General features: G+C 39.1%; 10 protein-coding genes and 2 long non-coding RNA genes across 20 annotated transcripts; 3 read left to right on the plus strand and 9 right to left on the minus strand.

Annotated features, from left to right (window-relative positions):
• Positions 1 to 26,127: 26,127 nt before the first annotated feature.
• On the minus strand, positions 26,128 to 45,937 carry LOC146319388 (14-3-3 protein epsilon). 2 transcript variants are annotated; one of them, XM_084729995.1, is made up of 7 exons: positions 45,731 to 45,937; positions 38,154 to 38,353; positions 34,342 to 34,448; positions 32,591 to 32,797; positions 30,686 to 30,822; positions 29,691 to 29,745; positions 26,128 to 27,308 (listed from the first exon to the last, which is right to left on the minus strand). In XM_084729995.1, exons 1-6 carry the CDS (start codon positions 45,792 to 45,794, stop codon positions 29,738 to 29,740), a joined length of 723 nt encoding a protein of 240 aa, XP_084586121.1. In that variant the 5' UTR covers positions 45,795 to 45,937; the 3' UTR covers positions 26,128 to 27,308; positions 29,691 to 29,737. The 2 variants fall into 2 exon arrangements, with proteins under 2 accessions (XP_084586121.1, XP_084586120.1); XM_084729994.1 differs by lacking the exon at positions 29,691 to 29,745.
• Positions 45,938 to 54,827: 8,890 nt separating this feature from the next.
• Positions 54,828 to 64,090, minus strand: LOC146319389 (adapter molecule crk-like). Its single transcript, XM_084729996.1, has 3 exons — positions 63,471 to 64,090; positions 58,700 to 59,301; positions 54,828 to 55,251 (listed from the first exon to the last, which is right to left on the minus strand). Exons 1-3 carry the CDS (start codon positions 63,688 to 63,690, stop codon positions 55,117 to 55,119), a joined length of 957 nt encoding a protein of 318 aa, XP_084586122.1. The 5' UTR covers positions 63,691 to 64,090; the 3' UTR covers positions 54,828 to 55,116.
• Positions 64,091 to 67,459: 3,369 nt separating this feature from the next.
• On the minus strand, positions 67,460 to 80,788 carry LOC146319390 (uncharacterized). The gene is made up of 13 exons (XM_084729997.1): positions 80,630 to 80,788; positions 79,669 to 80,490; positions 72,406 to 72,466; positions 72,132 to 72,321; positions 71,707 to 71,951; positions 71,411 to 71,629; positions 71,127 to 71,279; positions 70,408 to 70,470; positions 70,257 to 70,314; positions 70,001 to 70,126; positions 69,803 to 69,917; positions 68,625 to 68,776; positions 67,460 to 68,093 (listed from the first exon to the last, which is right to left on the minus strand). The coding sequence occupies exons 2-13, from the start codon at positions 80,176 to 80,178 to the stop codon at positions 67,967 to 67,969; spliced, it is 2,019 nt and encodes a 672-aa protein (XP_084586123.1). The 5' UTR covers positions 80,179 to 80,490; positions 80,630 to 80,788; the 3' UTR covers positions 67,460 to 67,966.
• An 11,448-nt stretch (positions 80,789 to 92,236) lies between these two features.
• Positions 92,237 to 123,907, minus strand: tlcd3a (TLC domain containing 3A). The gene is made up of 5 exons (XM_084729999.1): positions 123,585 to 123,907; positions 110,125 to 110,211; positions 104,691 to 104,910; positions 97,120 to 97,215; positions 92,237 to 93,897 (listed from the first exon to the last, which is right to left on the minus strand). The coding sequence occupies exons 1-5, from the start codon at positions 123,704 to 123,706 to the stop codon at positions 93,592 to 93,594; spliced, it is 831 nt and encodes a 276-aa protein (XP_084586125.1). The 5' UTR covers positions 123,707 to 123,907; the 3' UTR covers positions 92,237 to 93,591.
• A 10,658-nt stretch (positions 123,908 to 134,565) lies between these two features.
• LOC146319392 (uncharacterized) lies at positions 134,566 to 138,274 on the plus strand. The gene is made up of 3 exons (XR_014771565.1): positions 134,566 to 134,920; positions 135,600 to 135,726; positions 138,226 to 138,274. It is a non-coding gene; the product is annotated as an uncharacterized LOC146319392 (long non-coding RNA).
• A 108-nt stretch (positions 138,275 to 138,382) lies between these two features.
• Positions 138,383 to 140,637, plus strand: LOC146319393 (uncharacterized). Its single transcript, XR_014771566.1, has 2 exons — positions 138,383 to 138,585; positions 139,889 to 140,637. It is a non-coding gene; the product is annotated as an uncharacterized LOC146319393 (long non-coding RNA).
• A 9,061-nt stretch (positions 140,638 to 149,698) lies between these two features.
• Positions 149,699 to 164,017, minus strand: LOC146319394 (ubiquitin carboxyl-terminal hydrolase 2-like). The gene is made up of 12 exons (XM_084730000.1): positions 163,655 to 164,017; positions 157,651 to 157,698; positions 157,416 to 157,539; positions 156,101 to 156,212; positions 155,355 to 155,465; positions 154,870 to 154,934; positions 153,874 to 153,977; positions 152,993 to 153,073; positions 152,827 to 152,905; positions 152,482 to 152,589; positions 152,250 to 152,370; positions 149,699 to 150,624 (listed from the first exon to the last, which is right to left on the minus strand). Exons 1-12 carry the CDS (start codon positions 163,808 to 163,810, stop codon positions 150,519 to 150,521), a joined length of 1,215 nt encoding a protein of 404 aa, XP_084586126.1. The 5' UTR covers positions 163,811 to 164,017; the 3' UTR covers positions 149,699 to 150,518.
• Positions 164,018 to 174,817: 10,800 nt separating this feature from the next.
• tecta (tectorin alpha) lies at positions 174,818 to 208,351 on the minus strand. The gene is made up of 25 exons (XM_084730660.1): positions 208,157 to 208,351; positions 205,906 to 206,018; positions 200,712 to 200,776; positions 199,620 to 199,759; positions 199,213 to 199,500; positions 198,950 to 199,087; positions 198,667 to 198,832; positions 197,637 to 198,049; positions 196,118 to 196,688; positions 194,305 to 194,915; positions 192,938 to 193,508; positions 191,429 to 192,060; positions 186,824 to 187,481; positions 184,281 to 184,480; positions 183,578 to 183,958; positions 181,536 to 181,822; positions 179,800 to 180,080; positions 179,375 to 179,485; positions 177,900 to 178,102; positions 177,382 to 177,545; positions 177,036 to 177,284; positions 176,547 to 176,709; positions 176,365 to 176,449; positions 176,119 to 176,238; positions 174,818 to 175,889 (listed from the first exon to the last, which is right to left on the minus strand). The coding sequence occupies exons 1-25, from the start codon at positions 208,349 to 208,351 to the stop codon at positions 175,789 to 175,791; spliced, it is 6,906 nt and encodes a 2,301-aa protein (XP_084586786.1). The 3' UTR covers positions 174,818 to 175,788.
• Positions 208,352 to 218,113: 9,762 nt separating this feature from the next.
• LOC146319396 (tubulin-specific chaperone cofactor E-like protein) lies at positions 218,114 to 246,153 on the minus strand. 4 transcript variants are annotated; one of them, XM_084730001.1, is made up of 8 exons: positions 246,015 to 246,153; positions 227,772 to 227,914; positions 227,477 to 227,616; positions 226,110 to 226,291; positions 223,807 to 224,063; positions 223,595 to 223,721; positions 223,390 to 223,506; positions 218,114 to 218,642 (listed from the first exon to the last, which is right to left on the minus strand). In XM_084730001.1, the coding sequence occupies exons 1-8, from the start codon at positions 246,146 to 246,148 to the stop codon at positions 218,297 to 218,299; spliced, it is 1,446 nt and encodes a 481-aa protein (XP_084586127.1). In that variant the 5' UTR covers positions 246,149 to 246,153; the 3' UTR covers positions 218,114 to 218,296. The 4 variants fall into 4 exon arrangements, with proteins under 4 accessions (XP_084586127.1, XP_084586128.1, XP_084586129.1 ...); XM_084730002.1 differs by lacking the exon at positions 246,015 to 246,153 and adding an exon at positions 234,284 to 234,388; XM_084730003.1 differs by lacking the exon at positions 246,015 to 246,153 and adding an exon at positions 234,155 to 234,293.
• plekhb1 (pleckstrin homology domain containing B1) lies at positions 239,259 to 248,853 on the plus strand. The gene is made up of 6 exons (XM_084730005.1): positions 239,259 to 239,407; positions 241,269 to 241,421; positions 244,384 to 244,486; positions 244,565 to 244,604; positions 244,713 to 244,803; positions 248,297 to 248,853. Exons 1-6 carry the CDS (start codon positions 239,371 to 239,373, stop codon positions 248,428 to 248,430), a joined length of 558 nt encoding a protein of 185 aa, XP_084586131.1. The 5' UTR covers positions 239,259 to 239,370; the 3' UTR covers positions 248,431 to 248,853.
• A 2,306-nt stretch (positions 248,854 to 251,159) lies between these two features.
• On the minus strand, positions 251,160 to 257,883 carry sc5d (sterol-C5-desaturase). Its single transcript, XM_084730379.1, has 5 exons — positions 257,709 to 257,883; positions 256,425 to 256,642; positions 254,180 to 254,312; positions 253,990 to 254,090; positions 251,160 to 252,163 (listed from the first exon to the last, which is right to left on the minus strand). The coding sequence occupies exons 1-5, from the start codon at positions 257,845 to 257,847 to the stop codon at positions 251,714 to 251,716; spliced, it is 1,041 nt and encodes a 346-aa protein (XP_084586505.1). The 5' UTR covers positions 257,848 to 257,883; the 3' UTR covers positions 251,160 to 251,713.
• A 48,284-nt stretch (positions 257,884 to 306,167) lies between these two features.
• On the minus strand, positions 306,168 to 877,132 carry cadm1a (cell adhesion molecule 1a). Of its 5 annotated transcripts, XM_084730381.1 has the most exons (12): positions 877,023 to 877,117; positions 487,819 to 487,836; positions 448,244 to 448,390; positions 426,009 to 426,161; positions 424,780 to 424,917; positions 409,609 to 409,767; positions 399,455 to 399,551; positions 388,601 to 388,773; positions 373,343 to 373,432; positions 355,930 to 355,962; positions 311,922 to 312,050; positions 306,168 to 306,342 (listed from the first exon to the last, which is right to left on the minus strand). In XM_084730381.1, exons 1-12 carry the CDS (start codon positions 877,093 to 877,095, stop codon positions 306,224 to 306,226), a joined length of 1,329 nt encoding a protein of 442 aa, XP_084586507.1. In that variant the 5' UTR covers positions 877,096 to 877,117; the 3' UTR covers positions 306,168 to 306,223. The 5 variants fall into 5 exon arrangements, with proteins under 5 accessions (XP_084586507.1, XP_084586508.1, XP_084586510.1 ...); XM_084730382.1 differs by lacking the exon at positions 487,819 to 487,836 and having other exon boundaries at positions 877,023 to 877,132; XM_084730384.1 differs by lacking the exon at positions 373,343 to 373,432.
• Between the last annotated feature and the right edge of the window lie 182,213 nt (positions 877,133 to 1,059,345).

Below are 1,059,345 nucleotides of genomic sequence, written 5' to 3' on the forward strand. Positions count from 1 at the left end.
TGTAATTAAGTCATTTTTAAGGTATTTTTGAGTATCTTTTTTCAATACTGTACTTGTACTCTAAGTCAGTATGAATTACATTTTATAATCTACTTAGTTGCTCTTAAAATTAATTCACAAAAGAGTACGCCTACAATTTTAATTAATGTTTAAACCTGTAATCTTCATTCTGATAGCCAATATAGGCTTTTCCTTGGATGTTTTCGGGACAAACGTGGCAAAAACTGGAGAACGTGGCATGCATGGTGTACACAGGGTGCTTAAAAGACAAGAATCAAGAATTGATAGACAATAAAAGAGTCCATAGGGATTTAAATTCTATACCAAGAGGGAACAAGATTGTGAAGAATAATATAATCTTTGGCACATGAATCAACATAAAAACACTCATTTGCAGATTTTTCTCTGCACATTTCACTCTTCTTGCTTCATATTTTTTTTAAATAAAAGAGCACAGAGCCTGATAGAAAAGTGAAGAGAACAATGACAAAGGAAAATAGCTTTCCAGTGTGAGCGATGCACAGGTATCAACAGGTGGGTCAAAATGTTTAACTTTGATATACAATATTAAAAGTCCCATATCATGCAAAATGCACTTTTTCACTGTTTTCCAGTGAAAATGTGTCCACTCCCTCTCTTGCTTGCCCCACCTGTTAGTGAACCGAGGCCAAAACGCCTCCTTCAGTTTTGCCTCCTCCATGTGACGTCAGAGGGGGAGAAGCGTCTCCCCCAGGCAGTTGACACGCCCCCTGCTCCGTGTCTGTGCCGCCCACTGAATCCCTGGGAGTCCACCTGGCGGTCGCCATGTTTTTTCCTCGCTAACGCTGCTCGGCTAAAACATGTCGAAAGTTCGAGCAAAACACACCAACTGTTCTGTTGTTGACTGCAGGAAGGAGTACAAAAGTCTTCATCTATTCTCCTCGTCTGACCCTGAGGATTTATTTTATTTTTGAGAGAAATGTTCCCACAACACTCGGTAAAGTGCATGCTAGCCATTTTACTTGGGTTAGCTTCCGCAACGAGGGTCAGTACGAAGCAGGATTCACTTCAAAACTGAAACCCAAGGATGGATCAGTACCGACTGTCTGTGACCCAACTTCAGCCATGGGAGTGGTGAGTTTTACCACGTTTATGCTGCTTTACTGTGTGTTTAGGTCATATAGCGTTAGCATTCGCGGCTAACATGGGTAGCATTTGTTTGTTTGCTCACACGCTGGAGTGTGTAATGCTGAGGGAGGGAGAGTCAAGATAATCTGTGTGAACATGAAGCCTCACATTAAGCTAATTAAGTAAACAGAATAGTAAATTTGATACCAGTAGCTGTTTTTCATGTGGCTTTTTGTGTGACTTCATGCTGCTAGCTTTCTGCTGTCGGCTCTGTTGTAATGGAGATCTCCTCTCTCCTCTGCCTAGCAATGCTGCGCAATTTAGATTAGCAACAAGATGCTAGTTAAGTGTTTTTTTTAAATACCTGAAATGTGCAGAGACCTGCTGCAAAATCAAGCCGAGAAACTTAGCTATATTCAGACTAAATCGGGCGTTGTGATCAGCGCAGGTATGTGGTTGTTTATTTGTGCTTAGACCGTAATCACTGAAATGATCAGTAAAAATATTTGATTTCACCGGTTCAACGGCTTTCTCGCCAACACCAACACCACCCCCTCCTCTAATCAATGTGAAATAATCAGAGAATATTCCTCTATTCAGTGTTTACATTTCTCCCCCACTGTTTCGCAGGCGTTAAAACACAACAGTATGCTAACAGTAGCCTTGCATTACATTGCAAACAACACAGTGGGGGGTGCAGGACATGCAGGAGGAGGAGAGGGACTCGTCCATAATGATGATTGTTATGCACTGATAACAATACAGTTCATAAAATCATGTAACTACATGGGCTATCAGTTTTTAATTATAAAAAGTGCATTGTAGCAATGACCAGGTCACTCATAGCAGTTTATAGGGGCGCAACGGATCAAAAAAACTCACGGTTCGGATCATATCATGGTTTTGAGTCACGGATCGGATCATTTGTCGGATCAGCAAAAAAGAAAAAAAGTGGTGGGATTAGGGTTAAATTATTTTAAAAATGCGCTTGTCTTTGATCTTTGTCTGTAATTATCACTATAGTTATGTAATGTAATAGTAATGATAATGGTAATAATATTAAAAACTTCAAACTTATACAGTGCTGTACTATGTGCATGTACTATCTGCATTGAGATTTCGGGTATTATAACTCAGGGATAATAAGGCAAAAATATCATATCACGATTTTTTTATTAGAAAATCACGATTTCGATTTTATCATGATCTTACATGTATTTATATTATGTATTATGCTATGTATTTAGATTTACATTTACTGTTTTTACTTTACTTTCTACTTTTTTTTCAAGCACAAAGGTAAAAGTAAAGGTAGTAATATCTGCAAAAACCACAAACAGAAGATGTTACTAACTCTTTTAACTGAAACAGTCACCAGAATGTTTTGTTAACATGTTAAAATCACAACATTTTTCTTCTGGAGCAGGACAGACGCTCCCAGACCCCCAACAGGGGACTGGTTTACCAACATGACACCTTTTTCTCCTCTTATGAGTTTGCAGGTCTGTATTTAGTCATCAAAAAATACCAACAAGAATACCATTAAAGTACAACAACAGCATTAAAAATGTCGATTTTTCAAAAAAGGAAACAATAACGTGCAAGGTTTTTAAATTGTAATTAAGTAAAAACACTAATACCACAATGTAAAAATGCCTAAGTAAAGAATCTGAGTATTTTTTTCATCACAGCAGGTCAGTGATCAGTGTTTCAGTGACTCTCTGTGGATCAGTGAATAGTTTTATTTATGGCAGCCTGCCACATTAAAAACATCGACACCACGACATGATTTTCTATTTTTGGAGCTGCGCACCTTTTTCGGTCGTGTCTAGAAGGTAACTCTTTATTTGCGCAACTCTCGCGAGATTTGTGTCCGTTATTTCTACTAAAATAATCAAACTCACGCGATCTTTCGCAGGTCTAGGGTTCCTTTCTAGACACGACCCTCTGTCTCTGTCAAACTAATGACAGCAGACTGTCTCTAAACAGCACGGTGTTACACTCTGAAGTGTTTCACACAAAGACTTTATTTGTGTGGACATCCAGGTTTGGTTTGTCACCAACTTTGGCATTTTTATGTTTTTTAATCAGTCCGAGAGGACGACGGCATCCGCGATTGATTAGTGATCAGTCTGCCCTCCTCTCCTCCCTCACCTGTTCACTCTGCTGTGAGAAGGTCTGAAAGTTTCTCACAGAGAAACACAGACTCTCCTGTTTTACGTATAGACAATTGTTTAATTTTATAAGAGCATCTGGTTGATGTCGATGTCATTAACCATCACGTTAGTTTCGACTGTTGTAATAAACTCCGTCATTAACAACAGTCTCCTCCACACGCAGCTTCTCTGCAGTTGGTCTGTGCGTTTCCTGATCAGCTAAACCAGCGCCGGAAAGACTAGAAAAGTTGCGCCAGTTAAAATAGAAGCGTCCCGTCAAAATTTAAAATCTCTTAATAGTTTATTGGTTATAGGTCCGGGTCCGTATAGGACGGCGTGTGGGTCCGCCTGTTAGGGACCCCTGAACGATCCATACGATCTCCTCACTTTGGCAGATCGTCTACACGTTCCAATCCTTCACGATCTAATATCGTCATATCGCACACCCCTATTATAACTTATACAAAAGTAACAGTGACAGTAAAATATGATGCTCACATGTGGTCTGCGGATCACATGCATGCCGAACCGTACAGGACACGGATCAACTGCGATCCGTTGCACCCCTAGCACTGTATGATTGCTCATAATGTGTCAGTAGCATGAAAGATGCTTGGTGTTGTTACAATTACAGTAAAATGTATAGGATACTTAATACTTACTGGTTTTGAAATGCCACACTGAAATGCACCCCATTTATCTTTCATTTAGGTTTTGTCAAGAAAACTGGAGATCAGTAAGGAGGACTGTGAGAAGATACAGAAGTGGACGTGGAGCATCAGAAACCACATCTACCGCACTGCAGCCTCATCAACCACCAGGCCAGAGAGAGTGGTGAAATGGACCTTCATCCTGAACCATGTGCAGGACATCCATACACATGAAGACCCCCTTTTCCCCCAGTGCACACAGACTGCCTCAGACGTCAGGTGTGTTACTCATATACAGACCAAAACCTTACTACATCTCCTCTTTTTATAAGTAGTCATCAGAAATATTCTATAAAGATAATCACATTGACTGATTCAGTTAATTAGATTTATAAATTCATCAGACATAGTGTCATTAATAATTTAATATATTGTAAACATTTTTATCCTTTTTTAGCAGCTCCTGCCCTCTACAAGCTGGAGAAGTTGCTGACCAACAAAATGACTGTTGGAAAACTGAGGCCCTCCACCAGGCTTCATCTGTGGAGGTTTTCAACAGCGCCGTCCTTCGTTTTACACCAGAGAACGTTGTTTCAATTTCTTGGAATGCTGTGCAGGTAAATGAAATTGTGGTTACTTTGAACTTGTGAAAATGTGAACAGTTTGTCATTATTTTTACATCTCTGATTTTCTCTGTGCTGCTTTACTTCCAGACTACCTGGCTGCCATGTATTACAATGAAAATGCTGACAAACATCTGGTGGAGACCAACTCTTCAGAGTGCGTTTTCCAAAGGCCATGAGAGGAGGATGCACAACAAAACCAGCGAAGACTGAGCCAACATTTGGTGAGTGTTACATTCTTTTATTTGTCACAGTGCAACAGTAAATACAACATGTACATGACTTGTATTTAGTGTTACAATGCAACAGTAGTTCCAAAAAAAAAAAAAAAGACAAATAATAAATTATATAAATACACATAAACAAAATCTTTGTGTAATATTGTACAGGATATGAGTAAGTTTCGTAAGTGTTACCTTCTTTTATTTTTCACTAAAAACATAAGTTATGTACATGTTGTATTTACTGTTGCACTGTAACAGTTGTTAAAAAAAAACAAAAATAATGAAATAGAAAATAATAAATTAGATAAATATATACACTCATAAACATAAGTTTTAATTAATTCATCCTGAAAGTTTTTTCTTTTACAATACTGACCTGCTCACTGTACATTATCCCACTTAATATACAATGACTTACCATGATAAGTAAATTTGATGCAAAATACTGATTTCAAAATAATTTTACAGCTCATCCAGAGTCTATTTCTATGATCTGTCATGAGCACCTGACAGATTTCAACAAAATATATAAGGCCTATGAAACTCAAACCTGAAAGATATTAGGCAAGCTGTGGTGGATGAGCAGGGAGCTTTACCAAATTTCAAATACATAATATTGGAGATCTGTTACTGGAAAATTGTTGCATGTTATATGGAGACGGAGCACAGTGTAGTTTACAAACACTGCACAGCCTCGACTTCTGAAAACTGATGATGAAAGGGTAATAAATCATGATACTGACAAATTTTATGTATACCAAAACAAGTTCAGCATTATGTAAATAAAACATGGCTACATAAAGGACACAGTTTTGATGGGCATCTCTGCTGAGTATATTGCAAAACAAGAAGATAATTAATTGTCTGCAAGCATCAAAATATGTTACTAATTAGGACACTAAACACCCGTAGCGGTCCTCTGTCCATAGAGAACAAACATGTCTCATTGGAGGTATGACAGTTAACTATATTCAGAGACTACAGTGTCACTTATTCACTAAACTTTCCCTCAATAATGCTACATTTTAGCACTGTACCAACATATACATCAAGTAACTGTGAAATCCCAAGATACACAGAATTGTTGACTTACCATTCAGAAATGTCCTGCTGCATCTGCAGCGTTTGAAGGTCTGCAGGAGCCTCTCTGTCTGGATCAAAATTGGACATTTGAATTCCAGTGATACCAACCACATCTGTGTTAGCATTCAGTGTAAACATAGCAGCACGCCCCGGATGCTTCAAGCCACACCTACCTCCTGAGAGGGGTGCCACGATTTTATAGGTCTCAGAAACTGTTATGTTTTGAGGACCTTTTTCTTAAAACACCATTTGGATCATGCAGTTCAGCACGCCTCTATACGTTGAACGCTAACACAGACGTGGCTGGTACTAGACTTATGACCCAGAATCTGATCCAGAATGAGGCTCCTGCAGATGTTCAAACACTGCGAACGCGGCAGGACGTTTCTGAATGGTAAGTCAACAAGTTAATGTATCTTGGTATGTCACAGTTAGTCAATGTGTATGGTGGTACAGCACTAAAATGTAGCTAATGCTAACTGTACCTCACTCTTTTCTCATTTGTGAATATAGTTAACCATCATGCCTCCAGTGAGACACGTTAGTACTCTGTGGACAAAGGACCTCTACAGGTGTAACATATTTTGATGATTGCTGACAGTAATCAGCAGAGATGCCCATCAAAACAGCATCCTTTATGTAGCTATATTTTATTTACATAATACTGAACTCGTTTTGGTATACATAAAATTTGTCAGTCTGTCAGTATCATGATTTATTATCGTTTTATCATCAGTTTTCAGAAGTTGAGGCTGTGCAGTGGTTTGTAAACTATGCTGTGCTCCGTCTCCACATAACGTGCAACAATTTACCTGTTACAAAGTTCGAAATTTAGTAAAGCTCCCTGCTCATCCACCACAACTTGTTTATTACAGTAGTCATTGTATACTAATGCAGGATCATGTGCAGTGAGCAGGTCAGTATTGTCAAATAAACCTCTTCAGGATGAATTAAGACCCCTCTGCTTTGTGTCACGGTTTATTTCTGAACACTGACAGAAAAGACTTTCACAACACATTGTTACAGTTGTATTTATGAAGACAAATATGCAGTTAGTGTTACATTACTAAACATGAATTCACAACAGCATTTATTGAATCACATATAGATCACAACATAACATGACAAATGATGTATTTATTGTGTAATTGAATTCATATGAACAAAAGGTTTGGCACACCAAGGACTGATGTTTGCAAGACTGCACTGTTAATTGGACATCTTTTCCACTTGTTTCAGGCATCAGCCTATCGGAGCGTTGTGAGCTGGTGCTGGGGCTTCCTCATCGCAGGCTGTCTGGTTCTTCAGATACGCACCATGTTTCCTGTCCCCTAGGGCCGCTATACTGGATTCAGACCTCCGCTTAGTTCAGTGGTGCCCAACCCTGGTCCTCAAGGACCCCTGTCCTGCATGTTTTAGATGTTTCTCTGCTCCAACACACCTGATCCAAATGATCAGGTTGTTGTCAGGCTTCTGCAGAAGCTTGATGATGAGCTGATCATTTGAATCAGGTGTGTTGGAGCAGGGAAACATCTAAAACATGCAGGACGGGTCCTTGAGGACCAGGGTTGGGCACCACTGCCTTAGTTGAACCAGGACACACAGCTGATGACAACCTTCTCCTTGTCTGGCTCCTCATACTGTGCACTCGGGTCCTCTGGAACAGAGATCTTCCTCCACGTATGGTGCAGAGTCCAGAACAACCTTCTCAAAGATGAGGTCCATCAAGTCAGCCACATACCCTGTGCAATATTACAAAGATTTTGTGTGTATTTATATAATTTATTATTTTTCTATTTGTTTTGTTGGAACTTTTACAATGACAGTGTAACAGTAAATACAAGATGTATATGACTTAATTTTAGTGACAAATAAAAGAATGTAACACTCACCAAATAGTGGCTCAGTCTTCGCTGGTTTTGTTGTGCATCCTCCTCTCATGGCCTTTGGGAAATTCACTCTGAAGAGTTGGTCTCCACCAGATGTGATGTGTGGTTTGTCAGCATTTTCATTGTAATACATGGCAGCCAGGTAGTCTGGAAGTAAAACAGTACAGAGAAAATCAAAGATGTAAATAATGGCAAACTGTTCACATTTTCACGAGTTCAAAGTAACCACAATTTCATTTACCTGCACAGCATTCCAAGGAATTGAAACAACGTTCTCTGGTGTAAAACGAAGGACAGCGCTGTTGAAAGCCTCCACAGATGAAGCCTGGTGGAGGGCCTCAGTAACTTCTCCAGCTTCTAGAGGGCAGGAGCTGCTAAAAAAGGATAAAAATGTTTACAATATATTAAATTACTAATGACAGTATGTCTGATGAATTTATAAATCTAATTAACTGAATCAGTCAATGTGATTATCTTTATAGAATATTTCTGATGACTACTTATAGAAAGAGGAGATGTAGTAAGGTTTTTGTCTGTATATGAGTAACACACCTGACGTCTGAAGTAGTCTGTGCACTGGGGTGGAAAGGAGGTCTTCATGTGTATAGATGTCCTGCACATGGTTCAGGATGAAGGTCCATTTCACCACTCTGGCCTGGTGGTTGATGAGGCTGCAGTGTGACATTTTAAAACCAGTAAGTATTAAGTATCCTCTGCATTTTACTGTAATTGTAACATACCAGGTGTTGTTTTTGCTCATAAATGCATAAACACACATACATACCAAGTATTGTTTTTATCCATACATACATACCAAGTGTTGTTTTTTTTACCCATACATACCAAGTGTTATTTTTTCCATGCATACATACATACCAAGTGTTTTTTTTGCCCATACATGCATACCTACATACATACCAAGTGTTGTTTTTGCTGATACATGCATACATACATACCAAGTGTTATTTTTGCCATCCATACATACATACATACCAAGTGTTATTTTTGCCATCCATCCATACATACATACCAAGTGCTTTTTTTGCTGATACATGCATACATACATACAAAGTGTTGTTTTTACCCATACATGCATGCATACATACATACATACCAAGTGTTATTTTTGCCACCGATCCATCCATACATACCAAGTGTTGTTTTTTACCCATACATACACACATACATACATACATACATACTTACATACCAAGTGGTTTTTTTGGTCATACATACATACATACATACATACATACATACCTACCAAGTGTTGTTTTTGCCCATACATACATACCTACATACATACATACCGAGTGTTATTTTTGCCATCCATCCATACATACATACCAAGTGTTTTTTTTTCTGATACATGCATACATACATACATACATACATACATAACAAGTGTTATTTTTGCCATCCATCCATCCATACATACCAAGTGTTGTTTTTGCTGATACATGCATACATACATACATACCAAGTGTTTTTTTTGCTGATACATGCATACATACATATATACATACATACCAAGTGTTATTTTTGCCATCGATCCATACATACATACCAAGTGTTGTTTTTGCTGATACATGCATACATACATACCAAGTGTTGTTTTTTACCCATACATACACACATACATACATACATACATACATACATACATACATACATACATACATACATACATACATACCAAGTGTTTTTTTTGGTCATACATACATACATACCAAGTGTTGTTTTTGGCCATGCATACATACATACATACATACATACATACATACATACATACATACATACCAAGTGTTGTTTTTGCCCATGCATACATACATACATACATACATACATACATACATACATACATACATACCAAGTGTTGTTTTTTACCCATACATACACACATACATACATACATACATACATACATACTTACATACCAAGTGGTTTTTTTGGTCATACATACATACATACATACATACATACATACCAAGTGTTGTTTTTGCCCATGCATACATACATACATACATACATACCAAGTGTTATTTTTGCCATACATACATACCTACATACATACATACCGAGTGTTATTTTTGCCATCCATCCATACATACATACCAAGTGTTTTTTTTTCTGATACATGCATACATACATACATACATACATACATAACAAGTGTTATTTTTGCCATCCATCCATCCATACATACCAAGTGTTGTTTTTGCTGATACATGCATACATACATACCAAGTGTTTTTTTTGCTGATACATGCATACATACATATATACATACATACCAAGTGTTATTTTTTCCATCGATCCATACATACATACCAAGTGTTGTTTTTGCTGATACATGCATACATACATACCAAGTGTTGTTTTTTACCCATACATACACACATACATACATACATACATACATACATACATACATACATACATACATACCAAGTGTTTTTTTTGGTCATACATACATACATACATACATACCAAGTGTTTTTTTTGGTCATACATACATACATACATACATACATACATACATACATACATACATACATACCAAGTGTTGTTTTTGCCCATGCATACATACATACATACATACATACATACATACCAAGTGTTATTTTTGCCATCCATACATACATACATACCAAGTGTTTTTTTTTGCTGATACATGCATACATACATACCAAGTGTTGTTTTTGCCCATACATACATGCATACATACATACATACTTACATACCAAGTGTTATTTTTGCCATACATACATACCTACATACATACATAACAAGTGTTATTTTTGCCATCCATCCATCCATACATACCAAGTGTTGTTTTTGCTGATACATGCATACATACATACCAAGTGGTTTTTTTTGCTGATACATGCATACATACATATATACATACATACCAAGTGTTATTTTTGCCATCGATCCATACATACATACCAAGTGTTGTTTTTGCTGATACATGCATACATACATACCAAGTGTTGTTTTTTACCCATACATACACACATACATACATTCATGAATACATACCAAGTGTTTTTTTTGGTCATACATACATACATACATACATACCAAGTGTTGTTTTTGCTGATACATGCATACATACATACCAAGTGTTATTTTTGCCATCCATACATACATACATACCAAGTGTTATTTTTGCCATCCATCCATACATACATACCAAGTGCTTTTTTTGCTGATACATGCATACATACATACAAAGTGTTGTTTTTACCCATACATGCATGCATACATACATACATACCAAGTGTTATTTTTGCCACCGATCCATCCATACATACCAAGTGTTGTTTTTTACCCATACATACACACATACATACATACATACATACTTACATACCAAGTGGTTTTTTTGGTCATACATACATACATACATACATACATACATACCTACCAAGTGTTGTTTTTGCCCATACATACATACCTACATACATAAATACCGAGTGTTATTTTTGCCATCCATCCATACATACATACCAAGTGTTTTTTTTTCTGATACATGCATACATACATACATACATACATACATAACAAGTGTTATTTTTGCCATCCATCCATCCATACATACCAAGTGTTGTTTTTGCTGATACATGCATACATACATACCAAGTGTTTTTTTTGCTGATACATGCATACATACATATATACATACATACCAAGTGTTATTTTTGCCATCGATCCATACATACATACCAAGTGTTGTTTTTGCTGATACATGCATACATACATACCAAGTGTTGTTTTTTACCCATACATACACACATACATACATACATACATACATACATACATACATACATACATACATACCAAGTGTTTTTTTTGGTCATACATACATACATACCAAGTGTTGTTTTTGGCCATGCATACATACATACATACATACATACATACATACATACATACATACCAAGTGTTGTTTTTGCCCATGCATACATACATACATACATACATACATACATACATACATACATACATACCAAGTGTTGTTTTTTACCCATACATACACACATACATACATACATACATACATACATACTTACATACCAAGTGGTTTTTTTGGTCATACATACATACATACATACATACATACATACCAAGTGTTGTTTTTGCCCATGCATACATACATACATACATACATACCAAGTGTTATTTTTGCCATACATACATACCTACATACATACATACCGAGTGTTATTTTTGCCATCCATCCATACATACATACCAAGTGTTTTTTTTTCTGATACATGCATACATACATACATACATACATAACAAGTGTTATTTTTGCCATCCATCCATCCATACATACCAAGTGTTGTTTTTGCTGATACATGCATACATACATACCAAGTGTTTTTTTTGCTGATACATGCATACATACATATATACATACATACCAAGTGTTATTTTTTCCATCGATCCATACATACATACCAAGTGTTGTTTTTGCTGATACATGCATACATACATACCAAGTGTTGTTTTTTACCCATACATACACACATACATACATACATACATACATACATACATACATACATACATACCAAGTGTTTTTTTTGGTCATACATACATACATACATACATACCAAGTGTTTTTTTTGGTCATACATACATACATACATACATACATACATACATACATACATACATACATACCAAGTGTTGTTTTTGCCCATGCATACATACATACATACATACATACATACATACCAAGTGTTATTTTTGCCATCCATACATACATACATACCAAGTGTTTTTTTTTGCTGATACATGCATACATACATACCAAGTGTTGTTTTTGCCCATACATACATGCATACATACATACATACTTACATACCAAGGGTTATTTTTGCCATACATACATACCTACATACATACATACCGAGTGTTATTTTTGCCATCCATCCATACATACATACCAAGTGTTTTTTTTTCTGATACATGCATACATACATACATACATACATAACAAGTGTTATTTTTGCCATCCATCCATCCATACATACCAAGTGTTGTTTTTGCTGATACATGCATACATACATACCAAGTGGTTTTTTTTTGCTGATACATGCATACATACATATATACATACATACCAAGTGTTATTTTTGCCATCGATCCATACATACATACCAAGTGTTGTTTTTGCTGATACATGCATACATACATACCAAGTGTTGTTTTTTACCCATACATACACACATACATACATTCATGAATACATACCAAGTGTTTTTTTTGGTCATACATACATACATACATACATACCAAGTGTTGTTTTTGGCCATGCATACATACATACATACATACATACCAAGTGTTGTTTTTGCCCATACATACATACATACATACATACATACATACATACATACATACATACATACCAAGTGTTTTTTTTTTTCTGGTACATGCATACATACATACATACATACATACATACATACATACATACATACCAAGTGTTATTTTTGCCATCCATCCATCCATACATACCAAGTGTTGTTTTTGCTGATACATGCATACATACATACCAAGTGTTTTTTTTGCTGATACATGCATACATACATATATACATACATACATACCAAGTGTTATTTTTGCCATCGATCCATCCATACATACCAAGTGTTGTTTTTGCTGATGCATGCATACATACATACCAAGTGTTGTTTTTTACCCATACATACACACACACATACATACATACATACATACATACATACATACATACATACATACATACATACATACATACATACATACATACCAAGTGTTTTTTTTGGTAATACATACATACATACATACCAAGTGTTGTTTTTGCCCATGCATACATACATACATACATACATACATACATACATACATACATACATACATACCAAGTGTTATTTTTGCCATCCATACATACATACATACCAAGTGTTGTTTTTGCTGATACATGCATACATACATACCAAGTGTTTTTTTGGCTGATACATGCATACATACATACATATATACATACATACCAAGTGTTATTTTTTCCATCGATCCATACATACATACCAAGTGTTGTTTTTGCTGATACATGCATACATACATACCAAGTGTTGTTTTTTACCCATACATACACACATACATACATACATACATACATACATACATACATACATGCATACATACCAAGTGTTTTTTTTGGTCATACATACATACATACATACATACATACCAAGTGTTGTTTTTGCCCATGCATACATACATACATACATACATACATACCAAGTGTTGTTTTTGCCCATGCATACATACATACATACATACATACATACATACCAAGTATTATTTTTGCCATCCATACATACATACATACCAAGTGTTTTTTTTGCTGATACATGCATACATACATACCAAGTGTTGTTTTTGCCCATACATACATACATACATACATACTTACATACCGAGTGTTATTTTTGCCATCCATCCATACATACATACCAAGTGTTTTTTTTGCTGATACATGCATACATACATACCAAGTGTTGTTTTTGCCCATACATACATACATACATACATACTTACATACCGAGTGTTATTTTTGCCATCCATCCATCTATACATACCAAGTGTTGTTTTTGCTGATACATGCATACATACATACCAAGTGTTTTTTTTTGCTGTTACATGCATACATACATACCAAGTGTTGTTTTTGCCCATGCATACATACATACATACTTACATACCAAGTGTTATGTTTGCCATACATACATACCTACATACATACATACCGAGTGTTATTTTTGCCATCCATCCATACATACATACCAAGTGTTTTTTTTTCTGATACATGCATACATACATACATACATACATAACAAGTGTTATTTTTGCCATCCATCCATCCATACATACCAAGTGTTGTTTTTGCTGATACATGCATACATACATACAAAGTGTTTTTTTTGCTGATACAGCATACATACATATATACATACATACCAAGTGTTATTTTTACCATCGATCCATACATACATACCAAGTGTTGTTTTTGCTGATACATGCATACATACATACCAAGTGTTGTTTTTTACCCATACATACACACATACATACATACATACATACATGCATACATACCAAGTGTTTTTTTTGGTCATACATACATACATACATACATACATACATACATACATACATACATACCAAGTGTTGTTTTTGCCCATGCATACATACGTACATACATACATACATACATACATACATACATACCAAGTGTTATTTTTGCCATCCATACATACATACATACCAAGTGTTGTTTTTGCCCATGCATACATACATACATACATACATACATACATACATACATACATACATACATACATACATACATACATACCAAGTGTTATTTTTGCCATCCATACATACATACATACCAAGTGCTTTTTTTGCTGATACATGCATACATACATACATACATACATACCAAGTGTTATTTTTGCCATCCATCCATCCATACATACCAAGTGTTGTTTTTGCTGATACATGCATACATACATACAAAGTGTTGTTTTTACCCATACATGCATGCATACATACATACATACATACATACATACATACATACCAAGTGTTATTTTTGCCATCGATCCATACATACATACCAAGTGTTGTTTTTGCCCATGCATACATACGTACATACATACATACATACATACATACATACATACCAAGTGTTATTTTTGCCATCCATACATACATACATACCAAGTGTTGTTTTTGCCCATGCATACATACATACATACATACATACATACATACATACATACATACATACATACATACATACCAAGTGTTATTTTTGCCATCCATACATACATACATACCAAGTGCTTTTTTTGCTGATACATGCATACATACATACATACATACATACCAAGTGTTATTTTTGCCATCCATCCATCCATACATACCAAGTGTTGTTTTTGCTGATACATGCATACATACATACAAAGTGTTGTTTTTACCCATACATGCATGCATACATACATACATACATACATACATACATACATACCAAGTGTTATTTTTGCCATCGATCCATCCATACATACCAAGTGTTGTTTTTTACCCATACATGCACACATACATACATACATACATACATACATGCATACATACCAAGTGTTTTTTTTGCTCATACATACATACATACATACATACATACATACATACATACATACCAAGTGTTGTTTTTGTCCATGCATACATACATACATACATACATACATACATACATACATACATACCAAGTGTTGTTTTTTACCCATACATACACACATACATATATTCATACATACATACATGCATACATACCAAGTGTTTTTTTTGGTCATACATACATACATACATACCAAGTGTTGTTTTTGCCCATGCATACATACATACATACATACATACCAAGTGTTGTTTTTGCCCATGCATACATACATACATACATACATACATACCAAGTGTTATTTTTGCCATCCATACATACATACATACCAAGTGTTTTTTTTTTGCTGTTACATGCATACATACATACCAAGTGTTGTTTTTGCCCATGCATACATACATAAATACTTACATACCAAGTGTTATTTTTGCCATACATACATACCTACATACATACATACCGAGTGTTATTTTTGCCATCCATCCATGCATACATACATACCAAGTGTTTTTTTTTTCTGATACATGCATACATACATACATACATACATACATACATAACAAGTGTTATTTTTGCCATCCATCCATCCATACATACCAAGTGTTGTTTTTGCTGATACATGCATACATACATACCAAGTGTTTTTTTTGCTGATACATGCATACATACATATATACATACATACCAAGTGTTATTTTTTCCATCGATCCATACATACATACCAAGTGTTGTTTTTGCTGATACATGCATACATACATACCAAGTGTTGTTTTTTACCCATACACACACACATACATACATACATACATACATACATACATACATACATACATACATACCAAGTGTTGTTTTTTACCCATACATACACACATACATACATACATACATACATACATACATGCATACATACCAAGTGTTTTTTTTGGTCATACATACATACATACATACCAAGTGTTGTTTTTGCCCATGCATACATACATACATACATACCAAGTGTTGTTTTTGCCCATGCATACATACATACATACATACATACATACATACATACATACATACCAAGTGTTATTTTTGCCATCCATACATACATACATACCAAGTGTTTTTTTTTTGCTGTTACATGCATACATACATACCAAGTGTTGTTTTTGCCCATGCATACATACATACATACTTACATACCAAGTGTTATTTTTGCCATACATACATACCTACATACATACATACCGAGTGTTATTTTTGCCATCCATCCATACATACATACCAAGTGTTGTTTTTTCTGATACATGCATACATACATACATACATACATACATAACAAGTGTTATTTTTGCCATCCATCCATCCATACATACCAAGTGTTGTTTTTGCTGATACATGCATACATACATACCAAGTGTTTTTTTTGCTGATACATGCATACATACATATATACATACATACCAAGTGTTATTTTTTCCATCGATCCATACATACATACCAAGTGTTGTTTTTGCTGATACATGCATACATACATACCAAGTGTTGTTTTTTACCCATACATACACACATACATACATACATACATACATACATACATACATACATACCAAGTGTTGTTTTTGGCCATGCATACATACATACCTACATACATACCAAGTGTTATTTTTGCCATACATACATACATACATACATACATACATACATACATACCAAGTGTTATTTTTGCCATCCATACATACATACCAAGTGTTTTTTTTTTGCTGATACATGCATACATACATACCAAGTGTTGTTTTTGCCCATGCATACATACATACATACATACATACCAAGTGTTATTTTTGCCATACAAACATACATACATACCAAGTGTTGTTTTTGCACATACATACATACATACATACCAAGTGTTGTTTTTTTCCATGCATGCATACATACATACCAAGTGTTGTTTTTCCCATGCATACATACATACATACCAAGTGTTATTTTTGCCATACATACATACATACATACATACCTACATACATACATACCAAGTGTTATTTTTGCCATCCATACATACATACCAAGTGTTGTTTTTGCCTATACATACATACCAATTGTTGTTTTTGCCCATACATGCATACATACATACATACCAAGTGTTGTTTTTGCCCATGCATACATACATACATACATACATACATACATACATACCAAGTGTTGTTTTTGCCCATGCATACATACATACATGCATACATACCAAGTGTTGTTTTTGCTCATACACACATACCAAGTGTTGTTTTTACCCATACATACATACCAAGTGTTGTTTTTACCCATACATACATTCATACCAAGTGTTGTTTTTGCCCATGCATATACACATACATACATACATACATACATACCAAGTGTTGTTTTTGCCCATGCATACATACATACATACATACATACCAAGTGTTATTTTTGCCCTACATACATACCTACATACATACATACATACCAAGCGGCTTTTTTGCCGATACATACATACATACATACATACATACATACATACCAAGTGTTATTTTTGCCATGCATACATACATACATACCAAGTGTTTTTTTTTTGCTGATACATGCATACATACATACCAAGTGTTAGTTTTGCCATCCATCCATCCATACATACCAAGTGTGTTTTTTGCTGATACATGCATACATACATACCAAGTGTTAGTTTTGCCATCCATCCATACATACATACCAAGTGTTGTTTTTACCTATACATGCATACATACATACAAAAATACATACATACATACATACCAAGTGTTGTTTTTGCTCATACATAAATACATACATACATACATACATACATACATACATACATACATACATACCAAGTGTTATTTTTACCCATACATACATACATACCAAGTGTTGTTTTTGCCCATGCATACATACATACATACATACATACCAACTGTTGTTTTTACCCACGCATACATACATATATACATACCAAGTGTTGTTTTTGCTCATACATACATACCAAGTGTTATTTTTGCCATACATACATACATACCAAGTGTTGTTTTTTACCCATACATACATACCAAGTGTTGTTTTTACCCATACATACATTCATACCAAGTGTTGTTTTTGCCCATGCATACACACATACATACATACATACATACATACATACATACATACGTACATACATACATACATACATACCAAGTGTTGTTTTTGCCCATACATGCATGCATGCATACATACATACATACATACATACATACATACATACCAAGTGTTGTTTTTGCCCATGCATACATACATACATACATACATACATACCAACTGTTGTTGCTCCACTTCTTCTCACAGTCCTTACGGATCTCCTCCAGTTTTCTTGACAAAGCCTAAATGAAAGATAAATGAGATGTATTGCAGTGTGACATTTCAAAACCAGTAAGTATTAAGTATCCTATGCATTTTACTGTAATTGTAACATACCAGGTGTTGTTTTTGCTCATAAATACATACACACATACATACCAAGTATTATTTTTGCCATACATACATACCAAGTATTGTTTTTATCCATACATACATACCAAGTGTTATTTTTGCCCATACATACATACATACATACATACATACATACATACATACGTACATACATACATACATACCAAGTGTTGTTTTTGCCCATACATGCATGCATGCATGCATACATACATACATACATACATACATACCAAGTGTTGTTTTTTGCCCATGCATACATACATACATACATACATACCAAGTGTTGTTTTTACCCATACATACATACATACATAACAAGTGGTTTTTTTGCCCATACATACATACCAAGTGTTGTTTTTACCCATACATACATACCAAGTGTTGTTTTTGCTCATACATACATACACACACATACTTACATACATACCTACATACATACCAAGTGTTGTTTTTGCTAATACATACATACACACACATACTTACATACATACATACATACTTAGATACATACATACATACATACCAAGTATTGTTTTACTCATACATACATACATACCAAGTGTTGTTTTTGCCCATGCATACATACATACATACATACATGCCAAGTGTTGTTTTTACCCATACATACATACGTACATACATACATACATACCAAGTGTTGTTTTTACCCATACATACATACATACCAAGTGTTGTTTTTGCCCATACATACATACATACATACATACATACATACATACATACCAAGTGTTGTTTTTGCCCATACATACATACATACATACCAAGTGTTGTTTTTGCCCATACATACATACATACATACATACATACTTACATACATACATACATACATACATACCAAGTGTTATTTTTGCCATACATACATACCAAGTGTTGTTTTTGCCCATATATACATACTTACATACATACATACCAAGTGTTGTTTTTACCCATACATACATACCAAGTGTTGTTTTTGCTCATATATACATACATACTTACATACATACATACATACATACATACATACCAAGTGTTATTTTTGCCATACATACATACCAAGTGTTGTTTTTGCCCATATATACATACATACTTACATACATACCAAGTGTTGTTTTTGCTCATACATACATACCTACATACCAAGTGTTATTTTTGCTATACATACATACCAAGTGTTGTTTTTGCTCATACATGCATGCATACATACATACATACGAAGTGTTGTTTTTGCTCATACATATATACATGCATACATACCAAGTGTTGTTTTTGCCCATACATACATACATACATACATACATGCATGCATGCATACATACATACATACATACATACATACATACATACATACATACATACATACATACATACCAACTGTTGTTGCTCCACTTCTTCTCACAGTCCTTACGGATCTCCTCTAGTTTTCTTGACAAAGCCTAAATGAAAGATAAATGAGATGTATTGCAGTGTGACATTTCAAAACCAGTAAGTATTAAGTATCCTATGCATTTTACTGTAATTGTAACATACCAGGTGTTGTTTTTGCTCATAAATACATACACACATACATACATATATACATACCAAGTGTTGTTTTTGCTCATACATACATACTTACATATATACCTACATACATACATACCAAGTATTATTTTTGCCATACATACATACCAAGTATTGTTTTTATCCATACATACATACCAAGTGTTATTTTTGCCCATACATACATACATACATACATACATACATACCAAGTGTTGTTTTTGCCCATGCATACATGCATACATACCAAGTGTTGTTTTTGCCCATGCATACATACATACATACATACATACCAAGTGTTATTTTTTCTGATACATACATACATACCAAGTGTTGTTTTTACCCATACATACATTCATACCAAGTGTTGTTTTTGCCCATGCATACATACATACATACCAAGTGTTGTTTTTACCCATACATACATACCAAGTGTTGTTTTTGCCCATACATGCATGCATACATACATACATACCAAGTGTTGTTTTTGCCCATACATACATATATACATACATACATACATACATACCAAGTGTTGTTTTTGCTCATACATACATATATACATACATACATACATACATGCCAAGTCTTGTTTTTGCCCATGCATACATACCAAGTGTTGTTTTTGCTCATACATACATACATACATACATACCAAGTGTTGTTTTTGCTCATACATACATACCAAGTGTTATTTTTGCCATACATACATACCAAGTGTTGTTTTTGCCCAAACATACATACATACATACCAAGTGTTGTTTTTGCCCAAACATACATACATACATACCAAGTGTTGTTTTTGCCCAAACATACATACATACATACTTACATACATACCAAGTGTTGTTTTTGCTCATACATACATACATACATACATACCAAGTGTTATTTTTGCCCAAACATACATACATACATACATCAGTGTTTCCTCTAGGATTTTTTTCAGCAGCGGGGGCAGGCGTTCCGTTTCTCTTCTTAGAGAAATATTTAAATAAACTCATCTGAAAAATGCAGTCAGTTGTTACATAATGGTGTCTAGATATTAACGTTAGGCTAATACTATCAATTAGTTTACTCACGTTAACGACACTGAGTTGGCACCGGGCCAAATTAACTTAAACTACCGATAAGTTACGTAACGTTAGCTGGTCATCAACATATTGTGAACGTCTGTTTAACTTGTAAAATCTATGTCGAGTTATCTCAAGCTAATAACTTATGTCTACCTCCGGCCGGCAATTCGCTGCTTTATTGTTTATTTGTAATTCGGGAATTCGCTCCTCTGACTCTGCCCTGTCGCCTAGGTGCTTGACGACCGCGCCCCCCAAACAACGCTAGCATCATGCAAATGAGCACGCGCAAGTATATTTCCATACTGAGCAAGATAGTTATCTGCAGTTTACCTTAGTGCTCGCAAGTACCCGACAGGAGTCTGTTTTGAAGGTGGAGAGATGCGGCGGTGGTGTATTTGCGTCAACAATAAAAAAAAAAAAAAAGAAATTTGAAGGAGTGGCAGCTAGGATTTAGGAGTGGCGGGCCGCCACCCCTGAATGAATGTAGAGGAAACACTGCATGCATACATACATACATACGTACCAAGTGTTGTTTTTGTCCAAACATACATACACACACACATACATACATACCAAGTGTTGTTTTTGCTGATACATACATACATGCATACATACATACTTTAATTACAGTTGTGCCAAACATGATCATCTGCCAAGACTGATTTCCTTTGCACACAGAAGCAGTTCGCCTTAGTGGCCTTGTGCCAATAGCCCTTTCTGGCAGAAATCTTGCTATTATCACCAAAAATATGATTTGTTTCCCCCCTCTAAACCTACACAAGAAGGGCTTTTAAAATGTTAAAAAGAGATCGGATTGTTATAATTTACACAGCAATTTACACAGAGCAGGTATAATAATGCAGAGGATAAGCAAGAATATACAACCAAACATAAACAACAGGACATGACGTCATGTTTATTGCAGGTTACGACTGTCTGATCCAGATAAATACAGCTGTTATGATATATGTGTAGAGACTGGGTGATTCAGTTTTTGGCGGAATAACGTTATCACTTTTTGGCACGACATAAGTCAGCATCAGCACCTACAGTCCCAAAATGTTTTCCAGTAGTAGTTGTACAGTACAGTAGTAGCACGAGTAGCAGTACTGACAGGTTACTGACGTGTTAGCAAGCTAACAAACCTTAACTTCAGCTTAATGGATTTCTGTGTATTTCGGCAAACGTTAGCGGTTCGTCTTCGTACCTGCAGGCGTTTCTTTAAGTTGGACATAGAGTCCCTGAATGATGACAGTACTTTGACAGCTGGGAGACATAATGTGACGTTGTTCCCCTTTATTTAAACTCAAAATGATGCCGGAGTTTCCATCCAGTAAAAGCATTTCTCTCCCCAGCAATGGCCAAAATGGTGATAGCTTACATTATGTTTACACACGGATCGAGGCTACGCGGTGGTCGTTTCACGTGTTGATTTGTTGCGTCATATAGTGTCTAACATGTGCGTACTGTGCATGTGTCTGCTGCATTGTAGTATATCCCGTTTGACTTCAAAATGTAATCCTGCTATGTAACCCCCGTTTTTATCAAATATACCGGTTAGTCTGATTATTTATTTTTTTCGGTACTGTAACGGACTACCGTTACCTATTTTGTATCTTTTACGTAACGCCATTACATGTAACCTGTTACTCCCCAAGCCTGATTACAACAGACCTGACTAAACAAAAAAAAAAAAAAAAAGTGACATGAAATACAGCTACCAGCATCTAACTTACTATTCTGTTTAGTTAACTGGCTTCATATGAGGCTTAATGTTAACACAGATTTGCTTAACTCTCCCTCAATATTATACTCCAGCGCGTGAACACACAACAGATGCTACCCGTATTAGCCGCGATGCTAACGCTAGGATGAAACGGCTAAATACACAGTAAAGCAGCATAAACAGGACAAAACTCACCACTCCAATGCTTGAAGTTGGGCCACAGACAGTCGGTACTGATGCATCCTTGAGCTTCAGGTTTGAAATGAGTCCTGCTTCGTCCTGACCCTGGTTGAGGAAGCTAACCCAGGTAAAATGGCTAGCACGCACACATACACTCAATATGGAGTGTTGTTGGACATTTCCCTCAAAAATAAAATAAATCCACTGGGTCTTCTCTGGGTCAGATGAGGAGAATAGATGAAGACTTCTGTGCTCGTTCCTTCAGCCAACAACAGAGCAGTTCCTGTGTTTAGCACGAAATGTAGACATGTTTGTTTGTTTAGTCGAGCAGCGTTAGCAAGGAAAAAACATGGCGACCGCCAGGTGGACTCACAGGGACACAGTGGGCGGCACAGACACGGAGCAGGGGGGAGTGTCAACTGCCTGGAGGAGGCGTTTCTCCTTTTGACGTCACATGGGGGCAGGCAAAACTGAAGGAGGCGTTTTGGCCTGACTTTTAAAGTTACAGAAACAGCCTGTTTCAAAGAGGCTGAAATAGAGGCATATAGAGGCACACTGAACTGCATGATCCGAGTGGTGTTTTAAGAAAGAAACTTTAAAAGGCATGTTTTGAGGATCTCTGATACATAAAAACTTATCAGAAAGGGGCAAAATAAAGGACCTTTAAGGTACTTTGAGTATGTTTTTTCAACTTTCAGTATGAATTGCATTTTCTATTCTACTTAGTTACTCCTAAAATTAATTCCCAAATGAGGCCTACAATTTTAATTAATATTCAAACTTGTGATCTTAATTTTTGTAGCCAATATACAGTTTTCTGTGGATGGACAAAGGACAAACTTGCATGCACAGTGTACAGAGGGTGCTTAAAAGACAAAAATCATGATATGACAGATGATAGAAATTTAAATTCTATATCAAGAGGGATCAAAAATCAATCTTTGGGACATGAATCAACATAAAAACACTCAGTTGCAGATTTTACTCTGCACATTTCACTCTTCTTGCTTTTTTTTTAAATACAAGAGAACAATGACGAAGGAAAAGAGCTTTTCAATGTGAGCAGTGCACAGGTACCAGCAGCTGAGTCAAAAATGCTGAATTTTAATATAAAATATGAAGCACTATAATCAAACACAAAAATGTGATTTATTTGTCCACCATAATATTTTGTACTGATTTGGAGTCATTGAATTGCAAGCTACTGAAATTTTGCAATTATTTCTACTCAAATATTTCTGTAAAGTGATTTAATAACACATTAGCAATCAAAATAGGTTGCTTATGTGTAATTAATTGAGACCAATTCACTGAATTTTTTTTAATCCCAAATTTATACTAACACAAGAAAGTCAGTACAAAGCTATTACTGTAGAAGTCTTTGCTTTTTTGTCATAACTTTCAGTAAAGGTGGCAGCCAATAAAACATAAGTGGCCCAACTTTAAGGTGGTTAGCTTGTTGGTGCTGCCTTTTTCAAAGTGACTGTATTCCTTAGGAGACTGAAACTTCATAAATTTATAAAGACTTGCCATCAAACACAAACTAAATTATGACCCATCCAAAATGATAGTAGCAGAGTAAATGACTATTATCTACTGTTTAACACAAGTGAGTGTCAGAAAACTCATGAAAAACATGGTGTTTGCTGCCCTCTACTGGAGGTGATGTCTAACAACTACACATGACAGAATACTGCTGTTTTCACAAGCTACCTGGCTGCTTATTCCAGCAAAATCTGAGTCTGTCTGGTTGAGTTTTGGCCAAACTGAAGTCCCAGCTGTAGTAGTCACAGTTCACCAGGTGTCGGGGGGTGTGGGGTGGGGTGTAAAGGGCAGGGACTATTTGTTTTGAAACCTTGAATACCAAACAAAAGCAACTTTAGGGCTGTATGTAAACCATTTAACAAGGTATTTGAAATTATTTTGTAGAAAAGACAATTTATTACTTCATCCAGAGCATTTTAAATAGTTTAAAACATGACTGGATGTGAACCAAGCATTTTTAACAGTAGATTTACTTGTAGTTGAGTAATATTTCAGTAACAGTACTTCTACTTGAGTACAGATCTTCACGACTGTTTCCATGTCCGCAGATCAGAAACATGTCAAACCAAAACCACTTACAGAAGGAAAGGAAAAGATCTGACACTTTTTAATTGAACATTTTTTCAATTTGAAGTTTAATGTTAATTCCATGCTGTGTTTCAGTAAGAATACAGATGGTACTTGTGGCTCCGGTGAGAACATCCAGTAGTACAAATCAGATTCACGTTACACATACTGAACAGAAGGAAGAGAGGAGGAACAGAGAGGAAAGAGACAGAGTCGAGACGAGGAAAAACCTGAAAGAGTCAGGGGAGTAAAGATACAGCAGGCCTCTATTTCCCAAACTTTTTTTTTGTTTATATAGTGCCAATGCAAAACTGCATTACGTTACAATCAAAAGAGTGTTGAGCATTCCCCTCCCACGCACACACACACAGTTTGTCTGCTAAAAAGCCATTACCTAACTATCTGCCATTAGCAAAAGCGCTACAGCCTCGCAGCACAATACTTGGTCCGAGAGTGGACAAGAATAGAGGTCAGAGTGATGCTCGGAGACGGGGGGACATTCTGCTGTTTGTCATTATAAAAAAGAAAAAAAACAAAAAAGAAACCTATTGATGTGTTGAAGGAGCAGGGTTGGTAACCACAAAGTAAAGAGGGCACTTAAGTTCTTCCTAAAAGCTTTAACGCATCCCTTTTAAACCTTCCAACACTGCGATGTTTCCTCAAAATGTTTCAAAACCTACTGACTTGACAGAAGCATGGACAGTATCTTGATCATAAACACACATATACAGGAAAAAACAGCAAAATATCGTCTTTAAATAAACTCTTGCATATGTGTGTTACAAATACAGGCAAGCGTACTTGGCAACAGATGATAACAGCAATGTAAAGCAAAATAAAAACGGTAAAAGAGGACTTATTAAAGGGTACAGGCTTGCAAAAATGAGACATCAAAAATAAGGTAAAACCCCGGAGGAGTGGAACTGAGGAGCCGAGCGGCGCCCTGAGGGGGTCGGGAGATGACGTGCATACGAGGAGAAAAAGGTGAGACAGATGGGTAAGAAATGGAGGAAAAGGTAGAGAAAGAGTGTGGGCTGCAGTATAAACCCAGCTGAAAACTGTGGCTGGGGACAGGAGCTAGTGCTGGGAGGAGAGAAAGAAGGGAGGAGGAGGAGGAGGAGGAAGAAGAGGAGGAGGCGGAGGGCTTGTCTCGTGTTGTTCAGTCTCACTGGGTCTCTTCCTCCGCATCTTGCAGTGCTTCTTGTTTCTGTTCTTCACCTGAGAGAATGACAGAACAAGAACAGTCACGTTATCTCTGCACGCTCGTTAAGACGTTTTCAAAACGGAGCGGAATGTGGCCGTTAGAGGATGAAGACGCTGGTGTGAGCATCCGGCCAGAGAGAGTCTGGTTCAAGATTTTAAATGAAAATTTATCCATTTCTCTTGCTGTTACTGGTATTGGGGCTCAACACCATTATTAGGCAATGTGCAATGTTAGGTGCTATTATGTTTAATGTTATATGTTTATATCATATACAATCTTACCTTCCATCATGTACAAGAGTGCTTTCCTATAATGTTTAATAAACACTTTTTAAACCATTGTAAAATGTTACTTTTGTTCTTACTTTTGTTATGTTCATCATCATGTGAAATAATGGGTTAAATATCACGGGCTACTCAATTTGCAACTATCTAACTTTTAGAAATGAGTGGGATCAGGTCAGAAATATCAGAAATCAGTTAATCATGCTACAAATAACCCAAACATTCAGAAGTATAAATGCAGTGGTTGTGTCTACATGCAGCCCAGTGAGTGTGTGTTAATCCACAGCACCTTCAGAACGAGCCACAGTCAGATTTACTGAGGGGGTAAAATGCCTTGTGAACCTGTCCGAATGGTTGCTTAGAAAGGTTACCATAGAGACAGCACAGCCATCCGTGTAATGAAGAATTAAGAGGCACAAATAACAAAGGCTCGAGAATCCATCATGATTAAAATAGAAACCGTAACAGCGCTCATTAGCACCAGAGCTAACTGGGATGTGAGAAAACCACAGGAGATGGAGCAGCAGCTTTACTCACATGCTGTTTGTCCATTATATCACACTTCAACAAGCTGCGTTCACACCTTTACAAACTCTGCAGTGAAACGCCCCGGTGGGCCGTGTTCAGTGGTGCTAACGTGCACGGTGAAGGACCAGGGTGTCCACAAGTTTTATCAGTCTAAAGCCGAGGCTGGAATCACTGCTGGATTCAAATGTTTATCCATCAGGGTGGAAAGTTAACTCATGTTTATGCAAACATTTCACAATTAAATGTGAAGACACTTTTTATTAAAGCCTCTGGAAACTTTGATACAACAAATCCATTTTTACTATTTCAAGGCAAGTTTCTCATTAAGCATTCGTCTGAGTGACAAACCTTCATAACTATTAGAACATCAGATCACACTATATTGACAGCTGCCTTAAATATATTCGAAAAATGATCCAAACCTTGACTCAAAACCGTGATACGATCCGAACCAGTTTTTTGATCCGTTGCACCCCTATTTGTCAGAAAGCATTTTCCAACAGGAGATTGATTCGTAAAGATCAGCAGATCATTGGTTTTATGTTCTCACAACTGTCATTTACATCAGACTTTTCTTTTAAAAAGTAGTCTATATCAGTCATTCCCAAAGGCTGGTTCAGGACCCACAGGCGGGTCAACAGGAGATTTTTGTTTTGGGTCGCCAAATAATAAAAGATGGAATGGAAGAAATTCTGTAAATTTAAGATTTAAAATGTGTAATTACTCCTGATTGCACTTCTTTCATCTCATTAATGAATTAGGATAAAATGTTCTATATCGAGTCCCTCCAGGAAGTTGTGACCGCAGTAATTCACACAAATTCAACCTGTGAATGCTGCATGGCCTTGCAGTTTTATCAAAAAATAAATAAATAAATAGTGAGACACTCTACAGGGTGTCAACCTACACTGCGTCATCTTTACAGCATTGCTTATTTCCTCTGACACGTGCCGGATACTGCAAATAAGGGGTGTGGAGTCAAAACCCCCCACTAATATTCAAACGATTATTGAAACTGAAAGCTCACTTCATCAATTTTCAATTACGTATTGACATTGTGATAAACTTAAAGTTTCACATATCTGTTTCAGATGCAGCATTGTTGAGGGCACCATGTGACACTGCAGACTGATAAAAGAAAAATCTCAATAAATAAATAAATAAGTTACACAAGCCAGTGGAGCAGCCGCTAGCTGGAGGTGAAATCAGGACTTCACCTCTCTATTGGAGAGTTACGTATTAACCTGATGTCCTGGAGAGATTTAAACACAACCCAGTACGGTTTAGACTTAATGACTTGCAGACACCCTTTAAGACACTAAAACGCACAGCACTCAAGTTCAACTCGTGCAGAAAAAGGTGAAGAACAAGTGAAAAACATCACATAGTACATATACACATTTTAAATAATTGCAGCTCTGTAATCCTTCCATCGTCCATCATCTCCTCTAAACCCCGAAAACATTCAACAAGGCTGAACTTTGTAGTGTGAGGAGGTTAGTGAAGGTGGCAGATGTTAAGGTGGTGAGACAGGAGTCACAGCTGAAGGTGAAAAAGCCAAAGACAGGAGGAGGAATGACTTACAAAATATACTTCTATAATGGAGGAAGAGTGAAGGAAGAGGGCTGTCCTTAAGGCTCTACAGAAGAGCGAGGGAGAGATGAGAGATGATTAGAGATGTGTGTGAGTACTGAGGGGGAAAAGAGGGAGAGAAACCGCTGTGCTGAGGGGAAAGGTTAGAGGAAAAGTTAACATTGTTCTTCCAGGTTTTCTTGATGCCCTTGCTGGCCCCACACTAGAGAATAATTGGGCAGATTTGGTGACCGATCAGAGGCTGAACAGATTATCTTTCTGTGTGATCCTGTTTGAGGGGTTTACACCTTAACTTTATTAACTGGATCAGAGTCTCCCTGATTTTTGAGTCTTGTAGTCTGAAGTGGAACAGCACTGGAATATTTGTCAGTGTTTTTCTCAAGTCACATTTACTCATGCACTTTTTGTGAAATCCCTGGAATCACCAGTCCAAATCATTTAGCATAAATGCCAAGTGTGCAGTCCTGTGTCTTGACTGAATTATACTAGGGGTGACATGATTCCCCAAATCCATGATACAATTTGACTTTTTGAGGTCACACTTAAATTCAAGTAGATATTCCAGGTGGCAAAGAAAAACAACAAAGGCTGAACTTTATTGCCTTGTTTGAGCCTTCAGACTAAAATATTTAAAATTAGTTAAATCTGTTGTTACATCTGTGGTCTTCTATGTTTTTTAGCTGAGATTTGAAAACCTTGGACCATGCATGAGCACTTGAATAATGTTTCAAAAACTTTCTTGGCAAACGTAAAGAAAATCATTCAATGCTTTTAGTTTAATTTCTGTTCTAATGTTAAGAGGCTTCAGCCAAAGGACATCATCAGGGGCTTGAAGTAACAAATCAGTTTTAAAATTTGTCAAAAGGGAAGCAATGGTGGTGGCAGCGAGGAATCAGTCAATAATCACCCAGAGGTGAACAAGTTGAAATCAGAGGAGTTTCAAGCTACTATAACTAATGTCCTGAGAAGAAAGGAATGGTTCTCACCATCTCCCTGCACGTCTGAGGTCCATAGTGTCAAGTTGTCACGTAGCAACTGCATGATAAGTGTTGAGTCCTTATAGCTTTCCTCGCTCAGCGTATCCAGTTCTGCAATGGCATCGTCAAACGCTTGCTTCGCCAACCTGTCAGCAGAGAGGACACGAGACAACACAGTGACACATGTAAACAGGTGGCAGAACGCACAGGTACCATCTGTATTTATACTATTTTTTCTCCATCGACGGTCTGTTTTTGATTCTATTAACAGCTCCTCTGAAGAGGCAGTGGGGTTAAGTGCAAGGATGGAAATTAAATCTGTTCCGTGTCAGGACTGTTTTCAAGTAGCATAGTTCCTGAGAATCATTTAGCAAACATCCTGGAGCATCAGCAGCCAACAGCTGGAACACAGTTTCTTTTCATGTGGAATTTTAGCCACATCTACAAGGAAAGATTAAAGAGAAAACACGTGGATGTAATTTACCAGACTGGACAGAAATGGCAAACAGTTAGGGTATTTTCTGATATACTGAAAGGTGCACTCGAGGATTTTTGGCATCCAGAGGGCAGAAAAAAAAATCTTAAAATATTATTAGAAAAATATCCTCATTTTAGCTCCAGTTTGGCCCCAACCAGCTGATTGTTCACCTGCCACTGGATGACTTTTTATCTCTGATATCTGGCACTGGGAAGTAGTACACAGTGGCTTTATCAGAGTTTTTCTACTTACAATTCCAGGTTGTTAGTGAATTTTCAGAACATGAAACCAAAACAAAGAGGCTAAAAAGTTCAGTAAAGCTGCAGCAAAGCTCCATTTCTATTAGGGATGTTCCTGTTGACTAAACACAAATTTTAATTTAGATAATAATAATAATTATCTTAAACACTGTACAAATACTGCATGTTGTAAGAGTGGTTTGAAGCCATCAGTCACAATCTACAAATCGCCATATTGTGTTTTAAACACCGCTGAATTTCACATTAACCAACAAAACATGAGACCAACTCACTAAAGGCTTCATCTTTTTGGACCGAAAAGGATCACAGTGTCTGGGGGTTAGCAACATTATTTACCAGACGCTTAGCTGCCAGCCTGACACACAGTGTGGCGAACATTAACAGTGCTAGCAGCAGCAGCCTGCTCTACTCTCTCCAGTCTAGTGGTTCTATATTTTAGTTTATTCTGACACAGCCTGAATTCAACCCAATTTTCATTTTCTGGATCAAAACACTGCCAAACCATGCAGGTTTAACAAGCTGTCCTCTGTCTGACTTTGCTGATAACAAAATCCAAGGTTGGGTGGGCTTTTGAGGCACCAACGCTGGGCGAGAGGGGCTGCAGCCCCGACTAGTGGTGGGCAGCTGCATAACACCTTAGAGGCAGCAGTTAAATGCCACTGTACATGAAAAAAACACTGACAAATAGTTTAACCAACTAGTATTTGTGGTGATGATGTTTAACCATATCACTGACTAATCCTGCACACCCCTAGTTTCTATCACTCTTCTCTGCTTCCATCACAGTTAGTATTGTGGTTTGTGGTGATCTAGAGACTCTGAAGTTTACACCCTCTACAACGACGCAGCTAAAAACACAAGTCGAAACTTGTTTAACAGCCACACCTTTCACCTTCTCTCATCAGTTAACCACAAAAATGTTGTCACCAGCATTTTTTAATAAGTGTCCCAGCTAAAACTATACAGATATATATATAGTGATGATTCCAATCTTAAATTTTCTGGGCCCTAAAACATTTTATGTAGTTTTTATGTCCTTTCCGAAAACACTAACAACACTATGAATCTCAGTGGGCAATTCCAATCAGATCAATATAACAATAAGAAATGGAGTTTAAGTGAATTCACATCTTTTAAAGTCGGATGTACCAGACAACACGAAATGATCACACGTACCTGCAAGCACGGTCTGGCGAGTTGAGGATTTCATAATAGAAAACTGAAAAGTTAAGGGCCAGTCCCAGACGAATTGGGTGCGTTGGAGGGAGTTCGATCAGGGCGATGTCGTTAGCAGCTTTGTACGCAACCAAACTGTTTTCTGCTGCCTCCTTCCTGTCGTTGCCTGTGGCAAACTCTGCCAGGTACCTGTGGTAATCTCCCTTCCTGAACACAGGGAACAGCACAGTCAGATTTCACACATGTGCATTATGAAAAAACATATATAACAATTAAGACCCCAGAGCACTGACAAGTTTGACAAATGCATTCAAAAATCAGCAATAGTTGCAGCATATAACACAGAGCTCCCCAACAAAGAGCTGTGGTTTTCCAACAATTATTAAAGCTTGGTTAACAACCACTATTTTTTTTTAACACCTTTCACAAATTGTCACACTCTTGTCACAGCATATCCCATTTAAATACTGACTCACAGTGGGAGTTACTACAGTCCTTTTTGTAACTTGCGGCAAATATTGACTATATTATTATGGTCTTTGTATTACTGTCTCTCTTGCTGGTGTTTTAACATAAAAGAGAACTGTGATTTTTAGGGTGTATGCATGTATAATTCAGGCTGGAGAGTCAGAATCCTATTCAAGTGAAGCAGGACTGAGCTAAAGAGCAGCAACATATATCAAGCTAACAGCTTTAAGATACAGATCAGTATCTGCTGTCTAGATAGTACTGAGCCGAGTGAATAAAGACCCCTCTTGTGGTTAGAAGTGCAATCAAAAGGCCGCTGCAAGCTCGAGGGTAGAGTATAGCAGTTCATAAAATTTAATAGAAAAAACAAGTCTGAACAATTAGCATGCATTTCACTATTGCAGACTGAACGTCGGATAATCTTAGTTTTATATCTACAATAATTAATCGATTAGGTCTAGTTGTCAGCTATTAAATTAACTGCAAAATATTTTGATAATCGCTTAATTGGTCTGATTTATTAGTTAAAAAAAAAGGCAAAATTCTGATTCCAGCTTTTTAAATGCGTCTCAAATTATATAAAAAAAACTAGGGATGGCTCTGTACCAGTTTTTTTATGACTGATACTGGTATTGAAACCATGATTATCAGCTGATGCCAGATTGGTTCCTTAGGTTTATGACATCATATACGCAGCCTGACTGAATGTTTTTTTTTTTTTTAAGACTGCTCTTGCTCACTGCATTTTCAAAGCTAGAAATACTCTGATGAGGTGTTTACTGCTCATTTCTCTCCTGATAACCTGACAAGGTTAAAAATGTGATTTTCACTGGAGGCAGTCAGTAATATATAACACATTCGTATGGATGCATTTTGCTTAACTTAGCCATCTAAAAACTACCAAGGTAAAACTGTGAAACATATTCTACGACTCTGAATTTACAATAACTTGCACAATAACTCGCAGTGCAATATATCCAAAATCATTATTACACCGTTATGATTGTAGTTTGTTGCACATTTTTTGAAATAATTCCTACATGCATTCTCATATTTCTATTCATCTTATATTTTCTATATACTGCAGTTTTACATTTATATATTGCTGTAATATTCTAGATAAGGCACATGCATCTTTATACATCTTACTGTATAGATTTGTTATTATACCTGATACCCTTATACCTGATATCAAGTTCAACTGTACAGGTGCATGACCTTATTTTATAAATTGTTATAATGAACTTGCGTGACAGAAAAAGACACTTATATTAGATACATACATTTTGTAGTAGAAAACCTTAGACTCTCCCGTGGTTGCAGCTAAGATGAGGTGCTTGTCCAGTACATCCAGAATGTCGTTGCAGATTGATTTCAGCTCTTTCTCAACCTGTAGACCAAAACACACAAACACTGCTGTCAACAATCTGTGGGGTCACACAAAAACTCACAGGTGTTAGATACAAATTTCCTTTGAATTTAAAAAGGAAAATCCATCTGCAATTTAAAGCCTATTTGATTAAACTCTGCTGAGATTCATTGTCAAACAATATGTAAACATATTCACGTCTATGGGTAGTGACTAGAAGTAACTCATTTAAAAAATAAGTTACTCAATCAATTTTTATTTTAAGTACTGAGTGCAAACTTTCTAGAGCTTCAATGATTAGTCCATTCATTGCCAACTATTTTGATAATCCATCAATGATTTCAGTATTTTTTAAGGCAAAAATGTTGAACATTGTCTGGTTTAAGCTTCTTTTTTTCAACAAGACTTAAGTTAATGTTTAATCTAGTCTAATTTTATAGTTTTCAGACATTTTATAAAGTCCAAGGTGATTTCTTTAAATGTCTCCTTTTGTCAGTCTAAAACCCAAAGATATTCAATTTAATATGATAAACAGAGAAAAGCAGGAAATCACCATATTTGAGAGGCTAACGACAGCATTTTCTGCCATTTTGCGTGAAAAATTACTTTAACAAATAATCGATTATCAAAATAGTTAGACTTTTGTCAGATTTACCTGCCCAACATGGCATTTTATTTGCCCTAGGAGAGCGGCCAACTCTTACTGTTGAGCCCCGAATTAAGTACAGAATTATGTCTGAGCTGCAACATTTAGAGAATTAGTTGCCAACTATTTTGATAACTGATTAGTCATTTTAGCAGTTTACTGCAATGTAAGGATTTGAGGATTTTCTGCTTTTCTTTGTCATTTATGACAAGTTACTGAAGAGTCTTTGGGTTTTGGACTGTTGGACAAAGAAAGCAATTTGAAGGCAACAATTTGGTCTATGGAAATTGTGACAGGCATTTTTCATTTTTCTTTGACATTTTATTGACGAAATGATGAATCATTAATGAAAGTTATCATTAATTGAAGCCATAAAAATTTCCAAAATTCTATCCACCACCACACCAGCAGTAGCTGAAGTGGGCAGAGATACGTGGGGCAGCTTTGGGGGCCGTCCCCATGGAGGCATATGTCAGAAACAAGCTGCCTGGGTATTGTGTGACTCAGGTCAAGGGTCAGTGTCAGCCATCTAAATCTGACATTTAACATCACTGTACGGCAACATGTCCTTGCAAACAAAACAATTCTTTCTTTGGATATGGCCTCAACCCGTTTGAAGAACATGGTGAGTGAATTTTAGACAACTAATTGTTGCAATTATTGCTTTTGTCACCATATTTTTCACTGCTAAATAAGCGGTTCAACAGGTCCACCATTGAAGAAATGCAACATATAATGGCAGAGGCATCACCTTAAAAGTCACAAGACCATATGAATTTTGCTAATTTGACGTTTAAGTCCCATTATCATCACTGATCAAATGTGTGGTGCAAGTTCTGCGACAAAAACGCAGCTTTCTCAGATTTGAACGCGGGTGAAATTAATTATCCTGTAAAATCTTTTTCTCCAGTCACTACATGACTGGAAGATTGTGGTGCTGCATTGCACTCAGTGGTGCCACCAGTGACTGGGAGGTTCTCTGCAGCAGAAAAAGTGATTTACAGTTGATTTATGGTCACTGCTTACCTCATTATTTCACTCAGACAAGTGTTGTTGGGCTGTGAAATCACACCATTTCCTCTCAAAGTGAAGAGGCCTGTCGAGGAGAGCTTAAAGAGTCTGGCCAAGAAGGCTAAAGCGTCTCTGGCATCTCGCCAACTCGGTATGGAAATTCGATTACCTGAGAGTGCACCAACTACACTTATCTCCAGGAAATAAAGATAGGAAGCTATTTCAAATTAGTTCTCCTTGAATCCACTGGGTTTGTACTGACCCTACTCAAGACCCTCCTCTGAAGGGCAGCAACCGTAACTAGGCACCACAACCTTTGCATTCGTCGACATGTTGAAGTGGTATACATGGGGCTCCAAGCGGAACTAGCAAAACTCAGCATCTCCTGAGTTTGGAAGGTGGTGTCTTTTTTGTAGTCTTTCAAAAACATAAAACACAAAAACAAACATGTGAGGAAGGGGTTAAACTTCTTCCTTCTTTCGTCTTTATCAGCTCTGCTGTAAGCTGTTAACTTCCGCATGTCCGGCTAACTAGCTTACGAACTGCAGCAATGTTAGCTCCAGTTAGACTTCTGTTAGACACCACTGCACTGGCTAAAATCCACGGTCATAAGCTTGAAATGAGACGCCTGCGTCCCTGTGGAATTGAAGACCTCGGGTTTCAACAATTACTCTCAATTTCAATGTTAAACCTGCCACCATTATCACTGTAAACTGAATATGTGCAGCGTGAGAGAGGAAAACTTGACAGGAGTAGCAACAGTAACTGAAACAGGGTGTGGTGTTGTGAAGTGTCAATTCAGGACACCGAGCATTAAAAGCCAGAGATATTTGCGCTACTAACTAGTGGAAGAGAACTTGAGACTGCAACAGGGCCAACGGTGACTAATTTTTCTCCAGCTTCCCGCCAAAGCTTACCAAATCAGTGTGCTGCATAAAGCTTCACAGAGGACTGTTAATGTTTAGTTGGAATCTGTTGCAGACATGAGCACAGACAGATTTCAACTGTGTGATTTTGTCTCACCAAAACTTCTACCTACAACTTTCAACAAAAGGATGGAATAAAAAACCCCAAAAACACTGCTTACAGATATGTGCATTTCATCCATTTTTCTGTGTTGTTTGGGTCAAAGTTTGGCTCTATATTTGTTTATCTAGAATGTCTTCAATGAAAGAAATATGTTGAAGCCTTGCCTAAGCAGGGTGTCTACATGTCTAAGCAAGTTAAATCTAGGGCTTTAAGATTTTCCACAATTAAATTTAAGGCCAATTTTCCAATAAAACCAAACAACAAAAGTGAAAATAGATGTGTACTCTTCTGAGTAATGTTTTAATTTCATTTTTTGCTTGTGTAGATTTGATTGTGATTTTTTTTTCATTTAGTTATTTGTTTATTCTAATGATTGTTACTATTTTCTTGTTTTATGTATTTTGTTTTTGCGTACCACAAATTTATTTTTGCTTGAACTTCTCCATTCCTATGCTGCACCAGTGGACATTTGATTTAATTTTTCTGACAAATGGCCACAATAACATATATTCTTAGTTCAAAATAGTGATGATAAATGAAAAAAAATAAATAAATGGGACAAAGTGACATTAACTTGAGTTAAAAAGAAAATTTAGGTGGCACAGAAATGAATGAGACTTGCTCTGAAATACTGGAGACCAAGAGTTAAATGGAAACTTCAGTGTTTACAGGATAGCTAACTAGCTAGGCTCCACCCAGACACTATGGTGGTCACCAGGAGAGAAAGTTTGCAAACATGAATAGAAAAAACTACAGATTGTAACAGGATAAAAGAGGTATTCACCTCTGTTGATTTTGCTGTGAAATTTAGACCATTATAGCATTTGAATAATACATATTTAAGACCTTCCCAAACAGATTTTAGGCTATTTTCTATGGCCTACTATTAGTAAATGTGCATTTTATACATTAAGACTGTAGCTACCCTGATAAATTCCTGAATTATTATAATCAAAATCACTGAGAAACCTGTAAGGATACAATCTCACACCATTTATAATCAGTGAAAGTAATCAGTCGGGTTTAAAAGCGTGTCTGACCGTTTTCCTGTATTCTCGGATCATCTTTAGTTTGTCTTCTCCGCCTTTGTTTTCTTCTTTCTGTTCGAGGCTGCTGATTATCCTCCAGGAAGCTCTTCTGGCTCCGATCACGTTCTTATATGCTACTGACAGCAGGTTCCTCTCCTCCACCGTCAGTTCCACGTCCATACTGGCCACCTTCTTCATCGACTCAACCATTTCTGCGGAGAGACATTGAAGCACATGGCATAAGGCATGGTCTTGTTTGCGTCTTGTACAATTGTCAATCTGAATGTTTTCCCCATATTAATCATTAATTCACTCACAAGAAAACACAAGACACAAGTGAGAATTGTCCTCTAACTGCCCTTTTTCTTGGCTTTGACAGCGTTTTTGCCAGGACAGGCTTGTTTAATGGTTACTATGAATACATTAGCATGACTAATATTGCCATTTTTAGCTGATCATTGATATACTGATACTAGCATACAGATCCGCCAGTATGCAACATGAAATTGCAGCACAGAAATGCTTTCTCTATGTCTCTCTCTCTTTCGATTTAGGTCTGTCCGGTCTGCCACTTATTGGATCGAGTCTAATTATCCCTCAATTTATTCCAAACCAAGTCTGACTGTCCCTAGGTCCCGTTTGGATTGGATCACTTTTTCAAAAAAAAATGAATCCACAAAACTATTGGTCCTGTGACGACCTCTGTCAGAGAGAACCGAGTTTATTTTTAACTCAGTATAGCACATTTATCATTACAGATTGTGAAATGTGCCGAATGTTGGGTGAGCATTCCTGTGACAGTCCAGTACTGGTGTTAAAAGACATTTTGACCTATCATCAGGCTCTGTAGTGGGGTTCAGGCTGTACTGTCATAAATTTACTGAGCCCTCTGACAGGTGACACCATTCTTTAACCCTGATCTAATGCAGCTTTTAACTACCTGTGAGTCCGACTGTCGCCCAAGCAAAGAGCAGACACTTGACTGGGATTTAGATTGGAATTGTATCTGCTTAGGCTAAAACATTAGCTGGTCCCACTTGATAGGTAGCTTTTTCCATGGCCTGCTCTGTTGTACAGCCATCAACACTATCTAGTTCTGCTAGTCTCTCAAAGAGCCACTTATTATTTGCTAATTGGGCAGAGTACTGTCCACGTAAAGAAACCAAAAGATATTCACATTCATGAAGCAGAAATCAGAGATTTTACAAAATAGCTGCCGACTGATAATCAATCATCGCATCGTTAGTAATAATGTATATTGCATTTTGCAACTAGGGCTGCAACTAACAATATTCGCCTATAAAACATCAGAAAACTGTAAATAAATAAATTAATATTGGTCAATGCTCTCCAAAGCCCAAGAGGACAACTCAAAGATATTCAGTTTACTGTCAGGTTTTCTTAGAAATTTACTCAAAAACATTAATAAGCAATTTTTCAATTAATCATTGCAGCTCTAGTAACAACAGTTTGACCAACATTAGCCTACTGCTTTGCATAAACAAGTAACTACAGCAGGGGTTGGTGTTTACGTACATTTAGAAGACAACATTAGGATAAAAAGACTGTTTTTTTGGTTCATTAATCATTAATAGAGACCTCATTTTCCAAGAAAAACTGTGCCCAGTGGCAGACAATGAAAGCGAGGCTTACAGGGAACCAACCTAAATGCAGATGGTTTCATTATTCTGCAGCCATTACAGTATGTAATAAACTTCTACTACTTCATAATGATCAGTGAAAGTAGACCAAAAAGTTGACTATTTCCATTTTAAAATATTGACTTTGCAAAAGAGACATCAACCAATCCTCAGTAAAATGCTTCACGTGGCTGTGTGTTTAGGTTAGAAAAGGTATATTGGCCGACATAATTTTCAAATGTTTCAAATATGGATGTGGGCAACAAAATCCTAGTGCCAGCCCAGCTCAACTTGTAGTCATTGACATGGCATTTCATGCTAATGTTTGTGAGTTCTGTCAGAGAAGCTTTCAAAGTGCCACTATATGGGCTCTGGAAAACATAGTTTAATATTTTGACATTTTGTCACCACCATCAGGTCTCCTGTCACATCACCATTATGTAGATGATCAAATTATGCACAGTCTATTACAAGATGATGTGGTGTGTTTTTGATGAAACACAAATCAAGACTATCTAGTCGTTTACTTTAATGCAGCTTAGATTTAAAATGCTTAAAATTTTAAATGGAACAATGACTGGGACGTTTTAAATGCTGACTTTCAGCTTTTAAGATGGTCCTTAGGTATAATGGTTTCACTGAGGCTCATTCCTACTTAAACTGTCATGATTAAAACTGCTGACAGTGTATTCTGTGGATTTTCCAAAGAAACTGAGATGTCACTGACAAATTTTCTAATGTTTTGAAGACCACCAAAGATCTGGAGCATGGCTTAATGACACTAGAGGTAAATGTGAAAACAGTTTTTGTAAACTGAGGTAATATTTAAAACCATTTCCTCCATTATAATTATCAACATTTCGGGGTAAAGAAACATTGATTTCCCTGATTGAAAATAAGCACATCCTCCTTCCATTAACAAAGAGTTTAACACACACTGCAGAACCTTGAAAGGTTTCTGTCATCCTCAGTATTTTATTAATGGAGTGCCTGGGACACTGCCCAAGTATAAACGCCTCTAATGCAGAGATTCAGCACCTATGAGCACGTACTGTGGGAACGGCGTCGGGGCGAAGAACCTGAGAGCTATACGCATTGTCATTCTTGTATTTTTACATTCCACATCTTCAAGGTGAGTCAGTAGGGTATGGTGTGAAAATGTAGAATCCAGAGACGAAATGGCAATGAAAGCAATTTGACACTCCCATCTGAAGGAGCAACTAATCAGCACAACAAGCCGTTTCCCTGGGGATTAACATAAAACAGACACAATAAGGGGCTCTTCAATCAAATAACCAGAAGCAGTTCAAGAAGGACTCACAGGAATTTAAACGCCTAAATAAATTAAACTGACTGATTAAACTGCCTCTGATATAGTTTACGTCATTACTGGATAAACCTGAGACTATTTTAAACAATAGATTGTACTATTATGGGTAATGTGGAAATGGTTCCCATGCTAAACATGCTACCCTGGAGGTAATAGCAGCGTGTCAATCATTTGGCTTTCAGCTTCACAGACAGGGTGTTATCTGCAGAAGCCAATAGCAGGGCTCTGTGCAGCATGCTGGAGAAACCTGATACATGATGGTTGCAGGCCAGGAGGAGAACTATGCTGCTTTGATCACTTTACCCTCCAGCCCAGCCTGCACTCAAACAAACTGAGTGACCTCTCAGTGCTTTTTTAAACATTTTCTCAGCATTACAAGCTACACAGATCTACGGCCACAGGATGAGACAATGTGGGCTTCAGTGGAGTTGGGGGAGAAAGTGTGTTCCCTCCATTGTACAGTGCGAAAGGTCGTATCTAAAGCCAGCGTTTTTTTTTGTCCATTCTGGGCTGCTGTAGAAACATGGCAGTTCAACACGGCAGACGCTGTAAAAGCAGACCCACCCTAGATTTACAGGGCTATTTCTAGGGTAACAAACACACCAATTCTTATTCTCAGATGAGTATGCAATAATTACAGCAAACTTCCTGCCATATATTCCGTTTCTGCCATATTGTGCTTACAGATACAGATAAATCTTACAGACTGAACCTTTACCCATTATCTTTAGCTTCCACCCACGGTTCGCAGTGCACGTCACAGATTTTTGAATGATCCTTAAAATGCACCTTTGGAGTCATACTTAAAAGTTTACCTTAGACTTTTTATGAAAGAAACAGAACTGAGTTCTTAACCTGATGATTTAACTGGGGGAGTTCAATGCTGATCTAAGCTGCAGAAGTGCTTCAACTGTGAGTCATGTAAAATTTGTCTATGGGAAAAATGAATGGGACTTTTACTTCCAACAACAGGGTGCTCAAAATAGCTCCTCCCACTTCACAACTCTCCAGCCCTCATTTGGACACCAACTTCCAGGGTTGCTATAAAAGGAAATTACAGTTCATCTTCAAAGCTGTAGTTTGTGAAGTCTACAGTATGCTATAAGAAGCTTCGTTCTTCAGTGAGACACTTAAGGTTGTCAAAAGAATTGAAATATCAGTACTTTTTCAATGCCATGTCTAAAAACAATACAATGCTAGCATTTCATGGTATCAAAAGTACCAAAGCTATAAAAGAAAATATCGAAGTGCTCATTCAAGACCTCAGTTCAACTTTTACTGTCCTGCCTGAAATTTGGCTTGCAGCAAAACCAGACAGTGTTCACTGACAGTTTGTTTATTTTTCTCTTTTCAACTGAAAACTTCAGATTATGTAAGGCTTAATTACAAACTGCAATACATCGAAATCACACTATGACCAAGTGCAAAATCCAAATTGCAGGGCCAAAATGAATTTTTTTGAAAAAGGAAAACAGTGTGTGAAAACAGCATTATAATAAAATTCAATAATATAATGCCTTGGCCTAAAAATGTTGTTCTTGAGATGAAAGAAAACATGTCTGTTTGGTACAGACACCACCAAATGTCACATCATCATGATTTTACTATTTTTTTCAGTAAAAATGAAAATTTTGACACAAATGTGATCATTCCCACTAATCATATTGCAATCATGATTTCATTAATTTGATTCATTTTCATGACGATAATCAATATAACTTTTTTTTTTTTACCGTATCATGCAGCCCTACTATTATGTAAAAGAAATACCACAGAAAAAGAAATGTTTTTGGAAATGAAAAACACTAACTGGTCTGTTTTAATTTATACAATCATTTTCTGTGTAAAAGGTACAAACAGGCATAGCGGGCATTCACCATATTCACACAGTGGGCATTTTCCACTGATGTCACCCTCAGGGTGGGAAGCTCAAATGTCGTACTACTGTGTTCCAGGTTACAAGTAATATTTAAGTAGAGAATCTGACAAACTGTTATGATTTCACCGCTTCCTAACTGATCAGGAACTGAAAAGACAAAGGATAGTGAAAATGTTGAGGGACATTGGTCAATATTTTTGTGCTAATATTACATATTTGATTATTCATTAGCTACCATTATACATTACATGTTAGCATTCAACCACTTCCTAGCTAAAAATCACTAATGGTGTGAAACGATACGATAGGAAAGGGGTAAATTAATTAATTCTGAAATATTAACACACATTTGACAGTTTTTTTTAACCTGGAAATAAAACACACTGGATGTAATCAAGCTTACAATGTGATGTTAACTGCCATTCTGTCTTTTTTTTAACGACTCTCACCAACTTTCTTTATTTACGACAAAGCTTTTTACTGTAATTCTTGTTTTGTTACACTAATGCACTAGTTACCAGTGCATTAGAGTGTAACAAAACAACAATGTGATCTCAAGTTTTTGCTTATTGTACTTTTGTGTTGGATGTAATCTACATGGAAGTATGCATTCCAGTGAGCATAAGCTCACATGTTGCTGACTTAACCAGAACATTAACGATAGTCTACATTACAAGCTTGAAGACATCCAGTGTGTTTTACCTCTGGCCTTAGCATTAAATTCATGTGTCCATGATGTGCGTTGATATTTCAGAATTAATTTATGCCTCTGCTGTCATATCATCTATAGCTAGGAAGTGGCTGAATGCTAACATTAGCTGTTGTGCTATAGACGATAACAAGTTGATCAAATATGTTATTTCAAGCTTGAAATGTGGGCTGATGTCCATTGAGATTTTCACTATCCACGGACTTTTCAGTTGCTGATGAATCAGGAGGTAGTGTCATGATGATTTGTCCGATTCTCTACTTGGATACAACTTGCAACCTGGAGCGCAGCAGTATGACATTTAAGGTTCACACCCTAGTTGTGGCGTTGTGAATTGTTGTTGAACTTCTGTGGAAAAAGGGTGGGACAGCAGAACAGGTCATAAAGCTATTGTGTTACAAGCTCACTGCTGTTTGTGAATGTGTCTTTAAAATTAGGCAATTATTCCACATGATTTGTCACCTGTCTCTTAACACAGATTGAGTGCAGGAGAAGAGGACAGACACAGACACACACGCCATACCAGCACTTTAAGAATTTCCCAGTTTGGGATCAATAAAGTTCTCTGTCTGACTGTCCACACAGAAGCATTTATCTTGTGAATGTAAGAAGAATGAATATAAGATGATATATATACCATCATCATCCAATTTTTAGACCAAACAGCTGATCAATTATAATCAACAGATTAATTGACCAAGAAAATAATTGTTAGTTGCAGACTTATTCTATAAATTTATTAACAAAAAGCTAAAGAATAATTTTAAGGTAAGTAAACTTTACTTTGGTAAGAGGACTTCCAGTCAATTTACTGCAAAGAAAAGTTAGCTCAAGCTAAACTTCTGGCTGACATTGTTGCTCAGCCACCTATCACATAGTAGCAATAGTCTCTACCCCGCCTACTCCTGCACACTATTGGTGCAATGGCTCATCTATCAATCAATGCACGAGCCCCCCCACACAGTCGCACAGCAATGCTGGGCTCTTTACAGCAGCAGACGGAATGCCAGCCCTAGTTATCACAAACACACATACAGTTTCTAACTTTAATTGATGCTGCTTAGACAGCGTCTAGCAAATTCATCTGGTAGAGCATAAATCAATACCTTAAAAGAGCTGTTAAAAAAATAATCTCACGGCCTCCGCCCAACACAGCATGATGAATTTACTTAATTTTAAGTTTTCAGCCCTAACGTGTGTTTTTTTTTTTTTTTTTTCCAAGTTGGAGCAGGTTTCTCTTCACAAAAACACTTCGTAGCTACGGGCGAAATGTTAGTATTGACTGTAATTTTCTGATATATTTTACTTCTGAAGCAGCAGCAGCTTTTTGTTGGATCAGACACTGCGGATTCAAATAAAGCACAAGTCATGTTTGATGGGGTGTGGACGTTTGCTGCACTGTCTTTCTGACGGAGTTCGGCATGACGCGTGTCGGGGCTGAGGGTCGCGTCAAGAAGGGAGCCCTTGATTTGAGATACTCTCGCGAGATTTGCAGAAGTTGATTCATCATTGCACGAACTAATATTATTTAATGTTTTGAGAACACTGAGATTGAAATCTGGTCATATTTATGGACACAACCCACTCAGTGTGCGTCTAGGAAAATCATGGTTTGAGATAGAACGATCGCTCTCGCGAGCTCTTGCGCGGGTCTGGGGTTCCCTTCTGGGCACGACCGGGCTGATGAAAGGCTAGCCAGCTAGTTAGCAATGTAGATGGCTAGTGCTAACTATCGGCAGCGGACTAGCTTGGCTCACCAATTAACATAGCTAATGGTACATCTTAAACCAGACACCAGGGAACTCGACAGGGCAGGTCAATGCGCTTCACCACTGAGCAGAGACAGTTAATTTAAACGTTTACTGATTCATTCTGCTGAAGAAATCTCCGCCATTTTGTCTCTCGCCCAACAAATCCATGTGAACTGCTTTACCTGCGTCTCCGAGCCCCCTGCGCAGGGAGACAGAGGGGGAAGAGGGGCCAGGCATTCTGCAATGGCTGTTGGTTAACTACTTGTATTCTGTGACTTACCGTCATATCTCTCCGCCTGCTCGGCCAGTTTCGCCTGGTAAACTTGGTTCTCTCTATCGGCCATGGTGCTCGGGCGTTGGGACCGTTCGTAACGTCCCGGTGGAAAGGGAGGATTATCGGCTGCTCGGCGATTCCTGGTGGTGGATCAGCAACAGCACTGCCGCTCCGCTGAGTCGAAGACCCACCGGTAGCACTGGCGTAAAGATGGCGTCGCTAGTCCATCCGGGAAACACACGCAGCAGCAGCAGTCTTCATCAACGCCCACAGCCCCCGCCGTGCCAAGACCCCTTTTTCTTATTGTGGACATGCTGATGAAATATCTGTCCATTTTAGACAATATTAAATAAATACATAAGCGAGGCTGTGAAATAGATCCTGAAACAAATAAACGAGGCAATAAATATATTAATAAATGTAAAAATAAATATACAATTAAGTAGGTTTTATTTTACTACATTAAACGACTACATTTATGTATGGGGGGTTCATTTCTCGTGTTGCCATGATTACTTATATGCAGGGGTGGAAGTAACTAATTACAAATTCTCAAGTTACTGCAATTAAGAAGTTTTTTATTTGTGCAATTTGAATTACAAACAGAAAACTAAACACTGCAGCAGCACAGATTTGGAGTAAGAATGTTCATCATTAATCATTTATCAATTAATCACCATGTATTCATGAGTTTTTCAGTCAGTTGTGTCAAAATTGCAGCAACAGCATCTGCCTTTGGCATTGTTTTGACTGGCGGAGCAATTTGTTGAATAAGGAAACATAAACTTAAAATGAGAAAAATGGCAAAAAGTATAAATTATTAATGATTAATTAGTTGCGAGTATTTTCAACTATGAAATGCACAAAATCTGGAGAGGTGACTGTGATCACTGAGCAGAACAGAGAAGAGGAAAGATTCAGACTGAAGATTCAAAGAAACAGAAACCCTTTGAATGCTGATATAAATAATACATTAAATATCAAAGGTTACAACGTAACTAATACTCTGTGTACTTTTTGAGATTAATAGTTTGTACTCTTACTTCAGTATTTTTCTAATGCCAGTACTTGTACTTGTAAATGAGTAATATTTTAGTAACAGTACTTGTACTTGAATGTTGTGTCACTTATGTTACGACTCTCTGTTGTACTCTTAAATATATAATATGTAATTATGACAAGATAATAAAAATCTCTAAACTATGTTTTGTTATTATTGGGAAAATTCTCTATTCATAAACAGATGATTTTTAGTTCACAATCCTCTTAACCTCTTTGTTTTGATTAATTTGATGCTTACTGTAATTCTCTTGCTATTAGAAAACAATAAAAAAAAAAAAGCAACACATTTTTAGAATATTACAATCACGTTTGATGAAACCCCCCGAAGTCAAATGAATTGATCTTTTCTGGTGTCTGTCATATTCATTTAAAGATTATTTAGTTTTGTATTATTTAATTTTCATCTTCCAACTGTTGAATATTTGTCTCTCATTACACTGACTTTTGTTTTCATCCCTTATTTTTTAATATGTATTTTAATCTTTTTGTTGTTGTTATCAGCTATCTATATAATGTGTAAGTTGAGTCTGACATAATATCTTCCTTTTACTCAAAAAAGTTTTTTTCTTCATCAATAAGCATCATCATCTTCATGCTTCATCAATAAGCAAAATTATGTTGAATTTTCATTTTTGGGTGAACTATCCCTTTAATTAGGCTGAGAGTCTCGACATTAAAAAGCTGCGATCACTAAACATCACATGCAGGACTGAAGTGAAAAGCTGGATCAGCGCTTTGCAAACTATTCAACATTAACACTAGAGCTGCACAATTAATCGAAATTTTATTGAAATCACGATGTGGCTTTCTGCAATTGTGAAATCTCAGGAGGTGCGATACTTGTTAAAGGCAAAATGTGTCAAAAAAACTTTTAAATTAATGAATGTCATGAAACAGAGCTGTCCGGTCAAACAAATCAGATTCTACAGACTTAAAAAACATATTTGGTGCAGATGCCTGCAGAAAATTAACACCGGTCATTTTTAACACGTTTATCAATCAAAATAACGATAATGATGTAATAAATAATATCGCAAATCATATCGCGATTGTAATGCCAGTCAAAATAATTGCAATTTAATATTTTTTTGAAGTTGTTCAGCCCTAATTAACACAGAATTTAATTAACTGGAATAATTTCAAAGCATATGGAGCCACAGTGACGTAAAGCCCAAACTGACAATCTGGTACATTTTTATTGACTAGGTATATTAACACATTACATGCTACAGAAAATAAAAAGAAGTAAAATTTAACTTCAAATAATATATTTTCATAACACTTTGACACATTTAAAAAAAAATCCTATTTTTGTTCTTTCCGGTCCTCTTCAAAGTCAGGCTGAAATGGCACAAAAAGCGAAAAATACGTGATCGCTGCGAAAAAACTAAAAGAAAAATGACAGATCATTTGACATGAAGAGGCATTTTTTTTTCTTGAGCTGTAGAGGAGATAAGGTGCACGTTGAGGATAATCAGTGGTATTGTCTAAAAAAAAAGAAAACACTTTTTTTTTTTTGAACGCGTTCATTGGTCTTCAACTAACTGCTGTGGTACAGCTGCACAGTTACAATAATGTCACGATGATGAAGTGAGAATATTTTCTCTCAAAGGCAACAATCAGTGGGAGCTCAGTTCCATGCATCTGAATGCAATACCCAAATTTAACACTTTGCATAAAGGTATTACAACAAATACAACAATAAGATTAAAACAAATGTAAAAAAAATTAAGCGGTACCACAACAGAATGGATCAATCAATGGAAACATCATCTTTTTGATATCCAATTGATGCAAATTCATGCAAAATAAAAACCCTACATTTGGCATTTTCACTTTAGTTTTTGTCATTACAAATTATACAATAGATTATTTAAAATTTCTAAAACAATATGTGACATGATGTTGTGTTTTGGGACACATCTCACACCAGATTTTCTTTTTTTTTTTATAGCATCCTTCCCAAAACCACATTTAGTAATTTAGTGTTAATTGGTCACTTCTCTACCCATGTAAGCTTAATTATTATCTGACTTTTATCAGCGCATTAACCTATGAATATTTCTGATGAACTCACATATTTACCCTCACAAAGAAACATAAAATACGGGGGCTACTGCTGATTTTTTTTTATTAATATATACAGGGATGTATATGACCCACAGGTGTGGCTCAAAATTCTTAATAAACATATCATGGTAATAAAAATAAAATATGGCATTAATGTGGCATACAAAAAAATATTTTTCTTAAATTTGAGTCTCAATAACAAAAAAAATGGAGGGAAAATATCACAATTTACAAACACTGTAAACTCAAGACTATGTTTCAGGATATCAGGAGCCAAATGCACATAAAGTCCGTGTAGGTTAAATCACACAAATGGAAAAATATGCACCTGCGCTGTTTAGCTTTAACTGGACACAAATGCATTTAACCGTTTGCAAATCACCACGTCTGTTTGCTTCCACCAGTCTTAAGACATCGCATCGAAATGAACCGCAAAAATAATACGATCTAACCAAATATCTGTTGTTTTTGTAAAGTCCTCCATGCAGCTGGGATCATTCAAAGCACACAGGAGACACCAGAGGAGTTTAAGTGGATAAATGTGCCTTTGATTCGATTTAGAACACAGATACAGACGGTGCTCAGGCCTACGCTTGTTTTCTCATTTAATTTTCTATACCGTATCACACCCCTCCTGCAGAAAACCATGCCAATGCTATTTTGAAGTATGTGCAAATGTACACCCTCTCACCATACTGTCGCTATCATAAATATTATAAAAACTCTGGGAGGTGACATGTTAATGTAGGGCTGCAACTAACAATCATTTTTGATTTATCGGCGAAGTATTTTCTCAATTAAGTAGCTGTTTTCTGCAGATAATGATGAAAAATGTCCTTCACTCCTTCCCAAAGCTTAACACGATGTCCCCAAAAGTCCTGATTTGTCCACACCTCAAAGATATCCAACGTATTCATGTGAGAGCTATGGAAACCATTTGGCTGTGTGTTCATTTTCAAATATCAAAATCAAACTAAAGTACTGACTCACTGATCGAGGCTTCAGGCCAGTTAAGTTCGTGCTAACACTCCTCGTCTTTTCCAACAGCAAACATGAAGCAAAGAGGATGCGATTCTGCTGATCCTCCCCGGTGATGTGGTTTGTCACTCGCCACATTTTTACTGTGGTTTAACAAGGACAGGACACAAGAAGCCCCCATAGAATCTATAGGTTACAGGAAGGCGACACATATTGTAAGTTCAAATACAGTCAAAATCGATTTAAAAAGGGACAGTTCATTCCCAAATCAAAAATATAATTCCCCCCTTGCCTGTAGTGCTGTTTATCCATCTAAATAGTTTTGGCGTCAGCTGCAGGGTTTTGTATACATCAACCAGAGAGATATCTGTTTTCTCTCCAATAAAATGTACATTTGCAAAATTCTAAGCAATGTCTCTGCAGAAATCACGAGCCCGTTACTCCCAGCGTTTTTTAATCACATATGTATTGATCTATAAGTTGCAATGACAGAAAAGTAATTATTCTAGGGTATTTTTTAATGGTGTTTCAGAGTTTGCCTTTTCCTGAAAAATTATTTTAAACTGTTGATGACTTTATCCTGCACGTGGGGGTGTTGCTAAATTTGGGTTCCTTGAAATGCTGGAGTGCTTCTGGGTGTCTGTGCAAAAGTTGTGTACAAAAGCACAATTTTATGACTTTAGTCACTGATTTGGGTAAAACTAGATATTTATTCTTCCTCTCTGATGTGCTGCCCTTGGAGAGCTCTCCTCTACACTCCAGTTTCGCCCAAATCGGTGAACAAAGTTATAAAGTTGTGTTGTTGTACAGAGATTTCCCCAGAAACACTGCAGTCCGATACGCTCTTCCATACTCGGCTGTTTCCTAACTAAAACAGCTGACTGTTTTGTTTTTTTCAGTGAAGACGTTCTAACCCGCTCCGTGCGTCAGCAAACAGGCTGAGTGACGTGTGGCCTGTTGGAAAAAAAAAAAAGAAACACTGGCCCTGGTTCTATTTTAGCAAAGTTCAAAATCGACGCTGACGTCCTTGAAGTTTCTGTTTCCCCTATTCAAAGCAGTCGACAGGGAGGACGCGAGACTAATTAAGGTTGAGGAGCGTCACATCTTATAAGATCCGCAGCAGACTTTTTATGGGAAAATCGTCAAAAAAGATGAGGCTTGGAAGGAAAACAGGAGCTGTTGGGAGTCACAGGTAATTAAAGTGTCCTCAAACCATATAGTAACAAGGCTGACTCAGGGTAATTACATTAGTTTTGAATAAATAACTTAGACGCACATCTTAGACGTCTGCAGAGGGAGAAATCACAAGCTGCTGCTGCGACATCAGTCATATTATATCAGGACAATTTTTCACCCCCCATCCGCTGGAGTTCGGTCGCTCGCTTCCAGGTAGAAAGTGATGTCATGTGCGAGAAAGCATTTCATTTGATGCAAATTTAGTTCCAAAGAAAAGGCAAACTCTGAAACACCACTAAAAATAGAGCTGCACCTAAGACATATTTTCAGTCGATTAAACAGATTATAATTTTCGATGAATCGAATAATGAAAAATGACGTTTAGCGTTTCCCAAAGCCTAAGATTACACCCTCAAATGTTATTTTACTCACAACTAGGACTGAACAATTAATCGTAATTGCAATTTTCAAATCGCAGGATGCACAATATTTGTTTAAGGCGAAATATGTGTCAAAATAACATTTTAAATTAAATATTGTGGTGCTGTAGAGGCGTCCTGGCCAACGCATCTACAGATCCCTGAAAAAAAAGAGGGACCATAATCATTTTAATGTGTTTTTCAATGAAAATGAGAATAATGATGCAAAAATGATCCTTTCCTCTAATTTCTCAAATCACATTACAATTGCTGTATCAGTCAAAATAACTGCATTTCTTCAAAATCATTCAGCTACAATCGCAACCCGAAGATATTCAGTTTACTAGAGGAGTAAAGAAAACAAAACAGTTACATTTAGGAAGATGAAATCAGAGAATAGACTTTTTTCTTTGAAAATGGCTCAAACCAATTCATTGATTATCAAAATAGTCGGCAATTAATTTAATAATCGATTAATCATTGCAGCCCTAATTAAAAATGCCCGAGAATATCTATAAAATGTCTTTTTTGGTCATTGTTGGACCCAACACTAGCATGTAAGTGAGGTATAGATCAATATATATGTGATAAAAACACTTAAACATTAGTGTTACACCAGTCTGATCACCGTTTACTACCTTTTACAATCATCTGAAAGCCACACAGTTAGTGTTGACAATGCTGAATGGAGAAACAGTGGGCATCCTTGCCTGTTTCTGAGGGTGTATCCTGAAACAGGGTGTTGAAAAATGATATTTAGCCACAGGAGAGAAACAAATCCTACAGTAAAACACCATTTATGGTTTCTCTTCATATTGACATACTGCTCAGTGGGCCTGTGTGTGTTTACAAAGCTTTATGCGTAATAATAACATGTATTCAATGTATAAAGAGCTGACGAGAAACAATAAACCTACAGAAAATGACACATCATAAAGTGACATAATGTCACCAGTTATACATAAAAATGCGATGGCATTAGTGTTTTAGAGTGGATTTTTATCTGAAAAAGCATCTCCAGATGACAGTGTCATAAAAAGCCTGCTGGAAGACAAAAATAAAATCCCACAACCTTTTCTCCTCTCATCTTCTAAAACAGCCTCAGGGGAGCTCGTCTTTCTCCTTGAAAGGGTGCTTATTCTGTTCATCACACTGCTGCGTCTGAAGTCATCCGTGTTGGCGCTGAATAGTGTTTCAAAAGAGGAGCATAAAATAATGGGCGTACAGTCTCTGGTAACAAAAAGTAAAAGAAAATCAAATATAAAGGAAGGAAAATGTTTACAGTATTTAGCATGTAAGGTGTGTGTATATATATAGTCAATTCTATCATAATATTTTCCACTTTTAGTACAAAAAAAGAGGACTTGGTTTGTAGTGTGGGATGTAATAAGTTGGTGAAGTCGTCTTGGCGAGGAGGAGCGTTCTTCTCCACCAGACGGAGTCATCAGGAAAAGTCTTTGCTCGTTTCACTCCGAGGTTCACAGTCTGGCACTTAAAAAAAAAAAAAAAAAAGAAAGAAAAAAAAAAACTCACTGATTCATGATTCTGTGAGAGAAGCCGAGTGTTTCGTCTCCTGTGTGCAATCGATTCGTTTCCCTTCTGTGTATGAATGAAATGTAGTGGGCGGGGATACACAGACACCACAGGAAGGGAAGAGTAGGTCGACTTCAATACTGGGCTGGAGGTGTGTAAACTAGGGCTCGACTGATATCGGTTACCGGTTTATGGACTGACATGGTCTCTTTTCCAATGTTTAAACTTGACAATTTGTGTTCCTTTGCCACTGACAGACACGTTTTGGATTGAAACAGCCTTTTGCCAACATTTAAACATGAAGGTTAGTAGCTTTTGTTGAGATACTGTGTGCACTTACTGCCTTGACTGTTTGTTTATCAAGAAATATTTCCGTCTAACTGCCTGGAAAGACACTTTCACACCTGTAATTTGGTTCCTTTGACATGGAAAAATGACATATATAAAGGTGGACAACATGGGAGCTAATGGTTGGCTGCAGTATAGGTCATAAACCCCGCCCCCCTCCATGTCAGCAGATGGGACGTGGACCAAACGAAAAAAAAAAATCAAAGTACATGTCAAATAAATTCTTCTCAGTGGTGTTTTCTGTCATTTTAGGTCCCCAAGAAGGGAAATTAGATTTCAGTGACTAAAAACAAGTAAAGCAGCACTGAATTTGGATGCAAAAGAACTCAAGAAATACATTATTATATTATAAACATTATTAGACTGCAGCTGGACCATATGTGAGAGATAAGGCCTAGAAACAGAATGAAAAAAGAGCCGTCTTGTGCTGTAACATTACAGCAGGATATTTACTGTGGTTGCTGAATTTCGTTCACTTATAGGTGAAGAAATCCTAAAATACACGTAGGACACAAGCAACAACACACCTGTGATTTAGCTTTTTGAAGAAGATCCCTGTCCTCATCTAATCAGAAAAACGAAAGAGTTCCCAACTGTAAAAATTCACAAGCGCCCCCTCAAGTTTAAAAGTCTGCAAAAATTTTGGTGCATGAGTTACTGAGTTGTTGTCCGTTGACCTAATACATGCAGAAACATGGTGGACAAAAGTAAAAGTTTGGATTTCATGTACTGCATATAAAAATTTGGCTCATGTGTAATTTCTAATAACCGTTAGTTGCTGTCCACATAGACTGACCTAGAGTTGTTAGAAAGTTATTTATTAAAATTAACGTTGATAGAAAGTAATATATAAAGCACTGTAAAGCCAAATTTAGTGGTTTAAGGGACTGTAGTGATGCAGCATCCTCAAAATTATGACCTGAAAGCTCACGAACACACCGAAGTCAGAAGAATCATCCAAGGAGCACATGAATGCAGCATCACGTGCTACCATGGTTACCCAATTATCTTGCTTGATTATATATCACTTATGAGATAATAGTAACAGCTCCCCATCAGCAGATGGACTTACTAATTTAGCATTTGAATTCACAATAAAATCCTGACAACTGTTGCAAAATCTTGTGGTTTGTCTGCTTTGTTTTCACACAACAAACAAATGGCACCAGGCTTTTCAAAGCAGTCTATGCACGAGCTCGATTAACAGCTTTAACACCAGACAAAAATGAGCCAAATAAATGCAACAGAGTTTGTTTGAACCAACAGGTCGAGTGTGAAAGTGCCCTAAAACAGTGTCTCACTTCTATGTCTGTTCAGTAATAGTATAAGGCTACCTGTTCACACCTGCTTTCAGTCGTGGAGTTAAACTAGGCTAAACACACCTCTCTCTGTACTTGTGTGTTCCTTTAAAATAGCATTAATAAATATTAAGCCAATACATTCTGCTGTCTATCTGAATGTACATTTAATTGCAGGATTTGGAGGTTTTTTATGAGGCTACAGTCGAGGAGGAGTGGTGGTGAGTAATGCCATGTTTAAAAAAATAAGCTAACAGAGTCGAACCGATATCAGTCTGACCTTAGTGTAAACTCTTCAACATGACATTAGGTTAAGATCACCCGACACGTCTTTCATTGGCAGCGTCAGGAGTGCCTGACCGGTTGAGCTCATAGGTTCATATTCTTGTGTGCTTTTATAAATCTTTTTTTTTTTTTCTTTCTGTTCCGAGCATGACAAAGTGACCGAAGGAGAAGAATGGATGTGCTGGACTCTTGTCGAGGTGACGTCGAGGAGCGCTTGTGTTCCTCAGCTCTCGTCATCGGGATGGTGTTGTTCCAACAGTCGAACGTGGGTGAAGGGGAAGTGGCCTCGTTTGCCCTTGCACTCACCCTCCCACTGGCCGTTCACGTTGATCTTGGTCACTTTTACCATGTCTCCCACCTGGAAAATGAACAATGAAAAAAAAAAAAACAGAAGATAAATGCAAGGATACAATACAAACAAACACACTTGCTTCCATAAGAACTGGCAGGATCAGTTGATGCAAGTCATACCGTGGTCAGGGAACATTTGGGAGTCATAAGAAAGTAAACTGTCCTCCAACTACAAAGACACAAGGCTGATTTAAGAAAATTATGTTAGCTCTACATAAATAACTCAGACACCTTATTTATTTATTTATTTATTTATTTGCTCACTCACATCGCTGCTAATTAAGAAGAGACGCTACTCGTTATTAACTGTTGTTGGTCGTAAAAGGGACTAGAATTATCTGTTGTCATGACAACAGTAATCTCTTTTTTCATAACTTTCCATTTTGAGTGCAAAACTTTCATCAAAAACAATATCTGCAAATGCTTTTAGTCCATATTGTTGGCAAACAACCATGGTGAAAGCAGGACAATCAATGAGTAGGTGTGCGTTAAACAGTTCGTGTCGTGTAGTTCTTCGCGCCCACATTGTGCCTTCAAACCATTTAACGCACACCAACTCGTTCATTATCCCTCATTTAAACCAGGGCTGCCCCTTAACAGTCAACTAAATAGTTATGAGAGGAGTCTTAGTTGACCAAGTTCTCATTAGTGCGTTATCGCAGAAAAAAACTTCTCAAACTTCACTGGGGAGCTGCACCTTGTCATCAGACCCTGATAGGGCTGGATATCAATCAACTACTTACAAAACCAGTAAAAACACCTTGACTTTGCCTTTTTAACAATGCATTTTAAGTTAAAATTTTTGAGTCCTTCTTACACACTCAATGTAGATCTATTTACCACAATGTGGTTAAACTTAATTTGTTCATTTGAACTTTTTAGTTCTATGTTTCAGCACCCTGGCATTTTTCCACTCCAAGCAGTTTTACAACATAAAAAATAAACCACAACTTGGAGATTTACTCCTAAGGTATCAGATTTTAGTATCAAATGACAAAGCGTTTTTAAAGACTTGATAGTATTTAGGGCTTAACGATTTGAAAAAATATCTAATTGCGATTATTTTGCCTGATACTGCTATTGCAATATGATTTGTGATTTTAGTAGGAAGGCTTATTTTTACATCACTATTCTCATTTTCATTCAAAACATATCATTATGGTGTCACTTCTGCAAGGAAAGCATAATAGAGGAAATTTAATTTCAAAAGTCTGTATGTGCACACAACATTAATGCAGATGTGTGTTTAATTTTACAGCTAAAATAAATATAATCAATCTACACGTTCTTCCTTTGGACAAGTGCTGATTTTGTACAAACTTTCAACACAACCAGCTCTTAAATCCCTCAGCTGTCATGTTGTTCTCTGCGCAGGCCGGTTTATTTAAATCTTCTCAAGAAACACAGGCACCACCATTTTGTTTGCAATAGCAAGAGTGGAAGACTGTGTATGTGCGCTTCTGTGTGAGATAAAGCAGACTAGATGTCATTACAGTGTGTGCGAACCTCTGCCGCTGTTAAAATAGGTCACAATATATTTGTGCAGCCTGCCAAAGTATAGACTGTGTAGGAAACAGTGAAGAGAAGATTCATGGTGCTGTACACAAGGCTCTCACTGTAGATAAGGACTAGCAATTATTCTGTCATTTTCAGCTGTGTTATTTTGGAATTAAATCCTATTTAAAGTGTGTTGCCTGCAACATCCTATGAGTTTGAACCACTTGCTGTAATTTACTTCTTCTGTACATCTACCTTATGAGTTTTAAGTTTATAACACAGAAAACACTAAACTAAAAACTACTACAGTCAGACCAAAAATACATGTAAAAAGCACTGCAATGAGGACTTGACATGCCATTCTGTTAATCATTTATTAATGACTTTACTATACTTTGCTATTATTGTAATTATGAGTCTAATGAGAAAAGAGGACGAGAAAGGAGACATAAGCCACTGTCTATTCCATGTTGACCTCCTAAGTCTCAGAGTAACGCTGACGAGCAAGTTTTGAGCAGCTGTAAGCACGTAGGGACGGTCGAGCTCATCGCAGCCTCGTGTTTGTCGGACAATATTTGTGAAGAAAGAGCAGAAATTACCCCTTGTGAGTAGAGATGCGCCGATTGCAATTTTTATTTAATTTAGCACAATTTAATTTAGGCAAGTCGACTAGTCTAATGGTAAGAAAACACTCAGAAAGGAGTTAAAATTGAGCACAGCTTATAAATTGATAATCTTAAACACTGTCCAACAAAATACTATGAATTAAGAGCCATTTGAAGCTGTTAACCACAGTCTACAATCGCCAAATCGTATTTTAAATGCTGATGACAGGTGAGGCACTTTGTGCCGTGCAAAACAAACACTGCACATTAATCCAACAAACATGACAACAACTTAGTAAATGCTTCAATTTCTCAGACCTAAAAGGATCACAGTGTCTGTGGGTGAATGACATCGTTCACCTAGAGCTGATGTTAGCTGCCAGCCTGCCACAAAGTGTGGCTAACGTTAGCAGCGCTAGCAGCAGTAGCCTGCTCTCCTTGCAGGTTAATGTCTGTGTCTGTGCTGAGTGTGGTTACACATTACTCCAGCTGAGTGTTTAAATACCACTGCATTCTGGCACAGTCTACATTCAACCTTATTTTCATTTTCTACATCAAAACACTGCCAAACCACTCAGGTTTTACAAGCTGTCATCTGTCCCACTTTGCTGCAAACAACATCCGGGTATTTATGCCGGGTGAGAGGTACATGAATACTAGTAAGCGTGGTTTGTATACTCGGCTGATCGTGCATATCCCTAATCTGGATGAGAAAATGTTTAGGGAGACGCGGTCAACAGGGTTGTTTATTCTTTAAAAAAAAAAAAAATTGGGGGTGAGATTTTAACTGGCATTTCTAACTTCCACCCCCTACTTCCACTCTTCAAAAAAAATAAGAAAACAAGCCAAAACAAAAACTGCCCCACAGCATTCGAATACAGATTTGGTCGTCGAAGCGCTGGGGTCGGCAGAATGGACGTCAAACTGTCCTAATTAACCTGCAACATTGTCTGCATTTTATTTACTCATCTGAAGGCTGTTTATCTATCTGTTAGACAGCTGAAAACATCGTGCCTTGTTTCACTGAGCTGCACTGGTAATGAATGTACAATGTAACACTCACATTAATCCAATGAGCCACAATGAGTACATAAAGAGAGGCCACTGTAAAGGATCTGTGTCGTCTTTCTCTATAGAGCCATCTCCACTGTGAGTGTCTTCATGTGCGCTGTCAGCCTGCGTTCATAAAGACACTTTGTGTGGATGCTCACATGCATGAGTAAGCCATTAACAATGAGGACAATCTACGCCGCCTCAGCTGAGACCCAAAGAAAAACACAGAGAGGCAGAAGAGGTTATCATTGAATAGATGGAGAAGGCTTGGATAAAATGAATGGTGGGTGGGATTTCTACCTCCAGAGCAAGCGCCGTCTTGTCGTAGGCGTTGGGCACCCTCTTCTGAATGGCTCGGGCATAGACGGGCCCATTCTGTAGGTTAGGGAGCTGGGCGTTGACCACTGGCTGGGCGTACTGGCCCGGGTCCCCCAGAGGGTTGGCCTGAGGGGCCCCTGTTCCGTCTGTGCAGCCCGCTACCCCTCCAACAAGCCCCCCCTGTCCGGTCCCCACAGCAGGGGGACCCAGGCCGGCAGCGGTAGGCGAGGCGGGCCGGTACTTCTCCACGTAGGGCACAGGGATCATCCCGGCTCGGCCCTCCTGGTTAGCGGCGTTCCACCACTGCTCCTCCGGCTTCTCCAGCACACGCAGGATGTCGCCTTTGCGGAAGGGGAGGTCCTCCTCATCGTTGCCAGGGAAGTCGAATAGCGCCCGTACGAACTCCGCCTCCTCGGGCTGCTGTGGGACGCCAACAGTGGAGCTGATGAACCCTGTGTGTTTGGCCTTGCTTATGGGCTCTATGAGCGTGGTGGTGTCCAGATAGTGGATCTTATAAAACTCTAGCAGGGCCGGCAGCGCCTCAAACTCCTGGTCCCCGATCCGAAACCGAGGAGGAGCCAAACCTGGCAGAGGAAGAGTGACTCTGTTAGTTTGCTGAAAGTAAAATTAATTGAAACAATCAAATCAACAAATAAATAATAATGTCTTTGGACAGATCAACAAGGGAAATAATTACTGGCAGCAGTGACCAGGTTGCTCCAACTTTGTATTCACACTGCAAACTGGAAGATTAACAAGTCACTGAGAGGTCAAACCACATCCTATAGACTGGTGGATTTGGGGACTATGGGTGAAATTCCACCAAAAGTAGAACTTTTAGTACCAGGGGAAGTCTTTTCCAGGGGCCCTTTGTTGTCTGCATTTCCACAGCAGTCTAAATATCCGTGACAATTCTGCAAATTAGTCCAATAACGTATGAAAAAGCAATACAAGTAACTGTACTAGAGTTCAGTTCAGAGTTCAGTGATTGGCAGTAAGAAGATGAAGACAATACAACAACAACGATGACGCCGTATAAAGTGATGGACAGGCAGGCATCATCATTTGTGTGATACAGTTAGCCTGTTAGCGTGGAGGAGATTTATGGTGCGATGCTGTTTATTGCGATTTATTCCTTTGCAAATGGGATCATTGAATCAACTCTGAAGAGGGGAGGATCACTAGTAGCAAAGTAGGGCTGCACAATTAATCGCAATAAAATTGCAGTCTGGCCAAATGCAATATCTTAACTACAGAACCAGACCGCAAATTTTTGAAAATGGAAAAATGTATGAGAAAACCATATTATAATGAGGTACTGTAGTACTGCGTAGATGACCAGGCCTCAAAATCTTGTTCTCTAGATGAAAGAAAAGATGTGTGTTTACAGACCTCAATAAATATCACATCATCAAGATTTTAAGTTTTTTTTTCAGTGAACATGAAAATTGTGAAGCAAAACTGATCATTTCCACTAATCTTATCACATTTCACAATGTCAGTCAAAAACAATCACAATATGACTTTTTTACCCAATTGTGCAGCCCTGTAGCAAAGCAAATTCAAGACACCTAAAATGCAGGACTTTAAGCAAGAAGACAGATTTTACAGAGTTCAACCGTGAGCTGACTGAGACGTATCACATCAACAGGATGATGAGGCTCCAGTATACAGTCTCAAATAGAGGTGATGTACTTCTATATAACCAGATAGTAAACTAATTCCTCTGGAAATCCAAATAAGAAATCATTTATAAACACAATAACTGATGCAATGATTAATTGTCTTGACTGTTTGAGAATTTGGACATTTTTTCTTAAAAAAAAAAAAAAAGTCTACAATTTCTCAAATGTGAATATTTTCTGGTTTCTCAATATTATATTAATATCAATACATCAGCCAGTATTCTACTTGTGAGAAAGATATGTAATGGAGGAAGGATATTTGACAGTTTAACAATGAACAAAATAATATCAGGGACCTTAAACAGTAAACTTTCACTGGTATTTTTAATTAATTAATTATTATTATGAATAAGCACAACACAAATAGAGCAAGATATATGTATATATTACACCTGAATATAGACATAATGCCTCCTATTAAGCTAACAAATTCAAACAACAACAAAAAGTTAGAGTGATGCAGCTGTGATAGGAAAGGCTCTAGTTCTATATGACAGGAAACTGTCTATCTTTGGGTTGTTGTGACAAAGCAAGACATTTGAGGACATCATCTTGGGCTTTGGGAGACACTGATCCAACATTTTTCTGGACCAAATAACTAATCGATTGCTCGAGAAAATTATTTAACTGATAATGAAAATAATGGTTGGTTGCTGTCCTAAACCCATTAAAAGCAGAATTTCTACGTGTTGACAAATCAACAGAATAAATATCACCCAAACTTATCAACATGTATAAGATAAGATATTCCTTTATTAGTTCCACAGTGGGGAAATTTACAGTGTCACAGCAGCAAAGTGGATAGCAAAAATATAAAAAAAAGCATCAATAAAACATAAAAATATAAGCAACAGGAGAAAAAAAAAAAAAAAAGACCAAATTCAAAGGAAAATCTCAAGCAGTGAGCAAGAGCTGCTGAAACAAGCTGCCACTAGCACGGCACCATCTTAAACTAGACGTAGCAACATGGAGTGACATTAGCCCACAACATTTTGTGTCAACATTGGGTATTTCTTGACAACATGTTCAGACAGGAAATAAGGCAAACATTATTTGAGTCATTTTAAGTGGGTGCCCTTACTTAGGCAGAGAAATGCAGTTGTACTAGCAGCCTTTGCTAAAAGCCGTTTTCTGTCACTGGTGTGTTCGTCACATCACACTGGTTCTTTCTTCTTATTGTTGGCTCTATACTTTATTATAGTTCAAAAAACAGCTCAAACTGGGTGCTGTTCCCACACATCAGCCTCTTAAACGCTTGTAAGTTCAACTGACTGTGACGTGAAACAGTTTTGGAAACTCAGATTTTAAAAGGACCAGTGCGCGTGGAATTTCATGACATCTAGCAGTAGGCCCTGCAGATTGCAAACACCTCGTCTCACCGCCACTACACTACATAAAATGGCCCAATCTAGAGCCAGTATTTGGTTTGTCCATTCTGGGCTACTGTAGAAACATGGCGGTTCAACATGGAGGACTCTGTGGAAGAGAAGCCGCACCCTCCGTAGATATAAAAGACTCATTCTAAGGTAACAAAAACAAATTATTCTTATTTTCAGGTGATTATACATTAGTGAACACATATTACGCGGCTTTGGAGCATACTATATTCTGACTGTCAATTACAGTATTCTACAGTCTGTTATTTCTGAATATGGATGCTGGGGCTAATAATAATAATAATAATAATAATAATATTCAATTCATTTTTGCAGCTCTAATAGACACAGATCTGATCTTAGACTCTGGACGACTTAGCAGAAGCAATAAAGCCTTTTTTTAAAATAAGTAAAATTATTTTTAGTGATTTAAAAATAACTTGGAGCTAAGCGATTACATTTTTTAGTATAAATAACCATGTAATAAGCGAAATAATGCATACTGGGGAAGCAATTATGGCAAAATGAACCCCTTCAGAATGAATCAAGACTGGCATTGAGGTTTATTTCGCCATAATGACCCACTCACTGTACATTATCCTTTATATATTACATTTCTGCCATAATCCGCCAATAAATTCAAGTAAATTTTACACACTGGACCTTCTTTCCATAAATTATCTAACAGACTGGGTTACCATAATGGCCCAGCAATTGATGATTTACTGTGAGGGGACAGAAATAAAAGTGACCCAGTGCCAAGGAAACCCAGAAAGGACAAAGAGCTACAAGCACAGCGGCAGACCTGTAAACAGGGCTATGTATGAGCAACAGGGCAGGATCACAGACATTCCTGAAACGCCAATCTGATCAGTCATCCTCCAGTTGTGACAGCCCAGCCTGCCCAGCTCCATTCAATCCCTGCAGCAGCAGCAGCAGCAGCTGCCCAGCCCACCTCACTAACCTACAGCCGGCTGCTGGGCCACCGTCCTGCTGCTGCCAACACAAGGACAAAACACCACCTCAACACTCAGCCAGGAAAGATTAATGAATTATCCCAAGTCCGGTGGATGAATAAATAAAGTTTGACTGTGAGGTTGTTGATAGCTAGCTAGCTCCACACCAAATTCCATTTAAAAAGTAGCCCACTTAACTTCGTGATGCTCATCCAAAAAACACACAATTTATTCATTAGTGTTAACTCCCTCGTGATCTATTTAAGGTCCAACTAATAGATCTGACATACGAGGATTAGCCCCAATACAGAACAAGTCTGCTCATTTTAGTCAAAATTGTTAACACTTCAGACTGACTTGTAGTAGCTAGCCAGTTAGCTAGCTAAAGCTACACGCTCCAAAATACAGTGGGCGGTAGCGACCAGTGCACGTAAAAGTTTTCATTTTCGTACAAAACAGTGATTATTGTTACATTATATATATGCCGAATTTGAGAGCACCTTCCGAAACACAGCAAATACTTAAATTTATGTGATATGACTCATGTATAATTTCAGATTTACTCTAATAAAGTTAAATTGGAGCATTCCTAAGTGGGGGTTTGGCGTGGCTTCCCGAGAAAATCACAGCAAACCAGAGTTGAAATGTAAATACGTGTTGTAACGTTCATATTAAGTAAAAATGAGTGATCGGCTCAGTCCTGTTCATATCTAGGTGACAAACAGTTGAACGTTACCTGAGCCAGACTGCCGGTTGTTGCTGATGCTGTTGATTATATAATGGGACACTTTGGAGTTCTCTGAGACGGACAGCACGTAGTCTCCCGGGCTGGTGATTGAGTCCCTCACCAGGAAAACGCCGTGTCTCTGTCCCTGTAGGAGAGAAACTGCCTCCTGGCGGCTTAGCCTCCCCCAGTACCAGCTAGCACGGTCTTCGGCATCAAAATTACCGGCCATGGTTGTGAAATCCTGTCCGAGGCTTGAGGCCTCTCCCTATCCGCAACTCATACAAAAACTTTGGTTGACTAACGCTGCTCCGGAAAAAAGGGTACAATACCGCTATTATAGCAACTTCCACTAGTAAATGTCGAGGCTTTTAAGTTCACTGAACTTCTGTTGCTCCACAAAACCCTACAGTCAACAGCGTAAGCTTTAAAATGACATTAATAAAAATCTAAACTAATGTGCAACAAGAAACTCCGGGACTGAAATGGCGGATCTGGGGAAAAGTTGACCTCATCTACCGGAAGGGATGCCTGGTCAATGGGAAGCGCTGCATTCACGCCCCTTAAAAACACCGTAGATACGACACTTTTATTTCTTTGAGAGATCACAGCACCTTTTCCAGCTGCCGTCCAATGTTTATCGAGCACGTATCTTTATCATATCCTTTATTTTATCATCAATAAATATTTCAATCCAAAGGGATAGATCAGAATGATGCGGTAGCTCAAAGCGAACAATGGAATTTGTCTCAGTTTGTGTTCTAAAAAAAAAATTGAAGCCATAAACGCATCATCATTAAACTTTTCTGCAGATTTTGGTTGCTCCTAATCAGCTTAGTGGTGTAAACTCATTTCCGCCAGTGTGATTAAAAAAGATTTTGCAAGTCATTATAATGAGAAACTTTCTCGAAATAATGACTTAAAAATAATGAGAGTTACTCAATATATTACTCAGCATCTAAAATTAATGATACTTTCTCAATATAATGGCTTAATATCTCAAAATATTGAGAAATGTTCTTGATGCTTCATTATCTTGAGAAAGCTTACTGCATTCACTTGAGGAAAAAATGCTCTATTTTTCTGAATTAATAAGATGTTTTTTCAAGTAAAAATGGCTTGTTTTCCTAAATTGAGGACATGATTAGTCATTTTTGAAAAATCTGTTCTTTTTACATGAAAAAAATATCTCAGAATTTCAGAAAAACAGAGGTGATGTATTTATTGTTTTTATTGAAAATGTTCTCATTAATTCAGAAAAACTGCATTTTTTTCTCAAGTAAATGAAATAAGCTTTAGTGGTATCTCAAAATAATGATAAACATTCTTGAAATAATGACTTGGTATCTTTAAAAACTTTCTTAATATGACGTTTTATCTTGCAAAAACTGCTCTGTTTATCTGATTTATTGACTAATTTTTTATGTAAAAAATTTGCCTTGGTTTTCTGAATTAATGATATAAATTTTAAGTCTTAAAATTTGGCTCTGTTGTTCTTAATTAATGAAATAATTTGTCACAAAAATCTCTGACTGATATAAATACTCTGACAGAGCTGATTTATTTATTTTTTATGAATAAATATCTCAATCAGAAAAACAGAGCTGTTTTGTAATTAAAAATCATCTAATTCATTCAGAAAGACAGAGATGATTTTTACAAACCTGCAGTTAATGTTTTTGTTTTATAGTTATAAAAGAACTGAACCAAATTATGATCTCAAAAAATTGTCAAAGCCATTTTAAAGTTAACTTAACAGTGATGTGAACAATACGACTGTACTGTGGCATTACACATGGAAACTGAGTTATTATTGCATCATTTTAGCCAGTGGTTCTCAAATAGGGGGCTCAGGGGTCCGTGGAACTCTGACGAGTTTACAACATCTTTATTTTCTAAGTACAGAATTTTTCAGGTTTCTAAAACTATTTATTACATTGGAATACTGAAATAGTAAAGATAAAAGACTGTTTTGAAAATGGTGTTTTAGGTCAGTGGGCTTTTGCCCTACATTTATTCTACCAGTAGATGGCAATGTAACCTGCATCCAATGAAGATTCCTGAAACAGTTTGCAGGAAAACCTACATTTTTAAAGACCAAAGAGCTGCGTATAAAATCCATCCAAGATTTTCACCATAAGTTCTCCAACTGAGTGTATCACAATATGGACCCTTGAACTTTTTTTGCATCGCTCACACGAAATAAGAAGTTTCCAGTAGATTTAGACAGATATTTGGAGAGTAAAAAAATAATAGTTTGTAGTAATGGAGAAAGTATTCATGTACTTCAAAAGTACACCTCACTTTATAAATATACATTTAAGCAAAAGTGAAATCAAGAAAATGTGGGCTAAAGTATCAAAAGTAAAAGTACTCAATGCAGAAAATGTGTTATTGGTAATTACAATATTACACATGCATTAAGGTAAAAGTAAAATCTTGTTGTTGTAGTTGGTTGAGGTAGAGCTTATTTTTAACTATTTTGTATTGGACTGCAACTAATGATCATTTTCATTATGGATTGATCTGATCGATCTGATTAATCTAATTATTTTCTCTATTAACTGATTGATTGTTTGATTTGTAAAAATTCTGAAAAAAGCTGCCACAGTTACCCAGAGACCAAAATGGCACCTTCACAATGTTTGTTTTGTCGAACAATACAAACCTCAAAATTCTTTAAAATACATTTAAATAATTTAAAGGAAAATCAGCAAATTCTCACATTTAAGATGGAAACGATTTTCAGAATAGTTGCCAATTAAGTTTCTGACTTAAGATGTAATTGTTGGGTCATTAAATTTATAACAAAACGTCATATTTCATAAGCTTTGTATATTTTGTGTGCTACAAACTACAGTAAAGCAGTCTAGTGGCTCAAATCACACTGAAAGGACAGAAGCTTTTTTGTTTCCTTTGGGAACTTTACCTCAGCAGTGACTTCCTTGACTTGTGGTGTCCCTCAAGGATCAATCTGCAGCCCTTTATTACTCAATCTTGGACAGATCATCAAGGACAATTAACTTTCCTTTTAAAACTACGCAGACGATACCCAGATTTCCCTCTCACCTCATGACTCCAGTCCTCTCTGGTCTCTTTACGAATGCATTGACCAAACTAAGGCCTGGATGTCTCACAACTTTCTTAAACTGAATGCAGACAAAACAGAAATAATATTTGAGAAAAAAAGAAGAGAGACAGAATTGCCACCCATCTTTTTGCTAACTGATCGATCAATCTTTAATCATTCTTTGTTGCTGTTGTTCTAAGGGCCATTTCAAGGTGTATGTGTTCGTATGCAGGACACTAAGTTGTCAGCTGGGCGTCACCATTGTGCTTTGAGTCACATGTCTACTTAGGTGTTGACAGGTGTTGCTGAACGGAGGAGCACAGACAGTTTTTATCTGGTTGATGCCCGTGTTGTTGTATTTCTGAATGTTGTATTTATGGATCTTGAAGGACACTGATTTTGGACTCTTGCATGCAACACAATGAAGTCCAGTAACGGTGAGCAATAAATTATCCGTAAAAATCAACAACGACAAAGAGGGACTTTGTTATTTCACAAGACACAACGAAGCATTGCACAGCGAGTGCGTCAGCTAAGTTATTAGCCTGTTAAGTCTTAAATTGCTGTAGTTTATTTTGCTAAACTGTGAAGCACTTTGAGTTGCTCCTGTATTGTGATATATAAATAAAATTACCTTTCCTTGTAAAAATTGCAGCCAAAAAGTATAGGAAAACACAAAAAGCCCCTCAAAATATAACAAAAATAATTAAAACACAGTCAATCTCGGCTCGTTTCATGCCAACTAAAATGACTATTATCTTAATCTGGCTCCTGATAATCACATCTTGTACCAGTGAAAGAATGACACCCAGTGCACATTTAATGAGTTAAATTATTTACAGAATTGCACTTCCACTCCGCCTCTTTATCTTTGCACTGCGATTAACCCCATCAGTGAAAAAAAAAAAACATTCACATTAAAAATGAAAAATATTAGAAAAGTGCTTTATTTTTCCACATGACAAGACTCAGCTCAGGTTATTGTTACTGAAGCTTTTCTATGCTGGTTCATAACTCTTTGGTTTGTAGAATTGCTCATGTTCCCAAACACTGATCACAGCTATTACAAACTATTATTATTCATTAAACTGAGAGGTAATCTTCTCGTCTGTGATTACAGCATTGAACTACACAAAATCAGCCTCCAGTCTGTAAATACAGCAACATTAGAGCCACACACATCATGATACAAGTCATAAGAAACTGCATGTTAAGAGTCAGTGTGCTATAAATCCTCAAGGAAACTGGTGACTACACACATACAGTATAAAACTGCATCATATTTGGGATTTGGCAGAGAAAAACATTTGTTTCAGTGTTTTTTTTTTTATCAGTTTGTTTGTCAGAGGCTGATTTTGGGCTCCGCTCATTCAAAGTGTTGAGGACACGCTGTGGTTATTAGTAACACCTGTGCTGTGTGATCTACTCTGATACAGAGTTATTCAAACTTCTTCAGGTGGTTGTAGAGGGACTGGACGTACGTAAACACGCACATGGGGTCTGGCTTGTCCCCCATGTCCAACATGTCCTCCACCTCGATCAGACGGAGACAGTCAGCCTGCTCCCTGAAACACACGAGCAAAATAAAGTATAAAACAGAGCAAATGAAGTATCCGTTTCCACTAAAAGAAAAAAAAGAAACGCTGACAAAAAAAGTTGCAGCCATCCAAAGCACATCCAAACGCGGCTACAGTTTGAACACTGCAGGTCTGAATATCTGCTCTGTTTCAGGGCATGATGTCATATTGGACTCTTGATTTTACGCTTCGTCAGAGTTTGTTTGATTTTACCTGAACATCTCAGCTGCCTTTTGTTTGTTTGCCTGCAGTAAGGACATTCATTCACACTGCGTTTTAGGGTTCTCCTTTTGGGTCGACCTGAACACCGATACATAATCTTAGCTTAGCACAAAGTCTGGAAACAGGGGGAAGAAGCTTGCCTGGCTCTGTTCAACCTTCTAAAGCTCCCTGATTAACACTGCATATCTTCTTGTAACTGTAGCACCTTACCTGGAATTTTAGCACAAATGTACTTCGGTATAATCAAACTGCATGCAAACCCTCACAGCCGCACTCGGTCCGTTCTCTCCAGCTTACTCTGCGGTGGTGAAGGCCAGCTGAAGGTTGTGCTTTCTGTTTGCAGGATCCAGCGTGTTGTAATCAAACTCCAGAGGGAAGAAAGAGTGAACCAGAGCACAGAAAGCCATCCCATCACTCCAGCTGGACGAGAAGTTCTGGATATCTATGTTCTGAGAGAACAGAGGTAAAGGCATCAGGTTAAATTTCTCTTGTATTTAAATTTATTCTCTCATTCCAACAAACCATCAGCTCTGTATGGTGGTAAGTTCCTTCACAATTTCCACTACATACATTATATGAGTCTGGATGGACATGAATGTAAATTGCAACTTGACTGGTTGGTGGAGACAAACAACTGTGAGGCAGTAATTCTATTTTTCGACTGCTCTGTTTTATAAGACTGTTGACAGCTGACTTCTTACTCTTCTTACCCGGCCACCAGGGGCCACAAGTGAATAGCAGTTGCTCCGGTTCAACATCTTGTTTATGCTTGGAAACATGCATGTGGGGGTCACACTGATATCAGCAGAACTTTGCAAATCTCTGCCGGTTGCGTCTGGCAGCTGTGGTGGCATTGCAGTAGGTGCTTCACCATCCGTTGCCCGGTGGGGATCTGCACTCCACTGAGTGACCTCTTCTAGTATCAAATGTGTCTTTACTTAATAACAGTATTTCAGAAATTGAATAGTAAAGCTCTATCGTGGTTACTTTGGCAACATTTACAGCAGATGAAAAGACTTTTCAGGCATTCTGGCACAATAATTTCTTTAAAGTGACTAATTTATAATTAAGCTACTTGTTGGGCACATGGTGAATAATAGAATTTTTTTTTTACTCCCAAAAAAGTCCTGGCAAATAATTACAATACTTTGTGCAGTCTAGTATTTCCCAAACTTTTCTTTCAAACTATCGCAACCCAGTTCACTACAGGTCTTATCAATAAATCTTTGGAAGAGTTAATTTGCACATAAATTAACATTCCTAACCATTTTTACTACCACATCACCTTACATTATTTTGACATGTGTTATTGAAAACATGTACACATGTTAAATAAATGCCTTTAGGCTGAGTTAACAGGCCATATTATTGTTCATAAATGAGACAAAATAAGTCGACTCAACTTTTAAGAATTATTCTGAAAACAATACATCTTTGACAACAAGCATTTCAAAGAATATAACCCGTTGACATACCTGGTAGCCAATAGTTTTTGAGCGGCACCACTCCAAGAGGATCTGTTTGATACCGCTGGCACTGGACACTCCAAAACTCTGAGAGCGCTTCAGTTTAGGTTTGGAATCCTTCGGTCTGTTAAAGATAAATAAACTCACTGTATTTGCGATTGAAGGTATTGATCAGGATGAAATGGAAAATCGTTTGCGGACACTTACTTTATAGGCTCTGAGTTCATTCTCTCAAACATAGCCCGTTTGGCCTGAGCTCCATTGGAGCGTGGAAGCGTTTGTGATTTCATCACATCCTGCTTAAACTCGACTCCCCCTGACTTTGTCACTTTCCTGAGGAGAAACAGATAGAAATACATGTGGACAGAAGCTAATAAGAGGCCGTTTTAATGGATAAAACACCACATTAATCTACCAATAATCAACTTCATGTTACAAAACATGATTCATGATGGTGACTCACTTGTCCAAACTAGGTGAGAAACCAGATTTTATGATTGATTTGGAGGGAAGTAATTTTTCTGCAGAAACACAAAGAGACATTACAGAAAAATGCTTTGTGCAAACTGTGTGAACTGCTATAAACAGGTCAGTGAGTGTTTATAATATTTTACCTGCAGGCTGAGGAAAGCTCACACTTCTCTTCAGACTGGGACTGGGTGTCTTGAGAACTGGTACTGAAGTGATAAGATGAGACAAAAGTGGACAATGTTGGGAAAGAGAAACTAAGGAAAACAAGATAATGTATTTGACACTCCAGTTGATTTATTAAAACAGTCTGTCAGTTGCTGCCTGGCTGTCTCTTTTGTCTTTACTGTCCTGTTGATCGTTCTTTAATCTTCTATTATTGGGTCATGTTCCTTCATTAAAAAGTTTTTCTCAAAGAGGAGAAATTGCAGTTTTACTGTCAGCCCATCAAGAGTAGGCTAACTGGTGGATTTTGTGTACATTTTAGCTAGTTAGCTAGCTAGCTTGCAAACAATGTAACATTGAGTTAACGTTTTGGCTAGTTAGCAAACAATGTAACTTTTTTTGTTTTTACTTTTTAGCTAGCTAGCAAACAATGTAAAAAACATTGTAACTTATTAACCAACAAACAAACAATATTATGTATTGTAAACTTTTTAGCTAACTACCAACCATTGTAATGTTTTGTTAACTTTTTAGCTAGCTAGCAAACAATGTAATGTTAAAACTGGGTTTTGTTAAACTACTCTCAGATTAAACTAATCTGTGTTAGTGAAACACAGTCCAAGTGAAGAGGAATGGAGAAATACAGTAGAAAACACAGATCTTAATTTTAGAGACAGATACCATTCTTGGATGAACTCACCCCGCTTAAAGGGATATTCCCCAGGTTTCACTGCAGATTCCTGTAATCCTGAAAGAGTTGGAGACTGAGTTGTTGTTGCAGCAGACGATGAAGACTCTGTGTTGGGTGTGGTCATGGCAGTGAGAGGCAAGTGTGGCTTAGGTTGAGTGGCATCTAAAGAGGACAGAAACACATGACAGAAACACCTTTACTAAAAAAAATCACTGTACATACATGAAATAAACATTCACACTTATATTTCAAGAAAAAACTAGTATCTCAAAACAAATGAATATTGTACTCACCGCGTCTAAATGGATATTCTCCCCTCCTTACTGTTGGGGACTCTGGCATTGGAGGATTCGGTGCAGAAGCCGGAGTCTGTTCAGATTTGGGTGCAGCAGAAGTCTCAGAGGTGTTTTTTGTCACAGCTGTGAGAGGAAGATGGGCCAAAGTCTGAGATGCAGAGCCAGACTGCTCCTGAGACACCTGCTGGGACCTCGACTCCTTCACCCCAGACGTACCTGCACGCACAAACCAGAACCTTCAAGAAAATGAACTTAGCTTGGTAATTTGCAGGTGAAATATGACTCTAACTGACCTCTCATGAAAGGATATTCTCCTGCTTCCACTGCTGGAGCTTCTGCAGCTGCTTTAGGCACCAGTGCTGGAGACTGTGCGGGTTTGGTGGCAGTCAGACCCTCTGGAGCGGGTTTGGTTGTCATGGCAGTGACGGGGAGATGAGGCTGGGGTTCACCAGCATCTGGAAAAGAGAGAATCTGAATAAAGAATGACGTCAACATGTGATAAAAACACTCAAAATGTCTTGCGTTTGAGCATCTATCTCTATGAAGATTCCCCACCTGAGAAACAGCAGAATCAAGGAGCAGCTGAGATTCTTAAATTTCATTATCAATTAATCTTTTCTCGATTAATCGATTAGTTGTTTGGTCCGTAAAATGTCAGAAAATGGTGAAAAATATTGATCAGATGTTTCCCAAAGCCTAAAATGATGTCCTCAAAAACAAAAACAAAGCCGGAAAATATTTAATGATAAAAAAAAGAGTCAACTGACCAGGTGTGTCTGGAGTTTCCACTGCCGACTGAACAGTGTTGGTTACGGCTGCAGACTCTGTGGCTGGTTTCATGGTGGCAGTGAGAGGCCCATGTGATTGTGGAGCAGATTCAGAAGTTTGAGCTGCATCAGATGAGTTTTCTGAGGAGATAAAACCGAACAGAATCAAAGGTGAGCTCAGCTCATCAGGATACCTGTGTGGAACCTCTCGGATCGTCCGCCTACCTTGGTTTCCATTCTCTTGTGCAGTCGTTGCAACACTTTTCTCTCCTTTTGCATCAGTGCCCTGTTTAGAAAAGAGAAAAGGGACAAAACATGCAAATATTTTGTCTTTTCATGAATAAAATTATGACATAAACAAACTGTTTGTGTTATTCATAGCCTCAAAGGAGCATTGCAAGTCAGTGAAGGCCTGATGTGATAAGAAAACAACATCATCCACCTGTGAAGAGGAAGATGATCCCTCAATAGCATCAACACAGTCTAACAGAAGTCCATACTTATACTATTAACATATTCCTGGTGGTTAATATCTTAGTAGTCTTAAGGTGGATTTTGCAGTCATAGTTGTTTTTTCATTTAAGTACTTTAATGATGTTGTCAACTTTTTACTGTAGTGAAATCATATAATTAAGAACAAAGTCTTGTGAAACGCTCTTTGCTGTTATGTCACAACCTGAAAAAATAATCATATTGAGCACCTAAAACTTCTGCATGTCATTTTATCTCATTTGTACCTCAGTTGCCTCTAACTGATGTGGGCATCCAGAGATGCACAGCAAATCTGCTTTGATTCATTTGTCTGCAAAGGCAATGGCATTTCATTGAATACGAAGCTGTGAAAAGCACAGGTTGATTGGTAACAGGTGACAGGATTATGACTGAGTATTAAAGGGGCGTCCTTAGTTGTTCCCAAGCATGGATGGGGTGAGCTTCACCACTTTGTGAAAAACTACAAATAGTCCAACAGTTTAAGACCAATGTTTTTCAAGACGCACAGCAGGAATTTAGAGACTTCACCATCTACAATCCATATAAATTAAAAACTCCATTAAAACTCATATAATTGTACAAAGGCTACTCAGAAACACTTTGGAAAACCACTGTCAGTAAACACAGTTTGTCGCTGCATCTACAAGTTAAGACTCCACCATGCAAAGAGAAAGACATATATGGACAACATGCAGACTCGCTGCAGACTTCTCTGGGCCTGAGCTCCTCTGAGATGGACTGACACAAAGTGGGAAACTGTACTGTGGTCTGACGAGTCCACATTTCAGACTGTTTTCACAAATCATGGATGTTGTGTCCTCCGGGCTAAAGAGGAAAAGGAACATCCAGATTGTTACCATTGCTAACTTCAAAAGACAACCATCTGTCAGAAACTCCCAAACTAGTTTTATTAGTTTTAAGAAGATTCATAAAACGGAACAAACCTGAATGAAGAATCTTACAAGGAATCACATTTCCTTTGCTGGCCTTCACCTCAGGAGCGTGTATGAGTTATGTAAGACGTGGCTCACTGTGTCTGTTTCTATTTGTACAACATCACTCATCAGGTTCAGCATCGATTTGCCCACAACAAACAAAGATATTTCTCTTGTCTTTCAGACGGCTGCAGGCTGTGGAGCTAAAAATAACTTTAGGCCTTTATCATCTGAGATAAATCTGTCTCTGTGTGTGTGTGTTTGTGTGTGTGTGTTTGTGTGTGTGTGTGCTCCCACACTCCTCTAAATGTGTGATCTTCAGCTGTTAACAGCTGAAAACCTTTCCTTTAATGACAGCTGTGGCCAACAAACTCATGTTCCCACTGAGAGCCTATTTTAGATTTTGCAATCAGTCGCTTTGCAAGAGTTTCCGCTGCACTCTTCTTACATCCCAATATAGCCCCAAATGGTCGCTCTGGAAATCAGGGTGTTAGCCTGAGCAGTTCCAACAGCCCCTAAGTATATCACAGCCTGAATCCTGGCCTGTATTTGCCCCCTCTCTCACGCTTTCCAGAGACACGCGGTGGGCTGGCAGCAACGTAATAGAGCCATTTCATCCAGTCCGTCAACTGGTCGTCAGGAGGGAGATTAGCACGGCGGGGATCTGTGGGCTCCACGGTAGCTCCTGTAGGATATCACAGTCTGACTGTCTGACCCTGTTAATCCCTCCAAGCTCAGCCTGAGTTTACCTCCACATCACTGAGGCTCTGACATAGAAACATGTAAACATATAGTTTGGTTGGAGATGAACAAACAAACACAAACATGTGCTTTTTGCAAATGTCAAACATTTTACAAGTTTTTGTTACAACCCAAAGATATTCAGTTTACTGTCAGAGTACAGAAATAAAAAAAAGTTCACATTTAAGAAGCTGGAATCAGAGAATTTTGACTTTTTTTTCTTAAAAATTACTCAAACTGCTCAATCAGTTATCAAAATAGTTGTCAAGTAATCTCAAAATTGATTAATAATGGTTGCAGCTCTACTGGTGACAATTTAATGTCTTTTTGGGGTAGAAGTATTTATTGTAGAATGATGCTTATGATGATACTTGCTTTTTTTAAGTTTTTTGACTTGCAGGTTATGTAAGGTTACTAAGTATTTAAGATTTATTGTGATTTCTTTTCATCTCTGTTGTCTGGCTGATGATGCATTAAGCAGTTTCAGCAGTCCTCTGATTGGCTGATTAAAAACTGAGGCAGTCAGTCTATGTCTGTATACATGTGGAATTGTTTAGATGACCTGATGAAAGTTGTTTAGACCAAAACGCTGATATTTAATGAATATGTCAGCAGAAAACAAGACGGTGTGTGGGAGTTTCTCTCATTGTCTCACTGAATGGTTTAAAAGTAAATAAGCACTGTATAACCCGACCAGATAACTGAAGCAGACACCCTAACACACCTGTCAATCACACACTTGGACCAAACTGATCAATATTTTTATAGTAACATTGGTGACATACACTGTTAAAGGTGTTGCTCATAGTGACAAACCCACAGAGAACGTTCTCATGACTGTAATACCCTCCAGACAGTTTAAGCATCTTTCAGCTCATTGCTCTGGTTATACGGAGCGCAGCTTCACGGTTTGGCTTAGTCTCTCCGCTCTGGCTCAGCACCACACACACACACACACAGTTAGATCAAGCACATATTTCCAGTAATATTATTTCTGTCTACCAACTGTGCTGCACCATTAAAGAGGTTTCAAGTGTCTGAAAATTGTTTTCTGACGAATTCTGGAACGAATGCAACGTCAGTCTCCAAAATAACACAGCCTGTTACAGATCCTCTGCTACGCTGCGAGAAAGGTGTCGCCTTTAGACTACAAAACAAGACAGCCAAGGCCTCTAAGAAGGCCTTGGGTGATGATTTTTGGTCCCACCTACTGTAAATCAAAATGTGTGTTCATCTGTCATCGTCTAAACAAACACACACGCTGAGGCCTTCTTTCCCGAAATCTAGACTTACCATTGCAAGCTGCCATCATGGAAAAAATGAGCTCAACAGATTTTTAGAAGTACTGAAGGAGGGAAGATGTTGTCAACTTTGAAAATGATGGCGCAGAGTATTAACTGATGAATCAGAGGGCTATCTTAGCGCTGGGAAGGTTGAGCTGTGGTACGTCAGAGCGGAGGGCCGACGGGTGGGAAAAGACCGGCTGATTTCAGGGCAGAGGAATGTTGGCAGGGTGTGCGTTTCGACAGGACAGCTGGTCGTCCCTCTCAGGGTGTGGGCTGGAGGTATTATTGACAGGGATGTAGATGCACTTCAACTTTCCATTCGGAGATTTGAGACTCGGACTGGCTGGGAAGCGACATTCCTGCGTGGTTAGGGGACAGGGATTTATTTATACATGTGTCTTCAGAGGGTCCGTGTGAGTTACGTCATAAAAATGCAACACGGCATGTGTCCTGTAGGCACCGTTAGAGGCATGCGGTGTACTGTTCCAGTTTGTCAGCTAGTCCACTACATCCCCGACTCTGAGGTCACTCCCACAAGTTTAGGACTTTATTATCAATGCAGATATCGATTAAGAACCGATCATTTAGACTTCAAATCCATGAATCTGTATCATTCATGTGTGCAGACAGTGGGTGTCTAATGTAAAGAAGGAAAACACTCCAGGGCTGTTGAAGTTAATGTAGACTCTTAGGTTTCCAAAATGTTTCTTCCCAACCCTTCAGGGGTTCAGCGGTTCTGTGCAAGACTAAGGGTTCCACTGAGAACCCTTTTTTGGAAGAAAGAGTTCTTTAAGTATTGTTGAAGACACAAGTGTTACAAGATCTTCCTCAAATATTCAAATGTTTATCCATAAAAAAGACTATTTTAAAACATAGATGTATCTGGAATCCCCTCTTCGATTAATCTGTCGTGTGTTCTTGTGTTTTTGTCCAACCTGTAGAATATCATTTGGTTCTTTGTAGAACCCTCAGGAGAAAGGAGGGTTATAGGTGAAAACCTTATAAAAAAAAGGGTCCCCCTTTGGTGGGTTCTGGATGAAAACCCTTGGAATTTAAAAGGGTTCTTGGTAGAGCCTCCACTATGCGTTCTAGATGAAACCTTTGGTATATAAAGGTGTTATTGTTAGAGCCCCTTGGTAAGTTCTACACAAAACTCTTGGAATATAAAAAGGTTATAGATTAAACCCTTAGAATATGAAAGGTTTCTTAGCAGAACCCCCTTGGTGGATTTGAGATGAAACCGTTAGAATATTAAAGGGTTCTTGGTAGATGCCCCTTGGTGGGTTCTGGATGAAACCTTGGAATATAAGAGGGTTCTCTGTAGAACCCAACGCTTAGTATATAAAAGTGTTCTTGGTAGAACCTCCTTGCTATGTTCTACATGAAACCCTTGGAATATAAAACGATTCTAGATGAAACCTTTCAAATATTGGTGGGTTCTATATGAAACCCTTGGTATATAAAAGAGCTCTTGACAGAACCCCTTTGTCGGGTTCTCGATGAAACCCTTGGAATATAAAGGGGTTCTCAGTAGAACCCCCTTGGTGGGCTCCAGATATATGGACCATTACACTATAAAACCACAGAAATTCTCCTAAGGGGTTCTAGGTGAACCCTTTTATGTTGAGCTCCAGGTAGAACCCCATGAAAGGGTTCCAAAAAGAGGCCAAAGAACCCAATATGGTTCTGATTAGAACCTTCATTTCTCAGAGTGTAGAGCATTCAGATGCTCCAAAGGGTTGCAGCTCAGTCCGAAATCACAGAACCCAAAAATACCAGTGCCCTTTGGAGGACCTGCTGTTATAAAAGAGGCTCAGGGGGCTGAGGTGGGGGGCAGGGAGGGTTCTCAGTGTGGAAGTGTTTGTGTATGGTGGAACTGTTCATTTGGGACAGTGTAAAGATCTCTCATCTCTGTAATGATAACGACCATAATTTGAATTTTGAGGGTTAATAATGCTGGAAGTTATTATAATTGTTCTGCAATAGAACATAATGATAATGATGATCTAACATAACAAATGGCAGCTGATGCTGAGCCTATAGCCGACAGCAGCGTCGTTACCGCGGCTCTGCAGATAAATGTGTGAAGCTGCAGTCAGAGGTTAAATATATATGATGGACAAACATACTGCAGAATCTTAAAATTCTAGTTGATCCCTGCGGCACGAAGTCAAATCCTGACTCTGATCCACGTCCTCACATGGGGGTTTTTATGGATCAGGTCAGATCAGTTCATAAGCATGTCTGATATTTTGAACATACCACCATGTTCCAATGAACAGGGTCGATCCGGGTTGGATGATGCACTGATCTATTCAGTGACATTTGGACAGAACATACAGTGCGTTTATGTTCCTTTGCACCTGTTTGTATCTGTTTGGAACATTCAACAGGTAAGCAAGTTAACTGTGAGCCGGTGACATTATTGTGATTGAGTATTAAAGAGGCATCCTTGAAAGGCTCAGTCGTTCACAAGCACAGATGTTGTACGGTTCACCACTTTGTAAAAAACTGTGTGGGCAATAGTCCAACAGATTTCACCTTCTATAATCCATATCATCATTAAAAGATTCAGAAAATCCAGAGGAATCTCTGCAGGTAAGAGGCAAGGTCTGAAAACAAACATTACATGTCTGTGACCTTTGACCCCTCAGGCAGCACTGCAATAAAAACAGAATTAAAGACCCACATAATTGCACAAACGATACTGCATGGGCTCAGGAAAAACCAAACACAGTTTGTCGCTGCATCTACAAATGCAAGTTAAGACTCTACCACGCAAAGAGAATGGACTCACAGTTTAAGAGCCACACAGTGAGGTAGCTCCAACACCGAAATTGGCTTCACGCGCCAATGAGCAGCTCTCATAGAACAGAGGCTCACCTCAAATGCTGTATCCATTTCTCCATAACACATCCATGGTGAGAACCCATGACTATGATTTAACTTAATTTAAAAAAATATATATATATATTTATATGCAGGTATCTGTTTATACAGACTGTAAACAATGACCAGCATACAGAAGAGGAAGTCTTGACTCAAATATCTGTTATCCAGATGTCCACTGGCTACACCGGAACCCCAAAAACACTGTAAGATTGCAAGATCGCCAACTTAGGATCAAATCAGGAACTAAGTAATCAATAAATAGCTAAGAAGCCATTCCTGAACAATTCTGAATTAATGATAACTCAGTAGATAATGAAAGGTAATGATGTAGTGTCTCATGATATTGGTTTAGATTCATATTAGCGACTATTTTTGTGCCTTTCCAAGTAAAATGGAGCATCACACTGAGCTGTTATTTCTGATTAACTTCCTACTATTATACATTTTTGTGTTGTCCCAAATACAGAAAAGCAGTGTTTCCCAAACTTAGGTTTCAGACCCAAAAATTAGTTGCGAACCAGTTTTTATTGGGTCTTTTGGGTTGCTACCAACATAAACCACCATGTTCTGGACAGGACATGGTAGTATTTTTATTTTGGAATGTGAAACAGCAAACTTAACAAACTATTTAGTCCGGGCATGATGGGAATGTTGACCATCACTTTACTATCTAGTACAAAGCCTTGTTTTGATCCTCTCATGTTTGTTAAATTGGCTTAATTACTCTTTTAATACAGGCTCAACAATTCCTGTATCAGTTTCAAATGAAAAAATCCTGTCGTTTCAGTGGACAGTACATACATTTGAAATTCCATGGTTTGTTGTAGTGTGTGTTGCGGTCTTTATCAGGCTATTCAAGATGTATTTTTGTAATTCTGGGTCCCAAGGGCAAACCAAAATTCTTGTTTGGGTCTCAAGCTGAAAATGTTTGGGTATCCCTGCAGCAGAGCATCACTCAGTTGGTGGATGGAAAATAAAAGGAAGTCCTTCTCAGGTGAAACCGTGTGCATCATTTTTTGGCCTTACAACACACTACACCTCTTGTTGACCCATATCACTTATGTTGGTATGGCGTTGTTGCAATCCAGAGGCATTTATTCTGTAAACTGTACGATCTGTAGAAAAACAGAAAGAGTACTCACGTTGACTTCAGCTTGTCTCTTTGCTCTCCATGGAGGAGGCACCCGGCTGTAGCGGGGAGCAGCAGCTGCAGCATAAGTTGATCCTTCACTTAACCCTGATGGATCAGAGTATGTGGTAGTGAACTGGTTTGACTGGCTGCTCTCTGAGTCAACCAGACCTCTCTGCTCCTCCTGGGTCTTGGACTGTATCTCTGCATGTCCATTTTCTAGACTCTCCTCCTTCACTTCAGTGGGACTCCTCTCTACTTTTACCCCGGCGAGACCCTCCACCAGGCGGCTGAGGGCGTCCAGCTTCGCCCTGAGCTGAACGTTCTCCTCCTGCAGCCTGGTCACCGCCTCGGCCAAGGGTCCGTTGGAGACGCACAGCTCCTCGATCCTCTGCTCCATGCGCTGCTTGAAGGCACTTACGTCCACATGCACCTCCCTGACGGCAGCTTCCAACGTTGCTTTGAACTGGACCAGAGCCTCGCTTACCATCACCTCCTGAACACTCTCTGTAGCTACATCCATGGCTTCTTCAGGGACCTTCACCACCAAACCAAACTTTCCGATCTTTCTTGTCTTTCCTACAGTTCGTTCTTGGATTCACGTCCTTAGAATGAAAACTAGTTCTTGACCAAGCAATTTTCCCACTGATTCCTTCCTTCTGAACAGCTTTCAAAGATATCTGCTGTGCTCCATGTCACTTTTTTGGCAAAACTGAGGATGCAAAAGGGTTTTAAAGGATGACCGGGGTTGCAGGAAGATTCCCTCCTTGGCAGCAGCTCATTAAAGTCCCATCAAGCTCCATGGAGGACCTCTCTCAATGCTCTCCCCTCTCATCTGGTCAAAGTAAGAGCAGTTGTTATTTATAAGCCATGGAAAACTCATGCACAATGTCGTCTTGGGAAAAGAGATTACGCACTGCACCGACAGATCAGGTTCTAAGTGCGTGCAGGAGCTGACGAATGATCAAACTAACCTTTCAGAGGGATCCAGTTGACGTGGCCGGTGGCGATTTTGTTTGGTCTTCCTCTTTGGTCGTTCATCCACTGTGTGTTTCCTAGATGTCAACCCCTGCTGCCCCAGTCCCAGTGTGCTGTCTGAACTATCTGTGGCTCCTAAGCTTAGGAGCAACAGGTTCGCCTCAGTATTTTGGGACATAAAGGGGGCGGGAAAAGATCAAATGGGGAGGAGGGGCCAGAATTATTCAAATGTTTTTGACTCTCTTTGCTCCTTGTAAAACTGTGGGACTAGACAGGGTGATTACAGTTTACAGGGGGTCAATTTCAAGACTTTTTCTACACCTTTTTCAAAGTGAAGATCAAATTAAGACCAATGGATCATTTCACATGTTCAAGGAGTTTGATCCAACGAGTCTCCAGTGAATGCATTCACCTACTGATTCAAGATAAACAAATAAACAAACAAACAAAAAACTCTTTGTCGGCACCTTCTGGCACCAGTATGAAATTGTAGCTTTGTATTTTAGATAACAGCTCTGATTCTCATCCAAACTTTATACTGAAGCATCTTACTAAGGTAGCCGTTAGTCTGTTAGTCACATGTTCACTGAAATGTAAACAAACATTGCCTCGCTGATGTTTGTTTGCTGAAAAAGTTACCAACCGTGCATGAAGCCCATGATGATAATCTCCTTCTGAATCCTCCAAAAGACCATTTTTCTTTTTCATTATTTTGGTCATTTTGGTGATAAACAGTTGACGAGTTGAAACAGTTAAAATTAGTTTGAATGACACCGTTTGATGTCACCATCCGACACATTTTCAATGTTTTGATTGTTTTTTGCTTGAAATTAGTTTCACAAAATTGAGACTTTTGCAACTGTTGCAGCTGAGTTTCAAGTGTTGCAGAGTGATTTACATTATGCAACTCAATTGCTATTTAATTTAATCAAAGTTTCAACCAACTTTTGTGAACATTTCACAGTGTAAAGTCAGACAGTGTTACTGGTCAGATTGTTAAATCTAAAATAATCATCTTTAGCTCATTTTCACTCTGTAATTGTGAATTTCTTTACTTATTTATTGTCAAAGTTGTGAATGTGTCTTTTAATTTACTTGAATTTATTTGTGCAATTTTTCTTTAACTGCAACATATCTTAATGTTCTTGTATTTTGTCCATTTTCGTGTTTTCTTAAGTAGCAAAGTGTTGAATTCTCGTGGTCGCCGCACATTTCACCTGAATATAGGAGGAAATATCCCTCACTGAAGCTCTCCTGCTTTTTGATTACTTGTCATTAGAACTGCAACGAATAGTAGTTGTTTAATCGATCAGCCCACTGAAAGAAAATTAGTTGCCAACTATTTTTCTGTAATTCATTAATCATTTTAGTCATTTTCAAGTGAAAATGTGAAACACTGTCTGGTTCCAACTTCTTAAATGTGAGGATCTGCTGCTTTTCTTTGTAATTTATGACAATGAATGAAAAGTCCTTGGGTTTTGGACTGTTTGTTGAACAGAGTAAGTGATTTGTCACTTTGGGATGAGAACTTTTCACAATGTTTTAACATGTTTTTTTTACCAACAGATTTAAGCTTCATTAGTCGTTATATATATTCAGTGTCAAATGAAGAAATGACCTTCACCAGACCGCCACCGCTGTCTCTCTGTAGGAGATGATCTTCACTCCAGCGGCTCAGCCTCAGATTGTCAGATTGAACCAGCAGCGCCTCTGAGTGGTCATGACTTCACATTACATCTGAAATATGACCTAAAGACGCCATGACCAGGCAAAGACACTGTACAAACTGAATAAATAAATGAGAGGAAATGTATTTTTATGTTTTGTATTCTGTCACGGTTATTGAAAAGAAGATTATTAACATTTATCAATGCTCTGTGCACTTACAATCTATAATTTTGTGCTGTTTTGTCTGAGTTTGAGCTCCAGAAAGATTTTGCTTCTTTGTGTAATACCCCCCAGGTGCACTTCTTCATTTACAAATAAACCATATTGTGTTAAAATGTTTGTAATCCTGAGCCTTTTAGGTAACATTACTTAGACAATCAGACCAGAGTGTGGTTTTACTTTCCCTGGAACTTTTGATTTTTAATGAATTCTACAAAAAAAATTTGACTTGTTCCTGAAATTCCAGCACTAAAAATGCCTGTAACATACTGTATTGTAACATCACATTTTTTAGAAAAGCTGCTGAAATCAGTAGAGCTGCCACAATTCATCGATTTTTAATTTATTATAAAATTAATCACCAACTGTTTTGATAATCGATTAGTAAATTTTTAAGAAAAAAGTCAAAATTCTCAGATTCCAGCTCTTAAATTGAATATTTTTTGGATTCTTTAATCCTCTATGACAGTAAACTGAATATTGTTTGGTTGTGAGAAAAACAAGAAATTTGAGGATGTGATCTTGGGATCTGGGAAACATTGACTGACATTTTTCAACATTTTCGGACATTTTAAAACAACTATTAATTGATTGTTTAATTGACTATGAAAGTAATTGTTAGTTGCAACCCTAGAAATAAGGGAATTTAAGCTGCAACAACCACAAATAATCCAAAAATGAAAAAAGAGGTTTACTTTACAGACAAATACTTGAGATTTGAAGCCAAGTTTTCAGGGGCTTTGACATGAAACTTTGGTGAAAACTCTCTTCTAATTTGTGTTGATGATGCACACAAAAAGGTAACAAGACAAGGAAAACAAAACCAGTTCAAAACAGTCTATCAAATCATATTTATTGAATTTTAAAGGGGTGCTCTGAATTCACAAGTTGCAGCTACAGTACATAACTCCTCTCGTATCAATTCTCTTCAGCTACTTCATAAATCAGTCCAGTCTCTTTTCAGATAGGAAATCTTCCTCAGAAAAGGTCACGCTACAAAAAAGGACAGATGCATCAAATCTTGATATATATGTATGAAAAATTCCAACGCTATCAAAAATAATGTGGGGCAGGAAGTGTTAAAGGTTGTGAAGGTGCTGCATTTAAGTCAGTTACACACCCATGAGTGATATATGGACAGCAGGTCAAGATTAAAATCTCCAAAACATCCGATAAACTGACAGATGAAAGGTCTAAAACAACAGAAACACGGCAAACAAATTCAAGAAGATTACAGTCTATCTATTCTTTAAAGTGTTTCAAACTCAAATGATGCATATCCATTCGTAAAAACAACATTATGGGATTCACTTGATAATTTCAAAATATAGATTAAATGCTACAAAATGTGAAATACTAAAAAATATTAATATAAAGGCCTTAATTTCAACAGAATTAAATGTCAACTTTTGCTCTCATTCTAACAGTAAATGCATAGCAGTTTGTTTCAACCAGTTAAAATATGAATTATATGATTTTTCTAAACAAACAATGACACTTTTCTTGATGACTGAAACAGTAATTCTCCTTTAGGATATGTTGTTGATGATGATGATGATTGATGATAATAAACAGGATAAATACAGCCACAACCTGTAAACACTGCCTGCCATCTTAGCTCTTTCACACCGAGTTTTGTGGTTATCACAAATAGATTTTTCACAAGGCACTGGAGACCAAATTTGGTTCACTGTCCACAGATCAAAATCAGTCCCAGCAACACAATCTTTCTTTTTCTTTTTTCTTTTTTGCAGCGTTTTAAATCCAAGCTTGCCACTGAAATCTGTACTTCTCAAACTTATTTTTGTGCAGTTCATCAGCCTAAAGCCGTGTTCACATCATATCAGAAGAATAAAGAAAACAGAATATAATATAAACTCTTTTTTTTTTGTGTATTTTCTGCTCTTTCATCATTTTGGTGATGACAAACCCTACAAAAAGTTACTACTAATCTTGGGATCAGACTACACTTTATTCACGCCTTTTGAGATTCAGCAGCCGTACGATTTTAATGCCAAAATTAGCAAATATATGCAGAGTCTGTGTTTAGCTCTCACTACTTTTGTAGCTTCTAACTGAATCTCCGTGTGTCTGCTGCTGGTTTTGCCTGGATTGGCTCTCACACTTGGCTGAGTCCATTGGCGGTCGTTTTTTTTTTTGGTGTTTCTTTGGGTTTATTTCGAGCTTAATTTTGTTTAACAATGAGTTAACAAGTCGCTTAAGCTCTTCTTAGTTGGTGAAAGAGAGCAACTTGGGATACAGCAGTTGCACAGCTAAGAATATTTTCTTTTGCAGGATTTTGTTTTATTTATTGGACGTAGTATAGACACATAGCGTACGTAAAGTAACGAACTCGGGGTGGTGGGGGGGAATAGGGAGCACACACCTGCGCAAATATATCGGCAGGTGCTGGTTGATGGGCTGACGGTGGCCAGTTGTGCACATCGCCTAATCAATATTTGTTGTCAGTTGATATGTAAAGTTCAGGTATCTGAATCAGTATCGTGAAGGAAAAAAAGGTGAAATTAGGTGATTTTTGTGGACGAGGCCATTGACAGGTCGTCGTTGTGTAGTAAGATCCCAGCATTAGATGATGTCAAAGTTATTTCTGCCCAACATGACATGAACGTGGCATTAGACAGCGATTTTTTAGATCCTGTTCCAACTTTAAAAACTTTATGCAGCCTTCATTAAAATCCACTGTCAAATAAGTCAGTGGGAATGCATTAAACCCACCGTCAAACCCACCTCCAGTCCCCAGGAAAGAGGGACCAACCCTGAATCGATGCTTCAGACATGAGCACGACCTTAGCATGTCATATCGAATGATGGGAACAAAGACACCAAAATTTGCCATGACTATTTCCGTGTGTTAACATGAAGCTTATTTTGCCTCAATAGTGCAAGATAAAGCGTTCACATGGACTCATGGATAAGTGTGTGGTTTTAAGTGTTAGCATGTCCTTAACCAGTAAATATTTAACTCTGTATGGTAAAGAGTTAGCATTAGAAATTAAGATAGCAAGAGGCCAAGTATTGTGCTAAAATATTAGCATCAAACCTGCAAATAACAGCGAGAGATGAGGTGCAGGCTTGAAACAACCATTCAAAATAAATAAAGTGTTAGCAAGATAAATCGTAGCATGGTGCTTGCCTGCACTTCATAGATAAAATATTAGCATATCTGTGATCTGTAAACATACAACTCTGGGTACTACGGTTAGTATAAACAGCACTCTCACTCAGAATTTTGTTAGCAAGGAGCAAAATTTTGTGCTAAGATGTTAGCAATGAGCTATAACTTAGTAGAATGAGATGAGGTGTTTGATTGGAACAACCACTCAACATAAATTAAGTGTTCGCTTGGTGCTCACTAGCACTCAAAAGTTAAAGTGTTAGCATATCTGCAACCACTAAACATATCATTATTTGTGCTAAACAGTTAGCATGGAGTGACCTTTTTCTCAAAACAGCGTTAGCAAGATGCTAACTTGCTCATTGTAATGTATGCCTGTGTTATAGTTTTAATGAACCACGGTTCAACATTCAGTGTTAGCTTGGAACGTGATATGACTCAACAATGTTAGCATGAACTCTACAACCATTCAACATAAAGATGATGCATAGAGAGCACTCTCACTCAAAATGATGTTAGCAAGAGGCTCGGAACAAACACTCAACATAAAGTTTTAGCTCTGTGCTTGCTTGCACTCAAAAGATTAAGTTTGCCACCACTAAACACCACACAAACAAATCTGTGCTAAAGTGATAGCATGGAGTAAAGTCTTGCATTAGTGAGAGGCTAACTAATAGTTGTGTGTAGATCTGTGCTAAAGTTTACAGTCAACCAAATGTTAGCTTGAGGCTTGGTATGATTCAGCCATGCAAGATAAAGTACTAGCGTGAACTCAACAACCATTCAACATGAAGATAATGCTAAAGTGTTAGCATGGAGGGAACCATCACAAAACAGGCTAACTATCGCTCCAGACAGTGTAGGCCAATGCTAAACAGTGTTAGTGTGGTGCAGCAGTGGTAATTTTGGTGTCCATGTTCAAATTTACCAGGTGTTACCTTGTACATACAAGGAATACAACTCATATATTTTTTCACTTTAATGACTTTTATCAGTATAATTATGTATTTTCACAGCCAATGTGCTAAAATTATCCTCAGAGGAAACATCCATCACAAAACCCAGTTAAGTTGGTCACTCTCTGGGCCTCAAAGACAGAGGATAAGACTGGAGGGTGTTGATGTTTTTAAATGAGAAGTGGGTCACAGCATTGATAAAATCAAATGGCTCTCTCTTCACATCACTACAGTCACTGTGATGAACTGAAGTGCCAGACAGTCTTTGGTTTACCAACCCTTAGAGAAGTTAAAGTATTACAACTAGCCATGTGAGGAAGCATAAATAGAAGAAAAATCTATAAGGAAAAAAAAACTGCTTAAAAAAAAAAACATCATATAGAAAAGAAACAGCATACCATTCTAGATGTGATCACATCTTCAGAATCAGTCTCACAGTTTCATCATCTTACAATAAACCTCTATACACACACACATTATGTTAACTTCATCAAACCCTGAGCAAAGAGGATGAACTTAAGACTTCCTACATTAAGAATCTATCATGTGACAAAGGATACCGGTTAGGATATGTGTACTCTGCATGCCTTGAACCTTTCACCTTTACAAATATATAATTTTCCTTTCTTAAATTACCAGAGGGACACAAAGAAAAGAAAGAATGAAATGATTAAATAAAGAGGAGTTGCAATCAAATAAAAAAATTAAAAGGAAAAAAAAAGTTAATTTTGGTGATTATGATCTATTGTGGAATGTCATATTTTCTATATTTATTCCATTATTTCAAATAAGCCTGAAGCTTTTCAGATCTTAAAGGGTTAGTCTGGATTATTTGAAGTGGGGTTGTATGACGTATTTATTGATAGTGACTGTAGTACCTACAGTAGATGGTGGTCGACACGATCCCAGTTTGGAGAAGCAGAGAGGAGTACCATGAGATGTTTGCCACTTTAAACAGGCCTCCATAAAAAGATCAATATCAGTTAACGTGTACGCTCTATTTAGAATATTTCTGCAGTTCTTTCTTGAAGTCAGGCAGCCTTTTCTGACAGGAAACTGCAATTATATGAGCCAAGTATTACTCTCTCCTCGATTGGTTGGTTGGTTTGTTTGTGTTAGTTGTGTGACTTTGGTGCGTTAAAAGGTTAGTTTGGATTCACCAAAGTCTCACGACAACACAAACACACTAACAGATCGAGGCAGCGGTAGACCTGCAACTCCCGTGTTCTGTGAGGTAAAATAACGGATTTCGCCTTCGGAGTTTGGATGGTTTGGAAAGAGCGACACTTGACTTCTAGAAAAGGCATTCTGACAGCAGGGTATAGCAGTGAAAATATTCTAAATGTAGCACACACTTAAACCGATACTGACTTTTTTGGTAGACCTTTGCTTAAATATGTTTTGTTGCTTGTCCATAGCAGTTCATTGCTTAGCTTATGTGATGCTTCTCCAAAACTGGAGGCATGTCGACCATCTACTGTAGGCTATTCACTGATTATGGGAAAGTACTTCATGCAACCCAATATTAAATAATCCAAACTATCCATTTAATAGTCAAATTACATCTCTTTTGTTGGTCCATCTAACAGTTCCCATGACTATCTGTAAAATGTGACAAAACTTGACGGTTCACACAACTGTCAAATGGACCTTTTAAAATCAGAGTCCTGGGCGACTTTCTGGACATCTAGAACGCAAGTCTAGTAAAACTGAAGAGGAGCCATGTTCGTGTTCTGTAAACTGTCACAACAGGCTTGACTTTAGTGTTAATGAAGCACAACTACACCTCAGAAAGTTTTGTGTCATGTCATAATTGATGTTTCTCCCAACCATTAATCTAATCTGTGTCATTCTTTAGAAAACATTAAATGAAACCACATTAAACCACAGCCATATGTCACTTTTGTCACTGTATTTAGTGGAGGGCGGGGTCACGGGGGTTAAAAACTGAGATATATGTTTCTAAAGGAGGAGTTTTAATATGAAATGCCCGTCTGGCTCTACTAATCCCAGCCTGTAAACTGCTGAGTGGACAAGCAGATAATCCTGACGACAGATGGCAGCAGAGAGAAGGGAGGGCTCTCTCTGCTCTCAGCAACTTTCTATCACTGCAGAGCACGTCAGCAAAGAGGCAGCGAGGAGTTAAAATGAAAGACATGAGCAGGAATGATGGGAGGATGGAGGCCAGAGGGGGTCTGCAGCTTTTAAATACAAATATGAAAAGAAAGAAAGTGGAGCGGAGACTTTTTTGAGTAAAACCGACCAATTACGCCATATCTGGGGACAAGAAGATGCACGGTAAGAGTTAAGGGTGTGTAGGGCTATAAAGGAAAAGAAAAGAGTTTGGCTGAAATCAGGACAAAGAGCCTGGGATGTTTCCAGTAAGAGTGGCCTGGTCAGCACTGGACAAAAGAGGCCTGCCCTCTGATGGGCTGCAGCCAAACCAGACAAACAAGCCCATCATTCAGCAGCTCGGCTCTTCTTACTGTCTCATCCTCACGCTGCCCGTCAGCAAACAGTCTGTCCACCAACAACAAGACTCATCACCTTTCCCCTGCACTGCTCTTCCAACCAGACATGGAGACTGGAGAGGAATGATTTTGAAAAAAATAGCTGATTACGGCGTGATTTTTGCAGGGATATGCACCAACCAAAGATTTTATCTTAAGTCTGCATATCACGATGGGTCTGCAGCACAATAATATCTGATTTAAAAGGGTTTTTTTTGGCACACATTTTGCAATTTTGATTTATTTTCAATTAATTGTTCACACACCATAATTACTGCACACCCCACAATGCAACAGCAGCACACTGGCCTTGATGCTTGAGAGCTGAAACTCTGGACTTCTTTCAGAGAAAAAAAAATCTGAGAATCAAAAGAGCGGTGATGGGATTGTTAATCAAAAATTCAAACTGCAACAATTGCTTAATTAGTTGTCTGTCAACTATTAAATTTTGATACTCGATTAATCAATCTGAGTAATTTTTTAAAGAAAAAAAAAAAAAAAGCCAAAATTCTGTTTACAGCTTCTCAAATGTGAATATTTTCTGGTCCTTTACTCTTTTATGACAATAAACTGAATATCTTTTGTTTGTATACAAAACCAGATATCTGAGGACGTCACTTTGGGCTTTGGGAAACATTTTATGGACCAATCAACTAATCGATTAATTGAGAAAATGATCAACAGATTAACCAATGATGGAAATAATCATTTTTGCAGCCCTATTAGAAATCTGAAGCACCATTTGAAGATGGGGAAAAGAAAGGTAAATATCTGATCTGTAATGATTTGTCAGATTTCAAAATTCACAGTAAAATGAACCCTCATGTTGAACCCATTTGTAAGCTAGACAGTTTTTCTCTTTGTTCAAGTGACACTAGGTAACTTATGAAAGAGAAATAGCACAAGCTTCCTCATACAACGAAAAAATGAATTTGTAAGCAATAAAATGCACCCTCGCTTATAATGGCTACTCTTAGTTAATGTTACAAAGCTTCGGGTTGATATTGAGTCAGTTTTATGACTTTTCTCCTCTCATAGCTGCAACAATTAGCTGAAAGAAAATTAATCTGCCAATTGTTTCACTCATTTTTCAAGCAAAAATGTCAAATATGAATGTGAGGATTTTCTGCTTTTCTTTGTCATTTCTGATAGTAAATGGAGAGTCTTTGGGTTTTGGAGTGATAATTGGACAAAAGACATTTGAAGACGTCACTTTGGGCTCTGCAAAATTGTGATGACAAGTTTTTATTTTTCTGACATTTTTATAGACTAAATAATTCATTGATAAATTATGAAAGTAATATGCAGATTAATTGATTAAAAAACAATCCTGAGTTGCAGCCCTACATGCGCTTCTGTTACGCTGCACCAATTTTTGCATTCATTTTCACAATAATGCCACAACTGCCACTTGATTCAGAGTGGCTGCTGTTCAGCGAAAGTCACATATGGCTCGTTTTAAAGCAAAATGGAAGAAACCACTGATCATGACACAAAACCATCTGAGAAAGTCATGTGTGACAACATTTTGGATTTTAATCCAAACATACATAAAATGTGGTTAAAGGAGGCTTTAAAAAATGTAGTTATCTGTCTTACAGTAACATTACCGTGACCAGCAAGCCTGTAAGCTACGTCAGTTCTACAGCAGTTAAAGATTAGACTAAGTGAGTTTCATTCAAATTGTTTCAGAAGTTCAAACGTGACTTTTTTTTTGAAAAAGTGACAGCCCTGTCAAGTCAGCATCCAAACAGGGAAACTCGGTCCGATTTGTAAACTGAGCTGCAGTTGTAAACTTGTCAGTGTATGCTACAAAAAACTGTTAATAATGATCAATATACAGTTGTTTTTCAGCACTATATGAGCTTGAATTAATCAAAACATCTGTGAGGTAAATTTTAAAGACTGGCAAAGATTGAAATGCAACGTGAGACCAAGTGTTTGTGGTGTTAAGTCCCAGTAGAAATGCACAGTAGAAATAAATGAATGGTCCCAAAATATTTGAAAAGAACGTAACATAGTGAAGCGTGGATGAATTCGATATGACTTGACATTAGTGTTGTACGCATGCACCGCAGCAGCCTCTTATTTTTTTGCATAGATTGAATTTGCAGGACATTAAAAAAGGCCATTAATGCATATTTAATCAGTTAGTTCACTATAAAGCTTGAATGACCAAGAATATTATCCATTAGGAGTTAAATTAACCTCAGGGTCTAGATTGTGTATGAAACTAACCCTGCAGCATTCATTTAAAAATAACATCCTCTATTTACTCTTTGATATGAAGAAATAATATTCTCAAGATCAAAAGTGAAGCTTTGATTTTCTCTCAAAAGATAAATGTCTTTATGCAACTGTGAATCCAACACAAAATAATAACTGCTCCGCATGATAAAAATGGTCCTCTCAGGTCTAGATATAGGTTTAAAACTATTCTTTTTGTGTGTGATGAAACTAAAACGATGTAAATCTCTAAAAACATGACGTATATAAAGCCCTGTGTGAAGTGCTCAATGCAACATTGGATACACAAGTGCATATAAATCTCTGGAACCTCAGGGAAACCAAACACTTACTGGATATCATCTCTTAAATACGTTATAGATCTGTTTCAGGAGACATCTCTCCTGATGCACTTGATGTTTTGTGGCAAGATGTTCATAAATTTCAAACCTCTGTTTCAGTTCTCCCTGCTCACCTTATTGCTCTGACCTCGGCCCTGAGTTCACCCCAAAACATCGTGTCCCATCACCCCCTCAGGCAGATCTGAGTGACTTTTTACAGAAGAAAACAAATCTGTAACGGCCTCAGCATTTGACTAGAAGTGACCCTATTATTATTTCGACACTGACAGCAGCTTGATTTGTAATTTTCTGAGGGTGATTCGTTTGAGATCTTGACCGAACTTTGCAGTATTGAGCTAAAAGAAAATAAAAATCCAGCATGGAGTTGTTTTATGCTATGCATTTTATGAGAAATTACTTACAGTGATAGTTTGGATTATTTGATGTGGGGTTGTATGAGGTACTTATCAATAGTCAGTGTATTAACTATAGCAGATAGCTGTCAGCACGCCCCAACTATGGAGAATCAGAGAGCAGTACCAGCAACGTAATGCCACTTTAAAATGGTCCACCTAAAAAAAAAGTGAACTCTATAGTTGGAATATTTTCACTGCTTTACCTAGCTGTCAGGCCAAATATCACTCGCTGCAAACCAACCAAACTCCAGAGGTGAAATCAGTGATTTTACTTCACAGAACACAGGAGTTTCTGGTCCACCGCCGCCTCCATCTTTTAGTTAGTTTGTGTTATTGAGTGACTTTGATGAATCCAAACTAGCCTCTTAAAACACACAAACTAAAATATTGTGGCAGCAGCTTGGAAAATATTCCAAATATAATGCCCACTTTAAAAGAAGTCCACCTGAAAACATCAATATCAGTTTAAGTGGATAAATAACTTTTGTTGCTGACCACGTCTACACCACACTTCAAATAATCCAAACTATTACTTCAATCAAAAATGAAAAATGGTTCCTACAACTCTGATATTGGTGGATATTTGTTAAAATGCAAGTTCCCCAGCGTTGCTTCTTGAGGATACACTACGCAGACAGAGCTAGCACCCTGTTGAAGGACAAGGCTTCAGAAAACAGAAGATTCAGGAACATAAAAGTGTGCTAAGAGAGGAACAAACCGATGCCATGCTGACACGCTGTATGGGAAACTACAAACAAAATGAACAGGGGGTAAAAAGTGGAAACCTATCACATTAATGGGAAATAAGCAAACGTAGCTGTTTTTAGCTCTGAAATGTGGATGAGGTGACACGTATTCCTCACAGTTATTCCTGCTAATACTGCCTGGATTTGCATCCCACCCACCACTTCTCCTAATCCTTCTTGTCAGTGTGATTAGTGAATGGATGGGAGAGGAAACGCAACTATCCGACACATTACAGCAAAACCATAAAAATAAATACATCCCGTCTCACACACACGCTGTAACAGACCTTCCAAATCAGCAGAGGCTGTAAACACAGTAGGAGTAAGAGATAAGATAATGTCTCTCCACAGAGGCTCTTCTTCAGTTTCTAGTGCTTTTACTCCACGTTTTACTCGCAGCGGGGCAAACATGAGCTTTCTTCAGTGTTGTAAATGTTAACAGACGCAGTGTAGCACTTCAACAAGATCCAGGCAAGAGCCAAATCCAAAAAAAGAAATCATCAAACTTCAGTAGTAGAGTTGGATCGGTGGAGAGGTCCACGTAGGCAGCAGATTTGTAACAGAGGAGTTAAAGTGTGCGGAAAATGCCCAGGAGTTGTGGGACGAGAGCAGGCAGTCCTGGTGTACTACAGTACGATGGTGGGGTTTCAAATGTGTAAGTCAAACTAGTGCCTTTGCAGAAGTAGTTGCGTTAGTAGCTGAGTGTGCGGCTTGAGCGAGCAGTTGTGAACCAGATATCATCAATCATCCTTAGAACTGTCAGTGACCGTGGCCGCAGGAGGCGAGTCTGACATGCGGCTGCGCCGGTACAGACGGTAGCCCTTTCGGCAGAGCAGGACGAACCAGTAGACCTGCGGCGCCAGGATGCACGAGTTGCCCAGGTTGGCGGACAGCGGCAGGTGGAAGGGCACGCTATAGAGCGGGATGCCGTAGTGCTGGCCGTACACCCAGTACATGTAGGGGAAGAGGGCGATGCGGCACATAAAGAAGGTGAGCAACACCATGCCGCCGTTAACCTTGTGCAGCCAGCAGTCCTGGAGGCTGAGCTGGTGGAGGAGACAAAAAGAGGAGGAGGGGGCGGAGAGAGGATTTTAAAGTAGCACTTAAAGACACAATGGAATAAAAAATATGTTTAAATATTTATCTATATATTTTTCATTAATTGCAAAACAAAAGGATATTGACAAGTCAGTAAAGACAAAACAAAACAGGAAACACAGGACAGGACAGTTGGCCAAGAAGCAAGAGAGCAAAACATCATCCGTCGTCTGGTGCTGAATTGGTTTTGTGTGTGTTTCCGTTTGCGTGTGCAGATGAGGAATAAGCGTATGAAGTTTACAGGGAAGAGAAAAAGGGGGTGGGGGAAGAAAAGGTGAGTGTGGGGGGCAAAAACGGATGAATAAGGATAAAATAATGGCAGTAATGACTAATAACTAACCACGTGTGTAAAAAAGAAAAAAAAAAGGGCCACAATTGACCAAACAGTACTACTACTGTTTTTACTTTATTACTTCCACTACTATTACAAATGATAATAACTATGAAGTCAGGGAGGGTGGGAGCAGCACACCCGGCCAAGTCTCCCAGAGTGAAAAGGGGATGGGGCCCCAACCAGGGGCTCCAGGGCAAGCTGACAGGGCAGACATGTAACACTACTGTTTTTTTGTTTTGTTTGTCCTTTTTTTCTTCTCTTTTTTCTCTGCTCCTCCCTTCCTTTTGTTTTTTTTTTATTGCAAGTTCCAATCCTGTTTCTCGGTATTAATTGTTAAGTTACGTTGCATCTATTGGAGGTCGACATTTTCGGGGATCCCGTGAGTCACAAAGTTCCCATTTTCACCAACAATCAAAGGACTGGGACTGGACAGGAGTTTATTTTTGGTAGTAGCAGGATGAGACAGGGGTGAAAATCCACTCCCATGTCACCCTCTAGCATCTAGTTAAACTTTAGCCAAATCTGCCATGCAAATATGTGTCGTTCATCAACAGCAAGTGGTCTTAAATTCTGAACTTTGAGATGATCACGCCATCGTATCAGCACCACACTGAATACTTGTGCAAGGGGCTGCAATTGATTCTGGCATAGTTCTGCCATTCAGTGTTGCATCCTGCCTCCCTCACAGGGTGTTTAGTATATACAGTATATAGTTTTTGCTAAAATACAACCATTTTAAAGTCAAAGTATGGTATTGCTGTATTTTCTACCTGGCAACACAGTTATTTTCCCAGGGAAAGGGACTAAATTCCTGTTCAACATACCTCTTATACCAGTCTTTATAGAGTCATACTGAATAACAATAATTGTACATGATTCTATGATCTTATTTTTGATGTAAAACAGAGTGGGAACCTCTGGTCTGCACAACAGAATCAATGTGAATTAACTGAGAGCAATAAAACTGTCAGGCAGTGTTTCTGTTAGTGCTGATCCAGTCCAAAGGAGGGCAGCGTGTTTAAAAGACAGAGAGCAGCAGAGGAGCTTCGCTTTGCTCTTTTTCTCTGCTGACACCAGATGTCAGCAAAGACCTGAAATACCACGGTCCACTGACTTCACTGGGATACACAGCAGGACTCTTCTATTCTTAGATATAAGGCTTTCTCAAACACGCAGCCCCTGACTGTACAGCTCATACAGTATGGGATGTAACGCCCACTGCGTGAGTGAAGCCAGTGAAGACATGAACTGCTGTGCGTGGGTTCAGAGGAAGAACGAACAGTGACGTGGCTTCTTGGCTGAATGCTACTGACTGACTGTTTTTTTTTTTTTTTTGGTGAGTGGTGAGCCATGCGCCTTAATTATTGATAGTACAGTGATAAGCAACATCCCAAATGAAATGGAGATACTCTGGTTTTTTGATGATGCATGGAGCCACACATCACCTGAGTGCAAAAGAAAAAGGATGAATGACTTTCTAGAGAGTCGTAGCACTGATGCTAGATGGCTTAAGGTCACATCATATATGCATATATACCCTTATATATTTCATATATGCATACAGTTAATCCTCACATCCCTAATGTGCAATTATCCTGCGCAATATTTGCTACCATGTGTGTATTTATATGTATGCATTTATCCTGCACAGTTATCCATAAATCTCTCCTAATAGCCATATATTTTTTGATATGCAAGTACAAATAAAAGGCCTATATAGTGTATATACTCTGTGTCTGCGTCTATTCTTTTTATATTTTTACTTGATCTTTATTGTATTCCTCACCAACTCCTTTCTCTACCTGTACTTTTTGAGCTGCTGTAACAAGCAAATTTCCCTATTTGTCTTATCTTACAGTATATATGCAAAATATGGTTCACGTCAGTGCCACTGTATTCCTATAATTTGCATTGATGGTTTTAAATAAATCTGAGGTGACAGACCGCATTACTGAAAATCTTTTCGTATTTCACACAATATACTTAGAAAGCTGAGGTCTTTATTTTATTGTGAAAGTATTGTGTCGAACCCAAAGCAAGCAGCTGTTTTTCTTGACAGTCATGTAATTATGGACCAGGCTATATTTTGCAAAGGTTGCTCTTCATTGCTTATTATCAGTATTTGGTTTTCCGCTACAACCCAAGGAAATGATAATTTTTGCATCACAATTTTCATTTTTATCGAAAGAAAGACTGTTAACATTGTGATTATGTTATTGACAAACTTTGAGTGTTTGATGAATGCAATGCTACCTAGGATAACTAATTTGGTTGAGGTTGCTGAAGCGTTATAACTTCCCCAAATGCAGCAGACCAGAGCTTCTGACCTTATCTTGAACACTGATACACAAGTATCCAGGAACGGCTTCCACAAAATGGGAAAACATTATACAATGAACAAGCAAACCGTGACTGTGGCTTTTTTCAGCACAATCTGACTCCCCACAAACTAATGTAGGTAATGATATGATGCTTGGCCTTGAACGTAAGGCTCAGTTACTGCTATAAAGCCAGACATGAGCACATTTGCAGATCATGTGTGTTTTTGGATTTGGATGGCTAGAAAAACTTCTTTACTTAAGTATCATTCTTACCAGAGCCCCATGCATACATGGAGAACACACATTTGGAAGCAATCCAAAGCTTTACAGGCCTCGGATAATCACTGCTTGTTTAGCAAATGATTGCCAAACTTGGCTGCCTGGTAGTTGATTTGTCTGTGTTGAAACGGGGGCCAGTCTTATAGATAAAAAGGACAGTGTCCAGTACATGACAGATGTATGACTTCCCAGTTTGTGTCTGGTGGATGCACGTGTGTGCATGCCGCCTGTCTCACCTGAATAAGTATCTTCCCCAGGGAGACGAAGGGTGTGCTGAGCTCTGTTAGAAACAAGCAGCCGATAAAGAAATCCCCCTGGTCCCTTCTGAAGAACTGTGGAACAGACACAGAGTGAGCAAACAAACATTAGCATGGAAAAAAACACAGCTGACAGTCAAGGACAATTCCTGAGAAAGTCTCACTGGAGATCCGCTTAAAGAGGCTTCAGAGGACAATACATGGTTTTCAACACAAGTGTCTATAAAGGTTGATTCTAACAAATATGGACTGGAAGGTCTGTGAGTAAATACATCATGTAGATGTTATATGTCACAGCCACAACAGCGCTGGACACAACCACACGCACTCAGACACATGCTTGCATGAAGTTGCCGTTAGCGATGGATTCCAAGAACAGGATAAAGAGAAGACAGACAGTCTACAAGGAGACAGAGCAGCTGAGCAGCTGACGGTGTCGCCCAACAACAATAAACATTCAGCTCTTCAGGCTAATATTCTGCACTCGCTTCATTGTTGGTCACTGATTAGTTACTACAATACAAATATGCGGTAAACCTGAAGTGGTCGTGTGATATTGCCCAACTTTACGAGCTGAGGAGGACCCTCTGAAATTTCCAGCTAACAAGAGACCAGTTTATAACAGAGACTCCAGTTGATTAACATGGGCTGCCGTTGTGTTGTGATGTTTATGGTCCAGAGATGCAGACTTTGGAGTCTCTGTAACTGCAAACTTGATCGTTACCTATCTCATCAAGTTGGCTGACTTCCATGCTAGAAAGCGCTAAGCTTTGATATGTATATTTCACTTTATTTTCCAATAAATGCTTCGAAACTGTACTCTGTTCCACATGCAGAGATGTACTGAGCATATTTAAGACCTAAATTAGATTTGGGTGGAGTGACACCCAGAGTCTGTTGAGTAAAAACCTTCAGCTGATACTGGTAAGACGATCTCTACATTTTTTTGGTAAATGCCACAACCACAAAGGAAGATGTTTTATTCTACCAGAATAAATAACGAGGGTAAGATGGCAGGAGGAGGCGAGCGGGGCCAGAGGATGGAGTGATGTCCTGTACATAAGTAATGAATGAAGCTTTCAAATATTGACCAGCGGCACAGTGCTGTGCAGTTGGAGAGGCCATCCTAGAATAGGTGAGTCAGTCTAGATGGATAAAGAGACTCCAGACAAAAGACAAGCGCTGTCTGGTAGCCTAACTCGCTGCGTGCTGATGATGAATAAAGCATGAGCAGCTCCAGACGTGGCTCTGCCATCTGCCCATGAAAGAATGACTGAGACCACAGCAGGGAACTTTACACGACACCTAACGGACTACCTGGATACCTCATTCCACCCCCACCTGCCATGAGCGTGTGTTACCTGTGTTTGTTTAACTTCATCCTGCACATATTTTACCTCTCAAAAACATTTTAGGGTAAATGTCCCTGTTAGGCCCACATACCATAAGTCAACTTGCAGATTCTGTGTCAAATCTAAAAAATGCTTTGTTTCTTCCAATGAAGATTTGTTAATACTGAGATATCAAGAAGAAGCAGCAAAAACCTCTGGTACGGCTGCAACTAATAATTATTTTCATAGCCGATCAATTGGTCTATTATTTTCTCGATTAACTGATTAACAGTTGTTTGCCTATAAACGTCAGAAAATGTAGATCTGTGTTTCCCAAAGTCCAACATGACGTCCTCAAATGTCTCATTGTACTCATAACCCAAAGATATTCACTTTACTATCAGAGAGGACTAAAAAAAGCAGAAAATATTCACGTATAAGAGGCTGAAAACCAACTAATTTTGGCTTATTTTTCTTAAAAAATGACTCAAACGGATTAATTGATTATCAAAATAGATGCCAATTAATTTAACAAACTGTAAAAGGCGTCATATTTTAAAACTTCCCGTTTCACAAATTTGCTGCCTTAATCGATTTCATATCATTTTCTGTTCAATATTTGAGAGGTTTTAGACTGTTGGTCGAACAAAAGAAGTAATTTTCAGCCTCTATGGAGCCCATAAACTGACAAAATGCAATAAAAAGCTATCAGACAAAAATATAAATGAATTTAATATGTGGATAAATAATTATTAATACTGTTAATACTGTTACTGGCTCACTTCAGTTACTCTGCATCCTTTTGCTCGGCTGACACAACATTTACAGTATTACAATACGTCGATTTCACTGCCGCAGCCTGACAGCCTTTGTTTTTTTGGTAACATCTCTTCAGTTCTTGGGCGTGTGACAGAGCATTTGCACACAGCACAACATCTGCTCTTATATAATCTTTAGTGGGGGGCTGCTTACGCTAGTAAACAATTGTCCACACCCCTCCAATTTATGATCAAGTGTGCATCATGATCTGATCTCAACACTGAGCTGCTCATCCTTTCTCTAAAGGTCAAAAATCTTGTGAATGACGCATGTTTCGGTAGCATTCACATTTCTTTAGTCACGCCCAGAGCTTGTGACTGGGGATGTAATGATTCAACTTTTTCTTTCCAAGTACTAGAGTTGTCACAACTTCTATTTTTTTTTTTTTACCAACACGCACACAGTGCTGGTACAGAAAAACTCACTGAACATTGTCTGATTTTGCTGCAAGACAAATTTCAGGCAGGAATAATAAACTGAACTGAGGTCTTGAATTTAATTCAGTTTTATTTGAACAGTGCCAAATCATAACAAAGTTATCTCAGGGCACTTTTCAAATAGAGCAGGTCTAGACTGTTCTGTTTAAGAAGGAGCACTTGGATCATTTTTATAGTCAGTACTTTAAATAATATAATTAACATACTTTATATCATTTTAAACATATGGTATTGAAAAAGTATCAAAGCATCAATACTTGAGATTTTGACAACCTTACCTGGTACCAGTTCTGATACTTCAACTCAATACAGAGTACTGATCCAAAACCTGTGCTTTTTTTTGCCTTAATTGATATAGGACTGACAGGAAATGGGGGAGAGAGGGGGACGTAAGAAGATATGCAGCAAAGGGCCACAGGCTAGAATTGAACCCATGGCAGCGGCTGAGGACTTGGCCTCTGTACATGGGGTGCAGGTTCTACCAAGTGAGCTACCAGGGCGACCCTACTTTATAACAAATCACATTTTTTGTAATGCAATTTATTACATTACTAAGTACACAAATTGCCATGTAATTTGTATTGAATGAGTGACTACATTTCATTTCATTACAAAGTAATTTGATCCAATCCTGGCTACAGGAGATGGTGGTCGACACGCCCTCAGAGAAAAGTAGCAGCATGGAAGCTAAGCTTCAGTGAGTCTAATGCAATGTACTGCTGTGAACGAGGTCAGCAACAAAAGGTATTTAAGACAACAATTGGTATAACTGTACGCTATATTGTATGTTATATTTAGAATGTTTTCACTGCTTTAATTTGCCATCAGACAGACTTTTCTGATGGGAAACTGGTGTTTGATCAGCCAAATATCACTTTCTCTCTCTCAACCAAACTCCACAGGCGAAATCAGTCATTTTAACTCGCAGAACACAGGAGCTGCCTCGATCTGTTGGTTTGTTGTCAGCTGTGCCTTTCCTATTGTGTCATGTCAAATTATCTGCTGAGAAAAAATGCCTATTGTTTAGAGTACTCCATTAGTTTAGATGATATCCAGCTAAAGGTTCAGTCTTCTTTTCTTTCTCCTGCATGTCACTGCCCCTTAATGGCTGGATAACTGTACCAGCTCATGTGTTACACAGTCGAGCGAGAGCGACATAAAGCTGATGAGTGAATGAAGAGAGGAGGGACACAGGGAGGGGTGGTGAGTTTAGAGAAAAGACAGGATGACTGCAGCTGGAGCTGAATAATGTAGGGTAATGTGATCTCATATTGAGACCGACTGCCACTGCAAACAAAAGGGCCGGGTTTCCACTGCACCTGGCCTGCTAACCTGCCATACTAGCCTATTTGGAGGGAGACAGTGGCTGTGTTGCATGTTTTGTAAACTCTTGAAAATTCAAAGCGCGTGATAAAACATAGATTTTCTACACAGAACAAAAGGCTCTGGGTGAATCTCATTTATCAGAACATGGAGAACTATTATAAAGTTTGGACGGACTTCACTTTACTGCTCAAAAGTCATTAACACCGAATTCAGTTTGAACAGTTCAGTAGGTTTTCAATTTGCCGGTCATACCTGCTCTCCTCTCCTCTTTTGTTGCCTGCCTCCTCCCTTCCCCTCATGTAATATCTGACTGCATATTCATACATTCAAGCTGTTTTTTCCGTGCTTTGAGGTTTTTCATGTACATTGAAATCTTAACGTGGCTTCCATTTGATCTCAGCAGAAAACAATCTGCACCTTTCATTCTGTCTTCCTGTCCATTCTTACAGCACCTGTCCGTCTGCAACACTTACAATTCAAGGACGTAAAAGAAAACAATAAAGAATCATTTATTGGAACACGGTAATCAATATTTACTGACTTGCTGTTCTCTTTTCTTTCCTGCTGTTTACAACCTTGAAGCCTGAACACTTACACTGATTCTTTTGAACTGACCAAGTTTGACAAAGTACTGCACTCTACTGCAAAAAACTTGATGGTTAAGAGTTTGATCTTGGCTTCTGCAGGTTTCAAGAAGACTGCTATGATCTTTTTGAATGAAGTTTGTATCTATACTGTCAGAAAGTATGAAGCATACGAAGAAAAATCAGAATCCCAGAATTACAACATTCAACTTAACATGACAACACAGAACTGTGTGTATGCAAGAGCGAGAGTTGATGATTATTTTCTCAATTAATCTGTTAATAGTTGCTTGTTTTAAAATGTCAGAATAGTGAAAGATGTTTCCCCAAAGCCCTAAATGACGTCCTCAAACACTCACAACCCAAAGATATTCAGTTTACTGTCATAAAGGAGAAAATAAACCAAAAAATATTCATAGTTAGGAAACTGAAATCAGATCATTTAAACTTTTTTCTTTAAAAAACATTACTAAAACCTATATACCAATTGTCAGAACAGTCGGTGATTAATTTAATAATAGATTAATAATTGATTAATCGTTGCAGCTCTAGTTCAATTTTGTAGTATTGATAAATACAATTTTGTCCAGATTAGAAGGTGAAACTTAAGTTTAATGCAACTTTATAACTTTACAAACATTAACTTCATAATCCAATCAATTTTTTCAGACATGTGGAAAATGTTTTTATAGTTTTTAAAAGGACCAGCTTTTAAGTACTTTGATTTTAGTTATAAAATGCAAACTGGCTCATCAGTGTAGTCCACCTCTGATATAACCAAGAACATTAAGGCTTGGAAAACAAAAGTGATAAATCTCAGTTAGTCATTCAAATAGGAATGCTGGTGCATGTTTTCAGACAATCTTTCCTCGAAGGTATTCATCAAGTTGCAGATATGCAAAGTTTTTTTTTTTTTAAGGTTATTTTTTTGGCATTTTTGCCTTTATTGATAGTGACAGCTGAAGATATGACAGGAAAGGGGGGTGAAGAGACAGGGGATGACATGCAGTAAATGAGCCGCAGGCGGGATTCGAACCAGCGGCCGCTGCAGAGGACTAACAGCCTCAATACATGGTGCGCACGCCCTACCGACTAAGCTATAGGGGCGCCCCGCAGATATGCAAAGTTATTTGTGAAGAATAGAAAACAGAGAGCTTGAGAGAAAGAATCAAACCCCCGTCTTCTACTTTCACACGTCTGCACACCTGACCAATCGCCGTATCAAGGTGCCGCGATTGCAGCAGTGTTTCTTTCCGATGGGCTTCCAGGGAACTTTAAATGTTTCTTCATGAGCCGCAACGTAATTTGGAAAGTTTTAGTCTCACTTGATGGTTTAAATTCTGTCATAAAGGATATTCCATCCTGGCAGAAACAACAGCTTATTGTAAAGATGTTTTTTTCATAGCTAAGCGATTGCATTGCTGTTCAAATACACTTCAGTGCATACAAGAGAAAGTGAACTTGTGCAGACTTTTCTTTAGCTCTGTCTGTGTCTGGTTCAAACTGCTCTTGTTCAGTTCATTAGAATAACAGGCCTGTAAAACCGCTGTGTAAAAGGTTAATGGCTCAGCAGCTGCTTGTTTGTAACAGTTCATCTCGTCATGACTGTTTCTGTGGTTTTCGTGGCCTTTCAAGCTTCTAAACAGGAAGAAATGAACTGAGAGTCCCAGCTGACCTGATAATAATGCTTTCAGCATTCAGTGAGGAAGAGAACTCCAACTGAAAAAGACCACTGATTCAGTCGGCAACAACAATGATTCAGTGCAGTCAGTTCAGTTTGAAGGTTCAGTGTTAGAGACAAGTTCATACACGCACTGGAGGCCACTAATTACTGTGTTATATAAGCACACAAGCAGCTTCAAACCACCTGTACTCAATGTTGTTGACGTGATCTGGTTGTGTGTAATTTTAACTGAGACATTTTGTCTTTTCTCTAAATTCCAAGCAGCCTCACAGTCCATTTGTATCAGTGCAGGTTTACCTTGCAGAGTCATGAAAATCACTTGATAGATAATCCATAACAATAAGCATTATGTCTATTTTGTGCTGCCACTTAAATAATCATTAGGAGATAATGCAGCTTAAAGGCTGGATTGATTTGAAAACAATGCACTACATTACAATATGCATTAATAAAGCATTACTGGCAGTGTACAGTAGAAAAAGAACACATGACTTAACTTTTCAGAAGTGAGTTTCCGGTACCGAATTCCACGTACCTTTATCAGTGCTGTGTGTGTTCAAGTGTGAATGGTACCCAACCCACACTGACCAACAAAAAAATCCCCCAAATATCAATTTTACTATCATGAACAAGAAAAAAAGGCAACAAATTCACATTTTATTTCGTGGGGTGTATCTGACAGCCCCTCTGCTGGTTTCACACAAGTTGGACTTAGTGAAACTGAGAAGTTTGGACTTCACAGTCTCAGTAAGTCATACCACAGAAAAAACATTTTTAGTTCAAAAAAAAGATACTGTAGGGTGCTACTAATGAAATCTAGGTACCAGTATCAGTATTGTATTGTTGGAAAAATTCCTTGTTTGGTCGAGCCAACAGTACCAAACCTTCCCCAAATAGCCTAAAATATTCAGTTTACTACCACGGAAAAAAAAAAAAAAAAAAAAAAAAAAAAAGCAAAACTTGACATGCTATAATCTCAAAAAAGTTTCTTCTTCTAATTTTTGGTTGTAAAGTTACTTTAACTAGTCTTTACCAAAATCATCAGAAACTAGCTTTCTGTTGACTGACATACTGTTTAATCAACTTATTATTTCAGCTCTAAAATTATGTAAATAAGTAGTGAAAATTAATAACACCATCACACACTGAATAACCTCATGAGGTACATGACAGTTGTAGTGAACAGCCAGTAATCCCAGAGTGTAGATGAATGACGTGCTCGTCGTTTTAGCACAAACACTGCAGCTCAGTGATTTCTACCAGCAGCCAATGTCACTGCTGCCTGCATTACATTCAATCTTTTAATCACTGGCTGTGACTACTGACAATAAGACCTCATGAATGCTTCCTCAGCCCCCTCCCTCCTCACCAGTGTGACGGGCAGCAGGATGGTGAGCAGGGCGATGTGATGCAGCACCAATAGGAACTCTCTGCGGACGAAGGAGTTTACGGTCCTCAGCGAATGCTGCTTGTAGTCCTCGTGCCCTTTGACGCGGAAGCGGTGGTAGTGACTGAGGTACATGGCAAAGATGTCGTATGTCATGTAGGGCACGCCGTACCAGATGACAAAGTAAGTGGCCAGCCAGTGCCTGAGGAAGAAAAATAAACAAAATCCACATAAATACTCCAGACATCACATTAAGATTGTTTTCTCAATTCATGCTTCTGCCTAATTTTCACATGACAATGATTTTCTGTGTTTACATTAGCAGGGACATCAGTTATACAATATTTCACTTGAAAGCCTTTATCTGCCAATACTGTTGACATGCCGAAAATATCGTGTGTCCCTCATGATTTTTGTACGGATGCACCGATCGACCAGCCAGAGACCGGAACTGGCCGGGTTTCAGCATGACCAGCAAGTCAGTGTCATATATCCAATTCTGTACGGGTCAAATTCACACCTATGCTCCACACAATGGTCACGTCATGCACACAGCGACACAGCCAGAACCGACCAGTTTAAACCAGCAGAAAGTATGTCTTTTGGAGAAACTCAACAGTTTTAAGAACATTTTAGGGAAGAGTTTAAGAACACAAAAACAACCTGAAAAAGAAAGAAAACGCTGTGACAGTAAACACTGTTAATCCCACCGAACACTGAGAAGAACAGATGTTCTAAAAAGATACAAAAATATGGAACAAGACGCACAGAAATCTTTGACTATTTTTGTTCAGTCATAATTGTCACAAAAAAACAATCTAATTGGGTTAATATCTTGTGAAAGCACCAATAGTCAACCCTACAATATTGTCACAATATCAAGGTATTTGGTCAAAAATATTGTGATTTTTACTCATTTTATCACTTTAGCTACTTCCACCTCTTGGAAGACACAACATGTAATCAGTCACAACCTACATGATCAATAATTATCAATACTGACCGACACGAAGCTTCACTATCATGATACGTGTTTCAGCTATATCACCAAGGCCTAGGTAAGGTGTCTAATTTTTTTTGGCTTACAGTTAGGCCATTTCACAAAAATTAGGACTGACTAACAATAGACTGAGCAACATTAAGACCAGTCAAACACTCCAGACTAGTCTAAAATATCTTTGTAAGACCAGCCAACAGTCCCAAAACAGTCAAGTTAACATCATTAATAACCTCATCACGAACAGTCTGTGTTTTCTGCGAAACTGCGTTTCCTTGACGAACACATGGAACTGAATCAGACACCAAACCTTGGAGAAGGAAAAACAAAACTAGTTTGCATTACAGGGGATCATCTTTTATGTAAACAGTCTCCCTCCATAACTGAACTAGGCCTCAGAGTTTTAGGGCAAAGGTTACATCTGGCTGGATGTGAACTGTGCATTAGTTACATTTTTATCCTTTTTTAGTGACACCCAGGAAATGTTTGTTCAAAGGTGCTCTGACAAGACACTTATTGGATTGTTCTTCAATTTATTCAAGTTGTCTGACCTTTACCAGAATTATCAAATTGTTTGATCCGTCTGCATGAAGACTAGGGCTGCAACTAACGGCTATTTTCATTTAGTCGTTTGCCTACAACATGTCAGAAAATGGTGAAGTATCTTGATCAGTGTTTCCCAAAGCCCAAGCTCGCATCCTCAAATGTCTTCTTCTGCCCACAACTCAAAAACATGCAGTTTACTGATTAACCGATCAATCGCTGCAGCTCTAATGAAGACAAAAGTGCTGTCCTCTTGAATCATGTAAAAGTTATCTAAATTTTAACTGAGACAAATGTTGATTCTTCAGGGAAAGCAGGCCAAACAGGCCATCTCACAGGCCACGGGTTAAAAATTTCCACAGTATTCAGCACCAGTAGATGGTAAACTGAATGACCTTTAGTTTCAGTAAAAGTAAACACACATAGACAGACCCTCATTTAACCTATATGCCGTGCCTTTCTAACATAAGCATGCGGGGGCTTTAAGGCAGGCTTATGTAAGTACAGTATAATAAACAGCTTGGATGGCAGCAGCACTCTAATGAGCAGCGATTACAGTGATGGTTAATTATGTGGACAGAACGGAGTGTAGCTGCAGGGCAGAGCTGAGCTACTGACCTCTGACCTCCGGCTGGGTTCTTTAGCTCTTAAGGTCAGTGGATGGAGATTAGGAGCAGGAAGGCACAACAAACAGCTCAGGGTTGAACAAAGCCTACCTGAGTCTGCGTTTGCTGTCATCAGAGACGGGCAGAATTTCAGTTAAGAGTATTTAAAATATGTATTTAATTCCATTAGAGTATTCTTCAGATTGTATTTTACTGGAGAATTTACTGCAACTGAAACTCAAAATACACCACTGAATATGTCTGTTGCTAGTAAGGGAAAAATACATGAACTGGTTCTGTACGCGAACACAGACTCTGGTCTTTCCCCTGTAAATGAACAAATATACCAGCCATACACATATACACATAGGGGTGGGAATCTCTTGGTACCTCATGATTCGATTCAAGTCAATTCAGAGGGCTGCGTTTTGATAATAAAATGATTCTTGATGCATTAAAATTTAAATGCTTTTAAGTGCCAGGGGTGCCAGTTGGTTCTGTTCACGTGTGCCTCTTGTCCCATCTGGTTTCTTTGTTGTGATCTTACTGCTTTCCCAGATCTCAGTTATTACCCTGCTGAGTACAATATTGTTATATCTGACATGAAATGATGGAGAAACTGGGAATAAAAGGGCCCAAGTTGTAATAAACAAGAATTTTCCTTTAAAAAAAAGTATACACTTTTTTTTTGACACTGGGTATTGGTCAGTTTGACTGTTCAATAATGAGAAAACACACAAAAATCATGTTTGTGTTGCATTTGGTGTAACGTGCTCCATGCTAACACACACAGCATACTGCAAAGCTAAAGCGTCAGGATGGAGCTGCATAAACCTCCCACTGTGTTTCCTCAGTGTTGGAGGTTTTTCCACTATAAAACCTTACCAAAGTTACTGCAGGCACTAAGGGCTAAATAAAGTGACAGATTGTGATGGAGCATTAGAGTATTCATGGTCTGACTGTGGAGCATGTGTCTGATAAGCTGCAGGCCTTGTGCACGTCACAGGACAGCAGAACTGAGCAGCGTTGTGGAGGAATTAAGCCCTGCGGGTGAAGGGGAGGGGCGGCGGAGATTAGCAGCCTGAAACTGGGCCTGCCCGCTCGCCCGCCCGCCCGCCCGGCTCTGGCCGCTGACTCAGGAGGATTAAAAAAGAGCTAGCATTAGCTTAGCGTCACACTTTCCTAAACTGCATGGGGGAAGCTAATGCTATGCTAACACTAGCTTGCGCCAGGTGGCTGGTGTTAAGGCAGGGCTTGAATGACAGCAGCTGAGTAACGGCTGAGTGGACTGTCCTTGGAAAGAAAATGGAGGAAGAAATGTATTTTTGTAGAAATAAGAAGGAAATGCTCACTTTATTTTTAACCAAAGCTGCACATTAGAAAACAGCTGCTGAAGCACTGAGCAACTCTCAGCTACAGATATATCAGGGTGGTACAACAGTTTTTTTCCTCCAGGATATTTAGGGCAGCCTAAATCTTGGCCCATCCAAGTTTAGGTACACATGTAACCCTTGTTTCCACTCTAGTACAGTCATCATAGAGACAAGGCTACTTGAAACAGTTGCAAATATACAAGAAAACCTGTCTCTTGACGCCTTTTTTTATTCAAATTCACAAGTGAATGTGTAGTAGCATAAACAGAAATAAATCTGTGTATTGTTGGAGTCCTGGAATATGTGCATTTCACCACCTCCAAGAGGAAAAAAGTGAGCAGAAATGCATTATAAACAAACATGTGACACAGAACTATGGTGAAGCCAGACCGGATGATGCTAACGTTCACACATACAGACACAAAGAGGCAGGCTGTTTCTTGTCTCTCATGAGCCTGAAGCTTACAGATATGTACGCTGAGCGTGTAATTTACAGACTTGGACTGGGTTATTTTCTCATGTTGCCGCAATTCTGAAGCATGACAAAGCAGTCCATCCTCAGAGTGACGTGCTTTAATGCACGGTTTTGTAATCCAGGTCCTCGTAGCTTGTTAAAGCCACGGTTTATCACAGAGTACTGGGAAGACACTGATGGCTTTTCTTCCATTTTGTTTGAAGTATTTTTAGGTGGTTCAGTGGAAAACAAACAGTTTTTTTCTGTCTCCAGAAGTGGCGATGACAAACAGGATTTGGTTGTTGGCTGCTACAATGTGTCAGAAGACATTTGCATACAGTTGAACCTGTCTCGCGAGTCTTTGATCTTATGGACACTGTACAAACAGTCAACAATTCTCGTCTCACACCCTTTGGCACGGCCTTGATGGGTGCAGGTATACGCTGAGTTCACGCTAAAGCTGCAGCGATTAATCGATTATTAATCAATTATTAAATTAATCACCAAGTATTTTGATAGTCAATTACTTGGTTTGGCTATTTAAAAAAAAAAGAGTCAAAATTTCAGCTTGTGGACAACACAAAACACTTGAAGATATGACGTTGGGGTTTGGGAAACACTGATTCTCATTTTCCCCCATTTTCAGACACTTTATAGACCAAACAACTAATCAAATGATCGAGAAAATAATCAACAGATTAATCGATGATAAAAAATAATACCTAGTTGCAGTCATAGTTCACACTACAGGATTTTGGCCCTGATTTTCGCTATGTGTGAACTCTTAAAAGATGAGATCCAGAGTTCAGCAACAGCTTGCCATTGTCTTGCAGACACCCAAAAAATATCAGGCAAGTCGGGGACGGCTCGGGGAGCCACGCAACAACTACAGCTGCAGACCCGGGTTGTGGGAGGAGAGGAGTCCAGAAGAAGAGACAGAAAAGGGGAGCACACTGGAGCAACAACCATAAAGGGCCAAAAAAACAAGCAAAAATGTGTTATAGAGTAGTTCAATTTCCATATTTGAGAGGCTAAAAACAGCATCTCCTGCCATTTATGCATGAAAAAGTACTGTAAGAAAGCCTGTTTTACAGTGCAAGTGGCAAGCTTTATTGTTGAGCCCTGTCTTTTTTTCCCCAAATGTTTGGAGACCCGACAGACTCGTAGGGAATTCCTCGGTCGAAAGATCTTGTAATGAGAGACCTCCTGTCTCTGTGAATCTTGAGGTCACTGTGGTTTGAACAGTACATGACTGATCAATTTCAAAACAGAAATTTGAGCAGTGTGAACGCCTCAGCAATCAGGCTTCCCTGAAACTCATGTAGAGGGAACAAGGCATTAGAAAGTGTAATGACTGAGTGGAAAATCAGGTGATTTAGAGGTGCACGGGATACCACGAGTAACCACCGTTTGATGAAGCGGATTAAATGATGTGAAGTCTAACCTGTCGTTAATGACGTTGCCCCGGCATGATGACACAACGATGACTCCTGCCGTGGTTGCCATGATGGCATGGATGGAGGACACAAGTCTGAGGAAGAGACAGACAGAGACAAACATTGAGACAGAGAGGTCAAATACAGAGTCTGAGCCAAGACATAAATAAACATTCATTAATCACACTCACAGGTCACAGCACCTAAGATAAAAATCAGAGTTATGTCTTCTGTTGTTAGTCGTGTTAGCCATCGCATTATGAATTTGGCGGTCCACCACTTCCGTCTAGACTGAAATATCTCAATAACTAATACATGGATTCCGAAAAAATTTTGTACAGACATTCATGACTCTCAAAGAATGAAGCCTAATGACTCTGGTGGTCCAGTGACTTTCTTTCTAGCGCCACCTGGAGGTGAAATATCTTGACAGCTCTGGAATGGACTGTAATAATATAAACATTCATGCTCTAAACAGGATGAATTTTAATAAATTTGATGATCTCTTAACTTGTCAAGCACCATCATCACATCACTAATGGCATTCCCATCAGCCTTAGCTGTACTTGTGCTAATTAGCAAACGTCAGCATGCCAACAGTCTAAACTAAGACGGAGAAAATGGTAAACATGCCAGCTAAACATCACATTAGCATAGCCTCAGAGCCACTGGCAAGGTTGTACAATCTGAGTCTTGTTTTATTTCTTGTAAAACATTGTGACATGTTGTTATCTCTGGTTTTACATATGAATATTTATATATTATGGTTTTGAAGGCAGCAAGTGTTTACATCAGGGTTGGAATACTGTAACTGGTTCAGTTAGTTCTGTAACGTACTGCAAGTCTACACAGGCCTTCACTTTCAACCTCAGTGACAACAGAAAACAAGATGCACGATGCAGCCTCAGATTTTTGCTTTGCCATGAGAGCAAACATCGGGTATTCCTGACAAAACCTTGATCTATAAATTATAGGGCTGCTCCCACACAGTGCTAAAACAATATATGGAGATCTGGCTTTGTGAGACTAATGTTAACTTTACTTTGTGACTACAAACCACAAAACTAACTGTGATAGAAAAAGCACAAAAGTGTGAAAGCAATTGAGGGCAGCGTGTTGCTGGGCAGCACTTTGCCAGCTGCAACAATTTATAAACCGGTGTGTTTTTTGGGCAAGCAGAGCAGTGCAGAGATGAAATGATGCACATTGAAGAGGCAAGTAATGTAAATTTTACCTGTATAGTGCCAAATCATACCAGAAGAGCACTCAGAGCACTTTGCATATAGATCAGGTCTACCCCGTACTCTTTATATTATTATTTAGTGAGAGAAACAATAGTTCCCACTCGGCTTGGGCAGTACAAAGATATTACAGTATACCAAGGTATCAAGAAATCCTGACAGTATGATTGTCAATACCATCCTAAATACTGGACACTCCTCTTTCTATTAGTAGAAAGTAGTAGTGCAAAGCACATGCAAGCAGGGGTCAGTCTGAGGAGACAAACATGGCTTTCATAAGAACTTTTATATTGCTTTTAGGTTGCCGACTTTACATCTGGCCAAGGACTACAGATGAAAACTAGCGTTTTGGGTAATTCTAGGATATTTACAGTAATGTTTATTAATATGCACTGTCCCTGAGAAACAAACACATAAATAAAAATAAATTAGAAACAAGGCATTTGGGAGAAAGTTACGGGACCAACTAGTGAAAAAAATAAGAAAAATGCCTCTGAGGGTATGACGGTATGAAAAAATAGATACCGCCAAAGCCTAGTTCAAGCACTAAAGAGACCAAGCCAAGAAAAAACTCCCTTTTAACTGGCAGAAACCTCGAGCTGATCCAGACTCTATGGTCAGCAGCCATCCACCATGAACAGAGAAGAAAAGTACAGGGACTGCTAGCACTCAAGAGTTGAGTGACCCTCAGCTGTAATGGTACCATTATAGTGAAAGAAGAAGGATGTCTATAGTTTATTCCATGTAGAAATATGTCTATTAACACTATCTTGCCAGTGTTGTTTGTAGCAAATAATTCACAAAATATCCTGTGAAGCCCATGAGCCCCCACTGATTTTCGTATTTAGCCCAGTTGCTACTGAAGCTGGAGAGTTCTGGTCTAACCTAAGAACTGGAATTTGATTTGCTGGTATGTCCACGTGATCAACAGTTCTCCGAACGTGGTAGAATCTGATTAATGTAGGTCACTTCAGGTGAACCACTACAGCAGTCAGACCCACAAGTTCAGTGTACCATCATGGGATTAGCAGTGCTGCCCGGCCTCGACTTTCCTCATCTATAAACAGACCTGTGACATAGGAGAACTTGGCACATCTCTATTTGTCACTGCGTGAGGCGGCGTAAGGCATACCTAACATTCATGGGCGTTGCATCTTCAGAGTATACTCACAAGTCATGAATTTATGACCTGACTGACTGTGATGTTCTGTGGCTGTGCTGAAGAAATCTTGATGAATGGTCAGTTTGCAGCCAGACAGATGCAGATTTTTGTCCCTAATGGCTCAACAGAGTTAATTTTATGGCCATTTTAAACAGGACGCTGGATTATATCACCAATTTGTTCAAACTATGAATGGCCGCTTTTGCTCAGACAAGCTCTCTGCCTGGCTGTCCTCCAACTTGGCAGCAGTGACAGTAAGCTGCTTTGAAATCAGAAAACATGTAATTCATTCCCCAACACTCACTGCAGCCATCAGAGAGAGGCGTCCCTTTAACGCACCGCTGCATTTAAATGCTTCAACTTTTCTTTTGGGTCTGGTTTACATCACCGCACACTCATCAACACCTACGACAATGAACGGAGACAAACACGCATTACCTTGTGAAACTGCATCCAGTGCAACAATTACTCAGCCCTTGTTTTTTTGTTTGTTTGGTTTTTTTTTGGTTTTTTTTTACAGATGAGAGGTTTGTGTGGGCTGGAGAGAAAACTAAATCTGAATTTATACATTTTCTTGTGCTTTGTAGGCGTTGTTTAGGATTAATACTGCACAAGGACAGTACTAAACAGATTTGAGCCGAGGACTATGAATTCATTTTACCACCAGAAATGAATCATATTTGCATAAATATCCCAAATAGGACTGCATTCAGGAGCTACACTTTTACAAACAGGAAAGGGATGATGGAAGGAATCACAGGGTTTGAGTCAAAAGTCAGCAGTATGGACTAATCATTTACTTAAGGCTTTTTATTCAGAAAGATTCTGGTTGCAAGGTAATGTCAGTCAGCTAGTCTGTTCATATTTATTTTGGAAATATTTAATATTTCAAAAATCTATGGGTCAAATTGCTGTGAAATTTGGGTGGATAATTTGTAATAAGACTCATCCTCTACAGTCATCGGGCCAGAATTTGTCCAGAATTTGGCTAATAACCGAACAGTGAGGCAATGTCAACTGAATTAGTGAAGTATCAGTATTGAAATCCCTGTCGGGCAAGTGTCGATCACACACCCTCGTGCCAGGTTTAAAATCATCTTCATCTCTGCATGTTAGCATGCTAGCTATACTGACAAAGCTAAGCTAAGAAAACAGTAGCTCAAAAAACAACAACGTCACAATTGAAAGAAACAAACTAACAGCAGCCCACAGAAAAGAAACACCGCTGCCACAAATGTAACCCAAACTCCTGCCCTATAGCAAATCTGCTGGGACATACTACCGCAATTACTGAAGGCTTTTGAATCACGATGATAAGATGGTAGAGGGCTCAGTGGCTGATGAATTGTCAGAAGATGATCGGTCCAACCCTATGGCTAACTTTACCTGAATTGTCAAAATGACCTGTTTGTCTTATGTTTGGGTCCTCCACAGTCTTTCAGTGAGTATAGTCTTTTCAAGTGGCCTTGTCCCTAAAAAGCAAACCCTCATGGATCCACTCGGGTTCTGGACATTATGTCACAAAGCTCAGGACTCTAAGAAATACACCTGGACCCTGACCTGATCTGACTGGAGTGAGTACCATTTGGACCAAACCTGACTCAGGTCCTGGGTCAGGTCTCAGTTGGTAGGAACAGACAGGACCTGTGAATTCCTCCTGCGAAATAAAAAGCTTAAGACTTTCAGTCCCGTTGTAAATAATGACTACTTTACAAGGCCAATAAAGCCCGCTTTCCTTCTCTTTTAACAAGTTATAGTGTGTTGCAAATGGCACGATAGAGAAACAAAGAGTGTATTTGTGTGGTTTCCTGCTTGAACCTGCTGCCACCTCACACCAATCTCCATGGGAATGCGGCCATGACACCAGCATCGGCAAGGCAACGCAGGCCACATGACCAGCGACTACAAAACGACAGGCCTGCACTGGAAAAGACTAACTGGCCTCTCTCTGTCTGTCTCTCTCCTTCCCCTACGAACTCTACTCCCCCCGAACACACATTTTACCCCCACGCCTCGCTGCCTTCTAGGGCTGTATGGCCGCATACTCCATCACAAGACCCAGATTTCACACAGCCCATCCATTGTGTGTCCGGCAGTAACCCCCTCTCCCTCTGCTGATGAAAGGTTGAGGTTGACGGGGTGAGGAGCGTGCGGAGGGGAAAAAGGGAAGAATGCCTCACTGCCTTGTTCGGCAATGTTGTCTTTTCTTTTCCTGCTGTGTCAGGCCGGTGAGCAACCTCAGCTTCCCTTTCACTACGACCGAGTCTTCCTCCTGACTGTTTCACTGTTAAACACGGACCACTTGCTCTTTCATGTTCTGTCACACACACAGTGTCTGACAGTCAGGAGAGGTGGAGGGGGTTTTTCTTTTGCTCCTACAGTAAGTGGGCTACGTAATGTGTGGTTCCACTGGCGCTGCAGCAGAGCAAAAGAAAAAGTGACAGCAGAGGCAAAAAAAAAGAAAACAGGGTGAAGTGCATTTCATGGCAAGAAGGAGCTTTCACATTCCCTGTCACGACCTCTCAGTCGCACAAATGGATGCAGCTGCATCACCGACTGCACTGCTCCTTAACCACTCTGACGGTCATGAATAAACAGTTAATCAACTAGACAATCAAAAGAAAATCAACTTGATACATTTACCAATTGATTCATTGTTTTAATGCAACTATAACTGCAAATACAACTTTCTAAATCTGTGAAACTGATTTGTATTTCTTTTATGTCATTTTAATTAAAAAATTCTAGATAAAGTTGCCACACTAAAGGGGATAAACTATTGCCTCTCTACTTGAGTGGTAGACATAAATAAAGTTAATCAATCAGACAATCAAGAGATAATTATTGTGATACTTTTGCTAATTGATTCATTGTTTAAACACATCTGTTTCCTAGCTCCCCAAATATAACAATGTCTTAAATTTGCTTTCTGCTATACCATTATAAATTCAAAAATTTAGAAACTGGCAATTTCTGTGATTATTTAAATAAAAAAATCAATCAATTAAGCTGCAGCCCTAAAAGTGAATGAACTATTGCCTCTAATTACTGAGTTAAAAAGAATTAAATTAAAAAGGACAGGTCAGTTCACAAATATAGCAGTTATTTTTTGTTTGTTTTTTAAGTCGATTAAGTCCATTATATGTTCCTTGATAAATAAAGTGGTTAAATTTGAAATGAAGAGGTTAAATTAAACCTTTTTTCCTGCCTACATCACCCAGTCCTAAGAAAAAAAAATAACATACGTTTAGAAAAGCATCAATTCATCTGATAAAATCTGATAATGATAAATATTACTTCTGACAAACTTACCTCGCCATCTCAGCGAGACAAGCATGTCATGACCTGAGTGAAAAATGTATCTGCAGATGTATTTTTCACTCGCACCCAACAGAAACAATCTCATTTTTATCAGTGCAGCTGTCTGTACCAGCTTCACGTGATTTGCGTCCCAGTTGCGTCTGATTGGCGTAAACACGAGCTGAAGCATTTATTTAGACCTCAAGTCTATTTTTTCCACAATTCAAGCGTAAACGCCAGGCTGGTGCCCAGTAAAAGGCACTGAAAACATATTTTATCCACATTTTGTTACACAGGTCATGCAGATTGTCCTCCACAGCCTGAGATCAGCTGACTCTGCTCCAGTTTAACCCCTCAGTCTCTCCCTTCACTTCACCCAGCAGCTGCTAAGCAGCACACAGAACCTTACTGAACTTTTTCTGCGGTGTTTATTCAGCAACTGAACATTTACTGCCACTAGACAACTTGCACTGTTAAACTGTAATCCCACTGCTGTGATCGCAGCCACCACCACTCTTTTCTCTCTTTTGCTTATCCACATCCACTGCACACACACATTGCAGTGCTTATGGTGGCACAATTATATGCATCATGTTGACGGAAAAAGAGATCGGAAATATTCACACATATCGAAAGAAAACTGCACAGAAAGTTTGGCTGTTCATTTGCTGCTGGACGCTTTGAAATGTGCAAACAAGACGCACAGACACATATGAACCCTGTCATCATGCAAGGGTGGTGCTGCGGCCTCGACAAGGGGGCTTAAAGTTCAGATTTTCAGAGGCACTGATTTCTATTGCTCTAGGTCAGGGTCAGCTACAGCATGTGGCTCTTTCCCTCTTTCCAGTGGGTCCCTGTGGCTTTGACAAAGAATTATATGTACATGAATTTAATAACAGCTCTTTTTTTAATATTTCATTTATCACTGGTGCAGTTTAAAGTGGTTCTTTTATCCTTTATTTATATAATCTGTGGCCTGAAATAAAAAAATAAATTAAAAAGTTTTTATATTTTGGCAACTAAAATGTGTGTCATAGCCTTTCTCAAGGGCAAAGCACCTTCTCCTCTAAATTTTGCCAGTTTGCTAGTTTTGAGTCTCTCTTGGCTAGCTACAGATGCCAAATCACAAAAAAAGAGAATTGATTCTGAGGAAAATAGAGGATTTAATAGCTGCAGCTCCAGACAGTTTTTTTGGTGGCAGATGGTACAGGCAACAGACCCCTGCTCTAGAACATGGGTTTTCGACAGAAGGTCCTGGGTTCTCAGAGTTAATTCACTGTTTGATAAGTTTTGAAACTTTTTTCTTTCAAAAATTTAAACATATCTGAAAAGACACATTGATGGGAATCCAACACAGCGATGAAAAACCATTTAATTTGCAAGACAAAAACAAAAAAATCATTTCATTTGCCCAGCAGTGACAAAAGGATACCCATGAATCACTAAATCTTGTGAGATAGCGAACCTACTAAATCCCGTAACGGCAAATTAGTTAGCTCTACATTAATGAAACACATTGGCCAATTAGTTATATTATTATCCCATGAGTACAGACACTTGTGAGCCACAATGGATCCTTTAATAACTTCACAAGCAAGAGACTCTGACATACGCTGCACCTCAGAAACCACCAGTGAACGTGCAGAGGGTGAAGCTAAAACAGCTAACATTAGCCATGCTGCTGACTGACTGGGTCTTTGTTGCCATCAGTTAAGAGGTCCCTGTGCTGAAAAATGTTGAAGACCTAGATTATGGTGTCATTGTACTTGAAAGTCAGGTTGTACACTTTCTTTTAGGCCTATGTATGAGAAAAATATTTAGTACACATCAGATATATTTACTGAATTACACTGAAGAGTGAACATTTAATTTACTGTTTTCTCCAAGTAATATTTATGTCAACTTAAGGTGTTGGATGGTGGTCATTTAAGACTTACTGTACTGGTAAACTGTGTAATAGGGGCAGAGGCAGCATATGGCAGAAAGCATTCTTAACCATCTATAAGTCCTTACAGTAAGAACACTGCTGCTGTATGAAACTTTAAAGGCATACTGGGATACTGCGGCCACGAGACTCTTAAACTCAGCGTGCGTTAGGTGATGCTGAGCATTATAATCTTTTGTGAAGTCAAGTGTTTTTCTTCAAAGTAGGTTAAAGGTTGCACCTGAACTATACAAGATCCTTTTAGCTGATTTTATATTTGCATTTTTGGCGCCAAGCTCTGATCGCTGTTGTGTTTCAGTGATGCTTCTTAGACATCACCCATCAATCGAGTAATGTGGCCAGAATTATGACATATCTTTCTGTCAGCCTGGTCAGGATGGTCAACACTGCTGACATTTATTACCCACTTCTCTCTTTTCCAGACACATAGTGGACACATGGAGGGAAGTGTGACAGATGAGCCAATACTGACGAATGTGTTTTTGTGGAAAAAAACTAAGTGCAAGTTACAGCATAGGCTGATTAGAGCGTTAAATGTCCTAAAGTCCCCTCTAGTCAAAAATTCATAAGAAACTATTTGATATTAAGTCATTTTTAGAGCACAAAGGCAAATTGTTACCTAGTTACAGGCTGCCTTAGGAGCACTTTTTTTTTGTTTTTTTTACAGAGGATTATTCTCACTTCTTATTCAACAATTTGTTGAAAAGTCTTTGCAATACTGATTATATATTCCCCACCTTACTCCGCTAAAAAGTTACAGAAGTTACAGTACACAGCCCACCATGACACTACATATCAGCACAACTTTAGCTGATGAGAAACTCCAAACAGACACAAAAGGAGCCTTTGAAAATATTGTGTTTATGTTTGTGTAGATGGGAAAGAAAATTTTACATGTGTAATAGTTACATATCTCAATGTACTTGAAGTTTAAAGGGATAATTCAGACTTTTTGAGGTGGGGTTGTATGAGGTAGTTACTGACAGAGAGGAGCACCAGCACAGAAGCTAAGCAATGTCAATGTTAGCAGTGAAACATATTTTCTTAAAAAGGGTGCACTTAAAAAAAAATCTGTATCAGTTTAAGTGTACATGACATTTAAAATATTTTCACTGCTTTTTTTGTTGTCAGACAACCTTTATGTAAGTAAGCAAATATCTCTCTCCAAAGAAACAAAACTCCTGAAGAAAGAAAACAGTGATTTGACCTCACAGAACACTGTGTCAGATTCCTGCACGGGGTCCAGTTCTGTAAAGCCACGGGTACCTGACCTGGTGCAGGACTTTGCATCATGACCTCCGTCAATCTGAACTACAGCTGGGTACCAAACTTCGATACTTTCATTGCACTGACCAAACTGCTTCAATAATAACGTGCATCGAAAACTGCCTTGTCATTCGATACCATATTTCAATACCAAGGGAGTTTTGACAGTTAGTTATATTTTTTATATAGTCCAATACTGTACAGATAATACATCAGTTTGAGTAAAGTGCTCGGAGTAAAACTATTTTCTCCAGATTCTCCCAGGTGTTTGAACAGCTTCTTCATTTAGAGTTAGTAATTGTATTGTAATGGTCAATGTAATTTTCTTTTTCTTAAAACAGATGTGGTATTGAAAAAATATCATTAAGGTACCGGTACTGAATCCAAGGTATAGGCAGTGGTACCATTATCAAAAACATTTTTTGAACGATACCTAACCTTAATCGGAACTAACCTTTTAAAACACAGAGGTCACACAATAACACAAACTAACACAGGTTAAGGCAGTGCTAGATGAGCAAATCACACTTACTGAGGAGTGAAGTTAGAGAACTTCCGTCAGGAGTTTGGTGGCTTTGGAAGGAGCAATGTTTAGCCTATATAACAGCAGCATTGGAAAAGGGTCTGACAAGAAAGTAAAGCAGTGAAAATATTCCAAATACAGCATACACTTAAACTAATGTTAATTTTTTTGTGAAGTGTCTAAAATATGTTTTGCTGTGGACCCTGCTTAGCTTCCGTGCTGGTGCCCCTCTCTGCTTCTCCAAACTGGGGGTGTACTTACCGGCATCTACTGCAGGTTATACGCTGACTATCGATATGTACCTCATACAACCCCACTTCAAATAATCCAAACTATTCCTTTAATGCATGTGATCATTTTTTCGGACAATTTCTAACCTCATAGGTTAACAGGCTGTGCTGAATTTTGACTGTTTTTGGGGGAAATCTTACAAGTTGGCTAGTCTAAATTAAAGTTTCTGTTTAACTGGTCCACAGGAACATCCCTGCTTTCACAGTGCATTGTGGGCGTTGTAGGATCCATTCTCTTAGGACTCATTCTAAGGACTGAGTTAATATCTCCACCCCTACTGTTTTGATTTTGTTCCAGTCTCTCGTGAGTCTTACAGGGATTCTGATGTAGTGTAACAGCTACGAAATGCTGCAACTCACAAATTAATATCACACGCTTTCACTTCTGAGCTGAGTGAATGGTACTTTAGTAAATAGAAATTAAATTGACATCTCACCGCTGTGTAAATCTTTGGTAACTCACTAATTGTAGTTACCTAATTTATTACTTCAAACACTAACATACATATAACATTATGTTACATTACATAAGTAAGCTTGAAGTTACTGATAAATGGCATCGTATCATCTGTTGTGTTTCACCACATGCATTTAAATGGAAGCAGAGGAGTACGCAAAACTGATCATCAGCCAGTCAAGGATTTGAGTTGTTAACATAACATTTGAGTGGACACAAATACATCTATTTAAAAAGAACTATATACATAAACTGATGCATTTTGTGGGAATTGCACTGGGACTTTAATAGCGTGAAACCTGGTGAATCTGCAGAAACTGATACACCTGAATCAAACACACTAGCAGGATCCAAGCTTGTGACCTGCGTGTCAGAGTGCATACAGCAGAATTCAGAGGCTGGTTTTTGTAGTGAACGAGCAGCATGGCCCCCCCCCCCCCAAGGCCTGGACGCTCATAGGAACAACATTTTCCGTTAGATGAGCATTAGTAAATTAGTGGAAACGTTATTCAGGAGTAGAGTTCAGTGTTTTCCAGTGCATAGCTAACTCAGCAGTCGGCCCTGACCGGAGCTCAGAGGAGGATTAGCAAGAGTGACAGCGTACAAATGAGCATTGAACTGAACTGTGGTGCACATGTGAGCGAGTCACACTGACCCCCACACACACGCACACATGTACACACACACACACACACACACACACACACACACACACACACACACAGACTATTAATTATTACTACTCTGCAACTCAGGACCCAGAAGATGTTAGGTTACTGAGGAGGCTGCAGAAGTTATAATAACATGGATAACACATGGATCAAGCCCAGATTTGGTCACATCTAACAAAAATGTCATGTCTAGGGCTGCACGATATGGTTAAAAAAAAAAGTCATATTGTCATTATTTTGACTGAAACTGCAACTGTAGTATGCAATAACAATAATGGGAATAATGAAGCCATTTTTCATTCAAGCAAATTTTTTAGGCCAGGGCATCTCTGCAGCACTATATTACTTTACTATAATGATGTTTTCTCAGCTCTAGTCACGTCTTATGTGGACCAGTTACAAGGCCACTGGTGGATGCAAGGTTTTACTTAAGTCAGGCAAAGTCCAAGACCAGGGCTGCACAATTACACGAAATATTATCAGAATTACAATAAGGATGAGTGCAATATCCAAAAGCACAGAAGCTGCAATGTTTTGATAAAGGTAAAATGTGTGAAAGAACAACATTACAATGAAGTCCTGTAGTGCTGGAGAGACGTCCTCGCCTACAAATCTTGTTCTCCAGATGTAAGAAAGCATGTTTGTTTCCTGTAAAACTAGGGTCAATACCAGGTTTTTGAGGCTGATTCTGACATTAGGGTGTAAAAAGATTCAAATATCGATATAGGATAGATAATAAGCCTTTGTAATGACCTGCCTGAGGAGGTCAAGGCAACAAACTCTGTCTCTTTGAGAATGGTTTGTTTTAAATGTGTTCTTTTTTATTGTAAAGCATCTGTAGCTGTGTTTTAAAGACAAAATAAATAAGTTTGTCATTATTATTGTTATTATTATTATTATTATCGTCATTATGTACAGAATAGGAATCTATACAGAACACATTTTTTGCAACGATCCTTGAAAAGTGGCTATTTGTGGCCATTAATTTTCTTTCAATCAACAATCAATTAATCTGCAAATAGTTGCAGTAGGCCTGCACCTTGCAATTAATCTTTCAATTATTTACTCAATTAATTGATCAGTTTGGAGTTTAATGGAATGCCAACACCTTGAGGTACAGAATGACAAAGTCAAGCATTACATGAACCTGTTTCATCAGTTATAGAAAACTCATATCATAAGGCTGCAATTGACAATTGTTTTCATGTTTTCATTGTCTATTAATCGATTATTTTCTTAATTAATCAATTAGTTGTTTGGTCCATAAAGTGTAAGAAAATCTTTTTTTTTTTAAAAAAAAAGAAGTAAATCTTTGATTCCAGTCAGTATTTCCTGACTGTAAGTTATTTTTTTCAGTCTGTTTTTTGTGTATATTTTCTATATTTCCTCGTTTATATTAATTACCATTTTTTAAAATATTTTCTTCTGTTTATATTAACCCTATTTTTGATTTCCTCTTGCTTATATTGATCATTTTTTATATTTCCTCTAGTTCATATTGCTTGTATATTTATTTATTATTTACTGTTTTTTAATGATGCGTTTTTCTATTTTGTTATCCACTTTGCTGCTGTAACACTGCAGATTTCTCAGTTGTGGGTCTTATAAAGCATTACCTTGTTTTATCTTAAAATACTTGGCAATTGATTGAATAGTTGACAACTAATCAATTAAACTATCAATCATTGCATCTCTGTCAGACTCATTTACTATTATAAATGACAAAGAAAATCAAATCTTTACATTTAGGAATCTGGAGCCTGCGAATGTTTGACATTTTTACTTGAAAAATTACTAAAGTTGGTTCTTAAGACAGTAAAGTATTTTTTTTTTAATCGATTAATTGAATGATCGACCAATCGTTGCAGCTCCACCCAGTATGCACTTATGTTCTGGCATTTTTCAGTACTATTTTTGTAGGCCTGCAACTCGATGCAATGATCATTTTCATAGCTGACTAATCGGTTGATTATTTCCTCAATTAATCGATTAACAGTTATTTGTCAGAAAATGTTGAAAAATATTTCTGTGTTTCCAAAAATCAAATATGTCTTTTTTCACTCACAACCCAAAGATATTCAGTTTACTGTAACAGAATAGTAAAGAAAATAGATAATATTCACATTTAAGAGGCCGAAATCTGACAAATTTGACTATTTTTCATTACTCAAACCAATTAATCAATCATCAAAATAGTCGCTGATTAACTTAGTAAGCGATTAATCGATTGATAGTTGCGGCTCTAATTTTTTGGCATCACTGTAGCTTTTATAATCCTACAGGGACCCATAGTTTTGCTGTGATATTTGCAAATCATCCTTCTGAAGCTTCTTTGAGGATTATTGTGGCCATTTTGTAGCAATAAAAACAAAATTTAAAATAGAAAAGCATCAACTGCAGAGAATAAAATACTGGGAACGCGATTTAAATTGTAACAGTCATCGTAGAACATGTGAAAAAAAAATGAATTAACAGCACAGTAAGCTAACTGAATGAGAGACAAATGTTACTAGCTTGAAGCCCCAAACTAAAGACGGTGAAATGCTATTAAAATGCTCAATGTTTGGTGTTATTTATCGGGTATAAAGTGATGAATTGATTAGTTTTAGTCACCTCTCGCTGACCAGCACCACGTCGGCATCGCTCCAGTGTTTGAACACACTCGGCAGGATCCTCCTGAAGGCGAAGAACAGACCGGGGAAAACTACGGCGCCACAAGCTAAAACTTGCAACATCCTGCCGCTATGTTCCTGTAAAGCTGCCGGAGACCTGACGCTCTCCCTCCGAGAGTTTACCCGTCCTACAGGCGGCCGAGAGGCGTTCTCATGAGGCCGGCGGTCGGTGTTTTTCACCGGGAACGGTCCACCACCATCCGCTCACTCACACACACTCTCTCTCTCGCGCACACACTGCTGAGGCTCAGCAGCAGCACCACTGTCGAGCTGAAGAAGAAACACGGAACTACCCGTGGGGACTGTCAAAATAAGAGCCTGACCCGGCGCCGGAATGAAAGAGGCACTTCCGGTGAGAGCCTTCAGCACAAGTCAGGCTTTTATTTTGAAGGTCAAACTTTACTTCGCTCCTCCATTGACAGAGAAAACAGTCAAATTCAGTATTTCTGTTGAAAATATAACTGTTCTGTTGTTTACATATTTTACATTTCTTATTTTATTTTTTTCTATGTTCTTGTATATAGCTGTATAATATATTTTATTTTTAGATATTTACGATTTCTATTTGCTTTTATATAAGCTTATATATAACATCATAACATTTACTTTTTACAGTATATTGCATTGTATGTATTGTGTATAATATGACTTTTGCTTTGATCAAAGTGGTTTTTGATCAAAATGCCAATAAGGCAGATTTTTTTTTTTTTTTTTTAAAGAAAGAAATTGAATTGAACTGGGAGCAGCTGCAACACTATAACAATTTCCCCCTGAGGATCAATAAAGTATTTCTGATTCTGAAAATAGAAAATTGACTAAACCTGGACCTGGACTTATTTCACCACTGCACACATGGGTGTACATAATGTAATGATTATTTTCATTATCAATTAATCTGTTGACCATTTTTCCCATTGATTAATTAGTTATTTGGTCCATAAAATGTCAGAAAATTGGGAAAAATGTTGATGATGTCCTCAAATAAATTGTTAAATAAATAAAATTTGTTTTGTTTTGTTCACAACTAGAGGAGAGGAGTCAAGAAACAAGAAAATATTCACATTTAAGAAACTAAAATCAGAGAATCTGGACATTTCTTATTAAAAAAATTATTGAAAAATGACAAAATAGATGCAGATTTATTTAATAGTCCACTAACAATATTTTAATTAAGTGTAACTAAGTGTTTTATGTGTTTTAAGTTTTATCAGAAAAAATAAATCAACATTTGAAGAGAATTGTTTGTTTTGGTTGTAATAATGATTAGATTAGTTCAGAGCAGTGGAATATTAAATCATCCATCTTTATTACCCATTTTTCTGCATTGTGTACTTTGAGCCTTTAACAATTACTTAAATAAAACTGTCCAAGTAGCTGGCAGAGCTGGTAGTTTGAGGAAACTGTTAATTTAGTGTAAATGATCACAGTCTCATAAATATCTGAAACATGGCACAGAGGCCCCAGCTGCTTTTTTGTTAGAGGCACAGGCAAAAAGATTGGGGACCATTAGTTTTATATTTAACACGGCAATTCGTATGTGTGTTAATATAAATATTTTGTTTGTGCAGTAACTAGAGCTGTCTAATAAATGTAGTGGAATAAAGAGGAAATTTCCTTGTGAACTGTACTGAAGTTGAAGAATAAAGTACAGTAAAAGTAAAGTATAAGTACCTCAGAATTAAGTCAATGTATTTATCTATTTTTTACCACTTGGTATACAGTAATACAACAACTCTGCTCCAAGTTAAAGTCCCACACTAAAAACTTTACTTCAGTCTGTTTTCATTCATTTTTATCCACTTGGGGGCAGTACAACATGCAGACAGTACTATATACTATCAGTTTTTTAAAGTTCTTTATGTTCTTAAATGTGTCAGCTCCCTTATTTTTACCAGCTGGTCTCTAACTTTGTTTGTGTGCTGTTTAGAGCTGGACAGGTTGTGTAAACCGTTGTTTATCAAAGCTGAAACAGCGAGTCAAAAGACACTAAATGGTGCCAGAAAGTTAAAGATTAGCACAGTTGAATCAACACCTCTGTATCTGTGGTTCATTCATGCTAAGCTGACGCTATCAGCCATCAGATGGTGCTATCAGCTGTCAAGTAAACGCTCCCTTTAAAGTCAGTTGACCTGACTCCACTGGCCTCGCTGGGTGTCTGATGGCCGCTGGTTAAGGATTGTCTGGCATCAAGATTCACCAAGAAAGCTTCTGTACTGTAGCTGTGACAAGACATACTACATACTAAATACATAATACTGCTCTGAGTTACTGTTTTTGTTTGTTTGTTTTGTGGAAATCAGATATTATGTGATATGAAAAAGTTTTTCTCTGTGTTGTTATCATTGTGATATTTTTACATGATGTAAAAATAGTGTTATTTTCCAAATTAATGGTATATATTAGACCTGTTAACAGTATCACATTATATAGGTTAAAATGTTGTATTTACATTGATATGATATATTCTGTTATATGTTATACTACTGTACCATTTTATTATATGTGTATATATATACATAGTACACTTTATTCTACACTACAAGGAGCCTGAACGATATATTTGTCAACCAATATATCAGCTCGATATTGGCCTATCTAAGCTATATCTGTCTGTGTCAGTATCGCCATTTATGTTGTCCAATATGCACCTATATGAATCTTTTAATTTGTTTGTTTGTTTATAATGCAGACTGTGTTTATTTGTCAGCTTTATAGGCAGCATTTTGTGTATATTTTATGTTTTTAAGCTTTAATCTATACATATATTTTGCTCAATTTGTGTTTTTTTAAATTTATAGTTATTTATAATTATTAGAAATACCAGTGAAAGTTTACTGTTTCAGTGTCCTGATAATTCTATTTGTTTTTATGTATATACTATGTGTTCTATATATTATTTATATACAAAGAATATCGACAGATTTCTATTTTTTTTACTCTTTTCTGTAAGTACTCTGTACTTTTTGCTGTCAGTCAGACGTCACCGATGTTGAGGTCGGCTTCACGTCACAACCAAATATAAACCACAGCATGAACATAAAAAAAAAAAACAGGTGAGTTAATCATAATTCCTGGTAAAACATCTCCACGTTATCTGAATGCAAATCTCAAACCAAATACCTGTCTCCTATAAGGACCATAAATGCACAGACAGAGCACATTCCTACGCGTTAGCAGCGGCCTCTGGCTGTCTGAGGGGCGGAGACACCACTGGGCAGAAGGTCATGATTGATTTATGGTGAAACGGCTACAGACTCTTTTCCACAGCAGCATGTAGGGCTTTTTGCATCATGTTATCTCCACAGATAGGGCAACCTACAGAGGGAGTTTTATCAAATTTTCCTGCACATTGGACCACCGCAGAGGGCACTTTATCAGGCTTTATCTGCAGTAGCAGCATCCAAGAGGGCACCAGTGCTAAACGTAATTATCTACAACTTTTCTGACCTCACAGACTCAACTCATGCACATAGTCAGTGGTGGACTCAGGCTGTCTGAGGGGCAGGGGCCAATAAAGGGCACCATCTCTATGTGTTATGGCACCCTGGGGCATTTTATCACATTTTGTCCATGGGAAGCACACCTGAGAGGCATTTTATCACGTTTTGTGTACTTGAAGCACACCCTAGAGAGCATTTTATTACATTCTGTAGACTAGAAGGGCAGCTTAAAGGGCATTTTATCACATTTTGTCCGCTGGAAGCTCACCCTAGGGGACATTTTATCATGTTTTGTCCACTAGAAGCTCACCCTAGAGAGCATTTTATCTTTTTCTTGTTTCCATCCAATACTCTGTCAGACCCTGATCTCAAACAAAGTAAGTCTACTCACAATGAATATTTAATTGTATTGTCAGAATAAACTAAATGTATTCCCAATGACTAAACTGTGCAATTACTGACTCCAACTGCCAAATCTCTACAGTGGCTTGAATGGGTGAATAGTTTTGTGACCCTATCAGCAAAAGCAATGTATAACCTCTGCCTTTATGAAGGAGAGTTTCAGTTAAAAACTGATCAAGTCTTCAGGCAGTCAGAGCTAAAATCTTAAGTTTCACATCAGTGAAGTCTAGAGTCTTTTTGAATCGCTGTAAGTTTCCATGACTCAGAGATAACAATATGTATCAACGCATCCGTGACTTCCGATAAGATGTCATTAACTTGACAAGGGCCAATATCCACGTGGACTCCTTGTATTTCCTTATTACCACTGTTACCCAGATAGCAGAGTTGAGTTTCATATTCTCTGAAAACAAGAGAGAAGTCGATACAGGGTTACTGAGTGCAGACTTTTTAACATCATCAAAGACTTGGATATCAACCTGAAAAGAAATTCTGTAACTCCTTTGTAATTACCATCACCTTGCTTGTTTTTTTTTCTTCTTTTTTTTATTTTTTTGCACGTCTTTCTTTATAATCTGTGATTACAAATACACAACAAAATGGAAAGTCTGGGAGAGGCCTGTGTTGTATGACAGACTGACAAATGATTTCTGAAATTCTCTCTCTCTCTCTCTCTCTCTCTCTCTCTCTCTCTCTCTCTCTCTCAAAAAAAATAAAAAAATAAAATAAAATAAAAAAAAACCCCATTAATTACAAAAAAACAACAAAAACATATTCTTTAGTCCGGCCCAAGTAATCTTTTGTACCAAGACTGTATTTTGCTATATGTAGCAGATATAGAGGCCTGCCAACAGGTCAGATTCTCTCTGAAATTAGATGAAACGAGCTTGAGTTTAAATTTTCACAGACACAGTTACAGTGAGTCATATGTTAGCCAGTCAAAAGAAGCAGAAGGAGATTTTGCTGTACCTATAAATACAATTTTGACGCGTTTTGCGCTTCCATTTTATCCTAATTTATATATTTATTTTGACTTGAACATTACTACAAAGTTTGAGGAAATTTCCTCAAGGCGTTCTTGAGATATCACCTCCACAAAAATGGGATGAGCTGAGAACATGAAGGTCACTTAAACCAGTTCCTGTCAGTCAGGAACAATTTAAAGAGTAATGAAATGTGGAATCACAAAGGATACCGCACAGATTTATTTACGCCAGGGTTTTATATTATGGTCTATTTGTCTCTTTTACAGACACCTTCTCTTTACTACTGTAAGAGGTTTTTAAGGTGTGGTGACCTCACAATTCAAAGTTCAATTACAACTCTCTTTCATGACACTACAGCAGGCCAGATACTGACCCACTTTAGAGGACATACCTGAAACCTCTGATTTGTTGTTGTCACATGTATTTATTCAAGTTAATTTGGGCTCTGTATAAAAATTAGCCCACTAATCAATCAGTTGGTAAACCATTATGTGGTCCAAACTGCTCCAGCTTCTCATATACAGACGGTGTCCTTGACAGATTCTGTACTCTTGACCAAAGAGTGACCATAAAAAAGGCTACGCCAAAATAAACTCAGATGCCATGTGATAACCATTAATAAACCAGTAAAAACGCAGTAACCCTGCACACACACGCCCTAATGTCTCTTGTACTGTACATGTAATCTTAAGATTACATGTAAGAAGAAGAGTCATTCAAACAGAAAATATTAATGAATAAAAAGCCACATTGCATACTGTCAAACTAATGAAGTGTTTAGTTTCAGGTTGCAGAACCAGCTTGTAAACTGCTCTCCTGTTCCTGTTGGTGTTTGCCTTTTTCTTTTTTAGCTCAGTTTGTCCCAGGAGTGATGAATGTCGTGCACAACAAAATTAGACAAAATGTGATTGGAGTTTTCCTGCTACTGCTCATCATCTCTGAGAGGTTTTTATTGTTATTGAGAGTGTCTCAGTGTCTTTCTGTTGCAAAACACACTGACAGTCGGTGGTGGAAAGAGTACTGAAAGTCAACCAAGTACTGTAACATTGCTAAAATATTACTCAATTACAAGCAAAAGTACTGGTGTTAGAAAAATACTTAAGTAAAAGTATAAAGTATTCGCTGCAAAAACAACTCAGAGTATTAGTTACTTTTGAGCATTGATGTCACAGTCACCTCTCTGAACTAGGGCTGCAAATTGTCCTGAACAAAATGCTAACAATCAATTAATCATTAATAATTTATAAGATACAAAACACGTTTTTTCGTCATTTTAAAATATCCATGTATACATTTTTAATTGGTTAAATTCTTCATGGGAATTAACATCCTTATTCAAAATGTGTGCTGCCACAGCGTTTTGTTTTATTATTCATCTACATGTCCTCGTTTTCAGTGGCCCATTTGTGATCCGATCACCTGATTGGCTCCTAAAATACAGATCAAAGGTTTGGATGTTAACTCAAATTGTACTCAGTGCTCAATTATTGATTGTAATGCATACTTAAATACGAGTAAAGGTACAAACTTGAAAATCTATTCATAAAAGTACACATACCCCAAAAAACTACTTAATTACATAGTACACAAAAAATACACATACACAAAAAAACCCTCTATGACTTCATCTGGCCAATTTTGTTTACTGGAAGAAGCCTTATGTCACTGAACATGAGCCAGGCAGCATTTATGTTTCCTTAAAATGAAAACAAATTGGTATATTTACGCAATTTACATAATGTAATAAAATTTTTAGTCGGGCGTCCCACGAGGGTCAGTCCTCGGACATTTCATGCTTCTGCCTGACAACAACACAGTGGTACTGTTTATCATTTAGTGCTGTATCTGATGACGCACAGATGACACAAGCCCTGCTTGTCAGCGGTTATCTCAGTTCAATACACAATGACAAAGCTTGTAAACGCATTTGAGCTGACAGACTTTAGTCACTTGAAAACTACACCCAAACAAAATTCACACGCCTAAATGATTCTGAAATAAAGTGGTTAGATTATTGTAGCGCTCTTTTGCTGAATCCTAAAGCTTCAGCTCAAGTCAAACACTTCAGTGTACTTCAGTTCTTAAATCACTTCAGCGGGTCCCGGCACAATACAGGAACAACTGAACTATTCTACTAATAGTCTGTAAAGCACTTGTTAATGGTTTGTCTCTGATCTGCTCAGTGATCACAAACCAATACAGTCATGACAGATCATTACACAGTGTTTGTTTCTGAATGAAGATCCAGTTCTTGTGAAAGAGTGTTTTGCTACTTCGGTCCTGTTTGATCACGAATGTGTCCCTGTGTCAAACTATTTTGTTTTTGTTCCATTTTCTTGTGACATGTTTGTTGTTTGACTGCATTTTAATGTAAAAATCACTTCCCTAGTCTGACACGATCTACTCCCCAGCTTCACCTCGTTCTTGTTTTTAGATTATAGTTTTTGTATGGATGAAACTGCATTTCATCTATCCTCGTATTTACTCAGAACCATTTTCTTGTGAAGAACCCTTTCTTGGAGAAACAGTTTGTCAAGTTTTCTTTGGACTAAGAATTCCATGAAGAGCCCTTTTCATCCAGAGCCCTTTTTGAAAGACACAATTCTTTTGCTGAGATCCTTGAAGAACTCCTTTGTCAAGGGTTCTTTGTACTAGGATATAAAAGGGTTCTCTGCAGAAACCCCTGGGTGGGTTTTAGATAAAACCCTTGGAATATAAAGGAGTTCTGGGTAGAACAATCTGGATGGGCTCCGCATAAAACTCTTGTAATATAAAAGGGTTCTCAGTAGAACACCGTGGGAGGGTTCCAGACAAAACCCTTGGAATATTAAAGGGTTCTCAGTAGAACACCCTGGATGGGTTCCAGATAAAACTCTTGGAATATTAAAGGGTTCTCAGTAGAACACCATGGGTGGGTTCCAGATGAAACCCTTGTAATATCAAAGCGTTCTTGGTAGAACACCCTGGATGGGTTCCGGATAAAACCCTTGGAATGTAAAAGGTTTCACTGCAGAACCCCCGGGGACGGGTTCCAGATAAAACCTTTGTAATATAAAAGGGTTCTGAGTAGAACTCCCTGGGTGGGTTCCTGAAAAAAAAAACCTTGGAATATAAAAGGGTTCTGGGTAGAACACCCTGGGCGGTTCAAGATAAAACCCTTGGCAAGGGCTCTCGATAGAAATTCCTTGATGGGTTCTTGTTATCACCCTGAGAGCGTGGAAAGGTTCTGGATAGAACTCCCAAACAGGTTTCTAGGTGGAGCCGTTACACCTCTCATAAGAGGTTCTGGGTGAAACCTTTCACAGATGGTTCTACGCATAATTGTTTACATTGGGTTCTAAGTAGAACTCTGCAAAATATATGCAGTATAAGTATATGTTTTCATTTAAACACGTCAAGATAATATAAAGTTACAAAGGCGGAAATGGCAGTAAAAATGGTCGGGAACATTTATCCACAAATTAATTCTTCCCTATACTTATTAATACATTGATATCATGAATTGAAACGGGTCCCCTGAAATAAAAGTTCACACATACTGCGTTCCTGGCAGTGCAATTTTTTTTCTATGACGACAATTACATGCACAAGAAAAGTTTTACAAACACAGTAACGCATTAATGTCAACTGAGGCTTACATACTGGTCATAAAGGGGGAACGGTTTGTGTTTTTTTTTGTGGTTGCAGTTGATTGTTTCTGTTGGTCACTGGGAGAAACTGGCAGCTGTGACTCTTCCTCACCGTATCTGTGTAAATGGACATGCTGCTGTGCTATGGTGACAGCGTGTTTTCAGCCACAGTCTGCTGCTCCGCTCACCAAGCAGAGCGAACTGACGGAGGCTCAGACACCAACTTGTTTTGCCAGGCTGCTGTGTTCCCTGTTGGATTATTTTATTGTCATTAATTATTTTTATCTTTATTATTATTGACGGACCCGTGTTAGTTGGCTAGTTTAACTATTGCTGCTGAGTCAAGGAAACGCTGACGGAAACCAGTGCAAACAGCTGCGAGAAGAAAACAAGTAACTCTGTAAGTGCTGATGACGTGTACTGTGATGATTAATGTACATTTTTCTGTCAAGTGCAATTCTGTCATAAGCAGAAAGGAGAAAGAGTCAAATCTATACTCAAGTAGCAGTACTGAAATATTACTCGGCTAGAATTTAAACTATAGGTAATAAAAGATACTTTAGTAAAAATACGCTGTATTCTTCTCAAAAACTACTCAAACTTCTTAGACAAAGTGGTCACACTCACCTCTACACGCCTGCAGGGTTTTGTTTTGTTTTTGTATTTTGTCATTGTATTTTGTGATTTTCATTTGCCCGTTTGCGATCTGATGGCCTTGATTGGCTAAAACAACCGCAGATTTAAGGTTTTTGATTAAGATATTAATTCAAATTGTGGTCCTATTCAGCAGCAAATTATGACTTAGTAAATAAGTACATTACATTGTTCAAGTCATACTTAAGTGGAAATAAAAAAAAAAAAAAAAGACTTAATTACAGTCATGTGGGTTGTAATCTGTGGTGAGAGACTCAAGTCGCATAACTTGACTCAAGTCAGACTTTGAATTTGTGGACTTGAGACTTGTTTGACTGACACCGATAGAAGACTCGACCTGACTTTGACTCGGTGTTTATACAACTAGTCCCCGCCCTCCTCACACACCCCATCTACCCCGTATATTTTTCCTTATGCAGACAGGAGGACACAGCTACAGTAATCAAGTCACTTTTTTGGATACTTGCACTTTATAATTTGGGTATTTTTTTTAAAACTGTTTTTGGCCCCCTGTGGACAAAAGCAGTAGTGTTTTTTTTTTTTTTTTAAAAAACATGAATCACAATATGTAATTTACTTCACTGCTTTCAAAATCATAATTTGCTACTGAATAGGCTGACATTTTGAATTTATATCCAGACCTTTCATCTGCATTTTTGTAGCCAGTAATTTTGTACTCGAGTAGAAGTACAGATACTCGTGTAAAAAAGTTATATTGTTGATTTTCTTCTCATGTCTTTTATGTTGTTTTTCATCCTGTTATGTCTTTTTTGTCTTGTTACGTCATTTATGTTGCTTTTCATGTTGTTATATCTTTTTGTCTATTTAGATCTTGGATCTATCTTAGATCTTGGTTTTTGTCTTTTTTACATGTTTTTTGTCTTGCTATGTCTTTTATATAGTTTTTTTTGCCCCTTTCAACTTGTTACATCTTTTTTGTTGTTACATCTTTTACGTTGTTGTTTGTCCTGTTGCATCTTTCTCACCTTCTATTGATATGCATTGATAGATACCTTGAGAAATTGTCTTTTTTGTGTCATTGTCCCATCCATTTAGGTTGAAATCAGTCGGCGGTGTGGAACGACACATCAGTAATAAAAGCTTAAAACCACGGTAACAAACCCGTGAAGAAAATGTAATGAGTAGAAAGTACAGATGTTTGTTCTCAAATGTAGGGAGTAAAAGTAAGAAGTTGTCAGAAAAATAAATACCCAAGTGAAGTACAGATATTTTAAAAATCTACTTAAGTAGAGTAACAAAGTATTAGTACTCAGTTACTTCCCTCCTATGCAAATGGGTCGATACAAAACCATGAAATTTGGATGAAAAAAATGCCGCAGCAGCCACAGGTTTGAAGAGGAGAGTGTGACCATTCAGAAACAGAATCTGATTTGATTCTCTCCACTCATAATGCATTAATACTTTGTACTTTAACAGTATTTCCACTTGAGTGCAGATTGTCGGTACTCTTTCCAGCATTGATAATATAACATGCTCCTTCTGGTTTTGTTCTGGAGACACAAAAAAAAAAAGTAATAATTCATACGGCGAGACAGGTTCCTGACAGATAAAAATAAACTCTGGCTGTTTTGTGGCATGTGACCAAAGCTTTCATTTTTCTTGTGAGGCCTGTCTCAGTTTTGTAGGGGGGGGGGGGGACACTATATCTCCGAGATATCTGAAATGCTCATGATTGGCTGCCACCAGGCTACAGAGAGCTCTGACTATATCTCCGAGATATCTGAAATGATATTTTCATTAGGTATTGATTATTTCTCTTCCTGTTTAAGACATGCCGTTGAAGTTGAAGAAATGGAGTAGCCACACAGTTAGCTTCCCAGCAGGCTCCTACATTACACACTCCCATCCATGCCTGCATGCATTTATTATAGGGAGATGATGTGCACTCCCTGACCAATGTCTACTGGATGTGCAGCGGTGACTGAGCCATATAAACCAAATATAGCCCTGTGGTAAGCATTAATAAACCTATTAAATCAATACATGCATTGTTTTCCTGGTTGTTAGAAGTGATGAATTACGCCCATAAAGATGGGAGGGCTGAACAGGATGGGGTGGCCTGATAAAGTGATCATAAAAGCAGGTGTCTGAGAATATTCTCTGGTCTTACGGGAAAAGGACGGTCATCGCTGAACATCCTCTCAGGTAAGTAAGGCAGCTTTACTCATGAGGTTTTCTTAGATGAGGAGTTCTACACAAAAATCTGCAAGTGGCGAAGGTAACTCGATCCTACAAACACAAGCATCTGCACCATTTTGACTGATTATGTAGGATATAGACATTTTTTTGTGGAATTATGGGGGGCTGGAGCGCAACTCCAAGGAATCACTCTTCTTAATAGGCTAGAAGTTTTCAGATATAACCACAAAAATGTATGAACTTTAGAATTACAAATGTTTCATAAATCAGTGTCTAATATCTTTAGCTGGGAAAAGTACAGGATCATCACAAATTTTTTTTTTTCTGAATATAGTGTTGATTTTTCTCTTAAAACCTTATTTCTACGTGCCATTTATGTTAATCTGATACTACTTATTCTGACCTAGTGCACGTTTGTCGTAAATGATGGATTTGGGTCAGCCAAGAATGGGGTTGTAAACCCTATTCAGCAAGTTCAAAGGTGGACAAAGTGAGTTTAGGCGGATTTTACTTGTTCCTAAGATGGTTATTAAGACACGAAAATGCATAGAAGTGGGTATAATTCATGTGATTTTCAGGCTAAGAATAAATTTCCTGTCTGTGACCCAGGAAGAGTCAGAGAGGAGATCCTAACCGGAATATGTGTGCATGCACAGAAATTAACTTTGTGCTTTTGTGTTTCCAGCAGCACAGAAGCCTCACAAACCAAAGAACTTCTCTCAAGACACTGATTTATTTTGTGGCACTGACACTTAACTCCGAGACAATGAACCTGAAGCTTGCTGCAGTGGCTCTTTGCCTTCTTGGTGCAGGTAAAAATAACATCCATATTCACAACACATACAGACTATTTAAAGAATTCTTGGTAAGTTGAAACCAACTAATGCTTTAAATCATGTTTAAAGCCATTATTAATAATTTTGTTGTCAAGTTGTTAAAAATCCCATTGGCTGGTGTTTATATATTCTCTTTCTGTGTTATTAAGTCAATCATAACGAAGTTTAATCTTTAAATTGGCATTTATCAGTGTTAATAAGTTATTGATATTTGGCCCTGACCAGAACAGGGGAGTGGTCAAACGCTCCAGCAAGTCAAAGATTTTTCAAAACCTGGCAACTCAAAAGTTCTCTTTATTAATGCTTACAATTAATTCACAAAACAGCAGTTACAACAGACGACCCATTTATAAATGGTGTCTTATTAGAGAGTGGCATCTATTTTTTAACTGTGGAAATCACACCAGTGGCTTCAGACGAATAAAAATTGGTAATTTAAGGGAGCACAAGTGAGATTATTGTAATGTCTTTATATAAAACAGTCTCAAATATCAGCAGGGGGTTTGTGGGGGCAATTTCCTCAGTTGTTCCCAGTTTCAAATGTCATAAAAGCAATGAAAATATGTGCTGTGCAATAATCTGTAATGAGGAAAGGGAAAATAAATGTATGGAGGTTGGACTGAGGAAAAAAGGGCGTGTGTGCCTTTATCTTGGTCAACTCAAAGCTGTTGTACTTTGCTAAGATTTACTATTAGCTAACCTTTCATTTAATGGTATAATGATCATTCATTTTGTCTGACAGGGGAGAAATCTGTTGGTGTCGGCACATAATTTGTGGCAGAGAAATGTAATAAATAATTGGAAACATGCAGTTTACACAGCACATTTAATGACAGTTTATGTCTGTGCAGCCCGTTCTCATTCCCAGGTTGTCAAATACTGACATTTTATCAAGCCCCTTGGCATGTGATACAGACGCACAAGATACCAAACAACTAACTTCAACCCCGTGTCAGGTGACGCAGCATAAAAAACTAAAACATTTTGTGCCCCGTTTGAAAAAAAAAAAAAAAAATCAACTTTATCTAAAGTTTTAAGTTGGTTTCAGCCTTAAGAACTGATTCCAAATAATAATTGATTCCAAAATTATAATTTCAAAGGAATTATTAAGAAATTTTCGTTTTGTTTATTGATTCGCACACAAATTTTACTTGTGCTTTCGTCCTGTAAAAAAAAGACTATCAACCTGGTCGTCTAATCTCTCTGTACCAATAGACACTGTTGCTACAGTTGTCTAGCTAACGTTAGCTGAGTGCAGCGATTCTGCTGGTAACATTTAACCGTGGCAGTTGACCCTTCTTAAGTCCTGCCCCCCAAGAACAGTTGAGGAAACTTGGTACCCTGGTCAGCTTTCTCTTTTTTCTGTAATAGAGACATGTAGGGTTAAAATGCTGACAGACTAGCCATCTAATGTTAGCAAAATGCTAGTTAACTAGTTAGTTCATGATTGATGTAGATTAGCTGGCTAGTTAGCTAGTGTTTGGCTATTAGCTAACCCTAAGATATGACTATATGTCGCTTTTACAGGTTCCCCTGCAACATCTTTTTATCATCTTCAAAATTGTTTTTTTCTTTTCAACATAGACGAGCTGAGCACGTAGTATATCTAAGTAAAGGAAACACGTTACATTACTTATATAAAGTAACGTAACGGGGAGAGAAAAATATAATTTAATATTAAAATTAAGACATCCGTACAGTGGATGCAGCGCAACACAGCACGGTGCAACACAACGCAACGCAACACAGACCATGAACTTTTTCTTCAACAATCCAAGACGTTTTGGTGCCTAAACCTAACCAAACTGCAACTGTTTCACAACATTAAAAACGCGTGACAAAGCAGCATCATTATTTGTCTCAGTAAGCTAGCTTACTCTTGTTTATTGAGAAAATAAATATATTACTTCACAACTTGGCATTATTTTACAAGGGAAAGATAGAAAGATGGTCTGGACCGAAGTCTGGAGCCTTTTCTTTCTTCTAGACAGAAGGCAAAGCTTGATAGATGAAGGCCATAGTTTCATAAATATTTGCACTCATAAAATGTTAGATAGAGCTAAATGGTTTATTCACAGTCATGAGCTGTTTTAATGGGTGCTGCTGGGTCAAAGATGAGGTTTATTATCTTTGACGTTGTCCCCATTATTGATATAAAGTTACACTTACTTTGAAGACTATTATCTTTAGTCTTTATCACTAATTATTGCTCCATAAATAGCGTTGATTATGATAAACTTAAAGAATTTCTCACAATTCTTAATCTGAAATCACGGTAGATATTTTATAGATGTTGATTAAAGGACCCAAAGCAGCACTAAATATCTGTAGTAAGAATTTACAGAATAAAAAATAAGATACTTGTGTGTAAATTCTGTCACCTGCATTTGTGGAATTGAGATCTAAATATCATAAAGGTTCATTCTAATGATTCTTTTCCAACCCTTTTTTGGGTTTTTACTTTTACTCACACAGTGGTTCTGTGTGGAGCACAAGAAACAGGGCCTACCACAGTTCAAACAGCGGCTCCAACCTCTACCGCAGATGCAACAGCAGCTCCAACCAGTGGTGGAACTAACGCACCTGTAACAGGCTCAGAGACCACCGTGGCCCCAACTGGCCCAACTGGCCCAACTGACCCAGCTGGCACGGCCACCACTGGTCAGGTTAAGCCCACTGGCTCAACTGATCCAGCCACCACTGGACCCTCTGAACCCAACACGCCAACCACTCCAGTTGCTCCCACGGAGTCTGTGGGTGAAGGTTCACCAGGGCTTTCACCTGGCGCTATAGCTGGCATCACCATTGGCTCTCTAGCTGGGGTGGCTGCTCTCGGTGAGTACAAAACAATAACATACCCTTCACGTAAGACCTCATTCCTGCTTCCTCAGTAACATATCAGATGGTTATCCATTAAGAAGGATGTACTAGAACCTTGAAATATATATCCCTTTAAGGGTACGCCATATTTAGAATATTTCTACTGCTTTACCTTGCTGTCAGAGAGCCTTCTTTGAAGGGAAAATGTCGATATATGTAAGCCAAGACTCTCCACAGCAACCAAACTCCATATGTGAAATCAGTAATTTTACCTGACAGAACACAGGAGTTGCTGGTCTACTGCTGGCTCGATCTGTTTGTTTGTTTGTTTGTGTTATTGGTTTTGCAATTTTGGTGAATCCAAGCTATCCTTTTGAACCACCAAAGTCACACAATAACACAAATAAACACAAATAGATCTAGGCAACAGTAGACTTCAAACCTGCACCTACTGTAGATAATAGACTGACTATCGATAAGTACCTTATACAATCCCCAATTAGTATGGGTATTTTTGTTTTATTGTTGCTAATTTTTTTTTCTCCTGGCCATGATGGGCTCCCTTATACATCAGCTATTCACCTGAGCAATGGACATTGCTATCAAGTTGCAAAGTTTGCATGCAAACTGGGAGCACCAGTGCAGTCGACATGCCCCCATTTTGGAGATGTAGGAAAATGTAGGAAGCTAATTGATGTACTGCTGTGTAAACCAAATATCGCTCTTTCCAAACCAACCAAACTCCATTTGCAAAATCTGTAATTTTACCTCACAGGAGATGGGAGTTGCTGCTCTACCGCTCCCTCGATCTGTTAGTTTGTTTGTGCTGTTGTGTTTTAAAAGGCTAGATCTGAGTCACTGAAGTCTCACAATAACACGAACTAACAGATCGGGGTAGTGGTCGACCGGCAACTTCCACCTTCTGCAAAGTAAAATTACTGATTTTTCCAGTGGAGTTTGGTTGATTTGGAGAGAGTGATATTTGGCTCACATGAAAGTGTTTTCCTGTCAGAAAAGGCTGCCTGACAGCAAGGTAAAGCAGTGAAAATATTCATACACTAAAACCGACATAGTATTTTTAGGTGACTAAAATACATTTTGCCTCTGACTATGTTCACAGCAGTTCATTGCTTAGCTTCCTACACCAGTAATCCACTCGTTGCTGTTAAAACTCAAAAAAAGGTTGAAAGGGTTGGAAGGGCTCCATCTTAGAAAAACTAAAATTCTGTGAACAAAATGAATGGTCCAAACTGTAACTGCTTCAAACTCATGTTTTAGATGACCATTAAAAAGCATTTATCTCATTTTCTTTTTCCAGGTGGTGGAGTCTTTGGTGCGCTGAAGTACACTGGCAAGATCTAAGACGGACGAGGATAAAAATGGTTATGGACTGTAATCATAAACATCATGACCCTGAAGTTGAACAGACTGCATCCTGACCCTGATCAACTTTACTGTCTGAAAGGCTCAAATCAGAATAAAATATGATATGATGATGATGATGTCATGGGCCAAGAGGAAGACATAAAAGTAAATTTGACTACTTTGCTATCTTGAGTTTCTGGCTATAGGTCAGGGAATAATCTTTAGTTGATCAGAAAAGACTTTTTGTTGTGAAAGAGAATGTATTTTATAATATTTTAGAGCTTTTTTTTCTTTATTGGCAGATACAACATGCAGAGTATTTGCTGAAATAGAATGTAGACTTCCTGTCTGATGGGTCGAAGGTAACAGCCAGAAGCGTTTTGTTTAAGAAGAATTTCTCTTAATGTCCTTCACATCTGATAACTTTTTGGATTTCAACATGTAGGATGGATTCATTTTAAAACAATGAGTCAGATTTTGTAATAAGTAGGGTTTTTTCTCAGTGGAAGTCTATGGTGTGCATGTGTGCTCGTGTGTGTGTGTGTGTGTGTGTGTGTGTGTGTGTGTGTGTGAAGCGTATGGAAATCTTGTAACTTAACAGACTTTCTTTATAAACTGATTAATTTTAGTTGATTGTTGATAATATATTCTTTTTTGTACATTTGTACATTTAATAAATAACCATTTCCCCCCTTCTCCTAATGGACTTCTGTTATCTGCATGCATCTTTATAATTTACCAATAGAGTGCTGCAGGAGTGATGGTTTCTTTTAGTCCAAACATGAAGTTAGCATCTCCTGGTTGCCTCCGTTAAAAGTCAATCCATTAGATTTTGGATTAGAGCAGATAATAAACTCAGTGGTGAACAAAAGTTTATGATACTGACAAGATAATCCTCTCAAATGAACACCACTTTTATGATTTTTGAAGAAATGAACTACACCATGGTCACATGACCTCTGCAGTGACCTCTGCAGTTTCGTTTAGCTACATGTTAGCAACTGCCTTTTTTAAGACACGTAAAAGTTTAAAAACTCACAAGTGGAATATTTACCAACGTATTTTATGTCGTAGAACAAGATGCGAAAATCACTTTCAAAAAACCCATCCAAAAAAACAAACACCGACTTTGAGACAAGGGAACCGATAGTGTTAATATGCTCACTCATTTAGGACTCATTCCCGCAGCTCACGCTGTCTGGGTAAAGTCCAGAAGACGTTAAGACGTTACGATTATATAAATGCTTCTGTGTAAACCTGAGTTCTTTGCTCACTTTATGAGTGTAATGAGGTTACAGTATAATACCTACATACGTCAAAAGAAAAGAAACAAGATAACAGCCTTATATAATAGTGGGTGCAGCACATGATAAACACTTCTACTTTATTATGTGTAATAATATTATTGTGTCTAATGTCTAAGTTCATTATTGATATTGAAAAAGGCAGACTGATAAAATAATATTAAAGGTATAATAAAGCAATATCACACAAGAGTGCTTCTGTACAGAATATCAGCATGGCTGTGATTCGGTCAAGGCTGCAGGCATCTATTAGTTAACGGTAATAAACAACAACAGATTTTTATTTATTTATTATTTATATTTATATTATTTATTTGAGAACATTTCAGAGTCTGTACTTTTACACTTTTACTTGAATAAAGAAGTTCAGTCAGTACTTCTACTTTCACATACAGTGTACTTTTGCCAACTCTGCTAATCCCACCAATAAACTGTCAGTCTCATAAACGGGGCCAAAATGTGTAACATGATTACTTTATGAGTAAAGACTACTGTAAGAACCAGACTTGTTTGCCGTCTTACCTTTGAGTGCTGACATCGGTTTTGTCTCTGCTGGTTCACTGGAGATGGTCCAGGACGTGTTAGCGCGGCAGGGGGACTGGTGCCGTCGGCAGGGGGTCAGCATAAGCAGACTAACGTTAGCCAGCCACCAGGATTTCTGTCAGAGAACAGGTAGCTTAGTAGAGCAGAAGCACAGTGATGGAAAGTAAGAAAGACAGTACATTTACTCAAATACTTAATTTTAAGGTACTTGAACTTTACCTAAGTATTTCAATCTTTGGGTGCTTTTTTTTTTTTTTACCTCTACTCCACTTCATTTCAGAGAGAAATATTTAAATTATCACATTTATCTGACTAATTAAGTACTAATTACATACAAAATATGTGCTTATTTTATACAATATGATGAATCTTAGACTAATTAGCATCACTTAAAGTGAACAACATCATATAAATGAGTGGAAATTAGCCTAATTCTGACCAATCACAATATGAAATGCTGCTCAAAAGATAATTATAATATGTAATCATAATCCATTATCATAAGACAATAATATATTACACAGACAGATGTTGTTCTACTACCTTTGAAACTTTGGTGATGGAGAAGTTGGCTAAATTCAAATTGTCAGTCATCTTGTCTTGAAAATGATTAAGCTCGGATCCAAATTATGTGAAAACACCTAACAAACAGTAGAAATTATTAAAAGGAATAGTTTAACATTTTGGGAAATGTGCTTATTCGCTTTTCGCACAAAATTGTAAACTTCTTGTGACAGCTGGCAGTCATTCGTGCTCGTACTGTAGGGAGACGCCACCGCAGCAATGGCAGCTTGTTAACCTCAATTCATCTACAGTATTTGTATGTGAACAAAAATTTACTTTGGTACCATTTTAGTTCTCCATGGCTCATGGTTCTCTGTTGTTGGATTGGTGTCAAAGTCAAGCTGCAAGTTTCTGTTGATTTTGTCAAGTTGAGTCTAAAGTCATCAAGTCGACTCCACACCTCTGAGTAGCAGTAGCTCCCTTTTAATGGTGAGTTATTAATGCGCAAATGCTAATAAAGGGGGTTGGTAAAATGTAACTTGCAAAATCAATTTGTTAGAGACTGGGGTGTATTTTAATTTATAACATATGATATAAACCAATGGGAAGGGACAGTTAAAATATAACTTGTAATAAAGGATCCATTTGTCAGAAATTTTGGGTGTAACATGCTGGTCGAAAACACAAGCGACACTGATTCAGTGCTTTAGTTTGAGGTTACTATAGGCAGTTCATAATTTTATTTGCATTGCTGGATGTCATGAATTTAAAAATTTGCCTCAACGGACTTTACAGTGCACTGCATATAACACCAGCTATCCTTCGATGTTTGATACAGAGAAGCAAAATACCCTTCATCTGGGAAAAACATAAGAGGAAGAGCGATGGACAGGCACGTAATGGAAATATGTTGAGTATACAGAGTATTATATTGTAAAATTACAGTAGGGACAATCAGGGTGACAAAATTGGGGATAAATTGCAAACACATATGAAGGATATTGATTTTGAGGACGTCACGCAAGTCCTAGGTGCTGTCAGACAGATAAGACCTGAGCCACATGACCTCCCTGCCATGGAGACCCGGAGAGAGGACAGACTAAACAAACACACGAGGCAAAGATCAAGCACGCCGATCACATAGAGAGGAGAAAGGAAACAGACATACACAGAGAGGGAGAGAGACCGAATCTCCTGGAGGACAAAGATCCAGATACAAAACATCTGGAATCGACAGCCAGCGGATAGATAGAGAGGTCCCAGGAGGGCCGATGATCCACAGAGGAGCGAAAAGAGAGGACTAGGAGGAGAAACTAGGGAGGAAGAGAAGGAGAGGAGAGATATAGTAACACAGCTTCAGCGCTCTTGTGCTTGAGGCAAAACAAACAAACAGGGTTAGAGAGATGAAGTGTTTTTCATCAGGTTATTCCAGAGGAAGGGGACAGCATGATAGGAAAAGACCCTGCAGACCCAGCTGATTTCTTTTTAACTCTAGGGAAAGACAGGAGGCCTGTAATCTGAGCGCAGGATGGAATTTAAGGTTTGAGGAGATCAGACAGGTATGATGGACACCTTAAAGTCTGACCTCACATGGATAGAGAGCAGGGGAGCTAAAATAAGTGTAATATGGTCAAATATTCTAACCCATCATGACCAGATTAATTCACAAATGTGAATTACCTCTCACTTTTATTGTCACTATTATTATAACCTTTACTTAAACGCACAATTCAAATAAAACAGAGGCAGTGTGGTTATTGATCGTGGATTTGAATTCGCTTAGGGACACCAGAATGTTGGTCTTTAGGGTGTTTTGTAAAGAGTTCCACGTACAGTGAATCTAATGTATGTATGTATGGAAAGTGGAGTTGTCTATTTTGCAGTCTGTTTTTTTCCCCAAAGTTGAAGTCTGACACTAATGTTGGAGCAGCACTTTATAGACATTATGGTCAAAATAATGTTACGTTAAAAGTAACGACAAAAGTAGAAAATTGTACGCTTATTATGACAGCTCAAATTCAGATGCCTGTACACTAGAAGGAGAGGCAACAATAATGTAATAATAGCTTCAAAGTACGAGCTGGACCAAAAACATTTTTAAGTATTTACAGGTGAGAGGTTATCTCCTGAAACAACCCAACAAATAAAACTCAAAAAGCTCACCATTGGAGAAAAAACGGACAGACTGCTTAAATGGAAATTTGAAGACATCATAATGCAAATACTGGAGAAAATGTATATTGTTTTGTATTTGAGTTTATATTGTGGTTACTCTTTTGTTGTTTGGTTGAGTTTGTGACATTTATCTCTATCTTGTTATTTATTAATTTAATCAATACAAAAAAAAAAAAATCAATATAGTAGTACAAAGAGAGGATTGCAGAGGACCAAGAGCAAAGCCCTGAGGGACTCCACATTTTGAAAACAAACCACGTTCTTTCAGATAACTTTACAAACCATTGCGACGCTGAAGTTGATACTGGTGTTTGACCTGTGGCTGGTAGATAATATAAAAGATGTGACTGATAGCACACATTGTATTTCTTCTGTAAATCTTTAACCTTATCAGTTAATAAACTCAATTTGTAGTGTTTGGTGAATGTTTTTCTTCTCTTAGACTAGTTGATGAGTCTAAATTCAAATTTCTGTTTAGCTGCGAGGAACCTCCCTGGCAGATAAACATTACGTAACGTTTACTAAAGACAAAGACCCGATTTAAGAGCCATTCCTTCAGCTGAGATGACCATCAGGTCACACTCTCACTGAGGCACATTAGAAGTGGACTTTATCCCTCATGAGGCCTTCACAGGTTTATGGTGTGGTCATTAGCTGTGGAACTGTCAACATGGTACGCGACTGAAAACAGCTCTGCTCCCATGCAGGCAAATAACTGTTAATACCCTGAGCTGTGTGATCAGCCCATATGGTGTTCATGGGAGCCAGAGGGACTGTGTGTGTGTGTGTGTGTGTGTGTGTGTGTGTGTGCATGTGTGTGTGTGTGTGTGTGTGTGTGTGTGCACATGCTGGGGGAGGGGAGTGTGCTATCTATGTGTTTCTGCAAGGATGAAAATGATGCTGAAATAGTTTTAGTCTGTGCTCTTTTGTTTGACTAATAAGACCTCAACTCATTTTTGAATAATAATGTTTCTCATGAGAGTTTATAAATGGGTTTGTATGCATTTGTAGTTGTACAGCTTGTGTCCAAAGAACTAATAAATATATATTTGCCTACCTATTTTTTTAGAATTTAGAACTTGGCAATGACACTTTGATTTGAGTGTGTTATATTGACATTTACAAAATGAAACTTGGCATCTGACATGTTTATTCACACAAAAAAGTTCAAATTTGTGTTTAAAATTATATCTACTCTTCCCTGACATGCAACTGTTCTTTATTTCAATGTATACTGAGGTTTTAAGGTTTTTACATCGTATTTGTAAGGCTCACAAATTCTGCTCGTATATGATTTAAGAAAACCTTCTCCCTTCAGCAGATGAATCTGAGAACAGCCTTCTAGTGTCAATCATTTAATCAGTCAATCAATCACTTAATAATGACCACACGATCGAGGTCGGTGGAATTTGTCTTTGGTATGGCACTGGAGGTGGAAGCAGAGGCTGCACCGGGGCAAGTAACATGGGCGCCATCTTCCCGTCAATCAGTGCACATACATCATTCTGCACAATGAAATAAAATGCATACAGATGTTTGAGTGGAGAGGGACTTTAAAGAAGATACACTGGACACAGTGAAACAATTGTGGACGTCATGCATTTAAGGTGAAAAGCTCCAATTCCTGGTTTAGATTAAGATCGTTCCAGTGTACAACAGCTACTACACTTTGTAATAAAAACACACAAGGAATTATTGAACTATTTAAAGGCAGATTGAGGTCAAATCATTTGACCTGTACGTAGGCCAGCCTACATGGCACTTTGTCATATTTTCTGAAAGGGCACCTTAGAGGGCACTTTACTACATTTTGTCCACTAAAAGGGAACTTTAGATGTTGTCATGATATTAGCTTGGAGCCACATTCACATGTGTACGGAAACTGATCACCATTCACGTCAGTTGTTCAGGAGATTCTGCAGCGCCGTTTTCTTGTGAAACTCCAGCAGTGTTTTGTGGACTAAAAAAACTAAATCAGCATGAGGGTGAGAAGATAATGACTGAATTTTAATTTTTCAGTGGACTGTCCCTTTAAAGTTTGCTAATCAGTAAAATTAGCTGCTGGAGATGCTTGTCAAGTTTACAGACTTGCCGTACAAACAGTTTGCTACAGGCGCCCATGTTTTCACAAGCAGATGCACTTGGACACATACCGACTCCGTACAGTCAACTTGCCAAGGCCAATCTGTAATTTGGTCAGTGTAATTTACACTACATCCCTTGTTGCATTACTCTGATTGGTTGTAGGTCCATCCAAATGCATTTGCGAATTGGTCTGACGGTGCCAGGCCACAGGAGAAGTTGGCTGAGACCAAAAATGGAGCTACAAAGACAGAGAATATAGATATTAAGACCTTCGAGCACAACTTTTAACAAATGCAGGTTTGACTGTAGCTAAAGTGGCGGACTGCCTCTTTACTTTCATCACAACACCATGTTGCTAGCAGGGCATGAAGAGTTATTAATTCAAACTGTGTAGTCAGACCTCTGGCTACAGCACTCAGCACTGGAGAAAGGTCTGGCTCCACACATACACGTTCTGCTACGGGGTAAAAAAAGCACTGCCTTGATTGCATTACTTGAAACCAATCATCTTGTGCGTCGCTAAACCCAGGATGCAGCGACAGTGCTGCTGCAAAACAGTGTCGAGGGAGTGGAACATTTGCACATCAGGAGCTGAACCCTGGCATTAACATGATTACGTCACTGCAAAAGAAAAGAACAGCTGTTAGCATGTTTACATTTGTAGCATTAGCGTCCCAGGTTGCCGTTTTTAGCATACAGGTTGCAGCTCGAAGGTTGTTCTTTGAAAACACAGATAGCAGCCAAGGACAGAACTTGTACCCACAGTGTGCATCCAGTGTTTCAGACTAGTCTCAGCATACCAGCCAAAAAATGCCATAAAAAAAATCAATAAATCAGTTGATGGAAGTCCTATAAAACCAGAATCGTTGTATGCCAACATGCCGGTGATCCCACTGACTGCGTGTCTAAACTCTCCTCATGTTGTAGGAGAGACACAGTTTGTGTTACAGCTACAACAACACTCGACCTGCTCTGATAACTTTATCTTTTCGCCTCACAAATTGGCCTCCTCACAAACAGATCATCTGTCTGAGCCCCAGAAACCTAATCACACACAGGCGCACACACACTCACACACACTCCCTGCAGGGTTAACAAGCTCAGTGGCTTTAGGATCAGAGTTTTCTCAGGGGGAGCAGAGAGGAAACATGGGAGTGGTGTCCACAGTAAACCTCGGGATCTGGGTTGCACTGATGGTTTCATGATATGGAACCAGTATGGAACCAGTGCTCCCAGTGTTTAAATACCAGGTAAACCAGCTGCTGTTTTCTACCCGATGGGATAAAAATTCTTAAGATCAGTCTTCCTGTTGAACTGAATCTCTATCTTATAATCAGTTTGTCTAATAATCCTATAAAATAGCTTTTTTTTCTTTACAGATTGTACAAATATCAGAATTTCTCTACAAACACACACACACACACACACACACACCTCATGGCTGCTGTCCACAGCTCCCTCTGGTGGCTGCAGTGTGAAACACTCTGTCACATGGCCTGTTTTATGTGGGTCAAAGGTGTTTCTGACAAATCTAATCTGACCCTAATCTGATCATTTAGCCTGAAGTTCACAGCAGGGAACACACACTCACTGACCTCTGCTCGTTATGTAACACACACGCAAACTGGTTATATGCAAATGCTGGTAATTATTAATAGAAAGGAAATATTTTTGACTTGATAGTGCTGCAAGAATAACCACTTGTGACATATTTGAAGTTTATTAAGCAACTTGGATGGTATATTTTCTCTAAAATAACAAATATTGACCAGTTTGACATATTTCCAACAGGATTTGTTTTGTTTAATTTATAGAACGTCACGTGTTTTGTCGCTCTGATTGGTTGTCGGTCTATCTAAGTGCGTCCAGATGCATTGTGGTCTGTGTCCTTGAAATCTAAAACGAACTGAGAACTTCCAGAATAATTCAAAATTGTGAATTGTTTAAAAAAAAAATTAAACAAAGACGTTAAAAGATTTTTGTTGAAAATTATTTAAAGTAGTAGTAGTAGTTATTTGTCACATAATTGTTTGTGTGATTGTAGGATTCTGTCACAACACTTTTTTTGTTTTGTTTTAATCACAATGACATTTGATTTAATGTGATTAAGAAATGAAATAATTTTGAGCATGATGTATATATATCTTAAGACAAAACTGTATTTTTTGAGGGGTTTGATTTTTACTCTTCAGTTATGCTGGAAAATATATTTTTAAAGGAAAAAGTCTTGACTGTCAAACCAGTGATTACATTTCTTATTAAATGGAGATGTCAACTCCGTCAGATGGAAAATCTGACAGAGTTGACGTTTTACAGAGTCGACAAAATGTTACATTTTTTAATTTCACATCACAGTCATAGACAGCCCCCATTTTATTTTTAACCTTATCTTTGAATTTGCTCAGAGTTCTGTTAATGTTAATCAAAACACACATCTTTAATCACAACTTTTGATTTAGACAGGCTGGAGTTTAAATGTTATGGTTGAGACACATCTGAAAGGATTTAATGAAACTGTCAGAAAGCTTACCAGTGCTTGAGTGGTATTCCCACCTTTTCTTGAAACCAGGAAGTGAGACAGGGGTCCTTAGGGTATAGCTAGCCATTTTTATGCCTGATTAAATCATGTTTTTGTAAAAATCACACATTTTTACATTGTTTGAACATGATTTGGGTTTGTAAGTTGATGGAAAAGCCTGGAAATGTTCCTTGAAAAGTGCTTGAATTTGATTTCAGAGGTGTTAGGAACCCTGAACTGCCAACTATTTTGATAATCAGTTAATTTATTTGAGTCATTTTTTGATTTAAAAAAAAAATCTAAGTTCTCTGATTTCAGCTTCTAAAATGTGAATACTTTCTCGTTCCTTTACTCCTCGTTGACTGTAAACTGAATATTTTTGAGTTGTGGACAAAACAAGACATTTCACTGTGGGCGTTGGGAAATAGTGATCAACATTTTTCATCATTATCAGATATTTTATGGACCAAACAACTAATCGATTAATTGAAAAAATAATCGACAGATTAATCCATAATGAAAAAAAATATTTTTAATACTGCTCTCACCCTCATGAACTTTTCCTCAGCTTCCATTTTGCTGTCTGGATGGAAAAAAAAGGTTATTAAATGAAAAATAAACACGTGAGTCAGTGTAAGTTAACATTGAATTTTTAATAATTTATAGACTCTGAACTGACTTAGATGCAAAGTCAGCAACATTATTGCTGGAAGAAGTATTGTTGATGCATTTTTACACAGCTGCTTTGGTATGTTTCCACAGTACAGTTACATTCACTGCGCTGTCCATAAATACTGTACAAAAATAAAATGTGCTTTCTCTCCATCAGCAGATTTCCACTTTTCTACGAGGAAATCATAAGGCTTTGTTAAATGACATATCATACAGTATGCACTTTCAGTTACTGGCATAATGTTAAATAGAATAAATTATCTTGCAGTCATGTTTTTCAAGTCCTCACATAATAATATCTTTAAGGTTAATAGTCCACATTCAAAGTGCATAAAAAAAGGAAGAAAAATCCACTATAGTGGGTACAGATTCAGCTCCAGGCACAGATAAAAATGCCCTTTTTTGGAGAGAAGTCAGAAGAGAAGAGCGTCTTCTTATGCTCCAAAAAAGGCATTTTAAGTTTGACTCATGGTTGTGCCGTGAGATGAATTTCTACACTTTTTTGGACGATGGAAGTCATATTTTCTCAGTTTCACCCGACATCTGAGCTCAGCTTGAATTCCTGGAGTGCAAAATGTGCTTCACGTCCACCCTGTCCCCTCAAAAAACGCAACGAGAGGAAGCTCAGAGGGCGCTCTGTCTTTCTGTCTTTGTGCTCCACATTCACAGTCTGTAATGGCAGTACTCTCTCCACTAGGCGGAGCTGTCTCTCTCGCAGCAGGCAGTGTCTGACTCCATTTTTAGGCCCCGGTTTAGTGCGGCTTGTAACCCCTCTGCAGCGTCTACAGTCGACATGTCTGATATTTGCTGTGTGAGGAGGGGGCCAGTTCGTAGAAGAGGACGTAGGCGTTGCTGCTGCGCACTTGGCTGGAGGACACGGGGCTCACCCTGCACAGAACAAACTGTAGTTATTACACTGAGCACCACAGAGGATTGTTTCTTTAGAACATGTGCTTTCATGTGGGATTTTGAACTCTTTCTTTAATTAAACATGGGCACAGAAGTAACAGCCCCAATTCCAAAAAATGGGATGCTGCAAATACTTTCTAACTTGTATTCCACTGAATACAGTACGGAGACAGGATATTTCATGTGCAAACTGATTAACTTCATTGTTTTATTTTAAATATACACCAGTTCTGAATTTGATGCCTGCAACATGTTCCAAGAAAGTTGTGAAAGGAGCATGTTTACTGCTGTGATACATCACCTCTTCTTTTAACAACAATCAGTCAGTGTTTGGGAACTGAGGAGACTAATTGTTGAAGTTTTGAAAGTGAAATTCTTTCTCATTCTTGCTTGATATACGACTTCAGGTGCTCAACAGTCCGGGGTCTCTGTAGTCCTATTTTGTGCTTCATAATGCACCATACATTTTCAATGGGAGGCAGGTCTGGACTGCAGGCAGGTCAGTCTAGTACCTGAACTCTTTTACTACAAAGCCACGCTGCTGGAACATGGGCACATTGTCTTGTGAAATTAAGCACCGACATCTCTGAAAAAGACATCATCCAGATGGCAGCATCCAAAACCTGTATGTACCTTTCAGCATTAACAGATGTGACAATTACCAGTGATGCCATGGGCACTAACACACCTTCATACCATCACAGATGCTCTCTTTCGTAGTTAATGCTGGTAACAATCTGGATGTTCTTTTTCCTCTTTAGCCCTGCGGACATGGCGTCCATGATTTGTGAAAACAATCTGACAATCGGACCAGAGTGCAGTTTTCCACGTTGTGTCAGTCCGTCTCAGATGAGCTCAGGCCCAGAGAAGTCTGCAGCCTTTCTGGATGTTGTTGATATATGTCTTCCTCTTTGCATTGTAGAGTCTTAACTTGCATTTGTGGATGCAGTGACAAACTGTGTTGGCTTTCCAAAGTGTTCCTGAGCCTGTGTAGTATTTTTTTATATAGTTATATGGGTTTTTAATGCAGTTTTTAATGCAGTGCTGCCCGAGGGGTCAGAGGTCACAGACCCCCAGGTTTTCAGCCCTGCCCCTTACGTGCAGAGATTCTCTGGATCCTCTGAATCTCTCCCCTGAAGGCTGTCATGATACTGTCAGCTGTTAACCTGTTTACCTGTGGACTGTCCCAGTCTTTTGCTCCTCTTTTTACACCTTTTTTACAATGAGTTGCAGGCATCAAATTCAGAATGAGTGTATATTTACAAAAAGCAATTAAGTTTGTCAGTTTGAACATTAAATATCTTGTCTTTGTACTTTATTCAATTAAATACAAGTTGGAAAGTATTTGGAAACCACTGTATTCTGTTCCTGTTTGTTTACACAACGTCCCGACTCTTTTGGAATTGGTATTTGTACAGTACACAGCAATCACTCACACCCACAGGTGCTTACATGCACGCATGCAATCGGTACATTTTCCAACTAGCTGACACACCTTTATACGGTCAGAATGAGGTCAATTATATTTAACAGCAGGTGGATACAGTATAATTGGAGAGCACAGCCAGTCTGCTAACACGATACTTGAGGTAATCTGATGATACCTGGAGTCGTTGTAGCTGTACCACTCCCCCAGCGCCGGGTTCCTGCAGTAGGCCGTGTAATGGCCTCCCAGAGCGTTTCCCGAGTGGTTGGACACCGCATACAGGTTATACACAGCACGCTCTGCAGGGAGAGACACAAACACTGTCAGTCAACACAAGACATGTTGTCCTTACTCACTGAATGCAGCTGACCTTGGAAAGTGACGGCTCATCATCTTCGGCTCATACTCACCGCTGCTCTCGGAGGCGAACTCCCGTAGGTCGAGGTCTTTGAGAGGGAAGTTGACAAAAGTGGACAGTTTGCTGGCTCGGATGTTGGAGTCTGAGAAACGCTTCAGATCTGAGGGGGACACTGAGTCAAGGAGCCAACACGGGTTCAAAATAACAATGCTTAGTACTTTAAGAAGTGCAATTTTGAGTATTTCTATTTTGCATTGGTGGAAGAAGCATTCAAATCATTTACATAAAGGAGAAATTTGTAATTTATCATAAAATGACCATGATATGTTATCAGAGTTATGCTGAAATACAACACTACAGCTGCTCCTTTGTAATTTCTGATGTGAGGAAAGGATACGAAGCACGAGGATCTGTGGGAACTTCTGAATGCTGAATCTTTTGGTGCATTTCCTCCTGGTTTTGCATCTGTTGCATGTCTGAGAAATAAACACAGATAAGTCAGTGAGATACTGCAGCTGTTTAATCATGTGGAGATGCGGAGTGTGTCACGTGAGGTGTCTCACCGGTCTCTCTTCTCCGTCCAACACGTCCTCTTTTGTGAAGAGCCTCAAACAGTCTTTGAGAGTCACTTCGCCTGAGTTCTTCTGTGGAGACACAGATCGGCCGATCAGAAAACTGTAACATGAAGACTCATCGGCTCCTTCACACCTGACATTTACCTGAAGCGTTTCTTACACAAGTATGATCAGATACTGCAACCTACAGGTAGAATTCTACAAACAAACAAACTTGTACCACCATTTCTTTAAAAATGTGCAAATTGTGGAGTTAAATCTGACAATATGCAGGATATTATATGATACAATATGACACTGTGCCAGTTTATGATCAGAATATGACAACTAATGACTTATTTTCTCATACAGTCCACATTATTTTACAAAATATGGATGGCGATACCTTTCTGTAGTTTCTTATTATTTTTATAGATTACTAAAATGAAACTAAAACCTAAAATTTTATGTGAAAAAACATTAAGTTAACAAAAAAAAATAGATCTAACTAGAAAACAGGAACACTAACTGGCAATGTGCTTACAGCTCTAACTAAAATAAAATTAAAATATATAGGAAATGGTCAAATCTGACAACACAACAAGCCTGAGGAGGCGTTGCTGCATCTGTTTATTGTTTGTTAAGTGTTGTGTTTTTAATGTAATATCAATTCAGATCTTCTAAAATCTTGCCTCTGATAAATATCCTCCATATTATATTAAAAAAAAAACTTAAAACTAATACTGAAACTAATAAAAACTAAACTAAAACTAAACATATTTAAACCATGAAAGCTAAACTGAAACAAACAAACCCTCTAAACCTTAAAAGAATGAAATAATAATAGAAACGAAATGAAAAAGATGAACTGTAATGACTCTGGTTCTGACCTGTGCGACAGGTATCGACAGATCCCAGAACGGATCGAACACGGTGGAGCGGAAGCCACAGACGGTGCAGGTCACAGAGCTTTTCAGCTGTCCAACGAACAGATCTGAAAAAGGCAGAAACAGTTACATTTATTAGAGATTAATATAAATTCAAAGATGGTTTAAAGGGATTGTTTGGATTATTTGACGTAAAGTTGCATGAGGTACAAGTCAGTTTATTTCCTACGGTCAGCGGCAGAAAAGCGCCGCTCTAGGAAGCTAAGCAATGTACTGCTGTGGACAGGGTCAGAAACAAAAAGCTATTTATTTAAAAAAGGTCCACTTAAAAAAAAAGAACAATATTAGTTTTAGTGCACACTATATTTAGAACATTTTCACCAATTTACTTTGACTTCAGACAGCCTTTTCTGACAGGAAAGCACCGTTATGTCGGCCAATGCAACCAAACTCCATAGACAAAATCATTAATTTGACCTTGCAGAACATGGGAGTCGATTGTCTGTCACTGCCTCCATCTCTTAGTTTGTTTGTGCTATTTTATGACTTTAGTGAAACCGAACTAGCCTTTTAAAATACCAAAGTCACACAATAACACAAACAAACTAATTGACTGATGCAGCGGCAGACCGGCAACCTCTTTGTTCTGTGAGGTAAAGTTACTAATTTTGCCTGTGGAGTTTGGTTGGGCTGGAGAGAGCAATGTTTGGCTTATATAACAGCATCTTTCTGTCAGGAAAGGCTGTCTGAAAGCAAAGTATTAGAAAATATTCTAAATACAGCACACACTTTAACTGTTTTTTTTAGGTGGACCTTTTTCAAGTGGCTAAAACACATTTTGTTTCAGACCCTGTCCAATACTCCTTTCTGCTTCACTAATCAACCTCCATGTACTGTAGGTACATTGTCTGTGGATAAATATCTCATAAAAAAACACTTCAAATAATCCAGACTATCCCTTTAAGGTCATTACGCAGCCCATCAAGGTAAATCTCTTACCCACTACTTTGCTGTCTTCTCTCTCCAAGTACATATTCCACATCCGTTTGCCTTTTTCATCGTCCCTGTGAATGAAGACAAACAGCAGAGCTCAAGTCAAACTGGCTTGTGTCTTACTTACTGAATGGAAATTGATATACATGTCCTCTGAAATGATTTTGGATAAAAATCCAAGTTTAAGACATTGTAAAGATTGGAACTCCAGGTGTTTATGAGTATGGATTTGTTAAGAAAAAATACCTATTGACATATAAAAAATTAGGTCCTCCAATATGAAGAAATGGCCACATAACTACAAAAGTTTTAAAGTAATTAATTACCAAGTAATTATAAACAATTACACCGTATATTTCCACCTGTTTGCAGCCCAGCGAGGCGTGCGGCGGTGTTGTTTTTGGCAGTGTGGGGTGTCAGTGACAGAGCAGGTTATGAGTGACTTATTGAGAGCAGAGGTGACGGATGGATGGATGGCGGCGCTGACTTACGACAGGTGGTCAAAGTCCTCGACGGACACCTTCGGGCGGACCGTCACTCTGTTCACCTCATTGTGGAGGCCGTCCAATAAGAAGCGCAGAAACTCCTGGGCGTCCTGTTGACTGCAGAGAGGCAGAAGACTTGTTAATAGGGTTGGACATTTTGTGCATTTTCCTTAACATGCTAAGAACTGATTCATCGATTAATTAATTATTAATTATAATTATTATTAATTAATTAATCATTAAAGATCAGCATACTAGCAGAAGTCCCAGCATGCATTGTTTGAGACTAGGGTTGCAAATTTTGTGCATTTTCCTGTTTGATTTGTTTGAAATGCAACCAATCAATTTATCAATCAACCATTAATCATAAACACACTTTTTTCTGTTGCCATTTTCATTTTTTCGTGTTTTTTTCTTTTTTTTTTTTCTCATTTTAAGTTAAAGTTTTCTTCTTTCCAAGTTTCAAAAACGCTCCGCCGACAAAACAATGTCAAATGATGTGCAAACACTGCCCTCTTCTAGGCTATCTATTAATCATCCATCAATACATCACCCTCGACACTTAAAATGTAGTGATTCAGTTTCAGATATTGTCTTTGTGCTGCAGCTGTGAGTTTGTGTGACATGAAAAACTGACTCTTAAAACTGAGAAACTGTGAAAAGAAATCAAATTTGTTTGTAATGTCTGTCAGTTGTTGGTTCAACTTAATATCATGTTTTTTACAGTGTATAATTTTTTGGGGGAAACTTACTTGCAGCCCACAAATTTGGGAGCGTATCTCTGGATCTGACTCCTGAAATCAGAGGGACTGATGGCCTCGTTGTTCACGGACGTCCACAGACTCTGAGTCAGCTTTGCAAACTCTGAGACAGAGAAATGGTGACGGAAAATTATACATTAATCATGAAAAACATACTTGCGATTTGTTTACAAAATTCAGTGTATGGTACTTCAAGAATGTAACTTCAATTGAAACTTTTATTAATAGGATGAAGGCACAAACTGAATCTTAAGCTGTTCCTGTGTTTCCTGTATAAGTCACAAACGCCACATTTTGAGAGTAATCTGCATTCTTCAGCCTGCCTGAGCTGAAGATAAGTTTTGACCTTGGCTAGGAAATATAAACGCACATCAAGCTGTGGTGCAAACCAGCCTGAACTCACGGGAGATTTGTTCTTGTTGATATGAGAATAAATTAACTCAACCTGGGTGGATTTTTATGATAAAATAATCGAAGGTCAGTCTGGGCCTCATCTTCGGATTGTGTGATAAAGTGATCCCAGATCAATGTCCAGTTAACTGCACTTGAAGGCGCTCAGCAGCAAATGTAACTGGCTGAGGTGTGATCGTGTGACGGTGACGTCCTGACATTTACTCAAAGTGGGTCAGGTGAGATCACCTGCACTGATTAAGAATTATTACCCTGATAAGAGCCGCTTAGTGGGTGTTACATTTTGTCTGATAAATAAATTCTAAAAAAGATAGCATGTTTTATATTAGGATCTGCACACTGGAGTCAGTGATCTGTGAAAACTTGCTGTGCTGATACACCCTTTAAAAAAGCCTTGTAAAATGTAGTGCAAGCACAGATTTCATTTTCCGTTGCATATGATGTGATCAGCTGGCTGCTGACTGCAGTTACACGTGTTTAGTTTGGTATCTGGGGCATCATTATAGGAAAAACTTCATAATTGCTCCACCTGTCTTAACATAAGTTTCAGCTGTCCTGTCATGCTGCTCGCCTCGCAACTGTATTCCATTACACTTACAGAAAAGAAGGCAGAATGAGATTACAGATACATTTCATAAAAATGGGGATTATTAGGAGGATTATTACGCACATTATTATGCACAGGACACACACAGCTGCCAATTTATTATCGTGGCCTCTGGTGAAAACTGAGGTAAGACAGGATTTCAGACTAAAAAAAACACCCAGTAATATGTAGTTTAAGACTATAAACTGACGATATGTGACCTACTGTTGAGCCATAAAGTGATTCAGCATTGAGAAAGTCATTACAAAGGTCAACAGTGTTCCTCGTTATGTCGGAGTCTCGTCCTACCTTCCATGAGAGCAGCGTTTGTCTTGCAGTTGTTGTTGAGGTCGGAGCGGTGGACGTTTCTCAGGCAGTAGTCTCTCAGCTCAGGAGTGTTACTCAGACACTGCAGGATGGAGTTCATGAAACACTGGAAATCACAAACAGAAAAAAAGAAAATCACAAAAATTAATTGAGGACACTGAAAGCGGTTTGTTGTACTGTACACCACATCACAGAGTGAAGAGGAAGAAGCACTTACTGTGTTGCCCAGATTCCTCAGTCCCACCAGACCCTGAGGACCTTTGTTCTGTTAAAATAAAGGGAACAGATTTTACTTTACTCATGAAGAATAAGATGAAAATATAAATGTATCAAACAGCATGAGAAACACCCTGCAAAAGCATTAGTCAGGCAGCTAGACAGTGGATAACATAGTATTATAATAAATTTATTCAAGGATTAAAGTCCTGAAGAACTTAAATTTTGTGAGCATATAAGGAACACAATTTTCAAGAGATTTTTGACCACTTTGTTGACAAAAATACCCACAAATCCTGCAAAAACACAACTGCAAACAAACCAAACTCCATAGGCAAAATCAGTCATTTTACAGGAGCCGCTGATCTTCCGCTGCCTTGGTTTTGATCTTGTTTTTTTGTGTTACTGTGTGACTTTGGTGAATCTGAACGAACCCTTAAAACACCAGAGTCACACAAGAACACAAACAAAACTAACAGATCGAGGCAGCGGGAGGCCAGCAACTCTCATGTTCTGCAACGTAAAATGACTGGAGTTTGGTTGGTTTGAAAAGAGTGATACTTGCTTATATAAGGGCAGTTTCCTGTTGGAAAAGACTATCTGACTGCAATGTAAAGAAGTGAAAATATTCTGAATATAGAGGACACTTAAACTGATATTGAGCTGGACTTTTTTAAGTGGTTAAAATTCATCTTGTTGCTGACCCTGTCCACAGCAGTACAGTGCTTAGATTCTGTGCTAGTGCTCCTCTCTGCTTCCTCAAACTGGGGGCGTGTTGACCGCCATCTACTGTAGCTAATACACTGACTATAGATGAGCACCCCATACAACCACGCTTCAAATAATCCGAACTATCCCTTTAAAGTGCAGACTACAGATATTCATTGTTCTCGCACACAGTCTCAGTATGATGAAACTACTGTATGATATCAACCCTGTGACATTCCTCGAGTGTGAATAAGCATTGCCGGACTGCGTGGCATTTATTCAATGCACGCCACCTGACGGTCACATTGTTGGCAGCACTGCGCCGTGGATATCAGCTACTGTTCCACGTGTTCTGACGAGAGAAATACCACAGTGTGTCCTGACCTCGCCCTGCACTGATGAGCCCACCAGCCACGGCTCACACCACACTGACATCACAGCAGCATGTGATGCAGACCGGAGAGAAAAGCTCTACTGAGAATCTGCAGGACATGACGCGGTGTCGAGCCGTCTGTGTGGAAGAGTTTCACATCGCTGCCCGAGTCAAGGATCAACCGGTTTAGCTTCTGACATGTCTGCTGTAGTGTGGTGTTAATCGCCCGTAGGTCAGACGGATGCGGGGATCGGAACGCCTGCACACGTCTGCTGATGGAGGCTGCTGATGGACGACGGACTGAGAAATTCCAGAGCGATCACAAGCAGCTGCCTCTTTATTACAGCATGGAAACAACATTCAGAAAAACTCAGTCACATAAATCAAGCCTGTACGGGCTGACTAGGTTGTATATTTACAGTCGACAAGGTTAAATTTGCAAAACAATCCTTGCAGACATGCAGATCAAAAATCACTGCTTCCTGGGCTGCTTTAACGTGGGCCAATAGAAAGCTAATATACAAAACAGCTGAGTCAATCAAATTAATAAATTAAGACAATCAAATCAGCCACAAAGTATTGCAATATTCAACATTATCTGATGCAACAAAGAACTCTATTTCTTAGTAGAAAATGGACAGAACTAAAGGTAAAATAGAGATTTAATTCATAGTTAAAAATATGACTAAAATCTTTCATGCCTTTTGCTCAGTTTTTAATGCTCCTGTTGCTTTTTAGCTAAAACAACCAGTATGATTCTCAAATGTTAACCAGCTCCAAATCCAGTTGTGAAGACACTTCACTGCAGCTGATTTAGACCAAGTGTGAAAAAAGTTCATCTAAATTTCCCAGGTCATCCTTGAACATCGAGGTGAATAACTGTGGTAAACTGATAAATAACCTTTTGAGTTTTTAACGCAATTCTGGGATCTGAGTCTGACGTAACAGGTGACATATTGACCCGTAGTTCCTCCTGAATGAGTGAACATGGTAACACAGTAACATGACGACTCGGAACAAGTCGGCACCGTCATGCGTCAGTGCCTCTGCTGACGGCCAGAGAGCTGCACGTGGAAAGAACAAACAGCCCAGAGGCAGCAACGGAATTCGTCTGACGGAAACATACATGAGGGCGCAAACGCAAATATGGACGCACGCAAACTGTAAACTGAGCAGAAACGTCATCTACCTGCATTGCATGTTAGTTTATGTCTGTGTTAGAGGTCAGACTCGGAGATATGAGGTGTTCTTTGGAGTACAGTACGCAGAAAGAGTGTACGTTGATAACAGTTTGCTTACACTTGACATTAGGCATCTTAAAAGGATAGTTTGGATTATTTGAAGTCTTTATATGTTATCTGCAACCTATTAACCTGCACACAGTGTTGGTCAAGTAAAAGTCACTGAACAATGTCTGGTTTTGTTGCAAGCCAAATTTCAGGCAGGATAATACAGACTGAAGTGAGCTGGGGTCTTTGATGAGCACTTGTGTGAGTGTATGCTACATTTAGAATAGTTTTACCACCATACTTTGCCACTGCACAGTCTTTTCTGACCTGCAACTTCTTTTATATATGCCAAATATTGCACTTTCCAAACCAACCAAACTCCATAGGAAAAATCAGTCATTTTAGCTCATAGAACACAGGAGTTGCAGGTTTACCGCTGCCTCAATCTGTTAATTTGTTCACATTATTGTGTGACTTTGACAAATCAGAACCATCCTTTTAAAACACCAAAGCCACACAATGACACAAACAAACAATCAGATCGAGGCAGCAGTAGACCAGAAGCTCCCTTTTCCTGCAAGGTAAAATTACTGATTTTGCCTATGGAGTTTGGTTGGTTTGGACAGAGTGATATCTGTCTTATATAAGGGCGGTTTCCTTTCAGAAAAGGATGTTTGGCAGCAAACTAAAGCGACGGAAACATGCTAAATACAGTATATACTTTTTTATTTTTTAGGTAGACCTTTTTTATGTTGCTAAAATACAATTTGCTGCAGACACTGTCCACAGCACTTCATTGATTAGTTTCAGAGCTGGTATTCCTCTCTGCAGCTCCAAACTGTGGGCATGCCGACCTCCATGTACTGTAGCTAATACACTGATTATCATGAGGAGCCTCATACAACCCCACTTTAAATAATCCAAACCTTCCCTTTGAGTAAATATGAACAGGTTAAAATATCCTATGAGCTGTTATCCTTATCAAGACTTTCAGGTATAGTGCCTCATGATGGTCGTCATGTTGTTCCAAAACCTCTCCAGCACTGAAAATAGACCTGAGACAATATTAGCTACCAGCAGCCCTGTTGGCTGAAATCTGCTTTATTTCTTTCCGTTGTGTTTCTCTTCGTCTCTGCAGCGTTTGAAGGTGACCATATGGTGCGAGTTCCAATCTGCTGCACTGCTGTGAATACTGACCAGCGGGGCTCGGCACGCTCGGCAGGCCGCTTGTGATTTAAAAGACCCGTCCAAAAACAGAGGAAGTGATGCGTTCAGGTAATCTCAGCCTGTGCTCCCAACAAGAACGAGAACGCTCTACACTAGCTGGCGAGACTTCAGAGAGAAAGAGAGAGCCGGAGAACGTCATGTCCTCAACACGGCTATACGCGCGTTCCTGGTCAAGGCCGTACGACATGTGACGGCAGGCCTGCACACACACACGGTGTTAGTTACGCCACTCCCTTTAAAACAGCATAAACATAAATCCCTGCTACTTAACAGCAGGGCTGGAAGAGGCCCCAGAGCACTCAGGTAGAATTAATGGTACTTTCCTGAAACTTAACTAAACAGAGAAAACAACACCGACACAACAAACTAATTTAAAATGCACTTTGAATAAAGTTATGAATCGGTCCTTTAGGAGAATTGTTGCATGTGTCTGTTTGGTCTGTTAAATTTCAGAAATTAGTGAAAAATGTCCATCCGAGTGTCTTCCAAAATCCAAAGATATTCAGTTTACTGTGATGTAAAACAGAGACAGGTAGGAAATCTTGATATTTGAAAGCCTGAGGCAGCAACTTTTTCCCCATTTTTTCTATTAATATTTATTTCTCTCTTCTTACATGTCTATTATTGTGTGTGCAACATCTGGATAACCTGTTGCTGTAACACAAGAACTTCCCTGTTTGGCATCAATAATATATTATGTTTATATTGATTATATATATTCATTAATGAATTAAATGGCCATTCATCAAGTAATTGTAACGATATTTCAGTCCAGACCAAAGTACTGCACCAACTGTCCGATCACCATCACTGGAGCTGTGTGGGTTACTTAAGTTACTGCAAAAAAATTGCTGGTTGCAGAAGCATCACAAACAACAACAACAACAAAAAACACCTGAGAAAAGTTAGTTTAATGAGATACTGTCTGTCCAGTGCAAACACAAGCACACACATCATCGAGAGACAGATTAACAACGACAAGTTGAAGCGTGGACGACTAATTTGTCCTCATCAGACCTACATGGACACAGGTATGCGAGTCCTGCGTGCAGCTCTGTGTGTTAACAAAATGTCCTGTGCAGATGATAAGGTGACAGTCTGAACACATTCCTTATCAGCAGCGCCTTTTCCTATTATGCAACTATCGTCACACACCAATTGTTAATTCAGTGCAGGCAGCAGTGTGGTGATCTCGATGGTTTTTTTTTTTGTGTGTGTTTAACAGGTTAGACCTCCACTTAAAAAAAGACTGATAAGAGCATAAAGGTCAAATCTGCACCTCTGCAGAGCTCTCTGTGTGCTGTTCAGAAGTGATTTCTGTGATTTTACAACGTCTTCTTTCTTCCTTGATATTTTCATGCAAAGGCTCAGTCATCTGCCTCAAACACAAACACAACTAGTTTCCATTCAAATAGTAATGACACTGAAGTGGCTGCATATATCATGGTGTCTATTAGGGGTTGGGGAAATAACTGATTCTTAGATTCATTGCGAATCTGAAATTTAATTGCATTTTAACTCAGTTACTCCTTGAGTTTTGTTGAGGAGGCTGAGCGTGAGCAACTGGAGATAGACACAATCAGGCGAGCCTCCTCTGCCTTAAAAGCTTAAAATTGTGATGCACCAAGATGCATCGATAATTATTTTATAATCACATCATAACTCTCTGAACCACAATCCAATTCAATCATGAGGTGCCAAGAGATTCAAACTCCTTGTGTCTATTTTTTCCCTGCTGAAGTATCGCCATGATGTTTTTAGGCACATGAATATGTCTGAATATGATATTCACTTTAAAATTCTCTGAAATGTTATTGCATACTTGATTTACAGGCCTGAAACCAAACTTACTTGAACATTTATCACTGAACAAACCTTAACCTTAAATCTTACTTTGCACAGCCATAATACGACATAAATATCATATTAGAATTTTGTAAGATAAGATAAGATGTACCTTTATTGATCCCTCACAGAGGACACAGCAGCACAAAAAGTAGCAGCACAAGGGGCAATGTAGTAGAAAATAAAATAAAAATAGAATCCAAAATAAATCAGATAAAAATAGAAATACTAACTGGGAATGAGCATATACATGTGTCATGTGCAAATGTATGCTTATATACATGTGCAATATGTCAGTGTATTAACCTATAGATTAAGCTCTCCAGTATATAAAATAATTAAAATTAGCCACCAGATGACACTTATTTTGCACAATAAAAACTTTTACTTTTGGTACTTTAAGTATATTTGGATGCTATTAATAATATTTAAATGCTTTTACATGTAACATAATATTTCTGCACTGCTTTTGCTAAAATAAAAGATCTGAGTACTTCTTCCACCACTGATGAGTACAAACAGGAAAAAAAAAAATACTCTCTCTAAAATAAAGTTGACAGAGTATGAGGATGTGTTTTGGACAGGTGAGACAGCAGCAGAGGTGCAGACAGTGTTGGACTCACCTTGGCCTGGTTGATGATCAGACCCATGAATGTGGACACCAGCTTGGTCCGGGACAGCGGCGGACTCTTCCTCCGCATGTCGGGTTTGTCTAACTGCAGAGGGGCCGGTGGTTCCTCCGGTACCGTCACCGTGTACGAGTGTCGCAGAGACGGCATGGCAGCGCTGTTCAGCGATGATGTCCGATAACAGAATGGAAGAATCGTCTTCTAATGCAGCAACCGTACAGACTGAAATCCACCGACAGAGTCTGTACCGAGGCAGAGGTCAGTTAACACAGCTGATAATCAGTCGTGTCTGTTGTATCTGAAGGCTGTCTGTGTGTCCTGTCCCGCACCTGTACACGCAATCTTCAGAGGTTGGCGTGTGTCGGAGTTTTTACTGCGTGCTGTGAACGCCCCCTCCCGCCCTGAGAACACTGGCGTTGCCTTCCAGTGCTGTAGGACATATCACAACTCAGACAATTTACGCTCTTGGTGCATTACAATTGGGTTGCACCAACACAAAATTATTCCATCCAAGATTTGTTCTACTCAGAGTTTAGCACGTTTAAAATCAGTAAATCCAGATTTAAAATAAAGCAGAGCCATGTTTCACAATTAAATGCGAATCTCAGTTTACTGATGTAAACTGACATGTTTGGGCAAGAGTGGAATCAATATAACAATGCTCACTTACCCATATTACAATAAAGAAAAAATATTTTTTATGCATGGTATTGGGACCTAATAGGTGTAAAAGGTGGGGGGAACATTACATTTTGGCTGCTCTGTATTTTGCATTCCTTACAAAACATAACATTGTCGCTAGTTAGCTAAAAGGTTAACAAAACCCTTCATTGTTTGCTTGCTAGCTAGAAAGTTAACAAACTGTTACATCATTTGCTAGCTAGCTATGGAGTTAACAAATCATCACATTGTTTGCTAGGTAGCTAAAAATTTGTTAACCTGGTTAGTCTTCTTATGATAGCTCTAATTTCTACTCCTTTGATGTAAAATGAAATGCAACAGAATTTAAACAATATGGAGATGCTTACTTAAGCAAATTAAAACAAATAAAAATTAAATTTGTGTGCTGTCAGGAATTAGTAACTTCTGCGTCCAAAATGGCATATTATGCACAATGTTACATACCCAAAATGTGTACTATCAGTATACTTTTATGGAAATAAACCGTAGTACATATCTTTTCAGACCAATGCTCAGCGCGTAAAATGGGAGGAACCTCACCATCCCCAAACTCAAAATTCAATATAGTTGCTCTGGGCAACAGCCTGTTGTGTTTTGTAAAATCAGACACACAATACTGTATATCTGTGGACATGCTGTTTCTGTGTTTGTACGCACAAAATATCTATCTAGCTAGTTAGCTATTAGCTAGCTATACTAGTTTTTAAGTACTTTTACTCTGAAGATTTAAAATGTTGGTAAGTGTTTCTTGTTAAAGACTCTACAGTGGTCGTTTCGACTCTTGTAATATATATAATTGTACATTTCAGACTAAATTGTAGGGAATATTTTTGTTACAAAACAATTACCAGGCATGAAAACTAAAGGCTTGATGGAAAGAACTCTGTAGTTCAGTGTCAAGGACACAAGTGCAGGGTTTGAGTTTACTCACCTCTTCAGTCAGCATATAAGTGTTGATAATGGAGAGACTGTGTCAGAAGAGCTTTAGCAGAGGGACCATATGAAGATAATCTTTGATGTATTTTTCAATAATTCCACTCAACATCCAACAATATTCACATTTCATTGACAAGATGTTATGGTACACTAAGTCTTTGCAGTCTGCGTTATTATAGCCAAGACATTTGTAAACAGTAGTTATTATTGCCTGTTCTTTTCTGATACATTGTGTTGGTAATGTCAAATATGTGGGTGGTTAAAGAAAAAGTACAGAAAGTATCATGTGTTGGCAGAAAATAAAAGCTCTCTTCAGCTTTATTCCTCCTTCTGAACCTCAGTGCCAGCAGCTGGCAGACAGACTTGCTGACCTTGACTTTGGTCTTTGGACTGTGGTCCTGACTTAACACAGAAATTACTGAGTCTGATAACAGTCTTGATAGCTGGACTGTAAATCTTTACAGGTCCTTCAGCGTTCTGCATTCACTTTGATCTTTATGCTGTAACGGAGGGAACATTAAAATCACGAAGGCCACGGAACACACCACACTCAGCTGATGAATCGGGTTTTATAGCCATACACTCTTAGAAATAAAAGGGCTAACTAGAACTCTAAAGGGTTCTTCAGCTTGTGCTCATAAAAGAACCCTTTTGAAAAGGTTCCACTTGTCATCATTTATTAAATGCAGGTGTCAATTCCAATGGATTTGATGTTTTAAAGTTGCTCAGAGTTCTCTTAACGCAAATCAGAATACACATTTTTATACTATAATGATCACACTCCCTAAATCGTCGGATATGATGCAAGTCATTATACAAGAAAACATCATCAGTGTGCGCCATCCTTCTCTGCTGCTATAAAGGTCAACACTGAAGCTAAGCAAGAACCGAGCTTTTGTAATAGTGCTATTTATGTGTCTAGAAAAAAGAAATCGAAAGAAGAGGAGGAAGAGAATGTGGACCGGGTCATGACAAGGGAAAAGAGGCCAATGAGGGATGTCAGTTTTGCAAACAGCACTTGAGGCATGTAGTATGTAGGAGTAGTGTGCTAAGTATGATAAAATAGTTTCTGTTATAATTTCTATTGTACACGTTGGTCGTAGCAGCAGTCACATCATGACATGGTTATCCTAAATTTCTGACTGTCAGAATTTATATACAAGACTTTGGCCATCTTTAAACTTGTGACATAGGACCACCTTTCGGTGCCACATCCAAAGATATTGCCACGTTCTTTCCTGTCAGTCATCTTTCATCTGGAACATCTCAAAATCACATGGTGTATGCCTGTTTTTAGAGGCATCTAGCAGTGAAGTTCCTCCCAGTTCACCACACTCCCCTCCTCCAAGTGTGTATCAGATCTTACAATGACCATGAAACTTGCAAAAAATGTGAAAGGCTGTATCTAGAGCCAGTGTTTGGCTTGTTTCAGGGTTGCCAGGTCCTCATTTTTTCCACAGAATTGGGCCACTTTTGAAGCGTAGCTCGGGGATGATTTTTTTTGTGCGCCAGTTGGGTAAAACCATTTTGCATGCAAATTACATCCATAATATCTATAAATACACATCCATATTTGAAATTAAATCATTCATTTCTACTTAAATCCTACCAAACTAACTCCAGATCGGCCTGTACACACACAGACTTGGCACACATCACACACACGCCTCATAAACACACACAAATACAACGTGCATTTGCTCCCTGCCTGCCAGTGCAGGTTTTATTGGCTGTTGGGCTGGTTTTGTTTCGCCGGCCTGGCAACCCTGGTTTGACTGTTCAGCACTACAATCCCCACCCTCAGTGAACAGAAAGGGCTCATTCTAAAGTAAAAAACACAAAACGATTCTTATTTTTTCAGGTGATTATACACTAATGAAATGGTACACTACCAGTATGTCCCCATAAATCTTACACACTGGTCCTTTAAACATGAAATCCCTTTCTTACCTGACTGCCACACCATGGAAACAATTAATGTGTGCACAGTGCGTCAGTGAGGGAACACCTCACTCATATTCAAGCAGACCCAACAGGAACACCGAGTGAGGGAATCCCTTTCATTAACCGCCCACATGTTCAGAGGAAGAATGTGACCCATTGACTTTGACACATTCCAGTCACGGTCAATTCTCACCGCACAAACTTTTAAGGTCACATTCCAGGTGTGCTACGAAAGGAACAACTAGCAATTACATTCAGGTGTGCAGCCGCTAATGACCTTGACATTTAATGTATTCAGTCATGCCAGCTATCGTTTAGAACAATCAGGAGTCGGTTCCTTACAACATCTGTGGGTCACCAGCTAGTTAAATGCTAATGTCAGCACACTTGAACACTCAGTAGTGTGCTCAGTGGGAACACGCTGATCTCAAGGTGGTACAATATTGAGCCTACCACAGTCATTAGTCTGTTTTAGTTTAGCACATGCTGAAGATGGACACTGTGTCTCCTCCCACTGTACAAAAAAGGAACCAAATGTCCCGGATACAAGCACAACCATCTTTCGTCATTTGGAGAGTCGGGGTTTTTCCATTATTTGTCTGTAATAAAACAAGGTTAACACATTTTGTTCTACAACATAAAATATGTCGGTAAACACCACACTTGTGAATTTTGAAGCCTTTGTTTTAAAGGTTGTTGCTAACAAGAAGCTAAATGAGACTAAAGAGGTTGTCTGAGACATTAAACATCAACACTAGTAACCTTGTGGTGGTGACACCGAGTCATGCCACTGTGATGCAGTTCGTTTAAAGTCTAAAGTTTGTTATTTACTCATGCTGATTGCATTTATTCTTCAAAAACCATAAAAGTGGTGTTCACTTCTGTGTCATTTCTTGCTGAACAAAATCTGTCGATATCATTTCAGGCTTGGGGAGTAGTCTTAAGGTAATCCAAAAGTAACGGAAAGCAATTAGAGTCACATTACTTTAATATTGTTAGTTACTGTTAGAGTTAATTAGAAGCTGTCTCCATTTTTAAAGTAACCCTGCCAACCCTCTTTATAACAGAACAAGCACCACTGGATCCGAAAATATGTAAGAAATGAGGCCAAGGATTGTACTTCTCCACACAGAACATTAAATCCACCGTATGCATTTTAAAACTTTCCAATGTTAGTGCTATATAATGGTAAAATGAAAGTACTACTGAGAATGAAGGGCCTCCATTGATCCCGATGGCCTTTTGTTCTAACACTACTCAATCATTAACATCAGATATCAATAAAATATGGTTAAATTGACATTTAGGCTTTTTAAATTTATGGACTTGTTAAATTAGGGGGCATTCAACTTTATATTAAGATACGATTGATAAGACCGATGTGCTGCACACATGATAAGAACAACTGTTAATAATCACCCCTGTGTGCTGCGTTATGTAACAAGACAGGGTGCATTCATGCAATACAATTGAATAATCTCACAGACATGCAGTTTCGAGGTTGCTGCCGTTTTCAGCTACAGAGAAAATCACTGTGAAAGCCCTCTCCCAAATAATTACAGTAATTACAACTTCAAACACGCTCTCCATGGTAACACAGCCGATCCCTTCAATCAAACATGCAAATATGCACTTTACCCCTCCACCCCCAGGCGTGCCGTGCATCCTGTATTCATGCACGTCAAGAAGAGAATACCTCAAGCAGTGCTCATGTTTGAGCAAACCCAGGGAATCCTTTTATTGTAGACATTATGGTTACCTAAACTTTACTGTGAGTCACAAAGAGCAGTGAATCATGCACAAACAACCAGCAACATGATGAATTAAGTAACAGATAAAGTGAACTACTTTAGAGCGTGGTCCAAGCGGAACAAATCATTTCTATGAAGCCTAATAATACCAGTATTTTTTAAAAAGGTCTGACAGTACTAATACTTGTTGCAGCTTATTAAACATGTTTTGGTGAACATTCAGGTTTTGTTTTACAGAAATAATTAGTATTGAGTAATAATGAGCCTGCAGGTGTCCACAAGACTGAATAGAAATTCCCTACAAGTAAGATTTATAATGCATACCATATAAAATGTAGCCTATACAATCATAACATTTTAAAATTCATATTTAAATAGATGTTTATATTATTGTATGCTTTTTAATAGTAATAACTAAAACGGGATGTAGATGGACATGCTTAAATAGTTGTCTCTTCAGCAATGTGAAAAGACGTCTTTTCACCTTTCATTATCAATCAGAACTAAACGCATCTCAAACAACTAGCAAAGCCATTTTCTTAAACGTCTTTTCAACTAAATTTTACTCGGTGGGAGCTTATTTATCGTTTCTATGAAGTCTGATATCTACTTGTTGCAGCTTATGAAAACATATTTTGACAGATATTCTGTAAAATAAATGACTAGTCTTGCCTGCAGATGTCTATAAAACGCTAAACAGAAATTCCCTTTTCATGTCCTCATCTAAGGGCTTTTGGGTCTTTTGCCAGTGCATGTGTGAAACAACAGGAAAACTGAGGGTTTGGTGGACAAGTGAAAGGTAAAATGTGTGGACCCACCTGTTTCCTCCAAATCCAAAGCTCGTCACTGCTTTTTTTGGAGTCTTTCATGGAGTCCACTGCTCATGTGAGGTGTGGCAGCTACAATGTGCACGCACAAACAAACTGTTTCACATCTTTAAATATCTGTTAATCTGAGATACGTGCCTTATAAGAATTTTAGAGCAAATAAAACAAAAACAAACAAAGTAATTCCCTCAAGTAATCTATTTTAAAGACAGTAACTGTTCGGAGTACCACCAATTTAAACTTAAACTGTAGTGCTACAATCCCCAACCCTGTAGCAAAACATAAATATAAATGTATATGCAGATAATCTTTAGATGTATTTAACTAACTTGGAAAAATCCATATGGCCTTTGTTGGATTTTTTTTTAAGAATATACAGTAAAATAAGTAATAACCTGAAAGCTGAGACAATAGCAGTAGGAAAATATAACAAGAATTACAGCAATCATTTTAGTGCAAAAATATTTAGGGTGTGTAAAAAAAAGACAAAAATCAAAAGTTATAAAAAAGAGAGAATCTGATAATTAAACACACACACCCATATACACACACACACACCCCTATGAACTTATGTAACCATAGATACACAACATGCTCAATGTTCACCACAAAGGGAGGGAAACAAGGCCAAGAGATCGCCACACACATGAACAGTGTTTTCAGTATCAACAGATCACATTTAAAGGACAGCAACCTGACTGTCCCACATATTACATAATCTGACTGAACGTGTTAAAACATGTCCCAGCATGCATGTGGGTGTGTGTGTCCTCAGCAACAATTAAAACAACTTAGATATTTGAATATTCAAACCTTTATTTTTTAAATATCTGTGAAGTCTTATCAGCAACATTGTTTTCAGTGTTTACTGGGTCAAGGCACTCAACATAAAGTTAGTCTTTGATAAAGTGAGGAACATTCATAATCTGCTGTAAACTGCAGCTGATAAAACAGTTCCTGATTCAAGTGTAATAACAGCTTTTGGAGGACTATTAAACCGATTCTTTTGTGTGTGGAGGGGAAAACAGTATTTCTAACTGCTAATGGAAGAATGTTGTTGCTTTAAGGGAGAAATCTCTAAAATCACTAGAGATCAAGGAAAATATGCTCAGTTGAAGACCGGAACAACTGTTTTAGTTTTTCCATTTCATGTTAATTAGTTGAAATTAACTGCGAATGTTGGCTGATGTGTCTGTTTATGAGTTGTAAGAAATAAGTGATTATCTTTTAGAAGGCGTAGCTGGATAAAACGTTTAAATTGAGCAATATTTTAATGGAGTCTGGAAGGCAGTGAGACAGGAACTCAAAATCGACATGCTGTTCCACCGCTGGTGTGTTTTAGCCTTTATGCTAACATAACATTGTAACTAGCTAACTGTTGAAAAACTGCTGCATTAACTTGTGTCTAATATGCTGTATGTCTACTAGATTAATTACTATTGAGAGTGAAAGTTAATCTTTCATTGGTGAAAGGCCTACTTTGACATGGAGCACAATGTAGCTAGGCTAAGCAATATGACAGCTAATCTATACATTTGTGATTCCAGCATCACTGTTTTGGCACTAACTAATTGCGCCAATATCTTTGATTGAAATCTCAGTGTTTTCTGATTTGAAATCAATGTCATTGAATTTGTCATACAATATTGTGTTTGCCATTTTTGTATTGCTTTAAGTAAAAACCTATATCCATTATTCTGTTACAGCAGTTGGTTTCAGTTAAACATTCTGTTGCTAGTAACAACAACTAGGGACACAGTTCTGTAGCAACCTAACTGATATTGTTACATCATCCACCATTTTGTAAAATCTGTGATGAACGCACATCTTTAAATACGCCACAAAAGCCATTGTTTGTTTGTACTTCTATTACAACTGATTTGTGATTGTCAGTTTCTGTTTTAGTAGAATTTAATGTACTGCTAACCAAGCTAGCCACTGACATGCTCTTAGTAGCCAAGTGTTGAATTTGCCTACTGATTAAGTTACTTTTAGTTTTGTGGGCTTTATGTGTATGTTTGCTGGATTAATTACTGTCGGGACTTAATGTTCATCTTTCACTGGTGATACTGGCTGTGTTTTTCTGTGAGCCCGGTGAAAGTTGCAGTTACTGCACTAACTTCTCTTACTCTTCACAATACATTTGGTAGAACTCTTGATGGAATCTGTGTTTTCTGATTTATAATCAATATTGTGGAATTTGTTGTACAATATTATGTTCACAGTTTCGTTATTGCTTTTGATAAAAACCTCAAAGGCCATCCATTATTCTGCTAGCAGCAGTTGCTTTCAGTTTAACTTTCTGTTGCTAGTAGTAGTGTCACATCGTCCATTTTGTCAGATCTGTGATAACACACATCTTTATCTTATTCAGGTGCCCTTGTGTATTTGTACTACTTTTATTACGGTAGAATATTAGTAGAATTTAGTGTGTGTATGATTAGTGTACTGCTATCTAAGCTAGCCACTATAGCTGTATGCTAAGCTAATGCTCATATAACATTCTAAGCAGCCAACTTACTGTTGGGTTAATTCTTATGTATTTTACTCTTTTACATTTACTCTTCTATGCATAGACTATATGTTTACTAGATTAATTACTGTTGGGACTTCTTGTTAATGTTTAACTGTTTCTTTGTGACATGGAGCACAATGTAAGTAGGCTAATTTGACAGCTAATCAGATACATTTGTGATTCCAGCTTCATTGTTACTGTATGAATTAATTATACCTTATACCTTCAGTCTAACCCTTTTTTCTGATTTGTAATCACTATTAATTGAATTTGCTGAACCATAATATGGCCACCTCGTGTCAAACTTTTTTGGAAGTGTGTTCACTGCATACTCCAGTTCTGTGCCCATAGCCTACTTATGAATGAAACCTTTCAGAAAACTATGTCAGTAAATTAAATAATAATTATAAATAATCATGTACTTTCTGTCAACCTTGTTTGATCAGTGTAACCCAACCTACTTTCTTTCACCTCACATTCAGTCACTATCTAATGTCATAGTTGATGGATGACGACAGCGTACTTAAACGCCTCAGAGGCACGGCACACAGTCAGCGCATGTTTCATCCTGGAAAGAATTCACTCACACTGATATGTCAGCTTTCAAGTACCTCAGCACAATCGCAAGGTGTGGAGGGGATAAGACAGATCATTTGATTGGAACTACGTTGCTAGGAGACAGCTGCATTTGATTTAAGTTTACTTCCTGTCAACTTCTCAAACAAGTCAGAAGTTTGGATTAAAGGGAAATCATACAAAGAAAGTGCTCTTTTTTGGTGAAAATTAATACAACCCCAATTCCAAAAAAAGTTGGGTTGTTGCATAAAAGAAGAGAATAAAATTTTTCCGACCTATATTCATTTGTATACAGTACATAGACAAGATACGTAATGTTCAAACTGATGAACTTGTTTTTTGTAAATTTCACAGTCTTTTGATACTCCTGTCCCAACTTTTTTTTGAGATGTGTTGCAGGCATCAAATTCAGAATGAGCATTTATTTACAAAAAATAATACAGTTGATCAGTTTGAGCATTAAATATCTCTGCTTTGTATTGTATTCCTTTGAAGACAAGTTGAAAAGTGTTTGCAAATTACACAGCGTCCCAACTTTTGGAATTGGGGTCGTATAATTGTACATGTAGTCTTTATTATTTCTCATGATAAATATGTAACTGCTGACACAGTCTTGGCTACATCCTTTGCGACAAATAAACTCGTCCCACACTGACTTTGAGAACTTCTTCATTTATTAAAGGTGTTGGTGCTGCTGCTCTCAAAGAATAAAACATATTTTGGTCATGTGTTTAAACATCAAAAAAAGAAACTGATTATTTAAAAAAAAAAAAGTCATGACATATATGTACATTTGTACATAGAAGGTAGCAAAACAAGTTTACCTATGAAAACCTGCTACTTACTGTGTAACTAATCCAAAATTGAGGACTTCAGCTGGCTTCAGTAAAGAACACTGAAGGGTTACATAAGATCTGTGGTGACATGCGTTGACATTTATAACGCATAAGGTGCCAAATAGAAAACATTAACCAGACTTGGAGAGCCTGCACGACCCTATTAACATGTTCTTACATGTCCGTCCTAAATACAAACTGTTCAGAATCAATAATCAGTTAATATTTATGGCAGGAGTGTTATAACACTATAACTGATTAAGACAGAAGTGATAGAATTTTTTTTAATGGCACAACTGATTGCATGTCTTACAGCTGGAACACAACGTGGACACTAATCTATGACACAAAAATTTGAGTTAAAAGTATTCGAGTATTCATTTCACAAGGTGCTCTCCTCACACATGAATACTCACTTCATTCAAAAACTCCACTTTGACATCCACGATAACTTTAGGCCACCCATTTAAAAAGTACCACTGCTTACATTATGAAATGAAATATATCATCTGTTTGGTTTTGTTTAGTTTTTGTTGGGATACAATGATAAACATTGTGATTACAGAAGATGGTCTGGAGGTCAAATAGAAATTATAGAAACCAGCTCTGCTAGCCAGCTAGACAGTAGATCTGCTGTCCAATAGATAGTCAGGATAAGATGTATTTGTGCACTTTGACTGGTATTTGGTATGAAAGGGATTAGTTTGGATCAGGGGTCTGCAATCTTTACTATTAAAACAGCCATTTTTGGCAAAAAAAAGAAAACAGAGAATCTAATAATTTAGCTGTGGCTTTAGACAGATTTCTATTTTCCTCAGAGACTTTTATTTTTGGGGTTCTGCTGTCCATTGCTAGGCTGAAGAGTAGCCACCGACAAGATTTAGGGGAAAAGTCGCCAAGCTGTAGACAAAGGCTATTATGCACATTTTAGATGACGACATATTAATTAATAATAATTACTGTATGAGCAACACGTTTTTACAGTTGGAGAATGTAAGAATACAACTTCAGGTCTGCAACAGTGTTAAATAAAAATTAAAATGTTAAAAAATAACCATTATTAATTTTCATAATTGTTTGTCAAAGCCACAGGGAGCTATTGGAAAGGGGCAAAAGACCCGCATGTGGCTCTGGAGGTGCAGCTTTGGATTATTTGTGGGGTTGGTGCTTTTCGAAAAAAGGATTTTCATTTTTGGGTGAGCTTTCACTTTAAGGTCTCTTAAGAACTCGATGTATTGTGTATTTGATCACTCACCGATCTTTGTTTACATATCCATCAGCCCCACCTAACTTTTACATACTGATATCTGTTCAGGACGTGAGCAGAACTGAGATAGCAAGAGCGCTCGTCATTATCAGGTGTAAATACAAAGGCCTGTGACCACATCTCAGTATTCAGATAATGCTACCTGGTCTCCATAATTATGTTAATTTTTCATCAGCAGCACGGCAATGGTCAGTTCCAGTGCAGAATAACGTGCTCACAGCAGTATAAAGAAAGGGTGCAGTGGTCGGGAAGTTGCATGGCCATGAAAGTGTTTTCTGTCAACTCCAGTGTCCAAGTTATACCCTGTGAAATTAACCTTAAACCCAATATGTGTAACATTTCTGACTTTGGCGCCATCTAGTGGTAATATGCAAAAAGCACATTGTGGCAGACTAGTGCATTCATTTCTCTACGAAGAAAACCTATCAGAATAATTTCAAAGATGTTATAATCACATTTAAACAATCTAGACATAGTGGCTTCAAGTGAAAACACACAATGTGTCCCAACTGTGAATAATGGAGGAGGTGGAGGTGAGGAGTTACACAACGAGAGGTGGAGGAGTGAAACTTAAGAGTTTGGGCAGGATCGATTGTCCCCATGTCTAGAAAGCAGTTACGTACCTTCAGTAGCGTCAGTAAAATGAGAATGTACAGTGAATTCTGTCTAGATTTTCTGACTGACACACAGCTGATCTACTGGCTAATCAACGATGAATCTTTGTGCATCTTCAAGTCTTTTTTTTTTTTTTCTGTGTTTGATCTTTTATTTCATGTGTCGCTCACAGGGTGTTTGTTAGGAGAGCAGAGCGTGAACACGAGCCGGGAAAACGGAGATCACGGCGCTGACGCTCAGCAGAGAGACCGCAGGTGTCAGGTTACAGCTCGAGCTCACAGCTGGGAAAAGAAGAAAACATTAATTATAAAGGATGCTCTCAGGCACTTTTTCTTCTGTTACATAACCTGTCAAACGTGTTTATTTATTTGTATTTCTGAATTTATATTCTTTTGTTTAGGGTATTGGGTGCCATTTCAGTGGACGAAACATGATGAAACATGATATATATCTCTTCTCTGTGCCCCTGTTTGTGTTTTATTTGTCTATTTGTGTTTGTCCGGTCCTCACCCCGGCAGCTTTTCCCGTCTCGTTGCAGCATCCCAGTCACGCAGCTGCAGACCGGACCAGTCGTCTTACTGGTGCAGATCTGCTCGCAGCCTCCGTTGTTCTCCTCACACCAGTCTGATTCTGAGGACACAACACAGGTGAGTCATGAAAATCCTGGAAAAACTTTGGAATTTGACTGAAAAACTGTGGATAAGATAATTCCTCCTTCCAGTGAAGTTCGACAGCATCGCTTGTGACCTGACTCACCTCTCCTTCTTATGGGTCCGACACTCAGTATGTGCTCTTTATGGTCACTGTCCTCCGAGTACATTCTTCTCTTGTGTGGACAGTTCTGGACGTGCAGTAAACGTATGCATTAATACAGCGGACATCGTTTCGTCATTTCGTCGTTTCGTCGTTTATTTATTACAGCTGAAGATTTTTCTCACCACTTTGCAGGCGTTCGTCTCGGAGTCACACAGGGAGACGTCACAGTGGAGGTGGACCTCGTCGTAATCCCCGATGAACTTGAAGACGGTGACGTGGAAGCGACAGGTGAGGGACACGCCGTTCTCCGCCATGCCGATGGTGTTGTCCTTAATGTTTGGACACCTGCACAGAGACAGAAATTAAAGGAGCAGACCGTGGTTTTGGGAAACTGTTGAGTGTTTTTATTATCCGAAAGAGAATGATTGGCCTTTTATCCAGCACACAGTCCCTCTGCAGCCTCTCTCTTCACTTCATACCGAAAAAAGTAGCTGCTGCTACATTCAGGTTTGGCTGTATGTCATTAAATGACCAACAACTTACTAGTAGCTTTGCTGCTTCTAACCATTCTCATTTTCAGACATTCTTACCCTTTGGTTTTTTATCTTAAAAAAATCAACAGATAAATCAGTGATAAGAACAATCGTGTGTGTGACGTTCCTCCGACCCACCCTCTCTCTATGATGATGTATCGGAGTCGGTCGCTGCTGTAGCGGGACGGTGTGGCCCAGCACATGTTCACTATGAGGATGAGCTGGTTTTCGTCTGCTCCTTCCACAAACACGCCCACGAAGAGGATGTCCCGCGTGCTGAGCACCACCTCCCCCTCTCTGTACGGGTGGCGGTACGAGGAGTTCTTATAGAGCGCCATCTTAGTGATGAAGTTTCCCTCCTGGGTCGGTAAGGTGAGGTTTATCACGCTGGAGGACGGAGGAGAAATGTTTTAATTATGTTTTATTTGAAGTCAGCATAATTATTCTACAGCTGATCCTTCTGTCTACGTGTGCTCTGTCTGACCTGAGCATGGGCTTGAGGACGGTCTCCAGCGAGATCTTCAGGTCCAGTTCGTAGGCGCAGGAAAACTCCACGTTGATGGTTTTGTCTCTGGTGATGACGTTGCCGGTGTTGTTCACACTCTCAATCCAAACTGTGTTCTTATACATGATGTGTGTACCGTTCGACTGTCGCAGAGACACAGATATATATGTATATAAGATTCACCTTCAGGAGACAGAGAAGTAGGCTAAAGATGCATGTAAACAGATGATACATCAGAGAGTGAGATGAGAAGATCGTTATCAGCTGTTGTTTGCCAATTTTATAATATAGTTAAGAGCACATAACTTTTTAAATTATTGAAATCTGTTCCTTCTCCTCCAGTGCAACTCTGGGACAACAGTTTTTCTTAACACAGAGGCAGGAAGGATAGAAGCAGATTTTATGTCAAATTTAACATGCAGTGCAGTATGCAGACAAGAAAGAGGCGGCATCACTGTGATTACGTGAAACAGCTCAAAAATCAACGCAGCAACAACCTGTACGATGGAGCCGCAGTGCCCCTTGGTGTTGTTGATGTGGAAGGAGATGAAGTCTTCTCCCTCGATGCCGGCGCAGTGTTCGTCGTTGATCCTCACGTCCTCACGTTCAAATCCCAGCTGGAAGAGTTTGCACTTGGAGATGGAAACCTCCATCTGAGCGTGCTTACAGGTCACCTCCGCCTGAATGATGTCATCATCACCTGCCAGACACACACACACGTACACACACACACATCAAGCACTGAACACCAGTGCTACTATTCCTGCATGGTGTGATGCTGTAAACACTGTCAGATCTACTAATAAACATTTAGCTAATACATAATAACATAACACTGCTGAATAATTTAGTAAAGAATAACTACAGTATTATATACAGAGTTTAGCAAAATAAAGAGACATCTTACATGTAGTACTTACTATGTAAAATAAGGATAAGTTTGATTTTAACAACAGACCCCGACAGATCTGATATTATTGATTGACTTTAGCTTATTACCGATATATTGGTATTGGTGTATTTTTGTGCTGATAAATAACTAGAAATTGTTGTACAGATTATTGTATTTTGCAACTGAAAAATGTCCTGATCTGTACACATCTTAATCACTTAAATAAAATGTCAATATCAGAAACTTCTTAATGATGTTTAGGATTTCATCAGTGTATTATCACCTGAAAATAAAAATCATTGCGTGAACGAGCCCTTTATATGAACAGAGGCTGTGGGTCCTCTTCCATGGTGGTAGCCATTTACGTCCACATTTTTCTAAAGTAGCCCAGAATGGACGAACCAAACGCTGCCACCAGTGTTTCGCAACCACCATAGTTTCTCCTTAACGCTTGGAAGGGGAGCGTGAGGGGAGGTGTTTGCAATCTGCAAGCTCACCATTAGATGTAAATAAATCCTACATATTGGTCCTTTAATTGAGCTTTACTTCTTCATGACTTCATCATGTTTGTGGCTCTTCAAATAAAGTCAGGCCTCTGTATATTTAGATATTTGGAAAAAATACAAAGGCAAATAAGATAATACATTTTGACTCAATTTCTATTATCAATTATTTAGCTGGAAAAAAATAATGTATTAACAAGTGGTTAATACATGTGATATCACAATTATGTCACTGCTTATGTGACTGCTGAGTTTTTGCTCTGTCCTTTTACCTGCAGATCTACCTATGAAGAAGACATGAATATCAGACATCATGATGATTGTTGCATTAAATAATTAAAACACACTGTTCTTGCATTAACTCATACATAAGATATTGTTAATTCGTATATATTCCTGATAGTTCATGAAGTACTACAATTAAAAATTCACGCTTTTTCATGCATGAAGTCATGCATGAACTGATGATAATTCATTTACTCCTACTCTAAAGTGTTACCATGGTATTGCAGTATACAGGGACAGGATTAAAACCAGGGATAGATGATACGACCTTACTGCCCCGTGACGCTCTCACCTCCAGTGGTAGTGGGTAACTCAGGACAGCCACACAGGTCTCCTCCGTTCTCCAGCTCACAGGTGAAGTTTGTGCAGATCTCTCCTGCACAGGGGTCGTAGATCCATTCTGCTAAAGACAGGTCAACACACAATGTTAGCTGTCACACACAACGTAAGCTCAATCAAACACGTATGTTCAGTATGCAGCCAGATTACGGCCAGTAAAAAGCACTGGGTGACATTTCAGCCAAGGAGATGTAGACTTCAGTGCCTCCCATACTTTTACAGTTTCAGTTTGGTTTAATCTCTAAAATCTTAACTGTGTCCTCTTACTGCAGATTTAAATCAATACATTTTAAAATTGCAGCTTTAAAAACGTGACTGACACACAGAGACGTGAATCGCCAGTGTCAGGGAGAGGCTGGTGCCTCGCGGTGCCCTTACAGCAGTTCTCCTGGGCGATCCACTTGGTGGTGAGGGTGCCCAGCGAGCGACAGGCCTCTGCATAGGCGGCCAGCGAGCCGCAGACCTGAGCCTTGGGATGATTGTAGCAGCCGTCCAGGTAGCAGGACTGGTAGAAGGGCCGGGGGTCCAGCAGGCCGTGGCACGGCTGGAAGAAACCCTTCAGCTGGGTGAGTTTCTGACAGGCGTCTTCACCCTGCAGGGCCACCACTGCCGTGTTGTCACAGGACTGGGCCAGAGCCACGTACTGGGTTTCATCACAACTGCAGGGGAAACATAAAAGGTTTTGTCTTATTGTATTATTCTTTATTATTTTAATTTGCTTGTGCCACTTTTCATTTCAGTAACTTTTCAATGTAAATGAGCCACAGTGAATGAATAATCTTAATCTGTCAATGTAAAGCATGCAAAGGACCTTTTTAAAAAGTTTTGTTTAACAGGACAAGTTTCAAAAACTGTTGTCCCTGTGGCCTGGTAGCTCAGTTGGTAGAGCGTTCAACCCATATACTGAAGCTGTGACTCCTCTTCAGCGGCCATAGGATCGTCCCTTCACTCTCGACTCATTTCCTGATGTCACTTCAGTTGAAGTTCGCTATGTTGAGTACATGTAAAGCCTGCTGAAAGCCTAACCTGCTGAGTATTTTCACAATGAATCAATTAATGGTTTAGTCTATAAAATGTCAAGAAAATTGTAAAAAAAAAAAAAACAAAGCCAAAAATTCAGCATACAATTCAGCAAAGCATATTTCAATTATCTCTGCCACCTTTCTGTCTTCGGACCAACCAGAGCAGCTGTCCTGATAACTCTGTGTCCCAGAGAGACGAAGGCCAAAGGAGCATATGTTCGTGCTTTAGCTGTGTCCAAACAGTCACAGAATTGGAGTAGAGGACACTGAAGTGTCATGCAAACACGACTAAGGAAATGCACAGTGTCTGATACCAAGGTTAGATACGTCTTGACAGGAGGACATCTGCAGAATGGGGTGGCAGTCACACAGTGATTCACTTTATTTTTCTCCTCTGTTCTCCTCGATCGAGCTTCAGTAAATCCTTCTGCATAAGTCATCAAGGTCTCCTGAGACGTCTCCAATCATGAGTTAACCAGCTCACAAGTTTTTCTTCACATTTAAATGCTCAATGTTCCACTTCATTTAACAGCTTTTCTTTTTTTTGCAGAAAGCAGCTGCTTGCTGCTGCTGGAAAAAAGGGTTTATGAGGATGGAGTTTGTGGGCTGAAAAGCCGAAACAATGAGCTACAAGAAGTTAAATGATCAGCAGAGTTGGTTGTGGGTTTGTCACTGTAACCGACCCTGTCACAATAAAGCTGTTGTTAATATATAAGAAATCTTTTAAGTGAAGCTTTTATGTCATATTCTGGGTTTAAAAAGAATTGTACACTAAAGATGAACAAGCAATTGAATACTAAAATCATAGTACGGCCAAGTACACTATCGATAAATCAATCATTGTGAGGCTACACAGATGCCTTAGCCTATAAATCATGTTTTCCAGTGGTGAGGGTTGCTTGTTTGGTACAAACCCCGGCAAAAATCACATTATCATTTTTATTTTTTTCGGTGAAAAGGAAATGCAAAACTTACCTTTCCTGCTAAAATTACGACTCATCACAATATCTGTCAAAATAATCGCAACATGATGATGCATTTGTTTCAGCCCGATTGTACAGTTATTCCACCATGTCTGTCAGCCTGACCCACCTGTTCTGCATACCGTTGGTCTTCCAGCTCTGGGCGAGCTCCAGGGCGCTGACGGCCGGTTTGCCTCTGGAGGTGATGTAGTCGTCGCTGGGGTCTCCGTTGAAGTTCCCACAGAGGCCACACACCTTGTTCTGAAGCCGCTGGCCCATCGTGATGCTCAGAGTGTTAAAGTGGTTATACCGAACCTGGATGTCCTGAGGCGTGTCGATGACGATGAAACCTTCAGATGTGGACAGACGTGTCATCAGTCCAGTCAGAAACGGCACAGATACTGGTGTACCATTGACCTGTGGACACATGGGGGGTTAGAAATCTTTACACATCTGAGACAGGACACTTTGTTTCATTCACACTCACTGACCAGTAGAACATTTCTCTGATCTCACTGCAGAATTTTGAGTCCTTTTTTGAGTACTGAAGGTAAGGAGACAATCCAGAGCAAACACTGTGACCACGGTCCTGCAATTACTCTGGATTCTTGTGAATATAACCTGAGCCACTTGAATGCATCACCGCTGATACCAGCATTATTCCTCGGGGAGTTCAGAAACACGGAGGGACTAGGACTCATCAAGAGCCAAAGTTAAAGGCAAATGGCAAGTCATTAACTACCTCTGTGAGTCCGACCACTTTCAGCAGAATGATGTGGCCTTAAGCCTGAATCGGAGGAGCTCTGCTAGGTCATTAAGTGGTAATTGGGTAAATTAGACTGCAAAAACTCTTCCAAGCATTCTGGCAAGAAAAGATTTGAATCTGATCTGTTTGTTTAGTTCAGCCAGAAGAAGATAAGCCGATAATATAAACAAAAAAATCTGCCAATAGAGATAATAGGCCTACTTAAAGGGATAGTTTGGATTATTTGGAGTGGGGTTGTATGAGGTACTGTGTGCAGTGCTTTGACTACAGTAGCTGGAGGTCAGCAGTACCAGCATGGGAACTAAACAATGACCCGCTGTAGACAGGGTCAGCAACAAAATGTACGCTATATTTAGAATATTTTCACTGCTTTACCTTGCCTTTTCATATGAGAAGCCACAGTTACAGAAGAAAAATATCACTCTTTGCAAAGCCCCCAGACTCCTTAAGGAAAAAAACATAATTTTGCCTCACAGAACTGAACTAACCTTTTAAAACACCAGAGTCACAATAACACACAAAAAAACTGATCAAGGCAGCAGTGGACCAGCAACAGTGGTTGTCTTAGAGCGAGCCATATTCAGCTTGTATAATCACAGTTTCCAAATGTAAAAGTCTGTCTGACAGCAAAGTAAAGCAGTGATAATCTTGCAAATACAGTCTATCTTAGACAGATATTGATTTTTTTTTTTTGGGTGGGCCTTTTTTTACGTGACTAAAACACTTGTTGCTAAACCCTGTATACAGCAGTACACTGCTTCTCCAAAAAACTGGCTGTGCACCAGCTGGCGTCTACTGACTATGTATGCTGACTGTCGATGGGTACCGATACATACATAAATTTGCAGAATTTCTTCTACAGTCTTTTATATTTATTGTGGGACCCAAATAAAATCTCATGTGAGCCACCCGTGAGTCCCAGCCCAGTGTTTGGGAAGGACTGCTTTAGAAGGATAGATACAGGTGAGAAGAAAAATATGTATTTTTGATTTTGGGGTGAACTAGAGCAGCTCAACTAATCAAAATGTGCCTTTCTGCAATGTTCAAATCGCAGGAGTTGCACAATTTGATAAAGGCAAAACGTGCGTCTATAAATCAGATTCTAGACTTAAAAAAACATTTTCATTCGATAGTTTCCTGCAAAAGAAATATCACTCCATAGTCATTTAACATGTTTAAGAATAAGGATGTAAGAATGATCATTACCTCTAATATTGCAAATCATATCGCAATTCAAAAGCCCTAAGGTGAACTGCTCCTTTAAAGTGTGTTAAATCTTGTAGTTTGTAAAGCAGAATGGATCCATTTCAGAATCAGTGTAGTGTGACCAAGTCATATGTCAATCAGGAATTTCCAACATTTGGCTGATAAACTGTCATAAACTGTCGGTCCACTGCTTCTCTCACCTTGACGGTGCTGCCTGATATCAGTATGTTCTCCTCGTTGATGTACAGGTAGATGTGAGAGATGGTGGTGAGGTTGGGCGTGCTCCATTTATCAAAGTTGGCGATGAGCTGGAAGGAGAGGTCGGGCAGCTTGTGACAGTTGGTGGACAGGACGAAGGAGCAGGAGGCCGGAAGCCGCAGCGACGCCCCGTCGAAGGTTCTGAAGACCCCACCCCCAGACGCCACGCAGTGCTGGGAGCGCCGCGCGAAGCAGCCCCGCACGCCGTGCCTCAGGGTGCACTCTTCCTCCGCCTTACAGCGCCTCGGGTCACACTGGATCAGGTTTCGTCCGATGCACTGGCAGCGTTTGGTACAGTCGCTGTTCCAGAACAGCTGTTTGGGCTGAAATAAAGAAAAGATTCTGTTAAAATCAGAGCCGAAACAATCAGTTGATTAGCAAAAAGGCATTTCAGCTCTTTAGAGGAGAGAAGGTTTTGTGAGATCTCAGACATTTTGTGGGTTTTTTTGTGTTCTTTTTTTACATTTTAGAACTGGTCACTATTCACTTCAATTGTACTGGATTTGGCTGCAACGCTGTTTTTTTTGTTGTTGAAGCAATAAGCTGCTTTGTGGCACCTCTAGCATAGCGTCATTCATGCTATTCATCGCCGTTTTTAATTGGTTTGAGTTTTTTCCATGTGGTGCTGCTGGATGTGAGACTGACCTCGAAGTACTTGCCATCAGTGTAGCAGCCACAGTTCTGAGGCAGGATGCAGTTCTTCCCGTTGAGCACGTAGCCCTGGTCACACTGGCAGCCCTCCACGCAGTCCTGGCTGCAGTCCCTCAGGCCGCGGGCGGGGGCGCACTGCGGCGGGCAGACCGGCACACACCTGGTGTAATGGCTGTTAGGTGGACAGCTCTGGACTGGGAGCAAGCAGGTGGGCAACGACATTAGCAAATCACTGCGCCGATTACACTGTTCACACAGGACATTTTCCAACACAAACAGGTGTTGGCTTGTCACAGGTAAATATTTGTGGATGAGTGTTGGTTGGAGAGTCGTGGCTCTACAAAAGCTGTTTAAAGGAACAGTTCAACATTTTTGGAAACATGCTCATACTCCTCCTCATCTACCTGTTAAAGCTGGAGTCATGGAATAATTAGCCTCGCACAGAACAAAGACTTTAGGCACAGGGAAAAGCCAGGCTCCATTCAAACTTGTGTAAACAAGTTGACTTTTTTGTGATTTTAGGAGGAGTTATGTGAACTATTTCTTGATTGACAGCAGCCTGACACAGTGACCACGCTGTTATACTTATTCTAGCATTATCTAGCCATGGTGATCCTTTTGGGTTCATGATTTGGATTATTTGATGTGTGGTTATATGAGATACTCATCCATAGTTACCAGCATTAGATGGAGGTCGGCATGCCTCGAGTTAGGAGAAACAACAGGAGTGGACAGAGTCATCAGCAAGGTCAGTATCAGTTTAATGTACACTATATTTAGAATATTTTCACCATTTTATCTTGCTGTCTGACAACTTTTCCTTCCATTACATAAGCCAGATATCGCTGTCTCTTACTCAACCAGACTCCAATGGGAAAATCAGTAATTTTACCTCAGAGAACATGAGAATTGCTGGTCTCCTGCTGCTTCAAACTGTTGATTTGTTTGTTTTATTATGTGACTTCAGTCACAACAGATCAAGGCAGCAGTACACCAGCAACTCTGGTGCTCTGTGAAGTAAAATGACTGATTTCCCAGTGGAGTTTGGTTGAGCAAGAGAGAGCGATATTCAATAGACTTACATGAGCTTATATAATGGCAGTTTCCTGTCGGAAAAGGCTGTGTGGTGGCAAAGTAAAGCGGTGAAAATTTTCTAAATACAGCAGATAGTTCAGTTTATTATCTGGGATTTTCCAGTTTCCATGCTGATACTCTTCTCAGGTTGTCCAAACTGGGGGCGTGTCGACCGCCATCTGCTATAGGTGATAAACTGACTATGAATAAGTACCTCATACAACCACATATCAAATAATTCATACTATCACTTTAAACCAATGACATCTGAGCTGAATTGAATTGGGTAAAATAAAGAAATTTCGACAACAAAGTCATTTCAACACTGAACAATTAAAAATGCTGACAGAAACAATGTCTTATGAATAACCCACAGTCAAACCGCAGTCAGCAGTTTTTACTGGAGCAACTTTCTATCAAAGAAATACTCCCTATTAAAATCAAAATTTAAAAGTGATTTTCCAAACTTTCTCACAAAGGCTCAAATACCTACAATTAAATTCCATTCACCACCATTGCACTGGGGTGGAGGCAGAAATCTCAGAGACAGATGTTTCAAAACATGGACTACTAAAATTAAAATGATCTGTATACCACTATTAATACTGCTAACACTGGCAATATATTTTTTGTAAAAGAAAGGAACACCTTTGCATTACACACACACAATCAAAATACACTGTGAAATTTACTCCAAAATGTTTCCTTTTACCTGTAGGGCTGTTTACCCACCTAGATCAGGGTCTGCAACTTTACTCTCAAAAGAGACACTTTTGGCCATAAAAAAACTGAAAAATCTGTCTGGAGCCGTAACTGTTTGTGTATTTATATATTTGACATCCATAGCTAGTCTACGGAGGCCCAAGACTAGCCACTGGAAAAATGTAGAGGAAAAAGCACCAAACTGTAGATAGAGGCGATGATGCACACTTTAGTTTATTAAATAATAAATCTTTTTGTTATTTGTTGAACAAGCTGCAAATTTGTACTTAAAAATCACAAAAAAACAAGGCAATAAAGACCTTTATTGTCAAGCCATGGTCATGTTAGACATGTTAGACGTTAGGTGTAACACAACAATGTTGTGACAATAAAGGCATTTTAAATGTTTTGAAAGAGAGTGCCTTGGAGTTTTTTTCTGACTTTTTAGTAAGTACATGTGTCCCTATCCAAAAAGCACGTCATACAAATGCACTGTCCTGGAACTGCTCCTCTCTGCTTTAGACCTACAACATTAAATTAAATTATCATTTCTGGAAAGAGACAGCTGTTGGGTTTTTCAAATGTGCGAGAGAGAAGGCAGACATCTGAAAAGACGATATCTCAAAAACTCTGCGGCTCGCACCGAGACTATCTAGATGGATAAACAGCACTACAGGTAAGAAGAAAAATGTATTAGTAAATATGTATTTTTGATTTTGGGATGAAGTATTCCTTCAAGGTGAGTCCTGCCTTGCACTCACCACACGGTGTTTCACTCCTCCAGCCGGACACAGGCACCCCCTGGGTCTGACAGGTGCTGGCATAAATCTGCAGCCAGTTACAGATTGTATCCTGAGCTCCCTGATCCAAACAGGTGTCCTGCAGGCAGCTCTGATAGAAGAACACTGGCGCCACCTTACTGTGACAGCGTGCAAACACACCTCCTCGATCCACAATCAACCCACACAGCCTCACCGCCTCCGGCTCCACAAACACATACAGTCCGTCTCCAATGTGGAATCGAATGCCTGTGTTCACTTCATTTGCCCCATTGTCGCCGCCGACGTTTGCGTTGGCGTCGGCCACCATGAGAGGGGCGTCATTCTGCGCGCTCTTCTCTCCCAGACCACAGCGGGGACACGAGTCTCCGCAGCCCACCTGGCAGAAGGTGTCCCGCTCCGCCCAGGCCATGCCCCAGTCGGTGGCGGTGAGGGTGGGTGGGGACAAGGGCATGCCCTGGCAGAGGCCACAGGAGGTGTTGTAGAGGTCGCGGGGTAAAGTCAACAGGAGGAGAGTGTTCCAGTCGAAGGCCACCTTCAGGCCAAAGTCCGTCTCCAGAATGAGCTGCATGCCCATTGTGAAGACGTTGACCTTCCCTGGACCCAACTTCAGAGGAAGGTACAGACGCTCCTTGTTCACCTGAAAGAAGAGACATTCAATAAGACTAGCTTGAAAAGGTTTAGAGGGAAAGTTCACCCCCAAATATAAAACTTCTCCACCATGCTGTGATGTAATTCATCCATCTAGATGTTTTTTGGTGAGTTGCAGAGTTTTGTAGATATCAGCTACAGAGATGTCTGTCTTCTCTCAAATGAAATGGGACTAAATGCACTCAGCTTGCAGTGCTCAAACCATTCAAAAAATATATATTTGAAAAGTTCAAAACCAGCATCTCTTTCCAGAAATCATGATCCAGTTACTCAAGATAATCAACAGGCCTTGATGGAGCAATTTCATGTAGGAACTACTTTCCTTCTGCAGTAGAATCAACAAATTGTTTTTAATTTGAACAAGTTAGCAAGTTGTCTTGTTTCTTATCAATGGCTGAAGAAAATACAAGCTTTTCTGAATATGTACAGGACTCACTCTCCAGATGTTACTGGAAAAAGTTCACATAACTAAAAGAAAGGCTGATCTACACACACACACAATGGAAGGACAAGCTTTCTACAAGATATGGTCACATGGTTGGGATAGGACAAATTTATTTACAATTCAGTCCATCGCCAATTGTTTTTTGGGGCATGTTTTGTAATTTTTTTAGTGTTAATCCTGGCAGCAAATTTTGATTTAGTCACAGTCTTTGGACTAAAAAGCCATTTGGTCACAATTTAGCCATCTGAATTGTTTTGGACTTTGTCAACTGAATATCATAAGATTTTAGTCAACTAATCAGAAGTAGATTTAGGCAACTAAAATGCAACGTTATGCATTATTTAAATATTTCTATAGAATATCCAAACTCATACTCCTGGAGGAAATATCAAGTAGCCTGTTTGTATTAACATTTCTTCAAACAGGCATTCTTCTTTTTGACACATATTCATTTCATACAAACAAGGGCAAATTACTAAATTATGGTTATATTTATTGGTTGAAATGTTCATTTTACCAACAAGATGGTACGCTAAAACATTACTCCAGCAGCACAATCACTTTTCATTCAAGAACATTATGTTCACTATAGGAACTCTTATGTTATCTAAATCTATAGTGGGAGTCAGTGTGCCTTTTTTACTGGCTGTTAGGGTTATTTAGCGAGTTTAATGGTGTGCACGTTACAGCGTTACAGTGTTACGTTGCTCTGTGACACACTCAGCAGTAAAGGACACACTCACTGAGTCAAGACGGGTGAAAAGAAAAACAGCCTGTAAATCCAGACTGCTTTCACATCTAACTGATCAAGCTATCTGATCTGATCTAAGACTGACCAATACAGTTTTGGTGAGTTTCATGTTGTTTCTGTCTGTCTAAAGAGTTTAGATGAAGTGCGTTTTATGGAATTAATGAGGCAATTAAAGCTCGTCTTAGTTTGTTTAAAGAGAGAAAACCTGAATTCAGAATGTGATCTTTTGAATTTTTCTGTTTAATGAGGAAAATAGGTGTAAAATATTTCATGTCATGAGATTTTGTGAGTTCATATTGTTTGTTTCATTTCATGATATGTGACAAAACTTTCAGTTTCCTGGTCCCATAATTTCATGGTAAATAGGCCATAATTTCCAAGTAATATATTGGAAATTTCTTACAAATTACCCCCAAATGTCATGGTTAAGTATGTGATAATTAGCAAGTACCATTTTCATGTAGTGGGTAGTAATATTTGAAAATTCTCATGTGTGTCTTTCTCAGTATGTGATAATTTGCAAGTGAAATTTTCATTCAAGTAGGTGGCTTTGCAATTACGAACAACTACATGAAAATGGTACTTGCTAATTATCACATACTTACCCATGAAATCTGTAGGTAATTTGTACTAATAAATTTCAAATACTATTTGGTACTGTTACTGGGTAATTACCACCTGTTTACCATGAAATTACGGGACCTGGAAATTGAGAAGTTACCAAAAACTTGAGCCATTGCTACTTTGATTCTGTCACCCAACAACACAGCAAGAAGAGGTTTTCTCTTGGTTGTGGCCGACCCTGAAGTGACTCGTGTTTGCCTCCAGTTTTTCCTTTTTTCCCCCCCTCTAGCTAATACTGTGACTGTGATGTAATTGTGACATCAGCATTAAAAGGGTCTATAGGATCCCCATAAGCTGAGACGCACACACATTTCTAGAGAAGCATTTTGACCACCGAGTCGCAGTTTCTAATCCAAGTATGTGGGGAAACCCGTGTGATTAATGAAACATGAAGACTCACTGAAAGAGCCTCTATCGGTTTTTCATTTAATCTAATTGTATGAGAGACAGAAACAGAGAGAATTGGGGGGGTTGCATGTGCGTTTCTGTGTGTGCGACTGTGTGTGCATTGGGTTATGTGTGTAATTTCTGTTTCTCCTCAGATCTTTTAGTCGGTTTGTGAACCCGGTCCAAATGTCGCTCAGGGTCGGGGTTTTGTCTGAGCCAAATCCAGCCTGATAAAAGATGCCCATTGAAATTAGATCCACCTTAAGCCAATCAAAAGGAATTCACCCTCTGCCTGGTTATTCTATCGGCTTGATTAGAAATAACATGTCCTCCTCGCAAATACAACAACCGTGACCTTCATGAGACGGGTTTAAACGTGGTGTTAAGATGAGCCTTATTCCATCTGCACTTTTCCTCATATGATTCAGCAGTGCCCGAAGGTTAATTCAATTTAAATTCTGGGAAAATGTATTCAGTATTATGTCTAATATTATTAGGAAAGCCATCCCTCTCTTACAGTGCTTGTTCTTACTTAAATGCAAATGATAGATTCCTCCTGTCAGCTGGTCTCACAGCTGCTGAAAGGACGGTACAATTTGTAGTTTGTCACTGGTGATCACCAGCAATTGAAATAAAAATACAGTGTCTGGGACAATTTTAGGACAGTAGAGAAACATCCCACTACAAATATATCAGAGCAAATTTCCAAATAGGCATTATTTGGACAAAATATAATAAAGTGTAATATTAACAGTCCTAGAGCAAATGTAAATTCAAACCACTAGCTAAGTAAATCATTCATCGGCAGTCACACGCGTAGGTGTATTGTTCTGACGTGAGCCCAGGAACCTGTATAGCTGAACATGCGACACAACTGTGCACGCTGGGAGGTGAGCTCTGGCATTAAAATGACTACATCACTACTAACAGCTGTTAGTTTATTTATGTGCACACTATTAGTTTAATTGACGTCATTATTTCAAGTTAGAACTCATGTTTATATAGTGAGTTCTTTTGGAGGAGGCATTTTGCCTTTATTTGATAGAGAGAGCTGAAGATATGACAGGAAAGGGGGTATAGAGAGAGAGGATGACCAGCAGCAAATGGTCCGCAGGCGGGCGTCAAACGGCCGGCCACTGCAGAGGACCAACAGCCTCAGTACGTGGGGTGCATGCTTTACCTGCAAGGACATCTCATGTTTACAAGTTCTGAAGAGTTTAGATTAAGATAACGTGTTTATAATGGTTATACTGAGCAAAATGCTAATGGAGTCTAGCAGGCAGAAGGCAGGCAGTTACTGAACACCAACTCCAAAGTGTGTACGTCAGAGCAGTAGCTGTTGTTTTCAGGATAATGAGTTTAACTTTATATTGACAGACAACTGACAGTTATAAACAATTAATCAGCTTACAGTGGAGGACTTGTCCTCGCTTGTTATGTCCAAATTACAACGTTGCACTTGTCTTGTGCTCCTGTAGTGTTCCTGCAGCCTGTCTAAGGTTCCTTGAGTCAGGAGGGGGCAGGGGGGCAACAACTTGTTTCAACCATAGACTGTATATTAAATAGGATTTCAACCTATTTAATATACAGGCTGCAGCTCCAACCCATTATTTGGATGGCAGTACTCATTTCTGGACACCTAGTTGTTATTAATTGCTCCTTAAATGACAAAAAAAATAGTTACCCTTATATGAACACAGTATATAATCCTGGCTCTTGATGCACTCACCGTGACAGTGTTTTTGTAGCTTCGAGACACTTCAATCTCATACTCGTAGACCTCCAGGACAAACCCCCTCACCCAGATTGCCTGGCCTGTGTCCCTCTCTTCATTACGAGCTGCCAGTTTAAACAGAGGAAAAGATCCACTAATGGTCGCGGGGTCCCTGCTGTTGTCTCTACCACAGTGGGTGGTGGCCATCCTGAGAGTACAAGAGCTCTGCAGCTCAAACGGTACGCCACCAAACGGCAGAAAATGCCCATAACCAGCTGCCACGCACAGGGCCTCAGTGCGCAGCTGGCAGTAATACAGGCCATCACTCTCCTGGCAGTACTCCTCCAGGTGACAGGGTGCGAGCTGACAGTATACACTGTTGTCAGAGCCGTTGCAGTAGCAGCGCTCCTGGCACTCCCAGTCTGTCCAGAAAGTCTGATTCGTGGCCAGCTGGCGCCCGTGGCTCATGCAGCCACAGTCACTGCGAGCCACACACAGGCCATCGCGCAGCGCAAAGCCGTCCTCGCACTGACAGCCCTCCTGGCACGGCAGAGGACACGGCTCCTCGGGTTCATCCAAGTTGGCACAGGTCAGAGGGCAGGCGCTGGTGCACTCGTCAAAATGACTGTTCTCTGGACAGGGAAGAGCTGAGACAGAAGAGCAAGGTAAGAGACAGAAACAAAGACAGCAGACAAACCCATATAATAAGAATTTTCCACCAAATCTGTCTGTTTTTATTTAGCAAATACTGAACCACTGTAGGACAATGTTTGTGGCAAAAGAAGTGTAAAAATATCTGTGATCTCAAACCACTTCTGCAACATAATTCACCCCTTGCATATATGTCAAAATACACAGCTTTTCTTAGTCTGTAGCACAATTGGCTCTGTACCCTTTGTCAGATAAAACCAAGGCCCAGTTCCAATCCGGCCCCTAAACATTCCCACTCAATGACCGAGTGTAACTCTGTGTGGAGTCACACTTTCAGCAGTGGAAGGTCTCTTAAAGGTAGAATCAACAGGGTTTGTCTGAGCTGTAATAAATGCACCACAACATCCTAGGACTGCAAGTACCAACATTTTGCGTTAGTAAAGCATCCCGAGCACAGCAAAATACAGAAAATACAGGCAGAGGGCGGGGTGTCTGCAGATTCAGTCACCAATACACACTTGTCGAGGGTATAAAGTGATGATTGAAGGGGAATATGTTCATGATGTTGTGTCTGCTGCTACCACAAAAAAAAAGACATTTTGCATATTTGAATCGAGCAGAGCAGAGAGCCACTTCTGAGATGATCTGCAACACCTCTGATAGAATCACAAGCACTGTGTGAAATGTCTGCGATCAGCTCTGGCAGCCAAATTACTGCTGGAACACGACACAACTGTGCCTGGTGAAATCATCATGTAAATGTGTATATTTGTTCTGGTCACACAGAGTTCATCTTTTCATCTTATTGTGGGTTTAATGCTAAACAACCCAAATATCAGACTGTTCCTTTAAAGGAAAGATAAATCTACTCACGGCAGTTGGTGGCACTCCTCCAGGAAGCAAGGCCTACTTGAGCGTCCTGACAGGCGGTGGCATAAGCCTGCAGTGAAGAACACAGCGCTGAACGATTCCCTTCCTTTATACACATGTTGTACAAACAGTTCCTGAAGAATGGTGACGGGTTGACCAGTGCATGACACGCCAGAAATGAACTATTCCCTGGGTCGTTGATGTTGCCACACATCCAGGGACTCTGGTAGAGGCGCAAGTCTGTGCACATTCGATACAGGTCGTCACAGTCGCCATTACAGGTGAGGTCATCAGCAATGGACCGCCAGCCCTCTGTGAACTGTTCTGTAGACTCCGCCAAGCGTCCATTTGGAAGACGAAGGTCATCGGTGGCATTGTTGTTGAAGACGCCACATAGGCCACAAGTAACATTGTAGAAGAGGGTGGAGAGAGATATGTTGAGGAACCCCTGGCGTGTGTAGTGGACACGAAGCAGACCACGGGACTCCACCACTGTGGCATTACCAGGTGCTCTGTAAATCATCATCGTCTCCATCGGATGGACATATGGGAGTCCCACTGGTTCACCGTTCAGCTGGAACACAAAGAGGTGTCAAAGCCATAGGTATTCAGAGACCTGATCTCACTGCCTACAGATCATCTGGGGATTTCTAAAACACAAGGTAGTTGCTTGAATGGTGCAAGTAGAGCGGCTAACAAACCTACACCCCTCACATATTGTGAAGGACTTTCCATTTCAGACTATTTTTGTGGGCCAACCTGGAAATTAGCATCACTCTGGTTACCCCCACAAAAAACTAATAGGAAAACTAATGGGATTTTCCATGGACTTTTCCAGTGTCTCTGCAGACCACCTCAGTCCAGCACATTTGATCCCTCGTTCAAAGAGCACATTTTGCTTCTTAATTGTTTAATATTTGGAGGTAGCTATTTACACACAAAGCTAATGGCAGACATTGTGCTGTGTTATTCTAATTTAGATGACAGAGCCTCAAGTTACTCTATTAATTGCATTAATAGTCAGAAGTGTTTGAATTCATGCTGCTTTGTGCTTGTTAATCAGGTAATTTAGGCACTCAATGTGCTGAAGCGGCACATGCAGAAAGCTGTTGAACATGTTTAAACAAAGTAAACTACATGCAGATATTTTGTAAATATATTCTTGTACCTTCTGAATATTTTCAAAATGCCTTTCCCAGTTTCCCGTTTTATATTTCCTCGTAAATGGGAAATGGTTTGGAGGCACGTTCCTAGGAAACCCATTTCCTGGGATTAAACCTTTGCTACCCCTTAAACGTAAAGAGTTTGGTACCCAACCCTACTGACAATAAATAACAAAATGGTTTTTGATCTGTAGGAAGAATACTAACCTTTACTATATCAAAATCTGTCCCGCCCATCTGAGCCTCCATGTTAGCCACTGTAACGATCACAGGTCTTTTCCACGAGGGGCCTTTGTTCACCAACCGCCTGCCCATCTTCACCTCCACCACTGAGCCATTAGGAGGCACTGGAGCACACAGCTTCAGCAGGTAGTATGAGCTGTCATCTGGGAACAGCAGGAAGGTGCCATCAAAGGAGGATGTTACTGAGTTCTGGGTGATTGAGCACACTCCCTCCCTCCGAGGGTAGCAACCCAGCAAGCCCACCTCTGCCACACACACCTCGCCCTCCTTACAGGACTCGTTGAAACAGGAGATTTCCCCGACTGGACCGCAGTTGCAGTGGAGGGTACATTCACCTTCTTCGCCGCTGGGGCCTGCCCAGAAAGTGTGATTAAGGGGGTAATAGAGTCCATTATGTTCACAGCCACAGTCTTCACGCTGTACACAACGGCTGCCGCTGAGAACGTAGCCTTGGTCACACTGACAGCCCTCAGTGCAAGGGTGAGCACAGTACAGAGGAGCGGTGAGGTCCGAGCAGGAGGCTGGGCAGGCAGTTGTGCACAGTTGGTAATGGCTGAACTCCGGACACGTCAAAGCTGAGTGCCAGGAAGAAAGAGGAAATTATGTCAGAGGACACAAGTAAATTAATGTACAAACTCCAATTCTAAGTTGGAATGTTGAGTAATAAAGTAAATAAAAACAGAATGCAATGATTCGCAAAAACTTGCCAACCTGTTGTTGTATTTTGCACTTCTTAATGCACCACACATTTTCGGTTGTGGACAGGTCTTGAGTAACAAACGTATGAAAGCACTTTTCTGTTCTCTGTTTAAAACTGAGCAACATTACAAAAAAAGTTTTACGTGGAACTTATTCCTGATCAAAGATGACTCAGACATTTTTATGGTTGAGCTGGAGGCCACAGCAATACCATCTAGAGCGATTATATCTTCAGGTAATAAGTTTCAGAGATGTTCGGGGCAGAGAACATATCTGCAGTTTTGTCTGAGTTCAGCAGCAGAAAATTGCAGGTCATGATAGTTTTTATGCCCCTAAGACACACTTAAAGTTTAACTAGCTGATTAGTTTTATCTGGCTTGATCATTACATTATAATTTGGTATCATCTGCATAAAATTTGTATGTTTCTTAATAACATCTCCTAAAATAGTCATATATAGGGTGAACAGACCCTCCAAGCACAGACCCTTGTGGAACTCTGTGACTAACTTTGGCATGCATAGAGAATTCAGCATTATTTGTACAAACTGGGATCATTCCAATAAACAGGACTTAAACCAGTTCAGCATAGTTCCTGTAATGCAAACTGAATGTTCGAGTGTGGGTGATAGGATATTATGGTCAATGGTGAATGCAGCACTACGATCTAGCAAGTACAGAAAGAAGTCTGTTGTCTGATGCACTTAGAAGATCATTTGTAACTTCCACCATTGCTGTTTCTGTGCCATGATGGACTCTAAATCCTCTCTGAAAATCCTCAAATAAAGTATCATGTTGCAGAAAGTCACACAACTGATCTCTCAAGGATCTTAAACAGAAAGTAAAGATAAGATATAGGTCTATGGTTGGCTAAAATCTCTGGATCAAGAGTGGGTTTATTTACAGCTACTTAGAAGGACTGTGGTACATACCCTGTTATTAAGGACAGATGTATTATGTCTCATAAAGAAGTGTTAATTAAAGGTAAAACCTAGTTGGGATTGGGTCTAGACATCTAGACATCCATCATCTTACAGTTGGGGCTTCTAAGATGAAGAATCTTTGTAAACTGAACTCACAGCAGAATGTACGAGATCTCCACGATCGTATCGTGACACCAAGGGCCTGACAGGCCAGAGCATATGCCTGGATGGCCTGGCAGAGCGTGGTGATATTATCCCTGTTGCTGCACATGTCATACACACAGCTGTACACAAAGGCTGTAGGGTCCACTACAGCTCTGCAGTCCCTGAAAGGTCCATCAGTTTTGTTGATGAGTCCGCAGTAGTCAGAGCGAAAGTAGAAGGCTTCTGTAATAGGATCACACACACTGCAGTTCTGGGCACAGCCATCCGTACACCTCCAGTCTGTATCCTCTGCTCGCCAGCTGCCCCCTAACTCCACCACGCTTTCTGCCAGAGAGCCGTCAGGAAGCACAGGATCATCAGCAGGGTCATCATTGTAGTTACCACAAAGGCCACAAGTGTTGTTGAAGTAGGAGCTGGGCAGGGAGATGGATGCATAGTGTTGACCATCATAGGTCACTAACAGTCCAAAGTCTGTTTCTAGAGCAACAGCTACCCCTGTCTGATAAACCCTGATGGCACCAAGCTGGAGTTGGACCGGTAAAATCTTCATCAAGCCATCCACCTGGAGAGATGAACAGAGGACAAATCAGAAAAGGAACCATGGATGATGGTGCAAAACACAAGACTGCTCAGAATCAGAAATACTTTACAGACCTTCAGGGGGAAACAGTAGTGCACTGTGGTGCAATTTATTGGGCTGCAGCTATTGATTCTTTTAGCAATCGAGTAATCTATTGATTATTCTGGCGATTAATCAGATGAGAAATATTGCAATATTGCAAATACCTGGTGTCCACTTACCAGGTGGTCTGTTGCAATCAGTTGGATGCCATTTTGCATGTTTTCATGCAAAGGCTCCCAAAACCCAGTTAAAACTATAACACATTATGAGGATCAAATACAAATCAAGATTATGTTACTGCTTTGCCTATTTCTTGTCCAAAACATGTTTTAGTGTACATTTTAGCTGTAATAGGTGGTAGATCACGAGCATGCAGCCACCATTTTGTGCATTTCTTTGAAATGAGCCAAGCAACGCTATGTCACATGCTTCATTGCTCTGATTAGTTGTAGGTCACATTTTACTATTCTGAATTCCACCAGCCTTGGATCTGGTCGTACTAATGACAACGGGTCCAGATTTGAAAAGTCAAATGTTGTTTCGTGTTTCACTGCTCTGGTTGGTTGTAGGTCTATCCAGTTGTGTTCAGTGGCATTCTGGTCTGCACATGTTTCTTATGCCCCTTGAAAATCGAAACTGAATCAAGACGTTAGTGAGATATTAAATTCCAATTTGTGAACTGGTCTGACAATGCTGGGTTATCTTTTTCATTTACTCCTTTCTTTTCCTTTATTGTGAAAACACGAGTAGATGTATCTACGAAGTAAATAGAGATATATTTTACAGCCCAAACCACTCTCCAACGTGTGAATGCAAGCACAAACATCTGTCAAAAAACACACACAGGGCAAATATTGAAGTAATTGCCGATTTCTGACAGATTCTCACCTGGACTGTTCCAAAACTGCCTTTGGGTAACATGACACGGTGGCCATACACCTCCACTGTGACATCTCTTAGCCAAGAGACAGAGGCGACACCACGGTTTTCATTTTTGGCCTCCACGCTGAAGGAGGGCAGCCCCGCCACCTCCCAGCAGGGCCGAGCCAGCAGGTAGGAGCAGGTTCCCTGGAAGTGATAGAGGAAACCATCGAAGGTGTGGTAATGAGGGTCTCCAAATACCACACAGGTGCTGGTGCGGGTCGGCTGGCAGTAAAAGGCGCCTTCCTGCTGCTCGCAGGTCTCCAGCTGCCCACATGGAGCCTCATGGCACTGCACCTCGTTGTCAACATCAAGGCAGCGACATCGCTGTGAACACTGGTCAGACAGCCAGAAGATTTCTCCTCGTCTGTAATAACGTCCTGGAGAGGATGAAGGAAGCACAGGAGAGGGATTTAAAAGTACAGTTCTACATGGAGCTGAAGGATTTAATAACAAAATGTTAATTGATTGTACTTAGTGTTTGCTGAAATAACGTTGCTGAAGCTACAGTGCAAAAAAAGGAACCGTCTTGGATACAATTATCAGTGACTACGTATACATGCACACAAATTAGGCCTCTACACCGCAAATGTCACCAGAGCAACAGGCTCGCTCCGTCTTGTCTACACATTTCAAAACATCTAGCAGCAAATGAGCAGCCAAACCTTCTGTGCAGTTTTCCTTTGATTTGTGTGAATATTTCTCATCTATTTTTACATGAACACAATGCATATGATTGTGGCATACGCATATGGCATACATAGTGTGCGTGTGACAGGGAGAAAGGATAAAAGAGAGTGCCAGTGGCCATACTCAGCACAGACAGGTATGATTAAAGCAGAGGGATTGACGTTTGGCAGTGAAATTGTCTAGTGGCAGTAAATGTACAGTTTGCCCATGAATCAACACTACATAAGAAGTTCAAGAAGTTTTCAACAAATTGCAAAAAAAGAAACTGTGCATGTAAATGTAGACATTATTTGACATTTGAACTTGCCATTGTAGCTGCAGCCATTGGCAGGGTCGATCAGATCAGTGTCCACGCGGAAAAACCAGCGCCCCGGTACGTTTACATTGGTCGTCTGTTCAATATTCACTACATCATTTGACCGTGATCCTGGCAGGTTGAAGAAGTGACCAATGTCTCCACCATTAAAACCTGACTGGAAAGGGGAAAGGCGTGAGTGACGTAAGGTGAAATATTAATTGTGTAATTTCTATAACAGAAAAGGATTATATTATATGTTATGAAAATGATCCTGGGGACGTTGTGAGAATACCTGAGCTGTTGTCCCACCCAGTCCTGTTAGAGGATCTCCACCACTGGCTGTTCCTGTGCTCCATGTGATTTCTCCATAGTTGAACATACAGAAGGACGCCACGCCATCTGAGATTAGTACAGTTTGGAATGTGTTCACCTTTTGATCAAATGAGAGGATTAAAATAGTTTTACAAAAGAGAAAAACAGACACACAAAAAACAAACATGATAATGGAGAAGAATCCTCGTAGTAAGTTTAAGGAGTGTTTCTTTTGGACTTTACCGGGGTTGTCTGGCTTCCTCCGTAGAAGGTGACTTGGTGCCATGTTGCAATAAAAACCCACGTGGCTGTGAATGTGGGCATGTTTTTGAAGTACTTCCGGACATCTTGTGTCGCCCTCTCCAGTATTTCCGGCTCAGTGGACTCTCTATAGTACACATCTCCACGAATGCCGTTGTGCACATCTGCCCAAAGTGGAGCGATGAATGACCTGCTGTCACTGAGGGGAAAAGCCTCCGGTGTGAACTGGCTAACCTGCACGTTGAAGGACACCACGCCATTGTTGTTGACCTGTGAACAGAACAGATTGTATTTCGGCATTGTAATTGATAATATAATTTATATATTGCAATAAATTATGATTAATTATTATTTTTTGTGCAATAATAAAAGTTTGGATCAGGGCTTACATAGATGGAACGGTAGGGGATAGTGAAGTAAATGAAGTTTATCAGCAAAGTAATTTCAGGAGAACTCCCATCATCCATCTTTGGGGTCTCTAGATCCCTGTGGCCGGGTCCATATGGATACAAGATATCCTGAGTACGAGCTGAAATAGAATTATGCATAAGGACTCATTACGTTGACTTTTAAGCCTAAAATATGTGTGGAGAATTGCTTTAAAGGGATAGTTTGGATAATTCAAAGTACAGTTGTATGAGGTACTTATTTATATCAAAAAGTCTCTACAAGAGTATTGCGATACTTCTGGCCAAAAAGTCACATGAATCCCAATACACAAAATACTCAGGTCTGTATCTGACTTAGGACCACATATGAAATTGAAATAAGAAACAGATCTGAGTGATTTCGGCCTCTTTTGCCTGCAGTGTGAATGTAGCAAAAAGGTATTTTTGCCACTTAAAGCACACTATATTTAGAATATTGTCACCACTTTACTTTGCCATCAGATTGTTTTTTCCCCCCACAGGAAACCACTGTTTTATAAGCTAAATATTGCTCTCTCCAAACCAACCAAACTCCATAGGTGAAATCAGTAATTAAGTAAACAAGAGTGTCTGGCATCCTGCTGCATGGATCTGTCACTTTGTGTTATTGTGTGATTTTGGTGAAATATCAGTTAAAACAGAGAAGTCACACAATAACAGAAACACACTGACAAATGGAGACATCAGTAGACAATAAACTTCACTGGTCTGTGAGGTAAAATTTGTGAGTTTGGTTAATTTTTGAAAGATATTTGGCTCATGTAACAGTGTTTTCCCATCAGAAAAGGCTGTCTGACAGCAAAGGGGTGAAAATATTCCAAATATAGTGTACATTTAAACTTAAAGTGGTGTTTTTCAGTGGCTAAAATCTGTTTCGCTTCTGTCTTTGTCCACAGTAGTAAGTTGTTTTACTTTTGTACTGGTGCCCCCTCTCTGCTTCTCCTTAACTGGGGCAAGCCGACCAGCATCTACTGTAGATAATACCCTGATTGATGGATAATTATCTGTGAACTATCCCTTTAAGATGCTCCGTCAGTATTATGTGCATCATACCTCCTGTCTGTACAAAGATGCTGAAGAGGTGGAGCAGAATGACTGGACAGCCTGGCCTGACCATTCTACAAAAACAGAGAAAATGAGATGACTGTGAGTAATTCACTCATTATGTTACCACTTCCTTACATATTGAGCAACTCTGTCTGAGTAACAGTCACATTATCTGTCTTGCATTTTCCTTAAAACTAATGAAAATGCAGGCAGACATGAGTCATAGGACAGTTTCTCATAAACAAGCCCGTCAGACAAAAGTGGAGAGGAGGGAGAACCATCAAGCCAACGTCACGTTACTTCTTTAAGATCAGGCTCCCAGGTCTCCCCTGAGGAGCCCTGAAAAGGCTCTATTATGCATGCCAGAACAATGTGTCAGGATCACATTTGCCTTACGGTCCCATGTGAGCCGGCAACAGTGGACTACGGGCCTCTCTGTGCCTCAGTTCCCTGCAGCTGACCAAACTGGCCCGCTGTGCTCCAGCGTCTCTGTGTCTGAAGCCGCGAGGCTGCTTAGGACCTCATTACCACTCCTGTTTGGGAGCAATCCATGCCTTGTTGGCTGAAGGGAGGGGAGCATAAACACTGGGGCACTAATGGATTTAAGTGAGTAGGTTTGAATTGCCAAGGTCCCTGCAGTGGCCCTTTGGGGCTGTTCAGTGCCTGGCCTGGCAAGCTGCCCATTGGCAAAGTGGAGAGTACAGCCAAGTTGGCAGATTTTACAGCCACCATGTAGCATTTAAACTTAATTGTTAGATGAAACAGAATGAAACTTCAAAAGGCGTTGTTTGTACATTCAGGGAATTTAAACATTGATGGGCCTCTACATCCTGCCAACTTCAGCCAGAAGTTCAAACTGGTCCCCTCTGGATACCATAGATAGGCTCCACTCAAACCCTATAGGACCTGAGACCCATACAGGTTTGGAGCAGGTTCCCCCAGATACGTTCAGTCAGGCACAGTTTTATTATTGCAAGTCCCAGGTCTGTTTGACATTATGTGTAATACCAGAGTGGATCCAAGAAAACTTGGCTCAGACAGCACTGATGATAGCAAATTAGCAATGCTAACATTAGTGACAACTAAAGATATGACAGGAAAGGGGGTAGAGAGAGACGGGATGACACACAGCAAATGGGCCGCAGTCGGGTGTTGAGCCAGCAGCCACTGCAGAGGACTAACAGCCTCAGCACATGGGGCACACGCTACAAACTGAGATACAGGGACGCCCCCATTTTAGGGGAATTATTGATTATTTTTATTTGGCGTCATCACGTGCTGCCTTCCCAACATCAACACCGATTTTAACTTAAATGTATGGAACAATAACACATACAAAAGATGATTCCTTGACGTATTCATCAGTGCATATCACACAACAGATGCAACAAGATGAAAACAACATGAAAGACATAAGACGTAGTAAGATGTCAGAAGTCGAAAACAATGACGAAGATGTAACAAGACGAAAACAACCTCAAAATATCTAAGACAAACGATGTTATCGGAAAACGATGTAAAAGATGCAACATGATGAAAATGGTGTAAAAGAAGTAACAAGACAAAAACTACATACAATATATAACAAGATCAAAAAGAATGGCATAAGACAAAAACAGAAACATTGTAAAAGATGTAACAAGAAGAAAAAGTCACATTACATTAGGTACGACATAAAGTTTTGTTTTGGCAACTTTTAAATTAACGTGTTAATTACAATCAGCTGTGAAATAGATGCTGAGTGGGTCTGTGTCTCCTGGCCGGGTTTAGGTCCAACATTTATTGGTTCTGCATTGGGTGCGATCAGTAGTACATTTAAAGGTCTTTTTGATTTCTAATGTTTGGACCAGGGAAGACCTTAAAATATTTGTTTTTCTCAATCTGCATTCTCATCTCTGTATTTTGTTTAGTTAATTAGTTTATTTCGGGGGTTAATAGCGCACGACATGAACCAGACACATAACTGTTAATTGACAACTTTTGATTTGTCGCCAAAGTTGGTTAAAGTAAATAGGTGATTAAATCCTATTTAGTCAACCGTTAGGTAGTGAGAGGAGCCTCAAGGCTCATTCATGCTCTATGCTGGATACGATACAGATACATCCGTCCATACTCTGTGTTAACTTAATCCATATATCTGTATGTTTTCTGAAAGGCTACAGATATGGACAAGACAGAGCAGTACCTCTGGTAGATGTGGGGGCAGTGTCATAGTGTAGGCAATATAACAAGTGAGACACAACCACATGAAAACAGCGAATTATTGTATTGGAAATGACTCTTGTCATCAATTAGTGAAAAGAATCCTCCATCCACAGTTTAATATATGAACAGACCACCGCTGTCTACAACACTGCCTGCGCTTTTGCCTCTTTCTAAAGATATTCCATATTACATCCTCCTCCATGTTTTATAACTACTCTTCTTCTTTGGGATAACTTTTAATTCTAAACAGCACCCTCTAGTGGATGCATTGCTTAAAATCCATGCCAGTGTAAAGAACACATGGAGGTTTGTGGGCAGTGATGGTTACATTGTGTAAAATGAAGGTATCAACTTTTGTACATAAAGGGAGCATAAGTAAAACCAAGTTTTGAATTGCACCAAACTCCATTGGGGAGCTGAAACTTTTGCAACAACAACAACCTTTTCTCTTGTAACACTGTAGTCACACTCCTGCTAACTGGACTGCAGCTGCCATTAGCTAGTTAGCTCTATTAGCGGCCCTGTTAGTTGACTCTAACTAGACTGGGACACAGCCTCCAAGACTGTTGGAGGTCATTTTGATGAATACAGTACTGAGGTGATTAACAGCAGCTCCGACCAGGACTCTGAATTTGGGGACAATGAAGACAAGGCAGAGTTAATTTGTAAGTATGCGTCAGCCAGAATGTTGATAAGTCCATGAATGTTTGCATTTTCTCCATTAGGGCTGTAAAAATCTTGTTCTACAGATGAAAGAGAACATGTTTGTTTGGTACTGACCTCAATAAATATCATATCATCACAATTTTATTTAATTTTTTTTCAGTTAACATGAAAATTGTAATATAAAACTGATAATTTTACCAAATCGTGGAGCCCTAGTCTCCATCCTGGTTGTTCTAACTCCTTCAGAATCATTACCGCTTTTGCTGACAGTATAGGACAGGTTTCCCGCTTTGTGAAAAATACATATTTAAGTAATCAAATCATTATTATACACATGATGATTAGTTAACTAATAGCTTGAGCTTAACAGAATGTCAACTTGAAAATATGCTCTGATATTTTGAAGATTGAGTGAGGACCAGCTAGCTAGCCTGCTAGCTACCAGCCAGTCAGCGTTATCACGGAAAAACCTTCGCTAATTTACAGAAAGCAGTAACGATTCTGTACCATTTTGGATAAAAGACATATAGTTTCAGGGTAAAAACTGAATATTTATTGCTGGAAAAACTTGTTCCAGTGAAGGTAAAGTTAAGTTGTTTATTTTTTTATTGGTTTTACTTTGTGCAGTAGTGTCATCTGCATAGTTTTGGCTCTTTATATGTTGATACAATGCAACACTTCAATGAAAAATACTTAATATATATTTAATTTTAAATTTAAAGTGGAAGAGGCAATTTGGTGCATTAATTTTCTTTTCATTATTCCTACAAATTACAGTGAGGATAAGCAGTGTTAGATGATGACCTCTGAAAGCTGTAAAAAAAAAAAAAGTTAGTGGACCTTTGAGCTTATGATGAACTTGAGGTTATTTTTTCACACACAAGTTGGATCACTGAATGAATCAACTGACCAATGAAATTATGGAAATGTTTCCTTTTTTATAATGTAAAAAACAGACTTGGTTATGATTTAGAAGGACTACATGTATGAAAATACCCACAACCTTTACTTTTGCTGTCCTGAAGAAAATACTGTTGATGTGTATCTGTTGATACATGAGGCTTGAAGGTAAATTGTCTCCAGGTGTGCCAAGGTTAGTGAGCACTGCTGAGAGAGGTCTGCTCTAATGTCACCAGGCTCTCATCAAACATTGTCAACACAAAGATTAACACAATTGACTCTTTTGACTCTTGTAGCTCTCCATCTTATCTGACCGGCCTTTTAGCAAGGCGATTAAGATAAGGACCCCAGGACTTACCAGATGAACAAGACCCTTCAACACGTTTATCTCTGGGGTCACATTCAAAGAGCATTTGAAATCAGAGCTGCAATGATTTGTCGATTAACCGGTTATTAAATTAATCAACAACTATTGTGATAATGAATTAATACTTTTGATCGTTTTAAGCAAAGAAATGTATTTTACAACATTTTTCTGGTGTCTTTTGTCCTCTGACTGAATATCTTTGGGTTTTGGATGTCATCTTGGGTTTTGAGAAACATTTTTGGACATTTTATAAGCAAAACAACTAATCCATTAATGCAGAAAATAATGAAACTGAAAATAGCTGCTAGTTGCAACCTTAATTTAAGTTACTTTATTGCACTTGAGCCATGAAAATGAGGAAAAGTCAGACCAGTATTCAGTAGTTTGTTATTTATGCTGTGGTTAAATAATTGCAATCACAATGTCAAAAATTAAAGAATGACATGCATTCAAATAGTTTGTTTTATATTACTGATTCTATAATTAGTGGAAATGTACCTTGTGGCAGACGTTAACCATTGTTTGCCAACTTGGGGTTTGGTTCCAAGATAAATCTGATGGCTCAGAAGATATTTAAAGGGAAAATAGGCAAAGTAACATATTTTCAACAACGTAATGTTTATTTTTATGATTCTTCTAAAAAACTTTCTGTGAAAAACTGAGTATCTAACTCTTGGTTTCTGAAAATCCTTAGATAATATGAGAAGTAATTATTATTTTATTGAGCTGCTCATATGCACACTTTGACCATAACCTGTAATGAGGGGTCAGAAACCCCTTAAAATTAATCAAAAAATGTTGGGAACACCTGGATTAGAAATCAACAGTTGCTTTAGAATATGAAGCAACACTGACAGCACCAACTGCAGCCTGCAAAGCATAAAAACTGTTGAAAAACAGATCATAAATAATCCCAAAAAGTCCACTGAAAAGTGAAGAGCAGGTTATTTTGACACACAGTAAGGTCAAAAATAAAGAAACTATGGATGAAATGAGGCAGAGGATGAATGATGCACTCACCTGCCTTCAGAAGATGGACATCTAGCACCTCAGTAGTCTAACCTGGCAACCTCCACGCAGCAGTGTCTCATCCAGCAGAGGACCATCCAGAGAGGGGTGGTGGTGGTGGTGTTGGTGATGGAGGGAGTTAAACGAAGCAGTGGAGGTGACAGTTGCTGAAGTGATGAAAAGAGCCGAATGTCCAAATCAAGAGCACCCGTTGCCCGACTCCAGCTCCACAGCTTTACCGGCAGAAGCAACAACAATCCAGAAGGTTTGTGTTGAGTGTTTAGATGGAGATGTCCTTTGAAAAGCACCTGCTGAGGCTGTGGAAGGAGCTTTGCCTCAAGAAGCAGGTGCAAACTTTACCTGGGATAGTGTTCAACTTAATCTGAGATCAGTGTTTGGGGAAGGGGGCAGGTGGGGAGGAGAGGGAAGCTGAGGGGAGGGACAGCATAGGAATCTGAGTGGAAGAGAGGGAGTGGAAACAGAGCAATATGTAAGAAGGGGAGAGGGGAGGTCAGAGATCTGGAAATGATGGAGTGAAGCTGAAAAACCAAACAGAATTTCTGCTTTCAGGCATGTTCTAAATGCTGGAGTAAAGGAATGTTTTGCACAAAGAGAGGCTCTCATGGAGGATGAGTGTCAAGCCTTTTGAGCCAGATCTGTCATTAACACCCGCAAAATGCCAAATGATGTGTCTTTTGTGGAAAATTTGGAGGAAACACTGTGACCTTTCCTTTTGGAACAGTGGCATTTGAACACCAAGGTCTTATTGTCAGGAAATATTCAATTGAATACAATACAAATTCTAAATCTGTAATGGTCAAACTGATTAACCTCATAGTTTTTTGTAAATATACTGTCATCCTGAATTTGATGCCTGTAACATGTTTCAAAAAAGTTGGGACAGGGGCCTGTTTACCACCACAATTTTCTTTTAACGACACTAAGCGGTTTGGAAGTGATTTTGGGAACCGAGGACAATTGTTGAACTTTTCAAAGTGAAATTCTTGCTCATTCTTGCTTGACATACAACTTGAGGCGCTCAACAGTCCGGGGTCTAAGTTTTCTTATTTTGTGCTTCATAATACATCACGCATTGTCAGTGGGAGGCAGATCTGGACTGCAGGCAGGTCAGTCTAGTACCTGAACACTTTTACTACGAAGCCACGCTATTGGAACGCGTGCAAAATGTGTCTTGGCATTGTCTTGCTGTAATAAGCAGGGCTGTCTGTCTGGATGGCAGCATATGTTGCTCAAAAACCTGTATGTACCTTTCAGCGTTAACAGATCCATGATACCATGGGCACTAACACACCTTCATACCATCACAGATGCTGTCTTTAGAAGTTAGCAATGGTAACAATCTGGATGTTCTTTTTCCCCTTTAGCCCAGAGGACACAATGTCCATGATTTGTGAAAACAATCTGAAATGGTGAATCATCAGACCACAGCACGCTTTTCCACTTTGTGTCAATCCAAGTACCATGCAAAGAGAAAGACATATATAAACAACATCCAGAAAGGCTGCAGACTTCTCTGGGCCTAAACTCATCTGAGATTGACTGACGCAAAGTGGAAAAGTGTGCTCTGGTCTGACGAGTCCACAATTCAGATTGTTTTCACAAATCATGGACGTTGTGTCCTCCGGGCTAAAGAGGAAAAAGAACATCCAGATTGCTACCAGTGCTAACTTCAAAAGACAGCATCTATGATGGTATGAAGGTACATTAGTGCCCGTGGCATCATGGGTAACCGTCACATCTGTGAAGGCCCAATTAATGCTCAAAGGTACATAACTGAACTGAACAGAGGACACTGTTGTAAAAAGAAAAGGTGATGTATCACAGTGATAAACATGCTCCTGTCCCAACTTTTTTTCAAACATGTTGCAGGCATCAAATTCAGAATGAGTGTATATTTACAAACAACAAGAAACTTAATCAGCTTGATTTAACTTTTAGTTCGTATGAAGTGCATTTTTCTCCCCTACTGAATGATTTATCTGGCATGTGTAAAACAAGGTTGACTTTAAGCTCTGCCTTTGGATTATTCCTCAATTGTGGTAAAGACTTTGCCAGGGTTCACCCAGTGCAGTTAGAGCTCAGGGCAACTGGGCACACAAACTCACCAAAGTAGTACAGTCTTACTCTGGGGCATTTTATGGACAAAACCCAGAAACACACACACAGTCTGAAACCTCGCTTTTCAGGCTCTGTGGTAGGTAGAGTTACAGAATTAACATGAGTCACTTTGGACACTCTGTGTACCCCCTTTTTTAATTAGGAACAGCCTCATTTACAAGGTTACACAAGACACTTCATTTCCATAGATGCTGGAGAGATAGCGAGGGGAAATCTCAGGTGGATCCACACTGATAGGGTCTGGGAAGGAGAGGGCAGTCAGTTGGGTCTTTGTTACTGGAGGACAGTGGAAGTAATTGGAGAGGCAGGGAGCAAGATGTGTGAAAGGCTCCTGGACTGAGGGCAGGCCCCGGGCTCCCATTAAGCAGCACCGAGGCTCTGTGTGGAGCCTTCTTTTATACCTCCCACGTCTTGTTGTGTAAATGGACACATACTCTTAACCAACCTGTGAAAGAGAGCGTCGCACAAAGACGAACAAAAAAATCGACAGTTACAGATGACCTACTGGGCCGGGGGAGCTTCCCGATCAAGGGTTTGTGTTTTGGGAAACGTAGAGGATGGAGAAGTGGGAAAGATTGAGATGGGCTGATACACCTGGTTTCTTACACTTACAGTTCACCAGGAACGGAAAACATGATGATAATGTTCCATCTTCCTTCACTATACTTGAGTAGTCACCTAAAGGGCCAGTGTGTAGGAGTTAGTGGCATTTAGTGATGAGCTTGCAGATTGCAAACACTTCCCTGAACCCTTTCCTTCCAAACTTCTAGTAGAAACTACACAAACAAACTAAAATGCTGAAGGTCCTCTCTAGAACCAGCGTTTGGTTTGTTTGTTCTGGGCTATTGTAGAAATGTGGCAGTGCAACATGGCAGCTTCTCCATGGAAATACACACAAACACCACAGACATGTGGTACTAAGTGAGATCGAGGGAGTTACATGGAGGAAGAGAGGCCTTATCTGGTCAGGCTCTGAGGTAATGTTACCTTCTGCCTTCTACTTAGAAGTAGTAAATTTGCAGCTCACAGCAACTAAAATGTTGTAAATTTCTGATCCTTCATTAGTGTAGTCAGCACACATTAGCTCAGAGGTTGTTCATTTGGGAGAATAATCCAGGCTTCAACTTGGCTTGTTTACTACATTATATGTGTCCCTCTCACACCAAACCTGGCAAACTGTGTTCAAAAATCTGGCAATCAAACAAAGGATTGTTTAGTTTATATGAAAGAACAAATGAATAGTTGAATATTTGTTTTGATCAGGCAAATATGATTAAACTGACAGAAGACACTGATTCTTAGTTTCAGGTGATTATATGCTAATGAAAACATACTTGTTAATAGTAATCAGCTGGAGAGTCAGCAGGTCCGTTTCTCTCTGCTGACATGGGTCTCGGTTCCAACTTACAAATAATAAGAGGAGTTTGCTCCGGGTTTGGGTCTAACATTTCTTGGTTCTGCATGGGTTTGCTTCCAGGTAGTACATTTGCAGGTTTTTTGGGGTTCAGGCACCAATGGGCCTGTGAAGACATCTAAAATAGATTTAACTGTTGTGTGCATACCACAGACCAACAAGCTGCTGACATTTGAACGGTAGCATTAAACTCAGAAAGCAAAGGAGAAAGAAAGGAAATGCCACTGAAGAACAGCAAGAAGGAAAAAAAAAACTTCAGCAGACACGCATGACTGCATTGGAGCATCATTGGAGACGTTTCTCTGTTGGGGTGCAACAGGTGCTGCCAGGTCTTGTGCTCCTGGCCAGTGACCCACCGAGACTCTGTGCATCACATATCAAGCTATTTTGGACATTTTTTAAACAGATTTTTTACCTGTTGAAGAAGGGAACCAGAATTTTTTATGGAGTACAGAGGATTTATCTGGGTCGGCTGAGCAGTGACATGTCCGTGGTGTCTGCAGCTGTCCTAGCGTCTGTCTGGAGTAATCAAGCCTTAATGCCTGTTAAACAGTTGACTGGGATATGCCAGAACTATCATTAATTTCTCTGTGAAATGACCCAGTGGTCAGGAGAGCAAGAGCAGTGAGTACTTGCACATGAGATGGATGAGATTGCATCATCTCTGAACTGAGACTTCAAAACTGCACACAGGTTTCAGGTTCAACTTTAAGTGTAAATGTAAGGGTTCTTCTGTGTTTTCATGAACTAAACTACTTTTTCTTCATTATTATTAATATATATAACAGCACACAATGAAAATTGGCTTACGTGTGGGCCAGGGGCACAAATTTTGATCTTCTAACAAACAACAGCATTGGAAGAATACCACAGATGTTCTTAAATTGCTCTATGCATCAGGACCATTGACCCTTGTTGTTGATTAACCCCAATAACAAGCAATCAAATTCTTTCTCACATCACCTTTAAAACTGTTCACAAGAGACAGAGACAGAAATTGCATCAAAGGTTTCTCTGCAGCAGGAGGCTACTGTGTGGGAAAAGGGTCAAAGTATCCAGCATCACAAGTTCTGGAGAATCCATCAAGCCTGACCTTCACAAAGAAGGTCCTGGACTGGATACCGGCTGAACTCTCTTCGGCAGTCACCTAATCCGTGGAGTGGGCCACGCTAATTCAACCCTGATGCCCAGCGGTTGGCTCTGCCCTGCCCTCCTCTCCTTCCTTTCCATTCACAATGGCGAACCTCCTTCCAGTAACCCAAACCTTCTTACCCCAATGACTCCTTCACCTCAGCACACAATAGGGCCTGTTCAGCCCCCCTGCCCTCGCTCCCACTTCATAATGCAATGGGGCAGATCAGGGGCAGATCAGAATACCAACTGCACCGCCAGGTCCTGTTTACACAACAATGCTCTAGGTGTGATCGATACAATGCAGCAGCATCCATCCTCCAACCTCAGTCTGACCTTGCTTTAGTGAACATCTCCAAGCTCAATGTCAACAGCTTGGTTACCGCCACGCTCTTGGATGGAGCCATTGTTTGTGAAATTAGATTACATCCACACGGGAAACGCAGTGACTTTTGAGGAAGGTGGTCTTAGGCCTCACTGAGAAATTTAATATATATTTAAGTTTATGTAGAAATATACCCCATATATCTGAACAAAACTAAGAAACTACAGCCATGACAGCAGCTCTGCAAGCCTGTATTTGCTAGTGTTAACAGTGACCACACTAACATGCTGATGTTTACCATAGCCACCATCTTAGTTTAATGTTGGCATAACACTTGACAATTAGCACTAATTACTATGGATGAACCCTGAGAGCTGATGAATCAAATCATCAATCAGAGACCCCTCAGTTGACTGAGACTCTGAAACTCTTGTGAGATTTGTACACACATTTCCTTCATTGTGCGTGTTGTACAAGCTAAACATATTATATGTGGATGCGTAGTAGTTGAGACGGAGGCAGCTGCCCAGAGGAAGAGACGCCTTGTCTGGTAAGGCTCGGAGAAAGTGGGATCTTCTGCCTTCTGCTTAGACATAGGTAGCAAATTTGCAGCTCACAATACGATATATTCTCTGGTTTTTGTTTGATATCCTGTGTCAGCAAAAAAAATTTTCACATTTCCAATCCATTGTTTGGATAGTGAGCACACAGAGGCTGAGATACTTTACTGGATATGTGAAAATTTTGACCTGCTGATTGAGCTTTATGAAAAGTCAGAGGATCATCTGATTTATGAGAATTGATTCACATGGCATCATAGATTTATGCATCAAATTTCACAACAGTCCATTTAATAGTTGCCAAGACATTTCTCTAAAACCCACCAGTGTCAAATCCATATAGCTATAGATGCTAAGGAATCAGGAGATTGTCACCAAAGAAAGTCAGGTGGGTGGAAGCGAAGGGACTGAGCGGCCTGCTGCTCCCAAAGCTTGAGAAGGGGGTCCTGCTGCTGATGGTGTGTTGAGAGGTGGGTAGTGGTGGGTGGCATAGATATCCCGCACAGGATTAGAGCCATGCTGTTGGAAGAAGAGGAGGGGGAAAATGGAGGGAATGCCCCAGAAACACAACACCACCTGACACGTATGGAATGGACTCTTTGCAGCTCGACTAAAAACGCTCCTGCCAGAAAGAGAGAAGATCTGCAGAATTCCATCTTCTCCACAGCCAAGTATTCAGCCGGTGAAACAGAGCTGTGCATACTGAGCACGTGTACATTCTGCAGGTAACATGAGTGATGGCCCATTACATACCTTAACACTCAGTCAGGTGGACTTTGAAATGGTCTACTGTAGTTAAAATGTAAGTGAGCTGATTCCTTTAGACAATGTGTTTCATTATTGTGCTAACTTAGTGTGAGTTTTTTTGTTTACAGGAGATATTAAGTCATTGAAATTATACAGTGATGTGTTTTTGTTTATTTTCCTGTGACAACTACAGGTAAAGATTAGTTAGTTAGTTTGTAAGTATGGCTAACACTTTTGTCTAAAATATGAGTCGTTAAACTACTGGCCATGAACTCTCTGTATATCTGTCGTCCTCGTTAATCCTGTATCTGATCAGTCATGCAGCAAAAATTTCCCGTTAGTCCATGACAATGTAGCGTATGTATAAAAAGTGGGTGCCTTTGAACTTTCATGTTTTTTATTCGTATTTTGTTTTACCAAATATATTCACAGTGGATGTAAGAAGTTGTGTGCATCGCTCAAGATGATTTCTTGGCATTTATTTTACCTTTATTTAGTTTTATTTTATTGTTAAACACCTTGATTCTTTTTAAATGTGCTTTATATAGAGTATATACATCTTGTCAATGTGTTCAATATCAGATAGGAGTGTGAACTGGTCACAACCTGCATGTGCAAAACAATGATAACGAATCATATAATGTCAACATGCAGCATGCTGTCAAATGGAAGTAAGCATGGAGGCCATGTTTAAGTTGACGTGCAGTGGAAGCCAGCGAGTTTGTGAGCAGATAACAAGGACAAAGATAAGGAGAAGAGAAACTAAATTCTGTGGAGCAATGGTTGCTGGAGGAGTCAGAGCCAGGAGTGGTGGTATCGTGATAGAAGTGTCTTCACAGAAACAGACCTAAAATTTCAGGATGTCAAGGGCTGCTTTGAACAGCATCTATCAGCGCCGCTTCACAAGACTCTCGCAGCAGGACACTTCAGGCAAGTGAGTGACATAAAAGTTGTTTGAATTGCAATGACTGTTCAGGTTGAGGTCGCATTGCAAAAAAACCTGTATCTGCAGACTTTCTTTTTCCAAGCTGATTTCATTTCTTTAACATCAAACCGTATTAAGTTTATGACAGTGGACTTTGTAGTAGCATCAGGTCCTGGACTCTGAATCAGAGCTCTGTGGGTGCACTGAATTAAGAGGGACATACCGTCTGGTGTTGGGAGCTCGGTAGTCAGCAGGTTTTCTACAACCTCAGTCACCAGGTTGGCTTCAGGCACACCATACATCTGAATGTCGTTTCTTCTGGATCTGCATTCCAGATTGGTCACTTTGCCAGTAGCTTGTGTTGTTCTTTCAGCACACATAGCAATGTTTCTTGAATTAGAGCACCGATGCACGTCCCCTTTTTTGACTGTCTGAGGTCAAAAAAGGGGCATATGGCTTCACCCAAAATCAAAATAAAATAAAACCTATATCTGATTCAACTGTTAACGACACAATCTGACTGTTGGCAGACAAGGTTTGTTATGAAATATTTCACTGAAAAGCTGCAGTAAGGTCCAGCTGCGGCAGAGGCCATGAATGAACTCCACTTTATGTATATTGATGTAACACAGGAATAAGCTGACATAATTAGAATTTAATTCTTTAAGAGAAGTGAAAGCACCATTATACAGTACAGGTGGAGAAATGGCATTATGATCTCAAGAAAACAAAACAAAACAGTTACCACTGAAAATATCAATATACATTTCAGAAACTACAGAAAGCAAACATGATATAAATTAAACATCAGATACTAAACAGCACAAGGCAAACTGTATCACAGATTAGCATCTATCTTTTATATTTTTTAAATCTGTAAATAATCTTTGTATTTGGTATTACTGAAGGATAAAAGGTGAGGGTGACGGGAGCACAGATAATATTTTGAAAGTGTCAAATTTACAAATGCCCATAAACAACATTGTTTCCCTGAAATGACACATCTTACACACGTTAAATCAAACATATCAAGAATATCAGAACATGCAAATCACCAAACTTACCACGATCCACACCAGAAACAAAACTGCTTCACGCACATCCCTCAAACTTCCCATGTAAGCACTGAATCATAATATAGAATAATGTATGTGAATCAGAAAACAAAACAAAAACAGATCTCCAGTTATCAGCTACACAAAGTCAGTTTGTGTCCGATCCAGACGGCTGCCATAAGACGACAACACCTCATAACATTTTCCCTCTCTGTCAGCAACACAAGGCTAAACTTCATTTGGTATAAATGTGTTCAAGAGAAACTTTTTATCCTGGCAGCTCCTGTAACTCAGTTTCAAACATAAAGCCCTTTGCATTCCTGACACTCCAATATTTCAACATCTTTTCATCAACAAATACTCTTGATATTAGATCAAATTTACACTGCATATGTGCAATACACATACGTTGAAACACTTAAGCTATTCAGGGTCGGACATGCTGGAACATATCCCAGCATGCACTGATCCAACAGGTTAGAAACAACAACACACGTTTTAGACTCTCTGATCAGCCTGAGCTGTCTGTCTTTAAACTACGGGAGGAAACTTTTAATGCTTGAAAAGTCTATTGGTTATTCAGTTATTATTCAGTTATTTTACAACGTCTCGGCCAGCAAACACGAAGCATCTTAAGATGTGAGTTCATGAGAGAAACACAATAAACCCAGCTGGTCTGTGATTCTTTATGAGCGCTTATAAACAAGTGTGTGTCCGTGGCTTTTTATGAAGGCAGCACTCATCAGGCAGATCATGGGTTGTAATCCACGTCTGTGTGTAACTTCCTGTGAACGCTACAGTTTCCTGCCACAGTTTAAACCAGCTGTCTTCAACATTTTACAGGCCGTGAACCCCTTAGCTAATAGCAATGGAGCAGGGGCCCCTACTATCAGAGCGGCACTGAACATTTTCCGGTCTTCTCTCATTTGTGCTTACACACATTAGCCTCACGCCTTTTACAAAAAGGCTAATATATCTTTGCTAAATATAATTTTAATTTGGAGCCCCCCCCCTGCAGTAACTCTGAGGACCCACTGTTGAGGACAAATGGTCTTAAGACATGCAGGTCAGTTATTTGGAAACTCCAACATCCCTTTTCCACTGCAGGATCTTAACATAACATGCAGCCACGGTCTCAAGGTTCAGGGTCAATCATTAATCAGCATTCAGAATTTCACAGATTAAAAATGTATTGATCTATAATTAATCAATAGTCTAGCAATGACAGCAATTTCGCCTTTGACATTGCTTTGTATGGTGGAGCCATTTATTGAATAAGGAAACTTTAACTTAAAAGAAAAAGAGAAAAGAATAAAAATGATCGAATAATCTTAATTATTATTAATGCTTAATCTACTGTCAGTATTTTCAACTATCAGTTAAGGAAAATACACAAAATTTACAACGCTAGTCTTGAACCCTAGGTTCAACTTTTTCTTCAATGTTCTCCACCTGCATTGGGGTCCTAAACCCAAGTTCCAGGTACTTTAAGGGGTCGCCACTCAGTATTGGTCGATTACCGTAGATGTATCATCCCATGACAACAAGAACGATTACAATAAACACGAAAAATTACCATTTTACCACTGTGTCTGTAGTGACCAGGAGACGTGATGGGCTCTGCTTCCTGACTGACAAGAGCAATGAGCCTCCTGATTTGCAATCAAAATGCTGTCAGAACCTTCATTTATGTATAATCTGCAATGCAGCGTCCTTAATTCTCACCTGGGAAAGAGGCAGAGAAAAAGGTGCTGAGAAAATAAAAAACGTTGGAAAACGTTGGAAAAAGTCCCCAAATTACAGGAATTCTGATTTGCATAAGACCAGAATTATCATATGACCTCTATGTTTGGCAAAATGTGGTAAGTAATTTATGTTGGAATTTTTACTTTTAATTCCATAAATTACAGACATGCAGATTTGCTTAGGACTAAGATCACAGGCAAATTACAAATTACTGGCGTCCTCCAGGTAATACTAGTGCCGTGTGAAAAGGGTTTAAGCCTCAGAAGGTTCTTCAAAGTTCAGGTTATGAGAATCCCCAAGATTATGGACTGTTAAACGCCTGCAGTGGAAAACGCTGTCAGTTGGCAGTAGGTGGGAATGTCTTGTTCTGTTTCTTGTCTATTCATTGAAAACAGTCGATGCCAATGTGATCTAATGGAAAAGTTCACAAACCTACATCGTGTGAACCAGCAGACACTGAAGTGTCAGGTTTGTCAGACGGATGTAAAGGAGAGACTGAGGTGAATGGGTGAGGGGCGAGAGCCTGCTGCGTGAACCCATTCTAACCTAAATGCAGCGGAAGTGTCTGTGACACGGCGGCTGGTGTGTGGTTACCAGACAGACCGGGCCTCAACGTTTCTCAGCTGCAGACAGAGACAGAGAGCTGCTCCATTCATGGTCAGGACAGCCATAAGACCGGCAGTAACCTGAGCATCAACACTCCTTCTTTTCTCCGTCCCGGACCCGAGCTCACCTCAGACTTGTCTCGTCTTTCTGCCACGGCGTTCTGACTGAGCAGCAGCCATATGTTCTCCGTTATCCCCAACACACTGCGTTTGTGATTTGAGCTCGGGGGGGTTATCCCAGGATATTTCACTGCCATCAAGAGTCATGTGGAAAGAGAGTGATCAGAGTGGCAGGAAGAAAGCCCACGCTCATGTTCCCGGAAAAGGACGTTCTCATCAGCAAATCTACTCTGTTTAAATAAATGTTAGATAAATGACTCCTCTTTGAGCGTGTCAGGATAATGCAAATGTCAATAAAATGTAAACCATTCAACCTTTGTTTCCCCCTCATAATAGTTAGCTGTACACAATGCAAAAGTAGACTGTGCCCAGTTCACAAACCCAACCAACATGCAGAAATTGACAGGTCACATGAAGCTTTCAGTCAGCTTGGCTGCAATCAATGCTGCATGATAAAGGTTCATTGTTTGCCATTGTGTTGGCTTTCAAGGAGTCGATTGGTTTAACATGAGTTTCACCCAAACTGTGCGCTCACAGGCAAAAAAAAGAAGCTGCACTGTTCACTGCTGCCAGAGGACAATGTTCACAGATTAGGAGAAAGATGATGAGAAAACATCAAGGAGCTGCTGATTATGGTGCCAAAAATCCAGCGAAGGTGTTTTAAAAACACGACACAACAGTGAAACTACAGGGCTTATGCACAGCAGTTGGCATTCTTAGAATCTAATGTCCATCTAAACGGGTATCATTATGTTTGTGTCACCTATTTTAACTAAAATAAATACTAACATGTGCCATGCATGGTGTAGCAGAGTCACCAGCATGTCAGGCAAGCAAGGGGGAAGTTTTTAATGCTAAAATCTCTGATCTGATCAGACATATACTCCAATTAAATTGTTTTAGTTTGTAAAGGGATAGTTTGGATTATTTGAAGTGCAGTATAATCTACTGGATCTACCTTGATTTCTACAAGAAAGAAAGTAGTTCCTTCATGAAATTATTCCCAAAAATGTCTGTGGATCATCTTGAGTAACCGGGTCATGCTTTTTCGAAAGAGCCACTGGTTATTTTTTGGTGCTCTGAGCGCCACAAGCCGACTGCCCTTTTGTCCTGTTAAACTGGAGAGAAGGCAGACATCTCTACGGCCGATATATCTGAAATGCTTGGTTTCTGCAGGTACTCCTCTCTGCTTCTCCTAACTGGGTGCGTATTGACCTCCATCTACTGTAGGTAATAAACTCACAATCAATAAGTATCTTAAACAACCCTACGTCAAATAATCTGAACTATCCCTTTAAATCATTGTGCAATTTATGCTTTTAATTGTGGCAGCTGTTTTTCTGTCAGAGGACTGTTTGCACCTCGTCTGGATTTGCATAATGTCTTTTCATAAATGAGATGTAAACTGCAGTCTTAGCTCGAGCAACTGAAGCACATAAATGTGCGACTCATGATACAATCTTTGTGAAAGTGGAACTCCTATGTGCAAATATACTACTGTATGTATAAATTTGTTCAATATGGTGGACAGCAAACATCTTTACATTCATGGCTGAAAAAAATCGCCCCCTTTTTTTTTATCTAAAAAAACAAGGCTCAAGTCAAAGCTTAGTATCCAGTCAGTGTTCATTATCTAAAATTCCTGTCCCACTCGTCCCAAACCAGAGAGCCTCCCGACTCAAAGATCCGAGGAGCTGCAGCGGCTTTTCACTTTGGGCACGACTAGAATCTCATCCCCGTCTCGGATGCTGTAGGAGTGGAGCGCCCGGCAGCCGCACTTCAACTCCTCGGGTCCCAGGACCGCACACATCTCCCGGTTGATGTAGAAGAGCCGGATCCCGTTGTTGGGCAGCTGCAGCAGCGCTTTCAGGTGTTTCTTCAGGTCGCCCACCGTCTGCTCCAGACGAAGGCTGACCGCCTCCACCCTGTCGCCGAAGCGAACATCCACCATGGTGCAGCGGGGGCTCAGGTCCACCTCCGCCAGCGGGGCCAGGTGACCATACTTGGAAACAAGGATGTGGTACCTGAGAAAAAGCAGGACTCGGGTCAGATCGACGGAGGGTTTTGCCTCATTTATTTGTGAAGATTTCTAAACAATATGTAGGTGAGGAATACTGTGAAGTTACAAGAGTGATACACCCTCAATTCTGCTAGAACCCATCCTCACAGCCACTGACCACCACTCAGTGTGTAGCATAGATAGTAACAAGGACGTGGGTTTGATCTTATCCCAAATAATACGTTTATTAATCAGAGCATTCACATATGAAAGTAGTACTACTAGCAGTGCAGGTGATAGAGGACAGGAAGTTAGTCATCTGAAAGAGTTTCACCCGTGTTTTGAGGTATGGACTGACAGCTCTGATAACTTACCGTTACCACACTGATCAGCTCTTGCCTTCTCCATGTCAGGAAGTTGATATTTTAAATATCGAATGTGCACGTCACGTGAGCCTCACTCCTTGGGTAGACCATGAACGTTCATGCTCACGTAATGACGGCATTCACGCCACACTGACGTGCCTGTCTATATAGGCTCAGTATTGTCTGCGCATTTCAAACTACAGCAAACTATTTCTGTGTGCCGTTATTGTATTTTCTCTTTTTCTCACCTGAGCCAAAAATGCCTTGTAGTACATTCCAGTTTTTTATTTTAATTTCTGGTGTTTCCACTCAGGTTTTTTTAATGAGCAAATTAAAAATGATCATAAAAGCAGCTAGCTGGAAACTTTGCGTGTATTTAAGAGTCAGAGCAACACTGTGTTCTCTGCCTCTTACCTGCCGTGAGAAAGCTCTCAGCCACCTCAGGGGAATGCGTGTTCGAGATAAGGACTCCAGGAACGATTAAATAAAATCCAGGAGAAAAGGCCTGTGCTTTCAAAGCTACTGTAACAGCTGGGCCAATCAAAGCAATTTCCCTTCCCTCCCCAAAACTCCCCCACAAAGCCAGTCCCCTGGCCCGCGGTTCCTGGCCAAAATTCGTGGTCCACCCTGGGAATTCTCCTCTAAGACCACAGTGCACAAAGTGCCATTCTGAGAGAAGCCATTTAGCTAAAAAGGCTTCATTTAAGGTGGTAAGCATGGTATAATGGGGCAAATAATGCTGCAGGTGATAACAAGTCAGCGTTCCAATTGTCTTTTCCAGCATTCCTCGATAATGGACAGTAAAGTAGCAGCAGGAATAACAGCGTTTGGAGGTAACACAGACACTATCTAGCCCAGATCTCAGCTGACTTCTCTCTTGGCGTTTCAGTTTAACTCATTATCTCATTTCTTCAAGTTGAAAGATGACCTGCTTAAAAAGTTAGAGGGATAGTTCGGATTATTTGAAGTGGGGTTATATGAGGTACTTATCCACCTTCAGTGTATTGCCCACAGTAGACGGCAGTTGGCACACTCCCAGTTTAAGGTAGCGGCAGGACTCCATTCACTGCTCCCTAATCACTACCTGGGGATTTCTATGTAGAGAACTATATAGTGAGCTCGCTCTATAGTGAAGAAAAAAGACACTTTGGTACACTGCAATCTGTGCTGTTAATCATGTCATTGCCTTTGTTTTTCTTTTAGCCCAATGCATTTGTACATATTGCTGAGTTAGTGACCATCAGTGGAAGACTGCTTTAACAATGCATTATGGGTTAGTTTGAGCCGATTATACAGGATATTATAATTCTCACTATACATCCAGACAGCACTACAAAATGGCAAACTCACTATAAGGTGGACTATATAGTGAATAATGAGTGATTCTGGACACAGCCCTGGTGTAAGAAGGTAGAAAAGGTCCACCTAAAAAAAAAAATAAACAAAATAAATCAAATCAGTTCAAGTATACACTGTATTTAAAATATTTTCGCTACTTTACCTTGCTGTTGGACAGCCTTTTTTGACAGCAAATCACTGTTACATAAGCCAAATATCACGCTCTCCAAAGCAACCAAACTCTATTGGCAAAATTTGTCATTTTACCTCACAGAACACTGGAGCTGTTGCTCTCCTGCTGCCTCGTTCTGTTAGTTTGTTTTTATTACCATGTGACTTCGGTGTTTTAAAGAGTTAGTTCAGATTCACTGAAGTCACAGAATAATACAAACAAGCTAACTGATTGAGGCAGCAGTAAAGCAGTAACTCTAGTGTAGTGCGCGGTAAAATCACTGATTTTGCCTGTGGAGTTTGGTTGGTTTGGTGAGAGCAATATTTGGCTTATATAACAGTGGTTTCCGGTCAGAAAAGGCTGTATAGGTAGAGTGGTGAAAATACAGTGTATACTACAAGGAAGTTTTTGTTGATTTTGGAGGCTCCTGTGGATACAAGAGGTAGTGTTTCCACAGTAATAACCACAAAATATGACATCAAAAATAAAGAAAAATATCCTCCTACTACATCTCTCTGTAAATTTGTCTCGGAAAATGTAAACACAGGCTCGTTTCATCTGATTTCAAGGAGACTCCGGCCTGGTGGTAGGTATCAATAATACAGAAACAGCAGATCTTCTTCCGTCATATGGAGGCATCAGTAATGAATTGAGACTATTTCAGCCAGCCTTTTCCCAAGGCAAACTGCCATTATGTAACCAAATATCACTCTCTCCAAACCAACCAAACTCCATAGACAAAAACAATAATTCTACCTTGCAGAACACAGGAGTTGCTGGTATAAGCTGCCTCAATCTGTTAGTTTGTTTGTGTTACTGTGTGACTTTGGTGAAGCCGAACTAATCTTTTAAAACACAGAAGTCACACAATAACACAAACAAACGGACTGAGGCAGGTTAAACAAGTAGCTCCTGTGTGAGGTAATATTACTGATTTTGCCCATGGAGTTTGGCTGGCTTGGAGAGAGTGATATTTTGCTTATGTAACAGCAGTTTCCTGTAAGAAAAGGTTGTCTAACAGGAAAGCGAAGCAGTGAAAATATTCTAAATATAGTGTACACTTAAACTGACATTTATTTTTTGTTGCTGACCCTGTCTACAGCAGCACATTGCTTAGCTTCCTACACTGGTACTCCTACTGCTGACTGCCATCAACGGTCAGTAATAATCTTAATATCAATAAGTACCTCATGCAAACCTACTTTAGAAAATCCAAACTACCCCTTTAAAATGTTGATTTCCTCCTTTCCTTCCCAGACTGGCCCTCAATATCCACTGTTCAAGGTCCCTTTCAGTCCCTCTCTACTTATTCTACTGGATACTCCGACTCTCAGATTTCTTTTACAACCCAGTCGTCTCTTTCTTTCACTCTTTCCTTGGAACTAATCCTTCCTGTCCAGTGGACACATTTCTCCCTTTATATTTCTGTTTCCTAGTCCCACGGCCCCCTAAACACTTTCCCGGGTTACCCACAATCCTCTGTACATCTTTTTCTCGAGATTACTGAGGTATATTTATGGTTTGAGCTGCGTTTATGGTTACTCAAAGCCAGGCTGTGTCAGATGTGTTCACCTGAGAGGCTGTGACCCTCCCTGCACCGCTCTGATCTCTCGGGGTAGCAAGGCCACAGCCCCGTCTGAGAGGAAAGGGGATAGCGGTGTGTTCACTGCTTACCGAGCGTGTCCGACACCCCCATAACACCCACACGCAGTCATGGTGATCCCTAACCTCAGACCTACACTGAGAACCTGGCTCCGAACCAAGGCCGTGAGTGAAACGTTTGAAAACAGGAAGGAAAGACAGGGACACACGGCGTACGTATGATGGACATGATGGCCCCTGTGTCATTAGAATTTACCAAATAGATATTGATCACATTCACATGCAAAATAACACTTTTCTTTGCAATAATCAGCAAGAAAATTCATAACCAGGAGTGCTTATTCCAGCTGCAGTGGAATCCAAAAACAAATCAATCTTTCAACTTGAGACTTGAGCTTGACAGAGTTGGTGTATACATAAAAAAAAAAAAAAAAAAAAAAATCAACCTGCTACCTTGTGTATCACTTTTCCAATCAGAGAATTCCCGGCACAAAGGAGTCATTGAGCAGGGAGAGACTGGTGGCATTGTCTCCCAAAGGTTAGTTTCCCCCAGTCAGGGACTACACCTTCTTTCACAAATCTCTCTCCAACATTCTGCTGAGGTTAAGTGGAATGCAGTCGGTGAAGAGCGTGGGCAATTATTTGACCACTGTCAGCCCCCAGAAGAGGGCTTTCCCAAATATTATATCACATACGGTAAAGGTACTGAGGACAAAGAGCGGGTTGTACCTATTGTTGCAGCTCTACAAGTGTTCAGAGAGGAGGTGCAAGTCAACAAAACGGTTCTACATTTTCAGGTTTCTGATTGATGAAGGATACAAGTATTGATGAAAAATCTACTAACGGCAATCATAGAGGTTTGTTGTCTTTACTCTCTTGCAGTAAAAGCAACTAAAGCTCATTAATGTCACATTTATCAGGGCGTTTAATACCTGGTAGATACAAATACACACAAAGCTCCATGTCTCAGTATTTTATTCTGTTTTGCTTGCCACCTTCATGTTACTAATGCATGTGCCTAATTTGATGTTAATAGTTCATCCACAACCAAAAATATGAACTAATAATAATAACTGGTAACAGAAACAGAAACACTGTATATCCAAATTTACTTTCAGCAACCATTAAGTGTAATGGACAACCCTGAAAAGCAGAATTGGTTCTTGATATCCAGGCCAGGTGACTGGCACTGGTCCACACTAAACAAGTAACCTCCAATTAAGTAAAACTACTGAAAAACACATTATTGTGAAAGGTAACCTCCTTTAAAATTCAGAGTAAAGTTGTGCGAGTACCTCTGAGGAAGCTCCCGTTCTGGGCAGTCCTGGTAGTACCTGATGAAAAACCTCTCAGCATCCTCCCTCTCTCCGTCAGACACTGCACCCCCGTTCAACACCAGCACAGATGGCAGTCTGCAGGCAGAGGTAAGGATAAAGATTAGACAGTAAATAAGTTAATATCCTACCCTGCATATAAAGAGCATTAAGTATTCAGACTCACTGCGCTAACAGGAGACACCGTCTCTCGTGTGTGGTGTAAGGCTGCAGTAAAGGAATCCCCTTCGCTTTGACTTCCTCCAGCTTCGGGAGGAAATTCAGCCTTTCGATATCCTCCCATTTACTGAGCCCTGAACAACACAACATCACAGAGTGAGTTTTTGTTTACGCTGAATGTTGGATGTGGACGGATGAAAACAGCCTTCGCTGTCAGACCTGAGTTGTTGAGGTTGATGCTGCGCAGGTTGGGGAAGAGGCGCTGCAGCGTTTCCTGAGTGTCTCCCACCGAGTCCAGACTGTTATTAGCCAGCACCAGTGTGCTCAGGCTCGGGTACATCATCCCAAACTTCCTCACTTCTGCCCAGTGCTGCAGCTTGTTGTCTGTGATCTGCAGCAGGCGTAGTGACGGGCAGGGCGTCTGGGACTCTGACACGGCGTTGTAGCCGTTCAGGCACAGGAACAGCTCCTCCAAGCTGAATGACGAGGGGAGAAATATAAAAGAAGGTACAACAGTAAGACATTTTTCACACCAAACCTCAATCCATGCTTATGCTTTATCTCTTGGATCTTTGTGATTGAATCCCTGCAAAAAGAGTTTGTGTTTGAATTAGAGCCGGACCAATAATAGATTATTTTTTTTTGCCAATACTGATGTCAGAGTACAAAAATTCTGACATCTATATATCAGCCAGTAGACTTTATACAGAATATAATCCACAGAATAAAGAACATTCATAAACACTTTCTTTGCAGCAATCACTCAAATATAGTTATCAAACAATTGTGACAAAGATATGTAACAGATGTTACTTCAACAGGAGAAAACTGTGCATTTGTTGGGGACTATTTTTTAGATCCAGATTAATGCATGTTTAGTGTCCATAGTAAGTACTGACAGCTGCAGGACAGTGTACAGTACGTGTTTTTGTGAATGAGGCCCCTTGAGTTTCTGAATTGAACAGTGCAAACGCACAAGTCTGTGCTTAAAGCATGTGCACCGGTGTTTTACACAAATCCAGGATTCATCAGATTGATGAAGTCCTGGCTGCCTAAAAACATGCACACTTTTTAACTATAAAAAGTGCATACAAACTACATTTAAAAAGGCTTTAATAGAAGTGATTAAAGTGTTTTTATGGTTGTTTAATCTTGTCTTATTGTGCTGTTTTAATTTAACTTGTTTTTTATTGTTTTATCATAAATTTTATGATTATCTGTTTTTACTCTTAAGGCTGCATTTCATATATGACATGTACTGATAATAATGAGACTCTCTCATCTTGGACTGACAGAGCAGGTGGTCCTTGTTCCCGACCTGTTTCCTTCTTTTTCATCTGGTCTTTTTTTTTCACCTCACATTAAATGTCAAACCATTTCTTTTTTTATCTGAGCAACAGTTCATTTCTCAGGGGACACAACATTCACTGTCTCAGTTATAGCAGCCCAAGTCTCTCCTTTTCAAAAAATATTTATTTACTCATTCATCTATTTGTTTGTACTATCATTACTCCAGAGGAAACACTTAAGAAACATGTATCTGTCTGTCTATGTTTTTGTGAGCTGTAAAAGATGTTGACTTTGTGCTTCTACTCTTAGGAGCAGAACGCGTCTTATTTTGCAAATTGCTGCTGTCAAGATGTCCTGAAACGACTTATATGTCGGTTCCAGCTGCTGTGTATTGCCATCTTTGACATGATCACTCTGGTAGAAAAAACAGCTGATACACAAGAAAAAACATCCGCTGCGTATCCTGAGGCCGAAGTCATACAACTTCCTTGTACAAAGAGTTGCTCCTAGTCTAAGAAAATTCTCGGAGAATTATGACGTTTTCTAAGAATTTCAGATTTGGAAAAGATAAAAGTTATTTTCAAAGCATCTCCGCCCTTAAAAGAGATCCTAAGGTGACTTTTAACAGGCTTTAGAGTTTCTTAAACAGAGGAGAGACTGGCTGAAATATTCTCCTGACACTGAAACTAAAATGCAACAGATTAGATTGTGCAGGGATAATGTTTGTGATCGACCTCTCACTCAAAACCAATAATGCTGTAGTGCCAAAAATGAAAGTGATCACAACACTAAGATATTCGCACAAGTTCACAAGTTCACTAAAGAACATTCATGGACACAGTTCACAGATTCTGCCATTATATTCACTAAAATTACCAGCAGCGTGAATAAATGTAAGCAAATAAATAAAACATCTGTCAGCATGTAAAAAGGCTACTGTGCAAGTAGGCCTGTGTTTTCAAAAGTTTGGTGGGCTACTTTTAAAGTCTGGCTTATAATATATTCAGGAGACTACATTTTAGATTAGGCCTGTTGATTTAACTGTACATTCAACACCCATTAACTTTAAGAGTGTAATTTCTATTTCTTTTTTTTTTTCTTTTATCATACCTAACATCGACGTCACAGAAGATAAAAGTTTCCATCCGTTTGTTGCTCAGAGTTGCTCTGAGAATTTTGCTAAATCCTGAAATCACTGGTTATTAAAGGCGTTTACACGCTCCACGACTTACTCTGGTGTATGTCGCGTGAGTGTGTGCACGGTGTCCCAGCTGATCTGTGTGTTGATGAGGACTAGATGTCGGACTCGGGAGAACACGTCAGCCATGCTGGGCTGCAGCTGTACGCCGCTCAGAGGGTTCATGCTCAGATTGAGGAAGTCCAGGTGGGGGACGTTGGAAACAATGGTGCAGATCTAGTAACACACAAGTATTTATATTTAAAAAAAACCCATTAAGTATATACACAATATGTATGCATAAATGTGATTTTGTTAATCATTTATAAAAATGAATACACATTTGTATGATAGATATTGTACTTTTTATTCCACTACATTAATCTAACTTGCAGTATATAAAGTAATTAAAAGAAAATTAAAAATTAAGGCATTCTGGAGAAAGGTAGTTGAGACGTTTCCCCTGAGCCACCAGCCAGGAAATTTGGTTGCAGCCAGATATAAAAACATGTCCTCTGAACAGCTGCTCTGTGTCTACGGCCTGAAAGTAGGAGCTAAAACACCCTCTGCAGGGGGCGATCAGGACAGTCCAATATGTCCTGCCTATAGTCGAGGACTGAGAGCTGCAGCTGACTTACCCCACTGATTTACCACACTGAGGGACCGGCCAAGCTTATTCTAATTGGCCAGATTCAGGCTCCCAAACCATGCCACGATACAGAACGCCACCACAGACTCAATGAAACCGTAGAGCAGAGTCATCACTGTGTTGTCCACATTAAAAAAAGTTCATTATCCTCAAGAAAGAAAAGATGTTGTTGGACCTTTTTAGAAACTGCACATATGATTGGTTGAAAGCTTAATTTGTTGTCAAACACAGCACTCAGAAATTTGATGACCTGGGAATGAGACTCAACAATCAACCATCTTTCTCAAGAATCACTTACTGCCCCTTTAAAATCAACCTAGTGTTTACTTGCAGGAGGCCCATATTTTAATGCTAATAATAAATGCATTATTTTCATGCAACATTACAGAATACTGCTACTTTCACTTCAGTCCTGAGTACTTCTTCCTCAACTGTCTGCAGGCGTAACTAAAAATATTTATAATGACTGCTCTGTTTTAGGTTTATCATGTGCACATTTTTAAGGGGGGAAGTTGAAGGTGGCTACAAACATGGCTCTGAAGTTACGATGTAGCTGACGTAAGCTTATATAACTAATATAACAACGCATCAGGCCCATGACAGCTCCGGTGGGACTCGCAAGAACTTTGACTGGTCAACTTGGCCGGCTTGTCAACTGTCAAGATTCTAGTGCCAGTAAGGATCGCTGACTGTAAATCAACATTAAGCAAGATTTCCTTCACTGTGCACGATCTGTGTGATTTCTAAGCACCAGGTCTTTGAAGGACACCCACCTCTGACCAGTCATTGAGTTGATTGTGGGACAGGTCCAGCTCCACCACGTGTGCACAGAAAGCTGCGATGTCCGTCCGATCGCCGGCTTTAGTGATTCCACAGTGATTCAGAACCAGGATGCTCGGCAGGAACAGACGATCTGAAAACCAAATTGACTCAGCTTTTGAGGAGCTTTACACTTTGATCTCCTGTGATTTTGACGTGAGCCTGAAATGATGCACGGTTTATCTTCTTAAATGTGGTGTCGGTACTCAGAATAATGACCCTGACACAACAGCCTGTACCATCTCTCACCTTTGACGGGGGAACCTGGCGGACTGGACAGAACCACAACACCTTGGCCGTAGGGGAAATTCTCAGGGTTGTATTTCTCGCTGATGACTTGCACGAAGGTGCGCGGCTCCTCTTCATCAGATGAAGTCTCCATGGTTCCAACCCTGAGCAGGACAGACACAGAAACAGATGATGCAACACAGTTTTTTTTTGTTGTTTTGAGCTTTAGATGCTGTATATTGTTGTTACTGAATGAAGCCCAAATTTTCAACTCCCTATTCTGTCCATTCATTTTCAGGTTGTCTTTAAAACAGGACAAAAAGGTATACCTTCATTTTTAATGCTGCTCAGTAATTTTACAAATCCGCTGGGCGTTGAAGGTTTTAGCAAACATGACTGAAAAAGGAAATGCTTTATTTGTTGTGGACTATTTTTAGCTGCAGATTTAGTGCTCTATTTTAAGGCAGCAGGAATGACATGTAGGATTAACTCCAAAATCAACTGCAGTGTGTGTGTTCATGGTTATGAAGAAGCTCAGTACAACAGCGTGGCTCACTGATGTGCTTTTAATTATTTTTGGACCACAACGAAGGCTTATGACACAGAAAAATAAGCTACAACAAACTATGGCTATACAATAATTAGTATTGATTGTTGGTTGTGGTCTTTTCAGAGGTTGCTGACAACAAGGAAAATATACAGTTACTTGAATTTAGCAGTTTATGGATGGTAGACTGTCACTACAGCTGATGACTAAATGTATCATAACACTGAACATTAACTGATCTAAACAATGGACCTCATGCAAGAACATTTATGTATTCTTATCTTAAATTTCTTACTTTTGTCATACAAATGGCTCATACGAACATGTCACGTCAGATTCAACAAACACTCCTAACTTCAGATAACTGTGTAAATTATCCACTTGTGCATTAGCATAATTAATGCCCAGATAATACAATGTAAGGCTACACTTCCTGCCTCATATGTCAGGAAATGTTCATTTATGAAAATGGCATCAAAGAGTAAAAAAAAAACAACAGCTTTCAGAGAGTCATAAAAAAAAAAAAGTATGTACTTTTAACAGCATCAGCAGTGGAATTAAGGGACCTGGTAAAACAAAGAACAGGAAAACCAAGTGCTTTTAATGCTGTGTTTCCTGAGGGTTGGACTGTCACTGAAAAAAAAAAGTGGACGTGTCTCAATATGAAAATGGCTTTTTAAAAAAACGTCTTGCCACAGCAAGGGGTGAAAGATGACTGCAAGGAGGAGGGGGTCAACGGGAGACAGAGGACAGAATAGGTGAGGATGTTTGCCTGGACAGCGATGTCAAAAACCTGCATGTGAAGACAGACAGCCAACACACCTGACAGTAGGTAACAATACAACATCATTAAATTAAAGATGAGATGTCAAACAGGATAATGCTGATATAGTTATGAAGTGTCATTTATTTTTCAGACTCAGCATGTCTTCAAACTTATGAAATAAACAGTCAATAGTGAAAAACTTCAGTTTGAATAACAGCAGACTGACTGGACATGACTCTATCACGGGTCTGGACCATTCATCAATATTGTTCGTATCTGAAAGGAAATTCAAAATACAAGAAAACTGGTGAATGCGACAAGTTCTCCTAAAGTTGAATACTTCTGACATAAAACAGTAGCATCTCGGTTTAAAAATTATGTGTTCATTGAGTGCCTCAGAGGGACACTGTTGTCAATCTGTGTGCCAGAGCCAAGTGTCAACTTAAAATGATGTTGGATTCATGTTAATTCGTTGGTCTCTAGTGATAGCTCAGGAAAAATCGAATCCTCCACCCCCCCATGGATATTGGTTAGAATAGAGGTAATGGCAGACTGTATATGGAAAGAAGCGCAAAAAGTTTAAAGGCCCAAACATGAATAAAATAGCGTAACTCAAGCTGCTTCACTGTTTTTTCTTTCTGTGGGCCATAAATGCAATTCTTAAGTAACAGAAAAGCAGCCTAATTTTTCTAAACAATCCTCAAATCGGACGAGGAGAGAGGTTCATCTGAGTGTGCTGCCCAAATAAATTCAAAATATGAAACACATCGTTTACAAAATTAATTAAAGAAGAAAAGAGTCAATGATTTTCTTTGGGACATTTTTTCAGGACATATTTAGTGTCTCTCCGGCTGTCAGGCTTCTGTCTGTGAGTTACAGGGTCACACGCACACACACACACACACGCCCTGTCAACACCAACTCCTATCTGATGGTGGCTCCTCGAGCTCCTTACGAAGTGTGACTTCAGCACTTTGAGAGATATTCTTTATACAAACCTTAAATATATTCATCATTATTTGGCATTGGTGGAATTCTTATTAATATTATTTATTTATTATTACTTGGTGGAAAATGTTTAGACCTACAGATCTGTAGTTTAAAGGTCCAGACATGACAAAAACAAACACCTGTATGGTTATTTAAAGTCAAAGAGTGACTGTGGAAGCAGTGTGACCAGTTAAACCAGCATAACAATAGACCATAGGGATCTTTCACTTAAGGATATTTTAAAGTATGGCATCAAAGAATTCTAATGTAATAGGCAAATATTTTTTTTAAACAATCCTTAATGTCACTTGAGCATTTTAAATGAATACATTTTAAAAAATACTAGTTTTAAACGGGGAGAAATCCATTTGAGTGTGTCAACCTCAAATGTCTTGTTTTTGTCCACAACCCAAAGATATTCAGTTTACTGTCAGAGAAGAGTAAAATATTCACTGAAATCTGAAATCAAATAATGACTTTTTTTCCTTAAAAAGAGCTCAAATTGATTAACTGTCCAAATACGCTTGAAGTTAGCGAATAATTTAATAGTTGAAAACTAGTCAATTAATTGATTAATTCTTTCAGGTCTAGTAGTAATAGTAGAAGTCCTTGAAAACTGCAGTATTAATAAAAGTAGTATAAAAGGGATAGTTTGCCCTGAAATCAAAAATACACATTTTTCCTATCCCATCCCATCATGACTTGGTTATTCAAGATAATCCACAGATCTTATTTTGAGCAGTTTCACGTAGGAAAAACTTTAGATTCTACTGCAGAAATAAAGTATTTCCTTCATGAAACAGCTCACAACAAGGTCTGTGGATTATTACGAGCAATATGTATTTGATTTGGGGGTGAAATGTCCCTTTAATTGTTTAATAACTGGAGCAAATAGCTGTTTAGCTAAAGTGAGAATACTTACAATCATGCTGTGTTAAATGTTTGTTAATCTGCACTATCGCTTTCAAATAAACCAACAAAGAATACATACAGTAAGTTGTAGAAATAACAGCGGAACTTTTTAAAGCAGGAGCAACAATGTTTATTTACTTCTTTTTGTATTTTTAACAGGGACAACACATGCAGGTAAACATTGTTATGCAGGAAAAAGGTCAACAAATATATACAAGGAACCTGCCTGAAGCTAAACTGCAGCCTCATCTCTGGATGAATGGGCTTTTGACAGCAATGAAAAGCAGCTAAAAAAAATAAATAAACTGAGATTCAGAGTTAAAACAACTGGACAGACAAAACGTACTGTGCCAGTTTATAAGGAAGTGCTTATATATTGTATGCGAAGTACATTTAACTTGTTCATGTTGCTCCACTTTGCAGACATTTTTCTTCTGTGTCTGCACGTGTTAGATAAAAAGGTCTAAAAATAACCCGTCAACATCACAGGACAACCTACAAGACACAGACACAGAAACGTGAGAGGCAGAGCAGCACTGACAACAGCAGGTGCACCGTCGACACCAATGTAAAGAAGCTGAAGCACCTGTTTTTACTGAAAGTCATTTTAGGCAGCGTGCAACAATTAATTGACCAGCCGATTAGTCGGTTAACAAAAAATTATTGGTGAAAGATACTGTATTAGATGTATCAGTCTTTTAAGCAAAAGAAAATACTTTTCCGGTGTGTGGATTTCTTGCTTTTTCACTGTCTTAGATTCAGTGTGACATGGACGTCACGATATCGGGGGGTGAGTTAGTGCTGTGTGAAGGCCTCATTAATGCTGAAAGGTACATACAGATGACATCTTTTTCAGAGACGTCCCTGCTTATTTCAGCAAGACAAAGCCAAGATATATTCTGCGTGTGTTCCAACAAGAAAGTGGCTTTGAGGTAAAACAGTTCAGGTACTAGACTGACCCGCCTGCAGTTCAGACCTGTCTCCCATTGAAAACGTGTGGTGCATTATGAAGCACAAAAATATGAGACCCCGGACTGCTGGGCACCTGAAGTCGGATATCAAGCAAGAGTATTAAAGAATTTCACTTTCAAAACTTAAACTTAAAAAGTTAAAAACATGCCTCTGTACCAACTTTTGTGAAACACGTTGCAGGCATCAAATTCAGAAAGAGTTTTTTTGAACATTGCCTCTTTACTGTATGTTTCTGTGTTTAAGTATTCCATTAAGGTCAGAGACATAAAAAAAACACAGGACTGTGATCACTCCAACTATTAATAATTAACATACAGATATCATCCTGTCAACACTGGCAGCTAACAGCTGATGGCAGGTTGCCAGCCTGGCAACCTTTATTAAACCTTATTGCTGTAGAAACAGCAGCAGCTGTGGATGAGATGGCATAAAAAGCAGTAGAAATGAAGGTGGCAGGAGTGTAGCAGCAGTACAACTGTCAATAGGTACCAGTAGTAGTATGATTTTGTGATGGCAACATCTATATCACAACATGTAGCCTTGACCTTGTGTGTCCTCACACAGCACCCAGGGGCCCAGAACTGACTGCCCCTCTCCAATCCTGATCAGCCCTATCAGTTTCAGACAGACGAGGTCTGATCATCTTAAAACTCTGCCCACCTGAGGTGGTGTATTTGCAAAATGACTGAGCGTTTCGTCCGGACTCCGTCTGATGTTTCTGTCATAGGCGATCTCTTGTTTCACAGATCTCCTGATTTATACCTCTGATGTCGCAGAGACCAAAGGAAAACCCGTTGTCAACAACACATCAGATCACATGGTTCCTCACGCTGACAGAAGAAGTTAATGAGAACTTTGATGAAACAAGAAAAAGAAGAGCATCTAAAAATGAGTTTGGGAACCAGAGCAAAACTCATTTAAAGGCATGCAAATACAAACTGTCTTTGTGGTATATGAATGGAAGAAAAATGGTACAGGAAGACAGGCTTTACTCATTATCAAAGGGAATGAAACCTGCATTATAAAGGTGACAAAGGAAGGTAGAGTGACAGCTGGATACCTGGCAAGGCCAAGAAAACGACTGACAAATGGAGTTCAGTCCAGCACAATGCACTGACAACAGCAACTTCAAGTCTTTCACAAAGGCTTGATGAACAGATGCCGGACTATGGTTAGAGGGAAAACCACCCATTTAAAACCTCTCCATATCAGTTACAATTCCTGGCTTATTTTCATAGAAAAAACTTGTCTAGAAAGTTTCTTTTTGAACCTGTCTTCAATTCGGCACACGGAACAAAGAGGTAATAAAAGATATCTTGACTGATAAAAGCTCAGGTCTTAAAACAACTCACCAGTGCCCTCCGCGGTGTAGTTCAGGGGCAACAACGCCAAAGTGATTTAAAAAGTTACCGTTTTACGAAAGTAAACAATAACATTAAATGATGCATTAATGCCGAATTGAATGGTGACTCAAAACGGTTTATAAAAGGTCAAAAGTATTATTGTACGTGTTATATACGATTAATAAAAAGCAAAGCAATGTTGAACTAACAGGTTTTACAACGGGGTTCAGCGAGACATTTTTCAAGCCAAAGAGAGCACGTCGGGTTTGGTGGGGGATGTTCATAAAGTAACAAATAGCACTGATTGATGTCATAATGCCGAACTGAATGGCGACCCACAGGGATTCATAAAAAGATAAAAAACATTGCTGTACTTGTTGTGTAAAATTGCTAGTTAGCAGAGCAGAGTCAAATTAATCGGTTTTTCAACGGGGTTCGGCGAGACATTTTTCAAGCCAGAAAAAGCACGTCACGTTTGGGTGGGCTGTTCATAAAGTGGCATACAGCATTAACTGGTGCATTAATGCCGAATTGAATTGCGACTCACTAAGATTCAGAAAAGGTCAAAAGAATTGCTGTATCTATTACATATGTTTTCTAATGAGCAGAGCAGTATTAAACTAACAAGATTTTCAACGGGGTTCGGCAGAGCCAGAGAGAGCACGGCACGTTTGGGGGGGCTGCTCACGGTCGAGGCCTGCTTATCGTTCGTGCAAAAACGACTGGGCAAGATAACAGACTTTAAGTCGACATGTTGACAGTAGCGGAGGGGACATTTATTCATTTCACACCCAAACAATCTTACGGCAGTTAATGTCAACCTCGAAAAAGTGTGCAACATGTTTGTAGTACAAGGTTGTGCAGCAGAGTTTACCTTTATCGAGAAAGGTAACAGGATTTCAGTGGCTGTTAGAGTCGAGCCTTGTCTTGAACTCCCAACTCCTAATGATTCATGTTGTATTTTGAAACCGATTCGGTATATTTTGACACGGATTGCACTCACCGTCCCCGGAACCCCCTCGGTGTTGTGTTTGTTTTTGTTGTTCTTCGGTTAGTTGACAGTTTAGGACACGCCTCCTTTACCGGAAGTTACGTAGTTTAAATGTCTTGTTTTTTCGGCCGTGTGTAGAAGGTAATTCTAAATTTGTAAAACTCTCGCGAGATTTGTACGCGCAGTCTCTTCGTTGTGCACCTTATGCAAAGTTTTGTAACAAGACAACGTTGTAATTAAAATGTGAGTAGGTTTAAGGGGAGAAAACATTTGATTAAAGTTAGAGAAAGATCGTAGTTTGGGTGAAATTATCACTCTCGCGAGATCTTTCGTAGGTCTGGGGTTCCCTTCTAGACACGGCATTTATTCACGTTTTTTTCACTTTTTTTTCACTGAGACTAAAGACATACGTAATGCATTTTATGAAATAATGGAAATTATACCTGGAAGAAAAGCAATTTGGTGCAACATTTACAAAGATACCGATTGGCAGAAGGCACAGCTATTACACTACAGATTATCACTAATAGTTTATATATCAAAGATTTACATACTGTATATGCAACAGATCTATCTCTCTCCAAATGTTTATATTGTTTTTTTCAATTGTATACATTAATTTACTTTTTAAAACTCGAATTAAAAATTCTCTATTATTTAAAACAACACACAATGTTAAAAAATGGGGGCAAAAATGTCATTACACATTTTGAACATATTAAATATCAAATTGACTTCATTGTACACTTATTGATTCTGCATGGAAAATTGTGATTTTAAAGAATACTTAAAACTACTTAGACACTACAAAAAGCATCAAAACATACTGCAAACTAATGAAAATTATGTATTAATGTATGTATTTTTTTCCTTTCCTTTTTTAAATTTTAATTTTGTTAATGAAGTTTATGTGTCATAAAGTTTCTTTTGAATAAAAGATATTTCTTTATTTGGTTGTCCACTTAAATGCACTTTCAATGTTATCTTCTACTGTCTGTATTTAATTACAAGGAAGATATTTATTGGTGGATGGTCAGTTTGACATTAAAAACCTTTAGATGCAGTATATCACATGGCACTGCATTCCATTACTGGGGATAATTATGGGACACACCCCGATTACTCTGCTAAAGAAGTGGCTTTCTTGCCCAATCAATGAGGAGAGATCAGCACTTTCTCTTATTATTCTTTTATCCATTTGTCTCACTAATGTCTGCACCTTACCTTTTAACAATCTATTCTTGTTTTATTGCTGCCTCCAAGCTTGATGTGTGTGTATGTGTGTGTTTTTTTTTAACTCTGTCTGTACCTCAGCACCATTGTATTGTAAATGGTTATTTATTAAATAAATAAATGATGCAGAAATTATTTGCAATAATCAGAATGTCTTTTTCCCTTTTTTGAAGTGTGTAAAAGATAGTAAAAGCTGTATAATTCAAGACCTGTCCTGTTATAACTGACAGGAGCCTTTGTGACTTGTGCTGCTGTTGGTGTGTGAGTATTTGTCCACTAGAGGGCAGGATGCACTTTCCTTTTACTCTCCTGCTGCTCTGGGTGTGTAGGTGGACAAATCATTACATCATTTACAACAATTCTGTTTTACCAAAGCCAAAATTAGAATTTGGTAAAAGAGCAATCTCAGATCATGACATATTCCTTTATAGAGTGGCAGACTCAGGTTGTCTGAGGGGCAGGGGCAAAAAAATTAAAAAATAAAAGGGCACCACCTGTACACCATTGTGGCTAGAACCTTTAATCATAATAAAAACATACAAGAAACCATTCAATTATTTAAAGGCACAAAGAGGCCAAATAATTTTCTTATGTGTACAGTTGTCTATGACAGAGTATTGGGTTTTCCCCACTAGAGGGACACTTTACTACATTGGAAGGACACTTTAGAGGGCACTTTACCACATTTTGTTCTCTACAAAGGAACCTCAGAGGGAACTTCATGTTCTATCTATCATATAGGGGCATCCGAGAGCCACTTTTCCATTGTGTTCTTGAAAATGGGGGTAAACTAAAATGTGACAAAAACAGCGTTAAAGAGGCAACAAGATGAAAATGACTTAAAAGTCAAAACAAGACAAAAAAAAAAGATGTAACATGTAGAAAAAGTCATAAAAGATGTTGTAAGATGAAACAGACAGAGAAGAAGGCTCTCCCATGGAGAACAGATGAGTTTGAGTTAGTTTTGCGAAGACCACTTTTCACTTTGAGTACATTTCAGAGCCTGTACTTTTTCACTTTTACTGCGGTAGAGAAGTTAAATCAGTACTTTGCAGTTATCCTAAAGTTACGAGAGTTTAAGATTTAGTTAAGTTAGGATGTTTGTGTAATACACATTCTATATCTTCAGTTAGGAGGAACATTGACTGAGGAATTGTTCATCTGTAATAGCTTTTTTCCCCCCCTAAAGATCCCAACTCTAATTACCATGGTTACCACACAGACAGGATCTGCAAGTTAGAAACTTTCTGTAATATGCCCCCTATAGGTTTATGACTCACCAGAGTAACCTTTTCTAGGTAGTTAGGTTGTTCAATTACACAGTTAAGAGACATGAGAGGAGTTTTTGGTCTGAGATTTATCAGATATCTTTCTGTATTATGTAAATTATCACTATGAACGTGTTCCAAACTGAGTAGCTAGTGCCAGTTTTATTTACCATGTATTGTTGAACTGACTTGAATCCGCACAATGGAACAATACCGCACTGGATGTTTTGGGCCGGGTATTGAATATCAGTTCTTTTTAGTACCAACTATAATGTTTCCATGGCAACAAGTGTCAAAAACTGGCCACTACTGACAGCTGGCATCAAATGCTTTGTCCTTTTCTTTACCCATTCTCTGAGAGAACACAAGAAATTTGGTAAGTTTTTGTGCGATTGCTGCACAAGGCCAAATTAGGTAAATACATGTATTATGATAGATTTGATTATGATGGTTACAGTCTTGTTGTAGGTGAGAGTCATGGTTAACAAAATAGACAAGAAATATTAGGTGCTGGAAAGAAGTACATGTCAAACAGAAAAGATAATGCTCCTATGAACATTTATTACTATACTAATGGGAGCATTATCTAACATGCAGACAAAATAGACACCCCTGACTTAGATAGGTAAGGGCAAAGATGACAGCACATCAGCAGAAGACTGACACAGGGTGAAAGAGATGATCAGTCAGCTAAAAAGAAAAAACTTTCAATTAAAAATACATTGATTCCTACATTAAATGCATGGCAACAGGTGATCCTCCCTTTAATAGCTCCTTATGTGTTATAAGACTTTCAATAAACTGTTGAAAGTTGCTTCAAACGCCACAAACACATCTGTCCTTGTGGTCAAGGACATCTGTTTGGAGTTGCTGGACGCGGCAGCAGCCAAAGTTTCGCAGATTTCCATCTCTGATAGAACTGTTGCCAGGAGAATTGGTGATATGGCCAAGAATAAAAGGGTGTCGAGGAAAAGATTAAAGAGACCCTTAATAAACAGTGATCAGATCAGAGCCACTGTCCTTTGTGTGTCTACAGGACAGCTGAGGCCAAATGTTTCATCAGCTAAAAGGGTTTCCGGTAATGAGTTTGGCGGTTTCTGCTTTAAAAAAAAAAAAAGTTTCTTTCTCTTAAACAAAAAGGTCTAAAAGTCTAAACATATTTATGCTCCCTTTACAGATGAAGATAGATATGTATGGTTCAAACGATCTAGGCCAAACCGTCACTGAATAAGGATCAAAGATTGACAAAACAAGCGTAATTTGATGGTGCACAGTTGCCCTGAAGGATTACATTGCAGCATTGTTCTGCGGGTTGTGGTGGTCTTGTTCAATACTGGACTAATCTAAAACTAAAACAAATGCTTCTCCGGCTCACCATCTAACATTTAACCTGTGCAATGATCCGTCTTTTTCCTTTTTCTTCTTGGCAAACAAAATGTCAGCTGAAGACGTCTCGGCTGACTCAAGTTGAGTTAGCAGTAGCTTACATCAGCCAGCCATTCTTATGAAATCTGCTTTGGAGTCATTATTTTAGCCGACAAAATCCACAGTTGTCAGCTAGAAATGGGAAGCTGCTTTTGTTTACTTGTCTAAGAAATCAAAGGCGTCGTTTGAACAATTGCTCCACCGTTTTCACTGCAAAATGCGGAAATGCAGTGCAAGAATGGAAAGCTTGGCAGGCGTAGGAGGGCGGGGCTTAGCAAAGGGTCAATTAGGCTCTCTCTAACTTATTTTATTTCTTTATCTAAAACTGAACTATTCTAGCCAGTCTGAGCTATTTATTATGCAAGTGGCTCTGCAATTTGGATATTGTACTTTGCCACATCGCAATTTTGATAATATTGGAATTAACTGTGCCGCCCTACTGAACATTTTTGAGTTGTGAACAAAACGAGACATTTGAAGACGTCATCTTGGACTTTAGGAAACACTGATCGACATTTTTCACGATTTTCTGACATTTTATAGACCAACTAATAATTCATTAATTGAGAAAATGATAAACAGATTAATTGATAGTGAAAATAATCAAGTTGCAGCCCCAATTCTGACTTAAGACAATCACATGACTCAGCTGACACGAGTGTTTTCTCTGAGCTATAAAGGGAAATGATGTCACTAACCTGGGAAGACTCCCATACATAACAGACCTGTTGACTGTTTACGATTAGGCTAATCCTCATGTTGTTATTTCAGCGCTGGGATTAACTTGTAAAAAAACATGCTGCATACAGAGCCAACGGGACAGGGCTCACATGAGTTAACTTCATCACGCTCTAACAGGAGTATTCGATAATATAAAGAGGGCATGGCACACGGTGTGAGAGTCAGGAGGAGAGATCAGTCCAGAAACGGTGCCAGCGTGAGGAGGGGGCGTGGCCAAACATTCCTAATCCAGAATGATCCTGTGAGTCAGTCCTGGTCAGAGCCAGATTAATCTACCAGGACCTCACTGTCTGTCTGTGGGACAGAGGGGACACACACACAGACAGAGAGAGTCCGAAACCAGCTGCTGGATGTTTTAGTCAAAACTTTAATTTGTCCAGGTGCTTCTGCTGGATTATTATCATTATAACGTCTTGGACAGCAGATAAACACATGGCGCTCCTGAGGTCAGGCTGGCTGTGGAGGCAGAGTGAGTAGATACAGGAGTTCTGTATTTTTACATCAATAGAGGGGTTATTACAATATGGACTGTCAGGACAAGGAGCAGAAACTCAAGATCTGACTCATTTAAATCAGTGCTGGAAACAATTTTCATTATACATTATTCTTCTTATTCATCTGGGGGTGCAGCTAACAATTTTTTAAAAATTTTTTGTTAAGATATTGATTATTTTCTCGATTCATCGACTCGTTGTTTGGTCCATAAACTGTCTATAAAAATGTAAAAAAAAAAAATTCCCATAGCCCAGATGACCTTCTTAAATGTTAATTAATCACGGCAGCTCTAAAATCAGTTTCTCCAGTGTTTTGTTTTATAAAAGGACTTCTGACTGCTGCGTAGTTTACACAATTCAAACATTAATTGCCAAAGACAACTGTGTCAATTATTTACACGTTTAAGGGTCATAAGTGGCTACTTTTATTTTATTTTATTAAAGAAAAAAGGCAGAAACACACTGTAGATTTATCATAATAAGGTCATCATTAGTTATTCTCTGAACTGATACAAATGCTTGAGCAGCCACTGTGACCAAAACAGTGCGTCTTATTAAACAGATTATTTTTTTTTCTAACTGCAAAAATATAACTCCCATTACATTTTAAAACACAACTAAGTAAAGAAAATAGGACAGACCTATTCAATTACTATTCTATTCAAGTTTTACAAAAGTACAAGAACAAACAAAGCATCTCTGATCATCTTCTAACAAACAATGTAAATACCAATTAATTTAGAATGTCAGCAGGTTTTAAAAGAAGTCTCAAGTATACGATTATTTTAAAATTTATAAATGATTAAAGAGCCAGAATGAGTTTGGTGAAAGGCTGGATTCAACCAACATTCACTCCTTTAAATAAAAGAATAATTTTATGAATCAACATCACTATTATAGAAGCAAAATTATGATAAGGGTCCATTAAATTTTGCTTAAAGTGCTGTTTATATGTACAGCGCACCACATTTAGCAGCTGAATGTAATAGAAACACTTTAAAAATTACCTGAAACATATTCTGAACATTTCTGTCCTGCAGTTTCTTTCTTCCTGTTTTATATTCTGACACTGATAATCACACAGTGATGATGATTAAATACACTGCTGCAACAATTAATCAAATAATCGATCATCAATGAACTATTAAATTAATCGCCGACTTTTTTGATAATCGATTAATCGTTTGAGTATATTTATAAAAAAAAAAAGTAAAAATTCTTTGATCACAGCTTCTTAAATGTGAATTTTTTTTTTGGTTTCTTTATTTCATTCAGTACACTGAATATCTTTGGGTTGTGAATAAAACAACACATTTGAGGACGTCATCTTTGCTTCGGGAAACATTGACATTTTCACCATTTTCTGACATTTTAAAACACGCTACTATTAACTGATTACTCAAGAAAATGATCGACTATGAAAATAATTGTTAGTTGCAGCAACAATCCTCACTGTTTTTGTCTTCGGGGCGCTAACCTAAAACAGGTTTACTGAGAATTTTCTAGAAAATGAAAACTGTATCTGTTATGAAACTCTAACCTTTGTAATTTATAATCCCATTAATTGTCCCTGGCCATGTCTTTAAGTGGCTTACACCGGCAGACAGTCAGTGGAGGATGTATCTGCTGGAATTTACATCCAAAAAACTACAAAATAACCACACAAATCTAAACTACGAACTGACCTCTTACACACAGGTTACTGACTCATCAATGACCTTATCAGTTGTTAATTTGAGGTGAATGAAGGGTGAATTTGACACCAGTCTTACTTCGCAGCTCCCTCCGGGACAGACACCAATGTTACGCTGTGACTGACATGTTTGTCCTCTCCAGCTTCCGTCCTGAAACGCTGGAAGTTAAACTGGTGCGACCTCTGGATCGATGGGAGCCTTTGCTTCTACAAAACTGACAGCAGGAGAGAGTTGGAGCACCGCATCAGCCTCAAGACAACATGTGTGGGCGTGAGATCTGGTCTGGAATGTGGAGGTAAAACACTGTGACAGCTCACCTTTTTGTCAGGTCCATAAAAAACAACACTGCTCAAACCTATAAAACTCAATCTCAGTCTAAACTGTAGTTTTTATTTATTACAAGGGATCAAATGACAATGAGTAACGTTAAAAGACTATTCGACTAGCTGGCGAATATTGTGATTACTGCAGGATGATTTCCTCAATATAACAATAATAATAACAATAATAGTAATATATAATGTTAGTTTGTTCTTTTAATTTTTACTTATTTATATATATATATTCTTATAAATTGACAACTCATTAAATGGTTTGAGCATTTTTTAGTATCTTAAATGTGAATATTTCCTTGTGTCTTGACTTCTCTCTGACAGTGAACTGAATTATCTTTGGGTCGTGGACAAAACAAGACATTTGAGAAATTTACCTTTAATACTAGGAAAAACTGATCAGTGTTTTCACAATTTTCTACATTTTAGTAGTAAATAGTAAATTAATCAGTCGATAATTTTCTCGATTAATAGTTGTTTGTTATAAAATGTCGGAAAATGGTGAAAAGTGTTGATCAGTGTTTGCCAAAGCTCAAGATGACGTCCTCAAATGTCTTGTTTTACTCACAATTCAAAGATATTCAGTTTACTGTCAGAGAGGAGTGAAGAAAGCACAAAGTATTCACATTTCAGAAGCTAAAAATCAGAGAATTTTTACTTTTTTTCTTGGAAAATTTCTCAAATCAATTTATTGATTAGCAAAATAGTCAGGGAATCATTGCAGCCCCGTTGCTGAATCAGACACAAGTTTCTTTTATATTAAACCCATGCTCCATTTTAGGACTCTGGCTGACTTTCCTTATAATAGAGATTTATCTGTTCTCTGGCACTTTTAAATCCTGATGTTACGATGATATGTGGACTCAATGACTGTCAGGCAGGAAAAAGAAAATCCTAATTAGTACTCATTTTTTTGTTGTTCTTTTATTGAGGTGAGGATGGAAATGTGGCACCAAAGATGCAAAAGACTGATAAAGAGCAAGAAATTAAGCTGCTCTATAGTGTTTAATTAGTCTCAAAATCTGCATGTGCATGTGATACGAGCAACAACAGCAGGGGCGGATCATCTAAAGTTGATATTTTTAATACTGAATTACTACCCAGCCTGAGCTGCTAAATAAAGATCAAAAATCACAAAACTGAGTCTCAACAAATGCTGGACACCAGAAGTGTTGCAGCGCTGCCATTTGGAAAAGTTCTGATCTGTTGAGTGGGCTTCAACCTGGAGGAAGCCAAGGCTTTAAACCAACAATGTGCCTCATCAGCTGTTCAGGACTTAACGGCAGATATTACAGGCAGCCATCATGTGGGTGTCAGTTGAGCTGTGTCCCACTTTCACACTCCTTATAATTCCCAATAATTCAAAACAGTTTTTGAGTATGTAGTCTGTGTTCACGCTGGTGAACTGACAATAAATTATACCAAAAACAGTAAGGAACACAGATTTTTCAGTGAGCTGTTCATGCACACTACTCTCCCACAATGCAACGGACAAAGAAAACTTTAGAAAACAAAAAATAACTTTTGGAAAAACGTTTGCTCTCTTTTTGTGAAGGTAAGTCAAGCATCATTTTCTTTTCGTATATAAAAATGTCAACTGTGTAGATTTCTTGCATTTGCAGTTACTGCAAATGCAGGGGCATTTAGCAGCCAAGGAGTATGAGACCATTTTACAGAACCAGATGCCTCCTGCAGTGTCAGACAGTAACTTGCTTCACGATACTTCTTCATGCAAGGATAACCACACCTACAGCTGAAGAAAAATTTCACAAAAATAAGAGTAAATCAAATGCCTTTTGTGGCCTCCTGATTATCAGATCTGTACATTCATAAACTGTCTTACGGACTTCTAAGATGAGTGTGAAAAAATGACAACATGGCCTCAATCCTTAAACAAAATGTCATCAATAGCAATAACAAAATTGTTCAATAAATGTTCAACAGTTTCACTTAAATGCAAACAACCATGAGGGCACATAATGAACACACCCTGGCTCATAATGTAACACAACAACAGAACCAGTGAGAGCGAAAAGAAAAGTGCAGATGGTGTGGAAATCTGTTAACAAAACGTTAGGGCTGAAGGATTTTGAAAAAAAAAAATCTAATGACGACTATTTTTACTGATACTGCATTTGCGATATGATCTGCACTTTTGGAGGGAAAGATCATTTTTACATTATCGTTCTCATTTTCGTTTTTGCAGCTAACTGCAATGATTTGTTGATTAACTGATTAGCTGTCAATGATTAATTACTTGACAACTATTTTGATAATCGATTAATCAGAAAATTAAAAGAAAATTAAAGAAAATTCTCTGATTTCATCTCCTCAAATGTGAATATTTTCTGGTTTCTTTACTCCTCTCTGACAGTAAACAAAACATCTTTGAGCCGTGTTCAAAAACAAGACATTTTAGGACGTCATCTCGGACTTTGAGAAACACTGATCAACATATTCTGACATTTTATGGACCAAAGAACAGATCGATTAATCGTAACAATGATTGACAGATTCATTGATAATGAAAATATTCATTAGTTGCAGCCTTACAAACATGTTTTCTTAAGTCTATAGAATCTGTTGTGTAGGTCAGCACATCTCTGTAGCACCACAGTAATTTTACAAACAACAATTGGGTTTTAGCAAATATTGGACCTCAATAGTAGTGGACCATAGTGAGTTTTTTTTTTTTTTTTTTAAGTCTCTTACTTGTGTACCTCGATAAATAAAATGGTTAAACTCAGAGTAAGGCAGTTAAATTTTAAGTAAAAGGGTTAAATTCAAACTTTTTTCACCTGCTCTTTAATAAAAATAGGTTTACCTAAATATAATGTATAATAAAGAGACTGTCATCTGTCTCTGAGGTTTTGATTCACATATTTAACATGTTTTTTGGTGAATTACCTTGTTCTTGTGCTGCAGATGTGACTCCACCAGAGAGTAACCCCAGAGAGAATCGCATCGTGATTCAGCTGAGAGACGGCTCGACGGTCAACCTGTGTGCCAACAGTGAGGATGAATCCATGTGAGTATTCTACACTACACTCTCGTCCTGTCCGCTCTGCCTCCTTCCATTCTTCATCTCCGTTCTCGTCTTCCTCAGAGCGTGGAAGCTGACCCTGCTGGAGACCAGGAGGAACCCCGTGAGTGATCCACGTTCTCTGTCGGAGCTCGAACATGATCCTCTCACTCTCAGCAGGGTGTAATATCACCACCTCAGAGCTAAAAGCTTGTTTTTTTTTTTCTTGTAGGAGTTCATATATGACCCGTATGATGACTCCTACCAGGCGGTTCCCATCAACAGCTACCACACAGTCTACATCACACCTGGAGCAGGACCAGGTAGGTTAACAAAAACTAACCAGAACCGACCAGGGATCTTTGACAGACTCACAGACTCAACTGGGGATGCACAATCATGGCCAGTGCATAATAAAAAATCAAGAAGCTGGATTTTTTTTCATTAAAGAGGTCAAATGTGTGACAAACAGTGTTATAATGAAGTACTGTAGTGCTGCAGAGATGCTCTCACATACGAATCTTGTTCTCCAGATGGAAGAAAACATGTTTGTTTGGTGCTACAGACCCCAACAAATGTCACATGATTTATATATTTTTGTGTGTGTGTGAAAATAAAAAATACCTTTGATACTCAAAGTACATTTTGCCGATAACACTACTGTACTTTAATTAACACTCCGATTTCAGGGTTTTGATTTGTGGCAGTATTTTTAGATTACAGTAGCTTCTCTACTTTCCTACTTCTTCCACCACTTTTACACTGCGGTACATATATATATTAAAACATAAGTCTGGCCATGTTATATCGAGAAGTATACTTCTTTTAAACTAAACATAAGTGTATACTTTCAGTTTACTTTTTGCGTACATATCAAAGATATATTCTCAACAAAATTATACTTAAGTATACTTGGCTTACACTCAAAAGTATACAGAAAAGTCTAAGTATATCTGACTTAAACTTATAATATTTTTGATCAAGATATTCTTAAGAATAGTGTAATTAAATAGTCTTGCCTTATGCATAACATTTAAGTATACTTGGCTTGTAGTTGTGCTTACTTTTTGATGGAGTATCCTATTTAAATATTTTTTTTAAAGACACATGTTGCCTTTCTTGAGGTAATATTGCAGCGTATATTTTTCAAATCATCTTATGTTTGTGGGCTGATTTCAGAGATGCTCTTCAATCAAACCAATTATAATATCAACCTCACCTGAAGACTGCGTTCATACTGTTTGTTGTACATGTTTTGATATTTTAAAGTACACTTTTATAAACTAAAATGTGGGCCAATTTAGTCCCAAAAGGTGGTGAAGTAGTACACTATTAGTAAACCTTTTAAAGTTGACACAAGCCTATTTGAATTTGTCGTTTTTAGACCTGCTTTTTACGAACAACCTTTCTTGGAAAAACAAGACATAATTTAACTTCCTATTTCACAAAACTTTACCGTTATTACATAAAATATGCAACACAACATGAATGCAGCCAACGAACTCAACGTTAGTCTCTCAGTCAGCAGACTTACCTGTGTCCTGAGGTGGCTGCTCCTCCTCTGTATGATGTCGGTGTGTAAATTAAACATACTCCAGTTGAAGACAGTAGAATTGTCAACCTTCTGTTTTTATTCTCCAACTCTTTTGAGGTCACCGCCACTTTCATTCAATAGTTTTCACGGTCCGCCACGTCTCTCTAACGTTTTTGTCCTTTGACCTGGACGCACCTGTGTGGCGCGTGGCCTAATTAAAAACGCTGGAGCGTTTGATTTGTGTCTCCTACCGTCCCCGCTGGGCGGTGCGTTAAATAAGTGATGAAGTGGGATAAAGCCACTTTTTACCTAAAAAAAAAAAAAGGATTAAGTAATGTGTATGACGCCTATGGTGTATTATTATTATTATTATTAGATTGGTTCATATGGAAACAGGTAGATTCACCTGCTCTATACATAAACCCATCAATAGAAATTCAGTCTAATAAAAAATGTGCCTGTATGTTGAGAACATGAGAGAAACATTATTAAATGAATTAATAAAATTAAGCATTAAGAAATGGGACTCATTTGGTTTGCATGCAGAAACTAAACTAAACTACACTAAACAAACTTAAAAACTCTGGATGAATTTAAGCCATTTTTGTGGAAATAAAACCTGAATGATGGTGTAAATATATTATAATATAATTAACTGTATGATGTTTGGTTTGTCTGGCTCAGGGGTCAGCAACCTGCTCCTCTCCGCTGCCTCCTGTGGCTTAGTGAAAAAACATTTTAACTGTCAGTTTTCATTGTCGTTGGCCTTAAAATTTTTCTTACATTCTCAAATTGTAAAAATGTGTAGCCTATATAAAACAATGATTTATTTTGTATATTAAAATGTGCATCATAGCCTACATCTACAGCTTGCTGCCTTTTCCTCTAATTTTTGCTGGTCTTGTGCACAATGTATTTGCCCACAAATTAATCAGCAAGAGAAATATTATGTACTAGAGATGTTCTGATACCATGATGTGTCAGTCGATATGGATCAAATGCAAGTGTGTTTTTTAAAAAATGATAATAATACTAACTGTATAGATGTGATATGTTTGTTATCTTCTTTATATGTCTTGGATCCAGTTAAACCTTTTGTAAAACCTGCACAAATACATGGAGAGAAGGAATGCAATATATAACTTGGAAAAAATGTTGGGAGTACAGGACGCTGCAGGGAAGCAGCAGGGTCCCAGTTAATAAATTACATAGTATTGGATTGGAAAATTTCATTCCAGGCCACATTTCGTCCTGGAACAAAGTTAAGCTTTGGGCCCCCATTGACTCCATCGTTCCTCCCACTGTCTGTGCATTGTGTCTGTATCCTGCTACCTTTAATTTCCCGGTACAGTACAGCGCACACAGCAGACTTCACAGGGCAGCACAGTGCTCCAGTTCTGAAATATTAAGCCTCTACGGTGTGCCGTTGCCCTCAGGCAACAAATGCTCCCTTCTGGGACCTCACACTGCCCCCGTACTTTTTTAAATTAAAAAACTAATATCACAAGACGTGTCTGTGTCCAATGAACTGAGAGTCTGAATCGGCCATGGCTCTTTGTCTGGGTGCAGAGCTGTCCTATCAGGAAGCAAAGCTGCATGGGAAGATTAATACCACTTTTTAACATGTTAAAATTGAAATAATATCATATAAAAATATATATTCACGTGCATGAGAATATAAATAAGTATGTTTAGTTGTTTAAAGACTTATTTTCTTTTCGTTCTTTTTTTGTTGCCTTTGAGCATCATTGTGCAGTTAGATCACTTTTGTTCAGACAACATGACCACAGTGTTGTTTCTTTGCTATCTATCTACTGATACTTACTAGAAATGGACGCAATAATATTTTATAGGCAGAACAGAACACGATCGAGCAGTTCGGGTCTTTCCCTCTGACAGTGAGGACAGAGGGCTTGAGGAGAGTGAGGAGAAGTGGATCCCCAAATCAGGTTTGAGCCAAAGTTAGGAAAAGTCAGTGTCCTTTGTAAGAAAAAAGAGAAACATTTTATGATTGATCCATTATCAGGGATTTCATTGCTCCCTAAAAATGGTGGTTTGCTATGTGGTAATTTTCTTTGAAACAGTTTTATTTAGGAATATGCATTATTCTAAGACAGATGAGACACTGGCACAAGACGAGGTTAAAATGCCGGAGCCACAGACCATCAGTTGTCTTCTCCTCTGATTCTGACTTGACATTTCGGAGCTCCTCCCTCACTACGACTGCCAACAAGTTGACCTTAAACATCGACTCCATCCTCATTCTGTGCCCTTTTTCTCAGGAACCCACCAGGTGATTGTTCAGAGGGACCCATTTGATGGAGTGATGGAGAGCCTAGCACTGGGATTACTGGCAGGCATGGCGGCAGGAACAGCCATGAGATCCTTCCTCTGGATGCCCCTCTTCTTCTGCTGAGACGATCTCCGTTACACAACAACTGTCCTCACACACCTGGAGCCTGACATCAGCACGTGTAGAAAGGCTTTGACATCTTTTGACTCATCTCTTTACAAATCATCTCTGCTGTGATAATCGGCTGCTCTTCTGGTCGTTCAGTTTTTGTCTTGTGTGCACTTTTGCATGTAAGACCTAAGAAGCTGAAACGATGCTTTGTAATAATATTCCTCCTGCTTTTACAATTGTGCATCCAACACAATGAATCTACCCATGACCATTTACAAATGTCAAGAAGTCACTTTTTTATCTGAACATTCTTTTATCTGCTGCCTGAATTTTACACTTTGCAAGCTTGAAACGTGTAGTTTGTAAAATTAATACATGTGTAGTTTGTAAGTTGTGTAGCCTGTATAGGAAATAAATTGATGTATTAAAAGATAATTAAGGATGGCGATCTAAAATCATTGTTTGCATACAACAAACAATTCGTAAATTTTAAACTGTAGCATAGTATAAACAATCTAAACTCAAGGTCAAAGCTTTTTCCTGAGCTTTCAACCGTATTACACGCATGGATTCATCAGTAGATGGAGCTTTCTCACCCGTCACAGACTTCTTGACATACAAGCTCCGAAAATAAAATTACAGGCCTGCAGCCTCAAACTTCACCCGCTACATCTGCTGATGAAGACTGTGTGAAAAAGTTGGTAAGAAAACTTTTGAGTTGGGACCATTTGTCAAGGTCAAGATTGATCTTTGATGGCTTTTTTAAGCAAACACAGATTAGGAGTCGCAAAAATTAAGTGGATAAAAATATGAAAACAGAGACAAGCAAGGGGGAAAAAATGTGGGATAGCTAATTAAACTTTAGTTAATATTGTTTGTTAACAGTAAAATAACTAAATTATTTGTAAACCTTTAAGAAATGATATTTGTAACACTACACACTACATTTTTTAATGATTAATAATTAGTCACACTCACTCAGTCAAACTCACACTCAGTCGTTACCAAAAAGCAGTGACGTAGGTTACAGTGCTTTTTAAAAGGGTTTGGGAAGTTACACTTTCACACTCAACACACTGTTCTAGTTTTCACTGTAGGAATATACAACCCAACCACAGAAAAATTTCAAAGTGAAAACTTTTACTTCTTGTTCTCTCAATCTGTGTTAGTGCACCTGAGCAACGACTGGAAACCACAGAACCAAGTTAGTTGAATTTCTTAAGAGGAAAAGAGAGAAGACTTGTTGCCTCATCACACCAAGTTAGTGTCATCAGGGGAAGGTTGCACAAAGTTTGGTCTACTAAGAAAGGCCAGTCTAAGATTTTCAGTTAAACTGCTTCAGAACAAAGTAATTTTACAGTTTGTGAGGTCATAACTACTGTGGTTCCTTATAAACCTGACCTGTTTTGAACACTTACGTTGACTCCAGCTACTTAACTATTTACAATTTGTCTTTTCAGTTATTGCTGCAGTGAATTTTCTTGGTAAAACAGTCTTAACTGCTTAACTGTACCAGAAGGGACAACCTTTCTGCAGGAGGGAGCAGAGCTTCCCCGGGACCGTTTTCTTAATCCCACTCCTACCGGATTTCTGACCAATACCTTCAATCTGCGTGTTCAAGACCAGCCGCAGCAAAGTTTAAACTGTCCCCTCCCATTAGATTTGCGGCCCATGGGACCCCGATTCCACTGCAGTCCTCTAATGCACTGGTTCCCAAGCTGGGGATCTCAAACCCCAGTGGGGGGGTTTCCAAAGTTTCACTGAGAATTGCGAGGCCCTCCTGATTTTAAGGTGTGTAGGAAACTTTAAAAATATATATACAGTAGGCCTATATCTCAACATTTCATTCATTTCTGTGATGAAAACTAAGTTAAATGTTATTTTTAAAGTTTTGTATCATTATTTATGATATAAACTTCAAACAAATAATACAGGCTCAGGTCACAGTGAAGGTCCTGAACACAAGCTATATTCACAAAATACACAATACAGACAGAGAATTGTACAAAAAATATTCCTAAAAATCATGGAATCATGGAAAAAATCAAGGAAAATTACAACAATTTTCAACTTAAATCTCAAGGCCTTTTCACACCGGGGATGAAACAAAAGACGATTAAAAAAAAAAAAAAAAAGCAGAATATCTGTTGATGATTTTTTTGCATTCAAACCAAGTCCCACACGAATATCTGCACTCCAGCGAAAAGTAAATCCACGCACTGACACAAAATCACTTGCTACACTTCAAGCCGCAGCAGCAACAGCAGCAATGAGGAGTTTATTTTCTATCTTTTGAGTTGTAAAAGAAAAAAACAACAACAAACCCTTGTATACCTAAAATTGAGAAGGAGAGGAAAAATTTTCACTTCTGCACCAAGTTTGAAGAAGAAGATGAGGAGTCATTTAAGAGAGCTGATTGACCAGCAGCAGCAGCAAACTGCAGGTAAATTGTAATACATGATTTATAAACAGTTCCAGCTGTGTGCATTCATACTCCGCCTGCTTGGAAGTTTAAACAATGACATTTTCTGTAGATTGTTGAAGCTTGATTTACACACCATCGTCATGCTGTGTTTTTTTTCCCCCTTTTTTCATCTAAAAATGAAGCTCTGTGAAATGTGTGAACCAAGCAAATCTGCTATGGTGAATGTTTTGAACGTGACATTAACAACAACATGCAGTTTGACCGGGTCAAATGTGTGCATGTCGCAAATAAAACTTTGTTTCAAAAGAGGAAAAGCTTCAATATTGCTCAGAGAAAAATATCCTTGTTGGTGTAAAAGCTTGCATTGATTTTACACTGGTTTGAAAATTAATATTTATGTATTTATAAATAATTATTAATGTGCAAATGAATTAAAAAAATGTGTCTGGTGTGAAAAGGCCTTAAGTCTGCTGGTAACCCTTTGAGTACATCTCTATGCAGTTAGCTACATGGGGCTAATTAGTTTTTATTATTATTATTGTTATCGTTTAAGTAAAATTAAGTTTAGAAATCTTTAAAAAACTTGCACTCTGCACCGATATATCTCTGTAACAGAGGTGGAAAAGTGTAGTGAAGCATTTCCTACTTTGCCACATTGTTCAGATTCAATCTGAACTTACAAAAATCTACTTGTTAAATCTAAGATTGTGTTAAAATCGACTCTGTGACAGCAGCCCCTCCCTCTAATGATATCAATCTCACTCACAACAGCTTATTTGGCAAACATACTCAAAATATGCTCTGATATAACCGAGTACGCATGTAGCAAATTGTCTTTACAAAAATAATTTTCTTAACTTTCAGCAGTTGTTACTCCTCCTTACATGTGACTCCTCTCTGCGTATGTCCGTTCACCTGCCCTTCATCTCTGATCTTGCCCTCTGCTCGAAGTTTCTTGATCAGATCAAGGGGCCCTTTGCCCATCAGAGCCGACGGGTGCCTGTAGGAGCCTCCCACGCGGTCCCACAGGGTGAAGTACTGGCCGTAGTTGTAGTCGAAGAAGAGGTGGTGGTCGGTGTGGTGGGCCGAGCCGTTGATGACGCTCGTCAGGGCGTCAGGGACGCGATAGTCGCCGTCGTGGATGGAGATGGTCCAGATGTTGACGAATACGTACAGGGCCAGGTAGAGCACCTTGTGAAGGGGGAAGAGGAAGGGGTAGATGTGGTACGGGAGCCCCTGCATGAAGCCGTCCACCGGGTGGAAGGCGTGGCTGGCGAACGGAGTGGGGATCTTCCACAAGTGGTGTGGTTTGTGAAACATCTGTCGGGAGGAACAAGAAACAAACAGGTCAGAGAGAGACAGTTTCTATATCACGGTGACTTTTGCACAATTTCCTTTTATTTATGGTAATTATAAAAAAAAGTGTTGACTATGTTAAGGTCACTACAGAAAAAGATGAATAACGATAATAATGTTGTTTAACTAAGATTTTCTAGTGTTAATGAATAAATGACACAATACTAATTTATGCTTAAATCTAATGTTGTATTTGTTTGGTCTCAGCATTGGGCAAGTTACTAAAATTGAGTAATTAGTTACAGTTACGTCTCTCACCAATTTCTGCATATCAAAGTAATTTAACACTCGGAAAAGTAACTTTTGCATTACTTTTACATGTCTGCTTCAAAACTTTTATTAATGCACATACAGCTGTGCTATTTTCATACAGACATATAATCATATGAGTTATTAATACTCCCACCCACCAGAGGGCAGCAACGACTAGCGTTCCTACACATAAGCAACACTGGCTGTAGTTAGACGCACAATGACACATGAATGAATCAATGACTTTATTTCGAATCTAAAAAATAAAAAGCAGATATAAAAACAAATGTTGTCCAGAAAGGTATCAAGTAACAAACCTATTTAAATGTTAAGTAACTGCTACTGTGTTATTTAATTTGAAAAAGTTATTAGTTTACATATCCAGTTACTGCCAAAAGTTTTGGAGTCACAGTCAAACAGTGTGTGGGATCCTGGAGACAGCTGGCCCTTTTTAATGGATCAGAAAACACGCTGGAGATGTTTTTTAGATTCACACTTGATGATTTTTCCTGATTTGATGAGAATTTCTTTCAAACATGCTTTTGAACTGATGACAGAGGTTTGAGAGGTTTGAAACAGAAAATGACACTCTGTTTCTGTTTGGTGTCTCAAAATTGGTTGATCTGGTGATTTGGTGTCAAGGTGAGCCTGAAAATGAGGTGGTAATGCCAATCCTAATGTAAAAAGGGTAAAACAGGGCACAGTAGAGCTGATACATTGGGCTAATATCATTGGTAGATATTATTGCATTAGGGATGCACAAGAATGTCAGGAATGCCATCAGTAAAGGCCATAAAGGCTTTAAAATTAAATAACATATTAGCCTGAAATAACCATTTCTGTCAATATGTCAGGCCAATAAGACGATGCTTTAATTATGTTAATGCAATGCCATTAAGTCTGCAGTGTGATGGGTTTTTTTTGACGCAGTCATCAATGATTTAATGATTTAACTGCCCATATTAAGAGCCGTCATCCCGGTCATTAGGACAAATTTGTGAGGAACAAAGAGAAACAGGCACCAGGGAAAAAAACTGCCAGAAATAGTTTTCTTATTTTGTCCAGTGACTGTGTCCATTTTGAAATGCCTTGCATTTGCCAGTGGGCAATTATAATATGAGATAATAATATTTTAATTCCATTACAGGGGAGACTTCATTTTCTCTGCAATTAAGAAAAAAATACTTGCATGATTTGGCATCAGCCAAAACTGGCAAGTATCAGCATATTGGATATGAGCAAAAATCCAATATCCTGCATCCCTAATCTGCATGACTAAATGCCACTAGAAAATATGTGCTCAGGAATTTTGGTGAATTACCCCTTTAAACATTATAAACATGCATATTGTAAATATGTTAAATATATTAAACAGGGAAAAAAACTGATTGATACAGTCATACTGGCAGATATTAAACAGCACAGATCGACATTTCAGTAATTATACTGTGTCAAAATAATGAAGGGTTGATGTTAGAGTGCATTATGTGGCCTTAAAGATGAGTTCAAACAAACAAACAAAGCACAGTTGTTCTCACCTTGTAAATTAGCTTGTGATGTAGGAAGCGATGAATCCAGTAGATACACATGTCGGTGAAAAACAGGAAGGAGATCATACTGAGGAAGAGTCCCGCCCAACCTGAAAACACACAGAGCAGGTCACGTTCAGGGTTTCAGCCCGATGACATGAAAATGACGGGAAGCTGGCGAGGACGTTATGAAACGTACCCAGCGGCGACTCGTCGACATTGTCGTACAGTTTGCTGTATCCTCTGACTTCAGCGAAGAACAAAGCCACAGTGGGAATACTGATCCAGGGCAGAGACGTCATCGCATATTTAATCTCCCTCTGAACCTGATTCTGACGAGGAAAAATAAGAATAAACATTTAAAATAACTGATAGATAAGATGGAATGCAAAGAATTGAAAAAAATACAGATGGTATATACAATTAACACACAGAAATATGACTGCAATAGAATATTTTTAACCATAAACAGAATCCTGTTAACTATTTAGCAAACTGGCTGAGAAAAACTGAGTGAACTCACAGATGAAGCTGGTGATGCTCTTTCATTTTCTTACAGTCAACAAATCACATGAAAAACCCCGAAACCGACAATGAATTAAGTGGTTTACTCCTCCGTGCCATCAAACACAAGTCTATGAGCCACATCGTGACACTGGGTGACACTGCATGACATTTAATTAGTTTAAAAATATCCGCACATAAAACCCAGAGTGCACAGAACTAAGGCTGCACAGTTAATCGAAACTTTAGCTAAATCACGATATGGCGATATGATATTTTCAAATCATAGGGCGGGCAATATTTGTTAATGGCAAAATGTGTGTCAAAAACATTTAAATGAATGATTGTCATGAGGCAGAGATGTCCTGTCCTAAAAATCTGATTCTACAGAAACATCTTCATCTGGTACAGATTCCTGCAAAAGAATTCCACCATAGTCATGTTTCCCCTTTCGTGCTCCTCAGAGCTCCCTGCCCTGCATGTTTTAGATGTTTCCCACCTCAAACACACCTGATTCAAATGATCAGCTCATTATCAGGCTTCATGACGAGCCGATCATCTGAATCAGGTGTGTCGGAGCAGGGAAACATCTAAAACATGCAGGGCGGTGGGCCCGGAGGACCAGGATAGAGGAAACACTGTATATGATTTTCAATCAAAATGAGAAAAAGATGTAAAAATGATCATTACCTCTAATATTGCAAATCATATCACAATTGCAATATCAGTCAAAGTAATCGCAATTAGATATTTTTCAAAATCGTTCAGCCCTGCACAGAACAGTATCCGTGAGAGGAAAAGCATCTCCACAAGGGAGCATTTCTGCGCCGCCTGCACGAATTGTGGTCCCACAAGCACAGGACTGTAATGAGCTCAAGCTCGACCTCCCTACACATGTGGATATAGTGACTAAGTGGGTGAAGTCAAATTACAGAACAGCTAAAACAGTCTGGTAAGTTCAGAACATGTCATAACTTTACTGTAACATAGCCCTTAAAACCAGGAGAAGACAACACGGAAACCATATCAAGATATAACAATATCCAGTATCCAAAATCTAATCTCAGATCACGACATTGAAATACTATCGATATATTTACCACTCGTACACCGGAGGACCAAATGTGTGTTAATTCATGGCTGAAAGTAGTCCCCAAACAAATGCACTGTGTGCTGTTTGAGTGACCAGCTGTTTTAGGAAATTACTCAGTCTTTTACAAGAATAAAACTACAAATTTATAACTATTTTCTTCAGTAGGGCTTAAAAATTTAGAAGAAATATTCAATTGCAATTATTTTAACTGATACTGCAATTGCGACATGATTTGAGATGTTAGAGGAAAGGATCATTTCTGCATCACTGTTCTTATTTTCACTGGAATTGGCAATAACTAAATTGGGAAGAAAAGTATAAATAAATCCCAACGTGAGCCTGTGAAAACTGTGAGAAATAAAGCCTGACCCGACCCGACCCAACCCGAACCCGTTGGGTCCCGTTGGGTTTCATCGTTTAGCCAAGGTCAGATAAGAGAGCATACAACTAGGCCTTTATAACACCAGATAAAAGGCTTCACATTAACACAAAAATGTTTGTCAGACACTAATGAGACCATAAGGGGTGAACCAATTAATATAAACAAATGTAAAATACAATAGTGTGCATTGCAAAAACTCTAACCTCCGAAGCCATATCAGGTGCACTATAATTCAGTCCAGAACCACCAAAATCTATAAAGTTGAGTCGACTCCTCAACAAAAGTGAGCGTAATAAGCAGCATAAAACTGGTATTGATTGCATAACTCCATTTTCTTCTGCAGGTGTTCAAATAAATTTCTCCATCCCTTGTAAATGCAAAGTTCAATTGATTACTTCAGGTTTAGCTGTGCCAACATTCGGTTTATTACCACACCGATCATAAAACGAGATACAGGCTTTCTACCTCTAAGAAGTGTGGGTGTTTCTTCAGACTGTGGTCGAAGATGAAGTAGTAGCTGATGGCTCCCAGGCCCAGGTACAGGACCGCTGCCCCGAGGTTCGTCACCACCAGCAGGCTGATGATCTGGCGCAGGGCGCCGTCCTCAGGCCATGACGCAGGGTAAACATACGGGGTGAGGACGTAGTAGTCAGCAACATTCAGCACAAGATCCATGGTTGAATCTGTGAAGAATGGAAAAGACACACAGAGTGAAACATCACATAAAGACACATTTTAAAAAGATGCTAAGTGCACTGCATTGTTTTTAGTGGTAACCCTCTGAGACAAGTTTTTAGTAACATTTTACATAAACCAACCATTTTTAACTGTATTAATAATCAAGAAATGGTTTAAAAGAACAGCGTTTGATATTGGGCTGCAACTAATGATTATTTTCAACATCGATTGATAGTTGTTTGGTCTATAAAATGTGAGAAAATGGTGGAAAATCAGTCAAATCAATCAAAGCTTTTTGTTTTGTCCACAGCCCAAAGATATTCAGTTTACTGTCAAAGAGGAGTAAAGAAACAAGAAAATATTCACATTTGAGAAACTGAAGCTATAGAATTTGGATATTTTCTTAAAAAAAAAAAAAAAAATACTGATAACGATTAATTGATTAGCAGAGCAGTCGGCAATAACTAAAATAGATGACAACTAATTGATTAATCAACTATCCTAATAATTTCAGCTCCAAACACATCAATAAAATTAGTACACAAAAGGTTTTTCACATATTACTTCAACACTGCACTCACTGCAGTTTTCTGTAGCACAATAAGCCATTACATTAATAATCAGCAGTTGGATACTTGTCTGTCTATTACATGTTTTGTGTGAACTATTATTTCCAGGTTATTGTGGACCCTGACTGGACTTCTGAACCCTGTAATGTGGCCAAATCTTGACTTCACACTTAAATCACAATGGATTTCAATTCTAACCCGCAGTTTTAAGAAAAACAGGCCACATTACCACAGATAGAGCGATGCATTATTAGTGAATATGGAACTTTTTGTTAATCCTGCGCATGTTTTTTATGTAAAAACAAGCGAGAAATGATCCAGATGTCACATTTATGCTTTACTGATCAACCAATAGCGTTACTTGTGACAACTACTGTGACAATATAAATAAAAAGCTGCATCACAAAGGTTGAATCACGTGGTAATATAAGTTAATATGTGAGCTACACTCTCATATTGTTAATATAAAGTTATTATCTGTGTCATTTAAATAACACTTTACCTTGTGTAAGTTGCTCCTGTTCCGGTACAGCAGCGGAGGGAGGGACGCGTCCAGAGCTAAAGACGAGCGAGCGACCAATCAGCAGCGACTTGCTCGTTACATCACAGAACGGCCATCCAATGAGCGCGCAGTTTCTCATCACGGCAGGTTTGTTGTTAAATCCGATTGGCCAATTGCAGGATCTGATCATGGTGGTACACGGACAGACAGATGTGTGTGACATTAAAGGGAAATTCTGAATAAACAAACGGGAAAAAATATAACAAAAGATGTTTTCCTGGTTTTACCTAAGTTTTTGATTATCTTTTATTTCTTAAAAATGTTTTGATTTTTCTATTTTTATCTTTTACACTGTATTTATTATTGTGTTTTACTGTATTTTAATCTGTTTTTTACTTTTTTTTTTTTTTTAACAATTTTTAAACACCGTGATTTTACAAGTACAAGTACTGAAAAGAGCTCTATCAATAATAATGGTAATAATAATAATAATAATAATAATAATAATAATAATAATAATAATAATAATGTTTAGATGATAGATAATAACAATAATAATAATAATAATAATAATAACAATAATAATAATAATAATAATAATAATAATAATAATAATAATAATAATAATGATAATAATAATAATAATAATAATAATAATAATAATAATGTGAATTATCCAGAACGTACAGTTTAATCAAAAATGTGTTAGATTAAGTCTAATTAAGTTATCAGTTATTATTATTCTGTACATGGTGGTTCACAACCTGGAGGTCCTGATGTCCCACTAGAGAACTTCATTAATTTTTGTGAAGAAAACTAACTTAAAAGACATTTTTAAAGTTTAGATCATTACCTAAGATATAAACTCTCAGCCAGGTCCTGCATTTCATTTTATTTTCATTTCACTCATTTTATCCATTATTATAAAGGGACTTGACTCAGTTAAAACTGGTTTGCAGCAGGTTCCTGTTCTGCAGCATAAAAGACAGAATCACACTGCGAAATGAAGAAAGTCAAGAAAAGCAAAAACTAAAGACAACCAGTAACACTGGCATCCAGAGAGAAGAGGACTTAAATGAAGTGGGCAGATATTGTGGGTTTAATTGGTGGTTGCACACGTGTCCTTGCATCAGATAGTGTGTATACGTCTGTTTCAAATGTGCGCCTGAGGTTATTGTTCTATTGTGATCTCATTCCAGAGTTTGGCGTATGTGTGAAAAAATTATCTCTGACCATTAGCTGGTAAGTATGCAATTAAAACCAAGGAACTGATAAAACAATGACCAACTGTCAAGGAGAAGAAAGTACTAAATTTGTCCAAAAAAGAAAAAAATTATATATGATTGATTTTTAATGATTCCAAAAACATAATGCAAAAATAAAACTGTCTAAAATAAGATAAAACATCATGAAAACTTATCTTGAATGTCATATTCACTACTCAAAATTCATCAGAATCAGTGGTTTTACACAAAACATCCTGCAGTTATTATTATTAATATTATGTGTTGAATTTAATGCTGTATATTTAAATGCCGTTTTACAGCTATAACTCTACCAACTTCGTGAATATTTCATTTTTCAAATTTTGCTGTCAGAATAATAAAATAAAATACAAAACTAAACTACTTGGTTTTAATGGCAGTGATGATGAATTGCTTCCATTCTGTTGTGAAACTGACTCCTCACTCATCCCGCCACAAGGTGTCGCCAGCAGTCTGAGGTAGGAAGCAGCCTCAGCCTGTTCTGTAACACAGTTTATTACAGGGGCTGTGTTATGCATGAACATTATTGTGATATCACTGGAGATTAATGAAATAAAACACACATAAATTCAATACTAAGCACACTTTAATCTCCCATATTAGGCTGCAGGAATATTATGAGAATATTACATTTGAGAAAAGGTTATAACCCTCCATAAACCGTGCAATTTTATTTCCTTTAAGGTTTATAAAATTTATTAGAGGACATATCAACTTCCCTTCTAAGGTCATTTGTCAGCTTGTTATTACTTATTTTATTAATTTCTGTAGGAATGTGATTTTGTTGTTTTAAGAACAGCTGTTTTTTCTTCTCTTTCTTTCAGTTTTTCTTTCTCTCTTTTCATTCTTTACTTTTAAATAGAAGCCGCTGCCAATTTTCTTTCTGATCAGTTTTCATTATGATGTTTATATTACCACCAGGGACGGGCCAAACTTTTTAAATGAAACTTTTTCTCCATCCACAGCTCTTAAATTGCCACGAGGGACACTCAATGAATGTTAAGCCCTGTAAATAAAACGGTTTTGATCTATTCACATTCAGAAGTTATGCTCGAGTTAAGAGCTTGGAGAACGTCAGGAGCCACTGCCAGCTGGTATTAAAATTTATTCCATTCTTTAAGAGGCTTTTTAAAGACGTGGGAGACAGATGTATGTTTATTTTTATTTGGATGAAGAGCTCATTTACATGTGCAAAATTACCACTGTTAATTTAAACTTACATTCGCCATAACTGGACAGGCAAAACAATTTCACCATATTTAATATTGAGGTAATCTGCATTGTGATACTTGGATTAGGTTACTGACTACATTTTGCACATGCAACTCGTAGTTGGCATTTTCTCCCTGACCTGTAATGCTGTATATCCATCTAGATGTTTTGGGTGTGAGCTGCAGAGTTTCGGAGATATTGGCTGCAGAGATGTTTGCCTTCTCTCCAGTATAATGGAACTAAACGGCACTCGGCTTGTGGTGCCCTAAGCACCGAAAAAATACAGACGCAAAGTTCAAAACCGGTGTCTCTTTCCAAAAATCATGACCTGGTTTCTCAAGACAATCCACAGATTTTGTTGTGAGCAGTTTCATGTAGGAACTACTTTCCCTTTAAAAGTAGCACAGCCCTGTTTCTCACTTGATTTATGACCTAAATTAACAGTTTCCTTGTGCGTTTTATGGCCTTAATCGCTGGTTTCATCACTAGATACCACATGATGTTTATTTTGTAAATAAATTTTTGTTAAAATAAAATAGACCATGAGGAAGAATGTTTTAGGGTGTTGCTACCTTGTGATTGAAAAGTTGCTACCAAAGCAACCTCTCAAGCTCCAAACTTGAAAAAAAAAAAAAAAAAAAAGACAAAACCAAATTGGTTGCCATCACAGTGGGTACATACTTGGCAAAAATAGACCATTTTTTTCTTAGCTCCAACTGCTGAAGTAAATTAAAATGTTTTTGTTTTTTTGGCTTTGTGTTCAGAGTAGTCACATGCAGATGCTGGTGTCAAAGTGAGCTCTACACATACTCGGTGACAAATTAGTTTGCTGAAGTCGCTGGCAGCAATCATGTTTCTGAATTTCCTCCCATTAGCATGACATGCAGCACGTCTGCTGCCCTTTCAGCATCACGCTCCTCTCACTGCTCTCCGTTTGTGGTGCTGGAAGGACGGCAGATGGCCGCACTTTGTGTTTATCGATACAAAGCTGAAGTCTGTCTCATATCATAAATATGACTTCTTCTGCTCGTGCATATGCTCAACGTTTCATATCCTTATGTGACAATTGATGTAATGATCATAAATATAAAGATTAAGTGGCTGCACTCAAACGCCGCTTTTATAGAAAGTGCTTTACAGTATGCTTCTCATTCACCAGTTCACTCACACACACACACACACACACACACACACACACACACACACACACACACACACACACACACCAATGGGAGCTGAGAGGAGGAACTGGGGGTCGAATTGCCAACCCTGTGATTACTGGATGAGCTGCTCTACCTCCTTATACATAGACACCCTGTACTGTTTTTTTAATATATAAAAAAGTGAAGAATTTTGTCACGGACCCCTGTGAGTCCCCAGACCTCTATTTGAGAACCACTGATCTACATACAGTCCCTACAGGAAATGGCGACGTTGCGATCACAATAATTAACAGAAATTCAAGCGATCCCTGTGAATTCTGCACAGCCTTGCAATTTTGTCAAATCACCACAACTTTTTCCCAAATTTGACCAATCATCGCAGTTTCTCACGAGTTTCAGCAATCACAGCAGTCCTCCACGCTAAAATCATACATATACATCTCAATGAAATTACTGAATGTTTTATTTGCTAATTTGTTGCTGTTGCTGTTTTTTGTTTTTAGTTTGTCATGTGTATCATCAATAACCTGTCCACTTTTATTTTTATTTTTTTTATAATTTTGTGCTGCTTTTGAGTTTGAGCTTTCGATTCTTTGTGGAATATAACCCAGATGAACTTCTTGATATACATTTAAAGCATATTTTGTTTGATTTTTTTGAAATCTTGAGCGTTTTTGGTAAGGTTATTCAGAACACTCAGAACAGAGCGCGATTCAATTCTCCCTGGAACAAGTAGCCTTTTTAAATTTTTTTGCAAATTTCACTTGTTCCCACAATTTATTTGCAAAAAAACAAAACAAAAAAACACCTAAAAACATTACAACATGCAGTGCAATTTTTTGTGGAAAAGGCTTCCGTGAAATAAGGCATTTTAAGTCACAACAATCCCGAAAAAATCTGGAGGGACTGTTTAGAGCCACTGGTCACAGCCAATAAAAACATACATTTAAGTAACAGTGCTGTTGCAAAGTGCATTATAAATCTGTTCACCTGTTTCATAAAACAGTCGTAACTTGACTTTTATGAGCGCCTCTTGTTTTTAAAAGGTTGGTGTGTAGCAGAAGGCTGCTCCACAACATGACACCAGTGTAAAGAAACCAAAACAAAACACTGGCCATGATATTATAGGCATGCTGAGTATAGACCATTATTACACAAATATTGAGGAGCATACCTGTTGATAAAAGTGTATATTTATTGTAGCTTTTATTGTTCTTCACTGAGCTGCGCTGGCAGCAGACCTACCCTTCTGAATTCTTCACTACCAACATGAGTTTGCTGGGATTAATTTAATAAATACAGAATAATACTGCTTCACTTCATAACCATGTCTGGAAGAAAGTTGGTGTTTTGAGTGGAGCTGGAGCTGTCTAACGGGCTGTGAAGGCATCTCCCTCTGTGTGCAGACACACATCAACCAATCAGGATATCTGCAGAGAGCCAACCCTCATGCTGAGACCCAGATAACCTGCTGCTCATCATCTCCTCAGTAGGCGACAACAGTCGATGAGTCACTTTGGGAAATGTAATCAAAAACTGAAGAAACTTGTCACAACTGGAGACGCAACGACTGCTCAACTTTTTAAACCAGCACATATGATTATCTTGTCACAGGGCTGATGTGACTGAGATGAATATGACCTCTGATTCACACGTCTCCTGTCATAACTGGATATGTGACTATACACTGCATATATATGTCATAATTACTATGTGGAATGAAACCATTGTGCTCAACAAGTTAATAAGAAGACATTATTATGACATTGCCACTGCTTTTACTTGTAGCTTTAAGGCCAAATTCTGCACTTGTGCAATGGAGCGTGACCATGAACTGCATGTCTTTTTACTTCGTATCACAGTAGCCTTAACTTTGCCGACAAACTTAGTGATTGAAGAGAATATTTTAAGGGTTCCCCTCTGTCCTCTGGCTGCTTCAGCTGTCTGTGATTTAATGACAGACCTTTCTAGCTTTAGCTTTGTTGCAAAATTAGCTAATCAAAAACTGAAGGAACTTGTCACAATTGGAGACAATCACTGCCCAACTTTTAAAACCAGCATATAGGATTATATTGTCACTGGGTGATGTGACTGAGATGAAAGTGATCTCTCTGAGTGTTGCTAAAGTAGCTAACTGTTAGCAGGCAAGATTGGTGATTGTGGAAGCTTCGCGCTGGAGACAGGTCTGGCTCTACACGCATATTCTGCAAAATAGTAAGAGGGAACTTGTTTTGGTGAAACATTTGCATGTCGGGAGGCGAGCGCTGGCATTAAAATGACAAGGTCACTGCTATGGAAGACGTAACAGATGCTGGCTTGTTTACCTTTATATTGCATCCCAGGTGATAATTTGCCGATTTCTAAGGCTGTGGTGGTTTGGATTTTTTCTGACCACAGTGAAAAAACAACAAGGCTAATGTTAAACTAATGCTCAAACTAGCGCTGCACCTTTTCAACTTTGGCACTTGTGCAATCATAACCCTTTCAGAAGCTTTGTAATCCAGTCTTGAAATGCTGTGTCATCTTGGAGATGTGGAAAAATAAATCCATGATAAAGTCGACACTGAATGTCCTCTGTAGTTATTTATCCATTTTTCCATGTTGAAAACAGCTTGTGTGATAGCGCTGATTCATAGATGTATTAATAGAGCAATTGATGTGCTGAGCTCAACATGAAATTGACCCTTCAAAATAAAATGTGAACTCAACCCCTCAATGCCACAATGCTACCTGAAACCAGGCAGCCAATGGCAGGCTTAAAGCTGCAAAACACAGGCTTGTTTCATCTGATTTCAATCTGACCTGGTGGCAAAACAACTATATAGAAATATTTCTATATTTTCTTGCAGGTGGTTTTGTTTGCTTATGTTGGTCATATACAGGCAACAACATAAAATTAAGAGCATTTCATAACCAGTGAAAACATCCTTGTAGTAGCTTTAAGGAGGTAACATTACAGCATTGACAAGAAGCAAACAGACATGTAGCTTGCAGTGCAGATATCCATCACACACCTCTCCGATCGTCTAACTGCTCATCGTGCCCCGTGCAACAATGATCCCTTGTACCCAGATCTCAGCAATTACATTGTATGTGGGTGAATAGAGGTATCATAACAGGCAGAAATAACAACCAGTTTACAAAAATAGGACCAAAGCTCTAATAAACAGAAATAATTCTTTCATTTTACCGAGACACGTTAATTAAGCTCACTTTTTCAGCAGGTCTCAGCTTCATATTGATAGTGTTGCCTGTGCACACCTGGGTGCTGCTGAGCACAAACTAATTGACATCCACATATTTTATATTGGCACGTTAGAGCAACACTTTCTCAGCGACAAATCCAGGCCAACACACACATCTCACTGTTCACAGTTCCTTCACAAAAAAATAGAAAAGCCCGCCACCAAAGACGTGGAAACGAGGTGATACATAATCCCGTGCTCACTGACAAAATTGAGCGTGATTCTTGGTCATTCTGGTCAAAAGACGGGTTGGGTCAGAGTATCCTGCAGATAAAACCGGCCAGCTGCGAGAAGCACTTCACCTCCACTTTGGATTTGGATGGTGCAGGCCACAGCTGCTGCTGTTTAACCAGGATGGGGCTGGGGATGCATCTGCTCATAAATAACACGGACTCATAAAATTTCATGAAATGAGAATTAACTCCGAAATGCACTTTATGTTGTATGAATACCGCAAACCTAATTTTCCTCCGCCATGAATGGATTTATGTGACAAAAGCACAAATTGGAGGCCCATTTTCTGTCGCCACATGAGATGTTCAGATAGCAGTTTATGGCAGTATAAGTTACAACTTTGTTTTAAAGCTGAACAGCAATTTTTGACAGCTTGAGGACACAAAGACTACCAAACCCAGAGACAATAGCCTTGATATCAACTTCACTAGTCATTCTACCTAACCAACCTGTAAATTGTGTTTCTGTATTGTCCAAATCTTTTTCCAATTGCTCTCTGGTCGAAAGGAGAAATGTGTAAAATATTGACGCCTGTTGAAGGTAACCCCTAACAAATATGGGTCAGCATATCATCAGAGTAACTGCTAACTGCTATGATAACGTTTCTCCTACGTCATGATTCCACCCCTTTTCGGATGAAAACAACCACTCAAAAATTAGAGAAATAGAGAGTGATGAGTGTCTGCCTCCATTAAAGTGGCCAGAGGTGGTATATCAAGATTGCACTAAGGTTCATTTTTTTAAGGGGAAATAAGCTCAGCACTCAACATTCCTGCACCCTGCTTCACTGTGTGAGTTCAGTTTATTCTGTGACCTCTCAGCTTTCTGTCTGTGCGCTCAACATGCTAATCTGCACCCTCAACCTCTCTGCAGCTTCGCTCGTCATCACCCCCGTGCAGCGATTTCGTCGAGCCTGTGCTCAGCATTATAAATCTTTAAAACCCGCCATACATCGGGCTCCTCGGCTTGATGTCTGCTGCGTTCCACACTTAAAGCAGCTCTGCAGACATAGGCAACACCACACACTTCTAATGGATCATGAGTACTGATTGAAGGGGATTACTTTTCTGAGTCTATATATTGTTTTTTTAATTTTACCATGGAGAACACAGGAGTTGCTGGTCTACTGCTGCCTTGGTCTGTTAGTTTGTTTTATTATTTTTACAACTTTAGTGTTTTAAAAGGTTAATACGGATTCACTGAAGTCACACAATAATGGCTTGATTCCACTATACTGCATGGTCCATGTACAGCTGCATTGCGATGCGGCTGTGCCATGTCTACCGGAGCTGATCGCGGCCATTCTACACAATCAGTGCTTGTGATTCCACCAGCAGTGCTCCGATCCGCTCCAAACAGAGCTGCATCATAGATGCTGCGTCAAGCTGCACAGACCAGAACAAGCAGACAGGAGGTCAGACACAGAAACAGCAGAGGGAATCCATCCAGTTTTCAAAATAAAAGACGCTGTGCAGACGAAAAATAAGAAATAAAACCAGACAATAAATAAACTATTTAGCTTTATAATGCACTTATTTATGGTAGAAGCACAAAAAGCAAAGGAAGAGGACTAATTCAAGAAAATCTGAGGAAGTCAACATAATCAGGTGAGCAAGATGCTCCATTGCTGAAATGCTTCTGAAATGCTGCTGGTGGGACATGCAGGATGAGCAGTAGACGTGCAACTCCTGTGAACTGCAAGGTAAAACTACAGTTTTTCCTTCAGGAGTCTGGTGGCCTTGAAGAGAACAATATTTGGCCTATATAACAGCGGCTTCTCACCTTCAAAGGCTGTCTGATGGCAAGGTAAAGCGGTCAAAATATTCTAAAAACAGTGCACACTTAAACTGATATTGATTTTTCTTTAGGTGGACCTTTTATTAAGTGGCTAAAATATGTTTTGCTGCCGACCCTGTCTGCATCAGTACATGCTGCTGCTCCCCCCTGCCTCTTCAAACTGGGGATGTGCCGGCTGCCATAAGTATCCCATAAAACCCCGCTTCAAATAGTCTGAACTATCCCTTTAACCTATCAGATCAGATCGTTTCCATATATAAAACCATGAATGCCACAGCAAAGTCATTCAGAAGCACTAAACACAGCCACACTTGAAGGCATCATAAGCCCTCATCAGTGTTTTTGAATATTTTGTAAGCTATTATCACAGTTAGTAAAGTCTTCAGTGAGCTTGTATCTGCAATGATGACATTTGGCTCCTGAAAATATCCACACCCTGATGAATCAAACAACTTTAAAACATATTAAAATGCAACTTGCCTCCTGGACACACCGTGCTCCACCCACTCCACTTTGATGATTAAAGTTCAGTCATCACACAGGTGGCACCACCGTCTCTTTGAAGCCGTCTATTTGTAGATCCTGCACATCCTGAGAGGTGCAGTCTGATGTAATTCTTCCTCAAAGAGCGGTAAAAGAAAAATGCTTTTCAGGGGAGGTTCTCTTCAGTTTTTTTTTAGCTGCTTCATTCACTTTGCTTTGTACTTCCCCAAAGTCGAAGGCCAGTCTGCGGCCAAAATATGTTGGCTTTTATTCTCACTCCAATTTGAACTAGGAGTGAACACTTTTTCCTCTCCCTTTGCCAGGAAAGCTGCCTCAGACTTCGGTCTTTTCGTTGTTTTTTAGATGTGTTGCCAAAAAAACATTAGTTAAAATTAAAAGTACCTGAAAGAACAACAGTGATTTACTATTGAAAAACTGAAACCTCTCTTTCTAGTCTCAACAGACTTTTTTCACAGCAGCCATCTTGACATGAAATAGTAGAGTAAACACAGGTGTTACCAGCTACACTAATTAAGGCTCCGTTCCATTCAGGTCAAACAGAATCAGGGTGCTGCTGTTGTGCATGTTAGCTCACAGGAAAGGCACAACGAGAAGGCGAAGAACCACCCGAAACGAAGTGCCTTCAAACGGTTTAACACACACCTACAAGTTGACTATCCTGCTTATACCATGGTCATTCGCCTACAATATTAAATAAAAGCATTTGCTGATTTTTTTGGGTGAAAGTTTCCACTAAAAATGTACATATTTGGAGAACACAACAATTTTGAAGAATGGGACACAGCAGAAGAGAGAAATGTAGAAGAAAGGCTGAAAAAATACACAAGGATCTGACACCTGCTTTTCCTGTAGTGCTTCAACATGACTTTAAAGACAGCACTGCTAACCCTAAACACTTGAAGTCCATATTACTTATTGAATTGTGATATATGGCGGTTCATTCCAGCTTTAATGCTCATTAAACTTCCCACACTGTACTTGCTGCAGCCTTTGAAGCAAGGCATAAAATTCACTTAAGGTATCAAGTAGAATATGTTTCTAAACCTGCGTTCTTTTGTTTTTGGTTTAAAAAGTCTTTCAGTATAGCAGATGCCCATTTTGTTGCCTTTTTATGCTAATTCATCCATCTCTTTGGGTGGCAGTTCCTTACGCCATTTTTTCAGCTCTTTTTTTCCCTCTCTGCATCCCATTCTTTGAAATTGTTGTATTATCCACACAGATTGGAAGCCATTGGTGTGTTTTCCCTCCCGCTCATTAGTTTATGAAGTTGCTGACTCAGTTACTCAGGGAGAGAAACAGTTAATAAGATTATACACATTATATATTTACTTAAATAATATCAACCAACACAGAAATAGTCAGCCTAGGGGAAAAGACTGGAAACAAGTACAAAAATAAAACCAAAAAAAGTTGTAAATGTATAGGTGCTGAGATGAAAAGTGTTACAGCTGTCCCTGGTCTCCCCTACTATATTTTGAATTGAGTCTAATTAATTAATTATTTGTAATTTAATGTCTGGAAATTGGAAAGCGAGAACACTTGTTAAGTTTTATTGACAATGACAGTTGCTAATCAACCAAGATGCATCTCTAACTGTACAAAAGCAACAATATAACAGTGGAAATTTCTCTATACACATATATATGTGTGTATTTTTTAATTCAACAAAGTTATTGCACATTTGACAGTGGTCAAAATGACTGCTTTGGCTGTGCTAGTGTTAACAGTACAGACCACTCTGCAGAGACAGAGGGCGTGGCGTTCAGGGGCTTTATTCTCATCTTCAACAGCAAACGCATTTCACAGTCTTCACACTGCTATGTTGCGACACTGAGCTTATCCAGACACTATCTCACACTCTTTGTTACGACACACGAGAGAGCAGAGCACGCACACGAGAGACATGTTACCTGCAACAACACTTGGCAAACTTATGTCGCACACACACACACACACACACACACACACACACGCACACAGGATTTCCGATATGGCCACCACCTTAAAGGACAAGGCTGGCCCAGTAACAAGAGGCAGTCTTGTTGATATTTCTTATGGCAGCAGCAATTTCTTTTTTTCAGCAATAACCATTTGATTAAATAGCCTTTCAATATAGTCATTGTTGTCACTGTGGTGGAGTCTGCCTTCCATAAAATGATAAATGGACAACACTTACACAGTGAAGCTCTTTCACCTAAAGTGCTTCTCAGTCACCCACACTATGAGTGTGTGTGGAGCCCATGTGGCTCTAGCTTTAGGACACTTTGATATGCAGACAAGAGGAGCTCCATTGGTCTTTTTAAATCAAATTTAACGTGACATGATGAGTCTTCTCAGCCCATGGTTTGTCTGGCTGCTCTTCTTCAGGGCACTCAAGGCCTTTTTGCTGCTGGCAGCAGTCAGTGCGTACGCCTTTGAGAACATAAGTCTTAACAATTGTTAAACCGCAGTCACTGTTGTTTTCTACACAACTTTCAGACTTTTATTTCCTTACAAAAACACTGAGTAAGAATCCATTAAGCCCAACAGCAGTGTCTCATCTGCTGATTTTGTTTTATTTAGGCAAAAGTAAGTCATTGAGGGGCGTGTTATTCTAGTTATTTTCTATTGTCAGTTAGCGTTTTGCACACTGCTAATGAGGCCAGGGTGCCTCACAACTATAGGCAGGGTATTGATTGAACGGTCAAAACTGTCATATTAACATTTAATTGTTGAGAAAAACACAAATGTTCAAACAAAAGTTTAAGGCTTTGAAAAAGTTTGACCAACTAATAAACCTTTTAACAGATAATCTAAGAGATAATTTAGAGTCCTTGATTTTTATAAACCCCAAAACACTTAAAACACTCTTAATGGTGGTGGCTTAGTTTAGCCATTATAAACACCTACAGGCTCTACAAAATTATTAATAATTTCTTATGACTCATACACAGACACTTAATCATTCAGCAAATATTTGGCATTAATTTCAACTTTAATCAACATGAAACAGTCAAATAACAGAAGTTAGAGGCCAGAAAAGAAATTTCAAAGAAGGAGACCGTGGCTGAAGCGTTGTTTTCAGGGTAGCAACTATTTCATCTTAGCATGTTTCGTTGATCTCTGATGACAAAGCATGGTCAAGTTTTGATTAATTACAGTAAATATATTATAGATTTCTCCTTTAACATTTTCATTTACTTAAAAAAAAAAAAAAGAATGAATTAAACCCCGCGGCAATGTCTCATCTGCTGATTCTGTTTTATTTAAGTCCGCGTGTTGTCTTATGCATCACCACGTTTTCACAAAAGGCCTTCACTTAAGAGGAACACGACTCACACAAAGAAAGAAAGAAAGAAAAAAAAAAGGCAAACAAAGACAATCTTCAGTGGCACCACATTAAACACCTACGCTCTCTGTGATCAGAGCGGGTCAGCTCACAACAAAGGTCTTCAGATGAAATAGACTAATTTTGCTGTCATTGTGGCCTTTTCCCAGTTTTACAGAGTGAAAGTTAGAGCCTTCTTTTGGTTAGATCTGTAATCACTATCCAATCCCCCTGGAGGAGAAAAAGAAATTTAATTTGACAAGGAGGTAATGAACCCGTGCAGCCATTATCTTAGATAACCCATTTGAGAGACTGGTTGAGCACTGATGAAAATTCTATTAAACATAGCTGGCTGATTTCTCTATTTTGTTCAGTGGCAGAAAAGCCTTTTCTACCCTTGCCAATTTACTTTGAACTCTCAGAGTTGCCAAGGATCATTATATCAAGGAGCTTCAAACACTCACCCTTTACTTAATGATTCAAAGGCAACAACCCCAGACTGTGGGCTAATAACCTCTGTGATGCATACACAAGACACCTAGGCGAGTGCAGAAAATACTTTTACTTTCTCTCTGGAGTTTGAGTCGGAGCAGGATTCTCATCTTACATGCAAGTTTTCTCATGTTTTGTAACTTTTTTTTTTTTTTTCCCGGTTCAGACTCGTTTTGCCCTCAATTAAATGCTGACTCGACTTTTCTTTTCTTTCCAGTAAAGTTATAGGAGTCCCCCCCTCCCCCCCCTCGTCTGGTCTACATCTTCAAGTACTTTCTCCTTAGATAATTCAGTTATTAGGTGCAACGCTCCCAGAGCTGTTTACGTTATCTGTTTGATGTCCATATATGAGAAGGCAAGAGACAAGTTATACCGGAAAGTTTTTCATGATGTGTGCAGGTCTGGGACAATATGCTCATCTCCTGATTTCAGGCCCGGTTGAAAACTAAAGATGATGGAACATTTGCAGTCAGAGCCCCAAAGTTATGGAGCGAGCTGCCTGAAGAAATCAGGTCAGCAGAATCAGAGACTTCTTTTCTTAAAACACACTTTTATTGGAGTGCTTTTTCTGATTTTATTTGATTTTTATTGACTGCCCTTTATTGGTTTTATATGTTTTATTTGCTTGATTTTTACTGACTGTATTTTGCTGTTGTAATTGCTTTTGCCTGGATTTTATTGACTGTACTTTTGCAGTTTTTATTGGCTTGGAAATTCAAATTGTTTTATGATTTGTTTGATATTCTCCTTGTGTGAAGCCCTTTGCGAAAAGTGCTCTCCGAATAATGATAATCATTATTAGCATTTTTATCATTATTATTTTTCAATATTACAGTTTATTGTTATTTTTGTTTGCTTTTTTAATACTAGACCATTGGAAAAAGTGAATCATAGACTTCTAGACTGTATATAATTCATTCATTCATTCATTCATGATCCATCCCTCCTGGGATTCTTCAGACGCGTTCACTACCAACAAAACATTTTGGCATCATCATCTAACAGCACAATATATCAGCACCATATGTAGAAATAAACATAAACATCATTACAACATAAATATAATCTCTCTGAAATAATGGAGATTTCCCACCATACAGACACACAAGGAGAGACAGTTTATGAACCAATAATACATAGACCATGAAGAAATTAAATAAAAACTGAGGAATTTATCCATCATATTTTATTTTTCTCCTCCGTTCTCATGCTTTGATTAGAAACTCAATTATAGCTCCAAACCTATTAAATCAAAATCAGGAGTGTGAACTTTTTCAAAAAATATTTGTCTCAAATCATGACACCAACTAGAATTATTTTCATTCTACATCTTATTTAGCTCACAATATTCACAAATTCTTTTATCTCACGAATTATATTTGCAAAAACAATGCACATCATGTTACTGTGTCTTTCTGAATTTTATTTTGGCAGCATTACTGCTATATTGCTTACAAAAATGGTAAATAAGATACTTTTTGAATTAAACTTCGCTGTTCCTGCTCAAGAAGCTGATGCCATAAGAAAATGCAGAATAAAACAAGATGTTGGTCTGGAAAACTGCACAAACTTTTAAAATAATGTCCACTGAACTTGAAACTGAACTTGAAAATGGTCCTTTCAAAACACTGGACACTTCATTTAAGTGTTACATATAATGTTTAATAGAATGTATAAAAAAATTATACTGCTCCATATAGCTGTTCCTACTGATCAAGTAGATAACAAAAAATAAAATATAAAAATATGCGCTGCCCTCTCCTCGCACACAGTGGGTCTACGAAGTGGTACCAACCTGTATTTTTTAAATTGCATTGGAAATTTTGAGTTCTGACCTACCAAAACTCGTGCTCTGTGCACACTCACATAAAAAGGGACGTTTAGCGCTTCTTTTGACTCTTCTTCCGCGTGCGAGCAGCCTGCTTCAGTCCGAACAGGTTGTTAAAATGGAGCGCAATGGAGAATAAAAGAAAACATACATTACAACAAAAAGAAATAATGTTGCTGCAAATAAGACAAGAGGAACTCTGGCGGGACATCACAAATCGACTTAATGTGCTTTTAATGCCTGCAGTTTATTTCTAACTGACAACTGTACATTGAGGAATGAAACTTTATAGAGCGGATTTAAACATGTTGATCTCATGCTGTCCAATTACAAAGGAGACATGGAAATTAATCAAAGTAAAATTAATGCTACTGATTGGACATTTCTTTGATAAAGAGGACAGACTAATCAATTTTCTACAATCTGTCGTGATCTGCAATATTAGCAGTGTTAAACAGCAAATCAGGGTGAAGCTTTAAAACAAAGTGTGCGTAGCTGCTTCATTATTGTTTTGGTGTGTGGATGATCTGCTGTGTAACATTTAAAGTGTTTATATGTCCTGAAGCAAACAGGCCCTCCGACTTTCTGCATCACCAAACTGAAGTTCCCATGACAACAGTGTGTGCTGCTGTGATTAATTTAATTCGGTGAATCTACGGACGTACAGCTCAGCGACTTTGCGCATAAAAAAGTCTTCCCTGTGTTTAGAATCTGTGTAACTCATAATGAACGTCTTCGGGAAAAGAATCAGTGAAAGAGCGACACAAATCTCAGAACACAACCTGCTCCTGTTATGAGTCCAGCATATGTTGCCATGGTGATCTAGCCAGGATGATTAAAGTGTATGATTACTGAAGTCTTGACCATTGAACCAGGAAGTAGTCAATGTACAGAAGCCATTATGTGCCAATCTGGGAAGCTAATGCAACAATAATAATATATTTTCAGGAATGCTGATGTGTGTTGATGTATGTCTACTTGCAATGATGTTTGTCGTAAGCTGTCTGTATTTCTATTTATATGTATAGAGCAAAGACATTTCTGCTAATCTTATATACAGTATATATTCATTCAGTTAGCTATTAGATTTGTAAAAGAAGATATAGGCTTAATAAGTTTGCACATAGACTGTACTGTAATGCAGAATGCGTCCTTGATTACCTTTGATAAAACTAATTTGATAGTTTTCAGTAGATGACTCATTTCAAAGTGTAACACTGGTGACATCTCAGTTGTTTTCCATGTATCTTTTATTCAACTCTTAGCTGTGTGGCTAAGTGGGAGGACGCCAAAACGAGATCCAAGCGGAACAAAAAAAAGATGTGTAGGAGGAGGATTTAAAGAAACACATTTAATGAATGAGACATCATTATCTGAATCAATGTCAGAGGCACAGCTGGATCATCTGACCGCAGGCTCATCCTCTGTAGTGTATGTTTGCGTAGTGTGTGTGTTTGCGCTGATAACATGATGTCCAAACAGTGGGAGCACGCAGTTACCACATGCTGGCAAGATAAGTCTTTATTCACATCCTCGTACATGACAAAACTGAATGTGAAACATTAGCCTCCCTCCACGTCTCCGTCCCTAAAATAACCTGTTTTGCAAGCGTCCACACGTGTGCAGCAGATGCAGGTTAACTTTTTTTTGGACATCGCACAAAATGTATTTAATTTCTTGAGCCCAAGTGGACATTAGTACCAAATTTGAAGAAATTGTCTCCAGACTTTTCAGATGAATCGTACTCACTTTGATAATCCCTAAACTTTTAATGATCATCAGGCCAGAATTTCAGTTTGTCCAATCGCCTGCTTCATAGATAAATAGAAAAACGTCTATCCCAGCTGCATTGTTGTGCATGAACATGCGATAAGAGTGGCATTCATTGAACATGATCATATTTTTGGTGAATGATGAACTGAACAAATCAGTTTGCCATTAATGAATATTTGTTGTTCACTCCTGAGAGAGTTAACACCACTCACATCGTCATCTGATTTAAAAAAAAAAAAAGTGCGATCACAGCAGAGAGAGAGAGAGAGAAAGTGTATGTGAACGTGAACAGAAGTGTCAAATCAACAAAGAGAATGCTAGAAAGCTAAGTTGCAGAGGAACAAAGACAATCTGGCAGAGACATGAGGAGCTGGTGGGTATATATATATATATATATATATATATATATATATGTACAGGGATGCCTAAGAGGATATTCAGGGGCAGGTGAGTAAATGGCTGTAGGTGTGGTTGATGAAAGGCGGGAAAACACAGGAAATGGCAATGACACGCGAGGTTAGCATTTCAAAATAAAACCGGAAATAACATAACGAAATCCAGAATGTCACACTTTGATCATGAAGCCTCATGTTTCTCTGTAATTCTGTGGTGTATCAGTGAAGTGTATGAACCACACCACAGACTTGAGTCAGTGAGAAACTTGAGACAATTGTAACAGTTTTTTTTTTATTTCCTTCCTAACTAACTTGAAACTTCTTGAGATATAGTCATTCGACTGATATGAGAAAAATACATATACATGTGCACTAATTGCCTGACACATTAAATATTTGCCAGATATTTTTTAAACTTGAGTGTTTATTGGACCCTTTGGCAAAAAAATTGATCTAATTTAGATATGTGATTTTTATTTGTATCATATTTGATACATTTTAGAGACAAAAACAAATATTTTTATTATTTTGTCTTTAATGAGGAAGTTTGAGGATTTAAAGGTTAACTATCTTCTATACCAGCTGTATGATGGTTTTACTATGAAATATAATAAAAGTATAAAGTAATTATGGGTTGTTTCGATACAGTAAATATTAATCTTGAAATATTAGTCACAATATAACTGTTATTCTCACTGTAACTTTTTCAAAATCAGCAAAGATTTTCTTGTTGGATTGATGCTGGATTTTGAGCTGACAGGGCGGCTGCTGCCAGAGGGCAGAAGACATGTGTCAGATCGCATTCAACAGATTTTTCAATAAAGTATCATACTGATGTTGCAGAGGTCTCAGAAAACCGCAAATCAAATATGATGCAAAGGCTGCTACTAATAAATATGTTTTTTTTGAGTCTGATGCAAACAATCTGTCACTGATATTTCAGAAATTTCTTATAAAAATGTATTGTGATCTATTTTGAATGAAAAGAAATCTGCCATTAAAGAAATTTCTGTATGAATGTGAAGAACAGCACATATAGGAACACATGAGTGGCTGTATTCAGTCCTATGGTACTGCATGAAGTGTCTGAATTAACCGCACATCACTGCAAACTTCTGCACTGATTAAACCAGAATCCCAATATTCATGAGACCTAACTAAAGCACAAATATGGTGTTTGTGAAGAACTTTTCATCTCCTCACATGGCTGCTCAACCTGTTTAAACCCAAGATTAGACCTTGGCCGGGGGCCTCGCAGCATGAATGTTCAAATTATGAAATGGTAAAATCTGAAGCCATGTGTGCTCCATTTAATATTTATCAGCTCCTGGATGCATGTCAGTATTTATTTGTTCCTCGCCTCCTTGTATATTCATGACATGAATAATGCTGTGTATGTTAATCAGATGGCGGACCAAGAGCAGAGTCTCAAAGCATCCTTCTGGAAAATCAATCATCTGCACAGCCTCCTTAGCATCAACTAACTCTGCCGCTCCCCAGACAAGATCACAGCTGAGGAGTGTACCATCTCCTCTTTACATATTGCTGGACTAACCACATGCGCTGATTAGCAGCATCCCTCCCTCCTGATAGATGCTTTGTGCCTGATTTTAATGAACTGCTTTGCATTAGTGAGCCCTTCTCTCCTCCCTGTACACTTGCCTCTACTTGCTCTCTTGCAGTCTGGCAAATCAGGGCAGAGCTCCTGTGGAAAAAAAAAAAAAGAAAAAAAAGAAGAAGAATTCAGTCAACACATCTATCAGTAAGCAGCCGGCCAGCCGCACTCTGAGCCAAGACAGAAATATTGACAAAATGTCTGCTAGCCATCTTATTATCTTGCCCAGGGTTGAAGTTGGCAAAATAGCACATGCTGGAGGCAGCAGCAGCGGCGGTGGCGGCGGTGGAGGGGTGTATATGTGTGTGTCTCCATGTGTGTGTCTCCATGTGTGTGTTCTGCGGGGTAGAAAGAAGCCAATGTTTGTAGAGCTTGCAACCCAGACACCCTGTTGTTGTACTGCTGAGATTTGTGTGTTGCACCATCATCTGTGGTATTAGTGTTTCTGGCTGTGATCGTGAGCTTGAAGCAGATACCAAATGAGAGCACATCTGATAATGAATGATTCACTCACTACATTTCTGCTCCTGGTATGAGTTGATGGTGTATTGCTGTGGCAACATGAGCCAGACACCAGTTGCTCGCACCAGTTGCTCTGCTGAGAATATGTCCAAGAAATTTAATGAAATGAGCCTCAATGCCGTCGTTAAAGGATGGAGTACAGATGACGGGACCAGAAAGAGCAGAGTGGTGGAAAGTAAAAGGCTGTTTCATCTCATCTTAAAGGACCCTTTGGTTTATTATAACAAAGAGTCTTACTGTGGGAGCTGTGGTCATCGTTTCTATCAATGATGATAACACCGTACTGGCTTAAGTGACTGGTGAGATGCATCACTACAACAAACTCAGAGGGAACGCAGAGAGGAGCCACAAGCCACAATGAGTCAGACAATCGAAAGGTAGACAGATAGAAACACTATGATCTCTGCAGGTATCTTGTAGTTTTCATCCTGTTTTTTCTTTTTTTTTTTTTCTGATAAAATCATTCTGATCCAGATACCACAAGATCAGGATTAAATAATCTCGATTTGCAGACTTTGGATAGCACTCCCTCTGTTGGTCAAAGCAACATTTCATTAACGCAGACAAGTGAAAATGTTGGGGAAAAGTGCAAATCAGTTTGCATATTATTCAGTCCCTTCAGGATTCTGTGTTTTCGGGGTTGTTGTGACCTAAAATGCATGATTTCATGGCAGCTTTTCTAAAAAAAAATTGTGCAGTGTTTTTAGGTGTTTTAGGTTTTTTGCAATAAAGTTGCAGGAGCACATGAAAATTGAAAAAAAAAAAAAGAAGTTAAAAGTGTTACAGTAACTTTAACTAAAAAGCTTGAGATTACAAAAATTCTAGTCGGTTCATTCAAACATACATGTATGACATTTTCGCAGGGGACTACTATGACTGATGGAGCTGCAGGAAGCTATGATGATTGGAAAAAGTTGTGAAAAAGTTGCATTGACTGGAAAAAAATTGCAAGGTTGTGCAGAATTCACGGGGATTGGTTGAATTTGCATCAGCTCTCGCAACTGCAACATCACAACTTCCTGGAGGAACTGATTATTCATATTCACTTATCTGCATTAGTACACAATGCATCGGCCAGAAATGCAGAATTTGCACATGCTGGATATTATATGTATCTGTGGTTTAGTTATCACTGTGCATCCAATGCATCAAGCTTTAATATGTAAGATGCAAATGCATCGATGGCCTATATTGGTCAAAACCTGAACATGAATCAGAAAAAAAAAAAAAAAAAAAAAAAGATGCAGCACTAGCATATCGATAGCATTCTCTCTCCCCCTGCCTCTGCCTGCACTGCTCTCGCTGGACACTTGCTGCCTCACTTGGACAAAACAAGCAGAAAACAACTCAAAACCAGAAAGACCTGACTTTGCAACACCAAACTTTCATAATGCACAAGTGTGGGTTTTATAGGAAAGATGACAAACACTGCTGCAAATCATTTATGTCAAACGTGCCTGACAGCAGAGCACAGAACCTCAAGTCTCCTAACCCACAGAAACGTCATGTCACGGGTAGAGCAGGAAACACGTAGCATCACTCTTCCTCCACACCTCACTTCCTCCACACGGTCAGATTCAATCAAAAGCAGTTAAAAAGTTTTAGGGATTGTTTGCAGATTCTCACTTTTGGCTACAATATCTCATTTACAAATGAGATTAATAATAAGATGTTAACACCACTTTAATGTCCCCTTCTCTCTGTCATTAGCTTCAAAGACCCACTGCTAACATTTGCGGTTGGTCTGTGTGTACAGACCAACCTGGACCAAACTGAAATATTAAAATGTGAGTCACAATGACCGTGGATTAGAACGAAGTGCAGCAAATGTGCCCTTCACAGTAAAAGAACTTCCTCAGGCCACAACTGAAAACGCAGCCTTCTTATTCACACTGACATGCTGCACTTTCACTCAAACCAAATAAGAGAAGCTGGAGCTGCGAGAGATCAAGTCAACATCCAAACGCTGAAAGGATGAAGTATGCAAGGGTCCAAAACTGAAGAAAAATGACTGAAAAGTGTCTTTGTGCCGCAGCTACAATAAATGTTTTGCTGAGAAATCCTTCAACACTTAAAAGGTGGCAGCTAAGTTCAAGGGCTGTTTACTGGCTTAATGAATGGCAATGTGTGTCGAAGAATTAAATGTTTGTATGTACGACCCTGAACTATGAACTTAAAAAAAACAGGTAATTTCTTTTGACAGCAATATTGATAATAAGATAAATAAACTGACCATTAAAGAGACATTGTAAGTTTCCATTATATTGAAATTAATGTTTATTTGCACAGTATAGTTCTAATACAGTTAGAATAGTATTATACTATGGTATGAAACCAGAGAAAACAAAACTCAATTCCATATTTTAAACATTACCACAGTCTATAGAATGACATTTTGTAACAAAAGGTACCGATGTGCAACAGCAGGTGGGGTTGTTGTCCATTATTTAACGTGAACTTACACATACTCATTCCTAGATTTGAAAAAAAAACCCCACATGATTCTAAATGAAGTTTCCTTTCAGTTGAATTTATAATTAATGCCACTAAATGAATTAATAGCATCATTATCACACTTGACCTTGTCCTTTCAATTGTCGCACCATTCTATGCTTGTACTTAATAAGGTTTTATTTTGATCTCGCAATCAGTCAGAGGGTTTTTGTCATTATTAAAATGTTATCTTCGATACCTCTTAGCCAAAATGTTTGTTGTCCTCCACAAAAAAGACAAGAGGGCAATTTCATTATTTAAGGGGATTAATTAAGTAATAAAACAGTTTTTTTTAATATTAATTTTTGTATTGAATGAACAAACTAAGTATATCAAGAGACTACTCCAGTAGTCATGTGGGCCAGCCTATTGAAGTACAATTTTCTGCCAAGAAGTGTTTTATTCAACAAAATTTGTAATTTCATGACACCATGCATGTAGCAGCCGTTAGCCCTTAGAGGAGCTGTAGTCTCTCAGCCTGCTGTGGTGGCTGCTGCTGCTGCTGCTGCTTGGCTTTGCTAAATACCCTTCTAATTAAACCCGGAGCATCAGCATACGCTGCCTCAGTGGTACCAAATGTAGCTTCCGGTCATGCAGACAGAGCTAAAAGACACAATGTTCAGGTTGATTTGTTTAGATTTGTGTGACTGACACACCCAAGGTACACACACAAATATTTTCTACGAGGCTCTGTAAGTCTGTTTGCTGCTGATTTAATATTTTTCACATGCCTGCCTTTCCTAATTACTGCATATTTCTTACAGAGATCAATGAATCGGTGAATGTCAGTGGGTTACTCACCTCACAGACCATCTAATTCTCATCCCTGCTGCTGCCCCTGCAGAGGCGCACATTTTCAAACTGTCAACTCCTCCGTGTAACTCCTCATCTTTTGATCCAAGATGAGGCTCTAGTGACTTTGAAGGCAGTGGCAGGTAAAACAGAGAGTAGAAATGAAAGCAGCGCAGAAAAAAAAAAGAGAAAGATGGAAACTACAGTTGATTTTGAAACAGCAGAGGGAGGCAGTATTAATTAGAGAGATGTGACCCGAGTGCTTCTCAGAACTCCCCTCTATTTCCTCAGGATGCCAGTCACTTCAGATGCCTTATGCCTTTTGGGAGGCTGCCAAACGCTGCGGGGGTGAATGAAAAATTTAGAGCCTGATTGAGTCGCTGAACAATGTACAAACAAGGTCCACACGTTGCACGGTCCTGCTGAGAGTGGAACAGTCAGTACGTCCAATGAATGCAATAAGATGAAAAGTTATTGATTTCTAATGTAGGGAAATAGTTTGTTGTAACAGTTTCAGTAATATGATACAGCAGGGAAGGAAAGGATATAAAAGCTGCTTGGAAACATTGCTGCTACGGAAAATGGTAACAGCTGAGGATCTAAAAGACTACAGCTGAAACTTTGAACAAGAAACAGAAACGATTTATAACGGATCACCAACCTGTTCTCATCGCAGGTTAGGACCGGGCGATATATTGTATTGTGATGTGAGACTAGATATCGTAATATCATGATACGGCATAAGTGTTGCCTTCATCTGGTGTTAAAGGCTGCATTACAGTAAAGTGATTTTTCTGAACTCTAGCAGTTCTATTATTTGTCTTTACCCACTTAGTCTTTATATCAACATTACTTATGATTATTTATCAAAAACATCTCATTGGGTTAATATTTATGTGCAAAACAAGACATCTGAGGATGCTATCTTGGACTTTGGGAATCAAACAACTAAATGATTAGTAGAAGAAATGATCAACAGATCGTAAATTAAAATAATCGCACAATATACATCTGTGTGCGCCACGTTTGGACCTTTTTTTCAACTGACAAGATTGCGACAGGATTGATTCATTGATTGACTGAAAAAATAATTGACAAATTAATCAACAATGTGATATTTGATTTTGGCCATATTGCCCAGTGGTAATACGACAAACTCACTTCGAGCCCTTGGAGTACACAGCATCTCATCAGTCACAACTTACATGATCAATAGTTATCAGTATTGTACGATATGAAACCTCACTATCGTGATTGGTTTTTCAGCTATGTCGCCCAGGTCATCAAATGATTTGTCACGCCTCCCGGTGCTTCATACTGATGCACAACCCACTCTTAAACATCTGTGTAACACACTGTCCAAAAGCCTTTTTTGGGGGGGCATTTTTTGCCTTAATTCATGGGACAGCTGAAGATATGATAGGAGAGGGGGCAGAGAGAGAGAGAGGACGACATGCAGCAAATGGGCTGCAGGTGGGAGTCGAACCGGCGGCTGCTGCAGAGGACTGATAGTCTTGGTGCACGGGGCACACGCTCTACAAACTCAGCAACAGGTGCACCCTGTCAAAAAGCCTTTTTATCACAATTTTGAGGCATGCATTTTTAAAAATCTGCTCCGTCAATTTTCTTTTGGAAGCAGGGGAAAAAAACAAATGGAAATTCAGTTTTCTTTCCCGAGAATTTAAAGTAAATGAAAAGTATTTAACTTCAAAGTACTGTTGGAGCGTAGTTATTATTTTGTTAGTTTCATTCTTTAAACATCACCAGAATGCAGGAAACAAAGTGTCTGAAACTCAAATATTTTAATATTAAAATCCTCCCTGTTATTAAGGTCTCTAGGTTGGCAAGTATGTCGCTAACCCATACCCATACATGACACGACTGACTTGAGTCAAGCAGCATTAAGGTGGTGAATGCTTCATTTCCCATGAATTCCTCACAATAAAAGTCTGCCATTGTTTTTCTATTTAAAAGCTTGTATTGTGAAGCAGCCACTCCGACTCTGATCAGATGAAAGTGAACGTGAAACAGTAAAATAAAGCAGAAATCCATCACAATCTCAGGTTCCTCATCCTTCCTGGAAAGATGAGGATCCCATGAAGAGAGCAGTGAGAATGTATGAGCCTCCAGAGGATGATTTGTTCCTACTGATGGAGAGCTAACGTGAGCTAGTGTTCAGTCATAATGTGACAGAACAGCAGTGTCAGACTATCATCTCTGACTCAGTCTCAGCCTTGCTCAGATCAACAGTTGTCTATTGGCAGGTTTTATTATTTACAGACAATATAAAGCCTAACGATAATTAGTAATTCAGTATGAGCAGTGTCACTGATCCAGCTGGAAGACAGAAGGCTGAAGGGGCATGACGACTGACTGATTAACCTTAATTTATTAAGATATCGTAAACAACCTGGTCAGGACAAGGTCACAGAATAATTCTTAGACAGGTTGATAAAACAAAGGTTTCTTCAACTCAAAATGATTTCATATAAACTTATCAAAACTGTAATTTAAAGACATGTAATATTTCATTGTTGTGTATGGGGTGTCTGGTTTTCTATCCCCCCAAAAGGGGGCGTGGCCTGACATTTTGGCAAAGTACCTGTATGTGTCGGTCTGATGTATGCAAGAATAGGGAATGCAGTAACACACTTCATCCTGAAGTTTTGTGAGCCTCATGTGTTGCACAACCTAAAACATACCATGTTTAATAATCTATTTGACCCTAAATAGGACCATAATTTACAAAATGACCATCATGCTGTATTGAAGAAGACTTTAACTGGTGACTAAGACCATAAACTCATTAGAAAACTGTATACAGAGGTCATAAATTAAGTGAGAAGTAGGCTCATTTTGCTATACGGTTACATACAGTTTACTCTTTTTGCAACCAGTGGAGTCACCCCCTGCTGGCTATTAAAAAGAAAGCAGGTTTTAAGGCTCTTCCACACTGTATATGGTCTATGTTGCATACACAACCCTTTAAAGGTTTACACAGCATAGCATAGCATATGCTACGCTAAATGGTATACAATATTAGGCTTTCACAGTCTCCATACATGCAGTGCATCATATTCACACCACTAATTTTTGCTAATTGCCTGCAGAGCTTCGATGTCCCTAATGCACATGACCTTGAATGCATTTCTTTAGACTGGAGGGACACCAAAACAGAATATGAAGACCGGAGGACACAGCGCTAACAGCAAGCTGCTGCTGATGAACAATTACCGTCTGAAACAGACATGCTGCTTTCATAGCAGTGAAGCAATTGGTACGGTTGTATCCTGAAGGCTGGAAAAATGAGCCTGCACCTGGAAAGTTGCCAGTTGTAATCCCCAGACTGCCAGAGAGGGTCTGGGAGGAGAAAGTGAATGACTGGAGCCTTTTAAGTTTGTATAGCAGACAATACAAATAAAGCTTAGGATGAATTGGACCTACTGTGAAATTTGATTGGGATGAATGGACCTTGATGTTCTTTCTCTCTGTCCCCAATCTCTTTTAATTTACTGGTGTTGTGGAGGATATGGTTCTCATCATTAATCAGCAAGACAAATGAATCCCCAGCTGCCTCGGTGTGAGAGAGAGCAGAAGAAACGGAGGGAGAGAGGAAGAGAGGTGGAAGAAGAAAGGAAGGGGCGGGGTGTATAAATCAAGTCTGCTTTGATTAATTCACCTTGGTCTGGAGGACGAGGCTAATAAGATCCATTAGGCTGATATTCAGGATTCTCCTGTATTGTGCTAAATGTCAATAAAAAAAATAGGCCGGATCTTTCAAAATGGCTAATCAAACTGAAAGTCTTTACATTTAGTGACATCAATTAGTAATGTTCGACTCAAACAAATTATAATCATTTGCAAAGCAGGTAATTATCTTATAGAGGCTTTTTGAGAGGTCTTGATAAAACCCATCAATCACATAATGAATAAACAAAAGATTAATTCAGAGCTGAAGGCTGCATCTGAACACAAGACAATCAATACATTACACCCTTAGAAACAAAGCTGCTAATTAGAAACATGATCGGTTCTTCTCCTTGACCCCACAGGAGAACCCTTTTTGGTTCCTGGTTGAACCTTTAAGGTTCCCCTTTGAACCCAACCCAACCCAACCCACCCAGGTGGTTCTATCAATAACCCCTCCATACTCCAACAGTGTTATCTAGAACCCATCCAGGGGGTTCTGCTGAGAACCCTTTTCTATTCCAATGGTTTTAGTTAGAACCCACCAAAAGGATTCTACGTAGAAGACAATGAAGACTTCAATGTAGAACCATCTGTTTCACCCAGAACCCCCAATAAGAGATTCTGCACAGCAGAGAGGGAACGCCTCTATGTTGTAATGGTTCCACCCAGAGCCCTCTCAGGGGATTCTATCCAGAACCTTTCCACTTTCTAAGGGTGCTAACAAGAACCCACCCAGGGGTTCTACCAACAACCCTTAATGCCAACAGCTTTGTGTAGAACCCACCAAGGGGGTTCTGCCGAGAACCCTTTTACATTCCAAGGGCTTTACCTAGAACACAGACAGGGGGTTCTATCAAGAACATTTTTATATTCCAAAGGCTTTATCTAAAATCCATCCAAGGGTTCTGCCAAGAACCCTTTTGTATTCCATGGGTTTTATCTATAGCCCATTGAGGAGGTTCTCCTGAGAACCTTATTATATTCTAAGGGTTTTATCCAGAACATATCCAGTATGTCCTGCACAGAACCATTTCATATTATAAGGGTTTTATCTAGAGCCAATGCAGTATGGAACACAGCCAGAGTGTTCTTCCAGGAACCCTTATATATTCCGACAATTTTATGTAGAACCCACCAAAGGGATTCTGCAGAGAACCATTTCATATTGACAGGGTTTTATCTAGAGCCGATGCAGGCTAGAATACAGCCAGAGCTGGGTGTTCCAGGAACCCTTTTATATGTATGTAGAACCCACCTAGGGGGTTTTGTCAGGAACCTTTTAATGAAAGAGTTGCAATGATTTCAACAATCTGTGAAGAACCCTTTCTTCCAAACAGGGTTCTTTGGATGAAAAGGGTTCTTAATGGAACCTTTGGTCCTACAAAGAATGCTTGGTCAACCCTTTTTTCAAAAAAGGGTTGTTCAGAAGCAAATGGTTCTGGGTCGAAGCTCAGCCCCTCAGGAAGAACCCCTTTGGGAACCTTATTTCTAAGAGTATACTTTCAGGTCAGAAGTTTTATTGATGCATTTTAAAGGTGAAACTCAGGAGAATGTCATGTATTATAATGCGACTTTAGTTTGTCACTCACACCATATGGTTCAATGCTTTTGTCACCATGTGCACTTCCTGATGTGGCCACCGGGAGGCACTCTGGCACCTGCATCAGAGCTCATCTGCAGCGTCTCACAGAGGGAGAGGCACTTCAGATGGAGGTCTAACAGGCAGAAGAAGTGGGGTTGCAACATTTGAACAAAAACATTTGCATTTCTAAAAGATAAGACTGCAGTGCAAAACAAAAAGTCCAATTCTATACACAATTTCCAAAACATGAAACCCTTTTTCCTTTTGCTAGTAGAAAGACAGACTGACATGTACCTCGTATTATATTTGATTAGTGCAATTCTCCTTAGGTTGTTACATGAAATTTCCAGCCCCATCAATAAAAAGGTCAATATGAGCTCAGCAAGACGAATATAAACCAGTTTTACACTGATGCAGACTAATAGAAACAGCTTTGGTTTCAAGATAAAGTAATGCCTGGATCTCCCCTTGTTTCAGAAGAACACATACAATTTGATCTGTAAAAGAAATCAATGCAGCACAGGAATGGGCTGAGTTACCATTAAAGGGATAGTTCGGATTATTTGAAGTGGGGTCGTATGAGGTACTTATCGATAGTTGGTGTATTATCTACAATAGATGGTGGTCGGCACACCCACGGTTTAGAAAAGCAGCAGGAGTATGTGTGTAGGAACCAAAGCAATGTGTACAGGGTCAGCAGCAGAATATATTTTAGCCACCTAAAAAAGGGTCCATTGAAAAAAGCAATATCAGCATAAGTGTACACTACATTTAAAATATTTTCTCTGCTTTACTATGCTGACAGACAGTATTTTCCAGTAGGAAACTTCTACATGCCAAATATCGCTCTCTCCAAACCAACCAAACTCCAAAAGCAAAAATAAGTCATTTTAACTTGCAGAGCACAGAAGTTGCTTGTCTACTGCTGCCTCAGTTTGTTAGTTTGTTATGGTTATTGTGTGACTGTGCTGTGTATTGTGTAAAAGGCTATTTCTGATTCACTGAAGCCACATAATAACACAAACAAATGAATGCATCAAGGCAGCAGTAGACCAGCAACTCTCATGTTGTGTGACATAAAGTGGTAAAGTTTTTATCAAAGTTTTTTAAGCAGCTAAAACACCGTTTGTTGCTGACCCTGTCCACAGCAGTACATTGCTTAGCATCCATGCTGCCAACCCCCATCTACTGTAGCTAACACACTGACTAACAATAAGTTATGTTGGTTAGGTGGACCTTTAAGCTGCTAATAAATGCTTGGTTGTTGACCCTGCCCACAGCAGTTCATTGCTCAGTTTCTGTGCTGGTACTCCTTTCTGCTTCTCCAAACCGGGGTCATGCCGACCTATCCCCTTAATAATGACATGTATTATTTAAAATCACTTATTGAAAGCGAAGCAGCTCTGCAACAAAACTGAGTGGTAGGTTAAAATAAAGAAAATGAGCTGTACTTGGGAACAAGGGCAATTACGAGGTAAATAGAAAATCATAATGAATATAAATGAAATACAGGTTTGTGTCGACGCTGAAGTGCGGTTCACCAAAAGGGCAGGAATAAATTTCTGATTGGCCTTACAGCTTGTATGTGCTCTCTTTTGTGGGCATGAATGAGTGGTTAAAAGTCAAAGTTATTGACCTTGTTATCAAGGTTTCGATGCTGTCCAGAGCCCATTTGGCTAATGTGCATCCATCTGCTAAAATAAGATTTGTCTGCAATTATTGTGAATTAGCTCAGATCCAGCAGACAACTTTCCTTCCCCAAGCTCTTAACCCACAAGTGCAACCTTCTGACAACTGGCTTGTTCTTGGAGTGAAGGTTACGTTTGACCTGAGGTTGAGATACTACAGTCTCTTACCGACGCGTCACAAAGCATGGCCTTGGGGCTTCCTCTCCATCCCCTACAGCTACAAGACTGCCCTCTTAACATGACCGGCTGGCTTGGTTGTACCTGTAAAGGTCTTTATGGAGCAAAAACCGCGGTGAGGAGGCGCAAGGTTCTTCACAACTTCTGAGGCCATGTACAATTATTTATAGCCCTATTGACTGGCAAAAAGATATATTAAACCACAGGCAAAAGAAAACCCTGGATTTAAACATAGGGAAGCCTTAGATTAACTACAACCTCTACCGTACTGAACAAGACAAAGACCTTATATAGACCTTCAGGAGGTTAAGACATATTCAAGCTCACGCAACACAGAGTTGTTGCATTGAATAATGAGATGTACATAAAGTAAATGTTGTATCTGTCACTCAGAATCCATGTATGGAAAATGGGTAAGAAAATACTGGGTGCACCATGAAATACACAGCTATGCAATACAAAACGACAACACCACATCCGGCCTTGAAAATGACACCTGTCTGACACATTGTCAACAAAATTAGAATACTGTGCTTAATGAAAGGTAGCAGCTGTTGCCAGGTGTGCGACGGATCATAAAACTCATGGTTTGCGGTTACATATCACAAGGAACAACCAATCAACACTGGAGACTGTGTCACATACAGGAAAGCGACTGCAGCTGCTCTGGTGAGCTGAGCAGATCTGTGTGTAGAAGTTCAGACAGCAGATATATGACCTATTTCTATGATGACAAGCCTGCACAGTTTCCAAGTTTACACCACTGAAAATGTCTGAAGTCACTGTCGGGATTTCACTCAACAGAGATGAAAGCTACAGCTTTTAAATTAGTTGTTTTTCCTTTTATTTTAAGACTTCAGTGTTACACACAGTGCTCCAGAATAAAACACAGCAGCATCTGTCTCATCTTTTCACTCCAACTCTGCATCAACATTTAGGGAATTAAGGTAACAGCGACAATAAAACTGTGCTTCACACAAAAGAAGAAATAAAAAATCTGTTTGGAGCTGCGACTATTAAATGTTCTTTTTTCTCCAAAGACTTTTTTTTATTTGTTTTTTTAATTTGGCATTCATAACTCAAAACTGAAGATGATCAGTCACTGCCAATGTTGGCTATGACACATGTTCTAGTTGACAAACTATTAGAACTTTGTCTTTAATACGGTGTGTAGGCTACAGATGTGTACAGTTGGGAGAATGCAAGAATCACTTTACACTGTAAAAACAATACAATAGTTGAGACAACTCAATTTCAAGGCAACATACTGCAATAGATTTTTGAGTCCGAGTCCAACTCACTTTTTGACTTTTGAAATAAACTTATTTAGATAAACTTGAATCTTTCAGTTTAATAACTTTAAAAAAGATTTAAGTTTATCTAAAGAATGAAATGAAATGATCTCAACAACAACAACAAAAAAACATTATTCCTTTCTATATAATTCTTTACCAAATCCACTGGGAGCCACTGGAGAGAGAGCTAAAGAGTCTTGTTAGCATAATGTTAGATTTCTGGCTAACAGCTGAGCCAAGGGTTTCTGTGAACTAAATAGACTAGAAATGTCTCCTGTTGCCAAACTATAACTAAGGTTCATTTTATGTACTGGAGTAGTGAACAAAGTTTCCATTAGACATGAAACCGTATGAGATGGTAATAATTGTCCAGCATTAGTCAAACCTTCAGGTGTCAGCAGGGAAAGAGAATTATGACTTGTGAAAAACAGATTTTGATTGCACAAATGCAGGAAAATATTTTGTTTTTTGGCCAGTGACGAACGTATAAGGGGGATAATATCCCTCAAACTGTCCGTAATCAAGAATTAACAGTCCTCTGGTGAGCACTAGACTACACTGACCTCCACTGGTTGATTAATTCTTGATAACAGACACCTTGTAAAGCAGTGTCCCCCACATATTAGATTAGAATAGCCTTTATTATCACCCTTAGGAGAAATTTGTCTTTGGCATTCAAGACAACGCAGGTGACAAAGCAGAAACTACAGTTAAAATGTATGATCACACCCACATCCATAAACACTGGAACGTGCACTCCAAGAACATTGCACAATTCCCTACGCCAAAATGTTGCACAGATGCCATACACAAGATATTGCACATTTGGCTGAAGGCTGTGTAAAGGGACTGCTGTGATCAGCAGAGATCCTTAGGTTTGTGAAAGCAAATCTGAGCCATGAAATGTGTAACCAAGTACAAATAAACACATTATTTTGAGAAACAAAGGAATTAACAAGGTCTAAATAAGTTTCTACAAAATATACAGACAAAGTTGGTGAGTTTTTATAGGAACACCGGGTTTATCAAAACTTGGATCATATTTTCAGAGGTGCGACATCAACTTTATCAAGAATGTAATCACCAAGTTAATTGCAGAGATCTCACAAGACGGCAACATCATGAAAAATAGGGCAAACATGACAAGAGGAAGGTTTTAAACAAACCCCCAGGTTAGCTAAATGTATTTGGAAGATAAAACACAGGCAAACAGTAAAAATCATGTCATATTATGTCCTTATTATGTCCTGTCATATTATCTTGCTCTGTGGGATTTCATTGCACAGATGTGACTGTGTTCCCAGATCTCAAGCATTACTTTCACTTGTTGCAGCTTTTGCAAAAAGCTTGGTGCTTTTACCATGTCATCTCGAGCAAACACTGCCCAAAGAGCAAAGGAGTCATGTCAACACTGCTTAGTCAGTGTTGGAAAATGCCCTAGCTGAAGAAAGAACACTTACTTGAGTCACCAACGGTAGCAGAGGATGTGTTGATGGACTAAAGAGCCCAGGGCAGCCCAGCCTCTCAAGAGGCCGGGATCCATCCTAACAACCACAGACAGAAAGTAAAAGTTAAATCAGGAGATGCTGTCCAATTCCACTTCTTCATTAGGCTCCTTAAACCTGCTGCCATCACTGAAGCGACCAGTGCGATCCTACCTGATCATGACACTCCACTGCACCTCATGGAGACCTGCAGTCAACAGCCAGCAGGAGCAGCAAGACACTGCAGACAATGAGGAAGTGACATCACTCCAAATCAAATCCAAATCACCTGATCAGGGGCGTGTCCACACTGTTTTTGGACTGACGATGCCCAAGTTCTGTTTGCCATTTCTCATATCTACTTTTATTACTGACATTACAGCATCTTAGAGTTTCTTTCATGCCTATTTTTGAAATTTTTATTCAAAAGGTAAATATTCTGACCAATCGTGACACAACCAAGTGGCGTTATATAAATATAATCTATTATTCTCTACGTCCACGAATAGAAGTTGTATCTGTGAAATAATCCTCATCGTTCCACCATGAAAATCAATTTTATTTTTCTGATTTGTAATGTATTCACAGTTATTTCATAGTTTTTTGTGGATGTTTTTTGGGGGGTTTTTGAGCAGAATAAAGGGAACTACTAACATCTCATTAAATAACTGTTGAAAAAAAAAAGTTCAAACAATTAAATTAACCTTAATTAAAAGTAGGATACATATAAAATATCTACAAGTTTAGTTTGGCTGCAAACGCTTGTTTGTCCTTGCATGTCTGGGTCATAATCTTGGATTGAATCTGTGTCCCTTGGTTTGGTTTTCTCATTTTATGTTTCATGGATATTTAAACAAATGTGTTAAAGTGATAGTTCAGATTATTCAAAGTGGGGTATTCATGGATTTATGGATAACCAGCGAAGGTAGATGCTGGTCGGCACGCCTTCAGTTTGGAGAAGCAGTTAGGGGCGCCAGCACGGAAGTTAAGTAATGAACTGCTGTGGACAGCAGTTTTAAAAAAAAACCCTTACCTTAACTTAGAGCTAAGACTCTTGAGATTCTCCGTAGAATCCCCTGGGTGGGTTCTTGTTTGCAACCTTAGAAGGTCCCGTATAGAACCATCAGAGAAGGTCCTGGGTGAATCCATTACACTGTGGAAGGGTTCTCTGTAGAACCCTTCTGTAGAGGTTGTGGGTGGAACCCTTTATGTTGCGTTATGGGTAGAACTTTCTGGAGGGGTTTCAAATGGAAGCCTCATAAAAGGTTCTACCAGGAACTAAAAAGGATCCTGCTATAGGGACAAGCCGAAGAACCCTTTATAGTTCTAGAAAGAAAGTTCCCTTTTCTTTCCTGCCAGATAATGTTTTCTCCAAACTTACCAAACTCCATAGGCAAAATCAGTGATTTTACCTCACAGAACACCGGAGTTTCTGGTCCACCGCTGCCTCCATCTTTAAGTCTGTTTGTTTTATTGTGTGATTTTGGTATTTTAAAAGGTTAGTTCAGATTCACTGAAGTCACAAAATAACAGAGACACAAACAGACTGAAGCAGCGGTAGACATACAACTCCCATGTTCTGCAAAGTAAAATGACTAATTTCACCTTTGGAGTTTGGTTGGTTTGGAGAGAGGGATATTTGGCTTATATAACAGTGATTTCTCATCAGGAAAGGCTGTCTGACAGCAAAGTAAAGCACTGAAAATATGGACCCAATCCATAAACCTATACAATACAGTACTGTAATACACTGACTATCAAAAAGTATCTGAAACAAACCCACATCAAATTATCTGATATATCCTGATATTCTACATATCTGATATCTTTAATATGTGTGTTTGTTTATGACAAAATAAAAACAAATCAAACTAAAGCATACTGCCTTCAAACATAAACTGATGATTAAAATAAGCACATTCAATATGATAAGTCAAGTGAAGTGAATAATGTCAACACAGCCATAACCCATTCATCCATAATCAACCTGATTCTTTTATATACAAAAAGAAAACAAGCACAAAACATCAGCACCCACTCAAAGTTTTTGTTGCAGAGTATAATCATATAAAATAAACATTAAAAAAAAAACAAAAAAAACGTCAAAATGACCCACTGAGCACAAATTGCAGTTGAAAACAAAACAATCATAACAAATGCTGAATGGCACAGAGCAATTTTCTGCTGGAGTCAAACAAACAAATGTCTAGGTGCTGTTTTAACTGGTAAGTGGCTGCAGCTTTGATTTCACAAATAACAATAGCAACAACTCAAAGAGGTTATGTTTAAAAAAAAAAACAAAAAACAAAAAACAAAACAAAAACAACAAAAGCGCCTTGTGACAGAAAGGCATTGCATTAAAAATGATATTAAAAGTGGCTGAGGTCCTTTTCCACTAATGGTGACCGAGGGGGAACATTTCCAGACCAATGACTTTCAACAGGTTAAAAACATGGTTCAGTTTGATAGTTTGGGGGAAAAAAAGTACTCAGATGAGAAAATCAGTCACCAACTCAGGTAACCATGGTAACTGTACACATCAAATATGGTGATGAGCCTCAGAATGCTTAGAAGAAAAAAATATTTAAAATGAAATTAGACAAAAATTAACCAGCTAAAATTAGAGCAGAAGAAAATCATCTTCTGCTGAGGTCATAGGTGCCTCGGAGGCACGGAGCAACAAAGCTTTAATTTGACCACTGAGGCAATTTTAAGATCTCATTTAAGACACCAGAGATTTCTTTTGAATCTCATAAACATCTCAAGAGCTGATTATTTTAAACAAATTTAAGATCAGTGCAGCGAAACAAAAAAAGAACTGATTTGCTTCAAAAGCCGACAATGAAAACACCACACTATAAAGAATGTCAGAAGCCTAAAAAAAAGCAAAAGCTTGAACAAAATGTTTCATATTTTTGTTAACTAAAACTAGACTCAAATGAGAAACTGACTGAGGATGCTCTCTCACCTAAGAGTCCTGACCAAGGTCTGAACCAGGGTTCATTTATTTGAGACATTGTTTATTTGGTCCAGTTAGTTTTGGTTTCACATTGAAATTATCTAAGTGGACTAAAGAACTTTACAGCCATACCAAAGTGAAACAACAACAACAACAAAAGAAAACATTTTTATTTCTGGACGGAGACCACCTCTTGTCATTGGACCAAAGTCCAGGGTTTGGTCCGGACCGTGGTCTGGGGAAGGTTGAACAGCTGCAGTTTTAGTCCGGATCAAGCTGAAAATTCAGAAAGTCCGGGCAAAACGAGGCAGGCGTGGAAACACCCTAAAAGTAGCTAAAGCTGTCCTTCAAAAGACATCAATCAAAAGCAACACCCTGAACCAAATTGTTTGCTAAACAACTAAAACAAATCAGGTTTATTGAGACACATTTTAAGTTAACAATTTAATCACTTCAGAGATTAAGAATGGTATTCTACTAGCAGCAGTTAGTTTCAGTTGAATATTGTGTTGCTAGTAGCAACCACTTATGGTATAGTTCCATAGCAGTTTAACTGACAGGGTTGTGTTTTTGTAAGACCTGTGACTAAACAAGTCTCGACCAGATTCTTCACTCTACATGGACCGATGTGTTTCCCAACTAGAAGTGCAAACAAGATGGTGGACCCCCAAAATGCAGATGTGGCAAAGCAGAAACAGTTCAAAATGTGTTTTAATAGATGAATAAACACAATGCTTACTTGCAGGGCAGCCCAACAAATGCAACAAAGATCTGAAACGCAGGCGATGACACCAAAGGATGACAACAAACTGAAACAGAAACAGATAAATGCAAAGACTAAACAGGAAAGGAACTAATCAGGTGAAACAAATGCTAATCAAAAAGAGTGGGAAAACGACAAAGAAGAAGAAGACCAGGACTACAAGATAAAACAGGAGCTAACTAAGAAAAACCCCAAAACCATGACAGGACAAGAAACAGAGTGAACGTGCTACTGAACTGAAGATCACAGCCGTATGAACTGTGATGGGTTCACTTACTAATGCATGAAGTGCCTCTGATTATAATGCACTCACTTTCAGATTTATGCACCGAGGTGCCTGTTACAACTGGTGAACCAGGTGAGACGGGACTGAAACGCACGACTCAGGAGACAGCTCTCGATTCAACAGCAGTCTTTACTTGCCAAAAAAAAAAAAAAGAGGGTCTGATACACAGACAGTCACTCAGCGAAGGCAAACAAATCCAGTGGGGAAGCAGAGTTAAAATTTTAAAAAAAGGATGACAATGGCTGGATTGCTAGAAACACAACTGTGCTAAGATGAACTGGCATAGCGTGAAAGCAAGACACACTAAATACTCTTGTGAGGGGGCAGATAATAAGACGCAGGTGAAGCCAATCAAGGCGGGGCAGACAATCAAAAAAGGAGGGAAAACGGTGAAGTGAAGTGATCTGAAACAGGAGGAGATGCAAGAAATAAAATAGGAACAGGAAACAGAAACATAAATAGATTAAAGAAAAACTCGACTTAAGAAACTTGAGATGTATCAGTCCCTTTGAACATGAGTCAGTCTCTAACTGATGTACATACTGAAGTGCCTCTCTAGAGTGATGTGTTCATTTTCTGATGTATGTAGTGAAGGGCTTTTGAATGTGACGCGTTCACTTACTGATGTACACAACTGAAGTGCTTTTGAATAGTGATCCCTACTAACACAAAGTCATCGCAGGAATGTAGTCGCAATGAAACTTTTGCAACATATAATTCTGTAAAAGTCCACCGAGAGAAATTCCTGACTGTACTTGCCAGCATATTATTTTAAACGCTGCTGGTATGTTGTCCCAACGTTTCCACTGCTTTTTGGAGATGTTGTGATACTTTAGCAACTTTGCAGCAACATCATCATATTAAATACAGGAAACATGCTGAGGACATTGAACAGATGTTGAAAAAATACCATAGTACACTTGTTATGTTTCAACAACTTAGTGGTAACGTAACTAATCATGGTGCAGGGACGGGTTCCCTTCCATATGTTCTACATTCTGCAGCGCCTGTGAACGCCAATGCCTTCACTCACAGATGTAATGTAAGTATTAATGTAGTGTTTTTGAATAGCGATGCGTTCACTTACTGATGGGCATACTGTAGTGCTTTTGAATAGTGATGCATTCAATTACAGATGTAATGTAAGCAATACTGTAGTGCTTTTGAATAGTGATGCATTCACTTACTGATGTACATAATGTAGTGCTTTTGCATAGTGATGCGTTCACTTACTGATGTATGTTCTGCAGTGTCTGTGAACAGGGACGTGTTCACTTGCTAAATTTCCATATTGAAGTGCTTTTGAATAGTGATGCATTCACTTACAGATGCACATATTATAGTGCCTTTGAATAATGATAGCATGCATACAGATGTACATGATAATGAACTTTGAATAGTGATGCATTCACCAACTGATGTACATTATACACAAATAATTTAAATCAGCTGAGTAATGTATGAATTCCACTCCTATTAGCTTTCTCCCTGTGAGGAAAAAAATCACTGGATTGTACATAAATAAGATAAAAAATGAAATATTAAAGTCAATATAAGCTCTACAGCCTCTGTGGGTCAGTTGGTCGTAAGGAGAAAATCTCCTCCTTCATGATTAGTGCTCTTCTGACCAACTGAGGATCTGCTAACGCAAAGATAACGAGCAAGTCACTGTTTAACAATAAATAAACACTACTTAATTAACACTGTGCAGCCATCTGGAACACAAGGTGTCGAGATCAAAAGAAAAATTCTAGTTTTGTTGTTGCGGCTTCTGCTGTTGGTAAGAAGACCGAATTAGCATGGGGAAGAGTATTTGTTAGACGACCCCAACTACGTCCACATCAGTGCTCTTTTATTATGAAATACATTTTTGTGGAGTGTGGAGGCCAGAAAATAAAGGTTCTTTTTTTCATCTTTGTCTTATGCCTTAGGCTTAATAAAGAACTAAACAGCTATAAAAGAAAAAAAGTGAAGTTCTTTCTCAAGAAAACCCCCCTGAGAAAAAAAAAATATGGTGAGAATAGAGTTACTCTATGAAGAATATCAAAGCACATACAGTATAACAGCTTTTTAAATATTAATTGTTGTATAAGTTCATGAATTCATTATTAATAAGCTTTACATGTGTTTAAACGTGTTTAGTTGCTGAAATATGCATGGAAACGGCGGGTGGGGATGATGGCGGGAGCAGTAAGACTAGTTAAGATTATTCTCTGCGTTCTCTTTTCCATGTCTTCATCCATTCTTCTCTCTTGACAAGTTCATCCACCAAAATACTGCAAGACTCCTAGAAAATATGTTTACGTACTACCGGTTTGTGACATGATGTTTGAAAGGGACGTAATACCACTCAGATTACATTTTCTGTTACCATAAATAATGAAACCTTGTTAATTAATATTTCAGCCAAATGACAACCTTTTGATACCGAACGTATCTGCAACATCTTCACCGCTGATGTGTTTTATTTGAACATGCACTCAAAGAAACTGCGGCACAATCATGCTAAATGTGATTTCTAGGAGGAACGGTTGAACGCAGACATATAATCCCTGTTTAATTACTATGTATTTGGAAAAAATAATACTTCAGAATATTAACATCTGCATGGGGACCTGGTCTGATTGCAGAGCAAGAACAAGTAGCTTAATTGTTGCGAGCCGCTACAGATGGTCTAATTCCTAAGTGTCCTTAAGGGTCCCCATTACCACAAGAGTTTATGGGTCGTCTCTTCTATGCCCCTTACAGTGTCACGATCAATAAATCAGTCATAATCACTTCTTCACCTGTTGATGTCAGGCTGTGCAGGTTCGCTTCTTAATCTTGACAGCCTCTGAATAAGTGCCGAGTCCCTGAATAGTTTGTGAGCGGTAACAAGGACTCTTTTCAACGAGGTTCATTAGATCAGGATCAAAAGACCCGCTGCTTGGCACTGAGTCACAAAATAACGTGGCTGCCGCGCACATGTAATGGATAAATAATATATTATTCATTTCAGGATATCACAGCTTTAACCTTTGGAGCTTGCAAGGTTAACACATAAAGACAAAACTGCATCGCTGACCTTTTCATTACTGTAGACAAAATACCATTCACCAAGGACACACACAGAACCACGATTATACTCCGGCTTTATTAAGTGCAGCCATTTGCTGTTATAGAGTCGGTTAAAGTGTAATGAATAGGATTTCTTTCTATTTAAGTTATTCGAGGATGTTGAGTAATGAGTCTATAAGAAACTGGCTGGCACACACATTATACATGAACCCAGAAGTACATTTTCTATGACTGATAGTTTGCCTCTGGTCTTCACGTTCTAATCAATAGCAGTATCACCTTTACTTATTGAAGATGTTGGCTCATTATGTACAGCACTTGAGGTATAATGAGAGCCTGAGGTGAAAATGTAATTAAAAAGATAATATCTTCCTCTCCTCAAGTCATCTACTGAATACTGAATATTATAGGTGTGTTAATGTCTAAAGTAAAGGCTTAGTCATGAGCATAAAATATGAATGGAGAAATACTTTCTTCCATGACAGATAGCTTGCCTCGCGTCAATTCCATCTACTGTGTTGAAATCAATAACACTATCTCCATTTATTTAAGATGTTAGTTAAAAAGGTTCACTGCGCCCGTCGAGCAGGGAAGCAGAGATTGATTTTCAGAGGATAAATCTTGTCGAATTTATTAAAGCTGCCACGCTGCTCCTCAAGATATTACCCTATATTTGTGTTAATTAGAAGCGCTTGTTTTATGCTCGCGCGTTCACACTGGTTTATGTACGCGATAAAGAATTCATGACATCAGCGCCTGCCAAGGTTCATCTCAGACTGAGGTGGAAGTGGATAAATAAGCCCATTCAGATTCTCTTCAAATGCACGCACGACATTCAGCAGCGTGAGGGTCGGCCAAGCTGGAGGCAATGGTGTGCTCGTCAAAAGTCCAATACTCCTCATACAACCAAATAATGACGCATTTAACTCAGGTCCTCTGCTGTTCTTCTCACTGCAGCCTATATCCAGGGCAGCAGACGTTATGGTGGTGTACTGAGCGGTCAGTGATCCGCTCTTTTGATGCTGTCCATAAAACATTTCATAAGCACAACCTGAGTCTACATTCCCCAAGGAGGGGAAGTTATTATCATCACTCCTCAATCCCTGCTGTGCAGAGCAGGGGAGGGTCATTCCTTTGTTCCCAGGGTCCTATGTTCCCCCAGATTTACAGTACCAGTCAATCGTTCGGACACACTTTTCATTAAACGTTTTACCTTTATTTTTATGAGTAATGTTTCAGATTATAATGACAGTGTGCAAAGCTGCCATCAAAGCAAAAGGTGGCTACTTTGAAGAATAGAAAAAATCAAAGAACAAAAAAATGTTTGCACACTTTTAGTCCACATGTTGACAATAAAAAGCAAAAAGACTCTGTTGTCTGCACTTGCATAATCCAAGATTTAAGAAGTTTTTTAGTTTTTTAGTTTATTTGTAAGAGACAAGTACAGAAAACTTTGACAGTTGTGTAGACAGTATCCAAAGTACTGTGCATGTGTTTATAGCTGAAGCTAATTTCCAACACCAGTTCCTTGAACAATGTTATTAAATGTTTGATTACAAGTGCAAAAGACAGTGCTCTTAAAAAGCAAAAACAAATTTTGCCTTGTTTTCTCCTTGCTTTGCATACTACATAATTACATCAATCCAGTTAGTTTTGAGGTTTCTAGCATTTATTTAAAAAAATAAAAATAAATAAATAAATAAAAATTAAGAACATTTAATAAGAATATGTGTCCACTTGACTGGTGCTGTATGTTGCACATAATGGGAACATGATGAAGGGTCCGGTGTTCCCCAGTTCTTAATATGGGCTTCCTGTATCCCCAAGCTCTATATGTGGATCATGTATTCAGTAGTGGATGGAGCTTATGAGTCTGAAAAGTGAAGCTAATGCAAAACTTCATTTAAACATGCATTCTTTTGAAGGCCAGCAGAGGGTGTACCATAAAGCAGGCTATGATGTGTGATTGACAGGTCGTACTCAGTGAGTCTGTCCAGCTCAGCCGTAGACTGAAGATATAGAAACAGACAACGTGACGGTTCCCTAAAAGTGAAGCCAAAGCCAAAGTATCGCCCCCTTGTGGCTGGCTACAGTCCAGGTCATAAGTCCTGCATTTCCAGTGTTGACAGGTAGGACATGGGCCAAACTAAAAGATCAAAGTAAAATAGTGTCAGTTCTCTAAAGTGGGAGGAAGTAGAGACGAGGCGTCCATTTTTTATTTATGTCAATGAGTGCGACACACAGGGTTCCCCAAACTCAGATCAAACTAAACTGTGTTGATCAAAATTCTGTAACTGTATTGCCTAAAATGTTTTCACAAACATAATTTAGTGTAGTTTTATCATGACAAGCTGAAACCCACCAGATACACGCTCTCTGCACGTGCAAAAAACCAAGATGGTGACCCTCATAATACCAAACTCGAGACTTCACAACGGTAGAGAGAAACACACACACACACAGGCAGAGCAGACTGAGGATCGCTTTGGCTGTCTTCACCCAAAATCAGGCATTGTGCAGAGGTGGGGGCGAGTTTATTCGCACTTCAGAACGTAAACACTGTCAAACAATCAGAATATAACGTTTTATTTCTTTTTAATGCTGGTCTTTCACATCATCCGATCTCTACCTCTGTCGTTCACTGAGCTGGGGAGGAGGAGCTAAATGTGAATGGTGCGTTTACATGCAACGCTGCATGTTCTACCTGTAAGCTTAATTTTGAGGCAGAGATCTACACAAACTCAGAAACCCTGAAAATGACAAATGCTATTGAAAATCTCAGCAAGTAAAAAGCAGAAAGAAGATTGTATCTTTTACTCCATTTATGTTCAAAGGCTCATCGTACTGAGGGTTTGTCTCAATATCTCATATCCACAAAAATATGTTAAGTTTCTTAAAATAGCGTAAAATGACCACTATCTACATTTTGTGTTAAAGCAGACGGCAGTGTTTTTTTCTTTTATATAAAGGAGGGCAACACTTCAGAGAGGATGTTGGGGTGGATCGATAGGTGCAAAAACCTCAGAAATTCTGTTCTTTGTCCATCTTAACCTTGAAAATTCAAAAGTCAAAATCTGGCATTTTGAACGTACACGCTACAAATTCTGTAAATATTTCATCAAAAGGATTTTTCAATCTTTGAGCCAACTGTTTATTATCCGCAAATGGTTACTGAAGATGAAAAATAATGAGTTGCTGTGTGTATTTTCACACATTTTAGTCCACATTTTCCGCATTTACCTGTGTTACATCACCTTAATATATTAAAAAAAAATAATACCAACACTGATTATTTTGGACATTAATATCTTTTCTTTTTTATTAAGACAAGAACTCTTCATTGTTTTGTAAAAATGTCTATTTATGAACCAATACAAAATGTGTATGGGAATGTGGAACTCCTTTTCTCCATTAATACACATTAACATTTCCCAAGAACAGCAGAGAGACAAAAAGAATCAATCTAAAAACAATGACCGGTGAAACAATCAAAACTTTTTCGGGAATCAAACAAGCTTCCAAAGGCGGTGGTGCGTTGAAAGTGACAGTAGTACAGCCACAACAAGTTTCTGATCCTGCGTCATTCCAATAAACAGTGTACTCTTTATGACCTATGTCAACACAAAGCAATACTTAACACATCTTTTACAGTGCACCAAATATTAAGGAAAATACAGAAAACATGTACAACATATATGCAAAATATCAACAATTTTGCCTCTTGGATCTAAAATAATGTGTTGCACTTGGTTCTATGAGGATGTACTTGCTTTTATGTCATTTATAGGTGGGGCCTAAACTTTGCATTCTACCTGAGATGCAGTCACATTGGTCAGCAACGCATGAACCAGAGACAGGACAATATCAAAAGAATTTAATGTGGAGAAAACTACATCAGTTACACTGTCAAGTCAATTTTTTTTTTTAACTTTACTGGGCAATAGAAAATAAAAAGATACATACATACCTAAAATATCATTCTGCTATTTACTTCAAATTGAATCTTCACAATTTCTGAGCATTTTAAACTACTCAAATGTTGTTTTGTTCATGTTCCTATTTTTTTTCATTGGAACTTTGGGAGAGTAAAAACTCTTATGGTGAATAAAACATTTGGAGAAACACTCCTGCCGTTCCAATCCACAAACGGTCTAATATTCACAAATAAAATATTAATGCATCAGCCTTGAGGGAGAAGACAATATTCAGTTCTATTCCTTTATTGGCAAGCACATATTTTGAAGTCTGATTTAAATGAAAGCTGCCACATGTCACTGAAGCGAAATAGTGCTCACTGTAAAGTACAAATCACACAATCTCAGTCTTACAAATGAAGTGACATCTGCTCTGTGATTCATAAAGCAACGATAACAAGTCAGTTAATAGTTTTATCAGACACCAGACCGTAAAACATCTAACCTAATCAGAACCCGTCCCCACCCCCGCCCGTCCACGTAACAAACACAAAACAGTGTCATCAGCATACAGTGTTAACTTAGTGGTAATTCCTTTTGCGAGTACAGAACTTTTAAATTAACTCAAGTTTTCACAGAAGAATAAACAGTTGGAGAGAGTTGGACACCGCGTCTTTGATCTTTGTCTGCAACATCGCTCCTGTTGCCCACATCTACAACTGCCCCATCCGAATGGAAAAGCTAAAAGTATGTCCACAGCTCCCACCCAGCGATTTTAAAAATGCACAGGTGCGTTATGCTCAGGAAAGTGAAATATGTGTAATGCATTTCCCAAGAACCTTCTCAACTGCCTTTGAATGACCCCCAAAACCACAATCGCAATATGGAAAGACTGAATGCTGTCTTCATGCATGACTATGATATATTAAAGCTATCACATTGATGATGTGTTGCAATCTGAGCTGCACACTGACAAATTCCAATCAGTTAATTCATTAACATGGCAATAAATGATTGAAACTTGGATATGGGTGTCCACACAGCAAGCAGCATGATTAAAATATATATTAATTTCCCAGAGAGTTCAGTGTAAAAGTGACAGTTTCATAAAATGTAGGTTTAATAATGAGATATGATTGATATTGATATGATTACTGGGGAGAAAAATATGTTAAAAATTAACAATTTAATGGACAAATATAAGACACAAATTAAATCTGAGGAAAGCAGCAAAAAATAGAGTGCTTAAGAGAACTAAACACTATACAAGCAACAAGCAACAAAACACAAGAAAATGAAGCGCATTCATCAATTTTGCAACACATACAGTGCATGGCATAAAGGCACAGATACAGAAAGCGGGTTGGGTCAGATTACTTTGAAATGTGATCTGCAAATTACAAATTTTGTAATTAGTAACGTAATCCACTGGACTACAATATCGTAACTTAATTTGAATATTTTTGGATTTCATTGCAATCAAACATTTAAAGTGCTGCACTTGTCCTAAAATAAAAAAAAAGTTGCTCAATTTTTGTTTTGCTTTTCTCTTTAAACATCTCAAATGTAAAATCAAATGCGAATAAAATGCATTTCTCAACCACCAGGTTCACCACAAAGTAGAGCACTTCTCTAAGAAACCCTGCATGTAATAATTTTAAAGACATAATCAAAATGTAATCCTTGACAATGTAATTCTAATCTAATTAAACATTTTTTCAAATGTAATTTGGGCTGATTAAAAAATTGTCTTTTTTGTAATCTGATCACATAATCCTGATTACATGTAATAAGTCACTACCCAACCCTGTACTATCAAAGACAGAAACTGCTGGCTGTTCAGAGCAACAAAACTACAAAACAATAGTCATTTCTGGGGGATGTCTAAAATGGATGAATTTTCTAGTAGGTAATTACTCGGATTACACTAAGGGGTGTATAGAATTATCTCCAATAAAATCAGCATTGCACATTCAGATTTTTAAAACTGCAGGAAACTTTGTAAACTCATTCTCAAACATAGTTGAAGTTAATCAGTTTTTGGCGTCCTCTAGAAATTTCTGTTGTGTTCTGTGCGATTTAGTGTTTTCTGTATTCACAATATACATCTTTATGCCATACTCAGGTGTATATGGTAAGGTATGCCTTCATTTGTTTGTGTTGTTCTATGTTGCAGTGGTCTCTCATTAAAAAAAAAGCTTGTTCTTGAAAGTAGCTCTGTGTAGGGCTGTGACAGTGTGGAATTTCTCTGATTCTCACGGGATGGTGGTTAACCACGACTGCTCAAATAATTAAGTTTTATTGGACTTTCTTCACTGATCTACAGATGCACGTAATGATCTCAAATGCATCGTGCAATAGAATAACATGAGATTGACTCTTCAAAATGAAATTTGAAGTGATGACAGTAATGATGTCAACCCTGTGGCAGGCGTCATAGTGATCGTCACAGCCCTAGCTATACCTCTACCGACAATGGAACAGTGATATGACTTTGCGAAAACATCTTATTTATGGCTATTTTCTTATTAATATGCAATCCAAACAGATGTCATTGGTGTATTGATACTATAAACATTTGATATGGAATGTTTCATATTCATAAAACTCACTGTTGTTGATTTTCTGAATCTTAATCTAAAAACTTCTTCAGCTAGTTCATTAAAAAGAAAGCAAACACTGCAAGTTTTGATATTACGCTGCAATAAAATGCAATTCATCTGCTTTGACTGAACACTCAAAAGTGTTGATGGCAGGCCAAGATAGGCTGCCATTATCAGACAATTAGCGCAAAAAGAAAATCAAAGTTTTTCTCTTCTCATTTGATTCAGTTTAAGTTTGTCCAAGTGATTCTGGCTTTTCAGAACTTCAAAACTGCGAAGGTGTGAACTGCTACCTCGACTCAATCCACCAGCAGCTGTCACATAGAGAAAGGACTCATTAAGGAAGCTGCTTGCTGTGTGAACACATGATGATGACAAACAATGCCACGAACACATCCTCATTGCCACGTTAAGAAGCCAGGGCATTAATGCAACCCATGGGATTTTTTTCCACCACGGAGCACAACATGTGTATTAAGTTCAGTTACAAACAATTAATTACTTTTGGCATTCCTCAGTGCTCCCCAGCTGGCACAGCAAAACAGATCCTCATCGAGTTTTGGCAGGTGATACATAAAGCAAGATAGAGAGGAAGCAGAAAGGATGGGTTTCAGCAGGTACACACATGCAAAAAACCACTGAATGATTAAGCACTCAAGCCGCTGCACCAAAGCAAAAAATATATATTCAGAAGGTGTGATGGAAGTGGAAAGACTGGCCCGTCTCTCTCTCAGAAGACTTTCTCAAACTTTTGCTCGTGTTACGTTTTGACTGAACTCACAATGAGCGTGATACAATAAAATCCACAAAGGTACTCCATTGTAATTCTAGTAAGTTGTAAAAAATATTTCTTAGTAAGGATTAGTGTACAATACAGCAGTGATTCCATTGGCTTGATTTACATTGGATTGTGTGTCTATGAGATAACATGAACCCTCTGATGGGAGAACCGCAACTGCCATGGCCATTTTTTTTAATGTTTTGTGCAGCTTAATGTATTCCTAAAATAAATTTTGAATGTGTTTGGAGTTTGGTTAAGGCTGTTTCTCTTTATGTACAGTACACCAGCATCTTTTGGCTGCCGGTTGGCCAATATTAACACCAAATGTTTTTTTTGTTTTTTTTTCTTTTCCAACAGCCTTTTATTACTGAGGCATCTTGACGGAGAGTCTGCCAAAAAGCATTTTTAAAACAATTTACATTTTCTTACTTTCCCATTTGTAAGAAAAAATATTGTAGAGTGCGAGCAGATGGAAATCAATTGAATCTCATCATTACGAGTCAATAAAAGCCAGTGGGAAAAGAGGGCTTCCATTCAGCCAAATAAAAGACAAAGAGTTCTGAACAGAGGAAGAAATCAAAATAATGAGATGGCAGCACAGAGAGGAAAAATAATGTACTACCTCTCTTTAGTAAGAAAAGTAATAGTTTAAGAGGCAGGAGAATATCTGCTCTGAAGAACAAACAGAGGCTGCAAAACGTGAATTAACTGAATTGGCCCAATAAAATCGTTATCCTTTGCTGCCTTCTTTTTGATTATGTTTTTGAATGTGGTTGTGTTCAGGAAGGGGCAGGGGAGGGTACATACAGTACATCAAACCTGTTTCTCATTTATGTCCTTTGTACAATGATATGTAAAGCATTCCATGCATTTTTGGAGCTGTCAAAACTTCAGGGGGAAAAATAGAGAGGGAGGTAATGGCTTGAGACAAATCACAGTATACTGGAAAGAGTTTTTGTTATGCAGGAGAGGATGCGTGTGTGCAGACACATTTGGGGAAATGAATAAAGTGGCTGTGTAATTTTACCCTCATACAAAAGCCAACAGCACATTGATAATTACGAGTGGGAAAGATGGAACAGGGAAAGAAGGGGGAGCAACAAGGTTATGCAAATGAGGATCAACACAAATCCAAAGTATGGATAGAACAAGGCACAGAATTTTCTGCAAATGGCTGAACTAAATAAAATTCGTACCAGCAGTTAGGGAGGTGTTGAATGGTGAAGCTCTCTACAGTGATTTCTGGCAACGTCTGGCGCACCTTCCCACCCCCAACCCCATCCCCGTCTCAGTTTACCGAAAAACCCCGGACCCGCCCCCGTTTTTTGTCCTTTTTTGATTTTTTGTTTTTTTTTACACACAAAACATTCCATCTACATCTGCAGACTAGACTAAACAACGGCTTAAAACCAGGCCTTTCTTTAAAACCCCGTCTCTCCTCTACTCCTCGACCCCTCTACTCTCACTACAAGTGATCCTGAACCATCAAATCCCTCTATCGACTCCCCCACCCCCCACCCCCCATCTCCCCCATGCCCCCGGCCCCAAAAACAGCTCGGCGTCCCAAAGAGGACACTAGAGTGAGGGGTCCTGTTTTGATTAGATGTAGTACTCTTTCTTTTCGTCCGAGTTGGTGTGGCCGCCCTCTGCGTTGATGATGGCTGTGTCTGCGTCCGCTGCGTCGTCTGCTCCTTTGGCTTCGTGTGTGAAGTAGGTACCTGAGGAGGAGGAGGAGGAGGAGGAAGGACAGTGTCACGGACTGGATGATAGCCTGCTGCTCCGATGATACAAAAGATTAAGATGCTGCTCTTACATCCCACAGCACCTAATTATGCAAATCCGTCTCCGTGTGGCCATTTACGCAAACCTAAAACCAGCAAGCTATAATATTCAGATTATACATCACTCTCTTTCATTCACATGAAAATCAGGGTTGTGAAATGATCTCGAGTGTGGTGGGAAGAGCAGAGCTCACACCTTCAAATTAACCTTGTCAAGTTCAGCAAAAAAAAAAAAAGAACTAGCAAGCCACTTCAAACTTAATTTACAAGATTTATTCACATCCTATCATAGTCTGATAATGAAGGCAATATTGCAGATTGAATGAGAGGGGGAGCTGTCAGACATGGAAGAAATAAAAGCACAAATGCTGCTTGATTAGAAAGAAACAAGGTCTTCCCTGGTGTTGGACCAGAATGGTGGTGATGTGGGACGTGTTAAATGGATAGTTTGTTTTATCTGATGTACGGCTGCACGAGGTATTTATTGATAGTCGGTGTATTAGCTACATTAGATGCCAGTCAATGCTTTACTTTGCTGTCAGACAGCCTTTTGTGATGGGAAATGGCTGTTATATAAGTCAAATATCACCTTCTAGAAACCAACCAAACCCCATTGGTGAAATCATTAATTTTAACTCACAGAACACAGGAGTTGCTTTTCTACCACTGCCTCCATCTGTTTGTTTGTCTGTGCTATTGTGTGACTTTGGTGTTTTAAAAGTTAGGTTTGGATTAACCGAAGTCACGCAATAACACAAACAAACTAACAGATTGAGGCAGTGGTAGAAAAGCAACTCCTGTGTTCTGTGAGTTAAAATTAATGATTTTTCTAATGGAGTTTGGTGATTTTGGAGGGAAAGATATTCAGCATTTATAATTATAAATGGTTTCCTGTCAGAAAGGGCTGTCTAATGGCAAAGTAAAGCAGAGAAAATATTCTAAATACAGTGTACATTTAAAGTGAGATACATTTTTTTTTAAGAAGGACTTTTTTTAAGGGGCTAAAATACCTTTTGTTGCTGACCCTGTCTACAGCAGTATACTGCGTAGGCTCTGTGCTGGTGCTCCTCTCTGCTTCCCCTACCTGAGGGCATGTTGACCCCCATCTAATGTAGCTAATACCCTGACTATCAATAAGTAACTCATACAACCCAGCATCAAATAATCCGAACTATCCCTTTAAGGTTAAATGAAAGAATTTCTCTCCTTATTTAATGTCAGGTTTTAATGACAGATTTTAGAAAGAAAAACTGAACCTGACATTTTAACATTCACTTTGGCAGCCGTCATCCTATCTGAAAGTTAATTTATCTGACTTTTGGCAATTAACTTCAGTTTGAACACTCATATCAGAATTATGCTGTAATCCGCCCCCGTAGCCTGCTAATACAACCCTACTCCAGTGTTCACTCTCAAGTGTTTTGTTGAGTCATTATTATGGAAAGTTTCTGACAGAGGTAGTTGAAGGGCACCCTGAACATCCTGAAAGTCTGCATGAACTCTTTTTTTTTTTTCTCAGTGGCCATCGACGTCTACCGTCTCTAACATTTCTCCACGTTGGTGCAGCCACCAGAAGTAAAACATGAAAATATGAATCACTCCTCTGTCTTTTCGCTATCATTGTTGCTTCTTTATGAATATTCATAGCTGGCATTCACTGCACAATCAACAGCTCACAACTCGCACCATGCCATTAGTTAAAGTGACCTGCATTTAATCTGTTTATTTGCATTTTAATGCTATGTTATATTTTAAAAAATAACGTGAACAGCCTAACAGAAAAAGTGGCACATGACAATGAATACAAAATGAGAAATGAGCATTAAGTGTGAGTTCCCTGCATCTTACTCTGTGTCCCTGTGTCAGACAGTTGCACCAGATGATCTAAACAACTTTATGTGGAGGTCAGTTGATCCCCTCATTGCACAAAAATCTGTAAAAACTACAGTAAGTCTTGTAGGTGAAGCTTGAACCAATTTAAACTAAACTACAGGTAACTAAGGGTTAAACTAAAGGTTTGATTGTTTGTGTTTCTTGACCTGTCAGACCTCTTAATAGCAGTGCTGATTTGTTACCAGGTCTCAGTATTAAGGTAATGACAACATCCACGTTGTATAAAATAAGGGTCCATCCACAGACAAGCCGGACTAAAATGTTTGTCTGTTCTGGATTAAACTAAACCAACTCTAAGAGGGAGGATTAGGGCTAATTTAGGAGACTAGATGAAGATGCAGGTTTAACTTCTGCTCTGTACTATTTGTGAGGGATCGTGGACTATTTGAAATATCTAAATATTGATCATGGGCCAAAAACAAACATCTATTGTAATATATTGTTAAAATGCAAAATTGTTTTAAGATCCCAAGTTCCCCTAATTGACTGACCTCCTGCGCAAACTGTACTCAGATTGTAAAAAATAATTAATAATTATGGATCTGATGTATTTTAAATGCTTTTTAAAAAGATTTTTTAGCCTTTTGTCTTCATTGGACAAGACAGGTGAATGTTTTTGTGTGATTTGATTGACAATGTATTAAAAAGTTCTGGGACTTGAAAAGTTTTCCTATTTCATCCTACGCCCCTTTCCGAACAAGAAATAGATTGTTCTGTTTTCCTGCTTTCCTATTTTCGAATTAAAAAAAGATAATAAAATAAAATAAAATAAAAATAAAAATAGACAGGAGAGGTGGAAGAAAGAGGATATTTTACCTCAAAAAAACAACATAAATGATTATACATAATATAATTTGTTAAAATATTAGTTTTTTAGCTAGAAATATATGGCAGTCAAAATCAAACCTTATGGTGGGCCAACTTTGGCCCACGCACCCTACTTTGGGCAGCCAGTTTTGAGGCCAGACAAGTTTCTCTTTACCTTTAATAACAGGACAGTTTGACACAATTTGTTTAAGAAAAGTTTTTTTAATGAACTGCAGTTGTTTTGCCTCCAGAGCACCTTTTAAGAGCACCTTTAGGCTCTTACCTTACTCCAGGACTTGACAGTCCCAGACTAACTAAGCCAAATTTAAGCCAAGTTCACGAAAGCTGGTTTAACTAAAACGGATCAAGACCTACTCCTGGATTAATCTAAACCCTGTCTGTGAAACTAACCCTTCCAAGTTTAAAATTCACAGAGACACCCTTGGCATTGCAGTGTGAGCGTACTGTTAGTCATGCATGACCAACTAAACCCTGATCATAGATGTGTAGGAAGGAATCTGCTTTACAGGAACGACTGGAGCAAAGATGAGCTGACTGAATGCTGCCTAAACCACTGCTCACCCTTGTGCTCCCATGTAAAAGCACCATCTAGGCTGCGCTGCATGCTGGAAAACGAGTTGGCCCTGAAATAACCTCACAATAATGATTAGTATTTATTCATATATTGCATATTTATATTGCAATATTTACTGATTGACATGTGACCCCAGGCTCATTCAGTATTCATTCACCTTCAGTGTTAAATAATCAAGAGTAAGAGTCATTGGACACAGGAGAATATCATGATCTATATTACAGTTTACATTGTTTTTTTCAGATGAGAAATGTTCAGGTTCACCACAGAGATCCATCATCAGACAACAGAAATGATTTTTACCTGAATGTAAAGCTTCTGGGCAGAAAGCTGACTGGAAACAGTAAGTTCAGTAACACCATAAAATAAAAAAAAACGTCTCTTCTACACTTTTAAATTGCCTCATTTAAAGTATTTCCTTTCTAAAGTGGTTGGTTAATGTATCCGCTTCCATTTCCTCCTGCATAAGAAATATCAAAGTGTGAAATTTGTTATAGATTATAATTATTTCTTGGTTATGAGGGCAGCATACGAGATGTGTTATACTATTCAGCAGGACTGCATGAAAAATGTAATTTTACTCACCATCAGTAACCCGTAGCCTCAATAACCATCTTTCCATTATTTGGATAACATCCATCCAAGGATGTAGAGGTTTTTACAGAAACAAAGTAAAGAGGATACACCTGATAAATTTTATAACCTGCTGAATCAGTGTGTGTTTAGAGGCAAACAGTGTGCAGCTCACAAATGTTAACACATATTGCATTAAAAATTATAAACGCTAAGAAATAGATTTAAAAAGTGCTGAAAAGTGCAGAGGATTATTTGAAATTTCCTGTCACATATTCACTCTATCTGCCTGTTTTACAAAGTATTGCACCCAGTCCTCTGTGCAAGTTTTTGCTTTTAAAACCTCTATTTGTATTTTTTTTTAACATCATGTTGTTGATGTTCTTCATTTTAGTCAGCAGTCTTGTTTCGTCTTTTGGTTTATGCTGAAGCCAAAGATAATCATTCACATTGTAGAGGATAAAGAATTGTAATGTGGGAGGAACAGCTGGTTCTGGAGGTATTTTAGTCCACCGTTTTCTTTTACTGATATCCTCAAAATGCCTCAAAATAGACGCAATATATATATATGACTCTATATGACTTAATGATTCTCTTCTATAGGTTTATGTTTTTTAGCTTTAACTTTTTTAAACTTTTTGATTAATTGAGGGGTTGATTTCATATTGATGATCTGCTCATTGCATGCTTACATCCCTTTCATAATGACTTATCTCCAAATAATGACTTAGAATCTAAAAATAATCATTATTTTGAGATACTAACTCATTATATATTGTACATTATTTAGTATTGTGTCATTATATTGATTCATCTCTGACTGACTGACTGTTCCTGTACTTTCTGTATTATCAAATTTGGAAAAATAGTGTAATAATTAATAAATCATCCTTAACCCTTTCATTAAATTCACTGTTTTTGTGGAGCATCGCTTTATTTGATGGCCTTGCTGCCCTCAAAAATTTGACAACGCTGAAGGTAAAGTGAACTTGCCGCTAAAATGATGAAATTCTCGGCCTGCTATGGGTCTTAGATGTTGTTGCACTTTATATCGTGTGATCATTTATCTAAAATCTATCAGAAGAATTAGAGAGTGAATTCACTGAAGCTGCAGATTCTGTCCAATTATGTTTAATCTGAGCAAATACGGACAGCTTGATTTGTAAAGTAGTAATATATCCTCCTGGCTTTTATGTTTTTATTGTCCCGACTCACTTTCCACATCCTGTCTTGGTTTCTCCAAATAAAGGGGAAGAGATTTATTTGCCAGGTGGCTGTTAGTCAAACTTGAACAGTGCCAGTCGTATCTTCAAAACACACCCTCCTCGCAAGTCTTCCACAACTATAGCAACACGGTGGTTTGTTCTGCCGTAGGCTGGTGTGTTATTGCACCAGTTTATAGCTGTCAGTCAGTGTTTTTGCACTCCTCTCTTACTTTGTCACTTACTGCGAATGCTGAATATTTTCAGCTACTCTCAATGGTTTTATTAAGGCTGACAGGCTGCATCAACTATAGCATTTGAGTGATGGTAGGATTCACTTTTCTTTTCATGTATACTGTATATAAAGCGCACACGATGCAACTTTACTTAGTGAAAACTCAAATGTGTTAGTACTGGTTATGAAGCTGCATTTTTGGGTCCGCTACCTTTGTGTCTCGCGAAGTAGCGCCCCAAGACGATGAGTAGACAGAGCATGGCGAAGACGACCACGGCCACCACCCCTCCGATGACGGCGTGGTCCACCGTTCTGGGTGCTCCTTCTCCAGCTCGTGAATCTGAAAGCAAAAAAAACAAAAAAAAAAACAACAGTCAGCCACCACATCCATCCTGAGATGTCTGACAGGTGAATATTGAGAGATCAGATAGTAGATTAGACTTTATGTAAGAGCAGCTGCAGAGCCAAAGAATTGCAGCTTGAACACAGCAATGAAACATGTTGCTTCTATGAATAGAAACTGATTGAAAAGACTCTTGACCATGTCGTTGACTCATCATTCACTCACAAACAGAATGAATTGTAAGAAGACTGAGTCATTCCCATTGTAATTATGGCCATCTCAGGGAATACAACTAAACATAACTTTTTGTGTAAGTGGTGAATATATGAGAGCAGGCAAACACCACTTTCCTATAGTCAAAAAGACCACAGCTCTTTATGGTGAAAACTAATGATTTAAAAGTGCCAGATGCTAAAGTGAAAGCTGCTGCATTGCATTTTGCATGTCAAACAACAAGTGAAAGAAAAGATCAGTGGCTTCAGGTCATCCGCAGTGAGGATGAAAATTGTGAACCGTGGGACCCGGCCAGAAAATGTGTGTACATGTGTGGCAGACTCTTCATCACAGGTTAGTTAATGATGTTACTGACTGAATGACAAGTGTGCGGATTGCCCCTTTAGATTGAAGTGAATCGGGAAAGAAAACACCTGCTTTTAGAGCAGAGTTTGGTGTCAGTCTGTCCGCTCGCCAGGAGCAGAAGGTATTTTAACATTAATAATTCACATAAATCGAGCGAACGTACCTTCTAAAAATAAACCTTGTAAACAGCATAAAGTAAAGTAAGCGAGGCTAAAACTGACCTCTTTTATACTCCTCTTGAGTTGCAGTAAAACTTAAAAATAACATTATTAAAAGTAATAGTAGTTCTGTTGTGATGTAATGAGTTTACAGTAAAATGAAGTGTCCTACGTACAGAAAAAGTGAGAGATATCAGATGTCATTTCTCACGTGCATCAATAAAGTATTTCTGATTCTGATTCTGAAATACATTAGCTAAAGATTCAGAAACGTTGTTGTATATGTTAGGTTTGTCTGCTTTGATGGACGCAGACTGAAAGGACACTCATCAACCCCTGTTCCTTTCATTTTTTCAATATAATGACACCAGTTGTTGGCCATAGGATTTGGGCTCCAAATAGCCAAGAAACATTACAATATTCTTATTTTCTGCAATTAAATTGACAAGGACCTCTCATTTGCATTTTCTGCTTGTCCAACGAGAGGGGCTGCTTTCACCCAAAAAGGGGCGGGGCATGATGCAAAGGCAAAACACCTGGCTGTCTGCTTTCATCTCCTTCATCTTTCAACTCCTTGCTGTTTGTACTGAAAGCTGAATTCTTGCTCTATTTAGTGTTAAATTCATTGCTTCAGAATTAAAATAATTGGCTAGAGGTATTATATTTTGCCGTATGTGTTCTTTTGTTAGTGTTTGTTTCCAACTAACAAGATGCAACAAGAAGTTATTCTCCTGGGACCAGTTTAGCTCCTTTTTATCTGGTTGACATTTTAATAACCACTCTACTCAAAATTTCCACAACAATAACAGTTACGATTGCAATCAGGAACTGATTAAACCGAGCAGGAAAAGAATTACCATATTCCTGCTGGACTGTGACAACTCACTCAGGGCCAGACCTGCCAGGAAAACGGCGCTGCAGAAATGAGCACTGCAGTTTTTTATTGAGTTTTGCGGCTGCAGCCTGTGTATATCCAGCGCCTCATTTAGTCAGGCAGCTCCCGGTACTGAACCTCGACACACACTCTGCAAGTGTGATCACTGAGCTCAGAAAAGAAACGTGGTGATCTTGATTACAAAATAATTACTTTGGCCAGCTCCACCTGAGAAAAACTGTTACTATTGCTCAAACCATTAATCATAAAATCACAATATTATAATCTTTAGAATATATCAAATTATTTGTGCATTAGGATGCAATGTAAGATAATAAGATAATCAAAGGTACACAAAACATTTACAAGGTGCACAAGGCAGATAAACAGAGAGTAGGTGGAGGTTAATGCTGAGGTAAACGCAACCAAATGTATGTAATGCCTTAATAAAACACAGCTTGTTGTGATTTAAATTTCATTGTTGGTCAAGATAAATAAATAAAAATCTCTTGAACATCCATCCACTATTCCTTTGTATCATAGTAGATTTTGTGTTAATGTTAGTCATAATCTTTTCCCATGTTATAAATCTCAGTAGCGGTGTGTCGACGCCTCCTTTTCAGATGAGGGGAATTTTCCCTGCAGACCTGTCAGTGGCAAATTCGACCTCAGTCCATCCAGCTGAATAATCAACCTCTGTTAACGTCTCCTCCTATTATTTGCACAGTCCTCCTTTAAATGCATATGCAGTGAGGAGAGAGGTGCATCTTACAGACACAAAAATGACACAAACTGTGAAAAAATACTGTACAACACATGTTTGGGTCAGAATGTGTCACATCTGCATCTGAAAAACAGACTAAGTAAGTAATTTACCTTTCCTTAAAGATATATTTGGCATGTTTTATCCTTTAAAGACTTAGGATTTAGTGGCATCTAGCGGTGAGGTTGCACATTATAGCAACCGACTGAATATTTCTGACCTCATCCACAAACATATAGGAGAAGGTGGCCGTGAAACCTGTGAAACAAGCACTGTCTAGATCCAGTGTTTGGTTTGTCAGATCCAGGGTCCTGCAGAAACATGATGGATCAACCTGTTTGCCTCTATGGAAGAGGACCTTCATCCTCTGTACATATAAAGGGCTCATTCTAAGGTGACGAAAACACAACAATTCTTATTTTCAGCTGATTATACACAAATAAAAACATACTTCTATTCCATTGCTGCCATATTCTGCCAGTAAACCCCCCTAAATACTTACACACCTTAAGTGTAATGCTTAAAAAAAGCATGTTTTCTCTCAAAAATCGGTACAGTAAAAACAGGAATTTTAAGTGGGAAAACATTTTAAAATAAAGAACGATATACTACCATAATACTGACACTTCACCATTCATAATTAATTTATCTTTAAATCAGAAATGGGGAACAACATCTGGATTATGTATGGGTAAAAACACAAGATCTGTACTACAATAATTTTATCTAAATTTCAAACGTGCATAATTACTGCACAATAATTAACACACAAAGACAGAAGGAATAGCTAGACAAACAATTAATAAACAATAAATACAATGAACATAAAAGTTATATTAGGCTGAACAATCTCACTATATTTGGTACTGAGGTAATCCAAAAGTAATGTGAAGTAATGAAGTTATGTTACTTTAAGGTTGTGATACTTGGATTAGCATACAGACTACATTTCTTTATTGTCGCGATTCTATTGATTTTATGGTCACGGTTTTATTCTATTTTTCAATTTAATTTTTTTTTCTTGCTTTTGCACTGATAGCTGTACTGTCATTAGACTATCAAGTTTAGATTTATAGAGATCAGCATTCAATTGGTTTTATGTCCTGAGAACTGTTGTTTACACTTTTAAATTCTTCTTTAAAAAGAAACTCCATATGGTATCAAGAAGTGTGGTATGATGGCTGCTAAGCTAAGCTACGCTGTCTCTTCTTTGAAGTGCTGTTTTCTTCTTCAGTCACGTACCAGATGCTTGCAAGAAGGTGGGGGTGGAGAAAAAAAGAAAAAAAACTGGGAGACTTGCCGATTCTGCCTTTTCAATTCTATTTCTGAAACCGAAAGCTTATTTTAATCAATTACCTAGCTGATATTGAAAATGTGACAACCTTAGAATCGCTCACTGCACCTTGAACGCAACAACGCACACAACAAAACATTCAGAAATTAGGCATTAAGTTAAAAAAAAAAAAAAAAGCCTGGGACTGGACAACAAGTCCCTGAAGCTCTTGGCTGTAATGTTATGTGAAAGCTATTGATCAGGTGTAGGGATCCATGACAACCCAAAGTTAATATTCCTTTGTGGGTGTGATTGGCCCGTCGCAGCAGCACAAAGGAGGAACACATATTTTCATCAATAGCAGCACACAGACGGAGCGGGATGGGTGGAGAGAAGATGATTCATGTAGCTTAATGTTGCACTGAGATGTGACCTGGAATTAATTCTGCAGTGTAATGTATACATGACTAATGCATTTTTGTGCTTTTAGCTTATTAAGACACCATTACACCACACACTTAACCTTCGCTTCTATAGTTAATGTCTTTTTTAAAGACTTATCATATAGAAAACAGGGAATAGAAGAAAAAGTGAGGTCAGGAGACTGATCGAGCGTGCGGGTCTTAGCAATCAGGTCACGTGGCGCGGCCCCCACCATCCATTAGCCGTAGTAACTGACTAAAACCCCTCCACAGGCCTCTCCAGCCTTCTACACTCGAGGGATTTGCTGAGTGAGCTCCAGGAAACAGAAAGAACAGGCCACGATTTATTAACGAATAACAGAAACAGAGAGAGAAACATCATGGATAACATCAGCTACCACCCACCTTTACACTCCTGCATTAACCGACCTGCAGGAATGAAAGAGGTGGGGGGTGAGGGGGGTGGTGGGAGGCGGAGCGGTGCTATCTGTCAAACTCAACAAAACATTACCTGATAGATCTAATAGGTTATTTTGACTTCAGATTTTCTTTTTTAGTGCTGGGCAGATTCAATTAAACTGAGCAGGAATCCTTCTGACATCCAATTTGCTCTTGTCAGGCCGCTAAAGCTGTGCTTTAACACACTTTCCTATTACGATGTTAATGTGGACTTTGGCTTCGGGGGGGGGGGGGGGGGGAGCGGCGGAGCGTGTGTGTGTTGGTGTGTGCGGTGGCGGTGGTCAGGGGTGGCGGGGGCGGCTCGGACGGTTGCAGAGAATCGTTCTTGGTTGTCTATGTCAAACCTTCCTGGTTGAAAATTAATTTAAAAAGGGGAGGGAGGGGGGCAGAACATCAAAGTCTGCACAACGCATCATATCATATGATAGTTCATTTCATATTACGCTCTGCCTTGTGGATTAACCCGAGTAAACAACACTGGCCCCTTAGAACCTCACCGGGACGGGCTGTGCATGTCCAAGTCTGGCCTGCTGGTGGTGCTAGAGGGGAAGTTCTGAGGTCACCAAAACTTCTTATTGTGAATATCCACACCAAACTGCATGGAAATCACTGTTTCCCCTTCAGCTTGCTTTAATGTTAGAAATCTGTCTGTCTGACAGCTTGTTCCAGCTCCTCTGAAGTTATATGATGCTTACACTAAGAGAAACACTCAAGCCCAAGAGCTCCCTTTTTATGACCACTCCATCAAAAAGAAATATTCTACATGTCTTATGCATCGTTTTATATCCATTTCACCAAAACTCAGCTTGACATATTTAGCAACTTTGGAAACTTTATGATCTCCCAAAGAATTTTAAAATAAAGAGTTTAATCTTCAAAAACTTGCCTAGGTGCCGTGTTTGTCAAGAAGAGGTTTGATGTGAGAGTGGAGAGAGACACAGAGATCAAGAAATAAGGTCAGTAAAATCTACAGGAATCTTCTTCTAGGATCTGAATTGTTTCATGGCAACCTGGTCATCAGCACGGACCAAACGATTGATCACATAACCAAACTGTTCTCATCAAATACAGACACTACTTTCATACTGATGCACAATGTACCCTATGAGACATTTCTGCCAGAAAGCCTTTTTCATGAAATGGTCACAGTTGATTTAGGCAAAACCAAAACTACTTGGTTAGGTCACGGTTTGAATCACACATCTCTTGGTCTAAACATCAAAAACGATTAGTAATCATTGGTTGTGCGACGGCCAAAAGACTCATTGCACAGAATTTAAAATGTGCAGATTTGGAGAAGACCGCCGCAAACTACCACCCAACCACGATGTGACTTTGGGCTGGGCTGGTTGGGCCCAGGTTACGACTGCTCACCTGATTAAAGACACAAGACGTCTGATTTGAACACCATCTCAAATTGCATTATGCAGTTAGTTACTTAAAGTTGCATGTAAGACATAAAAAAGATAAGATGAAGAATAGAAAGAGAAAAGGGGGAGCTGGAAAGGCCAGAATAAAATAAAATAGAGTGAAAATACAGAATGAACTCCAGAAGTTGATGGTGACAGTGATTGAGGGACAAGATTTCTAGTGTGCAAAACAAAATATAATGTATAATGTTACCTACTGACCACATATGTTCCCGGTACAAGATACTGTGAACTTAAGGGGGCTGATCTAAGGCAGGAAACTCCAGAGCTGAAAATGAGTCCCATTCCAGCCCTGGTTGGACTTGAAATTACCTAGTTAATGCTTTATTTCCCTCTATTTTGTTTTATATTACTATATTATTGTTAAAAAAAAGTAGCCTAGGGCAGTGTGTTACACCATGTACCACCTAAAAAAATATAGAGCTCTCCAAGTACCACCATTACAACTAATGTTGAAATATAGCAGCATGGGTCAGTTACAGAGTTTACCGAAGTTAGTTTAACTTAATCTTTATTTAAATTTCATTTCATTTAATGAGGTTGTCTCATATTTTATGTATTTCCAAGCAATTATTTGTAGTATTTTGATAGTATTATATTTTTCTCAAGATTACTTTACTTAGTTTTCAAATATTTCTGACATTTCTTCATGTACCACCTGGGAGAGTTTGTGTACCACCAGCAGTACTTGTACCACAGTTTGAGAATAGAGGGCCTAGTGAAATTTAAAATTTAAAAATTACCATAAGTAAGTACTGCTGCGTGGGATCTCTCACATCAAAACAACAACAAAAGACGATATTGTGAAGTAGCGTGGGATCAAGGGAGTTGTTGTCTTCATTGTCAAACAACCACAAGCTGATGAGAATCTATCAGACATGATTCAGGCATAAATTTTATTTATAGACGAGGTAATGTTAAAGTTTTATTCACGTCATGTTTAGTAACGGTGACTTCCTTCCTCACTCTCTGATGTATCCAACAAATTTTCCTGGAAGTTATAGCCACTAGCACAGCTAGCAGGAAATAAATTAGACTGATTACTTTGTGTTTGAAAATGGTTGGAAACATTTGGGAAAATATAAGTATACAACTCACCAGTGTTTTTATATATTTATTTGTGGAAATGTTACATGTTATAACTTATAGCTGGATCTTATTTTGTGGCTTTGGCCATTAGTAACATTGTGCTCACTTACCGATGATCTAAATATTTATTTCATCCAGTTGCCTTGATTTCTGTATTATCTGGTTTACTCTTTGTTAATTTGCTGGGTTGAATTTCAATGTAGTTTTTCCCTCTGTTAGAGCTGACAGTTTGTTAATATTTATGATTTTGTCACTTAATTTGCACACAGTGAATAAATAATGTATTAATGATCTAAATGTCAGGTACCTGTGGTATGACATGTATAGAAAAACAAACACCTTGTTCTCTAAACCCGACAGGAAACAGTGACAACAAAAGCAAATGTTCTTGCTCTAATGCAAACACCTCCTGCCATCCTAACAGCACCAAACGTGTAAAGACAATCCATATTCATTGTGGTCTCAGGATCATTTTATAGTGTGATTTTCATGTAGCATGTTAGCGCTTTTACTTAAAGGAGTTTTAGCTTTGGTGCTTTGTGTTTTCATGCTTTCCCAGCAGCCTCTTTTATCTTTCTAGTTTGACTGCAACAAACTCTTCTTAAAGGTTGATTTGATGGTTGGTTAAGTTAAGAGGTCTTGCCGCAATAACAAAGCCAACAATTTAACAAAAAAGGGTTGTCTGGGTTTCATTTTAAAAGATGCCTGTTTTTAAGGCCAAAGAACGGTCTGGGTGACAGCTGCAGAGGATGTGCTGTCACTTTGTGGAAGCACTCAGTCCCATTGACACCATATACAGCAATTTGCATGTCATATCAGTGAGTATCACTTATCAGCAATTACTGTCACTGACTAAAATACAGTATATTTGAGTTATTATCTCACATAGAGAGTCGAACGGGAAACTGCATGGGTCATTGTTTTAGCAATCAAAGAAGTGCACATCCAAGGCAATTTAAGTTATTGCCTTTCCTTAATTGTCACTTCTGTCATGGATGAAAAGCACCAAACATACACATCAAACTGGAAAACCGTAATAATCAGTTTGCATTAATTACAAAATAAGGGGAAAAACAAAACTATAACGGCTATTTAAAAAAGCCATGTGAGCTTCCATTTAGAAATCATGACTCAAAGGAGAACTTAAAGTAAAGTTTCCATTCCTTCATCCTTTTTTTCCACTCAAATCAACACATTTATCACAAAATTGTCTTGACTATTTTAATGCATGTTAGCTTTGGTTTTAGAGTAAAATGACTGTGTGGTAATTAGCAGGCATCCTGCAGATGGCATGGAGAGGGAGAACAAGATGTGGGCAAAATTATATTTTCACACTGACAAGTTTACGAGTCCTACACTGTAAGTTGATCAGCTGTTTATAAGTCTGTCAAATGCCTGTCAATATAAAGTTAAGCCTGTTATCCTGAAAACAAAAGCCCACTACTCTGAAAATACACGTTCAGTTCAGAGTTCAGTGACCGCATGCCAAACTCCATTGACACATTGCTCAATATAATCATTAATAAATAAATAAATAAAACTTTACTTCTTTTAAAAGATTATTATTGATCTCTTACAATAAATGGACAAAACAGGCAAATATTCTGGAGTAATTTCAACTCTGAAAAAATTGAAACAGGCAAACAAAAACAAATTCCAGCCCACAATGGGGAACATACAGTCTGGAGGGTTGCTGTCAATTTTGCATATTTCTTTCATCTCAAATCACATAACATGGCCATTTTATGATTTAGTGCCGTACATATATTACATAGTTCTCCTTTAAAAGAAACTAAATTTCCAACCCCAAGAAGATGCACAAATACAAGCAAACAGTTACAGATTCAAGCTCTGTGTTTTCATATTACGCCCAGTCTGTCTGGACTTATCTTAACACTGACACGCAGTTCAGTCTATGTTTGAAATGGGCCTGAATTATAAATGATTAATCACAAATGAGCTTCCGACAAAAGTGTCCACGGGGCTAAACAAAGCAGGCAACAGTCAATCAAGAGTGGTCATTTTGTCAGCGGGTGAAACGCCCACCTTAAGTGTGAATGCGGAGTATCTCATTTTCATAGGACATGTTGACAGAGGCTTGATTTGAGACAGAGGAGATCTCCTAATTGGATCTTCTAATCTGCTAATTAAGCATTAGTGATTTCAGTGGTGTGCCCGCGCTGCCTGCAGATAGAGGGGCAATCAGGAATACAGCGGCGCTATGTGGGTGGGGTGTCATAAGAGCACATTGGCTTGTCAAGATCCACTTCCATTGCCCACAACACTCTCGGTTAAAGAGTGAATGTAATTAAAGTCCCAATGAACCTATTCATTGAACCTATTTAAAAATGTCAGTTAAATCTTTTGCCTCTTGGGTAGCGCACCACGCTGCTTACATACAGAGTGAGTCGGCATAAGATTTATTGAGCCTTTTTCAAAACGTCAAAAGGTGTTTCACTTTGAGAAGACAGCAGCACCGTTAAAAACAAACAAAAAAAAAAAGTAAAGTAGCTACGAGGTCAGATGGAGTTGAAAATGAAACGATTAAATGCCAGTGTCATAAAATTTTGACTTTAGCTGTGATTTAAGAGATATTTCTGCCTTTACCAGCCTGATCACTGATTCACTGTGTTGTCTGTGATGCAAAGGCCTCATTACTTTTGATATCTTTTATATATCAACTTATATTATATCTGACTGCGTGGAAAAAGCAAAAACAACTCTGCTTAAAGATAACGTGTGATGTTAAAAGAGTACTACAGCAATTCAGAATTACACTTGCATGAATGTTCAAAAGTGCTGCATTAAGGATGTCGCCATACCAGAAATTTACTACCTGATACCAATACAAGTGATTTCCTGATACTCAATTTGATACCACAGTAAAAAACAAAAACAATAATAAAATTCAGCCATTGTTGTTTTTCTTTGCCACCTGAAACAAAAACTCCTCTGATGTTTTTGAACAAAAAATTGAGTGTGATATTTACTAATCCTCCCACATGTCAAGTGCAAAAGTGATTTCTGCTTCCACAAAAATATGCATTAACCAACGACACACACCCAACATGACCTGAAAAATTACAACAACTTTCTATCAAATATCAAGCAGATTCTACTGCAGAAAGAAAGTAATTCCTACATGAAACTGGTCACAGCAAGGTCTGTGGATTATTTTGTGTAAGCTGGTCATGATTTCTGGAAAAAAGATATTGCTGTTCAGTTTTTCAAATGTATTTTTTTGGGGTGCTTTGAGTACAACAGAACTAGTGCCAGCCAGTTCCATTATAATGGAGAGAAAGCAGACATCTCTACAGCCGATATCTACAAAACTAGGCAACTCACACCAAAACAGAATAGGTGGATAAATGGCTCTGCAGGCCAGAGGAAACTACGTATTTCTGATTTGGGGGTGAACTGTCCCTTTAATAAAGGTAAAGGACTGTTGCTGCCAGGACCTCTGATCCTAACCATAACAAAAAAATGCTATATAAAATAGATCAATTAAAAAAAAAAAGTCATAATTAAAGGAGTGGAAGTGCAGTGTCGAAAGCTGAACTTGCTGAAACATATTACTTTGCAAAACAAATTTCTTAAGTGACGCAACAAAGTAGTTTTAGCAATATGTCATTTAAATTTAATGTTTTAAGAAACATAAAATAATGAAAAAAGACAAAAAATACAGGGGACATGACCTTGCTGTCCTCAGTGGTAACTACGGGTTTGTTTCTAACGTGTGTTTTCTTGACAAAACATAGTTTGGAGAGCAGACAGACACGTCTGAGATTTGCTCCCAGTGAAAGTGAAAGTCATGAGGCTACTTTGTGTAAAATTAGCGGTGGTTTAAAGGCAGCACTGAAGATGAGTTTTGATTTACATAAGAGTGAAGGGAGTGATAATAATCACAAGGGTCCAGTTTTGTGCAAAACACATCGCAGACATGGTCATAGCAGAGCAAACTTGATTTATTTATTAAATATAACGTAAGTAAACAAAATATAAATTAATTTACAATCAGCAGCAGGCATATAGATTATGAAAGCTTCCACAATTAGTTTAGAGGGAGGGGAGCAATGTACTGTAAGACCCCAATTCATTATCCTGAAGTGGAAAAAAAAAATAATGAGTTTGATTTGAGGCAACATCATTTTGCCATTATTCAATTAGACAAAGCAAAGAGGACACTGAAACTTAATTTCATTATAAATTCATATCTTTTTGCATTCTTTAATTGCTTTTTCATACTGAGGGTTCATCTACTGGAAACAACACATCAACTCAGTTCACTTTCCGGCACAATATTCTAAAATCTCCAACACAGCTTAAAGGAGAAATATGTAATTTATTTACAGTGCTAAATCATAAAAAGACCATAATATGTCATCAGAGTTTGAAGGCGTAATATGCAGCATTTTTCTACAAAAAATCATTTAAAGATTTATAATAACATAATCCCTTTCAATCATCACTTATGACCCACTAGAAGTGTGCAGTGATGTCTGTATCTGCAGAAAACCTGCCCTCTGCCTGTATCTCCTTATTTTCATCTTTCACTGTTTCACATTATTAATTAATGCTGAATGTTTGCAAAATGAGTAAGTGTTTGTTTATGAGTTATTTATAGTCTTTTAGAAGGAGCAGATGTTTATAACACTGAAATAGAGCGATATGTTAATGGGGTTTGGCAGGAAGTAAGAGACCTCAAACTCCAGAGTGTGAATTTTCAGAGCAGCAGGATTTTTATTGTCAATTTGCAATGTTGCGCTCGTCTTGCGCTCCTGCAGTATTCCTGCAGCCTGCCTGAGCTTCCCTAAGTCTGTGACAGAGGGGTCCAAGAGAAACAACTCGCTTCAACCATTGATCATATATTAAATAAACACTCTATGGCTCCAACTCACTATCTGGGGCTGCAGTATTAATTTTTTTCTTGCTACTTATTGCTTGTTTAAATATCACACCATTAATTTATAACACACTTGTCATTTAATTTAATTTAATTTTTTTTTTTATTGTCACTTCCACTCCTCATAACTTTCTGGCGCAATCTTCAAAAAGGAACTCTCCAACAAAGCCAAAAAAGAAACTAAGGTAACGCTGGAAATTAAACTGAAGGCTGTTGGTGGATGATGTCACACAAAACAAGCTCCTGTTTTTGTAGTATTCCTTATGTAATAATAATAAAAAAACCCTCTGTGCATGTATTGAACTGTATTGTTGATGCAACACAATGACAAGGAAAGCAAATGTTTCAACACCTTGGAAAAAAAATAAGCCAATAGAGCATTATCTTCTAAGGAACCTTGTTTTTTTTCCTGATGGAGCTATTCATCATTTATCTAATCACGGCCGGTCTTCATCCAAAATGTAATATAATTATGGGCTATAACTGTTCTCAGGATATTACGCCGTATCTAGGCCACGGCTAGCTCGATAAACACCTTCTAATAATGGCTTTTAGTGGTCTCAGGAGTGACTTATCCGAGCACACTGAGGACTCTCAATGGCTCCCAAGGCCAAATGAGTTTGCAGCTTGTTGCAGAGATGCACATCAGTCCTGTTAATGGGGACACTGTTTGGAAAAAAAAAAAAAAAAAGAGAAGCCCACTGGAGCTTCTCTCCATCCACCAGACTGCCCTTTCTCCCCTCATGCGTGATTATCAACCCCCCTCCGCACACCCCCACCAACACTCTCCTCCCATCCCGCTGTCACCGAGCTGCCTCCAGCCTCGGTCATTTCAACGACGGCTGAGAAACTCCCCAGGATTTATGCTTGTGGTGGTGAAAGGTGGCCAGACGCCTGTGTGTGTGTGTGTTTTTTTTTTAGCTGCCTGACGCATGTGTTGGAAAATGTAATCTCTTGACTTTAACAGACATGAGGTCAAAATAACTGACTGAAAATTGGTGATATGCTCATTGTAAAGAAAAAAAAAACATAAAATAAATACTCAGTACTAATAATAAGCAAAACCGTGTTGAAGAAAAATCTCGTCAAGGTCAAAGTCACCGAAAATGTGCGACGTTGATTAAATTAAGTCCCTCAAGTCAAGTCCTGTTTCTCCCCTGCTCTTTTTGGTATATTGATAATAACAACAGAGGAGAGTGTGTGTATTCCTGGTGTTGTGAGACAGAATAGTATCAGTGAAATGACATCGGGGGCTTTGTGGAGATCTGTGTACACAGCAGACGGCCCTGGGTGAAGGAACTGTGCCAAGGAAATGAGGGACTAATCCTGGAAAAGAAGCCCGGGACAATGGCCACATTTACATAGGCTACGCTGCAGTAAACAGACTGGAGTCAATTCTCTGGTCAAGGTCATACACGGAGATGATCCGTTCGCATGAACCTTTCATAGCTTACCTCACTTGACTGTGCCTATTTCGATAAATCAACAGATTAAAGAATACGTGTGGCAATTTGCAGCTTCATGTTTGCATCCAACAATCTATTTATTTGTGTTAGTGTGTGATTTTGATGTGTTGAAACACCAAAGTCACACACTTCAACACACCAAAATCACACAGTTACACAAACAAACTGCAATATAAAATTACTGTTTTTATGAATGGAGTTTGGTGGATTTTGGGAGAGCGATATAACAGCAGTTTCTGGTTAAACAAAAAGGATCTAACTCTTTTACAAACAAGTCTCTCTCTGTAACAGTCCTTTCCATAATGTTGTCAGACACTTGTTGACCCGGTCTGCGGCAAAAACAAACAGTTTTAGTGGATTTACTTTCATGGGTGTGTTTGCCCCAAAGGATTACATTATAGCCACTGCAAGGCATTTCACAGCTGCTTGCTGAGGTGATCCACTGGGCCAATTCCAAAACTTTTTGTACGTATTAGCAGGGTTGGGAGGGTTACTTTAAAAATGTACAGTAGTAACCTAATCACAAAATTAAAGAAATGTAACTTGATTACTTCCCATTACTTTTGAATTACCTCTGATTAGCATAATATGTTTTATGTAGGGATGAGTATTGGGAAAAATATGTTGATACAATATGTATCATGATGCAGTGGTTACAATATTGTGATACAGAAGCAAGATGATTTTTATTATTTTTTAAATAAATTTAAGGAACATTCTAATAATATAAAGAACACACCACCATATGCAGAAAATCTTAGTTTAAAAAAAAGTTAACTTTTTTATGCAATCAGAACAGTGGATATAGATAACAACACTGCCATCTAGTGGTCGGAGTTTAAACACAACACAAATGACCCACTGTCATGTATCACAATATCACAATTCGGTGCTTTATTACAAAACATACAGCCCACATTTTATGTTTGTTGTTAGGTTAGATTAAGAGAAGTAATTATGTCCATTTGAATCTACTATTCACACTCTGGGTCTGGGTCTTTATATTGTCCTTTATTTAATATATCTTTTAAAATTTTAATTCTGATAAAGGATCCCCATTGTGGCTAAATGTAATGTCATCTTAACTGTTACTGTAATGGAAAAAAGTTACCATTTTTTGTATCCTGATTATGTAATCCTGTTACATGTCATCTGTTACTCCCCAAAAAGCAGGCACAGGTTTAAAAATATCAGAATGAACCTTTAAAGCTCCTTTATTGATTTAAATCCCAGTTTTCCTCATAAATTTCCCCTTGAGTTGCTTTAAGGAACAAAACCAGGGATAATCAGCTTGCTTTGCCTGGAGGCCACTTTTGCAATATGAAAGGAAACAAAGGGTTTTTAATAAAGAAACACTAATAGTAACATTATTTATCAGATGAAATGAATAAACATCAGAAGGCCCATCTATGAAATTCATTATTTTCTAGTTAACTGGCATATTAACTTAACTTGGTGTAAGGACTGACAATAAATCAGATATTTTACTGCATTTAAGAGCTGCAACTACATGTTAGTTGTAAAAGCTTTAGAAAGTGGCTCCTCTTTCATCATACAATCACTCAAATGTTGGAATGATTCATAAAAGTAAACCGCAAACTGCTCCTACAAGGGACATATTTAAGCTCTTGCTAAACTGGTATATCTGTCCCTCATTCCTGGGGAAAAAAAACACTATGAACCAATTTATTTTTATTGTGAACTAGAAAATGGTCGAAGGGCCACCTTCGACCACCTGAAGGGCCAGCATTAGCAGCTCTGAGAGACTGTGCAAGGCACAGCAGTGAGCTTAAAGCTACTGTCAGCATGCTAACATGCTCACAATGTTAAAATGTTTAATAGGTGTAATGTTTCCCATGATTACCTTTTTATGAGGTTGATGGGAATGTCATTAGTTTTGCAGGTAGTTGGCTCTAGTTGACAACTTAAAATTTTAAGCTGACGGTGCTGCTAGAGGTAAAGTTAAGGGAGCAAAGCTATTACAATTTATCCCAAGGGTGACATGAATGTCTGTACCAAATTTAATGGCACTCCAACCAGCACTGCACTCTGACCAAGCTGATATTCTGTATCTGCATCCAGCTCTTCATTGAGGCTATATGATGTTCAGTCAAACATGCAACCCAAAGACTCTGACGGAAAAGTAAAGTCCAGAAGAGTTCAACTTTGCTGAACTTGAGCTATTGCAGATCATCTTGTCGAGGCTGAAATTGAGGAATCTACTATACCAGAAGTAGCCATAACCAATGATTGCCATAAGAAGTCAAAACATCAGGTAGGTTCCAACACCACTTTTGCAAGGACGTGCGGATGAATTCTCTTCAGTGGAGCCATATTTCCTCTGCATGGTACAGCTCATCCTAACTTTTGGTACCAGGTACTTTTTCTCAATTTCATTTTCTGTTGCAGTTTGCACCCCTTCAACATCGTTGTCGTCATCACGCCACCGCAAGAAACTGCCTCCATCTTCAACGTGCTCAAGAGACTAACTTTGTTTTGGAAAAGGCAGAACGCAGAAAGACAAAAGACAGTTTGAACCAACCAATTCTCATCCCAAAAACAAAGGTCTCCAGATTGCACACACTATAGAGCATTCTACGCTCCAGACATTGGTGCCGGTACAATTGACGCTTATGGGAGATTCAGTCAGTGCTATCAGTCATGCAAACGGAGATCAACAACAAATAAAAGATTGTGCACATCTGGAAAAAAAGTCTGTTCTATCCTCTTTTAAAGAAATTTCTCCATCAAAGGTTCTATAGCGTAGATTTTTGGGGTTTTAGTGTGCTTCTCCATTGCAGCTCCCATAAGCTCAAATAGAACCAGCATCAAAGCAAGCAGAGTACAGTATGTTATAATGTGATGTTTTTTTATTTTCCTTGGTGCCGGCTCAGCTCACTTGAAACTTTTTAGTGAGGAGGTGTCAAAAAGTACCAGGTACTAGCCTCAACTTTTGAGAGTCAAGTGGAATCCAGTTAAGCCAAGCAAAACCATGCAGTGGAAATAGTGCATTAGTCCTAGACTGTAGACAACACTTGTGCAGCCTCTCACATATACTGTACATAAAGACTGGCTGCCACAGGGGAAAACAAGGATGTATGTAAACAATGTCAGTGAGTCTCAAAAGGACTGATATAATTGAAGTTTCATAGACTCGTTTAATCACAGCTACTTAAATAAGAGCGACTGCAATGTGTGTTAAAAGATGTTCCATATGTGCTCAAATCAGTGTCTTACTTTCTACTGAACCAACACACGGGGAGGACAACGAAGGACTCTGTCACGTTTGTTAAACCGACCTGTGGCCGCTTACAGACAATAAATGTTGCAGAGTCAAGAGAAAAAAAAAAGACAGAATTCAGTGATTATGTAAAGATGGAAGCCTAGCAGAATATTTCCTTCGCTATCACGGTCCGTGTTCAGCTGCTTTGTCATGCTATTTTGGCCGTCTTTGAGGAGCAGTGTTGTGGCACAATCTCTGTCTGGTGTAGCAACGCTGACAAAAACCTGCAGTGATAATAAAATCCTTTAGCAGGGCTGAGTGCATGGTGTCGGCCTCTAATCCAAGCCTCACCTCAAAGGAAATTCAGACCAGCTTACATGCATGGATGGTGTCAGGGAAAAAAAAAGAGAGACGGAAAATCTGCTCTATTCCATATACGGCTCACATTATAGCCAGAAGTTGTGTCAGTTCTGCTAAAAGTGAGTGAAGCCAGTAAAATGGATGATCTCCAGTGGGGGAGAGCAGCACATCTTGTCACACTTCATGCTTTCACTTGAATTTCTTGGGCTCAGTACATCACAGCCACTCATTTTTCACATCAAATTAAGAAGTAAATTCTTTTGCACAAATGTATAAGCTTTAGATCTTTAGAATTTGCCCCATCACTGGGTATGTTGTCACACTATGCGGGGGTAAATTGTCACTTTATATTTTTCAACAAATACAAGGATACAATGTGATTTATTCCTTACTTATAACAGATGTAGATTTTAATGTTGCTTCCTCGTGATTAAAAATGACTTCAATGGTGAATCAGTTATCAAAATAATATAATTCTGCTTTACCACTTGCCCAGTTGGGCAAGCAAGTTGCCAAATTTACTTGCCTGACATGACCTTTCACTTGCCCTTTGAAAATGGGCAGTCCTTCTTGTTTAGCCCTTTAAGTACGTGTCTTGGAGGTAAAATCTGATTTAATGCTACGAATGTAAAGACAACCTCAAAAAATAAAACTGTTTTACTAATTAAAGACTTACTATGCATCCTCCTGCGCATTTTGACCATTTTGTGGCCAAACCATGTGAATTTTAGCAGCAAGCAAACTCAGCTTCTGCAGGGCTGCAGCAGGATAATGCATACTGACAGTGAAAGCACTGAGACAACTTGCCCCAGAGTGACACGTGTGCTATTGCTAGCTTAATCACAAGCTATCTTAAATGTTATTTTGGTGTAGGCATCAAAATACACCTTGTCTCTTTTCTGTTCTGTCCAAAAATAATATAACTGAACAAACTTACTTATCAAGGTTTAATTACATAAATGGTGCAGTTGAGTTTTTTTTTACTTTTATGGTTGAAAAATGTAAAAATTGTTGTCCCCACAGATTATTGCATGTTGAGAACAACATTATTTCAAAACAATGAGTTGCACATGCAACTCTGGAGATATATGTCAAATGTGACAACTTACCCATGTGACAAGATGCCTCCCTCTCCCCCATACTTGCCAACCCTGAGATGTCAAAAATAGGGGAGATTTCAAAACCAAAGTGGGGGATCTAGGGTTAGTTTATACACTTGGTTTCCTGTATTCTGGTGACTTCAAAAGACTGGAAATAATAAAATAATAACACATGTTTAATGTTTCAAACCGACATCTTCAGATAACTGACAATATTTCGCTGTAAACACAGTTGGACCACAGCATTTTGCTTTTCCTGGTCCAATATCAAAATTGATTTGCCTACAATAAAAAAACCCCACACATTTTACTATTGTTTTTCTAAGGGAAGTTAGTTAGGCTGCTCTGAAAAAATGTGCCTCTTTCCTTTAAAACTTTCTGTAAGAGACAGTAATTATTCTGTCCAGGACATTTGGAACTTTTCTTTGCCTTAGCGGGCCGCTCTCCATCTCTCTCTCCGTCTCTCACTCACAGAGGAGGCGAACATAAGCTTTAGGATTCTCTTCCATGTCATTTGGTGTAGCTGTATTGTTGTCCAGGTGGAAACAGTAGACTTTTAGACTTATATATGCTGTACAGTGCCAAAAAGGAGGGGAAAAAAAGTGTGTCATATATCGGAAGAAATGTGGGAGACTTGTTAGCTCGGAAGGAAACTAGGAGAGCGATGAATAAAGGGAGTCTCTTGGGAAAAAAGGGACGGTTGGCAAGCATGCTCTCCCCCCACTAGCTTTGTCTTATTACACAGAATACTGAGAGTGTTGGTAGATTTTTAAAATGAATATCTTTGCAATGACAAATCCCTGGTTGTAGCTTCATGGAATCAAAGTGGGAAACCTTCTACTCTGGCTTTGTCTGCCAACATCCAGACCGACTGCCACATACGGGAAGAAAACAGCACAAGAGAGTGACCGAAGCTGCAGAAGGAAGCATTTGCCGAGGGGGAAATTGTGAAGAGGTGGCTGTATTTGCCCTGTTATTTCAGCTGCTCATATTTATATTAGGATGTAACTTGCGTCCCAAACTACTGAACAAAACTAGACACCTTTGTTCAGTAGTTTGGGATACGAGAAAAGCTCTAATGAGAATTTTCTGAGCTGTCTTTTCTCTGCCTTGTTGTCCTCCATGCCAACACTGGCCCAGCCAAGCTAACAAAAACAGTACAACTGTCTCAGATGAAAGTTGCAAGACTTAGTTGCTGCTGTCATGGCAACATTGAGCCTAAATGCAAATTTATAATAAGAGCATTCGAAAGCAAAGAACATGCGGGTCACATGTCTTGGGAGAAATAATGCCAGCCTCAAGCTCACCACCTGTTTTGTCTGCCTGCTTGGAGCTTAAAGTATCAACCGCATTATTAAAATCATGATCTAAAAAACAAAAAGATTATGAATTAATAAAAAGGATACCTGCTATCCCAGAAAGGGTTTTTACCATTAAATGGTTATGTAAGCTATATCAACCCAAGATAACAAACTGTTTATTAACTGAAGCATACATTAAAAAATGAAACTCACTGTCGCAGACTGTAAAGGGACAGTTCACCACAAAAATACCTACTTTATTGCTACCAATTCATAATTTACTAAGACAAACTTTCCAGCTGGAACATGCGATCTGTATCTGGATTCATTATAGGATGAAATCTGGCCACAGGCTTTTGCTTTTAAAGCTGGCATGTGTTCTTCTTATCTTAACTCTGCCGGCATTGTGAGAGGATCTTGATTTTACGTATTAGAGAGCCGCCAGACTCGTCATCCAACATAATACTTCTCAGGTGAAAGAAAGGAATGAGGAATACTCTCACAGGGCTGCTACGAAGGCGAGGGTCATGTGACGGTCAGAGATGGCCAAAGGCATCTGACCTGAACTATTTTTTATGTTATTATTTTTGTTTACTGTATTTACAAGAGGAGTCCACGTGAATTATCCCCTCATGTTGTATACACAACATCTTTAGCTGTCAGTTTTCTGCAAACTCTGAGTTCATGACATTGTGTACACGACTTCCCCGTGTCATAATTACAAGTTCCATTTGAATGCAGCATTTGATCCTCATGCTTATAGACCCATTATAAAGGATTTGGGGAGAGATATGCAAGAAAATCATGCTGGCTTTCTTACTGCAAAATGCAGCCAGATGCAGTTGGACATCCTGGTATTTTTGGCATACTACATTTGACATACTGTATATTGGGACACACTAAATCTCTTTCTGGTAAACTAAATAGTACCAGCAACTAGCTAGTAACAGCTAGCAGGAAACACACCATTACCTTGAATAAATTACAGATTTCTCTACGACTGAACATTGTCGGAAACATTTGGGATAATGTGAGTCCACAACTCAGGGAAATATATAACATATGTCTAGTGTTTTTAGACATTTTAATGCAGAAGTGTTATGCATTATAGCTTGAACAGAAGACAGGAAATTGAATACATAGAGAAAAGCCATAAAGCCATAAATTTACTGGCTAAAATGAGAAATAAAACCTGCCATGATGAATTGTATCCTGATTTCTGCAAGCGCATCTGGCAGATTATTCATACATTACATATGCTGAGACAAAATGATTTTTTATCAGTGATGACACTTATGCTCTCATTATTATTTCAGGCCTACATACATTACTGTAAGTAAAATGCTAACATGTAAGTGAGAGGTTTAAAAAAGGTTTATGAGAGATAATGTGACAGCAGTTGGTGTGAGACTGCTCTGACGGAGCAGGTGTTATCATTTCAGCAGGTAGCAGAGCTGGGCACCAGATGAGGATGATTGACAGTTTGAATTAATGTGAAATTGTCGCACTAGTTTGTGTGCATCTGGTGGCTGAATGCAAACAGTTTGGATAAAAGCAAGGACATTTAAAAATGAATAAATAAATACACTGTGCTGTTACTGATGTTTCCAAATAAGTACCTGAAAACAAAACTTACATCTTCTCACAAAAAGTAGAATAGTTCATTTCAAGTATATTTTGAACACTAAAAATGTACACAGGCATAATAAAGAATAATATTTTTAGATTTTGATCTGTCCTTTTTTTGAAATGTAGTGAAAATATGCATGTAGCATGATGTTCTGATGGAGGAAGGACTTGGGATTCAACACCCACGCTGTTCAGCCACTGACACATTTACACTGAGCGGCCACTTTATTAGCCCTGGAACATCATTTCTACCATACTTGATACATGAATTTCTGAGACCTCCACAACATCAGTATGATCAATATTTTCCTGATGAAAAGCCCTGCTCTGTGCAATCTGAGACTTGTCTTCTGCCCTCTGGTGGATCATCAGTGCAGTGCAGGCAGCAGCCTTAGTGCAAAATCCAACATGGCCGCCTTCACATAGGGAGTCACACATTTTTGGCGGGGAAATCTTTGCTAATGTTGAAAAAGTTATGGTAAGTATAACAGTTATATTGTTGATAATATTTCAGGATAAATATTTACTGTATTGAAAGAACCTATAATAAATAAATAATGACATATTGCTGAGGTATATATGCCTTTTTTTGTATGTGCAATCTGCTCACTTGGATGTTGCAAACAATTATTAGCAAGTGAGCACTTACTAAAAACTGCCTTTTCAATTGATCTTCACTGATTCATTGGCTATCATAATCTGTATGTTGTATTGACCGCTTCAGATTATATTGATCAAGCTATTTTTGCCCACCACACTGTGAAATAAAAAGAATCATATTTAAGAACCAAAACAACTGAAATCTGACAAAATTTCAAGACCAATTAACAATATTTGTTTTTGTTTCTAAAATAATGTTTTCATGATCAAATCAATTGTCACAAATGCCAGACAAACAAACAAAATATGTCAAGGGGTCCTATCAAAAAATTAGAATTTTCACACAAATATCTGTACTTTCTCCTCCTTACATTTTGCAAACAGGCTCCTTACTTGTAGTTTTAAAGTGCTTAACCAGAATATTTTAATTATTTGTGTTTCTACTTTCAATCTAATTTCAATCTAAACGGATGGAACAATGACACACAGAAAAGATGATTCCTTGAACTATCCATCAGCGTATATCGAAACAGACAGATGTTAATAAGACAAAAGACTGAGACACGAGTGTGGAGGAAAGGTGAGGTTCAGTTAGCTTCACACTGAAACAACCGGTAGAAATGTCCTTCAGAGGGCGACTTTTTAGTTTTATACTTTGAGTACATTTCAGAGCCTGTAAGTTTTCACTTTTACTTCAGTAAAGAAACTGAATCAGAACTTCTCCTTTTACCAGTCCTTTTTTTACTCAAGTATCTGTACTTTTTTGTACTTATACTTAAGTAAAGAAAGTGTGCACTTTTGCAATCTCTGCCCAAAAGTACGACTCTACAACAAAACAATAAAACATAAAACGTGTGCCACCTGTTGACCTGTTTAAAAATCTGAACTGCAAGCAGCTGTTCAAGCTGATAAAAAAAACATCAAATTTATGTCGCAGGTGAGGAGAAAAATCACAACTGATTACACCTCCCTGTCTGTTTCATCACTTCACTGTCTATTTCATCATGTGGAAGCCAGACGGAACCTTAGAGGTTCACTTAACTTTCAGCAGGAGGTGACTTACGAGAGGAGAGAGAGGGTTTTTTTGGGGGGGGGAGGAGGGACCCCCTGTTTGTCACCTGTCACACTCAGTTGTGAGTCTGAAACTAATTAATGCAGCATATGTGCCTCATTTGAAATGATCCCCAAATGCAGGTTCAAGCCGGCGAGCGCCAGCCTCAAAATGCAAACACTTCTACCTCAGTGTGCACACCTAAAATACATCCAGTAAAGGGATCACATAGTAGCGCTCTGTTGAGCTCCATCACGGACATAACCGGAGCACTTTTTTGAGCTACAAACCTTTTCTTTTCTAAAGGGTTGAAACTGTTTTGTTTTTTTACACGTTTAAAATCACGATGCAGTGAACGTGGAAAACAAGTTAGAAAACTCCATTTTGTAATATTTTCTGCAGTGACCCAGGAGAACCGCCCTGTTTGACATCCCTGCCCTCCGAAGAGAATTCATCAGATTTTGTGTCTTTGCTTTTCAGAAACACATCTTTCAGATATTCCACATTTGTTGACCAGCGAGGACCTGGGAAATGCAGCTTCTGTGCAAAGTGTGTTGAGCAAAAAAAAAATCCTTTAACTCAACTCTTATCTGTATCTTGTATCTCTATTTTCCCTCTTTTTATTCAGAGGCTCATAGTCACTAGATGTCTAAGCATGTTGCATGGTATTGTTGTTTACTGGTGCTGTACATGAAAAAAAAAGTTTTATTAACTGTCTGTTGTTTTATGTGTATTCATGTGAATTCATAGCTTCATTACTGGAGGGGTACAACTTCCCCTTCTGTACCCAAGGAAGGGACATAATGAACCTGAATGTTGCCAAAAATATATGGTGTAAAACTCCCCTTAAAAAGCTAATTTTCCTGGATTTTTTCATTCCCGTAGTTTTTGCTGTTGCACCTCAACCGACCATATTCGACACTGAAGAAAAAAAAAATTAAGCAACATATTTTTTTTTTTTTAGCTTTCTGTCGATATATCATGTCTTTTCGAAAAACCGTAAGTGAGCATCTCAGGAACTGCCGACTAACTTGTGTTATTCAGTGATCTTACTATAAATCTGTGGAAATTATTCAGGAAGTGGTGTGGTGCTGACAAATGAAGGAAGCGAGAGGATATCAAAAGACAGCGCCCGCCCAGCCACAGCTTGTTCAGCCTGCTGCCATCTGCCAAGACATACAGAAGTATCCACCGCTATACCACCAGATTTCAGAACAGCTTCTATTCTGAGGCTGTCACTCTTGTCAATTCATCCTCCACACTCCACCGTATTTACACAGGGATTAAAAAAGGATGCTTGTGTTTACTTTAGCCCCTTAAATGGCTAAATTCACCCCTGACTAAAGGACAAGATCTTAAGTTTTATTAAATTTTTCCATGTTCCAAATCTGCTTTATAGATGTTTGTTCTTGATTGACATCAGAGAATCTGCCACTTGATCACTGGAGTTTACAGGTTCCTTTGATTCCATTATCATGTTCTCTGTTTGTTCAGATTTCACTGAGTTATGACTCTGAGAAAAAAAAGTGGGGCTTTATTTATGCTAATTCTGTTGAGGTTGAGGTATACAAGGTTCAACCAAGGCCAAAACCATCTCTCATCATCATCAAACCAATTCTTTTGTGTGCACACAATCATCAAACTACCGCTGGGGCTGTCAAAACCTGCCACTGTGTCCCTTTAACCTACCAATACGTCATGTTGACAGTGATGCTGGCAATGCCATCTGTCCCTTTGATAGTCAGACGACCCAAGATCACCTGAACACTGCTGTCTCTGTCTGCAAGGACTCGGATATCAAATCAAAAGGATAGTATTTGGAATTTTAAAACACATCTTTTTCAACTGTTTCCATACTCAGCCTGTGGAACCACACACACATCGAGTTTCTTCAGTAGGCTGCCTCATATTAATCTGAAGAGTATGGAGAAAAATCACTATAGCCTTGATGGTGATTTGGCACATTTTGGCCTTGTCATTTAGTGAATGCTTTGTCCCTTTACTGACATCCAAATGTGACAGCGTAGTCCTTGAATTAAAGGGAAAAGTCATGTGCTTCACCTGCCACAATCCCTTGGTGAGGAAAATGGCCATTACACCGCTGTATTCCTCTCCACTATTAGATCTCTGAGCGCAGCTCAATTATCCCGCTACTTTCTAACGCTTGCTGACAGCCGTGTTGGCAGGTATGTCCTTTCCAGACGCGCTCACCTCTCCGGATGGGAAATTAGTCAGTGCAGCTAGCCATCAGCTAAAGCAACTGACATCTCCCACCAACATGCCCTTTCATTAAGAGTGAGGAGATGGAAGTCAGATGAGACAAGCGAACGCTGGTTGAACATCTAACACCAAAATGGTGGCTCTGAACTGTGGACCACTTTAGAGCATTTTTACAAACAAACTACTCGCAAGGAGTTGGTTTACCGCATGCTGGTAACATGACAACAAAATAAGATCCACTACAAAGCAAAGCCCTGATTATTGAGTGCGGTATTGACGGGTCCTATTTGTCCCACAATGCAGCTGGACAAAACTGACAAAAATAGTGGATAATGGCGCGACGGCTCCAGCTCAAAAACACACGGGTAAAAAGTGTTGTGGAACAATTTTTAATGCCTCCTCTGAAAGTTTTATATTATTGTGTTCCAAAGTTTCAGTGATTCATGTCTGGTTCAATGTGTTCCAGCTCAAGAAATGCGCAAAATCTGCTGAAACCGATTTAAAAAATGCCAGATATCAGTGTATAATGAACAATACAGATAGATTAATAAGGAATAGCAAGAATATTGGGGTTCATTGTGATTTTTCAACAATTATTTAACTGTTTACAAGTGAGCTAGAATGCAGATAGGAGGCTATACTGTAATGCAACTATAGAACGATTTTCCATTTCTGCCCTTTGCCTTAAATATAAAGAAAAGTAATAAGGGAGCAGCCAAAATAACAAAAATAACAGGATTTATCCAACTTAGTGAAGTGCAACAAGTCTTGACAACTTAAACTGAACCCACCACCACATGCATGAGAGAGAAGAGAGAAGAGGAAAGTGAGAGAAGTACATGCAATCCCATGCTATCAAAAAGCCCGACAAATAATGGTATTGGAAGCATAAAGTTTTCTGTTCATATGGCCCACCATGGGTGGATGGTAACTCATATCTCTTCTCAGCAGAATAAATAAAAAATGATGTCAGGACGCACTCACAAAACTGAGAAACAGAATTTATGAACAAATCCTGACCACCCACCCAAGCTTTTTTCATCCCACACAATGCAACTCAAAACAGCCCAATCCGGCAACACTGAGCCCAGCTGTGATGGATTTAGAGAAGGGGGAAAACCTGAACCCTAATAAGTGATGTAGATGAGAGGGTTACTTGTGGGGAATGAGTCCGTGGCTCCATCCTGACACCCCCCCTAAAGCCTTCAACTTTGGATATTAGATGATGTCACCTGCTGTGATTGAGAGTGGGTGTACAAATACACACAAATATATTCAGACAGAGGTTTCAGGCAAAAGTGTTCCATACCTCCTCTAAAGTTTACCACTTTTGTTAGAATAATGAAATTAATCAGGGGATCCATCATCTACAGATCTTTTTCTTCCTGGTAACCCTGTTACCAGGAAACCGTGCTTAATTCCCTCGGGCAAAGTCTGTATGAATGCAGACTTATGCATGCACAAAAAGGCTCAAAGAATCGGCGGGAAAAGCCCTCGTGCACTTGACGATCTGACAGTGGGACAGCCCTAAAGCCTCGTGGACTGACTGGGAATGCGTGTCAAAGTCTGTGAGTCTGTGAGGGTGGACGCTGCGATTGGGCCAGTGGCAGAAAAAGTGCACGCTATAAGGAGTTTTAAACCGGTTATGAAACAGTCTCAGTTTAATTCCGATGCCTCTATGTATATGACCTACATGAGCAAATGAGACAATCAGATTTGCCATTTCTAGAGCTGTGTGTAGGGCACCAAGTGTTCGAGGGGGCACTAAAACAGCCCAATCATGGACGTAGGAAGTATTATAAACGCCATCAATTGATTAACTTGCAGCCGAGCGCGGTAGAGAAAGAGTGCTCAGGATGAGTGACAGAGAAGAGTGTGTGAGTGTGTGAACATGGACAGAAGTGAACATGTTATTGGAACCCACTCTGATTGGGAGTCGCACTACTATACTGCCAGTATGATTTAACACAGAGCCGCAGCCAGAATATTAGAAATCAGTGGTCAAAAATCTCTCAGTGTGCAGTCCCACTCTCCTAAGAAGGGTCTACCAAGCCACCAAAAGAAGTCTGTAATCCTTTCTTAATATTTTATTTTCACATTTTAATTATATTTTCCAGATTTTCTTTCATCTCCATGCAAAACCGTCTAAACGTGGTTAATAATTCTGGTGGAGAAATACAAAATCACTTTTGTCAAATTTAAAGCTGCACTCATTCAGCCCATTTTACAGTCCATAAAATTACTGTTTTGGTGCAGTCACACCGCTCTCATCAACCTCATTTCCAGCCACAGCAGGCAGCTCTTTTCATCAGAAAAAATAAAAATAAAAAATAAATAACACCCACTCTCCAACACCTGCCCAGCACCAAACAGCAGACAGACAAAGTTAGCGACAGGCTGGTGAAATTTGGTAGAGCATTTAGCAGCTTAAGAGCCACATATCTTTCTCAGGAGTGGGTGAAGATGGAAACGAGGTAGAGCGAGAGCCAATATTAGACTTAAATTGCCAAAATCATGACACCAAGTGAATTCTAATGTTGCTTCGTGTTACCTGGATATGTAACAGGCAACAATAGTTTCAGAGGCATAAATATAGACAGCACAGGAAGTGCACTTGCACTGGTGCCTGAGCTCCTGTTAAGATTAACAGTGGTACCATTTTCTATATGTACCCTTGAAAAGGCAAACCCATCTCCATCATGGCTATTTTTCTTCTTTTTATTGTAAAATAATTATTTGTAGTTGATAACAAAATGATATACTTATTCAGAAAACAAAACAAAAACAAATCAAAATAAACTATTACATTTCTTGTTTTCCTTAGTATTTAGTCAAATGCAGATGCATGTTGGTGTCTAGTCTCTACGCTCTTAGACATAAGGGTTCCAAATGGGTTCTTCCTGAGGTTCGACCCAGAACAACTGGCTTCTGAAAGACCTCTTTTTGAGGAAAGGCTTCATCAAGGGTTCTTTGTAAGACTAAAGGTTCCATGAAGAACCCCTTTCATAAAAATAACCTTTGAATACATTTTCAAGGATTGAAGAATTTGTTCTTTTGTATCATAACATAAAGGGTTCTAGGTAGAGAGGTAGAGGTTTAATTTCCACCCCAAATAAACTGGTTCTGAAACCTGGAAACGTTGGTTCCCAGGTGAAACCAAAAAAATAACAGGTTTTCTTGGTTTTTTGAACCAAAGTAGGCATGTCACCTTCTACGGGTTGTTTTGCATTGTGCGGCGCCCTCTGTTGATGACATCCTTGATTACATTGGTTCCACTCACACTTGTGGAAACACAAGCTGGTTTGCCAATAGTTCCAAGAACCTTGAATGAAACCGAGCTGATTTGGTGGAACGGTTGTAGGTGCAACCATCACACTGAGAAGGGTTCTCTGTAGAACTTCTCATAGGGGGTTCTGGGTGAAACCTTTCACAGGTGGTTCTTGGAATAACCCTTAATATTGGGTTCTAGTTCGAACTCTGAAAGGGCTCCAAGTGCAACCTTCAAAAAAGGAAAAGGAGAGGAAGGAAACTATTTTATGCCACTAAATAGTTAGTTGGCTGTATCAACTTTACAAGATCATAATGTCAAACTTTCTGATCAAAAGTGTCCAAAAAAGAGAGAAAAAATAACAGGACTGAGATCTGAAAAATCTGAATTAGCCTCAAAAAATTTCCTGTGTATAATTTGTGTTTAATTGTGGGACCCTTCTCAGGTCGTTGACACCCCTAAATAACAAGCACTCAAGTGAAGGGGTTCATTTGCAAAAACAGATTATTTTCCTGAATCATGTTTTATTCAAGGAATATGTATCAAATGGATGTTTTTTTTAGCAGCTGAAGAGGCAGATATCTTTGTCAGGAGATGGAGAGTGAATATTAGATTTAAACCGCCAGAGTCACGGTTCCAAATGAATGCTAATGTTGCTTTGTGTCGACCGAATAGTTTGTTAGTCATCTCGAATTTTACAAGGCCATAACTTCAAACTTGTTTTGGACTGTTGTGGAGTTCTGCCCCCAAGTAGCCAAATAATAATGCTAATAATTAGACAGCTTTAAGAATACTGACTCTGAGATCTGAAAAACTCTGAATTAACCTCAGAAACTCGCCACGCATAATTTGTGCGTAATTGTGGAATCCTCCTCAGGTCCTTGACGCCTCTAAATAACAAGTTCTCAAGTGAAGGGCTCATTTGCAAAAAACAGATATCTCCATTTTTATTCTCTTTAATCATGTTTTTTGGTGCACTCTACGGAAAATTAATCAAACATGTATTGGGTTGTTTTGATAAGACATCTCTCTCCTTTTTTTAAATTTGATAAATCATGTTTAATATGGTGCACTCAGAGGAATATCAATCAAACTGGTGTTGGTTGATTCATTTTAAGGACAGTGTTTTGCAAATGAAGTCCTCAAGCGCCGTTTCAGGAGATATTCTTGCTATTTCAATGAAGATGTTTTGGGAAAAGTAAGGGAGTGCGATTTTGGAATCAGCTCGCTTGTCTCCTCCTTTAGTTCTTGAGTTGGTTATGCTTCATTCAAGCCCACTATTCTACTGTGTGCGCATTTATGCAACTCATTTTCTTTAGTTTTGGTTTCGACTGAGCGCCTTTAACTCTGCAGGTCTCACAAGTGAAAATGACTTCAGAGCTTCTGAGAGCCAGACGTGCAGCGGTGTTTATCCACACGCATAATAAAATCACTCATTGTGTCGGAGTTCTTCCAGTTTCTGGGCCTCTCTCATTTCGGCATCAGAGCTAAAGCTTAATTTATAAGAACAAAACGTTTCAACGCCCACTTCTCCAGTCCACTGGCAGCTCATCTCAGAGCCTCTTCTTTTCTCTGCCGCATGTTTAATTTGTTCGCTCCTGCCCTCCACGCCTCTTCCCCTGTACCTGGCCTATTTTAGTGGGAAATGGACAATCTCTGGAAGAGCCTTCGAGCTCAATAGCGTCTCAACTTCCTCTCTCTTTTAGTCACGACAAGCGGGGCATCACCATGGCAACAGCATTTGAGAGGATACGGGGAGCCGGGCGGTCAGCGCTGATGCTTCTCTAACAGGCTCTGACTCGGTGTCACACTCTGGGCATGGAAATACAGACGTGAATTTGCATTTTTCAAATGCGCTGGGATTTTGGAAGATCGCCCTGTTGACACCTAAATTATTAATCATAATTTTACACAGACATTTGAAGAGAACACAAAATTAAATTAACTCAGCTTTCTGAATTGATTTAGCTCAAATAATCACAAACTAGAGGAGTGCATACAGTGGAGAGCAGATCCCCACCTGGCAGCAGGTGGTGAAGCACCTACTGCAATGCTACAACTACAGCCAGAGTCGATACAAGATTTCAAACTGATGCATTTACTGATCGTTTGCAACTCCTATTGGCCAGTTTAGAAGAGTGAGAAGTCAGCTGTCACTGGCCGTATAAAACAGAGCAATCAACAATAGAATTACATGAAGACTTTGAAGGAATTTAATATGGAACTTACCACAATATTAACCCGTAACACCGAAGGAATTTAGTTTATTATTAGTATTTCTAGTATTTTCTGGACCAGTGGAAGTGAGGTTGCCTTTTTAATCTTTTATTCTTTTTATTTCTACTTGTTTATATGGGCATTATGTGCTGTTGTTTTATTCTATTCTTTTATTTCCATGTATTTTACATTTTCTTTCTTGTTCTTATTGTTCTTATCTCTTAGCGTTCTCTTATTTCTACTATGTTTGTGTGTCTTTTTATGTGTTTCAGTTTTACCTCAGTTTTGGTTTAACTTTGTCTGTTTCTGTTGCTCATTGCCTCCTGGGTATCCGGCTCTTGCTTAGTCTGTCAAAGCACTCTGTAAACCGTTTTTTAAAGTGCTGTATAAATAAAGTAAAGACAGAGGACTGATAGAGAGCTGGTGATGTCGCAGTGAAGTTGACCTTTGACCTTTCGGATAGCGACCTCACTGTGACCTTGACCTTTGAAAACCTAAATCCAATCAGATCATTCACAAATCAAAATGGTCATTTGCGCTTGAAGAAAAATTTGAAGAAATTCCTCTAAGGTATTTTTGAGATTTTGCATCCAAAAGGATGGGATGACCTGAGTTTTTTTCAAGGTTTTTCAAAAATCGTGAATCACAGAGGTCCTTCAGCATACAGTCATGAATGTGCATCAAAAAAAAATTAAGCTGATCGGTCCAGTAATATGTGAGATTAGCTCCTGACAAGGTGCAGGTCTATTGATCTTTCATACATGTGGAAGTGACAGCAAAGTAAATTTTACATACAGTAAAAAAACGTGTTCTGTCCAACCATGTTCTTGGGTGTTCAGACTGATGATGCAGTATGTTGGCTCTGTGAGGGCATGTGGTTCAGGTACAGGTGAGACAATGATATTCGATCCTGGAGGGCAGGTTTCAATAATTAATAGAGTTTGAAGAATTATCAGATGCCAAAACACCGTACAGTGATTCATTATAGCATGAGCAGGAAGGATTGTAGAACCCTGGAAAGTAATTATGAACAATAATTTTATCGTAATACTGTTTAACAGTGGAATTACACTGTTTACCTTTCAAATTAAACTACAAGAAGCCTGTGCTCGCACATATTTGATTGGCCAACACAAGACAAGGTCAGGTGATGTCGAATTGTGTTCTCCTCTTTTACCGGAGCTAAAGGAACAAAACCTCAGACTGCAGCAGCTGGGCTACAGGCCTGATTCTGAAGGGATTGGGGAGAGCGGAGAGGCAACTAAAGCAGTAAAACACATCAGTTCTGAAATAAATCCAACTTTCTTGAAGGTTATAATGTCCTGTTTTTGCTGAAAGTGTTTTAGAGAGGTCTTGATTGACTTTGCGGTGCTGCTGAACTGTACAGCAGTGTACAAAAAGCTGTATGTGTTATTAAGTCCCTCCAGAAAGTATTTGCAATTTTGTTGTGTGTTTGTTGTTTTGTCCTCCATGCAAATGTCATACATGGATGTCTCAGTGAACCACCTAAATAGTTTATTATTTATTACGTTTTTTTTTTGTCATTTTATTATTACTTTTTTATTTTGTCATGAGTACTAAAACACAAGGTTAGTCATTGTTATTGCCATTTAGAAACGCTCTGTGTACTTTTATATTTTATAATTTCGTGCTGTTTTGACTGAGTTTGAGCTTCAAAAAGATTTTGCCTCTTTGTGCAATACCCCCCAGGTTCACTTCTTCATTTACAAAGAAAGCATATTTTGTTAGAATTTTTGTGATCTTGAGACTTTTTGGCAAGGTTACACTGAAAACAGAGTGTGGTTTTATTCTCCCTGGAACTAGCTGCCTTTGATTCTTATCGGATTAGACAACAAAAATAAAGAAATAAAAATAATTTAATTTCATTGTAAAAGACATCTAAAAACATGGGAACATGGAATACAATTTTTTAGAAAACCTGCTGTGAAATTTGGTATTTTAGGTTGCAATAATCCCCAAAAAAGCCCTCAAAATCCTGGAAGAACCTTCATCAATATAAATTGGTTAGTTTTGAATTTGTTGGAGCTTACAGTAATTGAAGGCAAAACAATTTCCGAAACAGTTTAGCTAACACTAACTAGCAAGTTCTGTTGATTTGTCTCCTCATGTCTGTTGAAGAAGTTCACATTAATTAATGGGAGCAGACTGACCCGTACACGCTCACTCAATGGAAGGACCATCTTTAAACAACTGCCACAGGATTGGGGGTTTTGGATAAATATTTCTCTAAATGGCAGAGTCCACTGTCGGTTGTTTTTTTTGGTGATTTCTGTCATTTTATTTTGCTAATTTACTGGTCTGCAGAATGACAGGTTTATTTTGTTTCTGTCTGTCTAAAGAGTTTAAATGAAGTTATTTTACAGGGTTAACAAGGCAGTTAAAGTTTGTCTTGGTTCAGTAAAAGAAGAAACTTGAATACAGAAGGTGATCGATTGATTTGTTTAATAATGAAAATTGGTGCGAGAATATTTAAATTCTTGGCATTTTATGAGTTTATTTTTCCCGATTTTGTTGCAGTTCGCACAAATCGCCCAGTTTTATTCTTATCACATGTATGTCTTTGGTTTTTGACTGCCAAATACAACTTAAATGTTGAGCCACTACGACTTAGATTCCGGCATCAACAACACAGGAGGAACACATTTTCTCTTAGTTACGAGGCTTCTCTGAGGTTATCCATGTTTGCCTCCAAATTATAAATCATAATTCTAGTTTAGACACTTAAAGGGAACACTAACTTAAATGCACTTGAATCAATTATAAATATAAAGTTAACCTTTGAGTAATAGTGGTAAGAAACCTGCTCGCAGGGTCCAGCCAACTCTCTGGGTGGTTCAGGTACAGGTGAGACAATGATATCCGAGCCTGGAGGGCCGGTTTGAATAATTAATAGAGTTTGAAGGATTATCAGATGCCAAAACACCACACAGTGATTCATTATAGCATGAGCAGGAAGGATTGTACAAACCTGGAAAGTAATTATGAACAATCATTTTATCATAATACTGTTTAACAGTAGAATTACACTGTTTAGGTTTCAAATTAAACTTCCAGGAGTTTGTGCTCGCACATATTTGATTGGCCAACACAGGACAAGGTCAGCTGATGTTGAACAGAGCTGCAGGTTAATCTTTTTTGTTGGAGCTAAAGTTCATCTAAATAAAACTTAAGACTACGGCAGTCAGGCCTAATTCCTGCGGACAGACAGCATATACATGTGCTTTCAGTTGTCAGTTTATTAGGTACACCTTGTTAAAATTAATGTAGTCTGACATAACAGTTCTGCAATTTTTTTAGGGCTATAATGGACAGTTTTGGTTGAAAGTGTTTTAGAATTATATTTATTTAGCCTGCCTTCACTGATATAATTTGCTGAACAGAATAATGGAAGTGCCTGGTAATGTAACACGCACATGATTTAATGTTTTATTATTGTGGCTTTCATATATATATATTTTACTTTTTATAACTACTTTTGTCCAATTTTCTCATTTGTGTTTCTTTGTGTTGGGGAGCTTTTGTTTATCTTTTACTAATTTACATTGTAAATGAGGTCTCTACCTGAATGTATTTCTGCATTAAAATAAAAGTTGAATTAACTAAAAAAAAAAAAAAAAATCAATTAAATAGCTGCAGTCTCCAAAATGACCATACAGTTGAATCAACAGCTTTCTAAAACAGCTTCAACAAAAAAAATGAACATTATAACTGTTCACTGTTTTAGCTAGGTGTACCTTATAAACTGGGAACTGTGTGTGTGTGTGCATGCGTGTGTGTGTGTGTGTGTGTGTGTGTGTGTGTGTGTGTGTGTGTGTGTGTGTGTGTGTGTGTGTGTGTGTCCACAGTCTTTAACTGTCTCCAAAATGCATCGGATAGATTAAAGTCACAGAATGAGTCTTGCTTTGCAGATGGTCTCAAGAGTTCTGGTTTGTTTCTTTTGTGCAGATCTCTGATACACAGGGGAAGAATGAATGTAAAATAAGCCTACCGTGGCTCACGAGTCATGGTAATAAAGGAACGTGTCACTCAGCGTGACGGTGAGGGTTACTTATGTGTTTTCAATAGATTTCAGACAACAAAGGAGGTCTGTGGCACAGAGAAACAAGTGTGAAAACTCTCCGGTCTGTGTTACACCTATTGAACATATTTTGTGAACATAACATTCACATATTATCAACTTTTAAGGTAATATAGCAAAGTTATTAACAGACAGATGCTTATTAACATAGACAGATGCGATGGAGCAACATTATTATTCACTTGAGTATCTCTGTCTACTTGGTGAATGTAAGTATTATTTTTGCTCTTTTTTAGCTCTGTTTTGGTCTCCACCAGCTTCTGAGGTAAATATTTGCCTCTCTCTCCTCTAAATGCTCCACCATGTTCATCAGCTAGGTGCTAACTGTGTCTTTTTTCTTACTGAACAAAGAGAAATGTGCTATTTCAGGATAAACACACAATCGCTAGGATCAATTAATTGTTGGCTTTGGTATTTTAATGAGATTTTTCAACAATTATAAAAACATACAACACCTGGTTTTAACTGGGTCCCAGCAGGTTGCAAAAATCTCAAAATTTTACATTTTCAGAGCAAACAACATCAAACCAAAGTTCATGCATTGACTGAGTCATGGCCGAGGATCATGCAAACCAATTTTCATATGAATCCATGCAGCCAATTATAAGAACTAATCTTTTTGCATTTGTTGAGCCCCCTAAAGTTGAAATGCACTGCTTGAATATTAATATCAGTCCTGAACATGTGTCTCCTGTCAGAATTCCTTTGGCAATTTTACATCACCAAAGCCTCGACACAATCCTGACTCTTTTTCGGGATGTCTGGACCAGTAGTCTAAAACTAAACTGTAAAAACAGGATTATTTTAAAACTGAGAAAACTTCATAAAATTTGACATTTTTAAAGGAAGAAACCAATGGAGAAAAGATGCAGATCAGTTGAGAGTTTAGCATGAAAACAGAATCTATGCAAAGCTGTTTTCAAGACAATTGCAAAGGGTTAATTTGAGCGTCACACCTCCACCTTGTGGTCAATCAGTGTTGGGGTTTTTTCTGCAACAGTATTGTATAGAATTTGCAACCCACCTGCTAATTTTGGTGAATTTTAGTCTTACAGTTTTTGCTTCACAAACACTTTTAGCAGAGAAAAATAAGGAGTAGAATACTTGAAGAAAACTAAAAAAAAAAGACATTAGAGCTCTGCAGCAAGTGATGCTGCTGGATGGCTAAAAATATAAGACCAGTCTTGTATAATATATAATATAATATCATTACTATAATACTCTTAAAATACAGGCATTTGTTCAGACATTTAGGCTCTGACTACCTGAATATTATACAGTTATTATAACTGCAGGACATGTACATGCATTCTGCCATTTCCTGCATTTCTCCCAGCAACTGGGTGTTTTGTTTGCATGCAAACAGAGTCATGGCCACAGTTCATCCCTGCAGCTACAGCTGCACATAATAATAATAATAATAATAATAATAATAATAATAATAATAATAATAATAATAATGATAACAATGATACGCTGTTTTGGTAAATTTCTGCATTTCTACGGCGCGTTTATGCAAAGCATTTTAGTATTTGCCTCTCATTCACACACATACACACTCGATTGCACCCCCAACCCTGTGAAAATGACCCTGCTCTACCTTCTGAGCGCTGATCATTTGGATTAAGTGTGATAATTAGTCACAAATGTCAATAATATTGACTATCGTTAATGCAACCTATTAACTTGTTTTATGCAAACATATCAGTTATTATTATCATGAGCTGCAGCTATGTTTCCATGGTAACAGAGCTTTGTGTATCTCTTGGTAGGCAAATTGAACAGCTGTAAAAGTATTCCTACAAGTACTGCAGTTTGTTCACTTGGTTCTCTTCACCTTTGGCAATATTATGTTATTGATGTTATCATCAATTCATATCCAGTCACTGACTCATCACTGTCAATATTCATTGAATCAGAGCTTGAATTCCAAGTCTTTACAAAGTGATTCACTGTTTACTGAACTCCTGTCTGTACTGTGTTCAGGCTGGACACCCACATGGGTGGGCTGATCAGACCTCTCCTCAGGACAGTGTGGGTGTGCGCACAGACTGTGCATGATTGATATCTGTGACTCTCTCGTTTGCTTTACAACTGTTGAACCTGCAAAAAAAAAAAAAAAAGATTTCTATGAAGTTAATTGGTTGACTTTGGTTTGGCAGCAGGGTCACGCCTCACACCTCTCATCACATGTCAGGTGCCGAGAAAGGCTGTCTGATGGAAAGCTGTGAAAAAATTCTAAAACGGTTTATGTATCCTGGGAGATGCAGTCATTTGACAGGCTGTGGGAAGGAGTTTATCACACTGAACTGGGGATGGGTCAAATACTCCGGTCATGTGACTTCATGCCAACATTCAAAAACGGCAGTGTATGCAGACAAAGACACTGGCTATAATGTACGTGTTGTTATTTTTGGTGGCTTGGTGTTCTTGTTGAAAAACTGTGATATCAGGCACTGAATGTATCCTGGAGGACACACCGATTGATATAACAGGGATAATAACTCATAAATAAACTTCTGGGGCCTTTCCTCTACAAATAATAAATTATATAAATGTGTTACTGCTGAAAACGTTTGCAAGTTTTTGCCTGTTTCCTCAGCTTGTTTAGTCTATAAATATTAATAGCTGGTTATTTATGCAAAGATTAGAATTGTTTTAAACACATTTGAATATGTATTTTGTCACTTTTTAAAACGTTTTGAAGCAAAACGTGAAGAAAGTAGCTAATGTTTATAAAATACTTTAAAAGTTGGGCAATGTTAAAGTATAAATTAATTTTCCAAAACATTTTTTCTTGAATACTTAAACTGATACAGATTTTTTTGGTGTCTAAGATAAGTTTTGTTGCTGATCCTGTTCACAACAGTACATGGTTAGTTTCTTTCACTGGTGCTCCAAGCTTTAGAGTTAGAGCCGGTGAGCAGACAGTTTCATGATATAGTTAATTTTTGCAAAGAAAGACAGAGAGAGATTGCTGCAAAATGAGTTCGCACCTCTGGACTTTCAGAAAGAAAGAGGCTGATATAAAGGGGATGAACATTTCACCTGCATTTGAACTAAATTTCTGTTTAAATGCTGACCCTGGTGGCCTCTTGTCAACATCCGTCTCATTCTGACAGTAAGATTACTGCCGACAGCCCCTATAAAGCAGCTGGATTTGTGGTTTTATCTTCTGAGTGACAGTATTCTCAGAACAAAACAATTCCTCTTACCTGTAGTGCTATTTATCCATCAGTGTTTCTCAAACTTTTTACACAGCATATCACTTCAGAAAATATTGAGCTCTTCAAATACTAACTTACTGTTTGGTGCCGTTTGGTTTTAGCAAGGGCTGTGGACATTTCACCGCCGCTTCTTTAGTAGCTACTAGCAGTTTTGCAGATATTATCCATAGAGATGTATACCTTCTCTCCAGAATAATGACACTAGTTGGAACCAAACTAAAGTGCAAAAAAAACTAGCAATGTCTCTTTCTAGAAATCATGACCTGAACCCCTTTTTAAACATCCACTGCAACTTTGCAACTATCTAGAAACTGTCTGCATTTTTTGGGCCGGCTTTAACCCCGCCAGCTCCCAAGTCCAAAGTCCATGTGAGCGTCATGTGTGAACAGAGCAGCCGAGTCTACAGAGTGAGTGAGTGGGCGTGCTGATGAAGTCATTGATCGTTTCATTTATCCCATGTTTTAATGCCTTTTTTTCATCATCTGTGATGTGAAAAAACATCAGTCAGAAAAGCAGCACTCCACAAGTGTCTCTTCTGCTGGGCAGCGACTATGTTTTTCCCAAGCTGGTGAAGGCATGGAAGGGTATGCCTTCACTATCATGGGAAAAAAAAATAAAAAAATCACTGCCAAGTTGGCACACTGGAGCTAGCTAATCTTTCTCCGCTTCCATCAGAGTTTGTTTCGAGACTCTGTATTGATATCAGTGCAGAAACAGTCTTTACAGATGAGTCCTCCTCCCCCTCCTCACTCTGCAGGCACCACCCTAACCCATAAAGATTATTTCTGACATGTGTGAACACATCTGACGTGAAAGCCGCTCTGGTTACTCAAGATAATCCACAGACTTGTTGTGAGAAGTTTCATTTTAGAGCTACTTTATTTCTACCTGAAGGAAAATACTTGAAACTGCTCGCAACAAGGTCTACCGATTGTCTTGAGTAACCGGGTCATGGTTTCCGGAAAGAGACATTGCTGTTGAGGATTTAAAAAGTACTTTTTGGGGGCATTTTGAGCACCATAAGCCATCTAGTTCCATTATATTTGAGAGAAGACAGACATCTTTATGGCTGATATCTCCAAAACTCTGTAACTCACACCAAAAGAAAAAGGATGGATTAATAGCACTACAGGTAAAATGTTTAGTTTGAGGGCAAACTGTTCCTTTAAGATACCTGAGTCCAAATAATTATGTCAGCTGGTACCAAAAACTGCCTGTTTTCACCGAAAACCTAATCACACATCTCATAAGCATCGCAGAATAAGTGAGTGTTAACTATATTTAAATATTCCATAAAACACTTGAACCCGCCACTAATGTTCATTCAACAATGCATATTAATGAAATCCATCTCTATCAATCTACCGTGAAAATCCATTCATCTGGTTTTAGCTCATGTTCTTTTGCCCTTCACAAATATTTTATGAGAGGGAGAAACTGTAACTGCATGTCAATGTTTTGCACCTTTTTCTGAGGGAAAATACAAATGAAACAGGATAGATGTGACACCTGACGCTTTTTACATTCGTTTTAAAGAGAATATGTGAACAAACTCAAACAAGTGACAGGTTGTGGAAACTAAACTAAATTACTTAAACCTGCAAAGACTGTTTGTTTTAAACATTTGAACCTGCAATAACTGATTTTTTTGGAGGTCACAGTTAGATATGATCACATTTTGCTTATTAAAACATCCAGCTGTCTTTCTGCTGCTTGTGGCTCAGCAGGTAGTGTACTGGGGGATTTTAGTGCTTTATTTTTTATTTTCTTACCAAAAACAGCTGCCTGATTATATTTGAAGTCAACACATAAGCCTGTGAGAGGATGTATCTGTTTCAATCTCATCTCCATTGAGTATTCAGGCCAAGAAACAAAGTCAGCTGACTAGATATGTTTCAAACAAACCAAAACTATTAATAACATTAAACCAAAAATTATATTAAAGGGATAGCTGCCCCAAAAATGAAAATTCAGCCATTATCTACTTACCCTCACCCTGATTTAAGGTTAGGTTTAGTCCACAAAACACTGCTGGAGTTTCACAGGAAAACAGTGTTACAGAATCTCCCCTCCATACAGCTCATCTGGGGCAATCCAAGTCTCCTAAAGCCCCGACATGCCAAGTTGACTTGAAGGACGTCATTTACACCACGTGTAGATCCCAAGCTTGGAGCTATGTTCACATGTGCGTGCGCTCCGTCTGAACTGGGCGTGTGTGGCGTGACGGCGTGCATGCACAAGTGAGCAGCATGATGAGGCCTTAGGAGACATGGATAACACCAGACGAGCAGTATGGAGGCATTTTATGGTTTGTTTGTGGTTGTTTTTTTTTTAACGTTTCATTCACTTAAGTTGTTTGGGAGATTCTGCTGTTTTCCTGTGAAACTCCAGCAGTGTTTTGTGGACCAAAGAACCTAAACCAGACCTTCAGTCGGCATGAGGGTGAGTAGATAATGACTGAATTTTAATTTCTGGGTGAACTATCCCTTTAAATTATGCTTCAGGGATATGGGGCTCAATACAGAACAGACCTGCTGTGGAATTGTCTGCTTTAATATGATAGAAAACAGAGTTTTTCTTTGGAGTAAATCACATTCTTCTTTTTGAGGAAACTACAATATATTTAAGTGGTTATCATGCAGAGTGAACGCAGTTTGAAAGTTAGAAAGAGAAAGTTACTTGCTAGATTTGAGGCAGAATGGTTAAATGAGATTTTGTTAAATCCAAAATTAAAAACATATATTCAAGTCAAGCACAATTATGGCCACAAATCTTATGTTTCTGCAAACTTAACAAGGACTCAGAGGTGTAAAGTTGCACTGCTGAGATCAGAAATCCTTCCTCTGAACCTTGAAGACGGCAGATTTAAAAACATCCAGGAGGACTACAGGTTGTCTGAATTATGCAAATCAGGAGAAGTTGAGAAAAAATCACATTTTCTTCCGTATTGTCCTTTTTATGATGAGTTAAGGTTACCTATATGAAATGAAATGTCTGTTCAAAATCCAGAAATGTTTGGTGTTGGGTGGTTTACTTTCAGCTACAACAGTTTGGAAAGTTCAGAGAAACTTTAAAACTGGGAAATGACAACACTTACTTCATATCACAATATAACGATATCCAAAATCTGTCACTGACATTATGTATGGGAGTTGACTAATGTATTCATATACAGTAGAGCTCCTCACTCACAGTTTCCACCAGCAGTCTCTGCATATTTAATGCTCACGATCTGCAGGCAATAGAAAGAAAAAATTCTTTCTAAATTCTTTCTAATTTCTTTCTATCTGAAAGTATCTGAAGAAATAGATTTCTGACATTTGAACGCAGTTCCCAATAAATCATTTATATTCTGTAAAATATTGAGATAACACAGAGATGTACAGATTTTACTTTTTTTTGGATTATTGTTAAATTTGTTTTGGGGTACATAACGACAAAAACATCACCAGAGATCGGATTTAAGTGTAACATCAAGTGGATCCCTCACTGATTCACTCATAATTGCAGATTTAATGGTACAGCACAAGTGGTTCTATGACTCATGCCATATAATGTAAAAATAACTCACACTGCATGAGAAGAGGAAAATGTTCTCATCACAAATGTCTCATACTACTTTTACAACTAAACTGACCCCACTGGTTAAGTGTGAATCAGCATAATTCATCGCTTTACATAATAAGATGGCTGCTTCTGATGCGCTTCCTATAAGAACCTTCAGCTGGTTACACCTCACATACCCCAGAAAAACCTGAATCCATCTGGCTCCATCTTTAATTTTGATCAAATCAGAACATCCACTGAAAAAAATCACAAATCTCTTGCTATGTGGTAATCAGATTAGTGTGCATGTCTTCTATCCCTGTGTAAACTCTACTTTGTATATCCCTAAATAAAACTGTCTTTGACTAAATTCCCTCAAAAAGGGGGTTAATTGGGACCCGTGGTTCATTTTTTATCCACGCTGGCCCCTAATCTGACAATGAGAACAAGCGAGTGAAGTCTGTTTAAATTTTTTTTCCTGATGGAGCAAACCTGAGCACATGCTTAATAGAAAGTTTGTGAGCACACGCTCATGAATTTGTTCACGCAAATTATGAAACTGGAGCCACGAAATAATGAAAAAGGGGGATGCAAATTAGGCAAAATGAGAAAATGATGTATATCATCTCCATTCAAATTAATGAGAACGAGTAAATGAGGTCTATTTTTGCCTCCACACAAAATCATCTCATGCTGTTGATATAATCAGCGCTGGCCTCAGAGTGGGTTTTATTCCTCTGTGGCACCTTCAGGGAAACGATGTAATTGGTTAGTTGGTGTAACCGTTTCACAAGTGCAGTTGCAGTGAAGAGAGAAAAGAAGGAGGATGTTCTGCCTGTCTCTATGCAATATCAGTCAGTGATACATATACATATTTTTGGCACAATAAAGGTTGTGTAAGATGTAGGGGGATCTGTAGGCAGAAAGTGGCAGAAATGGAATATAATATTCATAAGTATGTTCTCATTAGTGTAAAATCACCTGAAAATTAGAAAAGTTGTGCTTTCGTTACCTTAAAATGAGCCCTTTATATCTACACAGGGTGCGGGTCCTCGTCCATTCGTGTCTGCAGCCAGCGTAGGTTCTCCTTCATGGTACAGAGCAGTGGTTCGCAAATAAGGATCTGCGGCACTCTGCCAGTTGGTCCGTGAAAAGTTTGCGGATTCATTCATATTCATGTATTATATAGCCTGCATTTATTTTATGGCTTTTAGCAATCATTACTTATTTACACAAACTATTATTTCCTGTCTACAAACAATTTTGTTGCCCTATTGTTTTCAAATCTCAGGGTAGGGCTATTATTGTTCTTTTTCTTTTTATTTTTTTATTAGGCCTGTTTAATATTTTATATTGTATATTTTTACTGTTTTATTCAGAATAATCAGAATCTGCATTTTACTTTATGTATTCACTAAAACACACACTCTCCTGATGTTTGTGTATGCATGTTACAGGTATTTTGTGTTGACACGGTGCAAATATTTTTGTTGTGTTGTTCTTTCACATAACATAAAGTAGAAGTTTAAAAAAAAGGCTATGTCAAATTATTCCAAAGGACAAACATTCTTTCAGTAAAAGCACGTGAGTTACGTCTCTCCAGATTTTTTCCCCATGTGTTTGAGCTGCCATTTAGTCTCGGTGTCTAACACAAGACAAAATTATATTTTGTGATAAAATAATGTATTATGTTTGATATAAAATGATCCACCTGCATCGGTTAAATTGTTTTGTTTAGGTTTTGTAAACTCACTGAATGAAACCAGCTGTTATTAAGTCAGGCTAATGTTAGCACTCATAATTAACACATTTAAAGACCACACGTAGGTTACTGTAAAGAAGTACTTTTCCTAAAATCATACTATCAGGTTGTTAAGCAACTTGATTAGACAGCTTTGGTAAATACTTGATTCTGATTGGTACAGAATTCTGAGGTCTGTTATTTCTGTATAAATGACCACTACGCTGCTATGTCAAACTGACTGTCGCCCTGGACTCTTACAGATTCTAGTGGAGCAATAAAGTCATTTTAAAATTAATGTTCAGTGTCAAATTATTGATCCCCTTTTTTTTTTAAAGTAATAAATAAAATAAACCCCTTCTGGATGATTTGAGACCTGAGCTACCATCTCTAGGTTTATTGGTTTATTTTGCAGTAATGACCTGCTCACCATACATTTTCCCTTACGTGTTTTACTTTTGGGTAAAACAAAAAATTGAGTTGGAAAATTGGAAACTTTTAAACTGACTTGCCTTAAATTTAATTTGCATTATTGCAAACTGTTGATTTAAAGCAACTGGGTTCATCTAATCTGTTAACTTTTGAAAAACTGTTGGTCCAACAATTCCTTTTTCAGTGTGCCACGAAATCCATCACACCAGTCCTTGAATGCCACAAAAATAAAACGTAGCCTGTCTGCTGCTTTCCAGGTGCTGTGTGGCCTCAATAGACAGGTCAGTCCAATCAATGAACGATTGACACCAGACACACAGCTGACATTTCCAGGCTGGGCAGCCTGACACAATAATGTCTGCTGTGCAACAGTACAAGTGGGCATGCTGCAGAGACAGGATACAAGTAAAAAAAAGAGACATATAGAGGAAAGTAAAGATACCAACCATGAGCTGCAGGTTCAGTGCTGGGCGCAGTGTCTGAGCACACAAGGAGAGGACATGGCAGTTGAGGAGGGAGGTGTGGAACAGGAGGAACAGCATGCAAATAAAGGAGAAATGGGGGAGGAGGCAGGGAGGGAGCGGGGCAGGGGGAGAAAACAAATGACACCCATAAGCAAGCATTCAGAAGACCAGAACATGACAAAAGACATAAGGCTTAAGGGAAATCAAAAGGAACCAAAGGCAGTGCAGAGATAAACATAGGCTTACACACACAAATACACTTTCCACTGCACACACTGGACGCTCCACTCAGAGGGGAGTGTGGCTACTGCTCGAGGAGATATGGAAGTGACTATTATCATGTGCCTTAGGCAGCTTTGGCGTGGAGAAATAACAGAGCAGACTATCAAGAGGAAATAATTGTGCAGCTGTCCTAATGTAACAGTGTACGACTTGGAAAACACTTTACCATCTATATACAAAGGGAACGCTTTGTATGGCAATGACTCAAGAAAAGTTTGAAGAAAGCAGCAGTGTTCAGTGTCGCTGTGGCTCCGTATGGAAGCCCTGTCTCCTAAAAATTAAGTTTATATACAACTACTTTGCATCAGCAAATATTTTGGGGGAAAAGTTATGCAGACGAGAATTTGCTTTCTGGGACCATAATAAGGAAATTTTGTTAATTAACGTACTTTACAAGTTGGAAAATGTTCACTGACAATGTATTTTATTTGTTTCCCCGTCAAAACAGGCAATCTTGCAATACACTATCCAGTCACAGTGACAACAGTATTATTCAGAAGTCAGCAGTAACCTGAGACATCTTGTTTTGCATTATTTGACTGAAATGACAATGATTTGCTAGACCCAGTGATTACCCAACTGAGGTGGTGTAAAGCCACTGTGGAGGGATCCACGGCAGCATATTCTTACTAAAAGCTGCATAAATATTGATCAAGTATTGAAGTCATTTAAAGATAATTGTGTATGTGGTAGATAGGCAAGTCAACCAGCTGGTTGACTTGCCCAGGTAGGGTAATTCTACAGTACATTGTAGAGTACACAGCAAAAACAAAAAAGTTCAGAAAAAAACTCAAAATTCTGAGGCAATTTGCTGCAATAGATTTGAGTTTTGAGCTCAAATCAAAAAAAGTTAAATTTGGGATAATTTACTTTTCTTTGTTAGATAAACTTTAATCTTTGAGTTTTAGAACCCTGCCAAAAATTGTATTCGTGATTGTATTGTGAATGCACTGAAGTAAATGAAAGTAATTGTTAATATTTTAACATTTTCATTTAATTTTCAAGCAGACAAATAATGATTCACAGCTCTAAACAATTTTCGAAATAGATTTTCAATAGATTCAAGTATATCTAAAAAAGAAAATTTAATTATTTCAACTAAAGATCATTGGTCATTGATCTTTTCTTTTTCTTTTTTTTTAGTTTAGTTTCAAAACTTTTAAGAATTTGAATAGGGCTCAAAACTCAAAAATCTATTGCAGCAGGTTGCCTTGAAACTTTTTGTGTTTAGTGTAGAATTTGTTAACAATATTCAATATTCCATTTTTTTTTTCTCAGCTTTTTACAACATTTCCAGAGAGTGAATTTGGCATAAGACACTGCTTTCAGTCAGGGAAATCATTTTAAACAGCCACATAAGGGTTTTGCTGACTTTTTATTGCAGCAGTTTGGTTGTGAAACAGGTCAACTGTGTAGTTACAATGGCTGTTAAAGGGTTAATTAAGTTCTAAGCATGGCTGTAGATTCATAATAATGCAATGACTGAAGCCAAAGATAAAACTCCACTGCAACTCTGCCTCTCTTTGAGACCCATCAGCCCGCTTGCAAACGCAACCAGTGAGACTGCCTGCACCGATTAGGTTGATTTTATATCAGATCAAACTGCTGTACGAAACACAGACGAATCACAGCCAGACCAGGTGTAGCTTTGGGGTACTATAACACTTACAAATGAGACTGCAGACTACTGCACCCCAGCGTATTATAGCTGAGGGAAACAGAAGCAGGGACGGCAGCGTGCTGAGAATGAAATGCTGTGCTGGATGAAACATATGCCTTTTAAAAACACTTCTGAGGGAGATGCTTGCCCACTGACAAATGGGGCTTGTCCAAAAATATGGCTTTCTAAGTGTTTATCAAAGCGCTTCTGTATCAAAGTGTCAACCTTTAAACACAATGAAAGTGCTGGAATTAATCTAAAATGATAAAAGCAACATTTGGTCAATGCTGGAATATGGACGGGAAAAACAAACAAAAACAGACAGACAGTTTCATCGGCTGCAGTGTCATTTCAAGAGGCTAAATGTACATTAGTGTGCTTTACGTTTCCTTGGCGTTGTGTCTCGGAGGAGACATGAGAAAGTGCCTGTAAGATATCGAGACACAGACAGATGTTTGTGTAAGAGAGAGACTGGTGCTCAATACTAATGTGTAATATTTCAGGGAGCAGCAGGCCAATGCCACATCTCAGCTCTGCCGCCAGAGGCTCGGGGGAAGCGGGAACGATCTCGCGAGGCGAGTCTGCATCAAGTCCGTCTCAGAATCACTGGGGATCAGTTTCTCTGCAGGGAACCTTGAGTAGTGGAGACATGTCAGTGCTAAATAATGCCACAGGCCAGTCTTTACACTGATGATTTCGGAGCATATTTGATTAAAATACAGCTCGGCAAAAACACAGGGCTGAACAATTTTGAAAAAATATCGAATTGGTATTACTTTGACTGATTTGCAACATGATTTGCAATATTATAGGTAATGATCGGTTATACATCATGTTAAAAAGGCTGTGGTGTGTTTTATTGTAGGACTCTGTACCAAATGAAGATTTTTTTTAAAGTATAGAATCTGATTCATAGGACAGGACATCTCAATTTAAAAGTTTTCTGACACACATTTTGCCTCTAACATATATTGCTCCTCCTGTGATTTGAAAATTGCAGAAAGCCTTATTGTGATTTTGACAGAATTTCGATTCATTGCACAGCCCCAGTTAGTGATAATCTACAGAATGTGTTTTTCCAGTTATTGTGGTATGTCTTAACTTTAGTTTGCACCTGTGCATAAACACACTGAAGAGAAAATTTGATATCCTTTCGTGCGGATGTCCATTCAACATGGATTCAAGTTTGATCCCAGGAAGAATCTTTTTAAAATATATGGGACTAGTTTACTTTCTTAAAACATATTCAACAGCTGTGTGTGTACACCAGTGGAGCACACAGAACACTTGAATTAACTGATGTACAAGCACAAAGCACCATGAATTCAAACACTTCTGACAGTTAATGCAGCTATTATAGGAACCTGTGGCTCTACCATCTGAATTATTATATCACAACATGCTGCACAGTTTATATTATGTTTATTCTAATGTTGATTATTGTTGAGATGGCGTTCTGCTGATGGAATAAGTCAGGTCTGGAACCCATATTTCTCCGTGTTAAATAGTGTTGGGTAAAATATCACCAATGCATTTTGATGGTAGAGTCCCAAGATGTTCCTGAGATAAAAAAAAAAAAAGTGTCTGGGAAAAAAATATTAATATCTAATGATAACTGTAGAAAGCTGTGTTCTCCTTCTGCAAAGTTGTTGTACTTATAAGCTAGGACAGCGATACACTAAACAAACCGACAAAACAAATTATTTGACATGTGTGTTGAGGTTTTAGTTTGGCCCATATGCTATCTATTAACAATGAGGAGGCAGAATCTGTGACCTGTACTGCAGCCAACCACCAGGGGGCGATCCAGATGCTTTAGTTTCACTTTTCGGGAGGTCTTTTATTGTCCATTGTCAGTTACACATGAGCTGATTAAATGTTAATTTGTTATCACCAATCTTTCCAGACCTCTGACCTCAATAAAAATCAAATGAGGACCTTTGAATATTAAGTTTGAGAACCCCTGCTTCACGGTCTCACTAGCTCATTTTAAATCAGTGCAGATCATCTGAATAACCAACTGCCACATAGAAAATCTGCTCTGGAGGTAGTTAGGTTCAGAGTATCAATAATAAAAAAAAAAAACATGTAAAACAGCCCTCATTCGCAATCATCGACCTGAATTCTGATTACAGCACGTTCGCACAGGCAATAGCACTGTGTTTAAGTGACATGCAACAAAGACGACACAGTGCGGAGACGTAAGAAATGTTTGTTGCATACCAATTTATCCACCCTAGTTTCAATACATCAAACAGGAAGCTAGACGACCGCTCATCAATAATGGGTGATATTTACAGCTGTATATTAATTGCACTGACATTCTTTCAGACACAACAGGATCCTTAAGAAGATTTTGTTTTTTGCAGCCTATTTTGTACTTGTTCTGCGTCACTGCAGCTCTGAAGAGCAAAGGTGAAATTTTTATTATTTAATCATTCTACAAGTGTGATGAAGGTATCCTCACACTGATGTATATTTAGAATAAAAATAATCAAATATGGCAATATACTGCGTCATTCCATTTTCAATAATATTAAAGGGATAGAGAGGAGTACCAGCATGGAAACTAAGCAATACACTGCTGTGGACAGGGTTAGCAACAAAGGGTATTTTAGACATTTAAAAATGGGTCAAGCTAAAATAATCAATATCAGTTTTAGTGTATGGTATATTTAAAATATTTACTTTGCCATCAGACAACCTTTTCTGATGGGAAAATGCTGCTATATGAACCAAATATCAGTCCCTTCAAATCAACCAAAGTTCATAGAGAAAAAATCTGTAATTTTACCTCAGAGTTGCTGCTGTCTACCATCGCCTCAACCTTTTAGTTAGTCTGTGTTATTTTGTGACTTCTGAGTTTTAAAAGGATAGTTCAGATATCTCAAAGCCACACAGTATAACAAACAAACTAACAGATCCAGGCAGCGTTAGACCAGCATCACCTTCTGTGACATAAAATTACTGATTTTGCCTATGGACTTTGGTTTGTATTGGAGGGAGTAAAAATGTTCTAAATCTAAAGGGTTAAACCCAGAGCTTTCACACACTTAAAGTGATGGAGCAAGCAGTTGGAGCAACTTGACTAAATAAGGGCTTTGGTAAGTACTTGGGACGTGATTGATGGCGATTCACAAGTACAGACAAGAATGCAGACCGAGAAAAGCCTCATACATTAAATGAAAATGGGGATTTGACTGACTGGAGGTTTTTATTTTCAAGGGATTTCGTGTTTTTCAGTAGACCGGCGAGCATATCTACAATCTCGCTATGAAGCGAAACAGTGTTGGCTCAGAAGTGCCTCTTTTTATCTCTGCCACCACTTAGTGTTCATTGGCATCAAAATGTAAAATGAAGCCTCTGTCCCTGCGAGCCCCCGTCAACTGAAAGGCAGCGTGGCCTGTTAACCCTCATTACACTGTGGGTGGCAGCCATGTGGGACCATTCAATATGTCTGCCGCTGAGTGATTGCCTGTCCATTTCCGAGTAGCCTCCTCCTCGTCCGCCATCTCTAGCCTCGCAGGTCAACTGAGACATTGGCAGTGTCCTCGCTGACATTCACAGACATGATGCGGACACATCAGCTCCGTGACCGGTCGCCACGCTTCCCATGAGCCCTTTGGTGACTCGCTGTGACATGACATCCAGCTCAACATGCAGAGATAACTGCGTGCCAATCATAATTATATTGGCAGAAATGCATTAGGTGGAACCCCGTGGTAGTGAAAATACCAACAGGCTGCTGGGTGTCCCCGCTGGCAGCTAGATTACTTTTTTGTTGGATCCACTTTCTCTGACCTGCCTTGTCTGCCTCGCCTTTAGTTTGTGATTTCCTGCATTTTCCAGAGTTTTGCCACCACCCACAGAGCTCTGTGGACAGAGAAACTGGTATCAGTTTCTCTTCAACAATAGATTTCTGCCTGGAACCGTTGAATGTTGGTGAAAAACAACAAATCTAGGAAGAAACTCTATTTCCTGAGGAACTAAAACCTTCTGCTGCCTTATCATCTGTGCTGTAAGTTTTCTGCCACTTTAACTGAGATGAACTCGGTGACAAAACAATGAAAAGGGCTCTTAAATATAAGATATATCACAGCACCTGGTTTATTAATTGTTTTGGGGTGACCTATTGCCACCAAGCGGTTGACTTTTTTCTGCAAGGTTTAATTTAATTATGTAAAACATGAATAAAAACAGAATGCAGTGATGTTCAAATCATGTTTGGGTTGTATTCAATTGAACACCATAAAAGACAAGACTCTACAATGCAAAGAGAAAGTAATCCATCGACAACACTGAAAAGCCGCAGACTTCTCTGGGCCCGAGCTCATCTGAGGTTGACTGACGCAAAGTGGAAAAGTGTGCTGTGGTCTGACGAGTCCACATTTCAGATTGTTTTCACAAATCATGGACATCGTGTCCTCTGAGCTAAAGAGGAAAAGGACCATCCAGATTGTTACCAGTGCTAACTTCAAAAGACAGCATCTGTGATGGTATGAAGGTGTGTTAGTGCCCACGGCATCATGGGTAACTGTCACCTCTGTGAAGGCCCCACTGATGCTGAAAGGTACCTTCAGGGTTTTGGGGCAACATATGCTGCCATCCAGATGTCTTTCTCATAGACATCCCTGCTTATTCCAGTAAGACAATGCCAAGAAACATTCTGCATGTGTTCCAAAACCCAATGTTTTCGGAATTTGGGTTGTAGTACAAAATGTAAAAGTTAAAACACTTTTTAGTCTTTCAGATAAAAATTATATGGTTTTAAATTACAACTGAAATCATGGGTGAAACATAATGTGACCATTAACCATGAAGTACTAAACATAAAGTATTCCTTTTCATTTTCTTGTATGATATAATGGTTTAATCAGAAAGTACTTTTAGCTTTACATGATTAATATTTTACCACTATTTTACTTAATTTTGTCTGAATTATAACTTTTGATGCCATAACACTTTGTCAATTTGTTTGACCAGGGACTGCTGGTAGAATTTAGCTTTCTTGCTAACTCTGAGACAGTAAATGGCTGTCCATTGTCCCTGTTAAATAAACAAAACAATGAAATCAAATAAAATACATATTTATGTCCATCTGACAATGAATCATGATAACTTTGGTGATCCTCTGACTTCTTTTCATCTGTCCAAATACCTGCAAAACTAATGGCATACCCATTAGCCTCAGCAGATGGTGTATGTGGTTAGAGCAGTGACAATTATTCTGGCAACCAAATTAAATTTTGGCTTTGAAAACAGAATTTGAACTGAAAAGAAAACATTGGCATTGAAACACTTGTATTGGAAAAAAAGTTGTATTGGAACAGAAACAATTATTGGCACTGAAAAAAAGTTTCACTGAAAAGACATTAAAGTTATTTAATTTAATTAGGTTTTCTTGTATTCTGATGCGTTTTTCGATGAAAATATTCAGATTTTTCCCCTAATGTCTGTTTTCTTTCAGTGTGGCATGGAGGGGTGGGACTTAATAGGGCGTGGATTACATATCTGCATATCAATGAGAACACAACTCCTCTCGACCTGAGGTCCGCTCTGAAAGACCAACACAATTACAGCATACAGGGGCGTCTTCCTCAAACTCATCTGAGACTTTGAAATCATAAGCAGGCTGAGTCTTCTCTCTGCTGTTGTTTCTGACATTGAACCGCGCTGGGTTAAAGTTAGGGTGAGGTCCACTGTAACAAGAGCTAATGTTCTCTAAGCTAACAGAGTTAGCTAATACATGTCCGCATGTTCATTTGGGGTTCTTTGTGAAAAACACCTGCAGAGAGAAACAGACGTGTGCGATCATGCCGGAGGCTGCTGTCAAGCCAGCCGCTAGTTGGAATTTGTTGAGCATCTATTCATGCAGTTGCGGTGTGGAACTTCAGAGCGATCAAGAAGGATGAAGACTTTTATTGAAGGATAATTTCCCACGTATTATATGCAAAATACAATTTTCAGTGAAATTTTTCAGTGCCAGTAATGGTTTAGTGCCAATACGTTTTCCAATACTAGTGTGTTTCTGTGCCAACGTTTCCTTTATCAGTTCAGGTTTTGTTTTCAATGCCAAATGTTATTTTCAATGCCAAAATTATAATGTCACTGTCATACCTGCCAACATTTAGGTGGGGAAGGGTATATCTTCTGTTCACAGCTGCTGTATAGGCTACTGTATGAAACAATTCTCCTTCAGTTCATGAAAATATCTGCAACACCTGAAGGCAGCAGGATATGTTGATAAATCCGCAGCTTCTGAGAAGTGTCGTCATTAACTGTGTTTATCACCTGAAAATGACATAAAGCTGATAAATTATGACCATACAGACCCCTACAAACACCACACTGGTCGGTTATAACTCCATATTCTGCTTTTTGTATGAAGGAGATGTCCAGTTAGGGCTCATCTCTTTTCCAACTTTTTTATATTCTTAAAACACATCACAGTACAAATGCTGTTGTGTGACATTAATCACTAAACTATGGCCAGTAAAAAGGCAGTGAATATGTATTTTAACACATTTTGTGTGTGCTCTGGTTTGCCATCCCACAGACTCTCCCTTCACTTTACCCAGCAGCTGGAAAGCAAGTCATGGGAACTTCTTTTCTGCACTGTTTATTATGTGGGCAACTGTACGTTTACTGCCACTACACAACTTCACTGCTAAACTTTGCCTCCCTCTGCTGTGAACGCAGCTTCCTGCACTCTTTTTTCCTTTCTCTCTTTTGCTCAGCCACACCCACCTCGCTACACTGTATGACAATATATATAGAGTGTTATATAGAGTATCTTCTGTATCTTTTTTATTTTGTATTTCTCCTTAAAGACGTGCACCTATGACTACAAAGTGTTCCACAATAATAGAAAATGTCAAATACAGGATTTATACACAGAATTTAGCAGTTATTTGAACGCTTCATGTGGTCCAGGAGCTGTAATGTGGTGTAAATATGGATATATGTGTAAACACTGAGTTGGATGGGTGAGAATCTGTCTTTACGGGAGGTACTTTTCAGATATTGTGTAGCTACCTGATTACCTCCTGGCCCTTTTTTTATGAGTTTCATCTCCTTTTGGTCATTGTGAAGCGCAGTTATACCTCCAGAAGAAAATATACATCCACATTAAGAAGACGTGTTGGCCTCCAGACGAGTGTTTTCCATGATGCTGAGTGCTATAACATCATTGATGCTCTCTTAGGGCCGTATGTCACGTGACGGTGGTTATTGTGCTGCTATCGACCTTAATCAAATTAGTTATAGCTGGCTGCACCAATTTGAAAATGGACAAGGAATCATACTGAGCAAAGTGGGAACAATATCACACATTATCTGGCACGCTGTGTGCATGTGTTAGTCTGGAGAATGGGGAGGTGGAGGCACATCTAAATTAATAAAATTCTTAAGTCACTTCTCCAGATGGTGTTTATGTAATTTAAGACCTTGACAAATGTAATGGATATTTGTTTCTCTTCCCTTCCCTCGCCTGTTTTGTTGTCCTGTCTGTACTGTGGGTTAAATGATTTGGTTGTCAGCACCATTTATGGTCTTTCATCAATTAAAAGTAATGCTACCCTGCCACCTGATTGTTTTATTTGCACAAGGTACACATTTATTATCTATTTTCTTCATTCAGGGATTAATTGGCGTTGTTCATTTGGCGGTGTATTGAACTGGGGAGCGATTAGTCATATTGTGTTGATGGGGGAGACGATGAGAGAGATAGAATACGTGGGAGGGTAAATGCTGAATCCCTAAAAAGACGGCAGTACATTAGCACTTTTGGGGTCGGCTTGTGCTTCACAAAAGAACTCCTGTTGGCCCTGACTACCGCTAAAAAGATAATAGACTGCTGCCCCTGAGGAGAACACGGTGCACAAAATGTCGCCTTTCAAGGAAAATCTTTCTTCCACAGTGACATAGAAACGGCAGCAAAAAGAGAATATTGACAGCAAAGCAACATGGGAAAAGACATGGAGGACGCTACAGAAGGAGAACTAGAAAATGCAGTTCCTGGACATAGGGGCGGATCTAGAGAAGTTTATTTCTCTTGATAAATTTGTTTGTTTTGAATCATCACAAAATTATCTCAACTTGTCTTTTCAAAATCAGCCAACTTAAAATTTTAGGGCAGCCCTTAACTTTTTTTTTTACAGTAAAAGAAATATTATATATATTTTTACAGATAAGTTGTGAGCAGCTCGATTGGAGAGTCCATTTTCTTTGCATCTGATTATTTTTTAGAGGCCTGAAAGGTTGCAGTTTAAAAAAAATGAATAATAAATATGGTTTTGTGCTTCAGAATTGAGTTTTTTTCTTATTACCTACTTTTTTTCAGAACCCCTTAGCCTGGGAACCACTGCATTTAAAACATTAAACATCAGATATTTTAACTTGTGGAAGAAGTATTTTGGTCTTTTACTTGGGTAAAAGTTGCAAGACACTCTTACAAGTAAAAATCCTGCATTCAAAATCTTACTTAAGTAAAATTATAAAAGTATTCAAATTTAAACTTTATTAAAGTACCAAAGTGCTCATGAAGAGTGGCCTGTTTCAGAATAAAAAGTATTATATTATGCCTTTTTTCTCTGAATATAAGTCAAATATTTATCCTAAAATGTGCAGAAGAAATCATAAAATTATACGCATTAATTCACACATTGTACTTTTAAGTTCGTTTTGCAATTTTCCAAGTTAATACATTAAATTTGACAGCCCAAAGATCATGTTGCTTTTTGTTTGGGGCTTGGAGCGATTGATTTGAGTGCTTTTTAGGTGCTTTTGTATGTTGCACTTGCATGATTAATCTTAAATTTGGACGTTTGTCTGCAGAACCGGTGGTTTTAACAGCTGCAGGACAGACGATCTGGTGGAAACACTCGGAAAGTCAGGTTTAATCTGTTCCTCTCACAATCAAACACGAGTTTGCTGCTACCCACTGCAGGGATGCTTTAGAGCTGGTCAACTGAGTGACACAGAAACTTGAGGATCAACAGGGAGCATCATCACTTGCTGCATTCACTTGCATACAGACATTGGAGTTTGGCTCTGGTAAATTTTTCCAACCAGCAACAACTTTTCAGACATATTATATTTTTAAAATAGACCCAAAACTGGGTTGGCGGCTGGGGTGGGAGAGAAAAATTGATTGTTATAAATTAGCATTGCAGTCAAGGTAATGTTATTTGAACAATCTAATCTAATTTACTTCATGTAGCAGTGGCTGACCTCACTTTGCTAACTCACTCTGCTTCTCTGACTTCAGCACTCCACACTGATCAACTACAGGAACCTCAGAGGGTCAAAACTCAGACTCAAAAATTCACAGTTTAAAAGTTCCATTTCTCACATGAAGAATGCTAATTTAAGGGCTATTATGTATTTTATTTTATTTCATCTAACCTGAATTATTGATCTTGATTATTGATACACTACAAATGACTATCGATGGTTGGCGTCTCATAGTATTTTATGACTTTTGAAAACCATGTATGATAAACCTATTGAAGGCTGGTGTTTTTGTTTTTGTTGTTTTTATTGTGTTTTTATTGTTGTATGATTTTAAATTCATTTCCTGTAACCAGGGCACCACTGAAAATGAGACGTTGGTTTCAATGTGTTTTCCCTGGCTAAATAAAGGTGAAACAAATTCAAGAAATCAAATATAAATGTATTATTTCTTAAGCTTGATGAGCAGAAACATCTAATTTACTTCAAAGTACTTCAGGTATTTTGTTTACTGCTTTTATATGCATTATAACAATGACGCTGCTGAAATAAAACTGACTGATGTGTGATGTGCACTGTTTTTGGTATTAGGACTTTATACAGTCTCTGGAAGTGATGATTCAGCTTTTCACTCGGTCTAGTCTTAAAGCAAACAAAAAATTCACAGTGAATCAAATTAATATTGACTTACAACACTTAAGAATTGCAGTGCATATTGAATCTGAAGTGTATCGTCTCACCGCTGCAGATCCGCCCATGCCTTGAAGACATTTGGAGAAACATAAAAAAAAAAAAAGCAACACAACAGTACGTCCTAATTGTGGAAGCCAGTCAGTAAGATATCTCAATTTAGGATTTTATTTAGTGGTGAAAATAGAAATGTAGTCATTTCCCCATGTCACTCTCTAAACCTCGCCAAGCACTTAAGAGCCATGTGTTGGGGCTCTAATAGATTTTTTAAAGTGCTCTATTCTGTCCGTCTAATGGATAACCGATAGGAAAAAAAAAAAAGAAAAAAAAACTCAATCCCACTCTGATAGATTCATTTGGCAGTGGGTCTCTGATCTGCGCAGCATACTGTGGGTAAATGAAATCAACTGGCAGAGCGTATTATAGCCATATGAGTCTGCTGCCTTCAATCTATATACTCAGTAATAATGGAATGCCCCTGATGGTTGAAAGCAAAGAGAGGACATCTGGCAGAAACTGTAAGTGGGTTGTTTTAACGTGAAAATATTGGCAGTGCAGACGTGAGCTTTGCTTTATCAGGTGGAGTCCACACATCTCACTTTTAAGTCCCGCTCACAGGGGACTGAAATAACTTGCCAGCATGCCGTACAGTGACTTTTTAGTAAGCACAGAGATTGTCAGTGATTATAATTCTCATTTATTTCAGTAAAAGCTTTTTTTTCGGGGGGGTGGGAGAGATTTTCTCTGCATTTCCGCACTTCTATGAAGTTATTTTCATCTTACTTGGTTGTGAAGTATGGAGGTGAATGTAAAGCAGAAGGCAGAGTCGGAGCTGGCGTTATATATAACGCCACAAATAACGACAAGATGTGGGTGACAGCTTCAAAAAGCTGGTAAGTGGCCTTGAAATTATTTTACTGTTCCCAAGATAAAGAATGAACTTCCATGCTCAATCATTCAACGCTTTTAAATCAGAGCTTACAGTCAGAGTTAATGGAAAATTCATAATAAGCTTTATTTGCCCAATTCAGTCCCATTTTCCAATAAGACTACCCTTAAAAATGATTAACATGTGGTTTATAAATAGATTGTAAACACTTAAAAAGCTGTCACAACACATTTAATTAAAAGGGAAACAGTGACCTGTTGAAATGACTATAAGAAGTCTTACAAATTCAGAAATTCCCTATAATTTTTTTTTGTGGGGGGGAGCTGTGATTCTCTGAGTATTTTACTTTCAATTTCTTTCTTTGTCGTGAAATGTCAAATGCTAATAAATGACATTTTGTGCATCTGTTTTAGCAGATGCACAAGTTAGCAGACAATGAAAATTATGCTGCACAGTGGTCACAATTACAGCATGATGGTACAACCCCAAGTCTAAAAGAGTTGGGACGGTGTGTAAAACGTAAAGGACGACAGAATACAATTTGTACATCCTTTTTGACTTACACATGATAGCTTTTTGACAGTACAAAGACAAGATATCTAATGTTCAAACACATTCCAAAAAGATATGAAAGCAGGATTTTTTTTTTTATCACTGTGACACATCACCTTTTCTTTTAACAACACTGTCAGTGTTTAAGAACTGAAGACACTAATTGTTAAAGTTTCGAAAGTGAAATTCTTTCTCATTCTTGCTTGATATATGACGCTCAGGTGCTCAACAGTTTGGGGTCTCTGTTGCCGTATTTTGTGCTTCATAACGCACCACACATTTTCAGCGGGAGGCAGGTCTGGACTGCAGGCAGGTCAGTCTAGTACCTGAACTCTTTTACTACAAAGCCACTACATGATGCCATGGACACTAACAAAGTCTTGTAGATGCAGCGACAAACAAGCATTTACTGACAACAGTTCAGTCCTGACCCCATGTAGTATCCTTTAAATAATTATGTGGGATTTTAATGCAGTTTTTAATGCAGTGCTGTCTGAGGGGTCAAAGGTCACAGACATTCAATGGTGGTTTTCAGTCTTGCCCCTTACGTGCAGAGATTTCTCTGGATTCTCTGAATCTTTTAATGATATTATGGATTTTAGAAGGTGAAATCTCTAACTTCTTGCAGTTCTGTATTGAGAAACGTCCTTAAACTGTTGGATTATTTGCCCACACAGTTTTTCACAAGGTGGTGAACATGTTTGCGAGCAACTGAGCCCACTGAGGACGCCCCTTTTATATCCAATCAGGTTACTATCACGTTACCAGTTAACCTGTTTCCCCATCAAGTCCCCGTCTCATCTTTTTTGAAACAGAAAAAAGCCCCCTGTGATTGTTCACTATCATATCATTATTATTACTCATGCATTAATGTGTAATTAACATTTTACTGTGTAGATGGGTGAAGCTGAGCAGAGTGTAGCTGCTTTTATTGTGAAAAGCTGAAACAACAATATTTCCTTCTGGCATGCACCTAGTAGAGTAGAAGTAGAAAGCGAAAAAAAAAGGCTCAAGTGAAATACAAGTACCACGTATTTGTACTTAAGTACAGTACTTGAGTAAATGTATCGGATTAAACTACATTATAAGATATTGGTCATAACAGATCCAGTAAGGCTGTGGCAGCAAAACCAGCAGTGAGTTGATTGAACTTTTCTTTTGCAACTGTGTTATTTATTATTTTAAGTTGTAAATGGTACTTCACTTTCATTCACTGACTAATTCATAAATTCTGTGCGGGTAATCATCAGAAAAAATATATGTCTTTAGTATTATTATTGAGCTACAAAGTAACTATTTTTCTCAGCAGGCACATTAGAAATAATCAGCCTCCAAGTGCGACTCAGTCAGGATGGCTATAATAAGAACAGGCCTGTGCAGACTGCAGACTCTGAGGCAGAGGAGCTATCAATCAGCCTGCATAGATAGGTATTCTCTTTAATCCAATCAGATGGCATAATCAAGCACAATGCCTGTGATTTCTGCCAGCCTCGTGAGATTTGTTCCAATTGAGCGGTCTGTCAGAGAGGCTTTGATTGCATTTGGAGCTCGGGCTGATTTCTGAGTCGAGGCATAAAGTGATGTTTTCTATCTGCACTCTTTGGAGATTTATACTCACAATAGCCCCCGGTTCTGTCTCTGAAAGACCCAGATAAAATTTGCCTATTTGAAAAGGGCCTAATTTTCAAGTGCTCGTGTTCGGTTATTGTTCATCCCCACCGCTACCCTCTTCCCACCGCCCACCTAGAGTGTGATCTTTAATTGACTTTATGAATGAGAGATGTGTTTCATATGAAAGGCTTTTGTTGAGCGAGCAGTGAGTAAATGTTAAAGGACAATCATCAAACTGATACAATTATCATCCATATTTCATCATTTACACATTTACAGCCTTCTTAGCAATTTGTTGGCTTAAGCTTTGACCATCATGTCAGTTCAGGTGACATCAAACTGTACCGCCACGCTGCAAAGGAAAATATTCCATTTCACTGTTGGATGGAGGGAATTATGAAGAGCAAATCCTGAAGGGGACGCCGTCACGTCACCCAAAGTACTGTTGTATTAACAGAGAAAACCTCTGTTACTACTGTGAGGGTCGTACCAGCATTTTTATAAGCAGTTTTGTTACACAGCTTTTTAAAATACATGATTCTGATTGGTCAATTACAGCATTTTAAGGTCTGTTTTCTTTGGTAAGTAACTATCAATAACTTATCGGCCCAGTAGTCTATTTAGGTTATTGTTTGTTCAACCAGCAATACCAAGAATGGACAGTAGGTGGCAATAATACACCATATATGGGTGTTGACAGCCATTTTTCATGCAGCAAGGAAAAAAGAATATACTTAGAACGTCGTTATGTGGGTAAGTTAATAATATATATTATATTATAGAAATATTATGGTTAAAACAAAGTATTTTGGTATGAAAACCTGCATTTTTACTTTAACCAAGTATCCTGTATTATAAATACATATGTATCATCATCATTTGCAAAAGCAAACTGCTTGAAAATTAGTAAAAAATTCAGCAATTTATGATGATTTTATGTGGACAGACCTCCCGCCTCCCTAAGTATAAATGCATTAGGAGACACGGCTGTCCCTTACCAATATGGCAGCCACATTGACACTTGTCTCGTACTGCGGGACAGCAGACAGTGGTCCAAACAACTGCGTAGCATATCATGTATGTAGCAGCAGTCTGATTAAGCAAACCAAATCTTTTCCAGGCTCATTGTGAATGGATTTGGAGAAGCGAGCAGTAAATGAACATTATTGACAGCCATCAGGTCGCTGTGAGAGGTGGCACTGACAGCTAAGTTAAGCGAGCTGGGCCTTGGCCTGCTGTTTGTCCTTTCAATCCCAACCCCCATACACACACCCACACACACATTAAAAAAAAAAAAAACTAGTGGGGGCACATCAGTTTGTGCAGTCGTGCACTGTATTTACTCATACTTCTAATTCTGAAGTCTATTTTCATCTGTCGTGTTTCCATGTTAACCAACTTTATGGAACTTTTGTTTACTCGTGAATCATCATGTGCAATGGTAATGCAAAAGTTTGCAAACCTACACTCATTGTGCTGAACAAAAGTGTTAGAGAGTGATTGTAAAAGGCTGTTTGTTTGTGACGGATTGGATGAATTTTTAACTGACATCAGAAAAATGATATACCACAGAAGCTACACTGTTGCCAAGTCTAACAAAAATAGATTAATAGTTGCTTTACACTTAAAGGAAGTTTAAAGTTTTCTTTACCAGAGTGAGGGCTCTGAAGTCAAGTTAACATTTATTCATATGCAAGATCTGTGCAGACTTTCAAAATAAAATCACAAAAACTTTGTGGACACAGGTTAAAATAAGGACATAACCTACGTAACTGACATGTGTGAATTACCCCAGCCCCCGTCCACCTCCCCTCCTGCAAATGTAGACTTTCCCCCTCTTTACACCACATCCCCTGCCCTCAGTGGCACATTTATGTTGCTTTTCATTGTCAGTTTACGATGTTGCGCTCGTCCTGCGCTCCTGCAGCCTGCCTGAGCTTCCCCATGTCTGGGGAGGAGGAGACAGGCAGAAACAACTCGCTTAAACTATAGACTGTATATTAAATAGGATTTCAACCTATTTAATAAAAGGTCTATGGCTCCAACTCGCTAGTTGGACTGCTGTACTCATTTTTGCACGCGTAATTGCTGCATATTGCTCCTTTAACTTCTACAACCTATGCAATGAAAACGTAGATGAGCTGTTTCCAACCATCCCTGACTGTGACATTGTGATTACAATTGTACTTTTCTGGGCTAAAAAGTCTGCAAGAAGGTCTTAAATGTAATGTGTTGCAACCTGTGGAAACCCTGTATTTTGTTAAAGCATTTGGAAATAAGGTTCAAAGCCTTTACCATTTTTTTTTTCTATGAATTGGTAAATGATGACAGGAACTGGGTGGCCTTAACCCACAGGTGCATGCATACAAATATGATGATGGAGTGATTCACAGCTGTAAGGGAGCACACACACATACACACACACACACACACACACACACACACACAGATAAAGAGGTCGTGTGAGGGTGTTACTGTACCTTGATTGGCTTCAGAGTAGGAGGTGGTGGTGGTGATGGTGGTGGTGGTGGTGGTGGCTGTGGTGGGTATAGGGGTAGTGGTGGGAGCATCTGGATGAGAGGACAAATACATGACAAACACAAGGGTGGGGGGAAACAAATAAGTAAAAAAAAAAAAAAAAAAGCCATGAGGATAAAGTAAAGTCACAGTGGAGCGATGGTATCGCTGTTTGATATATGACCAACAGCTCAGTGTGTGTCACAACGTGTGTGTGTGTGTGTGTGTGTGAGTTAAAGGCCTGCTGTAGACTTTGTGATGAATTGGCGACGGCAGTGCATTAAATATTGTACACACAGCGATGACACTGCAACACATACACTCGTCTCGCACCGGCTGAGCTGATCAAAGATCTCGTTGGGAACTCTTTGCTTTTATGTCGACTCACGGGCTGCACACCATGACATGAAATACTGACAATGCTAGCAAGCACATGGTTGTTAGAAGTGATTAAATGTCTAATGAGTAACACATGCTGGCGTTGTACTTATGCTGTCATTGTTATGCAGTGAGCTGTCTTGACAAACAAACGTGCCTGTGCATTCTTAATATCTCAGAGGAAAAGACTACAAAGTTGGCAAGGATACCAGCGACGAAAAAGCTTAAACTGATGTATATCAAACATAATGAGACAAAAAATGGCGGCACAAAACATGAGAAGGAGGGAAATAAATAAATAAATGAATGAACAGCACAAAGTAGGGCTCTTGAGGACACAGACTTTGACCATTTCTCCTGCCATAGCTTTTCCCTTTTTACTTCATTAGCTGGGTTAGACTCCCCACAATGACAATGACCAGGGGGAGATATCAAAAGTGACATTTTCCTTGTTGAAGTGGCAGCGCTGCGCTGATATGAAACCACTGACAGCGCTGCTTCGTTACAGACCTCCCATGTTGCTCTGATTGCCTGAGAGTGCACTGAAAAACCTGTTGGGGTTATTAGAAGGTTATTAAACAGCTGAAAAAAAAATAAAAGAGTAATTTGTGGCTGTTGATAAGGAGGAAGGCCAGTCTACACTTAATGAAATAAAGTGTTATAGGAAGGTAAGGAAAGGAAATGTAGATGGACAGAGAGGAAGAGGAGGAGAGGAGACAGAGGAAGGACTTCATGTCATTGCCTTTTAAGCGATGATGCATGTTAGGGACGTTGTATCAGCTATGTTGAAGTTTTACTGGTGCGCACAAACATCTGTAAAACCGACCAGGATGCAGCTGTAGAGCGTATTTCTTGCAGGTGGCACGAGTGACAAAATTGTAGCCACTATAACTTCCCTTGCCCGCAGACAATGTCTACCACCATGTCAACATTTGCAGCTCTAAACTGTTGCTACTGTTACTTTTCTTGCCTCAGTTGTGATTCACTATGTAGAAACCTGTGTGGTGTGTGTTTTTCTGTGTGCTGAGAAAACACACTTATTCTAAGGCGAGGCGCTGGCTTGCAGGTAGAAATCAATGTAAATAGAAGAAACTAAAATTACCACCTTGTTTATGAAAAATATATTATTCTTAATTTATGGACAGTTATGGTACAAGCAGCATAATGTGTGTGTACCCTGGACTATTAACTGTACTGATCTGTAACATGATTAGTTTCCTGTGTTAACACTGGTGCATTACATTTATTGTCATGTTACTAAATACGCAGCAGTAATTCTTAATTTTTCAAGTGAAGGTATTTTTATTGTGCAAATTGAAAATGCAAACGCCCCAAAGTTCTATTATAGATAATAAAAGTTATCCTGCTGTTTGTAATGTCTTCCCTAAGGGTACAGAGGTTGTTTATCATATAAAAGTAGTCCTCCCTGAGGGCACAAGTTGTTCATAGTTACTGCACAAATGTGTTCACGGTTGTTAGTTTAGAAAATCATCTATTTTTTGCACTTGAAGTAAAATGTATCAAGTAATTCAAGTTCAAGGAAGAGAGGAGCGTGTAGCCATCCGAACTCTGCCTGAGGCAAATTTAAAAATGCAAAATAAGGCCTTAAGGTGATCCGGATCTGTATTCAAACTCCGCTGATGTACGATACGTTTTTAATCTGTCGACAATCCCGTTCTTTTAAAGACAACCTTGACAATACAAAAGGCTGCGCGGACCAACTTGCAGACAAAGGCGGCGAGAGATGATCTATTGGGAAGTCGGCTGGCAGATGAAGCTCGAGACGATGAGTTTCACACATGCTTGAGAGCCGCAGAACTCCAGCTCGGGGGTGGTGCTGTCTAATTGGTTTTATCCCATCATGAACTGTGAGGGTCCAGCAGATGTTTGGGATCATCAGTGTCAACAACTCATTAAAAACTTAGTAAAAAAAAAAGAGAATTAAAAAAGCAAATAAAGATTAAAAGAAAGACTAGCGCGGATGTCTGAATGTACACTACGTTTCCCTTTTTTGTGGCGAGCTGGTGCAATGTATCAAAGAACACTGGAGCTCATTGACTTTCAAATGTGACAGGCAGAATGTGTTTTTCCTCCCGCTGAGTCACCGGGCCTTGTTTACTGATGAGGCTTATGAATCAGTGTTTCTGGTCTGAACGAATGGAGCAGGACCGCAGGAAGCTGTGAGACACAGCCTGACAGGAATCATTCCCGCTAAAGGCGACGAGTTAAAGAACTCCACGTGAGCACCGGATGAGAGGAACACTCTGCATTTGCACGGTGATAGTAATCTCACCAAACAAAATGAAACCTGAAAAAAAGCACCCCTGGGAAAGTGCAATTGATGGAACATGGGAAAAACTTCTAACTTATAATAAATGACATGATTAAACCCATAAAACAACATTCTTATGACAATTACTTAATTATCATTAAGTTGACTGCTAACTAATGGTTAAGCTGTGCTCACACATTAATGTAGCACAGCACAGAAGGGCTGGGATGATACACTTATCTCCTGATGATACTGATACTCTCACAACACTTGGGTGCTGATTTGCATTGCGATTCAATATGACGTTGATGTATTTTTTAACACTAGAAAAAGTTGATTCATACTCTTCAAGAAACTATATATCATGACTGATATTTGCAAGAACACTTGGCAGAGTTTTTTTCAGCAGCATCATTGCTATACTGCATATCAAAGTAAATACGTACAATTTGAAGTAAACTCCCACAGTTATCTGTCCCTGCTCATCAAGCAAGTGCCAGAAATAATAAATTAAAATGACATGTTAGACCAAACTGAACAGAAGTTTGAGTTTTGACCCTCTCAGACTGCTGAGCTGCACAGTGTAGCGTGTTGAAGCCAGAGTAAAAGACTGAGTTACCAAAGTGAAAGCAGCAGCCGTTGGGTGTAGTTTTATGTTATGCATGTGAAATAAAGTGGATCTGTTTGTCAAAACATTATCGTGATTGTGATGCTAATTTTTGTTAGAGCGTCAATGGTGATTCCCATTATGTGTTAGCATCAAGCTAACAGACTAAGCACTAGTTATGTGTATAAAAAGGTCGGAGGAAAAAATAATCACAAGATTACTTATTCTTGACATTTCAACTACATTCACAACATTTCAAATTTATTGCCATGATGTCAAACGGACCAATTACTCGTCCTTTCAAACACTCTGTCTTTTTTTTCATGAACACATACACTGTTAGTGCAGAAAGTGTCCATCACAGTTTGTCAGACAGATGTCAGTTTTTATTTTTTTTAAAGGAAAATCTCTCAGAGATATGAGATGTTTTTCAAAATATATATATGAGGGTATTTTTCTATCTGACGTCCTCATCAGCATGACTCTGTGTATGCTGATCTGCTGCTTAGCTTAAGGCAAAAAACCCCCAAAAAACTACTACAGTAGGTTTACATTAGTTTATCCTGATCAATGAAATATCTAAGGAGAAATGTATGAAGGGATTAATAAGCCAAACATGACCGAAGACAAACATGACGTTTTGAACTTTATAGATGTCTGAGCTACACTTTTCAACTTTTATTCCTGACTGACAGGTGTCAACATTCAGACTGAGGACTTGCTGGGAGCTCAGGAGGCGGAGCTGCTCTGCACATCACAGTCTGTCATGCAGCTTTTTTTTGTGTGTGTGTGATCTTACCACTGGGAGGCACGAAAAGTTGGACATTCTAAACTGGCGGAAATTTATATCTTTCACCTTTTCTAACATCACACTGCCTTGTGTAATGTCATGACCTCGTCAGAATATCTTCTCGCCTTTTTTGCTTTTATGTTCCCCTGCTTCATACTTATTTCTGACCTGCTCCTCTGTCTAACTGTAATATTGATTTACTGTTTTGTCATACTATCAATTCCAGACCTCTCAGCCCTGCAAGGGTTACCTGTATATTATCCTCCCCAAGGTTTCTTCTATTTTTTAGTGTTTTTCTTTTTGTGCCAGTCTTTTCCTTGGCCTCTTCAGGTGGTGTCCTTGTTCCCTGTATAATCCAAACCATTGAAGCCCTGACACTCTTGCTGTGATTAAAGGCTTTACATATAAACTTGACATTCACTCGAAGTGACATTTGTGGATGCCAGTATTGTGAAAAATACTGGCCTATTGTGTGGCTTTGAACTCCTTCCTTGACTTTATCTTTCCAAAGAGAAGTTACAAAAGACCCAACACAGTAAAATACATTATGTGACAAATCAGAAAAGAGCACCTCCTTCAAATACTGCAATTCCAATAGTTCTTCGTGGCTTAAATAAATTTTGATCTACTGATTTAATTCAAAATAAGCACAAGTTTGGCTTCATGCACATTTCAGAACTGTTAAAGACAGAAGCAGAAGGATTCATCAGAGTTGTTCTGCACGCACCAAAAAGATAGTTTAGTCTGACGCATCGGTTTAGTAAAGCCTCAAAGCAGCAAAATAAGTGGGAAAATAAGGAAATGCAGGCAGATGGCAGATACAGTACAGACACCACCACACACTTCTAGTGGGTCATAAGTGATGATTGAATGATTCATATGTTTGTGAGTCTACACATTGTTTTCTGTCGGGAAAATGTTGCCCTATGAGGCCTGATTGAAGCTGTGAGTGAGTAAAATTTACTGTTAAATTCGACTCGACTATTCGGCTTTGGCGCCTAATCTGTCAGGTAATGGATACAAGTTTTTCTCTAAAATGGGTTGTTTTTAAATCTCTGTGGTATATATAAATCATGGTTGATGTATTTTGGTATTTTGGTATTTATTTGGGACATACTGGAGTGATTTTGCGCAGAAAAACTGGATGTCTACATTTTTGTTTTAATCTGTTATTTTTTCCAGCTTTACTCTGAACCTCGGATCACCTATGACAGAAACACACAAAATGCATGTGAATAAGGAAGTGTGGGGTTTGGATTAAAGAGCAGCGGACCTTGAGATGATCAACATTGCACACAGCCAGCCAGAACAGCTGGACCGAGCGCCGCCACAGCTTGTGTGATCACCCCGGAAAGACAGGACGAGAGCCAGGATAAGACCCATGCTAACCCAGCTTGGACTGCTCCCGGCTAATGTGCTGTCAGGAAAATGAAACGGATCAAATGGGACTCAGCCTGGACAAACAACACGAAATCAAAGGCTGGTGTACCCACATGTTACGGAGACCTGCTCCACCACAACATCCTGGATCAGGCTGTTGTTCTGAGCTGACAGGACGCAACATGCAAGATTCCTTTAGGACGAGAGGAGGAGGACTCTGTTTACATCGGTGATATTTTATATTTTAACATATTCTACTCAATTCTACTTAATTTCAAGGCAACTGCCTTCACTAGATTTTTAGGTTTGAAACAAACTCAAACTCTGAAGTTTTGCAAAAGAAAAAAAAGCTGAACTAAAACCTTTTGGTGAGATAATTTATTTTTCTTCTTTAGACAAACTTGAATCTGTAAGTTTTAGTAACCTCATGTATTTCAGAATGTGTTTATAGTGAGACGTGAACCTGATTTGCAATTATTTGTGTGAAATTTACCAAAAGAAATCAAAACTTTGACACAAGATATCAATTTTAAAATGACTTTTTTGGATTTAAAAAATATTTTATTGGTAATCTAGAGTCTATGATGAGAACTGGGATTATATGTTCAATAATTTGAACCGTTTAATACTCTGTTTAATAATACACTGGCATCACTATTGCATTTATTTATTTATACTGTGCATTTAAATCAACCTATACTCCTATTATAATAAGTGTATCCCAACACACTTGTCCTCTGTCTTCAGCATTACTGTTGTTTTACACTATTGTGTGTATCACTGTTGTATATTTTTGTTGTTTGCATATTCTTATATTATATTGATCTCTCTGGGGATCAATAAAGTATTTCTGATTCTGATACAGAAGTAACAGACCTTAGAATGATGTAAATGACAAATCAGAATCAAGTATTTTGCAAAGCCATGCAATAAGAAGTCAAAAATAATATACAGCTGAGAAATACCTCAAACATTTCCTGAATAAACCCAATAAACATTTAAAATTGACCTGTAGTTTTGTATTTAACTTTGTTGCTATCTGGCAGTTATTAAAACTTACAAAACAAATCCATGCAAAAACACCTGGAGCGGGAAACCTTAAGACAAAAATAAAAAATTCAGAGCCAAAGAGTTCTCTCTGATTGAACACAGCACATCCTGCATGCACCAGATGTTTGCAAAAACATCTGTCTTTTTGGTCAGTTTGTAAACTTCAGCCAAGCTGCCAGAAGCCCCACGTCCTCTGACCCCTCAAGGGATTTTGCTTGGTTTTCCAAATACTTAATTTGGACAATCCTGAGATGACATTTAGCAGCGCGTGTGCATTTTAAAATGTCTTCATATAAGACAGACAGGATTCAAAACATAACCTCGCTGAAAATTTGTTTTGGAAGTGATGGAATTACACTTCCTTCTCATAACATTTTACCCAGCAATTTCACTTCCTCTCAAGTGCAATTTCAGCAAACTAAGAGCGCTTGTAGCTTGAATAGGATGTTTCGGTACACTTTGCACCTCTGGAAGACACGTTGGGTGCTACTTAAAAGCTAACAGTGACTCGCAGTGAAACTCCCATGTGCTTTAATGGAGAAGGAGTGTAAAGTAAGTAGGAAGACGACTGAGAGCAACAGGGTCACTAAACACGGAGCTCGTGTGCAATAAAGGCCAGCGCCGGTGGAGGAGCGGGGAGGAAGAGAACTTGGTTATTGGGGAAGTGGCGGCCTGTAAACAACATAAAACCCCTCGGCGCCGGGTCTCACTCGACCGCGAGAGGAAAACCCTGATGGTTGTGTTTTCTTACCCTGTGAAGTAAGAGCGGCAGTGAGAGTTAGAGCGGTGCAGACTGCATTCTTCTCGCTGTTAACATTGTTAGTGTCAGCCAGTCTCACAGTGCTCTCCATCACTTAGGGTCACAATACTCTGGAATCAGACGTATTAGAGGAGATGCTGGCCTCGGCTGCATTAGTTCTGGCTGTCGAGCAGGGGGAGTGTTGGGGGTGGAGGCGCCAAGAGGACTTCATCATCCAGTTACTGAGCTCTAATGTACAGTTTGGGAGCTTGTGTTGATATTCTGGCTGTTTTTAACTTTTAATTAATTTCAAAAAAGGGAAATCGTGACATAAGAAGTGTGGAAAAAACTTCTCTTATTTCATGACAGCTTTTGGGGTATTGTGGTGCATTAAATCCAAAATATGGTACATTTTGTCCGACTATTGGAAGGACCTACTTACTTCCTTATTGTGTCAACTTGTCCCGATACCACTGCAGATAAAATCAGCCGCACACACAGGTTTTTCTTACAGCATATCAATCATTTCCCAGCTGCGTTACTTTAATTTTCATGCAGTTATGTTGAAAAACAAAACAGCTAAAGCATATATTTATGTCCTTATGATAAGATGACCAAATACTCCTTAAATATGCTCTGTGTGGGACGTACACTGCCTTGTGTACATCAAATACTGTCCATTATCACTGCTCCTCCTGGTGGATAGATAAACCATTGCAACTGGTTTCCACACATAGCGCTTAAGGGTGTTACATGTCGGCCCCGTATTTGATATATCATCGGGGATCCAGCGAGGCACCCTGTGAGGTCACAGCAGGGACCTGCCATGGATTATCCCGGGCCCTATCATGAAGGAAGAGGAAATTCCAAGCGGCTGCATCTGTATCTGTGTTACAGTCCACCTTATTTGAACTGGACGCATCTGTCTGAAATAGCCTGGATGCATGCTGGTTGACTTTTTATTGAGTCTTTATCTTTTGTGAAACTTTAGATGATGGCGGGTTCACACCAGCCTTGTTTAGGTTTCTTGGTTTGTTTGGGTTGGTGCGAAAACTGTACTGAAATTCTTGTGCATATCCATGTGGATCCATGTAGGCTAAATCAAATTCTGAAGACTGACAGCAGACCGTGAAACGCTGTCCTATTTCTTATGTGTATATTGAGGTACACATATTTAAAGGAAAGTCACCCAATTTGTGGCCCGCTATGGCCTTTGACAACCTTATGCTTTTATTCTCCTTATGCACTTTCTGTCAGATATGAGTCTTTCCTTTAAAATTTTGCTTGCAAAATGAAGAACATGGATATTTTTTTGACAATCACCTCTGCAAATGAATGTTTTCATTATTTTGAAATTTTATTCCTATAAAACATAATACATTATAATGGAATGAAATCTTGTGTAACATCAACATTTAGTCTTGGCCTGCGGCCCTTCGTGTAGATTAATTTTGGGTCCTTCACAGGAAAAAGGCAGTTTACCCCAAAATCAAAATTTCATATTTTTCCTCAGACCTGCAGTGCGATTTATCTTGTTTGTTTCAGCGTGAGTTGCTGAGTTTTGGAGATGTCATGTTTTGGAGATGTCTCAAAAATAATAGAACTAATTGGCCGCTTGTAGACTTGTAGTGCTCAAAAGTGCCAAATAAAATAAAACAAAACAAAACAAAACAAAACAAAACATTTGAAAAACTCAACAGCAATATCGCTTTCCAAAAATGACGTTCCGGTTACTCAGGATGATCCACAGAACTTGTTGTGAGCAGTTAGTGTCACATAGGAACCATTTTCTTTCTGTTGTATAAAAGTAGAGGAGTTCCTACATGCTCACACGGTCTGTGGATCATCTTGAGCAACCATATCATGATCTCTGTAAAGAAAAACAAGCTAGATGGATAAAAAGCACTGCAGGCGGGAGAGAAAATATGTATTTTTGGTGCTGCTGTGAATTCGGCCTTTAACATGCAGTATGTAACTAACAAAATCAAAGACATTAGTTGTGAAAGCACATCAGTTGATGTGATGTACATGTTCACACCCCTGCTGTTTGTATGATTTCTTTCTTAGAAGTGTATGTGCCTACATTTATACTTGGCAGCCTCCACTGTATTTAGGTAAATAGTCGACTACAGGGGTAAATGCAGGGTGGTGTATGGTATGGGAGCAGAAGTGTATTCAGCGGTGGAACATAATGTGAGAATTAGTTTCTGACAGCTCAGCCGCAACATCCTGTCTTCCCATTAGTAAGGCGAAGGTTCGGCATGATTTGCTGTTGAATTACAGTAGACATTAGTAGTGTGGGGGCCACGGACACATCAAAGTCATCAAAAGACTAGCTCTAAAAGGATGGAGGCCTTCTGTGATCTTAATGGCGGCTGTTCTTTTTTTTTTTGTGCAAGGCTTTTAGTTTCCCGTGTGTTGCATTACCGTGTTTATCTTTGCCTTTCTCTCACCATTGGGGGGGGGGGTTGTGTGGGCGGATGAGAGAGGGGCGACTTGCAGCCCTCACCATGGGGTTTTGTTGTTTAGGCCCGGGGAGAGAAAAATGTACAAAAAACCTGCAACAAACACAGTACCAGAACATTCATACTTCATGCAAAGTTGTGCTTAATGGATCACAGCAACAACATGGCTGAAAGTAAAATGTTCCTCTTATTACTTTCATGTGTGCTGGTGTTGATCTGATTACATTTGCATGCACACACAAACACATACAGACACCTTTGCCTACAAACTTCTAATCATTCCCTTAATAACTACTCCAAACTTTAAAAACTGCTTCTGATTTTAAAGGGATAGTTTTTGGATGTGGAGGTCTATGAAGTACAAATCAGGAATTTCATGGAGGCCATGAAGGCCATGTCCACCTTTCCCCCTCAGTTTGACATTATGCCTCTCATAAAATTACCTGCCCTGCAGCCACAGTGGCCTTGATGCCCTGCTCACACGCCTGATTCAGCTTCTTCTTCTTCTTTCACTTTGGCTCTTTCCTGTCAACATGGTTTTTAGACACCAGTCTCTTTTGATGAGATTCTGATTTGGCAACATCAAGTGACAGTAGTGGGTTTGATTTTAAGCCTGTTATGAGCCGTTAAAACCCAGGCTATTTATGACTACAGTTGGATAAATTAGTGAACGCATAAGACAAGAAACTCAACATATAATGTAACGCATTCTCACATATCACTACATTGACTTAGAGTATGATAGCCAGTGTTTCTAGAATTGAGTGACTGATTATTCCAGGGCAAAACAAGTATGAACTTCTGAGTCAGTTTGTATTAAAAAAAATAATAATAATAAATTATTTTGTGAAATAAACTGTCTTTTTCAAATAAAATCCATTTAATTCATCCATTTCAAATAAAATCATCCTTAAACCTGGACTTAAATTCATTATTTCTGTGGACTTGAAAACACCACAACTCTTTCACCACTTTACTTTGCCATCAGACAGTGTTTTCTAATAGAAAACCACTGTAATTTTCTCTTCAAAGCAACCAGACTCCTTAAGGAAAAACAGAGAGTTTTACCTCACAGGAGTTGCTGGCCTGCCGCTGCCTCTATTGGTTTGTGTGTTTGTGTTATTTTGTGACTTTGGTGTTTTCAAGCGTTACTTCAGATTCACAGAAATCACAACACAAAGAAAGAAACCAATCGAGGCAGGAGACCAGAAACTCCTGTGTACTGTGAGGCAAAATTACAGTTTTTGCTAATGGAATCTGTATTGGAGGGAGTGATATTTGGTTTGTATGATGCCATTTTTTCCCGCTGGAAAAGGCTGCCTGATGGGAAAGTACAGCAGTGAAAATACTTAAGGCTCTTTCACAGCAGATGCGTTTTTAGTGATATTTTTCAAACGTGTATCCAGCAAATGCAAGCTTTCACACTAACAGCGGAATTTTTGCTGGGTGACATTGCGGGTATTATTTTTCCTGACAGTTTCAGCTCCTGAACCAAGCAATGAAATTCACCAAGTACTTCTACTCTTCTTTATATTGGGCATGTTTCTTTTATGATACAAAAGCTGCTGCTGCTGCTTGGAGGATGATTTTGTAAGAATATGTAGATTTATTTTCCAGTGGAATGTGGATATTTGTGTCAGACTTTGAATGTGAAAAATTGTCAACGAATATTCCAAATTTTTGTTTTGTCCTCGACGTGAAAAGACCTGTTGACGGTTTGGATGAGCCTTTTTTTTTTTTTGGTGGGTAAAATATGTTTTCCACTCGCAATCCCAAACTATCTTAAAAATCCTAAACTGATGAAATTAAAACAATTCATCATTAAAAGTTTATTAAATTGTTCATCCCCTACTTTCCTGATCTTAACCCTAAACTCAAATCTTTTGCTGAACTGCAGACAAATTCTTAAAGAAGTCACTGGAAAATGATTTCAATCCAAAGAAATATATATCAAACTGATTCTTACAAAAAACAGAACTAGAATATACACACAGAGAGACTGACGCTGCACTGCTACCATAGACTAACAGCTGTAATATAGCAGGTGGCACTAAGCTGTTTCCTGATCTTCAGCGGTACCTCTGTTGTTTTATTGCACTCATCATTAGCACAGCAGCTCTCCCTGCTGTAAATAACATCCATTCAGCTGGTGTCCGTCAGCCGCTGAGAGTCCCTTTCCCGTCCCCACATAAAAAGAAGCCTTTTCACTCCGCTAATTCGCTCTGACAATAGCAGCCAAATAATTTCTCTGCGGGCTCAGGGTCTACCAAAAGTGATAGCGAAGTAATTTTGGCCAGCGAAAATGAGCGCATTAGAGTGTAATGCCCTGCTCAGGGAGAAAATGTTATTGGTATCAGCAGTATAAAAGCATGTTAAAGTAATGCTTATGAGGATGAGAGAATAACAGAGTTTAGAGAGGAGGGCTGTACGTCAACAGGAGGCCAAAGGAATAAAGAGATCTGCCAGCAGTAGGTGGAAGCAGTCAACAGAACATACACAACACACTAATCTATTGATCCCTATGTTTGGCTGTGGTGCTTCATGCAAAAAAAAATAAAACATAAAAAGAAAAAGTGGTTATGCTGACTGACAGTATAGTTGGCGGTACACCTTTCTGTGATTTTTTTTTCTTATCCAAATCAAGGGTCTAACCCGTTGATTCCACCGAGCGCAGCGCGTCTGTGCCGCAGCTTTGATCTGTCCTCCACACGGCTGCAGGTCCCACCAGCAGCGTTTCAGCAGTGGAGCCGATTATGTTTACTTGCACAGATTTTGTTGATTTGATCCTCTTTCCTTTATTTTTTGTGCCACGGATAAGCAGGCTACGTAGTTAAATAGTTGTCTGTTATTTTGAAAATTGACTGGGTTCCATCTGCTTCTTTTGTGTCTGACTTCCTGCCTGTTCGATCTCCTCTGTGCTGATTGAGGCAGCATCCATCCAAAATAGACTGTGAATGTATTTGGAGCAGACCAGAGCAGAGAGCCGCTTTAGGGAACGTGCTGAGGTGCTGCTGGTGGAATCACAAGCCCTGTGTAGGATGGCTGCAATCAGCGCCAGCTGCTGTGGCGCAGCTGTAATGTAGTCAGTTACTGAATAAAAATTACATGTTAATTTTTGTAAATATTAATGTAATCCACTGGATTAAAAAAAATTAATCAAATCTGAATAATATTGACAATATTGCATTTTAAACTAAAAAACGGATGCAGCAAAAAAGAGTTCAAGTTCTCTTTAAACTTCTCAAAATATTTTCAATGCAAATAAAAATTTTGCAGTGGCTTCTTTTTCTCTTGCCAGATCCATCCATATTAGAGCACTTGTCTAAAAAACCACATCAAATGTGCTTTTCATGACTTAATCAGTCCCTACAGAAAGTTGCGATGTTGCAATCACAACAATTAACGCAAATTTAACCAATCCTTGCAAATTCTGTAATTTTGAATAATCACCGCATCTTGTCTGCAAATTTGACCAATCTCTGTAATCAGCAATCAGCAATCCCCTGCACGAACATCATACATGTAGATCTCAATGAACTTCCTCATAAGATGGTGCCTTTAACTTTGACTCTCCTGCTGATACACTCATCACAAAGGATTGTGGGTCAGAATTACTAGAAAAGCATGTTGGCTTGTATATTGGAAAATGTGACTGAATGCAGTAGGACATCCTGGTATTTTTGTTACACTGCATTTGACATACTGTGTACTGGGACATACTAAGTCTTTTTTTGTTTTGCATACTAAATAGTATGGTAGTATGGGTAGAAATGTAGCCAGTGGATCTTTCTATGCATTTGCTGCACAGTGAGTTTTCCACATGGCCTCTATGAGCTGCTAGCAGTTATTTCATGGATTTTGTACGGAGTCAGATCCATTTAAATGCACACAAGAATAATTATCATGCAAAACAATCCAAAACAAATCTACATAAATTACTATATAACTATATACAACGATAACTACTTTTGTGTGCACTGATAAATCCATAAATACATTTCTAAATCCTTGTCTGTGCATTCATTAATATTGACTTGCTAAGGTCACAACCTTATTTGAGAAAGTTTTGACAATCCAACACAAAAACAACCTGATATTTTCTGATTATTTAAATAATTTAAGTAAATTGTATCACTTCATTTAATTGATTAATTATAATTTCTTCCTACCAGTCATGTTTTTTTAAGGCCCTCGCCACACTGCTGCGATATAACTCTTAACAGAAAAACACTCCATCCCTCTGTTTGGCCTCAAAGTATGTAAAATGTGTTTGAAAGTACAAGACGTAATAAACTCCTCTTCAGGTTATCAAAATAACCAAACAATAGCAAGAGAGAGAAACAACAGTGAGGACGCGACCTCTGTGTACTCTTCGGTAGCAAAAATAACACTTCGTTTAAAAAAAATCTAAAGGAGCTGCTCTGGTGTGGGTGTGTTGCTACAGGCGCTGCTGACAAGATGAAATATAATATAATTCAGTTTGATAATAATGAGAATAATGAGTTTGCAAGCTTATCAGAGGCCAAAATAGTTTGCCTACAGTTTTTCATTGTGTCAGTCTTCATGCAGCCTCAGGATCCCTTATTTCTGGGTCCAGGTGCAGGGCGGAAAGTGAACAAAAAGTGACAAGCTTTATTCGGTGTGCACAGTTGGAGACGGGGGGGATTAAAGGTATACTGCACTTTTATTAAAGCGCAGCCCCGATTTAAAAGTCAGTTTGCGTTCCATGGATTATGATAATGAACTCCTATTAGTATGCTACAGGTGCTAAGAATGAGCATCAGTGCCAACAACTCACAAATCATCACTCTACATATGAATGACTCTGGTGTTTATGTTTATAGGACAATCTCTCAAAAAAAAAAGTCCAGCATATGGTGCTAAACACACTGACCGTGACAGATATTTTGCTCAGTCTATGAAAAAGGAATTGAGAATAAATTTGTAATTAGGGTCGGGTATTAAACTCCGTCATTTTAAGGGCATCAGGTTGAGACAAAGAGACAGCGACGTTAGTCCTGCAGCTCGTTCAGCTCACAGTGAGTCAGGGCACTAGAGAGTCGGAAGCGGTTGCAACTTTTCAAATCTTGAAAACAGTTGCTGCAAAATCTGTAGTGTGAAATGCAAAGCTAGTGAGGTTGACACATCTAACCAAAGACAAAATACAGGATACCTAAAAGCCAAAGCGTGCAGCATTTTCATAGCCTGAAAGCTAAGTAACCTGCAGCAGCTGCAGCTAAAGTTAGCACACCTGCAGCCAGCGTCTAAACCGTGTAACTTAACCTTCAATGCGCAGCAAAACTTTAACTGAGGCGTCGACAACTTTATCCTCATCTTCAGGGGATTTATTCGGAGTCAAGTGCGTAAAAGCAGGTAAGTTAAATATTACAAGTTTTAATCTAATTTTGTTTAATGTTTTTGAATACAAGACCCAATATAGAAAAGTATTGAAGAAGGAAAAAAAAGAGAAAGAAAGAAAAAAAGATATAGAAATACAAGTAGGAAAAGAGATAGTAAAGTGCAGTGTTAGAGCTGCTTACCATAGACGTAGAGGATGTAGTCGTCGAAGGACTCCCCCACTGAGTTGGAGGCCATACAGCGGTAGGTTCCATTGTAGGACTTGTTTAGGTTTTCGATGTAAAGGTCGGCGCCGGTGATGACGGCGTGGGACGGCACATCGTCATCCACCTTGACCCAGTTCACCCGCTGTGGCCTGAAACGAAGACACGAGAGCACCGGTAAGAACACGAGGATGAAATAATAACACGCTGAAGAGGAAGAGATTGATGAAGCGACCCTTGTAGTAACAAAATAAAAGTTTGCAGCACTGTTAAGAGCCCCGGATCCTCCCGTCTTTGTCTCTTTGTTTCGTATCATTTCTTTGGCTGGATAATATGAGTTTGGATGTGTTGTATCGTTTTTCTTCTGGCGCTGGCTGGCTATTTTGTTTCATCGTGGCTGCCTTGGAGAATAGGAAGAGATCTATCGGTGCATTAATGCTTATTGATATGCTGGAGGAGAAAACACGACTTCACTCAAAACAGAGACAATGGATCATTTCACACTCTGTTCAAGGAGCTCGATCCAACGAGCCTCAGGTGAGTGCATCCTCCCTGGAAAATAAATGAATAATCTTAATAACCTTTGGACGTCAGTGTTAAATTGTGGCCGGAACCAAACCCAATTTGAGAACCGCTTCCATTATGTCTGTAAATATCTGTAACAAATTTCACATGTTGATCTTTGAGCTGAATTAGCTTTATTGTACTGTGAAATTCAGCTTGCGGGCTATTAAAACCTACCTTAAATAAGGTCACACATCACAATCAGCATCAATACCTGAACTCCTGGAGCTGCTGGCTGGCCTTTAAAAGCTTCCTCTGGCCCCGCCCACACTACATCTCTGTTATGTTGCAGCTATAGTGCCTCACCCACCTTTACTTCTAATATCAAAGTATTTTGTTTTGCAAAGTAAAGCCTGACTTCATCTATGATGCCTTCCTGTTGTAACATAACTGTAATTTCAGGCTCAGACAGCCACCAAATACTTTTTTTAATGTAAGAAAACACTATAATTCCATTGTTTTTTTAAGTTTGAGTTTTTCTTTCTATGTTAATGTAATATTTTTTTCCATAATCTTGCAAAATACTATATTTAAAAACAGTGGTGGAAAGAGTACTGAAAATCTCTACTCAAGTACAAGTACTATTACATTGCTAAAATATTACTCAATTACAAGTAAAAGTACTAGTGTTAGAAAAACACTTAAGTAAAAGTACAAAGTATTCGTCAAAAAAACTACTCAGAGTATTAGTTACTTTTAACCGATGATATCACCTTCACCTCTCCAGACTAGGGCTCTAAATTTTGTGTGTTTTGCTTTACCAATAGTTAAAACACTAACAATCAATTAATCAGTAATAATTGATTAGATAAGAAACAAGTGGTTTTTTCATCTTCATTTTGATTGGCTGTTTTTTTTTTTTTGGTCTTTTTTTCTCTCATTTCAAGTTTTTATTTCCTTATTCAGCAAAAGTCTTCAGCAGACAAAACAAAGCTAGATGAGGTGCAGTTACTGCCACAACTATTGATTAAATATCCATGAATACATTTTTAACTGGTTAAATTCTTAATGAAATCTTAATCAATCAAAGATCAGTCATTAACATACTTTTTTTGTTTTGTTTTGTTTTTTGTCCATATGTCCTGGTTTTCATTGGATTCAAATCACTTAAATCACACAGAAATGCAGATAAAAGGTGGATATGAATTCAATTGTACTCAGTACTCAACTATGATTTTAAAAGTAACTAAGTAGATTACATGGCATAAGTACATGTAAAAGTACAGACTTGAAAATCTACTCATAAAAGTACAAGTACCCCAAAAAACTACTTAATTACAGTAATTTGAGTATTTGTAATTAATTACTTCCACCCCTACTGCTATCAAAAACAATAATCAGAGTACAAAATATTCTTCTGAAAACTACTAGGACTCTTTTCTCCAGATTTTCAGTCTAAATTATTCTCGACTCCACGCTGTCCCGGTCAGTCGTCACGGTCACCTCTCCAAACCTGAAACTGCTTTTGTTTTTGTCTGCATGTTATAGTTTTTATTGGCTCACTTGCTACTGGATAGACTTACTGGCTACAAAAATAGAGATGGCAAGTTTAGATATTAGCTTAATTCAAATTATAGCCATATTTCATAGCAAATTATGTTTTTGAAAGTAGTGAAATAGATTACAAAGTGTAATATTAAAGTAAAAGTGAAAGTACAAAATTTAAAAATACTTTAAAAAAAGATTTAATTTGACCACCTGTGACTTGTTACTTCCACACCTGTATCTATTTTGGCGTCCGCTTCATGGCGACACTTGAAAACTCTTCCCACATTTGTTCACAGTTCTCCAAAGATTATATTCTGGGCTTAAAGTGAACAAATTTACCTCCTTTTTAAAATAAATTTCCTAGCAACTGTTTACTAGAAAAAAAGGGCTAATCAAAGAGAGCTAAGACATGAAAAACAAGACATATTAAAATGACATTCCTCCCTTTGTGCACAGCTAAAAGCAAACAATAACTGTCTGCGTGGCAGCTTTGTCTTCAAATTGCAGGCTTTCCACGCTCGTATACTTATGAGTGTTGCTGTGTAGGTGGGCGCCTACCAAGCGTCTGTATTTGTTCTCTTTTCTACCTTGACTGAGGTTTATAGCGGGGTGACAGATTCCATTTTTATGACAATGAGCTCAGAGCGCACAGAGCCACCGAGGGTGAAGAGAAAAGAAAAAGACAAAACACCTCTATTTTGCTGCTGTAACTTCCAATGGCCACTGCCAGCTACTGTTATTTCCCCTGAGCGTGTGCTGATGGTCTCTCTTGTTGCATTTTGTTGTGGTGTTTTAACTTGTTTCCCTCCATTTGAAAGCATCTGGCGTGGAGGGAGCAAGGAAATGGAAGAGGTGGGGAAAAAGATGAGGCGAAAAATCCGGGAAAAGAAAATATGAAATAGCTGTTGGAGCTCAATAGCAAAAACAAACAAACAAACCGCAAGCGCATTTAAAGGCTGTGTTGGAAGGCTGGAAACAGAGAGTGCTGTGTCGATTACACATGTTCTCCAGATGAAATGAAATGTAAATAAATAATAAATGTATAAAAATAGGTATTTTCCTGAGATGGAGGGAGAAACGTTACTGAGAAAGTTTAGCTTCTATAGGTGGATGAGATGTTGTGAGAAGGGGGAAAAAGTGCATCCGAGGGGGGAGATAGACAGAGATAGACGAAAGAGGTAAGATGGGGCTGCAAGGAGAGAGGAAGGGCAGGCGTGTTGAATACAAATGGCTGCCTGCAGCCACGGCCCCCTGTGCTATCTGCTGGTAATGACTGCACAACTCTCAACAGCTCTAATGAAAATGACTTCCAATTCCCGGCTCACTGTATTGATTGTGTTTTCATCTTTATAAAATGAATACGGGTAGTGAGCTTGTCTCTATGCCAAGTATGAAAACTGCGGGGGGCTGGTGGGGAGAGGCGGTCTCAAGTACACAGTGTTTGGTTGTGTGTGTGTGTGTGTGTGTGTGTGTGTGTGTGTGTGTGTGTGTGTGTGTGTGCGTTCTTGTACTTCTACCCTTCACAGAGTCAGGCAGAGTTTTAGACCTTCAGAATGAGAATATGTCTTGCAAAGTAAGGAGCGTTTGATTGATCCAAGCTTTGATTTAGGATTAAGGTTAGATTTCAGAGTCAGATTTTATTACAACGACTACACCGCTGAAATAAAAACACACAGGGAACTATTAACTATTAAACCATTTAGAGGCATGCGGAGGATAACTAATTTTCTAGCATGTAGGGCAACACGGCATCATGTTTTCTGCACTGGAGGGGAACCCTAGAGGGCACTTTTTACATTTTGTCCACATTTTGGGGTTCTGTTTATTCACTGTTGCTGTTTTTAACTTACAGTGTAAATGTACCTCTATCCTCCCCAACAAAATCTGCTATATTTGCATATGGAATATTTATTTGTAATTTGTTTATTTGTTGTGAATGTGGTTTATCATTTTTATCATTTTGACAAGACAGCCACTCTTTAAGATGGTTTCTCATGGACAAAAACTGTTTGCCTGATGAAGGTCTAGCACTGAAATGTCACAAATAAATGATACATTGCAAGTTAGACAGTGTAGGGGAGTCCTTTTTCCAACTTTTTGATCCATCTACTGGCCTCTCTTCAATACATCTGTCATATCCAATAGATGTGCAAAATGTTTCCTTTGTTCTACATTTTGTCCACTGGAAGGGAACTCTAGAGGCACTTTTTTTACATTTTGTCCACTGGAGGGATATCCACAACATGGGCAACCAAGTGGGTGCTTTTGCTTTGTTTTTTGGAACACGAGGTCACTAAGGGGCCAATCGCTTCCGAGTCCACCGGTGCAACAGAGTATGACCGGATGTTGTGGTAGAATCAACATTTGTTATTTTTCTCCAGTCTTTTATTCATGTTTTTCCTTAAATCTGTCACCCGTCTGTGCATTAAAAGTTTTTAACCCACCGGTGCGGCACAATCCAACACGCTCCATACAGTAACGTTTTACCATAATACTGCGAGGTATACAGGTTCTATTTGTCCCTAATGCAATTACCTTTATATGATTGTTATCGGTAACCACGCTTGCTAACATTAGTCCGCAGCATCAAACACAACCTCCCCTTCCAAATCTCCCATTTGAAAGAAAGTAGCAGCCATTCAATGAAGTGATTATTTATCCAGCAGTGGTCATTTGGAAATGTCTGGCCTCAGGTCTGTCAGTATCATTAAGATTGGCTTAGTCACTGTTTTCGTCTCTGCGACACGCACTTGTATCAAGGCAACTCTCTTATCCATCAGCTGTACTCCCACTCCTTATTAGAAAAAGTCTCTGCTCCCAGTGAGGAGACCGGTTCTGGAGCCAATGGTTAATATCTCTCAATTTCAACAGCCTCTTCTCCCACAGTGACATTTCACATTCCTAGAGCCAACTTTCATTGCTAAATCAACAACACTTAACACCATTTTGATCAAATGTCTGGCCCGTCACATCTCAATGAAGCTGGTTTGCCATTAAAATCCATTGTGACGATTGTGACTCCAAGGCCATTGCAGCTGCCTTCCTCTGCCAAAAAGAAAACCACAAACTTTTCAGAGCCACTTTTCAAGCCAGGTGCCAAAAAATACGTGTTTTTAATGGAGTTTAGGCCCAAATGCATTGAAAGTGGCTGACATGCATTTTGAAATACATCTATTGTTTTAAATGACTGAAAACATACCCAAAGCACATCAGACTGCCTTGATGTCTGTACTTCAATATTGTTTTGTTAAATAAGGACCAAAGCCATTTTTTTCTGAAGCCAGAATACCTCTTTGGAGAGAGCTACAACAAACAAACTGGGCATGGACGAAAGAACTGGGGCTGCAGCATCACCTAAAACCAGATGGGAGCATCTAAATCCTAATGTCACTGTCTATTTCTGTGGACTGGATCAGTGAAGTTGGTGCCATCTACAGTGGGGGCATTGGCATTTATGCTACCCCCACCAAAGTCAAAGGTGGGCGTGCAAGAAAGCAAGCAGAAAAGCAGTTGTAAAATTGCCATAGGCTAATAAATTTCATTGGTTTTGAAAGGGTCACAGATAAGGTCATAGCATATACTATATTATTCTTATTATCATAGAGCTCCTATGTGTGATTGGTCGAACACACTGAACACTCTGCTGTGGGCATCAACTGAGCTGGACTGAGGCTCAACAAGCAGTTTGCTGCCACGTTTGTAAATTTATCTCAGATGAAATTCCAAATGAAAGCCACAAAGCTTCAAGAACACCGGATTCATAATTAAAGTTATATCTTAAAATCAAGTGAATTCTCTGGTTTCGTACACGTCTTCTTCAGGGATAGAAAATATTAATTCCTACTCTGCTCCACATCATACCATCTAACATTATAAGTCCACATTTTCTGCCCCTCCAGTGTTCAACCCAAGTCAGCACCCATGTATCTGCTCCTCTCCTCTATGAACTATCTGTCACTGCATTACATTATTATAGACTATGACGAACTGTCCAGACTCCATCTGTCCCCCCTCATTTCCTTGGTGTATGTTGGTGTTCAGGTTGCTGTTTTCTGTAGTGTAAAACATTCTCAAACTCTTATAAATTGTTGTTAAAAGCTTATCCTGGCTGCCTAATACAAAAAAGACACATATTGCTAGTCATTATATGGACTGGGGGGAAAGATCCTAACTTTTTTTCAGGTCAGAGGACAATATTTTATTAAAGACATAAATTATTAATAGACAATTGGCATTTCAAATTTGACGCCTGTCGTGCACACATGCCAAATGAGGTCAATTATTACTTTCATTGCGTTTGGGCCTTAAGACTATTACTATCTATTAAGGTTCTCATTTATCTCCAAATTTGAATTCATTTGGACACAAGACCAACTGCAATCTCATCACCGTTTCTGATGTAATATTCATAACTTCAGCTTCATCTGATGATTATTTTGTTCTGTTCAAATTTGACCTGCCTTGTCAACAAACTAATGTGATTGATACCAACAGCAGCGGCTGCGCTGACGTTTGGATAGCTTGGCGGGTCTCCTTCCAGAAGCCACAAGCTCTTACTCACCCCTGAGTGCCCTAATGCCTTAATTTATACCATATTACATCTCACATCACAAAGATCTGTGATCTAAACAAAAAAGACCTCGGTTTACTGATGACGCACATGGAACGATAGCCTAATGAGTGACAAACAAGAGCTTTTTGATGCCAAGGCCAGATGTAAATATGATGAACTATAAAGGCCACAGTATGTGAGTTTTTGATATTGTGGCGAAAATAATATTTAAGCTTTAATCACAGAACTGACTTCATCTGAGCACATCCAGTGCCTCAGGTCCATCAATGTACTCTCTCTGTCTCACACAGTCCTCCCTAGATGCTTTCTGAAAATTAGCACTCATCACTAAAAAAGGAAAAAAAAAAACCACCCTGGCTGTTACCCCCTTTTTTCCTGCTAAAATTCTTTCTGCTAAACATTGCGACCCGCTCCCCTTATTAATGCTTCTTTCTGCTCTGTCCTCCACCTTTAAAGGGGTGGTAATTAAACACCTGCTCAAAAAAAGAAAAAAAAAAAAATCAGACAGTAATTCTGATGTGTTTCATAATCACAGGGCAGTTTCAGAGCTTCCCTTTGGAAGTCCTGAAGTAGAAAATAGCAGCCATTCAATTAAGTGATTATGTGTCCAGCAATGGTCGTTTAGAAATGTCTGGCCTCAGGTCTGTCTGTAACATTAAGATTGGCTTAGTCACAGTCACTGCAACATGTACTTGTATCGAGGCAACCCTCTTATCCATCAGCTACACTTTCACTTATTATTAAAATAATCTCAGCTTCCCAGAGATGGAGGGTAATTAAGACCAAACACTTTGTTACTCTAGATGTTTCAGGTATCTGTACTTTACTTGAGTATTAATTTTTTCTGGCATTGTTTTTGGTTTTACTGCCTACATTTTAACACAAATACAAATAACGGCTTGTCACTTTAGTTTTTAATGAATTTGAGGGAAATTATTGTATGATATGACAAAATGACAGAAAAGTCCTAACAAGATGTAACAAGACAAAACTACATAAAAGACACAACGAGGTGAAAATTACGTAAAAGACGTAACAAGATGAGAGCGACTTAAAAAACTTTAAAAGATGAAAACTGGGTGAAAGTCACAAGAAGTTGAAAACGATGTAAAAATCGAAACAAGATGAAAATGACATAAAATGTCCTTCAGAGGGCGATTTTTTTAGTTTTACACTGAGTACATTTCGGAGACCGTACTTTTTCACTTTTACTCAAGCAAAGAAGTTGAATCAGTACTTCTACTTCTAGTCTTTTTTTTTACACAAGTATTAATACTTCTACTTGAGTAAGGAATGTGTGTACTTTTACCACTACTGATATTTCCAGCGAGGAGAGCTTCTTCTTCCATAGGGACATTTCACAGTCCTATTATGCCAACTGTCATTACTAATTCAGCCGTGGTGAAGTCTGGTCTGACCCATTATCTTGCCTCTCACACCTTAACCTCAACCTCTTCAAGTTTGAAAGCAGTGAGCCCAAAAGCCCAAAAAGCTGCTCCAAATTCATCTCCAGATTTGTCATCATCAGCTTGCGTCAGCTGATCGTCTGGAAAACATGAGAGCCCATGCTGCTTTGTTTTGAAACCGTACAGTCAAGCTACCACGCTGTGCTTGTGTAAAACACAACAGTGGTGGATGAGAGACTGCGGAAAGAGCAAATTAAAATAATTCTTTTGCTTTCCTTCTTCTTCAAGTTAGATGGCTCACTGTCTACACCATGACTTTACTGCTGATTTGCTCTGTGTGTGTGTGTGTGTGTGTGTGTGTGTGTGTGTGTGTGTGTGTGTGTGTGTGTGTGTGTGTGTGTGTGTGTGTGTGTGTGTGTGGAGGAGCTGCCCCAACACAGAGAACAGGGTAGAGGCTGCAGGGTGATACCAAAAAGAACAGATAATAGCAGAGCATTGACATTTTTTTAAATGCCAAACTAAGCTTAATAGCAAGACTACAGACAGGCAGCTTTGGTTTAGTACTAATATATTTAAGAAAAACAAATCCATCATGATATCCGTGTTCCAAATTACACTGTACCGTTATATAATTTTTAGGCCACACCTCCCAGCCATAGCAAAGATTTTCTCTCGCTTTTTCAGGTTATGACTGAACCCCAACTCTAAGCCCTTACCCTATTTTCAAGCCACAAGTCATAAGCATTGTCATGACATGTCATTTGTGAGTTGATAGCACAGAAATGGGAAGTGATATACTGGCTAAAACAAGGAGCATAATATAAAAAGTAAACAGAAGAGGACCAAGGATGGATCCCTGAGGGACTCCAGAGGTTATGAGAGACGGCCTGGAAGTGTGTTGTGTTTTCTGTCTGTTTTCTAAATTCTGTATTTCAAGTAAAAGGAAAACTGTCCCAATCCCAGTGGCTGAATATGACACAATCTACCATATCAAAATGAACTCTTGGAAAAAAAATAATCAAAACTGATTTTTGCACTGTGGTCCAGAAAAATGACTTTTTTGCATTCTGTGCAAGGAACTGAAAACCACTCAACAATATTGACCCGAGTTTGTCACAAATGCATCTGTCATGTTTTAAGGATCAAGGCCTTATTAAAGGGTTTTAACGGGACCTGAAATAACGCGTAAACTGTACAGCACCAGATGTCAATGCCAGATTGAACAAAAAAGCTGGGAAATGAGGTTGATCGCTTGAAAGCACAGACGATACAGTGCCTCTCTGCACCTCTCAGCTGTAGTTTCACTCAATACACATACAGTATAGAGACAGCTATGATATTTTCTATAGGGGCCTTAATATGAGAAGCTACAGATATGCTCAGCTGGGTAATTTTTATTCAGTTTAATATAAAACTTAGAGTTGTCAGAGAGTGATTCAGCATTGCCATTATGAGGAATGTCAGAGGTACAGCTCATGACAGAGTAGAGAACTATAAAATGTTTACCATTCTGTTCAGAATAAGAATAAGGCGCCCTTACATTTACTTAAATTAAACTGCTGCTGCTGGGGTTTGTCAAGATGAACAGTGACTTTCTATTTTCCCTCTGCTTTCCCTGTGTCCTCTTTTATTTCAGGCTCTAAAATCAGCTAGTCATCACAAAGAAAGTGTACTCTATGAATGACTGTGGTAGTCTGAACTGAAATGAGTTATATAGTGCATATAGATGCCCAGCAACTTGGTGTTTTAGTCTTGTTCATGGACATATATTGTCAGGAAGAGCCAGGGACCAGGACTGCCAACCCTGCAAGAAGAGAACAACCTGCTCCACCTCCTGAGCCACAGCCACCCCCAATATCATGTATGAGTTCATATTTGACTTTTGGACAGGCTTTTATTAATTTTCACTCATGCAACTTTTCAGTTTGGTTTACCAAATCAAAACAAACAAAACAAAAAAAAAAATCCTAATTTTAACTGTTACGTCCTTGCAATGAAGTTTTGAATCTCAAAACTCTTTAAGTTTTGAAATAAACTAAAACCGACCTTTCATCTTTTGTTGAGATAATTTACTTTCATTCTGTCAATAAACCTGAATCTCTCAGTTTTAGAAAATAATGGTATTTCAAAAACTGTTCACAGTGGGCTGTTAACCTTATTTGTCACTATTTGGGTGTTTGAAGATTAAACGGTTGTTATTTATGTTTAATACATTATCAGTAGCAGCATTCAGTCAAAGGGGTTTCTGTTTCTGCAGATCTTCAGTCTGAATCTCTCCCAACTCTCTGTTCTGCTCAGTGCTCTCACACCCTCTCCAACCTTGGGTTGCAAGTTTGTGCATTTTCCTAAACCGGTAATTGAAAATGCAAATGCTTTTTTTTATCTCAATTTTTTCTGTTTTTTTTTTTGTAATTTGTGTATTTGTAATTAGTTACTTCCACCCCTGCAAATAGAGTTCACAACTCACTGAACAAAAAAGTGAATTGCTTTGCCCCTAAAACTCAAAGATTCAAGTTCATCAAGAAGAAGAGTAAATTACCTCAACAAAAGATTAAAAGTCAGTAAAACTTTTTCAAAACATCAGTTAGACTTCTGTTTACTTCTCATTTGATCTAACTCAAAAGTATTTGCTGCTGCAAAAGTTTTTTTTTCTCTTTTCAACTAACTAGACACACACTAAGGAGTGAAGTCAAGGAACTTGGATGCAAACATAAATATGCATGTGCTTTCTCCACCCATGGCACATTTTTAATTGGTTAAAACGTGTGAGTGTGTGAGTGTGTTGGTGTGTGTGTGTCGTACTGGGGTTTGCCTTTGGCCTTGCACGTCAGTTCCAGGTTCTCTCCTTCCCTGGTCAGACCCTGAGGAAATTCTACCACGATCTTCACCTCTGGTTTGTCTGAAAGGATAAAAGAGACAAAGACAAAGAATTAAATGACAGGACGACGTAACAGACAAGGTGTTAATCTATCTTCGCTCTACATCTACTCATGTTCTTCCTGATTGATTCTTGTTTGCGATAATTTTGTTTGCAGCATACATCAACCTGAAGGTAGTATGTTTGGTATGATTTCTAGCTGAAGCAATTAGTGAATTTGTCACATTTTTTACTTCCGAAGTTGCCCGTGGGGATTGTGAGGAATTACACTTACTATACCAACGGCAATATTAACATTCAGTGGCAGCAATTATCAAAAGTTCCCAATGTGTTTGCCTTGCTACGTCCTCAGAGGTGCTGCAGCAAACAGAGGGGATTCATCTCCCATCAGGAGTGACATTATACACCGCTGTTCAGGCAGAGCGCTGAAGTTGTGTGAAGCATTAGCTGGAGCTGTGGTCGAGGCTGTGTTCAAGGGCAAAAACACGTTAACTTTACCTAATTAGTATCCAGAAGATCGCAACGTGAACATGTTTACTTTACCTAATTAGCATGCAAAAGACTGCAATGTGGTTCCTTTCAGTCTGTCTGCATCAAAGCGGACAAACCTGACGTACAACTACCTTACCGAATCTTCAGGTATTTCAGACATCTGTCACTTGCATTTTTTACAGTAAAAACTTCAGTTGCATCATCACTAAGACTCTTTTCTGCTTCACTTTGATCTACAGACACAATCAGCACACGTCATTTACTCAGTGATATTAAATAACCTCTGATGAAGATGTACATACATACTTCTGGCCACTTTTACAAATTTGTTTTCACCCAAAGGAGGGCGTGGCTGTGGGACTTGACATGTGGCTGTTCTCATGTATCTAAATATAGGTAGATAAATATATCTCATTCCTATTTGTGCCACTGTTCATGACAGTATGTTAAAGCGTTCCAATCTGCACAAATTTCCTCATCAGGTTTTTATATCCCCATCATTGGTTTCACTGTTCTTCTTAACATAAAATTCACTGCAAACCACTCATCATGATCACAGAAATAGCCCCTGCAGGTTTCAGGAATAACCGCAACAATAAATGCAAAGAGAGCAACAACAACCATGACCTGCCCCGGCATTTCCCAGCAGTGCTGGAGTGAAAGAGGAGGTCACGTCAGGATCAAGCCGCTGCTAGGTAAATATACATCTGTATGAGACTTGATTAGGTGTTTTTATTTTACATGCGCCTACCACTGCTGCTTTAACCTCAACATGCTCTCCCGTTGCATCAAATCACTCGTCAGCAGTGTTGGGTCCACCTTGGGCATAATATTGATGGAATTTTAAATCAACCTAACACCAAAACACAAGCCCAAGCTTTGGGAAATGATAAATGTGGTGCACTGCAGGACCACAGGTAGCCCAGAGTATATTCGACGACGGTACCTGATAGAGCTGCTACACAAAACAGAGAACGCTGCTGAAGAGTTGAGGCAGCAGGAGAGAAAACGTAAGAATGTTGTTTTGACAAATCAGTGGGGTGCTTTGACAGTTGCCGCTGTGCTATTCTTTGCAACCATGGAGTTTCTATTGTTCCCATTCCGTTGACTGTTGCTGGTGTTATCAAAGCCTTTTCTCATCTTGGTGTGAGAGATGATCCTTTATTCTGGACAGAAATGTAATGTTTTATTCACTCCATCATCTGGGCTATGGGTTGAATTCAGTGTTGCTACGTGAGCAAGAGTCAGCTCTGACTTGCAACTTTTAAACAATTAGATTAGTTAAAATAACAAATTGGTTGATGATTCCACTCAATGAAGAGTCCAACTGTCCTCACCAAAAAAAACCCTGATGGTCAAATGTACAAGCAGCGGTGAGTCAGCAAATGGAAGAGGTGGGGTGCACCAGGGTTCAAGCCCTGAGTGAAATGAAATGTAAAATGAGGCATTTAAATGTTTGAGTGAGTTTTGTTACAGATGTGACGTCTGATGCTTCCATTATGTCACATAACCCAAACCATCATTTGTTTTCTAAACCTGCAAAAGTAGTTGTATTGCCTAAATCTAACCGAGTAGTATTTGTGCCTAAACATAAACAAACTGTGACCGGTTTACCACGCAAACCACGTGTGCAATATTACGTAAGTTGTGTCAGATGACATGGTTAATCGGGCCTGTTCTGTCATGTAGCTATGAGGGGATGCTGGAAAATCATGAATGCGTGAAAAGTGAGGAAAAATTTGCATTTTATTCACCAAAGCTGGGTTGCACCAACAATGATTAATATTTAAATCCAGTTCAATTATGGTTTAACTTTAAAACATGTTGCACAAAACATTTAAACTATTTAAAAATTAAGAGCTCTCTTAAAACTTCAGCTTAGGTTTTACTACATTTAAAAAAAGAAAAATGCTTAGTATAGTGTTGCTCCTTTCATTCAGCCAGCAAGTTTTTCTTAAAGGAGGAGAAATTAGAGCTTCTCTGCTGAGCCATCATGAGTAGGTTAACTAGTAGGCTAACTAACTTTTTAGCTAGCTAGCAAATGTTGTAATGTTTTGTTAACTTTTCAGCTAGCTAGCAAAAAAGTAGTGTTTTGTTAACCTTTTGGCTAGCTACAAAACAGTACAATGTTTTGTTAAATTTTAACAAACTGTAGCAAACTGTAACCTTTTGTTAAGTTTGCTAGCTAGCTCTATTAATATTTTAGCTAGCTAGAAAACAATGTAGGTAGCTTAAAGCTACAACAAAGACGTTTTGACTGTGAAACAGTCTCATATGACCTACTAAAAATAATGTCCATGAGAAGACTCTTTCTACATAGTTGTTCCACAGGTTGGATTCTATGCAAATTCATATAAAACAAGTCTGTGTTTTCATTTTCCCTGCCAAAATTACAGGTTAACCAGTTAAAACAAAGCAGGGGGAATTTTCCTTTAGATAATTTTTATTTTTGAGGCTACAATTTTTGATTATTAGAGTTTAAACACTAACACTTTTGTCTACAGGGGCCTCTAAAAATTAACTCTAAACCTTGTTTAACTATACATTGATTTGAACTAATCTTAGATTAAGACTGTGCACCCGGTCCAAATTTGTTACTTTCCTATTATCAGGGTTTGGGAGACCTTTGAGTGGATTATTATATTTATACAGTATCATGTTCATTAACAAAATATCATAAATATGAAACCTCTCATCCATCTTTTAACATATGCTTGAAAATGTGATAAACACTCCCCATTTAAATGTTTAAATGTCTTTAATGTGTTTGTGTAAAGTGTATGTATATGTATATGTATCACCCTTTTGTCAAAAGCAAGATTTGTTTCACCAGCAGGGATTTCTAAAATGATGGCCAACATTTTTTGGCAATCCATCAATAGCTTAATTAACCTGAAGACCACAGTTGAACGCTTTCAGCACACCATGTCCTAGTTTGTTTACTCCAAAATATTATTTTGTTCGACTTTTCCTGTATTAGATGCTGTGGATAAATACCTCCAGAGTTTAGTCATACCAGATGGATTGCTGAGTCACAATGGTGTAATTATAGTTTTCCGATTGTGATGTAAATTATTCTTGTTCTTTTTTCTGTCTCTATAGCCTTAATGCACTATTTGGTGGCTTGCATTTTTAATCAGCCTGTAGACAGAGGGCTCAGGCTTGACTTATGATTTCAAAGCCGGCGGTAAAGTTTCACACTGCTGTCCGACCTTCTCGGCAACAAACAACACGTGTCTGGCCATCCATCTGTCTAAATCACACCCTGTCAGTGGCCAGCTCTCGGTCTTGGTGATGGACAGCAGATGGGCAAAAAGCCAAGTCTTCTGCTCAGTGGGCATGCACGGCTTTAGACAGCAACCCTTTGGTTTTGTTTCCACTCCAGGCGCTACATGGCATCCTGCAACTTTTCCTCCGCTCACAACGTCATCTGACCTTGTCATCTCGGAGCCATAAACATGAAGGACGCCAGGCATCTGTAGGTTGTTTTGATAGCCTCAAGTAGTTATGGCGGAGGCTTTCTTTGTCTCTGCTTGATGGAAAAACACACACTGCACCGCCGGATCCAGACACCGCCACTTCAGTGGAAATGAAATAGTGTCTTACCGTATGCAAGAGGGCCGTTATCATTATGCTAACTGAATTATTTGCTTCATTGTGTGCCTCACCTCGTAAGCACTCAAGAAGCACTATCCATCTCTCGGCAGCCAGCTGACCTTAAGGGAAAACAACCAGGCAACGGAGCAAAACAGCTTGCTTTGCTTATACACATAAACATTACAGGCTTATTTAATTATGCTGTCCCCTGACAATGGCCTGCATTTGCCGTTTGTTTCTACACAATGCAGTCTATTCCACTCACAAATTGCCCACACAGTGAGTGATTGAAATGTAAATCAGCTCGTCCATCTCAGTAATCAGTAAACAAACTTGCGTGTAACTGTGTAGTAATGGCAAAATATGCTTTATTCTGTGGGTTCTGTCGTTTATGATTTTCTAGAAAGGAAGGAAGGATATGTGACTGGATTCTTAGACAGGCTGCTGTAAAACTAATTTGGTGCTAATTATGGAAAATGAAGACTGTGGCGTAGATTTGTAGATATCACAAACCACTCAGAACATGGCATTCAGAATGATACAACATACACTAAAATGTAATCTGTCATATTGATGTTTGTCTTCTCTCCTCCAGAAACAGCTAATTTAACAAAACAGTATAGCTCTGACATCAAATGTATTATTCAGATTTTAAATAGTTTTGGTCCCAAAAGATGAATAAGAACGATTCGAAATTTGAAATTTCCATTTAGTCGATGTCTCCACAGTGTTGCATGACAAGGGAGAAAACTACTGTAACCATTTTTCCGCCCAAATAACCTTTGATTTAGAATTTGTTTTCCAGCCAGTAAAGCACAAGCGACCCCTCGGTCAATACTGAACGACAACAATTCGGCTCCAAATATTTTGGGACCCATTTTGCTTTGGGCCCCCTCAGTGTACTCGGTGGTCAGATTCAACAAGTTTAAACTGTGATTTGTCCATTAGTAATATTGAGCTGATATAGAGTTAAACTTATTGATTCACCTTCTATTTATATTTTGAAGTCTTAAGAACAGCTTTGCTAAATCAATTAATTCCAGTTTATTATAGACCCTGAAAACAGGAACCTGCTCCTTCTAGATTTTGATGTGAAGCTTCCAGTTTCTTTTACAAATGTCTGATGATTTTGTCTTATTCTTATTTAACTGTTGCTTAGAGGCATCTTTGTCCCTTTCTGCTCTTACTGCTCGATTGTCAGTCTGATTGAATCGCTGCACAGCATTTTAATATCTTTGTTTCAGGCCTGGCCAGTACAATAACTGTGATATGTTCTGGCAATAGACACTTCATCTTCATGTCATCAATTGTTTGATAAAATATTCACTGATATCACCTGTGCGCCTTGATAAATAAAAGGGTTAAATTTAGAGTAGGGCAGTCAAATTCAAAATAAGTGGTTAAATTCAGCCTTTTTTTCTCCTTGCTTTTATTAAAAATACTTTTAAAATGCAGTAAACTTAATAATTTTTGGTTGTGTGACAAACAACAACACAATTAAAAAAAAATTAATCAACAGTGGAAATAATTCTGAGATGCAGCCCAAAATGTAACTAAATGGTATACAAGCCAGAACCTGTTCTTTTCATTGTAATTTGATTTTCTTTTGTTTTGTTCTCTCCTGTATTTGTTGTTGTTGTTGTGGTTGTTTTGGTTTTGTTTTTGTCATCCCATGTGCCCAATTCAATAGTGTGAGATATGTATAGAGTTTTTTTCCCTCCAAACCTTTCAAACATGTTTTTGTAAAGAGAACTTTTTTAGAACATAAAAGCATGAAAGGCTATTCAAAAAATACAGAGTAGTCCTCTGAGCCATCTGACTGTACAGAATAAAACTTTTGCAGCAGACGACTGAAAACATTTGAACAACAATATATAAACCAAAGAAACACTGTTTGAATTAGCTTAATAACCTCTAATTAGGTCTGCAGCTTAGGATGTAAATACTTACGCATTAAACAAAAAAATATGAAACTAGACAGCTTTGGAACAGTCTGTTATCTAAACCATGCTAGTTGAGTTAGCCCCTGGGTGTATAGCTCATTTAGCGAGTTGTTGTTACCATAGCCAATGTAAATGAACTGGGAGAGCCTTTCAGTCTAATTTAAATATCGTGGAATGAATAAAAACTGCGGACATGTCTCACCGCAGCACAAACAATCCAACATGTCATTAAATAAATAAACCATAAATAAACCATCTGTGACTGCATCACACAAACAAGTCTATTTCATGGCTGCAGATACGGTATAATTTCTGTGTGACCAGTCGGTTTGTTGTTGCTCGCCCTAAATGAACACACACTGCAGTTGTCTCGCAATTATCCAGTACCCAGGCAGTTCGTCTCACCAACAACAAACACAGAGCTAATACCGAGCGTGAGCGTGTACTGCTGAAGTGAATTTGAAAAGCTGAAACTGCACTGCTGGCTCTCATGGTGGATTTAAGATAATTAGAAAGATGATGCACTTAAAGGATTTTTATTTACTTTGTGTTTTAGAAAATGTCGGTTTTGGGTAATGTGCCACAAAGTAACCTGTTAGAGTGCTAAGATTATTTTTTGTTGCAACAAGTAACGTAACTCATTACTTTTGCAATTCATATACTCAGTTTTATAGTTACATTTTCAGATAAGCAGTCTGTTACATCACAATTTTACGATATTTTGATCACTGCAAGAAAAGGTGACTTTTTTGGAAGGGGAGAGTGGGATAAGATGTGCCAGTGGGTAAGCTGATCCACCACCCATCTGTCTCATTTGTACGCATTTAATGTCATGTGACCATAAAGTCAGGAAGCACCCGTCATTTCTATCAGGTTGTGATGGAGAAAAGCACAAGGGAGAAGTGGAAAGTATTTTGTCTGTTTGTTTGTTTTATGCTTGTCAAAGTTAATTTCCTACATTTCAGGTAAACTGACTGTCATGTCAAAGCAAATATATCTTTATATACATTATACACGGGGGCTCAAAATCACAAAAAAAATGCAATTTTTACATAAGGTTGCATTAATCAACATTAAACCAACCAAATAAAGTTTAAGCTAATTTTAAGAAAAGACTATTTGGAAATGGAGGAATGTGCCAATAAAATACTTTGAGTATTTTTTTAAAGTTGTACTCAGGTTTAAACTTAAAAAGTAGGATGATCAATTTTACCCAAAATGGCTTAACATAGCCGCTGATTCACTGAAGCACGTTCGGCTACAGAAACACTTATTCTTTCAAAGTCACCCTTTGTCAAAGATGCTTTCTCATAATTTCAATTGATAGGCGACATCCTGAAAGGATAGAAAGATAAATGTTTTAACTGTATATCGTACTCTCATTTTTCCTTGCCTGGAGGATGACATAAGAAAAAATTGGCCCCTCTTACTCCACTCTCTTCTATTAAATAAATTCCCTATGATCAAATCTTTCTTTGTGTCAATACTCCAACAAAATCCAGACCAGTGTGTGGAGAGGATTTTTAGCCTTGGAAGTCTGACTTCTCCCGTGTTATAAAAGAGTAATCCACAGAGAACATTGGTTGGATGAGTCTTCGTGATTTGAAAATCAAACTAACTGTTTTTTTAGTTGCTTGTTGAAACATGATGTACTGCAGGCCAGCGGCTTTCAAACTGGGGTCTGGATGCCAACAGGGGTCCTTGGATAGGATGTGGGGGGTCCCCCGCAACGGGAGGAAGAGAATATTTTACCTTTTAACTTCACTTGCTGTCATAAATGACAAAGAAAAGCAGCAAATCCTCACATTTAAGACACTAGAACCAGCAAATGTTTAACAGTTTTACTTGGAAAATGATTTAAACAATTTATCGATTATCAAAATAGTTGATGGTTAATTTTCTTTTGACTCGGTGCAGGACTTTTTTTATTTTCAAATCTAATAATAAAAGAATAAATAAAAAAGATACTCTGAAAATCCTCTTAAATGAGAGCTTCCAATGTCTAATGTACATCTATAATGGGGAAAAAGTTTGGGAAGTCCTGCTGTCGGCTGTAAAAGGAGTGTTTTATCATTTCCATTGAAGAAACTCCATAACGCTGGTTGTAAACGTCGTCCCCTACGATTCTTTTATTTTCTATGCTGCACTGGAAATGTACCAAACCGTGACCCTAAAACTGAGGTACACACCAACAGCAGATTTTGTTTGGATTATGCTTTGTACACTTCCACTTAATTAATTCAAATTAACTGCTGTATATTTCAGTCAGTACACGTGGAAACAAAAATTCCTCTGTGAATCAATACCTGCTCTACAGGATTCCTCGCAGTAAATTACAGACCCATTAAATAAAGCAAATAAAAACAGAATTTTCAAATCATCGCCTATCATTGTGTAGATATGCTCCAGACAAACAGTAATACTCCTCGGTCAACACGCTCCGGACGGAATACTAAACCGCACAGATCGAAGAGAAGGTGGAGTGCAGGACCGGCCATGCCTGTTTGTTGCCCATTACGGTATGCACAGAGCATGACAGCGGCGAGCCCCTGCATGACGCAGCGTGCGGAGGGGGGGCGCGTGAGCTCCCTGTTATCAGAGGCCAACAAAATGCCATGCTGCCTCTGTAGATGAGCTGATCTCCTCTTCTCGCTCTCCCAGGGAAAGGTCAGATAGCTACACAAGAGTTATTTTTTTTAATAGAACGCGAGGACATTACAGAGGCCAAAGACATAAGGTTACACAGGCATAAAATACATTCATTTTACCCCTTTGAATCGATAAAAAGATTTCAAACTCTGCATTACAAAGGCCTAGCATTTTAATTACTTGTCACATGGCTCGGGTTGTTAATTCAGTTTTGTTTCCACGGTTATGGCACGGCCTGTTATCTTATACTTTTTATTTAATCCACTATAAAGGTGTCCCCTTCTGTGATGCCTGTTAATTGCTTTCTGTTGCAACAGACATTAGTAATACCAATAAAAGCAAAACCTCTGAATACCAATAAGGGGCAAATTTTGTTTCTTCATCTTGGTTTGTGATGAAGTTTACTTGTTTAATGTGCATTATGAATCAGTTCATTTGAGTTAATTTTGTTCTCATAATTATTATTAAGTATGGGATATTTTTCCTTTTACTGGCAGAAATGTGCTTCTGTTCTCTCTCTTGTCTGTTTTGTCTTGTTATGTCTGTCGTGTGTGATATGTGCTCATAAATACACCAAGGAATCATCTTGTCTATGTGTTGTTGTCCCCTCTATTTAAGTTGAAATTGGTCTTCATGCTGGGAAGGCAGTACGCCATGATACAAAATAAAATATAATCAATAATTCCCTCAAATGGCTTCAAACTTAAGAAATGAACCTGTGATAAAAATGCAAAGAATAAAAAGTGCAGATATTTGTGTTAAAATGCAAGGAGTTAACATAAATTACTTCCCACCTCTGGTTCACATATTTATGAGCCCAAATGCAAAAAACAAAAGATATCTTATTATATGAAGTCAACTGCAAGAGCAGTCCAGTCAGACTGTAATGCTTTATAGCGACGACAAAGGTTAAAAAAGGCGAAAATATAACTTTTTTTTTTTTTTGACAAACGTGCAAAGGTAACTTGGGCCATTAGTATATTTCTCTGGAAGATGTTCATAGATGAGATCATTTCCCTCTGTTGACAATACACACATGAAAGTTTCAGCGGAGGGAAAATGTGAGAAATTTATGTCATTTAATTAGCAGAGATGGAACAGTGTACTCTATTGCAGTCCAATTTTCCCCCTTTTATTCATCCTAACCTGTTCACGGAGATGATTTCCCTTCAGTGACACTGCCACACATGTCAGACACCAAAGTTTTAGTTCGGGAAAAGTAGCAAATTTATGCCATTTAATTAGCGGGGATGGAACACTCTATTGCAGTCCAATTTCTCTATTGCAGTTAAGCTGATGAGACACTTGAAAAAAAGAAAAAAAAAAAAAAGAACCTGCATAATGCAGCTTAAATACCAATGCTGATTTCCAATGTATCACTGAGCAGAAGTACTTACACTGAACCTCCAGGTATTTCTGTGCTTGGAAGTCCTTGACTGCAGGGTGGTCTACGATGCACACCACAGGCACGCCATCGTCCTCCTTGCTGACGCTGAACGTCAGCCGGCTGGTTACCGTGTACATCTTGTCGTAGGTCAGCTCAACTTTGGGTTTGCCTGCGGGAAACATCAAAGACAAGCACACCGTTGACTCATTGACCCCTTTTTCCAGCCATTTAGAGCCTTGTATTCTCTATTTATTTGCCTGTGCAGCAAGGAGCGCTTCAATATTGATCAGCACTCGTTGTGGTTATTAATATTTCAGCGTTTTTGGGAGGTTTATGCTGTTTTGCGGCTTCCAATGGAAATAAATATTGTTTGGAAGTAAAAGTCAAAGTTGCAGACAACATAACCACAGCCTGAGTATATCTTCATAAATCGTGTCTTAAATGTTTAATTTTAGTGTTTTTTAGAAGGAGAAGATCCAGTTACAAAATTATCAAGTGGAACTTGGTTGTAATGGTGATATATTATTTTACACACTGCGAGGATAAAAATCTAATTTCTTTTTTTTAATGCATCTCTATTTGACTCTGGAATGGTAATACAAACAGGTTTACTTATGGTTCATATTCCTCAGTTTCTTACCAATAAAAGGTGACTAGAAGTATGCATATAGGCCTTATGACTGAAGAGTGCATTTTAGATTTCATTTAAAGGGACAGTTCACCCCCAAATCAAGTTTAGGAGCCATCACCTGTAAAATATGTCTGCTTTCTCTCCAATATAATGAAACTAGATGGTACTCAGCTTGTGGTGCTTGAAGCGCCGCAAACACACATTTGAAAAACAGCGATATTTCTTTTCCAGAAATCACAAAGGTTGCTTGAGATAATCCATGAGGCTGTGTTGATTATTTTACAATTTTTGGCATTGATATTAGGGTTCTTCATGTTATTTACAACTGATATCAGAATTCTTTATCATTTTTCACGTCTATCCTCACCTCTTCCTCTTGAAAGAATTCAGGTTTAAGACACCTCTGTATTGACCTAACCTGCGTGTCGTTGGACTGTGGAAGGAAACGTGGACAAAAACCTGCATGGATGTCTGCATCCACCTGGAGGATTTAAACCCAGTGAGTCAACAGTGCTTCCCACTTCACCACCAGTCTTCCCATTTTCCTGCAGCTCCTTAAATTTGATCTCTAATGTTTAATTTATGACATTAACCAACGCTTGGGGAAGTAAGAGGTGAAAGGTTGTTGTTTGGTTTAAATTAAACACAGCATAATTTAACTGACTTCTCATAGTTTGCTTCTTGATTGGCTTCCTGCCTCTGGGCTCAATTGATTTCCAGTGTGTTTTCCACATTAAAGTCATATAATATATATAATTAAGGTGCTCCAGTGGTTTAGGCTGGCTTGACCAAGAAAATCATGCCTTCTTCCTAAAATTATTTAAAAAATTTTTTTTTTTTAAAAAAGAAGAAAAACTCTGTTTTATGCATCTGTGGTTCATCTAGTAGCAACTTTAGAACAACTTATGTTGAAGGGTCAGTCTGGAAAGTTTTACTTGAATTTTGCATATTAATATTAATTATAATAACTTGAAAATAACAAAACTGAAAACTTTGGACTCAAGGTTGATGGAAAAAAATGTTAAGGCCTCACAAAAGACAGCCTTTGTTTGGCCACAAGCAGAAGATCCTCTATTAACCTTGCAAAATATTTGGACAGGAAGTAAAGAGGGTGTCCTTGAAAATGGTCAGAGAAGGTGAATCAGCTAACAATCGCCTGCTGTCAGGGCCTACTACACAACTGCGAATCACTCATTAGGCTTTATGAAGCAAGATTTATTGCGTGGTCACCTTTTGCACAGCTACCTCAAATCTCAAGCCTGCAAAGTACCCTCCTTTGATTAGCGGCTGCACTCTAATATCGCACAGACAATATGTTCTCAAAAGCAATGAAGAGGACACCTCATCACAGTTACACAAACTAAGAGGGATGGCTGCAGACAACGCCGCGCAGCAGAATCGCAAAGAGAGACTGATTATTTTTATCCCTTTGTCCTACTTCCTAACAGTCTGTTGCACAGGTGTGCTTGTGTCCCATCAATAAAACAAATACTGGAAGTAAAAAAAAAGTGAACAGAAATGCAGGTACAGGGGAAAAAAATAGTCAGAATGTGAAGAGATGCACACATCAGTTCATATTTTAGCTGTAAAATAAGCGCTAAGTGCACATTCTACCCACTCCTGTACAGCAGCTCATCCACTGTGGTGATACCGTCACTGTGGTGACAGCTGTCTTTTTGGATGCTGGGAAAGCAAACCTGTGTGATGTGGCTGCTGTAAAGGAACAGGTTGTCATGAATAAACACCACTAGAGGCTTCAGATTCATGAAAGCACCTGAAACGGGAACCTGAAGGGCTCTGCTCAAATCAAAATGTCTTTTGAGATGCATAAAGAGACGTCTTCATTCACGTCCTGGGTTTCTGGATCTGTTCCTTTATACTTTAGAAAGTCATTGTAAAATGAAAATAGGCCGACTTATCTGGGCAAGCTCAGTGTCTATGGGTTTAAAACCTGCACAAAAGCAAGTAACTAAGGAAGAAACGTATAAATAATGTATACCATATATTCTAATGTGCTTGAGGTTAAATCAATGAGCCTCCATCTCAATTCGCTCTCATCAACCAGCTGCCATTACCAATAAATAGATAAATAAATAAACTTGCAAAGGGAGCATGCTGTACCACTCTTAACCTGGTTGGTTGGCGGCTCTCAAACGTGATCATTTTGTTAAAAAAGGGAAAACATGCTCCGGCTGGTTTTTATTTCCTTTAATCAGTTGCAGTCATCCGGAGCGGCGCTGAGCCCAGGATGCAGCGATGAGTTTTGGTGGAACATTTGCACCTGAGGAGGTGAGCGCTGGCATTAAAACGGCTAAATCCCCACAAAAAAAGACGTAAAAGTTGCTAGGTTGTTTATGTTCATACTGTTAGTGACCGGATGCTAATTAGTTATTTTCACTGTTTTATATTGCTTTGTTTAAATTGTTCCCATTTGTTATATTTCCTCTTGCTTATATTTTACTTTACTTTGCTGCTGTAACCATAAATTTCCCCTCTGACCTATAGGTAGGCTCTCTTATGATGACGTGACCACAAGGGACGGGTGTTATTTTATGAATAAAATACTAATATTTCTGACAACACATGATACATTTTATGAAAGTGGGCTTTTTTGTGTCACGTTTCAAATTAATATTAGATAGATATTAAGTTTTAAAATTAGGCACAGCTGAATGTCTAAAATCTGACCCAGGGACAAAGGAAATATAACAAAAAAATCATACACTGAAAGGACTTCATTTCCCCTCGACTGGATTATTGGAACTCCCTCTATTTGGGAATCAACCAGTCATCCTTGGCTCGCCTGCAGCTGGTGCAGAACGCCACTGCCAGATTATTGACTGGTACCAAGAAACGTGACAGCATTACACAGGTTTTGGCATCTCTCCACTGGCTTCCAGTAAAGTACAGGACAGAATTTGAGGTTCTTTTATTTGTTTTTAAAGCTCTGCACAGCCTGGCACCCCGGTACTTATCTGAGCACCTCTGCCCCCCCTTTCCAACCCCCGATCGTTCAGCTCCCCGGACCAGCTGCTCTTAGCCGTCCCGCGATCAAGACCGAAGGGGAAAGGCGATCGGGCGTTCACTGTAGCCGCCCCAAAGCTCTGGAACAGCCTACCCTTTTCAATTAAGTGTTCCTATTCTGCTGATATTTTTTGGCAAAACATATGACTCACATGTTTTCTCAGGCTTTTGAGCGTCCTTAAGGTCATACTCTCACATTTTTCTGTGTTTTATATTTTTATCTGTTCCTCTGCTCTCCTTTACTTGTGCATGGGATGGCATTTTTATTTATCTCTGCTGCTCTTGCTGTTTACCATGTCATACTTCTTAACAACTGATATTTTATCGAACAGCACTTTGGTCAACATTGGTGGTTTTAATGAATAAACTTGACTTGACTTGACCTGAAGTTAGTTGCCCTGATATTTGTAGTTTTGCAAACTTTTTCATTTTAACAGTGTGAAAACCACAGATATAAAAGTAAAATGTCAGAACACGTATTTAATAGAAATGTGCTAATATTACTACATTTACTGTGTACATTACCAAGGATTAATTTCACAAGTGTGTAACTAATGGTTGAAACGCTAGGAATTCATGTTTTGGAACATATAAGAGCAAAACTTTACAGAGTAGCCTACTTGGTCCAGGACAATATAGGCATGATGGGAAATACATAACGTACGTAACAAACAAGAGCAGAGAGCCACTTGCAAAATGTAGATAAATATGTTTTGTGCCATTAAGCACAAAACCCAGATTTTTATAAGATGGCCAACAATTAATAATGCCTGACTTTCCATTATTACATCATATTAACATATTTTAGTTATTTATTTCAACTTCATTGTCTTACATATTCTAACTGTGCTTGTTTAGTGTCATCATTTTTGTATTTTTAGATGCACTTCCATAAACTTTGCACTTTAATCCACTCTTAAGGCTCTTTAAAGTGTTTTGTAAATGTTATTTTATCAACATTCTACCTGCCTTATGAGATTTCTGCACAGGAGTGAATGGAGAAAAAGGTAATTTTAATAAACTTACTTGCAAGGAAACACAACATAACAAAGGGCAGCTGAGCAGTCCAGGAAAAACAACAAACTAAGAGAGTCCACAAAACAACGAAGAATAATCCAGGAGGACAAATCAGGAACATACAAGACACTGGGGACCAGAAACAACTGAAAGAGGGAACACAAGGTGACTATATACCTGCACAAATGAAAAAAACATGGGCAGGTGAAACTAATCAGAAATCAAGCTGGTGGGAAAAAGAACAAGGGCAGGATGTCAAGTTAACAGTAACAAAAGTGAAGAGAGGAACTACACAATTAAAGAGGAAATAACTTAACTAAACCCTCCAAACCTGAACAATGCCATTAACTCTTGTCTCATAACTGTCTGACCAGACCGTGGCTCTTCTGGAGAGAAGTTTATACTCTGACTGACCAGGGTTATATAAACGTAGAGCTAATGGGCTTTCTCTGTTTCAGACAGAGTTCTCTTAAAGGCCAGCACTGTCCGACAAAGTTTACTCAAAGGGGTAGTTCTGACTTTTTGCATTAAAGTTGCAAGAGGTTCATAGTCGTGTATCTACGGCAAGCCGTCTGACAGCAGGGTAACGAGTGAAAATATTCTAAATATAGCTTTCACTGATATTGATTTTTTTAGGTGTCTAAAATACAGTATGATTTGCTGTTTAGCGTGTCCACAGCGGTAAATTTCTTCTGTACTTCTGTCTGCTTCTCCACACTACATATGCTGACCACCATCAATTGTAGGTGATACACTGACGATGGCACCTCATACGACCCCACTTCAAATAAAATCTGAATCCCTTTAAGTTGAAGTCGACAAGAAGTATTTACATGGATGTTGTTGCCCCCGCTGAACATGGCAGTTTCATTAAAGTTAATGGTTTCATACGCAAGGGACCAGAGACAATTAATCAATGCTGACTCATCTTTCTGGCAACCTCAAAAGTCCTGGCTAAGCTCTCCCCAGTGATCTCAGACTACATAAGGTGCATATTGTATGCCGACATGCAGCCTCCATGTCGGACACTCCCGGGTAAACGGCAAACAAAAGCTAGTGTCACTAGCTTAGCTTGTGCTGCTTGACTTAGCTGGCGGGGTTTGGAGCCTCAAGGGCCGATGGGACAAACAACAGGGCTAGCGAGGACTTTCTTCTTAAACCTACCCAAATAGTTTTTGTTCCTAAACATACTCAACCTAAGACATATTTTTTTCTGCATAATACCCAAGTGATTTTTGTGCCTAAACCAAACCAAGTAGTTTTCTTACCTAAACATTCCTATATGGTTTTCTTAAACCTAAACAAACAGTGAAAACTGGAAATAATGAGTCAACTAAGTCTCAAAAAAGAAAATTGAAAGTGACATTTAGATTCGCAGCAGTCTCCTGGGTGAAAGTCCTGTTTTTGATCCATTCATCTGCTACAACCTCTTTGCTAAACTTCTCCCAAGTGCCAGTCTACACCCATGCTCAACAGCAAATCAGAGCACAGCAGCAGTAGCCAATCACGGCACAGTAGGGTTGACTGGCTGAAAAGCCTTGGGGTAAAAAAATAACACAGCTAGGTTAGCAACAGGCTACCGCTAACACAGGATGGATTCAAAAGCCTATCAAAACTTAAGTGACACGTAAGAGCTTTGAGTTCACATCAGAAAAGTACAAGTAAAACCTGAACCACGAAAGACAAAAATTACCAATGAATAAACACATTAAAATGGATGAGCCAGAAACAAATAAACAAGAGGAGAGGAACAGAGTGAATGACAGCTTTTTCGACCTCCCGAAATCACAGTGGGCATCACAGGAGATGTTAATGTTGAATTAATACACTTCTCCCCAGTGAAACTGATGCCCTTCTTCTAATTCCTTATTCTCTTTCTATTAACCTATCAAGCAGGTGACAATTATGTGACTTTGACGTGAAAAGCCCTTAAAACGTTAAGTGAGTATTGAAGATGAATTGGAGAAAGATCTCTGTTTAAAAAAAAAATCCCGCTTTATTAAGCACTGAGAAGACTCAGTGTAACTTTGGTGCAGCGCCAGTTGAGATTAATGTCACTGAGCAGCAGTGGAAGGTTAAATGAAAGCTGAAGTTGCAGTTTAAGTGTTTAGTAAATCCTAACATTCAAACTCAGTTGGCCCTCTTCTCTGCCTCCTCTATGTTTTAACTGTCGTTTAACCACATCTTTGTGCGGCAGGATGGGAGTGCTGTCTAGTTAAATAAAATATATGTCTCTCCACTTCAGTCACTTTACTTTGCCCAAAATATTCTTTTATCCATTTGTACAGTCTTCCTGCTGGGGTAGAGCAGGGTAATTGAAATCACCCTGTGGTTGTCTCATAAGACTTGAGGCTAATGGCTGTTCTGGTCCCTGTCAGTCAATGAAGTGCCCTACCTACTGGCTTTTCTTTTTTTATCCACCTTCTTTTCTTTCATCTTAAAAGAACAGAAAGGAATGACCTGCACTGCTAGATCCTGCACTGCTACAGCTCCTTTTCTTTATGACTTTGACTGCAGTCTGAGCTTAAGAGCTGGAGATATGGGTGCCGGGGCATGTGTTAATAAATCACTAAACAACAGGATAAGAGTAAAAGGAAAGGAGGAGATAATTTTGAGATAATGGGTCTGTGCATAATAGGCGAGATGGTTGGATTTACATTGGCAAGCATGACAATTGCAACCTTTAAATGATATTTAAGAGAGCCTGATTATCCCTTAAGGTAATTAAGTTAAATTCTGGGGACGTTTAATTAGAAATAAGTCTGCCAGGCAAGGAGCCACAGCCGAAGGCAATTTAAGTAATTCTGCCCTAATGTCAGGACTCTGGCACCCTGAGCCATTCAATTTCTTTCCATCTTTAATTTTCTTGCACTCCTTTGTCCTCAGCAGAGCAATATCAGGTTTCAGTTTTACAACATTGCTGCAGTGTCAACAAAACAATCTGCTGAGTCATTTGAGACAGTTTACTCAAGAGTTAGCAGTAACACATTATTTGAAAGGGTGCGCATTAAGCTGTCATTACACTGTCATAACCATGTTGACAAATCTGACATGGTTTTATGAAGCGTTAGCAGTAACACTTTATTTGAAAGGGTGATGACGTTTAGTCATTTGACACAGTTTACTGAAGAGCTGGAAGTGATGCTTTTTTGAAAGAGTGTGCATAAGGCTGTTATTACACTGTCATAACCATGGTGTGTCATCTGATACAGTTTTCTAAAGAGTTAGCAATAGCACTATTTGAAAGCGTGCGCATTAGACTGTCATGACAATGTTGAGTCATCTGACACAGTTTACTTAAGAGTTAAGAATAACAATTTATTTGAAAGGGTGTGCATAAGGTTGTTATTACACTGTCATGACCATGTTGAGTCACATTAAACTGTTTACTAAAGAGTTAGTGGGAACACTTTATTTGAAGGGGTGTGCATAAGATAAGTCACACTATATGACATCTGTCATGAACATGAGGGAGGAGTCTTTATGGATGTTTGTGTCTGTTGTCATTAAGTATCATTTGGTCAATTATGTCATTTTCAATTAAAAGTTGACAGTGTTTGAAATGTCTCTGTTATGACAACTCGACATCAACCAAGACAACACAACACAACCTGTCAGTGTTTTGCTATTACAACCTGACATTATCAAACTTAAATAAACTATTTAGCTTTTTATTTTAATATGTGTGGTTGGCCATCATAAGACAATCATAAGTGTGTCATGATCATTTTCCTCCTCATGTAAAGTGGGAGGGTACATTTTGGACTTGTCATAAAGATGTCATTAAATGTAATTACACTGTCAAATGCTTTATAACGATGTCATGAATAATTTCCTGGACTTCAAGTCCAGAGCTGAGTCAGCCAGTTAGGCAGCTAGCTCCATGGCTAATGTACCGCAATAAAATGTACCACTTTACTTGAAGGCTGGGAAAACATTCATGACACATTTATAATAGTCTCATGATGGCCAATGTCAAAACCAACCACATTTTAATGTAACTTTTAAACATAAAGCTGAAGAGTTTCTTTAAGTTTGATTATGTCAAGTTGTCATGACAAATAGAAAATTGGCTTGATTCATGGCAGGTTGTCATAAGACTTTTTTCTCTTGGTTAATGTCAAGTTGTCATAAAAAAGACACTTAAGACCATGTCAACTTTGCATCGAAAATGATATAAAGTTGATATAACTGACCAAATGACAATGGTCATAAACATTCATAAAGGGTCCTTTAAGTTTATGACAGGTGTCATGACATAGTTATGACAGTCTTATGAACACCCCTTCAAAATAAAGCGTTACAACAGACAACATTACAGCATTTAAATAGCAGCTATCTAGCACAGCGTGGTCAACAAAAGTGATATTGTTAATATGCTGAGGGTAGCATCAGTTAAGTTGAACTTGCAAAGATCCTAAGTATAGAAAATAAAAAGATGGATTTTATAAGTGGGTCTGCCATTGTTTTAGGCTGTTTTAGCTAGCAGCACCTTTTCACCTGTGGCGAAAAATGGATAAAAGCAAATGGTATGCTCCAAATGCTTTGTTGTGACAGGTGAGCCTTTAAGTACCACTGAGTATTGTGTTATGGCAAAAAATTGCATCTATCAATTGTAGAACTTCAAAGAGTGCTGAGGCGGTTCTGCAAATAGCAAACCATTCCCGACAAGTGTGAGAAAACAGCATGGGCGTGGGGTTGAGGGGCATTTATCGTTATGCAAATCCTTTCACTGCCATTCAATAAAACAAGCAAATGAGCATTGTTTGAAAGCTTAGTTAAAGTGGAGGGGTGAATACAGAGTAAAGGAGGGAAATGTTACAAAGAGCAAACATAGTCACAGCTCACTGGAAAATGAAAACATGCCGTATGGAGATGGTTGTGTATGGAGACACTGTGGCAAGATCACATTTAAAGGAGATGCTGAGTACCCTGAAGAGTGGATCAGTATTTCAGCTACAGCAAGATTTGCATTTTGGAATATGTAACAGCAAACTTAACAAGCTACTCAGTCCAGCACAATAGGCATGATGGGAAACGTGGGCTGTGGCCATTCGCTATAATATTTTAACTAGACTGCAAAATGTGAATCAAACTCTTAAGTTCTGAAATAAACTAAACAAAGTTTTGCAGACCTATAATCTTTTGTTGCAAAAAATGTACTTCTTCTTTAAATAATCTTGAATCTTTGAGTTTTAGAAACAGCCCCAAAAGTAAATTGTATTTCAAAAGTTGTTCACAGTGAGCTGTGAGCCAATTTGCCATTATTTAGGTGTTTGAAAATTAAATGGTTGCAAAGAATAAAGAATAAAAGTAAATAAATTATCTCAACAAAACATCACTGGTTAGCAAAACTTTTCCAAAACTTAAGAGTTTGAGTTGGGCTCAAAACTATCTAACAAACAAAAGAAAGTTGGCTTGAAATTTTGAGTTTTCTCAACTTTTTAGTTTTTACAGTGGTGCGCATCATTGAAAAAATAGACTTGAAGTATAAATAAACACTTCAGGTTGTGGTTACGCCTGTGAAACAACTGAGACACAAGCCTGCTGAGCTGGTTCTGCAAATAGAAATCCATTCCCAACCAGTGTAAGAAAACAGCATGAGTGTGGGTTCGGGTGGATGTTTCATGTCAGCGCTGGGGGTGAACAATAAACAGAAAAAATTCTCAAGAGTAATTCCAGAGGCAGACACCAAAAGTGTCACCCAGGGCTCTGCTGTATTAATGTATATTGAAGAAACACTTATTACTTCTATATAGTGGATAACTGGGGACGTACCAGCATATGATGTTTCAAATGTTTTAAATAATTAGAATTACAACGAGTATGGTATGACCACATCTACCAGAGTTTCAATCAAGATCTTCCTTTTAATCATATTTTTCTGATACTGTTATGTAGTCATTTAATATGTGTCAGTGATCTAATGTTAGTAGCTTTAACAGAACATAAAGCTCAACAAAAGAATAGTTTGTTGTAATTATGTCTGGTTTTTTTTTTTTTTTTTTAGGAATGAAGGAAATTACACCTTGACACCCATTTTTCATGCAGGAAGGAAAGTAAGAATATACCTACCTAACCACATAGTTTAAAATAATCTTGAAAATTATATAATAGAAATATTAAAGTTACCATTTACACAACAGACTGTTTAGGAATGAAAAGCAGCATTTTTAATTTAACCACGCAACCTGTATCATAAATACATGCCTGACATTTGTAACAAAGGAAACTGCCTAAAAATCAGTCAAAAATTCAGCGAGTTATGATGATTTTAATTAAAGATAGATCTCCTGTCTCCATAGACCCACATGCTTTGTGACACACGGTTGTCCTGTACCAATATGGCAGCCATGTTGATGTGAGATTCACCTTCGAGGTGGAGCAAACAAAATGCAGTCTGTGGGTATTTGAACTTATTGTGCAAAAACAAAAAAAAAATCACAATAAAACAATTGAATACTCGCCTATAACCATGCAATTGCCACCCTTGTACATTAATCGTTATGCAAATTGTTTCAATTTAAAAAAAAAAAAAAAAAAAAAAAAAGAAAGCGCATTGTTTGAGAGCTTAGTTAAGGGGGGGGGGCACTCAGCGCAGGGGGGTATTGCTACGGAAAAGCAAATAAAGTCGTAGAACACTATGAAAGCATGCTGAATGGAGATGGTTTTTGTGAGGAGACACTGTGGGAAGATCCCATTTATAGGAGAGGCCTGAAGAGTGGATCAGTATTTCACACTGACTAACAGCTACAGTAGTCACTGATCCCACTTAGCCAACTTATGCAAGCAAATGCACCGCTACCACACACTATTAGTCAGTTTACAAGCACTTAACTGTGTTACTCTCAACTTCCTGCATAAATATCAAGTTTCTTAATATCATTAGTGATCATGATGGGGATTAACAGCATTACAGATTATTAACAGCCAGTTTTTTCCCTGCAGGAACTTGCAGGAACGCAAAAAAAAGAATAATTTGCTGAATACATTTTTTTTCTAACCTTCAAAAATTGATATTTTAACATATGTAAAAGCAGTTTAATTCAGTCACTAAGGGTATCATTTACATTTGAAATACTTTTGGCTCCTAAAATTACAAAAAAAAGCACAGCTGCAAAAAATCAGAATGACTCCTGACCAAGTAAAACTTGCAAGTATGATGCAGCATATGTTAAGTATGGACTTACTGACGCACATAAAATGGCTTACGAGTGCTCCAAATGCATTTCCTGTTTTGAGACAGTCTAAAAATTAGTGTTTAAAAGTGTTCAGATCATCGTCGCTTGAAACAAAAGCACCGTACAGAGGCTGAAAAAACAGTTGAATTTCGATTTTGAGAGACATCTTGCAAAAGGGGGAGCTGACCATAAACTAATACTATTTGGGAACCCCTGGTCTACAACATTTAGGAGCTGCAATGACGTTGAAGAGCTGACTGACCATCAACAGTCAATTTTAACAGCTAGTCGGAAGCCAATCGCTGACCTTGGCATATTGGAACTTTGTCAGTTTTGAGCTGACCACTGACGGCGTAATGTGCTGCAGTGCAGAGGTGAAGCTGCTCAGGGCGTTCTACGCAGCTTCTGATTAGAACCTTTGTTTCAAAGTCTTTACAAAGCTTGCTGTCTGGGCTCTGAGGTGGAGCTGCCTGGCAGGAGGCCTGTTCACCCCTGAGCTCTGCTCAGACTTCTGAAGCTCAGCTACCTTTGATGAAGGCATGAAAGTTGTCACGGTGCCAACAGGCTCTGGCCACCACTGCACATTGACACTGCTTTAATAGAAACTATTCAAAGTTGCAGCAGAGCTCCATTTAAAAAGAAACAGCATTGATGCAAGAACTAAATATGTGGGGCCAGCACAGGAAGAAAACAACTGGCCCTCAAAATGGTTCATTTATATACACTGCAACAGGGCTTAAAAGATGCAAATGTGCATGTAAAAGTTCGAAACACTTCAGTAGAATTTGCCCGCCAACAAAAAGTACAAACAGAACTGCAACACCAGTGACAAAGTAGTGAAATAAAGACTTTTTCTCAGATGGCAAACTGCAGTCTAATTCATGATGATTTTTTCTTTCTGTTGTTTTGTTCAACAAACCATGTATGAAAATCACAGCTAGCCTAGTGCGTCATTTGGTGTATACAGAGATTCCCTTCACCTATTGCAGCTTTATCAGTTTCCAGGTTCTTCCTGCTGTGGAGCAGCACCACTGATGAGGTAGACTGCTTTCTGAAACCAGCTGCTCAGCAAGGGCATTCAGCTCCAGTGTCCTCTGAGGCCCACCAGTGGGGCCTGTGCATTATAATGACACACTATTTAGCATTCAGCCACTGTGCAATCGGCAGACAGTGCAGTCTAGGGATTAATAATTTTCCCAAAATGGGACACTTTCTATCCCGAGAACAGAAGCACATTGTCCCGGGAATGCTGGGAAATGAACTTGTTTTAAGGTATAATTTTGGCCAGGGTCAAAACACATTGGTCATATTTCAGGGCCACACTGCATGTAACAAGGAGAAATGTGGGTTCCAAACCTGAGCGTTTTAGTGTATTATCTGGTGAAAATGACATATTATTGAGGCAGAAGAACACAACTTCAACATTAATCAACATTATAATGACCAAAATATAAACTCCACATGCTGTCTTGACCTTCTTGACAGTTGAGAATGAAATGCCAAATCTATTGTCCTGGATCCGTCACTGTTTGACTGAACATCCTCATGGAAGTGGCATCTTAAAATTTTCCTATTCTGAACAAACAAAACGTGTTAAAAGAAGTAATTTGGTGTTTTCAAAAGTGATTCTATTAAACTCAGGCAGATTCCATATTCTGTTTGTGTTCAGAGGCTCCTGCTGCGACTCCAGCAGGAGCCTCTTATCGTGCATGTTGCAATGTCAGATGTAGTTGGCCTAATAAAGTTCATGATCACTCAAGGGTAAAAAGCAAAGCTCTAAAAAAGTGCTTACTCACTTGGCGTTAGATTTCAAATTAGTTTTAATGAGAGATTTTGGCTGTCTTTCCAACTGCTGAAGGTAAACCAGTCATTTGCTGCCATCTCTGCCAGATTTCACCCAGACAAGTTTTGGATAAGGGATGAAACCAGTCTTCTTGGACACGTTGGGCTTTTATCTGAGATTCCAAATGTCACAGCAAACCACTTGTTGAATCTCAGTCTGGCACATTTAATCCCTCAATCACAGAGCACAGCGTACACTTTGCATCCTCATTGTTTAATTCAAGTATTTCCCCGCAAAGCTGCTGGCAGAGATCGCTTTATGTTAGTCTAATTCAGATGGTAGAGCCACATACTGTACTTACTTCATTAATGTCAAGTGTCTCAATTCACTGTGCTTTGTGCTTGTTAATCAGTTAATTAGCATGCTTCACAGGTGAACACATACAGCTGTTTCACCGTCATACATATATATATATATATATAAAAATATAAAATAAAACTAGGCACGCACATTTTCTCAATATATTTGCATAAGTTTCCCATGGTTGGCAATGGTTTTCCATTTTATTTTTCCTGGGAAACTGGAAATGGTTTGGATGCATCCACACAGAAATCCACACAAAAAGTGATTTGTCAAAATATTGGCCAAGGTCCTGGGGCTATTGGGTACAACTAGCTCCATGCAGCCTGGCAGGTGTTCTACTGGGAAGACGACAGAGGCAGACTGGTAGAAAACAGATCAATGCAGTGACAGTGTAATAATTAGTGATGTCACCCATAAGTCCCTCAAGAGGCGTTTTGAAGTTCTCAGTGTGGCGGCTTTGATCATTGCCATCTTGGAAATGCCCGACTCAGCTAACACCCGGCTAACCAAAAAATGGGCTAAGACCGGAGGAGCGTGATGAAAATGAGCTTCCACAGAAAACCCTAAAGAAGACTGTCGTCGAAACACTGGTAAATTATTATCATCCTGTTTATTTTCAAAAGAAAAGCTTGTCAATGTCGAGTCCAGTCCTGTAAAAAAGGCTTAAAAAAATGTCTTAACAGTTTTTGTCACCCCTCAGTTTTGATATATGATGTTTTTCTTTTTGGGTTTGTGGTCTGATTCCTCCACATTAAAAAATGCAGCTGTTTTATTTGCTTCTCACTACCCACAATGGGGGAGAGGAGAATATGGCCAGGATCAACAATCACAATATTTTAAAGCATACGGTACAAAGTTTTCTTCTTTTGTCTGTTTTTATGTGGAAATTCTGAATGGTTTAATGTGTTTTCAAAGAGAGGGGAGCGGGAGCAGTTTTCTTTCCTCTTACTGATGACACATGCTGGCCCCTTTTTCTCTGGTTCACCGAACATAATATATTTGTGTCACACGGACGTGCTCGTTGTACAGATAACCAATCGAAAACGTAGGCTGACAAATTTATATTTGTGAAAGGAACATTAGCTCTGATTTTGTGCTCTACATAAGTGCCTTACTAAGTTAAGAGAGGAAACGTCTTGATCGATGTTTGTGATTTTCTCTTTTTGCGCAGAGCCGACCTACCTGGGAGCTCTTTATCTCCCTTCATCCATCTGATGGTGGCGGCAGGCTTACTGCTCATGGCGGTGCAGGTCATCTCTGTCTCGTTGCCCTCGCTGAGGACCTCATCGCGGGCCTCGATGATGGGGTTACCTGGAGGAACTATGACAGGACACGCAAACAGAACTCTGTAAACACCAGGGAATATAGTACTTCTCCACCCTCAGCACCTCATGATGACGAGGCACAGAGCTGACATAGAAGAGATGTTTATGTTTTATAACTGCAAACACAAACTATTGTGAATGTTAATATTGAACTAGGAAATATTTCCATAATCAAGGCCAGAATTATGGATATGATGCATCTTGTTCAAGTTCTTATTTAAGTTACTTTGCTTATTAATTCCATTTACAAGTACACATGACCATATTTAACAGAAATAAAAATATCCAACAGAGATGCTTTTTACACATATTATGTAAAGGAAAACATGAGGACCAGACAAATATAAAAAAACTGCAAAAGACTAACTTAAAGTTAATATAATCTTATTCTGATACACCATATGTATTTATCAACTACTGTTGTGGCAACATATAGAGCTTGATATTGCTGAGTCACTGAAACGTACATAAAAAGTACATTAAAAAAAAGTCACAGTCAGCATAAGTAGTGGTATTCTTGCAAATTAAAGCCACTACAAGGAACTCAAATATTGAAAAATATTTAGTTGATTTTGGAGCCCCCTGTGGACAAAAGGGGTAGTGTTTATTTAACCAATTTTTAAGGTTGGAACCGGTTTATTACGAAGTAAAACATCCACCAAAATAAATCCAGATTCCCTTTTAATTTCAGAAGCTAAAAGTTTCCCTCTGTCTGGTCAAGTCAGTAACTTGCAACACACAATAAAGAAGTCACCTGGGAAGCTCTGACATAATTCAGAAGGTAATGATTACGACTTACTTGGTCTCCCATAGATACAGCCTGTCTACTGTATATTAACTGGTCTAAATACTACAATATTGTGACAGGACTTAATAAGCACACTAGAAACACATTTTTCCTGTTCCAAACCTCCCTGCAGCTGCTGTCAGAGTCTCCTGCAGTTTTCATGGTGAGCTGTCAACCATGTTGCTCAACATGTGAATACATACTGTGTTGTCTAAATGTTGATTAATAGGCATTACTCCCCTCCTTCTAAGATTGAGTGTTTGTGTGCATGTGCATGTTTGTGTGTTTTGCTGCTGTACTTAGCACAGTGATGTCTGCGTAGGCTTCCTGCGGGGGGTCTGTGTAGAGCTGACAAACATATCGACCCTCGTCTGACAGCGAGACATTAGACAGCGACACCCGCAGCTCGTTGTCTGAGAAGTTCACCAGCTGAAAGCGAGAGTCTTTCAGTGCTGAAAGAGAAAAACACACAATAGCTTAGAATTTACATGGCATATTTATACATAATGTAACAACACTGGAACATGTAATGCAGCAATAAATCCATACAACAGTGATAGTAGGATTAGGAGCCATTTTTAAATATGATTCCTTAAAGGTAGAATCAGTAGGATAATCCAAGCTCTTCGTGAAGAGAGATGATTTATTGTTGTGTCTCCTTCCCAGGATATCAAATGCCATCATTTTGGGTTAGTAAAACGTCCAGAGCACAGCAAAATAATGAGAAATACAGGCAGAAGGCAGGGTGTCTGAAGATACTACAACCACCACACACTTGTGGTAATGAGCCATAAGTGATGATTGAAAGGGATTATGTTTGTATGAGTCTATATATTATATTTTTAGGAAAATGTTGCCCATTACGCCTTTAACTTCGGTGGGACAGATATAAATAAATAACCTTTTTTCTTCTCTGAGGTGAACATCTTTACAGTTGGTCACAACCAAGGCTCCGCCCCCTGAAAGTTCATCAAAGCCAAGCTTGATGTGATTAACAAATGCAAATTCATGTCCATGGTCCTTAATTTGCTATGTGTGACAGGGCCCTGATTCGGTTACAAGCTTTTTTTTTTTTGACCCACATAAGCCACTGACCAAAATAAAAGGTTTCCACTGTACTCATGCAGATGAACACGATCCTCATCAGCAGCTAAAACATCATCTTATCTCAAACCTTGCCAAGCAGGTTTTGCACCCAGGCCTACTAAAAATGCAGCCATTTCACAACATCAACCCCAGGTTATTACGAGGTTTTGTTTAATACTCAATTCTGATTGGTTAATTACAGCATTCTACGGTTACCTTTGTCTATCAGACCATTGCTATGGACATAGTTCTAAACATGGACTCTGGAGGAGCAATAAAATCATTTTTAAATTTATATTTTGTGTCAAACTATTGATTTTTTGAGTAAGTAACCATGTAATAAGCAGGAAAATTTATTTTGCATTAATGACCTGCTCACCATGGCTTTCTGGCAACGTCTCTTACAGCCGCTAAAGGGTGTCTTGTGCTTCAGTATGAGACCCAGAGGGGCAGTGAAGAAGAGTTAGGATGAGAAATAAACATTTCATACATTTTTATAAGTTAAATAGACGTATAAGATGCTGCTAGTCTTTTTTATTTTCCCCAGAGGTAAATCACAACTTCACTTTACCGAGAGAAAAAAATACCTCGATCTAGTAAGTCAACAACCAATCACAGCAAAGTGATGCAACGCGGTGTGAAACACGCAGCAATGAAAAGAAAAGGTGAAAAAAAAATCAAAGGACAAAACACAATTTACACTGTGATCATTTGATCCATTCTGTTCAGACAAGAGAAATAAAAGAAAAACCAGGCGGACGCTGAACACATGCTAACAACATGTTTGTATTAACAGAGGTCACATCCTCGGTTTGCCTACAGAGGAACTGAGGACAAAGTCATAAATCCTGTCTCTTCTTCAACTGTAGCCGCTCTCATCTTGCCTCACCTTATTTGCTCACATACCTAAGCACACTCTATCAGCTGTAATGTAGAATGACAGCATGTGGTTAAGATGAAAGCCTACCCGTCTCCATCCCCCTTTGATGTGCTGATAAATTCTGCTCTGATTGACAGCAACTCCAGGCTCTTTGCACTCTCTTAGTATAGATCTGTGTACTCATCCTCTGCTTCTGCGTCTTTTTTCTTGAAGCTTACAGAGTTAAACATGGAAACTTCTGACACAGAACACCCCGAAACAGACATAAATAGATCGAGAAAGCACCAGGCTACATTATGATTTCACAGATAATGAATGGATGGGGGGGGCGCTCCTGCTGTAAGGCCGTACAGTATTTGCCTTCAGTGTTGAGAAATAGACAGAGGGAGATGGAGAACGCCAGTGAGAAGGAAGAATAATAATCACCACAATTGATTTTGAGCATCATTAAACAAGAACATCAGACACATTTGAAGTGATACTGTAAGGCTGACTGGAGAGGAGGCTTTTTGTCAAATTATGGAAGGGCATGGAAAAAAATCTGCATTTAAAAAATCAATCTCAACTTACATAGACAGAAAAAAAAGACTTTATTTATATTGTCTTGCAAAATTCAGGACAGTTACAAATTTTTAAGTTCAGTTACAAATTTTCCAGTGTGGTTGGAAATTATTTGTAGGTTTCACAATGTGACCGCACACTTGTTGCAAATGGGGGTCAAATCTAAAGGGGAACCCTTGATTAGCTAAACTCTCATGAGATCTGTGCACGCTGTACAATTTAGTTTCACTTTTATAATATGACTGTTGCTGTGGTTTATATTTGGGTAGGTTAATGGTCAGGAAAACTCATGGTAAGAAAGATCATTTGGGTTAAAATGACTCACTCTCGCCAAGTCTATGGTGGGTGTGGGGGTCCTGCATGACTGCAACCAAGCTCACGCCAGCACAAGAGAATAGTAAAGAAAAGCAAATTTGGGATTTTTTTTTTATGAATCAATTACAAAACCTGATGGACCAGAATCAACAACTGACAGCAGCACCTGCAGCACATGATTACAGCCCCGTGCCTCCCACGTTCCTACGGCTGTGGTTATAGTAATAGATGATACGAACAAGTTAAAACGCTTAAAAACGCTACAGATAAAACAAGCCGCGTGTTCTGTAAGACCTGACTTGACTTCAGACTCGAAGGCAAAAGTAATGAGCAGAGCTGACTTCGTGAAACAGTGATATTAAAAAAACCTACACTCAATGTAAAGTGTATTTTGGAGTGCTACCTAATTGTCATGAATAATTAAGAACATAATGGAAACATGCAGCTTCCCCTGTAAGTAAGACTCTTCAAATGAGAGAATGCTTTCATTCAATTATCAATTAGTCCACATGAATTAGTAGATCAATAACTTTTTTTACTCTGAATCTAGGAAAACATTCTGATCAAATCATTCATGTAGAATAAAATATAATAGAATAGAATAGAACAGAATAGAAAAGAAGAGAAGAGAACCCTCCAAAGCAGTTGGTAAAAAGATAAAATTGTAATGTTTTTTCCTTCCTGACAGTGTGTTCATTTGTTGTGTTGCTGCCTCACTTTTTTATTTTATTGTTCCTGCAAAAAAGGGATTCAACCTCTAGAGAGTCATGTGACAAATTAAAACACTGCTGTTAGTTTCCTGAGGGTCCCCCCTCTTTATCAAGTATTGCACCATAATTGAGGTTGTATTGTGTGAGTATAAAAGGCCAAAAATGAGTATGTTAACTAAAGGCACCACTGTAACATAGAGAGTTAATAAAATGTAAACTAATATCATAAAAGCTAATAGATTCTCGATGTCATTCGACCTGTTTTAAACCAGTTGACAGAGTGCAGCTGTCACTGCAGGAGGAATCTGTAATAAAAATATGTTTAAAAAATGTGTTTGTAAGCCTGTATAGCTTAATAACAGTCTTATCTGATGAAAAGATGTTTAAAATGTCTGTAATATACCTGTCGTCTGTGCACAATGATATGCATCTTTCAAACAGCCACTGTGCTTCATAATCTGTCACTGATCTTCATAACATTAATAACAAATGATCGGAGTGAGAGTGCGGTGTGACTCCTGCGCGAATCCTTCTGGTGAAACGCTCGCCCACGCTCACCCCTTGCTCCCGCGTCCCATGTTCACCCATTCTCGTCTGGGTGTTGGGTGCTCTGTGCATAAAACGCTGCTGCCACCCTCGCGCTCCTCTCTGTCTTTGATTATCTTGCCAGAAAGTCCGCTCACAACACTCAAAACAAAAAAAAGTTGAAACACACCAGAAAAAGTTGGAATGAAGCAGTCTGAAAATGCAGCATATAAGAGAGATTATTGTTTTGTTTTGGGGTTTTTTTTTGCGCAAAAGCTGATTTCTTCCCTACACAGGCGCCTCACATTTGCTAAAAAAACTTAAATGGTTGGTTTCCATTAGTGCAGCTATTAGTTTCTTTTATCTAAGCACAATGAAGCTCTTATTGTGGCACATGAATAATATGCCTCTAATTAGTGTAGCTCATTCAAAAGCCTTGTTAGCCCTCATTAAAATGAGAGGTCAGACTCTAATCCTAATGGTTTAATTGAATTAAATGTTCCCAGATTCAAACATACCGATGCTGCATATACAAATACGAATGCACTGATGAAAGCATATAATCGTTTTTCAGAGGCAGAGCTACAGAAATATATTGAACAGCGTTCCTGTAAATGGCATCTGATAGTTTAAGGGTGTTAGCATCTGAATTATTCTATGTAGATATTGGTAGTACAGTAGATATTGGTATTTATGTTATTGAAAGGACAAACAGACTCTGTTCCATGTACCTCAAATTTGTACTTGAGTTAATGTTAATGTACATTTATCTTTTGCAAAGTAAACTAGAAACCTCTCTCAACCCCCTTTCCTGTCAACTCTATAGCTGTCACTGCCAATACAGGCAAAAAGCCCCCAAAAATAATCTTAAAAAATACATATTTTGTTTACAGCAAACAGAAGGGGACCTAATACTGATCCCTGTGGGACACCGACATCAACAATTTGTGGACTCAATTTGAAGCCACCAGGCTTTCAAGAAAGTTCCAATCACGAAATAAAACACATAATTTCATGTCTTGTTTAAAGCTGAAAGTTGCTGTTATGTTCCAGCAGGTTTCACCTTTTCTCTTTTCAAATGTTCCAATAGATGTGGAGCGAGGTTGAGGTGTGGTGGGTCCAGACGGAGAGCCAGGTGACCCAGCACAACTTTCAAGAATAGATGGACTGCAACTGAAAAAGTTCAACCAAGGAAATGGATTGGAAACTGCAACTCTTCCATTAAGGGTGCAGTTTATAAATCACCTTTTGACTTTACTTTTACCCAGGGTAAAGCTTCTGTGTTTGTTTGATTCTGTATCTTGGATAAAAATGTTTTTCTGTGTTGAAGACATTTGCTTGTTACACTGTTCTACAGAAGTTGTGATCGATTTAGTTCTGCCTGCTACGGCTGATTTGTAAATGTTTTTCCAGTCGACATAATACTGGACTTAGAAAATATTGTATTAGCTGTTAATTGACTGCTTTCAGTGGTCAGGGAAAGATTCTGGTCCTTGAGCGCTTCAGTTTGCTCTTTACATTTTGATTAAAGCAACAGGAAAAATCATCTTAATGTTACTTTCAACGTGAGCTCTGCAGGAGCAGTTACTGTAAAGTTTTTTGTGTTCGCTGAAGAAACACTTAAGAGTTCTTTAAGTTGACTGAAGACAAGTTAATTGATCTTATCCATGCTTGTTGCCATTTTCTGTCACAGTTTTTCATGGATGTAGTTAAGTGTCATGCTAGCTCCCAGTGAGCACCAGCAGGGATGCCAACATTGATTTCCAGTTGAAAATTGGAAGACCTCTTTCCAACCAGCCAAAATGCAGTCACACCATTAACATGTCACAAAACACAAATTTTGTTTAACCATTTTGATCATTTGTTCAGTTCTAGGTTGAAAAAGAGGCAGTTCTCCAAAGTCGAATTTCATTTGTAGGTGAAATTTGGTCTTAACGAAGACGCATTTAATGTTCAATATAAAATGTTTGGAATACAAACTGTAAAGGCTGTGTGCTGCCAGAAAGAAGCTTCGAGGACGTCATGATGGGAGAAGTCATTGATGTAAAAAAAAAAAAGATTGTTTCTTGCTGTCGCCAACGCACATGCTCAAGTACTAAGGCATACTGGTCACAGCCTCGATTGTTCCAAAGGTAACTGTGGAGGGATGTATTACAAAGAGCAACAAAGAAGACGTGGTGGATGAGTGGGTAAAAGACAGGACTTTTGTCCTGATAGCCATGGTCCTACATGAGGCAATTATTCTGGCTTTCAGTGACATTAAGCTAGTACATGCACATAACAGTGGATAAAAAAATGTCACCCTTGCAAACCCAGTGAACGCTCAATCAACACCTTCAAATTTTTAAACATATTTTTGATGGAACAAAGTGGTCTTGTTGACCAAATGAAACATAATGGTTTTGATTCAGAGCTCTGGCGCTAGACTACAAATATTTCATGAGATGACAAAAGCAAAAATAGTAAAATATGCTGCAATGCTACAGAAAATCCATGGTCTGCAGCTGGATTCAGAACCGCAAAAGGAGTCACTTGTTCCTTGTACCAATGTCCTAACCTTCAAGTTTCAGAGAAATGCCAAATTTGTGCAATTTGCTCTTTGTAACAAACAGGACAAAACTAACAAATAAACAACTCACACTTTGTACCGGGGAGCATCCATCAATATTTGAATGAAATATTTGGTGTGTCAACAATTTGAGAAAATCCTTGCCAATCAGATATAATCCATTTCACAAAAGCATTTCTCAGAGATCTCATAATCCTCTTATGCATCCCTTCTAAATAAGGCATTGTGGTATAAGCATGAGCTGAATGAAAAAACACTGAAAAGAAAGACACCGAGGCTCTGTGGCAGCGAGGCAAGGACACAGTTCCCCAGGCTCAAGGTTTGGGACGACAATACTGTGGGCTTAGAGATACAAGGACAGAGGATGAAGAACAGCCTGGTACACTCAGCAGGGTTGAACACAGTGGTATATTTCAGGGGGAAAAAAATGGCAGCCCTGGCAAAGAGAAGGTGAGCTGGACAACACTGCAGACAGTTCTTTTATTGGTACGTCAGAGCACACTAGAACACACATTTCACTCTTCTTTGTGACCAAAAAAAAAAAAAGACTGTGACCTTTAGCTCCGTGCTCTTTTTGCCCTGTTCTTCCTCTCTCGTTCTATCATATCTGATAACATGAGAAGGACATCACAGATGCCTGACAAAGGTAATTGATAGTCAAGTCTTTAGAAGAGAAGTCTGTCCAAACTCTGAAAGGCTGTAAATTATCTGATCTGTCAGTTTTTACAGCTGATGGTGATGAAGCTAATTTAAAAGCAGTGATAAGACAGCACAGAGCTGTCCCGAAGAACGGCCAAGGAGACTTTGAAGCTGACAAAGTGAAAGTCTCTCCTATTCAAATTACAGAGTGCAGTGTCACTGGTCATGCTGATAAACAGTATGCCAGCTTTAATGAAGCCTGTTGTGATCACGGCATGCATTTATGTTTCAAATAGCGTGGATGTGCACCACTCTCCATGCCAAACAGAGTAAAACTCCAGGTCCAGTAAAGAAAAACAAGTTGATTGCAAGAGCAGAAAATACTGCAACATTAGTGCTGTGTCACCTAAACGTGTGGATTAACGGGTAGATGGACGGATGTCTTAAAGGATCTATTTGGGTTTAAGCAGTCTGAGCCAAACTGAGAGGCTATCTTCGAAAAAGGTACAATCTTCTTTAGTGCGAAATTCCATCTTTGTGTATCCACAAACCATGTTTTGCTGCTGTCAGGGCATCAGTAGCTCAGATCATAGGAAGTTCAGCATGGATCAGTGCCAGTGATGCCAGTTCTCCCCCGCAACATGACCGAGGCGCCCTTGAGCAAGTCACAGAATCTTTAAAAGCTTGGGGCGCCTTGCTACATGTATGTAGAAGCCTGACATCTCTCGTACAAAAAAAGATGTGTGGAAAAGTTGTGTCCAAGTTCAACTGTAAACTCTTTGGTTTCAATTTCACCCAGCTCAGCGGGCAACTAACTAACTAATTTAATCTTCTGCTCTGCATATTTTAGACAAAGTGACGGGCTTGTGTTCAACAAACTAAGACATGTATTTGGATCAGGTCTGAAGATTTGGGAATAAAAGATTTTATTTTCTGTGCCACGCCTTAAAGTCTTACTGCCACCTTCTTGCCACCCCACGATTATTTCTCTGGATCCGCCCCTTATTTCAAGCTTGTGTGCGTCAGTGAGAAGAGAATACAAATGTGTTATTTCCCCAAGAGGGAAGTCTTCTTCTTTCTTCTCTTCTAAACAATGGTTTGACAGATTCGTCCTTGACAGTTGAATGTATGTTTGTAACAAACCTTTGCTTGACAGCCTGGACAAAGATATAACATAATTTGTTTAACTCAGACTGCTGAAGCACGTCACGTAGCTTTAGCTGAACTTTTAAACTTTTTTTCATAAGACTGTGGATTTTGTCCTGCATGTTTTACAGTTTAGGAGTAAGGATGACTGTGAACAACACATATGTATAGTATATGAGTATACTATTAAAATAGACTTTAAACTTCAGACTCTGTATACTGGAATCTTGTCCAATCACCCATCACATAGCGCTTTTCAGCCTGAGCTGGACAAAGTGTTTTCCAGCCTCTCATTCACCCACACACATGCAAACTCACACACAGTGGGTGGTCAAAGGCACTGGCCCACTCATCAGGGAAAATTTGAGGTTTAGTGTCTAACTCAAGGACACTTGAGCATGTAGACAGGAGGAGCAGGAAATCATAATATCTCACAGTAATAACTGGCATGATCAAAAGAGGTCACTCCTCAGGAAATTGTAGTAAACACAGATCATTTTAAGTGTTTCACTAGAAACAAACTTTGAGAAACACCACTGCAACCATTGCACTAGCATAAATATTTAAGTTGCCTGTCTGACCACTAGAATGAATAATATTCATAAATGTTCTTTACCCTTTTAAAGCAACTGGAGACTCAAATCTACAAAAGCTTTCTAACTATGTAATTTAAGGTCTTGTGTACATATTAGTAAGCATCTAAAAATGATTCTCCCTCAAAGAAGTGCAACGAAACCTCTCTGCTCCCACATAATCTGCCTCCGAGTCTGAGCCGATCCAACAACAGGAGCTGAGGCCGTTACGCCTCTCCGGACTCCTTTGACAAAAACAGTAATTTTACCTCGCAGGAATTGATATCAGTTTAAAGCTACTAAAAGGAGGACTTCACTGGTTATGAAACAGTCAGACTTTAATACAGATGCCTCCATATGTTGTACATACATAAGCAAACAGGACCATCTGTGAGAATTAATTTTTCTGTATAGTTATTCTTAGTGCCTGCTACTGAGTCACATTCTCCCTGATGTTATATTTTGTGGTTATTAAAATGGAAACACTACCATTTTTGTTCATTGGGGGCTCCAAAATCCACAAAAAAATTAAAGTTCTTTGTATCTTTAATGATTAGCGGCCATTTTTTGATTATTAACCATAGAATATGGTTACCTTTTTCCAATGCAACATGCTCTATGCCCTTCTAAAGCCCCTTGAAACTTCCATGTTGAATGAGGTAAAATTATTGCTTTTTCCACAGGAGACTGGTGGCTGTGAAGAGGGCACAGATCAAGGTCTGCAACCTTGACAATCAAAAGAGCCACTTTTGGCCAAAAAAGAAAAAAAAAGTCTGCCTGGAGCCAGAACTATTAAATTCTCTCTTTTCCCTGAGGACTTTTTTTTTTTTTTTTTATTTGGCATCCATAACTAGCTCAGGGAGACTCAAGAGGACGAGCCACCGTCGAAATTTAGAAGAAAAGGCACAGAGCCATAGATGTAGTCTATGACACACATTTTAGCTGACAAAATATTTTTTGGCATATTGGCTACGTATTTTTACAGTAAAGAATGTAAAAATCAATTTATACTGTAAAAAAAATTGTTGAAACAACTCAAAATTTCAAGGAAAGGTACTGCCTTGGATAGATTTGTGAGTTTTGAGCCCAACTTAATCTCTTTAACTTTGAAATAAAGTTTAAAGTTAAAGTTTAAGTTTTACTGACCTATAATCTTTAGCTGAGATAATTTACTTTAAGTCTTTAGATAAACTTTACTCTTTGAGTTTAGAAACTTTTAACTAACATTCACTTTCATATCAATGAATTGACTCACTGATTTTTTTTTTAATACAACTTTTTGGGGTTTATAAAACTAAAAGATGTAAATTTATCCAAAGAAGAAAAGTTAATTTTCTCAACAAATGATTTGTAGTTAGGTAAAACCTTTTCAAAATTCTATTTCAGTATGTTTCTTTGAAAGTTTGCATTTTCTCAACTTTTTCATTTTTACAATAAATTAAACTTAAAAGCCCACGAGACGCATGCGGCTTCAGAGCCACAGGTTACAGAGCAGCGGCATAGATGGCGGCTTCAGTTTCCTTTCAGAAACGGCTGTCTGATGGCAAAATAAAGTGGTGAAAACATGTGTTTTACTGCCCTGAATGTGCTGCTCTCATAGTGACATCTCTACTCTGTACAAACTGGGAATGAATCAGTGAGCCAATCGTAGATGGGTGTGCCAGTCAGTAGAGGGGTATCCAGGTGCAGAAATCTGATGCTAAAAAATCCAGACAAACTGATTAGGTGGTACTTTTCTGGTGGCTAAAATAAGTTTTGCTGCTGCACCTGTCTACAGCAGTCCACAGCAGAAATTTGCTAAGCTTCTAGCATGAGGGAGTTGTCAATCAAAACGTGATCTGCCACACCTGCACAACCTTGGGAAAAGATATTCACAGCAAAATGTGCTGTGCTGTTTCTAATAATTATAAACACTTTTTTGCTTAATGAGATGCAAAGCTTTAATATTATTAATGATTAGATATGCATTTTTTATTATTTAAAGCCAAATTTCAAAAGGCTTTAAACCCTTTCAGCATTTTTCCTGTTACTTCCTCAGATAAATACACATTTCATGTTTTGAAGTTATCATAAATATCCAAAAGTAACAGGCAAATGGAGAGAAAATTGGAAAACGCTGGTTATGAGTCTCCAAAAAGGCTGTGCAAACACACGTTATCATCCATTAAGCTGCCGTGATCTCACCATTGAAATGTAGCTGACAGTGAAGGTAAAATTAGAGTGGATGACTCTTGTGGCGAAAATTGGGATCAATACATCCTCTAATGGTTCCTTCTCCCCTTTTTCACCTCTGCTGACTGCATGATTTTAATTCATCTTGCTTTTTCTTCTTCCCTCTCTTGATTCATCTTCATTCTTTCTCTGCATTTCATTTGAATAGTTTTTTTTTTTTTTTCTCCAGCACCAGCCGAGGATGACTCCCATCCAGAGAGAGCAGGAGATGATGAGTGCGCCTCGCCTAAGTGGCTGCAATCAATTGTGATTAGTGGCTGCCGCTACTTTTTGAGAGGAGCACATCAAAGTTTTATTATTGGGTGTCAGAGTGGGTGAGACGGGGTGGGGCGGGGGTAATTACATTCTTACAGCCAGCCGCCTCCCCACTCTAGGTGAAGTCCAGGCTTCCAAATGGTGTAGTCACCACATAAATGCAGAGTATCGGAGCATTGCTTCAGTGGCTGTTAAGACTGATGGGATGTTTTCTCTCTTTGGCACGGCTGATTATAATCAAAGATAGATTCGCCTGTTCTAATGTTCTTTTTAGTATAATATAAGTTTTAAAATCTTTTAAGAGTCCCTTCTGAACCCAGTGAGTTATCAATCATAGTATCTTTAACAGATATTGATCAGGGCCCAGCATAGCAAAGCGAAGCCTGTTATAAAGGCGACTCATTTTTGCTGGATTTGACTTCTGCATCTAGTACAGTTGACCAGAATATTCTTATTAATTGTATTGAAAAGTGTGTTTGTATTAACAGCACTGTTTTTGATTGGTTTTGGTTACAACCTTTCTAACAGATTCTTCTGTTCTAATACGAGAATGTTCCTCATCCCCCGCCCCCTTCGCATGTGTTGTTCCCCAGGGGTCAATTCTAGGGTCCGTATTTTTGGTTTAAGAGAACAGTTTTCAAAAAAGGTCAGACAACCCAAGTGTTTCTTATCTGCAAAACTGAGTTTAAAGAAAAGAAAAAAAACAACAACAACGAAAGACAAAATCTTAATTTGATAATATAAATTTGAATAGTAAGCAAGTACAGCAATCTGGTGACAGTTTTGTGCTGAAATTTCACTGACATTTTAATTATTGACTTTTGCTGAGAGTAATGTTCCAACTTACATCCATGGTGCAATTGCTTTTATTTTAATAATGCATAAATGGTGCAGGCAGCAATGCAGGTGGCCAGAAACACGACTTCAAAGTCATACTGTTCCATGGCTGCTGGACGTCTAACAAGGAAACCAGCTGGCAACCCTAACATGACAAGCAATGATGTATTGGGGCTTAAAAAAACGGACGCACAACATGAGGAGCTGCTTGAAACACTCAGATAGAAGAGTGAGCTGAATGACTCGTCTCACCAGCCTGTTAGTTGGACTTCCTCCTGCTGTTTCTACTTGACTTTAACATGCTAGACCCCTTTCAAGTGGGAGGATGATTTAACAGTTACTCCTTGTGAAAGATCCCGGTCACACGCGAAACGGACCATTTTTGCCTCCGAAATGGCCAAAAGACACGGATTCACGCTTTGGTACGAGTGATGACATGACAGCACGGCCAGTGTGTGGTATTTTTTCACTTGGCTCGGGTGTAGAACACAGAATTTTGGATTGCCAGGGATACACAGTGAGACACTGCTGCCTACTCATGCTTCAACATTCATCTTGATTGTGCAACAAAACCACTGAGAAACTTCCATCTCTCTTCTACTGGACACAGAATGTTTAATTTAAAAAAATAATATTTTTAGTAAGTTTAAAGGATGAATATGTTATATATTTACTGCACTAAATCATTAAGTGATATGTCATAAGATTAAGGCAACATGCTAAATTGAACTCATGTTCATTTGGAGCAGGAATAAGTGTTTTTAACTGATATTGTGAGAAAATATGGAGAACACTGAAGAACAAACATGTAATTGTAAAGTTGTGTTTTCACCAATGAATTGTCTCTTTCAAAATGTTGGGAAAAAAGATACCCAATGGGATGGCAAATTATTTTTTCATAATTAGTTTATCAGGAGCTTATACTGAACGAATGCGTGTGTGATAAGTGTTTAGCCTGTAAGTTCGTGTGGATCAGATCGAACAAAATCACAACTTTGTATAGTGTCTGTTCATGAGTTGTAAAAAGTCATTAATAATCTTTTCGAGGGAGTTGTAATGGTCAAATTCAGCAATATGTTAATGGAGTCTGGTGGACAGTAAGGCAGGGATTGTGCCTTAGCTTCCTCGAGTCTGGGGAGGAGGAGGGAATTAACTCCCTTCAAAATTAAATATCTTTTTAAATTTAAATGATATCATGAATCACAAAAAGCCAACGCTAAAATAAAGAAATAAGTTATATCCCCCCAATTTATTTGATTCTGTAAAATAACAATCAGGTCAAATACAGTCTCCTTTCTAAGTCCAATGGTGCTACTGATGTTAGAATGTTTCAGAGATATTTTTCCCCCTCCAAGTTGCCTCATTAAGCTGTTTTCGCATGAAGTCTTTTACCCTGAACCTTGCTGGCCTTCAGTGGACAGATCACCCACTGCTAAAGAAGCTGAAACTCTTCCCGCCTCCACAGGAGAACAAGGGCACTGTTTTTGTGTCAGCGCTCAAGTGCTCCTCTTAACCTTTTTTATAAAAGTAATGATGTAGAAGAAGATGCTTTTCTTTAGCGAATGTTAGACGTACGTGTTGTCTTGTGCACCATAAGGTTTTAAAAATAAAAATGGGCGGATAAGGCAGCCAAAAGTGTAAACCAAGCAAAAGAGGTGTAAGATCTATTTACAATTTCTGCTGTTAACCCCTTCAACTCAGTGTGGACACCCACGACCGACACAACTGTCTGTCAGAGGCTGTAATTTGCTCCAACCATGACATGTCAGGCTGTCTGGAAGAGGGGTAACTAACAGTTTGGCAAGGGAAAAACTGGAACAGCCATTTTCAAAAGGGTCCCTTGACCTCTCACTTCAAGATATATGAATGAAAATGAAGGAGTTTTACCCAAGAGTCTTCTATTTGCACATATGCCCACTTTATGCTAATTCCATGCAGTTTTTTCGCATACAGCATAAACGCATTACTTCTGCTTCATTGATTTTAATATTTCTGCATACTGGGATCAGTAAACAGTACAGGAATTGCATAAATTGGGTGTGATGCTAATAGTGTCCATAATAGCCAGTTCATTGCAGTGAGACCATTTTTCAAAACTTGACCTCTCTGCAAAAAAAGGCTTAGAGTGACCTCTGTAATCACAGCCTCATTAAACCTTCACAACCACAAACAAGGCCTGCGGCAGTCGGAGGATAGATGGCTTTTCCGGGTATACTGATAATATATACATATTAAACAGAAGTGCATCCCATCCAGTCACCAAAAAAGAAAAATGCTATTCTTGCAAAAATCTCCAAATCTGCCACATCACAATATGATTTCTTTTACAAGGACTTGACCTGACTTGATGCATTTTGAAGGGGTTTTTGACCAATTCTTGAGTGGTCAAAAATTGTGAAATTGTAATAAATGGTATCAAGCTAAAAACTGCTGCAACAGAATATAAGACACGATGAAGCATCAAGGCCATAATAAACTTCAATTTTAATGCTCTAAGCCCTTATACATTCTAAACTTTCATAATTTGGATATGCTTATACGTAAAACACAAGACGTGCTGCATCTCATCTTTATATTGAGTTTCCCAGCTTTCAGATGGTGTATACCACTTATATTTAGCATATACTGTTGACCTGCTATCCCCCCTGTAAAGGACTCCTGCTCCCTCTTAAAATAAGATAAAAATGGATCTATGGTAAGAAGGTGATGCAGGCTGGTTTGTTAGCCAAAGAGTGGTTGTGGTGATTTGGCCAATCTATAGAGGAATTATAAATTAGACGTTTAATAACAATCCCTCCAGTTCTTAACATGTAGGGATCATTTTCCAAATAATCTGTATTAATTCCAAAAACCTTGGGTGTTGATCATAATAATCATAATAAAGTAATGCAAAAAAAGTTCACATCTCTCATCTCACAGATAAAACATTTGCTGTTGAAAAGTTTAATTGTGTCTGTTGTTTTAAGAAAAAATAATGTTTCCCTAAAACATATGGCAGTTTGAGCTACAACCTACCAGCTGGATGTTTGAGTGGAGCACAACAGTACTCACATATTAAATAAGTCAGTGTGCCATGGAAGCGTCACCATCTGTGCAAACTCTGGTTACTAACAACAGTGAAAACAACATTTCATACTAAAGCGTCATATGTTTCTTCTTGTCACAGATTGGATTGTACTGTAGGTCATTCAAGCTGCACCAAACAGCCCCAAATATACAATTTAAAGGGGCATTCTACCAGCTCCACACGCACACCAGCTTATTCATCATGGGGAGTGCGAGTCAGCCTGTGAAAACGGCATCTTCTTCTCTGGAGATGCTTTGTTAGATCTGGTAAAATGCCTCCTTATTATGTCATCAGGGGTTATCGTGGTGTGGGCTTTGGGACTACAGGAGAACCTCCAGAGGGAAAGAACTACAATCCCAAACTGCAGAGGAACCAACTCCATGCCCCTGTTGTGAGTCGAGGAGGAAAGTTTACCAGCCAGGAGGGGCTTCATGAAAGACACCTTCTAGCTGCAATATCGGAAATAAATGTACTTGTGTGTTTCGAGCTTGAGCAGCTGCTTTGATTTTGACCATCCCTTATTCATTGTGTTGTTGTAAGTCTCAAAGCTTTGTGTAAGAATTGCATACTTAATCACTCCAGTACACCTTCAAATATACGTGGTTATAGAACTCAGTGTTTTTCAGCATCTGGAGCAACGCCATACAGATAGGAAAGCACAAAAATCCAGTGCAACACGTCCAGACCTTTGAATCCACCCACTCTACCTTGTTGACTGATTCTCTGGTCTGGCATCATGGTGTAACAGCAGTTTCTCGAGGAATAAATAAAAGAAAAATGAGTGCTATGGGGGGGACTAATGACTAGCCAATCTGTGCCATGGGGCAGGATTAACACTATTGTCAAGCTGTTGTCATGCTAACACATAATAACAGTAACAGTGACTGCTACAGACAAGCTAGATGCTGCTATTGAGGCTGTTTTAATGCTGAGGCAGAGCTAGAGTTAATTAATTAGTCGCTACAAGCTCACTCCATGGTGGTCTGAAAATGTGATCAATCATCTGATCACTTTTGGTACTCTACCAGTGCCTTCCAGGTCTGCGGCTCCAAAACATATTTGGAAAATGTCCTGTTCTAGGCTTTTAAAACTGTCTTTAGCCTGACTCATAGCTGCTAACTAGCCATCGTTAGCTTCTCACAGACTGGACGTCTCACCGACTCTGCTGTGGGAAAAACATGGTGGTAACATTAGAGGAACTTTTCAATTCTTTTCTGTGGCAGCAAACACAACCTAAAACTTATCAACACACTTCATGTCTGACTAAAGCAACATAACCACCCCGCACGTACTCGCTCTCACACAAAACCAAAGACTGTTGGGGGGCAAAAACAATGTGTGTTGGCATGGCAACACACCAGTGTCGACTTGAAATGACCATGGATGCAATATATAAACCCAGACAGGGCACTGTTGCTCAGGCTTGCCTCAAATTTTCCCTAGTGGCCACTCACAGTATTGCAAAGAAGAGAAGCATTTTCTCTCTCTCACAAGTGATAAAGAAACATTTGTACATCTGTAGAACTGTTGACACCTCGATCTGAAAACAAGTTTAATTATGACTCTTTTTATTATGACTTTTCGATCCATGGAGGTTTTGTGTTTGTAAAACTTTCCTAGAGCTGAGAAAAGCAATTTAAAAGTGTGTGATGTCATTACAATGTGGGCTGAGTGGGAACTCTGAGGTGGCGAATGGGGAAACACTACTGCACACATTCAGCGGTCCACATATCCAGGAACTAAACCCAGAAACTACAATACGATCTGCATATGCACCAGACGAACTGTATGAGCTTTCCTTGATTTATTAAGTTCATTATAATATACATCTATGAAAATGATGTTATATTCAGGTGCATACGTTGGGAATTGGTTATGGAAAATTTAATCCCCCGTTTCCCAGGGAAATCGGCTAGAGTGGACTAAATATGGAAATGGAGTGTAATGACATGACAATTCAGTCTGATATCAGTGCCACACATCCCCCTCTGAATCTTAGGGACATTTTAACTTGATTAAAATCAACTGAACTGAATAAAATGACTCCCAGAATGCATCAGACCTGGTTTGGGTGAACATGAAGTTTAACAGTGGGGTGACCAAACAGTGAACTGCAGCCGGTTTCAAAGCACTCCCCCACTTTCTGTCTCTTTACACCCGTGTGCTCTCCGTCTCGCACTCACAGACATAATCCACCGGCGTGGACTCAGACAGAGATGGCAGATGTGATATTTTGAAGGGGCCAATGTTGTTCGGAGGCTGCCATGTCATAATGAAGCAGTGCAGCTGCGGCAAAGATGCCTGGGAGGGATCACAGGAGATCAAGGAGCCGCTCGTCAAAGAAGAACACCTTGCCCTTGACAGCCAGCTTGTGGGAGTCAGCTCACAGTGGCTTGGCACAACAGCGGATAAATACCGAGCTCGGTTTAGCATACGCATGAGAGCTCGCTGCGAGTTTGCCCTTGTATAGTATGTAGAATGTGTGTTTGTACGGCGGTAAACATGAATAACGAGGGGGTGGTGAGCGTGGAGGAGGGCCTGACACTCACCTCACAGGGGGGCCGAGGAGTCTCTGGCGGATCAGAATATAGAGAGAACTAAGTCGTGAGTGCATGTACAGTGTGTATTTGTGCTCAAGGCTGAAGTCAGTGCTGTACACAGTAAACAGCAAACAGTTCCAGATATGCCATAACATCTGAGAAAGACGCAGCTAATTATAGTGAACATGCAGCTTATGAACGTTAATGTAAATTCAGTCGAAGGAAGCAGTGCAGCGTAGTTATGTCAAAAAAACACTAATAGACATTTTAGAATTTGCAGAGGACTTGCAAATGAGCAACTGTGGTTTCAGCGTTGATTACTAGTTGAAAACTGGTTGATATTCGGTCTGAATGTCTAAGATCTATTTTCACCCTCATTTTAACCAGATAAAATACGGTTAAAGCATCAATGTGTCAAAAAACACACATCTATTTAATAATACTGATAATTTGTTCCGTTGTAGGTTCAAAGAGAGATGATATCGATTAGTGGGGAGGGTATTTCTCCAAAGTCACACTGCGCTGGTAGGTGAAATATTCAATGCATTTAATGTTTCTCCTAAAATGTCATAAGCATGAACTATGCAGGCTGTGTGCTGCTAACAAGCTTTCACATCATAATGGGAGAAGTTCTTATTGCAAAATAAAGAAATAGCATTTTTTTGCTCTAGCCTAATGTGCGTGCACAAGTATATAGCATTTTTTTCCAGCTTAAACTATTCCGGAGTGAGACGTGGTATAAAAAGCAACAGTGACAAGGACAAAAAGTGGTGTTTGAGTGGGTTAGTTACACCCGGTGACCTGGGTTTGAGACTGACTGTGCCAAGTAATTTTTTTCTGGCAACTGAGGAATTTCTATGTATTTTGGTAATTAGGATGCCCTCCGTTTCTATCACTCGTCTGTGCCTCCGTCGCATTTAGGCTTGTGGTATGTGGTGATTTAGAGACTCGGGTTGTGAAGTTTCCTGCATCATTGCACACGTCAAGAGCTGAAACTTGTTTACCAACCACTCATTTCACCTTCTCTCAGTTAATCACCAGTGCATGTTGTTACAAGAATGTTTTTTAATAAGTGCGCCAGGAATAATGAATACAAAAATATATATATGATTCCCCTTATTTATGCATCCTAACTGAAATGTTCCCCCTTTGCATTTTTGTAAGCTTCAGTCTGTTTTATCCTGTTATTGTGATGCACGCTGACACAGGGAACAAAAAATGATTGCTCGATTTGAAGCGACTGAGGTGTCAGAGGCCCAGTGAATGCCGACTCTCCTTTTAGGTCTGGTTTTGGTCTCCGTCTTCTGCATTAAGAAAGTATACGCCTGCTAACTGCTCCACCATCTCTGTACATTTTGAACTTAAAGCATAATGCTGCTGTTACATAGTTACAGAGGTTGGCAACATGTTATACTGAAGTCAACACTGTACTAGCCTCATTCTATATTAATCCAAGAGGCTTAGAAAACATAATTAAAAAGACCAAACCTGTTAAGACAGAGCGCAGAGAGGAATATGTCCAGCTGAACACCGCTAATTGGAGCTGTGACACAATAATTGGCCAGGATACGAATAAACATAACAGGTCATTAAATGTTATGGGATATGAGCTGCTTTTATTAAAGCAGACATGCTGAAAGCTGAACGTGTTTGGTAGATTGTATTAACCTCATTCTGTATTAATCCTGCTGCAGACATGTGGGTCAAACTTAATGCAGCTCCCTGAAAGTGCAAGTAATGTGAGAGCATATTAATTAATGTTATACAACTTTTACTGCCAGTTCCACTCAGCGATGCTTTGGTTAAACTACACATTTTATGATATTTGTCTTAATTTATCAGCTTTGTCTTTAAACTGTAGTTTAACACAGTTTTAGTAAATGTAAATGATATGTCAAATGTCTGCCTAATTTTATAACTGCTTGCAAATTAAACCTGTGAAGCTGACATAAATAAATGCCTCGCTGGGGTTGATTTACATGTCATCTGATCACATCAAATTGCCCCAGGCTATAATTAAACACACACTATATCAGTCACATAAAGACAGAGCACTGCTCAGTGATATTTCTCTCTCTTGCAGCAGTGTTTGCCTCCAGCTACAGTCTACTTTCTCCTCTGACAGCAATATAACAACCCATAGCTGATCTCTTATAGGCAAGTTTAAAACATAAACATCTTCAACTGTACTTCATGTCAACTGCATTAATGTTCAGTGAAATTATAAGTACACTTATCACTTTTAGGTCTTGCACTGTTTATGTCAATATGAACGAGTGTTAAAAAAACTAATTTCTGTTCTCATAGCATATCTATATCATATATTTATGTATGCGTAAAGTCACCTACACTCATTGTCAAAAATTAAACAATCCACTGGGCTTCTATTGTGAAGTTGAAGATGTTTCACTGTGAAAACTTCCTGAGGGGACCAGTTTGGACCCCCTTCCAAAATCTATAACAAAATATTCACTTTCTTGCAATGATATGTTACTGAAACAACTTAATTTCTATCTTCCTTTATTTTGCACTATTACTAGGGATGCACGTGATCAGATTAAACGTTACTTTGCGAATCACCACCAGAAATACTAGTTGATTAAACTTTTTATTAATAAATGTTAAAGTATAACGCTGGTGAGCTGTTGTTTTTGAGATGTCACACAGCTCCCTGCACTTAATGTCCTTATGTAAAACACTGGAGTAGAGAGTGGGATAGATGATGTTGTGTAAAGACAGTGCAGTTTGAGAGGATTTTGTGGTAGAAAATGAAAATGAGGTTGTATGTAGGTTGTGTCAGAATAAATGTGTCATATAACCACTCAACGAGAGGAACGTATAACCACATTCAGCTCAGATGTTAACCTGCAACGAGAACTGGCTGCTGCTTTTAGCACTGCTAACATCATTAACCCACAGAAACTGTGATCCTACTTGGTTTGAAAAGATAGCGCAACGTTGTTAATGTCTGTAGGAAAATGTGCAACATGATTATAATGCATGGTGCAAAATGCAACACATTTCAGCAGCATTAAAGTATGATTTGGTTATTGAAGAATGTGTGTGATACATACTATATTGTTCAACTTAACTGATTAATAAACTGAGGTCAATATTTTGAGTTTTTTCTTATTTTTAGATTAGTTAAATGGTCTTTTAATCGACAGTTGCCAGGCACTGAGATAAAAAAAAAAGAAGAATTTTTTGCTTGAACAGTTTACTTTCTTTGTCTCTTTTGTACCAGGTCAAATGTGTTTCCATCGTAACCACAAAATAAAACATCTAAATAAATTCATCTGAAGAAAAATCGACAGCTTTTTCTTTTTTTAACTGGCTAAGGTACCATTCACTTGAACTTGGCCTGGAAAAATGTAAACACGGGCTCATTTTATCTGATTTTAAGGAGGATCCGACTTTGTGGCAGGCATCAAGAAAAGCTATACAGAAATAGCAGATCACACAAAACAGAATATCTTCTCACTGATGGTCTCGTTAATTTATGTAAGTTATTACGAAGCTTCAGTAATAAATTGAGAATATTCCATATCCTGTTTAAAGCTCCCTGTAGTAGTTTTAAAGGCCGACCTTTTTTGCAAATAGATGCCTGCAGATGACCTATAACTCACCCTTATTACAATGGGACCACAGCTTTTAGCATCATGCAGTCACATACTCCAGTTTTAAATTAGATTACAATAACAGAAAATGAATATTTGCCAAAATTATTTTAAGGGTATGCTACTTAAGCTGCTCTTAGAAAAAACATGCTCATTTCCTTTAAAATTTTACATAAGAAATGTGAATTCTTCTTTCCAGGACGCCTAAAATTTGCTTGAATTTGCTCCACATCTTTCTGTCCGTCTCTCTCACTCATTTACACGAACAGGGATGCATTAAAAAGAATTGGATACAGCAGGCGTAAACAGCTCTCATCCGCGTCATGTGCGTGCCAGGAAACAACATTTGGTGTGTCTGTATTGCTGTCCTGGTGGAAAAAGGGAGACTTAAGAGTCACGGGGCTCATATACGCTGTAGAGTGCCAGAAATGGCTTGACGATGAAGCGAAGAAAAGGTGTGAAAATTTATCATAAATTGAGAGAAATACGAGAGACTTGTGACCCTGTGAGGAAACCGGGAGAGGTCAGTTTCCCAGGGAAATCAGGAGGGTTGGCAAATATGACTGCAGTCACACCAGACAGCTAATTAAGCATAAACTGCCTAAATTTTCAATTATGTCACATTTTGGAGGTGGAGTGAATTGTGGCCCTTTGGCAGCCAAAATACTAAACAAATAAACCAATAATAAATCAAAACTCATTGGAAACAAGCAGATAAAAACATCCGTCTGCAGAGTTGTTGTTGGTGTCTAATTGTGTTCCACAGTAGACTCTAATTTAAGTTGCACTGTAGCAATTTGACTAAAAATAAAAATAAAAAATTGGCTAGTGGCGAGGTGAATGAAACTTGCATATAAACAGCTGTCAGTGGGACGTTCTTTCCATGACAGCATTGTTTTCCTCCACTCAAAATGCACGTAAGCAGACAAGAACATGCCTTACAAAAGAAGAAAGTGCACACGACAGTAATGTATAACACTCACGTCTCATGTCTTTGAAGTAAATTGTCTGTCTGTTGGGGTTGAGCAGCTGGATAACGGAGTCGTCATTGTTCTTCACCCGACAGCTGATGATCGCCATGTCGCCCTCCACCACTGACACATTGTCTGTCACCAGGTTCTGACTCACCACTAGGCAGGACAGAGACAAGAATATAAAGATTAGCACAGGTGAACTGGTAAATGCAAAAAACAAAAAAAAAAAGAAAGGGAAAGTACAATCCTGAGAGGAGTAAAATGCCTCTTTTAAGACACCCAGACTCAGCAGGAGTCTTTTTGGAGAGTAAAATAGACTGGAGTTGCTCTTTCACACATGCAGCACTCAACAGGACAATGTACATGTCAGACACATTCACACCAACATGAAACGTTATTTGATGTAAGGTTGTATGAGGTGCATAGGTAATAGTCAGTGTATTAGCTACAGCAGATGGCGGTCAACATGACCCTGGTGAGGAAGCTACACAATGTTCTGCTCTGGACAGGGTCAGCAACTATTTTAGCCACTTAAAAAAGGTCCAACAAAAAAAATCTATATGTGTCCGCTATATTTAGAATATTTTCACCGCTTCACCTTGCTGTCAGACAGTCTTTTCTGAGGGGACACCACGGTTATATAAGCCAAATATCGCTTTCTTCAAACTAACCAAACTCCATTGGCAAAGTCAGTAATTTTATCATGCAGAGCACACGAGTCTGTTGGTTTGTTGTGATATTGTGTGACTTCTGTGTTACCAAAGGATAGTTCAGATTCACCGAAGTCACACAATAACACAAACAAACCAACAGATCGAGGCAGCAGTGGACAAACAACTCCTGTGTTCTGCATGATAAAATGACTGATTTTGCTAATGGAGTTTGGTTAGTTTTAAGACAGATATTTGGCTTATAAAATCACAGTTTTCTGTCAGAAAACTTTGTCCAACAGCAAGATAAATCAGTGAAAATATTATAAAACTGAAAACTGATATTGATCTTTTTTTAGGAGAAGTTTTCCTAAGTAGGTAAAATACCTTTAGTTACAGCAGTTCACTACTCAACTCTCTCTCTCTCTGCTTCTCCACCATCCACTGTAGGTAATACATTGACTATCGATAAGTACCTCATACGCATATAATTTGAACTATGCCTTTAATATCTGGTCCAGCTGATTCACATATTTACGTTCTCACATACAGCTCCTCCAGCTAATGTCACAGGTTCAGGGTCACAGTGTACGTTTGAAATGAGCTATAGATTCCTACATAACAAATAATTACAGTGAGTGTCAAGTATGTTAATGGAAACCTCCTGCGAGACACGGTTGCAGGAATGATTAGCACTCATGAGATTAACAAGAAGGCAGGGTGAGAATCTATATGTAGTAAAGATTCTCTGTCTGTCTCCATGTTAGTAAATACAATGAAATATAAAACAAACCAGGGCTACACAAAGAGACACCGTAAATGACTGAAGAGGGATAATCATTTCTATCCGGACAAAACCACTAATGAGCACAACATAAATATTTCAGTGCAACAGGAAACAAGGTAGAACATTACCTCAGTGTCTTCAAACAATACTAATGAATATTATACAACAGGTAGTAATGTGATTGGTCAGTTAAGACATTTAGATCATGCTCAAATCAGCATGACAGTACACCATGCTCACCGCTAAAAATATTACTCAGCCCAGAGGGGGGGATGTTTTTTGAAACATTTTTAAATCATGAAAATAAATCAAAATCCACAGCGGGCCTATATAGACTGTGACCTCCTTTTAGGATATGCTTTGCAGCTGTTTAAGTATCATTTATAGAATAATTAAATCAACTTGCTTTAATGAGTAGAATTTATGGTGCTGTTGGATGTTTCTGCAGGTGCGTGCCTCCCTTGTGTGCAGCAGCACCAGCACAGGAAACAGTTTTGTGACTGCAGTGAACATGTTTTTAAAAGGCCAAAGGCTGACAAATATAGATTGAAGCTGAATATTTCATTGGTCAAAAACATGTTAATTTTTACAACCATCTTTACCATCTCTAACAATGTTCTGGAGTTACTGGATATGTTTGGCTCAATCAGCATCCTCATTCAGTTGTGCTGGTGAGTCTGTGACAGGTGCTTCTAGCTTAAAAATACACATGAAATTTGTAAACGTAGCAGCTGAATCTGTCCCTGAAAAAAAAAAAAAACATTTTCAGCAGATATCTCAATCACAATAAAACTGAGCTAGCAAAGCAGCACTGTGTCTGTATATGTGGTATTTATTCAGTTTGGGAAATCCCACAATCTCTAAAAGATCCTCATCCAAAAGACAGAAAAAATTACTTATGTGAAAGACCAACTCATGACAAATGTATTACAAAAAATTATTAGATATGTATTAAAAATATTTGTACCACGTCCACAGAGAAGATCCATAATATAAATATACATCAAAAAAGTATTTCACTCTGAGTGCACATGAGGTTTTTTTTTTAATTACAGTAAAAATCTATAGTAGAAAACATAAAATTGGTCTAATAAAAAACATAAAAACAATCAAATCCAGTGTTACATGAGTGTCAAAGTAAACATGGAGGACCCAAAATGCAGACCACACAGGAGAACCAATTCAAATGTATTTTTAAAAAAAGGGAACAAATGAACAAAGGCTTACAAAAACACAGGAGGATCAAATCCACAGTCCAAAGAAACAAAAGAGTCCACAAGAGGGCAAAACTCAAAAACAGTCCAGGAAAAATGATACAATGTCCAAACTCAGGAGGGCAAAACCAGGAGACGGCAGGATGACACGCATAGACAACAACGAACTGACAAAGAAACAGAGGAACACAGGGACTAAATGGACAAAGAACTAATAAGACACAGGTGGACAGGCCAGGTGAGACAAATGGCAATCAAAAAGAGTGGGAAAAGGACAAAGGAAGCAAAGACAAAACACATGAGGGAAGACCAGAACTACAAAATAAAACAGGAAATAACCGAGAATACTCAAACCATGACACCTAGCCTTGGTTGTGAATATGAAAGGCCTATAACGTTGTCTGTAGAAAGGAAATAGCAGTTTTAGTTAAAAAAAAAAAAAAAAAAGAAAGGATTGCTAACTTTTCATGACCCCCTGACTAAAGGTCAAACAAACTTTTTGTTTTATTTTGAGAGCAAATTGCCCCACAATATGAATATGTTATGATTGTATCATTTACTTTGTTGGTTACCTCTTGTATAACTGCAATATTACACTCGTGGGTGAGCTTTACACCATTATTAACACAACAGTGATGCGGTGGGAATCAAGGTCTGTAAGCATCTTTAACAGGAAAGTGTTTCTCACCCTGTGGGTCAACATCAGCTCACTGCTTTTTAGTGTGAAGTACTAAATTTATGTGTTGAGGATCATTAAAAAAAATATTCAAATAAAATAGGGAAAATGTTTTCATAAGCTGCAAAAATGGATCCCAAACACTGTAATTAATGGATTTAATAAGCCCTGTGAATGTTGAGGCTTTAAGACTTCTCTGGTTTTTAAAACATGTTTTTATTTTATTTTTTTCTACCCACGATATAAAGAACAAAAGCTCTCTAGTTCTCTTTTCTTGAGCGTTTTGGTGTAATACAACACTTAATGAGTGAAGCAGGTGGCGGACCGAAAGCCCTTAATGTGTGTCCATGGGAATAAATAGAACTGAGTGACCAGCAAAACAGCTCAACAAGCCTGTGGGCTGAGAAAAATTGGTCACGGCAGTCATTGGTCATCAGCCGCCACTTGCTGCACTTACTTGTTTCACAAACAATATCTCTGCCCAAAGAATGAAAAATGGATTCTTTACAGCTCTGTGCTACTTTGATTTGAAAAACTACAGTAATAACATATCAGACTTTGCTTTGGGGTGGCATCCATTGTTGGGTTTGATGTTACGCCTTGAGTGGTTTTGGTTTATTTTAAACGATCGCCACAAAACCAACACTTGGCAGCTTGCCAGTGGTGGCTGCTACTCATGTCGGTCCCCAGTGCAATACTGTTATAGTGAGATACACAAGTGCAAACATCCACACACGTGCTCGAGGCTACATGGAACCACTGAAAAACACAGTCAGTCAAAGTGAAAAATCAAATCCACAATTTAATCAATTTATTATATTAAAAGGAGTAATATGTAAGACCATAGTGCTTAAAAATAAGTACTAGAGTACAAATGGCAAACTGGAGCCATAAATATTAGAATAAATAGGTTGAATCTCTAGATTTTGTATAGTAACTATATAACATATTATTCCTTTTAATATGTTTGCTCATGCGTCAGTAGCACAGGAACAATCAGACCATAAAACTGGAAACAGTTGCAGTGGTTATGCATGAGTACACACTGTAGGTGTGCACTAATGTGAATGTTCTGCCCAGCAGCTTGTCTACATCTTATCAGAAGCACACGCAGCAGCAGTCTACCACAGAAATTATAGCAGACTGACGCAGCACCCTAATCAGAACCGTTTAATCACTTTGAATGTGTATTAACACACTTATTTAAAGGACCTTTGACCAGCCTTGCTTTGTGAAAACTCCTACAAATGGTCCCTAATGTCGGGATCAGACTGCAAGATATTTGTGTCAGCTAATGGAAACATATCTATGTTCCCAGGGTCCTCAATTCCCAGGATTGTAAATTCCCAGGGTCCCAAGTTTCCAGGGTCCTAATGTTTTCAGGATCGTATGTTCCCAGGAACATAAGGTCCCAGGGTCCAATGTTCCCAGGGTCCTAAGTTCCCATGATTGTAAGTTCCTAGGGACCTATGTTGCCAGAGTCCCAAGTTCCCAGGGTCCTCTGCTGCCATGGTCCCAAGTTCCCAGGGTCCTATTTTCCCAGTGTCCCAAGTTTTCAGGGTCTTATGTTGACAAGGTCCTCATTTCCCAAGCTCCTATGTTTCCAGTGTCCTAATTTCTGAGGGTCCCAAGTTCCCAGGGTCCTCTGTTGCCAAGGTCCCAAGGACCCAGGATCCTATGTTCACAGGGACATATGTCCCCAGGATTCTATGTTGTCAGGGTCCAAATTTTCCAAGGTCATATGTTTTTAGTGTCCTATGTTCCCAATATCCTCCCAGTTCAAGTTACAGGGCCCTATGTTGGCAGAGTCTTCATTTCCCATGTTGCTAGGGTCCTAGGGTTCTTAGTTCCCAGCGTCCCATGTTGCCAGGGTCCTAAGTACCCAGGTCCCTAGGTTCCCAGGGTCCTAGTCCCCAGGCTCCTAAGCTACCAGGGTCTTATGTTTCCAGGGTCCTATGTTGCCAGGGTCCTATGTTCTAAGGGTCCTACATAGCCAGGGTCCTAAGTTCCCAGGGTCCATTGTGCTATACAGAGTTGGGGAACACAGGACCTTAGGAATAATTGGATCCTGGGAGAGAACATATGTAGAACTGGGGGGCACAGGACATTTTCCATGCTTCTATTATATGCCAGACATATATGAGGAACATAGGACCTGGGAAAATAGGAGTGAGCCTCAGGTGGTCCTGGTCATACTGTGACTTGGCCGAGACACATGTCAGACTACATGTTGAGCCAATCAAACTGACCAACTGCTTGTGCTTTTTCGTGACCTGTGTGATTTCCAAAGGTAATCAGACAGCGGGGCCCAGAGGCAGGCTTTCGGGATTCGGTATGTGTGTAATGTTGTTATAGATGTTGTCAAAATACTGCAGGCAACAGAAAGAAAAAGAAAAATGCATGTGCTCGTCTTTCCATCAGGGCCTCGAGAGGTGCCCCCAACACACCATGCAGTATAAAACAACAAATTTAATCCTGAGGTCCCACGTATGGCAGATCAAGCAATTTTCAGCCCGGTATTGTGTAATTGGAGTCCAGTATTGAAAACCCCATCCTGGCCATTATGTTGCCAGCAAATTCAGTCTCTGCTGCCCAGTGTTGCTTTTGATTAGCTTTAATTTGGAGGGATCACATCACACTAGCATTAAACCTTAATATGACAGCTATTCTAAACAGATGGTTCAATTTCAGGCTACAACTTTAAAATAATTTCTATGAACACTGACTTCATACTAATTAAATGTGTGTACACCTGTTTACAATTGCTTTTAATTAAATTTTCTTTAAAACAAACCTATTTTAGTTTATTCTATTGTTCATGGCCAGTGAGATTTTGATTGTTAATTGTTTTTTAAATGATTTTTATTCTGTATGCTTTTGCCTTTTTGCTTTTATTGTTTTTATTTATTTGTTTTTTGAGTTTGTGCTTGTTTACTCTGTAAAGCACTTTTGGAGAAAAATAAAAGTGCCAACTAGAAACACAGGGTTCTTGCCCCCTGGCGTTTCCGAGAACCCTTTTTGGCTCCTGGTAGAACCTTTTATAAAGGTTCCACTTGGAACCCTTTCAGTCCTACTTCAAACCTGACATAAAGGGTTATATATCAAGAGCCGGTGAAAGGGTCCAGAGAACCCTTCTATGGTGTAATGGTTCACCCAGAACCCTCTCTGGGGGTTCTATCCAAAATCGTTTCACTGTCAAAGGGTGCTAACTGGAAGCCACCCAAGAGGTTCTACAGTTAAGTCTTTTATATTTTAAGTGTTTCATGTAGAACCCATCCAGCAGGGTCTTATAAAAGGGAGTGAATACTTCATGGCATAATGGTTCCACCTAAGTTTGTATGTTGTCATTATATGTTGCTCTGTTACCCCATCGAATCGAGATGCAGGGTTATGCGGATGAAGTCTGGACAGCTAATGTTCCACTTCTAGAATACATCTGATTGTATAAAGAGGCTGCTGTTGTACCAAGCTTTCAATTGAGGCTGAGAGAAAACGTATGGATAAAGTCTTTGTAATTCCCCCGTATACTTTCCACCTACATAGATACTAAAATAGCATCGCAAATAACATCTTCTCAGAGAGGCTAAGAGGGCCGACACTGAGGTGGGGGTGGTAGCGGCGGGGTGAAAGAAACTAAAAGAACGCAGGAAACATCAACTGCTAATTTGCATGCCTCAGTTGTCAAGCACCTCTAAATATCCCTGCCATTTAGGAGACAAGGAGGATGAGGTGGGAAGAGAGAAATTGCATCCTCTGATGCTGACAGATAAGGATAGACAGCTTAACAAACGAGATTCAAATCAGCATCCCTTGGTGGCCCAAACACAGCCCTAAATAAATGAACCTCGCCGTCTTTAATATTCAAGAGCGAACCTCATTTTTCAAACATGTGCAGAGGTGGGCGGTAGGGTGGGCATCTGGTTATGATAATACGCTAACATACTACAAAATGCATTTCAAGGCATTCGCTGAAGGTTACAAGGCAGCAGCGGGGGGCTGCAAGGTGTCTGCTAAGTTGTATTTGAGGCCAGTGGAGGTAGTAGGAAGGACTTCAAACGATGGCTGCCTTGTCAACTGCTTAATTGTTCCTGTTGTGCTAAATAAACAACTCTGACATGCTGGAAGATGGTATGTGGAGGCGGGGGGCTTTACACTAATTAATAGCCAACAACAACCATGTGCCACGGCCACCGAGGACACTGTCAGAGGTGCTGCAGAAAAAGCGCTTCTGACATCTCGGTGGGCAAAGGCTGTTCAAAGCTGCAGCGTGAAGCTTTTTTAACATTTCAAAGAGTATTTTAGGCATGAAAGTCCAGTGGGGGGGGGGCATGTCAGAGGGCCAAATTGAACAACTAAAGGAAAACAAACAAGGGCCAAAGCTTGTAACGAGTACACTTTATTATTGGACAACCTTTCATTGCACAACCTGTTGTCTATTGAATATGACCTACGGGTACCTTCACAGACTTTTTGCCTTTACTAATCACATACACTTAACATCAGAGCTAACCTTCTTGAAAACTGAAAACTATGCTGTGAGATATGACAAAAAGTAAACCTCTGGGGTCCGCAGGTACCCCTGACCACAGGATTAAGCTTAATGAGCATAGTCTTAACATTTGCATGGGTTATGGTAGGGGTCTGCAACCTTTATGATTAAAAGAGACATTTTTGACCAAAAGAAGAAAGGCTACTTTAAAAAAAAAACTCTATTAAAAACTATTAAATATTTAAACTTTTTTTTGCTGTATAGGCTACAAAAAGACTAGGGTTGCTGAGCGCTTTCCTTAACCAATGACTGGAAACATCAACGATGAATTACTTGATTAGTCATTGTTAGAAATACATAAGATGTTTGCTTATACCAAACAATGCAAAATGCACTTTTTCCTCTGCATCGAAGTTCTATTTTCACAGCAACATATTGCATATTCTGACAACATTACACAGCCCATGAGACATATAAAAATGAAAGGCCAACATATTAAACATAAAGACTTCAATATCAGATAACACTGAAGCACACTCATAAAATAATCCGTTCTATTTCAGATCTTTATTAGATAGTATATTGATTAAACCAAATTCTTAGCAACTGATTAAAGGTCCTTGATAAATCGTTATCATCCCAACGTTAGACCTACAACAATGATAAAAGTAAATTCAAATGTTAGCAAAGTAACTGTTGTTCTTCTCCGTATAATTTTTTGCCAAAGCCACAGGAAAGGGGCAAAAGGGCCACATGGAGCTCTGAAGCTGCAGGTTGCAGACCCCCGGGTTATAGGATCCATCACAGTGACAATCAAGTCTACATTATTTCATGTCAAAGTTACATTTTTTTTATGAGATGAAGAGGAGATGTAATAATCAACATTCTGCTAGTTCTAGTAGTTTTTCCTAGGGAACATATAAACACAGGGTACCTTCAGTGATCTAACATCATCTCAACATATAACTGTCACATGGATATAAAACTCAGCATAATGCTCCTTGTGATAAGAGAATAAATCGTTCACGAGCGACAGAAAACAATGTGACAAACAAGTACACGCACGTCGCCTCTGTCCCTTTGTGAAACACAAAGTCAGGCTTTTTAAATGCAGATGGCTGCATTCACTGCGTGCTTCTTCAATACCTGTGAAAGGAGCTGCTTATGCGAGACAGCTCATCGATATGTGTGGCAAGTGTTGGACCATTACGTTTACCAACTGAGGGGCAGGAGGACAAGAGTAACAATACACTTCCTTCAAACAAAACACTCACATTGAAGCTTTTAGTGAGACACATTTAGTTACCACTGACAGTCCAGCACCACACTATGACAACAGTAGAAGATAAACTCTCATAACCGAAATAGACATTATGATAATGGCACATCAGAGATGGTGGGAGTAATATATAATTGCTGGTCTGAGCTGCACTTAATGCATTTCCTCCAAATGTTTAAATCTATCACTTTATTTGCTTTTTTCTATCACAAATGAGCGTGTGCATTCACACGCAAATACAAAAGGCACCGTCACCATCCATTTGGTCTAACAGCAGAGCAAACAGTTGAGAGGTAGACTATCCCACATGTCAATACCAGCCAGTCTGAAGCACCATGGAAGAGTCAGGAGTCACGTTTAGCTCAGTCTCTCAGTCAGGAAAGCTTTGAAGCGCACACGTCTCCAATCTCACAAGCAATACACTGATTGGGAAGTTGAAATAGTAAAATAATCTGCAGGAAACTCTATATACTGTATGAAGTAAAATAAATAAATCACTGCTTTATTGGCCAGATATTCTCAGGAACTGCTGCAAAATATGATTTGAGTCTGAGGCTGGTATATTTTTTATCACCTTTGTTACATCACCTAGTAATCTATGTGACTGTTGAAGTGTATTGTGAGTGCTTAACTGGGTTAAGTTTCGAGGTACCTGCTTAAATGTTGCGTTCAGCAAGTGTTGAAAGTGAGTCCCTGATCATATTTGCATTTCAACAAAAAAGTTGACTAAACAAAAATGAAAATAACTGATTGATACGGCTGAGCATCCACACTGGCCTCATGCCCAACTTGTCAAATACCAACATTTTGTCATTGCCAGGTGTGTGCAGTGAACGACAGAAAGACACACACCTGGCTTTCAGGTGACTTCAGTGTAAACCCTGTGACTGTATCAGACCACCAGGCTTTCAGCGTTGTATAAAGAGGGAGAACGTCTACAGTTGGAAGAGGTGGCCACATCAAACCAAAATGGTACATAACATTACGTGCGTCACTTGACTTTCATCAGTGACGTCACACGACGCGGGGGGCAGGGCGTTTTCGGTCAGGACCCCGAGGCTCTGGAACAATCTGCCCGAGGAAATCAGGTCAGCTGAGACAGCGATCTCTTTTAAATCCCTTCTTAAAACATACTTTCATCAGAGAGCCTTTCCTGATTTTATCTGAGCTTTAACTGTTTTGAACTATTTTTATTCCTCAAAATGTTTTTATTTTCCAAGTCTTGCCATTTTACAATGAACTATTTTATCTGTTATATCTGAGTCACATGGAATGCTTATTGTAACCCCCAGTATGATATTATCCTACATGAAAAATGTGAAGAAAATGAAAAAGACACACACATCCACCAACCCAACAGTACGAATACTGGATCACAAAAAATACCTGAACAGACGGAGAGATCTGCACACCAAAAAGCTCCTGTATGCAGTATTTATTTTCATGACGTGTATTTGCATTAAGCTCCTCCTCCAACTGCTGCCTCTGTACATACTAGAAGCAGTCCTCAAGCTCAACATGTCACGCAAATAAATACTTTATATGGACGGTTTCTCATTCATCCTAAATCTACTCAAGTACTGTAGTTTTTGTGTCTAAATCTAACCAAACTGTTACTGTTTTAAAATGTTTACCACATGTTAAAAATAGCAGAATCTCATACAGCTGTTTGGATAAGAAAAGGTTGGGTTATTGAACCTCTGTATTGTACTGTATACTGTTTTGGTACAACCAGCCACAAGTTTTGGTATCTGTACTGAATGTCAGATGTTGTATCTGCAGCACAATTAAAGAAAATGAATCCACTGGCTATGTGGAAGGTAACAAATGTAGACAAATGGACAAAATATAATAGAGTAATGTACACAAAATGTGTAATAAAGTGGTGGAAAACATGCAAAAATACCAGTATCTTCCTTTTCATCTGGCTGATTTGCCAAAACTGTTGAGTAATTCTAAATAAATTTGCTAAAATGGTGTATTCTCATGTATTTTATATTTAAATATGACTAAATCTAGAACAAAATAGAGAATAGGTATATTTTTCCTGCTCACGCTTAACAAGGGCTTTATTGTGCAGCGTGATGCTGTAGGCATTTAAGGGCACTTCATACTATGACAAATACAAATAGAGGTTAAAATTGTCAAAGGGTATCTTTTGAGTTGTATCCAGTGTCATGTACCTCTGATATTTCCAACTTTTTTCAACGGCCAGTAACATATTTGGCCCATGGCGGTGAAAGGGGGCCAGATTTCAGCCCTCGGCCATCCGTGTCAAGAAGTCGAATCAGCCAATCCTAGATTAAAGTTGTCAGACAATGACACCCTCACACCGCACCGTACAAAGCTAGCCTGAGGCCCAAACTCTCTAAGACTTCAGCGGAAGAAAGAGAAAAAGAGGCTATTTTTCATTTTTCCTGGCTAACAGCTGCATGTTTCCATTTCATTCAATAAGAAATTTATGCATATCAAGTGAGGTCAAACAGATGGCCACTGTGACAGTGAGAAAAAATTTCATCAGGAAATCAAACCCGGGCTGCTTTGGCACATTTGGTCTTCTTTGAAGATTTTGTTTTGGACACTCCAAATCACTTGTACACAGGATTGCAGGATAAAAAGGTTGCTGAAAACATTAAATATTAATCTGGGTGTCAGTCTGTCAATGCATCTTTTTTCTCAGCCCGGCTCTCCCTGTGGTGTTATTAGTAGTAATCGCACTAGCATTGCATTTTTCATTAGTTCTACTGTTCTACATGCATTTATTCATACCGTGACTCAATCAGAAACATGATGCAATATACAGTAATCGTACAAAGTATGGTACATTTTCTTTAATTATGTACTTGTGTGTGCCATTCTGCTCTCTGCATTGGTTGTGGGGATCATAAGCAGAGATATTCATTTCCCATTGACATTTCGAGGAACATGTGTATCTGAGAGCACGCTTTGTGAACAGCGTACAATCATTTTCTCCCTTTTCTGTTGGTGTGGCTCCTTGCTGATAAAATGACAAATCTTTGTGCACTGGGCCACGGCGTTAATGTGTGTGTGGGCGTGTGTGTTAAAGCAACGGAGTGAAAGAAAGAGTGGCCGTGTTTGTGTTTTGCCCACGTCTGACTGCAGTCAGCGCCGTCTGATTGCGTGTTTTCACAGATGCGTGTGAGCACGTTTGATTGTCTGTCTCCATGTTGACCGCGAGGAGTTGATTTCTGAGTAATCTTTATGAACAAGTGTATGAATGCAGCGTTATTACTATAATAATGGGCCACACAATGTAATGATGGAGCTGATATGCATGAGGCAGCCTTACAAAAGACCTTCAAAGTGAGTTTGGCTTTTATACATATGAACAACATAATGTCTTTCTTGATGAAAGCAAAGAATGTATATTTACAAGATAAAACGGAGGCAAGTAGTAAAATTATTACTCAAACTATCCATCATAAACATGCATCACAGTTTAACTTTGATCAGTCATGCTTGCCGTAGTTATGTGCACAGATTCCCTATAAATGAGAGATTATTACTAATATTTCAGGCACACTTAAGGTTTGCTTACTTGTTTTTTCTAGACCACATCTTTCAACCACATCTGTTTATCTAGGAGTTGAGATTTGGTCGAAAGTATGTTAATCTTTTGAAAAAACTTGGTGAAGGACTTCATTCTCAGGAATTATTTAGAAAACTATGTAAGCAACGAACCGTACTGCTTTAACATTTGATGTAAACAGGTGGTAAAAATAGATCAAACACCTGGCAAGTCAGTGTGGACAAACACATGCATCATTGGCAGTTCAGCCACTGTAGGCTGCCAATGATGCGTATGCTGTGTGAATTAATTAAATTTGGGATGTGCATTGGCATTAAATACAACAATTCACTGAGGAAGACATGGGAACTCAGCTATTGCCCAGATCTTAAAGGCTAAGATAGTATGTGAACAGCTTTTTGTATTTCCTAACATTTATATTTATAGTGATTTTGGGGGAACATTCTTAGAGAGCATAAATAAAAGAGTTTGCAGAGTTTGTAGAATTTTTCCATTAGCGCCAACACTTAGCACTATAAAGCTTTGTGAGCCTCTAGAGAAGCTATAAACGTCACAAATAGCAATCCTTCACAAGAGCTCTTAGTGATGGAACAGCAGGAAGTAAACTATAATGTGGAGTGTTTCACTACTCCATGCCAGAAAACCACAGCCAGGCAACCAGAGGAACAAATATTGTGCAGCTAAAGACAGCTGAAAGAGTGTCAATGGCTTAACCTTTCCAAGATCAGCTGTAAACAGGAAATCAGATTTTTATCTTTCTTTGTTTCTACACTGATATTTCTTTTCTTTGAGTAAGACAAGGCAAGTTCTCACATAAAAGACTCTAGACTCTGGCTGTCTTTTAAAGCTGATAAAATGCTTATTTTGTTATTGATTTTACGTGACTGTTAAAACTGAGGTCAGAGTCGATTAAAACAGGAGCAACAACCCTGAACCTTGCTTAATTGCAGGAAATCTGGAGCCATCCAGTTATTTATTTGCACAATGCATTTGCGTCATGACTCAATAGGACTGTAGTCTTTTGATGAGAGAGCTAGGTGAATTTGGGAGTCACTGGCATAACTATGAGAAGCAAAGTTGATGGTCTGCATGATTTGGCCATTAAAGAGCATGTACGGGCTTTAAACAGAAGCCTGCCGAGAACTGATCCTTGAGGGGCATCACAGGACAAGGGCACCCAAAACGTTTTCAGAAACAATTTTGGTGTATTGTTGCCAGAAAAGGATGTAATCAGTTGGTCGCAGTTCTTTCGTTCTGCTTGGACTGTTGCGTCCAGAAGCTAATTGCTAACTAGTCTTACAATGCCAGGCTGAAACAAACCCCCAGTTTACTCAAACTTACTTTGCAGAAAAATTGTCAGACAGTAAAATTATCACCCAAACTACATGTTGCAAACATTACTCTCACTTCCTGGGTCAACTTTGACTTGCCATTGTGCTATGAGGGAATTGTTAGCAACATTTTGGGTATCCTCATGTTTAGGTTTACAGCCATCTGTTGTCTTATTTACACCCTGTCTCATCATTTCACTGCTTGTGTTTTTTTTACTTCCTCTTTGTTCTCAGATCTCAGTACTCACTATTACATCTGACATAACTGATGGCCAGACGTGAGAAAATAAGATCCAGGTCTGCTTGCTTATCCTAATTAAAATAAATAAACAAATTACACATTTTCATGCTATTGAGACCTAGTGAGTACAGGGTGAAACTTTTAACTCCCCGGTGCTCTGCATTCCTTAACAAAATATTACATTGTTTGCTGGCTAATGTTAGTGAAAAAGTTAACAAAACTTTTCATTGTTTTCTGACTAGATAAAATGTTAGTTAGCCTAATTAACCTACTCATGATGGCTTAGCGGAGAAGCTGGAATTTCAAAAGTTTAAGCTTAAAGTTTTGGTGCAACTCCAACAAATTTAACCTAGATTTAGAGTAAAAATTAACTGAGGTTTGAAGAAAGATTTACATTTACTCTTTCTTAATTTTAAGTTAGTTTGGTGCACCATAATTAACTTTAAGGCATGATTTAAACAGCCTTAGTGCATTAAAATCATATACGACTACAAAAGGCTACACCAAAGTAGAAAGTTTGCCTGGTCTATTTGTTGCATAAGATGAGCACAGAGCCACATTTCAAGCACAATCTTTGAAAACAGAACAACCCTTCAACCGAGCTGCCTGCTGTGTGAATGTCGGGTTGGTGCTGCCGACTGACAGCCAAAGGCAGCAGAGAAAAGGTCAAGATCCTTGTATGGCCCGACCACTTCAAACAGTGGAATCCCTCTTGGTGAGGATTTGAAGGAGGCAGTTCAGTTAATCTGTGTGTAGACAACGACTGTTAGCTCAAAGATATGACACAGAATTTCCAGGAGATGATCCCACTGGTGACTTTAGTGATCAGACTCCAAAATAAGTCTCTGAGAAAACTGTTGCCTTCAATGCCTCCTGTTAACAGCGGAAACATAGTGCGCCAGTACTGCAGAAAGGTGAACCTGCATTATCCAAGATGAGATTATAACGAGATAAGTCCGTGTCATTTTTAAAAGAATGCTTTATATGTTGCTATAAAAGTGAAAAAGATCCAGTCACAGTCTAAAGCAAATGCACTGCAGCACCTCTGTGTGCGCAGGAGGTGCACATAATAATTCACAACTGAGGAAACCAACACAGCATTTTATCTGTTTTCCATCACAGGCCTGTACTTTTTACAGCATTTACCTGTTAAAGATTAACACTTTTTGTTGAGTAACTACAGAGGTGCCCACAAATTTGTATTGTTCCATTATTGATGTTTTGTGTGCTTTTTAATGTGTTTATGAGTTTTACTGAGCAGTGAATGGTTTTATAGAGCCCTGGTGGGTGGCACATTACAATGCATCATACGATGACTGTTTAGCATTTTGTCATTAGCTGAAAATAAACAGCTGCAGTTTTTCAAATTCATAATCCTGAGTGGAGCAAATTAATTCTAACGGCAACGTGGCCATTACAGAAGTGATGGAGTATTTTCACATTGCCACGGCCTTGAATTTCTGCAAGATTTAAAGGGTTTGTTGTATAGTGTTGCGTCAATTTTTGAATGCATTTTCAGAGCCAAGTTAAACATATTTGCTCAGTTACAAATATTGCAATACATTGTTATATCTTGTATCTTGCTATAGTAGAAAAACCTGTTTTTTAAACTTTTGAATATGATGATTTACTGTGTACAGCTATGAATTCATCTTTTCTCATGATAGCAACAGTATGCTTCTGTGACTCAAACTTGCAGAGACAAAGGAATTGAGACTAATTGAGAGCAAACAAATTATTTTCTGCTTGAACTAATAACACGTACGGACATTTAAGGAAAGCTATAGAAATATCAACCAATAGAGGCCTTACTCTAAAACCTGCCGGTGTTTGTTGCTGTGAAGTTGTAATAAAGCTTATTTTTCAGTGCCGTAGCCTCTCCGCTCCAGTCTTACATTGCATTATTCAACCATGTAATCCATAATAGACCAAAGCTAAAGCTGGTGATAGCACAAACCCCCTTTGAGATTCATTCAAATGTAAGATAATGCATCTGACTGAATTGCTAATAAATTGCCTTGCTTTAAAGTGTCAAAGAAACACACAGAGCCTGGAGATCTAGATGGGTCACCGTTATGGCAGTTATATATAAAACTCTTATCATATTCACTCTGCCACGAATAATGAAAGACTTAATATCCTCAAAAATGCACCACAGTTTCTTCTTCTTTCGCACAGTTTCTGAGCAAAAACCACAAAGCACAAAAGAAAGCATCGGATGGATTCAAATTTTAACCAGATGATCAACAGAAATAAAGGTGCTATCTATGGGGTTTTTCAGCTTAAGAGAACCCTTTTTGGACCTGGATGAACCTTATATATAAAGGTTCCACTTTGAACCGTCTCAGGGCTGTTCTCCACCAAATAAGCTCTGGTTCTTGAACCGTTTTCACCAGTTTTGAGTGGAACCATCACAATCAAAGATGTCATCAACAACCTGTTGAGTGCGATACTTCACTTCCCACAGAAACCTGATATTTTTTTTATTCCAGCTAGGAACCAACTTTTCAAGCTCCTTTTTTTGAGTGGAAATGCTCAGATCCAATTCGAAGTTGGATGTATGAACCGTAACGAGGCCAGTTCCATGTTGGCAGAAAAGGCCTCTCAGAGAGTTCTACACAGTACCCAACATCATATCATGGTCATACCATCTGTGAGAGGCTCTACAAAAAGCCCTTTCATAGAGTCAGGGTTCCTCCAAGACCCCTGCCTGAGGTTTCCATCCAGAGCCTTTCCTCTCTCAAGCTCTCTCACCTCTCGTCAGCGTCATGCTCGCGTGATGACAGAGTTCACATCACACTGCATATTTCAAAGCATCCAGCAGCAAACAAGCAGCCAAACTTTGTGTGGAACATGCAGGGTTCCTTCAATAGGTTTGAATATTCCTGATCTATTTTTCCATCAACATGATGAAGAAGCAGTTTGTGTGTGTGGATGAGGATTTGGATAACAACAGGCAGGTAAAAACCATGTCTGAATCGCTTGTGGATGAGACAGGAGGTTACAAAAAAACAAAAAGGATTCTTCAGATGCAAATAATTCAGGGTATAACCTCAGCTCTTCAGGAGGAACCCTTTAGCAACTCTTATTTTGAAGGGCAATATGGGAAATTTTATGCCAGTCCATCTAATAGTTGTGGTGCTGTTACACTCGGGACCTGACGTCACCAAAATGACTTTGCAGTATTTTAACATTAATCAAACACAAAAATGATACTAAATAGTTCCCACAGATATACTCCCATAACCCCACCACACACACACACTCTGTACCTCTCCCACCGCTGCTCGGTGGAACAGTGGATTTGTGACACATTATGTAAGAACGGGGTGTGAAGAGCTTTATAGGGTGTTACATGCTTGCAGTGAGCATGTAAGTGGCTTTTGTGCAACCACTGCTGCTGTATGCTGCACAAAACGCCTTTATCTCATTGCTGAGCTTAATGAGTGCAAAGCAAATTTAAACAATGCCAGTAAATAAGAAAAAAAATCTCGAGGGAGGATTTTACAGTGTTGCTATATTGTGTTTTCATATAATAATATAAAATAAAAATAAAAAACAGCAAGCACTCCTATTTATCTATTTTCTATTCATTTGCATCTCTTCTGTCCAGCCTATTATGCTCCATGTTTGTTTTGTGTTTTCTCTAGACAATTTTGTCCAGCAGAAGATGCAGCTGATACTGCGAGTTGCAAACATTTATTACAAGAATTGCTGCTTCATGAAAATGATCTCATTAGATAAGAAAAGCTGCGATGCCCGGGGTCAAAATACGTACGTCAGTTTAGTCCCACGTTACTATAATGTAAATGAGAGTCTTTAGGAAAATTAGGCAATTATAGAGTAATTATTGATGAATATGCAACAGCTGTTACAAAGATGATGATGAAGTGTTGTCGCAAACACGTAACTAAATGGATGTTCAGAGGAATTCATTCACAGATTCCATATGGTGACATTAAAACTAGAGCTAACGTGCCTCGCTAGCGTCCCCTAAAGCAAATTAGGGAAATTCGAATGTGACATTTTTCCATGGCACAAGACAAGAAACCCTAATTAATAATAAAATCAAAAGGGTTTATCTAGTGATCATCGTTCATTCAGCCTCAGGCAACAAATTTCGGCATGAGATGTTTTTTTTTGTTGAACCTGATCAATATATCACCCAATGACAGCCTTCATTACATGGCTTTGTCCTGATTGGTCATTTACAGATTTCTAAATTTTGTTACGTCTGTATGGCAGACCATTTCTAACAGACTGTTGCTATGGAAACAGACCGTTGCTATGAAGAACAGACTGTCGCTATGGACACACTTCTGAACATAGACTTTGAAGGAGCAATAAAATCCTTTTAAAATCCATAAACTAATTTTAAAATTAATATTTTGTGTAATTCTTTTTCTAAGCAACAGTGTAATAAGTTTAAATTTTTAACAAAACATAATGCAGACTGTTTTTATTTTTTATTTTTATAGGCAGCATTTTATGTATATTAGATCTTTCTTGTTTCAAGTATAATATATTCAAGTGTATTTAATTTTGGACAAAAACAATGTGTTTATGTGTATATATTCTATATTCTGTATATTCTATTCTGAATAAAGAATACTGGACAATCACGATGATATATCCAAATTTTTTAACTCCTCCCTTGGACCCTAATTACAAAACAGTTGTCCTGAATCCTGCAGGGTTTGTTCCCAAAAATTAACCATTACGATCACATATGATGCTAAAACCAAAACTGTCTGTATGCTGTGGGACTCAACTTAACTTGAGACTTAAAGGCAAATTCATTCGCTGATCCAGGATTATGATAACAGAACAATTCACAGAAATCTGACCAGTGGTTTGCAAGATATCTTGTGATGGTGCTGAGAAGTTTGGCCTGATGGTATTAAAAGACAAAAGACCAAAGTCCCAGAAACTAAAAGGAGTAATCGTCTGGAGACCACAGATATCTGTAGAAAAATATTTTGGACAAAATCTTACTGATTCCACCTTTAAAGAAAACCTGAGCCTAAGATTTATGCAACTGGGCACTTTGTCTTTAGCTGGTAGCCGCTAAGCTTGTATGCCTGGAGAGAGAGCCTCCGATGGGTTTAACAGAGCTTTTACACTGGAAACAGCAGCCAGTTGCAGTTGGAAATTAAGTTTATGAGAAAAAAGTTTTCAGGCTGGCAAAAAACAAAGCAATGAATGGGCTAATAAGCACTGTACAGCTGAGACAAAGACAAAAACCAAAACCAAAAGCAGGAAACCTCTAGAGAACATCAATATCCACACAAAATCAGACAGCAAACAGTCTGACATCTTGATCTAAATTATAAGATGAACTGAGTGACCGTCAGGCCCCTGTAGTGGAGCAGTGAAGGAGGCTTTCCACCGGCTGTTCTGCTGAGTTGAAGTACCTTGTTTAATTACAGAAAAGATGGAAACAATTTCTTTCCTCTAAAAAAAAAACAAACAAACAACAAACAGCACCCGAGAGGCTCATATCACAGATTCCAGTTGAATTACCAGGCTGGCGTCAGTGATGATGATGATGATGATGATGGGTGATCTCTTTTGCAGCTATAAACTTATGTTATTTAGTGAGTTATATTTTCCATGAAATCTAAGCTGATGCTGCGTCAGCTGCATTTTCAGATTCATTTACATGCTCTCTGGCTCACCAAAAGCCACTTAACATCAAGAGTGCATGCTGTTTGAAATAGAGAGTCTACGACTGCAGCTCAGAAAGCTTTGCAGTGAGGTCTCCTGATACACTGTGATAATGTGACACTTCACAGAAATTAGCCTCACTTTAACTTCATATTGGTGATGAACTATTTATATTGTTAAATCTTCATTGGATTTGTCACGTATGGAAAAATATTAACCGAGGACAAGGATGAATCTTAGTTGAATTTGTGTTTAAAGTGATAAAACCAGATTTTAATTTGAACTCAGATGTCTAAATGTTGAGGGAAACTCAATTTAATTACTTAAATCAAAGATCAATACAACTGATTACTGAAAATCTGCTGCTAATTTCCCTACAGGTGCTAGTGTTTTATTATTTTTGGCATTCCTAACTTAATTTAATCAGCTATAATGGCACAGTAATTTTTATCAGATGAAACCTTCAAAACAGATCAGAAAACTTTGATCTGAGCATTATTTTGCTTCATCCACAACAAAATTGCAATCATTTTTGAAACCTGACGTGACCTGAATGTGATGTGTAAATATTTTGAGTAGATTTAAGACATATCACCTTATAGGCTTAAGTTATTATGCCTCACATGTTTGCCAACAGTTTATTTACACATCCAGAAAACCACAACCTTAAAAAACTTAAGTTTATCCCTCAAGCAAAGTATTTCCCTCAGCTAAGGAATTCACTTAGGATTGCATAAAGCAAAGCCTCTGCGGTTGTCTTCTGGCCTAAGTTTTGCTGTCATAATACAGCACACATGTACAATTATCAGTTACCATGGTTACTCTTCACTCACATGATAGGTTAATGATACTAGACAGCACTATTGTCAATGTTAGCTAGCTTCTCCAAAAGAGAATACAAAAGAAAAAAGCCAGACAGGACAGAAAATGAGAACGTCAAAGAATATGTGAAGAAGATTACTGTGACAGCAAGAACAGACAGGAGATAGGAAGGCGTCAACAAACATAAATAGAACAATATAGCTAACATTAATATATGAAACAGAGTTAGGTTAATGTTTTGCTAGCTAGCTTCAAAGTCTTCCAGTGCAAACGTCAAATCTATCCTCTCTAACAATCTGCTAGCATTGCTCATTGTGTCCAGCAGTGGGTTTTCCCTGTCGATAAAAATGTGCCTTTGTGTCTCCTCCTCCTCTTCAATCACTACAAATTCAGCCATTGTCTGATGTTCCAAAAAAAAAGGTTGAAGACTTCATTGCAATGCACAAAGGAATACTTAAGTGGCTAAGGGCAAACGTTTAGAAATTAAAAAGTTTTCCCTTACAATGTCCTAAGGAAATTCTTATGGTAATTTTATTCAACTTATGTCTTCCCTGAGGCATCCTTAGGTGAAAATTTAAGTGAACCCTTAGGCTCGCTTTACACAGTGAAACTTTTAGTTTTTTGAGAAGGGGTTTTTAGTTGGTTGAGACAAAGTTGCAGTTGAGTTGCATGGTGTCAAACCTTATGCTACAATCTTGTCTGAAATTCTGCATCAACAAATGCAAAACTCTTAACTCTCTGAAACTAGTTTCATGTGACAGCCAATCACCGTAGACAGATTGGGTCAAGCTCCATAAATATAGTGTGAAATGATCCATTGGTGTCTGTTTTGTGTAGTCAGGAGGTTGTATTTTTTTTTCCACCAGCATATCAGTAAGTGAGCTTCACTTCCTTTTGCCAAGCAAATTATCCAGCGATATAAGATACAAAGATTCCAAACCAGCTAGCTAATTTTAGTGTGATTAACTGTTAAATTGTGTTGCATCAAATTTTGATTAACTAATTTTGACTTGCTTCATGTAATTGTCAAGTTGCACGGAATTTATGTTTGTAACCTGCAACTTGTTGCGTGAAAGTTTCACTTGTGTAAAGTTAGCCTCGGCCCAAGTGTTTTCATGTGGCCGCTGCTAGCCGCTAACCTTGTGTGCATTTTAGATCTCGGCAGGTAGCGTACAATGGGTTTAACGGAGCTTTTCCACTGAAAACAGCTGCCTGCTGCAGTTGGAAATTTCACCTACGATAACAAATTTTTCAGGTTGGAAAAACCAAAGCAATAAACAGGCTGATAAACACTGCAGCACTCATTTTTGTGAGTTTTTTTTTTCCTCATTGCACATAGCTATTTGATCTCTTGTTAATTACATATAGAGAGATATCTATATGTATTCATTAGTGCAGCTGTGAGTGTTTCTGAAAGTTAATTTCATTTTGTTTAATATCATATTGCTTTAACCTGCAACACCCCGTATCATTGTAACCCCACTAATGACTTGGCCTCATCACGCTCGGTTTCACTGTCAGGATGTGTAACATCCTCCACTCATCTCCTACAGGGCAGTTACATAAAGCAGGTGCATCACTTTACATATAATTTCCCACAAATTAACATCTAAAGCAGGCTCGTCTCCCTTCTCCTCGCCTCTCTGCCTCACTCTCCCCCCGCCTTTCATGCCCCTCTCTGCTCAGAGGAGACAGAGGGGAGGTATTGTGCCAGATTCAAATAAAGAAATCGAGAAGTAAACAGAGGAGCGGCGAGGGAGCCAGGAGGGGTTGGAGGGGCAGGGGGAGGGGATGGATGGAAACGCGGCTGCTGGTTGGTGCCGCTAATGATGAGGAAAATGGAGGGTCATGTGGGAGCCATGGCTGGATGGAGAGAGAGGGGAGTTGGTGTAGTATAAAGAGTCAAGATCACTTGAGTGGTGGGCGGATGCTTTGTGTGTGTGTGTGTGTGTGTGTGTGTGTGTGTGTGTGTGTGTATCCCGCTGCTGTAGTTTCTATTTACCTGCTCAAGTCGCATGCGTTGACATGTGTTTATATTACACAATGGCGGTACATGCCTTTACTTGTGCGAGTCAAAGCAGGTTGTCCAGGAGTGTGTGTGTGTGTGTGTGTGTGTGTGTGTGTGTGTGTGTGTGTGCGCGTGCTTTGTAGGAGTGGAGAGGGCGGCAGCCAAGTGATTAATGCGTCAGAGAGGCAGCTGTGGTCTGGGCTCACTCATTTGGAAATATCTTTCAGGGAAGAAAGACAGAGCAGGAGAACAGTGGGAAGGGGGAGGGGGAGAAGGAGGAGGAGGAGGAGGAGGAGGAGGAGGAGATGCCTCTACATCCCTCGCCAGATAAACAAAAGCTGAACGCCTTTACCGGGGTCGAATGGGGCAGAGGAGGAAGAAAGAGAGAATTAGAGAACAGAGGAGGGAGGCAGAGGGCACTGCAACATCCTCCTGTCCTCGCTCATATCAAGAGTCATTAGTGTCTCCTTTAAGCATCAGTGTGCCTTCAACTCCTGAATGTTGTGTGAACGTTAATAAAGCATGAATACAACAATGACTTGGACATGTTTAAAGGATGATAACAATTTATGACGACATGGGTTTTATACTGCAGCTTTAGATGTTTTCTCTGTTAATTATGGTAATTATTGTGTTCAAAAAAGTTGAGAGAATATCTGTAGAACCAGTAGCTTGGTCAAGACACCTTGATCATCATTTCTAGCAGCAGCCATCAAGATTTATGTTTTGCTGTGGCGTTACAGTCAGGTGACGAACTATAAAGAGCGAGAAAGTCTGTATAAACACAGGACTTTCACCAGGGGGTCTGGGGTTTGTAAATATAAATGTGTAAAACCAATCCTCAAAGTTTCCTTCTTTTGTAAGAAGTTACATAAAGAAAATTGAATGTAAATCGTGTATCATGCAAATTATGTGATGCACAGACTGCAGTTACAACCACGCGCACTGCAGTTGATCCACAGATCAGAATGACCAGGTCATAATAATTAACATTCTAATTAATTGCGGATGGATTGTGGGTGGGAAATATGGAGCATCTCCCGAGTAACAGAGACTCTGTGTGCGTATGCAAACCAGTGACAGTCAATAAAGATGGACGAGACGTCTCTGTTTCCTCCAACTGTACCAAAGTGAAGCCAAATATCCCCTATATGAGTGCTGCCATCTTGCAGTGGAACCAGTCTGCAAGTGTGCTGCTGACTCAATCCATGCAGCCTAGTTGTCAATCATGGTATAAAACTATGTTTTTATATAATCGGATAACTAATTTAAACCAGACTGATGGGTAAAATGAACACCTAAACAAGCATCAGTGCAATAAGAGCTACTTAGAATAACAGAAACCATCTTTGAAAGATGCTTATTTGACATGTATTTGTTTGTTTTGCCTGTTTTAGTTTGGCCCATGTCTATTAACACTGAGAGGCAGATTAATGACTCGTACTGCAGCCATCCACCAGGAGGCGACAAAGATGCTGTGACCCTGATTCAGTTTCTTCTCTCCTGTCAAGTCAACTAAAGTGAACTTGGGTCTCTTTGATGGAAGGTTTAGAAAGGATTTTTTTAGGGTCTAGAATTTGTCTCTGCCTCTTTCATATATATATAATGTACAATTGTCGCTAACTTGATTGCTAACTTGACAATGACAAATAACAACAACATTACTGTGACGTTAACAAAGCAGGAATCTTAACCCAAATCATGATCTTTCTCTCACTTTAACCAGATGGTGTTTGTGCTTAATCATAACCAAATCTTAACCTTATCAATGTCACATCATAAAACAGATTTATTTTCCCCAACAGGGATTTGTAACAGTTCTGGATGCACAAACAAATCATGCTGTCCTGATTGAAAACGTTAGATCACAAAATCCTTACAAACAATGTTAGAATTATCATAATTGACTAATCTGTCAATTATTTTCACAATTTCAAAAAGACTAAGGTGACGTTCTCAGAGATATTCAGTTTACTGTCATGTCAGAGTAAAGAAACCAAAAGTATTCACATTTAAGAAGCTGAAATCAGAGAATTTTGACTTTTTATCTTACCAAATTACTCAAATCGATTAATCTATTAACAAAACAGTTGGCGATTAATTTAGTGATTGATTAATAATTGATTCATTAATAAATCATTGCAGCTCTAACTCTGTCTTTCCAGATCCTTCAAATAGCATAAAGAGGACAAACCATAACAGTATTAAGACACTAAATAAAGACTGTTTTATATGTCTGTCAGAAAATGTACCATTTGCTCTCCCAATCTTCATCTGAAATATAAAAAAAAAATAACTTATTAATGCAACTTCTGCAAATACCCAAGATATTTTCGCAGTAGCATTTAAGGTATTCTCCTTTTTGATAACTGAACACAATATTTGATGGAGGATGTTCAGCGAAGTCACCTCCAAAATCAGGAGTGAATAACAGCTTGTAGGGCTGCTGTGTATCTTGACTCGACCATTTTAAATGTGCAGCAAGTCGTGTGGATATTATGTTGAGTCAGGCAGCTGCAGAACAGCGTGACAAAGCAGAAAGGGGATATCTCACCAGCATCTCCTGGCACACGCTGGGCGAAGCAGGTTTGCTCTTCAGGGGCCACGACAAGAGACAAACAAATGATGACGAAGGCGTCTTTCTAAGAAGCATTTCTAAAAGTGTGCAGCAATGCAGTCTATCTGTCAAAGAAAGTGTCTCATGATACAAAGTATGACCCTTGTGGTTACTCTAAAGCAGGAGTGTTTAACGTTTTAAGGCCACGGACCCTTTGGATGATAAAGAGATGAAGCAGGGACACTACTACATATATTTTATTGAATATTTTTGGGTCTTCGCTTGTTTACGCTTTCCTGCAGCTGCTAAGTCAGCAGCATGGCTAATGTTAGAAGTGCATTAGTGTCACACTCTGCATGTTCAACGGTGGTTTCTGAGGTGAAGGGTGTGTCAGAGTCTCCTCCTTATGAGGTCTATATTTCACTGCATGTATATTAAGCATATTGTACATGTTTAATGAAATAAAGGTTTATCTTATCTTAAGTAGCTTACAGGATTGCACAAGTATTCATGGGTAACTTTCGGGTTTTTTCTTTCTTTCATTCTTTCATGTTAATGTGTACTTTCACACATAAGAGGAAAAAAAAACCCTCTCAAAAATGTATCAAATAGCATTTTGAGAGACCCCCTGCAGTGACTCTGATGACCCCCTAGGGGTCCAGGACCCCCTGTTGGAGACCCATGCTCTAAAGTTTAATTGAAAACATAATTAAATTATACAGCGAGTTAAACAGTTAAAATAAATTGAAAAAAAAAAAAGTTTAATATCTTTTCTTTCTTTTTAGTCAGATGCTTTTTAGTCAGATGATTGAAATAATAATGAATAAAATATATTAATTGCATTTTCACATTTACCTTTGCTGCCTGTATCAGAGAGTGTTAAGAATGGTCATGTTAAGTGCAAATTATGCACCGTTACTCTTACTCCTTTTTCAGCTTGTTAGCAGCTTGGATACACCATAAGATATGCAGATGAAGTTTGAGTGTGAATCATTAGGATTTTTCCTGAGCTGTTTGTGAACGCACCAGAATGACTGTTGATTACTCAGTCTCATTCCCTGGATTTCAAATATCAGCATCCTGGGTTGGTAAGGTGTCCCTCAAGCAGCAAAATAATGAGATACTGAAGAAATACAGGCAGAGGGCAGGTTCTTGGACAATTTGAAAGAGAAGACATAAGGAAAATGATGCATATTATGTCTTACACTTGACACTGTGCACTGACACAAAAATGAAAATTGAGACAACAAAAAAGTTCAAGGCACCTTACAGGAACAGATTTTTGAATTTTGTGCCTGACTTAAACTCTTAAACTAAAAAAAACGTTTTGCTGACCTTTAATTTAACTGTGATCATTTACATTTCCTCTTTAGATAAACTTGAATCTTTGAATTTTAGAAACTCAAAACCAAAAATGTGTTCCAAGAATTTGTCACAGTGAGCTATGCACCTTTTTCATTATTCGGGTGCTTCAAAATGAAATGGTTTTAACTGAAAATATTAAAATATCTATCAAAATATTACAATTACAATTCACTGAGTTTACTCAATAATTTTTTAAATATATCCTTTTGGGTCTTGAAAACTGAAAGATCCAAGTTTGTTTAACAAAGAAAAGCAAATTATCACCACAAAAGATTAGTAGTTGGTAAAACCTTTTCAAAACTTAAGAACAAAAATCTGTTCCGATGAGCTGAACTTATACAGGGTTTGTATCAACACTGTGTTGGCTGTTTTAGGGAATAAAATGAGAGTTTTTTATTTCATGGGTTGACAAGGAGCTCCCAAATGCACTATTAAAAAATACTGTAAGGTCAGAGCATCTCATTTGAGGAAGAGGTACTTCATTCACTCCAGACTGGAGATGTCGGCGGTACTTCAGCGCCACTGAAGCTCACTGCAGGCTGACAAACTGACTTCACCAATCTGACTGATATTAGAGATGCAAAGGACAAAGTTTGTTTTCAAGTGGACTCGATGCGAGCGTGGATTACTCAGCGGCGTGGAGTACATCGGGAGAGGAGACGAGGGATTTTGAGGCTGGCCTGAGTCAACAGTCCACAGACACTTTTTTTTTTTACTCCCAGTCTACTATGTTGTGTAGCTCCTGTGCAACATAAAAAGTTTCTGAGGTTTGAAGTTTTGTTTCACTCCCACGTTCTTGTTCTTACAGTACTTTTCATCAAACACCCTGCAGCCTATTTCTGATTTGCTCTCCTACAACTGGATTGTGGACACCGCTAATGCTAGCTGCACATTTTCTATGGCTGCAACAAATTAAAGCTTGCTCTATACGGTCTATAGGACAAGAAAGAAACATAATTTGGTGCTCTTTTTTTTGTCAGTGGCTCCGTTTTAGGAGGAATGGGGAATGGTCAAAGAAGAAGCAAGCACAGAGGACTGGTTAGAGCTACAGGCAACAGATGCTTTCAAAAAACCAGCAAACCTTCAGCCCATCAAGCCTGTTGTTGGAAAAACCACTCACGCTGTGCATGCATCACAGCTCTGATTGCTGTTGCACGTGTCATGGCTCAGTGCACGTAACCCCACCATACAGAAAACCACCATTAGTGACATTTGTTGCTTCTTGTTCTCTCGAAGCCCTCAGTTCTGGCAGCTACACTTAAAAATACAAGCTACATCAAAACAGTACTGCGGCATTGTGTATTAAACATTTGTTGTGTTTGCAAAAGAGCATGTTACTATCCTTTCTGCATATGAATGAAAATGAAAATATTGTAACAAAGACAAATGTTAAGTCTATTAGACACTGACAGTACCACTGTTGAGCAGTTGTTAGACATAATTCAGGACGGATTGGGAAAAAAAAAGAACAATGAAAAATGACATTTAGTGAGCTCAGGAGACCATGTTAATGATGGAGTGAAAAATGTCAGTGGGCGTGTTGCTGGTCTGCAAACATGAATTCTTAAAAACACTTATTTAGACTCTTATTATGCCTGTTGTCTGAACTGGATGCTGGTTTGCACTGCCAGCTGTAACAGAGGTCTAAGAACTCCCTCTGTGGTATCAGCTACCGCAACACTCAACCAACCAACTAACAGAAGAGGCTAAAGGCCAGAGGAGTTTTCTTTATTTTTACAGGTCCTCTTAGAAATTTACAATAAGGTCAGAGGTCTGGAAGAGGGCCTTCAAAGTCTACCCATGGGTTGATTAAGTTGAATTTATTATAAGGGATGACACCAAAAGAAAAGAGATAAAAGAGGCTAAGAACACTTTCCCAACTGCAAGCAAAGTAAATAAGTGAGCAAACATCAGATTGTTTCAGTTTTTTATCAATGCAGATGTCCTAACCTGCTCTGCACAGGTTGCTTGTTTGAATAAAGGCTTGTCCTGGTTCTATTTTTTCAAAGTTTTGTGCGCTTGCTTTACCTAAAATCTGTTCAAAGTTGGCACCTTGAAGTGTCTGTTTCCCCTCCAGTCACACGGACTGCGAGAGACTAATTCACCAAGTTGAGAAGTGGCACATTGTTTATGCCCCACTGCACCTTTATAAAGGAATATCCCCAAAAAGGACAGAGTTTGGAAAGAAAACAGTGAGCTGTTGGGAATAATTTCTAAAAAGTAATCCAAAACATGAAACAAAGTATTCTTCATTTGTCTGACCTGGTCTAACAGCTGTTGCACCATATTTGGTGACCTGCCACATTAACAGAGGAACGTAATCTTCTAATTTATAAAATTGGTATTGGTACAGTTTGTCTCGTGTGTTGGTCAGAGTTGTCATTAAAGGTTTGGGTGGGCCATAGAAGATTTTCAGTTTTTAAATTGGGCTGTGGCGTTCTTAAGTTTGGGAATGTCTTAACTAGAGTTTGCTCACTCGCTGTATGCTAGGAAGCAAAAATCTGCGATAAATCTTTGCAGGGTCAAACTACTACCCCTTTTCCATACGCATGAGCTGACCTGGCTTGACTCGGTTTGACTCGGCACATCAACCTGGCACGGCAGGGATTTGCATTTCCATCACAACAGGGTTCCTCGCTTGAGGGTGTTTCATGACTGAGGACGAGTAGCTTAGCTCAAATCAAGTAGCTGTAAAGCAGTGAATGAACACTGAACTTTCTATGAATTCTTCACAATTAAAGTCCTGTGTAATTGTTTTATTCAAAAGCTTCTGGTATGAAGCAGCAAAACCAGGAAATTTTCCATTTACAGCAGTGGAACATGACTCCCTCCTGGGTTGGCCATGGTTAGCCAAACTTAACCGCAACCCATCTGGAGGTGAGTTGGGCTCGCTTTGACCCCACTCCCAACAAGGTTCATCTCAGGTGCAACCCGGCACAGCTCAGCGCAATAAAGGTGATGATGAAAATGCGTGTCACGGTTTGACTCGGCATGGCCAAAAGTGCCAGAGGAAAAGTCCCGTATGAAACACGTCTTTCACATCATATTATAATAATGTTATTCAATGTTGTTTTTAAACAATATTGATCCAAGAGCTCTAAGAATACAAAGTTCAGTGTAAATGCTGGCATTATAACATGCAGCAGAAAACAGACACATTGTGGTTGTCTGATTTGGTCCCTAGTTTCTGGCAGTTACTGTACAAGAAACAGTCAATACTTCATCACTACAAGTTTTGTTTGCTATTCTTTTCTAAGTACACTGCATTTGCTTTAACTTTCCTTTTTTCTCTTGAGGGTTTCTTTGCTCGACTTCATCTTTTTTCCGTTATAAAAGAAATAACTCATGAAATACTTTGCTGAGAATCCTCCGCAGCAGTGGCCATAATCACCTTCCTTTTCTTTTTCTCTTGTGTCCTGCTTCCTCACACAATTCAACATGATGACCAGGGTGCTAAGTTAAGTGAAGGATAATGTACAGTGAGCGGGTCATTATTGCAAAATAAATCCCAACAGTGTGGCGCAGGATTCCAACAGAAGAGGGATCTTGACTCACCCTGAAGGGCTTTATTTCATAATAATGACCCACAGTCTGTGCATTATACCCTAATTAACACCTTTGTCATTATATGGCTACTTACAAACAAACAAACAAACCCAAAAAACCCACAAAATCTCAATTTAATAATGATTCTGATAATGATTAGCAACGGTCTGCTATGCTGCATTTAGATGAAACTAGTGAACTCGAGATTACGACACGAAGGTCGTGAACAGAACATCGTGAAGTGGGAGCCAACAGAAAATTCATGACGTCATGAACACGACATGAGGGGGACGTTCAAATGGGCTCATCTCATAAAACAGTAAACGCAACCCCATTTGAACACACCACTATTCGGAAATAACGGACCTAGAGTGCCATAACTGACCAATCAGAATCGAGTTTTTAACAAATAAGAAGAGCAACTGTAGAATTATTTCTTATCAATTAAAGGCCCAGTGTTATAAGATTTACAGAGATTTACTGGAGTTCATAACTATGTTTTCATTAGTGTACAATCACCCGAAAAAAAGAATCACTGTGTTTTCATCTAGAATTAGACATTTACCGTACATGTACTGGTGCCACATTTCACTGCCATGTTTCCATTGTAACCACAACAAACAAACCAAATATTGGCTCTAGGTACAGCCGTTTGCGTTTCACAGCAATTGTCAGTTTGCCTTTACGCAAAGTCCTACAGACTGGTCCTTTAAGTTAGTTACTTTTTTTATTTTATATTTTAGTGATTTCTCAGTGACATCACAGGTAGTGGGTTTCTCATTGTGATTTTCTTGAATTAGGTTATGAAACAATACTACATCAATGTCAGAAGTATCAGGTGTCATTACAAGGATGCACTCCAAAGATTCCCTTCTTACGTCTATGTAATCGAGTCCTATTTAAGTCTTATTTTCTTACAGAGTAAAAGAATCTGTCCATGTGGTAAAAATGTGTGTGTTTCAAATGTGACTCAAGTACTTTCAAAAATCAAGGTTCCATTTTTCATCACTCACCAAGTTGAAAATAGGCTGAAGCATTCTTGTAGCACATTTAGCACCGTAGGCGTTTTAAGTAAATTTATTTTTAAAAAATAAAGTTCTTAGGTCTCACGGGTAGACGGAGACGCCTCTATAAGTGATGCAGAGCGCTGCTGTGTATCTGCTGCTCTCTAACTTAACTGTCAACTAAGTAAGCACACAGTTGTTTATTACTTTATGATGATTTAATTGAGACAAATAATTTAATCATTATAAAATGACTGAGTGCGACCCTCTGTTGAGAAATTACATATTATTAGGTTTGTTAATCAAAGAATGAATATTTAATACTACCCCATACTGTAAATAATAGGCAGAGGTAGAATTATCCAAAACTATGATGATATAACCCTATAATCTGATTTGATTTAAGCATAATTAATCACTTCCTCTTTAATTTGACATAAGCACAGCCTGAGAAGAAAAACACTTTCTCTTATTTACTTCCTCTTATTAGAGCACATTATGCTCCATTCAGCAAGACAACACTGCGGCTGCTTAGTTATCATGATTATATACAGTAAAAAGTACGAATGATTGTGATGTTAAGCTGTTTACACCAGATTTTGTCCACGTTCTCTCTGGGATCGGTGATGAGTTCACGACCGCCACGTACGGATGAATTTAAGTTCAATCTGTTTCATCAGGCGGTGACAGTGAGCAGCCAAACAAAACTTTATTTACTGTATCTTGAAAATGTCAAAGACAATTACCTTAAACAGGCACTGCCATTATGTCGCGTCTGCGTTATGGCAGATTAATTAGGAGAGAACATTGTTTAAACGGTGGTGGCATTCTCCTTAATGATAAAGACGTGTCTTTGCTCAAAGTTCAGCCATTTAGGTTTTATTCACAAACAAGCCAACCTGTCAGAACGGCCGCTCCGCCTGTAAAGCAGGAGACAGAGGAGACCCAGGTCAAAAAACACTGGAGGTGTCTGCAACAATCCTACATACACAGTCCAGTTTAAATTAACACTTACTAGTGCGTGAAATGTGGTTTAATCTGTTGCTCCTCAAATGCACTGTTTACTCGTGTTTGAGGAACTTTTGCTTAAGACTTAAGTGGTCAGCTGTTTTAGGAAATTACTATGAGGAAAAACTATACACATGCTGGCAACTTTATTAGGTACATCTGTTTAACTGCACGTTGAAGATTTAGATCTTTACTGTGGGCTTGGCAGAGGTGGCAATACACACGTTCTTTACAGAAGCAGAACTACAGACACTTGTGTAAAAAAAAAAAGACTTTGATTCAACCCCTTTCTTCAAATAGAAGTGAAAAAGTACAGGCTCTGAAATGTACTCAAAGTATAAAAGTAAAAAGTCGCCCTCTGAAGGACATTTCTTCTGACAGTTTCTGAGCAAAGCTAACTGAACCTCCCCTTTTCCTCCACGCTCGAGTGCCTCTGTCTGTTTCATCTCGCTACGTCTATTGCTATGACATGTAATGATGGACGCACCAAGGACTTGTCTTTTCTATTTAGGCTGAAATCAGTCCTGATGTTGGGAAGGCGTCCTGCAACGATGCAAAATAAAAATAATCAATAATTCTCCTTGAAGTAACAAGCCTGATTTGAAATTGTAAAAAGTAGAAAGTACAGATATTTGTGGTAAAATGTAGGGAGTAAAACGAATATCAAGTAAAGTGAAAACTGAGTTTAAGTATTGTAAGTATTTGTACATCACTCCCACCTCTGGGGTTTGTGGACTGATCGACTGGGTCAGACAGACTAATATTTTGTTGGTTTTGGTCTTTTTATGGGATTTGTTGACAATAAATAAAGTTGAAATTAATGGTAGCCTTGTCCCCTACGAAACATTATCAACAAATAAACAATTAACATTAAAATAATTGCCTTTGTCCTCCAAGTTTGTCTTTGTAGTTGACTGTGAGCAGATGGAGCTGCCCACATGAAAGCTCTTTAAACTGAGCCCTGCGTGTCCCCTCACTACAGACAGGAGCGGGGAGTCCAACCTCTCTGCTCGCCCATAAAATGTAATTTCAATCGTATTTTTTTTTATAGCGCGCCATTTCCTTATCCTCTGGATTTTATTAATTGGCTTCGCTCTCGTCCTCCTGTCATAATAAAGAAGCGGTGGTAGAATCTGTGGCAGGGAGCTCTGAATGATTTGGGCTTGCTAAACTCTTAAATGTAAAATTTTGACCTTGCCCAGTTTTATCTGCAGCAAATTATTTATTTATTTCGCTACCTGAGAGCTTGAATAAGATTCAGAACTCATTCAGTTATTACCTGAATAAATCTATGAGTCAACAGGAGTCAAAACAAGGTCTATTTAATGAACGAGCTGCATCCTAAGCTCACAGTGTCGCTCTAAGCGGCTCATGTATTGACAAATGTAGATTGCAATGCATTGGACTGGGGACTATTGACATTGCAATAGCAAAGACACATCCTGCGGTTGGGAAATTTTCTTGGCGCAGTGAGAGATGACCTTGCTGAATACATATTCTGAGGAAACGCTGATAGAGCTTCAGTAGCTTGGGAAATTGAACCTGTGTTATAAAAGAAAAGCGCACAGGATGACAAGCAAACACTGTATGCGTGTGATTGATTTAGTCATTAATCTGAGCTGCACCGTGTGTGTGTGTGTGTGTGTGTGTGTGTGTGTGTGCTTGTGCGTGTTTGAAGAGCCTCTCTCTGTGCACATATGGATAACGCTCCTTGTATTTAACTGCGGCGTCCCTCATCCCACCTCCGTCCTCTCGTGCCTTCCATTCTATTGATTGGAGTACAGACCAAACACACGAGTCACCCACGCCACAGAGGAGAAGTCTCGTCTGTAGCTGCGGGTCAACCAAGGAAGCACTTTGACAACAAGAAATATTTTGCTCAGCCTCTGGCCTTTTCAAATACGGTCCATTTTTAGCGCCGAGTCTCTCCAGCAAAGTAAAGGAAATAACCTTTTGTACCCAGATTGTCATGCTCGGTTTCTCAAATCTTTTTTTGATAGTATGACTACTGCCAAGCCCACAGCCACCACTTCTCCTACTCCTTCTATTACTATTACAACCACTTCTGCTACTAATAACTAGCAGAGTGCAGATATCTGCCGAGCAGAAAAGGATGTGTTGATGTAATCACCGACACTTTAATCAGTAACAAACACAAATGCATGAACGGGAGCGATCGCATGATCCCATCCAGGCATACGTCTGGTGGAGTTAATACTGTGATAATAATATGACATGAATACACTGTAAAAACGAAAAAGTTAAGAGAACTCAAAGTTTCAAAGGCAACGGCCTGCAATTGATTTTTGAGTTTTGAGCCCAACTCAAATTCTTAAGTTTTGAAAAAGTTACTGCTGTTACTGCTGATAATTAACTTTTCTTCTTTAGATAAACTAAAAGCTTTTATTTTAATTCAAAACATTGTTTTAAACATATTCAGTGAATTAATTTGAATTAGCATTTTAATATTTTCAATTAAAACTATTACATTTTTCAGACAAAACAATTCACTTTTTTTTTTAATTTAATTTTTTTTTCCAGCAAAACTTTTTGAAGTTTATTTCAAAACTGCTGCAGGTCATGCTTCTCTGCAGGGCACCACTTGTGTGTTCACATAGCATTATCTCAAATGCAGCTACAACACTCTTTTAATTGAGAACTGGGCCAAATTTAAAAACTAAATATAAAATTAAAATACGGAAAATGTGCTGGAGCCATGCGTCCAAACTGACCCTCCTGAGCAACAACTTTTTTTTTCATGAGCAATTTATCAGTCTATTATTTGCTTGATCCATATATGTACATTTTAGTCTATCAAATATCACAAAATGGAGACAATGTCTCCGCCTCAGTTGCCCATTTTGTCTGGTTGGTGCTGTAATCCAGCCTCACCCTTGGGAGAATGGAGCAGCAGGTTAAACACCACCAGTCTCCACCAGCAGTCCAGGTGTTTTAGCCTCGCATTTATTATAACTGTAAAAGCACTTTAATGTTACTTGATGACAGGTGATACAGTGGAGGTTATCACATGCATTCAAGACTGACTTTGTGTTTTATGTATTATATAGTTTGAAAGCACACCAAGATGAGATTAATTAAAAGCTAATAAAATTCTAGGGTTGTTTTCTATTAATTTAAGCTAATAGATGCTGTCAGGAGCTTTTATCAGTTGCCTCATGATTAACTTAAAGCTGATCATTATGAAAGTGACATTACAGATTAACAACCGTGAACATTTAACGTTTGTGCAACTGGAATAAAAAAGGGCATCATTAATGACCCAACTGAAAAAAATTCTAAAAATGAGTTTCAAACATATTGTATTTAAAACCTTTAAAGGCTCACGCTGCCAATATTGCGACATGACTTTTTCTAACCCTCTGAAGTACTGCAATCATTGGCAAACAGTTCAAAAGGGTAAGAGAGCCATCTTTGGCAGCTTGCACACTCATTTGGCACATTTACTCTTTCAGTCCAACGCAATGGAATGCAACAGAAACGCAGATCTAAGACAACCTGAACAGTGAGAAGACAGCTTATTAGAGTGTCCCAATTTGAGTGACTCAAATATTTCTTTAGTCTTGACAGTTTCGGAGAAGATAACGTTGAGGAGATGAAACAATATTTTCTAAGTATTTCACTGCCGAGGATAAGAAGCGTGCATTGATTTGGTTTGGACATTAAAGTCAGATGAGATGATGATTGCTATTGGCAGCGCGTGTTGCTGGGAGTTTCTGTCGCCGCTTTGTTGGCACTCGGCTGCACAGACCACCACTGCTCGGTGGCAGCGGCATAGGTTTGTGACCGAGAACAGGCCTGTGAAGGACTGGGCTCCGTCCAATCAGCCCCAAGGGAGGATCTCTAACTGTTCAATTCTAATTCATGTACATATAAATAACTGTCGCTGGCACCGCTAATTGGATTAAAAGGCTTGGTAGAGGAGAGACAAGGGAGAGGGGGAGTGAAGGCAGCGAGAGAGGCAGCACGACTTGATTTACAGCATACAATTTTTTTCTTGTAAGGGTTTCAGTGGAAGCAGGGGAAATAATGTTTGTCCAATTTTTCCTTTTAATATGTATCATTCAAAAATAAAATAAAAGCCGTGCCATTTATTAGAAACAGGCTTCTATTAAACAGACCTTTATTCCTAATTAGCATGTTTTTTTTTTATATTATATTTATGATGTTTGAGCTTATTATTATTATCAATCAGCTTATTCTAACTCATATTTCCTTTTATTGCTAGGTGGTGGCCTCTAGTGGGCGTAGTAATTATGACAGGAGAAGTAAAAAGACTGCATATGGAGGAGGCGGGGTGGATGGATGGATGTCCTAAACAAACACAGGTCTTTCACCCAGGAGACTAGCGCTTGAGTCATTTGTGAAACTAAAAGTAAGTTTACTTAAAGTTTCATTATGTACGGGACTTTGGTGGCATCACTTTTTTCATGTGAATGATGTCAGTTCCATCACAGATGGAATATATTTTAATCCCAACCGCGCCAAGTTTCACGATGTTTGTGATTTCCATCTCGCTTCTTCCGTCTTGTGAGCGATCTCATTTCCATCACATAATATTTGTAATATACTCATTTTTATTCCAACCACACCAAGTTATGTTTGTAACTTCCACTGCATCATTTCCATCTCGAGTTTGATGTGACTTCCATCACGTGACATGTGTAATGTACATATTTTAATTCCAACAACATCAAATTTTGTTACGTTCATGACTTCTGTTGCCTCATTTCCATCTCACAAGTGACGTCACTTCATCACGTGACATATGTAACATACTCATTTTAACCCCGACAACTAAACAATTTTTCTGCTCCTATCTAAGCAGATTTTATTGCTCAACTTCACCAAACTGTGACTGTTTAACAACATAAACCACAATTATGTCACGCGACTTATGTAATGTAGTCAAGGTCCAGTAAGCCTGTTGCTGTATATGTAAATTGTGGAGTAACTGGCAATCACTCATGAGGATGTGTTGCGTTTATCTGTTGCCTGATTAATTAAGCAATGTGTAAATTTCACAGCAATAATTCAATTTGTACCATTGGAGTTGCTCTGAATTTATCTTTTTTTAACAGAAATACGTCATGTTCTCACTCATTGGTTAATTTCAGCAGCTTTCACTGTGCAGTTTATTTGGATCACTGGTAAGGTAATGATAGTCGACTCTTCCTGCACGGCTATTTCAAAGTGCGCAGCTCTGCCAAGCTTTTAAACTGAAACATATGCAGGAAGTGTTGAATTTGATAGTAGCTTAATAGGGATCAAAACAACAGCCAAGCGGACGCAACTGAAATCAATTAGTGAATGAAAACGACTATTTGTGATGATGAATGTTGTTGTGCTGCTATGTGTTTGTACAGAACACGCTGCGGTTTGAATGGACACAGGAGCTGAACAGAGTATACGGATGTGTTTTTTTGTTGCTAACACTACCACTGGCTACACAAGACAGACACATCAAACGGGCACATGCTCTCAAACAGCATTTATTTAAGACCTTTTTGAATGAGTGGCTCAAAAAATAACGGCTGCCTGGATTTTCACAGCTCTTTGATCCTTTTTAAGCTCAACACGAACCATGCCGCCCTTCTATAAGTGCAAAGACACTGTGAGCAACATTATGGACGAGCTGGCGCAGGTCCAAATGCACAGAGGAAAAATGTCACAAATACTGGCTGTCAAGAGCTAAATCTCTTTACTTCCTGCGTATCCTTGTTTATAGGATATAAACAGGGGCTAAATTGGTGAATCTCAGCAATGATTTTCATTTGTTTGGTAAGTTTTTGATTGGATTTTATTTTTGCTTTGTATTTGCTTTTGTTCCCAACACAGGCCACTTCTTCACATGCAGTTATTTCACTTCTTTTTTCATCTCTATGCTTGGCTTGTTTTACCTTTTCTTGTGTAATTGACAGGCCTACTGTGTGCTTTGAAACTGCTGTTTTTTTCTTAATTGTTGTAGTTTTTGTGTGGACCCCAGCAAGATGACTAAGAGGAATCCAAATTTATCAGCTCAGTATGCTTGGAATGAATGAGAGGTTTAATAAAAAAAAAACATTCAAATTTTGATTTGAAAGGCAACATTCATTTCCCAAGAAGGAAACCTGCGAAATATTTAGCTAATTAAAATGACGCAACACTGAAAACCAATGCCAAAGCAGTGAAGGTGGTTTAAATGCACAGTATGTAAATTCTGCTGCAAGGGAATGAAGTTTGATGAAGGTTGTCATGGGATCATGGGAGTTGTTTTCTTCACTTTTAAACAGCCACCACAGCTGATGCAAATCTCACTTAACTTTAAAGTTTTATTCACATTATGTTTAGTCATGTTCGCTGACCATCACTCTTTGACGTATCTGACATATCTGGACATATTCTGTGTTTTCCCAGGAATTATAGCAGCTAGCAATTAGCTAGCCACGACCAGCAGGAAACACACTGTTACCTTTAAGAAATTATGTGTTACTCTGGATTTGACCATTAAAACTCAAGAAAATATATTATCTGTCCAGCATTTTTAGACATTTTAATGCAAAAATAATAAAAACGTTACACCTTAAACTTTAAACAAATAGTTATATCAGCAGTAGCCCCACTATACCAGAAAATCAGAGATCTTGCTGCCTACCATTTGCATGTAATTTCTAAATGGAAGGTACGGTTGCTTGAATGGTGGTAAAAATGGCTGCTAACAAACCTATATCACCACCCTGACATTAAGGGCTGTCCTGAAGACTTTTGATTGGTCCGGCCAAGGAGTTTTTTTTTAAGTCTCTAATTGTTTCCACCGAGTTTCAGCAACAGAAGCAGGGAGATTATTCTGTGTTTCTTGAGGCTGTATCAGTAGAAACAAGTCTGCCGCAGAGATGCAGTCAGAACTAAGAACCTATGCAGTGTGTGTGTGTGTGTGTGTGTGTGTGTGTGTGTGTGTGTGCAAACAGGGGAATAAGAAGCAAGAAACTATATCATTATTACTTGGTACAAAGGTATCCATTCAAAGTTTGTAATTTTGAGAAAATACTGTTTTGTTTTGGAATAAAACTCTCCAGATCATTGAGTTCAGTCTCAGCACTATCTGGTGCACTAACTGCAGTGTACACTATGGGATGCTACAGCTAGAACTATTGGTAAGCAACCGAAGATGTATCAGTCAGCGGCAATGACAGCAGCATGAGATTTGGAAGAAATGGACTGTGGAGGATGCAAGAGAGAGGCTGATAGAAATCTAAATGAGAGAGAGAATGAGAGAAACTGAAATGGAGAAAGATGGCGGATCGGTCACAATAAACACTACACGCTAAGAGGAAGCGTGTCTAGAAACGAGACATGAGGCGAGGAGAAGGAAAGGAGACATGGGAAGGCTTACCTGGGTACTGTGCAGCTCCTGTGTTGGAGGAGGAGGAGGAGGACAGGTAGGAAGGGTAAGGGGGAGGAGAGAAAAAACAGAAAGGGAGGTTAGCATTCAAAGCCCCAATCAAAGCTTTAATTGCCCACATTTGCCAAAGGTGCATGCTTGGAAAGTACAGGAGGAGCCAGGTAAGGATGAAAAGAAAAAGAGATTCATGTTCCCCTTTAAAAAAAATCATTAAAAATCATCAAAAGACCACAGCTGATTTGACAAACAGACAGTTGTTGAAGTTTAAGATGCGTTGCACAAACAAAGATTAACAAGTTTGGTGATTCAAGACAAAATTAAACAGACTTTAATCAATGTGGAGATGTTTGCTTAAATCAATAAATGCTTTCGGGACCTTGTAAGCAGAAAAGAAGGGGACCATTATTAACTTCAAGATGACAAACAAAACAGCTGAAAAGTTAGCAAAATGTTACATTGTTTGCTAGCCAGCAAAAAAGTTAAAACATTTTCTAGCTAACACAAAGGTAAAAAGAAAAAGTTCTATTGTTTGCTAGCTAGCTCAAAACTTGCAAGTTTTGGTGCAAAATTTAGTCTATATTTAGAGTAAAAATTGTACTGAGGATTAAAGAGTGGTTTGAATTGAATCCTTCTTCATTTTAAGCTGATTTCAAAAATTTGGTCAAACATAAATGAAAGTCCAATGAGTTTAGAAATGAATCCTTGTTGGTGCAACCAAAGCAGTGCAAGATTTTAACTTCAAAGGCAGATTTATTCGGCTACAAATAGGCTTTGATCAGCATCAGTTTATGAAACACCAGAATGTTGTTGATTGAAGTACTGAGAGGATGATATCTGGCGCTGATACCTTTCAACTGGGCTATATTTAGTTTCAGGCTGCATGGCTACAGAATTAAAAAAATCCCTTGAAATATCTTTTTTTTTTTTTTTTTTTTTTTTGTTCATGAACAACATTTAAACAGTGAAACACCAAAAACCTCTGCCTGTGGCGCACAGCATGGCGCACACTGACAACATAAGCAATGGCATGAGGTTGCCAGGCAACCAGACTCCAGGACGTCACTGCCTCCACAAACAGTTGAGCACTTAATCCATCATACAACGAAAAATTACTGCTTTTATACTTGGGTCTTTGTATGAAATGTAAAAATTACATATAATGTGTTAATGAGTGGGCTCTTATAGTGGATTTTTTCTTTCTCTGAACAGAGTCATGGTAGCAGCTTCCTTCTCTTTCCAATTTTTATGCTAAGTTTCCCTTTCTTTACATTCTTGCTTTGTCTTCCTACCCCTCTCTACACTTCCTGACACTTCTACTTTGAATATAATTCATTTGCCAAAAAAGAGACAGGACACAAAGATAAATTTGACTGAAAAGTCTTTCTTTTTTAAAACATTGCAGTAACATCGTTGTAGTGAATTTTTTTGGCCACAATAATTGCATCATAAAAATCTGATATTATGACAGCCATACTACTGATTCCTTATACTGAAATGTTAACGGGTTAACTGGGACATGAGTAGAAAATCCAATATTGCAGTCAAAGAGCAGCGTTGGCCCTCAGCATATGCAGCCTGGCATCCATTTAGACCCCCATCATTGAGGAACATTATTCAGCCAAGTAAGCATCAGGATTCCAGCTATGAGGCAGTTTTTGATTAGAAAACCTATTTCCTCTTCAACTTTTGCCAAATTTCAATCATGGTGATATTCTAATTACCATTATCCCTAGCAAAAAAAAAAAAAAAGAGAGAGGCAGAGATTGAGTGGGTGCATGTAAGTGAGGAAGAAGACGAGCGAAAGGGAGGGAGTCTTTTGCGTTTCAGCAGGGGAAATCTGAGGAAAATACAGCGTGAAGATCGAGTGAAACAAAGAGCACGATTTCAACTCTTTTGCATCCTATTACACGGAACGCAGTAAAGATGTATCTGGATGAATCGTCGCATGTTTGCTATTCCTTAATGCCTGTACATGTACCTCTGCAGGATTAAAGGCCTCAATATGTCATAGGATATGTAGTCCAACCACAATGTAAATAGAAATTGTATTCATTTCCAAGCTACTGAATTTTCAAACTGTTAAATGTGCATGATAAATTCAAATCAATGCAATTTGAATACAAGTTTACCAAATCTCCAACAAATTATTAAGTTTTGTGGAGTTTGACAGCCTTCAGTTTCACCTGAAGCTCCCATGAAACAGGTCATGGATAACTGAGCTAATGGCAGTTAGTGGTTAGCTGACTCACTTTAGCAACAAGTCAACCTACCTTCCCATCAGGAAACTCTGTAAACAATCTCAGTATTGTATTACCTGTCAGTCTCAGAGGCCACTGAGCCCAGTTCTGTTGTCCACTAACAGCGGCTAGCAGGTTTGGTTAATTACTTAAGCAACATCAGAGGAAAAACCAAATATTTACCACATAAAATATGGTCCCCCTTTTACGCAAATCAGTGAATAAGAAACTCTGCAGTCTACTCTGGTGAATGGATGTAGGGGAGATCAGGGATGATTAGAATAACCATATTTTATTGTGAATAGCATACACAAGTCCTCTACCAGTATCAACTGTTTTTTTTTTTTCAAACTTTCAACAAATGATTTGGACACAAACAAAAATGGAAACTGAAACTGTAAATTGGCAGAGCACATTGTTACTTTTGCCCCACCTCAGTTTTTAAAAATGTAAAAGTTGAATAACTTTACCACAAAACAAAAGTAAATATTTAATATTTCTGGCATAACGCTCATTAATGCTTCAGTCAGTGAATGATCGTGTTTCTCTCAGATCAATTCATGGAGTCAAAAGTCGCAATTGTGTGAAATCGGCTGGATGCGTGAAAGTCATCCTCATGCATGGTCGCCTCTTACAGGCTCTCCCTCATATATAAAACATCCTGACAAGCTCCGGCACAAACATCTGGAATGGTGAGACCCCCCATTGGTCTTCCTCACCCTAACCCTGGGCATCTCCAGCAAAAATAATGAGGAAGAAATACATATTTAATAATATTAAGACAAAAGTAACACCATGTTACGTTTGTTACTCTTCTGTCTCCATCAAATTTACCCTGGAAAGAACTAAAGAGAGGATAGCATGAAATCTCTAAATCACTGATCATCACTGCTTATGGATGGGTCTAAAAACACTTTTTACTTTTTTTTCCAGCTTAAACTCTGGCAAAACTGATGGGACTGAGCTGATTTTTTTTGCCTGGCGGGGTGTACTTCATACTTTGCGTGTACTTCATGCCATGTTTTGGATTTCCACGTTACAAGAGAAAAAGTCTGCGTTACCACTGTCACCCTATACTTTTGTCACGACTCTCCCCTATTCTCCTTCAATGTTCCAGCAGTGTCATAAGCGAGAAGCATTTAATTGGATGCAAATTTAGTGTACTCCCCTGAGTACAGATGAGTCATCAGCAGTTTTTTTTTTATCATTTTCCAGGAAAAGATGAACTGAAATACCATCAAACACAAGCAAATGCAAAATATGTTGGTGTAAAAGTAACACATATCACAACACAGATGTGATAAAAACGTAAACATTGATTTTGACTTCATGGGAGCTTTAAACCGGAGTGCTCACTTAAAGAGTCAAGTAAACTGTTAAGTCATAAAGTCTCCCAGCATAGCAAGAGTGTCTCCTGCTTAAGCATTCAGCCATAGCACACGGGAAGCAGAGTAACAAAGTGCTTCAGAGAGCCACATAGTCAACCCAGACCACCCGCGAGTTCAGGTTCATGCAGTGTGATGGGGTGGGGGGGTTTGCTTTGGGGAGATTACACAGCAATAGGCGAGACATGGAGCCGCTCTCCCCATGTTAAGTAAATGGAGAGCGGGTGAAGAATAACTGCATGGTCGCTTTGCCCCTTATGGGTCTTGAGGGAGCCTTCGCTATCCCACCCCGACCTACAACCTCCAGAGGTGAGGTTAAATGACAAGGACTGCAGAGATGCATTAAACATGAGTCATTTGGACAGAGAGCTAGACGCTGGACCACTCCAGAGATGATAGGGACATTAACCAGGGCTTCACCAGGGCCTGAGCTGCATTTAATGAAGGCCTCCACTACCTCCCAACGTCTCTCTCCACATTTGACTCACAGCCAGGGAGCTAAGTAGTTCAAGATAAACACAGCCACTACTCTTGCTGGCTCCAGTTGTCTGAATTTCTGCCCATGCCTCTTCCTCCATACTCGCCCTGTAGCCTGAAAACATATTACAGTCTCTTTGTAGTCAGCAGTGGTCAGGACCAACCAAACCAACAGCAGTCCAGCACAAAAGTGGAACTGACTGCAGTCAAAAATAGACATTTTCAGAAAAAAATTAAGCAAACTGTTCGGATGCAAAAAATTGACTTGAGCATGTACATAACACAAAACACAAAACAAAAAACATTATTGTTGAGCCCTACGTTGTGTCACACTGGTACATATGGGTACTGTGCCAAGCAGCATGGCCATGCACCCTTTGACAGGAAGAAAATCTAAGCTCACATTATTATCACTGTAGATATAAATGTAATTTGATTTGTGTGCATTCATTTAGTGTTAAAAAACCTTTGTTTTGTAGACACGTCCAATAATTATTTTTCTACACTGCCTGAAATTAAATGGCCATCGTGGTCCTTCCGTCTTCCCGTCAAAACGGACCAATGACCCCACAGTGGCCAGATATCACTTATATCAAATAGCCAGACATCATTTAGCTCTGTAAATAACAAAATGAGTAAATAGGCAGCTGCTTGATTTACAGCTAAGCTAGGCTGAGATTTAGTTAGAGATGATAGTCTGATGCTGCTGTACTGTAATATTATGACTGTGCTCCATCATCACCAGCATTATTTAGCTATTTACCAAACTTATTCATGTATCTTATGTGCCTCAAATCTCAGTGTGAAAGCCTCGGTTATTAATAACACTTTTTCTAGTTTGTTATTCAGCATAATTTAAATGACGCAATTGAAATGAGGCTAATTCATATCTACTGTCATCAAAAATGAATTTACTGCTGCCAAAAGAAAAGCATCACCGTTCCCTGGAGGCTCATACATTCTTATTGCTCTCCTTTTGGGATCTCTTTCCTTTCCATGAAGGATGGGGAACCTGAGACCGTGATGGATTCTTACGTTTATTTGTTTAACAACCTGTTTCACGGCAGCTTTCTGGCATTTTCCAATCTCTGTCGTTGTGGGAAAACATGATCTTTGCCCTGAAAGGAAGCGCGGCCTTGGCAGCTGGCGCTCACTTATGTGATGCCGGTGTGATGTATGAAAAGAATGCAATACTTCTACATGTCTTAAAGAAAAACATAACTTAAGTCTTTTGTGTGTTTTGTCATCATTCCTATCAGTAATAACACTGTAACATTGAACTCAACACAGCAACGCACAAATTTAACGTCTGGAAACATGGCAACATTGCTAAAAACAACTCCCTGAAAAAAAAAAAACCCTCCTGCTTCTTTTTAACTGGCTGATTGTGAGTAGAACTGGAAAGATGTCAACACAAGATAGTTTGATCTGTTTTTAAGAGGAATCCGACCTCGTGGAAGACACTAGGAGAACCTATACTGAAATATGCAATCTTCACTCTGATGATCTTTCATTTAGTAAGAAACTGACTGTTTCATAACCAGTTAAAACTCATTACATGGTTTTGTTTAATATTCAACTTCTGCTATGGACACAGTTCTGATCATAGAATCCAAAGGAACTATAAAATCATTGTTAAATCACTAAAATCATTTTTAAATTAATTTTTTGGGTTAAATTATTGATTTTTTTCTACTTAACTTCTTTTTAAACCTGGCCCTTCTAAAAAAAGGAGCAGAATAGGCCTGGTGTATATGTTTAGTAACAGACACTCCGAAAGAGACAACAAATTCAGCTGTATAAGCGAAAACACGGCAAAGGCAGCTGCTCTTGATACAAGACCTTATGGTTGGTTTCTGCAAAAACTATATTTCCTGACAACTATTCACAATTTTAAAGTCTTAGATCTATAAACATGTTGTTCTTTAAGATTAAAGCATTATACTCAAATTAACACGCTGCTTCTTCCTTTCTCCCCTTTCTTCCTACTATCATGATCGTGCATAAGATGATGACTGGTCTAGTTAGTCACTATGTCATTCTCATATATTTGCATTACTGACAGTGAACCTAACTTCAACCAATCCCTTCGATTCTGAAACCAAATCTGCAGCAATTTCTTATATGAGAAAAAAGACAAAAACTCTAAAGGGCTGGTACAGACTTCAGATAGTAAGTCTGGTCAAAAGGATGTTTTCACTGCTATAGATGCAAAATACAAAGACAGAAATACACAAAAACTATAGAAAATACACAAAATGTGAATGTAAATAAATACAGTACAACTCAGACACAATCTAAGAGGTTCTGGTGTGCAAAGAACATAATAATAATATCCATATATAGATAGTAAATATAAATATATACATATTCTGATAATATAAACACTATGACAGGCTGTCACCAGCACAGCACCATCCACAGACCTTGTTCTGACACAGGAGGAAAACTGGACTGCAGCAGAAGATATTTTAGTGTTTAATTCACACTACTACTGCATCTAAAGGACATATTGATATGCTGCAGTAGAAAAGGACCTTTAACACCTATGAATTTAAAACAAAGTTTCATTTGGGACCACCACTGAGACACGGAGCATTTTAATGGCCTGCAGCAACCAAAAACACATGTTTTAAAAAAATGATTCAACCTCACAGAGAAACGCAAAAAAAACCTAAAAAGTCCCAGGTGCAGATGATGAGAGTGGTCTCAAAAACAGACAGGACGGCGCTGCTTTCATCTGTATTCATCAGGTGAGGCAGGCCCGGACACTCTCCTCTTCGCCAGGAACACAATAATAACAATGGCTTCCTCCAACACAGCACGACCACACGCTTCCAAGCGCGTCATCTTCAAACGTAGCTCTGAGTTAATGGCCTGGAACACATATTCAATGTCTATCAAAGACGGACGTTGCTGGGATGGATGCACATGCTGACAACCTCTCTTGCTCGCTCCTCGATCACACAAACATGCGCTAACACTGTGTCCCCTTCACACTCCTACCAGCACACACACACACACACACACACACACACACACACTCAGAGAAGCCCTCCCTCCAGTCAGTTTAAGTATAGCAAGCAATAATGTGTTGATTAAATCTGTGATCAGCTGCCTAAGGGGCATGAAATTGGACATGATGAGTGTGGCACATTAAAAACTAATTATCAATAGCAGCGATCCTATTGTCTTTCTTTTAAAGCAGTCGCAGCAGTAAATCAAGTGTGGAGAATGGAACACTATGTGCTCTATCACACTGAGCTCTGGGGTTACACCCGTACCTGGATTCTGGCAGCTTCAAAGCTTTTTGATAAAAATATTAATCTATTATTTACTGCCTGTAGCACTTCCTTATTGTGTTACAAACTCCTGGAGAGTTGACAAAGTACGCTGCGGGCAGGGAATCAAGCTGCTGTACCTGCAATGCTTCACAATTTGAAAAATAAGCTGGAAAAAAAATGTTTTCTTATTTGTGTCCTCCAAAAGACTGCTGCCGGACTGGCTGGAAATGTTCTCAACAAGTGAAACGACGAAATAGAAATGGATTATGGGTTGATATGAGTAATCAATTTAACCGAAACCATGACCTTTCAGTAACCCTAACCATGCCTAAACACCTAAACCTAGACTAAACCCCAGATAACACACCTGTGTGTCATTCTAAAGGGCAAGTACAACCGACATATTTTGTAGTCTACTTCGGAAGACTTGGTGTGCACAAACTGATTCATGCAAATGGTTTTGTAGCGTTTGAACAAGCCACAAACAGCAGCAACCAGATTAAGGCTCACACATCTATAGCAAGCCCAGAAGTAAAAATGTCTCCATATCAGCACAGACTCAGTGCATACCAGACTTGAAAAAGAGGCAGTAGAGAAGATAAGATTCATTTGTTTTTGCCAGCAGTAGGGCGATCTGTCCTGACTGTGACTTTGACCAATGCTACAAATTCTACTGTTATAAATAAGTTTGTTTGTTTGTTTTGCATGGCTCTTTCATTTTTATGCTGTTCAATAATCACATGAAACATGAAATCAAACACTACAGATCAACTCATACAACCTTATTTTAGCCAGCTTGTCTACAGGCACAGCGTGGCAATAGTTCAACCCAAGAACAACACTCTATAAAACTGATAAACTGCAAATTACAGGACCCTCTGCATTGCTTTGGCATTTGAAACTTGACTAGCTGAACTTGTAATTCATCATCTTTATCAGCAGCAATAAGGGCTCAACACTAAGGATTGCCTGCTCTTCTGTGGCAAAGGCAAAATGCCATTTTAGGCTGATAAATCTAGCAACTCTGTTGATAAAAAGAGGACTAAACACATCCTCTTTTCTGGAGCTGATGATGGAAGTAGTGATGGAAATATCAGGTCCTCCACAATAGGGATTGCCCACTTGTCCAGGGCCAGTAAACTGTAACATTGGGCTAGTAAATCTAGCAATTCTCTCCAGTAAGTGTTAAAAAAGAATAAAACACATTTTTTTCCAGATCTGATGATGGAAGTAGCTAAGGGGTAAGCGATCTCGCTCCCTTCTCATCTCCGTTGAGAGCTGCACATGTGCAGAACCGATCCGGCACTCAAAAGAAAATGGAGGCAAAGTTTATGAATGGATTTCGTTATCTTTGAGACAGGAGTTATGCCGGAGTGCAAGTTTGAGAGCAAGGAAGATAAAACAGAGTTGCTCTCAAAGACCTGTCAAGTGTCCTTAAAACATTGCTGGATTGTAACAACAACAGCCCGCAGTATCTTGCTTGCATGGCAGCAAAGAGGGCTTGTTGGTTCTTGTATGAAACATGAATGCTGGGGCAAGTCAGGTTACCCCAAAACTAATTATCACAGTGTAACAAAAGCACTACTTGCTGGGTACCATCAAACTAGACAAACTCTTTTGTACACAAATCAGTCCGAAAATTAAATAAAGCGCTTAATCCCAGATCAAATGTACATTGAAGTACCTTGAAGTATCCTCATCATCATCATTATGTTAGTCACGGTTTCTACGGATCAAGGTTGCACAGATAACCAGATGCAATGAATAGGGCTGGGTATCATTTAAAAACTTTCAGCACTGGTACTTGTAATACCTCAGCTTTGACACCAATTCCTGAACAACTATTTTTAAAATAACAAAGCATATTAACAAAAAGAAAACTACATTTCACGTCACGGTATAATTACCACCAGCTAACCCTAAAGGCAGTTCGGTCAGTGCCATAAAAGAATCAAAGTTCTTTATGCAGTCCTAGCTGTGAAAGTAGGTGTTCACCCTCAAAATGCTGTGCATTGCTTTGCATTTGATAAAACTTCAAATTGGTCTTGCTGAACTTGTCATCTTTATCATTCTTTTCCCTTTGGCCATTGGCAGTTTTGCAAGCACTCTTCTAATGTCACTTCAGTTTTACCCAATCCTTGCAAAAATATAATTTTGCACTTGTAATTTGTTCTGTTTGTGCTAATGTTCCTCGGCTTAATCAAGATAAAAGAAGAGAATGGAGTCAAAAGAGCAAGGGTCAATGGGAGGACAGTTAGCTTAGTCACAGGATAATATTAATTTGAAAACAAATCAATGATCTGACCTCGACTTGGACCACTGCTATCTTTTCTGGTCTTTTTGCACGTCACCTCCTCCTAAGGATGCTTTTAAGATGGCACCTGCTGTGGTTACTAAGAGACCTGTGATGCAACTGCAAAGTCTCGATATTTCATCACCGACAATGTGCCGTGGGACAGAATCTGCACTTGTCTCGTCTCACCAAAAGGATTTCTACTCAGTTATGCACTGAACTGTAAAGCAGCTGTCATTTGATGTAACCTAAGCGGTATAAACATTGCCTTTTTTTCCCTCTTCTCTCCTTCCTCCTTCATTTTTCTCTCCTTGGATGTTGCTCACCCATCCACTCTGCCTTTACCTCCGGCTGTCTCTGGGACCGAGCGATTAGAGCGCTGGGTGCTCTCCTGCTGATAAGGCTGAGAAACCTCCCTCCCGCCACCACCAATGGCTGTGTCCTCGGGGCGAAGGAGAAAAAAGGAGCCCAGGGTAATGTCCCCAACACCCCCAATCCTTACCCCTTCTCGCCATTCACCAAGTCATGGGTGGTAGCTGAATACACTGGCTTGTGCATCTCATGACTTTGAACAGATATGGCTGCATTTTCATGGTGGATAAGAGCAGCGAGAGAAATGAGTGAAAGTAATACAGCTCAGCTTATAACAGTGTAACATTAAGCATCAAGGGCCCTTTTTATGACTGAAATTTACATTCTGGAGTGTATGTTTACAGTACCATCTGCTAGATTGTGTACACTTAGCACTGGAAATGTAGGACAAATGCTGGTGCTCAAATGCAGATAAGCTTCATTTCATGAGAGCTGCTATTGTCTAAACTTCTATCCATCTGCCATAAAAGAGAAAATAATATAGCGCAGGTTATTCACACAGAGACTAATTTTATATAATTAGAACACAGTTGAAAAATTGTAGCTCTCCTTTGCTGCCTCCAGCTATAGCAGGCCTCGCTTTACCGTTAGTTACCGAGTATTGGATTTAAAAGCCGGTGCTATTTTACATTTTGCCAGTTGTCAAACAACAAAAGGCTGTAACTGACATCATTGGCGGTGAGTGCCTCCAACTCAAGGGACGTTGGAAAGTAATGGTCTTAAGGTGAGTTCATGGGATGGTGTGAATGTGGAACTAATTTGATTTGATTTATTTATATTGAACATTAAAAAAAGACTACTCCTATTCTATACAAATTCATCAGTCACTTACATAAACCAGCTCTCCTCCTCTTATGTACAAAAACAAAACAAAAAAAAGTACATCTTTTAAAAACTTTGTTTGATGTCAATCCCAAGTCCATTCTGCAACCCCCCCACTACAAACTGACATGCACATACACACATCACATCACTGGTGTGAAACAGTGTTGTTTCAAAATCAATTTCCCTCTTAAATCTCTGTGTCCATAAACATTTTTGTATGTTGCCAGGAAGTTAATTATTTCTTGCTTTGTACATAATTTGTGCAGGTTTAAATTCCACCAGACCCTAAATTTCAAAGCACGAGACTTTCCACTCTCCGACGTTCATTAATATCCATATGGCTTTTGTATTATGCATGTTTAGTAGGGTGCTTTTGAAGGTGTTGCCCCATGGATTGTTTTGGTGTGAGCTGGAGATATCATTTGTAGAGATATCTGCCTTCTTTTCAATGTAATGGAACTGGATGGCACTTAAGTTGTAGTGCTCAAAGTGCCAAAAAAACAAAAAATACATGAGTCAGTTACTGAAGAGAACCCACAGACCTTTTTGTGTGCAGATTCATGGAGGAACTTCTTTCTTTCTGTGGTCAAATCTTTCCTTTGTATTTGAAAGAAAACAGTTCTTAAATGAAACTGCTCAAAACAAGGTCTGTGAATTATCTTGAGTAACCTGTTTTTGATTTCTGGAAAGGGACATTACTGTCGAGTTTAATGTATTCTTGCTGCTTTGAGCACCGCAATCTGAGTGTCATTTAGTCACATTATATTGGAGAAAAGGCAGACATCTCTACAGCTGATATCTCCAAAGACTCTCACCAAAAAATACAGATTGACAAACAGCACTGCAAGCCAGGGGGAAAAATATGTATTTTTTGATTTTGGAGTGAACTGTTCCTTTAAGCTGAACTCCACAGCACACCTTCTCCTAATGTGAAACATTAAAAATAGCTCAGAGGAAAATCTATGTATGGAAAAACTGAGTGACCACTCAAAAAAAATCACCATGCCCGAGCTACATCTACTCAATGCTAGATTGATAAGGAGAGGAAAACCTGGTCCTCAAGGTGCTCCAAAGAAAAAGACTTGGCCGGGGCTTATCTCTGGGGTCAGGAAAGGTCCACAGCCATTAATTTTAAATGAGTGGAATGGATTTGTGGTAATGGAAACCCAATGGCTTCAGACAGCATTGGGACTTGGTGGCGTGAAGACACCAAACGACAGTGTGATAACCTGACCACTGAACTGTATGAAGTCGAGAAACTGATTTGGGTTTTCTGACGCTCGCCCCCCCCCCTCCCCTCGCTGTGAAAGTCTTAAGCGTAATGCATTAGAAATCTATCTGGAGGCGTTCAAGTGGAACGGAGCTGAAGATGTCAGGTAAACTCTGTCTTTTGGTCAAAATACAATACATCTAATTTAAAGGCCTTTTCACAGCAGACATGTTTATTTTTTTGGTGCCGTTAATTTTCACATTAATAGTTTTTGAACCTGCACTGTATGTATCCAGTGTAAGCTTTCACAACAACAGTGCAATTTCGCTGACCAAGGTCAATTTTTTCGGATGTTTCGCTTCCAACATGAGCAGATCTCACTATCCAAGGCATCCACCGTGGTGGGTCACTTGTTTCACGTATTTCACAGAACTCCTTTTTATTTGACAACAATTTCAAAGACAACACTTGGAGAAGAATAGCAAAAATTTCAGTTTCAGCAGTGAAACTCATCTCTTTCTTTGCAGGCTTTACCAAGGTATGTTATATTTTTTTCTTCTTTTTATTTAATAAAAGGATCCCCAGGTCATTGTCACTTAATAGTGATTACATATTTTTTGCTGTGGTGCAATTTTAATTTTAATTTTTTAGATGCTTCATAATTAGCTTAATTCACGAAACAAAAATCACGAAATGATTATGATATGTAATCAGAAATTAAGCAAACATGCTAAGTTGCAAGACTTGCCATACAGACTTTGTATCCTCCGTTGAAATTTCAATTCTGGTCCGTAACTTGTGTTATTTTTTGCCCCTTTGCCCAGTCTGGCTCCAACTCCAACTCCAGAGTGTTTATTTTCAGAGCAATGGGCTTTTGTTTTCAGGATAACAGGCTTAGCTTTACCTCGACAGACAACTGACATTTCTAAACAGCTTTTCAACTCATCATTGCTCAGATTACAGTGTTAAGCCCGTCTCACACTCCTGCAGTGCTCCTGCAGTGTTCCTGCAGCCTGCCTGAGCTTCCTCAAGTCTGGGGGTGATGAAGCAGGGGAAAACAACTGGCTTCAACCATAGACTGTAAATTAAATAGGATTTCAACCTATTTAATATACCGTCTATGGCTCCAACTCACTACATTGTTTTTGGTCCTTCCAGACTCAGTCTCTTTTAGTTTTAGCTTCTCATTCAACATGTCAAAAACTGGTCAAGCTTGTAAAACAAGTAAAATCATATGTGCAAAAGCAATTCCAACTCTGGCTGTTATGAATGTTAAACTGGAAAGGTCAGGAGTTTGTTCAGTTCTCTAATACCTTTGTGTTGGAAAAAAGCCAATTTCTGGTGTTAAACTCCTCGCATGTATGTGTGAAGACAGGGTGTGACAAAATAGCCCCAAACATAACATTGTTTTTTCACGCAGCAGAGCAGTGTGGAGTTCACAAATGCTACTGTCAGTTTCCACTCTGTGAAAAAAAAATGGTTTTTGCTCGCTCTATTATTTTGTAGACTTACAATATAAGAAAGCAGTAATGGCTGTTTCCACTTCACATGTAGCTTGTTCACACCCTGCAAACTGTGAATGTGAAAAAACACTGAAAAATATGTTCACAGCGTCACATATTTCCCATATGCCAGCGTGAGGCAGGCTATTACTTGAGACTTTTTTGAGGTATTGTTTCGATATCCAGCCAACTACTAGTTTAGCGCTCAATTTTGGAGAAGAGAGGAAACACAGATAAAACTTTCCAAAATGAATGTGACTATAACTTTTTATATCACATGCTGTTAAGTGTAGGCATTGAGTTGTTTCGTACTGAATGGTGTGTTTATGTCTTGAGTTATATAGCTCTCTGACAATACAGTACAGTACTTTTTTTATTTAAAGCTTTTTCAGTTAAATAAGTTATTGAACTGAAATATATTTCAAGACTAAGAGTTTTCAAATCTAGAGTTATGAAATGAGCAAACAGGTTTGTAGATCTGTCCAGGCAAAGTCTAATTAGTCCAATGCAACGCTGTTTTCATATGAAACTCCACCAGAGTTTGCGGACTAACAAAATAAACCCAACCCACAATCAGCATGAGGGTGAGTAGATAATGACTGAAATTTAATTTTTAGGTGAACTATCCCTTTCAGTTGAAATAACGAGTGGATTAGCCGTGTTATTTCAATCAGAAAGGACAGAAACCTCCCTTGGCTTATTGTCACGGTCAGGCACAAGGGTGAAGTCTGCTAACGTTACATTAAGTAAGAAGTTTTGTTTTGACAATTTATAACACAACTTTTTAATAGCTCTCAGTCTGTGCTGATTGGGCCTGACCCAGCCTCCTTGCTGGATCAGGTTGTCGGTTATGCATGGGTCCAAGTCTCACTTTCAAATAATAGTTGGGTCTGGGGTGGTCATGAGTAGTACATTTGTGGGTCTTCTTAGGTTCAGGCACAAGTTTTGGGGGTATGTGCAACTTTTTAAAACAGTATATTTAAAAAATATCAGCCATGCATAATTCCTAAAATAATTATCCTATAATATGTTCAATAAAATGTAAATGTAAGTTAAATTAAAACACATTTATATTCAATATTCCTATTTTCAATACAATCATTTACTGCAGAAAACTTTCAACTGCAGTAAAACCTTGCAGAAGAAGAGAGCAAAAAAAGTCATTTTTACTGCAGAAGCCAGCTTTGACAATGTATTTGTGGTTGAAACACAGTGGAAAATGACAACAGAGCCAACAAAATTACATCAGTATCAGGAAAAAATAGGTTTTAATGTGATTTACGTCAATGTGCACATTATTCGTCAGGATGTTTATGGCTGAAAAAAATGTTTCAAAAGAGGTACATTACTGAAAAAAAAAAAAAAAAGTTTGAGAACCCCTGAATGAAGCTAAAAGCCTGTCTTGTTTTAAAGTCCATCCGTCTGTACATTATCTATACCATCTCTAAATCACAAGGGGCCGGAGCCTTTCCCAGCATGCCTTGCGAGAATGTTGTGTGTCTATTTTAAGTTGTTGTTATTCACAACAGTGATTGACCGAGATCTGCACCGAGGCAGAAATTGCATGCTGACCCTTTACAGTCCTTCAGTAATGGCTGTATAATATATGTTTTTTGTAGGTGGGGGGCAGTAATGCAGGAGTTTCCCAGATTAAAATGCTCCACTTTGAGCTATGCAGCTCAGAAGCTATTACACCCACACTCATTCCCTCCCACCTTGCTTTTTACTTAATTGAATCAGCCAGTCCCCCATATCAGATATTCCTTAACGGAATACTGAAACCTATCCACCCTTTTCCTAATACCATTAGGGGAAGCAGGAGAGCAAGATGGATGCTTTAATCCTGCTGGTTCAGAGCACACAAAGGGGAGCGTGCCCTGCAGTAAGACATTAGCCACAACATTCGCTACTGAGCCACAATATTCTCTGGAGCAGAAGACTTGCCCTGTCACTGCCTGACCGAAAGCTACAATAACAAGAGCTCATTTCCTGCAGACAACCTAGCATGTAAATAACAGAAACAGTAACTCATTGCACTGCTTGGTGTATGGGGAAAGAAATAAATTACTGCAACATGCTACAGTCGGCAGCACCTCATTTCCATGATGTCTACTACAGTATTTTATGAGTCCGCATGGGTCCAGTACGTTTATGCCATCTGTTCATGAACCCAGCAGATATGCAGGAATGCATGTCCAATTTGACACAATGGTGATGCAGATGAATGGGGCTCAGGCAAGCCTCCTGCTGCTGAGCTATTCTTATTTCCCTACCTATTTTCTGCTGTGTCAAACTGCAGCTAAACTAAGGTGAGGTCCATTATTTCTGGCCAGCTCAGGCACAAACTAATCCTCTTATTTGGGAGGTCAGCGCCAATCATTATACAGAGGGGTGCCATTACAGTGTACACTCCAGTGAGCTGATTTTCCCCTTACATAAATATATGACTCAGGGGACCGCTCTTACTCCCCTCTCTAATTTATCCTTCGACTTCTTCGCTCTCATCCTCCACTTTTTTCCTCTCGCAACTTTCCCCTCTCATATCTACGACCTTCTCAAGCTCCCCTCTTCTCTTTTTTTTCCCTCGCTTTTTACCTTTTCATTTTTCACTCTCCCACACTTCGAGCTCACATCCCTCTTTTCCCACCCTCATTTTTTTCAGGATGCCCAGAGTGGCGTATAATTGAATCTGCAGAGAATGCATGAGCAGGAACAATTAGCTCAGTCACTCAGAATGTGGATATAGCTGTACAGTAGGATAAACAGAATAATACTAAAAAAAAAGAAAGGACAGAAAGCAGGAAGATAAGCCTGAACTGTATGGGCTCCAGAACAAAGAGAAACACACAACTCACACAAAGTACACACAATTTTGTTCCCACCGTCCTCTGACGAAGACGGGATACTCTAATTTTACATTCCATGCATTGTCTTTGCTGTCATACTGTTCAGCTTACAAAGAAAAACTTATGAAGCTCTCCAAATTAATGATGTCAGTGTTTTTAAATGGGGGATTTTGGAGAATAAGTAAATGTAAAAGTTGGCCACCCAAATTAAAAATAAATTCATCAAAATAATGTTGAGATATCTTACTCTAAACTAAAAACGTCATCCAAGTCAGATATTTCACTAAAAGTGAAAAAGAAAAACTGGAGAAAAAGTTGTGCACCAATGTCCAAAGGCAAAGCACAGTTGTCAGTACATTTCACTTAAAGGGCTAGTTCAGAGAATTTGATGCCCTTTGGCATCCCCCACCAGTTTGGAGAAGCAGAGCGGAGGAACAGCACAAAAGCTAAGTGATGTACTGCTGTCGAAGGGGTCAGCAGCAAAACAGATTTTAGCAACCTAAAAAAATCAATATCAGTGTAAGTTTACACCATATTTAGAAGATTTCCACCACTTTACTTTGCCATCACACAGTGTTTTCTGAAAGGAAAACATGTGAAAAAATGCTAAAACTTCCAGAGAAGGTCCTGGACAGCAGGAAAGGCCGTGACATTTTGAAAAACGAAAATTAGGTTTTGAAGATCCCTCCACTTGGAATAACAACCAGACAGTTTTGCCTTCTATTTGCTATCCAGACATCAAATACTGCCTTCTTTTTTGCCAAGCCCACACACAGCTGAAGATCTTAAATGGGTGATCAAACTGATCTTAACATTTTGGACATTCAACTAAATATTATTCAACTAAAGCTTTTAGGATTTCAAGTCCGATTTTGAGCTACTCTATCAATGTGTTGGATCATAATATCAGTCATAAACATATAAACAATTAAATTAACAAAATCGACCATTCTGTACAACAATGCTGTCTTAATTACGATGTGGGAAGTCTTGTACATGACTCAGAGCTCTCAGACAATTTATCACAAGAGTACCACAAGAGCAGGGAGTTCCTGAGAACTCTTCTTGAGAACACAGTAAATGCGACCTCATTTGGAGGTAGCAAGTAAGCAGGAACATCTTTGGATCTGCAAGCCAAATACCGCCCTCTCCAAAGCAACCAGACTCAGTGAACAAAATCAGTCACTTTAATTTTTTATTTTAGAAGTGCAGCGACTGTGTTCTGGGTTGGACTGATTCATAAATAACAGCTAGTTTATTTTTATCATCTATATGGTTATATTGCAAGATAAAAAAGTTCTTTATTAGCAGAAGCTGTGTCTGCATCCCTCATGTCAGCCACACAGATGGGACGGCAGCCTGGGTTGAAACCACGCAATAATAACAACCCCTTGGTCCTGCTCAGGCTGTTATATAAGCGCAACAATGCATGACTCTGCTGAATTTATGAATGTCGAAAATGGGGAAAACAAAAGTGACGCTTTTCTTTCCCAGAGAAGGAAAAGTTGGGAAAAAGCGTCTCTTCTGTCCAAAAAATATATATATATTCTGCTCGATGTGGCGCTGACACCGACAAAGATGGACCATAAATACTTCATAAATACCAATTACCTCAAGAAGCAGGCATGAAGAAAAGAGCAGCTATTTCAGCCAATTATGAGGCTTCTCTCTCAAAGGGTGGAGAAAGACGACTCTTCCCTTTCAAGCCTCCCACTGAAAGGAGAATCCTCTGTCATGTTGCAGAGCCTCAATAATGTTTCCCTCCACCTTCATGTCAGGGATGAAAGCCCCCAAATGTCCTTTGAGTGAAACCCCCAGAGGACTTAACATGCATCAATAACATTTCCATCCTTGAAGATGTTTGAGGGGGACTACACATGATCTTCTCACAGACTTTGAGGCTCTGCTCACGTCCTGTGACTTTTATTTACCCCAATCTCAAAGGTCCCTCCTCGCAATGCCAGAGATGGAGATATAGAAGGGGGGGGAAGAGGGAAGAACAAAAGAAAACAGAGGGAGGGAAAGGCAGAGTGAGACAGCACATTGTGGTGAGTGTCGTCTGCTTAAAATAGGACAGCTGCCTCTTGAAGGAGCCATCATTCTTCATACGGGTAGCCTGTCTTCATTTCCACCCTCGGCAAAGCACACGGGGCTTAACACACTTACGTCTGAGGATTTGCTGCGCTTGAAGGTGGCAGCAATTCCCTAGACTGCAGGGGGAGGCAGCACTGCAAAGCCACGCCGAAAAAACAAGCCAGCCACGGAAGCAATATTCTGACCTCTTCTTTTTGTCGAAGCAAACTTTTGCCTCCTGACTAGACAGTGACCAATTCTGCAATTGTTATCGCAAATAATATTTTAATGTATTTATAAAAAAGCAAGCAACCAAAACATTTCCAGTGCTTCCATAAAGTGAATTTTATAAGATGTTTTTGGTATTCTGCGTTCATTGGGAAGTTTTCCAATAAACAAGAGCCACAAAGAGAGAAAAGGTTGATGACATACACCAAAAGTACTCAGTCACAACCAAACTTCACAACCACAGACAGTAGAAGTGTGTAAAGCTTCCAGGTCTGAAAAGCAAAGAAGTAGCCTGCATTCTTTCTAATGGCCAGCAGGGCGTGACTCTGCTGGTTGCAAAACTAAGGCTTTATTGAGTCGAATGCAAAAAAAATGACTCTAATCTCATTGGTTTTATGACCTCAATAAACAGTTTCCTACTGAGTGTACGGAGACTCCCGAAACTGTAAAACTAGACAGTGCTGATCAAATATTGTCTTTTTCTCACTTGTTTTCAAAAACATATTTTAGTCACTGTTGTTGTATTATGAGAAAGATACTGACATGCCAGGCTGCCATTATATCCTGGTGAACGGACGAACCAAAACAAAGGGCTGCAAAAGTCGCAGCACGTCACCCACCAGCTCTATGCTTTTGTCAGTACTGCTCATGCTCCAACTCCAAGACACCAAGATGGCAAACCTCCATCATGCCAAACATGAGGGTTCAAAACCAATGGGTGACGTCATGATGGCTCTTTCCAATTCTATAGTCACAACTGCAATACATACATCTTGAGCCCCATTCCCACCAAGCAGCCACGAACACTTTGGTTCAGTTCATCACATTACATCAGTTATTTTTTCACTTCCACTGGCAAAAGTTGTGGATGATATTGACAGAACCTACTCCATTCCATATTTTACTCTCAGAGGTCTTCTCTCTCAGGAAAGCTTGTCGTCTCGTTGTAACAAACAGCCACATACTGAGAAGAACGAACACAAAATGTGTCTGCATGGCGGGTGCGTGGAGAATACAAGTGGAGCAGTGGAAAAGGTTAGCATTTGTCAATCAGCCTGTAAACGCACAGCGTAGGTTACAGTCTGTCAGTACAAAAATGCTGCAGCTTATCAAGACCAAGAAAAGTCTTGTCAACTGCTGAAAAGGTGAAAGGGGTTATCCCCGGTAACAGCTCCGCCTACATTCAAAGGAACTCTCTGTGGTGGAAACAAAAAAGATGTTTAGGTACATGTAGATTACATAAGAGTACTGTACAGAAAGAGGCCTAATGGCTGTAGACCACTGGACCAACAGGATGGTCCCAGAAGACTTATACATTTTTAAAATTATAGTACAAGTCCTCATAACCTTTGAAAAAAAAGTGCTGAACAACTTTGAGTCGATGGTGTATTCCCAGTAGTAAACAGCAATGGTTCGCACTCAAAAGGGACGAGATCAGCACATATTTAGAAAAGCTCTGGGAAGCGTGGGCTGTTTTTACAAACTAAATAACTTATGAAGCAATTTGAGCACATTTCTTGCATCTGCTTCTCTACTGTAAGAAATGAATTACACTGAAGCAAGAATCACCACACCTGAATGCTCAAACCAATGCAGAAATAAAGTTTCCAACAAGTTTAGGTTTTAATGGTAAATTTCCCTTTTACTATGTCTTGGTAGCAACTTTGAGAATAATTATTCGATGAAACAAATATTAAAAGAGGTCCATGTTTGATGAAATGTTTCCTTACAATCCTTACTCAAAGAGAAAAATCTAAGCAGTAGAAAGTACAGGTATTTATGTTAACATGCAGGGAGTAAAAGTAAATAGCTCTAAGTAAAAAAAATACTGAAGTACAGATGCTTGAACAATCTACTTAAGTACAGTAAAGTTTCTTCCCACCTCTGGCAACAGGACATTTGTATCAAATACAGATTCAGTCCACCATGGATCTATAAATTATTCATCCAGCGGCCCAACCCTTGTCCAAAATGTACCTGCGATATTGTATCTTGAGAAGAGGGAGTTGGAGCTGATCCAAAGTTGAGTCTTTAATTGTCAGCTTTTGCTGTAAGCGGCCTCCCCCATGTTCAAATTAAGCTTATGACATTCAGCTACAAAGCAGTGATTATGTAGAAAAGGTTAGCAGATATTGCATCGGCTGGTCCCTCAAAATCACACAGTGAGTCATCTGCAGCTGAGCAGCTAACGGTGACAATGGGGATGTAGAAGGAGCATTATTTATGTGAGCTAATTAAAGAGCTTGATTATCAAACACCTCACATCCTCCACAGAAGGCAGGCGCACGTGGCAACAGTATAAATCAGCTGACCACCCACACAAACTGTCCCTTCTCTTGCCTCCACTGAGAACATACTTCCCCAACAGGGAGCACCAGGCTGTTGCTGTGTAGAAAACTATAAGTATCTTGGGACAGCTTTACACTTTGTTTCCATCAATGTATTTTTATGTTAAAATTGAAGTATTAGTTGTATTGCACTGTTATCATTAATATACTTTGTTAGTTTCAGGTGTTTTTTGAATATGAATTAAAAACTTTTTCTCGCATGCCTCCCTTCAGAAGCTGACAGAAAATGTTCATCCACAGCCCCCACCCCCACCCCCGTGCAGTGGCTCTATGCCCCAGCAGGGGTGCCCGCCCCATGGTTTGAGAACTGCTGGTTTAAAAGACCAGTGTGTAAGATTTCCAGGGATTTTTTTTTGTCAGAATATGTCAAAAATCAAATAAAACATTCATGTTGTGTTTTCCTTAACCCAAAATGAACCATGGTCGTTGAACACAAACTTTTGCAACATGTACAAGTTTCATGGCCACTGTACACTCACCGCGGTGTTAACCAGCTGCAAAATGTCCTATTTCTGTTGTGTTTTCTGCATTGTTCTTCAACGTTTGAGGTTCAACTGTTACTTTAAATTACATCATCTTGTTGCACCCTCTTCTTCTGCAAGGGTATAATGGTTTTCTGAGTGAAGGATTGGCACCAACAACTGCTTATCTTGATTAACTAAGTCCTAATAATTGCTCAACAGTAGTGGATGGAAACAGGCATTCATTCGCCTTTTTTTTGCCTATTTACTCCAAATTTGGTGTTAAGTGACCTCTGGGATGAATTGGGAGGCTGTGTGTAAAAAGGCACATCAGCATTAGTTCCATCCCTGGAAATGGTCCCATTTTCACATTTATAAAACCATAATGACCCCCTTTTATCAGGCTTTTATTGAATCAGTCTTGCCTTGGTTTGGTAAAGACTGGTAAAAACCAAAAACAAACAACACATAACAACATAAATATAAACAAAACAACATAAAAATATATATCTGAACAAATTTGTCAAAGGGGCTATTGGGGTGTCATTAGAGAAAAAAAAAATTGTAACTGCTTGTTCTATCTTAAGTGTTAAAGATCAGAAAAAGCATCAGATATACAGTGTGTATTATAGTATTACAGTTCCTAAACTTTTTGGCTGTGTCCTATCTTATCTCAGACCTCAAATCTTATCTTAAGAAATCCTAACTAGAACTGTAAACTTGATTCTTCAATCAGCACTTGTCCTATCATGTCTGCATTTGTGTTAAGGATATACACAAGGCTTCCTGTGTCCTTTGCTGTCTTACTTAATTTGTAACTGGCCAGCTAGCTGCTATAATGGACCAGAAAAGATGGGCCTTAAATTTTAGCTTTGACGAGTCAGAGGAATTAATCATGTGCACATTTTTGGGAAGTTTTCTTTCCAATTATCGGCACAGGACTGAAAGCAGTTAGGCAACATGTTTCTAGAACACAAAAATCCTAAATGTCATCCTACAATGAGATAAAATGGGATTTAAGACTGTGGAAATTTCTGTAATGAGGCCCCTGGTTATAGGTGAATCTCAACCCAACCTATGTTCTTAACTCCCCGCAGCTGCTGCATAAGGTGAGCTCTGTTCTTAAGGAAGGTTCCCATCCCTCACATAAAGAACTCCAGCTCCTGCTCTGGCTGTCAGTTTGTGGCCCATGGCTGAGGAGCAAAACAATAGAGAGAGGCTTTTGTTCCTGCAGCTATCGCACTACCAAACAAAGCTAGCACGGGATGATGCACTTCACCTGTGCATGGCACTTTAAGCTTTTCGAGTGAGTGGGTGAGTGTGGAAGCACTTTGTCACAACTTTCTTAGGAATTCTTCTACTTTGATACTATTTTTGAAACTATGACGCTGCTTCCTTTTAATGTATTTGGTTTTGATGTTGTTTGAATCTGGATCACTGTGATGTCTTGTTTTTTAACTCTGGAAAACTGAATTTCCCATTCGCACAACAAATTTACCCTTGGGTACTAATAACGAAGCCTTGAACCTTGAACAAAGCACTGTGAAACTTGGGATATTCAACCCAGAAACTGGAGCACTGAGCTTTAAAATTTTGGAGGATGGCGGTCACTAAGATATCTCCTCAACCCTGACTGATAGAATGACCTAAAAAAGGAAACTTAAATCGTCGGGTCTTCAGGACTTGATGGCCCTTTGAAGAGGGATGAAATCTGTATCCCTTCTTTCAGTAAGGCTAATTAGATCATTGACATTTTTCCTTGTGGCACCTCCTGCCGTTAAGTTCAAAAAGTATATAGCTTTGAACCATTACTTAAAAAAGCCAAACCACTTTCCAGTTCCACTTTCAGCTCCACTTAATGCCCCTTACTGCAGCAACAGAGCAGACAGAAAAAGAAAAATTTCATATTTTATTCTGGCAACATGATGCGCGTTCGAACATTTTTCTGGCAACCAAATGAAAATGAGGCCAGATAACAATGAGAATGTCAAAGAAAATAATAATAAGACACGGTTCTAGCCAACCCTTGAACACCATATTGCAAGGCAAATTACTGATGAGATGACTGCACTGCCAGATGTGGCTCTCACACTGCAGTATCACAGAAAAAAAAAGCGAGCATATGCTCTATGCTGAGGATAACTTAACTGGTACAGTACAGACCTCTGGTAAGCCGATTGAGAGAATTCCCCAAGCATATACGGCCTACTTCATACAATATGGTGAGGGTATGCTGGACCGCAATGATGAGCCAATACAGTCACATGATGGCCTGTGATAAATTAGCTGGGGATCCATGGTGCAATAACTTGTAGCAGATCAGGGAAGCGCACAGTGAGTGTGACTTGATAGGACATGCTTCATCCTTCAACCATACTTCCCATGATGTTACAAACATCCGATTTGTCTTGGGCTGTTAGAAATGGCAATAATATTAGAGGTCTAACTGCTTGGTGTCAGCATGGGCAATTTGGCAATTTTTCTGGAGCTTTCTGGAAGCGCTGAGAGAGAATGTGAAGATCCAATTTTGCTCACTGTATAGGTAAGAAATTTTTAACTCATTTTTTTAACAATAACTTAAATTCACATGTAGTGGATTTCACAGCAAAGCACACTATAAAAACCCAACTGAAAGTTAGATATAATGCAAATGCTCTGTGCTCCAATAACTGTGGGCAAGCTGTCCTTTCCTGTCCTGTTTCCTGCTACGATTGGCTTATCTATGTTAAAAAGAAAAGCAAATATTGAAGATGGTTAAAATATTTTACTGGGGGGTGGGGGGGCTGTAAAGTGACATACAGTCACATTTAAGCTAATGTTGGGTGTAAACACAAGCTAGTCTTGGACAGCCAAACCTCTCCACAGCACTCAGCACTGGAGAAAGGTCTGGCTCCACGAATACACATTCTGCTTTAGGGGGGGAAAAAACACCCCGCTTGTTTCTTTAAACCAATCAGAAATGTCGTGGGTGGTGCAAGGGACGGTGTTGCTGCAAAACAATGTTAAGGAGGAACCTGTGGTGGCTGAACATTTGCGGGAAGTGAGCTCTGCTATTAAAATGACTACTTCTCTGCTAAAGAAATGGTAACAGCTGTTAGCTGTTTGTACCCTAGCTGTTAGCTGTTTGTACCCTTAGCACCACAGGCAAAAATTTGTTGTTTTCAGTGTGTATGTTGCAACTAGGAGGTTGTTCTTGTTTCCCAGGTACTTTGAAAACACAGATGGCAAACGCCATAATGCCGCTTGAAGCAAGCGACCAATGGCAGTACTACTAGCTAACTAGCTATCTAATCTATATCAATCATTAGCTGGCTGGTTTCATAGCTAGTTTTGGCAAAATGCTAGCTAACTAGCTAGCTAATGTACATAAATCATTAGCTAGCTAGTTAGCTAGCATCAGTCAGTCAGTTAAGTCAGTTAGGCTATCAAGTCAAGTCTAGTCAAAGTTAATTATAGCCCACTATCACAAAGCATGCCTCCAAGAGTTATACATGTAGTCCTGCACTGAGTCAGGATCAACTCTAAACACAATGTAAACTGATACAGCAAATAATATTTAAATAACAGCCCAATGATTCATTTGGTGAAGAAAAACCAAAGCAGGAGGAAGACAGAGACATCCAAATAAATGAATTTCTCTACCAGTTACTGCAGTTGACTCAGCCTTTACGACAGACATCTGTCTTTTCTTCACAAAGCTCTCACACATTGTTTCTCACTTTCTTTTGTCATCCAAGATAAAGACACGCACAAACACAAACTGTGTCAGCCCAAATACACATTATTGTAACTGATGTTCACACTGATATCAGCTTTGTTGATGGTCCTCCAATGCGAATGTATCATACGTAAGCTTTTATTAAATCTATGGAGTGGTCTCATCTTATCTTTTTAATAGTTTAAACTTATTCAGGTGTAGAAGCGAGTAGAAGAGCAAAGATCGTCAGGGCATGTTGTGTCATGAAAAGGGTTGAAACGTGTTTTAGTGTAGTTTTTATAGAGTCTAAATGGGCCTTTTGAGTTGTAAAAGGTTTTAACAAGTTTCGGGGGGAGCTGGAGCACGTGTGTGTTGAATGTACTCGCCAGACTTATGGTGCTATAAATTTATGACCATGGACTGATGTTTACTGTGGTACTTATGCAAGTTAGCCTGCCATACAATTGGGTTTGAGTATTTAGCATGAGAAGTGAGAGTTGTTATTGCTGTAAGTTGTTCTTTTGTTTTTGTTATTTGAATGTTAATTTGAATTATTTAAAATCTTACCCGAAATTCAAATTGTGTCTTTATTTTCCGTGTGCTGTTGCTTATAAATTTCAGTTATTGTTTGCATTGGATGTTTTGTCACTGTAATATCCATGTTTTGTAATGTTAATATTATGTGTAGTAATGTTTTTATGTAGTGCAACTACTTTTTGATGATCACTAAATTTGTAGTGGCAAAAGGCTTTTGCAGTTAAATTAACTTATCATGGTCATTCTGCAGAAACAAACAAACCAAAAAAAAGCCAATAAAAGGTTTGGGATATTGATGGAACCTTTAAAAGGTTCTTTTAAAAGGTTCTTTATCACACTTGCCAACCTTGAGACTATAATAGGAAGGATTTTGATACCAAAAAATCTGACATTCAAAGGCTGCTTCCTGTTTTCTGATGACTTTTAAAGAAAATAACAAAGTAAAACATCCAAAGTACATTGGAGGAGCATAGATTTTACTTATTTTTTTTTTAGGAAAGAATACAGAATAATTTGCCCCTCTAACAGGAACTTGAGTAAATCTCTGGCATGAACTAGTATTCTTCACTTCTCTTTCATTCATTTAGTTTTTTGCCTCTGCCCCTAAAAAAAAATTACTGTCCTTGGGAAACTTCAAAGAAAATCTGGTTTGGAGTAGCTTTGTTGTCATTCAGGCAGAAACTGTAAACTCTTAGAGTTGTATGGGGCTTAAAAATTGTCAAAAACAGGTTGTGATAATGAAAAGAGGAAAAAAAAAAGGATTTAAAATTTGTCCGAAATTGCGAGAAGTACAGACAAACAATGATCCCGGAGAGAAGTCTCGAGAGGGTTGGTAAGTATGTTCTGTAGAGCCATTTTTGGTTCTATATAGAACACGGTGCCAATCACGTATCAAGCTATAGAACCCTTAAAGATTGTATATAGAACAACTGTGTCATTCTTGTCCACGCTTGTAGCCATTTATGACCATTTGCAAATTTATAGTTGCTATTTATTCATGGATATTCTTATGGCTCTGGCACAGGATGATGACATCACTATTTCTTTTGCTCACAAGACTCCTGATTGGTTGGTAGTTTTTCAGCTGCCATCAGCACAACTCGAGGCTTATTTGCATCACTGAAAAGGTTGCTGGTTATCTGGGCAGTGACCGAGAGACTTGGAACCAGGCTAATGATAAAAACAAGCGTCCAATCAGCACTCTATCAAATGAATTTTGCAGCAATCTAATACGCTTTGAGTGGCAGAAGTCAACTGTTTATTTTTAATTTGCACCATACAGCTACTGAAAAAGTCACATCATAGCTGCGTCCCGCCCTCTGCTGACAGGGTTGTTGACTGTGAAGGCCCTGGCTGAGTTCATCCGACGATTAATATGAAATGAATGGACTTTTTGCTAACTTGTTGACTCTGCAGCTTGTAGTGCTTGTGTTGGGATGTTGTTCGGTATAGCTTTTTAAAAGTCAATTATTATTGTAAGTGTGTGCCTGGCTCGCGCCGTCCGGCCGTCCAGTGATTTAATTTTTTGGTGACGCTGATCTCATACACACAGAGATGTTGACTGTAGGCACTTAGCGTGGAGCGGCAGCCAGAACGAGCGGCGCTGGCTGTCACAGATGCTGCCAATCGAGGCTGTCCACACAGAGACTGCTGTACACCTGCCATTCTGGCGCATTCTGCATCCTACTTTAATTCAATTTACCACTCGAACCCATTTCAGAGCCTGTCACACATTTTTCCCAGCCGAGAGGCAGTTACATCAAGAAGGCCTGAAGGGTGTTGCTAGATACTGTACGTGATGAATCATGGGAGTGTTGCTTGGAGTGAAAAAAAACAAAAAAACAAAACAAAACCTCAAAAATATTCTGGGTGAATCCATTGAAAGAGACCCTGGTTTCATTAGAGAACAGATTAGAGGAGGAAGTCAATATCCACCAGCTTTGGATTTAAAGCCCAGCTTACAAAGGCATTAAGATTCCAGGAAGTGATAAAAACCATATGATTCCTGCTTCTTTTGTTTAAGGAGAAAAAAGAAGCGTTGACTTCTGTAATTAGACGGGACCTCTGTGGGATTTCTGAGGCCACCACAATTAGTGCGCAGTTGATTTGGGTAAAGTTGCTCATTTATTTTTATTGTAGGCTACTTTACCAGTCGTCCTTATTGAGCGGAGTGGATTTATTTGTCAATCTAATAAACATTATGTGCAAGACCGCCTCAGGCTCTGCGCACGTTAAAAACAGATTAGCAGAAATAAAAGCAAAAGACTGAAGGCGTATTTTCATTGTGGTCCTCTGTGATAAGGGGGTACAGGAGGGGAGGAGGAAGGGGAAAGCGATTCAGTCCCTCAAAAAGCCTAAATAACACAACAAAACATACTAACATTACCCCCCATCATTTCCCACTCCCTTGCACCCACAGCTCGAAAAGATGCACCAGATTTTCAAAGCAACAGCAAGTAAAATATTTGTGCGACTCTCTTACTTGGCTAACGTAATCAAATAGCTGCACAGGGACAGGCTATTTATCACTGTAAAGGTCAGCCATACCTTAATCCGAGCCTCTCTTTATACACGATTACCCAGCTCAGACTATCAAAGCGTAATGGGTAAAGTTGTGTGCAGGAGAGAAGTTTTAGAGCAGCCCTAACAAGATTATTTTGAGATAATTTATTACCTTTGGGTGCATTATCAGACTGAAATGTAAGTAGTTTTACAACAGCTGCCAAGTCATCAGCTGATGCTTATAGTGCACTTAAAATAGCTTAGACTCCCTTTTGCTTTCTTTTATACAGGTTTAAAAAGACAGTTATTTAATGGTGATTTACTGTAAGCATTGTTGTGCAAGTTCACAAGTTCAGATTAAAGAGATATTAAAATGAACTTTAAGTAAAACATCTTCCTACCAGGGACTGGAGTTTATGCATTGACATCATGTTAAATAGTGTCCGATATTCATGTTTTAGTATCAACTTGAATGGGCAGGACAACTCATATCTATACTTATTAACAACTCTTCACAACAATTTGAGAACGTTCTACATTACAGCAGAAAGCAAACTTGAACTTTCCAACTGGGAATGGGACAGCAACCTTGCATGAGAAAAGGACGTGATCATTTTTTCTATCACATCGACACTTCTGTCCACATTTACTCTTTGTCTTTGTCTGCAGGAGTCTGCCTCAGATTTTTTACCAGCTGATGATGGGAACATCATCACCTCTCTCAGGAATGAACGACACTCGCGTTCATCACTCACAAACTGATCCCTTCATTCCACCATTCATTAAAAACAACGATAAAACTCTGCGAAACTAGTCGCTGATTTTCTTTTTTTTTTAATGTGTGTTGAATAAATGACTTATTCATAACAACACATTATGTATTAATATTTTCATTTCTCCAGTCATCTTTGCAGGGCTCAGCAACAAGGATTTGTAAAGGAGGTAAAATGCAGTGTTGGGCAAGTAAATCTAGAAACTGACTTGCCCAATCAAACAAAGGGTAAAAAACAAAGAATTAAACACAGTTTCACAGTTAACGGGTCCATCCCAGACAGAAGGAGGGGATTCTCACACGATTTTCAATAAGTAAGAATGTTTCTTGCTTTGCATCTATGATATCTGTGTCCTTGTTCTGGTTAATTTACTTAAAGAAAGATTAAACATGACAATTATGGTATAGGGACAAGCAAAAATGGATTTGGGCAAGTAGATTTCTATCCTAACCCTAACCCTTTGTCATATTTGTTCCATTAATAATACACTGCAGTGAGAAGTATTATTCAGTGCTTAGGAGTATTTTCTTGACTTTTTTTTCTGTCCATTTTTATGCTGTTATAAGATCTCTGTATTCGACAGCGAGTCTGGAGGAGCTGGAGAGAGGCATCTGTTTGTGTGTGTGTGTCTGTGTGTGTGTGCATGTGTGTTTTGCAGTGTTTATATCATAGCGGGAATCTGTATTCTTTCATACAGCAGAGGGAAGGAGGCCCTTCCTCATGGGATTTCTGTAGTCGAGAGTAAAGCCAAATAAGTCCGGGGGAATCTTGCCTTGGGAGTGTCCTGAAGGTTCATAGCTCTCTCGTCTGTCATACTTGAAATCACACGATGTCAGAGAGGCAGACAGGTCAATATATTGAACAAAATAAGATGGTGCACTGACATCAACATCGCCCTCATCACTGAAAGCACACTCACAGAAGGTGCAAATGTGAGCTGACAGTATGCTTTAGGCTGATGCGAACCTTTTGGTCTCACTGAGGCATTAAGAAGGACAAAATTGAATGTGGTTTTTATGTTCATATAAACATAATCTATTTATATCTTATACAATCCTAGCAACACACGTCAGCCAATATTAATCTCTTCATTATGTGGTGTGAAAAGTATCAAAATGACAACTTCCTTCATTCAGACAATCCAGGAAGGCAAACACTGACATGTTTAGTAAATTATCTGTGATTGATTAATTATATTATCATGCATGTCACACAGCATCATGCGCACTAAATCAGAACGGCAAAGCCGGATGAACACATCAAAGCGATTTCAGCACACTGACGTTGGAGGCACAAAATGCTTATTAAACCCTTTTTTAAAATTCAGCATACTGAACCAGCTGACTGACTAACTACAGTGTTCAGATGCACAGCGTGACTAATCTATATTAATCCAACATGACAGCGGGAAACTCTCCAAAATCAATACCTCTGATTGATTGCTGTCCAACTTGTAGTGCCAGCGCTCATACTCTCAGAAAACGACAACCAACAGATCCAAAATCGTTTAGCCATATTTCACGATAAGGACTCTGCAAATATAACCCTGTTAGTCATTGTAAAAGTAGACTTTTATTTTTGTAGAAAAGCTTTAATGAACAACCATTGTGGCCTTTCGAGTGCAAACCACATGAATAATTTCAGTTGGTTTAACATCACAAAGCTGCTTTGAAGCAAGAGAATGTGAGCTTTAGTGGTTTCTGCTTGACAATCAGAGGTGGTAAAAGTACACTTATTCTTTACTCAAACAGACACACAGATGCTTGTGTTCAAAAAGAGACTGCGGTGACAGTGGAAGTACTGACGCAACTTCTTTACTCAAGTAAAAGTGAACGAGTTCAGGCTCTGAAAAGTACTCAAAGTATAAAAGTAAAAAGTCATCCTCTGGAGGACATTTCTACCAGCTGCTCCTCACATTTTATTGCAGTTGAGTCTTCTCTCTTGTCAACTTCATTTTCTTACTGTTATGCATTTTTATCTTGTTACATGTAGTATTATGTGGTGTTTGTCTTGATACAATTTTTAAAGTTTTTTTAATATATTTTCACAACTTTTACATCTCTTTCTCATCTTGTTACTTTTTCGTCAAATATTGCTTTTGTCTTGACCCTCTTATTTCTCTATAGTCTCCTGTGTTACATTTTTTTCATGTCTTTTTCATCTCATTATGTCTTTTTTGTCTCATGTCATTTTTGCCTTATGTCTTTTTTATCTTGTTACATCTTTTAGATGTTTTTTGTCTTGTAACAGCATGAATATCATCATTGTCTATCATTGTCTATCATTGTCTATCATTGTCATTGTTTTTTGCTTTTTTTGTCTTGACACATCCTTTAAGTCTTTACTCTCTTGTCATTTTTGTCTTGTCATGTCTTGTTACATATTTTAAGTTGTTTTGTCTTATGTCTCTTCACATCCTCTTTGTCTTGTTATGTCTTTTTTGTCCTTTGTCCTTTTTTTGTCTTGTGTATCTGTAGTATTGTCTTTGCCATTTAGCTTAAAATCAGTCTTGATGCTGGGACGGCGAGGCACAATAATTCATTACAACTGCATGACATAAAATTCTTTCATGTTTGGACTTGTTCTACCCTTGCAGGCTGATCACAACAGCCCTCCTTGGGTTGAAACACACCTACCCACACACACACACATGCACACACACTCAGACCTCCTCCAATTTTGCTGCCTTTTCAACAATGGCTTCCTATAGGTCTCAATCCGACACCTGTCACATCTGTTTCCCAGCCTCCCTGGTGTGGTGATAAGAAGCCGGCATTACAATTGTCATTTCACATTTTCGCCCACAATTTTTATCTGTTTCAATGTCCATCGCCCACCCATCTCGTGGTAGGAGGAAAAAAGTGTGCACTCACACATAAAAAAAACCCACAATCCTTCTTCTGCAGCTATCAAAGCTATCAATCAGCCATGGCCTGAGGCTAAAAAAGAGAGCTGTTCTGATGGATACATTTGCTACATCCCCGGTTCAATTTGTTTGGCAGCTTTGGACAATGCAGCCAGTTTGGTGTGCAAACACATTGTACCAATCACTCCCATTCAACTGGCAAAGCATGAAATGACAGTCAAGGCCGTTTGGGGAGCCTTCTGTTTGCAGACACAGCAAGGCAGCAACAGTCTGAAAGCATCGCCACGCACAAATAATGCCGGTGGAGATTTCAGCAGAGATGAGGAGCCACTCTATTTGTCCTTTTGGATGCTTTTCTTTTCTATCAGTTTAGAGCTGATAGCTGTCTCGGTGTATATTACACTGAACACTTGTCCACTTATAACAGGCTAATGACACTTTAATACTGTATCACACCGTCTGTTGAGCCAATAAAATGACTGCTCCGACCTAGCCATCAGGACTGTGTATTGGCAAGACTCTGGCAATATGATACATATCATGTTACTGGGGTTTTGATTAAATATAGTGTAATATATTATGATACTATAAACAAGCTGACACATTACTATATTTTTTCATCTAACACCACACCACCATATGCATAAAAGTTTAAAAAGTTTACTTTTCATGCAATCAGAACAGTTAAGATAATAACACTTCTATCTTGCAGTCAAGCCTTTGTGTCATCAAGACTCCCTCTGTCTGAGACCATACACTTTACACAGATCCGCTGGCATACAAAGGACCACAATGTTCACCAGCAATGGATCAAGAATATTAACAGAAAGAAAATCTTGAGTCACGATAAAATAATATGAATTAATTTTATATATTATCATTTTATAGACTTATAAGTATCATTTACTTTATATATTATGTCATCCTGCAAAAACAAGTGTCATCAGAAGGCGCTTAAAAGCGTTATTATGGAGGGCAGTTATAAACTTTGCATTTTGTTGTCCAATTTGGAGAATTTATTGGATAATTTCCATGATCTGGAGTTTAAATGATCCTTAGAGAGCTAGCCAATTAATCCTATAAGGTGTTAATGCAGATTTTGGTGTCATGTGATGGTTTAAGTGCTCTTTCAAAGGCTTTTGTACATTCTCAAAAATAAACATTGTTAAAATAAGAATAAAAGTTCAAGGAAAACTGTCAGGTTTGTTGTTTGCTTGCTATGATATTGCCATCTGGTTTAAAAGCCTGTGTTATTTGAGCCTATTTTTCAGTGATTTGGTTCGAGGTCTTTGTTGTCATTATACCATACAGGATCGCAAAATGAAATGCAGTTGCAGCCCCCCGCCCCATGGCACACACACAGAAAATATATAAATAGGTCATAAATTCCAGGCTAAGGACAAAGTGTGACAGGTCTTTTTAACATTTGTTCTCTTCAACACTTTTCTTCTAAACCTGTCAACATTATTATCAGATAGTTGCACATGAGTTGAGACTAGGCTTCATGTTTGACTGACCGTCTTACTTATTGACCAGGGCCATGAAGAATGACAGTATAATAACCTACTACCCTGAAGACATGTGCTTCCTCTTGTTCTCTCCATTACCCCATCTGTTCCCCACCAACCCATGTCAACAGCTTGAACGAATGTAAAACGCGAGATCTCAACAGCGGCCTCGTCCTCAACTCTCTCAGTCTGAAGGGGCTAATTTGCAAGAGTTGCGACATCCATTGCTTCCCCCTCGGAGAGCTACCTGCCAGTGATTTCACTTTCCCTCCTTTGCCAAAGATGTCTCCTGATGCAGCGCTGTCCTTGAAATGCAGTAACAACATCCTGTCTCACAAGCCAACATGTGCCAGCAACGGAGACAGTTAGATGGAAGAAACACGACTGGTGGCGACATTTTTTTTCCTGAAACCTGTAATCTAGCTCACCCGTGATGGCCATGTGTGTGCTTGAGACTAGACACAAGGGAAATAACTTTTGTTTTAATGGCAGCAGAAAACTGGTGGAGATGACCCATTTGACAATTGAGTAAAGTGGCTGGGGTAAGAGCCCAGTCTTAAGTGACAGTTTTCAGAAAGAATAGATTTAATTATGATTCGAAAAATGCAGCCAATTATGATAATCACAGAACTCTGTGCTTGTCAGACCTCAAAATCCACAAGAGCTCTGAAAATACAAGCAGTGATGGAACATATATGGTATGTCTTGTATGAGTGCATTTTTAGAGCATAAGGAAACAATTTATTTTTTCTTTTAAAAGACTGTCACAACTATAGTTCAATTCAGTTGATCCCCACCAAAGAAAAAGTGATACACTGATAATTCTGAGCTGTTTTGTCATGATGTTGATTAACTAGTAAAAATTAAGAGATATAAGCAACAGGTGATATAGAGAGATTGATAAATCATTTGTCTGACAGTTTGTGTGATACACACATAAATGCAAGGATTTTACCCAGTGAAAAAGGCACTGAAAATGTATTTTATCCGTATGTTCCAGCCTGGGAGCAGCTCACTCTGCTCCAGTTCAATCCCATAAACTCTCCATTGACTTGATCCAGAAGCTGGGAAACAAGATGCAGGGATTTCCTGAACTTTTTCTGCAGTGTTTTCACAGGCGAACTGTACATTTACTGCCACTAGACAACTTTGCAGCAAAACTTTAGTCCCTCTGCTCTCATTGTCAACACCTGTCTGTTCTGAGTGTACATACTCTATATCCAGACATATACCACATACCACAAGAAAAGACTACAATGGAGCAATGACTTCTCAGAAGAAGTATTTTAGCTCAAGACACAGGTTGGGACTGTTTCTCAAGGTGGTTCACCTGAAAGTCTGACAGCAGCACCATTAACTGAGAAATGCAAGGCACCAACATCACCAACAGAGGCCCCAACAAGCTTCAGAAATCACCTCTCTGCAATGTTGGGGTCACAAACACTAACCTGATTATTCTGATGGGTTGCGACTTGAAAAGGTTGAGAACCACCTTCAGTAACAGTGACGGACAGGTAGAAACTGATTTAAATGTAATGAGCTCTTAAAAGTATGCTAAAATTACCTACTAAGATAGAGTCCTCTGCTGTCATTAGCTCCAGAACAAACAGTGACCAAAACTTTTTCAAGCAATCTTGGCTTTGTCGTTGACCCACACCAGAATTCTGATTAACAGATTTCACAGCAACCTTAACGAAGAAAACCAAACTGCCAAACGCGCCACAGTTCAATTGAACTGCACCATACAGATTAAGTGTGAAATAAACTGTGACTGAAGAGTTCATGGGGAAAAAAACGAATGTGAAATGGGTCAACACATTAAAAAAAGGAGTGGGAGGGACGGTGCGCATACAGTCCAGCTGTGAAGCCTGGAGAATCTTCTGGGAGCAGAATACAGTTGTGTCTTCAAACAAACTTAGGAATAATGAGTCCAGTACATGAATCTAACATTCATCTGAACCCACTCAGTGAATGGGCTTCATGATTTGCCTACAGCAAGCAGTCATTAAAGTACTGAAGCATTTAGATCAGAGATGCTGGACCTCAGCTACCTTGAAAGATGTACGAGCGCAGCTTGATTAGACCAATTGCTGTGAAGCGAGAGTACCTTTCAATTCTAAGGTAAATTGGATGGTTTAATAAAGGTGAAAAGGGTAAGTGTAAAATGACAATTAAGCTTGCTCTCTGAGTCCTGAGTCCAGGATCAACCCAGAGCTCTCCACTTGCTTAGCCAAGAGACAATTAGTTTCTGCTATGGAGTCCAAGGGAAACTTAAGTTTTCAATTTCAGCTGCCCTCTTTGACCTCGGAGTGCAAGAAGATGCTCTCATATTGACCTCAGTAATACCGAGAGAAGTGATGGAGAACATGTGGAGGTGTGAGATTTTTTGATATACAGTGCATGCACAGGGGTGGATATTTTGAATACTTGTACTGTGTAGTGCAGTACTGCACAGTAAACAATGGCTCTGCAATAAGTCCTACCTTTGTACAGCTTGTACACATTACATATAGGTGTAGAGCTGCAACAATTATTTGGTTAATCAATTATCAATCAACTATTACGTTAATCTGCAACATTTTAAAAGAAAAAATGTCCAAATTCTCTGATTTCAGCTTCTCAAATGTGGATATTCTCTGGTTTCTTTAGTCCTCTCTGAGAGTAAACTGAGTATTCTTGGGTTGTGGGCAAAAAAAGACTTTTGGCCCCAATCATTGTCTTTGGGAAACACTGATTGACATTTTTCTGATATTTTCTGGCCGAAAACACGAATCAGTTAATAAATAAAATAATCAACCGATTAATTGATGATGAAAATAATCCTAGCCCTAGACAAGTGTTACTTTTATTGCGTCAAACCCCCTATGAGTATTTTGAGACATGTCATGTTATAAAAATAAATCTGTCTTATCAGCCTTAAAACAAAGAGAGGCAACAGCCAGATAAGAGCAGCCCACCCCCTCAGGTGTGATGCTGCCATAGATTTGACCTTTTGTCTAAATGAAAACACTGGTGAAGATATGGTCGCTGAGGGCCTCCCTAGGCCTTTCGGGGGCCCTGAGCACAATTTTGAATGTGCCGACCATGCTTGCACCACCCCATAATAACCTTTTGTCCTACAGCACATAGACTGTGCATTATATGGTCATTCAACATCTACAGTGTCTCTGTAAATACTTGAGATAAGTAAATTCTTTGTGTAAGGTTACAATATAATGCAGACATTTTGTGAAGAAGCATTCTATGTATTTTATTACCATTTTATCTTATTTTTACTATTGGGTTTTATCTTTTATTTTATTTTACATTAATTATGACTGTCTTTTTGTATGTGAAGCCCTTAAGCATGTAATTGTAAAGCATTTTGGGCTGTATTTGTACTTGTACAAGTGGTTTAATTAACACAAAATGTTAGATAATACCTGTTCAGAGTAGTTTTCTCCACATAAACCTTTCAATTTTTTCTTCTGTAATTTGCAGTTTGATCATTTTAGAGTCTCTTGGTGGCTATGATGTCCAAAGTAGATGTTAAAGATTAATTGCAAATTAAAGTAAACATGAGAGTGATGGAAACAACTCATTTATTAACTTAAAGGTCCAGTGTATAATATTTATGGGATTTCATTGGCAGAATATGGCAGACATTGAATATAACATTCATCAGTATGTTTTCACCAGTACTGAAAATAAGAATACTCATTACCTTAAAAAGAGCATTTCATACCTACAATGAATTATATCAATGGAGGTTGCCATGTTTCTGCATTACACCGGCACAGACAAACCAAACACTGGCTTTAGATACAGCCTTTCGTGTTTTGCACAAGAGAACCTACACTCTGTGAAATAAAGGTGGAAACTAGAACCATAAAGCTTTATTTGGCTTGTCACCAAAGGAGAACCCTTTTTATAAAGTTTGACTTGAAACTTTCAGAGAGTTCTTCATAAATGTTTCTTTTCATAGGGCTGTATGTTGGGTTCTCACAGCATAAAGAGTTAGAAGAGAGTTAGATCTGTGAGGTTCTACAGAGAACCCTACTATGATATAATGGTTCCACACAGAACCCTCTCTGGGGTTTCTACCCAGAACCTTTTTATATTCAAAGGGTTTATATCTAGAACCTACCTGGGCATTCTACTAAGAACAATTTGATATTCAAAGAGTTTTCACCTAAAACCAACCTGAGGGTTAAACTGGGAACCCTTTCATATTCCAAGGGTTCTATCTAGAATTCATCCAGGGGGTTCTTCTGAGCAACCTTTTATGTTATGGTCCAAAGAAGCCTTGACAAGCCCTTGATGAAAGAGTTCTGTAAGGATTTTCTTCCAAAAACGTTTCATTGAAAAGGGTTCTTAATGGAAGTCTTACAAGGAACCCTTGACAAACCATTTCGTCAAAATTTGCTTCTTCAGGAGCAACTGGTTCTGGGTCAATCTGCAAGCTCAGTGCTAGATGGCACTAAATCCCACACTCAGGTCCTCATTTTCGGTCTAATTTTAACTGTAAAAGGCACAATTTTCAAACAATTCTTATGAGTTTGACACCAGAATTGATTTGTTCCACATGCTCACTGTGGGGCCCTGTTCTCCAGTGACAGATTTTGGTGCATCTTTTGCAGATAAGAGACATCTGCTGTACTTTCAAACACTGATCCATTTGCCAGCCCATATGTTTGGTGTGCTTTTGATTTTTTTCCAACTATCATTCATGTTCACTGGGCAAAAAAAATAAATAAATCTGTTTGACACAAACTCTGGATGAACCTCCAAGTTGCTTCCACCTAAAGAACTCCAGAGATACAGAAAGAGACTATACTTGAGTTCTAAGAGAAACATTTGTGGAAGAGAGACTAAATATGAGAAACAGTTTGAGTTAGAGAAAGGAAGAAGAGAGTGAAGCCACCCCGTGGCCAGAGTCAGTACTGATCTTAGTAAACATAAATAGGCTTGGATCTGTTACATCCACACATGGGCACTTCAGAAGTAGACTATTGATCAAACCTTACCAAAGGCAAAACACAGGATGAATAACAACGATATTACAAACAAAATTTTAGGTAGACTATTTCATCCTGAAAGCTGCTGAGAGATACCAAAATAACAGGGCATTAAGAAGGCTGATATCCAATTTAAAAAAGTCTATCTTCCAACCGGTACACCAGCACAACATGCAGTAAAAGCTCAGAGTATGGTAAGTATTTCATAAAGAAGAATAGTATCCCATGTTGCATGGACTAGATGAGAGATGAGATGGGTTTGAGGATTCAATGTCATGTTTCCCTCATGACCTCAAACCACTGGATATTTTAAAAGGACATAATGTTGTGTCCAAATTCGGGGCTGTCCTTTTTAAAGTAACAACACTGTCTGCCCAAAACTACATCTAAATACTACTAAAAAATTGTGCCAAATATACTTTTGAGCAAATGTATTTGCTGTCTGCAGTGTTACTGAGACTGATATTGGTGTTAAGTATGTTGATTGTTCTTTCTCCCAAAAAAAAGTTTTTGTCTTTAATTACGTCCATGAAATGCGTCCTCGTGGGAATCAGTATGTGCTGAGGCTCACATTCAATCAATTAACATTGGATTTAAATTGTTAAAACATAAACGGCTAATTAGAGAACACAGATTGCTCTGGTTAAATTAAACCAATATAATAACAATATCCCAGATTTGCAGAGTTGAAGGGGATGTTATTTCATTATGTTTGGTAACGTAGTAAGATAAGATCTATTTGGGAGGAAGTTATAAAAGCAATAGAAAGGATTACCTCAAAAGGCATTCTAATGAAACACAAATATGCCAAAAGTGAGCAAATAATGATAGATATGTGTCTGCTAGGGTTGGACAATGTCTACCAAATTGGCATATGACAATGTCCACAGTGAAGCATCACAGATGGACAGTGATTGTTGTTGTTGTTCTGGAGGGTTTAGGGTCAGGGTTTAGGTTTCCCATAACAGAAAACTTGCTCACCAGCTCACTACTGCAATCACCACCGCTTCCCACTGTTGCTCTGACAGCAACTTCCAGCTGTGTCACTCAGCCGAGAAAACTCTCCAGTTAAGGAAGCAGGCAGATCTCACATCTCCGCCAGATGAGTGCCCGACATTCATCCTCATTCTGGGTTTAAAAGGGTCTTTTTGTCCACACTGCATGTCCATAAGTTGTGTTAGTTGTGTTAAGCTTGAAACTAAGTTAGCCAGCTACATGTACTGAAGAAGCTAAGCTATGAAAACAATCCCAGCATGACTGAATGATTTACACTCAGAAAAGCAGCAAAAGATTTAATTAAGCATCTTAGGTTCAACTAATTGAGCAGGTTTAAAATTGAAAATAATAAGCAGGACATGGAGATGTAAAGTGCAATGACCAGCAGTACAACTCAAAAATGGAACAAAACTCCTACCTTACAGCAACTCTGTGGGGATACACTACCTAAAATACAGAAGGCTTTTAAGTGTTACAATGGTAGAGGTCAATGATTGTCAGCTATCGGCAAACACAACCCTAATGTCTGCTGCATGCCGAGGGAGTGATCGCATTGTTTTGGAAAAAGAAACCCAGACAAAGTGTTACACGCTGAATTAGACAAATTTGAATAAGAGAAGCAAGATATGTTTGAAAAGGTCTGGGGACCATTGACCTTTTTTGTGAAATGTATGGGTCAGTAAGATGATGAAGAAGAGGACTGAGGTCCACCCGATGAAACCTAATGAAGCTGTTCTGTCTTTCTCTTCTGTGCCGCTTTGGTTGATGTGGCACCCAACTGTCCCTTTATTGTTAAATACATATGTACATAGAAGAAAAAAATATAATAAACATATTGTTAAAACCATAGAAATGTGACCTTGTTTTGGCCAAAATTTAAGGGTGTTTGCTTGGCAGTCCTCAGTATCCTAAAAGGTCACGACTTAGGAGCTGGAACTCCTAATGACACTTCGGCTAATCCTCTGTAGAGCCTCCGTCTTCCTTCAAAGGAGCGCCCCTTGAAGGAGGCAGCCCCTGCAACGTGACACATCCATCGTGTGATGAAATCCGATGGTAAATTACACAGAATTTGAAAAGAAGTTTAGATTTATACTCATGATGGCTTTTCCAGACCTGGTGGAGTAAGCTCACGACATGCAATCAAATGCAATCAAATGCAGAAACCCGGCACTGCCGTCTCACACAGGTCTGCTATGGTGGGGTCTAATTAAAGCTACGACCCCCGAGGTATTCGTTCCCACTTGTGCTGTGGAGGACTGCTGAGGGGGAGCAAACCCTGCAAGTGCAAAGACAAACAGACTTATTAAGCCAAACAGGCCTATGGTGCTGCTTGATAAATGACAAGAGAGACGGGGAAGAAAAGGGGGGTGGGCTTTAGATGGCGAAATAGTGGTGGTGGTGGTGGGGGGAGTCCTCCACCAGGCAAACCACTCTGGGTTTATAAAACTGCCTTATTAATGTTCAAATGGCAAGGCCTGTATCTCCATTCAGATATGCTTTCTAATGGAAGAAAGGAAAAAAGAGAAACATTCGCTCTCAGGGCAACACTCTGGAGAGGAGAATTCTCCTTCTAAGCCTTGGCTGGCAACAAACCAATGCTGTAATTTGAGACTAAATCGCAGAAAAGGATGCAGAAGAGTGCACGCAAAATGTGCTATTTATTCTGTTGCAGTTTCCTCAGCCTCTGCAAAATAAAATTATTCCTCAATGCGAAGAAATTGGCCTGCTGCCAGGCATTTGTCTGCAGAATAAGAATTCAGTGAACACGAAGCTTACTTCCCGCTCTGTTCCCTGTTAGCCTTAATACTTTCTCTGCTGTGGCGGGCCTGACATGAACGTTAGTCTTTCAAAGTTCAATCAGTCATTCCAACTGCTTCCTGGTGACAGGCCGAAGAGAACAACATGGCCACAAATCAAAGGTGGGCTGAGAGCCCCTCTTACATGAGCAGGCTGGGGAGATGTATTGCTTGAGGCTTTGAAATGCAAAGGAGGAGAAGGATGTGTTTACATGATGACATTGTGTTTATCCATCAAAAGCAGATTGTAGAGAGAGGTGGTGTCGTTGCACTATTTGGAGATGGCGGATGACTGAGCACTCGGCAGAGCCTGGGTGGCACGCCAATCTAACAGCCAGGTCCCACTGGTGATGGAGGGCAACAATCGGATTTGGTGCCACATCTTTCTCCAGCTCCGTGTCTGCTTTTCCTCATTCCTCCGCAAACAAAACTAAATTCAGAGGCAGGACTCACTTTGTGCTTTCTGTGGTGATCCCATGCATGCCGCATAATCACATCCAGCACTATTTTCACATATTTTGTTATGGACATGGAAGGAAAACATTCTTAAAACATGAAAAAACTGCCAGTGAAGTGAGAATGTTTCCAACAGAGTTCACATTTTCTAGATTCAGTGCAGTTACTACCGAGCCCAAGTCATTTTGTGTCCACAAACTATCATCTTGTAGACACAAATTACCAAGATCCCTATCTTGTGCAGACAAGTGTGGACAAATTATCTTGTATGCACAGATTATCTCGAGCGCACAAGATAATAACTTGCGTGCATACAATATGGATCTTGTGCAAACAAGATAATAACTTGTGCACAAAATTAAAAGAAAAAAATGTATAATCTTTGGGATTTAGGGGGCTCTTTATAGTGTGCAGTATCTCAGCCATCTGAAGAATTGTCTGTTGGTTTCCAAAGAATCCGTCTTTAAGGCTGAATATGTGATAACATGGCTTTAAAGATAGGCACGCATAGGGTGAGACACACAGGGTGAGAGAAAAAGAAATGGGAGAATCCTCGCCCTGTCATTTCTAAAGCTCCTAAGGCCCCCCACATGACTCTGAAGATTATGAAAAGGCCGCTGAAATATCAGAGGGTTTACTCTCCAATAATAAACATCACTGTGCCGAGATAGATATCATACCAGGTGGTGAAAAATATGCAAATATGGGCCACATGCTCTAAAGCTGGACTCGGGGTGGCTCCTAGCTCATATTAGTCATGACTCCCTGGCAGCATGCACTGCCTGAATACTAAAGCACAGTTTGGACAGATGAACGGGCATATGAAGCAACACTGAGCTATGACAACGATCTTATCACTGATACACACGATAAAGTGACATATGATGGTAGAAACAGTGATGACCCAATGTCATAGCTGCAGATATGGTAGATATTCAGCGTTAGCAACAGGCCTGTGGCTTTCAGCACAAGGAAAAACTCACAAGTCTACAGCTTATTTGCTCTGGGGTTTGCCAACAAGAAAATGGGAAACATAAATCAGCCAGGATGGAGCATGATTATGAATGTGAAAACATACTAAAGTGAACAAACAGACTGCAGTCAGTCACTGTCTGTAGCTTCCTCTCCAAGACAGCGGCACACTCTATATTCACCTGTTTAAACAAGTTACATGAGCAGAAAGAACAGATGGGGATAATTTTCAGGCAGAATTGTGTTAAGTGAGGTGGGCGGCTGTGGCTCAGGTGGTACAGCGGGTTGTCTGCAGACTGCAGGGTCTGTGGTTCGATCGCCAGATACCCCCCCTGGCCGCATATCGAAGTGCCCCTGGGCAAAATCGCTGCACCCCGGTTTGTTCCCTAGCCACTGAGGATGCACAAGCCAGTGCATTCTCAAACTGCAAGTCCCAAGCCCAGATAAATCGGGTGGACTTGAACAGGTGGGGCATCCAGCATTAAAAACCTATACTGGGTTGGGTAGGGAGTGGGTCTGCCATCAAGCAGAAAACTCATGACAAATGTTTTTTTCCCGGGGTCACAATTCTCCTGTATTTCTCCTGATCTCTGACAAATGTCTGACACTGTACAGTGCGGGTCTACTGTTTCCACCTGGACAACAATCCAGCTACACCAAATGTTGTTTCATAACAGGGAAGAAAGCTGCTCGCACCCGCTGTCTAGTTCTACTTAATGCATCAGTGCTCGCAGGTCATGTCTAGAAGGGAACCCCACATCCCACAAAAGATCTCACAAGTGTGATCATTTTTCCCTAACCCTAACCAGGCGATTTGGTCCTTAAACTTATCCAGATCTTAACCACAGTATAAAACATAATTAGTTCTTACAATGAGTCCTCCTCAGTGAGTGGGACATTTTAAACTTGGGGTTAGGGTTAGTAATATTTTAAAATATTAATTTTCTGTATTATTGTAATCAAATTTGAAATTAGACTAAGTGAGGTTAAATGTTGTGGTCCTGTTGTGTTTTAAAGCTACTAAGTGTAAATTATAAGTCATCTGCAGGCATCTGTTTGCCAAAAATGTGTTTATTATTTAATTATCTTAAAGTCACCAGAATGCTGGGAAAAAAAGTCTGTGAAACTCAATTTTTCTGAGGGAAGACCTCCAGACCCCCGCTTTAGTTTCAAAATCCTCCCTATTTTTGAGGTCTTAAGATTGGGCAAGTATGGCGAACGTAAGAGTGGTGACCCCTAACAGGAGTGTCCCAAAGAAGAAGAAGAAGCAAACAGGCCTTTAGTTTTCAGCACAAGGAAAACCTATTTAGTTTATTCACTTGATTGCTCTGAGGTTTGACTACAGGCAAATGGGAAACACTTATCAGCTTCCAGGATGTGGCGCGATTATGAATCTGAAAACATACTAAAGTGAACAAACAGACTGCAGTCAGTTATTGTCTGTAGCTTCCTCTCTGGGCTAGCAGCAGAACTCTACATTCGCCTGTTTAAACAAGTTACATGAACATAAAGAACAGATGAGGAACATTTTCAGGCAGCTATGCTTTAACTGACAGGCTATGCCAGACAAAGTTCTTGTGTTGTGTTTGTTTTTACTGCCTGCTGTGTAATAGTGATATAGACAGGGCTATTCTGTTCAGGTACTGCTGACCTGATAGCTTATCAAAGTGGAAATCAGCTTTCTGGTGGAGGGAGCACGTAACTGGAAGAAAAGGTGAACTTAACATTTTCTCCCCCCTAACCCACTAGAGTAAATATATAAAAGAATGGTGGAGAGCTCACAAAGAGATCACGGCCTGCTTAGAGGTGCTTAAGTGCAGAGCAACAAAAAAAAAAGAGGATCCCTTCAGTTAGGAAATATAGCAAAATACATCAAAAAAGGAAGCTAGAGCATTTTTTGAACCCAAACAAGGGACCAGAAGATCAGGAATAAGTTTTTACAAAAGCTTCTTGCTAAAAGTTCAGTAAAGATGACGTTTTCTTTCTTCTTCTTCATGTTTTCACCTTTTGATGCATCTGAGTTCTTCTCCACCTTTCTGCCTTTTTAAATGTCAGTGCTCAAACTGTGATTGTGTAGAGTACAGTTTAAAAATAAGCCAGAGAGTGGTGGTGAGGTAGGAAGGAGCGTGATAGGTGATGGGAGGTGATTAAAGGTGAAAGTCAAAATCAAGTTTGGGAAACTGTGCGGACCAAGGTAACGACAGCCCCCAGACAAAAGGGTGCGGGTGACACTTCGTCCTGAAATCTTTATCCTGAAATGTTGTGATGATGGAGACAGCAGAAGCCTGAGTATCGCTCTTAAAGATAAACATGTAGGAGCTGAGTCATCCATTGAGAAAAAATACTAGAAAGGACTTTAATGCAGGAAGTACAGAAGAGTACATTGGATTGGTCAATGGTCAAAATGTGATGTTTTATTTTGAAAAAAAAAAAAGAACTATGGCTATTTCACACTGGGCTACAGACGGTATTTTTCTGTAGTGGGGCAAAGTCATTAACTGCCCTACTCTGCCTCTGTTTGGTTAGTGCTGGTTGCTTTCATTGGTTGGGTTGGTTGTTTAGGTTTAGGCATGAGGAGTGATTGGTTAAGGTGAGGGTAAGAATATCAGGGTAACTTGTGTCAATGTCATGACACAGACTAAGGTGGGCATTGAAAGGTATTCTGAGAAACATATGATTCACCTCTAAACAGATTTTATGTAATCAAAACAGAAGTGTAGAGAAAGGCAAGTGTGTAACATTAAAGAGTAAATTTAACATCAATACAAAGTTACTCCTGGCATGTGTTCAATACCAGAAAATCATTACATTAATCAGCTGTAAGAATATGAAAGGGAGCATTTGTACTGGGAATCAGAAGTCTCATTGCGCTCATTTGCTGTAAAGCATTCGCATATTTCCCAAGCAAGAACTGAGAAGCAACAGTGAGGAACAAAGGCTGATAGGTCAAAAAAAAAAAGAAAATGTATAACAAGTCATTGCCCTGTGTCTTCTCTTGATTGTAAATTAATCTCTGTGCTCTAGTTTGTTTCCAGAGTATTTCAAACCAGCTTGTATTCAGCGACTCTTAAAGAAACCTGGCCTTGATCCAACCCTCCCTCATAATTACAGTGATATCTAAATTATCCTTTGTCTCAAAAATTATTAAAAAAGCTGTGACTGAACAACAACTACTACTGGAAATACCTGAGAGATTCTCAATCCATTTCGGTCTGGTCTTCACCAGCTGCGTAGCGCTGAAACTGCTCTGCTGAGAGTCACTAATGATATTCAGATTATTGTAGGTTCAGGGCATTACTCCGTTTTAGTACTGCTGGGGTCGACCACCACCTTTGACACGGTCGATAAAAGTGTAGATGGAAGTGCCCTCAGGTGGTCATATCATATAGAGAGATATTTAAGGGTGATTACTGATGACTCGTAAGTCATACAGGGTTCCACAAGGGTCAATCCTTGGTCCCATCCGTTCAGCTTGTACATCTTCCTCCTGGGTCATATTATTCATCATTTTAAGACCGCTGCTTACCATAGTTATGCAGATGACACCCAGTTTTATGTACCATTTAAATCTGACAACCTTGAAAATCTTGATACTCTGGATTTGACTTTTCCTACAGTGGAATGCAGAAATCTTGCTCATTGGCCAAGACCAAGTTTATAAGAATAATACTTTACTTCTGGTATTTAGCAGGGAATATAAAGCCTTCTGCAGCCTTTGATAAAAAAAAATAAGAATTATGAACATCACATCAATAAGCTGGTTCAATCTTGCTTCTGACAACTCAGAAATATTGCCAAAATCAGTGCAGGATTGCCTAAGAATACTGTAGAACAAATCATCCATGCTTTTATCCCCTCCCGCTTGGATTATTGAAGCTTGTTATTTTCTTGTTTAAGCAAGTCTGCTATTGCTCGACTTCAGTTGGTTCTGAATGAGGCAGCCAGGCTTTTAAAGAACACAAAGAAGGCACATTACTCCCATTCCGGCCCACTTACACTGGCTTCTAGTCTGAGATCCTCCTGATCACATTCAAAGCCCTCCATGGCATGGCACCCTCTTATTTTTCTGATCTTATAAGCCAACACTCTGCACCAAGATTACTCAGATTGGTTGACCAGTTGCTCTTTGATGTCCCATGACCCGGGCTTAAAGCAAAGGGGGATCACGGTTTTGGCTCAGACACAATGGAACTGTCTCCTCCTCACTGTCAGGTCAGCTCAGTCTTTTACCACAATTTTAAAAAACTTCTGAAAACTTTTATCAGCTGGTGTTTTCTGCCAAATTGTTTTATTTGTATTTTGTATTCTGTTGTTACACTGCATTTACTGTTCAGTATGCTTTTCACTCTGTATTTCTATGTCTTTGCACTGTTTTGTTAGTTATATTGCTTCCATCATTATTATTATTAAAATTATAGTTATTATTATTATCACATAATAAGATTTCCATGAGCTGAATTCCTTAAATCTTCTCTCTCTCGCTGTGATCTGGGCCCTCCCTATGTTGAACAGCCTGTGATCTGGAAGTGAATCATCTTTTATCAAGGTGTGTCATAAATTATTTGACCACACATGATCAGTGGATAACCTTAAGTATAGACATTACGTTGTATTGGTTCTTCATAGTTGATGGTGCAGGAAATTGTTAAGGCAAATGCGACATGTCACATCCCCCATGCAATCTTGCACAACACTGGCACACAAACACACCCGCTTCCACATAACATGCTTTTACACAAAGATAACTAGCTAATACGTGATGCCATGCTTGTTAAGGGAACTCTCACATCAAAAGGGACCTCCCCCTGGAGGCTTATGTGGAGTAAATACATCGACAGCCTTCCAGCTGTACTGGGAAGAAAAGTAGGCTAAATCCTCAGTCCTCTCACTGACAATTTAGTCTAAGATCTGTGTGTGTGTGCGGTGCATGTGTATGTGTGCGTGTGTGAGAAAGAGAGATAGAGAGAGAAAGAGTGTGCGTGAGATTAGAGCTGCCATTCATGGTTTATTCTACATATTCTAGCATGGCAAGTTAATTAAGAGGCCATGTCCTTATTTACTAACAGCAATATTTAAAGTATTAGAGAAATGTACAACTACAGCTTGGTTGTTCACTAGCGGGGCTTTTCCAGTGGCACTTTTGTCCGCACTGAGTCAAACCATGCCATACAGATTTGCACCTTCTCCAAAGTAGGGCTAAATCATGCCCAAACCATCTCCAAGGATTTATATTTTAAAGTATCTATTTTATTTGACTATTTCATGTTGTTTCATGTCACCGGGGAACTTTTATTGTGAAGAATTTGTTTGAAATAAAGTGTTTATCCACTGTATTATGGCCACTTAACGCAAGCAAAGCTCATCTTCAATTACAAGACACAATTTAAAGGAAACAGGATTAGTAATTACATGTACACACTTTTGGCTATATGGTCAAAGACCTGGACAAGGGTAAGGGCTGTTTCACAACTTCTGAAAAAATTGTGGCATCTAGGGGTCACAACTCTTAGGCTAAAAACAAGTCGGTTGCAAGACACATTTTGGCTTTTGTTGTGGCTCAACATCATAGAAAGGTTTTGTTTTGTCTTAAACTGGAGCATCTGCATACTGATTTCACACCTGATATGCTCTACCATTAGGTTCACTTTGCCACCACCTATGCTGTATGTCCACGCAGTTGCCATATTGAAGCGTTCAGGGCCCTGTATTCCACAGATGAGAGATGCCTCTAGTCCGACAAATGAGAGATGCTGCCTTGACTGCAAAATAGTCTGCAACTCACTTAATTCTGAACCATTTTCCATGAGATTTGGTTTTTGGTTACTTGTTGGAATTAAATTCAGTTACTGGCAGTAATCTGATCAGCTCTATGCCAAAACATTAACTCTCCAAATTGCCACAGCTTCCACTGGAACATGCAGGCTCTGACCTTTGAATAGGCAACATCAAGTGTAAATTATTTAGAATTTCAGCTTTGTGAGATTCTCCAAAAATGCAGATTTCTACATTATATTGTATTGTTGTAAAGCTGCCTGGTTATACAGTTAGGTGAAACCAGGATGCTCGGTTACAGTACCATTACTCTACTCTATGCATCTTAAAGAAATCTAGACTCGAGACTATACTATACAATAACACTTTGAAAACCTTGCATAAAATCTAACCTTAACTGCTGGTTGGATCAGGCAGTGGTGGTGGCATTGCAGTAGATGCTTCACCATCTGTTACTTAAATGAGTTCATTCAACAGCATGCTTTAACCCAGAATAACGCACATAGTTGCTATACTTCTATTGAATTGACAGATATGTTTTGATGGTCAAACAGTAGCTGAGTTTGCCCACTAATCCTCCGCAGGAACATCATTTTTGGAAGAGCTGGTAGAGATGTGTACCTCCCATTTTGCTGACAACCTGTATCTTCCCCAACACTAATTAGTTTTAAGTCAGTGTGTTTGAATGGAGATATCTAATCAGCTCCAGTAAGGGCTAATGTGGTTTGCTGGCTTTGCTCTGGCCCCCATCTGAGTTGACACAGTGGCTTGACTTTGCCTAAAGCAAAAAGACAGCACAACATATGTCTGCTCATAAATATGCTTGGAACATGTGGAAGAGACAAGAATCCTAATCATGCATCCTAATGCTCCTGTGATAACCTCCGCATCAAGCCTGGTGTTGGTGCAGATTGATGCTGAGATACAGTCTTAGCTCGCTAGCCCGGTTTAAAGCACCGGGGCACCATCTCCAGCGTGCAAGATAACATGTTGCAAAAACAGGGACAGGAATGGTCTCGGGTAGCAGAAATTCAATATTTATATTCAGAAAATTTGTGTCAAATTTCTCCAGGGTAAACTGAGTCATTGCTTGTAAATTTGAACGAATGTTTCAAGTGGGCCATTACTGAAAATTACTGGGAATTATGTTATGTACAAGATATTGTATTGGCCCAAATATTTTTTTATCATTATTTTTCCATGGCTGTGTGTTCTCTTAAATTGAATAAGTATTAGTGTGACCCCTTAAACACAGTGTATTATTGTGGGCCTGTCGGGAGGAGTTGGCTCCACATGTGTCTCACAAGCCAATTCTAAGCTACACAGAACTTTTCTCCTGGGTCATGGTATGTGTTATGTTGTTATGCAAGCAAGGAAACAAGTACAAATAGCAAGGGAAAAAAAAGGAGAATCCATATAATAAATACAATCAAAATATAGTGAAAACAGTCATTAAAGGAGAGTTATTAGAAGATCAATACTATAAAAGAAAATGATAATTATAATCAGTGAAATAAAAACATGACTTCAGAGGACTATGGACCAAAAAACCTGCCAGTAGAGCTTAGCGGTGAGCCCAAGACATCACTAATGGCGGGAGTGACCAGATTTCTGCTTCAGAAGTTAAAGTGCATTTAAGTGCAAATTTTAGCGCTCAGTCATAGGCGCATAAGAGAAAAGTTTTAAACCTGGACTTAAAAATCGCTACATTAGGGCCATATCTAAGATCTGTCAGTTTATTGCAGACACAAACAGCATAAACAGCTAAATGCTGCTTCACCATGTTTTGGTTTGGACTCTGGGATGCATTAATAAACCTGAGTCGGGTTACATTCGTTGAGTATATCAGAAATGCACTCTGGGCCCAAACTATTCCATGATTTATAGACAAGTGTCAGCACTTTCAAATCTATTCCATAGTTGTCTGGGAGCCAGTACCGAGATTTTAGGGTTATGTGCTCTGTTCTATTGGTCCTAGTTAAAAACGTCTGAATGAGCTGCAGCTGTTTAATGGTCTTTTTGGGGAGACCAGTTTAGACACAATTACATTACTTCACTCTATTGGACATAAATGCATGGGTGGGCTTCTCTTGGTCATTTTGGGACATAAAACCGTTGATTCTGGCTGTATTTTTTTGGGTTGATAAAGGCTGTAATTGCTTTAATATAGCTGATAAAAATGAGATCACAATCTATTCGTACACCAAGATTTCAGACTTCATCTTTAGTTCTTAGAGCCCAAGAGTTAAAGTCCTTACTAATACTAATTCTCTTCTCTTTGTTGCCAAAAATGTTATCTGCCATGTCTTTATTTAATTGCAGAAAATCTTGGCTCATCCAGTTAGTTATCTCCTAAACACTGACACAATTAATCTATTGAGCGCCAAATATATCTGAGTATCATCGACATAACCATAGTTATTGATGGTGTTGTTCTGTTTAATTTGGCCCAAGGGAAATTCAAGAACTGATCCCTGAGGAACTCCACATCATACCTAATCTATCAAATTCATAACCACCGACAGCGAAGTGATTCCCCAAAAAGGTCAAATTTGGCTCGATTATTAACCCTCTTTCTGTGCATTAGAATTCACTTTCCAACCCCAAGATGATCCATCCCGAGTGGAGGACGGTAAAACAGAAACCCGTTTCTTACAAGCTTTTGGTTTTGCTCCAAGCATATGGCACCATCTTGTATTCTCATCTTGCTCAGTTCTGTTCACCAGTTTTGACTGGGTTGAACCAACCTTCAGGACATGTAGCTGTAGCCTAGCTCATTGTGCTGTGTTGGTGTTAGCTTTTGTCTCACCCTTGAGCATGCATGAAATACTGCTGGAGCCAATTCTTTCATTCTCATTTGGTTTGTGTTTCGGCAGAGTGGTGGATATTTTCATCTCTTGTACAGTGATATTTTCTGCAGTCAGAGCAACATGGAGAGTCCACAAGAGTAAGAGGAGTCGTGATGGCCATTAGCTAAATGATGGAATTAACTAGATAATAACTTCACATGAACAAAGAGTTTCTCTTTGATGTCTTCATTGCAGAGGGATCAGTTTGGGTTGTGCTGACAGAAGATGCCTCTTATGGCTTCAACTGCATCTTACAGTTATCATGAGGTCCAACTACTTTGTTTGCCTTTTTGACTTTGCATACATTAAAAGTTGCTTAACATTGTTCACTGCCCAGTAGTAAGGAGGCACAACTTTACTGCATCCTGAGACCATCATTGTGATTGTGCAGCAAATCTCTTCCTATGAGTCTCTATTATTAAGAAGACCCTTGATCTTACCACTTAGTGGATGAGTGAGTCAGCATGCAGTGTGACCTCCCTGATACCCAGATGACTATCTGTAACTCTGTTGAATATCAAAGCAGTGAGACGCAGCATGCTCCTCTTTGATGTCTTGCACACATCCTCACGAAACTGACCAAACAGTTAGTGCCATGGTTGGTTCGAAGAGCGTGCACAAGCATCCATTTCCTCACTTTAACCGAACATGGATCCACGGGGGCTGTTGGACCACATCCATGTCATGAGAGATAAGGTCATTGTAAAGAACTGCATGGAATTACATTGCAGATTGTTTGATATTTAAGGTCAACAGATGATTAACCACATTTTGTTTCCTATAAATTTTTCACAATAAAAGTACTGATATTTTGTTATCTAAAAACTTCTATTATGAAGCAGCAAACTTAAGAAATTCTATGATTTTTGACTCCTATCCAGCTCAAAGTGACATGAAACAGTCAAATAAGCAGATAATTTAAAGTACAATCAGCATCACGGATAGAAACTAAACTTCAAAACACAGAGATTCTGTTAGAAGTTACAAAATACTGAGAGCTGAATACACTGTACAAAATGTCTTTCTCTCCTCTCTCCTGCACAGACCTGAGTTGAGTCTTGTCTCTCCATTGCACATCAGAAAAAAGCAAAAACAACAGAAAGGTAAATTCTCCCTCACTTTCTTGATAACAAGGGCGACCAGTCCCAATCTATGAATGGTTGGGGCACTCGGAAAAAGATATCGAAGACAACGCCTTTTGTCTAGGTGACCACATGCTCCCGCAGACGCTTTCTCCTCATTGGGAACAATTGAAATAACTGGCAAAAGAATCTATGATTTAATAGACAGGTTGCCATAAATAATGACAGCAGCAGGAAGAGACAGCAGTAAGGCAGACAGGTGACAGCACTGCATGAATATGTAGTCCCTTCATCTCCGTTTTTGGAAAATTTATTAAATTAAGACACTAACTTAATAGACACGATCCAATAAACCCAATAAAATAAAAGGATCAAACCGAGTCAAGACAAGTGAGCCAATGTATATTGAAAAGGGGTACAGATGACAGAGCAGAGCAGGGCACAGTCTTGTAACAAAGGTATTGCAGGATCAGTAATTAAATATGCACATTTATGACTGTATGCTCAAGGATCCGTCGTGGTTGCAGTGATTCACAACTTTTGAAAAACCTTGAAAAGTTGTACTCCTAATCTGTTGCAGGACACATTTTGGCCTTTGTCATGGCTCAAAAACTGACATCCAACAGTTTGCTTTATCTTAAACTGGAGCACCTGCAGATCAATATTATACCTGATATGCTATGATCCACTAAAGTTAGGCAGCTGAATAAATACCCATTTTGTTAGCTGCGCAGCCATGTCTGCTACTTAATTCTCAATCAGTTTTCATGGAATTAATGTGATGCAGGCCTTAAGTGCTTTAAGTCCAAAAGTCAAAAGTAGAAACAAAATACTGTATGATTTAATAGGCAGATCGCCATAAATGATGACAGCAGAGACATGAGACAGCAGTAAGGCAGACAGGTGTAAGCACTTTATAAATATGCCATCCCTTTCATATCCCTTTTCTGAAAATACATTAAATTAGGACACCAACTTAATAGACATGATCCAATAAACCCAGTAAAAATAAGCCATAATGGCATCCAACGGGATATCACACCATCAGGGACATGTTGAAGGAGAAGATCTATGATGAATGTGGCATTTGTCAATCGTACACACCTATGGCGAGCATGCCATCTGGGTAATCAGCAGTCAGCGTGACCTCCCCACACCCACATATCTGACCATCGTCACACAGTACAGATCTGCCAGCACACCCGCCTACACACACACATTCCTGTACTGCTATCGTTGTGAAGGCCTTCACTGACTGAGTTCATTACCTAACCCTATTAACCCTAATATAATGCGAATATCACCATAAAAAATAGTTTTGTCATTCGGTGTGATGCCTGTCAATCTGTAAGCACTTCATCATCTTCTAATCCATATAATTTTACATTAAAATAGAAAAAACAGACTGATGCAAAGGAATTTTATGTGTAATTTCACTTGTCACAGATGATTTTAGTAAGAAAGTATCAAAGAAAAGCTAGTAAAAGCTTTCTTGAAGGACCTCTGTGATTTCTTGCAGCGGGAGGATAATGAAGAATGGCGGCTGGGGTTGTGGATAAATACTTGGCCCGGTCGGTGGCCCCTATGAACAAGTGGGAGCGGTCTTGACATGATAATGACACAGCATGAACAGTGCTCACCAAAGGCTGACCAATTCCAAATGTAAAATGCCACAATCTAGCCATGGGATGCACAAAAAGAATGGCATTTGGAATGGATGACAGGATTAAAAAAAAAAAAAAAAAAAAGGCACCACTTTCAGCTTTAGTGGAACAAAAGTGTTTGGGAAGCAGGGAGTTTGCAAAACCGTGAGGTGAGGTTGCATTGGGTGAATAACTGTGATTTTAAAGACTGAGTATTGGCTTGTGAGGCGTGTGCACAAGTGAGATTGATCAGAACTCCAGAGCAGCTATCGCTGCCAAGAAACATTAATCGTTTAAGTCAGTCACAAGGCTGAGTAGGTTTTCACTTTGACTGTCACACAGTGTGCTGAGGCAGGGCTTATTTCACTTTTTTTTTAAGTGTCACTTATTAACAACATATTCATACAACATATTCTTCTCAAAATGGAAGCAACACTCTTTCTTTAAGGAGCAGCGTTCAAAAGTGAGTGATTAAACTTGTGACTTGAAGCCAAAGACAGACTATTAAATAGGTGGGATCCTTATTTAATATATGATCTATGGTTGAAGCACCCGTCCTACACTGTAGATTGACCAGCTGTTAATTCTCTGTCAGTGTAAAATTAAGCCTGTGACCCTGAAAACAAAACATATTTCTTTAACTGGTATAAACATCTACTCATTCTTGCAACTCATACAACAAACGCTGACTCATTCCCCAAACATTCTGCATTAATTTCAACTAATGAATGAAAACTAGTGGCTGGACAACACAAACTGTGTGAAAGAAAAGTGGGAGAGAGAGCTACGAGAGGAAATAAGGGAGGAAGATTGAGAGAATTTCAGTGGAAGATAATTAGCACAAGTTGTGGCAAAGGTGACTCCAAACCAGTCAGGTAGATGCTGGAGAGGATGTGGAGAGACCATGGCAACCCGACTGCATGTTTTTTGTTAATACCCATTGATCAGTTTGTACTGTGAAAAAAAAGTGTGAGATGCTGAATTGGTAATAAACCCTCCGACAGCGATTCTGAGACTGAAACTGTTTCTAATTCACAGGAGGAAAAAGTTGTATTTGTCACAAATATTACAAACAGTGGCAAAGAAAGCTATTTCAATAAGATGACTTAAAAAGGAATTCTCTGTATGTGCTGAGTGGTTAGCAATTCTGAGAAATATTCACACAATGGAAAAAAATGACGTTTATGCTAAAATTAGAGAGGGAACATTTTGTAGAGAGATGGACACAATAATGGAAGTAATGGGACTGATAATGAATGTGTGTGTCTATGTAAGGTAGGTTTATATGTAACCCATGTTAGATACTTTTTATTATTTATGTTGGTTATTATTTCAGCTTGTGTAAATTTATTTTTCTATGTAATTTCTCATTGAATCATTTGGATAAATATGACTGTATCCCTTTGTAAAGGAACATAACAAAATAAAAAAAAATATATGTTTAAAATAAATGTGAAACAGGCAAAATAAATAATAAAGAAGTCAGGGATGGAAATTTCACAGGAGAACATGCTGGTTGTTGTTGTTGTTGTTGTTGTTGTTGTTGTTAGCGTGTAGCATGTAGCTTAGCATGTATGATGACATATCATGGTCATTTTATGATTTTGTGCAATAAGTATGGTACATATTTCTCCTTTGAGCACCAGTGTCTCTCATCAAATATAACATATTTTCCCTTCAAATGAATGCAACAAGTATTACTGTCATTATTATTATCATTATTTCATTGTTAATGTTATGTAGCTGCAGTGCATTTGCTACTGACCTTCACTGAAATAATGTGACAGAAAAAGTCAATGATACTGTATCAAGAGAGACGTTCTCTTATCTTACTTGCTGCCCTTTCATATCAAAATGTAATTTTACATGCATGTTGAATTAAGTTGGATTATACTCTATCTAACCTTTGTCAGCAGGCAGCTTGCAACGTTTAATTAACAATGAAAATTAATCTTTATCACACTTCAACACCGCAAACACGCTGACTGAACACTGAGCAAAATGGCTCATTGCTATATGAATTACCAAATTGTAAACTCATCCATCTAATGGCTAAAGCAACAGAAAGTAAAGCAGAAAAGCAATCGTCACCTTTTCAAAGAGGACCATGAAAGATCTATTGTATGCAGTCACGGTGCTGCCGGGTTTCATTTTATATGTAAATACTCAGGATCAGTTTAACAGGAAATCTTGAGAAAGCCCTGCCATCTAATTCCCGTGGCTCTAACAACCTCAGAGTGGTTATACCTGTGTGAGCAGGATTGCAGTTTTGTACATGTGTTGAAGTAAACCGCTTGATTGCAGCCAAAAAAAAAAAAAAAGTCACATAAGACATTGAGTTAAAGTATTGGTGTGAGATAGAGCATAGCAACACTGAAGATTGAGGATGAGAAATCAGGCCTCTGCTCTTATCTAGCTTCGACAGCCAGCCAACAGCGGATACAATAGTGCTGGATTTTATAGACAGCGAGACCTCTGAGGAGAGAGGCCAAATACCATTGATTTGAGAATGAAAGAGGAACTCATTTTGGCAACCATAACGACCCATTGGCTCCCTTTAGTAGCACAAAACAAAACTGATGTCCTTCTTCATTAAGATCTGCTGGAGACTTGGATTCAACTATAATGTGATGATCTGCCAACCGAGAAATCTGCATGTTATCTTAACAATCCCCTAAGATACCGCAAAGCATACAATGGGTGTGAGCACAGAGACATCAGGCCTGCTGTTGCTTTGAAACGGGTCAATTCTTTGTGAAAGTTCCTTGAGAGCTGAAACCTGAAAATTATCTTTCACTGGCACCGTCTTTAGATGTGTGCAACGGTCGAGAGGTCGCCGATGTTTTCTTTGTAAGCTTTGCAAGATATGCGAGACAACGATTCATAAGATGGCTCCGAGATAAGAGATAACTCCCTTCTGCTGCGAAAAGACACAGCAGATAGCATTGTTTTTCCACCTTTGGTCATAATCCAGCAGTGCTGGCGAGTCTCATGAGATCCCCTCTATATATTCTAGATATAGCACGGTGAAAGGGAGAGAAGAAGAGTCAGTTGCATAGACCATCGAGGAAGCATAAATAAAGTTTTATATATTAAAAGTAAAGAGTTAATTCTGACACAGGAGTGTAAATATGACGGCACCATGATAATGCAATTCCTGTATACATCAATCACATGTTACACCTGCACATATATTGCATCATGCTCCATCTGTATGGACACATTCCATATTTATTCATAACTGCACTATTTGTGTATAGCCACTGGATTTTAGTAAATTTTTTATAGCTATCTTAGTGTTGTAGTGTTTGAGCCATCTATTGTCAAATAAGTTATCTCACTGTTTTATAGGGTACACCATATTATTTAGAATGTATTTTTGTTTACATATATTGTGTTTTAACTTCTTATTCTTGTGAATCCCCCAACAGGATTGCAACAGAATTTTGTTGTGCATGGGCATGCAATAAAGGCTCAGAAACATGGCTTTATTGTGAAAACCCTGACTTCAGTTCACCTGAATTTATGATTCATGTTAAAGCCAGTTGATATAACTCCGATTCAGATGCAATTTATTGTCATTTTACTGCACACATACCGCTACAATGACAAGATCATCGCAGCTGCTCGAGTTTGCTTCAGGGATCCTCATACTGTTCCTCTTCCATTCCTTTTGTCAGAAAACAAAGATATTTATGAGATGTTTTGAGGCGTTTTTCGAGACTCCAGAGGATCGAAGCGAAGTGGTCTTTGCCATGAAAGTATTGAAGTTCAGTACCCAGCCAGAGATATTTGTCGTCCAAAGAGCTTTTAAGGTTTCCATAAGATCCTCTCTGCAACTTGGCAAATCAGAATGAACACTGCTGACTGTCTCTGTTCCTAAACTACTTAAGAAGTTACTCTGGTACATTAGACTGTTGATGCAGCAAATCAACCAAGAAACCAATCTGTCCATGCTTAGTCCACCACATTACTTCACCAGCGTGGTCTTCTTAATTTGACAAAAGAGTCAGTGATGTGAAATTACTTTTTGATGTCCAAAACAATTTGACTTTTCAATTGAACCACATATTATGACTCATTTTTATTCTGATTCATCTGTTACAATGTTATGATGAGGAATTTAGACTGAGGATATATTGACCACAAAAGAACAGAAGAGCCCAAATGTCACTAAATAAAAGTGTGAGAGTTCTTGCAGGTACTTCATATCTTTGTTGCTACTTTCTATAGAATTTCACTTACAGTCATCCATAATAATAGAGATTCAGGAGCTATTTTCTTCCAGTAATGCATTATAATAGTAATGAGACATGATTTTCTATTATAGAAGTGAAGAAAAGCTCAACACTGTCTCTTAAATTGATTGTTATCGCTGCAGGTGCCCAGAACAATAAAAAAAAAACTGTCATACTGGACACCTCGTGCACTAAATGTACATAAAGCTGCATGGTGCTGAATTAATTGAGTCATTTCTGTTCAGAGCTTCCTGAACTGAGAGACAGAGCACTTTCAACACAGAACTGTCGGATAATGTGTTTGGACTACAGGCGACCAAAGGACTCACATAGTTTGTGTCCAGCTCAATTTAACTGTCACTTCTTATACATATGTATGACCCTATTATTTATATTTTTTACACGGTGTATATTTTGTATTATAACCTCACTGTTAATAGCAATAAAAAAGAGTTGCAGCTGCAGTGGGGTGCAACTACCAAATATTTTAATAGTAGAATTCAACTGGTTATTTTCTCAATTAACTGATTAATAGTTTCTTGTCTTAAAATGTCAGGAAATGGTGGAAAAGATCAATTAGTGTTTCCCGAAGCCTAAGGTGATGCTGTTTTACTCAGAATCCAAAGATAATCCTTTTACTGTCAGAGAGGAGTAAAGAAACCAGAAAATATTCACCTTTAAGAGGCTGGAATCAGAGAATTTTGACTATTTTTCCTTAAAAAATTGCTCAAACCAATTAATCGATTATCAAAATAGTTGGTGAATAATTTAATAATCAATTAATGATTGATTAATTGATTGATTGCTGCAGGTCTTGGTAGTTTTTTGAGAAGAATATTTGTTCTTTTACTGAAGTATTTTCTTTAACACCAGTATTTGTACTTGAGTAACATTTCAGTAATGTAACACTACTTGAATACAGGTTTTCAGTACTCTTTTTTACCACTGACTGAAATGCCAGACAGAGATAGCAGTAGTGTGAATGTAGTCTGAACTCTGTCCTCTCTTAACAAATGAGAAATCAAAAGACATGACATGTTTCAGGCATTGTGTGACTGAATAACAGTGTGGCATTGTGTTGAAAGTCTGAAGCCTGAAACGGTGCCACGCTTTCATGTTATTTCTGATTCATTTTGGCGCAGCAGGAGTGCCAACGCATGGCCATCTGTTGAAAAAGTTGAAACTTTCTAAACTTTTGCAATGCAATAATGCAATGTTTACATCACTGTGGTGGAGATGGATAGAACGACTGTTGCTGTGATGACTTTCCTCAGTTTGTAAAACATCCCCTCATTTTATCAGAAACCTCTGTGCGGTGTTTTGGTGTCTCGGGGAGCCTTGATGTTCTAAATTTTATTTCTCAAATTTGATTTCTGTACGTATTTCATATTCTAAGTGGTACCTGAAGCAACATGCTGATGTGAATAATGCAGTATTTTCTTTTAAATGCATGTCTACATTCAGTAAAACTCCTCATTTTGTAATGGTTACCAGGGGACAATATTTCAAAACCTTTGATCTTGATCAGAATTAGTCAGATTTTGTAAGCCCTTTTGTTGCAATCCCAGATAAAACGGATCTTGCAGATACCACGAGATCAAGGTAACAGAATCTAGATTTACAGTCTTTGGATAGACCTCCATCTGTTGGTCAAAGTAATGTGTCACTGACCTTGTGTTTTTAAGCAATGTTATGAAGAACGATGCAGGCAAGAATTATGTTGCATATTTCATCTTCATCTTTCATTTGTGTCGTTAATAAATCATATGAATATCATGTCTTTGAACCTACCCATTTTTCAGTTTGGAAGGGTTTTGTGGTGTTCTCATTGTAAAGGTTTATTGATTAATTGAATCATTTAATATATAATTTATATAGTTTTGTCATGACCTTCATAAAAAATACCTTGACGACCTTGAGAGTTTTGAAGTACCCCAAAACAACACTGTATCATCAAATCTGTATCCCAAATTTGCAGGATCAGGATCACATCACCCAGTTTTGAAATAACCAATTTTGAGATTTAATTCCACCTGTTTAATTATGATCTTGATTAAAGGTTTTGAATTACTGGCCCCAGTTGTTAATCCCAATGCAGTTTACAGTTGAATTTCAGAACATCAACAGTGAGTCAAGAGGGCATTTAGGGATTTGGGGGCTCCTCAGCAATATCAGGCAAATATAGTTTTATATCCGAAATGACAATTACAGCCCTGATTACATTGTATTAAAAGGAAATTATATTCTAAAAAAAAGTAAAAAACCACTGTTATGCACTTAAGGAATTGGTGGGAGTGTGAAGTGATGAGCCTTTTTTAGCTGTACAGCAGATCATGACAGAAACAAAGTTTGTTGCGGCTCATTGGAAGTCAGCACACGTCAGGACAAGATAGAGGATTCAGCTAAAGCTATAGGAGAATAAGTCTGATAGTTCACCACCAATTTTCTGTACAGTAAGTGTTAAATACGAGGACAAAACGGGAGATCGGGCACTTGGAAGCCACGGGTGAGGATCAAGACATAAAAACACGGGAGAGGGTGACAAACAAAGTGAAACAATATAAATAAAACAGCGTCGGGATCGATCCGAATTCTCAAAGAAACCTGTAAGATCCAGGATGCTTTTGAGAGTATTGATTTACCCGGAGCTGCTGCACTGCTTATCGCACCCAACAACCCTCTATTACATCCTAATCCAATCCACACATTTAATAGCAAATAACTGAACCATTTTTAGAGTTCTGTGTCAATGCAGTGGTTTCTGCAGCAAGATACTCCATCACCTCCAACACTGGAGCGCTTCCACACAAAACGTGAAAAGCGTTTTCAGAAAAAGGCCCAAAGAGCAACGGCTTTCATCAAACCAAGCCCCGTCTTTCATCTCTCATCTGAGAGGAATAAATTTAGTTGCATCTCAGTACATCAGTAGATCCTTACACTGGTCACTCGGCCTTGGACCAGTGTTTCATGAACAATGTCTAAAGTGACGTGGTTGGAACTGCATATAGTCAAAAATATTTTCCTCTCTGAATCACTTTTCCATGACCTCTGCTGAAAAGGCTTTCAGTTCAACAAAGACACAGCGGAGGATTCATAGAGCGAAGAAAATACAAGCACAGCACTGAGAGAATCTCAGCTGTACTGACTGTGTGCAATGGCCAGAGATGCTCTTAATGCATAAAAGATGTATTCATCTTCAAAATCTTTGTGCGTACAACATACATAAAAAGATCATATTAAAAGACACTGTTCTTTCTTATTACTGAGCACCCAGATATCTACAGCACCCTTATGATAAGCACCATCTACTGGGGGGTCGGCATTGGGTTTTATGGCCCCCCAAAGTTCTGATATAAACACAAAGTTGTAAAATTGCCATAAACTAATACATATCATTGCTGTTTAAAAGAACCACAAACAAAATCGTGACATATCACTCTGCTTTGTTAAATACTCGATTCTGATTGGTCAATTACAGCACTCCAAGGTCTGTTATCTCTGTATAACACACTGTTGCTATGGACACAGTTCTGAAGCAATGAAGAATTTGAAAGAAGAAGCAATAAAATATTTCTATAATATATAATCTATAATAATGTGCACTTGAGGCAGCAAACACAACTTAAGAAGCTGCTCCATCTGTTGTAAATTCAGCTCTCAGTCCCTCGTGTCGTGTGTCTGTCCAGGAAGTTTGAATCATGAGTGGCAAAAGGCGAACTCTAGAACTTTACAGCCAAAAAAACTTTTAAAACTGCCAGCCATAAATAGTATAAAAGTGGGGTTTGATATCATGAAAATCTTTCTACATAGAAATATGTGATTCCAAGTGAATAAAATCGTGTAAGTGAAGATGGCAATCTTAACATATACAGTTTTCATGAGTGGGTGTTTGTTGTGACTTATTGTCCCAGTTATTTCTGCTGGCTGCCTGATCACATGACTGCATCCATCAGATCCCTCCTCAAAATGAGTTGTAAATCTTCTTACGTGATCCCACGCGGTGAGACATGAGCGGCGAAATGATTAAAAAATAATTTGCAATTAAATTTTAAATCCACTCCTCCACTGGTTTGCCTGATTTTTAATTCTCAGGACAAATATTTACCCCAGTCATTCACTTACCAGGAGCCCCTCTGATGCGATTATGTCACCAGGGTTGTCTGTTTCAAGGCTCGACCTCTCTCACGGGTCAGATCTCTCAGACAATATGAACTGTTGTTCTTTCACGGTAAATTCTGCTGTAATTTTCCCTGCAGACTGACGTGATCCCTTTCAAACATTGCCCACATCTTTCCAGGCACAGCCGTTCAGCTATTCAACTGGCCTCTGGGTCTCAGAGTGCTTACTTAGCATTTGCGTCAGAGTAGCTTCAGTGATAAAGTGTTGGATGGCATTGATTTTGTGCCAGTAGTGGGTCTATTCTGGTATGCTTTAGTCTTCTTTTTTTTTTTCCCTCTCACCACTGCCCCTCCTGAGCTTTTTTCTGCTTTGGGTTGCACAAAACAAAGATGTGCAGCCTCTCAACATTCATGTTGGGAGGTCACTCTAACCTAGCCCTCCCCCAGGCTGTCTGTAATTTCAGAGCGCTAACTCACCAGTGAGGGAGATGGAGTGGACACCGTGGACGGTGGTAAATAATGCACACTTAGCAAAACCTCTGGATACACATTATAATACAAAATAATCCTCTAGTAAACATCTTTGCAATATTTCTTTTTGCACTGCACAAAAATTCACCTCTACACAAAGCTGCTTTTAACACTTGACTTGTTGGGTGAAGTTCAAAATAACCTTGACATTTTTTTGCAAATTGATCTCTTAGGTCTATCGTTATTAACCTCACGAGGCAGATGGATTCACTTGATCACGTGAGAATCCATCTTGCCAGGCTTCCAGTTATCTGTTATTGTCTGCAAGAAAAAGTGGTGCAGCCAATCAGCGTCCTAGGAGGGACTACTGGCAGCTACGGGTGTGATTTTAGACGTGATGACAGCGAGAAGCGTCCATGGAATTGACATGGACACTTCCATGGAAAAGAACAGCACTGAAGGCTTTTCTCCGTGGAAAATATGTTTTCGCTCTTCTCCCAACCGGCTTCGGCAAGAGTTTAATCTGATTGGTTGAAGTTAGCCCGTGTTAAATGTGACAGACAGATGGTTCATCCAATAACCTGTGAAAAAGTGTTTCTTTGAAAGTGCCTGCCCTTTTTCAAACAGTTTCTAAGGACGACTTCCCTAATGGTTCTGTGTAACAAAGAATCTGCCGTGTCAGGTGAGATCAATAAATCTCTAGACCAAATAATAGCAACAATTATGGCTGAACCTGATTGAATCACAATAAATAATAAAGTGGAATTTAGAACTAGTTAGATAAAAAGAGGAAGACTGAGGGAAAAAAAACATATACAGCAATACATAAAACAAACTGTAGGTACTGGAGGGAGTATTCATGAAAAATATACACAGGAATTCTTTATCACGACAAAAATACAATAAAAATTACAATATACAACAAACTGGACTGTTGGAGAAGCGGTGGCAAAAACAATTTAAATGCTATTATCTGGACATTACTAAAAATGTTCTGGCAACTTATTATAACTTAAATCATAAAAATGTCCAAATTAAATAGGCACTTGAACCAAAATTTATTCCTCACCACCTATAATCACACTAGAAATGGACAGATATCTACAATTTTCTTTTTTTCTCTTCTCCATTACCCTCACAATGTTATAGAAATGGAAAGCAAATGTAAATATATGCAAATTGTTGCAGTAAAGAATTTAAAATTAAACTAATAAGACAACAAATAAATAAATACAAAACATAGCGAGGCTTCAGCAGGTTGCCACAGCGAATGATTTTTGTTGGTGGCGCTGTTGTTTAATGTCCATCTCCTGTCATGTTTTAAACAATACCAAATATTCTGCAAGAAGTAATCAATTGCGTCTGATGATTAACAAGGTTCAAATGATGATTTTCTTTGGAGAGGGTCGTTAAATGTTTATTTTTTCTGTCAATTGGTGTAAACAAAAAGGATTAGATAAATAAATATATCAATCTATCTAGGAATTTAAAAGTTAAACACAATTTTGTGAACAGGGAGGGAGTCAATCTAGTGAGTAAACATCATAAGTAACAATAACAGATAAGTGTATCAGCATGTGATAATCAGGATTTTGCCTGATAATAGGAAAGTTAAAAGGGGTCACAAAACAACAACAACTAGAATGAAAATAACCATGAAAAAAAGCCACTGACAAATGAACAGGACAAGAACTAAAGAGGCAGCTTTTTGGTTTTTGTTCAAGACCACGTGAGCCACACACGAGCCAACACATGCCCCTTTTGCAAGTTTTGAAAAAGCTTGAAAAAGTATTAAAACTGCACGTCCTCACGACCCCCCCTCCTTCACAGCTCTGTCAGAGGGGAGCTCCAGCAGGGTCCCTCTACTGTTTATGCTCTGTGCGTTTGACAAGGTAATGCCTAATACATCTGGCAGTCATTTAAAATTCATAGAACCATAGTTACATAATAACTCATGTTTCATGTCCTCACAGGCTGCATAACAGGGAGGTAAGGACCTGCCCTGAACCCCGGGGGCTGGATTAAAGGGCGACATCACAGAGTTTTTTTTCTTTACTTTTATTGTTCTTGTGGTCTACAGGGTTTCGTTGGTATTCTCTGGAAAGACAAAAACAAAGGACTGCCAGCGCAAGTAACACGATATAATCAATTGATAGAATATTAAGTGAAGGTATCAATAATTCAAAAATAACTCAAAATTTCGATTTTATGTTACAATAAGCCTCTTTAAGGCACGATACAAAATGAAATTCAGGACAGATGAGATCAGACAGCTCGCTTTATAATGCCTGGAGACTGTGGGGGGAAAAGCTGTGATTAATGTCAATTAATTTCAGAAAAAAATTAAAATATATCTTAAAGGGACAGTTCACCCCAAAATCAAAAATACATATTTCTCCCCTGGCTTGTAAGTGGTATTTATCCATCCAAAAAGCACTTCCATTCTAGAAGAAAGAAAGTAGTTCTGGTGGATTCTACTGCAAAAAGAAAGTAGTTCCTACATCAAACTAATCACATCAATCTTGTCCCCAAAGGAGAATCCTTTACAAAGGTTCCACTTGGAACCCTTTTGGAGAGATCTTCCTAGAACCCAACATAAAGGGTTATACCTAGAATCTGGTTTCACCCAGAAGCCCCTATGGGTGGTTCTAAAGAGAACTCTTCTTTGGTGTCATGGGACCACCTAGATTGCCCTTTGGGGGTTCTATCTAGAACTTTAGCGCCCTCGATGGTTGCTAACAAGAACCCACCCAAGGTTTTATCTAGCACCTGCCAATACGGTTCTACTAGAACCCTTTTATATTCTGAGGGTTTGAAATATAACACACTCAGGGGGTTCTACAGAGAACATTTTCATATTTCAAAGGTTTTATCTAGAACTCATCCAGAGGGTTCTACTGAGAACATTTTTTATTTTCCAAAGGTTTCATCTGGAACTTACCCAGAGTGTTCTAGCAAAAACCATTTTGTATTCCAAGAGTCTTATCTAGAACACAATGAAGGGGTTATCTAGTGAATTATTTTCTATTCCAAGAGCTTTAACGAGAACGCAGCCTGATGGTTCTACAGAGAACCTCTTTATATTACGGTACGATGAAGGAGTTTTTCAAGGATTCCATGAATCCTTGAAGAATTCTTTCTTTCTTACCCCTAACAAACCCTGTCTTCGAAAAAAGGGGCTCTTCAGAACCTCAGCCCTTCAGGAGAAACACTTCTGGCGCTTAGTTACTAAAGAGTGTTGGTTTATGCGTGTGATTGTGCTCAGGTTCATGTTATGATTGTATGTACACAGATTGTTTTCTGATTGAATTAGCTAGTAAACAGCAACACACACACACAATAAATCTCTGACACATATGCATGAGAAACAATGAGCGGTTCAGAGGAGGGAGGAGCTGAGACTGGCTGCCGACGAGAAGGAGAAGAGGAATGGATATAAATGGACAAAGATGAAAGGAAAGAAGGAGGAGGGAGGAGGGACGGAGAGGGGGAGGACGAATAGATGGTTGAATGAATGAATGGATGGATGGACAGATGGAGGTTAGGTGGCTGCAGAGAGGTACGCTACATATTGGCATCGATCCACGGGAGGGCCCATCAAAGATGGAGTGACATTTATGGCGCCGCTGACTGCGCCGGCCTGCCCTCAGCAGCAGGCACAGAAAGCCATGACATTGTCAGCTGCGCTGGGAAAACTGTGGCCGCCCTCGACTACTGCTGAGCCTCAGACACTTTCTCTATAGATCCACAGGTCAAGGGCTGAGGGGTCTTGTTAGCTGCGGAGGGTGATATACTTGTTCTGTATCCAACGTGGATTTGGAGCAGAATGAAATGCAGCTGGACTGAAAGCTTGTATTGCTCCCCTGAGAATTTGCCTTGCACATGTAATGAACACATACATTAAAGGAAACACACAGCACAGATAACAAGGTGTCTTCAACTTACATCAAGTGAAACCCTTAAATACATTTTTAATACCACTTATGCTTATTTATGGGAATAAGAAACTGACAAATGGTGCTTAGCTGTTCTTTTTTTTTTAATCAGGGAGATTACACTCTCAGTGTTTGTTCACATTAGTGCTTATTTTCTGTGTTGTTGACTCTATATTTCAGCTGACTTCCACTATTTGCCTTAACCAATCTGATTTTGCCATGACCCCTGCCAACCAGTTATCTTGATGCAGTAATACTTTAAATCTAGACCTTTTATGGCGCTGCCCCTGCAAGCCCTTCCTCCACCCTTCATTTCACTTGTTTATATACTAGTGTTAAAATGAAACCTTTTCTTTTACATAAATGCTGTCAGAATATGTGCAGCTACTGTGGACTGGCACATGTCACAAAGTCTGACTTTATTTACTTAAAGTTTGACCAGGTGTCAACAGTGAAGTTCAGGACGGGTAGCTGAGGGTGGGTGCATCATACTACAAGGATTAAAATAGATTAATTTAGAGTTATTTGTTCTTAATATTATTAAGATCAGTTACAGATTCACATGATGATATGAAGCACAGTGTCTTTGTGCAGGTGACACGTGTTAAAGTCATTTTAAATCAAATCATCAAGCTGTAGGAGCTTACAAACACATTTTTTTCATCCTTTCCTTTTTTTATTTTTTCATCCATCTTAATTCATCCATCGTCTGGATTAAAACAGGTTGAATAACATCAACAATCCGTTATTTATGACAGCCTCATCACAGTGTGATAGAAGAGTACAAGCACATCAATAATACTCTTACAAATTTTAGAAAAACAATTAAATAAAAGCAGGAAATATATGTTAAATCACGTTCATAAGTTTACCTGCTAGCTCTAACGTATTGTGTAGCACGTTGACATGTGACATTTAAATTATGTAGGACACATGGGTCAAATTTTGCCCCGGTACCTCATTTTATGTGCCCCCACCCAGAGTTGCAAAAAATATAATGTGTACAATACAATATGTTGCATAATGGAAGCAGGGTGTGCATAAATTACATGTCCAAGGACGCATCCCCATATTGTGGTTAGAGGTTGTAGAGTTAATAGCAGGAGCCTAACAAAATGCCAAAGAAAAGAAAAGTTGATGCAGAAGGAAGGCAATTTAATGAGATGAGAATGTGCTTCATGGAAACAAGCTGGTTTGTCTTCTTTGTCTTTTGTAATAATTTGTATATATAATAGTTTTTTTAATGAATTCTATAATAGCTGTACACTTGAATGTCTGCTCGCTGTTTATATTTTGTATACTTAATCTTTCAGAGCTATTATTAATTATTAAGTTATTACTAAAACCAGTTATAATCCGATACAGAGGCAGTTATGTAATATGATAAGTAGTACATATACAACCCCATGAGGGTAACCATAATGTTGCTGTGACCTGAGATGATGCCTGTGGTGTAGTGGCTCTAGTTACATGATCACAATTGACTAGAGGATTTGTTATTTACCTCTTTCTGTCTGGTAGGTTCTCTGCGTTTTAATGCCCTGTACTGAATGCAGCGTTCCTGCCTTTTTTGCTGGTTTACTCCACAGGAGACGGGCTCCGGTTACATGATCACGTTCCACCACAGGATTTTGTTATTTACCTCTATCTGTCATAAATAAACAGAGATCGCCTGCAAAGATATCCACAGTTTGGGCGTCTTTGTCGTAACGCCGCACATGGTTTTCTCGAGGGAGCTCAACGTTTATATGGTTGAGCGGAAATGGGGAGAAAAAAGAATGAGGTGGAAGACCAAATTTGATATTTTAAGTTATTAATTTAGACTCTATTAATCTGTTTTATCTGATCTGCTTTTGTTGTTTTATCATTTCCCATTAATGTCCTTTTCATTTAATCCTCTACTGTAAAGCACTGTGACTGTTTGGATATCAGTACTACATGACTGGATTACCAACCAGCCAAAGCAGGCAACTGCCCTGGGGACCCAAACCCCCCAGGGGCCCAAACAGTCTCAAATTCCCAAAGCACAATATCAAGCAAGGTGGATCCACCGCTGTCACTTGAAGAATAGTGAAAACAACGGCTACATGTTATATACCATTTCTTTGCTAAAGTGGAAAACGGCTGTTCTCTAGGTGCCATTAGGGGAAGCTTATATTATCATATAATGGCTTTACAGGATAATACAACAAAGTGATGTGCAGTCAGGGGAGGCAGTGCCTCACCGAAGATAAAAAGAAATGTTAAGCTTACATGATAGCTGTATCTATTGATCATTTATTCATAATCACAGTTTTATTAATTTTATTTTAAATTTTCATTTTATATTACACATTCTGCAGTAAAAGCAGTCAGAATATTTGTTTTAAAAGTATAGTTTGCCCAACTTGCTCCTAAAAACTACCTTTCCTGAGAGCTGAGGCAGAAGCTCTCTGTGCCCCTGTCTGCCCGATGGCCAGCGTTTTTGTAGATTTGGGCATGCGGAGTCGGTTCTCACTGTGCTGAATGATCAATGTTGAAGCACAGGCTGACCGTGCCTCAGCCCTGCAGTCTATGGCTGTTTCATGTGATATCCACTCCTTCTCACTGCATACCGCACCCTTCTCGGCCCACCTAGCAGTGCACCTGTTACAGACCTGGGTGTGTATGAGCAGCTGCTGGGAGTTTGCTAATTAGTTTGTTTCTTAATAAATCACATTGTGATGGCAACCAGGTTTTTCAAGACCAGTGGCGTCTACTAAAAGATAACATAACAAGAATAATAATGATAATAATAATAATTTCCACACTTTTCCTAAACCTAACCAAGTTGTTTTTGTGCCTAAACCTAACCAAATCATGAACCATGTGTGTAATGTCACAGGTTATGATTTATGTAATATGATATTATGGTATTAAAGGTCCATGTGGCCTCAATTGTTCGTTCATGTCAGTTCTCCCTGTACTACATCAGGAAGAACAGACACCACCTATCTGAACATGCAGCACAACTCCAGGTTCAGGATCTCGTAATATCACACACTGACTACTGCAACTCCTCACTGACAGGCCTCCCCACGTGCACGTTCCCATCTCCACAAATGATCCAGAACATGGTGGCATGTCTGGTTTTCGAATCAGCCCAAAATAGCGCATGTCGCCCTGCAGCTCAGATCGCTCCACTGGCTTCCGCATCAAATTCAAACCCTGACACTTGCCTACAAAACAGCAGCCAAAATAGCTCCCACCCACCTAAACTGCCTCATTCAGGTCTACGCTCCCTCCCGTTCACTCCGCTCTGCCAATGAAAGACACCTGATTCAACCACCATGACAGGGCCCAAGCTTGCTAGCTTGACTCTTCCATTATGTGGCTCCGCAATGATTAGGCGAGGCGACCCAAACCCTTAAGACCCAGCTCTTTTTTGCACACCTTTGTACTTGATGAAATGCACAAGATATCAAAAAAAAAAAAGAAAGAAATCCAATGCATCTTATGCACTCTAAGCATTAACACTTGCACTGCCTGTGGGCCCCTACATCCTCCAGACTTGAACTTTGCCTCACTGATCACTGGTGTTGTTCTTTCCTGACTGAATCCTTGCTTGTGTTGAATCAGCTCTCAGATGTATGTAATTTTGGATAAAAGCGTCTGTAAATTGCAAGGTCTGGTGTGACTGTTGCTGCTGTTACTTTCCACTGGTAAAACATGTCATCAGCCTATTCTGTCGTTTAAGTATGAGGACGTATTGGCCACGTTGTTTGGTCACTACCCATCCAGTCAAAGATTTCACCACATGTCACTGGTACAACATGAAATAGAAGAATTTCCCGATGTGTTACATATATAAAAGTCTGCCTCTTTTTCCCTGCTATCTCAAGCTGCCCATCAACAAGTTACAGTTGACCTTTTCATCTACAGAGGAAAAATAAGTACAGACCATTCAGCAGCATCACTTACGTAGACTCTTGTCATAAGATGAGAGTTACGTAACTGACCGGGGTGGCATAAATACATAAAGCTCTGTCTTTCTTAAGGCTTCATTTCCATCCCTCCACACACACATTACTTACTGTATGTGTGCGATGTGTGTTCTATCAGTGGCAATCATGAAATGATTGCAGGGAGAGAATGGTGGTATAACAAGCTTTGCTGTTCAGCATTCCTAAACAGCCTTTGCTGTCAAGGGCATTTACACGCTGCAGAGGTGGCCACATCTGTGCACTCACACACACAAAGCAGCAGAAAAATGATACATTCTAAGCAACTGACTTCGCCTCTGTGTGATTTTTATGTAGTTTAAAATCTGCTGTGAATGATTTATTATGTTTGTTTTTGTTCCCTTCCTTTTGTCCTAAATTTTAACATCTCCGAGGCACAAAGATTAAAAAAAAAATCTGACTAAATTCTTTAAGGCATCAGAACCTCTAAAACAGCTCATCTAATTACAGGTGCAGCTTTCCTCAGAATGAGCCACATGCTGAAGTTTAGCGGCGACAAAAGACTTTCTTCACAGTTTCTCATTTCTCACAGATTATCAAAGAAAGGCCGAGCATCAATATTTCATTTGACGCCACTGCTGCCTCTGCAGCACACAGCACACAAACAATATTTGAGCATTATTGTCAGTAAATTTGTGATGGAGGGATTTGGTCTTATTCATAAACAATACTCTGTGCCAGCTTCAACGGATCTTATCCAGAGGAAAGGAAATGATAAAGTGAAACGTCTTACTTATTGTGCAGCGGGAGCCAAAATAGGATATTTCTGTTTGCAGGCTTCCACGATCAGTCAATACGAAATATATCACTGAGCCTTTGTGGCTGCAAACAGACACTTGTCTTTTTTTGTATTGTCCAAACTTGCTTGATTACAGGGTTTTGGTTATGTTGTTCCATCCACTTCCAATTCCAAGATTTTTGTAAACAAATTAAAACAAGTTGGAGTGGAGGAGCTCTTCTCTTCTGTAGTATCACTTCAATGAGAGCTGGATGGGGAGCTGAAAGACATTTATCTGTCTGAAGGTTTCAGTGGGAGAAAAAAAAAACAAATTTTCCATAAATAAATCTTTCCCTCAGCAAAGTCTTGTTAAAAGATTGTTCTGGTTTATCGCAACATGGGTCTTGTTTTAGTGGTTTTAGTTGTAATTTCAGTTGTCAGTTCTGATAATCTAGTCACCAAAGTGATTGCTGAGATCTGGGAACAAAAAAGTCAGGGCAGGAAAAACAGACGATCAGACAGATTGTAAACGGTTTAGCCAGATAATTTGAAGCATTTTCTTCGGAGGTATAACTGAGAAGACACACCTGAAATGTTGCTTATAAACCCTCATTGCACAGGAAAACTTAATCCCTAATTTTAGTCCACGAATGCACCTCGGCCCAATCCATTTTAAAGAGTTAAATCAGCCCCCCATGAGAGGCAAAGTTCACAAGTTAAAACTTATATGTTTTTTTAAAGATTTTACCTGGTTTATGTCCAAATCATTTTGCAGGATATTTTCAGTTTCTTCAGGACTCCTGTGGCCTCAAAACAAGGTCTAGTGTTCTTACCCTGAAGCAGTCTTAAAAGTAAAACAGGGAGAAATACATTTCTCTTTAGGCCATTACATTGAACACATTTAAAAAACAACTGTGAAAATGGAAGCTGAACAAGTTATCATAGTGACATAATGCAACTCGCTCAGGTTTCTGAACTGTGTGCTTTATTTATTTCTCTATTAACTTTATGATTGTATAATATTATTATTTTTTAAGTCATGTGACTTAACTGCAATATCCAGATGATTTTTAGTTCTGTATGCACAGTTGTGGATTGTATTAATTCAATTTATCAAATAAAATAAATCAAACAAACTTTGTACGCACAACTATGGTATGCTGGATTGAGAGGTCTGTTTGTAATAACAGAATTATAATTTGTAGAGCACTTATCAAACCTGACTTACTGAGTGCTTCAGTTCAGGCAGTCAACTCGAGCTGCACCGCAAACACGTGACACACCTCACACTCTGTACTACATACCAAACGCACCCCTCCAATCTTTTGGTCTATTTAAACCACTAAAACCTCCCAGCTCTCCCTCTGCCTGTCAGTGACATTTGCTGACCTGGACCAGCATCACTGCCCGCTCATTCAACACCGCCGCCACCACAGCATCCACCTGCAGGCTCCGACAGGGGATTCAAGATACGTCTCCATCACTCATCGATACCTGTATGTAAACATACGCCGTGTGGAGTGGTGAGGTTGGAGCCTAGACGCCAAACTATGACTATGTTCGGCTGCTGCAATAAACATTCGTGAGTTGTCTGACTGAAATCAAATAAAATAACACACCAGGAGAGTGGTAAAATCCAAGAAGCACAAAAATTTAAATAATAACCTAGAAATTGAAAACCAATAAGAGAGTCAGGCAGCTCAATTAAAATCAGGAAATTCTTAGCAATAAAAGCATTTTTTTTAGAACAGACTCAAAAGAAGACACAGACTCAGACAGCCTTATTATTGAGTTTTGAATCTGGACTCTGGAAGAGACAGAAGACCACTCCTCACGGGATCTCAAACTGCAAAAGTTCATACAGTGTAAAAGATCGAAAATATAACCTGGGGCCAGGCCGTGCAGAGCCTTAACATAGACAATAAAATCTTAAAATAAATCCTAAAACAAACCGGGAGCCAATGTGAAGGGGTTAAACAGGTGTGATGTAATCGTAGCTCTTGGTTATACGCAAGCCTAGAAAAATGTTTTGATTTAGACGAGAGAAAAGGCTGTTACAGTAATCAAAACCAGAGGAAAGAAAAGTGTGTACAACAACTTCTGCATCTCAAAAATAAAACTCACTTTTGTGATATTTTATTCCCAGGCAATTAACTTGGTGAGAGCCAATTGTTATATTCCATAGGATGATGATGGCCAAAAGTATAAAAGTCGGTATCAAGTTTTGATTGACTGGATTCCCTGTTTTCCATCAGTTATATTCACAGTAGACCACTACAAACCAAGGATCCCATGTGATTTAGAAACTCGCTATCCGTGTCTGTGTTTGGTGCAGTCAATTCACACCAAGGAGCCCCAAGGAGGCAAAACTCTATAAAGTTTCAATTGCAAAAAAAACTCGCTGCCACATGTTGCCACGCATGTCATCCAGCTCATTATCTCTGGAGATGCTGGTCCTTTGATGGATTTGAGTTTGTTGTTTCTCTGAATGGCTCTCCATGCTGAGTAGCTGGAGGAGCCATCTGAGTTTGCACCAAATCTGTTGACAGAACTCGAATTTCTAATTTCCTCTGCTGTCTCTGCAATTCCCAACTCGAGGAGGGGTAAAAGAACATTTGGGAAAACAAAGGAAAAAGTAACCAAAGTTATGAAGATGCTGATTCATGGGAGTCTGGTAATAGAATTTAGTGAAATATGGAAAGGGATTTTAATAGGATTTAGATATGACTTTTACTGTGATGCTAAGGTAGTGGAAGCAAAGCTTGAGAAGGCATTAGTAACAACTATATGAGACTCCTGGCTCTATAGATGCCATTTTAGCATATTTTACATATTAAAAACATGGTCATGATGATATTATAGGCATAAGAATAGGGGAGGGTGTGTCTATAAAGGATTAAGATATAAAGGAAAATGAACCAAAATGAAACTGGGACTCAGACATCTTACAGAGACCTGCTACACCATGACATCCCAAAGCATCAAGCCATTACACTTGATGGACGGATCAAGACTTCAGCAGGATAAGGGATGGAGGATTCTGTGGTTACATGGATGACGATTTGTGCACAAACGCAGTCAAAGCTGATGGACAGTGTTTTCTAGATATTGACCTTTAAATGTGAAAATGTCGACCATAATATCATCACCATCTCTTTGCTGCTCTTTGCATTCAACCAGATGCAAATTCAAAGGATGCACTACAGAATTATTTCCCAGGTATTCACGTCTATAGATAAATTATCACGTATTTAGTTTTGCTTTATTATATATTTTATCCTGTTCCAGCCACACTTAAGAATGCCAAGGCCCGATTTGAAATCTTCTGTGGCGCCACTCAAACCTTCACTCACAACTGTGTGTGTTGCTATAAGGTACTAAAACTCTCCTTTCCTTGTGCATTCCAATGATTTATAATGATAATACATTCCCTTGATGCCTTGCTTCTGAGTAAATACCAATCAAAACGCTCATCACACACTTTCATGTGAACAGGGCTCATCAGTGCTGCCTTAGAGAGTTAACACTTCTTTTGAATTGGTAAATTACATGTATAATTAATAATACTAAAAATGGTGGTAGATCTGTTTCAACTTTAGAAAATCAAATAAAATCTGTGAAAAATTTATGACATTCTCTGAACTGTCGGCCGTATTATCTAGACATTAACTAGACAGAAATGCAAATGAACATTTTTTGTTATGACTGTTCTCTTTCACATATTATATTCAAGACACGTGCTTTCAATAAAACTGGAGTGTGATAGACTGTGTTTTGATATGGTTGTGATTTATATATATTTTCTTATTGAGGTTTGCTCTTTTCATCAAAGACTGCATATGCTCATAAAAGAACCACAGATTTGGAGCTTTAATGTGGGCTTACAAGAGGCTGAATGCAGAATTCTACATATTGTATTGTCTTACTCTTATCTTATGAGGGTTTTATGATTCAAATTTTATATTAAAAATTGCATACAAACATAAAGATATGATCTTTTAGGATTTCTGGCTTTTTTTCTAATAAATCTGCCACTGAAAAGCTTTTAAAAGGTGAAAAAATAGAATTGTAGTTTCACTTTACATCATCAGTTTCATTTAATTAAATGGTTATCAACATTAATGATGTAGAAAAACACTTAACGGCGAAGGGACTTACAGACAAGCCTTCCCTCGAGTCTGGAATCTGTGCACACGGTCCTCGACGGCCAATGGAAGACTAAGTATCACAGGACATTAATGGTCAGTCAGGCTTGGCCCCGGAGAAGAGAACGCCTGCCAGATTGCAATCCCTCACCTTGATGCACAAATGGCCCTGCACACCAGGCCGAACCCCCCCAACCCCCACCCCTCCGACCACACACCGGAAATGAGTGATGAGTCTCCAGTTAAGATCTGTGGGAGGCCTGGGATTGAACAGAACTGCATTTTGTCACGCTAACACCGGAGGGGACATTTGAAACAGGATGACACCTCATGAATATCAAATGGCACCCTGCTTTTTAGCGTGACACACTTCACACTTCCTGGAATTAATTATCGGTGGATAATGTGGCAGCGACGTGGTCGACCACCGCTCCAAGTTTTCAAGGTGTTCTGAAAAACTTTGTGATGCTAGTGAAGTTGGACAAAGGCAGGAACGTTTTTCAAATTCCTGAGTTAACAAGGACCTCAGACAGATTCACAGCACGGTGATCAAATGGGACTAAAATAGAGCGAGTATGTCATTATGATAATCAGGCTCCGACTTCTTTTAAAAGACAAAATAGACTCTTAGAAATGAGGGTTCCAAAAGAGTTCTTCTTGAGAGGCAGAGGTTGAACCTAGATCCATTTGTTTCCAAAGAACCATTTTTAAAGAAAGCATCAAGGACTAAAGATTCCATTAAGAAGTTGTTGTTTTTTTATCCAAAGAACACTTTTTGGAAGAAAAGGTTTTTTCAGGAAATCCTTGAAGAACTAAACCCTTGAAATATAAAAGGGTTCTTGGTGGAACCCCTCTTGGTGTATTCTTGATAAAACCCTTGGAATATAAAAGCGCTATCAGTAGAACCCCCTGGAATATAAAAAAGTTGGCAATAGAAGCTCCTGAGCGGGTTCATTTTAGCACCCTTAGAAGGTTGGGAAGGTTCTGGATGGAACCCCAAGAGGGAGAACCATTTCACCAAAGAAGGATTCTCTGTGGAACTTCGCAGAGGATTGTAGAAATCTTTGAGAAACTCTTCCATTAAGAGTTTGTCAAGGGTTCTTTGTACCATAACATAAAAATGTTCCCAGCAGAACTACCTGAGTGGGTTCTAGACAAGACCTTTGGAAAATAAAAGAGTTCTTGGTGGAACCCCATGGGTGGGTTCTAGATAAAATCCCTGGAATTAAAAAAAAGTTGTCAAAAGTTGGTGGGTTCTTGTTAGGAACTACAGAAGGTGGAAAGTTTCTAGATTGAGCCCTCTTAGAAGTTTGCAACCATCAAACCATAGAACAGGTTTCTATAGAACCTCATAGGGGGTTCTGAGTGAAACCTTTCACAGATGCCTCTAGGTATAACCCTTTATGTTGGGTTCTAGGTAGAGCTCTCTGAAAGGGTTCCAAGTGAAACCTTTATAAAAGGTTCTACCATGAACCAAAATGGATTCTCCTGTGGGGACTAGTCAAAGAACCCTTTATGGTGCCAGTTAGCACCTTTATTTCTAAGAGTGTTCCTGAAAATTACACATGTAGAGCTTTATATTTCATGGATGGTCTCTTTACTGTGTCCTTCTGCTACAGCAGTGAACTTTGCTCCTGCACAAAGATGAGTTCATTAACTTCCAGAATGGATGGAGTTACACTCCCAACATATTGGCTGAAAAGCATCCCTGGACTCCATTTCTCAATTCTACTATCCATGCCTGTGTATTAGCCAACTTCATTATTATAAAAGGCGTTAGAAGAGAGCAGGAGAGAGTCGCACCCCGGCCACTTCATCACAGCATGGAGAGAGGAAGGGGGGGGGGGGGGGGGGGCAGCGGCTTGTGTAAGTGCGTGCGTGCGTGTTGGCGTGTGTGTCTATGTATGTGTCCCAGCCTGCTTCAAAGGCAGCCTCTTGGACAAGATCAGTGCTGTGACCCTGTTCCAAGCCTATCAACAGGCTGTAGGCTGGCAGGTTTTTGGAGTGGAGACGAGCCTTTAATTTGGGACAGATGAGAGAGAGAGACGCGGTAAGAGACACACACCGAAAGAGACAGCGAAGGAGAGAGAGAAGAATGGCGAGGGCGTTTTTGGAGTGAGGCAGGTGTTCCGGCCAATGGAGCGACGCCAGGTATGAAAACATGCTTTTGTACGCAAATCTATATGACTGCCTTTCAGTTGGGCTGGGAAGTCGGAATTTCAAAGTTGGAAAGTTTAACTGGAATGTCCACTGAAGACTGATTTCTAACTCAGAAAATCAGAGGGACCCTGCCCCAAAATTCAAGATGGCTGCTCTGCCAATCAGAATCAGAAATATGCCGGGGGGGGGTACATTGGTAATACAAAACTGTATTGTCGTGGTCAACATGGGTGTGACATTTTAGGACACTGAAATTTTTTACACACTAGTAATTTTAAAGAGGCTTACATTAGAGACAGGCCTGTATTTTTTAAATGTTTTGTTTTATATGTATAATTTATAATATTTCCTGTTTTCTGATCTGCTCCCATTTTAATTCACATATTTTTTTTTTTAATACAAACTCTATGCTTCCTACATGTTTAGATCTTGTCTTGATACATTCAGGATAATCATTATTTCCATTATTTTTCTTTTTTTTATCTCAATGAAGCTCACAGACAAAATATTAATACAATGAAACAAGTATACATGAACTGAGCTGGTACTGACTAGTATAATTTGTTCATTAGTCATGATGGCAAACATAGTGAGTCAACTGCACTGCAAAAAAAAAAAAAAAAAAATCCTCCTTCACAGTTGAGTTTAGTCAACAGCTGTTGAGTTACACTAAGAAGAGCAGCAAGTTAAGCCTGACCTCCAGAGCTTATTGTGTTTCATGATATCTCAAGAACTCCTTGATGGGATTTCTTCAGACTTGCCACACATGTCCATTTGAACTTGAAAAACTTGGTGGACAGAGGTCTCGTAAACATGACGCCTCGGGAACATCTGGGGGGAGTTTTTTCAAACTTCTCAAGGGTGGACTCATGGACTCAAGGATGCAGAGATTAAAATTTGTTCAAAAATTTGATTAAAAAACACAACTCAGAAAATATGAGCTAATTATGACAATGTTTCACACAAATATCTAACAAGATATTATTCAACTTGAGCAGCTGCAGACAGCATATAACTGAAAAGTGGTAATTTGAGTTTTTTCACCTCTAAGTCTGATTCCTAATTCTTAACTATTGTAGCTTTCACTGGAAGGCTAAAGTGATAATAACTGGTCTCATTCAGGATGTGACATAACAGAGATGTGTTGAAGTCAAAACCAGGAGCAGTAATGTAAAGTAACACCACAATGTTCCCAACAGACAGAAACTACAACGTCATGCACAGTCCCACTTTAAGTATCCTTAACTATCAGATACATACATTTACTTTGATTAATGACTTGAAACAGGATGATACACGACCTTGGTGCAATTTGGGCCTAATTTCAAGACCTGAGACTTAACTTGGACTTGGTTCGAAAGACAGAAAGTAGCTCTGGTTCAATGAGAACTCACACACAGGGAAGGATATTTTTGTGGCAGGGATTGCAAGGGTTGCGGACCTCCCAACGAGAGGCCCGCTGTGAGGGAAGAAGAGATGAGACATGGCTGGTCAAGACGCAAACAGAGGGGTGGGTGGGACGCATGGTATGATATGTTGAGAGGAGAAGCGAGAGGGAAGCATTGCAATGAAAATAAAAGGATGACAAGAACAAAGAAAGATTTTGAAACTGTTTGAAGGAGTGAGGAGGAGGAAAGGCAAGTCAATGCAAAATAGGGCTTTTTGTGTGTGTGCGTGTGTGTGTGTGTGTGTGTGTGTGTGTGCGTTATGACAGAACAAAAATAGAGATTAATGGAGAAGCAACAAGCCTCTTCTGCCTCAGCAATCATGACACACAGGAGAGGAGTGTGTTTGTGTGTACATGTTGTGTGCACACGTATAATGAACAATAACCAACTCTAACTCATGCACCATCTATATTTGCACGGAAAGTGAAAAGCACTGACACACACACACGCACACAAACGCTACCAGTGCATTTGTGGTGACAGGTTGTGCTGGTGACAGACTGATTGTGTGCAAACACTGACAGATTTTCATACATTAAAATATTATTTGCATTTGAAAGTGTAAACATGATGTTATAAATAATGATGTCATGTAAAATATTCATACTGATGTGAAGTTGATACAGATTTTTTTTGTGTGTGTCTCCACTTTGGATTCTGCTCATGTTTGCTTGTGATGTTTACATTTCTGCTCTGGCTATGTGGACGGGTGTGTGTTATCAAAAAGTTTCACTGAGTACATATTTACAAATGTGTTGTGTAAAGTGTACACCCCACATCACAGATATACCTTTTTTTTAAGTGATATCAATCACGTGTGTGTGCATTAAGTACAGAGCTCCAGTCAGGAGATTAGCCTAGCTTAGCACAAATGCAGGTGTCAGAAAGAAAACAGCTAGCCCCGCTTCTCTCCACCGTGAAACCGTTGTTTCCTTAATCCATTTGCAAACAGACGTGCTGGGTGAATGAATGAATTGTTGCGGTATTAGATTGACTGAATAAATCTCACATTGTTAAGGTTAAATACACAGCAAATGCAAACCAGTACATATTAAGTGAGGCTACAGTAATAATGTGGTTATAGCAAAACCACAATGATATGAAAGGTTTGATCCATGTATCATCTAGACTCTCAATTGGGCCAAAAATGATCTTTCTATAAAAATGGAATAGTGCGCTGTCACATCTAAAGGATTTGGTGCAATTTATTTGAAATATTTATTGGACTATGGGGCATAGGCGTCTTTTACACTGAAGACATTAGATGTTTTAGTCGCCCATCTGACTCGAGTGTTACAAGGTCCCAGCTCTGTTCAGGGAGGCGCAGGGAGTGGTGTCGACCATAATCATCTCCTGCCACCCCTTCAGGTGGATCTGTCCATCCATGTCAGAGGTCAAGCAGGAAAAAACAAAACAAAACTGATACAGAATGAGCGGAGAAAAAAACAAAAGAAATGCAAGGTTGGTGCTATAAACTGCAAATACTTCTTTTGCTACAGTTGTGATCAACATTATTCACTTATGAGAAATGTTAATGTTTCACAAAGACATAGGCCTACTTTTGCAATCACTATGGACATAAAGTTATGTGTATTAATATGTTATGACTGTTTGATACAGATAATAGCAGCTTTCTTTAAACTGGGTGGTACAATAATTGGCAGATGAACAAACTTTGGCACGACACTTGTCCAAGAGGATTAAAAAATGAATTGAGGACTAACATGACGGAAAAATGCCTAATTGTGTCGCCACTGTTTGATTAATTCAGTCCCTCTAGGATTCTGTAGGCTTTTGTTTTTGGAAACTGTTGTGACCATTTTGACACGCCATACCAGAAAACTCACAGGTGGATTAATGATTGCGATATGCCACTTAGGGGCAGTGCTTCTATTGTGAATGCTGGTTCACTGTTACTGCTACTGGGAGTCTTAATGGAACTGAGCCATAATTACTGTTATTCAGTCCACCTGCGTTTTTCCTGCTCCAACAAGTCAAAATGTCCGCTGTGCAACCAGTCCATTAAGAATAAAAGAAAAATAAAACCTTACCAAAAAGGCTAATTAATTTGCTTTAGTATTGAACCTGGGGGGTATTCCACAAAAAAGCAAAACCTCGTGTACTTTTCTGTACATGTGACGAAAATAAATAAATAAAATAACATGCATGTTGCTTGTTGGAACTCAAGGGAAGCTACGATGATTGGTCAAATGTGTCGAAAAGTTGTGGTGATCGGTCAAATTTGCAAGGTCTTGCAGAATTCAGGGTAAATGGTTGGATTTGCATTAATTGTTGCAATCACATCATCGTAACTTCCTGGAGGGACTGATTGACTGACATGGTGTTGCAGCTGTGCATGCAGTAGACTCAATAACTGTCATTTTGTGCTGTTGATGTGATTTTGCATTTTATGTTGCATATTTTCACATTGGCTTGGACTAGGCCCTTTCATGAGCTGCTACACCATTTTTACACATTAATGTAATTATTGACTTTAATCTCATTCCGATCCCCCCATTAAATTTCCTAAAATTGTGTACATTGAAAGCCATTTAACAAATGTTTTTATGATCTGAAGCTATATGTCCCCACCACTTTTCGACACAAAGTGACACCCTTGCTGTGTGGTTGTCTGTGACATGGACATGGATTCCTAATGTATGGATGAGTATAATACTCATGTATGGAGAGTGCTGCACCTTCTGAATACTATAATTGGATGATGATAAATCAGGGCTTTCACTCTACCAAGGGCTATTTTGGCTGCTTGACTTCTTCATAATAGAGTCATTTTTCAAAAGGTCCACGCAACAAGGATACGTCTATTTAGGAAGGACCAGAGGCATTAACAGTAAACAAATGTGATGGAAAAAACAGGCTGCCTCAGTTTGCAACACTTCAGCATCTGGGCTCCGATCTGAATAGTTGGTTCAGAATGTTCTTCTTATAGAGAAATGTCCAGACTGCATCTGCTGTGTTAATTTAACTGCTAATTCAAAGCAACCACTTCCTGCTGCCGCCGTTTCACATTAAAACTGAATCTCATGGGGTTTTTTTATTGTGAGATAACTGCGGGAAATGCATTGCCTTTGCAACTGAGGTTAGTGCTGAGGTTGGTTATTTTTCGCTATAATTTTGAAGAATGTTAAGTGGGGGACCAGCTGTTGGATGAGGAGCTTCAGGCTCATTTGGTTTTTTTGCAGATTATAAAAATAAGCAAACCTCAGACACACAATTAAAGGTGGAAACTGAATTGGATTGAAAAGCACTCATTATGTGGACACAGCAAAAACCTGATTGCAGTTGTTCATGGCATGGCACGGCGCCAGTGTACGAACCGTCTTGTTGACCTGTTGCCAATCTAACTTTTCAGAGTCAATAACAAAACAAAGTGTTGCACTAGAGTGTTGAGAAAAAAGTTCAGTACCGACAGTCGGACACCTGTCTATGGACCCCCGACATCTAGATTACATCACGGTGTTGACTGGATCTGGAGGCAAAACAAAGGAAAAAGTCGAGGCAAACACCTCAAACGCCACATAACCAAAAGCAAAAAATGTCATCTTTCCGTGTTGTTGGTGCCAGAATCAAAGCAGTAATGGCTCAAAAATGACATTTTATTGCATATCTTGCATATCAAATTACTGTTTATCTGGTACAATAATTTTCTCAGTGATCTTGTGAAATTATAGATTTTACAGAAGAAAGCTATGTGCGCCATATCATGGTCCAAAGTAAATCCTCCCACTGGCTTTTTTTCCCCAGCTGTTGTGTTGTAAATATGCTCAACGCCAGACATTATAAAGGGCAAAAAATGTGAACTTAAATGCAGAGATCCACAGGTGTGGAATGAGACTAATAATTTGATTGTCTTCAAAAGGAGCTTAAGGCAGCAGTTGCTATTAAAATATTTTGAAGCTTCAATACCCTAAATGGCTGGGGACTTCTGAACCTCATATTCTACTCTAAAATCCATTTAAACTCTACTGTCATTTCTTACTTGCCATATGTCTGTTTTTATTGAATCTTACTTGTTTAGCTAATGTTTAGACTGAGGAAGATTTTATCTTCTCCAGCTAGGGACTTTGGTTAGTGTGAGATCTAGGTCGTATGCAACTTTTTAAATCTAGACAGCATGTTACTGAACATGTATTTAAATATTATTTGCTTAATGTCTGGGCCCCTATTTTTCAAGCTCTAGATAGTTTATGAGGGTGTCCCATTTCTCATGTTGTAATGTGTCTTATAGGCTTGTATTTGTCTCTTAAATTGTTTTGTTTTGTGAATAAACTAAACTGAACTGAGCTGAACTGATGCCAGACACCAATGCCAGCCAAAAAAAAATAACAAAGACAACCATGGGTAAATGTGATAAGATGTAACAGATTTGTGGAGATGAGAGATTTTGCCGTGAGAAAATATACAAAATGAACTGACAGAATGTCAAGAAAGGAGATACTCTCATACCTTTTTCCCTTATTAAGCAGAAAAATACCACTGATCACCTTCTGAATTCAAGTTTCTCTCTTTTACAACTCTAAGACAACTTTTAATTGCCTCATTAACACTGTAAAACACACTTCATTTAAATCAGACAGACAGAAACAATAGACAACTGACCAAAACTGTTTTGGTCAGTCTTTCTGCTATCATAACAAACACCAGCTCATAAATCCTTAATTCACTGTGTTAGGTGTGAATATATTTGGGCTCTACAGGCTGTTTTCCTCTCACTCATCCTCCAGCTCAGTGGACGTACCCTGTGCTGCTGAGTGCATCACAGAGTAGCACCTGATACTCTGTAGACCATTAAATTAGTGAATATATCACCAAAATATCACCAAAGAACAAACGACCAGCAATGGACTCTGCTGCTGAAAGTGTGTCCATCCATTAAGTGAGCATATATAAGTTGGCTAGTCTGCTACAATCAGTTAATGTGGATTTTTTTCACTTTTTTGCCCATAAATATTAAGAAGAGCTCACATTTTATCCAGCCATTGTTCAGAAACAAGCCAACAAAACCTGCTAGCTAGTGTTAGCGAATGTATGGAATCGTTTTGCCTCCACCTAAGCTCCGCCCACAACAAAAGTGTCACAGTATTTACCAACAGAAAAGGGGTCTACACAGGAGGCTTTGACAGGCTTCCCTAATCTTCTTAGTCCTGCAAAGCACCGTGCATTATGGAGTAAATAGAAACGCGATGATCCACAAATGCGGCTTATGTTCTGTTTGTTTAACAAAGTCCTTTCTTGCCCCAAATTCCCAACCAGTGAAGGAAACGAACGCTCCCACACAGTGTCTTCTCCTAAATGATGGTTCAGTTGTAACTTTGGCAAATCTAAACATCTCTAACAATCAAAAAAAGGCAGCACATCCACTGCATTGGAAGCAAAACTACTGACTGACAGCAGCACTACTTGTACAATCTGAACACCCCTGTGTCTTTGTACCGAGTTCGTATTGACCCATTAACATCTTATAGGCAACTCTTTCCTTTGTCTAGGAGTAAATGTGGTGAATTAGCACAGCGCTCAGTGAACTGGAGTATAGCCACTGATTAGGTTAATGATTTAATGAACTTCAAGATGAGCTTTTTTTTACACAGCACTTAGCCCTGTGCTAAGATTCCCATTATGCCCTGAAAATACACCCAGTGTGGCTCACAGTCATTTGACACAAGCATCCATTTCCACCAATAAACAAGCCAATGATCAAAGATGTTTCAGGGCATTCAGTTTCTACATTAGCGCTGGAAAAAGTTTCAAGCATTTACTTTTAATGCAAAACAAAAAAAGCCACCCTGCCACTAAAACCACAACCCAAAATATTTTCATAGCACCGGCTTTTTTCTTTACCATCACATCTGCGATTCAGACTCGACACAGAACTGCTCTCATATCTGTGTCAGATGCATTCTTGCAACCCCCCTGTGCAAAAGTTGCATCAGAATGGAAATCTTGTAATGTTTCTTTCTAAGTGGATAACGATGTCATTATTTCATGTTTATCAATAAACTGGAGGCTTATTGACAGAAATAAATAAACCATCACCCGCACAGCAGTTAATGTCTGCGGCGCATTGCTTGCAAAGAAAGAAGTGACATACAGGAAGTGTCAGTCAAGCCAGCACGATTCCAGTCACACTGATGCAACCATTGACAATAGTGGTACAGTTAAGGCCCAGGTTAGATAGCTAAGTGACAAACTGGAACTGGAAGTCGAAGGAGCCCTCCAAATGCAACAGGTAACAGCCAAATCCTAAATCTATCATGACAAGATGCACTAATCAACATTTGTATGTAAACAAGAGATTAATATGTAATATGGAAGGAGGGGCTTGAAGTGACTAATCCACAAATAATTATCACGAGTCTCTGCAGCTCTACTGAGCTTTTCAGCGTCTCTGCTCTCATCAGCCTCGTGTCCGGTCTGAACAGACAGCGGTTTTCTTTGGAAAAAGCTCAGTTAAGTGCACTGTGTGCTTCCTGCCCGGCACCAGGTGATGGACAAAGTTAGTGACCGGTTGGTGATCGAGTGGTGTGTTTAGGAGCCAAGTATTTCCCTCAAGACATGGTGGAGCCAAAAACAGCAGAAAATGGGACTTTAGTTTATCAGGTGGACAGAATGTGGCTGCAAAGTTAAGCTAATTGTGTTATTTGTCTGCTGGATGATGTGTAAGTACGCAATTGACCCTTTCTAAGTCCCAGCCATTTTTGCTCTCTGCTCCAATAACAGCTGAGCAAACTTGGCACACAGCAGAATCTTGATCAACTTCCTCCTCTCCTGTTTCCTGTACTTAGATATGTGCTAGACTGGGGGAGGGTTACAACAACAGACAACATGCCACGTCTTAAATGAATTAATGTCAGTGAAACACTAGTTGGTGTTTTAGTTATTAGCTTGCTAATAACTGACATATTTAGCAAAAGCATTATTTTCTCCCACAAGATTGCTCTGCCTTGTCCCCCTTACTGTGCTGTGATTGGCTACAATTAATGTGCTCTGTGTATTGGCATTTGGGAGAAATGTGGCAAAAATATCGTGGTAGATGCATAGATAAAACACAGGAGACTCATTGGGAGTAAGACTGGGCTTTGTTTCCTGTGTGAAGCTAAATGTAACCATTATTTTTTTATTTCTTGAACTTAGTTGAGTTCTTATTTTCAGCTGCAATTTGGTTAGTTTTGGGCACACAGATACTTTGGGAGAAAATCAAAAACTGATAGCAAAACACGAGCTAATTAGCAAACTAAAGATTGTTGTAGCCTAGATCAGCTGGCTAAACATTTAGTATCATTTTAACATTTGATAACTTAAGATCTGTCTATATACAGAGATGTCACTTTTATGAACTCCCACCTGAGCACCTAGCTTGTCTAAGTAGCCTGCAGGAAATAAGAAAGAAGAATGCTTATGTTACAAAAGGGGCAGGACTTCGGAAAGGTTAATTGTTTGCTAGCATCTTTGACCAATACTGAGCCTTTCTGACATTTACAACCCAGTATTAATGTCCATGGATGGAGTGGGACTGTAAGCAAGAAATAACAAACATGTCTCCTAGTGACATGCACAGAGTACCTCTAGTACTACTATTTTATATATGACAATTTCACAATAATGCTAATATTTATGCAGCAATATCTGACATTTGTGAACAGTAGCCACCATACCCTACTGGTCACAATATTCTTTTTTCCCAGGATGGAAAAGAGAGTATAAACAAATCAGATTAAAGCAGGCCATACCTTTGCCATCCTGGAAAGAAAAATAGCCTACTGGTCATACCAGACCTAGCTGTAATGAATTGATTGTATTGCTTATGGATTAAATTTTTAATTTGTAAGATGAATATTGTGTTATTCCTTTTTTTAAACATTACGCAGTCTTGCTTTTCTCCATTTGCAAACATAGAAAACAAAAGAAACTGTGTTTTGAAACGTCAACACCTGAGCAGGTATTGGTTAAGCCACCAGTCCCGATCAAGACACAACTCCTCCTGAGAGCCATTCTGTGCTGAAAATAAGTAAAATTCTTACACTCTTACATGTCAGGGACTGGAAGGGAAGAGGAGAAGAGGAAGGACAAGAGAAAACAGACAGTGAGAGAAGAGCTGCCTGCCACTCATCATCCAAGGGCCAGCGAGCATGGTTGAAGTCTGCAAGGCACAGGTCACCTGATCCATGTTTAATGTGTGTGTGTGTGTGTGTGTGTGTGTGTGTGTGTGTGTGTGTGTGTGTGTGTGTGTGTGTGTGTGTGTGTGAGAGAGAGAGAGAGAGAGAGAGATGTGTGTGTCACTCCCACCATTGTGGCTCATCTCTGGGCATCACTGCAGGGGCTGAGGATGTGTCACATCAACCACAGGCCAGTGAGCAAGTCTGGGGAATTGGGCTCTCTAACCGTGTGTGTGTGTGTGTCTTTGTGTGTGTCTGTGGGGTTTTGTTTCCATACATCTTAAGGTAAGTGGGGGTGTGTGTTGACAAGATGGAAGATGGAAGGTCCAAGAGTTTAGATTATGTACGTATTTCCACATATCTGTCTTTTCTATAAGATGTAGGATACAGGCGACTTTCTCTACACCGTGATCATTTGCGACCTGTGTGGGTGTGTGTGCTGTTGGTGGCTCTTTGTGTGTTTGCTGTGTATATAGTGTGAAACACAGCATGTGGTGTTGTGTGTGGGGGGAGATAACTGTTACAGACAGCAACTAATCAACTCTCCCACATCACCCAGCCAACATATCTACATTCTGTACCTGCGTCTCTACACAGTCATTGTCAGTGTATCCAGGACCAAAGAATTCACAAACACGGCTAGGAGGGTTACTGCAAAAAAGTATTCCGATACAAGTACTGATATCCTGTTACAAAATGTAATCAGTAACCTAATCCAAGTGTTATAATATTTAAATAATCTAACTTTATTACCATGACTTTTGAATTTCCTCAATACCGAATGGTGAAACTTTTTAGGCTAATATGTTTTGTTGTAATGTTTTATGTTCTTTCAGTTCATTAATTGTTTGTTCAAATATTCCTGATTTTACTATCCACAAATGTATGTTTAGATTAATATCAGTAATTATGGACATGAAGATATGATTTGTTAAGTATGCTATTCACACTCAAATTTCAAGTAAACTGCCATAAGTTAGTTTAACATTAGCAGTTGATCTGTGTAGCTAACATTAGCACTTTGTCTGTGTAGGATACAGTAGCATTTGGTCTGTGTAGCTCGCATTAGTGGTTGTTCTATGAAGCTAATGTTAGCGGCTGGTCTGATCTGTAAATGTTTCTTTAAATCAGATGTTGAATTCTTGGATGATGACAGCATTTTCACAGCTGAAGGCATAACTGTCACTATACTGTGACTATTTTTCTGATTTAAAGACAAAATAATGTTGAAATTTCCACCCACTGAGGTACTTTTTCACTGTCTTAAACTGGGGTCTTTCTGGATTCTCAAATTCCAGATTAGGACCCACTGATACAAGACACTTCTTTGCTATAGACTTGATGAATTTTCACACTATTGGTTAATTCGTTTCTGTGTTCTTTTCGATCACTTAACAGATTGTCATGCATTATTCTAATTAAATGAAGGGCATTTACCAGAAATCTTTTCCACGCTCTTTAAAAGAAAAACTTCTCTGCTTTTTTTTTTTTTTTAATCAACTTGGAACACAAAACTTCCAACAACTTCAATAATAGAGTTCAATAAAAGATGAAAACAGCAGCCTCCCTGGAGGCGATAAATTAATTTAGACTGTAATGAGGACTTGTCTGAAAATAATACACACCTTCTGACCAATCAAAATAGAGTATTCTCTAGTGTTTTAAACAATAGGTTACTCTTAGAAATAAAGGTTCTAAAATGGTTCTTCATGAAGGGCTGAGATTCTACCCATGATCATTTGCTTCTGAATAATCCTTTTTGGAAGAAAAGGTTTGTCAAGGGTTCTTTGTAAGACTAAGGGTACATTAAGAACCCTTTACAGCCAGAGAACCCTTTTTGGAATAAAGAGTTCTTCAAGAATATCAGCAATCCTTGAAGAACTCTTTTCTGAAGGCTTTGTCAAGGGTTATTTGTACCATAATATGAAAGGGTTCTCACTTGAACATCTAGGTGGGTTCTTGATAAAAACCTTGGAATTTAAAAGAGTTCTTGTTGGAACTTCCTGCATGGGTTATAGATAAAACCCTTGGGATATAAAAGGATTAATGATAGAACTTCCTGGGTGGGTTCTAAATAAAATGCATAAAATATAAAAAAGGTTCTTTGTAGAAGCTCCTTGTTGGGTTCTGGATAAAACCCTTGGGATGTAAAGGGGTCTTGGTAGAACCTCGGGATGGGTTCTAGATAAAACCCATGGGATATAACAGGGGTCTCAGTAGAACTCCCTGGGTGGATGAAAGATAATACCCTTGGCATATAAAACGGTTCTCAGGAGAACCCCCTGGATGCCTCCCTGATAAAAACCTCTGAATATAAAAGACTTCTTGGTAGGACTCCCTGGGTGTGTTCTAGAACTTTGGGACATAAAAAGGCTCTCAGTAGAACCCCCTTGGATGGGATCTTAGCAGCCTTAGAGAGTGGAAAGGTTCTGGATTGAACTCTCAAAAAGGATTCCAAGTGAAAGCTTTAGGAAGGGGAAACAAACAGGGACAAGCTGAAGAACGCTTTATGATTCTAGCTAATACATTTATAGACTGTACTGTATTATTCTTGGAGAGGAAACTCCAATGATTGACCACTGACGGAAATTAGTATCTTCTGAAAACAAAATAATATAAATTTATGACTTTTATAAGCAGCTATTTATTTATTAATTCCAATCAGTCAGGAATATCAGTACCTAGCAGAGTTTGGAGAATTTTTCTGTGGTACATGCAAAGCTTACTGTGTTCTGTAAACTGTAAGGAAACACTGTTCAAATCATGACTAAGCAGGCCTAAAGCTCATAATTGCTCTGAACAGAATACATTTTCAATTATTTATTCAGTTCTGCAGCAGATCCAATCTAATCCTTGCTAATCTTTGCTAAAGCCATGTCAGCAGCATGTCGAACGTGGTGAGATCTGTGTGTGTGTGTGTGTGTGTGTGTGTGGCATGTAGACGTGAATGCTGACTAAATCGGTGCAACTGTGTGCATGCTCATTTGCAAACCTTCTTTAGGACAGTAGCCTGTGCCCACACACACTGACGGATGCACGCGTGTCTGCCTTCTGCACACCTCTAAAGCAGGCCAATAAATAACAAATGGCTGTCCGTGCATGGGCGACGTGTCAGTGTCAGAGAGACAGAAAAATAGAGCGGCCTTGTTAATACACCTCCACCCAGCTAACCAGCCTGCTCAGGGGACAGATAATGGCTGGCTGTGCCAACGGCTAACGTTGCTGCATTATGATGAAGCCCGGTGCTGCAATCACACAGAGCATGTGAAAGAGCAACGGCTTTATAAGTATCTGTTATGTGTAGATAGGTTGAATAATAAAAAGGTGGGCAGGGAGGTGTCATTCAGCACCGTGATTGGCTTTTTATTCCGTCTTTTTAATTTACAAGAGCATGTGTGGCAGGCTGGGGACCCAAAGCCATCTTATGTAATGAGACCAATTTGTACTAAATGTTTATTGGATCCGTAAGTAGTATCCTGTGCTAATTTCCCATTCAATAGACTGAGTGAAAATCACACTGGCAAAGGACGAAGAATATTTATGAAGGTGCACGCACAAATTCTATTCAATATACTCCCGCTGCTGAAATAACACAAGACACACAGGCCCTATAAATAATACAACATCAAGCACATGCTCAACCTTCAACACACGTGTGGGGAATGTGCTAGCCAGAGCCCTACACATGGGGAAATATATGAACGTCTTAGTCTGGGTTTCATCACGTGACCATTCGTATTCCTAAAGGTACAAGGTCAGGAGGGTTTCAACACTGGAAACAACATTTCTTCACTGTGATGGGACATAACATCGGAAATATGTAACAGCGTTGTTCAAGATCCAAGATAAAGAAAAGCATTCAAGAGCTTGGCTGTAAAATCGCAAGTTTTTTTGGTTTTAGAAAACATCAGGTGTTGCCAAAAAAAAAAAAGGTGTCCAACCATAACAGAATGTTCATTATGAGGGAAGTTGCACTAGAAGGTGTGAACACCAAAAAATACTGTTTGCACAGTTTTGAGGAGGTGAGAAAGATAGTAAGAATGTAGCCAAATTCCCTATCCTCAGTTGCCACGTTCCTTTTTAAACATTCCTGCTAGTTTTCAAGAAGGCATTTTTATTAATCAGTTACTAAGAGATGATGGAAAGCAAATGCAGTCTGTATTAGGCTCTGCTCTTGTATCTCATGTATTTAAATGTAAAATCAGTGCTAAGTCCTTTACAGCTTTACATGACTATTTCTTCATTAAACATGAATTTCCAGCTTTTACCAATGTTATTTAGTCATGCTGCACATTAAGAATAGTTTTTATTTCCGTAATTTATTGTTGCAATGCCCATAAATGGTGGAAACATTAGCTCATCACTGTTGGGCTTCTGTTTGAAACGCCTCTACTATAATAATGACAATATAATAATCAAGGTTACAAAGTGCTTCACACAGCAAGCAGCAAACACATAAAACATACTATAAAAATACATTAACAAACAGCAGTAAAATAATAATAAAAAATAATAAATGAAGCAAACATAAAAAGAGGTTAGAAATGGCAAAACCCATAACCAGAATAAAATTAAAATCAGATGAAATCAGGGATGAAAGTGCGATAAAAGTGCATTTTCAGCCAAGATTTCAAAGATGATACTGACTGAGCCTGATGTATTTACATACGTTTTCATCACCCTGTTTAATACACATTTTCAAATAATGCCTTAAGAAATGCATGGAAATACAAGACATTCAAAAAGAATGAAAAACTGCTGATTTTTTTTTATATGTCATTGTTTAAGCTGCAACAATCAGTCAATTAATCATTAGTATCATTAGTAATTGAATCATTAGTTAGTTAGTTGAACAACTTTTTTGATTTCCAGCATTTGCTAGTTCCACCTTCTTGAACGTGAGGATTTGCTGCTTTTCTTTGTCATTAATGTCATGAAGAGTCCTTGGGTTTTGAACTGTTGCTTGGACAAAAGAAGCAATCTGAAAACCTCACTTTGTACTCTGGCAAATAGTGGTGATAATTCTTCACAATTTCTTTGATATTTTACAGATGACAGACTATTAATCATGAAAATAATCTGCAGAGAACTATAATGAAAATAAGCATTCATTGCAGCCCTAGTTGTCATGCTTGGCTTCAGGAGAAAAGTTGATCTTTTGCAAAAGATAAGATATGATAAAGGCTGACAGTGAATGAATACACCTTGACATCGTGGCACCTGCTTCTGCCTGTTCTTAGACAAAGTACTAATGTTCTCGTATTGTTACAGGCTTTCACCAAAAAGGACCAAAACAGGGATAATAAAGAAATTAGGGTGCCAGAGTTGCACACAACCACATTGTTCCTGGCTTGATTCTACATGGGGTTTACTTGTTGCATGTCACCCTCTTCTGTATTACCATGGTGACCCGACACATGGATCGCAAGAAGGAGACTAATTAATTCACTAAAAAAAGGCCAAGATAGAGCAGACTTACTGGTACTCCAAACATTATGTCATCTTGTCAGATTTCTGCCCACCAGTCTGCAAGAAATACACCACTCATTTTTGTTCCTGTCTTTTTTTTTTGTGGCTTGCCAACTCTAGTACTTGAGAGCAGGTTGGATCAACCAGCATTCACAAACACTGAAATCCTGCTGCATTAAAATCTAAAACCAAATCTAACTAATCTAAATCTAACAGTCAAAATCTGGGGAGTTAAGCGTGGCGTGTTTCTGCGGTGGGGCTGAATTTGAAATGAGCAATTTCTTCTGCAATTTGGACCTGTATTGGTTTCAGTTATTGCTGCCACCCGCCATCAGTGACGTTCTCTTTATATTGAGGAGGGGGGACATTAGATATTCAAAGTACACTGCTGTTTACTGACAAGGCGGCGCAACCTTCTCTGCAGGGGCTGAAAGGTGCTCGGCTCTGACAATTACTTGGCTCAAAGTGACTGAGAACAACTGATTCATATTCTTACGAAATTTGCTGAAACCTTTAAACACAGCTGGAGAGGTCAATGCTGAGTTCAGGTACTTCTGACTCGAAAGCTGCTGCTTACTAGTCAGCTCAGGTTTTTGTTGAATAAGGTGCGCGTTATCGTTCCATCAGTCAAAATCCAACCATCTGAACATTTTGGCAAAGACAAGTATGTTTTACAAGTCTCTCTTGATACAGCCCAGACTGTTCATGACTGTCATGCGACAACAAAGCTGAATTGACACTGTATTCCACATGAATATCTCCTCTGCACAAAATCCTACATTCCCCGAGTGTGGAGCAAGCTGTCAGAGTCATCTCTACCAGTGAAGAAAGATTTCTGCAAGAGTTCAAAGATTGTAATAAGTAGGCTTTCAAATACAGAAACAACTCTGAAAAGCAACGAGGGAAAAAAAAGGGAAGTGAAACCCAGTGACGCGCATCATTTGGCAAGATGACAGCTCCTTAGTAAAGGGAATTGGCACCGCTGTTTTAGCGGGTTCCCCGCCGAATGTTATTGCCTCTGCTTCATCTCAGTCGTTGTTGTTCTCAGTCACTTTGAGCCAAGTAATTGTCAGAGCTGAGCACCTTTCAGCCCCTGCAGAGAAGGTTGCACCGCCTTGTCAGTAAACAGCAGTGTACTTTGAATATCTAATGTCCCCCTCCTCAATATAAAGAGAACGCCACTGATAGTGGGTGGCAGCAATAACTAAAACCAATACAGGTCCAAATGCAGAAGAAATTGCTCATTTCAAATTCAGCTGTGGAGAACAGAAACACGCCACACTTAACTCTCTGGGTTTTGACAGTTTTTTAGATTTTATTGTCGCACATTTTATTGTTCTCATGTACTAGGCTTGGGAAGTAAAATAAAGGGTGTCGGATTTCTTGCAGACTAGTGGGCCGAAATCTCTAAAGTGACTGCCTCACGGGGAAGATATTAAATTTCCATAGACTAGCTTTTATGTGAATATATTCACCAGGACGTGACAAGATGGAGAACCAGTTACTCTGATCTATCATGGTCTTATTTAGTGAATTAATTAGTGTCTTGTAAACCACATTACATCACAATGGTCACTGGTGGACTAAGAGAGTCTCTAGTGTGGCTCAGTGTTAGAGACAATGTGATAAAGTGCCCTCAAGGACGCCCTTCCAGTGGACTAATCATGAGAAATGCCCTTTAGAGTGCCCTTCCAGTAGAGAAAACATGATTAATTGCCCTATAGAGTACCCTTCCAGTGGAGAGAACATGCTAAAGTACCCTCTAAGGTGCCCTTCTAGTGGAGAAAACATCATAAAATGTACTCTAAAGCTCAATCCCAGTGGAGAAAAATAATAAGTTGCTCTATAGAGTGCCCCTTCTGTGAGAAAACATGGTAACATGTACTCTAGTCTCCTTCAAGGGGACAATACATGATTAATTGCCCTCTAGAGCCCCCCCACCCCCTGCCAATAGACAGAATGTGATAAAGTGCATTGGCACGCTGGTGCCACACCACATACAGCTGGTGCCCTTTTTTTTTTTTTACCCCTGCCCCTTGGACAGCCTGACTCCACCCCTGTCTATGGCAATACAAAACGAGGTGACATGAATCAAGCAAACCCAATTTAGAATCAAGCCAACGTCCTAATGTCCCCCGCCCTCATTGCCACTGGTAGTGGGTGGCAGCAAAACTAAAACTAATACAGGTCTGAATGCAGAGAAAAACTGCTCATTATAAATTCAGTTGTGGAGAGCAGAAGCACTGTTAACGCTCCAGATTTTGACAGTTTTTTTTTTTTATTTAAATATAGCAGGATTTTGGTGTTTGTGAACGCTGGTCGATCCAGCCTGCTCTCATGCACTGGGCCTGGCAAGAAAGAAAAAAAAAAAAGTAAAAATGGATGTTGTATTTCTTGCAGACTAGTCTCCACGGTGACTGTCTCACAGGAATAAAAAAAAGGCAAACTGTGAGATGCATTACATGTTACATTTTGGGTGCCTTGTGATCTCATCTTAAACTAATGCTCTGCAGAGCAAAGCTCAAATGAGGTCGGCGCACCGCCTGTGCATCAGTGCGTCAGACTTGTACATAAAAGAAGAGCTTCTGTGGAGAAACTATGAAAGCAATTCATCTTCATAAAAAACGTAATTGATAGTGATGTATAGTGTTTCTGAGCGAGGGCCAAAAATGTTAGCTTGTTGAGAGGCGCTTCATATTTCTCACTTTGTTGTTTGTTTACAGCTGCAAAGATGCTCGCAGATATTCAGAAGCTATTAAATAAACAATCGTGCTATTTCAGGTAAATAGGACAGCCAGCATAAACAGCTTCATAATGCTTTTACATGTTGGACAATAATGGCAGAATTATGTGACTGACATCTGCTGTGTCCCATTATACTTCTGAGGCTGTGCTGCTTTGAATAAAACTCTGTACTGTACAACAAAAGCAAGTACAGCTGATGGTGTGCAGCGGCCAACATTGGCCCCAGTGGTTCCAATACTCATGTAGTCCTGCTCCCATTTTGTGGCTCATTTGCTGGCATATTGCAGCTCTGCAAAATCAAGATCACACCAACTAATCCAGCTGGGGGAAGCAGGGCCAGTGGCTGGGTCCCCATTCACTGCAAGAGCAGCTCTGCCTACACGTGGATAGATGCAGGCTTTGTCAACCTATAAATCAAAATGACAAATATAATATATACAGGTAAAAAAGACAATCTCACCCCCCCACCCCCTGAAATATGAGCGCAACTCTAAACATGGCACACACTCAAAACTGCTTACATAGGCAGAAATCAGAGGGTCTCATATTTTCTTGTGTACATTGAAGGCAATGTGACAAATGCCAGCAATTAATAGCTAGTGGTATTGAATCTGACTTGCAGGTGGGGGTCGAGCAAAGCCAAAAACACTAGATGAAGTGCTCGACCTTCGGCTGTCAGTTTGGAAAGCTAAGCAGAATAAGCGTCATTTGAGTCTGTAATAAGAGAAGGGTCACTGCAGAGTCACGCTTTATGTGTGTCCATGGTGCAATAAGGAGATTTGGACAGCCTACATTAGGTTTGGGTGATTGGATGAATACATCCACTGACAGTTTTTTTTTGTGTGATTTTTGTAATTTATTTTGCTAATTCAGTGATTAACAGAGTGCGAGCCAGCGCACAGCAAAACACTCAGCGGCACAGGACACACCCACTGAGACAGAGGAGGAGTGGGAGGAAAACAGCCTGTAGAGCCAGAATGTTTTCACATCTAACGCTGTGAATTAAGGGTTTATACTGACCGAACTTGAGTCGAAGCAGTGGAAAGACGGTTCTGGTGAGTTGGACATTGTTTCTGTTGCTTCAGTGAAGTGTTTCACAATGATTTAAGGAAATCAGAAACTTTATACCAGAAGTGTTCTCTGTAGAACCCCTCATCGTTCTGAGTGAAACCTTTCACAGATGACTGTAGCTATAAACCCTTTATGTAGGGTTTATTAAAATTTCTACCAGGAACCAAAACGGGTTTTCCTATGGGGACAAGCTGAAGAACAGGTTATGGCTCTAGTCAGGATCTCTATTTCTAAGAGTGTGTGGAAAATAGATGTAAGAATGTTTAATTTGTTGACACTGTGAGTTTGTTTTGTTTATTGGATGTAGTGTACGTAACACAGCGAACTCGCCGCTTGCACACATCTCCCAGCTGAGACAGGAGGACAGGAGAAGGTGGGAGGAGGGTGAAGAATGTATTGACAACCGCCAGCTGACGGGTTGAACGTGGTCGGTTGGAAAATTTGAACACATTGCCCAACCCTGGCCTACGTTTGAAATTATAAGTCAAAGACAGACATGTTCCCATGAGAGGTTAAGGTTCCTCTGCTGTAGTTCTCAATTTCTAAGAGGGGAAATTTATTCTGTTTTTTTGTTGTTGTTGTTGTTGATGCAAATACGACAGGCTTGTTTTGCTTGCTTACCAGCGTGTGTGTTCGGAGCTGCTGTACTCTAAAGTCAATTATTCAAATCAGCTGCAAAAAAAAAAAAAAAAAAAAAAAAAGAAGTGAAGACCCCAGCCTCTTTTGATTTATCCTGGTATCAGAGCCCTCCATGGGTCATTTATCAGCTAAATGGCTTTTTGAATCCATACTCTAAAGTTCATTACAGCGATTAAAGATTTATTCAGTCATAGTTATAGATAATTCATCTGAGGCCTATTAAAATGCCTTTTTGTCGCTGCACCATGTGGTCGTTTTTAAAGGGAATGGCAGATGCAAACCAAGTGTTAGAAACGGCCTGCCTGGCTATTTTTCAATCTCCTCTGATGGACAAAGGTTCAAAACCACAGCGGGGGCTCCCAATTTGACACATGGCTCTTACCGAAGATGAAAGGCCCAGCGTTTCTTGAACTTTTCAGCCCTGAACTTTTCTCAAGTGTCTCGAGCGTTTCAGCACTTATCAAGAGGAGATCCTCATCAGCACTGCTTTTATGGTCAGAAGAAAGCAAACGAAGGTGCGTGACAAAGATGCAAAAGCCCGTCAGTGGTGGTAGCCTGTCACGAGGTTTTTACGCGCAGCCTATAAAACATGCAAGGAAAATACCACACAGGCACTTTGAATGAAAGCGCACCTTTGGGACCGGCCTCAGGTGGCAAACTGACAGCAAGACTGCATTCACTGAAATGAACTGCAGCACACACACACAGTGAAGACAATGATGTAACCATTAGCAACAATCAAGATTATGAAAACAGTAATTAAGCTGTTAATTCAATACCATAACATCCCCCCGATGACTAAAAAACATGAACATGAGCCATGTAACCACACACTGACACTATGGACAACTTAATCACAGGCATGTAAAGGAGCTTACAGCATTTTTTAATGGTTTCTCTTCAGGCTGTGGATGATCAACTTTAAAGCATTTTCAGCTTTTCATTTTTTGCAACTAATGTTAGAGAAAGTAATGCATTTCAATGAATGGTTTTCAGTTTGCTAATGTAATAAATAAATACAAAAATGTTAATGTTAGCAAGAAGGTTCTGGGTCTGTGGAGTTTGTGGCAGAGGCAGAACCTCTTTGGGTGGAGTTTGCTTGTTCTCCTCATATCCGCATGGGTTCTTTCCGGGTACTCCAACTTCCTTCCACATGCCAAAGACATGCAGCATAATAGCTTAACTGATAACTCTAATTAGCCCGTAGGTGTGAATGTGGGCGTGAGTGCTTGTTTGTCTCCACGTGTGAGCCCTGTGATGAGCTGGCGAATTGTCCAGGATGCGCCCCGCCTCTCACCCAGTGTCAGCTAGGATGGGCTCCAGCCCCACCGTGACCAATCAGCATAAACAGTTACAGACAATGAAGGGATGGACATTAATGTTATGCTCCCCGATGGTGGTCCAGCAGATGAGGAGAATAACAATGATAAAAAGTAACCCAGGGAAAAAGAAGGAAGGGAAACTGAGGCAAATGCACAAACAAGGATCTGTTTTTATGAACAGATAAAAGTCAAACAATATTAACTGTAATACTAAATCAGACACCAGACAAACTACTGAACATAAAAACAAAACACACTAATAATTGCATCTAGTGACGAGGCTAGCAAAGAAAACACACAAGCGCCTTTCCTCCAAAAAGGGAACAAGGTGGCTGAAAGTGGCCCAAGCTAGCTTTATGATATATTATGCCAAATACCCACCCGCTCTATCTTGCAGCTTTCCTCATGCTGTAGAACCAAATGCTTATTTTAATCATTTGTAGTAAGTAAGGAAGATTTAAGTTTAGTTTAGGTTCTACTCACCTAAAATTGTTGAGTGCCAGTGGGATTTTTTTTTCGTTTGTGTTTATTAAATTCAATTTGCTGTTCATAAAAATGGGGAAATGTTCCTAAAACACAAATATTTTAAGAGATTGCAATGAGCGAGTGAATGAAAATTCTGAGTTGCATTTACTAAACATATCTGATCATTTTAATTAAACTGTTATCAAAGATTATATTCGACACTAACTCCAAATATTTAAGATCAGATAACCTCCAACTTTTGAGTTTATGAGCTCAAGAAAATTGTGGAAACTGGAACTGGACAGGAAAGCTCATAGAAACACAACACAAGGCTCCTAGTTTGGACAATAATACACACACACACACACACACACACACACACACACACACACACACACAATACACAAATGTGCCAACAAATGCTGCCATACTCACCAAAACAACAAAACAAAAAAGAAGCAAACAGCGTAGCATCACAGTGTAGCTTGAAACTAACAATATCATGTCTATTACACAAGGCTAGGCTAATGCTAACACCATGGTTACAACTAACTTCTTAGCGTTATCACACATAGTTCACTTCTACCAGTGGCGAGCGGTGGATGCCACACACACACATACCAGGAAAACCAAGCCTTGTCTTGACACAGCAAACTCCTCCAGATCCTTCCTGACCAAAACTTAACCCACCTATCTTCTGGAACGTGCTGAGCTCAAGGCGGCTTGAAACGCTGAAAGTCAGTGGCCGGACACCTGGAATGCTTGTCTGCAAAGGACTCTTGGGCACCCATAGAACACATTTTCATTCAGGCATCTTGAGGTGAGAGATCAAGAACCCTTTTTAAAACGGCCATGCTACTTTTTTCCTCACTAAGATTTTGGCCCCCTCCCCCACCTCTTGACAAGCTAGTGTGACAGGGTTTGTACTTGGATGTATTCCTTATAACTTCTCATTTCATATGATACCATTATCATCACTCTGACTTTAAAACAGAACCAGCTGCAGCTTCTGAAAGACAGTAATATTGGCTGCAGACCTGGGTGTCCCCTCAGAGTTGAAAAAGTTGGGGTAAAGCCAGACTGTAACTCCGTTTTTCTTATACAGTCATTGGGTTCAGACTTTGTATATTTATACATTGAGCATGTTTATACTTTTCTGAACTCACCTTGCTTTTTCTTCAGCCCAATTATAATGATGTGTTATGGAAATTATGCTTATTATTAAAGGCTGTTTATTCATCCACACGAATATAACACACCGTAGGAATCAGAATATGGTGTTTCCATTGGTCTGGTTCGCTCTCATCATTGCTTCCAATTATAACTGCAATTTTCAAACAGATGCAAGCACAAAGGCATTCTATAGATCATACAGCCCACCCACCATTAACTCTATCCATTCACTGTGGTCCAGATCAGCACTCTGATGTACCAACAATTTACAGTCTTATTCTACCCAGGCACCATTTCACTCCTCTACAGCTCCCCGCCTCCTTTGTTTTTTCCTCGCCTAAAACCTCACCATGGCTTCAATCTCATATACACTTCATTGTCTCTGGTCTAAACCATAGTGGAAAAAATTGCTTTGCTGCACTTTGGCTCATTTGACTTCATCCCCCTCATACCAATAAAAGCATGTGTTTTGGGTTGTTTCCTGTTGCTCGACCGATTACATTCTCCATTCTAATAAACCGAGCCACAGTTTGCTTGGAGGAGAACCGTGGTCTGCGCTTCCAGCAGGCTGTGTGTGGTTATTTGTTTCAAATGGCATTGCTCTATCCTACCCAAATGAAACAAATTAAAGGAATAAACCCTCCAGAGTTCAAATAAACCTCTCGAATATGCCTGCTATGAAATAACCCTAAAACAAGCGTATGCCTTCTGCCACTCGTCTTTCCAGAGTCCTCTGACATGGCCAGGGCTACTGGTCCTTCAGCCACCAGGGAGAATTAATAAGCCTTCATTTCCATTCCTTCCAGGCTTCACGCTGTGCCTGGTCTGCTTCTGAGGAGGGCCAGACTTCATGGAGGGAGAATAGGGAGGATGAAAAGAAGCTGATGGTGAAGGAGACAATTGAGGAAGGGAAACACCCCTGAATAAAGTTTGTAATCTACTGGCTCCTTGATGCTCCCTGAAACTTGTAGTCATATGCCTTCGTTAACCAGTCACAGTTTATATCCATGTCTTTCCAGACACACATGTGTAGTGAAGGATTTGTAAAAATTAAATAAGATATATCAAGTATATTCTTTTGGCAAAATGGACTGTACTATATACAGTACTGGTAAAAGACACTTCTCATTCCATGTTCTCACTCAGTGTTTTATCTTCGTTTTCCTTATTTTTCTAAATTGTAGATTAATACTGGAGACATCAAAACTATGAAATATGGAATTATATGGAATTCTAAGCAAAAACAATGTAAAATGTGCAATCAAAGACTTAACAACATTGTTTTTGATATATAATACTTGAGGTCACAGTGACCATGACCTTTGATCTCCAAAATCTAATCACTTATATCTTGACTCCAAATGGACATTTGTACCAAATTTGAAGAAATTATCTCGAGGCATTGATACATTGTGTTCACAAGAATGTCACAGACTTGAGGTAACAGTGAGCTTTGACCTCCAAATTCTAATCGGTTACATCTTGAGTCCAAGGGGACATTTGTGCCAAAATTGAAGAAATTCCATCAAGGTGTTCTTGATATATTATGTTCACAAGAGTGGGGCGGACATGAGGGACGGAGGGAGGGATGAATGGAAGGATGGATGCTGGTGGCCACAGTGATCTTGACCTTTGACCACCACATTCTAATCAGTTAAATCTTTACACCAAATGGACTTTTGGACAAAATTTGAAGAAATTCCCCCAACGTGTACTTGAGATATCGTGTTCACAAGAATGGAATGGACATGGGGTCAGAGTGACCAGTCTCCAGTCTTTAGTCCTAGCGGATGTTTGTGCCACAGTTGAAGATATTCCATCAAGGTGTTCTTCAGACATGGTGTTCACAAGGTATTTAACATTGACAAGAATGGGACAGACGTGAAACCATGGGACCTTGACCTCTGACTGCTAAAATCTAATCAGTTAAGCCAAGTTTGAAGGAATTCCGTCATGGCGCTCTTGATATAGTGTGTTGACAAGAATGGGACAGACAGAGAGACAACCTGAGAACATAATGCCTCCGGCCACTGCTGTCAGAGCCATAAAAAAAACTCTCCACAGCAGCTCAGAGTGCCACATATCCAGCTAACAACCGCTGCTTTCTTGTATGTCATGCAGAGTGTGTGTAGTTTATCCCTTCAGCAGCTAAGAAAAAGTTATCTGATATCTGACCTTTGGTGATGGTAATGTCAGCCGGAGCTGAGGTCTGAGGCGATATCTCCACTGACCACACTCTAAACATGCAGGTTTCTGCACTTCTCAACATCTCCCGGACCTTTACTGAGCTTTAGTTTTTCAACGGGACAAGACAGATTTATGGAGTGGATAAAACTAACCTCTGTGTGTGTTTGAGTGTGTGTGCGTGTGTGTTTTGGCTGCGAAGGAAAGGACAAGTGCTGTGGGAGTATTAAAAGATAAACAGGACATGGGTAAATAATCAAGCCAATATTCTGATTAAATCTCATTTGTCAGAATCCAGTTTTTATTAAAGATAAACTCCCGGATTTTGTTATAGAGCCAATTAGTGCTCTCAGATGGCATCGCTGTAATTTCAAAACACTGGCCAAGAGCTGAGAGGAAATTTGTGGATTTTAAGGTGCTACTGGGTGTTTAAAAATCAATGAGTGTGCCTTTAAAGTTGAAGATGTTCTTTAGTCACCAATGCAAAAAGTATTAACAACCATTTGCAACTAATGTAAACTAGGAGGAACAACGCAGAGCAAAAATAATTCAAAGGAAATACAACGGCAAAACAAATGCACTGGAAGAAAGTCTATTAGTACATTTTTTGGTCAGTCCATAGTCTTTAAAACATCACATTTGTCAGCCTTTATATAGAACAAGTCATCACACTGTATAGACACCTGTAGATATCTTCTGTAAGGCTTTAGCTATTGCAACATGTGTCCCAGTCAATTAAATCATGTACAATGTAAGCTACTTCTGAAGCTTTCCCAACATAAATGTGTTTCCTGCTATCATGGGATATGTCAGATTTGTCAAAAAAAATGTGTCAAAATTAGGCACAAATTTAATTTTCATTATTACTTCTTTTAAAAAAAACTGTTCCAAGTTATTGTAGTGCTTTTGGATAGAGCTTTTATGAAGCAGTCCTACATATAAATCCTGCATTATGTCAACACCAATAGTCTAGATAGAGACCAATCGTCCTTTTTTTTTCTTTAAAACAGCCTAAAATGTCCTTCTGCCCGTTAGTGTTAAATCTAATGCACTGTGGGACAAAATAGTTGGAGTTATGGACGCCTATACTGTCTGCATGTGTGTCTCTGTGCGTGCACATGGGCGGTTGTGTGGGTCCATTTGAGCGTGCACGCAAGTGTCCATATGTGCCTTGTTTGTGTGCCATTCTCCATTAAAGCTGCAATTGCCCAGCAGGCATGATTTTCCGCTCTGCCGAAACCAACAGACAAGCCAGCACCTCACCAACATGAGTCATCAGCTATCATTATGCCTCAAAAAGACTTCAATCACTCTGCTGATGCCACGTGGATACTGCTTCTTCTGACAAAATGTTTCTCACGGGGACCTCACGCACTTAGCGTACAGATGTCTCAAATGGAAGGTGGTCCCCCCTTGTGGCTACATCTAACCCCGCACCTTCGGTCATCCACCTCCATCCATTTTTGTCTCCATTTTGTCCTATCTTTTTCCACTCTGCCTCCCCTGCCTGTACCAGAGTGAGCAGAGAGAGAAAGCGCTGAACACTGCTAGTAATTAGTGGTCTTGATAATGGGGCAAGGCCAAGGAAGGTTGCCAATAATCTGGCCTAATTGCTCAGATGTATGCCAAAGCGTTGGTCTAGGACAGGGTGGCAGATAATGGCTTTGGCAGGTGCTGCCAGGGATATGCCCCCGGTGACGTGGGCTTTTAATGACCACTGGAGTGTGTGTGTGTGTGTGTATGCACATGTGCGGTATTGCTGTCGAGACTGCTCTTAACCACCAGGGCAGGGTAAAAAAACACATATTATGCCATTTATATCACATTTTATTGTTACAGAATTGCGTCTGCAAATGCTGCTGCCAGTATTTCACAGTGGCTTCCATCTGTGTGTGACGTCTAAAAGCAATTAGACTACAGTGTAAAGAGGCACTGCACACTTAAACATGATTTTTGAGTTGTAAACTAAATTATTTTACCGTACTGTGATGAAACACATCAGTGTTGGTGTTAATATCGACATTTCTTGGTAGATTTATTTAAAAACAAAAACAGTATTTTATGGGTTGAAAATAGCTCAAAACACCACCCACTTATAAATTATCCTGAAACTTACAGGACCAATCCAGAGATAGAGCTGACTTTTTGGGGGGCTTCTATGTCATGAGATTTATACTTCAAAAAAATAAGGTTAACGCTTTCTAATCATCAGAGTTAGGTATCTTTAACAATCGAAATATTTTAATACAGTGCTTTTCATTGCTGCATGTCAGTGTGCGACACCATACTTGGGAACTGCTTTGTTTAATTATATTTTATTTTAAATACAATTACTTAAGTTTTAATTTATGCCCTGAATTATGGAACGTTAATTTAATCATGTAGCACTTCTGACAAGAAGCAGTTAAGCTGCTAATTTCCTGCAATTTTCCTCATTAATGTTCTAATTTATGTAGCAAGGTGATCCAAAATGTAATCAAGCATTATGTATTAAATAGGGGCACCTGTAGTGTAAACACAGATCTTAGAAGTGTAGAGGAAGTTGTTTACTCTTTATCACAATTCCATACTGATGTCTGCACACAGACAAATAACAGTAGATCCTGTTTATGAAGTGTGGTGTTGGAGTTCATGATAAAACGATGAACTAGACTTTGAACAACACTGCTTCGCCTATGTGTTTGATATATATCTCTTGAACCATCATGCGCCTAATTATGATTATCCTGTGATGAACTTCTACATGTGAAAATATCAGAATAATATAGTTATTTCTGGTCCATCTTTTTAATTCAACAAACTGATCTTTTACTTGATCCCTGGAGTGTGAATTGTGTGTAGGATGTCCAAGTGTTGGAAGTGACGATGCAACTGACGATGCCTTCTGACCAATCAGTGGTCTGCAGTGTCACAACACACAAGACAACATATGGTATTGGCTCTGGTCATGTGGAACCTCAACCAAGGTGGAATGGAAAAATTCCTAAATGGTTCTAAATGCAGGGCGAAGCAGGTGAAATTATGCATTTTTCAATATAATATATTGGTTTAATCTTAACCCACCCATGGATAAGCACTCACTTGTCAGAACAATGTCAAGCTGCTTATTCTCTTCGCAAATAATCTGTCATTGTTTCTTGCAATGTGTAGAAAAAGGTCAGACATTTTCAGCCAAACGCACTTCAGACAGCTGCATAAACGAACAACACATAAGCACATAAATGTCCTCAGAATAAGAACTTGTTAAGAAAAGAATACTCAAGCACAAGATTACTTTCTATTTGCAGTCAGCGGTAATCAGTAATCAGCCCACATTCTGCAGTAAACACTAGAAGCCGGAGAGCACACCGCTGAATAACAAGTACTCCCAAAAAAGACAAACAAAGGTTTCCTAAATACAGTAGCCATTCAGTTCCCTGGAAGCTACCAGAGTCAACAGAGATCAAGTGAAGCCGAGACAATGAACACTATGAACATCTGACAAAGACAAAAGCCCTCAGTCACCAGTGACATTTACTTTTATCTCCATATGACTCAAGCCAAAAGCAACCAGAGCTGCCGAGGAGAGACCACCACGGCACTCAGCTGCATGAAGCCCGTCTCTCAGGGCACACTGCCGCCTCTCTTTGATCAAAATCACAGCGAATCACAGTGAAAAGGGGGCAATCTTTTCAAACCTGATGGCAGACCCGTACAACGATGTGCAAGGAAAAAGCAATGCAGACGGACTCAGCGGGAGTTCACAGCTGACTGGAATAATCCACATGTTGTTGACTGACACTCACCTGAAGGAGAAAGAAAGAGAGGGGAGAGAAAATATTTAATAATGGATTTCAGCAGCAGTATTGACAAGACAAGAATCACAAAGCAAAAATCATGGGAAGGTAATTATTGTGAATGTTTGAGAGGGTTGGTACGGAACAGCTCCGCTAGTTCATGTGAGGAAACACACTTTCTTGCAGGAGATTCACACTGTTCGCTCGCTTCACACACACAAAGGGAGCTTGGTGACAGGTAACAGTGCAAAGCCAGGATTTTGCATTCATAGTTAAAGGTCCCATGAAGCCAAATCGAAGTTTATGTTTTGTATAAGTCAGTGCCTGGCCCAAGAAAGAAAAGAAGTTAAATCACTTGCCACGAGTTTGTCTTTTTCCAGACAGTGATTAAAAACTATTGATGACTCATCCTGCATTCAGAAGCATAACTACATTTTTGTCTTGCTTTTATCAAGCTTTCCTGCTCAGGACGCTGCTGGTGTTCTGTTGGTTTATGCTGCCTTGTCAAAAAATGCTACCATAGTTCAAATCAGCAGCAGAGTAACGCTAACCCTCGCCCCGACCCCAACCCCAACCCTAACCCTTGACCCAGAGAATTGCTAAGTAGCACATCTCGATAGGTAGCACATAGACAGAACACAAGTTTGGAGCAAAGGAGAATGCACCAAATACTCCAGAGTGGACTGCAGTGTTCCTGGGGGCCTCACCTCACAAAAGCACAACTTTATAACTTTATTCATGATTTGAGTGAATCATGGATCACATTTTACAGAAAATATACTGTATTTTCTGATTCACCTCTGGTGTCCTCCGGCTGCTCAGCTTCAACTCACTGAGAATTAATTGCAGTTACCTGATTGACAGATATAACTTTTAACTCTGTTGCTAAAGTAGCTTACAGTAACTGCTATTAGCTAGAAACATAATCAGCCTCCCAGTGAACACGTCTGATCACAGGAACAAACACAGACCCAGAGACTGACGTGAATACAGTACAGAGGGTGTTTACAGAGTTTCCTGATAGAAATATGCTCTTTGGGTAAGCTAGCTAACTGCTAACTGCTGTTAGCCTGGTCAGCTGTTAGCTGTGATCTCAGCCCCAGGGTTCTAGGAGCCAAACCTGGCCTTTGATATGGTAGCCAACACAACACATTCCCTGTCTCTGTTGGTCTCAGAGGCTGTTTTGGTCTCAGTACAGTTGGGTTCACTGGGAGCACTCAGTTCAGGAAGAGTTGATATGGACCAGTTTCATTTAAACCCATAGACTGCAATGAGCATAACAAGTCCCTCCCTTGCTGTCTTAGCAGGATCTATTTGGGACCTTTAAGGTTATGACTTGCACAGGTGTGACAAATAAGATAAGTTTGTCTAACCTGTTAGCTTCTTTAGAGCCTGACAGATCATCTATGATTCATCTATGTTTGTTGACCTGCTGGATGTTGTTGTATTGATCTTAAAGCTCAGACCGTGCTTTAGGGTACAGATTCGCGACGAGAGTATTTGGAAATTGCAAGTGCTTGCAATGTCTGCAATGTACTGAAAACCTGCCAGTTTACACTAATGCTACAAAATGAGACTGTGTATTGTCTCCGTTGCAACAATGCTCTGTACTTCAGCTCTAACTGCCAGCTGTTCAGGATTTTTTTTGTAGCTGGATATAATTTGCAGCATCTGAAAATATAAATGAGCACAGTGACAGTGAGTTACTCCGCTACAGTTGTATTTCTAAATGGAAAGAATATAAAAGAGCGAGTGTGACTGAGCAGAGGGAGAGACAGAAAGACAGTTGTATCAAGAAGGAAAACAAAGACCTGCAAGAGATCATTTTAACCCTAACCATGATCCTTACCATGGTCACCCCGGTGCCCTCAAATCTAAAGAATTAATGCTGCAAAAGTGCCCTTGCGAATGTCCCTATGTCAGATAAAACATTAAAACATCCTCTAAGGTGGCCAAATGTGCAAGATAACATGGTTAAGTGCCCTCTTGCCCTTCTAGTGGATAAGGTTTTAAAGGAAAAGGGGACATTTTTCTAACTAAAATAGCCTTCGAAAAAACATGTATCAATATATATTTTCTGTGGTATTGTAATCAAATGTGAAATTAAGACAAGATAATTCTTAATTGTCTCCCTTAGGAGAAATTAGTCTTAGATATTCAAGAGAATACAGGCGACATGACCATACACAATTAACATACACTCCCAGTTTCATACACCCAGAGAAGCATACACCCAAGAGTATTGCCCTAAATCCAAGTAGTTGCACAAAAGTCCTATACAAAAATATTGCATGAATGCCCTACATACGATTATTTTCTAACAAATCCCCTGCATCCAAAAATTGGGCTAAGTGAGGCTAAATGCTTCGGTCCCCATGTGTTTTCCAGCTAATAAGTGTCAGTTATAAGCCATCTGCAGGCATCCGTCCACACAGAAAAATGTGTCAAAAAAGTCTTGTCATTTTTGTGGTCTCAGGGTTAGCAAGCATGGGCCCACCACATACAGCTGGGGCCCTTTTTATTATTATTATTATTATTTTTTTCGCCTCTGCCCCTCAGACAGCCTGAGTCCACTACTGACTCAAAACAATAATTAGTTTGTACAAAGTGCAGAGTGAAGAAACAATGCAAACAAATCCCATCAAACACAACCAAAAGACAGTTCAGCAAGAAAGATAGCACAGATATCAAGAAAGCTGGTGAATCAGAGAAATAAGTAATCGTAGTTATTTTCTGATTCTTTCACCGTGGTTATGATCTCAGCACAAATAAGCATCACTCAGGCCACCACGCAACGCCTGACTCTGTCTGAAGTGTTGTCTCAGACGCAGCTGATCCTCAAAGTTGATGAGGTGATCCTGTCTGTCCCGTCTGGCAGTTTACCGACTTCGTCGCAGGTGATGCCATTGGCCGGTTTGAGTCGAACCGCGGCTGGCCAGTTCCCACTGCTGCAACCTTTCTCTGCAATGTTCTAAAACAGTTTCATCTCTTTGTGAGTCTTTGGTCTGAATTGGGCTTTAGTTTTCCTCTGAGCAAGGTTTTCTTGATCAGACTGAACTTTTTTCACAAAATATAAGTTTTGTTGTTTGTTTAGAAACTGTTCTTCTTGGCTCTTGTCTTTTAGAAAGAACATGAATTTCTGGGGGAAGATACAGTTTATGTTTTAAGAGTATTTTTTGGGTTGAGCGATCCAATAGGTAAAAAGAGTTAAAGCATTATAAAAACAGCCTTTTTACTCAGATAATTCTCTGAAAGTCCTTGAAAAGACTTATTATAAATATTTACTAAACCATTATGAGTTTAATTATTTCAATTTGTAGCAGTCAGTAGAAATGAAAATTAATCAGGCGCCTTTGATTCATGTCCTCAAAACACTTAAACATGTGACTGCTTGATCCTCTTAAATCTGCTTGAGGTCCAAATACCCCACAGTTAGAATATTGGCCTGTGACATTCCTAAAGGTCACAGTAAAACAACTTAAGAAAAGGACAGATGGTTTTAGAAGAATGGACATTAATAGGCAAAGTAAGGACAGACCACTGTGTTATTTCATTTAAAGAAGTTTGGACTCCTAAAACCCTGCATGTGTGTGTTTTTTTCCTCCTCAGCTAATTAACTGCTTAGTTCATGTTGAAAACTGCTGCAGGTACAGAAAAGGCACGTACTTGGGGAACAGCTGTGTTTAAGATAGTTTTTATACAGTGCACCAAAATTATAGCTAGCGATACAGCAATGTCTGGCTTTTTCCTAGCTTCCCACAAGCACTTGAATGCACCAAAAACTACATTTTCAAAACCCCTTTCTGCCTTACTACACAACTACTACCAGATGTTGACGAAAACAAAAGAAGGCATGCTGTTTACACTGATGGATTACTTAAATCAAGCAAGTTCTTGTCTGTGCAAGTAGATTTTTGTATCGTAATAAAATGAGTTAGGACAAACACATTCATCAATCTGAAAACCAACAATCTGCCTTGGAAAGTGGTTGTCTTTAAGATGCTTGAAGTGCAACCAAACTTTAGGCTTTTTGACACATTTAGTCTTTTCACTACTTCACATTGGATAGTCATAAGGAGAAGCTTGCTACTTGGTCAGCTCAGCCCTCAAGGGAAATGCAAAAAGCCCTAATGATGGACAGTAAGAGAATGCAAGAGAATTAAAAAAATAAATAAATAAAAAAAAAGTTTGCATTTGTCAGTTAGACTGATGATTCAGCCGGGGGATGAAGTGAGTCAAATCATCCTACGGCCCTACAGAAAAGTTTGAAAAGGCACTAACAGGCTGTTTATGCTGGATGTGTTTCAGCCAAGTTTTTGAGTCATCTGTCTCTCGCAGGTCTGCCCTAATAGATACTAACAGCTGTACAGCCGTCTATACCAGCTCACTTCTCATCCGTGCTTCGCACATTTATCTCTCGCCAAAAACTTATTTTTATGCTTCGAGCCTATTTTCCTCCATCTTGGAATTGTGTTTTAATCTGACAGTGCTGCAATAAACATTTCTTTGTACTTAAGAAAAGTTTGTTCTTTCAGGATTACTATTTATTGCTGAAACAATTAACCACATAGTTGATCAACAAAGTAATCACCAACAATTTTAAGTATTGATTAGTAGTTTAACAGCTTTCCTGTTTGATTTTATTGTGAATTCAGCATCTGTACTATTTGGACCATTGGTCAGACAAAACAAGAATTTTTGAGCTTGAATTAAAGTTTTTATGACAGCTTTCAGAAGCCATCAAAAGAACTTTGTCCACTTCGTCCAATGTTGACATGTGCAGAAGGGTTAAGCCTCAATTTAGCACATAAAACATACTCACACATGCTCCCACTATCCAATAACCACAATACATATCTTGTTGATAAATTAAAGAAGTAAGTTATTTACATATCAACATCCAAGAGGGTAGTAAGAGTTGTAGTCAGACGTCCAGATGTTGAACCTGATTTGCACATCGTGCAGACATACAGACATGGTGCTGGACCGACCAATGCAATATGGACATGATCTGCACGTCTAATATGTAATAAAATCCATCATATCCTCACAGGCGAGGCTTCCTTTGCTTCCACTGACACAAAACACTACAAGTGTATATGAAGCGGCAGTGTGTTTGTTCATTCAGGCAGTTACCTTGAAAGGGATCAGGCACACTATTAGTGGCATGACACCATTAACAAGAATGAGTAAAGAGGGAGACATGTGAGAGGGTAAGAGGGACGAGTCGACAGGAAGACTTTTTAAACAAAGCAGCAGAGACACATTTAGAAATTTCTCCATATAATGTGTCACCATGAGAGTAAACTTGACAGTGTAACACAGAGCAAACAAAGAGCAGCGGGGAAAAAAACAAGGAAGAAGAACAAAGACCTCAAACTCAAAGAAAAGCAGAGGAATAAAGACGTCTCCTTCTTGACGGGGTCACATGTCAACTTTTTAAAAAAAGTGTGAGAGTCACATCCGATCGGGAGTGTGACACCGCTGGAATAACTGCTTTGAAATTCATTGTAGGTGACAAGCAAACAAATGCGAAAGTGTGTTACAGCTGGGAACAGGTGTGTGTCGAGTTTCAAGCTGGCGCCATTTATTTTCTCATTGGACACGGTACGCTAATAGTGAACCCTGTGCTATATTAAGCTGCTGAAACACCTCATTCCACGCCACACCACGCTATATCTATCGCAATTAAACATCATCTCAAATTTTATTATCTTTAATTTACCTAGTGTGAAGCAGAAAACCAAGCAATACATGATTAGGGAAATGGTTTGCATCAAAATGAAAGCCAACTCTGTGGGGGTTTCCAACAAAATAAAAACAAAAAAAAAAACAGTCCAAATCAAGACAAAAAGAGGCAGCAGAGCAATGCTGTCTGACCTGTAACTACACATTAATATTTCCCAGTTGCCTTAATTGAACGGGAATGTAGATCTCAGCAGCCCGTCTGTCTCCATTCTCCGACAGCTCAAGGCTTTCTTGGAAACCTCTCATGATTCATGTCCTTTGCCAGGCTGCTGAATTGCCTCTGCCACTTGCCAGGTTGCTGTTGTGTCTTTATTTTAAGGGTGAAGGGTTGGGGAGGGGGGCAGACAGACAGAACAAGAGCTGTATTTTGAGGGGTTTATGTGACAGGATAAGGGATGGATGCAAATTCTGACGAACACCTTCCAACTGACATCGCCACATGTGTCTACATGCACCTACTTCCTGAATGCGTGTCTTCATAGAAGCACAAGCCAAAAATAGCATTACTCCATGTCTTGGCAAGACCCGCAGCAAAGACTTTGCAGGAGGGAAAATGAGGGTTAAATTTACTGACGCAGAATAGCAGTACTGAATATTGTCTTTCTCCTGTAGTTGCACTTTGTTAGAAAACGGAGGTAAGGTTTTGAAAAGAGTGAAAGTCAGCAGAGAACTAGCAATCAATCTGAAAAAGGTTATGATTTAATTATAGCGCAGATATATGTAAACCATAATTTTGAGTGATTCAGTGCCTTGTAATTATATGTGCTCTAGCACAGATTGAAAGATGGCATCACCGAGTGCTTCTGACTGATCATTGGAGCCGTGGAGGTTCCAGTTCAGTTATCCTTTATTGATCCACAGCATTAACCCATCCTAAGTGCTGGGAGCAGTGAATGGCCACTGTACAGCCCCCTGGGTACAACTGCAGTTCTAAGCCACTGCCTTGGTCAAGGGTGCTGACAGGAGAATTAACCTAACATAGATGTTTTTCATGTTGAGGGAAAGTGGAGCAACAGGAGGAAACCCATTCAAACACAGGGAGATCCTGCAAACTAGTCGCAGAAAGAACCTGCACCAGCCCTCGCCACATCTATAAAGGGTCATGAACGGCAACAGAGTTTTGGTGTCACAACTTTGGCATTGCCTCATAAGGTCATGAGTATTTTGTGCTCTTCAAAGAAAGCTCAGAAACAATTTTAATTCTTAGGCAAATTTAAGAAGGCAAAATCCGAACGCCAAGTGCTTGTTAACTTTTACAAAAAGGAGAAATAGAACCTGAGCCTGAAATTGCCTCATAAACTTATGCTTAAGAAAAAAAAAAACTCCTTCAAATTCATATGTTAAAATGGCATCAAAGTGCTTGATTGCTGTGCTGGAAAAAAATAGAAAGCAAGATACTAGAAGACAAGACCCACTCCAGCCACAGTCTAATACAGAAGTATCAGCTGCTGTACCACAAGACTTCAGAGCAGTTGTGGCCATGACACTCCTCAGTCTGTCCTCAGCATGGCACCAAAAGTAAGTTGGTTTTTAACAACTTAATTGTTCAAGGATTAAAAAGGGTAAGAACAAAGGCTGAGGAGGGCCCTGTGCCTGTGTTTGCCTCAGGTCCCAAAATTACTAAATCTGCCCCTGATTGGTACCCATCTACCGAGCATCAGTGATATCAGAGAGGAGGGTACCGACACAGAGCCAAACAGATATTAAAAGACAGCATCTACCGCAGCTGCAGCCTGTTCACCCTGCTGCTGTGTAGCAAGAGATACAGAAGTAATCAATGCCAGAACACCAGACTACAGGGCAGCTTCTTCCTTCATCCTCAGCACTCAACCATGTCAAATAGTTTGTTTCATTTGTAATCATCCAACCAGTCTCTAGTATATAATGTAGATTGGTTGATGTTTTTTTGTGAGTCGCAAAACTACAACTTAATCTTGCTAATCTTAATATATATAGTTTACATTCAGTTCAGAATAGTTTCAAGGAAAATCTGATCAGCTGCTTCATGATTGTCAAACAGCCTCCATCACCAATATTCTGCTGTGCATCTCTGTGATTGTCACATCCCCTCAACCAAACCCAATCTAAATCATGGATTGCTTTGCTTTAGTGAAGCTTTTTGTGGCATGTCTGTGACTTCAAATCAAACCATTCCTTTTTTTTTCATTTCTGTCACAGTAAGGCACTGCAATGACACGGTGTTAGCTGCAGTAGCTACAGTGTTCTCATTTTTTCAGGTCCCTAATACCAATACTGACACTGTTAAATTCGTTGTGTTTGCATCTGATGATTCCCAGCAGCAGGAATTAAAGGACCACAGTGTGATGGTATTCTTTTTTACTCTTGGGTGACATTTATGTGAATGGAACTCGCCCACAAATGGAGCAGAAAATGACAAAAATGTCCAGAGCTGGTTTTCACAGTGCACAAGCCAAATCAGCCTAGACCATTACTGGTTCTGTTAACACAAAATCAACACCAGAAAATATATCCAGGATAGTCAGAGGAAATGTGTCACCACGGGCCCACAAACGATCATCCAGCAGGAGGGAAGGGACCAGAACAATGCCATCATGCACCTGAGCCAATCCCATTTTTTTGACACATGAAATAAGGCGCAGACATCCTCACTGCTGCTGACTGACAACTGAACCTACACAACATGTAACATGTAACAATGATGGAAAAGAAACCTTATATAAACCTTTTAAATTGGATCATTTTAGGTTAATTTAATTCCCTGGAATGTCCTTGCAGTTCCTACAAATTTATAAAAAAAAAAAAAAAAAATCGGAAAGGGAAGAGTCAGGCCTGATCTGGACAGGGGCAAATTATACTGGATCCAAAATGCAGGTGACAAAAATGGAGAAACAGACACTGGCAGCTGCATGACGCTCCACCAATTATAGAGCAGAAACAGAAAAAAAGACAGTCTGGTTGGATGTAGGATAGACAAATTGACACTCAGACCATGGCAATGTATTGAGACCCCGCCCAACCCGATTACATAATTCAGACCCAGCGCTGTCCCGGTGACAGAATTTACTCAGCTGTTATTTAGGTTGGCTAAACAGCGCAGTATGCCATTTTAGCATACCATATCTGTGGATCTCATCTCACTGCCCAGCAGGCAATTTTATGGTCTGAGCAAGCTGGATGCCAAGTGCTAGTCATAGTTACACAAGAGATGAATTCCTGCAGTTTGATCCTTTCGTTTTTTTTCACATACCAATATCATTAACTTAAAGGCATGTCTTGCAAGTAAATTTACATACAGAAGCAACTCAACCACACATGGACCAGCGACAAGGACCACAGAGCAGAACCAACCAGCCCCAGTTTTTGTTGGGGTTTTTTCCATCAATTTCCACATAAAGCAACATGAAAGAAAAACAGATACCGCCATCATTATTAATAATTTGTTCTGAGGGCTGTCATGGTGAGGGAATTTCCCTTGCAGCTCAACAGTGCGAAAAAAGTATTTTATTATAAATGAAGTCATTTGATTCAGTAGCACTAAGTGTAGCATTGTCTATGGATCTAATCTCAGCGTCCACCAGACAACTTTTTAGTCTGAGCACGCTTGCTGGATGGAATTCCTTCAGTTTAACCTTTTTATTTTTACATATTGTTACCATCAAGGAACATGAAAAAATAGTTCCCAGCATCCATCCTAATGCTCCCGTTGTTCAATTTGCTTCGAATGAGGCTTAAAGTCCACAGTTTTCCTTGACTGTCCCTCAATATTACAACATAAGTCCAACATGATTGGTTGATTTTTACTTCAATGCCAACCTGCCAGCTTACTTCAGAACAGCAAAGGCCAATGCACATGGCAGCGATCATTAAGCAGGCCAGTCCGAAAATCTCAAAATTTGTATTCAAGGATTATGGTGTCAGTGACATTAGTAAGAAGAGAACAGTGGTGTGGAACGACCACCACAACATCTACTTCATCAAAATATCAACTTGACTTGCGTGATTCCCACCACAGTAACTTAGGACCCGCTTGCTCATTTGTGATTTGCACATGCGAGCCAAGTAGACACCTACAGTCATTTATTTCCAACAACCTCACGAGGACTTTGAGCGCTCCCTGGTTACACATTATCTACAATGCAAAAATAGTCAGTTCTGCAGTGCATTTACATTACTGTCGCTTCCAAACAGAAATAATGTACATTTAATGACTGTGTTTATGTAGCCACAATGATCCCAGGACAACAGTAAACCCAGCATGCTTCAATGCTCCACTTCACCACCTCATCAACCGATGTCACTGTCTTAGTTAGGCACAAACACTGATTAAAGCACTGCTCATAAATTTCCTTTTGCTGGTATATAAGCTACTAATCACCACGGTAGGGCTGTGATATATGAACTCATCATGGTTTAATACTCTGTGGTCCAATTTCTACTTTCCGGGCTCAGGAATAAGCACGAGGCTTCTCAAGCTCTTAAATGGAACATGTCGTGGCTCCCCCCCGCTTCTTTACATGTTCACAGTCATGTATGCATACTAATGAAGATATTAATTAGCTGCCTTGAGATTGTGCCTGTCAGTGGCTTAAAAAGGTAGGCTTAAATACATGTTGGCAGCATCCTAAGACCATGGCTGTGATCCCTTACAACACATAAGAAGTTGGCTTGAAGATGAAAGGTGTCACTGGTATATGCCACAGACCCAGTTAGGATTAAGATGTCTTCATCCTCTTCATGTTCTGGCCCGAGGTCTCATCTAATTAATATCCTGCCTTGCTTGAGTTTTTCATCTTAGACCAACTTAGTGCTTGAGCTCACAGTCAGTCATCAGCGTCACGGTAATCGATAAGTCGATACTCTTATCCAAACCTACATTAAACATTTTTATGTTGTTCGCTTATGTATATAAACTGCACTTTAACTCTCTTAAATATTATTGTACCTAAATTTATGCATATACATGTATCTAATTGGAAAAAAAAAACTGTTTACTTATATAGATCCCCAAAGTCTTTAAAGATAACACAAACAGCAGACATAAATATATTTGTGATAATATTGCTTTTGTGAAAATTTAAAGAAAATGTTACAATTCAAACATTCAGATTAACAAAAAGCATTAAAGTTTCTCAGTTTGAACCCTAACTATCCTCTATTCAATTGAATACATGTCAGAAAGGATTTGCAAATCATTGCACTCTTGGACTTGCACTTTTGGAGCTGGGGTCGCATATTGAAATCATAATCACATTGAAATGAACTCAAAATAATAATGTGAAGCCTACAGTGTAAGTTTTGTTTATTTGTGATCATACTGCAACAAGCAAATAATGAAGAACTGTCATGTTAGGCAAAGCATTTTGGTAAAAAGGACTATAAAGGTCATTTGGAATGGGAAGAAAAAGTGAAATGACAATGGAGTAAAGTGCACTCCAAAGGCAAATGTCTCACAATGTGACCCAGATTTCATTTTATTTCCTGACACTGTCACAGGCCTGTGGCTTTTTTAAAATGAGTCTGGAGTTTAACAGAAGGAGAGATAGCTGCAGTAATGAAATGTCAGTTGCCATTTTAAAGTACACAAAGTTAAGCACTTGTTCAGTTACTTTTGACATTTATGCTGCTTAAATTCTGTTTTCTTCCTCAGCTTGAACAGGGATGACTTGCAATTATTCTGCCCCATATTTTAAAGAGAGCAAAGTTTCTGCATGCTATTGTGTGTGCTTTTGTATCAGTAACTTTGGCGGTGAAGTTGGACAAAATAAAAAGGCTAGTTTAAAGGCCAGTTTGGATTGGACTGCATATTTTGATTCTTTGCACCACTTTCAGTCAGACAGCCTTGTCTGGAAGGAAACCACCGTTATATGAGCTGAATATCGCTCTATCCAATACATCCAAACTTTTTAAGCAAAAACAGTAATTTTACCTCACAGAACACAGGAGTTGCTGATCTACCCCTGCCTCAATTTGTTAGTTTGTTAGTCTTATTGTGTTATCTTATCTTGTTTTATCTTATACAACTGATTGAGGCAGTGGCCGACCAGCTACTCCAGTGTTCTGTGAGGTAAAATGACAGATTTTTGGACAGTGTTTTGGACAGAGCAATATTGACACTGCTTAGCTTCCTACGCCGGTACTCCTGCCTGCTTCCCCAAACTGGGGGCATGCCGACCAGCATGACCATTATACAACCCCACCACAAACAATCCGAGCTATCCCTTTAAGTTCAGGTCATTTTCATCCTGAATCATCCTCCTGGTTTCTTCTCTCCTGACAATTACTGTATTCACATTGTCATCAGTGCAGCTATACGTAGCTAATGTTTGCCAGCACCGCTCCTGTTGAATAAACACACATGGGGCCAACATAATCCCAAACAGTTGAACCAAAAACCTGATTAAAAAGCATCCTTTCAACAGAAACATCCGCACTGTGATGGAACCCGCCTTCATCCAATTTCCTTCTTTTTGTTTTCGTTGTTGATTTTTTTTTGCAGCCTCTGATATCTCCCACCTGGACTCATGAATTGCTAATACGTGTCAACATAAGCCAGTAAACATAACAGGAAATCCACCAATGTAAGCAGTCCAAGGTAATTAAAAAAATGAAACCGCCTGTCATTACAATAAAATAATCATTCCATTTAGAAAAAGACATACTTGTTATGAGTACATTTTTTAATTTAAACCCAGTTATTTTCTATGTAGGAGTTTCAATGAGTTAAATTTGCACAGAATGTATTGAAGCAACATAATTTCATTTTTGGAATTCTCCCAGTATCACCTAAACACAACACAACACCAGCTGCCAACAAAGTAAACAAGAATGTGTGCGAGCCAAAGTTTTGATTATAATGAAATGTATACAGTGTATATAAGGACATAGTGACCTGAGAGTTGAAGGCAGAGCTCTGCTGTGAAGTAAGTGACTAAATCGTTAATGAAATTTCTTGAAGGAAATTCTCTTAAACAGTGTTTTAACACATTAACACACAGTGTTAAGAGGATGTTCACACTGCTGGGGATTTTATTCCCCAAAATCACATTTTGACAGTGGCTTAGTACCTTAGCAGCTCTTTTTTTGGCAAAATGATTCACATATAACTTTTTCCTTCTTGGCACTGGATATAAAAAAAAGTCTCTTTGTGATCAGGTGAAATTCACCACTGATTTGAGGTAGCTCCTTTTCCAAATGTCTCTTCAGGCTGAGCGGGCTATTGAGCTCGACTGAACTTCAACTCAGCCCCTGAAGTTCAACTCAGCACTTTGTGAAAGTTCTCATGAAGTTCTCAAAAAAGTGAATGGAATTCATAAGTTCTCAATTTAGAAGGTGACAAATCTCAATTGCTTAATAGAGCGCCATGAAATCTGGTACAGACATTCAGAGGACATTCAGGTATTCAGAGGATGACTACTGGCTTTTTTTTTTTTTGCTCAAAGTTTCTATTATCAAGTCAAAAACCCCGACATCTATGACAAGTGATTGATCCAGACATTCGTGGTTCCAGGAGGACACATTGTAATGTCTCACCATTAGGTTGAAATTTTTGCCCTTGGTTTGTGGACTACCATTTGAAGCCTTGAGTTTGGTTTTAAAAACATCACCATTATTTTTTTTTTTTTTGTTGTTGTTGTTTTTGGAACCATAAGTTATTAGGCGAGAGCCTGACGCTGGTGGGTGTTTGGTTTCAGGTCATCTGTTCAGTAGGAAAAAAATGGTGGCCTGCCTGGTCATGTGAAATGTTCTTCTCATATAACCGATGAACAGAACATTAAAATGTGCTTCAGAAAACATCTGAAGCGAGAAAAGGACAATGTAGAGAGCCTTGATTGATATTTGATCAGCGCTATCTAGTTTGAAAATTTGATCTGAAGACCTGAAACTCACCAGTTAGACTATAAACTCTTTAGGAGAATGTTTACCGAGATTAATAAATGAAGTGAGAAGTGTTGTCATAAGATTACATACAGTAGGAATGGAGTCGCCCCCTGCTGGCCATTAATAAGAATGTACATTTAAGACACTTTTGTAAAATGCACCTCTCAGACCTGGAAGCTCCATCCATTCTTTATTATGATCTTGATGACTATTTGATGGGTTGTCATGAAATTTGGTAGAGACATTGATGATCCCCACAGGATGAATTGTATAAACTTTTGGTAAATCCCTGACTTTTCATCTAGAGTCATGAACAGATCAGATTTTCAGTTTGCCCAGTACTTTGGTTCATCTGCAAAACTAATGACATTCCCATCATCCTCAGCTGCACTTAGTTTGGTGTAGTGGAAACACACCAGCTAAACATCAACATGGTAAAACTTTGTTAAACGGGCTAAGATCATAGCCATTTGTGCTTATTATGTGACCTTTTACTACAATATTAACCTAGATAACTAGGAAAGAAGTTGGTTTTAGCTCCACTTCCTTCCTTCAAGCTGAAGGTTCTTCATTAGAAGGAAGGTCAGCTCAATTTATTTGAATTATTAATGTCAAAATAGCCTCTGCTCAGTAGCCTTCATCCTAAAATCAGGTGTTTTATGGCAGGGCTCTGTTTCTTCACAGTAAAATCTTAAAATTACACCATCAATAAGACTCCTTTATAATTAACTTCGATCTACAGCCGTAATCGGCACACGTCACTAACTCAGCAACATCATTAACTAACTGTTTGACACAGACGTACATGTACTGACTGGTCTGCACTTTAACAGTGCTTCAATATGAAGGTAACATATGTGGTGCAGAGGACTCAGCAGGTTACAACGAGGAAATAAAAAAAGAACCTCCAATTTTATCGTGTTTTTTAGACGATGGAGGTACAACTGTAGTCTCCTTGTCTTGTTTTATTGTTTGTTTTTTTTCTTATTTTTTAGAAAAATCCAATGTTTCAATTCAGATTATTAGCAGTGGAGCTAAAACGTCGTGATTATTCTGTTTGAATCTAACCTTAAAGAAGGCTACCTGTAGCTGATTTACTGAACAACACATTTACACCCTGAATGACACCCAATAAACATTCTCTAATAATCTGCCGGAGCGGTTTCCAGCTACCTCAAATAAACTTCACTAAAATTGGACAGACAGTGACAACTGAATAAACATGGGGTTCATGATGCACCTGTCGCTTTGACTTAATCCTGAGAGTGCATGGACGGTGCCCTACCTCCCTGCAGGTGATTGTGCACACACACACACACACAGTTGCATGCTTTCCACGTGAACAGTTGTTCATTTCCTCTTGCCTCAGGCGGAAGGTCTCCTTGGCTGACCTTAAGCTGGACTGCCGCAGCTACTTTGCATCAGATCCCTTATGGAGCAGACTAGTTTACGGCCTCAAATAGAGCAAAGGTACAGCATTGAGGGGATATAAAGATCGTTAAGGGATGAAATATTTATACACTGCAATAAATGCTCCCTGTATATTGCATCATTACAGGTACATTATCACTATATGACCATTCAGATTTTAAGGTTTTCTATGAACAACAGCTTAAATATTATTATTATTTTCATGTGTTGGGAGTGCGAAGACAAATGTCCAAAATACAATTAGTTTTATCTTAAAAAGAAACAGACTCACTATCTCCTCACGCCTCTTCACTTGCCTCAACCAAAACTCCATTACAGATTGTCTAAAACTCAGCTGCCAGGCTTCGAACTTAATCTAAGAGAAGCGACCACATTATGCCTATTTTAGCCTCGTTGCAGTGGCTCCCAGTATGTTTTAGAATTGATTTTACGAACTCTTCATGGCCTCTTTCCATGTTATTTATCTGACCTCTTAGTCAAATACGAGGTGGTACGTAGCCTGAGATCCTCGGGCAGAGGTCTCTTATCTGTTCCCCGGTTGCGGCTGAAAAACTAGAGGTGACAGAGCGTTTCCAGTTTGAGCCTGAAAGTTATGGAACGAGCTGCCTGAGGAAATCAGGTCAGCAGAATCAGTGATTTCTTTTAAATCGTGTCTTAAAATATACTTTTATCTGCCTTTGCTGATTTTCAGTTTGATTTACTGCCTTTTTTGCTGGTTTTAAATGTATTTGCTTTGATTTTACTGACTGTCCTTTACCATTCTGATTTTTAATGAGTCCGTTTTTGCTGCTTTTATTTGTTTTATTCACTTGTTATGAAGTTGCTGCACTTTGTAGCCAAGGTAAATAATGATGATGATTATTTATTTATCTGTTTATTCATTTTTAAATCTGTTTTTTTTTTCATCTTTATTGCTGAAACATGTATTGCCAAGGACAGAAATACAATCACATGCTTCAAAAAGAAGTGTGGGGTTTGGATTCAAGAGCAGAGGACCCTGAGATGATCAGCAGTGCACGGAGCATCTTTTGACTACCTACAAACTCAGACTGAGGCTGTCAAAGCACCAGGAAATCAGACTGTATACCGTGTGTGTGTATATATATACTTTTATTTTATTTTATTATATATTTTATCATATTCTCTCTGTTATATTGGCTACATATGTGTGTAGCATAAAAGGACTAAAACTTTTATTTTGCTTTTCATCAGTGCCTTCTAAAACACTGACAAGACACCACAACAAATTCTCATGTGCCACTTTAACGTTTGGCGAGGTTTAGGCACAAAAACTACTGAAAGATTGTAGTTTGGGTCCGTGTAACTATCTGTCATGATGAAGATAATACCTGATTAAGATTAAAGACACGCCGTGGTCATGATTGAAAAAAAGAGGAAAGAAGTTTCCTGGCTCTATCACAGTGTAACAAAACTTTAAGCTCTGCTCCTGACAAATGAGAGTCATACTTCATCCGTCCACTAGAGGTCAAAGCACCGATACCAAGCACAAGTACTTATATTTGGGTACTTGTTGATACTAAGTACCGATACGAGTACTTAATAATGCCATTACAGTTTCTACAGTTTTATTTTGATCAGGTGTTCCTCGCTTTCTAAATGTGACAAATTGTTGTTGCTGTTTCCTGCTGCAAGCATGATTGCTGTAGAAATTACATTTTTGGGTTATTTGCATTCCAAGTTCCTGTGCTACTTTTGTGTTCTTTTTCTGAGCTGGCATTCAACTAGTTTACACCTGGCGGGACTTACTGAACAGCAGCTGCGTCTACAAGTGCACTCTGTGAGTTTGTTTCAGTTTTACACGTACTGTTAAACAGTTTTACAGACAAAGCAGCCAAAGAGAAAAGCAGGACGAAGCTTTTTTTCTCCCAGAAGTTTAAGTTGGACAGAACTTTGCAGCTAATGTCGCTGCAGTCATTAGTGGACGGCGCTGACCGCGAGCTGATGATGACGACACAACCAAGAAAAGAGGGTAAGCATTAGCAGACTCCTTGAACTCTGCATTGCATTGGTTCTTTGATGTTTTATCAAATTGCTTGCCTTGAAATGGCCACTTGGCGTGACATGGCATCGGGTGTGGTGGCATCAGAGTATGAGTACGTGAGCACAGTATCGGGCCCATACCCGATGCTGCTATTGGTATCGGTGCATCCATGCTACTAAAGATATGACTGATGCTGATGTCTTCTTGGATGGACAGTTGATGATTGTCAGCTCCAATCACTCTCACAGACACTCGCTTTTAGAAGAATCTCTTTAGCTTGTATTACTTTATGGCTCATCTTTGTTGGCTGATTTAATCAAGGGCCTTAATCTCAAAAGTAATGTGCCAGGTTCCTAATTATCTTCACATCAAGCGTACCTTGTTGTAACCAGAGATGCAGGACCTTTTGATGAATGTGACTGTGTAATACAAAATGTAAATAAGGGAGCTGCAGAGCTGATGTATGTTTTTGTTCAAGGCTTGACTTAAAAGCCCAAATTACTCCCTGTATTATATTTTTTCAGTTGCTAACAAGCAATTAATTAAAAACAATTAATCTCACCTTCAAAACTCACCCAAAGCACCAAAACACTTCATACACATCTCAAAATAAGCTCCGTTTAGCCATAACACTTGCAACAATTTTCACTGAGAAAGCATACACTGACACTGACCTAAAAAAGACCAGCAACAGGAAGCATGACATAAATGATGAACTTTTATCTTTGAAGTTTAAAAGACTTTTCTCATAAATCAGAATTTTATCGTAGAATAGAAAGTACTAAGTATATGCAAGAAAAATGAGTTCAGTGTCCGCTTGTTTTTTCTCTATCTTTGCAGATAATATTTGTGAAAAATAGAAAGTTGAGACAAACAAAATTACACACACAAAAAAAAAGAATCACTCTTACTGCACAGAACTGTACCGTCCCCTCTTATCTGTTGGGTAAATGCGACTACTTCAAAGTACTACAAACAGGACAGCTGGCTTTTCAGCTGACGTGGCGATATGATTATTTCACTTGTACATATTCTGCATTTCTATGTATTTAAATATGGTTACTGCAGAAATGCACAAAATTCACCAATATGTTGTTTTGAAAATTGTGTTAGCAACTGATAAATGTGCTGCAAACAGTTCAGTGTTTTGTAAGTGGTGGATTAAGAATGAGAAAAGAGTTTGTGGATTTTGGGAAATGTTGTCACGGAATCCATTTTGCGTGAAAGCCATGAAAAATGATTCACAGTTTGGTCCACATTGGTCTCACATAGCCAGATCTCCACATTGCTCAGCTGCTACAGAGAGAGAGAAAAAAAACTGTACTTCTCTAAAACAATCACAGTTGTCCAGGGCAAAGTTAAGTCCAGGATGCAGCGACGGTGCCCCTGCTCAATCGGGGGCTTTTTTTGGAGGAACATTTGCACGTCGGGAGGCGAGCCTTGGCATTGAAATGACCACATCACTGCAAAAGAAACGGTAATGACCGATCGCACCATTAGCGACCCCGCGCTAATTTGGCATTTTCGGCATGTAGGTCGCTCTCTCGGAGGTTGTTGTTTTTCCAGCGAAAACACTGATTATGGATGCTGAGATGCCAAGTGACACAAGTCATCCAGTGACAGGCCTTTACCCAAAGAGTGCATCCAGTGAGTCAGACTCACTGACTGCATGAAGAGTTTTGGATGTTTGCATGTTAGTGACAAAAAACTGTAAAATGAGCAACACTAAGATCTTCGCATCAACACCTAAGCAAATATTCTTGTTATATCAATTCTAAATTCCCCACATAGTGATCACAGTGTGTGTCAAGACTGCCTCCTGATGTGTTCTACCTGATGTGATCCCGTTCCAACTGCAATGGTTCTGTGTGTATTTACATGAGTCTTTTCCTTCTCCAGATAAGATAAGCAGACACAGATCACATGGTGATACCTGGTGGAATTTGGGTCATCGTGTCCCTGAGCTACTGCCTACATGGGGATGAAACCAATATCAGTATTTTGATCTGACTCTGGGTTTGATAGAAACCCAGCATAAACAAAATATTGGACTACTTCTTTGAGAATGCCATTTCAGCTCTTTCTTTTTTTTTTAGCGGAATATTGGTCGAGGCATGGAGCTATCTATGCAGCGTTATTTTCTCAGGCCCCTGCATCCTTTAGTAGCCTGGATTCTGTCATATTGCCTATGTGAGTCTTCTAATGTCACTGCACAACACAGGCAGGGAGCCTTTCTTGGATGCCCCCAACCCCCACCCACCTCCAACCCACACATAAACCACCAGCACAACATCAAACTCGTATCCCATTTGTTGGAAGATATGGCTGTGTTTTGCAGACAATGTCAGCCCCCCCCCCCCCCCCTCCCATCCCGAGCCTCTGACCTGGCTGACAGCTTTTGTGTTCAGGATCAAGTATGAGGCTGACGAGTGTGTCTGCAGGGCTAACTATGATATAGCACCGCGCTGTCAAAACATATTGAGGACCAAATTCCTGCATGCTGGCCCGCAAGGGTAATTGGCTGTCGCCTAGTAGGTGTGCTGTTTAAATAAAATGGGCCTCATTTATCAAACAGTTTTCTACCATATTTTAACACAGCGCAGCGTTAATATGGTACAAAGTCATTTACACTGCAAATGTAATAGTATCCAGGCCTAAATTAAGCAAGAATGCATAACGTGTCAATCCTTTGTTGTAGTATTTCACAAAAATTGTATCAAATTGAAATGTAATGTAATTGAAAATCCATAATGGATGGCAAAATTGAAATAATGGTTTTAAAGTCCAATTTTCATGCCTGAATATGCATAATTACTTCCAAAATGAAGAGTAAAAACCCAAGTGACAACTATGTTTGAGTGCACCCGTATGCATAACAATGCCATAATTATAATCAAATCGAATGTTTGAATTAGTAGACCATTTAGTAGCATTTACACTGGACAAAAAACCCCCACTAACATCTGTCTTTTGTCTTCCTTATGAAAGGGCACAACTGGCATTCGCTCCCAAGTCAAATGACTCTGCAGTAGTCAGGGGTATTTATCAGCTCCAGCTCTGATCGGCATTAATGTAAACATGACACCCAGGTGGACGTGCTGATTCTCGCCCCTTTTTGGCGGAGGCAGTGAAGGCTTGTCACCTCCGTTGGCAAACCCTGCAGCTTAATTTTGCTCAGCTCAACTCAGTTTGACTCGGCATGTCATCCCTGCACGGCGGAGTTTGCATTCGATTAAAGATGTGTGTTTACACGTTCGCCAAATGTCTGAACAGTCACATTTTATTCTTGACAAATTCTTGACAATAAACGTCCCCTATTATTTTGTTGTCTAAAAGCTATTATTATGAAGCAGCAAAATTAGGAATTGTTGGGTGTTCAATGGCAGTACCTTAACACAACTCCTATCAACTGAAAGAGAACATCAAACAGTAAAATAAAGCAGCTACCTGAAAGCACAATCAGCAAGGCACAAGAGAAACTTAACTTCAAACCACAGATATTCAGCTAGAAGCAACAAAAGTCCTGATAGCTGAACACAAAGAGTTATAAAAATGTCTTTCTTATGAGGGTGTTAACCTCACATGAGAAAATTCCTGAGTCAGCTTGGAGGAAAGTGGTACAGACATGGTACATAGCCTGAGACATGCAGACGTGTCTAATTTCATTTAGAATAATGAATCAGAATTACTGGATTCCATTAAAAATGTCAAGGTTGGGTCTTAGGGAAGATGATAGCTGTTGGAGATGCAACAAAGAAAGAGGTATGTTGCAGTACATTGATTTCTGGTCAGGTATCAAGTTAAATGACAGTCAAAGATTATATATATTGGAGGCTAGACTGCTCCTACAAGTGTCTTTTTGGGTGAGACTAGCCCTCAAAACAGGATGCAGGATAGTGTTGAGGCACTGAAAGTCAAAAGAAAAAAAATATTAATTAATATTGAAAAAGCAACAAAGTACAAAAGGAAAAAAGAAAGAAAGTAGTTCTTACATGAAATTGCTCACAACAAGATCTGGCTTGTCTTGAGTAACCGAGTCATGATTTCTGGAGACATTGCCGTTGAGTTTTTCAAATGTGTTTTTTGCTGTTTTAAGCACCTCAAGCCAAGCGCGATTTAGTCACATTATACTTGAGAGAAGGCAGACGTCTCTATGGCTGATATCTCCAAAATTCTGCAACTCAAACTAATACAATCTAGATGGAAAAAAAGCATCACAGGCCTTTAATTTTTTTTTTTTTTACAGATTTTCATAATGGTCAGTTTCACGAAAGAGGCCTCAGGGACAATATTTCCATCATGAAAGTTCTCATAATTTTCATCATCAATATTTTATATCAACTGTAATTCTGGCATTAGCTCTACTATCTCATTATCAAGCGTTGATTACATGAAATGTAGATGGTGCATAATGTGACACCGAGGAAGCTAAACCAAGAATCAAGCTGAGACAAACTCTGCTGATGTTTTCTATTCAAACCAGCAGCACATTCCCGCATCATGTCCCTCTTTTCAATGCATTCTGGGAGGAAATACATGCATTCAGTTTTGTCTCACTTCACAGGCCCATTTTCAATGCACATTGAGCTGCATGTCTGAATGCCAATGGCCAGCGGGCTGACACTAGCTTTCCAGGCGTCAGATGCCCAAGCCGGTGACCCATCCCAGCTCGCAGGTCTTCCATCCAATCTACCTGTCACTTCTGCCAATGACAAGACATGAAGAAATGGATACCGAAACGCCGCTGCATATTGACAGTGGCAGCTGCAATTCACAGGCAAGGAGAGGCTTATCTCCAGCGAGCAGCTTCCATTTCCTCTACGTGAGGGAAAGAGAGACAGCCCGAGACTGAGCTGGAGACAACATGTCCAGACAGAAGTCTATATTCTGTTCTCACCCACTCACCCTCAGCAAGAGTATAATACTTGGTGACTCTAAATGTCTCCTCTGGCAGCAAGGGGCAAGAGCTGTCAGAGGAAAAGGCCAAAGCAGGCAAGGATTGGATCAAACTTTGATTTTGGAAGGTTTACATGTGGACCTTCCAACATTTTACTCACTGATGTCAATAGGAAAATCAGACGAAGTAACAAGGATTGACATAGAAAAGTCCACAGAACAACCAGCCTCAGACAGCTGAAAACAAATCCCCACTTCAACCATTTTTTTTCCAAAGACCTTACTTCAACAACTCCTCCAAATAACTCAGTAAGTGGTTTGCAATTGCCTTCCAAAACAACCTATTTTTATCTGACACTCTAATTATCAACTCTATTTTCTCATGTTAACGCTTAATTGTCATATCTTGTCTCTCAATGTGTAAAGCACTTTGAGTTCACGTGTAATGAAATGTGCTACATAAATATGATTTCCTTTGGCAGTATGACATTAATTTATTAGCACCTTCAAAAACCACGTTGTAAAGATTGATTGAAGCATGTTATGATCTGACATCTCCATGGTCAGGGTTTTTTAAGGTTCGGGAAAGATCATAGTTTGTGTTAAACTTGGTTAAAGGTAGAGAACCATCATGGTTAAAAAAAGGACTATGTAACGGTTGAAGACTAAAAAGCTTTGCTGGCACAGAAGTTTGTTGTTTTTGTTTGTGTATAATCATGAAAATAAGCATTGTTGTGTTTTTGTTACCTTACAGTGAGCCAAGTTTATATCTACAGAGGTAGCAGGTCGCCATGATTCTACACTAGTTCAGAATGGACAATCTAAACACTGGCCTCAGACATGGACTTTCACATTTTGCAAGAGTTTACGCTGCATCACTTCCAAGTGTAAAGGGGAAACTACACACTTGGAAGTGGAAAGTGAGGTGAGGTGTTTGAAATCTGCAAGCACACCACTAGATGCCACTAAATCCTACACGCTGGTCCTTTAAATAAAGTTAGGAAACAAACTAATCTCTATAAATATATATTTGCATATTAATGCAGAATGTGTGGGCAAGGGGCAAGATATTGGAGGCATTCTGGTTTCTGTTTGTGGCCCAAATAGTTTTGGTTTGGTTGCATGCAGGTAAGATATCTGCATTCTTGTTCAGACATCTGTTTAAGTTTCTGCTCCAACTCCACTGTCACTACTCAAGTTGCTAATCGGACTGTCAACAATGACCGGGGCACGAAAAAGGAAGTGTTGGCCCGCATATCTGCTGGCTACACCAGCAGCCTCGAAGCACTGACCACTGCCAAATGCCTGACGACGATTAAGCCACTGGTTTCCAAGACTGAGGAACAGCCGTGGTCATAGGTAAAAAGAAACCAACATTTAGCATTGGTTAGAAACAAGAACTGGCTCCTTCATCCACAACGACCCGCTCCCTGCCAAGTTTTGTGCCTGTATGAGAATATTATTACTTCTGTCTTTGCTCTTGACAGACTCTTACTGATGAAAGCATTTATTTTCATTTTGACTTTGCTTTAGCTTTTGGATCCAAACAAACTGCTTGTTTGATATGTCATGTTAACTGACCTTTTGGATTTCAGTGTAAAGCTGTGGCCATATCATATGAGCAGGTATGTAAGTGTATGCAGCAACTTGACTTGTCTAAAGGAAAAAACATAAATAGAGTCCTGTATGGATGTCCTTTGCATTCGAGGCAGATCATCATGGATGTACAATAAATTCACAAAGACCAGTATGCAAACAGCGCCACTGAACTTTTCAGATGATAAGATGAAACGTTTCCAAGTTAGTGTCAGTAAAATGAGTTTCAAATATGTCAATGTTACATTAACAGTGTAGTGTTATCCTTATCCTGAAATCCACAGATTTGCAATGGCTAAACCCACTCCTTACCGTTCAATCTGTCTGTTTTTGCACTCTGTTATTTTCCAGACATGGCACCATGTTCTCCTGACAGTGATTTGTGGCAGACTTAGTAAATATCCCCCTCAGTCTTTTGTCCTAAAAGCTCAGAATTGCAAAGAAAAATAACAATGTTTGAATGTTATTATTGTTTTTGTTTTTCTACCACTGTATCAAACTGGGTATCAAGAATTGTTGAATTTCACTGGTATAAGTATTGACTGCCACATTTCTGGTATCTTGACATCCCTGGTAGCCACATCTCAAATGTTATTCTAACAGATAATAGAAATAATGGCCAAAGCAGCGAAAACAAGACTCAGGCTGTGAAAAATTGAATAGAAATTCTTCTAAGAAGGATTACAAAATCCTCTCTAAAGCCAAATTTGAATGAGATTAAATGTCTGGATAAATGTGGGTCAGAGTTCCAGATGGAGGCTGTCCTCACCAGGAAAAACAACAGCACAGGTCATTTGGTCGAATTGCTTGAAACAAACCTGTGCTGATATTTTTCCTGACTAGTGACCTCTTGCAGTCATGCATATAATGAGCATCCTCTCTCGGTATTAAAGGTGGAATAATTATGATACAGCTGTAACACCTCTTAAGGAGGAGATATCAGATGGATGGTTGGGAGGGCAAAGTGTGTGACTTCACATCTGAATCTGGTTCATATCGTGCGTCCTACTAAGACTCAGCACTGGTTTCTTTTGACCCTTAAAGACTCAACCAAATGGTGCTGGTTAATAGACCCTTATGGTGCATTTAGGTTCCTGTTATTGACATTATGGTTAGGCTCACTTTCAGTTTTACCTGCTAGAGAATGTCAGGCTGTTTAATGTGAGGGACAGTCTGCAAGAGGCGATTGCGCATTCAGCTGAATTTGATGTACTGGACCAATTTCCCACAATTCTGACACTGAACATGATAAATTGATCTGAGAGCGACATGGTCAACATCAGAAGCATTAATGCTCATTATAAGCCAGACATATTAAGTTTTTACTTGTTTTTTTGTCAGTTCAATGATGATATTTGTCCCACACCTGTGTTTGTTTTGTCCCGACAGAGGGGCAAGAGGGGTAGAATTTTAAACTTTGATACTGTACTAGTATTAAAAAAAGTGATACTGCTCGGTACACACAATAGGATTTTTTTTTTCTTTTTTAAAATAAACAACAAGCACACAGTGCACAAGACACAGAACACTGTCTGGAAGAAAAAATTCAGGCAGGAAAATACAGACTGAACTGAAATGAAGTCTTGAATGAGCAGTAAGACCTTTGTTTTTATGACTTCTTTACTTTCAATACTCTCAAATGTTATTTTGGTGGTGTTATTAAACATGTCCTGTTAAAAAAAAGTATTAATACTTTGAGACTTAGACAGGCTTACATTGTGCAACATTGGTTTCCAGTCTAACTGTGTCCACCTCATTTATCCTTTTTTTTTCAGTGTTGACATTGGAAGAGGACGTGTATGTTTTTCACAACAAAATCAAGAAATGGATTTTTGTGCTATGATGTTACATTATGTACATGAACCATGATATTTTCTTCTACTTTTGTTGCCTAATCAAGTACTTTTTCTGTACTTACTCTACCTAGTAGCCGGCACCTTTAAGGACGCACCTCCCCTGCGCTCTGGCGTTACGCACACACACCCAACAGGATGAATGGCTGCTTAAACAGCAATCCAGATCCAGATTCGCCTTTCCAACTCGCCTCGCTACCCATAACCACTGGTTCACCATCCTGGACTACTGTTCCCAGGAGCCTGCTGCCATCTCCTCTGCATAGAAGGACTGGCTTAAGAGGAGGTAACGCCGGGCTGTCTGTTTTTGTGGCATATTGGACATTGCATACAAGGACATTGCATATTTATTATTGCTAACATGACCTTAGGAAATGAAAAACTTGACTATAGAGGCCTGCATGTGCAAAACTGACACTAGACGGATGCCTATAATGTCATAGTTTGAAGCATAGGGCGACTGACCAAGCTGTTGTATTTGATGAGCTGCAAGTATTGTTTGTGTTTGGAGTTGTTTACATAAACTGACAAAAGTCAGCTTGTTTACAACCTTTCTGATAATGTGACCGCCGTTGCCTTGTTGTACCTACAGTATTCTTAGTGATGTCACCACATTTCCAGATCTCAGCAGTTACTTTGGTGAGTACAGTGTTTTCATGACAATAAAACCAATGACCAGAGATGCAAACATAAAATCCAGGCTGTAGTAAAATTTATTTTTTCTTGACACTAAGATAAGATGTACCTTTATTGATCCCCCGTAGGGAAAATTTGATTTGACACAGCAGCACAAGGCCAGTGAATTTGATAAAAAATCTTCAACAATATAATGTTTGGTGAGAAATGATGCACACTCAGAGAGAGAATCATAGAACAGAACATATCCCGTCTGCCCTTGAGATTTCATAACACAACATTTAAGAAATTTCTGCAATATCGTTCCTTGTCAGCATCTACCAGAGAACAACGGCCACAACGCCGGGAGGGAGCTGGAAAAACAATCTCCCATTCATCAGCTGATAATTACTTTGAAGCACACAGTGACAGTGTGGACAAAAGACAGAGGGACAGAGGATGAGAAAAAATCGTCATGCATTTATTTGTCCCTCACTGATTCCTCGCAGTGGGTGGCTAATCCACACTGTTCAATACTGCCATGTAGAAATGGCAACCGTGATTGATGTGCCAGCTCCTCATATTTTTCACTCCCACTGACAAATGATGCACAATTCCACTGCATTACCGAGCTTCTTGTCATCCCCACAATATAATACACCCTGGACCATGGTATTAGTTTATGATTTATTTATTAATATTTCTTAAGCTGGCGGCAGAGATAAAAAAAATGAGCATGGCATCCAGTAAATATTGTTGAATTAAAGCCTGCATGGAAGACAAGACTCCTCTTACATCTTCCTTTGCATAATGCGGCGAGGTGGGGTTCTTTGTTTTGTTTTGTTTTTTCTCCCAGGATAATCATATTATCTGCTGTGGGTTGCATGCACTTGCCAAGGTTGTGCTCTCAGCTAAATCCACAATTGATCTTTCCTCTTTCCTGCCCTCCCTTCATTCCTCCATCAGTCTCTGGCTCTCCCTCCATAAGCCCTCCTTCCCATCTCAGGCAATCACTCAGGCCTGCAGAGATGGGAGGAAAAAAGGAGGGTAGGGAGGTGGATATTTAATCAACTGAGTTAGCTCTGCTGGTGCCGAACAACAACTCCTATCAGAAGTGGGATTTAGCAAGTGATCAGCATGGGTCTGCTCTCAGTTTGGGCTATTGATCACACATCCCCGACTGCAGTGCTCCACTCCTCTAATGAGGCCAATCCACCGATTTAGAAACTTTTAGGTGAGGGTGGATATGTGGGCTTGAGCTAATTAAGGGGGAGAATAGAAAATGTCCTCCTTTTTAGATTTCATGTTCTAAACTTTACCCTACTTTCCTCTGATGTCACGGAAGCTACCTCTGGCTACAGGGACAAATACTTTCAGCCAAATGAGTTCTGCTTTAGACCAATTTAGCAGCAAGTTATCAGCAAGTCGTGAGGTTAATTGTGTGTCGTGGATGAAAAAAGAGACGATTTGGCAGAAGTTTTGCCGAAGACCGTCATATTTCCGATAATTTACGTTATATCTGGCGACCTAACCTGCAGCTTCTGAGGTGTCTGACAGACTGGCACAGAATCTGGATCTTTTACAACATTTCTCAAGTCAGGGTAATGCTAATTGAGCACTACACTACAAAAAGATGTCAGGCCACTGTTGTGACAGGACCGAGAAGACAAAAAGGCAACAGCAATTGGCTCCCATGTTAATTGTCTCTTCAAAGCAGGATGGCACATATTTTAGCACAGTGTCAAACTGTGCTCGTCACTGTTTTTTTAACCCAATCAGGCCTCAGATGTCTTCCCATCTGCCGAGATCAAATGACACAATATCACTTTGAGACAAGAACAGAGCCACAACCCCTGCCTGTATATCAAATGTGGAAGTGGGATAAAAGCATGCAGGGCTTTCATCTTAAAAGAAACTTGTTGAAGGGGAGCACCACTGTTAGCAGAAAGTCTACAGCTGTCAGACAGCTACTCCCATTTTTCCCGCCCATGCGTTAGAAAATGACAAAAGCTACAGACCTTAAGCCAAGGCAAATTGTTTTGTTGCAGTGCAACACAGTGACAAGGCGCAACTAATGTCTTTATCTGTCAGGATGGAGAGAAGCAGCGTTTGGCAGGCTGGTCAGTCATGTGGACTTCCCCTTTGTCACAGTAACAACTCAGCCAAGCTCAAACAATCCAGCGGACTGGGCATTTATTCACCTTGCTTTAAGGATAACAGCAGCGCAGCTTGGTTTCTTTCTGTCATTAATGTCTTTGAAGTGTCTGAAGCTACTAATGTATTTGCCGCAGTCAGAAGCTCACAGTGTCTGTTCTGATGCAGGTTTGCTTACCTCCAAGGAAGTCATGGGCTGCTATTGTTTAGAAAAATCCATTAAAAACAGCTCTGAGACATCCTGTTGCAGTGACATACATAATCTGTCTTGTTATAAGGGAACACTAACATAGAACCATTGTGAAGTTTAATGGAGACTGTGTTCATGGTTCAACTCCCAGTTTGTGTGGCATGAACATCTGACATGTTGGTCCTAAGTCCAAGATAGCTTGAAAACTACTGGTCAAATTACCATGATATTTGGTATGCATAGTCATAGTACTCCATGGACAATGTGCAATGCTGTGGCAATTATATATTGATAGTGCATAGACTGAAACACAACCAGACTCCCAATTTTATAAATTTTGACAATAAGTATTCATTGACGTCCTTTTATTCCATGACTAACTCGTGGCATCAAGGTAAATGGACAAAATATTGGCAAAAATGACAACAAAATCACTGTTCGTTAAATCACTGATGAGTAAAGATGAGGCAAAATAGTTAGCTCTGTTCGGGTGGACGACCCAAGTGAGATCAAAGTAATCAGCCATCTCAAAAGCACTAGTAAGTCAAGCTACTTTCAAAAGTGAGAGCCTCATCTTCAGTCTGTCAGGTGGAAAGAACAGAAAGGAATGAAAAGAAAGTGGAGAGATGACTTGTGGACACTTTTCTCTTGAATTGAAACTGAATGAAAGACTTGAGTGTATCATTCCTTTTGAGGACAGAGGGCCTTTTGGATTAAAATGTGCTCAAAAGACAGTTTTGGGGGAATAAAAAGGGGGAAAAAAACAGGCTAAAATTATGAATTCCACTGACTAAGTCTTGACTTAAAACAAAAAGACTAAAATGTGACTTTAACTTTCAGGAAGCCTGAAATGCCCCCTCAGAGGATTAAAGTTTTTGCTGACCCCCTTGATGATTCCTCTGGTACCAGTATTTTTCCTTGTAATATAGCACATTAATTAAATTTAATAACCATGAAATTTACTGACATTTCCCATGCTCCCTGCAGGGTTTCTCTCAGTTTTGGTCATTACATGAGCTCTCGTCTAGCCACCATCCTAATGCCAAGTGGCCAATCTTTGCCAAGATACCAGAATTTTGGATCGTTTTGTTGATGTTTGCTGATCCAATGACCTTCCAGCGAGAAAGCACCATTAGACTGAACTTCCCACTTGCACAAATGGTCGGAGATAATCTGACAGGACAAGTGTGCTACCCTTAAACCAATATTTCTGCTTGCAAGGCTCCAGACTAAAGTTTTTGCACTGGTGGCACAGGTGCTCCCTACCGATTTTAGAAGCACCACTAAAATCAACATGCAGTTCCCCAGGGCCTGGAGCAAAGTCTGCTAAGGGGCTCTTCTACCTGATCTGTGTGCCATGTAAACCATTTGCCATTACCACACAGTCACACCTGACACTGCAATTCTCCCACCAGTTTACTCCATCTGTCAGTCTAACAGTAAACAGATACACAGAACAGAATGAGGTAGAAAATATCATTGTAGAAAACAAAATGTAGACAATAATTAAAATATAACATTGAACTTTGGCTTTGCTTCATGGTAATTAGTCAGTTAATTCATTTTAATCAATAATCAGTGTCAATCCATCTTGCATTAATCCACAGATTATCATTCTGGTCTAAGGGGTAAAACACTCTGCCTTCTTTCTATTTCTCTAAACCAATCCAATCATCGAAAGCCAGGATGCAACATCAGTGTCCCTGCAAAATACTGAAACATTTGCAAGTGATCCCAAGCATTAAAAGAGCAAAATCACTGCGAAAGAAAAAAAAGTAACAGCGGCGAGCCTGTTTACATTTGTACGTTGGGATAGTTTGCCATTTTCAGCGTATAGGTTGCCAACTCGGAGGTCGTCGTTTGTTGTTTCACACAGCGACAGGGACTTTGAAAACGGTAGCATGGAAACGACAGAAGGAGGAGAACGCTGACTGAAACTGTCGTCCAATGGCAAACTTGCAGCCACAGTCAACAACCGGTGACTCACTGTTTCATGACCAGAAGGAGAATTACGCTTCATTGCCTCATTGAAGTTGTAAACATTATTTGACATGAGGGGGGAAACGGTGCCCCTTAGAACTTGCATAGCGAGCGTCTGGAGCTATCTGGCTCGGCACAAACTGACACTGTACGCCTTTGTGTTTCACATGATATATGATGATGATTTTAAAAAACAAAATAAAAAGGCATAATAATAATAATGCATTTCTATCTACCTGTCTGTCTGTCTGTCTGTCTGTCTGTCTGTCTGTCCGACAGTGAGCACATTCCTGCTTGTTTCATAGTTTTATCCACAATACTGGTAAGTATTTAAGACCAGAAGAATAATCTGCATATCTGTGAGGGTTGGTATAAATCTTATGTTCTCCGAGTTAGGTCTGAATTTGAAAAACACATGATGCCAAGAACAACATACAACATCTCCTTAAAATCATCAAGAAACTTAGACTTTTTGGACATTTTAGAAATTTGATCTTAAACTTTCCAACCTCTACTTGTAGTTGTTTTACGTAGCTGTATTTTATTTTGCATTTTGATTTATCTATCGAATGAATAATGAATTTCATTAAGAAAAAAATATTTCTGACATTCCTCTATGTACCACTAGTGGCATCTTGCGTACACATATCGTACTTTGAGAATGTAGGAAATCTTGGGGTTGCTATGAAGGTCTTAGTCTTTTTCCACTGCTGCTCACTATCACATGTAGCTGCTGTGAAGTAGAAGGCAGATTGGACAGTCCAGCTACATATGCATAATGACCATTTCCGATTCAGCTCGAACAGACTGTGAGCAGCTTTTGACACATTATAAAATCATGTTCATAAAAAAATTACCATAGTCGCCTCATTTAAAATGATTTATTCTGTTGGTCAGTGCAGCTGCTCAAAGCAATGCACTCTGCATAACAAGGTCTTCTACTGTGAGGAACCATCAGACAGTGTGACTGATTTCCACCATTTCAGTTACACACATGTTACATGTTATTACAGCTTAACAAATGCAGTACTACAGTTCTCAAAATTTCATATTGGACCACTGCCTCATGTTTAAAAATGTGTTCTTTCAAGGCTCTGCGGTGACGCTAACTTTTAATATAAAACACAGTTTTCATATATTTATTAATTCATGAGGGGAAAAGCAGAGCGGTGTGCAGAAAAGACATCATTATTTAACCACATGCAAAGACCATAGGGGATGTCTCTCGTTTTCCAAGTGCAGTAAGACCTTGGGGGATTACCCAATCCACATCATTTCCCCCAACCCTCAAACCTCATGCCTTCCTGATCACATAAAGGATTACATGGCTTTGCAAGAACACATTTAAGCATTAACTCCCCACAAAGCACAAAACTCTCAAGGCCAAATTAAACATCAGCCTCCTCAACTTTGAAGTAACAAAGTTCTGAGCTGAGATACATTTTAAAATGAAAAATCCCTGCCTATTTCTTCTGTGTTTTTTTTTTAAATTTTTTTACATTAGCCAAGAAGCTCAATTTGACCAAGTTTATGTTTAGTTACACACACGAGTGGATCACCTCAAGGCCTTTGTTATGACAGGAAGGTCATGCTGTATGATTCGGATGCAACGCTGCACAGATTCTACACTGTTTAATAACAGTTTTAATCATCAAGAAACATCCTGTGAGACCGTAGAAGCTCAGCACTGCATTACTCTACATGAACGGAAGTCAAGCGTGCGAAGGGTGCTGCAGTTCAAGCAGACGCTGCTGCAACAAGTCATGCACTCAAGACAACAACACACAGTCTTATACACACATCCTGAGCCCCAGTTTAACAAAGCAGTCTGTTTAAGCTGTCATGTCCCGCTCGCTATCTTACCATGGATGTCGCTGCTCACATTAAGCTGGTTTCCATCAGAACATTTTGAATTTGCACATAATAAATGAAATGAAAATGAAAGCTTTTACACTTGGTTGAGGTGGAAGAGGTGGCATATTAATGAAGGTGAGACATTGTTAAGGATGTTGGAAAGAGACTTTTTCAAATAAAAAAATGTTGGAAGGCTGTTTTTGCTTCTTCTTGTTCTTGCCGGCATCAATAAAGAGAAGATATGATTAAGGGCGATGGAAGTGGAAGGAAATACAAGCAGGTCCCCCACCTGCTTTTTACTCCTGTTTTTGTTCAATCATCTGAATTTGTGCTCTGCAAGTGCATGTTTCTACTCTATTCATTTTTACAACCATGAAAATAAAAAAGCGACCAACATCATGGTATGTGTGAACAGAAAAGGTTACAGAAGGCGACATTTACTGTATACCATATCAGCAGGCAGCAGGAGACAAGTACATGTTGCACCAAACTTTGCTGGAACAGTTGAACATTTTGGGACATTTGGTTGTTATCATGAGTGTATTAGATGTATTGTGCATATGGATTTTTAAAATTAATGGTGGAAGGAGCTTCACGTTCTGAAAAGTGAAGCCAATGCAGAAGTGCTCTAAACCTAAAACATATATTTGTGCACCGTTCAGCTGTAATACCAGAAAGATTATGACCAGGCAGCTGTTATTTATTTTTCAATGAAACTTTCAGATCAAACTGTCAAACTAGGCAGTGTTGATCGTTCTCTGGTCACAAAAGAAACAAAATGGCGACCTCCATAATGTCAAACTCTAGACTTCAAAATAGATGTCCACAAACCAATCCATGATGTCACGGTTGGTTTACACATTTGATTGTGTATGATTTGTTTAAATGCGCAATATATGAATTCTGCCACTCGCACATTAAAACAATAACAAGAGATTTAGTTTGATGATGATGGGAAGTAGCATGGGATCATGGGATCTGACATGACACAAATCATGTTCATGAACGAGGTACTGAAGTTTCATTCATGTTACATTTGCTAACGTGCACTGACTTGTTTTCCCCAATGTCATGGCAACTAGCAAGCAGGAAATGTGCTTCAAAAAATGATGCATATCTCTGCATTTGAACATTGTTGGAAACATCTGTGATAATGTAAGTACAGAACTCAACAACGTACAACATAGGTCTGATGTTTTTAGGCATAACTTGATCTACATATTGTCCATCCACCCAGCACTGTGCAGTGTCTTCAGCTGTAGTGCATTTTTGCCAGATACAGTCAGTTCAGTGGGCACCTTTTTTTTAATAGAGTGCTGCAGGGATGAGGTATTTTTGCAGGCCAACCCAAAAGCTAGCATCACTCTGGTTCCTTCCACAAGAAGCCTGTGGGATTTTGGACTGGTGTAGAAAATAAAATCTGTGGTGAACAAAAGTTTCTGATACTGACACGTTTTGTCCAGCAAGCTAAACTTCACAAATGAACACCACTTTTATGATTTTTGAAGTGTAAATGCAATCAGCAGAGGTAAAAAGCTAACATTAGGCTATAAACAAAACTAAACCGTGGTCCTGTGACTCAAGTTAACCCCAACTAAGTGACTTGTGTTCGGCCTGATGGTGTTTAACGCCCACAGCAATCTCTGTCATCTCATTTAGCCTCGTGTTAGCAACCGTTTTTTTTTAAGACACATAAAAGCTTCAAAATTCACAAATGGGGTGTTGATTGATGTATTTTATGTTGCAGGATAAAATGTGAAAATCTCTTAAGCTTGTGTTAACCACACACCTTATTACAGGCAAAAAACGACAAATCCACCTAAAAAGAAAACTTCTAGACGAGGGAACTGCAAGTGCTACTCGACTCACTTCCGGGTTTTAGGAATCATTCCTCGATCGCTGTATTTACTGTAGATCTCTTTACAGGCACCACAGTACCAAACCTCACTGTGATGACAAGCCTGAATAAAGCTGCACAGTCACTGAGCTCAACTCATAAACCAGGATGAAACTTTCCATAAAACCACAAAATGTCATTTTCAGTTTTCCACTTGAATACAAATTAAACAAACAAGATACAACATGTTTGTTGGTTTAGAGGTTTTAACTTTGAACATGGAAAGGCTAGCTGTTTTTCTTTGCTTCCTTATTTTTGCTCACCATCCGCTCATGTTTTGTTTACAATTGAAGCGTTTTTTCAGTTGTGACCCAGTGTCTACCTGTGGCTCTGATTCTCTTGTGGTCCCTCTTAGGGGTCGGGATGTGTCATCAGTTCCTGCTGTCTGCTCTGTTGCCATGCTAAAAAGTGCACGCTGAGTGACAGGGCCGGAGCATGGATTCAAAACATATGAACTCTGTACAGACAAACAGAAATGCCTCTCAAATGGATTCTCTGCTTCTGACTAAATTGACATTCAAAGCTGCAGAGCCTATAGGCAACAGCATGAAGATTCCTTTATTTCAACAGAAGCTTGTACTGACACAGGGCTGTCTGCAATGTACTTTGTACAGCACACACACACACACACACACACACACACACACACCAACAATTACTCTGATGATGAATTGTGGCAAGACGCCCTTCACTAATTTAAGGAAATCACTTGGGGAAAGAAAAAGTTAGCAGAAAAAAAGTCATTTTTGGCATTCTACATCTGTCAGTCTGTGTTTTAGCCTGATTAGTGCACGTTAATCGACTCTGCTAATCACACCCTCAGGTGAGAGCGAGAGAGAGAGAGAGAAAGAGAGAGAGACGGAGGGATGAGAGAGTGGGAGAGGGGTGGAGGGTGATGGAGAACATTGTGAGCTGGTAAGCTGCAAAATGGTGGAACAGCTGCTCCGGTCTTTTATGTGGAAGCCCAGGAGAGCTGTTCCACTGGGTGGAACGTGGTTGCAGTGCCACACTTTGCTGCAGGAAAACAATGAAGGCTGAACTAGTGGCTGTTGCATTTGCAGCTAACCTATCAGACCTTATCTTTATTATGTCAGGAGTGCAAAACAAAGAGAAAACACTCTTCCTTAACCCACAGAGCCCCTGACAGTTACCACTGTAAAGAACATCTGGAGCAAGTTGTATTAATGATGTAAACAGCAGCATTCCCCATGCATAAACTGGTGTTAAAAAAAAAAAAAAAGAAACGAAAACCTACTTCTGATGATGACTGCTTGTGGTTTTCTACAGCGAGCAATATAAGGTGAGAAACAGAATCTAATAACTGAAAAATATTTACTCAGTTGTTACCCAACTTCACTGACTTTCATTTGCAGGGATTTGTTAAATACCAATCAAAGGCGCCTTTCGAAACTTAACTTACACTTATTAATATCTTTTGTGTGCTCACTCTTATTATTATTTACCCTGCATTGGCAGCAAAATCAGAATAATTTCTCTGTGTTTATGCTCTTTTCATTATATACTTTATTAAAAAGCACCTTGGAAAGTTTCTCTAAAACAAACCTTTCTGATGTTTTATAGATACGGAATAATTAATCAGGTCATCAATTGTTGTCGTTAACAACTATCATGTTAAGGAAAAAATGTGCAACCCAAGTAAAAAACCCAAACACTATTCATTTACTATCATGCATGGCAAAGAAAAGCACAGAATCCTCACATTTATGCTGGAATCAGCAAAACTGACTAATTGTCACAGCAGAGGACATCGAGTCATTTTAAATCAAAAGGCTAAAGACCTGAGATTCATGACTTGAGTCCACACCTCTGGATTGCAACATCACTGCTGATAATAGCTTTAATGTGATGACTGAATGTATGTCATAGTGCTATAAATAGCCGTAGACATGCAGATGTGGGTAGGAACGATGACTGTGGCCTGGTTGTGTAAACTTGACGATACAACAAAGACAATCAGTGAGTCTGCATTCCTTTTTTTTTTGGGCCAGTCTTCACATTCATCGGTCAACAGAGCGGATAGAGAAGTATTGACATTTTCCACAGCGCAAGTGTGGGACTTGAAAGTGGGTTTGCATGCGTGCATAACATTTCACAATGACTGATTTATAAAAGCAAACCATGCAAACACACCAGGGGCAAAAAACTGGGGGTCCATGGGGTGTGTGGTGGTGGTGAACCAACTGAACGGTGAAACATAACAGATTTAAAGACATGCTTCACGGTCATGTTCTGAACTGCTTGAGAAACTGTAGATGGATACCGATCAATCGGCAGCTTCTGGCTCAAAATTTGACGCATCGAGATGCATCAGTAATCATTTTATAATTCTATTGTAACCCCTGAATCGTGAGGTGCCAAGAGATTTACACTCCTACCTTTAATTCATATTTAATTATTATTATTAAATACGGTGTCATTTGTCATATATTTCCTCAAAACGGCAAACACATCTGTGTCATCTTTCTAATTAAACTATTAAGTCTATATTTGATCATTTGATGGGTTTGACCATGAAAACTGTAAAATCCAACACACTGTTCATTAAATATATATACACCTAATGTTATGTGTGTGCATGTGTTTGTGCTTCGTAACTAGTAATTTGCGTGCACCAGGGTCCATCATAACTACCCATTAACAACAGAGACAGCTTTATAAAGCCAACAAGAACAATGGGTATGCATTTTTTCTATATTTGCATGTGCTGTTTATTAATGTACTTGCACAGATGTTTATGCATCTGGCCCCTGGACATTTTCGTGGCTTTCATAAAGGTGTAAGAAAGAGAGATCTATACCAGTGTTTTAGCTGAAATAACTCAGTGCTGAGCAACCACAGCACCGGCAGCAGCTTCCCTCTTCCTATACTCAGCATCTTTGAGTGTTAGTATGCAACACTGCTAAATAACTAATGGCCATGCAGAGTCCCTGAGATGTTTGGGGTGCCCAGACTCGGATGAAAGATCACGAAAAAAGATCTGTGTTATCTGTTTCTTGCCTGTGCTCATTTTTTTTATTTTCCCTTGGTCTTATGAAATCATTTGTTAAATATGTTTTTACTGCTTGGCATCCAAGAATTATTCCCTCCCTCAACAGCAAGTGGGAATTGTTTTCCTCCCAAATGCACAGTTTTGTTTTTTCTGCCTGAGTAACTGCTTTGTCTCCGGGTGCTTTTTTTTATACGCCTACTGAGATGCATTTATGCACACACGTAAACACACTTTAAGGCAAAACAGCTAATGAAATGTACTCCAGGATTTCCAAAAATCCGCGCTCCACAGGGACACCACTCACTCCTCCACAGGATGTGTCTGACATGACCGCTGCCAACTTCTAGACATGATTGTTAAATGAATATCATGTTCCTTTTTATCTAATATAACTGGATTGACAGTCATGCAGGCATCGGTGATTCACTGCTGCAGACGGTGCTAGACTAGACACATCAGGCCACGAAAAGCAAAATCAACAGGATCCTCAACTACAGTATGAAATAAACCGACAGTTGTACTAAAAATAAAACAGTTGTAACTTTAACCTGCAACCAACACCCTTGACTCTTGATTTAGATATTCCAGACAGTTCATGCACCCACACAAACAGTACTAAACTGAAGTTAAACCTGCCTCTTTGAAGGATTAATATAGACTTCAATTTAGTCCAAGAGTAGTTCTGATCCTCCCCTTTGCAATCAGCTTAGTGTAACCCAGAACAGACTAAATCTGCAACTATTTTAATATATACTTGTGCAATCTGTGTATAGTTAAGATAGCTAAAACAGGTACTTTGGTCTGGGACTAGGCTTAAGTCTTGTCTGTGAAAGTGGCCCTAACACAGTACCAGCCTTGAAAAACTGCATATGAAGCTAAAGAAACAAAGAAACAAAAAAGAAAAGCATTTTACATAATTCATTTCCTTTGAGGCCAAAAAGAAAATTGATAATTAAGTCTCATAAATCAAGTTAATATGATCACAGGCACAGCCTGTAACAGGGCTCTGTGGGTTTAATACAGTTTCTAGCTGCACATCTGCCGGCCAAAAGTGACTGCAAGCAATTATATTGTGTTTCTTATTGCAACTTGAATAATTTAACATCATGCTTCATTATATATTAGCATTTATGTCATTACATCAGAAATCGATACCAACCAAGATAAAGTTCCACAAATTATTTCTTTGCAAACCTCAACTCTTCAGACACCCATGCCTGTACTCACGGTACACTGAGCCCTTCTTGTTTTAGATATGTTTGAGTACAACCTGACATGGGCCAGTGGGCAAGTTCCCTTCCTCCCATAACCTGTGCAGTAATAAAGGTAGAATAGACTGCGGTGATGGTGGGATGAGGCTGCTGAGGTGTTAGAGAGAGGAAGGAGGAAGAGGAGGAGCAGGCAGGCTGGGAGGTTGGTCAGAAACCAGCTGGGAATTGGAAGTGCTGTGAGATCGGTGAGGTGCGAATGGAGCCTCGGCATCGTCTGAGGTTTCCATTGCACTTGACTACTCTTAGCTGAGCCAACCAAGCATGCAGGAATGTGAAGTTGGGGGTGGGGGCGGATAGCTATTCTCTCACAGGCTCAACTGGGTCTTCTGAGCAGTTATAACCCTCTCGCCATGCTCATCATGTTCTTTCTTCAATCAATTTCAGGAGGATTTCATGTCTGAGGCTTTAGTGCATATTGGATACATGGGTGAATCTGGACAGTGCCCAAACCAAATACCTCTGTGTACTGCTAAATCACATCCCTAAACCCTGGTCATGAAGATGTACACATTTTTTTCCACAATATTTGCAGTATAGACTGGTATATTTCCTGCTAACCTCAGCATAATCAAGGTCATAGAGAGGCCTTGGTTTTGGCTCGTCCGTTCAACAGGAAATAACTGGTCACAGTCTTTCTCATATTACAATTGAGCAGTTCAGTAAACATGTTTTAGAAAACATTTTAAGCATGAAATAGGCCATGCAACAGCAGAAAAATGATCCATACTCGATCGTTTAGTTTAGTTTAATTTGTGTTTTGGGAGGATCTGCTAGAAACTGGAAACACAACACTGGCAGCTCGGTATGACAGCTAAACAGTACACTACAACTGACAATATTTTAAGGGAGAAATAGTTAAGGCAGTAACAGAATCTTGATTCATATTTGATTAACACTGCCTTGTTTGACAGTTTGTCCTCTGTGTGTTGCACTGGAGGATGTGTCTGACACATGGCAGTGCTCCCCTAAACCATACTCTGCTTTACTGTCTGTTTTTCTTTAAATGGGACTATAATTTACAAAATGCACATCATGTTGTATCAAAGAAGATTTGAAACTAGTGAACGAGATCCTAAATCTATTAGGAAACTATTTAGTGAGGTCATAAATCAACTGAGAAGTAGATTTTTTTGTCAAAAGGGTGCAGACAATAGGACTTTTTTTTTTTGCCACCATTGGAATCGCCTCCTGCTGGCTGTTGGGAAGGTTTAATACTGTTTCCTAACAACAGGCTAAGATATTTCACACAAAAGTCTTGACAGGAAACAAGAAAAGGGATGACCAGGACAATCAGGAAGAGTAGACAGTGCAATTATGGTATTAGATCGCTTTTAGCGCAACAGAACTTAAAACTTGTTAAGCAGAAATGCTCCTTGGAAATCAGTTGACTTTCCAATGGAATAACCCCTCCCACCCCACTGTTAGTACTGCCTTTCTTGTAGCATCTGGCAAATTAAGCAGAAGGCACCGCTGCCAGGAACTGAACCCATATCATATTTATTTGTTATTCTGAAGTCAAAATGTTGCATATTGCTGCTTAGAGGCATAAGATACTCCAGTAGATTACTGTTGGCACATGGCTGAAAGCAGAAAGGAAAGCCAGTTACTTTCCTCTGCTCAGGCAGTCTGGTGCAGTACTGTATCTCCAGGAGATAATAAAATATACACCAGCGAAGGTTCTGTGTGTGCCTTTGTGTGGGAGGAAGCTGGGAAGAAGTCATCATTAAGTCAGTGAAATCAACAATGAAGTCTACCACAAAAACACTCGCTCTCCACCCTTGTTCTGTTTTTCAAAGCCTTGAATGTGCATTGGTTGGCGGCCCGAAGATCTAAAGCCACAATGCAAAAAATTATATTGTCCTGGTCGCGGTTCTCCCCAAAGGAAGACATGCAATTTGAAGTAAACAAAGTACAAACTCAGTTCTGAGCTGATGACCTGAGGTGCCTTTCCCAAAAGCACTGTTCCTTTGTTGCACTGAAGGAACCATCATTAGCAAAAATAGTGATTTTCAAAACTACTACCGGGACGACCACACACAACCACCAAGACAAACCTGCTTGGATGCAACTTTTCAGAGAACTCGATAGCACATGCTAAAATAATCTCTGGCACATCTTGGAGATTGTCACCTAGAGGACTGACAACATGTAGTTGATAAGGCAGATATAATCTGTTAATGTCATTTGCTATACCTGCCATTGTTTTTAATGAGACAACAAACCAAAAAGAAACATAATAAATTACACTTGGCAAACCTGTTAATTGTCTCAAAATTCATTTTAAAGCATGCCTGTGAAATGCTTGTAGTCTGTAATGTAGTCCATTAGATTAGTCAAGTCAAGTACTGTATTCTAAATGGTTTGGAATAACTTTGAAATGCTTCAGAATTGTCTTGCTGAGCGTATTTGTCTGAATCACTCAGGCTGTAGTTAACAGACGATTTTGGGAACAACCCCAAAGGAGAGATCCCTCCACTGTTCTCACCATAGACACACAGAGTCACTTATGCATCCCAAACACATCCAGATGATATGGTCTAAATCCTGAGTTGAATAAACGGATTGTATTTGTGATGAATTGGCGATGCATATCGGCAGTTCGGCAAAGGCAATTGGCCAGCTAGTTAGCAACTGCTTGAAGTCAGGACACAAAAATGAGTGTTTGCATGCAGGACTGCATTATTGTACATATACCCCAAACTGTTCCTTTAATGTCGTGCCACTCACAGCCTCTTGGCTCTCTGCTCACACGTCTACTGTTTACTCATGCACCTGGATATCTTGTGTAACAATTAACCACATATTAGGTTTATTGCTTTGCATTAAATGCTTTGTTATGCGATTATTCATGGGTGGTTTACAAAACACTGTGTGTGTGTGTGTGTGTGTGTGTGTGTGTGTGTGTGTGTGTGTGTGTGTGTGTGTGTGTGTGTGTGTGTGTGTGTGTGTGTGCATGTGTGTGTGACCCTTGTTGCAAAAACACTTGAGTCAATCTGAGCTCTTTAAGCAGGCTTGAGAATGGAGCTGTCATCTTGCTGTGCCAGAGCAGGAAAATGACAAGAATTTTGAATGAGAACAACACATTAAGTAAAGCGAAAATTATACACTTAGACACTTTTTCTTATACATTTTTTCTTTACCGTTGAACTTTTGTAGCTTCTACATCAACATTTCAACTGTTGAGATGTTGATTATAGGCTTCTAACACTCAGTGTAGCCTGCTAAAGTGTTAGCATGTGGCAGCAGAGTCCATGGTCTCTTGGAAATCATGGTTGTTAGTGTCTAGATTTTCTTCAGTTTCCCAACGGCACAAAAATCTCACTATAATCACTATACATGTTAGCCTGTACTTTCTGTACAGTATCCATGAATATCAGTGTTATATTTATGATTGTGTTTCTTATGGTTTTCATAAAAAATTAAACCTTGGTCAATGCTGTGAATGTTACTCTGCTTTCTGCCCTTTGGCATGTTGGATGAGGCTTCAGTTCCCCTTAAAATGAGCAAGAATAAATAAGTAAAGAAATCTTTTGAGTGATTAAATGTATGAATAAACAACTATGATCTTCTTTGCAGGGAACCCATGCTTCCTAATTAATGTCTGTGTTTGGCTATCTCTCATTTGTTACAGTTGGGGGAAGTGACAACAACTATTTGTCGAACCAAGCGGGGGGACAGAGGCTAAAAACAAGGTATGGATGGAAGAAAGAGGGAGCAGATGGGACGGTGTCAAGGAGTGCAGAATGAAGCATACCTTCATCCATCACGGCCCACGTGCATGGCACACACTCACACTCTCTCTCTCCCACACACACACACACACACACACACAGCAGTCTCACTCATTTTAGAGCAGACTTACTGAAGCCATAAAACACAACAAACACTTGCGCTTCCTAGTCAGTGTCAGTGAAGAAATTTTATCATGAGTACAACGTTAGATAGACTGTATACTTTTTACAGCAAATAAAATATTTTTTTCCAAATGTAAATCAGTTTAAAGTGCCTTCACCAGAAAAATCTGCATTTATCATTAAAAAAATAATAAAATAAAATAAAAGATCCTTTAATAATTTTCAGTAATAGGGATGCATCATATTGCATGTACAGATATGCCAACTCGTTTTAGCAGATTGACAATGCCACTACCGATTTGCACATATTTTTTCCACCTAACTGCAAAGAACATCATGTCTCTCTTTTAATGGAATTAACATATGTTTATGCCAACTCACTGGTCAAAAAGAAAACCCATTCATTGTAATGATCTGAAAGGCTCTGAAAGGTCCATTGAGACGGATGGTTAAATTTGAAATGTCGAAGGATTGATGATGGTGATTTGGCTCCTCCTCACATGATTGAAGCTGAGCAATTGCTGGAAATAACAACTCTGATATTCGTTTCAGACACTTCAAAAAAACCTCCACCCTGCAGACATACTCGCATCACATGCACATGATTGAAGCGCCATCACGTCGGCAGAAATACCAGCATTTCGAGCCAATACAATATTCAATTTTAAAGGCTTTATCTACTGATACTGCTGACGTGCTGCTAATATTGTGCATCCCTAGTAATATTTACGTTTCCCTGACAGTAACCCTTTTGTGGGAGTGCAGCCCTGTCTCCAAGAAATGACGTTTGTGTACAAATAATTTGCAACAGCAAACATGTTTTGAGGTAAATGCAATGCCAACTGAAATATTTTTCCAATCCAGCATTATTAAAAAGTGAACAGTGACTTGAGACAGATTATTTTAATGTGACCAGATTAGTGATATTTCCTTAACCATAACCTCAGTCTTTTATTGCTTAAACCCAAAAAAACCCCACATCATTTCCACTGCATGAAAAAACAGATTTTTTGCACCGTAAATGCCCGCGAACACCCCTAACTCCCAACAGCTTTAGTTGTCAGCTGTCCAGATGTGGGCTGTGGTGGAAACAAAGTCCAACTCTCTGAGTTAGACTCAGCCCCTAACCCTTCAAATAAAATTCTATCAGCACAGATTCTCTCTGGAGGAGGCAGAGAACAAATCCAAAGTAATGTCAGTACTTCCACCTGTGGAGAGTATGCCTCTCTCCCTCATCCCCAGCCTTTGTTCAGCAGCTGACACGACCTTCCCAAACCTGCTGCATGCACACGTCATCATAAGAGCCCACAGAGGCCAAAAAGTAACTCAGTAACTCAGAGCTACTTGGATTAGTGACTGTAATATTATTGTTGTTTTGGAAACGGTAATGCCTGACACTACATATCACTGGGTAACTGGTAACTAAGTACTTACTCAAACATTGTAGTACAATTCTGAGGTGACTGTCCTGTACTTGATTATGTAACTTCATACCTCTTCTTCACTACATCTCATCTCATTTTTCTGACATCCTTCGTCAGTAATTGCTTTTCAGAATACCATTTTTCACACCTCCGGTCCAGTGTTTCTCCTAATGTGGCAATTTTGAATGTGATTAACTGAAGGATGACGTGTGCCTTTATGAGTTGAGAAAATTCTCCCACTTCTTTCGCTAAATAAACTCTTTAAAAAACCCCTCTGTGGTTAGCTTAATCAAAGCACTTTTGTTGCAGGAGTCCGGATGTCAACCCTGGACTGTGTAGTTAAGGTCCTTTGCTTTGTACAGTCAGCATCCACTCCCAAACAACTCCTTGAAAATCATGCACAGAATATGAATGTATTGTTTCAAAGACACATAGTCCACAAACATAATTCAAGCAGGAATTATGTTGTCTGACCACAACAGAATTATAAAAACAATTTACTAATATACACACATAATTTCCAGGAGCCATGGTTGAGTAATCACATAATCAATAATCAGATAATCAGTTTGCATGTCATCTCCTAGTCAAAGCTGGTTTCTTTTAACCATGACCATGATCTTTCCCTCACTTTGACTAACACTGAGGTGACAGATCAGAGAACGCTTGATCACGGGTTGCTCTCAGGTTGCGTCAGGGCAGCTTTCATTTCATTGGTCGTTCACTGAAAGTTCCCCGAGAAACAACCGGTGTTAAGAACGTCAGGAAAGAGGTCAGTGTGGACGGATGCGGGTGTCAAGATGCTTCAGACTGTGATTGAAATCCCATCTCCGGTCGACGATGTTATCATTACGAGTTGCAAAAATAGAAGAAAAAAAAATCACAAATACTTGATCGCCGTGTCTTGTGTGCCACACAGAATCCTTTGTATTTGCTTTCCTGTTCTGGTGGGAAAATGTCAGGCACTGGCAGTTTGTGCTTGTGTTTTTCTGCGTGTGAGAAGAATGGATTTGGAGCCTTGCTGAGGGAGCATGGACACAAACATCAAGGAGCAGGAGCTCCACCTGTGACCCTGTAGGCTCCAGCTCTGTGTTGGGTTTGGAGTGTGATGTAGGCCTGGCTGCCCCTCTGAATTCCCTGCCGGGGATGAAGGGGATTAGCTGGAAAACTGTCTGAAAATGACTAAATAAACAATGAAAGCAACAGCGAGAAGGGGAACAAAAGACAGCATGGCCATGACATTGTTTTTTGAACTCTGGAGCTGGTTCATCGAGGTTATAAAAGGTGACAGGAGAGACGGCTGAAAGGAATTTTCAGAGTTCGATGAAAGGTGTGCGGCTGCTGCTTGACAGTGACTGGATGATTCGAAAATATGAAAATTAAAAAAAAAAAAAATCCTGCCCTTTTCTAAATAAAAGCAGCACTTCTGACCGTGTTTTCTACTTTCTAACATGAAAAAAAAGCTACAATTTCCATACAATCCACTCACCAAATATCTCGAAAGAAGGCCAGGAGCCTTATAGAAAATTGGGTGCATAATGCAGCAATTCGCTTCTCATTTCTGCTCCCCACATATTGGATGAGGCCACCAGAATGGTAATAGAGTTGATGTCTCCATCCACCGATTCACGCTCATTTGTTATTTATTCATGAGAAAGTAAGCGGGGTGCCCGGCTTAATACAGTTTATGTCATTCACTCACTCATGCTATTCAAATTGGAGTATAATATAATTTCAGTTGAAAACTTCACTCCCCTTGTTCTCGAAAACACAACTTCATTCAAACTCGTGAGTCACAGAAAAAGAGAAACTCTTCTCACTGTGCATGAAAACAATAACCTGACAAGGCCGAGCGTTCAGGAAATTCATTCAAAGCTGGTACTTGGAGGAGAATTCACAAACAGAGCTGAGGAGTCTTTTCTTTGTGTTCATATCAATATACTGTAATCACACCAAATGGCTTGAGCTGTCAAGCCTTTTAACTTTTTGTGTTTTTTTTCCTTTGATCACACTCTGAGTAGACATTTTGCCAAGGAGCCATGCAGCCTTTAAAGCCTTTCTGTCCACTGCAACAAGCCTGGAAACCTAAACACAACCAATTAAAGTTCTTGTACAAAAGATACAAAGCTATTACTATACTCTACTTTAAAGAGAGGATGTTTGCATTCAGACAATCCAGGCTGGTCTTACTCCCAACTCGTCACATACCGATTATTAGTCACTGCCCCTCGGCGACTCACACACACATGGACGATACCTGTTCATGGCTGAATTTTCAAGAGTCCCATTGGCTGTTTTGAGACACCCCAGGCTGTTGACATAGTTTAAAGAGGTCCACACATGGAGGAGGCGCGGTGGATGGATGACTCAAACAAACACAGGACTTTCGCCCGGGAGCTCTTGTCCCATGTGGAACCAAAACGGTAAGGTAAATTATGTGCATCACATGGGTTTTGTCATGGGATGTTTGTCTTTTGTGTTGTGAGTCACCTCGCTGACACACGACTTTGGTCATATGACTATGTAATGTAACGTAGTTATTGTAACCCCAAACATGTTCTTATCCTAAACCTAACCAAGTAAATTTTGGGCCTAAAACTAACCACCTAACTTAACCATTTCGCAGCGTTCGCATGCTAAAAAGGCTTCTAGTCGTGTCAGATACAGCTGCTAAATGTACCTTGTGCTTCAGCATCAGACAGCAAGGGGCAACAGATTTATTTGTCTGAATCCAGAAGTCCAAAATGTTGGTGAAAAACAGAAAAAAATGCACGCCGGCCTGAGGCCATCCCGCAGGTGGTGTGCAGTCTGATTGAGACCGATAAACTGCCAATCAGTGTGGCAGAGAACGAGGGATTCAAAGAGCAAATTCAATACCTCCTGCCATAGCATGTTACGCCATTAAGAGCTACTGTGACTGAACACATTGAAAAAACTTTGAGGAGAAGAAGGATGAGCTTAAAGTCAAGCTAGCCAGGGTAGATAAACTAGCTCTGCGTAGCTCTCAATAATGAAATATACACGAATGCTGACTGGGAGATGCAGTCCAGTGTGCTCCTCTTTCAGAGCCTCTCCGTTCACCATCTCTGTTTCTGTCTGATTATTTCTGATAGGAATAACAACCAAAACTACAAAAAAGACCTACTGTAAGTTGCACAAAAGCGAGAGGGCTCTTACTTGGCTGACAGAATCAGAGCGTTAGACGTTTCTGTTTATTGTGATCACATCATCATTGACGGCTTCTCAAAGTGATTCTGTCGCTGAGAATCCAGCTTGCAGCCAACCCTCAGACACAACTTGCTATCATTCTGCCATCTTGGAGCAGTTAGTGAGGACTAGCTGCTGGTGTGCCCCCTCCCTCCCAAATCTTCTGTGTTTACTTAACCTTTAGGAAGTCCTCATTAGCCGGCTCACTCTGGAGAGCCTATTGGGTTGTCAGGGGAGAGATAAATTAACAGTGGGAGCATTGATTTGACTTATGCCTTAAGCCGGGATCACGTTGGCTGGTCAGTATGCACAATGTAATTAGTTTATCAGCAAGAAGGGAGTTTTCTTAAGTGATTAATCAGGAGGGTTCTCTGTCTCCAAAGTAAAAGCACGGCCAGCCAGTGGAGTGAAGGTGCACTGACTGATCATGTGAGTAATGACTGTCCACTCTTGGAAGAAAAGACGAAAGTAGAAATTAGTTTCATTTAACCATGACATAATCTTAAGAAGGTAGTTTCAGTTGCCTTAATTTAACTAAATCTTAAAGGGAAAATCCGGCACTTTTAATGCGGACGTCCAGTCAATGTTGATGGAAAATGTAGTCAATTAGAGCAACAGATTCATCAGTGTTTGCTATATTGATTGGAGAAGCTGAGCTCTAATGCTGCAAAATCTGTGGTTCTTCCTGCAGCAGTGATGTCACAGTGATGCAGCTGGTGTTAAGAGAGAACTTCAGGATGATTTAGGGTCATGGCTAGAAGAGAACCCTAGATTTGCATGACTCTTTCAAGATTTTTATGTGCTGTGTCTTTATTGCATGTCCCTGCCAGGATTTAGGAGAATCTGAAGTCTCCACTGCACCATGAACAATAGTTTATTTTCATGACTTATTTATTTGTCTTTTTTGTTTTGTGAGTAGCACAAAGGGATTACAGCTAGCATTTCCTTTGGCAACCCTGAAATGATGCAACTAGGATGTGATAATGTAACCCTGTATTGCAAAATTATGAATAAATGAACCTTGAACTTTGTGAAATAGCCACGTTAGGGCTTACCTCACAATGTCTGCAACAGTGGGTTGCACTGATTTCTAAAGTACTTTAAGACAAAGACAATAAAATTAGTCTTGGTCTTATCCTCGCATGACTGCCGATGCGCTTCAAACTGCAAGACAAGAATAGAAGTAGCTTTGGAAGCAGTGTATCCGGCATTGCTGAGACGAGAGTTACTGTCCTGTGCCGAATCAAGTGAGTGAGTTTCACAAATTTCTGGTTCCCCTCTAGACACAACCTTAATCCATCTTAGATTTCTAGTCTCCGAGTAGCTGGGGGACCTCCTAGAAAAGTATTTTTGTCAAGTAATGCTATGTTTTGGCCAACAAAGGTTGGGTGGTGATAACACGGCAACATTGGTGTGGACATAAGAGACTGACCTCCATGTTTTCTGAGTAAATATAGCAGCACTGAGCAATTTATTGCATCAGCACTAACCGGACATCCATATGAAAGGTGCCAAACTTTCCTCTTAACAATCAGGAAATGCTTACATTAAATAATTTTGGAACAGTCATGTGGAAGATTCTTTTGGAATGCATCAACTTTGTCTTTAACACATGAGGATTTGTCAACCAGTCAGTCCAGTCAGTAACTCACACAACCCTCTGAGCATCCTGCCTTCTGAGGTGAGTGCTGGAGAAAAATAAAACTTTAAATAGCTTTTCTGCACTCAGTGCTTTGGGCATGAAAAATCAAGACAGTAATATGTTTTATAATTGATTAAGCATCATTAAACATCACAAACAAAAAGACAGGCCTCAGCAAATGCACTGCTAATGCTAAAACGCCTCAGGCTAAAGTGCCTCCTCTCGCACATTTACACAGGGTGGTAATGGGATGGGGAGGGAGAAAAAGCAGAGTCTTGAACATCTGTGAGGGAGAACTGAGAATAGGCTTTACACATGCACGGGTTGTGAAACAGTAACTTTAGCAGCAGAAGCTGAGAAAACGTGAGTAATGCCAACAGAGGCTGGAGGACCCCTGCACACTCTATAGGCGTTTGATTAAAGGACTACCGTTTGTCATGCAGTTGCAAATCCAGCTGCTGCGGCACCTGCATGCTGAGTCACAGCATATGGACCGGGCGTGGGAATAGACAGGGAGTCCGAGCGCAGATACGATGGAAGAGAGAGGAAAGATGTGCGCTGCTGGAATCTCTCACTTTGGTCCAATAATGGAATCTCATTACCAAAGTGAGAGCTGTCCACGCAGACCTAATGAAGCCCCACACGGCGAAGGCTGGCCCCTTCACGCTGAGTCGAGGGAGGGAGGAAGGAAGGAAGGAGTGAGAAGAGCTAGTTGGACTGACAAAGAGAGAGCGCGGGAGAGACATCAAATCTATAAGTGGGAGGAGATGTGTCAGCGCTAAATAAATATGAGGAGAAGATGGCAACAGACGAAGGGCAAAGGGGGCACCGCGGGGCAAAGAGATGGGGGTGAAGGGAAGAATATGAGAATCAATCGGAAGATAAATGATGCAGCAACTCCCAGTGGAAAACAGAGTGCTCAAAAAGACACTCCAGAAAGCATATGGACACACTACCGTCCAAGCTTTTAGCGCTAATTGACAGACGGCTCCTCCAGGTTGCCACCCACCCTCTGTAGAGAAACTTGTGTGTTTTCTTTTCTTTTTTTTTCACTCCTCTGAGCATGTTTCATAGGTCAATCGCTATGTGCTAATTGGCTAGCCGAGCCACACGGCCGCACGGTTCCACTGTCCGTCCCCGGAGTGCTGTCATCCTGTCGCTGCCTACACACACAGCTAGTTTTCCTCTCTGGTGGGAAGGTGCATGGCAGCTGCCGGAGAAAACAGGAGCCGTGGCCTCCCAGGGGACACGTCGGGGGATAAAGTGCAACGGCCCCGGCTTTCAGTCAACGCTGCTAAAAATACCCGGCAATGCCACTGTACGAGCCTCACAGTCACTGTGTCTCTTCAGGTGACAGCACATCCAGCTGGGGTGGGCAGGCAGCTGATCATGATTTCAGGAATTTTTAAGATCACTTGTGGATGAAGGTGTGATAGGAAAAAAATCAATTAACTTGGGAATATAAGATGCATTTTGGACTTTAGTGATCCTCCTGTATGTTAGCTGACTTCCCATACAGTTACATTAATGATATGTCAGAGATTTTAAGCCTTGTTTTACATTACAGCTGATGATTAATCGTCTGTTCGATTAAACGTTACCACCCTCACCAGTAAGCACCAGAGTTACTGCTCTGTCATATAATTATTAATATTTTATTAATCTACAGACCCTCTCCCCCGTTTTAATGCCCATATGGCACAAATGTTACTATCAGCAAAGTGGGATTGTTCTTGTAAACAGCGGTTCGTTAGTATCTTGATCTAGAAAATGAAATTTGAATGTATGTAGGCTGTGTTAGAATAAACTGGCATATTACCACTCAGTCACAGTAATATGCAACCACTTTCAGCACAGGCAAGTGAATGTTAACCTGCAGGAGAGCAGGCTGCTGCTGCCAACGTGCTAACGTGCAAGCACACTGCTAATGTTAGCCACACTGTGTGGCAGCTAACATCAGCAACGGTGCTGTTGATCCACAGACGCTGTGATCCTGCTCGGTCTGAAAAGATAATGCATTTAGTGAGCTGCTGTCGTGATTTGTTGGGTAATTTGCAGTGTTCATAAAACAAACATACAAAGTGCCACATATTTTAGCAGAGGATATATGATTTGATTTATTGTTTCTTTTTTTTTTATTAATGTCTTAAAAAGACTCTTAATAAGCATAATTTGTTTGGGACAATGTTTAACCAGATAAATTAATAAATTGAGCTCAATTTTAACTGTTTTCTTACCTTAGGCTAGTTGATTAGACTAAAATAAGCTTTTATGTGACAGGGAAATAAATCACCAGGAACTTTTCTTAACCAAATGCAAAAGGCAGGGCCAGATAAACCAATTAGGGGAGCCTAATCAAAGCATTTACTTCTCTCTGTGTGTTGAACAGACATTTATTTAGTCAAATTTATCATGTAAACACAGTATGAACTGCAATAATAAAGTCCCTCAAAAATGTCAAACTATTCCGTTGACACTCCAGTTGTATCCTTACACTCCACAGGTAAACAGGTGAGAAAAGTCTGACGGGTTTGATCAACTACAGTAGTTATCATAAAAATATGAAACTTTGTTATAATAATATACTGACTTTGTCTTTCCAATATTCATAACTTTATTCTTATGATATAATAAGTGCTCTGAATACCAAATCATTGCTATGGACACAGTTCTGATCATAGACTCTGGAGAAACAATAAAATAATTTTTGACTCCATAGCACCATTTTAAATTGAAATGATATTTTGTGTCAAATTAGTTTTTAAAGAAGTTAGGCATGTAATTAGAAATAAAATGTACAGTGAGCATCCTTCAGGTTGATTCAAGACCCATTCGAATGCAGTAATATCTCAAGAGAAACTATGTGAACAGTTGAAGTTGAACTTAATAGCAAAAGTGGTGTGCTGGTAAGACACTGTGCAGTGAAATCCACAGATAATGTTACACTTAGTGTTGCTGCACCAAATAACTTCATTTATCATAACATCAAAACCAACAAAACAGTGTTAACACTGCACACTGAGCTGCTGAGCCAACCTAAATAACCGCAGGGGAAATTCTGTCATTGCAACAGATCTACTTGGAGGCAGCCAATAATCAGGACTGAAGGGATCAGAGGACCTTCACAACTGATGTATTCCTGTGTCCTACCAATATCCTTCAGAAGAACTGTCAGTGGAAATTAAGATGATGGGTCTGAAATGTGTTGGCAGTGATTTGAAAGTGACAATGGGATGTCATATTCTTATTTGTAATCTCATTTTACTATGGTTTATAATCATAATTCCAAGCACAAACAAACAAACAAAAAAATTCCAGTATCTGGGCCAACTTTGTCCTGCATAATCCCCAATGGGAAAAGCTCTCCAGCTCAAAGCTCATTTTGCTTAGTATCATTTTACAGTCCTGCCTCCCCCTCTGAAACGAAAATGCACCAAAGCCGTTTTTTGTGAAAATAATTGAGGACATGACATTGTAAGAGACAAATTGTGACTGTTACCATGTGACCATTCATTACTTGCTATAGGATGTTTTCTATGCAAAATCTTTAATTATCTTTAAAATTATGTGACTGGAGAATGTACAGTCACATAATCATTTCACTGTTGTGATGCATAGAGATGGAAATTCTTACTACCAGACTTTTTAAAACAACACTACAACAACTATAATAATTCACAGATACTCATCTCATAGCTGAATCATATCTGCAAAGTATTGAAAGCAGATACAAAATGTCAGGGTCTGCAGTCTTTTCGAGTTTGACATTCACACATTATCCAAAAGTGGAAACCACAACCAGCCTTCTCGTGACTTGATGCCTGTGAATCAGCGAGACCTCTCCTCCAAGTAAAACCCCAGTACAAGGACCAATGGTGCACAGAAGAAAAGGGACAAGGAAAAGATCAGAGAAAACCTTATTAAATGGTTGGAATCAGTTATTCACTAGACTGAACAGCCAATAAGAGACCTCTCTCACCAATTTGCTCTAAACTGCTGGTGACAAACCAGGGTAAATGAGCAGGACAAAAATACAGGTGATGGTCAGCCTCACATGGCCAAATGTTGCCCAACAGACAGCTGTGGGTTTGGTGTGTCAGAGCCTTTGAAAGCTGCTACCATTGCTAGCTGGTGCTCATTAGTTAATGTGGAGGTCAGCAACAAAGATGACTGTGATGATAATGTCCTGCAGGTCTACAGGGAAAAAAAAAAACATTTAGTCAAAATGTGTTTTGCACATGGAGGAAGGAAGGAAGGAGAATCTGACAGACCACTTCTATAGATGGCTTCAATATAATGTAACAGGTAATGCATATTACTTTTATCGTTGATAAAATGTGAGAAAATTGACCGTCACAAGTTAGAGTTTAAAAGTGCAACCCCAATTACATTTTGACTTGTATTCAATTAAACACAGCACAAAGACAAGATATTTAATGTTCAAAATATACACTCATTCTGAAAATGATGGCAGCAACATGTTTCAAAAAAGCTGGGAAGGGGCACAGAAAGACAGAGAAAGTAGGTAAACAGGTTAAATGGTTACAGGTGATAGTATTATGATTGTTATGATACGCTTTCGTTCACAAGCAAGGATGGGGAACGGTTCACCACTGGGGTGAAAAACTGTGTGGGCAAACAAGTCAACAGTGTTTCTCAACACAAAATTTCACCATCTACAATTCAAAATATTATTAAAGGATTCAGAGAAAAATCTCTGCACAAAAGGCTGAAAACCAACATTGAATATCTGTGACCTTTGACCTCTTAGGCAGCACCACATTAAAAACCGCATTAAAAACCCACATATTTGTACAAAGGATACTACACAACCTCAGGAACACTGCTAAAACACATTCTGTATGTGTTACAAGAGCATGGCTCCATAGTTAAAGAGTTCAGGTACTAGACTGACCTGCCTGCAGTCCAGACCTGCCTCCCATTGAAAATGTGCGATGCATTAGGAAGCAAAAAGTACAACAGACCGCAGACTGCCGAACACCTTAAGTCGTATATCAAGCAAGAATGAGAAAGAATTTCACTTTCAAAACTTCAACAATTAGTGACCTCAGTTCCCAAACACTAACTGAGTGTTGCAAAAAGAAAAGTTGATGCATCACAGTGTTAAACGCTCCTGTTGCAACTTTTTTGGTTGGTGTTGTGTTGGTGGAATCAAACTCAACCAATAAAGTTAATCAGTTTGAACATTAAATATCCTGTCTTTGTGCTGTACTGAATATCGATCTAATAGTTTTTGCAAACCATTGCGTTCTGTTGTTATTTACGTTGTCCTGACTTTTTTGCAGTTGGGGTTGTTCCGCACTGGGTGACATATTAGATTAAAAGAGTCAGTATCAGTCGCACTGTATCTGTCCCTCTTTCACAGCAAATACAGAAAAGGTATTCAGCAACGTTTTTGTAATTAAAGCCACTATGAGAAATGTTGGTGCTCACCAGTGACACTGGAGTATCAAAAAAAAAAGACAGGAAATGAAAAATGATACTCCCCAACCCCCTCGGATCAGAGGCAGAGACACCGGGGTGAAAGGAGCAAAAGCAACACATATATTGTGTCACCTGGTTTGTCTAATTTCTCTAAAAGCAAAACAAAAAAAAAGAGAAAACATAAAATCCTACACATCTAGGTTACAAAAACAGTTATAATCCACAGACCTTGAGCCCTGGACTTTATTGGAGTGCTCTTGGCATTTATGATATTGAATTTCTCTGCATGAGCTCACCTCATTAGTGTCAAGTATCTTCACTTTAGCCAGCTAACATCCCTTGTACCATCACATATACCAGTACTAGTGCATACTCAATTGTTAGTCTTGTAGCATCTGCACTGACAATAAATAATCAAACTGTCAATAATCAGAAGAAATTATAATAGCCAGTTCATGTAGCTGTGCCAACTTTTATATTGTTAATATGATGTCAATAATTCCATCAATTTATTGTAGAATGGTCCAGACTTAATAAAATATATATATATGGATTGTTTTTGTATAATTTATTTTATTTTTAATAATTAGGACCTACTCCTAACTACCTCACTACAATAGTCCAGTCTCATTTGAAAAGCCTAATATAGACCCTTGGCATTTATCCTCTTTAACATGACAGCTTGACAGTTTGAGGATGCACAACCCAGATATCCAAGAAAAAAAAAAAGCATGGCCTAAGGGCTGATGCTGCACCTAGTCAATCAATGCAAAGCTTTTCACGCCTCGAGGGACTGCTATGCTAATAACATTCGAGAAAAGAAAAACAACTTTAATCATTTTCCATTTCTTTGATGAATTGTGAGTCCATGCTACCATTAAATTTGATAAAAAGCTAAATTAACTCATGTCCACATCTGTGTTTTAATCACACTATTGAGATGGATGGGGTGTTATCTGTGTCACAATGGCAATGTCCCATATACCTCCACAGCCACTGCTCTGAACGAGAGGTAATTTTCACCTGGAGTCAGCACTTTTACAAAGCCTGATTGCTCGAGAATAATGGCCACTTTGGCAACTGTCAATTTTCCTCTAGGGTAAATTGTTACAGGGTTGGATCCGTGTGATTCGCTGAAGCTGTCATTTCCTGGGCTCCCATTTCAATCAGGGCCACCTTGCTTACTTCATTACAAAGATGGGCAGACGACTCAACGGCACTCTGACTCACTTACTTAAATCCGCCGCCCTGTGTTTTCTCATTCATTCAAGAGTCCAGCTTTGATTTCTGCTCTGCACCAAGTGGAAGGCAGAACTTAATTAAAAGGGGCTCCAGTCCCATCTGTTTGGCTGTTATTTAGTCATATCCGTAAGTCTTAAGATAATATCCCTGTGTTAAATAAAAGATCATTCAACATCATTCAACTGATTTGGGAATTTGAAAAATAAAGTGTAACTTTCTTTGTTCTGGCACCAAGTTGAATTGTCTCACCACAATTGGAGAATTAGAAGACTAAGTGACTCGTTTAAAGGAAAGTTTGTTTTTGCACTGCACATTTATTTCTGCCTTTTAAACAGTCAGAAACAAAACTTAAGCTGAGATCCTCTGCAGTGTTTCATTAAATTCTGTCTGTCACTCATGAAACTGAGATATTTCCATATATAGCAGGATATAGCATGGTAAAGTCTTATAGTAATGTCCATGCATTAAAGCAAAGGTCAGTTCTGCTGCTAATACTTGGGGGCACAAGTACCAATAAGCCTTAGTGAAAGACTGTTGTGCATTGTATTTTCTTTCTCAAACTCCCATTAGCACCTTTTTCAGACTTGAATTCAAATTCTGCTCAAAGCAAAGGGCTGGTGAAGAGACTGTAACATGCAGCATATAAATGCAGAGCAGTAAATACAATATTCACCATGTTGATGCAAAGAGAGCTCCAATTTGACGTCCATTTTACCCTGTGCTGTATGGAAAGGTAATATAGGGCATACAAATTTGAGAAGCACATAATGTGTTATCAAAGCTTGATGCAGTCTGTGCATCTCACATCCATTTTCTTGCCCTCAAAGAGAATTTTCTCAGTCTATCTGAGTGTATTGAAGGACCGATGTGTAGAATTCAGTGGCATCTAGTGGTGAACTTGTAACAAAACTCCAGTTCACTAGCTAGCTAATCTACATCATTAGATAGCTAGTTAACTCTGATAGCTACAACAAAATGCTAGCTAACTGGCTAGCTAATCTACATCAATAGTTAGCTGGCTAGCCAGCCAGCTAACTAGCTAGCTAATGTACAGCAGTATTCAGCTAGCTAGTTATCTAGAGTTTTGCTAAACTGACTAAGGCCCTGTGTCCATATAACTTTTTTTTTTGCTGTTGTTGTTTTTCTGGCCGAAAGGTTCTGGCAGGGCCTGGTGGAGGGCTGGGGTTAAGTGTCTTTTCTGCTAAAAAATATATACATGTATACATTTAAAAGTTCCTGTGTTCCTATGCAGCAAAATCAAAAAAGGTTTCACCAGCACAAACTTGACACAACTCCTATCAGCTTAAAGTGAACAAAACAATAAAATGAAGCAGATACCTCAGAGTACAAACAGCAACACAGAAGAGAAACTAAACCTCAAACCACAGAGATTCACACACAGGTCTACAAGAAGCTACAAAATACTGAGAGCTGAGCACACAGACACAAAACGTTTTTCCCTCTGGGCTGCTGCACAGACATGAATTGCGTCTCAGCTCTCCAGAAAAAAAAAAAACAAGGAAAAGTCTCCTTTTTTTTGGTTACCAGGGTGACGAGGCCCCATCTAATATACGATTGGTTGCCTGAAAACGGCGATGGTGACGACACCAGCGCCTTTCTGAGAGTTGAGAGATTTTGGCCGCACAAAATATACCACAAAGTATACCACACATATATCATATCAAGTACATGGGTATTATTTTTGTACGGGAAAGGGGCCTAGTGGTACCTGACATCCATGAAGCTCTAAATCCACCACACACCATCAGCCACAGATTTGCATCACCAGCTGTTCACCATTCATAATCTCAGAACGGTGTGCAGTGTCTCAGAGACAGTTAAAAATCTGTTTGAGTATTTAATAGCAGCGTCATAGTTCATTGTTCATTAGTGCTTTTCATATCACATGAAACTTATCCTTCAGTGAAACATTGTGCAGTGGTGTTTAATTGACTTTTATGGCACGTGCCTTTCCAGACAGCCCAACCTTGAAATTACAGATCGGAATATGCAGCCTTGAACGTGACGTCCACTTGGGGTGGGAGGCTATGTAAATGAAGGAGAAGTTCAGAGCTTTGCGATCCTCAACCTTGACTTGTGCTCTTGTTGCTGTAACGACTGTACATCCTGTGCATTTGAAACTCTGCAGCGATTCAGAAACACCTGTCAGGTTCTTGAGCTCATTATCATTCCCCAGAAATACCCACATATGTTCCTATTAAAGTACTTGACGTGGTAACTGTTGACAGTAAGGTCTGCAGCTTATTCAGAGTAACACGGACATTGTGTTTGGAAAAAAAGCATTGCCGTTAATTAGTTTAAATGTAATTCCTCAAATCAAAAAAGACCCAATTAATGTAAAATGGGTTTTCAGAATATCTTAAGTGTTTACAAAAATGTCAATTTTGCTTAGTAAGCTAATTAAGTTGTACATCCCTGATAACAGAGACAAAGTGGCAATGTGCCAAGATGAAAACCATCTAAAGAGAGTAACTTTAATTCTCATGACATGCGAAAGTGTGTCTCTAATTTGATTAAATGCAAGAGATGCAGGACAAAGAAGCCAGCAACGATATTAAATGGTCCGCGGTGAACCAAAAGGAACGTTTTTTGTCATGCCACTAAATGTCACATCTGTTCTCAATAATCTTATTTATCCCGTCCATCTTACACCATCTATTGCCACTGAGATGTTCTGAAATATCTATTTTTGGATCTCTTTGAGGACACCTGTACTTTGTTTTACTCTAACTTGAAGTTTCCTACCTCTACACTATTGCTTTTCAACAATCCCTACATAAATGGTGTGAACACTGTTACATCCAGACACAAACCATTAAACACCCTCCCGTCTGTAACGGTCAGTTACAAACGTACCTTCAGCGACTCTTTCAGTCCAAACCAGCTGGCAGTTCACTTCAGCTCACTCCAGTTCCAACAACCCGACACAGAAGAAAAAACTACCACCTGTCACCGTTCTCTGGCTCTGCTGACTCAAACATGTCTGGACGTGTCCACTAAAGCTGCTAGATGGAACGTCCATGTTTTAGTCCGTAATGGTGTTTGACGTTAAGGCAGTGAAGTGAACATGGCCCCAGCGTTTCAGAACAGAGAAAACTGCTCATATTTTCATGTTTTTGAGATCACTTGAGACCATTTCCGTGGTGTGACAAACTTAGATCACATATTTATTATTGCTTTACATGAACATTAAAGCTAGACTTCTTATAGCCTCTCGACTGAGTTCCTGTGGTAACCACATCACTGCAACGCACTGGTTGCTTTAGATGGTTGAAAAATGTAATATCAACAATAGAATATGATGTCTGAGCTGGAAAACTATGCTGAAGTTGAAAACTAACAATGTGTAACTTGGGTTTCTCTGGTTCTACACTAACCGAAGAAATGTCTGCAGAGAAGAATTTTGTGCTGCTCTTTTTCAGGCACCAGATCAGATAAATCAATACGCCAAAAGACAGGCTGTGGATAAGGAGTGGTGGAAAAGTGTAGTCCACAGTGAGTGGACTGTATATACAATATACAAAGCTGCAGAGGCTAACTTTTACAGATTCATGATTATTTTAAAATGCCAAAAACACATTGCTACTTGGTCTTAAAAAATTAACTGGATGATACATTGTTTATGCCTAAACTGGACTGTACTACACCCTGGTGACGTCGGCGGAGCTGATTGACGATGCTATTCCTGTAGCTGGGAAACAACACACATGGGAGCTCTGCTTCATGCTTGAGAAGCTGCAGCCTTTATTCACTGACATACTCAAACCTGCACTGTACATTTACACCACCGTCAATGCTTATTACCTGCCAGACTGACAACTGACAACTTACTGCCTGCCACCACAGACACTAATTAGTCCGACACTCACCCTCTCTCATACCCAATACACATTCACTACGATATGCCGTTCTGACCAGTCAACAGTCTGCAGTGTTAGCTAAATCCACAGTAGCAGCATTTTTCTTCTTTTTCACAATGTAGTCCTGTAACATTATTCCCCCAGATGCCATGTTTCTCCACTCAGCTGCACTGGGGTTGCAGAGACTGACCCCTGACGGCATGTGCGGCGCTCTACAATACAGCAACCCCCTATCAGTAGAAAGACAGAAAGAGAGTGTCTGTATTTAGGACAGTAAAAACATATGGTTGGGATTTCCTAACACCCTGGTATACCGTAGCACCTTTTTAGAGTCTAAGACTAATATTTTGCATACTATGAATACTGAATGTTTCCTCAAGCTTTGCAAAGTTGGCGTCCAGAGTTGGTGTTTTTTCCTTCATCACGACCAGATCCACATTCACCACTATTGCAATGGTTCCTGCCTGTTAGAGAACCGAGCTTGGGACCAGAAGTTTGCCAATTCAGTCTTCCAATCGACAGGATAAATGTAGGTGGGGATGTGCTTGCCCCTCCTTTATTACCACCACTGAGGTGCCCATGAGCAAGACTGTTAACCCCAACTGCTGACGAGAGCTGCTCAGTGGCTGGCAGATAAGACTGTGGTTGTACTACATTGCTCTCCCTGAATTACAAAAAAACAATATCGTGGCTGAATATTCAGCAGGTGTGATCATTTTACAGTCTATACATCAAACGTGATGTCACACCCAAGTTTATTAAATCCATGTTACACTGTGTGGCTCACAATAAACTTATCAGTTTGCTGAAATCTCACAGTCTGTAGGCTCCATTACCTGTTTAGGACACCTATCACCAGGGGCCAATTACCTGGTGACTCCAGAGGTGTTTCAGTTAAGATAATTAGTTGATCAGAGGGCTAATCAGTTGTGCTGGGATATTTATTTTTTTTCATAAATAAAGATGAGTAAACATGCACATATGCTAACACATATGTTAAGTAAGAGGAGCAATCAGTAACAGTCTGCTTGTTCCACTGGATTCTGTCAATTCACAGCTGTAAAGATGAGCTGAAAGCTACAACTTTGAAAAAGGCAGAATTAGAGAGGGAAGAAGAAGACGAAAAAAAAAAGAAAAAGAAAACCCTGCTTGAGTACAGTGTCTATCAAAAGGTATTTCATTTTTACATCTGCACAGGGCTTCAATATATGCATTCAACAGTAGGTAAACAGTGGGTGTCTCAAACGTGTTAATGCAAGCAAAGTAAACCTGATGGGAAATGCATGGTCACATAGCCTTTGGTATATGCACTGTTCAACAGTAGGTAAACAGTGGTTTCTCAGTAGGAGAATCCTAATTAGCATATTGCACAATGGGCAAAAAATCCTGATCAAATTTCCATTGAGGACAATTAATGAAACCACTTAAGACAAAGTCAGATTCCAAGGCAGCGTCATGAGGGACAGATTTAACACCCCGAGTCAACACTAAAATCAATATTCAGCATGAAGCTGTGCTTTTGATCCTGGACTGATTAATTATGAAAATCACAGATTGTGAACGTGAACAATGCCAGACTGCAGGAAGAGTATGAAGATCTTTACCACAAAAATTGAATACATTTTAGTGACAAAACGCTAAAAAAGGAGAATAACTCAATGTGGAAAAACCTTTGTGTCCCTCAAGCAACTTTCTATTCAGTCTTGGGTTTCTTATTATCAGTTTTGGATTGAAGGACTTGATCAGTCTGAGATCGTATACATAAGCTGTTATTTTCCAGCGGCTCATTGTGTCCTGTGCTAACCATGCATCAGAAGAGGCTGTCACACAGCATCCTCGTCCCCTCACTGTAGCATCTGCCAGGATGTTCTTTAAGCTGCGTCATTCTCTTTGTCTTGCTTTTTGTTTTCACTTGCAATTTAATACACGAGATTACTGATATTACAGGCATGAGAAAACAATTTCATTTGGAGCGAGGACAAGACCATTGATGCACAACAGTGAGAGAAGATAACAGACTGCTGAAAGTAAAATTTCATTTTCAGATTAGAGACAAGCTGTGCAAAGGCCTCTATAAAAAGCTGTCTCGCCAGATGCCTTTTTGGGCAAATCCTTGATTTGATTAGCTTTTAAATGCTGTTTAAAAAGCCTCCACTGCACAGAACACAATTAGGTTTTTCAAATGGTGAACTAGTGATCCCTTCTACAGCTTGATATCCGTAGGCTTATCTCTCAGTTTATTGCATTATAGTGGCAAAATATTACTGTAATTATACTGTAAATAGAAACCATAATTGGAAAGGTGGCCACCCTATAATGTGCAATCTGAATTAGTCTTGCAAAACTGTGGATGGCTGGTGAAGGTGAGCAACTATATCAGCAGAAATGTGAAGGCCCTCAGCCCTCGCCTAGAAGAGGAGCGCAGTAAAGGGAATACACAAATAGAACCTCAAATGAATGAATGCACAGAGAAACTCTCAAGACAGGCAACATTAAAGTATAAAGTGTGGTGTGCTGCTAAAGCTAACTTCATTAAGTTCGCAACAAGAAGATCTGAGGCTGCGTGGCACTCTCAAGAGAGGAGAGGGTCTTCAAACGCACAGAAAATTGCTAGAGTAGATTTTTTTTTTGGTGGGGGGGGCAGGTATATATCCAAAAAACTATTCAAATGCCCTGTGACTTACAGAGGCAGGAGTGTGCTTTTTATCTACAAGTGGGATGGCCTATGCCAACATTTGCTGGCCTGTATTTGTCCCGACAAGACCCCAAAACAACTAAATAGGCTGTTTGTCATATTCTTTCAAAAGGACCCAACTGAAAGTCCTCTCGTCTGACAACCCTATCTTCAGGATGACATCGTTTGTCAGTGCCTTCAAAAATGCATATGACCGTTACAATAGTGATTTATGTGAGTGGTTTCCTGTCCATCACTGCTTTACAGCGGTGCATGAAAAAAAAAAAAGATTCCCTGAAGTATTGTGGTTCTTTTTGTTTTTGATTCCTGAATCAATTTCATTCATATATAAATAACTAGCACTTAATTTGTTAGCTCAGTGCTAAAATATAATGGAAATTCTCATTGATGTGCTAATAGAAATTAGCATTGTGATAGAAATAATATCTAAACAAACGGATCCATTTTACTTCACATGCTGAGTGCTCATACTTTTATGCATATAGTTCCTCTTCTCTGTGGAAACAAACTAATAGCGTCTGACTTCACATTGCTAACGCATCTTGTTTTATTAATTATTATATAATTATTATTTATTCATGATAAACAAGATGAACTAAAATTGGCACCTAAGTATCATGATAGAACCAATCTGGAGATAAGTGTATTGTACCAGCTTACTACTGCCTACCTAATGCTTTAGTTTTATTTCTGCACATTTTCTGAAAACTTACAAATATGGACAAAACAGAGCAGAACCTCTGGTGGTTGTGGTGGCAGTGTAGCCCATAGTTCAAGCAAGACACAGCCACAAGACACAACAAAAAGTTTTTAAAAAGAAAGTATTGGAAATGACATTCATCATCAATCGGATAGCAAAACGAATTCTGCGTCCACACGTTGTGATGTATTTAATGGTTGCACAGACGACCGTCATCTGCTATGCTGCCTCCACTTTTGTGTCCCTGTTTCATGACTTTTCTGCATCTTCTTTGGGGTAACGTGTGACGCTGAGCGGTGCCCTCTAGTGGATGTAATGTTTAACATCCATTCCAATGTAAAGGACACATGGAGGTAAGTGGGCCGTGATGGTTGCAATGCGTGAAACAGTTATTTCTCCTATATTTTCGTATGTAAAGAGTACATAAATTAGCCTTTAGGGTTACAATAAAAGAAGGTTGACAATTGCAAGTAGATGCTGTGTCCAACACTTTGTACAACCTCTTGGATGTATCTGGAGATATCTTGGTCTGGACTGCCTGATCGTCCTTTGTGCCATCAACAGTCCAACATCTCCAGAAGCACTATCAAAATGTATTTTGCAGAGAGCTGTGAAAGTAAATAATTACGTAATATTCCACATAGGATGAGCCCTTTCTAGTGTTAAAAATCATAAAGCATAAAGATGCCCTTACATGATAAGAAATGTACGTTTTTTCAAACAAATAATATCAAAATTGTGTTTTTTCAGCTTCTCAAATTGAACAATTTTTTTGGTTTCTGTTGTCCTCTGTGACACTAAACTGAATATGTTTCAGTTGTGGACAAAACAAGACATGTGAGGACAGCAAATTGAGCTTTGGAAATAGGAATCAGCGTCTCACAATTTAAAAAAGAGACATCCAAGCAAAGTTTACCAAAGGTCATGTGGCATTTGCGATACTTCAGTCGATCTGGAAGTTGGCAAGAGTGTCAGGACTAAGATTAGACTCTAAAACAGCAATGTCCAGTCTGTCCTGTTATACAGTCCAGAATGGTGGTGAGTAGTAAAAGAACACATGGACAGTGCCTTCTACAGTGAGGAGGAAAATCTGCAGCATCTAATGGCCCAACAAAATATCAGTTGAGGAGTTGCTGGTTTCAACAGTGTGATCCATGAAATAAAAAAAAATGGAGGCTCAGATGTCTCAGACCACCCACTCAGAATGGACCAGGACAGGATACCGAAGGCAGCATTAATATGGACACCACCTGGAAAACGAAAGCCTGGACAGCCAAAGAACACCTGACACAGGACAGCTGAAGGCGAGCTGAGAGAAATGAAACTTACATGAGGCGAGGCTCAGAAAATGGCAAAAGTGCAAGATGAATGACGTTGGATCGTCGAAGCCTTATTTCCCCGTTGGGAAGAAGGAGAAGACTTCTTAAAGTAGGTGATGGACCAAAGATCTCATCTATTAATCATCTGACCCGGTGACAGGCATTAAAAATGATGGTGTAGAAATAGCCAGTATCCTCACTGATGGTCTTGTTTGCTTATGCAGTTCATATAAAGGAATTACGACTGTTTCATAACAAGTTAAAAACTCCATGTAGTAGCTTTAACTGCATTTATTCCCATGACTGTAAAAACAGATGAAGCCCTTCTCAGAAACAGAACAAAGAAAAAAAGTTAATGTGGTATATTTTAGTATCTGCTGTAGGACTCATTTAAAGGTTTTCACTGGACAGTGACTTGTCTCCTCACTTCACTCCAAAAAGCATCTTCTCAAACAGACCTTACGCGGACATCTGGCATGTTTACTTTGCAACTCCACAGTAATCGTTTCTGCAAACTTCTGAGGCAACATTCACAGCTCTTACATAAGTTTGCCTCTTTTTTTTTTTTTCCTTGGGAGAGAATGAGAAACGTGGAAGTGGGCGCTTTTTGAAGGTTTGTCTGCAGACAGACGAGCCAAATTGGACAGAATCAGAGGAGTTTCACTTTACCTCTTAGCATCCACAAACGAATGCGGCTCTCGTCATCTGTTCCTGCCAGAGCCACTTAGGGAACGACTGATTAACTTCCCCCACAGCTGAGCTAAAACAGGGAAAACTGTCCCATAAACTAAAATATTACCTTCACCTTTTTACCTACAAGATGAAATCTTAGCTACTTTTAGAAATCCTGTTATTTCCCCCTGAGCACTCCATCTCTGGGTAGCAGAGAGGACACCGCCTGATGCACTGCCTCACCGGAGATAACAAAGTTAGCTATATGCGCTCATCTTCAGTCATGTCAACTTCCCCCCCAGTCCTCGCTTCCCCAACAACCCTCACTCCCCCTTTTTCCTTACACTTAACAAACAACACATGCAAGCACGCTCGCCAGCAGGCATGTATCCCCTATTAGCACCTTTACTCAATGATTTGTTTGTTTCAGCTGAAAAGGTTAGCGCTCAACATAATGTGCGGGGGTAAAACATGCTCCAGTTAAGGCTACCTTAATCTGCCTTTTCTTCTGGGAGCCTTAATGAACGTAGGCAGAGGAGGAGCGCCTCCATCACCGACCTGCCTGGCGGCTCCATCACATCAAGTGATGCTGAACCCTTGTCAGAATTAAGGGTGCAAGACACAGTCAGTCAGCTGGAAAGAGGTGAAGGCCTGGTTAATGAGAAAGCTGGATGGTGGAAAAAAAAAAATCCAAACAGCTGAGCTCTCTTCATTACGAAGTAGGCTCCACTGTCCGGTTATACATTCACACAGCCTCCGTCAAACGGATCTGACATGTGAAGGAGAAAATGAATTTGATTCCCAGACACTGTAGGATTATTCAAAAACCTCCTCAACATGTAGAGGGGGCTGTATAAAATATATGCTGCAGTGCCAGGAAAAGCCCTGCGGGAACTCTATAGGAGAGCATACATCAAAGTGTGAGTCTCTGAGTTTAAAGACAAGCATCTTCATTGTGGTTGTTAACGGCGTTAAGCATCCATAATCAGATCTCCTGTTTGTCCTGTCAGAGAGGAAGTTTTGTAGACTTGGTGCGGGGGCCACTGAGTCTCAATTGGACCAGTGTTTAAAGACCTGAGGATGTTCCCACCATGTAAAAATATAGACTGGTGACCAGTGCTGCACAATTGCTCAAAATATTATCTAAATTGCAATATCCAAATTAAGAAAGCTGCCATTTATTGATAAAGGTAAAATGTGTGACAAAAATAAAGTAATATGTAACATTTCTGCACTGAAATGTCTAGAAAAGCTAAACATATGTTATATATTTTGTCCAGTTGTGTACTTAAATTATTCCCAGTGTTTCCAACAATGTTCACACAATCCATATGAGAAATCCATAATTAATTCAAGGTAACAGTGTGTTTCCTTGTTAGCCGCCAGTTGCTATAACCTCAAAACACTGGATATGTCAGAGACTGAGAAAGGAAGACGGCAAATGTGACTAAGCATGACGTGAATAAAACTTGTGGTGGTTGTTACCATGCTACTCCAGATGTCATCAAACTATGACTTTTGTTGTTGTTTTAATGAGGGAAACCCATTGTGGCGGGACTTATATATTGTATGTTTAAATGAATTAATGTGAAAACTTTTCATGACATAGTGCTGTGTTGCTTCACCACCATGGAGATTTGTTATATTAGTGTTTTTTGCCTCTTAAAGGAAGTTTCTGCTTGCCACTGTCACCTTAGTGCTTGCTCTTGGTGTGAACTATTGGGTCTGTCTTGGATTAAGTACTGGGACTGTAAATAATTTTATAGTGTTTCTTTTTTGATTGAAAATGAAATGCATGATACAAAACTGATCATTCCTTACCAGGAAACATATCACAATTGCAATATCTGTCAAAAAATCATATTTGTTTTACCATAATGTGCATGTGCAGCTGAGTGTGCCTGTAGTTATGAATACTAAGCCTGTATTTAAACAAATCAATTCAAAATATCAAGTATTCTGTTCTTAGAGTACTTTTTGTGCTTGCATCTGTTTTTAAGGCGTTCTTCCCTGACTTTTTCATAGATCCCCATGGTGGTCAGATAGTGAAAAATAAAGTTTGACTAAAATTAGTGCATTATTAATAGACTTAACATGTTACAAAATGTTAGGCATTGTACAACTCTTTCATTTTTAAAAAGCACGAGTTGGCCTAATATCTCAAAATACCTCTGCTGCCTTGCACCTCACATATAAATTATGCATTTACAATCAAAGGGGACTTTTATAGTGCCTCATCCTCCCCTAAAAATAAAAGAGAGAATACAAAGAACAAGGAAATAAATTCATACAAGAGAATCCTCGAAAACACAAACATTAAGAAAGAGAAATCTGTAACAAGAATGCTACAACTGCAGTGTCATCCTTCGAAATGTCTATTCCAGCCAGTAACTTGTGTTGTCTGACAATTAATTAGTGGAGGACTTATCGCTGCTTCTTATTGTCAGATTTCAGTGTTGGGTTCATCTTGCGCTCCTGCAGTGTTCCTGCAGCCTGCCTGAGCCTCCTCAAGTCTCACTGTATATTAAATACGATTTCAACCTATTTAATCTAAGGTCTAACTCACTATTTGGACTCCTGCACTCATTTTTGGAAGCCCAATCATCACTGATTACATTCCTTTGTCATCTCAAGTTATCAGTTATCTCGTGATCAGATCCATTATTTTATCTGAGGATTAAAAATAAAGGTGGCCACAGTGAGATTATTTGCAGGCCTCCTGCCCGAAGCCCAAGAATCATAAGGGAAAAAAAATTACATATTTCCAGATAACAGTATAATTAGACCCTTATCTTAGGAAAACGGGTTTACAAGTGAGGACCCTGATGAGATAATTAAGAGATTACAAGATAACAACTTGATATCTCCAAATAACAAGGAAATTAAGTCATGATATTGAGATAACATTCGTAAAATAATTGGCAACCGTAATCTATGCATGCTTTTGAAGTGAAACTGCGGATCTTGAACTATGTGACATTAATTAAAACTAAACTTTTCTTCCAGAGGTCTAAGGTGAGGAAAAGTGCAATTCTAGCAGTTCTGCTGCTTCATTGTCATCTGTGCTTATGTTACAAAGAGTTGACAACTACAGAGAATCCACTGCATTGTAGGAGTCAGTGATAAACCAGCACAGCAGACCTATTGCCGCTGGTCCGTTGCTGCCACACTTGACATGAAAGCCATTTTCAATTGGACACAAGCATTCAGGGGACATTGTTGGTAGTCTCCATCTATTTCTCCATACCTCTGTCAATGGTAGGATTGTGAAGCAAGGCTCTGTGTCCCTGTGGACGGCTGGGAGCAGAATTTCCACTGAAGTTTCCTTGGTAACAAAGCTGTTGAGCCTTGAGCTCTTACAGTACATTCCCATTTGCACTTTGTAAAGGTGAAGGTACAGGATTTGGCTTGACAGTGGGGAGTCACTTGGGGCCCTCGCTACGTGAAGCAATTTTGACAGATCAGCAGTTGAGCCATGAAGGGGAGGCCTGTCTGGCTGAGAAACAGTGCTTCAAAACAGCCCAAACTCTGGCTCTTCTTCTGAGACAAACATTAGTCCTCATCCAGCTTTACCCAGCTGGCACTTCTGGGCTTTAACTGAAACATTTCATAGCTGTCAGTTACTGGTATTCAAAAAAGCCTTTCAAATAAGGCCTTGCACACAATGTCCCAATTTATACTTCAAATTGTAAAATCCAGATACAATTTAAGGCGCTAAATCAAGGGGGGATATTTCATGCCATGGTTGGCGGGGAAAAGACTCATGTCCCACCTGGGGTTATGATGACAGGGTTGGGGAGGTGGTCTCATGCACCTGTTCACTTATGGCAAGTGAACGTAACAAACTCTCTCATCACGATAAAGTATGCTGAAACTATGTTCTCCACCACCCTACCTTGCTCTCCTTCGTTGCTGTCTGCCAGATTGACTGTCGCAAAGTTTCAGAGCAACGGAGAAACAGAGCGTCCCTATAAATACAGTAAAAGCTGTCAGTCTCCTGCCACGGCTGCAAGCCTCACCAGCTGCATTTCAGAAGCATTTCAGCGGCGCGTTTTGCCAACCTGATCATGTTTACTTGACCAGATTTTGTGCTTTTACCATGGCTAAGCAGGCTACTTAAATATTTTATTGGCTGTGTGTCTTTATGGTCTTTTATTTTGAAAATTAACCATATTCTCCCTGCCTTTTCTGTGTCTGACTTCTTGCCCGTTCGATCTGCTCTGTGCTAATTGACGCAGCATCCATCAAAAACAGAGTCGGTTTGTATCTGAAGCGGAGCTGAGAGCCACTTCTGGGATGCGCCAAGGCGCTGCTGGTGGAATCACAAGCATTGTGTAGAATGGCTGCGATCAGCTCCGACTGACGTGACGCAGCCGTAATGTGCCACAGCCACGCCTGGTGGAATTTAGCCGTAAGATGTCTGTGTTTTGCAGTCACACGAGCAACGGTTCTCACTACTTCATTTGCATCCCAGCAGATAAAAGGAACAGAATGACCAGAATGCTGAATAAAACACATCAGGTGACATCTGATCGAAGTGAACACATTCCAGTTGCAGTGCTTTCTGTGCACATTTCCAGACTGCATTAGCATGCATTTTTCTTTATTCAGGTAAGATGTCCAGATACAGTTTGAATGTTAATACCACGTGGAATTGCCGTCTGTCACCAAAAAAACAGAAAATGCAATCCCAAAGCATTTTCATGGCTGCTTTTTGTGCTTCTGTTTGATCTCCAGTCATTTGACCATGATCCAATGCCCACAGTGGCTGTGATTAGCATATCACTCACCACAGTCTGCACTTGGCTCTGTACACACCAAAGCATCAGCTTTAAGGGGAAATGAGCAAGGTCTTTACTGCCCCACAGCAGACATGACCATAATCTGCAAGCGTTTGATAAGTTGATGATAGAGATCTTTACTGGCAACACGTAGAAAGAGATAAGCCCTGCTGATGCTGCACTTTCCACTGGTTGCCTATTGAGGTCATAGATTATTAAATAGCCCTCAACAGCTCTTTATTTGCTTTGTATTCCTGCCCTGTTTCAAACAACACAAACACAGCTCAGAGAAAATAAAGATGCAGGTCCGTGGTCCTCTTTAAGTGTTTGTGCACTTTTCTTTAATCCGTCAATGATCCGAAGGAAGCGTACACAAGCACCAACATGCCCTTGCTTCAGAGATACACCCTCCCAGGAGAGGACTTATGTTGTCTCTACTAATCAAGGTGTTTAGGAAGGAACAGGCAGAGGAACACAGTGAAAATGGAGCCGTCGGTGTTGTTCCCCTGGGCCGTACTATGCAAGCCAACCGTAGAGGAAATCACAAGACTGAGGCACACACTGGAAATGAAATGGCTAGTTTTACCAAAGTGGTTTTACAGTAAATAGCTTTTCATTTTCTGTTTTGATCAGCAGTTTAAAACTGGTCTGGTGTGACAACCTAACGTGACCCATTAATGGAGAAAGCAAGTGTAACAACAGGATATAGAGTCTGACAACATGGAACTCAGTGCTGATGTCACGGTGCCTGATTTTCTTGCTAAGCATGAGAATGTAGTTAGCTTGGGTTACAGACCAACAGAAAATATCAGGTGTAGTTCGTACGATTTACAGGGGTTTATTGGTAGAATATGTCAGAAAAAGAATCTGAAATCCATAAGCACATTTTCATCAGTGTATAATCGACTGAAAGTTCTAATCGTTGTGTTGCTATTACTTTAGAATTTTTGTCGCTATGTTGTACGGCCATGTTTCTGCAGAAGCCAAGAACAGACGAACCAAACACTGGCTTTAGATACGGCCTTTAGCGTTAAGTTATGTTAAGTTTTGCAGTCACTGTACACCCAGAATAATTAAGTTAGTAGCTTGGACCATAAAATGTTCTTCATAATTTTATGTTGGGTTCAAGGTAGAACTCTCTAAAACTCTCTAAAGGGGATCTGATTGGATCCTTTATAAAGGTAAAACATGGAACCTTTTATACAGTTGGATCCTTTTCATACCTAGAACCATCTGTGAAAGGTTTCACCCAAAACCCCCTTTCGGAGGTTCTACACAGAATGCTCCAATGGTGGAAATGTTTCACCCAGAACCCTCTCTATGCAGAACCATCCCACCTCAAGGGTACTAACAAGAACCCAATGAGGTGGTTCTGCAAAGAATATTTTATACTCCAGGGGTATTATCTAGAACCCCCACAGAGGTTTCTACCAAGAACCCCTTTTGCATTATGCTACAAAGACCCCTTGATGAAAGAGGATTTCAATACTCCTTGAAGAACCCTTCTTCCAAAAAGGTTCTTTGGATGAAAAGGATTCTTAGTAACCCTTACACTTACAAAGAACCCTGGCCAACCCCTTGACAAATAGGAGCTTTTCTTTCAAAGGCGATTTTTGGATGAGAAGGATTCTTACTGGAATACTTAGTCTTACAAAGAACTATTGATGAAACTGTTAGTCAAATGAGTTCTTTAGAAGTACATGGTTCTGGATAGAACCAAAAACCCAAATGGAACCCTTATTTTTAAGCGTGTACGTTCTCATACAGAGGGAGAGTGAGGCGAGGTGTTTTCAATCTGTAAGCTAACACCCAGAAGCCACTAAATCCTACACCCCTCTTCTCTTCTGGATTTTAATTTAATCAAAGATTAAATTAAAAACAGCACTCTTTGCAAACTCATTATTATCTAACATTAAGTATCAGTCAACGAAATGTGATTTTAAATGGGGTTAATGTGTTAATATATCAGAATTTATTTAGCACTTCTGAGAATTTTGTTAGACTATTAGCCAATGCACCCCAACAGAAGTAAATTCAGATGTTTTCTAACAGAGGCTGAATTATTTTCATTGTCTACTTCAAAACAATACTCATTAAATGTTACAATAATTAATCAAAGCAGCACCGTTATTGCCAAAGGAGCAGAAAAAGGACAAATAAATGCAATTAACTTATTAAAGAGTACAGCTCAATATTCCTTGCCCGGAAAGCTTCTTATTAACTTGTTTACCTTATGCGAGCGAGCGCTTTGAGCCTAGGTGGCATTTTAATACAGCAGCACATGTTATGTGATTGAACTAATAAATAATTGAAAGTGCATACATGCGTGCACACACACACACACACACACACACACACACACACACACACACACACACACACACACACAGTGTTACTAGGATGGAAAAGAGCGATAGAAGCATAGCAATGAATCTGGGTCAGGGATTTGACTCTGGCCCCGCTTCTTCTGAATGAAATTCAAGTCTGTACTTGGTGATGCGGGCTGTGTGGGAGGAGGCATGACATCTTAATTCCCTGATCTCAACATTAGTGAGATATCCAAAACAGAGACCTAAAAGTCAGTCAGTTCAGGGAGGAATTGGACTGGGAGACACGTTCTAACTAGATACTAGATTATTTGCGAATGCTTTTGTACAATTCTAGCTGGCAGCACTTCTGTTAATAGCAATCAAAGGCATATGGTGGATGCTCTAAATTCTGCTTGAACCTTATGTAAGGTGATCCGTGTCAGGAGGAAAAAAAAATCATTGGATCATTAATTCTCTTTATGGCAAAGCTTAAACTGTTGCAGGACATTATGGATATGCATCTCTGTAGACCAACCCTGCCTCCTTAAGACTGCTCATATCAATATCAATTTGTAGCAGCAATTATGTTTTGACAGAAATGTAATGCTACTTGGATTGTGTTTTATCAGCTTAATGAGAAAACTTTTTTAATAAACGTATCTGCAAAGTCGCAGAATGTTCATACCGAATGTATCAACTGACAACATGTTTCCCTCACACTATCCACTCACGGCAAGTAAAGCATGACTACTATCTTTCTTGTTACGTTTATTAGGGCTTTGACAGTATGGATTTTTTCTTACTGCGGTGACAAAGCAACATATTCCCATGGGATGGTGGTTTACCATTACTGCCTTCATAATTATGTTTTACTAGATTTTATTGAAGCGTACTGTCATAAGAGTAGCATAGTTCCTTTAAGGAATAGTGTAGTGCATGTGTGTCGTGTGCAAGTGAAGGTGAGCGAGCAGCAGACCGACCGATGGTGCTGCTAGTGGAACAGAGACTTCGCAGTAAGTTGTCAGTCTGGCAGTAAATGCTCAGTTCAGGTTGCAGTCAGTTAATAAACACTGCAGATGCTCCAGAAAAGTCTTGTCTGTTATTTCCCAACTGCTGGAAAAGTGAAAGCCTTTTGTATACCTTTGTCATCCTGCAGCATCTTTTTGGATATTTTGTAAAATAAATACATGATAAATCCATCACCAAATGTCTTCTGTGGTTACTGATCAGTTTTTGTATCCTTCAAAAAAAAATTTGCCATGATGACAGTAACAAGCTCAACCCTGCAGCCATCATTACATGGCCACGGTAATGGTGTTGTCTTCACAGCACTGATATTTACACGTCCGTCTATTCTATACAACTATCTCCATCCCTGGCTCCTATACATCAATTATAGCATATCTTCTGTGCAGCTAATTGGCTCATCGACTTCACCTACTTATTCCTTAATCAACATCTTTCTAAAACAGATCCCACATTTAGAGTTTTAATTTTACTCCACTTTCTTTGTAGAAGTACAGAAACTTGCAACCAAACACAAGGGCAGTAGGGTAATTGAGTGGGGGTGGTGGTGGAGGTTTATTCAGACCTTTCAGCAAGCACTGAAAAGAAAAAATTAAGCTTCGGTTAAAGGAAACTGTGCACGTCATGCAATTTAGCAATGATGCTTGCTTTTTCCTTTGTCTGAATTATTGATGGAAGAAAAAAAAACAAGTTGCTGGAGAAAACAGAATACGTAGGCATTGTGAATCCATCCCGGAGTAATTACTAACTGTGGTTCTGATGCCACGTAACAGGCCAGTATTTAATGCTCCATGGTGTATGAAGAAGCATGCTTTGTTCCTTTGGTGGTCTCCCCTAGGAGGGAGAGAAGTAACATTCCCATATAACTGATCAATTTCCTCCAACTTCCTAGTTAAAACAAGTGCCACTCCACCCAGCAAACATGCATGTGTGAGCATACATTATTCTCAGCGGTCACTTGTATATGCATCCGTGAGAAGGGTCATAAGACTTTATTTCTCTGTCAGAATATCAATATCTGCTAACAATGTTCATACTTTGCGACAGACTGTAAACTTGCATCTAAAAAGTGCAAACTTCATTAAAATAAAAAGTAAGAAATTATATACATGGGTGAAATATGCTTGACATTTTTTCCAGCTAGTTGGATGCACATCACATACTGTCTACCACTCGCTCCACTTGTTTGGCACCCGGACACATTTTTTGGTCAATACAGCGCTAAGAATTAGTCATTATTTCCTCCAAGTCTATAATATCTTTGACGTAAACAAAGTGTTTGTTCAAGAAGTGCATCAGAAGGCCCTCCAGCCAATTGGCAGCGAGACAGCCCTGAGCATTCGTAGACTTGTCAGGACCGCGTGCCAGCTTTTGAGTCAGTGAGGGTGGAATTTGGAGGGTGAATTTGAGAAGAAGCGTTACTATGGGAAATAAAGTGGCTGACACACAAACTACATAAAGTGCCTTATGGAGTCCACAAGTGTCAGCCACTGTTCGGGAATAAAATGCAAATGTATGCAGGAGAGAATCCAATTGAGTCTCCGCTCTGTGGTAAATATGAAGATTCTGTCATGTAATACTCTTGAGTTCAAGTGTTCACAGACGCACAGATAACACTTTAAACACCTGCATATCATGATTCCTCACTCTGTGACACAAACAGATCTACACTTCTCAGTTAATTTATTGGCAGAGCTCCGATGAAGAAAACTGGCAAAACTAATACATAAAACATTCCCTGCATAGCAGCCCTACTGAAACAAGGGACACATAAATAATAGTTTGGAGAATAATAGATTATCATTTTTATTGCATCTTTTAGGCCATAAATTATACGCCATATAATTATGTGCATATTTTTACTTTATGAATGGAAACTTGTAAAGAGAGCATGGGAGCTCATTTTGAGTTGTGTCAGTCCATGTTGTTATAGGAGCTAAAATACAGCACCATGGACAGCAACCGCAATTCTGCTGTTACTTTTGAGGTCATTTTCATTAATTAATCTCTGTATTACTGATTAAATATAATGTGATGTACAAACCTCAATTCCGAATAAAGTTGGGAAATCTGCGTAAAATGTAAATCAAAACAGAATGCAATGCTTTTTAAAGTGGAAAAGAGCGCTGTGGCCTGTCGAGTCCATATTTTAAAGTGTTTTTAGAAATCATCAACGTTGCGACCTCCGGGCTAAAGAGGAAAAGGACCATCCAGATTGCTACCAGTGCAAAGTTTAAAAGCCAGCATCAAAGTGTTAGTCCCCATGGCATCATGGGTAACAGTCACACCTGTGAAGGCCCCACTGATGGTTTTGGAGGTTTTGGAGCAACATATGCTGCCCCAACTTTTTTGGAATATTTTGCAGACATCAAAATTTACAGAATCAATAAAGTTTATCAGTTTGAACATTAAATATTTTGACTTTGTACTGTAATTAGCTGAATGAAGGTAGGTTTTGTGCAACGTCCAAACTTTTTTGGAATTGGGGTTTGCACTATAAATACATAATGTCCAGTTTCAAGGCAGCAGCCTCACTGTAAACAACCTGCTATCTCACACAACTACCTAGAAATGTGCTGATGACACTGAAACTCAATTATTGTACAAGACAAACTGTCACTTGTTTTTAAAGCTAATATTTATCTTTTTGAAATGATTTTTTTTTTTTTTTTCAGTGACAGTGCTGGAACTGTTGTGGTGTGTGAAATCCATTATGAGACACAGCCCTAATGATTTCACTGAGATTGAGGGAGACCATTTGCAAAGTTTTGATTAAAAGCAACTTCTTGGTCTTTCCAAATCCATTGCTGTAGACAGCGAGCATGTAAGCAGGAGTGAGGGAGTGATGTGAGGCAGCGTGTGGTGGGAGAGTGGTAATAGGGAGAGAAAAATGCATCTGGGCAAGTAAGACAACTTAATTAAAACAATGTTGATTACTTTGTCAAATGATGGCAATTTAAAGGCTGAAGGAGGACTCGGAATAAAGGGAGATATAAGAGGCTTAGAACTCTGCTGATTTTCATTATTGTGTTAGTTCTCCATGAGAAAACAGCTAGCCACCAAAACTCACTCCCTCTGCTAATTAGTGTTATTGTAAAATGGCTGTAACACAGTGATGAGATACATCACTGCCCAAGGTCCTGACAAATCTACTCCAAAAGCTTCTATGCATAGCCTTAAGATTCAAATTTATAATCCTTTGGCTCCTCTCTTGGTTTTTATTCCCTGAATGGGAACTGGCTCGGCGGAAATCTAAAGAAAAGGATGACCAAGTGATGACCCTCAACAAACATAATCACAGTTATAATAGCATAGTTATTGCCAGCATTTTCAGATTGAGTGCAACTTGCCTGAAGTGCAATGTAATAATCATTTAATTGGCAATGGAAGGTTTCATAATAAGACTCTAAAAATTGGTGATTTTCTGCAGAATCTTAATCATTAGATATATCAACTTTTTTTTTGTTGTTTGATCACAGCTCAACATTTGTTCCAAACCTTTTATATCTATTAAATATTCAAATAAGCCACATTTCAACCCAAAGTACCCAGCACTTTTAGCCCCAGGTACTACTTTTCCAGGAAGTAAAAGGTTCCTTCAGACCGTTGTGTGTGTTTTCACTGTGGTCTAAAAACCAGTGAAGTTTAAGCAAATGGTCCACTGACATATGAAAAGGCGATGGCTGTCTTTTTTGTGTGCGACTATGCAACACGTTTCCATATAAAACGTCTGTCCATCTGTCCACGCTTTGTTTAGTAACTCCATGTTGATGGCGATGATCGAAGCACAGTGAACCAAAAGAAATAAAACAAAAAAATTGTTTGCTTCTGCAGATTTTTAAAAATGGTGGCTGGAATAAAATGCTGCCATTATGCGCTTTACCATCAAAGTTCCTGTCCTGTTGGAAATTACTACCCTCCAACTTTTGGGGGGTAAAATAGTGCCCCTGGAACTTAATATAGACCCTGGTTGCTGCAGTGTAAACACCCCGAGTTCCTCCAAAGGTTCCTAGTCCCTGGTGAAAGTTCTTGCAGTGTAAACGCGGTTTTAGGGTTATGGCTGACTGGTAGAAGCTAGTAAGTGGACGATGGGTTGCAATTGTTTGTCGAAAGTTGAATGAAGACCATGTTGATGGACAGCAGGCTTACACGCTTGGGCAGAATTTAGTGACAGGACTCTTGATTTTATTATTTTATTTAAGAAGTAACCACTGACAATATCTGTCACTCGCCATCTGTTAATGATGTCATCAAAATATTGCTCCAGAATTTCATTAATAAGATGAAAAGCGCTCAAATGATCACAAGAAAACTGAGTGATATAGTGGTCCATGTGAAGAGACAGGTTAACCTTGGAGACGGTACATACAGCAGGTTCCTACGGAAGAGGGGCCAGCTCAGTGTGAGAGTTCCCCCTCCATTTCCTCCACCCCCTCCAACCCCCTACCCCTCCAGCATTTTCAGAGCATGTCAAAGACCCTGAGAGGTTAATTATTTGGTGCATGATCTGTTTATTTATTTAACTCAGACCACATTCCCACCGCTCTTATCTATTCCTTCGCAGCATGTCAGGAAGTGGGCTGAATCCTAATAAACGAGATTCCTTTGCACCTCTGAGCTCCACTATTAAAAGTAGTGCGGCGGGTTTGGGAATGAGATATCAAGCGAACACACAGGCATCAGGCGCCCATCTTCTGCTGTCACTGTGTGAGGCTTCAGAGGATTTCAGAGAGCTGATATGAGATTGTTCTCTAGCCAGCACAAACTCAGCTACTGGTAAATATCTAAAATGATGTTTGTGAATTTAGATGGAGGGAAATGTGAGCAGGCTCAAGGTAACTGGTAAGAATAGACTGGAAATGACAAATCCTATGCTTTTCTTTCGACACCAAACACACTCGCTCAGTGTCAGTCAGGAAGAAAAGAGCCGTATAAAAGTCAGAGAATCTAAACAGTGTTTGTCTTCTTGCCAGTGTTTCACTCATCACGTTCCTCTCGAGCTATACATTAAAGCTTGGCAGTCACAGGAAACATGAGAGAGTTCTGATAATTTTACAATCCTGAGCAGTGCCTTGCTTCAGAACCAAAGCTGTAAAAACATTTGCAAGGAACATGTGGGCGACTAACATCTACCCAATGGCTAATATGCTATATGCTTAGAATGAAATTAAAATTTCCACTGCAGTTGTAAATGTTGCATTGTCTGGCACCAAGAAAGACTGAACAGAAAATACAAACGTAACTTAATGTAGGGGAGACCACGGCATCTTGTCACCTGGGTAAGTTGTCACACTGGCTCTCTCTTACACCAGAGGCTATCTAACAAATCACTCCTGACATACAATATATGTCATTGAAGTGAGAGCAATTTTCATATTTTTCAGATATAAAAGTAAAAAGAAATAATTGTCACTACTAATAAACCTTTGATTAGTATTTCTAATTATATCATATCTTTACATTATAAAGGAGAGACAAGATGTATTTTGAAACCTAAATTGAAGTCCTGTTCCAAAGCTAGCTTGTCACTCTGGGGCAAGTTGTCTCAGTATTTTCAGGGTAAATCGTCACATGTAACAGTTTGACCCAATATGCATTATCCAGTCCCGAAGACGCAGACTTAGCTAGCTGCTAAAGTTGATGCATGCAACATGTTTCCATGTTTCCATGCAACATGTAAATTACATGTTATGTTACAAAATTATTTGGCCACAAAATGGGTGAAAAACAGAATTCATAAGTGTAGCTAGCTAATGTAAGTTAATGCTAATGCTTAACTTAACGCATTTAGATTAAGCGCAGCCGACAAGTCGGACCACAATATCCCCAGGAATAAGAGCTAAGCTAACACGGCTTCGGCCAATTTTGATTATGCACCACCCCACATCCTCCTCATAAAACCCCTACATAACAAATCCTAATTCAACCCCTGGGAATAAGCCATAAATTCTGCAAACGCAGTGGTGTCTAAAACAAGTTTGTCTGGACGTAACATTACCGCAGGCAGTAAGCTAGTTAGCTGATTTGCTCACGTTTGCAGCGTGCGATAGAGCAGATAAAGACAAAGTTTAATCCATTCCTCACACGTTTGGTCTTGAGTTTGACCCCACTTTCTAAACTAATGAGAAATAATTGTCACTACTCTTTGTAGCCCCATGTGCACTGCCTCAACAGAGAAATGCAACCTTGTGCGTAGTTAGGCTTGCTATGAGGTTAGCATAGGGTTCTGTGATTGGACAGTTGCTGTTCAGAGCAGGGGCTTAGTGAAGGCTCAGACTTGTGATAGAGACCCAAGTCTGCAATTAATGACAGACCAACAATTTCTGTATAAGATGCCAAGAAGACACACCCACCCTAGATAAAGCTTAAATATTTGATACCAATCAATTAAAGAAATGCCTTTATCAGCCTGATGTTCATTCAGAAGACCAACACAACTCAGGAGATGTGGAAGGAACAAAAACCATCAAATATTTATTTTTCCTATGAGAAAATACCAAATTTGATCTCATCTGGAGTATATATTTCTGTGCTGATCAGCTGCTGTGGTGCATGGTTGTAATGGAGGGCTGCGTAGGCCTGGGGCCATTGCACCACATGGGATATACCTTAATAGCCTAGCAGATGCATCAGCCTTTACTTTTTCATCATGAGCTTGAGCTTTCATCTGGCCAATCTTTCTTCTCACGCACCGTAGGGCAGAGAAACACTGACCAATGTTGACACACTCGGCCTCAGAGCTTCTCCGATCTCATGTAGCCGACCCCACTTTTGTTAACCTCCAAACGCCCTCCACCCCTGTTCATCCATGTGAGGAGTTACGCGCTGCTTTCCTCGCCGGTGCATTATAAATCAATTATGTTCTGCTATGGAACCAATCTCTCTAATCTTTTCTCTCCAACATCCACTGAAATCATAATGATGACTGAGCCCATTCATCTTGGCTCATGTGGAGTGGCATTATCATCCAACAATATCGCAGTCCTCCTGTCAGGGTGCCTGGTTGCTCATTTGATCAAATATAATATACCCACAAAAGAAGACTGCACGCTATAAGTTTTCTTTTCATAAAGTAAAACTAAGAGGTGTGTAACTATGCATTTGGTTAACAGCATTTTGATGGAAACGCGGAAACTATGTAACATGAACGTATTGTATGGCAAAGGGGGCCTGATGTGAACAAAAGAATATTATACAGCCCTAATGCTTTTTAAATACCCTGTAGTCCTTTTGACATTCACCAAAGGTTTTACTTATTGAAATCGGGGCATCTGCACGTTATTAAAAGTATAAAAATGGCAAATCAGTAAGTGAAGAAAGAACTTTGATGCTTTTTTGAAGCAATTAATTAAACCAAAAGCCGCTGTAAAAGATAAATATTACTCTCGTCAAACAAAACAAACTCCATGGAAGAGTGCAGCAAGTTTTACTCGCAGAAAACAAGTGTTGCTGATCTACCATCATCCCGATCTGTTAGTTTGTTTGCATCATTTTGTGACTTAAGTGAATCCGAACTATCCTTTTAAAACACCCAAGTCATACAAGCTAACAGACGGAGGCAGCGGTAGAACAGCAGCTCCTGTGGTCTGCAAGGTGGAATTGCTGATTTTGCCTATGGAGTCTGGTTGGTTGCAGACCAGGGCACCTACCTTTATTTCACCAAAGAAAAACAAAACAAAACAAAACAAAACAAAACACCTTGATGAAGATGGGTGTTACCTCAAGGTAATGGAACATGGAAGTTAAAGCTGTTTTTTGAAACAAGTAAGCTGAAAAGTCAACAGGGACTTTCATACTTAAAGCGCTGCAGAGTTGAACTTGACACCTTTAATGGGAGGCACAAACCACAGGAATATGTATTATATTTGATCCACGACATGCTTAAGTGTTAAGAGAGTTGTAGTTAACACCATCATTTACAAAGACGAGCATTGGGGAGCCATTAGGCTTGTCTTGTATTTGACTTTGTGAGTAGCTGGATGTTTAACAACGCATGGGAGTCTGAGCAGGTGCCAGAGTGATTATTCCACTGCCCTTTTAACCACAAGCCACATTTCTCATGTTAACACACACACACACACACACACACCGGCAGGCATGCACACAGAGAGAGGCGACAGACCAACCCACCCACATTCAGGCGATGTGATAAGATATTCTGCATGACAGCTGTGGGTACAGAGAGGAAAAAGAGATGTCTAGGGATTGGCGAAATCCAGTCTGCTATAGGCACAGAACACATAATAAATCCTATTGGCTTTAAAAAGCGTCTTGCTCTCCTTCATCTCCCACATCCGTCTCAAATCAAGTAACAGCGAAAGAATTCCAAAAACCTCTTGCCTGCAGCTACTTCAACTTCAATTTTGACTCAGACCCCAAAGCAGAAACTAAAGGCACTTTGGTCAAAATATTGTCTCCAGAGGTTAAGTTGAAACATTGCTTGTTGCAGCAGGGTAACGCTTCATACTACCTCACAAGGTCTTTAAAGGAAAAATCCTCCCTCTGGTATTTATACACTGTTGGAAGTAAATGTGTGATATTTAGCACATTCCCATTCCGCCGACCTACTGCACCTAATCCACTTCAGTTTATAGTTAATGTTATGTCATCCTTGAACACTTTCTGCATTTTTGTAAATTCTAAGTATAGAACCTACACTAAAATTACAAATAGCTTATGCAATGGATTTCAAATGATTTATGTAGAAATAACCAAAGCTGAAGTGCAAAAAGACAGATCGATCACAGCGAGTTTGTTCTTGACGAACATCTGATTTGACTTAATTGTCTCCTCACGAAGCACAGAGGGGATGCAAGGGCAGAGGAAGTGACGAAACAGGTGTCTGATCGAGGAAACGTGACATGAGGCATCCTCAAACAGTCAAGCCTCATCTCAAGTGATGTCAGTTACCTGGTACGTCTGCGGGATGTGACATGGCTTTGTCATATCATATCTGCACTGCAGCACTCCAGCGTTGACTGGAAGCCTTTTTCAAGGGAGTATTCGCTCTTCCACAGCCAGATTTTTTTTTCAATTTTGCTTCATTTGTGGGCCCTGTCTGTCGATCTTTCTTTCTTCAGCTGGAATTTCTGTATTATAAGCAATAATATATATTTAAAAGAGAAGTTATTCTAAAAGACTCAATGGTTTATATTTATAATGAAAAATATATTAGCAGAAGTAAATGACAGCTAATGCAATATAAGCAAGATAAAAAATAATAAAATCTGTGTTCTAATACTTATATTACCATACTATTAAGTATGGCAGATCTTTTTTTACAAAGGATATCAAATGCAGTACGCCAAAAACAGCAGGATATCCTAAAGCATCTGGTAGCATTTTGCAGTGTGCAAGCCAGCATGCGTTTCTGGCTGTTCTGATTCAAAATCCTTTGTGACGGATGCATTAGCAAGAGTGTCAATGTTGCGAGGAAGCAGTATGATAAAATTGTATGCATACTGCATGCAACAGTATGTGCTGTGAAACAGTAGCTGCAGTACTGTCTAAACAAAGTACTGTGTCCTTCCTGATACTACTGTGAATATATAGTGGTGTTTGTTTGCCATGAACCATTGCAGAAGAGGGCGACCCAAAAAGATGCCATTAAAAATGTGTCAGTCCAACCAGCTTTCATTAAGATTGTTTCCACTGCATTTTTCTCATTTTGCTTTTATGAACACAACAACCTCTCCACCTTGGCAAACTGTAAAAACTTTAGCAACATCCTTCAGGTTGGAAACTGATTGCAAACATTGCGATCCATTACACGACCAGTAGGGGTCAATAGTGAATCAACATTCTCAATAGATCGATGATAACTAAGTTAAGAACCTAGGCAAATTAGCTTGTGATACAAGAAAGCCACTAAACTAAATGGACTCTACTTGTCTCCCTGAGCCGATGATGTAACTTTCTGAAACAGAAAATCCACCATTCACGCCCACCTCGTGCGCTGATTGATGTGCAGAGATCTGATTGCTGACAGGTTTTGAACTTCCATCTTGAAAGCGCTTTTTCATTCATCATAAATCTACTTCCGTGACAAGTTCGACCAATATTGCAACACCATTAGTGTCTTTGAGGACGGAGAAGGGGTGGGCAATACAGCTGAAATCTTCTGTCATAGTGCAAGAAATGGTTTAAAATAGCCATACAGTACTTGGTAAGTTTCTTATTTTATTTGGAATTTCCATGCAAACAAAAACAACTGCCTTACATGAGACAACGCTTGAGTTAAAAGCACAATGAAAACTTTCACTCTCCTCCTCCATGTTTTCTTGTCACTCTCTTCTTTTGTGGCATTTTGCAAACTGCCTTGGAGATGCATTATCGCTGCCAACTGTCATTTACACTCTCTCCAAGCCACTTTTTCCCAAGCCACCTTAACTTGCAAGGCAGCTGGATTCATGAGACCACACAGGAATCCAGTCCTGATTTGCTACTTAGCCTGCCCCAAATACAAAGGGATGGCTTCTGCAGTTGAGACGACTTTACCAAATCTCTACTGGTGGACAAGTTAAATACGTCGCATCACCTAGGAGAGACCTCTTGGCGTATGTATGAGTCATCATGGTGAGACTACAAAGCCATGCAAAACACCCAGACTTCTTGGAGAAAGATCAGGGAGCAAGGAGGATCTAGCCTGCAGGAGGCAATGCTGCAGGCTTTTCACATCACTTTAAAGCAGTGGTCCTCGAGCTATGTGGCTCTGTGCCTCACTGCTGGAGCATAGAGCCACTGCAGGTGGGGGATGGATGACCAGCAAAAAATATGGAGCAAAACTAAGTTGAATGAATAGGATTTATGTTGAGAAAATAATTATGCTATTGTGCTAAAACTCGGATCCATCTTTATTTCTTGCATGCTCTACTGTTGTTAATGATTGATAACTGAAATAAAAGTAAAAATGGGGTTTGAAACATGAACTTTTCTAGACTTCTGAAGGGAGGCATACCAAAAAAAGTTTGAGAACTACTGCTTCAAAGTGTGGGCATTTGGAACAGGTATAAACACTTTCGACATGGCCTCAATAAACATATTCCCAGTGAAGGGCTGTGTCCATCCACTGACAGACACAATGAAATTATAACTTCCCTCATAACAGTGGACAAATTAAATTCCAAGTCACAGGTGGACCAAGAAGTGAACAGACATGTCTTTCTGAGCTTCTGAGCTAACTAAATCCCAGTGAGACTAAAAAGCTTTGCACATTATCTGTTGCTTTGCATTCTGGGTTATTAAGGCTGCTGTCTGTAGGAGAGTTTGTTTGTCTGTCTCATCTCCAATGGACTTCTGTCTTTGTGATTGTTGAGCATCAGTGCAACATGTTGAAAAAGAAGCCGTCACTTTTTGTTTCTGAGACACAACAAAACCTGAAATTTATTATTCATTTCCTGCAACGCCTTTCTGCAAGTTCTGCAATGTTTGTGCAATTTCCGCAGTTTTCTGCTTCAAGATATTTCCAGCTGCACTGTGAACGTCTTTCTGTCATCTATTCTTAGTTAGACATCAGCTAAAAAAGAAAAATACAGTACACCATCAAAGTCTGAAATGGCCTAGAAATGCAAGGCAGTTTCTTAACAGAGCTTTGTAGTGTTGCAGTGAGTTTGTGTCATACAGCAGGCTTACAGCAGGACAATAAGAAGAAACTGTCTCTATAAGAAACTCCTGTTATCCAGACGTGATCCATCAGCCAATCTATTGAATTTCCCCCGGGGGACAAAACTGATTCTGAAATCCTATTTAACTCGGTGATAGCTTCATACCAAAATCAGCTGTACACTGGCTCCCTAGAGAGTTGCACTGTACTACTTTATCTGCCTTTACAAGCCTCCTCATTGGTTAGGCATCGGCAATCGGAGGGGGCCTTTATCTAAACGACAGCCACTTTTCTTGATGGGCTTGTTTGATTGATAAAAATAATTTAACCAGGGAGACGAGAGCCAATAAATAAAACTAGCAGGGAGCTGTGGCAGGGAGCAAAGCAAAGGCACAATTGTTTTTTAATCTGGCGGTGATGAGCGAGGTCACCGGCGATGATTAAAGTGTAGGGGGCCCCATCATAGCTGCACAACTGCTTGGGCTTTCTGCTCGCACCTTGATGAGATGAAGGGCCAGGAGCATGCAGAATGGAGTGCCATGCCGCACCTTAATCCCTGATTTACTGCCTTTGGCACACATTGATTGAAAAGAGCAGCACATCGTGGCCGATCTGCCTAACAAGGAATGGGTAAAGGGGAGATTAAAGAGTGTGTGTGTTTGTGTGCGAAGTCTGTGAAGTGAGCCGCCACCTACACACCCAAGTCATCTAAGTCGGTGAAGTTTTGAAGCAGACAACCGCGCTGATGGAAAGAATGAGGGAAAAGACCCCGAGCTGAGAAAAGGGACCGAGTAAACATGCCGATGGTTTGTGCTATGCAACATGCTCCCCGCTGAGCTCCTGTTTACACATATAATGACTGCGATACGGACATGCACATTTCCAAAGAGGCTCACCCACGCACAGAGCAGGCGCACACTGACACACACACACATCCAATTAAGCAGGCAAGCTTGAGATAGACATGCTTTAAAAGCTCACAATCAGAGAAGACTGACTTAATTAAGACTCCTACATACTGTATCTCTGATGGCATTTCATCTCGTCTAAGATCCCGCCGGCTGCACCGAGAATCCCAGCTCACCAGGGACCTTGCAACAACTTGCAACACCAACACATCAACCCCACATTCCTCGATGGAGTCGTGATGAGCTACAGTTGCTAAGTTCCATTTCCCACCAAACATGTTAGATGTTTGGTTTTTTTTTTTAGATTTTTTAAAGAAAATTCTAAATAAATATAATAAATAAAAAAAACCTTGTGACGCCCCATGTGAGTAATTCATAATTGCCTGTTCAGACTTTCAAATGAATACACCACCGCAGGCTACGCTGTCACAAAAAGGGGCAACCTGAGAGCTCAGGAAGACCCAGAGCTGCGGAGATGTGCTTGAGCCCAGGTGCTAATTGGTATCCCCAAACTGATTCCCCTGCTTGGGATCTGATTAGAAGATAAAGAATCTTTGGTCTTGGGCTTCATTTACTCGCATCTCTTGAAAACACATGCATACAAACTATCTTCAGAGCACAGCCACAAGCTTGGTTTTGACTTTGTTCATTTGCCTGAAATGAGTAGCATGTACAAATGAATAAGCTAAAACACTGATAGCAGGAATGTACAAGGCAAACACACTCCTGTTAATTCACTTTTGTGGGCAACATGAGGACCTGTGTTGTGTATGAACGTGCGTGGGTTTCAGTAAAATCTTCACACACTTTGAGATCTTTTATATCCTTACATAAACTGCAATAAAATCCAAAAAGAATATGAAATATGAAAATAAGAAGAGACTGCGGTGCACTAATTTGCCAGTAAACTTCCTGAAAATGCATCAAATTCATGCAGGGAAGCTTTTGGCAGAATCAAGAACCTTCAAAGGCAACATTGTTTGTTATATGACAGTATAAATAATCCTTTTGTTGGAAAAAAAAGAAACTCTGACAAACAGGAAGAGAGGAAGACAGTGGGTACGAAGATTTAACTTCACATACACTTCACACAACAAAGATGGGGGAAATCCAAGCACTTAAGTGGCTGCGAGAGCAATAAATACATGAATGCTGCTTCACTTGAGAGACGTACTTTTAGCTTTTCATCAGTTAGTTCAAACATGATTAAGCTCAACATTTCATGTTCTTGGACTAAAAACCAAATTAGTCAAAGTACTGGTCCATCTGCTCAAGTGGGAGTGAATTGGGCCCTCGTGTTGAGTTTTAAAACTATCCATCCATCTATCCATCCATGTCAGCTTCTGACAGGAACAGCAACTGTATAACCTCTCAGGAAAAGGACACATTTTTGCATATTAAACACCCCATTTACACTTAACCACTTCATGCACACTGGGCGTGTCAGATAGCTACTGGAAATGTTTAAAAAAAAGCCAACTGTAAAGGCAACCAAAGAGCATGATAAATGGGGTACAGTGCTGACATTAAACTGGATTTTGCCGTTTATCTCCATATCTCATTAAAGCATTATGATTTCAAATCAAGGAAAATAAAGCTGGACACTCCTGAGACCCTTTTACACCCACCAACATCCACTGACATTTGGTTTTTATTTGGTATTTATCGGCTCCAGCTGTGATCGGCAGTGATGGAAACATGACACCCTGGTGGACACATTAATTTTTGCCCTTTTTCCAGTGGAGGCAAATGAAGGCCTACCGCCTCCATCAGTAACTGCGTTTTTTCCGAACACATGTGCTGCTTGGCTTGACTTGGTGTGTCGTCCCACCACAGTGGACTATCAGTAATTAACCGATGCAACTGATGCAAATTCTTAAAAAAAAAAAGTTAATTAGAAAAAAACACAAAGCAAAGCAGAACAAAATAATAAGAGAACAACACTTCAGCTTTCATGTTAATGTCAGGAATATTAAGAACACTGAGCTCTTGAAGGTGACAGCCTTAACAAATTAGAGGAAGAAGGCCTGAGCTCATAATAATGAATGGGGTCAGTGGATGGCCCAGTGTTAGCAGTGGCTAGAGGGCCTGGATTTGTTCCCTCGTTATTAAATATGTTTTAATAAGACCCTTAACACTTTGCTGCACCAGGAGCTTCATACTGACAGCAAGACTGTGCCCAAACCAGAGGGCGAAGAAGAGGGACTTGAGCGGTGAGCTCTTTTCCTTTAACTGCTGATATTGTAAAAAGCAGTCATTGTTGCAGTGTTTTTGCTCTGTGCATTATAGATATTTCTTGTGTACATGTAGGAGTTTTGGCCTGATGGAGGCACTTGAGGTAAGGTCAGGGGGTCACTAAAATCATTGAGAGCGTACAATGTGCTGCCAGTACAGCCGTGCACAGTGATCCCAAGGTTGATACCACTCCATATTTGTATTAAAACAACTGAAAACCGTCAATTTCTTTCATATTTGATCATTTTAATAATAAAATGATAATAAAGCAGACTGTATACAGTATTTCCATAGACACTGAAACTGGAAGAGCTCAACAAGAAGTGCATGCTTTCACTGTTAAGTGCATCTTTTGTTGCAGTTATCTATACTAAAAACGGCTCAAAAAATAGCCTGAAAACTGCACACATCGAGCAGCATATGCTGACAATCCACTCCTCCTGAATGAAGATACGGTCTAACAATGTCATGTTAAATTATGCAAATACAAAATCAGTTTCCTTTAAATATCATTATTCATTAAAAACATGAATAAAAAGTGATCATATCGTTAGTAAAACATATGAGGGAGTGGGAGCATGTGATTCAAACGTGATCACATTCGCTCTGTTTGCGCTTCTATCTTGTGCACCATTCGGCACTTTGGGGAAATGTCCCACTGTGCACTGATTAAACAGAACCTCCAGATGAAGGTTCATGTTTTACCTTTTATCTTGAACCTCTGAGGCCTGGGAAGAGGAGAGACGGGGGAGTGCTGTGACAGAAAATGGACTTTGTACAGCTTCAGTAAGTAAGTGTATGTGTGCGTGTTGCTGAGAGATGAAAATCTGGCGATGCACAAAAATACATTATATAGTGTAATGCATAGTTAAAGGTAATGCTTTCATGTTGTGTTGACTTTAGAGACCCTTGTGGACAAAAGTGGAAGTGTTTCTGCTGCCACAACCACAAAATTTAACCTCAAAAAGAAAATTATATAAAGAAAAATACCCTTCCTCTTTCTCTGGGTGTGCTATTCTAATCCAGTACACCTTTTATCAAATTCAGCAAATACCTCCCCCCGATCCTCTACCTTCGTGTGCTGTGTGTGTACTGGAAAAAAAAAAAATCTGGTGTTTCTACACAGCCCTGGCTCTGCAAATGGAAAACAAAAAGTGGCTCGGACCGAGGTAGTTCAACAATGGCATAGCCACCAGAGCTAAAGAAAAAAAAAAAGTTAAAGTCCAAAAAAGTGTAATGGAACCATGGGTTTGGAGAATCGTGGCATGACACCCCTTACAGTAATGTATGTGGTTGTAATTTGTTACTTCTACCCCTTTTCTAAATGATTTTTTTTTGTTTTAAAAAAACAAAACCTTAACTTAAAAATCTGTTGCATGACTGGCGTATAATTTCAAGCAGACACTATGTACTACAATGTCTGCTATTAGAGCATGCAAATTAAGGAACTGTGGTTTCAAAAATATGTTTTGTTAACCTTTCAATATAAGTGTAAAGACAGTCTGCCCTTTTACTATGGTAAATAACCCCTGTATGGTGGGCCAATATATTCTTCACATTTATGTCCACACCGTCTGATCTGTGAGATATTCTGTGAGTCTGTTGCTGCCTCTACTGAAGAAATGTATAGAAAGGTCAGGGAGCAGCTGCAGCGCTAAACTTCTGAACCTCTCGCAGATTTGGTGAAGTGGAAGATAAGTGGATATCTTGACATTTCTGTATTTTTTCCATCGCCTCTGTATCTAAAAACAGCACGCCATAGGGTGAGAATTCCCACAGAAAGGCAACTGATGCTAGCTTGCTGTTTACACTGCTGTCAGTCTTTTTTTTTTTTTTTCTCCTGCATCTTGGAGGGCTATTTTTACTGGGCTCATATAGCAGACAGTATACACCTTGGATGTAAGCAAAGCAATCAGTTGAAACACTGCCATCATTTAATATGACAGTTTTAATAGATTTGGTTATTGGTTTTTGGATTTGGTTCTCTCTCCATGAGACAGCACTTTCCTCGAAAATTTGGTCAGTTAGAGTTTCATCGTAGGGGGAATCGCTAATCTATATTCTTGGGATGTGATTCTGTCCATTTGTCAGTGGACAGTTTCTTATTCAGACAGTGATCGAGGCAGGCAGACAGCAGATCATTTAGCACTCTTAACCACAGCTCAAGGACCGTCTGTTTCTAGGATGGAAATAGATTGGGTTCCATTAGCATCTTTCAATATACACAAGTGTGTCCGGCTCTCTTGCAGGAGGATTTCTGGGTCAGCAAAAACAGTTGAACGTGTTTGTTTGAGTCCATAGACTGTCAGAATTGACAAAGTCAGAGATGAGGCCACAGTGAGGATTTGTAAATGCAAAAATGTTCTTTTAGAGCACAGAGCATCTAATCTAACAGCACAATCAGCAGTCAGAGGTTTGGCTGCTGGTCAGGCTGCCGCTGCCAACATGGCCAATGGAAACTACCCCGGCTCTTTGTCAATAAATGAGGATGGAATCAAAAGCTCATGATGCTACAGGGCTGATTTTAGAAATAAGAGCTTTATGGAGCATTTTTTTTTTACAGAAGATTCCTAATACCTGTAGCTGGTTTGTGAATTTAAGACCCGTAGAAGCTCGAATCCACAACAGCCTTGAAATGTTGTCGTTTTAAGTTTTTGTTCATTTTCCTGTATTGGGTTTGAATTGGCCGTGCTTGTGCTTGGACATATATTAAGAAAATTACGCAATTATTTCCAAAAAACAATCTTTAAAAAATCCAGGCCAGTTGCTGGGTTGTTGTGTAATAAAACCTCTCTACTCCATTCAGCAATGAGGAGTTATAGTTATATCATGCAATAGTTTTACCTTGCAGAAAATCAATATTAGTTTAGTGAATAGAACATTTTCACTGCTTCATTTTGCCATCAGACAGCCTTTTCTTTTTTTTTTTAATATATACATATGTGTGTTTTGGCTTTTATGATTTTAATTACAGGACAGCTGAATATATGAGCGGAAAGAGGGAGAGAGAGTGAGGAAATGACATGCAGCGAAGGGCTGCAGGTGGGAGTCAAACCCACGGTCACTGCAAAGGACTCGCAGCCTGAGTATATAGGGCGAACACCTCCAGACAGCCCTTTCTGACGGAGAACTGAAGCTGTCGTCTCTGCTCTCTTCACAGCCGCCAGACTCCTTTGAAAAAATAGTAATTGTACCTCACAGGACAAGGAAGTTGATGGTCTTTAAGGTGGCAAAAATATTTTGCTGCTGCCCCCATCTACAACGTTCAACTCACAGCAGTAAATTGCTTACAAGCTACATTACTCAGCTTCTCCTCCTAGCTGTCGGGACTCCTGAGGGAGATGTCAATCACGTGTGACCTGCCACACCTACACAGTCTTGGCCTAAAACTGCAAAATTAACTGTTTTTAAATAGTTATAAAAGTTTACTTACACTCATACCTTTGTGGGCTCTTAACGAGAAATACATTTGTACTATTTAAAGCCACATTTCAATTATTAGAAAATCCTGAATCCATTTAGAATATTTAAGCTTAAAACTATGCATAAGTATCTGCATTTTGTAATTTAACTATGATTCTATCATTGTAAAATTATTTATGACATAATAATATTACAACAGTTTATTTATGCATCAGTCTGAATAAGTACTTGACTAATTGGCTGATGAACAGATGGGTCATCTGCTTTCACTGCGTTAAAAGTATTTACAGCTGCCATTAAGAAACAGAGCAGAATAGTTGTGTTAAATGACACATTGATGTCTTCCTTGAGGAGTTCCGGGCTAACTGCATTCACTGCTAAGTGCTAAATAAAATGATAATGACATTGTATTTTATGGGGGTTATACGGCATATGGCTCCTTGGCTCAGACAGCTTGGCCCTCTGACTATATTTTTCTTTATGCTTTTAAAAAACGCCTACTATGCGATTTCTGGCCTCTCTGCAGCTACAGGACACGTGTAATTTCATGCTTTGTTTAGATTTAAAGGAGGAGATTAACGCATCAAGCATCTGGAGAATGTTCGGGTCATAAAAGCTTTCACATTTCCTTTTCTGGAAAAATTCCTCGAGTCATGTTTATTTTAAAGAGATTAACTGGACATAAGCCGCAGTAGACATTATTCTAAACAGATATAGCAACAAGTATAACCTACAGAAAACTAAATTCCATATACAGATAAAAACCTAAGAAAACAGAGTCTATAGCCACAATGTTTGATCTACTTGGTGTACACTCAGTGGAGATGCAGTCCTCTACCAGATTCACATATTCAGCCATATAAGTTCTATATATATCTATATCTATATCTATATCTATATATCTATATATATATCTATATATATATATATATATATAGCTCATATCTGCACAAGGCCAACCTGATATTATATCAAGGCCACTGCAGGGTGCATGACAGTATCACCTTATTACAATGCTTGAATGAAGCCCGTGTGAGGTGGGAAGAAGAAGTGGTGCATGTGGGCTTTGTTTCTATGACAACGATATCTTGACAATGTCTAACACTTTGCTATTAGCTTAACAAGCACGTGGTGTACAACAGGTGAATATATCACTTTTCTTGTGTGCAGGAGCTGAGCCCCGCCCTCCGTCAAACATTACACAGACAGGACACAGATGCAGCTGGCAAGGCCATAAATGGCAGCAAAACATGAAAGTTTTAAGGTACACCACATGTATCGTGTGCCTTGCATTGTTTTATTGTCACCCCAAACATGGTCTTATCCATGTAGTTTTCTTGTCTAAATCTACCCAAACTATGACCATTTCACAGTGTGAAACCATGCGTTAAAAAGGCTTTCTGGCAGAAAGGTCTCCTACAGCCAAGTACCTTGTGCATCAGTATGAGAGGGCGGAGACATGTATGTGACAAGTTGGGATGAGAATAGATTTAAAGCTCAGGACAGAGACAAGCCAAGCCAAGCTTCACCTCCATCTTCTTGGTTCCCAGGGTCCAGAGTCCCGCCCCCTCTGATATATGATTGGTTGACTGAAAAGGAGCGACAGTGACTGCAGCAACTTTCTTAAAAGTTCAGAGATTTCACTAGCTCACTAATCTACATCAATCATCATAACTAGCACTAACTACTTAGATACCATGACAGATAGATAACTAGTTAGTTTGATAAAATGACAGACAGAGGAAAAAGTCCTCAGCACACAAATTAAAGTTTTTTTCTTTTTCTCTTTTTAAATAAACAAGTTGCGACAAATTTCAGGCAGAATGAAGACTGAACTGAACTGAGGTCTTGAACATGCACTTTCTTTAATAGCTTTGGGACTTTTAATACTCTCAAGTGATATTATGTGATATTGAAAACTATTGAAGTGTCAGTAATTTTGACAACCTTAATTGGAGCACAGAGCAAAAAGAGGCGGGACTTAGTAAGGGTCAATTCTCTTAAGAACTATAATTTGTAGTGACTTGATTCTGCTAAATAATGTTGGCAGAGGAAAACAGATAGGAAATTAGCTAGTAGATTCATTAATAAGTGGACATTGAGTTATGACCTCCATTCCTTTAAAAGTGTTTTGAGTGATCAGAAGACTATAAAGACACAAATGCAAGTTCATTTTCCATTAACCACTCTGCCTAGGGATCAGGGAAGTAATTGATTCTCAGATGCATCAGTTTTCTCTTGAAAGATTATGAATCAATGCATAAAAGTCAATAATTGGAAAATTTAAAACCCAACTGATTGCTAATACGGGTTGCTCATTTCTTACAGTGGAACCAACCGGATGGAGACATAAATGTGTGTCGTGTTTATGTTCTAAATTGGAGTTTTGGTGAGGATGGCTGAGCATTGAACAACTGCAGATGGATCCAAACCAATCCAAACTGGCACCTCCTGGCTGAAAAGCTCCGAATTCTGATGCGTCAAGATGCAGGAGCCAAAAGATTCCCACCCCATAACCCTGCAACATTTCTGACACCGGCTTAGCTTGAAGGTTTTGTTGCACCAAAGCTCCGGTTGCTTGTCAGCGCTTTAAAAATGGAACGCTCCATCCGGCAACATTAAACATACAAAATCAAAACAAATATAAAGAGAGCTCAATCCCAGCTGTGGAGCTGCCATGTAACGTTGTTAAAATGTCAAGGAAGAGGAAACAAGACATTTCAACACAGGATGAGTGATGAAACAAAGGGTTCAGGTGAATTTAACGTGAAGCCAGGTGGATCTGTCACTGACATTTTCGTTGGCATTTTCTGAACTGGCTGTGAGCTAACATATAAGACTCTACATTACTGAAATGACTAGACGTTATGTTTACTCTACTGTCATATTTCACCTCTTATTTTTTTACCATTCATGTTAATCACCCTTTAAAAGACCAGGTGTCCTTTACTTTGTACAATTTCTAGAATATCTCAGTAACTGTAAACAGCTCTGAATAAAAAAAAGTCTGCATGATGCTTGAATTAATCACTTATCAACCGTACACTCTCTGATAATAGATGCATCAGGCAAATGCATGGTTTGACACATCCACATCCTTCCTTAAATGCCCATACTCCGTTAAAAATGACACATTGCTAGTGGCAGTTATAAAAGATGGGCTGTGTTTTCTATCAGATGCAAAGTGGAAAGCTTGAAATGGAAAGATGTCCTATTCTGCAGCACAATGATGCAGTGCACTTAGGATAATTATGTTCCACTAACTGTCTCCCTCATGGATACATCAAATGTGACTGTGCATATTTCTATACAGAAATGTCAGGCACAAGACAGCTGCTGCTACTTGAAGTAGCAAGAATGCGAGCACATGTATAGTTTGTCTTTCATCCAATTTCATGTCATTTTGATATGTCTGAAAGGATAAAGCTGGTGATGTTCTATATTTCACTACTTGTCAACAAACATGAATTGATCCCTTTACTAACAAGTGTTGCTTGTGCAGCCAAAGCCTCATATGGCTTATTCTTATGTGCCATAAAGCTCAATTTTTGTCCAAAACCTACTAAGAACACATCAGTGAGCGACACCATTAGACTGGGTGACATGTTCCATCACAACAATGAAAGTATCCACTGTAGTTTATTTTGAGTTAATCCCACACACAATCCTGGTGCCAAAAATATTCACTAGAGCACCAAATGTGTATAAATCTGCAGCTGAAAATAGTCCCCAGTGTAATCCTCATCACGACCTGATTATGGTTCCACGTTTTCTGTCTGCATTCTTCCCTTACGAAACATTAATGCCTGGTTCAGACATAATATCAGCCCAACCACACAGATGTTGTGTCTGGAATGAAAATGGGTCTTGGGCATGACAATTGGATGTTTATCCCATGTTAATGTTAACGTGGGAACCAGAGGAATCTGCTCTGGCAGATACTCCTCCCGTTCATAGAGATTACCAACCACTCTGAAACCCAGTCACAACCACTTATTTAATATGGGATGGGTTTGATACAGTGACTGACAAATGAACGCACTTGACTCACAAAACTCTGAGAGAAAAGAAAAATCAGTCACCAGCACCTCCTACCCAAAAGACTCACAAGTCAGTGTCTCAGTGCTTTGCTCACTAAAGACTGAGGACAATCTCCCAGCTCTTCTTGTTGAAACCGAGTGCAAAAAGTAGATTTAAAAAACATGCATTGCAGATGCAATCCCAAATCTTTAGAGTGGCCCTTCATCTTGGGGCAATGACTAAAGACAACAGGGGGAGAGCACAGTTTCCTGTAAGGCCTGCCCTTGAAAAAATGTTAGGGGTCCAGGTTTGTTAGCGGCTGTCGTCTCCTTGCCTTTCAAGCAGCTACCTTGCATTTAGAAACTCAGAAAATGATCGGTAGGCGAAGAGATCTCCAGTTGTCTGCTACCACGAGACTACCTTCCCACTGACACCACGCAGGTCATCAAAGATGGTATGCGATGATTGACCTTTCTTGCTTGTGCCATGCCTGTTTTACCTGTGTCTGACCAAAACTAGGATTTGCATTGTCAAGTGTTGGACAGTCATAAAGTATTGAGAAATTAAGAGCTTCATCATTGGTATGTTAACAATAACAAAAATATAGAACACCAGGTTTTTCCATAAACCTGACCATATAATGTAGTATAAAGCACAAGTACACACGCTGCCCAAATACAGACAAGTCAGGATTTGTGAAAAAGTCACTTTTGAAAGTGGCTCATTTATTTGAGTTTTGGTAACCTGTCAGCTGAGCAGATCAGAGATTTTGGCAGTGCAGAATGTCAAAACATATCAAAATCTAGACTTTGTAACTTGAGTTAGCATAATGGATGTGTCACTGCTGTTTGCCATAATTTTCTTCCTTTGGTGTTCATGACAGTTAAAAAAACTGGAGATAATAACAAGAACCATCAGTTCTAAGTTAGATTACAGTTTGCTTTTTTGAATATTTTATATACTACTTTTAGAACACAGGCAACTGCTGGCTGGAGACATTTGAGAGCCACTTTTGCAGAAGAAGCAGGCCGACCATGACTTGCATTTTGTAGGTGTTGTGTGTAGTTATTTGGTGCACCGAAATTTAAACTCTACTGGTTGTACCTGTCCAAACACCATAAACTAAAGCAGCAAAGGAATTACAAGTGTGAATACACTGCTCCAAACAAGCTTTGTGTCCTGTTTTTGTCATGTTGTCTGGCAAATGGGAGAAGCTTTTTTGTGTTGTGGATTTTTGTCCACTTTTTTTTTCTAGCCTCGCCTGTGACTGTTTGGTATTTTGGTGACATGCTGACAGTGTTACCGTGCCAGAGTGAAGACAGAAAGATTCTGTCAAGGAGAAATATTGGTGTCAGTCAGTATTCGTGTAAAGGATGACCTGTATTTCCGTCAGTGCCGCCAACCTGCACCCGGTCAGAGGCATCTGACTCAAAGGCCAGTTAAAGTCTGATCTGCTTTGGCTTTTGGTTTGCACAGACATGACCACACTAAACCTACAAAACCATCACAGCACATCACCCCCTTATGTGTGATCTTGATTGTTAGTACAGGCACTAGACTAGTATCCTCTATGGTTCTCAGACATCTGTCATTTCTCAAGTTTAGCACCATAACTACAAATCATATATACTTTAACATCATTTTAGTGCATATTGGTTTGAAAAGTATGCACTGCACTTAGCTGAAATGTACTATAGAAAAATTTCCAAGACAAAACCAGTGAACATGAAAGAACAGCTGATAACACTTTAGAATAACCATCATTAATAAATGTTAAGTTGATAGTTAAATCAACTTTAGTCAATTCTTATTTCACTGACGATTCACAATGTTACTTATTAGTAATGCTATAATTGCTACTGCAAATTATGCTATAATTTGTCATTTTCTCATTTGTTTGTGTAAAATAAAATAATAATTTTATCATTGTATCATTGCTGATAAGAGATGATCACAACATTCTGATTAAATTGAAAAACAGTTTATTGTTGAACCCATTATAAAATTTTAGATACTATATTAAGTACTTATTTATGATTATCAGCTGATTTGTAAACATTTAAGAAAGCATTACATATATTTACAACACTGTTAATGTTAATAATTAGTTCATAAACTGTTTATAAGCAAAATTTGGATGCTATTATACAAATGCAACTGATGCTTATAAAACTTTACCATTGCTTAATAAATGGTTTATAAAGCATTTATGAGCATTATTTGAATGTGTATTAACATAATATTAGTTTATGTTTAATTAACTATCAATTTACCATTTATTAATGATGGGGATTATAAAGTGTCATCAAACAGTTTCTCATGATAATCTTAACTCAACATGCCCTTACTAGCTTTGTTTGGAGTTTTCAACCACATCTCATAGTCTTCATTGATGGAGTTTGCTCATTGGTATGGAAATGCCTCAGTCTTCATCACTTAACCTCAGTGTTTGACTCCAGTTACGAGACAACAGGTGGAGGAGGAGGTCGTGACCCACCAATTGTAACACCAAAGATGACGATGAGATGCAGTTAAAGTCTCCTGAAAAATTAAGTGGGCCTTGAGTTAAGCATTTGTTTTTCTCTTGAACCATTGGTCTGATCCCCTAAAGCAAAGATTCTACCTACAAATTATGCGATTCTCAGCATGAAGAATTGATTATTCGATATATGAAGACCTCCTCTTCAATGCAGTGTGCACAAGTACAAATGGAATACACATATCTGTGTATATAAATTTGTGAAATAGCTCCATGAAAAAATAAAATGCCTTTAAACCACCAAACACTGAATAACACCAAGCCCAGTTGCCGTGGCCTGCACACCCTGCAGGGCTGGCTGCACTTAGCACCACTGATCCAACAAAACAAGGCCCTTGGTGCGAACACACCCTCCGATTTAGACTTGCTTTCTTCTCCCCTCTCCTCTTTGTCTACGGATGGCTTCCTGTGTACAGTGGTTGAGTGTGCGACGAGGGGAGGGGTGTGCTCACTCCATTGTGTTCATACTGCTGACTTCGCCAGAACCAGAGCTAGAAGCATCTCTGTTATGGGCACACTGGCTCAATGCATCACCTTAATCACTCTTGCCTCACATTTCAGCCGCGTGAAACCTTCACCGGGGCTGACAGCAACAGGATGCACGCTCGGCCAATCCCTCCTCCATCACCATAACCAACAGAGAGCAAAGAAAGTGCTTACCTAGGAGAAAAGAAAAAGAGAGGGAAGGAGGGTTATTCAACTGGCATTTCATTGTGTTACACTCAGCAGCCTCACATGTTTTCACTTAGCCTTTTTATTATGTACCATACAGTGTAATATAACATATAAAACATACATCTCCCACGCTTTAATGCCCACCTGTCACTATACCACTCTGTCTCTACACCTCTGGGAGACAGGGACAGACAAAGACATTGTCTGGATGGCAGCATGTGCTGCTCCAAATGGGGCCTTCATAGTTACCCATGAAGCTATGAGCACTAACACATCCCAATAGCATCAGATGCTGTCTTTAGACGTTAGCGCCAGTAACAATCTGGATTGTCTTTTTCCTATTTAGTCCAAAGGACACAACGTCCATGATTTATGAAAACAATCTGACTCAGAATTGAAAGATAATGCATTTCCTGGCTGCCACCAAAACCGTAGTTTCATTATGTGAATCATGACTGTCCTTTCAGTATTCAAAACACAAAGTGTGTGGGGGGGGGGGGTTTAAAGATATGTGAGAAGTGTAGAAAACAGCAGAAATAAAAGCTCAATAACACATTTCCAAAATGGTAAGTGGACCTAAACAAAAGCAAGCCACTTATTCGCTTCTTATAGTTGCAAGAATCTGAATAGATGCTGGGTGATTTTTAGGGGTATTTTTGATTATTATCTCCATTATTAGGTGATAAATTAAGTTGAGGTGAGAAAAACTAATCTGCTTTAGGGGACCTGAGTAATTCAGGAATGAAAATAATAAACAAGAGAAGTGGTCATATGTATGCAGTTGCATAAATGATAAAGTTCCCTCCTGAAACAAGTAAACTGTAGGTCCACCAGTAATCTGAATGAGCATGCCAACATTTAAATGTATGAGAAGATAAAAAGACAGAAACATGGATTGCTGTATTGGTTAAAAAAAGAGAAATGTTTTGACTGTATTAAAAATCTCATGGTGCCCTTTCCAAATACTTGTTAAACTCAGCACATAGGTGGTCAGTTTCATGGATTCATGCAGATACACATCCAAAGATTCACTCCTCCTCCATGAACTTCCACCCACGGAAGTTACAGTTTTCTCTTGTTTGGTTATTGATTTCTTTAAGGTGACATTTAGGTGTACACTATGGTCAAAGCAAGTTCACAACAAGCATTAACTCCAGCTGACATTAGCGCGGCATTTTGAACAACTCCAGTCCATAACTCACAGACCGTAGCTCCCGCGGATCTGAACCTCTGAACCTGATATTTGTGAAAAGCTGTGATTTCCCCGAGGCTTAGATGTTCAAAGCCGAAACATTACTTCAAAGCTAGAGTAAAGAGCAACGGCCTCCGAAAATGTGCAGTGCGAGTGGTGTGCTGTAGCTTAAAACTCCAAAACTGCAAAAAGTTAACAAATGACATGGAAATATTCCAGGGATGTTACTGACAACAAAAGTAAAACTTTAAATAAACGTAGAGACAGTGTCCTTCACAAAAGTACAGTGTTTTTACTAACTCAAAGATATAATAATAGTGGGCCAACAGTGAAAGAAACAATCTTAAAACCTCATTTGGTCTCTTTAGGACTTAATTAACAACAAATAAATTTGCAAGCGTGTTATGTGCTTCGACTTGTTCCCTCATGTCACTTGCATCGAGAAAGTAACACCTGACTCTCAACAGTTCTTGACACGAGGCGGCCGTGTTGCAAACATGAAATAATATCCATCATGCTTGACATAACAAGATGAGATTTGAGGAGGTGAAATAATCTAAAATGTGGTAATTGAGGTTTAAAGTTCACAGAGGAGGGAAAAAAAATGTTGCTGCAAAGCGTGGCACCTGTTGGAAAATCTAAATGTGTCCGCAGATGAGAGTAATTCCAGCTGTGAAACTCCAGCGAATGTGTAACCCTTATCAGAAGTGTCATCTTGGAGACTGTGTTCCACTTCTACAAATTAGTGGAGGTGGGGTAATAACTGGAGAGCAAGCAAAGCATTTCAAGGATTCTGCAATATAGGTCTTGACATACACATTTTCTATAAGATAATATACCACAAATTCTTGAGAAATGCAAACATATGATGATCTTGTACAGTATTATGCATTGCTGCAGATTAAATAACTCAACAGTACATAAAATAGTTCAAATGAAATCAACCTTGAACCTTAAATAATCAGAAAATGTCATATATAATATTTAAACACTGACAGTAGGGCTGGGCGATATACAATATTGTGGGGATGACTATTAGTGCTTTCACAAAATATGAATACAATTGTAATTCTGATAATTATCACTAATGTGGATATAATGACCAAGTGGTTAAAGATAAATAATAGAACAGCTAGAACAGTCCGGTAAGTTCAAAACTTTGCATCACTTGACTGTAATGCAGCCTTTAAAATCTGTAAGCTGCCGAGTAAAAGCTGATTTCAGGCAAGTAGATTTCTAAATGGAAAAAAAGGCACTAAACCCTGAACTGGTTGGTTGAAATAAGCTGAAATATATTGATTGAAACTGTGAGGAATAATGTCCAGAAATCAGATTTGTTGGTTTTGAGTCCTGATGGATCCAGTGTTCATTTTAAAAGTTTGTATCAGGTTAAATCAGTTTTAATCAACACTGGAAGAACTTAAGGCTATTTACATCCGACTAATTTATATGAAAGTGATCAGAAAAAAAAAGTGCTAAAAATGTGCCACGGGAATATTAAATGCCTCCAACTGACATGGGAGTAATAAAGAGAGGCAGCTCAAATTGCCCAAGAGGGTCACTAATGTAGAAAGTGATAGGAATGGGGTTAAGATGTTTTAGTCAGTCAGTGGATGCATAGCCTTTATTACCGGTCTTCATTTATTCCAAAGGCAGCAGACCTTTCTCCCGAATCAAGATTGATGGAAGGTAGGCGTCGCTGGGCTCGAAGCTCTTAGAGCGCGGGAGAAAGAATATCTGAGCATGACGAAAGACCACGCCGAGGCCTTCTGGGAGCAATGCTGAAAGGTTTGCAAGTGCCATGCCTCTCTTCAACTTCCCAAATATATTTTTTCCCTCAAAGAAAAAAAGGTTTGGTGGGTTGCCTCAAGGCAACTTTTAAAATCAGTCATGGGTCACGACTCCTGAGATGTGTTCTTTCGTTTAATGGATTCTAAAGCTTTCCTCCAGAACCAATGGAAACACTGAGGGGCATCTGAATGAATAAACTAACTTACATAACATTTTAAGCTTTGTAAATGAGCTGCATTAAGGTAATATTAACAAGGTTCACCATGTTATTTTTATGCCTTAGTAACAATGGGCTTTGAACTCAAAGAAATGCAAAGAGGGGGGGGTGAAGAGACAGATAGGTGAGGATGAAGAAAAGAAGCATGTGAAAATGGAAGCTGGAAATGAAGGTTGGACAGGAAGATGACAGCCATCAGAGAAAAATGGTGAGTAAGACTGAAGGAAGACGTAAAAGGAGATGTGCAGCTGTTGATTTGGATGAAAATCAAATCTCTGTTAAAGTCGAGCTAAAATTAAAAGTGCCTTTTCAACACCTTTAGATCACATCTCCAGTCGTATTGTGTAGCTATTTAACAATATATGACAACCACACAAAAATCATCAAACTCATAGAAGTTGTTCATTTTTATTCATGTGGAACAAAAACAATGTGGAACCAATAATATAATGGAATCCATCTGTCGATCAATCTTCAGCTTTTAGTGGTGCAGAGCTAAGGTGCAGATTCATTAATTAGCTTGTTAGCAACAGTGTGGTACGACAGTGTGTCATCCAAAATGCTCACCACCTCAAACCTTGTTATGTTTACTGTGGTTATGAGCCCACAAACTAGAATTGATTCACTATGGGGAAAGTGGTATCTGTGATGGCAGATTATGCGTAAGGCAGTTTACTTTGTACTGCTTCAGCAGCAAGCTAACGTTAGCTACATGGATCATATGATGGGCTGGGGGGCTGTGTCACTGATTAATGTTACTGTACAAAAACACAAAGTAACGACTTTACTCACTGATTTCTGTGAAACTGTATCGTATTTTAGATGGAAAATACTTCCTGTTTTTTTCGTCTGATGTCCCAGCTAATTACTAACTGCCACTAACTTGGTTAGCCGCACAGATAATGCTAAGTAAGCTGACTCAGGCCTGCATTTCAGGAGCCAAAAAAACACAGCAGGGGCTCAAAAATAAGGCTTGCCTCCTTGTCCAGGGCAAGTAAAATGCTGTGTTAGACAAGTAAATCTGGCAATATTGTTAAAAAAAACAAAAAGAGTTCAACTATTAAACTATTTTGATAATCAATTATTCACTTAAGTAATTTTTCATGCAAAAATGGCAGGAAATGCTGCTTTCAGCTTTCAAATATGGAAGATTGTCTTTGTTTATTATATTAATCTTAATATATTGGGAGAGTGACAAAATGAGACATTTAAAAACATCACCTTGTGGTTTGTATAAATATTTTTCACTATTTTCTGACATCTTTCAGATGTTGCAACCCTAGATTAGACTATCAGACAATTAACTTAGCCTTTGTTGCTATTTGATAATCTCTAATACATGAAAAAGTTTAGTGTAAAATAGTAAAAATTGACTTTTGACAAGCAAATTTCTGACCCACTTGGCTGACCGAATGAGTGAAAAAAAAAAATACACTGAACCTTGTTCTGTATTCCCTGTCATCAAATCTGTGGTGTTCGTTTGAACTCCCAGTCCGACCAACTGACCACTGTGCTCATTCAGCGCAATTGGCTACTCCAGTGACAAGTCCCTCGCTTGCTGCCTGTTTTTAAAGGAAACTCATAAAAGAGATCTTATCAAACAGGCTCTGTGTTTGGTGAAATATGGTAATTTGCAGCAGAATTTTTACTCAACATATTATTGACATGCTAGATTTCACCAAGATTAATAATGCAGGCAACCTCTGCAATTTTATCAAATCACAGGTGTTGCCAAGGCAGAACTAGTCCTATGCAAATCAGGCGCTGGTTAAAACCCTGAATGATATTGCCTTCAGGGGAAAAATGAACATGTCAGGTTGAAAGCTTGTCTTTCAAAGAAACAATCTTCGGAGGATTTGGATGACAGAACACCAGTCCTGATTAGACCTGACAGGAAGCTAGCCAATTAAAGATCACTTCCATCTGCCCTGTTCACTGCCCACGCCTTATAGTCTGCTCCCTGAAAGTGGGGCTGCTTCAGTCGCAAGTGATTTGCAAGAGAGGAAACCTGTTAAGAAAAATGACTGGGAAATTTATTTCTGAACTGTAAGCAAGCCATTAAACAAGGCCCGAGCCCCTCCTAAAGCCAGCAAATGGCTGTCCAAATGTTAATTTGCTGAACAGCCTGCAGATGATGCAGAACATGGCTTTCACCTTCTCCTGCCATACATAATTCATGCTATTGACTGGTGAGGCAATGCCACTTTCATGCACCCAGCTCACAAAGTGGTGCCACTTTCACACACCGACGCAAGCCAATGAATCCACACCAACTGTGCAGTAACGCTTAGCACACAATTGAGGTTGGCGTGAAATGTCCAGACAAGATACAGGCACGCTCGCATTTCTGATACTGGCACAGATGCCCTTATACTGGTTTACAAAGACAAGTGCACACATGATGTAACAAAAGAACCCGAACCACAAAGAGTACTTCAGAAATAAAGATAAAAAAGAACCAACAACACGGAGAAAAGGAATCAGTTGCTGTCTTAATTTCAGAATATGTAATCACAGAGCATGACAGGTCACACAGTGCAGTACGGACTGTATACTGGAGCATATAACTGAAGACTGCCATTGCCTATGAAGAATTATTCATGGTCTAAAGCATCAGTCCCACAGGGAACATTAAATATAAATTTATGTGTGCCGCTCAGTCTGACCCACTTTGGAGGATCAGAAGCGGCTTTTGGCTCCTCCTCAGTACCAAAAGGACTCCCGCCACTACAAAGTCCCCCTTTGATTAACCTCACTGCCAAAAGGCGACAACCGTGCGACTCGTGCGTTCTCCTGGTTGGAGTAAGACCGACAACAATACACTGAGAAAATAAGTAGCCAGCGAAGAGTACAAAGTGTGGACAACAGTGAATCTAGAAGTCTACGGTTGCATTTCAACACAGATTTGCTGCATTGAACGCGTTCCCAAGTTTGGGTCTTACCAGATGGCCATCATCACAGGAGTGAAATTTAGCTCTGGATCGTGAGGAGGAGTGATAGGTCTTGGAAACGATGCCCATTGTAAACATTTGCAATCCTGTCGTTGGGAGCCAAGACACAAATTAATAGTTAATCTAGCAGCGAGATAATATGACATATTTGAGATGCGCTGGAGAGCAGGTCCTTCTGTGAATGCACGACTAGCTGTCTCATATTCTCGCTATAAGCGTTGGTAACAGGGTTGCTCATGAAAATAGCTCAAGAGCTGTGCCAAAAGAGATGAAAATGACTGAACAACATGACTGGAGAGTTGGACAAGAAAAACTGTTAACGATCACGTTCTAATTTTAACTCGCTTTGATGTCCAACTTCATTGAGAAGCGCAAAAAGACCGAAATACAAGTACATCACCAGACAATGTTCTTTAAAACTCATTGATGTGAGCACCCAAATATGACCCATTCATCTTAGTTCAGTAATTCCACTCTGTCGTCCATACATTCATGATCTCTTCATTCATGATAACTCTTAGCACCTGATACATTTTGCTTTAACAATCAGCAATGGAAATGCTCACACATCTCCCGCTTTCCACTTTTTATGATTTATTTCACTGGTTTTATGAATGTTAATACTTTTCAGACCAGCAGGGAAGCTCAGCAATGTGCTGTTGTAGACAGGGTCAGCAGAAAAACCTATTTTAGCCACTTTAAAAAAAGTCCACAGAAAAAAAAAATCAATGTCAATTTAAGTGTATGCTTTATTAAGAATATTTTCATCATCAGACAACCTATTCTGCCAAGAAGCTGCTATTATATAGACCGAATATTGCTGTCTTCCACTCACACAGAATCATTTGGCCATAACAGTCATTTTACCTCACAGACCACAGGAGTTGCCGGTCGACTGCTGCCTCGATATGTTTGTTTGTTTGTGTTATTGTGTGACTTTAGTGAATCCTCTCTTATCTTTTAAAATGCCAACGTCACACAATAACACAAACTAACTAACCAGCAGAGGCAGCTGTAGACCTGCAACTCAAGTATCCTGCAAGCTAAATTGGCTAATTTTACCGACTTTTTAAGCTGGGCTTTTTTTTGCCACTGATACTGTCCACACTAGGACATTACTTAGTTTCCTACACCAGGACGGCTGCTGCATTCCCAAAATGGGGGTGTAGCAGTTATGGATAAGTCCCTCATACAACCCCACATCAAATATTACAAATTATCCCTTTAATGGACATTGGAGGCAAACTCCTACCACTGTGAAGAGTAAGTCCCATTGAGTCCAGCAGTATGTGAATCTGGTTTGAGTGAGTGGTGAAAAATGGTTTCAACTTTAAAATGAATCAATCATGTGATAAAAATAAACCAGTACATTCATAATACTTCTGGACAATGAGGAGAACATCTCAAGATGTTGGCCACTGGGTTTTCTAAACATTTTATCTGCATGGCTGTAAAAAAGGTCAGCTTGCTCTGATGGAAACAGTGCCACTTAAGGAGAAATTTAATGCCTTATGCAGTCCATGACTGATAAAACAGCCGACAATCTTTAACCTTTGCAGCTATTTCAAACCACACCATGTCCACATGCATAACATCATCCCTGTAAGCAGGAAAAGGTCTTTTCCCCCAGTGCATCATAGCTCGGTGACAAGTTTAATCATGTCCTCCAACGCATCTGTGGACAAGCCCTCCACAAGACGATAGCACGGGGGCAGCCACAGAGGGAACATGACCAGGTGATAACACCATCCCTACTACATCCCTGAATGACAACTGGTTAATTGAAATGCTCATTAAAGCATCATTTGAATTATTCATTCGGCATTTCAGAAATGTCCTTTCTGAGTCAAATTTTTATTTCTTTTCAAAGCTGCCATGACACTTTGGGATTGTCCTTATCTGTGCCCGCAGTGCAGCCCCTCAGGAGAACTTTCAAATCGCTCACCTGACACCTTGCTTGGTTCCCCTCATGTCAGTATCTCTCCCTTCCTTTCCCCTCGCTCTGTGCTCTTCACTTCTCACTCTAAGAGCAAATCTTAAGACAAGCGGTTTGATGTTCAAAGCAAAGGGGCTTGAAAGCTTTCCACCAACCACCCAGACTCAAGACTTCCCCCTTCAAAGGAAAACATAAATTGGCTCAAGAAAAATTATTCACACTGGACACAAACATGGGCAGACTTCTCCCTACGGATGTAGCAAACTCATTGCAAATAATACAGTACGCCTGGAACTGTAGAGCCTCTGCTTGTCGGGATGAAGACAACTTTGCTGTGGGGGAAAGATTAATCATTGCGCATAACCTCCTTTTCGCCCTCTGCGCCCTCAAGAGTTTATTAATTTTTACTTTGTACCTGTCAGAATGAACTCAGGATTGGAAAGGTGCCCTGAAAATACATTTCACCAGTGTTACCACTTCTTCAAAAGCCCGTGCTAATATCTAACACAAATGCTATGAATATGGAACAGTTTATATAAGCAATTTTGACAAACAACGCATGTAAAAAATAGCTCGAATCCTGGGTTAAATTGTTACTACGTAAAACCGAGAGGACTTAATTATAATTTTTTTTTAATCAGGCAAACTTATCCCCCGCCAAACTCTCAGAATCTGAGAGAGAAGAAGAATATTTTTAAGGTCCTAACAATCAATAACCTACTAACACTTATTATGAAGGCTATAATCACTCTCCTCCTATGAGGAAAACAGAGTTCCAAATGGTTGTTTCTAAACTGCTGAGGTTCTACACAGAACTTTTTGCTTCTGAAGAACCCTTTACTGAAGAAACAGCTCATCAAGGGTTGTTTGTAAGAGAAGGGGTTCCATTATGCAACCTTTTTGGAAGAAAGATGTCATCAATGATTGTTGAAATCCTTGATGAAATCTTTTGTCAAAGGTTCTTTGTACCCACCCTGGGTGGTTTTTAGATAAAACCCTTGGAATGTAAAGGGTTTCTTGGTAGAACCCCCTAGGTGGACTCTAGATGAAACCCTTGGAATATAAAAATGTTCTCGGTAGAACTTGTACTTGTGGCAAGTTCTAAATAAAACCCTTGGAATATAAACGGGTTAGCAACTTTCAATGGTGGAAAGGTTCTGGATAGAATCTGGGAGAGGGTTCTGGGTGGAACAATTGTACAATTGAAACATTCGACTTGAAAAGTTCTCATTGGGGTTCTGGGTGGACCCTTTCCACAGATGGTTCTTAATAATGTGTTCTAGGCAAAACCTTTGGAATATACAACGGTTTGTGGGGGAACCCCTGACTGGGTTCTAGATAAAACCATTGCAATAGAAAATCATTTGCACTAGAGCCCCCTTGGTGGGTTCTCAACAGAACCTTTGGAATATAAAAGGGTTGTTGGCAGAGCCCTCTGTGTGGGTTCTAGATGAGACAATTGGAAAATAAAAGGGTTTGCCTTAGAACCCCCTTGGTGGGGCAAATGGGAGAGTGTATGGAATCCAGTCTTTGTTCCAAGACTAAAGCCTGATGCCTGTTTGTGCCCCTGAATGCTACAGTTAATTACACCAGACAAAATAAACACATTGGAAGGAACAAACAACATACTGACACTTTCATAGCAATCTGCTCGTCTGATTTTGAAAATTCTTGTGCACCAGTGGGGAATTTGGCGCACGGGTGGCATTAGAGGAAAGGTTATGGGGTTCGCAAAAACAGTTGGATTCATCCATTTGGGAAAACATGAATATTCACACTAGACTGCATGCTAATCTTGCCAATAGCTGTCAAAATACTTCATCTTCCTCTGGAAGTGATGAAGGGAAGGAAAAAAAATTAATCACCAGGGATATGCAAAGTATACGGCAGAGACCAGTCCAATCCAAACCAGTGTAGGTGGACGTAGTTAGCCAACATTACTGCATCTCACCTGTAATCCTGAAGAAAAGCACTGTAATGTATGTGAAGACCACCATTTACCCAAATAAATGTGTCAATAAAACTCTGTAGATAATGAAATAAAGTATAATCATCAATATGTTATTGATACAATGATTATAAGCTAGTAGATGTCTAATAAACTTGACCTAATACCTGCCCAGTTTTAATGACAGACTAGATGTCTTATCACCTATAGATCACTACTGACTGCTGCAAAAGAAGCGGGCAAATTCTAACTTTGGAACAAAATGGACTTAGAAAGCTGCACACTTCTTCCCAATGAATTTAAATTCATCTTCATGAAATGCTTATGATCTGTCTGAAACCATACTCACAATGAAGATAATTCCTCTTCTGGCTTCTGATGTTTGTCTTTCTTTTTTTAAGTGACTTAACTGTGCTTTTCTTCTGGTTACAACCCAATGAATATTCAAGTCCAAGCTTCCAACTATTTCCAGGACCAGATGAACTTGGGAAATAACAACAATAACAACACATTGTCTTGACCAGCTGTTTGTTAATTTTTAAAAGATTAGTGAATAATTATTTTGGGTGCGTATTTTTTAATACCCCATAGCTAAATAGTTTAATAGTTTATATTTGATTATTGATCAAAGAGTGAAAGGGTGCAATTACTTGTCTTCTACTTCAGCATCATGGACTTATCAACACACAGCACAGTTTGGCTACTGATATTTCAGAGCCACAGTCGGTGCCACAGGTTCTCACAATCCTCAGCCAGATAAAAGATCAATGAATTAGACGGACTAGACTGAGAACAAAAGAAAACTTCTACATTTGTCTTGCTAGTCTGCAATCAATCACATCCCCTACGTGCAACCAAGAGACATAAATGACAATTAGCTTTTAAACACACAAAAATATCCGAAACAGAGCTAGAAAAGTAAGCACTCTGTATAATAACAATCATAAACGTCCCGTCTTCGGGAACTTTTAGGGAGACTAGACTTTCAGGTAAAGAACCCTTCTGGCTCTGCACTCTCTGGTGATGGCGAGGGGTTATGGCAGCTTCACAAGGGGGGATGCATATTGGTCATTTTGCTAACAAGGGAGATGGCATCTTCTCCCTTACATCTCCCTTAAACCTCCTACTCCTCCTACCTCCTACTGGCTTTGACAGCTTGTGGCCACCTTGTTTGCTGACTTGGCAAAAGTTTGATGACCGGTTTAGTTTGGCACAGGGGCTGTAGGTGTGGAGAAGCAGCTACAGCCTCTACCCATCCAAACCTTTTATATTTATATTTCTTTCTTTTTAGCTGGTTTGCTAGCATTAACTCTAACACATTGAGGAATCTGTGAGTAATGTTAAGCTAACTGTTGATGGTCACTGAATACACCCAAAATGTATGATGGCTGCCTCTTAAATCATGATGTTATGTAACATGTTAAAGCTACTACAAGAAACTTTATATTTGATTGACCCCTGTGGACAAAAGTGGTGGTGTCTCCACTGTAATACCACCAACATATTACAGTGATAGGTTTGTTTCATCTGATTTCACAGAGAATCTGACCCAGTGGCAGAAAGCAGAAAATACAAATCTTTGCACGGACGGTCTCATTAACTTTCCTAGGTAGAGGCATCAGCATTAAAGTGAGACTTTCATAACCAGTAAAAACTCTCTATAGTAGCTTTAAATACAGAAGGTGGTGGAGGGGATTTGGTGTTGTTTAAAGCCACTTTTGCTGGTGCTGGAGCTTTTTCAGAAAACACTGCTTATCAAATATAAATTCCAGCAATATGCAATAACATAATATAATATATAAAGTAAAAACATCAAATTATTTCAAGCTGCTAGAGGCCAGGGCTCTCATCTTATGAGATGTTTACTTTGTTTTCCTCAAACATTCAAACACCCCTGCCAGTTCACCCGTTATTTTATCTTTAAGGCACGCAGAAAATACCACAGAACTTATCACATGAAATTGTGGCGATGCTTTGTTGTAAACATGACAGCGAAAATCATCACAAGTGGATACAGCTGGTGAACACAATAGGCTTCGTGAACAAAAGCAAAAGCTAGGTGTGAAATTCACATTATCTGCCAACTGTGAATGTCACTGTCAGAATTTGAGAGAAGGATCAATCTGCAAATAAAGAGAAGAAATATGGTTGCGTGGCAAAGCTCAAATCATCCACTGGCGCCTGTGACTCAGTCCTTTGCTCCTTCAGTTGCTGTGTGTTTCAGATTAATAATGATTTTCAGCGCAAGAGTATCACCACAATCGCTGCCAACGTAAAGCTCTTACCAAAGACTCAGAAATAGCGATGCTGTCAAAGAAAAAAGTTTGTCATTCAACACAACATGTCAACAATAACATTAGAAAACGGTTTGATAAATCAAAAGCAAAATGTCTTCCCACTTTCTTACTGAACATCTCACCAGAGGGGACAGTCCATAAATACCAAAACACCCACAGACCACAGGAGTTAAAGGTACCATTCATTATCCTAAATTACAAATATGCAAATATGGTATATTACACTACAGTATTAAGTATTAAGAACTTTTAAAATTTAGCTATTTGTGCTTTGCATTATGAAAATGGAACCATGCAAATAAAACTGAGAGCTGAAGAGTCTAGTAATGACTGTAAAAATCAACTCACATAAACATATGTTCTGATATGAACTTACAGGCAACACATTTGGTGATTATGCACATTATCCCGAAAGCGTCTCTGCAGTGCAATAATTGGTGCATACCGTCGTGGGTAACATGCTGTATCGTACACACTTCTCAGCAGAAGTGAATGAGCTGACCTCCCCGAGATGTAATTTGTTTTTCTGTTCTGATTTCAGTTATTTGACACAGACAAAATCCAATTTAGATTTTCAGTGGGGGGTCATGTTTTCCATGCATTTTGTCTTTGTGCTTGCAAAAACCCAGTCAAAACGTGGATCACCACCACAAGAGGACCTCACAAATCTGTCTAGAGCTGCAACGATTGATCGATTAATTGCGTAATCGATTATTAAATTAATTGCCAACTATTTTGATAATTGATTTCAGTCATTAAGAAAAAAAAACTAAAAATTCTCTCATTCCATCTTTTTAAATGTGATTTTGTTTTGGTTTCTCCTCCTCTATGACAGTAACCTGAATATTATCAGTCAGTGAAAAAGACATTTGAGGACATTACCTCAGGCTTTGGGAAACACAGATTTTTCACAATTTTCTTACATTTTATAACAAACAAGTATTAAATTTAATTGGGAAAATAATTAACCAATTAATTAACTATGAAAATAATGATTAGTTACAGCTCTAAACCTGTCATAATCTTCTGCTGAACCATTTAGAGACATCAGTTGGTGTCACTGGTTTGTGTCCATTAGCAATTTCAGGTCTCCCGCCTCCCCCCCTTTCTCATGATGTCCTCGGGCCTCAGTGACCAGACTATTACTGTTTATCATTTACATTCTAACCTTTGGACATTTAATTCAGACATTAACACGACCTCAATTTTCACTGGTATGCTTATGACACTCACACACACTGAATGCGTCTGTATATCTGCACCAGGCCCTCGGACACTTCACCGCCATCCAATCTGGTCAACTGCTGATATCAATGCCCGGATGCCCTGCAACTCTCTCAGGCTTAAATAGGATAAATCAGAGGCTATTCTCATTGCCTCCCTAGCCACACTTTGCAAAGTCTCCCATCTGAATCTGTCCATCATGTTCATTATATTTCATCACATCCCCTGTTGCTGAGGTCAAAAATCTTGGTGCAACTCTGGAATCTACCCTCGGTTTTGACACACGCATCAGATGCGTCACCAGAACGTCTTTCTTCCTCCTCATCATCATTCATCAATAAATGGTAAAGTAATGGTTAATTGAACTTTATTTAATAGTTATTTCACTGTTAACAATGAAGTGATAATTATGTTTAATAATTTGTAATGCTGTAGTTCGTAATATTGTATCAATAGTTTGGCTAATGCAAAGTTTATAAATTATATATTGTATCATTTTTGATAAGAGACAATTTATTAAATTAGTAACTAACAGTTTCCTGTTGCACACATGATAACATGTGATATACTATATTGAGTATTTGTGAATGATAGCGAGATGGACCAGATATTTCAAACACTTCATTAATAGTTCATAACTAGTTTATAAACTATGATTTGAATGGCTGTTATTACAGCTGGTTACTGATTGAAGTAACCCAGCACCAAGTAGTATCCAAACTTCTCCAGTCCATACTTTTTGTACCTTGAGCTAGAAAAAACAAAACGACGAATGAATTAACTATGGTTTTGCTTCCAGCAAATCACTGCAAGTGTTTTTTGATTGAAGCATGTGATTGGCTCATTAGCGCAGCCACAGCTGGCAGCCATCAAAATGAAAGAAAAGGAACTGAAGCAAACACTGTATTGGTACTGGCATCACATTAAAGGTACTGGTTTTGGTACTGGTGTCATCATTTTTTAAAACGATACCCAGCACTAGCTGTTATGAAAGTTGCAAATGATGATTATAATGCCTTAGGTACTTACATACGTCACTTAAGTATGTGACGTACGTGAACTTACATCAGCAACACATTTTAACCCAAAGCATGACCTTTAGTTTTGCTCCCTAAACCTATCTGCATAATTTTTGTGTTGTACTTTGAAAACGTACCCAAATGGTGTGTATTTATTATTGCTAACTTGACTACAGAGCCCTTCATGTGCTAGAGGTACATACAGCCTCACAGTTTGAGCTTTCGGGGCACTAAAAGCTGACTGACCAGTGACATTCTTTTTTTATGCTGGCGGAAGCCTAATGATCCCTTTTATAAATTCTGATATTAAATGGCATCGACTACGGAGAGGCGCTGGGGAGGTACCCAACCGCAGGGTGACAGAGCCTTTGGTAAATAACATCAGAATTCAGGCTGGAGCTTGGCACCGGTCCAGTGGTCTGACATTTACATTAGAATTAACTTGACAGTCATCAGTAGGAAGAAATGTAAAATGCTGCCACCCCTCCAACCGCACTTCATCTCTCTCACAAAGTTCAATTTCTGATTCATTACCTCCACAAAAGCCATATGGACAGAAAACCAACTTCATTAATATGATGGAAGTAATTTGTCCATTATTCTGTACCTGAGGTGCTTTGGAGATAACAAACCCTCCCCTATATTCAGCTAATGTTCATATCTGTTGCACAGCGGTAATTGTTTAGCTCTGATACTCAACAGCTGCAGAGAGACCTTCTCATGTCTTGAGACAACACAGACACATTCATCCAGGCGCCGCAAAGGCGTGAGTGCATGTGGGCAACACGCCATTAGCCATATCAAAAACTCCTGTCATTTCATGCTCAGCTCAAATTGTTTTTCATCAAACCTAAATCGATTGCCGGCTCGCTTCCTGTCGCCGCAGCCTCGGCGTATACAGTTTGTATCCCCGCTGCTCTGCACAAAGCAGCAAATCCTCAGCGCCGTGGGGGATTTGCCTTTGGCCAGTTCTGTCTCTCTATCTCCACACTCTCTCAGCGTGTCCTCTGCCAGTGCCGTGCTCTCACACTTGTGACGCAGCCCTGACGGCGGGAGGTCAAGAGTGACAGGAAGTGTGGGTGTGCTAATCTCGCTTCGGCCAGCTCTGGAACTGGACCTCCATCAGCTCACGGTGGTATTTGACATAATAGATGGGCGAGGAGATAAAGGAAGGCGAACCCTCCCCTGACAAATGGTAGAATTTCCTCGAGAGCAGCGCTTTACTTGATGGTAATGGTTTGGCGATGAAGGATGGGGGGAGTCAGAAACCCATGGAGAAAAATGGTTATTGCATCTAATCCAGATGACAGCAATGACCCCATTGTCACATCAGGGAATTGTCCGTTTCACTTTGATTTCGCTCAGTGTGACCAGTTATGAAACAATTCAAGGCCAAAATGCTTCTATTTTAATTCACCTTTTGTGCTTCTCATGCTGAGAGGAGGTCAAGAAGCATAAAGCGTGGTGCATGGTGGGATAATCTAACTTTGATGCCAGGAATGCAGGTGATGTAGAGGCTTCAGCACTTCCTTCTAGATCTTCCTCAAGGGCATCATTTCCACTTCAAAATCTAGTTTTGGTCTCCCTCCCTAAACTAGTGTTGTCCACCATAACCCTGGGGACAGAATGCATCGAACTGATAAAGATTCTCCCACTTCGACTGTTACCTCGCAATTGTACAGAACGCTTAATGGGTAGCAGCAGGCGGGAGAATTTTTGGCTGCAAATTGAGTCTCAGAGGCAGCGCTTCCTCTCAGGCTGCATACAAACCTGCCTCCTTTGCTGGGATTGGCACACAGTAACCGCTAACCACAAGGTCAAAACTGGAGTCATCCTGCATTCAGTGTGATGCAGAGCAACGGAAAATGAGTTCCTGACTGGGAAAATTCATGTGAATGTCCCCTCAAGTAACAACTCAGAAAGTCAGAAAATTTTAGAACACGACTTGCCGAGTTGTTGTCTGTTGATGTCATATGTAGAAACATGGTGGATGTTTGGTTGATTTTTTTTTTATTCTTGTTTTGTATATCAATGTTTATATTTGTATACAGTTGTAACTGTTAGTTGTTGTCCACATAAAGTCAAATCAAATTTATTCATAAAGCACAATATCACATATAACAATTTTCCTCAGGGCTTTTTAATCTGTACTCCCTGTCCTGCAGACCTCCAGAGCAGTTTAGAAAAACTCCCCCCAAAAAAATTTCAATAGGGAAAAAAATGAAGAATCCTCAGGGTGAGCCACAGGAGAGAGATTCTCCTTCAAGGAGACATGCAATAAACATGTGTACAGAACAGAACAAAATCTTATTTAATACAGAATTTGATAATAAATTCACAGGTTTCTGATAAATATAACATAACAGTACAATAATATAAAACAGGAATGTGGATCCAGATAAGTTATAAAAGTTCATTAGCATTAGCTAACGACTTTCCGACTTGGAAAATGGGACCGTCCGAGGAGCACGTGAACGCAGCGTTTGATGCCCTCTCATGGTTTGTAAATGTCACTTGACACAAGTGAGCAAAAAGTGTTTGCAGCCTCCTCTGTGGTGGCAGTGTGTCACTCTCCACAGCAAGACAGCTGGGTTTGCTTCCCTTTAAGTTTGGATTACTGAAGTGCAATTGTATGAGGTAAATATCCATATTCAGTAAAACAAGATAAGAAACAATGAAACGACGAGAGAAAGAAAAGAAGCACATTGTGGTGCAGATGAGATTTTTAAAAAACCCTGGAGGATTATCTCACTTCAATAAGCACTGTACATAAGCAAAAGACATGTAATCCAAAAGTAAGCCAACCAGCAACCACAGGATCAAAGGGCAAACACAAAGTAAGGAGCATAAGTCAAGCAAAAGCACAAAATAAATAATCAATATCGGTTTATGCGTACACTATATAGAATATTTTCACTGCTTTCATCCTGCTGTAAGACAGCCTTTTCCAACAACACATTGCTGTTATATGAGCCAAAGATTGATTTTTCCGAAGTAACCAGACTTCTTTGGCAAAATCAACAATTTTACCTCACAGAGCACAGGAGCTGCTGGACACAGCTGCGCCGATCGGTGAGTTGGTGAATCAGGACTAACCTTTTAAAACACTAAAGTCCCACAATAACAGAAATAAACAAAACAATCACGGCAGCCGTAGACCAATGACTCCTGTGTCCAGTGAGGTCAAATTACCGTTTTTGCTTATGGAGTTTGGTTGTTTTGGAGAGAAGGTTATTTGACTTTTAACGGTGGCTTCTGATCAGAAGATCTTATCTGATGGCAAGTAGTGAAAATATAGCTTACACCTAATTTTAAAGATGGGCTTTTGTTGATAAAATATGTTTTGCTGATGACGCAATAACGCACTATCCCTTTAATATTCTCAAAACTGTTGAAGAAAAAGCTGCAGTTTGTATTTTTTGGTCCATTTTTCTGGGTCCATCCAAACAAATTCTTACATTTTTAAAGCTCTCATTAGCTTCTAACTTTATCACACACAAATAAACCCAGATTAATAACCTGTCACTGACTGCCTCTTTGGGAATCAAGCCTGTGTCCTCAACCGGTGGAAGACTGCGTTCCTCTCATTGCTACAATTTGGAGCCGTGCTCTGCTGTTTTCCCGAGCCCCGCAAGCTGCGCTGAAACAAATCAAAGGAAGGCTGGTAACAAACTTTTTGTTTTTCCTTGCCTGTTCAGCCACATCTGGTCAGGTGCCGCATCACCGAAACATCACTGGAGAACAATTTGGATGAGATTTCATCACTACGGTGATGAAATCCAATTGCAATAAAAAAAAAATGAAACACAAATATCCAGCTTGGAAAGGCTCCCTTTTCATCAGTGTGTATACTTTCAATCTCAGTTTCTCAGGTGATTTTTTTCCTATGTCCTTTAATGGCTTAAATCACCTCATTATTTTTGAATCTGTGGTTCATAGTCAGGAAAAAGAGATGAGCAAGGTTTTGAGTTTATCATCTGATGGAAACTGCTGTTTTTCGGGCCTCTACTGGATACTAATTGAGAAGAATAGAGAGTGAGGGAGCCATCACTTTGGAGCTGCAAACTCCCTGTGGAGATGCTGCATATGACCCATCACTAGGAAACAGTGACGTCTTATATGCAAGACTGTTTCCCTGAAGCATTAACAAGACAAGCAGCAGAACAAAAACACATACTGACATACAGTCTGACATTTTACAGGTTGAGAGTTTCAGTACAGGGCAACAGAAAAAAAAATATCTATCTTTAAAGATCAGAATAATGATTGGAAATATCCCATCTACTGTAAAGCACAGTTAAAAAGCTGACTTTCAGACTGTAAACAAAGACCAGGTAGGGAGGAGAAAGTGGGCAAAGAGACACTCAAGGGACACAAATCAAAGATAAGACTGCAGCACAGCGAGTGTTTGAGATAGAAAAAAAGAGAATCAACAGATAAACAGATAAAAGGAGAGACAGCTGTGTTGTCGACACTTAAAAGAGAATGATAGAAGTGGAGATGCAGGGTGGGGCTGCTAAACTGACAGCTGACAGCATAAACATGGCCTATATGCATCACTGCTGGAGTTATGTAACTGTCACTGACGTGTCCTTAAGGAGAAATGTCACAGGACAGTTTTGTCTTTTTTGAGTGTTTGCATCTCTGAAGCTGCAGAGCCAATAAGATGACGGTCAGACTGTCCAAGTCAAGCCTCAAATCAACCAAGACGAGTCAAAATCAAGCCTGATCAAGACAAAATTACGTCAAGTCTGACATTAATTGAGACAGGTCCGAGTCAAGTTACAAGTCTGCATAAGGACGTCGCAAGTCTTTCATGTCTAAGCCAAGTCTGGAGTCCTCAGTTTTATGACTTAAGGGGACAGTTCACCTCAAAATGTAAAACACATATTTTTTCCTTCTTATCTGTGGTGCCATTTATCCATCTAGACAGGAGATATCGGCTCTAGAGACGTCTGCTTTCTCTTTAATATAATGGAACAAGATGGCGCTCAGCTTGTGATGCTCAAAACACCAACAAAATACTCAGCACCAGTGTCTCTTTTCAAAAATCATGACCCGGTTAGTCAAGTTAATACGCAGACCGTTGTGAGCAGTTTCATGTAGGAAATATTTGCTTTCTAACTGGGATGCACCGATAAAGTGGCCAGAAACACAGAAAATCAGCAAGCTGTTGCACCACGTCAGCCTTTGTTTTGTTTACATCTGCTTCCCCATGAGATCATGTGAGATCGTGCATGATCTCACATGATCTCATGGGGAAGCAGATGCATATGAGAGAGAGATATATACATGTAATGATAACTATACAGCAAGGGCCAGCAGTAACCTGGGGCAATTTTGGAGAAAATGTTAAGTAAATAGTTAGTGTTTTATTATGAGCATACCATTTAATTTTGCATGAAAGACAAGTTACAAAAATGTTCTGTGAATTATAGTGCTTAGAAAGAAAGAAAAGAAGAAACATAAAATCAGCAGGTCAGACTTAAAAAAAAAAATTGCAATTGCAATCTCTACTTTCTACCACCCACCACTGAGCAGAAGGAGGCATGCATCTACATCATTAATGTGTATATCCTGTACTGTGACGAGCATGAGCCTCTCATCCATGAGTAGATGCACACTGACACTGTTGGTGGGTGTAAATCAATAGAAAGAAAATAGCATCTACATGAAACTTCTCCCAACCAGGCCTGTGGATTATTTTGAATGACCGGGTAACAAGTCTGCCGCTCTGTTTAACACAGAGATAATTGATTTCCATGTTTTTGGATGATAAACCGATTTTTCTCGCACACTATGAAGCCCAAATTCCCTCTTGTATAAAAGACAGATAAAAATCGAATAAACTTATTTAGAAACTCTTCAAATTCTGTTAGAAATCTAATATGCTAGAAGCAAAACTGCATCTATGTAGTTCAACAGGTTGACAGAATGGAAAAAAAAACTGAATAGAATAGAGTCCTGTTATCCAATTTCCGAGCTACAGGTGAACATGAAAATGATTGCCTTTAACAGACAGCTGACATTTTACCTGACTGACACAAATCACGGATCAAAGTGTCATGTCTGAATTAGCCAGTGTCTGTGCAGACCTCCCAAACACAGTGAAATCAAACCTCCTACACCTGCAACCACCTCCTCAAAGGCAAAGGAGGGCTTTGCTAACCACATGATCTAAACAGAAACAATAAAATTATATAATGTCTAATCAGGGAATCATATTTCACAGAAGGCAGATTATAGAAAGACAGTATTTTGAGGTGTTTTTTTGTATTTTAAAGAAATTAGACCTGTTATTTTGTTACTGAAATGTACAACTGATCGGATTATACTTGAATTTCAGCTCCACTATCACCACTACCTGCACTACAATGTGATAATATGATATGACCTTATAAAACAACAACAGAAAAAGAACATGGCTCTACTTGTTAATGTGTTTTGCACAGGAAGACTCTCTCTTTTCTCATCTATTTCAATTCTGAATAAACATGAAAATTCATTATCAAGTTACAACCCACGGCCGTGCTCCTGAACCACACACAGGAGGCTGTCTTTATTCCTCTGCAGATGTAATAGTTACCAATCAACCGGGGTCAAGGGAGGATTTTAGCACTCATTTCCTGAGGTCACTGCTGAGAGGCTGACAATCGTAAAACTTAAACCAACTGTCGCTGCATAGAGAACATGCATTAAATATCTATCATTACAATCAAAAGCAGACGAGGTCTGATGAAACAGTCGAAGGCTGTAGTTCAAGAGAAATGCAGCACTTGCCAATGTGAAAAACAATTTTTTTTTGGGGGGGGGGGGGGTTAGAACCCGTGTTTGCTGTTTTTGAGGCAGCACATCAAGATTTCCAGAGAAGTCTGATTGCAGTATATTTTGGAGCTGTCTAAAATAAGTTTTGCTCTCCGAGTCAGAGAGACAGGGCTTCCTTCAAGAAGCTGCAATTTGGTGCTGATGTTCACAGAGGGAAAAAAATCCAAGACAAAAGACATAACATTACTTGTCACTACTGCATTTCTATTACATCGTTTTTTTTTTCCTTGGCAGGAAAATCTAAGCAGTCAACTCTGAACTAGACGGTAAACTAAACAGAAATTTTACCTAAAAACTGCTTACAGTGCAACTTCTTCATCGTTAACTGACAGCTCAAGTGCTTTCAATGCTCTCTTCAGCCTCTTCTTACAGCGTCTACATGCAACTGACTTCACTTTTGCGCTTCGGCTGAGAATTCATCTACGACAACTGAAAATTAAACTGCCGCCGCAGCTTGCATACCAACTGACACTTACACTAGTTGTGCACAAACTTAAACTTACATTTCATCTGCTTTCATCCTTTATCTGCCAAATTACTGTTCAACTGCTTTCATCTGTTTTCCACTTGCACAATGTAGTGTGACGTAGATGTGTAGATGTGTGCTTTATGGACAACGCACGATTCGCTTCCGGCAATATGCGTCTATGGTTTCTTTTCATCCCCAAGTTATTAAAATACTTTGCTTTTTGTAGTTCCATTTGTACATACTGTTATCACCATTTGTTTTATATATAGTGTGCTAGTGTTTAGTTAGCATTTTGATATATGGATGACATTAGCTAGCAACAAGCTAACATTAGGTTGCTATAGCTTGTGTGCTTGGAAGAGCTGCCCAAAATGAAAGTGACTGACATACAGCTTATACCACATATATTGTGAAAGCGAGCGTAACATGTTTGCTGCTGTTTGTGTTAAATTACGAATTTATTCCATGTATCTGTCAGCTGTTTTGAGCTGGCAGAGAGAGGGAGACGAGCAGACTCTTACAGCGCTGACACAGAGCTGTGGGCACTAAGCAGACACACAAAGCCAGCTTAAAGGTGAGCTGTCGGGATTTCTGTGTAAAATGTGATTCTGCAGAGCTGACCGTCCTCCTACTAAACTTTACTGTGGTTTTCTTCATGTTAACAGCCAGCTAGGCTAGCTAACTGGCTAACTTCACTATTTAAACACGCCTATGTGATTATCAAAATGATCAAAAATACCAAATAAACACTAATACACGCTTTGTATCAAACTTTAACTGCTATTTCACCTGGTTTAAGTGTTTACACATCAGTTGACAACAACTGCTTGTTGGTTTCACATGGAGGAGCTGTATGTGTGAACACAAATGTCCGAGGTCAGTTGGACTGGACAGTAAACATATTTAAACCTGCCAACTTCCTAGTCCAAAGACCACGTGAGCCCATGTTTGAATAGGGCAGATCACTGTCCAAAGAGAATTCACAACAAGCAAGTGGGCATGTTGATGACATTGTACCATCGCCTGTCCAGTATAATGCTTTCCACTCTTTGGTTGATTGTTTCATTTCCAGCTGCCAACCAATATCAGCCTAAATGAGGCTCATCTTTTAGCTCACATTTTAATGCCTTTATTCATCATGTGTGATGTGAAGACATCGGATTCCCACACAGTCAGAGGAAGTGAAAGTGTTCGTCTTGCTCATGGTTCAATTATGAAATTCCTGCACACCACGAAGTGTCTCTCCTGCCGGGCGGGCAGACTGCAGTCATGCTGCCCTCTGTTTTTATCGCCTTCCTCTGCTTCCATTGGAGTTAGTTTTGTGGTTTCTGGTCATTTGGAGATCAGTTTATAATGAAATCAACACAAAAAAAAATGTCATCATTACGGATGAGTCATCCTCCTCCTCCTCCTCCATGCCCTGTAGGCGCCACCCCTCCCCTAAACCATACGGATTATTTCCAGCACGTGAGAACACATCCGACACGGAAAATCACCTGTTGTGTGCTGCAAAAGGAAGGGCAATGGTTTCAGCTTTCAGATGTGAATACAGCTTTAGATATCTACTGATGTTTCAGCTGATTTTACATCTCTCTCTGCTGACAGTTTATCCATGTTCAGCTTTTACTCCGCAACTGTTGGCTGAGCTCCTTTTTTCAGACATTTAAATAGCTTACATACAACCTGACAGTTAAATGAAACTTCATTTTCTCACAGTGCTCGAACCAGAGGTTGCGTTGGCTGTCATTCTGACAGACAGGGTCAATCATTTTCAAAAACAACTCAATCACAACACCGGAACAAACCTACAGATTGTGCAGAGACGCTGACTGTGCGGTCACATTTTATGTCAACGCTACACAAAGCAGAAGAATGATGAGGACAACGGCTGCATCTTTCTGTGACCCGGTGTCTCCAGTCTGTATCTCTTCAACACGCCGTCAGCAACTGGATAGCGCGACGTGTTGAGCAGAGTGTTGAGGTCAGCGATGATGCCCACATGCTCAGATGGGGATCTTTTTTTAGCAGAAGGAAAGCCACAGGGCTTACTTCAGGCACACTTGCACAGAGCCAAGGACATCATTTAAAAAAAAAACTTTATTAATTGGGGCCTATCACGGTTAAAAGTCACAAAAGGACCTAGACTGGTTTCAACCAACACTGGGTCTTCTTCAAGACATGGTATACACTGTTTTGTGACGCTATATAAATTAAAAGTTTAACAATCCGAAATAATCGATGCAAAGTAAAAACATCAGTCTGTATAATTCTCTTTAAAGAAACTCTGCAGCATTCTCTCAAAGAGTTCAGTCATAAAATTGTTAAATCATAATTAAGTTACTCCATGTGAGTTTCCATAAATGTGACTGAACGTGACATGATGTCTGACATCAATTGCAGGCTGCTGAATTGAATCAACCACTATGACGTGTAATTTATGTAATTATAATTAAATAAACACTACAGTAAGCAGGCTCATGTGATGTGTGGGTTTTTTTTTTGATAGATTTCCACAATGTGCTCTGTTTGACTGTGTCTTGTGTGAATTATTTAACATCACAGTATATCGCCCTCAGCGTTTTAATCTGTCAAAATGACACTCAGCCTTCAGTTTTTCTCTTTTTTTTTCGTCATTTTTAAAATTAAAATCATCAATGACAGAAAATATTTGGTTAGCAAAAACCCCTGGCTTGAACCTCAACTGACACTTCAAATCCAGCACAATATTTGACTTGCAATTTCTCACTTTAAAAAAAAAATAAAAATAAATAAATAAATAAATACCGTTTACAGTGTTTACACCTGCTAGCAAAATTAAATTTACTTTCTGCTGTCCAAAAAAGAAAATTTTAGTCCATTTTCATGGTTTTCTGCTAAGTTTAATAGCTTTTCTACTCCTCCACGGAGAGACGCTTACCACTGAAATGATATATCATTTCATTCAGCCCACAGTCTTCTGCACTGAAGGACTGTATTGATCTACTTACGTGAATTTCTCAGTAGTTCCTAAAACAACAAACATCTTGCCAGTGGTAAGTAATATCAATCAGCACACATTTTATCTGTTAACATTACAGCGACAAAGACCTAGTTTAAAGGTGGTAATTTACCTCATTTGATATGGCTGCTATAAACTTGTTAGGCATCCTAATTAAAAGCCTTATTTGTTTCACAATAATGACAATTTAAGGAGCAGTTTAAACACATAGTTAAGAGGCTAGGCAGCCAGGAGCTAATTTGATACTGGGTTTTTTTCCCAGAACAATCTGGCACTAAGAAATGCAATATATCAGAGCAGCTAAACAGGAGACTTTGAATCAACCAATCAAATATTCAGGTTAGTGAGGCTGGATTTACAGATGATGTGAGGAGAGCAGCAAACAGGCCAAGAGTCATTTGAAAGAGCAGACACAGAGATTACACAAGTACCAGCTGTCAGGACGCCGTTGAATCGGCGCGCTCCAAAACGAAAGCTGCAGAACGGGGCCGCGCTTGACGGACACGTGTTGACAGGAAGCGTCGCCGGTGATGAGCGGCAGGATGCCCACGGTCCTCTGCTCTGCGGCCAAAAACATCCAAATTGGCTGACCTGTCAGGTGCACCCGTCCGGACGAGCGAAATCACGAGCCAAGCAACTTTACCCTTTTTAAAAACCAGCCGCTGAGCTGCTCCAGCTCACGTTCAGCAGGTAGCCAAAGTCAACTTGTAGCTGGAATAACCTCCACCGAGGCACGCGAGCCAATGCAACGGCGGCCGCCACAATTCAAAGAAAGAAAGTGAATTCATCTAAACACCACACCTGCAATCCCAACAGGTCATTAAGATGTTTAAAGGAGAAATCTGTAATTTATTCAATGTATTAAATCATAAAATTACCATGATATGTCGCACTACACTTATAATTGTAATTTGGGTTAATGTTTACCCATTTTAATTTGACTTGAAATTAATGCTGAATGTTCCTTTAATGAGTTAATGTCTATTAATGATTTGTAAGAAATCATTAATAATCTTTTCAGAGGAAACAGATATTTGAAACAGTTAAACTGGGTAATATGTTAATGCCAGTCAGTGAAACTCCAGAGTTTGTATTTTCAGAGCAGTGGGTTTTTGTTTTTGTTTATTAAATAAGATTTCAACCTATTTAACATACACTCCATTTGCACATTGTTCCTTTAAATCAAAGTGTGGATAAAAAGAAACAGTAAACCAGGTAACAAATTAACACGAGTGCCAGAATTCGTTAACTACTCGAGCTGCTGTTTTGATCTTTGATTTCCAAACTCTATAATCTCTCACAATAAATACCCAGTTAATTAGATTAATTAAACAAATAGAGCCATCCTCGAGCCATCACAGAAAATAATCACAGCCTATGGGAAAAGGGTGGAAATGATCTGATATAAATGCTGTAAAAGCAAACTGAAGTAATGTCATTTAATATAATATAATACCTGTATGATATAATACATCTTCTCTGATCCTGGCACTGCCTTCAGTTTGGTGTATGCTAGTGTGGTGGTTGCTTCTGCTGCTCTTTGTTCTCTTTGTCATCTTTTTTTCTTTTTAATTGTGCACAAAAGAAAAGAAAAAAGAAGTTGGCGCACATTGCTATTTTTTAGTAAGTAAGGGTACTTTGTGTTAAAGTTTGAGAGCTCTAACACAAAAAATGAAACAAAAACTGTTACAATCGTTCCCAGTGTCCCCTCAAATTTTTCAGTTATTCTACTGATTTGGACAATTTAGTCTAATTATTTTATTTTAATTTAGGTAAATTAATTGAACTCAAAATTGTTCGCAAAGTTTCTTTGTAGGTGGTTAACAACCAGGAAGCATCTCCTGTGCAAAAAAAGTAATAATATAACCATCAGTTTTGGTTCACTCAATACGACAAGATATGACCAAAATAGGTAAAAGTGATCACACTGTCTTTGTCTTTTGTGTAATTTATATAAAATACTTTGATTTTTAAATAGAATCAAATGAAAACAAAGTCACTGCATGTATAAATTAGAAAATAGTCAAATGATGAAATATGATTAGAAGGTGGAATAATTAATGCAACGTGAAAAAACAAAAATGTGTTATTATCAAACTGTTCATTTTGCAGTTGTATCATCTAAATGCAAATGTAAAAATATATTTTCAGTTCATCGTGTATTTTTGCACACTCCGGGCTCTACACATGGCAGGCACACCAATCAGCCACAAGGACAGATTGTGATAAATATCTTGTGTTTAAATTTGGTAATTCTGGAAAAAAAAAGAAGAAAAAATGCTTTTTATAACAAGCACTGAGGAAAATATGTTTCTTTTTTCAAGGTTATTTAAATCTGGTGGCACTGTCACCTGAGATGTAAGAAATAATTATCCCATGTCATTGGACACTCCTGCTAGAGCATTTAGGGGGGGAGAGAAAGGTTGTGGGTGAAAATCTGCCATTAACCAAATGGACTTGGCTGGCTGAAGGAGAGCTTGCCTAATGTGCGGTGTACTTAGTATGGAGGGACTGGTGCCAATTTCAGTGCTTCAGAGTGTTCCAGTCAGTTCCAGAGACACAGCGAGGGTCCTGAAGAAGCTTCATTTATTCTCAGCAGGGCAACAGAAGGGAACTGAGTTCCGCCAGAGATACAAATGGTGTATCCATGTGAGGCGACAGCAAGCGCTTCAACCAAAGGTCAGATTCCCCAATTTCATTTCTTCCTCTTTTTGTTGTTCCCGTCCTTAACAGTGGCGCTAGCGGAAATCAGAAATACAGAATTATTCCTGTGTCGTTATCAGCAATATGCACGACACAGATAGATGTTTTGTTTCTTGCGGACGCCTAATTTGTGGGAATGAAGGCAGGGAATAAAAACCAGTCCTTTCATCTCCTGCTTGTTATCTTTTTCAATATGATCAGTGTGCTAATGAATCCAACCACAGAGCATGGTAATAGTACCTCATTTTAGTGAATGAAACATCAACCATGAAAAGCTTTTAAGAGAGAATGTGGCTTTAGGGGAAGTTTCAGCTTCTTAAACTAAGCACAGTAACTATTCTTCTTACTAAGAGCCATATAAACTCATTGATGGCGTTTTATGGGACACCCTGAAAACACTGTATTTTACCTGGGTGGGCGTGGTTTTGCAGGATATTGCAGAACAGAGACGCCACATCTTTCACTGATTTGCAAGTTCATTTAGGTACAACTCCGGGAATGCATGAAAAAAAAGCCCCAGCATTGTACAGTAAATTAAAAATGGCTGACTTCCTGTTGGCACAAAGAGGCTGTTTTGTACATCTGGACATGATAAATGCACCTTCTGATTTTCTTATATATTGGTAAAACATACTGCAAGGGCTACTTAATTGAAATTTTGTACGGGGCACCTGTGTGCCAAGTTTTCTAAGTTTTCAAGCATGTTCAGCTGTCAAAAATGGATTTGATTTGGGGGAAAAATAGTAATTTCTTACATTACAATAGGGTCTGCACAAGCAAAGGGGCTACTTTCACCATTATATAGGTGTTTTCGTACGTCTTAACACAAATTGTTGTGCTTTCTGCCACAGCAGAACTATTTTTGAGTAATATCTCCTACCAAGTTGTCAGAAATTATTTCAGTAAGTGTAACTGAGCCACAAAAATAGAAACCTGATGTAATAAACAGTTAAGACTTTAAGTGCTGAAGATTTCCAGTAAGTGACCAAACATATAAGATGGACTAGTTGCATGCCCGTGCACAGACTGATTACTCATTTTCTGGAAAGTTGTGACCTGCGTTTCACTTTATAACTAAACGGCTTGTTGATGTTGGACCATCCTACCAGTTCATGAACCCTTCAGATGCCTTTTCAAATCCTAACGTTCAACATGGCGTTCCAACAGTAACATTAAAATGAACAGGAAGTTTATTGTCCTTTAGTTGCTGAAATACATGAAAACAACAGCTGCCTGGACAGTCGCCTAGAATTTTGGGAAAAATTAGGTATTAGGTTTTTAAAACACAGTTTTTCTATGCTGGTGTCATCAAGCACTAGTCCTTCTCTTTTTCCCGCTTCCCTGATTTTACAAACCACCCAGCTTGTTCTCATAAGTGAAGACAGCTTGAGGTTTTACAATCAGCAATAACAACACAGGAAACTACATTATAACCGCCCATAAACTGTGTTTAGCCTGAACTTAACTATCATTATTAGAGGAGTAATTCAAACCCCCACTAAGGCTCTTTAGATCCCAGTAGTGCCTGTGACCCTCCATCTCTTTTATTCTGAACCACAGCCTCCATTAGTGCTTTTGATGGATAGTTTAGGCCCTTATTATGCTTTGAGAGTTTGGGTTTAAGGTGGCCATTTTTATACAGTTTGCATCTCAAAAACCCCCCAAAATTGAGAATCCGTTACTGCTGAGAGGTAGCCAGCAGAGATATTATAGCTGTCCAGAACCATTGGCAGGATATTTATAAAGTAGCAGATTGGCTGCAGGTAGGCCAGCCAGCCCATCTGAATTGGCTGGACAAGTCCCTGAAAGAACCCATGCTGCTAATCCGGAAACCCTCTGATCAAATTAAAACATGTGAGTGGATGAGGAAAAATCTGCAAATCTGTGGCTCATTTCCAGCCGGCTATGAATAATTCTGTGAATATGTGTCTCCGTTTGACTCATTTGTGGGAAATCCTTGGATTTGTGCGAAGGTTTCACTTAATTTAAGTGAATCACAGGTAGCTGGGCAGACTGGGTGCTGCAAGTAAAGACAAGTTATTACATTTTATGTTATTCGGATATGAAACTCATACTCTAAATGTGAATGGTGGCGAGAGTGTTACACAAAATGTAATTTCAATGAAGAGGACGTCTGAGAAATTTGTTCCTCATCTGGAGACTTTCTTTAGTGTGACTGACTATGTTCTTTTCATTTTCCTACCAAAAAATATAATTTCACTGTTCTTCTTTCAACATGCAGTATGTAGAAAATGCTGGAAATCAGCAGGGAAATGACAAAGTGCAGCGAGTTCAGGGCAAACTAGTATGTATTCAAAGTAAACCCTGCAAGGACGATTTAGGGATCCACCCGAATCTGAATATGAAGTAAACTAAAGTGAACTAATGCAACAGACATTTCTTCTATCCGAAGCTGCTCATTAAGGTTGCATCTACCTTAATCTATCACTGCACCAAGGTTATTCCCTTCTAACGAAATATATTTTTATGGAAATTAAAAGCAAAACAGAATCTTTTGATTTATGAAACTTTTTGAAACTTCTGAAAGAGAGAGAGAGAGAGTAAAGGAAGAAAGTAAAAAGTATAGTAGGAGGACTTGGAAATATATTTTATAATTAAATTTATACTAATATTAAATCATTCAGATGGTCCGTAGGCACAACAATTACATTGCCAAGGAATATTAGACATTAAACTAGAAAAAAACAAAACAAAAAATCTGCCCAATTTAATGTAACTTGCGGTGTAAACCACACCCACTTCCTGGTGTCCCAGCCAAATGCAGACACAGAGACAGATAATTTTGAACAGCATAGACAAACACAAATAATAGCATCTCCGTGCATCTCTAAAGGACATCATACTCTCCATGTAGAGTTTTCGGATTTAGAAAGGAAAGCACTATTTTCTCTTAATAAATAAGTAATATTCTTAAAGGTATAGGGTCAGCAATACAGCTGAAAAATGTATCACAATAAAATGTTGATAATTTTTCATAATAATAAAAAAATAATAATTTTAGGTGAAGTTAATTAACTTCTTACTGAACAATTTTCTTATTGCTATAAATAAAGTGTTTATTGACAATACATATCATTATCACTTCTTTCTTGACATATCATGGTCATTTTATGATGTAGTGCAGTAAATATAGTACATATTTATCCTTTAAACGTACATGTACCTATCACAAAGACAGACACGTGCCACTCTCCTTTGGCATTTATCTTGAACGCCAAACTTGTGACTCTTCATGTCCCTGTTTGCTCAAGCACTCTCTGACAAATGAGTGTCGGGGCCAAAAGAAGAAAGGCAGCAGAGTCAGCTTAGCTGTTACTAAGAATTTGAGGTAAACAAATCCTCTTGTGGCTGAAGATTTAGAGCAAAGCCTGTGCTTTTCTGCTCCCGGTTGCACTAACGCAGACTGTGAAATTAGCTGAAACAAATTAATGCTATGAAGGGAAACAAGGGTTGCTGAACAAAATGCGGTCTCAGTCAAAAGATGTTTGGCCGAGCTCATTCTTGGCACTCTCCCTCCAAGGCAGCGCCTGCACAAGCTTGGTATTAGTCCCTAAAAACCCTCAATGAGACCAAAAGAATTTTAAATCAAATACTGTAAATGGGAAAGTGAGAATAAATAAGAGCAGCGCAGAATAAGAAAAGCTGCAGCTGATGAAATGTCTGACCACACGCAGAAATGCAAAGGCCAATGATGACATTCAATAAAACTGTCGATATCTGGCCAAAACACAGACATTACTGTACAGTAAATTGATTGGGTTTTGATTTATAGTCAGAGCAAACATTGGATCTATCTATCTTGTTTCATGCCTCTTTGAAGACAGGGAGAGGCCTTTGCAATTTAGCAGTATTGGCAATAACCTCCAGCAGTATGTATTCTGCCCTATTGCCTGACCTTTAAGAAGCCTCTATAAATTAGCTAGCCCACAGTTATTCAACACAGGCATTAAAGAGTAATGCCCTCGCTCTAGCACTGAAGCATCCCTGCTGGGGAAACTGCAGGCGATGTCGACTCTCTTGGGTCGCATTTTATTAACCGACAGTGACTTCCTGAGCACCTCATCTCACTCATCTTGTAAATGGGAAGCACTGTGGTCCAAAGTCAATACAGTTCAATGTGATAGTGAAACTGCTTTGAGAACCTTGTAAGAATGGCAGGCTTTATCGCAGTATTTTATATGTTCCAACGTCTACTGTATTTTACTATTCCTAGCATGAAGAAATTGTGCATCAATGCATGAGTTGTTTTTCTTAGTCAAGCATTGAGATGTGCATGCTAAGATCTATTTTTTCAATAAATAAAATGTAGCATTAAAGCTGGGGTAGGCAGTTGGCTTCTTTGTGTAAAAATGTCATTATAACCTTCTGTCTTCAGTTTTAGTCATTTGATTATATTGCTAATTTAAAGTTTAATCCTGTTTCAGTGCTGCAGCTGGTGTCGGCCTCTGGTCATGGAGTAGTTGGTGCAGTGGCAGATCACCTGTTGGTTTGTGGTGTCTTCATTGAAGGTAGTAGTTTGGGTGTTTATTTCTGCTGGGTTTAAAGGGGGGCTACTTTGTTTGGAGGTCTGGTATTTATTCAGTTTTGCTTTATTCACTGATAGTGTACCTCTTGTGCATCGGCCTGCTGACTGGGGCTCCGCATCACACAGCAAAATGTCCCATCTTTTAACTTTACAAAAAACTAAGGCACTCCAATGAATTTAAAACTAGACTTCTTTCAAATTTCAGAAAATCTAGCCCCTTGCAATAGATTTTGGCCAATCACAGGTTGGTAAAACAACTGGCTGTTGTCAAAATAAACTATTTGTTTTAACTTAAATACATTTGTGCTGCCTCAATGTTTGACTGAACTTGAAAAGACCTGCGGCATGTTAAAACATGTTAAATAGGCTTAAAATATTGAAAATTTGAAGCAACAACTCTTTGGCCACTCTAACAAACATTACAAACAAATTTGATTTAACCAGTTTGAGAAATCAGTTCATTTCACAGAAAGAACATCCAGCTGCCTCTGTTGGAGTTACTTTGTTCCAGCACTGGCACAAAGACAATATGTGAAACTGTTCCTGGGACTTTATTTATTCATTTATTTTAATTTTAAGACTAAATTTAAAGACTTCAAGTTACATGGAAGAACTCATGTTTATAGGTTCTGAAGTGCTCTGAAAATAAATACAAGGCATTTTGAATTTAATTAACTGCTTAATGTGCCTTTAAATAATTAGGTTATATGTACAGAAAATGAGAAATTCACTGTTTATCCTCAATGTCGAAAAGTCTCTTGGAAAAAAGTAAGCCAGTGAGGAAGTGCCTTAAGATGCAGTACCGCAAAGGATTCAGTTCAAAAAGCCCCAAATTGAATTGTGAAATACAAAGCTAATAAAACTGTTACCATAAGACATTGGCCTCTTAATAGTTAATAACCTTTCATCTATGTGTCCTGCTGATGTTCCAGAATCACTGATCTGTATGGCGTGTAGGGAGGTAGCTCCTAATCACAGGAAGCAGGGGTGGTTCATCACATTTTATTTTAAGATAAACACAAGCTGGTTTTGAGATGTCCCCGGAGAACCGCTGCATGTTGCTGCCGACACTCGAGGCCCTCAGATGGACCAATTACACTATTGAAAGACAGGAAAACTACCATTGGCAGTGCGACGGGTCACAGACAGAAAGGATTATATATAAAATACTAATCCATGAGGCCAAGCATCTACTTTCTCAACCTATGTGACATATAGATTTTCAAGAGATGCTCACAGCGACTTTATCTTCTTAAAAAAAAACCAGCAGGCTCGACGTTAGTCAGCAGATTTTAAAACTAGTGCACAAAACTATTATTGAGAGCGTTTGAACTTTTCACCTTCCTGCCTGGTATGGTCACCGGGCAGGAATACACTTTATAGGATTGTGTCAATTGCAGGCAAAATAGTCGGCAAACACCCAAAAGCCCCCCCACACACACACACACACACTCGAAAGCTCGAGCAAGAAAGCAAGGTCTATCCTGGCAGATATCTTCCATCCTCTCCTCAGCCAGTTTGAGCTGATGAGCTCTGGAAGGCACTACGGAGACCCTCTGCCGACTAAAAATGTATTTAAAGCTACTACAAGGAGTTTTTAACGTGTAATGAAACGGCTGCAGTTTAATACGGATGCGTCTATATGACCTAGGGGTGCAACAGACCACAAAACTCACACTTCGGATCATATCGCAGTTGTGAGTCCTGCATCAGAGGGGAGGATTATTAGGGTTAAATTATTTTTATTTTACTTTTTTAATCTCTCTCTGTCTGTAGTCATCACCATGATAATTTAATGGTAACTATATGTAATAATCTTGCAGTATACTTGGAATACTATACTCAACTGTAGTATACATTATTATACACTGTGCAATATAATGAATTACAGCGCCCTGTAGTCTGGCTCAATGTTCCGCCCACAAAACTATCTGATTAGTTAGAAGTCATGTGCAATAGCCAGTCAACACTGAAAGCTGTGTCACACCCAGGCAGATACAGATCTGCACCGCTGAGCTGAGAGTAGCTGTGTGTACAAGTCGAACCAGCAGATCTCGATCTAGTTATGATTAACATCACAATCTTATAATCTGTTTCCATACAAGATTGTCCAGTTTCCCAGATACACCAGTGAAATGCTCGAAGTCATGGTAGGGAAGCGATGTGATGGCTTTTAAATCCACTCTCCCTCTGCTGCCATGCAGAAACGTGCTGCAGACGCATTTGCCTTGTCTTTTCGCTAAAATTCCGCATCAAGATTCAGGGAATTATTACTTGGAAAAGCAGCAGCAACAGTAAAACTGTATTTCACGCTATGATGGTTTCATTTACAGAAGTCTGTACAGACCAATGAGATCTGTTCCACCCCTTATATGACTTACGTAAGTTAAAGACCATCAGCAAGAAGATTGGTTATGTCTGTACAGTTATTCTTAATGGCTGCCATTAGGTCGAAATCTCCTGGAAATCAGATGAAACAAGCCTGCGATTACATTTACGCACACCAAGTTACAGTATGTGGTGCGTGAGCCAGCAAAAATGAAGCACGAGGAAGATTTTACCCATATAAATTTATTTCTGACATTATATTTTGTGGTTATTATGGCTGAAACACCGCTTTTGTCCACAGGGGGCTCCAAAATCACAAAAATAAGAAAGTTCCTTGTAGCAGCTTTGAGAAGTCCTTCTTTCCAAGAACCATCAATATTCTTAACTCTTAATTCTTAACTTTTTCACAATTTTCTAACATTTTATAGACCAAACAATTGATTAATCGAGAAAATAACTGACAATGAAAATAATTGTAATTTGTAGCCCTAATTGAGATGAATTGTTTTTAATGTGTAATGTGACTTTGTCTGTCTGCTTGTTATACTAACTGTTTGTCTGCTCTCATGTTGATGTTTCTTGTGTTTGATGAGCTGAAGACAAATTTCCATCCTGGTGGACAATAAGTTATATTCTATTCTGTTTTATCTAACAGAGACCAGCGTCTAGACTAACCTACAGAGAGTCTGTGTGGTATCAAAACGCTAGATGCATATAATATTTTTTTTTCCCGTCAGAGTATCTTGAGATATTCAGCATTTCCCATCCATCATTTCCGCAATTTGTGCAGTTTCCCACACACCTCCTGTCACCACAGCTCTCTGTAATGCTGTTGACCTATTTTGTTGTCTGGGTGCACATCTGAAAATGGCTCCTCTGACAAACCTGCCCATAATGAACCTGTGTCATACCGGATGGACTAGACGAGTGTCTGATATTCATCATTTTTTAAAGGCATTAACAGCTCAATAACTGCCATCCTTCATGACCAGGGTCTTGCCACAAATGAAGAGCAGAAGTGAAGAAAGATGGCACATTAAAAATAGAAAAAGCCAGCAGTCGATAGAATGTAATTCTGACTATATGTTTGCAATAATTGGGGTCAGACGTGCTTTTTTTTCTGCATGGTGCTCACCATTGATTTTGATATTTATTTAAGTCAGTGTGAGGAAAAGTACTTTAAGTGCATTGAGGTTCTTGAGTATGAAAAGTTCAGTCGCTGTGTAGGTGGTGGGAGAAAGTTATGCTACTTGAAACCGAGCTGGAAATAGAGTGTAAGCCATCTGCTTAACATGCTGGACTAATTCAAGGAGCATTTGTTGAAAGACAGGAAAGAAAGTGTTTGTGTGGTCATTGCTTTGTACATCACTGTCAAAGACTTGCAGTGAGCAGCAGTACACCAGGAATTAATAAATTACCACTTTTGAATCTGAAGTAAACAGGCATGTTAATCCATCAGATCTCATCAGAGGCCCCCTGCCATCTCACACTGTGTGAATTCCATCTTTTGCCGTAATTAGCTCATTTTGGAATGACATGACAGCAAACAAAATACGAAATGAAAAAAATGATAAACAGGAGAGGAAAAAGTTACATGAGTCACCATGGAGACCAGCGGCCTATCAGCGCTCATGTTAAGTTGAGCCTCGCTTTACCAGATTTAAACATCTGGTAGAATGTTAATGATCTGACATGCTGAAAATGAAATCTGCACTTACATGAGAGACTGCGTGAGCAAGAATGAACTCTGACAGGAGGATATTAAAATATATGCAGTACGGCACGAAAATCCAAGAGTTTTAACAAAATGTTTGTTTTCTTGTATGCTTAAATAATTATTAAAAGGTGAGGCTGCACCTAACAATTATTTTTTTAATCGATTCCTCCAACAATTAATTTTTTGAGTCAATTAATCAAATTACTAATTTATCTGCTACTCTAAAGATTTTTTAATGAATTAATGACAATTACCTATAAATAAAAATCAAAAACTTGTCTCTAATAATTCAGTGTTTTATTCAATCAACGTCCTGAAAAAGACACGTAAGGCATGTTTGAATAATGATAATTTTGGCATATTTTAATTAATAGACCCTGTTTATCAGATGCCTGTTAGGAAAAATATTCAACCTCAAATTCAAAAGGATTGGTGTGATGTGTATTGATTTATTTTTTTACTGTGTCAACTGTTTCCCTAAACTTTTTCTTGACTTTTACTCAAGAACTTCGGTCTCAAACTGGTGAGGATGACATGGATGTATTTCCTCGCTGGAGTAATATGGTGAATGTATTACTGCATCACTGTGGGACAAATAAAATAACACTGACAATTGACAATTTACAGACTGTAAAATTAGTTGAAGCCATTTCTCACTCACACGTGGCAGATAAAGTAAACCAAAAATCTAAGATGGCAGAACAACATGGTGTAGAAATGACTAACATGGGGGTGATGAAGTGTTGATAATCCTAATAAATTATGCTTGGTCTGGTAAAAAGTAAACTAGATGGTGCTGTCTAGTTAGCAGTTGTAGCCTGCGACTGATATAACGTCAAGCCATGTCTGATTTGCAGAGCTTACAGGGCACCATATTGTTTGGTCTCTGTCTAAAATACTCCCACACTTTAGATGATCGTGGCTGAGGCGTTTTAGCGGCAGCTTTCTCTCCACTGCAACACAACGATGGACTTCAATGACATTGATTACGTCAACAAATCACCCCAGCACTATTTAAAAGACCACACAATTATGTCCTATGAAATGATGGAGTTTAGAAAAGGCCAGTAAGGTCAGTGATAATCAAATCAAAGTGAAAAAGTCTAAAATGCGTATCTGATCCCTTTGTGAAACACTAAAGAAGGAAATCCGAGCACAAATTGCACTGCTTCACTTGTGAGAGCCTTGACATACAGGTGATACTGATGAAAAGCTTTGCGACAATTCACGGCTTCTGCGAAAAGTTGAACTCCAACCTACTGTGAAGACAGCTCTCCCTCTCTCATCGACGACCTCTGCCCCCGATTGAACATGTTCACGCTCAGCTTTAACAAGGCTTCTCTAACTTTTTTATCAAAGGTCCACGCATGAATTTTACATAAGGTCATAGGTGCGTTACAATGCCTGCAGGTTGTGCATAATGTAACAATAATGTCATACACTCAGCGAACCATTATGGTGAAATGAACGGCATAGTTTTCGCCGTTGCCATGAACCCTGGCAGAAAGGTGTGATTTCCAGATAAAGGCACAGATCCAGCAGAAGGCTACATTAGTCAAACAGCTACAGTATGAGTACATAGCTGCATTAGGTGCTGAACTGCAAGAGGATCGAGGTTTTTCTCTCTTGATTTCTCTTTAAATGCCTTTAGCTTTGCTTTTCTTTGCTGCATTATCAATAACATTCACACCTCGCTGACTGATGGGGGAAACTTGTTATCACAGTAATGATAATACACCTCTTCTGATTGGTCTGTAATGAATGCACACACAGTTACTAAACTACTGCCACAGATAAGGGCTGGCAATTCAATTTCAGTCTACTGAGACACACAATCAGTGATTGAGGAGGAGCAATCAAGTTCATATTCATGTACTGCATTGTTTTTACATACAGCTACAGCTGTTTCTTCTCAAAGATATCAGTGACCAATGCGTTTATTCTACGAAAGACTTGTGTCTTGATATTTCAGAGGAAAATTATTTAATTTGAGATTTACACCAAGATCAATAGGTATGAAGGAAATGGTCAGAAAAAGCTCTGTGAATTTGCACCTACTTGCTCTTCCTCAGCTGAATTGGAGAACTGAATCTTGAATTTTGTGGTGAGTTTCCGAGCTAATTAATTTGATATTAGAATATTACATGAATTCTCAATTCTGTTGGAATTTAGTTCCAAACTTATTTCAATTTCAAAAGTATGCTCTTCAGCTTTGTTTTATTTTTTTTGGACCATATGGCACCAGCAACAGTGCTGGACGCGCCAGAAAAGTTCTGCAGATTGATGGCTACAAATGTTCAACAACAGTGCCAGATGAACAGATGAATATTCAGCTTGGTGTATCAGCACCCTGAGACCAATTTACTGCTAGGGCAACGTCTCACGCCAGCAGGATACCTGTGTAACAACTGAATTACGTCGATACGACCAAATACTGATTCACGTTAAATCAACAAGAACCTGTGAGCACATCTGGGTGAGAGATCAATTTAATTCAATTAAGTGTTATGAAGAAAAAAAACTGTCTGTCAAAAAGGTCGCATTTGCAATGCAAAATATGCAAAAATCAGGTGCTCTTCAAGAATGGAACCAAAAATCAGGTGAAAATAAAGTAGACACTGACTGTCCAACTTACTCATGGACACGCCAATGTGTTTCAACTGAATTTTCATCAGGGCATTCGATTTTATTTTTTAGCCAAATCATGACAACGTTATCTCAGGGAACCTTTCAGTCAGAGTGAATCAAGAACATAGTCTTTATAAACCCAGTGGTTCTGTAATAGAGAGTGAAGGCCAGAAAAAAAGAGAGTGACGTGACCCCTACAGCTTGTTGAACTCACAGTGAGTCGGGGCAGTAGTGATACACTTTTCAAAACCAGCTGCAACATCTGTAATACAAAATGCAAAGCTAGCAAAGCTGCCGCTTATAACCAACAAAATACAGTATATTTAAAAGCTGAAGAGCGCACCTACAGCCAGAGCCTAAACAAATGACCTTAACCCTCCATGGACAACAAAACTTTATTGAGGCATCGATAATTTCCCCAACATCTTCAGCTGATTAATTAGCTTGCTGGGCTTTTTTCACTGTCTTGGCTGATGCTGACTTAGCATTTTTATTGACGTTAACCAACTCTCAGTCACTGGCTGAAATACATGCTATTTAGCACATAAAAACTGTATGTGAGATTTATTGGTATGTCTGAAAACCGCAGCATGAAACCAATGTTTGTGAACTGCATAAAACTAACTAAATATCAGAGTGTGCAAGCACTGCCTTCGTAACAACAACAATAAAACAGAAACCACCTGTCTTTCCTCTGAGACACAAACAGGAGAGTTAAATGCCCTGGGGACAGACTGACAGGCTGTAGGGACAGGATTGGGAGGGAGGTAAGGCTTTTATTCTGTGTGGTGTCTAAAATGATATAAATGAAAAATGAAATGTTTTATTGTGTAACATCATTGAAATTGACAAGTTTGAATGTATTTTTAAAACAGAATTTACATTTCTTACATTTTTAGAAAGAGTAAAGAAATGAAACAAAGGTATCATTGGGTAGAATACTGAATTTATATTGTGATATATCAATATCCCAAATCTATCACGATATCTAGTCTCATGTCATGATACAATATAATATTGATATATTACAAAGTCCATTTTTACGACATAATTTTGGGGAAATGCTTGTGACCATAAAGTAACCAATGGACACAACACAAAAAAGTTGATTAATTATTACACATTTTGGGGCTAAATGGTTTTCATACTTATGTATAGGGCTGCAACCAACAATTAGTTTCATAGTCAATTAATCAATCGATTACATTTTCGAATAATTAATTAATTGTTTAGTCTATAAAATATCAGAAAATGGTAGAAAAAAAATGTTGACTACTGTTTCCCAAGCCCCAAGATGATGTTCTCAAATGTCCTGTTTCGCCCAAAACCCAAAAATATTCAGTTTAGTGTCATAAAGAAATAAAGAAACTATAAAATATTAACATTAAAGAAGCTGGAATCAGAGTATTTGACCCTTTTTTTCCCTTAGACATTACCCAGGATGATTAATCAATTATCGAAATAGTTGGCGATTAATTTAATAATTGATTAATAAGTTGAATCATTGCTGTTGTACAAAAGCAGTCGGGTAAAGACTTGCTTTACTTCAGAAACATGTCTCTTTATAACACAGGCTGTGCACTGCTACAACATTTGGTCGATCCAAGATTCAGCTGTGTAATTATTTTGATTTAGTCTATTATGTTACTCCAGGAAACGGCTCCCATTCCTACCTGAAAGCTATATTTAAAGGTCAGTTGAGTCAGATCCCCCCCCACCTTGCAGATACTTGGTCGAGATTTCCTATGTGAGGCAAACGCAATGCTTCATCCAGAGCCAAAGCTGCCCAATAGGTGAGTGCTGGTTCAAACGCTCGCCATCTCCCGCTGTGAAAACACCTCTAAGAGAGTGATTAAGACAAAAAAAAATAAATTAAAAAAAATAGCACAAGTGCTGCAACAGTCTGGCGTAATGTCTGGCACAAAGCTGCCATTATTGCCCCGTCTGTTTTTGCAGCACTCCACTCTTTATCCTACCAATGTGTTGTGTCTTAAGTGCCTGAGCCATCAATCATCTTTATGCTCCAAGAGGAAGATTTATTGGGAGAGGAATATAGTTGGAGATGAGATTCATCTGTGGCTAAAATAATGGGTAAAAACACTCCCAGATGCTTCTACACACAGGTTGTACACATGATCGCTTGCGAGTATGCAGTTATTACTGAGCTGTGACCAAATGTGTCCTCAGATAGTGAGTAAAATAGGCTGCCGGGGATGATATGCATGATGGATTTACTTGGGGGAAAAAAAAAGGGAAAATGGTCTTTGCATTGACATGTACTGCAACTGGCGTGTCTCGCTATGCCTCACCGCTTCACACAGCTGACTGCATTACACATTTGGTCATGGAACACTCAAAAAAACAGGAGAAGTCTAGACAGGTAATACATGTACTGTAGGGGAACAATATGACAAATTTAAAAGACACTCTTCCCGTCTTAAGGAGACGGAGGAGCACAGTTGCCTCAAATGAGCTCCCTGACAGACAACTTTCATAGTAAAAGAGAGCGGCGCTCTGGTGAAACATGGCTCGAGGCGGCACTTAAAAAAAAAATCTGGCAATATTTCATTGTGAAACATGGAAAGCTCAATATGTCCAACAAAGCTCTGCCTTTAAATCCTCTCTCAGCGTGAGAGATAAGCATGCTGCAGCTTTTAGAGATGACAGTGAAATGTATTATGCTTAACAAGAGAAAGAAGAAGTTGGCCGGGGCCGACATGTGCTGCTTCACCCATTCAGTAACAGATTCCTCTTTCTGCTCAACGTGCTGTAGAAACATCAAAATTTCATGCCAGGTTTGGACCAAGAGGGAACCACTGTGGGAAAAAGCCACATGATGCGTCAGAAACAGAAAAAGACTTTGTGGACATCTACAACTGAGAAGTGAAAGCCCAGTATGAAGTGAATGTGCCAGAAAAGTAGTGCTACAACATTTTACAACTTCCTTTGATTTCAATTGTAAGGTTGATCTTTACCTCGCTGTGTAGGTGGGGATTTTACAACAAGAGGAAAAACTACTGAGGGAGAAATAAAACACATGAAACGGCCTCTAACTATGAGTCGTATCAATGAAAAACACAACCCAAAGTTTATTTCAAAGTCCTCGCTTCAGAGTGAAGCCAAACATCACACTGCTATCATGCTGCAATGACACCCAACCACACCCCGAGATCCACACTTCCAACCATTCAGCCATCTGAATCGACATTCCTGTTCATCCCGTTTCACACCACAGTTAGCTCTCATCAAGTAATTTCATTGGACAAGATGCATCGCAGGAGTGCTGATATAGAGTACAACAGCACAGGGACTTTTATCTACGTGCACCACTCCACTTTATAGGCGTTCTAATAACTGTTACAAATGTTACATTACAGAAATTGGTCATCAAGAGTCTTATTACTATTATTATTATTAATTCTATTATTCATTATATTTTATAGAGGAGAGACAGAAATAGACTGAATAACAAGGAAATGCAAATTTCTGAGTATTTATTTTGCCAGTACGAGTTGACAGTTACTGTAGTCACTTTTTCCCCTCACATGACTATAGTATGTAGATGTTCACTACATATTACACAAACTGAAGACAAAATTCAACACAATCCCAAAAGGAAAGCTCACCATCTTGCTTTGCTTTTGACTCACAAAACCCAGTGCCAGTAAAAAGATACATTCCTCTTTGATCTATTAAGTCTTAAAATTGTAGGATATTGCTTAAATGTGATGCTTGTGGCAGAGCTGTGGAGATGGCAATGTCAGCTGGTTAATGCATTGGCTGGACAGCAAATTTATCAGTGACAGACGAAACTAGGGGTTGGCAAAATGGCCAAAACCTTCTATTGCGGTATGTGTAATTTTATATCAGTGTAATAATTTATAGGTACTGTACTTCATCACATTTGTTTATTTCCTTCTGTTATATAGAGCTTCCTTACAAACAAAAACACCTACCTCATTTAAGACAACAGCTGAGTTAAAGCAAAAGGCTCAAAACAATAAAATGAAAATGCTTTCAAAATGTTTTTTTTTTCTTTTCAGGTTAACAGGTGCAAACACCAGTCTGGTCGTGATGCCGCCTGCTCTGTATTTATACTTTCACTTCTTGTCACTCTCTCTTTCTGAGGCTGTTGGCAAACCAGCTGGATACAAGATATCATGTGAGGATAACTCTCGCGATGGAAACGGTACAGCCAGATCTCTACCCCTGGTCACATTTCTACCGTTGCATTGAATATACCATCATATCACCCAGCCCTAGATGAGACTTAACACATTACAGGATGTACAACAGGATGAATTGTAATATCTTTTTCAGTTTGTCCAATATTTTGGTTTATGGCAAAATACCTGCAAAAATAATGAGTCTTTGCTAAGGAAGTTTGCATGCTAACTTGCAGCCCTTTCCTCCCAGTAATCCAGGTCCTCATTTAACATCAACACTTATTGGACATTCATATAAAAAGTGGTGAATTTTAAGACCTTTAAGGTACCAGTACTTTTACACTTTAAAGCACATCGATTTGACCTGCAACCACATTTTTCAATCAGAACAGTGTCGGCATAAATTTGTGCCGGTGCATTCCTGAAGTCATTCATTATTTTCTTCATAGCTGTTACAGGGAACTCAAACACCCCCACTGACAAGGGCCAACTCCTGCTTTCTGGTGTGATAATGTCACTTCTCCAGTTTTTGCTCAGACTAATAATTTGAATGAGCGCAAATCCAAACATTTGCAGTTGTTTTTTGAATAATGGAGCTGAGTGAACATTAAAAAGTAATACCCTTACTTCGACTTCTCGGGATCCCCGCTGCGAAGTGAGGCAGGCGCTGATTCCCTTGGGGTGTATCTCATTTGCTAACCGTGGCTTTCTGTCCTCTCATTTCCCTCATCTCATCAGAAAGAACTGCAGGCAAATTGTTTGCAAATTCACTTCCAAAGAAATGGAATGTTTTCAATTGCACTTTACAAAATGAATGTGCAACAGAGCCGCAATATTTTTCAGTAAATTCCGATCAAAATCATAAAGAGGTTCTCTTTCAGTTATTTTTGTTTGTTTCTGTTTTCTTCTCATATTCAGATCAAATTAACTGTGTCACAGAAAATATGTTTGGGCTCGGTCTAATCTTATTATTTTTCCATAATGTGACACATACCATTTGTAAGCTGACTCCGCTCAGCCTGCAATCCTTCAGTGGTTATTAATTACCCCACCCAAATAATATAAAGAAAGGTGGGGGCTGACATTAGCAATTTCTGTGCGGTGATTGTGTTTCAAAGTTCATCACTCAGCCTCTGCTACATTTTCACATTTCCCCAAAATGGGAGCCGTCTCCTGGGGCCGGTGAAGGGGAAATGGGCCTAAGACCTATTTACTGAGCCATAATCCCATCAATAATGAAGCAGTCCTGACATCTCAGTGAACATGTCCCCTCACTCTGCTTTTGGATAAGAGCTTTTCGATGTTAGGAGCTCACCTCCGACCCTTTTCTGTTTTAGATTTTCCCACTCAGAGCTGGGAGATCTTTAGGCTTTTGCTCCCGAGGATTCTGTGAGCAAATCACCTCCATGCTTGTCAGGAATGAAACGTTGGCAGGTTTTTATTCCAGGGGAAAAAAAAAAAAAAAATTAAAGCACCTGACTTCATTGATTAAGACGCTTTCAATCATCACGCCGGCTTTGATCAGTGAAATCAGCTGCTGCGGGAGACAGTAGCCTACGTTCGATGAGAACTTTCACCAAAATGAATTTGCCGTCTCTTTATAGAGCAAATCAAACCACAAAGAAGGAACAGCATGGGAGAAGGAAATCATACGGAAACACTCAAATCAAAAGAGAACAGAACTGTATCTGCCAGGATTAACATTAATATGTCATAGCAGCTTATTCCCTCTTTAAATTTAAATCAGATTTGTGCAGGTTTTATGTCTACATGGATCACCTTTTCTTTCTAAACTGCCACTGTGAAGCAGCAGTCATCAAAAGGCTTAGTCAAAGGCACACACACACTCCCAGTGACTTAGTTTGCCCTCCACAGTTCCTCTTTGAAAAGTGCTACTGTGCTCCCGAACAAAGGTAATAATGTCTCTCTTCTGCTGGTATCTGGGTCGAAGCAGATCAATCAGTCTTTTGGCGAGGAATCAGCATGTGCATCGCTCTTTTGTCACCAGTGTCGAGACGTAGGTGGCGGCAGGGATGAGCCTGATGTAAATCAAAAGACTTTTCAGTTCACCCAAGGAGACGTGGTTCAGACACTATCAGCCCTGGCCATCAGTGACCCTCAATCCCTGAACAATGAGTCATTATGGAGCCCTGAGAGGCCTTAATAGACTGACTGACGGATGAACTTGGAAAGGTGCAAGTGCGTGTCTTTGTGTGGAATAATGGTGAAAAGCAGCACAATTTCGACAAATGGGAGGCAGTGAATCATAGGTGTCATTCTTCCTGTGTGCAACAATAAAGCTGACATATTTTTGTAATACACTGGCTTATTTGTCCGTGTGGATCTTTTGTAAGCCCAAATCCGACCCCGTGCGGGGCAAACGATGAGGGTGAGCGTCGCATTGATTCAGCGCTGTGTGATTCAAGGCAGAGTGGATCCTGGTCGGCGATGGAGGCGCTACAGGGTCAGCTGTAATAATAAGTTTTGTGTTTTTTAAGGTTTCTCGCTTGATCAAGGCACTTCCCAAAAAAGCTGCTAGAAAAAGCAAAAATTTAACAAGCAAATCACATCTAAATAAGACCATACGGGCCAACTTTCTAATTATTTCGAGACACCAACTCGTTATTCTGAGAGGGGTTCCCACTATTTCGAGATAAGTAGGTCATTTATTCGTGATACTTACTCAATTTTTAAAAACAAACTTTGTATTTCGAGATACAAACTCATTATCCTGAGATACCAACTCATTTTGAAAAGTAGCTCAATTTAGGCACTACTCGTTTAGCTGTAGAAGACTACATTTATACATGATGCATAAATGATTCATATTAGGTTATTAATTAGGTTGTAGACACTTTATATTTCATTAATACACATAAAAGTTATAACATACATCATTGTGGACTCACTATTTGGCAAATCCAGTTGCTGATGAGTTATTACAATTTATAACTGGCAAGAAAGAGCCTTATTGTTACATGTAAAACATTGCATACTACAAATGTCAAAGTAAACAATCTCGCCAAATATAAATCTGGTAATTCAATATGTTAATTTAATGCCATATGACACTATTTCAATATTAATATTTGCTGATGGCGGTTAAATGTTTGTAAGTTATTAACACATATGTGATGGAGCTCACAGGTATAAATGCTGCTGATGTAGAAGGCAAAGTGAGCTCAGTCAGCAATGAGATCTGAGGCTTCACAGTTCAGATAAATATGGGATCACTATTTGGCAAGCAACAGGCCGCTATTGCCCTTTCTATGTAATGTGATGTAACAGCTTATTGATGATTTATAAAGTGTTTCCAACCGAAATTATAAACCATTCATCAATCATTTATAGGGGTAGTCTTACGTAAAGAGGTGCCATGAAAAGAATATAAAACATGGACTCCAAATCTTCTGCTGTAGAGTAACCTTGAACCCTTGAAACCCAGCTGACATCAACAGCAAGCTGTGAGAAATCTGGGGATTTGGGGGCACTGTCATTAAACCAAATTTAGAAAATATATTAACATAATTAAGCTAGACTTAACCAAAATAAATCGGCTGAATACCAGTGTGAAAAAATGTCTTCTGGGATTTTTCTGGGATAACAGGCACCACAGAGGTGAGCTGTTTCTTCCTCCAGTCAATCTGAAGAGCCAGTTCATCCAGATAAGCATAACTTCCCCCTCTTCCCTTTAATGGTTTGTACATGTGCATGAATATGTGCTGCTCACAGCAGTGAAAAAGCCTTTAAAAATTTCAAGAGCAACATCCTTTTCACAGAAACAGTGCCCACCGTCTGTCTGCAGTCTTTATACAGGCTATTATGACAATGCAGTGATCCCATCCTGCTTCTCTGTATTGGGGTTAAAGCAGAATGTCAGAGATAGACGTTGCAAAATCTGTACAAGTCAAACTGAAACACGAGACAAAGCTGCAGCATTTTACAGCAGAGGCAACTGCTTCTCTTGAACTAAGCTTACCTCTGCCTGAAATACTGTAGCTCTGCTAAAAACCAGCACCATAAATCTCACCACAACCACCAAAATCTCACCACAACCACAAGTCAAAATCTCACTCCATCTGGCAACTATGGACACCCGTTTCTGCTAGTGTGATAAAACAAAGATCCTCTAAGTCATGATAATGAGACACTTTCTCAGACTAATGACTTTCTATATCAAAATAACGACTTAGTATCTCAAAATAATGATTTGTTATTTTTGTTTTGTTATTTTCTCATCAATTTGAGATACTTACTCATTATTTTGGAAAAAGCTTGAGATAGGTAAGTCATTATTTTGATAACGTTTCACATTATGTTGAGACACTAAGTGATTATTTCGACATGCCAAGTCATTATTTTGAGAGAAAATGTCACTATTTTGAAAGACAGTGTCATTATTTCAAGATAAGGCATTATTTCAAGAAAAGTAAGTCAAGATTTTGAAAAATGTTCTCATTATTTTGAGATACAAAGTCATTATTTTGAGATTAAAAAAAAGTTATTAGTTTCAGAAACTTCCTCATCATTTTAATATACTACATCATTGTTTTGAGATAAGTGAGTCATTCTATTGAGGAAGTTCCTATTTTGTTTTTGATAAGTCATTATGTTGAAATACAGAGTCAATGGTTTTGAAATGAGGCATTGTTTTCTTCCGACTTCTTCTGAAAGACCCTGATTTACAGGATCTTTTCTTTCATTACATCTGCAGAATATGCTTCCATAGGGCAGCCCTGTGGAAACACATGGAAATCACTTTATTATTAATAGACTATCATTATGTACTTTTGCTCGGCACGTTAAGCAAACTCTACCGGCTAGCTTGTTATTATCTTAAAAGCACATTATTATAACAGAACTTGAACCCAGAGCTGAACTTGCCGCCAACCGTTTTCACCTGTTTGGGTTGAATGGCTGTTTGGAGGTCGGGGGGTTCAGATAAATGAGCTTCTACTGCAACAGCCCTCAACTTTGGCAGCACTCTATTAGGCAGTGGGAAAAAGGCCCTGAGTGGGAACTTAGTCACAATCACAGCCTGACTTCACCTCAGCCATTTAGCACCTAGCATACACCCTCCATTGCTAGTGGCTTGACAGGACGTCAATAGAAGCAGACATGTGCTAATGGCAACGGGAAAAGCTACAGAGCTCCCAGCAAACAATATGTGGTTCTAACAAAGTCAGGAGGAGCTGCATATGTTTTTTTTTTTTTTTTTTGGTTTTGTTTTGTTTTGTTTTTTCCTGGAACAATCAATAATTGCAATGTGTATCCTAGAAGTTCTGCGGGAAAAGTTAAATTAGGCTCAAGTGAGTTTGTGTTGACAGATGCGAACATGCACATGCGGATAATAATTTGCTCTGATAATCGACAAAGTCAGCAAATGCGGTTAAGGGGATCAAACCAATACGAGGACGTGTTGGTAAAAGCAAGAAACTTCCATTAAAAAGGTCAAACACCAAAGTCCACAGGAATTATTGAGCAGAGCAGAGATAGCCTGTCACCGTGTAACAGCTATAGCTTCACCCAAACCCACTTTATAAAGACTGAGCAAACAGTGTGCTGCTTACCCAGGCCACACCATTGTGTAGTTGTATTTGTTGTGGAGACTGCACTAAGAAATCCGCTTTTTCCTTCAGCAGTCTCATTTGGTGCACATCAGATATCCTCTCCTCTTTCACTTGGGTAAACAATGGCAGGGAGATGGAGCCGGTGACTCAGTCCCTGGTAGATGCAGCAGTTCACTGCCATATGAAAGTTTAATCAAAGGAGCAGGAGGCAGTAGTTAGTATCTCAGGAGAGCGGCACAGAGCCACCAACCAGGAAGCTTTGGCAAGAGGTTTCATATCAAATTTAGAAGTCATTAGGATTGCTAATAACACATGCCGGCCAACGCCACGAGCCTTGCTTGAGAGAACACAGCAAATGAAATGCTCCTGCTCATCTAAAGTCCCACAGGAGAGGCCAGAGAGAGGCCAGACCTCGCGGAGATTTCCATAAGCATTTTTTAATAAAATCCAGCATAATGAAAGATAAACAACCGGGAGGCAGGATGGAATGATATTTAATAAGCGCGGACTTCTTGCCTCCCCAGGTATCTATCTTCCCTCAACGGAACCTTGTGTCAATACAGGCTGCAAAGTGTTTAATCTCAAGCGATAAGTCCAATCATAAAGATTAAAACCAGGGAACAACATCCCATCTTGTGAAACAGGATCTTTGCGAGGGAATAAAAATCAATGCCATAGTGAGGCTTTGTGGTACAGTAGCTACTAAGAAGCCCAGACAGGTTGTTAAAAGATGTAAGAGCGACTTAGTGCAAGGTCAGTCGTGATCTTGTGGCCGTTTTAGCTTTTCGCTCGTTCATCCCAGATCCCTCATTTCAGAGTGTATCAATACTGCTGCTGCTGGGGGTTATGAAATGTGTGGTCCACTTTGCTACATTTGCCACCGGTGTGCTATAAATGAGACTACAGCAAGACAAAGGGCCAATTTGGTAGCGGTGAAATATCCAGCCTATCTCTCAGTGTGGGAGGTGAACTCCCACATTGCACTCTGAGGGGGCTTTTGATAAAACACATGATCTGGAAGATAGAAATCAGGCCAGAGCAGCGAAAGACCTTCTACCTGATAAACACGTGTAATTGCTAAACCCTGTCCAGAAGAAAAGGGACCAGTTGGAAAATGATCCAGAGACAAAAGACTATCTTAAGTGTGATTGAGGGGCACAAAATAAAGGGTCAGTGCTTCACCTTCATGCCCTACGAGTAGATATGACCTAACCGATATCAAGGTATTTTTTTGTTCTTGCTGCTGTTTGCTTGTTTTTCACCGTGGTGCTATTACAAAAAAAAATGAGGGATATTAAAAAGATAATACATTGTTTTTTCACTCTGTTGGTGATGTGATACATTCTCGGAGTAAGGCAAAATTAAGCATCTCAACAGCATTCATTAGGCAGAAAACGTAAAGTATAACCCAAAGAGTTGGGACACTGTAAAAAAAAACAAAAACAGAATGCAATGATTTGCAAAATATTTTCAGCTTGTATTGATTTGTTGAAACTAATAAACTTTATTATTTGTTGTAAATATGCTCTCATTATAAATTTGAAACCTCCAACATGTTTCAGAAAAGCTGGGACAGGCTTTTATAAATCATGGACATCATAAAATTGTGTATGTGTCCTCCAGGCTAAAGAGGAAAAGCACCATCCAGATCGTTACCTGCACTAACTTCGAAAGTCAGCATCTGTGATGGTGTGGGGCTGCATTATTGGTAACTGTCACATCTGTGAAGGGCCCATCAATGCTGAAAGGTTTTAGAGCAACATTATGCTGCCATCCAGACATCCTTTTCTATTAAATATTCATTAAATACTATTTTACATTTTCTCCAAAGTCCTCCAGGTTACAGCCAGACCCTAACCCTAACCCTAATCCTTATTATATTTTTATATTAAGATTATGAATAAGGGGAACGCGATCTTGCGAGATCATGGAATCTTGCGGGATTTCGCGGGATGCGTTTTCGCATTATCATGTGGAAGCAGATGTAAACAAACCAGAGACAGACTCGGTGCAACAGTTTGCAGTAGTAAAAGTTTGCAGTGAGAAAAACAGATGCAGAAGTTAACTGAGTCTGGATGAGAAAATGTTTTACGAGTCACCGGTCAGGGCCGGTCACGCTGAAAACCGGCCGATTCGGTCTCTGGCCGGTCGATCGGTGCATCCCTAATGTTTCTCCCTGTAATGAAAGTATTGCAAAGTCCATGTTGTGGGTGCATGCATACCGCTCATCCTTATGTGTAGATATGGACTATTCTCTGACTATCAAAGCTGCATTATGCAATTTTCATCCATTTCACACAAAAAAATAAGTGCCGTTTGAAGTTGGGGACCTTAACTCAGTAAGAATTATGCAGTCTGACAAGTAAACTGCACATTTTACCAACTAAGTCAAAACTTCTCTGAAAGGACCAGGAGGCGATTTAAGAAACACTCAAATTTTCTTTCAGTGCATCACTTCCAGTGGCCAAATTAGTGTCAAAACCCAAAACCAGAACTTGATTTGAGCAAAAAAAAAGAAAAAAAAAGGGCAACTCTTAACTGTGCAAGTTATTAGGGATGAGACACTCTCTAACAGCCCCTTTTAAATCTTCAAAGACTCACAACAGGGGTGTAACTTGTGTAGATATCTAGTTTAGCATGGCTATAAAAATACCTATGATCTATTAACAGGAAGAAAACAATTGCCAAGGACAAGCTTGCAAATGACAAAAACGAGTCTAACAGCAATTAAACAGTCATCAGTGCTACTTGCCAAAAGCTGAATGGCACCTTCATCTGTCTTCAAAGCCAGGATTAAACACCAAGATAAATGTAATAAAGAAGGTACTGTACGCTTGGTGCATGCTGTGTTGTTGTGAAAAAATGAATTTTGGGCATGATTGACGCCACGAGAACTGTTCAGCGCATTGTTCCACAGTGATGGCCAAATGCTTAGAGGCAGCAACTTTTTTTTTTTTTTTTTTTTACAAGGCGACAAAGGAAAACAGAGTAAAAGAATTCTGATCAAAGAGATTTCTATCACCAGACTTGCTGAACCCCACTGGGAACATTGTGTAATTTTGAGAATATTAATCTGTGCAAAATAAGGGTTTGGAGTTTCTTTTGAACACATTAAAGTGGAAACTCTCAAACCTGGCATTTTAAGCAAGGTGTTAATCAAAAAGTCACAACCAAGGTGAGGTGGCACCGGCAATTATGTAAGAATTTTGTCTGTCACAAACTTGTTCAATATCTATGAGAACTATGTAGCCAGTGTCCCAGTCTCTTCACATTTTCAGCAGCTATGTTCTAACATGTATCATGTCTTCAGAAGAAAATCTACCCTTTTCCTGTACATAAACAGTCAGTACTCTTCTTTGTTGAAACAATGGTGTCAGATTTGGTTCAGTCAGAGTTATGGGATATTAAATCATCCATCTTTCTTCACTACATCTGAGCGTTTCTTACCCTCAGGTGTGCAGAAACTAAAGGTTATATACATTTCTCTTTAAATCACAAAAATGTTTGCCCATCTTATTGGTACTGGCCATGAGCGGCAGGTAATTATCGGTTATCTGTATCAGTTAAAGAAAAATGTTGTATGTTGTAGGTTTGGGCGACTGGACAAATCTATCGCCTAACGATGACGGGCTGAATCCATCGCCAGTTGGATTTTTTTTTTTGGCTGATTTTTGGGGTGGTATTTGTCATTTTGTTTTTGCTCATGTAATGGTCTGCAGTGACAGCTCATCCAGTGGTGCAGTGCCCACCCACTCAGCTGGACCACGAGTGCAGCAAGCTGGGTGAGGAGTGAGAGGTAAACAGCCTGCAGAGCCTGGCTCTTTGCACTCTTTTCACACGGTGAATTAAGGATTTAATTCGACCAAACGGAGTCGGTGGTTGTTGGAACGGTGGACAGACGTTATCGTCAATCGCCCATGGATGGGCTGACGATGGTCGGCTGGAAAATTTTAACATATCACCCAACCCTAGTATCATCATTATTAATTTTTTATCAGAAAGTCATGCTTGTGAGGGTTTTGGTGGCATACTGGCACCACTGGTACCAAGTTATATTGATCAATGCCCTAAAGGTATTAAGTACTGGTACCCAGCCCTGTATATAAAGATATTATTACAGACATTTCAGGTTTCAGTTAACTTTCAGTTTGCCTCCAGATAAAGTGAATTAGATAATCTGGCTAAATGTTTAGCTTGTTTACAAAATGTTTGTCTGCTCATGTTTCTTGCACCCATCATGGCTATTTCATATATTAGTTGTAGTTATGCATCATAACTGATAAGCAAGATGGCAAAAAAATTTAAATAATTGCGATATACTCTAAAGTATCCTCTAACAAACTCATAGTCACTTTTCACAAGCTCATCCAATAACTGTAGTTGCATCATCAATGCCAATCAATGCCACACAGAAGACATAGAAAGCGCAATAACTGAGAAAGTGCTGCTTTTCTGAAGGCAAATTTAATGTATAGATTTCCAATGTATTTGGAGCAGTCCCTCATAGCAATAAAGCCTGCAGCATAAAACGCGGTGCTTTTTAAAACAACATGCCTGTACGTTAACTTAAAGCTGAATGTCAAGAGAGCAAAAGAACGATCTGCACTTGCAGAGTGAGCGTGACGATGGCGGCTGTGGCAGGGGGGGGGTTGAGGGACTTGAGGGGATGTGGTTGAGCGTGAAGTGATGGATGATGCAATAGTGAATTCACTTCATTAGTTAAATAGTCCCTGGCTTCTCATGTGTTATTTGACTGCAGTGTAATTTGAGCAAAAAAGTTGGCCACGTGCAATTAAATCAGACCATTAACACTGAGGGCTGCAGACCCGCTACGGCATGAATGAAAACATCAGAAATCTTCCACTTCTGTAATTATTTTATCAAAACATTCCCCACAACTGTCACAATTCCCCAGTTTAAAGCCAGCCATTCTGATTATTCTCAAATAATCACCTGATTTACATAAACCAGATCATTATAGAGCTTTTGGAGCTGAAGGTACCTGAAAAAAATAACAAACACAGCGTTTAACCTTCCCATGAGAGACCTCACATACATACTTAATGATCAGGCCCATTTAACAGGTGCACCCTGGGAGGTATCCATAAAATTACCCATAAATGCCTATGTGATTACCCTATATGTTATCCCACTAGCTCCTGAAAACGATGCTAATTGTGGAATAGTGGCTAAGTAATTTACTAGACTGCTTGATTTTTAACTCACTCACATAAACAGAAGCTTCTGCTGTTTTAAAATTCATTAAGATTAAACAACACTCAGTTCATAAGGAGAAAAAGAAACATGGTAATTTGAGTTACAAAATCTCAAAAATAGTAACCTTGTACACCTAAAAATTATCCTCAAAAGAACTTGCATTTGAATTTCAATAGCTTCTTACAATGAGACTGGTGCACTAATTTCTGGGCCACGTTCTGCATTGTTCCATGTAGTTAAAATTCCTGTTTCTCTGTGATGAATTTGACAGAGGTTTAAAGAGCTTTGTTCTCGTTTAACTGCAGAATTTTAGAAGAAAATGACAGATCCTCTACCATTTCAGGGCAGAACTTGGAAAACTGTGTCGAACTGACAGAAAGAGCCTGGTAGACACCCAAACACAACACTGTGCTGTCACTGAGTAAATCAACAGGGGGATGGAGAGTTTACATGCACTTACACTTTGCATGAAGGTGGATGGTATGGCCATTTTCTGTTCGATGTTAAGATCTTTTCCAAATAAATCAAGGAAAATAATTTGATGAAACACATCATATTGTTAAAAATGTTCAACAAGTCTGAATTTAAGTGCAAAAGATTCACATGAAACCAGAGTTATTATTATTTAGTCATTCCTTTTTGTTTTAGTCAAGAAGCTGAAATCATTTTTTGATTAATTAATTGATGAATTGTTGCAGCTCTTCATGTCCTACTGACACATTCTTTAGTATCATTTAAGGGTGAATGCAGAAGTCATTATCGATGCGTCATTATTGGTTAAAAGAAACTGATAATGCTTATTACCTGTTCTGTCACATTCAGCGTCATCTTTCCCATTTTCAGTAAAAATGTGTAAACTATGAGTCGTCACGGCAGACGAGTGTTATCTGGGAAACACTGTGTTTATTCACTCGGCAAGGAGCCTTCAACAAGACCATTAATGATTTTTTTCAAGTCATAAACTGACAATTACTCATTTGGTGAACATTCAGCATTAATTCGAACCGAGTCAATGTGAAACAGACATACAAAACATTTATTCCGGTCTGGAATAGAAATTTCAAAGGGGGTCATCGCTGCTGTAACGTTCATGTCAAATGAGGTGAGTATTTCAACTTATTTCAACATGTTTCCTTGATCTCTGATGACACATCGAGTCATTTTATGATTTATTATAGTAAATATATAACAGGTTTTTTATGGAGCCAAAAATCCACACATTACTTTTTTATACTAATATTACATTTAGTCCTAAAAGGGAATTAACATACATTTAATCAACTCAATCAACTTTTATAACTGATATTCACCTTGACACACACTGTGTGTTTTCAGGTGTCTTTTCAAATTAGTTATAAGGCTGTGAATATAAGAAAATAGCATCCACAGGTCGTGTCTCCTCTTTTCTTTTCTTTCCATGTGAAAAGCCACTGGTGAAGGTGAGGCATGCACTTTGATCAAATGGATTTATTAGTGCTTTGAGAAGGCCGATTACTGTGATCTACGATTTTGTCCTGTCTTTACTCATAAGGTCATAATGAACAGATGTCATTTTTGTTGTCCTACTTTTTTCATTTATGTCACTGTCGCAATTCAGTCATGAAATAAAAGGACACCAACGAGTACTTCTAACACTGTAAACCATGGTCAGTCACTGTGTTTCAAATGCGGCGGTAAAAACTTTCAGAGTTGTGTTTGTCTCTTTATATTTTCTTTTCAGAAATGAGCGTTTGACAGACGAAAGCTGCGTCAATAAAATGATGTTACCAGATCAAGGGCAAGGCAATCGTGTTTAGGCATTATGTTTTATCTTCCAGTAACAATAACAGCAGTCAGATGAGGTGAATGATAGGAACAGAAAACACTTTTCCTTTCATCCACAACAAAGATTTGTCCTTGTAAATGAATAAAAACATTATGATCCTGCCTCTAACTCACTGTAGATGGTGAAACTCACCACCCTCCCGTCGCCTCATCAAGAGTCTCTGTTTCTAAGAAGAAGAAATCTCATCATCACGGCTAGAACTTGTACTATTGATGTCCAGAGGCCTCTCTTTAATCGCACAAGCTGAATGACAGGTGTAAAAAAGAAAAGGTCTCGGTCGAACGGACTGCGTGGGCGTCTCAAAGCGCACCTGCTGTTTTGGTTCATGCGAGTGCAGGAGCACAAAGCGCAAAAGGACAGGGTGAATTGGAACAGAGCAGAAGCTGTGGTGATTAATAAATACACTTCAAGCCAGTCAAACCAGGGGTCTCATCGCTCTGAAACAGCGGGCCAATCACAGTGATGCAACAACAGCTCCACCAATGAACAAACGGCTCCTCCGAGTCGTCTGGATGGAGCAGAGCGGCACGACACGAACACACAGCAACACAAATCTGCAGCCAGAGGCAGATGGTGTGGGGTTTTATTTAATTTGTACAATGGTAACAGAAATAATTTAAAAATTGTTGTTGAAGTGGTTTATATGACTGCATCAATTCAACGCCGTCAAGTCCAGTTTAAATGATCAGAAATGATAAAAAATCTGACACAATAACATTTACTGAAATGTATTTAAAAGTGAAACACTACTTCTAAAAATTGGAAAGAGGCAGTGACACACAGGACTGGTTTGAATTTGACAACAGAATACCGAGTTACACCCAAACGGTCTGAGGTGTGTGTGGTTATTTTGTAGCAGCCTGGTGATGTTTGCACGTGATCTGATGAGGGTAAACACGGCGGACGGCTGCGCGTAATGGCGCTGCACTCTGGCTCCTCTCAAAACAGAGGCTGCAGATTTGTCAACACATCTGTCTTGCTGCCTTCAGTTTATTGCAGGGATTTGATGAACCGAGAACTGAGAAGCTTTTACAGTATAAAGCAGCTGCGGACAACAGATACTGTCAGAGTCCATCTTGTTCGTTCACAGATAAATGCGGACAGATTCACCGACGTTCCTGCTTTAACCATGTTAAACTGATTTTTTTAATACCGATTTAAAAGCATATAGAGGCTGCAATAAAATCGTTTGTGATTATTTTGTGACCACAAACACAGACAAACTGAATTTCAAGGATGCTGACCAGCCAGAGCTCTGCTTGAACTAACAGGGAACAGAGCCTCAGACACAGAAAATGAAGAATACAATACATTTAAGTACAGTTTTGTGTAGTGACCTGTGAGGGAACTGATCATTAGTGAGACCATGTGATCATTCATTGATTAACAGACGTTATTTTAGGGCTGCAGCTAATGATTATTTTCATAATCCGTCCATTATTTTCTTGATTATTCGATTAATAGCTGTTTACCTATAAAATGGGAAAAATGTTGATCAAGTTTCCCAAAGCCCAAGATGACGCCTTCAAGTATTTTCCAAAGATATTTGGTTTACTGTCATACAGGAGTAATCAAAAAATATTCACATTTAAGAAGCTGGACTTTTTTGGTGAAAATAGTTGGCGATTACTTTATTAATTGATTATTAATCTTTTCTTTATTGCACTCTCACAGTCATGCTGTGCGGTGTTCCTTCTAATGTAGAAATTTGTGCACCAAAGTAAGACTGATGCTTATTCATAGTACATCTCCTGCAAACAAAACTGAAATAAAAATCCAGGTTTTTTCAGGTGAGACAAGTCTCATGTACTTTTTGAATTTGATTTGTTCTCGCTTAAAATCACTTGCCCTAAACCTGAAATACATTCAAACAGTGGATGATGATCCGTGTTGAGGGACTAAGCTCGTCTCCTTCTGCTCCCAACATTTGATTTTCATTTTGCTCGTCTGCTCTCTGTATTTTATCACCCTACTACCCCGGACTGCAGGGCGGCTGGCAGCAGAGTGTTTCCTGAGCACAACTCGCATTTTAAACATCAATATTGCAGTCGATCACGTTCATTGTGGGAAGGCAAAGTCATGATTGTGAATAATATTCAATTATATCCGCAGCACATACGTAAGAGGGCTAATCAGAATAGGCAATTCAATGTGTGATGACAACCGTATTACATAAATCAACAAAGTTTTAAAACAGCTTTACACCTTTAAACCTTTTTTTTTAACACATTAAAAAATGTCTTAACAAAAAACAGGTTTTAAAGTAAAAATGATCAGATTTTAGAGTTTCTTTTTATCTAGGAATGCATTTTTAAGCTGAACTTTTGTTGCATGCATTGTCTCCATTTCTCCCTGTTGCTCACACTGACGTGCTGCAAAATGAGGAAGTTATATATGCATGATACCTCGGCATTTCACTGCAAAAGCCTTGAAGAAAGTATCAGCTTGTTGGAGGGAGATCATCGGGGAGCTTATCAAGGTAAATGACCATCGTTAACTGCAACCCACTTACCGCTGGCTGTACTGTTTGTCATTTCCAGTAAGGAAACATTAGAATATCACAATATAAAACATGCCTTTTACTGTTTGAAAAGTACACACACAGTAAGATAGTAACTTCTTGCCCACCTTTATATGAAGGGTTACCTCTCCAGTGCAAAGCTGTCAGGTATGTGGTTCGATTACGTGACAGAAGTGCATATTTGTGTGGACAGTGTCTGATGTTATGTGCTACAACACTGTAGTTGTACAGTGTTTCTATTTCAGACGTTTATGGTATTAAAGTTTTGTTCTAAAGTTCTGCTGGAACCCTTGGTACGGAGTAAGGTTTGATTTTGGCAGAACGCTCACCATTTATGTTATTATTATTATATATTTTTATTTTAATAGTGAGAGGGTTTGGGTTTTATAGAGAAACACTCCCTGTACCCTGTAAGAGCTCTCCATTTTCTGCCTGCACATATGTTTCTCCTCTCCCATAAAAAAGGGAGAAACAATTTCAATTTAATGCCTTCTGCTCATCCTTCAGATCTAGACATCCGATCCACTTAGCCGGAAAGTTAATTCTAATTCTTCTGTCCCATAGAGAGGGCTAAGAGTCCCACCTTGCCTGGTAGAGCTCAGAGATAATATCACAGGTGGTTCGAGCAGCAGGGGAGCCCCAAATCTCTATTATCAGCCCGAGGGGAGAGGCAGTGGAAGGAGGAGGCAGAGGAGACTGCAATATGGTGAGTTTAGTTTCACCTGGCCTCACAGTTTGACCTCTGGACCATGTGTCAGCTCCTCCAGAAGAGCTTAAAAATAATTAAGGAGCAAAAGTCTTCCGAATGGGAAGTAGATTCAAATAATGACATGCATGTTAAGTGTTCACAAGTGTATTAAGCGCATTGAGTGCATAGAGATGAGAAAGACACTTTAAGAGCTTGTTAAAGACAGTGTAAAACTACCATCACACGTACAAACAAACCACAGTCAATATAAGACGATAATTGACTTCTTTTGGCGAGCGAACACACACCTGATGTGCAAAGGTAAGAATGCAGCTTGCTGCTGGACATGTAAATGAGCTCTGAAGATCAAAGATAAAGGAGTAGGAGTTAAAACAAATCTTCCTTAAATACAAATAAAGTAAAGTGAATAGATTTTGAATTTTCACTTTGCAGCAGGGTAAGGTTTTCTAGAACGTAATGTCAGACTGCACACAGGTTTTCTTGTAAACGCAGTTCTTTGGGGAACACAGCTGGTCAACTGTATATTGTAGGTATTAAATATTCACCTGTAGAGAAAATAATTCTATTTGCCTGCCTTTCTTTTAAGTGACCTGCGACAATCACTGAGAATTAAAATTTGAGATGTGAGAATACAAACAAGGATGAGCCAGCATCTGTCTAAAAGTACTGGTAGCCCACTGGCAGCCCGCTCATTGGGATGTTCATGATTCATTATTAATGGATTAATTGCTTTTAAGAAGTTTCAGATTTAAAATATAGTCATCAATAATCAATTGATAGTCTGGAAATGACAATAATTGAGCCTTATTTTAAATTGGTTTGCGTAGAACAAAAAACAGCTTTGGTCTCTATAGCTAAATTCACGACAGTTCATGAAAACTGCACAGGGGGTGAATTTTGAGTTATATTAAGGCTTATAGTTATGCATAATAAGGGGTGGGCCCACGTAGAGAGACTGGCGGGTGCCATCACAGATGACTAGCTGCAAGGAAGCCACTTCATCCGACCACCTCAGCTCCATTCATGCTCCATCTCTCTGCCCATTTTTGCATTGTCCAGGAGTTAATCGAGTCATGCAATGCCAAGAAGACCAAAGTCACCACCACGGCTCTTCAGAAACCTACAGGTAATGGATGTTAAATCCAAATTATGCTGTCTGTGATGCAGGGCAGGTGCACAGTGGGATTTTAAACCTTTTTTACTGAAAATTACAGGATTGGGAAAGCTGCACACTTAGCTCACAATATTAGGTGAATATTTTTGCGTAAATGTTTTTTTTTTTTTTATTACATGTGACGTCTGCAGGAACATACTGTTCTATCTGTCAGATGTTCACCTGGGTGAACCACAGGTGATGCCCAGCAGCTTCCAGTCTGGCATGAGCAGCACAGTCCATCCACCACAGAGAGGAGATGGGAAGTGAGGTTGTAGCAGAAGGACGGCAGAGAACGGCCAGGTAGCAACAACAACACAGACCGGAGCAAACTGTGCTCAGTCCACAAGAAAGAAAAAGAATCTCAGCTTCCTAGCTCATTAGTTATACAGCTTACTTTATCTCTGCACTAGCAAAAACATACATGTTAAATCTAACTTTTTATCAGCAGAGAAGAAACTATTTTATAAATACGATTTTCTCTGTAATAAAATTTGTTTGGCTCTTTTTAAAGCGACAACTGTTTTTCCTAGACTTGACAGAAACTGGGCTCTAACACACCGTAATAGTTATAAAAAGAAAGGGATTAAAACCGGTGACGGAGGTGAGAGGGACAAAGTGTGAAACCAGGAAGAAAGAGGAAGAAAGGAACGGATGAAGGAACAGAAGGCCCGAGAGAAAACTAGAGAGGGAAAGAGGAGGGGAAATGTCTCTTTTTCCTGCTGACCCGCTTCCTCTGCTCCACCGCCCTCCACGCCCCCTTCCCCTCTGGGCAGCCAGGTGGCCGGGCTGGGCACAGACGGCCCTCCTTCCCTTCTCCATGCTGGCCCTGCTGGCCCTTCCAAACACGAAGCAGCAGTAGTGGGAGGACACCAGCCAGACGAGGTACAAAGGGAGGATGGACAAGCAGCGTTTGAAGGCCTGGCACATGCTCACCTTCCACACAACGCGCAAGGAGAACAGAGGACAGCCTGGCGAGCTCGAGGAGGCTTTTTCAAAGCAATCGCTTTCAAGTAAATGACACAAGTATGCATCCATGGGGCATTCTGCAAGACTGAGGCGTGTGGGTTTCTTTTTTTAGCAATTCTGAATTTGAAATAAGACACGTCTGGTGAATTATTATAATCTGTAAGATAATTATTTTCTGCAAGATTGATTTTTGGTCAACAAGTCATAATATCTAAAGCCCTGCTGGTGATCCCTGGAGGCTGTTATGCCCTTTGCAGCCAAAAATATACAAAGTATTGGATAATGAAAGACTGACAGCTTTACTGTTCTTATAACATGAAACAGGAGCAGTTGCATACAGATTTAACGGAAAGACTAAAAGGAAGCAAATGGATGCAGATTCATTTTTTGTGTTGCAAACTGAGGTGAAGGCATGTTCATAAGGGTTAAAAAATGTTCCACTTCAGGCAAAACATTTGTGTATCTTTATTAATACATGCAGTTTAGTCTCGTGCAAATTTATAGAGTTGCTGGAAAGTTGTGAATACCGTCTGTTATTTCACACAAACTGAGCACAAGAGTCACAAATTCCTCCTGGGATTGTGGAAATTCAATTGAAATATCATGGCAATCTGGTCAGTAGTTGCTGAAATATTTTGCAGTTTTGCAGTTCTCTTAAGAGAGAGTAGACCTCCTTGCTAATTTGGGATCGTGATGATTTTGCAGGGGTAGTGTATTTAGCAATATTCTTTTTAGGACGTGAATTATTACATGATAAGCAGTGATAGCCTGGTACCTGATCACTTCACCATCCGTATCGCACAACTGTTCAGCGACTCAGACAAGTTTGGTGTTGTGCTGAATACCGGCCGTTTCTCTGGTTGGACAAATAACCAATCAGTCCGAGCTTTGTAAGTGGGGGAGGGGATACCATATTCCTAGTTAGTTTAACATCCAAAAACAAAAAAACGAAAAGTGTGACAAAACATATTTCTGCTATCTTTTTAAAAACATTAACTGCGCTTTGGCCGAAAGGAAACTTTCAAGCAGTGTCCTGTACACTTTTTCTCCCCCAGGATGGCCAAGTCATGTTCTGTTAGGGCTCGGAGATATGGACAAAATAAAATATCACAATATTTTTGACTATTGGTGCCTGTAGAAAAATAATAGAACAGCTCGAACAGCCTGGTAAGTTAACATCACTTTACTGGTCCTTTACTGCAGCCTTTAAACCAGGGAAACAGGGCCAAATCACAATCTAAACATTTATTAATCACTTGGTATCAGCTGATTAGCAAAGTTCAGGTAGTGGAATTGGCATCTGGAGGAAAAACGGTGGTATTGGAGCATCTGTACTTTGCAGAGCTAACAGAAACAGAAAAGAAACCATCCAACAATAACAATATGTCACACTAAATTAATTAAGTGAAAAGAAAACGCAAATCAGTAGAACATTCCTCTTAAACAGCATCCTGCAAACATATAATTCCTACAGACTTTACTACTCAAATTCACATTGACTGATTCTGGCCAGTACAGTTTACACATTTATGTTCCTGCTTAAACACAAAGTCTTTATTTATAGAATTACTGCCAATGCACCAACATTTTCAAGAAACTGTCTCCATATTGTTGGTTTATGGTGGAATTATAGGTCACTGCTCTCTTGTAGGAATAGTGTACAGTAATCAATCCACCACCCACTGCCTGCACCAACAACCTGAGGACTACAGGAGACGTCTCAGTCAATACAGCTTACTTAGGTTGAAATCATATTTTTCAGCTTCAACAGGGTACAGTGTACCCAAGGCAACCATCTGTACTTCCATAGCAGATGTCTCAGTAACTCCATCATCTGGGAGTCCTTGGGCCTTCAGGGGCCATGCTGTCTCTGTATAAGAGTGAACACAGCAGCCCATTGAGCCAGCGCCCAGGACAAATGAGAGGACAAAACTGAGAGGTCGTCTGTGCGGACGCGAAACAAAGCTCCATTCACTCACACTGTGAACATGCAAAGAAATATGAAGATGAATGGAGTGAAAATGAATGCTGGACGCTTGTTTTGCTGCCAAAAATGAATATGTTCTGCGTAATGTGATGCCATCACAATGGACACTGTTTCACACAGGGACATGAATGGACTGTGATGTGGACAGCCGGTATTGACAAGACAGAAAGGCTAGAGGGGAGCTGCCAACGATGTGGCACTGCCCGCCTCATGCACAAAGTCCCCGGTAGCAGCATTTAACCTTCGCAGGCCTTGGTTAATTTGCTGCGCCGCGCCCAGCACACAATCTCCCAATAAAAGCTGCAGTCTGGGGCTGAGAAGAATGGCTTCGCTGCGGAGCCACTCCAGCAGAGACGGCAGCAAGGCAACTCCGGCGATCTGAGAAACCAATGTTCAAAAGCAAAAACAATTGCAGCCTCGTTGCATCAGTTGGAAGTCGGGTCCACGGGAGCGTTGCTGAAAAATTCGTCATCCCCAAAGCCAACAAGGTCCTCAAAAGTTAAAACCCAAACAATGCTCTATGAAGTGATTGATCTTTGCCGCAAAAACACCGTTCTCGTTTTTGAAAAAGGAGCCAAACTCATTGTAATTCAAGAGGCACAGAACCACTGGGTTCCCTCTTCTCCTCATTTAGTGCACTGACTTAGCTAAAACACATTTCACTGGATTAATCTGGTCCGCCTGGAAGGTGAAGATAAAACGTACTTCAGGCCAATATCAGCAGGAAGGACAAGGGGGGAGGGATAATCACATGGAGCAAAACTGTATCAGAGACATTGTGATGATAATTATTTATCGTCCCCTGTCAAGGTCAGGATTCTTTCCCCGAGTTGTGGAAACTTTTGGACCTCGAATAGAACGATCACATATCCTGTTTGCTCATTTTCCTCCTGTGCTTAATGAGTATCTGACTTGGAAAGGTACATTGGAAAAAGCCAGACAAAAATACAACCCACACAGCACAAGGTCAACAACATAGTATGCCAACGACCCAAATTAATAAAGGTCCAGATAAAGAACAATGATTAATTGGTCCTGTGCATCAATGCAAGGCAAGGACAAACCCACAACCTACCAATCAATTCTCAGCAGGAGCTGAACTGGAAAAGACAGCTTTTTAGCACAAAGATAACACATCGCCACCCTCTAAAGACCACTGTTGTCCTTTCACTGTTGTCCAACACATCCAAAGGCACACACACGCTTCTCCCTGTTGCCTTGACATCACTCAGGCCTCCCTGTCACATTTTACACCAACCTGAGCACATATTCCATGCCTGGGAGGAGTTAAGGGGGCATTAAAATGATACAGGCTTACAGAGCACCCCCCTCTCCCGGTCTTGTTTGGGATCCGGCTTCGCTTCCTCTGACACTCAGAAGGAAGTGGAGCAGAGGGAGAAGAAGGAGGAGGAGGAGGAGGAATATTTTTAACCAGCAGGGCTACCAATGAATCACCTCGGCACCCGCTATCTCCAGGGGGCATTCTGTGACGGGTGGGGTTAGAGGTGCTTGTTTCAGGATGGACGAAGTGGAGAAGCCAACCTCACTTACCTAGAGAGAAAAAGAGAGAGACAGAACGGCGTAAATCATGTGATATATATAAAGATGTAAAAGTACTACAGGACTTTAAAACAAGAAAATAAAAGAAAACAGACACCGATAAATAATATGGCTAGGAAAAAAGCCCAGTGTAGAATCTTCATGGAGTGCTATATAAATATGGAAATGCAATATATCTAATAATAGATTAGATTAATCTTTTCTGTCATTTTCAAGAGGAGCGTTCTGGTGTAAAAATAATCCACGGCAGAGTATACACCTGGAATAAAAAAAAGGTAGCTGTTGACTGTTGCTTTGGGATGAAAGGATCTAATCCGACAATATGAGAGTTTTCATGTGTCGCTGCTGAACAGGGATGAGATGCGCTTGAACTTCAGCTCCTCACAACCTTTGTTGTGGTTGCTGCTCTGGTTTTTGTTTCCTGTCAGACTGACACGAACCAAAGCACCAGACACATTCACAGGGGTGTAAAATGCGCTCGTGATTGACACCGTGGACAGCCAATGAATTTAAAGGCTCTGAAAAGTTGAAGAGGACATGTCAGACTTGAGGTCTGGTCTAGTGACAATACAAAACCCTTTAACTGAGCTAAGCAGAGGGAACAGACAAGGCAGTAAACAGGCAGGAAAACAGCTAACTTTCCTTCACAAGCTTTTAATTTTAAGTCTAAAACATAAAGAAAATTCGGTCACATTAACCTACGGCTCACGGCCAGATAAAGTTAGTCTGCAAACCAACAGGTTTTATATGCATACTGCAAACCTTCACTAACAAAACATTATAGTTTCCCCCAGTTCTTGTTTGTCTTTATCAAAACAGGGAACAGTCCTCATCACCAGCCAGCTACCGATATGTTAGGACTACCGAGGCCTACTGAAACCACCAGTCAATCCTTACAGAGGAACCAGAGACACAAAAGAGGGAAAGATGAAATGGCAACAAAAGCAGGAGGTTAAGCGGCTAGATTATGACACATCTAAGGATGTAATGTACTGCAATGTGTGCCACCAGTTCCCACAAGAAACACAACATGGGAGAAGTGTCACAGCCGGGTAAGCTGTGTTAAGTTGTGTTAGGATGCCTTTTCCATATTATTTTTACAGGTGTTTTGCATTTGGGCCACCAAAAATGAACTTCAGCCACCAAATTTAGGGACTTGGTGGCCTGTTGGCCCAGTGTTTTGGTAAACACCCAGCAGGTAAGAAAGATACTTTGAGGGTAATCTAGATATGAATTCTAGTAACTTCTACCAAATAACACCTGAATAACAGTTAGCAATAAACCCATAATAACATTGCTACCATCGCTAGTCACTACTGCTTGTCCAACCTTTGTCACTATTGCAGACTCAGACAATATTATGTCACCAGCGCAAGATGACGGTGCTCGTATCCGGGATATTTTGGCTTCATTTTTATAGAGTGGGAGGAAGTGGGGACACATCATCCATCTTTATTTATGGCAATGCATCACAGGTGTGTTAACCTGCAGGGTGGATGGTGCTAGCACTGCTAACATTACTCACTCTCACCAAAACATATGACATTGTTTACCGCCCCTGAGTGTTTTCTTATTACATTTAAAATTGAATTAGCCATTAAGAACATCCAAAACAGTTGATCACTTTTATCACAGACATTAAAATTACCCAGGCTTACAGTTCTGATAGATAGTTTGCAATGTTATGAATGTGCAACTGTAACTGTAGTGATAAAAGGAAAACACTGTAAAAACAAACAGAGACATTACCCCTGAATCCAGACTAAAAGGCAACATGTTACCAGAAGGCAAGTACAACAGGAAAAGAAAGAGATGAGTTCATGTACTCGGGTGCAACGCTCTGTGATATTTGTGTTTGTGGGCCTTGAATTACAAACACATCTGAGACAGATGACTAAAAATACTCAAGGAAACACTGTGTGCAGATTGCGGTACGGATAAAAGGTGAAAAGTTGAAACCAACTTGTGAGCTTCTTAGACAAAATTATTCTGAAAAAGATGCTGCATCATTTAAAGTCTCTTGGCCTTTTTCTATCTCTTTAGCACTTCTTACTCCGCAGCAGTAAGTCTTTAATATATAAACTGCATGACTGAACAATCAGCAAAACTAATAAAATGTGCAACTTTGTGATTTTCTGTAAGCAGCACAATGAAATTACTCATGTGTGATGTGAGAAAACTACCACATTCTCTTATGCCTGATTGGTGGACGGCAGATAGCAGAATGAGAATGTTCACAGTTCAAACTACTTAACTTTATAATTAAAATGAAATTCACAACAACATGATGCAATGAGCAGTTTGATTGTTTCTTTATCACTGCAGTATTCACTGTTTATTGAAACAAGAGTTTAGACTTTTACAATCCCGATCACAGTCTGCTTAGAAAATATCCATATACAGTGTGAAAACCCATTTACTGGTGAAGAGACAAAGGAAAATGAAAGAAAAGGAAGGGAAATAAGAGAGAAAAAAAATGCTTGCCACAGCTGGTATTTCTGCAGTGGTGCCTGTTGTGGAATTTACTTTAACATGTATTGAAATGTTGTGCTTTTTTGACATTATATTCATGGATTTGGCATGCACCCCGGTGTAAATATAACAAGAATTTGTGTTTCACCAGGCATCCAAAACAACTAGGAGACTGAGTTTGTGTGTCCGTATGTGTTTTTCTTTGAACGGAACAAAATAGGAACAGACAACAGAGGCGATGCTGTAGTGAAAAACACCACATCCTAATCCTCCTGTCTCAGCTCACTCCTCTGACAGAAATACTATCTATCTAATTCAAGCGAGCGTAAAACATGGTTAATCGGTTGTGTGGCCATCTATCATGCTGGCAGCCACATGACTTGTGGGTTTGAGACTGCAGAGACTTAACCCGGGAGAATGCTGGGATTTGCCAGAACAAGTCGGCAGGACACGCACCGGTGCACACCAGTGAGTGTTTCTACTGTATGCGTATGCTACTCTCATCTTTAAATTTCACAAGTGATTTTGAGGAAAAGATAATGAGAACAAGTTCCTCTACTGGGAGCATTTAAATATTCAGCAGCTTGTGTTGCACAAGTACAGTAAAACAAACCTGCATGACCTAGAAATTTTATGAATTTAGGGAATATTCACTTATATTTGAGTTGCCAGTAAGCCCACAACCCATCCTGGACAATCTTAACTGGATTCTTTCAACCTGAGGGAGGAGTGATCCTGCTCCCTCTGGAGGTTAGAGCCCAGCCAGCATGCAAAGGAAACATTCCTGCCTATTGGTATCATTCTTATGTTAATTCCAAAAGCTCCGGACCCTTTTAAAGTCAACATCATGATTACGTCTCAGTGTTGCTGGAGGCAAAACAAAGGAAAAACTGGAGGCAATCACCTCAGAGTAGTAGGCCACATAACCAAGCGAAAATGTCACCTTGCTGTGTTGCTGCAGAATCAAAGTAGTAATGGTTTGAAATTGGAGTTTTATCGCATACCAGCTGCCACCTATGTTTAAATATGATAAGACAAAAGAGATGCGTGTGAGCTGTGACAAAATAAACTCACAAAATGTCCAGAAAGAATGCCTGTTTTCCTTATCAAATAGAATAATACAACCCTCTGAATCCAAGTTTCTCTCTTTTACCAAACTAACAGGAGCTTTAATTACCTTGTTAACACTTCGTTTAAATTTGTTAGACAGACAGAAGCAAAATAACTAAAACCATCTTGGTCAGTCTTCTCACTGTTCTAACAATCACCAAATCTGATTTGGTAGAAATAAATCCTTAATTCAACGTGTTAGACATGAAAATATTCTGCCCGTACAGGCCGTTTCCCTCTCACTCGTCCTCCAGCTCAGTGGGTGTGTCCTGTGCCACTGAGTGCGTCGCTGGAGGGGAAAAAAAAACAACATATTTTTGATTTTGGGGTGAACTATCACTTTAAGAGGTTTTCCAGCTGAAAAGAGATCCAGACAGACCCAGATCATCAATAATCAAGCTTTCAACTGCATCACAAAACATTTTTTAATGAAATGTTTAGCGTGACACGCCGACAACAAGACAAACTTTGCGCAGCTCACTTTAGGTCTTTCTCTAAAAGCTTCAGCAGTGTTTAGCAGCCCACTAGGAAGTGCATAATGAATACACAAAGGCAAACCAGGTTCAACCTCAGTTTCCCTGTAGAAGACTAAATTAGTTTGGGAATGGGCAGGACGCAGAGCGAACCACATGAACCTATTCACCTTCTATCAGCAAGATGTTAACCCCGATGTTACCTCTTCCTCACGCCATGAATTTGCTTTGAGTTTTGACCTACAGTTTGTTATCAACAGAATCTTTGTCACGCCTCAGCCTTTCACAGCTCAGAAGACACCTTGAGCTACGTGTGAATCTATATTCAGCGTCTCGGTGCCTCACTCCCCCCGAAAACACCCGTAAGCGGTAACATGTTTAAGTCCAGGACGAGCCTCCAAGGAAAGCAGAAACATTTAATGTGGATGATTTAACATCGTTGTGGAGGATACGGGATGACAGCGTCCACTGCATCTTTCATATAAATTCAATGCAATACCTTTCTGTATTGTACTGGCAGTAACTGCAGGGTTGCTCGCTATTATGCTCTGATTTCAAGATGGAAGGACATCTCTCACTTTCTGTCCTCAGTCTCATATGATCTCAGAGCTGTTTAAATAGCTGCCCTCATATATATGCAAATATGTAATAAATGTCCTGAGAGCATGGTTTAAATAAACCAGATAGGGCAGAGGATGGATGCATGCATGGAAACTCCAAACAGCCCTCCCTGCAGGGATGCAGCTGTTGGCATGGAGCTTCCTGTCTGTCTCCGCCTACCCACGGCCGCTCTGCCCCAGTCGACTGGACAGCCAGTCATTGGACAGCACTTATTTTCTCAACAGATGGGAGGATACCCTTGCCAAAGTTTTGGAGTGATGCCCCTGTGACCTCTTGGAGCTCCCTGAGAGGGAGCCCGTCTGCTGACTCCTGCCGCGGCCCTCTCCCAGGGTCATATGGGGTTAGTTTGCGGTGGACACAGGACAAATCACTGGCACAGACATGTAGTTACTGAAGTATGAGTCTCTAAGTGGCTCTGCGGCGTACACCTATCTCAGATTTGCTGACACTTGTCAATAACTGCACAACATGACGATGAAAGAAGACGCTCATTTACCTAATGAGGTAATATTTTAATCTGTCACTCTTCTAATGACAAACATGGCACCACAAATGAGCTATTTGGGAGCAAATATAATGTAATAGCCCAGAGTAATTTAGCTGTTAAAGGACTATACCAGAATTTTTGCTGGAAATAGTGCCAACCACTATTACTGACCCGATATTTGCCTTTCACAGTTGTATTAGTGTTAGCATTAAAACTTTTTTAAAGAGAAAATAAAACAAGTCTTAACCATTTTTTAGGGATTGTTGCTGTATATTATGTTCTGTGTAAAGAATATCTGCCAATATAACAATATCAGTATGTTTTTACTCCCTAAAATCTGTATTTGCTTTTGCCCCAAATATCCAGTATCCGTCAGGTCCTAGTTGTAAACAAATTACTATGAATGCAGAATATGTTTGCATTACTATAGGCAGCTTTTTAGATTGATTTTACACCAGTGCAGTTTAAAATACAGACACACGTAACCCTTGTGTCAAAGACTTTACACTGATTTTATGTTTTAAAAGCTCAGGATGTCATTTAGGTACTTTGTTCCTGTCCTCAGATATTCTTGATATCTGAAACTTAAAATTCAGCTGGTTTGCTCACTGCAGAGGGAGATAAAATCCTTTGTACCATAATTTTCATTTGCATGAAGCCTGTTTTGATTCCCGTTGAATGCTCTTACACCCCCTCTCCTTTGATAACATGTTCCAAAAGCATGTTGGCAGCCCCTCACTGACCATTCATTCAGAAAGATAATGCATGTCATATTTCTGAAATATTCTGCACCACTAAATGTTCCCAACACAGCTACATTTTGATATGCTAGAATTAAAAAAAGAGCCATTTTAACTCTTCCTCTGTTGAAAATCACACTCTACCCAATTTATAAGCTATGATCTCAGCATAGCCAGTCTAAATTGCTCTGTAAGCAACTCCAAATTATTCTTTCATGCTGCTGCAAACAATAGTAAACTGAGAGAAATTTGGTATTTCAGACACAATGCAAGCTAATTTAATGGAGTTACAAAGCTTTTGCATTATAAAGAGAAGTGCCAGATAGAAATTGTCAAGTACTCGAGTTATTTACTTACTCCCTCAGCCACTTAAAATATTGACACTCAACTTAAAATGCATTTAGTGCTTAAATAATGCCAACACTTCCCAGTGTATGTGCAAACAACAAAGTAAACAAGGATTGTTGCTTTTGGAGCACAAGCTGGAGAAGTATCCAAACACAATATTAGTCTACTTTTGCACACCTAACCAGGAGGAGGACTACTGCAGACTACTACTTATGCTTGTGTTTTGTCCTATTTATGCATATTATTAGCATGATGTTCCCTTTCCACCATCTTTGGATCCGGTTGAGCCAATCATAACAGTTTATTTAATATGGGCCGGTTCTATACGATGAACAACAGAGGAGCGTCACTGGTCCAGATTTGAAAAGTCAAATAATGTCACACGTTTCGCGGCTCTGGTCCAGTCCCATCCAGTCAGCAGGTCCAACACCTCAGGCTCTGAAACATTGTCACATTTTTTGTTGCTCTGGTTGCTTGCAGGTCTTATCCCCCAGTGTCCACAGACATTTTACTCTGCACGTGTCGATAAAGCCCTCTGAAAATCAAAAATTAACTTAGAGGTTGCAGAATAATTCATATTTACAAATTAGTCTGGCAAATGCCAGGCAAACATATTCTGGCTTCCTCCAAACAATGCAGTCTCTCTAAGTCCATTCAGATATTTTGGTTGATTTGAAGGTAACTTCACTTTCTACACATGAAAACATGTGGACAAATTAACAGGGGAATTATTAAATACGGGTGATTTAAAGAAGAAAACTGCAATATATTTTGTACAATAAATCAAAAAATGATCACGATGTGTCATCAAAGCTCAAGGAACCATGATAAGCTGAAATACTTTCACGATAGAGTTCAATTTCATGCAGAATGTTCGCTGAATGAGTTAGTGTCGGTTTATGAGTTGCAAGAAATCATTAATAATATTTTCAAGGGAACAGTTTGTTTATAACAGTTAAATTGAGCAATATGTCAATGGATTCTGGCAGGTGCTGCATCAGGAAGCCACTTAACTCAAAACTCAGTGTGCATTTTCAGAGCAGTGAGCTTTTGTTTTCAGATAATTCAGATAAGGCTTCACTTTACATCGACAAACATTTGAACAGCTGATCACTTCACAGTGTAGGACTTAACTACGCGTGTGTTGCGCTCCTGCACTGTTCTTGCAGGCAGCCTGAGCTTCTGCAAGTCTGGGGGAGTGAAGAGGTGATGGGTGGAAACAACTCGCTTTAACCATAGATCATATATTTAACAGGATTTCAACATATTTAATATACTGTCCATGGCTCCAGCTTGCTATTTGGACTGCTGTACTTATTTCTGCAAGCTCAGTTACTACACATTGCTCATTTAAACCACAGGACAAGAAGTTGTCTTAAAGTTCCAAACTATTCACTGGATGTTGTCCTCTGGCATTCTGCAAAGGTTGTCTTTAGTAAACCTGGACACGACTTTTTAAACCACTCCACCATGACTGAAACGCACATTCTCTAATGTAAAGAGGTGAGGATGAGCCCTATAAATCCCTATATTGCTAAATCCCTGCTAAAAAAGCATCATAAGGCAGCCAAAGACAAAATCACCTGAGTCTTAATTGGCACGACTTCCTAACGCTCAATTCCACTTATCTTTCATCATCTTTTGTGGCAACTTTTTTAATTACGAAAGTTTAATCCCTTTAAAATTAAATACTAAATTTGAATGCTTTAATTGTTCTCAAACTTTGTCCCTGTTGAGCACTAATACACTCTCAGACACTGAGGTAATCAAATTAAAGCTAAGCAGTGGTTCAGTATCAAACAAGCTCCTGATCTGCAGCCTATTGACTCCATACACACCAAAAGCATCAAAGCTCCTGTTTCCCAGCCTCTGAACTGGTCAACTACATATTAATCCCAGTATGGCATTATCTAAACAAGCCTCTTTAACTAACCGGACTGCCTTGGCATGCAAGGCAGTGAAAAGTGACAGCGTAGTTTGCATCCTGTGTGTCACAGGCCAGGGTTTACAGGTTTTATTGGTTAAATCTTCCTCAAAGTTCCCCCGGTGGCATGAAGCAGCTGTTACAATGTGACGGGCTGAAAAAATATGCGGGGCAACCCACAGTCCTAGTAACAGTGTGTCTCATAAACCCCATGGCCTAGAATAAAACTGCTGATTAATAGCTTGTGCACATTAAAAGCACGATCAGGTTTGAGAGTGCCAACTGTGCTTCTGGCCCCAGCGCGTATTGAAATGCATGGCAATGCTGAGCAGAATAGAGGGGAGCAGAAGCAGGGTCATGGTGTAGCACAGACAGCCTGTGCACACTGTTAATGTAACAGCGCTGACTGTATGTTATCTATAGAATGCTCACCTATGAATCAAAATGCAAATATATAAGTAGAATGGGAGATATGAAAACCGAGGAGCTGTTAAAGCAGGCCCAGTGAGGTTTTTACAGGGGAAATTATTTAGGCATGAGCAGTAATACCCTCCATTAAATTTTATGAACTCAATTACCTCGAAAAGGCTGACTTCTTGTAGTGACACTGCTCTAACCTCTGTAGATATACACGAGATTTCATTATCTTGACAGCAGAATGTGTGAATGTGTGGTAAGTGAGTTTGGTTAAGCTTTATTTTCCCAGGGTTGCGGAGGAAAATGTCATTAGTGCAAAATGAGTATGTGTGGTTGCGTTTAAATTCTACCTAAAATGAAAATGAAATTGAGAGATGATGAAATAAATCTTTCCTGTTGTTTCAACTTGCACGTATTTCTTTTTCGATCTCTGAAGTAACCTCACACATGTTCCTTGTCTGTTCAATTCCTGTCTATTTAGCAAAAAATAGATATACAGGGAGTTAAAATCTACATTCAATCTGCAGCCATTCAGTATCATAACTATATCACCCATTAGAGCTGCAAGGATTAATATTATTAATTGAATATTAAATTAATTGCCAACTAACTGGCCTTTCACTAAGCCCCACCTCCAAACAGCAGCTATCCAATCATAGCTTAGCACCCGTAACTAGAGCTGTCAAGCTTTCCATTTCTCTACACGCTGATGCTGTGTGCAGGAGGCTCTGAGAAGAGCAATACTAAAAACGTGGAACACAAGAGCACATGTGTGGTGAATGTATTAAACTTTCTTCATCTGCTCTAACATAAGCTGCAAAAGTTAGCATGGCCAGCTAACTGACACTAGCTTACTAGGCGCAGTTACCTTACCTCCTACCAAACTTGTTAAATACCACTGCATCTGCAACATGTCTACATTTAATAAAAAAAAAAAAACTTCTGCTACAAAGTTTAATAGCCAAGAGTTTGATCTTGTAAAATATATTTTTCCAGCATAATTGAAGAGTAAAAATCAAACCCCAGCTCAAAATACAGCTTTGTCCTAGGTGCGATCTGTATTTTTATTGGCAGCTGCAGTTTGGGAGGCCTTTAAGGCATGCACATGCAAGCCTGAGGCATGGATCGAGGGCTGAGAAACTCCCAAAGCACGAGAAGAGGTGGCAGTCACCTCCAGGAGAATTCTCCCAGGACCGGAGAAGGGGGGTCACGAAAAGGTCCCCAGATTTAACAAAGTGCCAGCAGTGATAAAGTACGCTGCCAAAAAGAAGAAGAATTTCCAACTTGGTGGGCCCGTGCTGTATCCACGGGGAGTAAATGAAAACAAGGTTAATGCATTCAGCTCTTATTACCTACGCTGGAAGAGAGGCCATCAGCTGTGTCGAGAGGCAGAAAGGCAAGAAATCAAAACAGCAAGTGATATGCGGGCTGGTATGCAATACAAGATCACACTGCCAAGGAAATCTGTTCGGCTTGCTCTTTGGTAATGACTTATAAAGCATGGCGGGACAACTTTGTTTCCATGCTGTGTGCACCTGAACTGCAAGTCTGCACCAATATGCCCTTATGGAAACTTATAGAGGGTGAATTGACTGCCACTTTGCCTTTGTGGCCCTCAACAGTTGGCGGAGGCACCGCAGGAAAAATGTCCCAATGAGACAAAATGTTTTCAGACTCCCTGTTGGTTAGTCGACCATGGGCGATTGTTTCCAGATTACAAGAGTGCCAAGAAGCCCTCTGTGACCCACAGTGTAATGGGATGGGTCTTTAATCTCCTGTTTTGTTCCCCAGATAGTGTTGTCTTAATAAGTGGCGTGTCTGTGTTTGGATGTAATACCCTCTCTAATAGGACTTAAGCTCCCTTCTCTTCGGATGCCAGCTTGGAACTCTGGTGCCTCGCAGTGTGAGGTCAGGCTGCTCTGCCTCCCAGCTCTCACACGCCCAGATGGGCCACTATGACCAATTGCTCCGGTTTCAGTCATGGTGACCTGTCAACATCGAGCTTTAACAGCAGGGCAATGGGAATCCTGCCGGCCGGCGGGGGTCCGTGAATTCAGCACGGCAAATAATCTCTCAATACGGCCTGCTGGCTGCTGTCTAATGTGCCCATATGGAGCCCCTAAACTTCAATCCATACCGAGACAAGAAAAAAAAGCTGAGCTGAAGCAACACAACAGCTACAAACACTGAGGACGGGGTGTGACAGCTAAAGCCAAAATAGCTTTAAAGAAACACGACAAAAGATTCCACAATAACATGCAATATTAACCTAACTATAATTATTTGAAGTCTCAGAAACCTTATGATATGTTTAATGAGCTAAACTGTATTTGAATCCGAATTTACTGATTCTGCAAAGGTTTCATCGTGACGTATTTCATTAATAATGATGATTCACTGGCAGTAACATGGTTATTGGAAATACTAACATAGAACAAAACTTTTTAAAGCTGGGGTTTATTAGATTTTTATTAGATTAACTGTCAACTATTTTGATAATTAACTAATTTTAAGATAAAATGTCAAATTCTCCGATTTCAGCTTCTCAAATGTGAATATTTTCTTTATTCTTTAGTCCTCTGTGACAGCAAACAGTAAAATTTGAGGATATCAACTTGGGTTCTGGGAAAAATATTTCTGAAACCAAACTACTAATCGATTCTTTGAGAAAATAATCGAAAGATTAATTGATAAAGAAAATAATTGTAAACTGCAGCCCTACTGACGACATTATGGAAAGGCTTGCTACAGAGACGGACCTTTTATAAAGAGTTATTCAAAAGTTTTACTGACACTGGGATAAATTAACTTTTAAATCTATTTATTTTGCTAAGGAGGATCCTGATGATGATGACGACCAATTTACTGTTTCTGCAACGGGAGTCTGGTGAGTTTTCCAAGAGCAATAAAACTGTTGTTTCTGGTCCAAGAAAACACATATTACTCTTTAAAAAAAAAAGGTCTAGCTCTGCAGCAGTCCCTTCCATAATGTTGTCAGACACTTATAGTTACAATCAGAGTCTGTCGGTCACAAGAACAAGCACTTTTAGTGGCCTTAACATCGACAGTGTGCTGCTGGGTTGTAGCTTGGTTTTGCCTCTGACAGATACAGCTGTCTCCTTCAATAATGGACAAATTTCATCCATGAGTGTCTCCATGAGTCACTTACACATAAAAACGTGGGGAAAAAAGGGTCCTTGTTGAAAAATACCAAAGAAACCAGATTCACATTTATGAAGCTGGAAAATTTTCACTTTATTGTCTTAAAAAGTTTCTCAAACCGATTCATCGGTTATCAAAATAGGTGGCAATTGATTTAATAATCTTTTCATAATCAATTAAGTGATTTATCATTGCAGCTCTAGACTGACCTCAACTGATCTGAACTCAAAAATAATTTACCCCGAAAACACTGTACTTCACACAAACTGAGTCCAGCTATGAAGATCAGTAAGAACAAACTTCCATGACTGCAGAAGGAATGACCTCTTTACTTTGGCCAATTATTACCTGGCCCATTTAGCACAATCTGCACAAATCAGTGAAAGTGAATTCATTCCCCCCTGAGGCCGCTCTTCCTATAAAACCCCAAACACTTCCACCACCACCCCACCCTCTCACCCCAGCTGCACCTCGAAGCCCGGGAACAAAGCCCATTATTGCTCCTCAGAACGCAGATGCTGTGACAGGTAAATGTTGTCTCTGAAGAAAATGTCCCATGATGACAACATTCACTGCAGGGTGACTATTATCCCTGATTCATCATTCTCATATACTGCGGTGGTTTGCGTATTTCTTGCCTGCAGCTTATCAGCAGCAGCCATTCTCTCTCTGCCTTGTGCTCCTCTTTCTATCTTTTCCCCCCTCTCCTGCCTTTTTCTCCCTCTGTCCTGCTTCAGCAAATCCCACCAGCCAAATGCTTTACCCCAGAAATCTAATGGAAGTGATTTGACTTCCGATTAATAGGGCTGACAGAGGCAAAACGCCGGGGCAGTGCACTACTGTGCCTATTATGCTAAACACAAGCCGCATGGAAAGAAAGCCCGCGGGGCTTTAGACTGTTTGGTAACAGCAGCCGGTGAGGTAAACACAAAACATGTTTCTGAGGACTGACACAAAAATGTGATATCAATATTTCATACTTTGTAACACCAGCGTGGCACTTCCAATTAAATCACGCGTCTTGATGTACTGGAAGCCAGGATATTATTGGTTTCAGTCTTGACACCTATTATTTCCACTATTTTGTCACTGCAGCGGGCTCCATTTTGAGGAAAGCAACTAAACGTGATAATTGTGCATCAGGTTGTTGTCGTCCTATGAAACAAGCGGATCATTTAATGGTCTGGGAACAAACTGAGAATGTTACAATGAGGCTTAAGACTCAAGCTAATTAAACAGACACTGTAACATCTGAGTGAAAATGTATATTTGTCCCCAGCTCCATGATGATGAAAAAAAAATTCTCTTAAGTATAGTGATTATTTTATTTATTTATTTATTCTACAATTCCTAAATCAATTTTATAAATATGTAAATGCTTAGACTGTTAGCTTGATGCTATAACACATAATGGGAATTACCATTAATGCGCTAATGGAAATTAGCATCATTATCTTGGTAATATTAGCTGAACAAACTGATCCATTTCGCTTCACATGCTTGACATTAAACATGTTTCCTCATACACTGTAAAAAGTCATACATGAATTTAGTGGAACTTATTAATCTTTTCTCAATAACTCAACGTAAATATGTATTTTATTTATTCAAGTGAATTAAACTTAAAATTTTGAGTACTTATTTTCCGAACCCTTGAACTTTAAGTCACTTGAAATGATGAGTTGAATTAACATACTGTACAGACTTCAATCAACTCATTGAACTGAGTTCTTAAAGAAACATCATATTCATATCACAATATTAGCAGACTTTCCAACATGCAATATTTGAGATTTAAAATTCCCCTGAGACCCTTCCTTTTTATACTTCGAAGAAAACTTGCTCGCTCTAATACACTTTAAGATTAGTCATGGTTGCTTGTTTCCACAAAAAAGGGAAAGGAAATCAAAATTTGCTTAAGACTGAACAGTTGTTGGTTCAACTTAAACACTTAAGCTTATTGAACATGTTTTCTCAAGTACAACTGAATTAATAACAAATATATTTGACAAGAAAAGTTTATTTGTCTTGAATCAACTCATTTTCAAATTCAGTCGACCAAAAAATGTTAACGCGGCCCGGACACTAACTTAAGTTAAAATAAATACAGCTTAGTTTATTTTTTTACAGTGTACATTCCTTATGATCTGTGGAAACAAACTAATAACCACTGATTTCTCGGTGCTATTTCAGGCTGCCACTCTGGTTTCAACACTCTAAGGGTCAAAACTCGAACTCTAAATTCCCAGTTGGTTTAAAAATACAGCCAGGGGCTTTATTAATGTTGCAATGCTACAATTTTATTTTATTATCCATTTCCTTACGGCACTAGCTTGCTGAGCAGTAACAGCTAAATGCAGCGGTGTACTTCATAAGGTATTTTATTTACTACTTTAATATGCAGTATAGTAATGGTGCTGCTGGAATAAAAAACTGACTGACATGGTGATGTAAACTGTTTTTATGAATATCATGATGTAGAGTGTGTGATTCAACTTTTTCCCATAGCTGACTGTTAAAAAAGCTAATAAAATGTGCAGCTCTGTAGCTCAGTTGGTGGAGCACGCGCCCCATATGTTGAGGCTAACAGTCTCGGTTTGACTCCCACCTGCAGCCTATTTGCTGAGTGTCATCCTAACTCTCTCTACTCCCTTTCCTGTCATATCTTCAGCTGTCCCTGTCAAAGGCAAAAATGGCCAAAAGATAATACTAAAGGGGGAAAAAAATCAAATCAAATCTTACACTTACATAATCACAGTATCTAAGAACTGTAATACATATCAAATGTATAGCGATTGTATCAAATTAGGAGATAAGCATGTCATTTCAGCCTCACTCCTCGATTTGGCCACAAATGTTAATTTATCAAGGGTTCATGACTCTCCGTTTGATGTATGGACAAACTGTCGACATCTGCCCCCACATAAAGCCCGTTCCCTACATTGTTCTCTTCACACTATATAAATATTATATTGTGTTTTCCCAGAATCAGGACATGGCTGCCGGGTGGACATTCTATAAATACAGCCTGACAGGCTACATGGCTTTTAGGGTCCTCTGTGAATTCACTCGGCTTGCTTGGAGTAAAAGCCTCTGTGTTTCCCGCAGCTCTGAGGGATGATCTGTGTGCACCGGCCTCACTGTGATTTGATCGTACTCAGAAGTGGCTTTTTTTTCATTTAAAAGTGCCAGCGTGTCCGAGGTCTGTCAGAAGTGGGAGAGGGAGAATGGGGTGAAGTCCTCCATGAGGGACTTGGCCAGGAGACAATCAAACAGAGACTCTGGGCATCTGCTATATTACAAGGAGCAATGCAAATGCAAATGCAACCAATCACGATGAGAATTTGTAATTTTGCTCAATCCTTGTATGCGGAGGAGTGGCGATTCTCATCCTCCAGAGGATCAAACATGTAAGAACCAGGCTTGTGCCAGTGATTGGATTTCATATTGACGACTGAAGGCATGGTCGACAATTGCTTTTTGCTACGCCCATACTGGGGTGATTTAAACTAACTACGGTATTATAATTTCTAGAATCTGCACCCTACTGTGCATTTAGAGATGTTTTCTGGTGAGGCGGCATATCCATCCGCTGAACTCTGCTAATCAGCACAAGTAATGAGTGAATTTTAAAACCTTATCTGTTTGGAAAAGTCTTAGATCTTTTCCATTAATTTGATTATCGCCACCAAGAGACGTAATCTACACTCATCATTTGTTGGTTATCGACAGGAACCCATTTATCCTCTTCTTGATTCCTTATGATTCCTATCGTCATCTCTCCTCTGTCAAACCTTATCAGAGCATAGGACTGAGTGGAAAACATCGTTTAGCGTGAGACCATCATGTAACGGTCAAAATAATAAATAATAAATCATCAAATGACCGTATGTCACCAGAGATCAAGGAAACCTGCTAAGCTGAAATACTCACATCTCTGACAACATGGCTACTAACTTGCATTATTGTTTGCCTGTTACACATTAATTAGAGTTCAAATTAACGCTGAATGTTCACCGAATGAATTAATGTCTGTTTATGACTCATAAGAAATCATTAATAATCTTTTAGAAGGAGTAAATGTTTGGAACGGTTAAACTGAGAAATATGTGGCAGGTAGTGAGACAGGCAGAGTGTCTATTTCTGTAGCAGTGGACTTTCATTTTCAAGGGGCTTATATTAACACTGACGGACATTTAACAGTTATAAGCACATTTTAATATCAGGGGTGGGGACAATAATCGATTCTTAGATGCATTGTGATTCTCCCTTGAAAGATCATGAATCGATACAGAAAAGCTAACAATCGGAAATTTAACACCCAATTCTGTTTTGTAAGACTGTGCTGTAGGTTTCTTAAAGCTGAGCCAGCTGGATTGTAAAACATGACAGACATAAACGTGTGTCATGTCTACGCTTGTGAAAATTTGTGAGAACGGCTGAGTATAAGCAACTGCAGATGGATACAAACCACCCAGCACCCTCTGCCTTAAAAGTTTAAAATTCTGACGCATCACTAATCATTCTAGAATCGAACCGTAGTCCTTGGTATTGGAACTGAATTGAATCTTAATATGCAGTCTATGACCCCGACTCACTATTTGGACTGCAGTACTCGTTTTTGAACATACGGTTGCTACATATTGCTCCTTTAAGGCTTAGCCTGTGGTCACTTTTCCCATCAGCCTCGTGATAAACTGAACAGTTTGTTCAGTTTGCTGTTTTATGTCACAGGTTGCAAATATTAGGCTACTTTGTGTTTGTGTCTGCAATATTCAGAAAATTGTGGTTTATGCTGGTAATATTCATGTTTGTGCTGATTTATGTTTTAACCATTTATGGTGTTTTCTTCTTTCTACATTTCTTAACTCTGTTATTTCACCGATGGGTTGCATTGCATTGTTTCCTCCTCTCCTACCACTCCATGGCAATTGGATCATCTATTGTCAATCACAAGTAACCACGACTGACAACATGAAAACAGATGTGATCGCCAAACCCTCGACAGAACCAAATGATCAAGAACTGGGTGACAGCGTGAAATCTTTTTCATCCTTTCAAGTGTCACAGACGGCCGTCACCGCAACAGTTGTGCACCGACGCCACGTTGACTGAATGGTAGAAACCGGACAAATTTCACAGCAACATGCCGAATACGCCGGACGACGTCGACGCCGAAGATCAAAATGACTCTGAAATTCTGATGAGCAAGTCAGAGCAGCATCACAGGGTGCAGCTCCTTCAGCTCGCTCACACACTCACTTCACATCATTTTTATTCATTGAATGAGCACGCATGCCAAATCCCTCTTAAAGTTCAAGTAACCAAAACAATTCAAATGCCATGCTTTTTTGGAGCCTTATTCAAGCAAAGACCCCTTCCATTACCACCGTGAATGGGAGCGATGTCACTTTTGCCTCCCTGCACCAGCCAAACTAGGAGAAAATTCTTGTATGCTCCATATGCCCAGTATTAGCATAATCAGAAACAAAACAGTTACTGGCACACAATCACAGCTCGCTGCATACCCCCTCAAATCATTTAATTACGAGGCCCCAGTTGAGTATATATTTAAGCCATCATTATCTGCCGAGTGCAATTGTTGTTAGGAGAATCTGCCGTGGCTCATAAAACAGAATTAAAAAGAATAGTTAAAATTCCCCTCCTTTTACTCAAACCTGTTCTGGGGCCCATTTAATTTCTGCATAGTGCTATAGCAGCATCAAGGCTGCAAGAAAACAACCTCAGCAATGTTTTCTACGGTAAGTTTGTGGACATAAAGTTCTCCACTATTTGCACATGCATCTTTACTCAGCTGCCACCGAGACACGGTATACAAATATGGAAAACATCTCCCGCAGAATGTCAAAGTGCATAAGGTGTGCACACAAGTCAAGGCAGGCTGAATCCTTAGAATTATATCAGATAGGTGTAAGATCTGGTTCTGCCATCCTTCCTCCATCCTGACCTCAGACCTGACATGCATTATCTTTGAAGATCCTGTAGTGGTGTGTGTGTGTGTAGGGCTGCATAAGTTGAGTAACTTATATATTTCTTTGGGTTGATTCAACACAGCGCTGATGTGCCAGAGCTGGCTCACTCAGTGAATGTATGGATGGAGCCTCCAGTGCAAGGAGATTATGATTACCTTTGATTATGCTAAGATCCACACCTATAAAAGTGCTCGCAATGGCAGCTGAAATCAAGATTTTTAAAACTTTGATGACACTGCAAAAAAACAAAAAACAAAAAAAAAAACCTAATGACAGATAGACTAGTCAGTTTGCAGAACTTTAAATTCTAGTGAAGATTTACAAAGATAACAAAGCCAACAAAAATATGAGCACTTCATTAGTTAAAACTCTCAGACGTCCTCTATGTGCACAACAGGTTTATTTCTCTCAAATAATGTTCACAAATCTTTGTTTGTGAGCACTTCTCCTTTGCCAGGATAATCCATCCACCTGACAGGTGTGGCATAAAGAGAGGCTGATTAAACAGCAGGAAAAATGCACAGATGCGTCTCGAACTGGTCACAATAAAAGGAAACTCTAAAACGTTGTCATTTTTTTTTTTTTTTCACAGGCAAATTCATGACCTGCCTTTTTGTGTTTCTGATTGGCTGAAACTAATTGGCTTCATTGGTTGGGTTGGTTAGGTTTAGGCATGAAGAGTGATTGGCTAGGGTTAAGGTAAGAATTATCAGGGTAAGCCAATCAGAGGCAGAGTGGGGCAAATCATGACTTAGCCCTCCTGGGAAGAAAATTTGCTGTGTGTTCCATTACCCATACTATCATACTATTTAGTATGTCAGAAAAGGATTTAGTATGCCACAGTGCTTAATGCTGCACCTGGTCTCATATGCAAGCCAGCATGCTTTTCCAGCTATTCTGACCCACAATTCGTTGTGATGTGTGTGTGTGTGCATAGACATATATACATAGATACTGCATTGGCCTTTGGATCAGACATTGACATCGGCGCCATATTCGTCAGGTCATCACTAACCTGTGAACAAATACATGTAAATAAGGGAACTGCATTTGTTCACAGATCAGTTGTAGCGAAAATGGCATTTTAATGGAGGAATCACTGTCTCATGTGTTTTTAATAGTAATTATTATTGCTGCTGCAAATAAATGGACAAAATGTTCTTTTGTATGTTGAAATATTCATGACAAAATTTTTTTTGTAACTTTCAAAAAACCATCACACATGCTCTACAAAAACAACTGGCCAGATGTGCAGAGATGTAAAAAATAGCACTATTTACACTTATACCTCCAGCTCTCTTTTAACATCCTTCATACTTCTGTCACTTTTTGTGTGTGACACGCCGAGTCTTTCGAGGCGAGACCATCTGCTCCATTATCTCCACTTCTACATTTGCACAATTCACTGCTACAAAAACGCCTAAAAGGTAGGAATTTGTGGAAGGAGACGGGAGAAGCAGTAGGATGCAGCCAGGTTCCAAACATACCAAGAAAATAGTAACACTTAGACAAACACTTAGACCAGAGGATCGGTTACTTCAAACATTGCACTACAAGGGTATTTAAGTTATTTACAACAAAATGTAACATCACTCAACAATCAGTATATCCTCATAGCTTCCCCGGCCTGCCATAATTGCCCAATATTTTGCTTTGCATTGAATTCCCTCAATTTATTCACTCGAAAGAGGTAAATGACACTAATTATATTTAACTGTAAAGTCAAGCAGTACCGTGTTCAGAGAGAGCAGTGTAGGTTACTATGTCAAGGCAGTAACATCAGCATGAATAAATGCTAATTACTGAGAAGTGCTGGTTGCACTATTGCATTTAAATTCAATGAATAAAAACACAAAGATCATGATTTTTGTATGTTGCATATACAATGTTGGGTCTTCAAATGGCACTTAAGTTCTCATTTGATGCCTGTGTGCAAACAAGAGGAACCATACTGAAGAACTCTAATATTTTATCTTTGAATTTTAGATTTTGACAGGATAGTTGTGCATGGGTGAGCCAGTGCAAGTGTGAGGCAGAGGCCAATATTTCAGGTACCGATCAAATGCACTGGATGATGAATATAAGAAATTAAAAACTGCAATTTTAGCCGGGCACAAACAAGGCCACAGCAGCAACGGCCACGATTAGACAGGGCAATGAAAGCTGTTTAAACAACCAAGATGTGAATGAATCAGATTGCACATCATGAAAATTTGGCACATCAGTGTTAAAAGATCCAACAAATGAACCATAAAGCATGTTAATTGACCACGGCAACTGAACAGAGCATTGTATATTGTGCAAAACCTCCTCTAACCGCCATCCGACACCATTAACAGCACAATTATTATGCTGTTTGCAAAACATGCGACTCGAAAGCATTTAACAGAAAACGTGACATTACTGAAGATTTGGTGCAAATGAGTTCTTTTAGGAAACAGTGAAGTGAACAGTACAGAAAGCAAATGTCACATGTTGACATTACATGCAAGTGCTCCAGTCACACCCAAAAGCATTACAAGTGTCTGAAGGGAAATATGTGTAGGGTTCTGAAATGCTGTATTTCATGGGATGCTGAACATACAGTCGACTTATTTTTCAGGGTACAAGAGGGGTTTAATTATTTCATGCACGAATGAAAATGTTACATAAGCATCTGTGTTAGAAAGAAGCTGCATTATGATTAAGAATTATTTCAGCTGAAAATGAAGTGAAACTACTGTCGCGCAGTTTGGGGTCTGGAATCTTTCCGATGGCACTATACTGTATGGGGGAATGACGTGTTTACTGGTGTGCTGTATATTGTAAAACAGAACTGGATAAAGGTGTTCCAAGATTTTATCACACTGTAGTGTGCATTTCAAAGTGTGAGCTGTAAAAGAAAAAAAAATCTTTTGTACGTGTCTCACAAAGCTGAGGGGGAATTTGGATGCTGTCCTGTTACCTGAAAGCCAACACTGTTAGTGCCAGCTCCTGCAGACTGAATCGGTAGCAAGGATGGTTTTATGCAAAGCACATCTTCAGAGTTAGACTCTCCTGCACACATTTGAATCATTTATTCAGATGCACGATGACTTAATAAGGGCTCCTTATTCATTCCTGGTGACACACGGTTTGATGGTTTATTTGTGGGCTTTGCAGTTCTACTGCACATTTTCCAGCCCCCTTGGAACAGTCCTGCTGTGAGCGGAGGAGTTAGGGCCATTTTCCTGGCTCCAAACCACAGCATACCTTCAGCCTGGTGAAGCTTATTAATTAATCACGTAACTATGTTCCATAACCTGGGGATTACAGCAAGCATGAGTCTCATAACCATCTGTGCACTTCTTAAACCTGAGGGCAGTCAGACTCTTTGACTGTGAGGCTGGAAACGTGAAGACTGAACGGCACAGACGAGCCATATTCATTTGAAGTTTTGAGTCTGGAACACTCCGACTGCATCAGGGTGTTGACTCGCACCAAAAAGTTATGTTTAATTCACACTGGATGCTGTGCTTCCCGCCTGCCGTGGCCATTGCAGTGGGTTTCAGGTTATCAGGTTGTCATCAAATTGGATGTGAATGTCTGACCACAAGTGCCATAACATCTGCTACAGTGCCAGCGACTGGAGGTATATCAGCTCATTTTTTTTATATATATATATTGTTGGTTAATACAATATTACTTGCGTCAAATATGTTGCAAGCTCCAATATATAGCATAGCTCCGATATCATCTACACTGTGAGAGCAAATTTCAAAGACCACAACAGTTTGCTTGGTCACTGTATGTGCCTTTGCCTTGGCCTGCCGTGTTGAAATATTGACGTCAGATGCATTTACATAACAGAGGAAGCAGCTGGTGTGTATGGGATATCACAACAGATATGGAAAGGGCCATACAAATGGTTTTGCAGGTTTAAGTTGATTTATTTCACGTCACAGCGTCGACTTTTGCACACCAATGTGTTCTGTGAGGCGACTGTGAACTTTGAGGGAATTTCTTCAAACTCAAGAATGATTTTGCCTGTCAATGTGTTCTTGAGATATAGCATTCTCAAGAATGGGACAGGTGAACAGACAACCAAAAAACATAAAGCCTCTGGCCATAGATGTCACGAGCCACCAGGTACCTGCAGCCACCAGCACGCAGATATGAAAATACTGTGCATTCAAAAAATTTCAAAACTTATTGCTTTCACTGGAAATGGCTAAAACTTGCAAAACCACTAGTGTCATTCTTTATTAAGCATGCCAAGAAAAGGTCCATTTCCTGTCAGCTCTACTTTTGATTATTGTCTCCACACCACCAAACCTCACCCCGCTGTGGGGATATTTGACTTTTTCGCCACCTGCGGACCATCACTGAGTTCTTCTTTCTCACCCCCGGAGTGAAGAACATCTGCTGAGAAGAGCTAATTTGCTGCAGTGTAAAGTTAACCGCCTAACATCGAAATGTGGACATGGCAGTCTTCATATATCACACTCACTTATGCACAATGAAGTGGCTTCCCAGTGCATGTTGTGGAGGTTGAACGTGTTTTCATTAAAAAAGAAGAGGAAAAGCTAATTTCAAATTAGCTCCAAAATTTCCGTGGCTCAGTAATACTTTAGAGCTTGTCTTTTTCACATCATCAAGTGCCCTTGGGGAACCAATTAAAAAATATGAATGATATTGCTTTTCCCCACTGCACACACAATACCTCTTCACAGGCCATCTGGTTTTATGGATTGATCTAAGAATGCGAGAAATAAAAGAGGTTTAATCTGCCTACTATTATTAAAAGCAGAAGCCTTCACTCCGCTGCAGCTCTCTGAAACTGTCAAGTCATCCAACTTTATAAAAAGAAAAAACACGTCAACAGCACCAAAACTGAATGGTGAGGCTAATTCAAGTGAGAGTCATACAGCTGCACTTCACAGGAATACCATCACAATACAGAGAGGAGGTTAGTGTTCATCATCGTGTAAAGGCAAGTGTGAGTTCAAAGGGGTCAGCTTCCCTACTCCGCTAAAACCAAGCTCCATTCCCGAGAAATAAAATTTAATTAATCCATTAGCAATTGTGAAATTCAATTTGGAAATCTTGAAAATTAAATAAAGAAAGCATCTCTGAAGCCACAAGCTTTACAGCTGGTAGGATGACGGATTAGGGTCCCATTACTCACGATTTGTTATTCAATAAATCATTAATGGTCTCTATGAATAGCAGGGGTGATGGACAAGAGTTGGAGAGAGCAGAAGGCAGTGTTGCTGATGCATCAAAATCTGGGCGAGTATAGGCCCGTGCAGCCATGCATACTCCACAATGCAATGCATAATGTATAGCTTTTGGGTGTTGACTTGCTGCTGGATCATAGATTCATGACAGCTTTTCAGCTCTGAAATGGGCTCTTTCAATCACTCAGTGCACTCTTTCATAAAGAGCTTTGGATTGTTTCTGCATATGTTGTTTTTTCCTGCAATAAAGAGGAACAAACATTTTGCAGCAATGCTGACTCAAAAAAACAAATGATCCACAAACACTGGCTAGCGGCCCCTAGAGGTTGCAGTTTTCACCACAGTCTGCAAACTATAGATGATGATAGCATGTGGCATTACTATCCATGATGTTAACTATCTCACCAATGAAAATGATCAATATTAGTTCCACAACAGGGGTTTAAATCTCAGTTTGCATACTGAGGTAACAAAACAGCCCAGTCTCAAAACAAAGCACGTAATTTACACAGTATTCTCTTGTGGATCTTCTGGTCTGTGTCATGTTTATACTTTGCCCTCGGTGTGAAAAACACATGCATGTACGAAGGTGCAGTCTCAGAAGGGAGCGATAATGACAGGAGCAAAGGAGTAAAAAGCATTTTCTCTTGGTCTGGGCATCTAGAACCGCTTCCAAAGTTACGATTCCAAAGAAAAAAAAAGAAATATTTTGCACAAATTTCACTGCAAACATCTACTGTTTGCACCTGTAGATGTGAGTTAAATGCATGCATGTCTTCCCATCTCCTCATGTATTTGTCTTTTTGAATCATGAGCAAATGCTATGCTATAAAATGCTTCATAAGGATGAAATACTCATTTAAGTTACAGTAAAGTGGTCTCAGTGAACCCCCAAATATTCAAGAAACCAGAAAAGAGGCTGTTGTTATGATTATCTAGCCAACGTCAGCTAAGCTCAGTGCTTCCATTGGTAAAATATACAGGATTTATCTGTTGTAATTAGCATTTAATAACAACTCTGGTGTGAGGAACGCAGGAGGACACTAAAAGAATCTGAATCGAGAGTCATTAAGAACCAAAATCGATAAGCAGAATCAGAATGAGAACAAAAACCCAGACAAGAGCCAGCCCTAACTTTCACACAGGAGACCAGGGTTTGTTATTTCATTCCAAAACACCTTGCTTTCCTAAATTAACAAACTAATGTTGATGCCTAAACCTAACCAAACTGTGACCATCACCATGAATGTTCCTCAGCAAGCTTTATTTTACAAGTTTAACCAGACGTTGCATATGCATTATTGCCAACTTGAGCACAGAATGAAAACATATGTACTCTTTAATGCCTCGGTCAGACATTTGCATGGTGGAGCGGCGGGTATATTACACACCAGCTTGAACCCAAAATGATAAAGTAAACAAATCAGCGTCTTATGTTGATGACTTGCGAAGAGTTTCTCTGCCAAAAACCTGCCTGTTTCTGTTTTCAAGTTGGTTTATGATAGAAAACCAGAGGAGGAGAGTTTGACAGCGTTAGGTCAGCTTTAAAGTATCTCTGATGTTTTGCTGATCTCCTGAGGCATTTAGTCATTTATTACTGGGAGAAATTTGAGGGAAAAGGGTCAGTCAGTTGTCATTCTTAAAGCCTCCCTAGTAGTGGGACTAAAAATATCCTACATAAAAGATGAGTGTGAATATGCTCAGCCGGTTTCACATCAGTATGCCCATTAGATTTTGGCCTGACAGCAACTGCAAAATGAAGGTCAGAGATCTGGTTCTGGTCCAAAGTGATGGACAGAATAACTGAAGGACGGAACGACATGACTGTTCTTAGGTTCAGCTTATAACAGGACACAAATGACAGAGAAACTGAGAATAAAACTTCTTCTTTAGTATTGATATATTGTTTGTTTCTATGTTGATCATCTATATGATGAAACAAGGAGTGACACAAATGACATCAGATGAAAAATGAATAAATCTGTGACTAAAATATCTCTCCTCTTCACCACTCTGCCTTTTATGATGCATCGCTGTGGGAGTCTAGTTGTCACCCCAGCAAGCACGGCACAGTCTTTACAACCTTAGACAGAAAGCCCAGCGGTGACATCCCCCTTCTCTTCCAATATCATTAATCTGTGTGCAGTGACCCCTTGCAAGACTCTCCACTGTGCCTGTGCGAAAATTCCCTGCTCCGTTCGAAAAACGGAGGAAATTTAACAGTGACAAAACTGCGAAATAAATAAATACGTAAATAAATAAATCAGACAGGCCGGCCAAAAAGAGAGATTGGGGCCAAGAGAACAAATTGCAGGGTGGGCCAAAGTTGAAAGATAGCAACATCAACAAATTGAGCACAGTTGGGAGAGTGGGCCAGGGGAACATATCTGATCACCTGTGAAATTGGGCCACGGAGTAAAAGACACGAGAGGTCTCACTACATTTCTCTCAGTAAATGCAGCTTACTAGTTATCAGAGGTGAGCAGAAGAGTATTTGAATCAAGATGCAGATGTTTGTTTAGGCATTTTACTTGGACAAGTGATACGAAAACCATGTTTACTCCAAACGACGATGCTTTAAAATGTGGATCTCTGTTCTCTTCAAAGATTTACAGTGTGCATTAAAAGAATCAGAAAAAAATATATTTTTTAAAAACTACACCTATATACTGATAAATGGTAAATGTCTTCACACAAATCTTATCTTTGTCAGGTCACAGTGCTGAGCTGGAACCAGAAAACCCAAATTTGGACACAGGGGAGGAGCCTGCGTGGATTTGATGAGGGTTGCAAGAGGCAATTACCACCGCTGACTGTGATTGGCTAGAGTTACTCAAGCAAATAGTTCAAAACATACTTCTCTTCAAGCCTTGATCATTTTTATTGAAAGGATAATTCTGAAATCGAGTCTAATTTTTGCAGATTTTAGGATCAAAGTCAATAGATCGGGATGACGCTAAAAATCCAACTTAACAGGTCAAGAGACGCACAGACGGACTACTGGACTGGTTTTATTGGCTCAGATTGAAGATTTCTGGTGATCTATTGACAGAATATGGCAGAGATGGAATATAATATTAATAAGTATGTTTTTATTGGTGTAAAATCACCTGAAAATAAGAATTGTTGTGATTTTATTTTCTTAGAACGAGCCCTTAATATCTTTAAATGGAGCATGTCCCCTTACATGTTTCTATAGTGACTCAGAACAGACAAATCTGCGTATAACCTGACACGTTTTGTGCAAGCTTCATAGCCACATAGAAATTATCTGCTGCTTCTAATGCAAATTAATAATCAGTTACCTGTAGATACAGGGACATTTGGACACATCAGGACTGCACCTTCAGGAGCCCTGCAGTGGTGTCAGTACTCGGTCATGCTGTTTGCCACTTGGAACACATAAAAACAGCTAGCTGACAGCGTGTGATTGGGGAGATATCTGTGCAGCTGGACCCTGCTGCCTCAGCAACAGTCCTCACAGAAACGTTACACACAGAGTGGATATAATTCTTCGAGCCCAGGTCTTTCCATCAGCCTCATCGCCGGTTAATAAAACCTGCACCGATAAGCTGAGAATACGCGTTACTGCACTTTGGGAATCAGCCATTTCGCTTAAAGACAATGCCGGGCCCAAAAGAGCGGTTCAATTTCCGCCTTCATTAATCTAATCTGAAATTGAGAAATGATTTGATGATGGCACTCCTGCCTTGTCACACTGAAGCCGTACCTTCCTCCTTCACACGTGCATGCAAACAGGCACATTAGGCGTCATAAGGGGATGGCCGGGGGATAAAAAGTAAGCGCTATTTGGCAGGATGCAGAAAAGTATCCTTCATTTCAGGCTGGCATCAGATTGAGCCTTCAGACACACTCACTCACTTTCTCCAGCCTTTGTATGAAAATGCCTCTGCAGCAGCACTCCTTCACTCCCTCCCTCTCTCTATCCTTCTCCCCTTTCTCCCTGCAGCCTTCCAGACAGATAAATGGGAGGGAGTCAGACTGAATGAGGTTTTCTCGAATGATCCTACTTCCACACCAGCAAACCAATTACCATGACTAAGATAAACCCCTCCAGCACCCCTTCCAATCCCCCCCACCACCACCACCAATCTCCCCACCTCTTCCCAGGCAGAAAGAGTCAGCCATTGTTGTGGCTCTGCATTTCTGCCGTGGCCCCTGGGGGGTAGGAAAAAAGTCAAAAGTCAGCCTGTAGTCACTTTTCTGCCTCTCAAACATGACACGAAGGCACACATAAGCACAGACCACAAAACAGAGAGCGGAATTTCCTCAAAAAAACTGACATTTCCATCCAGCCACTTCATTATCATTTTTTCTCTCTGTATCTTAAAACTGAGAAATGTCACAACCATGCCTGTGGGCTATAAGTCGCAGCGCTGTGTGATGAGTAGGTCTTGTTTTGGTGCCAAACTTGGGGGCAGGGACCAAAGCAGCCTTTGATTTATTCCTCTTGCCATACTGCTGCTAACTTCATGATTAATGCCTTGTACATTTTCTGTCTCTAAACAATCTGTCAAAGGAACTGTATAATGGTTCATGTGGATTTAGGCTATTTTCATTTGTAATTTTAGAGAATGGAAGTATAATTTCTACCCATACTATAAACGTTTCTTTTTTTCATGACACTTTTTTTTGTCAAACTCCATTCACGCAATTCTAGTTTATAGGAGGGAATAGGAATAGGAATCTATACTTTCAGTGTTGGTATTGCAAATTCATCACTGAACATACTAATAGTTAGAATATTTCACAAAGAACAGCCCAATCAGAATAAAAGCGCCTTGTGTAAACACCTCAATTGGAAGACAGTGACCCAATCCAATGCTTATTCTGATCGTTTCTTGTCACAAATGAGGTTTTGGGAGGAACAGAAACACGGCGGTAGCAGAACAGAACTGCTCAGTAGCAGAAACATCATTTCTGTTAGAAACCTTGGACTCGAATTTTGTTCCCAGGATACAATGTGGGCCCATCTTGACAATCATCAGACAGAAACACTCCATCTTCTTTCTTTACTGGGAAACCAGAACCACTTCTTTTTATTTATATTTCCAGCAGCTTGGATACTTCAGAGTGGGTGGAGCAAGTTAGGGCATGTCAAAAAAAGTTATACTCTGACTAAAGCTTTGGGGCAAGTAACCACGTTTTATCGGCTCACTTCGTTGGCTGCTAAAAACGCAGTTTGTCCTGAGGATGGGGTCAGATGTAAGACTGTGGCGCCATTACAATCAGACAGGCATATCCCCCCTGAGATCATGACTGCACTAAGCATGTTTGATGAAAACCTCACTCAGTGATTATGAGATATCATATACAGAAAACTGGATCAAAATGGTGGACAGGTGAGCAAACCACAGATGAATCATCACTTTCACCCTTCGGCTCTGCTGGTAGCAGGACAACAAGAACAAGAAAACTTATTTGACACAGCCTATAGATATGTGGGTGAAGATTAAAATACAGTTTTAGCAGAACAACAAATAAAAACAGTGGTATGTTAGCTATGATATAAATATCATTTAGCTGCCACTGGGACAAAAAGACCTTAACTGTAGCCTTCTGGCTGAGGGCATATCCATTTAAAAACAATTGGATCTCACAGACAATGACTGCTTATTGTAGTGCAGCCAGTGAAAGGTGCCCCTGCCTCTTGGCAGGGTTACAGCTGCTTACAGTACTGCTACACCCCCTGTGCTCAAGGTTAAACTGACCTGGAGACTCTACGTGGGCTGCTGGGCACTTGGCCACACAGTGTTAGCAAAACATGAGGCCTGATAAATGAACTCATCCATCTTTGTTGAGCCCTGCCACATATAGTTTGTCCTGGACAATGCTACTGAGCAGCAATAATTAAAGCAGCCAGAAAAAAAGGAGTTTCAGTGATGGTTTTAGTTAACATGAAGGATGATGATTAAAAGCTGAGGTATGATTAAGTCATACTCTGGGGGGGGGGGGGGGGGGGGGCTTTGAAGACACGGATAATAAATGTTGTTTTTTTTAAAAAGACCAAACCAGTCATCCCAGGAGAGCTTGAAAAACTGAACACAAACGTAGGATAAACATTGTGACTGTTTCATTCTGTCAGACCTGATGTTTAAATATTTAGAATATTCAGCGGCAAAGCGAGCGTAACTGCAGAGTTAAGTTTACAGGAAACTTCTGCTCTATTTCCAACATGGATCTTATCTTTATAGACCGAGCCATTAATCCTATAGGTTCTGTTCACAATGTAATCTTCTGTAGAGATTTTGAAGATAGGAAGTCAGAATACATGAGTATGATTATGTCTTTCCAACAACAAAATCAGTTCTCCACCGTCTGCGTTCTGTAACATATGGAAAAAAAACCCCAGAATTTTCCTTTAGATGCTGCCCCTCCAAAATATACAGCCTATGGTTGTTAATATTGCAATAATTTTAGCTGCTTCAGAAAGCCTGTACCTTTAACACTAGAAAGGCAAAAACGATCATGTTGACCATTTTCAAATTTATAAACTGCTCAACAATAAGGATTGCTCGGGCAAGTAAAAAGCCACATCGGGCTCTTTGTCAGAGGCAACATCTATGTGTCCTACTTCTGATTCACTTACTTACATAAAGATTAAACATGGCAATTAACATTTGTCTTACTCGACATCCGCTAATAAATTAAACAATTTTTACAGGGGCAAGTTAAAATTGACTTTGGGCAAATAGATTTCTGACCCACTTGCCTGACCGGCAAACAAAAAGGGACACTGAACTGTGTTATATGAACAATAACTCTGTCAAATTAAAAAAAAATACAATGCCGTTGGTACCTGACTTTTTCCTAAAAGTGTCTGTTAAAAAATATTATTATATTACGTTACATTATTCTACACATTACATTATGTTGCAACCACAAAATATTCAGTTTAATGTTATAAAGGGTAAAGAAACCAGAAAATATTCACATATGAGAAGCCTGAATCAAATCACTTTAACTTTTTTCATATAAAACTACTCAAACTGATCAATTATCAGTTTGTAGATTAGTTTAATGATCAATTCGTAATCGAATAATCAATTAATTGCTGCAACTCCAGTTATTACCCTACAGAAAAATACTGCAGTAAATATATGCCATCACTATGGTTCACTATATGCACAATGATGAACACAGATAACTTTAGAAAATTTAACTTTTTGGTGTTATTTCACTTATTTTTTTTTTAAAGATATCCCACAGAAAAGAATGCATTAATCATAATGCATAATGCATTAAACTCTTAATGGGCTATTTATCATGAAAGATTACAGAGGTTGGAATTCAAAAGTCAAAATTCCCACAGCAGTTTGAGTAGCTTTGGCATTCTGGCACTTGGAGTGTTAAAAGCAAACAATATTGTCTAGTAATGCTCAAAACACGATTTACCATAAAGTACGTGTCTGTATGGTGTCTGTCTGGATTTTATCTCTTCAACCTTTTCAGAACTGCAGCTCCTATAGATCAAAGGTGAAGACTGTTCTAGTGATTTCATGGTGGGTAAAATAATCATATTTTACTAAGTACTGCCACACACACACACACACACACACACACACACACAACTAAAAATGCTGTCAGAAGGGTCAAGTGGTTTCAGAAGAGTATGCAAAGTAAGGTAGTTTGCTTTTACCAGAGGCTTTTCAAAGCAGAGCCTTATGCAAATACAAATAACTACTTGAACGCAGTGCTTAGTTATGTCAGCATTCTGCACATGGTATCTACTTTATCAGCAACACCGCCAAAAACACACACCTATCTGGCTGAGACGTTCGCCAACAAGACAGCAGTCCTTTGAAATGAGACTAAGTCTTTTGATGATGTTACTCTGAATTTTCTTATCATTATTTTATTCGTGCTAAATGGCCACCTGGGGGTCCGAATGTGAGCAGCGGCAGCTTACGGGGGAACACTGCTGGCAAAGCAAAAATTGGGATGAGAGCTGATGTTCCAGGGTAAAAGGTCACCGGGAAGAAGTTGGTGGTGTGGCGAGTTTGACAAGCGGAGTAATTGATCATGAGGGAGTCCACTCTCCTCGTTACTCCCTCTAGTCCCACACTGCAAACCGCGGAAGCTGCTGAGCAATCCGGAAAAGGAGGCATCAGCAAGATTCTTTGCAAAGCAGCCAATGTTCTTTGTATTTATACTCCCAACTTTCTCTCCCTTTCTCCCTTTTCTTCCTCAGAAAAAAAAGTGTAGACCTGCTGTGAAATGCTGTAATCCAGATGCCGTGACAATGCTTTTGTGTGCGAACCACCAGAGGCATCGCTTATTTTTCAAGGGAAAAAAAAAAAAAAAGTTTCTGCTTTTGATGAACTCAAAGTAGTTCTCATATGCAGGAGAATATAGAGGAAAATCACACAGCTGCTTATGATGTCTGGTGTAAATCTTCTACCTGGGGTCTCGTTTCACATTATCTAGGAAGTAGTAGAGCTCCACAGTCTGCCTTTCTGGCACCTGGAAATATTCATTAGCAATTGTCAACATGATTTAGTGCTCTCCTGCCTTGCCTGCTTTCCATTTAGTTGAGATCATAGTTTAGTAAGCGTGACAAACCCCAATCCAAAAGCACAGAGTTTTTAATTTGACAACAGCTCATAAAAGCTAACAACCTTGCTCGGTAGCACTGGATTAATAAAACTGTTTAAGGGTTTAATCAAGATTATTTCTCGACTCCGTTCAATTTTAGATAAAATGAGTCCGCTAGAGCTTGTGAAGGTCCAAATCCAAGGTCACCTCAACAGTGTTTGGAGATGGTTTGGAACAGCCTCTCCTTGTTATGTTGAGGAAAAGGGAAACAAATTTTTCCACTCAAAGAGGATATTCCCAAAAGGATTTCCTATCGATCTTTTTGAAAAGCTGTGCTATTCATATTCTTATAATGAAAATGACTTTCTGCTGCTGTATTTGCTATAAAATCTTAACACCTCGTTATTTTAACAAAAGGCACAACCACCGTTATTTTCAAGCATCCGACACATCCCATGAGGTTTGACAAGCCTAATGGGAGGTAGGGTGGAATCAGATGAAGCATGAAAACACTCAGCCCTTAAAACCAGCTCAGCTTCAGGGAGTGGGTGTGTGTAGCTGGCTGTTAGCATAAGCTCCCCATCATGTCCTACTGAAAGCAAACATTTTCTGAATACCCGCCAAAAACATCAGCCGCTGCATGTGCCATTACTTTACACAGCTATTGAATAATCGCCTGGGTTGGTGCAATTAGTAAGGGACGCGGGAAAAAACAATTAAAATCCAAGATTAGCTCTGCTAACAAGCTGCCACCAATGACGACACCAGCAGCTTTTAGCTAACATAAATAAAAGTTGTCTTATTAAAGGTGCTGAGTCTCCACAATCTTCCAGAACAGCTTCAGTGCTCCTTAGAATAGATTCTAAAAAGCTGAAACTTTAGTGGGGAGTTTCTTCGGTCAGGTCAGTTTGGGTAACAAAACGCTGTACAATTACAACACAGATTACAGTACATTTCGGTGCCACATGCTTCAGCTGTTTACTGAAATAGCTCCTCTCTCGTGTGAATGTTACAGACCCCAAATATATCCTCTTAAGATTATGGCAGCACTCTCTCCTCATGGCTCTGGCTGCAGAAAGCCTTTTGTTAGCTAGTAGCTACTTTAAGCAAGTAGCTACAATTTCAAGTCCAATTTTGCAATGAGAAAAGCCATTCATTAATGTTACTGACAGTCATTTTGTGCTTCTTTTTTTAAAAAAATTATAAAAGTTCAGGAGCCATTTAGGCAGTGGTACCATTTGAAAAAGTATCATTTTAGCACCCGTATTGGGAGGAAAAACCCAAATGATACCCGACCCTATCAGTTTGCTTTTATGATGGTTGTCAAAAGCTCTGTTTAAGGGCATTCCTACCAAAATCATATAATTACATCACAACGATCAGTGGATTTGCTCACCTCAGCAAAGTAAATCATCATCCACATAGAGTTGCTGCAGCACAAAACAGATGTGGAATGCTTTACAGTCTATTCTACTGTATGTTCCAGCTGGTAATTGCTATATCTGTTGGTTAATGACCGGGGGCGGTTTCAGTGGCCTCACTGTCGCAAATACACACATACACACACACCGCCACTCTGCTACAGTGGCATCAGCATCACACTCCAGTCAACATGGTCCAAGGTGAAAGTCACTGCAGCACAGTGACTCAGTCTCTGCTGGCATCAGTGGGCAACTGGGTCACAAATACTCTTCACTCTATGACTCCCCGCGGCTCAGTTTTTATCATCACAACTGCCACTCCTTGTCGCATTCCCTCAGCAGCGGACTCATACAAGTACGCTCTCCGCTCTTACTGCATGTTGTAAAACGTTAGGTAATCTGTAATGTCCTCTGCTCCTTGTCCAGAATGCTGGTCTCAACTCTGATCACTGCCTGAGCTGCAGTGATGCCCGCTTCACCTGTCTGACACAGACAGATGAAAACAAGACATAGCGATTTCTGGAGGCAGACTTTGTGAAGAGTGAGATTGGGCCTCACAAACATTTTAAAAATACAACTCAGCTATGTATGGGAGAAGTAAATATGAGCCTGATCAAATAACTGGTGTGATTCTGGATCTTTCCATCATCATCTATTTTATAGCCAGTGTGTAAAGACACTCTAGTTCCAGATCTCTGAATTCCTGCCTACATATCCTGTTTATTAAGTGATTAAAACAGGTCTGGTGCTGTGCTCACTGATGGCTACTTTAAGAGACGATATAGTTATAGATATATAGTTAGCGGGGTGCAGTGGTGTAGTGGGAAAGAAATTCAGCCCGTTCTTTGCTTAGCTTAGCTTTAGCTTATTAGACAACCCTTTACTACAAGCCAAGAGAAGTAGAAACCAGGTCTTAGCTCCACTTCTTGTTACTTACTTACTAGGTCAACTAAATTTGTGTGAATAATTAATGTTAAAATACCCACTTGGTCCCAGCATTCGAGTGGACGGACTGTTGAACCAAACTCCATTCTAAAATAAGGTGTTTTATGGTAGGTTAAGTTTTTTTCCCCACAGACATCCATGTACTGAGCTGCCTCTAACACTTTTACAGTGCTTGTTTTCACCCTTCAACAGGAAAAAAGTGGACTGTTTATATTAAATGTGTATTTTCAATTACATAATTCATTTACAAATGTTTATTGGGGAGGGGGCAACTCCATGTTTTTAGTTGCAGAGGGGTTTGTCCCCTACACCCCCCCTGGGATTTCAACCTGAATACAAAGTTGGTACAAAAATAGTGACAGAAAGATGTTGACATGCACGGATGAGACTGACGCAGCTGTATAGGTTATTATTGGTCAATATACAGAAATAACAGATCATATATGACATAGATGTTCAAAATAAAGTACAGACCTTGTTGTCACCATTTTCATGAAGGAACTACTTTCTTTCTAGAAAGAAAAAAGTAGTTCCAGACTCGACCATAGAAAGAAAGTACTTCCTAGATGAAACTGCTCACAATGAGGTCTGTGGATTATCTTGGGGGCCAAGTTTTCTGGAAGGAGACACTGGTGTTTAATTTTTATAAGTATTTTTTTGGCGCTTAAAGCACCACAAGCCGAGTGCCATGTAGTCCCATTACATTAGAGAGAAGGCAGACATCTCTACGGCGGATTTCTCCAAAATCCTGCAACTCACACCAGAACGATCGAAATGAAAAAATAGCACTATGAGTAAAAACATGTATTTCATTTAAGTGAAAATTCTGTCTGATTATTGGGTCAATGTAAAAATTCATGAGATTTAGTACAGACTGATTCGTGGATTCGGTTTTTTAGGTTTGCAGTCTCTACACTAGTAAAGAAAACACGGTTCCACACATTATGATTTCTTTTCTTACATATAGTGGAAACAAAATCAGAGGAACACCTCCATGTGGAGCTTGCCAATTTTTCAATTCTAGCCAACCTTTGTGCTCAAGCAGCACAAGAAACATCTCCAGCATGGGGGCCATATTGGAGTGAGTATGCCTGTGTTGCAGAAACCCCCAATTTCATTGGGTAATGTATCCCATCAATCCCTGTCAGAAGCAAATGCACCGTAATACATTTTGTATTGGATGTGGTCACTCTATTAGCCCCTTCAGCTTTACATAACCCAGCCATGCTTTGATCTGCAATGATGTGTTAGGGCAGACATGCATGAGTGACTGCTTCAGCATGAGTCCTGGACAAAATGGCAGGAAAGGAGGAGAGGATGGATTTAACAGCCTGGCCTTATTGCATGCAATCCCTTTTGTTGTTGTGAAAATCCACTTTGCTCCTTTTGTGGTAAGAACTGCATTTTATTTTACAATAATTTATTATGAAGCTTTTGTTGCCGTGCTTTTCCTGCATTGTGCTCCCCCGGCATCAGATGATTATCAAAGTTGCCACTGATGTGTTATCTTTCTCTTTGCATTTTGGGTTAATGAAGGTCCACTTCCTGTTGCAATGTCGCACTCAGCAGAATCACTGTACAAATTAGTAGATGACTGGGAAAATCAGTCCAGAGACATTGAAAAGATTCATTATTCTGGCGTGGAAGATGATGTTTTTCTTGGCAAACAATGTCTATTTTTTATGTTCACAATATTAATGGATTTTAAATTTCAAGAAATGTTTTGTGACGTTTGTGACGAAATGGAAAGATCTTTTGTTTTTGTTCTGGTTTTTTGTTTTTTTTTTTACATCAACAAACAATGACATGATTGTGCACAATCAAGGTCACTATTGACAAACCCACAGAGGAATATTACCTCTCAGTGCTACAGAGCATTTTAGCCATTTTAGTCGATATACAGAAATAACAGAGCTGCAGATTCTTGCAGATAATATTAACTATACCTCATTCAAAACCAAGGATACACAGAGATTTATTCATCATTTACAACAAGACTGTATAATTAGATTCTGAAGTAGGTTTTTCTTTGATTGATTAACTGGAACTGGTTGAGGAGATAATATGAATTTTCCGTCACAGAAAAAGGACAGGAAGTAGATTTTCTTGACAACAAAAGTGACCTTAACAACTTCAGAAAACATCATGGTCCATGGACATCGACATTTGACCAGGAATCAGGTTTCCTGACATTTATATCTACATGATTAAGATACTGGGGAAATATACAAAGCATAGAAATGATGGTTGCAATGCCAGAGTGAGGATGTGCAATGCACGACTGTATGATAAAAAAAACTCTGTTACACTGAATATAAATTAAAGTTACTAAATATTTAATTGAGGAGTAATGTTATTCAATACAGTATGTAACTTAAGGTATGATTTAACCTGAAAATCCAATATACCTGACACAAAGTGCCAACTACAAATCCATGTTTCAGTGACTGGATTCCAGTTGTTTCTGTAAATTGCAGTGATCCATTTGCTTCTATTCTCTTAAGCTTTTGGCAGTTTGTGGCATTCAAGCTATTCCGATTTACAGTTTATTTTAATTCCAACCTGTCGATTCCAATTGTGGCCACCTGCAATTTCCAATTCTCTCTTAATAGGAACTATAATTGACAGCATACACAAACACTGTTGTAACTTTTCAGCAGGTTGCTGCAGTGATTCTTTGCAATGAAATAACAACAGCAGAAGTTAACCAAGTCAGGATGAGAAAATGTTTAGAGAGATGTGGTCAGCACAGGTTGTCTATTCTTTAGTGAGAACTGGAGGTGAGATTTTAACTGTCAGTTTTAATATCTGTCAACAGTAGTGTGCTAACTAATGTCAGCCTCAAGGGCAAAAAAGTTTACTGTTGTTCGGCAACGCTGTCAGCTGCTCAGCTGCTGTGTCTCCTTGTAGACTGTCTTCTCTTCTCGTTATCCTGTTCTTATATCCCTTTTGCATACCCATGAGGTGGCCTGGCTTGACTCAGTTTGACTCGGCACATCAGCCCAGCACAGTGGGGGTTGGCATTTCCGTTATAACAAGGCACAAGGTGTGTCTTTAACTGAAGACAAGTTCAACGAAGCTCAAGTCAAGCAGCTGTAAAGCAGTGCATAAACATTTCATGTACATTTTATTATGAAGCAGCACAGCCGGGAAATGGTTTCATTAGCATTCATTAACACGACTCCTAAACAGAAACTTATATGAAACTGTAAAATAATGCAGATACCTGAAAGTAGAAACAGCGACACAGGAGAGAAAGTAAATTTCAAATCACAGAGATTCAGTTAGAAGGTACAAAAGTACTGCGAGCTGAACGTAAAGAGACTTTTAAAATCGTCTCATCTCTCTCTTCTGCACAGACATGAGCAGAGTATCACAACACACCCTTGTTCAAGGGGGAGAAAGGAGGCTCATCACGAGATGCCACCGCAGCCCTCTTGGAGGCGGGTTGGGCTCGCTTTGGTTCCACGCCAGAGACGGTCCATCTCGGGCGCGGCTTGGCGTGTAATAGAAATGCAAATCAGCGCGTCATGGTTTGACACTAGCGCGTGTGGCTGTGATGTTACTGTCTGTGTCGCTGTGTACCTGACGTGTACGGCACTGCATGTGAATCTGACAGGCATTTAATCACATATCTGACACTGAGCTGGTCAGTGCATCTCTAATTTAAGCTGAACGCTAATGCTGCCACTCAGACGTCTCTTTGCCACTCAGTGGGTGCAACCGCAGTGATTACCACATACTGTGACGTCACATGTGCACCCTCCATTCCAGATGAATGCCAGTGTCGCTACCTGTCAGCTGGGTGTGTAATTAGGTAACTGTTTGCCAACACAATCATCACAACAACTTTTTAAAAAAGATTATGTCAGTATTTCACCCTGGTCTCCTGCCCCCAAGTGAAATAAAATCAATGGTTGCAGCTTTAAGATTAAAGCTGGTTTTTTTTCCCTTTTGCACTACAGAACTAATGCTCATTTTATTTCAGCCTCTGCAGCTGAATAGATCGATCAGAAGAGAGTTCATCATGTTATCATCTCCATAATTCTTGTCCCCACTCTTGTGACCGGATGTCTTCTCCGTTGCTGGTGGCTCTGACGCTTTTGCATTTTAACTGCAGTGCCCCTTTATCTCTATCCTTTATGCAATTTTGCTGGGTCCATTACCTTTTCTCAACAAGCCCATTGTTTGCCAATGTGCTAATGTCTGAATTCAAGTTGTTCATCCATTGTCGCTGTGCTGTGTTGCCTAATGAATATGCCTCGCTGACAATACAGCACATTATGCATATTTGGTCTTCTCAATTTAAGGATAACAGCTCTTGCCATTCACATGCAAACTTGCAATACAAGGATACTTTTCATTGTCCTTGCCTGTCACAGAACACTAGCTTCTTCTATCAACAATCACTACAAGCCTTCTCTATAAATGCAGAAGCTGATCCAAATCACCATTAAGGCGAGAACACACACATTCTTGGCTTTTTCAGGCTCGTGTAAACCTCCAGAAAAAATGCATGAAATCTATTTTTCCCCAGATTACATAATTGCTTGCCAAGTCGCTGCCATATCTTTCCTCTTTGTTCCTTCAGCTCATTGTGGCACGCTCCGGGAAACTTTCACATCTGCTTTTGTGGTTTGGTTGAGTCCCAGCCAAACTGAAGAACTGGGGATGCATTAAGAACATTCCCTGTAATTTTCACTCAAGACATTTGAAGACGCTTTACTGCTCATTAGAATGTAGAGTAAGACAGATTCATTATTAGAAAAGAAAGAAAAGTTCACATTAGCAGAGGGAAAATAGTCTGCATGACTGGTTTAACTTCACCCAAAAAGGACAGAAATGTTCTGGCAATGTTTTAGACTATTAAGAAAAAAATTATTTTGTAGAGAGGAAATCATTTCAGACTTTGAGACATAAAGGCACCAATGAACTGATGTGGACAGGTCGGCAACAAAAGGTATTTTTGCCACTTAAAAAGGTCCACTGAAAAAAAAAAATCACCAGTTTAGGTGGAGGCTATATTTAGAATACCTACAGTGTTATTAGTCCAGACGGTATTTAATATGTTATTGGTTTCTTTTGTTTATATAACTTAACAATTTTATTTTATTTCATTTTGACATGGTAGACAAATTAGGTGTAGGAGTAAATGTACTTTTCAGAAGACACGTTGGGGATTAACCAACAGAAAAAATGTAGAATATCACCAGCTTCATCCTTAGAATAGCGTTTTAAGGATAAGCAAACCAATGTGAAAATGCAGCAGAAGCCTCAGAGCTAACTGACGCTACTGAATTTCTGCCAAGTGTGATCCTACTTAAAAACAAGAATGAACAAGCTGCTTTCATTTTTTTTTTTTTTTGCACCATTTCTCCATGCCAACAATATGACAATCCTATTCTTCTGTCCCCACTGGCAGCTGTGAAAAATTTGATTGTGTTTAATTTCACTTAATTTTGCGGTGCACAGTTAGCTGGCAGTTATGGCACAGAAGTATAAAAATTTCATGGCGAGGAAGCGCTCATAGCGGCTTTATTACTACTGCGGCAGTAAAAAAGAGCAGACTTGCATTCTTGGTATCGCCCTCTGAGATGATCATCTTTATTATGTGCTGTGTTTAAACCAACATAGAGATGAGCTGCTCATTTTAAAGGCATCTGTATGTGTATAGGATTCCTCGTCATTAAAGCCAGCAAGGTTGTTGTGTTCACAAAGGGAATTGCACATTTAATGTAAACCATACCACCAAGGAGACATTGTATAAATCCAAGAAGTGCTTCCAGGGGAGGAGGAAAGGAATCAAGACGCTGGAGTGGCCAGACACACATCTGTGCACTTACTTATGTGCACACTGACAAAGTAAGATAAACTGTTGCTGGAATCCCTGCACACCTTCATTTCAGACTGTAATTTCTCTCAATCTAAAGTAGTTTTTTTTTTGTTGGCTGGTCTTCACAGTAATTTTTTCCACTTCTTACATATTATCATATAAACTGATCCTCGTCCCAGTATGTTTTTTCACAGGTAGTTCTTTCCCTTTCTGCAAAAAATATCTGTGCAACTTTGATACCAATACAAAGTCACAATATTCAACACAAAAACAGTACTTGAGACTTAAGAAAATTTGAAAAACTTTAGAAATGACCACCAAATTTCATTGTAAATTTTGTGATAATTAGATCAAGATAGAGATAGATAGATAGATAGATAAAGTACCATTTTCATGTAGCGGGTGGTAATTACCAAGTAACGTATTTGAAATTTCTCTGGATTTATCTGAAAATTACCCTCTAATTTCATGGTAAGTCTGTGAAAATTCGCAAGTGTCATTTTCATGCAAGTAGGTTGTAATTACCATTTCACATATTTGAACTTTCTTAGAAATCAACCACACATTTACCCTGAACTACCACCAGCTACATGAGAATGGTTAATTGGATAATGGATAATTATCACACACTTAAACATGAAATCTGAGTGTAATTTGGAGGTAACTTGCGGGTCATTTCTAAGAAATTTCAAATATATTACTTGGTAATTACCACCTATTTACCATGAAATTATGGGACGTGGACATTGAAGAATAACCAGCTGTTATTAGTTATATGAACTTCTTTCTAACATAAAAAAATATTGTCAGCTTATTGGTATCGGCTGAAAAAAAATCTTTATTTTACATCCCTCATTGCGGGCCAACATGAAGTTAGATCATAGCTGCTAATTACCCATCTCTACCTGCTGCATAAACACGACACATAAACAAGGACTTTTTATGTCTTTTCAATGGCAGCAAACACAACAGTCTGAAACCTGAGCTGATCCTCACACTCTCTTCTTTAGTCAACTTAAAACAGTAACATCTATCTTATCTTTAGTGGTCACCAGTGTTGTTAGGATTCCCCCTTGGTTCCTGTGCACAACTTGACAGCCCATGACAACAGCTAGACAACGGCACTATTTCCACCCTGTGGCGCTGACGGGCTAATCATTACTCCTCCCGTGGCGCTCACTGGTTGATTATTTTTTACTTGTGAAGCCACTGCTACATTTTACGATGCCAGACCAGAGAATCAGCCAACTCAGCTGAGTTGGCGGATTTGAAGGTCTGGACCCAGGCAAAGTTCTTTGACTTTTTTGCAAACAAAAACACCTGTGGATCTGTCTTGTTTTCTACACCTACTACTACTTCTAACAGCAGAGAGAAAATGTCTTTTTGTTTTACAATTTTTCAACAATGAGCCACTTGATTTTTTTTTAATTTGGTTCATTTGGTGAGGAGACAAAAGATTTGATTGTTTGATATATTTTTTTTCATGTGGGTGAGAAAACCTTTTAACCATTTAGCAGCCAATAAAACCCAGCCATCTGACAGTGCAAGCCAATTTCACAAAGTCCTGATCACCGACCACTCACATTTGGGTGAATACGTGAATATTGGAGGCAATAAAGAAACTTGCAGTCTCAGCAGTTAATCACTGCATGGGGACTGGGCTGTTGCTGTGGGTCATACCAGAACTCTTCGCCCAGTTCCATCATAATCGGCTGGATGCCAGGTCATCAAAAGTCGCAGACTAATGATCAAGCTCGCAGTTGGTGGGCCTCAGCGGCTTGGCAGTCCTTGACCATTTTCCTTCTTATGTTGATTTACCCGATAAATTGCTGCTCTCGGCCATTTCACATGCCGACATGAGGGCAATTAGAAATGTGCGGCGGGGAACCTTTGCCTCTCATTAATTTAAGCATGGAAATTTAAGAGAGGAAGAGAAAAGCACTAGTTACCCCAACTCTTTCCCAACAACTCTACTGTCCCACTCCATTACAGCAAAGACATGTCCCTTACTATATAGGGTGCCAATCAATACGTTATTGGTTTGGCCCAAGTGATGTTATTGCTTTAGTTGCACTCCCTGGACTTGGATGAAGATGATAAATTCAGGGGGACTGGAGGGTGTCAGGGTAATTAAGTCGGTTAAAGTAAGCTCAAGTGACGATTCCCATGCTAAACAGGCAAAGCAAATGACCTGAAATAACCCTCACACTAGTGGCTTTGTCCGGTAGGCCCAGTGAGCGCTCTCAGGAAGTCGTCTCCGTGCATAACTTTTCCCCCGCAGTGTTACGGTAATGACTTGGTACAAGACCCAGCAGCATCTAAGGCATGGCGAAAAGTGAAGCACTGATGCCAGTTGGGGAATATTTATCCTGACAAAGAGTAAGTGATTGAGGCACGCGCCACACTAATCTCTCAATGCAATGAAATGTCTTTCCCCGTGGCAGAATATTCTCATGCAGTCTGCTAAGTTTCCACTGATCCACACACATATCATTTTGACTAAAACGTGCTTTTGAGAAAATGCTAAACAAAGCTGCCGTCTCCACCTGTTTTTTTTCTCTGTTCTGAGTGGGTATACAAGACGGTTCTCTTTTGCAACTGTCATACAAATGATGCAAACATGAGCATCAAGCTGATAATGGAAACACACTCCAAGTAAAAAGCTGATTTGATAAATAACAGGCATCCACTAAGGAAACGGTAAATAATTCAAAAAGCGAGGCAAAAAAAAAAAAAAAAAGCTCACTGAAGAAGCACTGGAGTAAGAGAGCAAGAAAGAGAAGATGAGTCTGACGTCAGGCTGCAGATGTTCGTCCTGTACTGTACATGCTTGTCACTATTCGTCGGGGTTCATTTGCTGTCTACTTTGTCAGATGGAAGGGTTTCATTATTTATTCAAGTGAAGTAAAAGCGCCGGCGAATCCGAAGATATTTTTAAAAAGAAAATCAAACCAACAGAAAATTGTGTCATGTCGTTTGAAGCAATTTTAATGGTAATTTTATGGTGCACTGCTTGGAAATAATTGCTGTCAAAAATGTCACAACAATTTAAGAAGAAGAGCTTTTTGGGACCATGGACACATTGCATGTTGTGTTTCCACACACACACACACACACACACACACACACACACACACACACACACACACATACATACAAACAGCAATACGTGCAAATGGGTACTGAATGCTCGATGTTGGATTGAAGTCCTTAATAATCAAAAAATTAGGAGTGCATTATTTTAAGTTATGAAAAGGCCAGAATTATTTGTTAAAAAATGTACAGTAATTGCTGTCATTATTATGGTTTGGAAAAGACAACAGTGCAAAATGTTGCTTCTATCACATTATAAATCACATACACAATGGCAATGAGCAATCACTTTCAGGTCATTTGTATAATGTCCCATTCTACATAGGAATGCCCAGATCAATCAAATGCAGATCAATCAGGCATTGATCATTATCGGCTGATAAACATTGATGCTTTTTAGTTGCTTAAGCCAGTTCTCAGCTGTTTGGTGTCTTTGTCGCCCTCCATCTAACCAAAAGGAAAGCTTGGCCCCAAAATGATTTGTATATTTAGTATATCAGAGAGCAAAAACTGATTTCTTAGCGAGGCTTTTATTGTGAAACATTTACAGGAACGGGTTGTGAAAACAAAACTAAACTTGGTTTAACACCTAACTAATCTGCTACACCAGCAGCTATGACAAAACAAAAAATTACCTGCATATATCAGCCAATATAACTTCAAAATGAACAGCAAACGGAGCATCCCTAATTCTATATATGCTGGTGAGCCTTGTGCTATATTGCATTGCTCCAACCAACCACTATCTGACCTGTTTGACCTTACAAAAGGGACACAAATCAACCATCAAAAGTCCAAACCTGTGCCCCTAGAAGCTGCAGCTCAATTCACTCCTTAAACAAAACAACATACCGATGATTGAGCTCTTCTCGGAGCCTTGCATGAAGTTTGTCCCGTGGCTGATGTTAAACCACGACGGACAATAAGATCTGGACAGTTTGTACCGCCGGGAGTAAGAATGTGCCTAATCTCATACCAATCTGCTGATTAGATTTAGACATTTCTTGCGTCTCAGGGGCATGAATCATGCTGATTATCTCCACATTTTCTAACCAGAGATGAAACTGTAAAGGACCAGCTGAGATTACACAAGAAAAATTGCTTTAATTAATGGCACTATCTAAAGATATTCCAGTAATTTAGATTGCATGTTTATTAATTTGGGAAGCTTTTAAAAACAACAAAAAGTATCAAAATCAGTGGTCAAGATAGTCTAACTTTTAAAGGGACAGTTCGGATTTGTATAAAGTGCTTATTGACAGTCGGTGTAGTAGCTACAGTAGATTCCAGTTGGCATGTCCCCAGTTTGAAGAAGCAGCAGGAGTACCAGCAATGACCTGCTGTGGACAGGGTCAGCAAAAAAAAGGTATTTCAGCTATAAAGGTCTAGTTCCCAAATCGAATGATACTTTTTTAAAAACTCAAACACCCCAGAAATGGTAAACCAACACACCAACGTATATGGCATGCTTGGCTCGAGCCAAACCGCTGTAAACGGTGGGCATCTACTTGCCCATAAATTCTTCACAATAAAAGTCCCTGCTGTTTTGTTAAAAGCTTTTATTCCAAATCAGCCAAAACAGGAAATGTTGTTTTCATTAGCAGTGATCTCACACAAGTCAATGCAGGAGAGAAACTAAACTTTAAACCACAGATATTCAGTTAGAAGCTGCAAAAGTACTGAGCACTAAATGAGTTGTTGCCAACTCGAATAATTTCTCTGCTCCATTAACTGATGAAGCACACAGAGAAGCAGAGAGCGATACAGCTGACTGCTCTAACAATGAGCTGAAATTAAATGAGTGCACATTTGGTTTCTTTTAAGCGTCGGGGCACAATAGTACGGCAAAACACTGAACATCTAGTGAGGCCAGCTTTGTCTCCTGTCAGTCGATGTTTTGGTGGAAAACACACTGCTAGTTCACTAGCCACCAGGACAGAAGTGAAAATGTATTTTTTTAAGCAATAAACAGACACATAGAGTGATACGCTTCCATGCTGACAGACAGTCTTTTCCAATGGGTCACTTAAAAAAGGCCCACCTAAACAGAATAAGTATCAGTTTAAGCGTATGCTATATTTAGAATATTTTCACCACTTTACTTTGCAGACAGAAAGCCAAAAGTCGTTCCCACAAAACCAACCAAACTCCACAGGTGAAATCAATCGTTTTACTTAGCAGAACACAGGATTTGCTGGTTAACCGCTGCCTCGATCTCATAGTTTGTTTGTGTTATTGCGATACTGCAGTGAATCTGAACTATCCTTTTAAAACACAATAAAACTACCTAACTAACAGATCAAGGCAGCTGTAGACCAGTAATCCCCAAGTTCTGCAAGGTAAAATTACTGATTTGTCTGTGGAGTTTGGTCGATTTAGAGAGAGGGGTATTTGGCTTATATAACAGCGCTTTCCTGTCAGGAAAGGCTGATGATGCAAAGCAGTGAAAATATTATAAATATAGCATACTTTTTTTTTTTTGACCTTTTTCAGTGGCTAGAATACCTTATGTTGCTGGCCCTGTCCACAGCAGTACATTGTTTAGCTTCTGTGCTGCTGCACCTTTCTGCTTCTCCATCTACCGTAGGTCATATGTCGACTATGCAACCCCACATTAAATAATCCAGTTAATTCCTACTAGTAGCAGTAGCAGTAGAGGAAATAGTACACCCTCCCTGCTTGGTAAACACCCAATTGTAGTGCAGACTCTCTGTTATAAATTAGTGGTCTCCACACCAAAACAAAGATCACCAGGGGTTATGTTCTCAGACTTTCTCCAGAGCCACAGGAGACCTACGACTGTTTTCACAGACTGTACAGTTCTGCCCATGACTCATGTGTAAAATCAGTGGAGTTTCCCTGAAAGAGTGTTTAATGCAAAGCTTATTCCGATAGCTCCTTCTTTGGCTGGCTGCACAACATTGGGTTTCTTATCTATGACACTGAAATAACATAGCATACCATGAGTAAATTGTCAATAAATGCATTCTCTCCTTGAGGTGTGTAATCCATCTTTGGGGGATCAGTAGTGGAATGCAATCCCACCCCCCACCCCCCCGGAAGGAAATTTCTGGTCAAAAATACAGCCTCCATTGCCTGGGAACCTCTTCCTAAAGTTGCTTTACCCTCGAACAGGGTCATGTTTTTAGAGCTTTAAATAGAAACACCCTGCCTTTTCCCTTGCATGTCTTTTAGAGAACTATTCCCAATATGCTGGCGGTGGCTTGAAATGAAATATTAATTCTTTGGGTAAGAATGCAGGCTGATTTGCCCTGGGAGTTTAATTTTATGTCCACACTAGGCAATTTCTTTCCCTGCACCGCTTGGTATGAGCTCACAAAACTCACCATGGTAGAACACTGTGAGAAGATTGGCCAAACAGTTAGGTGTAGTTTGTTTTCTTTTTATGAGAATATAAACGGATGGTAGTTACAGAGCCAGTGGGATTTTTTTAAGCATTACTCAATTTACTACAAATAATGAATGCTTAAAGGAATAGTATGAGGTACTTATGGATAGTGTAATGTAGAAGAAGCTGACATTTTCTCAGTTAGGAAAAGCAGAGAGTTGCGCCAGCACAGAAGATGGAGTCAGCAATAAAAGGTAATTTAGCTAGTCCACCTAAACGCTACACTTACTGTACGCTATATTTCAAATATATTCACCACTTGACTTTGCAGACAGAAAGCCTTTTCTGATGGGAAACAGCAGTTATACAAGCCAAAAAACGTTCTCTTCAAACCAACCAAACTCCATAGAGGAAATCAGTAATTTTACTTGCAGAACACAGGGGTTGCTGGTCTGCCACTGCCTTGATCAGTTGGTCTGTTTGTGTTATTGTGTGACTTTGGTGAAGACAAACTATCCTTTTAAAACACCAAGGCCATACAAAAACAGACAAAGTAAGAGACTGAGGCAGAAGTAGGCTAGTACCTCCCGTTTTCTGCAAAGTAAAATGACTGATTTTGCCTATGTACTTTGGCTGGTGTGGAGAGAGCAATGTTTGGTTTTCCAGATTGCCGTTTCCCATCAGAAAAGGTTTTCTGACAGCTAAGTCAAGCAGTAAAGCAGTAAATAATACCTCATCCAACCTTATATCAAATAATCTGAACTATCCTTTTAACAAATCTGGTGATCATTTCCTTAACATAAGATACAAAGTAAGATTATAAATGTAAAAAAAAATAAATAGTTACAATGTAACCATTACTAAATCAAAAGCAGGACTGGAGTAAAGCACTGAAACAAATATTTTGATTAACACTGTAATCAACAGTGACAGTGTATCGGTGTAATCAACTAATCTTTTCTCATTAACTTAACATAAATATGCATTCAAAGTTTACATATTTATTCAAGTTAAACTTAAAATTTCTTGTATTTATTTTCAGAGCACTTTAAAAGTTCTTCTAACTTGAAAACTTGAAATGATGAGTGAATGCACTGCGTAGAATTCAATCAACTCTTTAAATTAAGTTTCTGAAGAAACATTAGCTGACTTCCCAGCATTCATTGTGTGTGATAGTTAAAACCCCCTCAGAGCCTTCTTTTTATTAGTTTGAAGAAAACACATGATGGAAACGTGCAGTTTGTCTCCAATACATTTTAAGATTAAGTCAAAGCTGTTAAACAATAAAAACGTTGCAACAAAGGATGAAGGTTAGTATTGAATTCTTAGAATTAAATAAAGTCACTGAGAGCAGTTTCACATATTGAACAACAGGAGCAGCTGCAGCTCGAAGGTCTTTGTTTGAAATGAAGAACCAACTCTTCAAACTGAGAAAATGTAAAAGGAAATCAAACGTGTTTGTAAAGTTTGTCAGTGTGAATGAAGAGTTTGTGGGGAAACTGTGGAATGCTTTTCCCCCTAATCTCCACCATGCTTAAAAATACCGGTTTATTATAACTAATCCTGGAGAACAGACTTGAATTTTTTTCAAAATGTCATATTTTTTAAAATGTTTACTCAGCGAAATTGACAACAACAACAACAACAAAAAACGTTGTTTCAGCCTCTCAAATGTAAGGACTTACTTCTTTTTGCTTTTTTATAATACTAGAAATTTGTGTGTCGGACAAAACAAGCAATTTGAGGTGTAAAAAGGGTCTTTTTTTGCCCTCTATTTTCTAAAGTGTGTGAATTTCTAATCTACACTATGCTTAAAAATAGTGATTTATCATTACTGATCCAGGAGAACAGGCTCACTGATGTTAAGGAGATGCATCATATTTATCCGATAGTATCAAACCTTTGTGTCCAACAAAAATGCTTAATGCTTACATTTCCTAGAGTACAGCTGAAATATCTCAACACACAATTGAGTTCCCACTCACACACACACACACACACACACACACACACACAACCCGTGGTGTCTCCTCAGGAAGCCTACAGGTGGTAGATGATAAGGCAAAGCTACTTCATAGACAGCTTCAACATCAACATCTGTCAGTCTGCCTCTGCCTTCGCAGCATCCATTAATGTCACCTGTCAGCGCTCCTCCATCCAGCTCGCACTTAAAAAAAAAAAAAAAGGACACTGGTGAACGGAACACGCCATCAACCCACGTCCTGCTCAGGTGAAACGTCAATCACTTCATCATAATTACTCCCTCGCACCGAGAAGGAACCTTTACAGCCAGACACGAGCCACTGCGACACCCTGAGTGGCTGCAAGCGGCCGAACGACACCGCTGAGAGTCATTCTCTGTTTATCACACATGGCGTCGTACACCACCTCGAACAAATGTATAACACGGGGCTGCTGGCTGTTGCGCGTCTTGGCTTCTGTGCAAATGCATCCTGTCACTAGACAAAGACAAGACCTGAACAAGATACAGAGTCACAGCACAACTCTGAATGCTGTTTTTGTCCATTCTTGCCGTTATCATTAGAGAATCCTGTGTGTTGGAGAGCTGAAACCAAATGTCAGTCTTGCTATTTTTCAAAGAAATTTGCCTAATGTAGATTTTATTTATCCCCTACAGTCCCTTTTAAAACCACTGGCAATAAGGTCTGTGGATTATCCAAAGTTATTAGAACATGGTTTCTTGCTGTTGAATATTTTAAATAAAATCGATTATTAATTGACTACTAAATTAATCGCTAACTACTTTTATAATAAATCAATTATTTTGAGTAATTTAAGGGGGGAAAAAAGTCAAAATTCTGATTTGAGCATCTCAAATGTGAATATTTTGTGGTTTCTTTACTCCTCAATGACAGTAAGTTGAATCTCTTTGGTTTATGGACAAAATTAAACATCTGAGGACGTCATCTTGAGCTTTGGGAAACACTAATCAACATTTTTTCACCATTTTCTGACAGACTTATCGATTAATCAAGAAAATGATCGATAGATGAATCGAGAATGAAAATAATCGATAGTTGTAACCCTAATTTTAAACATAACCAAACCAAAACCCTTTGCCTGTATACAACTCGAGCTGAGTACAGTCATAATTTGGGTGAACAGACCCTTTAACCTGCTGTTTTAAGAGTCCAGAGCTGTGAAGCCTGGACAAACTTAAACTGTGTTCAAAATATCTTAATCTTGAGATAAATATTATGATTAATTTTGTGCAAAATCTTTGACAGTGAGTCAGAATTAGAATATGAAAATTAATTTTTATTTCATTCCAACAAGTGAGAATGACTACATGTGCATGCAAACTAATTTTCCACTATTATTCAGATTATGACTATATTCTTAATTTGTGTAATGGTCATGCCCACAGCCACTCATTAAAAGGCTGAATGGTTCACATACTCACCTGCATCATAACCACATGTTCAGTTACTTCAATTTGCAGTCACTGAAAATAATATACAACACATTGTTTGCTTGGCTTAGAATTTGTGTAAGAGCACTTTGAGTCAGTTTTCTAGATGAAGCACATTGAGTTTACATTGTTTTGCAGAGATGAGCAGATGATGTGGAGCTTCAAACGTCACCGGCACTTAAGAACCAAACTATGTCATTAAAAGAGAAGAGAATAATTGAGAAATGTGGTGATGTACATTAGTAGGTCTGCAACTATGGTCATTTTTATTGTCGATTAATCTGTCGTGCTAATGTTCCTGATGAATCGATTAATTGTTTGCTCCGTAAAATCTCAGAAAATGGCAAAAGAAGTTGAAGATGACGTCCTCAAATGTCTTGTTTTGTCCACAATCTACAGACACTCAGTTGATTCAGATCAGGATCCAGAAAATATCACATTTAAGAAGCTGAAATCATATAATTTTGACTTCTTTCCAAGGCGATTCCACTTTTCCATAAGTATGTAAGTAGTAAGTATGCACGGCTGCATGCGCGCAGGAATATTATTCCAATATTCATTTTTATTAGCCATGTGAGCAGCTTAGTAGGAATATTGTTCTCTTCAGAAGAAGGAAAAAAAAAGAATATTTTGTGCATGTAAATGTAGTCTGTTATGTAAATTTAAAATAAAGCATGACCAAAAAAAATACGTATTTTTTGTGACACATGGAAATGAGCAACAAGTTAAAGTTGGTGAATATTTCTCACAGCCACTGTGACCCAAAAAAGGTGATGTGGCATTTTTTTTTAAGCTACAGTGGACAAAGTGTAGCTGTGAATGTTAAACACAAAAACAGGCAGCAGTTCGTTTCTACATGCGCAGAAGTAACCTTTAAAAAAAAAAAAAAAACACAGTTCAGACTGTCACTAACACTACGCCTCCTCCGAATGCAAAGAGCAGCAATAATCACTGGAACTAAACCTGTCTTGTTAGGATGAAAACGTCCCGGAGTTGACAGTTATGACCTGTATCAATCTTCTCGATAAACATCTCACGTATTAACATTGTGCATAACTAAATACCGAATGAGCCACCACTCAACTTAGATGCATCAGATGAATATTTATGAAACTGGGGCACACACTGGAGACTTTCTGCTTGCTGAATGTTAAAGTGACTGTGAACCTACTTAAAGCTGTTTGATAACAGGCCATCAGTAATTTGACTTCTCATTATCAAAACTTAGATCATGACTGACACTTAAACGCCATGTGACTGAACATATGGCCAAGCTTAAAGATGATTTACATACATTACGTAAGTGAATTATCTGACTAAGTTTCATTATTACAGGACAATCAGAGCTTATCAACTTCATATGAAGAAAGTGGCCTTATCAGGACAAGGAGTGAAAGGGTGAAACTTGGCATAGTTGAGGAATTAGAACATTGATTGAATATCTGCACCACAAATACAGTTCTTGTTAAAGCCACAATATCACACACAAGAACAGCCAATGCGTTGATTTTTGACCATTTTCATATTTGATGTGCAATAATAATTAATATATTAATTAATATACATTCATAAAAAGATCTTTTTTACATATTTCAGCCATATGGTCATACTGATCGCATGAAAATTGATGGGTTTGTATTGTTTCTTTTTTGCACCATTGGAGATGCATCTTGGTTGCTTAGCAACTATGACCGTCTCTGCCAAAGAAACCTCACAAGTGTTCTTGATTTACATTATTTGTCTATATTAGAATACAAATAATTAGATTAAATTGTCCTAATCAGTAAAATCATTTTGGGGTGAATCTGGGGAGCTTAAAGTAGGGGAGACTGGGGATGTTGGTAACATTTTTTGTCTCAAAGTATAATTCGCTGAAGAAAAAAAAAGACAAAGATAACAAAAGCAGAAGATGTGAAACCCATTGAAACCTGATGGAAATATTATAGTCTAATATAATTGAACATATTATACTATATTATATTATGCATATTTGATTTTGTTGTATGGTTTTATGTTTCAGATCAGCTCGTTCCAGCGTTTTCCTGCAGGCTTTGATTATTTTCTGTGATGGTTCAAAGAGAATAAAGTCTTTTATAATCTAGGAATTTAGGATTTTATTTTGGTCTGCAAATATAAATAAGAACTACATGTATTAATCTACAAATTCATATCAATAAATGCATGGACTCTTACAGAAAATGGCAGATACCTAAATAGTGTGGTGCAAAACATTAAAATGAAGTACTTTAACACACTTCTGCAGTATGAAGAAGGTGCAGGCTGAAAGATACTGCTGTAAATACATGCAAATATTTCAGCTTACCATATGCAGTGGCATGCTCCCTTTATTAGGTATTTAAAATGATATATTGTACAGGTTGGAATAGTTATGGTATTCTGGCAATTCTAGCATTAAATGTTTTGTCCCAGTACCTATAGTACATTTTCAGTAACAGCCTCTTTCTAGAGATATCAGTTGTAATCCTGACTGCTCGCTCCACAGTTCTCAGGCAGTACGTGACAACAGACTAATCAAATGACTGATTTATGTGTAGCGCTGTCTAGCAACCAGTGTTGGGAAAGTTTCTTGGAAAATGTAATTAACTTTAATGCAATTTATTAAAAGTAATCACATTACTTTACTGAGTGAAGTTCTAGTGTGATCTGTTTAATCAATTTAAACTGTAAAATCTGAGCAGCGTGCAATTGGCGCAAAGTTCTGACTCCCCTCCACAGAAAAAAAAGCAGATCAAGCGGAGACAAAGTGATTGTGACGGTGATCATGTGCGGGGCTTAATGCACAGCCAGGACGAGAAGTGAGGCTACAGACATCTTTGACGGACAGTTTGCGTTCTTTATTCGCTCAGTTTGAGACTTTGATCCCTGAAGGTGCTACACACAGCCTCTTACTCCGGTGCAACACTGAACCGTCTGCAAGACTTTCCCATAGTATTTTCTTTATGCTGCTGCAGATGAAATGGATAAAGGCAATTTTTAGTCTTTCAATTCCTCCTGGAGGGCTCGGAGGAACTGTCTGTGAATAATTGATTGATACAGCAATTTTACATCTGAATACATTGAATAAAAGTATGTTAACTTCCAATGCCACTGTAATTGATACAGTGAAAAATTTGTAATGTATAATTTCTTCAGTATTTTTTCAATCTTACATTTTACACGATTGATGCTATCACTTTGTTGAAGGGGTTCAAATGTAATTTAAAGCAATGGCTGCCGAACAAAAACATTTAAGTATAATATCCCATTTAAAATATAGTGCAAAAACAATAAATTTATGAGAAAATCTATAAAATAAACGTGTATTTACAAAACTATTAGTGCTATCACTTTATTAAAGGTGTCTGATTGCAATTTTCATTGTTAAAAAACTGTAAACTAGCTTTTTATGAAAATGTGTGTACATGTATTTTTTTTCAAACTTTATTTAAATTATGATATTTTAATTTACACTGTTGCCATTTTACCGTTTCTTTCTCTTTTTTCTGTATATGCTCATTTTTGTGTCAGGGTTATCTAAAGGTCCAACCTCGTAGAAATTATAGTTGTATTTTATTCTAATCCATCTTGTCTCTGATTCAACAGTGTCATTAATTAGCTACGAGTCTTTGCGTTTCTGTCATTTGTTAAGTTCAGTTTGGTCAAAGGTGTCACTGAATAACTCCACAGCGAGACAAATCCAGCAGGTCACATCTTCTGTGTGTGCAGAAATAACCTGAGGCTTAAACAAGTGGTTACAGAAATAAAATAACGACATCAGGAAGGAAAAATGTTCCAACTTCTTTCTTAGTCTGTTTGCTGGAGAAGCGGCGATGATAAACATGTAATTGTTTATTTCTGCGGCTTGACTGACAGCCGTCATCAGAGCCGGGGATGTGCATTGACGTCACTGATGCGTGCAGCGCCACCCGCCTCAGCACCACTGGGTGGCCAAACAAAACCAACAGGTGGCTGCTGCGAATGAGGGAAGCTGTGATACCAGGAGGGAGACGCACTAAAAGGCCATCAAAATCAACAATCTGTGGAAGCTGAAATGTGGCCAGAAACTGAGCTTCCTTACACATGAAATGCTCTGTATGTATACATATGTGGCTCAGCGTGAAGCAAGTAACATGGCACCAAACAAAGCATGACAACATACAGTATGACATCTGGTCCCTTTTTTTTAAAAAAGCAAAATATATAACACTGACAGCTAGAGACTGAAGTGTGTACTGTGTGTACTTTTTACCTGCCCCTGCACGAATCAATTAGCAGTTATCAAAGGACACAAAGAGTGAAGTTAATTTTCGTGTTCAATCTAGGGGTGCGACGTCTATAAAATGTAAGAAAAAAGTGAAAAATGTCCATCCTAGTTTCTCAGGGTGATGTCTTTAAATTTCTTATTTTGTCTAAAATGTGAAGGTATTAATTTTGATATAATAATAAACTGAGAAAAATGGGGAATCTCCATATTTGAGACACTTCCTTTCCTTTGCTGCCCTACTTTTCCTATTTTGCCACATTTACAAGCCCAACATGGCATTTTGCTTGACCAAGGCGAGTGGGCATTTCTTATTGTTGAGCTCTGTACTGCAGTCTAAACTCAACTCTCTTCATTTCAATTCAATCAATTCATTCAATCAGCGAACATTTAACATAATGCAGTATGAATTTTAGCTCCATGTAAAGTGAATAAATGTGAAACTGACAGTGGTTAGAATCACATAGACCAAAACCAAACAGGCGACCAACACCATGGTTAACACCACATCCACTCTCTTATCAATTTGATAAATATCTTATTAGAATTTTAAGAGTATCAGCTATTTAGAAAATGAAAAAAAAAAAGGTTGAAACCAGAGGCGCTCTAACTGAGAAAATGGAAGAACTCAATTAATAAAATCTATAAAATCGATGAAAATAATTCACATGATTCGGAATCCAATTAAAATTTTTGGTGCGAGATGGAAGAGGATACAGAACCTAAATACTGTATTTGAGTATTAAGGCATTCCCTGAGCCAAACCCATTCTAGTTTACTCTTAGCTACTAATTTTTACTTTTTCATCTGTCAGGGTTTTTTTTTCACTGTCTTCTTTAATGATTCCCCCTTTTTCTGCCTCTCTTTTCCTTTATTATTTTGACTAATTCTAACTTTTAATTTTACCATTATTGTTCTTTCTTTATTTTAACTATCGTTTGTTGGGATACTGGGATTATGGGGTTTGATGGGTGGGAGGAATTTACAGCAGCTATAAAGTTTTATATCTCTGTTTCTATCTTTTTGAGAACTACTGTAAGTACGTTTTTTTAAGTATATATTTAGAAAAAAAGAAAAATACATTTCAAAAGGAGAACATAGTCTGTAGTGTTGTCATCCTTAAGTACACATCATGGTCATGTCATGATTTAGTGCAGTAAATATATGACAGATTTCTCCTTTAAATGTTGGATGAGGAGTTACCTCAAATGAAAGATAGATGTTATTTTTTGTCACAAGGATGGGTTGCTTTTCTAAATAAAGCAATCTGATTAAAATGTTATTACTGAAGAAAAAGAGTTATCTTTTCTAGACAAAGGTTATACGTTGGTATTATGTAAGAAACCAATCAACACAGTACAGACCTCAGTGAGTGCCACTGTTTTGCTGCTGCAAAATGTATGTTTTTCCTCCTACTCTCCTCTTTTCTTTGATATCATGGGATACATTTACAAAGAAATACAAAATTACAAGTAAGGGTAATTTTCCCAGTCACGGTCTGAGGCCACTAATATCCCTCAAACTCATAAATGTCTGAATTATAACAGAAGCAAATGTACCATAAAATACTCATTTCAAAGTAAACTCCAAACAGAGCATCCACCACAAATTAGTTATTTCTGATAGTGTGAAATAACGCACTGACAAAATGTCACACAATATGGCCCATACTGATATTTTATGGGCCAAACACTGGCTAATGTGAAGTAGGACAATCATGCTGAAGCTCAACATCAGTTATGGCACTGACCTTTTCCTATAATTGCAGCAAAGGAGTGCGAGGCCTTTCATTAGGCCGGCGATATCAAACAGTTTGGATATTTTACACTTAGTAGTGTGATTTGTGAATGATTGCACTGTTTCTGCAAATGGAAAGGTCAGAGCCGAGGCCGGGCTCTTTTTGGAAATAAAGTGCTTGGCCAAGCAAACGAAACAAGACAGCAATCAGAATGTTAATAGTAGAGTGAAGCACTGCGGCAGCCACTGAGACAGTCTGAGTGTCTGGATGTAGCAGCGAGGTCAGTCTGGGCTTGAACTGGAGCGGTTGAAGAGTACGATGACGAGAGCGGACATGACCGGCCCTGCCGTAAACTTGCCCTCCTAGTGTAGTGGACCGATCCATAAAACCTTTCCTGTCCAAGAATCAGAGGGGAGAAAACACTGAAGGTGGGGGGCAAGAAGACAGTTGGCAATGTCTGTGCAATTTGTATGAGTTATTGTACGCTCGATATTTTCATTTATTTTTTCTGGTTGAAAGCCAAAGTGCCGTCTTCTGTTTGAACTATAATGCTGTCTACTAGGGTGGCAAAATAAAGTTAGAGAGGTTAGAGAATTACTGACATTATGAATCTCTTGCACACAAAAATTCACTCAAACTGCACCACAAATTTCAATAAATGTCTGTACACTGAGAACAGCTAGAAAAACGAATGACAGGTTACAAGAGGTCCAACCAACTAACCAATCAATCAGCCAATGGCCCTGTATCTTTCAAGGGATCATTCGATTATTTGATGTGGAGCTTTACGAGGTACTTACTGACGCCCCCAGTTTGGAGAAGCAGTGAGGGGCACCAGCAAGGAAGCTAAGAGATGAACTGCTGGACAGGGTCAGAAATAAAAGGTATTTTAGCCGCGTAAAATAGGCCCACCTAAAAAAGAAAAAAAATCAGAATTTAGAATATTTTCTGCTTTACTTTGTTACAACACAACCTTTTCTGACAGGAAACTGTCAATACATAACAAGCCAAAGATCGCTCTCTCCAACCCAACCGAACTCCATAGGTGAAATCAGTCATTTTACCTCGCAGTACATCAGAGTTGCTGCTCTACCACTGCTTGATCTATTAGTTTGTTTTTCTTATTGTGTGACTTTGTGTTTTGAAAGGACACTTCAGCCTTACCAGAAGTCACAAAAACAATAGATCAAGGCACTGTTAGATCAGCAACTCCTGCATTCAGCAAAGTAAAATGATTGATTTCAGCTCTGGAGTTTGGTTGGCTTAGAGGGGGTGATATTTGGCTTATATCACAGATGTTTCCCAGCAGAAAAGGTGGTTTAACAGCAAAGTAACAGCAATAAAATATTCTAAATATAGCGTACACTTAAACTGAAAGCCTAACATCATTCTCTGCAAACCAACCAAACTCTGTGGGTGAAATCGGGAATTTTATCTTAAATAACATGGAAGTTTCTGATCTATCTCTGCCTTGAACCGTTCCTTCGGTGCTTTAAAGGGATAGTTCAGTTGCACCGAAGTCACGCAATAGCGCAAACGAACTAACAGATTGAGGGAGTGGCAGACCAGCAACTCCTGTGTTTGGCAAGGTAAAATAACTGATTTCACCAGTGGAGTTTGGTTAGTTTGGGGAGACCGATATTTGGCTTCCTTAACAGCCGGTTCCCATCAGACCAGACTGTCTGACAGGAAAATGAAGGCTTGAAAATCTTATAAATACAGATAAACACTTAAACTGATATAGATGCTTTTTAGCTAAACTATCTTATGTTGCAGACCCCATCCACAGCAGTACGTTCCTTAGGTTCCTTGCTGTTACTCATAACTGGGGACCTGTGTTTACTGACTATCAAGTACCTCCGACAACCCCACTTCAAATAACGGTCTATCACTTAAACTCTACTAAAACATGGATTATAAGTAAGTCAGCATTAGAAAGCAAATACATGCAGTGAAGTATAAAAAATACTTATTTCTACATTTATCCATATCAAGACAAATATAGTTTATCTTCATGTAAATTTTAATCAGGCCTACTGCCTGTCATGCAGCATAACCACAAGTCGGATTTTGCCCATGAACATGTGTTCCTACAGTGAATCATCTGAACTGTCAGGTGATTTATGGAGGACTGAGGTATTCCAGTACGATCGATGACAGATTAAAAACTAACGCGATGCAGACAGAAAGCAGCAGCTATCAGCGGGAGAGACGGAGGTTAAAATCTTCTCACTTGCGAAGCAGGAGATGCTGTGATTCCGTTGAGATTGAGGAGAAATTGGTTATCAAAAATGCATCACATCATCACGTCAACACGGAGGTTCAGCATTAGGCCATCCTATCTGGGCAGGCAAGTGCTTGTTGAGTGAGTCGGGGAAATGTAAATGTTTGTGTGGCCTGTATTTTCTTTTGATTACATCCATGGAGTCTAGACACGGCGTTTATGTTGTTAGACCGTTCAAAGTTTATAGTGTAGTCACATATTTCATATTTATTTTACAAGATATTATGCGAATGGCTGTTTTTTTTCTGTGTGAAATGCATGTTTCTGCATAAAACATCACAACATGACTGTTAAGCAAAGCTGCTCTGCATCATAGCATCTGTTCACAGTAGCCTAAGGGAAGTCATTTGAGAGTTGCTAACGCCAGTATTTGTTGGTGTTGTGGGAGAACATGTTACTGGTGTGAAAATTGTTCCACTGTGACAAGCCCACAAAATACAGCACAGTGCATGCGCTACACTTAGTGACTCGCTCCATGCAAAGAGGTTTGCTGATGCTCCCAGCCTCCTGCTATAGGACCCTTGGAACAAGACGTCTGTTGTGTGAATCAGTCATTTTGAGGAAGACCAAATCTGGGATGCACGATATTGGATTTTTGCCAATTTGCTGATATTTTCCAACTCATTTTGTAGAATCACAGATACTGAAGTTGCCTCGTGGTGTGGGCATTGGCAGATCAATAATTTTCAAAATAAAAGACCCTGATCATCAAAACAGACATACAATAAACTGTTTAACTATGTAGCCAACTTACTTGTGGTACAAGCGCAAAAAGAAAGGAAAGAAGATCGAATCAACAACATCTGAGCGATCTGTTGGTGGAATATGAAGCTGTGTGCAGATGTGCTGTGCCCAGTGGAATCACCATGTCACAGATATACTACCAAACCTCTACTTAACATTACAGCAGCAGTCTCCTTACACGGCTCTGGAGGTGACGTTATCCTACCTTAAACACAGTAAAAAATGCAGAGCAAACACACAACAAATGATTGAAAACAACTGCTTGAAAACCAGTCAGTGTAAATTTAAGTGTTTTGAATGTATTTATATGAAAGTAAACTTTTATCAGTTAATATATTGTTTAAATTCAAGTCCAAATTTGCCTAAGCAATAATAATAATAAAAAAAGCCATTCATGAATATTGTTGACTATTTTGTGCTCGAATGAGGAAAAAAACTCTAATGATACCAATCTCTACCTGGAACCTGTTTCTCTTTGTTTGTTTTTTACAAATTGGTCGTAATGATCAGGATAACAACTCACAACATGGAAAATGCCAATTTGTAGTGTTGAAGGAATGTGATTTGCCTCCTCCTCTCATGACCAAGGCTGAGCAACCATATCAAACAGCAACCATTCCCAACACTTCAAAAAACCTCCACACCACAAACACACTCACATGAGACGCGCACAAAGCATCATCTTATCCGCCTGTCAGGATCAAAATCACCTAAGTCATGTTCTTGAGGTACAAAGGTAATATCTACTCATCAAACACCTTCTGCTACTCGCGAGAGAACTTTTGAGTTTCTGTGTTCAAAGCAAGTTCTGTTTGTCAAATCAGATTTACTTACTCCAGAATCGTTTCTCCGTTTTTGCAGGAGAGAACCTAAAGTAAACTAATCCTATAGCTCTTAACTCCAGCATGCTGCGATTTAAATCTTCTGCACCATACTTCCCACACAGAACATGTTTTTCAGATACCCGTCTCTCATCTAAACTCCCCTGCACGCTGAGGAGATTCGCTGACTGTTGCTCAAAATAGCCTTCAGAGCATTTCTCCAAAATGTCACCACAACAGCTCAAACAGTGACAACAATGCATTTCTAAAAGCCTTTTGTCGCCGTGATTGTGGCTACACGGCTACAATTGGTGATGGAGTCTGCAAGTCAGATTGTTAGCAGTAACTACATTTGTTCAGTGTGTCTGTTAACAATGATGGACTCCAGACAGTTGAATTTTACAGCTACTGTTCATCGTTGTCAATTCAGTCAGTCACTTTGCTCAATCATCAGTGAGCCAATGCTGTCGTTTACATGCACAGAGAGCCTCATTCTAAAACGAAGCATTTCTAGCACTCAGCGTGAAATTAGAAAGCATAATTGTATGTAACAGCAGTAATTTTCAAAAGTGCCAAGAAGATTGAGAGCGATCATTTGTTTCTGCCGTATCTGAAGAGTTCTACTATTTGCTGGTCAAACATTTCACGCTTTTAGAGAGATAATCGGTTAACTCGTTTATTCATCCCAGCGAAATAACCTGGCGAGTGCAAATTAGGGGTTTCACGATTCTGCAAATCTACGATTTCACAGCAGTTAAGATCAATAAATAATTGGTTTTACACCCTGATAACCGTCACTTAAAATTCTTCTTTAAAAAGTCTTCATGGTATCAGGTGTGATACAACGGCCAGTAAGCTTTGCTGGGTCATCTTTTAAGTATTGTTTTTGTCTTTGGAGATCATTTTGATTGATTTTTGATTTAATATTGGAATGTTGACACCCCTAGTGCCTATTAATCATGCCAAAATATTATATAGGAGAAACAAGTTGTAATGAACCAATTACTGTTTAAATTCTTATATGGAGGATCTTCTAAATCCAATCAGTCATGATGCCATTTTGAAAACCTGACAGCAGAAGAGTAACGTAACTAAGTATATTTACTACTACTAAAGGTGTAGTGGTTCTACTCAACAACATTTCAAAGGAAATTATTGTACTCTTTCCTACGGATGCCCCAAATTATGTGGCAAACATCAGTATTGGCCATTTATCTGTTGTAGAGCATCGACTCTGTCATGATGGAAGAGGGCGGTGGGTGACGTGCTTTTTCTAATGAATATATCTTTGTTTTCCCTGAGGGAATAAATAACAACATTAAAATTAAGCAACCACAAAGAATCATCGGTATGTGCATCGGCTGTTGTTAAAAATTATTTTTTTCAAAGATGCTCAGAATTTCACAATACCTATTTTTTTATTCCCTGATATTTATGTGACAGTTGTAGTTCGGCCTACTGGGTCGTCTACTTTTCAGATTAAAATTTTACATTAAAAACCCCTTTTCTCCTCTAAACTTCTCACCTGGTGTCATTTAAATACCCGTTTCAGGCTCAGGAAAAATGACTTAACCTTCTGTAAATAATTTTTGTGCAAATTATAACTTTTTATTTTTAATCTTTCAATCATCTCACGACCAGTCAGATTTAACTTGTGACCCTCTGTAGGTACCCGATCCCAGGTTGAGAATCACTGTATTAATCTAACTGTATGTAGAGATTTTAAATATACTGTAGCTCCACCTTGACAGCAATAAAATGCAATTTCATGTTCATAATATCTATGATATAATCATGTCACAGGGAACATTTTCTGGATTAGTAATGTATACAGATAATACGGTGTAATATCAGTACTCACTCAGGTGTAATTTGCAAACATTTCATTTTCATTCTATTGTTTATATTGTGCACATTGTTCCTATTTTTTTATTTCCTTATTTATTGTTTTGCTGATGCTTCTTTCTTTTGCGTTGTGTGATCTGATCTGAGCTTTTGACACTTCTGTACTTTTACTTAAGGAGGAATTTGAGTGAATTTGCTTCCCACGGGATATTTTTACATTGTTCCTCGCTTAAGCACAAGATCTGAATCCTTCTTCCGTCACTGCCTGATGGCTCATTCACCCGTCTTGTTGGCCATTAGCAGTGCCTGAGCGTGACAGCCCAAACTGAGCTTGACGCCTGTTGAGTGAGTACAGTAGAGCAATTTTTTCCTGAATGGCGGCCCACTGTAAAGCAGTGGTTTGGAAAATCCGCTGACCCTTGAGTTGCCAGCCTCTGGCAACCGTGCCCAGGAGCCAGACATCCCCTGTGCTCAGGCTTAAACAAAGAGCCAGGATGACGGCTGGAACTGGAGCATGCAAAGAAACAATGCACGAGTCCCGACCTCCCGGACCTTTGTGCTCCTCCTCCTCCTTCCTTCTCCCAGAGCATCCTTCTCGCCTTGTTTTTTTCCCACATGTGTGTCGTGATTGCTCTCACAGCATGAATGAGGAGCATTATTTCCCCTTGAGATGCTAATGATGAACTTACTGCAAGATCCAGTCTCGAGTTTGCACTATCGCTAATGTGCTTTAAACGTTGCCTTTTCATTTAAGAACAACTGCAGAAATTTTTCAGATTTTGTCATTGCATGTTATGGCAACATGTTCATGTAATGGCTTGCCACTGGCTGCAAAGACATTATCATTAACCAGTATAATTGAGCCCCACTATAGTCTGAAAAATATCACTGTCTGGATGTAATGGCATGTTTTCAGCACCATAACAGAATAACATAATCTTAGAATGAAAGGCTGTTTTCATGTCATATGGGAGGATTTGCAAAAAAGTTCTCACAGCACATGCAAGTGTTAAAAAGTATTATTGGGATTATTTGAATTGGGGATGTAGGTACCCATCAATATTAAGTGTATTACCTACAGCAGATGCCGGTCAACATGCTTCCAGATTGGAGAAGCAGCAGGAGTTCCCGTGTTGGAAGCTAAGCTACTGCTGTGGACAGGTTCAGCTAGTTTAACCAAAATGCCCATCTAAAAAAATCAATATTAGCTTGACTGTATGCTATATTTAGAAAATTTTCGCTGCTTTACTTTGCTGTCAGACTGCCATTATATAAGCCAAATCGTGCTCCTCTCACTCAACCAAACCACCTCACAGAACGCAGGAGCTGCTGATCTCCTGCTTGCTTGATTGGTTAGTGTGTTTGTGTTAATGTATCTGTCTGACTTCAGTGAATTGAAACTATCCTTTTAAAACAATGAAGTGACACAATAACAAATCAAAGCACTGGTAGATATGCAACTCCAGTGTTCTGTGTGGCAGCAAAATTACAGATTTCACCAAGTCTGGAGTCTGGTTGAGTGAGAGAGAAAGATTTGGTATTTTAGCGACCTACTTAAAAGGTTCAACTAAAAAAAAAATCTGTATAAGTGTATGCTATATTTGGAATATTTCTGCCGCTTTACTTTGCCGTCAGATACAACCGGTATTATATAAGCCAAAAAGGGCCAACGAACCAAACTCTATGGGCAAAATCAGTCATTTTACCTTTACCTACTGCTGCCTCGATCTGTTACTGTGTGACTTTGGTAAATCTGAACTATCCTTTTAAAACACAGGAAGTCACACAAACAAACAAATCAAGGCAGTGGAAGACCAGCTACTTCTGGGTTATGCAAGGTAAAATGACCGATTTCACTTGTATAAAGGTGGTTTTCCAACAGAAAAGGCTGTCTAACTGTAATGTAAAGCGGTGAAAATATTCTAAACATAGCGTACACTTACACTAATACTGATTATTTTTTAAGTGTCTAAAATACATTTCACCATTGCTTACCTTCAGTGGTGATACTCCCACCATCTACTGTAGATACACTGACTATCAGCAACTACATCACACAACTCCACTTCATATAATACAAACTATCGCTTTAAATATCTTCAGACAGGTGCATGACTGTGAGGGTGAAAAATATTGTGGACTTTGTCTGACCTAAGGCAAACACATTTGTTTGCCTTTTTTTGGGCACTTAACGCACCATTATGTATTATCATAACGCCGGGTATATCAGAGTTTCCAGCCAAATTACAACTTGGATGTTTTGATGCATTTAGAACTCAGAAAAAGGTAATTACGGCATCTCCCATATGACTAGAACACAGCATTAGTGTTTCCTTCAGTAAATTAAGATCTCAGAAAATGACAGTTAAGAAAATCTCCACATTACCCTATAAAAAAGCAAAGATGTCCCTTGAAAATACTAGAAGCGACAGAAAGGAACATTTAAGACCTAACTTTAAAGGATCTATATGTAACAAAGGATTAAGCTAAATTTTAATGCTTGAAGGTTTGCAAGTTAGAGATGATAAGTACTGAAATGTAATATATGCACAGTATAAAGTATATCCTGCAGCCTTCTTCATAAACTATTACATAATCCTATATTTTGTATGGGTTTTATTTTCTTCATGATGGAAATTCAGTTATTACAGCTTTAATCTTCCTGAAGTGCTAATGCTTGGCTCCAAGTTTACCCTTTAAATATGCATTGCTGATAGAAATTTCATATCTGGCTATTCTTTGCAGCGTGAATGTACACTAATGCCTAATGACATTCTCCTAATTATAGCTTATTGTTTCCAAATCACACTCTCGAAATTTAATCTGCTTCTGCACTTTTGGCAGCGCAAGACTGGGCCATAAAAACCCCAATTACAAACCATTTACTTCACTTTATGCTGACAGGAATATTACTGGGTGATTTATGACTTTCAATCACACGAATTGCATAATCCTATTTCCTGCGAAAACACCTTAATTGTGTTTACAGGTGCATTGAACTTTCGCAAAGATTGTGAGATTACGCAGTTACACATGACGGGATTACATAAAGAAAAAGGGGAGAAAGGCAATTACCGCAGTTCAGACATAACAGCCGAGTCAAGTCACTCAAGGGTTTGCATCAAAAGCTGCCGTGAGCCCTTACCCCTGACTTAATTGATTTCTAAAAACGCTTTATGATGATTACACAGTCAGGGTTCTGATTTACCTCCTGTAAAGCATTAGTGAACTTGATCAACACCATTGAAAATAAATTTAACCGCCAGCGTCTTTATTTTTATTGACAAAAACATCATGGCAGTGGTGTGTCATGGTTTAGACCATTAACAGTAATTCAGGTTTCACTTTACAATGCTCCAATGATCGATTAGCAAATTTCCAGGCAGTCACTGGTTCAATTAAATAAGCTATTAACAATTAGCTTTCAGAAAACTGACACGTGTGATCATCCACTGTAACCGTCCTTATTTTTGTCTCTAGTCAGGAGGTAACTACATTATGGGCCAAAATTCTGCTAATAAATGTAGGGAAGAGAAATAGGATTTTAATTTTATATTGTACAGCATTATTATACGGGTTCTAAATTACCATTTCAGGGTACATTGTTGGTTAGTTCAGGGGGTCAAGGAGGCCATCTGGAAACTGAGAAAATGTACTGTATGTAAAGCTCGGGATACTCATAATGGATCATTACTGCATTGATTACAAAACTAAAAGAAAAAAGAAAAAACAATGATTTTGTCTTGATTTTGATTCAAAGAGTTATTTTATGCACACAAACACAAAACATTTGAAATGAGCCCTTTTTTTATCTGCTAAGAATCTGGAAACTGTCATCCACACTTTCTTTACATCCCATTAAGACGACTGCAACTCACTGTATTTCTGTGTCACACAACGCGACCTCTTTGAACTTGAACTAGTTCAAAAAGCTGCAATAAGGTTACTTATAAAATGCAATAGAAGAGTCGATGTAACGCCTATTTTTAGCATCCTTTCAGCGGTTACCTGTACATTTTAGAAACTATTTTAAAATTTTAATGATTACTTTTCAAGCATGTCTGGGACTGGCCCCTGATTGCATCATTTATTTACTAACCCCCTTACAAGCCTGATTGCAGCTTAAGATCCTCCTGCAGAGGTCGGCTACTAATTCCAAGATAAAGTCTACAAAGCAGAGGAGACTGAGTTTTTGGAGTCGGGGCCCCATGACTCTGGAACAGCCTGCCAGAGGAGATCTGGCACGGGAGTTCTGCTTCTGCTTTAAAAATCTCTCTCGAAAACAAACACACTTCTTCAGAATTGCTTTTTCTTAAATTGGTTGTTCTTTTTATTGTGTTTCAGCAGTTCATACCTTGACATTTTTACTACATCAATTGCATTTTATTATGTAATTTCTTGACTTTGTAAAGTGCTGTATAAATTAAGTTATTATTTAATAAACACATTCGCCCGTCCTCCCCACGATGTAGTGAGTAGAAAGGTCAAGCGAGGGCAGAAATTTGAAATTGAACAAGTATGAGTGCACCGAACCACCAGGAAACAAGAGAAAAATAAAAAAAGTTGCATTTTGTTAACTTGTGAACTTAAAACATATTCATTTATTATTATAAATTTGAATTGCTGCATTGCATTGCTCCTTTCATGTTTCTGGTGTAATATTATGCACTGGGCCTTAATGTTGAGGCCGTGTATTTGTGCTGAATGTGCCTTTAGTGGAGCGTGTCATTTTGTACCACCTAGCTCTCTCCTTGTTTTAAGCATCTATCAGATTATTGTGTGTGTTGTATCAGAGTATATTCTGTGTTGTGCGATTTTCTGCATTCTGGTCTGGTTTTCTCTAGAAGCTTTTTATGTTAAATTTTGGGCAGAGGTGTTGTTCAGTTTGAAAATCGGGCTGGCCTGCTGCTGTGGCCGTTTCTTGATCCTAGTCCGTCACTGAAGGAGGGCACCGTCACAGGAGTTTGTAGTGGAAAGGTGAGGCAGACGAGGGTAACTTTGAATGTCCACATCTGTCTTTGTAGGCGTTAACATTTTTATCTCTTGGATTGCCCTTCCAGTGTTGCAGTGACAGGCCAGAGCATGAGGAGCATGAGGATTTGAGCACACCAGTTAGATAAGGAAGACTGAAAGCTAAGCTCAGTGAGTGACATCCACATCACCTGCATTAAAAACATCTGTACTGAAGATGTGCATTTGTTGTTATAATCACATAATATCAAGGTTCCGTGCTTAAACAGCTTTTGCTGATTTTTACAAGTGGCTGTCAGAGCGAGGCCTGCCGGATGTTGATTCATCTCAGCAAACAAAGCCGACGGAAAGAAGCTATGAAATACTCTATTTTGAGGCCCAAACATCCGTCTGTCAGAACGTCTGCTGAACACCCACACGAATTCCACGCAGGTGGTCAATTATTATCGCCAGGTAAATTTTGCCTTACAAGTTGTCACATGAGTATTCAGAATTAAAGTTATATTATCTGGCCAGTGTTTAACTGAGCAAACTGTTCACGGTACCATTTGTGTTACCAAATTGGGCAGGTTTACAGCCAGTTCAGCTGTTTTGGACTGCGTTGTACGAGTTGAAATGGGCTTGGGCGGGTAATCAGGATTTGAGCTGGTTTGTCATGACTTGGGCTGGTTTTTAATACTTAAAAAAATACAGTATGTTTGAAAATATCTACAGACATCTAGAGTTCATATAACTAAAGGAGTACATAAGTTGTACTCCTTTAGTGAAATATGAAAAAATGAGAAAATGCACAAAATCTGCAGCTCTAACAGGAACCAATGGTCAACCGGAAGTATAAAAATCTGTGGGAAAATGTTTAACAGTGATGTAAAGTATCCAAATTATAAATGGGGGAAAAAAACATTCAATCCACCATGATCCTTTAAAGAAGCTGAAAATTAAAAATACCCCCAGTTTCTGGCCCGGGCGCGGTTCAGCCAAGCTGCTTAACCGCAAAGATGCTGCCTGGCAGAGGGCCCAGCTCTCAAAACCCACAGATCATTGACACAACTGAGCAGTGACTGAAATCAGGCTGCACCAAAAGTAGCAGCTGGATAATTTAAGGAACGGATATCCTCAAGCGAGCTGACCCCTAAAAAAGAAAAAGTTTGGGCAGACTGAGAGGGAAGCAGAGGGAAAGCTTTGTCACATCTGCCATTGCAGGGCGTCGTTATCAATGTTCATGTCAGTAAAAAAAAAAAAAAAGAATAAGAGAGAAGATGATTGACTGATTTTGACTGAAACATAAACTCTTCAAAAATGAAATTTAAAATAAGACTGAAATTTGACACGATTTTCCTCAGGTTTTTAACTTTTCATCTGTTTTTCGAGTGCATCAAATAGCAGGTACCCAGTGTACTTTCCTGCAACAAGCTGCCACAGAAGTTAATGTTTCTTTTCTTTCACACTGTCACATCATCAACCTGCAATCCGTTCAGTAGCTTCCCTATAACATGTACTGTGAAAGAGCAGCAGAAATCCATTAGCAGGACGACAGTTAGACAGGAGTAATGAGCTTCATTCTGTTGGAGCTAATAACACGGCTGTGGTGGTACTTTCCTCAAGATATGCATTTCTAAAACCTCATTGTAAGGCAGGAGTTCAGTTGCCTCCCTCTAAATTACCGAAAGAAACCGATAAAAGGGAGATTTTTTTTAAGGCAGTTTTTACAGAACTTGTGCTCGACTTACAACTACTGCCATAAGAACTTGGCTGATATTTTACTCTGATGAGGCACAAGTCAGTTTCCAGTAACACCTTCCCTACAGATTCGCTGTTAACCTCAATCACTCAGGCCTGTTCTCACCAGGCTGTAATTGTTTGAAGGAGTACAAACAAGCTGAATCTTGTTCTCCATAAACAAAAAAAAAAAGAACTTTCTGGGACACAAAATTATATTACAGGGAGCTACCTCTGCACTTTGTGTATTGATACAATTTATGGCCTGTGCTTTCAAAACTGAAGTGCAACTGAGTCCCAGTCCTCAAGGAGGCTGCAAAAATGATCATTTTTTTCTCCATAGTGATAGATCACTTGAAAGCATTTTTCATGACGCACTCATTTTTTATGACCAGAGAGTGCTAGATGTCATAAGCACCAAAATATACAAGGAACCTCTTTTCCTCACTGGTTGCAGCTCATCTGAGAAGGGCTTGTTAATTACTCTCTCTTAACTATAATAATGTCACTGGTCCATGTAAACTAATAATTTTTTAAACTCGAGGAGTGCACTCAGTAGAGAGCAGATCCCTCAAAGGAAACAGATGGTGAAGCACCTACTGCAATGCCACCATAACTGCCAGATGCAACCAGCATCGATTTGCGAAGCTCTGCAAACATCAACATACGTTGACCCGAGCTGAAGCAAGACTTCAAACTGAACTGAACTGTCGATCGCTTCCAACCCCTAGCGGCTGGTTAAGAAGAGTGAGAAGTCAGCCGTCAGTGGTCGAATAAAATGGATCAGTATATTCTTTGGCAAAATGATTCTCACTATAAATGTGTGATTCCAGTGAGAAACATGCTGTCTTCACTTGGGGACTCTTGTTACAGAGGACAGAGGACTGATGGAGAGCTGAACATAATGATGTCACAGTGAAGTTGACCTTTGACCTTTTGGCTATAAAATGCCATTACCTCCTCATCTTAACCTGCTAAACATTTGTGTGTAATTATACATATATAATAAGCATGAATTCTTAAGCTACGACCTAAAATGTGCTTCACGAGGTCACTGTGACCTTGATCTACAGACACCAAAATCCAATCAGATCTTCCTCGAGTCCAAGTGGTTATCTGTACAAACTTTGAAGAAGCATTCCCGAGATATCGTCTTCACGAGAATGGGACAAACATGAGGTCACAGTGACCTCTGACCACCAAAACCTAATCAGCTCATCTTTGAGTCCAAGTGGTCATCTGTGCAAAGTTTTAAGAATTTCTCTCGAACTGTTCTTGAGACTTCACGGTCAAAAGAAGGAGATGACCTGAAAACATAATGTCTGTGGCCTAGGCTGTAATCATCCTCATGGAGCCATAAAAAAATATATTTTCTATGTTTTTTTCAAAATTATTACACCACAGAGGTCCTCAGCATGTTGTCAAGAATGTGCACAAAAAAATAGGCCGATCAGTTCAGCAGTGTGCAAGATCTGCTCAGACAAGATGCAGGTCTACTGATCAAACATGCACACACACACACACACACACACACACACACACACACACACACACACACACACACACACAAACATGTCACTCTGCCTGTGACGAAGCGCGAGTCCTACACAATATAGGTTATCGTGCAGGGAGGAGAGAAATGTGTGTTAAGCCTATATGCAGACTTTTTTTGTGTGTGCAACAGATCCATATCTTGCCTGTATCAGATAATAATTCATGCACTAAAGATGACTGGGCTAAGCTACAGAGCTCTAAAAGTCTTGAAATATGACATTTTGTTGTCAGGTTAAGAACTATTTTTTCACACGTAGGAGTTTTCACCACGTATCTAATACATCTGTGGCCATTATTATGCAAACCATTTCGCCCAATATGTTCACATTTGTTCATTTAAATATTCAGCCTCCCACTTCCCACGCTGATGCACTGCACCACGACGCCTGCTTTGTTAATAAAACACACATAACTGCATCAGATGACTTATATACAAAAAAAAGCCAATTCGAAATCTGAAGGTGCATATTTCAATTTATCAAACACAGGTACTCTTTAAATACTTCAGGTCTATCGTGCTTATTCCATCTCAAGCAAGGTTTATTACATGAGTGAAAAAGAGTCTTAATAAAAAGTCTCCTTAAAATACAATCTCAGGCACTGTGCCATGAATTTTGCATTTTTAATTGAAATCTGAGAGTGTTTGAAAATATAAAAGGTATTTTATTTACATAATTTATTTTCATTACATAACACGGGGTTGGACGACAAAATGAGAGATGGAGTTCCTTCAAACTACACAAAGATTAAACAAATATATAGAGATAATTAAATTCAGAATAGGATATCCCGAATAGCAACACCTAAAAAGTAATGCTTTTGTGCATTAAATCTGCCTCTGGTTGAATGTAAGACAGCTGCAACAAGATAGTCATAATAATGTGGACAACATCTCCACAAAACAAATACATTTCTAATAAATTTAAAATCAAAATTACATGTGAGCTGGGTAAATCCTGATGTGTTAACCGATTTACAGATACCTTTGTTATCATAATTAAAATAACCCGGCCACGACAATATAAAAACTATTTAAAACCTATGAGAACATGTTTATTTACAGGCAGGTTCAGCTGTTATACGAGTACAATATCTGTGCTGTCTGTTCCATATAAAGTCCTCAACAGCCAACACTCCCCTGGGCTTTTTTCTCATTCCACTTCAATGGGCCGAGACTGGAATGAGTTGCATAAGACTCCAACTGGACAAATTAATCTGTTCCTGTTTTTGAGGCTGCCATCACAGACATTAATCCAGATGCATGCTGTTGCTCTCCAGTCTAATAACTACCCTGACAGTCACCGCGCTGTTTCACTGCTCGTTTTATTCCCTTTAAACTAGGTCTCACTTGCGGGTTGCTCGTGCTGTTTGTCAGTCACCCGCACGATGCCTGTGTTGTTCCTCGGCTGGAACTTACCTCCTTGTTTGCTGTAGTTTTTCTCCGTTCTCCGCTCTTGTTTGTGTTTACAGCATTGTTGTATCTTTTCATGTTTTTTTGTTTTTTTTTATTTGGGTACAATTCTTCTGTATCATTCCTATAAAACAAAGTGTCTTACTGTATCGCTGTCCTGCCTGGCTAACCTTCAACCTTCAATCTTGAGGTGTAACAAATCCAGTACTAAATTGAAAATCAATCAAAATACACTCTCAGTTGTGGTATAAGCTGCACGCCAGAAACAAAAAAAAACAGCTTACCATCCATTATACCACATTTGATATGATACAGACATCTTTTTTAGGAACACAATGACAGTTGGCAGGCCTAGTGTTGTCAGAAATACAGATATATGGATAAACATCAATGCTGAATATCTGAAATGTTTTCAATTCTCTTTTCTGTCCCCCTCAAGTATTCATGCTGTGGCAACAGCTGCACGTTCTCATTTTCTCTCGTCTCTCACAGCAAGTTGACACAAAGACCACCGCAGTGCTGATATATTCCTGCCTCCTCTCACTCACTGACAGTGTCACCTTCTCGTCACTTGTCTCATTTACTCTGGATGAATATCTGTTGTGATGTTATAGCCTTGTTATACTTGTGTTTTTATAAAGATCTAAAATTTTGTGCACTTAACATTTAGTCTTTGGTACTGAATATCAATATTTTTCAAGGTACTGTATCAAAGTTAGAAATTCCAGTATTGTGACGACACTAGTCAGGACATACAATGAATGATCTGTTGATCGAACTCGAAAGTCATAACGAATCATGGATTTGGAGGAATCGTGATACCCCTAATACAAACATTTATTAGTCTAGCATTTGGTTAAAATCATTCCCGAAGGCGAGAGCCAGAGCTTCAGCTCTTTATAAATAACACAGCCACCAAAATGACATGGCGACAGCTGTCAGAAAATGGTGAAAAATGCCGATCAGTGTTTCACAAAGCCCAACAGGGCGCCCTCAAATGTCTTGTTTTGCCCACAACCCAAAGATATTCAGTTTGCTGTCACAAAGGCCTGAAGAAAACAGAAAATATTTACATTTAAGAAGCTGTAATCAGAGAATTCTTGGAAAATCTTGGAAAATTATATTGATCGGATGCCACGTATAGGAACTATACAGAGTGTGCAAGTTTTTACTTATGGATATTAATGTTATTCTTTAATATATGTCTAATATCTTATCTGTAATTACTTTAATGTTTAATGTACGTTTTTAACACATGATGATTTGTGTGAACAATGTTTAATGTCTGTTTTTAAATGTCTTAGATGAATGTTTTAAATGTATGTTTTTAAATGTGGATTACTATATTTAGGCAATGGCCAATGGGGATCCTATAGAATAAAAACTTAAGTAACCAGGAGATAGTCTTGTACAATATCATCCTCATTTTCTTTCAAGAGAAGGACGGTACAGTGAAAACACACTGTTGCCAGGGGCAACAAGCCACGGTTCATTTCAAGATGTTCAGGTGGGTTTTCCACCTTGACCCACGCTGCCCTTGTTCCTCACTAAACCCCTTTGTTGACAGATGAGTGAATGAAGCTTCTCTAACTGTGAGGAAAGAAAGTCAAAGTTGGTAAAGTGCTCGGTGTCCCTGTGCACAAACGGCTGAATGGCCAAGGTCCTCCGCTCCGGTCTACCAAGGAGCTGTGGAGCCGAGTCGACACGTGTGTCTCCAACACGACAGCACACATTACTAACTGCCTTTTGATGACCAAGGCCATCAGCGAACCTCCTTCTCTGACCCTTTGTACAGCGCTGCTTTTCATTCGTCAGAGCGAGGCCTGTGGGATGTTGATTCATCTTAGCGAACAAAGCCGGTGGACAGGAGCTATGAAACACTTATTTTGAGCCTTAAACATGCGTCTGTCAGACAGCGTCCGCTCAACACCCACACAGTCCACACAGGGAAACTGAACGGTAGGTTCCACTTCACTTTATATGTACCCAAATCACGGCAGCTGGCCTTGAATACATTTGTGACAAACAAACCGAAGCAGCCTGAGACAGCTGACACTTTGTGTGTCTCTGAAGGTGTTCATGTAGACCTGGGTGCTGCCAGAACACACTTTGTCATTGCTGATTTAGCTAATTTTGTAGCATCACAGTGTTCTCATGGTTCATTACCTTTGGCATCTGCTGCCGTCTTTGACCTTCAGACTAAAGAAAAAAAAAGAAAGAAAGAAAGACAGAGGCAGCTGAAATAAAAACATTATTCATAGTTTTGAGAACTTCAGATAGGCCATTCATTGGTTTATCTCTGCATATGAGATCATTTTATCTATTAAGTTTTAACTGTTAAGCAAGATTTTTTTAAATAACACAACACACTCAACAAAAACAAATGCAACACCTTTGTTTTTGCTCCCATTTTTCATAAGTTGGAGGAAAAGATGCAAAACTGCTATGCACACAAAACATGCCTTCACAAATTTGTTCAAATCCTTGTTAGTGAGCACTTCTCCTCTGCCAAGATAATCCATCCACCTGACAGGTGTGGCATAATAATAAAAGGACACTCAAAAATGTGCAGTTTGATCTTGAAAAAAAGACATTTATTAGGCAATGAGCTATGGCTATTTCAAATAGGGTAACAGATACCATTATTTTTCTGAGAAGGACAAAGTTATGACCCGCCTTTCTCTACCTCTGACTGGCTTATCCTGATTTTTTGTCCCCAACCCTAACCAATCCCTCCTCATACCTAAACCTAACCAACACAACCAACAAAGATAACAATAACTATTCAATCAGAGATAGACTGTCGGGCAGGTCATGTCTTTTGCCCTCTTGGAGAAAAAGATTTGGTGATGCATTTATATTTTTGTTGAGTGTATATGAAATGTTTTACTGTCCTCATCACCACTTTATTTAGCCCAGGGCTCAACAGTGAGGACTGCCCACTGCCCTGGGCAAATAAAATGTCACTTTGGGCTAATAAAAAAAGAATTAAACGATTAAACTATTTTAATAATCGATAAATTGTCAAACTTAGACATTTTATAGGTATTGCAGCCACATGATCATGACAATTAACTTTAGTCTTTGCTGTTATTTGATAACCGCTAACAAATATATAATTTGTACAGGGGCAAGTAAAAATTCACACTGGGGAAGTAGATTCCTGACCCACTTGCCCAACAAGGGCAAATTAAGAAAAAAATTAACCCCTGTAGCCATAATACCACTGCATACTTCCTGACACAATGAAGGAATTCCTAATTCCTAATTTTCACTTGGATAAAGATTTATTTCTATTTCTTATTTTATTTTTTTATTTCTAGTTTTGATCTAGTTTTTATTGAGGTATTGGTAGGCCGTTTTTGTGAAATCTGTATGAATAAAACATGTTAACCCTTATTTTATTGAAAATTGTGAAAGAAATTACTTAGGAAAAGGAAGGAGAGAAGTATCAGTATGAGCCAGGGGTAAACTCGAATGTGATTTTACTCAATGCAAGAACTGCCAGTAGTATTGGCAATGTATCATTTATTGGAAAATTTAAGTCTGAATAATCTGTATCAGTGTCAGAAATCCCAGATTGGTCTGTTCTCTGTGAAAGCGTGACACGCATCAGTCTCTGGAGCAGCAGAGTCCGGTTTGCCAAGTCTGGCCTGCATCCCAGTTTGCACTTGCATCCATGTAAGAGCATGATACAAACTGGGGATGAAAGGGTGGGGGCGGCTGCTCAGAGAGGTTGCATGCTTGAATTAGTGCAGGTTCCCATCAGCTCCTGAGAGCGCTGGAGCAAAGTACCACACATACACAACAACAGACTGAACAACACACCACACACAAGCGCGCACGCCTGCTGACACAACCATTGGCACAATATCACAGCATCTCCAAGCAGCACGCTTTTTTTGTGCGTGTGTGCATGTGTGTGGACACATTTAGACATATATGCTGCACACACGCAGTTGAAAAATGGCATCTCTGCTTTCGCTCTCACCCACAGCTTTTCTCCCTCTGAGCAGACTAAATGCAGAGGAACTGTTATGTAACTCCAGCTGTTTCCACCGTTCAGTAATACTCTGTCAGTGGAAGTCTGCGCCACATTCAGCTCGACGCCTTCCACCCTGGCAGGGAGCGACAGCCCCGAGCCCGCAGCTACTGTCACCAACAGCCTTCGTTCATTTTAGTGCCATGTCGACTTCATGAATATGCCTATGATGGCAGAGAGGCATTTGCCCTATTTATGACAAAGCCATATTGGTTTAACATCATACTCACATGCTTGGAAAACAGGAACAAATCCCTGTTAAACAGTGTAGTGAAAAGCATCGCAGTCCAGATCAATGGAATAACATTTGAATAGATGTTGTACCACAACACTAGCTTTATGAAAGGTTAGCCGCCAAGTATGTTAACAGTAGATTCAAATTTGCACTTTATATTATGATTGGCAAAATAAAGATCAAGTTTATTAGCTTGTACAGACGACCTCCCCAGGAATTACAGAAAAAAACACTACAAGCATATTTTGAGTCTTTGCTGGTCTACCACTGCCTCAATCTGTTAGTTTGCTGATGTTATTGTGTGTCCTACAAGGATAGCAATGAATCCGAACTATCACTTTGATGAGTTGGAGTGTATGTGGAGAAACTGCAGATTTATGCACATACACAGGCGCATGCATGTGCACAAAAAGTCACAGTTGATCTGCAGCTGCCCATTCAGAGACACAGCAGGAAAACTGTCAAACTAACCGGAAACACCGATCATATCCGGTGCAGAGAGATTCTGAATGCATGAAAAGTCCAGTATAATTGGAATTTGAATACAGAAAGCCGATGTTGCTCTCAAACAGAGTGAAGGTCTGCAGAGCAAAGGTATAAACATGCTACCAGAAACCATGCATAAGGATTGCTGATCAACAAAAAGCCAGCACAAAATGCAAAACATGGGTGGAAAATCACAGATAGACTAATTCAAACTGAACAGTTGTTAAATCTATACAAAGAATATTGCACCTTGCCACTGTATAGCTTAGCCCAATGAAATAATGGCTCAAGTGACACCGCCATCATTGGCCGGATTTCAGACAAAGACTAAACTTCATATCAGGGGGAAATCAACAATCTTCCAGATTGGTGCCCAGAAAACAACCAGCTGCACAATGCCAGCAAATCCAAGGACCTGATTTGTTGGTTTTAGAAAAAAGGAGGCAAAGACAGACACACGCACTCGTCTACATTAGTGAAGTTTTAGGTTCTTGGGAATCAACAACACAGAGACCCTGAACAGCTGCATTTCTTAAGGGAACTTAAGAAGGCAAATCTCCCGTGCCAAGTTCTTGTATCCTGACTGGAAACATCACAGACCAGCATCACAGGATGTGCACAGCCCAGAACAGGAAGACTCTACAGTGGGTTTTTACTTAAAGACAACACCCACCCCAGCCTGTTAACCTTGCTGCCACTGGGCAGGAGATACAGAAGTATCTGCTGCCGAGCCAATCAAAGAGGGAACTACGTGAAATCAAAATCCCATCATACCACCTTGATGTAAATGATAAATAAATCTCCCTGTATCCTTTTGAGTGCTGGTACACCTGAGGTGTTTTGGCATTACATTTGTTGAAGAACACATTATGAGTTGTTTAGACACAAAACCCAGTTGGGAATCTCCTGTCTTGACTTGGGACTTGAGTGTCAACTCTTGAGACTTCTTGTACTTGCGACTTGCAAAACAGCGACCTGGGACCACCGTGGTTACTGGGGGTAACTGATCTAATTAGGATGCATCACAACTTTGTCAAGGTGGAAGAGAAAAGACTACAGGAAGACCAGTTACATAGAATGATAGTGTAGCTTGCCATGTATATCCAAGTCTGGTTAAGATCTCTTGATTGTTTCTTGGTAATGTTGAACTCTTAGCAGTTTGCTAATAACTTCAGACAGTAAAACATGGTGTGTATGTTGACCCATTGAGCATTACAGTAAAGGTGACAGAATGTTACACTGTAATACACTGATAGACATATTATGAACCACCCAGCATTAAGTTTTATGATATTTAATCACATTACCACCTCATTGGAAATTCAATTAATGGCTGTGTTCAGACCACAAGCCTCATAATACTAAAATTCTGATTTACTGCACAGACATGATTTTCTTGCATATATGCAAAAGAACAAGCTGTAAAAACTACAGTGAGCTGCAGAGCCTCACACAGCATGAATATGGCAAAATTTAGGCCTGTTTTTATTTAAGTCCCTTGAAACTAAAATCTCTTTTTTTCGAATGAGATCTGGCGAAGATGGCATGCAATTAGAAAGTTACAAAATTGACAAAATACAGTATGTCAAAAACAGACAGGGGACAACAGATATATAATGCAAAAACCAAGTTCTGAGGAAATCCTCCAGTGCAGCGAAAATCAGAACAGCTCTTAGTGAGTGATAAGAGATCACACAGATATGAAGGGAGTTTACCAAAATAAAAATACAGTGATGATGTTATCTCCTTAGCCTTGATGAAGGCCAGGAAACCAGATCACAAAGTACCCAGTCATGTGTACGGGACAATGAGTTACATACAAAACAACAACAACGACGACCACGATACACAGAGTCTAGGCCTTCAAAGTCTAGAGAGGGCAGCATACATGTAAATAATTAGGAGTGTAAGAAAATATTGATACAGTTTTGTGATGCGTGCAAAGATTTGCGGCCATGGTTCATTTTGTGTTGTTTTTAAACAGCTGACTGCTCAATAGCAGCGTTGTTACCTTCACTGTTTTGATTGCATAAAAGAAAACTTTTCTTACTCAGATTTTATGTGAACGGTGTTGTATTCTTTACACTACAACAGTTTTCATAAAACTATAGGGATGTAACAATCTGCTGAATATCAGGATCGCAAATAAAAAAATGTCTCAATATCACACTGAACTTTGACAATATCTACTGCAAATTAATTGCCAAGTACTGTAATAATCAATTACTCACATTGAGCAATTTCCTAAGACCAAAAAATCCCAAATTCTTTGATTCCAGCCTCTTAAATGTGAACATTTTCTGGATTCTTTTCTCCTCTCTGACAGGCAACTGAATACCTTTGGCTTCTGAGTGAAGTAAGACATTTGAGGACGTCATCTGAGGCATTGGGAAACACATTTTCCACCTTTTTCTAACATTTTAAAACAAGCAATAATTAATCAAGAATATAATCAACCAGTTAATCAGCTGATTAAAATAATCGTTAGGTGCAGCCCTACTTCATTTTATTTTATTAAAGAAAGAAAGCAGAAGCCCTTTATGTTAAAAGGAACAATGCTGTACACATCAGATTTATTATGTAATTAAGGAGTTTTTTTCAAATGGTCATCTTTCTTTGTTTTTTAAAATCACATTAAAAAATGTATCTTGGACTTTTTGTTGTAGTTTTATGGTACCTTGAGTTTTTGGTATCATTACATCTCTATAAACTTAAAAACAAGCAATATATCAGCTTGCTTACAGCTTCACAATATATCGTAAAAAACATTGAATAATTCCTAATCGTGACTTGTATTGTATCACCACCTTGTTCCCAGTACACACTCCTAATAATTAATAACCCCATAGTCTAAAACACTTGAGAGAGTCAGCTGTACAAATGTTTTCTTAAATAAAAACAGACCCTATTTCAGTAATAAAAGCCCAGTCTAACCTTCAGTTTCAAAATCTCTAAAAGAGAGCGCTTGAGGGGTGATGCTCTTTCAACAGTGTCTCCTCATGAGGTATGAATTCCAACATTATCTGAGATCTGCAAGTGAGGTCTGGCAAATCTCTTGGATTTGATTTTCTCAGCATTGAGAACCAACTTTTGACCACACACTGGGGCCTACAGCCGTTGACGCTAAAGAAAGTGACAACACAAGGCTGAAAGTTCTTCCTGTTTGCCTTGTGGCACAGCATCATATATCCAGCTGATGACTGGAGTCTTTTAATTGACCTCATGTAGCAAAGTAAGGTGGATGATTAGCTGGCATCGATCAGAGTCCTTTCACCACACCTAGTGACATTTCCTCCCTTATTTTATTTTATGTTTTGCATCACCTTCTTTCCGTTTTTCCCCCCCGTCACGGCCCACAGCTGAGTGAGCATGCGGCAGAAAGCTAATATCGCCGCACTAATGCAACCCTTCATCTTCCAGCTCCACCCCTGCTTTTCCGTGGCAGCAGCGCGGACTGTAGAAATTATGGATTTCCTTGCAAATGGAAATGGAAAAAATAAGCTGGGGAGAAAAAGACAAGGAACAGAGGCCCTGGTTGACTTGAGAGAGATCGGGGCCCCTGAAAGCTGAGGTCTTGGTTCTTTACAGATTAGAAGATCAGTCCTCCCAGCACTTCCCCTCAGGGCCGAGCAAAAGGAGGGCTGCGGAGGAAAAGCTTTTATTCTGATGCAGCTCTGCCAGCGTTTCCATCCCAGAGCTACGGATGCTCAATCTCCTCTCTGAACCAGCTCCCAAAAAACAGGCTTTTCTGCTGTAATGCAGACTAAATCTCTAATTACAATTTTGGGCTTGAGTAGCAGAAGTCATAATTATGGTACCTCTTATTATGCAAATTAATTGACTGATTCCAAAGAATTAATTACCTCTTGTCCCAAGTTTGATTAGCAAATGAGAGTTTTCGGCTTTTATTTTGATTTGGTGTTTGGATTTCTTTTTTTGTGCTGGAAAGAATGGGATAATAAGGAAACAAAAGGTGATGCAGATGCAACATGCGGGATGAATGTGAAATTGAATGGAATATTTACTCAGAACTTCAACAGACGAGCCTTTTTGGAACAGGCAGCATCTGCAGATAGCACAGAGTTAAATTTATTCTTTTTTGGATGGAAAAATGGAAGAAAAAAAAAGACTTTTTTGACAAATTAAGCAGAATTTTAAGATTCTGGGATTTAAAGCTCTGGAAAGATTGTAATTTATTGGGGTGTTGGCTTACATTTACTTAGCTCCAGCTCAATACTTGTTTTACAAGTCTATGTATGTGTGTGCATGCAACTAACAAGTATTTCCATTTTCCATTCAGCTCTCAATCATTTCTTGATTAATTTATTAGTTATTTGGTCTTCCAAAGCCAAAGATGACATCATTAAACATCTTGTATCATCCACATTCAAAAGATTACTGTCATAAAGCACAGAAGAAACAAAGACAGGTCAGGTAGAGAATTTGGACATTTTTTTCCTTCCAACATTTTTTATTTTTATTTTTATTTTTTCTAGTTGTATCATACCAATTTAAACTACCCTTTAAACTACACAATTCTATTTACAAAAAAGTATTCATGCATTTCTTCACGTCACAATTTGCAGATATTCTATGCGCAGAAAGCTTGTTCCACTTAGGGGTGTGCCATATTAGATCATTTACAATATATCGTTATAATTTTTTATGACAAAGAAAATTCATATCCTGATATTTTGTGATAATGTAAATATTCTGACTCGTTGACAGAGTGATGTCATGCTGTAACGAAGCAACAACAAGCAGCTGAAAGTGCAACTTACATTGCAAACAAGTCCACAGTGGTGGAGTCCAAAAAAGGGGAGCAGCTTCGGTCACATGGAAGTAGTTTGGTTACAAAAGATCACATGTACAAGAAATGAAAGAAGTGAAAGAAGACTGTCACAACAAACGGGGTCAATACCATCAATGGCCCCAATCCAGTTTTAGTTTGAGGCCCCAGGAATAACTAATTAGTTGCAGATTAATTTAATAGTTGACAACTAATCAATTAAGTAATCGTTGCCACTCTATATAGTAGTACACAAGAACATCTCTTTATTCCAACAAAAAAACGGATTAAATATTTTATAAATTCAAACTGAAGATAATGTTATTCATTTTAAAACCTGACATTTTTAAGAGGACCATTTCCTGTTTCAACATGTTCCCTGTGCACAAAGCCAGGCCCATTAATAAATAGTAGAATGGATGAAACTGGCCTGCACAGAGTCCTGACCTCAACCTCATCCAGCACCTTTGGGCAGAGCATGAACACCGACTGCGCACCATGTCTTATCGCCCAACATCCGTGGCTGACCTCACTAATACTCTTGCCGCTGAATGGGAGCAAATCCCTGCGGCCGGGCTCCAAAATCTGGTGGAAAGCCTTTCCAGAAGAGTGGAGGTTGTTATAGCAGCAGATTAATGTCCATGGTTTTAAGAATTGAACTGTTGAACAATAAGTTAATTGTTTGACTGTCCTAAAACTTTTAGTCATGTAGCGACACAGACTTTTTTTGCAAGGAGCTGCAGCCACCCTGAACAAAGAATGTAGTCAATCACCTAATTAATGACTGGAGTCTAAGCACGCCGTCGCAGTGATGTGCCTACAGTTTGTACTCAAATAGAGTTGTATCACCTCACCCTCCTTGACATTTTCAAAGTTAGCCCACCTCCAAGAAAGCGTGAAACGAGTGGTCCTAATCCCTGCCTTAGCTCTGACTCAGTGCCTCCGGTTCATCTCCAGCAGAATTCAAAACAAAGGCCTGGCAAATGAAATGCATGGGCAGAGAGGCAGCACACAATGTGGTCCACCTGAATAGACTGAAATGAACTAGTCTTGACAAAGCCGGGGGGATGAGAAAGGGTCCCGTCAAAGCCTCTGAGGCCTGATTTGCCTCGCTGAATGAGAAACCCCTCAAAGCTGGAAAAAGCCAGGCCCTTGACTTGTACCTGTGACTCTCCTAAAAAAAAAAAAAATGAGACACATGCTTTCCATTCTTCTCCAGTCATTATCACTGGATCAGAACTGCAGCCAGAATTAACAGTTTAATTGGTTCTGTTAAACAGACAGAGACAGGCAATATAAGAACTATTGAGTTGAATTCAATGAACTGCCGTCTTCACTGTTTGAACCAGTGGGACAAGGTCAGCGTTCAAAGTCTCAGTAATAATGCAGGTGGCAAAGAGAATAGGTAAGTGTCAGACCAAAACAATCCAATCCACATCACACATCAGCATCAGGCCTGTGGCTTTGTTTTGCAATAAGCCTGCAGTTGTCATTGGCAGGGCTAATCATGAGGGCAGCAGCCATACTACAGGATAAATTTCCACATAGCAGAAGCCTAATTTTGTCTGTCGGGCATTTAAATTATTCCTTCCTATGGAAGATAACAGGAGCACACGAATAGCAATTAAATGCTGCTCAACTTTGGTGAGATTACACTCCTGAGAAAGACAGCCAATAAGAGCAGGTATATTGGCTCGGAGCAGTGAGAGGAAAGACAATGTGGTGGAAAACAAGATGTTGCGCCAAATGCAACTCGCATAAACTTGTGTAAAAGCTTTTCATTTTAGAGACAACCATATGTGTCTAAACATACATCACTTTCATCCAATTTGTCTCACACACACACACACACACACCATATGGAAATTGGAACTGCATCTAAAATGTTGCAAAACTAAGCAGAGATGATAGAACTTATATGCATTTCCTTAGTTTCACAGAGATGCATTTATTTAGAGTGGCCATGTTTAATAGTGAAGAACCCCAATCCAAAATAAAAACACAGGTGTGGGGTCAATGCTGAATAAAACGACCACAAAACAACTAAATATACGTATATCATGTTCAATAATGCTTCCAAGCTATGACTCTCAAATAAATTTATCATGTGAAATGTCACAATTAAATGAAAAAGGAGAGTTAATGATTTATCATTAATCGATTCACCACCATTAAGAATTGAACCAATCGTAAATGCAGTAATAAATGATTAATCCATAGTCTAGAAATGGCAATGAAATTATTTCTGCACAATATGGTAAAAAGTCATGTTGCGATTATTTTAACTGAAATTGCAATAAGTTTGGGAATGATCATTTTTGCATCATAATTTCCATTTTCATTGTGCGTCTGTACCAAACACGTTTTCTTCCATTTGTAGAACAGGATCTATAGGCCAGGACATCCCTGCAGCACTACAGTGTGTCTTTATAATGCTCTTTTATCACAGATTTTACCTTTATCAAAAAATTGCAGTGTTCTGCGATCTGGATATTGCCATTATGATAACACTGTGATTAGTTGTGCAGCTCTACTTAAAATGAGAAGAAAACATGGGTTCTGTATCTTATTAATTATCAATGATTAATTGTTTAAGGTTTTCAACTATCAGTTAAGGAAAATACACAAAATTTCAACCCTAGTATAAAATCGGTCCAATGCATCATATTTATCTTGGCGCATAATCACCTCTTACAGTCTGCCCCTCAGATAAAAAAAAAAAAGCCTGTCAAGCTCTACCATACACATCTGTATTGATGGGAAATCTGTTCCTCACCCTAACACTGGGCATTTCCTGCCAAAAATAATGAGCAGAGAAACAGGGATTTAATAAAAGAGGGACAAAAGTGGCACCGTGTTACGTTCGTCCCTCCCCCGTCTCCATCGACTTCACCCTGGCTATCACCAAAGACAGACTAAAATGATAAATTCACTAATACTTAACCTATGGATGGGTCTAACAGATGATTACAATCCTCAACAAATAAACATTATCTTAAAAACAGAGCAAAACGTTATGACAGTGTGGACTTTATGGCATGTTCCTGAGTTTTGCGTTACAACAGGGATGCCCGTGTTGCAGCCGTCCACATTATGTGCTTTCGTCCCTGCTCTCTCGGGCAAACACCGGCTGCAACTTGAGTTCTCTCTGATGAACTATATACTGCACCATACATGAAAGCTTGCAGATCTCAGGGTCACCTTTGAGATTAAAGGAGATGCTCTCCACAGTGACTGGCAAAGGCACAATATAACGCACAATTACTCTCACAACTTCAGCGATCGACAAAGGAAATCATCTTGAAAATGAGCAGACTGAGGGAAGAGAAATATGTGAACACGGAAACAAAGGCACACGTGATTGTAAGTGATTACGTCACCGTGTCGACTGCTTCGAGGCAACGGTGTACAGGGTTAAGAAAAACACAAGTTAAATTTTGCCTTGCATTCATGCACACACTGTAGGAATCTTAAAGATGCAGTTCTTACAAGTGCCCAGTCACTTTAGATAGTGACACAGCAAATTTCCCTCCCTATCACCAGACAAGGACATTCATATTAAACGATTCTGCAAAACCCCAATTTATGTCCAATGACTACATTTAACATAAACTGCAAATGTTCTGAAAATGGATGTATATCATAAGATGCTGAATTATCCAATATGAACATAATTCCTAGAAATAGTAAGCCGTGAAATTAATATGCCAGACTTTGCAATAAAGGTGTTTCTGGTAGCTTAGGGAGAATGTGATGACTTGCAAGTCATGCAGAATCTGCTTATACAAAATAAAACAACATTACAATATAGAAGAAGATGGCAGCTTGATGAGCATTTAGTCATGCTTTGAAGCGCAACGTAACTAATCAAAATACAACCAGGCCAGTAATGTGTAATACAGCCTGATTCAGATAATCTGAAATCTTTGCGATTGTGGACAGAAGCCTGTGCATCACAGCAAAGCGGGTTTCTGGAAAGTGAAAGAAGTGTGAGAGTATCTGTCTTTCTGCTGTGTCTAAGCAGTACAGTTACTTTTCGACGATACAGGGGAACGGCTCGGGAAAGCTTTTGGACAAAACTGAGCAAAACAAAAGCTTTAGAAAACATATTCAGACTCAAGTACACGTTTCATCTTCAGATGAATAGTTATCTGGCGTTAAAAGTCACACAGCAAAGCTATCAGATGTCAGTTTCCTGCTTGTCTGACTTTTTTTTTCATAACGAAACCACATCCACGGTTTTGTTGGTTTTTGTTTCCTTGGAGATTTGGAGATGCTCTTACTCGCTTCACATTCGCTTCCCACATGCTTCTTGTCTCCGCTTACAGAGACAAACATTGTTACTTCTCACACAACAGGCCTACCCGACTACTATATTTGACTATTTACAAAACTCTGCCTGACATTTGCTTTCAGGGTGTTCTGGCCTTCTCCAATGGGCAGGAGATAACTGAAATGTGATCAATGAATAGGAAAAAAATGGCCAACTCCGAAGAGTACTGAGGGCTATCAAGCATACTGCATATGATCAAATCTCTCTCTTTATTGTAGTCTATATATTTTATGCAGGCTGTAGACCGATCCAGTCTTTAATGTCAAATTTCCTCTTTTTTATAAGTATATTTTGTCAGATTGTAGGAAGACACTGCCCTTCTGAACTGCTCCCATTTGCATTTAGTGTGGCTGCTTTTTTTCCCCGTTAATACAAACTTAATATTTATTTATCTGTCGTCCTGATGAATTCAGGATACACATCTTCACAGTACTAATTCCATCAATAAAACAATTACATCATGTCACACAAGCTGATGCTCCGAGTTTGTCTTTGTAATAGAAGAATTGTTTTCGGTCAGTAATTAAATCAAACTGCCATTTGTTCAGTTTATTCCCATAAATCTGAACACTTCCTGTATGTGCTTCAAAGCAAAAGATTTCAAGTGGCTCAAAGGGCACAATAGTTGCCACTGTTTGAGCAGGCTTTTAATGTGAAACATCTGCAGCATTGGGAGTCCTTGACCAGTAGAGGTCCCTCCCTTTCCAATGTCCCACATAGGACCTTATTTTGGTAACACTCAGGCGTCGAAGCTTTACGGGCTAATGTTAGCTTTTGAGGGAGCGAGTCATGATGTCACTTCTGCGACTAGGTGTGCAGTCTGTCTTATTAAGTATCTTCACAGTCTGATACTTCAACAGTTTTATGACAAACGGCGATTTTCTTAACTTGGAAAAGTATCTTTGAAATTCACAACCAAAGGCACAATTCAAACAAGATCAAAAAATGATTTGTCTTCCTTCAAGTGTGTTTCAAAATGAAAACCTTCAAAGGGCACAATCTGTCAACACTGTATCGGCAGACTTTTAATGTGAAACATCAACAGGATGTGTTGGTCCTTGGACAAGGCCTGTTTGAATATCAGCTCCACCCACCACAAGCCAATGTGAAACTAATCACTTATGAAAAAAATCATTATTCATTCATTATTTACATGAATTTGAAATCTCTATTCACTCTATTGTACTATATCTGTATCAGTGTAACATCCCAGAAGCTTCACAATCTACAACTAAGCAAAAACATCAGTTGTCTGATTTTCAGAAGGAAAACTAAACTAAAATCTGATCAAACTAAAATGTGCACAAACTGTTGATCTCACCTGTAAGACTCTGACATTTACATGGTTCATATCGGTATCAGGAACCTTTTGGATAAAATGCTTGAAACTGCGTGAAATTGTAATTGCATTAATTTCATAAGAGATGGCTACCTGAACATATGTATAATTCACTTTTTAGATAAAGAAATTAGCTCAGGAGGGTTATAAAGGATGCCAAGCCTACCTACAGACATTTTGACATTTTGAATTTTGAAAAAACAAACTTCATTACGTTTTCCTTTAATTTGTCACCCCTCATTAGAATTCCATCAGCAGAAAACACAGTTTTGGTTGCTTTTAGTACAATAACATCTGATTTAATGTGGTCAAGAAGTGAAATAATCACCCTGAGCAGATATATATAAATATATAAGCCATAAGGTGCTGGAAAAACTTGAAAATGCACCTTAAAAATTCTTGAAAAGGGGCTGAATTTGACTTTTGAAAAGATGTAGGAACCCTGCATTTAGTTTTCCTAATGTACCCAGATAGTCGTTATTGATGATTATAAAACGGACATGCTGCTGTGATACTCTGATCTAATTTGTGTAATATTAACAAGGATCTGGACATTCATGGCCATTGATTTTCCACATTAACTAACGCCAGTAGGAGGTAAAAACTCTCTGGACATCGCTGCGCTTTGTTCTGCTTTTCCAAGGCTGTAATTTTGCTCAACACCTCACCTAATGACTGTTTTGATGAGCACATAAATGCCACCTTGGTGTCTGTGATTCAGAAATCAAGCTGTGAGGTGGGTATACTGTTATCATCAGACCTCTACTTCTAGTGGTCTGGTGCATCTCCAGCTCCTGTTAGGTCTGGATCAATGCGTGGTCAATCCTTTCCCTGAGAGGATGTATCGATTTGGTTCCTCTAGCTGACCAACCTCTAATCTCTTGAAACGGTGTGGTGCTCCGCCTGCTCTTTGGAGACACTGTATCCTGCCTGAGCCGAGGCCCAGCGCCGAGCACAGAAATACAACTATGTCAGAGAAATCTATTAACTGCTGCTTTGATAGTCTGTAATGTGAAACGTGTTCGATATCAAATACAAGGCCTGCCGCGGTAGGGGTTTAGGAGGCTGCTCTGAGTTCCCATCAAATAGTTTTGTACACCCAGAGAATGGTCCATCTTCATCCAGTATCATGCAGATTTCATTGGAGGGATTTAGAGCTTGTTTCACTACAAACTGAGGCCAAACGATAAAAAGTTCTTTTCTTTTACAAAGAATAATTCTTTCCAAATCGTTGTGTTTTGCTAGAGAGGTAATGCCATGTTCTGTGATAACACTGCTTCAGAGGTGGCAAGTAACTAAGTATAAATACTTAAGTTTTAGTGGATTTGAGTGGAATTATTGATTTATTTTTATTTTGCATCACTGCACGCTGCTTTCCCAGCATCAAGACAGATTTCAACCTAAATAGATGAGACAATAACACAGAAAAGACGATTCCTTGGTGTATCCGTCAGCACATATCGCTCACAAGAGACGTAACAAGATAAAAATGACGTTACAAGACAAAAAGCAACGTAAAAGATGTAACAAGATGAAACTGACAAAACAAGACATAACGACAAAAAAGGCATAACGGATGTAACAAGTGAGACTACTTGGGAAAAAAGGTGAGGTTCAGTTAACTTTGCACAGAAATAGCCAGCAGAAACATCCTTCAGAGGCCAACAACACTTTTATACTTTGAGTACATTTCAGAGCCTCTACTTTTTCACTTTTACTTGAGTAAACAAGTTGAATCAGATCTTCCTTTATTACCAGTCTTTTAACCAATGTGTGCACTTTTGTCACCTCTGCACTGCTTGAATGCCCTGAAGCCATCATGCTACATGTGGTACATTTTTATCTAAATTAGGATTATCACAAGCATTTCTCCGATTTTGCCACCTTCTCAGACATCTGGGTGACACATCTTCACCTGTTCTCGGATCTCATGAAGACCTCAATTCCATTAAATGACAAGACTGAGTTAATGTCTTCTAATAGGCTCATAAGTAGCATTCTGAAAGCAGATACTCGATGAGAGAGAGCAAGCAGCATCATGCTAATGAATGTGTACATAGCGCTCCATTTGGGTCGAGTGGAAAAAAAATAAATTAGCAAGTGCTAAGCATCACAGCTCGGGCCGTATTTCTGTCAGCTGGGATAAGTTTACCACGGTGTGAACGAAGAGCCACAATGGCCTGGAGATGATTAATATTTGATGAAGGCTAAGTGCAGGGAGGGAACCATAAGGTTTAGTTTGCTGCTTGGGGAAGTGTGAGCAATTGTATGTGACTTGGAGAAAAGGTCAGCTTTGTTTGGCATCAGTGTAGGTCACCACAGAGTATTTTCCATCTTTCATTTATGGGTGCATTCATAACAAGTATCTATGAAATGGTTTATTTAGACTCTGCAGAGTTTTTCTTTGGTTATTTTGGTCTGGAGTCTCAAGCAAGATTTTTTAAGGAGATATGGCTGCACATGATTGAAAACAATTTTGCACTCGTTTTGACAGATATTGCAATTGTCACGATTCATGATCAGAGGGAAGGATCATTTTTGTATTATGATTTTCAATTTAACTGAAAAAAATAAAATCACGATGATGTGACACTTGTTAGGCTCTGTACCAAGTAAACATGTTTGTTTTTTTGTTTTTACATCTGGAGATTTGTTCACTAGGGCATCTCTGACACATTTTTCCTTTATCAAAAAATGTATCAGTAATGAAAATAATTGTTAGCTGCAGCCCTAAACAAACCAAAACCTAAAACAAAAAAATACATTTTTTAAACAGGTTGGATCATGGAGAGTAAAATTTGCCAAATTTTGTCGGATGTCTTCTGCTCTAAATGGCCAAGAGAATGTGAACACAACTGTCCACATGGTTTTGTGTTTTTTGTGAGGCTGTGTATGATGGTTTGTGGCAGGGCCCCTTAGTTTCAATGAGGGGAAATCTTAATGCTGCAGCATACAATGATAATTTAGACAATAGTGTGCTTCAGCCCTAACCAACACCTGTGGGAAGGAACTGGAACACTGACTGCAGGCTGGGCCTTATCGGCCAACATCAGTGACTGAGCTCTCTAATGATCTTGGCTGAATGGGAGCAAACATGCAGCCGGGTTCAAAATACTGTGGAAAGCCCTCCCAGAAGAGTGGAGGCTGTTACAGCAGCATTACTGACCACAGTGCTGCAATGCCAAGATCCACAATCGCATTTGGATGTAAGACACAAGATTACTGAATAAAATAGAAGATAAATATTAAAAAAGTTAATGTATATTATAGGTTTAAAGTCAAAGTAAATAAATAAATATAATGTCCACATGTTCGTAGTATGTGTTAAGTGTAGTATAGTGTATAGCTTTTGACTTCATGAGCAAACCCAAATTTCAAGCCACCCAGTATTTGGCTTGTGGTGGTGAAATATTAACCAGTAAGACATGAATGCATATTTAATGAACATTTTTTTTTCCATTTTAACTGATGTAGTGTATTAATGCAATGACACACTGCACAATCCAACAGACCTTAAAATAGTTCATCAGTTGGCAACAGTATGGAGCCTATTACTAATAGATTAATTTCAACCTGAAGTGTAGAGAAGCCAGCCTAATCCTTGTTACGCACAAGCCGGGTTAGGTTATCTAAAGCTGTTCAAAGCATCTAAATATGGAATGTTTGGCTATAGCTCTGTGATAAATTTCCTTAAAGACCTGAATGCATTGATGCAATGCATTAATACAAGCAGTTCAGATGAGGTCAGGAGTTCTTCTGGCCCTTTGTGGAGATTCAAAGAGGTCAAATCACACCAAGTCATGTCTGTTCTTTCGTTAAATGCACTGACTGCAGGGCATCTCGCATTCGAAAATAAAAAAAAAGCAACTTAAAAGGCACAAGAAGTCTCTAAGGCTGGCTAAAGCATGAGCTTTAGCTTCAAGCAAGAACTAATTTTTACATAACGAACTGCATGAGCAGTCTTATATAACTATGAATACTGAAAAGGTTAATACCATTTCTTAAGCACCCTTACCCTAAATGTACATGCTTGGTTCTCCACTTTTCAGTTACTTTGCATTTATTTAATTAAATTCGCTCTTAATTTATCTGAGACAGCCAATGGAACTCAAGCATATGGACTGGTTAACAAAGACAATAAGCTGAAACCTGATAAAAATCTGCAACATGCTGTAGATTAGACCAACCATCTGACCATCTTGCACCAACTGACTGAATGTTAAGGCTACAAGGAATTTTCATATTGTCTTGATTTTGGAGACTCCTGCGGACAAAAGTGTCGTTTCCACAGTAATAATCATGTGACGTCAAAAAGAAAATTATCTAAATAAATATCTCCTCCTGCTTCTTTCCAACTGGTTTACATACAACCAGGGGCGGATCTAGAGGGATGGTATGAAGTGGCAGATGCATAACAGATTCCTTGCTACCATTACCACCATCGCAGTTTTGGACAATCTACTTTAAAAAAAAAAAAAAAAGTGAATGCAGCAAGAGTAAGGCAACGTTTTATCTACCAGGCTGTCAAATTTCCAGCACTAATTTTGATTCATTTCAAAAATAGCGCACTAAAAACATAAAATAATGCATATAATCCATTGATATGTTCTTCTTCTGTTTGCCACAGGCTAGGCTAAAGGATGGGTGGTTCAATGTTTAATGAAAGAAGATGTGTATAATTGGAAATATGTATGAATATCTGGAAACAAAACAGTTTATTTCTATTGCCACTATTAGATATTTCTATTTGATGTTTCACTCACGCCTCAGAAACACAATGTTTCTAAGTTAAAGTGTCTTCATTTGGGAGCTTTTCCAAGCAAAAATTAATATACATTTATATTTTTATAGAACAATAACTATCCTGTAACCAGTATTAAACTGATACCGTTTTAAAACCAGTTAAAAACTCCTTGTAGTAGCTTTAATATCAAGAGTTTAAGTCCCACAGTCAGGGTTTTACAGTTATCTTTAATACACCGGCTCCAAAAAGGCGATGGTGGGATGTGAATTTGATCCATGTTTGATATACAGTGCTGCAAAGTTTTTTAGTCATTATGACTACCTTGCTGTCGCTGATGGCTGTAGGTTATGCATAGGCATGCACACTCAGGCAGGTAGTGAAAACAGCATGAGGAGCTGAGGCTGACTGATGCACTATTTATTCCATGCAGGAACATGGTGATGCTACACTGATGGCAGTGCGAGTAGGGAAAATTACCAGGCTGCCTCTCCACAGGCCTGACTGATTATTCTCAAAGACTAGCCTGGGTGCACCATAATCCCCTTGTTTCTGAGGGGGGCCTGATTGTGCTGCCGTACATGCAGGTACCCTGATAAAACAAAACTTCAGTGGAAGCCCGCAACGTGGGGATGTACTGGGTTGGGGGATAAAAGGTATGAATAACTTACCAGGACTCTGTCCTTTTTTATGTTATAATACAGATGGCCATCATTGAAATATATCAGATGACAAGAACCTACATAAATAAATCAAGATAGATTAACTACAGCCAAGTAAAGCCAGCAGTTTGCAATTTTAAAGATCAAACATAATAGGTGTAGTATTGAAATGGAACGATAAAATGTTTAATAATGTTCTGAAAAACTTCTCAAAAGTGTTAAATTCTTCTTGTCATGAAAACAGTATGTGTATTTTACATGTTTAAATACATTACAATAAAGATAGATCTACAAAAACATGTATTTCACAGGTTTAAATACATGCTATATTTTTCATTTACACTGGTGAGGAGCTGCAAAGTGTTATTCAAGATTATTTCAGTAACGATGTCTATTTATTGTGTTAAAAAATTACAAATGCCAGTCAAATCAAAAAATCAAAAAATATTAATTGATTGTTGTTGCAACTAAGAATTATTCTCATTGTCACATAATATGTTATTATTTTCTTGATCAATCAAGTAGCTGTTTGGTCGATAACGTGTCAGAAAATGTTGATCAATGCCCAAAGTGACTCCTCAAATGTCTTGTTTTGCCCACAAATCAAAGATATTCACTTTACTGTCATAGAGGAGCACAGAAACCACAAAATATTCACATTTAAGAAGCTGAAATTTCCTCAATAATTAATTTTCTATCGAAGCAGATGGAGCAAGATTGTTCTGAAACAACTTGCAGGTTATAATAATTGTTTTCCTTTTATTTTAGCATTTTAAATTAAATTACTGATTGCATTTTTTAAAAATAACTTTTATATTTAAAGTACTGACTGGTATGATACTGAGAACACACTGACCACACAGGTGTGCTAAAGCTGCTAATGTTAAACTCTGAACCAGATTTGACTGCTGTGAAAACAATCAGACTTTCTCACCAGTTTTCCTCACATTTAACTCGCCTCATAGGAAATCCTGCCGCTGACAACAGGAGACATGAACTTCCACACCTGATCTGCAGTAAAATGTGTTACAGCATCATATCACACCAATTTTCAGAACCATGGCCGTAGCCAGGATTCTCCCCTCAGCACAACTTCACCACCCTCAGAAAATGATTTCAAATTTCTTGTTTTTTATTTATTTATTTACTTGTTCAGTGACACATCATTTCATTTTTACATTGTATGCACGTGGCAACGAGGATCAAAGTTCTATTTCAAAGCTCTTTCCATATTATTAGGAATAAAAGTCTTGAGGAAAAAATGCTAAATCCAACATTTATTCATTATTTGATTGACCTAAAATTGGTCCATGATCAGTAACACTCGAATCAGCTTCTACAGTACTCACCAAGTGTAACTGTGGAATATAAACTCTTTGCAAGTTGGTAAAACAAAGTCCATGGTCCTTTTAGAAATAGGGGAAGGTCACTGGTCTACCATAACAACACATCTGTTTGATTGCCTTGGAAATGCTTTGGTTGTTTCCATGGTTTTCTGCACCACTCAAGCAAGACTCCATGGATTGTGTTTTTTTATTTATAAGTCGGAGAGGTTTGGAAGTATTTTACTTCAAATATAAATATCTATGAAGCCTGTTACTGACAGTATACAGCAGAGTAAAACAAACAAAGTCTTTTAAAACCATCATACACGACTTCTAATATGTTCTAAACAACAGCAAAGCCGAACAGCACACCCACATACTCTCACAAAAAGGATGGCTTGTGATACCATGACTTTTAAAGTAAGCAGCTAGTGGGAACCTGTCCATCTACATAAATGAATGCCTTGCAAAGTTCAACCCCTGCCCCGAAGGTCAGTGTTCACTGCCTCCGCAAATAGTGGCGACAAAACCTCCCTTATAAATTCTCCAAGTTTTCTGTTCAAGCTAAACTTCCATTAAACAAAGTCCAATTGTTCCAACTGCTCATTAATTTCAGTGGGAAACACATTGTCAGTCTCTAAGCCATGGTAAATTACTCGCTGGCACCAACTCAAACTCATATAGGAAGTGGCTGTGTCAGCTTTTGCAAAACACTGGTTCTTACCCCAGCAGCTTCAATCTGTGTGGCACAACAGGAGTCTCCATTTGACTAATGTGAACGGGGAGCTTTATAAACTAATGAAAAACAATGCAGCTAAGTGTTTCACTCTGTGGTTGACCAACAAAATCTGTTTCTTTATAGATTCATAAAGCCTTTGCAAGATAACAGGCCTTAATGACAGACATAACTCCCAGTGATACAATGAACTGTTGTGCATTTTGATTGGATAAAACTACCATGTGTCTGATACCTATCCATGATAGTTCTGTGAGTTCATAAAATAAATTAAAAACGCCCTCCATCAATGTGTTATGCTGCTCAAATTTCTAGCAGAAACGTGGGACAGCTGCACATACGGAGGTCAGGGCCGACAGAAGGGTTTTTTGGGGGCCCATGGGAGAATTTGATTGGATCAGTCGCTTTAGGAAAGAGCTATATGTAGAATCAAGCAGGACGTGGAAACCAAAAAAAGCAACTATTCAGCTAAGAATGGCAACACTCAGTCTTTCTGACAGATACATGCTATAATAATATTCAGTCAAGGGCTGGGCGTCCTTTGAAAACTTTAGATACCAGCGCTTCAGTCGATACTCTATACCTTAGAGGAAAAGAGCTTTTCTTGAAAACTTTTTTTAAATTAACTTAAGAAAAGGAGCAGATGCTGGTTAGTCTATCAACACGAGAAGGAAGAGAGAAAACTGGCAAAATGCTGATTTAAATGAGAGCCTATCAAGAATACTAAAACCAGAGGATCAATTTTACTAGACCTTGGATGCTGTGTTTTATTACTTGACGTTTCCAATTTTCGTGCTACGGGCAAATCAGTTTCAGTAACAATTTTCGTTCGTACTAAATAAATGCTGGTTTGATACCCAGCCTCAGATAATATCTGAAAGGCAGGAGGGAAGGTGCAACAATTTAGAGTGGAAATATATAACAGATCTGAACTCAGGCTGCAGAGTTAGAATTAGTAGTTTGTATATGACATATATCACGATACAGGGGCTACAATTCAATACTTTGCAATACTGTAAACAAAGTGAAATATTTCTATTTTTTTAATTCTTATCTTTTTTAGGCAATTAGAACAGTGAAGATAGATGCGAACACTGCTATCTAGTGGTCTGGGTTTAAACACAACAAAGATTTAGTACTACCACAAATCTTTTCATGTGTCACAATAGGATAGTATTTTGAGAATCGATACAGCATCACAAAAAGTAGTATCGTAATACTAAAGTGTATCAATATTTTCGTGCACCCCTATGGATGATATGGTTAAAAAAAAATATATCAAACAATTAATTGATTAATCAAGAAAATAATACATTAATCGACAATGAATACAATCGCTAAAATCATGATGATTTGTTGGGATTTGTACCAAAGACAGGTTTTCTTTATCATAATATTGCATTTCTATGATTTGGATTTTGCACGAGGCCATGTTGTGATTTCTATAAAACACAGTTTTCTGTGGTATGAGGTGAGTCTTGTTACAGCCTATCCCAGCATGCACTGGGCAACAGGCAGAGAAACATACTGGACAAGTCGCAAGTCTATCACAGCCCCTGTTCTTCAATCTCCATTTCAATTAATGCTCTGTTGCAGCCATCTTTAATAAGTGAGGGGTAAAGAAGGTGACAGCTTTAAATCAGGAACTCAATAAGCCCGTTGTCTGCTGATTAATTGTGGTCATTTTGTTATTTAATTAAAACAACCATGCACTCAAAGGCAAAACTTCACAGCCTGTTTCAGTTATGCTTACTAATGAATCACTGTCCTTAGATTCAATGTCATTAAAAAAACTTTTAAATATAAAATTTCAATAGAACTTAGTAACTTTTTTTGCAGACCTCTACACCCTACACTGTAAAACACCACAGGAATTAAATGGAATCAACTAATTGTTTCTCATTACCTTTAACCTACCACAAGGAGTTTTTCACTGGTTTTGAAACAACCTCAATCCATTACTGATCCCTTTAAACTACCTAACATGAGCAAACAGGACCATCAGCGAGAGGATGGGCTATACTTGATCTAAGTGCCACTGGTTTGGGCTTTTTCCCAGGCAAAGTTAGTGAATGGTACATTAGCCAGTTAAAAAGTAGTGTGAGGAGATTTTTATTTAGGTGATTTTACTTCTGTAAGGTCATATTTTGTGGTTATTATAGTGAAAACAGTAACGCTTTTGTCTACAGGGGCCTACATATATGAAAACTCATATGACCGACTTCAAACTAAGAAAACAAGTCAAATTTGTTTGTAATGTTCTTCAGTGTGACTGAGAGTTGCAGGTTTAACTTTGTTTCTTCAGCTTATTAAACAAATTTTCTCGTGTACACCTGAATTAGTATGAAATGTACTTGACTAGAAAAAAGTTTATTAATTTAAAACATTACAAAATTATCTGAACTTGCCTTTTCAAATTCAGTGAAGTTAAAGCCTGGACACCTAATTTTTTAAAGTTAAAACAAATAGTTTAATTTTAGAGTGTATCCTGTATTATATCCTTACACTTACATTGATATGTTACAATTTCATGTGAGCAGGGGCGCCGCCAGTGATCTTGGGCCCCCTGAAAGATTATATAGATAATACAATTAAAATAATATTGATAGCCCTCAAAGGGCCTCCTGTCAGGCCCGGGCCCTTAGAATCATCCTAACCCCCCCCCCCCCCCCCCCCCGGCGGCGACCCTGCATATGAGCTTATAGCATGAAACTAACAAACTTGTACCCAGTGTTGTCTTATGACTTCTTAGTCCAAGTACAATTCAGTTTACCAGAAGACTCCTCATCAAATTTTCAATATATGTCACTTTTATATTTCAGATTTTCATCCGTTCTTTGTTGCATGAATGCCCAGATGGTATCTGATATTTCCGGACTTAAGAGAAGAGCTCGCAGTTTTAAATCATTAATGTGACCCTATATGATTAATGGGCAATATATTAGAGTCCTACATGAAATGCAAAGCGTTCAGCGCCGTATTACGGTGGATAGACGGAGATCAGTTCTTGAAAATTTTGCAATGCCGCCAGACCCACAGTCACAGTCTACTACCTTTGCCATTTTTCCTCTGAAATGACCCACAGTTGTCATTTTTCGAAGCATTAGTGTGACAAAATAGAAGGCAGACTGACATGGCTGTCAAACGCAGCCTTTGCTATTTTTGCTCTGAGATGACCCACCCTTGTCATCTTTCAGCACATTAGCGTGACAAAATAGAAAGGAGATTGAAGTGGCACCATCTGTGGGTGACAGAGGACGCAATGAATTGATTTTTACTGTCTGATGTGCTCCTTCACACTATGCTCCTTTTTTTTTAATATTATTGACCGACCACAGAATATTTGACCAAATTAAAGTAGAAAGACTGAAAAACTAATCAGCAATCGATTACCAATTCAACCATTCAGCCCTGACAAACAAATCTCATTTCAGAGTAACAGCTGTATTAACCTTGAGTGCATGGTAATTATGCCATAACATTGTTCAATCACATTACAATTTGCCTTGCATTATATTTACAGGTGCTTCTATTTAAATGTGCTCCAGCTGATTATAAAACTCTGATAGACTTCAACAAATACAGATATGAACTAGTGGCATTACACATTAGATGTAATAATATGTTATGAATGGTTAAAATGCTGAAACAGTCCATGCATAAAATTAAATTTAGAAGAAAAGACTAATACATTTTGTATATATTTGTCTTATTTTCTGAAGGGTTAATCTATCAAAAATAAGCTGCTTTAACAATAATGAAGACGATCGTTTGCTTCATCTATCCATCAATATCAATCCAAGTCAGAAGCTCATGCTAATATTTGTAAAGATAAAGTGGACATTTTAAAGTCGAAATAAATCTCATTCAGGTGTTCCTGAGATGTTGCGTTTACAAGAATGGGACGGTCACAAAGTCGTGCTGACCTTGATCTTTGACCTCCAAAATCTAACTGTTCATCCTTTAGTCACGCCGACGTTGACTTTCGACCTTCAAAATCAATCGGATGGACAACCTGAAAACATGCCGCCGCCCACAGCTGCTGGTGGCGCGGAGGCATACAAACAAACCTCAGCACATTCGGCCATCTGTTTCAAGCTGAAATGCAGGAATTGCCTGATACTGCTGAGCAGATTTTATTTGCAGCGACCCCAGCAGCTGGGAACCACGTAACCACGTTCAAGCGTGTGGAAGAGGAGATGTGGTGTCGCACTCACAGAATATCACAGGTAACTTGTAGGTTTCTTATACGGGGGTGTGTGGGTGATAAAACTTATTTACAAAGGAGATTTCACAAGAACTACAGGGAAAAAGAAAAGACAGCAACATTAATATTCAATACCGTCAAAAAGGGTGCGTCTATCTGCACCCAAAAAGTTCATCAAAAAGAGAAACAACAGGCAAGGCAATTCTTAGGCTTTGATTGTGCCAATTTCTTGCTGTAATTCTCCAACAAAGGAATTTATCTCTTTGATACAGAGGTTGCTGAATAGCAGCACAAATACAACAGATGTTATGGTGTCTGGAGCTTATGCACAGAGGCTGCTAACTGCTAAACATTAGCCTAATTGTTTACCAACTCATGGTAGAGCACTCGGATTAAGAAGTAAGGTCAAATGAGTGCAGCCTTCATTGTAATCAATAAGAGGTCGGGAGACTTTGGCCTCATTAAGACTTCAAGTATAAACTTGGCACAGAGGCACATTCTTACCCCACTTAACGGACGCCTATGTCTGATATGTGGAAAAAAAAAAAAAAAAAAGACCACCTGTTTGAGGTATAATGGTGTTATATGGCTTTCAAGAAGCACTAATAGAGCCTTCTAAGCTACAATTATTGGCCAATCATTCTGGTGTAGGAGGTACTATTATGTATATAGAGAAAAGCACCATCCTCCGCTCGCATTGCTCAACCGGTCAGAGTTGACATGGAGGATGTAAAGTGACAGGAATGCGCTAAGTGGCTACGTAGGCGGCGGTAAGCGAGCGCATTGTCTCGGATTTCAAATTTGACAATCCACATACTTGGATCATGAACTGCTGAAGTCACTGTATGTAAACTGACAAGGTTCATTCAGCTTGTCGTCAATCATGTCCACAAAATTAAAAAACTTTAGAGAGGAAAGACAATAGCCAGGCAGCAGACGTGGATAATTTCCTATACTGTAATTTTACTACCGCTACTTTTGTGTGCTCTGTCCGACAGACTGTGCAGACTGACAGGGGTAGTTTGTTTCAATCATCACAGTCTCCCCTCTGCTTTAAAGGAGCTTTATACACTTTCAGCTCATTGTTTAGCTGTCCAGCCCACAACTTCATTGCATTGGTTCACTCTCTGCTCGCTGCTAAGTCTCTTTGAATCAGAGATACTCTGCGGCACCACCTGGCTTTCTATCTACATCGTATCTGCTCAGGCTGAACTACAGTGGCCGGCCCAGTCGGCTTAACAAGCATCGGAACTTCATTAACTTCTGCTTGCAATTGCAATTAGGGCTGAACAATTAATTGAAATGTTACTGAAATCGTAACTATACCACTATAATGCAAAAAATGTCCTGACATACACATCGTATTTTATAGACATGTTTGTTACAAATCTCACAATAATCAGTTGAATATTCATAACGCCCAACAACGTAATAACATATCATTATTGTTATTATTATTATTATTATTATTATTATTATTAGTAGTAGTAGTAGTAGTAGTAGTAGTAGTAGTAGTAGTAGTATCAGGGTTGCAACTAACGATTATTTTCATAGAAACTATTTATTGTTTCATAGAGAAAATAAGTGACCGATCAATTAGTGTTTGCCAAAGCACATCCTCAAATTTCTTTGCTCAAAACACAAAGATATTCAGTGTACTGTGATAGAGGGGTAAAGAAAATTATTATTCAAATGACCCGTTTTGTCAGGTTGTTTACCAGCAAAAGTGTAATTCCCTGGGTCTAGTCTAGTTAACTGATTCTCTAGTCTGGCATAGTGACATCAGTACTGAGTGCACATGGGGGGACTAATGTTTAGCCAATCAGCACCATGGGGCGGAATTGAGGCAAGTGCAAAGGATTGTCAAGCTGTGCTGGAATCAATATCGTAGGAACGAGACAGACGCTTCAATCAAAGCTGTTTTAAGTTGACTAAAGAAGAGAAGTGTGTAGATCAGCATGGGTGGCAGCATAACAGTTACTGAAAAGCTGTGTGTTGTGTTTGCAGCAATTGAAAAGAAATAAAAAGTTTACGTGATGTTCATGTTAATGTTAATTGTGCATGCAGTAGCAGAGCTAGCTTACTGGCAACTACAAGCTAACTTCATGGCGGTCCGTAACACACACACAATAAAAAAAAAGTCACAACCAGATCTGATGGCTATACCTGCAGTCAAAGGTATTTGCAAGACCTCCAGTTTTAGGCTATTTTAGTTGTTTTTAGCCTGACTTGTAGCTGCTAACTAGCTAACATTAGCACTTCACAATCTGAACCGACTCTGCTGTGAAGCTTAGCTGACAAAACCACCTCTCACAAAATCACTCTGGCAAAAACCATAGACAGTGGTGGCAAAAACAACTTAAAATCCACTTAAAATGATGTTAGTCTCTGGTGATTGGTTAGGGAAAATCGAATCCCCCCCTGCCTCAGGAAAATTGGTTATAATAGAGGCAATCTCAGACTGAATGTGGAAATGGAGTTGCAAATTCAATCTGATATCAGGCTTAAAAGTGAAATTGTGTGTTCACTATTTTTTTGTAACTTTCTAAAACAGATTATATGACAGTCATTCCCACTTCATGCTTCAGTTGGACATTGAACTTCTCCTTTTTTTGTATTCTTCTCACTAAGTCATTTTTTGTAACATAAGTATAAAACTCTACACGAGGAGAGACTGTATGGAGAAACAATGTTAATAACTGCATAACATTATTGGTTTTGTCCCTGAAGTTAACTTTAAAATAAGTGTACCTGTCAAGCACTGCACAGAGGTGAAGCTGACAACATTTACCTCCTCCCAAGTAAACACAATTTCATCACAGATCAATTATTAATGGAAAACATCTATGCCACCTCAAGTAAACAGCTTCAAAAGGTCAGTGGCTACTTTAAATGCACAGACTCAGAGTGCAGTTCAACTTCACAGTTGCTGCCGTGTTACAGGTATTGTATCATCATCACCACTAACTCCGAAAAACATTAAGATAAGCCAAGATTCTGTTCAGCAATCAGCGACGTAGAGGGAATTAGATGATCCTGGCATGTCAGGTCAATTCTGCAATGCCAGACAACCAATCAATACGCAGACAGTTTGCTAGACTCGCAGCTTCTCATCCTCAAAAAATATTCTTATGCGGATTAACTGCTCCTTCACCCATTTTCATTTTCAGTCGAGAAGGTATTAATCTGACAGCCAAGTGAAGCCCAACAAATACTACACACTTCAAAGCAGCAGGAAATGCTTTGGAAAACCGGCCGGGTTCAAACATTTTTCTTTCACTCCTATTTTCAGTCAGAGACACATACCCTTCCCATGGCGTTTCAAAAAAAAAAAACCTTCAGTAAACCCTAAAATAAAGAGCTGCTCGCTGATGTTCCAACTGAACATTTTAGCTCATTTAAGCGCTGGATCCATCTCAGCTGGATCCGGCGCTTAGGTTGTGTATGTTAAGGCTGGGGGTGGGTAGGGGGGGTGGCAGGTAAAGCCTTGTACATCTTGTACATTTTTGAGACTCGTGACACAAATACAGCGCTGCCCTCTTTTCACTGAGTAGATATCATCAATCTGTCATGTTCGCTTTTTTATTATGTAATGATTTTTTATTTATTTTTTTTAGTTTGTCTCACTCTGCCTCATTTATTTCAAGTTCAGTTAGTGATGTCCTACATTTCACAGAAAGTCTTTCACCTCCTACACAGAGCAAAGTGTCTCCTGGCTGCAGTGCATTTAGTCTATTGTTGGTGGATAATTAGAAGAAAATTGTGCTTGGCTAAGGTAAACTCGCAGTGGCCACACACGCTCGCAAAGGACCTGTAATGGGTGGAAGGACGGACAACAATTTCAGCATAACAGCTTGTCCTAAGGTCAAACAACAAAGAGCCGTGACCTGGGTAAGAAGGGCCTGAGTTCTAAGTGTTGTCCGTCCATTCAAGTTGCATGGCAGCATGGTGTGCAGGCACTTTGCTTTTGCTCCCTTTGGTAGACAAATTGGTATCTTTACCTCCCGCTGGATGTGATTTCTCGCTGAGTGCTTGTTGGAAGTGAGCAGTGGGGGGGCTGGGTCAACAGAAGAACTTTCTGATTGTAACCAAGTCACACCAAAACCAGATACAAAGCTGCTGAAATGTGTTCTGCTATCAAACTAGAATAGAACAGAATTAGAATATCAATGGCTTTCTGTGGGTATTTATCAGCCCTGAAAAAGAAAAGTAGACCACCAAAAATACAGCATCCAATTCAGTGAGGTGTGTTTTTTTTGTTGTTGATGATGGAGTAATTATTTAAAACATTCAGAATCTTTGAATGTTACCGCATGCTTTATTCAGGCAAGAGCATAAGAGGATGTAGACAGTGAACTGAATTCAAAGTCTGTCAGATCAGAGGCTGATGGAGAGCAGGAGGAGGTTTGTCCTACTTGCTGAAATATTGTTGTTTGGAGGGCCTGATTAAGTGCATTCTGGGAAAGAAACAAGCTAAATGTAAACCTTTTTCCAGTGAGTGTTTTGAGGAACTGATTGACGAAACATTCTAATTTCTTTTGTGACTGGTTATCTAATGGTCTTACTGTCTTCACCCATTAGCTTGATGCAAAAATTGTGCGAGTTTAGTTCAGATTAGGGCAGCAACATTATTTTCACTGTCGATTAATCTGTTTACGATTTTCTTGATTAATCAATCAGTCGTTTGGTCCATGAAATGTCAGAAAATTGTAAAACATGTCAATCGGTATTTCCCAAATCCCAAAATGATGTCCTCAAATGTCTTGTTTTGTACAAAAAATAAAGATATTCAATGGAGGACTAAAAAAGAAACAGAAAATATTCACACCTGAGAAACTGGAGTGAAAGAATTTGGATATTTTTTCTGGAAAAAAAAAAAAAAGACTCAGGCCAGTTAATCAATTATCTAAATAGTTCATTAATCATGGATTCATCGATTAATCGTTGCACCTCTGGTTTAAAAATAATAAAACAGACTGGTGCATTTGCCTGACAACTGCTAATCAAACCCTGGTGTGGAACAAACAACCGGACTGAGACAGCTTGAAAAGGCGGGTCTCGGTCCGTTTCCAAGCGGGCTCTGATGCAGTTCATTTGTGGTTCAACAGCAAACAAACCAGCTGTGAGATTTTATGACAGCAGGTATGTGATTTTAAAACTACTAACAAATCACCTGCTGAATGTGAAACTGTTTTTGTTGCAGTTCTGAACAGATAAGCACTCCAGCACAGGTATTTTCCCCAGATTAATAAGTCGAAAGCGGTTAAAACTGCTGCGCTTGTATCTAGGGTGATGAGATCCTGACAGACCAAATGTGGGACAAAGAGTATAAAACGGGGATAAAAATGCTGTGCAGTCCCACGTAAAGTGGGACACCTGGTCACCCTACTTTGTCCTTCGTTAGCTCGTTAAGTCCATTAAAAAATGTGTGACAGCGATCCCACAGTAATGAGGACTGAATCGTTACTGTACAAGACGCCTCATTTTCCTCTTGTCTCTACCTGTTAGTCAGTATTCATGCAGCAATTTGCTAAATATTGCTCATGTTCAGTTATTTATTCATTAGCACTTCTTGAGCACAAAGAACATATACTCACTCACATCTGAAGCAATAAAGTGCTGCACAAAACTTCTGTCATCTGACTTCCATTTCCCCACATTGGTCCAATCAAAGAGTTACCTGTCAATGTGAATAACTTCATATTCCTTTTGGTTCACTTGGAAAAAGTCAGAGTTACAGCTGCAGCTATTATTCGATTATGAATCTATAAACCTATAAATTAATCGGCAACTATTTGGATAATCTATTATAATTGCTGGATTAATTAACAATAAAAAAGTAATCATCAGTTGCTTGGTCTGGGACAAACTACAGGTGTGACGGTATCAAGAAATTAAGAATTTAACCAATTAAAAATCAATAATTAATTGATGGCCAGCAAATGGCAGTAATTGCATGTGATCTGACATTGTTCTGTCTGGCAAAAGCACTTGCTGGATAAGGAGACTTTAACTAAAAAAAAATGAAAATAAAAAAAATGTTTGTATCTTATGAATTATTTATGATCAAATGATTAATCATTTGCCAACCATCAGTTAAGGAAAATGCACAAAAATTGCAACCCTAAAAGCGTCCTTAGGGCTTTTATGAAAATACTACCTCTTCTGTAAAGCACATTCTTTACATTATCTGTTATATAAGACAAGGTCAAATCAAAGCTTACTGTATTAAGTCATGATAAACACAATGTTACTCATTCACAGACAGATCTCCCTGCAGAAATACTCAACTTCAGAAGGCCAATCTGCAGAAAGCCTTGGCTTGTAGTGGAATGCACCACCGGCATTCACAGCATTCCACTACAGGTGCTCTGTGAATCAGGAAAAGCCTGAGTTCACACTGAACATCCTCTTTATAATCTTCATCAATGACATGTTTGCTGCCAATTCTTTCTCTTCTAAATGTTGAACAAACTCAGCAGGAAAAGGCTATTTCTGATGCCAACTTGCCATTTTTGCTTTAACTTTTGTTCTTCATATTGGTGGGAAACTGAACCTGACAACTTGGTCAGGAGCTGGCCGGCTCCAAGGACGATTAAACCGAACAGGGAACAGAGCTTCCATGCTGACAAATCAACTCATCTAATGCGTTTTAAGTTATTTCCGGCTTTGAACAGGAACCTTTTATCACATACTGTTACACCTGCAGGATGCTAGCACTATGTAGAACTTTAGAACTATTCATGGTAGATGATATTACATCGCAACAAAAGTACATCAATAATAAAAACAATATGCTGCACTTGTAATTCAGGCTTGGCAAAATATTGATATTACATCGATACTGTGATAAGATTAGACATTGTCTTCAGTAGCAATAAGAAAGCAGTTCAATAAAATGTTTCATGTTTTTGTAAATGCAAACCACCATGACAGCACGACACAATGAATGAATTTTCTTATTATTGTGTCATGCACAAGCATGTGCCCAGTCCAAACAGGCTTACAAGACACCATTATTCAGCAAAACAGACCAGAAACCAGAAAAAAACATAACATAACCCCATAACCCATTCTGTTTTTTCCAAGTTATCATCAGAGCACCAAAACATTTTCACCAGAGCACCAAAACATTTTCATCAGAGCACCAAAGCATTTCTGGATTTTGAGCAGACATACATAGGTTTTCTTAACTCATCATAAAAAGGACAATACAGAAGAAAATGCGATTCGTTCTCAACTTCTCCTAAATCACACAGTTTACATAGCCTGTCATCCTCCTGGACGTTTTCAAATCTGCCAACTTCAAGGTTCAGCGGAAGGAACAAATATGCTCCACCTCATGAACAGTTGTGTCGGTCTGTTGCCCCATAAATGCACGAGACAACAGCGTGCGAAATGAGGGCAGATAAAGGATAGATCAGCCCGCCAATTCCGCAGATTTGTGGATGTTTTTAAGTCGGACAACAACAACAACAACAACTACAGCGCGAAGGGCTCAGAGAAGAGCTGCCACTTCACCACATCAAAAGGAGCGAGCTGAGGTGGAAGAGCTGGGAAGCGGTGCTTGAGAGAGGGACGTTGCGCTCGGCCAGCCACCGCCACCCAGCCGTGGATATGGATGAAATAACTATCAAACCACCGGCGTGTGAAAGCTACAGGAACAACTTCCCAACTTCTGTTACTGGTATTGATATTGAACAACCTTAACCCACATTACTGATGATCATTTATATGTGTTAATATTTTGTGCAATCTCACCCCCAAAATATTGCCACGATATAAATAAATATTGATATGGAAGTATTTGGTGAAAAATACCATACTTCATTTTGTCCACATTGCACAGCCAGACTTGCAAGATTCAGGTCAGGACATCTCTGCAGCACTACAGTACTGCATTATAAGGCAGTTTTTCCACACATTTTTCCTTTGTCAAAAAAATGCCATTTGGTTCTGGTTCCGCAATTTGGACATTGTACTTGGCCATACTGCAATTTTGATAATATTGCCATTAAATGTGTAGCCTTAATCTGAATAATGAGAAGTGGAAAATAAAGTAACACAGGAGGATATTGCAAAGTTCTTTTTCCACATAAAAGAGAATCAAGATTGCGACGCTAAATGAAATTAAGTGGTACTTCACAGCCTTACAATCTACAATTTCTGCACAAGGGAGGGCCCCATTGTTCTTTAGCAGGTAATATTTTCCTCCGCATCATCCAACTAGGACACAAAGAAAATGAGATGGTGCACTATTGTGCAGCAGTTGTCTGGCATTAGTGCAGAAAATATCAGTCAAGGCAGGGTTACAATAGATGAGACAAAGGACGGGAACTGAGCACAGTAGGGAGAAGTGATCCAGTTCCGTGGGAGACAGTGTAACAGCCTGAAGGGTCTCATCAGGAGCAAATTCACTGAAATGTAATACAAGCTGGAGTGTTATGTAAAATGAAAGATGGGAGAACCCCGATCACTCAAGCCTACTGCGCCGCGATGGCTGATGCATACCTGTATTGTATTCAGAAGGGCATTCATTTCCCCTCCGATGATTACAGCGGAACACCAGCTGTATTGTTTATTTGGTTGAAAGCACAAATGATATGCATTGATTCCTTATTCATTCATTGTTGAACTCGGCATTGTATCTATGAATGCAGGCAAAATGGGCCCAATTACAGCAAGCGATGCCTCCCTGTGACTCCACAGCAGAGCAAGATGATGAAGGCCTCAAACTGGGAGGAAAAGAGCAATCAAAGGCCACTTGTTGTCTTTTGTGAATTCGGCAACCGAAATGGAAAACATTTCTCGCTGTGACTGACAATGCTTCACTTGGGACTGCAGATTAGATTAGCAAAGCGCTCGTACGTATTAGGGCTTCCAAATTTTCTTACTATTACAGCTCCCCCAGCGCCCTTCACACGACCGTCCACATTATGGCAGGAATGACTCGTCAATTTATCCTTATCAATTTATATTATCCATGACAGTGTTCGAGTATCACTTGCTGGTTCCACTTTAAGAAATTTGGCAAAGTTGCTGCTCTTCTATGTATTATATCATTGCAAATTGAATACCATTGGGTGGTAAGACAGTTGGTCAGATTAGTTTTGGTAGTTGACAAATTGTGAAAGACATCTGTCATTACTGTTGGCACTGCAAACTGGGCAGCTGATTAATCAAATAAATAGGATTTCTAAATTACTCAATATTGAAAGTAGGTCTAGCTGACATGAGCAAACTCAAATATCACAATATTGTTGACCAATTACCTCCAGATTAGAGGGATGACTACTGGTGCTTCCACAAAATCATATCACAATTAGACTTTTGATAAATAATCATCAACAATTTGGATACTAGGGATGGAAAAGTATACAAAATTCACAGCAAGCAATTTATCAATGAATCAATTATTAATCGACCTGTAACCAACAACTACTTTGATAATCGATTAATTGATTGAAAAAGTCCAAATTCTCTGATTTCTGCTTCACAAATGGGAATAGTTCCTGGTTTGTTTAGTCCTCTATGACATTAAAATGAATATCTCTGGATTGTAGACAAGACATTTGAGGTTGTCACCTTTGGCTTTAGAAACAGTGATAAATTTTTACTATTTTCTGGACCAAATGACTGATTGATTAGTGGAGAAAATATCAACAGATTAATCAGTAATTAAAATAGTGATTAGTTCAGTAAAAATCTCAGTTTTGGAATCACGGTTCAGTAGAATATCCGTACACATGGGAAAAAAATGTCGAACTCCAAAGTAACATTATTTTAAAAAGTGTAAACATTCAACAGCGGCTCACTGGCGAGTGTTTCATTACTGTAACAGTTAATGCACACAGACACTTGCATATTGTCAGTAAGAAAAACATAAATAATTAATAAATAAATAATAAGTAGGCCTAATGCTTCATCCTAAGACCTGATCTGACCTCTTCTGCTCACGGAGCAGCACAGTACACTAACTAACATGCACATATGAAAGCAGAGCTCATAAAGCAGAAATCTTGTTAACGCTCCGGCGTGGGGAAACAGACCAGACACGCCTTCCTCTCTCTGTTGATGGTGCACAACAACTGGTGCACTGCCAAAATATCTTACGTAAATTTAGGTTTCTGTTCTGTGCGTGCGAGTAGTAGATACAAATGGACAAATCTGACAGTGTGGGTCACAGGGTGTACCGACAGAGAAAGTCCCGTAGCAATCCAAATGTCCAGAACCAAAAGGTTCAGGATGACTACGCGTTCCTTTCCAAACCTAGTGGATATAATGAGTCAGTGGGTAAAGGCAGAAAATAAAACAGCTAGAACAGTCTGCTGAGTTCAGAAAATTACATCAATTTCCTGTAATGCAGCCTTTAAAACCAGGAAAGGACTCTTATGCTATGACAATCTCAGATCTTGTATCACAACAGCGACTCTATATTAATATACTGCCCAGCCCTAATTGAGAGCATAATATAAACCCATCAGTATAACAACAGATTCATGTTGTACTCACTACTACTACTTTTTCCCCCCACCAGAAATACTGTTTTCATTCACTTATTGTTTCCCATTTCTTCCAATTAGCCTTTTTTTATTGCTGTTAAGCTACCATTAATAAAAACAAACTCAAAAAAGGGGCAGAATTATGTCCATTGAGCTGATTGAAGACTTAAAATATTAAACTCCTAAGAGAAGAGTTATACAGACAGCTCCTTAACACTAATTGAAAAACAGCAAAGTGAAAAAAACTATTGAACGAGAACAATGTTTCTGTATGAGTAAAGGCATGACTGAATTGTTGCACTTACTGAGTTAGTCCTGAGAAAATGTCCATTGTACCAAATTTATCAAAATAACAGGTGAGCATGGGGTAAGTGTTGGGTTCACATTAACCGAGGATAACGATAAAATGATGATCTGTCTCTAAAAAATGCAAATAAAGACCTGATTCTCTCTGCTGCCGATGTGAAAAAGGCCAGTGTTGAGAATTCGTGGCAAGGAGGTTCACCACAATTTAATCAGACTTGTATTCAGTACAATGATACTATACTATAAAACCACTATGAATATGAGGAAATGTGCAGGGGTTGAATTCTGTTCCACCGCACTTAAATATCATTTTATACATATACTGTTCCACCTTTCTTTTCTGATTTTCAGCATTAATGGTACAACAGTCGCCACAGTCATATTTATAGCAGTATTCTTTATCAAACTGGTATTCTGAATCGAGTTCAAAGAGTTTCACAACAAATTTATGTAGGCCTTTTTTTCTGCAGACACATTTTTTTCTCTTGTTATGTTACTGGATTTTTTTTCTCTTCTGGCTTGTGATCATATACGTGTGTGTGTGTGTGTGTGTGTGTGTGTGTGTGTGCGCATGTGCGTGTGTTATCTCAGTTGTCAGTGTTTGGTCAGGATTGCTTCCATGTGTCAGAGGCTCGGGGCAGATCCACCTGCCTGAGGCTGCTCTCTGATGTTGCCGGGGCTCCTCCTTGTGCTCCACAATAAAAGACCACAGGTTTTTTTTTTCTTTTTTTTCATTGTTTCTCCATGAGAGAGAAAAGAAGCTCATATTGAGTGAAAACACTTTTCTTTTAAGGTGGATCTTAGATTCTGGAATGTGTGTTTCCAGCTGACAGCCAGCTGATGAAATCAGCTCAGCAGCTAACTGGCTGGTTGAAAGGAGCCGATCTGAACCCACCAATCTCATTTAATGAGATGATATTAAAGTTTTTAAAAGTTGGCTCAGACAGCACCTTTTGTGGCTTTGACATTGTCGAGACGGCAACAATTGGAACCCAGCCGCTGCAGGGCCTGCTGTTTCTAAATAATGTCAGAGCCCTTACAACACTCCGCTCCACAGGATGACTGAAGCACGACATGAGTAGTTCTCATGGAAGCAGAAGAGGAAAGATAGGCTGGTTACCAAAATAACCACGAAACCTGCTTTGGAAGTCATTAAAATCCAGACCAGAAACTAAAGATAATCTGGCCTGACGTTGTTAGGATAAAAGCTCTGGACAAAAGTGCAGACAAGGGATAAAATTCTATTTGTATTCCCCTTTCACATCTGAAACTGTTTGATTACCACACATTGTGAGATTGTTGTTAACTTTGGGTGACACTGATCAGTATGCAGGCACGGCAACAATGTGGGTTTGCTTTGCATCAACGAAAACAATCACATCGCAACAACATGATGGCATTTCAAATTGTTGAGAGGCTTTCAAACTAAATGTTGGGAAAATGATTTTCATGTGCATGCGAGTACTTTTTGAACATATTCAGCACATTCTAACAACACTGTGATATACTGATAACCATGATCATTTTGGTCACTATAACCGAGATATGACATTTTCAGATCATTTCATCTCTAGTACAGACTGACTGGCCAGACCAAAAATTTTAAAAGGTGAAAAATTTAACACTATAGCATTAAAAAGTGGTACAACAGTCCAAATTCAAAATATTGAAGAGAGAGAACGCCTAAGACAATTTAGATGATTGACTTGCGATGATATTATGTCAACAAAAGCCGTTCTATGCTTTGGTTTTCCTTCAGTTGAATGAGTTTAATGAGTGAGTACGGACTTGCAGCTTTAAAAGGTATTGAAGGGTGTCCTCCTTCACGCTAGGTTAACAGTGCATGACATGTAGCCCTGTTAGAAAAACGGTCCCCCATATTCCATAACAACACACCATGAAAATGATCCTGAACATACAGCGAGAGCGACCAAGAACAGAGGGATGCTCTCGACCAGCCAAGTCACACGACCTCAATCCAACGAGCCATGTGTGAGAAAAGCCCTTGAAAAAAGAAAACAAAAAGTGAAGATGGCAGCTTTAGAGAGCAGCAGAAAAATGACAATCGTGTGCAATGATATATTTGGTCACTTCACTCTTAGTCGGTACAATTCCTTCATCATCCAAGAGTTTTTTAAAAGACACGTGACGTAGTACAGCACAGCCAATCCCTGCATGTCACTGACGGTGACAGTTGAGCCGTGGCAGTGCGGTAACGCAGACAGACAGGAGAAAATAAGCGGCGAGTGATGACTAAGAAACATTTTGTTGGGGAAAAAAAAAAGAAAGAAAAAGTCAATCCTGCTCAAAGATGACAGCTGCACTGACTTTATTTATTAAAGGTTCAAAATATTAGCAGGCTCATTTCTCTCTGAATGAGAGAAGTGACAGGAGGAAGAGGAAAAGTGTCAAGACGGAGGGAGTGCTAAACTCCTGTATGCATTTAGCACAAAAATGACACCAGAACTGGAACTGATCCGTAATTTTATCAGGAAACGGTCAAAGAAGTGGCTTCCTGTAGACTGTATTGTAATCTTTAAGATTCGCCTTTATTTTGAAATTCCCATGGCAAGTCTGTATCATCATTTCCGTGAAGTGTACCTCCTTCCTAAACATTCAAAACGGGAATAAATCAGCAGTGTGCACATGCAACAATGCCATTATGAGATAAAATACTCGGGAAGGGTTAGTATGAAAAAAAACTGATATTCACTTGTGATCTTTTGTTCAGAGATAAAGTGACCTAAACCAGAAATGAGTGCGAAAAAGTTCAGTAGAAGAAAAGTCTGCTATCTGCTGGGCTAATTTATGCAATGTAAAATGCCATAAGCTTACACTAAAAATGGTGACTACACTAGCAAAAATAATTGTTTTGTCTATGAACCTTGACAGTTATCACTGAGGCAAAAATTTATACTTCAAAAGACCAGCGTGTGGGATATAGTGACATGCAGTGGTGAGGTTATAGACTGCAAACACCTCAACTCACGCTTCTAGAAGAACCTATGATGGCAGCAAAAAAAAAAAAAATATACATATACACATACATATATATATCGCTCAGCCTTATAATATCAGTAAATATCGTACTGAAGAATCGATCATCATCATCATACTGTGATGACACTTGATTTACACCTCGTCTTAAATTTTCACATCTGTCAGATGTACAGGCAGCTCCATATGGTACCACACTGAGCAACAGTTAAACAACAGCTTAAAAGAATACTTAATTTGAAAAAAATGCAGAGAGAAAACAGGATCTGAAAAAAACAACTGCTCGATAATGAAACTGTAGAGGCTGAAACCACAGCTTTTTGTTAGAAACCTGAAGTGTCTATGCCCAGCTGCGAAAAAACATGATGACATCATCAGGGATATTTTCTCAGACTTTGACAAAGCTCCTCCAGAGCCACAAAGGACGTTACTTTTTTTTTTTCCACAGGCTGAGTAGCACGAACCATAATGAGAAAAAAAAAAAAAAGATCTTGATGTGTAAAACACCTTCTCACATTCTAATTGGCTGGGGGGATTTTCACGTGTAAAGTAAAGCTGGTTGTGACATAAACTGTAAAAGTAATATGTACACGACGTGTTTACATTAATCCCTGAATAAATGCACCACGGCCTTGCAATGCCTTAGCTCCTTAGACTCTCCTCCTCTGTCGTTCTTACTCTTAATGTGATTTACGACTCACTTAAACTGGTCTGTGTCGGTTTTTACACACTTGCTACAGGCCTCAGCCGGACAAGACTCCTACAAGTGATGTTTGGGAAATATTTGCATTCACCTCTGTAGCCTTTTGTGCATCAACATTATGTAAATGTGATCATAAATATTCAAACATCAGCTGAATTTGACTCATTTCACTCGTATAGCCAGATTGTCAAACTGCGGAGCACAATATGATTCGATACCTAGGCCAAGAGGCTGCTTTCAGGATGGCAGATTGCGGCCCACGCCCACCCCCTCAACACCCCCTCCCCAATCCCTCCGGAGATTTGGAATCGGAGGGTGCTTACTTGACATCCCATCAGTCGGCGGCACACTAACAAGTAGGCCATAAACCTTTTTTCTCGCTTTGATTACACTAAGTGCACAGAGGCCAGATGCGACCCAGCCTAGTCATCTGTTGGCTTGCCAGCAGAGTCACTGTAGACTGGCGGGGGCAGGAGGCGCAGGAGGAGGAGGGGTCACTTGGGGTCCCCTCCCTTCAGGAATAAAGCTATTGTTCTTCATTACAGCTGGAGAGGCTGCTGGGGGGTACAGAGGGAGAACAAGTCCATTTCCACACCTGTTTTCCATCACCAGGGCTCCTACCAGCTTGACTCCGAGCCAAACCACTCTGTACGAGGACTCAACTGAGCCTGATGCGGGTTTTCTTTGTAACTGAAGCTGCCCGTCGGCAATGTTTTGTGCCAGCTCACAGTGATAACAAAAATGGCAATTTTCAGACCAGGTCTGAAAAGGAAAGAAATAAAACTATTAAGTTAATTATATTTGTCAGGGCAGAAAAGTCTGAAAAACAACATTTAGATCATTATGGAGAGTTAAAACTCCATATCAGCCCCAGGAGAGATCTACCCATACTGTACATGTTATAGTATTATTATTATTAACTTATCTGTTTCAGACAGGGCTGCAGCTAATGATCATCTTTAATATATTTTACTCAGTCGATCATTTCCTTGATTTGTCTATTAGTTGTTTATTAGTTGTTTGATCCATAAGTCAGAAAATGATGAAAAATGTTTATTAAATTAATCACCAACTATGTTGATAACTTATTAATCATTTGAGTAGTTTTTAAGAAAAAAAAGTCAGTATTCTCTGATTGCAGCTTTTAAATATTTTTTGGTTTCTTCACTCCACTATAACAGTAATCTGAATATATTTGGGTTGTGACCAAAACAGGACATTTGACTACATCATCTTGGGCTTTGGAAAATGGTGATCAACATTTTTCATCAGTTTGTGACATTTTAGAGGCCAAGAAAACTCAGACTGCGACATGTGCCACATAAGGGTGTTTCATTTAACACAGAGGATCTTCTGAAATGTGTCCAGCTAGAATTGACAGAATACCTGAAATCTGGTTTAGAAACCAGTACAATATTTATCCTTATAATATAAGGATACTGAGGAATATAAATCCCCAACGGTCTAAAATAAGATTTTTATTTACATTAGGATGTGATGTGTGATCAGAGAACAAGAAAACATGATTATGAGTGTCACGTTCATCAACAAAGCAGGATTGCTTTGTGTGCAGTATTCACAAGGATGTGCTACTGAGACAAAGCATCCAATGCTACAGCCATCCAAAGTAAAGTACTGAATATGTCTGTTGCGGTGACAGAATTTCCCGTGTAGTCATGTAGGTTGGCTTAACAGCGCTGCATGCATTCTTACATCCATCATTTTGTTTGCTTTCACAAATGACTTCATTTATGATCAAATCTGACGCAGCTCGCACTGCAGTATTAACTTTCACAAAAAGCAACGTGATCCCTCAGCGCCCAACATCACCTTTAGGAGGTAGCCACATTAGCAACACGCTAGTGCAAAGTTTAACAGGTTAACCTACAAAATAAACTAAAACAACACAGAACATGGATAAAAACCTACAGCTTTCAAGTGTAAGTCAGGTCACAGACAGCAGGCATCAATCCACCCTTGAGCTTGAACCATTACTGGCCTTTGAGTGATTTATTTCACACACAATGAAGTGTTAAATAAAAGAGCCCATGAAGAAAAGAAATTACATGAACTTGGCGTCTGTTCTGGTTGTTTTCCGTCCTCTGCAGTTGGCTTGTCAATATTAAAACCTTGTAATGAGTAAATTATAATGTACATTTGATTGTTTCATTTCATATCATACTACCAAGAGTGATATTCTGGTGATCTACTAATAAGTAATTTTACCCTGTCTATTTAATACCTGACCAGGTCTGAAAGCACTGTGCACCAATGTGAGGGTTTGCTGTTTTATTTCATTACTGTATCATTAACTGAATACAATTGGCTTTGTACTGTCAGTCTGACAAAACAGGCAATGTGACAACGTCTCTTTGAGCTCTCAGAGGACAATTTTTCCTGATGAGTTTTGTGGATGAAATTATCATTAGTTTCAGCCCCAATTAAAATCATCCCAGCTTCAGGGTTCAACATGAACAAGATGACTGACTGAAATATTGAGCAGGTAGGACGTTAGAAACTGCAGCATAAAAACTAACACCATCGTAACAAATCTGTCACATGAAGTTGTAATCTTTTCTATGGTGTTTCTACATATTTTGGCCAAATGATAAGTCCAAACATTTTAAAGACCCGTGTGGACGACTGCACAACACTTATCACTGCATCACTTCTACTAAATTCCAGGTGGTAAAGCAGTCATTAGCTGCACCGCAAATCTCAGCGTCTGTGCCTGAGCGAGCGCCACGCTGCTCTGTACATCACAACTGATAAATGACATGAACTTGCTCAATACCTGGTAAACTGAACTGATGTTTGAAGTTAAATATTATACCGTGCCTTCTCATTTCTCGGCTTTAGCACCCCATGAATTCATTTCCCAAAAGAAACAGTGCAGCCGTACTGAACTCAGCGCCTCACATCAATTTTCCACAAGCAGCGATGAATCTCCTCTGAAGAGCTCAACGGGCGCCGACGTGCCACGGGACAAGCAGGCAGCATGGAGATCAATTGAGTTGTCACATGGAAGGCGTGGATTTTAATCACACCTTGCAAATAAAACAGCCAAAACTTTGACTACTGCAATAAAACTTTTGTCAGGTACAACATCATATTTTATTTTCGGAAATCCCACGTCATGTGATATATTCCTGTTGTTGGCACAGGGTTAGTAATAATCAGTAAGCTCACAGAGGGTATATTAAACAGGTTCAGTGCCTATTCAATATAGATCTATGGTTGAGGCGAGTTGTTGAGATAGAAATTTCAAAGGTGGACACTGCAGATGCAGCATTGATGTCAGAGACATATTGAGAGAGTTTTTCAACTTATCATGTTTCCTTGATCTCTGATGACAAATCACAGTCATTTTAAGATTGATTACAGTAAATATTTTACAAATCTCTCCTTTAAATACGACAATATTATACTGTCAGTTGTTTTTGACAGCTCTCGCATGCACGTGAAGTACCTGGATCTTCCAACTGTTACAGACATGCATTTCCTCCCGTATCAAATGACTGCGTTTCATGCGTGCTCATCACGCGACATTGCAAATCCATTTTCCCCTCATAGAATCCGTGATCAGCATTTGTGCCCGGTCTAGTTTCTCGTTTATATGCTTTAGCCTGCTGTCAGGTGAGTTAATTGATCCGCATATAAGTGTCAGTAGCGTAAAATGTTAGTTTCTGAAGAGATAAGACAGAGCCTGCGTCCTCTCTGTCCCCAACACGTGCGTTAATTGACCTGGATATGAAATGCCGGAGTGCTAAATAATATAATGCTAGTTCCTAAAGAGATTAGGAGAGGGCCTCTGTTCTCCTCTAAAATAAATAAATAAATAAATAAATCAGCAGTGGCGGTCAAATTTCAACAACTAAGGTTTAACAATAACGCTACAGGAAAACAGGTGGATTAACTCAACACACGATGTACCGCCACAAAGTAATAAGCTCCAAAGGGAACGACTCCTGTCCATCGTCCAAAGACAGCACGACTATTTCCACCCTGAAAACAAGCAAACCCGAAACTTCAGACTGTCCATCAATGGGAAATATGTTTCTGACAAAGCTTAAAGCTACATACACCATAGACATGCTGATGATTTATCCGCTGCAACTTCATGAAATATAGATAAGAAACATAATCAGTATCCAAGATCAAAAACACAGGAGCCATGAAAACTCAGAAAAAAAGAAGTCCAGCTCCTCCACACACATACATCTCTACATCTCTGAACTAGTCACGGTGGAGACACACTAGCATACACTTTCACTGCATTCACAGAAACGGCCTCTGCTCTCACCTGCGCTACCACCCCGATTACATAACTGCACAAAAATGAAAGCAGAGATGCCTCTCACTATAACTGATAGATTGCCTAACCAAGTGTTCAAGTCTCAGCAAGCTCGTGGTCAGAGTGTGCTGCCTTAGCACTCTCTGAAAGCACCTTTTCAGTGCCGTGCCCTTTGTATTCTAAGTGTATCAGCCACATTACAACTGAGCTTAATAATTAATCATAAAGGAATTTAATTATAATGATTACAACATCATGTTAACAACATACCACCATGCATATATTACGACAGGATACAAGATATCCCTGCACGGTACTTTTAATCATGGGGCTGCAAGGCTATCAGTGTTGGCTTTATGATTATTCTTTTCTTCTTCTGAACATTAAAGGAATAGTTCGGATTTTTTGAAGTGCGGTTGTATAAGGTACTTATACATGGTCAGTGTATTACCTGCAGTAAATGGCACTAAAAGCAGCAGGAGTACCAGTGTAGGAAGCTAAGCAATGTACTGCTGTGGGTGGGATCAGCAGCAAAAAGTAAATGAAAGTAAACCAGTTTACCTTGCCGCTAGACCACCTTTTCTGATGGGAAACTACCATTAAATAATCAAATATCACTCTTTCCAAACCAACCAGACTCCATGTGCAACACTACTAATTTTAACTCACAGAACATGGGAGTTGCTGGTCTTCCACTGCCTCAATCGGTTAGTTTGTTTGTGCTTTTGTGTGATTTCGGAGAATCCAAACTAACCTTTGAAAACACAGATATCACACAATAACACAAACAAACTCCCCAGACGTAGCAGCAGCACACCAGCAACCCCCTTGTTCTGTAAGTTAAAATGACTGATTTTACCTATGGAGTTTGGTTGGTTACATAACAGCAGTTTCTCATCAGAAAAGGCCGTCTGATGGCAAAGAAAACCTGTAAAAATATTCTAAATATAGCGTAGATTTAAACAGATACTGATATTTTTAGGTGGACCTTTTTTTATGTGGCTAAAATATGTTTTCCTGCTGACCCTATCCACAGCAGTACATCCTACACCTGTGCTCCTGCTGCTCCTGCTACCTGCAGGTGTGTCAACTGCAATCTACTGGAGGTAATACAATGACTATGGATAAATACCTCTTACAACCCCACTTAAAAATCCAAACTACCCCGCTGAGCTATTGTCTTCTATGAATAAAACTTGATTAAAATATATGAATATAAATCAAGAATTCATTAATGAGGCAGACAATCTAAACACAAAATGTCACAGCCACAACCAATTCAAAATCTAATTATTTGTAGAAGCTAAACTGATGACTGCAATTAGAATATAATATGATTGTGAGCAGACTTAATTAAGATACACAAATATATAACTTTTATTGCATCTCTCTATGTGTTTATGTCTGTAATTTTGTGATAATGTGTTCTACCATGTACGCTCTCTCTAATTACCGCAATAAAATGTGCTGATTTTAGATTTCTTTCTTGCTTCTCAATGCTTAGTTAGAGCCCTTTTATCTTCAAGCTTTGTGTGAAATATTATGAGAACAATTTATGACGTCCACCTGGTAAATTTCTACTCGAATCAGCTGAAATGCCCTAACAATGACTGACTAAACTGATCGCTAATTAACTTATTTCCAGAGGATGAACGAACATGATCTCTGGAGGTACACTGTATCCTCTCCTCCGAGTCCTCTGAATCAAGAGCAATGGCAGTCAAACACGGCGAACTGTGAACGCCTTCTCATAAATCCATTTCATTTGGAGCACTTGTGTGATTTGATGACCATATGAGGTTAGCCTGCGTGCCAAAACGGAACTTGCAGTTGGGGTGAAATTAATTAATGCAGCCTTCTCTTATAGCCTGTCTGCAGTGCAACCATAGCACTAACTTCCATTTATTTGTATTGAGAAGGGGGAGGAAAAAAAACACATCCTGCAATGCTTACTGTAGCTAGATGTGAGCATACAGTATGCACTGGAGGTAAATAATTGATATGCTTTGTGCAAGCTTGCCCTGAGCTTTGTTTGAAATCAGTGGAGCCATTTTCATGAAGGTAGAGCAGCACTGCCCCACTGTCCACACAACAACAGAGCCTTCTTAGTTTGCTCTGCTTTGCAGGACTGTTTAGCAGACTTGACGCATGAAATAACATGATCAGTGTGCGTCCATTTTAATGGATGAACGCAATGATGGATTAAGCCCGCCTGATAATCCAGGATGTGACAAACGACGACATCTGCCGCCCTGTCATTCTCACCACTGCAGCCTCGAACTCAGCGTGGAAAAAAAGGTTTCATTCTCATGATGATAACTTTATGTTTGGGATCACTCATGGCAGGACTGACTTGACAAAAACAAAGGCCATAACAGGCGCTTGAAGCAGCACACCAGCTGTGATAAAATTCACCATAAAGCTATATTTTAACCAGTTATATAATTGTGCAACCTATTTGTACGGGTCTCCAGTTAGTAACAGCATGTGCGTGCTGGGGGGGGCGCGTTGCCCCGACTACTATTATTCCACCACATCTTCATCGTAGCCTATCAATGCGCAAAGATAGCTCAATTACACCGAAACGAGTGTGCATCTTTCAGTACTTCATGAGTAAACACAGAGCAAACATATCCTCTAATACGCCGACTTCATACTGACATGTAACACAACACTTTATCCCATCTTTAGTCTGGTAAATAAACGTGTGTGCCTGTTCCGCAGCCCGCCAACTCACTAATACCCCTCACAACATCACCACCAATCGTTTAAAAAGCCAAAAGCGTAAAAATTCATGTCGCAGTTTTCTCCCTCGCCGGCTTTATCTGTAACCTACCAGCTTCACTAAAGCATCTGACTCAGATTAGGCAACTACACCCGAACAAACCTTTGATGTTTCCATGCATGATGCCACTGAAAATCCAGCCCCGATATTAACGAAAACACAGCCCGGAACGTAATTGGAAACTCGCGCAAATTAATCTTCTCGTGTTTACCAGCAAGTGTACATACGTATGAAGAGACGATATAAGACATCATGCGAACCACTCCGATGTGCTTTTCACTTCGGCATACAGACAAATCAACAACAATCCCTCCCTTCATTGAAATGTCAACTTTTATAAAGGCTTCGCCCGTCATTCTAGTAGCCCCCTCGCTGAAATCCAGCGCGGTGACCAACGGTGAATGAATTCTGTAAAACTGAAATTAAATGGCAAATAACTGCTGAATCGTGCGCTTTCTTTACGCCGAATTTATCAAAAAGGCACAACATTACTGACATAAATCGAATTACAGTCTACTGTGCATGCATCGCAGACTCGGTGACGTCCAGTTAAATTCGCAGAGTTTTGAATAGAGTTCGCCGTAGCGTATCTTCAAACCGCACGTTGTCAGGGCTGCTGCACATTCTACTTAAACGCACCGCTGTTTTCAGTGATTTACAGCAGCCCAGGCTCCGCTCTGAACAACACGCCACAAAAGTAACCAAGCTAGCGGACTGACCGAGCAAACACCCATTTAAACAGGTCATATGTATCTCTCAATGCCCCCTGAGCGACAAAAGACCATGCAATTTGTCTTTTTCCACACCAGAATTGGCTACATTTAAGAGTTGGCAGCTGTGTGGCGGCGGCAAAGCGATTTATAATGGTGAGCTGACCAAAGTGATGTATTCTTCGGCAGCGTATCTGTAACGCCTGTTTGTATAGGATACATGGCACACACGCACACAAATCTGCCCTTTCTGATCCGTATTGCAACTTTACGGACAGTTAGGTTTCCTTACTTGTTCAACAACATCATGCATCCAAAAAATGCTCTGCTGCCGCGCACGTACAAAAATTGCAGATAAAATCACGCTCCTCCATCTAAATCCACGGAAATCTGGCAGGAAAGTGTGTATTCCGTTTAGACATCATAAAGAAAAGTCCTACCTTTGTGAAGAGCCGCTTGGAGCATGAATAAAAAGAGAATAGTCGCGAGAGAGCCGCTGCGAGTGTTCGCCATGTTGGACACCTGCTTCAGTATGGCAGAGAGAGGCAGCTTCACCTATAGCTACAACGGGACTCAGTTAATGAGATGCGAGAAAGGGAGGGTACTATTTAACATATTCATTTAATTCATTTTTTGTGATAAATTATGTGGTTTGTGATTAATGTGCCTTGTATTCTTGAACTCTTTTAATGTTTTAATGCTAAAAAAGAAAACTCAGGGAGGCTCTCAGTGCTTTTATCGCTGTGTTGTGCTGCAGGAGTGGTGAGTAGGGAGGCGTGTGTGTGTGTGTGTGTGTGTGTGTGTGTGTGTGTGTGTGTGTGTGTGTGTGTGTGTGTGTGTGTGTGTGTGTGTGTGTGGTGAAATTGGATGGGTCCCATCCTCATCATGGGAAAACAGTCCTTTCATGCTGCGGGCTCTTGAAAGGAATACAATATATATGTATACATATATATATATATATATATATGTACACCTGTCTTAGGCAATATCCCCCCACCATTTCCCCCATTCTTCACCTGCACTTCACTTCTACAGGTGGGAATCAAACAGTGGGGCTGGTTTGATGGAGCAGAAGTTGAATGGGACAGGTAGTTCCTTCAGGGCAGCCACCCTGGAGAGTGCAGTGGCGGGCTCAGGCTGTCTGAGGGGCACGGTAGAAAAAAAAAAAAAAAATTCTAGTATATTGAGCAGCCTATATGGCACTGCATTGTGTTTTCTCTGCTTTAAAGTCACCCTAGAGGGCACTTTACCACTTTTTGTCCAATGTAAAGGTCACCTCAGAGGGCAGTTTATCATGTTGTGTCCACTGAAAGGGCACCAAGAGCGTACTTTACCACATTTTGTCTACTACAAGTGCACCCTAGAGGCCATTTTACCATGTTTGATTGCCTGGAAGGGCATCAAGAGTGAGAGGAGTAAACATTATATAAGTGTTGTCACAAAATGCATTTAAAGTATCAAAAGTAAAATGGTCCATGTTATTGTTTTTTTAATTAATATAACTGCTGCATTATGTGTATGTTGCCTTTCATTGCTGCAAATATTTAAGGTTGTAAAACACACAAATATAACCATATAGCAAAAGAAGTTTAAAACTTCACTGTATCAAAAACACATTTTATTGGGAAAGGGACCCTCTCAAATGACCACCTGTGGTTCTCGGGGACTCATTACATACAAAATCTGTCAACATCACTTGCTCTTGAGCCTTGGTTGTGAAAAAGGCACAGATGATTAGTAGCAATTTTCAGATCTGTAATGTAAAGATAACTGAACATGAGGCCACTTGTTTTTGTTTTTTTAATGTTCAATACAAAAACACACTGCACTGATGTGGTGGACCAAAAGTCATCACTGTAAAAGCTAGGACAGGACAACAATCTACAAAAATAGAAAGGGAAGAAAAAGACAAATACTCACTAAAAAAAATGCACTCAGAGCGGTGTAGAGCTCAGCTAGGTAATCCAATACAGGTGAAATGATAAGCTCTTTGTCAATGAGTGCTGTTAAAATTAATGTACATTGCTAAAATGACATCTTATTTAATATTTTTTAGTATAAATGACATTTTATTTTACGACTTTTGCTGTACTTTTGAACATTTAATATTATATGATGTAAACTTCAAATGTAGATAAAATATGCTATATTTAATTTAGTTTCTTTTGTGTTGCAAAGATGGGTGATAGTTGGAAGTCGAGTGTTGGAGGTAGATCAACTGATAAATCAAGAGCTTCCTGTCCAGGCTCAGCTTTCTTATCACCATAGCTGTCCACATCATTGCTGACCCAGCACCAATCCGCGCATCAATATCTTATCCTAACTCATGAGCAAGACCCTGACATTTGAAGCACAGCACACATTCTGGTCCCCCTTTTTTTAAAAAACAGTGACAATGGAAGCTGCAATCTTTCAGGCCTTCAGACACCTGGCTGCTGCTCAAGAGTTCTCTTAGCCAACTAAGTCTGAAGGGAGTCCTTCAGCTTGACGGCATCCTTCAGACTTGGTTGGTGTGGCCCAGCAGGTTCTTTAGTCACTGTCTTGACAGGCATTCACAAACTTCCAGCTAAAGTCTAAGCAGTTTTGTCTGCAATAGAGGCTCGCAACATGGTCCACTCATATTGTGTGTCCTCTATCAAGGATGCAAGAAAAATTCCTCTTGAGGCTGGTGTTGGAGACTTTCTGGACAGGGTCCTCTTCCAGATATTCCTAGTTCATCCACACTTCTTTTTTTTTAGCTTACCAGCTCCGTGTGAAGGCTTCCCCCACCCCCTGATCCACCGTACTTACAGGAGGAGATCAGTTGAGAATCATTGACCTTTGGCCTAAAGCTCTGACCAGATACAATTTATGAACCACCTTTTGCTGGACCGTGGTGTTACAATGCATGACAAGACAGGTCAGCAACTCCTCACACAACTCCCCCCAGTACGCCATCCCTGTAAACTAGCATGCACAAGACCTTGGAACTGAAAAACGTGAATAGTATAGGCAATGTAATGCAGCAGTTTTCAAACTTATACTACCCATGGCGCACCAAAGGGCAAGCCAAAAACTCAAGGTGCACCTGTGAAATAATGCAAAACCTAACCAACAGAGGCAACAAGCACTAGCCAATCAGAGGCAGAATTCCCAGAGTGCAGGTTGGGGAAAAAAAAAGCATCAATAAATTAGGGCCTTTGATGTGTCACACCATCCCATCATCTGGCAACTGCACATATACCGAAAACTAGGGTTCACTTTCACAGAAGTTCGTTTTTCAGAGTATAGAATTTGCCTAATTCATAACTTATTGTATAGTCATATGTTGCAATAATAATAATGTGTGGTTGCACACCTGGACTAGCACTCTGTTTGAGAACCACTGCTATAAAGGGCTGTATCCACCAGCTAGCATATTTTTTTGGATTGTTTCTAATGGGAACGCCACATATCTACGCCACAAATAGCAGCATAACAATGGGCTGTGCATCTCTTCTGCACAGAGCGCTTGATATTGTTTTACGGTTGCAAAATGGTCAACTTTGGGTGATCACAGCAACCAAGGCATCTGAGCTGAAATAACTCTGTGCCTCCAAAGCGTTTTAATGCACTCACAGCTGAGTCTGTTTAGAAGAGCGCAGGGCATTTTCAGCTGGGAAAAAACACTTTGGTGGACATAGGACCTAAGCGACATTGACGTTCGTCACTGGCGAGTCTGACACAGCGGTGCTCAGGACCATTGGAAACTATATAAAAAAAAGGAGTCCTGCTGCATTTGAAGACCTGGCTTTACTTCTGCAGAGATGTGATGTGCCATGTCCCTCCAGCAAGTTTTCAGAGTCTGGGAGCAGTACTCCAGCCCAACTGCAGATTCATCCATCTTATACGTCTAGTCTCGCAGATGGCTGGCCCACAAGGTGGTGGCCCCATACCATTTCTTCAAGCTTTGTGTAGCCACAAGATCACAAGCAAGCTCTTCTCACAGGCCTAGCCAGGTAGCTCGATTTCCAAGTCCAAACAGGTTTTGGAATCACTCTAGGTCTGACCCTTGCCTCGGACCAATTTGCTTTGAATTACCTTACCACTAGCTATTGCCACGAAATTTCAGCTCTCCAGGTCATGGAGATACACATTCCCCTCCACTGCATTAAGATAGCCAACCTCCTGAGGACTGATTACTATTCACCTTTGCTCCCCACCCATATAAAAATGGTAATAATCAGACCTCAGGAGGTTTGTTAGCTATTGAATGATCACCATCCTTTATGATTGGAGTGTGAAATGGATGCATGAGTGATCTGCTTTGCTTGAGATACAACAGAACGGAGTTTAGCAATTTTCAACAGCTAAAGAAGCAGCAACACATCAGAAATTCCACATCATATTTTATTACATTTCAAACAATTGATTGCCATTTCTAAATGAGTGAGTTAGAAGATGTTATATTTTACACAATCATGATAATTATTGTCAGATTAAAACAACCCTGAATCATTTATCAGAAGGCTGTTCCTACACTGTGCTGTTAAAAATTTTCTAGCAAAATATCCACTGTGACATGATCTGAACTGGCTGTGAAAAGTGCAATGTGCATATTTTGGTAGTTGAGGAATTACCAAAAATACAATACTATTTAACTTTACTCCCATGCCTCCCACCCTTTCTCTGCTGAGGCCTCCGTTCGCTGTGTGCACACTGAAAAAAAAAATCTCTCAATGAAAAACCTAGTCTCCTCAAAGTGACAAACTGCCAAAAACGAGCCAACAAGATGCAGCAGCAGCAAAACTTGGTGTTCCTCAGGCTACCTTGTGCAGTCGACTCAAACGACGAGAAAGGGTCCGCAAGTGATGGGGACAGAAAACAAAAGCCCACGGAGAAAGCACCTGTGGTTGAAGCGCCTCTCGTCAGGTGGATTGATAATGCCCGGTCACACAATGCCCCCTTGAGCAGGACCTTGGTGAGGGAGAACGCAGAAGAATTGGCAGCGAGCCTGAGAGGGGACAATTTCAAAATTTCAATGAGCTGGTTTGAGCGATTTAAAAATAGAGAATGTGTTGGAGAAACTTAATAGGGAGGCTGCCGAGGCTGACGTGGTGTTTGACACAGCTGCTGTATTTCGAAAGAGGGAAAGAAAAGAAATTGGTTATAATAATCATTCGCTCATATTGACCAAGCTGGCCCGGGCAGATGTGGTCACTACAAGCATTTTCCACTGTATTAATTAAATTGTGGATACAAACCTCTATAGACCCCTATAGTTTAGTAATTTGCTCTGTAGGCCTCTAATGGTCATGTGGGTCAGTGTTGGGCCAGCTATGCTTCATTTCATTGCTGCGTCTAATAGTTTAGACTAAACCTTAAGTGATTGGTCCCAGAAGGACTTGAAAGATCAAAACCAGTGACAGACATGGGAGGTGAGGCTTTATGGCGCTTTATTATGGTATTCTAACTTGGGATGTCTACATAGCATTGTCTGAATAGTATCATTTTGAAAACATACGTAAGCTGATGACCAGTAGATACTATAAATAGCTGCATCCTTATATGTATATAATCCACTGCAGCAGTGAAAATGAAATGTGAGGTGCAGTATGTTTATGCAACCATATTTTACATTCTTTGTTTAGGTTCACCTTTTCCCTTTTGTATATACTATTACCTTTGCTGCTAAGGGATTTTCCTCCTGAAGATAATCAAAAGTTTATCTTGCATTATTTTTAGCCATGTTAACAGGGTTGCTCCAACCACTTCAGTCAGCTGCCCCAGCACTTTGGCTCAGAGTAAAAAGCCTCAGCTGTTAACCAACATTTTGCCATGTACACCGTTGAGGCACACACAAACAAACAAACAGACAAAAACAAAACAAGCACGACAAAACAGAAGCTTTAACTGGTCAAGATTTCCGTAATTACAAACATAGCAAACTGGTCCAAAAGAAAACCCCAGAGATAAATTTCCCTGGGAGATCCTGGTAAAATGCAAAATTCTGTTCACAATAAGAAGGCAGATTCTTGAAATGAAAAGAAAGTAGCATAGACTGTATATTAAGTAGTGCACAGAGCTTCTGGGTCTGAAAAGCGAAGCAAATGCAGTAGTGCCCTACCCAGTGTCTAGGCTGCAGACGTCATGAAACATCATGCTTGCATGACGACAGCGTTCCTGCCACACTGAAGGGTCTGTCTTCACAGGCTCTGCATTGTCATTTCAAAGCATCCAGTAGCAAATGAGCAGCCAAACTTTCCTTGGAATATGTAGTTTTCCTTTGATATGTGTGAATATTCCTGATCTATTTTGCATCAACACAACGCAGAAGCACTGCAGTTGGTGTGGATAAGCAAAGGAGAGAAAGAGAAAGAAAGAGTGTGTTGGTGGCTGCGCTCAGAACAGACAGGTGTTGGCAATCAAAGCAGATGGAATAAAGTTTACCAGTAAACCTGTCTAATGGCAGTAAATGCAGTTTGCCCACAAAATCTGCAGAAAGAGTCCATGGGATTATACAATACCTTTTTGATGCCTTTTTACTGGGTACTAGCCTTTTTGTTTTTGCACGTATTGTCGAAAAAATAGACTTGAAGTCTAAATAAACACTTCATCTGACATTTATGACCATAGCCTGCTCAGGAAACTAAGGTTCAGCATAGCTTAAAACACTAGCTGTCACTATATTGCCTATCTCAGGTCTATCATGTCAGAATTTAAAATTAAATTTTTACTACTGTCAGCCTATCTCAAGGGTGATGTGTCTTACCTTAGACAGGCATAAGGATGTTTCTTAGAGATGGACAAGTGAGGAACTTGGAGTTGGAGTTGTACAAATTTACAACCCAGCTTTACTCAAATTTTAACACTGCACTCTATCTAATGTCCAGTGGCAAAAGAAGTCTGATTGTTATGTACTGTTATGGCAGAAAAGCTGAACTTGATGTATGACCTCAGTAAATAGTTTTCCTAATGAGTTTATGGTCTCAGCCGCTAGCTTCAAATCTTTTTCAATGCATCATGATGTTCATTTAGTAAATTATGGTCTTATTCAGAGAAAAATAAACAATATAACTGGGTATACTTGAGCTACCATCTGATTGACTGGTCATTCTCAGGGCTCACAAACCTCAGACCAAACTGTCACACTAGACAGTGCTGATCAGTCTATCAAGGTTCTGTTACTGCAGTGCCTATTTCACGCCTGCAGTGTATTTTAGAAACTTGTTTTAGTGACTGTTTAGCTGTAATATGAGAAACTTTGTGGCCAGGCATGCTACCATTATTGCCAAGTCGTAGTACGCCACTTACCAGCTCAATGGTGACCAACATAACGCCGAACTCGAGGCACCAGAATGGTAGCCTGCAAACAAATGTGTGACATCACAGTTGGTTCGCCCTTGGAAAGCAGTCATTTCTGTGGAAAAACAGTGTATCGATGGACACTTCTTTGGTCAGCTGAGTACAGCTGCGTACTGCTATTTAGCAGCAGCCTGACAACTGTGAGGCCCAGATAAGAGATGTGCTGGCTGCAGAAGTTTGCAATGGGTAAGGCATTTTGGATTGAGCTGTTTGGCAATCCAGGCTACTGGACGTGGGCTGATGAGTGGTACAATTTAGGCTCAGACTGTGCTGAAACCCCCAGAAGATGGATTTGGGCAAGCTGCTCCCTGCGCACACATTCATCTGCTCAGCACCAGCTCACACTCTCTAAGAGAAACTCAGCATATTTACTGCTATTAATGTCATCATAAGGACCTATGAAAACACCAGATCTCATGGCAACATGGCCAGTAGTTGACAAGGTATCTTACTCTGGAGAAGTGCTGGATGGACCAACTAATATCATGACATGACCGACAGATTTACCAACATTGCCATCTATTGGCCCCACTGCTCACAGAGCAAGGAAGGAAGAAACCTTGAGCAAGAATAGTCCTAACCCAAACTCTAACTGGAAGGTCAGATGCACAGGAGAAAACACTAAAATAGGCAGTGACAGTGAAATCAAGGCATACGACTGGTGTGGTGGGGGGCCAGCCAGCATCAGCATCCCCACAAGTAAGTGCATAACCTCATTCCACTAGCAGGAAGAAATGCTACGTCAGGCCAGTGTGTTACAGAGAGGAAAGATAAACAGCCACACACACGGCTCACAGAGTCAGACACAGGGAGCTGAATGCACACAGATAGCAGGGCGACTGAGTGTGGTGGTGCAGCAACCAGGAATGTAGGAGGTAGTGCTGGGCTCCCACTGGCATGTCTCTGTATCACAGCTGCCTGGACTGGGGCAGGAGCACAGACTGCCGTCAGTGAGCTAGACGGTGCTGATGTTGGTCATAGGACAATGACAATAGATAGGCTATGAGTTTCAATTTGAAGGTTTCCACAGTCGGTGCTTCCTTTATCACAGGAGGGGGAGGGGGGGCTGATTCCAGAGAGGGAAAACACTCTGCTGCCTGCAGATTTTTTGATTCTCTGGAAAGTAACGCAACCACTCGCCTGTGATCCGAGGCCAAGAGGGATAACATGATGGATGATGAGAGTGGATAAATTTGTGGTGTAAGCCCATGATAATTTAACCTGTGCACTTTAAAGGGAGTGTGGGTTGAATTTGAATTTGAATAAAAGGAATTCAAATTTGAGAGAATATTTTGATGAGTGGGTGGGGGTGCATGTTCAAAAAAAAAAAACACAGCAAAAGTGCCTTCTTGAATGCCCTAGTGGTAGATAAAACAGCAATGTCCAAGAAAACTTGGCCTCCTGGGTGCCCTTTCACTGGGCAAATCATGTGCCTACTGGAGTGCCCTGACAGTGGAGAAAACACAATAAAGTACCCTCAAGAGTGCACTTCCAGTGGACAAACCATGATCAAGTGCCTCCTAGGGTGCACTTCAAGTGGACAAACAATGATAAAGTGCCCCCTGGGTGCCCTTCCTTTGAAGAAAACCTGTTAAAGTGCCTTTAAGGTGCCCTTCAAGTGGACAAACCATGATAAAGTGCCTTCTAGGATGCCCTTCCAGTGGAGAAAACATGGTAAAGAGTGTGCCCTTCCTGCAGAGAAAATGTGCTGCAGGGTCCTCAGGGCGCCCTCCAGTGGAGCAAACACAATGCAGTGCCATATTAGCCACACTAAATGATAGAAAACATGTTTGCCTCTACATATAACAGTTAAGTAGTTACTAGTTCGGTGCGTGGTTCTGTTACAGAGATGTAGCAGTTGTTGTACTTTAAGTCACATTATAAAGCAATTTTATTTAAACAAAGACATGCATCACTACTTTTGGGACAATAGTGCCCCACTGCATACAGCTGGTGCCCTTTTAATTTAGTTCACCCTTGCCCCTCAGAAAACTGATTCCACCACTGCAGCAGCTAATGAAGTATTTTCATTAACAAAGACAGTGCCACTTGTGTATGCAAATTAATCACTGGGTAAGGTTAGAACGGATAAGGTTGGGGGTGGTGAGTGACAGTGAAAGAGGAATGAGAGGGTAGAAGGTGTGGGGACGAAATGGGGGTCAAGCACGAGAGGGTGAACAGTGGTGGATCAATGAGGGGCATTAAACAGGAGGTGCTGTAGAGAGCAACCTAAGGTGTGAGACTCGGGTTGGGGGCAGCTTCTCGATGAAGCTTCGTAGCTTCATCATCCCCCCTGTGGTTCCTGTAATGGAAGAAGGAGGCGAGGAAGCAGAGAAGAGGTTTGCAGGGGATGCTGGTGAGAATTGAGATAAATGTGAGAGAAAGAAGAAAGAATGAGTGAAAGAAAGACCCTCTAGAGAAAGGTAGCTCACCTCCTCCAGCCCCGGCTCATGAGTGACAGTCTGTGAAACAATTTTCAAATTTATGCTGCGATGCAACATTCACAAGAGTTTATACTATTTTTTGCAAACTCTCTACATAGCAATTTTCAATTTTGGAGCTTTTGATGGCTGCATAAGCACCACCGGACTGCACTGTTTCCCTTGATGATAATATCATGATAAACAGCAGGGCTACAGCTACATACTGACTAGAGGCACACAGAGATGTCATTATCTGTGTCTGTGTCTGTTCAGCAAACAAAATGATCTGTATTCGGACGGAAGTGGACATAATTTATCCTGGAAGTCACGTCTAACTGGGCAAATGTTTTGTTTTCTAACCTGATGTTTTTTGGCAGTGTAATTGTTGTCCCTACAAAGCATCAAAATGATTAAATTTAGGTATATAATTAATTGTGATATATATTTGCACATCCTCTTTCTGCACTTTTCTTCATTTCTCTCTTTTTTATTTTTAGCTAAACTAAGTTTTATAAACCGTCTGAAGCCCACCACCACCTTCCCTTTGACTGAGGGAAACTGAAAAATCAGATGCTGAAAAAAATAAATGTATACATCGAAAAATTATGGTTTGCATTGGGAATCCAGCTGCAGAAAAGATATACAACTGCATAAAAATATCCTTCAGTTGAAGGGAATAATCTTAGAGCATTAAGTCAGTCATTCATTAAGGTAAATGCAACCTTTTTAAAACCTTGCTGTGGAACTCATGGACTTTTCCGAAATAATAATGAGCAACTTTAGGTAGAAGAAATAACAGTTTACATAAAATTATTTGTGCTTTCTTGAATAACATATTCAGATTTCAGACTCCCCCCAAAACACACACACACCAGAGGGTCTTAGCCTTACTGAAACTTTTACAAAACTTTTTTTTTTTTTTTTTTTTTTTTCAAAATTACGCAGCGGGTCGGGTTGGGCTCAGACCCTGGGGGTGAATGTACACTTTATGGTAGAATATAAACACACCATTCAAAGTTTGTGCTTCCTACCTGGCTCAATGAACGAGAGAGGGGGTGATAGACATTGAGTATAAATTAGGAGAGTAAGTGCCGGTAGCAAGAACATATCAGAGAATCAGAGAAATAAAACGATATATTCTGATTGTTGCACAGCCGTTAAAGCACAAGCAAGCACACTCACAGCTCAGCGCAACTGCAGATTTTGTGTGAATACAGCCGAAGCAATCCTCAGTCTTCTCTGCCTGTGTGTGTGTAAAACTCTCAGAATAGGAAAGACACGCACTATGTGATGTCACCTTTGGTTGCGGCATTTTTATAGATACACTGACCCCCAACCTCAAAACCTGAACACTGTACTGCCTTTGGGCTACACACCACTGCCCGGAAAGATCCCAAGTCAAGGAAAACATGAGAAAATAAGGAAATACAGGCAGAGGGCTGCAGGGTTTGTGCAGATACACACACCACCACACACTTCAAGTGCGTCATAAGTGATGATTTAGAGGAATTATGTTTGTATGTAGTCTATAATTATTAAGGACAATGTTGGACATTATGCCTTTAACTGTTTTCTATTATAAAATTGAAATTAAAGCCACTGAACTGTCATGTTACTCTCTTTTTTTGCTGTTTTCTTATCACATTCATTTAATATTAATTAAATATAACTGTGCAGATGGTAACAGCCACAGACCTGAAGAAACTGGAGGAAAGAAAGCTACAATAAGCCATTTTGTACTTAAGTAACCAGGTGCACAGAAAAATCCACACAACACCCTCTTGCAGCTGTCAGCATTGTAGATTGTAGCAGTTAAAGTGTGGAGCTGCGCTGCTGTTGTGATCACCAAAAATCGCTCCACTGAGCCCGCTCCATGTGTGTAGCTGCAGCACTGCTTGTAGCGTGCAAAAATTCTATTTTTGCCGGTCTGTTTTCACAAGCAGCTGCATTATCTTGCATGGAAGATTCAGTGACTTAAACACAAATGTGTCTGCAGTTTGCAGCCCGAAAACGTGTGTGCTTTTCTGATAATATTACAAGTTGGCACCGTTGGGTGTTGCTTCTGAAGAAACTTGCACAGTGGGCTTTAATCACACACACTCAGGCAAACGCTATTTTTGAGAAGTTGATGTTGCAGCTGCACCAGTTTGTGAATGCGAACTGAGACAAAGAAGGCCACAGTCTGTGCTTCATCTGACAGGCAGCAGGTAGGTAATTCTGTACATTTATGTGAATGAAGAAGTACTAATTCTGACACCGGCAGTCAGCTGACAGAAAGAAAGAGAGCAGTGAGAGATACAGAGAAAAATAGCAGATTTGTTGCTTGAAAATATGAACCAAAAGCGAACATAGAAAAAAGCGTAAGGAAGATGGTACAGTTCAGTGATCACAATTTGCATTTTGTCAAGGATCAAAATGATGTCAGGACAGAGTAAGTAATTGATGCTGCTGAAGGGGAGAAGAGAGGAGGAAATGGGCTTTCTAGTGAGGCTGCGTTAAAGCCCCAGTATACATTTATAACCCCATAAAACCAAGACTTTTTCTCATTTGTCCACACTGATTTATGCTCTCATTAGAGCTTAGTTCTCTAGAAAATATGCTCTGTGGTTTATATCATTTCACTTACTGAATGCATGGCTCAGAAAACAGGTTTTCTTTTTCTTGAGAAAAAAGAGCTTTTTTGTTGTAACTGTTGCAGCCTAATGAAAGGTAGTGTAGAATTCTGTATTTAATTATTAAGCAGGATCTTATGTTTCACTCAAACTCTTTTAAGTGTTGCTTCTATGTCTGTTGCTTACAATAGTGATATAACAAGAGATCCTTGTGTTTCTCTTTCACCATGACCCAATTGTAAAACACTCTGCCCATTAAGGTACAAAGCACTATTTAAGTGCAGTCCTTTTACCATAAATAGTGCTTCACATTAAAGGAATAGTTCAGATTTTTTGAAGTGGGATTGCATGACAAACTTATCCATAGTCTGTGTACTGCCTACAGTAGCTGTCCATCAAGATGTTGGCGTGCCAGCAGAACATATTTTCACTCAATAAAATTAATGTCAGTTTAAGTGTACACTATATTTAGAGTATTTTAACTTGTTTACCTTGTTGGAAGACAGCCTTTTCTCCCTGAAAACATTCACATGAGGCATTGCTCCACGAGGTCACTGATATTCATGTGTTTTGCATCAAAACTGAAAGTTTTTCACCAGCTATAACTTTGTTTCCGAGGTAACACCTGAGGATTTGACTAATACCTGGAACACTCATTTACATGGGGTTCTTATGTAATAGAAATGTTCTCAGGAAATGTTCAAAATTAGTAACATGGCTGACAAACAGCAAATAAATTTAAATATAATTTGACAGTATTGTTTAAGAAGAATGATTAGCTATCCAGCCATGTCATTGTCCCCAAATCACTATCAAAATTTTCAGGAAAAGATAATACATGATGTGTACTGTCGGTCGCAGCCAGCACTAAAAAGAAGTGCAGCTACGTGAGCGTAGTTGCAGACTGAATTAGTGACTTGAATACTGAACCAGATGTAAGGCAACAGTTTATGTAAAATATCATCAAGTTCAGAGGGAATAAAATGAAGATTAATAACACAAACACACTAATAACTGAAGCAGCAACTCTGTTATGTGCTGTAAAATTACAGCTTACAGTCTGGTTTCTGCTGGTTTCCCATCAAGAAATTCTGTCTGATGGTAAGGTAAAGTGGAAATATTCCAAATACAGCATACATTTAAACTATTGATTTTTTAACATGGCCAAAAAATTTGAAGCTGCTGACTTTGTCCTGCTGCTTCTTCAAACTGCGGACATGGCAACCACCGTCTACTGTAGGCTTACTATGGATAGGTAAAACCACACTTCAACAAAATCTGAACTATTCCTTTAAAAGTTTTCGACTGGTGAATCCACTGGATACTTTTTAGTTATATATATAAATACTTTTGTACTACTACTTTTGTATGTATAGAACTTATAGGAAATGCAATGTATTTTTCACAAAGGTGGTTAAGCTTCATTAGCGTTGTTATTCTTCAGTAAAAACAGGTGTAACCAATGACATTTTGATATATTTTGAGCTTTATAGTCAACAAATGACTTTTAAATATTGCAGGTAGGAATAGTTCAAACACAAATAATCACAGTGAGCTGGAAAGACCTACAGGAAACAGACTCTTATTGTGGTTTGTGATTAAGACCCCTCTAAGACATCATCAATGTTGAGAACTTTACCTTGCCGTGCTGTGAAGTGGAAAAATTCTTGCACCATACCAGCATGACTTGATTGCTCACAGCCATTCATGACAGAGTAGTTTGATTACCTCCTCTACTATAGAAAACCCTTACTGGACTTCACAAAAGCATGTTTCTATCCCACCCATGTCATGACTCGAGCGCTGCCCGTCAGCACTGCAGCAGACAATAGTTAAATATAAGTTCTGAAGCATTCAAAGGTGGTTGCATGTGGAGTCCTCACAAAAGGAGACCTACCTCACCTAGGAGTGGTCTATAGTTGAGGTCCTGCTGTTCACACAGGACCTGCTGTTGCATGTGAAGAGTTGTACAGCGTTGGTATATTTGCCCCCTTCTTTATCTGCTGGACACTGTTGACATCTTGGACTCCTGTTGGTTGTGAGGCAGTTTTCAGTCCCTTGTTAAAGGGATAGTTCAGGTTTCTTGAAGACATTTTGTATGTATCTATTGATTGTCTAGTACAGTGGGTCCCAACCTTTTTTCAATTATATGGGAACCAATTGATAAAAATAAAGGATTCAAGCTGAATCCCCAATTTGGGAACCACTGGTCTAGTAGTTTGGCCAGTCAGCACCCCAGTTTGGAAAAACAGAGAGAGACCCCAGCAGAGGAGCTAAGCAATGTGCTGCTTTAGACAAAATGTATTTTAGCCACTTTAAAAAGGGTCCACATAAAAAAAAAACAATATCATTTTAAATGGATGCTATATTTAAAATATTTTCACCACTTTACTTGGCCATCAGAAAGCTTTCTTACAGAGGTTTCTGACAAGAAAGCACCATTTTATAAGTCAAATATTGGTATTGGCAAACCAAAAAAACTCCATAGGCAAAATCAATCATTTTACCTCTTAAAACCTGGCAGTTGCTGGTCTCCCACTGCCTCAGCTGGTTAGTTATCTCCACTGTTGTAAGCCTGGAAGCGATCATGCTTGTGTGTGTGTGTTTGTGACCTACAGACCTGGAGCTTGCCTGGAGCTAGTTACACATGCTACTGGCACCATCAGTCTAAAATATTTTGCTCACCTCTGATTTATAATTTTTGAAAAAGATCCCGTCCTTGTGAACATGATGTCTCAAGAACACCAAGAGGAAATTTCTTCAAACTTGGCACAAATGACCACGGGGATTCAGGAAGCAACTGATTCAATTTTGGCGGTCAGAGGTCACTGCAACCTCATGTCCATCCCACCGTCGTGAGAGCAACAGCTCAGAAACACTGGGAATGAATTTCTTCAAATTCAGTAAAAATATCCGCTTGGACTTGAGGATGAAATGCTCATATTTTGTTGGTCAAGGTCACGAAACACAATTTTGGCCATAACTCAAGAATTCTTTCACTAATTATGACCAAACTAATCATTTAAAAGGGTTTAGATCCAAATATTCTTTTCAGTTGCGTAGCAGAGGTCTGCATTTGAAGTTCGTTTGTGTTACTGTGTGATCGCTGAATCTGAACTATCCTTTTAAAACACCAAAGTCACACAATAACAAAAGCAAACTAACAGATCGAGTCAGGGGAAGACCAGCAACTCTTGTGTTCTGTGAGGTTAAGTTACTGATTTTGCTTATGGAGTCTGGTTGGTTTGGGGAGAGCGATATTTGGCTTGTTTAAGGGTAGTTTACGATCCAAAAAGGCTGTCTGACCACAAGATAAAGGAGTGAAAATATTCTAAATATAGCATATACATAAACCGATATTGTTTTTTTCATTATAAGTGGACCATTTTTAAGTGGCTGGGATACTTTTTGTTTCTGACCCCTGTCTGTGCTTCTCCTTACCGGCTGCATACCCCCTGGCATCCACCTAGTAGTAAGTGCCTCATACAACCCTACATCAAATAATCCACCCTTTCCCTTTAACTAGAAAGGATACAGTCTAGATGAGGAGCTGTGACTTTCAGAAACCTTGGACTGATATATGAGTTTTGCTGAATCAATCAGGCTTTGCGGACAGTCTTTAGAAGAAAGGATTCAGACAAAACCGTACAGAACACAGGATAATAAGGCTAAAGCAAGTCAAAAGGAATTTACAATACCTTTAATAAGAAACAATTTTTTTTTTTTTTTTTTTTTTTTTTTTTTAGGGGGGCAAAGGAAACCAACATAAACTTACACTCGTTTCTTTTCATGAACCTTCTAATGTCGTCTTTTCCGATGGATGTGGATTATGCAGTTCATTGACATTCTCTCCAGTTGATTGTGATTTCCTATTCAGGCCTTTGATGCGGGCCAGATTTAAACATTCTGTTTGTGAACCGTCCATACCTTTGGTCTGTCGAGAGCTTGGCAGGATCGGAGGCTGACGAGCCAACGGATAGTCACCTCCCCCCCCTGAAAAGAGCCAGGGGTAGTGTGAGTTTCAGGGTGTTCAAAGCATCACTCTCCTCCTTCATCTTTATGTGGGATGATGCCAGTGTGTCTACTGACTTGAATGAAAACAGATCTTCAGTTGTAATAAAGTCTTTGTATATAACGTTATATTCTTAAAGGCATGTTTATGTCACATGTTTTTCTGCCTTTTGTGTCTATATTGTCTACTAAAGTGGATTTAAGTTGTAATGAAACTAGTATTATGGGGAACATCATGAAAAAGGAAATATACACAAGTCACATATATTCTTCACATGATAAATATTCATACTAGTCAACCAAATATTGAGTTGAATCCCTCAGGCTCAGTGAGTTTTTTTTTATGCAATTTTATCCTTTGGCTTTGTTTCATCCACAGTGGTGTGAGTGTCTGTGTGTGTGTGTGTGTGTTTTCATGGAGATTTCGCAGTATTTCAAGTAATTGCGTGCACACACTCTTGGGAACAGGGTAAAAAGGGCACGATTCACGCAAATTTGTCAGAGAGGCACGACCCTTTGAAAATTTCCTTCTAAAATAATTTCTGTCCACTTTTTAAAGAACGAGTCTGTTTTTCTAAGCCACCAAAGATTAAACTTAACTCAGAGTTCTTGACGTAAGACCTGACAGGAGACAAGATAAGAAATTTTAAGAAGATGTATTATCTAGATTTTTGCGGGGGGATGAGGGAAAATTACACCAAATCCACCAATTAGCCAGGAAGGTGCTGTGTCGAGGCTGATGGGATTCGTCACCTGCTGAGGTGAAAAGGCAAAGATGAGTCTACTTTAGCTGTGTTTTCACTCCCTTTTTATCAGTTAGGGACGGGTACGTTTGGTTACTTTAATGCTTTACTGATTTTAGGAAAACACTGCTGGCCTCAACCTTTCATGTCTGCATGTTTTAGTGGCGGGAACAATTGATTGCCGCTTTGTAAAAGAACATTTCTGCACGCACCTTCAGTGTGAAATGCAGGAACAGAAAATCCAAGTTCTGGAAGAAAACCAACAAAACTGGAGAGTCTGGTAGATTTTGAAATCAGTCTGTGAGAGCTGTCATCGACACAGTTTGCGGCTGTTGTCACAGCAAACGTCTGTGCTGTCATTTTGGGGATGTGCTCCCTGCTGATCACAACCTGTGTGGTAGCCAGCTGATAATATTTGCTAATTATTGCAGTGAAACGCTGTGCTACAATATATCATGCAACACGGCTAATTAAAACCTGGGTCAGTGACTTTTTAGGGAGAATCATTTTGCCTTGGCTCATTGCCCCCTCTCTGTACAAACGCAGAATGAGCAGCAACATTGCAGGTAGGAATAAAAATGTCTTGAGACTGTCTTTTTTTAAACCGTTGTTGTTGTTGTTTCATGATGAAAACAACCTGTTATTTCCTAAAAACAAAAGGTGGTTTCCCCAAATGAGATAATTAACCTGTTATTACTCATTATGACACCATCAAAAATGGGTTAACATGAGAATTAATTATAATAACAGCATAAACAAGGGTTTGTGGAGCTGATTTGAGCTGATGAGGTTAAATCAAGGAGACCATGTCTGCTCAGACTGTACTCACATCAGTCTAACATAGAAAATAAAAACTGAATTGTGTCTTTCTGTTGCACTGACGTACCATTAGCATCGTCGGGGTGGATGAATGAATGTGAGTCTCATGTCTCATTGGGATACCTGGGGTTGTCCCTGTTTATTTAGCAGCGTTCTTCCTGGTCTGAAACGGAAAATTCACCGTTTTTGTATTTACTTTAGTTTATTAGGATCAAATGCTGCTGTGCATAAAAGTGCATAAAATTATACAGTACGTACACAAAACACATACATAAACACCTCTATGAAAGAAAAAACAACACCTATGGTGCTGTTATTCAAATGCCATTCACTTTAATGTAACATAATATATTATATTATAAACCATCTCCTAAATCATATTACAGATTGTGATATAATCATTCTATACCACCAATACACCAATAATAATAACAATTATTATTATTATAATGATAAAAGCAATAATTATTATTATTACAATCATCACAGTGGCAATAGTAATTACCATAATAGCAATAATCAAGCAGCATGCACAGCACACTTATCTGAGGGGAGAGTAATAATTAATAATAATATTAATAAATGTGATTATAATAATATTATAACAATAATCAATAATGATACAATTAAATTAATTTGCTTCAAATCCAATCTGAGAAATTTACCATCAGGGTGTCGACATCTGGTGGTTTATTTTTATAAGTTCTTATCATTTTGTTTACTTTTTTTTACTACTCTGTCAAAGTTCAATTTGCAATTTTTATCCTTCATAATTTCATTTTTTTTAATTAATAGGTAAGATACACTATGATTTATATTTGGCATGTTATTACTTAATTTTTCCACTTTTTCTATAAAATACTTTCTATAAAATGATCAGCAGCTTCTCTTGATTTTGTTTTTTAAGTTACCATCCACTTCTGAAAAGGATAGACTGGATTTAGTGTTCCTGCCCAATAAATCTTTTAGTGTATTCCATCATTTTTGTTACTATCATTTCTAATATCATTAATCGTGTTTCCATTTAATTTTGTGACAGAGTGTCTTACTTAGAGATATACCTGCCAGTCAGATTTATATCCAGTTGCATGATTGCTGTTTTATTCGCTTAATCTCTTTGTTTCGTAAGCTCCTTGATCTCGTCCAATCATGGAGTTTTGGCATTTCTGTTTCTGCATGTATCAGGATTCAGTGCAGACAAGCGTCTGATACCCACACCCATGTTGTTGTGTGTCGCCACCCGAGCCTGTAGTTATTACTTTATTGGCCAAAACAAAAACAAAACAAAACGTTAGGTGACAAAAATACATTGAAACATACAGCAGCGGAGCAGCAAAGAGCACATGCACTACGCAACTGAATATTGTTAACACAAACACTTCTGCACTTTGATGAAATAAAAATGGTAAAACAGTGAGGAGAGAAAGGGGAACTGATCCCTTCTACGGTGTCCTATTTAGACCAAAATCAAAGTACCAATATTTTGTGATGATCCACCCACCAACATCTTTTTCTGTTTCTTTAATGGGAAAACTATATTCATGCTCTTCAACACATTAATGTCTGTGGCAGAATTAGTTTTGGGGGGTAATTGTGCATGGAATTGTGCATAGACTGTCTCATTTCTTTTCTAGTAAAAAAAGAAGCACAATTACCTGCTCAGGTAAACACGATCCCAAGAATCCCAAACTTGTTTTGCATCCAGCTTTGGCCACACACTGAGTTTTTGTCCAATAAATGCCCGACCACTTCAGACCAGGCTCAGACCTGGTAGATTTGCATCTACCAGGTTTCCCACAAGAAAAATAAGGGTGCTGTAATTGCAAGTCAAAAATCCTTTTAATACTGACTTAAAAAATATTTTTAGTAATCATTGTGTCACAGTTATTTGAAAACTAATGAGATCAGTAATTGCTAGCACAGCCCCCGTCTCCGCAGGTGGACACTTCCGGCTAAATTCCACCAGGCGCGGCTGCGTCGCGCTATGGCTGCACCACGTCAGCTGGGGCTGATCGCGGCCACTCTACACAATGTTCGTGATTCCACCAATGGTAGGGCAGGAAGTCAGACGCAGAAAAGGCATCCAGTAAATTTTCAAAATAAAAGACCCCGTGCAGACTCACATTCATAGACAGACAGAAAAGAAACTATTTAACCATGTAGCCTGCTTATCCATTACAAAAGCACAAAGAGCAAGGAAAGAGGATCTAATTAACAAAATCTGAGCTGAAAAAAATCATTGCTGAAATGCTTCTGGAACGCTGCTGGTGGATGGATAAGAACCGTGGCGCAGATGTGCCGCGCTTGGTGGAATCAACCGGTTAGAAATCCAAGCTGAAATAACCTGCAGTTCTTCCCAAACACCAACTGCATCGCTGCATCACATCACTGGGTGCAGGAAGGAAGAACTCATTTTTCTCAGTCAATATAGCAGCACTGAGGAATTAATTTCTTCAGTTGACGACATTTACCATCATCACTGATTGGATAGCCACATAAAAATTGATGAATATTTGCTTTAAGCCAAGGATTCTCACAATGGACCCCTTACACCTGTTAGACCCGCTGCCAACTCTCCTCCTCCTCACTGTGAAGATGTTGTGCTCTGTGTCGGAGCGGCCTTACCGCTGATCTTTTATGTTTTAATTGGTGGTTAAAACTGAGACTTAGTAACCTTCCCCAGTACCCTTTCGTTACGTGAATCTGTCAAAGTGGTTAAGCCGAAAGTGCAGTTTCTTGTTAACACATAATTAGGTCAAACAACAGTTGACAACAGATGTTATAAGTTGCTCATCATTAGATGGAGGCTGCTTCTGTGAATACAACACAATACAGCAACGCGTTTTCACAATGACTCAATTCTAAATGTATCAGAGTAATAAGCAGAGGCAGTGCGGTTAGCCATTTTTCTTTTCTGGGCTTTTCTTCATTGTTCATTGTCCCTACAGACAGTAGGAACTGAATCGATTGTGTAGCCTTCAACGGTTTCTATCAGAGCTTCATAAAGGTCCCTGAGACGGCTGTGCTATACATGGAGACATACAATAATATACTGTAGTCTTTTCTGATGAAGTCAACAACAGAAGGACTTTGCAGATCAATATTTCTCTCAGTTATTTTTTTCTGAGACAACGAAAGACATGACAGGCAAGTGCACACAGTGAGGTCGTTTTGACAGAGAGATATTGATAAGATAAAGTGCAGAGGGGATCATTTGAAGCACTGTACCGTTACATATGTGACAGCTGTAAATAATCAGCGTCGAATCATTAAATGTGCATTTGTTTAAAGAGAAAATGACAGAAGACGAACGAAATGTTTGTCAGCTCTTTGTGACTGTCAAACCTCGGGAGGAGCAAAGTAAGGTTGAATAAGTGCCAAGGAATTATTCTCTGCCTCTTTTTTTGTCTTTTTGATGTTTAGTGGTGCAGCTTCCCTTCGAACTCAGTAACCGGAGATGACACACCTGCTGCCAGCTGAACTGAAGGACTTAAAAGGAAAATCCGCCCTCAGATAATGTTGGTGCAAAATTCCAAATCTAAAAAGAAGTTATAACTCTTTGATACTGAGGGCCTGACACTTGAGCATGACCTCTGCCTTTGATGTTTGCCACAGTCAGACTGTAGCTGCAGTGGATGTGTCTTGACGTGGTGTCACATCGGCACGCCGCTGTTTGGCTTTGTTTCACAGCTAACAGATAATGGAGTCATACTGGTGGTGAAACAAAAACACCCTTTTAGCTCCTCTGAGTTACTAGCAGTCATCACAGGTGTCACCAAATACACCAAAACAGATTATTTTCAGGGTCCCTGTAAAGCCTGACACGTCAAATAATTGCCAGAAAATTCTACTTTTTAAAAGTGAAGTGTTTATTGGAACTTTTGGCAAAATATAGCTTTTTACCATATTATTTATGAAATTTAGTTTGTATCATATTATGATATTCTAGGCAATTATGGAAATTCATCAATCCAAATAATGTTTATTGTAGTATTATAATATTTATTGCAGAGGTGGGAATTAACAAAGTTACTTACAGTAATTTAAGTAGAGTTGTCGGGCACTTTACAAGTATTTATTTTTCTGACAACTTTTTATTTTTACCTGCTACATTTTAACACATATCTGTACTACTCCTTACATTTTCAAAACAAAACGTTTAATATAATTGAGGGGAATTATTGATTTTTTTAAAAAATTATTTTGCATCATTGTGCGTTTCCTTCACAACATCAAGACAGAAATAGTTTTCTTATACTTCTACTTGAGTGAAGAATGTGTGCACTTTTCCCAGTTTCGTTAATTGCTTTTGGAATATTTGGCACATTTCAGTTGGTTTGTTTTTTTTTCCGCCAATTGGGAATCTTTGTATTTTGTCTTGTGGTAGACAAAAAAAAAATAGTTTGAGCAATATGATCTGATTAAAGTGAAAATTAATTAAAAAAGCAATTATTAGCAAGTACTGACTTGCTAATAACGGTTTGCAACACCCATGTAATTATAACGGGAGCAGGCTGTGTATATACATTAATTTCTACTCTAAATCCATCTTATGTGGCAGGAACAGATTTCATCATGAAATTCCACAGAATGATGACTGAAGGATTCACAGACATCTTACTTGCTGTACTATGTGTGATACACACATTTCCAATATGATTTTAATTATAGGTTGCTTCAATACAGTAAACATTCATATTGGAATATTAGTAACAATATAAATGTTATTCACACCATGAGTTTTCCAAAATTAGCAAAGATTTCCCTGCCAAAAACGTGATTATTACATGAAGACAGTGTGGTCAATGATGTTTCTTCTTTCTGAGGTTAATATGTTATTAAAGGCCTTATTTTTGAATTAAATGAAGAGACCCATGACAATATTAGAAGTGTAATGACCAGTAGAAGGAGCTATTCCTGAAACTCTATAGGCTATAATGTGTTATAGCACAAATATAATGGGTTTTTTTGTTTAGTTTTTTTTTTTAAATGAAACATTCTATAAACAATGGTGTTGAATCCCTGGATTTGCAAATGAAGGAGGAGCCTCACTCACTCTGTGAGTTTTCTTGATTTTTTTGAAAAATGTTTTGAATTTTAAGGAGGACCCATCCAAAGTTTTTCTTTTCTGAAAAACAGCAGCCATGTTGTATTTTGCACTCACAGGGCAGCTGCTGCCTGCAGTGCACTGATATTCCACCAGAGGGCAGAAAATGTGTCAGATTGCACACAACAGATTTTTTCAGGAAATTATTGATCATATTGATAAAGATGTCTCATTAACACAAAAATGATACACGTGTAGTTATAGGGATTTTCTTTATATCAAATCCCATTCTTGACTCAATTTCAAGGTGAAACCAACCTGGTCTGGATGATAATTTAACTTATATTTGTCTTGACCAAGTAGAGTCTGTTTGTATTCATTGTTTTTGTTGAAGAGATGCCCATTAGCTTTGATTGGTGGGTAATTTTATTCTAATGTTGATGCAGATCTGGGATTTCTGCCATTAAACAATTACTATTCGCCTTAACAAGTTTTTCTGCACGTTTCAGATCATTTGCTTCAAATTAACTATATAACACATTTGATTACCGCTAAACATTTTTCAGACCACACTTCAGCACAGCATTAACATCATGCAGAGACTTTAAACTTGTTTAATTAAGGTAATTCATCACAGCGAAAAGAGTCTATCTGTTTTTACTGTTTTTGAAGCAGTTGTTATTGATCAAAACGAACTTTGGAAAATCACTGCAAATATTTCAAATTAGACATGATTGGTAGAAAATCAGCAAATGGTTCCTGAAAACAGGTTTTTGAATTACGCCTCACTCATGTAAAAACAGCTTGAAGAAAACGTCTTCTTTGTTATTAGTAGAGTGTGTGTGCAACTGTGGAAAATCTGATTTGCCATGGTCATCATCCTCCTCCCCCTAAAAGCAAAAGCAAATTACCTAAATCATGTTTTTTAAATATGAAACTGAGCGCTGATAGTTATACAAAGCTGTAGATCTTTAAAGTGTTAGAAGCGGTTCCTGATTGACTTGAATGTTGTTTTGTTTTAACTTTCATTTTATGTGACGTGCCTTTGTGGGTATTTAATTTGAAATATGTCATAAGCATATAGAGTGATGCATTAATTACTGAAAAATGTATTAACTATAAATCATTGTCTCAGAGTAATACAAGACTTACTTGATGAATTATTATAATTATTATATTTCTATATTTGACAGAGAGACCAACCCTCATAAACGTCCCTCTTAAAGGTCCAGTGTGTAAGATTTACATGGGGTTTGAGTATGTTTTCATTAGTGTAAAATCACCAGAAAATATGAATCAGTGTGCTTTTGTTACCTTATAGAATGAGCCGTTTACACTGGGGAGCGCTGCCCTGCATGTTTTAGATGTTTCCCTGCTCCAACACACCTGGTTCAAATGATCAGGTTGTTGTCAGGCGCCTGCAGAGGGAAACATCTAAAACATGCAGGGCAGGGGTCCCTGAGGACCAGGGTTGGGAAACACTGTCCTACACCACCAGTTACCAAAGGTTTTGGGCATACACACACCTTTTACTACCAGATTGATCACTGACAGTAGAAGAAGAAGTGGGTAAAGTTTCTGGGTTTGAAAAGTCAAGCCAGTGCGTATGTGCTTTAAACCTGCCTTTTTTCTAATGGCCAGAAGAAGATACTGCAATTATTTCAATGTACAAGTTACATGCAATTTGCTATATAAAGAACAAATGTTCAGAAGCAGATAAAGTAATCTCTCTGACTGATTGAAGATGAAGAGACGTGTGCACTTGGAAGCTGCAAGCTCACTGCGAGACGCCACTAAATCCTGCACACTGGTCCTTTAAATGACTTGAATCTGTCTTTAAAACCTGTGTGGAGTCATTTACACCTTGTAAAACTATTTGATAAACAGCTCTGGGTGTTAAAAGACACTACTCTGCCCTCGGTATAGATCATTCTTCTGAGTCTCATGCGGTGTGCAAAATAAATGAGGAGGAATGCAATCAGCTCAAAACTGCTTCCAGATTAAAGCAAGTCCCAAAAGATGGGATCAGCAGTGTACAATTTGACCCCTGAACTCATAATAATGTTCTGAAATCCCTGCTGTAATCAACTACAAGGCCCTGACAGGTTGTTGGATCAGCACAGCCCTCAAAGAAAGTCACCACAAGGGCTCTTCACTTAATGAAATCTCTCAGCTTTCTTATTGATTTGCCTCAGGTACTTTGCAGTTGTGTGCAAAACAGGGGTTATTTGATTTGGAGTAAACACAACAATGTACTTTTTTTTTTATTCCTTGAGCATGGAGCGTCAGTGTTCTTTCCTTTCCACTGCATGTTCCATACTGTCCAAATATTAACCCTGACAGGTTACAATTAATAACCTATAGATGGAATTAAAGTTCGCTGAAATATGAAGAATTTATCAATAAGGTTGAGCTTTTATCTGCAGTGTGGGAGCAATCCAGGACAGCATAGATCGCTAATGCTCTGAATTGGATTTTGCTCATCTTCAGTCGACGAAAGGCGAGCATCAAGTCCTTGCATCAGATGAACTAATTTATTGTGTTATTTTATTGAAGCATGAAAGGAGGACTGAATTAAAGGCATCAGATGTGTGTGTGTGTGTTTGAAACACACAGGCTAGGAATTTATATTTTTAATGCCATATGATGGCAGATTTTGCCTGGTTTCTTTGTGCATACATGAATATGTGATTAAAATGTCTTTCTGTGTGTGTGTGTGTGAGGATCAATTAGGGTACATTTTAGGAAAAAGCAAAGTCCCCGATCCCAGAAAAGCACTGCTTTTTTAAAAGTGTTTTTTTTTATTCCCCTGACACCTTTATTCCTATTTATTGCCTTGCTGAGAACTTTGTTTTGCTTGTAGTTTGATTTTGCCCTTTAGTTCTCTGCCTTGTCCGAGCACACAGAGAGCTGCTGTAGGAACAAAATGTTTGCTTAAATTAGACTGACAGCAACACTTTTTCTGTGGAGAAGATCTGCTTTGTTATTTTTATTTTCTGCAATCATGTTTTAGACAGGAAAAATGCTTAAGACTGCAGTTTTACCCACTGAGCCATGTGTCAGTGCTCATTTTTTGCAACTGTACGATGCAGTTTGATCACAAATAATGTGGAATAGATTATTATTACACAAGTTGTTTATGGTAAAACCTTTATTGATTCAGATGAGGATGATCAGATAACATTTTACCTATTTGTTTACTCAGTTATTGTCAAAAGTTTATCAGTTTTTGAATTGTACAGTGCGTAAAGGAAGAGCTCAACATATTGTGAAATACACTTATTTGCTCTCTTTAATTATGTGGATGAATGAAAGGCAGTTCGCAGCATCACAGTGAAGTTGCCACATTTGGTACCATGCTGCATATTCAGAGACCTGTATCAAAACCTGTGCTGGCCGACTATATCTGGCAACACACTCTATAGCTGGAGACACTTCAGTGCTCGATGGATGGATAAACTGTTGTTCATCAAGAAATACTTCCCCCTAAAACCTCTGTTGGACTGCCTGAGCAGTCAAGGAGGCAAATGAGGAGGGGCACAGAGGCTTGAGTACATTTTGGCAAGGACATTACACCATATTTAAAGGTATAATCTGCAAGAAAACACTGTATGGACTCATATTACATGTGGTGGTGGTGGCTGCATCTGCAGAGACTCTGCCTGCCCTCTGGCTGTATTCCCTTGTTTTTTCCCGTTGTTTTGCTGTGCACAGGATGTTTCACCAACCCAAAGCACTGGTTTTTGACGTCCTGATGTGCGTTCGAACAGCTTGGACAAATTCTACTGACTCTACCTTTAACAGATTTGCCCAGCGCCTGTCAACACTCACACCCACAGACTGGCTTCCTTGCATAAGGTTGGCTGCATACTCACCTGATCGGGTGGCACATATTACTCCAACACATATATGCAAATACTGTATATACACCAAAAATATATATTATCTCAGTACATGTTTACACACCCTAATATAGCCTATCTTACATAACGTACATTTAAAGAGGACAAACAAACTGCCCTCTACCCACTTGGATTACATGTAATCTGATTATGTAATCAGATTATGAAAAATAAGTAAGTATTATCAGACCAGATTACATTTTAAAAAATGTTTAATTACAGTTAAATTGTAAGGGATTACTTGACTCAGTTTTTGATTACATCTTTGAAATATGGCAATTTTAAAATCACTTTTTAAAAATAACAACCAATGCACTATTAACTCATGAAAAGTGTCTGAGATACATAGTCCTCCACAAAAAAGCAAAAAAAAAAAAAGCATTTTATTTGCACTGAAAATATTTTTACAATCTTTTTCTTCTTTTTCTTTTTTCTTTTCAAAAGATATTTAAAAAGAAGAAAGTATATTGGTGGCTGCATCCATTTTTTGTGTAGGGTTATCAGTATTATTGATTGAAGTAATCCAAAAATTCTTAGATTAGATTACATGTCTTTGTAATCCAATGGAGTATGTTACAAAGTACAAAAAATGCTATGTAATTTGTATTCTGTAACCGATTATATTTCAATGTAATCTGACCCAACTTTACCAAGAAGTGCATCTGTTAAAATAACAGTGTGTTCATTTAATCTGTGCATCAATTAACCATCTTTGTCTAGTAATAATTTCTACTATTAACTGGAGATCTAAAACAGCAATCTGGCATTACAACCACAAATTCTTGTTTTTGCAACATCTTAATTAGTTAGAAAACTAAAAAAAATAAAAGCTGGGTGCTGGAACTATGCTAATTAAATCCCTTTCATCAGCTGTGTGTCATATCCAGCTGTTCAGACTGGTTTATCCCCTGTAGCAGAAATAAAATATAAAAATACATGAGAACAAATAGCTTAAAATCCTTCCAACGTCCAGCCTGATTGAGCATGTGGCTCCCTGTTGTACTCTTACTACAAGGCAGAGTGTTTTCAGGTGAGTGAAAGCGAGGCAGACAGTGAGAAGGCAGGGCTCAGTGCCAGGAAGCAGTGTGTTCAATAGCTGCAGCCCCTGCTCATGTTCCTCTGCCTATTCTAGAAAGGCATTAAAGCCTGTGCTCGAAAACTTTGTATGAAACACAATTAAATGAGCCACACATCAAACGGAGAGGCTCGCACTCCCACGTTCAGCCAGTTCATTCAAGTTTATCGCATTAAATCCCCCCGTTACGATGTATCCCTAGCAAGCAAAAATCCACCAACGAGACTTCGGTTTGATGTCCTCTTCAATGATAACACATGCATCCCCTGTTTCAGCATGTCTAATGGTTGTGGAAAAAATGTGACACGCAGACATGGCAGCCTGTCAGTTGGCAGCTGTGCTTTTGAAAAGCCGGTTGTTGCCTTTGGAGCGGGATCCACTGAATGTGCCCCGTTTTTCCGCATGTATCGCTGAGCTGACTTTGTGATCAAAATGATAGTAAATGAGGTGTGCCAGGGGAGAAGGAGGATACAGAGAGGTGAATGTATTAGTTGCAGCATTTCAGAGTCAGCGCAGAGAATGATGGAGATGGAGATACAAAGCTGGCAGGCCACGATTTTCCATTAGCATGCTCTTCGTGTTGTACCCTCTCTTCCCACAAAAGTACATATTGGCTGCTCAAAAAGGTACTAGAAGTTGCCAGATGACATCAAATGCTGATTTGCATATCAATATCTTTGCTGCAGCCCCCTGCACTTTGGAGAGGAGGGGTCTACACCTAATGCAGGAGGCAGTGAGACCATTAGAACACTATGTATTGCATGCAGGTTTGGGGAGCAACGATGACCGAGTTATGTAATTAGGATAAAAGAAAAGGTAACGAAAACAAGCGCGTAGGTTGTCTATGCAAACAGCTTATTAAAACCCATATCTAAGTACATTGTTTGGTGGTGACCTCTAGTGGGCGGAGTAATTATAAACAGAGATGTCTGTAGAGCGAGAAAATCTGCATCAGGCGTAGGCAGGATAGATGGATGGCTCAAACAGGAGCCGAGTTATTTAAACTTTTAATTTACTTAAAGGGGCAATATGTAGCAGTTGTACAGCAGTCCAAAGTAGCGACTGAGAGCCATGGACTGTATATTAAATAGGTTGAATCCTATACGATCTATGGTTGAAGTGAAATTTGGGAAAGCTGGGCAGGCTGCAAGACCTTTGCAAAACTGTAAACTGACAAAAAAAGGGACAATGAGAATGAAGAATGAAGAATCCTTAAAGCAGTGTGCAGACCAGATGCTATATGTATGTCAAGCCTACAGATTGCTGTCATTTTTTATGGATAGCAGAAGATCCAGCAGCGATTTGATGGACGATTCGCTGTATCTGCACTTGCATAAACACGACCTCAACTTTATGCAAACGAGTTTATCCATTTGGACAATGCTGACCAAATATGAATTGAGATTCTGTTTCTATGTTGCCTATTTCTCACCCCAAATGTTTCCAGGAACATATTTTAGTGACTTTTTGCTGTAATAAGAGAAACATTGCGGCCATTTTTTTCCTGCGTGAAAACAGACAAGCTCAAAACAAGCACTGCCCAACTAGCACGCCACCCACCAGCCAGAACATTTAGTAGTCTGGTACAACCAGACGTGTCCTTGCTGGAGGCTGTCTGTTTGCAGCATCAGACCCCATATTAATGATTCAAATAGTAGTAAAAGTATTTTGATTGATTGCAAAGTTACTTGACCATATATCAAAACATAATATCAGCTGAAATGACAAGTACCTTAAGGTTGGTTGTGCATTTTTACATGACTTGATCATCTGACTTGCAAAGCATATTCATACATAAATCTGCGTTTAAAAGAATTTCTGCAAGCAGGAGGTCATCAGGGGCCCATGTCTTATTTTAAGCCTCTAGTGAATTAATTTGGCCATGGTCAGAAGGTCTCTGGTCATGTGGGAGCAATAAAGGTTAGCCTGCAACGTTAGTAAGTAACAATGTTTTGAAATTGTCTACATTATTTGTGGATGGTGGCTTTACTTTTTTCCAGTTGAGCTTCCTCTTAACTTCTTTTCCCATTTATATTCAAATTAAGTCTTGTTGTGTTTGCCTTTAAAAACACTGTAATAGTTACTCATTTGTGTGTTTCACTTGTAAATCTGGGGACCGATGATTATTGCTCACAGAGGTTGGTTTACACACAGGTTATCATTGCCAAAATTTTAAAGGACTGAGGCCAGAAGCCTAATTATGTGGAATAATAAAAACAGATGAGAAGCCTTAGTGTACCTGACAGCTAATTGAAGGCTTACATGATAGCAACTGGATCTCTTGATATGACGCAACCCTTCCTGGAGAACTGAAAAGCGGGAGTTAGCTCTGCCAAGGAAGTCTTGTTTCTGGTCCCTGGTGGGCATGCATGAAAAACATTGCTGATCAGGATAGAAGCCAGCAGTTCTGAGAGGCTTGGAGCGCCAACAATAAGAACAACAGTCTTTGGTTCACAGTGTAATTTTTAAAGGTTTTCCAGAGGTGTGTACTCAAGTCACATGACACTGAGGGGACCTATTATGCTTTTCCTTATTTTCTGACAGACAGGGCTGTATAATGTTACAATGCTGAATGTTCATATTAATGTCAGACTGTCTTCATGTGACCGCTCTGCTCAGGATCATGGTCCGGTTCAGTTTGTCTCACAGAAAGTGCTTTTTAAGTTGCGAGGGAGTTTTCCCTCTGATATCTTGCTGCTGCTGTGTGATTTCTGACAGGTATCACAACTTTTTACTAAAGCAGCTAACTGCTACTGCCATGCAGTTAGCCATGCAGAGCCAGCTTCATGGCTAACTGCAAACAACAAGTAAAGCTTTTATCCATCAGGAAACTCCATAAATCACCCAAAGTTGAGGCAGAGCAGCCAGAGGACATCAGAGGGAAACCCAGCAAATATTCTCCCCACAAAACATGATCTAGTTTCACCAAAATAAAGTTAAAAAGTTGTGTGCTTGTGAATAGTAATCAGTCAGCAGACTCACTCCACTCCGGCTGGCTCTGTTGTTTTTCCAACCTAATTCTTGTCTCAGTCAGTAAATTAATCAAATTCAGTGCCTCATTATCGCTATTTCCCATTGTAAGATGGTGCTCAGAAGCCCTCAGGGTACTGTAATCTTGTATAGCCAGGCTGATCTCAGAGCTAACAAGCCATCTGGCTAATATAGCTACTAAAACATATAAATCCCTGTTGCATCTGCATTGAGGAAACCTTGTAGTACAAAGATGAGGCAGAGCAGCCGGAGGACATCAGAGTAAAGACCAGAGATTTTTTTATCTGTAGAAAATAATCTAGTTTCACCAAAAAAGTTGTGTTCCGTACAGTAATCAGAGGCCCCGGGCTGTTCACCTGCATGTAAACAAAGCCTCCTCAAACATGACTGGTGGTCAGTACTTCCAAACCTTTATTTAAACTCTTACTACTCAAACCACAAACAAACTACAAACTGAAACTGATGCCATTTTTTTCCCTTGCCTGACAAACTGTGCATTCATATGAAGGTGTCTGTTTATGGGGATTCATAAAATGTTCTAATCTAATGATTTAGCTCCCACCATCATCACAGGAATAGCACACCAAGGCACACTAGAGGCACACTAGACTATTATGTTTCTATCTTTTGATACCTATCCGTTTAAACAGAACAACAATGTATTTGGTGATAGGAACATTACATTTTCGGGAGACAAAAAGGTTGTGATATAGACGTGTCTCAGTGCAGTAAAGTAAGAAGTTAAACCAGTGGAGGCTTTTCATCTCCTGTTAAGTAGCTCTGTAACATTTTTTAAAAAACATTTTAACACAAAAGCACAAACACACCCTGACACTGAATAGAATTTGTCAGGCCTAATGTGTTTTTACATGGATTGCACATCTATGTAGTCAACACCATTAACCACTAGAAGCCCGTTTTGGCAAAAATAGAGGTAGCTAATTGCAGATGTTTTGTGTGACAACCCTGATGTGCTTTTACCCAGTGATCATGTTGCAATGAGTGGCTCCTGAGGTGCAGTTGTCACTAAATTTAGAGCCGTTTTGACACTTCTTTTAAAGTATCAAATCTGGTTTACAAATTAGAATCTCATGTTCATCACCTAAGGTAGAAGGATCCTTGGAACCTCTTTTTTTCCCCATTCTTTTGTTGGTGACAAGCACTCAATTCAGCGACGTTTCCGCATCTACTTTCACAGACATCACCTGTCAATCACGCTGCTCAGGCCAACTAGTCAGGCCTTCTGTTCGTTCAGTACAAGTGAGCATTATAAATCCTGCCTTTGCCTGTCCAGCAGACAAGTGCGTCTGGAGCTACCAGACATCTTTTGTGTAGAATACAAATAATAATAATTATTGTACATAAAAGCATGAATAAGCAAAAGCTTTCATTGAATAGTTGCCATGAACTGGCTGCTCAATACATCACAGACGTTCTTTCAGCAGTGCCAGAAAGTAGCAACATGGATATTTATTTCTATGAAAATTTCATCGAGTAATTACTTTAAAGTCAGTTTGAAAAAAAAACAACAACAAAAAAAACAAAAAAAAACAAACAGTAATTACTTTTCAGTTTACCTTTCATAACCTGGCATTTGTTTAAAGCCTGTTTGATCATCCAGCTGCTGGTGTATGTGTTTTTTTTTGTTTTTTTTGTTTTTTTGCTACGTTGCCACATTTTAGATCTCAGAATTACTTTGGTGAGCATAATGTCATCATAACAAATAGATATCCTGCTATGAAAATCAAACACACGTTGTATTCTTTAAAAGAACAGAAGTTCCAACTGTGACGCAAAGAGTTAGAATACCAAGCTGAAGTATGGTGAGCTAGTTAAAGGGTAAATCTGTCGTATATTTCCTGGAATAAATCACAATATGACCGCAATGTGTCATCAGAGATCAAGCAAACATGATGAATTATAATATTCACTTCATTTGACGTGAACGTGACAGCCACAGTGTCCCACTTTCTATCCCGCGATCTGTTTCACATTAATCGGAGTACAAATAATACAGAATTTTCACAGAATGGGTAAGTGCATTTTTATGAGTTGTAAGAAATCATTAATAATCTTGTAGAGGGTGTAGATTTTTAGACCTGTTAAACTGAGCAAAGTGTTACTGGAGTTTGTCAGGCAGCCATTTAACTCATCATCCAGAGTGTGTTTTCAGAGCAGTGGGCTTTTCTTTTCAGGACAACAGGCTTAACCTTACATTAACAGATAACTGACAGTTTAAACAGCTGATCAGCTTACAGTGGAGAACTCGTCATCACTTGTTAATGTTAATTTATGAGGTTGCAGGGATCCAGTGGTCCTGCAGCCTGAATGTCTCTGCGCAGTTTGGGGGAAAGTGGGCAGGGGAAACAACTCGCTTCAACCATAGATTGTATATTAAACAGGATTATAACCTATTTATGGCTCCAACTCACTATTTGTACTGCTGCGCCCTTTTTTCCACATGCAGTGGCTATTAGTATGAGGCTATTATAGTATTTTGTAACCTGGGCCCTATTTTTTTAACCATGTTTTGTGTTTAAGTGACCAATTGGGACAATACCCCTTGAAATTGCATTTGAAATTGCAGCTGATAGAATTGAGACTAAGCTACAATATAGACCTGTCAAAGTGCATCATGAAAAGGGCTTGTTTTTGCCACTGACCCGCTCAGATTGTTATTCTATGTGACTGAAAACATTAAAGAAAGGATTGTTACAGGGATAGACCTTTTTGTGAAAGACTAAAATCATTTTGTTTAAACGAAAAGAGCTATTTTATTGTTCTTGCCAAACTGACCAGACTCCCTTTGCAAAACTGAAATTTAAACAGACAGACAGAAACAAACAGAAACAAAATAAAGCTCACCAAAACCGTCTTGGTTCATCTTTCCACTGTTCCAACAATCACCAGCGCTGGTTTGGTTGAAATAAACCCTGGTTGAAATATTCCTGCCTGCTGCTTCTCTGACGTGCAACTTCCCTTTTGCTCCACACCAGATATTTTTCACGTCTAACACAGTGAATTTAGGGTTTTTGGTGAGTTTTATTTTGTGTCCATCACTTTTGAATGGAGATGACAATGACAATGTTAACAGTTTTGCAAAGGGAGTTAAACAGCTGTGTCTTACTCTTTCCAAAAGGTCTCTCTCTGGAGCAATATTTTATATAATGTTGTCAGACACTTACAATAACACTCTGAGCCTGTCACTGGCAAAAACAAGCACTTTTGGTGGATGTACTCTGACAGTGCACAGCCCAGATGGATTACAGCGCAGCTTAGTTTCACTTCTGCCAGCTGCAGTACTCTTCCTCATAACTGGACCAATTTCAGTTGTTGTTTCCATTAGTTACTTAGACACAAAAACAGGGGAAAATAGAGTCCAGGTTAAAAAAAACTACAGAAGTTAGTCTTTAGATAAGGAGGATGTTGTTTCATTGTGTTTTTATGTTATTATATGTGTCGCTATTTGTTTAAATTATACTGTGCTTATATCTCCAATGAGTCTGACATGACTGACTGAGGCATCAGATGTTTTGGTTAGAGGAAGCTTCTGCATGCTGTGTATTTTTTATGTGTGTATGTGTGTGTGTGCAAGTTTGGGCACTGGCTGTAATATAAGAGCAGCAGATAGGGAGAGAACAGAAATATGTAACACATGTCACTATTTATACTGTAGCTTCCAACGTAGCAGGTAACCACATCCAGTACAACACTGCTGTTTGAATAAAATACTTTTCCGAAACATTTCTAGAAATACTCTCATTAGTAATTCCACACAGTCCTACGGCATACAAAACAGCAACAGGGGCTCTGTGTAAGAGTGATGCTATGCTTTAATGATACTATGCATCCTTGAAATATAATACATAAAAAATACATGACAAAAATGCCATGAGCATGGTTTTTCAAGTCTCTCATGTTTACATGCAGCACATGCAATGCACATCATTATTTTTCTCACCAACAAATATCAGTGAAATATGATGCACATTATAATGTGTTTATCACACCTATACTGTGATTTTGACACTTTGTCTTTGACATGTTTGTGTGAGGAGTTAGCAGGAAACACTATTGAGCGTACTTTTGTTTCTGCTCCCTTTTTTCATGAGTTGAAGTAAATAATCTCAGACATCTTCTCTGCACAGAGAAAGTATATTCCTATCAGATTTTGTCCACAAATTTGTTAGAATAAGAGAGCTTCTCGTTTGCCAAAACAATCCATCCACCTGACAGGTGTAGTATATAAAAATGCAGATTAAACAGCAGGATTATTGCATAGGTGTGTCTTGGACTGGTCACAATAAAAAGACACTCTAAAATGTGCATTTTTGTGATGAAACTTAGCTATGGTTATTTCCCATAATGCTAAAGACTTTGTTTTCTTTTTTTTTTCCCAGGAGGGCATGTCATGAGATGCTCTACTCTGCCTCTGATTGGCTAGTACTTGCTGCCTTTGTTGGTTGGGTTGGTTAGGTTTAGGCATGAGGAGTGCTTGGTTAAGGCTGGGGTAAGAATACCAAGGTAAGCCAATCAGAGGCCAAGTACGGTGGGTCATGACTTTCCCAGAAAAAAAAGTGATATTTGTAGCCCTATGTGAAATGGCCATAACTCAGTGTTTAGTATCTTTTTTACTTTTTTACTGTGTCTTGTTTTTGAAGATCAATTCTAGTGTCAATAGGATTGATACCAAAAAAGTGATCAGTTTCAGCTTTTCTCTTCTATGTTGTGTTGTTTTTATTTAATAAAAGACCAGGTCTGTGCGTGAAAATGTTCAGTTATTTAGTGCATCTTTGCTCCTCCACTGCTGCTGTCTGTTCTGTGCAGTCAAACAACACATGCGTCATGCCCACGGTGCGCATCCTGACTAGTTTAATCCGACACATAGTGATAGCTGAACGAAAGTGAAGCTCCGTTTGGGTATATTTCACAGCTGTGAATGAAAATGTGTGGGGTAGGGAGGAGGTTTGCTTCAAATTAGTTCAAACACTCAACAAAACACCACAAGAAAAAGAACTTGGAGCTGCAACAGAACAGAAAGGAGGAGGAGGAATATCCAGGATCTTCAGCACTGTTTAATGTTACATTTTCACTTTGTAATGGCTCATCAAAAGGTGTTACTTTTGTGACAAGCTAAATATATATCTCAACATTATATATTTTGCCTATTGAAACTTATCTGAACTGATAATTTTATGAAAATGAAAAATATACCTCAAACTTTAAATATGAAAATGACTGAATATAATAACCTCACAATATCACACGTTCACCTGACAAATAATGACAAACTGCAGTCCCCTTCATGGAAGTACAAGTACAAGAGTGTGGGCATTGATATGAGTATCAGCTATTTTGGCCTTTACTTACTTGGTATCAGATCTAAACCAAATTTCGCCCACCCCTGAATAAAACTGTACATTTTAGAGCAGCCTTTTATTGTGACCAGTCCGAGGCACTCCAGTGTCGTAACCATGCTGATGAATCAGTATGTCTACACGCCACACCAGCCTGACTCATACAGACGCACATGGTACCTGTCAGTGGCTGACAGAGACGCACCAGGCGGTCGACATAGTATAACGAATGAGACATTGGAAGAGGCGGATGGATGACTCAAGCAAACTCAGAACTTTCACCCAGGAGACCGCGGTTTGTGTCATATGAAACCAAAATGTTATTAAAAGGTGTAAGGGACACAACAAAACTTTCCTCGTGTGTTTTTCGTCATGGTACTTTTGATTTGTGAGTTGCTGCAGTGACGTCACATATGAAACCAAAATCACTCAATCGTCAGCATGTGACATGTTAGGATAAGAACAAGTTTGCCATGTCTTTCTGGTCGATGAATTATCTTGACAAAGGAGAAGTGCTCACAAACAAGGATGTTAGCAAATTTGTGGACATAAGTTGAGAGAAATTAAACTTTAGTGTGCATTTTTTCAACTCATGAAAATTGAGAGCAAAAACAAGTGTTGCCTTCATATTTTTGTTGAGCATATTAGCAGTACACAAAACAATCAATATGTAAGGAATATTGCACAGTGAATAGGTCATTATTGTGAAATAAACCCAGCAGTGTGTCTTGAATAACCCTGAAGGGGTTTATTTCACAATAATGTCCTGCTAACTGTACATTATCCCATTTATTACATGGTTACTTACCAAAATAAATCAATAGATTAACACACAATATATTGATTTTTTTAAAATCAACAAAATTATAAGGATTTTGTTGATTTTAAATTTAAATAGTGCTCCTCCAGAGTCTGTAATTGGAAATGTGTCCCTAGCAACAGCCTGTTCTTCATAGCAACGGTCTGTTATGCATAGCAACAATCCATTATAAAGAAATAATAGACTTCAGAATGCTGTAAATGACCAATCAGAATCGAGTAAGTTGAACATAGATTTAAAGACATTTTATGTGGGTATAGCCTATTGCCAACAACTATAACTTCTTCTAAGCATCCAAAACTGGAGTTGTACAGGCACTTTACCAAGTTTACACAACAAGTCTTGTGTGTGTGTGTGTATGTACAGTATATTTGTGAATGCAGCTCGTGCAGACGCCTCTGTGTAATGTGCATTTCCAGATGGCTTTACATTACCCATGCTCAATATTAGTGCGTGCAGAGCTTGTTAGACGCTTGTTTGTGTGGACGCGTTCTCCTCTCTCCTCTCAACCCTCCTTCCCTTGTTAGTTTCTGCAGGCCCACTGGTGCTGCTGCGAGCTGCCTCCCCAGGGGCTTAGCCAGATTGAGTCAGGCGGACGGTTATCAAGGATGTGCACAGCTTTGTCATAATTGCCCCCCTCATGAGCTCACCGCTGCCGTTATTTCACATGCTAAACCCTATTAACTGTTGCATATGTTACCATGCCTCGCCTTTATTGTGCAACCCTGAATGGCGGGGCCAATTAGGCGGGCTCGCTTTGGCCTCTCCTGGTGCTGCTATTAAAAGTGCATCCTTGGAATTACCGCTCATTAGTTCATTTGTTTACCCTAGAATAATTTCTAGATTTACTCTTGGCAAAAAGGGTTAGTTGTCTCCTTATTTGGTTTGGCCTTTTCCCAATTAGTCTTGAGGAGGGTAGTGCAACCCCTCTAACTACACTGAACTTCCAAATGGTGCAGTGTTTGCTTATTTGTGATGGGAAATATTTATTGGTTAAATCCTGGATGTGGTGTTACATAAGAAAAAGAGTGCCTAATTGGTTCTGAAGTAATATTCTTTCAATACTTGGAATAAATACGAAAACATGAAGCGATAAAGTAATTAAAATGTGATGATAACATGCAGTGCAGACAGAAATATCTAATAAATGAAAAGAAAAAAAGGCATCTACTCGAGTGAGGTGCTGGATCACAAATATCAAGGTAAGTCACATATTTGATAATCTGATGCAATGTTCTTATTTTCATGTATCAATGTTTTTGCACATTTTGCCTTCTCAGAGTGAGGAATTGCACTTCTTGCCCTCCAAGTCTGCATCAGAGCTAGAGATTACACATAGTGTGGAAAACTACGAAAAAGTATGGCATTTGAATTGGGTGGTTCCCAAGTTTGGATAAGTGTGGGGGAAAAAACAAAAGTGAATATGGAAAAATATTTGTGTTCCCATGCTATTGCCCCTACTCTGTTTTCTAAAATATAAAATACAGAATTTCTGAAAATAAGGTTATGAGCCTCACACTGTGGTTTTACAGTTCAAAATGTCCTTGAATGCATTTGGATGCAAATCTCGTTAAGGGCAATTTAAACATTTGATTAGAGTCTTGATTAATTGATTCATGTTTTAGGTAATATACAATACAATATAAAATGTATCATTTGTTATTTATCATGAATGTTTCTTTGATGTCTTTTTATATATCTCTATTGTCCTTTCATTTTTATCAATATTTTATTATTTTATCTTACAGGTCTCACTTGTAAATGACATCTCAGTCTCAATGTGACATCCTGACTAAATAAAGTATATATAAATATATGGCAGAGGTTAGATTTGGCTAGTTATTATGCAGGTTTTGTATCAAAGTCACAATTTGACTTATAACAGTGCTCAGTCTTCACATAATTTATTTTATTTGTATCTGTAACTGAGGATGCATTTCAGATTGTGTAATTTAATGTGAGATTCTGTAATCAATTTAAAAGCCCGACAATGAAGAATTAGCTACAGCTATAAAGTCTTTGTGGAACATATCTTTTCTGTTTTAAAAGGTGAAATTCAATCCTGTTAATTGCTCTGTCACTATCAAAAAAACAATGAAATGCATTTATTTGATACTAAATATCTGCGACACTCTCAAAACCACGAGTGATATGTCACCCTATGGAAATATAGCCCTATAACATTCAGATTGTGAGATTACTAAGAGGGCTAAACCACATGAGGAGTGAAAGAGAACCTGAATTTGACAAATGACACCACGAGTTGTCTCCTTATGTGGAACGGAGCATGTTAACCTCTTCTGCCTCAACTGAATCGCACAGGCAAGGTCCTGCGGGAGTTTATGTCCTCCTTTGGCATGCTGTGCAGTCCTTCGCTGACATACTGATACTTTCTTGTCATTGATCATATGCTGGAAGCAGGGCATTGCTGCGGTTTCATCATGCTTGCTAGACCCTGCCTGCTGCAGTGGCTAACCTATCTAAGGTCATTATACTGTACAGTCACTGGGACGGGGACTTTTTAAGGCCACAACTGCACCTCAGGAGGACTCGCTTGCCATTTTCAAACATAGAAACTTCTGGAACCGACTTTCTCTTGTTACAATCTCACTTGCGAGCTGCCAGTAAGATGGCAGGATGTTTGACAGGAAATCATTTTCTACATAGGCTCGCTGTTTGTCATTTGAAATGATGTTCCAGTCATGTAATCCATACAGAAAACGATGAAAAGAAACGTAAAATGGAGTCTCAAGCTGTGTCCTAAACTGGAGTCGAGCCTAGTTATGGGGATAATTAATCCTCCTCACTGTCATCAGTGAGTAGGATGGAGGAGTCATTTGTGGTACAAAGATTGCAGTACGCTGCTGGATTGTGCCCTCTGCAGATATAAATAGCTCATACGAAGTAACAAAAACACACCAATTCTTGTTTTCAGGTAATTATACCAGCCCATCCTCACCATAAAAACATGCATCGGTTGTCTGTTCAAGCTGCTTATTACAACCCATATTTAGGTTTATTGTTAGGCGGCGACCTCTAGTGGGCGTAGTAATTATGACAGGGGAAGTTTAAAGTGTGAGAAAGTCCACATAAGGACTGGTGGTGTGAACGCATGGCGCAAACAAACAGGACTTTCAACCAGGAGACTGGGGTTAAGATGTTTGAAATGAAAAGATTGAGTTATTTTAATTTTTATGTTACTGAAGAAGGCATACTAGATTAACCACTTGGGGAAATTATATGTTTTCACTCTGTTATTTTACACACACAGGCCAGAAGAAGGCATGCATGCATAGACATGCATTAATGGAGAGGATTAAGAGCATGGGAGCTTCACACATTCACATACATACACAGAGTCAGGCGGGGTTTCGAGGCCCAGGCACCTCATCAGTGCCCAGGAGGTGAATTGGTACCTCTCCAGCTACCAGTCCACACTCTGTACTGACTGAAGTCGATTCCCAAGCCAAGTCCTTACAGACTGAACAACTGCTGCACCAAATGGACTGAACCCCTACTGAGGTTCCTTTGTGTACATGACTTTTGGGGATAAATGTCTGCCGTATTCTGCCAGTATGCCCCCGTAAATCTTACACATTGGATCTAAAATCTCTGAATGTGGAGCTTCACAGTGGTAAAATCGAAAAAGACGCCAAGGCAGACACAAATGCTTGCTGCAGGTCTGACTGCATAACCCTTGAGATTACTTTATACACAAAACTGCATTTAAATATGATAACCTCCTGAATGTGTAGTTTGTCTTAAAAAGGTCACTGACTTACACTTAAATCTATGTCATGTAAATTGCAAAACCTTTATTTACTTTTAAGTGAATTGCCCATACCACATCAGATTAAATCATGGTAGTTATTTCTTTCTGATTGATTATTTGATTTGAATGTACCTTTAAGATTGGGTAAATTGCCAAAGTTTCAAAAGCAACACTGAAGATTTATTATGTAGAGTTTGAGCAGTAACTCAGACCTTTGAACAAAGTTCTCATACACCAGCCACCACATGCTCTGCAACGTGCAATCTCCATGCAAGTACAGAGGGACTGTAGGTGGGCTCGTATTGGAATAGACTGAAATGCAAAAACACTGGAAAGAAAGCCTGGAAATGAGTCTTCAAGAGTCTAGTGATGGTTTATGAGTTCCAGGAGACAGCCTCGCGCTACAAAGCTAAACTCTTTGTCTACTGCCTGTCCAATTTTTTTTTCTCCAAGCCAGGAGGGACCTAGAACAAAACGGATTATAATGCTTTAGCTGTTCACCCAACATGGCATGGGAGCTGGGGAAAAGGGGATTCTTAATAAGGTTTGCTTCGCACATCCAGTACCTGCCAGCAGAGCTACTTTTCCAAGTTTATCCCTTATTTTAATCCTTTCTCTCACTGTGGTACCTTGTCATTTCACTCCTTAATCTCCTCAGGAATAGTTCTTACCAATATTTAATAAGTGACTTTGCTACAGTTCTTTGGACAAGTGAGTTATTGTGGTGTTTCTCCTGAGCACTTTTTTGAGGAATGATTTAGTTTAACAAAACAAAAAAAAATCTAAAGAAATGTCTCCAGATGGATAATCTTTCATTTGTTTAGTTTCAGGATGGTGTTGTTCCCATGGGAATATGTGGTGGCCTCAAATACCACACATAACACAATTTATTCAACTGTATGAGAGTGGTGTTTTATAAATTCTCTCTTGGTGACTCATATACAGACACACACAATACCTGTCGGTGGCTGAAACAGATGCATTAAGTGACTTCAATGTAAAGCCATTTATCCACGTGTGTTAGACGCAGCAGGCTTTTGACATGGTATGAAGCAGGAGAAACGGAGAAATGGAGGACGTGGGGTGGATGTATACATATGTAACAAACACAGGACTTTCATTCACAGTAATGTGACCAATTTCCCTATGAGGATCAATAAAATATTTCTTATTCTGATTTCTGATTCTGATTATGAAAAGGTGTAGGGTGCGTAACACAATGTGCATCATGTGACTTGCGACTTGCATCAAAAGGCTTTTTGGCTGCATCTCATACTGCTGCTAAAAGGTACTTTAAGCTTCAGCGTGACACACCGACAGGCATCAGTATGTAACGAGATGGGATGAGACTGGGTTGCTCACTCCCAACTCGTCAAATATGGCAGCTTGGTCAGTCGTCCTAAGACTCAAACTATGATGTTTTAGGTACATCTCTAACGTCAGTTTTGCACGTACAAAGCTCCGTGGTCATGCTGGCGATAATAAATTTACAACATTCAAAATAAAATTTTGGTTAGGTTTAAGAAACATGGTTTAGGAAAGGATCATGGCTTGGGTTAAAATAAGTATGTTACTTATGTAAGTTTGCATACTTAATGTAACATATGTCAGTAACTGACATAATGTTACTTATGTATCAGGACTTTAATGCTACAGTCTGAGGTTCATGTCCACGCTCCTGCAACAAAAACACTTTGGTTGAGGTACAGAAATATTGTGTTTTGGGTAGGTTTAGGCATTAAAATCTCTTTTGTTAGGATTAGTAAAAAAAAAATAATCATCATTTCATTTAAATGTTGATTAAAAAATCTCATGTCTCAAGACAGAATTTTGAATAATAATGTAGTCAATGACCACAGAGTGTTTTCTAAGAACAAAACAAATGAAGTATGTTCTCAATGAACATTTTTGTAGCTTGATGAGTATGTGAATTAACAACATTTCCTTATTATGTTAATTCAAGCTGCAACAATCAGATTATTAATCAATTATTAAATTAATGGCCAACGATTCTGATTTTTGATAATCGATTAATCAGTCTGTAGTATTTTTTCCAGCTTCTTCTTCTATTTTTTAAACTGAATATCTCTAGGTTGTGGGCAAAACAAGACATTTTAATGGCACCATTTTGGGCTTCGGGAAACACTGACTGACATTTTCCACAATTTTCTAACATTTTACAGACCATAAAGCTTTGATTAATCACAAAAATAATCAACAGATTAATCGACAGGTTAGTTGTAGCTCTAATGTCAACAGAAAATGCATTTTGGTCAGCATTATGTTTCCCAACATGTTTGTTGTTGCCAGTTAGCTGCATACAAACATAATTTCTCAGAGACAGAGCTGGTTCATCTGACCCATCCGTCCACCCCGCCTCCTCCATTTTGAGAACTTTTCGTTCTTTTATACTATGTCACCTGATTTTGACAGTACATCAAAACAGACCACCAGAGGTGCGCCTCCAGAAATAACACTTCAGGGTCCAACAGGCGACACGTGGAGTCTACATGGTGGAGAGGAGGCCATGTGGCTCATGTCCTGCAGGCGACAGCTGAGTTCTCCATAATGGAGAACAGGTCATATGACTCAGGTCCAACAGGCGACACGGGATGTTGTCGACATGAACATGGACTCACATTCCTGTCATATGCAATTCTATGTATTACAAACATCCTGGGCAAGAGATGCCTCTTCTGTTTTTCCTCACTCTTTCAAGGGTTTACAGGACAGGGGGTGTTGCACATTGTACAGACTGTAAAACCCCATGAGGCAAATTGTGATACATGATTTTGGGCTACACAGATAAAATTTGACTTGACTTTCTACAGCGTCATAGCACAGGGCACCACTGAACAAGTTGCTATTTGATGCAGAATGCTTTGGAAGAACTCATATCTAGAACAGAGATGTAAAATGGCTGGGATAGAGTCTTTTTTGGGGCTTTGCATTGCTTTTGTGGACCACATACATTAATGTTCCCTTCAACTGATTATATATTCTCTCCTTTTGCCCAACCCTTACCAGCAGTGACAGGAAATTACACTGAAATTATAAATTATATTTTTCCGTCTCATAATTAAGTGACAGGAGGAGAGCAGCTTCGGTAATTTTAACACACACAGTGTGAAGGTGGGCCAACAGGAATGAAGAACTACAGGCTGTAGTTTACTGTGAGACACATCTCTGATGTCTGATGTGAAACGCGCCATCCAGTCAGGATGGGTGAGAGCTCTCAATATATAGGTCACAGTGGGAAACGTACTGTAATTCAGAGTTTCATGTCCTCTCTCTATTAGAACAAAAAGATTCAGGTTGAACATTTGCAAAGTGCCCATTTAATTCTAACTTGGTACAGCGCAGTTATGGAAAATTCAAAGAGCATTAAAATCACTCTCAATCTCTGCAGTTATTAAAAATCATGGGATGTCCTGAGGTCCCATTCAAATAGGGTATTAAATTAGAATAACAGAGGTTTGATATTAGATTTATTGAGCCATTGGACTGCCTGAAGAACAGACAATCTCTCAATTTACTCTGACTTTGCATATCTGATCATTTAATACTTGGCAGATTTGACGTGTTATAATTCATATACAGATTATTTTAAATCATGACCCTAATAATATATTCAATGCAATTATGGTTTAAAATGTATGCAGTGAGGAAAGAAAAAGTGTAAAAGGCAGTCATAATGACTACATCATTTATGTGTGTATATAATGGTCGACTTGTTGCAGTGCCACACTGTTCTCTCATTTCCACTTCTCTTACATATTCATGTTTAATATTGATGACACGTAACAGTGGTTGGTTTGTGTGGTGTACAAGGTTTTTGACCCTCAGAGAGCAGCAAGATTCAGAAGCTATAAAGCTACAGCCTGTGGCTCAGGTGCGCGGTACTGTGAGGAGAATGAAAATTGGGAAAGCAATGACAAATTAAAGATAGTACATTATGGACTATTTCTGAGAATTCCTCTTACGTTATGCAAGTGTACGAGCGTAAATCACCTCTTAATCACACAGGGCACCGCTGTGGCCTGGTGGCTCAGAGGTTAGCAACGCTGCCTCACAGCAAGATGGTTCTCCTTTTGAACTCCACAAGGGGTCTTTCTGTGGAGCTTCGTTGTTCTGCACTTGTTTGTGTGGGGTTTCTACCAACTCACAATCTCACTGCGTGCAGCATTAGACGTATTTCAGTGCATTCAGAGAGATTTGAAGAGGCAGGACGCTAGCTATTGTTTATCTGAAGCTTAAAGGCTCATATATATAACAATAGACAACATCTTGAGCAATACATCCACTAGAGTGTGTCAGAGTCAAAAGTTACCCAAAAGAAAAAGAAGAGTCAAAGATTGATGACAACAACAGACATGGCAACACTGGAAGAGGTTGTCATAAAGTGCCCTTGAGAATGAGGCAAAAGTGGAGGTAGTGTTACAGATGTGGTGGCCATTAACTCTTTCCCCGCCAGTGACAAAATATCTGGTCAACTGCTGTTTTCACTGCCAGGCAATAGGGGACTCTGTGATGGATCACCTGACAAAAATTTGTCATTCGAAGAAGAGGAGAACCACTGGAACTGAGCAGCAGAAGAACTTGAACTGTCATCTAGCATGAAAACGTCGGTGCTCAGCGGCAGATCTGTGGTTCGGGCTGCAGCCCACGGGCCTCTCAGACAGAGTGTTACGGATAGGGGGTGGTGTACAAATACACCTAACGTTAACCACACTTGTGACAGTAACGTCACACACGTAATATGGAGTGGTAAAAATCTGAATAAGTGTAAGAAAATGAAGGATAGATGAATGGATGGAGGAACCAGTTAATAAGCAGTGGTACTTGAAAAGAGCAGCAGCAGTACATAATTTCTTCATGAACTTCATAGTTCTCCAGTTCACTTAAATCCGGGGGGTGTCCTGTCACAGCCCACCATGTAATCAAAGCTAAGGTCTCCCGGCTATATTCTGGTTTTAGACATATTGACTCACAAACCTGTCACCTGCGGCTAGACGCAAGAATCTAAATGACTCGCATACATTACTGCTTCCTAAATGGCTGAAATGCAGAGGACAAATTATAGCGCAGATGTAAGTAAAGTAGAACTTGGAAAAATGATTTTTCATCCCTTTTGAGTTCACCATTTGCCTTTGTAGTGAAGCAACCAGAGAAAGCAGGGATAGACAAAAAGAGATAATGTTTTTGAGCACCGGCCCCACTGACCACCAAGCCCCTAAATCTGGTGGCCAAACTCTTTTTTTGGTGTAAACGTATGTAAAACAATACAGAAAGGGCAATTTAACACATGTTGTCTTGAATTTCAATGTGGTGTTTCCTGATGGCATTGTTTCAGATGAAAAACTAGCTTGACGTCGTTACACGTGCTACTAGGCAAGGCAAGACAAATCTATTCATACAGCACCATTCAGACACAGGGCAATTCAAGATGCTTTACAAAAACACAAAGCTACATCAAAATGAAACATTAAAAGAACATTGACATTGTGTCTGAGATCATTGAAAACAAACGCTAAAAGCAAGCCAATAAATAATTAAAAACATTAGAGAAACTGCATTTAAAAAGCAAACATAAAACAAAAGCAACAGCAGAACAATAACAGACAATAGCTACAGATTATCTTAACAGTAAGTTGTGTATCTCCTACTGGAAAGCTGCCGTAAACAGTAACGTTTTCAGCCCAGATTTAAATGAGCTGACAGTTTTAGTTGGGAGTTTGTTCCACCGGTGGCCTACACATGTGTTTGACACATTTAAACCTTTTGCTTCCATTCGCTCTGAAAATTCACTGTCTTTTTGTGTTTCTGGTTCCTCTGTAAGGGTTGCATCGGCAGTTTGAGTAAGTTTAATGTTGAATGTTGAACTAAAAGCTGTAAAGAAATCAGAATACATGGGGAACTGTAACATTGTTTTGGCAAAAGTTTGTAGTATGGAGATAAAAGTTGATGGCCACAGTGTAACTTTTTGTGTCCATGAGCCATGGTTATGATCCCACCATGGAAAGCACTGGGTTTATATACAAGTGCCTCAGGTAACAGCAGATTTACATGAAAATGATTTTATTGTACTGTGTTTGTAGTCACACAGTAAAGACTAAACTTCAGCTAGGCGGCAGAAGGCCTTTCTCAATCTGTATTCTTGTCTGTGCTTGTTCTTGTGGATTTGTGAAACTACATCAGTCATGGCCTTAATGCCGTCCCAACTCAAAATCAGGATTTAGCCAAGTACAGTTCAAATGCCTGCAAGTTTTCTTGGCTCACCACTGAAATAATATATGTTTTAGGAGCAGATTTGTGTGGGATGGACGTTGTCCGTGACGTGGGGAGACTGCAGTGTGATCTGAAGAGCGCGCAGGTCAGCCGCCTTGAGGACCGGCCAAACAACGTCCTTGGTCATCTGAAAATAGTCTTATCTCAGCAAGCGTGTGGAAATAGGATATAATGCTTTTTGGAAAAATAAAACAGTTTAAACTCCCAAAAGCACAAGTTTGAAGTTGGTGTGCTGAGGTATTGATTGGTGCATTGAGAAAGCCCTGCTGTTCATGTGTATGCTCACTGTGCTAATAGATGCAATCAGTGAGTTCAAAGCAGGTGTTTTCCATGCTGTCAGTCAGACTTGGGGTGTGTCCAAGCGCCTGCTTGAAAGATTCAGCCCATATGTTTATTTTAATTTCTTCTCCCCTATAGTTTTTCTCCCAATTTGGCATGCCTGTTTACCCGCACTGCAGTCCTGTTGACCAGGAGAGGGGAGAGACAGACGTGTGGGTAGTACATAGCACCATGCTGTCTCCATTACACACGAGGCCAGATTTACATATGTGAAAGTGCAAGGCAGAATTGCACCGTGCCTTTCATTGAATCTGTGCTCTGCAAATCTGCGTGTAATTAGCGTTTGAATTAAGGCAGTAGCTCATCACACAGTCAGCACCTGGGACTGTCTGCCAGCACACAGTGAATAAAAGAGAGCTCAATAGATTAATGTCAGTGGTGGGATTTCTCTGTGGTTTATTTATCCATCTATCTATCTGAAAATCTGTACTCAAGCAGAAGTATTGTTATATTTGATTAATTGAATTAATTACAAGTGAAACTACTGGTTAAAAAAGGTAAAAGCATGATGTATTATTCTCACAAACTACTCCAAGTATTCTCCAAATTTTCAGTCTAGATTACTCCTGAGCTGTTCTGTTTTTTTTTCTTCTTTTTCGTATGTCGTGGTTTTCATTGTCATTGCCATTGGATAGCCTGATCGGCTACAAAAATGCCATTGAAAAGTTTAAATATGAATTCAGTGTTTATTAAAGACGTTTCAAGAATCTGTTACTATTCCTCGCCTCTCGAATCTTTTCAGAATCATATTTTAGCACTCAGTTTAGCTGTAATCTGAGAAAGTCTCACTCACTCACTGGGCTGCCATGTTGAAACAAACGCAGAGATAAAAGAGAGGAACTCGCATGCACGAACATGCACATGCACATGCACATGCATGTATATAGCCCCTTTAAAAGTATTTTGGAAAATGTCAGAATCACTACGCTGTAGGAGTAAACAAACCAGATTTAGAAATGTGGTTATAATCAATCATTATACAAAACAAAAAACTATGCAATGCATAAACAATAAACAATGAATAAATGGTTTATGTACAGAGTAGTCAAAGGAGTTGTAAGAATATTAAAGACACCGAGAGGTAAATTTTCTGCCAAATTAATTAAGATAATTCATAATATTTAATTGGCCCTGTAAATTTAAGTCTAAGACAAAGGTTTTGCCAGTAAATGGAAATCACCCAGTGTGCTCAAGATGAAAAGGCAAGCAGAACGGGCCCCCTGTCTGCAACTGAAACAATAATGTTTCTTTTTATTAGCTTTTTCATGTCATTAAAGTACATTTCTCAGCAAAATAAACGTGGTGGATGCAGTACTTTCACATCAGTGTGATATTGTTAAATTAATTTTGATAGTGTGGTAATTATTGTAAACAATGAGCCAATCACCACAAGAAACAACAGCCGCGAAGGGACGGTCCAATTATTTTCAGAACAAAGAATCCATCTTCACTTCTATTCCAGATCACAAATGTTTGCAGACAAAACAGCCCTGCAGTGAAGTTGGGGAAGCAACTTGATGTCAGACTTGTCAAACTTCGAAAGACAAGTTCATCTGAGGTTGCACACTGCAGATATCTTATTTAACTTTAAGCATTTAACTCCATCAAGAGACTCTCCATAAATTTTAACATGAAACTCAGCGCAAACATGAATTGCAAACTTCACATCAAGTACCTGGTAATATATGTTTTGTAGCCTGCAGGCACTGACTGCTCATCAAAGATACAAGGCCTAAAGCACAGTTGTTATTGACAGATGACATTTTTGAAAAAAATTATAAATATATATACATCAAAGGCTGGTTAGAAAGCAAGAGCTATGAAATGGAGAGCAAAGATGTCTTTATGAAAGTGTCTTCCTCACTTTTACCATGTGGCTTCCATCTAGAATATTGCGACTGCGGTCTTTGAACGCTCCACAGAAGACATCAATATCTTATAATAACACTGGTGCATATTACCATGTGTAATATGAAAAAGGGTAACTAGTACCAACAAATGCAGAAAGCATCATCACGTTGCATTTCCCCTCAGCTCCACACAGCCTTTCCGCTCTCATCAACCATGTTTCCAGGCACAGCAGGAAGTTGCTTTCCGCGAAAAAGCTCTGATAAACAAAGACAAAGTTAGCAACTAGCTGGTGAAGAGAGAGAGATTTTCTCACAGGAGGAGGTGGACAACAAACCAGAGGTAAAAGGAGAGTTTGTATTGGATAAATGTTCATCTATTCAGTAGAAATACAACTGCAAATGAAAGATAATGTTGCTCCATGTCAGTTGGACAAGGCTGGACAATAAAATAGGCACAAGGACAACCGCCCCAGGGCCCCTGGTCTGCAGGGCCCCCACAAGCCCCAGGTTCACTAAGTGGTTTGTGGTCATTTAAATAGTTGTTACTTTGTTTGGGAATATGGAAATGTGCTCTACTAAAGTCCAATATCATCTGATGGAGCAAGGGCATTAAGGTGCAACCTGCTGTATTACCTGATCTTGAAGCCTTGTCAGGAAGAGGGTCAATGCATCATGTGTGCTTGTGGGGTGCAGATTCCTCAATTAATTTGTCTTTAAACAAGCAACACAGCAATTCTGTGGCTATATCATATTCCAACATAAGAAAACTGCCCTCAATGTTCAGTGAGTGGGGGGACTTGGGATACCCCAATCATCAATCTGTTTTTTTTTTAGTTTTTGCTGCCAGTCCCAATTCCAGATCATCTCTAAACCACGTGCTCCAATACACAACCAATGCCGATCTTTTGTTGTTGTTGTTGTTGTTATAGCACCAGGTGGGCAGTTGCAGTATTTGGTAGTCAGATTGATATTTAGCCAAACCAGACTGGTAATACCAAATTCTAGCACTAGGTGTAGCAAGGTACTTAGCCACTATCAAGTGGAATAACAGAGCTCACGAATTAGAGTGGAGCTGCGAATCGAATCAAAACAAGACTTCTGCAACTACTGACAAACTTTAGCTGACTAACTTACAGCATTAGTGACATGACAGATATCAGGGACTGGTATATATTAGAGTATATTTAAAAATGTAAAATAATGTTTGTGAACCTTCCAGCAACACAAACTAGTTAACAACAAGAAAGCAGTTGCTCTCAGCAACAAGTGTTGTACTGGTTTTCAGGGTTTTTCACTAAGATATGATTTCACGAACAAAGGTTTTTTGAAGGACTGAGCATACAAGTTTTTAAATGGATGCTTGGCTATTTTAAAAATGCCATCAACTTCAGCAAGTCTGGACAGTGTGTTTTGGATTCATCTAATGTTCACGTAGAGGCAACACAAGGTGAGTAAATGATGTGAAAATCATGTTGGGGGGTGTCGTGATGCTTTCGGTTAGTTAGCGTGCAATGATGCCAACTTAACTTACAACCGGCTCAAGTTTTCTGTCATGATCAGTTTTCACGATCGGCGACTAGAAAGCATTTCCCGATCTCCTGATCTAATATTTTTTACTGAACACTGGTTGATAGCGTTCAGCGATCAGATTGCAGACACCTCGTCATGCAAACAATGCATGTGCATCTGTATGTTTGCCTGTGGAGGGGGCAAGAAGGAACAGGAAGTTGCTCTACATGTGACCATAAGGTGATAATATATCATATGTTGTGCTTTCAGCTTGTTCTGCTTGAGGTGCAGGCCAGTGGTTTCCAAAAGAAATTCAGAAATAACCAGGACATAAGGACGTTCTCTACAATGCTCCTCTTTCTACTCCTGTTTCTCTACTTTGCCCCCCCCCCCCCCCCCAAAAAAGAAAACAGTTCTTCAATTCTTCAAAATTCAAATTAAAACCCTAAAAAATGAGAAAAACTAAATAATTACATAGATATTGGATAAATAAAACAATAATGAATGATCCCTTTACATGTTTAAATCTGAAGACAAAAGCTGACTTCTACCATTACTCTTCACATACTTCATTTTGCTGAGTATGGACCAGGTGTTGTATATAGAAAGACGAGGCCTTAAGGAAAAGAAAAGAGCCCCACATGCAGCAGCCATATTCCATCTTATTAAAACTGTCTCATGTCCAGTGTGGACTAGAACTGCTTTATTGTTACTGTGAGCTCTGTGCGCTGCATGGCATGATGACCTCATGATTTATTACAGAGACGGCTGAAAATATGAACACAGCCACTGAAAATAGCATTGCTGAAATGAACATTTTTCATTGCCACTACATCAGTAGCTTCTTGACTACACGGCGCATGGACAACGGCCTGTGCATTCAGAGGCACTTTGAAGTCATTTCCTTATATATGAGGCGACTGAATGAGAAACATTCATAAATATAAATGCTTATTTTATCAAACTAATGCATATCAAACCAGTGTTATAGTCTGCTGTGCTCATAACAAAGAGGGCTGACTTGTTCATTTCATTTTATGGACACTCAGTTCAACAGCTGAAATTAAAAATATCTTCACAGCAGCTATGCATGTGTCTCTTTGCAAACCACTCCCAGCAGCAGTAAAAATCTCCTGAGAAATACTTCTGTGAAGGTTGGATTTTATGGAGAGCCTCGTCATTCAGCATTTCAAGTGATTACATGAGCCTGGCAATGACGGAGACTACTGAAAACAGTTTTCCATGTTGCCTACACAGCAAGGGCCAGATGAGTCATTATTAAACCATTTAGCAAGCAGCCAACAGTTGGAAACCCTGAAGAGTTGAAAAAAATCAGGGCTTCCTTTGTCTTTAAACATACCACTGGGAATATATTCAGGTGTTGGCCAAGAATAATTTGAGCTTCATCTGCCCCACAGAAAATATAAGAATGAATCGGTGAATAAAAAATTTACACCTTGAACAGGTTTTACTTTTTTTCTGTGCTTTACTCTCGCTGTGATAACAAAAATGCAATTTCAATTATAACAAATAAATCCAAACTTCTCAGTTGCAACATTGTCGTTTGAATATTTTGTTATTTATTTGGAGCATTTTACACACCACACAAAATAAAATGCCTCCCAGTCCTGTGTCAGACTAATCCCTACACCCTGCAGCCTGTCAGGAAGCACACGTGATTTCCTTCTCATTTTGTTGTAGTTATCGTGACCACCGGCGTGCAGAATGCTGCAGCATTTCACAGTTAACAGCCTATTGGTTTCATATTAAGTAAATGTCACACACTGTTTGAGCGTAGTAAATATCACATTGGTAAGAAGTTTCAGACGCAGCCCAGAGCTGAGTGCTGGCTATGGCTAACGCAAGTAAAAACGCTTAGCCAACCAAGACAGTTATCACAGTAAAAAGCCCGGATAACTTGTCCAGGAAGGGTTAAGTTACACTTTTTAGACGCCGGCGGCAGGCTTGCTAATATTAGCTGCAGCTGCCGTGAAAAAATGTGCTCTCTTTGCCTTTACACATGCTGTGATTTTGTGTTTTGTTGGACATAATGACCTCACCAGCTTTGCATTTCACATTACATACTGTGTTGAAGTTTAACCACACTTGCCACTAGTTTGGGCTCACTAGTATTACTTGACTCACTCACTCTGCTCACTGAACAAGCTGCTGGTGCTGCTTGCTCCAACACCTCTCTGTACTTTTCTGTGTACTCTGTATTACTTCCTCACCCAGATGCTCTCTGAGGTATTGATATATATTGATATTTGGCTCCAGTTAATTTAACGTGAACTGGTACTCAGTAGTACCAGTGTAATTCGATTAGTACCCTTAGTGCGGAGTTTGGTTCCCAACTCTAATCAAGTAACCTTTCAGTTGTATTCAGTTGAAGGGTTAGGGGTGAAACATGAAAAAAATATTAAATAAAACAAGATATTTTGTGGGCCAGATTCAATTATATTTTTGACATCATGCTGTGGGCCAAAGGGAGAGGAATGAGGGCGCAGATCTCTGCCTTTGGGGCTCTGCATCTTAGTCTTGATAGTAGATAGATACTCCGCTCAAGTGATAGTCAAGCATCTCTGTTTTATGCTTTGGTCTAAAGTCATATCATTACCAGCTACTAAAAATAAATACAGAAAGTGACTACACCTTGTGATTCATGTGCAGATAAGCAATTACTGGTAAGACAGTTAAAGGACATGTTTTGCTCACAGTCTACAGTGTTAGCCAAACAGCACATTGATTTCTCAATGCAGCATTAAAGTCTCTCCTCGCTCTTTTCAAATTCTCTGTGCTGCATTGTGTTACAGCAGAGAGACGACAGCACAGCTCCATTTGCTACTTCAGAGGGAACTACATCAGTCTTCCGTTGATGCCTCCGCAAGGATTAGAACTGAGGGAACAATTTCCCCAAAAGGACTCATGCTGTTTTCCCACAAGGAAGATAATGGATGCATGCAAAACGTCAGGAATATTTCTTTCCTCCTGCAGACAGCTCAATGGTTTCCAAACAGCCAGGCAGCCAGTTAGTGTGCTTGTAGCCTGGGACAGGTGGTGCATCCTTTAGAGCTTGACTGCCACATCACTGAACTGAAGCACTAAGTGTACTGTTTCCTTTTTTTGCCAGAGAAGGGCAGAATTTGCTTTCATTCTGCTCTGACTTCAGTCTCCCAGAGGAATTCATCCCAAACAAGCCCATACACTGAAGGAAACCAGGACTCAGGTGTTTCCAATTTTAGGCAGGAAAGCAGAACTTTTAAGTGGCTCTTATTTTATTCCTACTGATCATCGAAAGGCTGATTTTAGCATGACAACCATGTTTTTTGTTAAGGATTAACATTAGTTTTTCAAAGCATTCATGCTGGCTTGGCATTTAGACAGTGAAGGGTAATAATGAAAAAAGCTAAATTCATTAGCAACATTCAAATCCCCAAGAAAATATTTTCAGTTATGTGTTTGCTGGCTGAGCATTCAGGAGCACATCTTTACACTGCAAACCCTCCATTGCAAAAGTGCCATGACTACACTTTCACCTCAGTAAATGATGATCACATTAATTTTATGACCTGACCAATTATCATAAACCTCACAGATTGTTGTCTCATCATCACTGGCATCTACACTGCATTTAACTGTGAAACATATATTTTCATGGCCATTAACTTGAGCTGTGTAAAAGTCTGTGTAGGTTCAGGACTAAAGCAATGTACATACAAAGGCAGAAACATGCATACAGCCTCTTTGTGTCAATTTTTTTAAAGGTGCACATATCTCAGCTTTTGAGAAATTATGCACACATGCATGAGTCTGACTTCCACTCTCACAGTTAGTCATAAATGTATGTAGACATCTTTTATTCAGCTACAACACAGACCTGTTCCATCAGGCTTAAGACCTGCCAGTACAACATGTCCTCATAACTAAACAATAGAATAGATTTCCAGTGACTCCCAAAACCACATGTATGACTGATCTCAAAATGACGTATGCAAGCCATCAGAGCGCACTAGCAACAAGTGCAATGGACCAGTTTGGTTAGGTTTACACATCCTCACACCTACACAACAGAATAAGTTGAATGCCAGTGACTCCCAAACTGACATATGTGCGACTGACGGTCACCTACAAGCAGCCACAGGTGTATTGGATCTTCAGTACGTGGTTTACATGGTAACACAGTGCCAGTTTGGTTAGGTTTAGGTGACAAAACAACTTGGTTGGGTTTAGGAAAAGATCATAGCTACAGATAAAGTAAGTATGTTACTTATGTCGCATGACAGACCTGATGGAGCTCAAGTATGAAACCTGAGTAATGTAAAATTTTAAATAAATTGACACCGACTTAGTTTCACAAGTTAAGTTGCATTATGTTAGATTACCACAAGTCCACATAAACCAAGACAAAGTCATGACCAAGACCAGAGTGCATTGATACCAAGATGAGACCAAGACTTTGAGGGGTTGCAACCAAGTCAAGGCAGGGCGAGACTGAGTCAAGATCTCTCACCCAACTGTGTGAGCAGTACCGTGGCATAGTGTTTACATGGTGTCAGGACCGACATTAGCTAGCATTGATATATCATAACTAACAGCTACATATGAGGGCTGTCCCATCATTCTTTATCACAAAAATGTAGCGTTAGCTCACTAGCTAGCATGGTCCCAGCCATCTCAGTAAGCACTGCATTGCAGAATTTACACAAAGTGACACAAATTTTGTGATATGCCTGCAGGAGTTATCTTGAATGTTCTTGAAATGAAATCCTGTATTCTCTTTGTCTGCGATTGAGACAAGACTGAGTAAAAATGTGTTGATTCCAAGACAAGACCTTCAAAAAGGGGTCTTGAGACCACTCTCCAGACCAAGACCAATCTCAGGTACTGCAACACTACGTCACATTACGTTATGTAAATTAAATATGTTACTTAAGTCAAGTTACGTACGTAATTTAAAATGAGTCAGTGTTGACTTTTTGTTTGACAACAGGACACAAACCGCAATCTCCTTGGTTGAAGAATTTCTGCGTCCAGCAAGCCACCAACGTGACAGTTTAAGGTAAAGGTCAGCTTTATGGTCACGTATTCCATTATAAACAATACAATGTACAGTGTGATTCAGTCTCTGCATTTAACCCATCCTAAGTATCAGAAGCAGCAGGCAGCCGCTGTGCAGCGCCCAGGGACCAATGGGTACTGACAAGAGAACTGACCTGGCATACATTTTTTTTGATGTTTTATTCATTTTTCTTTCATTATGCATGCACCTGAAAGCCATCATCTGCTGTGATCTCTCAATCATTAAATTTCAATGAATTAACTACTTTAAATAAATAATTTTTTCCATTGCATTCATATCAAGACCTGCCTACACAGAGCAGGTATATAAAGGATGAAATTAACCAAACACGAGGATATAAAATATCAAATGGAAAAGACCAAAAGCAGATAGACAGAATAATATATGTTCACAAAAGCATTTCTAAAATAATACTTGTAAACAGTCATGCACACACAATACAACTGGCTAACAGCCAAAAGGTTGTACTACAGAGCTCAACATAGCCAGGATTTTTTTTTTTTTTTTTGCATGAGCTGGCTCGACAAAACCTAAAACCCCAGTCAGTGATAACAGGTATCATGACGGTGTTTATTAACTGTCTTTATAAACCAGGTTTTCTTCTTCAGGCTCTGGCCGTGTTCACTGAAAAAGGAGCATTCGGTGTGCCGATTGACTTTTCCGCTGCACAAAATGAACCGATCATGTGATGCCTACTTCAATCAAGAGGAAAGAGTTACTGTATACTGGAGAGCTATAAATAATATAAATAATATATTACGACAAAAAGCAACACTGTTGCTGCAAATTAGGCAAGAGAGGAATGCTGGCAGAAAATGACCAATAGACTTGTGTGTTCTCAATGCCTGTTGTTTATTTCTAATGTGGCAACTGGACATTAAACACTTAAACTTAATATAGTGTATTTAAACATGATACTGTCATTCTGACACTGTCCAATAATGAAGGATACGTGGAAATCACTTTAGTTGTGGGCCAAATCACCATCTGAAGTTCCCGTGCATATAGTTTGTGCTGTTGTTACTACATTATGCAGCTCCATTTGGTGAAGTCACTAATGTACAGCTCAGCAACTTTGCATGTATAACTTCTTCCTTCAGCTGAGAATCTATATCACTCACAGAGTATATAATCAGGAAAATAATTAGTTTTACAGCCAATTTAATCATGAAATGTTGAACATAACCTGCTCTGGACCTGGTTAAGAGTTTGGCATAATTTATCATGGTGATCTAGCCTGGTTAAAACAGAACCATCACCGTGATATTGAAAACTCTGATATTAGATTCAACATATCTCGCTAACCCATTACTCTTGCTGCTGTCTCACCTTATTTTTTGTTTGCACTTGTTTCAGATCTCCGTTTTGTGCATGTTTCAGTATTTCATCTCTACTCTGTTCTCTGAATAGCGCAGCACCAAATTGCATGGTGGAGAAAGAGGAAACTGATGTCCTTGTGCAGGAAGCACCAAATAAGCCGAGAGCAAATCTATGGCTCTGCAAATGAGCTGCTGAGGACAGATGATGGTAAATTAGCAAGGGAGGAGGTAACAAAATTGGTTAATTGCTGCTCTGGCCCTCCTCAAACAGCAGTAGGAAATGTAGGAAAAGATTTAATGACATAAGGAGCAGAGCCAGAAATAAGCTGGAGAAATACTGGCAGTAAATCGTAGGAGCAGTTTGGTTCCACGCTGAAGCATCTGCACAACTTCCCTACCCAGAGGGAGGAGAGTTTTTAAACAGTTATTTATTTAGATGCATTTGATAACAAATTCAAACTGAAAAGATGCTGCCAAAAAAAATGAAGAATATGTGGGATTTAAATAGTCACTTACTTATAGTACAGTGCTGATCAGTGCACGGACTTTGCTGGAAATTTAAATACCGATCAGATGAAGAAATGGCAACATTTTATTAGTAGTGACAAAAGTAAACTATAGAGAAACAATTGTGCAGCTTGTCATCATAAAGATGTTGCAGCTAATCCTTTTGTCCCACCTGAAGTGTCAGCAAGGCCACAATTGCTTCAAGACAGGAAGTTAGAGAGAGAGTGTTTTATGACCATCCTTTGACCTGACCCCAATTAAAAAACAAGATGTGTGGGTGTACCAGCGAGAGTTAAATGGTAGTAAGGTGTCATTTCAAGTTGTAAGTTGTAAAGACAGGTACAAATATATCCAATTAAAATATGTTATTTGTAGAAATAAGAACTTTGAAAAGAGAGATCTTCTGTGTTTATTTCTGTCTCAGTAGTTTCTCAGGTAAATCTTTGTGGATGGATGTTAGTGGTTTAATTCTGGATCTTGACGCATGTAACCATACAGATACAGATGGGTGACAAATGAAAGGTAATGTCAACATACAGTCAAGTGTTATGTAATTGGGCTACAACAAGCCTTCAGACCAGCTTGTATTTCCTCGGCAAATATTCTCCAAGTCTGAAAAAATCCGCTGGAGGAAGGAACGCCATTCTTCCAAATGATATTCCCTCATTTTGTGTTTTGATGTGCATTTAATTGTGTTGACGTTTTTTGGAATTTTACTGCCTGTCTGGTACGTTTGATTTACGTTGGGTGAGTGCCTCAGTGATTCACGTTCTACATTTCACTCATACGAGGATACAAGAAAATTTATGTAACATTTACGACGACGTTGTATCACCAGACTTTGTCACAGTTCCCTATTTGATTGATTGAGTGGATTGGCTGAAGAGATAGAATAAAATATGTGCTGAGGGTGAATTACGCAGCCTGAGGGGAGAATGGATGGGTACCAATGATGTTCTTGGCAGTTTTAATGACTGTGGACGTCTCCTGTCCTGGGCCATGCACATCCCATGATGCCAGTTTGTGATGATTCCTGTCAGGATGCTTTCAAGTGCTCCTATGTAGAAGTTAACAAGGACATGGCACAGGAAATGAGCCTTCTTAAAGTTCCTCAAGAAATACAGCCCTTTGTCTAAAACTGTTCACCTGCTCCACCTCAGCTCCACTGATGTAGACAGGGGTCTGCGTCTTTACCTCCTTTCACTGAAAATCAACAATCAGCTCCTTGATTTTGCTGATGTTGAGCTATAGGTTGTTTTCTGTGGACTACTCTGCAGGACTGTAGATTTAATTCCTGATATGAAGTCTGATCATTGCTTGAAAAGTAGGCAGATGATGGTGCTGTCAGCCACGAACTTCACAACAAAGTTCTCTCCATGTTGAGAGCTGCAGTCATGGGTGTGCAGCGTGAACAGGAGAGGACCGAGTACACGGCCCTGTGGTCTCCCGCGTCAAGCGCTAGAGTAGATATAAGGTTTATATTCTTATATTTCATTCAGTCTTGAGAACTGGGACAAAATCATTTTTTAAAATTTTTTTTCCACTCTTCAATTATGCTGAGAAAATATATTTTAAAAGATCAAACTCTTGGCTATTAAACCTTGTCATGAATCAGACTCCTAGTGATTAATTTTTTTATCAAAGCTGTCAACTGGAAAATCTGAAGGAGTTGACATCTGACATAGCTGACAAAATATTAAATCTTTTCATTTCGCATCATAGTCATACTGAGTAACCAATTTATTTTTTAAAGTTGCTACGAGTTCTCCTAATGCTAATCAAAGTACACATTTTAAACCATAATTCATTTTTTATCTTTGATTTAGAAGGGCTACAGAGTTGACATGTTATAGTTGTAATCAGCTATATTATTTAATGAATGTGTCGTAAAATTGAAAGTTTTAAAAGTGCTTATCTTTTTCAAACCAGGAAGTGCGACAGGGGTCTTTAGGGTAAAGCTAACCCTTTTTTATGCCTGATTAAATCATGTTTTTGTAAAAATCTTACTTAAACATTTAATTAATAATTTTTAATTGTTTTAATTTTCTTAATTTTTTTTTGGTAGGAAATGATTTGTCCCACTTTGTAAGAATGTGGCTTATGTTCTTATATTTATATTGTTTATAATACTTCTTTACTCATGTATATGCTTACACATCATATTTTGTAAAGCATTTTGAATATACATGTAACATAAATAGTCTTAATTAAGCCTTGTAAAGAGCATCTGCATTTGTTAGTTTTCCACTCATCTATTTAGTCCCTAAATATGTCACATGTTTTATGCATTTGTGATAATTTGGATGTAATGAGTGAAAAGATCATGGCTCATAAGAGTTTAAGAACTGTGGGCTCGATAAAGGTCAGCAAAGTCTGACTTGTCTGTGTTTCAGAAACTGTTGTGACAGCTGTTCTGCATGTCAGAGTCAAAAACAGCTTCGAGATATTTAGAGTCAGGTTGCTCACTTGGTTTTGGAGCAGTGTTCTAATTGAAAATCACATATTAATAAAGTTAACATTTAGTGTTGCATAAGGGGTCTCAAGACTGTGTCTCACCTTGATGAAAGAGCATGTTGGTCACACTGCCGCAGGCAAGACACTGTGCCAGGCATAAAGTATTTGTAGTGCAGTCCTCTGATGTTAGGTGGTGGAAGGACATGGACATGGAAAAACTTTAGTTATTTAGTTGATCTTCACAACAACACATTGTGCACTTAGGAAGGCAGGTATATTAATTTGTCAATAAATTCAAAAAGAACACCAAGATAAGTACTGAAATTACCTAAAACAAAATGTTAATTAAGAGAAAACAAAACAATATTAATCCATGAAAACCAGGGACAAAAAATCTCACGAAAAAACAATAGATGTTCCGAATTTTGAACATAATTATGCAGCCGAACTACCACAACATCTTTGAACTGAATTTCCAAAGAGAAAAAGTAGAGAAAGTAAAAAGTAAAGCTTGAGAGTTACTAAGCTTGTGGTGTATGTTCAGTCCTATGCACTGGCTTGACCATAAATGAGCATGATGGTAGGTACCTGACTTTAGGATGGTGCTGGTAATTGCATGCTCAATTTTTCCATAAGTTAATGTAATATTGCTTTTCACAGGGACTTGGCAATAGATGGAGGAAATGTGGCACTCTCACTGAGCTGTGCCCAGCAGGCAACACTATCAATAGCTCCTCCAGGGTCTCTGGATGAGGTGCCTGCTACTGTTTGTAGTGTTGCAGTCAATGCTGGAACATTTTCATTGCTCTAAATCCATATGATGAAATTTTGACATTTCAGTCCTTTCTCCTCCGTAGTAATGCACTAACATCATTTTTTTTTTTTTTAACATACTCAGACCTTTTCTCCAGGTCCACTCTTACCACCTATAGTGTTCTTGCATTATGGTCCTAAAGTTAAGAGATGCTCACATTTTCCTTGTGAGTTGTATTTGATTCCATCAAACAACACCTATAGTATACACCCACTGACTATAACATTTTCCCCTTTTTTGGTTAATAAGGTTTTGATAATAGAGCGGTGTTAATTCTCCACTCCACACTTCAATGATTTTACACTTTGGTAACATTTTGTTTCTCTCAATACTACACTCAATACGATGTGCTGCTTATTTTGCAAGCCTCTTGAAAATGCACAGACCATAATAAATCCATGTTTTTCTAGCTGTGTCTTTGCTTTTTTTTTTTCTGAATTCTGATTCATATCTCTAGATATACTCTTTGTGTCTTGGAATCTCATTTCATTTCACAAAATGCAGTTTGGGTTTTGTCGTAATTTATTTTACAGCACTCTAGTAAGATGTAGCAAGCTGTAGTTTGCATTAAATTATACAAAAAAACTTTAAATAACATGTTCTTAATTAGACAGTAACATACCCTTTATTAGACCATTAGACCATTATTAGAGGGTAATTAAGGAACCATTTCACTTTAGTTTTCAGTACACTTCTACTATAAAGTGTCCCTAATTACCCTCTAAGAAAGTCGAAGAAGGGTCTAGTAAAGAGTCTTATACTGACTAATGAAGAACATATTTCTAATTTTCTTCTTATTTGATACAAAGTATGGCTTGTTATGTGTTGTTAGTGTACTGTAAAATAAAGAGTAAAATAAAATGCAACTGTCCTCATATTTTATTTTGCTTCTTAGTGTTACGGTGTCCCACACGGTTTAGTTCTTGGTCCTGTCTTGTTTTTACCTTGAGAGGTAGCTGGTTTCACAAGATCACATGACAGTCCATCTTGCTGGGCTTCAAGTTATCCACATATAGTGGTGTGGCTAATCAGTGTCCTTGGAGGGACTACTGCAAACTACAGTTGTGGTTTTAGGTGTGACAACAGCGAGAAGCGTCCATGGAGGTGACTCATGTAATACAAACAATGGCAGCTCTGGAAGAAGTTAGCGTAGATACTATGATAGCATCCGTTATATTAGAATTGGAGAGTATGTCTTCACTGAAAGAATCTGTTGAAGTTAGCCTGTGTTAGACATGACAGACAAATGGTTCATTGTTTTTTCAGTGTTTTTTGAAAGTTCCTGTCCTTTTCCAAACAGTCTCGAAAGATGACTTCCCAGATGGTTCTGTGTGACAAAAAATCTCATCTGGTGTGGCAGGTTAATCTTACTTAACATTCAAAGATATGCTCTTTAATTGAAGACCCTAAATTGCCCAAATGTGTAAATGTAAGTGTTCATGCATTCAGCAACTTGTTTCAACTGCTAGCTAGTCTGCCTTTCACTCAGTACATGTTTGGACAAACTCCAGGCCCCTTCATACCGTGAATAACTAAGTACAATAATTGGATGGAAGGTTATCTCAAACTGGAAAGATCATTACTCATTTCAATTAACTTTGCTAATGAGTTGCTTTTAAGGATTGGAAGAAAGTACTGTTGACCCCAATCTCAGAAGCCATGGGCTATCGTCTGATGGCAATTTAGCCTCTGTGGGCAATGGACAGTGTTTTAGAAAAGTCTTGGCCTGGATATCCGCCTTCCTCTCCTGTAGCTACACCGGTGATTACAGTCAGATTAGCAACCTGATATGCAAGAATGGAGTTGGAGTTGAGAGACAATGTCTGCGATCGAATCGTACCTGCATATGAGTGCAGATTAATTTTTAAAAAGCTAATAAAAAGCTGAATTGTCGGATTCTGACATCGCATTTCAACCAGTGCTTTCTGGCTCTTTTGCTCTCCACGCAAACATTTACCTCAGGCTGGTCAATACTACTCAGACTGCAAACAGAAACCAAAATGTTTCCGATACCAAAATATTGTCCCTTGCCAACAAATTCTGCATTCATATGCAGATCTATTAAATGCATACTCACCAACCTCGAAATCTCAAAACTAGGGATGTTTTTGAAACCACAGTCATGGGCCTGAGATCCTTCAATAGACTTTGTTTCCTGCAATCTGGTGAGTTTTAAAAAATTAAAATAACAAAATATAATGATAGATATGCTGTCTATAGAGATTATTTTGCCCATCAGAGGCATATGGCTGAACCTTGGCCCCATTTGGGTGTAGTCATGCACCAGGAAGTTCAGAACTGACATTGAACCATGTAACTGCCACATGTCTTGACATATGCTTATGCCCCTGTATGGCACATGGTAATGGCTAGCCAAGGATGTATCTGAATGAATGGAGCAACTAATATTGAGCTAAACTGAGGAATATGCAGACTAGGCAAATATGTATGTTAAGAGCATATAAGGCTAACGAGGAGTTGACAGGATGTAGATGTTAAACTTGTATAGCTGCACATTTCTGACGGGAAACATGGGTGTTAGTTGTATATGCACAGCATTACAAATCTGAGAATAAATGAGAAGGCAAGTAACAGGGGACTTTTCAGCCATTAAACTCTGTGTTTTCTGTCAAGCCACAGTTTAGACTCTACCATTATTTTGATTAATCCAGGCTGATACTGGGAGCAGCTAAAATATGTGTTGTGTTTATAGTCCCATAAAAACACCAGCAAAGCAATGTGTTTTAATACATAATCCTACTGTTAATTCAGTCCTAAAATGAATCAGACTAAAATAAACACTTCACAGCGGCATAAAGAAAATAAAATAGTCATGACAATATAACTACAGTATCTTTAATGCATTAGGCCATGCTCAAACCCAACAATAACCCTCCAGCAAAACACAGCAAGGGGTTGCCTCAGTGTTGGTGTGTTACTACACAGTACTGGTGCGAAGATAAAATATGAACCAGTCTTATCAGATGCCAAGATGGTGCACAGAGGTTTATTGCCTACTCGTTTCAGGTGAGATTGTACAACTCTTCCGTCTTGACACCTGTGAGCATTAGTACAGTGCTGCACAGTAGGCTCCACACTAGAAGTTACCTGAAATGCCCTCACACGTATTTCAGTGGCCAACAAAGGGCATAGAGGGAAAAAATGCTGTCTTTTCAAGCCCACTGAACCACAGGAGTAACTCTGTAAATTCTTCCACATGAAATCATTCTGACATTAGTGAGTCTCGCCTCTTCATCGCTCAAAACCCAATCAGATGGCATCGCAGTCAATTTTCACTGAAATTAATGATGAGTTAAATTTGGTGTGACTGCAGCGTAACAGCCGCTCATGCACCTAGTTACGGTTGCTCATCAGTGACTGGACAGTTGCTGTTCGTTGGCGCGGCTTAGCGATGAATCAGTTGTACACAACTTTAGTTTTTGTCATTTTCCAGGAAAAGTCAAACTCTAAAAATACTATACAAGTACTCAAAAAGACCTACAAAACAACTGTCATTTTTGGGCAAGATGTATAGGGCAGTGTATCCTTTATAGGAACTTATATATAACTTATATATATATCCCCTGTATGTCAGTATGTTTTTGTTAGAGGACCTCAATCCACCTCTATTAGCTAAGGTATTATTAGAGTTCATTTTCAGTGTTGGGACATAACATTAATTATATTGAACGGTCTATTGCCATGCTGCCAACAAGGTTTCACACACTACAAGGGAAAGCTGAGGCTACAAAAGTAGAATTAATGGGGCAGAGCTATTAGAGAAGGATTTTGTGATAGAGGCACAATAGCAAAGTCCTGCAGGTCCCAGGAACTGAAAGCAGAGCAGTAGCAATGTCTCTGGAGCCTCAAAGGAAACAGCAAAGGACTGTTGTTACAGACAAAAGAGTTCTGTAGTAACTGTGAAGGAAGAAAGTGGAGGAATGTGGTCTGAAAATGGTGAACATGTCGCTGTAAACAGCAGCAGAGAATGTCACTGATAAGCACAGCGGTTTAATTGTCAGTGTCAGTGTCTTGTTCTTTCTTTCTATTTTTTGCATAATTACGTGAAAATTTAAAAAATGTTTGACTATTTTTCTCTAAGACAACTAGTGTCTATTACATCTTCGGGGTTTTTTTCTGCTTACCAGTTAACACGGCCCTCACCAAAGCTCTTACTTGAATCTCAGGATCTGGTAACATAGCTGAAAAAAACAGGTGAAACGAGGTATCAAACACAAGCGGTCAGATTGTTATACAGGTTGCAAACAAGCTGACATTCAGCCAGATTACAAGTCTGGCTTAAATTGACCCAGGAAGCTGGTCGATTTATTTAACTTTTCTCTTCCAAATTAATTTGACAAACCTGAGGTTTGTTAAAGCCCTGGGTTATTTGCTGTTATTTGATCACTGAAATTACTCTGGTGAATAAAATGCAATCGTAACTGATAGAAACCTTGATAAAACCCAAGTTTTAATAAACCATATTTTTCCCAGGGTTAGACATTAATTAGCTTTCATAGTTAGTTACCTTATATCATTTCCTCTGTTTTAAGGTGACTTATTAATAAAAGTCATACATTTATTCAACACATTTTCACTCTCAACTTATTAAATACAGCAGCTTCACCAGTGGCTCTATACTTCAAACTGACACTGTAGGTATAATGCACAGAACAAATGATGGCTGGAGCATGTGGGATTTCACCTGTAGGTTACTGAAGAGCTGTTTTGACATGTCAACTCTGGCCATCATCATCTTAATAGCGTCTGACTAATACAGGCTAATACAAAAGGAAAAGGTGGCGTGAGGGTGAAGCTAAAGTGGCCGAATGAAATAACTACCTTACGGGGGACCATCTGTGACAGCGCCCTCCTGTCACTCAACGTGGGTACGCCCTTAATTATGCTTAACTTTCAGCCTTAACATAGTTTGAACAGTTAAGATAAAAATTAGCCTCTGTACAGTTTTTGTAAATCAGCTACGGAGACTAAGGGGGCAAATTAGCTATAGAGACCAAAACTGTTTTCTGTATCAGGCTATATATGTGTTTATTTCCATTGGACATTTTAATATGGGAGTCGTGTCTTTCGGTGGACCACAGTAGGACCTAACTTTGGAAAAAATATGTACCTTATGGTGAGAGATTATTTTCTGATCCTGTTTGAACTGTGCGATGAGCCACACATATGATGTTTGTCGATTTGAAACGTAATCTTAAGTCAAGAAAGTCGCAGTTTGTTGCAAAACTTTCAGTATCAGACTGTGAAGATACGTAATTACAAAGACTATGAATGAATGAGGTCATGACTTTTTCCCACCAAAAGCTAACATTAGCTGAAATAGTGACGATACCTATGTTTTTTGTTGTTGTTGTTGTTTTGTTTTGTTTTGTTTTTCTTGGGGGGTAGGGTATAGTGACACAACAGCACTCATTTGGTCTTTTCCCAGCTGATTGAAGGACCAGGTGTTGGTGTTGACAACGTATATTGCGCGAGACAAGAGATATAGTTAAATGAGTGGTTTCACATAAAATTAAACAAAGACAATGATACGATAAGGTAATAATTTGTCTCTCACCATTGATTACTGTTCATATTTTTAGTTTTTAGTTAGGTCCCACGAGGCACACTGGAAGGTATCTGACTTCGGCTCTCTATAACAATGCAACGTCTGAGTGGACTTGGTACAAAAACTTCTTGAATAGGTTAAGGGAAGGATCAGGGTTAAAATAAGTTAAGTAATATAACATTACATAACTTACCTAACACTTTCAAAAGAAGGCAGTGATAACTGTTGGCTTCACATGGAACAACATGAGACATGAACCGCATGGACACACCTTTGCCGAATGCTTTCTGACTTTCTCGGTCATTATACTACGTCACTTGACTTTGACAGCACATTAAAACATAATGGTGGAGGGGGCCTCCAGAAAAGACGCTACAGGGATACCGACAACATCATCAATTTGAAGCATGGAGCCACCAACCAAGCTGATGAATCTGACACATCGGGAGTGAGAATGGGCTGGTGTATTCTCGGGATGGTGGTGCACTAGTGCACTGTGAGTGGTGGTCGTAATAATAAGACCAGTAACATGGGAGAACATGTGCAACGTGAAATACCCTTGATATTGTGATCACATGATAATAACTGAATGTTAGGATGCTCCATTTTAATGGGCTTCATTACCAGCTAATGAATGCTGGTTTGTGTTTTCTGGGAAATATGGAGAAGCTGTAAAGTGAAGTGGTTACGTAACCCTCACTCTGAACAGCACACTGTTATGTGCAGAGCCTCTGTATCAGGCACTTCTCCAAAAGGAGTTGACCGGAAAGACAGAGAAAATTGGAGGGATGAGATGTTTCAAGGATTCTGGTAAAATCTGGATTTGGTTCACTTATAAGCAGCTATTTGCTGACAGAAATGACCTTGAGCACAAGCGCAATTACTGCATATTAATAACACTCAGGAAACTGATTCAATGCGTCTCTTGGGTTTTCTAAACAGGCAGGTGAATCAACCTGATGAAAAACAGGGAATGCAATCATGTTCTTGCTTTATTAGAACCATGGTCACAGCAATGAGTTTACCTGTCTCATGAGAGAAAAGAATGAGTCTTACTGAACACGCACCGATTTTCATATCTACACGACAGAATAGGTCAAGAACTATTGACTACTGACAGGGACAGGTTTACTGGACCTTTACTACCATATGTGATGTAAGTCATGTGACACAACTGGTGTGACATTATACATATGGTTTATGTTGCAAAACGGTTGCACTTTGGTTAGGCTTAGACACAAGTACTACTTGGTTAGGTTTAGACCAGGGGTCTGCAACCTTTGCTATCAAAAGATCCATTTTTGGCCAAAAAAGAAAAAAAAAATCTGTCTGGAGCTGCAACTATTACATTCCTCAGAGATTTTTCTTTTTTTGGACTTGGCATCCATAGCTAGCCTTGGGACACTCAAGATGAAAAAGTGCTGATTCATAGATGTAGGCTGTGATGTACATTTTAGCTGATGAAATAGCAAAACTTTTCTTTTTTAAATGTGGCATATTGGCTACACATTTTTACAACTGGAGGAACTCTAGCAGGATACAACATTAAGTTTGTCCAACTTTAAAGTGTCTCGTCTCAGACCTTATTTAATTATTTAACTCTAATATAGTTTAGTTGCCTAACCTTAACCATATTTTTACATTAAAGACATTTAACCTCTGCCATTGAACCTATGGCAGAGTGTCCGATATCAACATTTTGTCTGGCAATAGCTGAGTAGCAAATTGAGGACTTGATATACAACATACATATGAATATGAATGGGGATGTATGTAGAAGTGTTGGCATGCTCATAATGTCTGTACCATAGACATGGGTCACAGGAATATATACCTGTTTTACATATGTAATTAAAGCAGTGCCAGCTGGATTCATGTGGTGCTTGAAACGCAAATAGTTAAGTGGATGCCTCCAGGATTTTCCTTTGAATTCATAATTCAAGTGTGTGCCATTAGTAACTTCAAATGTGTGACATCTATGGTGTGACCTTCAGGGCCGGACCAAGCCTTTAGGGGGTAACTTTTTTTTTTTTTATTTGGCATATAGGCTACACATTTTTCCAGTTGAAGAAAGTAAGAATCACTTTAGCAGGGTTCAACATTATCATGCAGTTGGGTAAGTGGGTTAGACATGTACTTGCCCAAACTCAACTTTAACTCATCCCTGCAGGTTAGCAAATGGTTATGGAATAATAACAGACTAAAGTTAATTGTCATGTCTAATCTAGAGCGGAAATTCTATAGAATGTCTGAAAACTGAAAAATGCCCATCCTAGTTTTCAAAAGACCAAGATCTTTAAATGTCTTGTTCTGTCAGTATAAAAACTATTTAGTTAAATATGATAATAAACAAAGAAAGGTTGGAAACATCCATGAGATGCTGATAACTTTCGTCTCCTGGGTGAAAGTACCATGCATGTTTTTTCAGGTGAGGTAAAGCTGGAACATGGTAAAATCTGTCCTCATAAAATCCAATTACATTACATGGGAAATGTGACATGATCTCTGTCTTTTGCTACAAAATGTTTACCTATTACAGGGACATGAGTGCAATAAAGATGTGAAAATAAGTTATGGATAGGTGACGTTCAGAAAAGGATGCATGGGCCTAAAATTCAATAGCATAAAGGTGAAAATCGAACAGTACACCTGCAGGTAAAAGCTCAATGACATCATCCGAATTGACAGACTTTCTGTGAAGGCTATTCACAGACAGGCTGTCAATAAAAAGTGTTCTTACTGGGAGTTAAATTCATTCATTTAGAGCTGTTTTACACGTAATTTGGATGCAAAAACTCAAATAGATTCATCTAAGTTTTTATATCTTGATTTCAAGTCTTCTTTGAGAGATCTGTTAATATTCACAGATTTTGATTGAACCATCTAACATCACAGGAGTCTGTATGTGAACTTTTGCTTTGAGATGGGAACACTGTGAAAGCACCGCAGGGTGGAAGTCAATAAGTCTGCGAGGGTATGTTTTCGATTTGATCTTGCTCCATGTGGAGAGAACCATGATAGTTCAACTTTATAATGTCAGGACAGCGTGTCCTTGATCAGATGGATTTTTCTTACTTTCTAATACTTAATTTTTAATTGTAAAAACTTGGCAGTTAATAATACACAATAACTGGCTCTAATCTGTCTTGGAAAGTAGGCTATAGAGATCCAGTGATGCTGATTCTGGGCACAGTTCTTCTGCAGAAAATACAAAGATGTACTCCCTTTTTTAAACAAATACAGACCATCAACTGCCAAATAAATCCACACTTGAGCAATGGCATGCCCTAACATGCGGTGATACCCTCAATGTAGAGAAACAAGGCTGCGTGCCACCACTACTTCCTCATTATGAGCCCGCAGGGAGGCTACGTCGTCACTTAGAGAGATAATGTGACAGCCCAGAACAAAGAACCAGGTAAACAAAGGCAAAGCTTAAAAAAACAGCCATGCTTTCTCCCGGGGGAAAGCGGGTAAGGGAGGGAGAGAAGAAGGGATGAGCAGTGTTCTGCAGAAATGGAGAGTTTTGATATTTTAAAGCCAAACTGAACGGTATAGACAATCAGATCTGACCATCAGCAATCCGTCTTGCAGATTTCGCCTGCAGTGGCAAGGTTGCTGTAAATCATCTTGAGTAAATGCACTGTCTGTTGGTCATATTTATCACTCATAATGTGCTTGTGTTTGTGTATATATATCTGTATATATATATGAAGATGATACATATAAAAAGGGGGCTTACATCTCTCATAAGGACATAATGCAAAGGTCGACTTGCTCACAGATACTGTATGTACTCTTGACATAAATATCTGCGCAGCCTATTATTCTAGGAATTACATTTATGTTGAACAATTCAGCATTTAATGATTTATATACGGAGCTGATGTTCAGTTCCAGAGCTGAAAAAGGTTTGTCCTTTATGCAGAAAGTAAGGATGTGAGGGACAAGATGGTGTGAGTGTGGACAGCAAAGATCTTTCATGTGTGTTGTCTCAGATCTTATCAGATTTTGTCCACATTTTAGTAATTTTAAAAACACCTGCAGTGAAGCTATTCTGGAGTGTTGCGGTTTCCGATATCAACATTTTTTTTTCTGGCAACAGCGGAGTTGTGAGGACTTGATACACAGCATAGATATGAATATGAATGGGGATGTATGTAAAAATGTGAACATGCTCATAATGTATGTATCATAGACATTAGTCACAGGCATACATACTTATTTACATATATAATGAAAGCAGCGCCCGCTGGACATATGTGGTGCTTGAAACACGAACGGATAAAAGAATGGCTGCAGGATTTTCCTTTGAAATTGCAAGTTTTATTAAAAATGTTTACCTTTAGAAATTTAAAACGTGTGACGTCTATAGTGTGACCTATAGGGCCAGCCCACGCCTTTATGGGTTGGTGTTGCTTACATTATACCAGTGTCAGCACAGAATGTTTATATCCTTCTGGCTATTAATCTTAAAAAGTAGCAAAGTCATGAGAGTGGTCTGGTATTAATATTCAAAGTAATATATTGTGCACATGAGCATGTCACACCTTGGCCAAGCCAAATATTTCTTGAAAGTGCATTGTCTTCTTTTTAACAAGGTTAATTTGATTTATTAATCGTTTTACAACACAGGCTTGTATATTGAGGTGTTAGTTCTAGTTCCCTTAATGCTACTCACAAAAAGCAAAAATACAACACAGAAAACTGTATTCAGCAAATGGATGAATGAATAATAAATCAGAAAAATAAGACTATTTTAGGGCTGCCTACCAGAAAAGAGTCTTTGCTGACAACGTTTTCATTAACAACAGCCTGAGGGAAAACGGATGTTTTCTCTTCTAAAACTAAAGTCGGCGGCATGTTGCTGCTAACTCTGCTGTAGCCACCCTTAGGTCGTTAGCTCAGTTAGCAGTCCTGTTAGACTGGAGCACGGTGTCCCACACCGATGGAGGACGGGTTAACGACTGTGAATTCATGACCAAAGTGATTTAACATTACAGCTGCTCCAACCGTGAAGTGACTCCAGAGACAACGAAGACGCGGTGGGTTCAGGCAGGGACAGGAGGCGTGAGGAGAAGCAAGTTTGTAACTTAGTGAGTTAATTTGTAAGTATGTTGGTATTACAGTCTGTTGAAATAAATTGCCAAAATGTTCAGTATCCTTGCTGGTTATTCCGACACATTCAAAATCGTTACCGCTTTTGTCGTTAACATTTTACAGGCAGCTCACTTGTTGTGATTGGTAGACAATTAATCTTTTAAATAAAATTTAAAACACCAGAATGTAAGAAAGTATAAGATACTGTAATGTTAGTAATTAAAGCTACTACAAGGATTTTAAATTGGTTGTGAAACCATCTCAATGTGTTACTGATGCCTCTATATGACCTACAAAAGTTAACAGGACTGTTGGCGAGAGGACTGGCTATTTGTCTATAGTTATTCTGAATGCCTGCCACCAGGTCAGATTCTCCATGAAGTCAGATAAAACAAGCCTTTGTTTACATTTTCCCAGACAGAGTTATGGTGAAAAGTGCATCAGCCGCTTAAAAAGAAGCAGGAGGATATTCTTCTTTTGGTTATATATTATATTTTGTGGTTATTATGGTGGAAACGTCCTGGTGAAATTTCCTTGGAGTAGCTTTAAAGTAGTAAATTAATACCGTTCCAACATGTGTGTTTCACTTTATGCCACCCCTGCAGAAGCCAGTGCCCCACTTGGTGCACCCCATCCCAAACAGTCTGGACATGCCCCTGTCAGAGTTTACCTCCACTCAAAAATGTTTTCCTGCCTATTTTTCTTTCACCTGGATGTTTGACCTTCACTATCGGTTTCACTGCTGAAGTGGAAAGTTTCTCAGTGTGCTTTACTTTATTTTACAGTACACTGATAAAATGTAACAAGCCAAATTTTGTATTAAAATCACACAAAAATTAGAGATATGTTCAGTATTGGACAGTAACAAACACACACACAGTACAATAGCAAGACGTAACAAACAATACTTTGTATCACATTAGACAAAAACTACAAATAACGTTTAATTATCAGACAGTACAAGACCCTTAGAACCTTATTACACTTTATTAGAGGGTAATTTGGGACACATTACAAAAGAAGTGCACTGTAAACTAAAGTGAAATCACATATCTGCTCCTTTCCCATTTGAAAATAACACCAAATCTACCAAGTAAAGGTGAAATTTGCACAAGCGTGATGTTCAAACTTGAAACCTTCAGTGCACATACACTGAATTGACTTTCAGTGAAGTAGGAGACCTTTTCTATCCACTAATTAAACTCTTTAATGGGTAAAATATTCAGATATTCACAAATTCTGAGGGAAAAAGATTAGATGTAATTTGGAGAAATTTGGAGACAAGTGATTATAAGTCTTGCAAATTGAGGTTAAAGGTCACTGCGAAAATCTTTGTTTTTCTTATTTGGATGCTTAAGGGGAAGTAAAACTTGTGTAAATACAGTTAGTTATATTCTAAACATGTGCATGTTATCAGTTGACAGAGTAAAGACACCATTTCTCATCACTTTGTTGGCATTAGCAGCATCAGTAGCAGAGGAAGAAATTGCTTTAAATGGCTAATTATGAACAAGGCTTTATTAACTCCGTAAATAAAGCAATGGAAACACTAACAGAGGATAATTTAGACTCATATGCCACTGCTGAAATACCCATCACTGCATTAACCAAAGTGTTCACAAGGTGATGATAATCACTTGACCAATTAAGTTAATTAGGAGAATAGTTGTGGTGGCAGCCAGAGTGTCTGTGCAGTTATCCATGACACTGGTATGTGGCAGCAGAGGATTGGCTCCCCGCTACCAGGAAATTCTTGTTATTGCTGAAGTCAAGGCTTTAATGTTTAATTAATGCTCTTACGTTCCAGCTCACTTAATGCCTTTACCACTAAAGTGGCAAATGCTAATTCATGAAAATATAAGCCGGAGGCACAAATATGGGGGAAAACATACGGAAGGAAAAAGTGCTACATGCTGTGGAATCCCAGTCTAATTTAACTTTCATTTCTTTCCCTAACTTGCTTCGACTGTGAAACCATTGTCACTTACAGCAAAGGCTTTTCATATCCATTTATGCTCTGTAAAAGGCCGTTTGAATTATGGCTCTTGGTTTATCTGCTGCCTGCAAATAGCCAAGCACTCCATAGCTGCATGTCTGCCATCCGATGTGTCGGGATGCAAGAGCTGAATCCGTCAACAGCTATGCCAAAGAAAAGACAGAGTTGCCTGAAATGAATGGATTTTGATTGTGAATGACTTTTCAACCACTTTACTGCCAGCTCAGAGCTTGCAGTACTGTTATGAAGCTGATTATTAATGATGATAATTTAACTCTGCACATCATTAAGTGTTTCTGCTCAGCTTTTCCACAGTCGTTGCTTCTACCTAGCTTTCTTGAGGCTGACCAAAAATTAAATAATGTGTGCTACAGCTTGGGAATAAGATGATTATTCTACATTTTAAAACCCTACTTTGTTTAGTATTTCGCTTCATTACTTCAATGGGGCGTCTGGTGAGAGGTGAGGTTAAAACAAGTAATGTAATGAAATCTAATCTTGCATTACAACTGGGAGTAAGATTAGCCGTACTCTGCTGCAGTGCTGTGTTGCATATTTTAAAAAGACAAAGGCCCCGCTCAGGCCCAGCGTCTTTCGTCCAGGGGCGATCATGCTGCCACAGTGGCTTGAAACAGGAAACTCCAAAAACAAAAAGAGAGAGAGAAACAGGGAGACACATATTTAAAGGAGCAGATCACTCAAAAAAAAAAAAAAAAAAAAAAAAAAAAAAAGACATTTAACACTCATCCCACTGACATATTTAGCACACAAGGACTACTGATTGGGCTTCCTGGGGCAACAAATAACAAAAAATAAACAGCTGTGGGAAGTAAACATCACAGAAAAATGTCAACTAATTTGTTCTGAAAACACTGGGCCTCGAGCAAGAATATTTTTGAATTCGTATCTCAAAAGAGAACTATGTCAGATTTACTGTAATAAATCATAAGTTAAGGAAAAACACTACTCTGACAATGACAGCACAGCTGCGGCTCCATTCCAGACCGGAATATCTGTTTTTGTTTGCCTGATTCACATTCATTAGAGTTAAAATTAGTTCACTGAATGAGTGATTGTCTGTTTTGTCTGAGTCATCAGAAATCACTAATAATCTTTTAAAAGGCATAGAATGGCAATAACAAGCAACAACAAGTCCTGCACTGTAACTTGAGCTGTTTATAACTGTCAGTTGTTTGTCAAATTACAATTTTGCACTTGCCTTGTGCTCCTGCAGTGTTCCTGCAGCCTGCCTGAGCTTCCATTAGTCTGGAGAGGAGGGTGCAAGAGGAAACAACTCGCTTCAACCATATATCATATATTACATAGTATTTCAAGGTAATTAATATCCAGTCAATGGCTATAACTTGCTATTCGAACTACAGTGCTCATTTTTGGATGTGCATTTGTTACATATTGCTCCTTGAAGTAGGTTTAAACAAAAGCTTAAAAATAACATATTGAACAGAAATGAAAATGGATGATCAGATACGGGCATAGAGTGGACAGTAGTTTCAGTCTTGCATGTTGTATGTTTGTTAGAGGTGTTATATGCTCTAATAAATAAACAACATAGATTCAGTCTACGCCTTTTTCAGGCTGCAGAAGAGTCTAAGTTATGTTAAATTACTTTAATGTGGTGTTTTTTGACTGCACTATTTAAATATCTGCCAATTTGTGTAAGAGACTACATATTTACGTGCATGAACTTTAGATTTATACATTATAAACTAATTTCTATTTGGAGACTCAAAATAAATTCTAAGGTCTAAAATATTCTAAGCTCAGAAAACGTGGTGTCGTAAAGAGGGCACCGACAAATCACACACATTTTTTTGTGTAACTTGTCATCTTCAAACATCGACTGAGGCGCAGTTTAAATCTCTATAAATAAGTTGACATTTCGAAAACTTAGGGAAAAAAAGACTGCTTTGCTGTCTTCCAGTTTCATAAATTGCTCATAATTATTCCATTATTCCAGGCAGTTTAATTTCACTTTGTTCAATTTATTCTCTACTTTTCCATTATAATTTCTATTTAAATCCTGGCCACATTACCCACACACCGCCTCCACTGTTTGTGTGTATCCATATATATTTAAGTCGTAATGTGAAAGTAAACTCTGTGGCAGATGTGTACTATAAATACACCAAAGTTGATTTTAGTGCGCTAATTTGTCATACAGTTGACGTCTTTATCTCTGGGTGTTTGTGCAGATTAAAGAATTAAATTAATGCCTCTAAAACGACTTTCTGCATCTTTGATTAACTCTGTTTTCCAGAAATATATCCTGCTACACTCCATGCCATGCTAGTTCAACATATTTATAGCTGCAGTCATTAACGTGACCGTTTCTAAACTTGCAGAAAGTGAACACTGTCTAGTTCAACATGCAGTTCAAAAGAGGAGCGTGAATGAAGACCAGATAGAGACTTAGGAAAATCAATTGCTCTGCGGAAAAGAAAGCAATCTGTCAGACCACATAACTACAGCGTGGTGATTTTAACACATCCAGTCAGGCAGAGCATGTTTGAAGAGTGGCTTGGCTTGCTTTGCTATTGAACTGCACTGGCCTATCAGGGAATCTCTCCATCACTGAGGTTCTACAAACAAGAGTTTCTCTCTGACCGTCTTGCCCAAACATGTATCTGCAGCATTTCATTCCAAATCCAAAAGCTTTGGAATCAATTCAACATCTCTGTGTGATGGATAAAACTTGTCATTGAAAGTCAGTGTTAATCAAAATAAATGTGATGTATAAATGCAAAAGTAACTCTCACAAACATGTGCAATGTTCAAACCCAAATTCCATAAAAGGGATGCTGTGTGAAATGTAAGTGAAAGCATGATGCAATGGTTTGCAAAACCTTTTCAATCTATATTCAATTGAACCCAGTACAAAGACAAGATAATTAATTTTCAGCTTTTTTGTAAATATACGCTCATTCTGAATTTGATACCTGCAACATCATCTTTTCTTTAACAACACTAATTGCTGAAGTTTTGAAAGTGAAATTCTTTCTCATTCTTGCTTGATATACAACTTCAAGCGCTCAACAGTCCGGGGTTTTGCATTTTAAAATGCGTCACACATTTTCCCACGGAGACAGGTCCGGACTGCAGGCAGGCACCTGAACCTTTTAACTGCGAAGACATGCTGTTGTAACATGTGCAGAATGTGTCTTAGCATTGTCTTGCAGAAAGAAGCAGGGACGTCTCTGGATGGCAACGTGTGTTGCTCCTAAAACAGCGTGTGCCTTTCAGCATTAATCTGACCTTCTCAGATGAAACCACGCCGTGGCACAGTTTGCCAAGTGTTCCAGAACCCATAAAAACAGCCATTTATACAGTTATGTGGGTTTTTAATCCTGGCAGTTTTTAATGTAGTGCTGCCTGAGGGGTCAAAGGTCACAGGAATTCATTGCTGGTTTTCAGCCTCGCCCACTAAATGCAGGGATTTCTCTGAATTCTCTAAATCTTTTCATGATATTATGGACTGTAGATGGTGCAATCCCTACTTGCCTGCAGTTTTGTGTTGAGAAAAAAAGTTTTTGGTGAACCACGCCCTGGCCTTGCTTGTTAACGCCTGAGCCAGTCAAAGAGATGTTTTCTGCATTCCACAGCTTCCCCAGTCTTTTGTTGCCCTTGTCCCAACTATTTGGAACGTGTTGCAGGCATCAAATTCAGAATGAGTGTATATTTACAAAAACAATAAAGTTAATCAGCTTGAACATTAAATATCTTGTCTTTGTACTGTATTCGACTGAATACAAGTTGAAAAGTATTTTGCAAATCTTTGCATTTTGTTTGCACTTTGTTTTTGGATTTGGGGTTTGTAATAGTGGCTGCTTTCTCAAGCTCAGGATTCTCCCTCATGGATAAACCAGATTTGATTAGGAAAATTAATGCTTAGGGCTCTAAGTGCAGTCATTAGAAACATGTTTAACACAAACAGGAAAAAAAGAGCCAGTAGATTCTTCAAACTTCGCTACATTTTTGTTTCAATCCGTTATTTTTTACTTTATTGCTGAAACGTATTTCCTACCACAGAAATACACTCATAGGCACTGGAAAATCAAGTGTGGGGTTTGGAATAAAGCAGCAGACCTTCACAGCAAAAAGAAGAGTTTCGAGAAAAAAAAAAAATTCAAGGCAACTGCCTTCAGTAGATTTTTGAGTTTTAAATCAAACTCAGACTCTTAAGTTTTGAAATAAACTAAACAAAGTTTTGCTGACCTATAATCTTTTGTTGAGATAAACTTGAATCTTTTAGAAACCAAAAAAATATTTATATTTCAAACATTGTTCACAGTGAACTGTATTCAAGTTTATCTAAAGAATTAAAGTAAAATATCTCAATAAAACATGAATGTTTGGTAAAACTTTTTCAAAACCAAAAGAGTTTGAGTTGGGCTCAAAGCTCAAAAATATATTCAAGGAAGTTTCCTTGAAATGTTTTGCAACTTTTTTTCATTTTTACAGGGTTGGGAGAATCAACAGTGCTCACGCCAGCTTTTGACTACCCAGCCAGATCAAGCTGAGCGAGCAACATCGGGAGTTGTATAACCACTCCAGGAGGAGAGGAAGAGAGCCAGGATAAGAGCCACGCTAACCCAGCTTGGACTCAAGGCTGCTCCTGGCTCATGTCTAGCCATGAAAATGATACAGAAGAAATGGGACTCAGCCTGGCTGAGCAACAGTCAGAGACTGTTGTGCCTCATCTTTCAGAGACCTGCTCCACCACATCCTGGATCAAGCTGTTGTACTTGATGGGCTGACCAACCCGATGCAAAAAATAAAAAGCACTACAGAATAATTTCCTAGTTGTATATCAGACCATGGAGTGGTAAGAATTTTTTCACTCCTCGCTCACGGAGCTTTCTGACCCCCTCCACTCCCCTACTCAAAGCCGCACTGGGCCGCTCCGCTCATTATTGCTCCACCCTTAACTCAGATTTCAGTCCGCTCAAATTATTCACTCACAAAAAGAAAAATCTGCGTTGTAATTCAGCTTTAACTTAAATCGTAGCCTGTAGACCAAAACACACTAAAAGCTTCACTATACACGCATCTATTGAAGCTTCTATGGTGGACTCCAGACTTCAGATTTAAAACAACACCACAGAACCAGCAGCATTTTCAGAAAAGGTCACTTTTCATATGTATCTATTTATTACTTCACAAATATTATTGTTAATAATAGTTTATGTCTTTAATGAAATATTGTCCTTGGAGGGGAAAAATCTTCATATTTTTCAGCTCAGCCTATGTAATGACTAAACGTAGAGTGATATTCATGTTTTTGTATTGAGGCAGCAGGATCATTTACACCAGTTTCACTCAGTTCACCTCAGTAGGACATGTCAGACCACAGCAGACAGCAAACTGAACACTGACACACACCGAGGAGATGAAGAGGGAGAGACAGCGTCTGAACTCTTCATTATGGTTTAATACAGCACAGTGACGGATGTCTCATGCAGGAGACAAGCGTCTGTCTGACAGATACAAAGACAGATATTTTAGTCTGCAGTGTGTAAACCACAGAACTGTACAGTAATATCAGGATTTATATCAGTCAGCACTTCTCACACACGCTCCCCTCCCTCCTCTCCACTGTTTCTTTCGCCTCCTTCGTAGTCATGATTAAGTAATTAAGCGTTTTAAAAGTACACAAATTGGACTTGGAGTGAAAAATCACACACCGCAGAACTGTACAGTAACATTAAAATTCCTGATCATAAACTATGTACTCAAGTTGGCACATCTGTGCATATTCACGCGCTCTCTCACACTCCCTCCCACTCTCTCTGCTGCTCTCTCTACCTTTCGAGAAAGGTGTCTTTTTATATTCCAAAATGAATCTTTACTGACTGAAACAATGCCTCCACATTCTTTTCTTTTCTTCCTTTTTCTACTAACAATAACTAACAAGAGCCAAACTGTTTCATCTCTGTCTAAAATACGACCGAACTTTAGATGATTGCAGCAGGGCTTTCTCTCTGCAGCTTGTTCTCCGGGTGAATCCATGCTCTGACCTTGCGTGACAGTTCATAGCGATGCGTTGATGCATAATATGCACAACGGATTTTGATTTGATTTTCAACGATGTTGATTATGTTGATAAATGCCCCAGCCCTATGTAGCATTAATGGACTACAAGTTTTTGTTATGCAATTAGGTGTTGTATAATTTTTCATTTTTTAATGGAACAATTAGCATGGAGAGACAGGATTTAAACTGGCAAAAAAGATTTTATTTCACTGGGTCTATAATAAGAAGAATTTTATGACAAAGTTAAATCTTGAACCCTTAGCGAGTTTGCTCTCGAAAATCAAGATCAAATATTCAACCTCAATTAAAAAGTTTTCTTTATTTTTGTCTGTGTTATAAACAGTGGAACAGAGCAACTAAGAGCTAGGCAATTTGAGCCAGGGATGGACAAGTAGACAGAATTGAAACTTGCAGAAATTATTTTATTTCTTTGGGTCTTTAAGGGTCTGTCCTAATAATATTTTTAAAACAACAAAGTTAAAACTTTAAACACTAGCAGTGGATGAAGTTTGCTCATGGTGATCTTGTCAGGTCAAGAGGAAATATTCAAGTTCAATTCAAATGTTTCCTCAAATGTTTTATTTCCTCTTGAGTTATAAAAAGTGGAGCAAAGCAACTAATATGGAAAGTGAGTGAGAAAGGGCACAGGACCACATGAACATACATACACTGTGGTATACTGTTAATCCAAGCTGATATAGCGTGGGAACGGCTGGCAGATAGCAGCACCAGACTGGGGCACAAAAGAAGGAAGCAAATACGGAGGCAAATTAGACAAATTTCCTTTCCCCGTGCTAAAAGACAAGAGTCAGTAGGATTTGTCCAAGCTGTTCCTAAACGCATCAGAAAGATGTCAGGATGTTACATACCAGTGTTTTGGGTTGGTCCAGAGCATCACAAGCACAGCAAAATAATGAGAAAATAAGGAAATACAGCCAGGAGGCAGAGTCTCTGCAGATCCAGACAACACCACACACTTCTAGTGGGTCATAAGTGATGATTGAAAGGGATCATGTTTATACAAGTTTATACTTTATCATTAGGAAGATTCTGCATATTATGCCATTAGAGTTTTAATAATATTACTGGTCCTGTACAGCCTGACAAAAATATTTTCTAATTAAAAATTTATTTCAAATCATTTAAATACATAATATTTTGTTCATGTCATATGTTTTACCTTTTATTTAAGAAAATTTACTGATCACATTAATTTTTATTTTATAAACAAATACAAATATTATTTATTGCTTTTGGAAAATTTGGCAAAGTTCAAATAGTTTGCTTCTTTTTCTTTCCAAACAGGAACATTTTTATTTTGCCTTATGGTTTGGTCGACTTTTTCAGGAAAATATCATTCATATTGATGTTTTAGACGTTGCAGAAACTCAGGCAGCAAATATGATAAAGACGGCGTTACAGGGCCAGGACACGAATCTTCTCTGGTTATACAGTATGCAGTAACATACTGCATGCATGCAAGGGTTTTGTGATATTTTAAATTATATATTTTGGAGCTTTCATGCCTTTAATTTATAGGATAGTTGAAAACATGACAGGAAAGGGGGAGAGAGTCGGGGAATGGCATGCAGCAAAGGCCCAGAGGCGGGAATCGAACCTCACAGCCACAGAACATGGGGCAAACGCTCCAAGAACTGAGCTACCAGGCAACCAATAATGTGTATTTTTGCCAATAACAAGAAGGCTGACTGAGGCTCTCTCTGCTGCTAGATGCTTAATCCATTCAGCTTCACACTCGAAGAGTTTTCATCTTTTCTTTTTGCCCTCTATGTGGTGACTGTTTGAGATCACTTGGAATATGGTAGATTTCTTTCAAACGTCTGACCACTGGTGAGTGAGCGTCCTCTCTTTTTACCAGACTGTGTTCATTTATCCGTATCTACAGTAGCCTGTTGCTCTTGCTGACATATTGGAGACTGCAGGGACAGGTTTATAAGGCCGACCACATGGCTATATGAGCATGTAATGGCTGCTTTTATTTTGTCGTTTCTTTTAGTTAGTGTGCTATGAAACGGGTCAGCTTCAATTGCATTTTTATACCTGGAGCATGTTTGAAGTGACAGGCCTCTTGTAGCAAAAGACCGCTTTTCTGATGAAAGGTGGTCTTTTAGGTTTAAAAAACAAAAAAGAAGAAGTTGATTGTGTGTGTAATATACAGAAATAAGAGTTACATTTAGACACCTGCTGCGAATTTCTGGGAATACTCCCTTTAGTGCAGGTCAATTTGTTGTTGTGTGTGTTGTAATCAGGACCAGGCAATATAAGGTGTGATGTGTTGACTGGCCATGTGCAGAATCTGACTGCCCTCCTACCCACCTGAGTTCAGTTGAAGCCTCATGCCTGAGGTAGTGAGGAGGGTTGCAACATAACATTATAATGTACAACCATTAGTTTGCCCGTTATTTTGTTCATTGTACAGCCATTATTTTGCCCCAGTTTGCCCTGATTCTTGCGGTCAATTTTCATTGAGTTGCTTTAATTGTGAAAATGTGTCTCTGCCTCCTCAGTAACGACTCTGTGTGATTTACTATCTACTCTCTAAACAGTATTCAAGGTTCTTTAGAGCATTTCCTGGGGTAAAGTACATGATGACTGACTGTAGCCTAACTTTGTGCTGATGGAACACAAGTGGCATGTACCACTGTAGATATCAGCATATGCTACTTAACAAGCGGCATACCACTCTACAGATCGGGAAAAAAATCGGTGTGTTCGAGGCATGACTCAAGGTTGTGGAGCTTACAATTTAAACAGATGTTTGAGAAGAACAAAATTATAGCCTTAACGGAGCTGTTGTTCCACTATTCCTCTTTGTCAAAGTTGAGGATAAACTTTATATAATTCGGGTCACAATTCTGAATTTGTGTCTCCGTTATCGCTCAATTTTATGTAAAAATTACACTTTCTAGGGAGTAAACATCTGTCTCTCTCATTCTCTCAGTGAATAGTCAGAGCAGAGACAGAAAATAACCGAGGAAAATAACAAATAGACATGGCCTTGCGAGCGAGGCTGGATTATCAACCTGGTGAAGTGAGTAACTGCCCCGGGGCCCCAGACAACGCAGATCCTCTTCAAAGCCCAAGGTTCACTTGTGTGGCAGTTGGTTTGTGGTAATTAGAGTCAGGAATCAATTGTTATATAATAAATAATTAAACTAAACTAATTTAACTCTAGCAGTTACAGTACTTATAACAGCAAAATAAATTTGAGTTGAGAGTTGTTTTTCTTGGTATTCTACCAACCCCAGCTTCAAAATTCAGCTATTCTTTTGCAGAAATAGGATCATATTTGCTAACCTGAGGAAAGGCTGCTGTTAGTTCACCCCAGAGAGAAACTATGTCAGTAGACAGCTCTACTGGCACCAAAACCAGCCACCGAAATCTGTGTTGCAAGTTGATCCAGTTGGCAGTGGACGTCTAGGAACTGGTGTCACATTGGCAGCACGTTTCAGTACCCAACTCTTGCAGTAACTGGCTTAATTTTAACTTTGGGATGACTAAGAAAATGTGCCACTAAAGCACAATACCAACCGACACGATAGGGCCCTTCAGATCGGTCCTTTTTTATTATCAGGTAATCCAGCAGGTCCTATTTTGAAGAGAAGCCCTGTATCAAAATCTAGTTTTAAACCCTTCATTAATTTAGCTGATATTATGCTAAGATGGTGCATATTGTGAAATGAATGTGTTTAATCAAATGACCACAGGGGCAATGAGCGACATATAAATGCATAATATTCCACCAGAGGAGAGGACAGAGATGGGAAGGATTGAAAGGATCATTAATAGGTTTCTTTCAATTCTTCCTGTCCATTGTGTAAAATCACTGTATGTGTACACAGTGTGAAAAAAAAGGTGACTCATATTTCATTCATCTTTTGGTATTAGTTGGCAAAGACAGTATGAAATGTGCCACGTGAAAATGCCTCACATCCATCTAAAACAATGGCATCGTACCATCCACTGTCTGTATGAATGATGTGGTGCGGTCACTTGCTGTGCTCACTATAAACATTTAATGTACAGATGCTGCCAGAGCACTGAACAGCTGGTGACACAGCTCACAATGCAGCCATCACAGGCTCACTTTGTCTATGCAGCTAAATTGCTGGGTGAATGTTACATTACTGCCACCACTTGGACACTGCATAAAATGGTGAGTCAATATTTAATTCCAGCTCAGATCTAAACTACCTGAGCACATAAAACTCAACCAAACAGTCCGATTTACCTTTACACCCTCTGCGTCAATAAAGTAAATTGTCTGTTATTATAGGAAGGTTCAGGGCCTCAGTATCTTTGGCTGGACTCTTCTTTTGGTCCTAAACCACAACTACAATTTCCCTACCTTGTTATCTCATAAAATTAAAATCCAAAGTGACATGAGGCTCAGTAATAAAAAGTCATGGGTCTACCGTTATCTGCTTTCTTGATCTTTGTGCTGCCTTTATTCCATATCCAGTGTTCGTGGTCGGCTCTTTTAACAGCCTCTGCATGACTAACTCCCCTAATTACTGCCACTGTCACTTGTCCCCAGTTCATTCCCGCTTCTCAGCTGAATAAGAAGCCAGCCTACTGTTACCATGTTTTAATTTTCCCCTACCTCCTCACCCTTGGATACCATGTCTCCCTCTTTGCATCATCATTTCTTGTTGAAACTGCTTGATATTCGGTCTGAATGTTTAAGACCTCATTTTTAAACCAGGTAAATGTGGTTAAAGTATCAGCATTGCAGGTCTTGCCAGTGTGGCCAGATGTATGACAATTACCGGATTTTAAGACCGTATGTTTTGATCGATAATCCCAAAAAGGGACAAATCTATGATACATTTGACATTTCCATAAACACACAACGAAACCTTGTTTGAGAGCAATCGATCACATCAGCACCGCACTGATCAAGCATCTGGTAGAGCAGTGACACAGTCTGGGGCTTTTATTTTGGCGGGTAAGAACAGGAGTTGTTGTGTGATGTGCTGCGATCGATTCTGTGCCAAGCGATGAACTGTTGCTGTCTTGTTTAGATGATGGAGTCTCCCTGTAATGTAGTGAACATGGCATACTTTTGCAGTTTGGTGGAGTATTCTGGCCTCTTCCTATGTTGTTTCTGTAAATACACTTCTTTTTCGTTAAAAAAAGTTATTCTAAAGTCATAGTACAGTATTGCTACATTTTGCATCTGGCAACACTGGTTCTTGCAGTAGCCTAAAACACATGCACATGTTCTTGTGCAAATTGTTCACAGCTTTGACTATTCTGAAAGTTTAGATGTAGCATAAGGAGTGACAAAACTAGTCTATTGAACTGGTAGATATGGTGGCTGAGAGCTTTAATCCTTGGACTTTCTCCTTGGGAACAGAGAGGCAAGGTCACGCCCTGTTTGACGTGCCACATGGGACCTAAGTGAAATATCAACAGCAGTCTATGGCAAGAGACAAATTATCTTTTGATCCTGCATTAGCCACGAATTACACATATGATGCTTGTCAACTTAAAATGTAACGTTACAAAACCAGAAAGTCACAATTTGTGGCAGGTTTGTCGAAGTTTAACATCTTTCATTATGCACAAAATAAATCATCAACACAGACATCGCATTCTCTTGTAATGTTATTTTACCTTAAGCATTTTATCAGCGACTCCTGGTCCTTTTATCAGCCATGGAGCGACAACGAATCGTTGATGTGTACCTCCATCCAGGTATGAAAACACACAGACATCGGAGCTTCAGCAGCAAACGTTAACTTCCTGGAGGGAGAAAGTCATGACATCACACACACGGTGACTTGTCATTAAGGCATCTTCATAGTCTGATACTTGAACAGTTTTATGAAAAATGGCAACTCGTAAGTAATTTTTGGCACAATTCAAATGGAATTGACTACAGATCATAGTTCTTCCAAAGTTAGGTCCCATGGTGGTCTGCCAGAAGGGGCTTGACTTCACCTTTGTGTTGGGGTTTGAGATTAATTTGTGGCTTTTTTTTCTGGCTTTCAAGTAATACATTTCAATGGAGCTTATTAATTCATCTCCAAAGTGACTAAAGGCTACCATTTCCACAGAAAATAAATATGTCACTGTCGCAAATACTGGTGATATATGGTCTAAATGTGAACATTCAATTAATATCTTCAAATAGTTTTTAAAATAAACTTTGAACTAATTCTGATTCTGAACAGAAACATGCTCACAGGGATGTAGTGCATTTTATTAGTGGTAGTGTATTGCCAGCTCTCTCATTTAAAGATTTACTACATGACAGACTGTTTCCAGCTTTTCTTGTTCCATGCTTAAATGCAGGCTATTTTTTGCACTGCAGACTCTAGAAATCGCTTCAATCTTGAGTGGCAGTCCGGTATTTGACTCTGGCCTGTTTTTTGCACTTGGCTTCTGCTGCCTTATTCCTGATCGAACCTGATATCACGGACAGATTGGAAAAGGAGGCAGTCTTTACCTTTGCTATCTGTCAGCTTAATCCCCATGGAACATAACTTCATTTTCTCTCAACACTGTTTTGTTAGCCACCCTTGACTCCTTCTCCCCCCAAACGCTCTTGGTGTTTCATCACTCGTAATCATTAAAAAGTTTCTCAAATCCTTTCCCCTCTTTCAAAATCCGTTCCCCTTGATAGTGGAAGCAGTCATTTTTCTCATCCAACAATGAGATTATTGCCATATTTTCTCTCCAAATACAGAGGAACCTCAATCCCAGTCAGTTGGTGCTGGTACCTGCAGAGCTTGAAGAGGATCACACTATTTCCACTTCCTTATTCAAATAGCATATTGTTAAAATGTCATCAGCAGCAAACAAATCTTCACCGAGCTTCAGGGGCATAGGAGAGAAAATATTCATGAAAACCTCCCACACACAGTCAAATATCAATAAAACTCAAAAGAATCAAATGACAGTCCAAAAGTCCAACTATTTACTTCCAGCATTTTTATGCATCCAATTTAAATAAATGAAACAGAATATTTTGGTCAGGCTTGCTGACAGCGCTTGATTACACAGAGTGTGCAAATTATGTCCAAATTAAATGACAAAATATGCCTGTAACTGCCCTCAGGAACAACATATCGCCCAGAAGAAGTGTATTCTGATCTGATGTGCCTAGTGGCAGAATAACATGATTTGTTTATGTACAATATCCAAGTTCTGCCACTGGGCGTCTCTCTCATATTCAACAAATGACAAAAGACGTAGTTGAATGATATGGAGAAGTAGAGCAGGATCGTGGCAGCTGTCTTGATTTTTAAACAGCCACCTAGCTGAAATCCATCTGACATGACTCAGACAAAAATCAGGTTCATGGACGAGGTAATATTAAAGATTTATTCACGTCCCATTTAGTTTGCATCCCTTCTCACTCTCTGACCTATCCTGTGTTTTTCCGGAAGTTATAGCAACTAGCAGCTACCTAGCAGTGGCTAGCAGGAAATGCAAAGTTATGTTGACTAAATTACTGTTTGACCGATCGTTGGAAACATTTGGGAAAATGTAAGTGCACAACTCAACAAAATATGTAACATATGTCTAGAGTTTACGGACGATTGGAAATGTGGAAATGTTAAATATTACAGCTTTTGCGTCTTCCAAAACAGTTGTAAATCAATGTTGCAAAAATAACACATTTTCATGATCTGACACTCAACAGTATGTTGGCAGAAATTATGTTTTCTCTAAAACAGATGTTTTTCAAAGTGGGAGTAGGCCCAGGGGGCTCTAAATATTTTCAGGGAAAGCTCAGTGAATGGAAAAGAAAAAATATTACATTAGTTATCAAATGGAGAACACATAAAAGCTGAAATGTGTGTGGTTTTGTTAAAGAGATAGTTCGGAGATACATTAATTTTGGGTAATTTTGCTGTTTTTCCAACTTCGCCACAGTGTGAAATTATTTAATGCTTTAGAAGAGAACTTTTTATGTTACTGTTAATTTAACAAAACTTTGTGTCTTACCTGATGTAACGTCAGTCACCTTCTCCCCTGGGCCTGACCAATATAATCCATCCTGCTGACAAGAAAGTTGGCAAAACACATCCAGGTTTTCTGATTTTCCTCTCTTGCTGATTGAAACAGCATGGCTAATTCACACGTTATTTCATCTTAAAGGTCCGTTTTCTGTCGCATGATGGATGACTAACGCGACTCAGCTGTACAGTTTTGTTGCATCTAGCATTGTCAAAGCCTGTGAAACACAGGTTCAGACTCAAATGCAGAAAATGAAGCAGGCAGACAGGCAGGTTCAGGGCAGACAGGCTAGTCGAACCAACAAAGGATGTGAGTGGCTGATAAGAGAATGAGATGCAGCTGGGAAAATGGAAGGAGAAGCAGTTGATTGTGAGGCCGGTGGCAGTGGTAGGATCTGGACAAAACTTTTTGGACCTCTGGTGGAATGTGGGGAAACAGAGTGATACAAAGAAAGATTGTGACAGACATAATAAAGATAACTTCGACTGTTTGCACCTTTTAACTATGACAGGTATCGCTCATTTTTGGCTGCTAGTGTCAACGTTGCTAATTTGTTATTATCTGAGCTCCCAGTGATGAGTCTGACCTCTGCTCTTTGACACTCACTCACGCAGGTTGTTTGGCACCACCCTATGGCCACAGATGCAATTTGCACTGGGGAAAATCTTGAGTGAAACATAAGCTGAGTGAATATGACTTATGTAGAGTTGGCTGATGCTATTGTGCTGAACCTTATTTTACTAAAATACTACTTGTGTCCTTTTTTTATTAGTTGATTTCGCTCTCAGTTTTAATGATTGATTAAAACAAAATTGTGGGCTGCAGGGCGTGAAATTTTTTGGCCTCTGAATTGGCATCATGCCAAAAAAAGTTTGAGAACCACTGCCTGAGACGTCCATTGCTGAATAATCAAACTCTCTAGAAGAGAGGAAACAAGAAATTTAACTTGATTTAAAAAATACTCAAATCTTAGGAAGCCCTGAATCTATGTCGTTCTATTATATAAAGAATATATGTCCAATAAGGCCGGAGATATACTTGTTTAACCGTGCGTTTGCGTTCGCGTATGCGTAGCGTTAATTTCTGAGGACGCGCACAACCATCACTCCAAATGGACGCAGGATACACGAGGCAGCCATGAAGGGTAGGGATGCATAGGGGTGCGTATGCGAACGCATAATTAAAAGCAAGTATATTTCCGCCTTAAGAATTCCTGTCCCTCTAAAACACCTAAATTACCACCTAAATACCACTCCTGTATGAGCTTTAGTCTCTCAACACCAACAATCTGTCCCTTATTTATCTGAAATTAGTGTCTCTGTAATCTTGGGATATATTGAAATAAATACTATTGGTTATAAGCATGACTAGTAGCCTATGGACCTGCAGTGGGACTGGCCCAGTGGACTGACATTTAAGCTAACCAGTTAGACAAAACATTTGTGACTTAGAATAAGCCTTGAAGTCATTTTGTGGCTTGTGTTCCTCACACAGGCTCTGGTTTCATGGTTCCGCAGTGTGACTCACAAACAAAAGGTAACACTCAAGTGGGTTCTGAATAGCTCTCATAAGCCTTCATCAGCAAACACTTAATACCCTGTCATGTGCTCATAGGGTCTTGATGCTTTACCCATTTCGCTTGCGGGCGGCTCTTTCTTAGTCTTTGTAATAAAAGAAGAAAAAGGAAAATTAATGAATGTTAAATGTAAGAATGTTAAATCTGGTCCTCTTCTGTGGACCCCTTGTGATGAGCCGACATGCCTCGAGGACCACCTCTTTAAGGAGAACAGTGCAGGCATCCCTTGCTGCGTCCTGTGAAAAGAACATCTACAAAGCCACTTCGCTCAGTGAACACATCTGGAATACAAACTGAGCAGGAGAGCCAGTTATGGCTGTTAATTTAGAGGGGCTCAAAGCGGAAAGATAACTTTTACCTGTGAGCTTGGTTCACTGATAAGTTATTTTTTAGGAGAGGGGTTATCACTTTGGAATAAATTGTTTATAATGTGCAGGGGGGCTACAGTTTATATCATAAAATCATAAAATAGCGCTCTCTCCAAACCAACCAAACTCCAGGGGCGAAACAACTAATTTCACCTTGCAGAACACAGGAATTGCTGGTCTACTGCTGCCTCAATAGGTTAGTTTCTTTTTGTTTCTGTGTGACTTTGGTGAACCAGAACTAATCTTTTAAAACACCAAAGTCACACAAGCAGATCGAAGCAGCAATAGCGCAGCATCTCCCATGTTCAGAGGTAAAATGACAGAATTTGCCTGTAGAGTTTGGTTGGTTTGGACAGAGTGATACTTGACTTATATAACTGCAGTTTCCCATCAGAAAAGGCTGTCTGCTGGCAAAGTGAGGCACTGAGAATATTCTAAATACAACATACACTAAAACTGATTAGGTTTTTTTTAATTAAAGCTTTTTGTAAATGACTAAAATACCCTTTGTTGCTGACTCAAGCCACAGGAGTTCATTCCTTGGCTTCCATGCTGGTGCCCCTTTCTGCTTCACCAAACTGGGGGTGTTGCATGCATATTTGCACAAGTACAACAGCAGTGAAATGAGATTGCAACAACTCCGACAACTGTGCAAAAAGACTACTACTTCTACTACTGCCAATAATAATAATGATAATGTTCATATTCATATACAGGGACAAATTACAGAATCACACAAAAATGTCATGTGCAAAAAGTCAACATAAAGAAAGACAAAAATACAACATTTAAGAAAAGAGTAGAACAGTTAAGAAATGAGGTGGCAAGATAGTTTAAAACTGCAGTGTCTGAAACTGTCAGTGATTCAACATATATTCAGTATGTACATATTCAGCATGGACTGTGGTACAGTTGTAATGAATAGACAATATGCAGTGAAAAGGTGCTGAGCTGCAAAAAATTCAGAGTGCAAAATTGGAGCGCAGAATAGGTGCAGCTAATACACTGACTGTGGATAAGTACCTCACGCAACCCCACTTCAAATAATCTGAATTATCCCTGTAAATGTGTGACATGCGGCACCTCTAAAAATTTGCATTCCGATGGTTTATAGTGGTATATGGTCACATTATCTTGGTGAGATATTTCATCATAATGGGTCATGTAAAATAGTCCATTTAAAGTGCCAATCAAATTACATCACATATACCTTTGTGAAAATGTAAAAGATGATGCAAATAAACTGGGACCTCTCAGATATTCATGTTCTATTTCTGTCAGTCATCTATCTGTCTTTACTCCACACAGATCAGAAGGTTTCAAGATAAGCTCTCAACTTTTTTTTTTACCCTTCCGCTTTCAGACAAGCGGCAGCAGCAGCAGCAGCAGCAGCTGTTGAGCCTCTCAGCATCCACCCGGCTCTACTCACAAATTTCTCATTTGATTGAACACGGGCAGAAAATATATCAGAAAGCCTGATGCAGGGCTCAGGCCAGCGTCCAGCCTGATCCGTGACAGAGTTCATAAGTCGCTCAAACATCTCTGCCCTCCAAACAAGTTCACTACGGAGGCTGAGGGGTGCAGTAGCTCAAGGATGGGGCTTTGAAGAAAGAATGAAGGAGGCTCGCCTAAGACTTGAAACCCTCTCGGGGATCTTCCACCATTTCCTCTCAGTGCAGGGAATGAAACCTAAATGCTGTCATTTGCATATATTTCTTGTGGAGAGCAAAGAGAAAAGCGGGAAACACTTTGGGGAGCATTTTAAATTAGGAATGTGTTTATTTCCTGGACTTGCCTGTTTAGCATTAAACGAAATCCAATCTCTGTTTAGACAGCAGCAAATTAGGCACAATTAATTATTTTTTGTTGTCCTGGGTATTGGGATTAGTCCAAGCTGTTTATATCCATCCCTCTTCACTGATGCTCTAAAGTATTCCAAAAAGGAGGCTGAAATGTTAATGTGAGCGCTAACAGATTTACTGTATGGTGGTAGGGGATTAAAGATGTTCAGCACGGCTAGGCCCAAGAAATGACGGGTAGTTCTTAGTCAAAAAGTCTCACACACATCCAGAGTTCATTATCTCATCGAGGTGCTTTCCTCAGGAAGCACAGCAGTGTTTTCACCGCAGTACACTGCTGTTTCCTTCATTATCTGCCTCTTGCCTCGAAGAGAGGAGCTTCGCCTTGCTCTCAGGCAGTTGTTAACTTTTATTCTCACACACACAAAATCAGCATCAATTATTCAAAGCTACGGTAGTTAGTGCTGGATGTGCACATCTCTTAACACAATCAAAACTTGAGCATTTCTCACCTGTGCAGGGGAAAGGATGTTTGCAACTTAGGTAGTAGCATAACTGATGTAAGTGTCAGTATCATAACCATACATAGACCTTTGCACGCACAGCAGGTATGCGATTTATGTCACAGGTTTTATACATGAGCAGCCAAACTGTTAAAACCACTGCCAGGATAAGTGAGGAACATGATCACACCCGTCAAAGGGTGAGCTATATTAGGTAGCAAGTTAACAGGGAATCCGTCAAGCTGATGTGTTGGGGGTAGGAAAACTGGATAAGTGTAAGCATCCGAGCGACTTTTACTTTGAAGGGCCAGATTGCAATGTCTACACAGCTGGGTCAGAGCATCTCCCAAACAGCAAGTGTTGTGGGGTTTTCTGACTCTGTGATTAGTGTCTACTTAACTGGCATATGATGCTGTCCACAATGAACCAAATGTGCTGTGGTTTTACTCGGTTAAAAAGAAAATATGAAACACGACATGAAGATGTAGCGCAAAGACTAGCAGCAACCGCTTCTTTTTATTTTCACTCTCATTTAAGACTTTTAAATCACAGTGTTACTATGGTGAGGGCTCATTGGTCGATGACTGTCATCCATTGGTCCAACTCTAGGTGTAAATGCCAGGTGATCAGATCTACCTGACCACATCTGAAGGCTTGCGTTATGTTGAGGTATCAGACAGGTGTAAACACAAACTGGACGATGTACCCAGGGGTGTAAATGAGGTGTGTTGGATGTGATGGAATAACAAGTCTGATCCATGGAGGCCCCAACTCACAAGTTTAAGAGTGTAAGGAGGATCTATTGGCAGCAATGAAATCAAATCTTCATATACGTTTTTATTTGCGTACAATCAACAGAAAATAAAAATCGGTTCTCCTACACACTTGGCTGCACTTTTGGCTGCACGAGGGGGACATACACAATATTATTATTATGAGCTTGTCATCTCTGTAACCTTGTCTGAATTGTAACTTTTTATGCCATAAATCTTTGTGGATTGCCATTAAATACACAAATAAATTTAGATAGATTAGATTAGATCAAAAATAATAAGTAGCTATGTGAAACTATTCCCAAAAGTCAGTTGAAGAAGATTTTTTTTCCACATCTGAAAACATTTGCGAGGATCTGACCTTTGGATGAAACAACATAATTACAGAATTACATTGCATTACAGCATCAGTGTGAAGACTCGCCATCAGAGTGTGAATCTGACTGAATTCAGCAAATACAAGTTTCAGCCAGATAAAACAGTAGTGTTTTCTTCCCACTGTATTGAACCTTCCCTTTTGTGGAGAGTCGCATGCTTGTTTTTTTGCACTCTCTGATATATATACCAGTCTTTGCAACTTGTTTACACCAACTCAATCTGTAGCAGCAGAATTTCTAACTCTACATTTAATGCACACATTCCACGTAAGATCTCTAAGCCTACATTCACCTTCAACAAAGTCATCTTGTTATTGCAGCTTTGAAGATGGTAAACACCGCAAGGTATATCTTCAATGTGGATACATTTGCTGTGACATTTCTATAGCTATTTATTAATCATCCTCACAGACTCCAGACGGTGGTCTTTCAAGAGTTCCTAGCTCTCTTTTTACCAGAAAGGAGGGAGGTTTAGAGATGCAAACAATAAAGATATACAAAATAAAAACAGGTTGCACCATACATTATATATTGTGTTGCAGACATTGTAGGAAAAACTTTAGGTGTACATTGTCAGTGAATGCAGTGCGACTTTGCAGATACCTTATCGTTTTGGAGGCATTGCATGTCTTTCAATACATATTTGCTGTTGCAAATTAGTTGCATCATTTCTAGGTCTGCAATGATCTGCACAGCGTGTGATTCTCAGGATTCTGTTTCCAGATAACAAATGATTTTAGAAGTCAAGAGCATTTCTAAGAAGGGAATTTAGAAAACATTCTTTAAAGTGTACCAGAAGAGATATTATGTTGATAAGTGCTGACCGACCAAACCGTGGATTTGAGTCCAGCGGGAAGCTTCTGGTGGGTTCTTATCATCCACTCCCTTTAGCCGCCGACCCGAAGTGTCACGACAGCGGCACTCGTGCTGGGAAGTCTCTCATCCTGCTTTTATCTTACTGATAAAGTTAATGACTTGACAATTGCTTTCTTTCCTTAAAAGCAATACCACACCAGAATTAATGAGCTTGTTTATAATTATTTTGTCACATTAATAAATGGCAGTGTAAACAGAAGGATAGAAAACTTGTTGCTTGGCCCTGCTGGTTAAAAAGTTTGCTTAATGAATTCAATAATTTGCTCCTCAGTGAATCAATTTCCATAACATTTTAATGGAAAAAATATTTGCCTGTTTAATTAACACTAGATATGTTTATCAAAGCTCAAAACAATTGGCTGTCTGTTGTTTAAATAATATTCTTTATAATGGGATATTGATTCTAAATGTGCAGTTGCAACATTTTTCATGAGAGCCCAGAAGTTTATCTGCTTGAAAACACAGCTAATTTATAATTTTTTCAATACTGTTTTTAACAATGTTGCTAATTACAAAAGATATGATAATAGAAATTAACACATACATTAAGGTACTCGACAACCTCAGATTAAATGCAATGTGGTCACATAATACAGGCTAACAGCGTGTTTATTCAGTTTGAGCCCTTTGTGTAGTGAGGTTGGTGTGGTCTGTAGCATGTCTGACATCTATGCAGGGGACTAGAGTGTGCGTCCTATCACAGATCTGCAAATGTTTGCTTTTTTATTAACAATAACCATATTCTTTCCCTAATCTTAACAATTGTCCCGCTATATTTCATTCTGTGCGCCAACAACAGTAGAGCATGCTTATCAGGTGGTATGTTCTCCTTTCCTGTTACTTCAACTTAGATAGTCTCTGTGCCAGGCTTGTCTATGTTGAAAAGAGAAAAACACATTTTTAAGATGATTAACAGATGTTGCTGGGGGACTTGTAATAAACACACAGCTACAGCCACATCTTAAGTTAGGTAATTTTAGCAATATGTCTGATGAAAACATCAAAACAAAACATCTTATTTTAGCAAAACACTAGCTAACTGGCTAATCAAGCAGGATCAAACAATAATTTGTCTCTTGCCGTAGACCACAGTTCATATTTTTTTTTTCCAAAATCAGGTGCCAGTGTGATCCAACGGACCCACATGCCAGTGCTAGTATTGATAAGTTAGCTAGCTTAATTTCTGATGACTTAATTTCTGATATACGTATGTCACTTTACAGGTCACCAGCCACATCTTTTAACCTTTTAATCTTCAGTTTTTCTTCAACATCGATGAGCCTAGCACGTAGCATCTAAGTACAGGAACAGGAAAGGTGAAATTTGGTTGAGGTTCCACCAGGGTATCAACCTTGCTCAAGTGCTATTAGAGCACAGAGAAAAAAGGGGCGGGACTTAGAGTTCTTTGGTTGCACTGCTTTTGCAAAAAGTGAGAATTTAAAAACAAAACAAAAAAAATCATGCATGTGTTGAATGTGGTGTTCTGCAGAATAATCTAATATTGACATTCTTGTCTGGTGATGGGGTTGTCTGCTCACAACTCTCCCAATGTCAAGCTCCATGTATATTGTTATGTGCACACCTTTCCGATGGCATTTGGAGAAGCTCAGCAAACGCATTAAACTGTCAGTCTCTTATTAAATATCCTAATATCCAAGTTTTAGTTTAATTATTTTTCATGTCAAATTGTGACAATCCAATTCGTCTAGTCGCTTACTCGTGTATGAATAATGGAGTCGTGATTTGCATTCTTTATTTATCCCTTCATTATGTGCATCTCTTACAGACTCTTTGAGTTGCTGACAGTCTGTGCCATGCCTTTACAGCACTGCAAATATGTGGAACTTAGCAGGCTTTCTAGGATTTTAGTGAAAGGGATTTTCTGGGATTGCTTGTTTTAACAGCCTGGCAGGCTGCCTTCCTCACTCCCATGATGAATCCTTCCCTCTCGTCCATGATACCTTCTCCACTCTTTCGTTCCTGTGATGCCTTCCTCCACTGAAAGCAGCGTATTCTATATTTGATGCACTCAAGGGTTTCCAAAATGACTTCATAAAAACTAAAACTGGTGTGCTTTTACTTCCTCTCCTTCTCGCCTGATGGAAATGAATATGATGGGGGCTGTATCTCGCAGCTGTTTGTTCTGGGATCTTCCTACACCAAGTGAAACAGGAAGTGGCTCTTTAAAAGAAGTTGCTGCATAATCTGCATAATCTAGTGTTCCAATTATATAAAGAGCATTGCACAAGGGAGGACATTTTGTGAGACTGGAGATCTACAAAATTAGAAGTAAAAATAAATCCAATACATGTGACAGGAAAGTTTGATGGTAATCAAAATTATAATCGCTGGCAAAACTTCTTATATTGAGTGAAATAGGGACTCAACTTATAGAAAAGGCAACTCATTTTAGTCACCAAATACCCGGTGTTTTGCCCTGCCCCACCCCTTGCACCAGCAGCGCACAGCGGGATACACCTATCAGGTGTGCCCAAGTGCCCTTATTAATTTACGGGCAGATTTAGGCCGAACACGCAATAAACCAATCAGAAAGTCAGCTCTCATCACCTTTAACAGGCAGGTGCACCAGCAGCATAAGCGGTGGAAGCATGAGGGCGGATTCACCAGGAGGAAACAAAGAGAAAAGATTTTAAAAGCGAGGAGACAGATGTCCTGATTTGAGAAGTGAAAGTGTGAGAGTGCGCAATATATGGAGCTGGGAAGACGTCGCCAAAGCAGCTTCATGTGTAAAAAGTTTATTTTACATTAACGCCTGCAAAAAACAATACAATAAATGAACCGCAAATGTCATACAGATATGTATCTGGTTATGTTTTATACAGTTAACAGAAATGTTCCTCTGTCTTTGTGCCAAAACTATTACGAAAACCGTTACAAGGTTACAAGGATGTCCACACACCAGATGATTCTGCCATGAAGATTTGCTAATATACCATTGTGTGATGCTTTAGGCACAAGGCCAAAGGGAGCATTTTCTAGTGTGTTTTTTTATTTCTTGTGACAGATTACAATGATTCCTTATGTTATGACCTTCCCCATTCACCTGTTTCTATCCATCCTGTCCTACTTCAGCCTCGACAGCTACACCAGAGGCCTGTGTAAGACAGTGAGTTCAACATACTCAGGCCCTCTTTGGGCTTAACTGAGCATAACAATGTGATCCTGCTAACTGGTATTACAAACCTGGGTTTCAACTGACTCAAAGGAAAACCATGGTTTGTACACTGGGATCTTATTATCATCAACGCTGATTTAATTGCTGCGATCGGGGAATACTAAAAATAGGTCAGGTGGAGCAAGTAACATGCAAAGTCAGAAGTAGGTGTGCTGTTTGTGTGTTTCAAAAAGATTGTCAAAACTGGGCCATCCCATAAAAGTTGCCAAGGCAAGATGCACCAATTTATAGTGAGTCTCACTTAAATCCCAAGATAGCTGGTTAGACCCCGAGTCCTGTGATACCAGCCCCAGGTCGGACCTCTGCAAGGATTTTCATATTCAAAATACAACTTGTCATTGATTTAAAGTCTTTGGTATCTTACTCATTAACTTTAATCAGTCATATACCCATTAGAAAATCCAGAAATTAGCCACAGTACACCACTCAAAGATAGTATCACCCATTTTATACCATTAAAACCCAGACATGACTATTAACACATTACTGATGTGGCACCTCTTAACATTTCCCAATGTAATGAATATGAAGAGGCGAGAATTTTAAAATTGGATCCTAATCCACTTTAAATCCTCATCATCACTGTTTTGAGTATAATCTCAAAAGCAAAACTGATCCTTGTTAAGCCCTCTGGCTCTTAAGAGGAATATGGCACGGCTGTGTTGTACCCAAGTTTGCATTACAGGGCTAATCCAAGTTTTGGTATTAATTCCAGTTACTAAATTTATCCCTCAAAATATTGTATCATGTTGCTAAAATAAATTGTCACATTCAAAATAATCATATCACAAATAACTTTTTTTTATTTTTTATTTTGCTCAACCTGCATTTCCTGAGAAATGTCTCCTCTTTGCAATGAGACATGAAGATTTGCTGCGTGGGTTCATCACGACCACTTTGACATTACACAAAGTTATTTGACCCAATGCTCATATAAACATATTGATTTGTGCAACAAAAAAGCTGCAAATGCAACCTGTTGCTCCCCGGGATGCAAATACTGTGTCCACATGATGCTGCTGGTTACCTTAAAGGTCCAGTGTGGAAGATTCATGGAATATAATATCCATAAGTATGGTTTCGTGTATAATCACCTGAAAATAACAACGTGAATCGTTATGTTTTCGATATCTTAAAATGAGTCATGTAGTCTGCCATGTTGCACCGCCATGTTTCTATAGTAGCCCAGAAGTCTTGTTATACCAGATAATCGAAGATCTCGCCACCTACCAATCACCTGAGGATTTCTACATGCAAAATAGTTGCTTGAGAACTTATGAGGACATGCCCTACTCGAAACAACACTCTGCTCCCCTTCTCCTCAGTGGTAGGCACATGACTTCGGCATATCACCGCCTCACTGTGAAGGGTTGCCCCAAAGACTATGGATTGGTTCTACACAAAAGTTTTTTTTTTAACTGTTAAATTGTTTCCACCTTGAGCCCAGAGTGGACAGACCAAACAATGAGGTGGGAGTAAGTCATACATGTGCAAGTCACAAACAAGTCTCAAGTTACTGTGAGAATCACAGAGTCAAATCAAGTCCCTGCTAGAAGTCAAGCAAGTCAAGTGAAAACAGTTAATCCTCCTGCTGTGGCTTCCCTTCAGGAGGATCACACCATTTCACCTTGGCCTATTAACACATCTGTCTCAGAAGCTCCTAATATAACACTGCATACTGCTGTTCTCCTCTTACCACCGTCATTGCCAACGTAATCCTTCAATTCAAATATCTTATTACTTTTGGACTACCTTATACATTGGTCTCTACTGGTGTGCCTAGAAAAATACAAGTATTTATTTTGAAAAGAAAAAGAGTGAAGTCCTTTCAAGTCACCTGTCTCAAGTCTAAAGTCTTATGTCTTGTGAATCCCAAGTCAGAGTCAAGCCGAGTCTTTTATCAGTGTCAGCCAAGCAAACTTTGTCTTAAATCTGACTTGAGTCAACTATCTGCTCACTACAACTACTGCAAGTATACAAGGTAATTTATTAATCATTTTACGATAAATCTTTGACTCAAGTCTTCCACCAAACACTGGCTCTAAATGGCAAAATGGGAGCAAACGTGGCCTCCCCAACAAAACGACTGTAATGCATAAAAGTGGCACAACCTTGGCTTTGGTTAAACTGGTTGTGCTCAGTGCATGGTAAGACATACAGTATGTAAATAGATGCCATGTTGGCCTTTGTTCATGCATTGACTTCATCACTATGTTTCCTAGGTCAAGACTGACCTGTGAATAAATACATTTAAACAGGGGAGCTGCTGTTTTTCTGTATAAATACCACTACAAGGTTTATTTCTCAACCAGTCTCGATGATTGGTGTTTTATTTAAGGGTTGAGGCAGGGTTCAAGGGTGGGGATTGAGTCTTGACCTAGGAAACATGGCGGCGACATTGATGTAACACCGCCAGAAGCCGTAGTGGCTAATGGAGCATCTACGTATATATGCATGTTGTGTAAACTGTGTAAAGCCCTGGTTAATACTACAGCCTGGCCCTCTGTGACTCCATTTGGTTTTGAGTTGTTGCTATTTGCGAGACAGGCAGGTCTGAATAAAGCAGGGGGAAATATACAGAAACACAAATTAGGTAATAAGGTGCACCTGGTGAGACAGGCAGCGGGGAGGACGGATGAAAGGATGGGCCACAGGTGTGTCAGGCTAACTCTAATTCTGTGTGTTGAATATGTAGTGAGGTTACACTACACACAATGAAGTACACGTATAACAGACAATAGTTAAAATACAAATCCCTGATTTGGATGTGATGTAAACAGGCACTATTGTTTCACAATGCAACGCACAACAGGAATGAAGGAGCCACTCAAAGTGTCAAACAAAGTCACAGACTGGCTGAGAGAAAACAAAGAATAAAAATGTGAAAAGTTCAGTGTTGACATAATTAGAACAGAGAAAACATCAATAAACACAGAAGCCAAAACCAATGGGATTTAAACACCTGTTACTTAACTTTTGTTGCAACTCAACTTAGACTAACTGTATAATTAATTCCATAATTTTGACTTATTAATATCTGATATCTGGGAAAACAGATATATAACTATTATCAAGGCATGGGAGAGTCAGTCAGACATTCAAACATGTTGTAAACACACCAGCAATTTAACCAGACTGTGTAAACCAATTTATTTAGAGGAGAAACTGTAAGTAAGCACACACAAAATGTCTGTAGCCTTTATCCATTGCACTAAAAAAATGTGTGGACACACAACAACAAAGAACACCAAGTGTTTTATTTTTACCTGTAGAGCTGTTTATTCATCGAGCTGCAGAGTTTTGGAGATATTGAGCCATAGAGATGTCTGCCTTCTCTTGAATGTAATTTAACTAGAAATTCCACAGCAACTGAGTCCAGCAGTGTTTGCATAAGAATTATCAGTACTTTCCAAATGATTCTACTATCGATACCATCACTCGACAAGCCTTGTTTGGATCTGGTTGGGTCAGAGAAGAATACCCGTCCTGGAAATACAAATTGAACTGAGAGGCTTTGCTCTGAAAAAACAAAAGGGGAACCAGCTGTATGTGGTGGGGCATGATCACGCCAAAAGACGGAATACACATTTTGTCCACTGGAAGGGCACCCTAGAGGCACGTTATCATGTTTTATCTATTGTAGGAGCAGTAAAGAGGGCACTTTTGTGGGGTTGTAGGTGGCAATCCTCCACCGTGTGCCTCCCTCCCCCTTGTGTCCACTAGTGTTTGTATCAGTTGCGTCAATACTTCGGGGATCGATCCACCCACCCCTACTTGACATGCTCTGGGCAATAACCTACTCCAAATTTGCCCAGACTGTTAAATAACAACACATAGAGTCTTGAGAGTCAAACAGCCAAATTTCTTTTGCTAGAATGAATAAAATTCATTGTAATCTCCTTGATCACTGGATTAATTCACAGTAGCAAAATAAATCTGCTTGTAGCCTCCTCATATAGTGGACTTCTGGTGATCTTTGACATGCGGATTTGACCATTGACCAGTTGTCTTGACAGTGCTGACCTCTGAGGGAACCAACAACTAGAGTTCAACCTTGAGGAGGTGCTGTGTCTGAGCCTGCTCTGCTGGGGTATAAACTTCTCTTAAAAAACAGAGGCAGAAGAGAAAAAAAAATGTCAGAAAAAAAATTTAAAGTAAGCATTGCAAATGGCAGATTTAAAGTTTCCCCTCCACCTATCCCTGAATAATTCTGCAAAGGTCTGAGATATGAACATTTAATGCCACTATTCAGCCAAAGCTCTTACACCATCAGACATGTCTGTCTCAATAAAAAAAAACTTTAAACCTCTTGGATCATTATTTCTATAATTAGATATCTGAAATATTATAGAATCTTGAAATCTAAGTTATTACAAGTTGTTCCACACCTGAAGTTGAAGTTCAGGGGGCTCTTTGAATTCTGTGACCCCAACCTGCCTTGTTAATAATCCAGGCATGCCCTCACCTCTTCCCACCTTCAGACCAGCACTTGACCTTGCCTCTGGTTGCGTTGCCTCCTCTGGCTCAAAAACACAGTAGGTTAAGGAGAGATTTTTGATAGAGGGATGCAAGGACTGAGAGCTGATCAATACTTCTTGAGAGGTCAGTCGGTTCAGTTGGACAAAGTCCAGCGAGGAGTAAGCAAACCACAACTTGCCTTACCATGTAAGGATCCCTGTTAGTGAGAAGAAAGACAATAGCTTTGACAAACAGGGTCTGGAGGACGAAGGAAAAGTACATCTGTGGGCAGAAACCTCGAGTGACATTGCTTTAGGCTAGTGTGGAGAATCAACACTGATTTGAAAAAAACTTCAGAGAGAAAGAATCATTTAAAAATAAACCCGAGATCGTTTAAGGTTATGACCAGAGACGCCTTGAGACAAAAAAGCCTCGCAAAACGAAAACTCTGGTCAACAAGGAGAACTTCTGCAATTACTTCAGCATTTTATAGCAGCCAGTAATGCACTCCCGTCAGCCTAAAACCTCAATCAACAGCACCACATATCCCTTGTTTCCAGAAAAGCAGGTCTCATACTGTACATATCCTGTCAAAGGTACTGTCGCTCAAGTACTCTGCACTTAGGAGCAGATGAGAGCTCAGTGTATCAAACTGGCTCCCTTTGCGATGGTTAACAAGTCATAAAGATTTATTAGTGAGTAGGCACAAGAAAGAGCTGTTATTGGATGCTAGGGAATAGCAAATGCAAGCAGACATAGGCCAGTAATTTATAGTCCCACCAGAGTTATTCTTCACGGCTGAAGACATAAAATTATATTATGATCTGACAGTCAGACGCATCATGGGCATAATTTAAAATAACCTGCTTGAAACCGTATTTTCTCCCGCAACGAGGGATTTGGAGAGGATCAGTTTCATCACATCCTGTGTACTTATGAGTCCTAATTTTACTTATTGACTTGGTAATTTAAATGATCCCAGAAGAGTTGGCTGTCAGTGGTGCACGCGTCCTGGGAACTACTCTATTTTACGTTGCCAAAACTACCCAGGGCACTTTTTGAACAAGTCGCAGGCCAACCCCATTGACTACAGGGAAATAATGTAGCGTGGGTGACGTGATGCATAGTTTTCTGAGGGGATTTACGGATCAGCACTCATCACAATGATCTTCATTAGTTCTTTGGTCCCTGAGGAAAAGTCCAAATTTGGCCAAATTAAGCAGAGCCTGCCTGGTGCTATTTGGAAGGATGAACAAGTGGCAAAAACCACTGCTTAGAAAAATGCTGACAAGTTATTCAGTCTCCCTCTATTGTGTCAGCTATAAAAGTTTAACTTGTGGGTAGGGATGCCTAAACTTATAAATACAGAATCAATTGGACAGAATACTCCGATTGAGAAATGCAAGTGGCACCGCTGTCTCTGTTTTGATTGCCATTTGTGGTTATAGCTCAACCTTTTACTATGAGCAGAGAGAAGTAAAAACAGATCAGCTTGAGCCCCATGTCCTATGTTGCTTTATGCTGTTCATTACAAGGTAGGTCAGCTCAATTTATGTGAATTATTAACATGAAATACCCTCTGCTCCCGGCAGTCTTTCAAGTGGACAGACTGTTAAACCAAACTCCATTCTAAAAGCAGGTGTTTTATGGTGGAGTCGTATTGAAATTATAGTTCCACCACCGCTAAGACTTTTCTGATTCACTCAAAATGTCAGAAATATCGTTAACTGACCTGTGATGATGTGTTTGCCACAGACGTACATGTGTTGCAGGTACTGCACTTGTATTGCACCTTTACAGTGCTCCTCCTCACCCCATGACAGCACAGCGATGTATGCGATTCATACCACTAAGTGGGATACATAAGGGGAGACATGAAAAACTTCCCAAAAGCGCAGTGCTTATGAGTGAATTATTTCAAAGTGAAGTTGGCTATTAAAGTGGCTACAAGTGATTCTGAAGAACACGTTGGTATTTGAGGACCTGGCAATGGGCAACAAGTGGGGATTTCTGGCACAACTTAACCGATTTACAGGGTGCAGAGAGAGGAGCAAAACGACTAAAAGAAAGGCAAAACTCTGGCAACACTTGTAGTACTCAGAACTACTTTATTTGTAGACCAGTTTTCATGCCCCTGGGATTCCTTTGTCCCTTCATACCCTCTTTAAGTTTTAATTTTACTTTTTCATGATGACCCCGGTGAAGGCCAGAGCTCAAACGCGTTGGTCTGCAAATGAAGCTGTTACAAGTGTGTTACTGAAGTTTTGCATTTCTTAAAAAAAATAAATAAATGTATAATCTTCATCAGTATTTTCAAGTGCATGATTTGTTTAGAAATACTCTATTGGGGGTGGGTAACTAAAACTAAATGTTTTTCAGAAGTTGGGGAGCCTTTCCCTCTAGACAAAATCTGTATTGGATGTTTGTGGTCACAAGAGGATGAAGCGTGAATGTTTCTTTTGACTTGTCTTTCCCTTTAGCACCACCAAGACAAAATTTCGACTCAGTGGTGCGCAAGAAATATTAAACTGGAACATCTCAACTTGACAACTCTGCAGGCGAGATTCCTCATATAATTTCTACTGTAATTTGTGTAATTAACACTGCATCCTGCGGGATTTCAAACTTTTACTCGTTTGCTCCCTACTGTATATACTGCTGGGTAAATATTTATTATAGTGCATACTCGTGTTTATATTTTTCAGTGTAAGAACTAGTGTTTTAATATACACAGAAACCCCAAGTGCAATACAGCAGTTGTTTGGTTGTATTTCAGTTTCTGCAAGTCAACATAACACAGTCTCTTGGGCTGAATCAGTAATCTTTCTATGGAACTCGCGGGTTGTTTTATAGCGCGGTCAGAATATACCATATACAGCGTCGAACAAAATTCAGAGATATGAAGGCCAAACTATGCTAATACTTAAGCTTGCCCCACATTCACCCAGAAGATACAAGATGGGATAAAAGTTAAGTATAAATGTGGAACCTTTGATAATATTGTGGTATATTACACAGCAAACTTTAATGTGGGGTCAAAACCAAACAGGAGGAAACTTCACAAAGTCCCTCTGCATTAACACATTATTTACATTAGAACAGTCTCTTCGTATTAAGATCCATCTGTCCTCCCTGCACCAAAAATGTTTGCATTTGTTAGACGTTATGGAAGGTAAGGGCTAGAACTGCATTTTGGGAAAAATGCTTATTCACGTCATGTCTAAGAGTGAGATAAGAGGAGTGATATCAATCTCATGGCTGTGCATTAACTGGAGTTGGGTCTCTTAAAAGTGACACTTCTAAAGCTCACTAATTAATAAGTTGTATCTCATTTGATTTATCTACTAAAAGACTGCCTACTGACCAAATCTGGGAACCCACAATAAAGCCACAGAAGGTGCACAAAAATGCTGAGTGGATGGATATGCCAGTGTTCATTCAGAGATAATTTCAGCGAGTAATGCTCCATAAAACCACAAGTGGCAATTTTGATATTCCTGTTTGTGTACAGATTAAGCAAATGAGGTACAACATATTAGTGAAGGAACAGTGTATTTATTTTGAGTTTACAATTAATCTCAATAAAGACAATCAGGCAGGTTTCAGTGCATATCTTTATTTTTAATATTTATGTTCATTTCTTGAGGTGTCTTGGAGACTGTGGCCAGCGTTGAGGCTTTCTGTGTCAGTGTTTGCTCCATTCTCTCTTAGTTATCCAGGACAGCATCTGAGATCCGACGTTAGGGATTCTGAACTGGACCTGGGCGCATGCATGGAATTGTTGTTGCAGGAAGGTACTGGCTGCGAGGTGTCAGGTTCTGTTTAGCTGATGGCACACGAGAGAGTGTTGTGTCTCCAGTAATGACCCTGATGTGCCGGTCTAGCTCAGACGACTCCAGACAGGCCTTCCCCCCTCCACTGGTCAGCATCTCTCTTCTGTCTCAGCAATTTTTATTTTTTGGACTTGAGATCATATCATTTACTGTAGTTGTGCAAACCTCTCTGGATACAGAGTTTACTGACAGAGTAATAGCATCTCATGCATTTTGTTTTTTGTTTTTATGTATCCACCACTGACAAAACTAAATATGACAGCTTGCTTGCTGTTTACCTCCTTCACTAGCACCTCCACTTTAGAATGACTTGAGTTTTTCTTATGTTGGAGTCTGGTACTCCACCGTCTTTAGATTTTTGTTTGAGAATTCTTGTTCTCTCCCTCAGCTTTTCTGTGTACACACAGCCCTGCAGTCTCAAGCACTGATATGGGCACTGGTGGGGCATTTACATATGTTAGTAAAGAACATCTTACAAGGACAATGGGATGGATGAGATTTGCCATTTAACCTATGTGTCATTTCTTACAACCACGCCATCCTTTGATTGAGAACAAGCACTGTAAAAGAAGCCAGTCAGTATGCGTGTAGGAGGCAAACACTTCATCAAAGGTCAATTAATGATGTTACTGAGAAAATGACATGTGCTGAATGTTTCTGCAGATTGAAGTGGATTGAAAAAGAGTATTAGTGATGGTGTAGCTAAACTTTTTACTTTGAAAAAAATGGCCTTACCATAAAACACCTGCTTTTAGAATGGAGTTTGGTTCAACAGAACCAAAATGGCAAAATGAAGCATCTTAACCATATAAAAAAGTGACAGGTGTCTGAAATACATCACCAAAAGAGTGACGGGGGCATGATGCAGGAGCAAAATACCAGGAAGAGATGCTCTCATCTATTTATCATTATAAGAACACAGGTTACTCAAAGATATTGGTGAATGAGGCCCATTTTGCTTAACTAAAACAAAGTGATTTTTCCAAAATATTGTTCTTTTAAGAAATTATGTTTTGTCATTAAAATATGAATCTGACAGTAAACACCAGGCTGAATTTCATCCTTATATTTCTTCTCTGTGTTTGCGCTTTTCATTTATTTTCTCCAACATGAAGTTCAGTCAGAATTTCGATTTGTATACAGCAGAATGGAATGAGAAATGTGAGTGAGCGGTTGTGGGTACGACATGCGGTGAATGATATGAGCCACACTCATGCAATAAATCAGATATGAGGTAGACTATGTGCCTTAGCAAACAAAGCCACAAGGACACTCTAAAGATAAAGTTTGACAAACAAAATCCTCAAACTTCCTGTATAAATAAATGCAAGTCCTTGGGAGGCACCTGGGAATACAGCCTTGTCATACAAGAGTTTCATTGGCTTGAGAGGGGAAGTTACACTGAAACATACTGACAACACAAGTTGATGGTTCTATAAAATGAATATAATATTTTTTTCACCAGGTTTATTTTAATGGACATCACTGTCGTGTTGGTGCACTGGGCTTGGGTATTCATCGCCTGGTATCAACCTGCAAGGTGAGGATTATCCATTTTCTGCAAAGCATACAATACAAAAACAGTAAAATTGCTTACACTGTAAATTTATGCTTGCAAAAATGAATAGGAACATACTGCGCCTTTTAAAAGGCAGTGGAGAAGTGAACTATTCTGCAGAATTTAACGTTTCTATGCATTGTCTGTAGTGTGTGGGTTGAAGTGACACTTTTGTTCATTTATTCTTAGCCAATGCATGAGTTTTGTTGGACTATACTGTATGAGGCCTGAAAATAGCAGCGCAGGTTCCTCAAACTTCCTCATTCATCAAAAAAGCTTTTACCTCCGTGTTGGGAAAGAAAGAACCACATTTGTATTTGAAGGTTTTGCATCTTATAAAGAAATGCCAGAGATTAATTTGAGCTGAAACATGTTTCTTTTCTGCTTTTTCTCATCTAATTGCTGAGTATTAGCCTCTGGCTCGCAAGGTATTACCTTTATTACCTTGTTATTACTGAGCCAGAATAAAAAGTGGAAGCACATCGTCAGTGAACACAGTCCTCGCAGGTTTTGCAGAATAGTTTGGCATCAATGTTCTGTCTTGTAGATGGGTTGATTATCATATAGGAGCAATCTTGCATTTTAATTCACACATACATACAAGATGAGAACATTGTACTTGGGAGTATTTCCACCTCTCCAGGCTAGTTTAAGTAGAAAAAGGATAGTACATTCCCACTTCCAGCTCCTCAAATTCAGCAGCTTGGTCACTGGCCACTGCAACTCCCTAAAAACTGTATTTCACTAGGAGGTGTGTGTCCCTGATGTGCGTTCTTGTCAGATCACTTTGGGTCATCTCATTACTTCCTGGATAAGCTAGCAAAACTGTAAAAAGTTCTTAACCCCAAGATTAAAGCTATAGGAGACCTCACGTCTGTTTATAACTCCTAACGGAGATGATTTTTATGTTTTTGTGATTGTAAATTTACGAAGACACGCTTTTTTGGCTTTCTGCACTGCTGGCACGACTGCAACCACGACTAACATTAGACATAAGACTTCTCTGCATGTTTTCAAATGACTTTCACTTTTATCATTATAACTTTATGCTGGAAAATATGCAATTCAAATTTTAATTACATTTTTATTTGTATAGCACCAAATCATAACAAAGTTATCTCAGGGCACTTTTCAATTAGAGCAGGTCTAGGGCATACTGGGATAAGAGTTCATACAGAGCGAGGGAGAGGAGGAGAGAAGAGCTCAGTGCATCATGGGAAGCCCCCCAGCAATCTAGACCTATAGCAGCATAAGTAAGGGATGGTTCACCTGAGCCAGCCCTATAAGCTTTATTGGAAAGAAAAGCCTTGAGTTTACTCTTAAAATGTGGAGAGGGTGTCTGCCTCCCGAACTCAAACTGAGAGCTGATTCCACAGGAGAGGAACAAGATGGACTAAATTATTTCCGGCAACAAAAATATACTAAGTGGGATCTGTATTCAGATATCAGTGTCATAAACAGATTTACAAGGCTTACAAAGATCAAACAAACTGATCTCATATTGTATGCATTCATTATTCAAGCTTTAGAAACAAAACTAGCCTTTACTTTGCCACTCAGTCCAACTTTTTTTGTGTACTCAGCGCACAGACTGAGATGGTCACGAGGCTTGCCTGCGAGCGTGCACTGCTACATCCTGCAAAATCACATCCATCTGGGTAAAATACCAAGTTTTGAAGGAATCAGTGTTTCACGTTTGTTGTCCTGTTTTTACACCAAATGCCATCACTCTTTATACTACATCACCTGATGTCATGGAGCGCATTATGGTATAGCACAAGAGGGACGCCTGCACGAAGGACACTCCGGTGTAACTACATTGTCAGACTCTGAAGCAATGACCAAGCTGCTGTATTTGATTCGAGTAAGAACAGGCTGAAAAGGCAATATCAAAGCCTGATACTTAAATAAGCTACATGCATACCTACATTCATTAGTAGTGATTCATGTTAAGGAATAATGAAAAGTCAAAAAGCAAAAACTGCCAATGGTGGTCTAGTTCTATCAAAGAGAAATGTTACTGTGATGTTGAATAGCTACTGTCAGCCGCCATAATAGTGTTTTTCAAGCTTTGCTTATTAATAAAGCAGCTAAAGGTGAGAAATGCAGATGAAATGAAAGCCTATTATTAACTAAAAATTAAACTGGGTGATTACAGTTAAGGCCAAATATGAAAACATATTCACCAAGCTGACCAAAAGACCTTTCTTTTTTTTCCTAGTTGTATAAATTTCTTATATAACCATTTTTTGTGGTTGGAAAATGTGTTTAATTCTGTTTCTTTGTATATACCTATATATAGAGCATATATTTGTATTTCAGTGTACTTCAGTTTCAGTGTTCAACACAGGTTACCAGACCTTTTGAACAAATAAAATAATGAACAAATAAATCAAAAGCCTATTGAATATTGTGTCAAATAAGAAAGCGTGAGGGGTTAACAAGCTGTTAACATGGCCATGTAACAAGATTAACCACAGTATTGATTATGAATACGTGGCCATGCCGTTGTATCTCATGCTTTATGTGATGTCAGAGTAATTTAAGAGTCACTCTGTCACTGTCATGGTTACCAGCAGCAGCCATTGTGTTTCTGAAGCAGCTGAATGGACCATTGTGGACTTTTTACTGACAGTTATCTCAGGGTGTCTGCAAGCCCAGTCTCAATCATTCTCACCGCTTAGTGCCACGCTGTCAGTGCCTGTGAATTCAGTGTTGCTGCATTCACATTAACTGAAAAAAAAAATGTTGTTGGTTTGAAACAAGCAATGGAGGAAAAAATGTGAAGTAAAGGTAACAATACTTTTGTGGAGAAACACCTAATTAGAAGCGATTCTTGCAATTTGACAAATTATCATTTATTGTTAAATAGATAGTTTGGATTATTTGATGTGGGGTTGTATGAGGTACTTATGCATTATCTTCAGATGTCGTTCTGCACGCGGCCAGTTAGGAGAAACAAAGGGAGGCATCAGCATGGAAGCTGCTGTGCTGCTGCTAATGCATTTGAGGGGAATTACTGATTATTTTTGTATTATGCATCATTGTGTGTTACACCCTGAAAAGGGGAGATATTAATAATAACGCTCAGACACGAAGCTTCCTCTCTGGCAGCAGGACCGAGAATGAGGCATCGTGGTGAGAGCTCCCCCTTCCGGATTTTGCAGACATAGGTATATTTAGTACCTTGCAGGCATGACTAATCAATCACAGATTTCTCATTCCAAAGGATCAACAAGTCATCATGGATTAACTCCTTATAGGTACGTATATTTACATGCTTTTTAAAATCCATATTAACTGTTTTTAAGCATTTTAACCCCTCTTGCAGGACTTTTACTTTATCATTTTAACCTCTTTTTAGACAGGACTTTGTTCTTACAGGGCATTTTTACATTTATTGCCTTGGACTGTTATTAACGAATTTTTCCCTGTCACTGTCTGTTTTAAATGACAGTTTTAAATGACAGTTTTAAATGCTTAATGAGCTTACTTACTCACAGAACTGACAATCAGAAAATAAAAAATCAATCTATCACATGTGCACCACCTTCCCAACATCAAGACCGATTTCAATCTGAAAGGATGTGACAATAACACAAAGAAAAGACAATTTCTTGCTGCAAACATCAGTGACAGACAGATCAATCAAAGACAGATGCAACAAGACAAAAAATACGTAGTAGGACGAAATACAACATGGCAAAAAAAGACGAAAACCTACGTAGATATAACAAGATGAAAAAGATTTAACAAGACTAAAAATGATGCAACAAGACAAAAAACAGTGTGAAAGGTGTAAAAAGACAAAGGAGTTGCAACAAGATGAAAAAGATTTTATAAGACACAAAGCATCATAAAAGAAGTAACAAGACAAAAAATATGTAAGACGATGAAAAGCAACATAAAAGACATCAGATGAAACAATATGAAAAAAATAGCTAGAAGAAAAAGACATAACAAGATGAAAAACAACACAAAAGTCATAAAAAGACAAAAAAAAAAGCTGCAACGAGATGAAATAGACATAGAAGACGTAACAACACAGCACAGACCAAGACGGACACTAAAAAGTGGAGACAAGGTGAGGTTCAGTTAGTAAAGAAGATGAATTTGTGCCTCTTGTATCTGTACTTCTACTTGAGTACAGAATGCGTGTACTTTTGCAACCACTGCAGGAAGGTATTTTAGCCACTTATAATAGGCCCACCTAAAAAAAAATCTATATCAGTTTAAGTGTAGGTTATATTATAAATCACAGAAGTCAAACATTCCTCTCTCCAAACCAACCAAAGTCCATAGACAAAATCGGCCATTTTAGAATTCAGTGAATTGGAGCTCCCCAATTCAAATAATCATAACTATCCCTTTAATAAGCTAATTTGTAACCACATCTCACATCTCTTCATCGGCAAATGGCTTTATGAGAGGTTAAAGAACCTCTCAATGGCTGCTACACAGTCAAATGAAAGCCTCTTACACAATGCACAAGCTAAAAGAGTTTTCTGTCATCCAGGTTTGTGTCTGTGTTGTGCAGTGGGGATGCGTGCATTCATGTGAAAGTGAAAGTACTGCAAATATTAAACCTTAAGTTGCAGTGTCAAGCTCTCAAGGCTATTCTGTACATCTCATTCAGAAAGAAAGCAAATGAGAGTGTCCTCCAAAATCAGCTATATTTTGTTCGCTGGTGATTTTTAATTCATGACATGTTTCAATGCAGTGTCAGAGCTGAAAGGATGGGCTTTCATTTCTTTTTGAGTTGAAGTCTTTTGGGAGTGCATTGGACAGCAGAAATCAAGCCAGTGGAGAGTATGCAAAGTGCAGTAATGAAGTAATTATGAAATTTGAACACAATCAATGGATAAAATATAAAAAGAAATATCAGACAGGTATGTATAAGGAATATATTATAAAGAAGAAACAAGATGATGTCTCTATGGCTTCTGTTGGGGGACTACAGTAAATTTCCCATGCATGTAATGTATAATTCATCTGGAATAACATTTACTTCTCTGCAGTCTCTGTCATGAAAGAGGAGGGAATACTGACAGGAATGAGCCGTAAAAAAGGGAGGGAAACGAAAGAAAACATAGAATCCCACTTCTCCAATCTTCACTTCTTAACAGACACAGAGAGGAGACTGGCATTTTCAAATACACCCTGACACACACACAAAAAGACAACATACAGCAGGAGAAAGTGTCAGTTTGAGTTTAAACACCACCACAGCAACAGGCCTACAACCTGCTTCACATCCAGAGTTGTTCACAGTCAGTCATTTTAATTAGCCATCCTTGGCATGGCTGCGATATATCACGTGTGAACAGAGGCTGCTCGGAGGGGCTAGTTGTTAGCGATAACAGCAGCCATGGCGGGGCTTGTAGTAGTCTGTGAGCTTTTCAGGCAGATAGAAAGTGAGTCACGGCTGGTAAAGTGAACATAATTAACCTCAAGGGAGCGGGACGGGAGGCGAGAGCTTCAGCCCCTGATCTCAGGCCTGGCAGCCTGCAGGGTGAGGAAGTCAGTAAAGACAGGCCTGCATGTGTGTGTGTGTGTGTGTGTGTGTGTGTAGGTGTGTGTGTGTGTGTGATTTCTGTGATTAAATTTATTTAAAACACCTTCATTGTGTAAAATATTTTAATTTGCACCGTGTGAGTGTTGGGGATGAAAGAAGCGGAATACGCTGGTATCTGATCTTTCATGTGCGAAGTAGCTACGCAGACAGAGACTAACAAATGGATCAGCATGTAACTTCAAAGTAAGATGAAAAGCTTATAGAGGTTGACAGAAATATAGAATCATTAGTACATATGGCCCCCTGGAAACGGCAAGAACAGGTTATACACATATATTTATGCTCTTAAAAGACAAAGGTTTCTTCCATGGTACTAACGCCTCTAGACCCAAGCAGAATTTAAACTTGATGTGAGAATCTCTTAAATGCATATCTTCCTACTCATTCCAAACAGCTCTATCTCAAAATCAGAAAGAAACTAATGGAGTTGTTTTCATTTGAAAAAGCAGTTTCCTTTTTAATTTGATACCAAATATGTGGCATGAGTAGTAAGTTTGATTTAATGTATTTAAAAAAAAAAACTGCAGACAAAACAAGAAGCACTAAAACATGAAATTAATCCCAGTCTGTTTAGAAGAAGAGAAACAAATATGTGATTCACAATATTTCTCCCTCTTTGCTTCCTGAGTGAACTTTCAGAGTGTGACAGCAGCAGCTCTTCACTGGATAACGCTGGGCTTTCAAAGTAAAGGAGAAATGTTGCACACTTTACCCCACACAGCTATGTTGTAGAACAAACAACAGTAATGAGGGACTACATAGTGTTTTTGGCAACTTATATGAGAAGAATCACCGAATTCATATATGGAAAAGTCACAATCCGACCAAATCATTGTGGCCTATAAAACAGCGTTCATATCCGGTGAATTGATCGTCTTCACTTTCAGTGCAGATTATTGCTGATGAAAACCTGATTTTGCTGCTTCATAATGAAAGGCTGCAGCAAACTTTTTGATATTTAGTCAATCTTGTAAAATGGTTTCAATTTGCATAGGTTTCGGCAACAAAATTACGTTTGGATTAAAGTATGTTATGTTACATTACAAAGAACAATAAAGTTTAAGTGAAGTGAAGCACATCTCAAGAAGAAAGGTACATGATACAAGTAACATGACACATTATGTAGGCTACCTTAAAACTTTAAATAATTTCTAATAAGTCGAAAGCCTGGTGCATCTCATAGAGCCCATAAACCATATATTAAATAGCTTCCTGGTCTGAAAAGTGAAGCGAACGCCAATTTAAAGGTCAGCAAGGGACAACTCTATTACTCCATGACCTTACTTCTCTCTTAATTATTACCTCAGTAAACAGTTTCCTAATGAGTTTAAGGTTTCAATTGCTAGTTTCAAGTCTTCTTCAGAACAGCGTGATCTTCATTTTGTAAATTATGGTACCATTTAAAGTAAAAGAAATAATAAAGCAGGGTCTGCTTTAGGGCTGGGATATCTTGTAACTGACAAATCATTCTCAGCGAATCTGTCCACCGGAATGGACAGGACTCAATCTCAGAACGCGCTGATCAAATTTGGATCAAGGTTTTGTTACTTCATTGCCAATTTCTAGCCTTAAACTTTTGCAGAAACATCTTTTCAGGTACTGGTTAGCAGTAAGACAAGAACGATGGCAACCGCTTGGGTTTCTGGATTTCAATGGAGCCTCCCACAACAAGGCAGTGTTGATCAGATCAAAATTTTGTTATCACGTATTTCTTGCCTAAAGTGTTTGCAGAAACATATTTTACTATATTGTTTACTTGTAATATGAGACAATTTGTGGTCAGACAGGCTACCATTCTGTCCAGCAGAACAGTCAGCAGGTACTGATGGGTACTTTGTGCATCTATGTTGGCATTTGATGACTTGGGAATAAGAACAGGCTGATGGAGTAGGACAGCCTTTAAACTTCTGCTTCTGCCTACTGGTCTACTGTGTCTGTGTAGTGGTGGAAAAAAAATTACTCAAATACTCCACAACTTTCATCTGACAGCTATAGCTGCTATAGCTACTTTTTAGATAAACATTTTACATCAAAAGACATCTTATATCATAAAACTCAAGACATCATTAAAGATGCCAGGGGCTCCCCGACTTTGGTTATTCATATATTTCTTTTCTTGTTCTGTTCAACTCAAAGATTCATAGTCACTACTAGTAATGAGAAACCCAATGTACTGCACTCTGATGTTATATAAAAGGCACTACAGTTTGATTTTTAATGCAAGAAATACAAACAGCGAGGATGAAGATAGTTAGCAAATAAAGCCATAAGATTTACTCAAATATATTCAGTTTCCATATACAGATCTTTTTGCCCATTTGGTTTTTGCGTGCTCTATGAACTAGACTGTTGCCTTTCCAAATGCGTTGGCTGTCTCGCTTGTCCGATGGCTGTTGTGATTTATTCAGCTGACCTACTGCACTTGAGTCAAGACTATAAGTGCTGGAACTCAACTATTTGTTCAGAATATTGCACATAATGAGCAAGAACTATACTTTAACTTCCCATAGGTTTGTTTTTCTTCTCCACTGGAGCACTTTCAGCTGGCCGAGATATGACATTTTTCATGGTGAGAATTCATCATCATGAACCTGTGTGATCCTCTGTCTTTCAAAATATTGCAAAAAATTAATGCTACGGTTTGATCATGATTCTCCCTTTACTCTATTATGCTTCCTCCTGTCCTGCACCTTTAAAACAGCTGCTAGACCCAATTTTTCAGTTCTGTTTGGATTAACATTGAATTCTCCCACGCATCCTCATACCTTAACGACAGAATAAGATGAGTGCCAATGACTCATGAAACAACATACAGGCCTGTTCAGAATACTGGCAACAGGCGGCATCAGACCTTAAAGGGATAGTGCGGCTTATTTGAGAAACTTACCCATCAGCTGGTGTATTAACTACAGTAGATGACGGTCAGCACGCCTCCAGTGTGGAGGGGCAGCACAAGTCAGTTGGTTAGTTAGTGTTGTTGCATGAATTTGGTGAATCCAATCTGTCTCTTTATTTATATTTTTTTGGCCATGTTATGCCTTTAATGACAGGACAGCTGAAGACGTGACAGGAAATGGGGAGAGAGAGAGTGGGGGAATGACACGCAGCAAAGAGCTTCAATCTATCTCTTTAAAACAAATGGTCACAATTTGGTTGGGTTTAGGCACAAAACCTACTTGGTTAGGTTTTAGAAAATATCATGATTTGGGTTAAAATGAGGACATTACATGACAAAAGCCACGCACTGTTAAAGGAACTGTTAAAGGAGCAATATGCAGCAATTGTGCATGCAAAAGGAGGTATAGCCGTCCACACATATATCATATAAAGTCTATGGTGGGCGGCACGGGGGTGCAGTGGTTAGCACTGCTGCCTCACAGCAAGAAGGTCCTGAGTTCGAGTCCGTCAGCTGGCTGGGCCACTGGGGCAGGGCCTTTCTGTGCAGAGTTTGCATGTTCTCCTCGTGTCTGTGTGGGTTATCTCCGGGTACTCCGGCTTCCTCCCACAGTCCAAAGACATGCAGCATAATAGGTTAATTGGTAACTCTAAATTGTCCATAAGTGTGAATGTGAGTGTGTGGTTGTCTGTCTCTATGTGTCAGCCCTGCGATGAACTGGCGACTTGTCCAGGGTGTTCTTACCCAATGTTAGCTGGGAGAGGCTCCAGCCCCCCGTGACCCATTAAGGATAAGCGGTTACGGACAATGAATGAATGAATAAAGTCTATGGTCGGAGCGAGTTGTTTCCCTGCGCCCTTGAGGGAAAGCTTGGGCACAAGACATGTGCAACACTGTAAACTGACAATAACAAGCGAGTACAAGTCTGCGTGTCTTACTGCCTACCAGACTCCAGTATTGCTCAGTTTAATAGTTAAAAACATCTCTCCAAGATTATTAATAATTTCTTATGACTCATAAACAGACGCTCACTCATTTGGCAAACATTCAGCATAATTTAAACTCTAATTAACATGAAACAGGCGAACTAAAACAGTTATCACGGCCCTGAATAGAAATTTCAGGGGGACACTGTGGCTGATAGCTGTGTTGTTAGAGAAGCAAATATTTAAACTGAACATGTTTGATGATTCATGATTCATGACTTATTGCAGCAAATATGTTGCAGATTTCTTTTTTAATGTTGTGAAACAATCACAGTTTGGTTACTTTGGCACCAAAACTACTTGTTTAGGATTAGACACATAAACTACTTGTTAGGTTTAGGGGAAAAAACGTGATTTGAGTTAAAATAAGTATGTCACATTACGTTATGTAAATGACAAAAGTCATGAGACATAATTGATTTGTTATGTTAAAGTCACATTAATTATGTCTCATGACTTTAGTCACTTACGTAACATAATGAGTGATGTACAGAGATACATTAATGTATGTTAAAAAAATCTGTTTTAATTAATTAAACATTATATAATTTAGATTAATCAATCTCACCTCCTCCTTGTTATCCTTCCTTGTTTGGATCTTAAGACCACCCTCAGATTTGTTTAAGATAAGATGCACATTAAAATGCCACTGGAAAACAGTTTTCCCACCTGCCTGTGGACTCTGTCCAACTAAATGTAGAGGATAGCAAACAGATTCAACATCACTAAATCCACTTTCCCAACACATCTGCATGGTTTCTGTTCTTTCATAAACACCCATCTGTCACATCACATTTCCTGTCCCACAGGGCAAGCCCCGCATGTATCTCAGTTAGGATTTCAAACAGCAGGATTTTCTAACGCTATCAGTGCAGCTGACGGATGCCAAATTCCCACCGTAAAGCCACGCTGTGACAATCATGAATAGAACAAACTGAATAGGAAGCAGCTGAACTCACTTATATTTACAGGGCTGTGTCATAGTCAACGGTTATGTCATGTCGGCGTGGGCCTCCCTGGTAGCTGCCATGATTCAAAAGTCTTTCACCTCTAAGAGTCTGAGCAGCTTTAAGAGGATCTTCAGTCCCGGGTTGCACAGGGAGAGCGCGTGACTGGGAGCTCGGCACACCCTCCGCTTGTCTTATAGTTTACAAGAACTTATGCAGGAGCAATGAACACTTTACTGTCAGCCAGAGGCACTTAGACAGGGAGCTGAACGCTCAGGTGTTTCACATCAAGAACCTCAAGTACTCTGTTAAAAGACATTTATTAAAATGTCTTCAAAGCAAATTCAAGACATTTGTCATGTCAGTTAATTCGGAAATAAATGTGGCACACTTACTGTCAGTCATCTGGTTTTCCAGCATTTTTCTCTGGGTTTTATGATACAACGTGACAGCCTGATGAAAAATCTTAGCAGAGTATTTTGGTGGCTGCAGTCTGCAGCAAGCTGAACACGCCTCCAATAAAGGTTGATGACAGTGAATTGTCTTTGAAACAATTGTGAAACTGTGACAACCCAACAAATCGATATGTGATCATTATTATTATTATTATTATAAAACAATAAGGTTTTCTTAAACAATAGTTAGACTAAAGGTTTTGGGTAAAGCCACTACAGTAAAAAGGAAACTGGATTCACAAAAGTACAGGCTAGCTGTTAAATCACATTGTGCTTCATGTCAGGAAGAAACAAACTGTAATGAGTGAAAGATCAATGTGAAGTTCCCATACGGAGTACATCACAGTAAGAAATCTAGTAAACATACAAGTAGAACCCAGCCGTGAATCAATGAATGATTGAACATTTTATTTTTATATCAACTACTGATGTCCACTCATTAAATCACACTTTATCTCATTCCTTTGCTCACAGACAGATTGATGGAGCCTTGGCTGTCTCTGACCCCGACAACTGTGGCTTTTCAGTGTTGATGACGTGCTGCTGCAGATGTCTCATATATCAAAAGTCATACCATGACGAGACACCTCAGATAAGAAGCGACGTTCTCAACTGGTACCCAAGTGTTTATTTGTAACTTTGAACACACCAGTGACTGCTTTTGAATATAAAGTGTGATGAGGAATATTCTCCGTATGTTAATGGTGTAGAAATAGCTGACAAATCAAAGAAAAAATCTCCCATAGGTGTTCATCTGAGTTGAGATGTGGTAACTGTGAAGGTCATAATGTATGATTAATATAATTTTCACACAAACATTTCTGCAAGCCCTGGAGCTCTGCTTATTCTACTTATTTATATTGTCTGTATGTGCTGATAATCACTGGATGCTGACATATTTCGATTCTATTGATAGCATTTAACATATGAGACGAGCAGTTTGACCCTTCTCGTGTAGAAAGTGATGCATAATGTTCAAAGCAGGACGAGCAAGGGGGTCTTTTGCATATGCTGTGTCTTTGAAAGTCCGTTTGTGGCTATATTACAATAGATCTGACATTTATAAGACAAATTTAACATGAATAATGTTTCACTACAAATGAAAGACAACATGTTCAAAATAGTGCACCCCGTGGCCAAATGTAGGTATTAGTGAGGCCAATTCCCAAGATGCCAGATTACATTTTGTAAGACATATTACACATTTTACCAAAATGATAAAAAATATTCCCAGATTTCCTCTACTTAAGCGACTGTGAGAGGATTCCAGTCCTGCTCAGAGAGAGAAGGAGGACAGCTGTAGACTGGCAGCAAGATATGCTGCAGCCTGCCATGAGCTCTGTGAGCCCCCGTCCCACATTTCTAATAATTAATGTTGTGTATTAATGAATAATTCATTTTTTTGTGGGTTTATCTTGTATATTTACCTATATCCCATAGCCCCTCTTGTTCTTCATAGCCATTTTTATTGTTGTTGTTTATTTTGTTTATTTATGTTTATTACAATCTGAAAGTCTGTATTAATGTGCTTTGGCAACATTGTATTATATGCAGTCATGCCAATAAAGCCATTTGAATTGGAATGTCTGGAAGCTGGCATCGCTCTCGTTCCCTCCACAAGAAGCCAATGGGATTTTTCCATTGGATTTTGGATTAGTGCAGAAAATCAGCTCTGCAGTGAACAAAAGTTTATGATACTTACACATTTGTCCAGCAAGATAATCTCCACAAACAAACACACAAACACTTTTATTATTTATGAAGTGTAAATGCAATTGCAGGGAGTATAAAGGTAACAGCAGGCTATAAATGAATTACACCATGGTTGCGTGACTTAATGTCCCCAACAATCTCTGTAGTCTCATTTAGCCACTTGTTAGTAACTGCCTTTTGAAGCTTCAGAATTCATGATTGTGGTATTTACTGACATGTTGTGTGTCATACAACAAAATGTGACAATCTCTTAAGCTTGTGCTAAAACATGAACTTAAGGCGAGGGAACCAGAAATGCTAATATGCTAACCGGTTGATTCCAGCAAGTACTGCACGTCTGTGCCAGGGTTCTGATCCGTCCTCTGCATGGCTGCAAGCCCCACCAGCAGCGTGTCAGAAGTGTGTCAGCAGCGGAGCGTTTTGCCTAATTATGTTTACTTGTTTAGATTTTTTTGATCAAGTCCTCTTTCCTTGCTTTTTGTGCTTCTACCATGGATAAGCAGGCTATGTGGTTTCTTTTCTGTCTTTATGATCGTGAGTCTGCGCAGGGTCTTTTATTTTGAAAATTAACAAGATTCTCCCTGCCTTTTCTGTGTCTGACCTCCTGCTCTGTGCTAATTGATGCGGCATCCGTCAAAAATAGACTCGTTGTGTATTTGAAACGAAGCAAAGAGCTGCTTCTGGTGGAATCACAAGCATTGTCTAGAATGGCTGCAGATTACTACCTGGAAAATGCAGGTAACTCATTTTAGTTTTAGGACTCATTCTTGTAGCGCTCTATTAAAGGAGCAGTGTGTATGATTTAGTGGTATCTAATGTCAGGTTGTAGATTGCAACCAATTGAATACATTCATCTCAACCACCTCTTCCAAGAGTGTAGGAGAAACTACAGTATCTGCAAAACTTGCTGTGAAAGGAGCAAGTTTTAATTTTCAGTTATTATTGCTTAAGGCTTGAAGTCATTCTTATATTTTCAAACTGAAAAAATGTATAGCCTATACATCGAATGTAAGAAAAAATAGGTTATCAAAATTAAATTTGAACATGTTACTTAAATTCATAATTTATGCAAAAGTCTGTCTGTTTAAAAAGATAATTTTTTTCCCCTCACTCATAAATAGTAGGCCACACCTCTGTGACTATTTACCAAAGGTAAAAATGGAAACAATTAGACTATAATTGATGTTAATTTTTGAAAATAAAGCTTTCAAATGAATTGTTATTCCTCTCATGTATGTACAGGGTGGGAGGGCTCAGCCTTTCTTAGATACAAGTAGGGGGGGCTCCAAAGAAAAAAGGTTGGAAACCACTGCCCAATGCAAAATCCCCCCAAGAAAAACTATCAGAGGAAAGCAAAGAAGTTTATGGTTGCAGCTCCAGACAGACTCTTTTCCTAAATTTCACACACCGGACCTTTAAGTGCAGTGTTTGGGAGCATAATGACACAGTTTTTGACATACTTGACATCTGTTCTGTGGGCGATTTTATCCTAAGCTGTGTTTGGGAGATGACAGAGTTGCAAGAATCACGGGATCGTCAGGGTTTTTCACCCGCTGAGTGTTACGTCGTCAGTAAGTGATTTCCCATCTCGCATCGGACTTGTGCAGTTGGCTCAGAGCAAGTGGGGCATGTGGCTTTGAAAACTGCAGCTGCCTCCTGTCATGAGGTCAGCAACACTCATGTCAGTCTGATGCCACAGCAAGGCCAGTCAGTGTGTGTTATGAAGAAACCATCAGTGACTGATTCTGCACAAGTCTGACTCATCTGAAACAAAGTTTTTATCCTTGCTAGTGTGAGTCTCAAAGGACGTTGTGGTCATCTGCCATCTTCGTCTTGTAGCCAAGCATCTGTCATTTGGATGATTACATTAGCATCTTCTCTGGACTGACTGATGTCTCACTTCGGCTGGGGTGCGCCAGAAAGGGTTCATTTTGAAACCTGTTTATGATATTTTAACTTTAATTATGTTGCACCATTTTTAAACCAGTTTAAAATAAAGTTTTTATTCTAAACCTACCTAAAACCTTAACCTTTTATTCTAAACCAAGCTAGATTTAGTTTAATTCTGTTGCACCAAATCTTTAAAGTCCAAATTTAAAATGTGATAAAGTATTGATTTTAAACTTGCATTTCAGGAACGGCTGCCTTTTTGAAATGGAGTGAGCAAACTAATCAAGTTGCTCAAACATTTCCTCAAAAGAGCACAAAGTAAGCTTAAAAAAACCCCAAAAAACTATTATATAACTTATTAGCTAACGAGCAAACAATGCAATATTTAGCAAGCACATGTATCATTTTGCCAATATTTTAGTTTCCATTAGCTAGCAAACAGTGTAACATTTTGACAACTTTTTAGCCAACATAAGCGAGCTAGCAAACAATATAATGTCTTTTTAACTGCTCCCACAGTTTTTCTTCTGGTACAGATAAGCTGTGCTCTGACTGATGTTTGACCAGTATTTATTCTCTTCTTTTAACCATCAACATTTTCTGTTAACCAGCTGAACACAGTGAAAAACTTAAATTAAATTAATATTAAAAAAACAAGCATATTATATCAATACAAAAAATTAATGCACAAAACACTAATTATTATCAGTGCAAAATAAAAACACAAGCACATTGTGCACCTTCTGACCAGAAATGTAATTGTTACAATCCTTTAATGTAGCCCTAATCATCATTGTTAAACTATTTTCCCTGCATGTGGCTTCTGATCATAGCTTCTAATAGAAGAGGGCCTTTTCTTTCTAACTGGTAATTGAACATGTGAACACATCATGTTGCACACTTAATTTAATTCACAGGCTTGGCCAAGAAACCAAGTTTCACTTGCAAAAATGCTATTTAGGTAAAAATCAAACAAAGACATTCAGATATCTTGAAACAACTCCAGTTTTGTTAACTTTTTAGAACTTTTTTAAACCATGTAACTTTTTGTTATTTTGTTTTCAGAGCAGCTGAGAGTGTATGCTTTCCCTCATTCTCTTTTATATATAGTTTTAAATCTGGATTTACTCACTTTAAACCATGTTTTTCTAAACTCTGATCGGAACTTATCTTAGATTAAATTAATCTTTGTTGGTGTTACTTTTCCGAAACAAGATGCTGTGCATAATGTGTAATCAGAGCAATACTTAAAGGGTATTTTTGATTTCAGTTTTGGTGATCACTGCAACAACAGTTCAACAAAAGTTCAAAGTGGGTAGTTGGCTTGTGGACTGTGACTGACGGTTACAACAGACAGTTTGGTTAATAATTTTACCGTCTGTCTTATCTCGGGGTGGATTTACAATCTGTCCGAATGTCTTCCTGATTTCTTTCTTGCCTCACTTCTTTTTAACAATGTCGTCATGTTACAAGATCACAGCAAATTTCACTATTTGCTCAGTACAAATTCAGACATACTTCTGTTTATTTCTGAAATAGACAGTAAACAAAGGCCCAGAACCTTAAGTCCAAATGAAGTGCATGTTATAATGGATATCTTACATATAATTGCAAAAATAATTGTACTAAACAGCCTTTTTCCCAACGTGTCTCTTTTAGAAGTCACTGCTTCACATTTTGCATAATCCACGATATGTCAACAGATACAGCTCTGTACATATTTTCAGTCTGATGATGCAATTCTTATCTACTGCAAACATAATTGACTCATTAACTGGAAAATTAAGTCCTCAGGATCAAGAACACACACCACCCACCCTTCTCAGTATTTTTTAAAGACTAATTCTTGCACAGCTGACGTTCCTGTTTAATTCAGCAGTCAGTGCAGTGGCTTTGAAGCTCTAACATACATGTTATACTGCACCTCCCCCTAGTGTCACAACAAGGCTACTGCAATGAACAATAATAATGATGCTGCAATGTGTGACGATTAGGGAAATAAAAACAAAAAATGGTACAGTCATTACACAGCACAATTTCAACTGACACAATTTTACTTCTACGTTTTGTTTGCTCTTAATGTTCCACATTTTTGCATCTGTTATCCTGTGTTTTTTTCTGATAAATGAGAAGGGAGTGAATGGGCATGAACAGATGTGGAGGCTGTGAGTCCTCTGCAGCAGCCGTGGGTTTGAATCCAGTTTGCAGCCCCTGCTGCTAGTCATCCCCCAACTCTCTCTGCCCATTTCCTGTCATATCCTCAGCTGTCCTACCCATTAAAGGCATAACAAGCTCCTCCAAGAAATTAAAATGTCTACAAATGCTAGACATATGTTATATATTTTCAGAGGTGGCAAAAGTACATGTCTGTTTGTCTATATATCTGTGTTAAAATATAGGGAGCAAAAGTAAAAAGGTGTGAAAAAAATATTTATTCAAGGTAATGGTCCATTTCCTACCAGCCACTGGTTGCTTTAATTTCCATCGGACAAGTTGGACGCATCAGACATGTCCAAGAGAGAGGAAGGAAGTTGGCAAACTTGACCAAACATGAATAAAACTTATTACCTCATCTGTAAGCATGATGCTTGCATCATGTCAGATAGAATGTCATGGTTGTGGTTGTTTAACAGTGAAGATAATAATCCTACACCACTTCGCAACATCATTAAACTCCATCTGTTGTTATTCTCTTGTTTTAATTCCGAGAGAGACCTAACCTGACACGCCAGATAGTGTGTCACGCAGAACCATGTGGGAGGTCGTTCTCAGAAACTGTTTGGAAAAGGGCAGGCACTTAAAAAAAAACTTGGCAGGTAATTGGATGAACAATCTGTGTATCATCTAACATGGGCTAACTTCATCCAATCAGATCAAACTCTTGCTGAAAACAGAAGAGCAAAAACATCTTTTCTACGGAGACACTCCTTCAGTGCCGTTCTTTGTTCCTCTTTCCATAAAGAAATATTCTCCAGTTCTGATGTAACTGATGCTATCGCAGTAGCCTCTTCAGAAATGGTCATTGCATGTTTGAGACAGGATGGATAACTTGAATTAGAGTGAGCATATTCTGGAATTTTTTATTTTTTTCTTTGACAAGATAATGTCAACTCAAGGTCCACTAGCTTGGCACCAGTAAAATATTGCTTGATGTCCTCGGGATCCGTATTCTCCACATTTATTCCCAATCTATCTCTAATGTTATCATCCTGATTGTCCAAACTTTAATTTCACTTTATTGGTATATCCTGTATACTCAGCATCTACAGGAGAGGGATCCTATGCTGCTCTTCCTGAGATTTCTTCCCTTTTTTTTGTCCCTGTTCAATTGTTTTTGGGGGGTATTTTTGGCTTATCTGAATCAAGGGTCTAAGAATAGAGGATGCACAGACAATAAAGCCACTGGATTTCTGACATCAGGCTGTAAAAAATAGACTGACTCGACTTGTTTCAGAGCTTTCAGCAGTACATCACAGTCTCATCGGTGAGCGGGGTTTGCTTAGTTTGATCTTAAGATTTTCCTTAAGAAACTCTCGTCCTTGTTGAGCCATGTAGAGCATAAAATAGCAGTTTAACAAAACCTCAAAAAGTGCCACAAAATATGCTAAAAGTGCACAGAACAGTGAGAAGTTTCATTCCTTTTACAGTTCAACATCAATGAGCCGCTGGTGATGACTGTGCGATACAGTTGAAATCTCTAGAATAAGATAGCAAGTGGACCTTAAATTGAGATTATTTCATCGAACTGCTATTTCCGAGATCAAGAATGACTTTCAGCTGTATGGTTGGACTTTATTATGCTGCCCGTCCTCACAGCTCATTTTGCCTCTTATTTCCATTTATTGTTAAGTGGCAACCTCTATGGCTGTAGTAATTATGCAAATTTATAAATTTATTTTTTGCAAATTAACAGCAATTCATAAACTTCACTTCTGAATCTTGAATCATCTATAATTAAATTAAATTGAGTGGAAAGTGAAAAAAACACAGATTAAAGCCTTCACATGAGGTTTCTGAATATAATTCTAATTAAAATGATTTGCATAAATGCCTCTTGTAACCCTGCATGTGTTGTTCACATCAAAAATAGTGACTACCTTGTGTCAGCTGCAGGGAGAGAGAAGAGGTCTGAATCATTCTGGAGTGATGATGACAGTGGTTTTTGGAAGTGCTAGAAAAGTTTCAAAGTTTCACTTGTGTTCAATTTAGTTTTTTTCCCCCACAGCGTGAATCGCCTTCCCAAAAAGGTTAATTAGAGATCTCTGGCCAGGTTTCTAGTTGGTTTTTCCCACACGGAGACGGACATTATCACAAATATCTAAAAGTTTCTGGTCGGGGCGCCCTGGTAGCTCAGTTGGTGGAGCGTTTGTCCCCTCACTTCAGCTGTCCTGTCAATTTTAAGGCATTAAAGCCCCATAATTTCAAAGCGCATTTTCTTAACAATTACAAATACTTGATCATCAAATGTATTTAGACAACATAGAGTCATGGAAAATGTATGTAATTATAAAATACAAGTAATTTATAATTTGAAAATACCCAAATACATCCTATACGAGCTGATATTATAACATTTTAGGTCACCTCAGTATGGGTCTGACCTGATATCTTCCACTGAAAAGATGAGATCTGCTAATTTCAGGCTTAAAAAATCTTGCAATGTGAGCAATCAACCCATTCTGTCGTGTGAGTATGAGGATGTTTTGTTGTGACAAGAATGAAGTGCATATGTATAACACTTTAACAGTGGTTTGTTAAGTCCACGTCCTAAAGAAAGCTTCCTAGGTTGGCGTGGAAGAACCTGACGGCACAGAGCCCTGATCTAAACCCCCATCTGGCCAGACAACCAGCCAGGCCTCATCTCCTCACCGTAACTTCTCAAATGCTCCGAATGGGAGAAAATCTCTGCAGCCAGGTTCCAAAATCTCGCGAAAAGCCTTTCACCCTTTCCAAGGTTTTGGAATGACATCTTCGAAAAGAACCAGACTTTCAGCTGAAAAGGTCTAATTTATGTGAGAACCAAGCCAGGCTGTGGGGTATTATTAAACATTCTGGGCGTCTTTTCGAGAGAGTAGTCATTTTCTGAGCTGCATTTCACTGCAGTTTAACAGACAGATGTAGAATATTAACACTATGTTGAAAAATTGATGTCAACATAACAAAACAGAAAAAAGTAAAATCCATAGTCTGCCCTTTCTCCACATCATCTCTCTCTCTTTTTATTTTGGCTCAAGATAGGGCCTTGCTAACTATCTAATCATCTCACCGAGTCTTCAGAGGGTCACACCGAGAGCCCGATCAAATCAACACTCTATACAGACGTGCAAGCACGAAACATGACAGCCAACCTCTTATCCTGCACCACCACCTAGAGGGAGTGTGGCAAAACAGCAGCCAGGGATGCAGGGCTGAAACACATGGATGCATTTTTACAGATGACAGGTTTCATGACGCAAAAAGGAGTCATTAATTGTGGAGGAAAACAAATGGAAGTCAGACAACATGCAGCTCCAGACAGAAACAAAATCAACAGTGTTAAAAACAGGATGTCGTTTAAATCAGTTGAGTATCTTCTTGGGCTTTTTTTTTGTGCTTCTCTTTAAATGAAAGGTCTGAAAATATTATTTTACTAGATAGCTTTCTCTTACTCCGGTTCTTCTCCATCGCCTGGCCTTTTTTATTTAATTTCCACATATCCTCTTCCTTCGTTTGTGAATTTGCGGAAGAGAAAATTGGTTATATAACTGAGTCAGGGCAAAAACCTCATTCTGTCTGAGTGTCAATTTGCACTTGACGCTATTATTGCTTCCTGATATTTAAGCTACAAGGTGGTCAAAATGATATTTGATCAGGTCCACTTCAGCAGAATACAGAATCATTTTGAATTAGTTTGAAGTGATAAGACATTTCCTTGACATTATATAGCCCCTGTTCTCATTTTTAAAATGTTCCCTGAAAAAATAAAGCATTTATTGACACATTTAATCAAACCGTGAACCACCATTTAACAAACTCCTAAAACTGTAGAGGTAGTTTTATGTCTGTTGTATGTATGTTATATATATTGATCTCTTAGGGAAGACCAAGTCCAAAATAAATGGGACAAAAGGAGGAAAGGGTCTATTTTTCTTGGCAAACTCAAGGTCTTGTTACCTTGCAAGACAGCTGGATTCACAAGATTACAAGATCACGCAAGAATCCATCTTGCCCGGCTTCAAGTTATCGGTTTGTGTCCACACCTGAGGTGGTGCGAGCCAATCAGCATCCTCGGAGGGACTACTGACAGCTACCGCTGTAGTTTTAGGTATACCAACAGCGAGAAGCGTCCATGAAAACAACTGGTCTCGAGCAAACAATTATAACTCCTGAAGTGCTGAAGAGGTTAGCATGGATGCTGCGATACCATCAGCTACATCAGAACTGGGGAGTATTTTTTCACTGAAAGACGGGCAAAGAACAGCACTTAATCCTTTGATCGATGAAAAGATGTTTTCACTTTTCTTTCAACTGACTTCGGTCCGGTGAGTTGATCTGATTGGTTGAAGTTTGAAGTTTGTTTTTTTGTTTTTTTTTTCTTGAAAGCTCCTGCCCTTTTCCAGACAGTTTTAATGGATGGCTTCCCAGATGGTTCTGTGTAACAAACCATCTGGTGTGTCAGATTAGACATTTTGTGTCCAGGTCTCCTTTTTGGCAGACATTTTCCACAGGTGGCTCCGGCGTGAACAGTAACCTACAACTGACTGTGCTGTGTGACACAGCATGTCTGTAAACACATGGAATCCAAAACAGCGCATCCAGCACAGGGTCTGCTGCTCTTATCGGCACGATCCCCAGTGGACAAATGTGGAATAGCAGTGCATTTTATTTAAAAATGTGACTTCTCTGCACTTTTTACACTTTGCAAAGTCATCCAGTGGATCAGACTGGCTAGAACCACCCACAGGTCGTATGTTTGACACCCCCAGACAAAGGCTTTCACAGCAATACGGCACCTGAGCAACTGTATTCACTCACATGGTTCTTTAATGTCACTAGCATCTCCGAAATGGACAACAAAGAGAATACAGCCAACCAGGCAGGTTCAGACTGTTGTTCCCAAAGAATATGGAGAGCACAGGCACATAATCTAAAGTAAATTGAACCCAGATATAGATTTAACTGCCATGAATATTATTTATGTCATTATTTGATGTGTTCTGTTTACATGTATATTTTTACATTATTTAATTTTAGGAATGTTGATTTGTTGTGTAAGTTACACCACATAGGAACCAGGGTCAGTGCTGTGTTGCACAGGGGACACTTTTAGTTGCTACACCTCTCCTCCAAGTCCACATGTGCAGCAGAAAAGGCATTATGCTCTGCTTTAAAGTTTAAAAGAGACGTTACATCGCCCACTTTTTTGTGGAGATTTTTTGTTCAAGCGGATTCATTCCCTCTTTGGTTGTGTGCAGCCAGCAAGGTATGTTTATTTCTGTGTTATGTTTCATTGTGCATATTTGTAGTCAATTTGTATGTAGCTTGAATGTGTTTATTTCACACACTGTCATGTATTTGAACAGTTCAACAGTACGTAATTTTTTATTGAATACGAGAACCCTCCTGTGGACATTATATATATATTAAACGTTCAGAAGACATCCTAAAAAGACGTCAGCAAAAACTTCAGAGGACATCTTTTTAATGTGCAACAAAACCTTAAAAAGACATCTTTTGGATGTGTCTTTGCTCAGTGGGAGGGACCTTTTATCAAAGGGAATACAAAGGAAAAACACTTAAGATTAAAGAGTTTTCTCATACGACATCATTAGGAAATCCTTATGATGATTTTATGCAGCTAATTTTGTCCTGAGGCATCATTAGATGCAAATTTAATGGACACCTTAGTCTAAGTGGTTTTATTTAACTGGACACTGTACTATGTGCATCAGTGTGATCTTGCAGTTTTATCCAATCACCTCAACTTTTCTACAGATTTGACCAATCATCATAGCTTCCCATAAGTTCATAGCAGTCTCTGTCACAAAATACATCTCAATGAACCAACTTGATGTTTAATTATTTACTTTTTTTTTTTACAACTTCAATTTTGTCAAAGGTACTGAAAAAAACCATGTTACTGATATTTATCAATGCTCTGTGAACCTTTATGTGATTTTATAATCCTGTCTTTGCTCTTTTGACTGAGTTCGAACTCTAAAAATATTTAGCTTCTTTGGGGAATACCCTTCTTTGTTTACAAATTAAGGATATTTTGTTTAATTTGTATAATCCTGAGCATTTTTAGTAAGGTTACCCAGAGTGTGGTGTCATTTATTTTTCAAGGGAAAAAAAAATGCCTGAAAACATTCCAGCATGCATCACAGTTTTTCAGAAAATCTGGCCTGAAATCAGGCTTTTTTTAGGCTGCAACAATCACACACACAAAAAAAAAGCCCAGGAAGTCACTGCCTATGTGCCTCACTGAGTGCACCTCCGACCTCCCTCTGCGGTCAAGTCAACCTGAAAGTTAAATGGACATTAAATCTACTCGGCAGCTAACCTTGTGTCCTGCTGCCACCGCCTCACAAAACAGGGCTTTTCAGAGCCTGAAGAGTTTAAGCCACTTCAAGTAAAACCAAGCTCGAGGTGGCGTTCGTCATAAATCTCATTTCTGTTAACGAAAAACTACATAGTAGGTGTTTGGAATAATCCTTAAAATTCATTGCGTATCTATTTTGTTATGCATTCACAATTCCTGTCTGTCCCTCCTCCTTCGCCTCTCATGGTTCAAACTGATTAAACTTCAACCTCAAGCATAACGAGGCTCCAGTGTCCAAATCATTTGAGACAAAGAGTAGGACTGACCTCTCTGTCAGGAAATATTGATTGTTGTCATTTCTTGTTTGCGTAACTGCCTGTCAGAGAGATCCGGCAGAAGAGTAGGAAGGAACGCTGCGAGTGAGGACAGTGATAGATGATATGCATTTATTTACACAGAATGCATCAGCAGTTACAATAATACCAGATGAGGGGTTGGTGTTCACGTTGCCTCACATTCTGAAATGTCTTCATTCAGAGACTGGGACAATTAAACTACAATTAACTGCAGGCACTAGAATGGAGCATCTGTTTTATGCAAATTTCAGCGTACGAGGGTTTTTGAATGAAATGGGAAAAAAAAAACCCAAAACAAATTAATTTATAAAAGAGGGAAAACAAAAAAGCATAAGTAAACAATGAGATAAAATGAAGGCAGCAGGCCGCATTAGGTTTTCAGGAAAGCAGGTCTGACAGCCCTCCTGACATGTTCCACCCACCCACCTGTCATCCTGGGTATTCCCTGGAGAAACTGTCATTTAAATACAAGCACACTAATTATTCATATTGCAGAACAATCAGTGGGAAAAGTGTTTATATGTAGTCATTACCTCTAATTTTTAGTACCGGTAGAATGTTTTTGTGAATGTAAATGACATAACTCCCATTTGCAGTAAATTGTCTTATACAGTGCTGCAGTAGAACTTTTTCACAGCAGTTATTTTGACATGAAATAGTTGCAGGTGTTACCAGTGATAGTAAGGTTCTGTTCCAGTGAGGTCAAGAGTGCTGCTATTGTGCATATAATATTACATCAGCAAGTATTTTATAAACTAATTTGTATTAAGTATTGCTGCTGCAGAAACAGTTTATTAGATTAATAGCAACTTTGTTCAAAGCTGTTGCATCAGTGCACCACTCTTTTTACATCAGTATTCTGCTAATCTGTCTTTAAACTAATATGTAAGGATATAAGATATAGGCCATGGTCAGTTTTCTATCAAATATGACAGAGTTATCAGTTGTTGAATTTGTCCAAGCTGCCAATACGTGAAGGCCAACAAGGAAAGAAAGAGATAAAAAGAGAGACAAGGTGACTGCTTTAATTCAGAGACTGGAACGACATTTGAGAGCTGTTCTTTAAATGGTGCATGTTCATTTTGTTGCTTTTTGTCAAAGTGTTGAATGTGCAATGCACAGAATTCGCACCTTCTGTTAGCTGTTGCTCTCTGTTAGCTGAAAGAAGAGCAGAACTTTCAATGAGACGCTCAGAATAAACTGTGTGTGTGTGTGTGTGTGTCGCTTTGCGAGGCGTCAGAAAACAGGACACAGCTTCTTTATATGGTCGTTTTCCTGCAGGTTAGTTGTGGTTTGTTTAACATGACATCATGTCTTGTACTTTGAATTCCATCAGTGAAGATTTTTCGATTTTGACAGAGTTTTGATTTTCAAGAGAACCAGGGAGAGACAGACGGCATCCGCTTTGCAGAGTTTTAGGGAATTTTTGATTGACTCTTTTGGCACAGCTTTTTCTTCTTACATTTAAGACTTTTATATTGGTTTTTAGAACAAGTTAGGAAGGATTCAGATTTTTGCTTTAGAGAACTTTACCTGCCTTTATTACTATTGTTTCCCCGTCTTTGTCTTATCATACATACCTTTTCTTTTTTTTACATTTTTCAGCCTCCTGATTTTCCTATATCGCTGACTGCATTTTGACTCCTTGACTTTTTTTGAACATCGTTATGCTGCACTTGCTGTGCTGAATAAAACCAGGCAGACTGGTGTTATACTTGTACTGAAAAGGCAGAGGGCATCTTCATCCTTTTCATCCTGCCACTGCACCAAATAAAGGTTGTCCAACCATTTAAGGCCTTTTGTTTTCTATTGGTTGTCTAATATGTAATATAAAGTAAATCTATTCTTCTATGAGAGAACATAAACACAGAAATGTCTGGATGTGAGGCACTCTGACTGTTATCCCACCTAGAGTGAGGGATATTCTGGTAACAGCACAGTTCTCTATTTGATACTGGTTCTTCCTGTAAGTAAACCCATCAAACACACACTGATTAACACTGATAAAAAAAAACAAGTTAGAATGTGGTTATTGTTGTTGTGCTAAACTAAAGCAAGGTTTTCATTCTCACTCACTCTGGCACACTGTTACAATCAGCACATAACTCCCCCAAAAAAACCCTGACACCGTAGCCGACAGGCAGCGTGTGGCTTTAGTAGTTTTAGTAGCTTGACCCCTGCTGCAGTACTTGTGAGGAAGCCAAAGTGCCAAACAGGAGCTGCACTTCATCAGACCGTGGCCTTGGCTCCTAAGCAGTGCCCAGACTGACACTTGTGTTAGCTTTTGTAGTCAGTCAGAAACAGTCCTCTGTGACACTGTCTGTGTACATAAAGAGACTTTGAAATGTCCTGCTGTTGAAAACATTTGATTTGTAAAAACTACGACCACTCTTAAAAAACGTTGCTCATACTGTGAACATGACAACAACTCCAGCTTCTTTGTATTCTTTCAAGTTTTAAATATAATTTTACACATCTTATGTATGTCATTCTCAACACTAACATTTAAAACCTATTGGTGATTTTTAAAATAAACACTCTTGAATTAATATTTGTAACTTTGTTTATCATCTAAATAGTGTATCGGGTTGAGCTTCCAGCATCTGCAAGTGACTCCAGCGATGCTTCTCACTCAGGATGTTGGATTTTCTTTCTTCTTTTTTGTCTTTTCAGTATCCCCACCCAGAGGGGATCGTGCAATTACCTCTGTGTGTGCATGTGTGTGTGTGTGATCAAAGGACCTGCATCTCGCCCGGAGCTCATCTCACATACTGGACGGATCAACCTAATTTGTGCTTTGGTGCACATTCATGACTGTATGCTGAAGGACCTTCAGAATTTTAGAGAAACCTTGAAAAAACTTTTTTTCTTGTTAATGGCTGCAACACCAAAGGCCATTATATTTTTTAGGTCATCACTTTCTTGCGAAGGAGGTATCTTGGGAATGCATGTAGCGAATTTCTTCAAACTCGGTGCAAGCGTCTGCTTGGACTCAAGGATGAATCTATTCAATTTTGGCGATCAGAGGCCACAGGTCGCAGTGACATCACCAAACACATTTTTGGCCTTGACTCAAGAATTCAAAGGCTCATTGTGACAGCATTGCACACAAATATCCAACAGGATTAAATGATGAAATGATGACATTTTATGGGTCAAAGGTCAAAGGTCATCTTCACTGTGACATCATAATGTTCAGCTCTCTATAAGTCCTCTGTACTCCTCAGTAAAAATAGTCTCTAAGTGACAACAGCATTTTTCTCACTAGAAATTATTCACTGGAATCACACGTGTGTAGTGGGAACTTACATTTGCCAAACACACTTAAGACGTCTTATTGAATTCCTAAGTCTTACATTATGAATCTGGACAGACACGGATGTAAATTTGTAACTTTATTGGTTAGTGGAGACAAACAACTGTGAAGCAGTAATTATTCTTCTTTTTTAACTGCTCTGTTTTATGCGACCATTGACAGCTGACTTCTCACTCTTCTTAACCAACCACTAGGGGTCGCAAATGGTCAATAACTGCTTCAGTTTGAAATCTTGTTTCAGCTCGGGACAACATATGTGGGTTTCATGTGAATGTTGGTGTAACTACAAAACTCTGCTGGTTGCATCTGGCAGTTGTGGTGGCATTGCAGTAGGTGCTTCATCATGCGTCTGCATTATACTCTTCTAGTTTTATACAGCAACAGACCGGGGTGGAATTTAAAGCTTCCTGTTAAATTGCGACTAACAGTGTGTTCAGAAATGTTGGATCAGATAAACAAGTTGAAGATAAATAATCTGATGCTGTGAAGTTACTGCGATTTCCATGATGCCAGTAAACATGTTGTCAGCTAAGAAGCTGATAAGCCCATCAGTCATTTCAGCCCTCTAAGAAAATGATTTGTATGAGGTATGCGGCTGGCAGATAGTTAGTGTGGACAGGATTATATTTTGTTGGCTACAGACTAGCCTGTGCTTCTAATCAAATTGTCAGCAGAAGCCAGGCAGCATGCTGCCATCTTCTTCCTTTGAATAAAATTCCCACACTTTCAAACCAGCAAACAAGCTAGAATTTATCTATTAAAAAACAGTTTTTAAATACACAGTGTACAGGACTACTGTGGTTACAGGGGTGCGATTATCAGCCATTTTAAACATGCACACCATAAGAAAACATTTAATCAGTGGACTGAGTTGATCCATTTTGAATGAGCAACATAATTTCAAGTGAAGTGAAAAATATAACTCACTAATCAACATAAAATAATGAAGTAACAACTTCCAACCTAATTATATTACAGAGTACAGAAAGATTCATTAGTCCATGTCCAATGCAATGTCATCTCATTAATTCAGTCCAAGTAGATGACAGTTAAGAGTTGACAGTTTTGTGTTTTGGAGTTCTTTTATTGTAAACCATTTCATTCTAATGATTTATGGTGGAAACAAAATTGTGCCATAAAAATTCAAGTCAACATCTCAGTATTTTCAGTGTTTTCACAATCATAATACTCCCTGTTGTCCACCTCAATCCACATCTTGCTGGGATACTGCAGACAGTGTCCAGTGGTGTTATAAACCTGGAAGAAACAGAAACAGTCAAAAACAAAATTAAGCGTAAACCATCTGTGTGCGACTGCAGGACAAAAGATATGAAAATAATATTGTGCATAGTGGATTTCTTAACACGGAGTCATGAGAAATGTGTTTGGATGTATCTGTCACACAAGTATTCATACTTCAAATCATGCATTCCTCTGCTAACTCAAGATGTCAACATTTTTCCTCATTATCTGAGGATAACAAATTATTCTTATTTGCTTCTGACAGCGCATGCAGATGCCGCGGCTTGTAGGTGTTTCAAATTTTACTGCTTTTTTGTTTTAGTGTCATTTCTCAGCTTTGTTGCTCAAACACGTATCCCTTATGACAAAAGTACACATGTAAAATTCAGAAAAGGAAATGTGGGCAGCCCTTTAGACAACCAACAATGCGCACATCATCTTTTGACCCGCCAGACACACCCCCGCAGAATACTCCATGAGAAGTGGAGGAGGGTGGGGAGGAGAGCCATGTTAACCCAGCTTGGCCTTAAGGCTGCGCCTGGCTAATATCCACGGACCACAGTGTCTTTGTTAAATTGTAAGGCTCACTGTCAAGCCCAAATTACTTTAATTAAGCAGATAATCATTTCTTTTACTCCAGGTTTTGCAAGATGAGTCATTTATTTAGAGATCTAAATGAAGTTATTGCTTAATCAATGTTGGGAATAATGCATTATGTGTTATAGTATTTATATCACCTTCTGTTGTAACTTCATGTGTTAGTTATTTTTTTTAGTTAAGGTTTCAAATAGGCAGTCCATTGTCATCACAATTTTACCACATTTTCACTGTAAGAATTACGTCCGCCTGTGCCTGTTACCGGCTCCGAGGGTGATTTTTTTCATTAGAGACAGAGATACAGAAATGGACACATATATCGAACGAATTCCCCATGACTGAATCTTTCTTTACCTAGACTAGTGCACCTGAGGAGAGGCTATCCAACACAAATCCTGAAAAACTTCTCCTGTGTTATGAAAGAGTAAACTGCAGGGAACGTTGCTTGGTTGAGTCTACGTGATTTAAAAAGTGTGTGCATTTAACTGTTTGTATGGCATGTAGGTATGTATCTTGAGAAGTTAACTGGTTCATTAGCTGCATGTTGAAACATGATGTACTGTGAGCTATAGATGATCTTTGGGCCAACATCAATTAGGTGATGGAGTTAGCTGGAGGCAAAATGAAGGAAAAAGTGGAGCCAAACAGAGTAGGAGGTTGCAAAACGAAGCTACATGTCATTTTGCTTTGCTGTTGGGTGCCAGAATTGAACTAGTAATGGCTAAAAATGCAAATTTTATAACATACCAGCTGCTACTGCTAGTCAAAAAACAAAACAAAACAAGAGCAAAGACAACTAAAGTTTAGGTTGTAGTTATAGTTATAGTTTATAGGTTGCAATTGCCCAACCCTATGGCAGTTGCAGGAAACTTGTGTATGGGTTGAATAGTCTGCTCCTATTAGTTAATGTAAACTTGGTCAAGTAACCCTGGTGGCCCAGAGAGGGAGCGACTGTACATATTCAGAAGAGCTTGTATCTTCTTCATCTCCTAACAGGCCAACAAAATGTGCTAGCTCGTGTTAGCTAAAGTGTTTAGGGAATTCTTTTGCCACCACAGCCACCAATCTCCGCCTTCAAAACTATGGGCAACATGGGCAAGGTGGTTTTCATTTCTGGTAATGCAAAAGCACTCGAAAGAGTCACTGTCATGGTTTCGTTTTTTGTGGGTGATTTCCTGTTTTATTTTGGTAGTCTTGGTTCTCCCTCATGTGTCAAGTCTTTACTTCCTGTCTTTGTTCTTTTCCCACTCTTTTCGATTGTCATGTGTTTCACCTGTTTGACCACCTGTGTCTCATTAATTCTGTCTATTTAGTCCCTGTGTTTCACTGTGCTTTTGTGAGTTTGTTGTTGTCTCCTGTGTTGAGGTCCTGAGCTCTGTCTGTGTTTCTTTGTGTTTTTTGGAGGATTTTTCTACCCTGTCTTGTAATTTGGCGACTTTTATTTTGTGTTTTGGACACCCACGTTGTTAAAGTAAGCCTGAGCTTTTGTTACCTTTTTGTTTGCAATTAAATCCCTTTTCAACTCTGCTTCCTCTTTTCCAGTCTGCATTTTGGGTCCACTCTTTGTTTTACTGGTTTACTCAGCACACATAACAGTTGCTGTGATGTAACAGGTTACTTTATGATAGCAGTAATCTTGTAATGTGACAAGTTACTTTTAAACGTAGCGCTGCTGTTAATACACTCAAAATGAAACATGGGAGAATTTTAGTTGTTGAAACAACATGTTTAAGGTTTGTATTCCTGTAAGTGAGTTTAATCATGCTTTCTTTCTCAGTCTTGACAGGAAGATGTCCCAGATACACAGTACTACTACTACTACTCCTGTCATGACATAAAAATACTTGATGGAAGCCAGTAAAGATGCTGTAAAAGGGTCGATCCTTGGTGCACTCCTCGTTTCAGTCTTGAGCATCAAAATGAGGAAAGATCAATAGCTTTCTCTTAAATTGTTAAGACATTTAAGACGCTATCTTTCATTTGACCTCTGCTGCTCTTCAGTGTTTGAAAAGGCTCATTTCATATCTCATCAGGTCAGGCCCGTGTCTTCGAGTCGAGGCTGAGGTTTGGGCCAGCTCCCACTGCTACCCAACACCGTAATAAACCTTGGTGGTGATAATAAGGGGTCGAAGGAAGAGATTAATTTTTAATGAATCACTCCCCGAATGATAATGGTTTCCTGAGGACTGTCATTAAATACTTTAATGATGACTTTGACCATTGCCATCCACAGGGCACTGCAGAACAGTCCCTGTGGAGCTCAGTCATTACAGCCTGATTTGAAGGATGTCATTTAAACATTTGGCGAGGTAGCAAACAGTGGTGTATCCAAGAAGTAGTCACATCCTTTAAGTAAAAGGATCGATACCACACAGTGAAAATACACCGCTATACATGAAAGTCCTCCATTCAAAACCTTACTAAAATAAAAGTATTATCAACAAAATTTAATTCAGCAGCTGAAAAATGGTCTTACTATGAGTATGTTGCATTTTATTGTTGTACCTGTTTAAGGTTGTTCTCATTTTAAGTGCTTTATATCCTTTTGGGTAGTTTCATCTATAGCAATGCATCATATTCTACATATTTGATCATTGTATGTTTGTTGCATTGCTTACCTGTGAGAACTACACTAAAAAAATAACTTTTCAGTGAAGTTTTTAAGATTTAGTGATCTTAAGTAGAAAAGTTTTATCTGAAAAATTCTAATTCAGAATTCCCAAATATAGGGATCCATGGTTTCCTCTGAGCAAAAGGGATGAGAAAATTGCAATCTGAAAGGCAACCAGTAAGTTAAGCTGTCAGGTGTGTGTTCCTAAATCAGATACAGGTCTGATTTATTTTTTATTTATTTTTTTGTAAAGCAGAATTCAAGAAACTCTCTCATCACTCATTCATCTGAACTGAGTGTCTTGCAATGAGATTCCTGTGAAGAGGCACTGACCGTTGCAGGTAAAAGTAGACCTTCACGTCCTGAAATCTGGGATGAAATTTGTTTTTGTGAAGCCATTCACATCAGCATCCCACCACTCCTGGCTCCAACTCCAACTAAAGTAGCAGCCATTGTTCCACAAAAACCCATAATTAAAAATTTGGCTGTCTTTCCCCTCATTCTCGTACTTGTTGTGATTTGCTGGCTTCCACTGCACATCAACTTAAAAATGAAACTGTAAATATTGACTTCTGTGGCCTCCATGTTGACTTCCATACATCAGTGTGTGGGATGTGGGACGTTTTTTGACTTTCTTTCCTCTCTTCCATTCTAACCCCACATGGAGCCTTTTTCCACACATGGTTACCATGGTTACTGCAGTTTGGGTAGGAAAAACTACTTGGTTAGGTTTAGGAAAACACTGTATTTAGGGTTACAATAAGTACATTATGTTACATATCTCACATGACATTACTGAAGTGACTACCAAAGCAAAAGTCACGTGCCAACATTAACGTGACACAAGCAATGTTATTTGTCTTACAGCTTTTAATATTGCTTTGTAGTGATGGCAGTCAGACACCAATGCTCCGATACATGCTTCAGACTCAAAACTACATTTCCACTGAACTTTTGCTTCGATGCTTGATGTCCAAAGCAGCAACCGGTTCATTCCCTTGGCAAATCGGTCGAGTGGTTTGCTGTGCCATGTACCGTTTTTGATGGGTAGAGAAAGGTTTGAATTGCACAGTACGTGGGTTTTAGTAGTTGTGCATGTGAAATAAACCACCTCAGTCCCTAAACACTTGAGAAAATCTTGTTCCTGTGGTTCAAAGCGTCACAAACCTCACTAATGCTTTGGTTTCACACGGGACATGAACCCTGGTATCCTGGGTGAAAGTCTTAACCCATCCATCCACCCAACCTCCTCCTTGTGCAGACTTTCTCCACCTTTGAAAATTCATCAATCTAGTGAAAACAAATCGACAAACTGTCAATACACGGCTTGCAACGCCATTTTCTCTGGCTGGTCTGGCTGAGTGCCGTGGGTAGTGATCGTCTAAAAGTCCGTTGCACTGTAATTCCTTTTCTGATGTTAATGTATGTTTATATTTACATGTCTGTCCACATTCTCAAATATTCAAGTCTGTGGGGAAAAAACAGAAATAACACTAACATGGATCAATAAGAATGATTTTCTACTTGCTTAAAGCAATTTCAATGGGGTGTAATTTTCTTTGCTTTGGCCATTATTTCTATTGGTTATGCCAACGTCGTACCCATCACAGCAACTGTTGAGATCTGAAAATGCAGTGAAATCAGACAATCTGACAGGTTGTAAACAAGCCAGACAGATAACATTTTCTCCAGATGTTACTTTTGTTTTGACGGCAAAACTGAGAGAAGGCATCAGAAATATCAGTAATAATCTATCGTTGCACAATCTGTCAAGGTAATATTTCATCTGGAGTTATAGAGTCTGTAAACTTTGATGGATGATTACAAATGACACTCTGAGCTATAATTACATCACTTGTCTTGTTTTCTCTACCTAATGAGTTTGGCTTATGATATATGAAGGTTAATAAATTAATAATTTGCCTGCTGGTGTTTCTTTCCCCTTTCTCACTTCTGTTGATGTTACTGAGATCTCAGCAATTATTGTGGTGAATTTCTAATAATTTTTGATGATAATAATATAATTTTATTTATATAGCACACAGTTACAAAGTGCTTCACATGGGATAAAAGAGACACACAGATACAAGTAGCCACACAAACAAGTGAGTGTACATAAAACATAAGCGCCTGAGCAATAGAGGAAGTGGAGCAGCTACAGCCCTACTGTTAGACTTTGGGAAGCAAACGTTTGCTTTTGCATCTTGCTTTTTGTCATATAACTTTGCTACTTTTAAACAATAAAATCAAAAAAAAATTGGTGTGCTCTCCCCAGCACCAAACAGGAATCAGAAAACTGGGGATTCACTTTGGTAACGGCCATAAAAACTCCTCATGCCATACTATCACACACGATAAATGGTAAATAAACAGTGTTATGAATCTGTGTGTAATTTGGTATGTATATGATCCACCAACCAGCACCTATTTTAGTGAGAAATGAAACTTTTTTAAATAGTTTGCCCTTCTTTCCCACTGTCTTCTCCCACAAAAAGAGCACAGCTAACCAACGGAGGCTGAGGCGACAAAATCCAAAGTTTGTACAGAAATGCAGTTTATCTTATGGACTGAACAGATGCCAAATTGACAAGAAGACTATTGACATATAGTGTGTTTTATTTTCTGTTTCTTGAGTTACATGTTTTTCTGGAACCATTTATACGTCTTATTACATTAAGGGATTTTGGTGTATTTTTTTTTTCTTGAAGAATGCAGGGAGCTTTAGTTAATTCAAACTGAGAATACGTATATTTTTTAACATTGTCACCACTGCAGAAAAAAAATCCTACCATACCATGCATGATGCATAAATGTGGATTGACGCACACGAGACACAAGTATTTATAAAAAAATGTAACCTATAGACAAAAGTTTTGAGCAGCCGCTTAAAACAAACCATGGTTTCTGCAGATCTGACGGACTTGAAGTTTAGAAGCAGCAGCAGAAAAGGTACGGTCACCTCTAGGTTTAAAATAGGAGCGGGGAGCACATGAAAGGCCTTGATCAGATGATCAGAGCCGCTGAAAGCTGGAGCCGGGGCTGAAAAACTCTAAATGGCAGAGGAAGGCCATGCAAGGCATTGTTAATAAGATTTTAAATTGGTTTGGTGTTTAACTGGAAGCCAGTGAAGGGAGGCAAGAGCTGGAGTGATGTGGGACAGACGACTAATGTTGCTGCTGCATTTTGAAGATGGGTTATGTAGGACTGATTAAAGCAAGTGAAGAGGGAGTTACAATAGTCTAAATGAGGAAAGAGAATGGTGTGTACTAAAAGTTTCATACCTTTGATTGACGGTTTAGGTTTTATTTTTACAATATTTTTCAGCTGAAAGTAGCAAGACTGGATATGCTCAGTGATATGGGGTTAAAAGTTAAAATGCTGCTTGAAAATAATAAAGAATTTTTGAGGTGTTTTTGATGTTTCTGTCAAGGGGGACAATATAATGACTGAGCTCTGTAGTGAAACTGTCAGGGCTGATTACAAGAACCTCGCTTTTATCAGAATTTGAGAAACTAGAATTAGTGAAAGAAGCTATGCAGTTGTGTCGGGTTATTCAGGTGAATTTAATATTATTACCACGAGGAATGATGACTAAACCTGTGAAAATGAGATTCAAGTTGTAATAAAATTGAAAAGCAGACAGAGCAGAAAATCCAGTTAATGGCTAAAGTCTTGTGGTGGTTAAATCTTTAATATATTTACTGTAACGAATCATAAAATGACCATAATATGTCATCAGGGATTAAGGAATCCTTGGTGTCCTCTTTTGAAATTTCTATTCCGGTCTGTAATTTGTGTCATTGTTTGCCTGCTTCATGTTAATTAGAGTTCAAACTAATGTCGAATGTTCGCTGGATGAGTTTAATGTAGAATTTAGTAGAAGGCGTAGATGTTAATAGCAGTTAAATATGTTAATGTTGTTTTCAGGATATTGAGCTTAACTTTACACTGAAAGACAAATGACAGTTATAAACAGCTGATTGACTTACAGTGGAGGAGTTGTCATCACTTGTTATTGTCAAATTACAATGTTCTTCTTGTCTTGCACTCCTGCAGTGTTCCTGCAGCCTGCCTGAGCTTCACTGAGTCTGGGGAAGAGGAGGCAGGAAGCAACTCACTTCAAGATCTTTTGGATTTCAACCGTCTACGGCTCACACTGACTATTTGTACTGCAGTACTCATTTTCAGATGTGCAACTGTTAGATGTTGCTGCTTGAACATTCAGCTCATTTTTACTCGTGGCATGATTAGCACCTCTACCTCTACACCTCTAAATAAGGGTTCCAAAAGGGTTCTTCTTGAATGACTGAAGTTTTACCTCTGAAGAACCATTTTTTGAAGAGAACGTTTGTCAATGTTATTTGTAGGACTATGGGTTCCATTAAAAACCATTTTCATCCAAAGAACACTTTCGACAAGAAAGTGTGTTCTAGATAAAACTCTTAGAATATAAAAACAATCATGATAGAACTCCCTGGATGGGTTCTTGGAAGGGTTAAAAACAAACAAAAAAAAAAAAACACTGAATATACAGTACACAAGCTCTCGATAGAACCCCATGGGCGTGTTCTTGGTAGAACCCTTAGTGTGTTCTGTATAAAACCTTCAGAATATAAAAAGGTTCTCTGTTCAACCTCCTGAGTGTCTTCACAATAAAATCCTTGGAATATAAAATGATTCTCGGTAGAACCCCTTCAGTTGTTCTTGATAAAACCCTTGGAATAAAAAGATTCTCAGTAGAACCCCCTGAGTGTGCTCTAAATAAAATCCTTGGAATATCAAAATGTTCTCAGTCGAATCCCGTTTGTGGGTTCTTGTTGGCACCCGTAGAATGTGGAAAGGTTCTGGATAGAACCTCCGCAGAGGGTTCTGGGTGGAATCATTACACCATTGCAGGGTCCTCTGTAGAACCTCTCATAGCGGGTTCTGCGTGAAACTTTTCGCAGATGGTTCAACCCTTTATGTCGGGTGCCTGGTAGAACTGTCTGAAAGGGTTCTGAGTGGAACTTTCATGAAAAGCTCTAAGAAGAACCAAAAAGGGTTCTTCTGTGGAGACATGCTGAAGAACTTTTTGTGGTCCTAGTTAGCATCTTTTTTTCTAAGAGTCACCTCAGTAAAATATTTTGGACTCTGGGGTAGAAGCTAAAGGTGAGGCATGTCAGAAACAGAGACACAAAGACCTGAGAATGAAATCTTTAACCTGCTGCACTGACCGCCAGTTCACAAGTTAACCACTGAAAACTGTGACATGCAGACAGAAACAAATATTTTAACCTTCTCTCTGAGCTTCCATCAGCTCCTGACGAGAAAGTAAACACAGCCGAGGCAACCTATAAATGTCCCATGGAGATTGACACCAGGAAACGGAATAGCAATATCTTTTCTTGTAAATAACCCGGACGCCCTTGTCAACCTGACTCAGATCGGCACCTTGAGGGACGTCTCACAATGCGTCTGCATCTTGGCCCGATGCCTACATAATAGAGGGCACATCAGACCAGGGGACTGCCAGCTATTCGGTGAAGTGGAACTAAAAGAGGAGGAGGCAGAGACAGAGTGAAAGAGAGGGGTTATTTTGAAGTGTGGGCAGAGTGAGTTACTGACTCACATTCAGCCTCCATGACAGCTTGTTGACAAGCTTCAGCTGCGGGCCGAGATTCGCCTGCTGCTCCGGGGGGAAGCTGCTGGGAGAGCATGGCTGGAATCAGCAACACTTTGAATTTCATTTCTCCCTCGCCCGCCATGATGCACATGTTTGTTTAATGCTTCCTCAGCCCCTGCATCTCAGGCTCCTGTTGCAATTGGTCAGCAAGATCACTGAGATTAGTGGGTTTGCTCACAGAGGTGAAGTAATTTACTGATTTCGTAAGCACAGGTATGGTAAGATTGGTCATGCAGACTTTCCATCATAGCCAGCATCTGCAATTGAAAACCCATAAACAAGTGATAGGATGTGTAATTGGTCTCATAATGGACTTTAACATTAAAAGTCCAGGCAGTTTATATCTAGTCTAGATGATTTCACTGAACAATTGCAGCAGGAGCCTGAGATGCAGGCACTGAAGAAGCACTAAACAAACCTGCGTATCGTGACAGGCAAGGAAATTAATAAATTAGCTTTAACAATGTGTCCTTGCCAACAAAAGATGTCTTTATTTTAGTTATGCCGCTCTCCACAGCGCTAAGAGCTGGAGAAAGAGCAAACTATCATGTTAGACAAATATGAAGACGCAGGCAATCATAACCACAATCCAACCTGAAAAAAAGACAGCTACAGCTGCCACATGCAGGAAAAATAATTATAATGATAGTGCATTTATTCTATAAAGCACTTTTCAGGCAACTCAAAGACACCTTACATCAGTTAAAATGATCATAGAAAACAACACCAGCACACAACATCACTCACACATTAAAGGCAGTTAATAGTCCTCTTGGTTTAAACTGCACCTCCAGATCCTCACAGCTGGGTGTTTTGAGAAGGGTACATGGCATTTTCAGCTGGGGAAAAAAAATGCTTTGGACACAGGACATTAAAATACCACAGCATCACAGCTCCATCATTAGAGCATGACTAGATCTGACTACAATTACATCTGTCTTTTCAGTTAAAATAATGTGTTGCTTAGTCATATTCTAATGGCATGTAAGACAATTTTAGCCTCATTCGTCCAGCTACACCTGGCGCTGCCAAACTGAAATATATAAGTTAACACTCCTGACCATCTATGTGTCATCCGATCTGCAGACAGATGATCAAACGTATGATATATATGAGTGTGACCCTCTCCTCTCTATATGAATACACGCAGTTAGGATAACACACCCAGTATCAGTCTCTGTTGTAAGATGAAGCCCAACGAAATAACATTCTTCCACTCCTCCCTCTCATAATCAACGCGCCAAGCTCCACAGGATCTTGGTGATGCCCAGCGGTGTTTAATAAAGTGAACTGATCGGTCAACAGGCCTTACTTTTATCCGAGCTGATCTCTTATCTTGAACATAGCCTGCACTGCAAGTTACCATGGTGATATACCTTGGTATATTTCATATATAACTGAACCACCATCGAATGACTGAAAACCTAGAGGTTATCATAAAAGTTACTTTGCTAACCATAAATCCTGCTGTGTAGCACAGGCCTCTGGTGAGTCACATGCAACCAGTAGACAAAGGCTACTGAAATTAAAAAAAAATACTGAAATGGATCCAACACAATTAAAATATAATGCATCCATTTCAAATCACATTAGAGGCTGCACAAAATGCTTCTGAGACCCACTACTGGCCTGCAGACTGCACCTTGAGAAACTTAAGACAAGAGAACCAAAATTGAGGAAGCTAGCATAATGGCTGGCTATCAAAACCAAATGAAGAGCAACGTTTTCCTCTTTCTATCCATTTTACCATCAACAAAATTAATCACAACCATTGCACAACCTACAAATAGTCACTGTAGCACCTCCTACTCTGAGAAGAATAAACATTACTGCTCTGCTTTCTGTGTTACCAAGCAGTATCTTGGGTATACCGCACAAAAGATGATTGGGTATGTGGAGAGTGAGAGTGGTTTCAAGTGGGAGACTCTGGGTGCATCTCATTTCCTTGTTTCACATCTCTTGTCAACCACAAATCGAACAGATCAGCCATCATTAAGGACATTTCATTTCCCTTGATTCCGCTTAATGGGATAAGAAAAGACAACCGAGAAAACAATCAAACAGGCAAGTGGTAAAACTTTCATATACATTGAAACAAATGAGACAAAGGACAACAGAGACAATCAGACGACAGACAAACACCTTTTAAATATGCACACTAATGAGGTAATGAGGAGCTGCTGCTGAGGCAGGCAACAAGGAGGGCTGATGAGTGGATGAGCCACAGGTGCACACATGCATGCTAGGAAATACAATGACAATCTCTGGACACTTTCTCATGTTGCACGCACTCAGTCTGGGTGATAATATTTCTTTGAAGATGAATTATACAGACTGTGGTAACAACAGGCCTCCTTTGTTCAAGATACGTCTTAGACAAGACAGGAAGAGACACACTTATTTGGATTTTGCATGAAAGCAACAAAAGGAAATGAGAGAAAGGAGAACAGAAACATTTTTTTTTCATATTCACTTTGGCTCAGTTCTTGAATGACATTTTCTTCAAAACAACGAGTTCAAATCTCTGAGCAGTTTCTCATTTCTCATTCATTCAAGCAAATTGCGTGTTTTTTGGCACAATTGTCAATACAATTTGCACAATAACCACTCCGCTGATCAGAAGTGATTCCCAGTGAAACTGTCAGACTTCCAAACATTCTTTCATTGTTAGAGACATCGCACGCAAAAATGATCCATTCAGTTATCAAAATCTGTTAGAAACACATGTATTTTCCGTAAATATCTATGACATGGAATGAACTTCTGCAGGTTTTTATATTGTTGCAGATTTTTTGTTTGTTTGTTTTAGTTTAGTTTTTTTGTTTGTTTTTGGCATACACGTCATTTTGTGTGAAATTCCTTCTATACATGACTTAACATGAATGATCAAAGTTGAATTTTGTGTTTGCAGTACATGTAACACGTTGCCACACAATTGTGATGCATGGATTGACCCACTCTGGGTCGACTTACTGGAAAATACCAAGAGTTAGAGGTGGGTCAAGTGACAAAGCAGCAGTCCAAGTAACTCATCAGGTCATATTAACGCTTAACAAATTTATACTGTATATCATCCACACACTAAAAGAATGATGAAGCAACTACAGACCACTTGAATATCAATTCTATTTATTATTTAAAGTCAGTTTTGCATGGCTGATATTGCAGCTCAGAACACTGATTAGAAAACTGATTAGTCTGTCCTCTTTATTAATACATGTTACATTCACTTTACTTTGATTTGGGCAAAAACTTAAGTGATCTCCACGTCTGTGTCATTATGGGACAGTGTCAGACCGACATCATCGTGTTTAAATCTGCTGTAGTTGTCATCTCAGAAATAAATGGCAGCATTAAGATCGCATTCAGTCAATTAATAAGTTTCTGACAGCATTCTTTTTCTCCTGCCTAGTTTACAGCAAAAGTTGCTTTTTGCTATAGAGGGTTTTTTTTATATTTTCCATTGCTCTTCATTATAATAACTTGTTAATTTAGACTGAAGTGTGCGCCTTGCGATCGCTTCACTTTGTGCTGAAGAAGTGTCAAATGATGCACCAAACGCCCCTTTTTATGTGAGTCTGAAGAAGAATGCCTGAGTTAACAAAGCAGGTCAATAACCACCATTGTGATACCCGTAACTCTGACTGGGGTTTTAGGTGTTGTCGAACCAGCTCATCCAAAGGAAGCCTGGTTGCGTTGCGAATCCTTCATATCCCTGTAAGTACCTCTGCCCTCTGATGTCTGTAATGAACTAGGAATCACATGCATGGCATTTTGTGGCAAATTTTCTGGTCACTGTGTGTGATTTTACATGACAGATCGAAGCTGAGTTTTCCACTTACTTTTTCTGTCATTCGCTTTGACTCGATTCCTGAATGAGAATTATTTTTTCTTTAACAGTAAATGCAAATTTGTGAACAATTAGTTTGTTGTTGACAACAGATTTGAATTTCTTGCTCATTCAAGCAACTTGCATGTGTTCAGCACATGTGTGCAAAAGAGTATAATAGGTATAATTGTCTACAATTTGCACAATAACCACTTGCACATGGCTCGCTGATCAAAACTAATGAGTTGATTCTGAGAGAAAGTGTCAGACTCTTCACTACTTGAAAACACTTTTATCATTTGAGCTGTCACATGCAAAATGATCCATTCAGTGATCCAGTTGCCTGACTTACCTGACATGACTCTACATGAAAGATCAGGTGAATTTTGTGTTTACAGTACACGTAACACATGTGAATATCTTGTACTACAGTACTGTACAATATTGACATTTCAAAGTAAACCTTAACCTGCTGTTGACGTCTGAATCTGAAAAGCTCAGTTTGACACTCAGCAGATTTCAGCAAGACAAAAACGACATTCTTGTACAAGACAGCAACTGGCAGTGTCAACAGAAAAGGAGAACAAAACAGATTTGTAAGACACATTTCCAAGGTTGTCTGCCATGATGAAAAAGCATACGAGCATTTTGACCTGTTCACCTCACACTGTAATCAGAACTTTTCATTTTGGTGACATTGCCTAAATCACTGACGCAATAACTTGGTTTTGAAGCATGCATGAAAGGGTTTGGGTGAATTACTAGCTTTTGCAGACATACAAGGAGTTGATATCCAATGAAATAGTTGTGACAAGTGCAACAGTTTAGAAAGTGTTATAGAGAGTTTCAAAAGAAATGAACCAAAGCGATTGAGAAAAATTGTAACATAAATGAGGAATGGGGGCAGAGGTTGCTGGCATCAACTTTAACTTCAGCTGCAGGACCAATTTCCCCTTTGAAACAATAATTTAAAAGTTGAAAAGGTTTCTAAAATTGCCCTGACATAAAGGTGTCAGGTTCAACCTGTTAATTTAAAATAAATTACTAATAAAAAGAAGGTGGAAGTTTTTAGTGAAAGTAACATTTACTTTTCTTCCTTTTGCTTCAGGGGTAGCACCTGTGAAATGATGCAAAGAGAGAAAGCCATTCTTGGGAAATGAGCACCTTCATACAGCCGTAGAAATAAGGGTTTGAAATGGTTTGTACCTGATTGGCTGAGGTTATACCAAGAACTATTTGTTTCTGAAGAAAGTTTTATTGAAGAGAGGATTTTTGTCAAGGTTTCTTTATTGACTGACTTTTCAAATGTTTACCCATGATTCAACTGGTATTTTTAAATGTAACTGTCTGCACAAAATGCTGAAGTTCGACCAAGGAATTGCATTATAAAAGGGTTCTCAGTAGAGGTGTAATGATTCACTTGTGCATCGGCTGCATCAGGCTTTAATGTGTAAGAAACAAGTTCATCATTTCAGATGGAAAGTGATGCAGCAGTACCATATTGATACATCCGATTAGGAAGCGCATGTTTCATTTTTAGCATTAAGGAACTGCTGTAATTGTCTTCTGGTTTCTCTGTCCCCCTGACTGTCTGCACTGCTCTTGCTGGATGCCTGCTGCCTCACTCACACAAAACAAGCGCTTCACCCTCCCTCTCCTGTCTCTCCTCTTCATTTCCTCAAAACAGACAGTGAAAGAACTGACCTCGCACCACGTCGCACCACCAGACTTTCATAAGGCACAAGTGTGGAAGCTTGGGTTTTATTAAAAAAAGATGAGAAACGCTGCCGCAAATCATTTATGCAAAACGGCTTGGACAGCAGCGTACAGAGCCACGAGTCTCCCAACCCACAGAGACACCATGTCACTGAGAGAGCAGGTAGATGCATGTAGCATCACTGGTCCTCCACACCTCTCTTCCTTTACACGGTCAAATTCAATCAAAACCACAGCACTCACAGACTGCAAAAATGCAGTAAACAGTTTTAAAGTTTGTTCACAGATTCTCATTTAGGCTACAGTATCTCATTTACAAATTAAATTCCTAATAAGATGTTCACACCACATTTCCCCTTCTCTCTGTCTCTCCTGTAACTGGTTTTCTCAGGATTTCATATTGCAGAAATAAGTACCCTACAGCTATAGCATAACTAGAACTGAAATTTAAAGATTCACACATTGCATTCTATCAAACTGCATCGAGACAGGGCTGAATTGTATCATACAAAATCAGATGCATCATATCACTGAATTGGTCACTGTCAGTGAGATGCACATATAGTTCTCAGGAGGGTGGCTTGGGTGGCTACTAAAAGAAGTCCTTGAAATATAAAAGGGTTCTCAGTTGATCCCCTTCAGTGGGTTCTAGTTTAAACCTTTGGAATATAAAAGGGTTCTCGTTAGATTTTCCTTGGTGGGTTCTTGTAGGTATAGGGCCTGATTTAATAAAAGTTTGCATGTGCAAAAAATGTTAACTTGATACCACACACAAACAAATGTGCAAACTGATCTACCAACGGTGCACATCAAGGACCGCGTCTTTCAAATGTGCAAGACAGTACACACTGTCCATTTAGTATGTTTGCCTCTATGACTATGCAATATGAGGTGTTCCTACCCTATTGTGCAAAATACTGGGAGGAGAAAATGCAAATGGGTCAATTTAGCACGTGCACTGTGATTTACCGAGCCTGGAAATAATTTGCGGTGACTGTGACTGCATCTGTATTTAATATGTTTGAAAAGGAAAGTGCTAATCGGCCCAGCGGTGCACACAGATGGCTGCTGTTATTGTGGCGAGGAGGAAACACACTGATTCAAAGAAATTTCTCATGAGCTATTTGGGGCTCACATTTATTTTCATTTTCATGCAATAGTTCATAATACAGAAAAACACCATGATTTAAACGTACATTTATTGCAGCCTATTTGCAGCCAAACAAAAGTGAACATTCGCAGCCGCAACAGCCTAAAAAAAATGAACACTGACCTATTATGTCCTCCTATTTCCCTCTTTTTGCCAACATTACATTTTGAACCAGGGTTTTTGGGCAGGTTGCGTGTCTCTCCTCTCTCCCTTGAGCACCTGTCTCTCCTCCAGTGCACACCTGTCCTCCACTATGAGACTGCTTGGATTGAGACACCTCACCACTGCCTATGCTCCAACATCCATCCCCCTTGCCAGGGCATTTATTGCCATTATCAGACCAGATACAGCGCTGATCAGCTGGCTGATGCGCGCAAAAATGTCCCACCTGAGCACTCGGGCCACAGAGGTACAGCTCGCATCTCTTATTTATTATACCTCTGATTTATTTGATGTAAATTTATAAAATAATTTTATACATTTTTTTTCTTTTGTTCTTCTCCTTATATCTTCCCATCTTCTGTTAATTTCATCTGGTGTTCTTGAATTTGAATTTTTTTTTTTTTTTTTTTTGCTGAAGTTCAAAAATATGTTTATTTTCCTCTTCCACTGACACCTCAGTGGAATCAAATTTCATTCGACTTGCAGTCATTTTGCCTTCTGTCTAAACTCCCCATGGCGGAAACCTATAAAAAATGCAAAAACCTCATTTAGATACTGCTGTCTCCACAGTGTTTGCACCTGCTGTCATTTACGCAAGTATTCTTAGTCGATCACGTGCAAAATGGACACCAACCAAATGCGCAATATGTTAGAGTGCTCACGCAATTTAGCGCTCTTTATTTGGGATCTTAGTAAATCATTGAACCTCTTATAGGTGGTTCTAGGTTAAACCTCTCACAGATGGTTCTGGGTGAAACCATTTAAGTTGGGTCCTAAGTAGAACGCTCTGAAAGAGTTCCAAAAAAGGTTCTTCTATGGGGACAAGCCAAAGAAGTCTGTATAATTGTAGTTAGCGCCTTTATTTCTAGGAGTGTTATTAAGGCTGACTGTGTCTGACAAATGAAATCTTTGAGTGCTTGTTTTTTGATGATGACCAACCCCATACACTTGACTGCACATTTCTTTTAGCGGGCACTTTAAAGTTCAAACAATATCAAACAAGTCTGTAATGCACCTCATACATATTGACGAGGTGTTTTACTGCCGTATAAAGATGAGCAAACACCCGACTTCTTCCTCTGAGACTTCAATCCCATTCAGGCTTTATCTTCTCCATAAAAACAGCAGGGGGGGCATCTGCCAGACGCCTCTCACTGTAATTTTCTGCTTAGTAAGCAGACTGTACTTGAATCACTAAAACTAGTGGCCCAGAGTTAATTCGTGTACTATGTAAATTAAGTCCTCCTGCCCTTCTGCAGTGTGGCAGTTCTTGCATGTCACATTTATGGCTTTGATTTGTTCCTGTCTCTGTCCCAGGCTTGCCTGTTATTTTGCCTGACAGCTCTCTTAATCCATCTTATTTATTTATTTTTTTTGCATGTATTAATCACTTCAAGTCAAATCAGACTGCCTGAAGAAAAGCTTTCCTCTCACCTCCTGTGGATTAGCCTCTTTTCTCCATGTCAATCAATGATACAGATGTCTCTTGCTGTTTTGATTTTATTATTGATATACCACATTACTGCAAGGGAAGAGTATAGGATTAGTTCTAAGTTTTGCGTTTTGCATTATCTTGTTTTATATAACACAAGAGAAAATAATGTTTTATCACATTTGTTGTAGGGCCTGCATTTGTGGGTGATGCAGTATGCAGTCCTTCAGAATGAGACACCTGCACAAAGGTTAGAAATACTAGGAGAATAATTTTTATGTGCAGAGTGTGAAAGGGGCAGAGGCCATGGTGCTCGACCTTTGCGGTTTGTTACATTTCCTTTTCTCGATGTTATCTCTGCCTTCCGTTGTGAGCTGAATGCACCTTTAAAGGGCACTTCTTCAGAAATGCTGGCAGAGACTGGCAAATGCGCACAGAGAGAGAAACTTTTAAAAAAATCTGCTGGTGAGCTTCGTGCATTGGCTTTTATATAACCTTTCCAGCCCGAAAAGCCTATTATGTGCATGCATTTCCAACCTCTCACCAAAACCTATTTGGAATCACTACAAGTTTGAGGTGTCAAAGAAAACCTTCCCGAGGTAGTTTATTTATTGAGAAAAATTGTGACTGAACTACAAAACAGCCAGAAATGTTTGTCCTGAACCAGAGTAGAGGCACTTGGTTCATCGGAGGTTTATCACCTTGGGAGTGCAGAATCCAAGCTCAATAAATTTCATGGAAATCTGCCTTATAGGTATCTTGAGAGCAAGTTTACCCTTTGTCCTCAGGGTGGCATTACAGAAAAGTTCATGCAGAGTCTAATGTGGAATAGGTTTGTCCTGTGAGGAGTATGAATGTGCTTAGCAAATGGAGCTGCAGTCTGCGACCCTCACGAACTGAGTGACCCACTTCAGGGGCCACTGTCTGCATTTCAAATAAGTCATGAAGGCTTCATTAGACTGTCAAAGAGCGCCCATAATGTACACAGATGTGGGGAAAAGTTTAAAGCCATCTGGACATCTTTACAGAGACTAAGCACAAGAAGAGACATAAGCGGACGTATGGTCTGGGCAGACAGTATCTGTGAAAAACAAACTTTACAGGCGGAATCAGTAGAAATCGTCCATGCTGTTTGTAAATGTACCAGAAAGATGCAAGGATGTAAAATACATAAGATCTGGGATGGTAAAGCATCCAGAGCTCAGCAAAATAACGAAAAGAGTGAGGAAATGCAGACAGAGGGCATCTCTGCAGATGAAGCCACCAAAACACACTTCTGGTGCGTCATAAGTGATGATTGAAAGAGATTATGTCAAAATGAGTTGATGTTATTTTTTAGGAAAATGTTGCATATTAGACCTTTAAAGCAACAGAATGAAAAGATCCACAAAACCACAGAGTTGTGTTGTTAGCTGTCAACCGAGCCAGGGTAGCTATTTCACTTGTTTCCACTCTTTGCATCACGCTAACTGATTACAGGTGGTGGATTCATATGATATCAATCTTGTCATCTAAAGTCCTTTACCCACCAACAGCGATGTGAATAAAGAGCACGAAATTTAGAATGACTCAGGGGAGAAATTTTGATGTGCCTGACTATTCACGTCAAGTTCAATGCGCAATGGCCAAAAAATATGGAATAAACATCAGTGAACATGACTTGGAGCTCTGCTTATTCAACCTACCTTATTCAACCAATGTTGTGACAGAGGAGAACAGAGAAGCTGAATCTGAATCACAGACACTTCAGCTGCATATTTCAGCACTGCTGCAACAGCTGACACTAGGCATAGCTGCAAAAAATAAATAAATAAAACAGAACAAAAATCAAGGCAACTTACTGCAATAGATTTTTGAATTTCCGGCCCAAATCAAACTTTCTGAAAAAGTTTTACCCACTAATAATCTTTTGTAGAGTTTGCTTTAGTTTACGTCTGCAGTTCTTTTCTAGATAAAGTTGAATGTTTGACTTTCTGAAACCCAAAAGAAATCTATTCCAAAAATTATAGAGTAAATTAATTTAAGTGAAAATTGATATTGTTTGATATCTTAATATTTTCAATGAATCAATTTAATTTTCAAGCACACAATTTGTTTTTTTTACAGTGAAGGAGCAGAGGAGTCACTCCAGACAGCTGATTGACACAGAGCAGCAGCTGGCTTTAGGTGAGACGTATTATATAACATGCAAACAGTTCCAGCTGTGTGTCATGAGCATTTGGTTCATTCATACTCTTTCACAGAAGGGATGTCATACAGCTGACGTTTTTGTTAAATTACGAGTTTGATATACACACCACCATAATACTGAAGCTATGATATTCCTCTCCACACATTTGTCTTTGAAAACGTTCTCTCTGTACTTCTTTTCCCTTTTATCACGTAAAGCACAGTTCTGTGAAACAAATGATCTGTCACATTGCATGTGATGTCAACAACATGCAGTCCGATTGGTCAGTTGTGTACATATCAAACAACTCCATAGTGGTGTGAAAGCTTGTGTTGACTGGATATAATTCAAAAAATATTGTTAATGTGTAAATTTATTGCACGCAAAAACATATCTGGTGTAAAAACTCCTGGAAAAGAAAGTGAACAGGTGTATTTCCAAAACTGTGAAACTAATCATTTAACTTTGTCAGACAACTTAAGCATCACTCGTCTTATTCAAGTGGGGAAGAAAGGAAATGCAAGTACTTAAAACACTGTAGTTAAGTAATTTTTAAAGTCCTTGTAAAAGAAAAAGGGAGTTTTTCTTGGAAAAAACATACATAGTTGCTGAAAACGTGGTAACCTTAAGAACCTTTGTAATATTAATTTGTGAACTTACAGCATTAAACTGTTGTGCAAAATTTCTGTGTTCAGGATTTTTTGGCCGGACCTAAAGCAGAGCTCGATGATTTGCTGGAGCCATGGCCACGACACCACCTACCCCTCCCCTCAGACCTCAAGCCAATGAAAACCATGACATAAAAAATTCAAGAAAATGTTGCAACAGGCACAGATTTAGAGATTTAGATTTAGAGGTGACCTCACCAGAGCTGCACAGGAGGTGAGAGTAATTAACACCAGTAATTTTACTTGTACTTGAGTAATATTTCAGCAATGTAACTGCTTGTACTTGGGCATAGATTTTGTCATTCAATTCAACAGAACATGAAAATTATAAACAAAAGTGAACAGGTTTCTTACATTGCTTCATTAGCCAGATATACAGTGCAGCAATGCCACATTTTCTGCAATTAAGTGTAGGATTCAATGACACACATACAGCAGCTATATTTGGCTTCTAAAACATGGCACCTGATCTCACTGTGAAGCTCGTTTTTTTTTTTTTTTCTTGGTGTGAAAAATTGTGACTTGGTGCGAACCGAAGAACACAACATAAAGGTGAACATGTGTTTTCAGCTTTAACCAGTTCGGTGTGAGCAAGTTCTCATTCGCCTCCATAACGCCTGGCACAGAAACTCAGCTCACCCACACCTCCTCAGCGTGTGTGAAAGCATGTGTGTGAACGAGAGAGGAGGGAGAAAGTGTCACAACCTGCTAAATGCCATATTCTGAGAAATAAACTTATTTTATATTTGTATGCCAGGCCACTACTATATATTACTACAATTAGTTTATCATTTCAGGCCATAATCCCACAGATGGAAGCTTTGCATCATTGACTCCGCAGCCAAGCACATCCACCAAATGTCGACTGAATGCCTCTGAGAACTGGTGCTAAATCACTTAGATGACCTGATTCTGCTGCAGCTTTTTAGGTCTTCAAGTCTTCTCTGATCCACTGCATGCACCAAAGACAAGAGAACTCATCTTATCAGAGCTGTAGCTGCGATTATATACAGTACACACTGATTTATATAGAAGTGTCGTCAGGAATTTTATTGCAGCATATTTTCCAACTCAGCATGTGTTTTTCATCCAAAACAACAAAGCAAAACATTTGTTTTCCACTGCAACATGGCTATGATGAGTGGTAAAGCATTAGCATTCTTTGTTAGCGCACCACAATGCATGTCCTGAAGGCAAACCATTTCACTGTGGGTCCAAATGTTCAACATTTTTAAGATTAAAAAAAAAAAAAAACAGAAAGAAAAAAAGAATTTGTTTTTTTTCTCTGACTGAGCCTTTTCTCCCATTTCCTTCATAGATGTCAGAGTGATTGAATTAAACCAATCAGAACATCATCTCCCCTTCCCTTTAAGAGCCAGAGGCACCTACCCCTGGCACAATAGTATTTAAATGGCAGATTTGGGGGGCGGGGGCCCTTTGCCATGTTGTCTACTCAATTTTATCCCCCTTTTTCTGTCTCTCTACAGCCGTCCTGTCATAATAAAGGCAAAAAATATATATAGAAATTAAAAGAGGGATGCAGCAGGTTGGAGAAGTGAACATGATGCTGATATGACCCACTTGTAGTGATGCAGGCAATAGCAGATGGATTGCAGGTGAGTGAAATAGCACTGCTTTGACATTACCGCGTGTCATTCATGTGTCATTTCATGGGGTTTATATAGTGTTGGGTGGCCATGGCTTGGGCACATCACTCAGTCATGTTTCAGGTCTGACCAAAAAATCCTGAATACAGAAATCATGAACAGCAGTTAGGTGGTCTAACTCCAGAATTTTAAAGCTTGTGCTGCTAACAGCTGTTGAAAGGAGAGAGGAACCTCTCTGATGGAAACTATGTGAACTTCAACTGTGTGAGAACTTTTGGATGTGTAGACAACCAGAGAACATTAATTTAAAAATCCTGACCAATCAAATTTGAAGAATTATAAGTTACAGCTGCTGTGCCTCATGCATTAATGTGCACAGTGGCTCTCTTCAGTCTTTACACTAGTTCACCCACCAGTCACCATGTTATATTTTCGTGACCTGTGGATTAACTGAAGCAGAGTGTATGCATGTTGTGAACCCACCTATGTAATTTTATCTGAATAATGTGTCTTTTAAAGAGCAGGAAAATACTGCTTCATTGACCTTAGACCAGGTTTTTGTTGGTTGGTGCAATTGTTCTCTGATGCCTCGACACAGTGTAACCAAATTTCCATTTTCATTTCGTTGTTATCTTATTTATTATTATACAGGAAAAGATTAAAAGTAACATAATGAAATCAGTTAGAATTAAACGGGCCTGACTCCGTTAAAATTGGCTTACAGCAGGTTCCTGCTGTGCAGCACATGAAAGACAAAATCACCTCACAAAACAGAGACAGTCAACAAAAACAAGAGGAGTGAGAGTTGAGGACTTAAGTTGAGAGAGAGGACTAAACTAGATTTTTGTTACAAGTTGATATCAACAGCACCACTTTGGGACTTTCACCTGAAGAATCTATAGGAATATGTATTATACCTACATTATACACGTCTATACAAGAGGATTCCCTTTGAAATAAACACAGGTCAGTCACACAAATACAGAGACAGAGACAGAGACCTAAATGTTTTGGTCCAGCGGAGCAGTCTCCCACACTTCACCATAGTGGATGGGTGGAACACACTCATGCACCAACAACAAAATCAGCAGGGCACCCAAACAGCACAATTAAAACTTCTTAATGAAATAACTTAAATGAGCAGCGGCATGTTAAATATGCACACCACATACCATGGGGGGTCTGGACAAGGAGAGGAACGCTCTGACCACCTGGTAGCAATAGAAATGCACCTGGCCAAACCTCATTTTAAAACAAACCCATGGGAACACAGGAACAGATGGGCACAAGTAAATTTGTCACTGACACAGCGTGGCCACTGGGCGTGAAAATGACAACCGTGTCAGTCAGAGCATAGCAATTACAGGAAGCCCTTAAAGTTTGAGGTTTCTATGAGATTTCTTTATGATATTAGGCCACACATTATTTTGTATAAGATCCTACACACTCTGTATCACTGCGCTCGTGAACAACGGCTCATTTACTTACTCATTTGTTTATTTTCTTTGGCAAGTTCATAAGCAGCGACTCTGTGTTTCTGAACTGCTGTCAGAAGACAGACCTCCATAATAACATTGTTTCTTGTTACTGTAGATTCCACAGTTGTTCCCAAAGTTCTTTGATTGGTTATTTTGGGCTCAGTCACTCACTGCACTGTTTTTCATTTCGACAGTTGCAGAATCCTTCATTGGTTTTATAAGGATACTGATACTCATTGTTACCTTTTGAGTAGTGCTTCATACAACTCTTTGTTAATCCAGTCAGTGTTACATAATTAGTTGGTACGGGATGATATATTTTGACACACTGCTCTGCAAAGATAAAGCAAAAAATGGGTTTCCCGTATCTAAATGAAGCATCTTTTATGCGCTCTGCAAAGCACACGTTGCTTCAACAATTATGGCAAAGTAATCACAGGTCTGGTTAAAAATATGTAGACATACCTGTGAGAAACTGCAGCACCTCTGCAACAAATGAAACTGTCTAAAGAGTCACAATCTCTTCAAAATACAGTGTCGTTACTATGGCATTAAATAAACCTCTTCGCTGGTTTTGCTCTAATGAACACATGCTGCACAGATGTAATTAGGAGCCATTAAATATTAGGATGGATTTTTTCTTTTTGCCAAGGCTAGAGTCCAAATTAACCCCTACGGTGGACTCTGGGTCAGGCATCTACCTTGAAACCCAATGATAAACCAAAGATTTTCTGATAATACAATGTACAAGTACATTTACTAGATTAACGTATTGTTTGATACATAAATCTTTAATGGGATGAGAGTCAGATGAGGACATGCATCAAAATGATTAATTTGTGACTTGCTAGGCATTAATTATGTTGGCGGTCTTGCCATCAGCTCATAGAAATGTCATCAGTTACTGTTAATGGCATGTTGTGTCTTTAATTAAATTTTATTATCTTTATTTCCTGGTTCCGACACAGAGTTATTAAAACAGTCGGACGGTGTTTCACTGCACCAAGGTTAAAATCTGCTACCTGGGCGCCACCTTGGTGTGTGATTGACAGTCATTCGGCTTAGTGCCGCTGAGAGAAAGTGACTCCTCACAGTTGCGATGAGCAGTGCAAAGACTATTACAGGTGAAACATGTCTATTGGCAGGATTTTTCACCATAAAAGTTCAAAAACCTTATTCCAAAGGACAAAAACAGTCAACTTTACATTGGACTCATCTCTGTTACAACTGTACATTGTAACAAAGGCAGTAGGACTTACTAAGTATCCACTTCTTCCTTTTCAGATACGAATGATTTATCTCTGCTGAATATTTGCCATTAAGTTCATTTGTTACTTTGTTTTCCTCCTTGTTGTTTTCCTCAAAGTAAGCTGAGGAAAGAAACCATAAGCTAATGCTAATGCTGCTAACTGCTAACATTGGTATCACTGCCATCACGACCCTTTCCAGCCTTGAACTGTAGTATCCCTTCGGAGACGTTGCAAAATAAGTCCAGCACTGATTGCCCTCTGGAGTTATTTACCCATTCTGCATGTGGAAAACAGTTGTTATTGTTGTTGCTGTTGTTAGCATGTTGTTAGCATGTTGTTAGCTCCTGTTGTGATCCTGGCTCATTTGTAAATTTGTGTGTCATTTTGGCTGCAGTTTTCTCTCTCCTCCTCTCAGTGTGTGTGTGTGTGTGTGTGTGTGAGTGGTCTCTCTTTTTCACTCTCTCTCTCTCTGCACTCAGGAGTGTCTGAAATTTGTGAACAGGTGGGGCCCAGCGATTGGCCCGTCCAGCTTGATTGCTGCTGCAGGATTGGTCAGGGAGAGGACCGCAGCCCACTTGACCCTCCAGCTGGCAGCACTCTGTCTCCTCCAGCGTCTGTGTCCCAAAAAAAAGTGCCAGCTCTTTGTTGTAGTTCGTTTGTCATGTGTAAGTAGAGTAGCAAGCCTCCTAGGAGGTATTTGTTGTACTCTGCAAACTTTGATAGATCTAATGAGATTTTCATGAAGTAAATAACAACTGGTACCTTGTAAATATTGTCTGTAAAATATCAGCAGTCAGTAGGGGGGAGAGGGCTTTTTTTATTTTCTATTTTGAACCACCCTTTTCTCCTGTTTTTCCTGATTTAGGAGTAAGGTTAGTTAATTTATCATTTATTTATATTTTGTTTTTGTTACAGGAAAATTAGGGTTAATTTAAAAAGTTTTGTTTGCTGTTTTAGGCATTGTTCTCCCTCTGAGCCAAAATAAAACTGCCACTTTGATTTTTGCTTACTTGTGCTGCTGGCCTTCACTGGGAGTGGGAAGAATGTGGGAGCACAGAACATATCGTGTTATATCAAGGGCTCCCCGAGGCCGGGGCATAACGCTGCCCACTGGCTGTCCCAAGGTCTGGCTTCAAGTCCATCAACCAGTCAGAAGCTGTGTTCCTTACTTGTGTGTGACACCACTGATCCTTAGGTGTATTAGTATATTTAGTATATATGTATTAGTATAGTGTATTAGGGCGGCACAGTGGTACAGTGGTTAGCACTGTCACCTCACAGCAACAAGGTTCTGAGTTTGAATCCCCCAGCCAGCTTGGGGGGGCTGGGGGAGTTTGTGTCTGGGGCAGGACCTTTCTATGCATGTTCTCCTCATGTCTGCGTGGGTTCTCAAGCTTCCTCCCCCAGTCCAAAGACATGCAGCATAATAGGCTAATTGATAACTCTAAATTTCCCGTAGGTGTGAATGTGAGCGTGAATGCTTGTCTGTCTCTATGTGTCAGCCCTGCGATGAACTGGCAACTTGCCCAGGGTGTACCCCGCCTCTCGCCCAATGTCAGCTGAAATACGCTCCAGCCCCCCTCCGCGACCCGTCAGGATAAGCGGTTACGGACAATGGATGGATGGACATTTGGTCCTTAGGCAGATAAATCTAGTTAGGCAATAAATCCCACAGGCTGTATATATTTAAACCAAAAAAATAAAATGAAGAACTGTGACCCTGGGAGGAAACCAAGAGAGGCCAGTGAAAAACGTCTCTCTGAAAAATTGGCAGGTATGACAAATACAAAAAAAAAGTACATTCACTATCTGTGATGAACAGCAACTACCTCAATTTATATACAAACATTGATAAAAATAAGATTAAATATATACTGACAATAATAATATTGGGTGATCTGAGCTTTCAGGGTAACGTCATAATTTCACTGTTAATGGCTACCCCACAAAATACCCTCTTTATAGACTGTAAGTTATCATAGACCAAAATTAAGATTATTAATTAAGTATATATGATGTTGACAATGTGCAGAAATCATCTAAACAGGGCTTCAATACCTGGGCAACAGTGAAGTTCTGTCTTCTCTTGCCTCTATAGATTTTCCTCCTACACACCTGTCTACAAGAAAGTGAAGGTGTGCATTAACCTTTACGGTCTATTTTCAGTTACTGACATATACTGTTTATATATAGTACATGTGATTATAAGTCAAGTTCCCTTCAATATGAAGCTCATGTGATAGACGTACACATCACGTACCATGTCTCAATATCTAGAAAAACTTCTGTTAAGTAGCATTCTGCTATATCGGTCATACTTGCCAACACTCCCAGTTTTTCCAGGAGAATCCTGTATGTCATTGCTATCTCCTTGTTTCCTCTTGGGATCAAAATTCTCCCTCTCCCACAACCTGTTTCTGACACTGTCACTGACTCTAAAAGTTTGTTTCCAACCAGACAATGATGCAGCTACTCAAGCAAATTTCAGACCTTCTGGAATGAAGAATTCCCATTTCTTCAGGAAAGTTTTAACTGAAAAGGGCGTGCATTTTCTAAAATTCACCACGTCAAGGAGAGGGTCAAAAAAATTGTGAATAAAAGTAAAGTGATGAATATTCGTTTATGAAGTTCAGGCCAGAGGGGCAGTTTTCCTCCCTCAAAATAAAAGATTTTAGATTAGAAGAATTTGTGAAGAATTTATTGGAAGCAAGATGTTAATCCGCAGTTCAGACATTTGACTAAAGACAAGCGCTTCCATCACTAAATACACACCTTCAAGCGGCTGCAAACTCCACTGTGCTGGGATGACGAGATGAGTCAAACCGAGTAACCATCCACGTGTATGGATGGAAAAGGAGCAAAAAGAGTTGTAGAAGTTACTGATGGAGACGATGAGCTCTCATCGCTGCTGATCAGAGCTGGAGCCAATAAATACCTGCAACTACTGCAGAATTATTTGACCTGGGAGTGAACGCTGACTGTACCCTTTCCCACTGCAGACAAAAGCCAGATGTTGGTCGAGTTTTTTGTCCAGTGTGAAAGGGGCATTATTTTGTATTTTGTCTGAGAATTAAGAAATAAAATTGAAAGTATTTGACCAATGCTGTTGAAGTGTATTACTACATTTGTATTATTATTTTTTATTGTTTTACTATTTTCACTAAATTGTTTTTCGTTTTTTTGCTTTTTTCCGAGGGAGGATCCCCCAGATGATTTTAAAATCCTCCCTATTTCTGAGGTGTCAAGGTTGGCAACATGGACGGTAACAACAATGTCCTCAAGTCCACTCAGATCTGAAATGTTATTCTTCAACTTTTTAAACTTTGTAAGAGTTGTGAGGAGTGTTACTGGCACCCTTCTGGGTAATCAATCTTTGCTGCCAGAAATCTTGGTGCTATTTTTTAATTATGACCCAAGTGCTGAACCACATGTCAAAAGAGTCCTGTTTCTTCTCGCTCAAGGGTTACAGCAAACTATTTATTTCCTTTGGTGACCTGGACTTTTTTTGTTTCTCCTCCAGCGGGACTTCTAGAACTTTCTCACTGCTGAAATTAGTTAAAGGTCACTCTCATCCCTTCTTACTTTAACCAGCAGAACATCACATCACCACAATGTTGACTTTACTCCTCTGCCTCATGGTTAAGCAGATACTGTAGTTATGTACTATAGAGATTGTAGAGAAGATTGTAGTTATTACCTTGAAAGCACACTTACATTTGGCCCCTACTTGGACAACGGATCATTTTACTCACCGGTTCAGTCCCTTACACCCTTTTAACCTCATAGATTGCCATTCCTTGCTATTCAGAATCATAGAAAGAAAACTCAACCCTTAACAACTGTCTGAAATATCACAGTCAGATGGCTTGCGTCATTGCAGAGTCACTAGCATAATGTGTCAAATCAATGACACAGTTTAAGAGTTTGAGATAGACATCTGATGTGCAGGGGATTTGATTCTGCTCCAAAAAGTTCTGATCTGGGCTGGTTCAGGTATCGGCCCACTATGTTTAGGACTATATGTTTTTACTATTTATGATTTCTTTCTGTAGTCATCTTTGATGTTCACAGACATAATGCAAATCTTGCTATAAGGAATCTGCAGCTGTTTTTAGTCTCCTTTGAGGGATTTTTAAAGCAGAGATAAACTGTGCACTTTTTAGTTCAAGGAGACTTTGTTATCACAATGCAGACCATGTCCTATTTTTAGAGGAAGTGCACTAATTAGGCTGTGGATTTAAGCATTTCTTCAAGCCCATATGACGAGACGGATTCCTCAAGGCTCCGGCTCTGTTTTATGCACCAGACTGAATGGAACCAACAACGCTTATTTGTTAAAGGTCTTTTATATGAAGAATCCAGCGCTGACTGATATTACAACCATGTCACCAGTGATGCTAAGCAGCCAAACAGACAAGTAAACATGGCTAAGAGCTAAACACTCCCATATCTGCTGGATGAAACACAACAATGCACAAACATAGCCGCGAGATTTGCGAGCTGTAGCAATCAGAAAAGGACTTCCAATTAAATACAGCCACCATGAAGACTGTTAATCTCCTCTGTGTTCCTGCACGGACCATTTGCATTGTGTATAGACACACTTAGTGTGCATACATACAGCTTATAACTATTATATTATTCCATCTCTTGCAGTTTTACACAGTTTTTGCAACATTTGTATTGCAGTGAACACTTTTAAGTGTCTAAATTTAGCACTGTCTTGAGGATGTTTTTTGTAGTCTGAAGTCTGAAGATATGTAAAACAACAACAACTGGTTATTTTGGCTCAGTCGTGGGGTGTTGTTAGCCATTTTCACATATGCACTCCACACTTAACCCTGTGAATCAGGTTGGGACATCATTCAAATGTGCCTTTTCACACATCAGTCGATTGCCTGCGTCAGACATGTTCACACATTTGAAATACTCCGCATGGTTCGGGCGAGGGATGGCACCAGCAGAGCGTGCAGCTGTAATGAGACAGTTTCTGTATTTGTCAATAACTGTAATGGAAGCGGAGAAGGTTGACAGACATGGAGGGCAGATAGGCCGGCTGCTCGGCAGGAGAGACGCTCGTGGTGCGTTGCTTGCTTTCTGACTGCAATCAGTTTTCACATTACAGATTATGAAGCAAGGCATTAAAACACGGGGTAAAAAAATAAGATTCATGTAGGCTGGTACTGACTAGCAGATAGTCCGAATCGATCAATGAGCGGCGTCATCAGCACGCCCACTGACTCGCTCTGGACACTGAGCTTTCTGTTTACACACTGGCTCAGCTGGACTTTGGGCTTAAGAGCTGGCAGGGTTCAGAGTGGGCCAACAGATATGGACATTTGTGCTCACACATACGGCTCCTCAAAGTCTGGACATTTGAAGAGTTGCAGTACATCAGCAAAAGGGTTTCATGGGGTCAAATCCCATAGATATCCAGGAATTGAGCCAAACTAAGCAAGTAAATTCCGTTTTCCAAGCTTTGTTGCAGGGGGCCAGAGTCCCCGAAATAAAACATTATTTCCTGACTGCTTCACGGGAGTTAGCATGTAGTGAGTGAGAGAAAAACTAACTAATCTGATGCAGTGAATTAAGGATTATTTTGACAGAGTTGGTGATTGTTGCAACTAACACTGGAGAAGATGAAATTGGTGATTTTTGTTTTGTTTAAAGTTTAAATTAAGCATTTTTTTGCGGCGTTAACGAAGCAATTAAAGCTCGTCTTACTTTGGTAAAATAGAGAAACTTGGATTCAGAAAGTGATTGGTTATATTTAATCTTATATATTTTCATCTTAAACGGTCGTAGTCTTCAATTTTGTGTGTGGGTTTTGTTTTTTGTTTTTTTTTCTTTTTTACTGGTTGACCGATTTTGAACCATTATTACTTCAATTCTGCCGACAACAACACAGCAAGATGACATTTAGCTTGATTGTGCGGCCTACTGCTGTGTTTGGCTGCCGTTTTCCCTTTGTTTAGCCTCTAGCTAACACCGCAACATAGTCATGAGGTCGGCCCAAAAGGAGTCTGTACATCCAGGACTTGCAAAAAGAGCAGAGGTGAGAGACGGAGACAGCAATGTAGACTTGTTGGTACATTTTTTAAGGAATCCAGACATTACACCCTGTATGCTGTTATTGGCTGGGGGCTGCACACCACTGTCCAAGAACATACCGAAGACAGCAAAAAATAGAATAAAATAAAATTCAGGCTGGAGGGCAGGGTCTCTGCTAATACAGACACCCTTATATACTTATAGAGGGTCATAAGTGATTATTGATTTTAATGTGAGTCTACCCTATACAGTTTTTTAAGGGAAATCTTACAAAGTGTACCATAAAGCTGCTGGAGTTGAACGTTGACATTAAAACCGTGTTATCATTGTGACTCTTCCTCCCAAGGACTCCCAACACTGTTAAAATTCCCTACACCCTCAAAAATGTGTTTTGCTTATTGTTGCTTCACTTGGATGTTTGACCTTCATTGTGCAGAATGATGTATGTGCACAGTTTGAGGAGGCTGCTTTCAAATTCATCTGCTCAAGGGGGGAAATTTCTCTGTTTGCCTTAAAAATGAACTGCAACAAGTCTGATTTTCTGTTATTATGAGTACAACTGTAGGGTGCGAACATGTCATTAGTGCACTTTGCAGCAGAAAAAATAATGTAGCACTAAAGTAAGGACATCTGATGTCTAATGTAGGTTTTGAAATGAAAATTACCATATTTATGCTAACTAAAATTTTCAAGGAGGAGTTTTATGAATTTTATGAATTTGGACGAACATGACAGATGGAAAAAAAATATTTTGAATAAAGTACTTTTTTATGTGTTAAAACATGCCTAGAAGGGATTCTCCACTGCTTGCTTTACATTTTTCTCTTTTATTAACCTACAACTCTCCCACAGCAGCGGTTTTCAGCAAGAAAAACTCTGATAACCCCACTGTAGGCTATCTGGCCAGCCCTAAACAGCAGAGAGACAAATTTAGCAACTAGCTGGTGAACATAGTGGAGTGTTTAGCTGAAGGCCCTGATACTTTTTTCAAGGATTTGGTGGAAACAAAATATATCTTAAGCAGAGTGAATGTTCCTGAAGCTTCCTATGAATGCTAATGTTGCCCCATGTCTGCTGGATGTTTAAAAAGGCTCCTGTTAAAAGGCTAAGGACTATTAAAAGGACACAACCAGGTTACCCTGATACATGACAGAACAGTTCCCCTGACAAGTGGAGGAGCATAAGCTGAGTGTCCTCATGCTAATCAATGCACATGCTCGTTTATGAGTCAAGATCACACAGAAATTGAGTATTCGGCTACATTTTGCAACAATTTTACAATAATATGAGTGTTTGGGACACACTAATCATGCAGATGGGGTGAGGAGAAATGCGTAATGCTGCAGGAGTAGGTGAGGTTTTGTTCAGATTGAAGGAAAATCAGATTTGTTTCCAGACATCAAAAATATATCTGCAACGGAAGATGTTAGTAACTATGTAACTGAGGTGCGCAGACATATCATTATTTGTATCAGTATCTGTTCAGCTAACAAAATGATCTGTGTCTGTGTCTGCATTTGGATAGAAGACCAGAAATGGGTGCAGTTTATACCAGAAGTCATTATTTAATATTCAGAAGATTTAAAAATACATCCTCAAACCGTATGAAGCCCACTTCCACCTCCGCTTTGACTGGGGACTGCTAAAAAGTCAAAAACTGATTTAAAAAATGTTTTATGAACCAAAAGATCATGCACTGCATTTAGTATAAAAAACTCAACAAGTGTACAAGTAAATAAAAACTTAAATCAGTGATTGATTACGGTAGATGCAACCTATTATATCTAAGTCAAGGTAGTCACAGAGTGGACTTCAGGTAGATGAAATATCTTTTTCCATTGCCTTATTTGTGCTTTTCCAAATGCTGCATTCACACTCAGGTGCATCCCTACTATGTACGCTGGTTATGTGGTTTTCCAATGTGGAAGCATGATAAATGGAGATCCATCATCCAGCCTGCCCGATGGATTCTGCTTACCAGTCACTATGGATTGATGCTGCTGTATGTCGTGTTGTGAGTGAAGCAGAAGATACTTTGAAATAAGACTAAGAAACATTCTCCCATTAGAATCACATTTTAACCTACCTCTAAATGGGGCTTGGATCCGATTTGCAAATACTGCATATTTTGAGTTTTTAGTTGTGAAAAGTGGAGTCAGTTAATTTAAATTTTAAGCTAACTGCAACCGACCATAGAAGGAGCAGCCTTCAAAGGAAATTACAGTCATCTTTCATGCCAATTTGTTGACACAAAGACTCATCGATCATGAAAGTATGTCAGTTTGCATAACGTGCGTCGACATGTCAAAATGCACTGCAGCGCCCGGTCGGAGCCTGGATTCACCCGGGGAACAAGCTGCAGAGAGCAAGCCTCGCCACGATCATCCTAAATGCGGGAGTATAGTTTGGCTCTCTTTAGCTCCGCAAACTGGACGTGACTTATCACAGCAGATCAGCTGCTCCTCACAAGTGATGGAAGTGAAGCACTGAGCGATCCTACCTCCTGCATCTGCAGCATAAGCAGCATCATCGAGTTCGCTTTCTGTCAGCACCCAAAGACGATATACAAGGATTCTCAACACGTGGAACATCTTTCTGTTAGTAGAAGTTGCTTAAGATAGATTTTCTAGATGTTAAAAGTGATGTCTGCACCGCTGCTTTAACTTTAGACTGTGCGTCATCTAACAGTGTTATTCTGCCGTCTTGTACTTTCTGTTCACTTTATCAGCCACGTATAAGTGAGAAATTACTCAAAAATAACATCAGTCTGTCTGTAATGCATTTAAATTATTTTCTTTGTTCTACACTGGTGCAAAAAATACATTTACCAGTTATCATCTTACCTGCGTATGACTCCAGTGTGTCATTACCAGTTGAAGTTTTAAGTCAAAATACTGATCATCCAGTTCAGTGACGTGTTGACACAGTGATTAATTGTTAAATCAGTATCCATCACAGCTCCTTTTGAATTTCAGGTCCAGTATTTTTCTGCCACTATTGTCGTTATTCTAATGTGCTTTATGTGTCTATTTTTCAGGATTATGATTGAATAAAATACTGAAATATTAATTAGAAAAGTAATGATAATAATTTCAGGTAAAGTAATAGTTGAATGAAAAATTGATCAACAGATTAATCGCTCATGAGATTAAGTAACTATTCCACTGGGAAAAGTTACTTTTTTTTTTTTTTTTTTACAGTGGTGTAAACTCCAAACAACAGTTTTATACCATCAGCACTGATAAGTAGTTAATGCGGTGCAGATGGTGAGGAAGCAGCAGGCAGGGCTGATGAGAGCCACAGGTGTGCAGGGCAGGGGAGCACTGAGGACACCTGGGTTGTATTCCAGAAACTGGGTTTAGAGAAAACACAGATTTTGTTAACCCTTTGGAACAATGCAATTTAATTTCCAACGGGTTTTTACTGTAAATGGTTTGATGGCCGCCCATTGATTCTTTCACTGCCAGGAATAAAAATCTGATGGGTAAATTATGACCCTCCCCCAAAGTCCTAAAACCCCAAAAGAGCAAAGATACGTTCTCAGCGTTCGAGTCCTGAACCAGGTTGGGTATCCGACAGGGTCAAAAATATATGTATATAAATTCATAGGTCTGGGCACCAGTAAAAATGATGTATTTACAGTTGAGCAGCAGGTGAGAACAATAACATAACAAATACAATACAATAGTATGTTTTTTTATTTCCCTGGAGGAATCACGTCACTGTTAGATTTGGCAGCGATGACGGCTAGCTGCTGGCTAAAATTGATGACAAAAAGGCAAAAATAGCTAGTGGAGGATATCAAAGTGTGGACAATACACCATCGGAGGCCAAGTCAGACGTTTGGAGGGATTTTCATGCGCTCAAAGACTGTGAGAATAATGCCATCAAAAAGTATTACCTTTTGATAGCTGCAAGCTAGGCTTGGACCACAGAAGCTGCCTAGTTGAAAAAATGAGGGAGACAAGTGAGGTGTCTGTGCGTTTAATCATGGGTGCGGGTCGGGTCGCGGGACTTATATTAACAGTTCCGGGCAGGTGCAGATTTGACTTGAAATAAATGCAGGTAACATGTTGGTTCTTGTTCTCAGCTTTGCAGGCAGGGCTCAGCATCCTCAGTGGCCTCTGATGTCAGCATTAACAGTTCTGAGTTCCATGCGCAGTGGAAAACAGCACATTCGTGAGCAGATTATAACAAGGTTGAGTTTGAGGAGAAAGAGAGCCAAATTTTAATCATGGCTTTTTCCAGTGCAATGGCTGCTATTTCTGTATGGAGGTGTGTGTGTGTGTGTGTGTGTGTGTGTGTGTGTGTGTGTGTGTGTGTGTGTGTGTGTGTGTGTGTGTGTGTGTGTGTGTGTGTGTGCAGAGTCAGAGCCAGGAGTGGTGGGATCATGATGTGAATGTCTTCGCAGAAACAGATTTCACTCAGAATTTCAGGGTGTCAAGGGGATTCTTAACTACATCTGTCTCCACAAGAGTCTAGCAGCAGGACACTTCAGGCGAATGATGTAAAAGTTGTGTATTACAGTTCAGACTGAGGTCACAATGCAAGAAAAATCAGACATATCTGATTTAGGACCACACATGAAAGTGTACCCAAATCTTTTAAACTCGGCATTAGTTACCATGGTAGCCAAATTTATGAAGTTAACCTGCCAACCGCAACCACTGGCAGGTTCTCTGTAACAACCGCAGGGTTTCTCACTATCTGTTCCCTCCTGCTGAGCCTAAAGTAGCTTGTCAGACACGGAGCGTCGTCTGCTCATTTACCAGATCAATGCCGAAGCTTGATTAATTCGCATAGCCTTACATCCGGAGAGAGTTTTCAGACCCCGATTAGACGTGCTATCATTCCCTGATGACTACCTAATCGAACATTACCGTTTTTCGTCACACTCTCATTCATTTCAACAACATTCTCTGGCCTTACATCCCTAATTACACACCACCGATGTGCTCTCAGATCGGAGCGAATCATTTCCATTGCTCTTCATTTTTTTGTGCAACAGGAGTTTCCTTTACAGGCCAGATTCCAAAAAAAGTTGGGACTCTATGCAAAACATGAAAACAGAATGCAATCAAATTCAGAATTAGTGCATATTTACAAAAGCAATAAAATATTGTGTCTTTGTACTGTATTAAATTAAATGTAGGTAAGAAAAGATTTGGAAATCACTGCCTTCTTTTTGTATTTACTTTTTACACAGCATCTAGACTTTTTTGGAATAGGGTTTGTATAACAGTGGCAATGTGAAACATAATGTGAATGTCAGTGCAAGGGCCACTTTACTTAAGCAAACACTTGAACACCTACTGCGCAGTTTAGTTGTGTTTCCTGGGCACAGGTTTTTAGGAGCATCACAGAGGAATTCAACACGACTGCAGGTGACTGATGTAGAAATCATTCAGCTGAAGTTAATGACAAGTTTTTGGATTATATTCTGTTTGTGACATTCTGCTTCACCTCAAACTGGGGTCACTAGTTAGTTTTTATTTTGCAGGCTTTCAAAACGCGATAGGCTGCATTGATGGCACATCTAATACTATCACTGCTCGTGTTGTGCCATTCAATAAAGGGGAATAGTAAGTGAGAAGGGTGAAAAAAAGACAATCACACACAGCTCTCGCCTTCACTCATCTGTACTGAGTCACATAAACAATGCATACAAAATATACAGTACATTTTCCAAAGCACGAACACACTCAGTTTCAGGACCACTCTTACATAAGTGTATCTTTTTTAACACCTTGTCAATAATTTAAATGATCTTTTCAACTAAATAATTGAAATTGCTGTTTTAACCAACATATCACATGACATTAAATCATGAAATGCATTTTAACCCATTTTAAACCTTTTACATTTTTAACCCTTTTAGATTATTTTTACAGTTAAATGAACTACTAGGTTTTTACAATGTTAAAATATAATTTAAACTACGGTAATACAGCGAAAAACACTTGTTAATAAGAAGGATGAAGACATGCAGGTCTCACCTTCACTTGTCTGTATTGAGTGAGGGAGGGGAGCGCGATCCCCCTACAGGAGCCCCGAGGCATTACCAACAGATCGACGAATAACGCACCTATTATCTGTGTTCCTCTTTTGTATGACTGGCTGTCAAAACAGTGTTTGAACAGTTATCAGTGCTACTAAACTTAATGCTGTACTAAAAAAAACTATGAAATGACACGCTCTGAACAAAGAAAACTAATAAATGTAATAATAATAGCTTTTCGAATGAACTAGTTTTGTCAGAAAATTAATCACAAACAATCAGTTAAAGATGGAGACTATGAAGTCTTTCCACAGCACTGGCGTGCAGGTACATAGATCTTAAAGACAACACATCACAATGCACTATAACTAATATGTCATTCTCTGCACTGTCAGGATCATATTTATGTAATACAGCACACATGATGAAGGAATGTTGAAGCCAAGTGGCCCGACTCTCTGCAGTCCTGTGACTCACAAATGTATCATGACTGCACCCTGAGCAACAGATTTTCACATGCTAAGTAAAGCTTTTATGAATGTCGCCGCCTTACCTCCCTCTTAACACACTCAAAATATATCCGCTACATAATTACGAGAGTGTTTCATGGCCACCTGCTTGGTGACTGAGGCTGCCCCGTAGATGACAGCGACCCATCTGGGTGCTTTCCTCCTGCGTCACGCTTTTGCCTCTTTTTGGGTGAAATCAACCAGTCTAATTTGACAGGCGGTCAATGAATGAGAGCAGCCATATGTCACTCCTTTTGATCATGCTCCCTTTTGGGTGAAGACAAGCACCGTTAAAGTGCCAGCGCCAAACTGATAAAGCTAGTGTCATTCACATGCATGCTAATGTGTGTGATGTAACAGGTTTATCATAACACCACAGTGGATTGGCTACTAAAACAGGAGAATATTTCTGAATAAGAGATGGTGGAGATAACAGACAGTGTTTCTAATGACCTTTGATTCTATGACAGTTGACGTAATGAAACTGACACCATAAAAGTCTTTTTTGTACTTGATCATTCACATGTATGTGTTTGTAACTGAGTGTCCATGTTTGAGCACACACACTCATGTGTGCAAGCGTGTACAGATAAGTATGTGAGTGTTGTGTGTGTGTATATTCGTGTGTACCTGTAGTATACCCAGTTCTTATATAATTAATCCAGAGTTTATTTACCTATATCCTATGAAATAATGTATAAGTAGTTAGTCTTTTTTGATTCTTAAATTTATTATCATCATATTATTGTTGATAATTTCCTGGTGTTGCTGCAGTTTTTGTTTGTTGTTGTTTCATTTCAATATTTATTTTTCTTTTTTTACCCTATCTTTTTCAGTGTCTACATATGTTAAAAAAAATGTCTTAAAAAGTGACCGATGTCAGAAATACATTACCAGGAGATTCAGTGAGGTACTTTTATACGTCACAATATTCCACCTCCTCCAAGGGAGCAGACAATAATCAATCCTTATTTCTTTTTTTTCCTTTTTTTGTGTAACAATGCCAATTGTTGATTGGCAAAGACGCAACATAATTGCTAGCCTGACCGGCCGCAGGATTCAACTCCCAATAGCACAAAAAGTGGTTTTATGCATTTAAACTGGAAAAAAACTCAGGAGCCCAGATCCTCAGGAACAACTATGTCTTTGCCAATCAGTGACTATTGTTGTTACACAGAAAAATTTAACAAATAGGGTTTGATGAGTGTCGGCCTCCTTCAGAGTGGAAGAACGACCCCACTTCAGTGGCCAGAGGTGGCATCCTGACATATACATGAATGTCCTGGTAATGTATTCCTGACATCTGTCGCTTTACCTATTTGGACACTATTTTGCTGTTTTTTTTTTGTTTTAAGATTATCTCTTGGGCTTTTTGCCTTTATTCAGATAGGACAGCTAAAGATATGACAGGAAAGCTGGAGAGAGAGAGGGGATGACACGCAGCAAATGTGCTGCAGGTGGGAATCGAACCAGCAGCCGCTGCAGAGGACTGATAGCCTCAACACATGGTGCCCACGCCCTACCAACTGAGCTATCGGGGCGCCCCATTTTGCTGTTTTAATAGTCTGCCCTCTGTGGCATTATGATAAATTGATTACATCATAAACATGAACATGCATGCAAATGACAATAGTTTTTTTCAATTTGGTGGCAGCACTTTAAACATGATTGTTTTCACTTACAAACGCCAACGCAGATTTGCGCTTGGATGATGAAGTGGTGGTCTGGAAGGGGGTGCAGGTTGGAGATAAGGAGGGAAGGGGGAAGGGGTTAGGGTTCGAGGGATGGTGGGATGAGGGTAAAGGGATGTGGGGAGATGGATGAGGGGTTGTTGGATGTATGGGATGGGAGGAAATGGTGGAGAGGATGTGGGGTTTAAGTTGGATGGACAGGTGGGTTCGGTGGAGTCGGCCGGTGGTTGGAAGATGGAATGGAACCAGGCAGGGTTGAGACTCTGGGTGGGGGTACTGTCTCTCTCAGACTCCTGGTGTACAGAGCCCCCCCGGTCCCTGTATTCAGGCAAAGAGAGAAGAAAAAGAGGGGGTCGGGGAGGGAGGGATGTGGAAACAGAGTCAGAGGGTCAGGAAACGGATGAGGCGTGCTCTTTGTTCCCGAATCTTGTTATAAAACTTCATTTCACGCAAAAGGGGGAAGTGACATATGACTGCAGCCCTCTCTGTTGACCCCTTACCCTGAGCCAATCCCCCAACGGTATTTCAGCGTGGCCTACTGCAAGACCAGAGCCTGGGCGGAAATTACAATCAGCAAAGCTCAAACCCAGAGGTCAGGTGACATTATTGTGGCATGTGTTGTTCTAAATAATATTGCCACAATTAGAGGAGAGCAACACCCTGCTGTATAAATGAACGATGATCCCATTCACCCTGCAGATGTCCACAATAGAAGAGCTGTCCAGGACATAATTTACCAATATCACTTCACACATTAAAAAATACCACCACCCCCAGCAGTTAAATACAGATGAATCAGTCGGACTTGGTTTTCTTTTTCTACAAAGTATTTTTAGATAATATTTTATTGTTATATTGTTTACAAAAATTCACATAATTCACCTGTGACAATGCCCTGCATTCTAGTGACTGAACCTCAAGATCCGCCTCTCTGATCTGGCCAGTCAGTTTTTGACATTTTTGGGATTTAGAACAACTCTTTTACTGCTAGCTGAAGAAAATGCAAGAATGATTTTAAATTTTGCAGTTCTGTATGGTGAGGCAACCAGCTGACGAGGCCACAACGACTCCAAAATAAGAAAAGAAAAAAAATAGACAAAGGGATGTTCGACTGTCTGGAACTGATGGTCTTCTAGCCTCTTGGTAGTCAGAGTGAAATTACCAGCTTGCTTCTCCGTTCACGTGTGTGTGTGTGTGTGTGTGTGTGTAAAAGCCCTATAAAGGATAGTAATAAATGAAAGATGGATGGATACAAACATAACAAGCCCCAGCAGCCTGTTTTGAAATATTACCATGGTAAATATGCATCAACAGTAATCTTAACATGTCCACTCTAATGGCCAACATGAGTGCTTGCATTAGAATTTTCAACTCTGAATGCCAAGTGAAGTGAAGCATCGTAGCTACTTGAGATAAACAAATAAAGAAATGCACACAATACACTTGGCTTGCCTTTAACATCCTGCAACTCATAATTTAGTTTTGTTTTATTACTTTGGACCACACATCATGGTGTGGAGTACAAACATAAAACACAGCAATAATACAACAGTAAACAACCAAAATAGATCCAAATCACATTTAGATAAAGGCACATTTCAGTGAATTCCAGGATTTCTCTTTAAATTGAAAAAAAGTATTTCTGATTTACTTCTTATGCCACAAATATATGATCATACAAACCTAACAGCACACTCACACTGCAGACGTTTCAGGGTAATACAGAGCAGCCCAACATCACACAAAACAAAAGTCCACAACAGGGGTCCTCAAGGAGAATCCAAGGCAAAAAGGGGAATCATTTATTTCACTGTAACTGTCCCCTCGCCAGACATGAAAATCTACTCATAAAAGTACAAGTACCGCCCCAAAAACTACTATAGTTACTTCCACCCCTGGTTGCAGATTAGGACCTGCATAACAGAAAGTTGACAAGATTATTACTTACTCATATTTCCCCAATAAAATAGTGATGTAATATCAGTACATTAAACAGTGATATTTTTCTTGTCCTCTTCTTTAGTTAATATATGAAATAAAACGGAACAGTTAAAATTAGATCCCTGACGGAAACGGAATTGCAGCTGCAGCAGGTGAAGTTGGAACTACAGTTCCCAGAGTCCTCTGGGGTGTGACGTAAGCAGCAGCGGAGCATCTTGGCCCCTGTCAAAAGTTGCAGATGGTGACCCGGATTATTTACATTCCGGCAGAAAAGTTCGCGTCCATTCAAAGGAATTAGTTTGCGGTCATGATGCTGAGTGTTGATGTTGACTCGAGAGGAGAGGACAGGAAGAGCTGGTGGGTGGAAATGCAACCACGGGTGTAAAGTTCCGCAGGACGGGATGTACAGGACATTCAGCCGGACGTTTGCGGCCGGTGCCAGAGCTCCGACGTGGATGGAGGTTATCCAAACTGTGCGCGAAGAGCCGGGGAAAGACCGAGACCCACACTCTGAAGAACGAGAACGTATATCGATAACAGCAGGTAAGATGACAATTATATGAGCAACAAACTGATTATCAATAAACTGAGACCATGGATGAACAGGCAGCGACACCGTGCGGTGCAGCAGTGCATGCAGGCAGAGGGGGAGCTGGGAGGTCCGGTAGTTTGAATAGACCGCCGGATTGGAAGGGTGCGTTTGATATGTTTTATCCAGAGTGATGTGTGTCACGTGATTGGCAATGCAGCTCGAGTTGTCTGTCTGAACGACAGTCGAGGACGATAAATGTAACTCTGCTGCTGATGATGCGCGTTATTCTCTTTAATATTATTGTTACCTGACGCAATGTTTTGGCCAGAAATGTGCACTGCTGCACAGAAAACTCAGCTTTCTCTGTCAATAATACAGCAGCACTGAGGAATTTATTGCCTCATGATTACATTTACCATCAACACTGACTGGACATCTACATGAAAAGTGCAGAAGTTTACCTTTAATCCGTGCTGTGGAGGCTGACCCTCCTCCCAGTGATGCCCAGCCATGCTCTGTTAAAAAGGATAAGAACGTGAGAGTTTGTTTGCCCATTTATCATTTATTCTCATTACTTCAATAGACGTTTTTAACTGAAAATTCCACACAAGAATGAAAGAAATAAAATAAACTTGGAGAGAACTCTCAGTAGCTACTATACATGATGTATATCTCTGTAGGCTTCTCTGAATCCCTCCTCCGTGGTGGCAGACAACGCGTCTTCATCATTATCCTGTGATGACTAAGAACATTCTGTTTCAGTATACTTTAAATTATTATATTTGGCAAAATCTCTGGAGTATTGAGTGCTTACAGCTGCAAGCAATTCTGCTCTGGCAGAAGACTCAACTAGGCAGATAACACCATCAGTGACTGTCAGGAGAAATGAAAAACAAAAAAGGATACTGTATATACACCACACACACACACAACACACACACAAAACACACTTAGGGGACTTGTGTTGTGGGGTGTGACAGGCTCGGATGAGCTTCCCCCCAGGGACGCCTTCAGCCTCTGCTCTCCCAGTGTTAAGGCTCTGGACCGGCGCTTCTGCCTCCATCAGGCGTGGTGGTGGTCTTTTGCTGGCTTATGCCTTCTTTCTGTAAGCAGAGCTGAACTCAGATTTTCATCTACTAAGCAGGATAGACACAAGGATATTTGTGTGTTTAACAGTATTCTTTTAATTGGAGGTTTGAATAAGCCACTAAATGATATTTACTTTGTTTGACGTATCAAATTTGGTTATAACCAAAGTGAGGTCTGTAAGGCCTAGGCAAAATATGCTTTACCTCTTTGAACTGTGCTTTTATATTTCATTTGCAGCTGCTTCCAAGTGCGCTTTGTGCTCATGGGATTGCAGCTAATGAAAATATATTTTTATTCAACAACATTCAATCACCTTTTCACCTGTAATATTAAAAGAAAGTGTGATTGAATGATGAATGAACAGACTGCTGCATTCAAACTTACACATCCACTCGGGCAGAAATTCTCTAATTCTCTCTCCTCCGCTGCTGCAGCTGTGTCGTTTTTTTTTTCTGAAAATGTGTGTATACACAGTATAAGCACAGATTACGACTTTAACTCCAGTGAGGTGAAGTAGGATGACCTTTTTTTTCTTGGTGGTTGCCATGGTGAATCGTGGTATCAGAGCTCCATTGATAATAGTATCACACACACACTTAAGAGTTTATTAAACTGACTGTCTGGAATAGACTGTGGGTGAAGTTAAACCATTGTTTTTAGTTTAACAATTCTTTTATGGAGCAAGTAACTAATTGATTAATGGAGAAAACATTTGACGGATTAATCAATAATAAATCATTACAAGAAAGACTTGAAAAATAGATCCAAATATGTGCAGCACACAGATGTATTTTTCAACTGAAGATTGTGACAGGATTAATTAATCGATTAATCGTTTTGAGTCATTTTTAATTTAAAAAAAATTCTCTGATCTCATCCTCAGTGCTCTGTAACGGTATCAAGACGAAAACGGCGTAAGATGAACAGGCAGGGAGCGAGACTCGACCACAGAGAGCAGGTGAGGCTTGCACAGAAACAGCTGGTGGAAGTGTCCTTTAGAGGGCGACTTCTTACTTTATACTTTGAGTACATTTCAGAGCCTGTACTTTTTCACTTCTACTTGAGTAAATAACTTAAATCAATACTTCTACTTTTACCAGCTCATGTTTATAGAAGTATCTGTACTTCTGCTTGAGTAAAGAATGTTTTTACTTTTGCCACCTTTGGACAATATGCACCTTAAAACTTTCAACAACATTTTGGTTTTTACACGGGACATGACCCCAGTCCCCTGGGTGAAAGTCCTATGTTTCTTTGAGCCATGTATCCAGCCCATGTATTCCAAACGTGGACTTGGCCCTCTTTATACTATGTTGAAAGACTAGTGTGTCTTATACAACTGCTGACAGGTACTGTGTGTGTCTGTATTAGCTGCAGAGGAGCTGTGACAAAATGTTTGTATTTGATGAGTTGGGGATGAGAACAGACTATCCAGCCTCATTAATACATAACACATAAAACCTAACAATGGCAATCAATGGCAGGCAACCCAGGGTTTCCCTATCTAGGCATGAGCGCGTTCACATAAATCAGCATCTGACCGGTCACAACATGGAAAGGTCTACTGGCAGCAGAGTGGCATATTTTACAAAGGAGGAGGAAACTATAATATTAAATAATATGAAGAAGAAGGCTATCATAATCTGAGAGTAACACAGCTGCAGCTGACAGATGCAGGAGAGACAGCTGACCAACAAAAAAACAAAAAAAACCTACGACTATAAAGCGCATTTCAGAATACTCAGACATTTTACATCAGTTAAAATAAAAATTCAAAACAGCACACTAAAAATCTATATAACACAGAGCATTAATCACACATTAAAGGCAGATAAAGGTGTAAATGAACTGTCTAACAGGGTCTTAAAAATACCACTGCTCCGTCATTACGGCACAAATCAATCCGACTATATGAAATCTGGCGTAACTCGGGTGTGATGTCATTCCCAGCGCCGACTTCCGACCTCCAAGGTAAAAGGAACACACCATCTTACCAACTTCTTCTCCACAGTCAGTTTGTTCAGATTGTTGTAGTTTCTCTGCTGCCATGTTTCTTTGCTTTTGAGCCACCTGCACGTCCTCCTCCTACTCTAATAAAACACGTTCTAGAAAACCTTTACCCCTGCTATAATATACTCAACAGAATTTAAAATGACACCTCCTTACAATCCCAGTACCTGTTCCATTATTAATAATCATTCTAGCCTTCTGATGAGAGAGCAAATTATGTTGAAGAGAACCTGCAACTGTTTGCAGCGGTTTACTCTCCAAACAATAGCTTCATAGCAGCGGCTCTGATAAGTAGTTAATGAGGTGCAGATGGCGAGGCGGCGGCGGCAGGGAGGGCTGGCGAAGGAACAAGCCACAGGTGTGCAGAACAGGGGAACACTCTGAAGGCACCTGGTGGACAGGTGACGAATGGCTGCTGCTGAAAAATGCGTCTCATTTTTTCATGTGATATGCGATTCGGAATGAAGCTTGTGGGTTGTAGAGTTTTCATACAGAATGTAAAGACATGGAGCTCAACAAGGCTGGGAAGTGCAAATATCTCTTTCTATTCAGTGAACCTTAAGAGCTAGACAGATAAACTTCTGCTACAAGTGAAGGTGATTATCTATAGTGCAACAAATTACTCAGTACCTTCAGGGATAGGTAGCGCCCTATGGGTCTTTTAAGTTTATCCTCATACAACTTGATGCTTAATCAGTCTGAGTTAGTCAAATTGAGTTGCTCCCTCACATGAGAGGAGTGGAGGTCAGTGTATTTAAAGCAGCCTTCTCAGCTGCTAACATAAGTGATACCTGTCTCGGGTTGAATGCTTCTGAATGTACTTTTATTCATTCATTCATGCATTCATTGTCCGTAACCGCTTATCCTTGAAGGGTCATGAGTGGCTGGAGCTGGCATAATAGGTTAATTGGTAACTCTAAATTGCTCGGAGGTGTGAATCTGAGAGTGAATGGTTGTCTGTCTCTATGTGTCAGCCCTGCAATGGACTGGAGACTTGTCCAGGGTGTACCCCACCTCTCACCCAGTGTCAGCTGGGATACATTTATTCAACGGATATTTATTTTGTTTGACAGAAAAGTTTTACAAGAAAAATTCAATACATCAATCAAAAGAAACAAATTTTAAAGGACAATAAGTGGTAAAGTTCACCGGTTTTACAAGGCTATTCTTTAAATGCAAAACTCAACATCAAACAAAGGACACAATTTTAAAAGACACAGTAAAGTTTTGCATTAAAGGTCCAGTATGCTCCAGGGAAGATGCTAACATATATCTTATGGCAAAATCCCACCAGGCTGATCGCAGCCATTTTTACACAATGCTTGTGATTCCACCAGCAGCGCCTTGGCGCGTCCCAGAAGTGGCTCTCCGCTCCGCTCCGCTTCAGATACACGCCAAGTCTATTTTTGACTGATGCTGCATGAGTTAGCACAGAGCAGATTGAATGGGCAGGAAGTCAGACAGAAAATCAGGAAGAATCCGGTTAATTTTCAAAATAAAAGACACCATGCAGACTAATGATCATAAAAACAAACAGAAAAGAAACTATTTAACCACGTAGTCTGCTTATCCATCGTAGAAGCACAAGGAGCGTGTAAATAGGACAATCTGAGCAAGTAAACATAATCAGGCGGACAAAATGCTCCGCTGCTGAAATGCTCCTGAAACGCTGCTGGTGGGTCCAGCTGATTGCAGCCACGCGGAGGACAGATCAGAACCATGGAACAGACGTGCCGTACTGCAAATTTGTGCTATTTGAACTTACTGTTATTGTTAATTATAAGGTAATGTGTTGCGTTGTAAACTCAACTGTAGGTATAGTATACAGGATAAGATATATACACATATGTTTGTGTAGCTCAGTCACATCCTCAGTCAAACAGACACAGACCTGCAGCTCTTTATAAATCCCTGAGGGACGGACACGGAGATAGACGGAGACAGCGATGTAACCTGGTTGCCATGTCTGACCTCACATCCGTTGCACTGTTATTGCCTGGGGGCTGCACACCCTACTGCCCACAGGTTGACACCTAGAAATGCCCAGTACACAGCAAAATAGAAGATACAGTCAGAGGGGAAGCGCTTCTGCAGATTCAGATACCGCTACTGGGTCATAAGTGATGATTGAGAGGGATTATTTTTTTTGTAATCTACATTGTTTTTTAGGAAAATCCTGCATAGTAGGACAGTGCCGGTACCAAAGTAACACAATACAAAAGTAAAGCAGAGATTATCTCCAAACCCATAGCCCACAGTTTGGTATGTTTTACACAGCAGGCTGTTTTACACTGTGTGATATTCACTCCAGCTGTGAAGTTATTTATTGTTTATTGTGTCATAGTTATGATCATTTGACAGATTTTTTAGTACTTTAACACATCCTAACATTTGCCATGATAGAGTTTTTCAATACAGAAGCAATTTAGGATTAACTGTCAGGGGATATTTTCCCTCTACAGTTAAAACACTTGGTTATTTTGCTTGTCTGCTAATGTGGTCACACTTTGTGTGTTAAAACATGTATGTGTCATATTTCACTAATAGAATACACCAAGGATCAGGCTGAGAACAGAGGGAGGTCTGGTTTCCCTTCTTTTTGTCATTTGTTTTTTTAACTTGTACAAATAAGTAAACAAAAATAAAAATAGGATAAATAATATCAAATTAAGAAATAAGTTATTTTTACACTAAATTTTCTATTAATAGTTATACTGTTCTTACTGTGACTGACTGATATTGCAATACATCCTCATACCTAAACAACAGAATAGGTCGATTGTCATTTATTCCCAAAACAACATATATTACCGGTGGAGAGTACCTGCAGTGACAGGCTTACTGGACCTTAACTACGTTACATAAGACATAACATACATAAAATTAAACACAGTTTATGCTGTAAAATGGTTGCAGTTTGGTTAGCTTTAGGCACAAAAACTACACGTCATGTGACGGAAGAGATGCGATGGATGTCACATCCATACCGAAATTTTAAGTTAGTCAAACTTTAAATAACTCTGTTTACTTTTTGTTCCCGAGGTGAAAGCCCTGTGTTTGCTTGAGTCATCCATCCACCCCGCCTCCACCGAATGTGGACTTTCTCGCTCCTTATGCCTCTCCTGTCATACTTGTTATGTCAACTAGGGGGCGCTGTCTAATATTAAACATTACAGCATATCAGTCGGAATAAGCTGCTTGCACTCATGACCGACACACGTGTTTTTCTAGTGAGGACATTATGGTTGATGAAATTAACAATAAGTATTAATGTTTTTTTGTTTTTTTTTTTTTTTAATTATACAGGACATGTTTCCACAATTTAAGTTTAAACTGCTGAGTTACTTTTGACCCACCCGTGTGTTACTTACATCCTGAGTGACTGGGACAAAAATGACAATACGCAACTTCCATTCAAATTATATTAAAGCTGTTCCACATTTCTCCAAAGTAGCACCTAGTATTGATAAAGCAAACATGTGACTTGTTGATCCAAATGAAATCAGTTTCTGCCTGTTTCATTATCTTTTGTGAAAGTGTTACTTTCATCCCAGCTCTCCCCTATAAATTTAAATAAAGTGGTGTCCTACTGGAGGAAATTCCTCAAGAAACTCCATATCATTGACTTAAATA

The sequence above is a fragment of the Lutjanus erythropterus genome, chromosome 11 (genome assembly GCF_056507025.1).
Source record: "Lutjanus erythropterus isolate fLutEry1 chromosome 11, fLutEry1.hap2, whole genome shotgun sequence".
In the NCBI taxonomy this organism is placed as follows: domain Eukaryota; kingdom Metazoa; phylum Chordata; class Actinopteri; order Lutjaniformes; family Lutjanidae; genus Lutjanus; species Lutjanus erythropterus.

What these genes read in the sequence shown, in the direction of transcription:
- LOC146319388 (XM_084729994.1), bottom strand. Translation starts at nt 45,794, where the DNA reads ATGGCCGATAGAGAGAACCAAGTTTACCAGGCGAAACTGGCCGAGCAG. An exon ending in GCAGGCGGAGAGATATGACG is followed by an intron (nt 38,354 to 45,730) that starts GTAAGTCACAGA and finishes GTCTCTCCGCAG; the next exon opens with AAATGGTTGAGTCGATGAAG. An exon ending in CTCAGACGTGCAGGGAGATG is followed by an intron (nt 27,309 to 30,685) that starts GTGAGAACCATT and finishes TCATTCTCTCAG; the next exon opens with GTGAAGAACAGAAACAAGAA.
- LOC146319389 (XM_084729996.1), bottom strand. Translation starts at nt 63,690, where the DNA reads ATGGCCGGTAATTTTGATGCCGAAGACCGTGCTAGCTGGTACTGGGGG. An exon ending in CAACCGGCAGTCTGGCTCAG is followed by an intron (nt 59,302 to 63,470) that starts GTAACGTTCAAC and finishes TTCCTCTGCCAG; the next exon opens with GTTTGGCTCCTCCTCGGTTT. An exon ending in AGACGGCGCTTGCTCTGGAG is followed by an intron (nt 55,252 to 58,699) that starts GTAGAAATCCCA and finishes TTCATTTTCCAG; the next exon opens with GTGGGAGACATGGTAAAAGT.
- LOC146319390 (XM_084729997.1), bottom strand. Translation starts at nt 80,178, where the DNA reads ATGGATGTAGCTACAGAGAGTGTTCAGGAGGTGATGGTAAGCGAGGCT. An exon ending in AGAATATCCATTTAGACGCG is followed by an intron (nt 71,280 to 71,410) that starts GTGAGTACAATA and finishes TGTCCTCTTTAG; the next exon opens with ATGCCACTCAACCTAAGCCA. An exon ending in CTGGCCTTCACCACCGCAGA is followed by an intron (nt 68,094 to 68,624) that starts GTAAGCTGGAGA and finishes CGTGTGTTTCAG; the next exon opens with GGAGCAGGCTGACTGTCTCC.
- tlcd3a (XM_084729999.1), bottom strand. Translation starts at nt 123,706, where the DNA reads ATGTTGCAAGTTTTAGCTTGTGGCGCCGTAGTTTTCCCCGGTCTGTTC. An exon ending in GTGGTGCTGGTCAGCGAGAG is followed by an intron (nt 110,212 to 123,584) that starts GTGACTAAAACT and finishes TCTCTTCCTCAG; the next exon opens with ACTTGTGTCCTCCATCCATG. An exon ending in GGCAACGTCATTAACGACAG is followed by an intron (nt 104,911 to 110,124) that starts GTTAGACTTCAC and finishes TTTCTTCCTCAG; the next exon opens with GCACTGGCTGGCCACTTACT.
- LOC146319394 (XM_084730000.1), bottom strand. Translation starts at nt 163,810, where the DNA reads ATGCCGTCTCTGCGACACTCGTACACGGTGACGGTACCGGAGGAACCA. An exon ending in TGTCGATACCTGTCGCACAG is followed by an intron (nt 153,074 to 153,873) that starts GTCAGAACCAGA and finishes GTGTCTCCACAG; the next exon opens with AAGAACTCAGGCGAAGTGAC. An exon ending in TACAGCTACAACGACTCCAG is followed by an intron (nt 150,625 to 152,249) that starts GTATCATCAGAT and finishes TGTTCTGTGCAG; the next exon opens with GGTGAGCCCCGTGTCCTCCA.
- tecta (XM_084730660.1), bottom strand. Translation starts at nt 208,351, where the DNA reads ATGGGAGCCCGGGGCCTGCCCTCAGTCCAGGAGCCTTTCACACATCTT. An exon ending in CATCTTTGTACAGACAGGAG is followed by an intron (nt 199,760 to 200,711) that starts GTATGATGCACA and finishes ATTCTATTTCAG; the next exon opens with CTCGTACTCAGGATATCTTG. An exon ending in GAGGAAGCCAGACAACCCCG is followed by an intron (nt 199,088 to 199,212) that starts GTAAAGTCCAAA and finishes TTTGATCAAAAG; the next exon opens with GTGAACACATTCCAAACTGT.
- plekhb1 (XM_084730005.1), top strand. Translation starts at nt 239,371, where the DNA reads ATGGCGCTCCTGAGGTCAGGCTGGCTGTGGAGGCAGA. An exon ending in ATCTGGTCTGGAATGTGGAG is followed by an intron (nt 241,422 to 244,383) that starts GTAAAACACTGT and finishes CTTGTGCTGCAG; the next exon opens with ATGTGACTCCACCAGAGAGT. An exon ending in AACAGTGAGGATGAATCCAT is followed by an intron (nt 244,487 to 244,564) that starts GTGAGTATTCTA and finishes CGTCTTCCTCAG; the next exon opens with AGCGTGGAAGCTGACCCTGC.
- LOC146319396 (XM_084730001.1), bottom strand. Translation starts at nt 246,148, where the DNA reads ATGAAAGTGGCGGTGACCTCAAAAGAGTTGGAGAATAAAAACAGAAGG. An exon ending in GCAGCCACCTCAGGACACAG is followed by an intron (nt 227,915 to 246,014) that starts GTAAGTCTGCTG and finishes TGTCCTGCTCAG; the next exon opens with GGTTGGAACCATGGAGACTT. An exon ending in CGGTGTCTCCTGTTAGCGCA is followed by an intron (nt 223,507 to 223,594) that starts GTGAGTCTGAAT and finishes CTCTGCCTGCAG; the next exon opens with ACTGCCATCTGTGCTGGTGT.
- sc5d (XM_084730379.1), bottom strand. Translation starts at nt 257,847, where the DNA reads ATGAGAAACTGCGCGCTCATTGGATGGCCGTTCTGTGATGTAACGAGC. An exon ending in ACAGGAGCAACTTACACAAG is followed by an intron (nt 256,643 to 257,708) that starts GTAAAGTGTTAT and finishes CATTCTTCACAG; the next exon opens with ATTCAACCATGGATCTTGTG. An exon ending in TGTCGACGAGTCGCCGCTGG is followed by an intron (nt 254,091 to 254,179) that starts GTACGTTTCATA and finishes GTGTGTTTTCAG; the next exon opens with GTTGGGCGGGACTCTTCCTC.
- cadm1a (XM_084730381.1), bottom strand. Translation starts at nt 877,095, where the DNA reads ATGGCGAACACTCGCAGCGGCTCTCTCGCGACTATTCTCTTTTTATTC. An exon ending in GAAATACCTGGAGGTTCAGT is followed by an intron (nt 399,552 to 409,608) that starts GTAAGTACTTCT and finishes TTATCCTTTCAG; the next exon opens with ACAAACCAGAGGTGAAGATC. An exon ending in AAGGCCAAAGGCAAACCCCA is followed by an intron (nt 388,774 to 399,454) that starts GTACGACACACA and finishes TCTTCGTTTCAG; the next exon opens with GCCACAGCGGGTGAACTGGG.